General features: G+C 38.2%; 4 protein-coding genes, 3 long non-coding RNA genes and 4 pseudogenes across 20 annotated transcripts; 6 read left to right on the top strand and 5 right to left on the bottom strand.

The window, feature by feature from the left end:
- Window positions 1–27,892: 27,892 nt before the first annotated feature.
- Window positions 27,893–28,662, bottom strand: SF3B5 (splicing factor 3b subunit 5). The gene is made up of 2 exons (XM_082405590.1): window positions 28,242–28,662; window positions 27,893–28,130 (listed from the first exon to the last, which is right to left on the bottom strand). The coding sequence occupies exon 1, from the start codon at window positions 28,520–28,522 to the stop codon at window positions 28,262–28,264; it is 261 nt and encodes an 86-aa protein (XP_082261716.1). The 5' UTR covers window positions 28,523–28,662; the 3' UTR covers window positions 27,893–28,130; window positions 28,242–28,261.
- Window positions 28,663–28,843: 181 nt separating this feature from the next.
- LOC309635200 (uncharacterized protein) lies at window positions 28,844–73,520 on the bottom strand (the record flags this gene model as incomplete). The annotated part of the gene is made up of 4 exons (XM_082406069.1): window positions 28,844–31,649; window positions 38,878–39,046; window positions 71,577–72,227; window positions 73,454–73,520. The coding sequence occupies 4 exons, from the start codon at window positions 73,518–73,520 to the stop codon at window positions 31,637–31,639; spliced, it is 900 nt and encodes a 299-aa protein (XP_082262195.1). The 3' UTR covers window positions 28,844–31,636.
- LOC309634933 (large ribosomal subunit protein uL4 pseudogene) lies at window positions 36,788–38,857 on the top strand (annotated as a pseudogene). The gene has a single exon. The product of its transcript is annotated as a large ribosomal subunit protein uL4 pseudogene (transcript).
- Window positions 71,797–112,745, top strand: STX11 (syntaxin 11). Its single transcript, XM_082405568.1, has 2 exons — window positions 71,797–71,991; window positions 111,294–112,745. Exon 2 carries the CDS (start codon window positions 111,299–111,301, stop codon window positions 112,160–112,162), a length of 864 nt encoding a protein of 287 aa, XP_082261694.1. The 5' UTR covers window positions 71,797–71,991; window positions 111,294–111,298; the 3' UTR covers window positions 112,163–112,745.
- LOC309634972 lies at window positions 109,246–125,767 on the bottom strand. Its single transcript, XR_014248543.1, has 2 exons — window positions 125,634–125,767; window positions 109,246–109,705 (listed from the first exon to the last, which is right to left on the bottom strand). It is a non-coding gene; the product is annotated as an uncharacterized lncRNA (long non-coding RNA).
- Window positions 125,768–183,137: 57,370 nt separating this feature from the next.
- On the top strand, window positions 183,138–682,794 carry UTRN (utrophin). Of its 10 annotated transcripts, none has more exons than XM_082405405.1 (75): window positions 183,606–183,728; window positions 183,864–184,012; window positions 189,090–189,254; window positions 286,614–286,675; window positions 301,608–301,700; window positions 302,936–303,013; window positions 303,359–303,451; window positions 305,898–306,070; window positions 308,466–308,581; window positions 309,286–309,452; window positions 314,215–314,418; window positions 315,322–315,503; window positions 316,470–316,620; window positions 317,789–317,908; window positions 320,045–320,146; window positions 323,808–323,915; window positions 324,196–324,375; window positions 326,723–326,892; window positions 331,479–331,602; window positions 335,482–335,569; window positions 340,048–340,289; window positions 340,452–340,632; window positions 342,911–343,056; window positions 343,720–343,932; window positions 353,164–353,277; window positions 354,054–354,209; window positions 357,864–358,034; window positions 359,818–359,997; window positions 363,830–363,964; window positions 365,889–366,038; window positions 367,178–367,339; window positions 367,795–367,923; window positions 368,593–368,766; window positions 370,475–370,630; window positions 375,329–375,499; window positions 380,093–380,272; window positions 382,477–382,605; window positions 384,810–384,980; window positions 387,286–387,447; window positions 387,884–388,021; window positions 393,846–394,034; window positions 394,912–395,084; window positions 402,961–403,111; window positions 404,342–404,517; window positions 408,498–408,633; window positions 410,317–410,466; window positions 413,855–413,930; window positions 419,082–419,296; window positions 421,645–421,762; window positions 424,673–424,878; window positions 427,615–427,769; window positions 444,561–444,750; window positions 527,348–527,520; window positions 540,212–540,368; window positions 562,993–563,122; window positions 577,083–577,357; window positions 583,305–583,451; window positions 586,207–586,285; window positions 589,471–589,531; window positions 603,912–603,973; window positions 605,642–605,716; window positions 613,414–613,615; window positions 619,468–619,553; window positions 623,771–623,928; window positions 625,700–625,866; window positions 627,047–627,158; window positions 647,085–647,221; window positions 655,251–655,289; window positions 655,515–655,580; window positions 656,670–656,735; window positions 663,605–663,763; window positions 664,154–664,394; window positions 667,610–667,718; window positions 669,051–669,143; window positions 680,117–682,793. In XM_082405405.1, the coding sequence occupies exons 3-75, from the start codon at window positions 189,176–189,178 to the stop codon at window positions 680,191–680,193; spliced, it is 10,356 nt and encodes a 3,451-aa protein (XP_082261531.1). In that variant the 5' UTR covers window positions 183,606–183,728; window positions 183,864–184,012; window positions 189,090–189,175; the 3' UTR covers window positions 680,194–682,793. The 10 variants fall into 10 exon arrangements, with proteins under 10 accessions (XP_082261528.1, XP_082261526.1, XP_082261531.1 ...); XM_082405407.1 differs by having other exon boundaries at window positions 309,286–309,446; window positions 680,117–682,792; XM_082405409.1 differs by having other exon boundaries at window positions 183,607–183,728; window positions 309,286–309,446; window positions 577,089–577,357; window positions 680,117–682,792.
- On the bottom strand, window positions 465,705–466,249 carry LOC309634940 (large ribosomal subunit protein uL24 pseudogene; annotated as a pseudogene). The gene has a single exon. The product of its transcript is annotated as a large ribosomal subunit protein uL24 pseudogene (transcript).
- A 2,108-nt stretch (window positions 682,795–684,902) lies between the features above and the next one.
- On the bottom strand, window positions 684,903–686,094 carry LOC309635169 (ferritin heavy chain pseudogene; annotated as a pseudogene). The gene is made up of 2 exons: window positions 686,069–686,094; window positions 684,903–686,023 (listed from the first exon to the last, which is right to left on the bottom strand). The product of its transcript is annotated as a ferritin heavy chain pseudogene (transcript).
- Window positions 686,095–729,502: 43,408 nt separating this feature from the next.
- Window positions 729,503–735,213, top strand: LOC309634964. The gene is made up of 2 exons (XR_014248535.1): window positions 729,503–732,529; window positions 732,864–735,213. It is a non-coding gene; the product is annotated as an uncharacterized lncRNA (long non-coding RNA).
- Window positions 735,214–894,282: 159,069 nt separating this feature from the next.
- Window positions 894,283–916,626, top strand: LOC309634875 (large ribosomal subunit protein mL48 pseudogene; annotated as a pseudogene). The gene has a single exon. The product of its transcript is annotated as a large ribosomal subunit protein mL48 pseudogene (transcript).
- A 79,443-nt stretch (window positions 916,627–996,069) lies between these two features.
- On the top strand, window positions 996,070–1,075,580 carry LOC309634949. Its single transcript, XR_014248519.1, has 3 exons — window positions 996,070–999,070; window positions 1,067,637–1,067,741; window positions 1,073,087–1,075,580. It is a non-coding gene; the product is annotated as an uncharacterized lncRNA (long non-coding RNA).
- The last annotated feature ends 8,471 nt before the right edge of the window (window positions 1,075,581–1,084,051 follow it).

Below are 1,084,051 nucleotides of genomic sequence, written 5' to 3'. Positions count from 1 at the left end.
TGTCTCTTTTCACACAGATAGCCGGGATTTGAACCCAGTTTTGTTTGAATTCTAAACCTTGGCTCTTTTTCCTACACTTCAGTGAGAAGAGAAGAAACTAACAAAAATACACAAAGTCACATGTCTTGCAAAGTGGGAGAAAAGAAGATATGAATTCTAGTAGTTATTTTCTTAAGTTTCTATAGCAGAAGAACAAAACATAAAGCTTAGACCCACAACTTGTTTTTGTAGAACAAGAAAAAGTGCCTAGTGTAGTGCCAAGGCACATAACAGTGTATTTGTTGAATGAATGAATTCATAAAAGAATTAATGAAGTGGTACTTGGTGGTGCCTATTAAGTCAATGGGTGTGATTCTTGTAAAATGACACCACAGCAAAGAGGTTTTTCTTCCCCCTCTATTTTTTCTCGCTGTCCCCACTCTTGAGTCACTATTGGCCAACAAAATGTGCAAATCAAATTGTTAAAAGGGAGCAAAAGGAAAAAGTAAAGAATAAAGAATAAAAGGACCATAAGCAAGAGTGGGGGAAGAATGAGGAGGGACATCCTTTTTCTTGCCTGTTTCTCAGAGGGAAAAGGTTTTATATCTAAGAAATATGAAAAAAAAATTCAAAAGGACGTTAAATCCTGTAAATTGTGAGATCGAGGCCATAGTTTTGTTTTTATTGTATTTGTGTAAAAAAACACACAAAAGAATATTTGGTTGAGACAGAAAATAAAATACCTGCCTCTAAGCAATCTGTTGGTGCCTCCCCCCCACAACTAGTTAGTCACCTTGTGGCTTTGGATGGGTTGGGGGATGGGAGGTACAGGTTTAGATAAAAAAAGGCAAGTTCACTACCTCTCCCTCAGGCAGGGAAGCATTCATGCAGGAAGTGAACTTTCAAAGACTTTCAAAAACAAATTCAATAAAGGAAGTGAGAGAGGGGGCATGCATGCAACTTTCAAGGAATAGGTGATTTTTCAGAAATTCTGAGGAGGGGATGAAATGGTGGCTCTAATGAAGGGAATCACAGTTAACATTTTAATGTTTACCCAGGCAAGCTGACTCAGAGTCCATGCTCTTTAGCCCATGCAGTTAAGCACTTCCAAGTAGAGCACGTTAGACCATCTGATGTAGATACAGCAGGCTGGAGAGTAGAAAAGGAGGGGGAAAGGAACTCTAGGTGCTTTCTTAAATGACCTGCAGAAGATGTGAGGTTCTTGAGCCTAAATTTAAAGCAAAGTTTAAAGAAATGGGTGAAGGGGATCGAAAGGTCAAAAACAAAACCACAAAAAACATCTGTTAAATGAATGAATATGTTGGCCAAACTGCAATCTGAGTCACCTCTTATAAAAAACAAGAACACAGAATTGACTTTACTCATTCAGCTTTCATTCAATAAATATTTAGTATTTTTAGCCTTGTATTTTTTATCACAATGTATACATATAGCTCATGAATGAATAAAGTTAAGCATATTGAGACAAAATAACTTCCACTCTGCATTTTTTCATTGAGCACAAGATCAGCTTTGATGCTCAGCAATTGAAATATAATTTTTTCAATTATCCTTCTGTATTTTTAATAGATGAATAGCAAATCACTTATGGTATAATTCTCTAACAAGACCAAAAAACAAATGTATTACCAATAAAAAAAATAAATAAATACAATGATTAAAAAGGATACTTGTCCCTACTCACAGATTTCAAGAGTAAGGTTATAAGACAGTATATCCTGAAGTATTATAACTGTTTTGTTGCAGCAAAGCTATGGAACAACTCTATTAAAATTACCTCAAAATATAAAATGCAAAAAATGGTGGAAATGCAAGGAAAAGTTGACAAACCCACTGCTTGTTGTAGGAGGTCATCGAGAGGACGTGACCACTGGTAGACTCGAGAGCTGGACCTGGGCAATCAGAGGTCCTTAACCCCCCACCACACCCCCGTCCTTGAAATATTCGCTCTACCCACCCTTCCCACAGTGCAAGCCATGTTCAAGGACATAGCCTTGAGAGAGAAAGGTGTTGCTGAGACCATCTGGACTGTGTACGTGACTGAACCCAGTTAAGGCCTCTATATAAACTTTTAAGATTTGTAGGTGCAGAGTTCTACTCACCTTTTAGCTGCCCAAGACAAGCCTCATATGTAAGTTCCCTGGCTTATTAAACCTGCCACCTACCTATCGGGAGTGGTCTGCCTCTTAGGTCTGTCCTTGCCCTCTGTGTACAGGGGCCAGTTTAAGAACCAAAACTACTATAGCAGGAGATTTCAACAGAATCTCTCTACATTACTGTTGGGTTAAGCAGACAATAATAGTAAGGATATAGGAAGCTTGAAAAACATAAATAACAAGCTTGATCTACCAGATATATATAAAAATAAAATAAAGCAAATTCATTTCCCAATCCCAGATTGAGAATACAGTTCTCCTTAGTTACATATCTAGTTAGGACAACCCTCATATCCAAATTTCACTGGCACATCCAGCGGACCTCAACTTGCAAATGCAGCATCTTAGTTGTGAACAGACCGCACAGTTGTACACTCTACATGAATACCCACCCCCATAGCCCAGCTACCTTTCATACACCAAATTCCATCTGGGTCATCATCTGCTGAGAGATGACACGAGCTGCCGAGTAATGCGTACTGCTCTCAGCTGCTCACCAACAGGTCAGGCTCCTAGGGGAGCCTGAGTAGTGCTGGTGGCTTATGGCCCCAATACCCAGTGCTCCAGACTGAATGACAGTGTTCTTCAACCTCTGCTGCCCCACAGATGGCATCTGGAAGGAGGCTGGGGGGGGGGGGGTCACGTCCCAGAGTCTAGACCACCCAGTGGGTGGTGGGGTAGTTCATGATGGTTCTGGCAGACAGCCTCTACCCCTTAACGACAGCTTCAATTCCTGTCCCCTCCCCTGTTCCAACTAGACAGCCTGGCCTGACCCTGGAAGCCAGGTTTAATCTCTCTAGGTGCCTGGGTCAGGGGTGGCTTGATGCCAGCCACCGTCTATCTTCCTGCTTGGGGTTCAAGGGCGGGGGCAGGGAGACTATAACTCTTACTTGCTCCCCAGTCGGCTCAAGCCTGAAGGAGCCAGAGCTGGCAGAAACCGTAATGAGGAATTTTGCAATCATTTCTTTGTTGTAGTAATGAGAACCATTTATAACGTTTATGGGTTTTCTTTCCTTATACATTTGCCTTTTGAACACATTTCCGGGAACTCATTAGTTACCCATGTAAGGGACTGACTTAGTGAATACATTACTCCAAGGTTATAGACTTCTCATCTCACACCACAGCCTCTTGTTCTGCCCTGGTTTGTCTTGCTTCCTATTTTAAAAAAATGTCTCTATGACCTTTAATCCCTAGAACTCCTTCCTATTTTCTCAGTCCATTACCTCCATTCTGACTTCCCTTATCTCCCTACCCAGTATAGGTCAGTTTTTTTTTTTTTTTTCTAATGCACATATTTCCTTACCACCACGAAACTCTTCATTCCCTAGACCTCCCTCCATTCGGGGTCAGGAATCTCCCCCCATCCACTTTTATTGTTACTTTCCCAAATTGTTCCGTGTTGCTGGAACACCAGAGGAATACGTTAATTGGATCCACTGTGAATTCATATAATCTCAGAAGAGCATTTACCACTTTTTAGTATCCTTTTCATCCTCTCTCCATTGCATGTTCTACCTCCACAATTCTAAACCTTTTCCATCCAAGACCTCAGCTGATGCCTCTCCTCACTCTCAACGGATGGAGCTACCTTCTACTTCAAGTAGAAGTACTTCCTTCCCCCTGGAGTTTCCACAAATATTTTTTCATCTTCCCATTATCTATCTTTCTTCCTTCTCCTCTCTGAGAAACTGCTCCTCCCAGCAAAAGCTAATCTTTGTGCCTTAAACCTCAAACCCCCAACTGCTCCAGGATTAGACTCTATCAATTGTTACCTCTTATTTGTGTTTTCAAAGTCCTCCCGTTTGTTGGCTCTTGGGTTTCTACCTTCAAGCCAAGGCCTCTGTTATTCTTTAAATAAAAAATTATTAATATTAATATAAAATTGTCCAACAGCTCTGCCATTCCCTCCAACTATTTACCTATAGCTAATGTTCCTTTACCATCAAACTTTGTCAGTGAGTATCTATCACCATTGCCTCAAATTCTGGCCCTTACTCTCTGCAGAGCATCTTAGAATCCACCCCTTTGGAATCTGGGCTTCCCAACCATTCTAGTTTACCTCCTTCCTTCGCAATCAATAGTCATGTCCTAATTGATGATACACTGGGCTCAGTCTTCAGCATCGTTGACTTCTCTGAACCATTTACCAGGTTGACCTGCCCCTCCTTCGCACTCTCCTCCCAGGGCTTTTTCTTTTTTTAAAGGAAAATTAATGGATTTTTAAAAATTGGCTACATGACATCTACCTGATATTACCCTAATTAGAAGTTCCTTTGGTAATCCATCAGTTTGAACACTTCAAAACAAGCCAGATTCCTGGGCATCCCATGTCATACATCAATAATCCAAAATTATGTAGATTTCACATACCTACATTTTATATAGTCTTTCAATATTTTCTACCTGTACACTTGCTGGGGAGAGGGAGAAAGGGTTGGAAAGAGCCTCAAGGAAATATCTAACATCTCTAAGCAGAGGCAAAGCAATTATCAAGAAGCTAAAGGAAATCCTACATGAAATTATCTGTCCATTCAAAGCTATTATCTCTGAATTGAGGAAATAATGTCAGCTCTGGCAGCAAACAATTCCTCACTTAGCTTCTGTGATTCTGTATCTCCTGGTTCTTCCAACACTCAAACGCTTTTTATCTCCATACTTTCCTCTTCCCCTTCCCTAAATGTGGGTGTTTCTTCAGTGTTCCAGCTTCAAACCTTCTCCCTCTTCTGTCTTCTCTCATTCTCCTTTCCACTCATGTCCTTAATAAGCTTATTCTGAATCACTTGCAGGCACACAAATTGTGAATCTCTAGCCCTGAGAGATCGTGAGTCATTTTCCCCTGGGCTTCCTACCTGCCCTATTAACTCAATATTCCAGCCTGAACTCAGTATCTTGTCACTATAACTAGCTTCATATTTCAGTTTTCATAATTCCACCAGCTCCGCCATTCTCCTAGACACCCAACTTGAAAACTTAGTGCCTTTTTGGGTTTTTTTTTCTGTCCCTTTTCTCCCATATCCTACTTCCCAAATTTTATCATAAGTGTGCTGGGAATATGCTTGGCATGTATATTCTTATGATACCTGTCTTACCTTGTCTTGAATTACAATATGTGACAATGTTAAGAGAAAAAAATCTGTAAAGGAAATTTAAATAGTACTATTTAGATACTTAATATTATTATTATTCACTCTGTAAAAATGTTATTTATGGCAAGGACAAGATGTAAAACTCAACCTCTACCTTTAAATTTTAATAGGCTAAAATTACATGCAGTTATATTTTTACCTACTAGAAAAAACTAGTAATATTTTAAAACTATATATTTTGCAAGGCCTTAACCCTCAAAATGACTGTATTTGGAGATAGGGCCTTTAAAGAAGTAATTAAAGTAAAATGAAGTAATAAGGATGGCTGGTGTAACCCAATATGGGTTAACCCATATGGCCATAACCCAATATGGCTGGTGTCCTTATAAGAAGAGGAAGAGACACCAGAGATGCACATGCACAGAGAAAAGGCCATGTGATGACACAGGGAAGGGAAGAAGCAACCATCTGCAAGCCAGGAAGAGATCCTCACCAGAAAACCATCCTGTTGACACCTTGATCTTAGATTGCCAGCCTCCAGAACAGTGAGAAAATAAATTTCTGTTGTTTAAGCGACCCTGTCTGTGATTTTTTTGTTATGGCAGCCCTAGCAGACTAATACATTATGAAAAATCTAAATATACAAAGAAGAAAAAATAGTAAAATAAGTCCCCATATAACCACTGCTCAAATTTAATAATTACAATTGACCCTCCATATCTGCAGGTTCTGTATCCTTGGTTTGAAAAAATATATATATTTTAAATTCCAGAAAGTTCCAAAAAGCAAAACTTGAAATTTGCCAAGTATGGACAGCTATTTACATATTTACATTGTATTCACAACTATTTACATAGCATTTACATTGTATTAGGTATTATAAGTAATTTAGAGATGATTTAAAGGATATGGGAGGATGTACGTAGGTTATATGCAAATATTATGCCATTTTATATAAGGTTTTTGAGCATCCACGGATTTTGGTATCTGAGGGGTCCTAGAACCAACCCCCTATGGATACTGAGGGACAACTATATCAAGATTTTGCCACATGTATATCATATTTTTTTTCTTTCCTTTGCTGAAGTATTTAAAGCAAACCCCAGACATCAGCTTATTTCACCCCTCCTTACTTCACGCTGCACCTCTTATACGACATCAAAGCCATTATCACACTAACAAAATTAACAATAACTTGGAATTGTATAAAACCTAGTCCATATTCAAACTCTCAATTGTCTAAAAATGTGTTTTTACAACTGTTTTTTGTATTGTTTTGTTTCAATCAAGATCCACACTAGTTCCTCCCAGTGCATTTGATTGCTATGTCTCCTAAGTTCTTTTTAATGTTTTTTATTTTCCATGCCATTGATTTATGGAAGAAACCAGGTCCATAATGTCTTAATGTCCCACATTCTGCATTTGTCTGTTTACTTCATTCCTGTGGTACTTGTTCCTCTAGCCCCATATTTCCTGTAAACTTATGCTACTTGGTTTGTTTTTTTACATTTTGTTTTTTTCCCTTTACCTTATGGGCCACTCATAAAAACATGTCTTTCAGTGATGCCTCTTTTTTTTCTGAATTCATCTCAGTTGGTTCTTAATCTTTTAATAGGTACCAATTGTGATGAATTAGTCATATTCTAACGGTTTCCCTAAGAGTAGAATGATGACATAGTGTGGGATCTGAAGACACATAAACATGAGTCAAAATTATTTTAGAAGAAATTCAGGAAATGATTATCATTGTTTTATATGACTATGTTCTTTGATTCAGTATGCTCTACTGTAAGAATATTCTCTCTTTAAAAATTTACCCATTTAAAAAGAAATAAAATACTCCCACACACCAATTACCTTTCTTGATTATGAGGGCTGGATTTTGAAGTTTTTAGATGTATAGAGGCAATTATTTTTAAATAACTGGAGGGATTTAGCTTATGTGTGTGCAGACACACTATTCTTGGCAGTGTATGTGCAGAATCTTGTGTTTATAGGTTAAAAACTGGAACTCAATAAGATGAAGTGTCTTTCCCAAGTATATATAGATATTATAGTTATATATTTTATCATATATATATAACTTTCTCATAAGGATGTAGTTTCTAAATATTTTCTTCAGACGATAATTTCTCAATGTTATGGAGATTTCATAAAGGTTATGGCACAATTATAATTACTTACATTTATTAGGTACCTACAATGTTGCAGGTATTAGTTTACACTCTTTATATGTAATAAAGCATTTAAACTTCATAACATACCTAAAAATAGGTTCTAGAATTATTCCTATTTAATGGGTGAGGAATTAGAGTCACAAACCAATCATGTTCCACGTTTTTTCTTACAGCCGGTAAGTAGCAGAGACAAGATTTGAATCTAGGCAGCTTACCCCCCTGATCCTTAGAGGCCTGAGCCTGAGCCTTAGATCCTTAATTTCTATGCTGTGCAAAGCCTGTATTAGTGGTCTAAGCAGGGAGGCAGGCGGAAGTCGCTAATTAGTTCTCAGCCTGTGCAGGCCAGTGCCCACTTCCCCCGTGGCTCTGGGGGACTTCTCCAGTTTCAAAGGGGATTCAGGGAATCCCCATCCAAATAAGGCAGTGTGGGATGCATCTGAGAATAGTGCTGAAGAGCAGTGGAAAGCCCCAGCCATTGAGAGACCTCTAAGAATCTAGCTATTTCCTTTCCTGTCTCTTCTGACAGAACTAGTCAAAGTTAGTTTATAGAGACTGCAGCAGGTCAAGAAAGAAGTGGATGTAAGTGCCTTTGGAGGAGTGTGGATCTAGTCTGTGTAAGGCCACATTGCCTAGATCCACCATGCCTTCCAAGAACACTGAGGATAGACAGTGGAGTTTTCGTTTTGAAGATTAGTTCTGAGGGAACTGACTTGGTGACAAGTTGCTTGTCACACATGCCTTTTTATCCTTCATGCTGAATACTTCACTTTAGATCTTCAAAGACTACTGCAAAGAAAGCCTGTCTACAATAAAAAGACATTCTGTTAAGGTTGCAATTGGTCTGGTTGGGCTTTGCTTTGTTTTATTGTAAAAACCCCTCTATGTATCTGAAACTAATTGTACCACCTGGAAAACTGTTGTTAAAACTATATGTATTAGTTTCTTAGGGCTGCTGTAACAAAGTACCACAAACTGGGTAGCTTACACAACAAAAATTTTTCTATTCTTAATTTTTTGAAGAATTGCCATAATGTTTTCCATAGTGGATGTACAAATTTACATTCCCACCAACAATGCACAAGGGTTTTCTTTTCTCCACATCCTTACCAACACTTGTTATTTCTTGTCTTTTTGATAATAGCTGTTCTAACAGGTGTGAGATATCTTATTGTGATTGTGATTTGCAATTCCCTGATGATTAATGATGTTGACCATCTTTTCATGTACCTGCTTGCTATCTGTATGTCTTTGGAGAAATGTCTATTTAGACCCTCTGCCCATGTTTAAAACAGATTGCTTGGTTTTTTGCTATTGAGTTTTATGAGTTCTTTATATATTTTGAATATTAATCCTGTATCATATATATGATTTGCAAATCTTTTCTCCCATTCTGCAGGTTGCCTTTTCATTTTGTCGATGGTTTACTTTGTTGTGCAGAAGCTTTTTATTTGATATAGTCTCACTAGTTTATTTTTGCTTTTGTTGCCTTTGCCTTGGTGTCAAATTGAAAAAGTCCTTGAAAAGGCAAATGTCAAGGAGCTTACCACCTATGTTTTTTTCTAGGAGTTTGAATTTTATGGTTTCAGGTCTTATGTTCAAGTCTTTAATCCATGTGTAGGGTATAAGATGGTGGTCCAGTTTTATTCTTTTGCATGTGGCTGTTCAGTTTCCCCAACATCATTTTTTGAAGAGACTGTTCTTTTTCCATTGTATATTTTTGGCTCCTATATCATAAATTAGCTGACTATATCCATGTGGATTTATTCCTGGGCTCTCCATTCTGGTTTATTGACTTATGTGTCTGTTTTTATGTTAATACCATACTGTTTTGATTACTATAGTTTTGTAGTGTGGTTGGAAATCAGGAATTGTGATAGCACCACCTTTCTTCTTTCTCAAGATTACTTTGGCTGTTTGGGGTTTATTGTGGTTCATAAAAATTTTAGAATTGTTTGTTCTATTTCTGTGAAAAATGCCATTGGGATTTTGATAGGGATTGCATTGAATCTGTAGATTGCTTTGGATAATGTGGACATTTTAACAATATTAATTCTTCCAATCCATGAGCATGGAATAGCTTTCTATTTATTTGAGTCTTCAATTTCTCTCATCAATGTTGTACAGTTTTCAGTGTACAAGTCTTTCACTTCTTTGGTCAAATTTATTCCTAGGTATTTTATTCTTTTTGATGCAGTTGTAAATGGTATTATTTTCTTAATTTCTCATTCTGGTAGTTCGTTATTAGTGTATCAAAATGCAACAGATTTTTGTATATTGATTTTGTAACCAACAATTTACTGACTTCATATATTCTAACAGTTTCTGGTAGAGTCTTTAGGGTTATCTAGATATAAAATATCATGTCATCTGCAAATAGTGACAGTTTTACTTCTTCCTTTTTAATTTGTACACATTTTCTTTCTTTTCCTTGCCTAATTGCTGTGGGTAGGACTTCCAATACTATGTTTATAAAAGTGGCGATCATTGTTTTGTTTCTGATCTTAGAGGAAAAAACTTTCAACTTTTTACTGTTGAATGTGATGTTAGCTGTGGGATTGTCATATATGGCCTTTATTATGTTGAGGCATGTTCTCTGTATACCCACTTTTTTGAGTGTTTATCATAAACGAATATTGAATTTTGTCAAATGCTTTTTCTGCATCATTAAGTTGATCATATGACTTTTATCCTTCATTTTGTTGATGAATCACATTGACTAGCTTGCAGATGTTGAACCATCTTTGCATCCCTGGAATAAATCCCACTTGATCATGGTAAATGATCCTTCTAATTTATTTTTGAATTCCACCAGCTAATATTTCATTGAGGATATTGCCATCTATATTCATCAGGAATATTGGTCTGAAATTTTCTTTTCTTGTCATGTCCTTGTCTGGATTTGGTATGAGGGCAATGCTGGCATCATAAAATGATTTTGGAAGTGTTCCCTCCTCTTCTATTTTTTGGAAGAATTTGAGAAGGATTGGTATTAATTCTTCTTTAAATGTTTGGTAGAATTCACCAGTGAAGCCATCTGGTCCTAGACTTTTTTGTTGTTGTTGGGAATTTTTAAATTATGGATTCAATCTCCTTAGTAATAGTTGCTCTGTTCAGATTTTCTGTTTCTTCATGAGTCAGTCTTGGTAGGTTGTATGTTTCTAGGAATTTTCCATTTCTTCTAGGTTGTTCAATTTTTTTGGTGTATAATTGTTCATTGTAGTTTCTTATGCTCCTTTGCATTTCTGTGGTATCAGTTATAATGTCTCCTCTTTCATTTTTGATTTCACATATTCGATTTCATATACTCTCTTTTTTTTCTTGGTAAGTATAGCTAAAGGTTTTTCAATTTTTGTTTATTTAAAAAAAAAAAAAATCAGCTCCTGGGAATTCCCTGGTGGTTCGGTGGTTAGGAATCCATGCTTCCACTGCAGTGGGCACGGGTTCAATACCTGGTCAGTGAACTAAGATTCCACATGCTGTGACACAGCACCCCCCCCAAAAAAATCAGCTCTTAATTTCACTTATCTTTTCTATTGTCTTTTTAGTCTCTATGGCATTCATTTTCTCTCTGATTTTTGTTATTTTCTTCCTCCTAATAACTTTGCACTTCATTTGCTCTTTTTTTGTTTTTTCTGGTTCTTTGAGGTGTAGAGTAATGTTGTTTTTCGAGTCTTTCTTTTTTCTTACTGTAGGCATTTATTGCTATGGTATTCCCTCTTAGAACTGCTTTTGCTGTACTACGTACATTTGGGGATGTTGTGCTTCCATTTTCATTTATCTCAAGATATTTTTTTAAATCTCTCTTTTGATTTCTTTTTTGACCCACTGATTGTTCAGTAGCATTGTTTAATCTCCACATATTTGTGAATTTTACAGTTTTCTTCTTGTAACTGATTTCTAGTGTCATACCATTGTGGTTAGAAAAGATGCTTGATATGATTCAGTCTTCTTAAATTTATTAAAACTTGTTTTGTAGCTTAACATATGATCTATCCTGGAGAATGTTCCTTACGCACTTGAAAAAAATGAGTATCCTGTTGTTTTTGGTTGGAATGTTCTGCATATGCCTCTTGAGTCCATCTTGTCTAATATTTCGTTTAAGGCCAATGTTTCCTTATTTTTTTTTCAATGTTTCCTTATTGATTTTCTGTCTCAATGATCTGTCTGTTGATAGAACCTCTACCACTATTGTATTGCTTTCTATTTCTTTTAGATCTTTTAATATTTGCTTTATATATTTAGGTGTTCCTATTAACAAATATTATATACTCTTGTTGGATTGACACTATTAGTATTATATAATGACCTTATTTGTCTCTTATTACAGTCTTTGTTTTAAAGTCTATTTTGTCTGATATAACTATCCCAACTTTGTTTTAGCTTCCATTTGCTTGGAATATCTTTTTCCATCCCTTCACTTTCGGTCTGTGTGTGTCCTTAAAGCTGAAGTGAGTCTCTTGTAGGCAGCATATAGAGTGTCTTTTTATTTTTTTACCCATTCAGCCACTCTATGTCTTTTAATTGGAGAATTTAGTCAATTTCCATAAAGCTATTATTGACTGGTGTGTGCTTATTGCCAGGTTGTTAATTGTTTTCTGGCTGTTTGTAATTCCTTTGTTGATTTTTCTCTCTTGCTCTCTTCCTTTGTGATTTGATGATTTTCTGTAGTGGTCTGCTTAGATTCCTTTTGCTTTCCCTTTTGTATATCTACTATAGGCTTCTACTTTGTGGTCACCATGAAGCTTACATAAAACAACTTATATTTATAACAGTTTTTAAAAAGTTGATAACAACTTAAGTTTGAATATGTTCTAAAGCTTTATATTTTCATTCCCTCCCCCATGTTTTATGTTTTTGATGTCATGATTTATATATTTTTATCTTGTGTATCCCTTAACAAATTATTGTAGTTACAGGTTTTTTTTAAACTATTTTTGTCTTTTAACCTTCATACTAGCTTTATAAGTGATTAGCCCACCACCTTTATAAAATGAGATTATTCTGCATTTTACTGTATATTTACTTTTACCAGTGAGATTTATAATTCATCTTTTCCTCTTATTAATCAGTGTCCTTTCATTTCAGCATATAGAAGTCCCTTTTACATTTCTTGTGAGGCCAATCTAGTGGTGATGAACTCCTTTAGCTTTTATTTGTCTGGAAAACTCTCTATCTCTCCTTCAGTTTGAATGACAACTTTGCCAGATAGATTATTTTTGTTTGGCAGGGGGTTTTTTTTGTTTGTTTTTGTTTTTTGTTTTGTTTTGTTTTTCTTATCAACACTTTGAATGCATCATGCCACTTCCTTCTGGCCAGCAACATTTGTGGTGAAAAGTCTGCTGTTGGTCTTATGAAGGTTCCCCTGTACAAAACTAGTTGTTTTTCTCTTGCTGCTTTTGAGATTCTCTCCTTGTCTTTAACTTTTGACACGTTAATTATAATGTATCTTGTAGTGAGTCTCTTTGGGTTCATCTTATTTGGAACTCTCTGGATTTCCTAGATCTGGATGTCTGTTTCCTTCCCCAGGTTAGGGAAGTTCTCAGCCGTTATTTCTTTAAATAAATTTTCGGCTTGCCCCCCTCTTTCTTCTCTTTCTGGCACCCCTATAATGAGAATGTTGGTCTGCTTGATGTTATCCCATAAGTTGCTTAAGCTATCTTCACTGTCTTTCATTCTTTTTTCATTTTGCTGCTCTGATTGGGTGAGTTCCATGGTTCTATCTTTGAGTTTACTGATTGTTTCTTCCACTTGAAGAATGTTGATTCCCTCTATTGTATTTTTTTCAGTTCAGTTATTATATTCTTCAAATCTGTGACTTCTATTTGTATTTTCTTATATTTTCTATCTCTTTGTTGAAATTCTCACTTTGTTCATCCGCTCTTCTCCTTAGCTTGGTGAACGTCTTTATGACTGTTATTTGAACTCTCTATCAGGTCTTTTTCTGGAGTTTTATCTTGTTCTTTCATTTGGAACATGTTCCTCTGTTTCTTCATTTTCTTTGACTCTATTTGTTGGTTTCTATGCATTAGATAAAACAGCCACCTTTCACAGTCTTGAAGGAGTGGCTTCATGTAGGAGTTGAAACTTTTCATTTAACCTTGCCCTAGTTCTTGGTTGTCTTTCAAATCTTTGTGATTGTTGAAGCAGCCTACTTTATTTTTTAGTGGTTCCCAGTAGTTAAGGGCATGCCAAGAGCTGTCAGTGTCTCAAAAGTGAGGATCTCACTCAGTACGTAGATTCAGGATGACTGGAATCCGGACCCTCAGCCAGCAGCTTTTAAAGTATGCAAATATTCATCTTTCAGGGGAAGACTGGGAGAATAGTGTTTCTGCCTGCTCCCTCTGCACTGCACCCTGGGGTAACAGCCAGTTAAGAAATGTTTCTTTCTTTGCTACTGATCATAAGTCCCACTTGCACCAGAGCCAGGCTATCACAGGATGTGTCCTCTGGGTGGCAGACACAAAACTCAGGGTGCTGGATGTGTACAAGCTCTTTCTTTGGGACAACAATGACCTGGAGCAGCAGAGAGATAGCATGATGATGGCACCCACCAGCCTCCCTGTTCTCTGGATTAGATTGTAATCAGTACTAGGTGTGGGTTGAATTAGAAGCCTGCCCTTCAGGCCACAGCTATGAAGATAAGTTAATGGGCTTCTTTCACAGAAAGACTGGGTACCTACATCTGTTGCCTCTGCTGTGTCCTAGGGTTGGTAGCTAAGAACTCTTTCTCAGTTTTTTTACAGTCCTGGGGGACCTGTGAGCAGAAACCCTGCCCACCACTAGAGCCCAGCGATCTAGAGGTATCTTCTGGGAGACAGCTGCAAAAATCAGGGTACCAGATGAGTACATAAATTTGTTTTTAGTAGATACCGGTGAGTTGCAGTGAGGCAGAGAAAGATGGCACTCATTGGCCTCCATCTTTGAAGAATATTTCAGTGGGACCCTAGATGTGTGTTCGATTAGATGCCCCCCCCTCAGGCGGATGCTTTAAGATAAGCAAATAAGCCTCTCTCAGAGAAAGTTTGGCTGCTTTTCAGTCCACTGCTTCTGTGCCGAGCCCCGGCCTGGGTGAGTCTGTGAGAGCCCTTAAAGAACGGTTTCTCAGTTCACTATAGTCTTATGGATCTCATGAACGCAAGCCCCATTGGCTTTCAAAGCTAGATGTTTTGGGGGCTCACTCTCTGGGGCAGGTCTTAAAAGTTGGGGTACCAGATATGGGTCAAATCCTTCACTCCTCAAGGAGAAGCCATGGGGTCTGAGTTTCCTTCTTATTGTGGTTGGTGCACTGGGGTTGGGGTTAATGGTAAAATTGATTCTCAGCCTCTCTTACTTGCTTCAATGTGGCTTTTTTCTCATTCACCCAATCTGTAGGAGTTGCTCAGCTAGTTTCTGGGTTTTATCCAGAGGAAACTGTTCCATAGGTAGCTGTAGATTTGGTGTGTCTGTGGGAGGCCATGAGCTCGAAAACCTCCTGAATCGTGTATTAGAATGGATCTGCTCGCCTTCTATTATTTTCATTTCTATTTCTTTCTCAGATTATTTGCTCTGCCTTCATTCTTCAATGACAGATGACAGAAATTTCTTCTTCTTCATTCTGTACCCTGCCCCTTCTACCTCCTTCACTCCATCTCTAATACTTTCTTCATATTGATTCCAGGTTAATCGTCTAATAGCATAATTTTGAACAAGTAAATTTCTGCTTGGATATCCCCATTACCCCAAGACTCATAACATTGAGTCCAGACTCCTTCATTCTCCTTCATTGGGCATTTGGCGATCTTTCACAATCTGGCCTCCAACATAGATTTCCTTAAAAACCTTCCACTCTTGACTTTCCCTGAACCACTCATTCTGGCCAGGGGTATCTTTCTTCCTAAGGTACATATTTGTACCTCCATTTTTTTCTTACCATCTGTTCTATTCCTTCTAGAACACCTCTCTTGTCTTCATTTTTGTTTATCTGAGTCACATGCCTACTATTGATAAAATGCCAAGTTCAATACCCACTTCTTTCAGAAGAGACTCCCTGCTTACATGATGCAACCCAATTTCAGAGATATAAAAATGGGGGGGGGGGGAGAATATGCATTTTCAAATAAGTGAACTGAAGTATGTAGCATGTAGTTGACTGACTAAATATTTGACAAAGTGTAAGTATTTACAGGGGACAACAATGGTTTATTTTTTTCTAGTGTCCATTCAATCTTCTTCTGGTAACTGTTGCCCTATTTCTCTCAATGGGTCCACACCATTGCCTACTGTGGGGTCAGGCACCTCTGGAGGCAGTGACTCCACTTGGAATCCAGGGGTGGAACACATGCCCAAGGCTAAATTAGTCAATATATTAATACCCCTGACCAAAATGATTGATTCAGGAAAAATCTGGGGCTTGAACCTGGAAGTATATAGTCCCTGGAGCTATTGGCAACTTTCAGGAAATGGAGGCAGCACTGAGGAATCAGAAATAAGAAATTAAGACAGAGAAAAACAAAGTTCTGATCATGTATTATGTTTGAATCCTGGATCATGATGCACCAAGACAGAAGCACTTGGACTGGTTAGTAACATGAGCCCCTAAGTTCCCTTTTTACTTCAGGCAGTGTGGATCTCAATACCCTTTTTTGCAACTAAAATAATCCTTATTTAGAATAGAGAAGACAAATCCCTAGGCATAAAGACACATTCAACAAATATTTATTGCGTGCCTACTATATCCCAGCACTGTATATAGTTAATGAGTATATAAAAATGAGTAAAATTGTCTCTCTATTCAAGTTCCTTTTATGTAGAAAGGACAAATCCTTCACCAGATTTTCCCAGGTCAGTGTGGCATTCTACCTCAACTCCTTTGTACACCCTGAACGGGATAAATACAAATTTCATGTAAGTGGCTGCATCGGGAGGAATTTCTAGAAGTAGTACTATAACGGATACAGTTTGGACTTTTATTAACCACATATTTGTGGTAAACTCTATCCTTTTAGAAAACCATAATCTCTCATTACAAAAAATTAAGCCATGACACCAATTTAGAACGTAGATTTAACATTATCTCTTAAAAGCAGCAGTGCTCTTTCAAGGAAGCTGTTACTAAAGATACCACATAGAAATTAGAGGGTAGTTTGAATTAAATCCTTTTTAGGTTTATGTGCTGTGCAGTTCTGATATTTAAGGTTCAGTTACTTGGTGGAAATCTGGAACAGAAAATATTCAGCAGATTAGGCAGAAGAACAAAGGAAAGAGGTGCCATCCTGGGTACAGTACTTGGTGTACAAATCAATGCCATATTCACTTCAATGCTTAATATGACAGATAAGCCAACTGATGCTGACTATTAACACGCTGGGCATATAAAATTGCATTTTAGCATTCCCACAAATAGTCTGACAATGAAAGATTTCAGCAAATTAGACCTAGTCATAAAACTCATAAAAAGCTCATAAAAATCAGTATTATTACATGCATACTTGAAAAAATGAGCCAGTTATTATTAATACTAATTGGAATTTTAAAAATCAAAGGCTAAGCGGAAACACAGGGTTTCAGTAGAAATCTGTACATGTATGACATTATTATTTAAAACTTAAAAAAGGACATCACACACAGTGAGAGCCAAATTTTACCCTGTTAATTGCCCAGGACCTTGTGTCGGAGGCAAAAGTGGGCTTTCATATAAATTAGTAATGATACATTAGAATGGAAAGGGGCCTTAATGATCTGTAAAATTACCTAGATGTAGGGCAAACTCTTCATTTATAGAGGAAGAGTCAATTGAATACATACAAATATGATTTTCATAAAGGCATGAGGCAGCCCTAATCTGACAAAGAACAAGTATGAGTAATTTTACAGGCTTTGAATATCAAAGAAACTTTCTGTATGGTGATATCTAGTTCTATATATCTATATCTATTTCTTTCTATATATCTAGAAATATATATATATATATTCTAAAAATTAAAATAATCCTTCCATAAATACAAAATCAATAACCACTGTCCAAACTCTGACTCTTTGAAGAGCCCTGTTAGGAGGCAACACTGGCCTTTCACAGCACACATGACGCTCTGGGCAAGACGTGTCCTTTGGTTGGCTCTCAGGTATCAGCATCCAGGCAGTTTCCTCTACCTTCTCACTAGAAACCTTTCCAAGAGTCCTGGCCTAGGTAGGGTTGTAGTTTTTATCTCATCATAGAGTTTGTAGTGAGCAAAATTATTGGCTTAAATAGTGAATAAACCCACGTTTATGGTCTTATTCAAAACATACTTCTGTTAAATTCATTACCCTTAAATTTTTTAAAAAGAGATTTGATACAGAAGCATGAACAACCAGCTCAAATATGATTAGTACATTAAACATACTCAAGTGCTCCTAATACAAATGAATAACCCTGACAACCTCCTTCTACTGTACCCACTCTTAAAGATATATAAGTATTATTTAGCATTCAATCTCCCATTAATAATGCTCATTTATAAAAATAAATATGTGCTATCAAACTACAGAATCCTTCACACAAATATGTCTTATTTGCTACCTTAGAATTTCACGTGTCTATGACATGAACTTCAGAGTATGTGAAATTAGTTAGCACTACACGTCTTAATATGTGAATCCTAAAGAAGTTTTAGGGCTGAGAGAAAAGGTTAAAGATGTATTGGCACCATTACACTAATTATCTGTTAAGTTTCTTATGACAGAACAACAAGAATCAAGAGGAGATAAGTGAGGAGGGAGATAAAACAAAAACCAGAGGGAATACTAAAAACAGAGAAAAAATGAATGCCAAATCAGCTGACAACCTGACGAGTATAAATATATTTTCACAATTCAGACTCTAATAATTACAGGTCTATTTAAATTAACTGGAAAACAAGGTGCATATTTAGTCCTGTGCTGCCATATTATACTCATCATCCCCAAAGTGGGTCCTTACTGAGATGTATGTATCCCAGATTTTATTTTCCATAAATTGATACTTATTTTCTACCACCTATGGGAGATGTCTGTGTTCAGCAAAATATCCTTTCCCCAAGAAATTAAGAAAAAGAATTCTCATGTGATCCTATAAAAATGGATATTGTGAAATTGCTTATTAAATCAAAAATATATTTTGAGATTTACTTAGCTTAAGGTTTTCATTTATGTGCAATTGTCAAGTTGTTTGGGTATTTGATATTTTTCACTTTGCTTATTCATATGCCAAGTGATAGGCAATCTATGTTCAGCATTTTCTTTTCTTTTTTTTTTTTATTTCATTTATTTTTTGGCTGCGTGGGTCTTCGTTGCTGCACGTGGGCTTTCTCTAGTTGCGGTGAGCAGGGGCTACTCTTTGTTGCAGTGTGCAGGCTTCTCACTGCGGTGGCTTCTCTTGTTGCGGAGCATGGGCTCTAGGTGCGTGGGCTTCAGTAGTTGTGGCGCACGGGCTTAGTTGCTCCGTGGCACGTGGGATCTTCCCGGACCAGGGCTTGAACCTGTGCCCCCTGCATTGGCAGGTGGATTCTTAACTACCGCGCCACCAGGGAAGCCCCTATGTTCAGCATTTTCAATACCCATCTCAACTTTACCCGATCCCCATTGCTTCTTATGTATTTGTTTATTCATTTGTTCATTCACTTATTCACAATTCAACAAATGAAGTTAATGAGTGTCCACTATTCTAGAATCAGGAGATGCATTTGTGTACTGTTTTCCCCATTAACTATTTCCTTATTTTTATCATCTTTGTAGCTCTTCAGTGCCTAGGACTGTGCTTTACATGGTCTGATGATAGAATCTACTAGTGTTGTTGGTCAATAAATATTTTTAAAGCATCTGTGGTGTGTTGAATGCTAAGCTACATGATGAATAGTATCAGCTAAAATCATTGTCCTTGCTTAATAATTCTTTACCATCTAATGTTAGAGTTAACCTAGCAGAAAGACAAGAGATGTTCAAGCCCTAAATTTCATGGGAAAATGTCCATTGTGCCCTTTTAAACTCATTTTCTGAAAAATTTCTTCCAAGGCTTCTACTTGTTTTGCAAGTAAGTAAGGATAAAGGAAGGACTCTTGGAAAAGAGGTTGGGATGATTAAAATGCTGCCTAGGGGGTTAAATAACAAATGGAAACAGTGGGAGGGAAAGGGGGCAAGTGGAAGGAAGGGTGAGAAGCTGAGGTGGGTCCAGATGAAAACTACAGAGCAGAAGGAACTGCCTTGGAGAGACTGAAGTGTTCATGAGTTTGTCACCTCTGATTCTAATCAACTGATTACTCGTCTTCTTCCCCACAGACTGTAAGATCCACAAAGCCCGTGACCCTGTTTACCTTGGTGCAGGTTCAATAAACATTCATTAAATGAATGGCCAAGAGTAAAGGTTCTGAAAGTAAGAACCCTACATTTATACAATGCTTTACACCTTTCAAAACACATGATACACATCTGTATCCTGATAGAACACCTTGCCCACACCTAAGGAGACATGTATGAGGCTGTTCAGTACATCGCTATTTGAAATAGTGAAATGTTGGGAGCAATCTCTGTGCCCTTAATTAGGGAATGGATATATAAATTGTGGTATATTCTCACAGTGTAGCATTAAAAGAAATAAACTACATGTCCATATCTCTCAAACAGGATAGATCTTAAAAATATAATGCGTGTGATCATTTCGTAATGTATAAAAATATGGAATCACTATGTTGAACACCTGAAATTAATATAATATTGTATGTCAATTATAATTCAATAATATATATATGTGAAAAAAGCATAGAATTACATGTATAATATACTATATATAATATATATATAAACACAGCTTTATTGAGACAATTCACACACCATACAATTCATTCATTTAAAGTATACTATTCAATGGTTTTGATATATTACCTTATTAATTTTTAAAAGTTGTGGTAAAATACATGTAACAAAATTTACCATTTTAATAATTTTTAAGTGTAAAATTCAATGGCATTAATTTTTTTTAATTTATTATTTTATATTGGGGTATAGTTGATTTACAATGTTGTGTTAGTTTCAAGTGTAGAACAAAGTGATTCAGTTAAACACATACATATATCCATTCTTTTTCAGATTCATTTCCCATATAGGTTATTACAGAATTCAATGCCATTAATTATTTTCACAATGTGCACCCATCACCACTATCTTTTCCAAAACTTTTTTGCTCCCTGAACAAAAATTCTATAACTATTAATTAATAATTACCCCTGTGCCTCCCCACAACCCCTAATAATCACTAAGCAACTTCCAGTGTCTGTGAGTTTACCTATTCTATGTACCTCACATAAATGGAATCATATAATATCTGTCTTTTTGTGTCTTGCTTATTTCATGTAATATAATGTCTTCAAGATTCATCTATGAATCTTGCATCAGAACTTCAATACTTTTTATGGGAATGATATTCTATTATATGTATATACCATATTTTGTTTATTCATTCATCTGTTGATGGGCACTTGGATTGTTTCCACTTTTGGCTATAAGGCTGCACTGAACATTGGCATGCAAATAACTGTTCCAGTCCTTGCTTTCAATTTCTTCGGGTATGTACCTAGGAATGGAGTTGCTGAATTGTATGGTAATTATATGTTTAGCTTTTTTAAGGAGCTGACAAATAGTTTCATTTGTGTATTTTTTAAAACACAAAATACTTCTATACTAGATTGATAGATAGACAGACAGAGACATATGTTTGGTCTAATGGATATACTGAAAGTACACTCATAGAGATCATTTTGGTGGTAGGGATTGATATGAGGAGAGAGAAAAAACTAGGCTAGGAGTGGTCAAAGAAAACATTAGTTTTATCTGTAGTGCTTCCTTTCATTTCTTAGAAGGGCCACATTTACATACATTATTTGCAAAATTATTTTAAAAATAGGAAAGAGAGAAGTAAATTTGACAGAACATCAACAGTTGTCAATTTGAGGAAGAAGGTATATCCATGTTATACTGTTCTTTATACCTTTCCTATTAATTAGGAAAAGACAAATTTTTCTAAAAAGTACAGTATCACTTGATCCATATCAAAATTGGTGAAGGAGATAGGACCATGATATTATCCTCATTATAAAGGGTAGAATTCTGAAATAGACAGTGGTAGACCAGAACCAGGACTGGTGCTCTGGTCTGCTAGTAGAGGGTTGGATTGGAAAGGGAGGCTGAGAAGGTGAACACACTTCAATGCTGTGTGCCACAACCCCTAAAATTGCCTACTTCATTTGTTCCCTATTTTTAATGGTATGAAGACATTTCTGTTTTGAAGTCTACTGCTTTCATGAGGCAACATGGAGGAAGAAAGGATAAGGTTCACTAAAGCAGGAGGATAGAGTGATGAGAGGCAAGGCTGGGGGACAAGATAACAACTGAGAACAGTGGATAGGAAATGAGGGAAGTGGAGGAAAGGAAGGATCTGGAGGTAAATGGCCATTTGTAGCAGGCCATTTGCACCCAGTGAAAGATGAGATGGATTCTTCCATGTCTTGATTTCCTCCTAGCACCTCTTACCCCTTCCCACTATTAATCACTATTAATTAATCACTATTTCCGTGCTAAGTGATTGAGTGGGCAGGTATGTGTGATGTGTGTATTGCAGGTAAGGAAAATGAAGGACATGGGGAGCCTGGAAGGAATGTGGGATGTGAGATAAAAAGCCAGTTAAATTAAGAACAAATTGTCAGACTTCCCTGGTGGTGCAGTGGTTAAGAATCCACCTGCCAATGTAGGCGACACGGGTTCAAGTCCTGGTCCAGGAAGATCCCACATGCCACGGAGCAGCTAAGCCTGTGCGCCACAACTACTGAGCCTGCGCTCTAGAGCCTGCGAGCCACAACTACTGAGCCTGCGTGCCACAACTACTGAAGCCTGCGCATCTAGAGCCTGTGCTCCGCAACAAGAGAAGCCACTGCAATAAGAAGCCCGCGCACTGCAACAAAGAGTAGTCCCTGCTCGCCGCAACTAGAGAAAGCCAACACACAGCAAAGACCCAATGCAGCCAAAAATAAGTTTAAAAAATAATAAAATAAATAAATTAAAAAAAATAAGAACAAATTGTCATCTCTCTGAAGTAGACCAACTGTTGGCTGTCAGATCATTCACTGCCAACGCTTTGTTCAGTATACATCTTCCAGACACTAATAAAATGAGTAAACAAAAATGTCCAAATTCCTCAATAACATTGCTTTTTTCACATCCTTGCCATGGAAAAGAATGGACCCTAGATAACTTCATAACTAATTTGTGCAATATAATTAAGTCTCTTTTGTTTCTAATGTCTTTAAGTTACTAGTTTTGGAGACATGAAAAGTATCAGAGCTGAGAACAAAGAACTCTTCACTCACAAATGTACTTATTTTCAGCTGAAGGAATTAGAATAATCTAAGAAGGAAAGGAAAGTTATCTGTGGTTATGAGTTCCACCCACACACTGCCAGCAAATTCATTTTTCTCAAGCCCAGGGTTGAATACATCATTTCTCTATTCAAATTTCTTTCGTTGACAAAAGCAGTAACCCTCCCAAAAATTTCTCAAAATTATCTTGGTATTTCTTAAGATAAGGAACTCCAAGTTCAAATAAGTTTAGGAAATGATAAGCAAAATTTCTAACTGCAGAACTTTAAAATATTAATCTGAAGCATGAACCTCCATCGTGTGGAGCAATTCTGAAACTTATTTAACCAAAATACTCCGTTCCCCTTATCCACCCGCCCTCCCCCCAGAAAAAAACCATCTATAACTTTTCATGCAATTAGAATTCTGTGAGACATAGTTTGAAAACCTTGACCTACCCTATGAAAAACCTGGATGCTAAAATCAGGCCTGGGTGTAAGTCCCTGCTCAACTGCTTACTAGCTGAGTGAGATTATGCAAACAACTTAATTTTTCCTATTTCTGTTTGCTTATTGTAGAATGGGATAATAACCTTTCCAGCGTTGTTGTGAAGATTAATTGAGATAACATTGTTATCCTAGGATTTAGACCTTAACTTGCTTTTAACTTGATAAACATGTTTATCACTTTATAGTTCATGAAGTGGCTTTCTAATGACATCACTGAAAATAAATATAAAAAGAATTGATTTTCTCCCATTAGCAGAAATCTACAAGTTTAGAGCTCTTTCCAAAAGCAATTTCTACCAGAGTATCATCTGCTGCCCTCCTGTGTTTGATACAAATATTATTTTATACCAGTACAGAAAAAAAGAGTAACAGGTTCAAGTAAATTTATTTGAACTGCATTTTGTTTACTTTCAAATCTCTGAATGGATTTTTTCCACATAAATTATTATTCCCATTAAAATTATCTTTATGCAATATATTTCAAATTACATTTTTTTACTTAGAGTTATATAAGAACTTTCACACTGGTCTGATATTCCTTCATTATAACCTACTAAACTTTTAATATTTCCATTTTTCATCTGAGACAGTAACTTATTTCAAATTATTCTAATATGATTTTCATATACTAGACCTGCCTTGGCAACAGTATATTTAAGACTTTGTACTTTGCAACTAGAAAGACTTGGTTTAAATCCTGGCTTAGACACATAGTAATTGTGTGACCTTGGGCAAATAGCTTTTCTGAAGCTGTTTCATCTGTAAAACAAAGATAATACCTCCCAGAGATCACATAAGATAGAACACTTAGTACACCATAAAAGCTATCAATATGTTAGCTATTATTACTATCTAAGAAGCATGTTTTCAAATATCTCTCTTCTTTGGTCTGACCTACTTTGGTGAACTTGAAGACTGCCTAAAACATATATTAGAGTATTGTCTAGATTAAGCCCTATCTTTCCACATTCAACACTCAACATTTATTGAACACTTGTGATGTGCCGGCACAATTCTAGACACTTGAGCTATATCAGGTAATAAAACAGACCAAAATCCTTGTCCCTATGAATCCTAACAATATAAACCAAGCCAGTTCATGGTGGTCTTTAGGTTACTAACTTTCTTCTAAATTCTTGCAGTTCTTTATTTTCCACATTACTCATTTGATTCTTATTTATTTATTTATTTTTGGCTGTGTTGGGTCTTCATTGCTGCGTGCGGGCTTTCTCTAGTTGCGCCGAACGGGGGCTACTCCTCATTGTGGTGTGCGGGCTTCTCATTGCAGTGGCTTCCGTTGTCGCAGAGTGCGGGCTCTAGGCATGTGGGCTTCAGTAGTTGCAGCTCGTGGGCTCAGTAGTTGTGGCTCGTGGCCTCTGGAATGCAGGCTCAGTAGTTGCGGCCCATGGGCTTAGCTGCTCCACAGCATGTGGGATCTTCCCGGACCAGGGATTGAACCCGTGTCCCCTGCACTGGCAGGCGGATTCTTAACCACTGCACCACCAGGGGAGTCCTCATTTGATCCTTTATATAAGCTACCCCATACTAAATATCCAGTGCCTTCTTCTCTACTTCCAATTCAGGTTGTCATCTCTCTTGGTCTACTGCTACAGACTCCAATGAGGGACAAGGGCTCACTCTCATGCCAATTTTGTAAGGATGGGGATTTACAGCTGACTCTCTCCTACTCTTTATGGGGGGAAAAGCATTAGTATTGATACTTTTATTTAATTGCTGACAGTTACAATCTGTTCTCTATTACATTACCTATATCTATTCTCAACACAGCAGCCAGAAAGATCCTCTGAAACAGCAGTTCAGTTGTTTTCCTTGAAGTGATGGCCCATCTCATTCATTTATGGAGAAAATATCTGCTAAATACTCAAGTCTAAATAACTATAGTTTAATCTGTCAGTCTCTCAGTTTTATTTTCAAGTGAAAATGGTAGGAAAGGAACTTCAGAGATCTGTGAAGTCAACACTATTTTCTTAATAATACTAAGATTTTATTCACCATTTTCACTGTGTTAACATTTGTACAGATGGTACAAAAGCAACAGTGAGTAAAACTACTAGCACTTAGCATCAATCAAGATAGTGGCACTGAACTACTGGTAGTCATTGTATTCTCCACTGCCATGTCCTCTCAATAAAAACAAAATTAAAAAATCTACTCAGTTTCACTTCAGAATGTCCTTGATGAAGCAATAAAATGTACTGATTTTATGAACTCTTAGCCCATGAGGACACATCTTTTTAAATATTTCTCATGACAAAATTGGTAGTATGCATAAAGCATTTCTGCTGCCACCAAAGCACAACGGTTTTCTCAAGAAAAAGCACTTGATATTCAGTTACAAACTCAGCTGGCTTTTTTTCTTAAGGAACATCATTTTTACTTGAAAGTTGACAAACTGCAGTTATTCAGGGTATTTGACAGATATTTTCTTGAAAATGAACCAAATGGGCCTGTCACTTCAAGGAAAACAACAGACAGTATTTGCTATCAGTGACCAAATTTAAGCTATCAAGCAAAAACTCCAAATTGTGGAAAACTTATACCACTGTTGTTACTTTTTCAGCTTTCAAATACTATAAGACTTTCCTGATGAGATCAGTGGTGATACTAATAATACGTACGAAGTACATATTTTGATATGTTGACACAATGAAATGTGTCAACACTTAGAGGGCCTGTGTAACTCAGTGAGCCAACACTTTCCAAATGAGCAATGCAAGATATTTCAAAATCACATATGGGTAAAAGATCCACAAAGTTCAAGATTAATGAATTTTAATGTAATAGAGAATGAAAAGTTGATTGACCAGACCCCATGTTGTAGCTAATTTCTAAGAAATTACCACTTGTTGGGTTTTGCTAGAGTGTCAAAGAATATCCACAATTATTTGAAAAGGCTATTAAAATATTTCTCCCTGGGGCTTCCCTGGTGGCGCAGTGGTTAAGAATCCGCCTGCCAGTGCAGGGGACCTGGGCTTGAGCCCTGGTCCGGGAAGATCCCACATCCCTCGAAGCAACTAAGCCTGTGCGCCACAACTACTGAGCCTGCGCTCTAGAGCCCGCGAGCCACAACTACTGAGCCCATGTGCCACAACTACTGAAGCCCACACGCCAGAGCCCATGCTCCACGACAAGAGAAGCCACTGCAATGAGAAGCCTGCACGCCACAACGAAGAGTAGCCCCCACTCTCCGCAACTAGAGAAAAGCCCACACGCAGCAACGAAGACCCAACGCAGCCAAAAATAAATAACTAAAATAAATTAAAAAAAGATTTCTCCCTTACTATATATTTATGTGAAGTGACTTTTTAAATATTTCAACCAAAACTTCATATCCCAATACTTTGAATGCAGAAGCAGATACAAGAATCCAGCTGTCTTATCCTAAGCCAGACATTGAAGACATCTGCAAAATTGTTTAAAAAAAAAAAAAAAAAGCACCATTTTTCTCACGAAATTATTTGTTTTGGAAAATAGTTATTTTTCATAAAAAATGCTTTTGTTAACATGTAATGGTTTTATTATTGTTACTTTAAAATGAATTACAGGTATTTAAAATTTTTCTCAGTTTAAATTTCTAATTTGGTGACCAACAACAGCTATAACCTTCTAAAACAAAAGCTCTGTGGGGTCTTCAAGAATTTTTAAGAATATAATGGTGTTCCAAGGCCAAAATGTTTGAGACTCACTGATCTGAAATATGTCAGATCGTATCATTTAATAATCTTCCAATGGCTCCCCACCTTTTCAGGGTAAAAGCCACAAGTCTACACTGGACTACCGGGCTCTACTCTTATCTGTTCCCTCTCCATAATCTATCCCTGTACTCTTCCCCTGGCTCACTCCCTTCAGCCATACTTGTTTCTTTGCTGTTCCTCCCACAAGTCAGACACAATCCTGTGTTAGGAACGTTGCACTGGAAGTTCCCTCTGCCTGGAAAGTAATATCCCTAGTTTTTGCATGGCTATTTCCCTCACTTCCTTAAAATTTCTGCTCAAATGTCACCTTCTCAATAGTCTAACATGAGCGTCCTGTTTCAAACTGCAACCCTACTGCTACTCCTATTCTCCACAGCACCTTCTAACATTTGCTTACTTATGTCTACAGTTGGTGGGGCCTCCTGCTCCCCCAACTAGTGTAATACAAGCCCCTAAAGCGTGGGAAATGCCTGCCACATAGCGTTCAACAAATATTTGTTAAATGGTGAATTAATGAAAACGCGTTTTGACAGCTTGTCAATTCTCGAGACACATCCACAAAGTCCCAAAAGAAAGAGAGGATGCAATTTACAGAGAGAGGGCAATGCCAGCAAAGATATTTTTGAATGAAAGAAAAAGAAGGGATACAATGATCACAAACCTCAATACTGAAAGTGTTATGGGCCTGAAAAAAGCTCTTGGGAAAAGTCGGGGTTGGGGAACATTCTAAAGGTTGTGCAGGACGCATTTAAGTGTTCGGCTATGAACGTTGGTCCTGCACTACCGCCCAACCCCTCCGCACCCCCCCCCCTTATTTATCGCCCCCCATCCTCCCGCCTCCCCTGAAACCACAGTTCAGAGCCGTCCCTGGACCCCTCCACCAGAACACAAGTAGTCCACACCAAGAGACTGAAACATTTCCAAACTTTATGGAAAAAACAACAACGACAATCAACTAGCCGAAAACGAGCCTCTAAATCCCGTCTCACTCCAGTGCCGTCTTCTCTAACGTTTGCTGGCTTTAGGCTCTCTTCACGGTCCGGTAACAGTTCTCAGGGGTCCTGACGGTCTCCCAACGCTGTGTTCCACAAGAAAACAGGGTCCACAGGAAGGCAGGTCAGGCGGGACGCCCCCAGTAAGCACCTCTGCACAAGTAAAGCACGAGAAGCAGAGCCATGGAAAATCAGTCCCCTTGGGGGAGGAACACGCAGTAATGACGGCAAACCGGCGGAAGTCAGGGAGAGGTGCTCACGTACAGCGGTGACACGGCGGGGACTCAGTTCTCCTCTGGCTTGTCGGCTGGCGGGCCGCAAGGCTGCAGCATCTTCTCCATCAAATTGAAGCGGACTCGCGCTTTGCTCTCATTCTCGGCAATGGCGAAGTAGTTGAGAAGATCGAAGTGGCCCATGTAGGAGCAGTAGGAGTCGCGGTGCTGGTTCACCAGCCACTCCCACTTGGTGGTGTCGGCGTGGCCGGTGCCGATGTACTTGGACTGCAGATGCTCTAGCTGGCTGTGGATGGTGTAGCGGTCCGTCATCTCGCCGCTTTTCCCTTTGCTCCCAGGTCAGAGGCCGCAGACGACAAGGAACTGCTCTGGGGCTTCAAACCGGAGAGGGGCCACCCGGCGTAACCTCCAGAGCCGCGCGGTCGCAGACGGATGGCGTCACATCTACGAAATCGTGCAGACTCCCGGTCCCAGGGCTCAGAGGCGGAAGCGGAAGTGTATTCTGTCACCGAATTGGAGTTGCCCAGGCGACGCTACCACTGGGCCGCCCCTATAAAGAGCCCCGCCCCCTTCGCAGAGCGTTGCATCCTGGTCTAGTTAGTGGCCCTTTTCTAACAGGAGCTTTGCATGCTGGGACTTGTGGTCTCCGAGAGGTGGTGAGCGCAGGCTTCTTGGGACCCCTGAGCGATGTTTAAAAGACGGTGGGCGGCTTAATGGAGCGCGGTGTCTGGGAGGTGGGAAGCATCCTCCGGCGGTTTGGGGCTGAGTGGGAATGAGAAACTCTAATAGGACAGGGCTATAAGCACCTGGGCAAATGAACTCTTGGTGTAATTACGCTTTCGAAGCTAACGAGGCACAGTAGCCCCTTCACAACCAGGGGTGGACCATGCTGAAGTCAGGAGACGCGAGTTCTGGTGCCAACCAAGTATCTTACAAGTTGTGTGGAAAGTTATTTCAACGCTTGCAGGGCCGCCGTTTCCTGCCTGGTGACAAAAGTACAGCACCAGTTCCGACACGTTCCGGCGCCCACATCAAGCCCCTCCTTCCTCTTGAGCTTCTAATTTTGATATCCTCCCTCCAACTTCTCACCCCACCCTACACGCCCTCAGCCTATACTTCTTTCTCATCTTTCCGTGCGGCTCGCCTCTCCATTTCTCCGTAGGAACTGTTCCCACCGCTTGGAATGCTTTTGTTCCCCTGGCAAACATTTCTCCCTTTAAGTCAGCTCGAAAGTATCTCCTTGAAATTGCCTTTGGCTACTCCAGACAGATGTAAATTCTTCCTCTTTTTATCCTGTACGTCTCTTTGTTATTATCACTTTATGACAAATGTTTGGTTTAAGAACTTCCTCACGCGAATACAAACTACTTGAAAAAATTGTTTACTTTCTTCAATGATGTCTTGTATCATAAGCTTCTTTTATGATATCCTCATAGCCTGGCAGAGATTGTTTCTCAAAAAACGTTTGATGAATGGATAAACAACTGCATGACAGCCAAATAGAACTCTTTACTAGGTGGAAAGATAACTTTAAAATACTTTTATTCTGGTACAAAGTTATAGTTTTGTAGGACCAGTAAGTCTAGAGATCTAATGTACAGCATGATGACTATAGTTAATACTGTGTTGCATACTGAAAATTTCCGAAGAGGGTATATTTCAGGTGTTCTCAACACACACGTAACTATGGTAGGAGATGAATATGTTAATTAGCTTGACTGTAGTGCCATTTCACTGCGTATATGTGTATCAAATCATGTTGCACTCCTTAAATACATTCAACTTTATTTAAAAAATTTTTTTTAAATTACAGAAGTATTCCTTATGGGATCAAATAAATGCCTGTATCAAAAATGAAAAAAAAAATGTTGTCCCTTCAGTTTAAACTTTGTTATTACAAATGTATCATTACTAAAACGTAGAGACTATTATAAGGCATGCCTGTGGATTTACCATCCAGATATAACAAACCTTGCCATTTTGCCATTTTTGTTTCCAACTTTGTTATTTTGTTTTGGTTTTGTTTTTTAAAGAAATAAAACTGTACAAATGAACTTGAAAATTTCTCTGTATTCCCCTCCCTAATTTATTCACTTCAGGATCCTGTCTTGAATCTAGAGTTAATTATCCTGATCCTGTGTTTTTGATTGCTGAAAGTTTGTATATCCATAAACAATAGATGTTTTTGTTATGCATTTTTAAAAGCGTCATATAAATGACACTATGTATGTATGGTTATGAAAGTTGTTTTTTTCCTCGTCAGTATCCCTGTTGATATATGTAGCTTTAGCTATGTGTTTTATCTAGCTTTTTAAAAAATGTTTATTGGCCTATTATATTCCTGCTTCTGTGAATTGCATATTCATATCCTTTGCTCATTTTCTTATTGGGATGTTTGTCTTTGTCTTACTAATTTTTAAGGAGATCTTTAAATAATCAGGGTACTTCGCTTGCTAGTTATTTGCAATGAAAATATTTTTTTTCCAGTCCGGGGCTCATCTTTACCCTTTCTTTATGGAAAGAGAGGGTATCTCTTGTTACACTGAAGTTAAGTTTAAAGTAGTCAGATGTATCAGCCTTCCTTTATGATTTGTGCTTTTTGCATTTGGTTTAAAAAAATGAAAATAAAACTCTCTTCTACTCTGGGACCATAACAAATAGTTTCCTTCATTTTCTTTAAAAAGTTTTAGAATTTTGCTTTTTCATGTTTAGAAACTTAATCCACCTGGAAGTTTTTGTTTTGTTTTGCTTTAGGGATCTATATATGGCTAACTAGTTCCCAGTGATAACCAATCACTCATTAAATAGTACACCCTTTCCCTACTCATCTTTAATGCTTCTGTTGTACATGTGTAGGTCTGTTTCTGGGCATTCTATTCTATTAGGCTCTTTGTCTGTACCCATACCAGTAACGCAAGATCTTAATTATTGTAGCCTTACAGTAAGTCTTGATATCTGACAGGGTAAAAGCCTGTACCTTCTTTCATAAATGTCTTAACTATTCTTGATCCTTTACTCTTCCACATGAATTTAGAATTGTCAGTAAAATCCTCATGGAAACTGTGATTGAGTAATCAAATAAAGCCATGAAAATTAATATTATTTCTATATCATTAAGAATGATTCTAAGGATATGAGAGGAAAAAACCTCAAATTCAAAGACCTTTGGAGCTAGGTGGGAAATACATTTACATGTATTAATTAAGAGCCAAGGTATATTAGTTACCTAGGGCTGCCAAAACAAAGTACCAAAAACTGGGTGTCTTAAATAATAGAAAATTATTTCCTCACAGTTCTGGGGGCTAGAAGTCCAAGATCAAGGTGTTGGCAGGCTTGGTTTCATTCTGAGGACTCTCTCCTTGTCTTGCAGATGGCCATCTTCTCTCTGTGTCTTCACAGGGTTTTCCCTCTCTGTGTGTCTGTGTTCTAATCTCCTCTTCTTAGAAAGACACAAGTCATATTGGATTAGAGTCCACCCATATGACCTCATTTCACATTAAGGTCCTATCTCCAAATGCAGTCACATTCTGAGTTACTAGGGGTTAGCAGTTAAATGTTTGTTGGGGCCTCTAACCCCACCATTTGGTGGGGCTGGAGCACAATTCATCACTGTTTTACACAGTGATGTGGAATATATGAGAACTTTAAAAAACATATTTGTAAATTTAATTAATTAGATTTGTGAAAATAATTTAAGTACATGAAAAGGTTTGATTTGTTAAGTCAGACAATTGCAATACTTGAAAGGAAAATTGAAGTATTACATTAAAAGGTATGGTATAAAATGTTTAAGAGTAAAAATTTGGAGTGAAACTAAATTTTATCCAAAAGCCTCTTAAAAGTGATTGTGAAAATTTACTAAGCTAATAAATAGTTTAGGATTTTTTGCTGAGCTTAAATGCTTCAGGAAAGAGGCAGTTTTTCAATTTATAACTTTAATAAATTGAACATTAACTTTTAAAATCTAAATAAATCTCTGAATAGTATTTTGTACTCTTAGTCCCCCAAATGACTCTCAAAGTCATCAAAAAAACCTTCCATGTATCAAGATCAGCTTACAGATAACACAGAAACCCTGCTTCACATTTAATTGTAGTTACATTGAATTTATAGATTTATTTGGGGAGAATTGTCATCTTAACTATATTGAATTTTCTCATCTATGCACATAGTAAATATTTCCATTTATGTAAGTCTATTTTTTTGACTTTAAATAAAGCTTATATAATTTTCTCCATATGGATCTTTCACATCTTCTATTAGATTTATTCCTGGGTATCTGCTATATATATTTAAAGATGTTCCTTATGAGTCTTAAATTGTCACCTAGTAAAGAATATCACATTTTCTTACACTTCTTGTCAATAAAGACTTTTGGTTTGGAACCAGTGGCCTTGTTGGCAAGACATGCCAGGAGAGCCGTTACTATTTCCAGTCCCAAGATACCACCGCAAGTGGATCCTGCCCGTTAGGTTGCTTCAATGTAACTATCAAATGCCATAGTACAATTTGGCATTTGAGTAAGGAAAATAAGCAAGACAAGATGCCAGTGGAAAGGATATAGAATAAAAAAAATGTATAAGGAAAAGAAAAAATATATGTTTTTAGATAGAAAATTACATTTTGTCTAGTCTATTTTTTAAGTCTGCAAATGTGAGGTAACATTTTTCTCTTTTCATCTTTTCTTGGTCTATCTTTAAAGCTGTGGGCTTTAAAATTTTTTTAAAGTCACTTAATATTTTGAATGGTCAAGGCATCATTCAAAACCAAAAATGTATACAAAGGAATGCAGTTCCCAACATGTGCTCACTTCCCACGCCCATCCTCAGTAAGTAACCATTGCCATGCATATCTTATTTATCCTTCCAGAGATTTTTTAAATGAAAACACAAATATATATGATATATTTGTTTAAGTATATACAGATATATATGATATTTTACCCCTTTTAAAATTTAGATGGTAGCAAAATGCTTACCATAGTTCTCTACTTTGACTTTTTTGTTTGCTTTTTGTTTTATTTTCTTTGACATATCATGGTGATCATCTCATATGAGTATATAAAAATCTTCCTTATTCTTTTTGGGTTTTTTGTCTTGTTTTAAAGCTGCATACTATTCCACTGTATGGGTGTACTATACTCTAAATAACGACCCTCTTATTGATTGTCAAAGATCTTGTGTATCCAGAAATTATATTTAAATTTTATTACTATTGCAGAAAAATACAAAGTTCAAATTGAAATGAACTAAAATCACATCTCATTTGGTGAAAAATTATTTTAGATATCCTTTTTCTGTAAGCAAGTTTTAAAGTCATAAAAGGATTTTCTATACGTACAGGTGTTGATATCATGTTTCACACTAGGGGTCGCCAAAACAGTATTTAAGGCCAACAAACAGACCAGTGATAGAGAACATTTTATAATTAGGCACCTTGAGCTTCTCAGCCATGGTAAGCAGGAAAGTTACATTGTGACTGAAATGCTGAAGACAAAACTTTGGTTTGCTGTGTTCTCAAAGGCAACTATACTGATAATTTAGGAGAAAAGCAAGCGATCTTTCCCTTATCATCATACATATTTTACTTTGGGGTTTTATGTTTAGCTGGATTAAGTGATGATGTGGAATTTAGGTGATATGGAATCTAGGGAATTTTTAAAAAGAAGTTTGCTGGACATGATCCTATTTTGCTGTGGTCAAAAATGTCTTTAGCTTCAGCTTTTCTTTTCCCAGCTACCATGGGTTTCATATATCTGAGCAGACCTAGAACTCTCAATTTTTGGAGGGTTTTACCTCTAATTGGGCATATACTTCAAAAGGATAAAGTGTTCTGTACTTTTAAAATTCTCCTAGAGCAGATATGATTGCCATGGGCATGTATTCAATAACTTTTCGCTTGAGATTTTATAGGCTGGTCATTCTCTGTTTAGTGATAACATTCAGTCACAAGCTGGTGTAATTTCTGAACAAAAATTTCTCACAGGAGAAATTTCACAAAGGAACTTTGAAGTATTATGTACATGTTCCATTTGTTGCAGTAATATGAAATCTTGCAGCACTAAGATTAATGATTGACATATCATAGGTACTGAATCAATATTCAGTGAAAAAAATGAATGAATGATGAATGTTCACGACAGCATCTTAAATGACAACAAAAGATTGGAAACAATTTTGGTGACAACAGTAAAGAATAATTACATAAATCATGCTGTAAACTGGGTACATATGGCATATCTCATTTGAACATAAGTTCCTTTGAAATATGTAACTGTTTTCTCCATTATATTAGCATAGTGATTTACCCACTGTCGGCACTCAATAAATACTCATTGAATTAGATTAACACACTGGATTAAGCATGGATATGCCCCCAAATCTCAAAGCATCCCCCAGGAGTTGGGACTATCCACCTCAAAGTCATGACCATCCTTTACTCTAAGCCTAAAAGATGTGGATTTGGGGGGAACAATTTTTTCTATAGAGTTAATGTCAGTAAAAAAGACCCATGACAAGGCTTTACAAAATTATGAATATATTAAATTTTAACTGTTTTAGAGTTGCTTCAATCAGTTATCTATATAGATTGCAAGGAATAGTTTTTCATAGCTGAGTCAGTTCAGCTGAGGCCCTTGAACATCAGTAATCACAAATTAGCATACGGAATCTGAGAACAAGAAGTGAAATGGATTGGTGAGGAGGGATAGATTGGGAATTGGGGATTGACCTGTATACACTGCTATATTAATACAGATAACCAACAAGGACCTACTATTAAAAAAAAGTGAATTGGATAGGAATGACCTTCCATGCAACATTTCAGGTATCCAGTTAAACATGTGATTCATTATGGTCTAGGTAGAGTAAAAGTCACAGGTTAACCAGGAGAATAGGAGCTGAGTTTATACCTTTCTTCTGATTTGAATTGAGAAAGTATAAGATTTGTCTAGTTCCTAGGGGAGGTTTAATGCCTGGCAGTTTTGATTCAACACAGGGAAGTTGTTTCATCTTGAATTTTTAGAACAAGTATGTGCATAGAAGAGAAGCCTTTGGGCTTATCAAAGTATGGTTTCTTTCACTTTTCACAAGTTCCACTTATTATCATAAAACAGAAACATATTTCAAAATCTGTATGTGTATTTTTGTGATTTTATTCATTTGTATTATTTCTCCTTCATTTGTCACCTATGAGTGTTTAACTTAGCATTCCCCGAAGGATCTGTGTTAATATGCTGTGTACAGTGGCCCAAAAAGAAAATGACACAGAAGCAAGCCTAATATTTTTAATGCTGTTAATTTATTTATGGTAGCTTAAAGCCAAAAAGGAATTTGGGGGATGGAACAGACTGGCACACACAGTTATGGCAAAGTACCAATGGTGCCCTTTCCCCACCTGTTCCTTTCACATTTTCTTCAGCTTATGTAAACCACTCTGCAAATGCAGTTTCAAGTCTCCCCACTTCCAACTAGATATCTGCCTCTAACCCTCTCTTATAAAGGAATTCTTGCATTACAGCTACTGAGGACTGCTCTAATAATAAAGTTTTAGTGAATTAAGAGTTTCAGTTGTCTGAGGAACTGATTTGTTCTATAGAAATACAAAAATTTGTCCAGTCACCATCTTATTCTATGGGGCCCTCGAGAGAGCAAAATGCTGTTGGTATAGGCTTTCGTCTCTACTTTTGAGTCCCTTGATTTGTTAGGATAATCTTTATATTTGGCTTAACAGCTTTACTTAAAAAAGTCAGAAAAGCACCTGAAGTTTTGTCCTAGTTTAGGTGCAGTTCTGCCCCTAGATCAAGGCAAGAGTGGACCTGGTGTTGGGCCCCCCTCACTTTAGAAGGTCCTGCTATGGCTCCCCTCTAGCTGCACCCTCCCATGAGCTGAAAAGTCCATGGGTCAAGGGGATGTACCCATCCCTGCTGATACTCCCTTAACCCCTGGCTCAAACACACACAGACCAAGCTTTGAAACACAAATTCCAAGAATCACAGGGCTTGTGCAGTCTTCTTCCTTGGCCTGTCCTCCCAAAGGCTCACTTGCTGCTGGTGTGCACACCCCTGGGCCTGCAGAGGGCTCAAGGAATGGCTATCGGCTGGGTTATTTACTTTATGAACTCAAAGAGGCAGGTTGAGAAATTCCACTTGAGGGGTTTGGGCTTGGAAGCCACTCTTAGAGATGGTTTTTAGGACTCACGTGTCCACCTGTAGTTCAGAAAAGATTATCCTGAACCTAAATTTCCCCCAGGTCCTCTTCCCAGTCTCAAATTTCTTACTGGTAAGTAATCTTCTGGTTATAAATTGCATAATTAGTAACAATGACTTGCTCCAGGTGGTAACCTCAGTTCTCCTGAAATAGAACCTCTCTGATCATCTTCAATGTTAAAACTGCTGCTTCATTTAGTAGACGAATGACTTTTTAACCAGAGGAAGATTTATAATTAAATGCAAAGGTGATAAATTAAATCATACCATTAGTATTAATACTTTCATGTTAGGTTTAGGAATAATCTGTTTATATATGTTATTTAAAGTATTTGTAGCTTTTCCTGTGGTAGCCGCAGGGTTGAGGGGAGAATGGCCTTCTCCTCTCCCCGCCATGGCGTGTGCTCGTCCACTGATATCAGTGTACTCTGAAAAGGGGGAGTCATCTGGCAAAAATGTCACTTTGCCTGCTGTGTTCAAGGCTCCCATTTGACCAGATATTGTGAACTTTGTGCACACCAACTTGCGCAAAAACAACAGACAGCCCTATGCTGTCAGTGAATTAGCAGGTCATCAAACCAGTGCTGAGTCTTGGGGAACTGGTAGAGCTGTGGCTAGAATTCCCAGGGTTCGAGGTGGCGGCACTCACCGTTCTGGCCAGGATACTTTTGGAAATATGTGTCTTGGGGCCCGCATGTTTGCGCCAACCAAGACCTGTCGATGTTGGCACCGCAGAGTGAATACTACGCAGAAGCAGTATGCCATCTGCTCTGCGTTGGCTGCCTCGGCTTTACCAGCGCTGGTCATGTCTAAAGGTCATCATATAGAGGAAGTTCCTGAACTTCCTTTGGTGGTTGAAGATAAAGTTGAAGGCTACAGGAAGACCAAGGAGGCTGTTTTGCTTCTGAAGAAACTTAAGGCCTGGAATGATATCAAAAAGGTCTACGCCTCGCAGTGAATGAGAGCTGGCAAAGGCAAAATGAGAAACCGTCACCGTATCCAGCGCAGGGGACACTGCATCATCTATAATGAGGACAACGGTATCATCAAGGCCTTCAGAAACATTCCTGGAATTACTCTGCTTAATATAAGCAAACTGAACATTTTGAAACTTGCTCCTGGTGGGCATGTGGGGCGTTTCTGCATTTGGACTGAAAGTGCTTTCCTCAAGTTAGAGGAGCTGTATGGCACTTGGCGTAAAGCTGCTCCCCTCAAGAGTAACTACAACCTCTCCATGCACAAGATGCTCAATACAGACCTTAGCAGAATCTTGAAAAGCCCAGAGATCCAAAGGGCCCTCCGAGCACCATGCAAGAAGATTCATCGCAGAGTCCTGAAGAAGAATCCACTGAAAAACCTGAGACTCATGTTGAAGCTAAACCCATATGCAAAGACCATGCGCCAGAACACCGTTCTCTGCCAGGCCAAGAACCACAAAATCCGGATGGCTAGGGCAGCAGCAGCGCTAGAAGCCAAATCAGATGAGAAGGGGATTCCAGGCAAGAAGCCTGTGGTGGGAAAGAAAGGAAAGGAGGCTGTTTGCATTAAGAAGCTGAAGAAGCCAAAGAAGGCTTTGGTGGAAAAAAAGGCTGCAGTGACCAAGAAACCAGCAGCTGAAAAGAAGCCCACAGAAAAGAAACCCACCACAGAGGAAAAGAAGGATGCTGCATAAACCTAAATTTATTTATTCAGTAAAGGTCAAATCATTTTGGACAGCTAATTTTGAATAAAGACCTGATCAAAGAGGCAGTGAGAAACATGAAAAAATAATAATAATAAAAAAATAAAGTATTTGTAATACTTAGGAGACTTTTGCCTTTTAGACTATCTGATAGATAAATATGATTCTATTTATTTAAAACATGTAATTGATTTATAATTTCAAATTAAAAGAAGTAAGAACGTGAGCAAGTTTGTAAGTGGTATTCTAATATTTAAGAGAAATGGATTTACCAAATTTATAAGTTAAATTAGATTTTCAAGAGCCTTTGAAATGCTTTGGAAGGTTTTTCTTACAAGGAGCACGTGTTTGCTTGGTCAGGCATTCAAAATGCTTAGAAGTAATTTGAGCATATTAAATCTATTAATGTAGTTTAAAATATTTAAGGGAGGTTGCTGGATACAAAATCAATATAAAGAAGTAATAATATTTCTATATTCCAGCAGCAAAAAAAAAAAAAAATGAAATGGCCCCCATAAAAAAAGATACTTGATAAATGACATAGGTGTACTGCAGGGAAGTGAGAGAAAAGACAATCTTTCCAATAAGTGAAGCTCAAACTGTTGTGTACCGTGTGGGAAAAAAATGAAATTGGACTCAATTCACACCATACATAAAAGTCAACCCCAGGTGGATATGAGCTCTAATATGAGACAAATTATAAAGTTATTCAATGATTAATATATCGTCACAACCTTGAGGTAGAGAAGGGTTTCTTAAATGAGACACAAATACACTAACCGTAATGTAAAGATTAGGAGGGTTGCGGGAGGCTCTGAGCTGAAGGCAGCAGGTCCAGAGAGGGTGGCCAGCCAGCTCCAGGTCATGAAGCCTCTGGGAGGAGGATCAAGTAGTCCTTCTGCAAGTCCAGAGCAAGCCGTTCCTCCAAGCAGGCTCAATAGGATGGCACCTAAAATTTTGGATCAACGGAAGAACCTCAGAACACACTTAAAAGGACTACCCCCCGCCCAACAGGGGGAGAGGAAGTGGTTTCTTGGACGAATGGATGGCATCTGAACCCACCTGGTGGGAAGACCAGTGATGTTTTCGGGTCCCCAATTACTGCCACTTCACCCTGGCACATCTAAACAAACCCAAGGGTCACGTTTTCCTATGTGAAGGAGGAGACCCCAAATCAGACCTTAAACTGCAACGACCGTCTCCCGCAGAGAAGAGCCAAACCAGAAAGGTGGCAGGAGGGAGGCAGATCAGGCCAAGGAGCCTGAGCCCACACCCTAGACTCACAGCCAGGAGCCCTCACAACAAAGCCCTCACCCCACTGGGGGGCAAATCCAGCAACTCCTTCCATTAAGAGAAGCAAATTGCTTCCCCGTAGCCAAGCAAGAAACTCGAGGGATAGGGTATCAAATATTAATGTGTCTCTTAGCCCAAAGGAGTGGGGTGGGAAGAGGGCTTGTGTATTTGAAGTCTCCTGAGAGCTGCACAGAGGGCTTTGCCTTCCAGACTGCCCAACGTGACTCCCTAGGGATGCTCATTTGTAATTCCCTACGAGGGGAACTGTAAGAAGGGCTGGGGAGGGGGGTGTAGGGTGCAAGGCCACAGTGAGGCTTGATGAAGTGGGATCTTCCACATCCTTGTTGCATCAGCGATCTGTCAGCTAATTGGGTATCTAGAAATGACTAAAATAGTAGCAGAGTTTAAAGCCATTGAAAAAGAACAAGAAACAATCTGTCCATTGCTGTGGAATAGAGAAGGAAGGCATAAGCAGTAACACTAAAGGTTGTGAGGAGTCTCTGGATACGGCATTTAGGTCCGAATGCCATCTACACTTCAGGGATTCTGTCTCCACTCCTGAGACTACTGCTGCTAAACCCCAATGCATTCTTTTTATTTTATCCCCGGCTATTGTTCTGCGGTCTTTTCTTGGAACATCTTGATTGCTTTTCCTCGGTCTGTCAACAAAAACCAAAAAATTGCTCTTGGTCTTATGCTTTATGGAAAGACTTTGTACCCTGATCTTCTGAGGTGCCCTATTTCTGCCATGGAAAACCTTCACCAGCTCTTACATAGGAATGCCTGCCTTTCGTTCACAAGGGACTGATTTTGGTCTCTTTACAGGCGGTTTTGCTTGCGAATTGTTCCTTTGATTCTCTCACCAGCCTTAAGTTTTGGCCTTTATTCTTTCCCAATGACATGGACATTTCCCTTCCAAAGCTACCGTTCTTCCTCTCTCTGGGCCCACTGGCTTCTGCAAGATTTTAAATCTAACCAGATATATTCAGGCAATGGGGTTATTTAAAACCTTCATAGGTCTTTCTTCCTGTTAATGGTGGGAAGAAGATGCTCAAGAACCTTGGGCTCTGAGATTTGAATTCTTTAATAATATCTAAAAAGCAATTTATGCTTCACATAAATGACTACTGACTCTGGTCTGTTTCTAATACTTCTCCAGAAAAATGGCAGTTATTCAGGTACACCAAAGAGGAAGAAAATTTCACTTAGACCACTTTATAAAGGTTTGCAGAACCTCTGGACCATATTTAGAAACAATTTCCAGAAGAGACTTGGAGACCTTAGGCCAGGAAGTTAAGCAGTTTGGCAGCAAAGTTTCAGCCTGCCAAATCCATGATATTTGCCCAAAGGTAATGGCAAGAGTCATGTTGCTTTAATCTGTCAGGTGAAAAGTTTCTCCCAGTCAGTGCCTAAAGGGCTACAGTCTCAATTCCCACACTTCCCTCCTGTTGGACCAACTGTTAACAAAGGAGAGAGGGTGGTGGAGCTATTGGTATGAGTGCCTACAAAGCTGATGCCAGGTGCTAGAAATAGCTTCATCATTACAAAAATTTAGGAAAGCAGTAACTGTGTTTAGTCATATTCCCATCAGTCTAGCTGCTTAAGTGCCTGCAAGAGCTACCTGCCAAACTCCACTTCTTATACTTGGCACATTGCAGGGATTTGCACGCGGCTTTGTCTACCAGATAGTTTTCTCTCTTTCAATTGCCCCCCTGACTTTGGAGCCAAGAAACTCATTCCATGTGACTCTATTGAGTACTTCCTGTCTCCATCCTTTAAGTGGTTTGAGGTTCAAAAGTCATTATAAGAAAGTTGTTTGGAATTCAGAGCATTTTTTCTCCCATTAAAAAAATGTCATAAATGGTGATTAGCTTTTTAAGCCCAAACATACTAACTTGTTTGACTTAGAGTGTAATGTTCTAGTTGTAGAAATGAGCTACCATTTATAACTGTGGTTTTGTTTTTGTTTTTAATATAGAAGAAAATTGTTCGTGAATTCCAAATTGGCCTGCCAAGAAGAAACCTGACGTTGCAGCACTGGCCCTTGTGGTCCACCCATCTCAAGCCACTCACTGCTGTCGGCCAAATGAGAGGAAAATCTCTTAGCTCTACCCAAAGGCAGGGATTTCTGGAGTGGAGATGGGGGAAACAGGAGGTGGGAATACAGGCCTGGGGGAAAGAGTAAAATGTGAACTATAGCAAAAGCCTCTGGGCAGCAGTGACAGAACTCTCTGCCTTAATTTCTTCTCATCTTTCCCCCCTTCTTTTGCTCCATGAGGCCGTCAGCATGGGTTTACAATGCCTGGGTAGTCTGGTCACTGGGAGAAGCAGAAGAGGCGTTTCAATACATGTGAGCCTGATGGGGGTGGTCATTTGTATTTGCAAGAAATTCTATGCATTGGGGACTGCCTGTATTTGGAAGATTCAAGAATTCTTAGTATTCTTTTCTCAACTTCTAGGCTGCATTGAGAAATTATTAGTCTCTATTAAGCCTTAAAACTTTCTAAAAGTGCATTTGGTGCCAAACTTTAGTAGAGTTGTATCAAAAACAAAACATCAAACCTGTACTAACATTGCAATGTAATTTTATTTATTTATTTATTTTATTTATTTTTGGCTGCATTGGGTGTTCGTTGCTGCGCCTGGGCTTTCTCTAGTTGCGGTGAGCGGGGGCTACTCTTTGTTGTGGTGTGCGGGCTTCTCTTTGTGGTGGATTCTCTTGTTGCGGAGCACGGGTTCTAGGTGCGCGGGCTTCAGTAGTTGTGGCGCATGGGCACAGTAGCTGTGGCGCACGGGCTTAGTTGCTCCGTGGGATGTGGGATCTTCCCGGACTAGGGGTCAAACCCGTGTCCCCTGCATTGGCAGGTGAATTCTTAATCACTGCGCCACCAGGGAAGCCTGCAGTGTAATTTTGATAGGAACATTTTGTTATTTTCATAAGGCAGGATTGGGTAGAGCAGTTAAATTAAACTTAGCAATCATGTATTTTATTTTTTTTAAAGCAAAGATTAGTACATTAATTACATTAAAAGAAAGCACTTCTGCTTATCAAAAAATACCATTAAAAAATAAAAATACGGGCTTCCCTGGTGGCGCAGTGGTTGAGAATCTGCCTGCCAATGCAGGGGACACGGGTTCGAGCCCTGGTCTGGGAAGATCCCACATGCCGCGGAGCGACTAGGCCCATGAGCCACAATTGCTGAGCCTGCGCGTCTGGAGCCTGTGCTCCGCAACAAGAGAGGCTGCAATAGTGAGAGGCCCACGCACCACGATGAAGAGTGGCCCCCACTTGCCGCAACTAGAGAAAGCCCTCGCACAGGAACGAAGACCCAACACAGCCATAAATAAATAAATAAATAAAGTTATGATAACTGATTATTTTTTAAAAATTAAAATAAAAAAATAAAATAAAAAAATAAAAATAAAAATACAAGCCATAGACTGGGAGAAGATATTTGCAGCCTATGTAATCAATGAATAACAACAATAAAAAATTTGTTTCCAAATATATAAAGAACTTTTACAATTTGATTTTTTAAAAAGGTAGAAAATCCAATAGAAAAATAAATGACTTGATTATGCAATACACAATAGAGGAAATACAAATGGATAATAAACATTAAAAAGTGTTTTTAACATGATTAGTAAACAGAGATATGTTAATTAGAACAATGAGATACCACTATATGCCCACCATTATTAGCAAACTATCAAAAGTTTTATAATACCACATATTGGTGAGGAATTCTAATTTTTGGTGGGAATGTACTGTAAATTGTACAGCCACTTTGGAAAACAGTTTGGTACTATCTAAACTGAGGATATCCATACCCTATGTCCAAGCAGTTCCACTACTGGACGTACAGAAGTGGTTTTCAAAGTAGGGTCCCTGGATCAAGCAGCATCAGCATCACCTGGGAACGTGTTAGCAATGCAAATTCTTGGGCCCTACATCAGATCTACTGAATCAAAAACTTGGGAGATGGGGCCCAGAAATCTATTTTAACATGTCCTCTAGATGATTCTGATGAAAACTAAATTTGAGAACCACTGACTTAGAGATTATTCTGTACATGTATACAGAACAACACATAAACAGAAAGTTCATAGCGGATTCCCAAATGGAAACAACCCAAATGTCCATTACAGGTAGAATGGTAAATTCATTTTTAACTTGGGACTAACTGAAGCATCTTTATATACTGAGGGTTGAGAACAAGTCGAGGGAAAAGATGAAGTTAAAAGAGAAGAGAATAATTTGATGGAATAAGTTGAAGATCAGATAAAATCTAAATGGGAGGGTGTTATTTGAGGAGAAAAGAGGTGCTCCTTTGTTGAAGACTAGAGAAGGAATGCAGAAATTTCATTGAGGGGGTAAAGTAGGAGGATTTGAAGTTTATTTATACATGAGAGCCTTTATTTTCTTTATTATTAAAAATCAAGGTCATATGCAGAGAAAAAAGGCAATTCACCTGGTTTAGTTTGGCCAGAATGATGAATTAAATGGAGGATATAATGAGACCCATCACCCCTGCATCCTTTGAATTCTTGAGGGTGACACTAAACTCTGCCATTCCACTCCTGAGATGTAATATTGTTTTTGATTTACAGTCTTGGCTGAGAGGTGAGGGTGTAGTTTCAGGGACTTCTACTTGCCTTTCCTAGTAAAATAACTCTTATTCTACAAGTCAAGGAACTAATGTGATGGTTCTGTAAAATCCTAATGTCTGTTCCAGTTACACTTTCAAACACTGGGGAAATGATTTCTGTGTAGATCTGTGGATGAGTGGACACGTATACCTGGCTAGGTCTCTATTAATACCTTGACCCTCACATACTCCTACTCTAACAAGGGTGTCAGAAGGTGCTTTGGGTCTCTGGATATTAACATCAACTCAGACTCTGTATCTAATAGTCCTTAAAAGAGCCATGTATTCCCCTGTCTCTAGTGCATGGCTACCCTAGTGCACAGCCATAAGACCCTTTGGGGAAGAACTGGGAGAATGAGTACTATATACACTTGCCACGGTGTTGCAGGGTCCTTCTTCATGTGGATTTAGCCTCTTTTTCAGACAATGGAGATGTTCTGTGGTGGGTTTGAAAATTGGCTCAGGTTTGAAAAATGGGCAAGGGATCATGACTTTCCATTGAGGCAGCTGATCATAGGCTTCTGCTCATCTATTCTTGGTCTCTTTTGATGATATATATTAAGCAATATCCTTGGTGGATGCACATCTATCTCACTCCTTAGAAGACCTTCTTCTATTAAATATCTCCATAGATTCCTAGAGATCAGCCCCCTATCCACTCCATTCGAAACTTGCTGCCCATTAAGAGCATTATACCCATGTTGATTTTGGTGGTAAAGTGCTACCATATGGCTTCTGCTCTTCTAGGAATCCTATCATCTCCATGGCTATTAGGGATCCTAGTTCTGTAACAGAATCTTTCATCAATTCCAGCCTACAGAAGAGAGCCACCACCGAACTTCTTAATGACATTGATTCAGTGGGAACTCTGGAGCATTAATTGCACCTCAGAGTTGGTCCTTTCTTGAGACAAGGAGCTCAGTATTTAGTATCCCAGTGTTAGTCACTAGCTGTGGTCTGCACCAAGGGCAAGGCGGCTCCTATTCAATCGGGGGGCAATTCCCTGGAGAAGAAAGCACTTCTTCAAAAGTTGATAGCAGCCAATGCCTAGAGCAGCTGGGGGACGGATACAGGATGTGATAAAAGTCATCTGGGTGGGGCAGATCCTGAAACTTCTGCGCATTAGTTTCCTTTATCTATAAAATAGGGATATCAATACTTAGTTCACGGATTTATTTGGGAAATAAAATGAAATTAAATGATAGGCAGCTTGAATCTAAGTGGAATTTGGACAAGCCAGGATGTCTGGGGAAAAGGGTTGACTAAGTCTGCCAGTAGCCTGTTTGCATGTAGATTAAAGAGCATTGTGGGAGAAGATTCAAATTGTGATTGTTATTAAGATTCATTTGGTCATTTGCTCCCTGACAAACATTTAGGGCTCTTCATTCATGTGTCAGCACTCTGCTAGGCTGTGAATGTTCTGACTGGTTTAAATGTGTGTAAGGTGGGGAGGTGACCTATTGGAAGTCCTTTCCTCTCTGTCTTGGAGCTAAGAAGCACTGGGGCATGAATCAGGCATGATAAGCCTGACCAAGTCAGAGACCTGTGAAGACTGGGGGCAATAAGGAAAAACAAACGGGTATTTTACTAAAATCTCTAATATACTGGAAATAAGGAGCACAGCTTAGGAACTCATCTAACAAAGTCTTGCATGTGAATGGGGGTGGGGATCAGGGCAGCTACTTCCCACTTCACAGCAGAACATCAACAGCTTTGTCATCTTAAGGGCTTCACTGCCTCCAGTGTGATGGTAGATAACTGTGCTGGGAAGACTTGTCAATAGATAGCACTGTGACTCTGCAGGACTGTGGCAGCAGGTGACAGGTGTGGACATTTGTGAGTACATGTGTGAACCCTCTGGGAACTCTCAGAAATTCTCCAGGCCCCCTCCTCAGCTTCAGGTTGATGAAGCCTGGGGAAGCTTGGTTACAGCTCTAGCCTGTCGAGAACATTCAGCTGGGTGTGCAAAGCTTTACTCCCATTACTCCACCCATTATTCCATTCATCCTCCCCAATTCAGTGTCGTAAACTTGAGCCCTTATGTCACCAAGGGGGCACCCTAAATACACATTTTAATTACTGTCAGTTTAAGGAACACTCTAGCTCCCAGACACACCCTCCCAAATTCTTTCATTGAATGATAAACTCTCTGTTAAAATCTGTTTTTTTAAATTAAATTCCAGAATGGCAACTATTTATTCAAAGTGAGTAGAGGAACCAAAAACCTAGAGTATCTAGTGTTCAAAACTAACCTTTGCAAAAAGATACTGGTTTGTTGTTTTTGTTATGCTTTGTTTTGTACCTAGATGATTCCATGAGTCACTGGCTGAATGATTTGTCTTTCCTTTTGTTTTCCCCTGCCCTAGAAAGATAACTGACTTTCCTTGTATTGAAAAATGACTCAACATTGGATAGAATTAGAACTAAAAATATTAGCCTTATGGTTTATTTTCATTCCATCCATATACTTCCCTAAGCCTTCTTTTCTGGCTTAGGAGTCTGCTGGAGTGATGCATAATCCTGAGCTCTGACGGGTGTCCCAGTCCTCCCTTAAAACCAAGGTTAATACAAGTGCATGAAATAGTTTTAATCAGATCAGAAACAAGAACTATGGCCACAAAAAGAAGTCAGATGTGGGATAGACAGAGGGACAAATAACATGAAATTACAAAAGTGTTAATATGAAATCCCATTTCTTAGGAAGAGGTGTTCTTATAAAGCCAATGTGGGGTTTATTTTCAAACAATTTATTCATCTTAAATTTGGAGTTTGTTTATTTCAACAAATATAGCCAAATTTTTCCTGTCTTAACCTATTAAAGAGCCAACATGGCCAACATGGACAAATGATTAATATGAAATAGAATTTGTAGTCCTATTTTAACACACAGACAATTCAACGTTGAAACTATTTTCATTTCAACTCTCTGTCACAAAAAAATTAGTAGCAGTCAAAACTATAATTTTCTTTTCTTCCTATTTCTGAATAGGCCTGAGAGATTAAAATAGAAAGTTAAGTAACATAAGTGACCTACTAAATGACCTAGCAAGTGTTTGACTGAGATAAGTTATAACACTTATGCTAAAAATTGAAAAACTGTCACTTCCCTGTTAGAGCTGAAAATAGCTCTTACTAGTTGTTCTTCCTGATGCAAATCCATATTCAGCTTTGTATTATTAACACAAATCACTCAAAACAATTCCAAATGAGCACATATAGACTTAGAGAGAATTATGTAATAAGTAATACTAGATTGTTGATAAAGCCTTTAATCCAATTTGAATGAGTGCCTCATCCAAAGTGAGCTGGCTTGAGGTTTTTCTCCTTCTTTCTATAAATTTAGTGCTTATATACCAATCTCATTTAACAAATATGTATTATGCAGCTCTTAGGTAAAAATTCAGAGATTAGGTGCTCCCAGTACTACAAAGGTGAGTAACATGTAGTGGGTACTATGCAATTTACAATATAATTGTTGCTATGAATATGAACATTTTACAATTTATTATAAAGGAATGCAGCATAAAAACAGCAACTATTCAGAGAACTGGTAGGTTATTTTTAGTAGAAGTGGTGAAAAATGACTTTATAAAGAAATACCATTTGGGAGACATTTGGATGTCTGTGCAGCATTTCAAAAGTTGGTGCTGGGCTTTTAGGAGATCATTCTGGTGGAAGGTCTGTCATGGGAAAAACCATGGAGAATGGAAAGGTCATGGTATACTCAGAGAATGGCCAGTTGAAAGGGATAAAGTAGGGTAGGGAAGAAGAGGGAGAACAAGTTGAAATGGTATTATGAAGGATTTTAATATTGTGTTCAGTAAAAGCGTTTGGACCTAATATGTAAGTAATAGGGACCCATTGAAGATTATGGGACAAGAGAATAATTTAATTAAATCTTTGCTTTATTTTTTAATTTTTAATTTTTATTGGAGTATAGTTGATTTACAATGTTGTGTTAGTTTCTGCTGTACAGCAAAGTAAATCAGTTATACATATACATATATCCACTCTTTTTTAGATTCTTTTCCCATATAGGTCATTACAAAGTATTGAGTAGTGTTTCCTGTGCTATACAGTAGGTTCTTATTAGTTATCTATTTTATATATAGTAGTGTATATATGTCAATCCCAATCTCCCAATTTATCCCTCCCCCCACCCTTTTCCCTCTTGGTAACCATAAGTTTGTTTTCTCCACTGTGACTATTTGTGTTTTGTAAATAAGTTCATTTGTACCCCTTTTTTAGATTCCACATATAAGCAGTATCATATGATATTTGTCCTCCTCTGTCTGACTTACTTCACGCAGTATGACAAGCTCTATGTCCATCCATGTCACTGCAAATGGCATTATTTTGTTCTTTTTTATGGCTGAGTAATATTCCACTGTATATATGTACTACATCTTTTTTATCCATTCCTCTGTCAATGAACATTTAGGTTGTTTCCATGTCCTGGCTATTGTAAATAGTGCTGCAGTAAACATTGGGGTGCACGTATCTTTTCGAATTATAGTTTTCTCCGGATATACGCCCGGGAGTGGGAATTGCTGGATCATATGGTAAACCTGTGCTTTAAATTTATGACTAATGACAGCGACCTAAAAGAATCTGAAAGTGGAAGCAGATAGACTAGCGAGGTGGTGTGATTATAATCTAGGCGGGAGATGAGGTCAAATTTTGGAGACCCTTGAAATGTTAGGTGCCTGAGACAAGGACATCTTGTTTTCCCCAAGGTCCGTTTCCCTCTTCTTCCTGTACTTATAAATCCCCCCATTTTAGTCAGACACATGTCCATTTGGAATAGAGATTAATCCCTGCCTCCCTTGCAGTTAGACAGGCCACGTGTCTAAGGTCTGGCAAATGGATGTAAGTGGACAGCCTGTATAACTTCCGTGGAATGATATTAAAGGAAGAGGTTTCATATTCATCTTTTCTCCTTCCTGATGGTTAGAATATAGTGCTATGGACTGAATGTTTGTCCCTGCCCTCCCACCCCCAAATTCGTTTGTCAAATCTTAACTCCCAATGTGATAGTATTTGGAGGCGGGGCCTTTGCGAGGTGATTAGGTCATGAGGGTGGAGCCCCAGTGTATGGGATTAGTGAGCTTATAAAAGAGACACAAGAGAGATCTCTTGACCCTTCTGCTATGTAAAGACACAGAGAAAGGACAAACATCTATGAATTAGAAATTGGGCGTTCACCATACACGAAATCTGCCAGCACCTTAATCTTGGACTTCCCAGTCTCCAGAACCATGAGAAATAGATTTCTGTTGTTTATAAGCCACCCAGTCTATGGTACTTTTGTTATAGCAGCCTGAACAGAATAAGACATAGGAACATAATGACTAGAACTGGAGCAGTCATGCTCTTGGGCCACGAGGTAAGCTCAAACATGGAAGCCAAGCATGGTAGAGCAACAAGCTAGAAGGAACCGAGTCCCTGACATCCTGGCTCTACATATGAGAACTGGAATACTTATCTCTGGAACTTCATATGAGAGAAATAAACTTCTGTCTTGTTTTAGCCATTGTTATTGGGGCTTTCTGTCATTCATAGCTGGCCATAATCCTAAATACAGCACCCCATCCATGAACTGTGAAGAGCCATAAAAAGTTTTAAGCAGAGGAATGAAATTATGAATATAATCTATTGTAGAAGATTGCTCACCGTATCTTGAAAGAACTGGAGAGATGAAAAACTCCAGGCAGAGACACACCTTGGAAGGCTACGGCAGCAAATCTGGTTTGAGATGGACCTGGACAACAGTGGGTTAGCAGGAATGAAAGGTTATGTGATGTCATTCCCTGAATATACCCACAGCCCTCTCACAGCTCCCACATTTTTGCTTTTCCTATGCCTTTGGTTTAGAAAGACTTCACCTTCAAGACCTAGTCCCATGACATTGTCTTCAACATTCTCAAGTAGAGTTTTGTTTTTCCATAAAAGTTTGCCCGCTTATTTATTTGTTCATGCTAATAGTGCTCTTTCAAACTCTTTCTTGTTGAAACTCCTTAGCCTTGCGGACAAGGCTCTCTAGGAGCTAGCAATCATGGAGTGTTTACTATGTGCCAGGCAGTGTATTAAGCCCTTTATATGCATGATCTCAGTGAATCCTCAGTACATCTCTATGAGTAGAATATCCTGTCTCTGAGAACACTCCAAGACTCCCCGCAAAGCAACCTCTGTCTCCTGGTTATCCTACATACACAAGGGGATGTGTTGTTTCTGCCCTGGAGCTTTTCAGGAGGCCTCTGGCGAGATGGCTGTACCTACAGAAGGAAGCTCCCAGAAAAGAGAATGTCGGAGTGGTCAACACCTATTGTCTTCTGCTTTCTGTATTAGCTACAATTCCTCAACAACAACAAATAAACTCTACGCCCACTGATCCAGCGACTCAACAAACATTTATTGAGTACCTACTTTGGAATTTATATTCTATAGTTTATTTTGGTGAAGGAAATAAAAAACAACACAGTTTTATTTCATATTATTTTACCATAGACTAGTCAGTTATTCTAATACCACTTGCTGAGGTATATATTTCCCTCTCTGATCTGAAATAGCACATTAAAAAAATTCCTCGGGCTTCCCTGGTGGCGCAGTGGTTGGGAATCTGCCTGCCAATGCAGGGGACACGGGTTCGAGCCCTGGTCTGGGAAGATCCCACATGGCGTGGAGAAACTGGGCCCGTGAGCCACAACTGCTGAGCCTGTGCGTCTGGAGCCTGTGCTCCGCAACAAGAGAGGCCGCGACAGTGAGAGGCCCATGCACCGCGATGAAGAGTGGCCCCCGCTCGCCGCAACTAGAGAAAGCCCTCACACAGAAACGAAGACCCAACACAGCCAAAAAAAATAAATTAATTAATTAATAAAAAATTAAAAAAAAAATCCTCATAAAAGAATTTCATATATGTGTGTGTTTATCTGGACTTTGTACACTCAAATTTAGTATTTATTCCTGGGGATATGACCCTGTAATTGTGTTTTTCTTTTAACTTTTTGTTTTGAAATAATTATAGACTCACAGGAAGTTGCACAGATAGCACAGAGTCCCATGTACCCTCCCCCCTTTGGTGACATCTTACATAACTGCACAACATCAACACCAGGAAATTGATGTTGGTAACTTACTGTTAACTATACTTATTTGATTTTTCACCATTTAAAAAAATTTCAGGCACTGTTGGTATGTGTCTGTCTGTAGTTCTATGCAATTTTATTCCGTATATAGATTCATGTTACCACCACCACAATCAAGATACAGAGTGACTCCATGAACAAACTCTTGGTATTTGCACCCACCTCTCACCTTCCCCCACCCCACCATTCTCATCCCTGTCCCCTAGCAACCACTAATGTCTCCATCTCTATCATCTTATCATTTTGAGAATGCCTTATAAATGGAATCACACTGTATGTAACTTTTTAGCAGTACCATTTTTCACTGAGCATAATGCCCTTGAGGTCTATACAGGTGGCTGCCTGTATCAACAGTTCATTTCTTTTTATTACCGAGTAGTATTACATTGTATGGATGTAAGTTTGTTCAACCATTCATCCGTTGAAGAACATTTGGGTGGTTTGTAGTATTTTGTTATATTATGAATAAAGCTGCTATGAACATCCACATATAGATTTTTGTATGACTATAAGTTTTCATTTTTCTGGGCTAAAAGAGTGTGACTGCTCGATTACATGGTAAGTGCATATTTTGTTTTGTAAAAAATTGCCAAATGATTTTCCAGAGTACCTATACCATTTTACATTCCCACCAGCAATGTATGAGAAAGTCAGTTTCTCTGTATCCTTGCTAGCATTTAGTATTATCACTATTTTTTCCGTTTTTTAAAAATTGTGATACAATTCACATACCATAAAAATCACCCTTTTAAAGCATACAGTTCAGTGGGTTTTCACATATGCACCATCACCACTATCTAATGCCAGAACATTTTAATCATATGTGAAAGAAACCCTGCGCCCATTAGCAGTTATTTCCCACTCTCCCCCTCCCCCCAGCCCCTGGCAACCACCTGTCTACTTTGTGTCTCTATAGACTTGCCTATTCTAGACAGTTCACATAAATGGAATCAATATGTGGTCTTTTGTGGTAACACTGTTTTTAATTTTAGTAGTTCTAATAGGTGTGTAGTGTTATCTAATTGTAGTTTTAATTTGTATTTCCTTAATGGCTAATGATGTTGAACATCTTTTCACGTGCTTATTGGCCATCCTTATTTCTTTTTGGTGAAATATTTTTTTCATGCCTTTTGTTTGCTCTATAACTGGATCGTTTACTATTGAGTTTTGAGAGTTTTTTAGATATTCTAGGTATAAGGCCTTTGTTAGATACTGTATATGGCTTGCAAGTCCTCTCCAAGTTTGCAGTTTGTCTTTTCATCCTCTTTGCAAGGTCTTTCATAGCACAAAAGTTTTTCTTTTTTTAAAAATTTATTTATTTTATTTTTGGCTGTGTTGGGACTTCATTGCTGCACGCGGGCTTTCTCTAGTTGCGGCGAGCGGGGCTACTCTTCGTTGCGGTGTGCGGTTTCTTACTGTGGTGGCTTCTCTTGTAGCGGAGCACAGGCTCGAGGCACACGGGCTTCAGTAGTCGCAGCACGCAAGCTCAGTAGTTGTGGCTCGTGGGCTCTAGAGCACAGGCTAAGTAGTTGTTGCGCATGGGCTTAGTTGCTCCACGGCATGTGGGATCTTCCTGGACCAGGGATCGAACCCATGTACCCTGCATTGGCAGGCGGATTCTCAACCACTGTGCCACCAGGGAAGCCCCAGAAGTTTTAAATCCTGGAAATTTATTAATGTCCTCCTTAATGATCATACTTTTTGTGTCATGTCTAAGAACTTGCCTAGCTAGCCCTGCTCCAAAGAATACACAAAAACAAAAAGCACATAATAATCAACCTATCGAAAGTTAGTGATATAGAGGAAAACTTTAAAAGGAACTTAGAAAAAATGTACATTAAATATAGACTTTAAAGTGCTGAAAGAGAAGGTACAAAAGGAATTATTGATATTTTAATTTCATGAATATATATATATGAATATGTGTGTGTACATATACATACAGGGGGTCGACCTTACACAGTTGGATTGCTGGTTAAGCAGACTCTGCAAGGCTGATACTGGAGCCTGAAGTCCAGATAGGCAGACAGGAAAGGAATATGGGCATAAAGTGAGGGAAAGTAAGAGCAAGCACCCCAGAATATGCTCCAGAAGGGTTTTAAACACTTTGTTTAATGGAGAATATATCTGGCTAGGCCCCAGCAAAAACCAAGTTCCTTCCAGGCAGGATTTAGATGAGAATCTATTAAGTTTACATAAGTGAAGATAGGTGAAGAGAACCAGGAAGGAAACCTGAGGCATCCAGAACCGGCAAGAAGGCTTTCCTTCTCCAGAGGTGCAAGCAGGCCCCAGGCTCCACGGGAGCTGCAGTGATCAGGGACACTGTTACTGCCAGAACCTCGGTGTCACCTGGAAGGGAATGGAGAAGAAATATTCTGCCTAGTCTCATCCTGCCTTTGGAACTCCTGGGGATTAAAGAAGCAGATAGAATGGCTGAAAATGAACCTGGGAGGACACACAGAGAATAGCTAGCACAGTGAATGATATCTAAGTCAGCCAAACTTCCTAACATTTTACCAAAGAGCCTGAAATAGTTATAATGGTAAATAATACAGTATAGAGTTTACATTTTCTGTGAAACTTGTTCTTTTCCACTGGTGTTGAAACATATTCATCATCATCTTGACAAATGCCATTAATTTTCACTTTCCCTCAAATGGAACATTGCCCTATAAATAATTTTCATAGGAAAGACGGACTCAACTCTCAATAAAAGTGATTTATGGAAATCTGCCATGTTCTCACTCGGCTACTCATAAATTTTCTGCATGCAGTCAACTTTCTTAAGTGTTTTGAGCCACAGTAACTCATGGTCAGGCATTGAAATGCAATTCAACTATTACAAAGATGAAAGTGTATAATGGGTTAATACGTCATTCAAGTAATAACATAAGAAAGCAAGCAGCTCAATAAAGTCAAAGCACTCTATGCACTTAGTTTGAAGAGTGGTGGATTTAACTCATAAAGTCAATGCCGTAACAAAACACTTCTCAAGTACACTCTAACCTTAAGTATAAGTTTAAAAAGTCAAGCATAAATCTCTGGCTCTTTCTTTGGAATATAATTGGCACTCACCCTTTCTTCCTTCCTCCCTTCCTCCTTTCTTCCCTCCTTCCCTCTCTTCCCTTCTGTCTCTATTTTCAAGCACTTCTATGTACACTGTCTTATTTAATCCTGAATAGAGGTATTATCCCATAATGTAGATGATAAAACTGAAGCCCAGGAACTTTGAATAACTTGCCCACTGTATCTAGCTAGGAAAGGTACAACCCAAAATTGAAAGCAGATAATCTGCTTCCAAAAACTCCCTACTTTAATTCAAATACTTTGTAATATTTTAAAAGACCATTTACTTGCCTGCTGACTCTGTAACCTATACTTTCTGTGACATGTCATCTTAAAAATCAGTCTTCTAGCTTCACTCTTATGATCACCCTGCTTTGCTAGAGGGCTGTGTTAATATAGCCTTACAGAAAAGCTTTAAAAAAAAATTTTTTTAAACCTCTTTGTAAACTTATCAGCTCTACAGTGACTTTTTTAAAAAAATTCAAGTGTGAATAGTGACCTTTAAAAGCCACTCTAGGTCAAGAGATAATAACTTGGCTATAGGAACAGAAGTCATCAAATGCACCTGAAACATACATAACCAGCTCCTAAATCAACTCGAAAGAGGTGTCTTGCCAAAAGTCTGTTTGTCTATTTAATTTTCAACAAGTAGTGGAGAATGCAGGGTAGAGGGTAGGGTTTCTCAGACACATAGTTTCAGGAAAATCTACTCTCATTCACCACTTTCCCTCCATTCACAATATAATACTAATAGTATTTATTGAGTACTTACTACTTGCCAAGCATTCTTCTCAGATCTTTACATAGTAAACTCACTTAATCCTCATATGGATCCTGTGAGGTAGGTGCCTTTATAATCTTGATTTTACAAATAAAGAAGCAAGCAGAGGGATGTGAGTAACTTGGTCCAGCTAGTACTGGCAGAGCCCAGGTGGTCTGACTCTTATACTCTGCATCTTACTGCCCTCCAGCCCGGGCCTTCATCAGGTCCCACTTAGATGTACTCCCATCCATCTGTGACCTTCTTCCAGAACAGGAGCCATCTGTTCCAGTAGAGTGCTCAGTACTATAAACGCTCAGCAAAATTTATTGAGTGATTGATGAATGACAGGGAGGAAGGAAGGTAGGAAGGAAGGAAGGACAGAAGGAAGGAAGGAAAGAAGGGTGAAAGAATATACAAACAGGGGTTCAGAAAGGTCAGAAAAAGAAAAGATTCTTTTAGAGTAGGTGGGGTAAGAAGAACAGGTTACATCAAAGAGTCTTGAATTTCAATAAGCAAAGATAAAGAAAAGGGAATTTAGGTGGACAGTTATATAAATAATTATATAAAGAAATTGGAAATTACATAAAGAAATTGGAAAGCCTGAAGATGCATTCAGAGAACAGCAAGTTGCATAAACTGGCAGCAGCTTAGTCTTGGGCTGCATAAGGGGAATGCAGAAAGAGGTATGATCAGGTAAGTTGAGGCTAGTTTGTTGAATGTTTTAAATGGCAGGCTGGAGGGATTGCTGCATAAAGAATTGGAAGCCGCTGGAGGAGTCTGAAGGAAGAGGCGAGAGGATGACAGTCTCAGGACTGCACTAGGGAAGCTAAAATGGCATAAAATTTCAGAGAAGGTGTGACTTTGCTTCAGCCAGTCTGGTGGCATAACCAGACCAATTCCACTAAAAATTAAACTGTCTCCTTGAGGTTCTTTGTCCCACACAGGTAATGTGAATTCAGACTTCAAATTTCTATGACTATCAACTTTATGCAAATTCTCAGGAGGGATTTTTTTCCTCCCCACATCTTGTGTCACATTTAGACAGAGGTAAGACCCAGATTGAGACAAGATGGCGGGCTTTCAATGAGGAGCTGTCAGGGGATGAAAATTGGTGTGACTAGAAGCAGACTGTAAAAGCAGTCTCTATCAACATTTTTTCCACTCCATCTGATAAGCATCTTGATTCTTTATGGCAGCAGCAGCAATAAAATAGGTAATATCAAACAGAACTATCTTGAAACATTTATTTCTAATTCAAAATGGAGCTTTATACTGTGTTTGTTATAAATCTACATGTTCTTCTCTTCCAGATGACTATAAATGCAAAGAAGAGCTTGCTTTGACACTCTCAACAATGAATAGATTCACCCAGGCAGAAAATCAATAAGGAAAAATTGGATTTAGTCTGCATGTTAGACCAGATGGGCTTAACAGATATTTATAGAACATTCCATTCAACAGCAGAATAAACACTTTCTCCAGTACACATGGAACTTTCTCCAGGATAGATCATACATTAGGCCACAAAACATCCCTTAATAAATTTAAGAAGATTGAGATCATATCAAGCATATTTTTTTACTACAATGGTATGAAATTAGAAATTGACTACAAGAAGAAAACTGGAAAATTCACAAATATGTGGAGATTGAACAATGCCACTGAACAACAAATGGGTCAAAGAAGAAATCAAAAGAGAAAATTTAAAATATCTTGAGATAAATGAAAATGGAAGCACAACATCCCCAAACTTATATAATACAGCAAAGCAGTTCTAACAGGGAAGTCCACAGCAATAAATGACTATATTAAGAAGAAATAAAGACTCAAGTAAACAACCTTCCTCTACACATCAAGGAACTAGAAAAAGAAGAACAAAATAAGCCCAAAGTTACCAGAAGGAAATATGAAATATCAGAATGGAAATAAAAGAAATAGAGAATAATGACAGTAGAAAAAAATCAGTGAATCTAAGAGCTGTTTTTTTTTTCTTTTTTTTTTTAATATATTTTTTTCTAAATTTATTTATTTATTTATTTATTTATTTATTTATTTATTATTTTTGGCTGCATTGGATCCCTCCTGCTGTGCGCAGGCTTTCTTTAGTTGCAGCGAGCAGGGGCTACTCTTCATTGCAGTGCGCAGGCTTCTCATTGCGGTGGCCTCTCCTGTTGCAGAGCACGGGCTCTAGGCACACGGGCTTCAGCAGTTGTGGCACACAGACTCAGTAGTTGTGGCTCGCAGGCTCTAGAGCACAGGCTCAGTAGCTGTGGCGCACGGGCCCAGCTGCCTCGCGGCATGTGGGATCTTCCCGGACCAGGGCTTGAACCCTTATCCCCCTCACTGGCAGGCGGATTCCCAACCACTGCGCCACCAGGGAAGTCCCTTTTTCAATAAAGAGAAACAAAACTGACAAACTTGTAGCTAAACCCACCAAGAAAAAAAAAGAGAGAGAGGGCTCAAATAAATAAAATTAGAAATGAAAGAGGAGACATTACAACTGATACCATAGAAATACAAAGGATTATAAGAGGTCACTATGAACTATTATATATGAACAAATTGGACAACCTAGGAGAAATGGAAAATTCTTAGAAACATACAACCTACTAAGACTGAATCATGAAGAAATAGAAAATCTGCACTGTTCCATTACTAATAAAGAGATTGGATCAGTAATTTAAAAACCTCCCAACAAACAAAAGCCCAGGCCCAGATGGCTTCACCGGTGAGTTCTACCAAACATTTAAAGAAGAATTAATACCAATCCTCTCTAACTCTTCCAAAAACCAGAAGAGGAGGGAACATTTCCAAACTCATCTTATGAGGCCAGCATTACCCTAATACGAAATACAGGCAAGAACACTACAAGAAAAGAAAATTACAGGCCAATATTCCTGATAAACATAGATGCAAAAATCCTCAACAAATATTAGCAAACCAAATTCACTAATACAGTAAAAGGATCATACACAATCAAGGGGGATTTATTCCAGGGATGCAAGGATCATTCAACATCTGTAAATCAATCAATGCGATACATCACAATAACAAAATGAAGGATAAAAATCATATAATCATGTCAGTAGATGCAGAAAAAGCATTTGACAAAATTCAACATCCATTCATGATAAAATCTCTCAACAAACTGGGTACAGGGGAAATGTACCTCAACATAATAAAAGCCACATACAACAAGCCGACAGCTGATACCATGCTCAATGGTGAAAAGCTGAAAGCTCTTCCTCTAAGATCAGGAACAAGACAAAGATGCCCACTCTTGTCACTTTTATTTGATGTACTACTGGAAGTCCTAGCCAGAGAAACTGGGCAAGAAAAAGAAATAAAAGTCATCCAAATCAGAAAGGAAGAAGTAAAATTTTCTCTACTTGTGGATGATATGTTATAAATAGAAAACTATAAATACTCCATCAAAGAAACTGTTAGAGCTAACAAATGAATTCAGTAAAGGTAGAGGATACAAAATTAATATACAAAAATCAGTTGTGTTTCTATACGCTAAGAACAAACTATCAGAAAGAGAAATTAGGAAAATAATCCTATTTACAATTGCATCAAAAAGAATAATATACCTAGGAAAAAATTTAACCAAGGAGGTGAATATCCTTGTTCGCCAATCCTAACACTTTTGCCAGTTCTGATTGATTGATTTTCAATCAATTGAAAATGGAAAGAAATTGAAGAAGACATAAATAAATGAAAAGGTATTCTGTGCTCATGAACTAGAAGAATCAATGTTGTTAAAATATCCATACTACCCGAAGCAGTTTGATAGGTATTCAATGCAATCTCTATCAAAATTCCAATGGCATTTTCACAGAAACAGTATGGTATTGGACATAAATACAGACACACAGATCAATGGAATAGAATAGAGAGCCCAGAAATAAACTCATGCATATATGGTCAATTAATTTTCCACAAAGGAGCCAAGAATATACAATGAGAAAAGGACAGTCTCCTTAATAAATGGTGTTAGGAAAACTGGACAGCCAAATGCAAAAGAATGAAACTGGACCTCTATCCTACACCATACACAAAAATCAACTCAAAATGGATTAAATACTTGATCATAAGACCTGAAACCATACGAGTCCTAGAAGAAAACATAGGGGTAAGCTCCTTGACATTGGCAATGATTTTTTGGATTCGACACCAAAGCAAAGGCAACAAAGGCAGAAATAAACCAATGGGACTACATCAAATAAAAAGCTTCTGCACAGCAAAGGAACCCATCAACAAAATGAAAAGTTAATTTACCGAATGAGAGAATATATTTGCAAATCATATATCTTGATAAGGGGTTAATGTCCAAAATACGTAAAGGACTCATATAACTCAAAAGCAAAAAAACCAATCAGATTTTTAAATGAGCAGAGGAACTGAATAGACATTTCTCCAAAGAAGACATACAAATGGTCAACAGTAAATGAAAAAGTGCTCAACATCACTAATCATCAGGGAAATGCAAATCAAAACCAAAATGAGTTATCACCTCACCTGTTAGAATGGCTACCATCAAAAAGACAAGAGATAAAAACTGCTGGTGAGAATGTGGAGAAAAGAGTACTTTTGTGCACTGTTGGTGGGAATATAAATTGGTGCAGCCACTATGGAAGACAGTATGGAAGTTCCACCCAAAATTAAATAGAACTACTGTATGACCCAGCAATCCCAATTCTGGATATAAATCCAAAGGAAATGAAGACAAGATATCAAAGATATATCTTCACTCCCATGTTCACTGCAGTATTATTCACAATGATCAAGATATGGAAACAACCTAAGTGCCCATCAACAGATAAATGGATAAGGAATATATGTTATACATAAATACCTATCTATCTACCTACCTATCTATATTTATATAATAAATATAAACAATACATAAAGTACATATGTAATATGATTTAGCCATGAGAAAGAAAGAAATCCTGCCATTTGCAACAACATGGATGGACCTTGAGGGCATTATGCTAAGTGAAGTAAGCCAGACACAGAAAGGCAATTACTTCATCATATCACTTATACGTGGAATCTTTAAAAAAAGTCAAACATATGGGACTTCCCTGGTGGCACAGTGGTTAAGAATCCACCTGCCAATGCAAAGGACACGGGTTCTATCCTTGGTCTGGGAAGATCCCACATGCTGCGGAGCAACTGAGCCTGTGTGCCGCAACTACTGAAGCCTGCGTACCCTAGAGCCCACGCCACAACTACTGAGCCTGTGTGCTGCAACTACTGAAACCTGCGCGCCTAGAGCCTGTGCTCCGCAACAAGAGAAGCCACCACAATGAGAAGCCCGCGCACTGCAACGAAGAGTAGCCCCCACTCGCCGCAACTAGAGAAAGCCCGCACACAGCAACGAAGACCCAGCACAGCCAAAAAATTTTTTTAATAATTTAAAAAAAGAAAAGTCGAACATAGAAACAGAGATTAGAAAAGTGGTTGTCAGAACCTGCCGGTTGGGGGAAATAAGTAAAGTTTGGTAAAAGGTTACAGACTTTCAGCTATGAGATGAATAAGGTCTGAGGATTTAATGTAAAACATGGTGACTATAGTTGATAACACTGTACAGTTGACCCTTGTACAGCATGGGTTTGAACTGCATGGTTCCACTTATACACATATTTTTTTTTCAATTAAATGCATACTACACGGTCTGTGGTTGGTTGAATACCTGGATGTGAAACTGCGGTTACAGAAGCCTGACTATAAAGTTATACTCCGATTTTCTACTGTGTGGGAGGTTGACACCCCTAACCACCATATTTTTCAAGGGTCAACTGTGTTATATAATTGAAATTTGCTAAGAGAATAGAACTTAAATGTTCTCACCAAAAAAAAAAAAAAAAAGGATAAATATGTGAGGTGATGGATGGATGTGTTAATTAACTAGATGGTGGGAATCCTTTCACAATGTATACATATATCAAATCACCATGTATACTTTAAATTGCTTACAATTTTATTTGTCAATTATACCTCAGTAAAGCTGAAAAAAATCATCAAGCTGGCTTAATGATTCAAGATGAATGTATAGTTTAAAAGGAAAAATCAGGGACTTCCCTGGTGGTTCAGTGGTTAAGACTGCACTCCCAATGCAGGGGGCCTGGGTTCCATCCCTGGTCAGGAATTAGATCGCACATACCGCAACTAAAGGAGCCTGCATGCCGCAAGACCCGAACGCGGCAACGAAGATCCCGCGTGCTGCAACTAAGACCCAGCGCAGCCAAATAAATAAATATTTAAAAAATAAAATAAAAGGAAAAATAATAGCCATGATAAGGAGGATCATTCAAATGATCATTGTCTTCAAAATAAAGACAGCCACATAGATAAGTGAAATACAAAATCCCCAACGCACTTTTCTACTTTTGGAGCAAACATTTGTGGTTTTGCTTCATCAAAAAAAAAAATTAAGGGCTTCCCTGGTGGCACAGTGGTTAACAATCTGCCTGCCAATGCAGGGGACACAGGTTTGAGCCCTGGTCCAGGAAGATCCCTCATGCCACGGAGTGGCTGAGCCTGTACACCACAACAACTGAGCCTGTGCTCTAGAGCCTGCGAGCCACAACTACTGAGCACACGCGCCACAGCTACTGAAGCCCGTGCACCTAGAGCCCATGCTCCACAACAAGAGAAGCCACTGCAATGAGAAGCCCGTGCACCGCAATGAAGATCAGCCCCTGCTTGCAGCAACTAGAGAAAGCCCATGCGCAGCAACGAAGACCCAACGCAGCCAAATATTAAAAAAAAATACAAAAAAGTATATTAAATCAATGCTGTTTATTTTAATATTATTAACTTTATACTTGTAATGTGTGGGTTGGTTTGGATTTTATAGTTTTTTAAAGAGTCTGTAGTCATAAGGAATTTGTACCATGTTTATATGTTACATTGCATTTATATTATATTTGGGTAATTTGTCAACACTGGGTGCCATATATTCTTTTTCCTTGAAGAGGAGTGTACCCATTACTTAAGCTGGAGAAATGATGTACTATGACCATGAAAGAAATAAGGCATGAATAGATTATGTCCAGCACTCATATCTGCATTGTAATCAATTATGAATTTTGATTTGCACGGGGGCATGTGTTTTGTAAATGTTTCTTTGTGACTAGGGATGTTGAGTTGTGTCAAAAGTTCCTGTTTCATAATTGACCTTTGCCATCATCAACTTATAGAAAACAGGGTTTCAAGAGGTCAGATGGAGTGGCCTGCTTTCAACACCCAGAGCTAGTGATGCAGGACCATGTCAGCTCCTACCAAGGATTCCTGCTCATACTGGGACATGTAAGTAAGGTAAGGAGCTGTGGACCTGAGAGGAACATCTGTCAGCTTCTCCAAAGTCTTCTCAACAAGATCATCATCCCAAGAGCAGGTATCCTCAAGGAAAGACTGTCCATTGAATCTGTGAGTTCACTCTCAGACTTCAAGCTATTTTCATTGTATCACTTCTTACAAAGTTCATCTTAAAAATACTCATCTTTTGAAACACTTTTGTTTTTTGTGGTGCCAATATTGTACTTTTACATTTTCTTTACGGTCATGAAAGAATGCTGGTTGTGGTCCATGAACTCACAGAAATTATAAACCATCTTTGAGGAAGGAATCAGTCCATCTGAAGAGTGTGTTAAAGGGAAAAATAAGACAAATAAAGACTTGGAGCTGCAGCAAGGGGACAAAATGGATGAAGAGGAAAAAGAGAAGAAAACCACATCTTTTTGCTGTAGAAACATGTAGTTTCTAAATGGATAGCACAAATTCTTCTAAATGAACAAAATATGGATGTAAAAATATTTAGTCTGTGAAAGCTACACTTTTGAGAACTAATTTAATTACTCAAATTCAAAACCAGTATTTAAAGGCTTATGACTAAATATTATCTGTAAAAGGCATGGCTTATTTGTTACATTCTGCTTACGCTTTTTTGGTTTCACTTTTATCAGTTCCGCAGGACGGGACTATGGTGCAAAAAGCGTTTACCAGAAGTGAGTGTTGAGCAACATCTCAACTTAAAATACTTTTGCAAGTTGTTATGCAAAATCAGTTGCAGAAAAATTACTGAGCTATTAAACAGATCAATTATGCTATCTGTAGTCAGGATTTGTTTAGCCCGTTCTCTTTCACAGAGAATGTTCTATTTGTATGCATAGAGTAGCCAATACATGCTAAATGTCAGGCCTCTTACAACAAGTACGCCAATACAGCAGAGGAAAGTTTTCATTTAATTGCAATTTGCATTAAAATAAAAATACAATGGTGTCATTTCAGGAACTGTAAAATTTAACTAATACCAAAATAGTACAATTTCCACCCTCATTTTCTACCCCATCTTGTGTACCATGCACAGAAAAATAAGCTTACTAAACAAGAGATTTGCTTTTCTGAGAGCTATCTGTTGCATTTTTTTTCTTTTCTTTTTTTTTTTAATAATTTTTCTAAGCTTACTTAGATTTTGACATTGCTCTTTGAATGCAGGAAACAGGATGAAATAAATTATTTGCTTTGGAAAGTTCTTATTTTTTGGTTTTTCTGTGGCCTTTGAGTTGCTCTTGGACGCTTTACTGGTAGTTAAGAACACAGACTTTTGTGTTGGACACTAGGATTTGAATCTAGGGTCCTTTGCTTGCTGGTGCTGGAACAGTGGACAGGAGATTTCTTTTTTTTTTTATATATATATATATATATATATATATATATACACATATAAATTTATTTATTTATTTATTTACTTTTTGCTGCATTGGTTCTTCGTTGCTGTGCGGGCTTTCTCTAGTTGTGGCGAGCGGGGGCTACTCTTCGTTGCGGTGCACGGGCTTCTCATCGCGGTGGCTTCTCCTGTTGCGGAGCACAGTCTCTAGGCACGCGGGCTTCAGTACTTGTGGCTTGTGGGCTCTAGAGCGCAGGCTCAGTAGTTGTGGCGCACAGGCTTAGTTGCTTGGTGGCATGTGGGATCTTCCTGGACCAGGGCTCGAACCCGTGTCCCCTGCATTGGCAGGTGGATTCTTAACCACTGCGCCACCAGGGAAGCCCTGGACAGCAGATTTGAAGGCTCATTTCCTGCTCTGTCAAGTGGGGTTGAGTTGTGCGTACCTCATATATTTGTGATGCAGATGATAAGTGTTGGTTATCTTTGATATAGGTATTAGCATTATGGGGTTTATTATTATTAATGATCTGTTGTTTGCTAATAATTAATTGTACATTTAAATCTCGAGCTTCAAAGGTGTCAATCTGTTCGGGCTATATGCTATACAAAAATAGACTAGGTGGCTTATAAACAACAGAAATTTATTTCTCACAGTTTTGGAGGCTGGGAAGTCTAAGATCACGGTACCAACAAATTTGGTATTTGGTGAGAGCCCACTTCCTGGTGCATAGACGGCTATCTTCTTTCCATGTCCTCACACAGCAGAAGGGGCAAGAGAGCTCTCTGGGGCCTCTTTTGTGAGGGCACTAATCCCATTCTTGAGTGCCCCATCTTCATGACTTAATCACCTCCCAAGGTTCCACCTCCCAATACCATCACATTGGGATTAGGTTTTAACATATGAATTTCAGGGAAATATTCAGTGTATAGAAAGGGTTAGCAACTGTGTTCTCTGGTAAGCTGTGTATATTGAGTAACGATGGCTTGTTTGAACTACTGAGGTACGATTTCCTCACATATCTTTAAAGAGCTTACTAGATATTGGGATATCTGAAACCTTAAAAATTTACCTATTTACTTTATAAAATCTTATTTCTATATTTTCATAAATTACATTTTATGTAGAGAAGCTATATGCAAAAAGATTTGTCTGTGAATCTGAGAATATTTTTCTAGTCTGAGTGTACTAGAGAAAAATGTATATCATATGACATACAACATTGTTTCTTCAAAAAGCTAACCAGTGGATTTAAATAAGAAGATGAAAATATCATCAGGGAACATTTTCATAGACTGTAGGTATAAACATAACAAAGCAGGGATTTGGACACTACGTTCTAGCTACCATTTAAGAATGCTGTATCAGTTAGTGTCTCAATGTGAAAGAGACAGCACGTTCAAATTAGAATAATTCAAGGAAGGTTTATAAATAAAGGTACTATTACAAAGGTGTAGGCAGAGTGGGAACTGTAGGGACCTCTGGGCTGTCATAACCCAGGCCTGAGAATCATGAGTAGAGAGAGGTATCTGGAACGAAGGGAGAGCAAATCACGTAGAACAGATCACCTTAGAGGAACGGTGAGCTTATGCTGAGGGACACAGAGATCCCTTCCGTTTGGAATAAACTCCCTGACCTCACCCCCTGCTTCTGCTCTCCTGCAAGAGTTTCCTACTGGCCAAACCCAAGGGAAGCAAAGAGCACAGGAGTCTGTTAGAATAATCCTTTCAGATCAACCTCCCAGGGTTGAGAGCAGGATAGAGGGTAGTAGAAAGTGGATCTGAACGGGCAAACAGAAGATATCTGCACACATGCTGACATTATAAAATCTAGAATTCATTTTTTCTTGTTATATTCATTGGTGGCAAGTATTCATAAAATAGAGCTGAAGTTTTATAAACATGCAATAGACAAGAACCTTATAGGAATTTTAAAGCTACTTTTTCAACAGTGGGATAAAAGAACATAGCTTAAATTCCATGTTCTGTTTAAAAAAAAAAAAAAAAGTTTTTAAGCTATATCAATGCTAGAGACATATTCCTAAATCTTGTTATGCCTGCCTGCCACCCTCTAAAAATGCTCTCTCAGTACCCTGAGCTTCCCCAAGTTCTTCTCGGGGCTTACTGTGGTCATTCACTCACTCATCATTTAACAAATATTTATTGAGAGTTTCCAATGTCTGAGGTATTGTGCTAGGCTTTGAGTAAACAGTAGTAAGTAGAATAGACACCTCCAATGTGATTCTGAGAATGTTTTTCAAAACTTATGGTTTAGTAGGTAAGTGTTTCAAAGGATGTAAAGAAATATTTAAATAGTTTATAAGTCTGTATTCATAAAGGTAATTATCAAGTGCAACAGAAACACATGATCACTAAAAGTCCAAATTAATATTCAAACATAAAAATTTTGAGAATTCACAGAGCAGCCATTTATGTGCCAAAGAGCCATAGACATTTCAGGCAGCATATTTCCTCCCTTCTAAAAGAAGGATTTTTATCTTAAATTTTGGCTGTCCAGTTCTGGAAAAGCTTATCCAAATATGATTTGTGAGACAAAGAAGAAGTGGCTACCAGGATCTAGAAAGTGCTGTCCAAAAAGAAAATAAAAAAGGAAGTGTTGTCCAATATAGTAGCCAAAGAACTGTCTGCAATAATGGAAATGTTCTATTCTGCACTGTCCAATATATTGGATACTAATAAGCACTAGTTATTATGGTGAAATGTCACTAATGAGCTGATGAACCGAATTTAAAAATTTGCTTAATTTTAATTAATTTAAATTTAGGTAGCCACAAGTGGGTACAGTAAGACAACAAGATATGTGAGGTGGGGCTTCCTGAGTACAAGTTGATTCATTTAATCTCATCTCCCTTTTCTACAGGGTTAATAACAGTTCTTTATTTACTCACACAGCATCATGTGCCCAGCAGGGTATCAAATAGAGAGGGAATCAAAGAGAGCTTATATGAAAATAGCAAGTGTTAACAAAGAAGTGGAAAATTTGGAACCCCTGTGCATTGCTGTATGAATGTAAAGCAGTGCAGCTGCTGTGAAAAATAGTATTATGATCCCACAAAAAAATAGAATTACCATACGATCCAGCAATTCCATTTCTGGGTATATACCCCAGAAAAAGGAAAGCAGACACTGAAAGAGGACTATTATTCAGTCTTAAAAAGGAAGAAGATTCTGACACATGCTATAACATGAATAAACTTTGAAGCCATTATGCTGAGGGAAGTAAGCCAGTTATAAAAGGACAAATATTGTATGATTCTACTTATTTGAGCTATCTAGAGTAGTCAAATTCACAGAGACAGAAAGTAGAATGGTGGTTGCCAGGGGCTGGGGAGACAGGGAATGAGGAGTTAGTGTTTAATGGGTACAGAATTGTCAGTTGGGAAGATGAAAAAGTTCTGGAAATGGATGGTGATGGTTGCACAACGACGTGAATGTACTTAATGCAACTGAACTTCACATTTTAAAATGGCTACAATGGTAAATTTTATGTCACATGTATTTTAATCACAATTTTTAAAAGATAGGTAAAACCATGTCCTCAGGTAATCTGAAAACTAGCACAGAAAAGAGAAATGGCAGTTGGTGATGAAAACATGGTGTAGGGATATAAAATGACTATTTATAGATGACCTTCCAACCCCAAGATTCAATGCGTTTATGAGCCCTTCAGATGAGGGATGGCAGTAGTAAACAAGATGATGTCCACAGTATACAGGGGATGAGCCTTTATGTGGTAGCTATGCCCCTCTTCAAGCGCTGGCCCTGCTTTATCTGGGCTTTGCCCTAAAGTACTCACGGCTCAAAAAATCTAGACTGGAGGTGAGAGCCAACATCTCCAGAAAAATATCTAAAACACAGAAGACCTAGCTGGGGGCCTGGCTGGGGTGGTCAGGTCAATTGCAGAGAACCCCTAGAACGCGCCATTATCCATATCTGCACCCCTGGGTAGTCCACTGTCTCAAACCCAACTTGTATTTTTTCCAACCGAATCTCTCTAACCTGCTAACTGCAGCAATTTCTTGACACCCTGGAACTTCCAATCTGTTAACCTAATATCTTTTTATTTGGCCTCATCACTATCATTCATGTCCTCTCTTCTCTCGTTAGTCGGTTTAGATGCCATGGTCCTTCATTATAATCATTCCCTTGCATAGACACTCAACACTCTTGTCCCTGTCTCCTCTATCATATTCACCTGGCAGCTCCAAACTCTGGTTATATCTGGACCTCTGTCTAGTTTTATGCGCCCAAGCAGGCAAATGAGGCTCATGAAAACACACAACTATACCAACTGGCCTCCCTTTATATTCATGATCCCGGACTTCAAATGAACCCTTAGTACTATTCAACAATCTGACTATATTTTCAAAGTCCATTTACTCTCTCCCTGTCCCGAGATGCTACTTCCTACTTTCTCCTCTCTTCTCAAACTTCCTCTTACTCCTCACTCTCAGCCGATGGTCTTGCTTCTTCATTGATGATACATATTCCTGTCTCCACCTTTACCAGCTTCTGTGCCCATACATTCTGCCTCCCCCTCTGCCAGCAGGGAAGAACCCTATCTTCCCCAATAAACCCCAGTTTTCCATCTGTGCACTGGATCCCATCTCTGCTCATCTACTCAAGAGCATTGCTCTGGCAATTATCTCTTTTCTCTTCTGCATTGTCACTTTTTCCTTCCCTTCTGGCTCATACCCATGAGCATACAAGTAGGTATATCTTCTAATTAAAAAAAAAAAATTCTCCCTTGACTGTACATTTCCTTCCAGCTACTGCCTCATTCCTCTGTCTCCACTTACTCTCCTTTTATTCTCTCTGGGCTCCAAGGAGTCTTTGGTCACCACACACCACCAAACTCTTCTCATCAAGTTCACCATTGACCTCCATATTTAGTTTTTGATCCTAGTTTTACCCATTTTAGCACCATTTGATAGAATTGACCATTCTTGAAACATTTTTTCATTTGGCTTCTGGAACATTCTTTGTCAGTTTACCTCTTATCTCACTGATTATACCTTCCCATTCTCCTTTCTTGTTCTTCATCTTCCTGGCCTCTGAACTTTGGAGTGCCCCAGGACTCAGACTTCAGACATCTAAATTCTGTCTGCACATCATGTATGTGCTGAAGACTTCCAGATTGAACCCATCATCCCAAACTCACCGATCCAACTGCCTTCTTGACAACTTACCAACTCCAAACTTCAAGTGTCCAAAATGGAACTCTTTAGTCCCCACAAACCTCCCCTCCCCTCCCTCAACCTCCACAACTTGCTTCCCAGGCAGTCTTCCCCACCTCAGCATAAGGAACCTCTTTTCTTCTTGTTGCTCCAAGGAAAAACCTGCACTCATCCTTGACTCCTCTCTCTCTCTCTCACCCCACCCAATTAGTCAGCCAGTCCTGTCAGCCCCTCCTTGGGAACATATCCGGGACCTGCCCATTCTCACCAGCTCCACTGCCGTGGTGTTGTGTCAGTCAGGGTTTTCCAGAGAAAGAGAACAAATAGGAGATATATCTATATCTATATTGAGAGATTGAACTGTATTATAAGGAACTGGCTCATGTAATTATGGAGTCTGAGAAGTCCCAAGGTCTGCAGGTGGCAAGCTAGAGACCCAGAAAAGTTGGTGGTATAATTCTAGCCTGAGTCTGAGGGCCTGAGAAGCAGGAGAGTAAATGGCCTGAGTTCCAGTTTGAGGTCAAGTCTGAAGTCAGGAGAAAACTGATGTCCTAGCTCGAAGACAGTCAGGCCTAGGGAGAACAAATTCTCCCTTATCCTGCCTTTTGTTCTATTCAGGCCTTCAACAGATGAGATGAGGCCCACCCACACTGGGGAGGACAATCTGCTTTACTCAGTCTATGGATTCAAATGCTAATCTCATCTAGAAACACCCTCACAAACATACCCAGAATAATGTTTAACCAAATACCTGGGCAACCCAGGCCTAGTCAAGTTGACATGTAAAATTAACCATCACAGCTTCCTAACTGGCTGGCCTACTTCCATTCTTGTCCCTTAATCTATCCTCAACACAACAGTGGGCTGAAAAAAAAAAAGCCACATCAGATCATACCTCTGTTAAAATTTTTTCAATGTCTTCCCTTCTCAATAAAAGTAAAATTTAAAAACTATCATGACCACCAAGGCCTTACATGCTCTATTCCCCACCCCAGTTCCACCACCTATCACTCTTCCCTTATTCGTTCTGTTCCACCCACACTGATATTACTCCAAGAAGCCAAGCATGCTCCTGCCTCAGGGCCTTTACATCTGCAGATCCCTTGGCTTGAAATGGTCTTAACCCAAATATCCACATTGTTCCCCCTCAACGGTTTTATCTTAGAGGCCTTTGCAATCAACCTATTTTCTTCAGTTTATTATAGTACCCCTTCATCTCTCTTACTTTGATTTACTTTTAAAATAAACTTTTTTAGAATGGTTTTAGATTTACAGAAAAATTACAAAGATAATATAGGGAGTTTCCATAACCCTCATTCCCATTTTTCCCTATTATCACCATTGTACAATTAGTATGGTACATCATCACAACTCATGAACCAGTCTTGATACTTTGCTACTAACGAAAGTCCATACTTTATTCAGATTTCCTTAGTTTTTACTTAGAGGCCTGTTTCTGTCCCAGGATCCCATCCAGGACACCACATACATTTAGTTGTCAGGTTTCCTTAGGATCCCCTAGGCTGTGGCAGTTTTTCAGACTTTCCTTGTTTTGTTATGACATTCACAGCTTTGAGAAATATTGGTCAGGTATTTTGTAGGATGTCCCACTATTGGAATTTGCCTGATGTTTTTCTTAGGACAAGACTGGGGCTATGGGTTTTTGGGAGGAAGATCACAGAGGTAAAGTGCCATTTTCATCACATCATATCAGGAGCACACACTATCAATATGATTTATGACTGTTAACGTCCACCTTGATCACCTGGCTGAGGCAGTGTTTTTCAGATGTCCCCATTGTAAAGCTACTCTTTTTCCGCCTTTTCCATATCGTACTTCTGGGGAGAAAGTCACTATGAGCAGCTGGTACTTAAGGAGTGGGAAGTTAGGCTTCTACTCCTTGAGGGTGGAGTATCTGCACAAGTTATTAGGAATTCTTCTGAAGGAGAGCCTATCTCTTCACCACTTACGTATCCAACCATTTATTGCTATGGACTCATGGCGGGGGATGTTGTTTTGGGGTTTTTTGTTTTTACTTCAGGCTGTAATCTAATACTACTTCATTTTGTTGTTCAAGTTGCTCCTCCTTTGGCTTTGGGAGCTCTTTCTGTTGGCTCCTGCATTTCTCTGACATTCCCCATCAATGTAGGTCTTTTTTTCACCCCCCCTTTTCGAGCACTTTCTAACTTTTAAGCCTCAGCCTTATTTTTCAAGATACCACTAACCTCACATGATAAACACTTTATCTGTTCATCTTTCCTCACCGGAATGCCGGTTCCTTGAGGGCAATGTCTTGGCGGTGCTTTTGGCCACGCAGTTTCCTCAGCACTTGTGCGGACGCTAGGTTAGTATCGAGCGAACGAACGAATGAATGAATGAACCGGGATGGCGTTTAAAGCTCACTGGAAAGGGCCGAAGCCCGGTGGGTTCTGGGAAGGCGGTGCTCAGCCTCGGGGGGACCCGCAGCCTCCTCGCCGGCCCACGACAGGGTCGCGCGGCAGGTGCAGAGCCGGCCGGAGCCCCTCGCAGTCACCCCAACACTCAGAACCGTGCGGGAAACGCACCGGCACGGCCCGCAAACGTCACCAGCGCAGGGGGGATCCCGGCGGAAAGTCCCGCGCCTTTGGGCCACGCCCCCGGCGCTGGGGGGCGCCAAGGAGGAGGGGGCTAGGAAAAGGGGTGACTTGCCTCGAGCGGCGCCCTCCGCGGCTCTCCACTCCTCTGCCCAGAGCATCCGGGGGCGCACAGGAGGGGGAGGAAGCGGGAGCGGGTCCGCCGGGCTCCCAGTGGTCCGGAGCGCCCTGGCTGCTGGCAGGGCGGGGTGGGGCGGGGCGCGCGGGGAGCCGGCGCCGCCGTCCGGGGGCGGGGCCTGGTCCCCTACTGTGGGAGCTTCCGACGCCCGGGGTGCCGGGCCGGCGCCCAGATGCGGCGGCGGCGGCGGCGGCGGCGCGAAGCTAGGGCGGTCGCAGAGGAGCCGCTGGAGGCGCCGGGAGACCATCCGCCAGGAGTCGCGCCACAGGTTTCCATCCTCGCCCGGCGCCCAGCGCGGCACGGGCGCCCACTGGAGAGGGCTTCTCGGTTCGCACGCGCCGTCCCGTTCCTGGTTTGTGTTTCTCCCCTTGGGTCTCTTTTTCTCTCGTTCACCGCCCGTAGGAGCGAGGACGCGCCCCTCTAGGCTGTGCGCTGAGAGCTGCGGAGCGACTCGCTTGGTCGGGGACACGAGGGATGCCTTTGGGGGGATGTTGGGTCTCTTGCCGCCTCTCGGCACGTCGGGGAACACGGCATTTGGGTTCCTAATACCGAGCGGAGTGATTGCTTTTTCTCCCAGTGGACAAGGGACTGCGCATTTAGGGCTTCATAGAAATGATTTCAGAGATAACCTGTTGTAGGCTTCCCTTATACAGTATCCACCCAAGACTACTTTTGTTTTTGAGTCGAAAGGCTGATTTTTTTTTTTTTTTTAAATTAGTGGAGGCATTACTTCGGTTTGATCATCTGTTCACTTCCTATTAGGTTGCACTTTCTCAAAAATACCAGACTGGGGACTTCTTGACTTGAACTTGGCAGTATGACTCAGGAGCCAAGAAATACGGAGAAGTTGATACCGCCTTGAAATAGTTCCTTCCAAGCCCACATAAGACTGTTTTCTTTTTAGAAAAATGGGGGCAACAGGTAGTGGCAGCGCCTAGAAGCACCACACCGTCCCAAGAGAGAATTCTATCTAGACTCGGCTCATAGTAGCCGAGGTCTGTATTACTTCCTGTGGTTCTCACGCACTTGTTTAAGCCGTTTCTCAGCAAAGGGAGTTGTTATTTCCACACGGGTATCCAAAAATGAGTCACAGCGCTGCTCTCTTAATTGTGAGACTTTGTTAATGAACTTTTGAAAAGTGAGGTTTGCTCTGGCTGTATTTAAAATAAGATTAAGATGTGAAATGCAGGCGCTGCTAACTGGGGCTGGTGGTATAGGAAGTAACAGTTTAAAGTTTTGTTTCCAAGAGCCCCTGTTGGTACAGCATACCAGCTAGGGTCACTAGACTGATGTAAGATAACCATTAAAATCATGTGCTTTGCCACAGAGGCCCAAGAGAAAATTAATTTCATTATTCAATAACTGGTTTGTTATTACTTTCATTGGGATGGTGTTGTAGAAGTATGTCACATTACGTAGTGATTGTATGTCACTCTGAATCAAGATATTTTGGACAGTTTGTCTTTAGTAAATTAGTGCCACATGAAAAGTTGTGAAGATGGTGGATACCAGTTGGAGCTAAGAAATTAAAATGTTGAAGCTGATACGTCTGTTGCAGCTGGTTAGCAGCTCTTAGGAAGGGATATAATAGAGAAGTGGACAGCATCTCTGTTGGAGCTGAGTTGAGCTGAATTCAGCCCAGCAGACAGTCATTGGGCACCTTCTCTGTGCCAGTCTCTTTACCGAGCTCTGGTTATACAGTTGAGAATAAGACAGGATCTTGCTGACAAGGGCCCTAAAGACTGGTGTAGAAGGCTGGCAAATCCACTGGAAAATCTAATAGAAGGTGAGTGCAATGACAAATCTATGCCCACAGTAGAGCCTCTGTCCCAATATGACTGAAGTTCTTGCAGATCTGGGATTTTCAATGAAGTGCGTCATCATTGCTGGAAGAACGAGGAAGGTTTTGGGTTTAATCATCCACTTGTCTTTGTAGGCAGCCTGTTGAGCTTATTCGTCAGTGTTTCATTCAATAAGTGATTTTAAAATATATTAATTAGAAAGGCGTGATTTTTAGAGATTCTGAATTGACTATATTTCATATTATCTAATAACCATGTAAAAATAAGTCTAGCCTGTTATTACCCCTAGGCAATCACAGGCATTTTTAAGTGACTGATTAATGGCATATAACGTTGTAACTCCATATTGAAGCAACTTTCTGATCACTGTTTTTATAGTTCAAATCAACCTTTTCTAACGCGTTATAGCTGTATGACTCAAAATGAGTAAATCCACTGTTGGGACTGGAATCTGCTGAGGTGCTTTTGGACCTCATACCAGAATATATTCAATTTCTCCAATTCCATAAGATATCCAACTAGTGAGGGAAACAGTGGTAAATTGGAGACAACTTTACCTTAATTTCCATACTTTATTTCTCTCTCAAGAGCCTCAACATTACTTTTTCTATGAGAAAGGGTTGAGTGTGATCTTCATCATTGTACTCCCTGAACTTGGCACAGGCTTCAGTCATGATAAGTGTTAGGAAGTAAGTATTAATTAAATAATGAAGCTTAATGTAAGAGGAGGAGTCATCAGCGGATGGAGGGCTAGACCACCCAGCAGAAGGATCAGCCTGTTTGGGGGTGGACACCAGCTGGGGAGGGGCCTGGAGAGACAGGCTGGGCCAGGTCACGAAGGTCCGTATGTCATGTAGGAGCTCTCAGTTTATCCTGTAAAGGACTTTAATCAATCGAATGATATTGTCAGATACCTGTTTTAAAAAGACAACTTAGAATCAAGAGAGAGAATAGATTGGATGACAGTGGCACTGCCCTTAGGGAGACACAGAGGAGATTGTTGTAATATTTAAGATGAGGGGCTTCCCTGGTGGCACAGTGGTTGAGAGTCTGCCTGCCAGTGCAGGGGACACGGGTTCGAGCCCTGGTCTGGGAAGATCCCACATGCCGCGGAGCAACTGGGCCCGTGAGCCATAATTACTGAGCCTGCGCGTCTGGAGCCTGTGCTCCGCAACAGGAGAGGCCGCGACAGTGAGAGGCCCGCGCACCGCGATGAAGAGTGGCCCCCGCTTGCCGCAACTAGAGAAAGCCCTCGCACAGAAACGAAGACCCAACACAGCCATAAATAAATAAATAAATTAATTAAAAAATTTTAAAAAAAAGATGAGAAATTAAAGAAGACTTGAGTCAAGTAGCGACAGTGAAGAATGGAAAAGAGGGAAGGAGCTGACCTATGTTTAGTAGGTGGAACCTGGCCACAGAACCCAAAAGTGGGCAATGAGGGAGGGGGAGGAGGTTAGGATGACTCCCACGTTTCTAGTTAACGACTAAGGTAGGAACATAAATGGAAGAGTTGGTTTGGTTTCAAGGATAATGAGGAGCTCACACAGTGTTTGGCATATAGTCAGTACTCATGAAAAATTTTTGAATACTAATAATAGCTAAAATTTATTGAGTGCGTATTATGTTCTAGGCACTATTCTAGGCTCATTACATGAATCAAGTCTTTTACTCCTTATTGCAATTCTGTGAGATAGGTACTCTAGTTAACTACTTTTCACTGGTGAAGGAAGTGCAGTGTTAGTAATTGTCAGAGCCAGGAAATTGATCCCAAGCATCAGGCTCCAGACCTTGCTTTCTTTTAAAAATTTTTTTGATGTGATTTTTATTTTATATTAGAGTTGATTTACAATTTTGTGTTAGTTTCAGGTGTACAGCAGAGTGATTCAGTTATACATATACATAATATCGATTCTTTTTCAGATTCTTTTCCCATATAGGTTATTACATAATATTGAGTAGAGTTCCCTGTGCTATACAGTAGGTCCTTGTTGATTATCTATTTTATATATAGTAGTGTGTATATGTTAATCCCAAACTCCCCATTTATCCCTCCTCCTCACCTTTCCCCTTTGCAGACCTTGCATTCTTAACCACTCTGCTCTGATACGGTGTCTTTATGAATGAACGAGTGAATGAATGAATGAATAATGTTTTGGACACTGTGGTGAACTCAAAGTAGAGTCACTCTCCTGATCCTGACAATTCTCCCTCAACCAGGAATAACCCAATCAATACATGAGATGGGGCTCCCTCTGGTCCTATTGTGCTGTGGCACCCCTCCCCCCCCAACCTTCACCCCAAGAAATACCTGGTTGGTCTAGGAATAAACCTAGAATAATCAGAACATTTCTCCTGGGAATTTAAAACATTTTAATGGAGTGACTGAAGGTTCCCACAGCTTCCACACAACTGTCCTCAGAGTTGCCTCAGTTTAGCGCTTTGTGTTTCTTAGATGCACTCAATATTTTGTTGCTAAGATCTGTAGTATCGCTCCCTTGGGGAAGCAGAAAGGCTGGCCAGGGGGTATTACTCTACAGAGCAGAGTCTGGTGGTAGAAGATTTACTAACAGATGCAGGCGGGTCCATAACAACTCCAGATCTTATACTCCTGGTTTATAATCTGCCTTCTGGGGCCTATTTTGTTCTGGTTTTACCCCGAAGCAGGTACTTACCAGCCCCTCCTGCTTCTAACTTCCAGAATCTTGGTAAGTGAAGCTGGCCCTGCTGTGTCCCCTGTTTTCTTGATTTTTGCTGAGCAAAATGATTCAGGTTTCCTGGTTCGGGCCCTCATTTCTATTTTCAGGTCGATTCCTTTGTTCCCGACAAAGATATTTTTGACTAACAACCCGACCTGCCCCCCTAAAAAAAAAAAAAATCTGACCCCAACTCTTCACTATTCTCATCATTTCATGATTCAGCCTACCTTGGCATGGAATAATTCTCTGAGTTTTCTTCAGCAAGCACGGTCTAATTCTCTTTTTCCTCAGGGGCCTCTACTTTGGACCATGTAAGGATTATAGACGTTGAATTAATGTTGTACCTAAACGAATCAGCAAACTCACTGAAAGTTTGAAGTTTTAAAATGTTCAAATATCTAAAACTTGAAGTTTTGAAATGTTTTCTCCACATACAAACAAAGTGTTTCATTCAGCATTTCTTTAGCTTTACCAGGAAATCTAGACATTTATTATATGAGACTGACCTGAAGCCTTCCGGGATGATCCAGCCCACACGTTTACCCCTTGGTCTAAATTCCTCTATGCCTGCCTGTAATTCATTCAGTGCTCAGAGAACAATAAAGGGAAGGGTTTTGGTTAATATTTCATGTGGGTTTGTCTGGCCTCCTCATTTTGACTGTGGTTTCCCTGAGAGCGGAGAATTGCCAGAGTTAGGGGCTCTGGTAGGTCTCTAAGCCTCCTCCGAGTGCTAACCATTCTGTGACTTTTGCTGATAATGAAACCGTCTGTCAGGGTAAGTCATTTGCTGGTCACTCCTTCTGAGTCTGTGGATACCAGACACTATCTGTGTATCTCATTCAAGTTCTTTGTAAGGGTCAATAATTTGGTAATTTTTAGTAGGGAGAAGTTTTAGGATTGGTAATTTCCAGTTATCTTTCTTGAGCTAATTAAATGTTTTCAGTTAATGTACTTTTTTTTTCTTTTTAGTGGATACGGTATCAAGGTAATCCAGAAATAAGAAGTTGCTTAGAAAAGTGTTCCCCATTTTGTATACCCAATTGTTTTACTTGTTTCTCTGTTCAAAGATATAAAATGACATTTCATTGCTCATTGCATAACTTTTTGGGTAATCATGTGAATTCCGACTTTTCAGAGTAGTGGAAATAACTCTACTGCTATCTTCATATGGAAAAAGAGTGAACAAGGATTGTTCTCACTTCTGTTTCAGTTTCAGGGTTGCAGCAATGCATGTCTCACCTCCTGGGTTTTTTGTTTTTTTTAAATTTTCTATTATGTGCCTGGGTGTATTGACTAGTGACACAAATCTTTTAATTTCAGATAAAGTCAGGCACAGTGTGTAAGCTGAATTGTATAATATTAGTAGATATCCCACTTCTTCCTCCCCCCTTCCCTGATTATCACATGGTTAGCCAACATATAGTGATGTCAGCTGACAAGACTGTACAGTTCTTCATTACTTACAAAGTACTCTCATGGATATTTTCTCCTTTAATTCTCATAAAAGCCTGGCAAAACAGATATAATAAGTATTATTACTGTTGTTGTCTGTATTCAAATTCTATAGATGAGGAAGGAGACCCTGGGAGAGATGAGGGACCACCCAACGTTACCCAAGAAGTAAGGTGCAGAGGCCCAGTACGCTGTGCTCTCACTACTTGACTAAAAGAGGCAAGTCCAGTACCTTAGGTCAGGTTTCCTGGAAACAAACTCTGAGGTTTGCACACAAGAAATTTATTGGGAGGTGCCCTGGGAATAACACTTGGCAGGGAGGGAGGACAGCAGAATTATGCAGGGGAGGAATTAACTGCAGTGCATGTACAATGGTGGTCTCAACGGTGGGGAACTTTGGAGGTGGGATGGCCCTTCAGAATCGTTCTGCCACCAGGAAGCAAGGGAGCTGGTCACTGTATCCCCAACATCATGTGGCCTGCATTCAGGCAGAAAGTGTAATCTTGGACAGAGCAGCTCCCTTTAGTCAAGGGCAATTCCTGGAGCTGTGAACCTTCCGCAACCAATGTTCGTGGCAGCCGGGGGAACAAGGGCCTTGGTCGTGAAGGGATCTGAGTATCACATCATCCACTACATTTCTCTGGAAGACAGCGTTCTCCTCTACGAGGGCCTCGCTGTTTCTTTCTAACCCAGATCATTGCCCTGATGAGTGAAGCCCAGAAAGCTGGCATTTTGTCCAAGGCCCTTAAGGATTTCAAATAGCTAACCAGAGAGCAAGAAGACAGTAGCCTTAACCCTGGGAAGATTAGAAGCAGAAGAGCCAGGTGAGGGTGGGCTAGGATGAGTGGGGTGGGGTGCATAGTAGAGAACGCTAAGCCAACACCCAGGCTGTCCAGACCCCCGGCAGAAGTGCTGGTCTTCGCTGCGGTTCAAGGCTTTACCCTTGTTAAATGGTAAACAATTTTGTGATATTAAGCTACATTTTCTCTCTCTTCTCTCCATCCTCCCCTTTCCCTTTTTTATAAGCCTTTGACAGGCCCCAAACTGGTCCAGTGAATCTCAGTATGTAGCCTGTAGGTTATAAGATCAGAATTGCCTGGGATATTTTAAAACATCCTCTATGAACAAACAAACAACAACAAAAAGAAAACAGAAAGGGAAGTCCAGGCCAACATTCAAGATCTACTAGAACAGAATCTTTAAAAGTGGAGCCCATGAATTGACATTTTCAACACATTTTCCCCAGATGATTTTGATCCATGCTATAGTTTAAGAACCATTGCCCTGAACCATTATGCCCTTGAGGGTGACCAAGCCTATTGGAATTTTTCAGATTAGCAAGAAGCCATGGGAACTGTGGAACAGAGGAGCACCTGAGCCTTAATCCCAGCAGGCTTGATATAGTGATATTCACCCCTTGTCTTTCATAGCATATTCCCAGTGTGGCCAATGGAGAGCCTGGCCCAAATTCCTTCGCTGGCTTCCGACCAGGATTGCTGGAGAGAGAGAGATGTTTCTGGCTTGGCTTTTTAGTATCTTGATAACTGGGGGAGAGATGCCAAATTCCTGGAATAGTTGTAGATAAAAGTAGGTGGGGGGGAAAGCAGTGAATTTATAGGAATCAGTAAACTTTCTAGGAGAATAAGATTTTCCAGAAAAATCTTATGCCAGATGAAACTTGGAGGTGCTGTCTTAAAGCTTTAAATGACTATCTAATAGGATGAGACAGATAACTATGTCAGGAAAATATATTATCTGATTCATTGAAATAGGGAATAATTATTTTTCTTCAAAAGGAAAAGCACTGAATTTGAGTCAGGTCATTGTAGGAAATGTTAGTCACCTAAAGAATAATCTGGTAAAACTCCTAGCACATATTGATATGTTTGGTTCACTCCTGCAGCACCAAATTGCTCTAGTTCCTATACCTTCAATGCTTTATGACTTTGCTCAGGTTGTTTCTGCCTGGTCCCTTCCCCTTTTCCTTGCCCAGCTAACTCCTGTTAAACCGTTTAGAATCAGCTCAGACGTCACCTTCTCTAGGAAGCCTTCCCTTCCCCTTATCCAGTTGAGTTCACCATTTTCTACTGAGCTCAGAAAGTAAACCCATATATCCCCCTATTATTACATTTTTTATCATTATCCTCCCTACCAGCCTGTGAGCACCTTGAGGGCAATGACTGTCTTCTTCATCTTGGTGTACAAGACACCTACCCTCATCAAAAATGATTGAAAGAAAGAATCAGTCTAGCAAGCATAGTTATGCAACAGATATTTATTGAGGCTCTTCTATTAGCTGGACACTTTGGGGTGCATGGCAAACACAGTAAGTACAGCCCTTGATCCCATGGAGCTTATTGGCAAGCAAAGAAGACAAGCAATGAAACAATTAACAATAGAATATGATGAATATTAGGAAAGAGGAGGTATCAGAAAGTGTGAGATCATGGAGTCAGGAACGCAGCTTAATCTAAGGTCAGAGAAAGTGTCCCACTCTTACGAAACACAATTTATATAAAAATAGAAGCTATGAGCCTGGCTTTGGTTATAAGACAAGGGACCTCTTTTTAAACAAAGGAAGATCTTTTGGTCTGTCTAGTTCAAAATTGACCAATCCTTCACATGCATGTGTGTGGGTGTGGTGTGTGTGTATAGCATGTGAGTGCACACACTGGCAAAGAGAGAACAAGGAAATGACTCCTTCATTTATTGAATAAAATAGATGCTAAGGAACAGAGAAAGAAGTTTCTGTGTGTCTCTTTCAATGTGCCATTGCTAGAAGCTAATTTGTTAATATTTTAATATGTAATATACAGTAAAATGATGTAAACTTAAAGCTCTGAGAATCATGAGTTTATATTACAGCTTTTTAAGAGTTAATTTTAAGAATCTGATGATTATGGCCTAGGAGGGTGCTTGACAGATTTGCCTTTGGGTCTTATTATAGACCAAGGTTGGAGAACCTTTGCTTAGAGGTCAGTGTCTTCTCTGACTTCTCATCTTTCCGCTTCACTTTCTCGGCTCTGCTGAGAGAGGATGCAGCACTGGTGTTGCAGTTGGTAGCCTCTTCCTGGCTTAGCAGCTCAACTCATGCTAATTCCCCAATGGATGCTAATAACATCCATTGGGGAATTCCCTGGGAGTCCAGTGGTTAGGACTTGGCACTTTCACTGCCAAAGCCCAGGTTCAGTCCCTGGTTCAAAAAAAGAAAGAAAGAATACCATCCATTTGGCTGATTGCAGGGAAGGGAGGATTAAGTCATTATGGAGCAGCATTTGCTAGATGTAGATGGAGGTGTAGAATGCTCTGCTGTGTCTCATTTAAGTCAACGTAAACACATCTACACCATCCAGCATCTCAAAACAACGTTGATACTAAAAACTGGAATTAAAGACTATAGTGCAAGTGAAAGTATAACTCAGACTTGAAGTGTGAATTTTAAGTGAATGGACATGTGATGTCCTATGATGACCATTTGCAATGTTTTCTCACATCTTTACTTCCATGCTTTGGCATATTCCTTGGTATTACAAGTATAACTCAATTCATGTTCTAATTTTTTTCTTGCTTTTACTATAAATACTGTATATAGGGAGTATATGAATGGTGAGGAAATAATTCTAAACGTTTGTTCTTACACTTTCTATTTTGCATAGTTCGAGCTTGGTTTATTGCTGCAGTGTAGGTGGGTGACGAGTTTAACCACTGTGAATCCAATTGAATACTTTTGTAAATTAGTTCAACTTTTAGGTTTTCATTGAGAATGAGAATTTTTTAGTAAAAAGCTATGGTGGTGGACTGTAATATTTTTCTCCTTTTGGAAATGTAGAACTCTTTAGAGAATGAAGCTTATCCCTTAAAGAGTCAAAACTATAGTAGTGTCAACTCATCTGAAAAGATTAACAGTTCGTAGAAGAAAATTCCATGTAGTCAGCCTAATTTTGTTGTTGTTTAATTAGAAAATTTCTCAAGGTATTAATTGCCCTTTGCTGAAACTTAGAGTGCCACAAACATTTTCTCCTTTCTGTTGACATCTAGATACCTACACCTACCACTGACAGCAGCATAAACACAATAAGTATTTTCAATTTTATTCTTTCCATCTAGTAACTAAAGCATCGATAAACATTGTATTGTGATTTTTTCCCCCTCATTTTTGTCTAGGTTAATAAGTCTAAATTAGTATCTTATTTTTAATTTGTATTTATTTGCTGAAGAGCAGATACTATCATTTCATATTTTTATTGAGAATATTTTACCTCCTGTGATTGTCTTTCTGTATATTTTCCTCAATATATTTTGTCATGTTATTTTCTTATCAGTTGAGGTTGTCTATTCACACAATTTTGTGTACCTACCTCATGTCTATTATGTTTTGTGCAAATATTTTCTTCCAATCTCTTGCTTTAATTTTTAATATTTATTATTCTTTTTTGTTGCATAGAGATTTCAAATTTTATATAATCAGATTTGGTTGTCTTTTTCTTTGAGAGTTCTTCCACAACCTCAAATCCCATAGAAAGTTTTTATCCCAGAGTACTGGTAAATATTCCACTTTATTTTCTATTAATACTTCTGTTACTGATGTTTGCATTTTTAATTCTTTGATGTTCTTGAGGTATATTATGGGGTCTTTGGTAAGGATTAGAGAGAAATACATTCTTGCTAGTCAATTACATCACTCTAGTTGCTTAAATTTTTTCCTCCCCTATTATTTTTTGATGGCCGCTTCTTCATAAACTAACATTTTTATATATAATTGGTCTATTTCTCCATGTTTTATTTGTGTCCATTTATCTAATTTTCAGGTTGGCAAAAGTATCACGCTTTTCATTATTGTCTTATAATAGGTGTTAATATCTGCTAGGGCTTCCCCCGCTTCACGAGTGCTGTGTTCTTTTCAATTTCTAAAAAAGTTAGTTATTTATTATTTGAGCTTTATTTTAGGATCACTTTCTTTTTCAGATTTTTTTTTAACCCTGGCAGGAATTTTGGATTTAGTTCAGTCAAAATATTAACTTGAGGAGAGTTTCAGATTCCACTTATAAATGTGTATAAGTGTTAATTCTAAAGCAGAACCTGTAAAGAGACGTTTACATGAGAAAGAGAGAGAGAAAGAAGTGAGCAGACAAGACAGAGGATTCCTAAAGAGTTCCTGCTTAGCGCCAAGCCAAACTCATAAATCACACCATTGCCCTTTGGATTAGTGTTTTCGATATCTAGAAAGCCTTTTTTCTTCCTTCCTGCTTTCTTCCCTCCCACCCTCCTTTTCTCCATCTCTTCCTGCCCTCCTTCTTTCCTCTTTCTCTCTCTAGTTTTTAGTTTCATCAAACTTACTCATACATAATTAGAGTCAACTAGTTCCATAAAACATTTAATGAAAAATAAAAGTCTAATGACAAAAAGTCTGTTTAATTTCCCCCTTCCGAAAGGCAGCTACTTTCGACTATTTTTGCTGTTTTCTTTTAGTATTTATATTCATGTCTCTAAATAACATGCTTCTGTTACTATTTCTTGATTGTTTTTTGTTTTGTTTTAGGCATGACCTATTGCCTGCTCTGTATGGAAGATGGTGTTTTAGCTCATTTTCACACCTCTTTTCCCCAGACACGCACCCTTTCTGTCCCCTCCTCCCATCCTCCCAACACAATTCCATTATAATTTGTTAGATCAGTATTCCATGATTGTATTTTTATGATTATGAAAATGCTAATCACAGCTGAGCCATGTACTATATCATGATTACTTTCCTGTAACTACATAATGTTTTTTCTGGAAGTTAATTGGTTTTTATTGTTGTTGTTAGTTTCATTTACACTCACAACCTACTCAACCCCAAATTGTCTAAATCTCTGCTTAAGCAATTTTGACCCATCAGGAATTCTATCAGTTTCATTTTTCTGAAGAAATCTCTCCTGCCACCTGCTCACCTAATCTAGACAGATATCTTTTCAGCCAGGTTCATAGTTACCATCTTAGAGTTTCCCTTTGCCATCATCCTGGAATGCCTTTGCCTCTCTCCTCTGTTAGAACTCATGTTAGGATTCTTTATTTTGTATCTTTTCTGCTTCACTTCCTTATTTCCTGAGAAAGAGAACATAGATATAAAAAATTTTGAGACTTTGTAAATCTGAAAATGTCTTTATTCTACTCTCACATTTGATTGATGGTTTGACTGAGTTCTGGGTTGAAAATCCATCTTCCTCAAAAGTTTAAAAGGCATTTTTCCATTAGTTTTTTTTAAAATAAATTTTTATTTATTTTTATTTTTGGCTGTGTTGGGTCTTCATTGCTGAGCGCGGGCTTTCTCTAGTTGCGGCAAGCGGGGGCTACTCTTTGTCGTGGTGTGCAGACTTCTTATTGCAGTGGCTTCTCTTGTTGCCGAGCACGGGCTCTAGGTATGCAGGCTTCAGTAGTTGTGGCTCGCGGGCTCAGCAGCTGTGGCTTGTGGGCTCTAGAGCGCAGGCTCAGTAGTTCTGCCGCACGGGCCCAGCTGCTCCGCGGCATGTGGGATCCTCCCAGACCAGGGCTCGAACCTGTGTCCCCTGCATTGGCAGGTGGACTCTTAACCACCGTGCCACCAGGGAAGTCCCATGTTCCGTTAGTTTTAAGTGTTTTGACCTTTAATGTTTTGTAGGTGATCTGTTTCTCTCTCTCTCTCCTTGTATAATGTCCTCTCTCTGCAATTCCTATTATTTGGAATTTGACCTTAAAGGATTGGACCCCTAAATTCCTCATCTTTTCTGTTATTTTTTACTTCTTTTTCTTTCTTTCTACTTTATGGAAAACGGTCTTCCGTTCTCCTGCCTATAGGACATAGGTCAGGTGCTGGATGGTAGGTGAACAGAGGGCTTGGAGGTCCAACATTCCCTATAAGAACATTCACTTAATCCTCCTCTCTCCAGGTGGGTATCTCTAACCCAGTCTAGATTCAGAGTCTAGCCTTGCTCCTCTCCTGCCAGGGTAGGACAGGCGATGGTGGATACACTCACTTGTTAAAAAGGCTTCTAACCAAACATATTTGTTGTTACCCTGCCACCATCACCTCCTTTTCCGTAAGTACTCAGCCTTCAATTCTGGTTCCTGAGCCTTTGAGTACTTACTTATGGTGTAATCATTTCTTGGCCTTCCTCAGTCTTTGCTTAGGATTCAACTTTCTTGTATCTGCTGGGCTAGCTGTCACTTGCCCATTTGCTTTACGACTTCCAAAATTTTGTTGCTACTGTCTTCTGTGTTGTTCTTTACCTCATTGGTGTATGCCTTTTCAAAAGTTCCTTTAGTGGAATTTTGGAAGGGAACAAAAGTAATGTTTAATTTGCCATTTTACCCAGAATATAGGCCTTCTTTAAACATACAAGTGTGTTTTCTGGATTGAATAGTATATTAAGCCACTAGCACCTAAGAACAGATACATTCATCAAAATAGCTATTTACTGCCTTAAAAAAGTAGAGGATGGAACATAGGATTGGGATGTTTAAGTGGGCAAGCTTTTTCTTTAATTTTTTTTTTAATTAATTAATTTTTTGGCTGTGTTAGGTCTTCGTTGCTGCGCCCAGGCTTTCTCTAGTTGCGTCGAGCAGGGGCTACTCTTCATTGTGGTGCGTGGGCTTCTCATTACAGTGGCTTCTCTTGTTGTGGAGCACGGGCTCTAGAGTGCAGGCTCAGTAGTTGTGGCTTGAGGGCTTAGTTGCTCCGCAGCATGTGAGATCTTCCCGGACCAGGGCTCGAACCCTTGTGCCCTGCACTGGCAGGTGGATTCTTAACCACTGCGCCACCAGGGAAGTCCCAAGTTGTTTGTTTTTTTGTTTTTTTAAATATGTATTTATTTATGTGGCTGCACTGGGTCTTAGTTGCAGCATGCGGGATCTTTTAGTTGTGGCATGCAGGATCTAGTTCCCTGACCAGGGATTGAACCCGGGTCCCCTGCATTGGGAGCTCGGATTCTGAGCCACTGGACCACCAGGGAAGTCCCTAAGTGGGCAAGTTTTGAATTTGGATAGGGATTGGGAGGGGTGAGTTATCTCTGGTTGCAGGGCAGGATGACGTGGCCATAGTGGAGTTTCTTTGGGCCAGGACAGACTAAGGGCAGTAAAGTTAAAAGTGAGTAGCTCTCATTTACAAATTTTCCTGTTGATAGTTACGGAGAGTGTGTATGTTTACCAACATGAGTAAAACCATAAGTATCATGTGAGAAAATACTTGCCTTTGTTGAGAATTCAGTCACTGTGTCTCAGGCACCTTACTGAGCACCCCTGGAGATTGATAGTGTTTATCTTCATGTCATAGATGACACCAGTTATTGAAATTAAGAAAAATTTTGTAATTACACAGAAAACTGAAGGTGTATTTCCCTCAGTATCTTCATAGTTATGTCTTTAAATTGTTGAGAATGAGCAAGTTGCATAAGTTTAGTTTCAGCTATACCTGTATTTTAAATATTTCAAAAGTCTTATTTCACATTTTTGAAATTTTCATTTATTTCTTTTTTTTTTTTTGAAACATTTATATTAACATATTTCCATATATATTTCCATACAAGTACAAATATAAGATTTTTAGAAATTTCATGTAATGTCTGAAACATTTATATTAACATATTTCCATACAAATAACCCAATGAAAGTTTAGTATTAGTTGTTTTGTTTGTTTTTTTATACTGCAGGTTCTTATTAGGCATCAGTTTTATACACATCAGTGTATACATGTCAATCCCAATCACCCAATTCAGCACACCACCATCCCCACCCCACCGCAGTTTTCCCCCCTTGGTGTCCATATGTCCATTCTCTACATCTGTGTCTCAACTTCTGCCCTGCAAACTGGCTCATCTGTACCATTTTTCTAGGTTCCGCATACATGCATTAATATACGATATTTGTTTTTCTCTTTCTGACTTACTTCACTCTGTATGACAGTCTCTAGATCCATCCACGTCTCAACAAATGACTCAATTTCGTTCCTTTTTATGGCTGAGTAATATTCCATTGTATATATGTACCACATCTTCTTTATCCATTCGTCTGTTGATGGGCATTTAGGTTGCTTCCATGACCTGGCTATTGTAAATAGTGCTGCAATGAACATTCGGGTGCATGTGTCTTTTTGAATTACGGTTTTCTCTGGGTATATGCCCAGTAGTGGGATTGCTGGGTCATATGGTAATTCTATTTTTAGTTTTTTAAGGAACCTCCATATTGTTCTCCATAGTGGCTGTATCAATTTACATTCCCACCAACAGTGCAAGAGGGTTCCCTTTTCACCACACCCTCTCCAGCATTTGTTGTTTGTAGATTTTCTGATGATGCCCATTCTAACAGGAGTGAGGTGATACCTCATTGTAGTTTTGATTTGCATTTCTCTAATAATTAGTGATGTTGAGCATCTTTTCATGTGCTTCGTGGCCGTCTCTATGTCTTCTTTGGAGAAATGTCTATTTAGGTCTTCTGCCCATTTTTGGATTGGGGTGTTTGTTTCTTTGATATTGAGCTGAATGAGCTGTTTATATATTTTGGAGATTAATCCTTTGTCCGTTGATTCATTTGCAAATATTTTCTCCCATTCTGAGGGTTGTTTTTTCGTCTTGTTTATGGTTTCCTTTGCTGTGCAAAAGCTTTGAAGTTTCATTAGGTCCCACTTGTTTATTTTTGTTTTTATTTCCATTACTCTAGGAGGTGGATCAAAAAAGATCTTGCTGTGATTTATGTCAAAGAGTGTTCTTCCTATGTTTTCCTCTAAGAGTTTTATAGTGTCCAGTCTTATATTTAGGTCTCTAATCCATTTTGAGTTTATTTTTGTGTATGGTGTTAGGGAGTATTCTAATTTCATTCTTTTACATGTAGCTGTCCAGTTTTCCCAGCACCACTTATTGAAGAGACTGTCTTTTCTCCATTGTATATCTTTGCCTCCTTTGTCATAGATTAGTTGACCATAGGTGCGTGGGTTAATCTCTGGGCTTTCTATCTTGTTCCATTGATCTATGTTTCTGTTTTTGTGCCAGTACCATATTGTCTTGATTACTGTAGCTTTGTAGTATAGTCTGAAGTCAGGGAGTCTGATTCCTCCAGCTCTATTTTTTTGCCTCAAGACTGCTTTGCCTATTCGGGGTCTTTTGTGTCTCCATACAAATTTTAAGATGATTTGTTCTAGCTCCATAAAAAATGCCATTGGTAATTTGATAGGGATTGCATTGAATCTGTAGATTGCTTTGGGTAGTATACTCATTTTCACAATGTTGATTCTTCCAATCCAAGAACATGGTATATCTCTCCATCTGTTGGTATCATCTTTAATTTCTTTCATCAGTGTCTTATAGTTTTCTGCATACAGGTCTTTTGTCTCCCTAGGTAGGTTTATTCCTAGGTATTTTATTCTTTTTGTTGCAATGGTAAATGGGAGTGTTTCCATAATTTCTCTTTCAGATTTTTCATCATTAGTGTATAGGAATGCAAGAGATTTCTGTGCATTAATTTTGTATCCTGCAACTTTACCATATTCATTAATTAGCTCTAGCAGTTTTCTGGTGGCAGTTTTAGGATTCTCTATGTATAGTATCATGTCATCCGCAAACAGTGACAGTTTTACTTCTTCTTTTCCAATTTGTATTCCTTTTATTTCTTTTTCTTCTCTGATTGCCATGGCTAGGACTTCCAAAACTATGTTGAATAATAGTGGTGAGAGTGGACATCCTTGTCTCGTTCCTGATCTTAGAGGAAATGCTTTCAGTTTTTCACCATTGAGAATGATGTTTGCTGTGGGTTTGTCATATATGGCCTTTATTATGTTGAGGTAGGTTCCCTCTATGCCCACTTTCTGGAGAGTTTTTATCAGAAATGGGTGTTGAATTTTGTCAAAAGCTTTTTCTGCATCTATTGAGATGATCATATGGTTTTTATTGTTCAATTTGTTAATATGGTGTATCACATTGATTGATTTGCGTATATTGAAGAATCCTTGCATCCCTGGGATAAATCCCACTTGATCGTGGTGTATGATCCTTTTAATGTGTTGTTGGATTCTGTTTGCTAGTATTTTGTTGAGGATTTTTGCATCTATATTCATCAGTGATATTGGTCTGTAATTTTCTTTTTTTGTAGTGTCTTTGTCTGGTTTTGGTATCAGGGTGATGGTGGCCTCATAGAATGAGTTTGGGAGTGTTCCTTCCTCTGCAATTTTTTGGAAGAGTTTGAGAAGGATGGGTGTTAGCTCTTCTCTAAATGTTTGATAGAATTCACCTGTGAAGCCATCTGGTCCTGGACTTTTGTTTGTTGGAAGATTTTTAATCACAGTTTCAATTTCATTACTTGTGATTGGTCTGTTCATATTTTCTGTTTCTTCCTGGTTCAGTCTTGGAAGGTTATACCTTTCTAAGAATTTGTCCATTTCTTCCAGGTTGTCCATTTTATTGGCATAAAGTTGCTTGTAGTAGTCTCTTAGGATGCTTTGTATTTCTGCAGTGTCTGTTGTAACTTCTCCTTTTTCATTTCTGATTTTATTGATTTGAGTCCTCTCCCTCTTTTTCTTGATGAGTCTGGCTAATGGCTTATCAATTTTGTTTATCTTCTCAAAGAACCAACTTTTAGTTTTATTGATCTTTGCTATTGTTTTCTTTGTTTCTATTTCATTTATTTCTGCTCTGATCTTTATGATTTCTTTCCTTCTGCTAACTTTGGGTTTTGTTTGTTCTTCTTTCTCTAGTTTCTTTAGGTGGAAGGTTAGATTGTTTACTTGAGTTTTTTCTTGTTTCTTTAGGTAGGCTTGTATAGCTATAAACTTCCCTCTTAGAACTGCTTTTGCTGCATCCCATAGGTTTTGGGTCGTCGTGTTTTCATTGTCATTTGTCTCTAGGTATTTTTTGATTTCCTCTTTGATTTCTTCAGTGATCTCTTGGTTATTTAGTAACGTATTGTTTAGCCTCCATGTGTTTGTCCTTTTTACGTTTTTTTCCCTGTAATTCATTTCTAATCTCATAGCGTTGTGGTCAGAAAAGATGCTTGATATGATTTCAATTTTCTTAAATTTACTGAGGCTTGATTTGTGACCCAAGATGTGATCTATCTTGGAGAATGTTCCGTGCGCACTTGAGAAGAACGTGTAATCTGCTGTTTTTGGATGGAATGTCCGATATATATCAATTAAATCTATCTGGTCTATTGTGTCATTTAAAGCTTCTGTTTCCTTATTTATTTTCGTTTTGGATGATCTGTCCATTGGTGTAAGTGAGGTGTTAAAGTCCCCCACTATTATTGTGTTACTGTCAATTTCCTCTTTTATAGCTGTTAGCAGTTGCCTTATGTATTGAGGTGCTCCTATGTTGGGTGCATATATATTTATAATTGTTATATCTTCTTCTTGGATTGATCCCTGGATCATTATGTAGTGTCCTTCCTTGTCTCTTGTAACATTCTTTATTTTAAAGTCTATTTTATCTGATATGAGTATAGCTACTCCAGCTTTCTTTTGATTTCCATTTGCATGGAATATCTTTTTCCATCCCCTCACTTTCAGTCTGTATGTGTCCCTAGGTCTAAAGTGGGTCTCTTGTAGACAGCATATATATGGGTCTTGTTTTTGTATCCATTCAGCCAGTCTATGTCTTTTGGTTGGGGCATTTAATCCATTCACGTTTAAGGTAATAATCGATATGTATGTTCCTATGACCATTTTCTTAATTGTTTTGGGTTTGTTTTTGTAGGTCCTTTTCTTCTCTTGTGTTTCCCACCTAGAGAAGTTCCTTTAGCATTTGTTGTAGAGCTGGTTTGGTGGTGCTGAATTCTCTTAGCTTTTGCTTGTCTGTAAAGCTTTTGATTTCTCCATCAAATCTAAATGAGATCCTTGCCGGGTAGAGTAATCTTGGTTGTAGGTTCTTCCCTTTCATCACTTTAAGTATATCATGCCACTCCCTTCTGGCTTGCAGAGTTTCTGCTGAGAAATCAGCTGTTAACCTTATGGGAGTTCCCTTGTATGTTATTTGTCATTTTTCCCTTGCTGCTTTCAATAATTTTTCTTTGTCTTTAATTTTTGCCACTTTGATTACTATGTGTCTCGGCGTGTTTCTCCTTGGGTTTATCCTGTATGGGACTCTCTGTGCTTCCTGGACTTGGGTGGCTATTTCCTTTCCCATGTTAGGGAAGTTTTCGACTATAATCTCTTCAAATATTTTCTCTGGTCCTTTCTCTCTCTCTTCTCCTTCTGGGACCCCTATAATGCGAATGTTGTTGCGTTTAATGTTGTCCCAGAGGTCTCTTAGGCTGTCTTCATTTCTTTTCATTCTTTTTTCTTTAGTCTGTTCCGCAGCAGTGAATTCCATCATTCTGTCTTCCAGGTCACTTATCCGTTCTTCTGCCTCAGTTATTCTGCTATTGATTCCTTCTAGTGTAGTTTTCATTTCAGTTATTGTATTGGTCATCTCTGTTTGTTTGTTCTTTAATTCTTCTAGGTCTTTGTTAATCATTTCTTGCATCTTCTCAATCTTTGCCTCCATTCTTATTCCAAGGTCCTGGATCATCTTCACTATCATTATTCTGAATTCTTTTTCTGGAAGGTTGCCTATCTCCACTTCATTTAGTTGTTTTTCTGGGGTTTTTTCTTGTTCCTTCATCTGGTACATAGCCCTCTGCCTTTTCATCTTCTCTATCTTTCTGTAACTGTGATTTTTGTTCCACAGGCTGCAGGATTATAGTTTTTCTTGCTTCTGTTGTCTGCCCTCTGGTGGTTGAGGCTATCTAAGAGGCTTGATGGGAGGCTCTGGTGGTGGGTAGAGCTGACTGTTGCTGTGGCGGTCAGAGCTCAGTAAAACCTTAATCCACTTGACTGTTGATGGGTGGGGCTGGGTTCTTCATTTATTTCTTAAAAAATACTTTCTATAAGCATTGTTTGCTTATCTAAAAAATATATTTTTAAAGGACCGAGACCATGACTCTTTTGCTCACTGAGTTAACCTCATCCCCTCATATTTCCTGGCACATAGTACAATAGATACTCACAAAATACCTGTTGAATAAACACACGAAAGTGTCTGTCCCAGTAGCTTATGCAGGCATATGTGTCCTGAAGATGTGCACAAGAACATTAATTCACATAGTGTATTTCATGAATATTACTTAGAAGCTAGTTAACACAGTGCCCAACTTGATTTATCTAACAAGATGCCATGATTTCTACACTCTTGAGTATATTTTAGTTAATACAATTGAGATTTAAAAAAAAGAAATGTTAAAATCTGATTACAGTATAATGAATGCTCAACAGAAAAATGAAAGGTATGATATTTAAAATTGTATGTGTTTCATGGTTGCTGGTAATTATTCTACACAGATATTGATAGTTTGTTCATGAGAGAACAAATAAAGTTATTCTTTAGCTATAGAATTTTCTGCAGTTTTGGTCGGATAGGAGGTTATCCCCTGATTCCAATTATGAACGTTGCCAATTACTACTGCAAAGATGCAGCATCTCTTTAATACAAAATAGAAGCTCAGATATAAGGGAAATATAAAATTCTGTTAATATTAAAAGATCTGTAAGATTATATTTTTGGTATTGATGCTATATTAGTAATAAACAACACAACTGCTATGTGGAACAGTTTATATTGGGGTAAATGTATAAAAAATTTGGTCAGCTCCTTCGTTTTAGTTTGTTAGTTTTGTTTTCAAAAAGTTGTTATTTGTCTTCTTTGATAAGTGTAATGTGAGTGTAATGTGTAATGCCCTTTAAATTTCATTATGGTAAATGAGTTTGTTTCCTTGGGCATCTTGTATACAGTAAATGCAAGGCATTTAACTCATACTTTGCTGAGGTTCTGAGTGAATATAGGGCATTAATATTCTGTCACTTGAGTTAAGTAATAATATAGAAACTGATGTTAGAATAGTTGTTGGGTTTTACAGGATCATTTAAAATCACTTGGTCTGCACATTTTTCTTAAGGAGTAGTACTTGTAGTATTTTAAGTAAACTACCTGGTGAAATAAACTGATTATGAGTGGCAACTGTGCAAAATAATAACTCCTAATACCATGTTTGTAAACGACGTTTAAATTTACAGAGTGCCTTTATATACATTATCTACCTCATTTACTGATCAAAAAAGAAACCCTTATGAGATAGGCAGTGTCATTACCAATTTACAGATGGAGAAACTGACACTCAGAGATATGAAATGTCTCGCTCTACTTTATACAGCTAGAGAAGGAAACGGGGAGCAGTCCTCTGACACCCAGGGGAGCTCTCTTTCTCGCACGCACCACATTTGTTTTCAGGACTCAAGTCAGTTAGCTGATGAGCAAGACTTCTTCCCAGTATGTTCCTGGAAAGCAAAACAAACACCGCTCCCCCACTAGCAACAAAACCTCGTGGGGTGGGGAATGGGGCTTACCTTTGTGAGATGTTTATGAGGGAGATGTTCGAAGGATGTTTACTGAATTAAAATTGTTCATCTGTTCCCACAAGAAAGCCTAGCCACTGACTTTACAAACCCTGAGTCCTCAGACTGGTTTAGGCACCTCAAGACTCAGTCTCCCAAGTGTGTGGAATTGGAGTAACCGCTTTGGGATTCTTAAGTGTGAAAGTAAAACATAAGGATTCTCTCTCTTTTTTTAAGAATTTCCTTTCCCTTTCCGGGTTGCCCTCGGTGTTCCTTTTTACCTGATACCACCTGCACGAAAATGTTGGTGGTGGAAAGTATGGTGGTACCTGCCCTATAGCCCTGCATCCCTGAGGGGTCCCCTGGCAGGAAGAAACCCAGAGAACTCTTGCAGTTTACCAGAAAAATATTCCATAGTTCACAGTATCAGGGTCAGTTCTTCTGGATGCTGTCTCTTAAGAATTCACAACTTTCTAGATTAGAAAAGAGTCTGGAAGAATATGTATTAGCCTTTTATCATTGGTTATTTTATAGTTATTATATATAGTGGTATTAAATGATGAGAAATGTTTACTTTCCATGTAAAACAATTCTGTCGTTGGATTATTCTTCTTTTCAAAGAGCAAGGGTTGCATTCATACTCAGAAAAAAAGAAATTTTTACAAAAAAAGAGTTGGAAAAAAAAGTTATTGAAAACCTTAAACAATCTGGTGACTCACAGGGATTAGTGTTCATTTATGATTATGAGATGAGTAACAAACTGTTAGTAATAAACTGTTAGCAGTATTATCAACAAATGCACTATTTATACCAATAGTTACTGAATCTGCATTCGTTTTTTGAGTGAATTAAAATCACAGAATAGATGATAATCGGGCGCATATACAGAGTGCTTACTGTCTGCTGGGCACTCTTCTAAGAGCTTTACCTGGATTATCTCATTTAATTCTCTTCCTCATCTTACGCAGTTGGTATTTATACATATGGAAGATAAGGCAGAGAGAAGGTGACTACAAGGAAATGTGACATCAGCAGACATTTGAAAAGCACTTACCTATTAGGAATCGCCCTCTCTTACTGCTGGGAACCCTGAAACCAGTGAGAGAGCCCAGGCTAGTCCCAGTGGTGGCAGAGTTTGTCTCCTCAGGCTGAACACTTAGCCATTCTCTTCCACTGCCCTGAGTGGATGTGGAATTCTAACCAGATTCTACAACTGAGAAGCAGTATCCTGATTGCCTTAAACACTCTGAAAGACTAGTAGGGTCTTAATCCACTTCTAATGTTCCTTAGGAACCTGGTACACATTACACTAATTTTTATTCTTTTTAGTTTGCTAGCAAGAATTGTCTCTGGTTCAGTCTTGGATGACAAAGGGAGGTTTGGAATATGGCAGGAGAGTCATGTTTGGAAGTTGTATTTTGCCTAACTGGTGTTCTTTACTTTAGTGATCTGAACAACAGACTTGTGATACACTTAACTATCTACCTCCATTTCAAAACTGGCTTTTCAAGTTCTCAGAACCTCTTATCAGACTGAAACTCAGCCAAGGTTAGAACTGCCTAGTATCTCTGTGCTGTCCTGCCCCCACTGCTCAAGAACCCTGATTTAGCACACTGCATTATCAAACAGCTTCTGCAGAATCTTGCTTGTGGAGGCTGCTTGTGTATGAGATAATCTTTTTTTAGCATCATTTTTTTTTTCTCCTCACCATGCTTATGACCATATTCCTCAAAAGGAAAGGAAGACTGTCCTCAGACTTGTTAAGAAACACATGCTCCTCTTATGTGTATGCTTTACGTTAACGTTTGTATACAATATGAATAGAAAATTGTAAATGTATACTGAATCAAAATCCAGGTGTGTACTTAGGCCATGATCATCAAGTAGGTGTCATATATCAACAGGACAGTTATTATGTTTGTATTTTTAAATTGTAGCAATGAACTCTGTTTTAAATGCAACAGCATTTACTTTCCAAAAATTACGATTTATCCATGAGTCACATCATCCTCCTAGGTCCTGTTTAAGAAGAACACACATCTTGGGGTATAGAGAAACCTAAAGAGGGGTGTATCAGTTAGCTTTGTCAGGATAACAAACCATCCCCAAATCATGATTTGTTATCTCTTATGGTTATGAGGATTAAATGAGATAATCTATGTAAAACTTCTACAACAGTACCTAGCAGAAAGTAAATACTGAGTGCTTCTTCCAATGGCCTCACTTGGGCTCAGTCATACAGATGGAGCGGTGGGTCACTTGGGGGCTGGCGTCTCTTTTCATATGGTCGTCATCCTCCAGGGGGCTAGCCTGAGCTTCCACACATAGAGGTTTCAGTGCTCTTAGTAGTAAGAGGGGAAAAGCCCCAATATGCTAGTGCTATTCAAGCCTCTGCTTGCAGCATGTTTTCTGTTGTCCTCTCTGTCAAAGAAAGTCTCACGGCCAAACCCAGATTGGAAGAGTAGAGAAATTGATGCTACTTTTTTTTTTTTGAGAATTATACTTTTTGTTTTAATACAAATAATGTAAGCATGCATACATATAAGTATATGGATTGACAGTTAGCTTTTGATGCCCCCTCAACTAAAGAACTATTAAAAACACTTTGCCAGACAGAACCAGTTAATATGTTGACCACTGCTCAACACAGGCTGGTCTCCTTTTCTTACATGTGCTCCCCAGGTTCTGTTGCACCTTCTCTTCTAGGGGTACCCCACTTATTTCCAGGGCTGTGACTTTCCTAGCCCTTTGCCCTCCCTGTGAGTTGCCATACACTGACTGCTGAGAAGGCCGCAGATTACTGCCAATGAAGCTTCGCCTCACTCTCCCGAAATGCCCAAGGTTAAGAGCTTTTATTAACAGGGCGTGTCTTTTCCATCAACACCACTTGTTGATCAGGGGTACTGCTAAGAATTTGTGGCTGGTTTGGTTTTTTTTTTGGCAATCAAATATAGTCTGCCTTTGGTAAAAATGACTCACATTTCTCCTGCAAGAAAGATACGCTCACCCCCATCGTAGGATTTTCAGAAGCCTCATCCCATTAAGGCATCAGCCTCTAAGTCCAGAGGCTTAGAAGTGATCTGCATCACTTCTGGATACAGATGAGACCCCTCAGATACAGCCCTTCAGATGTGGATCCTCTTGATCCTGAGACAATGAACTTTTTATTTTTATTTTATTTTTTTTAACATCTTTATTGGAGTATAATTGCTTTACAATGGTGTGTTAGTTTCTGCTTTATAACAAAGTGAATCAGTTATACATATACATATGTCCCCATATCTCTTCCCTCTTGCATCTCCCTCCCTCCCACCCTCCCTATCCCACCCCTCTAGGTGGTCACAAAGCACCTAGCCGATCTCCCTGTGCTATGCGGCTGCTACCCACTAGCTACCTATTTTATGTTTGGTAGTGTATATATGTCCATGCCACTGCTGAGACAATGAACTTTTAAGTTATCTAGTTATCATAGATAACGAACTATCATATATCTATATAGCATATAAATATGATATATATACTATATATATAACGTAACTATCATATATTTTAGTTATCTAGTTATCATAGTTTTTAGTTATCATAAACAAGTTACTTCCCCATACACACCCAACGTATCATGGTGAAACAGGGAAAAGATAACCCCCCCAAATCTACAGAAACAGAATATAAATAGCATCAGCACTGCACAGCAGCTCTATCCAGGTCCGTGCTGCTAGGTGTCCCCCCCTCCTGAGCAAGGGGAGGTTCCTTGATTAGGACCCAGTTCTCTTCCTCGGGAATGGTTCACTGGTGTCTATTTCTCTACTGCTCTTGGCTCTACCCTCTGAAACATTCTTCCTTTTCCATAAGAAATGGCTTATTTTTGCTTCTAAATAATTTCCTTAGCCTAGTTCTTACTGTAAAAAATCGAGCATCCAGAGGCCTCTTTTTCTTTGAATGGTCTCTGTCTCTTTTAGGTCATACTTTTGTGCTTGTCAGTAAAACCCTCTTAAAAACTTTGTGCATTTCCTAAGAATCCCATAGGGTTCAGGCCCCTGAAACCCACAGCCAGAATTTTTTTTCAAGTCAGACATATCTTTCTCTCCTCTGGGCTGAGCATCAAGCTGCTATGAGACAGTGCCTCAGGGAGTCTTAGAGGCCCTTTTGTCCAGCTGAGAAGTGCTATGAGGCACCACGTTAAATTTTACAAAGGTCTTCACTCTGAGGCCATTTCTTGCTCTAAAAGTCTTGTCCTCCAGCTGAAGAGACTGGAGAGATAAAAGATTTTCTTTTCCAGTCACGTGAGTTCTGGTTCTTCTCTATTTTCTCTAAATAATGCTTATTAACTAGATAATTTATTTTTCAGCTCATCCCTCTTTTGCAGAACCTTATATGCAGCTAGAAACACTCAGTGAACTCTTCCAACATTCTTCTTGGAGATCTTTGCAGCTAACTTCAAAGTTCATTGTGTATCTTTTTTTTTTTTTTTAAATGTGCCTATTTTATTTATTTTTATTTTATTTTTTGGCTGCATTGGGTCTTCGTTGCTGCGGGTGCACTTTCTCTAGTTGTGGTGAGCGGGGTCTACTCCCCGTTGCAGCGCGCGGGCTTCTCATTGCAGTGGCCTCTCCTGTTGCAGAGCACGGGCTCTAGGCACATGGGCTTCAGCAGTTGCAGCACGCGGGCTCAGCAGTTGTGGCTCGCGGGCTCTAGAGCGCAGGCTCAGTTGCTGTGGCGCACGGGCCTTGTTGCTCCACGGCATGTGGGATCTTCCCGGACCAGGGCTCAAACCCATGTCCCCTGCATTGGCAGGCGGATTCTTAAACACTGCGCCACCAGGGAAGGCCCCCATTGTGTATCTTTCATGCTGCCACAGACATCACTTTTGCCAGTTGTTTTGCTGCAGCAGAATGTGGGTTGCCTTTTTCCCTGACTGCGGTACAGTTTCCTCATCACCTCTCCAGCCTCCACGAACAGTTTGCATGCTATTTTTCTGGTTTTTGCTAATAGTTATCTCACTACTTTTCACCTGCTGTCTGGTCCCAAAGCTGATACTGAATATTTTAGGTTTTTGTTATGGCAACATGCTACTTCTAGGTACCAATTTCTGTATGTTAGTTTTTGTGGCTTAAGAAACTGCTACAAATCTTAATGGCTTCAACAGCAGTGATTAATTATTTCTCACAATTCTTTCGATTGGCTGATCCATCTTCTGTTGGTGTCTCCTGGCTCATTCATGTAGCTACAGTCAGTCGGTGGGTTAGCTGGGGGCTGGGTTCAGCTGGGATTACTAAAACCCCAGGTCTCAGCCTCCTGCAGGCTAGCCCAGGCTTCTTCATATGGTTGTATCACGGGTCTGTTACAAGAGTAATAATCTGTTTTGCACAAGTGCTTTTCAAGCCTCTGCTTGCATTATATTTACTAACATCTCATTAGCCAAAGCAAGTTCCAGTCTAATGGCCACACTCCAAATTCAAGAAGTTGAGAAATAGTCTGTACCTCTTGATTGGAGGACATGGAAAGAATGTTGGTTGAAAAATTTTTTTCAACCGTTCACAAAGAGTACGTACATATTTGGGGGGGAAAGAATGGGCCACATAGGAAGTCAGGTCAAGAAAGTAGGTTATGAATTGATGGTCATCACATCATGGAAATAATCTAACAATTTGATGCTTTCATAGTTATTGTGAAGATTGTTGATGGGTTGGTTATATATCAGTTGTCCAGTACAAAGGCAGGCTCACATTGGACACTCAGTTTGCCACTGACTGAGTTAGTTTTTCTTTCCTTGCTTTACTGAGGTTCGACTCTAGAGTGTTGCTGACCCACTTATAGCTTACCATCGTTAAGTGCTTGGTTTTCATATAATTTCTTGGTCTGATACAACCTGTATGGGGAGAGAGAGGAATGTCAACAGCAGTGTATGGAGATGACTGAGGTAAGGTTTGACCTTGTAACCATGAGGAAAGAGAAACATTTCAAAACAAAAGTGCATCATCACACAGTTCAAAGATGTTAGTAATGATAATCTGAGTCACCAATAAATTGTGTCCAATGTTCTGTCTTTAAGGAAGCAATGAAATATGTCAGTGCACTTTAGAAGAGGATTTCCAACAAAAAGGAGTGAATACTTTTCACATTTGAAGGGAGAAACTTTGGTTAGGTAAAAGTCGCTTACATGAGAAAACCTCATGCACTGATGATGTTGGATGATTGAGATTTTTCTGCAGTCGTGTAAAAAATGTCAGCTGAAAATAATAATTTGTTTCCTTGGAGGATTAAAGAGGAGTAACCAGCCAACAGGATTAGGATCAGTGGCTTATAAGACTTTAAGAGGAAGAGGAACAGAAAAAGAAATGTAAAAATTCTGTGGGATTGTCCTTAGCTAGTATTATGAGTTGGAAAAGAAAAGTCATTAATGATTCTGAAAACTCTATTGACTTCTCTTTTTTAAAAAAATACTCCATAAAAAAATACTTTATATTTTTATGAAATATAAAGTTTAATTAAACTAGACTCAATGATTTATTCCCCATCATCTTTTCTTTCTACATAGATTTCCTCTGTATTTTCCAGACAAAAGTTTGCTTCATATTCCAAGGCCAAAGCCAAATCAGATGTAAGATACAGCAACAACAACTGTGTTTGTTTGTAAATGCTGATACAGATAACAGTGGAAAAACTCCTATGGATGATTTGACCCTTGAACCTGGAGCGCTCCTCTCTTTACTTTCTCCCTTAGCAAGGCCATCTGCTAGCATTCCCTCAATTGTCAATTCTATGCCCCCGACTGTAAAACTTCTACCTCCAAGTATCAGTGCTTTGGTATTTCAACAGTCTTGGGTCAGTCATAACCATAGTGAATCTTTGTTAGAAGAGAATTATCTGTGATTGCTAATAACTTTATGGGCTTTTGGACAGTTATGATGAGTGACTACCTGATTGAGTGCTCTAATAACTGAAACATTACAGTGTTGGGGAAACTGATATGAAGAAATTATTGTGGGAGAGAAGGTAATGGTTGTAATAGTGAAAAGATTTTCATGTGTTCATCCAGATCTAGGTTATTAGAAGCTAATAATTGCTCCAAATATAAAACCTCAATTAGGGAATGCTACGATCTGGATGCTTGTGTTCCCCCCAAAATTGATATGTTGAAATCCTAACCCCCAAGGTGATGGTATTGGGAGGTGAGGTCTTTGGGAAGTGACTAGGTCATGAGACCCCATAAAAGAGACCCCAGACAGCTTGCTTGCCACTTCGGCCATGTGAGGTTACAGTGAGAAGAAGGCCATTTATGAACGAGGAAGCAGGCCTTTACCAGACACAGAAACTGACCATGCTGGCACCCTGATTTCAGACTTCCAGCCTCCAGAACTGTGAGAAATAAATTTCTGTTGTTTACAAGCAAATTTCTGTTGCTTATAAGCCGTCCAGTATGTAGTATGTTGTTATAGCAACCCCGTGTCCTCAAGTCCATTCTCTACGTCTGCGTCTTTATTCCTGTCCTGCCCCTAGGTTCCTCAGAACCATTTTTTTTTAGATTCCATATATATGTGTTAGCATATGGTATTTATTTTTCTCTTTCTGACTTGCTTCACTGTGTATGAAAGTCTCTAGGGCCATCCACCTCACTACAAATAACTCAGTTTTGTTTCTTTTTATGACTGAGTAATATTCAATTGTATATATGTGCCACATCTTCTTTATCCATTCATCTGTCGATGAACACTTAGGTTGCTTCCATGTCCTGGCTATTGTAAATAGAGCTGCAATGAACATTGTGGTACATGACTTTTTTTGAATTATGGTGTTCTCAGGGTATATGCCCAGTAGTGGGATTGCTGGGTCGTATGGGAGTTCTATTTTTAGTTTTTTAAGGAACCTCCATACTGTTCTCCATAGTGGCTGTATCAATTTACAGTCCCACCAACAGTGCAAGAGGGTTCCCTTTTCTCCACACCCTCTCCAGCATTTATTGTTTGTAGATTTTTTTGATGCCATTTTGACTGGTGTGAGGTGATACCTCATTATAGTTTTGATTTGAATTTCTCTAATGATTAGTGATGTTGAGCATCCTTTCATGTGTTTGTTGGCAATCTGTGTATCTTCTTTGGAGAAATGTCTGTTTAGGTCTTCTGCCCATTTTTGGATTGGGTTGTTTGGTTTTTTTTGCTATTGAGCTGCATGAGCTGCTTGTAAATTTTGGAGATAAATCCTTTGTCAGTTGCTTCATTTGCAAATATTTTCTCCCATTCTGAGGGTTGTCTTTTCATCTTGTTTATGGTTTCCTTTGCTGTGCAAAAGCTTTTAAGTTTCATTAGGTCCCATTTGTTTATTTTTGTTTTTATTTCCATTCCTCTAGGAGGTGGGTCAAAAAAGATCTTGCTGTGATTTATGTCATAGAGTGTTCTGCCTATGTTTTCCTCTAAGAGTTTTATAGTGTCTGGCCTTACATTTAGGTCTTTAATCCATTTTGAGTTTATTTTTGTGTATGGTGTTAGGGAGTGTCCTAATTTCATTCTTTCACATGTAGCTGTCCAGTTTTCCCAGCACCACTTATTGAAGAGGCTGTCTTTTCTCCATTGTATATTCTTGCCTCCTTTATCAAAAATAAGGTGACCACAAGTGCGTGGGTTTATCTCTGGGTTTTCTGTCCTGTTCCATTGATCTATATTTCTGTTTTTGTGCCAGTACCATACCGTCTTGATTACTGTAGCTTTGTACTATAGTCTGAAGTCTGGGCGCCTGATTCCTCCAGCGCCGTTTTTCTTTCTCAAGATTGCTTTGGCTATTCGGGGTCTTTTGTGTTTCCATACAAATTGTGAAATTTTTTGTTCTAGTTCTGTGAAAAATGCCATTGGTAATTTGATAGGGATTGCATTGAATCTGTAGATTGCTTTGGGTAGTATAGTCATTTTCACAATGTTGATTCTTCCAATGCATGAACATGATATATCTCTCCATCTGTTTGTATCATCTTTAATTTCTTTCAGCAGTGTCTTATAGTTTTCTGCATACAAGTCTTTTATCTCCTTAGGTAGGTTTATTTCTAGGTATTTTATTCTTTCTTGTTGCAATGGTAAATGGGAGTGTTTCCTTAATTTCTCTTTCAGATTTTTCAGCATTAGTATATAGGAATGCAAGAGACTTCTGTGCATTAATTTTGTATCCTGCTACTTTACCCAATTCATTAATTACCTCTAGTAGTTTTCTGGTAGTATCTTTAGGATTCTCTATGTATAGTATCATGTCATCTGCAAACAGTGACAGCTTTACTTCTTCTTTTCCAATTTGGATTCCTTTTATTTCTTTTTCTTCTCTGATTGCTGTGGCTAAAACTTCCAAAACTATGTTGAATAATAGTGGTGAGAGTGGACAACCTTGTCTTGTTCCTGATCTTAGAGGAAATGTTTTCAGTGTTTCACCATTGAGAACAATGTTGGCTGTGGGTTTGTCATATATGGCCTTTATTATGTTGAGGTAAGTTCCCTCTGTGCCTACTTTCTGGAGGGTTTTTATCATAAATGGGTGTTGAGTTTTGTCAAAAGCTTTTTCTTCATCTATTGAGATGATCATATGATTTTTCTCCTTCAATTTGTTAATATGGTTTATCACATTGATTGATTTGCATATATTGAAGAATCCTTGCATTCCTGGAATAAACCCCACTTGATCATGGTGTATGATCCTTTTAATGTGCTGTTGGATTCTGTTTGCTGGTATTTTGTTGAGGATTTTTGCATCTATGTTCATCAGTGATATTGGCCTGTAGTTTTCTTTCTTTGTGACATCTTTGTCTGGTTTTGGTATCAGGGTGATGGTGGCCTCGTAGAATGAGTTTGGGAGTGTTCCTCCCTCTGCTATATTTTGGAAGAGTTTGAGAAGGATAGGTATTAGCTCTTCTCTAAATGTTTGGTAGAATTCACCTGTGAAGCCGTCTGGTTCTGGGCTTTTGTTTCTTGGAAGATTTTTCATTACAGTCTCAACTTCAGTGCTTGTGATTGGTCTGTTTATATTTTCTATTTCTTCCTGGTTTGGTCTTGGAAAGTTGTGCTTTTCTAAGAATTTGTCCATTTCTTTCAGGTTGTCCATTTTATTGGCATATAGTTGCTTGTAGTAATCTCTCATGATCCTCTGTATTTCTGCAGTGTCAGTTGTTACTTATCCTTTTTCATTTCTAATTTTATTGATTTGAGTCTTCCCCCTTTTTTTCTTGATGAATCTGGCTAATGGTTTGTCAGTTTTGTTTATCTTCTCAACGAACCAGCTTTTAGTTTTACTGATTTTTGCTATCATTTCCTTCATTTCTTTTTCATTTATTTCTGATCTGATCTTTATTTCTTTCCTTCTGCTAACTTTGGGGTTTTTTGTTCTTCTTTCTCTAATTGCTTTAGGTGTAAGGTTAGGTTGTTTATTTGAGATGTTTCTGGTTTCTTGAAATAGGACTGTATTGCTATAAACTTCCCTCTTAGAACTGCTTTTGCTGCATCCCATAGGTTTTGGGTCATCGTGTTTTCATTGTCATTTGTTTGTAGGTATTTTTTGATTTCCTCTTTGATTTCTTCAGTGAGCTTTTGGTTAGTTAGTAGTGTATTGTTTAGCCTCCATGTGTTTGTATTTTTTACTGTAATTGATAGCTAGTCTCATAGCGTTGTTGTTGGAAAAGATACTTGATACGATTTCAATTTTCTTAAACTTACCAAGGCTTGACTTGTAACCCAAGATATGATCTATCCTGGAGAATGTTCCATGAGAACTTGAGAAGAATGTGTATTCTGTTGTTTTTGGATGGAATGTCCTATAAATATCAATTAAGTCCATCTTGTTTAATGTATCATTTAAACCTTGTGTTTCCTTATGTATTTTCATTTTGGATGATCTGTCCATTGGTGAAAGTGGGGTGTGTTAAAGTCCCCTACTATGATTCTCTAACTGTCGATTTCCCCTTTTATGGCTGTTAGCATTTGCCTTATGTATTGAGGTGCTCCTGTGTTGGGTGCATAAATATTTATAATTGTTATAGCTTCTTCTTGGATTGATCCTTTGATCATTATGTAGCGTCCTTCTTTGTCTCTTGTAATAGTCTTTATTTTAAAGTCTATTTTGTCTGATATGAGAATTGCTACTCCAGCTTTCTTTTGATTTCCATTTGCATGGAATATCTTTTTCCATCCTCTCACTTTCAGTCTGTATGTGTCCCTAGGTCTGAAGTGGGTCTCTTGTAGACAGCATATATACAGGTCTTGTTTTTGTATCCATTCAGCCAATCTGTGTCTTTTGGTGGGAGCATTTAATCCATTTACATTTAAGGTAATTATCGATATATATGTTCCTATTACCATTCTCTTAATTGTTTTGGGTTTGTTATTGTAGGTCTTTTCCCTCTCTTGTGTTTCCTGCCTAGGGAAGTTCCTTTAGCATTTGTTGTAAAGCTGGTTTGGTGGTGCTGAATTCTCTTAGCTTTTGCTTGTCTGTAAAGGTTTTAATTTCTCTGTTGAATCTGAATGAGATCCTTGCTGGGTAGAGTAATCTTGGTTGTAGGTTTTCCCCTTTCATCATTTTAAATATGTCTTGCTACTCCCTTCTGGCTTGCAGAGTTTCTGCTGAAAGATCAGCTGTTAACCTTATGTGGATTCCCTTGTATGTTATTTGTTGTTTTTCCCTTGCTGCTTTTAATATTTTTTCTTTGTATTTAATTTTTGATAGTTTGATTAATATGTGTCTTGGCATGTTTCTCCTTGGATTTATCCTGTATGGGACTCTCTGTGCTTCCTGGACTTGATTGACTATTCCCTTTCCCATATTAGGGAAGTTTTCAACTATAATGTCTTCAAATATTTTCTCAGTCCCTTTCTTTTTCTCTTCTTCTTCTGGGACCCCTATAATTCGAATGTTGGTGCATTTAATATTGTCCCAGAGGTCTCTGAGATGTTCCTCAATTCTTTTCATTCTTTTTTCCTTATTCTGCTCTGAAGTAGTTATTTCCACTATTTTATGTTCCAGGTCACTTATCCGTTCTTCTGCCTCAGTTATTCTGCTATTGATTCCTTCTAGAGAACTTTTAATTTCATTTATTGTGTTGTTCATCATTGTTTGTTTGCTCTTTAGTTCTTCTAGGTCCTTGTGAAACGTTTCTTGTATTTTCTCCATTCTATTTCCAAGATTTTGGATCATCTTTACTATCATTATTCTGAATTCTTTTTCAGGTAGACTGCCTATTTCCTCTTCATTTGTTTGGTCTGGTGGGTTTTCACCTTCTTCATCTGCTGTGTGTTTCTCTGTCTTCTCATTTTGCTTAACTTACTGTGTTTGGGGTCTCCTTTTCGCAGGTTGCAGGTTTGTAGTTCCCGTTGTTTTTGGTGTCTGCTCCCAGTGGCTAAGGTTGGTTCAGTGGGTTGTGTAGGCTTCCTGGTGGAGGGGACTAGTGCCTGTGTTCTGGTGGATGAGGCTGGATCTTGTCTTTCTGGTGGGCAGGACCGCGTCCAGTGGTGTGTTTTGGGGTGTCTGTGACCTTATTATGATTTTAGGCAGCCTCTCTGCTAATGGGTGGGGTTGTGTTCCTGTCTTGCTAGTTGTTTGGCATAGGGTGTCCAGCACTGTAGCTTGCTGGTCGTTGAGTGGAGCTGGGTCTTAGCATTGAGATGGTGATCTCTGGGAGAGCTTTCGCCATTTGATATTATGTGGAGCCTGGATGTCTCTCGTGGGCCAGCGTCCTGAACTCGGCTCTCCCACCTCAGAGGCGCAGGCCTGACACCCAGCTGGAGCACCAAGACCCTGTCAGCCACATGGTCAGAAGAAAAGAGAGAAAAAAAGAAAGAAAAGAAGAAAATAAAAAGAAATAAAGTTATTAAAATAAAAAAAAATTTTAATTATTAAAAATAAAAAAAAATTAAAAAGTAATTTAAACAAAAAGAAAATAGAAAGGAAGAAGAGGGCAACCAAACCAAAAAACAAATCCATCAATGATAACAAGTGCTAAAAACTATATTAAAAAAAAACAAAAAAAAATAATGCACAGACATAACCCTAGGACAAATGGTAAAAGCAAAGCTATATAGACAAAATCACACAAAGAAGCATACACATACACACTCACAAAAAGAGAACAAGGAAATAAATATATATATCTATATATGAAAGAAAAAGGAAGACAGCAACTAAATCAATAAACAAATCTACCAATGATAACAAACTCTAAATACTAAACTAAGATAAACATAAAACCAGAAACCAGTCACTCGCATACAGCAAACCCCAAGTCTCCAGTTGCTCCCAAATTCCACCTCCTCAGTTTGAGATGATTCGTTGTCTATTCAGGTATTCCACAGATGCAGGGTACATCAAGTTGATTGCGGAGATTTAATCTGCTGCTCCTGAGGCTGCTGGGAGAGATTTCCCTTTCTCTTCTTTGTTCGCACAGCTCCCGGGGTTCAGCTTTGGATTTGGCCCCGCCTCTGTGTGTAGGTCGCCTGAGGGCGTCTGTTCTTCGCTCAGACAGGACGGGGTTAAAGGAGCAGCTGCTTCGGGGGCTCTGGCTCACTCAGGCTGGGGGAAGGGAGGGGTACGGATGCGGGGCGAGCCTGCAGCAGCAGAGGTTGGTGTGACGTTGCAACAGCCAGAGGCGCGCTGTGCGTTCTCCCGGGGAAGTTGTCCCTGGGTCACGTGACCCTGGCGGTGGCGGGCTGCACAGGCTCCCGGGAGGGGAGGTGTGGATAGTGACCTGTGCTCGCACACAGGCTTCTTGGTGGCGGCAGCAGCAGCCTTAGCGTCTCATGCCCATCTTTGGGGTCCGCGCTGATAGCCGCGGCTCGCGCCCGTCTCTGGAGCTCGTTTAGGCGGCGCTCTGAATCCCCTCTCCTCGCGCACCTGAAACAATGGTCTCTTGCCTCTTCAGCAGGTCCAGACTTTTTCCCGGACTCCCTCCCGGCTAGCTGTGGCGCACTAGCCCCCTTCAGGCTGTGTTCACGCCGCCAACCCCAGTCCTCTCCCTGGGATCCGACTGAAGCCGGAGCCTCAGCTCCCAGCCCCCGCCCACCCCAGCGTGGGAGCAGACAAGCCTCTCGGGCTGGTGAGTGCTGGTCGGCACCGCTCCTCTGTGCGGGAATCTCTCCGCTTTGCCCTCCGCACCCCTGTGGCTGCGCTCTCCTCCGTGGCTCCGAAGCTCCCCCCCTCTGCCTCCCGCAGTCTCCGCCCGCGAAGGGGCTTCCTAGTGTGTGGAGACCTTTCCTCCCTCACAGCTCCCTCCCAGTGGTGCGGGTCCCGTCCCTATTCTTTTGTCTCTGTTTTTTCTTTTTTCTTTTGCCCTACCCAGGTACGTGGGGAGTTTCTTGCCTTTTGGGAGGTCTGAGGTCTTCTGCCAGCGTTCAGTAGGTGTTCTGTAGGAGCTGTTCCACATGTAGGTGTATTTCTGATGTATTTGTGGGGAGGAAGGTGATCTCTGCATCTTACTCCTCCACCATCTTGAAGGTCTCCCCCATTTTAACCTTTTGGGGAACATTTTTAGAAGCCTCTTGGTTGACTTTCTGTTGTAATTTTCCTAATGTTTCCTCCTTGGCAACCAGGAAACCTTCTAGATCAGTGGGACCAACTCATTCGGGGCTGGGCTGGGCCAGGAAATGTAGGCCGGAAGGCAAGGTAAAGGCTACTTTCTTGTCTACACCTCCATAGAGAATCTTGAGTTCCCCACACCCTTCCTCTCTCCTTACCAGATTATGGACTTGAGCCTTCAAGTGAGCTTAGACCTTCACCTGATTTAGGACCCATGGCTTCATGTTGTTAGGTCTTGAGAAGGAATGACTGCCTCTGAATATATTCTTCCAAGGCCATTTTCTATATGATTGCAGTGCACTTTGCTCTTCATATTATGAATGAAATGATTCCCCCAAATAGCTTTTTCAGGGCTTTAGGAGAGTAATACAGAACCTGGGACTTGTCTAGGACTAGTGAGAGACCAACAAGCAGGCTCCTAATGTTCTGGTGTGTGATGCTGCCCCTTAACCACCCCTGACCTCCCATGATAGCGCCTCCTAAGCCTTCCTTGCATCTGTCACCATTTCTTGCCTTGTTCATCAAAATTGATCCATTCTCTGTCCTATCCACTTGTTTCAGAGTAGAATATATTGGATACTAACATAAGCAGATAAATACAGCTCAACTTGATGCTAGCCAACTAATGTACTTTCCCCATGTCATATAAGGTGGTAACCTGATTGCAACGCATGCACCTTAAAGAAGGACTTTAAAAAGTTAGTCCTTTACGTATATACACTACCAAATGTAAAATAGATAGCTAGTGGGAAGCAGCTGCATAGCACAGGGAGATCAGCTCGGTGCTTTGTGACCCCCTAGAGGGGTGGGATAGGGAGGGTGGGAGGGAGATGCAAGAGGGAGGGGATATGGGGATATATGTACACGTATAGCTGATTCACTTTGTTATACAGCAGAAACTAACATTTTAAAGCAATTATACTGCAATAAAGATGTTAAAAAAATAATGCAATAAATATAATATTTCACTTTCACATTTTTCAGTAAAAAAAGAAGTTAGTCCTTTAAACAAATACTTCTAGTTTTCTGGGGCTTCATTTAATTAATAAATCCACATGGACATTATAAAAATGTTGGAAAATACAGAAAAGCACAAGGAAGTAACTAAAACCATTTATAATTCCACAATTTGAAGAAAACTACATTTTGATGTGTATTATTCAAGTCTTTATTTCAGGATGTAGGCACGGTAGCACTGCTCATGCTCTTCCCTTTACATAGTTTTTCTACCCAAAATGGTATTTACACTTTTCATCCCATTATAGCCTTCTAAACTCTGTGATTATGTGGCAGTCAATACCTCATTTTTGCGCCTTTAAATCATTTTTGAATTTCTGTGAAAACTGTGGTGATGAAAATATTTACAGCAGTGAGCTTCACATACCCCTGCATATATCCTTAGAATAAATGTACTTAAGACAAAACAAATACACATTTTAAAAGCTTTTATACATATTATTAAACTGCCCTCAGAAAGGTTCTATCAATTTGCCCTCCTATAAGCATTTTTTTCAGCGTTCACAGAATTCTCTTTTAAATCATTATCTAAAAAAACTCCTGCCAGCTTAGGGGGAAAAAAGAAATCTCAGTGGTTTAATTTGCATTTCCTTGTTTTGATAGTGAAGTCCCTCATGCTCACCTTTATACACCTGCTGGAGATAGTTGACTGTAGTTGTTAAGTGGGGCTACCCTAGAGGCGGACTCTTCACTTACCAGGGACCTTGGGTACGTTCCTTAACCTCCTTAAACTCACTTACCAACTCTGATAATAGCAACACCTACTTCATGAAGTCCGTATGAAGATTAAAGAGGGTAGCACATGAAAAGGGCCTAGAACATGTTTACTGGCATTACAGTAAGTACCTGATACATATTAACTATCCCTGTGTTCGCTGGCATTTATAGTTCTTCTTATATGAGTTGCCTTTTCATCGTCTTTGTTTGGGCAAGTGGTTTTTTTGTTTTGGGGAGGCAGGAGTTTTTAATATTGATACATTAATTACGTTAACCCATTATCTGCCATATATTGAAATCCCCCCCCTCAACTTGTGGTTTGTCTTTAAATTTTGTTCAAAATGAGGAAATATTTGGATATCAGGCAGTTCAGGCCAGGGAAGGCACAGTTTTGGTCCACCTGGGTCTTTTTTCTGCCTCTCAGTTGTGCGTCTAGGAGTCACCTTCTCCATCACTGAGAAAGTCCGGTATTGATTTTTGTCACTAGAAAGCAGAAATGGCATTTTAAGCAGGATAACTTGTATTAAAAATCACCACTATGGAATTAAACCTTGCTTAATTTATGTAAATAATGACCATGGCAGACAAGAACCCGTGGTTAGTATTTCACCATTTTCCATTTATCACTAAATCCAACTTGTCAGCATTCCATTAGTGGGGCGGTAAAATTAATTACTTCAACTTGAGAGAAGCTTCTAATTTGAGAGCAAGATCCCTGATAGATTGAGTAGCCATTAAATGTTGCTATTGACATTTTCCCTCTCTTTTCTGCAAATTATATAGTAGAAAGAAATCTTTCTAGCCACAAAATCTTATATAAAAGGGCAAAATGTTTATTATTTTGGCATCTATACATGCTATTAAAAATGAAAGTTTTTTACTTCATTGGAAAAAATATGGACATAGAGAACACTGTTGTGCCTTGCTAAGCAGGGAACTGATTAGAATCACTCTTATAAAAACACGGAAATGCTGTTTGAGCTGCCAAATTGTTTCAAGAAGCCATTGAAAATGGGCAAATATTGCTGCTCTGTGATGGATAAATGGGAGTTATATTACTGCTACTAGGGTTGTGTACGATTGAAATTTTCCATATAAAACTTTTTTAAAAAAAGTTTTGTTAATGATACCCCACTAGGGACCTCGGGAAAAGCTGAACATCTTTCACTTCTGATTCTTCATCTGGCATGTGCTATGTGATTCCCACCTGGATAAATATCTTCTTTCTGCTCACCTCTCCTACTTACTAAAATCACATAAAACACTTAACTATTTCTCTATCTCTTTTACTCTTAATATCTTCCAGTAGAATATATTTTGGGGGTTTTCCCCCAAATATTTTTAAGCACTGAGTATCAAACACATTCAAACTGAAGTATGTACAGGTGATATTAGGCAGAAGAGCAAGGAGATTTCAACTTCCAAATTTTATACTTCCTTTTTAGATTTTTGTCTTTGTTCATTTGTTGTTGTTTTACTTTCAGCATGTTTTCTTATAACATTTTTAAGGTAAAAAATTAAACCATGATTTCTATCATTAAAAAAATATTCTTATGATGTACAGGAATGCTCACCAGTGCTGAAATAGACACAGGATAGACAACACTTAAGAGTTGGCCCCAAAGCCTTGTAAATTGACTGGCCTTAATTAACAATCATTATACTTGCAAGTCTTTTCTTCTTATTTTTCTTTTCTCTGGTATGCTTTGATTTGCGATTATTGGAGAACTGTAAAGCAAGAAAAAGAGATGGATTCCCAATGCAATCTAAAATTTGAAATTGCTGATTGAGTTCCGGGCACCTCCGCTATTGCACTGAGACACTACAAGCTATAAAATACAAGTGTGTTCATGACTCTCAGTCACGTTAGTCCTTTACTCATAAGCAAAATGTTCTGAAACATTTAGCTCCTTTAGTGCATTTCTTACCTACACCCAGGAGTAAAGCATTGGGAGTGCTGAGCAGTGAGCAGGAGGTTTCTTTATTTCAATCTTTAATTCCCTCAGTGCAAACATCTGACTCTCGATAAATTAAATTCTGAGGAATTTAACCTCAGTATCTCTATTTACAGGCATAATGAAGGACCGGCTAGTAGAATTTGTGGAGTTAACCAAGCGGTATGAACAGCAGTTCCCAGACAAGGACAATGAATTTGACTCGCCCCCCGAGGATATCGTGTTCGAGACGGACCACATCCTGGAATCCTTGTACCGAGACATCCAGGACCTTCAGGAGGAAAACCAGCAGCTGACTGCCGACGTGAAGCGGCTGGGAAAGCAGAACACCCGCTTCCTCACGTCCATGCGGCGCCTCAGCAGCATCAAGCGCGACACCAACTCGATCGCCAAGGACATCAAGGCCCGGGGCGAGAGCATCCACCGCAAGCTGAGCGCCATGAAGGCGCTGAGCGAGGACGCCGAGGCCCAGCACGGCGCGCACTCGGCCGTGGCGCGCATCGCGCGCGCACAGTACAGCGCTCTCACCCGCCCCTTCCAGGCCGCCATGCACGAGTACAACCAGGCCGAGATGAAGCAGCGCGAAAACTGCAAGATCCGCATCCAGCGCCAGCTGGAGATCATGGGCAAGGACGTGTCGGGCGACCAGATCGAGGACATGTTCGAACAAGGCAAGTGGGACGTGTTCTCCGAGAACCTGCTGGCTGACGTGAAGGGCGCGCGGGCGGCCCTCAACGAGATCGAGAGCCGCCACCGCGAGATGCTGCGGCTGGAGAGCCGCATCCGCGACCTGCACGACCTCTTCCTGCAGATGGCCATGCTGGTGGAGCAGCAGGCGGACACCCTGGACGTCATCGAGCTCAACGTGCAGAAGACCCTCGACTACACCGGCCAGGCCAAGGTGCAGGTGAGCAAGGCCGTGCGGTACAAGAAGAAGAACCCCTGCCGGACCGTCTGCTGCTTCTGCTGCCCCTGCCTCAACTAGCAGGCGGGCTCGGGCCGCCACACCCCATCCCCGACCGGAATGGGCCGGGAAGCACGCTGGGAAAGATTTTGAGGCTGTCTGCACTGGGGGTGAGTTGCCCTAATCCCTAGGGACCTCAGTCTTCAGAGAAGGAAAAAACTCGAGGTCCAAGAATTGCAGTCCAGCTCGTACTTGGAACGAGAGTTGATCCCACCCGCTGTTTCATCTGTAAGGACAGATGCCTACTGAAGTTTTGTGAGGTCATTATATGGCACATAGCACCCTTGCCTCTTAAAGGAAGACAAATAAGGAACTGACGTGGTAGCGTACTCTCCGGTAGATGTCCAAGGCCTGTTTGTACATGGACCTCCAGGAGGAAGTCAGTTCTGCATCGGCTCACAGTATGAACTCGTTATCAAGGCTTCATTTACCCTATCCTGAAAGTACCTCTGTTGTGTTCATTTTCGAGTGAACCGATCTTGGGAAAAACTGCACATCTTCCATTTCTGATTCTTCATCTGGTTTATGCTATGTGATTCCCACCTGGATGTATATCTTCTTTCTGCTCACCTCCTCTACTTATTAAAATCACATTTAACACTTACTATTATTTCCTTACCTCTTTACTTTTAATATCTTCCATCAGAGTGTATTTTGGGAGTTTTTTTTCCAAAGATTTTTAAGCACTGAGTATTGAACAAGCACTCAAATTGAAGTATGTTTGTCACATTATATATATTTTTCATAAATAAAAATAATTTAAAATTTATCTTTGTACTTGATTACAAACGCACATATATGTAAATGTAAACTACCAATATTTACTAATGCACGTACATAATGACCAGTTGGTTTAACTTTACTTTTGTAAATATGGTATATAAATATCGATGAAACATTTTTACTGGTTGTTGGTGTTGGTTTGCTTGTTATGAGTTCATCTCACTCCCATCTGCATCTCCATAGTCCAGTTTGGGTCAAAACTTTATTTTGAACAACTCTGTGTTGGTTACTATGGTAAAGAACAGGTGTCAAATTCTGAAAATGCATACAGAACTAGAAATATTAAAAAACGGTCTTAGAAATAATTACTTTTGTTTTACTGTGACCCATTCTTTTCATGCATGGAAATGTAGTAATTTAAAATAAAATAATTCTGGTTTTCATGTTAGTTTAATAAACATTACATTATAAACATCCTGTTTATGCATTTGTGTGTTGACCATTTAAATCTTAGTCTACGTTTTCAATTACTCTTTTAAAAAATTCTTCTACTACCTGCTTGAGGCTTCAACAACTGGATGGAACTCTGAATGGGGGGGGATGAAAAATAATTCATGTGGGGTATGTTGCCTTCTCTCCTGAGTTATTTATAATAGTTCAGCAAAATCATCATGTTTTGGAGATTTGGTTTCATTTGCAAGCTTTGCAATGCCCTTACCTGCACTTACCATGTTTCCTGTCTTTCTTTTAAGTCAACTCTTAACTCTTTCTACTTATTTATTAATAAAAGAGAGAGTTTATTCAGTGGTCATTATTCTCGGGTCCTTCAGACAGTGAACTTTTAAAAGGAGTAAAAAGAAGAGTATGTGAACTCTTTGGAACTCACTGACTAATCTGCTTATGACCATGACGTCTAGCCCTGATCCTAATTTTAATTTCATGGTTAAATATGAGAATCGTGGAAACCAAGTCCCACTGGGCTCTTCTCAGGTTTCTCCCAAGTCTTTCTCAGCTAACTCCAGGGATAGGTTTCACCTATGACCTAATTAACTTTCTCTAAAAAAAAAAAGTCTTCACACAGCTCCATTGCTATGTCTTTCATGGTAGGGAAGAGATATTGGAAATACAGGCCACCAGCTAGTTTCCATAAGAGAGAATAGTTCATGAATTCAACCCATAAAGCAGTTTCTTCGTTTGGAATCATTCATAAAAGTCAAGGAGTTTGCTGGCTCTATGTATTTTTTAATTCCCCACATTTCACATTGGAGAATTAGGTAAAAACTTCACTTTAGTATACTAAGAGATTAGTGTACTGTTGCTTATTGAGAAGGCAAGAATTTTTCTTCCTGGTTTTTAGTAACTGTCTGGGTGTGGCATAGTGGTTAAGAACACAGATTCAGGACCCTACTCTCTGAGTTCAAAACATGACTTTGCCATATACCAACTATATAATTTGGGCACATAACCTCCCTGTGCCTCAGTTTCCTCATCTGTAAAATGGATATAATAGGACCTACCTCATAGAGTTGTTGGAAGAAGTAAATGACTAAATATGTAAAAGCACTTAGGACAGTGCCTGGCACATGCTAAGTGCTATGTTCATTATTGCATAACTTTCTTGTAGACTGAGAGAGCTGCTATTAATTAATAGTTATTAACTTCTGAGGAAAGGTAAATATTCTTCTGTTAATAGTCTTTAACAAAATAGAATAAAAAAACCCAAGACCCTATCTTCTTTGAATATAGGGTTTTAAAATTTTTTTACAATGAAAGAATTGTTTTCACAGTGGCATTTCATTCCTTATATCCAAGCATGTTATGAAGATGAAATTGGATGTTCCACTCAAAAAATAGTTAATCAGGAAGCAGCTGTTCTGCTCAATTTGGCAAGTGTTTTCCCCTAATTCTTTCTAAGCTATGAGTCAAAAAGCCCCAGAAGAAGTTCAGCTGTGGAGGCCAGGTCACAATAGACTAAAGAAAAGGGATCAGTTGGCTTTTCCCATATCCTGCCCTGTTTCCCAGAAGCCCTTCCTAGCTCTGACTGTGGTGCCAAGAAGTGGGTGAAATGCTGGCTTTTTCCTTAGGAAAGGGTGCTCCAGTGCCACCAAGAGGTGCTGTAGAGGGGTTTACCTGATCCTGTGACGCTCATTTGGCAAACTCTGCAAGGTGACTCTGGGTAAGAAGAAGACTTTGTGGCAAATCTGCAAATTTCATACACTGATGTCACTTATGTACAAAATGAAAGAACCAATCACAAAACAATAGATCCTTCAGGGGCTGAAGGTGGAAATCTTTTAAAGCTATTTTAACATATGCAGTGACTCCTAACTGGCCAAATGCCAAACCCTGCAGTCACAGCCACAGACTATAGGTGGTGACATCTCCAGAAATATCAAAAATAGGAAAGATGCTCACCTAGGATGCATTGTTATCCAGGATAATAAGAGTTAGAATTTATAAAAAGCTGATCAGGGGACTTCCCTGGGCTCAGTGGTTAAGAATCCGCCTGCCAATGCAGGGAACCCGGGTTCGAGCCCTGGGCCAGGAAGATCCCACAGGCCGCGGAGCAACTACGCCCGTGTGCCACAACTACTGAGCCTGCTCTCTAGAGCCCATGAGCCACAACTACTGAGCCTGCGTGCCACAACTACTGAAGCCCACGCGCCTAGAGCCCGTGCTCCGCAACAAGAGAAGCCACCGCGATGAGAAGCCCGCACACCGCAACGAAGAGTAGCCCCTGCTCATTGCAACTAGAGAAAGCCCGTGCACAGCAACAAAGACCCAACTCAGCCATAAATAAATAAATAAATAAATAAAAAGCCGATCAATAGTATGAAAATGTTTGAACTGTGACATCACAAGAGTAAGTTTATGGCCTTTCAAGATAACAACTTGGAAAGAGAACAGGGTTCTTCTTGTACCAATGCTTTATAGTTAAATGTCATATGCAAATATTTGTCAGGCTCTACAGTGTAAACTTCCTATCTTGACAGGAAACTACTGAATATTATGCATAACTTAAAAATAATAAAATAGGGTAATGGTAGTCTTGGATTCTCTGTATAAATCCTGCCATTCTATTTTCTACCATCAGATGCCTCTCTTCAAAATATGCAAGGCATCTCGAACTGCAGCATGCAAGTCACTCATTTGTAATAGTTTGAAACATCCATTTGTAATCAGAGTAACAGTTGACTGGCTTTTGATAGCAGAATTGAAAATCACTGGAATTAATAAAATAGGACTATTAGAAATGGAAAATGAACTGGATCTAGAGTGTAATAACTTCACCATCATATAAATATTGAGCATCTTTATTACCTACATGTGTTATAAAGAATGGACAAGATGTCCTCATACACTAGAAACTTTGTTGTAAAGACTATATATATATACTGGTGAGAAAGAAGACTTTCTGAACGGATGATCTGAGTGGGACTGCATAGGATGCTTTAATACTAGTGATATCCTAAAAAATGAGGAGTGAGAGACAAGTCCCCAAAACTGTCATTTTTTAATTCTTGATGTTTATGTTTTAAGTATTTTATACCCCAATTTAATTGCAACATCCCTAGCCACTTCTTGGACCTTTTCTGTTTTTCCTAATCTATCGATAAATAGTACATTTTCATGGTCCTATAGCGAACTCTTTAGACATAGCCCTCTCTCAGTTTCCCAGCATCCCATAACATTCTATAGTGGGTAAAAAGAACACAGCATGCAAATTACACACATACATACATATATATAAATACATATGTATATATATTAATAATATATATCCTTATCTCTCTATTTTCAGATAGGCCCAGCTATTTGCATGTGCTCAGTCTCGCTATCCCAAACAAAGATGCACCTAAAGCCATTTAACAGGAACACGCATGTACTGAATGTGTTTCTATGTCAGGATCTTTATACTTCCCCATCGATGTGGTCTCCACTTATATGCCCCTTTTACCTGCCTAGGGTACCCACACTTGGAGATTTGTTCTAAGCCTCCATAAATCTATTATGGAACAAGGTAGGAAAAGAATGAAGAGGGAACGAATACATATCTACACGTACCAAAGCTCACTGGCTGACACTGAGCAGTGCCTCAGTTTTCTAAGTGTTCTTGGAGATAGATGATACCTCATATCTGTTCTACACTCATGCCCCCTCTGTTTCTTCGGTTTGTTTACTTGGTGGGCACCAATCTGGATCTGACCACACTTTGCTCAACAGTCCTCCCACAGCAAACATGTTCAACCAACATAACAATGCCTGTTGGTATAACACTTTTCTTTATTTTTTGGCCTCGCCACCAGCTGGTGGGATCTCAGGTCCCCGACCAGGGATCGAACCTGGCCCTGGCAGTGAAAGCCTGAAATCCTAACCACTAGCCCACCAGGGAACTCCCCTACAAGATGCTTTGATTTCGTATTTTTATGACAATTCTGTGAAGTAATATTACCATCTTATTTTTTCTAAGAAGTGGAAGCTAAGAATGCAGTCCTGTGCTGGGTGCTGGGCCCAGAGTAGGGGGCAGTGTCCTGGGAGCAGGGTGAAGTCTTGGTGAGAGGAAGAGAAATGGGATTGGAGAAAAAGCTACTTGGGGAGAAGCAGATCATCCAAGGGAATGGTCAGTCTGAAAAGGTTGCACAGAGAGAGGATGAAGATCTGAGTCATAGGGACTGAAGTGGGCAGAACTGGGGGCAAATCGAGACCAGGATTGGCTGCCACGAGGTAGGGCCAGGAAGACTCTGTACCTTATTAAAGGTACAGACCAAGGTGGGATGCAAAGAAAGTTGTAAAACTTTTTAAGAAGGGATTTTTTCCCTCTTTCTTCTTCCATTCAAATGAAACAGATTATTTTAAAAATTGTGGACAAAATGTGTTGGCTTGGGTTTCAGCTGTACATATTCCTCTCTCACGCGGCATCTAGTGCGGTAATTTATGCAAAATACTTAGCTCCCTGCTTCTAGTCATAAAAGGCTGTGTTTCAGGGTGGTGGCTTTGAGCAACAGTCCCAAACTGTCCTCAATCACTGAAGTCTCTTTTTATGAGGCTCCCCTGAGATGCCTCAGTCCATTTTCCTGAGTGTGTCAGGGGCATCCCCTCACCCCCCACACACATACAGGCTCTTTAGGGATCCATAATACTCACTCAATACAAAAATGTTCAACTGCAGGTATACTGTGCAGAGAAATAACTGGCAAGGCCATTCCTTCTGCTGCAGGAGTTGAAGATCAAGGAGAGATTGGAGGACCCCAAACTGCCCTTTCTTTGAGCTCTGAGCTCGGCTGGGCTGCAAGGCCTCACTCTCTCCCTGTTGAAGCCGTCCTGGCAGACCTACTGTTATGTGCCTCCCAGCTGCCAGCAGCTGGTGCTCCAACTCTTTCAAAAGACGGTTTTGGACCAAATCAAGAAGAGAATCTCCAGGGGGTAGAGAGGACATACAAGGAATGTCACCCTTAGATAAAAAGAAATTATTTAGCCTGCACGTGACAAAACAGGAATTTCTCTTGCGGCTAGGAATGTTTTAACTAGTTTATTCTTTTGCCCTGCCCTGTGGTTTCCCCTGGTCTAAAGCACCCTTAAAAGGGCATAGATGAGGTAACAGCCTCTCTTCATGATCTTCATCGCACTTGGTAACCTGGTTCATGGAAGAAACCTGTCAAACAAGAAATGTTACTGAGTGGCAAGATGTTAAAACATGCACAGACCCAGGAGAAAGTAAATCTGTCTGGGAGATGAAAGAAAGTGCCTGTTCTTTCAATGCTGGGACTCATCAGTAGGGGAGCTTCTTGTGTTTGGCATCCTGCCTTGGCGGTTATCAATATGTGAAATAACTTTGCAACAAGTGCTCATTTCCAAAAGGAAACCATAGCTTTATTAGCAGCCCTTCTCACTGATAAAGAGTTTCAGTGTCACATTAAAAATGACTGGCAGAACACACTGGGGAATATAAAAATGGTGAAGAGAAATCCTTTCCTTCTTGATAAGACACAAGAGGCTTAAAATAAATATTTTCGCAAGGCATCATCCAGTGGTGTGAATGAATTTGAGAGTTAAAATAAGAAGAAAGAAAGGAAGAAGGAAGGATGACCAGTTCCTAAGGTCAGACAGTAAGATAACTGTGGACACCCAAAAGAGCAGAGTGGGATCAGGGGACATGAAGCTGAAAATACTGAAAGTAAACTTTCCTGTGAACGAACCCAATTGATTTTCATCTGTGCACTAACAAATAGAAATTGTGAGCAAACGACTTACTCGGCTGACATGTCAACAGGGACAATGGTTTCAACTAGAAGTTGGTACGTTATCTTTTTTTTTTCCCTCTGTATATGCCCTGTGAGTATAATTTGGTTAAATTATGTACTATGATATTCTATAATATAATTTTGTTTGGGCTTAAATTCAATGTAGTAAGTGGGTTGAAAATTTTGGAAATTCCTACTAACACCTAAAGGCCTGTATAGATTTCTGATAACTCAGAGCCTTTATATTCACTTGCATATTAATTTATTTTCCTTTTACTTTTTTTTGTAAAAAAGAAAAAATGAAAAAATTGTGCCTCATAGTTTGATAAAATATAATTACCACTCCTCTCTTCATCCAACTATTGCATTATTCTTTAACAGTTAATAAAATTAGGAGAGACTGATGCTACTAATTCCATTTAGTCTATTGTTTCTTTGCTTGGTCTGCTTTTTTATTCAGAAGAAAATTTATATGTATATATATGATAAAATGTATAATATATAAATTTATATATTTATATATATATATATATGTATATATATATATATATATATATACATTTTCAAAATTTTCACAAAGACTTAAAAACAAAATAGATACTACAGTTTACACCTCAAACAAAAACTCCTGGAATTAAAGGTACACCATGTAGCAACTGAACAACTGAATTACCTCCTTAAAGTATATTGCCAAAACAAAACAAAACAAAAGGAAATATTCATGCATTCAGATTTATATTACCAACTCCTCTGATTTATTTGACAGGAGAAAGAGGCTGTGATTTGTCAATGTCCACATACCCTGTGTGGGCTTAGTTGACAGTATTTGCCTTCTCTATAGCTACACCTGCACACTACACAGCTATAATAAATCATCAGATGTGGTTAAGGCAACTAAGAAAAAAGGGGAGGGAAATGACTGCTCCCCAGCGCTTGGTAGCATAAAAACACAGAGGTACCTCATCTATTTTTCAGAGTATTGGGTCAGATGAGTTAGCCCACACACTGTCATGTGAAATGGCCAAGGAGTCTACCCTTGACTCTTTCTTCTCTGTACCTCCTTTGTGGTTGATCTCATCCATCCCATGGTTTTTCTACCCTATGGTGATAATTTCCAAGCCTTTGTGGAGAGAAGATTGGTCACTGATGACCCCAGCAGCTCTCTTTAGTTTGCCTGATAAGGAGGAAACATACAGTCTCAACTGTACCCAATGTACCCAGGTGCTGTCAGTGTAAGTGGGCAACCTCCCTGAGCAGGTGGCACCCAAGCTAGACTCTTCTTCTTCTGCTTGCAAGACTCCTCTTATTCTCACCTTTGAAAAATATTGTTTTTGAGTAGCAGGGGTGAGCTCATGATGAATGCAGCTGGGTACTGCCCAAGCATGTCCTGGGATCACTAGACATGACACAGCAACATCCTGGGGCTGCCCCTCCCCCACCTGTTGTTCCGCGTGCACCGTGGGACACTCAGATGTTTGCCTGAGCCACGCACGCAATAACCTACATCTTTAGCCTAGATTTGTCACCTGAACTGCATACTTTTATATCCTACTGTCTGCTTGACCTCTCTTCCTGAATGTCCCATAGGCTCCTCCAACTCAGCATTCTGTTCTTCCTCTGATGGACCTCCTTCAGTTAATGGAATCATTACCCTCCCAGATAGCTAGAGGCAAAACATGTGAATCACCTTCATTCAGTTCTTTCCTCCTCTCTGTCCACAACCAAATGAAATTAAACAATTGCTGTTTATACTTTAAAAAAAAAAAGATGAATATTTGTGGGCTATTGTGTGGTTAATAATGCAATCCAAAATGCACACCAGATACGTGGGCTGTAAAGGCAGTTACAAGTTTCTGTCTGGATTTTCCTAATTGACCCAACGAGAAAGCTTCACACATCAGGAATTATGTTTTGATTTACATTTAAGTTTATCTAATCTTCAGTGTGGTTGTTCATTCAATAAACGTCTATTGCGCTTCCCTGGTGGCGCAGTGGTTGAGAATCTGCCTGCCAATGCAGGGGACACAGGTTCGAGCCCTGGTCTGGGAAGACCCCACATGCCGCGGAGCAACTAGGCCCGTGAGCCACAACTACTGAGCCTGCGCATCTGGAGCCTGTGCTCTGCAACAAGAGAGGCCGCGATAGTGAGAGGCCCGCGCGCCGCGATGAAGAGTGGCCCCTGCTTGCCACAACTAGAGAAAGCCCTCGCACAGAAACGAAGACCCAACACAGCCATAAATTAATTAATTAATTAAAATTTTAAAAAATAAATAAATAAACGTCTATTAAGGGCAGAGCTGATATTACTTAACTCTTGTCCAAACTTGCATACATATTTCTTTTACATATGTAAGGTGCCTGGAACCAGCTTCTTGCAGACCTGTTGTCCCAGCATAACTTTTAATAGCTTCTCCTTTCACTTTCACAAGTGTCTTGAGTTTGGATGATAAACTGTACGGTCACCCAACATATATATGATATTTAATTTGGGTGTCCCCCTGTATGACATTTTCTAAGTTCACCCTGCCCTTTAATATCTAGCCAACTGAGTCTGAGTCTCATCCTGAGTGGCTGCAGGAAGACCCTACCTTTTGTTAGATTGTCCCTCTCCTTGTTGTGGAAACTGGGGACAGAGATGTGGCCTTTCCTCACTGCCACTTCCTGAGGCCATATTTCTTACTTGCCCAAAACCCGAAGTAAAATAAATATCCCTGAAAAAAAAATTAAGTATAATAACACAAGGAAGAAAGAAAATTAAGAAAAACTAAACGGTTAAAATTAAAATATAAGGGTTAAAATAGAAATGTCATGAAAAGTGATTACAAGATAAAATAACCAGATTTAATTATAAAATAAAAATTAAAAGCTACAATATGTAAAATAAAATCAAAACTAGTAGAGATTAAGAAAAAATCTAAACAAGGAATAAATATAACTTCAGTTGGATGTAAAGTAATAATACTTTGAAAGACAATGCAAATAAAGACAAAGTAAGGAAAACAAGATAGAGGCAGAACACTTAAAGAATAAAGAACTAAAACAGAAATGGGGAAAATTAGGTAAAATGAATAAAATGAGGTAACATGTAAAGTGCTTCTCACGGTAAAGTAATGCTAACTCACTGCTCTATAAAACAAAGTTTGTCTTTAGTGAAATTGGAAGACAAAAGATGAGGGGGAAGGGAGGAGAGAGTAAAGAACCCTTTTGAAAGCAGGCTAGGAGTCCTTTGCAAAATTCCCACTGGACTTCTCTGTAGTTGAGCCCTGAATTGCTGGAAGATGGAAGGCACCAGGCAATACAAACCTCCGTCGCCCGACCCTTGTCCCATGTCCCAGCAACCTTGCATCCCTTTGTGGTATCTCCGGCCCAGAGCTGTCTGAAAAAGCCTCACCACAATTTCAGCAGTCAGGGTTGGTTGACCTCACACTCGCTCAGCCATCAACTCTGTTCTTTGGAACCCAGAAGAATTGCACACTCAGGTGTCTGAAAGTGCCTGGAAAGTATTTCGTAATCCCCAATGTAAGCAACAGAATGCTTCTCGTTCTCACCTTCAGATGAGAAAATATGTCCTAGTGTTGATGCTGCTTAGTGATAAGACCTTGGACTCTTTAATCAATAGAAACTGGTAAGAGGCCAGACAAGAAATTCAGGCAAGGCTTTACTGGGACTTGGGCTGCAGCCCAAGGGAGCAAAAACAAGTAACACGTTCCCTCGCTCGCTCCCTGAGAGGGGTGAGGTGGTCCCTTAAACGGGTGAGGGCAGGGCCAGATGCATGCGTTGGGCCGCAAGGGTGACTTAGGTGGTCTGCCCACCCCCTTGGCGGTGCTGTGTGCAGGGGTCATGCGCAGTACCCTGCTTTTGCTCCTGACTCCTCAGAAGTAGCAGTTGGGTTTTTGGTCTTTTCGTATCTTGTTGTTCATAATCTGCCCCAGCTGCGCATGTACGCAGTTATTTTTTAGTTCCTTATAGTTTCTTTGTATCCTGTTCCTCAAGGAGATGTTGGTCCAGGTGTAAGCACTGCAGCAAAGGGTCCCAGGTCCCAGGTGCCAGCCTGTCTCAATAATACTCTGAAAATCTATGATACGGCCATATTTCTTCACTGTTGAGATATGGAGGGGGTTTAAAAGTAACCTGGAAGTTGAAGGGTTTAACTGATGTTGAAATAATAGGGTGTTAGGATGAAATTTGGAAGTGAGAGATTTCTGGTAAAGTGAAAGTGAAGAGTCTATCAAAGACAAGACACACCTGAGGAGAAGGCAGCGTCAGGGTTCCACGCAATCATTTGTATATTTATTTAAACACAGAAAGACAGCAAGTGCACCCTCAGGAGACAGGCTCACTTAGGGGAAAAAAGATAAATGATGAGAAATCACGCCAATAATGGGGAATCAGTCAAGGAAGCAACCTTTGCGGAATACTGTAGAACCCTTCATCCACGCTACGCTACACATACTGTCTGAGCCCTTAGGAAACGTTTCCTCAGAAACCTACGGTGAAAACAGGGCCATCAAAACCCGAGCATGCCTCACAATCACCCAATTCTGAGACACAGATTCAGGAAGTTGGGGTGGGGCCTGAGACTTTGCATTTCCAACAAGTTCCCAGGTGATCCGGATGCTTTGAGAACCACTGGCATATATTTCAAGACGTGTTAATTATCCCATACCTCAGGCAGATTGGAGGTAGATAGTTTCTGGCTAGCTTTGGCTCATAACGGTCTCGAAGGGCAGTTTCCTTCAAACCTATCCTTCTGACATCTTTGGGTGTTAGCTCCTTATCCATTGGCTTGTCCCCTTGTAGTCACAGGATGCTAACACAGCTCCAAGAACTTCATTTCACACCAGCTCATTGAAGGCAGGAAGAAAAAGGGAAGGAATAGCACAAGCTTTCACTTCCCAAGACTTTTTTTTTTTTTTTAATTCTTTCTCAGAAGCCCCAGCCAACTTTCCTTATCTCTCATTAGCCAGAACTGGATCACTGGCCCACTCTCTCCCTTATCCCTGCCCCAGGCCAATTACTTGCAAAAGGCCAAAAATAATTCACCCCCTGGGGCAGGGGGCGGAGTCTACCTTTCTCGAAATCAAACCGGGAATGGCTGTGGCAAAAGCAACAAACACCGACTATCACAGGAGCCCACCTCCAGCCAAGCACCCTGCTAGATACTTTACATATATTTTTTTCACTTAATTGTCACATTTCTCTGAGGTAGGTGTTATTATTCCCACTTTACAGATGAGGAAACTGAGACTTGAAGACGTTAAGTATATTGCCTCACAGCTTGGAAAAAATCAGAATTTGAACTAGATCTATTGACTCCACAGCCTAAATAACATCTTTACATTATGACATCCTGCTGCCTCTTGTTTCCTCTGTAGAAAAAATCATTGTTGTCATAACAACAACCCTTAATTATGGACAAAAAGACTAATTTATATGCTGCTTAATATATAGGAAATGTGTATTCTACATTTCATGAGATTTGAGACAAAAATTTAAATTCTATAACTTAGAAAATTATGTCACTAAAAATAATATGTTATCACATACCTTACTGTTATCCTAATGTTATCACATACCTTAATTATTACAATAAATAAGATCAGGCAGAGTTATAAGGATGCTTCTGCAGTCTAATTTGGAACTTCCTAAGTTTTGTACTCTCATATTTACAGGTAAGTATAACTTAATACTCATTTCAGTTTACAATTCTGTGTGTGGTGGGAAGGTAGGGTTTATGCTGGGCCTTGGAGGAGAGCTGGGCAGAAAGAATCAGGAGGAGAGAGACAGAAAATGGCTTAGCATCTCTAAGGGCCAAGGGGTCCCAATTCAGTAAAACTGGAATGACATGGGCTGTGGAAAGGGGTTATGCATTCTTCTACTTTATTCACTTCTGTATTGTTTGAACTTCATACAGCTTTCACAGTTTGAATGTCTTTTAGTAAAGATACTCTCATTGTGAAAAGATAAAGAGAGAGAAAACTAGAAGCCACACAGCAGAGGATTCTGGGGAAAAGTGAAAGTAAATGAGTGGACTTGGAAAGTTTGGGCAACTCCATTCAAGAGTTTGGAAACAAATGGAAGAAGGAAAGTTCAATGTTAGCAAAAGGGTCAGCAGGGTCTTTGTTTGTTTGTTTTGGGCTATCATGAATTGATTAAAGTGCAACAAATGTCTGTGTGTGTATGTGTGTGTGTGTGTGTGTGTAAGTTTTCATTTCTCTGGGATAAATGCTCATGAGTGCAATTGCTGGGTCCTATGGTAGTTGTATGTTTGTTTCTTTTAAGAAATGCCAAATTTTGTGCAGAGTGGTCATACCATTTTACACTCCTACCAATCATGTAAAAGTGATCTAGTTTGTCCCCCATTATCTTAGGCAATTGGTGTTGCCATCAGCAGGGTTTTTTAAGATAACATGTATGGAAACAAAATATATGCCTGTGAATACATTGTCAAAGCTAGAGATACTAACTCTGGCTAGTTTGTCTATTAGTTATCTATAGCTGCATAAAAATAACACAAAAATATTTACCTTATGTAGTTTCTGAGGGTCAGGAAATCAGGGTTTCGCTAGGTGGTTCTGATTCAGGGTCTCTCAAGAGGTTGTAGTCAAGATATTGGCCAGGGCTATAGTCATCCGAAGGCTTGACTGGGCTGAGACCTCAGTTCCTTGCTGACTGCTCTTCCCCACATGGGCCTCTCAAAAGGCTGCTCCGGACATGGCAGCTGGTTTCCTCCAGAGGGAATCATCCGACAGAGAGAAACCAAGTTGACAGCAGCAGTGCCTTTTGATGACCTACTCTCCGAGGTTGCATACTGTCTCTTCTGTTTTATTCTACTCCTTAGAAACAAGATCCAGCCCACATTGAAGGAGAAGGGAATTAGGCTCTATGTCTTGAAGGGAGGAGTATCAAAGCAGTTATAGACATATTTTTTAAACCACCATAGAATGCATAAAGAATGTCATGGCTTAAACAAACACACAGTGAAAAATAGTTTAAATAGAGGGAAACATTTCCCCATAAGAAGTATGTCAAATGCAATTTCCCGAACATGAAGCCATTCCAATGTTATAAAATCTATCTTAATATTGTCATTTGCTCTCTAATATCGTCAGTTATAACAAGTGTCATTGCACCGTGCCTTTCACACTTTGTCCTGACATTCAAGTGGATATTTGTCATGCCTTGCAGTCGCCAGCATCTTTTGAACACTCTTCTGACGTTTCGGGAACTTCCTCCATGTTGAGGCCTGCTTCCTAAGGCACAAGCCAGAACTTAGCCTCCGAGATGGAGATGGTGAGTTAGTGGGTGGTGATCCTGTGTCATCATCACACAAATGTCTCTAGACCCTGGCAAGAGTCCAAGTTCCCCTTCTTCTCTCAGCAGGGCAGGGCCAGGCGGGAGGAAATGCTCTATCCCTGTTCTTGACTGCACGCTCCTGGAGGGCCAGGCCTCACGTTCAGCGGGAGGGATAGTGTTGAGGCCGGAATGTAGACACAGGCCACTGATCCCTCACTATGTTAAGTGGCAAAGCGGGTAGGGGACAATTTCATCCACTACTATCCGGGGGAGCTCCCTCAGGGGCGGTCATGTTCTTGACTGGAACTCAGAGAACCAGGGCAGCAGGCTGGGCGAAGGCCTCCACAGGTCAGGGCAGTGTTCCCAGGGATCACAGGTGTCCAGGAGGTGGCAGGGCAATGGGTTTCTCACAGTGTGACCCAGTGGGTGAGGAGCCAGTTGGTGACGTGAATGCGTACAGTCTCCTGGATGACGTAAGGTCTCGGTCAAAGCTGCCTGCACTGTCTCAACAAGGGCGTGGCTGCCGGATGGTGGCTCAGTCCCCAGGCTCCCTGACGCTCCAGAACACAGAAGCCTTGGCTCTGTGGTGGCTTCCAGGTCCTGTGTGGTGGAGAATGGCGCGAAAGCCCTGGAAAAGGAAGTCAACTGAGAGGACGAACTGAAATCTCTTGTGCACAGGCAGGAAGGAGGGCACTGCAAAACAGTTAAGATACGAGAACATAAACATCTAGGTGCAAGGGAGGGTCTGGGAACAGAGAGGAGGTCCCCGACATTGCGTCTGAAGCCAGTCGGGAGGGCGAATGGCGCCGCGCTCCCTGCACGTGGCGCCGCAGTATAGACACAGGTCGCTACAACACTCCCTGCCCGTGTGACTTGTTGAGAAGAAAAGCGGCCCATAGGGACGGGCGTCCAAGAACTCTGCTGCTGCCCATGCAACTCATTCCTTGAAGTTTATTCTCCCTGGAATGAAAAAAAACCAAAAAACAAACTAAACGCCACTCTCTGGGCTCCGTCTCAGCACCGCCACCAGTCCCGGGCGCCTCCTAAAACGTGCTGCTAGGAATCCAGAGGTTTACGAGCGTGTTTGTTTCCCGCGCCCGCGCACCTCGAAACCGAAAGTAGAGTGGCTGGGCCCGAGTTCCGCCTAAGCGAGCGGAGGGTCGCCGCCGCCGCCGCCGCCGCCGAAAGCGCGCCGAGCTCGGCTGCAGTTGCCCTGGCGGCCGCGGCGGGCCAGGGGCAACAGTGAGCTGCGGCGGCGGAAAAAGGAGGCTCCGGCTGCCAGGCAGCTCCGTCTCGGGCTGGGAAAACTAAGGGAGCGGCGGCGAAGGGCCCTCGGCCTTCTCAAGGGCGGGCGCGAGGAGGACGGTGGAGTACGACTTGTAGGAAGAGCGAAGAGAACATCGTGCGCCTGCACCAGGATGGCCGAGTGGTTAAGGCGTTGGACTTAAGATCCAATGGACATATGTCCGCGTGGGTTCGAACCCCACTCCTGGTAGACAGTTTTCCTCTTCTCTCATTAAAAAATTAACTTATTTTTAAAATGTAAATATCACCGAGCACACGATGTCTTGGACTCAGGAATTCTGTCTCCTGGCTGAGAGAGGCGCAAGCCCGACAACACGCGGCCCCGCCTCCCACAGGCCAGAGGCGACTCAGCGAGCGGGCTGGGCGTGGGGCGCGGGCGCTGTCCCCCGGGCCGGGAGGGGTGGGGGTGGGGTGGGGTGGGGTGGGGTCGGCGTCGCTGCCGGTCAACGGCTTCGCGGGGCTCAGGTGGGGTTGGGACTCCGGCGGCAGCCCGCGCCGCGGGGATCAGTTCCCTCGCTTGCAGGGAGGCAGCCAGCTGGGCAGGAAGGGCGCTAGTGATACAGCATCGTAGTTAGAAAAGTGCCTGTGCAGAAAAGTCAAAAGTTCATCTCTACTTTTTCCTAGTTTTTCGCCAAAATTAACTGTATGCACACAATTCTTCCGTTAAATCCATGAGGGCCGAGACAGTATGCATCATAGCTACAAAATGGACTAATTGGTAATCGGCTAAGAATTTTAAAGTACGAATGGCGCGGTCTGCTTTTTGTTTTTGTTTTTTAAATACTTTTAAAAAGTGAAAGTAATCTAAAATCTAGAGGGGGGGGACGTTACAAGTACAGTGGAAAGAATTTTTTTGTTTTTCAAATCATTTGAGGGTAAGGTACCAAATAGATACTCCAGTACAACCGTTAAAATCAAGGAATTAATGTTGATAATTTACTACCATCTAATCCCCAGGCCCCATTTAATCACCAGTGGTCCTTTAAAGTAAAAGTCTCCTGTTCAGAATAATGCATTGCATTTACTTGTCACATTGCCTTAAGCTTCTGCAATCTAGCATGATTCCTGTCTCTCCTGACTTTCATGATCTTGAAACTTCTGAAGATGACAGGCTTGTCATTTTGTAGAACATCCGTTTGTCAGTTTGGGTTTGTCTAATGTTTCCTCTTGATTAGATTCAGGTTATGCTTATAAATAAAGCAGGGCTATCCTGGAAGTGACACTGTGTTTGCATTGTAGTCTCTCAGGTGGCATGGTTTTGGTCTGTCCTGTTACTGATCTTAAGTTGGTTCACTTGATAAGGCTTTTCTGCCAGTTTTCTCCACTATAGTTAACCCTTTGTGATTAATGCATATTTTGAGGGGAAGTGCTTTGAAGTTATGTAAATATCCCATTACTCATCAAACTTTCCATTTTATTCAATTATTATGGAATAAGTTCTGTAAGTATGCGCCCATGGTGTCCTATTTTAATTAATGGTTACAATCCATTTTATAATTATTACTTTTCATGCTGAAAGTGTCCCAGATTTGGTCAGTGGGAGTCTGTTCAAGGCTGACTTTTGACATGTCTTCATCATTTTTTAGCACTTCCTTACTTCCTAGTCCAAGATATTCCATGCTTACCTTGTACTCCTCCTGATCCGGACAATGTAGAATCAGACATTTTGAAAAGAACCCCAGTCTCCTTTAGTGGAGAATGCTAGTTAGAAAGCAAGATCTCAGTACTAGGTGTGCTCATTGGTTTTGATGTGTTACTGTTCCCAGGCCCTCTCAGTGGACAGAATCAGGGAATGTATGTGTCTGTGTGTGTGTCCACACCTATATTTATCTATATATATATCTATTTAGATTTGGGAGTTCCTACCAATACTCTAATTCTGATCCAACACTAAATTTTGTTCTAGTTTTTCTATCCATATTTGTAATTCCCAGAATTGCCCCCTGTCCCCTGCCCCAGTGTAACATCTACCTTGCTTGGGCCCATCTAATGGATTTAGAATTGAATTGTTCAAGAAGAAGGGAAGAGGAAAAGAGAGAGTGTCTAAACCGTTTAGAAATAAGCATCCTGCCAGCACTGAGAACTAGCTATAAGTCAATCGCTGTTAGACATTTGAGATGTGCAGATAAATAAGCCAGCCTCTCCTTCAAGGAGCTTAGATGGTGAGAGACAGAGATTTTAGTAAACCACATGTATAATGAGAAAATATAAATTATGCCCAAGGTGCTAAAGGAGAAGTTCCAAATGCCCTAACTCTTTCCCAGAGAGTCAGCTTTAGTTGAGAACTGAAGGAAGAGGAGTAAGGTTCAGGGAGAGGCAGGGAAGAGAGGGAGAAGGATACAGGTGGGGGAAAACATCTTGAAACCATGCTAAGTATGGTGCCTGGAGTCCACTGAAGGATCCAAAACAAGAAGCAACGTGATTAGTGTTACATTTGAAAGTATATCTATTGATGTAGAAACTCGGTCGGTCCGTATATGCTCAGGACAGGAGGGCATGTTGAATTGGCAGAAAATATTTTTTAGGGGAAAATTGTTTAATTCAGTCAACAGCCAGTTAGACTGAGCTCAGTCTATGTCTCTCTTCCTCCTTAAAAGCTGAGCAAGGGGAAGAACAATATTGACTTGAAGCTTTCCCAGTCTGAACGCAGGGGCTCTTGCTAATTTATTTGTATTAATATGTTCAAGTGCAAATACGGAACAATACTTCCAAGAATAGGCAGAGTAGTTAGATTTTTACTTTGTTCCTTTAAAACTATATTGTAAATCAAGCTTCTAGTCAGTAATAACCAGCTACTGTGCTATAACAGAGATGGTAAAAGACCAGCTAGTATTCTTCTTGTGCTTGTTAAAATTCTGACACACAGATCACTGAGATGCCACAAAGAGGGGTGAAATGATGTCTGAAAGCTGCTGATCTGGAAACAAGAAAATCTATCAGATGGATCCTAGGGCACCGAATCACAAGTTTTTGATTGATCAATATGTATGGCCTATTTAACTGCAATCCTCACGTGCCAATTTAGATGGAATCTTTTGCTTTACTGTATCTTTCTCTATAAAGTGTTCTATCATTGATTTCCTCTGACTAGCAGGATTCTGTAAGTGAATTTCAATTTAGTGCAGCAAATTTTAAGAATATGATTCAGTTTACGAAGTACATATCACAAGGTCACTCAGTAGGAAGAACCCAGGCTTTGGGGTCAGACAGACTTATCAACTTTCCCAGGTTATCAGCCTTCTTTCTTCATTTGCAAATAGGAAAATAAAATTTACCTCCACAAAGTGGTTGTGAGGCTGTAATACTCTTCTCACAAAAGTGGGTGTTTCGTAACTGAGTTCCCTTCCCTTTTCTGGAGCCATCATTTGTGGGAAGTACAGTAGAACTACACTGTGCAAGTAGGAAGAAATCTTACCTTGCATGTATAGACCACTTTGCAGTTTTCCAAAACACTTTTACATTCGTATCCTCCTTTGACAGATAATATCATACACCCAAACCCATTGTACCTAGGTGGTAGGTACAATTAGGCACAATTTTCCTTAATAAATTTAAAGAGTAATGTTTTCTTTCATCCAAAATTACATAGAGCTAGAGGATATCAGTAGTTCTTAAAAATGGAAACCCTGTCCTAAAATGTAGCAGAATTTTTCCTTTTCCTTGAGAAGTAGACCTGTTATACTAGACCCTTTTTTTTTCATTCTTAAAATATTTTGAATTTAAATTTGAATCATTTGTAGGTATACCACCACTAAGCTTAGAATGATTTTCCAATGATTATTTTAAAAATAATAAATTAAGTCCCTAAGTTGATCTATAAATAAGAGTGTGGATTTATAAGCATATTTTAAGTTGTTCAAAATGGATTTTTTTCTATTGGACTTCACGCAGAACTCTGTAGGAAAAGTATTGCCAATACATTTAAATAGTGACACCTACTGGTTAAATTGAGGCAAATTTGTTTGTTAAATTCTGTCTGCCTTATTCTGACTGTAAAATCCGGATAGTTATTCCACAGTCACTGTGTTTAGGAGCACATTAAGGCTATGTGTAATCCAGCCAGTAAATTGACCTTTGTTTTCTCTCTTTCAGTCATTAATGATAAATCTGCCATTGAAAAGAATCTCAAATCACTGACAGCACTTGCGTGAGCTGTTATTTTAATTGTATGAATAGGGCTTTTATCTCATCATAGCCATCATCTCTGTTTCTTTCAATATAATATATTTTACTCAAACTCCGAAACTCACTCTGAAGTTGAAGAGAAATAGAGATTTGGATTAGTCATCAGCTTTACAGAAGTCATGTCCAGTTTTAGAAATCCTGAACAAGAAGCTTTCTTTGTCCTTAGTAGCAAGTTGGAATTTGGAGATCTTAATTATTCCCTTTGTTTCACATTTTGCTTTTAAATACACTTGCAGCTATTTAATGAACAAATTAATTGCATGGCACACATTTGCTAATTGTTCAAATGATATAAATGATAATGCCCCAAGTTTTAATGAGTGTGTTCAGTTACAAAGATGCCATGTAAGAATCAGGAACATAATTCCAGGTCCCTTGCATCCACTCTGTTACTGGATGGAGACCATTGTGAACCACCGGGTTCATTTGTGAACCACCTGGTTTCACTTTTATCCACACAGGTTTTGATGTCTCTGAACAACTTGTCAGAGTGCTTGGCAGAGAAGCAATGATTGCACTGGGTCCTTACTGAAGTGAGATGGAAACTGCCTAGCAGAGTGTCGCTGTACATTGTATGCGCTATATAAATACTTGTTGAATAAATGAACAACGTTGAAGTCCACTGAGTATATTTCACAGTTCATTCTATTTATTGTACACACACATTAATCTTCACTTAGGATGTGTGTTTTAAAATGTACTCAGGATTTGTTTTAATCAGGTATGGTAAGACACTCAGATACAGAAATGACTGTCATGAAGGAAGAGTTTTTTTATACTCACAGATTCCCTGGAAACAAGAGCCACGGCACACCATGCAGGGCCACATAGGGAAGAATTAGGGTCGGTCAGGAGGCAGAGGGAGCAAGCAGAAAGCATGGGCAAGAACTTTTATTGTGGTTTTCACAGGAAGGAATGGGCAAAGCAGGGTAAACAGTCTTAGGATTGGCTACTTTGAATAATTTCAGCAGGCTCTGGAGTATAGGGGCTGCCCTGAGTATTCTGGTATTTCTAGGAATTATCTAACCCCGGGAGAAGCAGTCCCTCCCTGGTCAGCAAGGCCCCAGATGCCAGAGCATCAAGAATACAGAAAGTAAGAAAGTATAATTAGTATGGTATGGGTTCAGGCATGCTCACACATTTTTTTCCCTTCTCTTCCTCCTTCTTCAGCTAAGGTAGACCTTACTCATTAGGAGAATCAAGATTCAGAAGCCCAAAGAGACAAACACTTAAGTAGTTTTTGAATCATTTCTATCTGGATAAACTATATAATATACCTGAGGAATTCAAGTCTCAAATTTATCTTTGGGTTTAGGTTGTATTTTCCGTCATTTTATTCATTACTGTAGTGTAATGAGGCTAGCAGTTACTGAATAAGGTAACTTTTAAAATTGCATTGGAAAGATGGATTACTAAAAAGAGTGTTGCCTATTCATCTCAATTCCACAATCTCCTTTAAATATAAACATAGGAGTATGTGTATTTGTGAAATATGCAGTGTAGGTCCTAAGTGGCAACATAGAACTGTGATTAGCAGTCAGATGGCCCAAGTTTTTTTTTTTTAATATATAAGTTTCAGGTGTACACCATTATAATTATAACATAATTTGACATATGTATGCACTATGAAGTGATCCCCACCACGTGTGTAGTTACCATCCATCACCATACAGTTGACCCCCTTCATCCATTTTGCCCACCGCCCCCCATGCCCCTTCCTCTCCGGTAACCCTAATCTGACCTCTGTATCTATGAGTTTGTCTTTGTTTTATTTTGTTTGTTTGTTTTGTTTTTTGATTCCACATATATGTGAAATCATACAGTATTTGTCTTTCTTCTGACATTTCATTTAGCATAATGCCTCCAAGGTCCATCCATGTTGTTGCAAAGGGTAGAATTTTGTTCTTTTTTTAATGGCTGAATAATATTCCATTGTATATATTGTATATATAGATGATATAGATATAGATATAGATACCATAGCTTTTTTATTCATGCATCATTGGAAACTTAGGTTGTTTCCATATCTTGGCTATTGTAAAAATTGCTGCAATGAACATACGGTTGCATATATCTTTTTCTTGTTTTCTTTTTTGCATATATCTTTTTGAATTAGTGTTTTTGTGTTCTTTGGATAAATACCCAGATGTGGAATTGCTGGGTCATATGATAGTTCTATTTTTAATTTTTTGAGGAATCTCCATGCTGTTTTCCATAGTGCCTGCAGCAATTTATAGTTCCACCAACAGTGTACAAGGGTTCTCTTTTCTCCACATTCTCTCCAACATTTGCTATTTCTTATCTTTTCTATAATAGCCATTCTAACAGGTGTGAGGTGATTTCTCAATGTGGTTTTGATTTTCATTTCCCTAGCAATTAGTGATGTTGAGCATCTTTTCATGTGCCTGTTGGCCATCTGTATGTCTTCTTTGGGAAAAACGTCTATTCAGATCCTCTGCCCATTTTAAAATCAAGTTTGTTGTTGTTGTTGTTGAGCTATATGAGTTCTTTATATATTTTGGATATTAACCCTTTATTGGATCTATGATTTGCAAATATTTTCTCCCATTCAGTAGGTTGCCTTTTCATTTTGATAATGGTTTCCTTTGCTGTGCAGAAGCATTTTAGTTTGATGTAGTCCCATTTGTTTATTTTTGCTTTTGTTTCCCTTGCCTTTGGAATCAGATCCAGATGTTTTATTACTGTTTCATTCTCCTTACTAGTAATTGGTCAGTTCAGATTTTCTATTTCTTCATAATTCAGTCTTGGAAGATTCTATATTTCTTGGAATTTATCCATGTCTTCTAGGTTGTTCAATTCGCTGCTGTATAGTTGTTCATAGCAGTCTCTTATGATCCTTTGTATTTCTGTTGTATCAATTGTAACTTCTCTTTCTTTTCTGATTTTATTTATCTGAGTCCTCTCTCTCTTTCTTGGTAAGTCTAGCTAAAGGTTTGTCGATTTTGTTTATCTTTTCAAAGAACTACCTCTCAGTTTCATTGATCTTCCCTGTGGTTTTCTTAGTCTCTATTTATTTCTGCTCTGATCTTTATTATTTCCTTCCTTCTACTAATTTTGGGCTTTGTTTGTTCTTCTTTTCTAGTTTCTTTAGGTGTAAAGTTAGATTGTTTATTTGGGGTTTTTATTGTTTCTTGAGGTAAGCCTATATTGCTATGAACTTCCCTTTTAGAATTGCTTTTGCTGCATCCTGTAGATTTTGGTATGTCGTTTTTCTGTTTTCATTTGTCTTCAGGTATTTTTTAATTTCTCCTTTGATTTCTTCAATGACCCATTAGATGTTCAGTAGCATGTTGTTTAATATCCATGGTTTCTTGGTTTTTCCCATTTTTTTCTTGTGATTGACTTCTAGTTTTGTACCATAGTAGTTGGAGAAGATGCTTGATATGATTTCAATCTTCTTGAATTTACTGAGGTTTATTTTTTGGCCTAACATATGATATATCCTGGAGAATGTTCCATGTGCACTTGAGAAGAATGTATGTCTGCTGCTTTTGGATGGAATGTTCTGTACATATCTATTAAGTTCTTCTGATCTAATGTGTTATTTAAGTCTGAGCTTTCCTTATTGATTTTCTGTCTGGTTGAACTATCCATTGATGTAAGTGGAGTGTTAAAGTTCCATACCTTTGTTGTATTGCTTTCATTTTTTCCCTTTAAGTCCATTAATATTTGCTTTATATATGTTGGGCTCCTCTGTTGGGTGCATGTACATTTATAAATATTATATCTTCTTGCTGGATTGACCCATTTATTATTATGTAATGCCCTTATTCATCTTTTATTAGTCTTTGTTTTAAAGTTTATTTTGTCTGATATGACTATAGCTACTCCAGCTTTCTTTTCATTTTCATACACATGAATGTATTTTTCTATCCCTTCACTTTCAGTCTGTGTGTGTCCTTTCTTCTGAAGTGAGTCTCTTGTATGCAGCACATAGATGGGTCTTGTTTTTTTTTTTGATACATTCAGCCACTATGTCTTTTGATTGTCAAATTTAGTCCATTTTCATAAAGTTCTTATTGATATGTATGTTAATTTCATTAATAGTTTTCTGACTGTTTTTGTAGTTCCTCTCTGTACCTTTCTTCTCTTTCTCTCTTCCTTTATGTTTTGGTGGTTTTCTTTAGTGTTATGTTTCTATTCCTTTCTCATTTTCTTTTGGTTATTTACTATAGGTTTTTTCCTTGTGGTTACCGTGAGGTTCACATATAACATACTATGCAAATAGTAGCCTGTTTTAAGTTGGTAGCCACTATAATTTGAACACATTCCAAAGCTTTATCTTTTACCCCCTGTAATGTGAATGTTATTCTTCTTCATGTTGTCCCAAAGGTCCCTTAAAGTATTTTTACTTTTCTTAATTCTTTTAAAATTTTGCTGTTCTGTCTGGGTGAGTTCTATTGCTTTGTCTTCCAGCTCATTGATTTGTTCTTCTACCTCATCCATTCTGCTACTGAACCCCTCTAATGTATTTTTCAGCTCAATTATAACTTTTGTTTGGTACTTTCTTATTTTTTTTATCTCTTTGTTGAAGTTCTCACTGTGTTCATCCATTCTTCTCCTGAGTTCAGTGAGCATTTTTATGACCACTACTTTGAACCCTTTATCATGTAGTTTGCTTATCTCTGTTTCACTTAGTTCTTTTTCTGAGTTTTTTGTCTTGTTCTTTTGATTGGAACATATTCTTTTGTGTCCTTATTTTGCCTAATTTTCTGTGTTTGTTTCTTTATATTAGGTAAATCAGCTCTCCCAGTCTCAAAGGAGTAGCCTTATTTAGGAGATGTTCTGTGGGGCTCAGAGGCACAATCCCACCTGGCCACAAGAGCCAGGTGCTCAAGGGATGTCCCCTATATGGGCTGCATACACCCTCCTGTTGTGTTGGGGTGTGGCTACTGCTGTGGCATGCTGATGGGCTGGGCTGGACCCTGGACTGGCTGCAGGGCCTGGCCATGGCCATTCCAAGTATTAATCCCAGCTCCAAACCTTATTAGCTGTGTGACTTTGGACTGGTTATTTAGCATCTCCAAGTCTTTGTTTTCTCACCTGTAAAACGGGGTGATAACAAAAGTACCTATCAAACGATTTGTTGTGAGAATTAAGTGTGATGTTGATAAAGTGCTTAGGAAGTACATGGCATGTAGAATGATCAAGAGATTAATCCATTGTTATACTTTAGTGATTCTTACAAAATGTACTTAGATTGACTATGAGACCAGTTTTGTTAAAAAGGTAAAAGTTGTTTATGGAATTGATTCTGCTGTAGGAAATACATTGTATTTGACATAGAAATTACAGCAAAAGACGCAATTTTTAAAAGACATGAAATATGGGAGAAGAGCTTAGATTGCATTCTTCTGATTTGTTCATTAAACTTCATTTTTCCATTTAAAATCTTCAAATGCCTAATTTTCCGTCATCAGCATCTCTTTGCAAACAAAATTCCCATAATTCCTTTAATAATTTGTATGTTAAAAAATAGCACAGAGTTCTAAACTCTAAGTTTTCAGATTCATGCTAAGTGAATTTGTTGTTTTCCCTTGAGTGTCACGCCCACTGGATTAGTCACAAATAGGTATATTAAGGATGTTGTTCGCATTGTTTAAACACTAGCAATTCTGACCACCCAGTTCAGCTACAATTTTAAGAGCAACCTGACAAAAAAATTTTTTTATTCCACATAAGAAAAATAAGAAGCCCCTGTCACTTGGAACATATGCAAAATAATATATAATGTAATGCTTTTAAGTGTGGAAAAGTGCTTCCTACAGTATAGCCTGGCATTCAAGTCTATTACTATGCAGGAGAACTCTTTTACAGTGATTCAGTGTAATGCCTAATTTTATTGGTGCATTACAAAGAACAATATGTAAAAGCATACATAGAATGAAATTTTAAAGTGGCCTAATGAATTGAAATTACCTCAGTAATGTACTAATTGAATCAATTAGTCAATTTCTTTCACACTGATTTTAGTCTCCTGTGAGTAATTCTCAGACAAAAGTGAGATGGGGATGAACTTGGATAATTCTGGATGGAGAAGCCCTTTAGGTGAATCTGGGGTGAAGAGGATCCCTCCCATTGGATTTCTCTTTTCTGCTTCTGCATCTCAGTACCATAAGCCATCCCAGTGCCTGCTTATAGAATACACAGCTACTGCTGCCTTTTGCCCATGTTTTCAAAATGTCTAGGAAATTCTTGTGGAGAAATACCAGCACTGGAAGCAGGGCAACCTCTAGTTCCAACAGAACAATTCATTCATTCTATAAGTATTTTTTAAGTGACTAGAATGAGCAGTGCTATGCTGGCTGCTGGGATACAGCAATGAATAAGAAAGACAAGGTCCTGTCCTCATAGAGCTTACATTTTATTAGGAAGCACAGGCATTAAACAAGTAGTTACAATACTGATTTTTTTCACAGTCACAGTTTCCTTCTTGAACTGTGGGGCACAGTTCAGAGTAGGAGAGGAGAAGCAGAGACCTTTCAGAGAGCAGATTGAATGTGAATGGAGGATGGCCCATAGCCATCTGCCCATCACCAGGAGAGAGCCTGGATTCAGCCCACAGAAAGAAAGAGAAAAAGAAAGAGAGAGAAAAGAGGGAGAGAGGGAGGGAAAAGAATGGGAGGGGGAGGGGGAGAGAGAGAAAGGAAGGAAGGGAAAAGGGGAAGGGAAGAAAGGAGGAAGGATAAAGGTACCCAAGACCCCACTTGAATTCTTGCATCCAGTTGTTTCGGAATCAGCTCCACACTCGTGTTTCCAAGTTAAGACAATAAATTCCTCTTTTGCGTGTGGATGTACACAAGTTTTTGTTGGTTTCTTGTTATTTGAAGCTAAAAGAGTTCTGACTAACATAACTTTTAAGTATTGGTATAAATTGAGTATCTTTTTGAATATCAAAGAAGCAAAAATTTATAATATTTCAGAAGGTGAACAAGTAATGGCTTCATGAGATTTAATCGTGGACTTGTTGAATATTAGAGTTCGAAGGGATTTACTTAGACAAAGCTTTCAATGAGGCAGAAATAACCCACTGACCACTCCTGGCAGATGTAAACTTGTCTCTAAACCAGTGGTCCTTAACACTGATAACAGTGGTCCTGGGGGACATTCTGGAAGAAAGTAGGGCACTTGTGGGTTGTCATAATAATTTTGTGGGTTCTACTGCCATTAGGGAGGGACCGGGGGGTTGGGCATGCTGCAATGTATGGGTGTTCCACACAATAAAGAATTATCCTTCATCCTGCAAGATTTTGGAATGTCCAGCAGGCTATCCCTGTAGGTTAAAAGCTTGTTTACCTGAACCCACAACCTAAATCCATTTTTCATATTAAACATAAAATGTTTTTGCAAGCTTTCAATATACAGTACATTTTCCAAGTACACAATTACATGTAAATCAAGGGAACATTGTATTTTGTTTTATTCAGAATTTCTTCAAGAGTTAGTTTCCCTTTTGGAAAACTCACATCACTCACAGCAAAAGCATTGGTGGTATTTGAGTCACTGATTCAACACACCTGCATCAGCATGCGTTTGTAGCTGTTGTACTCCTCATGATTCAATGGGCTCTGTCTTCTATAGTCACGCTCTAGCCCTTACATATTGAGGTATAATTTAGAACCAGAAGTCTTCAACCTTCTCACTCATCAAGATAGGCCTTTCTGGTGATGTTCACTTTTACAACTTGGATAAGATGGTTTTGGACAGGTTCTTCACTGTAAAATTAATTACTAAGTATTGTATACTTTCGTCCACTAGTATTAGCCTCCATTGATGATTTTGTTTGAAAAAACTATTGCTATGATCTTTTCCTATGTCCATCAGTCCTTCTATATTTCTTAGTTGGCATTCTACTATAAGATAGACTTTCCTCCCTCACATATTAATTCATTTATTTATTTATTATCAGTATGGGCTCATGGATTCCTATTTTATTCAATTAGTTATAATCCATACAATCAATACTAAAATTTCACTGTTCAAATTTTTTAAGATTTGGCCAGTGGGAGCCCCATCCTGTTGGTCTCTTCTCCCTGACTCTCTCCATACCTGCCAGCCAAGCGGACCCGGTCTGCTTGCTCTGGTCATGTTGACCTGACACCCTTGCCAACCCTGGCCCATACCCATATCCCAGGCAGCTATGAATCTAAATGATGAACTTGACACAGCTCTTTTAATAACCTTTATTTCAGCTATTTTTTTTAGGTTATTGAGATCATATTGAATTTTGATTCTGTCATCCAGTGCATTCACTGTCCCTCCTACTTTTGAGCCACCCAAGCATTTAACACATTTTATATTCAATTTGTTGATAAAATCTTGAACATAACAGAGCGAGACTTTCCTGCTATTAGAGATATCCTTTCCAGGGGGAATTGATACATTAATATACATCTGTGTATGTCATTGTTCAACCAGCTCCAAACTTACTTTTTTTTTTTTTTTGTAATCTTTCCTTTGTAAATTTAGAGAGATATTTTAAGAAATGATCTCATTTTTTTAAATTAATTAATTTTTTGCTGCGTCGGGTCTTCGTTTCTGTGCGAGGGCTTTCTCTAGTTGCGGCGAGCAGGGGCCACTCTTCATCGCGGTGCGCGGGCCTCTCACTATCGCGGCCTCTCTTGTTGCGGAGCACAGGCTCCAGACGCGCAGGCTCAGTAGTTGTGGCTCACGGGCCTAGTTGCTCCGCGGCATGTGGGATCTTCCCAGACCAGGGCTCGAACCCGTGTCCCCTGCATTGGCAGGCAGATTCTCAACCACTGCACCACCAGGGAAGCCCTCCAAACTTACTTTTAATGATTATCCAGTTTACATTTATTCATTGTGACCACAAGAATATCTCGAGATATTTTTTTCTAATGGTGTGCCAAAAGTAAAATGCACTCTGTCTATGCATAGTAGTGACCTCATAAAAGATAAAAATTATGTTAGTTTGATGTAAGATGTTATTAATGAACCCATGCTGGCTTCTACTGCTCATTGCTTTCTTATCAGAGGGGTTAAGTAACTTGCTCAAAGTATTGCTACTAAATGAAGTCCTGGAATTTGATTCCAGGCTGGTGTATCTCTAAAGCCTTGCTCTTTTCACAACATCTCCATCAGTTTACATGGAGATAGGGAAAGGACTTCCTCTTTCTGCTTTTACATTATGCTACTTTAATGAGATTGCCAGGGTACAAGTCTTGGCCCACAGGCATGCCCAGTGGCAAGACAAGGGTTAATGTAGGACCCAGGAGTCACCACTGTCTCAGGTTCCTGGTAAGTATACAGGCAGCTATTATTTACAGTTTTTTGAATCCCTTCCCAAGATGTCCTACTGAACTTCACATTTGATGTATAGATTGAAACCTAACTTAGAAAAGCAGGTGTGTGTCTCTTTGATTAAAAGCCAAGCATTTCTAAAACACAATTGTGAAATTGAATTATTTGTACATGTGAAATATTTACTTGACATTATTTTATCTCTCAGAATATCAGTATTTCAAATATAGGTCTCTATGTAGCTTTTTAGTTCAAGAAAGTTAAGAATTTTTTGGTTGTTGTTTACTTCCTTTATAACACCTTTAATCTAAGGCTCACAGCTTAGAAAGGCTCACTACAGCTTAGAAATGCCACAAAAGCCACAGACATACCCATACCCATGTACTTGATGAGGGTGGCTTTGCCTGACAAAATAAAAAAAGAGTACCAAACAAAAATCTCCTTAAGTACTAGGAGTGGTCTATTGAGGCTTTTTGCTGGATATGGTAGAATGTTGTGTGCAAAGATCACATTCTTGAGGTTGTGATCGTGTTGAAGAGGTAAGAACAGAGGAAGAGGAAAGATTCTGAACAAAGGAAGATTTAAGTTGACTAGCGGGGAGAAAAATCCCCACAGTGGAGTCTGTAAATTCAAGAGAAATGGCGGGAGTCCTCACTGGAATACTCAGAGATGAACTGCACAAAATAACAGAGACCCTTCTGTGGGGAGCCATCCCAAGCTGGAAGCTTCTCAGACAAGTCTACCCACCAGGACCAGAGGCACTTATGGCTCTATGGCTCTCTCAGCTTCTGTGTAACGCGTCCCTGCCTACCGCCTCTCGGGAAAATGGCCTGTGGGCCCCTAAGTCCTTCTAGTGCAAGGGATTCTCCCCATGCTGTGTTGCAGCTGAAACTGAGCAAGCATGAGGACCCTTGAAAAGAATCCTATGAGCTCATTGATTTTATCCATACAAATATCTTTTTTTCTACACAAAATCTTTATACAAAGGAACATTTCCATTCCCTGTCATGATCAAATAAATCTAGGTATTTTCTCAAGGTTTTATTCATCGTTCAGAAAACAGTATTGCTGACACTGCTTGTTGTGCCCCTCCCCGCACATATTGTTCACATCATCCACAGTAATTGAAGCGCAATGTTTGATGGACACAGAACTGCCTGGAATAAAGACCACGTTGTCTAGCTTCTCTCTTAACTGCAAGCAGCAATGTGAATAATTGGCCAGTGACTTATAATTAGAAGTGTTACTGGAAAGCTTCCAGGAAAACATACTTAAAAGATTGTGTAAGCATGCCCTTTGCCTGCTCCTGGGAACATTAATTTGATGCTTCAACCATCATATTGGACCATGAAGATGGAGGTCACAGCCCAGGATTGGAAGAGAAGTCAGCTAGAGCTTTTTTCCTGAAGCTATTTTCCTTAGTAGAGTCTCCATCCCAACTCTGGACTACGAACCTTCAGACATCCATGAAGACTGAAATAAGCTGTTATTTGGAGAAGGTTTCTTTCATCTGTAGCCAATGCTAGTCCTACCTGGTATTAGTGCAAATTAGTATAAATATTAATATTAGTATAAGAAATATAAGAAAGACGTCACTGACCATCTCCCCATAATAACACTATAGCTTTTTCTTTTTATCACATCTCCTCTTAATCCTGTTCTGAAATAATGACATACAGTCTAAAGGAACTGTTAAATTTTCAACTTGTCTACCTGAGTATTGACTTAGAAGAGAAATACATGCTTAATTTTTTTTTTACTTCTAAGTAAAATTACGATATACTAATATTAAGGTGCCAGGCAAAGCAGACAGCATCCTTTGCATATTTTAAGTTTCTTTAGGACACTAAAGGAGTAAAAGAGTCTCTGAAAGTGAAAGCTCTGGTCCCATTAATGTGTCCCTCCTCTCTGGATCCTCCCATTCTCTGCTTCCCCAAGGACTCTCAGATATATGAGATCAAAACTCAGGAGAGAGGCAGGCTAGAGATATTAGATGAGAGTCATCAACATGTAGGTGACAATGAAAGCAAAGGGCTGAATCCAATTATTCAAGAATAAAGAGATAAGTGAAAAGAGGGTCTCTGATGAAGTTCTGCAGAAAGTTCACATTTAAGTAATGTGTAGAGAAAGGGAACGCTACAATGAAGACCATGAAGAAGTGGTCAGAGATTCTGAAGGAAAAACAAGCAAAACAGAAAGGACATTATCCATGTCTTTTGTTGATTAACCGGTGAACAGTGTCAGCTTCTTGTGATCTGGGAAATAAGATAAGAATGGATAGATGGTTACTTGGATGTAGCAACTAGGAGGTCATCAGTGAGGACTGATGGAAAGAGCAGTTTCAGGTGGCAGGAATGGGGGTGGAGAGAGATTCAGGCAGGAGGGGGATAAGATTCTGTGCATAGGCATATCCAAGGCTACATCCAACACACAAACTATTGTGCTCAATGGCAAAGTCACTTGAAAAGTCAGTTGTTTGATTTTTTTAAAAATATTTATTTATTTGGCTGTGCCAGGTCTTTGTTGCGGCACGTGGGATCTTCAGTTGCAGCATGCGGGATCTAGTTCCCTGACCAGGGATGGAACCTGGGTCCCCTGCATTGGGAGCATGGAGTCTTAACTGCTGGACCACCAGGGAAGTCCCAGTCAGTTGCTTGATTGATTGGACTTTTCAAGTACTTGGAAGCAAATTAAAATTTGTGTGCAGACTCAACCTTTGTTGGAGGAAAAAGAGAACTGGAAAGCAGCTTTTCTGGAGGGCAGATCCTTTTTATGGCAGGCACCATAGTGCTGCCAAAGTGCCTGGCTGGGGCTTCTGGAAAAGGCAGGGAAGCACTAATGGCCACCAATAGGTTGAATCTTCACATCAGCCTTGAAAGGCATTAGAGATCTGAGCAACTGCTCCGCTGTATCCAAAATCGGGCACTTACCACAGGGAGGGAGGCTGAAACCTGGAAGAGAAGAAGCCAGGCCAAGAGCCTGAGAAACTGACTGGCCTTTTGGGAGCTAGAATTAGGATGGAAATTTGGACCTTGGAAGAATTTCTGGGTTTTTTCCCACTGTTTGTATTTTTTATAATTATTTTCTTTTTGCAAAAGCTTGGTTTTTTGTAAAGTTCTCTAATCATGTAGAGACAGTTTCTTCTTTTTATCTCTCTTTCTCAGTGCCTTGCCTTATCGTGTGCTAAATATATTTCACCATTTTATTTACTTCGGGCTGAAGTGCTGACACCATCATGTGACTTCTCCACATCCAACTCCAAGCTGCACATTTCAAAGATAAATCACTGTAATTATTTATTCTCTTGAGAAGGAGCAGGAGGTGGAAAAGCCAAACTAATATGCACCTTTAGCCCACCCAAATGAAACTTTGGAACCCGATTGCTCTGAACCCTTAACTTTTGGCTCCCTAGTTCCAGATGCTCTAATAGTCTGAGATAATTGAGGTTTGTAGAACAAGTTGGGAAATTTTACTTAATTTTCAAAGACTACCAACCACAGCTACATATTTATTAGGATTTTTATTGAGTCCTACAGTGTCAGCTCTTAGGGCTGGTAAATTCATCAAAAACTCAGAAATAAACTGAAAACTAGAGATCTGGAATTCAGGATGAGCTTTCAAAGCTAGGGCTAGGGAAGTTTTCATTTGGTTGCTTTGGTTTATTTTTCAGAAGGCAATTTTTTTTCTCACTAGCAATTTTCTTAGGTAACTTAAAATGCAATCATAATCACAAACTCAAATCCCCTTCCCTTCCTGGTGGCAGAAAAAGAAGTTTATTAAAAATTATTTCCTATTCCAGTCTGAAGCAGAAAGAGAAGTTTTCTGGACAATTTTTTCTTTAGATGGATGGTCAGAAAAATGGCTCACGTAAGTACCTTGAACTGGCTTTGTAAGGATAACATGCATAAAGGTGATCACTGTTTTCTTCAGGAAATGTACCAGTGTCAGGGCCTAAATGTCAAATACAACCTCTTATCCCAACACAGTTGCCAAGTGCTGCTTAAAAAAATATTATTTTCTGCTGCAAAAATTTCTTGGTTCATTGTTGAAGAGTACTTCCCAGGCCTTTGGGAAAAACCATGGTGGGTCAGAAGTGGTTCATGTTTTCCTTTTCCCTACTCTTGCCTTTTTATTTTAAACACTTTAAAAATGTAATCTCTTAATCACATGCTGCCCAAAGAAATCTTGGTGGAAAATGGGTTTAACCCATTTTCATATAAGCAAATTTTTTAGATGATGAAAGCTAATCATAGCAGAAGCCAAGAAAATAATATGCAGATTCCAATTCATTGAAGGTCAGTTTTTTAAAAGCTAATTTGTAGACTAACATGTCAAATTTATATGAATTTACAAAATTCACTATTTTCTTTTACCGAATGTTCAACTTAGCAAAATGTCAGCATTTCATATGGGAATCTTTCAGCTCTTACTTTTTTCTTAATATACAAGTTTGTTTTAGATAAATTCTGATTTATTTTAGACAGTTTTACATTTGAAATTAAAAGTTAAAGCTGTTAGAAATGTGAACATATTCCTATTCAAGCTGATATATATGTAAAATCAATAAACCTGCTAAGTTGGTCATTTGGCAAATTTTGATGAAAACTTGATGTGTGGTGGCTAGATCAAGACACGGCCACCCTGTGTAGTGTGTACACTGCATAAATCCAGGGCACAATTCACATAGGCTATGAAATGAATGGGGCCACTTAGAGTTGTGTAACACAGAGACTCCAGACCTGAGCTAGATCTTAAGTGGTCTGGTCCCAGCCAAGTGGCATGTTGGGAGCTCCATTAAACAAACCAGCAATTCCAGTCTAATTTGGGGGAGTATACATGTCCTAGAAGTTCAAACTAAGAGGATAAAGCAGGGCCATTAGCACAACTTGTAGGATATGATAGAATTGTCTGGCAGAGATTTTTAAAATGCTTATATCCAGGTTGTACCCCAGACAAATTAAATGAGAATCTCTTGGTGGGATCCAGGAATGGACAATTTTTAAAAAGGTTATTAGGCAATTGCAATATGCAACTGTGTATAGTAAAGAATTTGACTGGCATCTGTCCCTAGTTCCTGGAGGGGACACTCTAAATTCTTGGAATTCCCCCAGTGACAGGGGTGTCTTTGTTATTCATGGTGGGCCTTTGGATCACACCTGTGGTTTTTTTTGTTGTTTGTTTTTTAAGAATCGGTTGGTTATTTTTTATTTTGTTTATTTATTTATTTTTTGGCTGCACCGAGTGGCATGCGGAATCTTAGTTCCCCAACCAGGGATCGAACCCATGCCCCCTGCAGTGGAAGTGGGGAGTCTTAACCACTGGACTGCCAGAGAAGACCCCACACCTCTGTTCATACTCAGGAGATGACTCAGAATGGGGGCTGCTCAGGCCCAAAAGACCAACCATGGGGTCAGAGAGTTGAGTCTTTGAGGCACAATGATATTAGTACACCCTTTCAACCTCCAGGAAAGGAGGAGGGCTGGAGATTGAGTTCAGTCATGTGGCCAGTGATTCAATCAATCATGCCTATATAATGAAACCTCAATTAAACTCTGGACACTGAGGCTTGGGGAGCTTCCTGGTTGGTGAACACATTGATGTGCTGGGAGGGGGACGTGTCCTGATTCCATGGCAAGAGGGCATGTAGACCCTCCCAGATCTCCCCCTATGTATTCTTCATTTGGCTGGTCCTTGGATACAAAGGATTTGTATCCTTTACAATAAAACTGTAATCATAAGTATAGCACTTTCCTGACTTCTGTAAGTCATCCTAGCAAATTATCAAACCTGAAGGGGTAGTAGAAACTCCCGAAATTTGCAACCAGTTGATCAGAAGGGCAGGTAGCCCGGAGACCCCCAAACTTGCAGCTGGTGCCTGAAGTAAAGGCAGTCTTGTTGGGGACTTCCCTTAAACCTACAGAGTCTCACGCTAACTGTAGGTGCTTAACATTCAGAATTGAATTGTAGTATGGCAGCAACCACACTGAGAACCACTATTCCAGGAAATGGTGGTTCAGAGCACTGAGTGCCAGAATCAAATCATCCATCCAGGTCAAGGCAGGGGCACTATCAGGGTCCAGCTAGGATGAGAGTGTGAGTATGGAAGGAGGTAGAGGGCAGGCAGGAATGAGATACAAGGGCTTGGCCTTAAAGTCCCTTATGAGGATGAGAGTAGATATTATGAACCAGGACAAAAAGTCAGTGTTGCAAAGTGCCCATATGTTGTAGCTTAGTGCTCAAATAAATGAGCTCCATCGTCCCCAGAGGCAGAGGGTACAAAGCCACAGGCTTTTTCCAACATCACCACCACCAGAAGTTATTGGAAGGAAGCTCTCCATTTAAACAGGACTCATTTTATGACTAGGGTGGAATTGAACTAGCATGTGCTGGAGTTATCATTGCTATGGTTGGATGGATCGAGAGTCAGTAAGTACACGATTTAAATAATTAAAATCCTTCCCATAAGTGGCTTCTTAAAAAAAGTATGCTGGGACTTCCCTGGTGGTCCAGTGGTTGAGACTTCGTGCTTCCACTGCAGGGGCCATGGGTTCAATCCCTGGTCGGGGATCAAAGATCCTGCATGTCGCGCCACGTGGCCAGAAAAAAAAAAGTATGCTGAGCATACAGTAATTTCAGTATGTCTTGGTGTCTTGGATTTCTTGATATTTGAAGTCTGAGTGAGAAGCTCTTGTCAAGGTTGGGTTGTCACTGAGAAAGGTGAACTGACTGGCTGGCTTCCAAGTGGTCTCACAGGGAGACATTTATCTTCATGCATTTATCACACTCCACAGTCTCTCTTAGCTGTCCAGATGCATAATTTCCATCTTGCCACCACCGTAGAGTTGATTCAACTTGGACAAGCCAACTCACACTGTGTAAACATCAGGAGTCTGAAGTATATAAACCAGAATATGTGTTAATTCCTAATACAACAATATGACTAGGATTTCTCTGTACATAAAGCTGCTTGGGAAAAAAAGGTTAGAAAAATGTTTTATGGTGAGCATGCAGTGTATTTAGAGTGCCTAATGGCCCAAAGCTCTATGAGATGTACGGCATTCATGGGGCTGTGCACACGGGCTCTGTGACCAGCCTTCAGGCTCTCTGCGTGGCACAGGTAAGGCCCTGCAATACTTGCCTCTACGACTGTCCCTTTTCTTTGCTTTCTTTATTGATCAGTGTTCTCTGCTGATTGATTCTTCTTTCTTTAAATGTGTTGTTAACTTTAGTCAGGTTACTGTCAAATCTTGCGGGCCTGAGAGCCATTCTGTCTCTTTATCAAGGTGACTTTACCTAACTCTCCTCTGGTCCATCACGTAGTGATTTTATTTTGACTCTCAGAGGATAATTTTTAAAAATTATCTTTATTGTTTTCTTCTGATTTAAAAATGCACTTTTCATTGGAAAATTCAGAAATATATAAAAATAACTCATAATTCCACCATCTGGTTGAAACATAATTTTTTTTTTACTTACAAAGTTTGTTTCTGCAGCTCTATTGATATAAAATTTACATATAAAATTCACTCATTTTAAGTGTACAGTTCAATGATTGTTAGTAAATATATGGAGCTGTGCAACCACCATCACGATCCAATTTTAGAACATTTCCATCTGCTCGAATTGATCCCATGCCCATTTGCTGGAGCCCCATTCATACCTCCAGCTCCAGGAACCACTAATCCACTTCCGGCTATAGATTTGCCTATCTGGACATTTCATAGAAATGGGTCATATAATATTTGATCTTTTGTTATGGGCCTCTTCCACTTAGCATAATATTTTTGAGGTCCATCCATGTTGTAGCATGTACTGTTCCTTTTTTTATTGCAGAATAGTCTTCCACTATGTTTACAGCACATCTTATTTAACCATTCACTACTTGATAGAAGTTTGGATGGTTTCCACTTTTTGGCTATTATGAATAATGATGCTGTGAACAATTTATATGTGAGTCTTGGTGTGGACTTAATGTTTTCCTTCCTCTTGGGTAGATACCTAGAAGTGAAATTGCTGCACTATATGGTAAATTTATGTTTAACATTTTAAGAACCTGTCAAACTCTTTTCTAAAGTGGTTGCACCGTTTTAAATTCTGGCCAGCCATGTATGAAGTTTCCAGTTTTTTCATATCATTGCCAACACTTGGCACTGCCTGATTTTTTGGTTGTAGTTATTCTAGTGGGTGTGAAGCAGTATCTCATTACGGTTTTAACTTGCATTTTCCTAATAACTAGTGATGTTGGACATGATTTCATGTGCTTATTAGCCACTTGTATATAGTCTTTGGTGAAATGTGCACCAAGCCTTTTGTCTATGTCTAAAATCCAGTTGTTTGTCTTCTTATTATTGATTTTAAAGAATTCTTTATATATTCTAGATACTAGTAATTTATCAGACATATAATTTGTAAATTTTTTTCTTTTTCTACAACTTATCTTTTCATTTTCTTGATGGTGTCCTTTGAAGCACAAAATGTTTTAGTTTTGATGAAGTCTAATTTAGCGTGATTTATACCTTGCTCTATGATCTATTTTGAATTTTTCTGGAGTATAATATGAGGTAAGGATCTAAATTCATCTTTGTGCATGTGGGTATTTAATTATCCTAATACCACTTGTTGAAAAGACAAGTCACATTGAATTGTCTTGGCCCCCTTTTCAAAAATCTAATGACCATAAATGCTTCTGAGCTACAAATTCTATTCTATTGATTTATATGTTTTTTTAAAAATATCAATACCATGCTGTCTTGATTGCTGTAGTTTTATATGGAGTTTTGAAACTGGTAACTTTGTTTTTCTTTTTGGCAGTTCTACTCTGCTTTTTGAACTGTAGTCACCACTTGGTATGTTTTTTCTATTTCCTTTCTTGCTATCAGTTCCCATACCTGGTTGCCATCAAGGTATCCAATACTAGGACTCCCTTTTTCTTTTCTTCTCCTTCTCCCTCTTATCCTCTTCCTCCTCCTCCTCCTCCTCTTCGTCCTTCTTTTTTTCACCAGCTCATCTTAATCATGTACTTAGGTCTGGAAACCAAAGAACACTGTCTTATGTTGATGTAATGCTTTCTATTTCTCACATCATGCATGAGTTACCAACATAGAGAGAGGACTGGAAAATAACAACCCCTGATATAGTTTCAGAATGGAGAACATGCTCTCAATCACTCCTATATTGATATATAAAGTTCATTATAAAGGAGGTGATAGTCCTGCTGTATTCTCTGGTCTTACCTCACCCAGGGGACTGAGTTCATATCTGGACATCACAAGCTCTTCTAGTAAACACAGCTTGCTTTCCCTCTGGAACACCAACTGTTTCCCCACCTAAGGCCATGCATTTCCAATAAAGATATCTTTATTCCTAACTCCTGACCAATCAGCATATTGCATTCTTTTGATGACAGGGGTTAGCTCAAGGGAAAGCATTCGACACATTCATAGCTACTAATATGCAATGAGACTTTTTCTGGAATTCCAGAAAGATTCCCACTCTTCTCTACTAGACTTGAGATTGTAAGAAGGTAAGACTGGAATTCTTTAACCGTCTTGCTATCCTGAGGGAAAAGCCTGATTGAATTTCTTTCTTAGAGAAATGGAGCTGGGAGATGAGAGAAGCAGCGAATCCTTATTCTGGGGATCTTCTATGAGCCTCTGTTTCAAACCATGTCTTTAATGAAACTTATTCTGGAGTTTTAAATTATGTGAGCCAGTAAAATCTCCTTTTTGCCTAAGCTAGGTTAAACTGGGTTTTCTGCCATATGCAACCAAAATAGTTTTTACTAATTCATTTTAAGAGAGACACTGATAAATTAGACTAAGCCCAGAGAAGAATTGCCAGGGGGGTGAGTGTGACCGGAACTACGTCAAAGGGGGAGAAATCGAAGAGAGTTTGGCTTGACGAAAGATGGCCTGGTGTGTATGTGTCCCAGGAAAAGAAGGATGTTAAAAGTATGGGAGAGGATACTAAAGAAAGAGAAATATCTTCAAATATTTAATTAGAATTCATGATAGGAAGAACCTGGGAAACAAATTTCAATGCAAAGTGTTAAAGTTTTAACAATTTAATGTGTCTGAAAATTAAATAAATTGTGTTGATAACATGCCTGCTAAGTCTAGAAGCATTTTAAATCACTTATCAGAGGTATTGTGGAGTAAATTCAATAGATGGTGTTTTCTGAACTTCAGTCATTTGAATATAGTCTTCACAATTTTGCCATATGGGAAGGTGCAATTTGTACCATTTTTTGCTCGATGTTTTCTTTGCATCAACTCCTTTTTTGTCTAAATACGTTTATTTTTAAATGAAACTTTAAATCACTACAAAAGAAAAGAGCTCTGTGCCTGTGATCTGGTCTCTGTTCGTTAAAAGGAAAATTAATTGGTTGGAGATATGGTAACACCCAATTGATCATTTCTCTTCCTCCTGTTAGAAGGATTGAAAGAAAATTGAATGGGAAATTTTTTTTCTCACTAAGCAATGTTTTTAATGTCATACCTGTGTTCCACTTAAAATCATCAATCTATTCACACGTTTGGAAAGCCTACAGCGTGGGTGTAATTCACACCAGTGTTTTCCAATCTTTTTACAACTTGTCACACACAGAGAATGCTACTGTGTGACACACTGGGGTAGACGAAGGCAGCTGCTTATCACCTGGCAGGGACAATGGGCCCAAGGGAGCAGACTCCAGCCCAGGCAGCACCCCACTCCCAGCCCACCTGGGGCAGAGGAGAGGGATATATCGACACACAACTACTTCTTCCAGTTAACATTCCATTAAGAGTTTTTGCTAGAAGCCTATAATTCTATACAACTCACTCTCTAAGTTTCTGGAATCCAAACCTTGAGCTTGAAGTAGTTACTTTTTGTATATATGTCTGTGAACTCATAGGCTGACTAAAGCCCATCTCTGCACCTTCTGGAATATTCTCTCTTGGAGTATTTGGCATCTCCCTTTGTACATATGACAGAGGAGCAGCACTGAAATCAAGTTGCTATGTTACAATGGGAAAACAAATCCTCCTTACTCCCTAACCACCAAATGAAACCACAGACAGCTTCTCTTCTTGGGCTATAAATAGGATTATAAATCCTTTTCTCCAACTGATACCTTGGAAAGTCTGACTCAGTAAAAATGTGGTGTGAGTGTGTAAAGAAACCTTTTTTACAATCCTTCTAATCTTACATGTATAAATGCACTATAGTTCTGAAAACAATTGGTTCATTCTAAACCAAGTAGATGAGCAGGTAAGAGGAAATCGCTGTCTTTAAGAGCATAGCTTTTGGCTGGGATTACCTTATTTGGAAGAATTTGAAATGTTGCTAAGGCTCCCTGTGGCTCTATGACTGGCGAACATCTGATACCAGTTTACAGATTCCATGATTTACTAAAGGATTTTGGTCTGTTTCTACTCCTTTAGTCCCCTGTCTTTATCCTAAATATTTCCCCACAAACAGACTTCAGCATTTTCCTAAATGAACAGATTATTTCTCTGAGTTTATTTGTATGGGGTTTTGTTTTGTTTTGTTTTTGCATTGTCTTTTTTTTTCTAATTGTGGTGGTTTACTGTCACTGGTATTTTTCTTTTGAGTTCCTTTCTTGGGTGGGAGATCATTTTTGGCTTCAGACTGGAATGTCCCGGAATAACTGCTGTTTAAAAGACTACTTGTGTATTTCAGTTTTAAGGAACTCTTATGATTGAGGCCGAGATCTATCTACAGGCACCAAATAGAGTGGGAATATTTATACCTCTGATTTCTGCACTAAGAGTCCCATTACTTCAAAGTACATTTAGCCCAATTCTCTTCTCAGGCCTGGAAGATGCAAAGCAATAAATGGACGCCTATAGACTGAATGTTTTATGTCCCCCCAAATTCATGTGTTGAAACCTAATCCCCAGTGTGATGGTATTTGGAGGTGGGGTCTTTGGGAGTTAATTAGGTCATGAGGGTGGAGCCATTATGAATGGGATTAGTGCCCTTATAACAAAGACCCCAGAGAACTCCCTTCCCCTTCTGCCCTGTGAAGACACAGCCAAAAGACAGCTGTTTATAAACCAGACATCAAATTTGCTGGCGCTGTGATCTTAGACTTTCCAGCCTCCAGAACTGTAAGAAATAAATGCTTGCTGTTTAAGCCACCCAGTTGATGGTATTTTTGTTGTAGCAGCCCAAGTGGATTAAGACTGGATGTTACAGCAAGAGACAGGATTTTGATTCTCAGTGCTTTTCAATCATCTGAGGACCTTGTTGAAATGCAGATTCTGAGTCAGTAGGTCTGAAGTAGGGACTGAGAAACTGTCTTTCTAACAAATTCCTAGATGACGCTGATGCTGCTGGTCTAGGCACCATAGTTTGAGAACCATTGGTATATAGTATTTCCCATATTGGCCTGAAGTTAAGGCTCATCAGAAGTGGCTGTTGTATAGACAAAATACTAAATCTTTCCCTGGGAACAGTGATTCAGAGGTCTGCTTTGGGACTTCAGTCCTCCGTTTCAAGAACTTCTTCATGCTCTGGTTCCAAACTACTTCTTGACCTGACCTACTGATACTCCTCTACTCTCCATCATTCATTTTCCTCCCACCCTTCCTTCCTTTCAATCTCTCTCTTTCTCTCCCTTCCTTCTTCCCAACAAATATTTGTTTAACATGTCTTTGGGATTTATATCTGAATAAGAGAGACAGACTCTACTCTTACAGACAATAGACAAGTAAACAGGTAAATAAACAGGAGAATTACAATTTGTGATACACGCTAAGAAGGAAATAAATAGGGTGATGAGATGCAGAGGTATGGGGCAGAGGTGGGAAACCATTTAAGCCAAAGTTGTCAGGGGTGTTCTCTAAGGAAGACGGTTAAGCTAATATTCTTATCGAACCCTCCAGCCTACACCTCACTGCTTGCTGAATGTACCTGTTTTTTGTAGACACATTGCCTTTGTTCATGCTGTTTTTTTCACCATGAGTGTCATCTCACTAATCCCATCTCCAATTAATTAAAGAGCAATTTAAATGCCACTGCCTTCATCCAGGTTCCCCCAGCCATATGTGATACCTCACCTCTATGAGCTCCTAAAGCACCAATTATACCTCTGATCTTGTCTTCATATTCTGCCTTAAATTGTAGTTGTTTTGAGATAATAATAGCTGTATTTTGTGAGGGTGCTCTATTGGATTGCATACATTATCTCAAATTACTCAGCAACACTGGCGGGTGATCTTGTTATTTCCATATTACAGGTAAAGAAACTGAAACTTGGAGAAGCTAAGTAATTTGCCCAAAGTCACACAACAAATAAGCGACAGAGGTGAGATTCAAAGTATGCCCTCGCAGTTGGTCTGTTTTATCTCCTGTAGCAGATCTTAAGTACCATGAAGGAAATGACTATTTTATCTCTGTATCTTTTTTTTTTTTTTTTTGCTGTGCCTCATGGCTTGTGGAATCTTAGTTCCCTGACCAGGGATTTAACTCGGGGCCCTCAGCAGTGAGAACGTGGAGTCCTAACCACTGGACAGCCAGGGAGTTCCCTGTATCTTTATTTATTTATTTATTTTTAAAGATTATTTATTTATTTATTTATTTATTTAATTTATTTATTTTTGGCTGCTTCAGGTCTTGTGGCATGCAGGATCTTTGTTGAGGCATGTGGGATCTTTCATTGCGGCACGTGGGCTCTTGGTTGTGGTGCGTGGGCTTCTCTCTAGTTGTGGTGTGCAGGCTCCAGGGTGCATGGGCTCTGTACTTTGTGGCACGTGGGCTCTAGCTGAGGCATGCGAGCTCAGTAGTTGTGGCACGCAGGCTTAGTTGCCCCGCGGCATGTGGGATCTTAGTTCCCTGACTAAGGGAACTAAGGGATTGAACCTGCGTCCCCTGCATTGTAAGGTGGATTCTTTACCACTGGACCACCAGGAAAGTCCCTCCCTGTGTCTTTAAATTAAAAAAAAAAATCAAGTTGCAGAAGAGCCCTAACATTAGTGTAACACTAAAGAGAAGAAAAATTAAAAGAGAACAGAATTCCCTTCCCATCTTATATTAGTTTGCTAGGGCGCTGTAACAAAGTACACATTTTGAGTGGCTTGAACAAGAGAAATTTTTTTTTTTTAACATCTTTATTGGAGTGTAATTGCTTTACAATGGTGTGTTAGTTTCTGCTTTATAACAAAGTGAATCAGCTATACATATACATATATCTCCATATCTCCTCCCTCTTGCGTTTCCCTCCCACCCTCCCTATCCCTCCCCTCTAGGTGGACACAAAGCACCAAGCTGATCTCCCTGTGCTATGCGGCTGCTTCCCACTAGCTATCTATTTTACACTTGGTAGTGTATATATGTCCATGCCACTCTCTCACTTCGTCCCAGCTTACCCTTCCCCCTCCCCGTGTCCTCAAGTCCATTCTCTGTGTCTGTGTCTTTATTCCTGTCCTGCTCCTAGGTTCTTTAGAACCTTTTTTTTTTTTTTAGAATCCATATATATGTGTTAGCATACGGTATTTGTTTTTCTCTTTCTGACTTACTTCACTCTGTATGACAGACTCTAGGTCCATCCACCTCACTACAAATAACTCAATTTCATTTCTTTTTATGGCTGAGTAATATTCCATTGTATATATGTGCCACATCTTCTTTATCCATTCACCTGTTGATGGACACTTAGGTTGCTTCCATGTCCTGGCTATTGTGAATAGAGCTGCAATGAACATTTTGGTACTTGACTCTTTTTGAATTATGGTTTTCTCAGGGTATATGCCCAGTAGTGGGATTGCTGGGTCGTATGGGAGTTCTACTTTTAGTTTCTTAAGGAACCTCCATACTGTTCTACATAGTGGCTGTATCAATTTACATTCCCACCAACAGGGAAAGAGGGTTCCCTTTTCTCCACACCTTCTCCAGCATTTATTGTTTGTAGATTTCTTGATGATGGCCATTCTGACCGGTGTGAGGTGATACCTCATTGTAGTTTTGATTTGCATTTCTCTAATGATTAGTGATGTTGAGCATCCTTTCATGTGTTTGTTGGCGATCTGTATATCTTCTTTGGAGAAATGTCTGTTTAGGTCTTCTGCCCATTTTTGGATTGGGTTGTTTGTTTTTTTGATATTGAGCTGCATGAGCTGCTTGTAAATTTTGGAGATTAATCCTTTGTCAGTTGCTTCATTTGCAAGTATTTTCTCCCATTCTGAGGGTGAACAAGAGAAATTCATTGTCTCACAGCCCTAGAGGCTAAAAGTCTGAGATCAATGTGTCAGCAGGACCATACTCCTTCTGAAGGTGCAGGGAAGTATTGTTCTGGGTCTCCCTCCTGGTTTCTGGTAGTTCCTTGGTTTAAGGCAGCATAACTTTACTCTTCCATGGTGTTCTCCCATGTGTGAATCTCTGTGCCCAAATTTCCCTTCCCCCCCCCCCTTTTTATGAGGACACCAGTCACATTGGATTAGGAGCGCATCCTACTGACCTCACCTTAACTTAACTAATTATGTACGTAAAAATCCCATTTCCAAATAAGGTCACATTCTGAGCTACTATGGGTTAAGACTTCACATATGAACTTTTAGGGGATACAGTTCAACTGTGGACGAAGTGTCACTGCCTGCCTTGTCATCAAGGCATCAGCCACTGCGGCCATCCCTCTGCAGTGCACACTGAGGGGATTAGGGATGAAGAAAACTGGACACTGGCCCTAGATAGATAAGGTGCATATCAAAGGAATGATTTCAATGAGCCCAGACTCTTGCATCTTCCTATACATAGAAAAGTGCTAAATTCATTAACTTGAGATGTCTGTTTTTTTCTTTAATTAACAGTAATCTTTTGATGTTCCAACTATGTGGGCTTTTTTTTTTCTTTTTGCAAAAACTCCTATATATCCTGATTCCTCCCTTACCTCTTCCGAACAGCCCCTTAGAGCTATCTGAGAGGGTGTCTGCCAGGCTTAAGTCATCCGTATGCCTGCTGAGTAAAACATAATTCTCAACTTTTAGGTTGTGAAGTTTTTTCAGTCAACACAACCCATAGCACATTTCTACTTCATAGCTTTTCTCATAATGCTGATCCCTAACCTAGAGAACCTGATGTAGTTCTATTTGTTCTTTCCCAAAGCCAACACTGCAGAGGGGTCAAATGATCAATTTAGACAAGTTTCACTGTGCCAAAATTGAACCTATTTCTAGCTTCGATCTCTAATAGATGTAGTTGTCCTACAGTCACTCCAGCTCCAATGTTAGTTTGTTTTCACATAAGCAAAAGAGGTCACCTACATAACACCAAAAAGTCGGTCTGCCTTAAGCTGTGATAACCTGTGATTCCTTCTGCCCCTCACTAAAGGGGTGTGTTGATTTCTGTGTATAACATTACAATATCTAGAAGTTATGTTTGACGATGCTTAAAATACTTAAACCTTTATTTCAAAATCGGTTTAACTTAGTAAGTTAAACTGGGCATAAACCTTTTCGTGTCCCTCATTTCTTGTTAGTAGGAAAAAAGCTTCATCCTCCCAGACCTTCCCTGAGTTCCAAAGAGCAGATTCAAACAGTTACTAAATAGGGAGGAGAAGTAATGCAGAAACAAAAGAAGAGCTGTCAAGAAACGATAGTGCAGCTATAAAGCAGGGTCCTGGTTCCTCCTCAAGGGATATACATAATATTATCTTCGAGTTCTTCTACACGAACTAAAGCCCCTGCCCAGGTAGAAGACAGTAACTGCAGGTTGAGCTCAAGATTCCCGGAACACGGCCCTGTTACCTCACCATCAACCAAACAAAAGAAAGTCACATACTCTTAGCCCTCACACCAAATTTTGCTTATTAAAAACTTCTCCCCCAAAGGGGACTTCCCTGGTGGTCCAGTGGTTAAGAATCCGCCTTCCAATGCAGGGGATGCAGGTTCGATCCCTGGTTGGGGAGCTAAGATCCCATGTGCCACAGGGCAACCAAGCCTGCACACCAAAACTAGAGAGAAGCCCACACACTGCAACTAGAGAGAAGCCTGCGTGCCACTAGAGAGAAGTCCGCGTGCCACAACGAAGAGCCTGCGTGCTACAATGAAGGATCCCAGGTGCTGCAGCTATGATCCGATGCAGCTAATAAATAAATAAATAATTAAGTAAATATTTAAAAAATAAAGAAATAAAACTTCTTCCCCCAAACCGCTGAGGAGTTCAGGGTTTTTGAGCACAAACCACCTGTTCTCCTTGCTTGGCCCTGCAATAAACCTTTCTCTGCTCCAAACTCTGACGTTTTAGTTTGTTTGGCCTCACTGTGTCAGGCACACAAACTTGCATTCAGTAACAATGTTAATATCAAGAAATATTGCTAATCAAGAAAGAAGTGCTGCTGGTAATTTAGGAAGCCCTAAATGGGAAATGGCCTATACACAGTATGTCCTAATGCAAAATAGGTTAGAATATTGCAAAGTCAAATTTTTAAAGTCCAATCAATCACAAAGCACAGGACGTGTAAATGTTAACAATACTGACTAGGTCAATAGGGCATTTTGCCTAATAGACTACAGAATTCCTGAGGAGAGAGATTCTGTCATCTGACTCAGCTTGGATCCCCAACAATGCCTAGCTCAGGGCATTGCACAGAACAGATTTTGATACATTAAATTGAATGAAGTTTTTAAAAATGTGGCTTATCTCCCTTAACAGAGATAGGAAGCATTCAAAGTTAAATTTAAGAAGTTAAAAAAAGTAAAACTCTACTTGCCAGGAACTGTTCTAAGTACATAGACGGAGGTAGACTCTATTATCTCCATCCTAAAGATAAAGGAACAGAGAGATTAAATAGCTCACACAACTAGGGAATAATAACAGTGGGAATTCACACCTAGGGAGTTTACATTTAAAACCATTACAGGGCTTCCCTGGTGGCTCAGTGGTTAAGAATCCACCTGCCAATGCAGGAGACACGGGTTCGAGCCCTGGTCTGGGAAGAGCCCACATGTGGCAGAGCAACTAAGCCCATGTGCCACAACTACTGAGCGTGAGTGCCTGGAGCCCGTGCTCCACAACAAGAGAAGCCACCGCAATGAGAAGCCTGCGCACCGCAATGAAGAGTAGCCTCTGCTTGTCGCAACTAGAGAAAGCCCGCGTGCAGCAATGAAGACCCAGCACAGCCAAAAATAAATAAATTTATTAAAAAAAACAAAAACAAAAAACAAAAACCATTACAGTCCACATTCTCAACATTGTGCTGTATGTCAGTTAAAAACACTGGTGAATAGCCAGAGAACCAGAGCTTCCTTTTCTCTAAGGAATTCTTCAACTGAGAGGTTTGCTGTCAGATTACCAGTGTATTGCTCCTGTTGAGTTCAAGAAATACACTGTAGGGATTATGCATTCCACCTTTGGCCTTACTCTAGACCTAGGTTCAAATTTTGGCTTTGGCATATTGTGCTACCAACTTTTCCAAACTCAGTTTCATCATCTGTAAAATAAGGCTAATTATTTCTACCTCATAGAGTTGTGATTTCATGTTTAAAGCATTTAACACAGTTCTTGGTACATAATAAAAACTCAATAAATGATATCTAAAAAGTATACTTATTTTGTGAGTAATATGTCATTGTATGAATATACACAACTTGTTTATTCACTGTTGATATATATTTGGGTTGTTACTAGCTTTTGACTATTACAAACAAAGCTACTAGGAACATTCTTATACAAGTCTTTGTATGGACTTATGCTTTAATTTCTCTTGGGTAAATTACTAGAGTGGAAGAGGAGATATAGTTTTAGTTTTTATGAAATTGACAAAGTGTTTTCCAACATGGTTGTACCATTTGATATTCTCACTAGCAGTGTATGAGAGTTCCAGTTCCTCTACATTCTTATCAACACTTGGTATGGTCAGTTTTATTTATTTATTTATAGAATTTGTGTGTGTGTGTGTGTGTGTAGTAAAAAATCATAAAATTGACCATCTTAACTATTTTTTAGCATACAGTTCATTAGTGTTAAGTATATTTACATTGTTGTGATACATCTTCAGAACCTTTTAATCTTGCGGAACTGAAAACCTATACCCATTAAACGACTCCCCGTTGCCCCTTCTCCCCAGCCCCTAGCAACAACTATTCTACTTTCTGTCTCTATGAATTTGACTACTTTAGATACCTCATATAAGTGAAATCATAACAGCATTTGTCCTTTTGTGACTGGATAATTTCACATAACCTAATGTCCTCAAGATTCATCCATGTTGTAGCATGTGACAAGATTTCCTTGCTTTTTAAGGTGGCATAGTATTCCATTGTATGTATATTCATTTTGTTTGTCCATTCATCTGTTGATGGACATTTTTGTTGCTTCTACCTTTTGGCTATTGTGAATAGTGCTGCTATGCACATGGATGTGCAAACATCTCCTAGACTATGCTTTCAATTTTTTTGGATATATATCCAGAAGTAAGATTTCTGGATTATATAGTAGTTCTATTTAAATTAAAATTGTATGAGTAATTAAATTAGTAATTAATTTAAGGTAATTAATTGAGTAATTAAAGTAGCAATCAAAAATAATATGAAGAACTGCCATACTGTTTTCCAAGGTGCTTGCACCATTTAAAAATCCCACCAACAATGCATCAACTTCTCCACATCGCTGTCAGCACTTTTTCATTTCTTTCCTTTTGTCTTCCTTTCTTTCTCTCTTTCTTTATTTCACAGTAGCCTTCTCAATGAATATGAGGTTATCTCATTGTGGTTTTGATTTGCATTTCTTTGATGACTAGTGATGTTGAGCATTTTTTCATACACTTGTTGGTCATTTGTCTTTGGAGAAATATCTATTCAAGTCCTTTGTCCGTTTTTTAAATTGGGTTAACTGATTTTTTGTTGTTGTTGAATTGTAGGAGTTCTTTATATATTCAGGATATTAATACCTTATTAGATACAAGATTTGCAAATATTTTCTTGCATCCCATAGGTTGCCTTTTCACTCTATTGATCATGTCTTTTGATTATAAAAGTCTTTAAGTTTGATGTAGTCCCATTTGTCTATTTTTTGCTTTTGTTGCCTGTGCTTTTGGTTTCATATACAAGAACTCATTACCAAATTTAATGCATGAAAAATTTCCCCCTATATTTTCTCCTAGGAGTTTTGCAGTTTTAAGTCTTATGTTTAGGTCTTTATTCCATTATGAGTCAATTAAGCGCCCAACTTCATTATTTGTATGTGAATATCCAGGTTTCCTGGCACTATTTGTTGAAGAAACTGCCCTTTTACCATTGAGTGGTCTTGTCACACTTGTCAAAGATCATTTGAGCACATACTCAAGGGTTTATTTCCGGGCTCCCTATTCTATTTCATTGGCCTATAAACACTGTTTTGATTACCATTTCATAATATGTTTTTAAGGCAGTAAGTGTGAGTCCTCCAACTTTGTTACTTTTCAAAATTATTTTGGCTATTCAGGGTCCTTTGTGATTCCATATGAATTTTAGGATGATTTTTTTCTATTTCTGCAAAAACTTCCATTGAGATTTTGATAGGGATTGCGTTGAATCTGTAGATCACTTTGGGTGGTATGGATATTTTAACGTTATTAAGTCTTCCAATCCACAAACGTGGAATGTGTTTCCATTTATTTGTTTCTTTTTAAATTTCTTTCAACAATGTTATATAGCTTTCAGTGTACTTGCATTTCATTTCCTTAAGTATATTCCTAAGAGTACTTTTTGGTGTTATTGCAAATGCAATTGTTTTCTTAATTTCCTTTTCCAATTGATAATTGTTAGTATATAGAAATGCAACTGATTTTAGTTAGTTGATTTTGTATCCTGCAACTTTGCTGAATTTATTAGTTCTAACAGGTTTGTGTGTGTGTGTGTGTGCGCATGTGTAATTTTTAGGGTTTTCTACGTAAAAGATCATGTCATCTGCAAAGAGATAATTTTACTTTTTCTTTTCCAACTTGATTCGATGGCTTTTATTCCTTCTTTTTCTTGCTTGATTGCACTGGGTAGTACTGACAATACTATGTTGAATAGAAGTGGTGAAAGTGGGCATCCTTATCTTATTCTTGATCTTAGAGGAAAAGTTTTCAGTCTTTCACCATTGAGTATGGTATTAGCTATAGGCTTTTTGTATATTGGCTTTATTATGTTGGCAGTTTATTATGAAGGTAATTTCCTTCAGTTCCTATTTGGTTGAGTGTTTTTACCATGAAAGTGTGTTAGGTCTTGTCAAATACTTTTTCTGCATCAGTTGAGATGATTATGTGCTTTTTGTCCTTCAGTCTGTGAATTTGGTCTATTATATTCATTGATTTTCATATGTTGAAACATACTTGCATTCCAGAAATAAATCTGGCTTGGTCATGGTGTGTAATCCTTTTAATGTGCTGTTGAATTTAGTTTGCTAGCATTTGTTGAGGATTTTTGCATTAATAGTCATCAGGGATATTAGTCTGTAGTTTTCTTATAGTGTCTTTATCTGGCTTTGGTATCAGGGTAATGCTATCCTCATAGAATGAATTTGGATGTGTTCCCTTCTGCTCAATTTTTTGCAAGAGTTTGAGAAGAATAAGAGTTTTAATTCTTTAAATGTTTGGTAGACTTCAGTAATATCAGCTGGTCTTGAGCTTTTCTTTGTTAGGAGAGATATATCCATCTATCTCTCTCTGTATATATCTCCTTGCCATTAGAAACTATAAAGAATATACATGATTTGGAAATCAGACTGTACCAAGCAATGGCCAAAGAAGAATTATCCATTTTATGCCTTCTTTTTTTTATTAAATATTTTTTAACATCTTTATTGGAGTATGATTGCTTTATAATGGTGTGTTAGTTTCTGCCTTATAACAAAGTGAATCAGTTATACATATACATATGTCCCCATATCTCTTCCCTCTTGCATCTCCCTCCCTCCCACCCTCCCTATCCCACCCCTCTAGGTGGTCACAAAGCACTGAGCTGATCTCCCTGTGCTATGCGGCTGCTTCCCACTAGCTATCTATTTTACGTTTGGTAGTGTATATATGTCCATGCCACTCTCTCACTTTGTCCCAGCTTCCCCTTCTCCCTCCCTGTATCCTCAAGTCCATTCTGTAGTGGCTCTGCGTATTTATTCCAGTCTTGCGCCTAGGTCCTTCATGACCTTTTTTTTTTTTTTTAGATTCCATATATATGTGTTAGCATACGGTATTTGTTTTTCTCTGACTTACTTCACTCTGTATGACACACTCTAGGTCCATCCACCTCACTACAAATAACTCAATTTCATTTCTTTTTATGGCTGAGTAATATGCCATTGTATATATGTGCCACATCTTCCTTTATCCATTCATCTGTTGATGGACAGTTAGGTTGCTTCCATGTCCTGGCTATTGTGAATAGAGCTGCAATGAACATTGTGGTACATGACTCTTTTTGAATTATGGTTTTCTCAGGGTATATGCCCAGTAGTGGGATTGCTGGGTCGTATGGGAGTTCTATTTTTAGTTTTCTAAGGAACCTCCATACTGTTCTCCATAGTGGCTGTATCAATTTACATTCCCACCAACAGTGCAAGAGGGTTCCCTTTTCTCCACACCCTCTCCAGCATTTATTGTTTGTAGATTTTTTGATATATTATTGGCTATAGTGTTTGTTGCTTGTCTCTTCGAATTATTTTTTACGTGTGCATTCACTTGCATCTACTTTCCCTTCCATATAAATTCGATACCCTATTTTCACATACTATTATGCCAAGTCTCTGTGACCTGGCCAGAATACAGATATTCTGTGCCATGTTGTCTTGACTGACATTGCCCATTTGGTATACCTTACTTTCCCCTGATCACCACATCTCATTTATTGCTAGAGAAAATACTATTGCTGGATTTTTCCTTTCCACCTGTCTCATGACAGAATCCTGACCCACTTGCCCTAGTAAGTGCACACAGTTCAGAGATCTTTTGAGAACCAAACTGCTAGCTATTTGAGACTCATCTTAAACTGATGAAATACCTGTAATACAGGTTTTTGAAACATGGCTTCTATTTTTTTCTTACAATCTTTAGTCTTTCCTGATGCTCTAGACCTGACATCTGAGAGCTGGGAGATCTGTTGGGAGGTTTTTGTTTACTGATTCAATCTCCTTACTGGTTATTGGTCTGTTCAGATTTTCCTTTTCTTCGTGATTTAGTTTTGGCAGGTTGTGTGTTTCTAGGAATTTTTCCATTTCTTCTAGGTTACCCAATTTGTTGGCATACAATTGTTCATACTATTCTTTCATAATCCTTTTTATTTCGGTAGCATTGGTTGAAATCATTTCTGACTTTAGTTATTTTTTTCTTTAACTAAGGGTTTCTCAATTTTACTGGTCTTTAAAAAAAAAAGCAACCCTTAGCTTTATTGACTTTTTCTATTTTTTTCTATTCTCAATTTCATTAATTTCTGCTCTAATCTTTGTTATATCCATAAGATAGTAATTTTATGTTATGTTTTTTATCATAATTTAAACAATTTAAAACATTTTTTAAAAAAGAGATGAATTTCCCTAGGGGAAGGAACAAGAGTGAGGAGAAGGGTCCTGAGGAAACTTTCGGAGATTGATGGATTTTCTTAATTGTGGTGATGGTTTCACAAATATAAAATAGGTCAAAACTCATCAAATTGTACATTTTACATATGTATAGTTTATTGTATGTAATTATACCTTAATAAAGCTATCAAGTTGCAGATTTCTAAAAACTAGTCAAATATTTAAATTTGCAGGCATACGTTATTCCAAGTGATTTTTTTCCTAAGTGTAGTCTATTCAAAATTCCTTCACTAAAAAGTCAGTATTTGATAGTATTTGTCTCTTGCACTTTGCGTGCTCCTGGTTCTCCAGTTTTGATCCTGATCTGCTGTTCAATTCTGAGCCCGTCACTCTCAGTTTCCTTCGGTAGAGGCAGCACTATCAAGGAACTGAAGTTCAACAGAGACATGCTCGCAACCATTTTTCAATTAGACTCTTTCATCATCATATTTTCAGGTAGATATTCAGCCCATCAAAGAAGCTTGTACCCATGAAATGATCTTGTTCTCTTAATTTTTAAAAGCAGATAGTGTTTATGACACTATTGCAGACACTTCATATGTTTAACTTTGGAGATTTATTTTTCAAGAGCTTTATGTATCAACAATAAAGCCAGCAATGATGTTACACTACCCCAGATGGCTTTAAGATGCTAACTGTGTTGCTGAAATTGTACAATTTGTCACAGATGTGACTACTTTTACACTAGTACTTTGAAAAATCTACAACCCCTCTTGGTTAAAGCAACTGAACCTAAAATACTAATATGTGCTCTATAATATATGAAAGATGTTTTACGACAGGCAGACCTATGGGCAATTTGGCATTTTTCTCTTTGATTCTTAATTATTACCAATGTAATTATACCAGGTTCAATGTAACCACAAGATTCTTCCCTGTTTTTGCCTTCAAAACTAGAAATTCCCACTTTTTCATCTAATCAATTCCATTATATACTCCACCACCTTGTACACCTACAGCAACTCTAAATTCACCTAGTGGTTTCATCTGCAATTTAAGTCTACTGGCTCCAATCATCCCCGTTGAAGGCTATGGCTTCAACGCAATTTATTCAGCATTTTATTCAAAAGATATTTATTGAACGTCAAACTACGTGCCAGGGCTCTATACCAGATACATGGTAGTGAATAAGGAAAAACATAATCACTCTCATGGAATTTATAGTCTAATTGGAAGACAGATATTGAACAAGCAATTATAAGATTGATGAGTGTAACTGTAAAGGAAGTACAGAATGTTTGCTATGGGAACATTTCTTTTTCCTCTGGGCTTCAGGGGGCAAAACCACTAGGTTAAAAATGACCATGTATTCCTTCCAACTCCCTGCTCCTGGCAACCCAAAGGAAAGATTCCACTTAGGGAATATCATGTCAAGAAGTAGAAACAAGCCCCTATGACTAATTTTATTTTTCCTTTTTAGGAAAGTAGAAGCATGCTTCCTAACAAGAGGCATTCTTCCGGCTTAGCTGCTGGCTGAGCAAGACTAGGTATTTATAAAAATTCTCCTAGTTTTCTCTTGGTGGCTACAGCTGTCCCCCATATTTTATAAGCTATCCCTGTCTGGGAGATACTTAGAAACACCCTCAACAAAAGATCGTGTTCCTATGTTTTTAAACAATAGTTCAGAGAGTTGTTAGACCATATCTACAAATTGGTTTCGTGAGAGCCTTAAGGAGAGTTTTCTGTTTTCTTTTGTCTTAGATTTCTTGACATACCTGGGAGCTCTCAGAGAAAAGACTTTATTGACTTTAAGGCTATGTTTACAAGTCAACAGCTCAGAAGCATTTTTGCTATGAAAACCATTTGGTGGTTCTACAAGCACAGGTAAGCTTGTCAGAGAGTAAGTAAATGAAAAACTTAGGCATCTTCTGAAAGATCAGTGGGTCCAAATTCAACCCCAATGTCAACAGCAGCCGAAACAACAGAAAAAGAGAGTCACACCTGGTTAAAAATACAAAAGAGAGATAAGATGCTTTTCAAAAAGGCTAACCTAGGATTATCTTTCAACCAGCGCTAAACCAAATAGAAGATAAATTACATGTTTGCATGCAGAACCCTATCGTATTCATGCAGACCCAGAGTCCAGGTCTGCTTAAGTGAGTTGCTTTCTCTCCATGTTTGTCATCCCACATCCCAGTTCACAGAGGAGGGGGGAGGAGTTGGGTACCTGCCACACAAGTCTTCCCCCAGCCCTCAGCTTCCTAACATCCCTGGTGTGCAGGGGTGGATCTGTGAGACTAGTTCAGCATTTTGATTGAGTCTATAATTCTTCTGGCTGACAAGGACAAAAAACTGTGCTGGCAATAGACCTAGAATAATCAGGCAGCACATCTGCGTGAATATTAGCACCTTATGGTGGAAAGAGCCCTGAACCTTGGGAAAATCACGTAACCTCTCTGGGTCTCATTTTTTCCTTGTTTTAAAATGGGCTAGATTAGAAGACTGCACATCTGACTCACTCGGGATACTTGTTAAATGTAGGTATTTCTGGCCCATCCTTGCAGATTCTGATAAGTGGTCTGGCATGAGGATGGGGGTGGGAGATAGGAGTCGGGCTAGGGATGGGAGTGTGGATTGAAATCTGTTTTCTAAAAACTCTGCTGGTAATTCTGCTGGGTGGCCAGTCAAATTCTGTTGTAAATTTTTCAGGGATGATTTCAGAAAACCACAAAGTTAATATCCCACAAGGAACACACTAGTATTGTACTATGTAAAGTATTACAGTCTGTGCTGAAAGACAATATTTGGTGCTCTTTCCTCCCATCTCACAAAGACTAATCTGAGTTGACCCCAAAGTTATAAGTAGTAGTAGTAGTAGTAACAATAACAGTAATAGTAATATTAAAACTTATTACATGCCAGACACTGTCCTAAATACTTCATAGGTCTTCATACTATTATCTCAACAACCCTGTGAGATAGAGTATTACTATTATCCCCATTTGACAAATGAAGAAACCAAGGCACAGAGAAGTCAAGTAACTTACATATGGTAACACAGATAGCAAAATGGACCAGTTGGATTCAGGCTGGCTCAGAGGAACTTTCTGTCTGGAGAAACCCAAGTAGCTTCCCTGTAACATTTGGGGGCAGCATGGTTTTATGGAAAAAGCCAAGGCTTTGGTGTCAAGCACTTATTCAAATTCTGGTGCAATTACTCATTGCTTGTGTGGTCTCGAGTGACCTTACTAAAATACCATAGGCACTAAAATACCATAGGCTGGGTGGCTTAAACAACAGACATTTATTTCTCACAGATCTAAAGACTGGGAAATCTGAGATCAAGGTGCCAGCCAATTTGAGAGGCCTCTTCCTGATTTGCAGAAGGCCATCTTATTCCTGTACCCTCACATGGCTCAGAGAGAGAGGTCTCTGGTCTTTCCCTCTTCTTATATGGGTACTAATCCCATCATGGGGGCTCCACCCTCATGACTTCATCCAAACCTAATTATCTCCCAAAAGTACCCCCTTCAAATACTATCACATTGGGGGTTAAAGCTTCAACATATGACTTTGAGAAGACACAACATTCAGTCCATAGCACGAAGTTTCAATTTTTTTAATCTGCAAAATATATATCACAGCTATTTGTAAGGTTTGAAAATAAAATGAAATAAAATTTTTATAAGGCCATAGCTCAGTCTCATAATAAAACCAAAGTAAAACTTTCAAAAATTTTATTGACTACGTATCAGGCTCTGTTGACTAAAATCTAGAGAGTCATTACCATTTCTTGTATACCATGTTTTCTAAACTGCATTTGTGCATTGTACTCATTGAATCCTTCATAACACCCTTATGAGGTATGTGTTATTATCACTCTTTTATAGATGAGGAAACTGAGAGGTAAAACATTTTCCTGAAGTCACAGCTCGTGAGCGGCAGAGCGGGGAATGTAACCACAGGGTGTGCTCTGAGTGCCTCTTCTGTTTAGACAGAAATATGTGAAATTCCTTATTTAAAATTTTCGTGAAGTAAATCTAAATGGATATCTTTAGGACCTAAGAGTTCTGACGTTACAAGAAATGTTTACTATGAGCCTCAGAAGGAGAGAATTCAGTTCTTTCTTCTTTATGATGACCTCATTTGCGGACTGAAAATCAGGATACATGGGGAGGGGGAATCAGGGAGATATTGGTCAAAGAATACACGTTTCAGTTTCACAAGATGAGTAAGTTCTAGAGATCTATTGCACAGCATAGTGCATATAGGTGATAATACTATACTGTGTACTTAAAACTTTGTTAAGACAGGAGATCTTGTGTTAAATGTTCTTAAAAAAAAAAAAAAGAGGGAGGAAGGAAGCTCAGAGGTGATGGTTATAGTTTTGGCATTGTTCACGGCGATAGTCTCATGTGTGTACACTTAATTTCAAACTCACAAAAATGTGTGCATTAAATATGTACAGCTTTTTTGTGTGTCAATCGTACCTCTCCCCGCCCCTCCCCAATCAAGAGACATGATCTTACAGCAGAGCAAAATGACTAAAAAAGAATCTAGGGGCCATAGTCTCTGCTTTACCCCTGTCCCACCCTCTACTCCTGACATCTATTACCCAAGGCCAACTTCAAAGGGAGAAAATATAGCTCTGAAATCATTAGCCTAAGGGCAACATTCTTTTCTAGCTCTAGAATTCTTTAGTGTATGAGCTGTCATCCAGCCCTTAGTTCTCTGTTTCTGATTCACCAATGGAGTGCAGAAACATTTAATACTCTCTCCTTTGGAATAATTCTTCTGTGACCTTTTCACCTCCAGCCCAGCCTGTAGGCTGAACATCTCGGTTAAAGATAGAAAAGCTTCGTTTTCAGGGAAGAAGATAAACAAACTGGGATTGAGTTTCCTTTTTAGGAAAAATTTTCTAGATTAAAAAAAGAAAGCAGTATTATTTTAATATTTTTAAAATGTGTTGGTTGTGAAATTTTTGGAAAAAAATATATAGTATTGAAATTTTCTGAAGAAACTGCATTGTAATCACAAAACCACACAACTGGTATTAGAAACAAAAGTACTGACTGAAAAGCCTCTTTTCCAACATAACCGGAAAAATGGATATAACCACTGAATCTCTATTTGACAGAATCCAAACACCCGGCTACTTAAGGTAACCACTGGAGAGGCTGGAGTTCAAGTCCAAGGAGGTGCCACAGAGAAACCACACTATTCATCCAGCCAGCGCGAGACAGTTAATCAATCACAAAGACAGAAAAATGAACAATGAGACTTCTAGAATTTAAAGAAGTTAACCCCAGGAATCCTGGCTCTGTTGATGGAATGACCCCTCAAGTTAATATTGGACAGACCATACCATTATCTGAAGGGAGATAAGCAAAATATGTAGGGCTCTGGCACAGCTGCACTGAGCCACTTAAGGGAATAGCTCTTGGAGAAGGGTCTATGAGTAATGGCCTGGTATTAACATTTTGTGATAATTAAACAAGCATTGTTATTCACAATAATGGTGGCACAACACCAAGAAGTAATCAAAAATTTATCCATGTGTTTTTGTGTCTTAACCTTGCTCCTGACCTTATCTTATCTTTCCAATCTATAATTTTAATTCGGTCCAGCTTTCCTTGGCCATTTAGTTTCAATTTTATTTAATCGTTATATAAATAACCTTAAATCCCATGGAGAATCAGCAGATCACTAAATAATTAAATACTTATTAAGACAATGACAGCAAGAAATTTCTCTCTCTCCTCTCTTTTTTAAACAAAAATTGTTTGAGAGTCCAGTGGTCTCAGACCTAAAGTATTTGGCTTTACCCTTTGTTCAGGACTCCTGGAAAGCTGGGGTGGGCTGTTGATCTACAATTAAGATGACAATTCCCCCTCCCTCCTCTTTTGCCCCATGCTTTGCATGTAGAAACTGAAACTTTGGGATTTTACAATGTGCTAGCACTCTAAAAAACTGTTAATATAATTGCCTTTTTGGTTGACAGATTTGTAGTTTCTGTAACTAATCTGAGCTAAAAGATGAAGTAGAGATTTGTGCAAATTCAAACAAAACCTAGTATTATTTTGAAAAAAAAAAAGCAAACAACTCAGTTTCCATAATTACGTTCAAAGGACAACCATCAGAACAATATTCTTTCCCCCAAAGTGGGAAATTTTAAAAAATATTTATTTTAAAGGATTTTGCAACCGCAAAACAGACAAAAGTCCCTCCACTTAAAATGTGAGGTGAGGGCTTCCCTGGTGGTGCAGTGGTTAAGAATCCGCCTGCCAATGCGGGGAACACGGGTTTGAGCCCTGGTCTGGGAAGATCCCCCATGCTCCGGAGCAACTAAGCCCGTACGCCACAACTACTGAGCCTGCGCTCTAGAGCCCGCAAGCCACAACTACTGAAGCCCGCACGCCTAGAGCCGGTGCTCCGCAACAAGAGAAGCCACTGCAGTGAGAAGCCTGCGCAATGCAACGAAGATTAGCCCCCGCTTGCCGCAATTAGAGAAAGCCCACGCGTAGCAAGAAAGACCCAACACAGCCATAAATAAATAAATAAATAAATAAATTTAAAATGTGAGGTTAATAAACTCCAGAAATCTTGCTAAACTAATGAATGAGACCTGCCTGTTTCCCGAGCGCTTCCTGTTGTAGTTGAGGGAAGAAAAAGTGCCTTTCCCCACCCCTCCCACACCCTGAAGGAAGAGCTGGAGCACGAGGCCTGGTAAGAGGGCACCAAAGGGAGGGGTTTATCCCTTCCCAGTGGGCCTGGGTACAATGAGTGCTACTGGGACAGCACGCCGGTTGAGTACAAGCCTGGCTGGAATTCCCAAAAAAGAGGCACAGCCAGGGTGGGGCAGAAGCACAGGTCTCCAAATTCATAGCTGCTGTCAGTTTCCCAAACAGTTTTTAGAATCCACAGGGCTGGGAGTGGAACACGTTATGCTCAGTACGGTTTGGTTTGCAAATCTGGGAAGGGAGCCAGACAAGAGTTTTCTCCCATGATGCTGGAGATGATGTGTGCTCTCCAGAGACGCGAAGTTTCAGACTCATACAACTGGGCCTTTGGAGATCATCCAGTGAATCCGTCCGCTCATTTTACAGAACGGGCAGTGGAGGCGCCAAATGTTAAGCAATTTGTCCAAGGTCATCATACAGTTGTTCTCTGATAGAGCAAGGACTCGAACCCAGTGTTTTCTTCCAACTCATTCGCATTTGATAAACCAAGTAGATAGTATCAGTACATCAAAATTGTCAGATATAATTTGAAGATATATAAAACATGGACTTTGGTATAGTATATATATAATAATTTTAATTGTCATAAAATATACATAACAAAATTTTTATCTTAACCATTTTTAAGTGTACAGTTCAATGGTATTAAGTACATTCACATTCATATACATATATTATAATGCCAGGTATCTACATGGAAATGGAAAAGCTCAGCCAAAAATATTTTTCCTTTATCAATCAATTATTGAATGGACACATACTATGTGACCAATACCATGTTAGGATCAGACACACTCTGGGTCCTCAGGAGCTTAAAGTTTATTTAGGCAACAAAATGCGTAAATAAGAGGCTATAACTAAACATAAAAGGCAGTGTGATGCTTTTTTTTTTTGGCTGCATATATTGTGGGATCTCAGTTCCCTGACCAGGAATCGAACCCAGGCCATGGCAGTGAGAGTGCTGAATCCTAACCACTAGACCACCAGGGAACTCCAAAAGGCATTATGATACATTTTAAATGAATAGTACTGACAATAAGAGTTTAGAATCCAAAGAACCCAAATCATTACGGGATGAGTAGTCAAGAAAAGCTTCAAAGAGAAGATGGACTTGAGCCACGTTAATAAAAAGGGAGAAGTCACAAGGAGACACTCCAGAAGAAAGAACAGAGGGACCAAAGGTATGGGGGTGCACTGTAAAAGATTTTTTGACGAAAAGTGAATTAAAAGGTCTGAGAATAGCAAAAGAGTAGTTTGCTACCAGACTCAAATGGCCAATTTTATCCAGGAGGCAATTGGGAGCCGTTGAAGACTCTTGAACAACATGATTATAACAGCACTATGTAATGAAAAGTGTAGGATAGACTGAAGGAGAAAGAGCTGGATGAGTGAGGCCAATTAGGAGGCCATTAAAAAAGTTCAAGTACAGAGAAGAGAAGGGGTGGTAAGGTTGGGATCTGGTACCATAGATATGTGAAATATTGCAAAGGAAGAATCAACAGAGCTTGTTAATCAGTTAGATATTGAGCATGGGGATGAGAGGCAAGAATCCTAGGTTCAAGCTAGAGTGACCAGAATTGTGCCACCAATTGAATGGATTGAGTAAGTCAAGAGAGGGAGATAACATTAAAGGGAAGTTCCGTTTTAGATATGCTGAAATGGAAACAACAGGAAGACATCCAAGTAGAAAAGAGAAAGTACTGAGACAAATGTATAGAGTTGCACACTTGCAAGGTATTATTCAAACAAATTTTAAAGAAATTCTTTAAATTTTCACCTGCATCTTTGGGCACAAAGTCTTGATCTCTTCAACTTAACCAACTGAAATGGGACTGATTAAGCTGATCACAATGTGTGATATAATCTTCATACAGACGTATAAAGACTGTAGCAACAGCAAATGTCAGGTTCACTTTATAATAATGGAGAAAGAACTGGAGACAGAAAAGGCTTTTAATATTGTATTCAGTTGAGAATAACCCTATGGAAAATTGAAAATACATCCAAAAACTTTACTATTGGTTTACATTAAGCAGCTAGGTTCAAGCATTTCAACATGATGTTACTGCTGTGAAATAAGTTTAGAAAAATCAAGAGAAAATACTGTGTAAAACAGTTTTGTACTAAGTGTTTGGATCAGAGCAAAAAAAGTTTTATTGTTTATAAAATTATTTAATTTGCCATCATTCTGACCTAGAAATTTTGATCCCTAGCAGAGAGAGCATTGTTAACTACAGAGTAAACAGAAATCTGTATTTTTCTCCTTTCTTTCTTCTGTAGGGTGGATTTAACCAGCAGGCACAGTGCTTAGGGCCCATGATATTTTTAAAAAGCTCATGAAATTGTATTAAATTTTGTCTAAGAAGAAAAAAAAGTCAAAGTTCATAAATTACATCAAAAATAATTTAAAATATTGATATTATAGTGGGAGGGGCCCACAAAGTCAAAAGTGCCTAGGGCCCACGAAAGTCATACTGTGGCCTGCCTCCTGTACTTAGATCTGGATCTCTGGTCTAACCATAAACCATCGCTTTTCATACTATTCTGCATGCTCTTATGAATTCTGTCAGCCTGTTATTTTCTTTTTATTAAAGTTAAATATGTCCATAATTTAAAGAATCAGTTAGTTCTACAAAGTTTGCAAAGACAAATGTCAAGTCTCCAACTGCTTTTCTCCATATTCCCTTTCTCAGAAGCATCTACTTTGAACTTTTAAAGCTACTCTTCTGATATTACCTCCAAATCTCTGTCACACGCTTGTAATATTCCTTCTTGTTTTTTTCAGGTTTAGATATTATCTATGGACTTCCTATCATGAAGATGAAGATTTAAATATCTTGTCTCCTCCCCTCTTCCCGAACCCAGTCATAAACACTTCTCTGCTGTTCACCTTCCTGATTGAGATTTACTGTAATTTTAATTCACTCAATGTTCAGGGTTAGCCTTATTATGACTCTGGAGGCTATTCAGTATTGAGTCATCTAGTAAACATCTATGATTACTTTTCCTTTACTGCACAACTTGTAGTTTTCCCTCAGTTAAGAACTGTCGTTTTCTCATTTACCTAGTTTTCTAGGTACATGCTTACCATTTCTCGGTATACATGTCTACCAGATGTTTAAATATCTTCTCAGTACATTTCTTCAGGTTGAGTATTATATCAATTTTATTTTCTTAAGTTTCTTCTGGAGCATTTGGGCTTGTATGAGTCCAGATGGGTTGCCCCCATGCTTGGTGCGTGATTCTGGGTAAATATGAGAATTCCTTTGCATTCATCCTGTGTTGGATCTCATTTATTCTGAAAAGCATGTCTTCTTTTTTCCTGATTTACTCCATTGTTTGGGTTGTACATATCCTTCAGGAACTCTCTGAGAAAAAGTATGTGTGTGTGGAGTGAAGGTAAAGTTTTTCAGTGAAAGATTTTTCTCCTCACAACTTAGTTGAAAAGCTGGCTAGACATTTAATATTAGCTAAAAATCATTTCCCTTTGGAATTTGGAATACATTGCTCCATTTTCTTCTAACTTCCTGTGTTGCTGTTGAGAAGTTCAGAGTCATTTTTGTTCCTGTTACTTTGTATGTGACCTTGCCCCCACTCCCTTCTCTCTGGAAACTTGTAGGATCTTCTCGCTGTCTTCTGTGCTCTGAAATATCTCTATGATGTATCTTGGGGGCCTATTTTCATTGCTGGACACTCAGTAAGCCCTTTCACACTAGAAATATATATCCAGCAATTTTCAGAAACCTTAAATTGTTTCATTGATGAAATAATTGTTTTCTCTAGTCTCTCTTCGAGGAACTTCTGGACTTGTCCTTTAATTTGCTTAATGTTTTCCCTCCTATTTTTCAAGTTTTTTTCTTTTTGTTTTCTTATTGCAAGATTTCTTCTACATTCTATTCCAATATACCTATTGAGTTTTCATTTTTAGAACCATGTTTAAATTTTTTTGTTGTTGTTCTCTGTAACTCTGTTTTTTTTGGAGCTTCTTATTCTTGTTTCATTAATTCAGAACCTTTTACTCTCTTCTGTAGATATTAATAGTAATAAAAAAATTTTTTTCCTTGCCAGCCTAGTCATTGTTTACTTCAAGTTGCCTTTTTCTATTTATACATTTTATTCTGATATTTATGTGAGAGGTTATCCTCAGATGTCTGTTAATTCTAAATTGTTTGTTGGTGCATAATTAAGGGTGTTCTAATAAAAAGCTCAGTGAAACTCCCAGTTCATGGATGACTTTCATTTTTTTCTGTATGTAGGTGATGTGGGTCATCTGTTTTGGAACTTCTATTGTCTGCTTTTAAGTGATTCTTCTTGGGTGTTCAGATTCCCCATAGAATGTACTTACATGATCTATATCCTCAGGTGGAGAATATAGACCCGCTGCCTGTATTCTGAGAGCTGCCCTGGGAGCAGAGGCTGGCAATATAAGCTTCGAATATGCATACTCAATCCTCCCTTCTTTGAGTATAGTTCCCTTACCTTTGGCTTGGTTTCCCTGATCCAGAAAATACATTCCTGATCTTCTGCTGGGGTTGGGGAGAGGCAGTTGCCCAGATGTTTAGGGAGGGCCGAGGAACTGAGGGATTTAACTTCTTCTTACAACCAATCCTTTTTATTTTCTCCCCATCACTCTCCTCTTTTAGGGTACCTGGTGCCATCACTTCCTGGGTGTGGGGCTGACACTTCAGTGGAAATTAGATTTATTCTCAGCCTCCCTCCACTGCTGACTTGTCAGTCTTTTTCAGGCCTGCAAAGTCAGTTTCCGCTTGACCATCTACTTTCTTGCTTCAAAATTCTTGTCGTCATGGTCATCTTTATCTTGTAGTCTTATGGCTTAAACTATGTCTCTTAGGTTTAGTTTCAGTGGAAATTAGATTTATTCTCAGCCTCCCTCCACTGCTGACTTAATCAGTCTTTTTCAGGCCTGCAAAGTCAGTTTCCACTTGACCATCTACTTTCTTGCTTCAAAATTCTTGTCGTCATGGTCATCTTTATCTTGTAGTCTTATGCCTTAAAATATGTCTCTTAGGTTTAGTTTCAGTGGAGTTTTGGAAGAAGCAAGATTAGATGATGTTTTTAATCTCCATCTCTATCTGGAAGCCACTGAAACTGAGTTTTTTACTATATAGAGATTGAAGTATTCAGCGTTATACAAACACAGTGACATATGATGTTTCTGATAATACTTTATAAAAATCTACGATTGTACTGAGCAGTCTTAACACAGTTATGTGTTAGCCCAATGTTTTTCAAACTTGAGTAATGTTCTAACCCTATTTAAGGAAAAATACATTCTATAGACTCTGGCACTGAGTTACATTATTTTAATTATAATATTACTTAAATGTGTATTTAAATGTAAATATAGACAATTTATGCTTACAGCTCTTGCGCATTTATTTAAGCAAAAAAAAACACAAAAAAACAAACAAAAAACACCACCCTTAACTTAATACAAGAAAGTCACATATTTAGTTCAAATTAATGACATAAATTTAATGTAAGGTCATTTTAGTGGAAATAAATTGCAACTCTAAATATAAATATGGTACTTATCTCTATGTCCACCATCCACATACTACCATGTATTGTGTGAGAAACAAATTTGCCCATTTCTCTTAATTTGAAATACAGGGAAACCTATTTTTCAGATAGTAAGGTTTGTTATCATATAGGCATCATTTAGCAAGAATGCAACATTGACCTATTGAGCCTGCATCTGTTCTTTTTATATTAGTCTCTAACAAATAAAATAGTACTTCATGATGCCAAGTGGATCACAAATGTGAACAAAAACTTGGCCCTTATTTTAATTTAGAAGTATTCTCTAAATAAGGCTCTGCCTGCACATGTGAGTTGACCAATGACCCCTTTAGGTCCTTAGATCTCTGGGACGCCTCCTTGGTGGAGGTGACTGCTGTGTCAAAGCAGGGCCACAGTGCGTACCTGAGTAGAATTGCTTTTCTTTGCAAAGAACAGACACATGAATAAAGATGCTTATTGGAGGACAGATACAGTTGATGTGGTGACATAATTTCATTCTAGTGCAGGCAGCCACTAGTTTGAGATCTGTGGTGACTGTAACTACACTAAAAAACAGTTTGTCCTAATTTTGTAAAATAGTTTATTAAAATAATCAATACTTAAAATTGTCTGCACATTACCAATAAACTGCCCAAATATTTTACCCTGTTACAGTGATTGGATCTTTGAGTCCTTCTTCAGGTCCACATGGCCGGAAATGCGCAATAATCACCAAGGAGGCACTGACCTGTGCATCTGCGGCCCCTGCTAGTTCTCCAGAGGGAGAAGTCCGCTGACTTCCCGGCACACACAACACAGGATGGGGAAACTGATGCAGTAATATGTCTTTTAAAAGCAGGGTGAGAACACAGAAGAATTTGGTAACCGCTTGAAAACTTTAAGAGAGTTTTCAAGATGCAAAAAAATGGTTAATAAAGGAGGGCCAGTTGGTTAACATCATAACTTGGTCAGGCTCGGGTTTAAGTCTTCCCACAATACAGAGAGGCCGTTGCCCAGAGGGAGGAGTCTTGGAAAGAAGGGCCGTGGAGACAGCTTGGGCTGTAAAGCAGGTCCCTTTTGAATCAGTCAGCTGCGCACTTTAACGTTTGCCCCCGAGAGGGGCATCAGGAACACGGACCTCACTGCATCAAGCCTTCCTGTTGCCTTGGAACTGGAGGCGCACAGCCCAGGCTGGATTCTCAATGCCAGAGGGGTGTATCTATTTGTCAGTGGACCCAAGGGTACATCCAGGAACCTGAACTCTGGCCCTGGGCAAGGAAGCAGGCAGAACTAGGCTGAGGGTTAGGGCTCTTGCCAGACAAGCTGATTTAGGACACATTCCAGCTGCAATATCCAACTGGAGTTTAAGGTGGGGGAACTAATGCACAATGTAGGCATATAAAATGTATGACCACAGCCTGGAAATCTAGATGATGATCCCCATCCTTACCAGGCTGAGGCAGTGGATGTATTTGGTTTGGCATGTCTAGCATTGTCCATAGACAACTGAGGGGGTTAAGGAGGACTTCAACAAAAGGAAGCGTTCCTCCTGCAACCGAGCGCCACACACACACACATCCTACGCTCTTTCTTACCCTCAGGCCTTCACTTAGGGCTCCTCTTTACCTGGTTAATTTTTATATTACACTGGGCTCGTTCAGTCATAAGTGATAGAATTCCAACATAGGTTAACATTCAGAAAAAAGGGAGCTATAAAAAGGGCACTGCCTTCCAGGGACTCTTACATCCTCAAGTCTCTTTTTCCGTATTTATTCAGCTCCTGGTGTGATGCTTTCATTTTCTCCTCTGTAGGTATAGAACCCTGGCCAGCAGTAGGAGCAGGAGATGGGCGTGGAGGGATTCCATCTTACGCTACTCCAGTTTACTAATTCCAAAGAGAAAAAAGAGAAGTTTCCCTTCCAGTGTCACTGTGAAAACTCCTCTGGAAGGACTCCGATGGACCTAGCCTGGATCTCCCATCCTCTCTTCCGGTTAATCACTATCACTGGGGTTGAGGCCTATGATTGGCTGTTTCCAAGTCATAAGCCCACCCCAAGGCAAGATGGAGAAGTGATTGACAGCCCCACAAAATTGGATTGGCGCAGGAGAAGAGCAATTACCTAAAGGAAGAGGTAACATTCCTTCCAAAAGAATAGAAAAGATGCTGGGCAGAGGCAAGACAATAGATGTCCTTTATGATCCCTGTGATCTCTTAAGGCTTAGCTCAGGTGTCACTTCTTGATACCCCTCTGTCCCTGTCTCCTCTTATTGGGTTACACGTTCCTCTCCAGGCTCATGTTACATCTCGGCGGTACTGGTGCACCCATATTAATTTATAGTTGTCCATCTATGTGTTGGTCTCTCTCACTAGACAGGAGCTTTTTGAAGAGAGCTACTGTGGCTTATTCCCATTGGTACACCCAGCCCTTCAGCAGATAATGGGAGCTCCAGGAATGTTTTCAAAAAAAATAATAAATGAAGATGATTACAAGATGGCACCAAATCCTCTTAAATTAAGAGAAAGAGGTAGGAACAAAATAAAAGTTTAAAAGTACGAAACACTGTGATAAACAGTTTTTATTAAGTAATTCATTTGATTTTCACAACAGCATTTGAGGGAGATATTCTTTCTATTTCACAGACAGGAAGTTAAAGGTTAAGGTCCACAAGGTCATATAGCTGAGAACTATCAATATAATAATTAGCACTTAGGTAACTTAAATCCAGCCTGTTATCTTTCAGCTACATTATCTTCTGCCCTCCTCCTTCTTCAGGTTAACAATGAACTTATATAACATAGCAATGCTCTTTTCCCTTCTTAGTAATTTGGACATTTTCTGCCAAGAGATTGTTTTTTACCTAAATGCACTCCTTAGTCAGTTTTGCATCTTTCATTTGTTTCTTTACCCACAAAATTAGAGGGTTGAAGGGTAGACTCTGTAAAATCCCTGCAAGTGCCAACATGATAAAATTATGCAAAGTAAATGAAACCAAGTAAAAGTAACAAGGATGCTAACGCCAGTTTTCTGGTTGTCAGTGGGCAGGCACACCGTGAAGGAGTTGTCTTGGGTTTACACCCTCTACTCTCTGCTCCTCTTTCTTCTGTTTCAGAGCCTCCTTTATTCTCTCCTTTTGTATCAGTTGCTCTTTTCTCCCCAACACCTTAGTCCTTTTACTTTGTCCTTAGCTTCTCTGGACCCTGCATTTCAGCTCCCATACCCTCCACAGTCCTCTCCTCCTTGCCCTCCTGCCACAGAGCAGGCTGAATTGCCCAGAAGCCTCCTGAGGTGTGAATGACCTCTGGTAATCTCAAGGGTGATCCACAACTGAATGAAACACTTGAATGCAAAGAGCTAAGGCTAATCGTGGGTATTTTGAAAGTATGATGGATCCAGTATGGATTTTTTTTTTTCTCGTAGGACAATTTCTAGACCCATCCAATCAACCAAAGTGGCCTATTTGAGGCCAGCCCCTTAGGGAACAGTGGCTCGAAGTGCAATTCCACAACCATCCTGATCTAACCTCATGGGTTGCTTGTTAAAACTGCAGCTTCCTGGGCCTCACCAGACCTAGTAAATCAGAATTTCTTGGAGCTGGCAGGCAATCTGAATTTAAAATACGCTCGGTGGTGATTCTTAAGTTCACTAAATTGTAAGAAACTGCCTTTGTGCTAATTATCCTCTAAAAATTTCATACATTATTATCTTTTTGCTTCTTTAATTATATCAATGAATTTTAATTATATGGTTCTTCAACTTGCACAAGTATTAGACATTTGACTGAAGAATTTAGCAACAATATTCAGCAAATATTATAGTTTTATTATATACAAGCCACAGAGCTATACTTTCTTGACCTGAAAAAGATAAGAGGTAAATTCTCCAGCTTATGTCCCTCTTTTAAACGCTTCCATGGGGGGTATTTATTCACAGTCAACACCAACGGTAAAGCTGAAGGAGCGCCTTGCTTTTTATACATTGTGCATTTCCCCATTTTTCTGTCGTTTAGAGAGAAACTGTGTTTTTATGATTTTGCATAAAAGTTTAGTCGCAAAGTTTTCTGTTTGGCTCTTATGTTAGGATGCAGTTTCCTGTATATGAACCATACCTACGTAGAATCACGTCTCTGTATATTATATATACCTACACATGCCTATATCTTTATATAGAAATCTATTCTCATATCATCATACTTTCTCCTATGTCAAGGGCTTTATCCCAGAGATTATCAGTTCAGTTTTCTTGAATTTTCACTGTTCTCTGGTGACTGTGAGGCAATTCAGAGTTTGGGTTAATGGCAGATCCAGGCCACATTCCTATCACTTTCTCTGAATGTTCTACATCCATCTTCGGGGCGGGCAGACAAAGCCTTATCACAGGCACTGGACTGCAGCTGGAATGTTGGTCGAGGGGCAGTAACTGCTACCCACGTCCTGATGGTCTGTCTCCACGTTCCCCTCAGCTCCCTTCTCAGGCTGTGAAGGAAGGTCACACTGTCTGTTCTATGGAAACTCCGAGTCCTCCGAGGTCAAAATCTCCTGTTAAATGTGGTTTCCTTACTTACAAAGCAAACAGGGAGCAGGACCAGAGTGGGACCGCTCGGTTATCCCATCAGTAGGAAGTTCTTTGGCTCCTTTTGCTCATGGCCTACAGAGAATATCAGTCTCTGGATGAGGGGAGAAGGGTTAGAAACAGGTAAGGCACAGGTTCCCAGGTAAGGCACCCATAAACCCCTGAAGCTGGGCATGGCTGGAGTCAGTATCATAGAGATGGAGGCTGTTGTCCCATGTGTCCCTTTCCCTAGGGTTTTCCAGGAAGCTTAGCTAAACGTCCCCTCAGAGCTTGAAAACTCAGAAATTCTATGTCCCCAAACGACTGTGATTTTCCAAAATTTGGGGTTAAATAAATATTTGTGTATCACTTTGCAATTTACAAAGTGCTTTTCAGTTAACATAATTTTGAGTAATGAAATCCTCAGACGCTCCAATGTGGTTTTATTTTAAAGGAAGCAATCTGAGTTTCCATCAACTCCACCGGGATACAGTGCATGATCAGCAGCTTTAAGGGTCTGTAGAATTATCAGTTAAAAGAAACCTCAGTCTCCCTTGATACAGCCAGACTCAGAAAGCACTTGATCTGTCCTTTTCTTACAGCACTTATCGCCGATCTTGCATTTCCTTCCTTACTTACTTGCCTTATCTCACTTACTAGATTTGAAGTTCTTTAAGGCAACATCTCAGATTTATCTTTGCATTATTCACAGCGCCAGTGGAACTGGCAGGCCACAAATTGGCGTTTGTAAAATGAATGAATGAATGAATGTGGATGAATAAATTATACCCACTTCCTATTAATCTTCTGGATTTTATCTGGCTTATGTGAAGAAAATCCCCCCAAAGGAAGGAGGCTAAGCTAGACTTTTTAAGGAATACCATCTTTCAGAACCTCCCCCCACCCCCCAACGGACTGGGGAAACTTGTACTTTATAACTAATAAAAGACTAGTGAGTTCTTTCTGAAAAATTTGTTTAAGGCCCCTAGTGGTTTATCTTTACTACCTCGTAAATTGTTAACTCTCAAATATTAAACCAGCAATAAACCAGAGCTCCCTTATCAATCATCCTTTCCTCATTGTTTATACGAACTAGGAATTTAGGTTGCTGTTTTTTTTTTTTCCCCTCCCAAGTGTGATGATCATGTAAAAGAATCACAGGAACACACTGTGAATGACATATGTAAGGAAGAAAAATTCACACACAGCACAAACTCATATTTTGCCGTCACCTCAGCCTTGCAACAGGCTCTGTAATAGATGTTTGTGTGTATGTATATTGGAAAAATAGAAAAACAAGGTCAGCTTAAACAGTATTTGTACGTATGAACGAACGTAAAACAAAATTTCCAGTTTTTCTTAACATTAAAAATGACACCAAGAAAATTATATAAAATAAATATACCCTTGGAACTAGGACCCCAAATTCAGCAACATCAGCACACTGAGATGGGAGAAAGAAAACCACCCTGACTAAAGACCAGGTTTGCCTGGGGTGGGTGTGACTCCCATTTTCGGGTAATCTGAATAAAGGGGATCGTGTCAGCACGAGGCATCCATGCTAGCTCTGGGCTCTCGGCACTCACAGTCCGCTCCGGGTGCGCCGCCCCAGGCCAGCCGAGCGCCAGCCCCGCTGCTGCAGCCGGGGAGGGCGCGCGGTCAGGTGACCCCGGGCGCCACGTTCCCGGAGCCCAGCCTGCGGTGACCGCCTGGGCCGGAGCCGAACCCGGAGCCGAGAGGAGCTGATCTCCCGGAACAAAGTTTCCGGCTCTGCGGCAGCGGCGGCAGCGGGGCGGGAGAGCCAAGGGGGAGGGGGAGCGGCTGGCCGGACCTGCTCGGCCCCCTCCTCCTCGGGAGAGCGAACCCCGAGTGCCCGGACAAGAGCCAGTTCCCAGGAGGGCGGCCACGCGCACCCCGGCGGTCCTGCGCCCTCCCCTGCCTCCAGGGCCTCCGGCGCTCCTCTCCCTCCGCCAACAAAGGGGCAGGCCCGCGGTGGGGGGGAGGTGGGGGCGGGGAGGGAGGAGGCGGAGCCGGAGGAGCGAGCCGCTCGCGCACAAAGTTGTGGAGTCGCCTTTCCTCGGAGGAGGGGAGTGGGCAGCCGCAGCCTGCAGCGGGCTTTCTCCCGCCGAGGGGCGAGGAGGAGCCTCCGGCTCCCGAAGCCGATTGGGGAATCTCGGGGAGCGGTGCCCCCCTTCTTGCGGGTCATTTCGGCAGACGGAAAACTCTCTAGTGTTTGGCAAACTTGGTGCCTGCGCGCCCGTTCCAGGTTTGCACTTGGACTGTTTTGTTTTTGTTTTTGGCGGAACTACGGGGCAGGAAGGTTGCACAAGTTAGGGGCGTTTTCAGTCGGGTGTCAAAAAAATTTTTTTTTTTCTCTCGGATCTTGTCTGGTTTTCCATAGTTCCTTTTTAAAAAATACCGCATCACAAAGCTCACGTTCGCACACACCCCCGCGATTACTACGCCTCAAACACAGCGGAGGAGCTCTCGGCCCGCTCGGGCCGCGGCGGCGGCGGGCAGGAGAGGCGGGCCCGCGGGTCACGGGAGCAGGTAAGCCCATGCATTATTGAGCCTCGGGCCGGGTAATGTGACCGCAGCCCCGGGGAAACGGGGCGTAGGCTGCGGGGAGGATGGACTTCTCTGCGGCTCCCGCGCCCAGGATCAGCGTCCCGAGCTCGTTCTCGAGGCTGAGCCTAAGATGTAACCAAGTTTTGCGTGCACTTTCCTGGGAACCTCAGTTCAGCTCCCCGCGGCGGGACAGAGAATGCTAGAAACGTGGAGAGAGCTCGGGCGAGGAGGTCCTCGGAATCCGTGTAGTAGCGAACGACCCAAACTCCTCCGACTTGTTCCGGGCTCCGTCTTGACTCCCCCAGTCTTCCTCCCGGCTAGGGTGAGAGGGTCGCGCCTCCGTGCGCGCCGGGCCAGTGATCTCCAAGAGGGGACGTGGCTTCCTAGAGGGACTGTCACACACACCCCAGCCCCGGGAAGGCGGGGCCCCGGAGGTGTCCGCAAGGACAGGGTGGGGAGAGGTTCCCAGTTATCCGCCTGGCAGGAAACGTGCTCGACCTCCGGGCCGTTGCTGCTCCCGAGGGTGGGGCTTTGGAGAGGTGACGAGGGGCGCTCGGTCGGTGCGTAGTCCCGCGCGGTCGCCTCTTCTGGTTTCCCGGACCCTTGGCATCTCTTGCTGCAAGTGGTAAGGTAACTCATGTCCCTTTGTGGCTCCGGGTCCGAGGCTCTGGTTGCCCAAGGCCCCTTTAAAAACCAGGACAGCACTAATTTTAGGCTGTGCAACTTTTAGAAGGCACACTGTTAAAAGTGAATTTTTTCGCCAAGCCCCAGATTACCAAAGGGACTCGTGCCAGGGTTGTTTCAAGGGGGGGAGAAAACGTGTCCGACTTCCAAGAGCCAGGGAACTCACACTTTGTTTTACGCTTAACTGGGGAGCCCGGGTCTAACCTGGGTTTAACAGCCCCTCTCACAGGGATGCCCCGGGGAGAGCCTCCTCTTTACCAACCTCCAGGTCACCTGGGTCACCAGGGCCTCGCGGGTCGGTTCTTCATAGAACTCCCCTTGGGACGGTCAGTTGCCGTAGCGGGCGTGAACCGAGTTCGGGGAAGCCCCGATTCCCGGGGTTCGGGCGGGAGCTCGCGGCCTCAGGGACCCCCGGCAGTAGCCTCGTCCATTCCTTTGTAACTTGCATGGGCCTCAGGAAGTCGGGTGGGCCCCTCCGGGCTGGTTGCTGGTGGGCCCGGGGCACGCAGCCTGCCGATAGCGCCGCGAGTCAGGCGAGAGCTGCTGGAATGCGAAGCTCCTGGGTGTCTTGGCTTCCAGAGGGCCAGGTGGCGAGGGCCAGGGTTTACGCGGGGTCATTCCCCGCCACCTGGACCCGCATTTATGGGACCGATGAGACAGCTCTTTAACTCTCCTTCAGGTGTTTACCTAAAATTGATTGCCCCTGTAAACAGCATTAACCACAACAGTATGAACCTTCCCTTGGAGCGCTTCCGAGAATGAATGGCAGTTCTTGGCACTGGGCGGTGTCTTTTACTAAGTTTCACGCGGAGCCGCAAACTCTGGCCCTCTGGGCTTCCTTTTCCACTCTCTCTAGCATTCTTAGGTTTTGGTTCCCGGTGTAAATGAATGAATAGTTTTTGCCTAAGGACCCACACCATATTTCCATCGTAACTGCACATCGTTAAACGTGTTTGTATTCTTACATTTTGTAATTTCCAAATTAAAAAAAAAATTAAAACATTAGATTTGCCCTTAAGGCCATCCCCCATACTTTCAACCCGGGTTTATTGCCACACACTCACGGCTTCTGGCCCATATGACAGCCAGAGACGTTCTGAAGAAAGTTGGTGAATATAGAGTGTACTGGTTTCAGTGAGAAAGAGCTGGCTAAACTGTGCAGAACATCATTATGAGGCAACAGAACCTAGAGCAGAGGTAACAATAAATTACAACTGTAGGGGGCTTAAAGCTTGTAAAGCAATATCCCATTCATTTATTCTGTTTCTCACCTAGCTTGGTGTGGAAAATGGCCTTGCTTCCATACTATTGATGTAGAAGTGGAGGGTCACACGGAGGCACATTGTTAGTGATGAAACTTTGATCTGTCTTCTGACAACCAATAATGAATTGCTGCCGTATGTTACTCAGCTTGGAGACCCCTGCCCATTAGTGGCACCAAGTGTCAGTCAGTGGGTATCTGTTACTGTTAAAATGGTCTTCTGTGCTTCTCCCACCTTCCCATTCTTTCCTTGTCCTCTGATCCCCCTCACTGCTGTATCTTTGTAGCATATAAAGAAGAGAAAATCTGAGAGTTTATCTTAAGTAGTGGCAAAATAAAATATTATGATGAAGGAATATTAATGTGCAAATGAAATAAAGTTCTGTGTGAACAGTTTACTTATCTTTTAGGGACTGGGAAAAGTCTTTGGAAAGTGTTGAAGAAGACCCTTGGCTAAGACCACTTATGAAGGAGAGCATTAGAAATATCTTTCAAAGGGAATAATTAGTTGCTTTCTAGTAAAGAGAATTTTTTGGGGGCAAAACTGATTTTCCATAATGAAATTTTATGTGCATTCTTCTGAACAAAGTTTTTGGTTCTTGAATAAAATAAAATACACTTAAGAAATCAGCAAATCTTTTGCAGTTATATACCCCCCAAAAAGAACTTAATTACATAATAATCCATAAAGTATAACAGTATTGGACGATATAAAAAATGAAAAATGTTTTTTATACCCTCACAAAATCTGGCAGGCTGATGATCTAATCCATGTATTCCTCCCTACTAGAGGGGAAATTGTTCCTAAAGCTTTAGCAATCCACCACAGTTTTCATGTGCGTCAAACACTTTAACACTTAAAACATTTTTCTAAGGTAATTTTGATCTCTTTATTATTAGAACACACCTTTTTCCTGACTGGTAAGGAAAAAAATAATATATTTTATATATTTATATATTATAAAATAATATGGTGTTTCCTTGAATGTTATATGTCATAAAACATTGTAATATGTAAAACTTCTAATTATTTCATAAATATGTGAAATGAAATATATTACAAAATAATAATGCCACATGGTGTATCCTTGAAATAAAGAACTGAGTTGTCTAATCCTAGTTAGCCGTAAACTCTGGTTGTGATATCTATTGTAATATGTGAATTAATGTCTATTATTTGTAGATTAATATTTGGATGTGTTGACTGTTATATTCCCAATTAAATGATTAATTTATTTAACTGGCATTTGGGGTGCTCATAAGGGGATGTTAGGATATAGCCAAGTTGCTGAACTTAAACTTGAATTCTGATTCTGTTTGGATTGTTTGGGCATTGTGTTCCAGGAAGTACTAGGGCTATTATTATTGACATTCTTAAAGAAAAGTGGTACTGCAGGATAGAATCCTCAATTCTTTACATTTTAAAGGTGCCTCTGACTAATTAATTGCTAAAGGTTAAAATTATTTTGAGTGATATGTATTCTCAGCAGAATCTTCATGATGTATTTTCCAGAATAAAATCTGTGTCAATGGATAACATGTAACCGTCCAGATTTATATATAATCCAGATCATTCCTGAGATCAGACCTTTTTGTTATCTCCACTTGTATATCTCAGAGGCATCTCAAACTCAGTAAATCCAAGTCACACTCATTATGTCTTCCTTTAGAGGCTCATCCTTCAGTGTTCCCCAGCTCAGTGAATGACTCAATTGCCCAAGCCAAAATTGGGCAGTCATTTTGCACCTCAGTATCCTGAACGTCTCATATCCAATCAGTGTCCAGATCCTACTGACCTTTACTTAATATATAAAATACCACAAGTCCACGCACTTCTTTCCATCTACCCTTATTTAGGCCACAATCTGTTGCTTCCCAGCTTAAAACCATCTACTGGATTCCCACTGCTCTTTTTTTTTTTGGCTGCGTTGGGTCTTCGTTGCTGCGCGCAGGCCTTCTCTAGTTGCCGAGAGCGGGGTCTACTCTTCTACTCTTCGTTGCGGTGCGCGGGCTTTTCATTGCGGTGGCTTCTCTTGTTGAGGAGCATGGGCTTTAGGGCGCGCAGGCTTCAGTAGTTATGGCGCACAGGCTTAGTTGTTCCACGGCATGTGGGGTCTTCCTGAACCAGGGATCGAACCCGTGTCCCCTGCAATGGCAGGTGGATTCTTAACCACTATGCCACCAGGGAGGTTCCCCCACTGCTCTTTAGGAAAGCCTTGACATGGTCTCTAAGGCCCTGTCCCTGGTCCTATCTACCTCACCTAGTTCAACAGGTCTCTCTCCTCTTGGCTGTTCTCTCCAAAAGCACTGGCTCAGATGTCACCTCTTCAAGAAAGCCTTCTTTAATTGCCCAGAGCAAATCAGATTCTTCTTCTGTATGCTCATACTACTCTATGCTTCTCCTTTATACATTTGTAACATATTAGTATTATAATGAAATAATTGATTATATAATTAATTGCTTGGTGTCTATGAATTTCAAGATAGTACAGGCTGTGTCTTTTTTTTTTTTTAACATTTTAAATTTATTTATTTATTTATTTATGGCTGTGTTGGGTCTCTGTTTCTGTGCGAGGGCTTTCTCTAGTTGTGGCAAGCGGGGGCCACTCTTCATCGCGGTGCACGGGCCTCTCACTATCGCGGCCTCTCTTGTTGCGGAGCACAGGCTCCAGACGCGCAGGCTCAGTAGTTGTGGCTCACGGGCCTAGTTGCTCCGCGGCATGTGGGATCTTCCCAGACCAGGGCTCGAACCCGTGTCTCCTGCATTGGCAGGCAGATTCTCAACCTCTGCGCCACCAGGGAAGCCCTGTTGTCTGTTTTTGATAGTCATATTTCCATTGTCCAGATCAGTGCCTTACACATAGTCTCTGAATGAATATTTGCCGAATGAATGGTTACTATATATAACTTTATATAACTGTATATGACTATAAATAATGTATATGCATAGTTTGATATTTATAGTCATATATATTATATAGTCATTATACATATTATAGTTGTATATTATAGCAATATATGTAATATGTTATATATGGTAATATATATGTCAACATATGTATTATAGTCATATATATATATTTTTCAAATTAATACTTTCCCTTTTCTCTTTAGGTATTGATGTTGATCATTATAGAAAACAGAAAGTCTTAAAAAGAGGACCTTGTAAAGTCTTTGGATTATATTGAAACTCAGCTAAGATGGCCAAGTATGGAGAACACGAGGCCAGGGCTGATGATGGGCAGAACGAGTTCAGTGACATCATTAAGTCCAGATCTGGTAAGTAATGGAAGCTTAAGAAAATGAATGATTCTTATGCATAAACTACTTAGAAGACACAGGTTTTTATTGGCTTGTTTTGTACTGTTCTTGTGAGACAAACTTCTTTTGAGAAACATAATTCTGACAAATGACTATTACATTGTAAATGGTAATATAATATCTCTGTGTATCCTATCTTAATTTCTCAACCCAACTTGGTCTCCTGGTATGTTGCTTGGCATTGCTTGGTGAAACTGCCACCTGTTAGTTGATTGCTGTTCATTTATAAGAAACCCCTTGAACACAAAATGCAGCTTAAAAAAACTGATGCTTGAAGTAGGAAGTACCGTGGTTTCTGCTGGGATGGGTCCTCTTGAGTTTTGCTTCCATACCGCCTTTCCTCCATCCCGTTTGGTGACCATTTATTTCTAGGCCAACAGGTGTCTTCCTACCTGTTCTTCCCTTTTTGAAACTTCTTATGAACCTTCTCGAGGCACAGTTTCCACTTAGGTAATGTAATAAACTAGACTAAGACAGATTAATGGTTTTCATATGAACATTTAAATTGGGGACTTAAGGATACCACTCCCTCCCCCAATTTTTTTATATAACCGAGTGCTTTTTGACTCTGGCTGTACAAATGAATCAACTGGGGAGTTTTTTTAAAAAAAAATGCAGATGCATTGTCTCCACTACAGAACTATTGAATAAAAATTTCTGTATTTTTAAAAAGCTTCAAATACAATTCTGAGATAGACTCCATGGGGAGATATTTTTGAGCAGGCAGGACCTTTCTGAGTTTTGAAAATTCCACAGAACTCTACCCTGGGTGTGAACACTATACTTAAGTAACTTTGAGAGTTACTTTGGGCTATAAACTTACATCCAGTGTCACTTTAAAACCATAAAAGGAACCTAAAGTCTGTTTTTGCTGTGTGCACCATCTTTATTTATGTTAGGAAGTTATTTCTTATTGTATGAATCTGGAGAAATATGCACTGAAAATAAGCTCCAAATTAATAGAGATATACATTTAAGATACATTTCCCTCCATGACACTATTGTTGGTTGATTGGTAAAGATTTTGGTTATTACAGTCTTGGCTCTAAATATGTAGCTGCTATTGTGTAGCTTGAAGGATATTTTGTGGGGGGTACAGCTTAATATCTTATTTTAAAGTATGCTCTGAGAATGTTTTATTGCCCCCAAGTTATTTTTGATTTAAATGCTTTAGTAGTATAGAGTACTATGTCGATATAAGGGATTACTAATATCTTCTTAAGAGTATAGAATGTATATCCAGAAATATATAAATGTAACAAGGAGGAAAATGAACGTGAGACAATTTAACGTATCCATGCTTGTCATGTTCTATAAATTGTGAGGAGTTATGTTATGTTCTTAAATAGTTTTCTGAGTCAACCTCCATTACAGTAAGACCTTTGATATTTATAACTATGTACTTTAGCCATGTTCATAAAAAAGTAATTATATAAGTTTAAAAATACTGGGTATATATGATGTGTACCCATAACTTTCAAACTATTCTTTAAATTAAAAATGATTATTTCAGAAGACTGGCTATTCTCATACACTATTGGGGGATAGTTGGGCAAAAACTATTACATGTTTTTAACATATGCATACCAGTTGGCCCAGTAACTCTATTTTTGGAGTTTTTTCCTAGGGAACACACAGAAATATACAAGCAAAAAGTTGATCACAGAAAAAAATTATAAACACCATAAAAATCCAATATTGAGGATTGGTGAAATCATAATTTCCCAAAGTATTTTGAAAGCAGCCTAAGTTCTAATGTGTAATTCAAATAAGGATGTCATAAGCAAAATAATTTTAGGAAACAATGGTTAACCTACGCTGTTCCTTTTAGTATAGGGCACTTGAATAAATCATATAGAAACTCAGTGGAGCTAATTAAATTAGCGTGTATTTATAAAGTAGAAGATTATACATTCATAAAAATGTTTGTGTATGTATATGACCATAGAAATATGTTCTTGATGTTACAAAAAATATGTGCAATATGAAGTCATTTATGTGAAAAATATTTTTTTTTCTAAAAAGTTTAGCAGGGTGTATACTAAAATGTTAACAGTGGTCATCTTGGCGTTTGGGGATTATAATTTTTCTCTTTTTGCTCGTATGTACTTTCTAAAGCTTTTCAATGAGCCTGTATTACTTCTTATATTTTTAAAGTATTTTTAAAGTATTCTTAATAATCTCAAATTGCTTCGAGTGTTTTAATGCCAAGGTGATGACTATTACTTTTTTTTTTTTTTTTGATGGCTCCTACTTCAAAAAACATTGAAAAGTTAGCAGTTGCATAGCTGAGATCTGAATCACATTCTTTTGGCTGGATTATGTTACAAAAAGCAGTAGATAAATTTGGATATGAATGGGCCTATTAGTTCCAATCTTGCTTTCTGGAAGGCACTTTTCTGATTCTTTTAAGGTAAATAATAACTCAGTGGTCAGTTCTCATGGTACTCTAAAATTTACATGTTGAACAGGGATCTTTAGCTCAGATTAAGTCAAAGGAATCATCTACATATAATGCATATATTTTTTTAACATCTTTATTGGAGTATAATTGCTTTACAGTGTTGTACTAGTTTCTGTTGTACAACAAAGTGAATCAGCTATATGCATACGTATATCCCCATATCCCCTCCCTCTTGTGTCTCCCTCCCGCCCTCCTTATCCCACCCCTCTAGGTGGTCTCAAAGCACCAAGCTAATCTCCCTGTGCCATGCAGCTGCTTCCCACTAGCTATCTATTTTACATTTGGTAGTGTATATGTGTCAGTGCTACTCTCTCACTTCGTCCCAGCTTACCCTTCCCCTTCCCCGTGTCCTCAGGTCCATTCTGTACGTCTGTGTCTTTATTCCTGTCCTGCGCCTAGGTTCATCATTTTGTTTTTTAGATTCCATATATATGTGTTAGCGTACAGTATTTGTTTTTCTCTTTCTGACTTACTTCACTCTGTATGACAGACTCTAGGTCCATCCTATAATTCAAAAAGAGTCATGTACCACAGTGTTCATTGCAGCACTATTTACAATAGCCAGGACATGGAAGCAACCTAAGTGTTTGTCGACAGATGAATGGATAAAGAAGATGTGGCACGTATATACAGTGGAATATTACTCAGCTATAATGCATATTTTTAAAGATCCTCCTTGGATGCGTTCCATGCTGAATTTTTACTTTTTCATTTTTTTAAGGGAATGTTGTCCTATAGGAGAATTTTGATTCAAATCTGTTCCTCTATGTATCTTGCTTTTGAGGGACTAGCTGTGGGGGAGGGGATAGAGATTAGGGTGGAAAAGAGAAGTGATGTTGAGATTATACTGGTAAATTTACCTCTTGGTTTATGAAGATTCCTCTTCCTCTCCAAATCCTTGAGTTTGGACAGTCTAAAAGCCTGGCATCATAAAAATATTGGTGCATTTTATGTTAAGGTATTAGGATTGTTTATATTGACCTTATTCAATATTAATTTGCTTTATGCAGTGTATGAGGTTTAATAATTTTTTAAAGTCATTTTCACCATCTAAGCAGAAATCTGAAATATCAAGAGTAGGTGAGGAAGTAGTTTCATGAATATAAAAGTCATACATTTCTTTATGGTTGTAATACATTTGCCTTGGATTTGAGTGACTTTTAAGAAAAGAACTTGAAAGAATATGACCTTTAATGATTCAGGGCCTGGGCTTGGGTAAAAGTAGATCTTTCCCTAACTTAAAACACGCAAGTCAAATTCATCCGTCATTGAGTGCATCTTTGATAACCTGAATTAGTGGGCTTCAGAAAGTTTAACAGTTTATTAAGTATTTTGAGAGTAGGCCAAGAGTAAGAATTTTTTTAAGTGAAATATGTTGTCAATGGAGTCTGTGATGCATAAACTTCTGCTTGGATCATTTTAAACATGAAATAATAAAATGGTTTGAGATATGTGTAAAATCAAAGAATATCCTGTCCGCTATTTTATTCTGTCAATAGCTGACACTAATGCCAGTAACATAGAATAAGTCAACCTTTTCTGTTCTTCTCAGTGCTGGTGTGGTAAGTTTTAGCTCAAAGCCCCCTAAAGAGGGTAGACTTCAGGGCTAAAGACTGTGCCAACTAGCTCCAAGTGGGGATTTTGACTGTTTAGGGATTAGAAGCAGAGATTCTCAGATGGGAACATTTGTTGAATGAATTAGTCGGTAAACTCCACATCGTTGTATGATTGAAAGCATTCTTTCAGAGCCTTTAGGCAGGAAGCCTGAGTGTAACAGTTTTATCATTTCTTTCTTCACCTTTTCTATTCTTGTGTAATCCTGGGATCTAATTGTTGAGGGAACCTTAGAGGCCCTATCACCTGGCCATGCCTGTGGGGTGGTTACCCAACCTCTGCTTGCACACCTCCAGTGATGGGAATCTCACTGATGATGATGATGATAATGATGATAATTCTAGCAACTTACATTTACTGAACACATACAATGTGCAGATGTGGTGCTCAGAGTTTAATCCTCACAACCACTGCTTTACAGATGACAGACATGAGCCACACAGAAGTATAATAATTTGCCACACTGGCCTTCTTTCTATTTCTCCAAAGGCCCAGTCATGCCTACCTCAGGGCCTTTGCACACGCCTCTTCCCCTGCCTTTGCCTGATGGGCTCTTTCTTGTCATTTAGAGCTAGGCTTCAGTGTCACCTCTGAGAGAACTTCCCTGCTGACTTTAGAAAGTACCTCTCCCAGTCATTCTTGACTGTATCACTATATTTAAGTTCCCCATATGCTCTATCACTATCTGGTACTTTTCTTGTTTTTTGTGATTGTTAATGTCCTTCCTACTAAAATTTAATTCTACAAGAGTAGGGACCCATGTATCCCTGGGACCAAGTGCAGTGTCTAGCTCACAGTAGGTGAGCAATGAATGTCTATTCAATGAAAAAGGCTACAGAACTAGAAAGTACTAGAGCTGGGGTGAGATCTCAGGTGATCTGACTCTAGAAACCCTGCATTTGACTTCTGTAGAGTGCCCAGTTTCCTAATTTACCAGGTAGTTTATTCTGTTGCTGCCGGAACGTTCTTTTTTATTTTGTACCTAAATCTATCCCTTAGAAAATTTGCAGAGTATCAATTGTATTTCTATATCCTCTTCCTTCGTAGTTACAAGACTGGGACCCTGGGCTGTGAGACAGAGCTGCTCCAGGCCTCCGGCTGGCATCACAGCGCTGCTAAAGGAGGGCCGATTGCAGGAGACAGCGTGCTGCTCCCGGCCCTGATTACTGTCTCTGCTCTCTGTCATTCTCTGTTAAGAGTTAGCAAAGGGGAAAATAAGAGTTAGCAGTCCTCTGGGTGGGTAGAAAAATTGATAATCTGTTTCTGACATGAATTCCCTTTTCTCTTTTCCCCTGTCTGCTGCTCAAGGCTTTTAACTGACTGGTGAAAAAAAAGGTAGTGGATTTCAGATGCACTGTGATATGGCACAGTTTTAAGTCCTGGTCTGATGCCCAGATGGGTATCTGGCGTTGAAAGAGCTGGTAGGGGTAGGGGGAGGGAGAGAGAAGAAAAGAGAGGCCAGTGAAATAAAAATAAAACAAATTATTTAATATGGAATATTATATATACCAGGTTACATTTATAGCAGGCCTAAAAAGATGCTATGTTTGCAATAAAGTAAACTTGCTTAACAAGATGGGGTTTTATGAAACTATGAGGAAAGTTACCGTATTTGTTTATCTTTTAGAGGCCTTTCTTTAGGAAAGACAGTGGTTACGTTGTATTTCCCATTGGTCTACCTCTTTCTCTTTCATTTAAAGAAATATCTGTGAGGGGATTTTCCTAAAGAGTTTAAGGGACTGTGAAAAATAGTTCTTCTTCTTGTTGTTGTTGTTCTTCTTCTTCGTTTTTTCCTTTTTTTCTGAAGCTTTACTTGGCTGGAATACCTGTGCTTTGAAGGGAGTCTTTGAGCAGATTTGGTTTTTTTCCATGAGCCCTGGGGATTTGTGGTGAGGGACAGTGACCCTGGTGGAAATTCAACTCCGGCAGAGGAGAGCAGCTATTCTTGACATGCGCATAAAAATATTCTCTGTGTTGGTACCTCATTATGCTGAAGTAGTGCCATCATAGAAAAGATTCTGTATTCATGTGATTCTCATGACCTGTTATAAGGGTTGTGAAAGCTGTGTCAGTGATGCGTTCTTGAGAGAAAAACATGAATTGTGGAGAATGTTCTAAACAGTGGAAGTACTTTATTATATAGACAGAATGGAAAGCTCAGTTTTATTGAGGCTTATTTGAGTCCAGATTTGAGCTAGATGCCAATAGGATGATTTTCTGGGAACAAGGGAACACGCAATATCGTTGATGGTTGTAAAAATTACTTAAAATTTTATTGTGAAAGATTACTCAGGGGCTTTCACATGTATTGGTTAGATTTTTTTTTCTCCTTAAGCTGTTTGTGTGGAGGCAGAGGTGTTTCCTGTATTACTCTTTCTATTTTTTTGGTATGCCATAAATGTTTAATAATGAATACAGTCAGTTTAGTATTTGAAAGGTGAGTCAGTGTGAGTTTTTAATATATATTTACCTTCGAAATGATGGCTGTGGACTGAAGAATCTAAGCCGGATCTAGTCCTTTCACTTTTCCTTCCTCTGCTCCTCGATTAACACCCGTCAAGCGTGGGAGGCAGGTGGGCCCGGCTCTCCCGTAGCTCTCCGGTCTTGGTGCTGATGCCTTTTCACAGCCAAACACCTGAGATTTCTTTATATTCCGTGGGCCTTCTCTGTCAGAAGCTTGGTCTCCTAGCCTAGCTAATAAGGGGAACTGTTTGTGTGTGGGCTCATCTGGCAGCTAAGATTAAGGTTTGGAGTGGTACAACCTCACATTGGTTTTGAAAACTCAATTTACTAAAAAAAAAAAAAAAAAAAAAAAAATCAGTTTTGTCACAGCCATTGAGCTCATGATATAGAGCAGGAGAATAACGTTTCATAGGTGAATATTTTCAAATGAACTTTTTTTGGGAGGTGGGTGGTTGGCTAATTATGATTTCTGTCCAGTTCAATAATCTTAGCATTGAATTATGTAACATTTTTTTTCCCCAAAGAGCAGAAGAAAAGCACATAATGGCATGTCTGATGTAGCAGAGAAATCCAATAAAAAATATGACTTTATGTCTCGAAAGTGGCACAACTTTGAAAAATGCCGTGGTTGAAAAAATATCTGCTTAGATCATCTTCTCTAATTCCATAGTTTTAATATTTGCACATTTCTTCCATGCCATGTTCTAATTAAGATTTTGGTGTAGGACATTTTCGTGAAGAAGACCTGGGGGTGGAGAACAGCATTTTGAGTTTAATACTGATTGATTGCTTCTCTTGCTACTCATCAGCTATGTGAGTCTTGTGATTTAATATTAGTTCAGTAATTACATAGATGTAAACATATGCTTTTATTTTGAAAGTCCGGTTTTGGGTTCAGCCTCTATCCGGTTCTTAACTCAGGCTGTATGTCAGATTGACCCCTGGGGATTCCGATTCAGTTAGTGGGGTGGGGTCCCAGCATCTGGAGTTTTAACAAGCTCCGAGGGTTATTCTGTTTAGTGCCATTGATTTATGGACAAAGGAGACAGGCTTAAGGCTCTTGGAACCAAAGTGAAAGTGGTCTGTGCATTTCAAAGGAGCAGGGAGAACTACAGTCAAATGTTGAAGATTATTTCTACTTACAAAATCTTTTTAAATAACTTTAAGAGGTAATGGATTTCTTGGTATTGGATGTTTTTTTCTTTTGCCTTGTATTCTGAAGGGTTTTGGTCATGTTGAGCAAAGGTAAAACTGTGTGAAGTGAGTCAGGAGAGTGATGAAACTTGGTGCATTTCTTATTGTGGTCTGTTGAACCAGGGGATCGTACCAAAATATTCAGCCCTGAAATATTTCTTCATGGAGCACCTTGGTCTTCAACTTGGTGCATTGAACCTCTTCCTGCTGCAAGCTTAATGTCGAATCCTGAATTCTTTTGTGGAGTCATCTGAACTCATCATAAAAATTTATTGTCTATCTTTTCTAAGAAAAATTTCCAAGGCAGATGTGGTTTTGACTCGTGGTGAGGAAAAATCCTCACATCCATCCTCTATGTTGGTTTTCTTTCGTTTTTTTTCTTTTTAGTTAAGTTATAATTTATTCATACAGTGGAATGATTTGCAATGAAAAATCACACATTCTTTCTGTATTGATATGGGATGATTTCTAAGATATGCTATAAAGTGTAAAAACATAATAACATTATGCTAGTTTTATCTTTAAGGTTAAGGTGTTACATATGTATTTGCCTCCTTGTTATTGTAATTTTAAATAGGTGAAATCTAGTACTTACATTTAATATAACTATACTTTCTTTTTGCTATAAAGTAATTTAAAAATGAGTGAATTTTAAAAGATGAATAATGATTTTTTTTGTCAATGATGAATTAGGAGTTAAGTGATGTATGGACCACCACAGCAAGTTCCCTAAGGATCTATAAATACACCCCAGAGGTCTTGGGATGTTCTTATATTCATTTAACCAAACCTAACCAAACACCAAACCCCCAATCTCTTATAGTCCTTGAGTTATTTGCCGTAAAGTCTTTGAGCTCTATTCTTTAACCTCTTTGAAGATACAGAAGGGAATATTCATTTCTTCATTGATTAAACAACCTCCAGGGTGGTTTGAGATACATAATTGCTTTTCTGTAAGTCATTGTGTGGTATTTGAGATCAGTCTCAGAATTTGATGAGATCTATTCCTGAGGCAGTTTTAAGATTGAGGCTTACAAAGAGACAACCTGGTGAGGCCTGAGTGGGATTGATGATTTCTATTTGAACAGAGACTTTTGTGCAGAGGTTGTGCAAGTGTGAATACATTTTTTTTCCTGAGGTTTTATTGAGATATAATTGACATACAGCACTGTGTAAGTTTAAAGCGTCCAGTATATACAGAAGGGATAATATTAGGTTTGACTTACGTACAGCATGAAATGATTATCATAGTAAGCTTAGTGAACCGCCATCGTCTCATATAAAATCAAAATTTAAAAAGGAGAAAAAAATTTTTTTTCTGTTATGAGAACTCAGGATTCACTCTCTTCACAACTTTCATATATAACATACAGCATTGTTAATTACATTTATCATGTTGTACATTACATCCCTAATACTTTATCTTGTAACTGGAAGTTTGTCCCTTTTGACCAAAGTGTGGGTAAATTTTTTTTTTTTTTGGATAATTTTTTTTTATGGCAAAATATACATAACATAAAATTTACCTTTTAAAACATTCTCAAGTGTACAGTTCAGTGGCATTAAGGTACATTCATATTGTTGTGCAGTCATCATCAACAGCCATTTCCAGAATTTTTTCATCTTCCCAAAGTGAAACTCTGTCCTCATTAAACACTAACTCCTCTTCCCCCTCCCTCAGCCCCCGTCATCCTTATGAGGAAGGCTTTTCAGATATATTTGAAACAAATAGACCACAAAATAAAACCAAAATCCATCCCAAAACAGATAGACTTAAAAACCAAATTTGGTTCTAGGTCGTAAATGATCCATGTCTCAAAGTGAATTGTTATATTGCCAGTTTAAAAATTATACTATCTTTTTTAAATTGAGGTATAATTGACAAATAATATTATATGAGCTTCACGTATACAACGTAATGATTCAATATTTGTGTATATTGTGAAACATGCTACAATGAGTCTAGTTAACATATGTTCTAGCAACATAGTCATAACATTTTATTTTCTTGTGATGAGAGCTTTTAAAATCTACTCTTAACAACTTTTAAATATGCAGTACAGTATTATTAACTATAGTCACCATGCTGTATTTTATAGCCCCAGGACTTACTTATTTTATAACTGGAGGTTTGTACCTTTTGACCCTCTCCTCACTCATGCCCATCCCCAACCCCTGCCTCTGGTAACCACCAATCTGTTCTCTGTGTCGTTGAGATTTTGTTTTTTAAGATTCCATATATAAGTGAGATCATGAGGTTATTTGTCCTTTTCTGTTGACTTATTTCACTTAGCATAATGCCCTCAAGGTTTATTCATGTTGTTGCAGGGGGCAAGAATTCTGTCTTTGTTATGGTTGAAAAATATTCCAATGTACATTTTCTTTATTCATCCGTTGACGGACACTTAGGTTACTTCCATATCTTGGCTATTGTAAATAATGGTGCAGTGAACCTGGGGGTGCATGTATCTTTTCGAGTTAGTGTTTTCATTTTTTTGTGTGTAAATACCCACAAGTAGAATTCCTGGATCATACGGTAGTTCTGTTTTTATTTTTCGGGGGAACTTCTATACAGTGGCTACACCAATTTATATTCCCACCAACAGTGCACAAGAATTACCTTTTTTCTACACCCTCACCAACACTTGTTATTTCTTGTCTTTTTGGTAACAGCTATTCTAACAGGTGTCTGGCGATGCCTCACTGTGGTTCTGATTTGCAATTCCATGATCATTAGTGATGTGGAGCAGCTTTTCATGTACCTGTTTGTTGGTCATCTGTATGTCTTCTTTTGGAAAATGTCTGTTCAGATCTTTTGCCCATTTTTAAATGATTGTTTGTTTGTTTTTGCCATTGAATTGTATTAGTTCTTTATATATTTTGGATATTAACCTGTTGGAGGAGGTCATCGAGGGGATGTGACTGCTGGTTGACCTGCAAGGAGGATCCAGGCAATCAGAGGCTCCTCAGCCCCTCCCCATCCTTGGAATATACGTTCCACTCACTCTTCCTACACTAGGAGCTACTTCAGGGGTGTAGCCTTGAGAGAGTAATGTGTTATTGAGACCATCTGGGTCATATATATTACTAAATCCCTTAAGGACTCTATATAAACTCTTAAGAATTTGGCCAGGCAGAGATCTACTCGTCTTGCTGTCACCAAAGACAAGCCTCATATGTAAGTTCCCTTGCTTATTAAACCTGTCACCTACCAGTGAGGAGTGGTCTGCCTCTTTCTTCCATCTCTCCTTGCCCTTTGTGTATGGGGGCCAGTTTCACATTTTACTTAGGGAGCTCTAAAGGTTGCAACCAACGTGACCCCTTATCAGGTATATGATTTGCATTATACTGTCTTTTAAAATTTAAAGTACAAGTATGACTCAGAGCTGGGAGAGTGAATCTGCATCTTATTTGGTGTTGAAGGCTCCTGGCCTTATCCAAAAGCCACCTTTTGGGGGGGTTCTGAGATAAAACTCCATGTATGCTCTAGTTTACTTTGTTACCGTATATAGTCCCTTCATAGGTGTTTGGAAAATGTTATACTGAAGGATGTAAAGATATTTATTTTTGTAGTTTTACATGTGGTATCAGTGGCCAGTTCTATAATATAACAGACCCTTCCTCATATGTTAAATCCCATTTTAATGCTTTGTCTGTAAAAAATTATCAGAGTCACTTGAATTATTTTAACTTATGTGTGCTTTTTCAAGAGATGTAGCCTGTTAGAAGAGTGTTGGTATTTGGAGAATGCACACACATGCTTGCCCTCTGTCTGGGGCTGGCCTTATTGAGAATTCGGTGTAGCACAGATCTTATTCTAGGGACCTGGCATCAAGGCAGATTGCTCAGAGAGGGGAACTCATTTGCATGTATGTTTCAGTGAAACATTTAGGGAAATCTGATGCTGACCTATCTTTCTAGCCGCCCCCCAACCCCCCACCCGCCTGCAAAATACCCTGTGAGGGAGGCCAGTCGTCCTTTTCTTGCCTTTGGGACATGGCTTGCTTTGTTTTCTGTGCTTGATTGTTCTTCCCTCCCCACCCCTTAGTTTTGAAACCCCCATCTTTCAAACATCAGCATAAATGCCACAAAGCATTCTACTCTTTGATCGATCACAGAGTCACAATCTGTCTCCTTCCCTCTTGTTCACTCTTTATTTCTATTTTTGGCTCTTCTTGTTTGTGTATGGGTACATGATTTCCTAATTTGACCTTCTGATTGCCAGCCTTTAGCTTAGTCGCCACACACAGTAAGTGCTCAATAAAAGCTTACCATGCATTTGAATGGTTTAATGAATCAGACTTGCTTATATACATACCTTATTCACTCAGCAAATGCTTGTTGTTCAGTCAGTGTTGCTAGATGATGAGCCCAGAGGTGAGCAAGACATGTGTCTCTTCTTCAGGTGCTCTCAGGCTGGCTGGGAAGAGAGGCGTAAAGAGACATCCCTGCACAAAACCCGGCACCATGTACACGAGGCTGTGGGAACAATGGGAGGGGGAAGGACAAAGTCTTTCCTTGTTGGGAAGGAGGGTGGGGCTGGAAAGAGAGAGCCTTAAGAGGAAAGTAGCTGAGGTGTGCCTTGAAGGATGCGTAGGAAGTAGCCGTGTGGATCATGGAGGAAGGGCATTCCAAGCTGATGGATAAGAACAGTGCATTTTGAATCTGCAGCTGGTAGGTGAGTGTGGCTGGGACACGTGTCTCAGACGATGGGAGAGGGTGGGACCAGATTTTGAAAGCTCTTTTTTTTAAATGTTTCTTTTTTTAAATTTTATTTATTTATTTATTTATTGATTTATGGTTGTGTTGGGTCTTCATTTCTGTGCGAGGACTTTCTCTAGTTGTGGCAAGTGGGGGCCTCTTCACTATCGCGGCCTCTCTTGTTGCGGAGCACAGGCTCCAGACGCGCAGGCTCAGTAGTTGTGGCTCACGGGCCCAGTTGCTCCGCGGCATGTGGGATCTTCCCAGACCAGGGCTCGAACCCGTGTCCCCTGCATTGGCAGGCAGATTCTCAACCACTGCGCCACCAGGGAAGCCCCTGAAAGCTCTTTTGAAGCATGCTAAGTGGTTTGATCTTTTCCCTGTAGGGAGCCACTACAGGATTTTAAGTGGGTTAATGTCGAAGGGGCTCAGTATTGTTTATCAAAAAGATAACTCAGTCGACAGCATGAAAGATAAACTTAGAAGGGAGCAGAGCTGAAGGGCGGAAGGGAGCAGGTAAGAGTTGTGAAAATAACTAAGGTTAGAGATCATGGGGGCTTGGACCAGCGTGGTACGGGTAGAGAAGGAGTAGGGGAGAGGATTTGAAAGATCCTTAGTAGTTAGTAACAACATGTATAAAACCACCACGTAAACTTCACTTCATGGGATTTGTTTTATATTTTTCAATCCGATGTATAGCTTTTCAAATTATAATTCATATATATATTTTTCAATCAGATGTACAGTTAAAAAATTTATAAGTCATGTTACAGCCCTTTCGGTATTAGCTCTTCCTCCAGAATTTTAATATTCTTTTCTTTTTTTTGCTGTGCTGTGCAGCGTGCAGGATCTTAGTTCCCCGACCAGGGATCGAACCCATGCTCCCCTGCATTGGGAGCGTGGAGTCTTAACCACTGGACCTCTAGGGAAGTCCCCAGAATTAATATTCTTAACTTGATTAATTTTTACATTTTAAAGGTAGTTTTTTACTCCTTAGTTACATTGACTACTGCTGTTTTTCTAAAGTATTGCCTCTTGGTCAGTTTATTTAGGTAACTGAATTGAATTGTTTCAATAGCATTTGTAATTTTTTCCATATGTATATTCTGAAAGAAAGGTCATGCTGCAGAAAAAAAGTAGGTTAATTAAAATGAGAATAAAGAAAAAGGTTATTCATATTTATTTAGTATAATATAAAAGTTCTTTGAAAAGGTAGCAAAGAAAGGTAATATTAATCTCATCTTAAAGGGAAAATAATAATCTTGGACAGCTAAAAGAAAATCTACGTGTGAAAAGAGCCTGGAAAACTATTTCAGAGGAACTTTAATTGAAGAATAGGATGTTTCATGTGAGGATAATGTCATCCTGTAATACTAATTTCAGCTTCAACAGATAGGATAGAGTAAATGCAAATTGAAAATAAATTAAGAACAGGTGTTGAGAAATGCCTTCCATTTAGGGAATAATTAAGTGGTGGAAAGGTGATTGGAGTTCAGTCAATAAAGCAGGGGCGCTCAGAAATCATAATTATTCAGGTAACAAATGCTTTTCTTAATGTGATGCTCTGCCGTGGAGGTTTGAGGAGTAGAAAAAAGAAGAGGTTATTATTGTCATGTTGTTTTTCTTTTGAGTTCTATCTTTCAAATCCTAATACAGTAAGTCCCCTACATACGAACCTTCAAGTTGTGAACTTTCAAAGATGCGAATGTGTGTTCACATGTCCAATCATGTAAGTTAGTTCAAGTGCCTGGTGTACATTGTCACATGTGTGCATCCTCTACAAGTGGTTGTGCTTTTGTGTACTTTACTGTACAGTACTGTATAGAGTACAGTAGTACAGTATCTTTATTTCAAGCCCAGGATATTCACTTGATGCCAGCCCCTGTATGCCAGCTGTTGTACTCTACTACAGTACTTGTCAAGGTACTGTACAGTAAGATTTAAAATGTTTTCTATATTTTTTGCTTTTTATGTATTATTTGTGTGAAAAGTATTATAAACCTATTACAGTACAGTACTATATAGCCAATTGTGTTAGTTGGGTACCTAGCCTAACTTTGTTGGACTTACAAACAAATTGGACTTACGAACGCACCCTTGGAATGAAACTTGTTCGTAGGTAAGGACTTACTGTATTCAGTGGGCTAACTTTAAATTCCAATATAGAAGCTGGTATTTCAGAATGGTGGTTCCCTTGACCTTTAAGGAGAAACAGAAGGGCTTATTTGAAAATTCTGCCTTGTTGGGTTGTGCATTGTGGTTCCTAAGGTTTTGATTTGGCCAATTTAATTGTTTCTCTAGGCTGTGAATATGGCTTTAAGCTTCAGCTTTATTTTATGTTATGGAGATTGTTAAGGAAGGACTTATTTGTCTGTATCTACCTATCTATCATCTGTCTGTCTATCTATCCATCCATCCAGCCAGCCAGCCAGCCATCCATCCATCCATCCATCCTATCTGTAAAAGACATTTTGAATAGCATGTTGTTGCCTTGCTCCTACTATATGGCAAGCACTTGGACTGGCACAGGGTGACTAAGACACAATTCCAGGGGTCAGTTATCTTTCACCTAGAGAGGGCAGTTGCACAAGCTTTTAAGTAAACAGGCTGAACAGGCAGTTAGAATTTTAAAAAGTGAAACAGCACAGGATGCTGTGTGAGCTCCTGGGAGGGTTAGCTGATGTCTATGGGCCTCAGGAAAGCCACCTAGGGAGAATGGATATCTAAACTAAGATCTGAAGAGTGAGTACAAGTGAGAGAAAAAGTTGGGAGGTGGAGGTGAGGAGGGCTGTTAAGATCGAGGGAATCATTGACATGTCAGAGGTTTGGAGGTAAGAACTGCAAATCAATCAGTGTGGCTGAAGTGGGATGTGAGAAGTAAAGATAAAGGCTGGAAAGTTAAGCTAAGACCAATTAATGAAGAGTCTTGTAAGCCACGATTAGGAGTTTGGATTGTATTCTAAAAGTAACCCTGAAAGAATTTTTTTAAATTTAAAATTTAACATTATTTAAAAAATATTGAAGCAGTCAATATAAGTAAATATTGACGTAGAGGAAATGATATACCAGATATGTGTGCCCTCATTTGAAATGTATCAGCTATTAATATTTTGACACATTTGCTTTAGAGCATATGTTAAAGACCTAATTATATCAACATTGATAAATCTTAAAAATAATTTTAAGTATAAACAAGCTGCAGAATGTATTGAATGGTACCATATATAAAGTCCAGATATCCTCAAATTACGATGTAGTGTTTATGTATTCATAAATACATTCAAAAATACAAAAATGTTCATGGAATTATAAACACTGAATTAAAGATTGTGGACTTCTCTAGAGATAATGGGAGAGGAGGGTCTTCAACTGTGTCTGTAATTCCTCAATGAAAATAAAAATAGTATCTGAAGCAAATATGCAATAATGCTGATTTGTAAAGCTGAGTGATGATTGCCTTCATTTCAGTTGCTTGGAAGTAGAATTTGAGACAGAGATTTGTGTGCCCTTGAGAACAGTTCCTAAAAGAAACAAGGGAAGAAGGTTTGGGTGGAGGGAAAAACTGAACTGCAGTTGAGTTACAACAGGGGCACCATCTGATTCCATAGGGAGCCCTGGAGCTGGGGTGGTTCTTCAGAGGTTTCCCCAAGTGAGACCATGGTGTTTAGTCTTGGGACTCATGTTTTGACCTGTATACTGACTTTAGGCTGCCCCTGGGAAGGAGATGAGGTGAAAGTTTGGCCAAGCCAGCTACCTTCAGCCAGCTGCCATTCCTGGAGTGATGCGCAGCTATGAGCCCTCAGCTGCCAGCGTTTTCAGCTGCTGGCGGAACGAATGTATGAATTGCCGTCTGTGTAGTGCACCGTAGAATCCCTTACAATGATGTACGTTGTGCCATCTTACTATTGTCTATTTGCAGGTTTGAAATATTTCATATTTTTTCAAACCTCAGCATTAAAAAAAAAATCCTCCAATTTCTAGGTACTTCTCAAACTACTCCTCCAGCACACACAAACACACACCCCATAACATAAACCCCAATTCAAATATCTGGTCACATACTTACTATTTGTTTTTCTCTGGCAATTGGAGATGCCCTCCTCTCTCTCACTCCTGGTTTTAGGAGGTTTTGCTGCCTCTGAGAGGTTTTAAACAGATGGCTGATCTGATCAGATTTACTCTTTAGGAGAATAGATGACTTGGGTTGGGGCAGTGGATGGGGCAAGGCTAGAGGCCTGGAGGACCACTGTGTGACCGTCACAGTTGAAGGGGGAGGGGTATTGCTGGCCTGAACTAAGGAGTGGTGGTTGGGATGGAGAAGAGGGGAGAGTTGGAAAGCTTTAGGTAGGAGATAGCCTTGATGGGATAGAGTGGTAGGGAAGAACTCTGCTTTGTGCCTTCAACACCTGGCAGGTGAAGCCTTTCTGTTAAGGTTTTTTTTTTTTTTTAAATTTTATAGCTACTTTATTTATTTATTTATTTATTTATTTTTGGCCGTGCTGGGTCTTCGGTTCGTGTGAGGGCTTTCTCTAGTTGCGGCAAGTGGGGGCCACTCTTCATCGCGGTGCGCGGGCCTTTCACTATCGCGGCCCCTCCCGTTGCGGGGCACAGGCTCCAGACGCGCAGGCTCAGTAGTTGTGGCTCACGGGCCCAGCTGCTCCGTGGCATGTGGGATCTTCCCAGACCAGGGCTCGAACCCGTGTCCCCTGCATTAGCAGGCAGATTCTCAACCACTGCGCCACCAGGGAAGCCCCTCTGTTAAGGTTTTGGGGGGACGGAGATGAGTAAGGGGATGTATTCTTTCTATCTATCTATCTATCTATCTATCTATCTATCTATCTATCTATCTATCTATCTATCTACCTACCTACCTACCTACCTACCTGTTATCTGTGTCTCCCAAGAGAGTGGCCTGGGCTGGGATCACATCCTTGAAAACTGGCAGCTGGAATCTTGACTATTTTCCTCAGTATCTGTAGAACGCTCTTAAATATATCCTTAAAATGTCTCAAAATTTCATAAAGAACTGTTTTATTTCTCTTCATATTGGGTTGGCCAAAAAGTTCGTTCGGGATTTTTATGGAAAAACCCTGTATTTTCTGAGATTTTTGACTGACCCTAGAATGAGCATCTGGAGAAAGGGTAATTCAAGAGATGGTAGATTATGGCAGTGGAAGTTGAGGAATAAGAAGTGGTTTTTGATTTTTAATATTTTTAGCAGATATTGGTAGTTTACCCCTTGGGAATTGACTGCATTTATCTCCCAGAGTCATAGGAAACCGACTGGCAGATGTTTTTCTAGCTGACTTGGTTAGCTCGGGGAGGGAGTGGAGAGGGTTATTAAGAAATGCTTGTAACATGTACAGAATTTTTACAAATGTGCCTCTGCACATTTTCAGGGAAAAATTACCACAGTTTTCATTTTTTTCTCAAAGGAGGCCTACGAGTCACCAAAAAGTTGCGTCTTATTAGAGTTGCCTCTTGTGGGTTTCAGTCTTTTCTGATGGGAATTAAATTGGTGATCTGACATTCTGGCATGCGTCTGGGGACCCACACTATTGCCACAGCTCAAATTCTGGGCCTTATGTTGCTTCTGTTGTCTCAGAGCCATTCAAACAAAAGACCTGACTGTCAGAATTAGGGTGAGTAGACACAAAGTTTGAAGGGCAAAATTTCTGATAATGTTTGACCCAGTTTTGCATATAATGAATTTTTATTTGTTGATGAATCTTTCCCTTTTGTTGCTAAAAGTGGCAAATAATCAGACATAAATGACTAATTACCTGTCTGGTTCAGAATTTTTTTTTTTTTTTAATAGAGGGAAAGTCTTTTTTTTTTTAAATTTATTTATTTATGGCTGTGTTGGGTCTTCGTTTCTGCGCCAGGGCTTTCTCTAGTTGTGGCAAGCGGGGGCCACTCTTCATCGTGGTGCGCGGGCCTCTCACTGTCGCGGCCTCTCTTGTTGCGGAGCACAGGCTCCAGACGCGCAGGCTCAGTAGTTGTGGCTCACGGGCCTAGTTGCTCCGCGGCATGTGGGATCTTCCCAGACCAGGGCTCGAACCCGTGTCCCCTGCATTAGCAGGCAGATTCTCAACCACTGCGCCACCAGGGAAGCCCCCAGAATTTTTTTTTTAATTAATGAAACTTGTGCTCAAGCTCAGGTGGAGTGGGATCACAGTGCTTTATTTTTTCTAACATCAAACATTTTTCAAAAATGTTGATACATTTGTCATTTGAAAACAAGCCAAACAGTCTCTCCCGTACTCATGGAGTAAGAGTAGTGGTCCTCACCAGAGGACCCCACTTCCTGATGATCTTTCTGGTACCTCCTTTCTCCCACCCTCTCTTATTCCTGGAGAGGTCAGGTCGTGTCCCCTTTGCTTCCATGTCACATCCTGACCAGACCTCCCAGCTTAAGTCTCATGTCATTGAATTGCATCACCCACTAAATCTCATTGTTGGGAGGGCACCCATCACTCCCTCTCATTTCTCGGTGATTTTAGCTCTTGATTCACTGTCACTCTCTCTAAAAGTTACTCTTTTAAAAAAAACTTTTGGTTACCAAAGGGGAAGGGTGGGGGAGGGATAAATTAGAAGGTTAGGATTAACATATATACACTACTATATATAAAATAGATGAGCAACAAGGACCTACTATATAGCACAGGGAACTATACTCAATATTTTGTAATAACCTGTAAGGGAAAAGAATCAGAAAAAGAATATATGTGTGTGTGTATATACACACACACACACAAACACACACACACACACACACACATATGTATAACTGAATCACTGTGCTGTATACCTGAAACTAACATGATATTATAAATCAACTATACTTCAGTTAAAAAAAAGTTACTCTTGTTTTAGTGATTTTAATGTAAACATAGATGATTCTTCCAACACTCTACTCTCTCAGTTTTTGAGCTTCTCTTTCTAGTGTTCTTGTCGTCCACTTCAGTGCCTATGTCCTGGCCAAACCATATCATCATTTAGGACTGCAACTCCTCCATAATCTGAATTTCAAGTGTCACACTTTCTGCCCAAAGCATCTTATATTTCTAGCTCACTCCCTCTTTTTTTTTTTTTTTTTTTTTGCTGTGCCACATGGCTTGTAGCATCTTAGTTCCCGGACCAGGGATTGAACCCAGGACCCCTGCAGTGGAAGCACAGAGTCCTAACCACTGGACCACTAGGGAATTCCCTAGCTCACTCTCTCTTTTATCATAAGTTTAGCAGTCTCTGCTCCAGCAGGGCCTGTAATCTATCCATCCCACTACCATTATGCTCTTGCCCATGCCTTCGTGTCCTCTGTTTGCCCTTTACTGAGATTACATGGTCAATCGAAATCACTCCTTTCTCATGCCTTCAATTCCCTTGCTGTCCTTGCTTCATCACATCTCTGTCAGACTCCACCCCTGGTTAAATCTAACTCTACACCTATTCTGTACCAGCCCCCATGCAGAGGAACATGACTGGAGAAAAACACATCCTTCCTTCCTTGCCTCAGTGTAATTTATGATCACACGTGAGACCTTAGTGCTACTTGGTGACCATCTCCCACTGTTCTACATGATTATTTCATACCATCTCCTCTTTCCTGAAACAATCACCCCTTCCTCCCTATTCTGACTCTTAGCTCATGACTTTGCCTACTCTTGTCCTAAGAAAATTGAAGTCAACCGAAGAGGAATCCACAAGGTCTGACACCACATCTACCTCTAACCGGCACCCACCCAAGGCCACCCCAACCATGTAATGGTATCCCATCCTCTCTTGCTCACTCGAGGACATCTTCCCTCTCCCTTCTGCATCCCTACTATTTTCCTCTCTAGTGGATTTTTTCCATCAGCATACCAACTATTATTTTTATTCTCCCACCTCTTTCCAAATGTCACCTCATTTCTCTGTTCCCCTTTATGAAGGACTTCCTCAGAAGAGTTTTATATACACAGTTGCAATTCCTCTCCTTTCATTCTCTCTTGAAACCACTTTAATGGCACTTAAGGGCATAGCCCCTACCATTCAACTAAAACTGCTCTTAGCAAAGTTACTAGAGACTTCCCTATTGCTAAATCCAGGGGTCAGTTCCCAGTCCTCATTTTGCTTGATCTCTCAGTAGTGTCAACACAGTTCATCATTCATACCTCCATGAAACACTTCCTTGACTTGGCTTCCGGGATATACTACACTCTCCCAGTTTCCCTCTCATTCTTCTTTGCTGATTCTTCTTCCCAACATTGGAGGATCCAGGGTATAGTCCTTGGACCTCTTCGTTATCACCACTCGCTCTCTTTGTCATCTCCCCAGTTTCATGGTCTTAAGTGCCATCTGAACACTGGACTCGCATTTCTATCTCTGGCCCAGACCTCTCCCCCTGAGCTGCATACTTGTATATCCAACTGCCCGCTTGGCATCTCCACTTGTATGTTCAAATCTGAACTCCTGATCTCCCCCCACAAGCCAAACCTGATCCCACAGTCTTGCCCATCTCTCCTAAAGGTAGTCTGATTCTTCCAATTGCTCAGGTTGAAGGTTGAAAATTTTGGAGTCATCCTTGCAGTCCTTTCTTTCTCTTATAACCCCATCCAGTCCCTCAGCAAATCCTGTTGGCTCTATTTTCCAAATACTGTTTATGCAGAATCCTGTCGTATTTTACCATCTCCACTGCCACTGCTGTGGTCTAGGCCACTGTACACTTGCCTGAATTTCTGCACTCACCTCCTCACTGGTCTCCCCACTTCCGCCTTGTCCCACTAAGGCTGGTCTGAACCAGCAGCAGAGTGAGCCTATTAAAAACAGAAGTAGATTTTGTCATTCTAGGTCCACAATTCTGCAGCCACTTCCCATTTTACTTATAATAAAAGCTAAAGACCTGACAGTGACCCACAGGCCCTGGGTGATCTGGAGTTATCTCCCCTTGCCCTCTTGCTCCTTGTACAGAGCCAGCCCTCCCAGTTCAGGGCCTCTGCCCTGGTGGCCCCTGCCTGGAGCACTCTTCCCTCGGGTAATCGTATGGGTGACCACCTGATTAAAAGTGTAAACCCTCCTTTCTTCAGCACTCTCCACCCACTTTACCCGGCTTAATTTTTTCCCATAACACTTCTCACCCACTAGCATACTCTACAATTTACTTGTTTGGTTGCTGATGTTTGCCTCTTTCCACTAGAATGTAAACTCCATGAGGGCAGGTCTTTTGTATGAATTGAATTGCTAGTATCTAGAACAGTACCTGACACATGGTATGTGTTCAATAAATATATGTTTTTTGTTGCTTTCAATAAACGTGTAATCCCTGAAACAAATACCAGTTTCATCTTTATTATATCTTTATTTTACTGATTGATTAGCTCCGTGTTAGCCTATGACCGTTTCCCAAATGCTGGTTGACAGACCACTTGATCTTTTCAACACTCAGACATGAAATGAGAAGACTAAGGCCAATATAATGTAGATACATGTCAGTGTAAGGTTGTCAACTGCCTTTTGTTTTCCAAGATTGTCCTTTATTCGGAGACTATGTTAACTTTTTATTTGGCACAAAAATGACAATTTAATGAAATGATGGTGATAATTTTTCTATGAGATGAATTCTGGCAGTAGGAAGCTATCTTTAGATTAAGCACTCTAAAAGGACCCAGGTATAGGGCTCTTGACGGTAAGGATGCTAATACTTTGCTTTGCTGTCTTTCCTCCCTCTCTCCCTTCCTTCCTCCTTCCCTTTCTTCCCTTCCTCCCTGCTTTTATTCCTCTTTCCCTCCCTCCCTTCTTCTCTTTTCTTTCTTCCTTCTTTCTTTTCTTTTGCCTTAGAAGTCTTTCTGAAAACAAGTCTTAGCTGGAGGCCCATTTTAGGAATGCGACAATGCATTGCTGTTCTCTTTAACACAGGCTGACAAACGGGGTAGTTTTTAAGGGATGGGAGTGGCCGGAAGCCCACCTCAGGCCCCTGAGGGTCCTTCATGGTTTTTGGAGCCTAAATTAAAATCACTGCTTTAGTTGATCAATTGTAGAAAACCTGGACACCCTATTAAAGAGAAAGAACTTACCTTAGTCTCAGAGAGTTAGGTTCTATTTTTGTTCTTCAAATAACCAGGTTTGTGACCTTGAAATAATTAGTCAGTTTCTCTGTACAGTTAATTGATTTGTTTGTAGGGTAAGGAGTGTGGGCTAGATGATCTAACACTGATGGCTTTAGAAGCTCCAGAGAACCAAATTGTTAGCATTTAATTGTCAAAGCTGTGTTAGGGAAGGGTTGTGTTTTGTTACCTTCTTCCTCATTGCTATAATTTCAGTTTTGTTTGCATTGATCTTGAGACTGTCCCAAATATTCTATACACATGGATTCATACAAGCAATATTGTTGTTAGGATTATAGAAAGGATTATATGATAGCATTTGGGATAAGCATTTTATCTCTCAATTGGGTTAGGGATCAAGTATAGCATGATATTATTTCATACAATATTTGAAAAGCAGAATAAGAAAATCCTACTGTATTTAAACATTTTATCAGCACTCTCTTGTAGTGACACTATAGGGAGTGGTTCAAAACCGTATCAGAAGACGTAGTCTTGAGTCTAAACATGGCCACCCATTGGCTGTGTAAACCTGGACAAATTGCTTAGCTGCTCTGTGCCTCAGTTTCCTTATCAAAAAAGTGGGCATAGTAATAGTACCTCCTTCCTCCTTTTGTTGTAAAAATTAAATTAATATATGTAAAAGTAGTTTGGTACATAGAAGCACTCAATAAATGTTAGCTATTACTACCATACGAGTACTTATTATAGTTGTGGTTGTATTCTTTCCAATCTTTTTAAATAACATGTAATAATAGCTTTAATCATATCACACGAGCAAAATTTGTGTCTTTATTTTTTAAGTATATCTAAAATTTTGCTTTTTTATATTCAATAAGAAAACATTCTAGGATAGACTGAGCATTTTCAGGTCATTCTATAGACTTTTTGATGTGCTATGATTAATTCTCATTTGGAGCTCTTTTATTTATTTTTTCTTGTGTGTTTAACTTTATATTTTATACATTTTTCTGGTAGGATTTTTGAAAAAAATAATTCTGCATGCATACAAAATCCCTCCTCCCTTTCTGCATTTTTTTTTTCTTGCTAAGGCTTGGTTCTATAGTCTTTTGTCTGAGATCACTGTAGTTGACTTATGTACAAGTCTCTAATTTATAACCAGTTTATTTAGATCATTTGCAGATATGTTACTTAGAAAGAGGCTAAACCAAAGAAACCCCAAATTCAGTGGCTGAAACAAGAGCAAAGCTTTTTTCCCCCTCACCTTACAGCTCAGAGTTGGTAGGTGCCTTGGTGTCTCTGCTCCATTTGGTCTCTCAGGGATCCTGGTTCCTTCTTTCTTGTTATTCTGTCGTCCTGCAGTGCTGTCTCATCTTCTTGCTTGCGGCTGCCCCTCAACACTCTGTCCAAGTTCTAGTCCAAGGAAAGGGGAAAGAGAAGGAGTAAAACATAAGCAATTTCCTTTTTGAAGGATGTGACCCAGAGATCGCATCCAAGATTCCTTTTGCCGTCCCATTGGCTGCAGCTTGGTCATGTGGTCTCTTCCAGTGGCAGGGGAGGTTGAAAACTGTGATTTGTGGTGGGTGGCCATGTGCTGAGCTAAAAATTGCAGGAGAACAGGGAGAGGGCTGGGTGTCTGATATCAAAAAGAAGAAGGGGAGAATTGGATAATGCCAAGTATACTTTCATAACAACTTGGTGGGCTAGTTTTGAATTTAGAGTTCTCTACCTCCTAAGAGTTCTATGCCAGAACATGGTGGCCGGGAAAGCTAGCCTTTCCCCTTGTTTTCCCATGTCTGTTCCATTCTGCACTGAGAAGGGCCTTGTGCACAACTTGGTGGTCACCCTGGCCAAACCTCCATGGTCTCTCTCCCACTTGCAAACTGTGGTGTGGCTCACCCTTGGGAAGTGAGCTGAGGGCTCATTTGGGCAGTAGAGGTTGCATGGGCTCTGGGTGCACATGTCTCCTTGGCCCTTTGTTCTCTCCATCCCATGGGGAGGAATGGGGCAGGAAGAGGCCAGAATAGAGCCCCCCAAAAGGGCAGTGTTGAAGGCAGGGCCCTTCTTGTCTAGGTCAGAGGGCGGTACTATAAAGGGAAACATTAACTTGATTTCGTTCTTAAAGTTCTCCACTTTCCCTGTCTACTGCTCATTTTTATGCTTCATTTTACTCATATTTATCATTTATAGTATGCATATTATATATTTAATCCACTAAGAGTGGAGTATCTTTGGAATGAATGGAGTGTCATTTTAATGGATGTTAAGTGTGGGGAAGGACCCAGTGAAGGAGGCTGGAGAATATTCACTTATTTAGCTTAATGTTTTCAACAGCTTAAAAAAAAACCCCTTTGAGTGGCCCTTGTGATTCCATGGCAGTTTGCCCAGACTCGAGGGAGCCAGTGTTGGGAATGAAAACTAGATTCACTTTGAAAATTTAGAAAAAAAAGTGACTAAACAAGTTATAAGAATGTGCTTGATGGCTTGTGTCCTCTGAGAGCAAGTGAGGTACTGCAGCAGGCTTGATTTCCAAATCCCCTCTCTGCTCACCCCTTCAGCTTTTCAGCCTCTGACCCTGTGCCTGGCCAGCTTAGACCCAGGACCTGAATCCTGCCCTGCCCCAGGGCTGAGCCCCTGCTGTGCTGACAGCCTGTGACAACTTGCTGATGGGAAACGTAGTTGAAATCCAGCATATGAAACTGCTCTTGGGTTGATTCAACAAACCACCATCTCCTTCAGTTTAGGGATGGGTTATGATACACCCTCAATCCCTTATCCAAAACCCTTGGAACCAGATGTGTTTCAGAATTAATGATTTTTTTTGGTTTCAGAGAGCTTCTGGGACATATACCATATATGATGTAACGTCTCTGGGGGAGTTTGGGACAGCACCCTGTAATTAAATAGGTTAATATTTCTGCATTAACATGTATGAATATTCACACAAATGGAACACAAACGAGGTTGTAAATAGCCTCAGGTCAGTTCAGGTTGTGTTTTGCTGCCAGATGGGTTATGAGAAAACCTTTGGTTTTCAGAGCTTTTTGGATGCGGGCCTCGTGGGTGAGGGATTGTGCACCTCTGATGGTCACTATTTTCTGTGTTTACTCTGTGCCAGACACTCCCATGTACTGTGTTTTGTAGTGCTCACAGCAGAGCTGGGAGAAAGGTATTTTATTATCCTTTCTTCTTTCTCTTTCTCCCTCTCTCTTTCTTTCCCCTGCCCGCTCCCTCCTTCCTCTGTCTCCGTCTCTCATTCTTTCTTTCTTTTTACAGATAAGGAAACTGAGGTTTAGTGAGGCTGAGTGACTTGCTTGAGATCAAGAGGAGGGGCTCGGATCCCTGGTCTGGGCACTTACTGTGCTGTGAAAAGTTTCTGATTTGCTTGTTTGAAAGTCTAAACTATAAGTTGGCCCGCAGAATCTTATGTCACATTTCATGGTAGCTGAAAGACAGGACAGCACTAACAGCGCCATTAGAGGTAATCATCCTTTATAACATTGTTTCTTGATAAAATGCCTCTTAGTTCACCCAGCAGGGCAGGGAGCAGGGTCGGGGCACTGGGCTTGTCTGTAGCTGATCGTTATGACTCCTTCTCCAAGCCTGGCAGGGGCAGTGGGTCAGGGCACTCTTCCAGGGCTGATGGGAGTGTGGGCGGGACGTGGGTAAAATGCAGGGCAGAGAGGGGAAGGTTTGGGTGTTTGGTGTGATAGAAGAGGTCGGGGAAGGGGAAATGGGCTGAGATTCCGACACTACTTGGTCAGGGCCCAGCTCCGGACTCTTGTTCCCATAGCAGTTGCCATGGGCGCTGCAGGAGGAGGTATCGGAGAGGCGGTGAGTTCTTTGGGTCTGTTAGGGTTGCTGCTTGGCGATGTTTTGTCTTTATGAATGTTAGGTCAAAGCAGTCCCTCTAGGTGGGCAGTCGGACAAAGGCCTCCCCTCTGGAGAGATGCACACGGTCTGCTGGACACACTTACTTAGTGGGCTGTGCCTTTGTGCAAAGAAAAAGGTGTTCCTTCTCCTCAGAGTCCCTGGGCTGGCTGGGTTTCAGCCTCTCTGCCCCCTGGCCCAGTGCCTTCATGCAGTGTACAGACTTCATACCTGAATGTGGCAGCTTGGCATTAGTAGAGATCTGCCTGAAAAGCACTTTGTCCATGTTAGAATCCTAGGAATTGTTTTATGATGATCCAGAGAATAGATGTGACTACCATTTGACAGATGCGAGTGCCGTGGCCCTGGGTGCTGCTTAAGAGTTTGTGACTCCTGGCTCCCTGGCTTCCTGGTCAGGGCTATTTTCTGCCCACTCCCTCCTCCCGAATGGAAGATGCAGCTTTGGGATTACAGCATCTGTTTTCCCCAGTGTTTCATCTTTCGCTACTCTTTCATTATTGTATTAAAAATGGTAGAGCGATATTGATTATTATTTGGAGGAAGTGTCAATTGTTGGCTTTGACCAACCTCATAGCTCTCACTCCTGTAGATTGGGTTACAGTGGGCTCATTGGTGTACCACTGAGTGGGGAAATGCAGTTATGTTAAAAGAAAACGTCAAAAATTAGAAGGTCTGCAAAAATATATTAATCTACCGATCCCTTTGTTACAGTGTCTTCATTTACAGGACCCTCATTTAAAATTCCATGTAATTTGTTAAACTTTTACTTCATGTAATGTAAGGGTCCAGGAGTCTTAGCCAAAGTCAATTTTTTTTACGGGAAGTATCTGGATATACATTAACCTTTTAGAATTGTAACTGGTTAGTTACACCGTAAAAGCTAGCAATGTGTGACCTAATTGATTGCTTGCTAAATCCAGAGAACATGAGGAAAATTAATTTTAGGTTGAGAAAGTATTTCCTAAAAGAGAAGGAGGCAGAGAGGTCAGCTTATGTGCTGGGACTTTTCACATACATTATTTCATTTACTCCCTAAATTGATTCTATGGGGAAGATATAATTGTTTGTTTTGTAGACTGGGATACATCTGAGTTGTTAGTTGGGTCTTACAGTAAGTTTTATGTAATATTTAAAAGACATACCCCATCTGATTCCAGATTCCTACAGAAAGTCACATATGAAGTAGAATTTGGAAAAAAAGAAATCAACAAAAGTGCAGAGAGAACAAATGAGTTGATTAGTAAGATAAAGCCAAGAGGAGTTAGTACACAGACATTCTGCTTGCATAAAATGCAAAAAATAATAAAATGCCCTGTCCCATTATTAAACTTTGGATGCACATTTGTTTGTCTATTAGGCAATGCCCTGTCCCATTATTAAACTTTGGATGCACATTTGTTTGAGTGTCTATTAGGCAATGCAAAGAGAGAAATGGTTAGTTGATATTACCCATAAATTTTCAAGAAGACATTTACTAATGTGAAACAGTTTTTTTCCATGGCCCTGAGCCCCCAAAAACGTTTTCCCTGGTACCTCATAATGGGACAGTGAATGATACTGAGAAAGCTATCTCCTCAGCTCTTTGTGGTTTCTAGACTAATAGACTCTGACTTGTGACATCCTTTATTGTAAACCAGGTACAGATTTATAAAGTCATTTAAAAAAATAGATATGGGAAGAAGTTCTCTGGTGATTTGCCTTAAATCAGCAACAAATGTAAAAGATCCTGTTATCTTGGTCAGTTATCAAATTGTAATATGAGGATAACACCTACTCTTACCTTTCTTTTCGTTAATTAATTTTTAAAAAAGTGGTCCTCAGACTTTCCTGTCAAGAAACCCTGTGATATTTGATCATATCTCATGGTTACTTTTCCCTCAGTTATGTGTACATTTCTGCTCTGAAAGTCAGTAATTCTTAACATAAGCTTTCTTTCTGGGTTTTGTTCTTTCTTCCTTTCCTGGAAATAGCTTCCAGATGGGAATTTTTTTTTTTTTTTTTCCAAACCTCAAGTCTTTATGTTTTACTATTTTTTTGACCTATTATCTTTTTTTCTAAGTTTCATTTTTGGCTTAGGTACTCTGCTTTTAGAATTTTATTACTCTGTGATATATACTGAAAATGCTTGGCAACTGTTGTGAGGCTGCACAATAATTTTGCTAATGATGCCGTGCCCTGGACTTCTTTGGCACTCCCAGTTCTTTGAGGAATAATCTTCCTTCATTATATTCCTTCTTTCTTACCCCTTTAGGTTTATTTAGAAGATAGCAAGAACTGCATGGTTGCTCAGTTTAATTCCTGTATCACCTCTACTGAAAAAATAGTGAAAAGACAAACTTGCTTGATATTTTTTTGAATGAAAGTGGATTTGTATAATATTCAATTAGGCTTTTTTTTTCTCATTATTCTTTTGTAGTTTTCTAAATTAAGCCACATGCCTTTCACCCATATAATGTCATGGCCCAAGGTAGTGTTTCTGTCCATAAGGTCTTTTCCTTGGGAGTGCTGGTTTTGGGTATGCCAGAGTTTCTGTACCTACGTGTTCTCTTCCTTGATACTTAAGGATTTGTTGATAAAATGCTTTCAATTGTTTGTTTTATGAGACATTCACTTGGTCCTTGAGATTAAGATGATTGTTCTCAAGAGTAACTTGGTTCCCTAGTATCCTTCTGCTTCTTGTTTTCTCGTCATCATTTCTGTAAATAAGGGAGTCTGGTAGGTTTTCCTGTAGAGTTTTATTTTCCATGAGATTTATTTGAGGCATTGTATTTGCCTTCAATTTTTGTCCCAAGTTATGTAAAATTTTACATTTAAAAAATGTGAAATCTGGGGACTAAGTAGAAGGGAAAGAATGATTCTACTAAATTTTAATAGATTTGTAGAGTTGCCGTGAGGATTAAATGAGCTAAGGGTGTTCAGTGAATACTGTTGGAGGCTCTTGCTTTTCCTGTTGTGATTATTATACTTGTTATTTTCTGCCTTCATTCCCATCCTCCTTTTCCCCTTTGCATCGTTGTTCTTGATGTGCTGCAGGCTGTTGAGTGAGACAGCAGCTACCTCTCTTGGTCCAAGTTACCAGGTCTGGCTGAATGGACTCCCACCCAAGGTTCCGGCTGCTATGTTGGTTGGCACATGCCTGATGCTCACACAATGTGACATTCTGGTTGGGTTTCACAATGTAGGGAGTAAGGGGAGAAGCAGGACAGCAAGGAAGTATATAAACTAAGGCGACAGGGGGCTTTCTGGAGCCAAGGACAGTTTCTCATAGGTAGGATTACTGAGACAAAAATATTAATCAAAACGAATTAGTGTAAAAACATTAATCAAAACAATTAGTGCCACTCACTCTATTTTTCAGCCCTTCCTTTTAGTCTGGGTGTGAAATATTAGCATTCAGGTTGATGATGGACTCGCGTAAGCCTCATTTACTACTGGGAACATTCACCCGAGTCAGCTTTTTAAAATCTGTTGAGTACTTTCTCAACTCCGAGATGCTCCTTGTGCTTTGTTTACCATATTCTCTTATGACCTTTTTCTGCTGATGGGGATGGAGCAGGGGAAGGTGCTGGTTGAAAGCACTCAAATAAGCTTACCGTGTATGGACGGCTGTATGGGCACAGATGTTTGGAGTCAGCTGATAATTTTAAATAATCTCTGTCTCATTGTATTAAATACATTTGCCCATGTTTAGTGTTTGCCTAACTTTAATCTGAAATACCATGTGAAAAGTTTGGTGTATAAGAAGCATTGCAGTAACAAGGAGAGTAGCTTAATGGTTTTTGCCTGCTTCCTATGCCAGCTGCTGTTTAACTGTTTTAATATTATTTATTTACGCAAACACCCATATGTGTGTATATGTGTTTGTACACACATATATGTGTATATACATATGGACACACACACATGAATTTATTTAATTCTCAAAACAGCATTATGAAAGTGGCACTTCTGTTATTATTCGCATTTTACAGTGAGGAAACCAAGGCACAGAGAGGATAAGTAATTTACCCAACATAGCACAGGTAGTGAGTGGCAGAGCTAGAATCTAAACCCAAGTAGCTGTGCCACAGTCTAAATCACTACTCTGTAGTACTTCTCAGTGCTTAGTCCTTAACACCAAACAAATGATAATCATAGTAAAGAAGTCCAAAATTATCTTACTACAAGAAAATCTAAGAACAATATACAGTTGACCTTTGGACAGTGCTGGTTTGAACTGTGTGGGGCTAGTTATACATGGATATTTCTAATAGAAAATACTGCAGTGCTACACGACTGGATGGTTGGTTGAATCCCCAGATGCAGAGGAACCATGGACATGGCAGGGCAGCTGTAAATTATACTTGGATTAACCCCTACCTTTTTCAGGGGTCAACTGTAATTTAAAAAATGGAACCTTGTTTGTGTTTCATAGCATATATGGGCCTTTGTTTGGGATTTGGCTGTTTCTGTTTGTTAAGTAGAGAGTTTAGTTGTCTGGATGTTTATGTGACAAACATCTTTGTGACTCCCTGCATTTCGTCCTGCATTAGTGAGCATGCAGCAAGTGTGTCCACTAGATTTACTGTTCCTCACCTGGGAACCTGTATCAGCTAATCCCCAAAAGTCTGTGAGTGGCCTTTCACAGTGGCCCTGCAGGTAACTTTGTGGTCCAGGAATTTATTTCAACCACCAAACTCACTGTTGTGACTCATCATGTAAGGCTTTTATCTTTCCTTATTAGGTATTGGAAATTAAAGAAACTAACTTGGAAATGTTTTCCACACAAGAACTCATTAAATGAGACTGATATCTTGGTGCTGGAGAAAAAGAAACAGGATTTCATGGACCATTTTACGTCACTGCCTTGAAGGATGCTTGACACATAGGGACTGAATACCTGTATAAAGGATTAACAAGTAGAATACCTTAGGTTTAGGATGTAGGAAGATGTGTAGGGAGTATTTGATTTTGACTTTTTTAGAAGGTAAATTCTGCTAAGATGTAGAGAGTGGCACTATTTGGGCTTGCCTAGGAACTCGAGGACTAATTCCCACATTTACGGAACAAAGATGGAAAGAAGGAACCTTAGTAATTTTTAAATTTGGTGATTGGATTGATTATACTTACTTCAGTAGGCCATTAAATTGTCATAACCACCAGGTAAATTGTGGATTAAATACTGTAAATATTATTTGTAAATATTTTAGTATCATTCATCTCCATTCCTCTTATCAAGAATAATTGATTATTATAATTGACACAATTATTATCGTTTGAATGAGAGCAGAAAGATCCTCCCACTCTAATGATGTGATAGAAAAGAGCAAGGAAATACATTTTTGAGATACACTGTTTTGAATGTTAGGGGATATTAAATATTCCTGGATCAGAATCCACGGAGCACAACATTAATACTTACTTTGCTTTAAAGTTTGAAGTCAGTAACAGTTACGTTAATTTTTAACTTCTGCTATCTCAGAAACATAAAGGTTTAAAGGAAATAAAGGAAAGAACATGTTATTACATTTCTTGCTTTCTTTCATCACTTAGTATCTTTTTGTGATACATTAGAGATATTTCACAACGTTGGTAAAATATTTTGTACGAGCTTCCATGACTTCCAGTGGCTTAATCAGACTGGCTGTACGTGAGCTTCTAAACCAAGTGTTTTAGGCAGAAGTTTGCAATTTTATGAATATGCTGGAAAACCTTACCTTTCTTAGCTTGAGAAGTTTCTATCCTCCTTAGGTAGCCACAGTCAGTTTCACTGGGTTTTGTAGGGAAATATCGACATCCGGCTGAGAAGTTCTTTCTAGTCCAAAGGAAAGTACTGAGTAATTATTTCTGTATTTCAGCATGTTACTATTATGGGAATTGCCTTCTGTGTTTTAAAGCATATTTGCAGTTCTGTGAGGCCCTGAGCATTTGGGTTATAGGAACATCTACATCGGGTGTTTTTTCTTTCATTATTAATGATATACTTAATACAGTTATAGATTTTTTTCTTTAATAAATATGAACTGAGTTTCTGTGTTTATTTTAGCATACATTTTCAGAGATAAAATTCATTTGAATTTTAAAAGAAGTTTTAAGGCAGTTTAGTATTTTCAATACACACAGTCAGTCGGCACTGAGGTCCCCAAATAGCAGCTGTAATTTGGCTGGATTGAATTACTAAGTGTAAAGTAAAATTTCACATTTGAAGATTAAGTAAAAAGTAATTTTATACTATAACTATAAAATTTCATTACATATGAAGTTACTGTATTGTATTGTAAATATTGAATTCCAATTCCAAATTGGGCCCAATCATGAAGAGAATAATTAACTGACAGTTACATCTGATGTTACAGATACTACTGTACAAAGTGTGGTTTGACTTTAACATATTCCGCAAGATTGTATTTTGGAATTAGAGATTGCAAGAGACAGGTCTTTCCTGCACCCTACTGCCATGTGCAACCAGTGCCCAGCTCATGGTAATAAGACCATTTTAGGAGTCTTCCTAAGGATAAATTGAAGAGAGCAGAACTTGTAGTTAGAAGTGAAAGAGTACATATGTATTTATCATTGCTACTGCAGTCATAGCACTAGAGTTGCCACGAAAGGCAAAAAATGAATAAACTTACGTGGCCAAGGGAAAGTGGAGACAAGGTCGCTGTGTGTGGCTGAGGCATCACGTGTTGGAGGATGATGGTAGAGTGGTGACTGCTGAGGGGACCAGAGCAGGGGGTGGCAGCCAGAGGCCTCCTGAAGCACCTCCCAGACTTGGAAAGCACCCTGACTTAAGAGTCACCAGCACAGTCTGAGGTTGGGTCAGGGCAAGTGGAACAAGTTTGGAGCTAAAAACTGTAAACTGTGTACTTTGACTCCCAGATCTTTCCCCTTCATCCCCTCCTGCACAGGAGAACAGAGATTTATACATTCTCTGGACAAATTGAACTCTGCCTTGGGATCCCTGTCCCAGGGGGGATGGTGAGGGTCTGGTCTGACAGCAGGAAAATGAAGGGACATCAGAATTCCTGAAGCTCACCCCAGCCCCAATCAGAGGATGCTTTTCTTGGGAGTATAGTATAGTCACAGCATGGAATTTGATGACCTACTTTGAGCTCAGCAGTTGGCAGGTGACACCCAAGCTCATAGAACTTGAGTATTTGACTGCCTCATTTTGAAATGTGAGGGGCAGCCAGGAGTCAGATGTTGGGGGAAAGCCTCTGTCATTAAGGCCACACCCAAACAACAGGAAAAAGGAACTTAGGGGAAACAGAGAAAAACGGTACATAATATTATATCTATCAGAGATGTGGGAAAATAATTGCATCTTTGAAACAAGAAAATGCTATAAAAAATCAGATTCAGAGAATAAGAGATCATCTTGGAAATGAAAAGTATGATATCAGAAACTGAGAGATTGAATATAAGAGAGTTAAGTTCTTATTCACTATAATAAACATTCTGTAAATAATGTCTGACAATCAGAAAAGAGCAGTGTAAACTTAGTATTTAGAAATGTATAAATGAATGTCAGAATAGATAACAGATAGATGAAAGGGGGCAGCCTCTTGAAAGCAAGACTGAAGCAGGACTACTGCATTTTGTTGTAGTCCTATCTGATTTAAAAAACGATGTGCTTTTATTACTTTGGTAAAAATTGATAAATACGTAATGAGAGATTTACTTTGGAAATCATTTTGTTGAAAAAATTTATTGACAAGATAGAAGATGCGACACAATATTACTCTTTGGCAATCCCGGAAGTAGTATGGTCCCCTAAATTTTTTTAGTCACTGTCTTTTCTCAGCACCTGATTTCTTGCTGCCGTTAGGTATGGTTATCCTAACATTTTCTATAGCTTCTGCCAGGCCTGACAAGCTTCGTGGCTTTCGAAATCATTTATCGTGCATGTGAATTGCAAATATCCAGATTATTTTGAGACAAGCTTCTCACATTGCAACCACATACTTCCCATGTTGCTAGTGTTTATGGGAAGATTTTCTGTTAGACATTGCACAGGTTGTGGTTGTAATGGAACACAAATGTAAGGAATGGGACTTTTTTTTTTAAAGTAATTCCTTTATTTTTAATTTATTTATTTATTCATTTTTGGCTGTGTTGGGTCCTCGTTTCTGTGCGAGGGCTTTCTCTAGTTGCGGCAAGCAGGGGCCACTCCTCATCGTGGTGCGCGGGCCTCTCACTATCGCGGCCTCTCTTGTTGCGGAGCACAGGCTCCAGACGCGCAGGCTCAGTAGTTGTGGCTCACGGGCCCAGTTGCTCCGCGGCACGTGGGATCTTCCCAGACCAGGGCTCGAACCCGTGTCCCCCGCACTGGCAGGCAGACTCTCAACCACTGCGCCACCAGGGAAGCCCCCGAACTTTTTAAATAAACACTAAGAGCATGCAGACCTTCAAGCTGAAATGGTCTCTTTGCAGCATTTTCTGACTTAGAAATCATTTTTAGAGGTAAGTGGCTTCCTTCGGCTCTTCCCTCTCCCTTGTAACCATGGATGGCTGTTGTGGTAACATGGACATTTACAGAATTTTAGAGCTGGAAGATGCCTTATGGGACCATCTAGTCCACTTCTGTTGCCTGATAATTGACAAAATTCATTCAAGGATGGCGGGGGAGATGACTTTCCCAGGATTACACCACGGCCCCAGACTCAGTGTTCTTTCTGCTTCTCTGGGCTACCTGGACTTCAGGGAAATGTTTTACTCACTTTCCTTCAAATCTCATTTCGTTGTTGTTGGTTGTCTGATGGATTTGTGTCTGAAAAGAGACAGATTTCCAGGAAATATTCTGGTGGGCGGGTGGGGTGTGTGGACTTCTTGAAGGATTTTAGGTTTATATTTACTGTGTTAGGGGGTTTTGTTAATTTCCTGAAAGAGATGTGACATGTGCTTGTGGATTAAAGCAGGCAGATCTTGGGCTTGAAGTCTTCAGTTTTAGCATAAACAGGGAGAGGGTGAGAGAGAGGGGAAACAGGAGAAGGAACAACAGAGCAGGGGCGCAAGGACCGTTCTTTCCCATTATTTTCCTTTTGGTGGGGGAGACTGAGAAGTAATTTGTGTGAAAGAAAAGCTGTGGTGTTTAGTCTTCCAGAGCAATCTTTACAGTGCAGCTGGGACCTTCTGGCTGCCATCAAGGTTCATGCAAAATTGGACTTTTGCACCTTCTCTGAACCTTTTTCCACTGACCCAGCCCTTAGATGTTGTTCACGGGCCTTCTGACTCCATCCAGGCCTGCCCTCTTCCAGAGCTCCCTTTTTTTATTGGAGTGCTGTGGGTATTAATGGTTGGCTGATTAAAGCAACTCATGGTAAGTGTGTTAATGATTACTCTGTTACTTCTTCTGGAGGGTATGTGCATATTCTCACAGAGCTGTTATAGAAATAAGATGAGGTGAACCTTCAATTGGTAGGTTGTAACTATGGAAACACCTGGTAGAAGTTGGAGTGTGATATGTTTTGTAATCCTACCTGCCTAGTGTCCTTACTTTGCAAACCCCAGGGGCTTAGTGGCTCAAAGATGAGTCTTTCTGGAAGAAAGTTGGAGAAGTTTCATCATTATCAAGAGTACATTGAAATGGTGCTCAACATCACTAATTATCAGGGAAATGCAGATCAAAACCACAGTAAGATATCTCAAACCTGTTAGAATGGCTGTTATCATAAAGACAAGAAATAATAACTGTTGGTGATGAGGTGGAGAAAAGAGAACCCTTGTGCACTGTTGGTGGGAATGTAAATTGATGCAGCCACTATGGAAAACAGTATGGAGGTTCCCCCCAAAATTAAAAACAGAACTGCCATATGATCTAGCAATTCCACTGGGAATATATCCAAAGGAAATGAAATCAGTATCTCCAAGAGATATCTGCACCCCCATGTTCTTTGTAGCATTTTTGACAATAGCCAAGACACAGAAACAACCTAAATGTCTACTGACACATAAATAAAGAAGATGGGATATATATATATATATATGAATATTATTCAGCCATAAAAACGAAGGAAATCCTGTCATTTGTGACAACATGGGTAAACCTTGAGGGCATTATGTGAAGTGAAATAAGTCAGACAGAGGGGGACAAATACTGTGTGATCTCACTTATATGTGGAATCTAAAAAAAAAAGAAAGAAAAAAACCCCCATCTGAACTCAAAGATACAGAGAACAGATTGGTGATTACAGGGGCAGGGTGTTGGGGGTGGGGTAGATGGATGAAGGTGGTCAAAAGCTACAAAAATAAATTCTGGAGATTTAACGCACAGTATGGTGACTCTAGTTAAAAATACTGTATTGTGTATTTGAAAGTTGATAAGAGAGTAGATCTTGAAATTCTTATCACAAGAAAAAAATTGTAAGGTGTGTGTGGTGATGGATGGTAACTAAACTTTTTATTGTGGTAATCATTTTGTAGTACATACATATATCAATTATTTGTGCTGTACACTTAAAACTAATGTAATGTTATATGTCGATTATATCTCAAAAGAAAGAATATGTCAAGGATATCTGTTAGCTGAACCGTACAGTAACTATTAAACTTGTGAACGTCCCTTGAGAATTTCTTCTTTAAAAGTTGTTTTATACTAAAACTACTGAAATACATATTTTTATTTATTATAAAAAATAACTTCTTAATTTAATAATTCTGTTTATTTTAAATCATCTTTCCTTTAGAAGCGTTTTATTCATTTTCCCAGTGAGTAAAAATAAGTTCAATGCATTAAAAACAGAATATAAGTGTTCCTCGATTCATCAAATGTTTATATCTTATGATGAGGGTATAGATTAGGGTTTTTATTCTTTATCATCACATCCCTTCCTTTTTTGCCCATGGACACCCTTTGGTAGTTTGGTGAATCTAGACAAATTTTTTTTTTTAAGTTTTAAATTTTTTTTAATTTTGGGAATTTTTTTTTATTGAAGTATAGTTTTTTTTCTTTTTAAAGCACATATGGGCTTCACGTTATATTTCTTTTTTTAAAAAATTAATTAATTAATTATTGGCTGCGTTGGGTCTTCATTGCTGTGCGCGGGCTTTTTCTAGGATTGCCGCGAGCGGGGGCTACTCTTTGTGGTGCGCGGGCTTCTCACTGCGGTGGCTTCTCTTGTTGGGGAGCACGGGCTCTAGGCCCGTGGGCTTCAGTAGTTGCCGCACGTGGGCTCAGTAGTTGTGGCTCGCGGGCTCTAGAGTGCAGGCTCAGTAGTTGTGGTGCACTGGGCTTGTTGCTCCCCGGCATGTGGGATCTTTCCGGACCAGGGCTCGAACCCGTGTCCCCTGCGTTGGCAGGTGGATTCTTAACCACTGCACCACCAGGGAAGTCCCTATTGGAATATAGTTGCTTTACAATGTTGTGTTAGTTTCAGGTGTACAGCAAAGTAAATCAGTTATACATATACATATATCCACTCTTTTTTAGATTCTTTTCCCATATAGGCCGTTACAGAGTCTTCAGAGGAGTTCCCTGTGCTATACAGTAGGTCCTTATTAGTTATCTATTTTATATATAATAGTGTGTATATATCAATCCCAATCTCCCAGTTTATTCCCTCCCTTATTTACCCCCTGGTAACCATAAGTTTGTTTTCTACATCTGTGACTCTGTTTCTGTTTTGTAAATAAGTTCATTTGTACAATTTTTTTAGATTCCACATATAAGCGATATGATATGATACTTGTGTTAAGAGTAATTTTACAGAGACGACAACTTGAAGTGGAAATAACTCTTTGTTGCGTGGCCCCTCCCCAGGCCAGGCACTGTACTGGGCATGGTCAACAAAACTGCTGAACACTCAGTGTTGGTGGCCGGCCTCTGCAGTGTGTAGACTAGTAGAAGAAACAGACACCAAACTGCAGAATATACAAAGAGTTGTTTCATAGCTTAGGGGATAAATGTCCTGCAGTGCTGTGATAGTGCATCATGAGGGGGCTTCACGGGGCCTGGACTGGGCTCTAGTGGTGAGGGAAGGCCTCCTTAAGGAAGCCAGATTTAAGTCGACACTCGGGTGTTGGCTGAGGGTGGAGCTTGGCCCACGGAAAACCTGGATGAGGGCAGTGATTGGGAATGAAGTGAGAAGAGGGCTGTGCGTTGAGGTTGGCAAAAAGATGCAGTTTGTATTTCACTCGGTAGTGTTTTTACTCCTGATTGAAGAGGCAGAGTTTACCTTTTAGCTTGACAGCATGTATTATTTAGTGTATTAATGGCTAGATCTCTAAAAGCCTTAGAGATTAGTTTAGAGTATATAGGTTGAAAAATTGTAAAATTTATGAGAACAAGCTCTCTTGCAAGAGCTGGACACTTAAGAACATTTTTTATCGTTTAATTCCTAAACATTATTCCTCACCCACGTTTTCATTTGGCACAAATGTAAGAACAAACTCAGGAGAACTGAGGAAGCGCTAGGCTCCTCTGTGTTTGTAGAAATGCATATGCCTTCCTTACCTGGCTATTCCTAAGTAGGTAAGTGTTGTCGCACGTCTGGATTTTAAGGCGACAGGCTCCACAGCCTGGCAGAGGCTCAGATGGAGTAGAAGGGGATTGGGCTGTGTCACGGGGCAGGAATGCAACCATTCTGGTCAGGCCAGTTGGGGAGGGACTCCTATCCCCACGATTCCCACACTGTTTGGCCCGGTTTTAAAATTTGACTCCAGCAAAGCACACTCTCCAGCCACATATCTTTGTGACTTCAGAAAGCATGCACGGTTGGTTTGTGAACCTGAACTACCTTTGGAGGACGTGCTGAGCCAGCAAGAAATGGAAGTGACAACCATGTCTACACATGGGGACGGCAAAGGGTCACAGGCAGGTAAAGAAGACTCACTTAGAATGTTATGGTTCCTTAAACTTTTGTGCATTGGTCGTAGAAAGGAAACCTCGGAATGACTCAGTGAGCCAAGAATTAGTGTGAAAATTACTGAGCAACAGATTCTAAATAATTTTGTCCTATGGGTGACCTTGGAATTTTTTAAAAAACATTTTCTTGTAAAAATATTATGAAAGAGGTTAGTTCCGTATAAAGAATCTTACAATGTGAGTCATTAGCGATATTTTGGAAATAGGATTTGCTCTGCTTGCTAGTTGTAGATCTTCCGGAACAGGACAGAGCCACTGTCAGCTTTCGAGCCTAATACCTGGCCTGGCACTTCATGCATGCTTGTGGATTGTGAATGGATTGGAGCCCATATCTAATGACACTCTGAACATTATTCCATCACTGCTCTGTGATGCCAGAAGATTTGTCCCAAAGTGTTTGTTGTATGGAAATCATATGGGGATAGAAATCATCTTGCCCTCCCCCCCCAGACTATAAATGGGTTAATCAGTTGTAACGGTGGTGCTGTTCCAAACCTCCTAGGCAGAGTAATGAGTTGGCATTGGTGGCCCTTCTGCGTTCATTTGTCCATTTCTGTCTCGGTTTGTTCCCTCACTCACTTGTTATTTATTGCATGTCTGCTGGTGTCGAATTCCGGGATAGACTATTGGGAAACAGAGACAAATAAAGCAAGACCTCTGCTTAGCAGCTTTTGAACAAGCGATTCAGTGCCGGGTGTTAGGGGGTGTAATAGTGGCAAGTACTAGGTGCCGTGGGATCACGGATTAGGAGGGATTCATTTCTGGAGTTTTATTCTTCCCTGGAGAGTCAAGGGATGTTTCCCAGAGGAGGAACCTGCGAGATGGCAGAGGAGAGTGTGGAAGGGAGGGATTCCAGGCCGAGGGGAAAGTGTGTGTCAGGGAAAAGTCATGCTGGGCGAATTGCTTGGTGAGATGCCGCTTCCGCTTCCGTATTTATAAATTAGCCTCCTCTATCGCTGCCCATCGCCTCAGCAGTGGCCAGCGTGCAGCTCCGCAACCCACCTCTTTACAGACTCTTTCCTCTGCCTGGAATACCTCCCCTAGCTCTTGGCTAGCCCCGTCTACTATAATTGGGCATCGGATTAAATTGCACCTCTTCTGAGTTGTCTGCCCTGACTACCAATGTGAAGTAGATTCGTCCTGTTATTCCTACCATCCGTCCTGTTGCTTGCTTCAGCACACTTGTTACCATGCTAATTGCTTTGTTTAATTTGTTGCTAAGAGGTCGCCAGACTGTGATCTCCGTCAGGGCAGGGACCAGGATTTTCACCTGTGTGCCCATAGTGCTTTGCACAACGCCTGACCTGTAGGGATGATAGATCCTTGCAGATGAATGAATGGATGAATGAATGAATGAAAAGGCCTCACTTGAAAACCAATGATATTTGTAATGGACTTCCTATTCCAGTTTATTCCTTGAAGTTGGAGGTAATTCTTAACTAGGCACTTAGGATCTCAGCGAAGAATTTCATTCAAGACCTTTGGGTGTTTGTTACCTTGAGGTAAAAGAAAGCGGGAGTTTACTCTGGATCTTGGAGTGACTTGAAAAATCTAAGGATTCTTTAAATTGAATATACAGGGATGAGAGACATTCTACTCAGAATACTTAAGCTGTAAACAAAAGAGAAATTCATGAATTTAAAGAAAATTGAATCAAATGTGTCATTAAATCAAGTCATACTTTATAGTCATTTTATAAAATTATTTAGTACACTACATTTTTATTTGTACTGCTTTGTTCTCTGATATGTCCTGATAATTTTGATGATTTATTCTTATCTGTGCTCTGAAACCCTATTTTTATAATTAATATCATTATCATTTTTTAAGCCCCTTATATAAATCAGTGATGTTCTCATACTGATAATTATTCTTTTTATTTAATACAGTATTCATATAACGTTCTCCATCTGTGGACTCAATTTAATTGCCATTTTCCTCCACTTTTTCTGTCAGTTTTTATTGCTCATAAAATGGCTTCATTTCTGGTTCATCTTACCCACATTCGTATTTTTCTTATACATGTCACATATAGCACAAGATATTTTCCATAACATATTGTCAGCAGATTATTTTCATCGTGTTGAAAGATTATACAATAAAATTTATTTTGTAAATTCTATAGTGATGGCAGGTGGAAACTGTTAGGTGAAATGGCATGTTGAATGAAAGGAAAATCCAAAAGCTGATTGCTCAAATGATTATGATTGTTTTTCCCATTTGGTCTTCTCCAAATGAGAATTCCCTGTGTAGATCTGTTAATCCCAAGGGATGGCAGACAGGGCTTCTCAGCTTTAGCCAGGGGATGGGGTGGTTGGCACTTCCTGATATGTTTCTTTCTTTTTTTTTTTTAATTTATTTTTTATACAGCAGGTTCTTATTAGTTATCTATTTTATACATATTAGTGCATACATGTCAATCCCAATCTCCCAGTTCATCCCACTACCCCCCCCCCCGCCCCCGCTTTCCCCCCTTGGTGTCCATATGTTTGTTCTCTACATCTGTGTCTCTATTTCTGCCCTGCAAACTGGTTCATCTTACCATTTTTCTAGATTCCACATATATGCGTTAATATACGATATTTGTTTTTCTCTTTCTGACTTACTTCACTCTGTATGACAGTCTCTCGGTCCATCCACGTCTCTACAAATGACCCAATTTCGTTCCTTTTTTTATACATGTACCACATCTTCTTTATCCATTCGTCTGTCAATGGGCATTTAGGTTGCTTCCATGACCTGGCTATTGTAAATAGTGCTGCAGTGAACATTGGGGTGCATGTGTCTTTTTGAATTATGGTTTTCTCTGGGTATATGCCCAATAGTGGGATTGCTGGGTCATATGGTAGTTCTATTTTTAGTTTTTTAAGGAACCTCCATACTGTTCTCCATAGTGGCTGTATCAATTTACATTCCCACCAACAGGGAAAGAGGGTTCCCTTTTCTCCACACCCTCTCCAGCATTTGTTGTTTGTAGATTTTCTGATGGTGCCCGTTCTGACAGGTGTGAGGTGACACCTCATTGTAGTTTTGATTTGCATTTCTCTAATAATTAGTGATGTTGATCAGCTTTTCATGTACCTCTTGGCCATCTGTATGTCTTCTTTGGAGAAATGTCTATCTAGGTCTTCTGCCCATTTTTGGATTGGGTTGCTTGTTTTTTTAATATTGAGCTGCATGAGCTGTTTATATATTTTGGAGATTAATCCTTTGTCCGTTGATTTGTTTGCAAATATTTTCTCCCATTCTGAGGGTTGTCTTTTTGTTTTGTTTATAGTTTCCTTTGCTCTGCAAAAGCTTCTAAGTTTCATTAGGTCCCATTTGCTTATTTTTGTTTTTATTTCCATTTCTCTAGGAGGTGGGTCAAAAAGAATCTTGCTGTGATTTATGTCATACAGAGTTCTACCTATGTTTTCCTCTAAGAGTTTTGTAGTGTCTGGCCTTACATTTAGGTGTTTAATCCATTTTGAGTTTATTTTTGTGTATGGTGTTAGGGAGTGTTCTAATTTCATTCTTTTACATGTAGCTGTCCAGTTTTCCCAGCACCACTTACTGAAGAGACTGTCTTTTCTCCATTGTATATCCTTGCCTCCTTTGTCATAGATTAGTTGACCATAGGTGCGTGAGTTTATCTCTGGGCTTTCTATCCTGTTCCATTGATCTATATTTCTGTTTTTGTGCCAGTACCATATTGTCTTGATTACTGTAGCTTTGTAGTATAATCTGAAGTCAGGGAGTCTGATTCCTCCAGCTCCGTTTTTTTCCCTCAAGACTGCTTTGGCTATTCGGGGTCTTTTGTGTCTCCATACAAATTTTAAGATTTTTTGTTCTAGTTCTGTAAAAAATGCCACTGGTAATTTGCTAGGGATTGCATTGAAACTGTAGATTGCTTTGGGTAGTATAGTCATTTTCACAATCCTGATATGTTTCTATTTGTGATATCTCTTGCTCTTGGCTTCTGATTCCAGCCTTTTGTTCCCTTCTTGGAGAAACGGGGAAAAATACACGTACCTACTCTTTTGAGGGTAAGATTTTGGTTATCTTTATTTGTGAAGGCAACTTTTAATTTACCTGCTTGTTTCATTCATTCATCCAATAAATGTTTATTGCCCACCTACTCCATACCAGGCCCTATGCTAGTCACTAGCACTAAAAAATATTTTATTATGACCAACATTTAAATTATTTTCGAGTAAAGTGTTTTAAGGAGAGGACAGTGTGAAAGAAGTCTCATGTCAGCAGAGAAATATTTTGTGTACTGTCTGGTAAATTTTTTGTTTTTTCAGAATTGCTGCTGGCTAGGAGATGATGATGGCTTCCACTTCTGACAGCACTGCTAATGTTGGCTTTCTGTGCTTGCGCCCTTTGTGCTGCGGAGGCGGGAGGCGTTTGGAGAGTCTTAATTTCACCGGAACGCTGCACCTGTTGCTGGCTAGTCTTGCATGTGAAATCCAGAACCTAGAGTCATTTGCTTTCATTTCCCTTTCCTGCCCCCTCTTTCCGGCGTGGAGGGGCTCAGTTTAGTAACTCATATGAAAAGTAACCACCTTGTTCCTTCGGGGCTATGGTTTTAATGCCCTTGGGAGTGGAAGTGTCAGGGCCTTTTGTCATTCTGTTGTGGAAAGACATATCAGGCCTCAAGATCCTGCCGCTTGTGTTTGTGCCAGAGGTTGGGACTGGGGTGGGGTGCAGCTGCTATGGCTACTTGATACCTGGAAGCTGATTGCTGTTGAGGAACATGTACTTCCTCTTGCTTTCATATGGTTTTTGGCTATGACTTTGAGGAAGAGAGGAAGTATTATATAGTATTGCTTACTCTCAGAAAAATAACTTTGAAACCTCTGGGCTTCACGTTGGTTCAGGCAGTGGTGTTGACAGACAGCAAGCTGCTTCTAGAAGGCCCACAATGGGATGGGAGGAAAGACTTTGGGGCAGGGAGTTGGTTCAGAGGTTCAGAACACCCACGGCATGAATATGGTGTTTTACTTGGTGTCATGAAACCTTAGTTACCTCATTTTTCAAACAGGACTTGAGGTATCAACACAGCTTAACTTGTAAGACTTTTGAAAATAAATGTGAAAGAACTTTAAAGTTCAGAGGTCCCTAAAATTGGTCAGTTTTTACTGACCAAATTACATACTGTTGTTCCAGTAGAAACACTGGTAGTTCCAGCCCTCTACTGGAACTTGGCAACCTCTGGGAAGTCATTTTTAGTGCAGTATTCCTAATTTAAAACCAAGTTTGTTCTATTGGCTCTGTTTATAAGTCTTTTATAGATAGAGAGATTTACTCATGGATGTTCTCTGGAGGAGAAAGATTTTATGGAAAGTGGAGCTTTGTGTGAAATGGTACATAAATGGTCCCAACCTGCAAACTGTGGAATAGCTTGCTTACCATCAGGGAAGGCCCTGGAATAAGGGCCTGGCTTTCTTCTCCTCTTCTTTCTGGATCACCGTCGTTTTCACTTTTGTACCTTCTGGTATTGTTTCCAAGTTCCACCCTCCCATCTTCCTCCCTGTTCTCTGTCATTTCTTAGAATATGTTAATAACAGGCTGTTTGTGCATTTCTTGCCTTTGTCGTGTTCAGTCCCCCCTTGTTTGGTAGCCGCTGCCCTCTCCTTCCCCCTTTTGCAGGCCCCGGCCTATCTCAGGGGCTGATCCCCGAGGCAGTGACAGCGAACACCACACACACCCTCTGCAGCACTGGGGTTGCCTCACTCTGCTGGCCTGGGAACGGGTTCTTGTCTGCACTGCATGGAACAGAGTAGGCGCTCAGTAAACCAGTTAGCTGACTGGCTCCTACAGACCCAGAGCCCAGGAATCTTGTTCCTAAGTTGCATGGCTCATAAATTCTTGACCGATAACCCTTACTCGCATTCTCTGTTCCTCACCTGGTTATTGCTTGGAAACTGTTTCATCCTAGAAACCCTGGAACTGAAATACTCGAGGTCAGCTCCTTGGCATTGGTTCTGCCTTGTTATTGCCTGGATCCTTCATTTTCTCCCCATTCCCAGTCCTCAGCTGTCACAAGTAGATGATTATGTCTCATTGCCATGGCCAGAGATATGACACACGGGAGTGGGGTGGGTGTGCCCGTTAGTAGGCAGGACTATCTTTGTGTGGTTTCAGCTGCAGGCTGAATATACAGATGACTCACGCCAGTTAATACCCATATCTAATGAGTGGCCAACATCTTCAGATTCGCATAAGGGCCTAAGAGCTCCACAGGAAACATTGAATTGAGATTGTCACTGCAGGCGACCAAGGAACAAAGTGTTATGGATGGCACATCTGGATTCATAGGCTGTTGTGCCCTATGGGACTCTTAGGTCACTTCTCCCACTAGATGTTTTTACTGCTAACAGCAAAGAATAGTCCCCATGTTTCTTTTCTTCACACCTTCCCATGAAGCTTGAGTGTTCTGGAACCTTCTAGGAACTAGAGAAGTTTCCCTCACAATGGCAGCAGGTGCACTTCAAGAAAACTCACTGGCTGATCTTTGCTCCACAGCCCTGCAGCTTGCCAATGAGATTGCCTCTACTTTTATAGCACTTCCATTTCCAAATTAATCCTTCTTTTACATTCCCAAAAGCACCCTTCTCACTTGGTCACAGCTCTCTAGTCCCTTTCTGCAATGCTGCGGTCTGCCTCAGAACTGCTATTTTTTAATCTAATTAATTAATTTATTTTTGGCTGCGCTGGGTTTTTGTTGCTGCGCGTGGGCCTTCTCTAGCTGCAGGGAGCAGGGGCTACTCTTCATTGTGGTGCGTGGGCTTCTCATTGCGGTGGCTTCTCTTTGTTGCGGAGCACGGGCTCTAGGTGCATGGGCTTCAGTAGTTGTGGCACGCGGGCTTAGTAGTTGTGGCTCATGAGCTCTAGAGCGCAGGCTCAGTAGTTGTGGCACGTGGGCTTAGTTGCTCCGCAGCATGTGGGATCTTCCCGGACCAGGGCCTGAACCCGTGTCCCCTGCACTGGCAGGCAGATTCTTAACCACTGTGCCACCAGGGAAGTCCCCAGAACTGCTATTTTTGATTTTGGTTGGATCATAGACCGTGACACCTCCTTTCTGCATCAGGCGGGCTTGTTGTGTAGGCTCTTTGGGTGTGAGAGACGCCCAGGGTTCCTCTCACTCTCCTGGTCTTCCACATCAGCTCGTGTCTCTTCTTTCAGTAAATGCTCATTAAGTCCTTACAATGTTCCAGGCTCCATGCTAAAGGATGACAATACAAAGGTAAATGAGAAATGACAACACTTATTTTTCACCTGATTGATAAAAACAGAACATTTAGAAAATTCAGGAAAATTACTCCCTTTCTCTTTCCTTTTTGTAATGTTTTTAAAGTTCTCTTTCTTTGTAAAGCATTTGAGTTTTATTCGTCACTTTTGATGTCTCCTTAAACAACGATTCCTGCTCCCTGAAGAACCATGGTGATAACCTTCCTTCCTTCTGCTAGAGTGAAGTGTTTGCTACCTGAGTGGCTGTCCCAGGGACCCCTGTCTTAAGCAGTAGGCACTGCAGGGTTCCAGGGCCCTGGCAGATTGGATCCTGGCTTTTACAGAGCAGTGGCATCACTCAGCATCCGTGCAGTGTTGGCCTGTTCTACCACGATTGCTGTCCGCCACCGGATACCTCACCTCTGTCCTTTCCAGGCAGTTGTCACTTCTTTTTTTTCTTTTAAAGAGCTTCACTTTTTAAAAAAAATTTATTTTTGTCTGTGTTGGGTCTTCGTTTCTGTGCGAGGGCTTTCTCTAGTTGCGGCGAGCGGGGGCCACTCTTCATCGCGGTGCGTGGGCCTCTCACTATCGCGGCCTCTCTTGTTGCGGAGCACAGGCTCCAGACGCGCAGGCTCAGTAGTTGTGGCTCACGGGCGCAGTTGCTCCGCGGCATGTGGGATCTTCCCAGACCAGGGCTCGAACCCGTGTCCCCTGCATTGGCAGGCAGATTCTCAACCACTGCGCCACCAGGAAAGCCCCAGTTGTCACTTCTGTTTGGAAGCAACACTGCCAGTGAGAAACCTGCCATGTGTGCACACGCATGCGCACACACACACACACACACTCACACACTCACACACTCTGTTGTGAGAGGAGGGCCACCCTGGGAGGGAACCCTCCTCCCCTCTCTTGGTGTAGGAAGAGCACGGGTATACCTACTACCTCTCTCTACCCACCTCATTATGGGATTTGGTGGTGGTGTTCTTTACCTCTTACTCTCACTGCTTTTGTGCACTTTTCCTGAGATAATTGTAAGAAAGGTTATAATTTTATCTTGAAATACAACGTCTAGGAACTTTTCTTTTAATTCATCATTCCAAGTAAGTGTCTTTGCACCTTAGAAAACAAAACTAAAATACTGAAAATATGATTTCTTTCCTCTTTCGTTGGCATGTTCCTTAATGTCTGCACTGGAGATCAGCCTTTGTGTGGTTGGGATAAATTCTAAACTCTTTGATGGTGGGGATTTTTGTGTAGCTCTCTCTAACATAATTTTGTTGGTTATAATGTCATTCAATTCCATTAGTATACTAATATGGAAACAAAGGCATGGTTTCAGATTTTATTTATATCTTTGTGCTTTGGAAAAACAATATCTCATGAGAAATCATTCAGCCCATTAAATACCATCTTTGATGTTACTTTTTTGGGTTTGCTTGTTTTTAGAAACGTTTTCCTGGCTTTCGCTCTTTGTAATTGCAACAGTAGCATAGCAAGTATTTTTAGACATGTGTTGTTAGAATCATGTGAAAAATCTTTTTCATGTCAACATGTTGGATTTTGTTAGTAATCTTTAACGTGATCAAGAACTAAGGTAGAATTTCTTAGCTAGAAAAGAATGAGTTAAAAAAAAAATCCCAATACGTTCTTTGATGATTGGAGAAGCTATATTCTATATTTTTACTTAGGTGAAAATATTCAAGAGACTGAACTAAATGGCAGCTTCTTGAGGATGGAGACTATGCCTTTTTCATTTTTGTATTCTTGGGTGTAGCACTGTTACAGTCAGAGGAGTTGGCTCAGTTGGTGGAGAGCCTTGTGAACTTCATGAAGAAGATTAGACTCCAACTTCCTTCTTTGCATGGGAAATCTTTAAGGATTTTGAAGCTAGAGAGTTGCAAGTACTTTAGAAAGACCAATCTGGAGGCTCCGTGGGAGGGTGAATTGGAGTAAAGAGAGCCTGGAGGCAGAGGCAACATTGGAGGTGAAAGAGGATGTGGTGTGAAGGTCGGTGGGAGATGCATGAGGCCACGGATTTCATAGGTACAGGTCTACACTCCCTCATTTGCAGTTGTAATAGCTAAAAAGAGCTCTAAAAACTGAAAGATGTTTTCTTTGTAATTCATTTGATAGTAAAACCCGAGCTTGACCTGAGCTCATTTGGTGGCAAAATTGGACCTGAAGTGTTGGCATGCTTTTACAATCTTTACTTATCCCACTCACCTCATAAAATACACATATTTACTGCAGAAGTATTAGTGTGTTTGATTAGGGGAAATTGCCCTGGATCCCGCTGTTTTTGTTTTAATGTAATGTATAGCCTATGTGCAGTGTAACTTTTCTCAAACCGGAAAAGTTCTGATTTGGCAACACATCTGGTCTAAGGGTTTTGGACAAGGGATTGTGAAACTATTTGACCTGTGTTTACAAGATAAGACTCACAGATTAGGTATGAAGAGCATTGTGGAGGAAATAAACATTTCTAGCCTGGAAGACTCAGTGGTTAATGATGAAACTACCTCATCAACATTAAAGAAAACAGGTCTTTTGGGGGGATCAGAAACATTCATTAGATAGTGAATGAAAGGATACATTTTTGAAGTGTTGCTTGTGTGCAGGATCTGGGATTGAATCATGAACCAGAAAAAGGGAACAATTGGAGAAATTTGAATAAAGATCTCTAGAGTAGTTCATTGTACTGCATCAGTGCTAATTTTTTGGTTTCAATAATGGTACTCTGGTTATGTAAGATGATAACATTTGGAGAAGCTGGGTGAAGGGAATATGAAAACTCTGTGTACTAGTTTTACAACTTTTTGGGTAAATCTAAAATTATTTCAAGTTTTTAAAAATGAGGAGAAAGTTGCTTGTCAAACCAAGAAATGGTATCTTCCATGCTCCCTTTAAGAAGAGAATATCTGTTAGCAGGAATATGGTTTTCTTAGAGATTTTGAACTCTAAAAATGCAAGTTGAGTAGACTTTCAAAGTCAGGTCTCTCCCCCCCTTCCCAATTTTTTTTAAGGCTGACTTTGTTTTTACAGAAGATTAATTGAAAACATTTTGATCCGAGAAAAAGTCTTGATCCTAGCTTATGTGCATACAGAAGAGTTACAAATGAAGCCAGTTGTGTCTGGACAGTTCATGGGAAGTGTTGTAACTTGTATTCCCTCATGTTTGGTTTCTCTGGTGTTGGAGGGTGTGGTTTATCTCTGGCTTTTGTCTGCTGCTCTGCAGGTTTAGGTGTAGGTTCAGTAGTTAGGACGGACAGTTGTAATAAGATGTTCAAAGCCCAGAGGGTTTGCAGATAATAGAGGGAATGAAGAAAATGTCTGCCTTTAATGGTTAAGGTTGGCTGACCTGGGCTTGGCTGTGCTGATGTGACCGGTGTATGTCTCCCCAGTGGAAGGAGGATTAGTCTTGAATACCTCTGCTTCACTCTCTCACTTCCACACCATCTCCTGTAGTTGCAGCTGATTTGTTCTGTAATTCTGCAGTCCACTCCTTTCTTTCCTTTTGGATGAGAGTAAACCTAGGCTGGCAGCCAGTTGCTGTTGAGCTATAATAGAGCTAGTGGTATGTACAAAATTTGATTACTGCTGTCAACACCAGATTGAATAAGAAAGTGCATACCCTAGACAGATACTTGCAACTTAAATGGTCTATTGATTTCACAAGAACTAGAAATGAGGCCACCTTGTAATCTAGCAGAAGAAGGGGTCAGTGGATAGACGTTAGAGTAGTTCTTAAAAGTGCGCTTCTTTTAGATCTTTTTGAAAGAACTTTCAGATAACTTTGATAAACTGATTGTTGCTTCTGATTTTCTTTAAGTCCAGTGTTTGCAGAAACTCCATTGTAGGCTTGGTACTTGTTTTTTGTTCAATGTTTTGCCTTTCCTGTGTAGAATCTAGTTTAGAAATTGTACTGGCTGACCATATTTGCTCCTGAACTATGATGACATTTCCACTTAGCTTAATATGAATGTTTTAGAAATTTCCCACAGTGGAAAGTTCTATTTGACATAGGAAGGTTCAGCGGTCAGTTTCATAGTCAGCTGATGCCAAGAAGTAACGAAAACAATGGATTATACAGTGCGGCCTTGGGACATGGAAAATTTCTTAGAAGATGAATGAATCATATTATTAATACATCTTGTAAGGCCTCAGGCCTTATATTGAAAAATAAGGGAAAAAGTTATTTTTCTTTTTTAATGTCTTTATTGGAGTATAATTGCTTTACACTGGTGTGTTAGTTTCTGCTGTATAACAAAGTGAATCAGCTATGCATATACATATGTTCCCATATCCCCACCGTCTTGCGTCTCCCTTCCACCCTCTCTATCCCACCCCTCTAGGTGGTCACAAAGCACAGAGCCGATCTCCCTGTGCTATGTAGCTGCTTCCCACTAGCTATCGATTTTACATTTGGTAGTGTATATATGTCCATGCCACTCTCTCACTTCGTCCCAGCTTACCCTTCCCCCTCCCTGTTTCCTCGAGTCCATTCTCTATGTCTGAATCTTTATTCCTGTCCTGCCCCTAGGTTCTTCAGAACCATTTTTTTTTTTTAGATTCCATACGTATATGTTAGCATACGGTATTTGTTTTTCTCTTTCTGACTTACTTCACTCTGTATGACAGACTCTAGGTCCATCCACCTCACTACAAATAACTCAGTTTCGTTTCTTTTTATGGCTGAGTCTTATTCCATTGTATATATGTGCCACATCTTCTTTATCCATTCATCTGTTGATGGACACTTAGGTTGCTTCCATGTCCTGGCTATTGTAAATAGAGCTACAATGAACATTGTGGTACATGACTCTTTTTGAATTATGGTTTTCTCAGGGTATATGCTCAGTACTGAGATTGCTGGGTTGTATGGTAGTTCTGTTTTTAGTTTTTTGAGGACCCTCCATACTGTTCTCCATAGTGGCTGTATCAATTTACATTCCCACCAACAGTGCATGCAAGAGGGTTCCTTTTTCTCCACACCCTCTCTAGCATTTATTGTTTGCCGATTGAAAAAGTTATTTTTTAAAGCGTGTAGCCTTTTTGTATTTTCTTTCCTATGCTTTATGTAGATTTTATTCTGTTTAATTTTTTTAAGGGATTAAAAAATTAAAATCCTAAAATAGAATGTTTTAGGAAAGAGATAATTAACATCATTGTACATGAATTTGTTCAAACACCAGGGGGTCTGAAAAAATGATAATCCCTCTAAATTAGATTAAGTTAGATTAGATAATCCCTTTGAATTAGAAAATATGTTAATATGAGTTAGATTGGATTAGATTTTTTGAATTTCAAGTTAGATAATCTCTTTGAATTTTATTGGATAATCCCTTTGAATTAGATAATCCCTTTCAATTAGAATAGTTACTATCCTTCTCCCAATATCACATTTTTTAGAGAAAAGGGGAAAATGTTGCTAGTGTCTAGATCCTGACTTGTCCCTCTTGGCTTCCTTAAAATTTTGTGATATCCTCAATCTTAAATTAAATCTGGTCTAAAATTTCTTCCTGTAAATAATTATGGTTATTCACTTATAAAGGGCTGCTTTAATTGAGACTGTTTCTATTTAGGAAGAAGACAAATACAGAAAGACAGGTGGAAACCACTGATTTATAAATGATTAAAGTGTCATATTTTCATTGAGAATTTAATTGTCTTGTAAGTTTTCATAAGCAGCCCTTGGGTAGGGGAAGAAAAGCCAACTGCTTTAGCAGCCTCTTGCTAGAGATATAATCTGAAGTCCAGCAGTATTTAGCGGGTATATTATACCAGATTAAAACGTTGAAATTCTTTCATACCTATTGGAAAATTGCCACTGGTAAAGCTAGACACCTTCAAGATCTTGCTTCAGCACTGTAGCCAGTATCCATTCTGATTAAGTGGTACCCATGTCTTACTGGTTGTTGTGTATTTTGAGTATTTAGCCCTGCCTATATAAACGGAGACATTTTGGGGATACTGATGCAAATTGGCTTTTGATAACCATCAGGGAAATGTGTATCAAACCACAGTGAGATGTCACTTCATACCTACTAGGGTGGCTATAATCAAAAAAACAGATAACAATATGAGTTGGTGAGGATGGAGAGAATTGGAACCTCCATGAATTGCTAGTGGAAATGTAAGATGGTGCAGCCACTTTGGCAGTTCTTCCAAAGGTTAACCACAGTTATTATATGATCCAGCAATGCTACTCCTGGGTATATATACTCCAGAGAAATAAAAACATAGGTCAATATAAAAACTTGTACATGAATGCTCACAGTGGCATTATTCATATTAGCCAAAAGGTAGAAACAACCCAAATATCCATCAACTGATAAGTGAATAAATAAAATGTAGCATATTCTTTCAATGGAAGATTATTCAGCCTAAAAAGAAATGACATACTGACATACTACAACATGAATGAAACTTTGAAAACATTATGCTAAGTGAAAGAAGTCAAGTCATAAAAGACCACATATTCTACGATTTCAGTTATGTGATGTGCTCAGGACAGGCAAATCTATAGAGACTGAAATTAAATTTTCATGGTTGACTAAGGCTGGTGGGTAGGGAGAGAAAATGAAGAGTGAGTGCTTTTTGGGGTGATGAAAATGTTCTAAAATTGATTGTGGTGATGGAAACACAACTCTGAAAATATACTAATAACCACTGAATTATACACCTTAAATGTGTTAATTGCATACTATGTGAATTATATCTCAACAAAGTTGTTACCAAAAAAAAAAAAAAAAGAATTGGGCTTTGACTATGTGATATAATCTGTATCACTGTGCTTTTCATTGTCTCTGTCTTCACAACAATCCCAGAGACAGGTGAGGTCCCTACTCCCATTTTACAGATTTGGAGATTGAGGCTTAGAGAGAGTATTTTACCAGTCATATGGCTTCTAGTCTAGAAAAATACTGAGATAAGGAGGAGGAGAGTGGGGGGGAGTACTGACTCTCCTTCTCTTTTCTGTATCTCAGCCAGTAGCAGGAAGAGAGATGCCTTCTGATTTAAATCTGTGTGTATCCTGACAAGGGTACATATGTTATGAAAATCTTTGCTTGTAAGTAGAAAGTTTCTATTTCAAAGCAGGAGAGAAAAAAGAGTTAAACAAGAATAAGAAAGCAGATGAGGCAATGTGGGTAATGATTTTCCTTGCTTGTTGTATGTGTGCGGATGACATCTGCATAAATGATAGCAAAAGAGCAAGGCAAATACACAAGATAGAATAGACTGGAAAATATGAATCAAAACTGTTACCTCTCATCTTATTATTCTGTGTTGTTGAGTTAATTTTTTCCATAATAGCAATCTCTAAGGAATGAAGAAGAAATCCTTTTGAGTTTCATTTTCCCCAAGGTGTATATGCATATTAAAGTGAAATAACAAGTCTGATTTATTCTTTGAAGTATAGTTAATATGTAGCGAAACTCTTCAGCCCAGTTGTATACTCAGGGCAAACGCCTCTGTTTATATTCATAGTGGGTAAGGAGGTGGGTGGAGGTGTCCTTTACCAGCTGACACTGTCAAAAACAGGAAGCAAAGTTATAATCTCTTTGTAGTAGATCAGAAACATTCAAAGGCTCTTAGCTGTGACAATTAAAAAAACAACAACAAAAAAATGACATAAGGAATTTTCACTAACTGCGAAGTGTGACTTCCTGTCTGCTATTTAGAGGAGATTCAGTTAGGTTTAGTCAGATCCTCTCATGGGAAAAATAAAAGCCACCCCAAAACAGGACATCCCAGTGTGCAGTTCGCTGGCTGCTTTTGTTAAAATCCACTTCCTCTGCATCTTTTTCCTCCTCACTTAAGCAAATGTAGGTGATGAGTGGCCCGGCGGCCACTGCATTTCGTTGGAAAAAGTGCAGATTTGATTTGCCACGGCAAGTAGCTCGCCAGGCCGGCAAACATTTACCAGGTAAGTTTGTCAACTTGCATGACTCCCTGCCCTCCCGCCCGTGAGGTTTTGAAAAGAGGACATCAGCGAAGACAGGGCTGTCTCAGTCACTTACTGAACCCTGTGTGTTAAGTAACGGCCAGCCGGTGATGGGAACAGCCCGGCCTGTTCTTCCTGATGCCGCATCTGTTGTAGGCTCTGAATAGTCGAGACCAGCTCTGTGGGCTTCATCCTTCGCTTCAGCATGCGATTGTTTTCCAGTTCTTGGCTTCTTAGGAAAAAGCACTCAAGGAGCCATACCTTTGTTGAGACAAATGTACTTCATGTATTTTCAAACTAGCTTATTATGTATTGACTGTTTACTGTCCTGTAGAGAAAGTTTCCTTCATGCTGTTGTATGATGATAGCTTATTGTGCTTGACTTACTGTGCTGACTAAAAATGTACTTTACTTTTAAAAATAGTTCAGAGCTGATTAAGGGGAGGATCAGACATTTGTACTTTTGAGGGGGCTGTAAATGGAGGAGTTTTGCTTTAAGGCAGTCTCGTCCACAAGAAATGCAGACACAGAACTTCACGTTGGATTGGTCATTGTCACTGGAGTTTACTTCCAGGGTGACCTAGTTTTTCTAATGGGTTCAGATGTCCATCTCTTGTTTAATCTATATATTTGTGTACTGGCCATGTAAGTTTTCTGAAGAAAAAAAAAAAAAAAAAACAACTCAAGTGCTGTGTAATATTTGACCTTACGTATCATGCTTGAGTATTGTTACTATGGGACAACTTTTAGGCTGGTTAGAATTTTTAAAAAATGGTTTTCTTTCCTTTGGAATTACTCTTTCCCTCTTAATGTTTTCCTTCCTCACTCCATATGAATGATGTGGTAAATGCTGGTAGGCGTCCTCTCTCTGGAGCACATTTCAACTAAAATGCTTGGAGCAGCCCATATTTTCTTAGCAAATTTGGTTTCTTGGCCAAGTGTAATGGGAAATCAGTGTGCTATGATTCTCTTTTTTGGCTATTACTTTTCTCTCTTATTTAAAGATCCATGTGGTCTCAACAGAGAATTAAAATACCTTCCAGGAACTGAATTAAAACCCCACGTACAGGAGCAGCATTGCAGCCTGTGGCCTTTCAGAGGTTATCTCTTGACTCTCACTTAATCCTCTTTCTTTCCCCGGCATGAATAGTCTTCATCGGCTGCTAGTCTGCGTGTTACTGTCTTGCTACAGAGGGTCTCAGGTAACTATAGTGGTTGAAATCAGAAGATAATTAGAAGAAAAAAATACAAACCTTTAAATATTAAGCAAACTTTTTAAATGAGTAGACTGCAGCTTTAAATATGAATTCTGGTTCATTCAGATAGCATTCTTTCCTGCCCTGTGATCAGTCCAAAGGCTTTAAGAAAATAGAAAGCATTTTTAAAAAAAATAAATATTTCAGGGCATTCTATTTTAATAAAAATAGAAAATCAGTATTACATGATTTCAGATTCTACAAGGGCCTAGACGCTCTTCTTATTGGCTGTTATTAATTTACTGTTTTCTTGTATCTGCAGGGTAGATCTCTTTAGTGATCTTGTTATAAAGATATAAAAAAGAGTACATGTTTATGGATGGCATATTCCATTACAACAGTGGCCTTTTTTGGTCTTCAAAGCAGTCTCCATAATAGATTAAACTTTGGGCTGAATCCTTTATTTACAGACCTCAAGTAAGCTGGAAAGAGTGAAACCATAAGTGTTTTGCATTAAACTCTTGACCATACAGGGGTTGATGTTTCAAATGGCTGTTGCAGAACCTAACAGGAATAATAAAACAAGTAATAAAATGGAATAAATTAAAATACATGTTTGTTGAAAATTAGCCTTTCAGTGTTATTTTTTGAAATTGACCATCCTTTTGCCCTTTGTTGTCTTCTAAAATGTGGAACTCTAATTTAGCACATTTGTCTCTCAGCTATCCCTTGAGATATAACAAGGGAAAACTGAGTAAGCTGAAATCTGAGTATCTGTATCTATCTATCTTTGATATAGAATCTTTATATTTTACAATATTTACTTTATATCTGTGTACAAATGACCAAATGTTACAAATAATCTAACTGAAGGAGAACAAAGTTGAAAAAAAAAAAGGCTTGCAAGTTTGAAATAAAAAATTATTTGGAGTTGCAGGCATCTACTAATGCACAGATGATTTAGGTCTAGAAATTGCCCTGCTCAGGAAGCCACATCTGGGAGGCCTTGCTTTTCTTGCCACCTTTCCTGCTTTCTTGTCGGGCTGACAGGACTCTGTGGCAGCCGTTTCCCTTTTAGATAAACGGGTTCAAATATTCTCCACCTTGGTTCCATGTTAGAATCACCAGTGTGCTGGAGCCCCACACTCAGAGAAGCCTGACATAAATAAACCGAGGCCTTGACCTTGTAGCTGTTAAAGAAATTATCCAAGTGGTTCTGACATGGATTCAAGATGGAGGTGCACAGGGGAGAGTTATTGGTTCCCTACCAGACTGAAAGCTCCAGAAGAGGGGCACGAAGGAAGCTTTTTCAGTGCTGTACCTCAGCACCGAAGCCATGCCTGTTGGCAGCAGAGTCTCAGCCTCTGCTTGCGGAGTGGTTGGATGGACAGGTTCCTCTGGGCAGCAGGAGGCTGGATGAGGGCTGGACCTCCTCGTTTCCGGTTTGTGCTGATGAAGGGGCGTGCGTTATAGGAGACAGTGGCCCGTCTGAAGATGAACTGTCATCAGGAAGAAGCTCTTGGAAGCGATCGCAGGGGAGTAGGCTGGCCCAGGGCACACTGAGCAGACCTCTCTGAAGAGACAGGGCTCCTGGTCGGTGGCGTCTTCATGAAGCAAGGCAGGTGGCGAACTTGGGAATAAGAATGTCATCAGGGGCTGAGGTGCCTGTGTGTGTGAATGTGGAGGTGGGGTCAGTTGGGGACACTACAGAGAGGTTGCTCCAAAGGTTCTTGGTGCCAAAGTTAGTTTGAAAGGAAGGGGTGTGATTATCTTTGCCAGATATTAGCGGCTGCCTCACCCGCCTGTTGACCGTATGAGAATAAAGGAACACGTCATTTAGAGTGACCAGAGTGCAGGGAGGTTTGTCTGGGAGAATTTCTCAGGGCTTGTGAATTTTTAGCTGATCTTAATGTTTATGAAGAAAATGAGTTGGTGCTTAGGCAGACCAGGTGGACTGTAATTTGCAGAGGCTTGAGAGAAAAAAAAAAATTGTTCAGTTGGGTGAAGGGTAGACAGAGTGACGTGTTTGAAACAGAATTTTGGGCAAGGGAAATGAGAAGTGTGATTAACATGGTACTGAAGAATTGTTTGGGGGGGGGGACCTGGGTCCCAGTTCCCCCTACTATCGACTGTGTAAGACACTGAACTTCTGAGACTGGTCTCCCAACCAGTCGTAGCCCTGAGGGGATTGTGGTCAGGATTAATGATGTAACATATTTTAAAGCACCTTGCAAGCAATAGTAAGAGTTCCAGGTAAATAAAAGGAATAATAAGTTCTGTAAAAATTATAAAAATATAGTCAGTTGAGAAAGAGCTTTGCCTGCTACCTGCAGTGTAGGAATGGGTAATCAAATATTATGTTTGTGTGGTACTTAAAATACATTTCAGCTGAAGCTGTGCACTCTGTCATCTTTTTAGTTGTGTTTTTCCTTGGCATTACTTGAAAGGTATGATTGTGACACGGATCCTGGTTTCATGTTTCCCTTGGGTTCTTTGACCCTAGTTAGCGGGCACCAGGTGCTTCCTATTCTAATCATTTGCAAAGTCAGGGTTTGGTTGGAGGGCCACCGAAAGGACTGGTGTGAGAATTAGATAGGATCTGGACTCAGTGACTCCCTTGCCCCTGCCCCAATATTTTGACCTTGATTTGAACAGTTCACTGAACTGGCAGCTCAAGTAGCTTTTTCCCGCTGAACTAGAACTTTAATTGTTTGGCAGAGGAAGATGAGTCATAGCCCAGTCCTACCACTGTGACAAAGTGAAATTTTAGTCCAGGGCTAAAGGAACCCAGGTCAAAAACTTTCTGTCTAAGCCGCAAAGTATTGAAACTTGGATTGTGAGCTGGTGGGAATTAGTGGGGCCCCTCTCTGTGGGTTGTTCTCAAGTTAATGAAGCATTTTATTGCATTACCTTTTGATGCTAAATCTCATTTTTAGTAATATATTTAAATAATCAGCCTCCTTCTTAAAAATTTTAATGCAACATTAAAATTATACAAAGTGGCAAATTGTCAGTTCCTCTCCCCCTCTGTGATCACTGTTACTAGTTTTGTTTGTCCTGCCACACTTTCTTCTATGAATATATAAATGTACAGCTTTACATCTAAAGTCCCACAAGCACAGTTTTTCTTTTTCAACTAAAGATGAAACCATCCTGTCATAGTGCATCCCATTTAAAAAATATTAAAAATAATGACCTGTGTACATATATTTTAGTTCATTTGGGTAACTTCTGGGGCCAATATGCTTTTACTGTTAAACTGCTACCCACAAAGGGCAGAGAGATGAAAAGTAGTAAATAATTGTCTGAACTTGCAATTTTGTATGTGTGTGTGTGTGTGTGAAATTGAACTTCTCTGCATATGTTTTTCGGCTTTTGGACAAATTCTTCAATGGATTGCCTTTTCATACATTGCCCTTTTTTCTTTTCCCCCCTGTTGTTTGGATCTCTGACTTTTAAACCCCTACTGATTCTGAAGGGAATTCATGCAAAATGGCAGATTTTGAATGACTGACTTGAATTTTGAGTTTTAAGTTGGTTAACTTCCAACTTAAAAGACAGGCCTGATTTGTGGATCTCTGGGACAGAAGGTTGAGTCTTTCGATTTGGACTGTATATATTCACTTTCTCTTTCGGCTGTGGAAGCTGTCATCATCCCAAACTGCTGAGTCTGGTAATTATTTAGGTGCCCTCAAGACAGGTAATTACTTAGGTGCCCTCACTATTTTATTACATTTTCATGTCCCGATAACTTATGTACATAGGGATGGTGATTCCCAGTATTAGTTTTTAAAATATTTATTTATTTATTTATTTATGGCTGCGTTGGGTCTTCGTTTCTGCACACGGGCTTTCTCTAGTTGCGGCGAGTGGGGGCTACTCTTCGTTGCGTTGCACGGGCTTCTCATTGCAGTGGCTTCTCTTGTTGAGGAGCACGGGCTCTAGGCGCGTGGGCTCACTAGTTGTGGCTTGCGGGGTCTAGAGCGCGGGCTCAGTAGATGTGGTGCACGGGCTTAGTTGCTCCCGTGGGATCTTCCCGGACCAGGGCTCGAACCTGTGTTGCCTGCGTTGGCAGGCGGATTCTTAACCAGTGCGCCACCAGGGAAGTCCCCCAGTATTATTTTTAGAATAACCCATTTTCTGTGTAATTTGTGGAACATGTTAGTGTTAGCAGAAAGGCTCTGGACTTAGACTTACACGGTGGAGTCCCAGCTCTTCTGCATCCTGAGTCTCAGTTTCCTCTCTTGTGAAATGGAGATAATGGGGCTGTTCTAAGTCTTTAAAGGTGTAAAATCCCTTTTGCGCACTGCTTGGCAAATTGCAGGAAGGATTATAATAAATGCTGGCTGTTTCTGTTAGTAGAGTTTTTTAAGTTAATAACAGAAAAAAAAATACAGTGTAGATATTAAATGAAGATAAAACATTGGCTTGAATGAGGCCCCACGTGCACCATCATAGCGAAAATTTACCAGTTTTTTCTCACCCTTTGATCGAGATCTGTTAGTGATTTTTGACATCAAAGCCTCAAAGCTGTAATTCTCTGCTGGGCTCATTTAACCACACATCCCGTAAGTGGCAAGAAATTTAGAGCTATGCAGGACAGCAAACAGGCTGCAGTTGCTTGGAGAATATCTTTGTGGCGGGGTGCCTGAAATGTTTTGCTGGTTTCAAAGTTCACTTTCATTTGTTCAGAAAGGTTTTTATTGTTTGCAAGCAAGCAAAGCAAGCAAAGGGAAAGGGCACACAGCCTCCCATATGATTCTGAGCTGTGTGACCTGTTTGCCTTTTGGTGCCTTATGTAAAAAGCTTTATTTAGTCTGCAGAGAGGACTATTTCTCCAAATAGAGGAAAACCGTCATAATGGTCTGGAAACACGATAGATTTCAGTTTAATGCCATTGATCCAGATACTGTTAGAGGCTGAGCTGCACAGCAGTTGTAAGATAGGCATCTTGCACAGATTCTTCTAGGTCACTTGCGTATCGTCAATGGGAATGCCTCATCTGATAGCCATGCGCTTGGCCTTCTGGGAAACAGTTCCTCCTGTCATACCAACACTGACCCTTTTCTTCTGGCCCAGCCAGCCCGCCCCCAGCTAGGAACCTGCTGCCAGACTGAATCTCCAGGCTTTTGACCTGGCCTGTTTTCTTGTTCGACTCCTGGATTCTGTGTGTTTAGCTTCTGCTTCGACTCTTAGGCAAGATCTCCCTTTATGGTGTTAGAAGCGCCTGGATTGTGTTTGACAGAAGAAATTTGACAGTTTTTCCCAGCAGATTCATTTTCTCCCTACATAACTCCGACTCACCCATGCAGTCTGGTATCTGACAGTACTCTGAGAACTGTTTAGTTAGTTGTTCACAAATATTTATTGTCCATCTCTGAATAACTAGTGTTACAGCAGGCAAAGGAAAAGTATAGTTTGTGAGTTTTTGCAGGGCCAGTGATTTATGGGACATTTGGAGGAGAAAAGAAATCATGAAATGAAATTCTTACTATGTTTTATCTCTGACCATGTGCAATCTTTAAAATAATGATTACATTCTATTTTTGCTCCTATGCATTTAAAAAATCATGGTGGATTTCATACGGATGGATTTTTAAACTGGGAAATTATGGATATTTTGCAAATGGGTTGAGGAAGCAGTTCTCATTTTCTCACTAGGTCCTTCTTATCCATCCACCTCCTTCCTACCCATTTCTTTTGCTGTTACAAGAAGAATCCTATGTTTTATGATGAGAATTTGTCTGTGGCTAAATGAACAGAGCACCATTTAAAAAAAGTGCTTGAGATTGCATTCTGTGTATTTGCTGAATTTGTTGCTAGGCCTTAGGCTGCAGAATTTCTCTAAGTAATAAAATTGAAATAAAAATGAATGGTGCTGAAGGTAAATCTCCCTCTTGATTACTGTAATAAAGAATTGACATTTACTTCCCATAATTTGGAAGTCATCCAGTAGGTAGTATTTGCCTGGTGTTTTATGACGAACCATTCTTATCATATTGGGTTTGTATTAGGAAGAAAGTAGGCATTGATTTCCCTGTAATTTTCTAAAATTTCTCATCTTTGTTTCTTACATGGAGTAGTGCTCAGTTTTCTGTCAACCTCAACGCAGCCACACATGGTTAAGAAAGAGAAGTAAGAAAAAAAAGAGCCCAAAATAAATGATTCAGAGAATACTTATGGAGGCCTGCTACTTTCTGGGTCCTGTTGTAGTTGCTGGGGTGTTTTAAATCAGGTTTTAAACTAAATGATTCTGGTCACCAGCAGCCCAGGACCACTGTGTGGTCTGCAGGCTGCACATAGATGACAAGGGACGTTTGCACATGTGTGCAGTGTGGGGACATCAGTGAAGTGCCTTAGGCCCTCATTTTAGTGACTGTTTCCTTAATTCAGATTTAGGTATTCAGTTTTGAGGTAAATTTGAAGGGTAGGGGGCCTGAGTGCTGCTAAAAATGGACACACTGACAATCATGAGATGCACCTCTTGGCAGGCTGAATGTAGAGGAGACAAAAACATAAAGAGCAAAGAAATCTCAAAGCCAAACAACCTGAGTCAATATGATATGATATTTTGCTACTGAAGTAGGCAAAAATGGAGAAACCCATTAGCACATGAAAAAGCTCTTCCAGGGAGATGACTATGCAAGTGAGCGGAGGCCGGATGGTTTCCTGCCGCATACAATCAGGCCTAGAATCCTCTTTGCATATATTGTTGGTAACTGAATTCCAATGAACAAAGCCCCCTTCTCTATCCTGGAGTGGCCTGAGTTAGACTCATCTGTGCTGCTGGTTTCCAGCTGCTGGGGTTGGTACTTGGTATCCAGCGTTCAGTTACTTTCGGAAGCTGTAAATGTTCTTGGTACTGAGCCTTCCCCACTCTAAGCAGGATGTGTCCTCAAGTTCATTCTACTATTAGATTAAAACCAACTCACTCCAGTGGTTGGTCAAGTAAACCTTTTCTAGGAATTCTTCGCTGCCTTCCAGGTAGGGGTTGGGTGCCCTCTCCTCTTCTCCTCGCACAGCTTCCCTGCCAGGATCAAAGTCAGTGGTCCCTAGAAGTGTTCATCTGTCCCAGCATTTATGACAGATGTTACAGATCAGTGTTTTTGAAAGTGTGGTCTATTGCTGCATTTTAACAGTCTCCCCAAAGTGGTCATTTTGCCTGTTTGAGAAACCCAGCTCTAGTCCGTGAGCTTGGAGACAGGACCCATTCTTGTCGTTGAATCCTCAGAGCTACCCTAGCTCCTGGCACATTTTAGTTGCTCAGTTGTCTTTTTTTTTGTTCTGTGAATGAGATGGAATTCCAGTCAGAAATGTATGGAAAGCAGGCGTGCATGTGGAATCCAGCAGCACAGTCAAAAGCCACCTGGATGATTCTTGACCATTTTTCTTTATTGTTTTGTTAAGTCAACAGTGTGTGAGACTGAAAATGTCATATGGATGAACCAGAATTAGCTTTTCTTATTTTCTTGTACAGAAAAATATACTGTAACTTTATTATGTGTATTTTTACCTTGTGTGAAGGAAATTTTATTTTAGGATAGTTATACATTTATAGAAATTAAATGCAAAAATGGTACCGGGAGTTCCCATATACCCCTCACTGCGTCCCCTTCCCTCTGTTGTTGATGTCTTACATGACTATGTGACACTTACTATGTCACAATTAATGAACCAACGCTGATAACATTATTATTCATCAAGTTATTATTAATAACATTAACCAAAGACCTCCTTAAGTGTTATTGCTAAAAGTTTGTAGATTTACAGATGAAATAATTATAACTTGTACCAAGTTTTTCTTTAAGTTAGGGTTTTGCATTTGATTTCTTACACGCAGTCACAGTTGCAAGTATATTCACAAAGCAAGTGCGCCAATTCCTGTGATAACTAGATTAAGAAAAAGATTTTTCAGGTGTCAGTGGCCTTCTGGGACCTGGAAAAGGGGAAAGTTATTTTCAAAGGCTGACATTCGGTTAATATATCTGAAGTACTCCATATTATTAAAAATATTTGTTGACATCTCAGGTGTTGTTAGGTATGATATTTGTTTTAACTATAGTATATTCAGGCAGAGGTATACTATTAAAAATATTTAACAACTGGTATGGCACGGGACCCCACCAATCAGATTGATGTCCAAATTATCAGAAGGGATGATGGTGGTGAATGTGTTTGTCAGTCCTACTAATGTCTAAAATCCCCTAAAAATATCTCCTGACATTGTCAAATGTCTCCTCAGGGGCACAATTGCTCTTGGTCGAAAACCCCTGATAGAGAGCATTTCGATCAGCCTATTATTGCTTTTGTAAGTGCTGTATAAATATTTGCTCTTGTTGTTCTTGCTGGTATCTTCCTTCATTTCAGTTATTGCTGGTGTTTAAAAACATACAGCTAAGAAAGACACACCAGGATTCTTTATACATTGAAATCACATATCAATAAGGCTGTATTTTTGATAAGATTTACTCACAATTTGTCAGACACATACATATATATGGTGGGAAGAAATCTAAGCTCCATGCACAAAGGAGGTTTTCCGCTTTCCTTACCTGCCATCTTCCTTTCTGACCTTGTAGCCCATGACTGAGACAGCTCACAGGTGTGGAGTTTGGAGGTTTTTGTAGGTGTGGAATGTGGAGACCAGTTGTTCCTCCTTCTCCCTCACACCAACCTATAGCCTGCTTTGAGCTGATAGTGGCTCAGCCTGGGTAGGAGCTTGTACTTTGGTTCATGCCAAATTCCCCTCCTTTCTGCATGATGATATGTTATTCATGTCCTGATCCCTGTTATTAGTTAAGTTAATTTTTGCTTCAGGGATCTCGGAAGATCACAGCATTTTGTTTTTAGTGACTTCATTTCGTAATATATACTCTGGGGAGGTGAGACTAGACTAGAGACATGTAAGCCCAATAATATGATATCTACAAAATAGTGTTTTATATTTAACCTTTCTATCCATTCCTCTTCAGCATTCTAGAAACAGATGCTTAAATTGTTTAAACAGACAGTCCCCTATTCCTTAGTCTTAGGTATCCTTTTTCCTATTGACAGGACATAGACTTATTTTTTTAATCCTCAGATCTATGAGAACAGGGTATCCAATAGGATATGAGGATCGGACGAAATCCCCTCATGTTACAATCATCGATTGTAGGACTTCCCGTGGAAACTCTGACAGCCTTATTTTTTTTTCTCCTTTGAATTCACTCAGCTGTTTTTGGCAAGTATTTATTTGTCAACATTGATTGATTATTAAAATAATTATTTGCAGTATTTAAATCTGAAATAATAAAAATTAATTTTAGTAATTTAAAATTATTTAAAATATGAGATCCTGTTGGTTAATTCATTGTTAGGTCTACTCAGAAAAATTAGGAAACGTATTTCAAAAGGCAGGTTTTACATCCTGCATATCAGATACTGTCAGTTCGTTGCTGTAGGGAGAGGAGCAAGGGCAGAGGCTGTCTTTCCCTCACCCCACCTTGTCCCCAGCACACTTATATTTTGATTGGGGCAGTTGGGCTTTGGAGTCAGGCTGCCTGAATTTCAACGCAGGTACCTCCATTTACTGTACACCCTTGGCAAATTCCTTAATTTTATTTATTTATTTATTTATTTATTTTAAATTTATTTTTGACTGCATTGGGTCTTCGTTGCTGTGCACGGGCTTTCTCTAGTTGCGGCGAGCGGGAGCTACTCTTCGTTGTGGTGCACGGGCTTCTCATTGCGGTGGCTTCTCTTGTTGCGGAGCACGGGCTCTAGGTGTGCGGGCTTCAGTAGTTGTGGCACGCGGGCTCAGTAGTTGTGGCTCACAGGCTGTAGAGCGCAGGCTCTGTAGTTGTGGCACACGGGCTTAGTTGCTCCGCGGCATGTGGGATCTTCCCGGACCAGGGCTCGAACCCGTGTCCCCTGCATTGGCAGGTGGATTCTTAACCGCTGCGCCACCAGGGAAGCCCCAAATTCCTTAATTTTAAATGTCTGTGAGCTTTGATGAAAAATAGGGTCCATAAAAGCATTTACCTCATATGGATGTTGTGGGGATTAGATTACACAGTAGCCACATAGGAAGCATTCAATACATGTTGCTAATAATAGCAACAATAATAATGTTACTAATACTAGTATTATTACTATCATTAATACATTTAAAATAACAGTTTAAATTACGTTATGTAATAGAGATGCTATTATGAATCAAACTTAGCTGAATTGAAATTTGATTCTTTTTGCCCATTATCTTTAGGTGGTAGTGAACCATGAAATAAGTAAACGATAGAGAAGTAGATATAAAATCTAGCTAGTTCATTCTTACCCTGAACAGGAATATTATGACTTCAGAATTTAAAACACTAACATTTGGTGCTACTCCATGGAAATCCTTCTTTCTAAATGTCTTGATATTAACTGTCTTCTTAGCTTGTTAACTCCTGTGTTGTTAAAATAAGATATTCCTTATTTCATAAGAACTTTCATTGTTTAAGGAAAATTCCAAATTTCTTATCTCCATTGTTGAGTGTTTTTTCTTTTAAAAAATCACAGTAATATGAAAGAATGTTAGAAAGGAAAAAATATCCATTACTATTTGTGTCATCTTAACAGAATAGTAACTTTCATTTTCCCATTTAGTCTTTATATTCATATCTTAAAATAATTGTAATTATGTAAAACTTCTAATTCTTTGTTCTGGTATTTTAGTTTTATTATATTTCAAATAAGTAATTTTCATGCTTCCATTGGGTAGCTTTACATAATTTATTAACTCCTTGTTTTTTGGTATTTAGTTTATTCCTAGTTTTCAAAATTACGTATAACAGTGCATGGAAAAATTATCTTTATTGATCTGTAAAATGGAGATAATAAAAATGCCATAGGATTGTCAAGGATTATTTAAGTGAATGGATGTAAAGCAGGGTTTCTCAACCATGACACTGTTGCCATTTTGGGCTAGAAAAATCTTTGCTGGGGGAGCTGTCCTATACATTGTAGATGTTTAACGGCATCCCTCGCTGCCCACCAGTTTTGATATACAAAAATGTCTCCAGACATCGCCAAGTGTCTCCTAGAAGTCAGACTCACTCTCAGTTGGGAACCCTGATATAAAACATTTAGAGCAGGAAGGCACTGCTCTAGTGTGTGCTATATAAATATTTGTTATTACTATTATTGATGTTTGCTGCCATTCTTCATTTCAGTTACTTATTTCTGATAAGTTCCTAGAAATAGAATTTCTGGGACAAGAGGTTTAGTTTTAGGGTTTCTGACATGTATGACTAAATGTTCTCCAGAAGGACTGTGTTAAGTTTAATGCCATCAGTTGTATATAAATATGTCAGTATCTCTGAGCTCCAGCCAGTATCCAGTTGTGAGTACCACATGTTGTTTTATTTTCACTCCCCATAATTACTAGTCAAGACAAGCATTTCCTATGTTTCTTTATTTGTATTGTCATATCTGAGGATTCTGGCTTATCCACCTCCCACACACTTTTGTTTTTGAGCTGCTTTGCCATCCACCACTTGAAGCTGAAAAGTCATACCCTTAATAACCAAGTCTGTATTAAATCTCTTTGCTTGACCTTTAATAGCATCCAAGTTGAACATGGTTGAGGTCCTTTCAGATTACTGGGTTTTACCCAAACAGTCCTTTGCTGTTTCAGATTAAAACACAGTAATTGACAGTGTCCCATAATATGAGACCTTTCAGGATTTAAATATAAGGTGGCATCCTCTTTTTTTGAAGGATATTTTTGTGGAAAAGCGCTCAACCTTGTATTCTGTGGTATGTGTCATCTAACGTGGTTGCCTCTGGTTTATCCTTTTGGAAATAATCCCGATCCTAGCTGTAGCAAAGGCTGTTGGTGCCCTAACCATAACCCCTGCTTTGAGCACTTCGGTGCACGGAGACTGCCAATTCAGGCGCCTGCATTCTTTTGCTTGGCTGGAAAAGCTCACACCCAGGCTTGGCAGGAAGTGCCAGCCCCCAGCAACCCACTGCCAGTGACTGCTATAGTATAAATCCCCAGCTGTCTTGCATCTCAGGTAAGATACCTTTGAGATGAGCATTTTACACTGGTTCTCCCAAGTTCCCTGTTGAATTAAGATTCAGTGATAACTTAACTGAAAATGACCCTTTTGCTGGCTACCTTTTCTCTCCTGTCTCAGTGCTTCACTCCCCACCAGTGTTTCCTGGGATCACCTCCAAAATAAACTACTTATAATATTATAAAATATTTCAATTTTGGGCTTAGCCTAGAAGGCTGTGTTTGAGTTAAAAGCATCCAGGAATTGAGGGGGAGACCAGATGGGTTTATTTCTGGATCCTAAAAGGGATGGCTGATAAGGAAAGAAGAAGTGCCTTTTAAATTAGAGACACACGTTGATTCCAGCGATTTTTTCATTATGCTGCCACTGCCTTACTAAAATTTAAAGAATGAAAACAAAGGCCACATTAATAATAGTTATAATAATAGTAATGGAAACAAAGAAAATGAGTAAAATATTTGCCTTGCTAATTAAAAAAATCAACTCATTGGAGCTGATTTTTAAAAAGTAAAATTTGGCTGGAATGTAACAGCTACATTTCTTTAAATGGATGGAGTCAAAATGCTGAGGTCCTGGTGTGGTCACCCTAGACAGGGTAGAAATTTCCCCCTGAGGCACTCACTGAAAGAGCCCACCCAAGGAAGGGAGGTGACCAGCACATACAGAGGCACCTGTATCCCTGCCCCTCCCGACACCCTCCCATCTCCCCATCACCCAGCTGCTGTCTGTCAGTATACCCTCTTCTGAGTACAAACCTCCAGGAGCACTTATCTAAAAGTCACAGAGCTGTGATGTTTCCTCGCCAGCACAATGTTAAATGTAGGTTCTAAAAAGCGGAGATCATTCTAAGGGCCTCAATGACCTTAGCTGTGAACGTGACCCAGAGTGACCCACAGTGAATGCTGGCCCACATAGGTTTTACATTTTTCATGTGAAAGTTCTTCCTTTGTTGTTTGTGATTAATAACTGAATAGGATATAGAGCCAAATGATTTCATTGTTGAACACAGACTTGAAGGTCATGAGAAACTGCCTGTTCAAAGTAAACTTTGCCAAGATATGGAGAAGAGGTCTGCATTAACACCTGGAGAGTTTTTGAAGCAAGGCAGAGAAAAAAGGAAAAAAACATTAAATGTCATTCTTTATATGATGTGAAAGTTGATTTCAATTGGGTGAAATGATCATTGGATCCTCAGGATAGATGATGACCTATGAGGCTGAGTTTGCACTGTGAGTAACACTTTGAAATAAAGGTGTATTTGAGGACCTTTGTCCAGAATAGAAATGTGGTGAAGAGTTAGTTATAGGTATGTCTACTTTGTTATTAGCTTGATTTTTAAGTTTGATATTGTATTGGTTTGCTCTTTGAAATATGCTTTTGAATTAAGTTTCTTAGTACTTAGCACTTTGAATTTCATGTTTTCAGAAGAATTTAAGAATAACACATAATGATTTAAGAGTAGCACATAATAATTTACTACTTAAATTTAAAAACAGAGAGACAAATAGAGAGACAAAATATTATGATATGAAACCCAATATCTTCCAGAACTATATTTTATGCTTATCTTCTTTTCTATGTGTTTTCTAGGCTTTTGAGTCAGAAGTTAGGAAAAGATTGACTTCTAGTCTGTCCATCTTTACTTGTCCCATTGGAGATGGAAGTGCCCCAGCTCTTAGTTATATATTTATGTACACATGTCCATTGGTATGGTGAATTGCCACAAGATCTAGTAGCTATAACTTATATTCTAAGGATAGATTCGTTTAGAAAGCAATGCACTGAGAGCCTGGCTTTCCCAGGACTGGTGTGATGTAAAATGGTTGAGAGGTGAGTGGACTTGGTTACATCTTGTTCCTCCTGTTGTTACTTGCTTGCTTTCCAGCTGGGTCTTAAATCTCCTCTTTCAGGACAGCTTCTAGGCCCTAAGTCAGCTGGTAGGAATTTGATTTTGTGTGGTAGGAATAACTGCAGGTGGGGAGAGACAGAAACTACTTACTCAACAGTTCCCGTAAGAATTTCCCCCTGCTTAAAGCAAGCAAACAAAACAAAACAAAACGAAACACCCCCCCACCCCAAACGTTATAATTTTGTTGGAGTTGAATTACCCCTGTCAAAGAAGTTTTCTTACATGGCTGACTCTTAATTTCTTTGTAATGATCAGGATTTTTCTCTTTTCCCTAAGGGTATGTTGGGTTATTTCTTTGGTAATTCAGGAAATATTTATTGTATACTTATGGTGTGTAAGGAACTATGTGAAAGAGGCCAAGGAATAAGACAGTTTCTTCCTTCAGGGAATTAAGATCTCATTAGGAGGGGAGATCAACATGGGCATGGATACACACTGATATAATATTATTAACTTTCAAAATCCCCCAAGTATTTTGTTATAAGTAAGGAACAAATACGATGTGAATTTAAGAGTTGGGGGTGGAGTGGGTATTTAGAGTTGGATCAGGGGAGTAAATCTATCTAAAGACTCCATGAAAGAGAGGGTACCATTTGATACGGAAACTGATGGGGGTATTGGGGCTGGAAGAGAATTCCAGGCAGAGGGCACAGATTAGTAGGGGATGACTATAGGAAAGTGTGCTGAATGCCACGCTAAGTAGGTTACTTCACACTGTATCATATAGATAGCTATACATGATTTTGAAGGCATTGGGGGATGTTTGGAGATTTTGTGAGTGCAGAACTTTGTGATCATAAGAAGTTAATCTTTCAAAGGTCTTTAGGATGCAAACAGGAGGGTGGATAGTATAGAAGGTTATTGTAGTACATCAAGGGAAGGATTGAGGACCTGGACATTGGGGTTGGTAGCTTCAGAATATCTTGGTTCTGTTGAAGAATTAAATTGAGTTATGGCAAAGCTCACTTCATGGTTTTCAATATTTAGGATTCTGCTGCCAAAAGCTGAGCTAACTCTTCTCCTGGGTGTAGCTGTGATTGAGAGAACTTGTGTGTGAATGATTCTTCCCTGTTGTTGCATTTGCAGTGTCAGATTCTAGTTTAGGAGCTCAGCTGATACCTGCAGAAATTGTTTCTGATTGTGACCTGCTTCTCCCTTGCTGTCTCTTTTGTGTTTTTTTTCTAGTTATTTTTCCCTTGAAAGATAAAAGGAGGCTCTTAGGCCAAATTTCATTCTTTTGGTTTAGCTCGTGTGGGATTACACCCTGTGTAGGCTTTGTTAGTAGGTGCTGATCTGTATAGAAGCTTGGATATCTACAGCTTTGCTCTCCCTGCTTTGTGTTACTACTTCTGATTTTATATTTCCGAGTTTGTGATTCACAGGCAAGGATGAATGACTGAGAAATATTGCAGATGAGTGGGTGTGTTTGTTTCCTATTGCTGCTGTAGCAAATTAGTATGAATTTGATGGCTTAAGCCAATACAAATTTATTATCTTACAGTTCTGGAGGTCAGAAGTTAGACACTGGTCTCACTGTACTAAAATCAGGTTGTTGGCAGGCCTGTATTCCTCCTGGAAGCCCTAGGGGAGAATCAGTTTCCTTGTCTTTTCCAGCTACAAGAGGCTGCCCATGTTCCTTGGCTCACAGCCCCCTTCCATCTTCAAAACCAGCAATGGTGGGTCAAGTCCTTCTCACGTTGTGGTGGATAACTCTTGATTTGCATTTTCTTTTCTTTTTTTTTTTTTTTTAAAGAAAAGAACCTCTGCACAAAGAATTTGGCATGGTGCTTAATTCCCCAATCATTCCTGCTTGTCCGAAATAAATTTTGTCTCTTTCTTTTGGCAGCTGACTTATAATTAATTTTTAAAAACACTGGAAGAAGTGTGTGTGTGTGTGTGTGTGTGTGTACGTGTGTATTATATTATGATCTGTATGTTTATCTGATGATGGGGAAAAGGGAAGGAATGACCCATGTGCTTTCAGCTGGAAAGACAGCATGGGATTGCAATTCTGGAATGGATCATAAAGAGTAGACTTAACTTCGCTGTGACAAAAACATGTAAACCACTCATGATTCTCCACTTTTTACACTTTATTCTGAAGCCATATACTTCAGTTAATGTGATTTAATGGTTTTCTTTCAAAGTGTCATGTGGCAGGATTAAGGAGAAACATGATGTTGAAGTGTATTTGGGAACAAAACAAGTGAGTAGCCAAATTAAATGACTCATTTTATGAAAAGTGAAGAAGGTCAGAGGTTAGTTAACAAGGTGCTTCTTTGTTCATCTGCGAATCCAGTGATAGTTTGGCCTTTGGAAGAAATTTATTTTATGTCAATCAGCATTATTAAGGCAGGTGCTAGAGATTTTATGTTCATTGTATTCTACTGTTGGCATAAGAACTTGGACATTATAATTATCATATGAATATAAAAGTTGATGTGCTATAGTAGTAAAGTTTATGTTAATTTAGTTTGAACTAAGGAGCATACCTATGGGAGATGTCACTTCCAAGAAATCTCTACTTATGTTCTTAAGGACTTACATATGAGTCAAGGATTTATTAAGAAAATACTTCCAAGACAATAATAGATGTCACTTAGACACATCACTTCTTCCTTGATAATTTTATACATATGATTTTTTTCTGACCTCCATCCCAGTCATCATTATATAGATAAGGCAATTGTCATTGAATAATATTTAGAACTTTTAGAATAATAGTATTTAGAATAATTTTTAGAAAGTATACATTTCAGAAATACTCAGTTTACTGTTAGAATGGAAGAAGGGTTTTGTCGTAGACAAGTAGATGTCAGTTTAATAACCTACTAGCTTAGACACTGCCTAAGTCTTTTGTTTTCCTATGATAAATTTGATTACCCTTTACTTTGAAGGAGAAACTTATCTTCAAGGAGATAATTATTTGTTGGATGAAGGCCAAGAGAAAAAGTCTAGGAATGTTAAGCCCCCGTGTAAGGGGAAGTTTGTGTTTCTTTTATTACTGATAATCCTTAGTGATCTAAGGATTGAAGTCCTGTAAGTTTATCACTACTCTTCCTTTTCATTTCCCATAAAGAGCCTTTGTACAGGCAGTTGAGAATGATCACATGGACATTTAAGATGGCCTGGTGCTGGATATTCATTCCTTCAGTTTTTGTATGTTGCATCAAGTAGAAGAAAGAAGGAAAAACCTTGGGCTATAACAAATAAGAATGACATTAACTAGAGAACAGTGGGTCTGACTTGCAGTAGATGCTCAATAAACAATATTTAAAGGAAGGAACCAAATAATTTGTTTGTATATGTGGTTAAAGTTAGTTTTCATAGGGTGGACTTTCTCTCTCTCTCTCCCTCCCTCTCTTTTTGCTTTGGGAAAGGTGTTTGTGTTGTATCCAAAGGAAAGAGACCCATTTTTTTAGCGTTTAGAAAGAACTGTAAATCATAAGCTTAAAAATACGATTGGCTTAGGGTCATCCTAAGAATTACAGAGGAGGACCTAAAAGAGATCTAGTGACTATTTTTCATGTTTTAGAAGATGTCTCTACTGTATTTGGCTCAAGGGATTTTGCTTTGTTATCTGATAAAACAAAGATTTGTTATCTGTCTTGACCTTTTATAAAATGAGACCTTACAATAATCTTTTGAGATAAAGTTCTTAAACTTTTTTCTGGGTCAGGGAGTCATTTAAAAATTGTTAGGAACTATGGAATTTCTGCCACCACTACAAATCACATGTGCAGGTAAACAATTTTTCTCACAACTTCAAGAAGTTTGTAAAGTCACTAAAACTTCTCCAGATATAGAACAAAATATAACCTTTTGTTCATTTGTTCATTTTACTCATATGTGTTCATTCATTTCCATGGCTTTTAAGGTTTGTAGGATTTTTGGAGAGAATGCTACCCTTTTTTTAAAAAACAAAATATTATGTATATATGTTTAAAAAGTCAACCATTTCATTACATAAAAATTATGCCCTACTCCCAGGGAGGGAAATCTCCATCATTAGATGATTTTTAATTTTTTTTGGTTTGTGTGCATATGCTAGCAGATGTATTATGATATATAGTCATAATGCCTATTTTTAATAAATATAAAATCATATTGTTTTACAGGTTTTTTTGTTTTGTTTTTTTGTTTCTGCTTTAGCTATACATATTGAATCCCTTTCCATGCCAGTATTGGTAGATCTAGCATATTCCTTTAAAACCACTACTTCACCCTATATTTAGCATGAACATAATTCTACAGACATACTAAAATTATTTGTAGATTGACTTTTATATTGAACATGGGTGGTGGCAGAAATAAGAGGAGAGTAAGGAGCGACTGGTCGGAATAACATCGTTGTTGCTCAAACTCTGCTTTGTTCATCTTCTCAGAGAGTGGTTGTGTAGAGCTGGAGAAGGCATATATTTTGAACAGAACAGTTGTTGGCAAAGAAATAGGCCTCCCCCTAACACAATACCCACTGTGATGATTTACAATGTTTAAATCTCAGCAAAAATACCACTTGTATTCTGAATTCCTTTGTTTCAACTACATAACTCAATAAGAAAGTTTCCTACAATTGAAAAGAATAGGCACTGTTTAGAGGCCAAGTTTTGCCTTGTAAGGCTGAATGTGCTTTATTTTAAGCTACTCTTTCTTCTCAAGAAGACTGGTATAAACAAGAGGAGGGCCCTCTGGTAATTTCTATGCAAAGCATCAGTAATACTGTTTCTTTTTAAGTTAATTATTTTTAATCCTGCTTATTTATTTAAGCCTAACGCTATAGCACCTAATGAGCTCAGTGTTTCTGACAGTACATCCTACTAATGAGTGGAGGCAGACGGCCTGGGTTGGAATCTCTTCTTCAACTCTTATTAGCTATGAAGCCTCGGACAAGTTTAGTAACTGTCTCCTCATCAATAAAAGGGGGCTACTCATAGGACAAACTCATGGTTGTTACGAGGATTAAATAAGATAACGCAAGTGAAAAGACAATCCAGGGAATGGGAGAAAATATTTGCAAATTGTATTTCTGATAAGGATCTAGGATCCAGAATATATAAAGAATTCTTATAACTCAACAATAAAAAGACAAATAGGCCAGTTGAAAAGTGGGCTAATTTTTGAATAGACATTTCTCCAAAGATATACAAGTGGCCAATAAGCTTGTGAAAAATATGTTCAACGTCATTAGTCTTTAGGGAAAGGCAAATCAAAATCACAATGAGATTCTACTAGGATGAGTATAAAAAAAAATATGGAAAAGAAGTGTTGATGAGGATGTGTACCCTCATGCACTGCTGGTGGAAATGTCGAATGGGTACCGTATCTTTGGAAAACAGTTTGCTGGTTCCTCAAAAAGTTAAGTGTTGCATTATCTAACTCAGCAATTCCACTCTAAGTTATATACCCAAGAGAACTGAAAACATATGTCCACTCAAAAACTTGTTCACAGATGTTCATAGCAGCATTCTTCGTAATAGGCAAAAGGTGGAAACAACCAGAACGCCCATCAGCTGATGAATGGATCAACAAAATGTGGTCTCTCCATACAAGGGAACATTACTTTGCCAGAAAAAGCAATGTAGTATTGATACAAACATGAACCTTGGAAACATAATGCTAAGTGAAGGAAGCCTGGCACAAAAGACCACATATCATATAATCTATTTATGTGAAATGTCTAGAATAGGAAAACCCGTTGAAAGTAGATGAGTGGTTGCCTAGGGCTGGGGGAGGGGAGGGAATGGGGAATGACTGATAATGGGTACAGGGTATGGGGGATAATGAAAATGTTCTGGAATTAGATAGCAATGATTATTGCATAACTTTGCAAATATACTAAAAACTGCTGAATTGTACACTTCAAATGCATGGATTTTGTGGCATGTGAACTATATCTCAATTGACAAAAAAATGAGATAATGCAGGGGGAGTGGTACCATGCCTTCACATGGTAAGAACTCTGCACTGCACTTCTGCTACTGCTATCATTATTTTCATTATTATTATAAAAGGATAATTTCTTATGATGTGCTTATATTATTTCTAGTTCTTTTCTTCAAATTACACAAATATTAGCAGTTTGGTGCTTGTAAAATGTTTTTCAAGATCTGCAGTTGTGAACAGGTTCTGTGATGGAAAGCCTTTGAATTATTGTGAGTGTGTTTTTTCCATTTGCTTGCACTGCATCTTCTTAGTATAAAATAAAGTACCTCTTGGCAGGTCATATGGCATTTATAGAATTTTTTTTCTTTTTACTCTCTTTCATTTGATTTATCTGATTGGCCACACTCAACTCTTATGATGAAGAGAAAGCAGAGAAACCAAGAATAGGATAATCTAGAGGAATTCCTCAATCTTGATGAAATCTCCTTTTAATATTTTTCTTCCCACAGTTAAACTAGGAATTTTTCTCCTTCTGGGCAATAGCTACATAGTATGGGACTTACAGTAGTACAACATGCTAACATAAACACACTTGGATGTTTTTAGACAACATTTTATGTAAAATATATGTCAAAATTGAGTCTTTACGTAGTCAGTTATCTGGAATAACATGTGGACTTTGCTAAATATGTCTATGGTATCCTCAACACTGATCCTTTTAGAACTATTAATAGATGAGACTTGGGAGCATTTCATGGTTTTCAGGATTAAATGGTATTTATGCAAGTATACAAACTTTAATACATTCTAGTTTATAACATGTTAGGATATTTGATTATGGCTAGGGAAATGCACATTATCTGCCTATTTTAGGATCTAAAATTGATCTGAGCTGTGTTTCTAGATTTACTCCCTCAAGCTTAAAGGGTGTTCTGATTTTGTTACTATCAATATCAACAGAAGATCATTTCAGTTTCCTTGTAGCTGGGTGTCATCGTGACTTTTTTTTTTTTTTGGCCAGGCTCTTTCTTTGAATGTGTGACCTTGTTTGACTTGTCTTTGATTATTATATATCTCTACTTAGTCTGATTTGCCTGACTATTGATTTACTACTCCACTTTGACCTTTGATAAAGCTGTTATACTGACTCTTTCCTAGTGGGGACCCACCTGGTTGCCCTGCCAGTTAGATGGTTTGGTCTTGCTTGCTGGTTGGAGTGTGTCCCTTGATGGCCTTAAAGCTGGTATTCTTTGTATGCTAACACATATATATGGAATCTTAAAAAAAAAAAAAAAAAAGAGGTTCTGAAGAACCTAGGGGCAGGACAGGAATAAAGATGCAGACATAGAGAATGGACTTGAGGACACAGGGAGGGGGAAGGGTAAGCTGGGACAAAGTGAGAGAGTGGCATGGACATATATACACTACCAAATGTATAATAGATAGCTAGTGGGAAGCAGCCACATGGCACAGGGAGATCAGCTCAGTGCTTTGTGACCACCTAGAAGGGTGGGATAGGGAGGGTGGGAGGGAGATGCAGGAGGGAGGGGATATGGGGATATATGTATATGTATAGCTGATTCACTTTGTTACACAGCAGAAACTAACACAACGTTGTAAAGCAATTATACTCCAATAAAGATGTTAAAAAAAAAAAAGGAGAGGAAAAAAAAAACTGGTATTCTTGTTTCCTAGTTCCTGCCTGAGTGCTGTGTGCGGCACCTCTTTTCCGTTCTAGAGCACAGGCTTGTCTCTGACAGTTGCCACCTTCTGCATGGCAGTTTTATGGCATGACGTTTTTTTCGTGCCACACAAGGGGTAGCAGCCTTTTTATAAATTGTATGTTTAACATGAGTATTAGTACTAAAATCTTATTTATGTATATATGAATACATTATATATGGTTACTGTTTTGATTTGAAAATTTCTATAATAATTGTGTCCTAAATGTTTATATTATTTATATTCTTATGTAGAAAAAAAATAAACTGAGTTCTGGTAATTCATACATTAAAGAATTATGTGTACAACTGCCATAGGTGTCTTTGGTTAAGTTCTTTTATTAAAATGGCACTTTTAGTGAAGTGAAAAACTTACCGTAATTTCTGTGTGCATGTGTGTAATATATTATAACATGTATTTATGTGTATAATTGAGATTGTAGTTTACTAGTATGTATTCACATAAATCTATTAAGTTAAAATATGTGCCGTTTATCAAAGTTTGGCACAATTATGTGTTTGTACATAAACCCATGCGATCTTGGAATTTAGTCTTGGTGCTGGGCTGACGGTCTGTGTGTATGAATGTAGGGGGAAAGACTCATGTGTGGTTTCTATTTCTTTCCACCGTGAGGGCCCTGCACAGTTTCTTTTCTGGTTAGCTGCTGCGGACGTTATCGTGGGGCTGCTCCCTGTGTGTGGCTTGGCCTCAGAACCCACACTGTCTGCTTCCAGACCTACTCCTTCTCCGGGTGCAAGTCAGCGTAGTATAATATTTACTGGAAGAGAGTAAGTGGGCATGGTTGCTTTACGCTGTGCTCCAGCTTGCCCTTATTAGTATTTCTTGGTTCTCCCATCAGCAGGTCTCTGATTTCTTCATCAAAAAATAATCTTGTGCAGTCATGATCCTTCTGCCTTTACAAATCAGCCAGGCTTTGGAAAGGGAAATGATTGTTCATCAAAACTCTATAAACACCAGGATAGAATGTTCTTATTTAGATGAATCAGGGGTCAATTTAATTTTCTAATGAGCTTTAGAATTGCTTTTCTTGTCTGCCTTTAGGGACTATTTTAATTCTAGCTCTTCTTCTTTTTAATGTTTCTAGAAGTCACATTTTCACTCTCTGCTCATAATAAAATGATCTTTAGACACGTGGAAAAGAGGAAATGAGAAAGAAAATCTGGGTTATCTCAGTGATCGTGGTTTTAAAATTTTGCAGATGGATGAAAAGGCCATAGATATAATAGAATCATGTTCTTTTATTGAAGTGGACAATTTATAAGTCTAGATTGAATTATAGCAATATACAGTTTGTTTGGACTTAATGAACATATTAAATACATTCATTCAATAATTTTTAAAATTGACAACCTGTATTGGGAGCTGCATATACTATGGCAATCAAAGTAGACTTTTCTTGCCCTCATGGACTTACACAAATCAATAGGTAATCAAATTGAGATAGGTATAGGGTGCAAAGGAAAAGAAAACAGGGTACTTTGAGAGACTGGGGAGGTCCAGAAGAAACGATGTTTAAAATTAGACCTGAAATAGCCATAGGAGTTAAGCAGGTTGACAATGGGCTATAAGCAGGCAGAGCAGCATGAGCAAATATCCTGGGGCAGGAAAGGGCTGGGTGCAACTGAGTAACACAAAGGCCAGTGTGGCTGGAGCTACTGAGAGGAGGGGAGAGCATTGCAAGATTAGACTCGGCATAGGTAGGGGTCAGATGTTTCAGAGCTTTGTAAACCATGTTAATTTAATTGTTGCAGAGTTCATTGTCAAGCTGGCCAGCATTTAGAAAGTGGATTGAAAGGGAACAAGAACAGACATTAGGAGATGGTGTCAGGTTATTGGCATTAGGTTAGTGGATTCCAAGCAGGAGATAGCAGTAGCTCAGACTGGGGGATGACTGGGAGATGAAGAGTTGTGGGCAGAGTTAAAGTATATTTAGGAATTTGGGACCAACAGAAACTGGTGATAGATTGTGGTATTAGATAGATTGTGGAATGCCAAGGATTGGTTTCAGGGTCCTGGCATGAACAAGAGGGTGGTTTAAGGTGTTGTGTACTGAGTTAAGAAAGACTGGAGACAATTGATTTGAGAGAAGACCAACAGTTCAGTTCCAGATGTGTTAAGTTTGAAATGAGTCTGTGAGATATCTCAGTGCAGGTGTCAGATTGATGGTTGGGTACATGCTGTGTTATTTATCTCTTGCTGCATAACAAATTACTCTGAAACTTAGCATCAGATCTGTATTAGTTATCCGTTGCTGTATAACAAATTACCCCAAGCTTTAGCAGCTTTAAACAACAAATATTTACTGTCTCATGAGGTTTTCTGGGTCAGGAATTTGGGAGTGGCTTTGCTAGGTGATTCTGGCCAAGGGACTCTCATGAGGTTGCAGTCAAGTTGTTGACCAGGGCTGCAGACTTGACTGAGGCTGGAGGATCTGATCCCAAAATGACTTACGCACATGGCTTTTGGCTCACCATCGGCCCCAGCTGGGCCATATGGTTATCCTTAGTTTCAAGAGGAGGTGAGTATTATAACTGGCTATCTTGCTTCAAGGGGAAAAAAAAATGAGGTTAGATTTGTAAGCAAGAAAGGGAAAAAGGATGATTGAGTGGGTAACCAGCAGTATCTACCACAGTGAGTTTGAACAAATGCTTTCCTCTGGAGTGAGATAACTAGAGGCATGGTCGTAGTGAAAACAATTCTGATTCTAGAATTCAGAATATCTGACTTTATATTCCAAAGGAATGTGTTAAAAATATGAGTTTTAAAAGATGAAATTGGGTGCTCGCTTTGGCAGCACATATACTAAAATTGGAATGATACAGAGAAGATTAGCATGGCCCCTGTGCAAGGATGACACGCAAATTCATAAAGCGTTCCATATTTTTTATATGTATGTCTGATTCACTTTGTTATAAAGCAGAAACTAGCACACCATTGTAGAGCAATTATAGTCCAATAAAGATGTTAAAAAAAAAAGATGAAATTGGAACCAAGTGAAATTTCCTCATTTGTCTTATTGGGGAATGTATGAGTTGAGACATACTAAATATTTCTTCTTTGAAAATCAGGTTGAAATGGAAACGAAAAATGTTTATTGCATGTGCTTTTTTTCCCTAATTTTTTTTTTTTTTGTGTTGCAATACATATAACATAAAATTTACCATCGTAACCATTTCTAAGTAAACAGTTCAGTGGTATTAAGTACATTTACATTGTTGTGTAACTGTGACCACCATCCACCTCCATAACTCTTTTTATCTTGCAGAATGGAAAGTCTGTACCTATTAAACAATGACTCCCAATTCCAGTCTCCCCCCAGTTTCTGGAAACCACCATTCTACTTTCTGTCTTTATAAATCTGACTACTGTAGGCACCTCATATAAATGGAATCATGCAGTATTTCTCTTTTTGTGACTGGCTTATTTCATTTGGCAAAATGTCCTCAAGGTTTATCCATGTTGTACGGTGTATCAGAATTTTCTTCCTTTTTAAAAGGCTAATATTATTCCATTGTCAGTATATGCCATATTTTGTTTGTCCATTCATCCATAGGTGGACACTGGGGTTGCTTCCACTTTTTAGCTATTGTGAATAATACCGCTATAAATATGGGTGTGCAGATGTTTCTTCAAGATCCTGCTTTCAATTCTTTGGGGCATATTATTGCGTGTGCTTTTAACTCAGGTTCAGTCAGGTTTGCTAGTTTACTCTTGTCCTGAGGGAAGTGCTAATGCTTTGAAGAAAGATTATCTGTCCAAATCTTTTTGTTTGATTCACTCTCTTGCTCACTTCAAGAAAACTTTGTCATCATGAATTATATTTTACATCTAGGATGATGGAAGAGAAGGAGCAACTGTAGTGTTCTCAGAAGACACTGGCCATTGGGTTGCTGCAATGTAAAAGAACTCTAGTTTTTAGGGTGTCATTAGAAAGGAAATATGAAAGAAAACAGAGAACATATCCTTTCTATGCAAAGCTGTGTTGACTGTGCACATGGATTACTCTCTGAGATTCTAGTCTCCTACTTAAGAAACGATTTTACAGTGAGAGAAGTCTAGTAAGGAAACCTAAGTCTTGGAGCAAATGCTTTTGGTGTTTTTATAAAACTGACTAAAATGATTAAGACTCTTCAGTCTAAAATGATGAAAGTGGAGAGAAGATGTAATCACTGGCTATAAAATCATTTGTTTCAGAAGAGCAAACAAGAATTGTTCTTCTAATCTTCAACTAAATTAATTAATCTTCAACTAAGTTTAATTAATCTAGACTTTTTGATGCTTTAATGAGGTACATTTAAGACGAAGGAAAGGAAGATCTATTATATATAGAAAAGAATTACCAAGTTTTGCTATTCCCAGAGATGGTATAGATTGAATTTACAAATTTTCAAAAAAAGGCAAGTAAATACCAGACCCGCAGTAGAGACTATTAAATAAAGATAGTGCTGATTTGAGGCAGGATCCTAATTTTCAACAGTGACATAGGGACTTTCCAGGCGGTCCAGTGGTTAAGTCTCCGCACTTCCAACGCAGGGGGCGCAAGTTTGATCCCTGGTCGGGGAACTAAGATCCCACATCCTGCACAGTGTGGCCAAAAATTAAAAAAAAAAAAGTGACTTAGAGGATAAATGATCATAGAGGATAACATTAGTGTGCTGGGGGACTGGTTTCTTGCATTTTTGTTCATACTGTGGATTTTATCTTTTATCTCCCTTATCCAACCCTACCTCAATAAGCTTTTCAATAAAAATTATTAATAACTCTTGTGAACTTTTTATATAGTTATGTAAGTTGAAAATGAGGGAATATGCGTTTTTCAATATAAGGCTATATTTAAATTATTTTATTCATAAACTTTCAGTTTGTACACTTTTAAGCAAAGAGTGCTGTGCTTCATGGGCTGATTTCTTCTTCTTTTTTTTTTTAAAGCTTCTTTATTTATTTATTTATTTATTTATGGCTGTGTTGGGTCTTTGTTTCTGTGCGAGGGCTTTCTCTAGTTGCGGCGAGCGGGGGCCACTCTTCATCGCAGTGCGCGAGCCTCTCACTGTCGTGGCCTCTCTTGTTGCAGAGCACAAGCTCCAGATGCGCAGGCTCAGTAGTTGTGGCTCACGGGCTTAGTTGCTCCGCGGCATGTGGGATCTTCCCAGACCAGGGCTTGAACCCGTGTCCCCTGCGTTAGCAGGCAGATTCTCAACCACTGCACCACAAGGGAAGCCCTCTTCTTTTTTTTTTTTAAATTAATTAATTAACTTATTTTTGGCTGTGTTGAGTCCTCGTTGCTATGTGCGGGCTTTCTCTAATTGCAGGGAGCGGGGGCTACTCTTTCTTGCAGTGCCCGGGCTTCTCATCGCAGTGGCCTCTCTTGTTGCGGAGCACGGGCTCTAGGCATGCGCGCTCAGTAGTTGTGGCTCGCGGGCTCTAGAGCGCAGGCCCAATAGTTGTGGTGCACGGGCTTAGTTGCTCCGCGGCATGTGGGATCTTCCCGAACTAGGGCTTGAACCCGTGTCCCCTAAATTGGCAGGCGGATTCTTAACTGCTGTGCCACCAGGGAAGTCCCCATGGACTGATTTCTTAACTGTGAGTTTCATGGGAAAAATCTTTACCCGAGTTGTTGTTGTTTTTTTTTAATACATTTATTTTTTATTTGTTTATTTTTTGCTTCATTGGGTCTTCGTTGCTGCGCGTGGGCTTCTCTAGTTGTGGCAAGTGGGGGCTAGTCTTTGTTGCAGTGTGTGAGCTTCTTACCGCGGTGGCTTCTCTTGTTGCAGAGCATGGGCTCTAGGTGTGCGGGCTTCAGTAGTTGTGGCATGCGGGCTCAGTAGTTGTGGCTCGCGGACTCTAGAGCGCAGGCTCAGTAGTTGTGGTGCATGGGCTCAGTTGCTCCGTGGCATGTGGGATCTTCCCAGACCAGGGCTCGAACCCGTGTCCGCTGCATTGACAGGCGGATTCCTAACGACTGAGCCACCAGGGAAGTCCTACCCCTGAGTTTTTAAGGGGAAACATAGTGTTCCTTTCTGGCATGTTCTTCCTGCTTATTATAAATATCTTGGGCAAAGGATTGCATTTTAATGGATTTGCAATTTTGAAAATTTATTAAAATGACTTCATTTTTTAAAAATTATCTTACGTCTTGGTTTTAACTTGTTGTGACTCAATGTTAAAACATTCTAAAATAGAGAAAAAAGTTTAAAAAACTACTTCTGAAATACTCTATTTTTCTTATTTAAAAATTGCATTTATATGGCATGGTATTTCATTAAAGTACATGAACAAAGGACAAATACATTTTTCTCCCAGATATGTGTTCTTTTTCTGAAAGTGAGTAAAATACGAGGTTTTGAGAAAGTCTAGGTAGCTTGTGCAATCTGTCAGTAACTTTACGTTTTGCATTAATCGTCTCTTTTGTCTTCTCACCTTAATAACTGATCAGTGTGCCGATCATTTTGCCTAGGAATACTTTATTGCAAAAGGTGTGTTTTAAGTGATGCAACTCCCTCTTCACCAGTGTTTCCATAGTGAATGGACTGGAAGACCGGGAGAGATGGGCCGACTCAGGCACAGTTATTTTACATGTAGCCAATTATCTCTTCAGGCTGAAGTGGAAAACTCACTGGAAAGACAGGTATAAGTAAAAGCAACTTAACCTGGAGAGTTTCATTTTTAGAAATACGTGCCCTTAACTGCATCTAATTTAGGAGTATGGATCCTGATACATTTCTCTCACTCATCCTCTGGGGTTTGGCTCCATAAGGGAGCCCTTCTTGGGTACTCCGTGTTGGCATCATCTAACCTCTCTCCCTCCCTCCTAGGTCCTTCCTGTCTGCATGTAATTACAGATACACGGAAGTCTCCTATTCTCACCATCCCCCTCTGAGGCAGACAAGACAGGCAGACAGACCTCCTCTCAGCTCAGTTTATTTTTATAGCTGCCAAATTCTCTAACCTTCCTACTTGTCCACATTAAAGTGGAGAAAAAGACAACTTTTGCAGGATGGGTGGGTGCTTTAAAGAAAAGAATGGTACAGAGTGTTATACACTCATTTCAGAAATTAGTAAATAGAGCTAATAAAAATAGAATATAAGAATCTCTCAGGACCTTCTGAGAAATAAACAGTGCTAATGTTTTGGCTCTTACCTTTCTGGTCATATATGTATACATTGTATAAATGAAGCACCGTGTGTACTCTTTGATGACCTGCATTTTTATTCCTTAATATATTATGAAAAATCCTTCCATATCTTTATTTTCTTCTCTAGTATCATTTTTGACGGTTGTATTTATGTATGAAAATATGCTTCTAAATAATCCCCACGGATGGACATTTAGATTAACAATTTTTTTCAATTACGAAGTGTGCTTTGAAGAACATCCTTTTAAAGATATCTAAATATTTGTGTATCTAATGATTTCCGTAAGATAAATTTCCAGAATTTCTGGGTCAATGGTTATATAAATAAAAAGTATGTTAATATCGGTGTAGTTATATTGTCCCAGGAAACTTGTAATAATTTACACGTCTGCCAGCCCAAGGCCAGCTTCCCTGTTCCCCCACAACATCGCATGCCATCTGGGTCTTAGGGGTTAAGTTCACTTATCTTTTTTTCAGGCCTCATTTTCCCCCAGATCCTCCGGTACCTTGCTTTAACACTGTGGAATATGTCTTTCTTCTGAAAACTTGAGCTTCTGGGGTGGTTTCCTCTACGTGAAGACTTTCTCCCATTTACTCTAGTCCTGCTTGGTATCTTCACCCAAATATCCTGCTTATCTCTAACTCATTAGGTGCAAAGGAGAACTTCCTTTCCTAATCCATTTCTTTTCCTGTGCTGTTATGTTTTTGTTTTTTTTTTTAAAGTAGAGAAGCACTATCATCCTTCAAGTTAACCTAAAAGCCTGGGAATTTTTTTGACTCTCTTTCTCCTTCATTACCCTTGAAATAATTTGGTAGTCAAGTCCTGGCAACCTTACCTCTAAAACTCTATACTTCTTGCATCCATCCCTTATTTTCTAATCTCATTGCTACTCCATTACTTCAGGCTTCAGATATCTAGTATGGGAGATTATAATATACCTCAAACTAGCTTCCTTTCTCGCAGCCTCCTTTCCTACTAAATCTAGTTTTCATGTTAAACTCAACTACGGGACACTTCTGATTGTGTCACTCCTTTGCTCAGTAAAAGTCAGTGACCAACATTGCTTGCTTGTTTAAACCCTCAGCTTGATATTCAAAATCCTCCACAGTCTGGCTGCAGTCTATTTCCAAAATTCAGTGGCATTGCAAATCTGGTCTAAAGCCATCCAGCCAGAGAAACGACTCACATTTTTGTCTGCCTGTCCTGTTCTTTTCATGCCTTTAGGACTTTGCTTCAGCTGTTCTCTTCCATAAATGCCTCTTTTAACCATTTTTATATGCCTTTAACATATCAATTCAAGGCCTAATTCAAATGCAATTTATTCCTTGAATTCTTCTCTGATCTCCTCTTCACTTCCATCAAGAAGAAACATTTTTCCTCTGAATTTATAAATGTATCTGTACCTAATATATTAGCTATAGTTGTCCATCTGTTATTTATGTACTTGTCTCACACCCTTCTCCAAAACTCTCCACACACCTCCCCTTGATAGCTTTTTGAAGGCAGCACTTGGATCTCTTTTGGGACCAATATAGTTGGTCTGATGCTCAGTAAATGTCACCATCTGTTTCTTTGCACAGTGTTTTCTACAAAATAGATGAACAACTAATTTTCATTAAAAGAGTAGGAAATATAAAACTTTAAATGATGACTATAAGAAAGGCTTAGAAATATTTCCTATTCTTATTGTCTATGTATTGGGCTGAAAGTCTTATAAAATGGACAAAACCAATTTGGTTATGCACAACCATTAATTTTTGCTATAGTTTTGCTCAGTAATATTAGCCCCCAGTGCTTAAAAGTGGGGTGTGAAGGGTATCCATTGTCCCACTATCAGGGTTATAATGAAGGCAACTTTCGGACCAAACCTGCTGTGCATATTGGCATTCATTAAACAATCATTATTAGCAAGCAGGCTCAAAAAAAATTTCATGCAGCCTGTTTCATGAGCTTGGAAAGCCAAGGCTCTCTGTCCTTTTGAAGGACATGAAGGTTTTAGTTGCAGGAAATGCAGCAATATTCTAGAGCTGTGCAATGCAGTGTGAAGGCTGCTGTGACTAGTCCAAGCTAAGATGTGCTATAAATGTGAAATACACACTGGATTTCAAAGACAGTAAGAAAAAAAGAATGTAAGATATCAGTAGTTTAAAATAAATTGAGTATATGTTGAAATGATAATATTTTGATGTATTGGGTTATATAACACATATTACTAAAATTATTTTTACCTCTTAATTTAATGTGGCAACTAGAAAATTTAAAATTATGTATATTTCTATGGGGCAATGCTGTTTTAGAGAAAAGATTTAGTTAGACTTATAGACAGCATCGGGTAACTAGAATCCTCCCAGCTAATGGCTGAACACAGGGCGTTAAGGGATCTAGCCTCCTAGACTTGCTAGATTTTATTGTTTAATCGATGCTGGGGCATGTCTATAAAATATTTTGGCCAATTCACATGCATTGAATAACACTAAATTCACCAGTGGGAGATTGTTTCTAATCTTCTAATTATGCCACTTCTGAAGCCACAGTAAAAGCACATTTCTCACATTCATTAAATTAATTAACAAAGGCTCTGGTGTTAATGGCGGCACAGATAATTGATGCCTTTGTAGTGGCCACCTCTGGAGTTTAGCCTTTCTAATTAAATTACAGCTCACCATCTCTGGAGTGTTTTCTTGGGTTGGGACAACTATGAGCCCCTAGGGTGGTTTGCACACTGGAATATGTGTGTCCCCTTGTGGCCAGCTTTTCCAGGTTGTTTAAGCAACTTGAGGAGGCATCTTAGGTACCTGCCTTCTGCTTTCCCATCTTTCCTTTCAGGATTCCCCTCCTGCAGTTTACAAGAAAAAGACATACCTCTCACCCTCCCCAAATCTTACTGTGCTGCATTACTTTGGGGCACCAAACAAGGGGGCAGTTTCAAAATGCAAAGCAAAGAACACTTCCTTAAGAATTATTAAAATAGTCAGTGCCTTACTACATCTGGGGCAAGGCTTTGTGTTCCCCTTCCGTCCGTCAGTCCGTCCATCCATCTATCCACCCACCTACCTTAGAATGAGAATTCTGAAGTGAGCTTTTGCCCTGAAGTACATATGAATGTGGTTTTAATTTTTAAAAATTTAATTAATTAATTTATTTGGCTGCACCTTGCTGCCTGCAGGACCTTAGTTCCCCGACTAGGGATTGAACCTGGGCCCTGGCAGTGAAAGCGCCGAGTCCTAACCTCCTAACCACTGGACCACCAGGGAATTCCCTGAACATGGTTTTTATTTTATTTTAATTTTTTAAATTGTTGGTTCTTTATTATGGAATATTTAAAATCTGAACTCGGTTTTTAAATAGAAAACTAAAGTCAGACTTCCCATGTCAGAAATTATGTCTAATTTAGATGATTAGTTTGACAGTGAGGACTAGTTTTGCCAATTAGGGAATAGAGGAGACATTTTCTATTAATCGAATGATCTAGATTTGCAGCTCCTTAACAATGTGCTGGGAGTTACATCTTTTTAAGTATTTAAATTTACTATAGGGCTTCCCTGGTGGCGCAATGGTTAAGAATCTGCCTGCCCATGCAGGGGACACAGGTTCGAGCCCTGGTCTGGGAAGATCGCACATGCTGCAGAGCAACTAAGCCCATGCACCACAACTACTGAGCCTGCGCTCTAGAGACCGCGAGCCACAACTACTGAGCCTACGTGCTACAACTACTGAAGCCCACATGCCTAGAGCCTGTGCTCCACAAGAGAAGCCACCGCAATGAGAAGCCCGCGCACCGCAACTAAGAGTAGCCCCCACTCGCCGCAACTAGAGAAAGCCCACACACAGCAATGAAGACCCAATGCAGCCAAATATAAATAAATAAATAAATAAATAAATTAATTAAAAAAATAAATTTACTATAAATATTAGTTGTCAACTTAAAAATGTGCCTGGAAATTCTTTTAGAGGTTCATGAGTAAAAAATATTTGAAGCCTCTGACTTTAACACAAATGTAACATCACACTTCCTATGTTGAAATCTTTAAAATTATATTACAGTCATTATACAGGAAGTTTTAAGAAGAGAAAGAAAAGATGCATCAAGGCACTTCAGAAGAGAAATGGTAAAAAGAGACAGACTCAAATGGTGTTTGGATTGCCTCAGGGCGACCAGAACCCATGCAGCCAGGTGGGCTTTATGGCTGAGAATTCCAAAATGGTAACCTAGGCTACGACAGGTCCAGGGAAGGGTGGTGGAAAAGAATATTCAGGGAGGCAGGAGGTAGCAAGGTTTGGATGTTCAAAATGCGAGGCAGGCAGAAGAAGGAGGTAAGTAGTAAACATGAAGAGGAGGGAGAGAGGGGAAGAGTCCCAGCCCCATGATTCTCCAGATGACGGGGTGTAGTCAACAAGCTGGCAGCTCTGTTTGCGGGAATGTTCACTCTGGCCCCTAAGGTTGTCTAGACTTTTTTTTTTTTTTTTTTTAATTTATTTATTTATTTTTGGCTGTGTTGGGTCTTCGTTTCTGTGCGAGGGCTTTCTCTAGTTGCGGCGAGCGGGGGCCACTCTTCATCGCGGTGCGCGGGCCTCTCGCTATCGCGGCCCCTCCCGTTGCGGGGCACAGGCTCCAGACGCGCAGGCTCAGCAGTTGTGGCTCACGGGCCCAGTTGCTCCGTGGCATGTGGGATCTTCCCAGACCAGGGCTTGAACCCGTGTCCCCCGCATTAGCAGGCAGATTCTCAACCACTGCGCCACCAGGGAAGCCTAGTGCAAAAGTCTAGACTTTTGCAAGTGTCCATTCTTGATGAGCAGGAGATTCTTTTTCTTTTATCCTTGAGTTCCTTGAGGTTGCATTGCTTTTTGGGGCTACCTGGGCACTTTTCTGCTTAGCCAAATCGAATGGCAGCACTCGTGTTTGCATGGATTGTTATTCTCTCGGTCTGCATCTGTCTCAAGGAGTTTGTATGGATCCTGACGCACAGAGAACTAAATTGAAGCAGTTCTAAGGAGGGTAGCCAAACCGTATTGCCTTTTAACTCACTGGAGTTGTTGGCTTCGGAATGTTATCATTGGCGTCTCCAGTGCTCATTCAGTGATTAGTCATTGCTCCCTGTTTTTCAGTGTACATATATTTTTATCTAGGTGATGACCCAGAGTCACGATTATAGTCGTGATTATAACTGTATGGTATACAGTTAAAAGTTTTCTACAAACCTTTATATAAAGCTTTATATAAAATAATAGCATTCCCACAAAGGAGTGCAGGGAGATATTTGGGTATTTGAAACTATTGTTTTCTTTTTCTTGGAATATTTGTCTTTAAGTTTTTGTTTGGGAAGTACATTTCTTGGATATTTTTATTGTTTTATCCTATGGATTTATGAGGAATCTTAAAAAATCTTTGAGATTCCTCATAATATGGGGAAAAAGGTAATTAAAAATAAAAAATATGAATATTTAACCATCTTGAAAGGACACGTTTTTGCTCCTATTTTGGAAAGTAGTACTTATGACAAAGAACTTGTCTGAGATCAGATCACTGGAATGTTTTTTATATTCAAAAACATTTTTCTCATGGAAACTCATTTGCATGGATTTTCTACATCTAGAGATATATGTTTATGAAACAGTCACTTTTTCTTGAGGTTTCTGTAGACAGTGTTTAGAACATAATAGATCTTTATTTAACTGGAATAAAGTGAAGAATCAAATTTCACAGAAAATTCTTTAATAAGTCTAACTTTTGTCAGTCACTAAGAAAAAATTAGTTTTCTGTTGGCTTTTCATGACAGTGACTCATCATCTTTATGACTCATTCAGCTCCTCCTAAATAACATCTCCTTATTCTATGATATTTCCAGTGCTTTTAATAAAACTCTCTTTCTCTCAGGGCAAAAGTCCAAAGTGAAGTGTTTGTATGTAAAGTTTACCATTTCTGTCCCCATAAACTAAATCCTTGTTCCTCTGCATTTGCAACACATATAATATGGTTATATCTAAGATACTGAGTTTTTCTAAAAGATATTCCCACAGAGAAGGTTTCAAACAATGTCAGATGCCTATAAGCCTTACAGATATTTTTCAGTTAAGTTTAGCAGCTCTAAAAAGTGAAAGTAGGAAAACATTCCCTCCTGTATTCCTGTGCGTTCATTTAAAAAGCATGAGGAGCTCATCAAGGAGAAAATTGGTACGAGGTAAATAAACTCTAAAATTAGAAGATGGGCAGGAATTAATGGTTATATCTAATTCTGAAAATAATTCTTTGAGGAATAAATTAATCATTCTGCAATATTGTGTGGATTAAATGCAAAAGAGCTGTCTCTGAATCCCAGCCACTTTGGAGTAGCATGCTTTTGAACTTGGGCTAGTTCAGAAAGTTTTCAGGATAAAAAGTTTGGGGATTTTACTGGGTAGTATTTTGCTTGGTAGTTTGCATTTCTAAAATGTAGTTTTATGGTCAGCATCATTAAGTCACTAGAGAAATACAAATACAAACCATGACATACCACTTCACACTTATTAGGATGGCTATCATAATAATAATTTTAAAAAGGAAAGTAAATGTTAGTGAGGATGTGGAGAATTTGAAACCCATATACATTGCTGGTAGGAGTGTAAAATAGTGCACCTGCTATGGAAAACAGTTTAGCAGTTCCTCAAAAATCTGAACATAGAAATACCCTATGACCCAGCAATTCCATTCCTAGGTGTATCCAAAGCAACTGAAAAGCAGGGACTGGAACAGACACTAGTGTACCAGTTTATTGTAGCATTATTCAGAATAGCCAAAAGATAGAGACAACCCAAGTGTCCATCAGCAGATGAATGGATAAATAAAATGTGGCATATACATACAATGGACTATTAGCTGCAAAAAAAGAATGAAATTCTGACACATGCTACAACGTGGATGAACCTTGAAAACATTATGCTAAGTGAAATAAGCCAGACACAAAAGGACAGATATTGTGTGATTTCACTTGTATGAAATATTAGGAAGGGACAAATACATAGAGATAGAAAATAGATTAGAGGTAACCAGGGCTTGGGGAAGTGAGGGAATGGGGGAGTTATTGCTTAACGGTTACAGAGTTTCTGTTTTGGTGGATGAAAAAGTTTTGGAAATAGATAGCGGCAACTGTTGCACAACATTGTAAATGAAATAAATGCTATTGAATTATACACTTTAATATGGTTAAAATAGCAAATTTTATGTTAAATATATTTTACCACAATTTAAAACATTAATAATTTAATATACCAAAACATTGAAGTGCATACTTTAAATGGCTGACTTGTTTGGCATGTGAATTATATCTGAATAAAGATGTTAAAAAAAAAGAAGGTAGTCTTTTTTTTTTTTTTTAAATTAATTAATTAATTTATTTTTGGGTGTGTTGGGTCTTCGTTTCTGTGCGAGGGCTTTCTCTGGTTGTGGCAAGCAGGGGCCACTCTTCATCGCGGTGCGCGGGCCTCTCACTGTCGCGGCCTCTCTTGATGCGAGGCACAGGCTCCAGACGCGCAGGCTCAGTAGTTGTGGCTCACGGGCCTAGTTGCTCCGCGGCATGTGGGATCTTCCCAGACCTGGGCTCGAACCCGTGTCCCCTGCATTGGCAGGCAGACTCTCAACCACTGCGCCACCAGGGAAGCCCAAGAAGGTAGTCTTGAGAGCACGAGAAATATTAGATTAGGAGACATGGATCCTGACTTCATTTATGGTACCAACTAACTGCTTCTGACGTTTCTGGTCTCAGGATGGGGTTTGCTCGATCAGGTACCCTTTTATACCATCCTGTTCTTTTACACTCTGATTCTGTGATAGTGAGGTGGGTAGTTTCCGTTGTTTAGGTTGGTTCTCAGCTGGAACAAACATTTTCCCCCAGTGCTGAAAATGATGGAAATACTGTACACAGTCCTGGTGGGACTGTGGACTTTCTGGAACCCAAGGGCTCCAGAATTGTGATGAGTTTGGGAGCAGAGTGGATGGGTTACATATTAGCAGAGCATGTGTTGGCTTAAAGAGGTTGATTTTCAAAGAATCTGTGTTTTCTTACGAGAACGCTTTTTGAGCATATATTTCTAACTCTACTTTGTAAACAGTTTTCAGGATTGAAAACTTTCCGAAGTTTGGTTTATTTTAGAACGTTACTTTGATATCATTATGTGTTACAGCCCTCTGTGTTTTCTCGTAGATACACAATTATGTTTTTATTAAATATGCTCTTTTTTGTCAGGTATTGGGTCTGAGGGCTGTGTAGTATTCTATCATGTCTCATTGTGTCTAGAATGCCCTTCTTCCCATCTTCTTATGAAGCAGATTTCATCTGTTCTTCAAAACATATTTTAAATGCCCCCTTTCCCCCATGAAATTCTCGTTGACCTCTTTGGTCACTTGGCAGTGCATTGAACACAGGCTCAGGAGTCGGTCACACTAGTTCTGTTTGTGACTCTGTCACTTCTTGGGTGAGTGATGCTGGATGATTCATTTAACTTTAGTCCCTGGATCTCAGCCTTCTCATTTGATAAGTGGAATTGTTTTCCTTTCCTTCTCACTCCATCCATCTCCATTTCTCCTGAAGAGACCATCAGCTTGTTTTTTGCTTTTAAAGAGTGAAGCAAAAGCCATTTATTTATTTATTTACTTATATTTTGAAGATGTCCTGAACATTTATTTTTGTTTACTTATATTTGTTTACTTAACTTCTAATAGAAATGACTCAAATTAAAAAAAAAATAGCTGAGTTTTTAAAGCTATATAGTCGTCCCTTGGTGAAAGTCTATTTTAAATGCAGTTTTTAGCTTTAATCACTTCAAAATATAAATGCGATAAACTTACAGAAAGATCATTTGAAATATTAATTATCTGAACTTCTCATACATTTAGGTAGGTTTGACAGTTTTGAAAAGCACGTTTTTAATTTTAAGGTTTTCCTCAGGTCTTCTGAGAACGTCAGACCAAAAATATTTTTAAAAAACTTAAAAATTAAAAAAAAATTTTTTTGAATTGAATTTTATTGTTTAAAAACAAAAGGAGTTTTTTGTTTCTGGTAGGAATAGTTTAACAAGTGACTGATTGATTGACTGGAATATAGTTGATGTACAATATTGTGTTAGAGGATGTCAGATTTCGAAACAGACTCAGGAGTTTAAGCACTTGGCTTGAGAGCAGTCTGTCTCATCTCTGTTTCTTTCTCTACCTGCTTATAATATTTTACAGATTATTACAAATATTTATATGTTTCCACATGACATTTTGATGTGTATTGTTTGAATAAATGAATTGGTGATGTTCAGAGAGCACAGATTGGGGGTGAGAAAGCAAGGGAGGAAAATGACATGACTACGCCCTAGTGGGAGATGTGTCTTGGGGTTGATTCACGTAGAGTACCCAGAAAAAGAAGTGGGAGTATGGTCTGTGATACTTTCATTGCTTCTGAAATAATCTCTTTTGTTAATGAGAAACTGGCTTTCTAGGGTGTGTTAAATTGTGTGAGAGAGGCTTCAAATAAGGTCAATCTAAGTTTGAAACCATCCAACAAGATATTTCTTTTTTGGCCTAAAGTCTAAGGATTTCTTTTCCCAATAGTTGCATTTTTTTGAACTCAGGTTATCACCAGCCAGTTAGACACTCTTCAGTTGCTTTAAAAGATGTGCTTCAAGGATCCTTCTTTCTCTCTAATTGTAGTAGAGTTTTAATGGTGGTATACATGTTCTTGAGACTTGTGTGTTTCCATAGGGGAAACAACTCCTAATTTCCCTGCCACATTTCCAGATTAAGATTTAAATTGACATTTGTTGCTAGGTTCTGCTAAAAGAATTTTTGATGTGCATTTGAGCTGGTGAAGTGAAAAAACAATTTAAACTAGTTTCCTTGAAGATTTATCAGGCGGTTTTGTTGATGTTTCTTGCTTCACTTCTCTTACCCATCACAGAAATAAAATTCCAAGCTGGGCAGTGGCCCTTGGATCTGTGTGAGCTTGTCAGAAGTGTTTTAAGAAGAGCAAAATATTTAGAGGAAGAATTTGGAAAATCAGCCTTAAGGGATTTAACACATTTTTCCTCTCCTAATTCAGTCCCGTGTTTGTGCCCCTAATGGAGAAAGGTCATTAATGGGTAAGATTTACTAAGCCAAGAAAGGCTTTTAGAAATGAAATGTTTTTTAAAAAATTCCAAATCTAAAGAAAACACTTGTTTGGAATCCTGAAAGAATATATTTAGCATGTAAATTATACTTACTTAATACATATATAAATAATCCAGTTATATATAAATTTGTGTTGTCTGCTTACACATTTTTATTTTGGAAACATCAAAATGACTAATTGATTTGATAATGGAGAGTTGAACAAATTTGAGACTTGAAATTTGGTATAAATTTCTAGGAGGGCAAAATGATTGATCAGAATAGTGGGATTTAGGATTTTAGTTGTCCTGCTATCGCTTTGCTAGCAAATTTTTGCCTCCCTGAAACAGAGACCTGGGCCAAGGTTGTTAGCATAATTTTTTGTGGTGTGGAGGGCAGTTCTATACCAGTAAGTGTTCAGATTTGTTACATTTAAAAAGTCTCATAACTAAAAAGCTGCAGGCTAATTCCTGTCTTTTACTGAATTCCTGTCTTGTAGAAAATAGGAGGGGTGTGTGTGTGTGTGTGTGTGTGTGTGTGTGTCTGAAAAAAAGGAAATGTGAACTAAAGGCTTATTGAGATATAAATCCCTTTCCCCCCCTTTAACTGTACCAGGAAAATGAATAAAGCAGAGTGTTTATATATTTTGGAGTACTTTTGAAAAGTTTGAATGCAAGACAATTTATCTTTTACAAGCCAACACTTTATTTCATATCATTTACTTAGACTCATTCAGACTTTGACCCTAAGATAAAGAGTATCATAGAAACATTACCTTTTAATTTTTATAAACATCTCTGTATGATGGGAACCTATTTTTAAAATTTGATCTCATTCTATGTGTGATAAAACTGAAGGTTCTTAGTTATCATTTGCTAAGGTGACAGGTACTCATTTCTTGGTTCACACTATCTCTAGAGAGGAACCCAGTATTAGATATTTTAATATGTTTTTGAAAATAAGAAGGTTAAATGCTTGGAAAAGAGGTTAAGAAAAAATAAAATGCAGAAATGTAGAAAAATAAATATAAAATGTAAAATAAAATTTATTTTTCAAAATTTCCCCCATTTTATGGTAAAAATTATTAAATTGTATGAATTTTACAGAATTAAGAGAATTTAATATTTATGACCTTTATATATATTTTTGTTCATAGCAAAATTATTGGATTTTCCAAGTGCTCTGAACACTGATATTTAATATTAAATTCATATTGGTGGGGCTACTATAGCACTCTGCAGGTTGATGTGTCTTCCTGCTTTATATACTGCATATAATCTCAGCTCTGTCTCTCTCGGGTGTGATGGTCAAGGCTGAGACATTCAGAGTGTCAACAAATCCTCTTGGTTAATAAATGGCTTATATGTGGCATTGATCAGATGGTAGAAAGCCTGAAATCGAGGCTGATGCTGGCTGCCTTGTCCTTTCTGGAAGGAAGGCCACCTCTTAGCACAATTAACAACATGAATTTTCTTAGAGAGCCGTTTTGTTTTTCATCCACTTGCCCCCTTTGTGTCTCAGAGTCAGTCTCCAGTTACCTTTATGGATCTGTAGAAGTGCACTCTTTTCTGACGCTGCTGCTATATTTATTCCAGGAGTGACCTTTTAATTACAAACTCTCCTTCCAGAACAGAGTAAAGCCCAAAGATACCACTAACTTAGTGAAGTAGTGGGTGAACGCCTAATTATGCTGTTAGGGATGAGTGAGGAGGTCTGGGTTGAAGGCAGCCCTTTGAAGCTGATGCGTTGAGGGCAGAGCACACTAGAGCCTTCTCTCTTATTATTTTGCTGTTATCACGTGGGAAGCAGCTTGGCAGTATGCACGGTAGTGGAACAAGCAGTGTGTATATATACAGACAGAACCACAGCTTTCTGCGCCATTCCAAATATTCCTTACGCAGCTTTCGGAACTACTCGGGGACTGTTAACGTGCTGCTTTGTAGGATTTAAGCCAACAATGACTCTGCTAGTTTTAACAGAGAATTGGGGAGCAGTTGAAGAGGATATGATTGGAAGTAACAGAAAGGGTAATATGGATATTTATCTGCCTTGTTCACATATATACTATAATAATAATTATAACTAGAACAACAACAAAGAGCTCAATGCCAGCTCTTTCCCAAGTGTTTTCCACTTATATCCGCAAATCCTCACAATGACCTTGTAAGTGTTACTTATTCCCATTTTACATGGCTTCCTTATACCTAACTAAGTCACTCTGCCCATCTCCAAGAAGTTCAGGATGCTTTAGTTTTTTAAGGTCAGTTTTTATTTGTGTGGCCTGGAAAATGAATTTGTAATCCAAACCGAAGTTGGTCACTTTTTAAAAACCTACTCTGATTTCTCTGCTTGTAAAATGTGTAGATTGCATTTATAGATCGTTAAAACTTTGTCCTGTCAGTCTTGCTACAGGAAAACGGGTTATGGAATTGGCTATAAACCTTATAGTAGTGTTTGTTTTGGAGGGTGTAGGGCTTGTATGAAAAGGAGGGAAATCATGAGCTTCTTAGTTTTTAAAGGATAGCTTTGATTTTTGTGTTGAATATTCTACAACATTTTTATCATGCTGAAACTGCACTTAAAATGCAACAGAAAGTATCGCGTATAATACTTTGAAAGTAAAGTCCTGATTCTTTCCTCACGAATGTGGGTTTAATGGCCGGTGGTAATATGCCGAGGTGTGGAGTGAGAAGTCCAGCTCCCTGGGAAGGTGCCCGGGTCTCCCTCTGCTACAGGCGTTCGTTAGCAGGCTCCGTACATGCTGAACTCGTCAGCCATCCCTTCTTCATTAGCTGTGGATCATTGTGCCTCATGAACTCTACTAATAGACGATTTAAAACTCTCCAGGATGGAGATAATCTTATTTAGCACCCTGAGTAAAGGTACAAACTCTCATATGTTTCCCTCTCTCTCCTTTTCCCTCCCACAGATGAACACAATGACGTGCAGAAGAAGACTTTTACCAAATGGATAAATGCTCGATTTTCAAAGGTAACAGAGTCTTTCAAAAACTTTGATGATTCAGATGTCTCATTCTGGTTGATGGAGTTTGGTTGGAGGTGCAGTGAATTTTCCCCATGAAATCTTCTGAGTATGCAGATACATTTATTTTTCCTTTATTCTCTATAATACGTTTAAATGGAAATTCTGGTGTAAACAGTTCATGGTGTAAACATTCATGGTGTAAACAGCTCTTTATTTTTACCTACCATTCTCTAGACACCAAGGTGACAGTGTGCTGCTTTGGACTCTGTGAATTCTTGGTACATTTAGGAAATAATATCTCATTGGGGAAATTTTGTGTTAACTTAGCTAAAAAGATGATGATTTCATTTTTGCCTGGTTAAAAGCAAGTTGGTATCATTCAGGCGGCCTTTCTACCTCATGTAGAAATGTTTAGGGATTGTCGTACTCATGGGTGTGGCTCATAATGCTTATCTGCCCTGTGTTTCTTTTTTTGTGAACTTCCTCACTTATTGCCCCCAAATCTGTTCTATCTCAGCATTTCTAACCCACCTGGAACATAATCAATGTTTTGATCAATATTTTTTTAGGGACAGAGAATCCTGAAGAGAGAAATTGATAGTGCTATTTTTAAACTTGTTCTAATATAATTATCCACTGGTTATTGGAGTTGGAATTTTGTCCTCTGAATCTGAGATGGGAGGAGAATTTTCAGGTTAATGGATTATAGGACTACACTATAGCAAGATAAAATAAAGAGAGACCCGTTATGGGGCTTTAAATTCAAAAATTTCATATTTTTCTATTTGAGAAGGTTGCAAAGGCCAGGAAAATAAACATTGGTATTTCTTTGAGGCAAAATGAGAATGTTTTAGGATTGCTTTGAGTAACAGTGCAGTTTAAAAATTGTTCCACATCCCACTATTTACAATTGGTTATCTGATTGCAATGTATTTTTAGGTTTTGCAAGTTTTTGTTGAGGGCTATTTTATCTTGCTTCTGAGAATGTAAGGAATGTGAAAACTGCCTGACTTTGACAGAGGGTCAAGAAGAAGAATTACTCTCTTAATTGGTGGTTTTATGTGTAGGATTATTCCAAAGCAGACATAGGTGTTTTTTAGTAAATTTTTATTTGCTTTGTTCAGGAGGCACAGGTAACATCTGGGTGCTTTAGAGTCAACATTATTCAAAACTTTTGAAGTATCTATCTTCGTGTGACCAGATTCTGGGCAACGTAATTTTAGGAATTGAAAGGGTCTGGATATGAGATATTTTATGCCAAGGGTTTCATGCGTGCTCAGTTGTGTAAGATTATCCATCCTGACTATTACTGAGGATAATATGGTCATTTTCTAGATAGAGCAAGTTAAGCAGACCTAGTTTTTAGAGCTAATTTGAGTCATTGGGGAAGAATTACCTTAGAACTGATTTTGAAGACCGATTTGAAAACTTCATAGTCTTGGTAGACCTACAATTAGGGAACATTTGAAACTAGGTGAATTACTTTTGTTCCTCTTCTATGAGACTAGAGAGAGGTAGACAGTATGATAGGACACAAAAAGGGGGAAAGTAGGAGAATAGAGATGACAATTGAGAAAGAATAATTGAAAATGTTTAACCTTATCATTATTGCCACGAATTTGGCTCAGACAAGACATTACCTTGACAGCACGTGATAGACGTTTGAATTGGGGCATCGCCCAGCAGATCCACGTCATTTCCAGGTCCACAGCCATTACTGATACATGCAAAGTTAGAACCTTGAACTCAGTGCTGCCCAAGTACTCCTTCACGCTGAGCTTTAAAAATATCCTCACTGCAGTTATTGACCTGTGACTTCTTTTCCACTGAACGGCTCTCAGTATCTGTTGACCATTTGGGTCATGTACCCAACCGAATTCTCTCAAGAAGTATCTCAATATTTGTCATGGGTCATTGATATCTTTAAAAAGACCTGAACACAAAGTCCAGTAGTACTAGAATAGTTTATTTAGTGAACTTGATATTTGAATTTATACATTTATAATGTATATGTTATTTTGTACTATTAAATGAGGTCTTTAAGTCCCATGTAAATTCTTTGCCCCAGGAAACTTGTAATTATTACCAAGACAATGAAAAGACCAGGTAATGTTATCATTTTTAGTAACAGGTCCAGTTATGTAAACTGACATGGAAGCTAAAAGCTTGTTGTTGTTGTTGTTTTTCAAGAACAATTTTTATTAAGGCCACTATTAGATTTTTTTTTCAACAACAATTTTTTATTAAGGCCACTATTAAAAGCTTGTTTTGTTTGGAGAAAAATGTCAAAGTAGAGCTGACCCTGGAAACATTTCCTTTCAGATTACTTCTAGTAAGAAATCAAAGTCTAGAAGGAAATTAGGATGGATCTAGAACACATTTATCAAAGGAATTATGACTATTTGGATATATAAAAAAAGGAGAGCTCATAGCAGTCACACTAAACTTCAACCACATTTTTTCCTTTCCTCTGGCTGTTTTAATTCCATAAGTCAGGCTGTTTCCATGCTGGTGATTGGGAAAGGGAATAACAGTTGTAAACTGGGAGATTTCCATAAACTCCCCACAGACTCTTGCTGAGTTGGGATAAGGTTGTATTTGGACATGGTGTCGCTAAGTAATCCAGGGGCTAGCAAGAGAAAAAAAAATCCGATTGAGGGGAACAGATTTTATTTCATTTCTTTTTTATCCATGTCCTTTGGTATATTGTGGTGGACTTTAAAATATAATTATTGACTGAGTCCGCTTCTTCTGTGCAGTATGAGTCCCTCTACAGAGCAATAGTGCCCCTGTGCTGAGAAATCCAAACAGCCCCTGATGGCATCTTCTGCCATTTAGGAATTTGTTTTAAATTCCTCCCCTGGACATCTCCTTCTTGAGGCACCCCCCACAACCCCCTGCCCCCAGCCAAAGTCTCAAATGCCAAATCTTGTTGATTCTAGAACCATATACATTCAACATTAACATTGTCCATTTTTCTCCATCTTTTCTGACACCCCCCTTTGCCAAGTCATTATTATCTGAGTTAGGAATAATTGCGAAAGACTTTACAATGAGCAGCAAAATTAGTGGGAGTCCTGTCAGCTCAGCCATCTGGGTTATCTGCTTTCCATCATCTTTGAGCTACTGTGCAACTCAGAGAGTTGTAGAAAACAGATAGTAATGCAAATGATTCTTATCCATAAAAATGCAAAGTAGCTGGAATGCAATTGATTATTTCCCCTTGGGTAGACTTGTTTTTGCATCTGTTGTAAATTTATTTCAACTTTCCTTTATTGCATACAAACATGTGGTTTTTTGAATTTTTCTTTGAACCGGTTGTAAACACCCTACTGGCTCCCTGATTACTTAATGAGTTAAAGTCTTTAACATACTTTAATATTACATTTATATGAGAATCATGACTTTATCGTTTTTGGAAAATTATTCCTGAACAAGGGGGCCACTGTCATAATCTAATACTGGTTCTTCCTTTCCATGGTTCACCTGAACCTTGGAACCTTCCTTCCATATCCATATCCTTCCTTTCGACAGAATAGCTGGAGTGTACCTTAAAGTGTAAGTCTAAATACCTCTTTTCTCTTCAGTAAAACCTTTCAGTGGCTGCCCCTTGTTCTTATTTGGCTTTTAAGACCCTATGTAGTTGCCCCCTCCAATCTACTCCTAATTTCACTTTACTTTAGCTCCTCATTATACTCTGGCCACCGCAATGGGCCTTCTCATGGCTTTTGCACATGCTCCTTCCTCCATCTTTTTGGGGCAACTCCTACTCCTCCTTCATGCCTAAGCTTAAATGTCATTTTCCCAAGGACACTTTTTCTGAGCTCCCAGACTAGGGTAGATATGCTCTATATTCTTAAAGTGTTAGCTTTTGAAGCATTTATCATAATTGTCCTTTAAATAATTGCATCTCAAAATATTTGTCTCTCCTTTCCTAGACAGTGGTATGCTCCATGGGTGCAGGGCTTCTGGCATTTAGTAAGCACCCAGTGCGTGTTTGTAGGCTTAATAAATAAATGAATGGCAGTGACAGAAACATACATTTAAATACCTAATACTGTATATATCCATAGACCGGTTGGAAGTGGTTGTATTGGAATTAGATGGGAGTAGAGTGTGGAGTTGAGTGCAAAATGGCATAAATTGTGTTATTTCATGGAAACGAATGCATCGGGGCTTTTGCTCCATTTATTCACAAAAACAAATCCAGCTATGCAAAGTTTCTACATTTACCTGGTGTCTTGGAGATGTGCTGGAGAGATTGTTAAATCATCATTTGGATTTAATACATATGATTCTCTTATTTATGGGATAGGATTCTTCGAATAGGATCCATCTACTAAATTCATGGTGATGAAAAATGAGATTTAAAACTTAAAATCAGCTCAATTCATTCCTCAATAAGGGATTTGGTAAACAGCTTGAGAATACTGAATAATATTTTGATAACTAAGATAGCATTCACTATAAATATATATTCTTTTTGCTGCAAGTCCTTGTTACTATGTCACAGAATACACACCGCTTTGGAGTCTGGGTATCCTGAGAAATCACACAGTGTAGAATAACTTATGATTGTTGGGTTTTGAGAAGTTATGAAGAGCTCGGGAGAAAATGATTATCTAAAGGAGATCAGAATTAGGAAATTAAATACTTATTCCTGGATATGCTGCTCATTTATTTGTGACCTTGGGCATATTACTAGCCAATTTTTTTCAGGTGACTTGATTTTTATTCCTTTAGCTATAAAACACACTTGAGCATAATAGCTTGCCTCATGTTGCTAAGAAATATTGAGACATTATTGTGAAACGTTATAGGAGATTATAATTACTTAGGAATGCTAAACTAAAGCTCTATCAGGGACCACCCCCTCCCAAACTTGTGGTATCCCTGATCTGTGCTATTCATATATTTTAAACCAGAAACAGAAAGAAGCATTGGCTCATTAAGCCCACTTTATTCTACTGTGTGGTGGGTAAAGGTTGAGGGTTTTGTTCACTCTGATTCTAAGAGCCTCATTTGTTAGTGAGCTGGTTTCCCAAGGGAGGCAGCGAAGGCCTCACTGTTTCAGTGTTGGGAAATTTGTTCTGACTTTGAGCCTGCATTTTCTCTGGCTGACTTGCAGAGCTGCTCATCTGTCAGAGCAGAGACGTACAAATTGCAGAAGCGCTTTTATCAGTTTGGTGAGGTGGTTCTCAAAGGAAGTTTAAAAATAAAGGTTAGGTAGAGAATAGGCCAACTTAAAAATGCTGAACTTCACTTTGGGCAGATTTCTGCTTTTTCTTTTTCGAAGACAAAGATGAGCCAAGTTTTCATTTAGTTACTATTCCACGCTTGAACTTTAAATTGATAGGACTTAAGAGAGGAAATCTGTGAAGCGTTTTTTACACGTTTCAATGTGAAGAGCGATTCCAGTGTGTTCCATTTGAGACAGTGGGACATTGCTTTCAGTGTCCGATTGTTTGCAACTTTGTTCACGTGGGAAGTGGTTGGTCACAAAAATAGACGTGGGAAAGGATGTGTAGGTGGGGGCAACAAAAGCAGTCTGTAGATGTTTAGTCCTCTTTTTAGTATCGTGAAGGAGACTGTACAGGCTTCCTTGTGTGATGATAAATAACATCTATAGTAGAGATTTGAGCTGGAGTTACACACTGGGTCTACTACTGATTTATTTTCATGAATATGTGTGTGGCGACTCAACTAATTGTTTTAGGGGGCCATAAATATTCAAGTGGTTCCTTAAGTTTCAATTTATGTCTGTTCACCAATACCTCTAAAGCAAACAATAAAATGCATTTCATATTCCTAAACAGCTTCCAGACATGTTTTAGCTATATTACATAAACATGTTTGGGTTTTTTGTTGTTGTTGTTTGTTTTCATTCAGTTTGATTGTTTTGGTTCCAAACATTATACTTGTAGAGTGACTTTCACCTAGTTACTGTGGTTAAATTAAAGAAAATATACATAAATATTATTTAACATGCTGTGTTTGTACATATTGAGAACTTAATAAATGATTTTGATTGAGCCTATTAGTATTTGTAATCGTTAAAACAAATTTGAAATTTGGTAGTATATGCTATGTCTTTGTAATTGATGATCAATTTTTGTATTGATCTGCTGAGAAGAAATTCCTTTTCACCCTTCACCTAGAGAGGGGAGAGCAGAGCCACCTACCTTGTGCTTTTGCATTCAGCCCATGTGACCCCGCCATCTCCACCTTCAGAGGTGGGCTCTGATTGGTGCGTGGATGAGTAGGTCTAGGTCACTGTGGGCCAGTGAGTTATAAAGAGAGGATTGTTGAAGAGGTGGTGGTTTTGGGGGAAAGAAGCTCTTTCTGTTAAAGAGGACTAGGAGACCCTGGGACCATTTTCAACTGTACCTGCCCTAGGAAGCTTTTAGCTCTTAGGGCTACTGGTAGGCACCCTCCAACCATGGCTAATCATGAGGGGAGTCAGACGGGGTGGGAAGTGGAGGTATCTGACACTGTTATTTTTATTTTTATAATCTGTTGGGAAAATAAAAAAATCCTCTCACAAAAGATCTTTATTCAACGTAGAATACAGAGAAAACACTTTGTTATTGAATACTCATATCAGATGAGGTGCCTGCAGGCAGTTGGTAGAAGACCAGAAAGTCTGGACAGAATTTCACACAAACATACAGTAAAGTAGAATAAAGAACAACGAGTGTGTACCTCCTGGAGAGACAAATGGTTGCTCCTCGTGCTGGTCTCCTGTCAACCTCCAGAGAGACTGTTGAGTTAATTTTGAGGTCTTTGTTATTTTGCATTGGAAAGTTGGAGATGGGTTTATCTACTTCCTGACCAAAAAATTGGGCCTATTATGTTTTTAAGGAGACACCCTAAGGAGAAGGAAGGGACAAGGCAGCCGCCTCTCCTTTATTAAACAAAGGAAATGTTCTCTTTTCCTTTACGTTATCATTATCAATGCCCTAACTAATGCCTCACCCTGGTCCCATGGAAGCCTATCTTTTGAGGAACTGCATTCTTCAAACATTTTCAGTGCTTTGCCAGTTGTACATATATGGAATGAGCTGTATTGTTTATTGAGTCGGCCTGCAGACCTTGCCTGATGGGCATATGGAGTTGGGGTTTATTCAGCCTGCAGACCTCGCCTGGTTATTTGCCCGTGGAGTGTGCAAGTGGCCCTGCCCCTGGCCGCCAGGCGTGGGAGCCCACACGTGGTTCCTTATCATCCCAGCTTTCTCAGCACTATCTCGGTTACTTTGTTTACCAAAATCAAGGTAAAAATTCTGTTACATGCTGTTTGACTTTTGATTCTCTGAAAGATATTTGATTTAGCTTGTGTTTTATAGTTTTCTGTAATTTCTAAGGTAAATGCACCTTCATTGCTTTGATTCCATTGTAAGCACTGCATAAATCACTGCTGTGTAGTTACTATGACACGAGTAGGATTACCTGAGCCATCTGTTTCTCCAGTCTCTCGCTCCCTTTTCTTCTTTACCCACCTCTTTCCAAACAAGCTTCTAAGCGGAATCTTGTTCGGTTCTTAAGAACTTGTGCTGACCGCCATGAATTCATAAAAGAGAATGGCCAAGAGCCACGCACTCACGAATTCTTTAAGCGACTGTGGCACATTTTGCTGGTTTTCGTTTGTCAAGGTGCTTAATGACCTCCTTGGGCATTTTATTGCACTCATTTTGCTTTTCAGTCGAAAGCGATGCTGCTTTCACTCTTTCACCATGGGGCTGAATCATAAAGTAGACATTGAAGATTATGCACTCTTCATTTCATCCATTAAGCTATATGCGTCATAACTGTGATGAACCTAATTTCATCAGATTGCTTAATTTTAACTAGAGATACCACTTTTTAAACAATCTATATTTATTTTATACAATAATACACATTACAAAAAATTAGATAATAGAAGAAATCCAAAGAGACTTTTTAAAACCACTTTTAATTCCATCATCAAGGGAAAAAGTACATTTCTGTTGTAAAATACTCTAAAGAAATCCATTTACACGTAAACATAACCAGAATGACATTGTACCTAGTGCTCACTGATACATTATTGGTTTTTAAGAAAATGAAGAATTACAAGAGCTACATTTTTATTAGTGCTGAGATTTGGGATTCATAAATTAAAGATTCTGGTTTTTAAAATATTAAAAGAAATATTAAATTAAATCATTCACTTCTTTTTAAGTTTTTAAAATAACCAACTCCTTGAATAAAAAATCACTCAAAAAAAAAGAGAGAGACTATAAAACTTAATATGTTATAAAACTCAATATGTTATCACATGCTGGAGCATCATTTTAAAATTGATTGGGGTGTCAGATTGACTTGAGAAGAATGCAAAAACATTATGATATAAACACTATATATGTGTATATATATGCCATATAAATCCATGTGTATGATACAGAATTAGACACACACACAGACACATACATACACACACATGCTGTAAACAGTGGGGATATTAACTGAATTGAATAGACTCCCTCAAATCCTGTTTTGAAAATAGGAAGAGTATAAATAAATGACAGAATAATCAAACAGTGTGAAAGGGCTCAAATTTATTATTGTTTGTAAGATACCATCATCAGATATGTTAGTGGTGAAAGCATTTAAAAACTGTTATCTTTTCACTCTTCTCCATATTATACACAGTTAATAACTTCATTATTTATAATGGGATTAGGTAAATCACAGGATAGACTCTGTACTATATTTCTTATTTGGTACAAATTTGGCAGAATCAAGCTAGGTCATAAATCCCTTTTGCTCTGCTCCCCATGCTTGTTGGTACAGACTTTGTTAACTCTGTTTAGATTCTGAGTGCCACGAAGGCCCAGACTGCGTTTGTCATCCCTCACTTGTCAGTGTCAGCAGGGCACACCACATAAAGGAGGCTGTCTTCTGAACCCCAAATCCAAGTCCCAGTTCTACTTCTGGTTTGTTTGTTGTATCTACAAAGCATTAGCATTTCACCCTTTTAAGAACTCCAAACTGCACTTCCTAAATTTTGCTTTCTTATTCAATCTTTTATAGATTTTTTTTTCCCATTACTACTACTACTGCTGCTGAAAAACTTGACCTATGATGGAAATAATTATGATTTGCGAGTATTGAAGAAAGGGGAGAATAATACAGTATTAGATTATTAGATTAGAGAGAGGGTGGAGAGCAGATCACATGGGATCTCTTAATTTGGAGTTTGAATTGTATTTCCCCGTGATGGGAGTCCATTAGGTTAAAGCAGAGACATGACATGATGTGATCTGCACCTTAAAATTAGAGTTATTCTGACTCTTTTGCAGAAGTAAAGAGGTTGGTTGGCCTGGTATTGGAGACGTGGATGAGAGTGGGGCCACTAAGCAGTAGTGGTCACCTTCGGAATGTGTTGTCGGAGGTAGTAATGACAGGGTTGTTATGGATTAGAGATGAGGAATGAGTGAAAGGAGAGGAATCTGGTGTGACTCCTTTGTTTTTTTGGTCTGTGCAAGTATAAGGACTCTGCTGGTATTTTGCAATCAATCATATTCCCTAGTCTGTGGATGGTGGTGTGTGTGTGTGTGTGTGTGTGTGTGTGTGTGTGTGTCCTTTCCACAGTTTCTCAGTTCCTCAGAGGACTCACTGTTGACTAATCTTGTGTTTCCCCTGTGTGTGGTTATGCCCTATGAGAGAGATTACCAGTCATCCTAGGATCCAGTATGCCTGTAGACAAGATTTGTTGATCCGGCACAATGTTTTAGGACATTACAAATATCAGGAGATTATACACATAAATTCAGATTTCCAGCTCTTTTGAGAAACCAGAAGTCCTACCAACAGTGGGCTGGGATTCTCAATTGGCTGCTGCTGGCTGAAACTGAGCACAGGCTCTTTCAGCCTTTAGGGCTGGCTGATTCACCAGGTGTGATGGGCCCATCAGGTTGGCCACATTCAATTGAACCATCACGTATCCATGACTGTATTTGCAGCCCTTGCCCTCCCTCAAACCCCGGCTTATCCCTCCTGCATTGTGATGACAGTTTGCTTCTGTCCTCTGACATTTTCGATTCAGGAGCTTCAGTGTCTCAGCTGTAGGTATTAACGCTGGTCCCTCTTGGAGTCAAAATGGTGTTAGAACTGGTGTTAAGAGAGTTCAAAGAAGTACAGGGGACCAGGGGATGAGAGGAGGCAGCCAAAGCGAGTCACCTGTGACATCTGTCGTTTGGATTCCTATCATGTGGCCTTTTAAATTTTTTTTTAAGGTAAATGCGACGCAAGGCTTATCTGTCTTCCAAGTTCAAGATTATTCACTTGTACTATTTTGTGTTTATTGGAAAACTGTGGAAACCCTTGCTTGTAAATGGGGAGGGTGACCTGAACTTGGCATTTCTGCAGGGCCAGGCACAAAGGAGGTATTCACCAAATATTTGTCCAATTGAATTATTAAACTGTATTCTGTCTGTCAGAGAAGTTTCTGCAAATAAGTCTTTGCAAAGAATTAAAAATCTAAATAAGAGTTTAACCGTCAGGCTGAATCAGCTTTTATTTTTATTAAACGATGACTTCTGACATTTCCCAACTGTTTCCCAGGGTGGATCCTATGTTTAGAGCCTGTGATTCAGAAGTACCAGAGATGCTTTAAAGCCATGAGCTTGGAGAAAAATTTCATTTTGAGTTCATTTAAATGTGGTATATATCTTGTTGCTCTCTTTGGGAAGTCATTAAATATACCTTCTCCGCCGCACCACTGATTAACTGTTTCCTTCCCTATATGTCATGACCCTGTGCCCTCATAATTTTAGTAGCAGTTTAGTGTGGACTTTGAGAACCTGGATTTGGAGTCAGATCTTGTGGTATCACATCCTAGTTCTGCCTCTCACTCGTCATGTCACCTCTATATCTCAGTTTCCTTACCTTAAAGTTCTATTATAAAGAAACAAAGAATGCATCTAAATCTCTGTAAATCTCTTAGAGCGTATCTGATACATAGTAAGTCATGCTATTATTATGTCTAGGGACATTTCATGTTTCCGTGGTCTGTTTTTGTATGGCCCACGAGCTAAGAATGGTTTTCACATTTTTAGGTGGTTACAAAAAGTCAAAAAAAGAAGAATATTTCATGACATGTGGACATTATATGAAATTCAGATTTCCACGTCCACAAATCATGTTTTGTTGGAACACAGTCACGATTCCCATGGGCTCAGCCGCTTATACATTGTCTGTGCTGCTTTCACATCTTGACAACAGGGTTGAGAAGTTTCGATAGAGACCACCTGGCCAGCAAAGCCTAAACTAAGTACTATCTGGACCTTTACGAAAGACATTTTCTGACCTCTGTTGTAAAGCACAAAGCACTGAATCACCATACTTATAGGTGTTACTCTCCTAGGTGGTAGGTGGAACGGGCTCTTTGGTATAGTTTGGTTCTTTCCATCTGCCTATGGGACGTTCCTAAACTGCATTTGTCAGGAATAGGTAGTATTTTGTAGTGATTGGCTATGTGTGTGGGGAGTGTAGGTGTGTGTTTTATATGTAAGTTTTGAACCACAGTTTTGGATTTGTGAGAGCCCTGGTACCTTCCTTCATTGTCCAGTGAAGAGATCCATGGGCTGTATATTCCCTCCTGCAGGTGTACGTGGCTCTTCTGAAGGTACCAGATGGGAGTACACACCACCCGTGCCATCACTGGGGGTGGGGTGGCGGAGTGTTAGGAGAATAGGCACACAGCACAAAACTTATTTCTTACTGATCGCCATCAATATTTATCTGAAATTTGGAAAAAGAATAAAGAAATTGCATTGCTGTTACTGTTGGGTTTTTTTTTTTTTTTAAAGAATATAAAGGCATTGGTTTCCCTAGTGTAAGTGATTGACTTCTAGAAGGACAGAACTGTGTCTCAGTTACCTTTGTTTCAAGAGAATGCTTCACGAGGAGTCTTTCTCAAGATTTGTTCCTCAGTAAACACATGAATGACCCGGACAAGAGAGAGGAAAAGAGTGTCTCATGTGGAAAAATTAATGCTGCCTCTTAATGAACGCCTCCCACTTTACCACTGAGCAGCAGTGAAGCCTAGGGAAGAATCCATTGGGTTTACTGCTGAGTTATGCTTGTCTCACAGTGCATACCTAAAGCACAGGTGTGCTCTTGTATCAGCAGGTTCATTAGTTTTGAATGGGATATATCCCTACAGGTCATCGTATTAGTGAATTCGGGACTTGGAAGATCTTTCTATATGAAGTGACACTTTCATGTACTCAGGTTCAGAATCTGCTTTTACATTCCTGCCTAAGATGAAGTGCTTATTTGTTTTATCCATTCTTTCATCTATTGTTGAAATTTTATGGCACTTTTATGACAGTAAGAAACATTACCACTGTAATGATTTGATAATGTACTGAATGATAATATCAACCATTTACTGAACATCTGTCATCTTAGTGTTTAACAGATGAGCTAATAGATGTAGAAAGGCCACTTTTCCAAAGTTACACGGCTGGTAGGAGGCTTGTCTACAATGAGGTCATCAGTGGGCGTTCATAACTATTTGTAATATGGACTAATATTTATATTTACTTTATTTTAGTCTATGCTGATTTGTGTTACTTTGTTTCTTTTTTGGAAAATCGATACTGTAGTGGATTTGAGAAGGGTTAAGTGCTGCTCAGACATTATTTAGCTGCCCTTGTCATCAGTAATTCCTAAGGTCCTTTCTGTGCCTAGATATCCCTATTTGTTTCTCCCATGAACTTTACCTATGTTGTTGTCTCTTTGCTCTAAGACCAGAGTTGTTCATGTCTTCCTGAAAGGGAATCTGGGTATTTGGTGGCTAGTTTGCTGAAGTGTACTTGGGTGGATTTTGAGAGGAGGAAGGTAAGAGGTAGCAGATGACCAGGGCTACTTCTGCCCTTTGCTTTTACTGAGAGCAGGTAGGAAGTCTGTAGTGTGCAAAAAACTTCCCCGCTCTGCCTCTTGAAGTATTGCCTCTGGATCTGGTCTCCTGCATCACTCAAATCTGTTTATCATTGTGATCGATGGAGATAATCCATGTATTTCTGACATCGTCACTGCTCACATAGTGGCAACTGGAAATAGAAAAGCAGCTTTGTTTCAGATATAAATAAGTCATAGTTTATTCTTTACTGATTCTAAGGTGAAGACTTTACCATACTTCCTCTCATTTAGAGTATATGAACTATGGAAAAGCCACATGATAGAAATCACTTGTTTACTATACATTACACATAATTAAAAATGTAAGAAATCAGGAAGAGAGGAAAAAAGGGAAAATGCCAAGTTCTAGGAAACTTTAGGATGGCTTCCTTCCTCCCCCTCACCCATTTCAAGCTCAGAGTAAAATTTTGTTTCATATGACTTTATATATATGTTTTAAAGTGAAGAATAAAGAAGATACAATAATTATTGGTTATAAAATATCTTTATTATTGACAGGAACTAAAACTATTAATCTCTGGGGATTTCATATTAGAAGGGAATAATTTGATTCAACATAATCATACAACATTTATTACACTGTGCTTTATAGCTATCTGGACATTTTCACATAATATTCTTTATTTGATCTTTACAATACCTGTGATTTAGAAAAAGGTAAATAGTAGTTAAGTAGCTGATTTAGGTTCACCAGTTAGTTAACGGTCAGACAGATTAAAACTGAGGCATCCTGATTTTCTGTGCAGTAATTGTCCTTTGCGAACAACCATGATATCACACACAGGCAGGCAAGGGTCTACGTGTGAATGGGGTAGGATTTTCTGGCATGGACGCTAGAATATGTTTATCAGGGGAAGTTGATGCTGTTTATTAGTCAGAAACAAGAGTTTAGAAATTCTATAAGTTTTGTCATTCAAAATACAGGATGGATACTGGATTTAGACACAGAGCCAAAAGTGTCCTAATCATTCAGAAATTGGGACCTAGAAATACAGAACTAGTTCCTGAGAGCTGAAATTGAAGTGGAGAGCTGAAGTTGATGACGACGTGACCTGCTTCCATAATGGAAGTACCGAAAACCATGCTTATACTGTGAATGTAAAGTGCAGAGCTGGAATAAGAATCTGCACACTTTTCTTTGGCCTCTGCACCCAGGTGCTGTATGCTCATGTACTTTTTTTTTTTTACTTAATTAGGTAATTTATTTATTTTTGGCTGCGTTGGGTCTTAGTTTCTGTGCGAGGGCTTTCTCTAGTTGCGGCAAGCGGGGGCCACTCTTCATAGCGGTGCGCGGGCCTCTCACTATCGCGACCTCTCTTGTTGCGGAGCACAGGCTCCAGACGCGCAGGCTCAGTAGTTGTGGCTCACGGGCCCAGTTGCTCCGCGGCATGTGGGATCCTCCCAGACCAGGGCTCGAACCCGTGTCCCCTGCATTGGCAGGCGGATTCTCAACCACTGCACCACCAGGGAAGCCCTCATGTATATTTTTAACACATCTTCTCTCTCAGGAATACAATGGACCCTTGAACAACACGGGGGATTAGGGGTGCTGACTCTGTAGAACTGAAAATCCGTGAATAATTTAGTCAGCTTCCTCCTATCCCAGTTCCACCTCAGAGGTTTCAACCAACCACGGATCATGTAATACTCATGTAATACTCTAGTATTTACTACTGAAAAAAAATTCCATCTATAAGTGGACCTGCACAGTTCAAACCCATGTTGTTCAAGGGTCATCTGTACATACAAGGCATATTGACATTAATCACAGTTTTATTTGCTCCCTTTCTAAGAGATAATGCAATTTATGTCTTTCAGCTCAAAACATTTGTTAGAGATTTCAAAGTTCTTTGTACTTCTTTCCATACAAGGCGACTTAGTCTAGTCTGCTGGTCATCCAGACTTTTAATTGGAAGAAATGAAACTATTCATTTATTTGCCACTTACGTATGAAATTTCTGCTGCTGAAATTGTACTTTTTCTTTTATAGAGTGGAAAACCACCCATCAGTGATATGTTCACAGACCTCAAAGATGGAAGGAAGCTACTGGATCTTCTAGAAGGCCTCACGGGAACCTCACTGGTGAGGGATGCCATGTTTCAAGAACCAGGCTAACGGCATATCTCTCATCATTACTGACACTTGAAGACCCTCTTGGGGGTCCTTACAATGTAAAGGCTGAAATAGGAATGTTAAAAAGGGGTTTTAATGAATTTTTTGATTGAATGATATTTAGGCTGTATTGAGGGCTCTATTTTTATCAAAAAAATACTTTATGTGTTTATTGCTCTCAGACAGTAGAGAATTACAAAGAAGAAAGGATATGTAAAGAGGGCATGTTTTGAATAGTGGAAAGTAGAGACAAATACATTTAAATGTTATTTAACAAATAGTAAAAACAAAGTTATGAAAACTGATGGCATTTATTTTTATTCAGATTTTCAGTATTATCTTCATGTTTGTTCCGTCATCAAATCCAACTCTATTGCTTTATGTGTAAGGTACCCAATACTCACACAGAAATAACTTTGCCAATGAAGAGGATGTATTTTATGGGTACAACCTTTAACGCTAGAGGTAGAATTACTATAAAAGGTATAGAGAGATGCACTTCTGAAGATGAATTTCTTTCTTGCCGAAGTGTGGGGTGTTACACTCTACCTTTTGCCTTCCAGATGGTGGGTAGGCACCTATTGGAGAGATTGATCCCTTTGTCAGATAAGATTCCCTGGCCAATGAGGCAGAAAGAAGCCTCCCAGATCACCTTTCCCTGGGTGGCAATTCCAGTCTTCCCAGTGGGCCCTTGTAATCCTACCTGGAACCTGGGATAGCACCTCTGAATCCTCTCTGCTCTGGCTACACTAGTGCAGGGTGGAGGGGACATAACTTCTAAATCTTTCTTCATCCTGCCCAACTAAGATAGAAGAAGCTTTGTCCCTGGTGGAGCATTGGTTCCCAAACTTGTTTGCACCTTAGAATCACCAGGGAAATCTTTTATAAATTCCAAACCCAGACTATACTCCAGACTCATTAAGTCACAGTCTTTGTTGGACACAGGCACTGGTATTCTTGGAAGCTCCCTAGGAGATTCCAGTGTTCAGGCAAGCTAAGGAACTACTATCTTAAGGTGCTGTTAGTGGGAGAATTTGCATTCTGTCAACACCAGCCTTCATGGTGGCTTGAGAACCCAGCCAGAGCTCCTGGTACAGAGGGGCTCTGTGTGCTGAGCTGCTGTTTCATGGGCATCTCAATGTCGGTGTTTGACAGCAACATGGAGGGACTCTCTGTCTCATTCGATTTTGTGTTCTGTTTTCCAGCCGAAGGAACGTGGCTCCACAAGGGTACATGCTTTAAATAATGTTAACAGAGTGCTGCAGGTTTTACATCAGAACAATGTAAGTTTGTAATATGAATTTGGGGGGGGTCCTTTGATGCCATTGGGATGATTTATTTTGAAACCAACCACCTGCTCTGGACATTGGCATCAACTGATTTTTGGAAATATTTTTCTTATGAGACGTACTGAACCTGTTCTATGAGTGAAGGAATAGTTGTGCTTTTTGTGATTACTTTATTGATCTATTGTATAAGTAATACATCTTTGAGATTTAGGTTCACCTGATTCTCTAAAGTGAAATTTTTCTTGTCATTTACTTATATTGCTGTCCAAACGAGCTAGAACAAAAACCTGGGTTTCCGTAGAAAAATTGTCTTATAAGTTATTTTTTTCATTTTACTAGGTGGATTTAGTGAATATAGGAGGAACGGACATTGTAGATGGAAATCACAAACTGACTTTAGGATTACTTTGGAGCATCATTTTGCACTGGCAGGTGGGAAGATTTTCAATCACTTCTTAATAGGAATTGGAAATGTATCATTTGTGTATTAGTTTCTTAGAGCTGCCACAGAGTACCACAGCTGGGTGGCTTCAGCAACAGAAATTTATTTTCTAACAATTTTGGAGGCTGGAAATCTGAGATCGAGGTGTCAGCAAGGTTGGTTTCTTCTCCTTTGTTTGTAGACAGCTGCCTTCTTCCTGTGTCCTCATGTGGTCTTCTGTGTGTGTGTGTGTGTGTGTGTGTGTGTGTGTGTTTGTGTCCTAATCTCCTTTGCTCATTCCAAGACACCAGTCATATTGGATTAGGGCCAACCCATATGATCTCATTTTACCTAAACTACTTCTTTAAGGACCCTATTTCTAAATATATTCATATTATGAGGTGCTGGGGGTTAGCACTTCCAACATATGAATTTGAGGAGGGGACACAATTCAACTTATAATAATTTGGAGTGAAAGAGCCTGACAAACTGCTCTATTTTCCTGGCGTAGAAAAAAAAGTATCTGTTTTTAAAATATTAGATTTAAAAAATATTATACTTATAAAAAAGTTGTAAAAATAGCCCAAAGAATTCCTGGATACCTTTCCCTCAGATTCTCCAAATGTTAACAGCTGTCTGTATTTCTGTGTTTTCTCTCTCTCTCTCCCCCTCTTTCTCTTTGACTAAATAGATCTGTGAGTATTTTGTAAAAACAAATCATTTTTCTAAAAATAAGGAGTTCTCTTACATAACTACAATATTATTATTATATTAATATAATATAATATAAAATGTCTAATACATAATATTAATATTTACAGTGCTAGTATTAATTATTATACATATGGTAATTATTATATCATGCACTAACAATTAGCATGTAATTATTAAAATCAGGAAAATAATATTGAAACAATATAGTTATGTAATCTATAGCTCTTGGAGATTTTGTCAATTGCCCCAATAATATCCTTTATAGAAAAAGAAAATACAAGATCATTTATTACATTCATTTGTCTTGTTTTTTTAGTCATCTTTTAATCTGGCATAATTTCTGAGTCTTTCTTTGTATTTCATGATATTGTCATTTTTGAAGAGTACTGAACAGTTATTTTGTAGAATGTTCTTCCATGTGGGTTTGGCTAATATTTTCTCATGATTGGATTCAGGTTATTCATTTTTGGGAGGAATGCCACAAAAATGATGTTGAGTTTTTCTTTTTTTAAAAAAATATTTATTTGGTTGTGCTGGGTCTTGGTTGCAGCAGGTGTGCTCCTTAGTTGCGGCTTGAGGGCTCCTTAGTTGTGGCATGCAAACTCTTAGTTGTGTCATGCAGGTGGGATTTAGTTCCCTGACCAGGGATGGAACCCGGGCCCCCTGCATTGGCAGTGCAGAGTCTTAACCACTGCACCACCAGGGAAGTCCCAATATTGAGTTTTTCTTAATACACCATATCAGGAAGCATATGCTGTCCATTAGTTTTTTTCTGGCAGTATTAACTCTCATCATTTGGGTGAGGTGGAATCTGCAGGTGTCTCCACTGTAATGTGACTGCCCTTTGTTTTTAAAAAGTATCTCGTGGAGATACACTTTGAGACTGTATAAATATTCAGCTACTTTTTACACTTTTGTCTGTTAATTTTGAGATCCATTCATAGTTCTTACCTGATCAGTTATTAATATAATGCTTGGCAAAGTGATTTTCTAATTTCATCATTTCTTCTACATTTGTTAATTGTGAGGAAGAGCTTTTCCTTGTCTCTTGTTTCTCTGTATCTATCTATCTATCTATCTATCTATCTATCTATCTATCCATTCATTTATATATCTGTGTGGATTTTTACTTATTTAGTGGATTTTTGCTTATTTAATAGGTTCTGATCTTTCAATATTGTTAATTATTTCTCAAGCCCCCTTAAGTTGGCTCTTGTGGGGTTTTTTTGATATGTCCACATCACTCTTTGAACACTTCCTTAAATTATATGTACTAATTTAGAATAATAATATAAAATATTAGTTCTAGATTATAATTGTTATTGCCATCAGGAAATGCGCTTCATTCTTGGATTTTAAAGTCAGCCAAAAGTTCTTACCTTCTTCCACATTTCTGTAGAAAATAAAAACCGAGTTTTCTTCCTATTAAAAGATGTTTGTATAGTTTTAAAATATTACTTTTTTGTGGCCATGAAAGAAATGTTCAGTGTAGCCAAGTGTAACATAAGTATTGCTAAGATATAGAAAATGCCATAATATGTAAAGGTGAGGTTAAAATCACCTCTAAATCGAAATCATTACTGTTAAGATGTATTTATCTTTCCAGTGTTTAAAGGAAAGTTTTGAAATACAATGAATACCAGTGGCCTGATCCAACGGTTCATGCATATAATATTCCTTATTCAAGGACTGGATTCCAATGACTACTTGAGGTTATTGGCAGCCATGGTTTCTTTTGAACAGGTGAAAGATGTCATGAAGGACATCATGTCAGACCTGCAGCAGACCAACAGTGAGAAGATCCTGCTGAGCTGGGTGCGCCAGTCGACCAGGCCGTACAGCCAGGTCAACGTCCTCAACTTCACCACCAGCTGGACAGATGGGCTTGCCTTTAATGCCGTGCTCCACCGACATAAGTGAGATGTGACTCTTCTTGGATGTGCAGATTTGTACAGATTTGTGCCTCCTCTCTGTCCCTCCCTTACTTACTACTCCCTAAAGGCCCTTCCCACTACCGCCTCTCTCCTCTGTACACGCTCTAAGAAAACATAAAGAATAGAAATATCATGGAAAAAAAACTACCCATCACGTCTTTGTTTCCATAGGACTTAAATGCCACAGTGCAGTGTCCATGGTTTCTTCTACATATTTGTAAGTTAAAAAATGTAAAATAATTCACATAGTTCAATGTGAACTAACTCATTCAGCACTAACCAGTAATATACACAAAGAAATGTGACAGTTTTCAGCCTCCTACTTTAGTTTTATAGGAAAACTCTATAAAACTCCCAATTAAAAATAAATGATTCTTTTTATGAAACTTGTGAACAGATTCTAATTATTTAATAAAAGACCAAAGGACCAAAAAGAGCCACTACTCTTCTGAAGAAGAAGAGACAGGCTGAAGCACTTCCTAAACAGAAACCAAAACTAATTATGAAGCTATATTAATTGAGACTATATAGTACTATAAATAAAACACTAATATAATAATAGGCTGAAGCATATGAAATTGCCAAATTTGACTGTTTTTGATATAAATGGCAGTTTCATATAGTTCAACCTAATGGAATAAAGAGCTCAGAAATAGCTCCATCCTGATCTACAACTGAGCCGATGTTGCAGATTAATAGATGGTATGGAACAAATGGAAATGAGTGAATTGGATCCCTGCCTCACCATACCCTGAATAAACTCCAGATGCATCAAAGATTTAAATGTGAAAGGAAAAATTTGTTATGTGTTTTATTCTTCTTGTAAATTATTTATTGTCTCAAGTTTTATTTCCTGTACGTTCTTTGCTGATATATGAAAATGCAGTTGACTTTTCTACATCTTATATCTGGAAACTTGTTAAATTCTTACCAAAATTTGTTACTGTAAGTTTTTTTTTTTTTTTTTGGGTAGATGACCATGAATTATAACAGTTTTATTCCTCCCCTCCCCTCCCCCCCTTTCCCTCCCCTCCCCTCCCCTCCCTTTCCCTCCTCTCCTCTCCCCTTTCCCCTTCACTTGTGCCTTGTCCTTCAATACAATATCAGTTTGCATTGGTGGTAGTGAGCAGAATGTTTTGTTCTTGGTAACAAAGGGAGTGGTTTTAATGTTTTACCGTAAGACTGCTATTTGCTTTAGCTTTTTTTCCATATACCTTTTATCTGGTTAAAAAAAAACCCCACACCCCATCTTCTTCTACTTCTTATCAGTTTAAGTGGGTTGCCCACTGTTTCTAGTCCGTTAAGAGACGCTATCATAAAACTTGAATTTTAGCTAAAACATTTTTCCATCTGGTACTTAATTGATTTAACAAGTATGTGTGGGGTGCCTTCTATGTGCCGGACACAGGATGTAGAGCAGAGAACAAAACAAGCAAAAATCCCAGTCCTCCTTCTTGGAATTAATGTTCAAATAGAGGGAGGCAGACAGTTTTTTAAAAATGAAAATGTTAGTTGTGGAGCATATAGAAATGGTAAATATTGCTGAAGAAAAATATGTCAGGCAAGAGGGGAGGAGGTACCTGGCATGTGGGAGGCCACTGGGTGCAGTGGTGTGAATAAGGGGAATAATAGGAGGTGGAGTCGGAGAGGGAACTGGGCGGGTGGGGACGAGGGAGGCAAATCCCAGAAGTGTAGGTGGGTCCAAGATGCAAGAGCAGATAGAGCGCAGAGAAAATGATCAACTTTTGAGTAAGTCAGAGCAACAATAATGTCCAGTTTGTGGGATTAAAAGAAAATCAAGATAGAAATGAAATACTAGACAGTAGCTCTTTGGAGAGGGGTGGACAGAAATTCTCTCAGGGTCTTTTCGTTAGGAGTATCCTGTGAAGAGATTAGAGCTGGATTTTCTATTCTGCTAAACTTGGTCTTTTAATCGGAGAATTTAGTCCATTAACATTATTGCGATAATTGATGTATTTAAGTTCATTCTTACCGCTTGTTTTGAGCTTTTCATTTTTCTTTTTTCTATATCTTCTTTTCTTTCTTGTTTTATACTGGTAGGTTCTTCTTCCCTTTTTTTTTCTTTCACTATTTGGGAAATATACCATTTCTAGTCTTTCAGTGGCTACTCCAGAATTTTAACAGGCATGTTTAACCAATACAGTAACCTTAGAATGTTTTACCTGTTGTTTTCATATTTATAGATTACTTTAAAATATTATATATTTGACAAGACTTTGGGATATAAAAGATAAACTTTTAAATTTATATTCACAAATAAAAAAATCTAAAACTGAAATGTATTCGATTATAACAATAACAACTTTGTTTCCACATATTTCATCTTCACTGAATTTTATTTGCATTCTGATTTCAGACCCGATCTCTTCAGCTGGGATAGAGTTGTCAAAATGTCCCCAACTGAGAGACTTGAACATGCCTTCAGCAAGGCTCAAACTTACTTAGGAATTGAAAAGCTGTTAGATCCTGAAGGTATTGTTCAGTGTTTAATTACAACCTTGATTTTGCTTTACAGTTTTGAATACTTGAAAAGCAGTGCTTTTTTGTTCCCCCTTTCTTGAAAGAATTGTGAGAATTGAGGAGGTGTTTTTCCTTTTGAAATGTGGTACAAGCCATCTTATTACAGACATGATACTTTTGTGCTTAACAATTTCTAGGATCCTTCAGGAGGAAATTTAATTTAAATGTAATTTAATTTAATTTAATTTAATAGTTAATACGAGTGTAAGATTTAAAGTTTTAGGGAAACAGAATTATTAGATAAACAATTTAGTATTTGATTTATTTCATTAAAATGTGTTTTTGTATGAGCTTCTTGTATATGTTATGAAAACTTTAGTTACAAATGTTGCAGGATTGAATTCTAGACTTATTTTCATACTATGAATGAAATCTGTGACATTATCTGAGATGATATCTTACCTTTGAGCCTTATGGGGGAAGCTTTTAGGGAAGATTTTTAAGAAATGGGATATTGAACAAAAAAAGTGCGTAATCATCTTTACCTTTGACTCATATATTATATGAAATAGAAATTTACTGAGCTGTGGTATTGCAAAGATAATATACTAGCATTGTTTATGGGTACTAAGACAGTTATTTTGTATCCAGTATTGAGCAATTCACATACTTTGGACATCTAATTTAAGCTGGTTCTTATTTTCTTCCACTTTTAGATGTTGCTGTTCAGCTTCCTGACAAGAAATCCATAATTATGTATTTAACATCTTTGTTTGAGGTGCTACCTCAGCAAGTCACTATAGATGCCATCCGTGAGGTAGAGACACTTCCAAGGAAATATAAGAAAGAATGTGAAGAAGGAGAAATTAACATTCAGGTACAGGTAAATTTTTATTAATGTGTTTGACTTGCCATATTTGTTTTCTCTTAGGTACTAGATAAAAACACTTTCAGAGCAGTTTTTTTCTTGACTGAGAACGTCTTGGTTTCTCAGCATCAGAAGTTCAGTTTATCAGTTGGCATGCTGTCACACATCACATGCATGTAATGGAGAACCATAACTTTACTGATTTTACTTTTTAAGAAGGAAAATATATTATTTCATACAGCAAGGCTAGAGTTAGAGTCTAGGATTGTGATCATGCTTCTGCATAACATGCTTAAGGACCTATGTTTTTCTATCATCTGGTCATCTTTTATCACTCTTGTCCTGTACTGAAGGTGGTTTTTCTCATGTCAGCTTAGTTCTAAGTACTAAATTTTTTTGCCATTAAAAAATGGATTTGTACCATTATATTCTCACAAGGGTCATCAAAATGTAAGCTTTTCCCTTTCTTTTAGGAGGAATAATTGATAATATGTTACTTGGTGAGTTTTTCACTTAAGGGCTGACAGTGGTTTTATTCATCAGTATATCAATGAGGATCTTTTTTTTTCAGGAGCTATAAAGTCATGAAATTTTCTTCCTGAATTATCCTGCCTTGAAGCAATCCATATTTTACCTTATTCTGTTTTAGTCTAACCAGTTCTCATAATTCATTAAATGAGAGAATCTTAACAGTGGGATGAGACCTTAAAAGTCATTTGGTCTAACATTTATCAACCAAACCATCAAAAGATACACATGGATTTCAAAGTGATAAGAAATACATTTTAGAGAGGCAGAAAGCATGGGCTTTGAAGCTTAAATTTCATCCCTGTTACTTCTTGTTTTGGGTTGGTTACTTACCCTCTCATCCTCAGTTTTATTGCAAAATCTGGGTTAAACCACCCACTTTATAAAGTTAATAAGTTTGAAGTATCTAAAATGATACTAAAATGATAATAAGCACTCTATAAACAGCAGATATTATTATAATTTTTCCTTCTCATTTTGTTTAGGTATTATCATTCATTTTTATTCAACAAGATTTTTTTTCAAATGTTAGTGATAATGATAATGGTCTTGAATTGGCATAGCATTTTTTTTTCCTCTCCAAGGTTCAAAGGACTTATTATTTCAGGTTTTCTTTGGGTAGTAGGTACCACTTCTTTTATTTTCTCCATTTCAAAAAACTATGATTTACAGAAAAAGAAAAAGCTTAGAGGAAAAGAAGGCAAGAGATAGGGCCAGATTGTGAACCAAGGGCTCTTTTTAGTAGTTTTGAGGATCAAGTGATATTGAGGAAAAGCCCTAATGTTTTATCATTGAATGTTTGCTGAGAAGCATTTGTCTCTAGTAGTGTAGTTATTATGCTGCATTAATGACGCATCCTTTTCAGTGGCTCAAATAATCTTCGGAGTTTGCCTTTTGGTTTTAGAATCATTTCTTCATTGGATCGGTGTTCCTTTTGTTAGAAAGATGGAATATTCTACTTCTTATAGTGAAGGCTATTCTCTTTTAAAAAGGAGGGAGATTTCATTTGCCTTTCATGGTGTGTAGATAAAATAATCACTTCTGTTTAGGGCTCGGGGTGACATGATAAGAATTGCAGAAGCCATTTGCTGTTTGATTAAGAGCAAGTGTATTGGGACTTCCCTGGTGGTGCAGTGGGTGGGAATCTGCCAGCCAATGCAGGGGATGCGGGTTCGAGCCCTGGTCCGGGAAGATCCCACATGCCGCAGAGCAGCTAAGCCCTGCGTGCCACCACTACTGAGCCTGCGCTTTGGAGCCCACGAGCCACAACTACTGAGCCCGCATGCCACAACTACTGAAGCCTGTGCGCCTGGGGCCTGTGCTCTGCACCAAGGGAGGCCACCGTAATGAGAAGCCTGCGCACCGCAACTAAAGAAGGCCCGCATGCAGCAACGAAGACCCAACACAGCCAAAAATAAATAAATAATAAATTTATTTAAAAAAAAAAGAGCAGGTGTATTAATATTAACCTTTTCATTAATGCTTTCATTAATGCCTTAGAGGTTGAATTAGGTTAATTGGAGAGATAAAACGTGGTCAAGTTGTAATCATCTACTGTTTTGACATATCTTGCCATCCTCTACTTTCATGAGAACACTAATAGCCAGACTTCCTCTGCTCTTTCTACAAACATGTGCTGTAGAGCATTAGGTGGTCAGCAAATAATTCCTGAATTTCTCTTTAGATTAATCTCTCAGTTGAAAGTCTCCTCTTGTATGTGAATGAATACCCTCTGAACACCTGCATTTAGATAATGCCTTCCACTTCCGACCTCATAGATCCTAGTGCCTGTCTGAATGACCTTTGGCTGGTCACTAACTTTCCTAGTTCTCAGATATCCTCATTAGAACATCGAGGTTTGATACTAAATGACCTCCAGGATTATTGTGGTTTTCCAGTTTTGGGGTTTTAGGTCCAGAACTTAACTCATTTTCCCTTCTCTGTCTTTGGCACCATCTCTCTCCTAATCATCCATCATTTCATCTGTGGGCTCCCTGATTCATTGTTTTTAACTGCTGCATGTTGTTTACCGGCTCCATTTGGATTCTTCCTCCAGAATATCTTTGGTGTGTGTTTTCTTTCTGTTCCAGCCCTCATACTAATTAAACACCCCATCTCCTCTTGTGGTTTACAAGGCCCAGCCCACCGCCCCAACTCATCTCAGGCCACGGCACGCCAATCGTGGTGGACTTCTTCCTCTCCTTCCCCAAGATTCTTGTACGTGTGGGTTGCTCTCTGTGAAACGCTTCTCCACCCACTGTTTGCATGGCAAGCTTCCCATCTTTCCTCAATTTCAATGGAACTTTTTCAGAGACGACTTCCCTGATTAACCTAATTGAAATCCAACCCTACACACACACACACACACACACACACACACACACAGTCACACACTCACTCTGTTTCTTGCTGTCACAGTATTTTTGTAAACTATGTTAAGAATTTTAAATTGTATCTTAATAGCATTGAGAAAGCAGTGAAAGATTTTAAGCCGGGAAGTCTTATGATGTGATTACATTTTCCAAACATCATTCTGGCTGCTCTTTGAGAAGTGGGTGATGGAGGTAGCAGTCTGGGTAGCAGCGGGGAAGCAAAGACACTGGTAGCAGGCTGTTGCAGTGCTGAGGACAAACAGTTGTTGTGAAGATGGAAAGGCCTGGATGGATCTGAGATGAATTTTGAAGGTAGGAATGGCTTATACGTACGTATTAAATGTGGGCGGTAAAAGCTGGAGACCAAGGCCGGCTCCCTGATTTTTAGCTGGAGGGGTTAAGTGCATGGAGGAGGCATTTACTGAAATGGGAAACGTGAAGAGGTTTGGGGGAAAAAAAGCAGGGGTTTAAATACTGACAAAGTTTGATATGCCTATGAGACATTGAAGTGGAGATGTTAAGGAAGTAGGACATAGGAGTTTGGAGTTTGGGGCCAGAAATATAAAGGTAAATGTTTGCAGGATGTAGATGGTTCTTTAAATCCAATGGGAATGGATGAAGCCATGCAGGCGGAGGACATAGAAGGAAAAAGGGCTCTGCACTTAATTTTGAGGAGCTTCATTACTTACGTGTTGGCAAATGCTGTTGAACTAGGAGGAAAACCAAGGTGGTGTTATTGAAGCAGGGAAAGGAGAGCTTCAAGAGGGCGGGGACTGGTCAGATGTAGGGAATGCCACCGAGAGCTTAAGGAACATAAGGTGACTGGACCTCCGGGTTTGCTTGGAACAGTTGTGGTTTATGTGTGTTGTTCTAGTACTGTTGATTATCAAAAATGTTCTTTTTTTTTGCTAATTACATGGTCATCCTAAAGCTGATGCTAGAAAAGTGGATTTGTCAATGAGAAGGTTATTGGTAACACTGGCAAAAGCTCTTCCAGGTGTGTGGTGGGGACCAGTGCCTAATCAGCATGAAAGGGAGTGTTAACAAATGTAGCTGTTAAATACATGAGCATTTCTTGTATTGTTCTCTATATGTTTGTGTGTGTTTGAGATAGTACATAAAAACTGTGGATGAGAGGTGATAAAATGGAGACAGGCTGTAGGCAAATTTTAAAGAATTTTTGCTCTGGAAGGGAACAAATGAATGAGAGAGGTGGTAGGTTTGGTTATATGATTCTAAAGTACATAAGAAAATACTCCACTGCCTAGAAGGAGCTTGGAATAACTTATTCCGCGGGCTCTTCAGAAAAAAAGACCAGCTAGTAAACTAGAGGGCAGCTGCCTCAAAAAAATATCATCAGTACGACAGCCTGTATGGGTGGCTGTCTTTCAGTGTCTAAAATGCAGTTCAGTAAAAGCAATTTAACTAGGGTCAAAGCAGGATTCTAATCTCTGTCTCTTTAAATGACATCCATCCTTCAAGGCCCAGCAGGTTCCAGATCCTCTATGAAACTTTCCTATTTTAGCCCTTGGCGAATGCAAATAGCATTCCTTGTTGGACCCATGGAATTTATAACTTTGTTAATAGCCTTTTTATTTCTGTTGAGAAGTGATTCATGTGGGTTATTTGTCTCTTCCCAGCTATATTAGGATGTCCCTGAGTGCAGAATCCATGAGTGATGCAGCTTTTGTACGCTTTGCCATCCTAGCATTAATAAATGCGTTCTATTTCATGGCATGGCTCACCTAGCTCCTGAGAATCGGGTGGATCCCTAAGACACAGTGGTGCCTACCTTAGTTCCTGCATCCAGTGTGTCTTTGTTGAACACCTTCTGGTCTTCACAACGCTTGTGAGTTTTCTTGGCTTTGTTTTTATAGAGCTCAGCGCCAGAGGAGGAGCAAGAGGGTCCCCGAGCTGAAACCCCCAGCACTGTCACCGAGGTTGACATGGATCTGGACAGCTATCAGATAGCACTGGAGGAAGTGCTGACCTGGTTGCTTTCTGCCGAGGACGCTTTCCAGGAGCAGGATGACATTTCCGATGATGTTGAAGAAGTCAAAGACCAGTTTGCAACCCACGAAGTAAATAATCTATAGCTGATGAGCAGGATATATGTGCCATGGTGCCTGTGTCTTAATCAGGGGCTGTACCCTGATGTTTGTTGTTTACTGAATTCTGCTCCACAGAAAGGTCATGGCATATTTTAAGACTTGTGATATTTAAATAGGGCTTTGTTACAGAATTGGTGTGGGTGATTTAACTGTGCACTGGAATTAGATTTCGGATTTTAATCTTACCGTAATTTGTAGATTCTGTGAAGCCACTGACAAAAATCAGTGCATAGTACTGCTCGTTTCTGAAGTGTACCATTATAGTTAAACACAAAATGGCTAATGAATACACCAAATCTTTAGATTTGACTGTTCCCCAGGAAGTGATTATTTTTATTTATTGTATGATTAAGAAAACTCATATCCACTATTCCTGTGTAATTTTATATATTGAAAATTTCCTACTATTTCAGGGATATAGTGCAGTGTAGTGATTGGATTATGTGAAGAATTCTTTTGATTAAGTAGTTTCTTGGTGTTGATATATTAATTGGCAGGTCTGATTTGCTGTTTTGGTTTGAAAATAATAGAAATGGTCATTTTCTTTAAGCACTTTCTCTTGGGTGAGCGTGGTGCTTTATTTATTATATCTTCTCATAATTCCATGTTCACGACCTAACAGCAGCATAATCAGCATTTACTTAAAAATAGCTGGTGTTATCACATGTAACGTCCTCTTTGATCTATTCTTTTTCCTTCAGGCAGCTGCTGATTCCCTATAATCAGAGCTTAAAAAATTGGATCAAAGTCTTATTTATTTGCACTCTACATGGTTACTTTTTCTCACAGCATTAATATTTAGACATTAACAATTTATTAAGATTTTTCTTCTTCACTGAGCAGCCCACAAATCATAATGATGTACCTTCTCAGGCTTTTATGATGGAGCTGACGGCGCACCAGAGCAGTGTTGGCAATGTCCTGCAGGCAGGAAACCAGCTGATAACACAAGGAACTCTGTCAGATGAAGAGGAGTTTGAGATTCAGGAACAAATGACCCTGCTGAATGCCAGATGGGAGGCACTAAGGGTGGCAAGTATGGACAGACAGTCCCGGTGAGTGGAAGCTCAGAAAGGAACACTATCCCGTAGACTGCGTTGCCCAGTTTAGCACCAGTAAAAGTCTGCATGTCTGTGAGAACAAGATAACCAGAGAACTTGCCTTGTAAAATTTTGACTCTTTTCTTTATGTAGTGTTGCTGGAATTTTGTATGATCTTTATGTCCCCTTTGATATGTTAACCAAATGCAAAGGTAAAAGTTGCAATACAGAAGTTAGCAAAGACATTTAATATGGACTTTGCAGTATTAAAATTGGCTAACCATTAATTCTCATGTGAAGACAGGACTATGTTATATTTATCCCCAATTCTATTTTGTAACTTTTTTTTTTAACATCTTTATTGGAGTATAATTGCTTTACAATGGTGTGTTAGTTTCTGCTTTATAACAAAGTGAATCAGCTATACGTGTACATATATCCCCATATCCTCTCCCTCTTGCATCTCCCTCTCACCCTCCCTATCCCACCCCTCTAGGTGGACACAAACCACCAAGCTGATCTCCCTGTGCTATGCGGCTGCTTCCCACTAGCTATCTATTTTACATTTGGTAGTGTATATAAGTCCATGCCACTCTCTCACTTCGTCCCATGTTACATTTTTTTAAGTATTTCTTTCCCCATGGTTCATTTTGTTTCGTGTATTGTGTGTTAAGGAGCAAACTGCATTCCATGGCAATTTCCACCTATTTAATAGGCAGGAATTCCTGATTGAAGAAACAATGATTCTGATACAAATAGAGGGTGCTGTTATTTGCATTCTTTGACTGCATTTAATTGACTCCATTTAGGAAATAATTTTTTTTTTTTTTTTGGCTGGTTTCTGTATTTAAAGACCAAATGCTACTTTAAATGGTTAGACAAGAATGTGTTCCCTGCCCCATTTCTTTGCTGCCTGGAGTGTGCATTTGCTGTTGCAAAGGGAAGAAGGAGTGGGAATAATGCTGTGTTCCCCTCGGACAGGCTGCACGATGTGCTCATGGAACTGCAGAGGAAGCAGCTACAGCAGCTCTCCGCCTGGCTAACACTCACAGAAGAACGCATTCAGAAGATGGAAACTTGCCCCCTAGATGATGACTTAAAATCCCTACAAAAGCTGCTAGAAGATCATAAAGTAAATCTGGCTCATATTTCTTTTACACCTTATCAAATGTGAAAAAGCAGCCCTCAGCATCCTCAGGAGCCGATGGCCTCTATCATTAGTGCAGAGATGGGACACTTGCTCAGTGTGCTCTTTTATTCAGCAGCCTGTAGGGTAGGGTGCACGGGAATGTGACTTTTCTGAGCCAGGGATGAAAGCACAGGCAAAATTTTATGTGGCTATGTGTAGTTTTCTTCCGAAAGTACATAGTGTTCATAAGATTCTCAGGGCTTTTTTTTTTTTTTGGACCTACGAGTGGTTAAGAACCCTAGGGTGTCGCATGAATGCAGTGTGTGGGGAAATAAGGAAACCCTCAGATTGATCTGTACCTAATCCTTTCAGGAAGGCTATTGCTTCTTCTCCTAGGTAAGGATTCAAAATTTGGTGGGAGATTTAATTTGGTCACAAATGTAAGAGATAACTTTTCATAGTCAAGGAAAGGTAGAGTAAAATAGCCTCTCTGCGAACTGAAGAATTTTATTTTTCAATGAAATATCTAGATAACTGAAATAAAGCTTTAGGGATAGATTAAACACAAAAACTCAAGGCATCTGATGACACTATTGGTAGTATTTGAATAAATTACCTATATACGTATGTGTTGTGACCTACAATGCTCTTCCCATGGAAGAAGTGGGAAGAGAAGTTGTCTGTATCCCCCTAATTGCTTTCCTGGGTAGCAAATCAGAACAGCTTCTGACTGTCAAATAGCATTTGACTTATCTGTCACTTTATACCATGTTGCACTAGATAAAATAATCTCTGACTATGTGTATTTAAGTTTGGGACTTTATTGACTTAATGATTCTATATTCTTAATTCCTACTATAGGCGCTCAACCTGTTTATGGGACACCTTTTTTCTTTTTCTTTTGGCCACAACTTGGAATAAAAATAATAAAAGTGATGACATCCCATTCGCAATCTGTTATGACATTGCATTTTCAAACTGCTTTGGTTCATAATGAAATGTAAAGATGTATAATGGGTTTGTTTCATTAGTAGAACACTTAGGCTAATGATTGGAGATTTGAACACCATGCCTCATTAAGTGTCCTTAATTACTATTGACAACCCAGTGGATTTTAAATAGATAAATGGGAAAGAGTAGACATAATGGTTTATCTTAATTTTTTCTCTAGAGTTTGCAAAATGATCTTGAGGCTGAACAGGTGAAGGTCAATTCCCTAACTCACATGGTGGTGATTGTTGATGAAAACAGTGGCGAGAGTGCTACAGCTATTCTGGAAGATCAGTTACAGGTAAGGACCCTGTAAAGTAGGATTGTCCCAAGGGACCTGTGGTCTGAGCCCCAGTTGCACATTGCCCCTCTTCTTCCTGTTTGGTCTCACTGTTTATTTAGAATCGTAGAACAATCTTCTTTAGGTTGTACTTCCCAGTTGGGATTCCACAGCATGGGGGTTTACAGGAGAACCTAGGTATCATTGCTTTACTTCAGCCCTTGGGGAATGGTTGGGGCCGCTTGTGGTCCACAGCTTCTTTGGGCATATGAAGAAGATGTGGAAGCGTAAGAACTGATCTCAACAAGTGGTCCACAGACTTCTTGCTCAGAATCACTTGACGAATTTGTTAAGATGCATATTTCTGGGCTCTACGCAGACCTAAGTCCCTGGGAGTGGGCCCAGTGAATACATAAAAAAAATGTAAAGTTTGAGAATTTCAGCCGTGTGGGATTTAATATCCCAGTTTCTTTGGTAGATCAATGTGTGCATGTCAACACCAGTTTTGGGAACCTTGCTTCTTTTTGCTCAGTGACTATAGTGTATCTTTATAAGTCTTTATAAAGAGAGTTTTTGGTTGACAGTTAACCCTTGAAAACTTGGGGTTAGGGGCACTGACCTCTCAAGTGGTTGAAAATCCAAGTATAACTTTTTACTTCCCCAAAACTTAACTACCAATAGCCTATTGTTGACTGGAGGCGTTACTGGTAACAAACAGTCCATTAGGACATATTGGGCTGGCCAAAAAGTTCGTTCAGTTTTAAGGAAAAATAAAAGACACACTTTTCATTTTCACCAAGAACTTTATTGAATAACATATTTATTAACCGAACGAACTTTTCGGCCAACCCAATATTTTGTGTTATATGCATATCTACAGATATTTTATGCATTTATGAATACCTAACTTTTTCTTAATTTTTTCAGTATCCCTAGGTTATGTGCTTCGTCTTTATTTCAAATTGTCACAAATCTCCAAAATTTTTTCCAATGTATTTATTGAAAAAAATCCAAGTATGAGTGGACCCGCAGCTCAAACCCCTGTTGTTCAAGGGTATTTTACTTAAACAATACTTGGATTATCTGATATAATGTTGCCAGTTGATGATTTTCAGTAACTTTCAGACTATAAATTATCATATGAAATTCTTTTTCTTTTGTATCATTTAAAATTAGCCAGTGATTTTGAGCCTTTGGTGCGGTAGTATTTAGTTATTACAGTAATCTGAGAGGTAGGCATTCATGTCTTGCCTATTTAATAGTGAGGAAATTCAGAGGTTTAAGTAGGCAATAAGTTTTCATGCTGAGACAACAGACCTGTCTTCTGGCTCTGCGTTCTCTACCCTTTGAGCTATGCAAAGCTTACTCTGGTATTAAATATTGAAATAAGATAATATTAATTAAATAATTATTGCTCCCAAGCAAGTAATGAAGAAATAAAAATTACAATTTGTTAATCATTATTTATAAAGCGGTAATAAAATAATTTTTGGGGAAGTCATCATGAAGAATGATTTTTTTAAATTAATCAAATTTATTTATTTAGTTTTGCTAATACTTGTAATATTCTGTTGCTAAGTTTTGTGGAATTTTTTATGGATCATGCAATGTAAACAGAACAAATCAATTAAGTATTTTTTTCACAGAAATTCATTCAAAACATAGTTTTTATAAATTAAAAATTTTGTTTCATAATTTTGGTACTACAGATGAAAATTGTCTTGGCATGTAAAAGGTGGTTAAGAAACAATTGACGCACTGAATTTTGTCTTAAAGATAGCCTGAAAAAAATGGAAGCACCGAAAATAAATGTTTGCTTTATTTCGAAGGTATATGTGAAACTGTCAAATTCTCATATAAAAACCACAATAAAACGGAAAAGAGCAGGAATTTGGGGTCAAAAGTTACAGGATGGAGTTCTAGTTGTGCCACTTTCTAGCTATGTAGTGTGAGATAATTAAATTCTATGGAAATTAGTTTTTCTCATCTATAAATTTGTAGGATTCATCTGTATTATTTACAGCAACTTTCATAAAAATATTTTTCATAAATCGCTACTCCGTAAAAGAGAACGATGGATGCCAAGAATTTCTTTAAGGATTGTGTTAATTATCTCGTAAGGCTTTGTTGACAAAGGATGGTTTCTTCCTTTTCTAGAAACTCGGTGAACGTTGGACAGCCGTCTGCCGATGGACTGAAGAACGTTGGAACAGGTTACAGGAAATCAACATTCTGTGGCAGGAATTACTGGAAGAACAGGTATGAAGCTGTTATCCATAATGGGCGAAATAAGTGGTGAAAAATAAACCCATCGTTAATTATGGCATTAGAATAAAGTCTAGTTTATTTTTCCTCAAAAGGAAAATTTACAAATAATTATTTATTATGTTAAAAGTCAGCTTTGTGTCCATTTTATCATGCAGTTTATTCATAGAGATTGCATTATATATTAGCTCCATTGTAATAATAATTTGACTTTGTTCATTACTGAGAATGTTAGTATTTAGATATGCTACTTTCAGGATTTGCATGACAATTTTTACTGCATTTGTGTTGGGTAATGTATTTGAACTTGTATCCATACAGCCTAGCATATGGTTTGTGCTCAGTACATAATGGTAAATGAATCCATTCAATACTTTGTGAACTTTAAACCACAAGAATTTTTTGTGATTTTTAATCAGGATAACTACTGAAATTAATAAGAAAATATTATTTAGTAACACCATTGATTGAACACTTAGTTAATTTTTTTTTCACTAAGGATTAACATAGAAAATGAACCTTTGATGTAAAGCTGCCACTTTAAGTTTTCAGTCTGAGTGGTGGCCCTTTGCCCATCTTCATCCTTCCAGAAAAGCAACCGTCAAAACAGAATACAAATAAGCAAGACTTTTCTTCAAAATGCCAAAGAGTTGTGGTGTAGAAAATAAGCAGATACTCTGTTCCCACATCTCAGTGTCCATTGAGAGTCTTTTAAATGCATTTCATTTCCATCCACAAAAAGCGACTATATTCTTTTCACGGAATAAAAACAGATGTATGATGTTTTGTGATTTACTAAATATGGTGGCAGAGAGAACATCTTAAAAAGCAGGTTGCAAAATTTGTCCCAGTGAAGTTGTAAGTTACTGCCACCTGCCCCCAAGACCAGAATTGTCCTATTAAGAATCTCATAATGGACCTGATTCTGATTTCTGAAATATTTACATTTCCCTTTACAAAGATTTAAATTTACTTAGTCCCTTTAATTCAGGCCAATGAGTCATGTAGAATAATTAAAATTTTACTTCATTAATGATTGTGGGAGACATTGATTGCTAGGTAACCATTGTGTTACTCCTCTAAGTAAAATAATTTAAAATTTGGAAAGAATCAAAATTTGGTAATTAAAAATATTTAAAAATAGAGAGTGGCTGGGATTTTGGCCATTTATTACCTTAGGGTTAAAAATGACCTTTGAATGGCCTTCTGTTAGTGATATGGAAGGAGAAATCGTGTTAAAATGTAGAACTGAAGCCAACATTGGTACTTAATTGATAATTTGCTGTTAAAGAGAATGAGACCAATCAACTGTGTCTGAATTAGAAAATCTTTCAAGGGATTATTGTTCACTCAGTTGCAGAGGCTTTAAGATAGAAATGGGCTCTGAGAATTAGTTCAAAATTTCTGCAGCATAAGCCAAGTGTGGCAAGCAAGGTATTCTGTGATTGACTTTAACCTACCTTTCCAAACTTAACTTTCCCTCCGTCCTTCCATGTACCCAGTGCTCAAATCCTGAATTCCCAGTTTGTAGCCCATTCCTAGACTGTCAAGGCCACGAGAGTAGTGCTGGTTCTTTTTCACTTCTCTTTTCCCAGTGCATGGTGCATCATAGGTTGCTTATGGATTTTGTTGTATTGTTTTCATGTTTTTGGAAGAGCGAACTGGTTTTCTAGCCTCTGTGTTTTCAAGTGTGGCATCTTCCTCGGAATGCCTTTTTACCCATCTCTTTATTTTTAAGTTCTCCCCACCTGTTACCAACCCTTTCGAGTCCGACTCCTACAAGGGCCCTCTTGCCCAGTGATGCTCGAGCCAATAGAATGAAACCTAGTTTGGTTCAGAAACAAAGGAAAGTTTTATTCTTTTTTTTTTTTTTTTTAATTTTATTTATTTTTGGCTGCGTTGGGTCTTCGTTGATGCATGCAGGCTTTCTCTAGTTGCGGCGAGCGGGGGCTACTCTTCGTTGCGTTGCACGGGCTTCTCACTGTTGCGGTGCACGGGCTTCTCATTGCAGTGGCTTCTCTTGTTGCGGAGCACGGGCTCTAGAACGCAGCCTCAGTAGTTGTGGCACACGGGCTTAGCTGCTCCGCGGCATGTGGGGTCTTCCCGGACCAGGGCTCGAACCCGTGTCCCCTGCATTGGCAGGCGGATTCTTAACCACTGTGCCACCAGGGAAGTCCGAAAGTTTTATTCTTTGAGGAAAGAATGGAGAGGAGTGAGCTTGCGCTCTGGAGTCCATGCTCTCCCCAACAATCATCGGCGGGGCTGCTTTAGAGGGTTCTTCTTGGCAGGGAGGGGGTGGAGTTCTCGCGGGTCTGGTGCAAGTGTGTTGCTCATGGCTCCAGATTATACAGTGCTGGGTGCAGCCTCTCTGCACATGGCCTGCTGCTGTCATCTTCGACTGAGGTGTCATGCACAGCACTTCTGCACACCGGCTGCCGAGCTGAGATGTTGGGCATGGTGGGTCTCCTCTGGGAACCAGTCCACCTTGTTAGGTGCAAAGACTCTGCACACGGCCCCCTATAGGCAAGTGAAACTAGACTTAGCACAAAAGAGGAGGTTAGAACTTATCACCTAGATTCCACCTTATTTTTCCCGGTATCCCAGTGGGCTTTGCCAGTGACATATCCATCTAGGACCATGAAGTCACCTATAAACTCCCTCCCCCTCCCCACTGTTTCAAAACTGTAAGCAATCTCTTTGTGGTGTCTGCACTTTCTAACTGGTGGCACAGTTATTTTTGTGCGTTATCTTATCACTCTTACTACATTGAGGACAGGATCCATATTTGTCTTGTATTTTCTAATCTTTGTCCTTTTTTGGTGGAATATAAAGGCAGAGAATGGTTGTTAAATAAACTGATAAATAAAACAACTAGAGAAAGAGTTGATTCCAAACACAGAACCAAGAATTTCCCCCCTCAACTCTATAGAAAAAGGTTTCTGTGGTAAATACTACATTTTGGGAAAAATTATCCCAATGCAGCCATTTTTGTTGTTTTTACTCCTCCTTCGTGTTTATCTCCCTACTTTACTAAATATCTTCTGCCTAAAAGACATGCATCACTGGCCAGTGAAGTTTAAAGATCTTTATATTGACTTTGGACTATCCTCAAACTTTGTCCTCTAGTCATAATTGCTGTCAAATCTGGAGCATTAGTGTGGTTGTCCTGCAAGATGCATGGAAAAACCATGGGCTTCGGGGTGTGGGTCTTTGATCCGGCTCTGCAGTTAACAAGCCAAGAGATCTTGGACATATAATTTGGCTTCTCTCTCTTTCTTCCCTAAAATGAGGGGCTGAGACAAGAAAATCTCTGACCTTCCCTCTGCATCTAGAGAGTTATAAAGTGATTCTTTTGGAGACCTGGATAGTTGGATTTAGCCTTTTAGACCCACCTACTTCCCTGAGAATTAGGTTTAGTTATCCAGGAGTGGGGCTAATTTCAGGTCGATCTGTTGCAAATCTGAGAAGGGTAATATCTTAAAGAAAGATGCCTTCCTGGGTCATTTATGCCTCAGGCTTAGGTGTTTGAAGTCCTTCTTATCCCAGATGTGGATAAGCCTCTAGTAACATAAAAATTGGAGATTCTGGAACTTGATTGAATTGAATTACCAAATGATTCCCTAAATATATTTCTAACTTTGATTATTATTTGTAGTGCTTGTTGAAAGCATGGTTAACTGAAAAAGAAGAGGCTTTAAATAAAGTCCAGACGAGCAACTTCAAAGACCAAAAGGAACTAAGTGTCAGTGTTCGACGACTGGCTGTAAGTGATGTCATTGTCAGCATCTGTCTTGTAAGCCTATGATATCTTACTGTTTTATATCAATGGTTAATACAGTTTAGTGAATAGACTCATTACCTAACTCTGAAATGCTGCCATGTAATGATCTAGAACCAGGAGTCTTATGTTTTAGCTTTAGGGAATTAATTGCAAGGCAGGTGAATTTTACAATAAAATATACATGTTTACATTTCCTGACTGGGGAACAGGAAGATAAAGTCCTGTTAAAAGAGAGTCATCTAATAAGTATCTGAAATACTAGATTTTGAAGGAAGACATGGAAATGAAGCGTCAAGCGTTGGATCAGCTGAGTGAGATTGGCCAGGATGTGGGTCAGTTACTTGATAATCCTAAGGCATCCAAGAAGATAAACAGTGACTCAGAGGAACTGACTCAGAGATGGGATTCCTTGGTTCAGAGACTAGAAGATTCCTCCAACCAGGTACCTTTTGCTTTGGGTAAAGTGTTGTGCTATTAAGTGGAAATTTTACGTTCAGGTTTGTTTTAGTTTTTATGAAATAAAAGTAGTAACTAAACTAAAAAGTTGGTTTCTTATACCTGGTTTACTATAAAATTGAAAAATTGACATGTGAATATCTTTAGTTTTCTAAAGTAAATTTTAGTAGACCTTCAAAAAACTTACTGATATCCAGTCATTCAACCCTTAGTAACTGATAACACTTGGACATGAATCCATTAAATGATCTTGAAATCTTAAATAATCTTATTAATTTAAAGAATATTTTAACAAATTGAACAAAATTAACACTTTGGTTTGTACATGAATGTTCACAGCAGCATTATTCATAATAGCCAAAAAGTGAAACAACTGATATATCCATCAATAGATGGATGGATAAACAAAATGTGGTATATCCATGCAATTATTAGGCAATAATAAAATGAGGTACTGATACATGATACAACATGGATGAACCCTGAAAACACTGTGCTGAGTAAAAGTAGCCAGTCACAAGATTAATGCACTATAATTCTATCTATATGAAGTATCCAGAATAGGCAAATCCAGAGAGACAGGAAGTAGATTAGTGGTTGCCAGGGGCCAAGAGGGAGAGAAGGATGGGGAGTGACTGTTTTGGGCACAAGGTTTTTTTTTTTTTTTTTTTGTTCTCTGAAGATAATATAATTTATTTATTTAGATATCAATAAAGGAAGGAGATTTAGGAAATTCAAAAATATATGGAAACTATACAACACACTTATAAAGAACCAAGAAGTAAAAGAAGAAATCAAAAGGACAATTAGAAAATTATTTGAGATTAATAAAAACAAAACCAAAACATACCAAAACTCATGAATGCAGTGAAAGTAGTGTTCAGAATGAAATTGATAGCTTTACATGCCTATGTTAAAAAAGAAGATCTTATGTCAACATCCTAAACTTCTCCATTAAGAACTAGAAAAAAGAGTAAATTAAACCAAGTAGAAGAAAGAGAATAACGAACAGAGTACAAATATCTAACGAAGAGAATAGAAAACAATTGAGAAATTAAATAAAACCAAAATTTGATTCATTGGAAAAATGAACAAAATTGACAAAACTTTAGCCACACTAACTAAGCACAAAAGAGAGGACTCAAATTTCTCAAATCAGAAACATGAGCTGATATCACTACCAACCTTATTGGAATAAAACCATTGTCATCATCACCATCATCTTTTACATATTCTTCCAGAAAGTAGAGGTGTGGAGGACATTTCCCAAATAATTATAGGAAATATGTATTCTCCTATGCCAAAACAAAGATATCACAAGAAAAGAAAATTATGTATAAATATCTCTTATGAACATAGATGTGAAAATTCCCAAGTAAATACTAAAAATCAAATCCAATAACATATAAAAAGAATAATATGTTGTGACCAAGTGGGAGTTATCCCTAGAAGGGAAGATTGAAATATCAGTCAATGCATTACACCATATCAATAGAATAAAAGACAAAAACATGTGATCATCTAAATAGATATAAAAAAGGCATTTGACAAAATTCAACACCCTTTTATGATAAAAACACACACCAAACTGGAAATAGATGGGAGCTTTCTCAACCTAATAAAGAGCTTCTACATAAAAACCAACGACCAACATTACACTCAGTGATGAAAGACTGAATACTTTCTCCCTCATGTAAGGAACAGGACAAAGATGTCCTTGTACTAGAGTTTCTAGACAGGATGATTAGGCATTAAAAAGAAATAAAACTCATGTGAATTGGAAAAAAATAAAACTATCTCTGTACTCACATGATATAACCTTTTATATAGAAAATCCTAAGGAATCCGTACACACACACACACACACACACACAAAACTATTAGACTGATAAACATGCAACGAGCTTGCAGGATACAAGATCAGTATATACATTTGAATATATTGCTGTACGTTATTGATAAGTAGTCGTTCCTGAGGTCTGGAACAGGGGTGTGCAAACTACAGGCCTTGTGGACTAAATCTAATCAGCTCCTTGTATTTGTGAATAAAGTTTTATTGGAACACAGTCATGCCCATTAATTTATCAGTACATATTGTCTATGGCTTTTTTCCTGCCACAATAACAGAGTTGAGTAATTGTGACAGAGACTTTAGGGCTTCCTTTTGAAATGATAAAACTATTCTGGAATTAGAAAGTGGACATGGTTGCACAACTCTGAATATACTAATAACCATTGGACCGTACATTTCCAAGGGGAGAATTTTATGGCATGTGAATTATATCCCAATAAAGCTGTTATAAAACATTAAAACTGGATGATTTTTATTTCAGGTGACTCAGGCTGTCGCAAAGCTGGGAATGTCCCAGATTCCTCAGAAGGATCTTTTGGAGACGGTTCGCCTAAGAGAACAAGTAACTACAAAAAGGTCTAAGCAAGAGCTGCCTCCTCCTCCTCCCCCAAAGAAGAGACAGATCCCTGTGGATTTGGAAACTAAGAAAAGGTGAGAATAGATAGAGACTATTTTCCAAACCCAATCCTGCACATAATGTATTTTGTACTCAGAACTTATTTTGTACTGATCACTAATCGTACGCAAATTTAGACATAATTATTGTAATGGAAATTCAACTACTGAACCACTCACTACTTCTGAGTCTTCTGAATATTCCACTTTACAGTGCTAAGCATCTAAATCATCTGGATGATTTTATTTATCTTGGGTTCAATTGGGAGAACTGTGTGACAGAACCCTTCTTCCTTTCCCATCAGTTACCTTGGGTGGATATGATTGTCCATGATCCCTCATTTATTCTGTCTTTCTCTATCACAGTTTCTACAATTTTGCTTTAGATCCATCTCCTTATTCTTTGTGACTGTCCTTCCTCTTCTCACCTTTAAAAAAAACTTACTTCAGGGAAGTAATTCATTTTCAGTCTCCTTTTCTTCCTTTTCCCCCTTCTTTCTTTTTTCATGTCTTCTTTCTTTGTTAATTCCTTTGTCATATTTATTAACAGATTCTTCATGTTTAGCTTTAAAATCCATCTTTGGTAAAATATCTTTTCATTGCTGACTCAAAAGAAACTCAGGATCCTTATAGGAGGAATAACCATGGCTGGCGTATAGTGAGCTTTTACTAGTGTCAGACCCTCTGCAGAGCTCTCCTGTGGGCGAGGTACTGTTCCTCACAGGCACTGGAGCAGGTAGTCTCAGAGCAGCCCTTGAGTAATGCTATCATTCTTGGCCTTTGACAGTAGAATCCCAGTGGTTGGGTAAATGGGCTGTTATTTTTGCCTGAATAAAAATGATATGATTTCCCCAGTTTAGCTTTTATTAGACAAAGCAGGATTGTAATTTTATCTGATGACTTTCATTTGGATAATAAGGCAGTCCTCCTAAGAGCATCTCCTTGCAGGACCAGTGGACCTCTGAGTTGCAAGCAGCGGCTGTGGAACTTTTACTTCTGGAGCCAAGGTAGCAGATGAGGGAGATGCTTCTGATGTTGATATCACCATAGACCTTTCATTTCCTGAGTGCTTATATTCTGTCAGTGTATCTAGCAGGGTGTCTCTCCAGTGCTGACTATGTGCATTTGGAAGCTGGGAAGGTTGTAAAAGACTAGGGTGCATAAATACGTTCTGGTACCAATTCTGACTTCACAGGTTTAGTCCTACAAGACTGCTTTCTCTTCCTCCTCCCCTGCCCCAGACCAGATGCCAGTTACAAGCCCAGGTTACCTGTGTTTCTTACCGACTGGCTACAGGTTGGAGGTTTCCACGACCTCCCTCCTGGGACTTCAGACGCTAGTCGCAAATCCAGGTTGTTACCTGTATTCTGACCAACTGGTTATAATTCAGAGGTTTCTAACACCACCTCCTCTGGTTCAGTTAATTTGACTAGAGCAGCTTACAAAACTCAGAGAAACATTTTACTTAATAGATTATCTGTTTATTATAAAAGGAATGCCACCCAGGAACAGCCAGATTGAAGAGATGCACAGGGCAAGTCATGGGGAAAGGGTGTGGACCTCCCATGCCCTCTCCCGGTGCCCCATTCTCTCTGAATATCCATGTGTTCACCAACTCGAAGCTCTCTGAACCCCATCCTTTTGGGTTTTTAGGGAGGCTTCATTACATAGTCATGATTGATTAAATCATTGACCTTTGGCGATTGATTCAACCTCCATCCCCTCTCCTCTCCCCTGAGGTCAGGGGGGTGAGACTGAAAGTTCCAACCCTCTAATCACAGGGTTGGGTCTCCTGACAACCAGCCCACCTTTTTAGCTGGGATCCAAAAGTCATCTCACTAACATAACAAATGACACCTTTGTGGCTCTCATCACTGGAAATTCCAAGGGTTTGGGGAACACTGTGCCAGAAATAGGGACAAAGACCAAAAATACATTTCTTACTATACATCACAATATCACAGTGCATAACTATAAAATCTTAAACACGACCATGTTATATAGGGTGAATTCTGCTGCAAGAAACAGAATACTGTACCCGAAGTGACTTAAACAATGAGGTCATTGATTATCTCACATTACAAGAAATCCGGAGGTGGGGCAGTTTTAATGGGATGGTGTGGGTCAGCATCCTGGCACCTTGTCTCTGCCCTCCTCAGCATGTTGGCTTTTCCCTTGTCTTCTCGTGGTCCCAAGGTGCTGCTGTAGCACTGGGCATGACATCCTTGTATAACCTGCTTTATAGGCAGGTAGAGCAGTTTTTCCTAATTTGTTTAGTTTAAAAATTTTTAATCAGGGAGAAAAACCTTTCCTGGAAGATATCAGCTAACTCCCTCACCCTGGTCTCACTGGCCAGGACTCAGTCACTTGCCCACACCCTGGGTTCCTGGGAGGTTGAAACTGTCCTGCCTTTTCAGTCTCTATAGTTGTGTTCTGGGGTACTCGGGCAGCAAGGAAGAAGTGTGGGGAGGGAGGTGTCTGTTGGGTGGGCACCTAGTTGTGAATTCCACAGTCTTTTATCCATGATTTGATTGATGCAGAAATGCCTTCAGTTCATTCCTGGACAAATGGAGGCTTGAGTACATCCAGTTCATTATAACAGACGGCAGTGAAGTTACCTTATTAGAAATTTTGCCCAAAGTTTGCCCCTCTAAGTCTATTCATGTGTGCTAGTTTTGCATCTTGGAGTGATATAGAGCTACATCATCTCTCTTCAATATGGTACCTCTTCAGAATTTAAGGATAGGTTTCATATTCTAATTTACATTGTCCTAAAGTCTAAGTATTCTTAAGCATCCTAATGTGACATGGTTTCCAGATCCTTTAATGTTTTTAGTCTGATTAGCTTGTCTTATTATTACACTATTAGCTTGTCTTACACTATTAGCTTGTCTTAAAATGGGCTGTCCGAGCAGATGTGAACCTTGAATAACTGCTTAGCACAGCTTATAATACATGCTTCAGAAATGATGGTTTATTTCCCCTTCTCTTCTCCTGGTGCTGCTAGTGGCTGTTTTTTGTTTTGTTTTGTTTTTTTGTTTTCAGTCACCATAGGGACAGTCATTTCCTATAATCTAGATACATTTCTGTTAACATGACCTGAGATCGCTGGGCCTCTAAGGCGTTCACATTGCTCTTGCTACATTGAGGGCAGAGATGGAGTGAGTCTCCAAGGTCATTTAAAACATACGATCTTTGGTTTGTGCTCCTCTTCTCTGAAAGATTAAATAGAAATCTGCTCTTAAGACAACAGGAGGCGTGTACCCTTGTTTGAGTGATACTGTGACCCCTGGTTATGTACCTAGAGTGTCACAAAATCCCATTCAAAGTACAAGAAAAATTTATCTTGATGCAAAGACAAATATTCATAATTCACTAGAAACACTTTGAGCCAAGTTTCCCAAAAGAATCAGCAAGGACAACCTGTGCTTACCTGAAAGTCTCTGAAAATACCCAGATGTTGCTTTGAGAAGCCCTGGGGCAAAGCCCTGGACAAGAGCACAGACTCTTCAGCTTGAATCCCAGCTCTACCTTTTGTTAGCTTTGCTGCCTGGAGTAGTTATTTAAAACCTCTTCGAGCTCAATTCCTGCATCATTAGAAAGGATAATAATAGTGCATACTCACAGGGTTGTGGTGAGGATTCCTTGACTTAATAATGCATATAAACCATTTAGAGACGGGCCTGGCATATGGCCAGCAACTAGTGACTTGTTTCTCCTCTTGTTCCTCCTCACTGTGGTTTTGACTGACTTTCTCAACACCTCTCAAGTCTGTCCCCCTTTCTCCTTCTCCACTGTCATTTGGTTCGGCTTCTGATACTACCACAGCCTGTTCTCTGGACTTGCCTCTCTTTATTCTTTCTCCTCAGTGAACACAGAAGGGTAAATATAATCTTGTCCGTCCCACGCTTTAAACCCCTCACTGGCTCTCAGCTGTCTTTTGGGTAAGGTCCAACTCCTTAATCTATCCCGCAGGGCTTTCCAGTTCCTGGTCCCTGTGGCTCTCTGCCACATTGTCAATTGTTCCTGCCTGAGCAGTGCTTGCTATTCCAGCCACACCTAACTACTTATAGTGTGCAAGGTGTGTTCCTCCCTGTCTTTGTTCTCCCTTTATGCGGAAAACTCCTGGGCATAATGCTCTTGTTCCCCAGGAAGCCATTCCCTCCCCGATTGGGTTAGGAGGCATCCTGTGAGTTCCTGGGATTGTGCTGGTTTACCTTCACATTAAGAGCCCAGGCCAGTGCCTGGCATATAGGAGACTCAGTCATTACATGTTGAATGAAAGAAGGCATTAACTTAGGAATGTCTGTACTTGTTCTTTTCTGCTGTGATCTAACCAAATCTGTTTTTCATGATCTACAAAGGGTTTACGGAAGTATAAGTGGTTTCTTACAATGTTTAAAATTTTTATTTAATTATTTTCTTTCTTTATTGACATTACGATTTTGTTCCTGTTTTTCATACTTTTAATTGTAAATGTATGATCTTATTTTGTATGTTACTGTATTTCTGGGTTGGCTTTATTTTTGAGGAGTGCTTAAAAACACACGCCTCTTTCTGGAGCCAAGTGAAACAACAGAAGAAAATGACTGACATTTGGTAACATCTGAATCTCAAATCAGGTTTGGTGCCGTAAGTGCTGAGCTGTTGAACTGGATCTTGAAATCAAAGACTGCCATTCAGGCCACAGAGATAAAAGAGTATAAGAAGATGCAAGAAACATCAGAAATGAAAAAGAAGTTGAAGGTAAAACATAAAACAAAAATATCACAGTGAATAAAATATTTCATCAGGATGGATTTGCTGTTGGCATAAAGATGTGATGGGATCCAAAATCTTCCAAAATGTAGCCGTAAGATACCTTTTAGAACGCTGTAGTACATTTTGAATCTATTCAAGCTGGCTGGCATTGGATTCCTGGGTGGAGGAGGAGTTTTTTTTCCTCCTTCCTTAACCGGTTAATTGAGATGTGCAGGAAGGGACACTTGCTAAGGTGATCTGGTTGTCCTTACTAATTTTTAGCTTCATTAGATCTATCTTAATCTGGTATCTAATAGTACATGTGTGTATGCTGAAAATGTTTTGCCTTCCGAATGCAAGAAACTATTTCAAATCTCAAGATTTCTTCTATATACATTCTTTTTAGAGGAGAGACATATTTAAAACAAATAAACACTATAAAATATATGGGATTGTAGCTCTGCTACTTTGTACCGCACGTGTGTTACTGTAAATTGCAACAGGAGATTGCAGTGATTTATGTCTTTGGGGTTCATTAAGTCTCTGTACATCCTTGCATGAATTATTTAGGCACCTAGAGCAAGTCTGTATCACCATCTGCATCAGCAATGGCGTTTATAAAGAGTTTGGTGAATGTTTAAAAAACAAGACGTATGTGTAGATGATGTGAGTTAGAAAGTGGTAGGTACCGATGGAATTGAGAGGAGGCCAGGCTTGCAGCTGTCTCTATACACTGGTGAAGTCCAGAAGGCAAAGTGACACTGAAGGAGGGGGCTTGGAGCTGGTCAGAAGGGCACACCAGGCAGGCAGTGCCCCTGAGCAGAGGCTCGGAGGGGGGCAAGCGTGTTGTGATGCTTGGAACAGATAATTCGTTTTGTTTTGGGCTAGGCGTATGTGTAAAAGTAGTAGAGAGTTAAGGCTGGAGAGGTGGTTTAGGATCAGACCCTGGCTGACTTTGAATGTTTGGATGAGAAGTTGAGACTGATTTTTACCTTATCATTCCACTGTAACTGTTCTTATTTAGAGGTCACCATCGACGATTGCTTTCAAAATCCAAAGGATAGATTTCTATTCTGATCAGACTTCCTTTCTTTGCAGCATTTGCCACTGTTTACCTTCCCTTTTTACATGTCATTTAAAAAGGATATTTTTTTAAACTTAAAATGCTAGCAACTAGAACTCAATAATATCGGAAAAGGCAATCTTTTACTTATAACCAAACAGTATGTTTTTTTATAGGAATCCACAAATAGTCTAAAATTAGAAAATCTATTAATATACAGCATTAGTAGATTTAAATTCAAATCAAATAAATTTTAAAAGATAATCATCTCAATAGTAGTACATCTTCTTAACATAGCTTTAAGATGTCCAGTTCAAACCATCAGCCAACATTTTACTTAACAGTGAACTATTAAAATAATTCTCATTAAAATACACATTTATGAAATTACTGTTATTATTTAATGTCATTGTTACTAATAATATCGTCTCACTCTTGATGAGTTCTAAGATATAAATTTGATTATACAGCTCCAGCGCTTGCAATTAATTAATGACTTGCCATTGCTGTGGGGATAAAATGTAAAGGCCACAGTGCCCTTACAAGGCACTTCCAGACAGCTCTCTTCCCTACCTCCAAGCAGAAACTCAGCACCTCTCACTCACTCGTCAGAGCTCCAGCCCTCCTGGCTCCTACGCTTTTCTCAATATCCTGCCTTCCCCATGTGTTGCTTTCCGGGCTCCGAATGGCCCTTTATTAAGCCTTTGCTGTGTGGCTGAAATGCCTCCTACTTCAGAAAGCCTCCTTTAGCCTCATTAGGCAGATTCCGTATTGCTTTGACCATACCTCTGTGAAAGCCCTTATTGCATTTATGTCATTATTTGTTTATATGCCTGCTGCCACTGCTTAGGAAGTGTGGATGATTTTCCCTTGAAACCTGTATTTTCAGCACTCTATGAAGTTCTTGGCTTATGGAAGGAGACCGTGATGACTGTGGAGAGGGGGAATGTGGAAGCACCGTCATCAGAGCCCTCTGCACAGGGGGTCAAGGGAGCCAGGCATGGGGGCTGTGCTCCATCATTCCATATGCTTCTGGAAGGCCAGCAGATGATATTAATGATCGTTCAACAACCCAATTCTCAAAGGCAGTAAAGTGGCAGAGAATTTGGAAGCTACAGTGATCTTTATGGAACAAGTCCCACAAAACACTGAGAAGTTAAATGCCATCCTGTGATCTAGGAACAATTTTACTTCCAGAAATTGTTACTCTGATATTTGAGGGGATAAAAGTAACAATTGTGTATGTTTATGTAAGGCATGATTGGCAGTTCCTGTGTTTTTCCTTTATTTATAAGTTCGTTTGTTGTTTCAGACAAGAAGTAGTAGATGCCAAAGATCTGAGAAAAATGTAAAATAAAGAAAATTTAACCATTGCTTTAATTGCTAATTTTTCTTGCAAATTTGGGAAATATCAACTTAATTTTATTTTAGTGAAAGAATAACTTGTTCCCACTGATGCAATACCTGGGTGGAGAATCCCTAGTCTAATCTACCACCACCATAAAAAAGTAGCAAAAAATCAGTTTGTATAAAGCAGGTAATAATTTTTCTCCAGTTTGACGGTGACTTTTTACATTGATAGTTTAACAAAAATAAGTGGTGTTTCGTAGAATCTCTTGTTCTTTCTTGTTCTTTGACTATAAAAATGGTTGTTTGACTTGGTCACATTAAGGTTTGTGTGGATCAAAATAGGAGAGTTAAGTTTATTTGATAGTGCTTACATTCATAGACCCTAGAAGTGGGATTCTTCTCTAGGTTGTCTGGTTGAAGTAATATGGGTTGCTTGGATGCTTTGATTGTGCTCTTTTGGACACTATTTGAGTGGTTAGGTAATTATCAAATGGAGAAATTTCAAGTACTGACTGTGTATACAACACGTGTGTGTGTATGTGTGTGTCCATGGTTTTGCTCAGCCCTTTCTAACTAATTCTGGAAGATTTTGTCTTCCCCTGTCTCTGAGATATAGGGACATTGAGAATATAAAATCATAGAGACATAAATATTAAAATTAAGAGCCACTCTTTGAATATAAAGGATAAAATACTTTGGTTTGGGTCCTAAAGCATATTGTTATTGTTAAAAAATTATGTATGAATTATGCTGGTAATTGAAGTTTGTGTTAGACCCTACACTTAGTGTAACACCAACAAATGATATTGGGCTCAAATTATTTCTGTCTTTCGTATTACTTAATTTATTTTTGTTCGGTGATCTCTGTCTTCATAGTGCATTCAGTTCATTTCAGTCAAACTGTTATTTTTATGGCGTGGAGTATACTGAGGCCATGTATGTGAATAAATATTCTGGATCTAAAATACTAATTTTAATTACCTCCTCTTGATAGGAACTCATGTAGGTAGTGTACAATTTTTTCTTCTTATAAAAGAAACCAGGGACTTCCCTGGTGGTCTAGTGGTTAGGACTTCGCCTTCCAATGCAGGGGGTGCGTGTTTGATCCCTGATCCGGGAGCTAAGATCCCACATGCCTCGCGGGCAGAAAACCGAAACATAAAGCAGGGGCAGTATTGTAACAAATTCAGCAAAGACTTTTAAAGATTTTTTTTTTGATGTAGACCATTTTTAAGGAAACCAAAGTTTTATATTGTTTGTTTGAATTTACCTTTTGAAATTTAATCATCTCTAGTGTTCTGGAGGGCAGCCTGAAATGGCATAGTTTTATCTTGGTATTTTCTTAGGTAAACTTTGACTGTAACACCTAAAGAGAATGTGGGAGGGACATTACATACAAAAACTTCAGTAAGCGTTAATACTGTATTGAGAAGAAAGTCTGCACTTTTCTTATATTGGGACTTTATTTTCAGGGATTAGAAAAGGAACAGATGGAAAGAAGTTCCAGACTAGATGAATTAAACCAAACCGGACAAATCCTTTTGGAGCAAATGGGAAAAGGTGAGAACCTTGATTTTTTTTTTTTTTTTTTTTAATCAGTACTTTGCCAGACATATGGGAGTCAATTCTTAAAGCTACATCATCCAAGTGCCCCATTACTCTGTTACAGTAGTTGACGATCTTTAGGAACAAAATAAGCTAAACCAAGAAAACCAGGTTTGGTATAGCAGTCGTGAAAGTCAAATGAAAACAGATAATTTCATTTTTTATGAACATTTCTGTGCTACAAGAGAAGTCACAAAACTTAATTCACATGCATTAGGTAGAAAGGTCCTACCAGACTTCACCGTGCTGGAATTTTTTGATGAAACTAGTTTGAGAAAACCAGTGATGTAATTATTCAAACATCTGTTTTACTGAAGAATTTGATGTGCTTTTCTAACTGAACTGAATCATATATCTGCATCCTTACATAAGCAGACTCTGGGCAAATGACACTCTGTAAAGAAATTTCTTCTACATTAATTATCCATGGCCTAGGATTTATTTCAAATGTATTGAAGAGGAGGAAAGGCTGGGAGAATCACCCAGTTGTGCTTTCATTCTGGTTCAACATTTGTGGTTTTAAAGCAGCAGTAGGATTAACAGCACTAACCACAGGTAGAGAAGTAAAATACAGTACTGTAAATTTAGAATAATGGATAAAGTGGAATGACAGTGGGAAATGTTAAAAACCACTTTTACTCTCACTAACAAAAGGCAGACACTCCCCAAAAATGAGAAAATTAAACCGAACATACGGACCCTATTCAGACGAGTGTCCCAATTTCTAAGCTTCCCACCCCATCCTAAAAATTTTTAATAACAGATTTTTAAAAATAAATGAATCTCTGCACTCTAATTCTGCCACACTCACTAAAAGCTGACACAGACATGAATTTAATTCAGTTCATAGACTCATGAAATTACCCCCCACACACCCAGATAAAGTCTGGTTTCCAAGGTACAGTGTCGATGTAGAAGTGAAGAATCTATGATTGTAACTAACATAAATTTAACACACAATTTATTGTAATTATTGAAGTGTCTCAAGGGAAATTATATTCTCGCTATGTCTCTAGGCCCCTTCAAGTAAATACTTGAAAAAGTAATCTCCAAGTGGGGTGTTCACACCCAGTAATAAGACACCTAGCTAGGGTGGAGTTTGAATGAAAATACTATTCTGTTTGGAAGGAAAGAAGGAGGAAGGGAAGAAAGGGTGGGAGGGAGAGAGGGAGGAAGGAAGGAAGTAATTAAGCTGTACAAATAATCTATGACAGTGGTACATTTCCATAATTTCTAAATAAATGAACATACACTGGGCACATACATACTTTTGTGTATGTATGTGTGTGTGACCCCAGTATATATACAAAATAAATCAACATATTTTTCAAAAGGCAGAGGGAAAAATAATCCAAGCTTTTTTTAAAATGTGGTTTTCTGGGGTGGAGGAGGGTGATTGATCCATTAGGGACACCAGGAAACTTTCTGGAGAGGTGGAGGTATTCTATGTACTGATAAGTGTGTGTAGGTTTCTCAAAACAGCACAGTTTCATGTATTTCAATGTAAGTAAATTTTACTTTAAGAAATGTGAAAATAATAATGATTAAATGGGTGAGGAATGAGTAGGGGTATATAGATAATTCAAGAATGGTAGAATGTCATTAATTACTGAAGCTGGGTAATTGATACAGGAGGTTCATTCTACTGTTCTATTTATTTGTATATATTTCCATCTTCTACAATAAAAAGTCAAAAAATGTAAAGATTAAAAGCTACATTTTAGAAGATTCTCGTCAAACTAATATTCCTAATTCTGCCATGGATGTCTGTGGCTTTTTCAAGGAGAGTTTCAGCAGACCTCCAAAGCAGTTATCATTGTTGGAGTAAGGAATAGGGTTTATAAGAAAAGCCTTTCAAAGCAAGGCGAGAAAAAGAATCATACGTAAAACTGCTTGGCAAAAATATTAATCTTTACATTCCCCTGAGCCACTGGGTCTGTGTGGGGAAAAAAGTTCTTTAATGCAGGTAAAAATTTCAAATATAAACAACACCTTATCAAATTTAACTATTAAAAAATACCCATCATAAATCAATATAATGCACCAAAAGTGATCAAAATTCAAATAATCTCAATGAATTTACCTTAATGTAACTACATTTCTCCAATGCTGCCAAAGTAAAATTTTCTTTTACCACCTCCCTCCAAAAAGAATTCCCAATATATCAACATATAAACCCATGGAATTTGATGATGATCCTATGTTTTGTAAACATTTCCCTTGATTTTAATAGTGATAGATTGAAAAGCTAAAGTCAAGTGAGAGTGACAGGAATATGTTATATGTTATCCCTTCCAGAAAATTAATAAAAGGATGGGATATTGATTTTGGCTTTTGATTAGTCATCTAAGAGTTGGATGTTCTGTAGAAATAGAAAAAGCTACAACTTTGGATCTCTGGGAGCAAAACAATTATTTTAAAAGACAATACACAGTTTTCCTTTTTTAAGATGTAAATTGTGCTTTATTTATTACTTGACACTGGTCCAAACTATATCAAGCTTAAAGGAGGGAGATTTAAATTTTGAGAATTGGTTTGAAAGGGTAAAGTGAATGGATAGTGAAATATTGTCAGTGAATTAAAAAAAACTATGGAAGAAGTTTCTTCAGCTTCCCTAGTACCTAAAATGAGTACCTCTTACCTATTTTCTGGATTAGTGGTGATAATTTTCCATCTCAAAATTTTATTTGCCAGCTTAATTTTCTTTCTTGTTTATCATAAATTGTCCTGACATGTAAATGAAGTGGCTGATATTATTCCTTTGCCCACTTAAAATAGAAATGACCTGGCAGACGCACAGCCTAGATCTCCATTGCTCAGATTGTCAGAAAAGTGGTAATTTAGGACTTCCCTGGTGGTGCAGTGGTTAAGAATCCACCTGCCAATGCAGGGGACACGGGTTCGAGCCCTGGTCCGGGAAGATCCCACATGCTGCAGAGCAACTAGGCCCGTGAGCCACAACTACTGAGCCTGCGCTCTAGAGCCCGTGCACCACAACTACTGAGCCTGCGTGCCACAACTACTGAAGCCCACGCGCCTAGAGCCCGTGCTGTGCAACAAGAGAAGCCACCGCAATGAGAAGCCTGTGCACTGCAACGAAGAGTAGCCCCCGCTCGCCACAACTAGAGGAAGCCTATGCGCAGCAACAAAGACCCAACACAGCCAAAAATAAATAAATTAATAAATTAAAAAAAATAGAAAAGTGGTAATTTAGTTAGTTTATGACCTCCATTAACAGGGATAATTGAACTTGGACTGTGGTGTGAATGTTTTGTCTAGGTGTAATATTCTATTCCTTGTGTGATGGTGGACAGTTTACTTCAGCAATTGACATGGGTGATATATCCAGATTATGTAATGTCACGTTTGCCTTTCTAATTTTCAGTGGATACGGTGTGTTACAGAAATTTTCAGAATTGCATCATCTGTGGATCCTAAGTGACCTTTTGTTTTACATCCCTGGTTTTTCCCTTTAGGGCTCTCATTACCCTGGATTTTGATTACAAAGTTTTATTGCTCCTGCTCAAATAATAAAGATGTTAAACCCATTCTTTCAACATGCATGCTTTCCTCAGGACATAAAGATTCCTTTGTAGATATCCCATACCTTTTCATAGTAATTTTCAGTGATTCAATGGTATTTTATATTAAGAGAAGGGCTATGATAAAACCTATTATTATATGTAACTTATTTCTATGAACATTCTCTGCCTCTCAAAAATATGAGACAAAATTATGAGATGTCAGTAATAAACATAATGGCATTTTTTTTCCTGATGTGTTTCTAAAGTAGATAATCTTAGCACTGCATTGATATTTTGGCATTTACTGGTCTGTGTGTAGCATTCCCAGTAGGCTTGCTGATGCTTCTTGGGCCTGGCTACTGGTGCAGTATTCCTGCGCTCACCAGATTGCTCCCAGCACTGGGAGTTCCAGCCCTTCGTTTTGCAATTCCTGTGACCTGTGGTTTGATCACAGGTCTCAAGCTGCCTCCTCCTTTTTCTAGCCAGCTGTTTTTCTTGATGACAGAGGGTCTACCTTCTGATGTCAGAGCCCCAGATAAGTCCAGACAGTTCATTTTATTTCTCGTGCTCAGACTAGAAACTAGTAGAACAGTAGGTTGCCAAGGATGGAGACACATGTTCTGTAGAAAAGGCAGTGGCTGACACTCCACTTATGTGCCTTTTGTGTTGGCCATCCCCCTCCTGAACTGCTATTTTAAGCTCCCCCTCTCCTGTTTTGATCAAGGAATTAAACTTAGTTATTTTTAAGTGCATCATTACAATGTTGTTGTGTTAAAAGGGACTTAAGGGAGTGATCATTATGTATGACATTGCCTCATTATTTTGAATAGGTTAGAATGTTTATAACAAATCCAAAACAAATTTTGTAATAATTTATAAAGTGTCTGCTTATTTTTCATGTCTGCGTAGAAGGTCTTCCTACTGAAGAAATAAAAAATGTTCTGGAGAAGGTATTGTCAGAATGGAAGAATATATCCCAGCATTTGGAAGATCTAGCAAGAAAGATTCAACTACAGGAAGATATAAATGCTTATTTTAAGCACCTTGATGAGCTTGAAAAGACCGTAAAGACAAAAGAGGAGTGGGTAAAACACACGCCCTTTTCAGAATCTGCCCAGCAGTCCTTGCCAAGCTTGAAGGATTCCTGTCAGGTAAAGACACAGCCATCCAGAACATGAAAGAATTCTGTGTCCAGTCCTGTATTTCAGAAGATGTTCCTTGTATCATGAACTTTAGGTTAATTCTGCTCTGATTAACTTTCTGTGAGGATGTTCATCTTCAGCGAATCATGTGGTCATATTTTCTCTTCATAGCAAGAATTAACAGACCTCCGTAGCCACCACCCCAGAATTGAAATGCTGCGTGCAAGCTGCTCAGCCCTGAAGTCTCAGCCTTCTGCCCCAGATTTTGTCCAGCGGGATTTTGAGAGCCTTGTGGGCCGTTACCAAGCTGTGCAACAGGATTTAGAGGAGCGTCACCAACAGCTCGAGAACGGTAAACCCATTCTCTTGCATTTTCTTATTAGACAAACCCACCATCTCCTTTCTCAGTTTGCCTTAACTTAAAAATTACTCCCAATATTTAGACCTTTAGTACACTTGCTTGTTTTGCACCAGCCTCACTCTGTTTTCCTCTGTGCCTGGTACTGTTCCAGTTCTTAAAGTATACTCAGGCTATTTCCTGGATTCACCCTTGTTTGTAAAAATGCAGACAACTTTCATGTGCTATTAAAATTGGGTTAATAGGACATGATGATTTTTAAAGAGTTTTTTTAGGCATGTTGTTTCTCCTTTTCACTGAAGGAGGCCAGCTGATAATCATTACTAGCAGGCCTAAAAAGAATGATCACTTGCTTCTGTTTGCTCAAAATGGTTGCAGTTTTAGCAATGCCATCTCCTCTTTTCAAAGAAATCGTCGTCCTCTTTCAAAGTCTGAAAAACTTTCAAGAGTTTTTACTTCTGAAATAAGCCTGGTTTGGGAAAGTTAACTGTTAAAGGTTTTGAAAGCTCATCCCTCATATATTATATTTTTTTCTCCTTGGCTTTTAAGTCAGGAATTGTGTTGCATTATGTAACGTTATGGGGAGTGCATGCTAAACAGCTACACACTTAACCATACCCTTCCTTGCAGCAATCGTAGATTATATAATGACTTGTAAGACTCTGTATGTGCATGGTAAGCAAATGTATCATGTTTCCTTTCTTCTGGAAAGGCATTTGACCACCATACTCTTTGTTTATTGAATTCAGTTATCTTAGACTGTGAAGCGTTTGAGAGTACCTCCTTTTCAATTTGCTGTTCCAAAATATGCTTCCATTTTTGACAAAGCAGTTTATTTTATTTTTTTTTAAAGTTTAATTTTTATTTATTTATTTATTTATTTATGGCTGTGTTGGGTCTTCGTTTCTGTGCGAGGGCTTTCTCTAGTTGCGGCGACCGGGGGCCACTCTTCATCACGGTGCGCGGGCCTCTCATTATCGCAGCCTCTCTTGTTGCGGAGCACAGGCTCCAGACGCGCAGGCTCAGTAATTGTGGCTCACGGGCCTAGTTGCTCCGCGGCATGTGGGATCTTCCCAGACCAGGGCTCGAACCCGTGTCCCCTGCATTGGCAGGCAGATTCTCAACCACTGCGCCACCAGGGAAGCCCCGACAAAGCAGTTTAAATGTTCAGTTTCTTAACTTTAAAACACTTGGTAAATTTATTTATTTTTGTTGTTTTTAATTGTGGTAAAATATACATAACATAAAATTTACCATTTTAACCATTTTAAAGTGTAGAGTTCAGTAGTGGAAAATATATTCATATTGTTGTGCAACCCATCCCCAGAACTTTTTCGTCTTGTAAAACCGAAACCCTGTACCCGTTAAACAGCAGCTCTTTATTCCTTCCTCCCTCCAGCCCCTGGCAACCACCATTCTACTTTCTGTTTCTATGAGTTTGACTAGTCTATATATGTCACCTAAGTGGGATCATACATTTTTTGTTTTTTTGTGACTGGCTTATTTCACTTATCCTCAAAGTTCTTTTGTGTGGGTTGCACGTGTTGGAATTTCCTTCCTTTTTAAGGCTGAGTAGTATTCCATTGTATGTATACACCATATTTTGTTTATCCATTCATTTGTAGATGGGCGTTTGGGTTGTTTCCACCCTTTGGCTGTTGTGACTTTTGCTGCTACTTGGTTTCACCTCTTTGTGCGTCAAATGAACTGGCTTCCTCTCTACACAAGTGTTGCTTGTCTGTAAATTTGACATCAGTGGCTGCAGTAGACATCACTCCAGCTGCCTTGTGCAGCCGTTATTTCTCAGGGTACCTGTGCGGCCTGGCTGTGGTGTTCAGTGTAACGTCCACCCCTCTGTGGATGGCAGTTTGTCTACACGCCTGAACTTAGAGGAAGACTGGTTGAGGGGATCTTTGTCTCCTTTTATTCTTTGTGTAGCTACTGGGGAAAAGGAGATTATATGAGACAAAAGGAACATTGTAGTACCATCTTCAGAGAGTCATTTCATCATGATGAAATGGAGAAAAATGATGGTGGGTTACTTAATATTTCAAACATCAACATCCGCAGGAATGAAGTCACTGTATGACTCTCAGAAATGCCAATGGAGTGATTTATTGTGTCTCTAACAGAGACCCTTTTTAATCTTAATTACAGAGTTTAACTTCTTATGTATTAGAATTCACTTATTAAATAGGAAGATTAACAGTACGTATAACAATATTAGTTTCCTGCCATTATTTTCTCAAAGTAAGTATTTTTCAATAAACAGAACTGAAGAGCCGACCTGGACGTGCATATTTGGAAATACTGAAAACGCTGACAGATCTGCTAAATGATTCCGAAAATAAGGCCCAGACGTCTTTGAATGTCTTGAATGATCTTGCAAAGGTGGAGAAGGCCCTGCAGGAAGAAAAGGTAATATATATTATAGGTCCTAAGACCTACAGACCTAAGAAGTTTAGGCTCATTTCTAATATCTCATATCACATATTTGGAAATATTTTTTCAGCTATTTAAAAAATATATTAGTTTTGGTCAAAATTAGTCAAACATTTCTTATATTTCTTGTAATTTGAAGGTTAATCACTATAATGTAGGACCTCAGCTAAAAGATAGTTATTAAATATTTTTAATAGAATAAAAGCATCTTTTCTCCTTCTATTGTGACTAGCTTAAAATTCTCGACCATATAAAGTATCTTTAATGAAATGAAGACAATTGATTGTGTTTTTTTTTACTGCATTGAATGAAAATGCTTCCCTGGTCATTTAAGATATGTGCCTCTGCACTATTTCATCAGATGCAACAGATCCACCATGGAGCCCATCACACTGGGCCCTCACTGGGCCTGTTGTTCCGCTGGTTTTTAGTGCAGAGGATACATTGTGTCTAAACGACACACAACTCATGTAGCTGTGACTTTTCTGATCACACTTATTCTTTTTTCATGAGTTTTTCACAATTCTTTTTTGATCAAATTCTTTTTAAAAAGTGACTTTGACTGTTTATAGCCAGTATTACTACATCTGCACAGATAAATTATTGTGTGTATTTTTAATCTTGAAAACTGTTTTCCAGGCCCTTGATGAAATCCTAGAGAATCAAAAACCTATACTGCATAAACTTGCAGAAGAAACAAAGGCTTTGGAGAAAAATGTTTCTCCAGATGTAGAAAAACTGTATAAGCAAGAATTTGATGATGTTCAAGGAAAGTGGAACAGACTAAAGGTCAAGGTTTCCAAAGATCTGCATTTGCTTGAAGAAATTACCCCCAAACTCAGAACTTTTGAGGTAAATCTAAACGCCATTAGGAGTTTAAGTTTATTACAGAGTAAAATAGTAGTTATCAGTAACTAACTATTATTTGAGTATTTTGCATTCTTTCTGGCCCCATGTTTATTATGTACTTAAGTTGGCATGTATAAATCCCAACCAAAGACATACTTTTAATGTGCTGGGGAACACATTTATCTCCTTTGGCCTTGCAAAAAGGTTTCTTGGTAGAGGTCAACTGGATGGAGAGTTCCAGAGGAAAGGATAAATGTGAGGACGTAGGAGAAAGTGGTCAAAGTCCATGTCAGACGGGACAGTCAGAATTTTAACATTTCACCTGTGAGGAAGCTGGAGAAGTGAAGTAGTGAAGTTTCCAAATCACCTGGTTTTCTAATAGAAAAGATCTGGATGAAGAATGAACCAATCGCACCCTCTTCCCTACCGCCCCCCCGAGTGCCTCTTTACCTTGGTCTTTTGTGGTTTTTTTCCTTCACTGATGTATCCCAGGGTATACTTCTCGTACAGTGCCTGGCACAGAGAAGGCACTCAATAATATTTTTCAGTGAATAAAATGAGATTAGTAATAGATTTAGATTTGGGGATATATATATGTGTGTGTGTGTGTGTGTGTGTATATATATATTATATATTTGGATTTGAAGATTTTACATATATATATATATATATATATATATATTTGTATTTAGATCCCAAGAGAATATATATGAGATTAAATTTATGAATATATATGAGACAAAATTTATGAAAATGATGTTTTAAAAATCAAAATCAGAGAACATGTGGTAGAAGCTGGTGGACTATACAGATCAGTGTGAAGAGATCCAGAAAGACCAGCAAGTGTGGTGATCACTGAACTTTGAGGGAAGCTCTTTGACACAGGAGTCAATGGACAGTTCCAATTCATGACCGGGAGAATAAAGATGGCAAGGGCTCTGTGTGTGTGTGTGTGGTGGTAGTGGAAGGAAGTGGTTTTCTCTAAGTTTAAGCTGCAGTTTTACAGTGAGATCTCATTAGAACAAACCATTAATTTTGAAGAGGAGGGTTTTTTTTGTGGTTCAGTATTTTTGGCTCATTTAATTTTGTGAGTGGATCCACTTCCCCTTGTCTGTCTTCGGTTGTAATTCTTTCCAACTTTAAAAACCCAAATTACCCTTATTCATAATTTAAAATTTTTGGTTATGATCCAAGCATTGGATTGTCAGTGGTTCTCAACCAAGGGTCATTTTCCTCCCAGAAGGACATTTATTAATGTTTGGAGACATTTTTGGTTGTCACACCTGTGGGGAAGGGAGGGTGCTATTGGCACCTTAGTGGGTAGAGGCCAAGGTTACAGCAAATGCACAGGACAACCGCCACAATGGAGGAATTTTCTGGCCCAAATGTCAGTAGTGCCAAGGTTGAGCAATGCTGGATTAAGTATTTCCCACACAGCTCTTGTAGCTGTGACTTTTTGGATTATACTTATTCTTTTTTCATGAGTTTTTCACAGTTCTTTTTTGATCAAATTCAAAAGATCATTGCTTTGTTTTCATATTTAAATCTGAGATGTAGTTCAGGAAATTTACAGGTGAAGATTAATCTAATGGTTAATCTCCTTTGAGTCTTAAAAGTGTATTTATTTTAAGGTTAGCTAAATGCATGCCAATATTTTAATATGGAATTTAAAGAGAATAAACATTCCTCCAAAACGCAAAATAGAGTTCTGTGGTGATAGTAATCCAGATGTGGGCTTTACTGGGTTGTTACTAATGTAGCAAATCCAGGCACTTAAAGTGGCCAGTTGGAGCATATGCCACATTTATTTCCATTAAAAATATCTCACTTTAAGCACCTGTGTCTGGATATTTAGGGTTTTTTTTTGTTTTTTGTTTTTTTTTGTTTTGGTTGCTTTTATTACAGTAACAGATTTGGAATGTAACTTACAAATTTTTAATTTATTTTTTGTTTCCTAACTACAAGATTGTTGATGATGTCAGTATGCCCTAATTCAACTTCTTTATTGAAATGTTTATTTCTAAAGAACATTTTTGCTCCTTTATTTGCTTTGAAGGAATTGCTTGTTACTTAATTACTCACAATTCACTTAGGAAAACTTTTACTTTTTCCCCTAGAGATAATTGCAGTAAATATTCATTTACAGGTTAAAATTGTTTTTCCTTTTTCAATGACCTGGTATCTATTTTTTTAGGCAATCACGTTCTACTTGTCTTTAAGGCATGAAGTACAGTAGGTTTTTGATTCAGTGCCAATTTATGATGATGTTTCTTAGGAACAAAGTGGTTGACTTGTTTATTTTTAAAATGCATTTTAAATTATATAAGAAATACATAAATACTGCTCAGTGAAGACATTGAATAATTGAGAAGTATTGAGAGTGAGCATTTAGAGTTCCCTTTCTTCCCCAATACCATTTCCTTTCCTGGAGGCAGCTAACGTTAACAGTGATCCTTGCTGAGGTTAACATGCTCAAAGTCAGGAAGAAAAGTTCCTGAATATTACTAATTCTAATCATTTTTTCCACACTGACAGAACCAGATGATACTGGAACTCCATGAGGGATATGTAAATAGACGGTACACAAATGCATGAGTATGGATTGGAGTATCAATCCCTCTACTCAAAATAATAATGCTTTTCATTGACACAGCACATTTAAACTTTGAAAGTATTTTCATAGCTATGCAGTTACTTTTTTCCTACCATCCTACAATACTTGTCAGGTTATCTTGTTATCTGTTTATGTGCAAGTTTTAGTTTTCTGTTATTTGTTGACAAATACTGTTTTCCTTATGTGCCTGCATTTCCTTTATCTACATGGCTGGTTTCTTTTGTACAGGTAGAGGTTGGGCCAGCATTGTTATTCACAGTGTCATGCTCAAATATGTTCTTAAATTCTTCTTTTTTTATCTATTACATGCCAAATTAATAACCTCACTTCCTGTACTTAAGAATTAAAATGTTAATTGGTACTTTTAAAAACTCTCATGGAAAGACCTACCACTGCTTCCAGGAAGCAAAATATTTAAAAATACACAAAAAAGGTAATATTTTCACTGTTGATTTTACTGACATGACTTTCTTATGAGTTATGGGGATTAAATATTATAAAATCCCAAGACGCCACTTATCACCAGCAATAACATTTTTGAATTCAGGGGCTGCAAGGGTATTTCATATTATTTCCTTTCCCGTATTCAAGATCCCCTGCAGGGTGGTATAACCATGAAATTGTGAAACTGTCCTCAAGGCCCGCACAAAACTCTCTCTTATATTGGTATTTACCAATGCTCCCTCCTCTTTGGACCACCTCTTTAGCCCCTTCTTCTGTTTGCAGACTTTCATGTAATCTGTGGCCCTGTTGCATTGTAATCCCATCACCCTTTAAATCTGACTCCTGCTTGCAACCTCTCCTCTCTTGAATTCACTGTCTACACTGATGCCAGTTGTATTTCTGGAAGGGATCTGGTTGTCTTTGCCGTAATAGTACAAAGTGCTCTCATGCACATCTCATAGCTCCTGCCCTTTCCTTGCCCTGCAGCACTGTCTGCATCTTCTCCTGTGCACTGCTTCGGGTGGGGAGACAGTGCGGTGGGTCACAAAGAACACATTGGACGATTGCCTTTCTCCGGAAATGTCATTTACTTGCTAGGAATTCACAGCCTCCTTGGTTCCTCCTTTAAGTGTAAGCTGCTTCTACAAGCAGTCTTTGGGCTTACTCACCATCACACCTGCAGCTAATTATTCCCTTTTCTTCTACACGTTGTTTACACCTTCACAAGAACGAACCCCCCCCCCCCCTCAGGCCAGCTTTTATTATGGCTGAGACCTGCCTGTCTGTCCTCCCCCAGGGCATGAGCTCTTTGAGCACAGGAACCTTGTCTGGGGTACTGCAGGTAAGCGGATGTGAAAGGCTCTGCCTTGAAGGTGCCTGCAGACATCATACACACTCGTCCCATCTAATGAGGTTGGATCTATAAAATCTAAATGCCCAGTTGTCCTTGGCAGGACACCCATGTAGTCAGACCTCTTCCTTCGGTTGCTGAGCAAAGACACACACTGAACACTCTGTGTTCTCACGCAGAGTGGGGAAGGGGACGTGCTGGAGCTCTGAGACATGCAGAACCAGGTGTAGAAATTACTTTGGAACACATTTCAGGGTAAAAACCCAATGGTAAATATTTTCTAACAAAAATATGCAGTATAGCTGATTTAATTCTTTCTAGGTAACATATAACTGATCGAATGATCTCATAAGAGTTTTTTTTTTCTCATTCTGAATGCGTTTTACTTCAATAAAGGGAATATTGGTGCTTTCTGAACCTTAAATTTAAGAACTCTGGTGGTTTCTGATAAATAAATGTAGTAACAAAGTCACTGTTGGCCTTCCCTACTAAGCGAGGGAACACTTCTTTTTAGAGTGTTTTGAGGTTAATGAACATTATAAAACAGATAAAAAAACCCTACTGCCTTAAAATACTGTTTTAATTCGGTTTTCACAATTCTTTTGCCTATATCCTGGGTTAGATATTGGCTGCTTAAAAAGCTGTGGACATTCCAACAGATGGGGGAGGAGCAAAATAAAATGCCAAGAATTTAGCTGTGAATAAAATCCTGGGAGGAAGTTGTGTACCTTGGAATCTTATTGTATTGAATTCAGAGTTACCAGGCTTCAGATTTCTTCTATCCCTGGCTCAGGGGCTGGGGGCTAGGAGATGGGGTGTGTAGGGTTAAAGGAATTGTTTTAATGACCTCACATTCCTTTTCTGTGGCCCAGCAGCAGGTGTTACTCATCCAAAGTGCTTACAAATCAGAGCTTTTGAGCAGTGATGGTCAATGTAGCGTTTTGACCCCTCCAAACGAGAGTATTCCATACTTTGGTTTTCAAAACTACCATATTAGTCATTTTATATTTCTCTGAGAATTTATGAGTATAAATAGGAATGAGAAATGCTTACCCTAGATTAGTACTTACAGTTTGTTGTTGCATGTGAAATAATAACAGACATTTATTTCAGAAATTTACTAGCATTTTAAAGTTTTTCGTATTGCTCTAAAAGAACTGAAGTCTCTCCAGAGAAGATAGAAAGTTAGAAATTACCCAATTTAAATATCTCCATATATCTCTATCTATTTCTATATTCATTCTGCAAGTCGATGTAGATGGTGAAAAAATTAAATACTCATTATTGTGCATTAGAAACTCATTAAGTGCATCAGCTGAGTGATTTTTAAATGGGCAGAGGAACACTCTTCATGTGAACTCCTTCACTTTCTTTGTAACCTCTTTGCTGTACAATTGACCTGAAGATGAGCAGATTCTGGTTTTTTTTTAAAAGCACAGGAAACATCTGCTGCAAGTGGATTGAGATAATATTTTCCTTCTAGGGAAAGAGGAGATGCTACAGGGCAGAGCAGAGCTGTCTATCTCCCGCATTTACCTGCACACAAATGGCTGCTAGTAGTGATCTTAGTGATCTAAAAACCTTTCCCGCACTGTGTAGCCACAGGGTAGGGATGCCTTGTGAAGCTTCTGTTATCAGGCATTTCTAGAGTTTGGGCCTTTCCTCATGTACTTGGCTTCCTTCTGCTGAGCTGAATTTAGCCGGGTCTAGTCAGAACTATCATAAGCAGTAGTTCTTTCAAACAGCCACTTTTGAACATGAGTTATGTGACGGAACAAGCATTAATGTTGGCAGCACTTAAACACATTAAACGGATGCTTATACAAATATGTACTCACCCTGGTTACTTATTCCTATGAAGTGTCTGTTAGGAATAGACACCAGAACTTGAAGTGGTAATTCTTTCATGGGGTTAATCTTGGTAATAAAGCACTTGATTTTGTAGATCTGAGTAATACTAGCTACCATTTACTGCATACCTGCTCTGTACCATCTCTGTTTTTCAAAACAATCAGGCGAGGCAGTTGTTATTATTCCTATTTCATAGGTGAGCTATGGAAGCTCCCAGAAGAGAAATTGAGAAATTAGTTTCTCAAGGCCTCAAGGCTGGTAAGGTGCTGAACTAGGTATTCAGACCTTGGTCTTTCTTTTCATGGGGCACACTGCCTGTCTTAGAACTCAGTGTGGTCAGGATTACCTGCAGGAGTTTTAGTCATGAAAACACTTTTCAGATTCCTCTCTGTTCCCTTTGTTCCTATTGGGATCATCGGTTGGTCTACGTGGCTTGTCTATGTCTGTTGCTTGCCTCTTTCTTTTTTCTCATGTTTCACTGTAAGAGGAGGAGCAGGTGTGTGTGAATTGTGTTTGCTCACAAGGGTCTGTATGTGTCCGAAGGAGGGAGGAAGGGGGTTGATGCCATAAAATTTCCTCTCCTGTGCCAATGATGGGGATCACTGAGGCTGCTTGCCTCAGTCAGGGCTGATTGTGGTTAAAACCTTCTTGGAATATAATGCTTCCATATAAAGTTCAAAAATTTTTGGCCCGGGAGACTATCAATTTTCCTTATTTCAAACTAGATTTAATGAATTGCCCAGTTACGCAGCAGTAATGCTGCCTTGAATTCTTAAAAAGTTTAGACTGGAGATTAACAGTGCAAGAAGTGGTAACAAGTTAAATGGACAGTTAAAAAGGCCCTTTATGAACTCTACAGATATATTCGTACTTTCTCTGTTTTTGCACTTTTATCTTTTACACACCCCACTCCACCCTGCCCTGATCATGTCTTCCTAAGCAGTCTTCTAGGATAAGATCTGAGAATGCTGGAGCAAACCCAGAAGAAGAGATATGTCACCAGTTGAAATCTGTAAGAGTAGTGTGGGTGTATGAGAATAGTGACAGACAGGCTAAAGAACAGAGGGAAAGGAAGCTTGGGGAAAGTGCACAGTGTGACTGAAAGGTCTTTCAAAGCTTGCTTGGGAGAAGGGGAACGAGGAAGTGCTTGCACGGAGTGGTATAACATGAATAGAGGAGATAGAAAGGCCCAGCTATATAAGCACTTTTTGCTTCCCATCTTCATCAGAGAATGACCCTGCAAACTAGAAAGTGGAGAATGGTCATTATTGAGGGTGCATTAGAGCCTGAATTATGAGTTAGATGGAAAAACGACACAGTCCTTCAGATGCCTAAATCTACATCCTGAGTAACGTGGGATTTTACCCATGATCTCAAGGTCGGATTATGAAACTTGTGAGGAAATTACCAGAAAAAAATGGAGATGGGTGAATGTCCTAAATAAGGGGGAACATTATTTTCTAGAAGCTAAAGACCTGAAGTAAGCGTGATGTCAGTTTCTGGCAAAGCTGTAGATGAATGATCAACCAGAGATCTTATATGTGATTATGAAGGAATGTGGTGGTCACCAGGAATCAGCATGGATACCACTCATAAGCCTTGTCCGGACTCATTTCCTAAGTACTGCTTGCTTTTATTTATTTTTTGGAGGAGGGATACTAGATTATTAGATAATACAGATTCATAGTCTCACATTTCATGTGTGCTCATTTAGTTCAAATAATGCTGACAAACTATCATTTTGGGTAAGTCTTGATATCAGCAAAGTATTTGAGAAAATCTCTTATAACCTTATCGGAAGGAAGTGGAAAGCTACTTAGATGCTAGTATTATGCTGATTCCCATGTTTTGAAAACGAAGCTGAAACGTTTGTTGGTTAATGAATGAGATGGTGTCCTCATGGGGGAATGCTCAGGTAGGCACTGTAATTGGCCTTATTTTTCATCAGGAAAAAACCCCAAAACCTAACCCAAAAAATCCCAACAGAAAAAGGATAGCTCACTGTCAGATTTGCAGATAAGAGAAAGCTGGGAGGCACAGCTGATAAGAAAGTGGAGAGACTAAAAATTCAAATCATTCTGTTGGCTTTTTATTGTTGTAGTGTTTAGTATCGTTAACATAACAAGGCAAAATTTAGTATTTATAAATATCAAGTTCTGAATTTATTACAGAAGTCAATTAAACAGTATGGGATAGGGAAAATGTACTTTTGAGGTAGTTGTGGGAATTTTGGAGTTTTAGCTAACCCTAATATTATGAATAATATATATCTAAACAAATTTAAAGAAATGAAGGAAACAAAACCCAACTCTACAATAAGAAAAATAAAACTGAAAAAAAAATTTAGATGGCATTTTCTGAATGTAATATCCATACGTGAAATACCAGTTAGGTTCCATCTTCGTCATTCATTGCAACATTTTAAGGATAAGAGTACTTGGTGCTCGGTGGCATATTTTAAGTACATTAAAAAGTTGATGTAATTTTCAGAGCGTGTTGATCACGGTGTTGAGTGCAGTATCTGGGTATCATGTACTAGAGACATCATGGAAAGAATTGGGAGTGATTAATCACTAAAAGACTAAGGGAAGACATAGTGGCTGCCTTCCAATCTGAAGGTTGTTTTTGAATAAGATAGTTAATTTATTTCCATTCCTAGGGAGGAATGAGAAGCAAATAATTGAGGAAAGTACAAGGAAACAAATTCAGCTCAATGCAAGGGAAAATAACAAATCAGACCAACCAATGATGGATGGGGGACCTTGGAAAGAAATGACCATCACTTTACTCTAGTTTTGGAGCTAAGTTGGACCTAATTATATGCATTCTTCAGGGTCCAGTTCCAATGTTACTACCTGTCTGAAGTCTCATTCTTTCTGCAAAATGTTCCCTTTCTCATTTCCCCCAGTACCACACACAGTAACTGGATAACAGTGGGTGCTTGGTGCTTAGTAAATGTTGGATGAAAGAATGGAGCTGGGTAGTGGACCATACTGGGTTCTTAGATAACAAGGCATCCAACTGCAGAACTAAGAAAAATCTATTGTATTCCCTCCACTGTGCTATTTATTTACTCCTGCTTTGAGTAGCCAACTTAAGGAGAGAATTGTTCTAAATTATATGAGAATGAAAGATTTTTAAGCTGATTATACCCAGAAAAGCATTTTTTACCTTTAATTTGAATTTTTAATCATAGATATTGCTCACGTTAAGCAAAATAACTTTGTTCACTGGAGAGCGTTTCGAAATTTTTAGAATGATCACCAAGATATCATCTCATGAGGATTTTAGGCAACAATGAAGAAAATAATTATTTTCAATGTTGGAAGTTTAAAAAAGAAAGAAATAAAATAAATGAAAATGATGCTATCAGAGTTTTGAAAAGTTGCCCTTTTCCCAGTAGCAATAGATCTTGAGATGTAGTAGGTTGAATGCCACTGAGTAATATCCCCCTTTGTTATTGTGTTTGATTTAGGCTGATTCGAAAGTCATTGAGAAGTGGATGGATGGTGTGAAAGACTTCTTAATGAAAGAGCAGGCTGTCCAAGGCGATGCCGAAGGGCTACAAAGACAGCTTGACCAGTGCTCTGTGAGTTCTGCTGATCTAGGGAACCTGCTGTACTAGATAACATTTTCTTCTTATTATTATTTGCTGGTCTTATTAAAATTGTAAGAATATGACATGACAATAAACCTAGATAAAATATCTTTCATCATAAACCTTTTTTTGACTTTATAGCTAGTCAACAAATGACTGATTTTTCATATTTCTATTTTTGGCCATGGTTATAGAATTTTAAAAAATTTTTATTTCATATTGGAGCATAGTTAATTAACAATGTTGTGTTAAGTTTCAGGTGTACAGCAAAGCGATTCAGTTATACATATACATGTATCTATTCTTTTTTGGATTAAATTTTGGGTGGGGAACATAAGAGCAATTTTAGTTCATTAGTAGCTGCTGTTTTATGTACGGTGACAATCTTAGTGTCATAATTACCAATTGTATATCACTCTTATTGTGCCACATGGTGAGACTTTAAGAAAAACATACTTTACAAATGAAGTTTGCCAGTAATACTTCTTGCATTTTATATTTGATGAAATCATTAAGCTTCTCTAAATTAATTAAAAGTACTATTCCCTGCTGAGAGTCAAGTATTTCCAATCTACTTTGGCAGATGGCTATATGAAACATCCAGGTGAAATGAATTTCTTAAAACAATATTTCTTAAGTAGTTAAAAATCCTGACTCCCAAGCAGTCTGTTCTTAAAATATTTGCAGGGATACAGGCAGACAAACTGTAATAATGGCATCTACTTATATAGGCATGAACGCAACAAGGGCTTATGTTATGTTTTCAGGCATTTGTTAATGAAATAGAAACAATTGAATCATCTCTGAAAGACATGAAAGAAATAGAAGCTAACCTTCGAAGCTCTCCAGTTGCTGGAATCAAAACCTGGATGCAAACAAAACTAGCTGACTACCAAACACAACTGGAGAAATGTAGCAAAGAGGTGAGTTTTTCAACTTCACTGCCTGTGGTTTTCAAGAGGTAGATAGTGGCTTCTTTTGACAGAGTAAACTGATGTTATAGCCCATCCAGTTTGAAAAATTGTGGTCTAGAATAACTGTAACATGGATGGCAGGTTGGGGCCAGAATTGGGTCATGTTTTTTTAATGAAGGGAGGGTGCTGTTGTACCTTTGGCCCCTGGGTGGGAATGAGCTTGACATATTCAGTAAAGAACAAGAAAGTTGTTGTAGCTGGAACAGAATGAAGGAAGGAGTTAGCAGGTTGGAGAATGGGAAGATTTGAGGTCAGAAGGTAGGTAGAGATGGACTGTATATGGCCTTTGAAGCATAGATTTTGACTTTTATTTCAAGTATGATTTTCAAGGAGAAGCTTTTGTGGGAGCAGGTGAAGTGATGCTTTCCATACTGGAAGGATTAAATTCAAGATTACGAGACATGCAAATGGGGTCTCTAGCACTTACCACTGGCCAAAGATGCTAAGGAGGGAAGGTCAGCCAGAGGGGAAATGCCAGGAGAGCGTGAGGCCCCAGTGGCCAAGTGGAGAAAGCTCTTCACAGTGCTCAATGCTGAGGACTGCTGAGACTAATCAGAACTGGAAAGCAAGCTTTAGACTTGACAAGATGATCGCTTTTATGGACTTTGAGAAAAGTGGTTCCAGTGGAGTGGTGGGAAAGAAAATCGCATTGGAGAACGTTGAGGAGAGGAAAGCAAATGAAGTACTGGGGCAAGTGTAACCAACTTTGAGAATTTCTCTATTCAAGGGAGCCGAGAAATGAGGTCGGTGCTGGAAGGGACGTGGGGATCCAAAGAGCTGTTTTTGTAATTTTTAAAAATAAGGGGTATTACTGGAAGTTTGCATGCCGAAAAGGACTTCATTTAGAAAGAGAAAATGATGCAGAAGAGATTGAGAGAAGTGAATTGCTGAAGCAAAGTCTGTGATTAGGCAAGAGGGAATGAGGTCCCCCCTCTAAGTGAAAGAATTGCTATTAGGTAGTCCCTCTGTGGTAATGAAGGGAAGGCAACTATGTGTACAGTAGGAATATGACGTAGTTCTCTTCTGATTGCTTCTGTTTTGTTAGCGGAGTAATAGGGAGGATGCATACAGCTGAAGTGAGTGAGAAAGGGGTAAAAAACAAGAGGAGAAAATGTGAAATGCAGGAATACCCCACAGACAGTTGTGTAGATAGTACATATCTCTTAATACAATGTTTTTTGTTTAATGTTTATACAGGAAAATTTTATATTTGCATCCCCGAGTATTTTATTTTGTTTCCCCCCAAATTCCTTATTTTGAACAAGTTCAAATTTAAAGAAAAGTTGAAATAATGGTCGAGAGAACGGCCATGAGCCATTCCTAAATTTGCCAGTTGTTAATGTTTTACCACATTTGCCTTTTCTCTCTCTCCTCCCTCTCTCTTTACATACGTACATACACACACAGGCACACACACGCATACCTTTTTTTTTTGTTGTTATATATGTAGTTTTGATAGGAAGTCGAAAATATTAGGACATTTCACTCCTAAATACTTCAGCATGCTTCTTCCATGAAGGAGGACAATCTTCTACGAAACTGCAGTATCATTGTCACACTTAAGAAAATACTTTCATAGTATCATCTTATATTCTAGCCAAATTCAAACTCCTTTAAATGTGCTATAATTTGATGACATGTGCTTGAAGGAGCTGGGGTTTTAAAATTAATTAATTAATTTATTTATTTATGGCTGTGTTGGGTCTTCGTTTCTGTGCAAGGGCTTTCTCTAGTTGCGGCAAGCGGGGGCCACTCTTCATCGCAGTGTGCGGGCCTCTCACCATCGTGGCCTCTCTTGTTGCGGAGCACAGGCTCCAGACGCGCAGGCTCAGTAGTGGTGGCTCACGGGCCTAGTTGCTCCGCGGCATGTGGGATCCCCCCAGACCAGGGCCTGAACCCGTGTCCTCTGCATTAGCAGGCAGACTCCCAACCACTGCGCCAACAGGGAAGCCCAGAGCTGGGGTTTTTTTAGGAAGTAAATAAGGAAACTGGTTTGGAAGTGACAGTGAGGAATAAGGAAGACAATAGCTAGATGGATAGCTAGATGGTTGCATAGGTACATATAGATATTTAGATCTGTGTATCTATTTATCTACATATATACATACATACACATATGACAACATAGAATTAATTGTGGATTATTATTGTTTCAAAGTATGGGAATAAATACATGGGAAATTTTTAAGTGTCTCCAGCAAGGAGGCAGCCACTTGCTATGTAATTATCTAAAGCCGTTCTAGACTGTGGTATATCACTGAGTAGTAAAAGGTTGAAGAAATTTTGGACAAACATCGTGTTGCCAAATTTTTACTTTTCTAAGAAAGGATAGACATATAAAATCAACAAATAAAAACAGTCTATTATATGCATGATATCGTGAAAGGAAAAACGTCTTAATGCCAAAATGTAGAAAGTATATCATCTCAGATAATTAATGATAATTTTAAGCTTTTCTTTTTTTGAAAAGTTTGCTAGAGTGTCTTTATTTTTCTCACTTCTCTGTGGATCCATGAATATTCTATAACTGACTAGTGTTTGGAAACTACCAGTAAAAAGAATTTGGGGGAAGTGGGGCCCTGAAATCTGTATTTTTAAAAAAAGTTCACTAGGTTAAAGTGTTGATCAACAAGACTTGGGAAGCAGGGCTGTGTATATTGCTGGCAGTAGACTCTCTGAGGACCATGTGGGGCAGTGAAATCCAAGCTCCTACTTAGTGCCTATTTTTATGACTGTGATCCTGTTTGGAGAGTGGAACAGGAGGGCCACTAAGTAGTCCCCCTTACTCTCGAGAGAGCCATCCTATTCCTGAACTGCCCTTTTGTCACTATCAGTTTCATGGCCAAGCAAGCCCTGGCAGGGTGACCGCTACTGCGAGATTTCATTTGAGCGGGAGGTTGAATAGTGAAGTGAGCCCTGGATGATCTGTGTGGTATGCTATCTTCTCCCACGGAAGTCAGTGTGTGGTTAGAGGGATCTTTCTGAAAGATATTTTTAGGCTTCTTAAGATAGTTAAAAAAGCTATTGAACCTGATTCAGACAAATACCTATTTTCTAATGTAACTTTTTTTGTATCTGTGTGGAATATACAAGTACCATAGATTATCAAAACCAAAATTTTGTAAAGCAGTGTTGTATCAACATCTTTGATAGCAATGTACTCTTCTCTGCTTTTAAAAAGTGCAGTCTTAATGGGGAGTCCTGTGAAAAAGGAAAAAATGGACATTTTGGTTGCTTCAGGGTTTTTTTTTCCCATAAATAAGGTTAGAGTAGATTTCCTTGAAATACATGCTTTTATGGATGTAGGTAAGAGTCCTTCAGTTGAGTATTACTCTGTCAACAGTTATGCATTTTCAGAATTATAATAGGTATTTCCAGATTAATGTCCAAAATGTGATACCGAATCCCAGTTATAATTATTGTTTTCATTATTGCTTATATTCCACAGCATCAGCACATTATGTATAAAGGGTTTCATCTGAATTTTAAACCTTAAGACTCTTTGTGGAAAGTTATTACTGTGTCTTTTGATATTAGAAACTAGAAGTTGACATTTAATGTATCAGGATTTGTTTATTCGAGTGAATGGCTTTTCCTTCCTAGATTACTATTCAAAAAAATAGGTTGTCTGAAAGTCAGGAAAAAGTGGTGAACCTGAAAAAAGACTTGGCAGAGATGCAGGAATGGATGACCCAAGCAGAAGAAGACTACCTGGAGAGGGATTTTGAATACAAGTCACCAGAAGAGCTTGAGAATGCTGTGGAGGAAATGAAGGTGAGGCTGGGACAGTCAGGGTCAAGAGGCTTTATATCTCCCCTCCTCCCTTTAAAATCAATCAGTCAATCATCTACCTAGCTGTAAGGCCTGAGAATGTACATATAATCTTTCACAGTAAGATTTCAAATTACAAAAAAAACAACAACAAAAAAAAGGAGGGTCAGCTGCTATGATTTTAGTAGGGATAGGAAGTTGAGAGTCCACGTGTTAACTTGGCCCATGAGTTGAGTCTTGAGGGCCCCTGAGAAAATGTCTTACATTAGAACCTTGGTGAGCCACAGTGAATGACTCAAAAATTTTGTGGCATCAATTATATTCACAATGTTGTACAACCATCACCACTATCTATTTCCAGAAATTTTCAGGAAGAGTTATTTTTTGTAAAGAATAAGAGAGACTTCCCAATTAGGTTGGGGTTTATCTTTATTTCACCAGCTGTATTCTTCCAGCTAATACATGGGGCACACATGAATACCAAAATTTTGTTGGAGCAGGTAAGAGGAGCATTAGGAATGTCAAGGGATTTAATATCAGTTGGGTCCACAGGATGTATTTCCTGTAAACTTATATTTCTGTGTCAGTAGTCTTGCACACTCTCTTTTTTTATATAATAAAAGAACTGGACATCATTCCCACTTTTCCAACACTGCTTCAAGTGCCCTTCAGTGTCGAAGCCAAAGGAGATAATGTCTTAAAAGCTACTTTTAAAAAAATAAGAGTTGCAACTTGCCTACAAGTATAACAAAAGCAAAAATCTGTGCAGATATTTTTTTAAAAGGATTGTTTTTCACCAATGCATTATTGTATATGAGTCAAAGTAAATAAAAAGGACTTTTATTTTAGTATTTTCACAGAAATACGTTTTTTAGTGTAGCTTTCCTTGAAACTTTAAAAATATTTAGTATATAAGGTATTTTAAAGGTAGCCTACCATGTTAAGAACCATCTTATTTGCACTATTGACATTGTAGTTCTGTGAGGTTTTTTTGTTGTTGTTTGTTTGTTCTTGTTTTTTTTTTTAAGGTCACTAAGAATGAGAATTAAAAAAAATGAGATTAAAACTCTTGATTGGGCAACATTTTATTTTTATTCTGCCAAACAACCAATAGGATTTAAAAAAAAACACTACACTTAATTATTTTATCCCAACCTAAAGAAATTTAAAACCATTAAGTAGTAAAGAAAGCTACAAGAGAAAGTGAAAGGCTGTTTCAGGTTGATTTTCCCGAGTATGAGACTTCATCAGGCACGGAAGGAGAGTCAGGCAGGAAGCTACTTTTAGATCAGATCTTCCCAGTACAACTTTATCATCTTTGAAATGCTGTTAATTATCAGAAGGATAGATATACTTATGTTACAGGAGAAAAAAATATGTTTATATTATTTTTAAAGAATACTTCTACCATGGTGCACTTCCATTTTTGCTCGACTTCCAGTGGTCAGTTAAAATTAATTCACTTAATTCTTATTATGGACCCAGACTTTGAAAATACTTCCTGTCAGTAAACATAATTTGGGATAACTTAGGTGTTAACAGTGCTGTTATTAAATGAAAATGTCTGCATGGGGACTGTGTACATTGGGGTATATAATGAGTGAAATTTTGTAGTTAGCATTCTTATTTCACAAGCACTCTCTGTAGGGATTACCTAATAATGTTCTGATTAGGTAGTTAGAATCATCTGGATGTTTTAATTTTGGCTTAGTTATTTTTTGAAAAAGAAAGAAATTGGTTCCTGAGACAGGGAGCCGGTTTTCAAGTTCATTCTGTCTTGGAACAGAGGGCGAAAGAGGATGTGCTACAGAAGGAGGTGAGAGTGAAGATTCTCAAGGACAACATCAAGTTATTAGCTGCAAAAGTGCCCTCTGGTGGCCAGGAATTGACATCTGCGCTGAACGTTGTGCTGGAGAATTACCAACTTCTCTGTAATAGAATTCGCGGAAAGTGCCACACGCTGGAGGTATGGTGTTTTTTCACTGATGCATTTCTGAGATTCACACTCTGTAATGTACTGGCTGCTTCCATATCTTGGGAAAAAAACTCCATTTTTCTTTTCAAATACTAGATCATAAAAGAAAAGTAGTTCTTTCATGATTGAGATAATAATAATAACAGTAGTAGTAATTATTAGATAATAATTTAGGTAATAGGTTGATAAAAATGAAACAGAGAAAAGAAAACTGGAGATCAAGATCTGCCTTCAGTTAGTGGAAGTTTCTTGGAAAAGTAGTTTCTTAGCTTTAGACATTTATTACACGTGAAATCAAGGTTTTCAAGGTTTTCATATTACAGATGATCTGTAGAGTCTGTTCCAGTCCTAAAATTCTAAGACATATACTGTGAGTACCTCCTTTTTTTTTTTTTTTTTGCCTGGTTAGTACACAGAGATGAATTGAGGTTTCTGTTTTAGAGTGGTGTCTAAAATTATAGGTTTTATTTAGAGTGAAAGACTAACTTGAATGTGCTGGTATTTTGCTGGACCATTTCCCCTACCCTGGCCATAGGATTTAAGATGTAGATGATTCTATGAGTTGTTTTTTTTTAATAAAATTAAGTTTTTGATTGTTTGTTCTTATATTAGTGTGACATTTGTTACATCTTATTGAAAAGACTTAAGAAGCCCTTCAGTTTATAGCAATTTAAATTCAGTTCAACCTAAAACAAATGATTGCATTGTGATGAATCCTAAAATGGTAATCACAACTGCAGTATTTAAACTAAATTCACTCCTTACTCACTTGTTCTGAATCTATAAAATAAGTGTAATGTGGATTAGTTAATAAGAAAACTACAACTCAACAAAGCCTCATTCTTTAATATTAAGATATTTCCTAACTTAAAACACCTGAGGTTACTCATTTGAGAATTTAACATTCTGTGAACATAATATGTAACATTATGTATGGCTAATCTTAAGTCCCAGTAGATGATCCTGGAATTGAATTCTACTACAGTCTTGTCCATGTTTTCTTCTCTGCCCTAATCACCCATGATTTTGCTTTTTTTTGGTTTGTTTATTTTCCTGTCTATTATTAGCCAAAGTAACTACTCAAAATATGTTTAAGTAATGGAGTCCCCAGGTTATCCCAAGCTAACAAGAGACCACCATGAATTCTGTGTCATTTCTTTGCACTGTCTTTATGACCCAGAGGTGACAATTTGAGAATGAGGAATGAAATATTTCAAGGTTTTAGTATTGCTTGCAGAATTACTTTTAGAATTATTTTGGAATTAGTTTGAGAGAAGAAAAGGAAAAGTGTAAGAAAACAAAGTAGATAAAAGAGAAAAGATGACACCTTGATGCCTTTGAAAGGGGAAGTGATAAGAAGAAAAAAGATTTCACAGTGGAAGCATTCTTAAAATTATGTGAGGGATTACCAAGAGATCTTGGGTAGAAACAGCCCAAATTTCTAAATTAGAGTAAGGATGCCTTTCTTCCAAAGAGTCCAACTTTATTACCTTGATTATTTCTAGATTCCTTTAAAATGTTTTAAATCATGAAACATTTGAAACTTATAGAAGAGTACAGATGATATTACTAACACCCATATACATATCCCTCAGCTATAACTAATGTTACATTTTGCCATATTTTTCCAGATCTTCTTTTTTCAAATAAAATTAATTGGCATTACAGAACCCGTTCCCTTTTTCCCCATCTCATACCATCTCTTGATCCCTCTCTTAAAGTAATCATTGTCTAGAAGGTGATGTATAATCTTCCCAAACATGTTTTTATATTTTTAATACATACACTTATGTTTCAGTTATTAATTGCTGTGTAACAAACCTTGCCAAAATGTAATGGCTTACAAAAACAACCATTTATTATTTTCCATGATTCTGTGGGTTGATTTGGCTCAGCTGCATGGCCCTTCTGCTCCATGAGGTTTATGGATATTCCACTCAGGTCCACTCTCATCCACCAGGTCCCCTTCCACGTGGCCTCTCAGGTTCATGGCTTCTCTGCAGCATGGCAGCTGGCTTTTAAGAGGGAGAAAGCAGAAGCTGCCAGTTCTCTTAAAGGCTGTGTCTGCACGTTCACACAGCATCATCTCTGTAGCCTTCTTTTGCTCTAAGCAAGTCACAAGGCCAGCCCACATTCAGCGGAGGAGAAGACAACTTCACCACTTCATGGGAGTAGCTGTAATAAATTTGTGGCCATTGTTAATCCAGCATAGTTCACTCTCTGGTCATAAGTTAGTTACGTTCCTTCCACATGCAGAATACTCTTACGCTCTCCCAGGGACTCCTAAGGTCTTATCCAGTGCAGCATCAAGCTCAGAATCCAGTATCATGCGATCTACATCAGGTGCAAACGCAAATGTGGCTCCTCGGAACAGTTTTCTTCAGGTGCAGGTGTGTGGGTGTGGCACCTTTTGATCTGGCGACCTGGGCACTAAAAAGATAAGTTATCTGAACCTCATATACCCAACACAGTGGTGAGATAGGTACAGGAAAACCTCAGTGGACACTCCCATTCAAAAAAGTTGGGGCAGTGGAAGGTAAAAAGAGCAGGCACTGGTATTAGTGACTCTGAAATCTAATGCTAGTAGTTCTGAAATCTAGCCAGGCACGTGTAGTCAGGGCTCCTACTCTGGGGCCAGGGACTGGTGCTTGATTAGGGGCCAGTGCTGCTTCTTGTGAGAGCTTCTCTGTAAGCCATCCCTTCCTTCCCATAAGAAGTAGGGCTCTGCTTGCAGCTGAGTAGATTTCTCAGCCTGCTTTCTGCCTATAGAAATTTGGGGGACCAGACACCTCTTTTCCCTTTTAGTCTTAGCCAGGGGTTGGCAAATTACAGCCTGTGGGTCAAATCTATTTTGTGGCCTGTTTCTCTATGGCCCAGGAGCTAAAAATTGTTTGTATATTTTTAATTTTTAAAGAGTTGTTAAAAACAAAGCAACACAAACACATAAAAAAAATAAAGAAGAATCTGTGACAGAGACCAGATGTGGCCTGTAAAACCTAAAATATTTACTATCTAGCCTTTTATAGAAAAAATTGCTGACCCCTGACCTGGTAAGTATTCCTCATATGAGGTTGAATGCTACTAGAATGTGTCCTCTCTGAGTCAGTGGATCTGAAAGAGGACCAACCCAGTAGGCTCCATGCTGAACTCTGTCTTCTAAATTTATCCGTCAAATAGGCTCCTCCCAAGGGGTTTGTTTCTCCCATAATTTTGCTCCTAGGAATTGGAGGATGAATCGTACCCCAGCCCCCAACTCCCCACAGGAATGAGGAATAAGTGACTGCAACTAATGCAGCAATTATAGTAAAATTCCAATTTGGGTAAAAAGTCGCTCTGTTCATATATAGACATGTTCATATGAATTTAGAAAAAAGTTGGAAAGAGTCTACATCAAATGGTTACACCCATTAGCTCTGAGTTGGAATAGGGTGGACCCAGGGAACCAACTTCCTGTATAGCTGTTAAAAAGTGTTGCAAGTCTGAGTATTTTTTTTAACCTTTCTATTTAAAAACAAACTAATAATGTTTCCCTCCTGGTTTCTTCTACTAATTATATAGTTTTATTTTCGGCATTTAAACAGAGCCTTGGAATTTATCTTAGTGAAGCAGCCTCCTACCTCCCTCCAGTTGGTCTAACACAGTTAATTGAAGAATTCGATTTTATTTCACTTATTTGAAATACCAGCTTCATCAGTTTCTAAACGCCCATTTATACTTGTATCTAAATGAAATTATTCTTGATTAGACAGAATGTGCAGCAGTAGAGATGCATTGTATCTCTAAATGACTTCTTATCTTGTCTAACTTTTCCCTGCCTATTTAGGAGGTATGGTCTTGTTGGATTGAACTGCTTCACTATTTGGATCTTGAGACCACCTGGCTCAGCACTTTGGAAGAACGGATGAAGAGCACAGAGGCCCTGCCTGAGAAGACAGACGCCGTCAGTGAAGCCCTGGAGGTGGGAGCCCGCGTTCTGGGTGGTTCTTTTTGTTGCAATGAGGCTGAATGAGTATTCAAACAAGGAACATAATGCCTTATGCCAGCAAATACTTTTGCTTCCTTGGTGGTTTTCAGCGTAACTTGTGTTTTCTTCCATTGCCTGAAGTATTTATAACATCATGTATATTTAGATTATTGGTGACCCACTAAACTCAGCCTTATGAGGTGGTTAGTTGTTTGCTAATTAGTACATTTTAGACTTCATAAAGCGCTCTAGTGATTTTCCAGATTGTTTTTACCAGTCCCTGGATAAAACTCTGCCTTATGTTATTAGGACAATGCTCTCTTGTTTCTTCATAAAGTTATTTTTGCTCATTAGACACGGCAAGGACTGTGTTTACAGTGGCTTCTACTCTGTTGTCTTCAGATGTGAAAATTGGAGGATAGGCTGGAGAAGGCAGTGTTGGAGGCCTGGGATCCTGTCCCCAAGCCTGAACTTGAGTTCCTTGAGGCCAAGAAATGTGCCTGAATTTTTTTGTTGTTCCCCAGTTAGTTCCTCAGCACAGCCTGTGGCACATGATAACTTAATAACTGTTTCTTAAGTGGATTAAAGTGTGAAAAGAATAGATTTTCTTAAAAAAAAAAAAAAAAAAGAAGAGGAAGATGGTAGCTGTGCTTTTAAAACTGTAAGAATAGGATGTAGTAATTAAGTAGGTGACTGGATTAAAGGCCAGAAATAAGTCAAATGTGGTACCTAAATTCCAGGAGCCAGATGCTCTTCTGGAGAAAAGATGTCATTACTCAAATAAAATAGCAGAGTGAGAGATTCAGAGTATTAAAAAATGTTTTGAAAGATTATTTTAAAAACACATACTTTCCTAACATGAGAGTTAATACATGTGCATTCTAGAAATATGGAAAATGGAGAAAAGTATAAAGTAAAGTGTAAGATAACACTTTAAAACATTTTAGTGTACTTCTTCTGAATTATTATTTTTATGTATATATGCTGGGAGGTAGTACTTTATAGTAACTGGATCAAAGGCTTTGGAATCACCAAGTCTTTGTAGCCAAGTTAGAATCTTAGCTCTTCTTTTTACTGTGTGTGTGTTGGCAAATTACTTAACTTCTCTGAGCTTCAGTTTTCCTATCTGTAATATGGGAATAATGTGTAGCCATATGATTAAATTTATGTATATATAAAGTGTGTATCTAAAACAGTGCCTTGAATTTTATATATGCTATAGAAACTTTTTAGTAATATAATCAATAACAGTTTGAAATTCTTTTATTTGTATAGTACTGTTTTTTGCTTTTAAACTTTGTATCATACCATGAACATTTTCCCATGTAATTAATAATCATTGAAATTATTTTTATGGAATTATCATATATCATCATTCATGCTGAGTTCTCAATTTTATGTGTTTATTAATACCATGAGGGACATTTTTGTGAAATAATCTTTTTAAAAATAAATTTATTATATTTTATTTATTTATTTATTTTTTTATTGGCTGCGTTGGGTCTTCGTTGCTGCGCGCAGGCTTTCTCTAGTTGCGGCGAGTGGAGCTACTCTTCGTTGCAGTGCGTGGGCTTCTCATTGTGGTGGCTTCTCTTGTTGTGGAGCATGGGCTCTAGGCACGCGGGCTTCAGTAGTTGTTGCACGAGGGCTCAGTAGTTGTGGCGCATGGGCTTAGTTGCTCTGCGGCATGTGGGATCTTCCTGAACCAGGGCTCGAACCCGTGTCCCCTGCGTTGGCAGGCGGATTCTTAACCACTGCACCAGCAGGGAAGTCCCTGAATTAATCATTTTTGATCTTGTTCCTTAAGTAGATTTCTAGAAATTGGAATTACTGGTTTTAAGTAAAGCGAACATTTTTAGAATCCTTGATTCACTTTGCCTTGGTAAATGCATTATTTTTTGCCCCTGTCCCTGTTCAGTCTCTAGAATCTGTTTTGCGACATCCAGCGGACAATCGCACCCAGATTCGGGAACTTGGCCAGACTCTGATCGATGGAGGGATCCTCGATGATATCATCAGTGAGAAACTGGAGGTGTTCAACAGTCGATATGAAGAGCTGAGTCACCTGGTAAGAACCGGGCCATGTGTGAGTGTCGATTAGATGTTTATGATATGGAGCTGACCTCAGGAACTTATACCAAGGGGAAAAGTTGGTAACCAATGGGGGTGTTGAGGGCGTTGAAATACTAGGTGGGGAGGAGCAGACCTTACACTTATAATGCAGGCAGAACTCGATGATTTAAAAATTTATCTTTGAGATTGTTTCTACTTATGAACTATTTAATTTCCTTTAAGGAACATATTATAGGTGTATATAAGAATAATGACTCATATTATCCTAGTAAATATTAGAGCCATCAGAATTTGATATAAGCTGCTATTATAAAATGCCGTAGTCTCTTAGATAGATAGTCAGAATGTATCACAACATGCATGTCCATATCAGTAAGTAGAGAAAGGAGACTGTTTTTATAGGAGAGTTGGGTGGATATTAGAAGCTTTCAAACACATATTAAAAAATAACTATTGATGTTTAGATCATGAAGAGCATCAAACTTAACCCAGAAGTTCAATAAATAGTGGCTCAACACTATGCACATCTGTAGAACTTCTTTAAACTTTGCAAAAAGAGAGATTTCCATGTTCACTGTACTCATAGACGTTTCTGTTATATTTTATATTCTTGTTTAAAGGTTTATTGCTGAGTCCTAAAAATACCCTAAATCTGTAATAAATGGCATATTTTTATTCTCCTTTATTTTAATATGGTATGTAGGAAATCTTTACATTTTTCCCTTTTTATTGAAGTATAATTGAAATATAACATTATATTATATGTTATATGTAACATAACATATTTTGTTTTTGTGATTTTTTTAGATTCCACATATAAGCGAGGTCATACAGCATTTGTCCTTCTCTCTTATTTCACTTAAAATAGTGCCCTTAAGGGCATTTTTGTATTTTGTCATTTTATATAGAAAGAAGTAAAAATTAGTAATTTCCCGCAAGATGCGTAAGATACTAGAAGGACCTTTTCACTGTTATCATTGCTAATTATTATTTATTTATAATGCAGGCCAGAGTCTTAAAGTAGTGCTTTTATAGTATGTTCCTTTTCTTGGTGGTTAGAACATAAGGGTTTTCTTATATTCAGCTGTTTATATTTGTGCTGAGCGACTAATGGGTAAATTTTTCCCCCTGTAGGCAGAGAGCAAGCAGATTTCTTTGGAAAAGCAACTCCAGGTCCTGCGTGAAACTGACCACATGCTTCAGGTCTTGCAGGAGAGCTTAGGGGAGTTAGACAAGCAGCTCACAGCGTACTTGACCGACAGGATAGATGCCTTCCAAGTTCCTCAGGAAGCCCAGGTATTGCCATGGATGTGAGGGTGTTCTAGTCGTAAAGAGAGCATATGTAATCATCTCCTCACCTGCGAGGGCACCAGCCCCTCCTGCCATCCCAACCGAGAGTCAGTGAGAAAGGCCGGCCTTACTCACAGGTCAGCATGTGGGTTTGGGGGTTCTCAGGGTTTTTATGTGAGATAATGGCAAATGATCACCATTTAAAAATTATAATTTTCTTAGCTATGAAACTGGGGAAATTCCCTCTTTATAAATGAGTGGCGAACATTTGAAGTGACAAATACAAAGGCCTTTGTGCACAGCACACAGCAGTCCTACGATACAGGTGGCCCATGTTATTATTCTACGCACACTTATTAAAACATGGATAGGGGTCAATATATTCTTATCTGTTGTATGACTCTATGAAACTCAAAAAAAACCAAACCAGACATTCTCTCCCTTTTCTAATCTCTTTGTAGAAAATCCAAGCGGAGATCTCAGCCCACGAGCTAACCCTAGAGGAGCTGAGAAGAAGCACACGTTCTCAGCCTCCGACCTCCCCAGAAGGCCGGACTGCCAGAGGAGGAAGTCAGATGGATGTGCTGCAGGTGAAGGGGAAGGGCAGCTTCCTTTTCCTTTTCAGCCTGTTGGGCATAAAAAGAAAGTGAGAAAGAGCTGACGACTTGGATGCCTTTGGTCTTCTCTGTGATGTAAAGAGTTGGATGGGAGTGATGTGTTGAAGGTGCACCGGAAACTATTGGATCTGTGTTTTCTAGTTGAGTTGAGAAGAGAGAGCAATCTAGATTTAGATGTTTGCTTTGTATAGGTTTTTCCCTTGACGCAGAGCCTCCATCTGTACTGGTATGGCTGGTACACTGGGCAGGCTGAGTGCATGGGATGCAGTACCACTTAGCCCCTCAATGGGGGATGCAGACTGACCTTCACCCTGACCTTGTGATGAAGGGCATTGTGAGTTCTAGGTTCTTGAATTGTGTTTTACAAACAGGTAAGAAAATTAATGCAGTTTTAATTCCAGCAAGGCTAGCTTAGCCTTTCATTATATCTCAGACTGAGACACTGAGTGTCAAGTAATTCATGACACTGGGTTGTGCAGTCCCCCAAGGTGATCGGGCAACCTCACTAAGTTCCTTTAAAGAATGTTTTTATTGTTGCTTTATTTTACAGCCTTCTAGCAGTATGTGTTATGCTAATATTGTCTGCTGAGAAAGATTATCATTCTGATGTGAATTGCTTATTATTTTCATTTCTGCAAACAGAGGAAACTTCGAGAGGTGTCCACAAAGTTCCAGCTTTTCCAGAAGCCTGCTAACTTTGAACAGCGCATGCTTGACTGCAAGCGTGTGTTGGATGGTGTGAAAGCAGAACTTCATGTTCTGGATGTGAAGGATGTGGACCCTGATGTCATACAGACCCACTTGGACAAGTGTATGGTGAGGCCATTGGGTGGTTAATGTGTCCAGTGGGTTTTCCCGTCGGTGATATGGCTTCATCCAGCGCTTATGTACATGGTTTGTTCAATAATTGTCAGTCTAAAGTGTGCTAAGAATAGGAATAAATGATGAAAAACAGGTTAAAAAATTAGAAGTGTGGTCCTTTCCTCCCAGGAATTTAGAGGAGATAGGAGAGAGATAGCCTGCAGAGAGTAAAATCAATTAGTACAGTGTAATGAGATAAGGAAACTAGAATAAACATGTATATAACATGATTACAAAAAAAAGAAGAAAATACATCTTAATCACAGGATGAAGTTAGGGAGGGCTTTGGCAGAATGTGACTAATAAGCTAAATTTTAAAGGATAGATTTGAGTTAGCTAGAAGAACCATACTTAGAATGAATGTCAGGAATATTGCAATGTACGACAAATGTGTTCGCAAGGAAAGTAAAATTTTAAATTTTAATTTATAAAGTTTAAACCTAAAGTGTGAAAGAAGAAATTATACTTAGAATGGATGTCAGGAATATTATAGCATAAAAAATCATTCTCTAGGAAAATAAAATTTTAAATCAAAGTTTAAACCTAAGATGTAAAAGAAGAAATTATTTAAAAGGCCTTATTACTGTTTTAGTCTTGAACTTTAAAATTCAATTGCATAGAAATTTAAAAATAATGTGGCCAAGCATGCACAATCGTAGAACTAGTGTTCTGCTTGGGAAGAATCATGAAAAAACTGAAGATGACACAAGTTAAGCTAAGAAAAGTCTGGGAAGAGTTCTTTGTGCTTTTCAAAATTGCAGTCTCCACATGTCTGTTGCATACTGAAGGTTGTTTGATTACTTGAAAGCTTGAATGGGCGGAAGAATGAAAAAATAGGATGAATTTTTATATATAATATGTGCGCATGTGCACGTATGAATGTAAATATTTATTTACTGAGATATAGAGATCAACAGAGCAAGCACTGTCCTTGACTTCGTGTAACTTAGTCCGGTGGTCTGTTATTATGTGACAGTGCCACATGAGGTGTTTCAGGTCAAGATTATGATGCATGGAGATAAGAGAACCTGCCCAGAATACAGCTTTTTAGTTTTAAAGTAACAAGGATGAGGGCAACTCTGAATTTGACCTACATAACTTCGACTTCCTATGGTCATATACATCTTGATGTATTTAGTTTTTATATGTCTTTTCATTGTATAATTAATATGTACTCATTGTGGTAGACTTGGTACTTCAGAAAATTGTAAGAAAAAAAATGAATCTTAATACTTCCAAATTCCAACAGCCAGAAATAGCCAGTGTTGGCTTTTTTCTTGTAATAGCATTTAGGATTTTAAAAAATGTAATTTAAAAAATGTTAGACATTCAGTTTTTAGTCCTAATATTTTCCCATTTTATGTAGGAAATATGTTCATATTATCAAGTACTTTCATAAACCTTTAAGATAACATGTTTGAGTTTTTTTCTTTTTTAATAAAACAAGTATAACCTCTATGAGTGTGTTTTCTTGTCTGATTTAAAAGAGTCATTACAGCCTTGATTTCATTTTACTCATCCTTTGAACCAGATCTGGGAAAGATAAAGTCCTTTGATCTCCATAGTTAGTTCTTAGCTGTCAATCTTTGTAAGCCATGTTCTGAAATGGTTCCAGCAGGCATGTTATCACTAATAGGTAAAATTTGTCATCTTTATTTTTAAGAAACTCTATAAAATTTTGAGTGAAGTCAAGCTTGAAGTGGAGACTGTTATCAAAACAGGAAGGCACATTGTCCAGAAGCAGCAAACTGACAACCCCAAGGGGATGGATGAGCAGCTGACTTCTCTGAAGGTTCTCTACAATGACCTGGGTGCCCAGGTGAGCAGAGCAAGTGCATTGCCCGCCTCTGTCTCTCTCATTTATGTATTTTAACATTTCACTTCTGGGAGAAAGCATATTTGAATTTGATGGCATTAATAATATATGTTTTCATTTATGCCAATACTTTTTATTATATTTCTTTAAATGTATGTGTTACTATTACAATGATGAATAGTTACACAGAAATGTATTTTTAATATGTAATCCAGGTTAATTTCTGTATTTTCAATGGCTACTGACTTTTCCTAAGTTATTCTAAGGAAACTCTACAAATAATAGTTTCTGTATAAACTCAAGTTATTGGTCCTTGGATTTCTAGATTGCATAATCTACTGAGAAATGTTAAAAACATTAGGACTCTAATAAATAGTGACAGGAAGTTCACATTAATCTGTCAGGATTTAAAATCCTTTCAAGAAACATCTATAATTCGGGCATTTTAGTGAATTCATGGGGAAGGTGTTAGGCCCTTTACTGTGAGTGACCAGCTGGATCCAATAGGTTTAATGTCTTCTCTTATTGAGACTCTCTGCCCTGAAACCAGAGAAGCAAAAACACAATAAAACAAAAAAAGAAACAAATAAAAAATGTGTTGAAGTGAAACCTTCTCATCAATATTGAAAAGCTGTGTTAGGTAATACATTAGACCCTTCTCTGGTTATTAAATAGTAACGAAGTTTCTACACAAGCCCAGCAAATACTAGCTGAAATTTTGTGATCACTTTCAGATTAGTAAGAAAGAACAGTCCTACATTTCCTGGGCAATTTGGACCGCACTTCTGCAAGATTAGATTACTGGTGTGATACATTGTGTATCATTTTGATACACTGCACATCTGGAACACATATGTTAGAATTTATTTGTATATTATACAACTGAAGTTATTTGTGAAATGTTGTATTTATTGGGCATTTTATAAATGGGAATGGTGTGGTTGGTTTTTACAACAGATCTCTAACTGTAATTATGGTTTTGGAGTTAAGTCATTTTCTCATTCAACACAATTGAGACTTTGCTGTGTGTGAGGAGTTATACAGGCAGTTAGAGATACAGTGGTAAGCAAAAACATAAATTATCTCTCTGCCTAATGGAACTGAGAGAAATAAAAGAAGAAAACATTAATCAAGTAGCCATGCAAAGTAATGTCAGATTATTAGCCCGAAGTGTAATGAAGGAGTGTATGTAGTGCTTTAGGAGTATATGTAAAGGGGGATTTGGTCCAGTCTGGGTTAGAGGAAGTGGTGCATAAGCTGAGATCTGAAGGATGAATAGGAGTAGCCTGGGTGAAACCAGTGGAGGAGCTTCTGAGGCTGATGGAACAGCATGTGTAAAGGCCCTGTGGCAGGAGGCAGCATGGTACATTTGTGTGGTTAAAACAGAGACAGCAAGTGTGGGAACATGGTGTTGGAGAGATGCGATGAGACCAGATCCGACCAGTGTCTTAGAATTTGTGGTAAAGGTTTTAATCTCTGTGTTAAGAGCAATGAGCCATTATGGCAGGGTTTTAGCAGGGAGATAACATGCTCAGATATATGTTTTTTAAAAGATCACCCACTGCAGTTTGGAGGGTGGATTGCAGAGAGGCAAGAATGGATGTGAGAAGACCAGTTAGGAAGTCATTGTTACGCTCTTTGTGAGAGATGATGGTGTTTGAACTAGTTTGGAGCAGTGGAGATGGTATGAGCTGATTTTTTAAAGACGTTATTTAGGAAGTGAAATGAGCAGGACTTGGTAAAGGATTTGATGTGGGGATGCAGGAGTGAGAGATGAAGGATGACTCCTGGGTTTCTGGCTTGATTATGTAGAAAATCATGGTGCCATCACTGGGACAGGGCACTGGAAGGAAAGGCAGAAGCGTGGAGAAATCATAAGCAAGTATTGGACATGTTGACATTTTAAGTGCCTTTGAGAGAGTTCATCGCATATATCAGATATTCACAAAGTTATTCAAGTCTGGAGAATATATCTGGGCTGAAGATATAAATTTTATGCGTCATCTGCATAGAGGTGGTTAAGTTTTCAGTGATGATGAAATTGTTCAGGGAGAGGATATAGTGAAAAAAGAAAAGGGCCTGAATTCAGTCTTGAGGGATTACCTCATTTAGGAGGGAATTTGAGGAAGATGAGCTTGTAAAAGAAACTAAAGTATATATGTATGTGTGTGTATATATATGTGTGTGTGTGTATACACACACATATATATTTATATACATATGTATACCACATTTTCTTTATCCATTCATTTATCAATGGCTATTGTAAATAATGCTGCAATGAATAGGGGAGTGCAGATATCTCTTTAAAATAATGATTTCATTTCCTTTGTTACATACCCAGAAATAGAGTTGCTGGATCATATGGTAGTTCTTCTTTAAATTTTTTGAGGGACCACCATGCTGTTTTCCGTAATTGTAAACTTGACATCTGCTAAGAAAGTAGATCTTAAGTGTTCTCACCACAAAAAAAAAAGATAACTCTGTGAGATGCTGGATGTGTTAATTAACTTGACTGTGGTGCTCATTTCACAATGTATGTGTATCAAATTATCATATTATGCACCTTAAAAATTCACATTGTGCAACCATATATTATATATATATATATATACAGAACCACAGTAAGTAGCAAGAAGTGGTAGCACACCAGGAAAGTGCTAGGTCTGGGAAGCCAAAGGAAGGAGGGCCTTAGGAGAATGAGTGTAGGCTCCTGTTCTGAATATTATTGAAAGTTAAATATGACATCCACTTAAAAATGTCCATTAGATCTGTTGCCATTGGGGTCATTATTGAACTTAGGAAAGACAATTTCTGTGGAGTGATGGGGATAGAAGCCAGAATGTCATGGCTTGAAGTACATATGGGAGGTGAGAGATGGTTTCGAGAATTTGTATGGGGAAGGTAGGAGAGAGGGAAGTCGTTAGGGGAGGTGGGACCAAAGTAGGAAATGTGTGTGTGTGTGTGTGTGTGTGTGTGTGTGTGTGTGTGAGAGAGAGAGAGAGAGAGAGAGAGAGAGAGAGAGAGAGAGAGAGAGAGAGAGAGAGAAACGGAGAGACAGACATTTGAGTATGTTTCATACCTGGTGGGAATGATCCTATTGAGAGGGAATGGTTGCATATCCAAGAGGGAGAAGGGATAAATGGTTAGGTAGAAGATTTACAACTTGAGGGGCTTCCATGGTGGGCCAGAGGTTAAGACTCTGCACTTCCACTGCAGGGACCGTGGGTTTGATCCCTGATTCCTGGTCAGGGAGCTAGGATCCCACATGCCCCGTGGGCAGAAAAAAAAAAAAAGATTTACAACTTGATATGGCCTAATTCAATATGCAGTACATCTTAAAATGTATTGATTAGGCTGAGAAGAGTGTAAATTGTTATAAGTTGAAACTTAAATTATCTTCTTCCTGGTTTACAGAAATCTTTGGTAGCATTAAGTTTTATGATAATTGTGTAGCTGCCTGGGCATGTCAAAGTCAGATAAGTATCATAATATCTTTTAAAAGAATTCAAGTATTTGTCTCCTAAAGTCTGCATTGAAGTACTATTAATTTAGAGTCATGAATTTTAATTAAACTCCATAGAAAAAAATTTCACTTTTAAGAAGGAATTTAATAATAATCAATCCTTGAGACATGAAAGAGTAAAACTGAACCTATGGGACCAGTAAAAAAGAAATGTAATCCCATTTTACTTATTAAGAAAATTTGGTTTTTATATCTAAGAAATTTTGTATCATCTAAAAAAATTTCTTCCCATACATGACTTATCACTGTACTACTTAGGTAATGTTATCATCTATACATCTGTGCACATGAAAGGAAGAACATGTTTTTGTGTATGTATTGTGTTGTGACATCCTTTGAAGTGTCAACTCAGTGTTAGGTTGTGAATGACTTTAGTTTGAGAGTACCATCATGTAATGCAAAGGGTCAGACCAGCCTCAATCTGATGGTCATGCCGCCCTGGTTATGGCCTTAACCTTTTTAAGCTTCACTGCCCTGTTCTGTTAAATGGAAAACATAGTGCCTTTCACAGGGTTTTATTGTATAACATGTGTAGATTTGTTAGCACAATAGGAGAGCTGTATCAAGAGCCTGGTAAATGTCAGTTCAGTTCATTTTGCTTTCCGTCAACAGCAGTAAGAGCAAAATAATAATAAAAGTTTATGTTGCATAGCCATTTACTGTATTTTACATTAAGTGGTTAATTGTAAAACCTATGATTGTAAAAAATCTTGCTATTTCCCCCTCACATTGCTAGAATATCTGTGTGTTTTTAAGTGTGTTTTTTAAACAGAATCCCTCATTGAGAGGATTTTAAGGCATCTTCTGTTCAAAATAATAAAAGGAACTATTCATTGATTTCTTAACTTCGCTGCAGGGACTGGGTCAAGCTCTTTGTGTATGTATTTTTTTTCACTGAAAACTCATAGCAACCTTTTGAGGGCTGAACCTCCACCAAGGTCTCTTAGGAAGTAAGTGGAGAGCTAAGGTGAAAACTCAGGGTTGCCTGACATGTAACTACTACAGTATATTGTCCCCCTGCAGAAAAGTAAGAATGGTGTGATTCTAGGTGCCAGAGATGAAGGTTAGGTCTATCTTGGGGGTTAAGTATGAATCTGTTTGGGTCTTTAGTTAATGCTCTGATTCATTCCCACTATGTTGATCTCTCTTGTGCTCTCTTTTTTTTTTTTTCTAAGGTGACAGAGGGAAAACAGGATCTAGAAAGAGCATCACAGTTGGCTCGGAAAATGAAGAAAGAGGCTGCTTCTCTCTCTGAATGGCTTTCTGTTACTGAAACTGAATTGGTACAGAAATCCACTTCAGAAAGTTTGCTTGGTGACTTGGATACAGAAATTTCCTGGGCTAAAGTAAGTTGTAGTTCAGGTGAACCACCAATATTATGCCAATGTAATTGGTGGCATTTTGATCAGGGAAATCTGGGTAGATGTAATTTCTCTCCATTTCATATAAAATATAGTCTTATCTTTTTTCCATGTCTCTGTCCTAAGAATGAATAAGAATATTTTAAAAACAACTATCTTCAGAAGATATTTTTATCTTGATTCTGAAAAGAGTTAAACTCACATGGCTCATCAACGAGGGCTTTGTAGTCATTATGCTTAGGTGGTACTTGAAAATATTATAATTATCACCTGCAAAAGCAGTGACATTTTTTGAGTATTCATTCTTCACAAAGTATTGTGCTGAATTTATTTATTAATTCTTCTATAGTAACTTTTGTACCAGTAACTAATCTTTCTATTGCAAACTAACCAGTGTAAAGAGCATAGGAACAGAATTTTCAAAAAAATCAATAAAAGATCCAAGAGTTTTCTCTAGCCCTATAGTTACTTAGAAGTCACAGAGATCAAGAGAGTTGATTTGCTAGTTCTGTCTTTTGACGTGGAAAAAGACTTGAATGAAACACAAAGTATTGATAGTTTTTCTTTCTTTTTTTTTTTTTTACTGAAGCATTCTTTTCCTGAATTTATTTTCTAAGAAAGAAGCACGTATACTAGAGATAAGTGCTGAAAATAAATGATTAATCCTGTGACAGAAGTTTATATAAAGCTGCAGGTATCAGTTTTAACATTCTCTACAGATGTCAGTTGATGGGGAGTGAAGAGGAGGTGCTATGAGGTCGTGGGATAATACAGCTCCTTAATTTGAATGCTTCTTTGGAGATAATTGTTGTAAGAAAGTCAAGATATTAATCACTAGGAAGAATGTTCTCAGTTTAGAAAATAGCTCATGAAAAGTGTAATTGCCATGGGCTGTGTGAAGTGAAAAGAAATATATAAAGGAAGTGAAAAACACTGGAATTCATTAGTTATGGTGGATGAATGTCAACCAAAGGCACCAAACTTTAGTTTTGTTAAATTTAAGTTTTTCAAGGAAATATTATCTTCTTTCTACAATACACTTTGAAAGCCATTATTTTCTTATAGCACCATAAGTCACATAAGCAAATTGAGTAACATTTGCATAGCGTAGTACAAAAAAAAAGACCGGAGCAAAAATCATCTCTAATCAAAGAATACCCTGTTATCATTTCAGTTTTTTATAGACACATATAGACATGCAGGCACAAGCATATACTTAAAACAGAATTGTATTGTATCTAGTGTTTCATGACCTTCTCGAAAAGCCTTATATCTTTAACATTTTCCTTTACTTACAAGTGTTTTTGTGTCACACATTGGAGATAGGAATAGTATTTCATTGTATACTTTATTTTTTATTGTCCCATTCCTCCATTCATGTCCATTTAAATTATTACCAATTTTCACTATTGTAAGAAGTGCTGTGATGAATAAAAATACTTGTGGCTGAATCATAGCATGCATTCGTAATTATTTCCTGAGGATAAATTCTTAGCTCTAAAAATATTGGGTCAAGGGATATATCCATTTTAACATCTTATACCTGTTATGAAATTGTCCTTCAGAAATGTACCCAGCAGCTATGAGTGAGAATTCCTACTTGCTTGTTTTAACTACACTTTTGACAGCAGTAGGCAAATAACATGTTTTGGTTATTTAATTAGAACATTTTCCATTAGTTTATAGGCCATTTGTAGCTTCTATCACAGCTTGGTCTTTTAATTTAGAGCTCTTTACCTGTTACAATTCTTAATGCTTAGTGTGTTGTGTATTGGTGCAAGGTTTTTTTTTTTTTATAGCTTCTATCACAGTTCGGTCTTTTAATTTAGAGCTCTTTACCTGTTACAATTCTTAATGCTTAGAGTGTTGTGTATTGGTACAAAATTATTTTGTTTTGTTTTTTGCCACTGTAGTTTCCTTTCTGTTTTGTGTTTTTTTAAAACTTATTATATATTTTTTAAAGAATAAAATGCTTTTTTTCTTAACTATTTCTGCCTTTAGTGCTTAGAAAGGCCAACTCCACTCGAAAGTTATGTAATTATTTACTTATATTTTCTTCTAGCTCTTTTATAGTTTCATCTTTTTACCTTTAATGCTTTAATCCTTCTGGAATTTAGTTTGGTGTATATAATGAGGTAAGGCTCTAACCTTTTATTCCAAATAGTTTACCAGTTATCTCAGCACTGTTTATTGTGTAATTATCCTTTCCCCACTGATGTGACATGCTCAGTTCATATATTCTTTTTACCTGTTACTTTGCTTTGTTTTCTGCTTCACTGATCTGACCCTCTGAAATGTTCTTCAACTGTTTAACTATGTGGCTTTATAATATATTTTAACATGTAGTTAAAGACAGGATTTCCTGACTTTATGCTTCTTCTTTTGTATATACTCATATGAATTTTAGAATTATCACTCTTAAATTCTTAGAAAAATTGTTAGAAATTTCAATTTGAATTGCCTTGAATTTATAAATTTGTTTTGAGGGGAATTGACATCTTTGTTATATTTGTCTTTTTAGTAACATGGAATGTCTCATTTCCCCCCCAAATTCCCTTACATCCCTACATAATGCCTTGGCTTTTTTCTTTGTAAACTTTATCATGTATGCAAAAAAGTTTATACATACATATTTATTTTATTTTATTGGTATGTATGAAGTATGCTTTTCTTTTTTTTTCTTTTTGTTTTTACTAATTTCTTATGGCTGGTACATAAGTGATACCAAGTTTTGCATATTTAATTTTTAATCATCAATCTTTGTGCACTCACATAAATTCAATTAGTTTTTCAGTTGATTCTCGTCATTTTTAAGGTAAAGACAGTAAATATGATAAGTTTGTTTCTTCTGGAACTATTCACTCTTAAATTCCCATTTAATCTTATTTCAGATTTGAAATAATGAAGATGGTATATACAAATCATGAATTCATAACACATTCTCTTCACTAGAGTAAACCAAATGAAACATCAGTATGTAACATAATCACCCAGTTTTTCAATGTTGTGTTGTCAGATTTAAGAAACATGCATATTTCAAAACATTTTAATGTATTTCCACTATAATAGTATATAAAATTATTTTCAACGAAAAATTTAAATAGCATCTGCATTCTGGAACTTAGTGTTTTTATTCCATAGCTTAAAAATCATTATTTTCAACGTAGCCATTTTCTTTACAATAAAATCTATTAACATAGTGTGTGTACTGTTTACATTTAATTGCTTGTAGTTAATTATTTCTTATAGTTTTAAAAGACTACTGTAGTCAATCAGTCCATAGCCACTGAAGGAATGCAGAAAGTTATTAACTGCAGAGGGCATGGCTGTGGGTATTCTGTTTTGTTTTTGTTTTTTCCCCTCCCTGCTGGAGAACACTTGAGAGAAATATTTCAGTGTCTTTATAAAAATACTAGTAATTGATGTGGCCAAATGAGTCCTTATACCTTGACTCACTTGTGAATTTGTAGTTTTTATGCCTTTCAAAATGTGATTTAATGATGTGAGATTAAATGTAGATTTGAGCTTCTTGAAATTATTTGTTTAAATATTTTTCTAAAAAGGTACAACAGCAGTAGGGTAGATATATGCATGTTACTTTTTTTTTTTTTTTTTACAGATTATTATTATTATTTTTAAAATTTATTTATTTATTTATTTTTGGCTGTGTTGGGTCTTCGTTTCTGTGCGAGGGCTTTCTCTAGTTGTGGCAAGCAGGGGCCACTCTTCATCGCGGTGCGCGGGCCTCTCACTATCGCGGCCTCTCTTGTTGCGGAGCACAGGCTCCAGAGGCGCAGGCTCAGTAATTGTGACTCACGGGCCCAGTTGCTCCGTGGCATGTGGGATCTTCCCAGACCAGGGCTTGAACCTGTGTCCCCTGCATTGGCAGGCAGATTCTCAACCACTGCGCCACCAGGGAAGCCCACATGTTACTTTTTGATTGAAAGAATTTTGTAGTTTTGATTTTGGAACCCGACATTCTCTTTATAATTCTCTGACTGCACACCTTGCCTGGTCAAACTTATGAATGTGAAAATCAAATAATCATAATACCATCTAGAGTATTAGCTTTACATATTAAGACAAGTGTAAAACCAAAGCTTAGATGTGCTAGTTCTCCTATGATGTATAGTACAAGAGGAAATGTTTTTTGTAATGCTTATAAACAGACAATATGTTAAGTCATCTTAGAATTTTGAGTTCTGGGATAGTCCTGCTTTGCCCACTTGTAGTTACTGAAAATGGAACTGATTCATTATTTCTAGAGTTTTGATGAAGATAATTGGTGTTGGTGTGTAATGAATGGAATTTATACTTAAAATAAATGAAATAATTACCTTTCCACATCTAAATTGGTTACATTCTTTGGTGTTTGCATAATTAAATATTTAATTTTTATTTGAAACTTAAAAACTCTCATCATGTTAGTAAGTTGTGGAATCTTGTGAACCTTTGACATGTGTAAGTTATCTAGGGAGTCATGTATACATGGAAGAAAAGTTTTTTAAAAATGAAGGTTGTATAAACTCTTATAATGTTTTGAAAGATCAAGTAGGTCTGGGAACTTTTATTTTCTAGAGTATTCTGAAAGATCTGGAAAAGAGAAAAGCTGATTTAAATACCATCACAGAGAGTAGTGCTGCCCTGCAGAACTTGATCGAGGGCAGTGAGCCTGTTTTAGAAGAGAAGCTCTGTGTCCTTAATGCCGGGTGGAGCCGGGTTCGCACCTGGACCGAGGATTGGTGCAACACCTTGATGGTATGTTTCAGGAAGAATTTCATGGTGAAATCTTCTCTCCTTTAATTATGTATAAACGAATACTGTTTTGATTTGGATTCCAAATCCTATTTTCTGTTTGTCACAATAATGTTTTGCTTGTGAATTAATTTCATTAGACTACATTTTATCTTTTCCTTTGAAAAGATAATAACTAGAAAGAGTTCAAATGTCTCTATTAAGTAATAAACCATTTGTGATATACATAGAAATGTGTACTTTAATATCTTAGTAAATACACCTTATTTGCTACATTTTAATGACTTAATATTGTATTTGATTTTCATACTATTATAAACTATATATATAATATTTGTAATGTTCTAATATTGGTGTACTAGTTAAGGGCACCAGTTCTAGCATCTGATGGCCTAAGTTAAAGTTTTGACTACAAACTGATTGACATTGGTCAAGTTATGGGTTGGCCAAAAAGTTAGTTTGGGTTTTTCCGTAACATCTTACGGAAAAACCCAAACAACCTTTTTTGGCCAACCCAATACTTAAATGCTCTCTAAGTCTCAGTTTTCTCATTTGTAAAATGGACATTATTATAATTTCTGCCTCATACAGTTTTTGAGATTATGATGTAAAACATGTAGGGCTCTTATAAAACTATATTTAAAATAACCAATTTTAGATATTGTTATGATGATTATGGTAATTGTTAAATGCTATATGTTTTTAGTCTTTGGTTATAACAATACTACTACGCTGTTAACCAGTATTTCATGGAAATAGTGACCATTTAATTTCATAGTGTTTTTCTGTCCCTCTTACAATAACAATGAATATATGGCAACCGTACCTTCTCTTCCCTTAAAAAAAAGTTCTCATCTATAAATTATTATTTGTTCTGGTATATCTGAGATAGGACTTTTTCCAAATTCATAGAATTACTGGGTAATGGATAAAAACAGAGAAAAATAAATTATTGTGTGTTTGGATATTTCTTGAAATCAACCAGAATGCGTAGGGCATTGAAGTTGGTGGGTTTACGTCTTGATCTGTCAGATTCATATCCAGAGTTCATCCGAGACTTACTATCTTCATAACCTTGGGTAAATTACTTAATGTCACTAAGCTTTAATTTCCCTATATATAAAATGGGATTAAAAGAACATATCTAACAGAGTTGTTAAATGTTGAATAACAAATGTGAAATTCTTGGCTCATAAAATATGTTCATTAAATATTTTATATATTCATTTTTATTGTAACTAGTTTTATTCCACATGCTCATGGCCCTTACTTCTGTCTTCTGCAGTCTGTACCTTCTAATTTCTCCTTTCAAATAATATCTTTCTACTCCCATTAGAACATTTGATTTATCTGCTTTATCAAGGTAAATAAGTCTGGTGTTTATAAATTCTTCTTACTTAGAATCCAGACCACTGTCAAAACTTTGCTCATATGATTTATTGGTTCTCATTTTATTTTTTCAATGATTTTTCCATATTACAGATTAATAATTTGTTTCCTTGTTTTTAAACACTTTTCTTCGAGGTTTCTTCTAGTTTCCTTCATTCTATAAAATATAGTTCCTAAAAGTTTTTGGTTTCATCATAAGGCTCCCCCACTCTTTTTCATCAAGTTCTAAATTCTTGCCTTAGCCTCAGCAGTTTTGCGTAGTTTTAACGGACTTAAACTGTTTTCAGATGTATTCTCTCAATCACATGTTATACCTTGCTTCAGGAAGTTTCACTGAGATCTGTTCCAGGTGTAATGTTAAGCGCTGTCGGTACTGAGGTGAAACCACAGGGGCCCTGCCTCTAAGTACTTACAGTCCATTGAGCAAGCAAAATTTGAATCATTTTTTAATATTATTACTTCCTTAAAAGAGTTTTTTAACAAATATGATCAAGGAGGGGCCAATGAGATTATTTGTAATATAAGAATGAGGGATAGGGATTAAAACAAAATGAAATTAAAAAAGAAACTTTCACCTTTTATTCTTCTTCAACTTTTCATTGTATTGAGATCTGAATTAAAATTAAAGCTTGCTCAGTCACAGTGTGCATGTTTAGGAATGAGATTTATCCACTGGGGAAGAGCTTTGTAGGAAGGTGGAAATTCTTCTTGAAATTCAGCACACAGTTAGCACTTTGAAGGTCTTTTAAATGTCTTTTAAGATTATTGTCTTAAATATTTCATATGATTGTATCAGCATTTTATTAATTCCTTTCTAGAACCACCAAAACCAGTTGGAAATATTTGATGGAAATGTTGCTCACATAAGCACCTGGCTTTATCAAGCTGAAGCGCTATTGGATGAGATAGAAAAAAAGCCAGCGAGTAAACGGGAAGAAATTGTGAAGGTAGCGAATGTAGAGGATCAGTAACGCTTCTGGGAATGGAAGGTTTTGCTGTTCTCTTTCTCTCGAGGAGTACTGCAAGTTACTTGTGCACACATGCTTCCCATGCAGTAGATTCATTAGCTTTTATGTTGGTGGGATAAACTGAGTCTTTTTTTGTTTGTTCTTTGTATTTTGTCTTAGCTTATTTTTTGTTCTGTTCCTTTCTTGTAAGAATTACCATCTAAAAATACCACATTATGTGATTGTTAATAAAATTTTTCCATTGTAATTTAATAAGCTATAAAAAAAAAACTTCTCCATTTTGTCATACAAGGTAGTTGAATGCTGGGTCATTAGTTCACGGCAAAAGGTCATTCTTAGTTATTTTTTTAATGACTTGCAAAATTTGGTGGCAGTATAGAAAGTCAAAGCAAAACTGACTTCACAATGAGTATTTGGCTTTCATTTCTTGCTGCATATTGCCCCCTGACCCAGCTTTGCAGAGGAATCAGCTGTATGAAAAAGATAGTATACTTTTTCAGAAGCACAAAGTCTGGCAGACTTCTCTCTTCACTTTGCTCAGCCTTTTGATACCCTTTCTCAGTGGTGTTAAGCAAAGAAGAAATTGTTGTCTCGGGGGCTCCAGAGTCTCAGAAAAGTGCCCAGGGTACCCCTTATTCATTCCTGTGTTTCTACATTTAGTTTCAAGGTTGAAGGTCAAAAGCAGCTTTTAAGAATTCCTCTTTGGGAATCTTTTCTTTTTACCACTCAGGCCCCACGAGTCCTTCCTTTGAACCCTTTGTCATGTCAGGCATGGATGAACAATTGAATTCTAGGTTACAAATGTACTTTCTCAACATTTTGCAGACATCCTTGAATGAATATTTTTTTCCCTTTACGTTGTTTATTGATGACAGAAACAGTGCATAATTAAAGATTTTATGAGGAACCTGCAAACAATAAAGCCATGTGTCTGTTGCCAGCAAAATACAATTATTCCAGGTCCTTTAGACGTTACAAATAGAGTTCTTTCACAGCAGATGGTTCATTCATAACAAAGCCATTTTAGAGTGTTTAATTGTGCTTCGATAAAACCTTCGAAGAATGAGGTAGTTTCCTTTACTCACCACATTTTCCACATTTCCACGATTACACTTTTAGTGAACTTATTAAATCCTTTTAACATAACCTTTAAACAATTTTTCATGAAAGCCAAGCCTTATTTACAAAGTGTTTATTTCTTTCCACTTGATTTTTCTTATAGAGAATTTCAAGAATCATTATACAACTAGCAAAAATTGAGACAAGCAACGGCTGTTTTTTTTTTTTTTATTATTACAATCAGATTTAGATGTGAGAGAACACATTCTAAAAATTCCATAGTTAAGCTGATGTTCTCCTGTTTCTATCTATATACACTGATTTAAAAACAGTTCCTCAAACTACTTATTTTCTCTCAGCCACCATAACAAGTAAGCACAAATTCTTCAGAACAGTGGGTTAAGCTCCATGTATTAGCTGATTGGGTGCATTGCTGGATCATTCATTCTCGTAAATCACCAGGAAAACATCTGCAGAATTTATAGATGCATACAGATTAGCTAGCTTATTTTTAAGACTTCATTCAAAATCTACTTACAGCCATACTCTTGAGAGAATTCCAACACTCTTCAAAAACTTACCAATGAAGTAGAAATTGAGGCAGGTTCCTTTCTTAGCCCTGAGAATGAATTTAATGACAACTGTGAAATTAGCTTGAGGAAACTGCATAATGTTGTTGCATATTTTAGTTAAAAACTAAATGATAATATTCAACCAATTTCCAAATCAGTTCACCTTCACCAAGGGAAGGGGGATGGTGGTAAATAGTATTTCTAGGGGGAAAAGAAGTCAGAGTCTACTCCTTGCCACTTACTCCTTTATTCAGCCTCAAGAAGCTTAGCAATTCTTAGAATAAAATGGTTGAAGAAATGACACAATAAATCTTATAGACTATTCAATCATAAAATAAAGTTTTATCCAATCTGGTAGTGATCGAAAATGCTTCCCATGTAACATGAATGAGTCGTAATGTATGAACAGCTCTTATTCAAATTGATGGTGCTGAAATCTCTTACTAGGAATCTCAGACATTTATTTAAACTACCTTTACATCCGAGTTAGCATTACACCCATGTTTGGTTTTGATTTTTCCCATGTGATAATTTTGTTTTACTTACAATTAGCGTTTACTCTCTGAGCTGGATGATGCTAATATCCAAGTAGAAAATGTCCGTGATCAAGCTGTTGTTTTGATGAATGCACGTGGAGGCTCAAGCAAGGAGCTTGTAGAACCAAAATTAGCTGAATTGAACAGAAACTTTGAAAAGGTTTCTCAACACATCAAAAGTGCCAAAGTAAGCAATTATGATTTTTTAAAAAACGGTTTTTCTTATAGATATGTAGCTATGTGATAGATAATTATATGGTATATATATCAAGAATTTTTTAATTAAAATGATTTTATCACTTTGGAGCATTTGTTCTTATTTATTTTGATTATGCATATGAAGGAGAGAATATAAGAAATTAGTATTAAAGAAAATAACCCATTAGAGAAAAGGTTTCAAAGTATTGAAATTATGAGAGGAAGGATCATCTTTTTTGCAGGAAGTAAATATTTTCTAACTTTGCTTTGTTTTGAAATACTTGATATAATAAGCCAAACAATCTTTCATAGCCTGTGGATATACTTAGATTATTTGCAACTTAAAGAAAACAACAGAAATCTTGCTTTAACTTTGTCTTCCTTAGCCTTGACCCTACTTCCTTACCTTCTGACCTAAGCTCACTTATTCTTTTCAATAGATCTATGGGAGATTTTTCCTACATATGTAAAAGAGTAATGCAGGAGACATAGGAGATGGAGTGAGAGAAAGTACAAAGAAAATTATTGTTGTCCCCATAAATAATTTCTGTTAACGTTTTGACATACATATACACTCTTATGTGTATGTGATATTAAAATATCAAATATTTTATATTGTTTTATATATTCTCCTCTGACAAGGTTTTTAACAGCTATTCAATTAAATGATCTGTTAAATATTCTAAGTCAATTTTCCACTTTTATAAATACTGTATTGTTAAAATTCTTTTATGCATGTCTTTTTGTTCATTTCTTAGTATGCCCTTAGGATCACTTCTTAGAATTCCTTGATATTGTTGTGAAAGTTGTACCTATAAATGCTGTTAAATAGATTTTTCCAAAGATTCCTACAGCAAGTTTGTGCCAATTTATACGTTCATAACCAGAGTGTGAGATTGCTAGCTTCCCCACGCTCAGCCAACACTGCATGTTATTTTCCTGCATTTAGTTTTATTAAATTTGTTACATTGATTTTAGGCACATAAATATTGATGTAAAGGCTTTCTATATAGATACTGTCTGAAAATACTGCATTGAGAAACATGTACTTTTTCGAAGTTTCGGTATCAAAATCCAAGGGGCGTTGTACTGGGGAAAGTTAACTGGGAGGCATTCTTTGGGATGTCCCTCTACTAGGTAGTGGCCTTTCTTCCTCTCTGTGGCCATGGCAGGGATGGCTTCTGGATCATGGCACTGTTTCCTGCTGTGCTCGCCTGTGGTCCCAGAACCCTGCTCCCACTCCAGGCAGCCACAGTCACTTGCACACCCGTTCACATCCCTGGCTGGAGTTCGGAGAACATGGGTAATCAGAGAAGTCCAAGTTGGTAAAATTATTGCTGTGGGAATGAATGAAATTAAAGTCAATTCAAATAAATGCGAGTTCTTTCTTGACACTGATTAGATGGTGAAAGGTCAAGTTAAGAATATCTTTTCTTTTCTTTTTTTTTTAACATTTTTATTAGAGTATCATTGCTTTACAATGGTGTGTTAGTTGCTGCTTTATAACAAAGTGAATCAGCTATACATATACATACATCCCCATGTCACCTCCCTCTTGCACCTCCCTCCCACCCTCCCTATCCCACCCCCCTAGGTGGTCACAAAGCACCGAGCTGATCTCCCTGTGCTATGTGGCTGCTTCCCACTAGCTATCTATTTTACTTTTGGTAGTGTATATATGTCCATGCCACTCTCTCACTTCGTCCCAGCTTACCCTTCCCCTTCCCCGTGTCCTCAAGTCCATTCTCTACATCTGCATCTTTATTCCTGTCCTGCCCCTAGGTTCTTCAGAACCATTTTTTTTTTTTTTTGGATTCCATATATATGTGTTAGCATACGGTATTTGTTTTTCTCTTTCTGACTTACTTCACTCTGTGTGACAGACTCTAGGTCCATCCACCTCAATACAAATAACTCAATTTCGTTTCTTTTTATGGCTGAGTAATATTCCATTGTATATATGTGCCACATCTTCTTTATCCATTCATCTGTTGATGGACACTTAGGTTGCTTCCATGTCCTGGCTATTGTAAACAGTGCTGCAATGAACATTGGGGTGCATGTGTCTTTTTGAATTATGGTTTTCTCCAGGTATATGCCCAGTAGTGGGATTGCTGGGTCATATGGTAGTTCTATTTTTAGTTTTTTAAGGAACCTCCATACTGTTCCTCATAGTGGCTGTATCAATTTACATTCCCACCAACAGTGCAAGAGGGTTCCCTTTTCTCCACACCCTCTCCAGCAAAAATCTACAAACAAGAATATCTTTTCAAAGAACGTTTTTCCTTCTACAGTTGCTGATTGGCCAGGAACCATTATCATACCAATATCTGGTCACCACTGAAGCATTTGAAGCTGGTGTGCCTTTCTCTGACTTGGAAAAATTAGAAAATGATATAGAAAATATGTTACAAGTTACAGAAAAGCGCTTGGAATCCAGTGATGAAGATGAAAAGGTTGGCTCAAGCAGATTTTCAAAACCGTGGTGTTCTCACTTTTCTTCTCTGTTAATTATATTTTTACATTAATGATGTTTACCAAATATCTGCCAAACATGATAGAACAGATTTAAATGTGACTTTCTGGTGAGTGTCAATGTAAGGTTTGTCACGTGATTTACATAATGCTTAAAAAATAGACATACTTTCTGACTATAAAGGTAGTGTTATCTTAGTGCTATTTAACTTCTGCTAAACTAGCATTCTTTATGAGTTATTTTAACTTCATATATGAAATATTTTAAGAAAAACATAAACTTTTGTTGTATATCATTCAGATAAACATATGTTGACTTATACTATACTTTGTAGGTTAGTTCTCCTGCTTGGGAACTGATAGTAAGTGACCCTGTGCATTTTTACTTTGAGTAATTTTTATCTTTTAAACATTCAGATGGATGAGGAGAGAGCCCAGATTGAGGAAGTTCTACAAAGAGGAGAACAAATGTTACATCAACCTATGGAGGATAATAAAAAAGAAAAGATCCGTTTGCAGTTACTACTTTTGCACACAAGATACAACAAAACTAAGGTATTGTCATGGGAGAGTCTCTGTTCCACTTAAATAACTTTTTCAACTCTTGCCATTGAGAAGTGTGATGTTGCATTCAATGACATCTCAAAACAAACCAGTTGGAATGGTATCTCCTCCTTTCTCGTGTGTATTGCTAGATATGTTTATATTTTTGGATGAGGCGAGACTCACAGAAAATAGAAACATAAAACCTTATTATTGGACATCTCTTTTGGAGTTCTGATAATGTTTTAAACCTTTGGGGAGTGACTTTCTCCTTCAGTTCTGTATTTTATGTGTGGAGGTCTTGACCACATTAAAAAAAATTTCTAGTTTACAAATAACTAAATTTGTTAAATTGATAAAATATGATTTATATTCTAGGAAAAGATTCACCACCAGCTCCCTTTTCAATAGCCATCTTTGCAGCTGCACTGTAAATGTGCTGGTGTTCCCCAGAGTTCTGTACTTAAGTAATCCTTCTAGAACCAGTTTTAGTTGATGATGTTGGAATCTACTAGAAGATTCAGGTTTCTCGGCTTGGTGCCTGTTGGCTGTATCTATCTGTTTGTACTGCAGCCTTGTAACAAACAGGTCCCAAGCTGAACTAGCCCTCTCTCCCCTCCTCCAACCTGTTTCCTGCTTTATTCCCTATCTTAGTTATTACTTATAAAAACTACCCAGTTCTCAAGGTAGAAACTTCACAATCTTATCAGTCATTTCCTGTTCCTCACACCACATTGAGGAAGGATTAGAACCATTAGGTCCGAGTAAAGTAGATACAGGTCTGAACCTGAAGTTAGATACGGCTCTACCAGTTACTTGTATATGACCCTGGGAGAGTAACTTAACTTCCTCAGTCTACTAACCTTTCCATAAATCAGACTCTTATGATTTTCACCCGTTAGTTATTCCCCAAGTTGGTTTTTAAGTCCAGTTTTTCTTAACTCCGGCCCATCTTCCGTGTTTTTCTCAGCATTATTCCCCCAAAAGTCATGGCTGATCTTATGATTCCTTTCCCTAAGAACCTGTTCAGGAAAAGATTGCAAAATGCAGAAAAAGCTTTAAGCGCAAGGTTTGTCACAATAATGGTATGTAGAGGCTTCGGTTTGACCTCTGGCTACCTCTTTGATTCACTGTCATTCACCATGCAGTATAGCTATACTGGTTTTCTCTACCTTATGCCAACATACTGGTGCCTTAGCACCTCTGGAATCTTGCTAATTTCATTGTTATTCCCTGGTGTGGGTTTTATCTTCTTATTTTACCTGAAAAATGTGTTGTCTTTTAAGACTCGGTTCCATTTTTATTTCTAACATCTTTCAGATTATATTACAGTTCTTTGTTTAATTGTTACTTTTAAAAGTATCTTTCTTCTCTGGAACTTCTTCATCTTTGGGTCCCAAATCAGAAATCATTAATGGTCCACAATAGAAATAATTTTTAGACTTTTAATACATAAATAAATTTGTTTTTCAAAAGTACTAACATATACTATTATAGGCTTGTTTCATTTGGGTTTCACTAGCATTAGTTATTGTAATTAAAATTATTTTAAAACATTAAAAATTATTTTGTCCTTATTTCGTTAACACATATACTTCTTCAAATCTGTAGTTTTTAAAACTGTTTTTTAACTGTGAACATTAGAATCCCTTGAAGAGCTTAAAAAGAAATCGAGCCTCAAACCAGTTAAATCAAAATCTCTCAGGTTGTGCCTAGGTGTGGGCGCTTGAAAAAAAAAATCTGTAGAAGATTCTAATGTGCAGTCAGCATTGAGGACCACCAGTTTACAGAACTCCTTCCCTCCCTTCCCCTCCCCTCCCTTCCCTTCCCTTCCCTTCCTTTTCCTTTCCTTTCTTTTCTTTTCTTCTCTTTTAGGTGAGCAATGAGCTACTGCATGCTGTGAGCAATATTTTATCCCTGTTGAATGATTTGAGAAAATTTATATGGACGGGAGGAGATGGGGAAGGGCATAGGAAGGATTGGATGGTGTGTGCACTGACAAAAAGCATGAGAAGGTTTTTAGCTGAAAAAATTCTTTCACAGGCCCCTCCCTCAGTTAACCTTGGATTAACCTCCTTATGAATTCAGGTTGGAAATGAGAAAAGGAGTGAGAGAGGAGAAATGGTGGAGATTGGTGAAGAGAGAGAAAATGGAAGGTGGTGACAGGCAGTGGGTAACCAAAGACTATTGAGAAGGGACATGAAATTTCTTGTTTGTTTTTGTTTTTGTTCTTTAAAAACAGACTTTATTTTTTAGAGCAGCTTTAGGTTCACAGCAAAGAGTTCCCACATACCCCTTGTCCCCTCACCCCCAATACACACATAGCCTCCTCCATGATATCAATGTCCTGCAGCAGAGAGATGTATTTGTCACAACTGATGAGCCTACGTTGACACATCATAATCAAAGTCCCTAGTTTATGTTAGGGCAGGGACATTAAATTTGTTTCAGTCAAAATCACATCCGTCCTCAGTGCCTCCTTCTCTTCAGTCCCATATTTATCATGTAAATCAGGGGTCCCCAACCTCCAGGCTGTAGACCTGTAGTGGTCCTTGGCGTGTTAGGAACCGGGCCGCACGGCAGGAGGTGAGTGGCCGGCGAGTGAGCGAAGCTTCATCTGCCGCTCCCCATCGCTTGCATTACTGCCTGAACCATCCCCGCCCCACCCCCGATTCCGTGTAAAAATTGTCTTCCACGAAACTGGTCCCTGGTGCCAAAAAGGTTGTGGACCGCTGATGTAAATAGTTCCTAAGGTCAAATACCTCCAGAGCCTCCCCGAGGGTACAGAGGGGCTCATGCATATCATTTTCCTTTTCATTGACTGCCTTTCACATGGTTTCTGCTACAAAGTGATATAGGTGGCTTTTTAAGAATTATGAATTTATTTAAACTAAAAAAAGGACTCATTTTCTTATTTGAAATATATATTGAATGACCCTTTCTCATGTGTTTACTAGGGTATTACTATTTTAAAATATGCACAAGCTCTTCATAAATAAAGATATTAACCTCTTGTCATATTTGCTATAAAAAGTATCATCTTATTGATTTTTATCTTCTAATTATTTTACCTTTAATATACAACCATTTAAAATTTTTGTTTAGCCGCACATGGCTAGGTTTTTCCTTTGTGATTTTCTTAAAAAGTCCTCATCCTCCAGAGAGCTGGCGATGTTCAACTCAGTTTTGTTCCAAGTTTTCCCTATGGTTTGATAAAAACAAAACTTAGAACATTTTTGTAAAGTGTCATTTAAAATCAATTTTTTAATCTGTCTGGAATTTAGGTTGCTGTATGACATGAGGTGCATCATGTAACATTTAATGCTACCTTGTAGTATATCTGTATCTTTGTGTCCTAGCTGAATTCTTTAAAAATAAAATTATCCAGAAGTAAAGTCTGGGTCAGATCTTGAAGACATTTTTTTTTTTTTCCTCCTAGGGCATTTTGATTGATCACTGTCTTGGGATAAAATCTATTTTGGGAATATAGAAAGCACATATTTGAATCTTGAATGGACTTGCTGCTTCAGCAAGAGTATGGAGGCTCAGGAAGCCTAGATTATGTGTATATTATTAATAGAAAAATACAGTATTAATGAACGTGATTTTTTAAAAAAAAACCATTGGGACTTTCTATTTACAATACCTACTGACCTCCCCAGTTCACCCTAAAGAGTCAGATACATGTGACCTTGCAGAATGACACTCTGTTGTGTAACTGAAGAAGCAGCACAAAATTCCTGGCCTTGTAGTGGTTGTTATGGTATAGAAGTGACTCTCACCAGTAAGCAGGCAGAGCAGATTAAAAAAAAAAAAACCTGGTGTATGATGTTTAGTGATACTAATGAGGAAAGTACTCTAAAGTTGAATGTCCTACAAGCACATATCAAACAGCTGGAGGCCTAGAGTCCTTTTTGGTCTTGGAAAAACAGAGGCTGTCTGAGCAAGACCCTGGTTGATAGATGAGAAAGCCAAGTAGGAGAACAGGTCCCAGTTTTTTTACTCCTTTGACATGAATTCTCAACCTGTAAATACTTTCTTTGTGTCCTTTTCTTTTTCCTTAAAGTTAAGGAGAGGAACAATTGAGCTTCCCTTTGTGATCTGCCAAAAAATTGGGCTATTTAAAATTAAAATCTGAAAAAATTAAAAAACATTTTTTTATTAAGAAATACTTCATATCTTTTTATTAAAACTGGTTCCTGGGTGAACACATTATTTATTTCAGCATTCTTTTATATTTGCTTAAAATATAGCATATAGTTTGCCTTCTTAGATGTATAGTTAAATACCTAGAAATGTTTTCTGACTAAAATTTGAATGTGTGGCATTAGGATAATAAAATTATTATTAGTGTCAAGTATAAACAAGCCGGTGGATAAAGTCAGGAAATCAATAGGCTTGCTTCTCACCTGGCTATCCAGGACTTCCCATCATTTGATGAAAGTCATAGTTTATCAAATTCTAGGAGACAAAGAAATGCAGACCTCGAGATTCAACTACATATTATTCACTCAGTGTTGTTAATCTTGGGTATTGGTTTCATTTAGGAATTGTAACCATTTTCAGGATCACTGACTCAGTGAACATGTACTTACGATCATTTTCACTGTCATCTGAGTTTACAAAGGAATATCATTTTTCAGAAGTTCAATATAGGAATATGGTGAAAGTGTCAAGGAAATCCACTTAATTCATGAGTGGATGTACTTTGGCCATTTGCAAGCAGTAGGCAGCAATTATTAAATGGTAGCCATCAAGGTGTAAAGGACGTGAACCCAGGGACGAGTGGCCCATCCCAGAGAGCACTTTATTGTTTAGAAAGCTCTGATTAGAGGATACAGGAAATACTATGCTAGGGTAAAAAAGTTATCCACTCAGTTTAGAATCTGCCTGAATTTAGCATGGTAGAATCTATTATCTTATGTAGGATATTCATGTTTTGTAATATTGTTCTCAAAGGTTAAGATTATATACTGAGGGCTTCCCTGGTGGCGCAGTGGTTGAGAATCTGACTGCCAATGCAGGGGACACGGGTTCGTGCCCTGGTCTGGGAGGATCCCACATGCCGCGGAGCAACTGGGCCCGTGAGCCGCAATTAGTCAGCCTGTGCGTCTGGAGCCTGTGCTCCGCAACAAGAGAGGCCACGATAGTGAGAGGCCCGCGCACCGCGATGAAGAGTGGCCCCCGCTTGCTGCAACTAGAGAAAGCCCTCGCACAGAAACGAAGACCCAACACAGCCATAAATAAATAAAAATAAATAAAATTTAAAAAAAAAGATTATATACTGAATTGCCTGGATATTATTTTAATTAAACCCCCTACTGTATTTGTTATGTTACGTTACAAATACATGTTTCACTTATTTACTTTTTCACCAGTGAGGCCCAGAAGTGTTTAATCTAATTGTGAGTTTTTTTTTAAAAAGGTGAAATAATAATGGTATTAAAATTTTTACTTCATACAGAATTTTATGATTTGCAGCATATTCTCATTTCTTCAGTAACTTAGGAAAGGAGTCCTTATGTTTTCCTGTTTGCTAAATGAGTTTAGGTGGCTTAAGTCTTAAAAAAAACCTTTCAAGCATTAACAGCTTATTTAAGCCTTTTAACAACAGGCTACAGATGAAAATTAAAATAGAGATTGTTAATGGTTTCTATAGCAGTGCAGGGCAAATTTTAAAAAATTAAAACAAGTTTTTAAATTTTTGCTCATGGTATTGAATTGCTCCACAAAATAGTGCTTTTTTCTTTGTTTGTTTTTTGTGTTTTCAATTTGCTACTATTCATTGTGGGAATAATTTAGAAGATGTGTGTTATTATTATTCATGTCTTTACAGGCAATCCCTATTCAACAGAGAACAGGTCAGCTTGCTTCTGGAATTAGCTCACCACCTCTCCCCACAGATTATCTGGTTGAAATTAACAAAGTTTTACTTTCCATGGATGATGTTGAATTATCACTTAATACTCCAGAATTAAGCTCTGTTGTCTATGAAGACTTCTCTTTTCAGGAAGATTCTCTGAAGGTAAATATCCGGACACTGCATTTGAATAGCTGCAGTTGATGTAGAAATAAAGCAAGGAATTTGTCATTGTGCCTGCTTAGATTATCCATAACCTTTTACATTTGTGCCAAGGAATTAATAATATGTATGAAAAATAAACTTTTCCTATATCCACCAATGAAATACTGTCAAAATTTTTAATTTATTAAAAGTAGGTATGGATTTTTAAGCGTGCACAGTTATTAATGCTTTGCAACATCAGAGACTTTTAAAAATCAAACACATGCACAAACTATATTCCTTTCTCGTAGACTTGATTGTCATTTGATGTAAAATGTTGACATTTATCTTGCCACCTATAACGATTTAAGATTGGCTAGTGGTTGGGTATGGAATGACATGTTGATTGTAAGTTAACTAGGGATCTGAAAGTTTTCAGTTAATTCACAAAACTAATATCAAGACTCTTTCATATAATTTGATTGCATTTATGTATCAAGTCACAATAAAATTGCTGATAGAGTTGATAGGTTTGATAGCTCATTTCTGTCATTTAAATTAGTATTATTAGGTATTTGAAAATATAAATAATTTCTAGCTTCAAACACTTCAGTACCTTTACAGAATGTTATTGAAGCTTTTTATATGTCCTGTACAAATGCCACTTTGGACATCTGTGAGGATTTTTTTCCCACCATTAGGATATTATGTAACATTCCTCATGCTTTGGCCAATACAGGGTATTATTTTTTTTTAAAAGTTTCCAGTTTTGATAAGCAACGATTATGATGTCTCATTATTTTTAAGTAACTTATTCAATATAAATTTTTGGCCTCCTGTGATTCCATTCTTTTATCTCTTTGCTGAATTTTGTTAACATATGACAATATATTCATAGACCATCAAAGACCAACTGGACAAACTCGGAGAGCAGATTGCAATCATTCATGAAAAACAACCAGATGTTATCCTCGAAGCTTCTGGACCTGAAGCCATTCAGATCCGGGACACACTTACTCAGTTGAATGCAAAATGGGACAGAATTAATAGAATGTACAATGATCGTAAAGGGTATGTTTAAATTAATATTTAATTTTTTAAAAAGGTCTATAAGTTCATATGTACATTAAGATTAGTGAGAATATATTTCAAATCCTTGTAATAGGCCCTGTTTAATAAATTGTGATGTAGTTCCTTAAAGAAGAATCAACTCACATATACATGATCATTTGCAACGTAATATATAATATTTTAATAATTAAGGAAGCACTTTTATTTATTTATTTTTATTGAAGTATAGTTGACTTACAATATTATATTAGTTTCAGGTGAACAGCATAGTGATTCAATATTTTTACATTTTATGCACCATATGAAGTTATTACAATATTATTGACTATATTCCCTGTGCTGTACATTACAACCCTGTGACATATTTATTTTATACTAGTAGTTTGTACCCCTTAATCCTTCTTCACATATGTCACCCATTCCCCCTACCGCCTCCCCTCTGGCAATCACTAGTTTGTTCTCTGTATCTGTGAGTATTTTTCTGTTTTGTTATATTTGTTTCTTTTGTTTTTTAGGCTTTGCATGTAAGTGAAAACATACAGTATTTGTCTTTCTCTGTCTGACCTATTTCACTTAGCATATACCGTCTTGGTCTATCCATGCTGTTGCAAATGGCAAGGTTTCATTCTTTTTATGCCTGAGTAATATTCTTATATATATCTTCTTTATCCATTCATGTGTTGATGGACATTTAAGTTGCTTCCATATCTTGGCTATTGTAAATAAAGCTGCTATGAAAATGAGGGTGCAGATATCTTTTCAAGTTAGTGTTTTTGTTTCCTTTGGATCTATTCCCAGAGGTGGAATTGCTGGATCAGAGGGTAGTTATATTTTTAATTTTTTGAGTATCTTTTATACTGTTTTCCATGGTGGTAATACCAATTTACATTCCCCCCAACAGTGTACAAGGGTTCCCTTTTCTCCACATCCACACCAGCACTTGTTATCTCTTGTCTTTTTGATGATGGTCATTGTAACAGGTACGAGGTAATGTTTCATTGTGGTTTTAATTTGCATTTCCCTAATGACTAGTGATGTTGAGCATCTTTTCATGTACCCATTGGCCTTTCGTATATGTTCTTTGGAGAAATGTCTTTTCAGGTCCTCTGCCCATTTTTCAATTGGATTATTTGATTTTTTGATATTGAGTTGTGTGAGTTCTTTATATATTTTTGATATTAACCCCTTGTCAGACATATTGTTTGCAAGTATCTCCTCCCATTTGGTAGGTTGCCTTTTTATTTTATTGATGGTTTCCTTTGCTGTGCAAAAGCTTTTTAGTTTGATGTAGTCCCATTTGTATATTTTTGCTTTTGTTGCCTTTGCCTGAGGAGATATATCCCCCCAAATATTGCTAAGACCTATGTCAAAAAGCATACTGCTTGTATTTTCTTCTAGGAGTTTTATGGCTTCAGGTCTTACACTTAAGTCTTTAATCCATTTTGAGTTTACTTTCATATATGGTGTGAGAAAATGGTCTAGCTTCATTTTTTTACATGTACCTGTCCAGTTTCCACAACACTGCTTATTGAAGAGATTGATACTATATATAGAAAATTCTAAAGACTCCACCAAAAACTACTAGAACTAATAAATGAATTTAATAAAGTTGCAGTATACAAAATTAATGTACAGAAATCAGTTGCATTTCTATACACTAATAACAAACTATCAGAAAGAGAACTTTAAGAAAAAAATCCCATTTGCAATCCTTTTGCATCTAAAAGAATGAAATACCTAAGAATAAATTTAACCAAGGAGGTGAAAGACCTGTACTCTGGAAACTATATGACATTGATAAAAGAAAGTGAAGACAACACAAATAAATGGAAAGGTATACTGTGTTCATGGATTGGAAGAATTAGTATTGTTAAATGTCCTTACTACCCATAGCAATCTACAGATTCGGTGCAATCCCTGTCAAAACACCCATGGTATTTTTCACAGAGCTAGAACACAGAATGCTAATATTTGTATGGAACCACAAAAGACCCCGAATAGCCAAAGCAGTCTTGTGAAAGAAGAACAAAGCTGGAGGTATCATGGTCTCTGACTTCAAACTATATTACAAAGCTATAGTGATCATTACAGTATGGTACTGGCAGAAAAAGACATTTAGATCAATGGTATGGAATAGAGAGCCCAGAAATAAACCCACGCACATACAATTAATCTACGCCAAAGAAAGCAAGCATATATAATGGAGAAAAGGAAGCACCTTTAATTTTTAGTATCTGAATAGTGTCCATTTTCTTTAAAAATCTTGAAAAGGATTTTCAGTAATGTTCAATTTCTCCACACACTTGATGATTAATGTGAGTGAAGAGCAGAGACAGCTACAGATAATTGGAATCCATATATAACCCCAAAGCCTTTTTTAAAAAAATAACCTTCTGTTTAATAGAATGTTTTTGAGCCTCCTTCTTTCTACTTTTTGACCAGGCCTATTAACAGGTAGAAACAAAAATTGGTAAGACTTTTGATGGTAGCTGTGTATGTATGGAAAGTCAAATATGATGTGAAATAGCTCAATATAAATTACAGTGTAAGAGTAACGTTAACACAGAAAAATATACCGGAAAACCTTAGAGACATACACACAAAAATAGGCATGGTGCTCTTCATCTTCTTTTTTTGTTTTAGCTTACATATTTCACGTGATTATACAATCCTTGGAAAGGTAACTTTTAATAATCTTTTGGCGTATTTCTTTGTATGGATTTTTAAAAACTTCTCTGTACATTTAGAGAATATCCTCTTACATACAGCTTTATGCATACTTCTGACTTTAATTAGACTTGATTATTAGATGAAGGCTAATTTGTTAAAAAATAATAACATTTTAAGGCTCTAGATTGCATCACAGTATTGGTCGTTATACCTCTGCCAACAGCATATGTGAAAGTGTCCTTCTTACTGAACCCTTGTTAACACTGACAGATTATTTTTAGACCTTTGCCAATTGTATAGTGATGGATTGCATCTCAATATGATTTTCATTTCTTTGATTATCAGCAAAATTTCAATATTTTTACATATGTTTATTGGCACCAGTGTTATTTCTTCTGTTAATGGGTAGGTCATGTTCTGTGCTTATTTTTCTATCATAGTATTATTATTTACTTCTTAATTTGCAAAAGCTTTTTTCTATATTAATATTAGCCATTCATATTTTTTGTTCATTCCTTAATTACTCACAGCTTTCCATGTACCCTTTATCTTTGTTAATGGTGTTTTTTGACATATAGAAATTTCAGTTTTCTATAATTATATGTTATGTCGTTTCCTTTGTAATTTCATTTTGTTTATATGCATATAAATTACCTTTTCATTGTGAGAGTAATTAAATATTTATATATATTTAAAACAATTTTGCTTGATTTAAAATTTACATGTAAAAACGAAACCATCTGAATTTTATTTTGATACATATTTTGTTTTAAGGCTCCAGTTTGGTGGTTCTATACACCAACTCTTTTTTAAAAATTCTTTTCCATTAGCAATATAGTTCCCTGTGCTATAAAGTAGTACCTTGTTGTTTATCCATTCTATATATAATTGTTTGCATCTGCTAATCCCAATCCCTCAATCCGTCCCTCCCCCCTTCCCCCTTGACAACCACAAGTCTGTTCTCTATGTCTGTAAATAGCAACTCTTTAGTAGCAAGAGTAGGGGCCATGCATCCCTACTTTTTAAACACTCCCCAGCTCACTTTTTTATGCAGCCTGAGTTAAGAAACACTAATCTGTTCTATTTTGCCATGTTTTTCTTAAATAAACAACCAATTTTCTCTATATTTTTTGCTGAATAATTTAACTCTCCGTTATTGTTGGTGATACTTCCTTTACCATAAACTTAAAGGCATTTCAACTTCATATTTATTTAATTTTGCTAATTCTGCCTTCTCACACCATTAGTTTTAGTCTAATACCATAACACTTTCATTTTTAAAGCATTATTAATTTTTTTGTCTACCACAGTAAATTTTCTCTAACTATTCTAACATTAGAATTCATATTCTTTTTCTATATTTATTCTTCCAGTAAAATTTTAGTCATCTCAATCAATTTTTGAAAAAATGATGAATTTGAAATGTAGTATTTCACTCATTTGGGTCCTTTTCTGTGTCCTCAGTAAGGTTTTGAAAATTTGTCTGCATCTTTCTCCCCAGGACTATTACTTGGTAGTTTTGTGCTTTTCTTATTGTTGGTTAGTGTAGAGTTGATATATGGTAGCTTATTTCTGCATTTTCTGCACTGCGTGTGTTTGTGCGTGTGTGTGTGTGTGCGCGCGCACGTGTGTGAGTGTATGCCTGTGAGTATGGGTATAAATTTGATTTTCTTGGCCTTTCTTAGTATACTGACACATCATTTGTATCTAATGATAACTTTCTTCTTTTTTTCAATTATCCTATTTGCATATATGCATCTGGCTAATGTGGCAGAATTTCAAGAACGTTATGATTAGTAACGTTGATTGCAGATATTCATGCCATTTACTTGATTATAAAAATTTTAACTTTTTAGAAAATATTCCATAGTTTTTTTTTAATTGAGCACAGAACAGTATTCTCTTATGCTAGAAAAGTCTTCTCTATCACATTTTTATTTTATTATTTTGTTTTCTGTGTTTACTAGATTTCACTTGCTAGGAAGTTGTCTCTCTTATTTTCTTTAGCCCAGCACTTGGATGCATTAGTTGATTATGTTCTTATTCTTATTCCTAATTTTTGTTTAGTTTTTCTCTTCCAACCTTGGTAACCTATCCTAAAATGTTTATTTTTCCCCATTCCTATGTGCCCACTTTTACAAGCAGTAAGTGAGCACTCCTTTCTATTCTTTTCTTTTCATAGAACATCGAGGCAATGGCAAATATCCTGTGCTTTCATGGTTTCATAACCGTTATCAGTCATAATCACACCTGGGTGACCACCAAGTCATTTGTCTATGCCAGGTCTCTGTGCTGTTTTGCTTATAAAATTTTTTAAGTATTGTTGGCCTGTGGTAAAAGATAAATACCATGAAAATAAACAGGTATCTTTCTTTGAGAAGTCCCTTATGCCTCTTTTGTAATGGTTCATGGCATTAGCTTTCATATTTTTCCTTAATAAGTAATTTTAGAACCATCTTAGACAAACAGTGGAACAGTGGAGAAATAAGCCAGTTATATTTCTTCCTTCTCATCTTAGATCCTTGGATCTTTGTGTATCTTCTCTCCTAAGAATGTCTTCCCAGATATTTATCCTCTGTATCTTCTTCGTGCCCCTCACTGCTGTGTGGACAAAGTTCAGACTTCTTATCTTGACCTTAGAAGCTTTTTAACAGTGTTCTCCAGTTGGCCTAATTTCTAGTACCTTATACGTACTGCTCAAAAACAAGTTTTCTTCACTCATTTCACATAAACTTGATTAAAATTTCCTTTACCTTCTTTACCTTCCCAGCTTTCTGATTCTTATTCAGAATTCCATCTTTTACCAGGAATAGTTTTCCTTCTTAATTTAATCAGTCATTCTTTTTCCATCATTTAAAAAGTGTTTGAAACTCAGTTTCATCATAGAAGACTTCACCCATCCACCTACCTATGTATACCTATACCTATCTATCCGTGCACCATTCATTTAATGAATATTTATTGAGTGCCGACTAATGAAGATTGTCTTAATATATTCTCTTAGTGTTTTGTTTGAAGTGCTCTTATTTTCATTATGCCCAATAGAACATTGCTTCCCTGTGGGCACTCAACAAATATTAATGGAATTTTTATTCAGTGATTTTCATGGAAGAAGGAAACAAAGATTATTTAGGAGTTAGCGATGTCAGGGACCATTTTATTATTTTTTAAAATAATATTACCTTTTTATTATATAAACATTTTAGTAGAATCATTAAAATTTCAGAGATCTCTTCTAAACTTCTCCTGGTACAACTACTCTAAACAAAGAGGCAGAGGGAAATTCTTTAGGATCCCAATCCAACAGAGCTTTTCTGTTTTACACTTATTTGTTCCAAATATGACAAGCACTGGAGTTTGACTTTATCTCATTTCTAAAGGAGTTATGTTTGAATAGAAGTCTTGATAGTCTTTGTTTCATTGCCTAACCTGAGCTTTGCAGGCACTCCCATCCTGTGCTGTGTTCAGGTCAATGGGACACACTGGATTAGTCCCTGCACAGAGTATGTTAGTCTGCTAGGGCAGCCATAATAAGATACCACAGACAAGGTGGCTTAAACAACAGACATTTATTTTCTGTCAGTTCTGGAGGCTGATACCGGAAGAGTTAGCTTCCGGTGAGGCTTCTCTTACTGGCTTGCAGATGGCCACCTTCTCACTGTATCCTTACCTTACATGGCCTTTCCTCTGTGCTCTTGCAAAGAGAGAGAGAGACAGAGAGGCAGAAAGAGGCAGACATAGAGAGAGATATCTCTGGTGTCTCTCCCTCTTATTAGGACAGCAGTCCTATGGGATTAATGACCCACATGACCTCATTTAACCTTAATTACCTCCCTAAACACCCTGTCTCCAATATAGTCATGTTGGGGGTTTGGGCTTCAACATACGAATTTTGGGGGATGCAATTTAGTCCATAACACAGAGATAATAGACTGCAAGGAAATTTTTTTTTAACATCTTTATTGTAGTATAATTGCTTTACAATGGTGTGTTAGTTTCTGCCTTATAACAAAGTGAATCAGCTATACATATACATATATCCCCATATCTCCTCCCTCTTGCGTCTCCCTCCCACCCTCCCTATCCCACCCCTCTAGGTGGTCACAGAGCACCGAGCTGATCTCCCTGTGCTATGCAGCTGCTTCCCACTAGCTATTTATTTTACATTTGGTAGTATATATAAGTCCATGCCACTCTCTTACTTCGTCCCAGCTTACCCTTCCCCCTCCCTGTTTCCTCAAGTCCATTCTCTACGTCTGTGTCTTTATTCCTGTCCTGCCCCTAGGTTCTTCAGAACCTTTTTTTTTTTTTAGATTCCATGTGTATGTGCTAGCATATGGTATTTGTTTTTCTCTTTCTGACTTACTTCACTCTGTGTGACAGACTCTAGGTCCATCCACCTCACTACAAATAACTCAATTTCGTTTCTTTTTATGGCTGAGTAATATTCCATTGTATATATGTGCCACATCTTTATGCATTCATCTGTCGACGGACACTTAGGTTGCTTCCATGTCCTGGCTATTGTAAACAGAGCTGCAATGAACATGGTGGTACATGACTCTTTTTGAATTATGGTTTTTTCCAGGTATATGCCCAGTAGTGGGATTGCTGGGTCATGTGGTAGTTCTATTTTTAGTTTTTTAAAGACCCTCCATACTGTTCTCCATAGTGGCTGTATCAATTTACATTCCCACCAACAGTATACTGCAAGGAAATTTTAAAGTGTTTTGGCCTTTTGGGTTTTGTTCTAGCTGGGAACTAAGTGTTTTGGAAGTAAAATGCTATTTTTTTCCTAAGGGAATAGAGTAATTAATCATGTTTTACACTTCATGGTGTTTGAAATGTTAAGTGTTTAAAGTTGGGTGGGTTAACATGCCTGCAGCTAATCTATCTTGATTTGCCAAGCCAGAGAAGGCTGTCTTTTCAGTTAAAACGCTGCCTAGTGTGTGTGTATGTGTGCATGAATATGGGGGGCGGGGTGGTGTATGCAGATTGCTTTGCTCTTGGTATGATGCATGTTTCTCTAAGAGGAATCATTAACTGTAATCCACTACGGAAACTGGTCTTACAGAGCAGTGAGCTGTGAATTCACTCATTTGAGGCTTTCAGTTTAAATGAGATTTGAATTTTCATTTTAGAAAATTGCTTCTAGACGGTCCTGGAAAGTTTGGAAACCTATTTTATTTTGTTTGTTGTCCTCTAGTTATTTCGATAGGGCTGTGGAAGAATGGAGACAGTTCCATTGTGACCTTAATGACCTCACACAGTGGATAACGGAAGCTGAAGAGTTGCTGGCTGATACTTTTGCTCCAGATGGTGGCCTGGACTTAGAGAAAGCCAGGATACATCAGCAGGTGAGTGCTTTCTGTCAGAGGATGAGGATCTGCTAAAAAAGGTGGCATATTTATTTAGTATGCGCCATTTAAGACAGATTTCGAAAGTAAGGGCTCACTATATTAATTTTTCAGGAGTATACAGAGAATCGGTAATTTTTGTTCCAGTTCTAGTTTCCAGTTTTAAAGGTTTAAGAGAAAATGGTTATTTCAATTTTTAATTAGGATTTTAAAGAAATTTAAATAAAAAAATACTCTTTAGTGGAATATGTGAAAAACAATTTTATTTTTAAAATTTTATGTTTAGAACAATACTTGTAAAATTTTGTACTCAAGACTACGTCAAGGCCAGAACGATATCTGCATACCTCGCCTCTATTTTCTATACTTAAACACTTAGGCGTCTTAATTTTCTTTGTATCATTGATCATTATCATAAAAGTAAATTATTCTTGAGCTATATCAGGACAGCTGCTCATGTAAGTCTAATTCAGTCTTGGGAAAATATAACACAATAGCTAAATCAGTTCTGCTGATAATAATGGGTCGTTAAAAATAATGGTTGAAAGCAAGCAAAATTTCAATTTACCATTGTTGAAAATATTTTCTCTTTTATTAAATTTTTAAAATATATTTTATGTAGAAGGCTTCTGAGGAGTTAGAAAATGCTTTTATTTTTCTCATAAATATGTTAATGCATTTTTTCTTATTTTTAGAGTTACAGAGAAGTGCTTAAATTTGACTTTAAAATATCCTTTCTTAATCCGTTGCTTAAAAATTTACAGACCAGTGAAGCAATGTCTCAGTAAAATGCACATTGAGGGTTACTTATATATGGTAGGACGTAGTGGTATATAGGGGTAGAGGGTTTAAAATTTTTTTAAGGGACACTTTCAAGCACGTGTATAGAAGATAGGCAATTCACTTCAATCAAACATGATTGATGCTTATGCATCAATGTAAACAGCAGTGATTTATTTTATGTTATTAGGCTGTCCTCTTCCACTCTATTTTGCCTGATGACATTCATGAGAGTGGGTTAGATTTCAAAATAGATTTCATTTAATGTGTTCAATGAAATGTAATTGAAATGTTAAAAATGCCTTTTTTCATATACGTAAAATATCCTTCCAGGGCTTTGTTTCTCTAACACTTAAATTGACACCACACCAATGGTACCTGGGTGGGTTCATTACCTCAGAACAGTTTAGTGTAGAAGTGGAGTTAATCTTGAGTTGTTCTCTGTCACAGGAGCTCGAGGAGGGCATTGGCAACCACCAGCCCAGTTTTGCAGCACTAAACAGAACTGGGGATGGGATTGTACAGAAACTCTCCCCGACAGATGGAAGCTTCTTGAAGGACAAGCTGGCAGGTTTAAACCAACGCTGGGGTGCGATCGCTGCAGAAGTGAAGGATCGGCGGCCAAGGTGATTTAGCCGTGATAATTCGAGGGCACGGGGTGAAGGTATTTGGGCAGAGCCTTTTGAGATACGACCCAATGAGTTCCAGGTCCTTTTATTGTCTGATGTTAATACAGTAGGAGTTTTATTGACATTTAAGACCTCCAATGTCCATGTTCTGTATTTTTAGGACATTGTCTCTTTCTGTGTCTTTAGGCTGTCTGTAGTCTGACTTTTCTACTCAGATATCATACATGTCAAAAAAAACCTTTATTTCTCTTTTTCCTGTTTATTATGATATGGCGACTATGTGGCAGAAACTTGAAGTAGGCGGAGGAACACCCTGGACTCCCAGTCTGAAGATCTGGATTCAGGGTCAGGCCTCTGCCTCACTCGTTTCCTGACTGGGCCTCGGGGTCTTCATGACTAATCCCTCTCACTCGGTAGTTCTTGGTGTCTAAGGGTGTCCTATATCCTTATATGTCAGTGCTGAGTACATAGTACAGTTCCTCATTTATGTGACATAATAAATATAATGTATTATTGTGCGTTTTTATGTCAGATTATGTTACAGTGCCTCAGATTTTATTAGGGTGTCTTCTGATTACAAACACGTTTGATTACCAGTGAATATAATACTCAACATTACACATATTATTTTATATATTACTATACAGTTATTTGAAGTTATGTTTTGAGACAATCAAGTCTTAATGGATGATTCCTACTTAATACATTTCATCTCATTAATGGCCTTTTTTTGGGAGGGGTGGGTTGATGATAGTTTTGGGTTAAAAAGCCCCAGGTAATTTTTTTCCTGCTAATTTTAACTGTGTAGATGATGTATTATTTTAGTGATAAGCTATTGTTATGTTAATGGCTAATCTAATACTTTATCAAGTATATAGTATGACATAAAATATTGAACTTTGAATATTTGGCTTATGGCTGCTTTTTATAAAATAACATCATCTGTTATTTTGTGTGTTTTGGTAGGAGTCAAATCATAGTTTGTGTGTCTTGGTTGAGAGGTTGCCATGTGGAAGAGACAGGGTTTGGCCTCATTTAATCGTCACAACTACTCTCTGAGGGGACTATTTAGACCCATTGTACAGCTTTGGAAACTGAGGCTCAGAGAGGAGAGGTTAAGTAACTTGTCTAGGGTCTCACAGAAAATTAGTGACAGTGCTAACTTATGCTCTCAAATACTACGCCTGTAAAACTTCGGAAGACCTCAGAGTTCGCTGGCCAGGTTTCCTCCCCTGTGAATGAAAACTAGGATATCTTCTTAGAGGAGTGTCATGAAGACTAAAGGAGACGGTGTTTGTAAAAAGTATTACTCCCTGACTATTCGTAGTAAAAATGAACGACTAAGGAACTCAGAGAGACTAAGATGAAGAAAATGTTTAAAGGAAAAAATGATCTGATGTGGTTAAATGACACATTTATTAAGAAGATAGAGTGTTGTCACAGACACAGGGGTGATGGATTGTGGAATTGAGGCATCGCAGGGGAGGGATCCTGAAGCTGGTTTTGAAGCATTTACAGCAATTTTCCATAAATTCCCCTTACAGATGGTCTTGTAGGGAAAAGGCACAGAACAGACAAGGTGGGAGGCATTAAATAGTATGGCCAGGCAAGAAATCTGTGAAGGTTGGATGGTGAAGAGGCTTCAGGGGACCAGGGGCAGGATTGGAAGCTGAGGTCCCATAGGATTTATGTGCCATGCTAGTGAGTCAGCAGGGAGAGTCCTTCTAGCTTGAAAATGATCTATCTCTCAGGTCTTCTTAAGGAAAAAGATGTACCTGCTGGCGTAGTATTAACAATAACTGCAGGAATTCCCCTAATCAATTTCAAATGGATCTCTGTGGAATGTGGTGATTATTGCTCCTGGGACTAACAAGGTGAACCTAATACATGTTTTACTCATTTTTTTGGAAGAGAAAAGAATAATGAATCTCTTCTCCAGCATCTTGTATTTTAACTAAAACAATATTTGTTTTCATAAAGTCATGTTTAACTTTACTTCAGGTTGTAATTTATCTCAAATTGGGACCACCTTGCAATGTTATGGGCTTATTATGTGTACTGTTATCAGTCATTGAGAAACAACACACAGCTCAATTTATTTTTGTATTGAGTGCCAGTCATTAAATATTTACACAGTTCAGCAACTTATGGTGTTACTCCTTAATGAGCAATTGTTAGCTACTGTTTGAACATGAATTTATAACTTGTTTTTACTTAGTGATAACATTTAAAATGTAGATTATATTTAGCTAGTTTGTAGATGAAAATTTTGTGTGACTCAAACATGTCTTATTGAAATTACTTGATAATGTTAGTTTTCTTCATAGATATATTTTCAAAATACTAAATTAGTCATGATTATGAAACATTGGAAATTTAAATTACAACTTTTTTTTTTTGAAACACAAGGTCTGTAGTAGTATTTGAGTTGTTTCCAAAGTTGTTACTTAAAGACTCTTCCATACAGAGGGTAAATTACCTGTTTTGGTACTGGTAGTCTAAACAATTCGTACTATTGCTTTATTTATTTATTTATTTAAATCTTGAAACAGTGTTCTCTCCTGATGGATACTTAACAATGAAAACTTGTGATTTTGTAGTGATTGTCATTAATTTTTTTTTAAATTGAAGTATAGTTTATTTACAATGTTGTGTTGTGTGAGTCTCAGGTGTGCCACAAAGTGATTCAGTTTATATATATATATTCTTTTTTATCGATAGATTCTTTTCCCTTATAGGTTATTACAAAATATTGAGTATAGTTCCCTGTGCTATACAATAGGTCCTTGTTGGTTATCTATTTTATATATAGTATTGTGTATATGTTAATACCAAACTCCTAATTTATTCCCCCCCCTTTCCCTTATCAGTTTTTTAAACATTAAAATACTCTCCTTCAAATATTGCTCTCTATTAAATATATAAGATTTATTTAGCATTTTATTCTCTCTCTATATATATAGTATCATTATGTTAGGTTTATTTGTGATTAAAAAGAAAAAGTCATAGCCATAAAAAATGTAAATTCTTATTAGGGACGACATAGTGTAATTCATTTAAAAAATTGCTTTCTATTTTTAAACCAGCAGCTAATAGCAGCAGCTATAAAAATGATACCACCACCAAGCTCTAAATAGCTTTCAAACTCTTTCTTAAAAATACATAATCTTGTTTGTCATATGAGTTCTAGTCATATTCTCATCTTTTGACAGATGGTTTATATAATTATAAATGTTATTCTTATAACATTAAAAAGTTGTAATTGAGGCAGGTTTTTTTTTATATTCATATGACTATTTGTTTCCTTACAGCCTTTAAAGCTTTGGCTTTGTTTTTTCTAGATCTTTTTTTATAACTTGGTGCTATATTCAAATATAATACTTATTTTAATGAGCTAATCAAATTTCTATTTTTTCTTGTCTTTCTGAATATTTGTAAAAATTTCCCATTCTCAGTATCTTGCCTTGTTCTTGTTCTTTCTTTCCTATGAATAAAGTAGAGTAATAGTTGCAACCTAATGTGAATAATATGTCATATAATGATACTTTTCTATCTCCATGGAGTACTCATAAAGAATTATGTATTTTTCCTTAATTATTTTAGATAAAGACATTTTTCATGTTTTCTTTTTAAAACCTCCATTATGTTGTACAGTGGTATCTAGCTTAAAATAAGTCCTTTGTATTAAATTTCTATATAGTTTTTCACGATGAGAGAAGACAACATTATTTAGTTTTAATGTTTTTTAATTTAATGAAGGAAGAGATCTTATTCTTATGTTTGCAAATAATCTTTGGTATTGCAGAACGTATGTATTACTATTAACACTCATTTACGAATACATATTAAAATAATACATATTAAAATAATTGTTTTGTGTGTGTGACATATTTAGTCAGAATATCTAATGCAAATATATAATGTTCTAGTTAATTGGATAATTCTTCTCAGTATTTTTCAATAATATAATCTTTTAGGTTAAAAGGAGAAAGTGAGCAGGTGATGGATTATAGAAAAAGACTAGATGAGATTATCTGTTGGTTAACAAAGGCCGAGAATGCTGTGCAAAAAAGATCAACCACTGAGCTGGAAGAAAACCTGCAAGAATTAACAGTAAGTGGTTTATTTGTCTCTATATTTGCCAGTGCTTTTTGATGCATGAATATTTTCACTGCAGATAAGATACTGCATGACTGAAGAAGAAAAGGGGAAGAAACTTTGTACTTTGTGGTAAATGTGGTGAACTTTAAAGAGGAATATCTTTTTTTTTTTTTTTAATTTTAAAGAGCAGCTGTCATTTTATTCTTGCAGCGGTAAGGCTTCACACACATAAAAGTAATAAGTCATGTGGTCTCAGTATTGGACCAAAGGTTTTTTGGAATATTTTAAACAGACGTCATCATTTTAGAATATAATAATGCTGTGAAGTATAGTTTTTTGCTTTTGGACTTAGAAGATAATTACTGATTCCTATCCATAAAACCGAGTCCTACAAGAAGACTCAAAGTGAGTTGAGAGTAACTCACTGCAGCTTACTATGGACTTAGCATCACGGTTGTATTAATCAAATTTTCTTTGTTGATCTGCAACCAACAAGAATTCTTTATAGTTGTATAGATATACAACATATAAAAATACATAAAGATATATAGATATGTTAATATACCCAAATATCCATACATTTTTATATCCACAAATTTTATATTTTTGTGTTAAGAATTAAAGTACTTGTAGTAGAACATTAAGCATAATGTGCTCACATTTTTACTAAACAAAAAGAAATTGTGTGTGAGTGTGGATAAACACATCTGCGTGCAACAAAGTATACCTAAAAGGATACCCACTAATCTGATAAGAGATTTTTTCTAAAGGAGTATGATTGAGGTATTGTGGGAAAGAAACTTTTAATATTGATGAAAAATACATGGCAAACAATTATTAAGTTTCCTTTTCAAAATGTGACAAATATCTAACAAACTTGCTCCTGTCTTATCTAAAAATTTCAATAGTTTTCTTGGACTATGCCTTTGGTAAACAATTTGGGGGCAGTCACAGGGGATGGGACAGTATATTAGGGTAGGTAGAGATAAGGTAGAGATGCATGCATAAAATGCTCCTGTTGTTTCTGGGGTTTTTTTGACCTTTCATTAGAATAGACATCATTTTATTAGCAAAGAACAGAATGTTAAGTTGTCAATGTAAATATGATATAATATGTTAAGAGACAGGGGGTCAGGGGTAGCAGTTCATGTACACACAATGCACACTGAAGGTGGGAGGTCATTCCCAAATTAGTTACAGTTTGTTAAGATAAGTTCAGGCTTCTTAGAAGTTTATTTTCCATTTAAGAAATGAAAGGTCCACATTTATAGGAGTACAGTAAGTTGCTGACATACGAAGGAGTTCTGTTCCGAGAGTGCGTTTGTTAAGTCCAATTTGTTTGTAAGTCCAACAAAGTTAGCCTAGGTACCCGACTAGCACAATTGGCTATATAATACTGTACTGTAATAGGTTTATAATACTTTTCACACAGATAATATGTACATAAAAAACAAACACAAAAAATAAAGAAAACATTATTAATCTTTACGGTACAGTACCTTGAAAGGTACAGTAGTACAGTGCAACAGCTGGCATACAGGGGCTGGCACGCATGTTCGCATCTTTGCAAGTTCGCAACTTGAAGGTTCATATGTAGGGGACTTACTGTATTTCCCAAAGAGATTCCTAATACAGTTCTTGATCTTTTCCTGGTATTACCACCTTTTAACCATACCTCTCTTCTGACTCCTTTAGGACTTAATCCAGGAGATGGATGATCAAGCTGAAAAACTCAAATGGCTGAATAGAACTGAATTAGAAATGCTTTCAGATAAAAGTCTGAGTTTACATGAAAGAGAAAAAATTTCAGAAAGCTTAAGAACTGTAAATTCGACATGGAATAAGGTGTGTGTTAAGAATTACTGTGACACCTTTCTCATGTTTACTGATTTTGTTGTTAAAGAAGTGGAATCAGGCAACTGTTTTACTTTTAAGTATACCCCAATATGAGCACATTTTATTAATGCTTACTAATATTGATAATTATATTTTTTTCATCTGTCATGGATGGAAGCATATGTTCTCAAAGAATACTTATTTTACATGGAATTTTTTTGGCCTAGGAGATTTGTACATTATATACTATATTAAATAATGAGTATATATTAGAATTAGGCAATAAAATGCTAATAATTATACTCTGAAAATGAAAGCATTAAAATAACTTTGTGATGTTGCACGTGACTTTTCACATACGTAGATTTATTTATTTATTTATTTATATTTATTTATTTATGGCTGTGTTGGGTCTTCGTTTCTGTGTGAGGGCTTTCTCTAGTTGTGGCAAGAGGGGGCCACTCTTCATCGCGGTGCGCGAGCCTCTCACTATCGCGGCCTCTCTTGTTGCGGAGCACAGGCTCCAGACGCGCAGGCTCAGTAATTGTGGCTCACGGGCCTAGTCGCTCCGCGGCATGTAGGATCTTCCCAGACCAGGGTTCGAACCTGTGTCCCCTGCATTGGCAGGCAGATTCTCAACCACTGCCCCACCAGGGAAGCCCCCGTAGATTTATTTTTAATGATTTTATTCATTCAACATGTATTTACTAGGTTCCACGTGGGATGTAATGGTATGTGGCTACAAATATGACTAAGATAAAGTCCTTTCTCTCATACTGTTACTTTTTTTGCAGTTGAAACAGAGGTAGATAAAGTAATAGATTTCTATATATTTTGGCTTGGGTACATACCATAATAGAGTGTGAGGTCTGTCTGGGACATTGAATGGATATGTTTCTGCCCTGGTTTGGATAGGTCCCATATCAGTCATTTTCCTCCCTCTCTATCCTTTTAAAATGATAGCACTCATTCTATATCTAATGATTTAGGTGCTTTATTGATCTAGCCTCTCTGCTTGAGAATTACCGTCTTGATGAGTTACTGTGATTGATGACTCACACATCTGTATCTCTGGCCTGGACTCTCTCATTACTCTAGACTTCATCACAGCTGCCTGCTCGGCATCTCCACTTCAGTGTCTAATAGGTATCTCAGACTGACATACAAAGTCAGACTCCTGATCTCCACCTCCCTCCTGTGCCTTATTTAGTACACCTCTCCCACCTCAGTTACTGGTAATTACATCCTTATTGTGTTTTATGCCAAAAACCCTGGACTCAGTCTTATGACATGTGAATTATATCTCAATTAAAAACAAACAAACACGTAAACCTTGGAGTCACTATCATCAGCTTCTCCTTCAAAATGCCTGTCTCTTTGATGGACGGTTTGAATGGATGGCTAGATGACTAGATACATGATAAGGCAAATACAGCAAAATTTTAACAATTGTACATATTGAGTGGCACATGGGTGTTCCCTGGGCAATTCTTTCGGCTTTTCTTAGGTTTGCGAAATTTCATAAATTTGACTATTTCTCACTACCCCATGGCCACTAAGTTGTTTCAAGCCGCCGTCATCTCTTGTTGTATGATTCCTACAGTGGCCACTTCACTAGTCTTCCTGTTTCCTCCTTTTCCCTTTGTCAGTCTCTTCTCAGGAAAGCAGCCAAAGTATTTGTTAAAACATAACTCAGTTTAAGTAACTCCCCTGAACAAAGCCCACTAATGGTATTCCATCACATTCAGAGTAAAGGCCAAAGTCCTTACTGTGACTTATTAGGTTCATCATGTTCTGGCTTCCTGTTATCTCTCTGACTTCATCTGCTACTCTGTCTCCCTGTGCTGCTTTCCAGGCTTGTTGGCCCCGTGTCAAACATGCCAGACTCAGCTTGTGCATAATCAATCAGAGCACATGCATTTATTTAACACAGAGGATGTCAGTGGGTATTGTGTAGAATAGGGTATGGTAGTCACTTTGGGAGCACGATGTTAGATGGAGCCAAACCTTCCTTTATCACAGGACTTCACACAGATTTTACACTAATTATGTGAATTACGAATGTCTGAGACCAAGCAATGCTTACTCTGTAGAGAATTTCAACAAACACATTTTAAGAAATACTAATCTGAGATATTTCATTCATTCATGCTTTTATTCATTCACTTAATAGGTTTTTACTGGACTCTCATTTTATGCCAGGCACCATTTTAAGAGCTAGGAATACAGTAAAGAGCATGAAAATGCTTCTAACCCAAAGAGCTTATTGTGGGTGAGACAAGTAGATAAGCAATTATAACAAAGAGGTATCCATGGGGACATAAAGGTGGGGCACCTACCTGGCTTTGGGCGATAACCATGGAAGATTTTGTGGAGATCATATCCAAGCTAAGATGATAAAAGATGAATGAGTATTGGTCAGATGGAGAATGGAGGAAAAGGCATTGCAGGAAAAAGAAGCAGTAAGTGAAAGGGTCTAGAGGGGACAGAGAGTGAATCTGGGTCCTGGAAGTAGCTCAATATGAATTGGAAGGACAAGAGATGCTTGCAGAGACCTAGGGGCCTCACCATGCATCACAAGGAATTCGAGTTCCGTCTTGAGGCTATTTCACCACCTTGAAAGCAGTGGGAAACTGTTGATGGGTTTTAAACAAGTTACATTTTGAAAGATCACTATAGCTGCACCACAGAGATGGATGGAGCGAACCCAAGGATGGATATGCTTAGGACATCAGGACATCAAGTCCTCTGAGCAAAGCCCACCATCCAGATCAGGGTAACTGATCTGGGAAAATAGTTAGAGTCATTAGACAACTTTGTGAAGAGAGTGTCAAGGAGGCAGATGATGAATCCATATTTGGGCACGTCTGAATGTACAGTTGACAGGGAGAGCTGGACTGAAGATACGTTTTGGGGAGTCTTCAGCCTCTTAAAACTCCACGTGATAAGTGAAACCATTAGAAACCAGGACCCAGGGAGAGAGGCCAGTATCGAGGGTTAGAAGACCAAAAAAACCTACCCTGTAGAATGTTGGTATTTGGTGGATGGGCAGAGGAAAATGAGCTGGGGAAGGACACTTAGAAGATCAGTCAGAGAGGTGGGAGTAAAATCAAGATTGTAGAATATTAACAAAATGCAAGGGAGAGGGAGTGGTAGCATTAAATGTTGCAAAGGGGCAAGGCAGTTAAGGACTGGATGACATTCTTGATGCTAGTGGAGCTGGGGGTCAAGCAAGACTGCAGCGGATAGTAGTTAGTGAAAGTGGACACAGAAGCTTAGACATTGAGGGGGAGGAAAGCGGCGGCATTATCATTTAGAAGAACGCTTCCTCTTCAGAAAATATAATCGTCTTTATTTATATACTGTCCTTCTCTTTCTGTTTGGCCTGATGCTCTAGGTATGCAGAGAAGTGCCTAGTGCGCTGAAGGAACGCATCCAGGAACCCTGTTCTGTTGCTCAGACAAGAATTGCTGGTAAGATACAGTTTAGTTCTTTACAAAATTTTTCATACATAACAAAATTTTATGATTACGAGCATTGTATGTGAATTAGAAAAACTTATTTAAAAACACAATGCAGTTGTGATTTCTTATTCTGCTTTCAATCATTTGAAAAGAACATCTTCTCTAAACACAAGACATATTTCACTGCCCAGTGTGTGCAAGGCATTCCTCTGATGGGAGGTGAGACTTTTAGCCTTTCCTGGGACCAGAGTAGAACCAGATGCTGCTGGAGGCAAGGGAAGAGGCAAGGAGAGGACACTGGAAAATAGTTTTCTGGGGACATTTTAAAGTGACAATTCTCCTAACTTGCTGTCCTGATTCTCTTCTTATCTTACCACTCCTCGATAATCTATTCTTCTGATAGCAGCTAAGTGATGCTTTAGAAACAGGTTAAGTGAGTTCTACAGTCTTACCATGGTCCAGAAGACCATGTGTGGTCTGTCTGCTACCTGTCTCTGTAATCCCATTTCTTATCACTTTTTCCTTTGTTCATTCTGCCTCAAACACACTGGTCTTCTTGCTGTTTCTAACATGCCAAGAACATTTCCATTTATGGCCTTTGTGCTTGCTGTTTCTTCTTTCTTTCTTACCCAAATGTCCTTCCCTCAGATATTGCATGTTTCACACACTCACTTCGTTCAGTTCTCTTCTCAGATATTCCCTTCTTAGATGGGCCTTTCCTGACCTGACCACCATATGTCAGATATATCCTGTCTTTCTCCAAGATACATCCTGTTTCTCTCCAACTTCTTGCATCGGTTTTACTTCGTGACGTATATCCATTCACCCTCACCAGAATGCAAGCTCTGCGAGGTCAAGGCCTTTGTCTTACACATTCCCATACCTGTAGCATCTAGTCAAGTGCCTTGCACATTGTAGGTTCTTAATAGATATTTGATGAAACAATGAATGAATATTTAGGTTGTTTTCAATTTTTTAAAAGTACAGAAAGTGACAGTGAGGATTGGGCAGAATGATGTATGAGGTATTCTCTAGGGTATATGGTGGTGAATCACTGGGGTGATCGTGGTGAATATGGGCAACTTTACTTTGCTAGCTGCTGCCTAGACTAGTTGTTCCAGGTTACCCTTCCACCAGCTGATTGTGAGGCTTCTCATTGTTCTACATTGTTTCCAGCGCTCCAACATTTTATTCCCAGGACCGCTGTATGCTTTTTAAAATTATTGATTACCCCCAAAGACCTTTTGTTTGTGTGAGTTATGTCTATCAATATTTACCTAGTTAGAAAGTAAAACTGAGAAATTTCAAAAGTTATTTGTTTATTAACTTGTTAAAATAACAATAATAAAAAACATTCTGTTAATAATATATTTTATAAGATATTAACATAAGAAAGCATATTTTCCAAAACAAAAAAAACTTAGAAAAGTGATATGGCATTACATTTTTGAAAATCTTTAAATTTCTGCCATAAGAGAAGACACCTGGATTCTTGTATCTGCTTCTTCATTCGCTCTATCGTGATACCATATGTCATGTAGCCTTGAGTAAAACGCCACTCTACATTTCAGAAGGAATGAGCAGGAAGAGGCAAATAACTTATTATGATGATGATCGTAGTTTTGGCATCCACACCCCGTGGAAGGGTCTCTAGGGACCCAGAGCTCCCCAGACATCACATTTGGAACCTATGACCTGTGGAGATAGGGCACTTCATTTTAATTTGCGTTTCCTCAATTACCTGTGTGCTTGAGCCTTTTAAAAATATGTTTATTGTCTTTCTTATTTCCTCTTCTGTGGATTGCTGGTTGATGTTTTTTGAGTTTGAAAAAACTACTTTTGTTACTAATTCCTTGTCTGGAATGTGCATTGCAAATACCTTCTCCCTTAATCTGTGGCTTTTAAATTTTTTATTTGTGGTACTATTTTCAGAATTCTTAAACATTAATGATCTACTAATAGCTTTCCTTCTTGTGATTTATTTTAGAAATCCTTTATTACTCTGAAGTCATAAAGATATTCTTCTATATTTTACAATTTTAGTTTTCATATTCAGGTCCTTAATTCCACTGAAAATTAATTTTCCTAAGGTGCATGTGAGGTCAAAATCTGTCCCATCATCTTCCTGCTGCAGCCATGGGTCACCGCTTTTCCCAGCATCATTTATTGACCAGTAAATTCCTCCTCATTGATCTATAATGTAGTCTCTGCCAAGGTCAGGCTTCTTTGCCACCTACGCACTGTGGCTGTTCTCTTCTAGTGGTCTGTTTGAATGTCTGGATCTGTAATACACGAGGTTAATCATTCATTATTAGCTGAGTAATACAACTAAATATCTGGTAGGGCATGACTCTATCAAAAATAAAATGTTTTGACTGTTCTTGGCCCTTTTCTTTCCTATATTAATTTTAAAATCAAAATTTGAATGTATAATTTGGTCAAGTTACACACAAACCTGTTGGGATTTTTTTTTTAATTGTGCTGAATTTACAGATTGATTTCATTTTTTAGAAAATTATTTAAGCCTCATTTAATATACTGTATGCTAAAATGGGTCTAGATAGATCTAATAATTAATTCAACCACCTCTTGTATAAAAACTAAAGAAAAACAATTACCAGTCTCCCACTGTTCAAAATAAGACAAAAACATACAAACAAAAAATATAGAGAAAATATATATCAGATCTTCGGAGAAGACAAGAGTAAGTTCTGAGAAAACAGTCCCCCAAGACAGATTTATGGATTTGCTCAACCGAACTTTGTTAACATCTATATGTTAAAAAGAAAAAAAATTAAATCCTAAAATAGAAACACTGTTTTCAGCAATGTGATGGGGTTTATCCTTCTTGCATAAAGAGTTCATCCAAATTGATAAGGAAGCAGATAAAGAACACATACAGTTGTAAATTATACCATATTTGATTACCAAACATGAAGAATATTTATCCTCACTGGTAGCCAAGAAGACATGAAATGAAGCAATGGTGAAAGATGTGTGTTTATCCGTAGAGATAGAATTTTGTTTGTGTGGATGCAGGATGTTCATCAATTCCACACACTGCTGGAAGTCTAAATTTCCAACTTTTAAGGAAAACAATTTGGCAATCAGTAGTAGATACATTAAATTTTTTCACATTTTTTAACCTAGTAATTCTGTTTTGGGAAATTTCTACTAAGGTGGCAATCAGAACTGTAAAGAATACACAAAAAGATACTTCTTGCAAGTTCTTTTTTTTTCTGGTTTTTGTTGTTTTTCTTTTGCAAATTTTTTTTTAATTCAACAAATATTTATTGAGCACCTACTATGTGCCAGGTATAGTTCTAGGTGTCAGGGATTCATCAGTAAATACACATAATAAATAAGTGAAATACATGGTATATTGGAAGAAAAATAGAGAAGTGTAAGAGAGACTGTGCCACTGAGGTTGGCCGTGGAGCACAGGAGGAAATCAGGTGTGCTGAGAGGATATTGAAATTTTAAAAAGAATATCAAGAGACCTCATTTAGAAGATGATAAGTAGGCAAAGTCTAAGAGCAAAAGCACTTTTTTTGAATTTCCTTAATATTATTCTTTTTGTTCTCTGACGCAGTGTTGTGAAAGGAATTTAAATATCCTTGACAGATGGCTATAGCTGCACCTGTGTTAAGTTCTATGCTTCTTTACACCCAGTTTTTTTCCAGTTTTATTGAGAAATAATTGACATACATCACTGTATAAGTTTAAGGCATACAGCATGATGGTTTGATTTACATGTATTGTGAAGTGATTACCATAAATGGATCATCTTCTCATATAGATACAATTAAAAAAAGAAAAAAGGAAAAAAAATTTCTCCTTATGATGAGAACTCATAAGATTTACTCTCAAAAACTGTCCTATGTATCATACAGCAGTGTTAACTATAGTCTTCATGTTGTACATTACATCCTTGGTACTTGTTTATCTTGTAACTGGAAGTTTGTACCTTTTGACCACCTTTCTTCAATTTCCTCTCCCCACACCCTTCACCTCTGGTAACCACAGGTCTGATTGATCTCTTTTCCTATGAATTTTTTTCTTTTTAGATACCATATATGAGATCATACGTATTTGTCTTTCTCTGTCTGACTTACTTAGCATAATGCCTTCAAGGTCCATCCATGGTGTCTAAAATGATAGGATTTTCTCCTTTCTTATGTCTGAATTATATGTATACATTTCAATACTAACCCCTTATCAGATATACAGTTTGCACATATTTTTTTTCCCATTCTGTGTAGGTTGTCTTTTCACTCTGTTGTGTTGATGGCTTCTTTTGCTGTGTAGCAGCTTTTTAGTTTGATGTAGTCCCACTTGTTCAGTTTTGATTTTGTTGCATACTCAAAGAGTCAACACCATGACCCAGGTCAAGGAGCTTTATTCCTCTGTTTTCCTCTAGGAGTTTCATGGTTTCGGGTCTTACATTTAAGTCTTTAATCCATTTTGAGTTAGTTTTTTGCGAGTGGTGTAAGACATGGGTCCAAATTTACTGTTTTATGTGTGAATGTTCAATTATCTTAGCACCATTTATTGAAAAGGCTATCTTTTCTCCATTGTATATTCTTGGCTCCCTTGTCAAATATTAGTTGACCGTATATGCAAGCTCTTTTTTAAAGTAAAAGTTCAGGAGTAGTCTAAGTATCCAGCTGTAGGAAAAGAGGTAACCAAAAGTTAGAGACTATATACATAGATTATTACATAGGTGTTCACAGTGATGTTTATTAAAAATGACTAATGCTCATGTTGTAAAGGGAAGTGAAAAAGAACAGAAAATTACAAATAAAATGGCTTTACAATTAAAGCAAAAACATCTTGACAAAATAAAATAACACTCCTAATTTTCTCATGGTTGATGTACTTTTTATTTTATTTTCTCTTGATATCAGCGTTAGTTACTTTTGAGTTATTGCTGCCCTAGAATGTGGTGAGACTGTGTGTTTAATTGCCATTATGGCAACCAAAGACATATAGATACTTCAGGAAATACCATTGCCATTTCAGTATTAAAAAATAAAAACCTCTTTCAATTGTTTTACTTAAACTAAGTTTTACATAAATACACATACATGTCACCATTACATCACCACAGTCAGATTATCCTGCTGTGTTATTGATACTTCGCTACGTTTTTTATTTCAGCTCATCCCAGTGTCCAAAAGGTGGTGCTAGCATCATCTGCATCAGATATTCCTGTTCCGTCTCCTCGTCCTTCAGAAATTTCAGTTCCTGCTGATCTGGATAAAACGATAACAGAACTGGCCGACTGGCTGGCGTTGATCGACCAGATGCTGAAGTCCAACATTGTCACCGTCGGGGATGTAGAAGAGATCAATAAGACAATCTCCCGAATGAAAGTAGGTACCTAGTGTAAAGGCTTGTCATGGAAACACCAAGATCTGTTTGGATCACTTTTGTTTATCTTATACTCTGGGAGAATGAGCTTTAAAAAATTCTTGACCTGTCAAACAGCCATCCTGGGCTAGCTCTGATGAGTAAAGCTTTTCTTGCATTTGTGCTGTTTTCGTAAGAACAGGTTTAACAACGCGAGCTGTAGAGTCACTGTATTTTTATGATCTAAAACTGATATCGTAAATCCAGCCACATCAGTATAAATGTAAATTGGTGTTACATTTAATGCCTAGTGTCATGTAGAATAATTTGTTGAAGCGCCTTTTCAATTTATATTTCATAATGAGCTTATTTGTTTAATTGCTGACATCATAAGTGAGAATATCCTGACTACAGTTTTATTTCTATACATATGCCATCTAATATCAATTTGTAAAGTTCTTTTTCCCCATTTAGTGTGTCTTTGGTACTGGGCTGTGTGCTGTCTAGGGATATTGAAAAGAATATACCAGATAGAAACTGGGAATGAACCATGAAATAATAACAGCTCTTGCTAACTCTTATTAAGTGCTTAATGTATGCTAGGTATTTTTCTGAGTATTTTACATGTATTATTTCATTCACTTTAATAATCTTGTGAGGTAAGTATCAGTTTTATTCCCATATTAAAAACATGTGTGGCCAGGCACAGTCTAATAAAAGCTGCGGGACAGGTACACACCACCTGTAAGGGGGAGCCAGAATGAGGAAAGGGATTACCTCCACAGTGAAGGAAGGCAGACTACATGGAACTTTGACATTTAGAGACAAAATAAATGGCACTCCTGGTATAGGGACCAGGGTGAATAAAGACATGAGGTGGGGAGCATGAAGGATATTGGGTCAAGAATTGTGCAGGAAAGAGGTGTAGTGGGAAGTAAGAGAGCAAAGGCAGCTCAAGTTCACATTGTGAAGGAGCTTGTAGACCACGCAAAGCTCTTTGGACGTTTAGTCTGTAAGCAGTTGCCAAACATCTTGTTTTTCCCTTTTTCTTTTTAAAATTGTGGCTGGAGACTGATGATAACAATGCTGTGCTTGAGTAAGAAGACTGGGAATTGTGCACGAGATGCTTCAAACAAGGAGAAGAGCCCTTGCCGAGGGGCTGCGATGATGCCATTGCAATTAGCAGAAATCAGGCACAGAAGAAATGGAATGTGGATGAGGGTTTGATTGACTTAGTTTCAAATATGCTGTGTTGAGAGGCCCTTATGCCATTTGGAAGGAAATGATCAGCATTCATTGAACTGTTTCTTTGCGATTCAGGATTAGAAGTTGTGAATAAGCCATTTAGAAATAATATTTGACACTGTAGGAATAATTGAAATCTGAAAAATTAGTGAACTCACAGAGGAAGAGCTGGGAGAGAATCTTTGGAAATTGTTTTCTAATCTTTATGGCTATTAGTTCTATACTTAAAACACACCATTTTCCTGATGTTGCTAACTTTTCTCCCATATTTGTTAGTACTAAGAGACACAAACTTTCTAGAGCAGCAGTTTTTCATGTCTAAGATTATTTAATTTTCAGTTATTCCAATTAGGATTTTTCTAATACTTTACCTCCATCCCTGTAGATGCCATTAGTTTATGTTCATATCTGATGTAGGACAGATATGCAAAGCATCAGCTGCAGAAATCACTGCTGATGTTTTGAAAGCACTTTTTAGTTTTCAAAGAGATTTTCTTCGTTTAATTTCCTCAGAGTTGATATAGCTGAACTGCAAGCATTTTATTATTTCTTTTTGTGAAAATAAAAACACAGAGAGGGCTTCCCTGGTGGCGCAGTGGTTGAGAATCTGCCTGCTAATGCAGGGGACACGGGTTCGAGCCCTGGTCTGGGAAGATCCCACATGCCGCGGAGCAACTGGGCCCGTGAGCCACAACTGCTGAGCCTGCGCGTCTGGAGCCTGTGCTCCGCAACAAGAGAGGCCACGATAATGAGAGGCCCGCGCACCGCGATGAAGAGTGGCCCCCGCTCGCCGCAACTAGAGAAAGCCCTAGCACAGAAACGAAGACCCAACATAGCAATCAATCAATCAATCAATCAATAAATCTTTAAAAAAAAAAAAAAAACAACAAAACCACAGAGAGGTAAAGTGCCTTGCCTGGTGATCCAGGTGATAAGTGGGAGAGCTGAGACTTGAACCTAGGACCTCTGACTTCAATTCCTGCACTTTCTCCGCTACGTCACTGATGCATCACTATCTCTTATAGGAGGAAAACAACAACTTTGATGTCAGCACACCAATTTTGCTTTGTTACTATTTTATCATATGGCTTATTAACCTATTTTAACAATCATTTTGTCTTAACAGATCACAAAGGCTGACTTAGAACAGCGCCATCCTCAGCTTGATTATGTTTTTACATTGGCACAGAATTTGAAAAATAAAGCTTCCAGTTCAGATGTGAGAACAGCAATCACAGAAAAATGTAGGTTTTTAAAAAAATTATATATCATCATTCACTTTCCCTGAAAATGGTAACACACACACACACACACACACATACATTTGTGAAGATTATTCAACCAGAAATTAATATTATTTGATGATTTGATATTTGATACTCTATTAATAACATAGCTTTCCCTTGTTTTTTATTTTTTGTGAACATTGTCACAATTCCCTTATGAATTCCTGAAAGTATTAATATCATTACTTTTAAGTAATTACTGATACATTGAAGTTTTTTCTTTTAAGTTAGAATTTCTTTTAAAGGAACCAAAAAAAACAAAAGTTAGAGAAACCCATAGGAATGCAAATCCATTCTTCTGTTATATTCACGGAAACCAAATCTTACCGTGTCTCTTAACTCATCTTCTCAAAAGTCATTCCAAAAATATTTATTGAGCAGTTACTATACACCTGTGTGCCTGGCACTAAGTTGGGAATACTTTAGTTAAATACAAAATAAAACAAAACAAAAATTAAATACAAAACAGCAACAACAAAGTTCCCTGTTTCAAATTTGCTTTCTGGCTTAAAAGCATCCGTTAAATCTGTATGACGTACAAAACAAAGTCAAAATTCTCAAGAATGTCACATAGGGGCAATCACTGTCTGCTTCCATCACTCCCTTTCTCTCTTTAGCCCTCAGCACTGTCTGTAACTATTCTGTACTGTATATATTCTTTAAAACGCCCTGACATTTCTTAGTCTCCTTACCTTTATTCACGTTATTTTTTTCTCCTTGGCCTCTCCCCAGGTGAAATTCTACTCAGCAGCTAAAATGTCACCTTCTTTGTGAAGTCTCTCCCACCCTCTTTTAGTCTCTGGTGAACTATATTTTCTATCTTTAGTTCCTGCTGTGACCTTTTCCCCCATAATTTCATTGTAGATCTCACAGTTAATTCTCTCTCCCCTCCATAGATTGTAAATACTCCCCTTTTTGGCCCTGTGGGCTCCCCCAGGGCCCAGTACCAATTAGTTACTTAATAAATATTTATTTGTGGCAGAATATAAACTGGAAGATATTTTATTACCTAGTCTAATATTTCTGAAGGAAAGTCAACTATTCCCCCTATAAAAACTGTTTTGATTTCAAAATAAATGTTGCAGCAGCAAGGTTATTGTAAAAGATGAGTTAGCAGAGAACTTTTAGTGTGTCACAATATTGGTTTATTTTTACTAAGTAAGCCATTTTCTTTCTTTCCCACCTTTTTTTTTTAATTAACTGGTGGATTGCTTCTGCCTATCGAACTCTGGAGTGACCCTGTTTCCCATCACGTGGCAAAGGAGCTTCTCAGCTTTGGTGACACCAAACTATTTACAAAGGCTTCTCCACTTTGCGTTTTCTACCATCTTTTGTTTTTTCCTCCACCCCTCCTTTCTGTCCAAAGTTTGCTTTAAGGTTTTCTTCTCCCGAATACCTTCCTTTTTCAATTTAACTCCCTCTTTTTGTTTTCTCTCAGTTTTTTCTGGTATAGAGGCTGCATAGTCCGTATCACTATTCATTATATGAAAAACCACCCTCAGCCAGAGGGTGCTACCAATAGTAACTTGCTTTTTGCACTTATTTCCAATGAATAAGATAATTTGCTTATCTTTTATGATAAACCTCTGGTACTTGCTGTCACTTGATATCTTTAGTTTTATTTGTTCAGTATTAAAGGATTCTATTAGTTATAGTACTTTATGTAACTTTGTAACTGACAAGTAAACCATTACAATAAATTTTCCCTCTCCCTAAGTTAAAACGTAAGCAATTTATTTAAACTGTTAGATAAGACAGCATAAAATAATCTCACTGAACAATTTTTTAGAATTATCATACATAAGTATAATTTACACTTTTCTGAACAGTCTTAAACTGATAGCTCTTAATGGTTTACTATAACCCAGTATTGTTTGAAGAATTTTACCAAAAGGTCTCATTATGACTTAGGTGCAATGTTATTTTTTAGTTAAGTTCTTCTTGGCCTGGTGCTTAACTATAGCCCTTCAGTCTTTCTGGCATACAAGGCATCTTCTAGAAGTTTGTTTCTAGCTTTCTACCTACTTACTACGAATGGGTTGTTGAAGATATTTAAAGTTATTGCTTACTAGTACTTCAGTTCAAATCATGAATTGCCCCTGAAGTAATTAATCAAAAGTTCAAGTTTCCTTAGATCTCTTTTTCCTTGACACATGTTAAAAATACAAGAGGAAAGAAAGTAAGGGAGAGAAAAGGAAAAGAGAAAGAGACAGAAAGAGAGAATGAAAGAAAGAGAAATAGAAACAATAAAAAAGAGAGAGGAAAAGAGCCAATATGGATTTTTTTTAATAATAAAAAACTGCTGAGTACCTAGAACTTGAATCTAATTTACTTTTAGCGCTTCTCTTGAATATATAAAAACACTTCCTTTTAGAGAGGTTTTATGCTACAGTAAAACAAATGTGAAAAGTATTCTTAAGTATTTTATTTTCTTTTAAAATCAATACTACCTTAGAGCATTTCCTTAGAGGATGACAAGTGACTATATCTTTGGTCATAAAGTTCTCTCATAATGTACTGTTAAAATCTACCTTCTTCAAGTTCTGTAAATATAAATTAGGTAGGAATTTATTTTCTTTATAATTTTTGGCTTGTCAGTTTATAATAGTATTTTTATTGTGAGATATTTTAATGCATTTAAAATAGAGTTTAATTCAAGATTTTTTCTTCAAGGATGGTTTCAGAAATATATCAGTCATACAGTGTGGCAAACATAATAAAATTCCTTTAAAATGTATGTACCATTTTGCCTCCTTTCTCTTTTCTATATATAACCTTATTTGTGATGAATTTGGTATCAGGTATTTTTTCCCTTTCCTGATAGTTACTTTCTGGGATTTTAAAAAATATATATAATGCCTCCTCCAGTGGAAAAGGTCAAGAACCAGTGGGATAGCACCCAGCATGGTGTGGAGTTACGACAGCAGCGGCTGGAGGACATGATTATTGACAGTCTTCAGTGGGATGACCACAGGGAAGAGATGGAGGAGCTCATGAGAAAATACGAGGCTCGCCTCTATATTCTTCAACAAGCTCGAAGGGATCCGCTTATCAAACAAATTTCTGATAATCAAGTAAGACTCATTAGATACTTTCTGGCATTATCAATTTGTGGGATGTGCTTGTTTTGTTCTGTTGCTAACTGTAATTTTTAGGACCCTTGTCATAATGTTTTCCCAAGTGCTTAGAATGTACACTGAAATTTATAGAAAGAATTTGACGAGGAAGGTTTTTGAAAAATTTCTGGAGGCATAACAAATAGAAATGTACATATATCCTAGATTTATAGCTCACTGACTCTTTGCAAATGGAACTTACCCATGAACCAGCATCTAGAAAGAAAACATTTTCAGGATCCCAGGAACCCTCCTTTTGTTCCCTTCCATATCTACCCTGAAGGTATTTTTTTTATTTATGAAATCTCCTGAGACTTTCATTTGAGGGCTACTGTAGTGAACAAATCAAGTATTAAGTAAGTTTAGTTTCTTTTAATACCTTTATAACCAAACCATTTTATCAATATCATCATAGCAGGTACCTTTTTTGTGATTAGTTTGATTATAGAGTTGATGATATTGAACACTTATGGTATTTTTAAAGTGCTATTTTAAATCTCTACAATCATAGAAAATATTCTTGAGTTGGTGGTTATGGTTGTTAGGTTATACTTTGGTGTAACATTTATTTACCCTTCAGATAGCCTAAATGAAAGTGTACGCTTGTGAAGAATATAATAAAGGATATATGGGAAAAGTCTCAGAGAGTGTTTTTATTCTTCAGACATGTAGACTTTCCATGGTTACAACTTAAAAAGCAAGTGGCCAGGTATCCTGGCCAGGTATCCTGGTTTCCTGGATCATTCTCTGTGTTTATGCTATCTGCTGATTTGTCTTCACCAAATGACTCAAAAGTAATAATCAGCAAAGCCCCTGGACACTTAACCAGAGGAATACAGTTAAAAGTGATATCAATGTTTCAATCATCATATTCAGAATATTCTTTTCTTTTTTTTTAATACATCCTTATTGGAGTATAATTGCTTCGCAATACTGGGTTAGTTTCTGTTGTACAACAAAGTGAATCAGCCATATGCATACATATATCCCCATATCCCCTCCCTCTTGAGCCTCCCTCACACACTCCCTATCCCACCCCTCTAGGTCGTTGCAAAGCACCGAGCTGATCTCCCTGTGCTATGCTGATGCTTCCCACTAGCTATCTATTTTACATTTGGTAGTGTATGTATGTTGATGCTACTCTCACTTCGCCCCAGCTTCCCCCTCCCGCTCCATGTCCTCAAGTCCATTCTCTATGTCTACGTCTTTATTCCTGCCCTGCCACTAGGTTCATCAGTGCCATTTTTAAAAAATTAATTAATTAATTAACTTTGGGCTGCGTTGGGTCTTCGTTGCTGCGCGCGGGCTTTCTCTAGTTGCGGCGAGCGGGGGCTACTCTTCGTTGCGGTGTGCGGGCTTCTCATTGCGGTGGCTTCTCTTGTTGCAGAGCACGGGCTCTAGGCGTGCGGGCTTCAGTAGTTGTGGCTCATGGACTCTAGAGCGCAGGCTCAGTAGTTGTGGCACACGGGCTTAGTTGCTTGGTGGCCTGTGGGATCTTCCCGGACCAGGGCTCGATCCCATGTCCCCTGCATTGGCAGGTGGAATCTTAACCACTGCACCACCAGGGAAGCCCTGTACCATTTTTTTTTTTTTAGATTTCATATGTATGCATTAGCATACGGTATTTGTTTTTCTCTTTCTGACTTACTTCACTCTGTATGACAGACTCTAGGTCCATCCACCTTACTACAAATAACTCAATTTTATTTCTTTCTATGGCTGAGTAATATTCCATTGTATATATGTGCCACATTTTCTTTATCCATTCATCTGAGGTATCACCTCACACGGGTCAGAATGGCCATTATCAAAAAATCTAGAAACAATAAATGCTGGAAAGGGTGTGGTGAAAATGGAACCCTCCTGCACTGTTGGTGGGAATGTAAATTGATACAACCACTATGGAGAACAGTACGGAGGTTCCTTAAAAAACTAAAAATAGAGCTACCATATGACCCAGCAATCCCACTACTGGGCATATACCTGGAGAAAACCATAATTCAAAAAGAATATTCTTTTCTAATCAGCAGCGTAGTTCTATTCTGGAACTTTAGGGTGGATTTTTCTGCTAGTCGCTACAAAAATCATTTTAAGAGCATTCATTTGTCATTTAGATTTCATGGGGAGTATCTTGATACAAGCGCTCTCAGAGGTGGAAAAAAATTTATCAAGGAACCAATGCCTATGGACATACAGCATCAATTTAGTTTATTCAAGCAACTCTCAGTAAACCTTGCTTAGCTACTGGATCCACCCAAGCAGTTAACTTTGTAAACAGTGATACACAGTGATCCAGGGACAAGAAGACTTCCATGTTGTTGCCCTTTCCATATCTTCAAGCACATATAGTGCACATATAACTCTATAGTAAGTTCATTCCTATAAGATACATGTTCCCGTAAGGATCAGATATAGCAATAGGAATGAAAGACGACAGCTGGTTTGAGGAAGTAAAACATATCAAAGAAGAAAAGACAGTAGTCTTTTAATGTTATCTGCTATGTACCTGATCACTTTTCACTTCCAGAATTATTTTTGTTTGAGCTTACGTGCAAGAGTTTGTTTTATAATTTGTTTCCTTCTTTTGATATCTGTGTCTATAACGTATTAAAACCTACCGGAAGGACCGGTGTTTTGGTCATACTTGTTATTGAGTGATCCAGTCTAACAATTACATCTGAAATTACACCTTAGATGTTGCTTCAAGAACTGGCTCCTGGTGCTGGTATCGTAATGGCATTCGACAACGTCCTGCAGAAACTGCTGGAGGAATATGGCAGTGATGACACGAGGAATGTGAAGGAAACCACGGAGTACTTGAAAACATCATGGATCAATCTAAAACAAAGGTAATGCTAAGGCCCTGGCAGGTATATGTATGTATGTATGTTGTCAAGTTGAGAATTTGATTGCTTTGGCTTTCTCATGGAAGCGTGTGGAACAGGTCACATATTTTATTATTATTTTTAAATGTTTATGCTGTACTGAGTTAGTATTATCACACTTAGTACAGAGTGTATATTTATACATTAGGTACTTGAATTTCTGCAATGGAATTTTTCCTTGAATGAGTCTAAACCTTGCCCGTGATCATTTTATGTGTTCTGATTTTCTTATGCCTCTTGGCATTGCCTAGAGTACATTTTGTAGTACTCTGATGGTAAGGAACACTTAGGTATTACAGAGGCATCAGGGTAATATTATCCCTAACGGTAATTAAAACAGTATGCTATTTGGTCAGGTCGTCCTCGGTTTTGGCTGAGAACACACGGATCCACACTAGACTCCTGAAGTATACTAAGTGTATGTTGGGCTTCAACTAACTTATTATCTTTTCTTTTCGTTACCCTGTCTCATCAGTATATTTGGAACAGTCTAAAATAGCATACGGGTTTATAAGAGAAAATTTTCTGTCACTTGAGCATCTAGAATTTGAGGCACTGTAAACAATGGTTAGCATCTCTTTAAGATTGCATATTTACATTCATCATCAGTAAAAAAGTGTTTGCTTCCTGCATAGTACTGTGAATACCTGTGTCTAAATGAAATTATGGTTTCACACATCTTGAACATTCAGATGCAACTGCCTGAAAGCTAACTTGATATCAAAACCACATTTATTTTGCAGTGAATAAAATGGATAATATCAGAACACTTTATGATATATATTACTCGTAATAAAGTATGGACAAGCATTTAGTAACGGTTTGATATGGAGGTATTTTGTACATTTTTAGAATGTCATTTTTAGTTAGAATCTCTAATGTAAATTTTGGGAAACTCAAAGAAAAGAATTATGAGTCAGTATATGAACATGAATGTGTCGCTGCATATCCCTAGGATTCTGGAGAAAATAAAGACAAGGATAGCAATACAAAACTTCAAAGTGTTTAAAGCAGAATATAGTTATAATATTGGTCTTGCTAGCATTTTAGTACAACTGCTTTTCTCTTGTTGTAACAGGTAATTTGGATAAAGTAAGAATCCCAAAACTAAGGCAGGGAAGAGGAGGAATTAAAAACAGCTTTAAAGTACAAATTTCTAGTTACAAGATAAGTTCTGGGGATGTAAGATACAGCATGGTGATTATAGTTAACAATACTGTATTGTGTATTTGAAAGTCACTAAATCTTAAAAGTTATCACAAGAAAAATGTGTAACCATGTGTAGTGATGGATATTAACTAAATGTACTGTGCTAATCATTTTGCAATATATACATATATCAAATCATTGTTGTACACCTAAAGCTAATACAGTGTTGTATGTCAATTATATCTCAGTTAAAAAACCCAGCCTTAACATTAAGAGAGATAGTCCTTAAGCATACTTTATCTATGTGTTTCCACAGATTCTATCTGTAAGAATTATGACTTTGTTTTTATTGTAAACAATACCAGAAACATTGATCACTTAGGAATGTGTGGCCAGCTTTATTTAGCAACTCCAGTTCTTTTTTTGCTTTTACTTTGTAAATATTTTAAGACAGCCTACTGCAGTGGTTAGATTAGATGGAAGAGGCAATTAAAGATGAATTATATTCCAGGGTGATCTTTCATTTATCATAGCTAAGACAACCACAGTGTTCCAGTTTTATGGTAGTTACAAATCGTTGTCTTTATTCTATTTTCTTTCTGTGTTTTAGGGGAAATAAGTAAACATGTTAATATTTAGACATGATTTAGGTATATTATTATCTATAAAGCAGAGAAAATAACAACAAAATTGTGGCTCACGGGATCCCATCATAGTGATAGCTGGGTTTTCTATGTATTGCCAGGATTTTCTCTTTTAAACACAATGATATTTACAATTTTTAACTGTTTAATTGAAGATCTTTCTGAAATATACAAATCTTTCCTTGCCTTCTTTAGCAAAGTACATGAACCTATATTAAACATTTTTTGAATTCTTGGCATTATTGTTATGAAGAGAGAATTAAGAAACTATAAGGGCTGTACCTGACCTTACAGTTCATTTAAACAGGTGTTTCTCAACCTTTTTTACATTATCCACCCCGCCTAAGGATCCTTTTCAGATACTTGCCCACAGGACATTTTAATACTGCGGGTATCCTGTGTATCTGTTTCTGTACTTTATAGTTACGCTTTATACGTAAAAAGAGTAGATTTTTCCCACTCCCCTCCGCCACCTCGCACCACCAAGAACCATGTATCTCTTCCATCGAGAATGCTTGGCTTACTCTAATGCTCCCTCAGACAAGTTAAATGACACGTTCAAAGGCACATGGCAGAGCCAAGATGATATTTTTCTTTACTAAATTATGACAATGCTCTCCACGCTGTGAAGAATTGGTGGTGAATTTTTTCAGGCTGCTATGTTTTGTGAGATTTTGTGCTTCGTTTTTAGCGTATAAATTTTATTGGGCATCTCCTAGTTGTCAGGCTCTGTGCTAAGCTCTTCACTTGCATTATTTTATTTAATTCTCTCAGCACCCATAGGAGATAGGAAGAATTTTCATCAACATTATATCGATGAACAAACTGAAGTAGAGAGAAGTTAAGGAACACCCAAGATCATACAGCTCATATGGGCAGAGCTGAGATTGGAATCTAAGCCTTTTTTGACTGTGCAGCTGGGCTTTTATCTTTCTTTAAAAATCGCTTTATTTTTCTTCTTTGCTGTCAGAACTTCAGCTATTGCTGATGACGGTTCTGTGTACCCACCTCTCAGATCTTTGTGATTCTGTTTACTGGTTCTTACCTGTGTTGAGTTTAGAAACCAGATCTGATTAAAGATATGGGGGCCTCTGCTACGAATAAATGTAACTCTCTCCAGTACATGGCCATTGTGCCTGCTGTAGTGGCCCTGGAGCACCTTTACACCATCGCTTTTCTCTCATCTCCCAGCCGTATTCTGAATGTACATTGTAGTCAGCCAAATTCTGGAGGGGTGAAGGGTTATTATATTGCACATGGAACACTATTATTATGGTATAATATATGAAATTTAATATCAGCATTCAAAGGAAATGTTTTGTCTGAATTGCAATTGGACTAAGTCATTTGGCCATTCACGATCCCTTATCTACCACGCCAAAATCCAATACTCACTGATAACAGAAAGCTTTGAATTGACATGAGGCTATTTATTATGGTCTTTATTTATCCCGCTTAGTGTGAATAGCCTTGTTCCTAGCTGCAGAAATATTAATGTGTTTGCTGCCTCAGGGCGTAGTTGGGGTTAACATGTCATTTAGATACATTCATAATAATAGTTTTCTAATGTACAAAAAATTATTAATTCTTAAACATAACTGGCTCCCAGTATTTTGGATTCTGTAAACAACAGGTCTGTCTCTAACATTTTAAACTAATTGACATATCTTGACTACTATTCTTTTTGCTGGTGAAAATTTTTTCTTACATCTCTTAATGCCAGTTAACAAATTTTGCAGTGCAAATTGAGATAATGATCATTGAAATGGGCTTATAGTAACTTTCAGAGTGTAGATGCCTCATGTGGGTCTGAAATGTTATTTTAACCCTGGAGTGCATATGTTCATGTATATGTGTATGTATATACACATACGCACATACTTGCACACATACATACACACACATATAGTTATTTATGCTGAAATATTATGAAGGAAATGAGACAATATAACTTTATGTTATAAAGAATATCCTATAGATCATTAATTATTATGTATTTTTCTCTTTGCCCTCCATCCCTCGGAAGCCATCTTTTGCTGCCTACTTTTAGGCATTTCTCGGTTTGTACAGGCAGGATGAAAAGCACAGTGGCTGTGGTATCTGGCAATCCTTGATTAACATCCCAACTTATTCACTTAACATCTGTGTGAACTTTGACCAAGTTATTTCAACTCACTGAATCTCAATTTCTTGGTTGTAAAGCAGAGAACATATCTAATGGGTAAGATTATTGTTAGGATCAAGAATTAGGTATAAAAGTTCCTCATACACGGTATGTGCTCAACAAAAGTTTACCCCAAATTATCATCATCTGCTCTGTCATATTATGTCTTCCTTATAAATCTGTTGCCCTTTGGTCTGTTGTACAGTACTGTGTATGGTTAAATTAGTGGAAGGTTTAGTCATCGTCAATTGTTTGTCTGTAGTCATTTTGAATAGTCTCTATTTACATTAATGAGAAAATAATTGGTTATCTGATTTACTGAGTGCAATATAGATATTCTAAATGTTTATTACCAGATGAAACTTTTAGAAAATGCAATTTTCTTGTTTAGTGTCTTAGTCTGTTCAGTCTTCTGTAACAAACTCCACAGACTGGGTGGCTTAGAAACTACAGAAATGTACTTCTCAAATTTCTGGAGGCTGGAAGTCCGAGATCAGGGTGCCAGCATGGTCGGGTGAAGACCCTTTTCCGGGTAGCAGACTTCTCGTTTCCCTATGTGGCAGAAGGGGTAAGAGAGCTTTCTCAGGCCTCTTTTATAAGGTCATTAACCTCATTCATGGTGGCTTTGCCCTCAAGACCTAATCATCTCCCAAAGGCCGACCGACCTCCTAATACCATCGCATTGGGCATTGAGATTTCAACATAGGAATTTGAGGAGGACAGATACATTCAGACCATAGCAGTTAGTAAAATCATCACAGTTGCTGAATTTACGTTGCATTTAAGTCTTTTCTGCCTAAGCAGAAGTCTAACCATCCTGGAAAGAAAGGGTGTAGTATTTTTTAAAGTTTATTTCATGTGAGAGCCACAAATACAGATTTATCTAGTGAAGGAACTTTCTTCTTTAGAAATGACACTGTCTTTCTAATTAATGTTCATTAACTTGTTAATAACGTCCTGCTGGACATGTGGAATGCACATAGTTTACAAGGGGTTATATAAATATTGTGTATACTAAAGACTGAATTTGTGAAGCCCTTGATTATTTTGAAAACATTACATTCCAAAAATTTGAATTTGCCTTTGATTGCTTTCCCAGTTATTTTTATTGTATATTTTGAAACTTTCATTATTTCTGTTATTACTTTTTCAGCAGTGATTGTTTATTGTCCCAACTGACTAATAAAAATGAAATGTTCTTCTTCAGCATTTATCCATTGTTTGATTTGGCCAATTTCTTTGAACTGTGGTCAGTGGAGATACTCATATGGGGATTGTGTCCTATGGCCTGACATCAACCTGGCCCATCCTTTGCACTCTTAAAATGAATGTTGTAGCAGCTGTCACTCCCAAATTAATGAGCTTAGGTGAAAAGTACTGGTAGCCATATCCTTTGAGCCTGTACGCTGGTATGAGGTTCAGAGATTTGGGTCAGTCGATTTGATTTATCCTCTCCGAAGCTTACTTCTTTCCCTAAATGTTACCTTTATTTTCCAACCTGTTTCTTTTATTTTCATTGCTAGCATTTTGTTTTTAGTTTTCCCTTCTGAGCTGGGAAGGAAACTGGTAAAGAAGAAAAGTGTAAAAATTATACTCTTCTTTATTTTCCTTTTTTGTTATATTGTTTTAATATTTCAAGTACTGTTTTATTGCCTTTGAAAAAAATTTACCAATAATGTCTTTGTGGTACATACCTAACAATACTAATGTTTTCATTTTGTACATATCAAGCTCAAGCAAGCAGTTATTTTCTTAATGCATTTAACTCCATAATAAACAACCTAAAGGACCAGTGCCTGTAGCCTTTGTCTTTGCTTTCATTTGTTCTTTTTTCCCATGAGTTAGTTAATTAAATGTTTATTTATTTAGCCTTATCTTTGTCAAGCTCTGTGATCAGCCCTGAAGCTTCAGCCATAAACAATGCCCTGTGCCTACCCCCCAGGAAGCTTACCTTTCATAGGAAGAGCCAGGTAGTAAAAAGAAAATAATACATAACTATAGATGATGATTTTGGAGGCAAAAGAAACTAAAGAAGTGCTACCTAAGAGAGGGAATTATTTAGCTCGGCTAAATTTAGAAAGCATAATGCAGAAGGCAGCATTTGAGCTGATTCAGGTTAAGAAGAACCATCTGAAAAAAATTCTAGGGTCAACAGCAAAGGTAAAAGTCATGAGGCAGGAAACAGCATAGAATGCGGTTGAAATATAATTAATAAGGGGGCTTAAGAAGTGGTAGAAGAGGGAGGCAGAGGCAACATTATACTGAACTTTATAAGACATGGGAAAGGGTTTGGATATTGTTAAGTACAATGGAAAGCTATTGGAATCAGTAAGCAAGGGATGACACTATCTAGTTTATAATTGAACTAATTGAATTCAATTGAATCTCGCTTAGTCTTATGAGGAGAATATATTTTAGGGGTGTAAGAGAATAATTGGGACAGCCAGTAAAGAAGTGATTGTTGTGGTCCAGGTGAGAGATGGTGGGTATCCTGGGATATTGTGTGCCAGCAATGGTGGAAAGAAAGTCATGGCTTTGAGATGTACTTCGGAAGTAGAAAAGATGTTTGATGGATTAGATATGTAATTTGGGGGAGTGGAAACAATCTAAGATGGCACTTTGTGAAAGGATGAGTGGTAGTACCATTCACTGGAAAAGGCTGTGGGAGTTTCTGGGAGAAAAAAATCAAGAACTGGATTTTGACATGCTCATTTGAGATGCCTATTAGATATCCAAGTGTATAGGTCAAATAGATAATTGGATATGTGAATCTGGAACTCAAACATTCCAGAGCTCAGATAGGAACTGGGGAGTTCTAAGCATCTACAGTGGAGGTTAAATCTGTGGGATTGGATGAGATCACTGGGAAAAGAATAAAGATGGAGAAGAGGGAGATTGATTGAGTCCATAGAGTCTAGGGTTTGGTGATGGAGCAAAAAAAGGAAAAGAGAACAGAAAAGGCTCAGAAAAATCTTCGAATGAAGTAGAAACAAAATCCAGGTGTTCAGAAGTATAGGGAAGAGAATATTTTTAAGAGGGAATGGAGAGAGGATAATATTTCTAAGAGGGAATGATCCATTGTGTTTAATTAGGCTGAGAAATTCGAAAAGATGACACAACACCATTCCTGGAATTCCACATTTTGGAGATTCTGGTGATTTTGAAAAGAGCAATTTCAAGGGAGTAATGGGGTAGAAAGTAGAGAAGGAGATCAAGTTGGGGAAATAGAAATGATTTGTGGAAAGATCACCAGAGAAGTTTGTTGTAAAGAGGGGCAGAGGGATTAGGTAGTACCTGGAAAGCAATGAAGGTTAAAGAGAGGTGAATGACTTTTCTTTAAAATGGGACATGAGAAATAAAGCATGCGTGTATGCTCATGGGAATGATCTAGTAGAGTGATGTCAGACTGAGGTGACAAAGGAAGAGGAAAGAAGTCCTTCCGTTGATAAGGTGAGATCTGTAGAATTGAGTTTGGTAAGAGCTGGGATGCTTTTTCCATTATGACAGGAAGGATGGTGAGATGATGAGTATAGATGCATGTGGATTGGAGCCTTCGTAGTGGGAAGATGACATATTCTCAGTGCAATGACTTCTGCTCTCTTTATGATCCATGAGGCGTGCTCTCAGTGAGGCTGGAGGTGCGACTGAGAGAAGTTTGAAGAAAGAGGATCGGTTGTAGAATCTAGGTGGGTGGGACAGAGAGCTCCCTAGGGGAACTTTAGTGCTGGGCAGTGATGGGCGCCTATTTGTGATTTATAATAATAATGTAAAGGGAAGATAGCCCTGTTGTGGTGTTCTTTAGCAATGTGTATCTACTCTGAGGCAAGTAGGAAGAATGCAGATGAAAGTCAGTTGGAGAGGGAACAGGGGAGAGGAAGATATTTGTAAGGGAGTGGAGACCGGATGCCACTAGTCCGTAATGGTGTCTATCATGTCCCTTTCCCTGGGAGGTGCAGTCCCTCACTGGAGCCTATGGCTTGGCAAGCAGATCTTGAGTTGGATTTCAGACTCCACTTACCTGCTGAGGCAGTGAGCAGCCTATGTGCAGTTACCATGGACCTGGAGGTCAGTATATGAGCATAATGGAAAATGTCTTCTGCTTTGAAGGAGTAGGATTTTGCCTGGAAGATGGAAGAACAGCGGCTTGGAAGTAGCAATTCGAAGGAGGCGGACCCTCATTCCAACAGTTGTTCATCATGAGGCATATAGGGTCTGAGAGAAAAAAGAAAAAAACTTCGTTAAAAGTCTGCAGACAAATTGATGGCACTAGGGAAACCAATTTCACTTAAGACAGGGTAAAAGGATTGATCTGAGGAATCTCCCAATCGTAGAATAGGTTTCCAGGCTTCATGGAAGAAGGGTTTTGGGGGTAGATTGGGGAAGGTATGGAGCAGTATTGGGGTTATGGTCCGGTATTGGTTGGCTAAGACCAAATATCTGGTAGTGACTTAGTTAAAAGGGAAATAGGATGTGGTGTGATAAATCCTCACACAGGAATAGTTCTGTCTTGAATAGCGGGGTTGTGGTTACCTCTCTTAAGCTTCCCAAGTGGTGTGGTATTAGCAGCTTAGAAGAGTCTGCTTGAGTTCCATGGAGTGAATTTTTAAGTGCTTGATGATGACCCAATCTCTATGCAACAGAGACTGGTCACAAAGTACCATAGATGGTTGGGGATATCTCCAGTGACTAATTCTTCATTAAATCCACTGCATTAAAGTGTGCTTTAATATATTTCCTAGCTAAATGATACTTTATACACCAAAGGACAAATTACCTTGTGAAGGTACTCAATGGGAAGCTTAAAGAATTGTTTCATTGTAAGTTTTTTTTGTTTGTTTTTTAAAAAAATTTATTTATTTTATTTATTTTATTTTTGGCTGTGTTGGGTCTTTGCTGCACATGGGCTTTCTCTAATTGCGGCAAGCGGGGGCTAATCTTCGTTGCATTGTGCAGGCTTCTCATTGTGGTGGCTTCTCTTGTTGCGGAGCACAGGCTCTAGACGCATGGGCTTCAGTAGTTGTGGCACGCCGGCTTCATTAGTTGTGGCTCGCAGGCTCTAGAGCGCAGGCTCAGTAGTTGTGGCGCACGGGCTTAATTGCTCTGCGGCATGTGGGATCTTCCCGGACCAGGGCTCGAACCCGTGTCCCCTGCATTGGCAGGCAGATTCTTAACCACTGCGCCACCAGGGAAGCCCTCACTGTACGTTTTTTACATGCCACTCAAACTACTGATGCTACTGTTTTCCACTCTAGAAGAGAGAAATATATTTAAATCTCATGTAACTGTAAATGTCACCTTTAAAGTATACCAAAATTTAGCAACACATATCTGTGCGTTTGCTAAGACACTCTTTTCCATTGACGTCTTAAAAAAAAAAGACATATCTATTTGTGTTCAGACACTCTTTTGACCAATTATAAGCACATGCACATTTGATTAAACAATATTATATCTCGTAGCTTAAAAATGAAGCATTATTTAACATTTAAAATAACATTTTAAAAAAGTCAGTTATATGGGTGGCCATGTTTTGTAATGCTACAAAATGACTATAAGCTATTTTGTAGCCTATCATAGTTGCTTTTATAACAGAAATCTCTTTAAAAGATAAGAGTTTACATTTAAAAAATCCCAGTTCCCTTTAATATAAACTATTATAAATCTGCCACACATGCATTCTTTAAATCTTTCATGAGAAGTTATTTATACTTTCAGTCTGCACCATTTCTTGCATTAAAGAATTCTATAGTCTGCCTCTTCTGTTTGAAGTAAAAAATTTTTTTTGCTAAAATTATCCTTCTAAACTTCAAAAATTCTGTCTTTTAGGTTTTCAGCCTATCTTTATTCTTTATGATTTGTGGGTTTTACAAGATTTTTTAAAAAAAACTTCTCTGCCTTTGTCTAGTAGCCATAATTTCCTGAACTTAAAATCATTTCTTTTTCTTTGCTAGTGTTCCTCCGTTATACTCTCTCGTTTGCATTTCTCAGAGCTTCCTCCAGCTCTGTTCTGATCTTGAGATGTAGCAACCAGAACTGCCAGAGAGAAACTCTGCACTGAGAATCGTAGACTAGTGTAAGGTCAGTGCTGGATGTGATCTTAGGAATGAATCTTCCACATTAGTGCTTCCCAACCTCTTTGTTGTCTGCATACCACGTATCTATTCCCATCAGTAAAGTTTCATTTACATGCAGTGATCCTTTTTTTTTTTTTTTAATTAGAGGAAGGATTTCTTTTTTAATATTTATTTATTTGTTAATTTAGGCTGCCCTGGGTCTTAGTTGCGGCATGCGGGATCTTTAGTGTAGCATATGTACTTCTTAGTTGCGGCATGCATGCGGGATCTAGTTCCCCAACCAGGGATTGAACTTGGACCCCCTGCATTGGGAGCGCGGAGTCTTACCCACTGGACCACCAGGGAAGTCCCTACATGCAGTGATTCTTAATGAAGCTGAATTTGAAGCTAGGGTTGGAGTGAGAATGGAGGAACTCTTCCAGTAGGTTTTATAATCTCTACGATGGAATATGTAGTTTTAAAAGGACCCCTAGAGATTCTGACATGGGCCCTTTACTCAGCTAGTCCAAGCTCTTTATTTTAAGGATGGAAAAAGAAAATTGAAGATTTGAAGTGGTTTACCCAAGGCATATAGCTAGTAAATGGCAGAGGTGGTAAAATTAGGTGGTTTCCTTCTGAGAGCAGCGTATAAATGGCATTAAAAGTAATTTATTAGCCTGTGTCATAAAGTGTGTGTACATACCTCTGAGCATCTAATTTTAGTGATCTTTTTGCCTTATGGTATTATGATAAATCATGTGAAATTCCTTGAAAATAAATAAAAGATTCTTGTAGTGTCTTGTTGTGTCCAGTGTACCATACTCTAGCCTTCTCAAAAAAGAGTAAAATGAATGATGTGGAGAGCTGATAGCTTTTAGCTATATTCTGTTACAGATTTCATATGAAATTATATTAATTTCAAAAATCAGATTATAAATTAGTATAAATACTATGGTTATACATTTTTTTAAAAAAATTATTTATTTTTATTTATTTTTGGCTGTGTTGGGTCTTCGTTTCTGTGCGAGGGCTTTCTCTAGTTGTGGCGAGCGGGGGCCACTCTTCATCACGGTGCGTGGGCCTCTCATTATCGCAGCCTCTCTTGTTGCGGAGCACGGGCTCCAGACGCGCAGGCTCAGCAAATGTGGCTCATGGGCTTAGTTGCTCCGCGGCATGTGGGATCTTCCCAGACCAGGGCTCGAACCCGTGTCCCCTGCATTGGCAGGCAGATTCTCAACCACTGCACCACCAGGGAAGCCCTATGGTTATACATTTTTAAAATGTATATTTATTATAATAACATGACAATTCGGACTGCTGTAAACAGAGTTTAGTTTTCAGTATGTTCATTATTTTTAGTTGTTGATTATGATCATGATAAAAAAACTATGACACCAGATATTTGTGAATTTTAAAAAATTCCCTAGGACATTTATTATCAAATTGCACATTTGCATCCTATAAATAAAATTACTTTCCCAGTATTTCACCAAATTCATATACAAGGTTAAGGATAAATGTTATAAGCCACTATGTTTGTGGTGATTTGTTGTTCCAGCAGTAATGGCCTGCTAATAGGCACCATAAGAGAAATTATGGGATGCTATGGAATGAGATACTATAGGTTTGGAAAGTATCTGCACCAAGTTCTGTAGGGTAAGTAGAAATTAACCAGGTGGAAAGGGAAAAGTTTAGTGGGGGGATGGAGGGGTGAGGAAGGATATTTAAAGTAAAAGAAAGAAAAAGTAAAGGTCTGGATGTGAAACAGTGACCACTTTGAGGGTTAGTAATTGGTTCATTTTTGTAGGTAGCATGAGGCCTGGAGTAATGAGATGATACTTGGAAAGGTAAGCAAGACTCAGACCATGGAGAACCTTGTGTGGCAAGTGGAGTTTCGGGGTGATGAAAATGATGTGTGAGGAGGTGGGCAACTGCCCCAGGTTTCACAGCTGGTCAGTGGTGGAGCCATGTCTGCCTTGATCCAAAGCCTGTATTCTTTTGCTTTATTAACCAATAAAGTAGACATCTCTTAACCATTGTCTAAAAGTTATTTTTTAGCAGTTTCCTACAAAGTGAATACTTTTAAAGGAGAATCTCTTTTCCCACTGATGACTAGTAGATAATTTGACAGTTTTACAATAAATGCCCTAGCTTCTGGATTCAGAATGTTCCATCGGTCACCAAAATATGCTGCTGGTATTACCCAACCCAGTGGAACCACCACTGTCTAAGGTCAGGTGCTCATGATTCTCTTAGCTCCCTTTTCCTCTGAAGCATCACTTTAGGCTTTCCACCTCCCCTGCTAGCCTGGTCCTTCCTTCACGCTTGCTAAGTTTATAAGTGTCTCTCAAGTAGAGGGAATCTCTGCCTTCACCCGTGAGGTTCTTAGACATTTGCATCCTTTTCCCTAGTCTGGGCATTCTTAGGGTTTAATAGAGCTAATTCATAATGATGTGTTTCTACATTAGCTGTTTGCCACATAACCTGTTATGTACGTGTGAATATTCTTAAGAATAAAGGATATTGATTATGTAAGCTGAACGTGTTTGACTTTGCTAAATTTTATAATTACTAAATTTTATATGTGTTCTTAAAATAAGAATAGCCCACTTTACTAAATTTTATAATTACTAAATTTTATATGAGTGTTCTTCAAATTAGAATCATCTGTTCATGGTTGATTAATTGTGCCTGTATACTCCTTTAATTCTAGTACTTTTTTGGCACAATCTTTTTTTTTAAATTTATTTATTTTATTTTTGGCTGTGTTGGGTCTTCGTTGCTGTGTGCAGGCTTTCTCTAGTTGTGGTGAGCGGGGCCTACTCTTGATTGTGGTGCACGGGCTTCTCATCGCGGTGGCTTCTCTTATTACGGAGCACGGGCTCTAGGCACGTGGGCTTCAGTAGTTGTGGCTCGCAGGCTCTATAGAGTGCAGGCTCAGTAGTTATGGCGCACGGGCTTAGTTGCTCCGCGGCATGTGGGATCTTCCCGGACCAGGGATCGAACCCATGTCCCCTGCATTGGCAGGCGGATTCTCAACCACTGCGCCACCAGGGAAGCCCTGGCACAATCTTTATTTGGCTATTCTTAATATTTTCTTCAGTTGATATTGTAATAATTGAAAATATGGGCAGGGTTAGGTGGAAGATTAAACACCATCACCACCAACCACCCAAATTCTGGTGGATAACTTCTAAATATAAAAAATTAAATATATGAATATGATTACAAAAATATTTAAAATACTGAAAGATTTATAATAGAGTGGTACTCTCACTACTCACTGCAGTCCCTCTCCCTAGCGGTAGCTTTTTTCTTCTCCTTGTTGATCATGTTAATTCTATTTTTACGGTTTTGAGGAACTGCCATATTGTTTTCCATAGTGGCTGTACCATCTTATCATTGAATTTTTAGAGAAGCAGATATTCAATGTTGACATTATTATGCCTGTCTAAACATCATTAACAGCCAAGCACTAAAGTTTACTATAATTTTGCTTCTTCTCTGTTTATTTTACCTGAAATTAATAATTGCCTTGTTTTTATATGCTTAGTTTTCTTTGCACCTATTGCTAATTCTTCCCACATTTTCCAGTGGCCTGGTGATTGACAAGGTCAATCATATTAAGCAGTCTATCACTTCTAATATTTTTTCTTGTAGACATTTCTTCTGGAGACAGCTTTCCAGGCCTGCTGCACAGGCATTATCCTGGGGATTTTCTGTGCTTTCCTCCTTGGATCTCATGGAGTTTATTTGTTTTTGTCCTCTTTTGAGTTATTGTTTTGTCAGAGTGTCTCCTTTGTTAATTTTGTCAAATTAAAACAAGAAACATAACAGTTGGAATGGTGAAGACAGCCCTCATCTGACCCAGTTTGGTGCATTGCCCTCTTTTCTGAGATCTCCTTTCACCATTAGCATGAGAGCCTGTTGGATTTCTTGTTTTTAAGCTTCTTATATTGTCTTCTTTCTGGATTTACAAACTATGTATTGTAGAGGACTTCTGTCAGTAGCTTCTTGAAAAGTGGAGTTGGGGAGGTAATTTTAAAGGCATATTATAAAAAGATTTTCATTATTCTATAAAACTATCATAACGCTATAATAAAGTCTCTGAGGAATATGGAGATACAAAAGACTGCTTCTGCCCATAGTGAGTTTATGGAACAGGGAGACAGACAAGAAATCTCTGTGATATAGATAAAGTAAAATTTAAGGGTGAAATAAGATCACAATCTAAGGGCTTTTCCAGGATACATATGATGAATTTCTGAATGAAGAGGGTTTTTGAACCTTTTATGAACTCAGGACAAGTAAACCTAATTGGGCTGAGATGTTCTGAAAGAGGTAGCTTTAACCCTTAAAGGATTGGAAGGACTTTGATAGGTGAAGATTGTCAGAAGGACATTTTTTATGTGGGTATAAAATTATGTGGACATAGTATTAAGAATATTCTAGGAACATACCACTTTGATCTGAACTATTGGAAATAACTAGGGGGGTAAAGCTGGAAAAGTAAGTTAGTGATAGATTATGGAGGACATTGAGTTCCAGCAGAAGCAATTTGAATTTGTTCTGTAGGCAGCCAAACACTGTTGGCGGTTTTTCAGTAAGTAAATGCTGAGTTGAAGTTGATGACATTCCAGAATGTCATATAAATGGGATCGTAGTATGTAGCTTTTATGTTTGGCTTCTTTCACTTAGCAAAATGCATTTGAGGTTCCATCCATGTTGATGTATCCATCATTAGTTTTTAGATTTTTATTGCTCAGTAGTATTCCATTATATGCATGTACCCCAGTTTATCTATTTACTAGTTGATGACATTTGGGTTATTATGAGTTTTGGACCATTATGAATAAAGGTGCTATGAGCATTTGCGTACAGGTTTTGTATAGACATATGTTTTCATTTCTCTTGGGTAAATACTTAAGAATAGCGTTGCTGGCTTGTATCTTAAGTGCATGGTTAACTTTATAAAAAACTGCCAAACTGTTTTTCAAAATGGCCGTACCATTTTACACTCCTACCTGCAGTGTATGAGAGTTGCAATTACTTCACATTCTTATCAGCACTTGGTTTGGTCATTTTCTTAAAGCCATTCTAATATGTAGTGATATCTCACTGTGGATTGAATTTACATTTTTCTGATAATTACTGATGTTGAGTAGCTTTTCATGTGCTTTTTGCTATCCATGTATCTTCTATGCTGATATGTCTGTTTAAATCTTTTACCCATTTTTAAAAAGGAATGTGTTTATTGATATGTAAAAAGGATACTTGTTTATTATAAATTCAAAGAATGCAGAAAAGTACAAATAGGAAAGTAAACCACATCAAATCCCAGCACCTGGAACTATTTTAATATTAGGTTAGTGTTCCAGACATTTCTCCCTCTATCTATATATACAGATAGGAAGACGGATGGATGATGATAAATGGATGGATGAGTGGATGGACAGATAGAAAAAATATGTAAATAAGATCATATGACATGTGTTGATTTTTAAATTGTGATAACAGTTCATATACCATGAAATTCACTCTTTGAAAGTGTACAACTTAGTGGTTTTTAGTATATTTTCTCTGTTGTGCAGCCATCACCACACTCTTAATTTCAGAACAGTTTATCACCCTGAAAAGAAACCCACCACCCATTAGCAGTCTGTCCCCATTTCCCTCTCCCTTCCAGTCCTAGTCAGCAACTAATCTACTTTCTCCTTCTATGGATTTACTTCTTTTAAGTATTTCATATAAATGGAATCACACAATATGTGGCCTTTTGTGTCTAGTTTCTTTCACTTGCATAATGTTTTCAAGGTCCATCCATGCTGAGCATGTATCAGTACTTCATTCCTTTTTATGGCTGAGTAATATTTCGTGGGTGAATATACTACATTTTGTTTAGTAATTCCCCTCCCAGTTGATGGATATTTGGGTTGATTCTGCTGTTTGGCTCTTCTAAATAATGCTGCTATAAACATTTTTGGTTAAGTTTTTGTGTGGACATATGTTTTTAGTTCTCTTGGGTTTAAATACCTAGGAGTGAAATTGTTGGTGCCCATTCGCAAATTAAGTTGTTTGTTGTCTTTATATGGAGCTTTGAGATATATGAAGTTTTAAAGGTTGGATTTACAGGTGTGTGTGTCTGTTAAATCATGCAACTCCAGGATAGTTATATACTTTAATTTTGATGTAGATTTAATGAAAGCTTTATAAAAACTTGATTGTCCAGTATCTTCCGAGTATAATATTATTATATCAGCTTGAAGAACCAATTTGCATTGATCTGAAGTGTTTAAAATATATAAAGTAAGTCCTTTAAATTATTTGATTGTATCTTAAACACTTCTTCAGATTTTACTTCTTCCTAGAATTCATTTAGTCACTTGTATGAATATTTATTGATATTGCCTTTTGAGTGTCAGGAATGATACTAAGGTACTGAAATAAAATGTACGGGGAATAACAACATACAATTACGAACTGTAAAATGTTATAATTATTTTAGGATATGGATGTGATTTTGTTAATATTTATATCTCTCTCCCTCTCCTTCTCAAAATTCACATTACCCCTCCATTAAGGATTATTCAAGACACACATATAAACAAATCTCCCAGTTACATTAGGTACTTAAATAAATAAAGGTTGCTTGGGGGCCGTCTGTTAACTTTTCTTTAGGGTGTGCATGATGTGGACTGTCACGCTGTAAGTAACGGAGACGTGCCTGTCGTGTTGTTCCTTGCAGCATTGCTGACAGACAGAGTGCCTTGGAGGGTGAGCTGAGGACAGTGCAGGCCTCTCGCAGGGACCTGGAGAACTTCCTGAAGTGGATCCAAGAAGCAGAAACCACAGTTAATGTGCTTGCAGATGCCTCTCAGCGGGAGAATGCTCTTCAGGACGCTGTCCTGACCAGGGAACTCACGCAGCAGATGCAGGCAAGTGCACGGGGAGCTGCGCCTTGTATTTCCATTTTTGCAGTGCTCTTTTGATCCATCTACATGCAAAGTTTATTACCGTTCAAAGGTGAGGTTGTCACCTTATTTTGGTATGAAATCCATGCTCCCCTATGAATAATTGGTTTCTGGAAATAAGATCTATAAAGTACTTTCACTTAATAATTGAGGAAACAACACCTTGTTTTATGGGAGTAATAGTTTTTTATTTAGACTTACAGGCTCATAACTATTCTATTTTTCTGTCATTTTAAGCCCTATTACAGTTAGCCTTATTGACGCCTGAATGATAAGGGCATGTCCTCTTAACAGGAAGTTGTTTCTTTCTCCATTTATTATAAATACTTAATATAAAAGCTGCCAAGGCTCTGTGGCTTAGTATACAACCAAGAATATTAGGCTTGAGGGTATTACTTTTATGTCTTTAGCTTGATAACTATGATTGTGAATGCAGTCTGAGGTTCAAATTTTCTTCTACATGAAATGTGATAACACAAAATCTCTCCTTGAAAAAAATATTTGAGGAATCTAATGAAGCATGTCTGAATCTTTTTTCTGCCCCCAAGTACAACTGCTTCAGTGTCCTTGAATTTCCCATTTTCTTTGTGCAGAATGACCTACTCTTGCCCATCACTGGCCTTCTCACTTAGAACTTGGTTTTAAACCTATTTCAGTGGAGAAGACTCCTTGTTTACCACAGTTTTACATCTGATTACTTCTTTATGCCGTGCCATTCTCACAGCATTTTGACAGTTATTATTTCTGATATGCTTGTGAACTCATGATCCATTGTCATCTGATGCCTTTCTCCTCTTCTAGTTGATCACATGGTTCTTCAAGGGCAGAGATTGCATTATTCCATATTGTTGCCTACGCAGAGCTGTGTGTGGAAATTCTAAACAAATACTGACCACTGTCCTTGGACCCTAAAACTTCACCGTTATGAAATTCATTATGATGACCTTTTCTGAATCCTTTCTTAGGAAATCTTTTCCCTTGAAACATCAGAATGTTAACAAATATGTGTGTGGGTCTGGTTGAAGGGTACAGAAGCTTTCTTGGAATTATTCTTACAAATTTTCTCTTAAGTTTAAAATTATTATCATTAAAAAGTTATGAATTTTAAACAAAGACCCTTTTGGAATAGACTTATTAATAACTTATTCCCATGTTTAAAGACTATTAGAGTGTTTTATGGTTGAATTCTCAAGATTAATTTAACAAAAATCTATGTTTACTTATACATTACTTCTTATTTCTTATTCATTGATTCATTGTATAATACACTTGTGACTTGATAATGAGAGTGAGCAGGTAAGTATCAAAGATAAATCTGTTCTTTTTTGTCTTTTTTCTCTTACCCTCTGGAGTCTTATGAGGTCGCCATAAATGTTAATTGATAAAATATTTAGCTATCATCTCAGTTTTAGAGGGTTATAGAGGGTTCTAAATGTGGGTATGTGCTAGAATATATTATTTTTTATGACTTAAACAACGATAAGCCTGACCTATTAATGCTCACAGATACTCAATTTATGTAATGATGTTAAACTCAAAACATACCCAGGCTATGCACTCGAGAAGGTAACAGTTTTAGACAAAGAGCAAAGGAGGCTTGAAATGAACCTTGTTTTAGCAGGTCTAAAGCAAACCTGTTTTAGAGTTTAATAATGTCTTCCAATACATTTTATTCTGGGATATATTCTTACATAGCCAAAAAACTCTTCCCAATATTTAATGAATATTCAAATTGTGGAAGAAATACATGTAAATAGAGATGTTTAAAATCTTTCTGAATAAAAATAACTAAGCACAGGATTACTTGTCTTATGGCAACCAGCATCAAGAAAGAAAGGTTGCTGACTAAAATACATTATAACACGAATGGTAAATGCTTCTCAAAACTAATTTAATGTTGCTAAAATAATCCATTTTGTCTCATAAGAAATATTAAAGAGGGCATTTATTAAGAGCCTATTAAAATCTATCTAAAGATAAACACATGCATTTGTTTATGTTTTGGATGTTTCACATTATGGTAGTTTGTATGATTTTTCACTCCCTTGCTTCTTTGTTACATGCTGTTAATTTTAAAACGTTCTCTTCACTTTGTTAAAAAAAAATCCATGGCTTTGTTTTGGGCACCATATAGGTAGATGATTTTTAGAGACTTAGTACCATTTGCTGAGTATTTCTGAGGCAAAAGAATTTTAATTTTCCTTTGGGTTTTTGTATTAATGACTCTCCTTTTGTGTGAGTGGACAGTTAAAATGAAAACTTATTTGGAAATAGAAAGATATTTGTTGAAGAAAATGAATGTGGAAAAGCACCTGAAATTATAAAATAAATGTTCTGGTGGCATGGTGGTGGTGGTAGACACGTGTGCGTAAGAACGATGGAATAAGGACCCTGGCAAGTATGTGCTCTGTGTGCAAGGGGTGTATGTAGAACTGCTTACACGACACATTCTGTGGTTGTACTTGCTTTGTGTCTCAACACAGCTGGATGCAGGGCCATGGTAATATTTCATGAAGGTGAAGAAGTTTATTCTGTATTTGGTTTAAGGTGAATTTGGGTACATTTTGATAAAGCATAGTTTGGAAGCACAATGGAAGATGAAGATTAATTTCTGAGAGTATGCTATGATACATGCCATTTCTGGTGAGAATGGATGATCACTTGGATTTACGGATTTATGTTTCACTGCCCTGCTGCAAGGCAGTTAGGTTTTTCTCCTCAGCAGAGGACTATTGGCAAGAGAAAACCTGATCTTTTGGAGACAAAAGCTCCTGGAGAGCTGAGCGGTCCAGATCATAGAGGGTCTTGTGTGACTTGCTAAGTATTCATATTTTAACATGGTGGCAATGGGGAAAAGTCCTTAAAGCATATTAAGCAAGGGAGTGTTGCAGTGGGATTTGTATTTTATAGGAATCTAGCCAATGGCTTTATGGAGAGTGGGTTTGAACTGGGCAAGACTGACAGCCGAGCAGTCCGTTAGGATACTCTATCCATCTGGTCAGAGGTGATAATGACTAGAAATAAGGCAGTGACAGGGGGAATAAACCTAATGACTTGATAGTATGGGTAGACTAAGGGCGGGGGAAGGGGTACTAACAAAGAAGATTGCCAGGTGGTGTTAGAATCTGAGATTGGGAATATAGGAGAAGAAGTCAGGGCAGCAGTGCAAGTTAGTGCGGAGTGTGATGTGATGGTAAATTCCATTTTGACTACGATGAAATGAGGCATCTGAGTAACATCCAGGAGGAGATGCCTGCTATGCAGTTGTCACTGTGGATCTGCGTCAGATGAGAGAATTTGGCCAAAGATGCAGAAACATTTTTTTTTTTTTTTGCTTTTGAATAAAAGTCTATTATTGACTTCCCAGTCAGTTTATCTATTCATTCAAATGCATTTATTCTGAATTTTCATGCCCATATTCTAAGATATTATTATCATTTTAATTATATTTCAAAATACAAGCTTTACATTTTATCAGTGCCAGTTAATTAACATGCTTCGATTCTTTCCTGGGTAAAATTCTGTTGCCCTGTTGTCTTTCTGGGGTTGCTGTTTTTGCTCTCTGCTTTGGGATTATTATGTTTTCATCTCCTGTGTTCGCTTTCAGCCTAATTTTTATCCTCTTTTCCATAGGTGCAGACTTTAATTATTTAGATTGTTTCAGATTTTCCCCCGTACTCAGCTCCATACCCAGCATAGTGTTTGGGGGGTATTACCTGTACTGTGGAAACTTCACCTGCTGGTTTAGGGACAGGAATTACAACTTTCTTTTTTATTTTTTTGATAACAACATTATTGGAATTTCGCATACCATACAATCCATCCATTTAAGTTGTACAATTGAGTTGCTTTTACTATATTCTCAAGGTAGTGCAACCATCACCATAATCAAATTAGAACATTTTTGTCACCTCAAAGAGAAACCCTGTACCTCTTGGCTATCAATCCCCTATTGCCAATTCTCCAACCCCTAAATAATCACTGATCTACGTCCTGTTTCTATACATTTGCCAAATAAATTGCTGTTTTTAATCACATCATTCATTGATGACCTCTTCCGATTTGGGCTTTATGTAGATATTTTGACATCATTAGCCTATCCAGAGGGAGGCAGTATAGGTTCTCAGTATAGAGCTGCAGGGAAAAAGTAGACAAGCAGAAACCCACAAAAACACTGTTTGATAAACACAACTCTATAAGACCCAATTTAGGGCTTTAAGTCATGCTAAAATTGAAGGACTGAGAAGGCAGGAAAAGTAAAGAAGAGAAACAAATATTTTTAAATGCTGCATTCCTTTTAAAGAATCATGACAATAGTAGAGAAAGGTGAAAATGCAGACTTACCCAGGTTATTAATTTGAGCAGGACACTGATAATGGGAAACCTCTGGGTTCTATTTCTGGTTGTGCCCTTTGGCCCAGTCATTTAATCATTCTGGGTTATTTTGCTTATTTCCTAACAGTACTTTACCCCAATTGATATTTATAATGGTATTCAAGCTGAAGTAGAAAATTTATCTGAAATGTATACATATAAACATAAAACCCCAAAATTCTGTACTGCGTTTTTCTATCTATATGATATATATCTATATATCTATATCTATATATATCTCTCTCTATATATATACTGTCTTATATTTCTTACTCATAAAAGTAAAACAGCATTATGGCAAATAAAATGAGATGAAGATTCTGTCTAAGGGGAAATGTGATAATTTGGAATGTTAATAGTCAATTACAGACTTTGTTGTTTTTTTCTAACCTTACTGTTTAATTAGAGGAGTCTTAACCTAACATTGGAAATTCGATTTCTGATGGCTTTCCTCCTAAGCAGGCATCTGAGAGCCTGTAGATGACTCTGCTTTTAGGGTATCTTAGGTAAAGCCACATACCCGCTGCAGGTATTTTTTGTTTTGTTTTAGATGATCTTGTTCTGAGACCTGTGTGGAGGTGATTTATTAGCACTCAGCATCTGGGCTGATATCATTAGAGTCCAGTACCCTTCTGTTCTGCTCAAGGTTTGTAATGGGCTCTATTCACTCATCCCACAGAACACAGCCAGAGCTGCATTTAGTCGGGGAGCGAACCCATCCCTCTTTAGAATGAGAGAGTGAAAGCCACTCGATCGTTTAATATAAGCCCGCTACAAGGCATGCATCTTGGTGATGTGTTGAATCTCTGCTCCCAGGGGATGTCTGCTTTGTATCTGCAGCTTTAATGTTTCACTTAATATCCTTTTTGGCTACTCCTCGCCCGCAGCAGGCAGCGTTTTGGCTGCCCAGCAACTTGCTTCATTGTCTGGCCGTGCCGGGCTGAGCAAGTACTGGCTGTGAGCATCTGCTGGGGGCTTTCTGGGTGGCGTTTGTGTATGTTTTTTAAATTGAGAAGAAGTTGAAGGAATACCAGCCTTCATTTGCCTGGCACCTAAGTCCCCTGTATTTTTCAAATGCTTTCCTGGAAACGAGCATGCTCAGAGAACTGGCAAATCATTGTCCAGTGACCGGGAGGAAATGATCATTGCTCTTCATTTATAATGCAAATTCTGAGGTGTCTGCAGAAGTGTGGTAAACTTAAAATGATGGCTGTGGTGAGAACGTCTCTGCAGAAAGTTGTGGTTTTGTTACATCGTTTACAAAGGATGGCAGTTTCTTCTCCTCGATATCAGAAGCTCTGTAAGGTAACTGAGTGATTGAAAATGAGGATCTCTGGTGTCAGACAATTCTACTGCTTCTCAGGATCTAAAATCTAATCTTTCAGGGTTCTTATCAAGGAAAGATTCCTTTTCTTAGTGACTGACTGTGAAAGCCATTAAAGTGAATTGCTAATTAAATTTTGTTTAAGAATCAGGAAAAGTACTCTTTTAGTGCATATTTTATTTTGCAATTGACAAAATCTTGTTTTTTTGAGAAGGGCTAGTGAACTGTTGAGAGAAAATACAGCAAAACTACATTCATTAAGACCTGTTACCTCTGACATACTTGTGGTCTTAATAGTAAATGGCAAATTAATCTTAAGTAAATGTCAGTAAATTTTTAAAAAGTTTAAAATAATCTTTGAGTAGGTTACTTAAAAACTGTTCCTCTCTCTATAGTTAATTGTTTATCAATTTAAAAAAATTAAAACACAGTTTAGAAACTACTGGACTTCATCTTATGGTAAAATATTCCCCATATTCTTGAATCTTCATATACTATAGTTAAACGTGAAGAACTGAATTTTATTTGGGCAGGTGGATTAAGTACACTTTCAGAAGGCAACTTGTTTGACAGTTGCAAATTTCAAATACTACGTCATCCTAAACATAAACCATTGAATGAGCTCCTATATTTTTTTTAAAAGTTAGCTATTATATTTTTGATCATGGTTTTGTTTTATTTAAACTAGGTGCATACTATCTCATTACTTTTGTCAGAAATTGGAGTGATTTAAGAAGGGAAGGGAGGAATTATAACCGGAATGCTAAAGCAATTTATCCAGCACTGCAGTACAATATTCTTCCTTGATTTCATGTTCTTAGTACCATTCGCAAGAATGTATCTTGTTGCCCTATTAGCTGCCCAAACTCATTTGTAATTGGAACAACTGTCTCTAGGACAATGTTATTTTTCTGATGTTATAAAATAGTACATGTCTGAGCACCTAGATCCTGCTTATTATATGGCAGTGGATTAGAGGGGAAAAGCAGAATTTTATTAACTCTATCATATATTCTTATTTCTTACAGTTTGGTCAATTAAATGTATTTCTGTCTGGAATCTTTTTTTTTTTTCTGGAAAGTTTTAGGAGACAGATTAAGGTAGTGGGCATTCTTTGCAGAGATACTTAGAAGTGGTTTCATTTGCATAAGAAGTTAATTAAAACTTAATACAACTTAATTTATTCATTTGTAAGAATTCATAAATTATTTATTTTAATATGTTGTGTTTTGGTGCACTTCAGAGAATAAATTTATTCTGGTAAAATGTTTATGTAGTTCATGAACAAGCCGTTTTGATAATAGAGAAGAAAAGCTCATTCACTAATGCATGTTATTTTATCCTTTTAATCTACAGGTATGAATATATAGAACATCCTGTTTTATTAGCTGGATCATTTTTCTGATCCATTTGTATGCATACTTTCACAAAATTAGGTATTTTCCTCAAGTCATGTGACCAAGGTATTAAGATAGTCTAAGGTGAAAAGCGGAAGTTCAAATACTGGAGAAGTTTGCTTAATTAGTTTCATAATCATAACCCAGATTAACACAAGTTAAGTTAATGAAGTCATTGGATAAGTTAATTCCCAACAGAAATACTCTTTGGGCAGACTTCTTGAGATTATAATTTCCTACAGAAACCATTAAATTTAAATGTTTGGCATTAAATGTTACTTTTTTCTCTTAGAAAATTAAAATTTGTATTATTCTCAGTTAAGATGTTATCTTTCACATTTCTTTTCTCAAAAGCAAGATTTACAACTGTCCAGATAACGAAATGAGAGATCTACAATTCCAGTACTTTCCAGCAGGTGTCAATATAAGGCAGTGATACATGAAATTTGGCTGAAGAACCAGAAATTTAAAATAGGAAGTGGCAAAATTACTATGAAATAAATATATTTTATTTGCTTGGTTATATTTTGAAAACTGATCTTAATTACTGAACTATATTAGGTGATATAACATGAATAAAAGTTTTAGTTGCCGAATTGCATATTAATTAACAGTTGCCATCTCAAATACTGACATGGGTAAAGTATCTATACCAACTGAAAGTATTTAACTGTATTTTAATTATCAGTAGTCTATGTGTAATACTTAAAAGTTTAAATAAGTTTGCTATTCATTTACTTTAAGACACTATAAGTTCTTTTCCCCTTAAATTTTAAATGCTATCATGACTTTATCTCTCCCTATACCTTCTACATTCTCTAAATTTAGTTTCTTAGAAAGAAAATGCTGAAGGTTCAGTGTTTCTTCATAAAAAGATAGAGGCAGTCTATTGTAAATACATTTACAGACTGAAATGAATGGGAAAAAGTGTTAGGAGACATGACTATTTTAAATTCATATTTGCCTTTTGAAATCCAGTGTCTGTTAATACTTTATCCTCTTTTTTATTCCTCTTATAGGATCTCTGCTTTTACATATTATATGGAAATTCAGTCTTTCATCAGACTTTTTCCTCTGTGATACCCTTTCTTTGCTCATGTTCATACATCTTTCGTCTATAGGAAAATAGCTTATGAATGACACAATTGGAAATTTGTGTTGAATATTCTCATTTTGTGTTTTTTTCCTGTACGTTTTGAAGAGTAGGGAGGAATGAAAAGAGGCACTTGGAATTTATAGCTCTTGGAGTTAAAATATCCTTTTCCCCTTCTCTTAACCTATTTACACTTTCACTTGTATTTTTTGCATTTAAAAATATTTCCTCCTGGTCATACATCCCATAAAATTTGACAGGGTACTGAAACATAAGTGCTGCTTACTTGAAGATATAATTAGCAGCATTGAAATTGCCCTGATGACCTAAAATCACCTTATGTTGGATGCTAATTTTTCCAGATATGGTGTTGATTGCTTAGTTCCTTTAAAATATTAATGCTATGAAAATAATTTTTTTCTAATAGAGCACAGTAAAAGCAAAGGTGAATGTAAATAATTAAAAAATAAAGTTGACTTTTAATTTGTTTTCACTGTTATCTGATTATTTTGGGATATTTCATCACTAAATCTTTGCAGAAAAGCTGAATAAATTTATGTTTTATAAGTGCCGTTCTTTTCCTTAGTGCCAATTTTCATAAAATATTTATTAATTGAGGGCATGGTAAAAGCAACTTTTTGTAAAGTAGATTGAGATATGAGCCATTATAGAAAAATGAGAAAAATATAAAATTAGTGTTATAAATTGAATTCCTCATGATTTAAGCATTTAAAAAATTTTGATTTAAGTAATATAACTTCTATTTGCCTGCATATATATATACGTAACTCACTTTAGCTTACATGGTTTTGATCACCTCCAAACCTTTTGATCAAGTAGTCCTATCAGTAAAAATACTTTAAATATATGTGTGTGTACATATATATATATTCATATAAAAATTATACATATATGCCATGGTAAGATTCCATGTTAAATATTAGTAGAGTGTAATTTTGTTCTTACTTTCTACTGTTCTCTTCTTGCATGCACCCCAATTGGTAGTCTTTTTCTCTCTATGTGGTATATACACACATTTTGGTGCTACTGATTCATCCGTACAGTGAAACTCTGACTATTCTTAACCTAGTCTTCTGGAGCGCTCAGGCTTTCAGAACAGTGCTGATCTCAAAGTCATCCCTGAAAAACCATGTCTCCTGTGGTATCAGAGCAGCTGCCTCTGAGCACTCTGTGAACAGAGACCAGAAGATTCTACCCAGCAATCTGATTGATGGGTGATGTCTACAAAAGTCTTGCTCTGTGTGTGTGTGTGTGTGTGTGTGTGTGTGTGTGTGTTCACATGTAGACAACAAAGAGCTATGTGGAGGCTTATGGTGCCGAAAAGCAAAGGTATATGATGACAAAGGCACATCATCTCTGAGCAGATTTTCAGATTCACTGAATAAGTATGTTTACATACCACTTTTCATCTACGTGTGTGGGTCCCCTTTATTTAGAGGTAGTTAAGGTTGATTATGTGTTTTTAAAGAAGACACAGAGTGGAATGGTGTTCTTCAAATGATTTACACCCCATATAGTTAAATTTTATGCTTCCTCTCCCCCTTTCCCTCCCTTTTTTTTTCTTGGAAAATTCTGCGTTCCTTGAATAATTAAATCCTCGAGTGTTCTAGGGCAATGGAACTTTACTTTGTCATGTTCTGAGTATTGAGATGTATACATTTGAAGGTCAACTCTCAGATTCCCTCAGTTTCCTTCCGTAATCAAATCACACACATATTGTTTGAACCATAGGAAAGGTCAGAGGTCTCTTGCCTGGAGGTAGAGCTCCAGTTGATCACATGAGCACTGTCTCTTCTCGGCTGTGTGAGAAACATGGTTCGGTTAGTTTAAAACATTTGTGAAGCCTGAGGTATTTAATGGAAAAAAGTGCCAAATGTGGAAGGATTTGCCTACATCTCACCCGTCTCCATCGATGTCCTGGGTATGTTGCCTCAGGGCTGTATGGACACCTGGGCAGATTACTTCCCTTACTTTCTCTCTGTTTCTGTGCTTTTTCAACGGGTTGAGATTACAGCTGAAAGTGAGGCAGGTCAAGAGAGACAGTACCTACATCCCTACTTGCCATCAGATGTTATCCTGTGGCTTCCAAAAGCAGCAGCACTCTTTACATGACTCCCTGATCTCTGTTTTGCCACAACTCCCCAAGTCAACGTATATCTTAAAATTATTTTTTGAAAGTTACCAAATTAACATTTTGTTAATCAGAAAACTCATGCTATCAATGACTTTTAGCTAAAAGCAGTATAATCAGATATGATGTAATGGTTTTCCAATTAACTAAAAAAAATTGAAACCATTCTACAGGATTGCATTTTAAATAGCTTTTTAACAACCAAGATATCATTATTTGTGTAAGTCTAGATATGTAATCTACAGATCAGGGACAGTCATTCTGACAGTGTTGGAATAGCATTATGGATATGGATAAAAGGTCTCCTTTACTTTTAGAGTATCTAAATTTGATAATTTGTGACTAAAATATTGATGATTTGTGTTTATGTAAGGTTAATGTTTATTAAATTTCAAGAGGAAATTTCCAAGCGGGATGCACTGCTAGATTTTAAATGTACAGACATTATCCACTCCCTTTACTAGTGACTGTGAACACTTCCAGCTTCTCTTAGTATATTTGGTAGTTTATTTTTAGCCCTTTAGAATAAGCAATTAATAGAACTCCTATCATAGAGATAGGAAGATATAGAAAATTTCATGCTATGGTAGCTTTCTCAGTTTCACAAAGTTTATTCATTTCTGGGCAACGTAAAATGAGTCCAAATAATTGAAATCGGAAAGCATATGAAGTGCATCAGAGGGTTTCTTTTCATTTTTCTTCTTCTAGTTTGTTCAGTTCTGTGGAATTCTAGATTAATTTATAAAAAAACTCACTTATAAAAGCAGACAGAACCTTTTAATGCTTAATAAATAATAGGCTGATATGAAAGTAGATCTAGATAAAGCTTGAGCAAGAATTTTGGAAAAACATCAAATGGAAGAACACACTGAACTGTTTCCACAATAGACTATTTTACTTTTGCTTTAAGAAAATTGAAAGAGAAGTGGTTAAACACAGCAATAAAATAACTGCAAGCTTCCGTGACTGAAAAAAGTCTTGTTACTACTGATGTAATTTCTTTTTATTTTTAGAGTGTTTTAGAGTTTCCAGAGTATTTTCTCATGTATTTTATCATCAATACATATGGTATTAGTTAATAATTACATGATTATCCTTAAGAGCTAGGTAGGTAAGAAATTTGTCAATATTCCCATTTAACAAGTGGAGAAGCAGATTTTGTAATTTGGCAGGTTAAGAAATAGGTCAGTAATTGCTCAGCTAGTATGTGGCACAACTTGAACTAAACATAGGTTTCTGGATTCCAGATTCAATGTCTCTTTACACTTAATTTCAGATAGCTTTAGGAATTATACTGGACTAAAATGAGCTATGCATCTATCGAAGGTATAGAAAGAGAAATCACATTAACTAAGTAGTAGGTGTTTAATTCTAAATTATCTTTATGTACATTTCATTTTCAATTATCTTTATGTAAATTTGTAACAGCATCCTTTAGAGTCATGAGCTATAGAATCCTGGAGCAAGGGATGTTGGAAACCATTTGATTCATCCATTTCATTTTACAGATGAGGAAATAGATCATCTATAATGTATATTTTATTGCTGCTAGTTTTGTGAGGTGGGGATATACTTGTTTTCTCCTAGAAGTTTAAGCAAAATGAAATATGTTCTTTTCAAAACTATTTTGATATATGAGTTCTGGCTATATAATTTTAAGAGAACAAAGACTTTGTTCTAGTTTAAATTTGTACATTGGATGCTTTTTTAATGGGCTCATTCTGTAGATTTGAGAAGATGGATTCGTTCATTTTAATGCAAATTTTAGCATAGTTTTAGTTTTTGATTCATAATTTAGAGCTTCTGTACCAAAAGTATTGAATTATGTATTCACTGAGCCTACTTTTCTATACTCAAATATAGTTTTTTTTTAATTATTATATTTAAAAGGGCATAATAGCTCCTTAAAAATTAAATTAAAAAGCCAACTAATTTTCTAGACTGGATTTTTCTAATAAAAATTTTGTCTTTTTTTTTTGCAATTCAACTCAAAGATCATGAATTGAATGGCTGTCATGTGCCACAGGTACATGGTAAGCAGCATAAACATAAACACCATGTTGGATTTTCCATGAAAAACAAGGAATTCAAATAACTTGTTCTGAAGCATTTTAATGGTTAAGAGAGTTGATGCTAGTCTAGAATTAGACTGTGTGAATTCACATAATCCTGGCTTTGCTACTTACCAATGAGGTGACATTGGGCAAGTCATTTAGCATCTCTGTGTCTCAGCTTCCTTTTCAGAAAATGGAGTTGGAATTAGTCTCTCTCTTTCGAAGGGTGGTTGTGAGAATTTTAAAAGTTAAAAGTTTTATCATTTATAAAATGTTAAAAGAGAGCCTGGCACATAATAAATACCATGTGTGTTGGTTACTCAGAGTTGGTTATTATCACTATTACCATGATTGTTCTCACCCATTGATGGTGTGTGGATCAAACGAGATGATCCACGTGATGTGCCCAGCATAGTGCCTTGAACATGGAGATTTCCTAATGTCTCTGGGCGTTGGGGTGTTATCATCGTCCTTATTATCCTTATTGTTGAAGGAACCTTTAGATCTTAACAAAGGGGTTCACATTGCAGTTGTCCAGAGAACTTTTCCAAAAGCTTCATGCTCCAGAGATTTTGACTTGCTGGGTCTGAGGTGCAACTTGGGCCATCCCTGCTTTTAACAATGGGGTAGGAAAAAAATCTTTGACATTTTTCTGTGGTTATTTTCTCTGTTTGAGATTCACCTTGAAGAAGTGCAAGAAGAAGCTTCCCTTGACCAATAAGCTAGTGACAGAAACTCTTACAAGATGAGTATTCCCCAGTTTATCAGGGCTCTTCTAGATTATTGATTAGACTCCTAGACGGCAGCTCAAAATCTAGTTAGCACACAGTGAAACTGATGTAATCCTGATTTCCATAAAACATTATATTAACAAGAAGTCCTGTTCCATTCCTGGAAACTGAACAAAGCAAAGGAAAGGTTATCTTTACTGTGACTGATACAGAAGGAAACAAACATGCTTGCTTAGAAGAGAATGGAAAGAAATACAGAGACTCTTAAATGTATTCTCAACACTTTTAAGAATTATTTTGATGCCATCAATTTTGAGTCTAAGTTTACCCCCAAAACATCTGAATTTACTGTTCTTGGTATAGGTATACTATTATTTGTAACCTTTTATGTAAAGCTCTTGATACTTGGATAAAAAACAATGGAGGATAAGTTGTTTTACTTTTCTCAGGGCACTCTTTGCAAGAGTTTAAAGAGATAGAGGAAAAGGGAACTTTTTTTGGTGGAAAAGACATTATCTAAGATCATATTTACTCAGGGTTCAGAATTTTAAAAGACCAAGATGTGTGTGCACCTACTGACATCCCTCATGCCAGTATGATTGTGATATGGAAGCACGGGAAGTATTGTTTGCCATTAGGTTTCCTTTGGAATTCTATAGCCTTCCTTTCAAACTTTACACACCATTAATGTTTTTCCATGCCATTAAACATTTTGTTATATTGTGATTTTTTTAAATAATGTAAATAAAAATTCTATTGAATGGCTGCAGGATAATTTATTTAAGGGATTCATTATGGTTAGATAATTAGGTTATTACCAATGTTCTCATGATAAATAATTCTGTGATGAACATTGTCATAAATCATTGAGACCATCCTGATTATCTCCTGGATATGTTTTTAGAATAGAATAACTGGATCAATTGGACATTTAATGATGTTTGCTATATATTGCCAGATTTCCCTCTTGCAAGGTAATAGGTATTTACATGCCCGCTAGCAGCTTGAATGCTAATTTCCTGTATCTTCCCAGAAAATATGTGATATCAATTTAAAATATTTTATGAAATTGTTAGATGAAAAATCAAACCATGTTGTAGAATATAAACTAAAATATAGTGATGTTAACTGATTTGCTGAATTGTGGGAACAAGTAGTCTGTTCCAAACTCTCTGAATTCCAGATACTGGGCTGGGAACCCAAACACTGTAATGTCTAAAATGGGATGTGAGAAATATCATATAATAAAGTTAAAAGCTGTTTGAACACAGAAGAAAGAGAGTATATTTTAACTTGAAAATGTAAGAGAAGAGTTTAGAGAAAAGGTAATACCTAATAGGGATCTTGAGAATAGGGAGAGTTGAATAGTGTAGAGAATTCTGGGAATAGACAACTCAGTGAGCAAAGACATAGGGCACAGAAGTGTGCTCTTTGTATTCAGAGAACACTGGGTACTTGTTTACCAGAAGTGGCTATGAAAATCACTCATTAACATTTTCATCTCAATAAAAAAAATTACTTTTTGATTGCCAGCTATGTATGTCAGATCGTTGACTTTTGACTGTTTCCAAAATTTAGACCAGTTTTAATGAAAAAATGTTTGTGAATATTGGAGATATTCAAACATGGAGAGCGTTTTCAAGAAAGAATTCTAAAATGAAAAATTATATAATACTCATATCTTTGAAATAAGAACATAGTTCTTTTGAATGTCTTCTTTAAATGGAACAACCTTCCTTTGGATGTAAGTCATTTTGGTATGATAGTGACAAAAAAAGTTATGCTTTTACTTGTAACTCAATTGATGAGAGAATGACAAAATTTTTCAAGCAAAAATGAAAATAATTCACAGTAGCAGTCTATCTAGTATTAATCTAAATTATAGATTTAAAAAACTTTAGAGTACATAGAAATCGTAGAAATTATTTAACCAGTTTTCTCATTTTATGTATGAGGAAACAATGCCTTAATATTTATGTAGAGCTTTATTCTTAATGTGCTTTAATATTTTATGCTGCGCAAGGTCACACAGCCAAGTGATACTTGGCTACATATTTAAGTTTCCAGGAGATTACTCTAGTGTCCATTACATTTTATGTGTTCTTATTTTTATAGAATTTATATTTAACTTTGCCTAGTATTAAAATTCACTGTGTATTTCTCTGTTTCACCTTCTGAATTATTGTCAATTTCTTGAATTTGGGGCCATATCTTATTTTAAAAGAGTGTTTTGAACAGAGCAAGTATTTATAAATATTGAATAAATAACCCAAATTTCAATTTTTCCTTAGATTTACAATGTTATGATGATAAGTAAAAATGCTATACTTTGACTCCTTTTTTTTTAAAATAGCTTTATTGAGATGTACAGTAATTCACATATAATTCACTCGAAGTGTACAATTCAGTGTTTTTTAGCATATTCACAGGGTTGTGCAACTATTACTGTAATGAAATTTTAGAACATTTTTGTCCTCCCCCCAAAAAAGAAACCCCCTACCCATGAGAATTCTTTATTTCCTCCCCTCCATTCTCCCAGCCGTAGGCAACCACTAGTCTACTTTCTGTCTTTACTGCTTTTTAACATTAGATTGGGAGTAAGAGTTTGAAACCATAAATGTTAGGTAAAAAGGGTGGAAAAATATTTCAAATTCATTATAAATTTACTACTTTATCTTATAGAATTTGATAGTTTTGGGGGGTGTTAATTATTAATAATAATTAGGACAGCTTTTGTTAAATAATTTGTAAACTTTATAGCACTTTTTGCTAAATAATTTGTAAACTTTAATTTGTGAACTATAAAATGTGTAATTTGTTTTTCATGTTAGTTCTTTAGAGTACAGTAAAAGTGAAGTATCATGACAAAAATGCTGAATTTGGAATCAGAAGACCTCAGTTTGATTGTTTTATTTGCTGTTTGATCTATTGTGATGCTCGAGTGCTGTATCAGTCCTCAGTTTCTAGACAGTGGGAGTAATATGCATTCCATTTACTTTAGAAAGGTAGTATAGGATCGATAAGTTAATGTTTATGAATTTGCTGTACAGGGCTAGAGTAGTACTAAATGGAAATATTAAAATTTCTGTAATTTCTTATTCTGTGAGCAAACAAAAACAATGACAGTATTTATTCACATGCTTCACTACTGTTGACTGCTGGAATCATTTTTGAAATAGTGAAAGAACATGCTAGATAAAAGCTTCTGTTTGTCTCAACTCAGGCGGCAGAATGTTGAATACCAACCACCCCATATCTTTCTGCAATGCAGGGTCATTTCATTTTTCTTCTTTTCTAGGGCACCAAGCCAGCTTCCATATTAAGATACATTCTCTGCCAGCAAAATCATACTATTTCCAAACAACTTAGATTCACATTGGAGCTACATGAAAGGGACCATGTCTTCTGAGCAGGACTAATGGCCCCTGAGGCATCAGTTATCTAGTCAAAAGAAATATTCTGAAATTTCAATTTAATCCAGAATTAGGGCAGCCATAATTTTTATAATCTATACATTATTTATCTCAGATGCTGGTGGGCACAGGTAAGATTTGGGGAGGCTTGAGGAAGATCTTTCTTGAATTTCAATAACTAAACTTTCTGATGATTCTCAGATGATTTTTGCCTAATCTCTATTTAGAGAGTGAGGTTTTGATAGGTACTGAATAACTTGAATTAATGACTGTAATGACTGAGTGCTATTTTGCATTAATATTTGAAGCAAATCCTAGGTTGCTTCATTACATAGCCTGTCATTGTGGGAGATACGTGGTATGGTGGTAAACAGAGGGCAACATTTGCTCTTTTTGAAGTAATTGCTTCTAATGGAAGCCTAATGACCTATTATGCTTATTTATAAAAGCTGAGCAGCAAATCTTGATAGGAAGCTATTGAAAGATTGGAGAAATTATAATGTAAACCAAAATCTCAGGAAGTCTCATGTGGTTGAGAATCTACATTTTATGACAATTAAATAGTTCAATAATTTACTTGTGCCAAATGTCACCCTCGCTTTAAATCTGGAGTGATTTCTAGAAGTGCATCCATAGGACTGAGCGTTGGGGTAGAGGGCTGCTTCTGACCAGTTGTCTTGCACCTTTTAGGGGTTTTAAGGTTTCTCTGAATTTCATATGCAGATTGAATAAGCCAGTGAGAGAAGTTTTCCTGTGGGTATTGAAATGATAAAGCCTTGTAACCAATGGTGACATTGGATATTTTCAAGTTTAGTACCCTCATTTTTTAAAGGTGAGAAGACAGGCTTAGAGAGGTTAAGTGATTTGTCTTAGGACCTATTAATAGTGGCGATGGTTGAATTGTTTTGATAAGGGTATATTCTATTTTTGGATTTTATGGGCCTATATTATAAAAGTATATTTTATAGGTTCTTGAGATGGATTGGCAGCAAATGAATCAAGTAGTTGGTATGAATGATTTACCTGAAGATGATTCCCAATAAATAAATTTTAAAAAATATATCTCTTTAGGTAAAACACGTATGGTAACATCTTACCAGTTGTTAAATCTGGTTGTCAGTGTATGAGTGTTTATTTTGCTATTCTTTCAGCTATCCTCTATGCTTTAATATTTTCATGATAAAATGTTTCAAAAGCAGCGGCAACTCTACTATGATAATGGTTGAAAAGATTGCTTGAAGCTCTGCAGACTTAACTGTTGAGGATCTTTTAAAAAAATCAATTGCTCTCTGTGCATTTTTCACATTTTGTTAACTTAAGACTGTGACAAATACAAAATAGCTTAAAAGTGTCTTGATTCACCTGATGATAAATATTTGCTCTGTAGCTTTTCATTCTTTTAGCTCATTTCAATTTGAATGAAAGGCATTTTAAAACTCTCATTTTTCCTTTTACAAAAGCTGCATATGCCTACTGCAAAAGTTTGTGACTTCACAAGGCAGGAAATATGTAGTCTTGATACCCTCATTTATTACAGTTTACTAATTCCTGTAGAGATTAGAAAGAAAATTGTCCTCTATGAAAGCATTCATTCTTTAAAATTCAGTCTAATAGGAGAGTTTGGTTTGCACCCCTATTTAACAAGATTTTCCAAATCCTATTTGGAACTGGTAACTTTTGTTGAAGTGAATGGGGCCTTTTCATTTTGGGTGTTGACATAATGTCTTTGACTTTCACATTTGTCGAGGTTGGTAGAAGTGTATCAAGACGAAATTCTTAATTTCTTAATCCTGCTTGGGAAAGACGCATAAACTTTTATCACAAAAGTGATTTACTCCTAATAGGTTATTACAAAGACCATTCATATTTGCATCTTTTTGTTTTAATTTTCGCATTTCTTCTGAGTTGCTGTTTAAAGCTGCTGCTTTATAATTGACTTAATCACATGTGGTGTGGTTCTTTCAGGACACATGCTATTATCTTTAAGCTTTTTGTCTTTGATACCTCAATATACATAACACTTTTCACATTGCCAGATAAACTGAAGTTTCTCATCTGGTGAAAGAATGATAGAAATTGTAATATTTGAAACCTAGAGTTGCTCCTTATTTACTGAAAATTGTGTGGAACACATTTTATACTGTGTTCTAAGTCTGAATTGGAATGGCATATTCTGAGACTATAAATAACTGGAAGAGTTGGGAGATTTCAAAATGTATTTATTTATTTATAACATGTTTGTGCCCTTGATTAATTGCTCTTGATTAACCTCCCTGCTCTTTAAATTAAATCAAAATTAACAAATATTTATTGCTGTCTTGGAGAAACCTCATTAGAGGCTCAAAGCACTGTGTAAAACAGTAGAATGTTTCCTTTAATAAAAGCCAGAAATTGAAGACTGGGAATCCACCACCCCATTTCCTGATATATACCTATTTAGGACAAGCGTGTATCAGGAAATGGGGTGGTAGGTTAGGGCTGGAAGGAATTGAGGAAGGGTACTCATTTAAATATTTCTCCATGTTATATTATCTTTTGGGAGATTAAATAAAGAATTAAGATATAGTTGACCCTCATTACCCACAGGTTCTGTATCCGTGTAGCCAAAGCTCAAAAATCTTTGAAAAGAGAAATTCCAGAAATTTCCAGAAAGCAAAACTTGAATTTGTGGTGCACCCGGCAACTACTGACATAGTATTTAGAGTGTATTTACAAGTATTTACATAGCATTTACATGGTATTAGATATTATAAGTAATCTAGAGATGATTTGAAGTATGCGGGACGATGGGAGAATGTGCATAGGTTATACGCAAATACTATGCTATTTTATATAAGGGACTTGAGCATCCATGGATTTTGCTATCTCTGATGGTCCTGGAACCAATCACCTGCCAGGTACTGAGCAACGACTTTACTTCTGAAACAGTGAGGGATAGTGGAGGGAACCCTGGAGGGGGAGTGAGGGAGTTATCTTTCTGTACATAAAAGCTGTATTGAATGAAATGAGTATGTCACTTACCTTGCTGAACCTTGGTTTTTCATCTTGAAGTTGATATAAAAATTGTTTTTTAGAAAAAGCTGTGAATTATACTGTTGTCAAACACAGTAATGACAGTCAGCTTTTAAACATGCATGTGCATGTATAGCAAACCACCTTTAATTTTGTTTGGCAAATTGAGGAAGATTTCATTAGTTTTAAAGATAGCATTTACATTTTTACTCCTGGATATATTAAAAAGAACATGCTCTTCTTGTAAGATGCAGAAAGAAAGGAGGAAGAAAATAAAACTTACCAGTTAATTCAGCTGCTCAGGGGGGAATGTTATTAACATCTTCCTCTATTTCATTTTACTTTTCTTTTCTTTGTATAAATGTATTTGTATAAAACATATTTATACAAATTTGGAATCATATTTATACCATGCCTTTTGCCTTTTTGAATATTGATTTTTCCCTTCATAATAGTATTTTATAAGCATTTTCATATTTATATTAAAAAATCATGATTTTTTTTTAATGGTAGTGTTAGATATTCCATTGTACTATGTGAACTGAACAAATGACTTTTTTCTAATTTTGACCTTACAATGCTGCAATGGATTCTTTCTGTATAAACCTTTGACTGTAATGGATTGTGATTTTTTTTTGTTAGGATGAGTTCATATAAGTGGCTCTGCTGGATCAAAAGCTGTACACTGTCAGGTGGCTGTCCCCAAATATACTGCTATAGTGTATGAGAATATTGGTTTCATCATACTGTTGTTAGCCAAGACTTTTATAATTTTAAAATATTTGCCAATTTGATAAATAGTTTTACATTGCAATCACTGATTACTTGTAACAATTTTTCCTTATATTTATTGGCCCTTTGTCTATGACAAAATTTCAATTTCCTTTGAACTGTTTTACAACTGTTTGATATTTCCACACTTGGTCAACATCTATTTGATGTTACAGGATTCAAATTTCTTAGGAAGCAGTTCCATCATTGAAGTTATGAAGTAAATAGTTTCCTAAGTATTTGAGAGCAAAATAGCAAATATCAGTTCCTACAGTAAAAGGTTCTGACATCTTATGAAAAAAATCAGATACTCCAATGATTTCTAAAAGATGTTGATTCACAGATATATCTGTTAGTCCTCAAAATAAAAGCAGAAGTTACAAGCATAGTGGTAGCATTATTTAAACAATTAATATTTTCTTGGGAATTCACATATATTTTTAATTAATTCTTAAAGGGTCTAGTCCACTCCTGACACAGGAGTAGTGTATCAATATTCATATTCTTCTAAGATTTAAATAAATAAAATGTTTGAATTAAATGATTTTAGATATAGTTGAAATGTAAGACCTTCCAGAATATGAATTATGTCTACCCTTGCATCTTTTTTTTTTTTCATTTTAACAGTTTTTAATGAAAGTTGTATACGAGATTACTTCATTCCTGCATCTTCTCAATTGTTTCTTCCTTATATTAGCCCTTTTCCTTTCCTACTTGGTGAGATTTGGCTTTACGTTCGAGGATCTTTTTGCGGTCTTTGTCCAGTTTTAGTCTGGTGATAACCACCTTGCTGGGCTGAATGCCCACATGGACAGTTGTGCCATTAGCCTTCTCCCGCTGCACTCGTTCAATGTAGATGACATACTTCTTCTTGTAAACCTGGACTACTTTGCCAATTTGCTGCCCTTTGTAGTGCCCTCGTACAACCTGAACTTCATCGTCCTTCCAGATGGGCATGGATTGGACATTGTACTTCTGTCTCAGCTCTTTAGAAAGAGGAGAAGACATAATCTTCCTGCGAATGTGGGAAGGCGCATTGAAATGCCTTTTCCGGTTCTTGCTTCGGTCAGAAGTCACAAAGGGATTGAACTTCATTCCGGCCGCTAGCGTTTCAGCGATGGCCACAAAAGGGCTACCCCTGCATCTTTATCTCTAGTTCTGTTTCCATATAATTCCAGAGCCTTTGATTTTTGATCACACTATTTTGTCACTTTCAAGCTGTATGAACTCTGTTTCCACATCTATGTGGTAGTCGTGGTAATTCATATCTCTGAGAGTTGTCCGTGAGACAGACTCTGCATGGCAAGGACCTACATAACACACAGATGTAGCAGGTCTCCCCAAAATGTTGTAGCTGTACCTCCCCTAATGGTCTTCAGAAAGGCCAAACGGGATTATGAGAGAAAAAGAAGACTGGGAAGTAGGCATAACTTCTACGTGATTATGAATGATCTAGTCTTAAGAAATCAATGACCTGATTTTAAGAGTTTAAATAATTAAAAATTGAATGTTATTTTAACACTTCATAAAATTATAGGCTGATGTGCAGGTATGATTGACATATAACATTAATAAGGTATTGTTAACTTTAGTCACCGTGCTGTACCGTAGATCCTGGAATTTATTCCTCTTGTAACTGAAAGCTTATACCCTCTGACCAACATCTCCCCATACCCCTACTCCTCAGCCCCTGGCAACCACCACTGTACTTTCTGTTTCTAAGAGCTCAGTATTTTCAGATTCCACAAATAAGTGAGATCATACTGTATTACAAGTGACTTATTATTATTCCACTAAAGATAGGTTCTTTATAAGGACCCATCCTTCTTCCATCATCTGTCTCCTTAGTATAATGGATAGGACATTTTGTAATTGCTGCTTGATTCTAAATATTGCAGTTTGGTAGCATGTTTGAAGGCTTTACAAAATGAAAACTGGGGAATTCCCTGGAGGTCCAGTGGTTAGGACTCCGTGCTTTCACTGCTGAGGGCCCAGGTTCAGTCCCTGGTCAGGAAACTAAGATCCCACAAGCTGCGCAGTGCGGCAAAAAAAAAAGTCTGCCAATATTTGATCTGAGCCTAGTCTCTTGTAGTGTTTATGGAAGGATACACTCATCATTGTCTATCCTTGGCTCCCCTACAGCTCTGCTGCTATTGAGTAAAATTCTACTGCCCTGAAAAAGGTTTTCCAGGTTCCCAGTGAACACAAGATCTCTCTTTGGCACTAGCTTGATATTACCTCTTGGGTCTTAAACTTGATTGTATTGCCTTTGTACCACCTCACAGGACCTACTCAATTCATCACTTATTTCTGACAGTTATATTCAAAACAACAAGGTACAAAATTTGTAACAAAAATAGAGTTTTCTATGCGTCAAAATTCTATAGCACATCTGTCAAAGGTTTGCTATATACTGAAAATCACAGCCTTGATATCCAGCATTGGCACATAACAGATGTTCAAAAGCATTTGATGAAATGAATTAAGATAGAATATCAGTTGCTAGGCAGGGCATTGATAATAGAACTTCCCCTGCAATTTCATTGTTAAACTTCAATTCCAGATCTGTTCCCACTCTTCTTTCATTATGACTGAATAACTTTTCCCTTAGCATAACTTCGGCAAGAGGTGACCTGTCAATTACTTGTACAAAGTTACTTAGAAATGAATATTCTATTTATTGTGTCACCTCTACTTTAAAAGACTACAGGCCCGTGTTTCTTGCAACTAATCTCAGAATTCTTTAACTTTAGTGTGTGCACCATTTTTTTTTAACCTTCATCTTTTATATATAACAACTGAACTTAATACTAGGTATGAAGTAATAAATTTTCATTTTCAGATTTCATTAGTATAAACGCAGGTGAAGTAAGTTTTCTGATATCTAGGATACTTAGAAATTAATCAGAAGAAATGATTTTGAGGATTTCAGACAGCTTTCTATTCTCCTTTTGGATCTCCCTTTTCTTTCTAAATGTTTACCTTTGTGAGTTGCTAAAAAGAATAATTTTCAAGTTGTATACCTGTTTTAATGGTATTTAAGTTCACACTGCAGTGACTCTTTCTTGGAAAGTTAACATGGAATATAGTTTGTGACTTTTTTCCATGTCTTAACATTTTATTTTGAGGGTATTTGTTTATTAGAACCTAATGGAAATAAATTCTGATTGTACCCCATCAACCTGAAATGTGACGATGGTCAGAGATCATAGATGAACTTCATTTTATTCAGTACTATTTATAAAACAGTGTTTAACACTGGGGAATAAAATAAGTGATCTCTTTGTTATTTTGGTATGGTGACATCATCCTACACAAAACACAATTTCAAATCGTATGCACTTTATACATGCACAGATGTAGTTGCTAATACAAACCAAAAGAGAGAGAGAGAGAGAGAGAGCGTGAGCTAGATGGTGGCTAGGGCATATAATAATTAGCATTTGCAGTAACAACATCTGTTGCTGGCAATATTGGCAGCATTGGAGGAGAAAGCAATCATTTAAAATTAGCTAATGCTCAGTTTAAGTACCATGCAATGTAGTGACATTTTCAATATTTTTACTAGTTTTCTATTTTCTCATTTCAGTAAATATGTGTTTTTGAGTTTGTATGAATACCTTGTATTATATTTAAAGTAGTCTTCAGGCCTTCTCTCCAAATTGATCTGGTGCTAAAGCTTGTATATCCAGTGGGTCAAACTAGCGTCGATCCAAATTGTCATAAACATACGTTATCCAGCATCCTTGAATTGGATCTTTGTGTGTGTGATGCTACTCGATTTAGATCCCCTCCCAGTTAGAAATCCCCCCCGCAAACCTGCAACACACAATTTCCCCCAAATCTTATTCTCTTACCTTGATACTTCATCCTTCAGTTCCTATTTGAGGTTTAAGTGTCAACATAAACTTTAAAAATTTAGTGGAGCTTATTAAGTCAATCAGATTAATTTGACAGGTATCCCATTGACTCCCGACCTGTGAATTTTGACTGGTAGAGGGATGTGTTGCCCACCAAGCCTCAGGTGAGCCCCTTAAGGAGGCAGAAAGTGAGGGGCTTCTGCTGCACCACGTGGTGTCCTTGATCTCCTTGTACAGTCTTTGCTGAATACTTGTTTGCTGGTTTGGGAGTATGGCAAAGTGAAAAAAGAAAAGTAATCTATGCTCTCTTTAAAGGTGAAACTCATCAGTGAATCAACATTTGAATCATATACTAAGATACAAAACAAATTTGGAGTCTTCGTAATTGCTTATGAGCATCAATGAAGAACCAGAAGTTATGTTTCTGGAAATATTTTGATGAACTGAAGTGTTTCCCATGCACTGATATATCCTGTTAGGCCTGTGTTTAACAAACTGGCTATCTGTTAAACCCTGTTCTGGAAGATATTAAAATGTCTACTGTGAACATGATTTCTGTGGTCCAATTAGTTTGGAAAATTCTGCAAATTATGTCTTCCTTTGGTGCCATGCAATGCACATTATATATTCAAGGCAATGAAAAGTCCTGTAGTAAAGAAACATATTTTATTTTGTTCATCTCAGGGTTTTTCAAACATTTTTCCCCCCTTGAGCCAGTTCTTATCATGGAAACCAGTTTAGGAAATACTGTTTCAGTCATTCCAAAGTTTCACTGCCATTCATGTTTGTTGAAGGTTGCAGGAAGGGCTTCTAGGTAAAGGCTGGTTGTCTGACTTATAACAGGCTTTTTGGCTGTTTGTGATTCTGATAACATTTTCATGGCTGGATTGGCTCCTAGATTTTATCCGTACACTTAGAAATGGATACTCAATATCAAAATTCACAAGAAGCAGCTGTATAAACCACAATGAATTTATTCATTTGTATTGGAGGATGTCTTTTCCAAGGACTGGTGCTCCCATGAACCTATATAAATGTAACGTAGAAGGTCAGAGCCAAACTGGAAGAATTATTGGTAAGATTTAGATGAGGATAAAGGCTGATGAAATATCTTTCCTTGTAGGATGACTTTGTCTGGTCTTGCTTTGGACTTTCCCAGATTTAGCACTGAAGTCCGTTTGCCCAATATACCTGTCAGTCCCTGACAAACCAGGATGATTTGTAGCACAAAACACGTTTGCAGTGGCTTCTTGTTTTCCCCACAGTTCATTTTCCTCTTCTCTCACAAGTTGTGATGGTTAATTTTATGTGTCAACTTGGCTAGGCCATAGTACCCGGATATTTGGTCAAACATTATTCTAGATGTTTCTATGAAGTATTCTTTTTAAAATGAGATTACCATTTAACAGTAGACTTTTAGTAAAGCAGATTACCTTCCATAATGTGGGTGGGCCTCATTTAATCAGTTGAAGGCCAGCAGACTGCCTTCAGACTTGAACAGCAACACTTCCCTGGGCTCCAGCCTGATGGCTTACCCTGTGGATTTTTGACTTGCTAAGCCTCTCAATCATCTCTCTCTCTCGATGTGTGTATGTATATATATTTCTGTTTTTTCTGGAGAACCTTGTTGAGGATTTGTTACATTACCAGATTTTGTTCTTCTGCCCTGTGCTTTTCTATGTTGGCCACCATTTTTTTCCTGAGACATTTGTTTTCTTAGACATATTAGTAAACTTGATTAAGCTACCCTCACTTCCACCAGACCCAAGGACAGGAACTCACTTTCTTCTTATTACGGTACCAATTTAATTAATTTTACTTTGAGGGCAGTTTTCCTGGGAACAATCTCTTTTGTCACAAATGTGTACACTTTTTTAATACTGAAAGTCCACAACAGTGAAAGTAACCAGAATTTGCCTACAGAGAAGGATTTGTGATGTTTAATTGTTATCCATCATGTTGCTCAATAATGTTGTTATAGACTCTAGCTTTAGGAGACATCCCACAAGGTCAGGGTCTCACTAAGAAGGAAGACAGTAACTTTTAAAGTTTTATTTTGTTTTTTTAAAACAATGTTCAGGGAGAATGATTCTGCAGCTCTGTTTGACATCCTGTCCTGGTGTTTAATCAGTTTTACTCTCAAATATTTTCTTTGTCAGAATCCAAGCCATCTTGTAATTGAACTCATTATTTTTTTTGCTTAAAGATCTCTTTTTCTTTTGTAACTAATAAGCCCAAATATCCAAGCTACTTCAGTTCCGAAGGACATGAAGCTGAAAAGGGCAATTACATTGCATGCGGAAGACAACAAAGATAGCAGTGGTCTGCTGGAATTCCAAACCTTATTCAATCCCAATGAGATTCAGGTCAGCAAAGATTTAAGTAAATTCCTGCACTCTTTAAAAAAAAAAATGAAGTGCAGAATTATGGGATAGTAGAAACTCATTCATTGTTGGTCATTTCAGTTGAAGAGAGTCCATAGAACATAGTGTAATACAGAAGTTTTGAGAAAATATTTAACTTTTTCTATTTTGGCTTTATTGAGGGAAAATGAAGACGGTGCTGCCTTTTCAGTGGAGCCTCATCCTTTTCTCTTCCCTCCCCACATCCAAGGAGAGGAATATTACTGTGTTTCTAAAGCTCAAAATTTGGGTTTCCTCACCCTCTAGGAAAGACAGGTCGGTAGACAGAGACATATACACATTTTTTGAGGGAGAGAAGAAATTGAGAATGATGTTGTTACTAGGGTGGCCCTTGACATGACTCTCTTTTGTGTTTCATAACAACACTGCAGGGCAATTAGGCTGGATTATTTGTAGGAAAAGAAAATAAAAATGGTTTTGAAAAGTTAATATTAGTAAACAGCCCTAATCTATTAAGGTGTCTCTGGGTTGATCCGCATGAGGGTGGCAGATGCATTTTTTCTTTCACTTGTTTATTCATCCATTCCCAGACTCATTCGCAAACCATCGATCAGGTACCTGCTATGGGCAGGCAACGTTTTGTGGCTGGGGATATGGCAATGGACAAATTCAACCTGCCCTCCTGGTCCTCACATTCTAGTGGGGGAGTTAGGGCTGTGATGGGCAGGGGAGCTCCATTCATGAGTCCTGGGAGGACAGCTCTTTCATACTTGCATAGTTCACCATTAGTTCATTCTGGTTAACCTCAGCTATGTTTGCAAAAAGAGCAACAACTGCTTTGGGAACTATCTTTGCCCTCCATATGGGCTAGAGCCACATCAGTTTCCCATATATTATGAATATTGAAGAAAGGATGTAGGTTTGAAGAGAATTTTCACCAAAGTATCATTGGAACTTTACAAAAAAAATTCATAAGATGAGAGCTCCTTTAAAGTTGTGAGGGCAGTCTTGAATGTTTAGAAATGGCATTTTCGTAGTCAAAATAGTACCAAGATTGACTTCCTTCTGCTTTATATACTATCCTTTTCCCTAGTGGACAGTAAATGGATTGAAAGGTCTCTATGGAAAGCATAGAGAGTAAATTTAAGCTAAAAAAAAAATAACAGAGTAACACCACCATTAGTGACACTTTTGAAAGGTTTAAAGAATAAATGAGGATAACATATATTTTCCACAGTTAAGTCCATAGCTATGTTTTTTCACCTAAATGTTGTATATGTTGATATGATAGTGAGTTTGAGTTTGTGGATTACTTATGAGCTTTGGGGTCCTTGATGGAGCATAAGAGGCAGAAAACTGAGAAAGGAACTGTAAAAAATTGTGCTAAGATTTAATTATATTTTGTAAAATATAAAATATATATACATACATACATATTAAAATGTATGCATATACATACATATATATATTTTTAAAATACTGTTTTCTTTATTCTGACCACTGCTATTAAAAGCATCTGTCAGACTGTTACTAGCTTCTCCTGCCTTTCCCTCACCTCGTTACTGTAGGAAGGAATGGATTCTCTTATTAGGAACCATAGCCTTTTTCTTTTTTTCCGAATTTTCAATAACTTTTTAGCACTGGAAGTGCTCTCGGCAATCTGGTTTGTCCATCATTAATTTTTTAATGGAATAGAATATATATAATAGATTATGCAGTACAATGCTGGTGTTTAATACTTTCTGCCTGCTTCCAAAACGTGCTGTTTTCAAATGTGTCGAGTGAGATTCTTGGTGGTAAACAAGAACATAAATTCAAATGTTACCTTAAAACAAAATCAGTAAAGCACAGAGGAAAGATTCAGCAGATTCTAGGAAGAGCAGCTGAAGGAGAAAACTGAGTGAAAAAATACAAATTGCGTAAGAAACATTATATTATTTTCTCAGATATATGATATGAATTCTGTGTCTGTTGCATATTCTGCAAAAGCAAAACAAACAAATGACTGAATAAAAGGAGCTGGTTGTCAGCTTCCTTTGACCTGTGGTGCTTCCATTACCAGCAGCAGGTTAGTTAGTTAGTTACATTTGACTTGTCAAAGAAGTAGTTGAATGTTGTGCACAGTGGTGTGAAATGTGAGGAAGGATAAATTCCTTTCATACTTTGAGCTATGGATTCTGTATAAGGTTAGAAATATAACCTTTTCCTAAATTGTTTCCTTCCCAGTGAAGAATTTGCATGATAATTACAAGAGTTTAGAAGCAATTCTGATATTAAACAAAAATAACTTCTATCTTTCAATGTATGGGTCTTTAAGAAACCCTAAGTATTCCAAAGGCGTTCCAAATTAGAGCACTTCATTTCCTTTATCAAAAGCTTCACCTTGGGTAGTATACATAGGAGGTGCCTCTTTCCTGGTGTTCATTTACAAGGTGTTAAAATATTGATAGAGAATTTAAGATCAGAAAAAAAAGTACTAAGTTGTTTAAAATATTGTTACAAATCGATCGTAGTGTTTTAGTGTATGAAAAACTTATGATTGTTCAGAAATACATTTATTGACACAATGTCCCAAACTGGTATATCTATAGTTTCAGGGCGGAATCAGTATGTAGATCATATAAAATTGCACACTTCTCAACGGCTCACTTCCACAAGTCGTTTCCTTTATTATTTGTCTGTTATTCAGTTTCTGAAATGTATGGACCTAATCTTTTAATTCTGAGCCTTCATAAGTATTATTCTTTCTGACTATGTAGAGTATTCTCTTTAGGAGTCTCCTATCAAATTCCTTCCGGTGTTGAATCAGATATTACTTCTGGAAAGCCCATCCGACTGCTTCCCCCTTCAGACACCTGGCCTAGGAGTTTCTCTGTACTCATGTGGTACCCTTTCCCACCTTGTTATCTTCATCCTGATTAGTTTCTGAATTTTTTAGCTCAAAATAAAACCCTGTAAATAATGCTCAATTGCTCATTTTTCACCTATCTCATGCTCCATCCCTATTTGGTCCACATCAGGGAGCACATTTGTCTGTCTCCAAAGCATATTCTCAATCAGACCATTTCTCTCCGTCTTCGCAGTTAATCAATCAAAGCCACGCCATTTTAACTGGACAAAGGTAGTGGCCATCTAAGTGTTCTTTTTGCTTCTGTCATACTCTCCTGCAGTAAAATAAGCAGCCCCAGTGATCTTTTAGCAACATAAATCAAGTCATGTCAGGTCTCTGCTTAAAACACTAAAGGCTTCCCATCACACTTAAGAGTAAAATTCACACCCTTTAACCTGCCCTACGAGGTCCTGCATGATCAGGCTTCCATTTGTCTTTCTGGCCTTATTATTTAAAAAAAAAAAAATCACTCCTGTCCCCCTGGCCAACCCAATACACTTGAGCCACACTGACCTCTTTTCTTGCACACCAAACTCATTCCTACCACAAGACCTTTGCACCACTGTTCCCTTATCCTGAAACAGTTTTCATGGATTCCCCATGTGGTAATTCCTCATTAGTAGCAGCATTTGGCCCTAAGGATATAAACCATTTAATCCTGTGTTTCATTCAGTTATTCTGAACTAGATAAATAGTGGACCCTACAGCATATCAAGGTGAAATCTTGAACCATTTAAGAAATTACTGACTCTGAACTATCACTTAAATAATTCTCACAGTTAACTAGAATTAGCCTTGTTACTTAAGAACTACTTAATAAAGCGAGGCTTGTGGTTGGAATTTGAAGAGAATTTATTAGTTATCTTCAAATAATAAAAATGACTCACACAGATGAGAGGAAGTAGCTGTCAGCAAATCTCTTTGGATTAAGCCACAAGCCATAATCATTTGCAGCAGCAAGCCTTGTGATACTGATCACAATTGTGAATCAGTTATATTTGTTTTTATTCAGTCATGGATCAGTGGTTGCTTTGGAACTTTGCATTTTCTCTAACAGATTTTTCTTTGATAGACTTTTTATTTTTGGATATGAAAAATTGAGGTGAATTTCACATAACATAAAATTGACCAAAGTGAACATCTTTGATAGACTTTATTTTTTATTTTTTTTAATAAATTTATTTATTTTATTTATTTATTTTTGGCTGCGTTGGGTCTCTGTTGCTGTATGCGGGGTTTCTCTAGTTGCGGTGAGCGGGGGCTACTCTTCGTTGCGGTGCGCGGGCTTCTCATTGCGGTGGCTTCTCTTGTTGCGGAGTGTGGGCTCTAGGCGCGTGGGCTTCAGTAGTTGTGGCTTTCAGGCTCTAGAGCGCAGGCTCAGTAGTTGTGGCTCCCTGGCTTAGTTGCTCCACGGCATGTGGGATCTTCCCGGACCAGGGCTCGAACCCATGTCCCCTGCATTGGCAGGCGGATTCTTAACCACTGCGCCACCAGGGAAGCCCTCTTTGATAGACTTTAAACACTGCTTTTCATCTATATTACTACAGTTACTTAGTATTTTCTAAAAAGACCCAGAATGTTTTTCCAGTGTTTGAAAAGAATTCTTTCGTCTCCCCAAATCATATACCCGCTGGCTCATTGGATGGTCTCTCTGAAATCTATGCCAGTTCTGCTCTTGTGAATTGCGAGCCTGCATTTCTTGTGCCAGGTTCTGCTCCAGGCGCAGGTGGGCTGCAACACAGCCAACCTGCCATGGCAGTCTACCACCTGGTGAAGAAATCTGTCAGGAGTATGAGAGGACTGTTTGTGACTTTTATTGACTATTCCTTTGCCTTTGAATCTGTGAGCAGAAATCCACTATTGAATAAAGCACCATGAATTCAGTTCAGACCCTGCATCATTGATTTTCAAGCAGAACTAGTGTCATAATATTGTTATGCTGTTGGTTACATTCAGGGTCAATAGAAATGATCTCTTGAGAAATCAGAGGCCAGTTTTCATTGCTATTAGACCAGAGTGTGTTCTTGTCTTCCATCTGTCCACACATTTTAAGTTCTTAATGATTTAATACCAGTTTTGGATGAGTTAGATTCACTACAACCTTACTCTGGTGAATAGAAAGAGAAGCATTCTCTAGAATGCAGATAACGTGTTTAGTAACAGGAGCTAAGAATATTTTAAATCACCCATTGATTCAGCTATCTAATCCTTGCCATCAGCTCATTATTCTAAAACCATCATTGTGTTCTCATTTGATATTCCCTGAATTTAAAATACAATGATTGGAAGTCTGAAAAAGCAAGTTGCATCAATTTGGTACCCAGGCTTGTATTTGGCAACTAATTCCTTCTAACAGCATCAGGAGAGCACATGTTTTAAAGCTAGACCTGCTGAAGTTATGTTTATGAAGCCTAAGGCTGTGAGTGTTGAGTTAAATTTGCTTTGAACATACTCCAGTTTAAAGTCATTGTGACCATTCTCTGTGGATGAACTGTAGGAATTTGATTGCCCTTGGGTTTGCATTAGAGTGATCTTAGCCCCCTGCATTTCTTCGGGTCATCTTAGGAGAGTTGAGTTGGACTTCTCTTTAGAAATGTGTTCTTTTTATTTGGCTCCTTATAAATGTCCATCAGCCCTGCTCTACATGGCCAGATTGTTGAAGCATAATCACTTTGTATTTAATAAGCTACATAGATAGAGTTACTATTCTACAGGGAAGTATACGTGCAGGGAGCATAATCTCAAATTTATTGCCACCCACTCAGTATCATTCAGCACTTGCCTGAGAATTGAGGAAGGATTACCTGAAATATGCAGTCCAGTCATTTCTCCAGATCATCAGAATCTATCCCCAGATTTAGCAGGCCTTTGGGAAGTCCCTTACGTTGTATTGTGTTGGTTCTCTAAAAGCTTGCTTTGATTAAATTGCACCTTGGTGTTTTAAAAAGAGAATACATGTGAGTGTTAATGCACTTACATTGTAATTCAGAAGATGGATTTTTTTGCAAACTAAATTAAAAGGTATAGCGACCATTCAGAGAAGTCATCTGTCACTATTTGAAAGTTATAATTAGGATAATAATTTTAATGTCACTGTCATATGTTGGAAAAGAAAAGTGTTGGGGCATAAATTTGAGCTTCTCCCCCCTCCTCTGTAATGTCACACTACTTCAAAATTTGAAAATATATTTGGCTGAATATTTTTTCAATTTTTAAATTATACTTATTTTTTAATTCTTGACACTGCTGGGCACAATGTCTTCTTGAATATGATATTCCTTAATACATATTTCTTCAATTTATATGAATACTCTGCCACAGCCAATCTTCTATTTGAAATTTGAATTTATACCTCAGTATAAATTAGGTAAGTACAAAATAGGAAGTTGGTAACTTCATTTTAGTTACAGACTAAAAAACGTTAAGAGTTGATTTTCAAAATCTATTTGCTTCAAATAATTTTAGTACTCAGTAGTTAACCATGAAATTTAAAAAAATGAAGTCCATTTCAATTTTATTTATCTGTCCAGCTATTCATTCGTTTGTTTGACAAATATTTATTTGTGCTTACTGTGTACCTGGCACTATGAAAACCTTTGCTCGCTTCTTTTTCTTTGTCATAATTAATTTTTGGAGAGTAAAATACTTTATGGTTACATGCTTTATTAGTTAGAGCGATGCATGATGCTGTCACCAAACACAATAATAGCAGCCAAAAAAAGTCAGGATGCACCAAATATGTTTTATTTATACTCAGAGATTTAATATGACATATTTAGATGTAATGTTTAATAAGTTTCATGTTCCATCAGAATTTGTATTTTTTCAAGAAGAACTATTTGTAAGAGGAGGATTAAATAGACCACGTGCAATTCTTGATGAAATCAAACTATTTAGTCTTTTAAAACGGAAGCATTTCATTGCGACACTTGGCAAATAGCCCATTATATTAGATATAATTGCTTTGTGATCATAGTAAGTTTAAAATCATAAATGACCCCTCAGAGTTTTAGTAGCATATTATGAATTTGCGATCTATGTGACTAAATGAGCACAGCAAATTCATATCAAATTGGTCAGTACGTGTTTTATTATTGTGCCAGGAGACTAGTTGGCTTTTAAGTTATTATTAATTTTTTCAATCAGTAAGTACAAGTATGACCACAATTTCATATTCATTAGTCAAGCACAACTGATTTTTAAGCCATTAGGAATATTTGGCACTTAAGCAGTGCTTTCTAATTTAAATGATGCTGTTATCATTTGAGAACTCTACCTATCAATTTGGCCAGTCTAGAAATGCAACCCATTATGGGATGAAGTAGAATAATTAGCTAATGAAGCAGAATACAGCTCTACAACCTCTTAAACCTGAATATGAAAGAAGTCCAGTTTACTCTTAAAACCTTTCGGTGTCTGCATGGAAAAAGGTGTTAATGTGCCTCGTGAAATTTTTCAAGAAGTACACGATGGGGAATACATTTGTTGTTCTACATGATTTATTTCTGGAGAGTTCCTTTAATCTGTGTGAAGTTGCCCTGGAATTTGGTTGAGTTTGTCAGTGTACCAAAAACGTAAAGTATCCTACCTCTGTGACTTGTAGCACATAATCAGGAGAAGACAAAGTTAGACTGACTCCATAGGAAAGAAGAGAATTTACGTGACCTCTTAATATCTCACCCAATTCTGAGCGTGTGATTTTTGTGAATTAATGCTTATATTACAATTGAGTTAGTAATAAGGAAGCATTTTAAAACCGTGTGGGTGGTTAAAGCCTAGACGACCCAGAAAGGGCACTTGGTGTCTTAAAAAGAAAAAAAAAACCGTCTTTAACTCTGGAATAGCTCACCACATGTATTGTTTAAGTGTGGACTTCTCTTGAGCCTGTGCCCCAAGCCAGATATCCTGTATGTACATAAGAATGCATCTTGTCTGTCTGTTTCCCTTTCTTTCTCCTTTTTGCTGAGAAGGCAAAAGGAATGTAATATATTGTATTCCTTTTGTATCATTAGTTTACTTTGCTTACCGTCTGCTTCTATTGAGCCTGGCTTATTTGGGGTTAGCTTGTGAATTTAATGAGATCATAACACATTGTGATGGCCATGACTGCAGAATGGAAAATGTCACTACTATGTGCCAGTTCATTTAAATCATTTTTAGGTACCCACCTGTGCTGCTAAACTCTCCATTTGAATTTTATCGGCTAATATGTTTTTGGCCCAGTTTTGGTTCCTTTAACTCTTATACATAGGTAAATTAATCTGGGTGTCTGTGCTGTTGCCCTTTTAACTTCTGTTCTGGTTCTAATAAAGGTACCATCTGCTTAATTGGTAGACATATATAGCCTTTTCTTATTTTAAAAATCGACTTGAAAACGCATAGTTTGTAAAGGGCAAGAAGAACCATGATACTTTGAAATGTAATATTTGGGAGATATTCAATTTCTGCTGTTGATCTGCTGAATTGTCATGAATGAGAAATAGCATCCAAAACAATACTTTCCTATTTTTTTTTTTACTACTTTTTTTCATCCATTGTGCATCCTTGTTTCTGTATTTCATGAAAATCTGCCTTCTCGAGTAGAGGCTTGGTGAGCTGGGGACAGACAGCTCTGGGGATTTCCCTGTCTGTCTCACACAGACGCTGTACTCTTCTTTTAATCCTACTGCCCTGTTGGTGACATTACCATGAGAATGAAGAGGGAATAAGGGATTCACAGAGGGTGAAATGGAAGTTTTGCAGTCTGAAACAATGAGAGGAAAGAAGGGAGAGGAGAGGAGTGGAAAAGGATTCTAACTAGAGGCAGGAGGTGAGTCTGAGGTCTGGGATCGCCCTTCTTTTTGTACAGAGTATATTAAATGAGGCAGGCCTGACGAGATGCTTGTATAGTGAGGGCTGCCCTGGTGCAGTATAATTAGGGTTGATATTTCAGTGCATGGGTTAGAGCATGGCTCTAAGGCCATCCTGAAGTCATACTGTGTGGCTTTGAGCAAATTAGTTAACCTCTCTGGGCCTCAGTATCTTCATCTGTAAAATGGGGATAGTAATAGTAGTGCTTACCTCTTAGGGTTGTTGTGAGGATTAAATGAGATATTATAGACAAAGTGCATAGAAAATGCTTAGTTAATTGTAATAGTCTTATTTAATAATTATTATTAGTAGGAGTGGGAATAGCAATCTGAGTTCCATTTTAGACAGAAATCGTTTTTTTATTGCTAATGTGGATAGACCATACTGTACATCAAATTTTTCATGGGTCTTCAAAGGAATCATGCATTTTTCTGATTTTGTGCCTCTCCTTTTGTCTGCAATGCCTTCTTTCTAGAAACATTTACTGATCCTTCAGGGCTCATCTTAGATGCCATCTTCTCAGGGAATTCTCTCTGAATGCCTTCAGGGAGAATTAGTTTATCTCCTCCCAGGGACTCCCATGGTGCCTATAAGTTTAATATCTTTAATATGGCACTTATTATAATGAGGCTATCTTCTTACATTTGTGTATTCCCTTCTTACTGGCAAATGCAGAGTCTTATAATTTTAATAATCAACATGTACAGTCTGTGTATATGAAACAGGTGGATGCCACTGATACTTGATTAGGAAAGGTATAAGATTCTTCTAGTGTTCACAGGTAACACTTCATACCTGTGTGAAGGTCTCCTCATACCTGAGACACTGCCATGCCTTTTACCCTGCATATGAGATCCCATTTTGAGAGTGTAATAAGCATCTGCATCATTTCCCAGGAAGTGCTCAAGGGAACTGGTAAGCTGATCAGGATGGTTATGGAAAAGAAATGTTCATTTTGTTTCTTCCTCCTCCTTTTCTCCTTTTCCATCTTCTTTTCTTTTTCCTCCTTTTTCCTCTTCCTTCTTTACCCCTACTTCTTTTTATGGGTACAGTTAATTTATTTAAAGCTCCTGTTTATTTTTGCTCATCCATTTAGAGATTTACTTAGTCTTGGTATAAATAGATTTTCATCATATTTATGAAGTATTTTATCACATTTTCATGAAATTTTATTTAATAACCAGTTGAATATTTTCTGTGTATAAACTATTTATATAAACACAGTATCCACCCCCAATCTGTTAATTGTTTTATCTTACAACAGGTGGTGTTCTATAATTAAGAAAAAAAATAGTACAATTATGACACCAAATTTAAGAACAATAGCCATATACAAATTTGTGGGATCAGCTGATAAGAGATATATACTGGTTTATTATTCTTAAATGGATTAATAATATGTGTTTTGTTCTGATATCTTTACAGGTATTTTAGAAATCATCTGTATTATAATGCTGTATCATCTAATCCAAGGGGAAATAAAGCATGAACATTTATAGGATTTTATTTATAAATGCATCTTTTAGATTTGTTTCCTCACAAAGAGGAAATTTCACTCTAGAAGACAGGAAAGGATTGTAGAAACTCCCATCTGCTTTGGAAAGTGACTTTTCTTCTCATATTGGGCGAATGATTGTTGCAAATGATATCTATTTCATTCTGAATCACTTCTGTTTAAAAATTAGAGAAGACTAATTACTATAAGGGTGAGATTATTAGCAACTTCATAAATACTAGTATAAAGACAGTACTGGTGAGTTATGTTTGGAACACAAAGTAAGAGTTGTCCCTTGGTATCCATGGGGGCTTGGTTTCAAATCTGCCCTCCCCCACACCCCCTCCCAGGATACCAAAACCTGAAGATGCTCAAGTCCCATATAAAATGGCTTAGTATTTGCATATAGTAACCGATGCACATCCTCCGGTATACTTTAAATCATCTCTAGATTAATTATAATACCTAATATAATGTAAATACCATGTAAATCATTGTAAATACAATGTAAATGCTATGTAAATAATTGTTGGGTGTGTGGCAAATTCAAGTTTTGCTTTTTGGAACTTTCTGGAATTTTCTTTTTCTTGAATGTTTTTGATCTGAGGCTGGTTGAATCGGTGGATATGGAACCTGTGGCTGCAGAGAGCTGACTGTATGAGAGGCATTATAAAGAAATGCCATGACAGTGCTCCCAATCAACCAGGTTTTATTTTCCAGAAAATTATAGAAGAATCTCTCATATAAACTTACTTTCTTACTGGTCGTATTTTATCACTCAAAGGAGTAGCTCTGTTGACTTGAGGTCTGAACGCAGTGTGGGTCCTGACTTTGCAACTTTATTAGCGGCATGAGTTGAGTCATTTAAGTTCTCTGACCTTCAGTTTCTTTGTAAGATGAGAAAGGTTGAAATAATTGACTTAGCACTACATTTTATCCATCTTAATAGAAACACTAGTGACATCAGTAAAGCTTGAGCCTATGAAGTCATTTCAATCATTTAAGGAACTTAGATATAAAATACACCTTTGAAATTCCTTACAGAGTGTTGTATTTTTATTTCATTCATAAATGGAAATGGCTCTCGTTTAGGACGCTGGGGAAGTTTTCTTTTAATTTCATTATGGCACACAGAATTTAGTGAAGAAAAAGGATAGCCCCCTTTGGGGTAGATTACTAAGTCAGCTGTTTGAAATTCTTGGTGTAAAAGGTCCTAGGGCCCTGCAAGCTATAGAAACGGGAAATACATTTGCTTCGATATTCCCAATTCATTCTTTGCTGTGTCAGTGTTTTACAGATGTCAAGGCTTTTTTCTTTTTTAATGAATATTTATGAAATTTGTTCCCTTCATTCAACAACAGGTTATAGTGCACAGCTTAGGGAAATTAACCTGCATTGGTAGGGGAAGGCAAGATATAAAGATGAAAGACAGTGATGCCTTTAAAAAAAAACTCTGGAATTTTGGAGGGCAGATTAAGCTATATCACTGTAACAATAAAAGAAAACAAGTAGAAATAAGTTATTATTGAAAGAGAGGCACAAAGTGTTAACAGTAATTCAGACTTGGGAGACATTACTTCTAGTTGGGAAAACTGGCAAACTGGTCAATGTTTCTCAAGGTGAGAGTGGTGGAAAAGGGGACAAGGGCCCTGGGGACAGAAGGGGCAGTTTGAGTAGCAGTTTGGGAATGGGATTAAGCGAGTATTGCCAAGTAGTACTTACTAAAAGGAGAAAGGTAGAATTAGGTCATATTACAGAGAATTTGGATTTCTTATAAAAATTTTGAACTTGATGCTTTCTAGATTCAAGGAAGTTATTAAAGGTTTTTGAGCAAGGGAGTGCATCAGTGTGTGTTAGAAAGATTAATCTGGCTACAGTGTATAACATAGAGAGGTAATAGATGGAAGGAAGGGGGAGAACCAGGTACGTTGATGTTATTAATACTTTAGGCAAAACAATAACAACTGAAGAATAGAAATGTCAGTGAAAATCAACAAGCAATAGTTGATATGGGCAGTTAGAATTAGTAGAAAGTAGTCACCAATATCTGGTTATCAGGGATATATGAGAGAGGGAGAGGGAAGTGTTGGAGATGTTTCCCAAGATTTCAGCTGAGAGGACCAGAAGGCATGGTTGGGAGGACCATTACCAGGAAGAGTGAAACGAGGCTAAGGTTGGTTGAGGCTGGGCAGAGGGGACAATGGGAAGGGATGAAGAGTTAGGTTCTGAATTCATTGAGATCTTGACATACATGTCAGCTCTCCCGCTAGAGATGTCCAGCTGGCTTCTGGCCATACAGTACTAAGTTACTGTAGGAAGTCAGACCTTTAGGAAAGCATTTGAGTAAGTAGCTCTAGGAACTTAGAAGTATATGCTTCATGAGGCAATGAGTATAGTTATTTTTTTGGCAGTGGAAATAAACCAAATGCCATCAGTTAGGTTGAGGGAGTAATGGGGCTGAGAGATTTGTACCCAGTTAGATGATATACATGGAAGAATTGGTGAGATGCTACTGGAAAGAAACCAGTGGATATAACTCAGCTTGAGCACACAAGCAGACTGAGTTTCAAATACAGAGCAGACACAGTGAACTTCCATAATACTAGGTCAACAATGAATTAATTAATACTGGATAGATTTCTTACCAAAATTTCTCTTTTACCTTCATCAAATATTTCAGATACCCATACAGGCTACCTGTATAGTATGAAAAACTATGTTCTTACACATTTTGAGTTGTGTTTTTATGGTGTTTGCTCTCCATGGAGAAATTTGATAGGATCATTTGTTGGTAAGGTGTTTATTTGTATATTTAATTCCTGTGTATATTTGATACCTGTGACTTATCACCTTTGTTAGTTTTCAGAATTAAAAACTTGAATTTTGTTACGAAAGCATTTTGTCTATTTTTGGCTTGTAACTAATACCTGACATAAAATCACTATCGTTAGAATTCACTTAGATTTTTCAAAGGAGGTGGTTGAAAAGCTTGAGGATTCAAGAGAAAAAATTGGTGTACTTTGTTCAGTGAAAAGCTACCAAATTTATGAGGAAATGTAATAATAAAAATGCTTATGAATTGATCTGCTCTGAATATTTTCCCTAGCACCCTTTCGTCTTCTGTTACTTACTAGAATCAATTCTATGCAACATGGAACAAAACATAAATTATTTCTTTGGATCAGTTGAATATATTTCACCTCCCTTTTATGCATGCATATATGACAAAAATGATTGGGAAACATTGAATGATGCTTAATTATTTTGAAAATAGAAACAAAATTGGAGATTTATAAATCTTAGTTCTGAAACTGAAACGGGGAAAAAAATCAATTTCCAGCTGAAAATCTTTCTGTTGACCCTGGGTCGAGTAAATAGTTTTCTTCTGAGACAATATTTCAGTAACTGCTTCACAGATATTAAAGCCTGACAGTGGCCAGCAAATAATTCATTTTCACTACCTCAAACTTTTAAAGAAAGCAAATGCGGATTTGGAAAGTTCTTGATTAAAATATATGTAGATAAGCAACGAGAATTTACTGTATAGCACAGGGAATTAGATCCAGTATCTTGTAATAGCCGATTGTGGAATATAATCTGCAAAACACCAAAAACAAATTACTATGCTGTACACCTGAAACTAATACAATGTTGTAAATCAGCTATAGCTCAATGAAAAAAAATATGTTAAGTGATGCGTGTTTATTTAGAGAATTAGTGAGACCCCTGATTTACATTTTTAAACCAGTCTTCCTATTATCTCTCGCCTTTTCCATTTGTTTTCCATGATACTACAAAAATTATTTCAATAAATCTGAAAAACTCTTGCTTATGCATCAGTAATAAACAGTCCATAATTCTTAGCATGGCTTTCAGAAACATCTGCAGATTTTCTGTTCACAAAGTACCTCTTTTCCTTTCCTTTTTGTTTTAATTTAAAAAAACTTTTTATTTTGAGATGATTTTAGACTTACAGAGAAGTTGCAAAAATTGCACAGTGAGTTTAAAGTACCTTTTTTCTAACGCTAGATCTTCTACTAGGTTAAGGACCAGGTTTTATAAATACTTGATATGGTTTCCCACCTCAAACATGTTATCGGCTCTCATTTTACAATTCTACTCCACCTTCAAGACACAATCCCAGAGCTATAATTTATGAGAAGCTTCATTTCCATTAGTTCAAAATAATTTCCCTTGGAGAATTGGTCGTTGTGATAGCAGTGGACTTTGTACAAGACAGCAACTGTCTGGAAGTGAGCAGATGTTCCCCTGCTCTGTTTCTACCCAGTAGCCCTACCAGCCACTGTGTTTTCTCCAACGTTGAGGTTGTCACCTGTCTGGCATCAAGTTTGTGCCATTATTTTCCTTACACACAGTTCACTTTGTGCATTTATGGTACCTATATTTCAGTTTGCAGCTCTGGTGAATAGCTTATGTCTGAGGAGATCAGGCCTCTTTGGTAACCATTTTAACTATTTTTAAGTGTACAGCTCACTAGCATTAAGTACATTCACCATGTCGTGCAACCATCACCATTATCCATCTCCAGAACCCTTGCACTGTCTCAAGCTGAATCTCTGTACCATGAATCAATAACTCCCCATTCCCTGCACCCTGATAGTTCTACTTTTGTCTCTGTGAATTTGACTCTCTAGGCACCTCCTATAAATGGAATTATACAATGCTTGTCTCTCTGTGTCTGACTTATTTCACTTAGCATAATGTTTTCAAGGTTCATCAATGTTTTATCATGCATCAAAATTTCATTCCTTTTTTTTTACGTAAACACAGTATATGTTAATATTTATTTTGCACATAGCCACCAGAGAAAATAAGCCTATTTTGAACCATTATAGATTTTATATGTATATAAATGTATGAAATTATATATGGATGTAATTTTAGTAACAGGTATGCTATAAAATAATTGTCTTGGCAACATATTGGCTGATTTTTTTTCTTTTTTAAAAGTTGTGGTATAATACATGTAATACCATCTTAACGGTTTTTAAGTATACAGTTCAATGTTAAGTACATTCCCGTTGTTGTGCAACCGTAATCGCCATCCATCTCCAGAACTCTTTTCCTTTTTGCAAAACTGAAACTCTACCTATTAGACAATAACTTTCAGTCCCTCTTTCCCTCAGACCCTGGCAACCACTGTTCTACTCTGTGTCTCTGATTTTGAATATTCTGGGTACCTCATAAAAGTAGAATCATACTGTATGTTTATTTTGATGACTGGCTTATTTTGCTTAGCATAATGTCCTCAAGGTTCATCCATGCTGTAGCATGTGTCAGAGTCTCCCTCCTCTTTAAGGGTGAATCCTATTCCATTGTATGTTGGATAACACATTTTGCTTATCCATTTTTCTGGTGGTAGACACTTGGGTTGCTTCCAGCCTTTGGTTTTATGAATAATGCTGCTGTGAACATGGGTGTACAGTACTTGAGTCCCTATTTTCAATTCTTTTGGGTATATATAAACATGACTTTTTAATCAGGCATTTTATTCATCTCTCATAGTTCTTGTCCCAATGTATATTTCTGTTGATACAGAAATAGTAAATGCATATACTATTCTTTCATTATTGTATTCCTGGGAGGAGTGTGGTAGCCCCTTTCTTTGAAATGCGTACAGAACTCCAGTGCTTGAAACTTCCATCTGAAACCATTGGTTCCTATCCCACAAGAACTGCACTGAAGCTCTGCTCTTTAGAAGCTCTGCTGAAACCATGCTTCTTTAGAACTTCTAATATTTGTCGCTTTTCTTTGACTTTTTCTCTAGTAGATCTAGTAGATGTTCCTTAGGTAAAGCTCATTCATTTATTGATTGCTGTCTGAACTGGATTTTCTAGCTTACTCATTATCTAAATTGAGTCATCTAATTAGAGGACATGGAAACATTCAGTTGATTTTATTTTTGTTGGTGTGTTGAGACAGAGGGTTTCTAATTCTATGAATCTAATTTCCCACTTTGAGCACTCTGAGGCCAAGGGTTATAGATTGGATAATTCACAACCCTGATCTTCTTGGGATACATCAGCTGTCATTGTAGAGAAGAGCAACCTACCCTGGGAGACAAGAGGATCTGGGATAGGACTGGTTTAACTAATCAGGCCACTTAACCTGTACCTGTAATATATCATGAATTTTGGGGCTGTAGAAATAAGGCTCTACAGCTGTTAAATTTGATGAGTGATTACCATGTGCATGGAAAATTGGTTACTACATGTGCAGCTCTTTTTTTTTTTTTTGAAATTTTCTTTTATGCCGAGTGTGGGCACTAGGAACACTTACTCCTATATTTGAGATCTTTCCCTTTAACTATGAAGGCAAATCTTCATTACCTACTCTCAATTTTATTGTGATGTATAGGTGAAGTTTTAACATATTTACTTATCTGTTGGCTTTTACTAATTTTTCAAAAAGTGCTACATATATTTAGTTTTTTTAAAAAGTGGAAAGGATGTGTAGTGAACATTTTCCTCCCGTTCCTTGTGTGTTCTTATGTGTCCTAGGGATACTTGATGTAGTCCTTTTGTTGTACAACGCAGCATATATACAGAATGGTATATAAAACATATATGTACAGTATAAAGAATTAGAATAAAAGCCCTTAGGAGAAAGTTGTTGCTAGTCCTTCGAAGCTGTCTGTGTGTGCCTCCCTGGTTGGACCCTCCTCTCTTCTCTCAAGAAGTAACCATAATTCTGACTTTCATGATAACCATTCTCTGTGTCCAGCAAGGAAGCAGGGACACTGAATCATAAATGCCCTCGTTACATACATCATTTAAATGTGGAGACCGAGTCTTTAAAGCACTGATGAATTCTTCATCATATTTTTAAACTAAATTGCAGATGTTTCCATGTAATCACAGTGCTCCTCATCTGAGCTGAAACTCTGCTACTCCTTTAGCCATGACATGATTTAGATATTTGAAAAAATAATTCCACCTCTAAGAGCACTTCAAAATTTAATATATTCACGTTATTTTAGGCATATTGCACACCTGCTAATGCAGAATGGAGATTTGGAAAATGGAAGATAATTTTTAGAATTTTAGAGCATTCAAAAATGGCATCTGGGAATTAGTACATTTTTATTGTGGGAAGGATTAACATTCAAAAAGAGAGCTTAGTCTTGTTCATGTTGATGACCTTCAGGGTGCTTATACATAACAGGTTATTAATAATGTTTATTGAATAGTACTGACCTGAACTGTTCATTTGTCATATGTATTCCTAAGTCTTTCTGCATACCACTAATACTTTTTCCTCTGTTTGATGGCTTGAGGTCAGTATTTATCTACCTGACTCTGTCCTGTGCTGCAGTTGTCACCCTTCCTTGTCCCTCACTCAGCTCCCCATCTTTTACAATAAGCATCCTAAGGAGAATGTTCAGGTTTCTTTTGATCTGAGTGAGAAAAGAAAGAAGAAAAGAAGATACTTTTATTATTTCAACTGTGGTTCTCTCTTCCCTTTGTCCCTGTAGTTGTGTTAGCAGTGATGTCCCCTGACACTGGTTGCGATGGAGCAGAGGCTGTCAGATCAGCTACACCGAAAAGGCTCTTCTCAATCCTGGTCTGTTGCTGAGCCTGATAACTAACACCCTCTCCCAGGATGAGAATGTAGGGCACGTTTTTAAGATTGCTTTACTAGAAGTAAAAACCAAAGTGTATTTGTGCATTTATAACTATTCATTTTAAGATGTCCAGGGACTATTCCTGAGTAACTTCCTGTCTAGAATTAACTCATTTCACGTGGCAACCTCCAGCTATGCTGATCCTTGGATATTTTACCACACAGCTCGTATTCCAAATGTTGGAGCAAAGAGAGGAAGCTTGTAAAAAAATTTCCTTTCACAGAACTTGTAGAATATTCATGGTTCATGATTCGTCATTCTTTAAGTTTCAAAAACGACAGGGTAATTTGTGGAAACAAGTAATTAAGGAAAAAAAAGGTTTTGTGATGGAAAGGAGGAGCAGGCAGAACAGAGAGCTTGGCATAGGTATTGGAAACTCACGGTAATTTAGCAGGTAATCAAAGATGTTTAGAACAGTGCTTGTAATGATTTCAAGGAAATATAGAATATTTTCTTTCATTTTGTCGACTGTGGGTCAGTTCTCCAGTTTGCTTCTTCCATTTCTTGTTTGTGAGAGCTTTGACCTCTATCTTTTGTCCTTTTATAAAAAAGTCATTTATTTTGTTTAAAATTATATTCCAGTTGGCGTTGGAAAGGCAATAATGTCTTGTACTTCACTATGGCATACTAATACTTTGAAAAGAAAGAAAAGGAAGGAAAAGAATTTAGAAGGGACAAAAGCTAAATTTTCCATGGTGAAGTAATTCTGAACTTTTCTGAGTAATCCTGGAGGACTGACATTCAGATGTTAAAGGAAAAGTCTTTCAGATGCCTTGGCTTCTGAGGGACCTGTGGAGGCTACAGGGTACATCAAAACGAAAAGTAATTTATTAGAACCCGCATCTTTGTAAGCTTTCTGAGTTCCCTGAGGATCAATCATCCAGCCTTCAGAGTATCTTGAGAGAGAAAGTTGTAGTGAGAAAACTCAATTTCCTCTTAACTCAGTCCTGTCAGAAAACTTAAGTCTCAGCCTCTCTAAAGGATATGAAAATGAAACATCTTTTTTTCTTTTTAATTTGGTGTTTTTGTTTTTCATGCTGTCTGTATTCTGCATGACAGCTGTATCCATCAGTTAAAGAAATCTTTTCTAAATATACTGAAACAGAAAAGGAAATCAAGTTGAGAAACATTTATGGATACAGTTACAGAGTCTCAGTAAGAGATGGGCAACTCCCCAAAAATAAGATACAGGAAGTACAGTTGTCCCTAGGTGTCTGCAGAGGATTGTCTCCAGGACTTCCTGTAAATACCAAAACCCAAGGATGCTTATATATAAAATAGCTTAGTATTCGCATATGACCTATGCACATCCTCCTGTATACATTAAGTCAACTCTAGATTACTTATAATACCTAATACCATGTAAATGCTATGTAATTAGTTGCTAGCACACAGCAAATTCAACTTTTGCTTTGTGGGACTTTGTGGAATTTTTTTTTTTTTTTTTGGTATTTTTGATTTGAGGTTGGTTGAATCTGAGGATGCAGAACCCACGGGTACAGAGGGCTGACTGTAGGAGAAACTTAATAGACAGATTAAGGTATGGTTTTTATCTTAACTACTTTTTCCCTGGGAAATTCCAGAAATATGAGGACTGAAATAATAGAAAACATGGCTTCCATGTCCTCAGACCTTTAAATGGTCTTTCTTAACAGCAGGGATATGCAGTTTTATAAAATATTGTTTTCAATATTGAGCCACGGAAACGCACTCTCTAATGGCAGCTAATACTTAGATTTACGTGTTTATTTTCACCCTATGATAATAATGAGAACATACCAATGATTAGCTTTCACGGATGTTTGAGATGCTGTGTAAGAATATACGTCATTTTATATTCTAAACTTTTACCGTTTTACAGTGTGCTTTTAAACAAGATATGGCATAATTTAGTATTTTGTCAATACCTCATTGCATATTTGCAAAGAGGCATTTGAGATAGCCAAACATGGATCCCAATGATGCTGACAATGGGCTTCCACACACTCAGAGTTCTGGATTGTCGGGTGACCAGGAGGTTCAAAGACGAATTCCTTTAAAGCTCCTTTCTAAGCAGCTATGCCATAAAGGCAAAGGAGCCATTGCCTTTACTGTAGAACACGCATCTGTCGCTTCTCTGGGAACTGCTGGAGGTGCCTTCTTATCGCTTCTCCTGCTTCTCCTCTCACCATCAGCCTCACTCATCCACCTGCTGCCAAGGAAGCCCTCTAACAGAGCCGTGTGGCTGACAGGGTCTTGGTGCTCCAGCTGCGTGTCACGCCTGCGCCTCTGAGGTGGGAGAGCTGAGTTCAGGACATTGGTCCACCAGAGACCTTCCGGCCCCTCGTAATATCAATCGATGAGAGCATTCCCAGAGATCTCCATCTCAACACTAAGACCCAGCTCCATTCAACGACCAGCAAGCTCCAGTGCTGGACACCCCATGCCAAACAACTAGCAAGATAGGAACACAACTCCACCCATTAGCAGAGAGGCTGCCTAAAATCATAAGTTCACGGACACTCCAAAATATACCACCAGACACAGTCCTGCCCACCAGAAAGACAAGATCCAGCTTCATCCACCAAAACACAGGTACCAGTCGCCTCCACCAGGAAGGCTACACAACCCACTGAACTGACCTTACCCACTGGGGGTAGACACCAAAAACAACAGGAACCATGAACCTGCAGCCTGTGAAAAGGAGACCCCAAACCCAGTAAGTTAAGCAAAATGAGAAGACAGAGAAATACACAGCAGATGAAGGAGCAAGGTAAAAACCCACCAGACCAAACAAATGAAGAGGAAATAGGCAGTCTACCTGAAAAAGAATTCAGAGTAATGGTGGTAAAGATGATCTTGGAAATAGATTGGAGAAAATACAAGAAACATTTAACAAGGACCTAGAAGAATTAAAGAGCAAACAAACAATAACAAACAACACAATAAATGAAATTAAAAATTCTCTAGAAGGAATCAATAGCAGAATAACTGAGGCAGAAGAATGGATAAGTGACCTGGGAGATAAAATAGTGGAAATAACTACTGCAAAGCAGAATAAAGAAAAAAGAATGAAAAGAATTGAGGACAGTCTCAGAGACCTCTGGGACAACATTAAACACACCAACATTCAAATTATAGGGGTCCCAGAAGAAGAAGAAGAGAAAAAGAAAGGGGCTGAGAAAATATTTGAAGAGATTATAGTTGAAAACTTCCCTAATATGGAAAAGGTAATAGTCAATCGAGTCCAGGAAGCACAGAGAGCCCCATACAGTATAAATCCAAGGAGAAACACGCCAAGACACATATCAATCAAACTATCAAGAATTAAATGCAAAGAAAAAATATTAAAAGCAGCAAAGGAAAAGCAACAAATAACATACAAGGGAATCCCCATAAGGTTAATAACTGATCTTTCAGCAGAAACTCTGCAAGGCAGAAGGGTGTGGCAGGACATATTTAAAGTGATGAAAGGGAAAAACCTACAACCACAATTACTCTACCCAACAAGGATCTCATTCAGATTTGACGGAGAAATTAAAACCTTTACAGACAAGCAAAAGCTAAGAGAATTCAGCACCACCAAACCCGCTTTACAACAAATGCTAAAGGAACTTCTCTAGGCAGGAAACACAAGAGAAGGAAAAGACCTACAATAACAAACCCAAAACAATTAATAAAATGGTAATAGGAACATACATATCGATAACTACCTTAAATGTAAATGGATTAAATGCTCCAACCAAAAGACACAGGCTCGCTGAATGGATACAAAAACAAGACCCATATATATGCTGTCTACAGGAGACCCACTTCAGACCTAGAGACACATACAGACTGAAAGTGAGGGCATGGAAAAAGATACTCCATGCAAATGGAAATCAAAAGAAAGCTGGAGTAGCAATTCTTATATCAGACAAAACAGACTTTAAAATAAGACTATTACAAGAGGTAAAGAAGGACACTACCTAATGATCAAGGGATCAATCCAAGAAGAAGATATAACAATTGTAAATATTTATGCACCCAACATAGGAGCACCTCAATACATAAGGCAAATGCTAACAGCCATAAAAGGGAAAATTGACGGTAACACAATCGTAGTAGGGGATTTTAACACCCCACTTTCACCAATGGACAGATCATCCAAAATGAAAATAAATAAGGAAACACAAGCTTTAAATGAAACATTAAACAAGATGGACTTAATTGATATTTATAGGACATTCCATCCAAAAACAACAGAATACACTTTCTTCTCAAGTGCTCATGGAACATTCTCCAGGATAGATCATATCTTGGGTCACAAATCAAGCCTTGGTAAATTTAAGAAAACTGAAATCATATCAAGTATCTTTTCTGACCACAATGCTATGAGACTAGATATCAGTTACAGGAAAAAAACTGTAAAAAGTACAAACACAGGTAGGCTAAACAATACACTACTAAATAACCAAGAGATCACTAAAGACATCAAAAAATACCTAGAAACAAATGACAATGAAAATCCGACAACCCAAAACCTATGGGATGCAGCAAAAACAGTTCTAAGAGGGAAGTTTATAGCAATACAATCCTACATCAAGAAACAAGAAAAATCTCAAACAACCTAACCTTACACCTGAAGCAATTAGAGAAAGAAGAACAAAAAAAACCCAAAGTTAACAGAAGGAAAGAATCATAAAAATCAGATCAGAAATAAATGAAAAAGAAATGAAGGACACAATAGCAAAGATCAATAAAACTAAAAGCTGGTTCTTTGAGAAGATAAACAAAATTGATAAACCATTAGCTAGACTCATCAAGAAAAAAGGGGAAAAGACTCAAATCAATAGAATTAGAAATGCAAAAGGAAAAGTAACAGCTGACACTGCAGAAATACAAAGGATCATGAGAGATTACTACAAGCAACTCTATGCCAATAAAATGGACAACCTGGAAGAAATGGACAAATTCTTAGAAAAGCACAACCTTCCGAGACTGAACCAGGAAGAAATTGAAAATATAAACAGACCAATCACAAGCACTGAAATTGAGACTGTGATTAAAAATCTTCCAACAAATAGAAGCCCAGGACCAGAGGGCTTCACAGGTGAATTCTATCAAACATTTAGAGAAGAGCTAACACCTATCCTTCTCAAATTCTTCCAAAATATAGCAGAGGGAGGAACACTCCCAAGCTCATTCTACGAGGCCACCATCACCCTGATACCAAAACCAGACAAAGATGTCACAAAAAAAGAAAACTACAGGCCAATATCACTGATGAACATAGATGCAAAAATCCTCAACAAAATACTAGCAGGCAGACTCCAACAGCACATTAAAAGGATCATACACCATGATCAAGTGGGGTTTATCCCAGGAATGCAAGGATTCTTCAATATACGCAAATCAATCAATGTGATAAACTGTATTAACAAATTGAAGGAGAAAGACCAAATGATCATCTCAATACATTCAGAAAAAGCTTTTGACAGAATTCAACACCCATTTATGATAAAAACCCTCCAGAAAGTAGGCATAGAGGGAACTTACCTCAACATAATAAAGGCCATATATGACAAATCCACAGCCAACATCATTCTCAATAGTGAAATACTGAAACCATTTCCACTACGATCAGGAAAAAGACAAGGTTTCCCCCTCTCACCACTATTATTCAACATAGTTTTGGAAGTTTTAGCCACAGCAATAAAAGAAGAAAAAGAAATAAAAGGAATCCAACTTGGAAAAGAAGAAGTAAAATTGTCACTGTTTGCAGATGACATGATACTATACATAGAGAATCCTAAAGATGCTACCAGAAAACTACTAGAGCTAATCAGTGAATTTGGTAAAGTAGCAGGGTACAAAATTAATGCAAAGAAATCTCTTGCATTTCTATTCACTAATGATGAAAAATCTGAAAGAGAAATTAAGGAAACACTCGTACTTACCATTGCAACAAAAAGAATAAAATACCTGGGAATAAACCTACCTAAGGAGACAAAAGATCTGTATGCAGAAAACTATAAGACACTGATGAAAGAAATTAAAGATGATACAAACAGATGGAGAGATATACCATATTCTTGGATTGGAAGAATCAACATTGTGAAAATTACTATACTACCCAAAGCAATCTACAGATTCAGTGCAATCCCTATCAAACTACCAATGGCATTTTTCACAGAACTGGAACAAAAAATTTCACAATTTGTATGGAAACCCAATAGACCCCATATAGCCAAAGCAATCTTGAGAACGAAAAACGGAGCTGGAGGAATCAGGCTCCCTGACTTCAGACTATACTACAAAGCTACAGTAATCAAGACAATATGGTACTGGCACAAAAACAGAAATACAGATCAATGGAACAGGATAGAAAGCCCAGAGATAAACCCATGCACCTATGGTCAACTAATCTCTTACAAAGGAGGCAAGGATATACAATGGAGAAAAGACAGTCTCTTCAATAAGTGGTTCTGGGAAAACTGGACAGCTACATGTGAAAGAATGAAATTAGAACACTCCCTAACACCATACACAAAAATAAACTCAAAATGGATTAAAGATCTAAATGTAAGGCCAGACACTAAAACTCTTAGAGGAAAACATAGGCAGAACACTCTATAACATAAATCACAGCAAGATCCTTTTTGACGCACCTCCTAGAGAAATGGAAATAAAAACAAAAATAAACAAATGGGACCTAATGAAACTTAAAAGCTTTTGCACAGCAAAGGAAACCATAAACAAGATGAAAAGACAACCCTCAGAATGGGAGAAGATATTTGCAAACAAAGCAACTCACAAAGGATTAATCTGCAAAATATACAAGCAGCTCATGCAGCTCAGTATCAAAAAAACAAACAACCCAATCCAAACATGGGCAGAAGACCTAAATTGACGTTTCTCCAAAGAATATATACAGATTGCCAACAAACACATGAAAGGAAGCTCAACATCACTAATCATTAGAGAAATGCAAATCAAAACTACAATGAGCTATCGCCTCGCACCATTCAGAATGGTCATCATTAAAAAGTCTACATACAATAAATGCTGGAGAGGGTGTGGAGAAAAGGGAACCCTCTTGCACTGTTGGTGGGAATGTAAATTGATACAGCCACTATGGAGAACAGTATGGAGGTTCCTTAAAAAACTAAAAATAGAACTACCATATGACCTAGCAATCCCACTGTTGGGCATATACCTGGAGAAAACCATAATTCAAGACGAGTCATGTACCACAATGTTCATTGAAGCACTATTTACAATAGCCAGGACATGGAAGCAACCTAAGTGTCCATCGACAGATGAATGGATAAAGAAGATGTGGCACATATATACAAATGCAATATTACTCAGCCATAAAAAGAAACGAAATTGAGTTATTTGTATTGAGGTGGGTGGACCTAGAGTCTGTCATACAGAGTGAAGTAAGTCAGAAAGAGAAAAACAAGTACCGTATGCTAACACATATATATGGAATGTTAAAAAGAATAATGGTACTGAAGAACCTAGGGGCAGGACAGGAATAAAGACGCAGACATAGAGAATGGACTTGAGCACATGGGGAGGGGGAAGGGTAAGCTGGGGCGAAGTGAGAGAGTGGCATGGACATATATACACTACCAAATGTAAAATAGATAGCTAGTGGGAAGCAGCCGCATAGCACAGGGAGATCAGGTCAGGGAGGTCAGCTCGGTGCTTTGTGACCACCTAGAGGGGTGGGATAGGGAGGGTGGGAGGGAGACGCAAGAGGGAGGAGATATGGGGATATATGTATACGTATAGCTGATTCACTTTGTTATACAGCAGAAACTAACACAACCTTGTAAAGCAATTTTACTCCAATAAGATGTAAAAAAAAAAAGAGGCGTTTGACAGAATGAATTGGGAGTGTATATTTATAATTCTTTCACCTATTCAGTCAGATAAGGTATTTCTTAAGGAGTAAAGAAACTTGAAATACAATCTCCTGGTTCTCCGTTTTGAAAACAAAAATATTTTTTCCTCACAAGTGTGGTATTGAATTATCCATTGTTTTGTGGCGAGGACATTATCTCAGTGAACACACAATTTCTTTCAGATAGTCACCAGAATAATTATCAAAAGGAAAAGCCATACCATTTAATGTGCTGTACTACACGAATATTCTGTTGAGTTCCGTTTGAGGAATTGATGATATTTTTAGTGATCTCTTAGGATAATTTTCACTCTTTTTCTTCCCTTCAGTATGATAAATTCTTTCCAAGTGGTTGTATTCAACCCCAGGAAACTGAAAATAGATGAAAAAAATCTTATTTTGCACTTTCTCAGAAAACGTTTCATCAATCTTTGACTTTCTTGTAATCTCACATGTTGTCTGTATAGTATCTGCTTAGGAGGTGTAAGGTTCTGGGGTTTGATGAGCAGTGATAGGTCTTCTGTTAGCCGTAGATGTCCAGCTGTACAACCTGGCAGTCAAATCAGGCTGCACAAGGGAATTCTCACTGTCAACCACATCCAGATAGGATCATGCCCCAGTAGCCCAGTGTGCAGGCTGGTGGGTGAAGCACAAGGAGGACAGATCCAGGCATGGGATTTGTGGATGTGCGGTCTTTCCAGTGGTCAAGAACTCTGGAATTTAGAGCTCTTAAGTAGGGTAAATAGGCCGTGAGAACTAGGGTTTACAAAAATCCTGACAGCTAGGGCACCAGGAAGTTCGAGGAATTCGGTCATAGAAGTCCTGTTATACGTTGGGAGCCTGGTAACAGGTGCTTTCAATTTCTGAGTGTCCGCTGAAGGAGTCTGCTGGTCATCCGTGGTTAGAGCTACCACGTGGGTGACAACTAGAAGACTTTACAGTAATTCTGCACGGGTGCATGGCAGGGATGGTTTAGATTCTTTCTGCCTCTGGCAGGGTTGTCTCAGAAATAGGGTTTATATGGTTGAGATCAATGAATACAATGGAGGAGGGTCAATGAATTTATTGAGATCAATGAATACAATGGGGGAGGGTTTTTTAAAAAATTTTTTAACAGCTTTATTGAGATGTAATTCTCATACAATGTAACTTAACCCTTTTAAATTATGCAATTCAGTGGTATTTAGTATATTCATGAAGTTGCACACCCATCACCACAGTCTATTTTAAACCATTTTTATCACTCCAAAAGGAAATCCCATACCCCCTTGCCAGTATTTTCTAATCTCCACATTTCACCAGCCCCTGGCAATCTCAAATCTACTTTCCATTTCTATAGATTTGCCATTCTGCATATTTCATACAAATGGAATCATACAATTTTTGGAACTTTACTACTGGCTTTTTTCACTAAGCATCATGTTTTCAAGAACTGTCCATGGTGTAGCTATTATCGGTATTTTCCTTTTTATTGCTAAATAATATTCCATTGTATGCATATACCACATTTTATTCATTCATAAATCAGTTGATGGATATTTGCATTATTTCCTCTTTTTGGCTATTATGGACAATGCTGCTGTGAACATTCCTGCACAATTTTTTTTGTGTAAACATATGTTTTAATTTATTTTGAGTATTCCATGTATGAGTAGAATTGCTAGGCTGGTTAATACGGTTTTAATTTTTTATATGTATTTGGAGCCATTATAAGCTAGTGTGAAATGTTTTATCAACAACATAAAACCTCCAGTTATTCGTGGTTGCCATTAAAAAGCTTTTTATATTTTCCTTTTAGTACAATCATGTTTTCTGAATTGACAGTAGACAGCCCTTCTTTTCTATCCACATTTTTAAAATATATAAGCCTATTCTCAATTTCTTTGGCTTGTGATCTCTTAGACAATTATTTTGTTACTTTGTTATAAGAATGTGATGACTTTTGGCACCATATAGGGGTTCTTGCTTATAATTTACATGTATGAATTTTAAGTACCTTAAAAATTATAATATATGTATGATGGTATTTTTAAAATAGAAAATTCTAAGATATAATACATTGCAAGTTGTTAATAAATAGTTCCCTTGCATTGAAATGGAAATTTTCATGATTTGATTTGTGACTTCCTTATGCTTGTAATGAGATTAATCATTTTTAACTGGATTCTCCAGCAAAGTTTTCTTTTAATGATGAGGATAATAAAGATAGACTAGAGCAACAGAAATATTCTTTTCTCCATTTTTCCAGACATTTTCATAGTCATCTTTATAGTTTACTCCAGGACCATAACTTGGGATTATAGTTGTTTACAGTATAGAATTTTATGTGTCTGAATTTTTATTTTTTTCTTGTGAGTCATTCTGAGAATAACTCTTCCTTGCTGTTTTTTCCTACTTATTCATCCTCTCTCTCTCTTCCTCTCTCTTACTCCCTTTCACTCCATCTCTCACTGGTCTTGTGAAATAACATGATTGGATTTCTGCTTTGAGCTATCTTTAAATTTGATTCCACACTGTAATAGAATAACATTGAGTTTTTTTAATGGTAATTGTTTTGTAATCATGTGGTTGAAATCATGCTTCTTTATTTTTATCATATTATCATGTTTAGAATCTAAAGCAGTCATTTGGTCCTTAGGTTATACTGATAGCCACTATCTTCTTTATTATTTTGCACTTATTTATATTAGATTTTGAAATTATAAAATAATGCATTTCTTTTAAGAAAAACATGAATATAGTAGCACATAAATTATAAATATCTCCCACACTGTGATTTTTTATCTCCCAAGTACTATAACCCAGAACAACCAGTTTTGTACGTGGCCTTCTAGAAAATGTTAATGTACATACACACGCTTATATTTACATACATGTTCTTCTGAAAAAGAAATGGTGTTATTCTATACATTACATATGTTTCAACATCTTGCCTCCCCCCCCCCCCCGTCTATAATTCATATTGGGGAGTGATATAACTGATCTCTGCTCTTGTGTTTGCCTTGGCAGTCAGGGAGCTCTGGACTCATTTACAATTGCCAGGAGCCCTCTGTTCAATTACAGTTGCCTACTATAACCCCAATTTTCTGGTTTAATTTGTCTTCTCTCTTTTTAAAATCTTTTTCTGAGGGGGGAGAGTTATTATGTCTTCTTTACATGAGCCATTTAAACAATTTTAGTAAATTAGGAGATTTGGAAAATTATTATTAGTAGAAGAGATCTATTTGCCCTTATGCACCAGTTATTGTTAGATGCCACTCTGTATAATTTTAGGACTTTGGAAGCTCTAAGCATCAAGATAACATTCAGGAAACTGCTTTTTCAAAATAGATGTTGGTGCTGAAGTACTCCAAATGGTTAATGTAGTTCACAAACTCAGGAAAGCTTTTTATCAAATGAGAGCACTATTTTAAAAACACTAATGATTTTCTAGTTGAAACATTTTAAACAAATTTGAAATGCAGGGTAATTTTTTTTTTAAAGGTAGTGACCATTTCATCCTTAAGATGAAAGCTTAAGATAAGCTCTTGTCCATCTGTTATCATCCTTGTTGATATAGTTACACTGTTTTTATTCTTCGGCAACATATTTAAATTGAAAATATATTTCATGGATTTTTGCTGTTCTCTGAGTCTGCAGTGTTATATTTTGAATGTGGTAAATATTGATTTTATACCCTTTCGGACTGCTTATCTCTGGACCCTAGATGCTGCCCTTGAGCATGGATTCACAGGTGGTAAATCACTAGAGTTTTTGTTTGGCAATGAGAGAAGTCATTTCACATAGGTCTATCCTTGTTTGCCTTTGTATGTAGAATTCTTAGTAACACAGTATCCATTTTCTTAGCAAGGAAATTAGGCCTAGGATATATGTTTGGAAAATTAGATTATAATTGATTTTCAATTAATCAGAGTTACTAATTCATGCTTTGGATTAACAATAGTATTAAAAATTATTTTTGGAAGTTGTGTGTGTGTTGTTATCTCCAGCATTTGTCTTTCTTTAGCTCTAAATTCTTATGTCTAACTGCTTACTAGATATTTCAATTGGTGATTTCACAGACCCTTTAAAAACCCAAATGCATGTCTCTTACTGTAGTCCTTTGTTTGCTTAATCTTGCCCGGTTACCCAAGACAGAAATTTAGGCATCCTTCTTGAAGACTTTCTCTGTATCATTTGCCACATGCAGGCAATCCAATACCAAGTCCTATTGCTTCTTACTTTTTTTTCTTGTCTTATTGCTTTTACTGCCAGTATTTCTTTAATCACAAAACCATATGAACAGGCAAGGTACGGTGGCAGGTGTTGTATTAGGGCTGTCTGCAGGAAGCCGCTATGGGAGTTGCTAGGTAGAGGGAAGGGGCGCTTAACCAAGTCTTGAGATGTCAAAGCATACTTTCTAGAAGTTACCATCTGTAGAAAGGAAAATGTGTTGGCATTAACCTGGCCAAAGGGGCATGAAGCATTATCAGGGGAATGTGAAAGAGGGGCTATTTCCAGGAAAGACTCCAGCATGTGCCAGAAATTATGCGGGCAACATTAAGATAAAGCTATAAAATCTAACACTAAAAAGGAGTTTAAGAAAAGCGGTTTAGCAAAGAAACTATTTTAGGTTAAAAAAAAGAAGAGAAAACTAAAAGAGTCATGATCATTACATTTGAATAGAGGAAGGATCATCTTTTGAAAATGTGAGTTTGTTCTGTGATATCAGCAGAAGGGGAAGATAAGACATATCACGAGGCACCTTTTTCTCCCCTCTTTAATGTAAGGAAGAAATTTTGGAATCCGACGCATTGACAGGCAGTTCTTCATTGTGTCAGAGGTTCATATAGAAATTGGGAAATACTTATCAAGTTTATTTTAGGTGGAATCATCATACTGATTATTATAATGATCATACTACTAATAATATAATTATGGTAAATCATTGTATTAACTGAATCATTATATAAATGTAGATGAGAGAGCCCTCTAAAATCCACTGCAAACATCCTTTGCTATATTACTAAAGAACCTCAGAAACTTTATGGTTTACTGTTAAGCTTGAAAGTATTTGCAAGAATAGACTACTTAATAGACAAAGTCTAAACTTTCTTTTGCACCTATTTTCTGAACAGGTATCATAAATGAAATTTATATATTTATTCTCAACTAAGATTATTAGCTTATGATTTCCTGAGAAATTGCCAGAAAAAGAATGACTTACTTTATTTTTATATTCCTTAAAGAGCATCTTGCAACATCCAGATTTGAGTCAGGGAGACATATAATCATGAGCACAGTTTATATTTATTTGTTCAAAGCTCTGGTCTCATGAAAATTGCTATATGAATACTTGTTTTAACAACTGTTATTATTAGGGGTTTGTATGAAAGTCTGCCAACATGGTCCCAATATTTATATTATAGATCAAAATGTTTTTAAAAGAGCTGCTTCTCAACTGTGATCTTTGTTGTTTTTGCAATCCAAAATGTACTGGAGTTATTTTCATTTAATGCAGTTGAAGTAGTTTGTATTGCCAGTTTTTTTCCCCCCCTTTTTTATTTAAAGACCAAAAGTTCTTGGACAAAGACTTTCTATTTCAGACTAATAAGTAAGTAAAGTAAAATAAGAGAATTTTTTTTTCTGGAATAGAGGAGGATGAATTAATAAAAATTACGTCCTTAAATGTTAGTATCTTAGTGATCCTAACACATTCTCACCAATGATAATAACGGATTATTGAAATTATTCTTTGGTCCTAAGGTAGTCATAGATTCTGGATATTATACTAAGTGATATAACAAAATACTAATTTTAGAGTTTGAGTTTGTCTTGCTTTCAGTAAATTCCGTTAAGCAGAACTCAGTTCATAAGGAAAAAATACTCAAGATCTGAATAATATTTCCATGAATAAGGTAATTAATTTGTGATTGGTCCATTTTATGCTTTTAGGTTCACAGAAATCTTATTGCTCAGGAATCTTGACACAGGCAGTGCAGGTGTTTACATGAATACAAAATTAGCAACTGTATTTAGCTGTAATTAAAATCTAGTACGGTATGTAAAACCTGTTTGCCTTTGACTGGAACTTATTCCAAGTTAATGAGATCTCAAACAAGGCATAGAGTGTATGTCCCTTTTTGAAAAGATGATATTTTCTTAATGAGTGTCTGTGTGTGGGTTAGCCAATTTTGACTTAGTTAAAAACCTGCAAAAGCATGGTTTGAACTTATTTTTTAATCATAGCTAATTTTCCTTTAAATTTATACTACTTGTACAAATACCCTGTATTAGGAGCCAGGAAATTTCACAGGTGTGGATTTAATTTGTAGTGTGGGTCCACAGAGGTTTAAATATTGTATAAAGCTTCAGTTTTTTTTCTTAGTTGGCCTAGTCATGTTTAGATCTTCTTTCTAGTCATTTCTCTTTAACTTCCTGCTAATCTGATATCATTTTCGCCATAATCAATTTCTTTTTTTCATGCGATCTTTTGTTTTTTTAACCCTAATCCCAGGAGGTAAAATATATTTTGAGGTATTTGGGAGGAATGTTTTTAAATTTCTGTGTTCTGTGTTTGCTTTCCTCCCTCTCAGACAAGTTGCAGTGCTTATGGCTCAATCCCAACTGTTTTATGAAGTAGTGACAGAAGGTCAGTTTAGAGATAAAATGTCACAAATCTACCCACTTCCTCCACCCTCTCAAGGAACTCCAGAACTTTCCATTTTCTTATCTTTTAACTGGAAATTATTTCTTTGTTTTTAGAAAATTTTAAAGACACTGATACAATATCCCCAACCCATAAAGAAGGAGATCTTTTTCTAATAGGGCAGTTGTTTATTCTGAGTATAAAGGGTAGTCACCTTTAGAATTAGGGGAATAAATATTGGTATGATTTTATTATATTGACTTCCCTGCATAAATTACATTTACAACTGTGTGATGTATTATGGGATGTGCTTCTTAAATAGATGTTCTGTAATGAAGAAAATTTTGACTCTGAGCCTAATTTAATAATTTTTGCTCCTCAATTTACATAGACTAACTTTTGATTTCCCCATGGAGTCTATCAGAACCCAAAGCACTCTTTTTCAGTAGCTCTTCCATCCAACATAATCATACAGCTTTAGTGAAGATCATAGCACATTGTCCTGGAGAATTTGTTGATGCATGGAGGTAAAGTATAAGGCAAAAGTTAAAGGTACTGTGTCATCAAAGACTCTTGTTTCTCTCAGAGAATGATGAGGTCTAGAAAGTAAAATGAGTGGTCACCATTTTAGAATTAGAGAGTTTCATGGAAGAAATGGGGAGGGGACTTCAAAAGTGGAAGTTTAAGTTTTGATTTATCAGAAAGAACTGGAAAATAATATGTTTTAAGGGAACTACCCAAGGTCTAGGTTCAAGTTAAAAGTATTGGCTGCAGGAAAAACAGGAAGAAAATGAGTTTAACTTTGTCCAGTGACGAGTAGGTTGAATTGGATAGTTTTGTTGGAAATATGCAAGTTTCCATTTATTTTATAAATAACTGGGTTTTATTAAAGATTTATGTCCTGAGACTGGATCAGAAATTGTACTGCTGTATACTTATACATACATGCATGTGTACACTTTTCAAAATTACGTTTTGCATGTACCGTTGAGTTTCTAGTATCTATGGCTTGCCGTGTTTGTGGTTTAGTTAATTATTTTCATCATCTTCCTGAAAAGAGAAAAATCAGTAGGAAACTTTTCTCTTTAATATGGTGTCACATATGACTATAATTTATTTTTACTTTTGCATAAGAGGGATACATGTGAATAAAGCATGGCCCCATAATTGCTGAAGAAAATCAGTGCCATTTAGGAAAAGCAAAACCCTATAGAACCAGGTACAAAACTCAGTGTTTATTAAGAAAAAATTCCTAATCTTCATCCTTGTCAAATGACAAAAATAATACCATTTAGTAAGTTTGATGTCCTTTATTCAAGGGAAGCAGTCCATGGATTAGGAGAGTACAGTGCCTCACAAGCAATGGGGCGCTCTTCCTGAGGGATCTGTGGCAGAAGTGAGTTGTATTGCATTTAGAAGAGGCAGTGGGGAAACAAGGACATGGTTAGCTAGGAGGTCGGGATTTTCTTATAAGGCTAAAAGGTCCCGTTTTCTAGAGGAAGGTAAGCTAGCTGTGGCTGATTGTGATTGGTGTATGCTGTTTCCTTGATATGAGGTGTTTCCCATAAGTGCAAGCTGACTTAGGTTCAGATTTGTGACCTGGGTTGGGCCACTGGGGTGGCCTCCATTTTGTGGGTCCCAATATACGTATTATCTTTATCATCCTCTTACGCTGTTTTAAATGAACTCTAAAATTAGTTTTGAAAAAGTCTCTCTGACTAGTTCCAATGGCTGATGTTTATGTCATTTTCGATCCAGAGATCCAAAATACAGAGTTTCATACATAGGTACAATAATAATTTTCTAAACTGAATTAGGCTTTTGGTATAAAATACCAGAGTATTCAGGGTATAATGACCTCTCATCTGAGTGATTAAGAATTAAAAGAAGAAAATTCATAACACATGTGATATGATTTAGTTTTATAAACTGTTAATATCCTAATAATAATTCTAAGAGCTTTAAAATAAAGAGAAAATTATGATAGCTAGGTATATGTTTAATTATATATTTGATCATACATTTATTTTTAGAGGCCTAATTTATTTTTTTCCCTAGCAGTTTTCTAGTTATATTTTTCCATAGTGTTTTTTAAAAAAATAACTAGCATTTCATAACTCTTAGTTTATCAGACAAACCAGCTTTATCTCATTTCTAGTAAATAGTGATAATGAATTCAAATCTAGTTGGCATAGATTCTCTGAAGTCTTGGAAATATATCCATACCAGTAATTAAACTGAATTCTTATTCTCATGTAATTTTTTTTCTTGAGGACACTATAAAGAATCATTTTGTTTGTCCTAATTATTATGCATAATTTTGTTCATCTAGTGCAATAGAATTGTAGTTTAACTTAAATAAGCAGTTATAGAACTTAGATACTGTTTAATTATAAAGCATTTGGTCTGAAGATGTGTTTAAATTTAATGGCTCCAAAGACAACTTCTGTATTCCAACTTGGACCTTGCACCTAGTTCAATTTGAAAATAGAGAAAACACGAGGATTTAGGTAAATGACACAAATATGATCCACGTGGTAGATGGTGCTTTGCAGTATTAACAAGGTAGTTAATACAAGTCAACAAGGTAGGTTGGCCCTCGCTCTTTGATTAATAACAGGAGACAAAATATTAAGGGTTAGAGCAAATAAGTATGAATCTGAAGAAAATAAAATAAAATGAACCAGAGAAAGCAGCCTTAAAGTTGGTAATTAACAAATTCGTGCTGAATAGAGGGGATGTTGGGGATTAAGGGAAAAAAATGCGGGGGGAGGGAGACATGTAGAAAGCTGTGTTGGTCAGTGTTCTCAGTTGCTCGGAGCATGGTCCTGACTGGCAGCAAGTGGGAGATGCCCATAGGTTGACTGCTAGAGAGAGGAGGAGGGAGAAAGCACCTCTTTAAAAAAATGTACGTCAAAATGGTGTTCATTGGTCCATCACATTGAATCAACACACCTTTATTGAAAACATTATTTAGCACACGCTAGGGGAGCACATTTCTCTTATTCTTTGAACTTGAAAACTTTTTCTTGTTGATCTTTAATATGGCTCATTGAACAGATTCTGTTTTACCTGATTAAATAAATGGTAACAAGACTTAGGTCGACTTCTATTTTACCGTACATAATTAACAGTTCACTTTGTCAAATTTCTACCCCCTGTACAAGATTAAGAAAATTAGTGAAATATAATTTATTCAGCTTGAAAAGTTACTGAGGCATATATTTTCCCACCTTCTTAACCATCATTTATTTGTTAGAAGCATTCCCTGAAGTGTATGATGAGTCAACGTTTTTTTTTTTTTGCCTAAGTCCAGTAAAATCAAAGCATTATTTAATTTAAAATGTTATAAATCATGTGCATGTTAATGTTCTCTTCTTAACATTTAATTGGAGATCTTTTTTCTCAGCTCACCAAAATGTTTCTAGGTTCCTCTGTGGCCGTCTGGTATTTGAACAGAGAGGCAACTAATTAGAATAATAGAACAGCATGATTGTCATTCCTGCATTTTTATAGGTTTTTTTTAAGGGGTTTTTTAAAGGAATCTGTGCCAAAAATGTATTACATTACTAAATATAAGATCCATACTCTTCCTTAAGGCACTTTTTCACCTCGCTATCTAGACACTCCTTCATTCTCTATCATAATACGAGTCAAGAAGTCAGTTGTTTTACCAAGTTAAAAAAAAAAACTCTCATGCATAACAATTCAAACTGCTAAAACAAATATATCAGGGGGTGGCTTTTAATTTGACAGAAGATTTTCTACATTACAAAAGAATTTCCTGAAGATTACATTAAATAGACAACTCCCTTAGAGTGCTGAGAATCAAATCAAAGAATGTTCCAAGTTTTAAACATGTTCTTTTATGGGCACACCAGTTCCTAATATTCATGTGTAAATGGAAGCTATTCACATGTGTGTCCCAGTGTGAGGGGTAAGTGAAAACTGGTGAATTGCTAATGTTGGAAAAATAGTCAAGATGGTTTAGTCTACTCTTGCTATATACTATTTTACTCTTTGTCCAGCTAACCTCTCATCCTTTCATCTCACTCCCAGAGGAGTGGGTGGGATGGGAAGTGAAATCTCACTCTAAGAAGCATACTCTGTGGAAAGAGAGGAGACTATTAAATAACACTAAATTTGGTTTTGGTTTTTTTTTTTCCTTTCTATTCTAGTTATTAGTACCCTTAGATTGAAATAATCTATATTTGTCACTCAAGGAAGTTTTTAGTAAATTGATCTATTTAATTGATCTATTTATTGGATCCTTAAAGCCCATAAGATTTATAGCAGTCATTTCTGCGAATTGTGAATCTGCCCACATTTGTTTTTCGTGAAATCGTGGAAGGCTTTTCCTTGTATTTTCATGGATAGCTCTGAATGTGAGCTCCTTCAAAGTAATACTTTCATGGCTTTTTTTTTAAGTGGTAACTATTATCTGTACCTGGTACCTTGTACCTAGTACCACATAATAGTTGCCTGAATAAAGGACAAACTATATTGCAATTGTTAGACTTTATTTTACCTCTGCTGTTTCACTTAATCTCAACACAAATCTATGCAGTTGGGTTATTATTAGAATACTCACCTTATATGGAAATAAGTGGACTTGAAGACAACTGTCGCCCAGTGTCATACAGTGAGTTGACTTTAGACTTGCCATGTTGTCATTGACTCATGTACCATTCACTGGCTCTTCCTCCCATTCTCCCCTCAGTAATACAAATTAAAAAACTACAATCTTTTATTCTAATTATTGTGAAACTATACCAGTCATTCATTCATTCATTATTTTGCGGTTATAGTACAGTGTAAGTAGTTCACTATGACGACCCATTCCTCATTTGTTCGGAAAATTCACCAAGACCAGGAGGGAGAGACTTCAGAGGGGGAAATACATACAGTTTGGAGATAAGCTCTATTTTGTTTTAATGTTAAAATTTAACTTTTTATCCCGTTGCAGTATTTACTCAACTGTCAGTAAAATGATAAATCTTCTACCTCATTTCACAAGAGGGCAGCACTTTCTTTTAAAATTTAAAGTATGACTCAAGAAATAAAGTCAAATTAACTTTTTCTATCTTGAAGTTAAACTTGAGTGGTTTACAGAAGGACTAGCACCTCTCTTTCTTTGGGGAAATTTATGAGTCAGATAAGTACAAAATTTTAGAGTAACTTGGGATCCTTTCTGAAAATGGAAAGATGGATTAAAGCAACCCCTAGAATTTTTTACTTGAAAGTTGAATTAGATGAACTCCTTTAGTAACTTTGTAATTGTATAAGAGTCTACCAAGATCATGACTTTCTCTTCAATTATAAAATCACATTAAGGGTGTATCATTTTAGTAAATTCTAATTGTTTTACTCTTGTTAATTAAAAACTATTTATTGAACAATGGCCATATGTTAAGCAGTCTACAGGTCATTTGAGGCACAAATTAACTTTTTCTCCTTCTCTCAAAGAGCTTACTCCCTAATGAGGTGAAAGGAAAGGTAAAACAAATTCACAAAATAACCTCTAGACAAAACAAGCTATGTGTAAGTAAAGTACAGGATAATAGTGCAGCATAATGGAGATAGCCAATGTGGAAAGGAAGTTATTGAGTTAAAGCTATAGTTCAGGGCTTTGAGTAGAGGGTGGAAATTGAATTGGAACTTGATGGCTGGATAAAATTTGGACAAATAGAAAAAAAGGAGGCTATTATTTAAGAGAAAAGAATCCTATCAACAGAGAAAAAGGCAAGTATGTATTAGAGAAAGTTAGAAAAGCACATCCTTGAGAATATTGTGAGGAAATAACACCTGGAATGTATAGCAAGGCCACTAGCCACATGTGACTATTTACAGTTAAATTAAAATTAACTAAAATTAAACAAAATCAAAATGTAGTTCCTCAGTCACACTAGCCACATTTCAAGTATTCGATAACCAAACTACTCTTTTGGACATCAAAGATAGAGAATATTTCCACCATTGCAGAAAGTTCTATTGAACAGTGCTACATTACAGTTTAGATATTTTGGGGTTGGGATTTGGAGAGCCATTAAATAAAAATAGAAGGGCTGATATGATAGTATCAAGAACTTTTGGTAAAAGTGGCAATATGTTCGAAAAAAATGAGATCAGTTTTATTATTTGGCTTTCTTGTTAATTATAAAGGCATCTCGGAAGCAATATTCCAAAAAGGTTTTGTGCAGTAGCAACACCACTTGGGTATTTGTTTAGCCTCCCAAGGTTATAATTTTGATGCCAGGACTCCTTTTATAAGCATAAATACTAGATTCGGTGTTGTGCTTTCAAAGGCTGTATTACTACAATCGTCTCGTAGTTTTATTTTAAAGTTAAAACACCTGCCAGATCAAATTTTGGGTTTAAATTGTGCTCTAAACCCTTGGCTTGACAATATTTAATATGGAGCTAGAGATTATAAACCTCCTTCAACTATTTGATATAGCCTTAAACAAGAAGTTGCCAGATCTTGGTATCCCAATGTTGCTTAACCTGTACTGGTACATTTCCTGCAGTATTTTGTTAGAGCATCAAGGATACCTTCTCCACACACAACAAGCAGGGCAGGGTCCACGGTCTTTTCTCTCTCACTACTGTAACTTAGATCCATGAAAGAAATTGCTGTTTGTATTTGCAGCACCTCTTAAACCATTAGTGAGCCCTGATACTCAAATCTCTCTGCCAACCTACTAGGTAGGATCACTTAGCCCAGTTTGAAAGATGAAGCCATACTTCAATTGCCTTGAACAAATCAGGCTAGACCTTTTTTGGGTGTATATCAATGGATTTTATAAGCCTTCCCCAATTTTTTGTACCATTAGAATATCACAGTATTAGATGACAATAGGAGTACTGGTTTCCTTAGGAAGAGAATAGCTTGAATTGTATAATGCTTATTTAGACACAAAGTTATTACTTAAATAAGCTGGAGTTACTAGTTATAGAGTAACTTATGAGAACAAAAAGGCTTTGTCTCTGTCTCTTTTAGAAAAGTTTACCATTGACCAGCCCACTGCTGCTGAAGGCTTGTTTCTGTTGAGGGCTGATTTGCTAGAATGTCAGACCATCTGGCACCTCAAAGCTTCTGAAGCTTTCAGAGACAAAAATGATTGTCTCCGGTGGCATTTACTTTCAGATCTAATGAGGCCACCATTTTTTAATAGCTATCTACCTAGAAAGATAAATGTGTTTTCCTTGGGAATTTTCCATCTATTTCTTGACTTAATTTTGTGTGGAAAACGTACCACGTGCCCATGGTAAAATGTTCACACACTAGAAAAGACAAAAGAAAGGGTCCCATTCTAGGCACTGGTATTTCCAATCCTTCTCTCAGAGGTAACCGTCATGGCTATTTTCTTATCTCAGTCCAGAAATATTGTCTGTATGTCATATATTGTACCTTAACATAACTACATCAATCTCAATATATATATATGTATACACACAGACACACACATATATATTAGAGATTACTTCTTATCAGCACATAACTACCATCACCCTCTTTCCCATAGCTGTACAGCATTCCTTTGTGGGACTCCACCATAATTTATTTACATGGTTACCTACTGATGGACATTTAGATTGTTTTCAGCTTTTTGCTACGTCAGATATGACTTACTGAGCATCCTTGTACATATGTGTGTACGCATGCTTGCAAATTAAATTCCTAGAGATAGAATTTCTGACTCAAAGTTTATATGCATTTTACTGTTTGATGAATATTGCTAAATGATCCCCAGCCCCAAGTTAGGCAGATTTTTAAAAGTCAACTCTCTGCTTTTAATAATCTCCAGGAAATGTAATGGCTTAACTTAATGCTATCAAACATAGGAATTCCTCATTCTCTAGTCAGCCTACAGATTTTATTATGAGCTGCATAATGCATTGTCTGGGTTCACTGTCTATAGAGTACTTTTTTGAAACTTTTTGGGACAGAAACAAAGACATAATGGAGAACTCGTTGCTTAGTGTAAATATATGAGGGAATGGAGATAAAGGTACAGAAAGTAAATAAAATTAAAGATTCTCAGGGGGAAAAAAAGGATGATTGTACTCTATGACTTTGAGGGGAGCCATATTTGTAAGCATAAATGGTTCATGTGATAAGTGTATTGACTGGTTATTGTTGAGACTAGTGAGGGTGGATCATGCTTAAGGAGTCGAAGTAGGTTTGGGGTGTGATTTTGCAGAGAATTCCAAATGGGACGCTAAGCAGGAAGATGGCAGGAACATGGATCAGAGTTGAAGCAGTAACTCAGCTCTGAATGGATGGGCCTGCAAGCATCACAAAAGCCCTGCTTCTTTTATACACGTAAGCATAGCTGATCTCACTGAGTAAGTCTGAACTTCTTCGGGGTTCACTGAATGTCCAGTTTTTTAAATACATATTCAGATTGTAGAAACACTGCCCTCCTGGGAAGAGTACCAATGTGTTACTTAGGAGTGAAAACAGCACCTTCAGTTTTGATTTATCTTGACACATTCGTTGTTATTAGTAAAATTTGTATTTCGATTTTGGCTTTAATTTTCTCAATCTGGGGAGCTGAGGAAAGTTGGAAAACCCTTAGAAAATCTTTAAGGACCTTCTCCAAAGCCCTGTGCAATTTGGTTGCGTATCCCACAGGCTTGTGCTGTCAGTACACATCTGGAATTGTGAGGCTCGGCCGTATGAGATGGTTTCACTCTTGTCTGATGCTGCGTATTTTTAGGAAGGATATGGTTTTGAAACATTAACGTATCTTGGCATTATTTTTAGTCACCTAATAAAGTGCTGTCTGAATCATTAAATATCTAGAAGGTTGCTCAAGGCTGACCCCTGCACCTGCTTGGCTAATTCAGAAGCAGATCAGCTGGCATTTTTCTTCCTCCATCCCCACCGCACCCATCCACTCCCCTTAAGAAAAAAAAGCTCTTTGTGCCTTTAAAAATGTCTAGTAGAGTCTTCTGGGCGTAGGTTATGGAAATACTTATAGAATCTTTTTCTTATGAATTATAATTTTTATTTCCCAATTGCTACCTGCATAATTATCAGAATAGATGACATTATTGAAGAGATGAACATTAAAAATAACTCCTTGTGTACAAAGCATATTGCCTGAACTTCCTGGGATAAAAGGAGAGTTCCGCTTTTCATCAGGGGGCCCAGGCCTCCATTTTAGACTGAACCTTCTGCCCTTTAGGGCTGTATATTACTTTAAATAGCTACCAGCTGACAGACTTGGTTGCTGGCTGATGTTAACTAGAAAGCTATAATGTAGTCTCCCCTTAATAGAACCACAGCGGCAGTAGACAATGGATTGAAATCTCAGATCATGATTGGGGTGTAGAGTCTATGTTGGTTTTAAAATAAACCCCAAGTTAGAAAAGTTATGAAAAAAGATAATTGTGTATATTCCTTTCAAAGCCATTATAATCTGGATCTTTCCTTAAGTCTGAATGGGTTTATAATAAGTAAATTTTTCTACCCATGCCTGAAGCTCTTCAATTTGAATAAAGCCATGATGTACTGATTTATTTGTAGTCACCTATTGACCTCCATATGCTTTGCTTTAGAGGCTCCCAAGAAGCCTTTCTTTTCTTTTCTTTTTGTTCTTTATCTTGACCAATATAAAGAGAAACCTGTTAGGTTTTGCATAGAAAACATACTTTGTCTTTACAGTGTTTATAAATGTGAAGTTTATGTTTAGTGAGAAGGGTACTTTAGGATCCACTATATGGGTAAGGCATAAATTGTTTTCCAGCAAAGCATTTAGACTTCTCTTTTTGCTTATATTTGACTGAACCCTAAAGAATGTCTTCTTGCCTTGATGAAATTGCTAAATAAGTAAGTCATCTTTTAACAAATTAAATGAAATATAGTTTTTAAGTGTAAAAAGGTTTTAAATTAACCTAGCCTTTGAAAGTTTTTGCCAAAGCCGTATATACATTTAGGTCTCTTCATTTTGGCAGTGGAATGTGGTTTTTATTAAGTAATTTAGGTTTAGATTTTACTGATTCCTTTATTGAGTTTTCCTGTGCTTCTCTCTGGTTCTGTAACCTCTTTCTCATGGAACTATGTTGTCTATGTTTGAGGCATGGTTTATTTAACTGGAGAATCTTAGGATAGTCAGTGTTTGTTGATCTGTTACAAACAGATTGATAGTATTATATTATGTTTATTCCACTTCTCGAAGGTTTAGTGCACAATTTATTTGCACACTAGTTTAGACTGGCAAAATGTCAACTACTTCAAATTTCATCATCCAATTTACTAAGTCTCTCTAGTGATGCAGTGCTTTCACTGGGGGCCTGTATTTTTTGTTTTAATGATTACAGAATTACAGGAGATAATTTATCGAAGAGGTACTTGGTTTAAAAAAAAGAAAGGGCTATGGAGATGTAAGGAATATTACCAAGAGGTTATTTTGTATACAGAGTTTAAACTGAGAAAGTATTCCTATTTATAGATATCAAACACAAATACATAATAAAATGTGCTCACAGTTATAAAAACAATTCACATTTACATTTTACAAGTCTTTCTTCTAATGTGTCACTCAGTTATCAAAGAGCACAGTACTTTTTGAATAATATATTAAGTGTTTAGCTATTTGAATTTTATGGAATATCTTTGGACTTTTACATAAATAAGTTGTCTATTGTTAATGTCAGTTATACCTCAATTTAAAAAAATAACATTTTTAGTTGCTTTCCAGTGTTTTAGTGAGGATATATTTACCCTCTTATTAAAATTAGGTGAGCATTTAAACATTTTTTTCTTTTGAATGGTTCCATGTGGATCCACTGAGTATTTTCCTCCATTTTTCTCCTGAAAAGGGTGTCATCATAGCTAGGTTCATCTGTATCTTCCTAGTTTTTGATATTTTATAACTGTGAGTAGGGAGCTTTATTTAAGTATTCCCTTTTCTCCCCAAGCAGAGGATGTCAGTCCTGAGAATGGGTATCGAGCATTTGCAGGGAGCATCAGGGAGGCGAGTGGCTGGCAGAGGCTCTGACTTCTGGACACTCCACTCTAGAATTCCATGTGAGAACATACTTTTCCTCTCTTTCCTTATGCTGTCTTTATCTCTTCTAGGACTGAAGTGCCAATCATGCTGATAAAGTTTCCCCTGCTCTTGTCTTTTGGGAAGATTCCCTAATACACTGCTTCTTTTCCCTGATAAAGAAGGGAATCTTGTATCTAAGGATACAAGATATTCGGAGCTCTAATGATACCATTCTTGTCTTGGTATAAGAACCCTCTAAACATAAGACTGTTTTTAAGAGAAAGACTGTGGTACTCTCTGTTGTTACAGAGAGTTGTTATTTCATTCGCTCTTCTGATATGTGCATGGGGGGTTGCATGTTTGCACATGTCTCCCATCACAGTCATCCAGCACCCTGGGTGGTAGTTGGAAGTTTGCCCAGCTGAGAAAGATTGTTCTTTTTCTCTCTCTCCTTTATTTATTTTTTTGTGATGGTGGTGCTGGAGGTGGTATTGGTGCTGGTGGTTCCTTTTGTCTTGTATTTATGTAAAAAGTTTATTTGTTGCTGCTGAAAGATCTCAGCATGTGGCCCCAGAGCCCTCCCAGATCTGGGTTGGCCTGGTCAATTTCTGTATAAGTTTCTTCTCTCTGTTTCTGATGATTGGTCTTCATGCTGATGTCAGTGCTTTCTTTCTGGATACAAACTGCACAGATTAATTTTATTTATAAATTTCTGGACAATCAGTTTACCAAACTTGTTTTTGAAATTAGTAGCGTCTATCTATAAATCTGAATTGGGCACTTTGAGGTGAAACACATTCTGCTAGAAATCTCACAAAGCCAGCTTGCCTCTGGAGACATGTTGGTTTTTATGAATAAATGATGAAAATATTTATGAAAGCTTGTTAAATTTTGTACAGATCCGCATATGTAAAACACATGCTATTTAAATACTGATATGAATAAGTTGAGAATGACGTGGAAAGAAAAATGGTTTGCAAATCCAAAAAATAATAACTACACTGTATACTGTTCCCTGATAGCATTTTGGTTTTTTTCTGTTGTTAATAGAATCTCTTTCTCCATATGAGTGCTAACAATTTTGATATTTAAGTAATTCAAATAGCCTTTTAGGAGATACACATTCTAATATCAGGGTTATTTTTTCCTTTCCTCTATGCCCTGATGCAAAAAAAAAAACTTAGTTATATTAAGATTAACATCATTCCATTTGTGAGAGTGTCACTTTTATGAGCATTACATATTTATGATGAAATTCTGCACACAACTAGAGAAATATGTTTCATATGAATATATCTGTCATACTTTTATTGTTATACTAAATAACTATATAATGCAAAAACAAAATCACATTTTTGCCTCGGAATGATGTCCATAGTAGCAGTGCAAATGTCCATAATAGCAGTGGATTCAACTTTTTCTTTGAAAGCATTTAAACTCTTAACACTTTGTAGAAGATAGTGTTTCTCTCGGTGCCAGTAATAATTTAATATCAAAATGGAGGGCACATTTAAAAATAACTGGTTATTACTCATATTTTGAGTAGTTTCTCTTATTAAGTTTTATTTTGGAAACAAGTATATTCCCCACATGAAAACAGTCAATGAGATTAAAAAAAAAAAGCAACTTTCCTTTAAAAGGATTTTCCCCATCCACTTTACTGTCAAAACCTTTTTAGAAAGAATACAATTGACCACACATGTTTTGTTTGATGATTTGTATTGTTCTGTGCACCCAGCCCCTTTTATTTTCTTGGGTGGGCTCCAAAGTGGAATATGGATCTTGTGATCATTCAGGATTGAGATAATTTGAGAGATACTGTACTGCAGTTTGGGGCGGGGAGGTCTCCAGGAAGTGGGAGTGAGCTTCACTTTAAACTGTGTGTGAGGGGTGGTGGAAGGGAGGATGCTGATTAAAATAATAAACAACTGCTGGAAAGAGAAGTGGATTACCACACTCCTGTCAGATCGGCGAGCCAAAGCTGATGAGGCTGCCCTCCCTGCCGCAAACTCTGCAAAGGGGACCATGAGACCTGCTGTTTAAACTTTTCTCCCGGTGGCTAGAACAGCTTTTTCAATAAGTTAGCTCTGTTGCACTGACACAGCATCCCTAAGGCATAGCTTGATTTAGGGAAATGGATTGAAACTAGCTTGGTGGTTACCATAGCAACGCAGGCTGCCAGTGTCTGGGAGAGTGCAAGCCGGTGGTCTCTTGTCCCATGTTTGGGTGTTTCTTCAGACAAGAGTGCCCTCCTTGCTGTTCGAACTCTACATAAGTCATGCTTTTTGAAAACTGGCTCCTTACCCAGGATTTTTTTTTTTTCTTTTTCTTCTTGAAACTAGTCTGAATGGAGGAAGTTGGTAATACTTGGCTCTTTTTTTTTCTTCTTTTTTTTTTTTTTTTTTTTGCCTTCTCTCATGCAAGTTTCCAGGATATAGCTTCTTTTTTGCTTTGTGTAATTGAGAACAAACTCTAAGCTTGGGGCCCAGGAGAGAACAGTTGTGGGCTGCAGGTCATTAGTGAGGTGAACAGAAGGGAATCCTGGGCTTTCCAGAGGAAAAGGAGACCATGCCAGCCTCGTGGAACGCAGCTACCAGAGAACATCCAAGCAGGTCTATTCCTTGCGAACTCTGAAGTCCATGAAATCCTGGACCCACGGTGGGGTGGCTAAAATGTCCCAGCGCAAGCTGCTGCTGTTCATGGACCATAGCTCAAGGGCAAGGCTTGTAAAGGATTTTACAAAGGGTTTTAAAGTATAGCCAGAAAAGATACGGTTTTTAGAAGTTAAACGCTGTTGTCTGAAGGAAGTTTGCCGGAAAGATGTAGGCTTCAAGGGCTACTGGACGATGATTGGTCTGAACTTCAGCTTACGGGAATTGCTGACAAAATTTGAAAAGGTATGCAGAAAGCAGACTTCATCAATGTACTTTTTTCTTTCTTCCTTTTCTTGTCTTTTTTTTTTTTTTTACTATGCATTTAGATGGCGGATAGTCTATTGATTCTGATTATTTAATATAACTTCTAAGGCATTTGATTTGATATCCTCTTAAAAAATTTTTTTTTCAACTAAAGATCAAGTTAGCAATCTTTCCTTTGGTCAGGAGGGCTTCTCATGATGCCTGTCAGTTTTAGAATTTCACATCAGAAGAGATCCTTTGTACTCAAGTCGGCTGGTAATTTAATTGAAAGTTATTTTGGAAAAAAAAAAAAACCAACCAGCAACAACACTGGGTTTTCATGCCAAAGTCTGACTTCATCAGGCCTGGGTTCTGTTTTCCATACCCCTCAGGTTTACCTCCCTGCAGTGGCCGACCACTGACTTTTCCAGCCTCTTTTCTGAAGATTCAGTTCTGAGAGTCAGGAGAGGATGCCTCATAGTGACGATGGCACATCTGACCTCAGACTTCTCCTTTTTCTTTCTGGTTCTGTCTGTCTTAAATGTGGAGTGCTTGTGTGCACTGTGGAGCTTTAATGCTTGGATCATTATTTTTGCATTTAGTTCTTTTTTCCATGGGGAAGTTCTTGGCACACTCTAGGACTGAGTCTAGCCTGCCAAAGGCTACCTTACATTTACATTTAAAACAGAAAACCTCCACGTGCTGCTCATGGGCTTCTGCCTTCCTTAGCCTTTGGATGCCAAACACCTATGTTCTTTCAACTTCCCATCTTTAAAGAAAGGAAAGGGATGAAGTACTCTCTGTGCATAAATCAATTACTTATCATTTGTTAAAGATGTACTCTGTGGCTCTCACCACGAATACCCTATGGTTCATTGCAAGTACAAATATAAGCAAGACTGTATTGAGTCATTTACAGAATAATGGGCTTTTTCTTACAAAACCAAAATTGCCCGGGGAAAAAGGCGTAAAACCGTGTCACTTGAAAAGTTTGAAAGCTTTTCCAAAACAATTGCAGTCATTGCTTGCCTCCTGATGGTAGAAACAGTGCAGTGGGAAGAGGGTGGAGAAAGAAGAATTCGCTTCTCCTGGCTGAATGCTCCCTCCTTCCCGGTTCTCTCCCCGCACCCCAACTGTCATAGTAAGGACTGTAACACAGGGTTCACTTTGACCTCTCCCTTTAATATGTTATTAAGCACCTACATTCCTGAGGGTAAAGGACGGTTCCTGGTCAACTTGCTCACCGTTTAGAAGGGGTGGAGGAGGTTAGAGAAACTTTCTTTATGGCAGCTGGTAACAGCAGGTGACAAACTTTATGACCATAAAGAGGTCTGTTAGCTTGGTTTGTATAGATTTGTCTGTTTCTTCCTAAAAAGGTATATAGGTCTTACGTTACATGAATAATTCATTACTTAGACCCCCTGAGAGGCAGTAATTGTGGTCAATAGCTGGCGTTTTGTATTGTAATTGCTGCTATTAGTCTTGAAAGCCTAGGTCAGATACCAGAAGTTAGTAACCTGCCTCAGCTTTTTGGCTATTTTATTGACAAAGTTACCAGTTCTGGTCATATTAGTTTCCTCCTTTAATTCCTAAACCTTAGTATCTGCATATTTCTTATTTTTTTCTTTTAGTAGTTAAATTGACAGTAAAAGAAGCCTACAGGCTTAGTCCTGTCAAAAGCTTGATTTGGGATTTTTTTTTTTTTGAGACAAAGAGCAAATTCAGAGAAACAATCTTGCTGCCATTCACAGTCTGAAGTTTTCCATATATGTTTATTTTTGTGTTAGATGCCTTTATAAAAATCTATGTGAAAGTTAATCTCTTTGCCATATTTCATCTGTAGGAAGTTGTCATACATGAATGTATTTTTCTCCAACTCAATTTTAAAAAAAAATCCTTTGTGTATTTTCACAAAAGCTGTCTCATATATTTAGCCTATGCTACATTGATTCATTGCCAGGAAAACTGTATTATGGAAAGGTACCACTACCTCACACCTCTCAAATACAACTACCTTCCCCCAACTCTGAAAGCAAAAATGCCAGTTCTAGGGAATGACCAAGGCTTACTGCTCCAATGCAAAAGCCACATGATACCTTTGGAAGCTAATGGTCTTCCCATAGTCCCTTTATTTTCAGTTTCCTTAGTCTTATCTTTTCCTCAATATTAGTGATCTGCTTCTAGAGCAGATCACACGGTGATTTAACACTTGGTGATTTAACACTTTTCTTATCAGTAATTATAATAGTTCGGGCTGATGTTTAAGTTCCCAGAGCAAAAGGTGTTTTGCTGGATTCCTGAAACCATTTCAGGCTTTAAGAAAACTAGAGTACAAGGTTGGGATAGTCGTGGGTCTTCCAATAATGTTAATCTGAAAAGTTGAAGACTGGTCAGATAACTGAAATTTCCAGATGACAGCAGACCTTCAGCGTAACTTCAAGACAGCAGTTTGTTTGTGAGATAAATTGAAAGGGGATATCTAGTTGATATTTTTTGAATTTTAAAGAAATCTAGTGGTTTGTGACTTACATTTGGGTATCTGTTCACACATGGATGTTTGGCATATCGTTGGGATCTGTAATCTGGTTATCTAGTCCCAAAATGTGTGATGCTAGAATTGTGGCTTTCCAGCATTAGCAGGATGTGCAAATTGCACTTGGGACTCAGAGTTCCTGGGGATCCAGGGGACCGGAAACATTCTCTACTGTTTCTGCAAGGTGACAGCTCACCAAGGATCAGGAAGCCCTGATTGAAGGGAACCACATGTTCCCCAGAGTGGTCTTAAAGAGGAGATTGAAACAGGAACTTCTCTCCAAGAGAGGATGACCTTACGGCAAAAAGTGCCAGCCAGCAAGCAGATCCTAATTACCCAACCAGGTGATGAGGGGAGAGCAGTTGTGACCAGGGTGACTCTACAGAGACTTCAGACTCACAGTTGACACAGAAAGCTGATCCACCAAAACACCTTTCGGAAATCCAGCCTATGAGTTGGTTTTATTGCCACCTTGATTTTAATGAATTGATTTTCTCCTTGAAAATACTTCATAATGGAAGTATCTGATGGACTCAGTGGCTGTTAATATATTGGTATACTTGGCCATCTGCACTGTGTACTGTCTGTTCCATTTATTTAGTAGTCACAGAGGATAGAATAATGGACAATTTTAGCTTAGTGACATCTTGAGTGACTGTTGCCTTTTATTAATTTAGGCAGTTCTGCTACTAGATGATTAATGGTAATGGTAGTTCTCTAAGGGTGTGTGTGTGTGTGTGAGAGAGAGAGAGGAAGTCTGAGTAGTACCACTCTCGTGGTGAATCCTTTGGGAAAGATGCTTCCCATAGTGACAACACAGAGAGAAACCGCTCAATGCTAAATTTCCTTTATGATATTGACATCCTTTAGGATGACCAATATTTAAAATTATAATTTGAAGCTATATTTTGCTGCTCAATTTGCAATATCTAATTTTTAAAAATTTTATCCTGGAAAGACACAGTCAACTTCCAATTTCAAGGTCTACTCTTTCTTTAATATTTAGTAAATATTTATGAAGTACACAGTATGTACCAGACAGTGGGCTGAATTCAAGGATGGCGTGGATAACAGGGTAGACCTCCACTCTTTGAGTTTACAGCCTAGTAGGAGGATACAGACCTTAAACAAGTCTGTATTCTGTAAGCCTGTGACTGAGCAAAAGGAGGTAGCTGTAAGAGCGACAGGTAGACATAATCTAACCTGAGTGCAATGAAGTTTCTCCTGGAGAAATGATATTTAAACTGGGACTTAAGATGACTTTAAAATTAAGGAAGGAACTGAGATTGTGGGCTTATATGTGGGAGATGTGTGTTGGGGAAGAAAATTAGAGCTTTCTGGGCAATAGGAACTGCTTTTTCACAGGTCAGGAGTTGAAGAGTTGGGTGCCCCAGGACTGTAGTTTAAAACATTTAAAATACAAAAACCTTTGACTGGGTTTTCAAACTTGTTCAGTTTCATTTATACAATCTGATTTTAGGAATTAGGGTGGGGCAATAGTTTGATAAATTGAAAACATTTGTTAATAACTGTTCTTAAACTCGTGTTCATGTGCAGATCAAACCTGCTTATATAATGTGCACCTCAGAAGGAAAGCCACTGTATTTTAACTCACTAGGATGTTAGTATGTTTTAGTAACAATTGGTATAGAGTCAAGGATTTTGAACATATTATTTTGTTGTGAAAAATATTTTTCTTGATAGCAGTGTTTGCTATGTTGGAATTTAAAATGTACTTTGTTTCTTAATTTTCTATCATTTCAAGGTGGCTTGTTCAAATTATCTTGAAAGTGCAGTTAATTGTAAATTTGTTCCACTTAGTAATTTAACTTTTTTCCTACTCTATTGTCTAACATATATTTATAATCACAGATAATGGGAAAAGAACATTACTGGCATTGATTTCTTACTTTTTTTTTTTTTTTTGGCTGCGTTGGGTCTTCGTTGCTGCACATGGGCTTTCTCTAGTTTTGGGGAGCGGGGGCTACTCTTCATTGCGGTGCGTGGGCTTCTCACTGCAGTGGCTTCTCCGGAGCACGGGCTCTAGGCACATGGGCTTCAGTAGTTGCAGCATGCGGGCTCAGTAGTTTGGCTCGTGGGCTCTAGAGCGCAGGCTCAGTAGTTGTGGCGCAAGGGCTTAGTTGCTCTGGGGCATGTGGGATCTTCCCGGACCAGGGTTCGAACCCGTGTCCCCTGCATTGGCAGGAGGAGTCTTAACCACTGCGCCACCAGGGAAGTCCGATTTCTTACTTTTTAAATACTGCTGTAGACCAGGTGATACCACTCTTTTATCTGTCAAAATGTGATTCCATAATTATTAATAGAGTGGTTAAAATTTATGAGATTAGTTGTTGAAAGAAAATATAATTTATAAATAATTAATTGAATAATTTGTTGACATCAGCAAGTTAATTGTAATAATTAATTGATTAGTTAATTGCAATAACTCACTATCCCAGAAGTCTCACAAACTGTCTCAAAGCATATTTACATAGCACGTAATGACCTTTGAGGATATTATTAGGTTGTATTTTTTTTAGGTGATACATGACTGTTTTTTAAAAGGTATGATCCCTCATTTTCAAAACCTGAAACTCAGGCAGTGATCCAACTGAGCTCTTGACAATCAATCCTAAACTATCTCTGAATTTCGGTCTCACTTTTGAAAGGAACAGTGGATTTCTTTTCCCCTAATGGTTAACTTTGTTGATTTAGCCTGAGCCTTGGGATATAGTTGGGAAGTTGTTGCTAACCTCACTTCTTCACCTTCAGAAAAGGGGTCAGGATTCCTTCAGAGAAAACACTTCTGTGGCCATGTAAGGTTAGGTAAATATGCCATGCAAAAATAAACCAAAATTATGTCAGCAAGGCCCAAAGAGGATGAATCTATTCTAATACCAACTTAGTTGTTGAAGACTTCTTAGTGGTACTATTCTAAATCTCTGTTTCTTAGAAGAGGGTTCAAACAGTTCTGTTTATAATAATCTAAGGAAATATTTTTGCTTACACAGTTGCAGCCACTACTTGATTATAGAACATTATAAAGAAATAAAATGTATGTGATTTACATTATAAAGTGTTTGCATATAATACCTCTATGCGTTATATCATTAAAGAAATGTCCAGTTAGGGCAAAACTGGTATTAAAATATCAATTATTAAGTAAGTAAATGAATAAATGTTTTGCTTTATTTGTGCAGTTTATTTTGACCTGGGTAGTGGGTATTGTATAAAAAAAGACTAATTGTTGATCAGTGAACCTCTGTGAGCTTTTGTAGCTGTCTTCTGCAAGGTTCTTCTGAAAGTGTGCATTTTAGGCTTTTGATGGTATTTTACTTAGAGAAAAATATGTGGTCTCTTTATTCTAACCCCTAGCTTTTCTTAACCTTCTACATTATGCTTACATTGTTTGAAAGTACACTGCAAGCCTTTCGAGTGAATTCTTAAAATATTTCTTCTGTTCTGTTTTCAAATGTTAGTTTAACTGCTTGAATACTTTGCTGGGGTCCCTCTTTGCACATGACTGACTTACGTTAAATGGTTGGAAGAGCATTGTTTTGTGCTTCTAGATGGATTACATTCCCATAACTAACTATCAATAACCATTTTGTGCTTTAATGTTTATTTAATGGTCAGAAAGGCTTCCAGGTGACAGAGGTAAGCATTAGTAGGGCAAGTCTCCCAGCTGCGCAGTGGGAGTTAACCCTCTTTCATAGAACTTTAATTTATTTTAGCATTTGATGTTACATCAGGGTCATGATCTGACAGACTCCTATGCTGGCATTTTGATTTTAAAACCAATGCATCATTACACAGGGATCTATGAAGGAGCATGATTCATTAACTGCGGGTAATTCTAAATTTCCAGCGAAGAGCTTAGGCAAGGCTTTGCAGTGCAGGCTTCTAAATAATAATTTCTCCCTGTTAAATTTTTTGAACGAAGAGATTAAACAAAATGATTACTACATTTCCTTCTAATTATTTGTCTGATTTCTCTTGGCATTACAGTGGCTAATATGCCAGTCTATCAAGATGAACTTATTCATACATTCATTTATGCAATTTTGCATCCATCCGTCTATGTATCTATCTACGTATCTGTCTATCCATATACATCTATTTTTCATTAGACTTCCTCTGTGTAACAGAGACTCTGAAGAATACATAAGAAATATTAAGATGATTTTCTGTCTTTAGGAGCTCCTGATATATTTGGCCAAATAAATATGCCACCAAATGTTAAATTAAAAAAACAATGTATGCTGATTTCCTTTTCTTTGATCATTTTCTGGTTGTTGATTTTCTTCCTAATTTTTGATGAGGCTCATGTGTGGAAGGGTTTTCCACATATTGAAACTTATGTTGCAACATGAATATATGATCACTGGTGGTGCTCTTAACCAAAACATTATGGAAATACTTACGATCGTTGACTGGGCCAGTGATGCAGTTTTGTTTTACTCCATCTGTCATTGTGGCCAGATTGGAAAAGGCATCACCTGATCTGAAGTGAAGAGGCAAATGTGCTTCGTGCTTTTGGTATCCAAATTTCCTCATGTTGTGGAATGCTCCTGTGAAACTGAGGAAACTATTTATGAATCTTGATGTGCTTCTGTCTTTCTATGTCTCTTGAATATGAAAAGAAGCAAATAGGCCAGGCTGCTACAGGAAGTTGTGGTTTGAAGTTGCCTTGTGATTTTAGGTGTGGGACACTGATAATGATGTTTAGGAACCTGCACAGGAAATTAGAGGCCAAATTCTCCTTGACAATACAGAGCAAAGGGAGGCCTTGCTTATTTACTCTGTCACTGAGCTTTTTGAGAAAGATGGCTATCATGCATATTTACAGCCGAAGTTTAAAACTTGGCTTTTGATATATCTCTTTGGATGTCTTAAAATGCATTTCAGGACACAAAAAATAACACAGTTCTATTCTAAAGGATAGGACTATGTTGTTCAGGAGATGTCATCAAAGAATCTTTCAGCAGAAGTTTCCTTTTCTTTTTCTTTTTTACTGAGAATCTCTATTTGAAACCTCCCAAGTTAAATTTACAACCAGATTGCCATTTACATGCATACTGTTGCCCAGCCTGAGAACCGTGAATCAGTATCTGGCTGTGTTTCCCTGCTTCCCCGTCAGTGTCTGCTGTGTACTCTCTGGGATGGAGGTGCTAGTAAAATGCAGAAGAGTCAACAATGTTAGAGTTTTTGTTCAGTGGTTAACCCTAATTCTGGGTGTACTCAGATTACACTTTGCAGGAAGACCTGATTTGGCTTTGTTGTTAGATAACCCAGAGACCAATGGGCTTGCAAATTTAGAGCATAAATTTTGCAGAAGCCGTCCATCAAACTTTGTGTTCACCTCTCCCATCTCTCAAATATGATCCTATTAATGTCATCTTAGATGTCACAGATCTTCCCAGAAATTATAATACAGCAGTTCTGCCCCTTAACCTCGTGTGACACCTTTTTACCATGCTGATTGGAGTAGTGAGTTGTACAAGGCTCTTCCATGTGTCCTGGTTTGTGTAGGTCTGTAGATGCTTGAAGAGCAGTCACTTCAACGCTGGCCACTAAGCCTTGGTTCTTAATGGAATACATGGATTGCTTATCAGGAGTAAGTTCTAAATTAATAATAGCATTCTGAGAATTCGAAGAATTTCTGTTTAAGTTTTTACCGTGCTCACTTAGAGTTGGAGAAACTAAAGAAGAATGATGATTATAAAGGAAAACTGAAGATGAGAAGTGTAACAAAATTATAGTGTTTGAGTTTGCTCTTCTTTTACTAATTCTGATTCATTACCAGAAATATAATTTTTATTTCTGCAATATGTTGCCTTAATATTCCTTACCAATTAATGCCATGGAGACTCACCCCACACCTTCATGGCCCCTTCTGGTGTCTGCTTTTCTGTTTGTAAGTTCATACTCAGTTGTTGGATGGTAGTGGCTGTCACACTAGAGTTAGCTACACATCCCATTTATTCATGAAGAAAAGGTGATTGCCAAATTAATATAGAAAATTGAGTTGACAACCTTGTTAACAGGAGAGTACTAAACAATTGATAAGACCCTCTGTATTTTAAAGTTTAAATTTGTTGTATTTGTTTAATTACAAAAAGAAACCCTGTTTTTTATAGAAACTTGGAAACTCAGAGAAGTGTAAAGAAGAAAACTAAAATCATCTTTAATCCTCTTATACGGAGATTGCACTATTTTGATTTATTTCTTGTAGTCTTCTAATGTATGTGTGTGCAGTGATTTACAAACACATAGGCTAATTTAAACACCTACTTTAAAAATTAAATTAACATCATAATATATAGTTTTTTCTCCTCCATTTTAAAACCTAATAATAAACTAGCATTAATGTATATTATGAAAGTTTTACTTTTTTATTTTAAAAACAATCAATGTGATAAATGTGTTTATACATAAATCTTCTTAGGATAGGTAATTTCAACAGTTTTAAGGCTTTTGATACAAATTGCCAAAGTACTTCCTCAAAGTCTGAACCAATTTTTATTATTAATTTATATTAATTATTATTTTACTTAAACTACAGTCAAATTTACTTTATAAAAGTGAACAAAATATTCTCCTTTTTAACAGGAGAAATATTATTTTGTCATTATTTTTTATTTCTTAATGAGGATAAACATTTTTATGAGAATGCTTTTTTAAATTTTAGAAATAGATTTTATTAGATTAAAAGGCTGAACTATTAATAAGTTTGTCTAAATGTAAAAAAAAAAAAAGTTTAATTATGTAATATCTTAGTGACCTCTGTAAAACTTAATGTTTTGAGGGAAGTTTGGCCTGTGTGGAAAGGGGAGGAAGAATTTATTTGGGTATTAAGCAAAGTTGAGTGATTTGGCAGCCACTATTGTATAAAATTTCAAAAATTTCTCATTGAATTTGAACATCTAACTAGCTGATACATGAAATTTAGATTATAATATTGATACATTCTGTTTTTAAGAATGGGGGAAATCAGTGTCTTAAAGATTTAAAAACTATTATTTTCAATGTAGAAATTGTGAAAACACTTAAATTTGTTATCATTTAAGCTAAAATTAACTATTTTGCTTTTAAAAAACTCGTTTGTGGAATATGAAAAAAGTAAAGTTTGTATAGCAATCCCAAGTAATGTTGACACTAATACCTAATATTTGCATTATTATCTCTTTGCCTTTTTCTGTTCAGGACATCCAGGCAGAAATTGATGCCCACAGTGACATATTTAAAAGCCTCGATGGAAACAGGCAGAAGATGGTAAAAGCTTTGGGAAATTCTGAAGAGGCTACTATGCTTCAGCATCGACTGGATGATATGAACCAAAGATGGAACGACTTAAAAGCAAAATCTGCCAGTATCAGGTCAGCATTGTCAGTATCAAAATAAAAATAATGGGGGAGGAGGATTTTCATGATTTTTGTATATCAGGAAGAGAACAGGAAGCCTTACCAGCATGCTACTTCTTCAGAAATAGTTTAAGATTTAGATGCAGAGACTATCTTTTTTAAAGTTACAGTTTTAGCTCCATTTATGTCCAGTGCCCTCTGTCGACTGTTTCTGACTAGTCACAAATTTGCATATCATATTTTAAACCTAATAATACTAATGATGTTACCAATACCTGCTAGTTGTTGAGTGTTTACCTTAACCAAGTATTGTGTTAGGATCTTTACAAACATTTCTTTATTTAGTATTCAAAAAATCCTAGTGAGGTGACTAGTAAAATCCTTTCTTACATGAGGTGACAGAGGCTTAATGAACAGAAAGAACTTGACAAGATATTGAGCTAAGAAGTGCCACACGAGGATTTGAATCTAGGTCTTTCTGACTCTTGGCAATGAACGTGTTTTGCTTCATCATGCGATTTGTATATCCAATTTGAAGATGTACTTTTAGAAATTAGATATCACTTATGGACACTAAAATGGATAACTGATGATTCATGTCTCCATTTGGAGAAAGTAAAAAGTAAATAAGGATGAATTTGAGGATCAGAATTTGACTAAGAAAGGAGAGTGAAAAAAGACCTACTGTGACAGCTATTAATATTATTACTGGGAGTTAAGAACATTTTAGAATTATGTTTACCAGATGGTGGATAATACGTAACTGGATATGAGTTTAGTGGAAACTGACTAAGAACATGAATGTTGGTAGAGAGACTTGGATCTTGCACCTAGGTCAGTTTCTTAAATCTTAAAGTTCAGAAACGGTATGATGTATTGAAAAATGTACAACCTTAAACCAAATGGTCTTGAATTTGACTCTGATTTTACTATTTACTTACTGATCTTGGGCAAGTCACTTAGTCTCTCTGAGCCTTGGTTTTCTCATTTACAAAATCAAAATATAAATATTTAACCCACATGATTGCTGTGAAGATTGAATGGGGTAATCTGATAGTTCCTTAATCTATGTAATTTCTGTCTAATGTAGCATCTAGTTTATTTTTTCTTACATAAAGGGGTTCAGTGGATCTGCTTCAACTGGTTTCTGCATTTTATAGACTACTTCATGGAGAGCAGAAATCTTTCACGGATTATTTATTTATTGTGAATGAATTTTTTTAAAAATTTTCTTTCTGAAGAGAAATCCTGAAAGGTTTTTATTCTTCTGGGGCTCATAAAGGGATATTTGCACTTCTTTTTACACTTAAAGAAGGGGGTAATGTAGCATGACTATGGAAACCTCTGTGTAAAGATCCTGTTGGACATTATCAACCAACTACACATTTTTAGTTAGAGAGGAAAATTAGGGAGTATTGTATAGTGAGAGAATATACTTGTGATTGCTTAAAATTGAATTTTCAACTGGCCAGATCCCATTGGGTTTCACCTTTCTGTTCTCCATAAATATAAATAAATAAAAAGATTTAAAGTGTTAACATAGTAGAAAACATTCACTGAGGTTCTAACAAAGCCAACTAGTCTAACAGGCTAAAAGCCACAGGCCTGGCCCTGATGAAGACTGTGTACATGGTCCTGGAATTTTGAGAGTTTGGAGGATGAGTTCTTCAGGAAGGAGAATTTAATAAAGACAAAAAAAATCTTTGACCTTTCATGGCCTTTATTGCCTAAGCCTGCCAAGTCACATTTTTTTTTTCTAACCTAGAAAGAAAGAACGCATAAACTATAGTTGGAATACTATCTAATAAATAATGTTATTTTTAGAAGATGGGGAAATAAGCTTTTGCCAATGGGATTCTGGATCAAGACAAATCATACATTCCAGTAAAATGTGTTAGTAATGTGATAATAAATTAAAATAATTTTTAGCCATATTACTCATTTCTGGAGATTCAAGCATTTAATAACAACTTACTTCTAGGTTTAAGGCATTGTGAATCATAAATAAGATATGGCCCATACCCCTAGGGGGTTCACAGTTCTCTTCAGGCTAAGATGGGTCCAAAGGAGGAAGTGGTTACTTTCACTTCAGATGATCATCAAAGGCTTCATGAAAGAGATGATTATACTAAGCTGAGCCTTGAAAGATGTATAGTTTTCCCCAGATGGACTGGATGAGGACTGGAGAAAGAAACCTAAGCAGGAGGCCAGAAATAACACTGTGTTTTCATGGAGCAGCTAAGAAGTTCGGTCTGACTGAGAATAGAATTTGCTGGTGATGTAGAGGGGAAAGACTGTGACTAGAGAAAAAGGTGAAGAGGGAGGTAAGACACAAATCATGGAACACCTGTGTGCACCATGCTCCATTCCACTGGTAATGGAATTTGAAGATTTTTAGGTGGCATGATTAGATTTAAGCTTTGGAAATATCCCTCCCACACAACTATGGAGAGTGCATTATTAGATGAGCAAAGTTCTAAAGACAAGGAGAGCTGTTAAGAGACCCTTTCAGAGAAATACCCAAGAGTGGGATTGCTGGATCATGTGATAGTTTTATTTTTAATTTTTTGAAGTACCGTTAAACTGTTTTCCATAGTTGCTGCACCTATTTACATTCCCACCAACAGTATACAAGGGTTCCCTTTTCTCCATGTCCTCACCAACACTTGTTATTTCTTGTCTTTTTGACCACAGCTATTCTGAAACTTGTGAGGTGATATCTCATTGTGGATTTGATTTGCATTTTCCTGACGATTTTCCTCTATGTTGAGCATATTTTCATGTGCCTGTTGGACATCTGTATGTCTTCTTTGGAAAAATGCCTATCAGGTTCTCTGCCCATTTTTTAATCGGATTGTTTGTTTTTGTATTGAGTTATATGAGTTCTGTATATATTTGGGGTATTAACCCCTTAAGGGACATATCATAGGCAAATATCTTCTCCCATTCAGTAGATTACCTTTTCATTTTGTTGATGGTTTCCTTCTCTGTGCAAAAATTTTTTAGTTTGATTAGATCCCATTCCTTTATTTTTGCTTTTGTTGCCTTTGCCTAAGGAGACAAATCCCCCCCGCAAAAAATATTGCTAAGACCAACAAAGAGTGTACTGCATAGATGTTTTCTTCTAGGAGTTTTATGTTTTCAGGTCTTACATTTAAGTCTTTAATCCATTTTGAGTTTATTTTTGTATACGGTGTGAGAAAATGGTCTAGTTTCATTTTTTCACTTGTAGCTGTCCAGTTTTCCCAACACTACTTATTGAAGAGACTGTCTTTTCCCCACTGTGTAGTCTTCCCTCTTTTGTTGTAGATTTAATTGACCATATTTACATGGGCTTATTTCTGGGCTGTCTATTCTGTTCCATTGATCTATGCTTCTGTTTCTGTGCCAGTACCATACTATTTTGATGACAGTCACTTTGGGTATTGAGACAAAGAAAATGAAAACACTGCTTTGAAAAGATATATGCACCCCAGTGTTCATAGCACCATTATTTACAATAGCCAGGACATGGAAACAACCTGCAACTGTTCATCAACAGTTGAATGCATAAAGAAGATTTTATATATATATATATATATATATATATATATATATATATATATATATACACACACACACACACACACACATACAATGCAATATTTATATATATGCATATATATGTGTGTTTGTATATATATGTGTGTGTGTGTGTGTGTGTGTATATATATATATATATATATATATATATAAAATGGAATATTACTCAGCCATAAAAAAAGAATGACATTTTACCATTTGTGACAGCATGGATGGACCTGGAGGGTATTATACTTACTGAAATAAGTAAGACAAAGACAAATCCTGTATGTTTTCACTTACATGTGGAATCTAGAAAATTAAACAATTGAACAAATATAGCAAAACAGAAACAGACTCACAGATACAGAGAACAAACTAGCAGTTACCAGAGGGGAGTGGGGGAGGGGCAACATAGGTGAAGGGAATTAAGGTATAAAACAAATAAGTTTCAAGGATGCAATGTACAGAACAGGGAATATAGTCAATATTTTATAATAACTGTATGGAGTGTAATCAATAAAAATATTGATTCACTATGTTGTACACCTGACACTAATGTTATATGTCAATTATATTGCAATTAAAAAAAAGATAAAATGGTTTATTATTCTTAGTAATGGGCCCTCGTATAGTAAGCACACCTCAGAGAGAAGTGGTACAGGATGCATTTAATACGCTGGAGCTAGACTTCCTAGTAAGTTTCAACACTAGTTTTGTTCCTTGGCAGCTGTGACACTGCGGGGAGGTTACTTGGCCAATATGTATTTCCTCCTGTGCAAAATAGGGATAATAGGAGTAACTTCCTCATAGAGTCATCATGAATAGTTGATTTAATTAGACTTTATAAAGTACCTAAAACAGTGGCACATGGTAAGCACTAAGTAATTGTTAACTATTATTATTACTCTCATTGATTACCATTATGTTTGGAACTAATTAGTTCAAAAGACATGGAAATTCTCCCTACCCCGTCTTGTTTCTTAGTCACTAATATTGGGAATTTCTGAGAAGGTCCCCAGCAAGTAGCATCCCTGTTTCCTGGCTGGATTCCGAAGAAATAGGAAACAAAAGTAAGGACAAGTGAGAACAACAGTGTCATGTTCATTACTGACAGAGGCTAGGCTGGAGGAGGTGGCTTAGAGTGAGAGCTAAATGGGGCTGTTAACCGGACTCCAGAAGCAGGCAGAATTCCCAGCAGTCACTGGGCAATGTGGCCTCCCATGTGGGAAACCCTGCATGGAAGAGTAGAAAAGAACTCAGCCTCTGCAGGCTTGTTCTCAAAAGGGAAGAGTGGGCTGAGCTAAGTAGATCCAGTTATTTCCCAGATCTACAAATCAGATTCCTCACTCCACCTCTACAGGGACAGAGAGAGTGAAAGGGTGGAGAAGAGGCCAGGAACGTACTTAGTGAGAAAACCCCTTCCCAAGGAGCTGGGGGTGTGGAGGTGTTCTCATTAACAAAAACGTACAGTAACTTCCCCCACAGCCAGCTGCCTCCTTCAGTCCTTACTGAAAATGTTGCTTGCTGAGTGCACTATGAATTCCTGTTCCTCTGTTCTTTCCTCTCATTCCTTTAAAGTATAGTCTCCACTTGCACTGGCTTCTATTGTGAACAGATTCTCCTATGTCTTTAATATTTGTTTAAACTCTCCCACCACTCTTCTCTATAATTGAAAGTTGACTGTCCCCTTAATTGCCTGCTTTACTTGAAACACTCTTTAATAGAGTTCAGTTTTCCCATTTTCCTCACCTGGCAGTCAACAGGAACATTCTGAATATTTAACAACTACTATGGACATCTATTAGAATGCTAGCCATAGACTCCCAGTATGGCGCCAGCAGATACTGGCTGAACAGGAGCCCTGTGCTCAGGGATAAGAGGGAAAGTTGGCAGCCTCATTGCTGTTTCTTAAGCATTGCTTCTCCATCTCTCAACAACTTGTCATTAGAAGTGGATACATCTATTATTTTACCCTCTCATCGTCTTATTCCTGCTTCCTCCTGATCTGTAGGACACTCTTCTACTTTACTCATTGATTTCAGCATCTGACTTCCTTTTTATTCTGCATCTTTTCCTCACTTATCATCCTTGGTGTCGATGTCTCTATTGATAACTCTGTATATGTTGACTTCTCAGTTTCTTCTTACTTTATCTCTAAATGCTTTTATCTCTATTTTGTTTCTAAGCCCCATAGATCTGCCCGGGCCTAGGACTTAGTTAACATCCCATGTTATCTTGGCATCCCTGGGATGATCAGTCTCAGGAGACCAGGGGCAAATTGCTTTCAGAGCACACATTTTATTTTTTTACATCCCACCTGGCCATGCACGTCTGAGTGCCATTGATTTTGCCATATTATTTGGAGAAGAGCCCTCTGTTGTAGCAAATCAGGATTGTTTAGAATATCATCAGTAAAACAACTCTCCTTCACATTAAAGTTATGGATTTTATGAAGAGGACCTTTCTTCATTAGCTTCATATATACCCGGACCATCTATATACTATCCTCTAACTTTGTAGTTTTATTCTGTATATATAATTTATCTACAATATTCTAACTAGATTGTTTAAAAATGCACATCCTCTAATATTTTCAACTGAGGAATTCCTAGCTTTCTTTTTATTTTTCCTTCATCTTCCCAAACCTACACATCTTTCTCCTTATCTTTAGTTGCTTAAACCCTTCCACTTTTCAGACTTCATCAACCCCATCTACCCAGCTTGGATTTCATTATAAACCATTTCAGTAATGTCAGGACCTTGAAATTCCTGTCTGCTTTTCCAATCACTGATGCTCTGATAACCATACCCTCCCTATCCCCTGATCTAAATTCTGGGCTTCCTAGTGTTGCACTGGAAAGTGAAAAATGATAACATTTCTTCAACTGTAACTTGACAGTTTCTACTTAGAATTGCTATTGCAATTCTGAATGATTTTCTATCATAATCACCACTATCCCTAACTTTTAAAGATTTCGATTCCTCATTGGCTCCCAAAACCTCTCAAAATCTCCCTCTCTGCATGCAGCCTTGCTTCATTCTTTTCTGAGAATAAGGCCATCAGATAGATGTCCCTTCTGTGCATTCTGTATTTCAAATTGTGCTTTCATTGTGCTAAAATCAGTATTGTCATGGCCAGGAATATTTGCTGCAATTTATCATCATTTTTAGAAAAGAGACTATCTGTCAAAGATCATAATAACAGCTGATATTTATTGAACATTCACTATGTCTACATGAAATGCTTGACGTTACCTCCTTTGGCCACGGCGTGGTCATTGGAACTACGGAATTACATGTGACTCAACGCCTTGGGTTAATATCTTAAGTACTATTTTCCAGTCTTTTCGGATAACTTTTTAATTTTTTTTAATTTATATTTTTGGCTGCGTCGGGTCAGTTGCAGCATGCAGGATTTTCGTTGAGGCTTGTGGGATCTTTCGCTGCGGCGCGTGGGCTTCTCTCTAGTTGTGGCGTGCAGATTTTCTCTCTCTAGTCGTGACGTGCAGGCTCTGTAGTTGTGGCGCAAGGGTTCCAGAGCACACGGGCTCTCTCGTTAAGGTGCGCGAGATCAGTAGCTGTGGCGCACGGGCTTAGTTGCCCCGCGGCATGTGGGATCCCAGTTCCCTGACCAGGGATCGAACCCGTGTCCCCTGCATTGGAAGGCGGATTCTTTACTGCTGGACCACCAGGGAAGTCCCTTTTCGGATAACTTTGATCACACTTTTAAAATACGGAAATCTTATTTACCAACTATTCTTTTGCAATCAAAAAACAATACATACAAGTCTGTATTCCACTTAGATCGATATAAGCAAAGATAGCTAGTGATTTGAAACCTGAGCTAGAAGATAGGCTCTTAGGAACTTTTAACAATGTTTTTTACTCCCTGGAAAAATGTGAATTGGAAATTACTAATAAATTCAGTAATGTGAAGGCCATGGCTTAAACTTTTATGTTAAATTTGTATAATTTAGGATTATGTTAATTAAATATCCACTTATCAGCTTAATGTTTAATATGTTAATGTTTAATGTTTAATATGGATCATTATTAACTTACGGTTTCAAAGGCCAGTGAAATTCTCAAATCTAATGAAAACAGTGTTCAAAGATAAAATTCTATCTTCCCTTTCTTTTATGAGCCTCTTAAAGATTCAGAGCACCTTTTTAGAGGCCCTTAGAGGAGATTAACCTTTAACATCATCATTACATCTAACGTTATCACACTTTTACAATGTCATTGACACCACTTTTAACTTTAGGTAGTCGATTATGCTAACCATATTGTAAAACTTCTAAAAATTTTTTTTCTCAAATCTCATAGAGGAAGATTCTGCAGCTTTCCTTCTTGTTTTCCTCTGGCTCAGTGCTTTTCGGTAGAACTTTCTACAATGATGGAAATGTTCTGTATCTGCACTGTTCGGTACAGTAACCACTAGCCATATGTGGCATGTTGAGCAGTTGGAATGTGGCTAGTGCAACTAGTGAACTGAATTTCCGATTTTACTTATTTTAGTTAACTGAAGCTTTAAATTGAAATCGGCACATGTTGCTGGTGGCTACAATATTGGAAGCACAGCTTTGGTGTTCTTTTCAGAACAGACTGAATTCTGAGGACCCTACTTCTTTCTCCTAGTCAGTCTTAATTCCTTTTCTGGGAGCAAAAATAATCCCCTTTTAATGTTACTGGTTATTCTTGCACTAATGAAGGTATTTTGTTTCACTATAACTCAATTTATAATCTATGGGCTTTACCATAGAATAAAAGTTTCTTTGTAGTAAGAATGCCAACATGGGTATTTAATTCTGTGCATTTCTTCCTTACACAATAGGGGATAGTATATCTTTACTCCTCTTAATTTGAGTCATCAAATTCTTTGGCAGACCTACTACTTTTCAAATGTACCTTTACTTGTCTACAAATATACCTTGGCAGTTTCTATCTGCCCTCTTAAGTGCTGTCCATGATGAAAGCAACATAGTGGAAAGAGGTTAGAATTTAGTGTGGGTTCCAAATTCTCACCATGGCTTCCTGAGCAAGTTTCTTCCTTCTCTGAGCTGTAGTTGCCTCAGAGAGTTGTTATGAGGTTTCCTATCTCAGAGTATATTTGGTTTACTTGTCTTCCTCCTAACTTGGCCCTAGAACCTTCTATTTCTGAACCAGTGTAGTGCCTCATATCAGAGTGGGTGCTCCATAGATGTTTGACTTTATTGAAAAAATGAAAAACTGAATTTTATTTTAATAAATGCTCCTCTTACTCATTCACACTGTTTGCTCTCTATTTTTGTATCTGTACTTTGGGAGAAGGGATAAAAACTTCTTTGAAGAAACATGAAAGGTAGAGGCTTTTGGTGATTTAAAATAGATATTAATATTAATACATAGTTTTCTTCATAGTTCCTTTTCTACAATATTTAAATGATGAGGTGCCATTTTTATGGATGTTTATGTTCAAAAAAGTTTTCATATTATAGTTTTAAAAATAACTGGTCATTTAAAAATGTTTAGAGAGCTGTAAAATAGATGACTCAATCTAAATAGAATTAACTTGTGTGAAGCATTTTCTGAAGTAGACATCACCCTGAGCTGCTAATACATGCAATGAAAGTATCTATTGCTTTGCACATGTCAGGTACCCAAAGAATGAACTGAAGCAGATGAGAGGATAATAAATTCTATTATCCAAAATGTGAGTGCCCACAGATATGTGTTAGATAAAGAAACATTTTAAGTGAAGATTCTGAAAGCATGATTGATGACTGGTTAACTGTAATCTTGGGGAAATATAAGCCTCAGAATGTTTCAAGTAAAATTGAAAAAGTACAACTATACCAAACACAAATGTAAGGTTTCTTTTTGCAAAGCATTCAACCCAGTGCCCAAGAAAAGGCTTTCATCTTGAAAGATGAAAGAATTAAATTGAAACTAGGACACTGAAGGCTACTACAGAAGCATGCTTTTATTTGGGCATATGGTAGTAATCCACCAAACACATATTTATAATCTATCGGAGAATAACCAGAACAGATTTTCCAGGCAGAGATTCTGTCAGATCAGTTTGCTTTTTACTTTGGAAAAAGAAAGATACAGAGAAGCACATAGACCAATGTTATCTTTTTTATTTCAAAGTCACTTTAGTATCTCGCTTAAAAGAGTATTGCCTTCATCTTTATAAATAGTTCTTCAGGTGCTGAATGCCATAGATTTCAATGATCAATTTCATTATTTCTGTGCAGTCAAAAAGTTAGCTGCATTGGAAAAGACATTATCATATTATTCAATACAATGAGTGTGTAACTAGATGTCATAGGAATGTAATGTCTGGTTTGGTTATTGATTAAAGAGTTAAACTATAGACATTGAAGATGCAGGATCAAATAATCTAAAATAAGAGGTCAGGGTGTGTGCATAAGTGTTTTGTGCACAAAGACACTCAAGCACTTCTTGATTGACTAAGGACTTCTGATTTCTAGCTGTTATTTATTTATTTATCAGTATTTATTATTTTTAATATTTTATTGATTGATTGATTGATTGATTGATTGGCTGTGTTGGGTCTTTGTTGCTGCGCGTGTACTTTTCTCTAGTTGCGGCGAGCGGGGGCTACTCTTCATTGCGGTGTGCAGGCTTCTCATTGTGGTGGCTTCTCTTGTTGCAGAGCATGGGCTCTAGGGGCGCAGGCTTCAGTAGTTGTGGCGCACGGACTCAGTAGCTGTGCTCGCGGGCTCTAGACCACAGGCTCAGTAGTTGTGGTGCACAGGCTTAGTTGCTCCACGGCATGTGGGATCTTCCCGGACCAGGGATCGAACCCATGTCCCCTGCATTGGCAGGCGGATTCTTAACCACTGCGCCACCAGGGAAGTCCAATATTTATTTTTTGGATTTAAAAATACTGGAAAGAAATTGCACCAACTCGGTCAGATATACTGAGGACAAAATGCTTTGTAACTGGCAGAGAGAATTTTCAGGAATATACTTGAAATTATTTAGTTCTGTTCTTTGCCAAGTAAAAGTATTGTTTATCAGGGATAGGTTTATCAGGGACATATTTGGCCTAAAATTAATCAATATGAACACAGAAAAGCTGGCCCTCAAACAGAATCAGGATCTCATTAAAGCGTAAGTTTGTAATGTGAGGTCAATCATAGCACCTGTAGAATGAACAGAAAAGACTGTAAATACAGGAGAATAAAATAGAATTTCAAATTATAATTATGATACCTCAAACTTTTTTCTGTACTCCTAACTTTAAAAAAATTATTTCGTACCTAGCTTTTTTGAATAAGACATAGAATTTTATAGTTTGAATAGTTTGTTTTATATTAACCAGCTGACAGTGGAACTATAAATGGATTGCAGGAAAGTTGGTCTTTTGTGTGTGACAGAATGCAGGTTCATGGTATTTTAGAGATATGCAGAACTCCCATTTTTTTCTTTTAGCCAAGAATATTGGCTGATAGACTATGGTCATTGTTTTAGGAATTAGAGATGAACTAGAGATCAGAGATACATAGTTGTTTTTCTGAAAAACATTATGAACTTTTAAACAAGACTTATGATATTGTTGAATATCCACCGCTGGGAATACCACGTAATGTGATCAATGGGGAAATATTTGTTTGAATGAACTATAGCAGAGCTATTAGCTTTGAGACAAAGATTCAAGTAGGTCAGATGTCCAAAAAGGAAATTACTGATAGGTCTGAGGGACAGTAGTTGCTGTGCTTGGTTGATTTATTTCATATCACTCAGTAAAGGAGCAATTTTGTGGAAGTGGGGATCATAAGCCAATGTTAAGGTGAACGTTGTGGTATGAGAGGATGTAAAACATGGTCAACAGAGATTTCTTGTACCTGGGGTTGCCCCAAATGAGTCATCTTTTGCTATCATAAATCTTTAGTCTTTGGAAGCTGTTGTGTAACAAGGCTTATGTCTGTCTCCATCAGCCTTGCCCCTTTCATTCTGAAAGGTCATGGACAGTCAAGATAATTCCATTTCATGCAGTTTAGCATGTAAGTTGACATTCATGGTCTGTCCACTGGGGTGGTGCAAGATTGAGGAAACACTGATTCCTTGAGTCTCTCGACTTGTTTTTGACTGACTTATCTTTTTAAATCCAACTCATGTGGTGCGGGCTTGAGGCAGGGCTTTCTCCAAGGCTTTGGGCTTTCTCCAAGGCTCTAGCAGGAGCAACTAGCAAGTTTGTCTTTTATTTACTTTTCTATTTTCAAAGGCTTTATTCTTATTGAAGCCCTCATCACATAAAAAATGTTTTTCCTAAACATAGTTCCCTAATTATGAAGTTCATAATTTAAGAACCTGAAGATACTTTTCTGTGCTGAAAACAGAAATTATTATTGACACAAAGATCTCATCTTTGAATCAGAGTATAAAGTACTGCAGTGATTTCTGCCCAGTTGTTTTCCATTCATAACATTTGTCACTGGACATCAGTCAGCCATAAGCCAAATAGTGTTCTGTCCAAGTAATGCTTTATTGTTTTTCAACTTTTTGAGATAAATGTTGGTGATGTTCTGCTTTCAGTAATTTATTTGAATACAAGAGAAATCAAGACATTAGTAATTTTCCCCCCTCAAATTAGCTTGTTTGGAAAGAAAAATCATACGAGCCTGTTGCATATACTCAATTAGTACAAAAATATATAAAAATTAAGCGTTTATCATGTTCTCAGTAGTAACTACATCTGATATGTATCTTTCTAAAAATTTTATATGCATATGATTTCTTCTCTCTATCCCTCTCTTTGTATATATAGATGAAATGAGAAAAAAGTTACATTTGAATGTGCATATATACTATACATAAACTACTGAAACTTGCTTAAATAATTTTACATTATATCATGGACATTCTTCTTGAGAGCCTCATATTGATGCCTTTGTGGTGTGGAGGTGTATGTTTTAACTTTTGACAGGTATTACCAACATATCCTTAATATTCTAGCTTATTCGAAATAACTGTTTCTTACAAGAAATATATATTCTTTTTACAAAGTTTCAGCCTCCTTCTTAGACATGAGCATTAGTTGGTTGTACATGATTATTAGGCTAAAGGAAGGTACATAATTTTTTGGATGCGTTTCAAATGTCTAAATGTGGTCAACGTTATCTCTTCACAGGGCTCATTTGGAGGCCAGTGCTGAGAAGTGGAACAGGTTGCTGACGTCTTTAGAAGAACTGATCAAATGGCTGAATATGAAAGATGAAGAGCTTAGAAAACAAATGCCTATTGGAGGGGATGTCCCAGCCTTACAACTCCAGTATGATCATTGTAAAGTAAGTTGATCACATACGGTGGGTTCCTTTTAGTCATTCATTTTGATTTTGGTGAAATAAGTACTCAAAATAAAATAAATATGTAAGTGGAACCAATTATGACAGGTTTTTTTCCCCCCTCTGTTCCTAATTATCAGTATTTAGGCATTTAATTCAAACTGCATGCATTGCTCCCTTTAGTTTCAAATTAAGTTTTCTCTTCATATTTAACTGAAGGTTTTTTCAAACATTGCAGGTATCTAAAGCACTATATTGCTTTTAGCTGATCATGAAATTTATCTATTTCTAATAGATTTAAAGATATTAATATATTATATTGGGGGAAATTTTACTATAAGTTAATCTTAAATTCAGAAGTTACAGAGTCATAAAGAATTACATACTATCTTGTTTTATTAAATGAAAGTAGAAAAAATAAGGACTTGTAGTAGTAAGAAAATAGAATAGATATAAATCTGAAAGCAAATGAAGACCATTGTATTTAAGATCATTCTATGGGTTTTGGGTTTCTTTTGTCTGAACTTAGACCCTTTTTTGTCACATTTTTATTCTGCTCAAATATCTATTTCTATGCAAATTTGTACTTTTACTCTGAAAAGCAGATATACTGAATGTTATCAACTGACGTGTTAATTCTTATAACCTTGTATTATTTAAATTCTTTGCCTCATTAACTTTTCATTCATTTATATATCTTCATACCCATTTTCTCATATATCACATATCACCTTGTTTTTTGTTTTTTGTTTTAATGTAAATTTTTATCCATTATCATAATTTATATTTTTCTTCGTGGAGAGAAAAAACAAAGTCAACTGTGAAATTTCTGAACAGCAAATACACACACAGCTAAGCTAGCATATAATCTAGTAGATAAACTTGCAGAATCATAACATATTCCACTATAAACTTATTTTTAAAAACAAACAAAATTTACCTTTTTAGGACCATCAGAACCAAACTAAGGAGCACAAATGGCAAAAGTTTAAGACAAGAAGGTCCCACAGAATTGTGCAACAGCTGTTGATGTGTTCTGGGTGTGCAGTAGCCTTTTTTTTTTTTTTTCACAGTAGCCTTTTATAAAGGTTTTCACTTCCATAATTTTACACACAATAGGTAAAGCCAAAACTGTGTTCATCCTCAAGTATCTTTTTCCCTAATCAATCACATTCATGGTGAAAATTCACATATCTTATTGGACAGTTCTTTGCAATTTATTTATATTATCACCAAGCAGGTGGCAAACTAATATGCCTTGCATATATAAGTAAAATACCAACAAAACAATAATGTGACCACGCTATTACCGAAAGCTTTAAAACCAGTTTAAACCAAATCTCTCAACCAGTTAGATGTTAAAGTATGACTTTTCAATGCATTAGGATGCAATGATTAATTATTTCATTCTATATGGAACCCTTTTACCTCCTAGCTGCCTATTTCTATAAAATGAACTTCCCAGATATACAATTCTGTACATTACAAAATTATTTTCTATTACAAGAGACTTACTTTCTGAGTTAATTCTAATAATGACCTTAAGAGAACCACAAATATTTTCTATTTGCTTTTTGACTGTAATTTTTTTGATTTTATTGTTTTACTGTTCCTAGTGAACCTTTTCCTTTTTCTCGTTGCAATTTCTGTTGAATTCACTTCGAAGTCTGCATGCTTAGAATTTAAATGTCACTAAGAGAATTATAATAGTACCTAACATTTATGAATAGTTTTCTCCACACTAGAACTGTGTTAATGACAAAAATATATTATTTCAACTAAACAAATGCTATCACCTTGTTCTGTTATATTTTTTCCTCTTCACATGCAACGCAAGTTCTTATTCTAAATCTGTACATTTTAATGTGATGTTAGAACTCTGTTCTCATTTAAAAACTGACAAACACATGCTTCTTCTAAAGGAAGACATCCTCTATATTATAAGTTGCTTCAATACAGAATGATAAGACCTAGAAATTTATCTTATTTTGAACGCTTGTGACCAGGTTATTCGAGTTACCATTTGGGTAAATTTTCTCTTCGTACTTGAAAAGAGAATATGATAGAGAAATAGCTCTAAGATTAAAATAAAAAAGAAGACACTGTTGGTATATAATATGCAAAAAATAATAATGATGATAGAAGATTTAAAATTACTGATGTAAGAAAATCAATTTCTCCTTACTTTTTTCAGTTTTCCCTTCTATTAATTATTATATACCCTTTTTGAGGATTCAGGTATTAGTGATGAAGTAGAATAATATAAAGCTCTTCTAATGGAAGTGCTTTGTTAAGGAACAAAATGCACTTGTGACCGTATGCTACCATTTTGATTAAAACTGAAATCTTGAGGTAGGAAATGATTGTCCACTTCTAGCTTTAACAAGTAAAGTGCACATCGACATTTCCAGTGTGTGCTGGCTATGTTCTAACCCCTGCTCCCACCAAGGTTACCCTGTTTTAGATTGTGTTTTGTTCTGTCTTAGGGTGCAGTTGCTCTGCTTCAACCCTTTGGACCCAGGCATTTAGATAATAAAGGTAATATTGATAATGATGCTGATGGTAATGTCAATTCATTCATTCAGCAAGTATCTGAGTGCCTAATATGCATCAGGCACTATTCTAGGCACTGGTGAATCAACAAACGAACATAAGTTCTTGCCTGGTTCTGAGCGATACAGACATCAGACCAATAAGCAATAAATATATAATATGTCCCATGGTAGTAAGTGCCATGGAAGAAGTAAAGCAAGGTCAAGGAGAGAGAGAGGGAGGGGATAGTATAGGCAGCAGAAGTGTTATTTTATGTGGAGAAGCTTAGGAAAGTGCCGTAAGTGGGGTGATTTTCAAATAGAGACCTGAAGTTCAGGAGTTCAGGAATGTAATTCAGTAATCCAAGTGGGGGATGGTAATGACTTGGACAAGGATATCCCAGTGGAGATAGTAAGAAGTAACTGGTTTCTGAATATATTTGGAAATAACAACAGGATTTGCTTATGGATTAGATGCATGGGCTGGGAGAAAAAGAGAAGAGATGTAGTGTCAGGAGTCAAAGATTTTTGGACAAAGCAAATGGAAGAATGGAAGTATCATTCAGAGAGATGTGGGAAACTGCTGGATGAGCAGTCTGGGGAGGAAATTTAAGAGTTCGTTTTTTGACATATTAAGCTTAAGATGCTTATTAGGCAGTTAGATATACAAGTCTGATGTTGAGGGAAAGGTCAACAAATCAAAATTATCAGCATATATATTAGCCGTGGAATTGGATGAGATGATCCAGGGAGTCAAGAATTCCAAGACATGAGCCCTGAGGCACCCTACCTTTAAAGGTTGGGAAGATGAGGAGACTGAGAAGGCAGAGCCAGAGGGTAGAAGAGCCAAGAGAGAACAGAGTCTAGGATACCAAAGGCAGAAAGTATTTCATAAAGGAGGGTGTAATCACGGGCATCAAATATTGCTGAGAGGCAGAATAAGATGAGAACAGAAAAGTGACCATCTGTAGACAGTCTTGTTGACCTTGACAAGAGTCATTTCAGTGGTGTGGTGAAGTTGGAAACCTGATTGGTGTAGATTCAAGAAAGAATATGAGCAGAAGAAGTATAGAGAACCCTTTCAAGGATTTTTACAACAAAGGAAACAAAGAAATGAAACAGTAGCTGGAGGGAGAACGTGAGGTCAAGTAATGGTTTTGTAAAGATGGAGAATAATTCAACATGTTTCTACGATGATGGGAATGATCCTGTAAAGCAGGAAAAGTCAGTGACGCAGGAGGGAGGGTACCATGTAGGAACAGTGATAGGGTGGGATCTAGTGCACAAGTGGAACCGTTTGTATTAGGTAGAAGAGCTCATCCAGTTTAACAGGAAGAAATGTGGACTATATGGGTACAGATGAAGGTAGATTGGTACATGTGGGTGTGGGAACATATAGATGTTCTCTTTCTGTTGTCTCTGTTTTCTCAGTGAAATAAGATGAAAGGTCAACAACTGAATATAAGAAGAGGGAAGAAGATGTGGACATCTGAGGAGAGAGGAGGTAGAAAATGTAGTGTAAAAGTGGATGCATCAATAAACTAGGAAATATACCAAGACTGCGGGGCAGCATAACAGGCCGACCTGGAGTCAGTGCTCATGAACTTAACGTGAGAACAGCCAGTGTGAATGTTTTTCTTCATCCATGTTTAGTTGCTCCAGGGAAGGTGAGGAATTAATTGGAGAGCTGAACTGGAACAAGCAAATGTGATGGAGTAAGACAGGGGCCAGGGAGTTACAGAAATACAAGGGAGTTGTATAATGAGTGCTCATCGGATTGAAGCTGGCTAAGGGGAGATGTGAGGATATGGGAGATATGAGGGGAAGTAAAACGGTGTTCAAAGTCAGCGCTTCGGGGGGCTGAAGAATTGTTCAAATTGGGAAACTGGGAGCACGTTCTATAAAGAAAACAGGTGGTGGTCAGAGAAGGGATGCTGAAGTCGAATTTATGGAGGGGTGCATTTATGGTTTATGACAACATCCAGTGTCTTTTTGCTAAAATGAGCTGTGTGAGTTGGGTGGAGAATAAGGTCATAGAGGAGAGCAAGGTGAGGAGCTGAGAGGCTGGGTAGTGGAAGGATTGTCTATGTGGATAATAAAATCACCATGACCATGAGAGAGAGCCAGATGTCAAAATGATGATGAAAGAAGGAAGGGTAATGGTGATATAGTTTAGAATTCTAATATAAAGATGATGTTTTCATATTCCATTAATCCTTTGAGTCTTAAAACTACTCAAAATCCCCTTGCTTGGGGATGGAGGAGGGGAATAGTGAAAGTTGGATATAGATTGTCCCTGCTTTCTAGATTTCTTGGTGCCTGGTTCTAGACTTTCTCAGGTTACTTCTTTATCACAATAACTATCATTTAGCACATTGTGCATGATCCAGACTACTGTTGAGGGATTTTTCTTATCAGTAAGTCAAGAGTTTCCATTTAACAGTCTGTACTTCTTTAACTTTCTGAGTTATGCATTAGATGGTTTATATGAATAGCCCAGATTTTCTGAGTATGTGTTCTCACTCACTGTTATATCCTCACTGGAAATAGTCCTTTGTAGAGGTTTGTGTTGATTCTAGATTCTAGAACATATTTTATCATAGTCTGCCTTCCAATTTATCAATGATCCAAAATTATAAGTGTTCTTAATATTATATATTATTAATGTTTGCCAAAAGCTTCATATTTAACTCTGAGAACTAGGCAGGCTAAGATGCTAGGAGATATAAATTATGGAATAGTGTTCAGAGTAAGTTTGTGGAGATGTGTATTAGTTTCCTAAGGCCACCATAATAAAGCTCATAAACAGGTGGTTCAAACAACAGAAATTTATTTTCTCATAATTCTGGAGTCTAGAAGTTTGAAATCAAGATGTAAGCAGAGTTGGTTTCTTGTAAGGGCCCTCTCCTTGGCTTGTAGATGGCCGTCTTCTCCCTGTGTCTTCACATGGTGTACCCTGTGTGGGTATCTGTGTCTTAAAACTGCTCAAAATACCCTCTTTTTATTAAGACCCTAGTCGTATCGGATTAGGGCCCACCCTAATGAATGTCCTCATTTTAACTTGATTACCTCTTTAAAAACCCTATCTCCAAATACAGTCACATTCTGTCAAAAGTAACCTTCTTTCCAAACTGCCAAGAGTAATGTTTCTAATTGCTATAAATTATTACAAGGAGGGCGAATCACTATAGTTCGTACAATTAGGGTAATATTTAAAGATGTGACACCTACCTGTAGTAGTTTACCTTTCTTACTGAACTTCGCCAGCTGTAGGCATTGTATAGTCTAACCGTAGTGGAACCTCAGCCTTGCCTATGTTCTAACCTAAGTCTCTAATTTATCCTCGGTCTTTTCTTAAAATCAAAATCCATTTGGGTGTACATGTGGTTGCTCTATGTTTCAGGCAAGATTTTTCTTTCCCATGTCCTTGGAGATATCTTTTCCCCTGGTCTTCAGACTTTTTTTATCAGGGAAAATCTTGTGTGTGTCTGTGTGTGTGCGAGTGAGTGTGTACAACTTAGAATTGTCAGTTATTAGGATTGAAAGGAACCCAAGAAGTAATTCAGTCCAATCCCCTTATTTATAGTGGAAGCAAATGAGAGGCATATGATTTAATGAGATATGAGTTTTCCTTCCTCCTTCCTTCACTTCCAGCAAATACTTATCATTTACTTAGTGTGTCTGGCAGTTTCTAAGACAACAGAAGGACAGAGGTACAGAAAACAGACACAGTCCCTGTCCGCATGGAGCTTCCACTCAGGGAGAGCCTATGTTTGTAGCTCTCAGACTTACAGTTCCTATGTCTTCTCTGTGCTATGAGAAGTCATTGCCAACAAGGTTCGTGGCTGAGCTGTGAACTGCACGTTGCTGTCCCAAATCTCTGGTTGTCTGTCTAACCACCCATCTCTCTAACCCCCTACTTTGGTCCCTTGGTTATAATTCAGGCATGTTTTCAGTTCGTGTGCACATTTATTACTGATCTTTTTTCCTTAAGGGATTGTAGAATTCAATTATAACATTATGATGTAGCTTTAAACAGAACATAAAGTAATTTTTAAACTAATTTTTTCACAGATATGTTTAGCATTAAATGTAGCATTTAGTCTTTTTCTTTCCATTTTTTCTATTATTACAAACTTTGTCATTTTTTTCTAACTTCTTGGTATTTAAGTCTCTGTCATAATAAATTTTAAAAAATCTTTTTAACTTCAAAGAACTCTTGCCTTATGACTTAAAAGTATATACCTAGTGAGAACAATCAAAATCAACCCTTAAGTGGTTTGATAATAATATTAGGCAAGATATTTTGTTCTCTAAAATTTTCCCATAGAAAGAGGGGACCTTGTATTTGATTTCAAACTCATTCTCTCATTTTACAGGTGGCTGTCTGAATTACTTTATTTTGAACCACACACTACTACTTAGGGAAGTTGAATTAATTTGACATAATCTCTCCAAGCTCAAGTAGAATATCTTGAGATTACTAGATGGATTTCTTTTTAAATACGAGGCAAAGAAGTTTAACTCTGATTTGTTAATTATTCCAGGAGATATGATCACATAAATGCAAGTCTTGAATATCGTTGTACGCAAATCTTTTAAAGATCAATTTAGAAAGAGATACCATACGTTCTTCTGCTATGGACAAGACAAATACACATCTACCAGATACATCTGAAAACCACCTGTGCTGATGTTACACTTAATTAACACTTAAGTTTTACATTAAAATTTTCAGTGACGATATATACAAACTAAAAAACAAGTCTATGTCTCAGAACCTTAGGTGGATGTGGGGTTACTACATGCTGCAAAACTGTTAGGCGACTCAAAAGTTGCTTCCAGTGATGTCAAAATCTGATGTCAAGGAGTCATATGAAGAATTTGAAGAAAATAATTATAGGTAGGCATCTGACTATTTAACGCATATCCTCAGCAGTGTATGTATTCAAGTTCACTGAAAACTTTTCTTTGGCTCTTCTCACTTGGATAGTGGTGTATTATTCTCTATTCTAGGCACCTTATGTTGGCCCTTTCTGTACAGTGATTGAACCTAGCACGTGGGCTTAGGTAGATCGGATTTCAATTCCCACACTAACCCTATAAACTAGGCTTTGGGGCATATTCTCCAATCTCTGCTATCCTGTTCTGACCATCACTATGTATAAACCACTTAGCAGAGTACAAATAGTAAGTGTTCAATAAGCAATAGCTGTTTGGGGTTATTCTTTAAACTAGGACTTATTTTATAGTATATTTTAAATTTTAGTTGCTCTGTGTCTGCATTTTGTAGTTTTCCTTAGATTCACTATGTTTGGGCACTATAGGTTTTGACATCATAACATACACTTGTTGTGTTAGCCTATTGGTGCCTTAGAAAAACTTAGACTCCTCAAATAATTGGATGAAGCCATTGAAGCAACAATATTTTTGAGAATTTATATGGGATAAGATATGAGCCTAGAGACTGGAAGGTGATTTATTTCTTGTTCCTTAATAAAAGAAAACAGCTTGTCATGGAAAGGCCAAGCCCATAAGACACTTCTGCATGCACTGCCTTTAGTTAACTTATTAAAGGCTAATAGGCAAATTATATATGTTTAACCATGAATCTAATTACCTTGAAAGGCAATATTTGAGTGTTTATAAGTAAAAGAACAGAAATGGTATACATTATCTTACATTTGCATCTCTTTACCCTGGATCCAGTCTGCTTGCACCATCTACAGAGGGTTAAGAGACTCTGGTATCTCAGATACAGGTGTTCAGTCACCTCAGATACAAAAGGGTTGGTTTATGGGAACTCATATATTCTCAAAGTTTTCTGAGTCCCACATATATTTCTATACTCTAGTCCTTTATATGTACATCAGTGATTTAATGACACTTTTTCATAACCTTTCTTTGATAATGGCAGTGCAAGTCACTTCATCATCCATCCATCCATCCATCCACCCCCACTGTTCACGGAATGACTTATATGTTGAATTGATGCTGAATATACAGAGGGCAATAAGGCACAGCCTCTACTCCAGTGACATATTTTAGTCATTCCTATACCTAAACGCTCTATGCTTGTGACTGTATCCAGAAGGAATATTATACATTTAAATGTTTAGGTGATGGCTCTGGGACTTCAAGGTCAGAGGTACTGTAAGGTCATACTTCAAAGCACCTCATCCGCTCAAACACCTAATAATTATAGATAAAATGTAGAAAACAGAAAATCAAGCATGGCAAAATTGGGTTCCAAAATACAGCAAACATTCCATAGACCAGAAACAAATCAGAAAAGCAAAGTAGTTAGTAGGGTTGATGCTTCTTGAAAAATGTAGCAGTCCTAGGCAATGAGCAAGCAGAAAGCCCCACAGCAAAGGCTCAGCTCAAAAATCTATCTTATACAGTGAAGTGGGTGACTCACGGATTGGCATCTTTCCCTTCTGTTATGTAAATGTTCCAGGAACTGATATTATGAAACATCAATATATTTTGGACCCTTAATTAAATACCTCTACTTTCTTGGATGTTTAAACCAGTGACTCAGAACATTAATAGATTTTCAGCAACAACCATAATAAATACTTTGTTCAATGTTTTAACAACCCATCACATAGGCAGACTTGTTAAATCATAATCATAATCATAAGTCAAAGTGCCTTGATGGTTAAGTGTTTGGCGTGAGACCTGGTCCACAGTAAATACTCAGTAAATGGAGGCTAATCTCATCTCACATAATTGCTGAGAATTTGTCTTGACAGTTTTGGTCATTTTTGTTTTGTTTAAAACTGTCTAGGCTATATGGGTTGTTTTAATTAAACAAAACCATATTAATATCTGCTATTTACTGTCCAGCAGAACTAGCCCCCCATTACAATCTAGGGTCAACCTGTTAAATTAAACTGGAATCATCTTCCAAACTTTTTAGGTATCTGTTTGGTAAACAACACAATCATATTATTTTTTTCTCACGTAGGTACAAATTTCATCCCGTCAAATGTCAAAATAAATTACTACTTTAAAATATATAATATTTCTAATGACTTCTAGAATAAATTGATAAAGTTGAATTTTCCCACTTATTGACTTAAATTTGTAGTATCATTTAAAAAGTGTTTTGGAAAGTGAGGTCACTTATATGTAGCTTCACTTTCAAAAGTGTGAGATTATCATTCAATCAACAATTACTTAGAAAGCACCTATGATGTATGCGGCGTTCATTTGTAATGTTATGAATTTACTTGTCAGATACTTGTAGATTGGATAAAATTGCAGATTCAGTTTTTGCTATTCAATTTGCACTTCATTTTCATAACAATGTACCTGCACTTCATTTTCATAACAATGTACCTATTAACTTAGGTAGGAGCAGTTATCAGAGCTCTAACACCCTTTCTGCTGTATAATTCATGTTTGACTTTAGAAAAGGAAATCACCAAGAATAATTGAAAGTGTATGATTCAGGTACAATATCTTAGGGGCTTTTCCATTCCTTCAGGGCTATTCTGTCCTTTGCTTAACCCAATTGAATTCCTATATTCAAACCTCATTATATAAGAATCAGGACATTTGGGCCTTAAACTGAATTGCCAAGATACATTTGCAAGCTTACTCATTAAAATAACATTGTCTTTAAAACAGCAACACTCCACCATTAAATTTAGTCTGTTTGTGTGTGTGTGTGTGTGTGTGTGTGTGTGTGTGTGTGTGTGTATGGTTATTCTCCCTACTAAAGTAATCTGACACTCCGTCTGCAAACCTGAAATTTCAGTGTCTTGCTGTGTTATGAAGTTACCTAATGAAAAATTGACCTTCTTCTAAAATTGATTAAATTATTTCCCAAGTTCCCCTTCAGCCTCTGCCACCTATGTTGACTGCCTTCTTATTAAAAGCACAGCCCCCTAAGGTCTGTTAGCAAAGTCTGTGTGAAGACCTGAAGCAACAGTTCTCTATGTGAGCCTGCACCTACCTGCCACACCTCATTCGGTTAACTGCATTTGTCTCCCAAGCCTGATGTGGGTAATTGGAACCTCACCCCAAAGGGTCATAGAATGTCCGAGTTTAGAGGGAGAGGCAAGGCATCCTAATAACTGTCGGTCCCTAGTGGTGAAATTAAAGAGTAGACAACAGATGTAGGCAAGTAGAGGTCTGTAAAACCAACCAATACAGCTCCTTGCTAATGAACTGCCTCTGGACATATTTAGCCCAGAGACAGTTTCATTTATCTAACAGTTTATTTATTCATTCAGGAAACTTTTGAGTTGCACCTGAGGTTTGCTACATAATTTGCTAGGGGCTGAGCATACATCAGTTCCTAAGATTGTTTTTGTTGTCACAGATTTCACCATCTAATGGCAGAGACAGGCTCGAAAACAAGCGACTAAAGTAGGTATCAAAAGCACTGTAATGTGAGTATGAACACACAGCCAGGGAGACACAGATAAATCATGATTGTTTGTACTTGGGAAGGTTGGAAAAGCTCCATAGTGCAAGTATGTAGCTTTCTAGCTGGGAAGAGACCTTGGAATAAGAATTCACTAAAGAGTGTTATCAAAACTCCTGGAGGGAAAATCCTCCGAATTAGCCATGGCTCCAAATGAGCCATGGTGTGACTTGGAGTATGCAGTACAGCAAGAGATGTTGCTTCCCTCCCTCTTTGGTTATATGTAGAACAAGGCTGAAAGAGAGAGAAAATAGAAGTTCAGGACCTCATACAGCGCCTGATGATAGGAAACACTGAATATATTTGCTAGATGAAGGAATGCATTTATGTGTACACATATTTTTTAAAGTGTAGGGAAGAATACCGTTTTATTACTGTGAGAAGCTAGAGGATTCCCGTCTTAGTTTTAGCATTCATACTTAGTATTCTGATTCAGGCATCATTTTTTATGTCAATGGGGTGGAACCAAAATGAATTTATATATTAAATGTTCATTCAGGGACATTAACCAAAACTTTTAAAACACTATGGAGATTTTAAAAATTTTGTCTGCATACCAATGAAAAGTAAGCCTGTTTTCTTTCCCTTTTTTCATGTAGCTTTATTAGTGCTATCAAATTTAACGACTCTGCTGCCCTTTTTTGCTGTCATACTATAATGACTTCAGATCTGTATATGCTGATTTAGCCTTGCAAGCAAGTTGGGAAAAAAAGTAAATTACATTCTAACATATTCTCCTTATGTTAGTATCATTTTTTTTTCTGCTTGCATTCTCCAATAATGAGTTAAGTGCCCTTTTTAAACCAGAAGCTAAGAAATCCTGCCATACCAGCAATACCTATTTGTTACAGTTCAGATGCCTTGCATAATGGATGTTCGTCCCATGCGGTCACGATCACACAAGGTTCTGTTCTTTGAAGGGCCCTGCACTTGATTTAATGCTCTACTGCCGCCATCATGAAATTCTTAGTAATATTTGGACAAGGGGCCCTGCAATTTCACCTTACACAGCGTTCTGCAAATTATATAGCCAGAGCTGCTCGCATCAAAAAGAAAAACATTAATGTATGTTTTGACATACATAAAGCAACACTTTTACAATAGCAAAAGCCTCTTAAAACTTACTGCAAGCATCTCTTTTCTCCTCAAGTAAGTAAGCTGTCCTGAGTCCCCACTCTGAGTTATATGTCCCTCATTGTAACTTGTCATGTCTCTGTTTGTTGATGTTGGCTGAGTTGTGACCATTATTTGTCCTCCCTTTCCTGTTGACTCACTAAGTGTACTTCTGTTCTGTCTCTTTACCTGACTTCTGGGATACTACTCTATCCTGATTTTCTTCTCACCTCACTGGTAGCTCCTTCTCAGTTTCCTTTGTTAATTCCTCCTTCTTTCCTCAGCCTCCTAAAATTGGGATGCCTCAGGGGTCAGGCCATGCCAGATTCTTTATATTGTACTTATTCCTTCCTGAACTCATCTGACCTCCTGATGAGTTTTACATGTCATCTGTCAATCACTCCCAAATTTATATGTTTACATACCATCTCCACCTGGGAATCTCCAGCTTAGTATATGTCTGAACTAAATTCCTGAACCTGCCGTTCAAAACTTGTTCTACCCAGTCTCCCTCATTTCAACTGATAGAATCCTATTCTGATTGCTAGGTAAAAAATAATCACCTTCAATCTTGTCTTTCTTGCGTATTCAGTCTGTTAGGAAATCTTGTTGGTTCTACATTCAGAACACAGAATTTGAGTCTGTCTACCTCTTACCAGATGTTCAGAGCTACAATTACATCTCTGTTATTCTCAGCACAACAGCCAGAGTGTTCCTATTCAGATAAATCAGAAGTCTGTAGTGACTTCCTATGTAATTCAGAATAAAGGCTACAGTTCTCACAACGGTCTGCAAAACCTACATCATCTGACCTACCTCGCACTGACACCTTGCTCATCTTATTCCTACTATTTTCTCTCCTATATGCTGGTTTCAGCTACACTGTGCCTTCGGTCACAGTACCGTGCTGTCTTCTATGCCTGGAATGCTCTTTCCCTGGTATCCACATGGATAACTATCCATTGCTTTCAAATGTTTGCTCTATGGCACCTTCCTAGTGAAGCCTACCTAGACTTCTCTACTTGAATTGTAATTCCCATACCAGTACTCCTAAGCTCTCTTATTTTCTTCTGCTTTTCTCTTTTTTCCATAGCATTTATCATCATCTAAGATAATTATTTTCTATCGTATCTTTGTCTACTTCTGGCATTCTAGATGCTCAGTTAATATTTGTTGAACGTTGAGTGAATGAAATATACCCAGAGATAACAGGTCCTTTCGTATGAATGTTCCTTTTTCCTCTTTGTCTCTCTATAATCCTTTTTTATTTGTATGAAAAAATATTACATTTTGAAAATATTTCTACTTTTAAATAGCTGAATCTTTAATAAAGATAATAGCTGGCAGAAATGTAAGCAACAGTCTTTCTCCAAGAGCTGGAAATAACGTACTTGAAGTTGTAAGAAAATTTATCAACACCATTATACTTTATGCCTTAATATTGTAGTCAGGTAAGAGGTTACCCAAGAGGGTTACCTTTTTCCTGTCTTAATACTGCCTAAATTATTCAAAACTAGAGTTGGAAGGATTTTTTTATGGGAGAAAAGAATAGGCATATTTTTGATTGTTGAAGTAGGTTTTAAAATATAGCTTATTCTCCCAGTGTTTGAGATTCCCTCTTGTGTCTAAATTTGACACCTTAAAAGCTAGATGAGTTAAGATCCCTAACAAACATAGGGAGTGACTTGAACATATGGAGTCTCTCATTTAGTAACTACGTTGTCATGTATTGCATTTATAAATAAATCTAACTTCAGAGAGGTCATTGAAGAAAAACATAATGCAAAAGTTTTATGATTGTTATAAAAAGTATGCTTCTAAAACACATTTGTAATTCTTCATAATGCTGTTCTTTAAAAGTAGTAATTTGTTCAGTTATAAATGAACTTGATTCCATTTGGCATTCTTTTCTTAAAAGCATAATTTTTAATTGTGAAAATAATTTATTACAGATTTTATAAAATAAAGAGCAAAATACTAGCCATAACTTTACCACTCTAAAACATTCATTTTGGGTTATTTTCTTTTCGCATATTCACCTTTCACACAGTTTTAATAGGGTACATAGTTTTTTTCCTGTCTTTTCCACTTAGATACATGTCATATCTATTTCTTCATGTTGCTATGCAGTCATTTTCACAATAATTTTTCAAGGTTATTTAATGATCCCTAGTGTAACTGTATTGTAGTGAACCTAAATATTTTCCAGGTGTTAGATGTTTAAGTTGCTTTCATTTTTTTAATCAAAAATAATGTTATAATGAAAACTTTTGTGTTTGTAGCTCTTTTTGTATCATTTTTTTAGGATATAATCCCAAAGGCGAAATTCTTGTTTCACACAATATGAACATAGTAATGACTCTTGGTATATTGCCAACTTACTTTCCCAAATGATTGAACCAGTTTTCTGCTTCCAGCAACGCATGAAAGTAAAGTTTCACTGCAACCTTGCTTACGATTTCTCATTTTTGTCCCTTTTTCCTGTGGACCTTGTATTGTTCGCATGAAAACGCCAGTATTCCATGTCAGCATGGCAGTTTAGAAAACAGTTTTAGGATGCCCAGTTTAAGTTCTCTCCCAAAAAGAAGAAAGAGGGAAAACGGGTGGCTGTGTTTGATTTAGCCGTGCCTAGAAGGATAGGAAAAAAGTCCACTGTTTGTTGGACTGATCAGTTGAAGAAATATGATATTTATACCAAATTAGTGTGAGTGATGTAATCTGGCTAACCATTTTTACCACCACAGAGGTTTACATTGACGTTTTATTCTGGAACAAAGTGGTTCACAAAAAGACACTACATTTATTTGTTTGCCTTCTGAGAATCTGAAGTGACTTAATAGTCTTACAACACAGTTTGATGCTTACCAAACATTTTGACTTCATCTTGGAGGACCACATAATTCTGCTTTGCTCATAATTAAATAATTTACCCCTTACAAAAGTTAAATTCAATTGTTCCTGCTAATGGAGGTTTGGGTACTGGTTTTGTTTATTGTAGATTAAACAGCTAGAACTTTCCCCCACAGTAACAGTGAATAAAGTCCGAGGAAAGAAACTCGGTCTCGGAGAAGAGCTGAGACTGATGGTAAGACTTTCAATTAGCATCATTTTTGTAGTAACTAGTTATTCTACAGCACTGAATAGTTTCAAGGTATGTTCGCATTCAGTATCTCACCTGTGAAGTTAGTAGAGTGATTTTGTTATTAACCTGCAGAGAAGTTACGGGACAAATTCAAGGGCTCGTGGTGGGTAAAGGTGTGCCTAAATGGTGTGCACTGGACTGTTGACACAAGGCTGTTGGCTGCAAATCTCTATCTGGTTTTACTACACCACAAAACACTTTTTAAAAATGCCTCCTGATTCTTTCATACACAAATTCATTGAGTTTCTACTCTGTCCTCTGGGACATAGATGTGAACCTTCAGAACATTCTGGTGTAGGAGTCAGGTCTGCAAAGAAGCCAGGACAGAAATGCCTGGTGAACGCTCCAGCAAAGTGGATGCCAAGTGCTGTAGTGGCAAAGAGGAGAGTGGGCTGGCTCTGCCGGGCAGGGGATGTTTATACTGATGGTGAGTTTGGTATTAGAGCTGGGTCCCTAAAGGGTCAGGAAGGGTAGCCCTTGTGGATCTCTTTGACTTTGACCAGTGAGGATCAGTGAGATTGCTAAGAAAGCCCACAGATATTATGTCTTGAGAAATAACTTTTTCTGTGAAGAGCTCTAAGGAGATGACTACTTTCCTCCCCTGCTGCTATGCTTTTTTCTTCTGCAGACCAACTTTGTATGAGCTACTCCCATTTCCCAGGAGTTTTCCTTCCTTGAATCCCACATTTTCTTTCATGTCAGTTTACTCATTTCTTTATTCATTCACCCAACAGACATACCGAATGCGGAGATTAAATAATGAGAAGGAGCCAGTCTTCGGAGATGTGAAGCAAAAGCTTTCTGGATTGCAAAGGCCACGAGGCGGGAAAAGCTTGACATATTCTAGAAACAGAAATAAAGCCTTTGAGACTGGAAATTAGGGTGTATCAGTAGTTGAGGTTCAGAGAGTAGGGAAGCTCTGGATCTTGGTAGGAAGTTGAGAATTTTTTCTAAGTGCAGCAGGAAGCCATTGGAGGGTTTTTAGCAGAAGAACAAAAAGATCTAATTTAACAAAAAGATCATATAATTTTAATATGATCTAGAAAGTTTAAAGAAAAGTGCATCCCAGTGACCTTTGCCACTTGATATACAGACAATGCGGATAATGGCTTTAGATTAAAGAGAGGCGAGGGGACAGTTGTGATTTAAAGAAGAGGGGATGACACCGGGATTTAGTGCACACCCACGTGTTTGTCATTCTTCTCCCCCTGTCTCAGTCCAGTGTGACAAGTTGCCAGCTGAGGACAGAGGGGATGGCAGGGATTCCCCTGCTCCCTCCAGGTTCTCTCAGACCCTGTGTTCATACTAAGGGGCTTGCAGGATCCTGTGCATCTCCATGTCAGTGCTTCCAGGAGTAACCGATAGTACTGCTGTCTCCTTGGCAGCAATTCAGCCATCACGGTGAGCGATGTCACGTTCATGATGCAAATGAAGAGGAAATGATTGACTGATAAGACTTTCTTACTTAAGCCATGCCGGTCACTTCTTTATACCGCCTTATCCCTTAATCCCCTGCCTTCCCATGAACTAATAGCGGGTGGGGAGAAATGTTCCCCGACCATTCAGGAGGATCACTGAGAATCTCCCGTTAGGCATTTGAAGTTGACTAAGAAGCAATTTACTCTGCTGCCTGACACTCATGGAAACAGCAGGAGCCACTGAAGAGAAGTGGGAGGGAAGACGGGCTCTGCTGAAGGGCCTGTTGGGTTCGTAGAAATGATTGAGAATGAAAACTCTGTGATTTTACTAGTTAAGTTCTGATATGCGCATCAGGTCTTCATCAGTCTGACATTCCGGGGCTCCATTTCATTTAAGTGAGCATGCAGAAGCTACCTAATAGGGAAAACGATGAGGGACTAAATGACCTTACCTGTTATTCTGTTTTCTTGAATTGCTTTTCCCCTAATTACCTTTAATCTGATTCCAAGTTCTTTTTCAAAACACACTTCACACATTTTTGAGACCGTTGCTCACTATCCCCTCCACCTCCCTCCCTCCTCTGTGTGTTTCCTCAGTGCCCTATTTATACGGCTCTCAAAGACGGGTGGCACTTACCACGTTCTCACTAGCACTATTCTCTCTCTTTATAAGTTCCTTAAGAGTTCGAATCATAGGCTTATTAATTGCTGTCTTCTCTTGTGCCTGGCGTATTTCTTTGTAGACTGTATAAATTTAATATGAGTTCTGAAATTCTAATTTTGGTGGAAACGTTTGTTGGAAAATTCTATCATACACTTTCATGCCACCTTGGGATGGCAGGGAAGTCAGATATTACGGCCATGGGACAATCATTGTGCCCTCCATTTATTATCCTTGACTCTTGAGGTAGCTGAGTCTCTATCCCTTTATATTAAACACCTTAGAGCACGCAACTTTTAAAATACAATTTTCAGTTTTATTTTTTGAAATTATTCTGTATCTTTTTCTTGTTACAGCTGATCGTGGGTCTTTTAGGCCCAAGCTTCATTTATGTGTGTTTGTCTGGGAGGGGGATTAGGATCTTTCCACCTAGGTACTAGAATAGAAAATGCATAAGCTTTGTGACAGGTTGCCACACGGAGAACTTTTAGGTTGATGGCCAAGCTTGAGTCAGCAAGGTAGCCAGATATCTGCTGTATGAAGAAATATGTGGTTACCAGGTACCTCTCCTAACAACCATAAAGCATTTTTTCCCCTCTAACTTTCATGATATAAAATATTTTTACAGAAGTAGTTACCCTTAACATCCACTCATTCAGCTCTGACAGTGCCAGCCTGCTAAGCCTGGCAAACACTTCCCTCAGGACCTTTGCAATTATAGCTCCCTCTGCCTGGATTGCTCTTTTGCCACCCTCCCTCTTATGGCTGGCTCCCTCACTTCCTTCAGATCTTTCTTCAAAGATCACTGTTGATGCCTTCATGATAATTTATATAAAATATTACCAAGTCCATGGGGCAATATTACCCACCCAACCCTCCCTTTCCCCCTTATCCTGTGTGGCTGATTGCTAAAATAATGAAACTTGCTCTCTATGTCCAAAACTCCATGCAAAGGGACATTGTGGTTCCCTTCATCAAGAGATGAACTATATTTTTCCATTCTCTTGAATCTGTGCTGGCCTTATGACTTGCTTCAAATGATAGAATGTGGTGGAAGTGATGTGCAGATTCTTAGAGCTGTGCGGTTTAATACGCGAACCCTTGCCACGTGTGACCATTTCTATTTAATTTAAATCAATTACAAATAGATAAAATTTAAAATTCAGTTCCTTAGTTGTACCAGTCATTTTTCAGGTACATACCAAATAGCAACACACAACTAGTGTTGCCATATTGACCTGCATAGCTGTAGAACATTTCCATCATCATAGAAAGTTTTTTTTGGACAGAGCTATTGTAGAGCTAATGCCTCAAAAGATCTTGCAGTTTTCACTCTGCCCTTTGGGAACACCAATCATCATGTTGAAGAAACCCAGTCCAGCCTATTGGACAATTCGAGACCATATAGAGGGAAACCGAGGTGCTCTAGCTAATAGTCAGCAGTAATTTCCAGACATGTGAGTGAGACCATCTTGGACTTCTATTCCCATTCAAGTCACAGATGATTACAGCCTTAGGAGTAATCCCCCATGGCAGTAGCAGAAGAGCTGGTCAAATTGCTAGTCCACAGAATCATGAAAAATAAGTTGTCATTGTTTTAAGCCAATATGTTTTAGATGGATTTGACACAATAGTAATAACAGTTACTACCTTCAATCTAATGACTGCATTCATTTTGAAACAATGCCCTATGCAGTTACCTCATGAATTAGGATATGGAAAAACGAGGGAAGATGAAGTATCACCCCTTTCAGTGAGATCAGTTCCTTGTTTAGGGAGAGAAAAGGATATTTGCTATTAATAAAATAATGACCCACAGCAAACTGAAATACTTCGTACTTACTAGCTGAGTTAGATTATAGGGGAAAATTAACTTTGCATCAAAAATTATTTACCAATAATTTTCAAACTAGTTCAAATAATCCAGAGCTAACTGGAATCCAATAATTATTCCATTTTAGGATAATCAGATTTGGGAGACTTTGGTATATTTTGCTTGGTCATAATTTAAAATCATACATAGTATTTAATTCTCAAAGCATGTCTTCTTTTATTCATTGTTCCTCAAGCGTTTTTTGAGTACTTTCTGTATATGTCTAGACAGGCACTGAGAATTTTGAATGAGTAAGAGGTGAGCCTACCTGGAAGAACTGACAGTGTAATGGAGGGGACAGAGGCATGGTCACAATATATCAGGATGAACTGTGTTAAAGAAATAGGATGTGCTCTGGGAACACTGAGGTGGGAACATACTACATATACAAGATGAGCTTTTACCTTGCAGATGAGGGGGGAGAGAGGTTAGTAAATAAACAGAGTGCCTAGAGGACATTTTTGGGAAAAAGAGCAGAATTATTTTATTTTAATAACTTTATTGAGATACTATTCACATAACATGAAATTCACTCTATTAAAGTGATCAGTTCAGTGGCTTTTAGTGTATTCAGAGTTGTACCACCATCATCACTATCTATGATAGTTTTGGAACATTTTCATTACCCCCCAAAGAAGCCTGACCCATGAGCAGGTACACATTCTTTCCTCAACCTCCCATCCCTAAGCAGTCACCAATCTACTTTCTGTCTCTAGACACTTACCTATTTGGACATTTCATAGTAATGGGTTTTTGTGTGTGGCTTCTTTCACTTAGCATAATGTTTTCAAGATTCAACCATGTTGTAACATGTATCACTATTTCATTCATTTTTGTTGCTGAGTAAGATTCCATTGTGTAGATATACAACATTTTGTTTATCCATTCACCAGTTGATGGTGACTTTTGGTTTTTTTTTTTTTGGCCGCACCGTGTGGCATGCGGGATCTTAGTTCCCTGACCAGGGATGGAACCCATGCCCCCTGCAACGGAAGCGTGGAGTCTTAACCACTGGACCACCAGGGAAGTCCCCATTCACCAGTTGATGGATGTGTTTGGGTTGTGTCCACATTTTGGCTCTTATGAATAATATTGCTATGAACATTCATATACAAGTTTTTATGTGAACATATGCTTTTAGTTCTCTTAGGTATGTACGTAAGAGTGGTATTGCTGGGTCATATGATAACTATGTTTAACATTTTTAGGCATTTCCAAATTGTTTTTCAAAGTGGATGCACCATTTTAAGCATTCCAACAACGGTGTAGGATGGTTCCAACTTCTTCACATCCTTGCCAATACTTGTTATTGCCTGAGAACAGAATTGTTTTGAATGAAAATAAAAAGTCATTAAAATAGAAAAAATTCCAATTAGATTATGTTATACTCATTTAAGACCGCCCAAATATGTCGTGATATTAGAACCTAAATCTGAATGACACTTTGTAGCTCTGTGTACAAAACAACTCTGTTGGAGCCTAATTATCTTATCATTAATGTTCACCAGGTGGTTAGGAAATGCTGGTTTTCTTTTTTGTCTAATTGAGAGGTAAAGGGCAGTGAAATGATTACATGTGTGGTGCTGTTAAAAGTTAAACCCATTTCTGACATGCAATTAAATATAATTGAAATAGAACAAATTGAATAACAAAATTAAATTTGCAAAGTAGAGTATGAACAGATATTAAATGTATGCTGTCCTCTAGGATATTTAGGTGGTGAGTTGGCATTAGAGCTCGAGCCCCATATTTTTACTTTCTCTGCGTAGTTCCCACCTGCCCACGCTTGCCTCCTCTACTTCCCTACCTCGGCGTCTCCAAGGAGTTGAGGAGACATTCCCCCGCCAACACTCTGTGCAGAGAGGATTGTTTTATGAAGCGCTGGGGTTTAGTGGTCAGGAAGGAAAATAGGTTCTCCAGACCTGTGGGGCTTTCTCTCAGACTCAGACTTTATTTGTGGCCATGCCGCGTGGCACGCAGGATCTTAGTTGCCTGATCAGGGTTCAAACCCGTGACCCCTGCAGTGGAAGCTCTGAGTTCCAATCACTGGACGGCTGGGGAAGTCCCCAGACTTGTTTTTTTTTAATGACTATCAGAGATCTGACAATGATACTATAAAAAAACAAAAATATATATCTGACAGCCCCCCACCATCACCACTGTCTTGTCCAGCTCTTCAATGACTTTCCAGCACGCAGTATTTGTTAAGTCTCAGGTGCGCAGGACACAGTCACTGTCACGCCATTTCTCTCTACTCCTTGCCTGCCCTTCTCATCCCTCCTCACCTGTGATGGTCTCTTTCAACTTCATTACCAGTGTTTTTCTGTTGTTCAGTTTCAGTTTTTTTATGTAAGATTATTCTGATATTTCTAGAAATTAAAAATTTTTGCTTTTTATTTACTGTGGAAGATGAGGATATGGCCTCCAAATACCCCGTCATCCCAACATATATCAAATGCTGTTAAAAAAATACTTATGTTCAGAAGGACTTTGTTGATTCTAAAATACTATTAGAGTGTAATATTTTAGAAAATGAAAAGTTGAGTTTTCATAATGCTTTGCCGAGGAACTGTATTAAAAGCAAAATATTAGAGCCAGTAGGTGTTTATGTACATAATTTAAGAGGTAACAATATTAAGAGTAATTTTGATTTAGCTACAGTATTAAAATAGCACATGAGAAAGTCTTCATTTACTCTTATCTTGCAGTAGTCACTGGACGAGTTTTGTTGTTTTTAAACCCTAGTCAATTAAGTTTTAATCACCAAACATTTTATAGGAGCAGAGGTGAAAGTTTGACCCTACTTAAAACCACAGAAGTGCTAAAGACAAACTATTCTGAGACATATACTTGCATGAAAAACCTCACAAGGGAAAAATTGTAATTGCCTCAGCATGAGAGATGGAATATATTTTAAGATAATTGGAGAATGTCTTTTATGTGTTCTCTTTGGTTTAGTTTTGATTTCATGTACTTTAATTTGTTTCTATCTCTTAATTTTTTTCTTAATATATTCCAAAGAATGTAAAACACTTCTGAGGATCTCATTACTACTTGTGAAATCGCCTCTATCTCTACCACTGGATGTAATTTTTTGGTCAGTCAGTCTTATAAGAAAAAAGTATCTTAGATTTAGATGGTAGTGATAACCCTAAAAGTACATTTTGTGTAAGATCAGATATACTGTAGCAATTTCCCTTAGGTGAATATTGTAAATTTTGGAGGTTCTGATTTTTTTTTCATATAAGTTCTACAGGAATCATCTTTTTGCTTTTATTCATGTTTCATCATTCATATGTGTAAAATTTACATTTTTACTTCTGATCTCGCTAACATGCTGGTGATTAGACATTCCCTTGACAAGTGTGATCAGAAGTGGTCTAATTGAAGATGTTCCATGACTTGAACACATAACGTTACAAATTCAACTTTTGCTTCTCTTTGCAAAGGCACTGAGACGTGAGTTAAAGGAGAAAGAGTATTCTGTCCTGAATGCTATAGACCAAGCTCGAGTTTTCCTGGCTGATCAACCAATTGAGGCCCCTGAAGAACCAAGAAGAAACCTACAATCAAAAACAGGTGAGACTGATTTCTTTAGTACATCATAAAAACACAGGTGAGAACAAAACACCAGAATCAACAAGAGAATTTTCTTACAGCATATCAGGACCTGATATTTTAAAATTTCTTACAGAATTTCAGGATCTAGTATTAAAATTTCTCTTTTAAGTATTACTTTAGTCAAATATGTCATTTTTAACAAATATTTAGATTCTTAAATTAAAAAATAAAATGGCTGTATACTTCAGTATCATTATTTTAAAGGGGAATTAACTGCAGAAAAATACTTTGTTAAAAAGCGTAGTGTAACTAAAAATAATTTCTTTAAGAAATAAAAATTTATATTTCTTATATTTAAACTACATGATAAATAATTGTAAGTAGAATAATATTTAAAATACAAGAGTAAACATAAATTATTTAAATATCTAGGAAGTAAGATTATTTAACTTCTCTTTTTCAAGATTACTTTTTTAAATAAGACACGAAAGCCCCTTTCTTTTACAAGCAGACAACAGAATTTCTTTAATTTAAACATAACAACCTATATTATTTATGTACTTTGGCTTAAAACTGAAACAGTATCTACCTTACTAGCAGATAGTAATAAATCACATAGTAGATTTAAGAGATGAATTTGGGGGCCAACACATATCTTTATTTTGATTTTTCACTTTTGGCATAAAAGCATTCTGATGCATTTTAAAAAATAAACATGCCATTCAAAATATTTTCTCGTCATTCACTTTCCATAGTAAAAGCAGACCTGAAAGACTGCCTCATGCTATGTCCAGCATGTGTAATTCATGAGCATTTATTACTTGTAAGGGAAGTACAGTTGGAAAATGCTTTGACTGTAGCTGGAACTGGATCAGACATTTGGGAAGTAGCCATCTTCCTCCTCAGCCTTTCTCAGGGAAGCTCTACTTCAATCGGAATAAATTTCCCATCAGGATCATGATTTTCTTGACCTGTTGTGTGTGTGTGTGTACAGAGACACACACAGCATACTTATCATCTCTTCCAGCGTTGGTTTTTATTTTCTGCTGGCGGTATCACTGTTTTTCTAGTCAGCCTACCGGGGACCTAAGTCATTGTTGAGTCTCCGCCTCTCTCAGTCTGCACATCACTCATGATTGTTACTTCTGTCTTTGGAGAATTATGCCTTCCGAATTATATATGTATTATATACACACACGGACATACGTATGCCCACAACACGCACACAGCTACATAGCAGGTGGTTGAATGACTTCTATACTGAGCACACTCGGGTGTGGGTAGGAAGCGATTAGCTGGGGCAGGATCGTTGGAAGCAGCAGCCCAGAGTGGGGAGCAGAGCGGCTGTGTGTCAGGGGAAGTCAGCAGAGCTGGGGCGGGGGAGGTGGCGTCAGGGGCTGTGCCTGGACAGCACGTAGGAGTGAGGAGCTTGTACGTGCTGTCTGGTGCAGATTACAAGGCCCTGGAAAAGTTGGACAGAGCATTTCGACTTAAATACAGCAAGAAGAAGGCGCTATTTCCCTGGGTTTTTGTTTTCTAAGCTTGGAAGAAAAATAAGAAGTTCACCTGTCTCACCTTATCCAATTTAAAGTCTACCTTAAATCTGCTTGTCTCATCTCCTGGCTTCCCCAGTACTTTTCAGAGAATGGAGGAAACGTTTTTATAATAAGCTATTTCATAGCAGTAAAAAAGTGTTATATCACTAGAGTTTCACTTTGCTATAAATTTTCTTCCTCAGTGGTTAGTCAGTTTAAAGGGTAAAAACATATTACTTTTGAGTCCTTATTTTGCTGTTACATCAGGACATTTTTAAGACCTATTTTCATACACTATATTTGGGAGGCAAGAAAAAAAGTCATGTCAGTTTAACTTTATGATTTTTTTTGTTTTGGAGTGGTTTTTTTTGCTTGTTTTTTTACAATTAGCAATTTTCACGCTTTCTCCTTTCCTGATATTATTTTGTGTAATGTTGGCTGACTTTACCTCTTGTTAAAAGTAAATAAAAGAAAATTATCTGTAATAGCTTTTATACTTTGTTGTTTACCATGACTTACGAACAACTGCTATCAGTAATAGTGTTTGAACATTAGTTATCTTGTGTGATGCTACTCAAAGTACTCAATGTTGGAGGGACTAGAGCAGGGAGAAATTGTATAATGATTTTTTGGTTCTATTTAATAAGCATTTATGGAGTATGCTATGTGTAATGTGCCAAAGGACACACCAAGGTGAATCCATCTCTTTGTTTTTAAGTAACTATTCCAGAAAATACTTCTTGCCATGATTTTTCTCTCCCAAAGCCTTTTCTCCTGGCTCCTTTTTTTTCTGTTATCAATTATCTTATAGTGTCATATGTGTATATATGCAGTTTATGATAGCTTATGGAGTTTTATTTTATTACTGCATAGCACAGGATGAGTTGCTCTCAGGCATCTTTTAATTGATAAATGCTGTTGAAAACAAGCAAACTAATTATTTCAACCAAGTTATCAGTTGCTGACAAAGAATTTTATCAGGTATGCTCTGCTAGATATTTTCTTTTTTCCCCCAGTTTTATTGAGATATAATTGACATAACATTGTACAAGTTTAAGGTGTACAACATAATAATTTGATACTTGTATATATTGTGAAATGATCACCACAGTAAGTCTAGTTAACATCTATCACCTCACATAATTACAATTTTTTTTCCCTTGTGATGAGAACTTTTAAGGTCTACTCTCCTAGCAACTTTCAAGTATGTATATTTTAAACATTTAAAAATCATTACTAATATTAACTGCCCTATTTCAGCCCCTAACCATCTTTTGCTAGGACTTTTCAGTGCTTTCTTTTTTTTTTTTTTTTTTTTGGCCACGCTGTGTGCCTTATGGGATCTTAGTTCCCTGACTAGTGATTGAACTCACGCCCTTGGCAGTGAAATTGTGGAGTCCTAAACACTGGACCGTCAGAGAGTTCCCGCAGTACTTTTTGTGTGTGTACATCTTTTTTTTTTTTAATTTTAAATTTTATTTCTTTTTTTATACAGCAGGTTCTTATTAGTTATCCATTTTATACATATTAGTGTATATATGTCAATCCCAATCTCCCAATTCATCACACCACCACCACCATCCCCCTCCACTTTCGCCCTTTGGTGTCCATACGTTTGTTCTGTACATCTGTGTCTCTATTTCTGCCCTGCAAACCGGTTCATCCGTACCATTTTTTTAGGTTCCACATATATGCACGTTAATATATGATATCTGTTTTTCTCTATCTGACTTACTTCACTCTGTATGACAGTCTCTAGATCCATCCACGTCTCTACAAATGACCCAATTTCGTTCCTTGTTATGGCTGAGTAATATTCCATTGTATATATGTGCCACATCTTCTTTATCCATTCATCTGTCGATGGGCATTTAGGTTGCTTCACAATACTTTCTTAATTGGTATCCCTGCATCAACATAAATAGATGCTACAGTGATACATCTAAAACACAAAACTGGCATTTAAAAACCACTGGTAGTCACTGACATGGGATCTGAGCTCCTTTACCTGCCATACAAGGCTGCACAGTGATTTGGCCTCAGTTTTCCAGTGTGGCAGCATCTCATGCCTCTCTCTGCTCCAAACTAATGTCCATTTGACACCCACCAGCTTCTCATGATGTCCTGCAGGTAATGGTCTTCTTAACTTTATTCTGTTGTCCATTCTGGTTTTTTTCTGCCCATAGGTCCCTCCTACCTGATCTCCAACTCCTTCCTCCTTTGCCTGCCCAGCCCCTGCTCATTCTGTCCCACTCACTGCAGGCTTTGTTTCTTACTGGACCCATTCCTCTCCCAGCTCTCCTCCTTGCCTCCCTGGTACCCTGTCATCTCTCTGACTATATTATTAATATCTGTATCTGAAGCTCAGCCCTGCCCTTGCTTAGTGACCTTTCTCAGTTACTGAGAATCTGAAAGAATGTGAACAATTATCTGAGCAGCCAAGATAGATATTATGTAGAAAATATAGTGAAGATCTTATTAGCTCATAGAAAAACTACCCTCTCAGAGGTATTAACTCTTACTTTAGACACTGTTGTAACTAGTTTAACTTGTTTTCCAGTGAATTATGGGTATGTAGCAAGGTGGAAATGACAGGACAGGGGAAAAGGGTGACAGTGAGAAATGACTTCAAGAAGTCTGACAACAATGAGGAGAAAGAAAATTATAAAAAGGATACATGGGGATTCTAAAATAAAACAGAGGAGTCTTTGGGGCCTTTTACAACAAAAGAAAAGCTGAAGCTATGAACTGTGGTTTGTTTATTTTTGAAGACAGAATATAAATCAGTTAAGAGAAGACGTAGGAGTTTATACTATATTTTAGTAAATTTCCTTCCAAAATGGCAACCGTAAAAAAAAAAAATCAGGTTAAATGAATGAAATGTAGCTCTCTGGATCACTCAGCTACCCAGAATTACTCATTCCGCTTATAAATGGTTATTAAGTCAACATAATTTTTAATCAGACTAAAATTACCTGAATAATTACAGAAATTTTACACAGTTCACAACTTTGTCAATAGTTCCCTTATCTTGAGTGATATGGAACTACTTAATTGGATTTCAATTGTGTCATGTCAGTGTATAACATTTCCTCTTAGTGAAGTTGAATTGTTTCTCATTTGATTTTAACCACCTGGTTTATATCTGTTAAAAAGTAGAACAGTGGAACAACAAATGTCTCATCATTATTCACATTGTTCTTTGTATTTGTACTTCTCATACCACTTTTGTATTCTCCTAACTATCTCAATGAGTTGAGCAGATCATACAGTATGCCTTTTTTAAAAAAATTTAAATAAAAATACAAAGGCTAAGAAAATATTGTGGTGCTGACCAAGGTCATCAGCTAATGTAGGGTAGATCGAGGGACAGAGCACTAAGCTTCTATGTTGGTGACTCTCCTTAACCCCTGGATTTTTGTCTGGCTTTCAACTCATCCTTTCATTTTTATCTCCTCTCTCTTTCTCTCTGCTCACTGGCCACTGACCTCCTAGCTCCTTCTTGACTTTCAGTGTCTAGAGCCTCTTAACCCTGCATGAATGTTTCTTGGCTTCTTCCTTGTTCACCCAACCTCCCTGCTGTTCTCAGTCCCAGATTTCAATTCCTTTGAAAACCACACAGCTGCATAGTGAAAGTAGATGTCCAAGACAGCCCGAACACCTCTTGAGGTAGTCAGGGAATACACGTGCCTTCTCACATGTTCGTTACCTGCAGCTTAGGTTAAAAGTCAAAATTGCACAGGGGAGTTAGAGCCTTATGTCTACGTCCCCCTCTCTACCACACACACAGATGCAGGCAGGTGTGTATGCAGATGTGCACACACACACACATTTTATGAGTTGAGGCTATGGTATCGATTACTAAATTAACTCTTTAATAGGATATTTCACCTCTAACAGTGTTTAGAAAATTATACAAATGATTATATATGTGGGTGTAGAAAAACTATTTTCCTCTGCTCAGGTTTTAATTTTAAGACAAAAAAAGATTGCATTTTTTTGTTCATAAATTTCCCTTTGAGTCTTCTTTAAAATTTATTCCAGTCAAGGCGTTACTATTACTACAACTATTATTTTACTGCAGGCTGTCTGAACATTATTTCTTTTTCAGCCTGGTGAAGTTACTTAATTTATTTTGTTTCATTTAAATGATAGAGGAAAAAAAAAGCAGCTATTGCTTTAGTGTGTTCATAGTTGTATGTAGTGTCTATAGTTGTGTATGTGTGTTGTTTATTCATACACAGCTTTTTATAGTTGTATACGATTGTACCTGTGATTAATGGGTAATAGTAAACCTTTCAGATAAAAAAGTATGTATGGATTAGTGTTCTTCCTCTTTGGTCTTTGACAGCTGTGTGTGTATTTAGTAGTAGTTAATATTTTAACTCAGAATATACTGTTTTCTTTTAATTATTAAATGCTTCATAATATTTTAGAAAGCCAATTAGGAGTATTTTTCACCTATGTGAAATCTCATATATTTTATGATACAACAAAGAAGTAATAAATGACATTTTTCGGTCTACTATGTCAGTCCATTTTGTGCCAGTATTAGCAAACTTGTGCAAATAAAATTTCATGATCATTAAATGAGTGAAAAGGTGAAATTATCATAGAGTTTAGAAATTACTTTTATATTGATTCTCAGTATAGCATAAGGTTACATAAAAAAGATGGCAATAATTATTTCCTTGCATCTCATAAAATGAGGCCAAATTACACATAACCTAACCTAAGTAATTAGGTAGTAAAACTCATGGGTGTTTTTCCCCAGGGCATTTTTTGTTTCCCTAATAACCGCTTTATTAATTAGAACCCCATTCATTGTAAATGACAGCCAGCTTCCATAAGTGTAGGCACATGGGCGAATGTATTAGCCCCCATAACCAAATTACAGTGAAGGCAAGGACACAGCTGGCCACAGGAATCGAAATGGCAGTCAGAGCCTTTCTCCATGTCTTCCTTTCTGCCTCTCTCCACAAGTTTTCATTTTCTTTGCTTTCCTATGACCTTATACCTCACAACCACATACCAGGGAGGGAAAACCCTTCTTTAGATCCAGCACATTCCAAGAGAGAGCAACAACTCACTCAGCTTGAGTAACATGGCGCTCAGGGTCTTCTGGGATTGGCAGACCCCCTTTATAAGCATCATGTTAGATGGAGGAGGAATCAATGCCCAAAAAAGGAAGGGAGAAGAGAGAAATGTTAGTCAACATAGATGTTCACAACAAATCAACATTTATCAGCATCCTACAGTGTTCCAGGCACCGTTTCCTTTAATTCTCATAACAGCTCTTTGAGGTATACGTACTGTTACCACCCATTTGACAGATGAGGAAACTGAGACTTTGAGATGTTTGGATGCCTCCTGTCACCCATGTGACAGAGCTGAAACACCAACTCAGGCTTGTCACAACCCTTGATGCCCTGAACCATCATAGCATACTATCTTAACTACCCCAATAATCAAAGCACTTCTAGATAATCAGTAAAAATAAGATTTTGCTTTCTATATTCCTCTACTTATAAAAATTTCATGCAATAATTAATATGCTTTTCCCTTCATTCTTACTTTTCCTTTTCTGAAATATTAGGCTGCTTAATAGAATGATATACCAGTTCACTGATTTCCTAGCACCAAGGGAGAAGGTGTTTAGGCAATATTAGACTTTGTCTTTTTAATTTTCATAAAAAAACTTGAAGGAATAATAATTGCTTTCAGACCTATAGACCAAGGCAATAATTTAATTAGCTTCGTTAAGTCCAAATTAGATTAGTAAAGTTATAATGCATGAAAAAACACAGAAAAATATAATGTTACTTTCATTTCCAATGTTAACTACAGAGATCCAGTGTGATCCTTCCCATTTTAAGGTTCCATAATGTATGAATGGATGTAATGAATCCAGTCTTCAACTTTCCTAAAATATAATGAGCCGGCTGAGTAAGCATATTGATTGGATAAAAATTTCACAAACTTGTTTGCATGCTAATGAATACCATCATAGTGAAATTCAATTTAAATAAATCAACATTCTTGATGAAGAATTATATGATAACAAAGGTTAGTTTGATGGACACAGCATTTTAAATTAATTGTTTACTATCTGTTATGGTCTCTAATCACCATTACAGCCATCCATAAATCACATGTGCCTCGTAAAAAAAGATGGCAATAATTTACATGTATGTATTTTATTGAAATCAACATCTGGAGTGTCACTCTGATTTAAACATAAAGCATAGGAGGAGACTAAACACTTTCAGTGTGGTGTGTTCCTCTTTTCCTGTTGTTGCTGTTCCTCTTGAGAGCTGGAGTCTTCACGAGTGAATTGGAGGGTTTGCTATCTTTGAAAAGTATAATCCTAGCCAAGGCATAAATTCTCCACTTTAAACTTCTCACTTATTTTGGCAGTACATAAACCTAAGACATGCCTAACTTCTTTCGTAAGAATGGCTAAGCTTGAATAGAAAGCCCAGGTCTTCTTTTGTACGTTGATGGATCATTAGCGGCTACGTTCCTCAGGGAAGCAGCCTGGGGAGAGATGGGCAGTGGTGTGGCCAGAAATGCGAGACTTTTAATTGAAGAGCACTGTCCTTTGATCTTAAAGGTAAATTTTTTTTTTATCAAAACAAAGATATTGAACATAGATCTATTTATTCATTTGATCAGTACTTATTGAATGCCTACCATGTGCCAGGTAGTATTCTAGATATGGGGAGACAGCAGTGAACAAAACATATCCTTGCCCACCTGGCACTTACATTCCCAATTTCTATTCTCCCTTCTCAGGACCATCAGTGACCTGTCTGCTGCTGTCCAGCACTCAAAACTGACTTGAATAAATTATAAAACTGCCATTAGTGTGAGGAAATTCAGGGAATGTTCCATTACAGAAAATGGATCTCATGTGGCTTAGCTAGTTCTGTTCCATGGCCTTTCTGCTGTTCTACCTTTTTCCTTGGAGGTTAACCTTCTTAATGGTCTCTTCATGCTTCATCCTTAGCTCAGTGCTGGGTTTACTTACTTTGGCCCACTTTATAGGAAGAGTGAAACATTAAAGTATTCAGACTCTAGCTCAACCTTGATTGACTTCTGGTCAGAAGTGCTGGTTATCTCTCTCCATGGTGTGGTCTATATTCCTATTATCTCCATCCATCCCAGCTCCACCCATAACCGCCATTAATACCTTATATTTTGGTATCTGTGGAATATGTTCCCTAAATCTCTTTACTTTGGAGTTCTTGCTTTTTCCTAAATGTATCTGTCCACGATCTTTTTTTTTCCCTTAAGGGTTTGACAAGTTCGTTGGCAGCATGGATGGATCCTTATCATCTTTATCATATTCCTACTGAAAGATTTAGGCTACACATTATCAGGTTAATCTACTTTGGGTAGCCTCTTACTATTGTCATCTTTATAATTTATTAGATGAAAATAATTAGAAATATTGTAGTAATCAGCTGATGGCACTTGATGGTGTACTTTTAATCTGGTTCCTAATGAATTGTCACCAGTTATCATACAGTATAGGAAGTGGGCAGGGTCCTCTTCAACACTGATCATTTCAGACAGATTAAGTTGATCTTAATCATGTAATCAGAAAATTTGAGGAGCATATGTTTTGCATTATCTGAATCAGGAGCATCTTTTGGTCACGAAGAAGAGAGAGAAAAATGGAGTGGGGATGAAGACGGAGAGTGAGAGTAAGTCAGGTCTAGTCTCTAGATCTACAGGAATGCATTGTTTTTTCCTGTGAATTCTTGTTGGCTAATCAACTTGGTTTGCTTATGTGAAAATCTCTAGAGATATCTAAACCTCCCAGACTTAGTAACAAAATCATTTTAAAAATGAAAGAAATTAACCTCTGTTGAAGCTTTTCTGTGTGCCAGGCATGTATCGGTAGCTTTATAGATATTAACTGAAGTTCAAGGAGATAAGGAATATATCTATGATTACATAGCTAGTTAGTATTGGAATTGGCCTATGAACAAATCTTTCCTTGCACCGTATTGTCCATGGGGTGAAAATGCTACTCTGGAGAATTTTTTCCTATACTTGTTTGTCTTAATATCTCCTCTTCCTCTCTTGATGAAATACAATAAGATTATAGATACATGTAAAAAATAAGCAAACAGTACAAATAAGATGGAATTACCATACTTGAAATGACTTTGTAAGGTTTATCCTTTTCTTTCACAGTAAAAAAAAAAAGTGTTTTTTTGTTGTTGTTGTTGTTTTTAATATAAATGCTGTCATGGGTTTGGAAAGGAGGAAGAAAAAACAAGTGGGAAGATTTCCATTTAAAATTATGAAGTTGAATATTCTCAATAAAGAGTAAAGCTGGAAATTCCATTCAGAAAATGGAAAATTTCAATTCAGTAATTATATATATTGAGGACATACTAGTCTCTAGACTGAGTACTGCAAAACCAAGATGAAAAGAACAAACATGCATGACATAAGGCTTTAGACTCTAAAAAGTCACTATGGAGATTATGTGTCTATTCTGTAATAGAGAAAGGAAATACGATAAATATGGAAAATCTTTATTTAAAATAACTGGGCTGATTCTAATCTATTTGTACATTATTTCATAGGAGGAACATATACTTTAATGTTTTTAAATGTAAAAAAAAATTATAGGCACACAAAAGGAGGGTTTTTTTTCTCCTCTATTATAAGATTTCTTGGAGACATACAGAGGCTTTGCCTTTCTTATATAATTGAATTTCAGAGGTAAAAGAGGCCCTTAGTGTAAAATGTTTCCCCAGATGAGAAAATAGGGTTCCCACTTGATAAAGCTGGGATGAGCAGGTCATCTAGGAGCCAAGGGCAGGATGGGAGCAGTGCTGATTGCAAGTCTTAGTCTCTGCTTCTGGTCCAGGTTCGTGTTCCACCTGTATTCCACTGAAGCATGTGAGTCTTTCTCCCCAGGGTAGAAAGGAGAGAGTGGTGTAAATGCCATGCAATTAATTTGCATATTTGAAGACTAAAAACCGCCGGACGAGAAAGAAAACTTCAGGATTGGTCATTCCTTGTTCCTCTCTCTTCTTCCTTCTTCCTAAAGATAATTATCTACTCTTCCTTAAATGTTTTGTAACACAATAAAAAAATTGCTATTTTAATTATATAAATATAAAGTAAATATGTTAATATTTATAATACATCATATCACATTATACTATATATACTATGTAATATAAATATAAATATAAAAATTAAATACAATTCCATCCTCAGAGTTTGGCCAGATAAGTGAGAAGGTGTGATGGGAGAAGAATGGGAGAATGAAGAGTGAAACAAAGTACTCTCTCTCAGAAACATACACACACACACACACACACACACACACACACACACTCCCAGGGAGTAGGAAAGTGACCTAGGAAAAGTGCTTCTGGTCTGTGAACTGTCACTGAATTTACTTGGTTTTATCCTGCTGTTTCCTCTGTCTCTTGATTAGCCTCTATTACTGCCTTTTCAAATGCAAATTAGATCACCCTCTTATCACTGATCTTCATTTGCTCTCCCACCTTCAGTAGTTAGTGCCCTGCTCTACGTGGGAATGACAGAGCAGCTCACTGGATTGGAAACACTCTGTCCAGCTTCAACAGCAGTGACCAGAGAAATCAATTTATAAGCCAGTAGGCTGGTGGTATTCCGTTCTGGCAACACATTACAGTCACCTGGGGAGCTTTTTAAAATTTATCCATGCCGCCCTTCACCTTTGACCAACTAAACCAGGATCTTTTAATACTTCGTCCTTGGGGATCAGCATTTAAAAACAAACAAGCAAGCAAACAGTCAAACTGTCAGGGTGGTTTCTAATATGTCACCAGAATTCAGAACCACTGGTCCAGAAGATTCTCCACTCTTGCATGAGGGTCTTAAAATTTATTGCAAAGTATCCATTCAGAAAATTTGAAGCAAACTTTGTCCTTGATTTTCAAGTAACAGGAGGATTTTTTTTTTTTAATGTTGGGATATCCCTTTATTATTTTCATCTTTTATGCTCTCTTGCTGTTTTAATTCCTTTTTTTTATTTTCTTACCCCAAACTCATAACTTGGGATTTCACATGTTGCTTCTTATTACCTGTTTCACAAACATCCTGGAAAGTTTGTGTTTGGCTTTTTACTTCGCTCTGTTCTTGGTTTAAAGTATGCATTAAACTGAGATTGCTGCTGCAACAGGAAGCACTTTTATTCTGACTCTGTGATTAGTTAATATGCTTCCTTTCTGGCAAACAGATGGTGAATTGAACGTAGAACTTTTCTTCTGAGTAGCTGCTTGAGTGGTGATTATATTATAAATAGTACAAAAGGACTGGGCTCAATCAAAAGATTTTACATTAAGTGAAGACAAAAAGTCACAGCCAGTGTTGGGTATTTTGTCACAGGACAAAGAAGCCGTATGTCTCCCTGCCAGGTTATTCAGTGACTGACTTAGAAACAGTTTTTACTTTATCCAGAGGAAAATCATCATAATTAAGTTGTCTCTTCTGAAATTGGCACTGTATTTCTTTTTTACAAAAGTCAGTAAAACATGAGTGCTTAAAATATATCTTTGAAAAAGCTGAAGTGACTAATTAACAAACTCAGGTGTTACCATCATAAAAATTATCAACTCCCTTTCTTATCAGGCTAAGGATGATTTTTTTCACCTTACACAGAGCATGGTATATGTATATAAAATATGGATCGTATTAATATTACATATTTTTCATTTTATAAAAAAATCTTGAAGGCTTAAGGATTTAAATAAAGTTGCCCTTTTAATGATGTACCTTTCCTTACAAAGTTTTTTCTAAGTTTCCTAAACTTGAAATCCTGACATATTATAAGTTTTCGGGCTTTTTTCCAGGATTCTCGACTCCCTCCCATCACTGTTGTACTGGACTGTATCTGAGCCTAAACATTCCTTGAAGCTGGGTCTCTAACTCACTTCTTTTCCTTATTTATCTTTTACTGGTATGCTCCGCCTGTCTACTTATCATAACATTGTCTCTTCTTGTAATCAATTCAGCTGACGGGATTGGTCATGTTTCTGTGTAGCCTCACAGCCTTTCAGCAGCACACTCGGAGTTCTGTGGTTGCTAAACTCTTCATCATGCATGTAGTTCCCAGAGATTTATTATAGCCGCTTTCATCTAAATATTGAGGTCTCAAAATTTCTGGAAACTTAGATAAAAATAAATGTTCTGTCCCTTTGACTTTTAAATAATATTTAAATAAAGACAGGCAGACAAATTTATGTTGTGTAGGAAAGTTACAGTTTAGGAGAGCTTGCTTCAGTTCATCTTACCATGAATTTCATCTTACCAGAAGTTTGATGAACTTCAGTGCATTTTATGAATGGTTTGGAATGTTTTGAGGGGAAGTGGATGTTGCTAATGTGATACTAAAAGATGGGATGTTATCACAAAGAAGAATATGCACTTCTATCTTAAATTAATGTACAGTTTACCTTGACTGTATGTTTCTGACTTGCCTCTCTATTGTCCAGGGGACACTTAGGACAACCATCAAACCAGCTAGAGAGGAAAGGAGGCATCCTGCGGTGTTGAGGGTAGTGAGGCCCAGGAGTGTTTAGCTGGGGATCTATTTAACCTGTTTTGAGAGTGTCTGCTCTATGACCATCAAGTTCCCCTGCCCTTGTCTTGCCAGCTTCTCATCACTATATTTCTGACCCTTGGCTTTCAACTTGACTTTGACTTCTGTCCGTTCCCTTTGCTTGTCTTCTAGACTCTTACTCTTTCTTCCTGCCCCTGTCCTGTGGCAGCATCTTGCATTATGCCTGCCCTTTCCTGTCTGAAAAGTCTACCTTATTTCAGACATTCTGGAAGCCCTCTTGCTCTATTAAATATTTAGGGTGGTCCTTGAAGCCTTGCTGTCTTCTTGTCGAAATATTTGTGGACGTGCTACACTTCTGGGCTACAAAGAATGCCTTGTATTAAAGATTCAGCGATGATGAAGTACCTAAGATATGTTATTTGTCTTCAGTTGTATTTTTTTGTAACACGATAAATTAATCTTATTTTTTCAGAGTTTTTCCTCATGTCTTAAAGCTATTTCTCTCCCAATTATCATTCCCATTTCTCTGAGGACAAAGAAAAACTAATGAAAAGCTGTCTCTGGATTTTATGTAATTAATTTATGTTAAAGAAAAACTGTTTTATTTCTTGAGTTATCTTGTTACATTTCAAGGTTTGCAAATACATTAAAATTCAGAAGTCACCAAAACCACTGGGCCACTTTTACTCTGAGTAGCTCTTTTCTTCTTTGGAGAAGTAGCAGGGATCAGTGGAGGAAGTATGGAAACAGTTTTTCTTACCCTGGCTAGCGTACGCTGGTAGCAACCCTTCAAAAGGTGATTCACACTTGGCTCTAAGAATGTAGAGTTGAGCAAGCGTCCAAATATTCTTTCTTTTTTTTTTAGTCACAGAATTGACTCCTGAGGAGAGAGCCCAAAAGATTGCCAAAGCCATGCGTAAGCAGTCGTCTGAAGTCAAAGAGAAGTGGGAAAGTCTAAATGCTGTTACTAGCAATTGGCAAAAGCAAGTGGACAAGGCGTTGGAGAAGCTCAGAGACCTGCAGGGAGCGATGGATGAGCTCGATGCTGACCTGAAGGAGGCGGAGGCCGTGCGGAATGGCTGGAAGCCTGTGGGAGACTTGCTCATCGACTCGCTGCAGGACCACATTGAGAAAACCATGGTCAGCATCCCTGCCTCAGATAAAGGATTTAAGAAATCCTTTATTGTTAAATATAACACAAATAAGGAGAGCCACATATATAAACTGTTAGGAGGGATTGTTATAATGCCGACACTGTTACGACCTCCACCAAAATCAGAATATAGAGCTTTTCCAGACATAATAGATGTTTTCCATATGCCCCTCACCATCAGAACCCCCATCCCCGCCAAAATAATGACTAAGGTGACTTCTACAATAATTTACTTTTACTTTTCTTTATACGTTTTCACCCAGCTGTGCATCCCTAAACAATATAAGTTAGTTTTGCCTGTTTTTGTTGAGTTTTTTTTTTTATTTTTTAATAATACAGCAGAGGACCTTTAATTATATTACTGAGGTTGGGTCTTTTTTTTTTTTTTTTTTTTTTGGCTGCGTTGGGTCTTTGTTGCTGCGCGCGGGCTTCCTCTAGTTGTGGCGAGGGGGGGCTGCTCTTCCTTGCGGTGCACGTGCTTCTCGTTGCAATGGCTTCTCTTGTTGCGGAGCACGGGCTCTGGGCGCGTGGGCTTCAGTAGTTGTGGCGCATGGGCTCAGTAGTTGTGGCTCGTGGGCTCTAGAATGCAGGCCCAGTAGTTGTTGCACAGGGGCTTAGTTGCTCCACGGCATGTGGGATCTTCTGGACCAGGGCTCGAACCCGTGTCCCCTGCATTAGCAGGCAGATTCTTAACCACTGCGCCACCAGGGAAGTCTCTGTAAGAATATTTTAAAGTCCCTTTTAATCTCCAGATTTCCCATTTATCTTTTGTTTGTTTTCTTTGCAATGTATTTGTTGAAGAAACTGAATTGTTTCTTTGACAGTGTTTCTCACAGCCTGGATCTTACAGAATGGCATCCACATGGTGTAGTCTGGCAGGTTCCTTTTTAAATCGGCAGTTGGATTTAGAAGTTTAATCAAAAGTATACTGTTTTCCTGGGAGTTCTTATCTGCTAATTATATCTTATTGTCTGAATATGTAATGAAGAATTAGTTTAGCTATAAATTCTGTTTGTAATCAGGTATTGCCCAAAGTTAAGGATGTTAGACCTCTGGTCTAGATTCCCTTTGGCTCCCGTATTGTAGAACATATCCAGAAAAGCAGTTAATGGAATTTAGGCAATAAAAGACACAAATAACAGATTTAGAGTGTATTAGGTTTTTAGTAGCATAGTAAACTATATACTAGGTAGTCATGAATCAAATCAAAGGATAAACGGATGAAAAATCAGGCTGACAATATCAATATCATGAATGGAATTTTTATTGCAAAAGATATACATCTTTTGTGCACAGATATTGGATAATACTATCCCTTTGTTTCGCCTGTGGCTGAATAGGAAAAGAGAAGAAAGGTCTAGGAAATTAACTGAATTCTACTCAGGCAAATTACATCAGTAAATAAATATATGTGTAGACATAAGAATAATAATAATAGATAGCATTTACTGATGCTTACTGGTGCCAAGAACTGTTCTTAGCCAGTTTACATTGGTATCTCTTTTAATCCTCCCAGCAACCCATCAAGATAAGTATTATTATTATGTCCATTTTACAAATGATGACATTGCAGATACTGCTCAAGCCCACACAGCTAGGAAGTGGTGGAGTTTTCATGATTTCTTTCTTGCTCTTCTCTTTTATTGTAGAGACCTCATTCATAATAATATAATTAAGCTTAACTTTGATCAGCTACTTGAATTTGAATCTTTAAAAGCTACGTATTAAATTTTCAACCAAAAATTTTTATTACTGAAAGAGTATTGGGGTGCCATCTTTCATTGTAAATATACATGTTTCCAGTGGCCCTGTGAATTAAGTAGGCTTCTTCCTGTGACTGTAGTATCCAAAAAACTTTTCCATAATTGAATCTGAGTTAAAATAACAAACTGAAAATAAAACCTTTTAGGATAGGTTCTTTGGAAGTTGCACACTTCTTGTATTTTAAAAGATGATTTTTAAACACTGAAAATCTTTAAGCCAATGGTTTACGAAAAGTATGTTCTATTGGTTTGCAAAAATGCCTCTTGGTTGGAGCAAGAATTTACCCATTTGAATTTGAAAGCATCAGTTTTTAATACAGGATGACTAGTGTTGAGGGAAAAATGAAATTATATCTGGACTAAAAATTTGGGAGTTGTTAATCCCATTTGATTGAAGAAATTACACATCTCTGCATCCAAATCCTTCTGTTTAAATTTCTGCTTATGTGGGAAAGCTAGGAAAAATACAGCTAATATTTAAGACAAAGTAATAAACTGTGGATTAAGATATTTTAACATCTTATTAGGAAAAAAGAAAATAAAACCCAAGTCTCTTTAAACCAAGTAAAATTGACGCAAAGTCCGGGGTGTTTTACATGTGCTCTAAAGTATACCCCAATCCCAGTGAAGCTATAGGCAGGTGAAAATAAGTTCTGATTATTGCCAAATATTATTAAATATGCCAAAGCAACTAGAAAAGAAAATCTTTTAGGGTAATCAAATAATTTTAACTTCCTAAAATTATCCTTAATCATTCTTATTTGCAGAATACACACCTCTGACAGGAGAAGGGCTGGGATTCACATCTGCCAACGGGCTGCCGGTCAGCACCTTTAACACTAACAGATGTTTCTGCTTTCATAGCAAAGAAAACCACATAGATTTTTATTCTCCTATAGGAAAGTGCAGCCAAAACGTGATAAATTGGTTCTTTATACCAGAACATACAACGGATCTGAAACCATTTTAAAATTTGCTTTATTTTAGAAAGCCCCTTAATTTGGAGCTCTTAAAAACCAAAAGATAAACTTTCTTAATAGAAAGATTCCTCATTACCATAAAACACTGGACCACAAAAACAAAGTTAAACCTAAAATGCATTGTTTGTCTAAGGACTTTTATTTTATTATTTATTTATTTAATTAATTTTATTTTTGCCTGCGTTGGGTCTTTGTTGCTGCGCACAGGCTTTTCTCTGGTTGCAATGAGCGAGGGCTACTCTTCGTTGCTGTGTGCGGGCTTCTCATTGCAGTGGCTTCTCTTGTTGCGGAGCACGGGCTCTGGGCGTGCGGGCTTCAGTAGTTGTGGCGCACGGGCTATAGAGCGCAGGCTCAGTAGTTGTGGGGCACGGGTTTAGTTGCTCCGCGGCATGTGGGATCTTCCCGGACCAGGGCTCTATCCCGTGTCCCCTGCATTGGCAGGCAGATTCTTAACCACCGAACCACCAGGGAAGCCCTGTGTAAGGACTTTTAATGGTTTTACCTGTGGCTTGTAAGAGAAAAAGCATTTTTATAGAGGGGAAAAAAAATTTCTTCTATAAGATTAAAAAAAATCTGTCTTGAAGTTATAATTTTTAAAAAACTGTCCCCATCTTTTGAAATAAAACTGGTTATTATTTAAAATTATATAAATCTGAGAATATTTTCTAGCATTTCATTTTTAATCGTTAATACCTTCAAAATACAAAGATATTGATTTTAAAAGCTGATTATTAGTGTATGATGTAAAGTCATAACTGAAGAAACCTTGAAAGATCTGAGTTCTGTGATTGGTCTCAAACTGAATCTGAGGGCACTCAGGTCTTTTCAAAGTCCAGACTGAAAAATTCTCTTTTCCCACCCCTCTCTCTGTCCCATGCTTCTATATTAATTATGAATTCTTTAGACCTATAATGTCTCTGTTATCATATATCTGCTTTTCTCGTTGAACTGTATTTGTGAATCCGTTTATTTGTACACATTCTGTCATCCATGAAAGGCCAACATCTGCAGTCATGGAGAAAAACTATCACAACTCTGAATTCCTTCCATGCTGCAGCAATTTTCACATCTTCATGGGCTTCCCTTCTTCTACCTGATTCTTAATTTTTTTTTTTTTTTGCTTTATGCTATATTACAGAGTAATTTACCTAACCCCACAACCTCAGGCATCATTTATTTACAGCTGAATCCCAAATGTCCATCTTCAGGCCTGACTTTGAAATGCTGGTGTCTTCAGGGTTCTAGTGATATTTCTTTCTGTACATTGACTTCCATGCTCACTGTTTCGGGTGTCATTTACACAGTTACCCCCAAAGTCCATATCTTTCACTCTGTCTCTGGGCTCCAGATCTGTTCTTCTGACTCTCCAGCTTGACCTTCCTCATGGTTTTTGGACATATTCAAGAATTTTGAAATGCTGAAACATATTCTCAGATTTACCTAAAATTAATCTTCTTTTTAAAAATAAGGTCATATTCTTAATATTATTTTGATGTTTACCAACCATAATGATTATTTCTAGCCTTTACATGTTATAAAAGGGGGAACTGGGAAGTGGTTAGAGAGGTTTTCTTTTTATAAGCATAAGGAGGAAGTCAAATTAATATTGTAGTGTTTTAATAAAACTTTATAGCCTTCAAAGCACTTTGATACCTATTATTCATTAGCTAAACTTGGAGCGATGAAAGAGAACAAAGGGAGCTCATAGACATAGGCCTAGTCTCAAGGGGTGGAGATTATAGAAATGCTGAAACTTGAGAGCTGATGCTAACAGTATGTTGATAACACCTAATACCTGTAAGTTTGGTACATGATTAATTTTTGACACACCAAAGAGTTAAAACTATGCTGTTCTCTTTTAATATCCCAGTTCTGTTCCCAATTCCATATTGGCTTAATCTTGCCTCAAGTACCATTTTTTGAGCCTTCATCATTAGAAATGGACTCTGCCCTTCTTGTATTGCAAACTTTGTGCTGAGTACTGGAGATTGTCCATTCTCAAGAAGCTTCCATTCTATGGGGGGTGGGGGGGCATTAAAATATGAATGCTTACAATACCAAAAACTGAGAGCTCTGATAAGAAATGATGTTTAAAATCTATAACAAGCGGTTCATATGGCACCAAACAATCAAGAATGTCTCCCACCGTAAAACCTGATTTGTGTGTCCAGAGATGTGCAGCCTGGAAATCCTGGCTAGGTTGGAGGTGGCAGGTAGAATGCTGAGGAGGACATGGGCGGGGCCTGCAGCTAGGGCTGGGGAGGGAAAGACCTCTGGGAAATCTTCCCAATGGGTCAGGCGCTCCAGTGAGTTTTTTAAGGGATGGGTCGGATCTAAGCAAAGACTTTGTGGGGAAAAGGATACATGAAAATAGAGGGGGTTGGAATTATGTGGAGAAAGGAGAAAACTTAGTGTTTTCATTATTTTGTTGTTCATTCTCACAGGACATATCACTGTCATTGACCTGAAATATTTTTTGTTTTTTTTCCCCCTCTTCACATACACCCCTTCAATCCCCACTTATAACAGCTCTCTTACTGTGCTCGGAACTGTAATTTGTCAGTTCTAAGCTTCATCTACCTCTTTTCTGATAGACCCTGCTCTTCCTGGCCTACCTTAACTGCAAAGAGAGGTCATAAATGACTTTGAAAGAGATATATAAATATGTAAATCTATGAGTATATAATATGCATAGATTTTGTGGTTTGGAAAGCTTTTTTTTTACCGGCCACTTTCTAACGTAATTTTAAATGGAAAGAGTTCAAATCAAGTTGTTGCATCAGGTGAAAAAATATTAAGGTATCCATATTAAAAAAGGAAAATATGAAAGAAAATTAAAGATAAAATCAAGACTAGAAATTAGTAAAATGGATAAAAGTGGGAAACATTTTCCAGATTAAATTGCATATCATGAAAAATTTGAAAGAAATACATAATCATTTAAATGAGTTTGCATTATAATTTTTCTCTTCGTGCATCTATTTAGATTCTCTGGCTTATAAAGGGTGATTCTTTGGCTGGTGGTCCTGGTTGCTCAAGACCTGAATTGAGTCAGCTATTATTGAGTGGGCAGCTATAGTTATGGCCTCTTAGCTGGTCTTGGTGTTTTGGGTTTTTTTTTAAGGAAATATGGAATACTAGCTTTTGTTATATTCTTTTCTGATGACATTATTCTTGTCCTTTTCTTCCAGGCATTTAGAGAAGAAATTGCACCAATCAACTTAAAAGTTAAAACAGTGAATGATTTATCCAGTCAGTTGTCTCCACTTGACCTGCACCCATCTCTAAAGATGTCTCGCCAGTTGGATGACCTTAATATGCGATGGAAACTTTTGCAGGTGTCAGCTGACTCCTCTTCATAATGCAGGCTTACACTTTGGTCTTTAAGCCCTCCCTCTCTGTTCTACCACCTGTGATCCTTTTCTCTTTCTTTATGGGTTGTATTCGATAATGGATTTCTAGCCTGTGATGACATCAGTTGTCTTTCAGTATCTTGAACCCAAAGGCCTCATTTATTTATGAATATAGATTTTTTTTTTTAATTAATTAATTAATTATTTTTATTTTTGGCTGTGTTGAGTCTTCGTTTCTGTGCGAGGGCTTTAGTTGCGGCAAGCGGGGGCCACTCTTCATCGCTGTGTGCGGGCCTCTCACTATCGTGGCCTCTCTTGTTGCGGAGCACAGGCTCCAGACGCGCAGGCTCGGTAATTGTGGCTCACGGGCCCAGTTGCTCCGCGGCATGTGGGATCTTCCCAGACCAGGGCTCGATCCCGTGTCCCCTGCATTAGCAGGCAGATTCTCAACCACTGCGCCACCAGGGAAGCCCAATGAATATAGATTTTAATGTAATTTTATGATGTTCTCTTCATATGATATTTTTAGAAAATTACAAAAGGTCACATAAATCACAGTAATTGAAACCTATTGTAGGTCACAGAAACATTTTTTCCATAATGGCTCATAAAGGAGTCATTTTTCTTACTTTAATCCTGTATTTTTTTTTTTTTCTTTTGAAAAGTTAAGAAAGTCCGCATCCTTCTTCTTCCTCTGCCTGCTATTTAGGTATCTTGCTCATTTTTTCCAGCTAGCATACTTTACTGCAGTGGTGTTTACCTTTAGCCCTTAGATCTTAGTTGCTCTAATGCAATTGTTCTAATGACTAGGCCTAACTTGTGCATCTCAGATTTAAAAGAGCCAAACCAAGAAGAGTCCTCCTGAGTGTTACTAAGTATCAGCATTTGCAAGTCACCACATGTGCCAGTCAGTAGTTTTTGTCTCAGTCTTTGTGGAGCTGTGTCACATTTAGTGGCCAGTTTCTAGGAGTCATAATAATCATTTTTTCCCCCTGAAAAGTAGTGGGATAGTTTAAGTGGAAGACTGAAAAAATAATTCTTACTAATCTTTCTCTATATTTTGTACCTAAAATGATGTGATATATAACAAGATAAATATGTAATTTTGAGGTAGCACATAAAATCATTTTAGTTTAAAGGTATAATATTTTATAGCATGATAGGTGCTGAATTAATTCAAATGTTGAACCACCCAATGGTTTATATATTTTCTTCATGAAATTGAAGAGGTAATAAATGAGTGTATAGTATTAGACAGTCTTTTCTGTCTTTGAAAAGAATATTAATAATCTAGGATTAGTAAAGCAGGATCTGTTAAACTCATACATGCTTTTCTAGTGAGTAGAACACAAAAGCATTTGATTTGTACTCCTTATTTCTTCTGCTCCCTTTCTCTAATTCATTATCTTCACGTAGGTATTCCTGTGGTCCATCTTGATTCCCTTCCCACTCTGCTTCTGTTATTACTATCTGCAAAGATTGGAAGTCAGGGAATACGTTATGCATGAAAAAGGATGTGTATTCTTTCATCCTGATCTCTGAGCCTGGTAACCACTCGAGCTCAGATGTTAGCTGCTGATTGAACAAGAGGAGCACAATTTACGCTGGAAGACAACAGTGTTAAATTTCAAGAGCAGCATCTTGTGTTCTCCTCTGGAATGTAAAAGTGTGGGGTTTGAATGCTTTTTGGCCATAACAAACAAAGTACCTGCTAATGTAATTTAAATAGCTAACCAGGAGAAACTAGAGGTGCCCAGTGAGCCAGAGACACACGTTCCATTTAAAGGCAGCTGAAAATAAGATTGGCAATCTAAGCGAAACACCTGACTAGCATTACTAGACAAAGACCAGGAAAAGGAAACGGAAATGTCAGTAAGGCTGTGTGCAATTGTTATTGATTTGCAATTAGTTTCTCAGGGTACCAACTCTGCATTTTCAAAATATAGAGAGCTAAGAATGTGGTTAAAAAATATATAGAGTATATCATTCAGCTGGTATCTACTTGAATACTTCCAAATCAAGATGATGGACATGAATTTGGAGGAATTCATATGTCCATATTCATATGTCCTTTCACTCTCCATCTCTATCTATCTATCTGTCTATCTATCAATCTTCATCATCATCATTATCATCTATCTATTCATCTGTCTGTTTTTTCCCTTGGAATATTTTAGACTTCTTTTTCATTTGCTCCCCATAACCCTTTTTACCACCTTCCTTACAAAAGAGAGATGAGTAGCCACTGACCCCCATGACCACATCCTGACTTTAGATACTTTAGAATGTTACGCTTTTGAGTTAAGTGTAGAATAACTTAACTTGCCTTGACTAATAACAATCTATGCCTTGACTAAGGCATAGATTCTGGCATCAGATGGGCTGGGTATGAATACTAGCATTGCCACATACTAACTTTATGTCCTTGGACACCTCTTTCTATCTCAATATCTTCATGTATAAAACAATGATAATAATGAGTAATACCCAGTATGATTTTTGTGAGGGTTAAAAGAATTAATTCATTTAAACTACTTGGAAGAGTACCTGGCACTATTTACTGTTACTTGAGGTCAGAAGGGGTCTATTTTCATACCAATATTTTGATTCCAGATACAAAGGAGTCTGTACCAGCAATCATATCTTGGGCAGTAGCATCATTTATTATAATACTTAAATCAAGGATATTATTAAGGTTATTGTTTTGAAATCCAGTTATTTCTTGTGTGTGTATGTGCAGGTTTCTGTGGACGATCGCCTTAAACAGCTTCAGGAAGCCCATAGAGATTTTGGACCATCCTCACAGCATTTTCTCTCTAGTAAGTACCAATAAACTTGACTGATCTCATTAATTGAATGAATCAGCATATTATTTCACTCTCACTCAAGAAGCTATATTCTTTGCTATAAATATATTTATCAGATGAATATATAAAAGAAGATGTCAACATCAATGACAATATTGCTTATTGGTTATTGTTTCTATAATCTGGTCGTAGTTAAGTCTTTGAAGTGAAGCAAAAATTAATTCATCTTAGCTAGGGTTTTTCACTGGACCATCTGTTATAATAACTAATATAGTATCATAGCATTGCTATGCCATATGCAAAGATTATGAACTTTTTCACAATAAAGAAATCATTTTTATATTTTAAAATTTTTAATTAATTTTCCTCCTTAAAAAGTGCATATTTGTTTAAAATGCACCTGGAACTTTAAAAAGTAAAAAAAAAAAAAAATTACTTACCACAAATCTTTGAGAAGATTTTGGTTTATTAGGCTCACTGCAATCATACTTGGCTTTTCTTCTGGTTAAGTATTGCAGATTTAGCCAAACCCACATATATAGATTTTTATGCAGTAGTCTCCAACTGAAATTTTTCATTTTATGGACTGTTCATGAGATCTTAAATAAGTAATTTGAACTCCTACTTTGTTTATCACTCACTGCTAAGGAAACTAAAGAATGTAGAATTCAGAGTCACCCAGATTGAGATTAAAATATTAATTCTGCCTTTTACCAGGCCTATGAATCCCTGAAAGTTAATTTCTTTATCTTAAAATTACTATAATAATACTTATTTCCTCTGATTGCCTTGAGGTTTAAATAAGAAAACAGATCAAGTTACACAAAGCACTTAACACAGTTCTTCGCACAAATGCTTTCACTAAATGTTAATTCCTTTCCTTTCCTTTTCTCTGGCAAACATATGTAAGCAAGCACTTTGTTTAATTCAATTTAAGTGAAGGTTGAAACTTAATGCAAAGCTTATTTTCCCAATTATGGTACCTTTGTATCTATAGCCATAGAGAAAACTGAAGTAATAATATCGTGTCTTCTAACTAAATTGCTTACATTTATATTTTCTCTTAATCTTTGTCATGGTTGGTAATCTGCTTTACCTCAATTCAAGGTCAGGCTTTTCTTACTCTCACAACTTCAAGAATCCTCATCAGTCATTTCCTGACTTTTCTGTCCTATGCCTCTCTAGTGCTCAAGCTAGCTCTCGCTAGTGTTCCTTTCTCTCTCTGTCTCTGTCTCTCTGTCTGTCTGTCTGTCTGTCTGTCTCTCCCTCTCTCCCCTCCACCCTCCCTTACTCCACCACCCCCCCCCCGCGCTCACACACACACACACACACACACACACACACACACACACACCTATTTCACACTCCTGAGCTCTTAGGTAGCCTATCTTTGAGTGATGTTTAGTCCTTCCTGGAATGTACTCTCTACCTGGGTGCCAGGATGCATTTCCATTTGGATACTATCAGTGTGGATGAAATAAATGGGCTTGCAGAATACTCATTAGGTATGAATTAACTCCAGATTGCTTACACTTAATTTTATAGAATGTAAAGCTATATGCTAAGACCAAATTAAAGAGAAATTTAAGAAATAATTGAGATTCTATAGTTCTAAGGCATATGTATTTATTAGTATTGATGAAACTGAACACTTTCACCTCACAACCATTCTTTCATAATAAAAATCAAACTCTTGTTCATTAGGAAATGAAACTTGTAAAAATTGTGAAACTCAAGCACATTGTCTTTCATTGCCTAGCACTGGCAGTCCAAGGAGGTCAAAGTTATTCAAATCAAAACAATTATTAAAATGAATGGAGAAGTGTAAACAAAATCCCAATTAATAAATTTAATAATTGTTACCCATTGCTGCTCAGACTCTTTGGCTTTATTGTATATCTTGGATTTTAGCCATAGTTATAAAAGGAGGCTGTTTAGTTAGGCACAAAATAAAAACTGACCTATTAGCCTGGTGCCAGTGCTGAAACGAGGTTGGCTCTAATGAGAAATTTAATATACCTAGTTCCACATTTTCATCTGCCTTTTATACTTTCATGGACATAGTTGCAGAAGGGAATGCTCATAATGCTCATATCTTTATAAAGATAGGAAGAATTGTTGAATAGAAATATTGCTGAACTAGTGGTCAGAAATCCTGAAATCACGTCTTGGCTCAGCCATTTATTTATTGGGCAAGTAATTTCACCTCTAATATTTAGTTCCTCATAGTTGACTTCCTTATCAATAGATGTATTTGAAAATGCTTTGCAAAGTTTAGAATGCTACACATTAGTAAGATAGTATTATGATACCATATTCAGGAAAGAAAAATTGGTGACAACTGGTTGTATGAGAATCTAGTGATATTTGCAAAGTTTTATTTGAATTTGCTTATTAGTTCATTTACCAAAATTCCTTAATAGTTCTAGTTACATATGTACAATTCTTCTTAATAAGTCTTAAAATAATTGGTTTAATGTAGGAAAAGAATATTTTTATAAAAAAGGAGTAAATGGATTTGTAAAAAATTAGTACCTCAGTAAAACAAAACATAAAATCTCAATCATAGTGATGTCTAGTGTAAAAGTAGGGAACTATATTTTCTGTGCATTTCAGGTAAAAATAAGTATTTGGAATTCTTCTATCTAGATAATTGCCTTGGTTCTTTATAACCCTTTGGCTATGTTTATTTTAATTTTCCCTTTTTAAAATTCATATAATTGAGTTTCTTTAAATGCCATTTGTCCTAAATAGTTATTCCTGTGACTATGAAGCAAAGTGAAGAGTGTTATTAATGATCTGGAAAATTCAGTCTTAAGAAATCTAGTTTACAATCTGGGTATACCAGGTAAAATTAACTTTGGTTTTAGCTTAATCAAAATACATACAGAGTACAATTTCCAGATAGCACTAAATTTTAATTTTTGATTGTTGTAAACAGTAAAACTTGATATTTAAAAATATTTGTATCAACAGGTTCAGTTAGAGTTGGCATTAGAAATTGAGACTATATTGTTTCTTTCCTTGCTTCAAATGAATCTTTAAAGCCACTCTTTGTTTGGCCTAGCAGATTTCATAATTATAGGAATCCAACAGTTCTCATTGAATTTGCTGTAAAACGTGTTCAGTTGTTTTGCATTAAGGCATAAGGCTTTTGGGTAAGCAGTGTTTCCAATAACCTCCCTTTGTTTCTTCAGCTTCAGTGCAGCTGCCATGGCAAAGATCCATTTCACATAATAAAGTGCCCTATTACATCAAGTAAGTTGATTTTAATTCTCCTTTATGATACCAAGAAAATAAAGTTATGTTGATAACTTAAGAGGCTTTAAGTTATCAACCGTTGTTAAGTATCAAAGTTATGAATTAACTTTAAAAAACGGATTTCAGTCCTATTATATGAAGGAAATTATATATCTATGTTTATAAAGATATAAAGAATATATATTTACTATTTGAAAGAAATTAGTTTAAAACTCAAGAGTGATATTTGTAATTCATTAGATGAGGCTACAGGTATATTTAGCTGATATTTTTATAAAGCAGGTATTAAAATATTTGGGGAAAATGACAAAATTCCTAAATATTCTTGACATAATGATGTTTCTCAAACTGTATTGATTCTAAGCCATTTTTGTGTCTCCCAGAAAATGCATTTAAAAAGTACTTGTACTCTTCTCATTTTAATCCACCAAAAAGAAAGTATTTTATCATTAAAAAGTTCAATATTTTCAAGTTCTTTTAGACTTATGGAAATTATCTACAACATTAGGTTTATTATCCAGCATTTTTGTTGTCAACTTGACAGTTTCTCCTTTTGTACATAGTAAGTTTCTCCTTATTATGTAGCATTTTATAAATTTTGTATAATTTACACAAGGTCTGCATAGGATTTGATCCTTGGCTTAGTCTGTGTGTTGTCATTGGACAGAATGATAAAATTCATCTTGTGAAATCCCTTGAGATGTAAATTATTGATTTACAATGTGATAAAGGTGATAAGAGTTGTAGTTGGATCTATTTTATGTATAAGTTGAACGGTGGCCTAGTTATGAGAAGAACGTTCCTGTTATCAGGAGTCAGCGCTGTTTCAGATTAGTCCTGTGACCTCACACGGGTCACGTGAAGATCTCTGGGCCAAGTGTCCTTTATATCCTTCCTAAAATGGCATGTGGTATCTCCAAAATCCATGCCAACACTAATAATCTGCTCTTCCAGTATCCCTCTTTGTGTGTGAAATCAAAATGTTTAGAAATAGTATTTTCCTATGAAGCTTTTATTGTGGTCTGAAATGTATCCTCAGATTAAAAAAAATAAATAATTTTGCCATAATACATAATAAATATAATAAGCAATATATGTTACATTGTCTTAAGAGAATTTAATACTTTTATCAGTGTATAATCTACCATGTACTGAGTTGTGATAAATTTAGGTATAAGGTAGCAAAGCAGTTGATTAGTATCAAATTCACGCAGGCATGAAGGGAAAGAAGTCAGAGGCTCGGCAAATTGACGTCTTTATTAAGAAAAGATGCGATCATCTGATCCAAATTTAAAACATTTTAATTTATATTCTACATAATAATAATAGTTATAGTATTAGAGAGTTTCAATTTGCTGGGTGAATATTGACTTGAATTGAATATTACAGGTTTTGGTATAAATCTGATGTGCTGCAATAGGCAGAATCTGGCCATACAAAGATGCCCACATCCTGACCCTTGGATGTGAATAGGTTAGGTTATATGAAGTTGCAGACGGGGGTATGAGCCAGGGAATGCAGGTAGCCTCTAGAAGCTGGAAAAGGCAAGGAAAAGGGATGTGCTCTTGGAACCTCCAGAAAGAAACACAGCCCTGCAAACCTTGTTTTTAGCTCAGGGAGACATTTATTTTGTGGTAATTTGTTACAGCAGCAATAGAAAACTAATACATGTATTATACAAAATCTAGAAGTCCATGCAAATTAATCAAATTAATTAATTTACTGAATTGACCTAGACTTCTGTATCATCTGATTTTTAAAAAATGTAAATTGGATCCAGGAGGCATATTTTTGTTCTTACTAGGTAAAGAAAATACTAAATTCGGGAATTCCCTGGTGGTCCAGTGCTTAGGACTCCTTGTCATCACTGTGGAGGGCGTGGGTTTGATCCCTGGTTGGGGAACTAAAATCCCACAAGCTGTGTGGTACGGCCAAAAAAAAAGAAAAACAAATTTTAAATCTGTTGCTTGATTATGTTTATGCAATGGTTATCTATTTGATTTGGCACTTTAAAAAATCCATCTGTCATTTCAGCATTACTATTAAAAGGAATTTCTATATGTCCAGGTCAGTTATACGTGACTGAGAATTACATTGTCTAAGTGAGAATTTCACTAATTCAGTGTTTTTATAATTTTGAGAGGATCTAACAGAATTGTATCCTTGCTCAGTCTACAAAGTTCTTATGGGGCAGACAGGTAGAGTGAAAGCTGGTTTATCTGGCATCTTATTGGCTAGAGCACTATAATCAGCATTTCAAAATATATATAATACATTGATGACCAATATTTTTAATGTGACCTATAGGATTGTAGCATCCTGAAATATTTTCAACATCATTAAAGACTGGATTTTCTTAAACATTTTAAAATTTTAGTGTTAAATGCCGTAGGATTGTCAAATATTTAGAAATCTGCCCATGTATATAGAGTGAATTCTCTTATTTTTAGAAAACTTGTTTATCCAGATTCTTTCATTATTTGCTTTGTTGTGTAACCTAACAGTTTATTTCCTCATGAAGAAGGAACATCAGTCACTAGAGATAAGATTATACAGGCCAGTATTTCCAGATGAAAAATCATTATGAAAACAAAATTTAATTCCCAAATAAATTAATAAGCAAGTAAATGATGAATGAAAAGGCTTTTAATGTACACTTGCCTTTGCATGGCTGCACAAGTAAGTTGAAGAAAAATGTTAGAAACAAATTTCGCATGATTGTCATGCAACTAGAGTTTCCTGGAGCATATTAGGATGTATTAATATGGCCAACAAAAAAATAATCTTCAGGTAGAAGTATTAGATATTTTCAATATTTAAGTATATAGTTTTATATACTCTAATGCCAGAATATAGCAAGAAAGATGGCAGAGAATGGGAAGGACAAATTGTTTTTATTTTGTATTTTAATTTTATAGGATAGTTAAAACATACTTGGATGGCTCCCCAATGTATTTCTTTCTCTCTAGGTAATTCATCATTAATATTTTGAGGTGTACTGCCATGGCTCCATGACCCATTTGTTTCTAGAAAATGACATAATATAGATCTGAACCGTAAGAGTCTATGTAGTGTAAATCCCTCTATGTTAATATCTTAAGTTGAAACTCATATCTTTAAATGATATTTGCTGCATCTAAGGTAGACTTTCCAAAGCTGATCTAATTATTTTTCTTTTCTAGTATAGTCCAATGACAGCTCATTGTTCCATCAATTTAAGAAAATTTGAAATGGCTCTTGCTGCCTTCACAATGTACAAAAATCTACCGTAAAAGCACGATCTCTTTCTCTGTAAATTTTTGGTCATATGTTGTGCTTTCTACAGGTTGTTCGTTTCCTCAACTAAAACTTAACATCCAGGGAGTTTCAGGTGTAAAGGGAATGATGAATAAAAGTCTTGGGTTGAATTTTCTCTCTTTTTTTTTTTTTTAATTTCATTTATTTTTTGGCTGCGTGGGTCTTCATTGCTGCACGCGGGCTTTCTCTAGTTGCGGAGAGCGGGGGCTACTCTGTTGGCGGTGCGTGGGTTTCTCATTGTGGTGGCTTCTCTTGTTGCGGAGCACGGGCTCTAGGCACGCGGGCTTCAATAGTTGTGGCACACGGGCTCTAGAGCACAGGCTCAGTAGTTGTGGCATGCAGGCTGTAGAGCGCAGGCTCAGTAGTTGTGGCACGCGGGCTCTAGAGTGCAGGCTCAGTAGTTGTGGCGCACAGGCTTAGTTGCTCCACGGCATGTGGGATCTTCCTGGACCAGGGCTCGAACCCATGTCCCCTGCATTGGCAGGCAGATTCTTAACCACTGTGCCACCAGGGAAGTCAGGTTGAATTTTCTTAATATGTCATATTAGTCATATAAAACTCATTGCTTCTCTTTTTGATCCAGAAATAATAATAATAATAATAATAAATAGTCATAGTGGGTGATAATAATGGTCATTGTAATAAATTATATGTTTTGAATATTCATTTGCCAGCCACTGTGCTAATCCTGTGCAGGGGTTATCTCTTTTAATTCTCACAGTAGCCCAGTGAAGTATAGGTGGTATCATTACCCCCATTTATAGGCAAGGCTTAGGTAAGAAGAACACACACAGCTTGCTTGAGATCACACAGCCAGGAGATCTAAGAGCTGGCATTCAAACCCAGGGAATGACTCCAGTGCCTGAACCCTTGACCACTATGCACCTACTGCCTCCTGTTCTCTGTGTTAGAGGAGGTAGAGGACAGAAATTTTTAGTCCCATGGAAAATTTGGTTAGGATAAAGGATTATATTTAGGAAAGTGCAGTCAGGTGGAGAAAGTATGAGCAGACATCCTTTCTTTCATACTATAGACTGGTTACCATCTACTGTGCACCTGCTGTGTGCCAACACTTAAGTGCAGAGCTGTCTAAGAGCAAGACCATGCTTTCTCCAGCGCTGCACACTGCCTTTTCTGTAGGGTTCATGATAAGCTAATTCCTGTAGGCCGAATATGTGATTAAGGAAGGTTCACACTGTGGTCTGATAATGGACAAAGGTGCTTTTCTATCGATAGCAAATGTCATTCTCCACAGTCCTGCCAGTGGGATCATGACAGGAGTTTTGAGGTGGTGGAGCAAACTGTCTGGTCCTCCTCTACCTTTGCTCATTCACAAGGTCTGGAGTTTTCTGGCACTGGGGAGATTTCCATCTGAGAGGAGCCTGGCCAACAAAGCTGGTTTATAGGTCCCCTTATAGGGGCTTTTAGCATAGGTGACGCTCTACTTATTCAGCCTGTTAGTAAGCCATCCTGCTTCATAGAATTTAGTAAAGGATAATTAGGAAATATGGTTTTCCTCTCTCCCTCTACAGTGTCTTCTCTAAACCCCAAGTGCGTGACTTTGTGTTGGTACAAATGACGATTCTGCTCACGCTCACAGCTCACCAGTTCTATAGCTTTGTTCTTCCCACTAGAATCTGAAGTACAAAGCTTAATTCTTTATAATGCAGTCACACACACCCAGCTTTAACATGAACACTTGAGTCAGCTCTGATTATATAGATAATACCTATCACATTCTCTACAACTGACATTCCTCAATATTACAATGTATTAACCAGAATAAACTAATCTGTATCTACAAATACCACTACCTTGCAGTCTCTACCTTGTTCTAACTCCCCCTTATGAATAGGTCTAAATCAAGATTTTCCTCAATTTATTACATCTCTTTTACATTTCCTTTTCTGTCCTTGTGTTCAATATGGGTAATCCTGCAGTACTGTTTTAGACCCCTGTCTTGCCTTCCAAAGGTACCCTCTATTGCCCTAATCCATCAATTGCTAGAAAAAAAAAAATGAAGTTTATAGTTAAAAATGAAATCTTGGAGAGCAAGTAGTTGTTCTTTATAGCAGTCATGCAATTTATTTGCATAAACTGCATATACTTGTCTCATGTATGTACAGTCTAAAGGAGAGAATTAATGCTTATTTCTTTAGAGGAATTGCGAACCCTGCTTAGATGATGTAGGTGAAATATTTCTTCCCTAAATAAGAGCAGAGAGGAGTGGCAGCAATGGGAAATTCAAATATCCAGCCTCACTGGAAAATCAAAGCTAACAAATGTATAGGTATAACAACACCAAAAGAGAAATTAACATAAAGCATTTTATCTTTAAATGTTAAGGAAACTCATCCCAAAACAGAATAAATCCATAACAAAGATATTTCTAATAATGGAAGATAGTTCTCTCTGAAAGGTTTCCTATAGCAGCCTTCATCACTCTCCTCTTCCTTAAGATGGGAGAGGGCATCTTTTCGGTTCTAGAAGTTTAAGTGGAGAAGTCTTGGGACACACTTTGAGTCTCTTTCCAGAAATGGGGCTTGTGTTTTTGGTTTTAATGATAAATAAATAAATGAAATAGAAATATAAGAGAGTGTACTGGAGAGTGTTTTTCCAAGAAATGGTCTGTGACTTTATTTTTATTGAAAATAAATGTTTAAAACTCACTGGGCCAACTCTCCTGATGAGGAGGTAAGAGAGAAATTGCTTTTTGAAAGAATGTAAGCACCTTGGGATCACTTAACCTTCTGGAGCCGGAGGCAGCTTCAGACAAACGAGGAGCATACCTTGGCTAACTAGAAAACTAAGCAGGAGACCGCCTGCTGTGCAGCAAATGGGCAACTACTAGAGTATTTACCAGCGTTCTAGTTTGTTGAGATAATTTAGGTGGAGTTGACACTGTCTTAGAAATACATTGACTAGTTCAGGACTTAAGAAGATACCATCTTTCCTGCCATTCATCCATATGTTGCTGGTGCCAGAGTTATTATAACTATGAAGTGGAATTTTGGCTTGGAATCTTGTAGATTACTCAGTTACACTGAATTATAACAGCACCATCAGCCTTACTACACAGTGTGATTTTTAGAGTCAGGGATGCCATTAATAAAGGTCTACCAGACGGTGCAGGAAAGATCACTGAGGGGTCATTAAGGGAAGGAAAAATAAAAGATATCTGTACTTGAATTAGTACTGATTAAATTTTTAAATAGTCATTACAATTAGCAACAGTACAGAAGTAATAATGTGAAAATTGTGAAATAAATAGAATATCTTTCTCTGTACTGATTACTAGCTGAAGTGATACAGTAGAAGATTCAATACAACTCTATAGAAAAAATTAGAATTAATTTCTCATTTAAAAATATATGTGAAAGAGATAAAGTAGTTAAATTAAAAAAAAAAACTAAATGATATAAATTCAGCTTTGAAAAACAAACTTTAAGGATACCATGATAAACTGAACTCGGGTGGGAACATAATCCTGGGGTTAACACCCCCAGGCAGGAGTGTACAGGGCTCCCCATTGCAACAACAGACGACCTGCAGGAGTGTTGGTTGATGGTCTGATTCTCCCTAGTTTGAGTGTTTAAAGAGACAGGAGGGTAGAGTTGGGTGGGATTGGGTCTCCCTCTGAGTTCTGGGTCCAAGTAGAGATATTACCAGAGGAGAGGCTCCCAGGCATTTATTAAGTGTTTATTCTTCCAGACAGTCTTCCAGTGCCTTCAAAACAAGTGTCACCTGAATCTCCTCTCACACCCAGGCATATCCGTTTTGGTCGTTAATCCTACTACTTTACTTAAAAACAAACTCAAACAAACCTTGCCTTATTGTTCTATCATTCATGCCTGGGGTATTGACACTTGCATTTTGGGGTGTGTTTCTTTATAGCCCTTTACATGATTGTATCTTTGAAATAGATACGATTTCTATTTTGTATCCTACATGTGAAATAATTTTAAGTGCATTGTTAAAAAGCAAAATTCAACTGACTAAATTTAAAGATCTCATTGGCTTTATTCAACGATCTATGAATTGGACAGAAGCCCATCTAGTAAAGAGAAAGGAGCTTCAAGGAATTGTACAAAATGGAAGGCTTTTGTAGAAACTGTGGGGCTGAGGCTGATAACAAGAAGGTTATTAGCAAAATAAAAGAAAGGACTGGTTCAGGCCAGGTCATCTTCTTTTGTGGGAAAGGGAATGCAAGAGTCTTCTTATATAGATTCCCTCACTAGTGCTGACCAGGACATTCCTGACTGATTGGTTTATTCCACTCCTGGGAGAGGCTGAAACTGCAGTGAGGTTAGGTATTAAGTCTTGGTGGGGTGTAGCACAAGTGACTCCATTTTGGGCTTATTGTTTCTTTTTAACAGCAGTTTTATAATTGAATCCAACAGATTTGGAATTATCCATTGTTTACAATTTAGTCTTCCTGATTTGTGTCTTCATTATGATGACAAACTAATGGCATTTTCTTAAGGAAGATGTTGTGCTTTTATGATATCCATTGTCAAGTGGGATCATCTATCTTATTTGGATCTTGAACAGAAGGGTTTTTTTTTTTTTCTTGAAATGTTGACATTCAAACTTTAAGTTTTCTCTTAGATTTATTCTTATGTTTCCAAAAGTATAACCTTGGATTTTCTGCCTTTAAAAGACTAGAGAATGGTAGAAAGTGTTTGTGAAGGTTCAAGAAGTTACATATAACCTGAGGAACATATACGTTTACCCTCACACAGCATCCTCATGTGCTGCCCCTGCCCCCTCCCCAGAGGCCCCTCAACCCTAGTCACACACAGAAGCACACACAAACACACAAGCACACACACAGAGAAAGAATCAATATTACTGATAGGAGTATTCCATATTCTTCATATATTCATGCACGATGAAACCAAGATTGAGGGGATTAAAAATTCCAAAATGTTACCTCTTAGGTCTTTAAAAAGATATTACTCAGATAAATGACATCACATCAGGTTGCCAGAATGTGTTTTCAGTCTTTATGCTTTAGTCACCTGAATGCAAATTTGATTACTTGGGAGCCCTGCTTGATTCCTATATATAACTTGTATAAGTATATGTAAAGAGGGTGTTTGAAGAGCCTACATTTCGCCTGTGTCAACTTCATTCTGGAGATTCTGTTTTTTACACAGCACCTCTCAGCTTCTACTATACTGTGTAACTTACTTGTGAAGTTTATTGTCTCTTCCTTATTTCCCCCCACTTGTGAGGAGAGGTCTAGCGAGCTGAAGACAGAAAAGCAGGCATTCCACTTGACAACATGGAGTTTACTGATAATTTTGACAGGACCAGTTTGGGTGGAGGAGTGAGGTTAGAAATCAAATAGAAGTGGGTTGAGTCCTGAATGGGACATGAGGATGTGGACTGTTCATTTGAGAATTTTGTCTGTAAAGAAGAGAAAAGGGGTGCTAGCTAGCAGGAAATATAGATGCAAGATAGGGGGTGTGTTGTTGTCGGGGGGTGGGGAGAGAGAGAGATATTAAGGATGGCAGACCCTTCAACATTTACATTCTGAGACTAGTCTTATTGAGAGGGGTGGATTAACTACACAAGAGTTGTTTAGAAATCTTTGGGAAGAACCTTTGATAGGAGAGGGGATCACTCCTCATTTTAAAAAGAGGGAAAAAGGCAATCTGGCAGATGGAGGGAAGTTTATTGATTCAGTGGTGGGAAGATGAAGGAATTCTAGTCTGATGGTTTTTAGTTTTTACAATGAAGTGTGAGATCCAGTTAAATGATACTTAGGCAGGCCAGGAAACATACTTAGGTTTGGGGAAAGAAATGGCTGTAGTAAATTGTTGTTTTGGTCTCTGGAGGCACATTTATTAGGGAATGTAGTTCATTTGCCAGCACTTGGACATTTGAGGTTTGAAGTCAAATGCTTAAAGTAAAATCAGTCTGTCTGTTGAGTGATTTTCTCCAGCTGTATTCATGCACAGCTGCTCCCGTCCAGAGAAGGCAAGTAATTGAGCTGATCCATGCTTGGGTTTTGCCAGGAGTGAGAGAAGCAAGAGAGACGAGGTTGTTTGTAATGATTATAATGATGGACCTCAGACTCAAATTTAGACAGATTCATCAGAAATATTTTAAAACCCCAATCGTGCAAGTACACTTCCATATTAAGAACTCAGGCTTTAAATCAGACCATCTGTGTTCAAATTCCATTTCCACTCTTTACTAACTGTGACCTTGAGCAGGTTATCTAAGTTTGCCCTAGTTTCCTTCATTTGTAAAGTGGGGATAATATTGGCACCAAACTCAGAATTATTGTTTGGATTTGAGGTTACACATAGAAAGAGTTTAGAAGAGTACCTGGTACAAATTGAGCACTCAAATAATAGACTATTACTGTAATTAATATTATACATCCTCACCTAGCGTGTTATCTTTCACTATGTACAGCAAAGAAGAAATATTTCTCTTTCTGTGATTGTCTTATCCAGAGCATTATACCTATTCTTTTTCTCACACTTGTATTTTTAATTAACTCACTCACCTACAATTTTTTTCTCTTATACGCCTTTAAAATTGGAATGGAATGATAAATGGCAAAACCCACAAAATCCAGTTTCAAACATAAAATTGGATAAATAAGTAACAAGTAAGTGTGTTTGGCAAAGTGTCAGTTTTTGGATAACCAGGATCCCATCTCAACATCTTTTAATGGAAAAAATGAGACCACTCTAATGAGAACAAATGCGTTTAAAAAGTACCTTCCCCAGAGCAGCCTTTGCCCAGACATTAGTATCTTATCAACGTTACATGTAAATTGCTGTTGGTTCATTGTCTTATATACTGGGCAGTGTTGTGACACAACATTCTTTGTGTTCTATTCATTGGTGTACAATCTTATTTGTGTTTAACTTTCTGTGGTTTGTGAGAATACATTATGAATAAGAATAGGTAGAAGCATATGCTACTTATTAACCTTACTGATTTAATATTTCCTCAAAGTCCATAAACTCTAGGGTCATGTGTTATCCCAACTGGGACACTTAAGAGTACGGGGGCACTTTAATAATTATATGTGACAGCAGGTATAAACCAGAACTGTCCCAGGTGTTGAAGGATAATTTTAAAAATTAGGTAATGGAGATCTAATACACAGCACAGTGATTTATAGACACCAGTGCTGTATGATAAACTTCAAAGTTGCTAAGAGACTAGACCTTAAATATTCTTACCACAAAAAAGGAAATGATGATTATGTGATGTGATAGAGGTGTTAGCTAACGCTGCAGTGGTGATCGTATTGCAATATACAAATATATCAAACCAACATGTTGTACGCCTTAAACTTACACAATGTTATATGCCAATTGTATCTCAATTAAAAATAATTTTTTTAATTTTAATAAAATTTAAACTAGGTAAAATCTTGACTTGTACAAATATTAAAAGAGCATGTGTCAAAGATTTCATTCAACTCACTAATTAATAAGGGAATGGGTAAGAAGTTATAACAGGTTCCAAGGAGAATACTAAGTACTAGTCTTCATAGTCAAGTTAGGGATGCTAAAATGAATTAACGATGGATGCAAAGCTGACAAATTGGTCAGTATCCATCAGGACAATAATCAACTGCATTTGAGTGGACACAATTTGCATTTCTGTGGACAAAATACCATTTGCATCACTATCAGTTTTCTTCATTTTGCAGAGTTTAAAATAGCCCAAAGATAAACTCAGCTACACAGGTGTATCACTCACTAATTTCTGGCCCACATCAAAGGCTTCACCATTTTTCCCCATGCAAGCAAAACTGGTCTGGCTGGGCACCCTAGTTAGTTATATGTTACATATTCTCTCTGTTGTTTGCCTCATGTGATTTGGACTTAACTCCTAATTGATGCTTGGTTAGATTTTTAATTTTTCGTTTTATTCTTGGACAGATTCCTGTGTCTGTTCCCTCTTACAAAGAGGATCTTTAGTAACAAAATTGCAACTTTATTTTATAGTTTATCAAGCTGTACAATGTTAAGTTCTACTCCTCTTTCATATTTGAGATTGGCCAGAACCTAAACTGTTGTTATTTTGGGGGGAAAATGCTTCTTTTATTCTGTTTTGGTTGCCTCCTCTGGGAGGGCTGGAAGCATTTTGGCAGAATGAGCTGACCAATCTGCAGCTGTTCAAATACTTGGAGCCTTTGGATTGAGTGTGGATTTTGCTTTAAAACCCTCCCCCAACTTAAAAAAAAAGAAAGAATGAAAGAAAGAAAATCCAACAGCCAACTGCATCTACTACTTTTTTTTTTTAACTGCTGTTTGGTAAGCTGCAGTTGTACTTTTGTAACGAGAGGCTGTGTTTATTTTCAGCGTTGGCAGTTCTGCCTAATGAATCAACTGGTATTGAGTTCACAAAGGGAGGTGCCGCTTCCCTCCTTCCATCTGTTTGCCAAATGTGTGTGTTCCCTCAGCTCCTAGTGGTGGTTTCACTAAAAAGAGCCATTAGCAAGCGGGTGTTCTCATGGAATTCTCAGTCCTCTGTCTGACTGCTTGGTGGTGTTTGTCCCTTGTGGTACCATAGAGGTTGTTTGCCAAAGCACAACACTTGTGATTCTAGAGAAAGTGTACTTATATTTGTTGTTTCAGTATAAAGTTTGGCTCTGCATTACTCATAGTTTTAGTTTGGTCCTTGAGCCTGGTTTGGTCCTTCACGATGGGATGCCTATCTCTGAGCAGCAGTGTTGCCATGGGGATTGAAATTACTCCAGAGAAGAGACAAGAGATCAAGTGAATACTGGTAGGCTCTCTTAAAACTGGGAGCCTGTGATGAATTTCTTTCCATTATACTGTATTTTCAGCAAATCCTTCTTTAATTCTTTTTTTTCTTTAATTCTTACTAATAGTAGGGAGGAGGTTGTTTTATTAGCAAAATTTGGAGATTTCTATTTTTATTTTGTACTTTCATTCATGTATTAGGAGCCTTTTAGGTCAGCACTTCTCAAACTTGAATGTGCATATGAATCACTTGAGATTTTGATGAGATGAAGATTCTGGTTCAGTACAGTTAGGGGTCTGAGATTCTGCATTTCTGTCAAGCTTTGGGCCACACTATGAACAGTAAAAATATCAGGGCACACAGCTTTGGTGCTTTCTCTGTGGTCTTTGGAGCAATTTAGATAGTCAAAGGGTAGAATGATGATTTGGTTGGTGTTTGGTAGCAAAATATTTGGAAATATTTGCCTTCGCATTGGTGTCAGGAACCCGGTAGAGGAATCAGACAACTTTCCAACTCTTCCAGAGACAGACCTTCACATTGAACATATGTTATTTTGTTTGAGATTTTGGAATTTCCAGGACATTTTACATACCTAATTTCAAATCTAAACTTGAAGTATTTTTCAAAGCAAATTATGAGTTGTTTGGGGGTTCTGTTACCTGTGTACAATAACATCGATTATGTTCTTTTCGCAGTTACATGCCCCACTTCTTGATATATTACATAGGTTTTAAACAATAATTTCCCTGAAATTTGATTGTATGAATATTTTAATATCACTGTCTCTTGTGTACTGTGCAATTTCACTTAGCTTACTAAACAGTTTTATAAAAACTGAGTGTCATCCAAGAAGTCTTTGGAGTACTATTAAATGTTATTACTCTATTCTGACCTAGATAATGGACAGTAAACTATTTTTTAAAAAGGCCACTGACCCACCGAAGAGGTGTTCACACATACACACACACACATACAAAGAAGGAACCTAATGTAAGAACTACATTGATCTGTATTATTACCCTTACCTTATTCCCAAAAACTTCTAATTAGTTTTGGAATTTACAAAAAAAGAGAAAGTATAAAAACTTGCTTCTAAATTGAAGAATAAGATCATGAGGAAAACTGTTCCAATACCTGTAAAAAATACTGGTTAACCAGGGGAGTCTGAGAGCTGAGAGAGGAGTGTGAAGTTAAAATGACAAAAGAGAAACACATATGTAAGGGGAGTGGAGAATCCAGATACTAATGAAGAGCATATCAGGGAGGAGAAACCATTTTTTTTCTCTACCCTCTTAGGTTCAATTTCTGGTGGCCTCTGAATTAAACTGACAAAAGGCAAATTAGCAGAGAAAAGAGTTTATTTATGGATGCAATCTGCATACAGTGATGAGTAACTCAAAAAGGAGGTTGGAATTTGGGGCTTATATATTCAATTTAGCAGGGGAAAGGAACTGGGGAGAAAAGGCTCCTATGAGAAGAACCAGTAGGTTTCTTTAGGAAAGATATGTGTTTCTTCAGGAGAACAAACATGAGATAAGAAAGTTTGTGATAATGTTTGTTTGTGCAGGTGCTAGTGGTTTTTCTGTCTTCTTCATAGCCCTGAAACTCTCCTAAGAGGATTTATGGTAGCCTCATTTCCAAGAAGATGCTACTTTTAAGTCAGATAAAGGGAGCTCTGACAAGGCTTCTTTCTGCATTTGTTGACTCTCAGATGTCTTCAGCTTAAGATAAGCTTTGTACCAACTCTAGGTTTCTGAGTGAGTCCCCACGGGGAAAAAGGGCAAATTTACACTGAAGAAAGAAAGACTCAAGGTTAAAGAGGGGGAAGACTCAGTAGATTGTGAGGTGGAGATGTTATTCACAGTTAAACTATTTCTCTGTTCTTTGGAAATCTGATTAGGACTTCTAAAGTTTAGCACCTCTTCAGAGCACTTCTGCTCTCAGAGGATTTATTCTGAATGAGCATCTATATCTACCGAACATGAGTAGAATTATTCTGGAGCCTACACTGATCTGGGTACATCAAGGCTGAGGCTCCAGGGTCCATGACAGTCACATTTTATATCTAGGTTTTAATCTTTAGCTGTAATGCTTTTTGAAATAGATAAAGCAAATTATTTCATCTATAGTTTCATGATATAATTGCTCAAATAAAAATCTATTGTTTCAAATATTAAGTAATAACTGGGCATCAGGTTTCTGAGTGATCCATCGGGGGATAATTTTGCATGTATCTTAAAAATTTGAATAAAAATCCTATTTACATATTTTCTGTGTGACAGTTATTATTTTATACATTCCTTTATTTAAATATATTACTATTTTTTTCCAGTCATCAAACACAGACAACCTGTTGGGATCATCCTAAAATGACTGAACTCTTTCAATCTCTTGGTGAGTGTTATTTTAGTTAATCGTAATGAATTAACCTAAACAACTGAGAGTTGTATATTCTTAAATGGACACTAGTCACCATCTTTCCTTACATGGCATGTTATGTTTAAAGGATCATGTCATGGGCATGTGAAAGCAGTTGAATTTCTACGGTCAATGCAATAAACAGATTTTACCTTTCTTCTTAAGAGAATGCAGGGTTTGAAATGGTGTGAGCCAAAGAAGGTTGATTTTAAAAGTAGTGTAATTTGTTTTACCTCTCTCATATTGAGTCGTCTTAAACTTCAGCTTTGAGTGAAAACAAAAACAATTAGAGTACAGCAGCCTCTAATCTACTGCTTTAAATGTGCTTTTCACTCACTTTATATTTAGTAAATATTATTAAGTTAGCTTGCCTAGTTTCATTTTGTCTAAGTTGTCATTAAAAGCTAAATTCATTTTAATATAAAAATACATGAAAACACGTGAGATGAGAATTAGGACCTTGTAGATTTCTAGTAGAATGTGACTTTGAACTGATTATTTAGCTGCTTCCCTTAGGTCATTCCAGTGGCTTTGAAAGAGTTTTCTTTTGGAGGGGGGCTAAGTTGCTGCTGGAGAGGGAGAGTGGCACCCCAAAGCTCTCATGCCCACTCCCATTTCAGCAAGGAGGGGGCACTCCTTTTCAGCTCTTTAAATATCAGGCTTCTGTGTGAGCTTCTGTTTGGGTAGGTGAGGACAGCTGCAAAGGTTATCAAGCAAGAGAAAAGCCACTGGATTGTTTAGTTGGTAAAACGAAGGGGCCAATGTTGATGATTTCTGAGTTTTCTTCTAACTCTTCTGGTCTCTCATACGGATACTCTGTCTTTAAGGAGACAGAGAAAGAAATTCCAGTGTCTTTTCTTTCTCAACTTGATGCCAAATCTTTAAGATTTTTTAAAAATTAGGATAAAATTGACATATGACATTATATTAGTTTCAGGTGTACAGCGTAATTGTTCGATATTTGTGTATATGTGAAATGATCACCACAGTTAAGTCTAATTAACATCCATCATCAAACATAGTTACATATTTTTTTTCTTGTGATGCGAACTTTTAAGATCTACTCTTTTAGCAACTTTTAAATATACAATACAGTATTATTAACTGGAGTTAATCTATTGTTTCTAAAGATTTGAGTATTGATTATAGTATAATTTTAACCAGATTGATAAAAGGGCAGAAGAAGCAAATAGATCAGGACAGAAGGAGCATAGAAATAAGACCAGCTTTGTGAGTAGTGAGATGGACAGCCTAGTTGACAGAAGACTGATTGTCCTTGGGGAAAATGCCCTGGAGGAGGATCCCTCTTAGCTGTAGAGAAGGCAGGGCCCTCAGCCTACAGTGGGATGTATTTATTAGGCCATGGAAAGTCAACAGGCTGTGTTTCCTTTTCCTCATTTCCCTCCGTTTCCTATTTGAAAATGCTTTCTTGAAATCTGTGTAGCACTGCTTTGGAAAGTATCTCACCATGGTGCTAATGAACATTTAATTATTTTCTTAAATGTTGTAGATTTTAGGAATAGACCTTTTCATGTGAACAGACATAATACTTTTCCATCACTGAAGTAAACAAATATATTCTTGCCATGCGATGTAAGTTCAATCGTAAGCATGCTTTTGAACGTGTTCCATTTTCCATTTCAGCTGACCTGAATAATGTACGTTTCTCTGCCTATCGCACAGCCATCAAAATCCGAAGACTACAAAAAGCACTATGTTGTGAGTTTATTCTGCCAAAGTTAATCACTCTGTTATTTGGATTGCCTTTCTTGTTTTTTTTTTTTTTAAGACAAAGATAAATGAAGAGGGTGATGTGTTTGTGGAGTTAATCTGATTTTCAGTGTACTTCACGCAAGGAGTTGGCTGTGTTTCTCTGAATGCCTTATTATTTGCCCCATCAGCATGCGTGCAGTAGTAAAATCAATGAACATATGCCATTCTCAGTTGGAGAACGAAATTAACCAAAATACAGGAGTCACATGAAAAGCTTTTTCAAAAATTATGCTGCCACCCAATTTAAAAGGATTAAATCAAGGAATCAAAGTAGTAGATCATTGCCTTTTTAGTACTTTGGATTCATTTGGAAGTGTAGGATTCCAAACAGTTTGAATCAATGCAATCATATGATAAAGAAATCCAAATTTGAACTGGTACCTAGAATATTAGATAAAGGGCTCTGTGTTCATTTAAACATGTCTTGAGACATTTAGTGTTATCAACATGAACTTTAACCTGTAGAGAGTATGTGCAGAGTGATAGTCTGTGATAGTTTTACTAAAGGATTATGCCTTTCCCCATAACCTAAATTTAAGTATATATATGAATGCTTGTAATAGAGTATAGATTTAAGCTGTCTGCATTCTACTTGTGGTTGCAGTTTTAATGATTGAGTCTACTCAAAGAACATTTAGGCTTTGTCAGGTAGTTAATATGGAAAGTAACATTTGCCTATACGTTTACAACAGCATAATTTGAATAATTCCAAATTATTATGGAATTATGCTGCCTTTTGTTAACAGTTGTTGTACGTCTAGGCTGTTCAGTGAAGCTTTGCAGAATACCCTTAGAAAAATGATATATTAAGGTTAAAGACCTGCTCTGTTAAGTCAGTAGAAATTAGAAGTACATTTTAAGCTGGTCACATGAGGAGAGCTGAGGAAAGAGAAGTGTAGAATCATTCCGAGAAAATATAGTAATGCAAAGCTTTAGAATAAGAAAAACAAGCTACGTGTGGAAGAGCTGTCTGAAGGGCTGAAGAACACCTCCAGATTAGGCGATGGACGAGAGGCTGAGATGGCCTGGAAGCCCGTAATCCTCGGAGCCCCAGAGATCATTGGCAGGTTGTAGTGGTCACAGCAAGTATGGCAGAATGACCAGTCCCAAAATATAAAGCCAGCACACTCTGGCTAGTGATCTGTATGTTGAGCCATAAGGGAATAAGAAGTGAATTAGGAGCACTCAGAAGGGATTTCAGTGAGCTCAGTCGGGCCAGGGTGACAGCAGTTTTGAAAGAGGCTCAGCTGCATGTCCAGAATCCAGCTGACAGAACTGGAAGGGCTTCTCAGGCCTGATGAGCTATAAAATGAGGACAAATGACTCAGCCACAAAATCTCCATTGATAGGAGACTGCTTTTATCACTGTGAACATGGGCCCAGTTTTTAGTAATATTTCTGGGCAGATAAACATATTAATGCATTTGCTGTTTTCTTCTGTGGGTTTTTTCGAGTCCTAAAGAAAAAACTCCATCCTTCAGCTCATCCCTCCAAACCAGAGGGGAGCAGAAGAGAGATGCCTCCCACCTCTAAACTAAACGACATTTAGTAACGCACACTTAGAAATATGCTGGGTTGTGTTCGATTGTAAACGTTCGCGGTGATGTCCTTAGGGCCACCTGGCTACCACTTTCCCCGCTGCCTCCTGACCCCACTGCCCTGCTATCGGGGCCTTGGCACCACTGATCCAGCTACCTGTTTATGATTAATCTGCTTCCTCCTCTCCCATCCTTTCTGTTTACTCGAAGTGCCCTGACCCTTCTTCCTCTGCAATCGTCTGTAACCCTTTAGTCCTCCCCAATTCTGTTAAAAATTTACTTCTTTTGGAAACATTTACAAGCTAATCCCACCTGCCTCCAGTTTTTCCAGAACTTTATGATGGCCTGTAACGACTTTTTCTCCCATCAGCACCTCTTGCGTGGCTTTGTGTGACAGGTAATGTGAGGAGGATTGCCCCATCTGTGTTGACACCTGCCTTAGGTCAACGGTTGCCTCTCATTTCATGTAAATCTCCCCCCAGCACAGTGTCCTAACAAAGAGGGCACACTGTTTTTACTGTCATTGTTCATTTATGTATTGGACTCCAAGACTGTGCAAGAGATAAAACAATATAAAAAGACTTGGTTCCCACACTCAAGGAACGTAAATTCGGAGATAGCACGTTACACGTGGACACAACCCCCCTGCTTACAACAGATCCTGCTGCCCTCGGCACAGAACGGCCTTTGCCTTGGCCGGTCTCTGCATTCACCTCGTTCACCACAGCCCACGGTGGGCTCTCACAGTTCTAGTGGACATTGAAATGGCGACCTCTGTATTTTGTTCCTCTTGCCTGAAGAGCCCCTGTCTTAGCTCTTTGTGGCTGGCGCGTTCTTTTCCTTTTTAGGTCCTAGTTTAACTCACCCATCTCTAATGAGTCTTTCTTGGCTACTCTACTCCAAACTAGGTCACTCCTGATTTTCCATGTCATAGATTCCGTTCTTTCCTTATGTGGCACTTGTCATAATATTTCATATTCTGTGTATTTACTTACTTACCATCTGTCTCTCCAAATGAGCTAAGCTTTCATGTGAGGGCTGAGTCTGCTTTCTTCTCCACTTCAGGCCTCATACAATCTCTGGCACAGAGCAGTCTCCTAGGACACAAGTGAATGATTTTTTTTTTTTTATAAATTTATTTATTCATTTATTTATTTTTGGCTGCGTTGGGTCTTCGTTGCTATGCACGGGCTTTCTCTAGTTGCAGCAAGCGGGGGCTACTCTTTGTTGCAGTGCACGGGCTTCTCATTGCGGTGGCTTCTCTTTGTTGTGGAGCACGGGCTCTAGGTGCATGGGCTTCAGTAGTTGTGGCACGCAGGCTCAGTAGTTATGGCTTGCGGGCTTTAGAGCACAGGCTCAGTAGTTGTGGCACACGGGCTTAGTTGCCCTGCGGCACGTGGGATCCTTCTGGACCAAGGATCGAACCCATGTCCCCTGCATTGGCAGGTGGATTCTTAACCACTGTGCCACCAGGGAAGTCCCCATGAGTGAATGCTTTGAGTTTGAAAATTATCGGAGTACTCCAGGAAATATGTATAGGATTTATAGTAGCACTTAATAATAGTAACATTTGTTTCATTTTGGCATATTCATAAATATGATATACAGCAGCAAAAATAAATAAACTAGTAATCAGCATCAACATGGTTGAATCTTAGAATTATAAAGTTGCGTGAAAAAAATCAAGTAGCAGAAGAAATTTGTACAATTTGATTCCATTTATTTATATAGTTCAAAACCAGGCAGAACTAAGTGCTCTGTTATTTAGGGACACATATATACTTTCAGAAATTAAAAGTGAAATACAAAGATTAGTGGTTCTCCCTGTGATTGTGAGGGGATGTAATTAAGGAGATTTTTCCAACGAGCTTCCAACATACAGTGATAGCCTCTTTCTATAGCTGTGTAATGAATTAATGGGAGCTTGTTCTATTATTTTTCTTTAGACCACACATATGTATTATACATATTCTTTTGTGTTTTGATTTAAAAACTTTATGTGCCAGGCAGCAACAGAGAAGTCAAAGGGAAATACTGGCAGAGATTCCCTTCATTGTGAAGAGTAAGGCAAAGCTTCCTTGAGTAGGAAGCATATCAGCCAGGATCTAAAAGCCACACAGGATTTAGGCACATGGCTGTAATCAAGGGTAAGAAGGAAGGGAGTTATATTCATAAGAATCAAAGGCTTGGATGGAGTTCAGGGAACATCATGTAATAATGGAGTCTAAATGGAGTAGCTTATGAGCTAGTTTGTCCAGTATTCTGAAATGTCCTTAAAATTGGTTTAGGTCCAGTTTCAAGGTCTTTTTTTTTTTTTTTTTGAGCTGGTTATTTTATTTATTTATTTATTTTAAGTGGGGATCACTTTTTTTTTTTAATTATTTATTTATTTATTTATTTAATTTTGGCTGTGTTGGGTCTTCGTTTCTGTGCGAGGGCTTTTCTTTCTAGTTGCGGCAAGCGGGGGCCACTCTTCATCGCGGTGCGCGGGCCTCTCACTATCGCGGCCTCTCTCGTTGCGGAGCACAGGCTCCAGACGCGCAGGCTCAGTAGTTGTGGCTCACGGGCCCAGTTGCTCCGCAGCACGTGGGATCTTCCCAGACCAGGGCTCGAACCTGTGTCCCGCGCATTGGCAGGCAGATTCTCAACCACCGTGCCACCAAGGAAGCCCCAAGGTCATTTTTAATGAAATCTTCTCTGATTCCCTCAGTTTTTTGTTCCTCAAGCTCTCACAATGTTGTGTTTAATGTTTGGATATTTTCTTTATAGATTGGGGTGCTATAGAACAGTTTTCTGTTTTGTGTAAGTTAGGACATAGGGCCAATCGTGGATGTATGCATTAGGCAATATCTAAGATCAAAGGACCAAGGGAAGAGAGGACAAGTAAAGAGTTCAGGTGAAAGGTGATGGAGGCTGAGCATAGGAGGGGAGATGAGGGCATGGATTTGTAAGGAGGAAGGAGAGCTAATAATTGGGGGGATTTGGTACTTGATAGATTGCAGAGTGTGCAAGAAGGAGAGTGGTAGGATATCTTGGGATTTGCAGACTCATGGTCTGTGTAGTAACAGCATTACTGGATTTCTGCATAACAAAAAGGCAAGACCTTTATTTGGACATATTAAGGTGGAGATTCCTGGAAGACGCTAATATAGCTCTGGTTGGGGACAAAGCAGCAAGAATGTGGATCAGGTATTCAAGCAGGAGATCAGGATGAGAAAACAGAACCTGGAGTCATCCAGAGAGAAGTAATAACTGTAGTAATGAAAGTGAATGAGAGCATCAGGTTTATAGAGGGAAAGGGCAGACATGAGACCTTGAGTGCCACTGACTTTTCTGAGCTGTCCGGGGAAGAGGAGATAGGAAATGTGCTAAGAAGGGACAGTCAGACAGAGAGGAGGAGAGTCATAGAAGCCCAAGGTCGGATGCTAAACAGTGTGTGTTTTTGCAGAACAGGAGAATGATGATCCAATTCCATTCAACCCCCTTTGCCTCATTGTGGGCTTAAAGAAAAGCCTGAAAGTTGGTAGAAAGTGATTCTGCTATTTGTTTCATTTGCTGCACGACTGAGCTGTCATTTGTCTCCCTTTGAAAAGAGAAAATCATAATTTTCTGTGACTTAAATGTAGTCAGTCTTTAAAGGTACCTAAATGTGACACACTTCAGGGAGATGTATTCCTGGCTTAAGCACGAAGGCAAAGTGTCAGAGTAAATCACTAAAAATTGAAGACATGATAGTCTGTGGGATGTGGCAAATTACTGTCACAGCTACAAAGTGTATCACAAAGGAGGCTTTTCCAGAAGAAATACAAGAACAGCCTGATTCAGGAAATGGTCTTTTTGGAATTTGGTCTTTTGTCACCCTTAGGCCATGTAGGGATGTAATAGTGCTGTGTTGCTGGGATAATTACTGTTGAAATTCAGAAAACTTAGAGCATTTTGGCAATATTTGAATATGTTTCTTTATATCTATGAGGAATTATAGTTCTGTGGCCATTGTCATTTATTAAGCACTTCTCTTTGTCAAGTACTGTGAAGAACGAATTTGAATTTTACTCCTGCCCTCTGGAAGTTTATAATTGAAAATAGTGTACAGCGCCAAGAAATGAGGTACAAATGACAATGAAAATTCCAGATGGTTCTTTTTTTTTTTTCTGACACCATCTCGAACTCATGTGAAGCTTATACAGGTTACTTTTGTAATTAGCTGAAATTTTACCAGTGATGCATTTGACATCTAAAGAAAATGGACTCATCTTTTGTCCACACTTGTGTGTTCTATATTTGTGTCTTTCTCTCTTTTAAAAAAAATGACTTCTCTGTTGAGTTGTTTTAAAAATAATTTTAATCTGCATAATTTTAAAGCAGTTCTTTTCCATTGTAGATAACTTGGGGAAAAAAATCATTCTATGGTATTTAAGCAGCTAGACACATTTCGTAAATGTCTTTAAAAAATTCAAAATTAGTGGTTATTCAATGGTTAAAAATAGAAGAATACAAAGGAAGCTATTTGTTCATTTTACTTAATTGTCAAAATATGTCATACTTTTGAGGGAACAGTTGTGTATCATGCAAAGAGAAAGTAGTTGTTTATATATTAAAAAAAGTTTTCCCAAGTTTATTTTTTTAACGTTAAAAAGTTAAGTATGGAGATGGGGAAGAATTTTATAAAGCAGTCATTTCCATGAGCAGACCTTAAGTTCATGTGGTTCTGTAATTTTCCAAACCTATATGTTTAGATTTAGAAGAGTCATCTCCACACTCAGTAAATGTATAGATACATGGCAGTTTGATAATCTAATATGTTTTCCTGTTTTCAGTTAGCTAATGAAGGACTCAAAGTTGATTGAAAGGAAAGATTATGTAATGTTCTTCTCTTTGTCTAAACTCTTCCTCCTGGCCTTGGAGGGCGCCCCCTAGGCCAACATGGCCTGCCCCCTGAGCTCTGTGCGTTTACTCACGGTAACGATGTGCCACCCATGTGTGACCACACTGCCATCATCGGTTCTCAGAGCTGCCTAGACTTCCTTGAATTCTTGTCTTTTTTCAAGCAGTTCTCTCTTCCTGGAATTCTTTCCTTGCTTTATATGGATCTCTTGTATCTTAGCTATTTTTTAAGGTCCATTTCAAATCCCACCTTCCCAGGGAGCTTTTTCTAGGCTCCTTCCACTCCCCTAGCAGTAATAGTTCTCGTAGAAATTTATGTCTTCTTCTTTTAGGGCATTTCCACTCCCTTTAGTGAAGTTATCAGTATGCTTATCCTACTTCTCAGACTGGCCACCTTCAAGAGCAGGGCTCCACTTTATCCTTATGTGCCCACCCTGCATAGTCTAGCACCAGCCATGCCCACTGTAGAGGTTCTGTCCATGAAGGGTAAGGAATGGGAGCAAATACATGAAGAGCCGTGGATGGGTGGACCTGTACTGTGAACCTCCTATAATCCTACCTAGCTACAAGTTGCCTATGTGCCAAAGGGTCATGGGAAGCAACCCAGGTTAGAGCCAGATTTTGAGGGACTTACAGACCAGGCTTGATTCAGTAGGCGGTGGAGAACTATTATTTTTCTCCAAACCTGTTTTATTAACGGAATATCTTCAGTGAACTTTGTATCTCATGATGTACATGTGGAGAAACTGTTTAAGAATGATCAGTTACACAGTGGTATAAAGGATGAATGAGAGAGTGGTGAGCTGGTTGCTCTCAAAAGTTAGGAGAAAGAGCAATGTCGTATTTTAGATGTTCTACCGTTAGGATTAGACTTAGAGATTTATGCTTTCCTACATTTAAAAGTACAAAGAAGCTGAAGAGAGGAAAGCCAGAAAAGTAAAGTAGGAAAAATTTATATTCCAAAGAGTGAAAAGTGAGGTCATATTGAAAAGTGGCAGAGTTTAGATTCAAAAGCATAAACATAAGAGATGTGGATAAAAGAAGAGTTTAGAGATGTAAGAATGGAAATGCTATTTATTTCTTTAAAAATTGAAATTAGCTAAAAAGGATAGATTCTTAAATTGAAGAATCAAGCTAAAAACTCAAGACTGGCAGTGGTTTTGTTTCAGTGTTGTTCTATAATGTAATGACTGTGCATATTCCTTTTTCTCACCTGATTAGTGGATCTCTTAGAGTTGAATACAACAAATGAAGTTTTCAAACAGCACAAGCTGAACCAAAACGATCAGCTTCTTAGTGTTCCAGATGTCGTCAACTGTCTGACAACAATTTATGATGGCCTTGAACAAATGCATAAAAATCTGGTCAACGTTCCTCTCTGTGTCGATATGTGTCTCAACTGGCTACTCAATGTATATGATACGTAAGTGCATTTTTTCCCATTAAAATACAGTCATTGGGTGAAATATGTTGATAGTGCAAAATGTCTAAATTTTTAAAGTGAATTTTTAAGAAAATACTTTCTTTCAAAGTCCTTTTCCCAGTGGAAATATTTATGTTAATTGTTGAAAAGGAACGACTTTCCAAAAATTGAGCTCTTAACCAACAATAGAACAAAAAAGAATGTCCATCTATGATTTTAAGATTTTGCTTCAATTTATAAAGCCTGTCAAATTTGTAGTGTTTTTAGTCACCATGCTAGGGGAAACCTAATGGAAAGAAGTCCGATTTCCTCCTCCATAATGTTTTATAGTATTTCTTTTTTCAAAAGACAAAATTTTGTAGTTATTGTTATTAACTTTAAAATTTGTTGGCTCGTAATAATCCACTCTGCATTTCTTGTATGACAACTTAAGAGCAATTTGGCAATTAAAAGGATTTAATTTCTCTTTTGGTATTAGCTTTATTTATTACAGTGGTGGTTATGTGTATATATGGTGTTTTAAATAATTTATACTGTAGGACACTCCAATATCTGTAATTTAATTAGATGCTCACTGTTACATAAAGAGCACTCCCAGCTTTCAGCAAAACTCATTTGCCATTAATCTGGCTTTTTTAAATGTGACAATGCGTTTGTAAAATAATCAATTCTAGAAGGACCTGCTGTGGGCTGACATTTCTGAAACATTAAGAATTATTCATTCTTCTGGTAGGGGGTTAAAGTATGCAAAGATGAAATAAGAAAATTAGAACTATTGTTTTTCTGTCAGACTCTAAATTTTATTTTCTGTTAATTAGCTGTATGAAAATTTGTGCTTATCAGTTTTTTATTGATTTAGAAAGAAGATGGATGATAGTTCATAAATGCACGCATGGTTTAGCAGCTGACTGATTCTGTATAAGAAGTAAATGATAGATACAAGAGCTTTCAAGAGCTTTCAGTTAATTAAAATTTCATTTATTCTTTTGATTAGAAAAGTCTTTTATCTTTCAATACTGACAAATATCATAACAATGTCTTTTTTTAAAATAATCAAATAGCCATTGTGTGCTTGAGGCTCTTAATAAACTTACTGAAGAACAGATAGCATGGATCTCTGTTACCATGATGAATGTGGGCTTTACTATCTCCGTGTGATATCTTTCAGTACATTTCATTTTAACGCAAATTTTTATACTCCTAGGGTAAAATACGACTGTTAACATTAATTCACTGTTAACTTGATCTTCAATTTTTTAACCCTCTAAGAGACATTTTCTATAGTAAATTCACTAAAATAACCGGTCAATTAGGTGTTTTAACTACAAAGCCTATAACTTAATTTTATGTCCCAGGAAGAATGCTAAAGTCATGGGATACTTAGTTAAGGACTTCATTAAGCTCTATGGAGTATGGTAGAGCCAGAGGTGTGTATTTTGAGCCATGTTTTAAGGAAGAACTGGAGAAGATGTTAAATCACCCTGCTTCGGCATTATCTGTGGCTCTAGCACTCTACTTGGGCTGCCTTAACAAAGTGTCACAGACTAGTTGGCTTAAACAACAGAAATTTATTTCTCATAGTCCTGGAGACCGGAAGTCCAAAGTCAAGATGTCAGCAGGGTTGGTTTCTTCTGAGGCCTCTCTCCTTGGCTTATAGATGGCTGTCTTCTCCCTGTGTTCCCACATGGTCTTTCTTCTGTGTGTGTCTGTGTCCTAATGTTCTATAAGAACACCAGTCATATTGGATTAGTCCCCACCCTAATGACTTCATTTCAACTTAATTACCTATTTAAAGACTTTCTCCATATATAGTTGCATCCTGAGGTACTGGGAGTTAGGACTTCAACACATGAATTTTAGGTGGATGTAACTCAACCCATAACACATCCATATGCTGTTTTCACTGGACAGCCCAAAGGGAATAGTGCCACTTAGTTGGGAAGGAAGCAGTATGTGAAACATCGTAATTCATATTATAGGGAGTTAAATGTTGGCATATTTTCGCTTTCTACCGTCAAATGTGAACACATGAGAAATGCAACACAGAGATACTGTTTCTTATTTAGAAAGACAGTATCTTGAAATTTTCCTTTTTAAAAGACAAAAAGCTTTTAGGATTTATCTCCCTTCCATGCCAAAGAAATATAGCAAAGACCATGCTAGGTTAGAACAGTGTCCGTTCAGTCGAGTTTTCCACCTTGGAGAGGAATATCATGAATTAACCTAAGGAAAAAGTACAGTTACTCATATGATGGTAGTCTCAGAGGGCCAGAGTTGATTACCTAAATTTCTCTAGCAACTATGACTTATTCCTTTATCCAAACAAGTTATTAACTGTTTTCAAGTCATTAGTTTCCTTTGAGAATCTGATGGAATTATGATCTACTCCATCCAATGCACCAGGACGTTATGGACCCCTAAGAAGTCTCTGAACCTTGGAAATGGTACCATGATCTAACCCGTCCATTCATTCAGTTAATCTGACATTCATCTATTAACCATATATTTTTTACTGCATTGCTTTGTGCAGTATTTTTTACTGCACTGCTTTGGTTGCAGCCAGACCTGGTATTTTCAGCCCTTGAAATATATTCAACCAGCTCTTGAAATAATGAGTGATGCACACACAGGAGATCCTAGAATTCTAGAAGCAGCAGGACTTTGAGGATCTTCCATTCTGCCCTCTTCATTTTACTGATTGAGAAACCAACCCAGTGAGATAAGACAACTTATCCATAGCCACCTACTGCATATTAGTAGTAGATATGGAACTATATTCAGCTTTTTTGATAATCACTTGATTATTCCTACCATACTGCCATATCTAAGAAAGATAGTACTTTATAAATTATATTGTTTACTGTTTCTTTCAGCTTTTAACATGTACCCAACTCCTAATATTCTGAATTGTCTGAAAAGAGAGTCTATTTTCTTCTGTTGTAGAGGACAAGAATCCAAATTTTTGGTTCTGGTTGCTTTAAAACTTGGCAGCAGCTTAACTTTTGGCATCTCAATTTCTCATCTGAAAAATTGAGATAAAAATATCTGCTCTGCTTCACATATATAAGTGATTGTGAAGGGCAAATGAACTAATAAATATATAGAAAGGACTTTATAAAGATAAAATTGATTCCATTTATAAGTTCACAACCTCTCTCAGTCTTCATCTTCCTGGGCTAAAAAGTCTTAATTCCACAATCTTCCTTCTAAATTTAGTGGAAATTAAATTTGTTTAAATCAAGATTTAAAGCAGTAGTCTGGATTTCTTGGTTTAAATTATTTTGTCCCTGCAGAGAATATTAACCTCATTTGATACAGTGTTAAGTCATTTTTCCCACTATTCCAAGGTGGATATAATTTTATTTATAAGGTACATATCTTTCTGGTTGAATTAATTTCAGGAGTTATTTATGAGAACTATCAGGGAATCAAATACTTAAATATTGTGTTATGTCACTCACAATAAATTTCATTGACTCCCTGTTACCTTTCAAATTCTGATATCTTATTTAACATCAAAGCCCTCTATCATCTGGCTCCCTATAACCTGGACAACTTGAGCAACCATTTACTCTTGATGCAAGTTCTCACTGTACCTGATGAATCCTGCCTCTGGTGCTCACATCCCCTTCCTCTGTCCCCTTGTCTGAGCATTTCCTATGATAATCTACTTTCTCTTAGTCAGGATAGTCCAGGTGTGTCGTGCCTTCAGTGTCTGATTTTAGACTTATCTTCTCTATCAAATGTTGTGAGACTAATAACTACTCAGACTAACCACCAGTCATTCATGACTAGTCAGCCACAATTACCTCATTTATGTCCATGCGTAAGATTGGTCTAATATTTTCTTATGATTCTCTAGTTGTTTCCTTGTCTCACCTCTCCAGCTAGTCATGGGTAGGAAACATGTCTTACACTTTTCTCTTGGTCCCTATGGAACATAGACCAATGCTGGGATCACAGTAAGCCTTCATAATCGTTGATGGTGCCATGAATGGATGGTTGCCATTTTCAGTAGTCTTCCTGATGATGTTCCTTTCTGGTGTTGTCACCAAAGACTGGAGATCAGCCTCCAATACGTACCAGTTTGATCTTTTTTTCCCTTAAAGGATTACTTAGTCCTTAGCCACAGTCATGTACTAGTCTATTTGCACAGTCTTTTGTTATTTTCTTCAAGTCTATTGTCTGATTGTGTACAGAGAATAAAATTTCCTGATTTTTGGAGGGAAGAAAACATGGTCTATTTTTGTGTGATAATTAGGAAACACCTGAAAAATATGAAGTAGAAACACACTTCACAGCATGGCTCAGTTTAAGGTTAATTTGGAACTAGTATTTCTATAATTGTGGGAAACTGGAATGAGTATATAAACTTTAGGTTTCTGCTTATAATGGCTATATTTATTTTAAAATTTAAGTATTAGTTATTTTATAGGTCAATTCTGAATGTTGTACACGTACATAGCAAGGGTTCAATATGTTTGTTGGGTATGATTTAGTATAGATTATAAACTCTAGGCTATTGAGGGACTATTTTGAAAATACATTTTACCAATCCCTAAGCATGTTTTCCTTTTTTATTTATTTCATACTTTATATGTCATTGTATGTTTACAGAAACTTAATTGGGTATTTATAATTTGAGAATGAAAGATATCAATTAGTCGTAATAGTAAAAATATCAACGAGCCAGACTTAAATACAGTTTGACAATAAGGATACTTAAAATTAAAGTTACATGGTACAAATATTTATATGTTTTTAAATAGCATGAATTACTAAATTTTAAGTATTCATGTAATTATGTAAACATTTAGTTATAGGTTTTGAATGTGTTGTACTTGTGTATTGAAAACATACCATAAGAAAATTAACAGTAAAAGCTGAAACTGAAAACTGATCCTGTTTATATGAAATAATAAAGATAGAAATCTTTATATCTTGATTTTTTTCTGGACTGTGTGTTATTTCATAGCAAGGATCATGGATTAATTTTTGTAGCTTCTGCATTACCCTTTCCCCAGCCCCAGGATCTAGTACAGTGTGACATTTGGTAAACAACTCATTTATTCTTTGATAAAAGACAGAATAAATATAACTCTATGCTTTTAAAGATAAAATTATTCTTCCAGTCAAATTATAAGTGAAATTGAAATGGTCTCTCATTGGCATAATATGAAGCTATTTTCTAGTGTTAATTAATTAATATGTTTTGTATTTAATTATAATTTGATACTTCCCCAAATAAAGATTGCACACCTGTATGTTTAAGATCATTGACTATTATAATTGCAGTAGTAATTTATAGAAACTGCATTGACAGAGATCAAAATCAATGAAGATGAGAAGTTTTTAAGTATTCAACAAGTTATAAGCCCTCAACCTATAGTTAATTTTCCAGTCAGTTTTCTTACATCTGTTTTTAGATATATCATTATACCTTTCTTGCTGTATTGTCACATGCATATTATATATATCTCTAGCTATTATTTTGAATCTTGCATTTATAATTATTAACAGATTTTAATTCATAGTGTTTATAAAAATGAAATATTTTTAGCTTTATAATTAGCATTTTCATTTTACTTTCTTTTGTTCTTCCTAGTTCATATGTTGTACGTAAAGTGACTTCAGGCTGTATATTCTTCCAGACTAAGTCAAATATACTATTAAAATATGTCATGAACTTATGGTATGGGTTTAACATTAATTAATAAAAGTGAATAGAAAGTTGCATTTTTAAGATGCAAATTTTCTTCCGTTTAGCCTCAAGGAAATAGATATTCAGAAATAATTAGCATACTGTATACAGTTTTAAATGCATCTAACACACTGAGATTCTTTAATTTCAGGGGTCGGACTGGAAAAATAAGAGTGCAGAGTCTGAAGATTGGATTGATCTCTCTCTCCAAAGGTCTCTTAGAAGAAAAATACAGATGTATGTAAGACCTTTCTTATACCAATAATGTTTTTAGTAATAATAATGATAATAACAACTTATTAGAGACTTACTTTATATGATTTGCTAGTAATAATAGCTCCCTTTTTTTTTAACTCTGATCATACATGTACGAGGCTAGACAAAGGGTGTCAGTGCAAAGTGATGTGAATTTGTGTGAAATGGAAAGCTGATTATAGGATCAAGATGTGAGGTGCATTGATGGAGTAAGAACTGACTGCAGATTATATCTCATTTAATTCATAATTGCCCCATAATGTAGGCATTGTGATTTCCATTTTCCAGCTGAAAAAAATAATTCTTGGAATAGGTTAGAAATCTAGTCAAGGCTGTAGAGACAGTGAATCGTGGGGCTAGAATTAGATCGTAGATATTTCTGACTCTAAAGCCCAAACCTTTTCTATTTCCGTATGTTTCCAATGCTTAGGAAAATCAGCATGTACTAGAACTGTTACAGTCACAGTGAGACAAATAATTATATTTTATAGTATAAGAAAATAAAGTGATATATTTTTTAATTTCATTATATTTGTTCTTATTCACCAGATAAATCAGTGGTGACCTTTTAGCTGTCAGTTAATGAAGGGCATCTTGACATTTGGGAAGGGACAGGTTCGGGAACCAGGGAGACCTGCCTTCGAATCTCAGCTCTACCACTTAGTGGCTGCTGGATGACTCTGGGCAGGTTACATGATTCCACTGAATACCGACAGCTAAGAGGTAGTCATAAGATTCCCATTTCACATTCCAGGGAGCTGCAATTTAGTGAATTTTCTTCAACAAAGAATGAAGCTAGTAATTCTTGCTTTGAAAGCAACTAGAGATCATATGTGAAAAGTACCTAGAAATAGCAGTTGTTGAATAAATGGTAGCAATTGCTGCTATGTCTCCAAACTCTTAATTACTCTAAATTTTTTAGATTTAATTTTATCCATAAAATGTGGGTAAATGGATCCTGCCATGCATAGCCTCATATGATTCTGTACAGATATATCCATACCTTCGAGGGAGAGGGAGAGGGATATTTCATGAATAGAGAGATACCAAAAACAGGAAGATATTTGATCCCAGGTCCGATAAATTTTAGGTTCTTCATCTTCTGTGAACATACATTTTAAAATACTTTTATTTTCTGGGATGGCTGTGAGGCAATTGTTCTTGAATTCCAGGGCTAGATCATGGTGGCTTGTTTTTTTTTAGATAGTTTGACAAGAATGTCAGCGAAAATGAAACGAAAAGCTGACTGTAGGATCAGGAGGCGAGGTGCCTTGATGGAGTCAGAACCTAGTAAGCCATGCAGAAAAAGGCTTGGCACAGGCTTCTGTTTGGTGGCACTTTATCTAGAATTTAAATTGTCTTCAGCATTATAATTGTCAGAAGATATAATTTTCAAAGCTAAAAAAGTTATTTCTATAATGAGTGGGAAAGAAAAATGTTAATGAAAACATCAGTGTATCAAATTAGAAAAGGACTTTAAAAAAAATCAGCTGTGATTTGGGGTTTTCATGTGTTCCTAAAAGACTTTAGGGTTCTCTGAAAGTAACAATTACGTTACGGTGCTCAGCTTACTCTGAAAAGAGTGCGAATCCAACCTCAAAGTTTATCATGAATCTTATTAAAATGCAAGGGTGATCTGTTTTTCTAGATCAACGATTCCTCTTCCCTGTATTTTTCAAGCTGATTATTGGAGTAATCTGAGGCCAAAAGAAAGAGTTACAACATGATGGCTATAGTTTTAGAGCAAAAACCAAATTCTATGCAATATACAGAAAATGTCTTTTATCTACACACATACCTTCACACGTATTTCTGAAGCATATAATTTTTCAAATGAAGAGGTATTTCAGCATACATGAACTCATACACTCATACTACAGTGGACACACTTTCTACAAATGTCGGGAAACAATACTCTGTATAATTCCACATTGAACTTTCAGATTATAGCAGGGGAAGCAGAAGCCCTGCAATGAAAATTTCTGATATTTAATTTAATCCATGAAGTATGCCATTTAGAACTTAATTAAATAAGAAATCTTTGGGTTGAAATCTTTAACTCTTTCCTCAGAGTACTGAGACTCTGGAAATATTCTGGGATTTTGTTTTGTTTTTTACCTTGAGGTCCTTAGCAACTCTGATTCCAGTTTTGAATTCCCCAGTGGTATCAGAACACTTCCTCATTATTATTTTCTTTGTTGGAATTAATATTCAAGACACTTTGCTCTCCAAACTCAATGGCAGAGGTGCTATTCTGGGTCAATTGGTATCCATCTGAACGCGGATTTTGCAATGGCTTACGTCAGTGTCTTTACCCCGGTGGCACCTTCTTTTCTCTTTGTGCCTTTTTGAGAATGTCCCTTGATTAGGTTCTAACAACACTCTGGCCTTCCTGCTTGTAACTCAGTGGCTTCCGTGCCCCATCAACAACACATTTACAAAGATCCTTTTGAATGGCCTTTTGCATCTCTTCTGTGATTACTTATTGGGACTTGGGTTTTAGATTGGAACATTCCTCTGATCCATCCCCACATCCTGATACTCCTTTTCGTATCTGACTGTAACATCAACCTGTGAACTTTCATAAGAATTCAGAAATACGTCAGAATGTTAAGGAGTCTTTTCTCTTATGTTTTGTGTGTAGTTTTACCTAAATAGTGGCATAGTAGTATAGCTATCTTCCTCAAAAGAGGAAAGCTGGGCATGATTGATGTTGCTGAACATGTGCACTTCTCTCTACAGATTATTATTATTCATATGCATCAGCTTTGTATTGACTTAGGAGGCCTCTTCTCAGGAACGGGTTTACAATGAGAATCATAATAAGAATCCTGGATAAATACTTTCTGGCTATGCTAGTCTTATTTTTGACAAATGAAAAGAAGCAAGTAGAACTCTAACCAAATCTAAGAGAACAAATGATAATAAAAATTAAATGTATTTTTATTGAATTTGCTTTCCCTATGTGTGCTTATAATTAAAGTCATACTTCATTATAATTACTGTGTCAGTATCACTGAGCTTGGTTTAGTTGTTTGAAAATTTACTGTTGACAGTGTTAGATCTAGCCTTATTTCCTTAAAAAAAAAGGAATGATACCTTTTGATCTGATATTCATTTATCAGGTATTGTTTGAAATTGGTTTTTAGGATCCAATAAATATTTACTCGCCGTTCTTTTTTTCTTGGAAAACTTCACATGAAAACCGTTTAGAATTTGTGTGATTTTGAATTTTTAGAACTTGGAAATTTCTTTCCAAAAAGTATTAGTTTCTATAATGAAGTGGATTGTTTTTACATGAAATTTCTCCCTACTCCAAAAGTAACTTATTTGAATATATTAGCTTTGTTGCTGGAAATATGGTAATAATTTTCATCTTCAAAATACTGCAAGTGATGAAAAGAAGATAAGCCAATTCTAGAAGGAAGAAAAGAGTTTTTATTTTACTGAATCAAAAAAATTTTTAAACATCTTTTTTTTAATGAGTAGAAAAGCCTAAGAACTGTATGAAAGTATGCATGAGTTTTCATTAAGTCCTTTACATTTGAATTAATGTATTTTATTACATGAAATGATGTAAAACAAAAATAATTTTTATCACTAATAAGGAACGAGAGACTGATTGGGCCTAAAAAAATAACCCCTAACAATAAAAGACACCTCCTTATACTGTTTAATGTTTCTTATGCAAAATAGATTTGAGTATAGAAATCTTTAAAAGAAATTAAAATATATATGTTTAATGAATATTGAATTTAGGAGTGAATACAAAAAGTTGATAAACAAATCTTTTAAAATTTGCTACTTAAGATACATTCATTCCTTTAACAAGTCATAAAGAAAGCTTCTTTTTAGCTGTCTGTCTTCTTCAATAAGAAGGGAAACCTTACTGAGACCACTGAACGAACCCACATGCATACACTGGACCACTTAAAAAGAAAATTTGTATTTGTTGGTCTGTTCATATGTATTTACATACTGCAGTAGATCGTTTTAGGAAACATGTAGTTAACCAGTTCCTGATTACAAATATGCAGAATGTTAAGGTGGTCAGAATTCAGGCGACAACTAATGTAATTCGTGTCCCCATAAGTTTTTTTTTAATCTACGTCGTTCATTCCACATAACCAAAGGTATATTTTACTTAAAATTCCAGAATAGGCAGATGGAGGTTAACCTCTTCCCTCTCCTCCTTGTAGATCTCTTTAAGGAAGTGGCTGGGCCCACGGAAATGTGTGACCAGAGACAGCTTGGCCTGTTACTTCACGATGCCATCCAGATCCCTCGGCAACTGGGGGAAGTAGCAGCTTTTGGGGGCAGTAATATTGAACCCAGTGTTCGCAGCTGCTTCCAACAGGTAAACGTTCCTGAAGGATCACTGGTGTATAGAATGTGTGGGGGATGGTATTGAGGATATTCTGAGAAATGGAACAGGGGACTTGGGCTGGAACCAGGTGGCAGAAGACGCTGGTACCATCCCAGTAAATTGATTTTATTTCTTAAGGCACATCTGATTCAAGCAACAGCAACCCCCTCAAGGAGACTTACCTTTCCTCAAGGGTTAAAACCTCAAATCTTTAACAAGTGCCATTAGATTGCTATGATTTGGCCCTGCTTTTGCCCCAGCCTCATCTTGTACCACTGGTCCCCTTGAGCTTTCCAGCCGTGCTGTTTTAGTTCCTTCATTCCGGCCCTAGTGCCTTTGGACATGTGCCCTCTGTTTAGAATGTTCTTCCTTACTCTCCACCCACAAACTCCCTTGATATTGCTAATCCTTATTCATTCTTTAGATCTTCCCTTAAATCTCACATCCTCTGAAAATCCTTCTCTGACTCCTTCAGATGAGGTTATGTGTCCCTACTATATTCACCTGAATCTCCTCTGCCTTCTTATCATGCTCATTAAAATTGATAATAAAAACATACTGAATTATATAATTACTTGTTTAGTGGTTTTTTCTTTTATATAAACCTAAGCTCCACGAACAAGGGCTGTTTCTATCTTTTTATTATTGTATCCCTATGTACAGTGCCTTGAACATCATAGCTACTTAATAGATGTTTGCTAAAGAAATGAATAAAAATGCCCTGACCTCCTTGTAGGCAAGATTTTTTAAAAATGTAAATTAAAGACGTTATTGAAATTGCACTCTTTTCTTTGAGAACATATGTACAAAAGGAGAATGATGTACACAAGTTTTATACTGATCTAAGTTACTGACATTAAACACGTTAGTTCCTTTTTTGATGCTTACTGTGTAGAAAAGCATTTTAGAAATGCTTCTACCGATGTTATAAGTATGCATAAAGTACAAGCCTACAGATATTTTGCCAAGGCATGTCTAGTGATTTATCATTGCTGAGGAAAAAAAATGCTCACACCATCTCTTTAAGAAGAACTGATGTTATGGTTTGTTACATTTTATAATGGCCCTTTTTCTTGTTTTAGAGATACAAAAAATACCAAGTGAAAATTCTAAATATGATTCTCATATGTTCTGGTTCATAGAATGACCTTGACAACAGCAGGAGAAGGACATTGGTACGAATTTAACTTTGCACAAGTGAAAATTACTTAGTATTAAGATTTAAAGAGAGACCAAGACATTTTATACAATTTATCATTGATACATTTGGAAATCCTGCAAAATATATTCATCGTAATGTGCTCCTGGTATGATGTAACAGGACTGGAGCAGGACAAAGAGATAACAGTTTTTATTGGCATTTATAATGGCCTTCAAGTTTAGGAAGTTATCAGTGAGTCTTTACTTTCTCAAATGTTTACTGTTTTAGATAAATGAGTTTTATAGTTTTAAAATATCTATGTGAAGAGTACCTAGAATTGTGTGGGTTTTGATTTTGTTTTTTAAATCTAAGTCTATTAAGGTATTGCGATTTTTTTCTTCTTTGTATATGACAATTTCTTCTTTTTCTCTTTTTAAATTTTAGAATTTTTTTTTCCTTGAAGAACCTTAAATATTTAGTGATTTAACTGACCTAGAAAGAGTTATATAAACTCTCTTTTTACTTTTATACAGATTTTCAGAAGATTTTGAAGCAGCAACACCTGCTGCAATTTAAATGAAGGCATTTTCTTCTCTTTTAACATTTTTGTTTCTTCACCAGAATAACAACAAGCCAGAGATAAGTGTGAAAGAGTTTGTAGACTGGATGCGTCTGGAACCACAGTCCATGGTTTGGCTGCCGGTTCTACATCGAGTGGCAGCAGCTGAGACTGCGAAGCATCAGGCCAAATGCAACATCTGTAAAGAATGTCCAATTGTTGGCTTCAGGTAGGCTGATTTACTACCAGTGGTGGTAGGAGGCTATTTTCTGTTCTGTTTGTATAGTTCCAGTGTATGTCCATCAAATTCCTTCCCACTTATTCTCATTTGGGGGTTTGCCTCCTGAAGAAATAGGATGCTTTTAGCACATTCAGTCCATCTGAAAATGGCATTCCCTCAAATAGCCAATATGTGAAGCTTATTTTATTATTGTTATTTATACTGTTTTGCTCCAGAACCAGAGATCTTTCTGAGTTTCTATTTACATAGGTTACAGAAGTGTTCATGCATAGTAATTGCATGACTCATTATACATATATGACCCTGATGGAAATTGGTGATTTTCTAAGACTTTGGGGTCAAACTTGGTAAGCAGGAGTTTAGCATTTAAATACTAACTGAGAAGTAATCAAATGACTTCATGTTACTTCAGCCAAGTTTGGCATGAAGTACATTAACCCGACTTTCACACAAGAAGCCTCTGTCAGGGAATTTTGAAACTCGTTTTTTTTTAAATTAATTAATTAATTAATTTATTTATGGCTGTGTTGGGTCTTCGTTTCTGTGCGAGGACTTTCTCTAGTTGCGGCAAGTGGGGGCCACTCTTCATCGCGATGCGCGGGCCTCTCACTATCGCGGCCTCTCTTGTTGCAAAGCACAGGCTCCAGACGCGCAGGCTCAGTAGTTGTGGTTCACGGACCCATTTGCTCCGCGGCATGTGGGATCTTCCCGGACCAGGGCTCAAACCCGTGTTTCCTGCATTGGCAGGCAGATTCTCAACCACTGCGCCACCAGGGAAGCCCTGAAACTCATTTTTTATTTATAAGTGATAATTTAAATTTTGATGTGTCAAGCTAATAAACATCTCTTTTTTCTTCTTTCGTTTTGCGTGGATATTTGTCTTCTCATTATGTTGAAACAGATGAAAACATGTTTTAGAGACTTCAACTACAAAAATTAGCTTTTTTTCTCACTTGGGTGATGGTTTCCTTAATTTCCTTTGTGAAATTTAAGATTCTCTTTGTTCTAATTTGTAGCTAAAATACTAAATAAGCAAATTCCACATTTGTAGCCAATATAACTTTTATTTTCATGGTGATTTGGACGAATGAAATTCCTTACCACAAGTGAGTGTTTTGGACTATATAATAGGCTTTCAAGCCAATGAATTTTCCTTTCTTCTCTCTAGGTATAGAAGCCTAAAGCATTTTAACTATGATGTCTGCCAGAGTTGCTTTTTTTCGGGTCGAACAGCAAAAGGTCACAAATTACATTACCCAATGGTGGAATACTGTATACCTGTGAGTACTGAGCCAGTGTTTGTTTATTTGGTTTTGCTTTAACATACTGCTTTTGAATTAGCTAGTGTCTAAAAGTATTCAGTTTATTTAGACTTAACTTTATTTGGAAAAAAATCCCTTTCAAGATCACTTAACCATATATTTTTTGTTGTTTTGTTTTCTTTTAAGCAAATATATTATGTTGAATTTATTAGCACAGAACAATTATACTTTTTTCAGAAAAATTAATTTATTAAATTTTATTTACATCTGTGTTTTAATATTAAACTTCGCATTCTTGGTAGCAAACTCTTTTTTTTTTTTTTTTGCAAACTCTTTTAAGAGCTCACACTGACCTACATTGAAAATAATACTATGTGATGAGAAATTGTTTCTTTAGACATACTTAAAATATGTTTATTGTATTTACATTAACAAAAATGTAGAAAATTGGAGAAAGTAAAAAATTCATAAATCTAGCTCCTCAATAAACTACCTAGCAATATTCTTCCATATCAGTGATTTTAAGATTTTATTTTCATATTTCTATAATTTTAATACTGCTTTTTTCACTGAACATGTTGTATAGTAAGTATTCCCCCATGTTGTCCTGCAATATAATCTTTCTGTGTTATAGAATGTTTAATTGAGTGAATTACTATAATTTATCTAACCATTCTGTTAAATTTGGACATTTAGTTTATTTTCAATTTTCTGATTTTATAAGCAACACTCATAAATATTATTGTGAAAATAGCTCTTTCCATATATTACATAAATTACATTTCCATAGATGGAAATTATCTGGGTCAAAGCACTTAGAAGTAGATGATCTGGGTCAATGGCCAAAATACCTCATGTCAAGTTGTTTTCCAAAAGAGGTTTATACCACTTTACATTATTATCACACTTTGTTAATGCCTCACTAGTATTGGATATTGATTCCTGTTGTTCCGTCGATCTAAAATATTTTTTTCTGAAGTTATCTTCATTTTCTGTTGATCGCTATTTTTTAGCTTCTTTCCTAATAGTGAACCAAAATTTATTCATAGAGCTGTACCTTTTCTTTGGTTTAGGGAATTGAGTTGCTTTTTGGGTCATAAATTGGCGGAAAGGCAGCAATACTTACAAAATATACACATATAAATCTCACTCACATTCTTAGGTATCTTATCTCAAATAAATAGGTACCGTATATGTGGAGAAAAAAATCTCTAGAATGTTGCTGAATTATAATAGATGAAATACTCATAGCGCATAATAACTTTAACTAGGAAAAAATATCCCAAGAAAATTTGTGAAGCACCATTTATTACTATGATTAACATATTCATTCACTCAACAAAAATATTGAGGACTTACCATGTGTCGGATGCTGTTTTGGGCTCTGATAATTCATCAGTGTACTACTAAGATAGACAAGATTACTGACTCTCCTGCTACTCTGTTTAAGAGGAGGAGATGTATGACAGAGAACAAGGAAACAAATAAACGAGATCATTACAGATTGTAGTAAGTGCCTCTAAAGAAATAAATGGATAGTGAGGTAGAATATTAGAGGAGGCACTTTAGATAAAGAAATCAGGAAAGGTCTTTCAGAGAAATTAACATTTTAGTTGAGCTTGAAGGATGAGAAAGAATCAGCTGTGTAAAGAACTGGTATAGAAGGGTATTTCGGAAAAAGGATCCAGCACGGTGGTCTGGAGGTGAGGAAGAGGTTGGCATGATTAGGGCACAGAAGAAAGTGGAGCTTATTATTCCCCAAGGGGGGTGTGGTAGGTAGCACTGGCTATTTGAAAAGCCAGAGCAAAATGAACTTGTGGGCCCCCTTGCTAAAAATTTATTGTGACTTTCAAGATGGCAACAACAGAGCATTAAGCCAAGCTCAGGAAGCCTCTGAGTGTGGGACCCTGTGCAGCTGCACAGGTCACACAACCACAGAGCTGGGGGTGGGGAAGAGGTGAGAATGGCTAGGGAACAGAAAGAAACTAGAGTGGATTTCACAAAGAGTGGATTTCTCCCTTCCCAAAAGGGAGAATGAGATTGGTAAGAGATGGAATGAAAGAGAATTGCAGATATCAAGCTGTGCAGACCCTGCTGGTCACTGTAAGGTGTTTGAATTGGGGAGAAATATAGTATTGAAATTTGCATGATCAGAGCTAGAAATTTAGGAAACTGATGATAAAGAACTAATGTCAAAATGGGAAAAATCATAAGGTAAGTATACATTAAAGATGTATAAAAAAATGACTACATATTTAAAGATGTATAACGTCAGTAAAGGTGTATAAAATTACTATTTTCCTTGGTCTTAAATACAATAATTGAAAATGATCTTGCAAAGTACCCACACAATTTGAAATCTACATCTCTTCAACATCAATCTATGGTCAGTGGGCATGAGCTTGAGAATCACTGATATGCTGATGAATTTCACTCCCCAGCTATCATTTTAAAATAAAATCTGTAAGTTACCCAAAGCTCTTCTTGTTACCTAGTCTTTGCAAAGTCACCATTATCATATCTAAGATTACAGCTTACCCTGCATTGTACAGGATGGCTTCCTTTTTGCAGATGTGCTTTGGGAGGTTTTTTGCCCCTTTCTGAGGTTTGTGTAGTGATCTTTTTTTTTTTTCTTTAATTATTTAATTTATTTTTATTTTATTTTTGGCTGCGTTGGGTCTTCATTGCTGCACACGGGCTTTCTCTAGTTGCGGTGAGCGGGGGCTACTCTTCGTTGCAGTGCGCGGGCTTCTCATCGCGGTGGCTTCTCTTGTTGCGGAGCACAGGCTCTAGGCGCGCGGGCTTCAGTAGTTGTGGCTCTTGGGCTCTAGAGTGCAGGCTCAGTAGTTGTGGCGCACAGGTTTAGTTGCTCTGCGGCATGTGGGATCTTCCCGGACCAGGGCTCGAACCTGAGTCCCCTGCATTAGCAGGCGGATTCTTAACCGCTGCGCCACCAGGACAGCCCTGTGTAGTGATCTTAATCAGCAGCCTACTCATAAATCATCTCTTAGGACAGGTTATTTTCTGCATTTGATCCCAGAACTTTTGATAAAATGACTAGAAATATGTATAAATTGAATCTTTGAAAGGCATACTGTTAAATTCAAATTGTAATGAATTACTTGATTTTACTGCTTTCCAAAATTACTTTCTTAAGTGAGCTTTATTTACGGTGCCTTCATCTTTTACTCAACGTTCCCTAAACTCATCTGGTGTCTGCCTTAAAAAATGAACTCAAATATGAATTTTTCAAGGCAGTCATAGTAAGCACTGCTTAAGTGTTAAATGGATTAGACCTTTCTGTATAAATCCTGATGTTGGCATTTCTCATAGTGCATCTCCGTTTGTGGTTAGGAAAATGCTCTAGTCATATTACTGACTTGATTTCTTTCCTGTTCAATTTTGTTTTCCAGCTGATTCTGAATGTTTCTATCATTAAAAACTTTCTGAAGTTTAGAAGTCTTATTTTAAACCCTCAAAGCTCAAGAAATATTTCTTGAAACATATCAGCTTATTATCTATGATGGTGTTTGTCTTTAGATGGAGAAAGACTAATGGTGTATGAATTAGCTATCATAATTTATGAAAGTATTTTATGAAATTGATAATAAAACATTTATCTACAAACATGAAGTAGAATTTTTCTTTTGCTAGGAAATGATTTTTTAAAAACTCTTATTTTCCCCTTACCACTCTATAATCCAAATTTGTACATTTAAAATTCTTTCATTAGGCCCAAAAAGAGTTCATCTAAAACAGACAACATGACATAGACTATATTTAATGCTTGTTACCATTGTCTCTCCATTCATTCAAATCCCACTTTTTCACAAAAACAGCTTGACTCTTACTTTGTGTGTGAAATCTTCCCAAATTCTTCCAGCTTCCCCTCACCAAAACACGTCATTCTGTGGCCTCTAACAGTAGCCCCTACTTTACCAGTTAGTATTTGATTCTGTGTTATCTTGTATTGTTTTCTGTGTTGGTGTTTTTGCCTCCTCAACTATCTTTTTAATTCCTTGGGACAAGGATGACTCATACTTTTCTTACTATGCTTAGTTAATTCTGGTACATAAAAGCTAAATGTGCTCATATATGACATTATAAATACTATTTATAGAATATTAAAGCTGGAAAGAGTCTAAGAAATTAACTCATCCTTATTTTTTAAAAAAAGACTAAGTCTTAGAGAAGGTAAGTGATTTATTCAAAGTTAGTGGCATGGATTTAGTGGTTTAACTCCATTTGGGGAATTTTCTGTATGCTTGCTGGAATATTATATTTGTTGAGTACCTGTTATATACCAGGCATTTTGCTGGGGACTAGAGATACAGAAAAAATATAATGAAGGAGAAAAAGAGGTCTTTATGTGGACAGATTCAACAGGACTATATATATTTTTTGAAGAATAAGTAAGCTTATGGATCAAGATAATATTCAAATTTTTTTCTTGTTACCCATGCACTGTATGTTTGAATTCTGGGATTAACATTTATTCTAAAAATAGTTACATTTTATATCAAATTTTAAGTTTCTTTTTTATTGGAATAAGAGTTTATGATCATTTAATTTCACAGTGAAAATTACCGTAATTGGATCTTTTTTAAAAAAGTCTATATTCTCTGTTGTAAATAACCAAATTTAATTCAAATTAGAAGCGTTTTTATATGTTAGGGCATAAAGTAGATAGTTCTTTAAATTAGAGAGCGAGGGTGATGAATTTCACATATGACTTATAAGAGTTCATGCAGTTGCTGACAGTGAAAGAGAGCTGGATAGGGTTAAATATGAATGAAAAGGGAAACCACTTGGAAATGCTACTGGGGGCAAGCATGAGTCACCAAGAAGTGAGTAAATTGACAGCTCCATTGCCACAAGAGTGCAGCTGAAGTTGGTTGGCAAGGATTTGCAGTCCGTGACTCCATCATTGCTCAATGGCTTTGGAATTAAAAGATGGTAGGTAGAATTGAAGGCCACGAGCTACACGATTCAAAGGTGTTAATGGTACTGGGATTGATTTGGGCTATCCTCATGTTGAAGAAACCAAAGGGCGTTGAGGGGCTAGAGATCAAGATGATGGGGGCAAGAATTAGGAGTAGGAGTCAGAAGGTTTGAGTTAGTGAAAGTTTTTTCCAAGTTAAAGATTTGGGATTGAAAGATGTTTTGAGTTATGATGAAGCCTGATGTGTGGCCAGACCCCAGTACGTGATAGAAGTGGGACATAGGAGGTTTTGGAGGTGAGATGGTGTTTAGAAGATCATCAGTTTGTCTTTAGAAGTGACAGATGATAGCGGCATCTGGCCAAGTGCTGTCGAAGGGGAACAGATAGGCATATCGGTTTTAGTAGATGTTAAAGCTGAGGCTAAGGGGGAAATAGTGTAAACCTCCTTTATTCTTGGCCTTTGATTTTACAGCCCATGATGGAGAGGATTGTAGGGGAGATGGTGTTATCATGGGAGCAACAGTACTCATCTCGTTCATAACTGCAATATGAAATTGCAGTTATGAACAACATGTAAGGGAATGTGTTCATAAGTAGAATACAGAGTCATGCTAACAGCTAACAGGAAAGAAAAGTAATTAGAGGCTGTATGCATCTGCTGAGGGGCAGTGGCCCAATCCATGTAGGAAAAGTGGGGAAGTGGGGAAAGTCAATAGAGAGAATACTTACCCATTGGTAAATATAGCTATCAGGAACTGAAGCATTAGCCCAGATAGGAAGATGGTTTGAGAGTCATGTTAGCTCAGGTAGAAGGGATGAGATATTTGTAAAATTTTGTTGCTAGAAAGGTCAGCAATATCAGCTACTCCCAGCATTCAAATTGTTGGGGATGGAATCATTGCAGAATTCTCTGCTTATGAACTGAGTTTGGACAGGACTAGTTTGTTCTGATAGTTTTGTTGAGATTTTGGTGAGAAGAGAGGAGGACCGGAAACAGCTTATTAAAAGTTAACAACAGGGCTTCCCTGGTGGTGCAGTGGTTGAGAGTCTGCCTGCCAATGCAGGGGACATGGATTCGAGCCCTGGCCCGGAAAGATCCCACATGCCACGGAGCAACTAGGCCCATGAGCCACAACTACTGAGCCTGCGCGTCTGGAGCCTGTGCTTTGCAACAAGAGAGGCCACGACAGTGAGAGGACCGCGCACCGCGATGAAGAGTGGCCCCCACTTGCCACAACTAGAGAAAGCCCTCGCACAGAAATGAAGACCCAACACAGCCAAAGATAAAAAAAAAATTAAAAAAAAAAAAAAGTTAACAACACTTAAAACAGATTTGTATTGCATTTTTGCAGTTTTTAAACAAGTGCATGTTACTTTTAAAGTATCAGGTTCAAGTATGTTCTTGTCAATACTGGTTAATATATAGGGATATAAAACAAAATTTCAACTTCTGGAACATTAAATACATCAACATTCGCATTATAGGGGTCCCAGAAGGAGAAGAGAGAGAGAAAGGACCCAAGAAAATATTTGAAGAGATTATAGTCGAAAAATTCCCTAACATGGGAAAGGAAATAGCCACCCAAGTCCAATAAACGCAGAGAGTCCCATACAGGATAAACCCAAGGAGAAACACGTCAAGACACATAGTAATCAAATTGACAAAAATTAAAGACAAAGAAAAATAATTAAAAACAACAAGGGAAAAACAACAAATATCTTACAATGGAACTCCCATAAGGTTAACAGCTGATTTCTCAGCAGAAGCTCTACAAGCCAGAAGGGAGTGGCATGATATACTTAAAGTGATGAAAGGGAAGAACCTACAACAAGAATTACTCTACCTGGCAAGGATCTCATTCAGATTCGACGGAGAAACCAAAAGCTTTACAGACAAGCAAAAGATAAGAAAATTCAGCACCACCAAACCAGCTCTACAACAAATGCTAAAGGAACTTCTCTAAGTGGGAAACACAAGAGAAGAAAAGGACCTATGAAAACAAACCCAAAACAATTAAGAAAATGGTCATAGGAACATACATATCGATAATTACCTTAAACGTGAATGGATTAAATGCTCCAACCAAAAGACACAGGCTTGCTGAATGGATACAAAAACAAGACCCATATATATGCTGTCTACAAGAGACCCACTTCAGACCTAGGGACACATACAGACTGAAAGTGAGGGGATAGAAAAAGATATTCCATGCAAATGGAAATCAAAAGAAAGCTGGAGTAGCAATACTCATATCAGATAAAATAGACTTTAAAATAAAGAATGTTACAAGAGACAAGGAAGGACACTACATAATGATCAAGGGGTCAATCCAAGAAGGAGATAGATATAACAATTATAAACATATATGCACCCAACATAGGAGCACCTCAATACATAATGCAACTGCTAACAGCTATAAAAGAGAAAATCGACAGTAACACAATAATAGTGGGAGACTTTAACACCTCACTTACACCAATGGACAGATCATCCAGACAGAAAATTAATAAGGAAACACAAGCTTTAAATGGCACAATAGACGAGATAGACTTAATTAATATTTATAGGGCATTCCATCCAAAAACAGGAGATTACACTTTCTTCTCAAGTGCACATGGATCACTCTCCAGGATAGATCACATCTTGGGTCACAAATCAAGCCTCAGTAAACTTAAGAAAATTGAAATCATATCAAGCATCTTTTCTGACCACAACACTATGAGATTAGAAATCAATTACAAGGAAAAAAAAGTAAAAAACATAAACACATGGAGGCTAAACAATACGTTACTAAATAACCAAGAAATCACTGAAGAAATCAAAAAGGAATCAGAAAATACCTGCAGACAAATGACAACAGAAACACAATAATCCAAAACCTATGGGATGCAGCAAAAGCAGTTTTAGGAGGGAGGTTTATAGCAATACAATCCTCCCTCAAGAAACAAAAAAAAATCTCAAATAAACAATCTAACCTTACACCTAAAGGAACTAGAGAAAGAAGAATAAACAAAACCCATAGTAGAAGGAAAGAAATCATAAAGATCAGAGCAGAAATAAATGAAACAGAAACAAAGAAAACAATAGCAAAGAGCAATAAAACTAAAATTAGAAATGAAAAAGGAGAAGTTACAATGGATACCACAGAAATACAAAGCATCATAAGAGACTACTACAAGCAACTGTATGCCCAAAAAATGGACAACCTGGAAGAAATGGACGAATTCTTAGAAAGGTATAACCTTCGAAGACTGAACCAGGAAGAAACAGAAAATATGAACAGACCAATCACAAGTAATGAAATTGAAACTGATTAAATATCTTCCAACAAACAAAAGTCCAGGACCAGATGGCTTCACAGTTGAATTCTATCAAACATTTAGAGAAGAGCTAACACCCCTCCTTCTCAAACTCTTCCAAAAAATTATAGAGGAAGGAACACTCCCAAACACATTCTGCGAGGCCACAATCACCCTGATACAAAACCAAAGATACTACAAAAAAGGAAAATTACGGACCAATATCACTGATGAATATAGATGCAAAAATCCTCAATAAAATACTAGCAAACAGAATCCAACAACACATTAAAAGGATCATACACCATGATCAAGTGGGATTTATCCCAGGGATGCAAGGATTCTTCAATATATACACGTCATCAATGTGATACACCATATTAATAAATTAAAGAGTAAAAACCATATGATCATCTCAATAGATGCAGAAAAAGCTTTTGACAGAATTCAACACCGACTTATGATAAAAACTCTCCAGAAAGTGGGCATAGAGGGAACCTACCTCAACATAATAAAGGCCATATACGACAAACCACAGCAAACAACATTCTCAGTGGTGAAAAACTGAAAGCATTTCCTCTAAGATCAGGAACAAAACAAGGGTGTCCACTCTCACCACTATTATTCAACATAGTTTTGGAAGTCCTAGCCACAGCAATAAGAGAAGAAAAAGAGATAAAAGGAATACAGATTGGAAAAGAAGAAGTAAAACTCACTGTTTGTGGATGACATGATACTATACATATATAATCCTAAAGATGCCACCAGAAAACTACTAGAGCTAATCAGTGAATTTGGTAAAGTTGCAGGATACAGAATTAATGCACGGAAATCTCTTGCATTCCTATACACTAACAACGAAAGATCAGAAGGAGAAATTAAGGAAACAATCCCATTCACCATTGCAACAGAAAGAATAAAATACCTAGGAATAAACCTACCTAAGGAGGTAAAAGACCAGAAAACTATAAGACACGGATGAAAGAAATCAAAGACGACACAAACAGATGGGGAGATATACCATGCTCTTGGATTGGAACAATCAATATTGTGAAAATGGCTATACTACCCAAAGCAATCTACAGATTCAATGCAATCCCTATCAAATTACCAAAGGCATTTTTACAGAACTAGAACAAAAAATCTTAAAATTTGTACAGAGAAACAAAAGACCCCGAATAGCCAAAGCAATCTTGAAGGAAAAAAACGGAGCTGGAGGAATCAAACTCCCTGACTTCAGACTATACTACAAAGCTACAGTAATCAAGACAATATGGTACTGGCACAAAAACAGAAATATAGATCAATGGAACAGGATAGAAAGCCCAGAGATAAACCCACGCACCTGTGGTCAACTAATCTATGACAAAGGAGGCAAGGATATACAATGGAGAAAAGACAGTCTCTTCAATAAGTTGTGCTGGGAAAACTGGGGAGCTACATGTAAAAGAATGAAATTAGAACACTCCCTAACACCATACACAAAAGTAAACTCAAAATGCATTAAAGACCTAAATGTAAGGCCAGACACTATAAAACTCTTAGAGGAAAACATAGGCAGAACACTCTATGACATAAATCACAGCAAGATCTTTTCTGAGCCACCTCCTAGAGTAATGGAAATAAAAACAAAAATAAACAAATGGGACCTAATGAAACTTAAAAGCTTTTGCACCGCAGAGGAAACTATAAACAAGATGAAAAGACAACCCTCAGAATGGGAGAAAATATTTGCAAACGAATCAACGGACAAAGGATTTATCTCCAAAAAATATAGACAACTCATGCAGCTCAATATTTGAAAAACAAACAACCCAATCAAAAAATGGGCAGAAAACCTAAACAGACATTTCTGCAAAGAAGACTTACAGATGGCCAAGAGGCACCTGAAAAGCTGCTCAACACCACTAATTGTTAGAGGAATGCAAATCAAAACTACAATGAGGTATCACCTCACACAGGTTAGAATGGGCATCATCAGAAAATCTACAAACAAATCCTGGAGAGGGTGTGGAGAAAAGGGAACCCTCTTGCACTGTTGGTGGGAATGTATATTGATACAGCCACTATGGAGAACAGTATGGAGGTTCCTTAAAAACTAAAAATAGAATTACTGCATGACCCAGCAATCCCACTATTGGGCATATACCCTGAGAAAACCATAATTCAAAGACACATACACCCCAGTGTTCATTGAAGCACTATTTACAATAGCCAGGTCATGGAAGCAACCTAAATGCCCATTGAGAGACGAATGTATAAAGAAGATGTGGGGTGTGTGTATATATATATATATGTGTGTGTGTATATATATATGTATATATATGTATATATATACATATACACAATGGAATATTACTCAGCCATAAAAAGGAACGAAATTGGGTCATTTGCAGAGGCGTGGATGGACCTAGAGACTGTCATACAGAGTGAAGTAAGCCAGAAAGAGAAAAACAAATGTCGTACATTAACGCATGTATGTGGAATTTAGAAAAATGGTACAGATGAACCGGTTTGCAAGGCAGAAATAGAGACACAGTTGTAAAGAACAAACGTATGGACACAAACAGGGGAAAGCCGGGGGCGGGGGGTGGTAGGATGAATTGGGAGATTGGGATTGGTATATATACACTAATATGTATAAAATAGATAACTAATAAGAACCTGCTGTATAAAAAAAGAAATAAAATAGAAAAACCCCAAGATTTCATATTTTCAGTATTTTTAGAAAATGTAGAAAAATCAGTTTTCTACTGAAAAAATAGAAAAAGTTTTCTTTTTAAAGTTAAAAGTGAAATAACATCTTTTCTTTACAACTGTATATGGTTGGCAAGAAACAAACAAAAACAAAAAGAACAAAGGAAAAAACTAGAAATAGTTGTTTTGTCCACCCCTCTCCACCCCTGCCAGCATCAATGTGTTAATAAGACTATAAACATCAAATATAGAAAATGCTGATTCATTCTTTGGAAAGCTCTCCATTGAGTTAGTGTAGTTTGTTTCTGGCAGTCTTACTTCTTCAGATGAGACTTGGAATGTTTGCCAGTATGCTGAAAGCACAGCCTCATTGCTCTTTCTCTGATCTCAGCAACCTAAGGTGGGTTTTCGGTTCTTGCCCACTTTACATTATTTTCCCAGTAAGTTGAGTGCATTTAGATTGTTGTTAGCTTTTTTTTAAATTATTTTATTTTATTTTATTTTATTATTTTTGGCTGCATTGGGTCTTCGATGCTGCTTGGGGTCTTTTTTCTCTGGTTGCGGCGAGTGGGGGCTACTCTTCATTGCGGTGAGCAGGCTTCTCATTGCGATGGCTTCTCTTGTTGTGGAGCACGGGCTCTAGGCACGCGGGCTTCAGTAGTTGTGGCACATGGGCTCAGTAGTTGTGGCTCACGGGCTCTAGAATGCAGGCTCAGTAGTGTGGCACACGGGCTTATTGCTCCGTGGCATGTGGGATCTTCCTGGACCAGGGCTCGAACCCGTGTCCCCAGCATTGGCAGGCGGATTCTTAACCACTGTGCCACCAGGGAAGCCCTGTTGTTAGCTTTTAAGGTGACATTTGAGCAAAATCCATTTTACTTTGGATGACTCATTACTTATTCTTGACCCTTTGATGATTCTGTTAATGCTAATACTTTAGTTTCATATTTTTCCATTAGAACTGGAAACACTCTGAGCTTATCTTACTAATTTCATCCTACCTATAGAATTCAGTGTGTCTGAATTTCAACTTGTTGAAATCTAGGAAACTTAAAGCAAAACTGAGAGATTGTTTTGCAATTTTTAAAAAACTATTGGAACATCTTTAAGATAAGCCCTATGATAATGAAATGTTCTCTTTAGAAGTATGCATCTATCGTTTGGGACTATTGACTTCTATATGTAAGACGTAATTCCTGCTAATGAGGGTGTTGTTCAACAATGATTTTTGTATTTGTGTATGATCCAAATAATAATAATTATTCTACTAATGTGCCAAAGACTGTGTTGTTTCTTGTGTAATATTGGTTTTCCTCCTTGTTCTTCCTTGTTTTCCTCTGTCTATAACTTATGCATATTTGTAGTTAAGTTAAAAGTCTAATGTTGAGAGTATTTGTTAAGGAATTAGGTAATAGTGCCATCCCAAGTCATGAATTGACCAAAGAAATTTTGAGGAGATTTAAAATGAATATGGTTTTGTTTTTTTATTTGTAGTTCTCTAACTCTAAATTTTGCTCTATATGAAATCTATATTTGTTCCCAATCAAGGAGTAAAACAGAGGAAAATTTAAAATACCCCCAACTTTGGTTGGCAAAATAGAACTCAAGAGTGAAAAATCATCTCATACCAGCTTACACAGGAGTTTTTGGGATTTGGGTAGAGAGTTACATGGACAGACTTACCCCAGGCTACATTTTATAATTCAGCAACACTTTTTAAATAATTGATTTGTACTAGTTGGTGGGGAGCAAGTCAAGAACTAACTACTTAGCATTATCCAAATAAGTTTTCGTTATTATCTCACTGCTTCTTAATAGCAGCATAACAGAGGAAAGTATATTTTAAAGTATTCACATACCCACTTGTCTGTGTAGGTTCAGTTTTTAAATGTTTTTCACAGTGAGTCACCTTCATTTGATTTCCAAAAATGACAATTTGAAGGACAGGCCTCATTTGGATGTGAGAGTTCTTATGTGCTTGTTAAAAATGAGTCCAGAAGGATTTGGGGGAGATGGTGGTAGCAGTGGCTTCAGAGTTTTCAATCTCTTCTGCCTTTGCCATTTTCTTCCCATTTGTAAAGTAGTTACATAAAAAGAGACAGAGATCTAGACAGCAAAACCGAACCTCTGGATAATATTTACAACAAAACTAGGTAATGGGATATCCCCCAAATAAATCTAGGTGGTAACAAACCACCACCAGTCACAAAACTTGCAACATATTGTTGGGGAGGAAAAAATTTACCTCTACCCGTCTAGGTTCTTCTGACTGGTCTAATAATTAAATTGACATGAAACAGACTAACAAGAGAAAATCAAAGTTTAATTTTGTGCATACGAGAGACTCAAAGAAATGACCGAAGCAGGCAGTTTTGTACCTTTTAGGCAAAAAAACCCAATAACTTTGTGAAGAAGTGACAAGACAAAGAAACTTAGGCTTTGCTACCAATTACTGAAGAATCTAAGCAGATGGTTCACGCAGCTTTCTCAGCCTTGAATTCCCTATTTCTAGCGATAAGGATGTTTCTCTGTGTCCTGGTGTAGGAAGGGTACCTTTTACATGGGAGATTATTTCCTGCTTTCAGGGGGACAAAGAGTAGGGGTCAGACTGTTCTTGCCCTGGCTGTTTCTCAATTAACTTTAATTTAAACTAATCAGTATGCCCCTTTGGCATATTTTGGGGTGACAGAACATAGGAAAGAGTTAGAAATAAAAGAAAAATAATTTCAGAAATTAAGACTAATTAATTTTAGTCTTAATAAACAGAACAGATAAACACCATAAAAGAAGTAGAAGGTGAATAAGAGGCAAATCTTAAAACTTAAAAAGAAGTGAAGAAAGGGCTTCCCTGGTGGCGCAGTGGTTGAGAATCTGCCTGCCGATGCAGGGGACACGGGTTCGAGCCCTGGTCTGGGAAGATCCCACATGCCGCGGAGCAACTGGGCCTGTGAGCCACAACTACTGAGCCTGCACGTCTGAAGCCTGTGCTCCGCAACGAGAGGCCGTGATAGTGAGAGGCCCGTGCACCGCGATGAAGAGTGGCCCCCGCTTGCTGCAACTGGAAAAAACCCTCGCACAGAAACGAAGACCCAGCACAGCCAAAAATATAAATTAATTAATTAATTAATTAATTTAAAAAAAAAAGAAGTGAGAGCAATATAAGGGATTCAAGAGAAAATGACAAATACTGAAGATAGGCAAAAAAAAAAAGGACTGAAAGTATGGATAATATGAGTCCCTGAAGAAGAAACCCAAGATAAGGTAGAACAAACCCTAAAAATAAAAATTAAAGGGACTTCCCTGGCGTCCCAGTGGCTAAGACTCGGCGCTTCCCCCGCAGGGGGCGTGGGTTTGGTCTCTGGTTGGGGAACTAAGATCCTGCATGCCTCATGGGGGGGCCAAAAATAAAAAATAAAACAATAAAATAAAATAAAATAAAATTTAAAAAGAAGGAAAACTAATCAATTCTACTTCCAAAAAAAATTTTTTGAAGAAAATCTTTCCTCCCTCAAAAAAAAAAAAAAAAACCCGGAAGAACAAGAAAAAGTGAATCTGTATACTGAAAGAGTATATTATGCCTGAGAACACTAACTCAGAATGATCAACACTATGGCATATTCTGGTAAAATTAATGGACTTTAAAATAAAAAAAAAATCCTTTGGTCATTTAAACAAAAGGAAAAAATGACTTAAAAAGGAAAGAAAATTAAATAACCATCAGACTTTTCAACTGCAATACTTTATACCAAAAGAAAATGGAGGAACATACTTAAGCAGCTCAAGGGAAAAATATATGAGCCAAGAATTTCATATCCAGAAAAACCAACTTTCTAGTAACTAGCAAAGGACACAGGAAATGCATCATCAACATGGAAGAGCTCAGGTAATATTGGTCCTATGAGCACTTCTTGGGGAATTTATTAGAGACCAGGCTTAGGCAACCAAAGTAACTAGAGACATAACATCCTACGGACTGATGGAGAGCATTAACTATATTGTTACCAGTAGAACTTAAACTAAATGGGACAACAAGGAAGAGGCTCCTACTGGTCAAAGATGGAACAGTTTGAGCTTCAATAATGATAATATAGTTGACCCTTGAACAACTCGGGGGTTAGGAGCACCAACCCCCTGGAGAGTGGAAAATCCACGTATAACTTTACAGTGGGCCCTCCACATCCACGGTTTGTGTAGTGCTATAGTACATATTTAGTGAAAAAAATCTGTGTATGAGTGGACCCGCGTCATTCAAACCCATGTTGTTCAAGGGTCAACAGTAATTGCAATAGATCAAAACTCATCAAATATGTTAATCTATGAATTCATAATGATATCTTAAAATAATTTAAAAATCGGTCTTCTTTGGAAGATGGTAGGAAACCAGTTCATTACAGGGAAAATTGGTCAATAAAAGAGAAAAATCAAACACGTAATCCTGCCTTTCCTGAATGAACTGTACTATTGAGTGATTAAATGGATGAAGGGGATGTCCTTAAGATTTGTTTTCAACTAAAAATGAACGGTAGAATTAGAATATCACCATTTTAAAGCCCTCATTGGATGGATATAGGCATTTAGCATGAAAGCTACTAGGATTATGTAAAAGAGATGACCACACATCATGTGTTTGCTATAATCCTACCAAACACCACCAATAATCTTGCCGAAAGAGCAAACCTGAGTCTCATTGAGTCTCATGCATTCTCTGTATCCAGCTGCCAATTTGCAGGATATCCAAAGGAACATGCTAAACTGCACCAAAAATATGCAACCAGCAAAATCCTACTCTTGAAAACTTTACAGGATGAATTGCCTGAGTTTCCAACAGATAAATTGTAATGAAATGGCAAGTATGAAGAAGAAATCTGTTAGATTAAAAGTGACTTAAAATATATCTGATTTTTAAAAATGAGCTAGACTAAACTCTAGTATCTAAGGACAGACATTGGAGTGATGAAACTATTTTGAAAACACGAGGAAGTTATTATTATAAAAGTGAGGATGCTGGTTTTAGGGAGGTGGGAAGGGGTTAGGACTGGAATGAGGCTTCTGAAATGTCCAACAAAGTTCAATTTCCTGACTGGATCGTATTCACCACATAATTTATTTTATTAAACCAGGTGCCTGTTGTATATAGTTTTATATACCTGTGTTTTATTTTGCAATAAAAAGGATTAAAAAATAAAACAGTCCAGTTACAACCATTTTAAGAGTGGTTATCTCTGGGTGACAGAAGAGCTGGCAATTTTAATTTTTCTCTTTTTTCTCTTCCATGTGTATTTTTTTTCTAATTGTACTTGCACTGAGCATTTCTTATATATGCAATTTAAAAGTTATAAAATGACATTTCAATATAAATTTTGTAAAAATCAGCCACAGGATATCTTTGTAGTACTTTATTTAAAATAAAGGCAAAATTCAGACTGTAATAATAGTTTAGTCAATGGCTATGGCTTCTTTTTCTTACAAAACTTAAGACTGTTCCGTTTTTCTTGGAGAGGTGATATAGCTCTGGTGTGGTGAAAAGACCCGGGTTTGCAAGAGCAGCTCTTGCCTTACTGACCTTGTCAATCTGAATCCCTGAAAGCCTTAGTGTCAGTTTTCTTTTGGGTCAAAATAGTGATGATACTCTCACTGCCCTTGACAGTAAAAAAAAAAGATTGAAGGAAAGCTATTTATAAGGTGAGACTTGTGTGCTAATATATTACCCTCGTACATCTAATGAGATCTACAAAGTCTTTTGTTCTTTTTATTTCTTTTCTTACAGCAATAAGTGAAAACCTAGTCTTTCGAGAAATGTGTGGATAACTTAACATGCTGGATGATTTCTGTAGTAATGAATGATCCTTTCGATTTCATCTTCATATCATAATATCAATAGTTGTTTGCTTTAAAAAGAACAAGAATAACTCTGTCTCCATACTAGCATGGAGACAGAGTTGAGTTTGATGATATTCATTATGCTAGGTGGGTAGTCCTCTGTTTAGCTTTTTACCAAACCGTTGCTCTAGCACCTTCAAACAGAGAAATATTAGGTACTGTTATTAGATAGGAAATTAGACCAAATATGTACAAATATATTTAAGCCTTTTTTTTTTTTTTTTTTGGCCACGCCACGCGGCATGCAGTATCTTAGTTCCCTGACCAGGGATCGAACCTGCATCTCCAACATTGGAAGTGCAGTGTCCTCACCACTGGACTGCCAGGGAATACCCTATTTTAACCTTTTTTGGTGAGAAAATAGGCATAATTCACTTCCTTGGCTCTATCCCAGCTAAAGAATCACATTCCTGTGGGATGAATTACTTTTCACTTTTCCTTTTAATATTGCATAAAGTTTATGGCGTTAGTGAATTTAGTGCCCTTAGATTACAACTGCTGGTGGTAGTTTCTTTTCCTCATTAGCACTGTATATGAGAATGCACTCATTTTTTCTAAATATCAAATTTGAGCATTATCTGAAACCCCTGCTATAAGTTTTTGGGAGGCAGGTAGGTGTTTTTTGTTTGTTTTTTGTGGGAGAGAGAAGGGTTTTTTGTTGGTCGGTTGGTTTTGCTTTGTTCTTCCATGTCCTGAATGTATTTAGCTAAAGAATGTGTGATGCGGAATTGGACTTGTACTTTTAATGATGTGTCATTTTTTTCCCAAGCAAGAGTTCACATTGAAACCAAAATAGAGATAAGCTAGAAGAACATTATACTAAGTAAAAGAAGCCAGTCACAAAAGACCACATGTTATTTGATTCCATTTATAAGAAATGTCCAGAGTAGACAAATCCACAGAAACAGAAAGTAGATTAGTGGTTGCCAGAGGCTGAGGGGAGGAGATGGGGGTTGGGAGAGGGGTGGGAATGATTGCTGATCGGTACAGGCTTTCTTTCTTTTTGAGGTGATGATGGTGTTCTAGAATTAGATCGTGGTGATGGTTGCACAACGGCATGAATATACTAAAGGGCACTGTATTGTACGCTGTCCTGGCTGAGGCAGACTGGGGAAGTGGCCCGGTGCCTTGCCCACCTGGCCTTTTCTCCCACCCGCCCCACTCAGGGCTGCCTGAGTTAAAGACCTGGATATGACTTGAAAATCACTGGCCCGAGCAATAAAAACCTTCTTATTGCCAGATGGAAATGGACCAAGCAAAAGCTGGAGGCCGTTACTTCTTTATCTCCTTGTATATTAACAGTGTGTTAAGAGCAGACATAGAAATAAATTGGGTCATAAATGCTTATTATTGCATGGGGCCTTCTTTTTGTATTTCTATCATGGAAAACTTCTTCCTTTTTTTTCTCTTTACCAAAACATTCAGGATAAACATATGTATAAACTTAATGATATGTGGTTGTGATACCCATTGCTAAAAGTCCAAATGTCCTTTATAGTAGTGATATATCCTTTTGGCTTTATTCTCTGTACCAGGCATTGTGTCTCTAAATATTGCCTTCTTTACTCCCAACTGTGTTCTGCTTCTCTCTCCTGTTCTGCCTGGTTAGATTTTAATACCCCCAAACCATCATCTTACAGCAACCCTTTTTCCTCTACAGAGTGCCTTGGATTTTTTTTTTTTTTTCCCATTAATAGCTCATTTTCTACACTTTATATTTGGGAAGGTCTGTATCTATATAACTGCAGGTATTATATAGTTTTTTCTTTATTATTCAGGAAAAGATTTGACATTGTGGGTCTGATAGCAAGGCCTACTGATAATGTGGGCTTTGCTTGCTATACATATCCTTTTAAATAAGGTGAAAATTGATGTATAAATAGCTTGGGCCGATTTATGTTTTCTCTCTGCTCTGCAAGCTTAGAGAATCAGAAGTTTCCTTAACTGTTTACTAGAAGAAGACATATTTAGGTGGAATGGGAGCAAATGGAAAGTAACAAAACCACATAAGGGTTGACTCAATTCAGTCGTTTTAAAAAATAATTACATTTTGTTAAACTTCTGTTTGCAAAACAAGTTTGTATGAGTCTTGGGCACACTTGTCATGAGGGAAAAGACAGACTGGGGAGGGTGCAAGGCCTGGAGGGGAGCAGGTGGCAGGTAAGTCAATATATTTAGCACTCAGTTTGTTATTATAGAAAAGTCCTCTGGTTTCGCTTTGTAAAGAGGTTGGCGTGAGGTCTGTCTAGTTGTAGAAGGGATAGCCAACTAGGAGTCAGATGACCAAGGTTTCAGTTCAGTTCTGCACACATCAATATTTTAAATACACTTTCAGAAGGACTAAAGTTGATGTCTGTTTAACATTTTCCAAAAAAAACTAGAATTGATGATACAGAGTAGAAAACTGGGGCTCAGAGAACAGTTCATTGAGTGGATGAGGGCTTGGGGGTTGGGGTAGATTTCAGCCCACCTCACCCTAAATGATTAGTAACTAATCATCTTGAACTGCTTCTTAAAAAAGTCACGTTTTATATCGCCATTAGTAATTTAGTCCGTGTCGAATAATTATATGTTTGTATGGTTGGAAAAGAACAAAGAATCTGACAGTATTTCTTGCAATATAGAGAACCAGTGTGGCCCTGCTCTTTCTCGCTTGTGTATTTCTCTTTTTCCAGATTACAATTTATGTTGACTTGTACAGGCTGTATATATAGCTCACCCTGATTTATTCACCTTAGTTAAAACCATATAATATCCAGAATACTTCGTCATCACCAAATGTTTAATAACATTTTGCCGCTTTTTTAGTGAAAGGAATCAACCAATAACATTGCCAAAACTAATTTTACTTTTAGGCCCGATTTTTAACATATTGGGGAAATTATCAACTTATGAAAATTTAAAATTTAAACAGAAAATTTAAAATTGTAAACTAATGGCTGGATATATTTAATGATGAGTCCTGATTGCCATGTGTTATGACCTTGTATACTATTCCAAAAATACATAAAGCTATTGAAACTGTGGTCATGTAATTGCATCAGTTTACATCCACTCTAATTTGATTGTAGATAGTTGTCTCCTTTCATTTTAATGAGAAAAGTGTAATTTTTTCAACCTCATAGACAACATCTGGGGAAGATGTACGGGACTTCACAAAGGTGCTGAAGAATAAGTTCAGATCGAAGAAATACTTTGCCAAACATCCTCGGCTTGGCTACCTGCCTGTCCAGACAGTTCTTGAAGGTGACAACTTAGAGACGTAAGTTTAATTTTACTATTAAAACTTGTATTTGTACATGCTCTTATACCTGCTACTTTTATGTTAGTGACAAAAGAGAAATCTGATACCAAAAAAGAATTTGTGTTTTGGTAAAATGTTTCATTTTAAAAGAGGTAAAATAAACTTGGAACCAGTCTTCACAACATGAATTTTGACTGTTTGCTTTTGACGGCACAGCAAAACTTCCAGGTTTAATTTTGCCTGTGTTCCTAAACTTTTAAAATATGTAATAATGTGTCAGCCTTTGCATTAGTCATCTCTTTTATTCTTAAAAATACTTAAAGTAAATTGTGGTATTATATGCTCTTTCATTATTTTATTTATTTTCCATTTTTCTCTCTTTGTGGGATGTTTTTACTATTTCTTGCAGTGTGTTTTGCACTCATTTTACATATTTTTTTTTCTAAATTTATTTATTTTATTTATTTATTTTTGGCTATGTTGGGTCTTCGTTGCTGTGCGCGGGCTTCCTCTAGTTGTGGCGAGCGGGGTCTACTCTTGGTTTCAGTGAGCGTGCTTCTCATTGCAGTGGCTTCTCTTGTTGCGGAGCACAGGCTCTAGGCACGAGGTCTTCAGTAGTTGTGGCGCACGGACTTAGTTGCTCCGTGGCATGTGGGATCCTCCCGGACCAGGGCTCGAACCTGTGTGCCCTGCATTGGCAGGTGGATTCTTAACCACTGAGCCATCAGGGAAGTCCCCCTTTACATTTTTTTTTTTTTAAACATCTTTATTGGAGTATAATTGCTTTACAATGGTGTTAGTTTCTGCTTTATAACAAAGTGAATCAGTTATACATATACATATGTTCCCAGATCTCTTCCCTCTTGCATCTCCCTCCCTCCCACCCTCCCTATCCCACCCCTCTAGGTGGTCACAAAGCACCGAGCTGATCTCCCTGTGCTATGCGGCTGCTTCCCACTAGCTATCTATTTTACATTTGGTAGTGTATATATGTCCATGACACTCTCTCACCCTGTCACATCTCACCCCTCCCCCTCCCCACATCCTCAAGTCCATTCTCTAGTAGGTCTGTGTCTTTATTCCCGTCTTGCCACTAGGTTCTTCATGACCTTTTTTTTTTTTTCCTTAGATTCCATATTTATGTGTTAGCATACTGTATTTGTTTTTCTCTTTCTGACTTACTTCACTCTGTATGACAGACTCTAACTCCATCCACCTCATTACAAATACCTCCATTTCATTTCTTTTTATGGCTGAGTAATATTCCATTGTATATATGTGCCACATCTTCTTTATCCATTCATCTGATGATGGACACTTAGGTTGCTTCCATGTCCTGGCTATTGTAAATAGAGCTGCAATGAACATTTTGGTACATGACTCTTTTTGAATTATGGTTTTCTCAGGGTATATGCCCAGTAGTGGGATTGCTGGGTCATATGGTAGTTCTATTTTTAGTTTTTTAAGGAACCTCCATACTGTTCTCCATAGTGACTGTATCAATTTACATTCCCACCAACAGTGCAAGAGTGTTCCCTTTTCTTCACACCCTCTCCAGCATTTATTGTTTCTACATTTTTTGATGATGGCCATTCTGACCGGTGTGAGATGATACCTCATTGTAGTTTTGATTTGCATTTCTCTAATGATTAATGATGTTGAGCATTCTTTCATGTGTCTGTTGGCCATCTGTATATCTTCTTTGGAGAAATGTCTATTTAGGTCTTCTGCCCATTTTTGGATTGGGTTGTTTGTTTTTTTGTTATTGAGCTGCATGAGCTGCTTGTAAATCTTGGAGATTATTCCTTTGTCAGTTGCTTCATTTGCAAATATTTTCTCCCATTCTGAGGGTTGTCTTTTGGTCTTATTTATGGTTTCCTTTGCTTTGCAAAAGCTTTTAAGTTTCATTAGGTCCCATTTATTTGTGTTTTTATTTCCATTTCTCTAGGGGCTGGGTCAAAAAGGATCTTGCTGTGATTTATGTCATAGAGTGTTCTGTCTATGTTTTCCTCTAAGAGTTTGATAGTGTCTGGCCTTACACTTAGGTCTTTAATCCATTTTGAGTTTATTTTTGTGTATGGTGTCAAGGCGTGTTCTAATTTCATACTTTTACATGTACCTGTCCAATTTTCCCAGCACCACTTATTGAAGAGGCTGTCTTTTCTCCACTGTATATGCTTGCCTCCTTTATCAAAGATAAGGTGACCATACGTGCGTGGGTTTATCTCTGGGCTTTCTATCCTGTTCCATTGATCTATATTTCTGTTTTTGTGCCAGTACCAAACTGTCTTGATTACTGTAGCTTTGTAATATAGTCTGAAATCAGGGAGCCTGATTCCTCCAGCTCCATTTTTCGTTCTCAAGATTGCTTTGGCTATTCGGGGTCTTTTGTGTCTCCATACAGGTTGTGAAATTTTTTGTTCTAGTTCTGTGAAAAATGCCAGTGGTAGTTTGATAGGGATTGCATTGAATGTGTAGATTGCTTTGGGTAGTAGAGTCATTTTCACGATGTTGATTCTTCCAATCCAAGAACATGGTATATCTCTCCATATTTTTTTTCCCATATTTTTAATATAAGTTTATTAATAATACTTAATCTCTTGCTTCAGATATATACCTATACTAAATCTCATCAAAATCTCACATTACATTTCTAATTTCTTTTTTTCTTGAACATGAAGACAGCGAAATGAGACAGCTTTATATTGTACATGAAATAGACAAAATTTCTTAAAAGTATATAATTTGAGTTTACAAACATAAATGAAACAAAGCTTCAAGTAACAAAACTACTTTGGGATTATAAAGCAGAGAAGAGCAATTTATAGCCTGAAATGAAAAGAAAAAGAAATTTTAAAGTGAGCCTGAAGAAATGCAAGAGCAAATTTTAAATTACTAAACAATTATACCTCAAGATCAAAATAAATAAAATTTTAAATCTTTGAATCACTTTTTTAAAATATCAGCATAAATATGCCGGCCAAGGCAATTTTCTTGTGCTTGAATCTTGGGGGAAATTAACTTTTATTGCTAATCATCACCAGAGTGCCTAGTTGTAAAGAATAGTGAAGTTCTAGTTACAGAAATATGCCCTCTCAAATAACTACAGAAGAGAAGCTCCGAAGTGTGAAGTCTGGAGTTTCCTACATTATACAGTAGAGAAAATTGTAATAAGAAGTATAAAAATGTGTTGACATTTAACCTTCAAAACTCATAATTCATTTTATTGTGTACATGAGAGAGAATCAGAGAATAGTAATCGTCCAGTATATTATGACAGTCCGTTTCTCAAAGATGTCAAAATAGAGGGATAGACTATTTAGTCCATTTTTTTTTTCCAGATAAAACCCTATAGACCAGGGACTTTGCTACATTTACGTGCAGTCTTTTTTTTTTAATTTGTTGAACTGCTAAGAAGTAGAAGAAAGACCACAGCCAAAGCATAGTAGGTATTTTTATCCCTCTATAGGTAACATTATGGGTGAGCAGGCAGAAAGAAATATAAAGCAGCTGTATATGTAGATAAAAATACCACATACTCATTTAAAGCATACCAAGAAATTCAAACTTTTTGATAACCTTGATTGATTTCAAATTCTGTACAATTTAAGATATATGCCTCCCAGTCATTTTTTCCACAGTACATTTTAGAAGAAATGTTTTTGAAACGATTTCAATTTAAAGGACACTACTCAAATACTTAAAATCTATAAGGAAAGTTATATCTTTGGTCCTCTGTTTTGTGGGTAGATTTTTTTTTTCTTTTTTTTCAAAAGTGTATGATAATACATTATTTGTTTTAGTATCTAATATATAGCTTAACTATGCTGAACACCTTCTAATAAAGACAAAATTTTACTTATCTTGGTATCAGATCTAAATAACCTTTGGAGTAACTGCCTGAAGCATAGAATTATCACACAGTGCTTTTATTTATAGGATAATTTGATAGGTTTGAAGTAGTGATGTGCCTTTCACTCTTTGGATAAACCATTTGGGACCATTTATGTCCCAGATATATGCATCTTCATATGAGTCATACAGATAGATAGATCTTTTAAACTCCTTTTAAGCAATTTTGATAATTTGCCTTTCACTGTCAAAATAATCACTGACATCAATCATTCTATTCTGGGTGACTCAGTGAAAGTAAAAAAGAACAGAAAAGTATGCCAAATAATTTTGTGCTACGATTTTTGGCTGTAACTCTGAAGATGCTTCATTTTAGCTAACATGAATTTACCAGCATTGTCAGTGAGAGGAAAACAAGAGAAAGAAAAGAAGGAGTGTAAGATTAAGTCAGATGTCACAAGATCGTTTTTGAAAAAGATTTATGAGCTACTGGATACATTGGGCAGGTTTTCTTCTTTCTTCACTCCTAGGATGCGTTCTTGGAGTTGGTATAGTTCATTTTTCTACTGAGCCCTTTCCAGTACAAGGCCACTTAATCTTCTGGTGTAACAATTTACATGAGTGGGTAGTAAAAAATTTGATTTCATTTATTCTCCTATTTGCGGGAAGAGAACATTGGAGAAAAACCAGCAAAGTGGTAAATGTGTTGAAGTTATATATGAAGCTGATTAGAATTTTCTTTTGCTTCTTTCTCTTTCATCTCTGCAAAATGTAAGGTCTTATCCCCTATCCAGTAATTATACATGCATGCGTGGAGCGGATTTATGAGAAAATTAGATATTAGTAAAAGAAGGTAAACAAATCCATGATTAGGCTTATTCGATTAATTTTATAACTATGCAAGATTTTTTTTGCAAAAAATAAATCAAAATAAATGAGTAGAGCTTGATGAAAGAGTTACTGTTGAAAATAAACCTGAGAAACAGGCTCAAAGAGTGACAAAGTAATTTGAGAATTGAGTGAGATTTACTGGCCAAAAAGGTTTCCCTGAAGATTAAAAGGAGTAGAATAGACACCTCTCCCTGGTATTGGTTAAGGTGGAGCAGATGAGTTTCATGTTTTTTTAAGTTCTTACTGTAGCAAGAACCAACTCATAGTTAGTAGAATTATGGTTGTGGGAGCATTGCACTGGCAGGAAGTGACAGCTAACCTGAGAACTGAAAGAGTAATAGGGCCAAACGCTCAGTGTTTGGTGCCTGGGGAGGAGAAGGAGAGTTTCAAGCCACGGCAAACATTTTCAAAAGCCTGAAGACAAGATTGTTTCAGAAACTGGGATGGGAAGCTGGAAATCGTGACAAGAAATGAAAATGGAGAGAAAAGCAAGAACCAGATAATGAAGGACCTTGTAAGCCATGCCACGGTGTTTGTAGGTTACCTGAGAGCCGTGGGGAGCTATTGAAGATTTGTATGTTAGAGCACACTGGGACTGCACTTACTCCGCTTGGGGAGAAATGGACTTCAGAAAGCAAAAAGATTGGAAGCATGAGGAGCAGTCTGCTGAGAATTTAAGGCACCAAAGGAGTCACGAAGTTCTTCAAAGAAAGTCTGGGTTAACATTAAGTATATTTAGTAGAGTCTGATTCCTTCCATATTAGTGTGTGATTAACCAAACTCTGTTCAAACACCACTTTGGAAAGCAGGGATAGGCTGCATTATGAAGTCTGGGCTAACACATAGATTGGTCTTATTTTTAACCCCCTTTAATCATAGATTCTAACAATGCAGGGAGAATATTGCCCAGTTTTCCTCTTCTAGAATTAAATGAAAAAGCTTATCATGTAACATTTTTTTTCTGCACATCAAGGTACTTTGAAGTCAGTAAAGCCTAAACTTCTGGGGTTTTTTTTAATCTTTATTTCTTTTCTTAGAAATTTTCACAATATATAAAAACTTTCTCTTGAGAAACTTCAATTCATCTTTTTACCTCTGCCATTCTTATCTTAGTTCAGTGAATCACTTATTGTGCTAACTGAATTAACCTTACAGGAACCAGTCAAGCAGTTTCACAAAGCTTTCCTGAGTTCAATTAAGATAAAAAAATACATGTTTCTTACATTTAAAGCTCACAGTGAATGTGGTGGCACACTTGAATTTTAGAAATGGTCTCTCAAGCAGTTCCTATTTTTTAGAAAGTGTATAGCAAATCATTTACCTGACACCATCCATATTTCAGAGTTAATGAAAAGTGATGTAAAAAGACTATTGAATAATACTGTTTTGTTTCATTGTTGTTGTATCTATTTTATTACATGGGTAATTAAGTCTATATACAGTATAGATGTTCTGACAAACACAGACTGGATAAATACCTGTTTTTGAAAGTAGTTCCAAAGAGTCTCAGTTTTCCATCCCAATAAGATGACCTTCCATCTTCTTTTAATCTTTGCTATTCAGACATCAACTTTTGCTTCCCAGTAGGAGATAATGAGATCATTAACTTGTTCTTGAGTATGTATCTGTAATAGAAATAGGAGAATCAAGTAGATCTAGAATAATTTAAACTTTCCTTCCTCTTTGTTTCAATCAGCATTAGCTTTTGCAGGAGACTTTACTTAATTAGAAAACTAATTTTCTTTAGAATTTTAAATTTCCACATTCATCAGTATTCCCTCCTCTTCCTTCCCCTCCAGTAAAAAAGGTTAGGGTTTGAACTAGGTTTTTTTTTTTTTTTGACTGTGTCGGGTCTTCGTTTCTGTGCGAGGGCTTTCTCTAGTTGCGGCAAGCGGGGGCCATTCTTCATCGCGGTGCGCGGGCCTCTCACTATCTCGGCTTCTCTTGTTGCGGAGCACAGGCTCCAGACGCGCAGGCTCAGTAGTTGTGGCTCACGGGCCCAGTTGCTTCGCGGCACGTGGGATTTTCCCAGACCAGGGCTCGAACCCGTGTCCCCTGCATTGGCAGGCAGACTCTCAACCACTGCGCCACCTGGGAAGCCCCCTAAACTAGCTTTTAATTAGGATCATTTGTTTTCAAATGATAATGGAGACCTCGGGATTTCTAGGCACTGCTGGGAGGTTGGAGTGTACCCCCAGGGCTGGGAGGGATACTGAATAATCAAGTTCCACTCAAGCCCTGATTCAAGCAATGTTCTTTTTGTCAGTTTCTTAGATAGAACTTCTGGATAAAATTTTGTTTGAAGAGAGTGAGTGTATCATGATCTAGAAAAGTTGCTTTCAGTTTTATGGATAATTGAGAATTTTGGCCGGGTGTAGAGGAAAGCGTGGCATCTAGGTTGTATCTTTTTTCAGTGAATCTGTGAGGTTGAGATACTTTGTGTACACCTGGATTTGGATTTTTACGTTTAAAATTGAGCAAAGATTCAGAACATTCTCCTCTTACCGCCAACTCTGCCGTCAATATACAATGTAGTCTTTGGTATTTAACTTTACCATTCTGATCAAGTTTCTTCTCCAGGAAAAACAAAAATATGATTGCATCTCCCTTCGGTATGTTATGGAACATTATTGTTTAAATTATTCCATAATTTTGAGCTATTTTAGAGCGTTCTGTTTCTTTTTTCAATCAGATTATTTAGAGATGTGTTTGCTATCTATAACAAATATCCTGTAATATCTGTGAAAAGGCCCCTGCAGGCACTTGAATACACAGTATCTCTTCTAGAATAAACAGTCATTTCTGTTAGTTTTGATTTTGTCACGGTGGACCTCAGGGCAACCAAACATGGGAGTGGAAGACAATTGAGAATGTCCCCCACCCCTACGCCCCACTGCTTTTTTTTTTTTATATAAATTTATTTATTTTATTTATTTTATTTTTGACTGTGTTGGGTCTTCGTTGCTGCACGCGGGCCTTCTCTAGTTGTGGCGAGCGGGGGCCACTCTTCATTGCGGTGCACAAGCCTCTCACCGCAGTGACCTCTCCTGCTGTGAAGCACGGGCTCCAGGCGCGCGGGCCCCAGTAGTTGAGGCTCGCAGGCTCAGCAGTTGTGACACAAGGGCTTAGTTGCTCCGTGGCATGTGGGATCCCCCAGGACCAGGGCTCGAACCCATGTCCCCTGCATTGGCAGGCGGATTCCAAACCACTGCGCCACCAGGGAAACCCCGCCCCACTGCTTTTGTATTAAATTGCTCTAAAGTGTTTGTTCTATGACTTTTGTCTCCCTCTGCCCTCTTTGCAGTCCTATCACACTCATCAGTATGTGGCCAGAGCACTATGAGTGAGTATTCACAGCTTCATATGCACAAGACTGATGTTCTGATCAGCTTTATTAGCATGGGGTGATTACTAAACTCTTGTTCTAAAATAATAGTTCTGCCTCCTGGGTAACAATCCTAGTGGTTTGTTTGCATGTCAAATTCATTATTTAACTAAGCTAACATTCCTAAAGTAACATCTATCAACATTTGTGTGTAAAACTGTTTATTTGCTTTCTCTCTTATAGCCCTTCACAGTCTCCTCAGCTGTTTCATGATGATACCCATTCAAGAATAGAACAGTACGCTACACGGTAAGAAACTTTGGTAGGAGCCCTCCACTGCACTGCCACCCAGAATGTATCTCTTTCTGTATTAATCTTATATCATTAACATGCCTTGATTTAAGGGAGGTAGTTTTGCAGAAGTCGTGATTCCATCATATTTGAAATCTGGGCTTTCATCTCTCCATGTTGTAATTTGCACTTTACCAAACACCTGCTATACATTCTATGGACTAAATCTCCATGGAATGTGATTACTGAGCTCATGAGAATCCAAACACTGTACAAGCAGGGTTTAGATAATGTAACCCAGTTTCAGTGAATGAAAGTAGGAATTGAAAGTGTTCTCAGGAGAGGGTGCACATATGAATTAAAATATGTAATTAAATGTATGCTAAAGCTTTATTATAGGGGTTTATTTTAGAGTCCCCAAACAATATAGAGCATAGGCTGGTCTTGATGGTACGTACAAACTTTCAGGAAAAAAATATACACTAAGCATTGGCAGTGCTAGTTACTACCTATGCCTTAAAAGGTTAGTTCAAGCACCATAAAATAGTAACATTTGAACTGAGTCTAGGCCAAGTAGAAATTTTGGGAGAAAGTCAGGCTTGGACCATTGGAAAAACATACTCAAAAGCATTGAGCTAGGAAAGAACATGGTTTATTTAAAGGATTGCAGGTGGAGAAAGGGGAAAGGATGAGAAGGAATGAAGGGGCAGAAGCTGAAGTCCAGTAATGGGGGGTCCACTTGCTAAGGAGTAGGATTCTGTCCTTTGGTAAAGGGGAGTCATGGAGAGTCTTTAAACACGAGAGGAACATAATCAGATTTGTGTGAGAATGAAGACTGACTTAAGGGTCCGGGAGCTCAATTCCGAGACTAGGTCTATTAGGAGACTAAGTAACATGATATAAAATAAAGGTCTCCAGGCCTTAAGGCAGTGGTGATAGAAATATAGCTCAACATTAGATGTTGTTTTAATTTCAAAGTCTTGCTAGGGGATTTGGGCCGTTCTGTATTTTGTGAGAATTAGGACAGTTTAAGGAACACTGAGGATGTACCAATCGACTATGCCCTATATGGCCACATTCTCTAACCTCCTTACTTTCATTTTTCAGACTGGCCCAGATGGAAAGGACTAATGGGTCTTTCCTCACTGATAGCAGCTCTACCACAGGAAGTGTGTAAGTAAATCATGAAATTAGTGCTGCCTGGGAAAGCTACTTCTTGTATTATGGCTGTCGGATATAATCTTCATTGATTGCAGCCCTGAATTTTGATCCCAATCAAAATTGCTAAGTGTGGTTATAAAAATGTCTACATAGATTTTATGCTTTCAAGGCATGATAGTATAAATTGGATATGTTTATTTATTTAGTTTCATTTAAGTTACTGAAAAAAATCCTACATTTGGCCACTCATCTGCCTCAGGAAAATCAGATTGTTTTATTTATAAATACAGGTATAGATATTCATTCCATTTGTCTGATATTTCTTGTTAATTTAACAAATGTAATTCTACAGAATATGTGCCATTCTGTAAAACTCTCTTCCTTCTGTGTGCTCACATTTTCTCCATAATCTCTGCCATTTAATAATTATAACCCACACAGGCTTGGACTTCTCTTCCCCACCCTTCATTGAAAAGTGTTAACTCCTCTGCCAATATCTGATTTTATTAGCAACTAGGAAAAGCCTCCTTAACTTAAGAATACTTTTTAAAAACCTTTCTAGACAGGTATTTTATCTCTGATTATCCCACTGTTGTGTGCCAGAACTTTTCCCACCCTCCACCACCTTGGAATTAACATCTTAAATTCCGAATGATGTCTATAAGATTTCAATAGTGTCAAGTTCACTTGACTCACACAGATTCATTGTGGTCTGGATCTGGTGGGAAGCTGTAAGGTAGCCAGGAAAGTTGTAGAACATGGTTCTTAGGTGTTTTATACTAAAAAAGATCATGGAGAGAGCCAAGTTGAAATACCTTAGGGCACTCTAACATGGAATGTCTTCTGGTCAATATTTTTTAAAAATTGTTTTACTATCATTAAGCTTATAAATAAAAGCTCTCAGGAGATTGTTCAATTTTAAATTTCAAAGATTAGCAAGTTAATACTATATAATAATACAGTAGTGATTTACCTTATTATTAATGTACTGTGAGTTTGGAACAATTCCCAAAGCAAGATAATAGCATATTCATAATGCTTGTTTCATATTTAACCTCCTAGTATGTATTTCTTTTCTTTTTTTAATGTAGATTTTTTTTTCTTTTTTTTAATTTTATTTAATTTATTTATTTATGGTTGTGTTGGGTCTTCGTTTCTGTGCGAGGGCTTTCTCCAGTTGCGGCAAGCGGGGGCCACTCTTCATCGCGGTGCGCAGGCCTCTCACTATCGCGGCCTCTCTTGTTGCGGAGCACAGGCTCCAGATGCGCAGGCTCAGTAATTGTGGCTCACGGGCCTCGTTGCTCCGCGGCATGTGGGATCTTCCCGGACCGGGGCACGAACCCGTGTCCCCTGCATTGGCAGGCAGATTCTCAACCACTGCGCCAGCAGGGAAGGCCCTAGTATGTATTTCTTATAAAGCAGTTAAGTATCTTGAATATCCTGAATCCACACGACTTCCACCACGTTTGACAAATAGCTAAAGAATTAAACAAAATTAAAAAATAATCATTAAAACCAAAATAATTAAAACCAAACTTAATTCTTTAAAATGTGTTTTTTGCATCTTGTGAACGGAGTAAAGGCAATGCTCAAAGTTAGTTTCTCCTATTTTCAAATTAGAATAAGCACTATTTATTTTTAAATTTAGCACCAATGCCTGAGAAAAGACAATAATCAGATGACTAACAGCTGAATACATTTTAATATACTATCAGCAGATATCTTAACTCATTCTTCCATCCAGCAAATATTTATTGTAACCCTACCTTGCAGTAGTGTGCTGGAGGCAACTGTGAAAGCTGGTTGTTAAATTTTCAAGAAGTTTGTAAGCTTCTTGTTAAACAGAGCGGTTATTCAAGTTCGTTTGTATGCACTTGCAGTTCAATAGATTAGGTTAAAATAAAAACAAAAGTAATACTCAAAACTCATCACATCCTAATTATTTTACTTCACTTTACTATTATCTGTGCTCTTGGGGTGTCAGGTGGTGTGCAACTGTGTATCTTTTCGCAGCTCTACCGTTCTGTGAAGTCATTAGCTTAAATTGGCAGTGAGGAAGGTATTTAAACCATAGAATTAAAAATGCTACAAATCAGGGCCTTTTTATTTACTTATCTTGTAGAGAACCTGCTGGTAAACACTTAGCAGAACACCACTGCCATGCGCCCAATACTGTGTAGATAAAGGTCCATCTGTCTTCAGGAATCTTACAGGCTAAAGGGGAGATGGATAAGTGTTCCCACAGGGGAGGAACATGGTGAGGGCATTTGAAGTCGACAAAATAATGGGCCCCAAAAGAAGTCGACATCCTAATCCCTGAAACCTATGAATGTGTCACTTTACATGGCAAAAGGGACTTTGCACAAGTGATTAAATTAAGGATCTTGAGATGGGAAGATCATCCTGGATTACCTAGGTGGGTCCAGTGTAGTTGCAAGGGTCTTTGAAAGAGGGAGGAGAGTCAGTTAGGGAAGGGGAGGTAACCATAGAAGCAGAGGTGAGATACAGAGATTTTACAGGTGCTACGCTGCTGGCTTTGAAAATGGAGGAATGTGGTGGCCTCGAGGTGCTGGAAAAGGCAAGGAACCAAATTCTCCCTTCTATGGGAGATTAAATTAATAGTGTAAGAATGTATAAATCACTAAAGAGAAATTGTTTTCCAGTTACTGGTACATTAATATTTTCTTAATGAATATGTTAATAAATCTTACTTTGATAAAGCCAATCTGGAATTTCTTTGCTCTTTCACAGTTTGAACTACTGAGTATTCTGGGGTTCTTTTCCTGTGAACATGCAGGGGTTCCATCAAGTGAGAACGCTAACAAGGACTCAACCATCAAAACCCTACTCTGGACCTAAAATCCAGTGGTTTGACATGAAATGGTCATTTTTTCTCCCTTAAATGTATAATATTTACCTTTAAAATATTTTCATTTTAATCGGTACTATTGACTTGACAAGATGAATAAGTATTACAATAATAAATTTGTAATTCAACATCTGCTGGGCCCAATCTCCCAAATTTGGTTTTGGGTGATCTCAGCCATAGGCAATCAAAGAAAGCCCTATGCCTTGAGATATGAATTTTGAGACTTGAACCTGTAATTCTCTCTAAGTTGCCCAAGGCCCTTTAGTCATTTGTATCTGCAGTTTGAGCCTTTCTTTGTCCTTCAGACTGGTCTATGAAACCAGCTCCTTGGCTCCTCACAGTGTTCATCTTCTGTGAAGCTGGTTAATTAGTCATTGTACCTCCATGCATCATGGGCTGCTACCTCCCCAGCCTAGACCTGAATCAATCTCGTGGCTTTTTACCCCCACATAAACCCAATTCCCAATATTCCCTTTTCTCCTGAAAGTCTGACTGTGGACAATTTAAAGGCATTAATTTTAAGGATACTGATTTTCTTTCAAGGAGGAATTGAGCAACCATGTCTCAAAAAGAGACAGGACTCAGGATGGTCCTGGGGAATCTGAGTAGCTGGAACTCAAGGACATCTCCTTAGGCCATTGCCATCAGGATGTCTCACTCCATCTGCCCATGAGCGACACTTTGTTGTTTGTGGAAGGATCAAATTAGGGGGGCTGGCCTGATTGGCACTGGCATTGCTGTTTGCAACTCTGAAGCCTGGAACAGAAAAAATCTTTAAAGGAAGGAAATTGCGGACAAAGCGCTTTGCTGTACATTTACTTGACTTGGTTGGTCATATGAATGGCTAGGTTAGGACTCTAGACCTTGTCCATTGACTTTGGACATTGAATATTATGGAGAGTTGGAAGCTAAACATTTTTCTTTCTTTACAAGTGATTTCCTGTTTTGTTTTGATTTCTGGCTGATTTCTTGAGATGCTTTATCCTGAATAGATAACATTTTCACTGGGATATATATGAACATTTTTCTTTTGTTATTATTTCTTTTTTGCATACTCAGTCTTTTTAGTTTCTATACTCCTCTTTTTCGCCTGAGAAATATTTACAAATGTTCTCCTCTACTCTTACTTTATTACTTTATTATTTCATTTTATCATTTAGTTTATATGCACTGTATTTTTATGCTTTGTCCATTTGTCCTGTCCATTTATTAGATCTGTACTTTTTAATCCTCTCATTATGGCCTCTCTCTTCACTTAAATTGAGTGAAGTGCCTCCAAGCATCACTGACTTAAGAGTCTTGTCATCCTTAGCAGCTAATTGGTATCCCTGTGGTGCTGATACATTAGCCTCACAGCCTTCTCTGCTCCTTCATAATACAGTTATGTTTAGGGTATAATAATAAATTACCCATTTACTCCCTCTCAGGAAAATACCCTCCCCCACCTCCAAACACACACGCACATACCTCCTTGCCAGGTTTTTGTTTGATTTTGCTACATGGGCATCCTAGGAGCTTTGGGTTCTGCTTTCTTTCTTTCTTTCTTTTTTAATTTATTTTTCTGACTGCACTGCACAGCTTGTGAGATCTTAGTTCCCCGACCAGGGATCAAACCCATGCCCCCTGCAGTGGAAGTGCGGAGTCTTAACCACTGTACCGCCAGTGAAGTCCCTGGATTTCTGCTTTCAAACACTGCTGCTCTGCATTGGTGCAGGACCCATTCCTTCCTCTTATCCTCACCCTTCTAAATTTAGAAGAAAGGCTGAGATTCTTCTAAGAGTCTCCCTTATTTATTTCACAGCGATATGGTGTTTTCCCAGGACAGGTAGCAAAGGATGATGCCATAGCTTATTTCAGTCCTTCCCATCTATGTTTCTTATTTCCAGTTTCTAACTGTGTTGAAAGAGTCCCACTCCTTTTTTATTCATTTGATAGTAGAAAGAAGGTGAGATTAGGGAGGTTTACTGATAAAGGAAGCAAAGTAAATCAGCAAGTGGCTCATCTGAACCTGTGCTTTGGCTGTTTTGCAGGCCTAACAGTCATTATTTTCAGTTCCTTCTTTATATTGCTCTGATCTCAGTGCTCAGGAGATACCTTTTCTAAGAACTCACTACCTCTCAGATGCAATTTCATGTCCCCTCTTTATCAGAGTAAAGTGTGATAACACAGGGTTGGATTTTCAAATGTGACTCACAGAATCAAAGATCTCACCTAGTATCAAGCATTACTCATAAGCAAAAGGTCCAGGACTGCCCGTGCCACTCACCAGGTTACTTCTGCGTTAGGAGGTGCTCTGACCGCAGGGTAACAGATGAGGTCTTTAAGGGATATTTGCAGTCACATCACTTACACAGTAGGGAGCTGGTTCAGTCATGGAATAGCTCCATTTTATACTCTGATAGCTACATAACTTAGAAGATGTTTTCCTGAAGCCCTATCCTATAAATCCATAGATTCCAGGATTTGTTTACCAAAAGCCATCAAAACAGATCAGGGTACAATCTGCCAAAGGTATTCTATAGCAGGACTGTCCTGCTAGTATTAGCCAGGAAGTCTGTCATTTGCACATTTACAAGGAGATCTGACTGGATCTCTGGTAAAAGAAGGGAAGGGATTCAAGTCTTGCTGATAAGCATTTCCTTCACATGAACATATCAACTTTGTCTACTTTGTTATACTTCTGTTTCTGTCAGTCATTAGATCTGACCACATTATTAATATGTCTAGTTCATTAGACAAGTAGTTAGAAAAGTGGGAGAACCCAAGTCAATTAAATGGAGTTCCTTGTTTAATGCAGAATGATTGATCCTAGAAGTGACATGCTGATAATATCAAGTAAGATATCTGTAGCTATTTTATAAATATCTACAATTATAATTTATGCTAAGTTATTTAAATGAAAGAATATAAGGATTTGCTTCTCCCACGCTTTGGGTTACAAAGCGTTATAAAATTGCTTTTAACCACATGCTAAAGACAGTGAAATCAACTAGTTGATTGGGACTGCTATAGCAAAACACTACAAACTGGGTGGCTTATAAATGACTAACATTTTTTTCTCATAGTTCTGGAGACGGGGATGTCCAAGATCAAGGAGCCAGCGGATTTAGTACCTGATGAGGACCCCCTTCCTGGTTCATAGCTGTCATTTTGTAGTTCCCTCACATGGCAGAAGCAGGAAGGGAGCTCTCTGGGGTCTCTTTCATAAGGATACTAATCCTAATCTTGGAGGCTCCACCCTCATGACCTAATCACCTCCCAAACACCCTACCTCCACACACCTTTACACTGGGGATTCGGTTTCAACATAATTTCGGGGAGGGGAAACAGTCTATAGCAGTTTATTTATTTATTTTTTTATAAATTAATTTATTTATTTTTTGCTGTGCTGGGTCCTCGTTTCTGTGCGAGGGCTCTCTCTAGCCTTGGCGAGCGGGGGCCACTCTTCATCGCGGTGCGCGGGCCTCTCACTATCGTGGCCTTTCTTGTTGCGGAGCACAGGCTCCAGACGCGCAGGCTCAGTAATTGTGGCTCACGGGCCCAGTTGCTCCGCAGCATGTGGGATCTTCCCAGACCAGGGCTCGAACCCGTGTCCCCTGCATTGGCAGGCGGACTCTCAACCACCAGGGAAGCCCAGTTTATTTTTAATTAACAGTCTTTTAACCTACTCTTTTGGCATTCAGTTATTGATTTTGCCTATAAAGTCTTTTAACTATTTAAGTGTTGTACTTTATTTTATATCCTCTGCCGAGTAAAATATCTCTTCTAAGGTTTGTGAGATCTGCATGTTAGACCAAGGCAAAGCATGAAATGTTGGTATGTGTGTATAGTATACATACACTATTAGGTAAAATATCTTCCCAGAGTTTTAAAGTGAGGTCATTGGGACATTGAGCTTTAAGGCAGTCATGGCTCAGTAGCCATCCTGACCGTCATTGTTTCTACTTCCTTTACCTCCGGAGACATCCATGTCCAGATGTGAGCCTTTTTGTGGTCTCCTTTGCCTCCATAGGGAAGACGAGCATGCCCTCATCCAACAGTACTGCCAGACGCTCGGCGGGGAGTCCCCTGTGAGCCAGCCCCAGAGTCCCGCTCAGATCCTGAAGTCGGTAGAGAGGGAAGAACGCGGAGAACTGGAGCGGATCATTGCTGACCTTGAGGAAGAACAAAGGTGTGCTAGACCTGGGAGGAGAAGATGTGTCACCCTGGGAAAACTTCTGATGGGGAATTCTTTCATATTCACTTCAACATGACCCTTAACCCATTCTTTTTTCAGGACTATTGTCCAGGAAGTACAGTGGAGGCAAAGTTTTAGAGGACATTAACACGCTGGGCAGCTGGCTGCAGATTACAGCTGCATTTCAGGGTTCAGGGATGGTGTCTGTTAGAGCACTTGTTTATTTAAAAGCACGGTTTTATTCGTGCTTGCTTATAGCATTGTTGTACGTGTTTTTGCCTATGAGGAAGTAAGTAGCGTGGGCTACATGTGGAGCTCGTGGACAATTCTGGTGAGAAGGTGAGGTATGCAATACTAATTCCAGTTTTCCCTTCTCTACACTAGAAGTCTGCAAGTGGAATACGAGCAGCTGAAAGAGCAACACTTGAGAAGGGGCCTCCCTGTTGGCTCCCCTCCAGACTCTGTTGTGTCTCCTCATCACACGTCGGAGGATTCAGAACTTATAGCAGAAGCAAAACTCCTCAGGCAGCATAAAGGTCGGCTGGAGGCTAGGATGCAGATTTTGGAAGATCACAACAAGCAGCTAGAGTCTCAGCTCCACCGGCTTCGGCAGCTGCTAGAGCAGGTAGAGTGCGCAGAACTTGATGTCACCTGTCCCCACACCATCTGCCCCAGTCCCGTGTCCCATGGGACTCAGTCCCAGAGTTGGTAGAGAGGTTCACTTCCGGTTTCTCCTCTCCATAGTGGAGTTAGACTGGCTTAGAAATCCCTCTTCAAACATAAGCATTGAATGCTCACTGGTGCCAAAAAGTGCGTTTTCCCAGCTTAAGATGGAATTGCCCATTCTTCTTTAACACTGAAATCTATCTCAGCTCTGAATAGTTTAAGGCAAAAGATCCTATAACATATATCTGCATAAATTACATTTGGGAAACATCTGTGGACATGAAGGGAAAGGAAGTGACCTGAGCTCTTCATGGTAAAACCTTCCAATGAGCTATTTTCAAGAAATTAAGTAACAGATGTTTATTAATTTGCAGTTATTATTTCCTAACATAGCTATTATTTCCTGCCATAACATGTTTTATGGCAGTTGTTTGCAGACTTTCTTGACAATAAAAAATACAATTTGCATTATGATGAATGCATACATGTATGATGAATACAAAATGCTAATTGCTGTTATCAAAAAATGCTGTCTCTTACTTTCTATTTTTTTCCTTCCTTCTTTCCTTCTTCCCTTCCTTCCTTCCTTCCTTCCTCCCTCCCTCCCTCTTATTTTTCTTCTGTCTTCCTTTCTTAGTGCTGGTTTTATAACTCATCAACGGGCAATAGCCTGCAATTTTGAAAAACACTGTCCTTTGGGATATAAAAGAAGCATCAGATACAGCTTCTGCCTTTTTACCTGCAATCTTGTTAGGGACCATAACAAAATAGTATGATATATAATGTAGTATCATCTATAAAGACACAACACACTATAGAGAATTAAGTACCTGATTACATCTAGCAGTTAAAGAATAGGCGTCATGTCACAGAACTGGTAGTGAAGATGTCTTTGCAGCAGGTGTCTATTGTATAGAATCCCAGCAAATGGGCCTGGAACTTTTCTCTCTTGAAGAATCCCTGACATGAGAATTCATGTCATCTTTTGCCTTTTTCTCTGGCCTATGCAGTATGGGGCCCCTACACAGTGAATAGGAACGACTTTCCCCAGAAATGATTTGTTGAGTCAAAGGCAGAAACAACTCTCTCTCCAGTGATTTTCTCAAATTTTAGAAAACCATCTTTTCACAGTTGCTATCAGTATCTTTTAACATGTCAGAATCATTCAAAACAGTGTAATTTTTGCATTACCTGCACAGCGGGCCACAGAATACCCCTTATACTTTCTGAATGTCTGTCACTGTTTCAGACTTTTTGTGAGACTGCTTGGGGGAAGGTTTACTTTGGAATTGTGCATCATTAGACCTTCCCCAAGGCCTGGCTGGTTTTCCCTAAGTACTTTGAATGTTTGAAGCTTATCTTGGCGCCACTGCTGTACATTGGAAAAGCTACATTGTTAGTAATGTGAATTTGATGTTTCTGAATGGTGCCTGGGTAAGGGATGACTTTTCTCTGGAACTCTCTTATTTAGAATATGAAGTGTGAGTATTAAGGACGTACTGCATAGGTAGAATTGTTGTAGAAGGAAGCTATGCTTGAAAGCTGTGTTTGCTGTAGTCTGTTGATGCTCTTCAGAGAGCCGAAGGCTCTTCTGCTCACCCTCACCTCCCCCTGCTCGCCTCCTCCTGTTAGACAGAGCTGCCTAATGGCTCGTGAGCCTTCAGAATTGCACAGTAATGCTTCTCGAGATATCGGATATCTAAATGGCTCTGTATATTCCAGACTGTGGAGCTCTTATCCCTTCTTAATGACTTAGCATGAATGCCATGCTAAGTTGATGGAAAATTCAACTCTGATAGTAAAAACTAGCAAAACTACTAATAAATAAATAATAAATAAAACAGCTAATATAGATGTAATGGAAAAATCAGCATCAAAAACCTTGTAAATCAGACTTCCCTGGTGGCTCAGTGGTTGAGAATCTGCCTGCCAATGCAGGGGACACGGGTTCGAGCCCTTGTCCGGGAAGATCCCACATGCCACGGAGCCACTAAGCCTGTGTGCCACAACTACTGAGCCTGTGCTCTAGAGCCCACAAGCCACAACTACTGAGCCCGTGTGCTACAAGTACTGAAGCCCATGCACCTAGAGCCCGAGCTCCGAAACAAGAGAAGCCACTGCAATGAGAAGCCCACGCACTGTAACGCAGAGTAGCCCCCGCTCGCCACAACTAGAGAGAGCCTGCACGCAGCAATGAAGACCCAACGATGAAGACCCGATGCAGCCAAAAATAAATAAATAAATTTATTAAAAATATATTTAAAAACAACAACAACAAAAAAAAACATTGTAACTTCTGCATTCCCTTTACAGTGGATCACACTTTTCTAATTTGACCATGTACTTGTCAATTTCAAACTTTCTGCCTTTGTGAGGTATTTATTAGGTGTCAGATTCTGTTCTAATCGCTTTAGAAATACTAATTGATCACCTCCTTCACAAAACCCTCTGACACAGGCACTCTTACCACTAGTTTATAAATAAAAAATCCAATTTTTATAAATAAAAAGCAGACGATTATAAAATTTCCTCAGAGGGACTTCCTGGTGGTCCAGTGGTTAAGACTCCATGCTTCCATGCTTGGGGTGTGGGTTCGATCCCTAGTCGGGGAACGAAGATCCCACATGCCACAGTGCAGTGCAGCCACAAAACAAAAAAGAAAAAAAATTTCCTCGGAATGACTCAGCTCTGAGTGACTGAGTTTGTATCCAAGCAGCTAAATCCAAAATCGTGCTCTTCACCACTCTCCAATATTGCTGTTAAATATTGATTTGAATAAAAAATGAGCTAATTTTGAAATTAGATAAATTTACTGTATGAGAAACAGTGTTAATTTTTTTAAAGATGAATGCAACATGTTTCCAAATCCACTTGGTTGACATAAAAATAATGGAACAATTGAGGAATGACACTGACATTGATAGGTAAATCTTGCCATATAACCAAGTGAGTTCTTCAAGGTGCCCAAATCAAAAGGGAAGGACCACTTGGTCCTCACGTGAATACTTGTGAGCCCACCAACTGATGCTAAAATGTATTTGAAAATGACTGAGGGTGAAGAATGTTATGTGATTTAATTATCTGTAGTTGGGGAGGGGAAGTTAGAAACGGAAATGTTTTCTTTGATCATTATTTGAATCTTTCCTCTCTTCTAACCTCTGAATGTGATTCCAGCCTGAATCTGATTCCCAAATCAATGGCGTCTCCCCCTGGGCTTCACCTCAGCAATCCGCACTGAACTACTCCCTGGATCCGGACCCCGGCCCACAGTTCCATCAAGCAGGTCCGTGTCCCCAAGACTTGGCTACTCCCCACCCTGGTCTACTCTGGGCTTTGCCATTTGTTTGCTTTTCATTTTAAATAACATTCTTACACATGGGTGCCTTTGGGCATAAAGGAATTTGTATTCTCTGTGGTCTCAGCTGAGTACAAAGCCATTTCAACTATACCAAAAAAGCAAACATTTTAGAATAATAAACTATAATGCGCTTGTTTATATAAGGTGTAGTAGTGGACTGAATTTTGATGAAAGATGAAAAAGAGCTCTTTCCTTTTGGGATGAGCACAATTTATTTTTTTCTTTGCCTTAGGAACAATTCTTTTTTTCAGTAAATTTCCTGTCTCTAAAATTTCATACTTGTACACATTCAGAATAAAATACTAAAGAATATTACATCAAACATAGTTTTCTTTGCCCAGGGCTGGAGACTCAGTATTCTGCTTTCTCCATCCTAGCTCCTACAGACATTGCTGCCTCTCCCACCCCCATCTGAGGCTGAAGGCCCACCCAGCCTGTCATTGGTCACAATGTGGACCTGTCACTGCTGCTAGGAAGGGCCCTGTCAACCAGGCATTCTGGAATGACATTTTGTTATTGATGAAATTAAGTTCTAAAATTCTACTGAGGACCACATACTTTAAGCAAATTAATTTATCTTTTGCTGCATTAATCTGAAGAAAATCTAAAATATTAATATTATTTTAATTTTTAAATAAGAGAACTATTTTGCTATCGATTATAGACTAAGAAACATTAGAGTAAAAAGTATCTTATAAAATACCTCTAGTGGGAATTCCCTGGCAGTCCAGTGGTTAGGACTCTGCGCTTCCACTGCAGGGGGCACGGGTTCGATCCCTGGTCGGGGAACTAAGATCCCACATGCCCCACAGCAAGGCCAAAAAAAAAAAAAACTACCTCTAGTTTTGTGGCAGTATAAGCTAGCCTATACTGAAGTCTCCAAAAAGAAGGAAGGAAAAAGAAATTAATGGACTATCTTTCTCAGATGAAAAAATACTTGTAATGCACAATAGTGGAATTCTGACTAATAAATTGCAATAATATGACTATAATTTGTCACTCGTGAATTTTCCCCTGACATGTGGGTTCTTCCTTTAGAAACATCTAATAAATTTTAATTATGTAAAATTCTGTTACCACAAAAAAATACAAAAATGGTTTTGGAATTTTCCCCTAAAATTATCCTTTATAAGGAGGACTATTTTCACCTTGATATTTAGAGGCCAGTACTAGTATTTTCTCCATGAAGTTGCGTTTTAGTGGAAGACCAGACATTAATTTCAGAGTGTCTCTTGTTCTTTCTATCTGCTGTCACAGCGGCAGAGGACCTGCTGGCCCCCCCTCATGACACCAGCACAGACCTCACAGAGGTTATGGAGCAGATCAACAGTACATTTCCATCTTGCTGCCGTGAGTATGAAAGATCATAACGCGACTGCTACGCTTTTTCCTTCCATTTCTTTTTTCCTGAGTGGGGCCCTTTGTCTTCTTTGGTAAGATAACAAAAACCAATATTAGAAACAAGACTGTAAATTATTTGAAGATAAATCAAACATTCTGTATGTCGGCAAAGCAAATGAAGCCCAGCCTAGATACCATCACATCACTGTGTGCAGGGCCAGTGAGAACCTGCTCTCTGGGATTCTTTGGTCTGCCTTCTGAGTGATAACATGAGGCAAATAAAACAAGCCTGTCTTTAAGGAGAAATTATCCTCTTCAATGCAGGCTATAGTAAGAAACATGTATTACTTCAAAAGAGAGCTTTTAGTGACATACCAAACAAGGTCTGAAAATAGCTTTTTCTAATGTAATTCCCTCTCTTCTCTTCAGACCTTGTCTTCTGATGTCATCAAATTCAGGTGTAGAAAGGGATTATTTTCAAATTTTCCTTTTTTTTTCCCTCCTTTTTTTTTTTGTTTTGGCTTGGGTTTTTTTTGGTTTTGGAGTTCTTTTCTCATGGAATAAAATAGTCACTGTATAAAGGCCAAACTATTTAAGGCATCACAGATTATGACCCTGTGAATTTTCCATATGGAAACTAAGAGCCAGAAAATAACCAAATAAAAACAGTTCAAATCCCAGAGGAAATTATATAATGATTGCTATTTATTGATTTTTTTCCCAAACATTTTGATTTCAGTACCTTGCCGCCTTGCAGTTTCTGCGGAGCTCTCACAGAAAACATTTCTGCTGTTTCAAACAAACAGTTTACTGTATATACATAGTATATAGTGCTACAATTATATTTTAAATAATCTTTTAAATAAATATGATTATTTATAAATACATTTATAATTTTCAGGGTGATTAAATCTAGTCAGCTATTAGACTAAGATTTTAGTATATACATATACTGTTATATATCATGTATCCTGTATATGTAGTGTATATGTATATATAAAAAACAGCTTCTCATCGCACCCTTTTCCATCCTCTCCTCGGAAAATATCATTTTAAATGAGGGAAAAGACATTATCAGGAGTGTAGGTAAACATGATATATTGACTTCGTTTAAAAAGTATGCTTCAATTTATACCACTCTACAGTTTACAAAATGCCAACCTTAGTGGGAAGTGGAAACAGCTATTTGAAATATAATCTTCTCTGAATTTTCAGAAGTAATTGCCTAAAGAACATATGGCAGTTTCCACAAGTCCGTAAATATATTTATATTTGGGAGCATATAATTTCCCAGATTATTATTTGTAATTTCATTTCTCAAAGTTTGCAGAATCATATGTACCATGTATCAATCTCCGTGCTCACCCCCGCAAAAAGCATGTGCATACACACACACACACACACACACACACACACACACACACACACACACACACACACACACACACACAGAGGTTTTTGGTCCTGTAGAGTATCACAGAAGCTTCAGAGGGTCAGGTGAAGCCCATATGCTATCAGATTGTTACTTATTTACTAGGCTCTATAACAGCCATAATAGATGAACAGATTAAATCTTTGTATTAATTATAATTCAAGGTCAAATTTAATAGAGATTTTGGTTCTGCATTATATTTTACTTAATGTCTACATGAAACCTCATCATAGTCTTTATAAGCCAGAGTTTCAAAATTAAGTTACTTTTTAGTTCAGCTTAAATCCAAATACATTAATAATTAGTTAAGAACAAATTCTGTAAGTCTTGTTTAGAAGTTTTTATTCAACTATCGTAATGGATATTTTCAAGTTAAAAGTCAATTGGCAATGAGAGCTAGGATGGGAAATATGTTTAAATATATGCTTTCTAGTGGATACAAAATGTATAATTTCCATATTAAAATTTTTATACAAGAATTTATGATATGTTTTAAAAGTTTAATTTTTTTAAAGCAGTTACTCTTAAATCTTTTTCACAGTATATTCTTATATGGAGATATTGTATAAGGCTAATCTATGTCATATTTTACAAGAGAATATAATTAAAAATAAATAATAACAACTATAGGGCAAAAATAAATCTTAAGAGAGGGATGCATTCATTTCATTTTTTGGCTTCCCTTAAAGGCAAGTGTAAAATTCCCATTGGTTGGTATCTTATTAGTCATTAATAGCTATTATTGGTTCCTGAGAACAGTATATATCTTCAGTGGGATCTACATGACAGGTTAAACTCCCACTTTGCACTGGTGCCTTCTCACCTGTGCAATTCTCTGTTGTGAGGGTGAGTGGCAGAAACCCAAGATTCCTTAACAGGATGTGGCCCTGTGTTCTCACAGTTAAAGTTTGCACATTCACAAATATTTGTAATATTTATAGTTTTCTGTGGATGAGTATTACTAGTCATATGTTATTTTGAAGAGCTCAAGTACATCCCATATAGGAAATGACGATAGTATTATTTTAGAAATCCTTTTAAATTTAGATCTTATTATATTTTGTTTCCAAGGTTCTGCTATTAATTTGGGTTTAGATTGCTCTTCTTGGTATTTATATATTATACTTTGCTTTGATAATATAAAAATCTCCAAGATAGGGACAGCTTTCCAGAAAAATAAAGGTGTAACTGATTTATTTGTAAAATTGATATATATTTTTAAAGTTCTGCCTAAAGTTATTAAACTCTTTAAGGAAATGGATACAGAATAGAAATAAGCACCTGCCATAGATTTGGTGCTCAATACATTTCTGAATTGAATGAATGAATGATTACATATTCCCACTGGGAAGGAAGGTTTAGTTGTTGAAGTTTCCCCCAGATGGTACTTAGAAGATTCTGTAGGATTCCTTAGCTTTGTTGCCCCTTTCAAGTTGCTCAAGCTAGCAAATATGTTAATAAGCCTTCGCATTCCCAAAGCTTACTGACCACCTTTGGAGGATTTTTTGAAAGCAGATCAGATTGGCATCTTCCTAGTGGCAAACCAATCCCTTGAGCCCCTGTAACTAACAAGAACTTTAAAACTGCTTGTCACCAGCATACAATGAATTGAGATCGGCATGTTAATCTTGACTTTTGATCCTTTGTGAATTAAAAATTAGCATGGTCACAAGTGAATTTCCACTCCTGGAAGTCTAGGAATTAAAATGAAATTGTATTCTTAAATCCTAATTGCATGAATTGCCTACTTAAACATGACTTTTTTTTTCTTACTGTGTCTGTATATTGTTGCACGTAACACTTTAGAATTCATCTATCTTGGATTAATATCCCAGTTGGTCCTGATAGCATCCTTGAATTATGGCCTTTTAAATTTTTCTTTTAATTATTTACATTGAATTTCAGAGCAGAGAGGCAAGCATTTCCATCCCTTCCTGGCAAGGAGTTAATGAAGGGAATTTAATTGTGTTGCCTATAAACCAACATACTAAAATTTCCACTGACTGCTGTAACTAATTTTTTTAGTGTAAAATCTTTTGTTGGTTTTTTCATTTGCATCATCCAAATATATATGATACTAGTAGTAACCTGAATATTATTTTTTACTAATAGACCAACAAATGCTTTTTCAATTTTTTTATCTACAAAGCATATTTTCACTGTGAATTGCCATATTTATTTATTTATAACATCTTTATTGGAGTATAATTGCTTTACCATGTTGTGTTAGTTTCTGCTGTATAACAAAGTGAACCAGCTATACGTATACATATATCACCATGTCCCCTCCCTCTTGCTTCTCCCTCCCACCCTCCCTATCCCACCCCTCTAGGTGGTCACAAAGCACCGAGCTGATCTCCCTGTGCTATGTGGCTGCTTCCCACTAGCTATCTGTTTTACATTTGGTAGTGTATATATGTCCATGCCACTCTCCCACTTCGTCCCAGCTTACCCTTCTCCCTCCCTGTGTCCTCAAGTCCATTCTCTATGTCTGCATCTTTATTCCTGTCCTGCGCCTAGGTTCTTCAGAACCATTTAATTTTTTTTTTAGATTCCATATATATGTGTTAGCATATGGTATTTGTTTTTCTCTTTCTGACTTACTTCACTCTGTATGACAGACTCTAGGTCCATCCACCTCACCACAAATAACTCAATTTTGTTTCTTTTTATGGCTGAGTAATATTCCATTATATATATGTGCCACGTCTTCTTTATCCATTCAACTGTCGACGGACACTTAGGTTGCTTCCATGTCCTGGCTATTGTAAATAGTGCTGCAGTGAACGTTGTGGTACATGACTCTTTTTGAATTATGGTTTTCTCAGAGTATATACCCAGTAGTGGGATTGCTGAGTCATGTGGTAGCTCTAGTTTTAGTTTTTTAAGGAACCTCCATACTGTTCTCCATAGTGGCTGTATCAATTTACATTCCCACCAACAGTGCAAGAGTGTTCCCTTTTCTCCACACCCTCTCCAGCATTTATTGTTTCTAGATTTTTTTGATGATGGCCATCCTGACTGGTGTGAGATGATACCTCATTGTAGTTTTGATTTGCATTTCTCTAACAATTGGTGATGTTGAACAACTTTTCATGTGCCTCTTGGCCATCTGTATGTCTTCTTTGGAGAAATGTCTATTTAGGTCTTCTGCCCATTTTTGGATTGGGTTGTTTGTTTTTTTGATATTGAGCTGCATGAGCTGTTTGTATGTTTTGGAGATTAATGCTTTGTCAGTTTCTTCGTTTGCAAATATTTTCTCCCATTCTGAGGGTCGTCTTTTCGTCTTGTTTATGGTTTCCTATGCTGTGCAAAAGCTTTTAAATTTCATTAGGTCCCATTTGTTTATTTTTGTTTTTATTTCCATTCCTCTGAGAGGTGGGTCAAAAAGGATCTTGCTGTGATTTATGTCATAGAGTGTTCTGCCTATGTTTTCCTCTAAGAGTTTTGTAGTGTCTGGCCTTACATTTAGGTCTGTAATGCATTTTGAGTTTATTTTTGTGTATGGTGTTAAGAAATGTTCTAATTTCATTCTTTTACATGTAGCTGTCCAGTTTCCCAGCACAACTTATTGAAGAGGCTGTCTTTTCTCCATTGTATATTCTTGCCTCCATTGTCAAAGATAAGGTGACCATATGTGCATGGGTTTATCTCTGGGCTTTCTATCCTGTTCCATTGATCTGTATTTCTGTTTTTGTGCCAGTACCATATTGTCTTGATTACTGTAGCTTTGTAGTATAGTCTGAAGTCCGGGAGCCTGATTCCTCCACCTCCGTTTTTCTTTCTCAAGATTGCTTTGGCTATTCAGGGTCTTTTGTGTTTCCATACAAATTGTAAAATTTTTCATTCTAGTTCTGTAAAAAATGCCTTTGGTAATTTGATAGGGATTGCATTGAATCTGTAGATTGCTTTGGGTAGTATAGTCATTTTCACAATGTTGATTCTTCCAATCCAAGGACGTGGTGTATCTCTCCATCTGTTTGTGTCATCTTTAATTTCTTTCATCAGCGTCTTATAATTTTCTGCATACAGGTCTTTTGTCTCCTTAGGAAGCTTTACTCCTAGGTATTTTATTCTTTTTGTTGCTATGGTAAGTGGGATTGCTTCCTTAATTTCTCTTTCCGTTTCATTTATTTCTGATCTGATCTTTGTGGTTCTTTCCTTCTGCTAACCTTGGGGATTTCTTTGTTCTTCTTTCTCTAATTGCTTTAGGTGTAAGGTTAGGTTGTTTATTTGAGATGTTTCTTGTTTCTTGAGGTAGGATTGTGTGGCAGTAAACTTCCCTCTTAGAACTGTTTTTGCTGCATCACATAGGTTTTAGGTCATCGTGTTTTCACTGTCATTTGTTTCTAGGTATTTTTTGATTTCCTCTTTGATATCTTCAGTGATCTCTTGGCCATTTAGTACCATATTGTTTAGCCTCCATGTGTTTGTATTTTTTACATTTTTTTTCCTGTAATTGATACCTAGTCTCATAGCGTTGTGGTTGGAAAAGATGCTTGATATGATTTCAATTTTCTTAAACTTACTGAGACTTGATTTGTGACCCAAGATATGATCTATCCTGGAGAATGTTCCATGAGCACTTGAGAAGAAAGTGTATTCTGTTATTTTTGGATGGAATGTTCTATAAATATCAATTAAGTCTATCTGGTCTAATGTGTCTTTTAAAGCTTGTGTTTCCTTATTTATTTTCTTTTTGGGTGATCTGTGCATTGGTGAAAGTGGGGTGTTAAAGTCCCCTACTATGATTGTGTTACTGTTGATTTCCCCTTTTATGGCTGTTAGCATTTGTCTTATATATTGAGGTGCTCCTATGTTGGGTGCATAAATATTTACAATTGTTATATCTTCTTCTTGGATTGATCCCTTGATCATTATGTAGTGTCCTTCTTTGTCTCTTGTAATAGTCTTTATTTTAAAGTCTATTTTTTCTGATAGGAGTATTGCTACTCCAGCTTTCTTTTGATTTCCATTTGCATGGAATATCTTTTTCCATCCCCTCACTTTCAGTCTGTATGTGTCCCTAGGTCTGATTTGGGTCTCTTGTAGACAGCATATATATGGGTCTTGTTTTTGTATCCCTTCAGCCAGTCTATGTCTTTTGGTTGGAGCATTTAATCCATTTACATTTAAGGTAATTATCAATATGTATGTTCCCATTACCATTTTCTTAATTGTTTTGGGTTTGTTATTGTAGGTGTTTCCTGCCTAGAGAAGTTCCTTTAGCATTTGTTGTAAAGCTGGTCTGGTGGTGCTGAATTCTCTTACCTTTTGCTTGTCTGTAAAGGTTTTAATTTCTCCGTCAAATCTAGATGAGGTCCTTGCTGGGTAGAGTAATCTTGGTTGTAGGTTTTTCCCTTTCATCACTTTAAATATGTCCTGCCACTCCCTTCTGGCTTGCAGAGTTTCTGCTGAAAGATCAGCTGTTAACCTTATGGGGATTCCTTTGTATGTTATTTGTTGTTTTTCCCTTGCTTCTTTTAATAGTTTTTCTTTGTATTTAATTTTTGATAGTTTGATTAATATGTGTCTTGGAGTGTTTCTACTTGAATTTATCCTGTATGGGACTCTCTGTGCTTCCTGGACTTGATTAACTATTTCCTTTCCCATGTTAGGGAAGTTTTCAACTATAATCTCTTCAAATATTTTCTCAGACCCTTCTTTTTCTCTTCGTCTTCTGGGACGCCTATAATTCGAATGTTGGTGCATTTAATGCTGTCCCAGAGGTCTCTGAGACTGTCCTCAATTCTTTTCATTCTTTTTTCTTTATTCTGCTCTGTGGTAGTCATTTCCACTATTTTATATTCCAGGTCACTTATCTGTTCTTCTGCCTCAGTTATTCTGCTATTGATTCCTTCTAGAGTATTTTTAATTTCATTTATTATGTTGTTTATCATTGTTTGTTTGCTCTTTAGTTCTTCTAAGTCCTTGTTAAACATTTCTTGTATTTTCTTCATTCTATTTCCGAGACTTTGAAACATCTTTACTGTTATTACTCTGAATTCTTTTTCAGGTGGACTGCCTATTTCCTCTTCATTTATTTGGGTTTTTACCTTGCTCCTTCATCTGCTGCATATTTCTCTGTCTTCTCATTTTGTTTAACTTACTGTGTTTGGGGTCTCCTTTTTGCAGGCTGCAGGTTCATAGTTCCTGTTATTTTTGGTGTGTGCCCCCAGTGGGTGCAGTTGGTTCAGTGGCTTGTGTAGGCCTCCTGGTGGCAGGGACTGGTGCCTGTATTCTGGTAGATGGGGCTGTATCTTGTCCTTCTGGTGGGCAGGGCCGTGTCTGGTGGTGTGTTTCAGAGTGTTTGTGAACTTAGTATGACTTTAGGCAGCCTCTCTGCTAATGGGTGGGGTTGTGTTCCTGTCTTGCTAGTTGTTTGGCATGGGGCGTGCTGCACTGGAGCATGCTGGCCATTGGTTGGAGCTGCGTCTTAGTGTTGAGACGAAGATCTCTGGGAGAGCTCTCGCCAATTGATATTACGTGGGGCTGGGAGGTTTCTGGTAGTCCAATGTCCTGGCCTTGGCCCTCCCATCTCGGAGGCTCAGGCCTGACACCTGCCCGGAGCACCAAGACCCTGCCAGCCACACGGCTCAGAAGAAAAGGAAGAGAGAAAAGCAAAAACAAAAACAAAAACAAAGACGAACAGACAGAATCTCAGGACAAATGGTAAAAGCAAACCTATACAGAGAAAATCACACAAAGAAGCATAGACATACACACTCACAAAAAGAGGAAAAGGAAAAAAAAAAGAAATATATATATATATATAAAAGGAAGAGAGCAACCAAACCAATAATCAAATCCACCAATGATAATAAGCAGTAAATACTAAACTAAGATAAACATAAAATCAGAAACAAATTAGACACAGAAAACCAACCCCAAGTCTACAGTTGCTCCCAAAGTCTACCGCCTCAATTTTGGGAACATTTGTTTTCTCTTCAGGTATTCTTCAGATGCAGGGTACCTCAACTTGACTGTGAGGATTTAATCTGCTGCTCCTGAGGCTGCACAGAGAAATTTTCCTTTCTTTTCTTGTTCCCACAGCTCCTAGGGTTCAGCTTTGGTTTTGGCCCTGCCTCTGTGTGTAGACCGCCCTCAGGAGTCTGTTACCTGCCCAGACAGGAGGGGATTAAAGCAGCAGCTGATTAGGACACTCTTCCATGCTCAGGCCGGGGGGCAGGAGGGGTATGATAGTCATAATTGGAATGCGGGGCGATCCTGCAGCGGCAGAGGCCGGTGTGACGTTGCACCAGCCTGAGGTGTGCCGTGTGTTCTCCTGGGGAAGTTGTCCCTGGATCACGGGACCCTGGCAGTGGCAGCCTGCACAGCCTCCTGGGAGGGGAGGTGTGGATAGTGACCTGTGCTTGCACACAGGATTCTTGGTGGCAGCGGCACCAGCATTAGCCGTTCATGCCCTTCTCTGGGTTCTGAGCTGATAGCTGCAGCTCGCGCCCATCTCTGGAGCTCACTTAGGCAGTGCTCTGCCTTTGGTGGGCACACTGGGAAGGAATCCCCTCTCCTCGCATACCCCGAAACAAAGGTCTCTTGCCTCTCTGGCAGGTCCAGACTTTTTCCCAGACTCCCTCCCGGCTAGCTGTGGCGCACTAGCCCCCTTCAGGCTGTGTTCACGCCGCCAACCCCAGTCCCCTCCCTGGGATCCGACCGAAGCCCGAGCCTCAGCTCCCAGCCCCCGCCCGCCCCGGCGGGTGATAGACAAGCCTCTCGGGCTGGTGAGTGCTGGTCGGCACCGGTCCTCCATGCAGGAATCTCTCGCTTTGCCCTCTGCACCCCTGTGGCTGCGCTCTCCCCTGTGGCTCCGAAGCTCCCGCCTCTGCCACCCGCAGTCTCCGCCCGCGAAGGGGCTTCCTAGTGTGTGGAAACCTTTCCTCCTTCACAGCTCCCTCCCACTGGTGCAGGTCCCATCCCTATTCTTTTGTGTCTGTTATTTCTTTTTTCTTTTGCCCTACCCAAGTACGTGGGAAGTTTCTTGCCTTTTGGGAAGTCTGAGGTCTTCTGCCAGTGTTCACTAGGTGTTCTCTAGGAGTTGTTCCACATGTAGATGTATTTTTGATGTATTTGTGTGGAGGAAGGTGATCTCTGCGTCTTACTCCTCCGCCATCTTGAAGGTCTCCTTCTGCCTATATTTATTCAGCTTTACTGATGTTCATCAAAATCTCAAGACCTACTACAATGCAATGTTTTCCTGATTTCTTTAAAAAATATACTTGTATGATTTGTTCAGTATGATTTACAAGACTATAGGGTTAAAATGTTGATTTGGAGCAAAATGGATTTGATTTCTGTTTGGATTTGGGTATTTGTTACTTAGAAGAGAAGCATAACTCTGCCTATGGCGTACTTCATGCTAATGCAACTAAGCTTTCCCTCAGGATGGTGTCGTTCCCATACAGGTGTAGCTCCCATATGTGTAAGGAGATCCACTCTTTTTCTCCTGATATAATTTACATGCCTGGTAGGACTAGGCTTTTTTAACCTGATCATTCCCCCCAGTACTGCTGGGGCTCACACTTTCCCTCCAGGCATCATAAGGAAGTTGCCCTTCTTGCTCCCTTTCTTTCTCACAAAGCACCCACTATGTGGTCACAGATGTCTTTTTTTTCCCTCAGCAAAGAAAAATGAGAGATGAAAGGAGTGACATGCTGTTTGATTAGGGACAATTCTTATTTGACCCAGAAAAGATGTTACCATCACTGGGGGGTGGAGCTCCCTCTGTCCCCCAGGGTTGAGTACCAGTCCAATAATTTTGAGATGGCACAGTAAAAGGGAGAGATGAAAAAGCAGAGGCCTTAAAGAAGAGACTTGCTAGTGCCTGCCCTCCCAGGTCCCACCAGATCAGCTACACTGTCCCATGGCCTCTGTAACCAAGAAGGAATTGAGCTGCTCAGATGCAAAGGCAAATTAGACACCATATTCTAAGTTCTCTGATGCTCTTAACTGAGCCCATGGAAGGCACAATTAGCCCAAGTTCCTAGAAGACTTCTGAGTGCTGAGGACTAGGCCAGACCTTTCCTTGACGCAAACACATCGCCACCATCTTCCTAGACTTTGGGGTAAGGGGGGCAGAAACTAAAGATTCGGGCTCCTTCATTTCCCCAATGACCTCTTGTTCAGAATCTGTACTATTCAGTAGAATGTACAGAATTTGCTCTGTTCTAATACATAAACTAAATATATGGCTTGATTTCAACAGGAAATTTTGAGATTTTTTTGCAAAACTAATTAGTCACTGAATGCTTTAGTGTGTACTTATTTGAGAGAGCTGGCATATCTTTTGCATATTTTGGTGGAATTTTTGTATCTTACAGCACATGAGATATGAGAAGCTAACTAGGGAAACTAGCCCTGTTAAAGCATCTAGGCAAAAAAAAAAAAAAAAAAAAAAAAAAATCCCCAAACCTGTTCTTCTTTTCTTATTAACATCCACTTAACAGCTGGGAATGGTACAGTCCACACTTTTGCATGCCTGAAAGGGGGAACCACAGTACCACCTTCAATTGATTACTTTTGTTTTCTCTTTCAGCAAATCTCCCCAGCAGGCCACAGGTAAGAGTTAATGGGTTGATTGGTTTGGATGTTATAGATTATAACCTAGAGTAAGTGATTAGCTACCATCGATTTTAGTGCTACTTTATTCCCCATGTAAATAAGTAAACTTGCTTGACATGTTAGTTGATTAAATCAACAGTTTGTCAGTCCAGGGAGGGGGACCCCTCCCAAGCCAGTCCTTCCAAATGCCCGAAATGCCAAGTGCTTGACCTTTTGTGTTCAAACAGCTTTTTAAAGGCCTCATATGTACTATATAAAGTTACCCTGGATAGATTTGACTGACATTGTTCTCCCAGGTATCTACTTAAGGTAGCTATCACAGAACATGGACTTAAAAGCAATGACTGGAGCAGTACCCAAAGGTGGTTTTGTTACTCTGAGGGGAAAAGGTTTTGATTTTTCATTTAAAATTCTGCTGAGAACTGTTGGCAGCTATAGCCGTGTGCCTTTCAGTATTTTCTTTATCAGGTGCTCTTAGAAACAATGTGTCCCAAGACCACAGTAAATCTTTGGAGAACACTTTCTCTCATGAACTTGTTTATGAATCTTTTTGAAACAGTGAACCCTCTGATTGGGTTACTGCCTTAATGGCAAGAGGGGCTGAGATCTTAAGGAGAAGCACAGATGGTTCATCTTCAGTAACTGGAGGGACAACAAAGGAATATGAAGTAGATTACTGGATGTGGTGTGAGAGCTCGTGAGAAAGAAGAACCTCATCCCAGAGAGTAAAAGCCTTCTGACTGCTTCTGATGTCGTAGTGAGTCAGAAGCAGGGGCTTCAGCAGAGAGTGAGGATGGGGAGGAGGCATCGGAGGTGTGAGGAGAGACTGGAGGATGGGTAGTAGCTGCTTGGAGCTCAGGAGAGCACATGGATAGAGAAGTAGAGTGACTACCAGGCGGCATTAAAGGCCACCACTTTCTTGCTCATGAATTTAACCTGAGGCCTGTCTGCAGGGCTATGTGTGGCCCTTCAGCAACATTCACGTTCATGAGCACAGTACCAGATTAGGCCAAGTATTGCATTTAACCAAAGTTGAAGTTGTGGTTTGGCCAAGAGAGTACAGCAGTTCAAGGGAAGAGGCAAAGGGTTGATGATAGTGATTGAACAAGCACCTGAGTTTGGTAGGAAGAGAAGTGAGGGTGTGTTAGGTATGGGAGACCAAGTATCAGTGGGTTGTAGCACCAAAGGATGGGTGAAGTTGGGGTCCTAGTGGAAGTCAGCTGGGAAGGTACAGGTGGGTTGTCAGAAAGTGGGATGATTGAAACTGAAATGTTGGAGGGGATGCAGGTATTGGTGATGGTCCAGATTTGCAACTTCGAATGAGTGGCTGAGAAGGGTGAGGACGGATTCCCAGAGGAGAGGAGCTCAAGGAACTAAGAGGCCAGAATTTTGGAAGAATCATCTATGTGAGCACTGAAATCATGAACATTTAAAAATAGTGAGTGAGGGCTTCCCTGGTGGCGCAGCGGTTGAGAATCTGCCTGCCAATGCAGGGGACACGGGTTCGAGCCCTGGTCTGGGAAGATTCCACATGCCGCGGAGCAACTAGGCCCATGTGCCACAACTACTGAGCCTGCGCTTCTGGAGCCTGTGCTCCGCAACAAGAGAGGCCGCGACAGTGAGAGGCCCGCGCACCACGATGAAGAGTGGCCCCCGCTTGCCACAACTAGAGAAAACCCTCGCACGGAAACGAAGACCCAACACAGCCAAAAATAAAAAAATATAAATAAAATAAAATAAAATAAAATAAAATAAAATAAATAGTGAGTGACAGTGAGCCATTTTTTCTTCAAGAGGTAAGGGGACGTGAACCAAGGAGCCAGAAGATGACTGCATAGTGGGTGGTATAGTCTGATGACAAGAGAGTCAAAGCTGAGTATTTTTAGGGAGGAGAGGGAGAAAGTGCTGTGAAAAACACAGTATGGACCTATCCAGTATCTGAGGAGTGTGAGGGATGAAAAACAGTCCTGTGTTGAAGCTGTGTCTTCAGGGGAGATCCAGATATCCATTAGAGCATGCAAGTGAAAGATGCATTCAGAGAAGAATTTGAGGACATGGGTTTTAATGATGATGGACCAAACTGTTTGACCTTCTCTTCGAAAGGTTGATACCACTACCCTTAGTGTGGCCTGGATTTCTATCCTCCCTTGCCTATGTACATTGGCCCTGAGCCTTTAACTGGAACCACTGCACACCCTTGGACTGTAATTCCTGTCTTGAGTTCTTGGTGTCTGGACCCCAGCTGGGGACTGAGACCAGTTGGAATTGTCAAGGGTACCACCCTGCGGGAGACCTCCCACAGACCGTCAGAGAGAGACAGGGTGCTTACACCAGCCTAAATCACTGAACATTGGTACCTTCCTGCAAAAAAAAAGACAAGTCTTCTCAATTTTAACTTGGTTTCCAGCCTGGGCAAAATAAAAGTCTTCCAGACTTCCCCTATATCAGCTGAGTGGATAAAAAGCAGACTAAGTAACTTCAGGATGAGAGCAAAGGACCTCATCCCAGGAGCAAAAGTCACATGGGAGTAAAGAGTCCCCATTGAACAAAGCAAAATAGGGCTTGTCTAGTTCTGAAAAAAAACACTTTAATTTTTTTTTAAGAGTTGACAGATCTCTGCTACCTGTAATGTTTTCTGTAAATGCTGTTCTGACAGTGCTATTTTCCCTTCCCACAGGCAATGTGAAGTATTCATCTAGCCAACCAACATTTCTTAACTTACAGTATTGCCCTTTTCAGCAAATGCCAATTTCAACTTCCATTTCATCAGAAGCTCCATGGCTCTTTGAATCATGCTGTTGAGCGCTGACTGTGTGTTCTACTGAAGGAGTAAAATACTGACTATCCAAAGAAAAAAGGATATTTTGTTTTTATAATAATCATATATTATTGTTTTCTTCTTCCCTTTCTATGCAACTGTAAATTAATGAACAGAGTGGTATTTGGAAGTAATACACTTGTCACTGATTTGTATACTGTATACAGTATTGGGAAAGTGGGTGGGAGCTTTCTAATATGATACCTTCTTTTTAATAACCATAAAAATTGTGTAAGAATTAGAAGACAATTTTACATTTTTACATTCCTTCATATTAACCTTGTACAATAACTTCATTTGTTTCTTTGACTCTTTTACCATTATGTTTTGGTTATTTATAATTCATCAGTCACATGACCAAATAGATTTTCTTTATTTGTTTCCATGGTATGGCCAAATTAATAAGTTCATATATTTCAATCAAATATTATATGTTTATGGATTAGACTACAGCTCTGTGTATACCGTTTAACTTTATTTGACATCGTACACTTATTTCTTTAGCGATCACTTGGATAACCACAATAAAAATCCTGTGGGCCTAACTGGCATTTCTACTGGGATTTTTTTTCCTGCATTTTATTTCCCTGCTCTGTATCAGTAGGTCTTGATTTCTTTATTTATTTCATGTTCCAATCTATATGACAGGATTATAATAATCTCAAAGATCATTTTACCAAAGGTTGCCCATTTAAGCATATTTTCATTTTGACACAGAAACAAAACTTGGTCCAACTTTTCCTAGTTCCCAGGTCTTGATTTTCATCATTCAATACACAGCAGACATTTACCTAATTGTGATACCAAAACACATGGCTGTCTTTGGTTCCCTTTGAAGAAAGTTTTACAGTTGTTTATGTATACTCAAGCCCTCTATGACTCTTGAAGCCCCCAGTTATTTTCCTTCTGAAAGCAGACACAAATTTAATGAATGTCTCATTTTACCTTTTGAGTGAATGAACAGCCCTTTTATTACCCTTCATTTGATCAATACATTTGGGAACAATGTTCATCAAAAGCCCACATCACTGCTTCTATAGAAGAATGAAATTAATGCTTAGATGCTGGCACCCTGCCTTATACCTTTGAGTGCATTCAGTTGGGTATTTGGTTCAGCTTCTGAGTTAACATGTATTTGATTCAGTTTAAACATGTTATGTGATTTACCAAATGTAGAGAAACCAAAAAAAGTGAAAATAATGTGTTTTGATTCAAGCATATATGCTTTTAAAACATCAGGACATTTTAACTTTGAGTTCTCTTTAACTGGGATCTGGCCAGAAGGAGGCTTAAAGTTAGAAATTCCTACTCTTTTAGAATAGGTTGGGTGGGTTGGGGGACAAGGGTGTCTATTTGCAGCAGAGATATTTTGAGAAGAAGAAAATTGTTTTATATAAGAGGAAAGCCATGACCACCTTTCTACCTCAGATCCGTCTTCATCCATCGTGTTGGAAATAGCTTTATGCTACTGCAGTCTGAAAAATCTAAAGCTTTTATCAGATCACATCATACCCAGTAAAAGTACCTATTTAAAGAAAAAAAAATTCCCTGAACTCTGAACTACAAGTTGTAGATTTGGTGTCTTCCTTGTCCTTACTTTGAAAAGTTATGTATTTTTTTCTGCCTGTAATTGTGTGCAACATGTTCTCCATCTGCTATTAAGGAAAAGCTACATAAAACACTACATTGTAACCTTCTAAGGAATAATAAATATAAAGAAATATATTGCAGTAACAACAAGGGGAAATAAGTATGTAGTTCTTTTGAAATATGTGGTATAAAGAACTAATCATAGATTATCATCTAATCTGGTTACATCTGTATTTTTCATCCTGAATAAAAGTAATTTTAACACAAGATGACTTTGATATTCTTCAGCGGTGTTCACTCGTAGACTCTGAACTTTGTACATTTATGAAAATAAAATATAAAGAGAGCCTATATCCTGAAAAATCTACATGTTTTCCTGCAGTTTCTCTCATACACACTAATACATTCTCTCTCTTACTCTCACTGTCTCACTCTTTCTCTGTGTTCCTCTCTTCTCTCTAATATATATAATTCTCAATTTCCTTTACAGATAGAAGGCTTATTGATAGGGAAAAAATAATGTTGGATGTTAAACACATGTACATGAAACCTTTTGAGCTTTTGTTTTTTTTGTTTTTCTTTTCTTGGGGGGGGTACCAAATTACATTATTTGAAGGAATGGTACTAAGGAAAGAACTTGTAGATGTTTTGGTACAACTTATAGAAAAGGTAAAGGTAACCCAAACATGCATGCACTGCCTTGGTGACCAGGGAAGTCATCCCCGTGGCTACGGGAAGCCAGCCTAAGGCTTAGCTCTCATTATCACTGTTTCCCAGGGTGTGCTCATCAAAGAGATACTCTGCCATGCCAGATTCGGGGGGCCCCCATCTTGCGCAAGTTGGTTACCCAATTCTTTAATGGATTTCACCTGCTCATTCAGGTAATGAGTCTCAATGAAGTTACACAAATAGGGGTCATTTTTGTCTGTGGCCAGTTTGTGCAGTTGCAGTAGTGACGGATTCACACTTTTTTCCAAGTGTAGCACACATTCCATTGCATTCAGCCCATTCTCCCAGTCATCATGGTCTGGCTTCTTGGTCTCCTGCAGGAAGCTTCGGCCACCCCGCTGGTTCTGCAGCTTCATCAGTTTCTCAGCATGTTCCCTCTCCTCACGAGACTGGTGAAGAAAATATTTGGCAAAGTTCTTCAAAGCCACATCATCGCGGTCCAAATAGTATGACACGGACAGGTGGACGCAGGAGGCGTAGAGCCCCAGGTCGATCTGGAGGCTGATGGCGGCCTCCGAGCCCTGGTGGTAGTGCTGGCGCACCTGCGAGGGGGACGCGGTCGTCTTGGTGGGCGGCGGAGGAGAGGCGGCGGCGGGGACCTTGGGGCGGTCAGGGGGCGCTGTGAGGTGGTGGCGGGCGCGGGCTGGCTCGGAGCGGCCGGCCGGAGCGGCGGGTGAGCGCTGCTTCCGTCCCAGCACTGTTGAAGCAGGAAACCGCCGCGACTCTCCGCGAGGACCCTCTGAGCTTTTGTTTTAATAACTTAGGTGCTATTGGTATTTAGTTGGTTACCCTTCCAAATCCACTTTTAGGCTCATGCTCTTAAATAATGCCCTTTTTGTATATGCACTGGATTTTACCACTCTAGTAGGAGATTTAATACATTTTGGAAGCTACCCCAGGGGAAATAGCGTTGAGAATCATGTTACTTGATTCTAAAAGTAAAAGCTATCTGTGAAACAGAAAAACCCCAAACATATAATTTGTTAGAGAAAATCGATCAGGCTTCCCTGGTGGCGCAGTGGTTAAGAATCCGCCTGCCAATGCAGGGGACTTGGGTTCGAGCCCTGGTCCGGGAAGATCCCACATGCCGCGGAGCAACTAAACCTGTGCGCCTCAACTATCGAACCTGTGCTCTAGAGCCGGCGAGCCACAACTACTGAGGTTGTGCGCCACGACTACTGAAGCCCGCAGGCCTAGAGCCCGTGCTGCACACCAAAAGAAGCCACCACCATGAGAAGCCCACGCACCGCAACAAAGAGTAGCTCCCGCTGGCCTCAACTTGAGAAGGCCCCCCATGCAGCAACGAAGACCCAATGCAGCCAAAAATAAATAAATAAAATTTAAAAAAAAAGAAAGAAAATCGATCCATTTCAATAAACATACATTTAAAACATCCTGTCTACCTCAAAGTAATATCCACATTAAGCATTCCTAAAGAATCAATTGTTGGTTTCCAGCAACCTGTTCAGTAGGCAGTTGAAAATGGAGCTGAGAACAAATGAAAAAGTTTTGTTTTTATACTAAGCCTAAGCCTTCAGCTTATTACTTCTATCATTGAGAATGTATATATATATATATATATATATATATATATATATATATTTAAAGAGTGTAGTTTGCTTTTGGATATTCCCCCACCCCTCTGGACCGCCACCATTCAACTATTTCAGTAGACCAACTTTTTCAGGGGCCTTTAAATCACTCGAGAATTTGTTGAAACCGCTAATACCACACCACCTAACACTGTAAGTAGGCTCCCCACAGTTCACTGACATATGATGTCAGCTTGTGTTTTTGTGAGGTTAATTAACAAGAGTGAGACTTAGATGGAGGCCAGGAGCCAATCACAATCCCATTACATTCACTACCTGTGGTATTAGTTATTTATTGCCACTATAATGTGACACAGCAGCCATAAAACCTCATAATCATTTATTTAGCTCATGGGATGTGAGGTTCAGCTGATCTGGGCAGGACTCTTCTGATCCCAGCTGGACTTGCTCACATGTCTGGAGTTGACAGGTTGTTGAGTGATGTGGGATGGCTAGACTCGGATGACTGTGGCAACTAGGCGGGGTTCTTTCATCCACTAGCAACCTAACTAACTGGGTATGTTTTTGTGCAATGATAGACATGTGGGACTGCAGATGGGCTTTGCTGAGAACTGGTGCATCGTCACTTCTACTGAATTCTGTTGGTCAAAGCAAGTTATAAGGCTAGGTATGGGGAGTAGATTCCACCTCTTTTGTGAGACAAACTGCAGAGTCACAGGACGAAGGGTGTAGCTAAGGGGAGGAGCCATCAGGTTTCACCTTATAAACTTAAAGGGAGGCAAAGCAGAGGACATGGGCCAGAATACTATAATGTCCATTTCCTTGGGCATGATGTACACTGCCTCAATGGAGTGGGAAGGAAGTAGCCTTTTTAGGAGGCCTTCTTTTAAAACAAAGATCAAGATCAGCCCCTCCTCCCCAGGCTATCAATCCAATTTCAGAAGGAAACACAAGTAGGAAAACTTAGCATGTCTTTGCCCCAAATCCTAGGAGAAGCAGAAGACCTCGTGATAGAAAAGGACTGGCACTAAAATTAGAAAAAATACAAACAAAGAAGAAAGAAAGAAAAAAGCATAGGTGAGAAATGGAATAAAAGGGATATTATTATAAACTGCTCAGAAGTTTTGTTTAAATTGTTAGCTGGAAGAATACACAATACACAGGAGGTTCTTCACATTGACCATATGAGTAGATACATGTGATATCAAACCCTGGCAAGCATTTGTCTAGAAACACGCAATTTATTTGCACTTTGTGTAAACTTACCAACTTGGCACTAATCTTGCATTTTGCAGGCGTTCCAATTGGTGACATAGTTTTCATAATTTGGGAATATTTGCAGTGTATGCTTGGGTTCAGCTATTCTTTTACAGATAGCTTATTTTTTTGGTACTGTTTTGAATTTTGTACATGAGTAATTAGGAAAAGTTAATTGACAATTTGCCCACATTTTGCTCTTGTCAGTCCAGAAACCACAAATGTTCAATTTGTAATTAAATGAGAAGAGGTCCCAGGCTGCCATGGGATGTAATTACAATTAGTTCCTGATAATACTTTAAGAAACATTTTACAAAAGTATTAAAATACTGATTTTTAACTTTTTACTTCGAATCAATTTTTTTCTTTTAATTTAGATAAAGTAAAATAAAATGACATTATAAAACTGTTGGAAAGAACTGAGCAGTTCTAGCATAAATCTGACCCGAGTGAGCCTATCAAAATCTAGAACAGTCTTGTTCATTACACTCCATGGATCTCATGAGCCATGTTTACCTCTTAGCAAACTGAGGACAACTATTTATGCTGCTTGGGATGTCTGCGAGGGCAGTTTCAAAAGCTCAACCCTTCCCCAAATAATCCTCACGTATCCTGTTCTCTCCCCACTCCCACCCCGACCATGCAGGTTAATATTGGTAATGATGGCCAGTATAAGAGGTTGCTTAGTACAAAACAAAACGCATGCTGGATGCTATATCTCCAAAATGTCATTAATGAAATAATAAAATTTAAAAAGTAAAGAGGAATCTTGTGATTAACTGGAGGATGTTAAACACAGATCAAAATTCTTCCTTGACTTGAAACTTAGTGGCTATAACTGAATTGGAAACAAAATATCCAAGTGGCAGGCAAGGTATTGTTCAAGTTGCAGAAAACAGAGTTAGTTAGGGAACAGATCCCTACCTGCCTAATCTAATGGTTCAGCCCAATGATAAGCAAGAGGGTATGAGAATAATAATGGGAGCTGGAAGGAAGATTAGCAGGTCCTTATGAGAGCTTGTAGGGCTTCCCTGGTAGCGCAGTGGTTAAGAATCCGCCTGCCAATGCAGGAGACACAGGTTCGAGCCCTGGTCCGTGAAGATCCCACATGCTGCAGAGCAACTAAGCCCGTGCACCACAAGTACTGAGCCTGCGCTCTAGAGCCCGCAAGCCACAACTACTGAGCCCACGTGCCTCAAGTACTGAAGCCCGTCCGCCTAGAGCCCATGCTCTGCAACAAGAGAAGCCACCGCAATAAGCCCGCACACCGGAACGAGGAGTAGCTCCCGCTCACCGCAACTAGAGAAAAGCCCAAGCGCAGTAACGAAGACCCAATGCAGCCAAAAATAAATAAATAAACAAATAAATAAATTTATATATATATAAAAAGAACTTGTAGTGCGCTCTAGATCCTCACAGGATGTGTATCCAAATATAGGGATACAGCTCAAGAAAAAAATGTGAGAATTAACCACCACCTATAGAACCATATCCCAATAATTTCACTGTGATGTTTCAATGTGCTTGTTTGTGATGTTAGAATCCAAAGAAGACATCATGATGATCACTAAAAATGCAATGGATGTAGCAGGATTTCGCCACCAAAAGGATTCCCTGACTAAATAATTTTGAGAAACAGTGCATGCTCCAAGGCCCTTTGGAGATTCGAAATGCACATGAACATAATAAAAGCTTTGAGAAATCCTGAAGTAAAGAAACCTATCTAACTGTGTATCACTCTGCATTTCTAAAGCATTTAGCAACAGAACCCTTTTGTCACTTACCTGTAAACATTCTGTAATGTACACTTGAGGTGCTGAATTAGTCATAGGTTTTAATCTTGCAAATATATATAGGTGGTGAGCCCATAAAGTCTAGAAAAGTGACAAGTGAAAAGTAAAACAATTATCAGTATTAATTCAGGATTTTAAAACAGAAAGTAATCTTGTGTGACAACCAATATATTTCTATCATTAAAGAGATATGCTAAAGCATGGGTAAGAATCAAGACAGTTTGCCCTCTGTTCTCCGTTCAGGGAACATTTATATTTCTAGAGGAAAATAATTTCTATTTCTAAAATCCATGTCTTCCTAAACAAGCCATGCATAGCAGGCATTACTAAACCAGGCATGTATTACAAAAACCACAGGATCTAGGAATGGCTGGGGTATCCAAATATTGTTCCTGAGATCCCATTTTTTGTTTATTTCTTTGCTTAATTAATAATGGGAATTCCTGGTGTCTTCTAAAACTGACCCAAACATTATCCAATCATAATATGTTTTCTGGGACTTCCCTGGTGGTCCAGTGGTTAAGACTCCGTGCTTCCATTGCAGGGAGCACGGGTTCAATCCCTGGTTGGGGAACTAAGATCCCACATGTCATGTGGCCAAAAACAAAATAAGCAAACAAACAAAACAATATGATTGCCATGTTAAATGGAGCTATAAATACCGTATATTTTCTCTCTTCCAAAAGGCCCTTTCTTTTGCAATCTGGCTCTTTTGCACACAGGTAAAAACTCCGTCATATTTTCCTCCGGATCTATTCATATTTTTTTAAATAGCAAAACAATGTTCTAGATTGTCACAATCTGTTTGAATTATTTTCTAATCTATTTCTTCAGTGTTTTGAGACAACATGTACTGATTACTAAATTCATTTCCCACATACTATTGATAACAAACAAAGGAGTTGTAGATAGCAATTTTTGGAAATGAGCACTGTGAATGTGAATGGGAGTTGTCGGATATGATCTGTTGAAGAAAGAACTGAACAGCTTGATGTGCATATACATGGGTTTTTCAGGAAGTTTCTGGAACAATGAACTTATAAAAGTAATGATGATGAAGACAGAGGAATACCAAAGCTATGTTAGTGAGGACAATAGAATTCTAAATTCATGACACTGTAGACAAAGTTGAGTGAGTGTATATGCTCTCTGCTCTCAGCTTCTTCAGCCTGAGCTGAAGGATAGACCATTAATATCTGGAAGCATGATCAAGCCACAACTTCACGTCAGTTTATTACAATCAAGTATCATGTTTCTGGGGTGGTTTTTCAACTGCCATAAGTGTCAGGTTTTCCTGTTCTTTTTTTGTTGGAGACATTTGTTGGATCATTAAATGTGACAGCAGCTACACACAGTATGCAAAACTCTGGGGATCACAGATCTGAAAACCACAACGCAGACAAATCAGAGTTTGCATTCCACTTCTCAGGAGCCACAAATACCCGAACTAAACCAAGAGAATAAATACAATCACCCATCTGAAGAGCCTGCAGAATTAGCTATGGGGTTATTAGCAAAAGTCTTCAAATTCATAATTTCTTTGTTTGCATACTGGATCTCAGTAATATTTTAGGTACCAGAGAGGTCTAGAGAGATGTAATTGCAACACCCTTTTTCTAAAATAGCCCCTGTTCCTTTTAGAGGACCACATTACATGGCAGCTCTATTTTGAACCACCTGATATTTTCCTGTTTCAGTGTTAAGATATGTCGTATCAACAATCAAAACTAAGTCTTGATTTTCTAAACTAGTTTCTAGCCTATCTATTGAAGGGCCTAGATAGTTTGCAAAGGTTAGACAGTCATAAGTGCCTCCTTCTTAAAGGTGATGTAAGAAGAGTAGCAGGATTCAAAGCATTACAATGATGCATAGAAATATGTGAGAGAGAGAAATATAGGATTTCCTAGAAGGTAAGTCTACTTTCAGAGAGGTACTTTTTATTTTCAATAAGTAACAAAGAATGTGCAACATGAGGGACTGACAAGTTTAAATGAGACCCTAAAAAACAAGTTAACCCAGAGAAAACCATAATTCAAAAAGACATATGCACCCCAATGTGCATTGCAGCACTATTTACAATAGCCGAGACATGGAAGCAACCTAAGTGTCCATCAACAGAGGAATGGTTAAAGAAGATGTGGTACATATATATAATAGAATATTACTCTGCCATAAAAAGGAATATTACTCTGCCATAAAAAGGAACGAAATTGAGTCATTTGTAGAGACGTGGATGGACCTAGAGTCTGTCATACAGAGTGAAGTAAGTCAGAAAGAGAAAAACAAATATTGTATATTAACACATATATGTGGAATCTAGAAAAATGGTACAGATGAACCTATCTGCAGGGCAGGAATAGAGATGCAGATGTAGAGAAGAGACGTGTGGACACCGTGGGCGGAGGGGAGGTGGGATGAATTGGGAGATTGAGATTGACGTATATACACTACCACGTGTAAAAGAGATACCTAGTGGGAACCTGCAGTAGAGCACAGGGAGCTCAGCTCAGTGCTCTGTGGTAACCTAGATGGATGGGACTGGGGGCGGGGGGAGAGGGAGATCTAAGAGGGAAGGGATATATGTATACATATAGCTGATTCACTTTGTCATACAGCAGAAGCTAACACAGCATTGTAAATCAACAATACCCCAATAAAAAATAAAATAAAAGTTAACAGAGCCTTCACTAGTTTGGCTGCTGTGGCTCATGCCCTTAACAAGATGAGTAGACTTTTGCCACAAGGTCAAGTAAGAAACCGTAGTAAGATATTGATCTCTAATGATTCACAGAAGTTGAGTCAGAACATGCAGGGCTTGTTCAAATCTCTCATATTATATACAATTAGACTTATGATAATTAGATAGGCCCAGATTGGGAGGTTTTTGGAGTTAATTTTAATTCATGAAAGGAGTGTTTGTGCTTAGATTTTCCAAGAGGTTGATTACAGAAGATTTGATTGAGTCATACAGTGACATGGAGACTGCGAAAAAGTAGGAACTGCAGTGCTAGTCAGATCCAGGAATTCTCTTGTCTCTCAACTAATGGCCTGATAAAGTTTTGAAAAGCCAAATCTGATAAGGGAAAGAAATTTACCTCCTTGGGATAAGTCATGTTCTAGGTTTGTTATCTACATGAAACCTAGTTTGTTACTTTGACAAAATTGTAACTTCTTGAAGACCTCGTGCCCTCTCTGAGCTAAAACAGTAAGCAGATAGATGGAATCAATCTTAGAGCTCACCCCATCTTTTTTTTTTTTTTTAATTGATCTTTATTGGTATATAATTGCATCACAATACTCTGTTAGTTTCTTTTGTATGACAAAGTGAATCAGCCATATGCATACATATAGCCCCATATCCCCTCCCTCTTGAGCCTCCCTCCCACCCTCCCTAACCCACCCCTCTAGGTCTTTGCAAAGCACCGAGCTGATCTCCCTGTGCTATGCTGCTGCTTCCCACTAGCTATCTATTTTACATTTGGTAGTGTATATATGTCGATGCTACTCTCACTTCGCCCCAGCTTCCCTCTCCCCCTCCATGTCCTCAAGTCCATTCTCTATGTCTATGTCTTTATTCCTGCCCTGCCACTAGGTTCATCAGTACCATTTTCTTTTTTTAGATTCCATATATATGCGTTATCATATCGTATTTGTTTTTCTCTTTCTGACTTACTTCACTCTGTATGGCAGACTCTAGGTCCATCCACCTCACTACAAATAACTCAATTTTGTTTCTTTTTATGGCTGAGTAATATTGCATTGTATATATGTGCCACACCTTCTTTATGCATTCATCTGTCGATGGACATTTAGGTTGCTTCCCTGTCCTGGCTATTGTACATAGTGCTGCAATGAACATTATGGTACATGTCCCTTTTGGAATTATGGTTTTCTCAGGGTATATGCCCCATCTTAAGAACACAACAAAAGGTCATCCACATACTAGATAAGAATAGAATCACAAGGAAGTTTAGATCCTTGAGGTTGTGGTTGAAAACTTATGAAGAATAGGAGGGTACTTCAATAACACTTTTGGCCGTAGTAGTCCAGGTATACTGTTGATTTTTCCAGGAGAACGTAAACAAATATTGATTATTTTGACCTAAAGGACCACTAAAAGAAGCAGAACATGGATTTACTACCGTAGAATTTTAGCTTCAGGAGCCACCAAAAAGAAAATAATATTTGGCCTTGGTAACTACAGGGAAGCAGGGAATAGCTATCCTGGTGTCCTGGACAAGTACGTACAGTTGTCACTGGGTAATCCTGCAGGACCCCGTGGATACCAAAATCCAGGGATGCTCAAGTGTCTTACACAAAATGGTATAATGCTTGCAAATACTATATTCCTGTATACTTTGAATCATCTTTAGATTATGACAATACTTAACGCAATGTAAATGCTGTATAAATAGTTGCCAGCACGTGATAAATTCAAGTTTCAGATTTTGGAGCTTTATGGACTTTTTTTTTTTTTCCGAATATATATATATATATTTTTAATGGGAATTATTTATTTATTTATTTATTTATTTTTGGCTGTGTTGGGTCTTCGTTTCTGTGCGAGGACCCTCTCCAGTTGCGGCAAGCGGGGGCCACTCTTCATTGCGGTGCGCGGGCCTCTCACTGTCGCGGCCTCTCTTGTTGCGGAGCACAGGCTCCAGACGCGCAGCCTCAGTAATTGTGGCTCACAGGCCTAGTTGCTCCGCGGCATGTGGGATCTTCCCAGACCAGGGCTCGAACCCGTGTTCCCTGAATTGGCAGGCAGATTCTCAACCACTGCGCCACCAGGGAAGCCCCCCAGGAAGCCCCCCGAATATTTTTGACCAGGGCTAGGCGGAACCTTGGCTAGGCGGAACCCGCGCTTGGCGGAGCCGAGCCAGGCGGAACTGGCCTAGGCGGGACCCGTATCGTTTCCGGTGGATTATCAACAGGATTGATACGAGTGTTATCCGGGGTGCTGCAAGGTATGAGGAGTCCTTTCTCTATTTTGGCTGTTGTTTGTAGTCCGTCTTTAACTCTAAGAGGCTGTTGTGAAAATTTGAGTTGACGGTTAGGTGGGGCAGTCTTAACCTTGATGGGCCCAGCCCCGGTAAGCTTACTAGAATATGTTGCCCACGAGAAGTCTGGTGCCTCTGAGATTTGCAATGTGAGCTTGGTTTAGGTATACTGACATGGGTAAGTCAGTGTCCAAATTAGCTGTGCCATTATGATGAATACAAGGCCCTCAGGGACTTCAAGAAAGGAACTATTAGCATATTTAGTTTGGGAATTCAATTTGCACAGTAAGCCACTGCATATGAGTTACCAGGTGTGTGATCATTAAGGAGGAAAACATGTTGCTCGGTTAAAGATCCGAGGGTGATGGTTATGGCTGGGACACAAGGCGTGCCAGGATTGTTAGAGACACCCGCCACTGAGTATTCTAATAGTTCTGTGCTCCGTTTTAATATATTCTAAAAGTTCCCTCCAGAAGTGAGGTTGTATAACAGTGGTAGGATTTCAGATGGATATTGCATTACCTGTATCAATAAAAATTTTGCAAGTTTTCCCTTTAATATTTAGAGAAATTTCTACTTGTAAGTTTAAAAGTAAAACAGGAAATTGGGTGCTCACTTCCCCCCTGGGGCACCTTTACTGACTTTTCACTTCATTTTGTTCCTGTAGTTTCTTGACCAACACAGGATAATTGTTTTTCCAATGCATTTTTGTTTACAATAACTACTCATGACTTCATCGGAAGATGGCCTTTTCCCATATAGAATGACTGAGGCAGAAGTATCTAGCTGTTTTTTGTTTGTTTGTTTTCTGTAAAGGAATAAATGTATCCTGAGTCTTACTCTGTTTCTGTTTCAAGTCTTTTTCAAAATATTCAGCAAGGTATTTGAGGCCTGGTAAAAGGCTAGTTCCCATTCTAGTTTTTGCTTTCGTATTAAATTCCCTCTTTGTAGCTTAAGACTATTGATAAAAAGTGAGAAGAAAGCTGGGGTCACATCTGCCTCAAGATCTACTCCTAAATTCTGCTTAAATAGTAGAGAGCCTGTCCTTGAAATAGCAAATGAACTTATCCGTGCTTTGCTACAAGACTATATCATAGAACAGTCTATTTTCACAGGAAAGTCTGTGGGGATAGCCACCAAAAGACTGTGCTCAATATTTCAAGCTTTTCCAAACCTCTCTAGATCCCTTTTTAATTAGAACTCTATTCAGTTACCCTTGTGATCTTCCCATTCTGCATTATTCTCTTAATTTTCTGCACCTGAGTTTCCATAATGTATTAATTAATTGTTGTATATCTGGAAGCCCTGGATTATTGGTTTCTAAAGTTATCCTACATTTCTCTGCAAATTTCTTTCTATCTTATATAGACTTTGGAAACTATTTGACAGTGGCTTTCAACTGATAGTGAGACCTTAGCTTAAAACCAACCACAAGAGGTTTTTCCTGTTCTGAGGGCAGTTTAAAGAGTTAATTGAGCTTTGGGGGTTTCTGTCCAGCTAGGCAGGGAGGGGAGAGTGCCAGAGAGCGAGCAAGAGTAGAGAGAAGTGAAGGTGTATAGTATGGTAGAAAAGAATCATAGGATAAAGGCCAGTAGGTTCATTTTGTAATTTGAGGGAATCAAAAAGGGAGATAGTTTTATGTTTTTCACATTTTCTTTTGCTTTGGTGGAGAATTTTTTTAAGGAAACAACTTTGGATCTGAATTTCTTTTAACCACTTCCTTATGCTAATCAACATTTGCAAAAATTGGATATTTGAAATTTTGTTCCCTTTTTGGTTCAAAGGTGACTCTCAAATGAACACTTTCGATTATATCAAAAAGTTTCCCCGGAGTGATTACTGTAATTCTAAATGATCCTTGGTGAATTATGTCATTTAGAAAGCTAAGCTCATGATTTGCAGTTGTAGTGGTAAAAATATGAGAACTAGATAACTGGCCCAGAGGGAATGCAGTTATATATATGGATGGAGATAAACCCATAGGAGTCTGGGAACGGTTAGTCAGAGAGGGTGGTTTGTGAACCTCATGACTCTAGCCCCACAGCCTAATGGCCAGGCCATCTCTGATTAATCACAGAGGATGGAAGAGCTTGGAGAAATCTTTCCCAAACTGGACTCCCATGGGCAAAACAAATGAAGACTGAGGAATGTTCTCCTAGATTTGGTAAGGGACCAAGACAGTTTGTTCAAAGGATGAGATCTGGTAAGAAACCACTGAACTTCTCAGTTTCTTAGGGCCAGTTTGATGAAGGGAGTTATTGGGACCTCTGTTCCTCCTTTTTTCTATGAACTTTCCTCTTATAGATGTACAACCAAAATGACAAGGACAGATAGAAACAAGTAGTTGTTATAAGGCAGTTTGCACCAAGAATATATGTATATTTTTCAAATATGAGCAGACAATAAAGAATTCCTAAAATGGGTTCCTGTTTCCTAGAAGTTAATCTCAGCATTTTGGAAGCTCACCACCAGAGTTTTTTGACTGAGTAGTTTTGGGGGTGGGGCAGGGTTAGGAATGTGCATTTCTAACAAGTTTCCCTGGCAGGAGGTCAAGGGAACTCAGAGTAGCAGTGCCCTAGTCAAGGGTCTTGGGCTACTACAGTAAGGAGATCTAGAATGGATGTTGGTAGGAACTCCAAGACTGTCAAACACAGGCTCCCTGGAAAAAACAAACAAACACTAAAATAACCTATTAATAAGACAAAGCTGAGTTTATTTTTACTATGGTGAAAGAGAGCACTGCTTAATAGAGTCTTGGATGGGGATATATATGAGCGTTTGGAGTCAGGTTTAAGGTAGATCTTTTAATACAGGTGTTTGATTAGGGTTGGATAAGTATCAATATCATGATATAATAGTTTAGGATTTGTAGACCCAACAAGGAAAGGATTTTAAGGCAAGGGTTTTAAAGAGATATGAGGAGTAAACAGATGTTTGATGCTATTTATTGAAGACTTGAACAGTTTGATATTCATTTAAATGGTGTTTGGGAAGTTCCTGGAATAAACAATGAAGTTATTTGCAACTTTTATCTTCCTGGGCAAGAGATTCCTGGAATAGCAAAACCATGTTGATAAAGACAGTGAAATGCTAAAGTTATGTTAGTGAAGACGGCCTAATAGTAAAATCACATTAACAGAAACAGTTAAGATGTGCAGGCATAGATTATGTAGATATATTTTCATACTTCTTAGAACATTGCATATACACAAAATGTCACTACCCCAATTGCATATGCAATTGTCATATTATTGATAAAAATGGACTGCAAACTTAGCAATATCAATATTAAAATCAACCAGTGAGCATACAGTTAATCGGGTTTAAGTAAACATCTTCATTCTATCTTTATCTTACACATCATACAAACATTTATTGAAAATTACGCTGTGATTTTTATATTTTGAGTCCAAGAAAGCCTCATGTTAAGGGAAAGAAACAGAATAGGTAATTTATTTTGCCAGGGGTGAGAGGTGGGGTGAGGGGTAGGAAGGGTAGTCTTATTTTATCAAATCAAACTAAAAACACAATGCACAAATATGTTTGACTTACTTTTGGATATAAAAAATTTTAGTGAAGGAGGTGGGATATTTAAGAGAAGTCCCAGTAAACTTTAATTAAATGAGAGAATGGTTGTCAAATTTATGGGAAAGAAAAGAGCTATTATTGATTAAGTGGAATCTTTAGACCAATATTAGATGATCTTTCCAAGCAATGTAATCAATAAATTCAGGCTTACTTTCAGATAGTGGTTCTCAGAGTGTTGTCCCCGGGCCATCAGCATCACTGTCCCTGGGAACCTGTTAGAACACAAATTCTTGGAACCCACTTCAGACCTAGTGACTCAGAGCTCTGGGATTGGGCCTGGAACTCTTGTTTCAACAAGCCTCTCGGGCTGGTGAGTGCTGGTGGGCAGCGATCCTCTGTGCGGGAGCCTCTCCGCTTTGCCCTCTGCAGCCCAGTTGCTGCGCTCTCCTCCGTGACTCCAAAGAGTCTGCAGCAAGAGAGATTACAGATGATAAGACGCCATGATAGTACATGAAAATCACTTAGAACCATGCCTTCTATATTGGAAGAACTTAGTATTATCAGTATTGCTCAAAATTGTCAGTATCTCAGTAATTGCTGGATTTTCAGACTTTAAATTTTTATTTATTTTTAAATAAATATTAGCTATATTGTCAGTGCCCTTTCCAATTAGACTTTTTCTTTTATTTATTTATTTATTTATGGCTGTGTTGGGTCTTCGTTTCTGTGCGAGGGCTTTCTCTAGTTGCGGCAAGCGGGGGCCACTCTTCATCGCGGTGCGCGGGGCTCTCACTATCGCGGCCTCTCTTATTGGGAGCACAGGCTCCAGACGCGCAGGCTCAGTAGTTGTGGCTCACGGGCCTAGTTGCTCCGCGGCATGTGGGATCTTCCCAGACCAGGGCTCGAACCCGTGTCCCCTGCATTGGCAGGCAGATTCTCAACCACTGCGCCACCAGGGAAGCCTCAGACAATTCCCTTTTTAGGTTTAAGATAGTCTGAGTTTCTCTCACCACAACTGAAGAGGAGATTGACTGGCAAAATGCTGAATCCAAATTTGTGTCACTCCAGAACTGAAGCTCGAAGACACGGTGCTACACCACCTCGCTGGATGTCTTAGTGTGCAAGAATCAGTCCGGTGGAAATGTTGCTTTGGAAGGTAATACACAATTAAATGAAGGTATACAAGGGATGACAATAGTGTTTTCTATAGTATAGGAAGATATAGACATCAAATAATTCAAAAATATAATTCAGAAATCTGCCTGAAGAATGAAGACTAGCTTTCAGGGGCTAATCCCCCACTCCACCCCGCCTCCCCAGGGGAAAAGTTCATCTTTTTCTTCCATTTCTTCTTTTGTTACTTGTACTTTGAGAACTCTCTTTGATCTATTTAAACTTTGTTCCTTTCTCCTGATCATTTCACTCAATTTAGGGGGTTGACTTACTGCTGCCCTTGCCTCTATGGAGAGACTGTGAAATTGGACCCTCTTTGTTTAATTTGCTCCACCTCTTTAGTTTGTCTCTGAGGGACAAAGGGTGTGGTGACTCAACAAAGAAACAGCACAGGATCTGGAGTTTCAGGTGTGGCTCTGGGATGCAGACAGTGGTGGCAAAGTTATTCACCCTAAGTTGAGACTTCAAGGAAAATGTAACTTTCATTCTCCCTGTGTTACTGATCATTTTGAGATAGCAGGAGAGATAAGCTGTGTGTATGTGTGAGGGGAGAGAATTGATTAGTCCAGTCCAGTAATTTTAGGATGATAAACACAGCGCATTTTTCTGATTAGATAAATAATTCAAGCCCATTGTAGAAAATCCAAACAGAATATGAAAGTAAAGAAGGAAGGGAAAATCTTGAAATTCTGCCAACCCTAAACATGTTGGTGACCATCCTTTTGCTGATTCAGTAATTTAAGCAGTCCCTTTGGGTTGAATGCTTGGTCTTTCAGATCTCCTCCCTTCCCTCTTCTTTCCCAGGATGGCATCTGGGTAAGAGGCTCCCTGTAACTTCCCACCAGCAGAGTGAAAGGCTCTTTATTTCTGGCTCCTCTGGTCTCTATAGCACTATTTTTTGCCCACAGTCTCTGCTGCCATTTGTAGTTTGATGTTGGAGGCTGATGTAATTCATGGCTACATCTTCCATGGTTTGGTCAGGGCCCTTGCTTTAATTGGTTTCACCTCAGCTCCTGCTGGGACTGTGGACCCCTCTGAGCCTCTGTCATATCCTCTGTTTGGCTCCCTTGCTCCTACTAAACAGGCCTGTGGCAGGCCCATCGATACCCAGCTGAGCTATTTTCATAGGTCACTTGAGGACAGCAATAAGTTCTGGGGATCTAATACAGCATGGTGACTATATTTAATAATATTGTATACTTCAAATTTTCTAAGAGAGTAGATCTTAAGCATTCTCACTCCCCAATAGAGATAACTATGTGAGGTAATAGATGTGTTAATTAACTAGCTTGTAGCAATCATTTCATAAAACATATATATGTCAAATCACCATGTATTACACTTTAAATGTATACAATTTTATTTGTCAATTATACTTCAGTAAAGTTGGGGGGGCAATATCTGCTACCTGTCCATGAAGTGAGGGCAGCCCCAAAATGATCTGTTCCAGAATCCAAATGTGAATCAATGCAAAAGCCTGTGGCTCACATCATTCCCCTCAGTTTATCTGTACCAACTTCTACTCTCTTGGACAGAGCCTGGAGCAGGGACATTCTTCTGTTTCACCACTGTCCCCGTGCTGTCCTGTAGGGCTAGAAATGATGAGCTTCCCCCTATATCAGCCTGATCCCCCGCCCTTGGGCTCCTCCTTGCCCGGGGACTGTTCTGGTGGATGAGGTGAGAAGAAAGATGCGTTGGTTTACCAATAAGGGAAATACAGTGCCTGTTACAAGGTACAACAAATGACAGGACGTTTTTGAATCTGAGGATTGCCCCACTGAAAAGAGAATGAAACGAAATGTATTACTCCTCCCAGATGATGTGACTTTTGTGGTATTCTTAAAGATTATACAGTTTCTCCCTTTCTAGAATGTCTCATCCATTAAACCTGCCCCACTCTCCTCCTAGACAAGGGAAGATGCTCTTACTGTATCTCTAAGACCCTGTGGTCATCAAGTATGTTGGCTTGTTTCTTAGCCACCTCAGGGGGGGAGAGTAGGGGGAGTAACTGGAATTATTCAGGGTTGACTCCTTTGCACCTAGCCCAGCGCTTGGCACGGTTGCCTCTCCACAAACATTTATTGAAGGGAAGAATGAAAAAATATAGATAAATGCTATTCTACATAGCTAGACTGAAGTTTATTTTGTTTGAAGACTGAGGAACAAAGAAGAGACCCCTCCAAGGTCGTGGGTGAGTCTGTGAGTCAGTGCACGCACTCCCATGGCCGGACAGCAAGACATTAAAACCCGCCAGCGTCTCCTGCTGTCCACTGAGCCGGCTGCTCTGCTTGGCACCGACATCTGTAAACAGGTCATTTGTATTCTTCTGTCACCTGCGTTACTCTGAAGGAACATCCCTCAGGTTCACAGAAATGAGTTATCCCGCAGGCTGGACGGATGATGGATAGGTGGCTTTTTCACTGGCCCCACTCGGTTTGGAAAATGCCAGATGCCTTGGCTGTTCCGCCTGTGCTACTGATGCGCATGATAAGAGAGCCGGGGCACAGTCAGGGCAGGAGCGCAGGAAGCAGACACTTCTCCCCCAAGAGAGCTGTCTCAAGCGACCCAGCACTGCCATTGCACTGGGACAATCTGTGACGTCCTCTCCACTCCCCGCCCTCCCTGCAGAGAAACCTGATGGAGTTGCAACCTTGGAGCAAGGAGGCTGCCAGCTGGTTATCTTCACTTTTCTCAGCGGGGTCTTTCTCTGCCTAATTGTCCCATTTTCTTTTCCTGTTCCCTTTTAAAAGCCTGGCATTCAAAGCAGAAAGAATTCTGTTTACGTTGCTGCCAACATGAAATCTACCCACTTTTGAATTCCAGAATTCACCTTTTCTAAATAAAAGCAGGACATTTGTTGGTTTGTGTTCTTCTGATACCACCTTCTTTTTTCTTGATTTGTCAGGCAGAACAACCTGTATTCATTGTTCCATTGATTAAGCTGAAAAGGACATTCAGATTACCCCCTAAAGCCATCTAGCATGTATCTTTGGGCTACTAGACAAACCTGCTCAGAGCAGTGGGGGCACAGTGGGGGGACATAGGGGTTTGGCTCGGGACGTGCTCGCACCCTGACTCCTAGAGAGTTCTAGAACATCATGAGTTTTTCATGAAGAAATATTTGGATTTCATCCTCCATTCTTCTGTGCCTTAGACTAACCCCTAGAAGGCAAACTTTAAAGTATTATTTTAAACACTCTAAAGAATGATATTTTATGTGTCATTTAGCATATTATTGATAGGAACATCAGCACACATTCCTTTTTTTTGGTTGTTGTTACAGAATCCACAATGCCAACGAGAAGGTGGCTTTTTTGGTGCCTCACGTTTCTTACAAATACATACTCCCCATTACTTGAACATGTAGCTCATCTTTTTTGACTCAATTCACATTGAATACTGCATTAGTTTGCTAGAGCTCTCATAACAAAATACCACAAACTGTATGGCTTAAACAAAGAAATTAAATTTCTCATAGTTCTAGAGGCTGCGAAGTCCAAGATCAAGGTTTCAGCAGGTTTGGTTCTTCTGAAGCCTCTCTCCTTGGCTTGTGTACAGCTGCCTTCTCCTGGTGTCCTTATGTGGCGTTTCCTTTGTGTATGCAAATCCTTGGTGTTTCTGTGTGTCCAAATTCTCTTTTCTTATCAGGACACGTTCAGATTAGATTAGGACCAACCCTAATGGTCTCATTTTAACTTAAATACCCCTTTAAAGGTCTAATCGCCAAAAGCAGTCATATTCTGAGGTACGAGGGTTAGGGCTTCAACATATGAATTCTGGGAGTGAGGGTGGAAGGACACAGTTCAACCCATAACAAACACCTAAGGTTTTTTTCTGAGTGCTCTTTTGTGCCAGCCACTGTGGTAGGTAGGCACTTATGCTTTTGTTTAATCCTCACCATGATCTTGAATAGTTGTATTGATTGTCTACCTGGTCAGATCCTTTAAGCCACCCATCTATAGATTACTCACAGGATTGTCTATGGAAATTTCCTGGCAATGGACCTTGTTTCTGAGCTACACCCCTTACTTCACCCCTCTGGTACTGCAGCCCTAACGTTCATCCATGACCTCAGGTTCCACACACCCAACCCTCCCTTATGCTGTGCATTCTGAGGCTTGCAGGTTCTAGTTCCTTTTCTACAGATCCTGGTCCAATAAGACTTGCTTTGCAAATGAGAAAAATGGAATACAAGAGGTCAAGTGACTCCCTCAAGGTCGTGCTCCAGCATGCAACAGAGCCATCATTCTGGCCTCTGACTCAAGTCCTGTCCTGCTCTATTTACCGCATGCAGACCCCAGTCAGTGAGTGGAACCAATTGAAATGACTAGCATCTCTGTTTAGAATCCTCAAGACTTTCATCAGACCTTAAAAAACATACTCTAAATAAGTACGCGTTACTCTAAGTCTATTAAATCAACTAATTTGTCAATTGGTGACTGAATAATTTCTAATTTTTCTAGTGACAAAAATTCCTCACCTCCTTTAAGAAGAAGTGTAAAGGAGGAATTCTTTTTTTATCCTGATATAGTTATGATTCTGTTGACCCAATGGTGTCCTTTAAGCCCCTTGGGGTTCAGTCATTGAGGTTTCTGAGGCTTGGTGAAAGTCAAAGCTTGTTATAAGTCTCTTATTTCCACAGGTGATTCAGAGCATTTCTTTCAGAAATGCCACAGCCCTCACCTTTGATTTGTAATGTTCAAAAAAGATACTCTGAGTATGTCTGATTATTAAAAGCTGTAGGGCCCTGTGCACCTTGTTTTGTTCACAGCCAAATCGGTTTTGAGGTTTTCTTTCATGATGATTAGAAGTTTCTCTTGGATTTGATTTTGATCTCTGCTCTTGGGGGTTTCCTGAAAGTTCCGCCTAATTGATGAGGTAATTGGGAATCAGGTGATGTAAGGTTTTATGACAAGGAATGCCTCCTTCCCTCTTGCTCCTGATTGTCTGTCAGAAAGAAATGTGCCCTGGATTTTCTGAAATGGCAAAATCTGGATGGAAAAAAAAAATCCCCTACAGTTTTGTTAAGTACTCACTCATTCTTGGGGGCCCTAACTCCATAAATAGTGTTAAATATGTATGCCCTTTGTTTTTCTTATTTTCTAAAAACAACTTTGTGGAAGCATACTTTACATAAGGTAAAATACATAATTTTAAGGGAAGAGTTTAATGAGTTTCAACAAATGTGTAGACCTGTGTAACCTTCATGAAAGTAAAATTAGGGAGTCCTTCCATTATCTCCCAGATTTCTTCTTGCCCTTTGTAATTAATCTCCATACCCAGCACTAGCCTCAAGAAACTAATCTGCTCTCTGTAATTATAGTTTTGCCTGTTTTAAAACTTCACGTAAGTAGAATTAAACAGTATGTACTCTTGTGCCTGGATTCTTTCACTCAGCATTTTTTTTTTAAATTTGTGATTCATCCATGATATTATACGTAACAAAAGTTTATTGCTTTTTATTATGGAGTAATAGTACATTGTATGTGTGTATATTACCACCATCTTCTTACCCATTTACATGTTAATAAATATTTGGGTTGTTTCCAGTTTGGGGCAATTTTGAATAAAGATTTTTTTTCAGTATTTTATTTATTTAAATTTTTATTTGTATATTATATATTTTATGCACACACTCAGACTTATTATAATTGGTACTACAGAAAGTGCAGAAGGCAATCTCTTTTTTTTTTATGGACTATCAAGGAGGAAGGAGAGCTTATTTATTTATTTTATTTATGGCTGTGTTGGGTCTTCGTTTCTCTGCGAGGGCTTTCTCTAGTTGTGGCAAGCGGGGGCCACTCTTCATCACGGTGCGCGGGCCTCTCACTATCGCGGCCTCTCTTGTTGCGGAGCACAGGCTCCAGACGCGCAGGCTCAGTAGTTGTGGCTCACGGACGCAGTTGCTCCGCGGCATGTGGGATCTTCCCAGACCAGGGCTCGAACCCGTGTCCCCTGCATTGGCAGGCAGATTCTCAACCACTGCGCCACCAGGGAAGCCCAAGCAATCTCTTTTTAATGAATGGAATAAAGATGTTATATAAAAGTCTCTGTTTTCTTTTTTCTTGGGTTAATACTTAGGAGTGGAATTACTAGGTTGTATGTTAAGAGTAAGTTAACTTTAAAAGAAACTGCAAACTATTTTCCAAAGTGATTGCACCATATTACATCCCCATCAGCAGTGAATGAGAGTTCCAGTTGTTCCATATCCTTACCAACACTTGATATTGTCAGTCTTTTTAATTTTAGTGGTTGTGAGTTTCCAGTGCTATCTCTAGTTTTAAATCTTATTTTCCTGATGACTAATGATGTTGAGCATCTTTTCATGTGCTTATTAGTTATTTTTAAGTCATTTGAGCACATTTTCATATTATTAGTCATTTATGTGCTTATTAGTCATGTGTTTAATAACATCATTAGTCTGCTAAAATATTTTGCCCATTTTTATTAGGTTGGCTTACAATGACATTGTAAAATTTCTTTATAAATTCTGGATATAAGTCCTTTGTCAGATGTATGTATTGCAAATCTTTTCTCCTAGCGTGTACCTTACCTTTTCTTTTTCTTAATGTTATCTTTCAAACGGCGGAAGTTTTAAATTTTGAGGAAGTCCAGTTTACCAATTTTTCTTTTATGCTTGTGTTTTTTGTGTTTATCTTAAGAAATTTTTGCCTAACCCAAGAGTAGGAACCCGAGGTTCCTGTATTTTTTTCCTAAAAGTTTTAACCTTTCTTTGAGCAGTATTATAATTTAGCTTTTATGTTTAGGTTAACACTTCAACCTAATTTTGTATGTGGTGTAAGATAAGGGGTGCAGTTCTTTTTTTACTTTTTAAAATATGGTTGTCCACTTGTACAAACACCATTTGTTGTAAAGACTTTTCTTTCTCAGTTGGCATTTTAAAAAAATTGATTGACTGTGTATGTGTGCCTATTTCTGGACTTTATTCTGTTACTTTGATTTATATTTCTATCCTTACACCAATATTGTCTTGCTGACTTTTGTATTACAATGTCTTAAAAACCAAGTAGGGTAAATTCTATAACTTTGTTCTTATATTTTAGAATTATTTTGCTTAATCCTTTTGCATTTCTATAAAACTTTAGAATACATTTTTCAATTTCTACAAAAAGAGGTTGCTGGGGTTTTGAATGAGGTTGTGATATACTGAAGATTAATTTGGGGAGAATGGATATCTTAATATTGAGTCTTCCAATTCATAAGCATGGTATATCTCTCTGTGTTTTTCATTATTTTTTTCTCAGCAGTGTTCTGATATTTTATTGTACAGGACTTGCACATAGTTGGTTAAATTTATTCACAACTATTTCATATTATTGATACTTTTCTGAAATAAACTTTGATATTTAAAAAGTTTCATTTCCCAGTTGTTTTTTGTTAGTATTTAGAAATATAATTAATTTTTTGTATTTTGTTAGTATTTATAAATATAATTGATTTATCCTATATCCTAGGACCTTCCTCAATTCACTTACTAGTTTTTGTAACTTGTGGTTTCTTTAGAATTTTCTACATACATGATTACATATCTGCAAATAAAGACAGTTTCTTTCTTTTTCCAATCCATATGTTTTTTATTTCTTTTATATACTTATTGTCTTTATCTTATTCCACTTAGTAGGCCCTTCAGAACTATGTTGAATTAAAAGTGGGGAGAGTAGAAGCCTTACTTCATTCCTGATTTTAAGTGGAAAGAGTTTAAGCTTTTTCTCTTAAGTATGAAACTAGTTGTAGGGTTTTCTGACACACACATACACGCACACAAACACACACTCTTCATCAGGTTGAGCAGGTTTTCCATTCCTAGTTACTGAGAGTTTTTATAATGATGTAAATTCTCTCAGCTTTTGTTTGATAAAATTCTCACCTTTTTTGCAATTGGAGAAAATCAGTTTTATTTATTTGTCTTTATTGAGGTAAAACTCACATAACATAAAATTAACCATTTAAAAGTATACAGTTCAGTTCAGTAGCATTTAGTATAGTCACAGTGTTATCCAACCATCTCCTCTATCTGGTTCCAAAACATTTTCATCTCCCCCAGAGGAGACTCTGTACCTGTTAAGCAGTAACTCCTCATTCCCTATTGCCCTAGCCCCTAGCAACCACTAGTCTGTGTCCACAGACTTACCTGTTCTGGATATTTCATATAAATGGAATCATATAATATGTGACCTTCTGTATTTGACTTCTTCCACTTAGCATGACATTTTTGAGGCTAATCATGTTGTGGCAAACACCAGTACGTCATTCTTTTTTATAGCTGAATACTATTCTATTGTATGGATATATCAGAATTTATTTATTCATGCATCCATTGATGGAAACTTGGGTTGTTTCCACTTTTTGCCTACTGTAAATAGTGCTGCTATGAACATTCATGTCCAAGTATTTGACTGAGTCCCTATTTTCAATTCTTTTGAATATATACCTATGAGTGAATTGCTGGATCATATGCTAATACTATGTTTAATCTTTTGAGGAACCACCAAACTGTTTTCCATAGTGGTTGCACCATTTTATATTCCCACTAGGAATGCAGGAGGGTTCTAATTTTTCCACAGCCTTGCTACCTGTTTCCTTTTTAAAAAAAAAATTATAGCCATTCTAGTGGGTATGAAGTGGTATCTCATTGTATTTTTGATTTGCACTTAAAATGGCTAAAAAAAGCCACTGGCATTTTGATAGGGATTGCATTGATTAAATCTATAGATCGCTTTGGGGAGTATTGTCATCTTAACAGTATTAAGTATTTCAATCCAGACATCTTTCCATTTACTTAGGTATTCCTTAATTTCTTTCAAAAATGTTTTGTAGTTTTATAAAACTTCTAGTAAAATGTTGAACATAAGTGGTGAAAGTGGGCATGCTTGTCTTATTCCTGATCTTAGGAAGAAAGCTTTCAGTTTTTCATCATTGGGTGTGATGTCACCTATGGGTTTTTCCCAGATGTCTTTTATCAAGTTGAGGAAGTTCCCTTTTAATCTCAGTTTGTTTAGTGTTTTTATCATGTGTCAGTGCTTTTTGTGCATCACTTGAGATGATCATGTGGTTTTATCCCCCTTCGTTTTATTAATGTGTAACGTATTACATTGATTGATTTTGTATACTGAACCACTCTTGCATTTCTGAGAAAAATCCCATATAATTCACTTTCACTTTTGAAGGATATTTTTGTTGAATATAGTATTCTAGATGGGCAGTGCTTTCTTTCAGAAACTGAGAAGCTTATACATTATTTTCTAGCTTCCTTTTTCTGACATGAGGTCTTTACTATTTCCTATTTCCCTATGTTTTAAATTTTTCTTTATCACTGGCTTTTAACAGTTTTATTATGATGTGCCTTGATGTAGTTTTTCTTTCTTCTGCTTGAGGTTTGTTAATTTTCTTGAATTTGTGAATTTATAATTTCCATTACAAATGGAAAGTTTTTGTCCATCATTTATTCATATGTTTTTCTGTAGCCATTTCCTCCCTCTGGGACCTCAGTTACAATATATCAGACTAAGACATTGTCTCAGAAGTCAATAAGAAGCTGTTCTTTTAAAATTATTTTGTCTTTTTTCTCTCTCTCCTTTAGTTTGCACAGTCTCTATTGCTGTTTTCAAGTCACTGATATTTTCAACAGCATTTAATCTTCTCAAACAGCAAGTTACTGCGTTATTCTCTCTTTTCTCTGCCTATGCTTCAGAAAGTGCTTTCCAAGCAGAAATCCTGAGCACCTTGTTAAATGCTCACCTTGTTTGATTCCTTTTCTCAGGGATCACAGTCTGATACGGCCTACCGTCTAGTGCTTGGAGGTAATTATTTCATATATTTTGTCCAGTTTTTAAGTTGTTTAACATGGTCAGAACTTTGGGTATTTGTTACTGCATCATGTCCAGAAGCAGAAGTCCCTTGTTTCTTTTCTTCATTTAGTGCCTGAGTGATAGTTAGGCTTCAACTTTTAACTGATTACCTTAATATAGATGTCTCCAAATGGTTACTTGACTCTGAAATTGATTGATAAATCAGAAGATCTGTCTTCATGACTCTGGAGTTTTCAAACAGGAAGTAGAAGGTGTTTGGACTAAACAACCACATTGAATAAATGCAAAGATCCAATTACCAGTCTGAGGGTCTGAGTCTTGAAAATGTAGGATAGGATGAACTTCTCTTACTTGTAGGTTAGTTCTCTTGACAACACATTGACCTCCTTACCACCTGCCTGCAGGGAGCAGGTGTTGGCCCCAAGTATTCTAAGAGACACCACCATTGCCAACAGGAAACTCTCAATAGCCATCATCGTATTTCTCCTACTCAGATTTCATGTATCTGTTTGTCTAAGGAGCACCATATGTAATTTGATTTAGCACATAGAGCGCAAAGTGAAAGAGGAGTTTACAATTTCAAAGGGACTGGAAAGACAATATCAACAAAAATTAGTTATCACAACTACCATATATTGTATGACTAGTATGTGATAGTACTTTATATGTAATATTTCTAATCCCTGTAACCATTCTAAAAGGGAGAGAGTCTAATCATCATTTTACTAAGGCAGGAGCTGTGCACAGTGAGATAAAGTACTTTCAAGGTCCCAGGCTGTGTGACAGACAGAGCTAGAATTTAAATTTCTATCAGATAAACTAGGAAACCTTGTTCGTTCCTCTACATTGTATTGATACCAGCAAATTCTGGAAAAGGAGCAAAACCATGGTCTCTTGTTTATTTCCTATTTTGCATTTTGTGGAGGCATGGCCTTCACTCTTCTCTCAGCAACAGTTTCTTACCTGACAGATAACCTCTACTTGATTCTATTACTAAAGGCTCTGATAGGATTCTCACACCAAGGCTTAGAGTAGTTTCCTGTATGCCTTCTGAGGCTCATCTTGTTCAGCTCCCAAATACTCCCCAGGGAATTCCCTGGCAGTCCAGTGGTTAGGACTCCATACTTCCATACTAAGATCCCGCATGCCGTGCCGTGTGGCCAAAAAATAATGATCCCAAATACTCCTCTGAGGCCTCCATGCTAATGTTATCTCTCCTTAGCAATGACAGTATGACTTATGACAATATGAAATATGACAATATGACTTACAGGAATAGCACAGAGATTTGTCATTGTAGAACAGTGGAGATTGCAGCTTCAGCGTGGATGGTATATGTATTATTCACATGGCTACACTCAAACTTTAAAATACTTGGATCAATAATCACATTCACTAAAATTATATTTAACATCCAAAATACATGTCTTCTGTTAATATAAAAATTAAATAAACCTCTCTATAAGCCTACATTTGTGTAGCTATCCTAAGGGTAATAAAATCTTATTATTTCCCTTTGCCTATTACTTGAAATATGATGTGAGAATAGTAAGGTGTAGTTGGAAAATATTTTCAATAGCCTAGGATTGAAAGAAAGCTTTCCAGGTATAGAAAACAAATTGGGTCTGTCTGCAAATCACTTGCAGTATGAGATTTGGAGCCCCTATTCAAAAAATGCATTTTTCTTCTTAATTTTCCAATTGACAGTAATATAAGCTCCTGGCATTTGTCAATGGTTCGTTTCCAGTTATCTTACAAAAATGCCTGAAAATAAAAAGATACACTGTTTTCCTTCCTATAAAAAAAGGCACACTGAGTTATTACTAGCAGTCTCTCAATGGCAACAGTGCTTCATTTTCATAATTCATCACCGATTTTCTGGGACTAACAAGTTATATTTTGACCAGAGACAATGAACCAAATTTTAAAATTATATACATTAATACTTCTAACAATAAACACACAAGTAATAATGATTTCTTTGTCATTTCTTTTGCTTATCTAATTTTGCCATTATCAGGCATTTAAAAATACAATTGTAAAATGATTGTTATCTGTGTGCTACTTTCATCTTCCTACCATATTTAAGCTCCTTTAGGCAAGGCCATGGTATTAGTTACCTCTGCTTCTCGTGTAGAGTCTGGCAGTATGTCTGGCAAATAGTAGGCATATGTAATATATATTTAAGTAAGTGAATGAATGTTCAAAATACATCATTTCCTAGAATTTTCACAAAGATACATTATCACCTTCACAGTGGGAGCTTCTGATGAGTGTATTGAGGATTCTCCATCCTTGCTTTACATATATATATAATTAAATGAATCTGAGAAATTAAAAAAATTTAGAATGGTAAAAGGAATATAGCAAATACTTATATTCCTACCATCCTGAATTAACAGTGGTTAGCATTTAATTATGTTTGTTTCCTTTTTAAAAAAAAAAAAGGCAAAAAAGCATTACAGATACAGCTAAGGTCTTTTTTAATGGCCCCTGCTCCATTGTCCCCTTTCCCCTCATATACTACAGAACCAATTGCTGCTATTATATATATCCAAATATAATATACTTGTGAACATTTATTTTAATGTGGATAAATGCCATAATATGGTATGTGTTGACCCATATATTGATTTTATTACTCAACATAGTATTCTGAGATTTATCTGTGAGAATATGTCACATGTCTATTGCATTCTAATTAGCGTCTCTATAGTTCTCCATTGTATGGAGTTCTGACACCATTCTCATTTGTGTTGTTTTCAAATTTTGGCTTGTACAAGCCATTCTATACTATACACCCTTGCAGCTATCCTTGTGCACATTCATAAAAGTTCCAGCCAACACTTGTCTCTCAAGTATTGGCCTTTGAATGGTGAGCAGCCAAACCTGAGTTCAGTAACATAACTTTTATCACACTCAAGAAATTTTATAATATTCCATATGCCATTCTTAATAAAGGACATTAAATTCATTCCCTAATTTCTATTTCATTTTTCAAATGTAAATATTGATGAAGCATTGTTGCTATGGCAAGCCCCAACTGGCCACAGAAAAGAATAATATGCAAAACAGAAATTTATGTTTTGATGGATGACACTTCAGTGGGAACAAAGTGCAGACCTTGCCTTGGCTTTGGCAAGAGGTAAGTCATTGCTGACTTTAAGAAGGGTTGCTTGAGGAGAGTGATGAAGATAGAAGCCTTTGCTGGAGTAGATGGAAGAGTGAAAAGGAGGAGTTGGAAACAGTGAGGTCAGAAACCCTTTAGAGAATTTTGCCATGAAGAGGAGCAGAGAGATAAATAGTAGCTGGAGGGGGACTTGAAGTCATGGAGGTTTATTTTTTTTTTAAATTGGGTGATATTAAAGTGTGTTTATATGTCAATTGGAATAATACAGTGGAGAAGAATATACTGAATATTAATAATAAAGGAAAAAAGTAAATTGACAAGTGACATCCTTGAGAAGGTGTGAGTGTATATGCTAAGTGGAGGGATAGTGTTAGCTAGAGGAGGGGTAATTCTCTCAAAATAGAGGCTGGAAGGCCAGCAATCTGGGGAGAAGTCAGACTTGTGTCCAAAAAACCAACAGCAAAGATTCTGCTTGACCATGAAATGCTTCAAAGGGAGAATCATTTGGAGAGAGGGGCAGAGTCTTCATTATCTTCCACTCTGTGCAGACTTTCTTCTGACTGGTTGTTGGTGAGGTAACAGGGTAGTGTTCCAGGAATCTTGTGCTCAGTCTGAAGTTACCATCCTCCACCTGGATGGGGCCTTAATTTCTACGGAACTCAAAAGTATGGTTCTGTATATTCCTTGAGGAGGAAGGACCCTGCCCCACTGCTGCACTATTGTTTCTTGACTGCTCCTCCTTAGTTTCTGCATTCCCTCCCTTCCCTGATAAGCAGCTGTTTGAATCTGTCCTTAGGACCTCAGGAAAGGTCAAGGAGGCTAAATGAAGCCAGTTTCCTCTGAACAAGAAATGGGGGGCATGGAAAGGATTTGTACCTGGGAAGGCCCCACAGGGTCTTTCTAATTATTTTAAAGTGGGGGAGATAAAGTTTACTAAGGATATATAGTAGCACTATTTTTCCAAATTAATTGTCCACTTATAACTTGTGGTAAAATAAACAAAATTTAATTAATTAAATTAAACTTAAATTATTTTAAATTTAAATTAAATTAACTCACCTAATTAAGGTGAGTCCATTCAGCACAGCTGTGTGGTTTTCACCAGGCTCATTCAGCTGATTTGGTGCAGGTGAGGAGGAAGGGGAACTACCAGAGTTGGGTGTTGTTGAGGGAATTCAGAGGAGGGAGGGAGGGGAAAGGACATTAAAAAGTGTTTGCTCTACATTGAATCCTAAATAGCTACAAGGAGAAGTGAGGACATTAATGTCATATTATTTACTGAAAACGTAGTATTATTGGAGGTCTCAGCAAGGGTCAGAATATTACTGGAATGGAGTTTTTAGAGTACACTGGAACACAAAACCTGAGAATCAGAAAGAGGGAAGTTAAAAAATGATAGTGAAACCATGCACCTCAGATTTGGACTTGAATCCACGCAGCTGGGACTCGAACCCGGCCAAAACCCACAGTCTTCCAACTGAGATCACACACCTGGTTTCGGGACTTAATGAAACTCTTGATGTCTCGTCGCAGAAAGAATTCAGTGAGAGACAAAGTAATAGGTAAGAAGTGGGTTTATTTAGAGAGAAACATACTCCACAGACAGATTGTGGGCCATCTCAGAAGGTGAGAAATGCACCAGGGCATGGGGTTGTCAGTTTTTATAGGGGTGGGTAATTTCATAGGCTAATGAGTGGGAGGAGTATTCTAGCTATTTTGGGAAGGGGTGGGGGTTTCCAGGAATTGGGCCACCACCCACTTTTTGATCCTTATGGTCTGTCTTGGAACTGTCATGGCACCTGTGGGTGTGTCATTTAGCTTGCTGATGTGTTACAGTGAGCGTATACTGAAGCTCAAGGTCTAGTGGAAGTTGACTTGTCTGCCATCTTGGACCCATTTTATGGGTCCCATTTTCTACTCAGTTTATGTCATGTCCTCAGGCTATGTCATTCTTTCAAAAGTTGTGTCCTGCCCCCTTCCCTCCTGTTTCAATAGTTCAGTGCAGTCTTTCATCTTGACAGGTATGGCCATCAATTGCATGGCTCAGGTGGGGTTGAGAGCTTAAGAATAATTGGAGCTAAAAACATCAGGAACCTGAGAAGTGTCAAAAGTGGATGTTGAAATCACAATAAATTATGTCAGGGCATATGGTGGACAGTTAGACAGCAAAGCATTTGCTGAAGCCATTGGTGAGTAAGGGAGAATGATTAAGGGACCATATTTGAAGCAAATGGGAGTAATCAAGGGTTTTGAAATCAGTTGACATGCAGTTCAAGGAAGCAGGTGGAGTTTTGTGTTTTGTTTTTTGTTTCCAAGAAGAAAAAAGAAATTGTTGCCTGAAAACACCTAGACAACAACCATTTATTGTTTGTTCTTGGTCAGATGCTTCCATGAACCAAACATTCTAAATGAAATGCATCTCAGGGAACTCCACTTCGCTGTACAGTAGAAACTAACACAACATTGTAAAACAACTATACCCCAATTAAAAAATAAATAAATAAATGAAATGCATCTCTCTGGGTCCATTTAGAACTTTTACACTGTCTCCTTGTTGATTACATTTTCTTTAGGGTCACAATTCTTTTAACTGTGTCATACAAAGGAGTGCTCTTCTTGTGACCCCAAATAGCTCCTGAAAAGTAGTCAAGAGCTCCCTGTTCTTCATAAAATTCAAACTAAAATTCAAAATAAGGCATATATGGCATAGTCTAGCTGCGTATCTTTCTGTTATTTGTAAAGTGTGTGACTTTGACCTGCTTCGTAAGAATGAATAAGCCATTGCAAATGCAAAACGTTGAAATAGGGAGAAATAATTTTTTCTTTGGGCTGAAGCTGCATTACTTCTTTAACTAGTTGGGACACTAACAATCTCCTTAAAGAAGCTCTGTTTTTTAGTCACAAGTCACGGGACAACAGTTGGGTTATGCAACATTCACTGATAGTCTTGGAAGGAACCAGTGTGTCATACCACCCGTGGGGGGCAGTAAACACAGACTGATTAATATTGGGCCTAGGCAAGGAGAAAACTGGACAGGTTAGTTGTCAAAGTTTAATATCTGCTAAGAGCTTGAGAGCAAAACATTAAGAAAGCATCAGATTTACTATGGTCAAGAGAAAGAATGTTGTTTATGAAAAAAATTGAAAACAGATGAAATGACTGGACATCTTTTAAGGAAAATGATAAATTAACACACGACTTAAAAGAAAGAAAAAACCTGCATAAACTAATAACCATTAGAGAAATAAAATTCTAATAAAAATTCTTTTCTTACCTATTCAACCAAAAAATACACGAGGCCAAGTTTATAGGCAAATTTTTGCAAATTTTCTAAGAGTAGTTAAGCAATATCTTATAAAAAATATATCTGAAAATATACAAAGAGCTAAAGCTATCTGACTCATTTTTATTACCTTGATATAAAAACTGGAAAAAGACAGTACAAGAAAATAAAATCGTAGGCCAGGAAATTGAATCTAACAGCATATTACAAATAACCATAATAGCCAAGTTGGTCAATTGCAGGATGAAATGATAGTTCAACATTAGAATATTTACCAATATAAATCTCCACATTAGTTGGAGATTAATAAAGAACCATATGCAGAAAAAAATCATTTGATAAAATTCAACATCAACTAATAAATCTGTTAGCAATAAAAACTCTTAGCAAACTAAGAGCAGAAGGGAATTTTCTTAACTTAGTAAAGGATATAAAACATCAGAAGTAAACACGATGTTTAATGATCAGCTGTTAGAATGTATTCCTGTTAAATTCATGAATAAAACAGGATGCCTGCTCTTCCTACTATTGATTACCATCGAAGTGTAGGTCCTGGTCCTTCTAATAAGAAAAAGAAAAGAAATGAAAGGTATAAAGATCAGAAAGAAAACGGTAGAACTGTCATTGCTTGAGAATATTATCATCTCTTAAGAAACAGATTGAGAGGCTAAATGGGCAAACTCTTTAGGCTAAAAGAGAGCTCAACGTTATACAAAATTCAATAACGGTTCACTACACCATTAATAAATGAAAAATGTATTAGGAAAAGTAACACTGGTTTTAAAACTATAAAAAATATGTAAGTCCTTTTCAAGAGCTGGTCTGAAGTATTGGCTAGGCTGAGCATTTAAAAAGATGAACTTCACCATAAGAGGAAAGTGGAACCAGAAGAGACTGGAGTCAAACACTGTAATGTTTTCAATTACTTATTTAGCTATTAGTCTATGTTCTAGACTCTTGCTTTTGAAGCAGTTTAGTCCTGTTAATTCTAATAATTCTCACCAGAAGGTCCTTCTGATTGGAATGCCCTTCCTAGTCATCTGCCGGGTTACTCTGCTCAACACTGAGCTCCCTTCAGGTCTGACTGTGTCTCATTCACCTCTGTATCTTTGGTGCCTAATGCAGTGTTTGCCATGAAGGAGAGGGCACAGCACATCTTTCTGTGTTGAATGGCTGCCACTTGGAAGAGAAAGACTTGCCATGTATATGTTTTTATATAATTTTTTAATGTCCTTGGTCACCTGACACTAAAGATTGAAAGTGGTGTGTGTGTGTGTGTGTGTGGTGGAAACATATATGGAAAGTTGATATTATAATATTTAAAGCACATAATAACATTGTATCTTAGAATAAGATAATTTATAGCACTCAAAAGAGACTACAGAAGCTTTAAGCCAAGGACACTGTGTTTATGTTTGTGATGAAATGCGCTTTTCTCAGGAAAAGGCTGAGTAGGGTGGTACTTCAAAATAACATCAGGCCCCCAAGCTACTGAAAATACATCCATTCAGGATTCTGTAGGCCCTTAACACTTTGGTCGTGAATTGCGTACTTATTCATTTGGAGCCTTCTACTCTCAAGCTTTTGTTCTCAAGTAATCAAGCCAGCATTGAGTTTCCTACTCCTGCTTTCTTCCTTAAATTTTCATTTTCGGAAGATTGCCTTTGACAGACTGACTTAATCTCAGGGAGGGATACTGCAGGAGAGCTGGTTTTGCTGCACCACTTGCCCTATCCCTGCGGCACCTGTGGATTTGCTGGTGTCCTAATTGCATTGCCCATTTTCTTTATGATTCCTTTTCAATCCTGATAAAGATAATAACAATAATACCTTATATTTATGCATTGTTTTATATTTAATAATTTTCCAGGGTGTCTTTCAAATTTAAAAAAATTTTTTTCCCTTCTGTCTTCAAATAAAATCTTACTTAGAAGCTTAAAATAAATAACCAGATTAAACAGCTGAGACGCTCTGGTTAACGCGTGTGTGGTGGAGGGCGTGGGAGGGAAGGTGTGTCTCAGAGTGGGAAGATTTCCGCCTCCTAGGGCTGCAAGGGTCAAATTTCAGAACCACTGGCACATATTATTACCTCAACCCTTCAAACCAGATTTTGCGCAGGCGTTTTTAATTCAAATTTTCTGGGTAAATGAATTTAAGCAATTTGCCGAAGATCTTGCACCTAGCAATTAACAGAGCCAAGACTGGGGATGATATCTATTCAAAGGAACGCAGTAGTCTTTTCACAAACGTGATGGGCAATTAAAACCTGGCAAAAAAATGAAACTTACATATGAAATGAGTTACACTGCATACATTCTAGTTAAAATGATCATACTCATAAATATTTTTCTTCAACTAAAAATTTATCCAATTGGTTAAGTAAATGATGGTACATCCTTTCAATGGACAGTTTTACAGTTGTTAAAAAGAATAAGGCACTCTATATGTACTGATATAAAATAATTGTTAAATAAAAAAAGCAAGACAGAACACCATCTGGTATATAGTTTTCAGTGTAAAAATGTATGTAAATATATTTGCATACATTTATATATATGTATATGTTTAGAGTAGAATGGAAGAATGCACCAGAAACTGTTGACACTAGTTCTTTCCAGAGAGAAACAGGGTGATTGGGGATTAGGAGTGGGAGAGAGAATTATTCTTCATCTTATATCCCCAGTACATTTGATTTGTGCCACCTGAATTTAACCACCACTAAAAAATAATTGTTTTATATAAAAACTTGGTCCATGACAATATTTTTTACTAAGGGCCGTTTTCTGACCCTCAACCGTATCAGGTTCCCCATGATATGTTCTCATGTCACTGTATATCTTCAATTTATTCATCAATTTGCAGTTATTCAACTGTTTTGTCATTAGTTGATTAATGTCAGTCTTTCACAAGACTAAGCTTCAGAAAGTCAGGACCATTTCTGTTTTTGCTCTTTTAAACTATCGGGAAAATTGTCTAAGACTTGAACATGGGCAAAGAGGTTGCTGGATGTCCTTTTGTTGTCTAGATGGACCCTCCAAAGATTATCTGACTCTCTAAGGGTCTACATCTTCATCTTTCTATTGACTAAGTTATTTTAGAACTCTGTACGTAGAAGTTACAGATGACTGATAGTTATGCAAATGATTCTCATCTATAGGAATGCAAAGAATATGTCTGATAGCTTATGTCTTATTGAAATGATAATACCTCAGACATTACGTTTTGTTGCCATATAGGATATTAACCAGTTTTACATCTATTAGTCAATTAATTTCAGCATTTTTGATTCTTATTGTACACATATAATGAATAATAATATACCTAATGAATATATATTTATATTCATTCTTCAAATTCTTCTTTGAACCATTTTTAACATTTTACTACTTCCTATTAAGTCAGAAACTGTGAAGTATCTGAGATATTCCTTTGCTTGCAGAAATACCAGACTCTGAATAGGATGTTACACATTTATTATTCACAGCAATAACAGTGTAGCACTGGTTCCTCAAGCCCAACACCTTACTAGGTGATGTGATGAGAGCCAGATGGTTACACCTGTGCATGTAGGAGGTTGTACCGCAGGAGAGAAACCCCCAAATTATGAATCTCAGAACTGACATAGGAGCTGGGACACCCGCCCCTCCCCCTTCTAGGGAAAGAGAGATTATTTTTTACTCAGAATGTAAACAGATCCTCTCTGGAAGGAGGGGAAGATCTCTACCCTGGAAAGTACACATTTGGTTCCGGGCGAGATAGGAGTGATATTATTAATCACTGAACGGGAGCAGATGCCCCTGCCATGAAGGAGGCAAGCAGCTTCGTGTGGAACACCCTTAAATGTGAGGAGCAGGTGGTTCTGCGGGGGAAGGAGACATTCCCTCTCATCCTAGCGAGTCAGCTTCAGGGCTCCGGAGGCACACCCTGTGTAGGAATACAGAGTGATAGAGGAAGGATTGCCTTCCAACAGTTCCTTCATTAATGAGTTGAGTGAAAACTTTGACATGCATTCATTTTATAATTATACAAAGGAAGAACTTTAGCTTTTTGAAAATTATACTTTAGGAATCCCAGTGTCATTCATAGTACCCAGTACATAAAAGATATTCAATAAATATTTATTGAATAAATAAATAATAAATTAATAAAAGCTAAGAATTTAATTTCTTTCTATTTTTCAAAAAATGATTATGGAATTTTAATGATTTAAATAAAATTATAGAAAATGCCCATCTCTTCCTTCCCTTTTCCATTTTTTTACTGGCAGGACTTGTAAAGTAAGCATTATTAATTGAGCTACTTTATTCTAAAAATAAACCTATCCTACTTTGCACTTTAGGTCCTGTGTTCCTTTATTTCTTCTCAAGAGATTAGCCACACACATCCTGTACCAGCTTGCAATAAAGGAAGGCTTGATGATCATGTGTGATGCTTTGAGAAGGAAAAAGGGTCTAAACAGGCAAGTTCCAAATTCCCTTGATTACAGTTTATATTGATTAGGACTCTTTGCTTGCAAATAACAGGAAATCAATCCAGACTACTCTAAGCAAAAAAGAAAATTTGTTGGAGGGATAATGGACTATGTCATTGAATTTGAGGGCAATGAAGCAGCCGAACCCTAGGAACAATAGATAGCCGTGCTGCAGGGAACCCAGAAAGCCCTCTCTGCATCTCTCATTTCTGCCTCTCTCTCTGTGTACATCTGTTTCATTACTCTCTCTCACTGTTTCCTTATTAGCTGCATGGCCTGGTAGAAAATGGCTGGTACCTCCTGCTCCCAAGTAACAGTTACTTATTGCAGACTGGTAACCCAGTAGAAAACAGATCTCTTGCTCGCTCTGGCTAAGGAATTGCTTTCCAGTTCCCAGGGAAGAGACTGATTGCCCAGCTGTGTCAGGTACCCAATCAATGAGACCAGAGGATGTGGGTGTGGGGTGACATGCTGTAGGAACGTGTCAGCTTCTGGAATAAACTTGTGGCTAGTGAAGAAGGAGGTAATTTCTAGAAAAGTAGAGTTAGTGAGGTAATTCAGTGAGTACTCACTAGAGTAACTTTTCAAAACGATTTGTGAATAAAGGAAAGCATCAACCCAGCAAACTGGGAAAGCATAAAAGAGGGCAGAGGCACAGTCTGGTAATTAAGAAACAGAATGGAGAATGTGAAGTTGCGGAAAACCAGAATAAATGAGACTCAGGGGGAGAAGAGAGAAGGTGGAAATTTTCCAGTAGGATGATAATGGTGCTTGCATTTTCCTAGAGGGGTTTGGAAGTCTAACAAACAAAGTTATAAAAGTGTTTTGTCATCTATTCTGTTAAACTTTCTGCAGTGACAGAAACGTTCTATGTCTGCACAGTCCAATTTGGTAGTCCATCAGCCACATATGGCTATGGAAAGCTTGGAATGTAGCTAGTGTGACTGAGCAACTGAATTTTAAATTTTATGTTTTAATTAATTTAAATTTAAATAGCCACATGTGGCTAGTGGCTACCATATTGGATAGTGCAGCCTCATACTGAGAGACTGAATATACAAACAGACAATGGCCATACCACACAAAAAAAATAGAACTCTTAACCCACAACCTGCAGTAAGCTGCCCAGGAAACCAACCCAGGAGGCCAGGCTACTATACCTCAGATTTGTAGGAAGCCAGACTACTACGTCTGGTAACAACTAGGAAGCCAAACAATCACCCCTAACATTCAGCCTCAAATGGCCAGGACTTGATTAATAACTGACAGCTTCACTAATCTTTGTCCCTGTTTCCAACTTAGGACCAACCGGAGAAAGCCAAATATATATTCCTAGCCAATCACGTAGGATGCCCGGCTTCTGGTTAGCCTCCTACAGCTTCTGTGTGCTGACAGCCTACAATCAGGGCACACCCGAAGCCTTCCCTTTTTTCCACTGTGAAGCTTTCCCACTCCACTGCTTGCATTTGAGTCTCTGCCAAAATGTAAGTGATGGTGGCTGACTCCTGTGCTATAGAGACTCTGAATGTAGGCTTTCCTTGTTCTCATTTACGTTGTCTTTATTTCTCCGTAGCATTTATTTATGTCTTAACGTATTCCTGTATGAACATCAAGAAAAGCTAAAGGGTTAGAGATGACCATGCCTTAATTGGCTTGGCATGTGTTCCTTAGTGCTATACATTCATGGTATTTTAATGGGAAATCACTGTTTCATAGGGATTTATATTTTACAAAATAATTGACAAAAGCCCCGATCATCCTTAGCATATGGGGACATGCATTCAACAGTCTGCTTATATTTATTACCTGTGCCCATTTATAAGTGAATAGATTAGGGTTGCCAGAGTTAGCAAACAAAAACATAGGACAGCCAGTTAAATTTGAATTTCGGATAAACAACAAATTAATTTTTTAAAAAAATAAATTTATTTATTTATTTATTTTTGGCTGCATTGGGTCTTTGTTGCTGCACGTGGGCTTTCTCTAGTTGCAGCGAGCGGGGTCTACTCTTCGTTGTGGTGCGCAGGCTTCTCATTGTGGTGGCTTCTCTTGTTGCAGAGCATGGGCTCTAGGCGTGCGGGCTCAGTAGTTGTGGCATGCGGGCTCAGTAGATGTGGCTTGTGGGCTCTAGAGCACAGGCTCAGTGGTTGTGACGAACGGGCTTAGTTGCTCCACGGCATGTGGGATCTTCCCGGACCAGGGCTTGAACCCGTGTGCCCTACATTGGCAGGCGGATTCTTAACCACTGTGCCACCAGGGAGGTCCAACAAATTAATTTTTTGTGTAAGTATATCCCATGCAATATTGGTTCTGATATGCTAAAATGTGATTCATTGTTTACCTGAAATTCAAAATTAAGTTGGCATCCTGAATTTTATCCAGCAGTCCTCGTATATATGCTTCTCCCAATATGTCAGTATGTTTCGTACACAGCCTCACTCTGGCCAGGTTTTATATAGGGCTCAAACTTCAGGAGAGAGGGCACCAGAAATATTTCTAGATATTCTATTTTGTCATGTCCGTTTTTCCTTGGATGGAAGGAAAGAGTTAGAATAAAGATAATAGAGGAAAGCAGAGCAGACCAATGGTGATGATTGTATTTTCTCAGGTGGGGCAGGGGTACTAGAATGGACAGAATCCCCAGGAGACCAGCCTTGTGGAACCCATGGCATCTGTGCCCTGGTGATTCAGTGCTGTGCAGGATCAAAGGGAGAGTCTATAGCCTCTATAATCTTTCCAGGGGCCCAGAAATGCAGTTCATCTCACTGAATATGAAGAGGCTCCTATATCTGCCTTGTCTTCTTAATCCTGACTCAGCCAACCTACAGAACTCACTCATTTATTAACAGTTTTAATGAGAACCTACTATGTGCCAGGCAGTGTCTTAGTTTCCAGGAATTTTGCCAAGGATAAGGCAAAAAATATCCCTGCCATTATGGATCTTATGTTCTATTCCAGGAAAAAGGTAATAAATCAGCAACAAATAAATGATTGTATATGTACCTGTTAGTAATAAATGATATGAATACAAATTAAACAGGATAAGTAGAAGGAAGGTGGGCAGAGTCAAGTGCCAGCTCCTCTCCCAAGTCATCAAAATAACCTGCTGATAAAGCAAAGATGAGTCAATTACTACTGTGATTTCAGTGCTGAAAGGAAGAGCACTGCCATGACAGTCTGAGATGTGCCTTGGATACGGAGGGAAAAGGTGGGACATTGATGAGTTTTGGAAGGTCTAGTTTAAGGCAGGCTTTTCAGTGTCAGTCCAGATTGCGATTGCTGAACACACCAGAGGCTTGGGTTTGGAATTTAAGAGGAAACCGTTTGATGAGCCCAGCTAATTTACTTGAATGAAGTCTATTGTTGTTTGGATAAATGAATACTGAGAAGTTCCTGAAATAAGCAATAATATTATCTGCAAATCAATTTTCCTGGGCAAGAGTTTCCTAGGATGGTGAAGTCCTGTTACTGCAAACAGTGAGCTATATGGTTTTGGCAGTTTGAGGGCTGGGGGCTATTTCAGTTAGTTTGGTCAGGGAAGGCCTCCCTCGTTGATGACAGTTGAGTAAGACCTGACTGATATGAAGGGTGAGTCACGGGCAGTTCTGGAAAAGAGCATTCCAGGTAGGAGGAAGAGAAAGGGCCAAGCCCCTGGGATGGGAATAATTTTGAGTGTTCAAGGGCCAGCAAGAGAACCAGGCTGGCTGGGGAGCCTAGTGAACAAGGGGGAAGTTACTTTGGAGATACAGTCAGGAGCCAGGTTGTTGAGGACCTTCCTAACACTAAGGAACGGGTTGGATTGAATTCTAAGTGATATGGGAAGCATTACTGGTTTTGAAAAGAGGAATAATCTGATTTATAGGGTTAAAGGACAACTTTGCAGGGAGACCAGTTAGGAAGCTATTGCAGTGGTCCAGGTGAGAGATCGAGTGGCTTGGTCTTCAGCTGTAGCTGTGGAGGTGATGAGATGTCACTGATGTAGAGGTATGTTTTAAAGGTAGATTGACGCAAGAGGGAGGGGATATGGGGATATATGTATACGTATAGCTGATTCACTTTGTTATACGTAGAAACTAACACAACAGTGTAAAGCAATTATACTCCAATAAAGGTGTTAAAAAAAAATAAAGGTACATTGATTGAATGTGGGATGTGAGAGAAAAAGAGGGATCAAGAACAACTCCTAGTATTTTTGACTTGAACAGTAGATGAAATGTTGTATGCTGTTGCTATAGTCTGAATTGTGTTCCCCCAAAATTCATATGTTGAAGTCCTTACTCCCAATGTGACTGTATTTGGAGACAGTGCCTTTGGGGTGGTCATTAAAGTTAAATGAGGCCATAAAAGCAGGGACCTAATCTGATAGGACTGGTGTTCACCTGAGATCTCTTTCTGCACCCACAGGGGAAAGGCCATGTGAAGACACAGCAAGGAGGCCACTGTTTGCAAGCTGAGAAGAGAACTCTCACCAAAACCAACCCTGCTGGCACCTTGATCATGACTCTGGCCTCCGGAACTGTAAGCATATAAATCTCTGTTGTTTAAGCCTCTCAGTCTGGTATTCTGTTATGGCAGCCCTAGCAGGCTAATGCACCATGTAATGGTATATAGAAAACTGTGGAAGGAGTAGATTTGGTGGGGTGGAAGGGTGGGCTGAAAATCAAGAGTTCTCTTCATGGAGATGTGGAGGTGGTGGTTGGTATATAGTAAAGGATGTTGAGATACAAATGTGGGAGTCAGTAATGTGTGTCTCAGAGATTTTGATTTACCTTTTCTTCCCTAAACATCTGACCACCATCACCACCAGCCTCCCTTCCTGCCTTCTCCAGTACCTACTGCTTTTATGCCATTTCTCATTTTCCTACTGAAAACTTCTTTCTGAAAAGGATTAGCTGTGGTATAAAAATCTCTGGACATGGTGTTAAATACACTGCATTCATGTGCCATCTCTAACACTTACCATCTCCACCCAGGGAGGCTTGGCAACCAATTCACTTAACCTCACTTGGCATCAAGCTCCTCCCCTGAAATAAGAATAAGGATATTTGTCTTACAGGATTACTGTGAAGTAACAATGATGCAGGATAAAAATAAATGTGAAAACATTTTATAAAGTTAAAATTTCAGTTAAAATGTATGGGTCCATTGGTATTATTCAATTATGTTTTAGTGTGGCAAGTTAATTTCCTGTGGGTGATTACATATAACCTGTAGAAAAGAAAAATCTGACCCATGAAAAACATGTCTGGAATTAATGATGCAAGAGAACTTCTGTCCACTCTTCTTCCCCAAATCTCATCAGATAAATGAGTAACTGATCTACCTACAAATGAAACCAGTTTCATCCTCAGTTCTCTGTGGAGTGGATCTATTTCTGTTTACAAACCAGACTGCCTTGTTCTAGAAGGTATAATACAGACTATACCATAGAGTTATAAAATCATAGGATGTTAAAGTAAAAGAGTCCTTAGATATATTTCCAAGGATGGCAAAATTGCAACTTAAATCACTACTCTTCTATCCTTTGACCATGGAAAACATTTCTTATCCATCATAGTGTACTTTTCCCCTAGGCCTTTGTAGAGCTCAAAAATCCTTTTCTCTATGGTAATCATATAACAACTACCACTCAGTTTTAGTGGGCAAATTTTATTTCCTATCTGTGATTTTAGTTAAATCCTCTCATTATACAGATGGAGAAACTGAGACCTGAAAATTAATTTGTCTAACAGTGTGCTTAATGTTTTTAGTAGATGCCAAAACTATCTAAGCAGACAGCTGTATTCCTATATGTGTAAAATAAATGTGCTTATTATGAACGTCAGTGCCATATCCTCAACATCCGCCCCCTCCCCCCATATAGATGATTGTTCATTTGAAGTCTTCTTTTCTGATTGAAGATATCCCTAGGGAAGCTGGAAATTTCATTCATTCAACAAATCTTTCTGGACCAACATTAGCAGTACTGAAGCACTGCTTTCTAAGAGATATGACTCTTGCCTTTTGCCTACTTAATTAAGTAAAATAAAAGTAAGACAGGAATTATTAGATTCTTGTAATCCATTGTTAACTTACTGCATTACAACTGAGCTCTTCCATTCTTAAATCTCTTTTAACTTCTGAAAAAGGCAGGCAGAGAGGTTTCTTCTCCTTTGATCTTCTTAAGGGCAGTGATACATTAAGGGATGCTATCATGTCTCCGCCTGCCAAAATTTAACACTAATAACACTGTGTGCTCTCTGAACATAATATCCTTCCTACAGTATCTTCCCTTGACAGGCATAATTACTTGAACCATCCACAGGGACCTCTTGATGAGACTTTCTGTGTTTGTGGACCGTTTTGTTTCATTTAATTAGTTGTCTGCATGAGCAGTACATGAAGAGAGTTGCCTCCTTCCACAAAAAAGGGAATGTCATCCATTTCTAAAGATGGACTAAACTGAAGGTTCCTAAATTAGAAAAATAATCACTTTTGGGGTTTTGAGTAAGCCCTCAATACGCAAGCCCCCATGTTACAGTATTTTTTGTGCCATCTAACCTCACCTATGAATTTGCAAATCTTTCATCAGATTACTCTTGACACAGGATGTTAAAATGGGACTCTTCCTATCTCAACTTTAGTTGAGGCCATAAACAGTAGAGGCTTCCTTCTAAAGTGAATTCTAAGTCAAGTCACCATGGTTTAATTCACACATAAACCACATTAAAGGTCTAAAAAGTGTTCAGTTATTGGGCCTAAAGAGAATTAGGAGAGGATTTCTTTGGAGAAAGCTACCCTATTGAGTCCACCCCATCACAAGAGAGAGGTGTGTATTTACAGGAGGAAAGTGCTTCCTAATTCCAAGTCTAATAAGAGGAACTCCAATGAGACCACATTAAGAGCTTGCTATGGAATCTCTACAGATATAGGACACAGATTAGTGAGGCTTGATTCATGCTTGAGAAAGCTAAAGCATCTTGGGGCATGGAAGTGGGCTGCATCTGGAAAAGTACTGCCTCCCTTCCAGCTGCAGATCACAGGGCATAAACTGTAGGGAACAAATGTCATACCCAAACAGGTAATGTCAGCTTGACGTAATTTTAAGAGACCAGCCTAGGGGGACTTCCATTAGGGTAGTATGAAGAAGTTGGTGAATCTTCTGACAAACTGGCAAAATTTTAAAAAGAAAAAATATTTCAGGACTCTGGACCACAGAGTCCATATTGTGTAGACCACAATTTGAGAAGCATATATTCTTTAAAAAACTGGAGTGCTGGGCTTCCCTGGTGGCGCAGTGGTTGAGAATCCGCCTGCCGATGCAGGGCACACGGGTTCGAGCCCTGGTCTGGGAAGATCCCACATGCTGCGGAGCGACTGGGCCCGTGAGCCACAGCTGCTGAGCCTGCGCGTCTGGAGCCTGTGCTCCGCAACAAGAGAGGCCGCGATAGTGAGAGGCCCGCGCACCGCGATGAAGAGTGGCCCCCGCTCGCCACAACTGGAGAAAGCCCTCGCACAGAGACGAAGACCCAACACAGCCATAAATAAATAAATTAATTAAAAAAAACAAAAAAAACAAAAAACTGGAGTGCTTTGGGTAAGAACAGCAGGGGTCTAACGCCTTTTGTCTTGGACTGCTCTCAGCCTGTCTCCCACCCCAGCACAACTGGAAAGAAGTATAGTTTTACCAGCTTAGAGCTGGCTGTAAAATTCAGTAGCATTATTGTCAGAGTGGGCAGAATCAATTTGGGGAAGGAGGCAAAAATCTATAACCCTGTCAACTAAAAGTGAAGAACTTGGTAGGAAACAAATGGGGAAAACTTGTAGTTTTGCTTGCCCAAGTTTGTGGTCCTGGTTAGGGTGAGCAGTGGACTAACAAGACATTTAATGAGGTGGTCCTGGAAAAGAGAGAGCTCTAAAAAGGCTGAGTAGATAAGCTCTCCATAACCCTTGGCCTACTGGGAAGCTACATTTATCCCAGTTTTTTGCAGCATAAATTATAAGTCAGGGGAGACTTGAGAATTTGCTGCAACTTGGAATGTACTTCCTGGTCCTTATACAGATCAATAGGCAGAAGATCTCAACACAAATTATTGGCTGACCACAAAGCTATGTAGCCACAAGGATGACCCCTAAAAAGACAGACTATAATATAATAATAAGAGTAAGAAAACTGAACAGAGACATCTGTTCTGTTCAGTGCACATTGTGGGCAGATAAGCATTGCAGTTTATGTCCAGGCACATGAAAGCAACTCTCAGAAAAATAAAACAGAATTCATAGTTGCTATAATAAGTTATCTAAAATGTCAGTTTTTCAACTAAAAATTATGAGACATGCAAAATAGGAAAGTATGACAATATACTCAAGGGAGAAACCAATTAATAGAAACTGACTCTGAGTAGGTTCAAGTGTAGGCTTTAGTAGATAGAGAAGTCTTAAGAACATAGAGAAAAAAGATAGAAAAAAATAAGCAGAGTCTCAGAGTCCTGTGGGATAACATCAGTGTAGCGATATACATGTAATGGAACTCCCAGAAGGAGAGGAAAGAGGAAAAAGGGCAGAAAAAATGCTTAAGAAAATAATGGCTGAAAACTTCCCACATTTGATGAAAACATTAATTTACAAACCCAAGAAGCTCAATAGACACCAATTAAGATAAAAACAAAAGACTCCCTTCTAGGTCATCATAGTGAAACTGACAAAATCCAAAAACAAAGAGAAAATATTGAAGGCAGCAAGAAAAAAGTGACTCATTTACAATAGGGGAATGTCAATACAATGAATGGTTGACTTCTCACCCAAAACAATGGAGTCCAGAAGGCAGTGGAATGATATACTCAAAATGTTGAAAGAAAGAAATAACTCTCCATCATCTTAAAAAAAAATGGTACAAGTGAACCTATTTACAAAACAGAAACAGAGTCACAGGTGTAGAAAGCAAAAACTTATGGTTACCAAGGGAGAAAGGGGGCGGGGGTAGGAGGGATATATTGGAGATTGGGATTGACATATACACACTACTATATATAAAATAGATAACTAATAAGAACCTACTGTATAGCACAGAGAACTCTACTCAGTACTCTGTAATGACCTATATGGGAATAGAATCTAAATAAGAATGGATATACATATATGTATAACTGATTCACTTTGCTGTATACCTGAAACTAACACAAGATTGTAAATCACCTATACTCCAATAAAAATTAATTTAAAAAAAGCCTCAAATGCGCTTTGTCCTGGCTCGGTGTCCACTCAGGGAGGAAGATGAGAAGAAACAGGTCTCTTATTTCTCATCTTTTTTTTTTAACTTTTCCAGTCTATCTACATCATCAAGAACCCTCCTGGGTTTCTTCTGTGTCCATCACATCACACCACAAATCTGGTGGTGCTTCAGCAGTAACAAGTCTCTTAGGGTTTCTAGTTTTTAAAGACCCCACAATCCTGGTCTAAGGGGAAAATAATACCCACAGGATTCCAAGAAGAATTGAGAAAATGTGAAATTGGAAAAGCTGAACTCTCAACCTGGAGTTTGGCAAGAAAAGTTTGGGTTCAGGAGAACCCCATGTATTGAGGAATCCAATCTAGAACAAGTGTGAGTGTCCATGTATATGTCTGTGAACTTGTGTTATTTTAATTACTGACGATTATAATTAATTGTACATAGTTTGTGAAAATTTACCATTCCAACTGATTTTGTGTATTAAAAAACTAATAAATTAAGAAAAAAATTACATTTGTAGAAAGCACACAAAAAAAGAAATAACTGTTCATCAAGAGTCTTATATACAATGAACTTCTCTTTCAAAAGTGAAGATGAAATAAAGATATTCCCAGATAAACAAAAACTGGGGGAATTTGTTGCTGGCAGACCTGTCCTGCTAGAAATACTAAAGGAACTCCTTCAGGTTGAAATGAAATAACATCAGACAGTAATTTAAATTCACAGGAAGAAATGAGATAAATATGTGAGTATATATAAGATTGTGTGTGTGTGTGTGTGTGTGTGTGTGTGTGTGTGTGTGTATTTATTTATTTATTATTTTTTTTCTCCCTCTCTTCTTCTATAAAGATATTGCCTTGCCAGGCGAGGCGTCAAGCAATAAAAAGCCAGGACAGAAATTCAGAGGGAATCAGAAGTAGTTGGCTGAAGGAGAGGATTATGTCCATGATGATAATTGCTGTCAGGGGGGCCCAGGAGGCACATCTGTGAAGAAGGCACAAACATGACTTGGGAGAAGAATAAGCTTTAAATACTTGCTGGATTCAGAGAGCATGAAGCTTTCTTTAAACAGGCATAGTCAAATAAGGTCTTTCCAGTCTCTCTCCCTTACTCTCCCTCAGCCTGGCTCTGCTTCCATTCTGGCAAGAGTTGAAATAGCTTAGTCAGTGGGGAGAAAGAGAGGAGAAGCCAACCACAAACTTACCTTCCCAAGTGGTGGACAGCTCACCTATAACTAGCCCTAATTCAAGGCGAGGAGGGGGATAAGCCTCATCTTTCAATGAGAATTGAATTGTGGATTGATATTGAAATGGACATTTTTGATTACTGGAATGTTTGTGAATTAAAGGATCTGTAGAACTTTTCACTACCTAAGAGAGGCCAAAAGAGTTGAGAGCCTGCTTTTCTAGGAGCAGAGGACATTCTACCCCATGCCCCTACCTGACAGGTTTAAAGGAGAAGTGGAGGCCAAAAGTAACATTCCTTTATGAATTCATCCCATCCTTCCTGCATGTTAAATATCTAGCACGCTTGCTTGTTCTTTTTTTGTTCATATAAATTTATTTATTTATTTATTTTTGTCCGCTTTGGGTCTTCGTTTCTGTGCGCAGGCTTTCTCTAGTTGTGGCGAGCAGGGGCTACTCTTCGTTGCGGTGCGCGGACTTATCATTGCAGTGGCTTCTCTTGTTGCAGAGCACAGGCTCTAGATGCACGGGCTTCAATAGTTGTGGCACGTGGGCTCAGTAGTTGTGGTGCACGGGCTTAGTTGCTCTGTGGCATGTGGGATCTTCCTGGACCAGGGCTCGAACCCGTGTCCCCTGCATTGGCAGGCAGATTCTTAACCACTGCACCACCAGGGAAGTCCCCACTTGCTTGTTCTTTACCAGCACTGAGATTTCTAGTCCCTCAGCCCTTTCAGTTTTTTCCTCCCTGTTCATTCTTATGATTTAGCATTCTTATCAGTTCCGAACAGACCCCACAATTTGTTGCTTTGACCAAATTCTTCCCCGTGTGTTTAATGATTACCTCTGTTTTTCCATCATACAAATCTTGTAATCATTCTAACCTTTAGAGAAAATCACACATCTGAGTTCTTGTTACCAGGATCATTTAATGGTCTCCAGCCTCAGATGGACCATTTACACTACTCATCAAGATTTTTGTCTGCCTCTGGTCAGTTTCCTCTCCCAGTCACCACATGTTTATCAAAGATTTTAACTACTCTGTTCAAGCCCCTTTTTCTGCACTTACCCTTTTCCCTTCTAGCTGGTAAAGCTGCTGTCTGCATCCCAAAGATAATTGAAGTTGAAGTGGGATAAACTTCATGCTCACTCACATCTTTACTTCTTCCCCTCCAGCCTTAGGGAAAGAAGCTTCTATTTACAGCAGATCTTAAGCTCATTCATCCTCTCTCATCTCTTCTATATTTACCCCTCTTCTGTATTTTTAAACTTATCCTCTTCACTGGCTTCTCAACACCTTGGAAACATGCTAAAGTTATTCTCACTTAGAAATTAACCCCCTTGTCAGCCCCTTGTATTCCTTCTCTTAGAGCCCTATATCAGGGCACCCTTTACAACCAGGCATACTGAAAAGTAGTCTCTATTTTCTATCTTCACTTTTTCAGAACCCATTCACTCTGCTCCTAGAAATGGGTATTTATATCTTCTGTCTGACAAATATAATGCTATTTTCTCATCTGCCCTGTGAGATTTGATACTGTTGATGACCCCCTCCTCCTGCAGACCCCTCTCTTTCCTTGACTTCTAGGACATCACTCTCCCATGGTTATCTTCCTCCCTGATGCTTCATTCCTTCTGCCCTTTCCTTCTCTATTTCTGAGAGTTCTGTCCTCGGATTCTTGTTCTTTTACTTTATATTTTTGTCCCTAAATGATGACATCTGATCTCAAAGTTTTAACTGTGTACCCATGATCATCTGGATCCCTGGTTCGAATCTCTGTCTATTCAAGACCTTGGACAACTTCGCTCAGATTTCCATTCCCCAGATACCATAAACTTAACGTATGGAACACTCATTTTTTTTTTTTTTTTTTTTTAATTTTTTATTTATTTATTTATTTATTATTTATTTATGGCTGTGTTGGGTCTTCGTTTCTGTGCGAGGGCTTTCTCTAGTTGTGGCAAGTGGGGACCACTCTTCATCGCGGTGCGCAGGCCTCTCACTATCACGGCCTCTCTTGTTGCGGAGCACGGGCTCCAGACGCGCAGGCTCAGTAATTGTGGCTCACGGGCCTAGTTGCTCTGCGGCATGTGGGATCTTCCCAGACCAGGGCTCGAACCCGTGTTCGAACCTGCATTGGCAGGCAGATTCTCAACCACTGCGCCACCAGGGAAGCCCTGGAACACTCATTTTATTAACCTTATCCCAGCACACATGTCTTGCCTACCATGGTGAATGGCATCACCTATCATTTTGCTATCCAAACCAGACATCTGAGTTACATTCTCACCTATTTAATTTACTTCTATCTACACACACACACACACACACACACACATATATAGATATATATTTTTTTTGGCCACGCCGCATGGGATTTAATTCCCCAACCAGGGATCAAACCTGCGTCCCCTGCATCCCTGCATTGGAAGCGCAGAGTCTTAACCACTGGACCACCAGGGAAGTCCCTATCTACACACATTGAATTGATTTTCAAATCATGTAGATTTTGCCACCGTGATATCTAGCCTATACTTTTCAACCTCTTCTATTAAAGTCTCAGTCTAGGCCCTCAAAACTCTCATGGATTATTCCTATACTCTCTTTGTTTCTACAGCTCCACCAGACTAAGTGTTTTAAAATGCACTTTCCTGCTTAACTCTCTTTAATCCCCATAGCTTTCAAGTTAAAACCTAAATTTCTTATCAGGTTTATAGGGCTCTTATGATATAACCTCTGCCTCCTTCCCAGACACTACCATGTTCCCTTCCTCTCCAGCACTACCCAGCTCTTTTTATCTTCCCTAAATTATTTGTTCTTATTCACATCTACTGTGTGTTTCATGCCACTGTCCTTTTGTGCATGCTCTCCCCACTGCTTCTATGCCTTTTTCCTACTTGCTACTCATCTTTCAAGTCTCAGAACTCTCTCTTTTTCTCTAGTAGCCTTGATTCCTCCCTTATTTCTGCCCTCACTCTATTCTGTAAAAACACCATTGTGTCAGCTTGGGATTCAGTTAGGTTTTCTGAAAGGTTCTTGAGGACAGAACCTCATCTTGTTCATTATTGTATACACAACACAGAGCAGAGTGCCTGGAACATAGTTTGCAATCAATCAATGTTTCTTCAGTATAATTGACTTAACGATAATAAATTGCCCAGTGTCTAGAGAGCACACTTCTTCCTTTTACCAGCCTTAATCTCTCAGATTTTGTGTGGGGGTCAGGATTGTCAGCTCACACTTAAATAAGCCCTAATGTCATCTCTTGAGGAAACTGAGGGAGAAGCAGGCTGTAGGTGGGCTCTTAGATCTTTCTCTGGATCTTTGTGCTGAGACCCTTCAGTGAACCCCAAGGCAGTCAGGTCAAGTGGGAGGGGTTACACCCATGGTTGTTTTTCCTATTTATTTGTCTGTTTTTAAAATAAATAATCAAGAATTTTGGAATACATGCCCTAAAATTCTAGTTGCTATTCTCATGTTTGGTACAGTGTAATCATCTAAGGTTCTAAACTAATTGGGAAACATAAACTAATGTTTAGTGTTGTATCTTCATTTTTTCAGAGAAACAAAAGCATGTGAGGTTCAATGACTTACTAAAGGAGATTTCTAAGTTTTTCATGAATTAGAAAGAAATGCTCCTCTTATATCCAGTCCTGGACCCCTTCCTATGTCCTTTTAAGGAAACTAGAAAATGAAATTGGGTGTTATGGAAATATTCTTCTCAAATTGCTAGCGTTTTAGATTTAAATTCTTTTTTTTTAAATTTAATTTTAATTTTTTTGGCTGCATTGTGACTTTGTTGCTGCGCGTGGGCTTTCTCTAGTTGCGGCGAGCGGGGGCTACTTCGTTGCTGTGCGCGGACTTCTCATTGCGGTGGCTTCTCTTGTTGCGGAGGACAGGCTCTAGGCACGTGGGCTTCAGTAGTTGTGGCTTGTGGGCTCTAGAGCGCAGGCTCAGTAGTTGTGGCACATGGGCTTAGTTGCTCCGTGGCATATGGGATCTTGGCAGACCAGGGATCAAACCCGTGTTCCCTGCATTGGCAGGAGGATTCTTATCCACTGCGCCACCAGGGAGGTCCCCCCCAATTCTTTTTTTTTTTTTTTAACTTTATTTACTCTCTAACCATGCAGTCCATCAAAGGATAATGGCTGATCACCTTTCACATGAGACATGGTGCTGCATTTGCGACTTGGAACCATCTAGAACTGGTCTTACATCTCACCCTTCTGCCTAGCAGCTGTGTGATCTTGGACCAATTACTAAACCCCCTTAAGTTTCTCAGCAGTAGAATGCATTTGGAGGGAGTATAAAGAGACATGATTGATTCTTGCCCTAAAGATTCGTTCTTTAACTGGACACATGTGCACTGTAATCCATAGACCAGTGGTGCCACAGCATAAAGAAATAGTTTCCAGACTTCAGTTCCACATGAAGTAGAGTGCAGGAGAAGGGGATTGGTCAGAATGGTGAGCAAGGCCAAAAGATGTGTAACTTGTGGACAGGATCCATTGATTTTTTTTTTTTTTTAAATAAACTTGAAGTGTCTTCTTGGCTCAGTGATGGAAGAAGAAATTGCCTTCCTTAATTACATTCTTCCCATCCTCACTTGTTTGCCTCCATTGCCTCTTTCTCTAGTGGCTGTCCTCCTGTAACCCATGCCTTTTATCTGGTGCCTATTTTTCACAAACTATTAGTAGGCTTGTTTTCTACCTGCTCCTTCTTTAGAACCTGGAAAGCTCATTGGTATCGTTGATAAAGCCATAGCCCAAAGCTCTAGAATTCTAAAGATCTAATTCTGGGACAGAAAATCCCTGGCTGACGCAGGGAAAAAGCCATTTATTATTATTCTGTTCTATCTTACTGACTTTGTAGATTTGTCATACGTATAACCTAAAGTAGGGATGTCAGATACTCTGTTTAGGAACAGACAATTCAAGATAGTTTCTGTATTTAATACACATTAATAAAACAGCCTTCTAAAGGTAAAGTCCTTTCCATGTGTTCATTCCTTTCTTGCTTGTCCCACCATGCTTTTGAAACTGTCAAGACACACATTCTATAACCACAACACACATGATGCTGATAAGGTACGGCTGCTTAGCAAAGTATTTGAGCTTCCCTTGCATGGACTGTTCTGTACTGGGCCTTGGCATCTACCCCAAACATCAAGAGGCAAACCAGAAAGACTTAATTCTTGAAGCACATATTTCCCTTTATTTGAGGTACAGTTGGGGTACCAAAGCCCTGTGCTATTTCTTTGCAGCAGCGGGGAAAACCAGGTCAGTGAAAAAGGCACTGATCCCTCTGTCAGCCCAAGCAGGGGTGAGTCAAGAGTAAGTATCACAAAAGGAGCTGATGGCACTCTTCTTCACATTGTAGAGCTGCCTATTGGGAGGCATGCTAAGCAAGCAATGTAAGCTTCTTTCTAACAGCTACTGTCTTCCAGCATTTAAAATGAGCGGGCTGGAATCTTGAGACAATCCTTAGGAGAAAGTGCCGTAATAAAATGTTAACCTTGACACCAAATGATGCCAAATGTTTTGCCTTCTGAATTATGGCTATGAAAAATTTGTGGGACCCCAGTTGGTAATGGTTTTCAGGAACATCTCTTCAGTTGCTTAATAACTTCTCATGGGCTTGGTTCATTGCCATTAGAGTTGGTGATGGGAATTTAAAAATATTTTTGGAGATCATTTTGTAAAAGGCATTAATGATGGTGAATTATGACATGGTTATCTCAGGTAAATGGTTTAGAATGATGTGCCATAGGATTCAGGAACATAAAAATAATAGAACAGAAATCATGGGATTTAGGGAAAAACTGGTGAAGAGAGGATTAACTTAGAAGTAAATTGTGAGAAATGGGAGCAAAAATCTTCCAGAATTCAAGGATAAGGTGACCTGATAGGGCCAAGGACAAGCAAAAAAAGCAAATATTGATTGAAGTAGTTCCTGGGAGCTGTGGGACATTTTTCAAGTACATTCACTTCTGTGAATGCCATCGCAAATACAAAGGACACTGAGATATGTCTGTGAATCATTCATGAAATGACTTTAAAATGTTCTCTTTAATTAGTGATGACAACCAATTGGCCAGTTTAGGGGCCTCGGTGGACTGGATTAGATTAAGTCCACCAGGGAGGGTGTTCGGTGACCCAGCACATGGGAGAAAGTCCTCCCATCTTGTCAGAGCTGCAGTGTGTGAACTCTGTGTCTGAGCTAGATGAGAAAAATACCCTTTTGGCTTTTAGAAGAGACTTTTTGAAACTGGGAATGATTAAAGCATTATGTTTTCCAGGAAAATGAAGCATACAGAAAATTGACTCCACAGAGAGCAGAGGCCTTTGTCATACTAAGGAGAAAGGACTGAAAAACAATGTGCCTGGCTCTTCTAGGGAGTAGAATAAGGTGCTGGGTTTTCCCAATCTTACATTTTCTCCCAGGATTCCAGACCCCATGTGGAGGATGTCTAGGTCCAAATTAATGGTACCTACATTGTGTCTCTATCCTTTGCCCTGTCTCTGACTTACATGTAGAGCAATAACATCACTGTGGACCAAGAGAGCTCTGGTGACCCCAGAAGACAATCAAATTGTGGGAAGCAAATGGCCATATACATACTTGCACTGAAGTCTCACAACTTCCACAGTCTTTGTGTCTGCCTGTCTGTTTGTATATCCGTCTCTCTCTTTCTCTGTTGCCCTTTGAGGTCAAACCCAATCTCCCCAAACTCTTACTTCCCTAACTGAGAGGGTCAAAGGATCTGTCAGGTGATCATGCCATTGAGTTTGGAATCTTAGATACCCTCTGAAGTGTGCCTTTGACTATGTTATCCAGAATTTGTACATCATCATGGCCTAGGGCTATCAGAAAATTTTTTGTCATTCTATTTTATCTTATTTTGTTTTCTTTTATTTTATAATTTTATTTTATTATTTGTTAACATGAGGTAATAGCTACACTGGATTGACAGACACAGAATTACTGAAAAGTAATCAGCCATTTCTCATTACCTTCACAACCATTTCTCTGAGCTATGTCACCATCCATTCTCGCCAGGATTATTTCAATTATTTCTAATTGGTTTTTACCTCTTTCCTTTGCCCCTTTCAGTCTGTTCTCCACAAGTGGCAGATTTTAACATAATCCTGATCATGTCACTCCTTTGCTCAAGTGCCTGCAATGACTCCTTTGTTTATTTTCAGTAATAGCTGAAGTCCTTACAATGGCCTCCAAGGTCTGGATAATCTGACTTCTCACTAAATTTCTCTTCAAATCCTACTATTCTCTCTGTTCACTCCTCTTCACATGCATTGGCCTTCTCACCGTTCAAACATGTGAAACTCTGATGAAGATCAGTTTGGAAGCTCTGATGTCTCAAAAACCAACCACTCAAAGTTCTCTCTTATCTGATAACATAAAAATGTATTAAGTGGGAGGCTAGCTGAATCCTGGAGCAAGAAAAGACTTTAGACTTGGTCTCCCGATGGGCCTTGATAATACAGAGGCAGACTCCTTGAACTCAGAGCTGAGCCAACCTCTGTCTCATCACCCTGATCTCAGGATCCAAGAGAACACGTAGAACTCATGCTTGGTGAACGACTCTTTTAGGACATTTATGCTTCTGAAGACACAGCACAGCCCTTTGTTCTCAGGTGTTTTGGAAGATGTGCTGGTTGGTTGTAGATGGAATCCAAGATGCTCAAATGTGGCCAATGTAGATTGAGAGCCACACATTTGAGACTGGTGATTGTGACTGAGCATGGGGATAGTTACCAAACCTGGAATAGCCTGAGACCGTTTCCTAAACTACTGACTCCAGAAGAAAGGGTGAGAGAGGATGCTGGGGGTCAAAGAAAGGAAAAGAATATCATCTCCTTCCTTAGACAGTGTATTAAATAGCCCAACATGATCTTCCCAAATACACTTCGTAATTAATGCTAGAACCAAACACCAACCTCTGAAGTTGGAAGAAATCAGCAACCCTAGATTGGGATATAAACCAAAGATCAACTGATTTCCAGGCACAAATATTGAGACAGAGGAATACAGTCTCTTTGATGATATATTGGTATCTGATTTTTGACAGAAAGTTATCTGCAAGTTGGGCTATGACCTGAGTTATAGAACAGGCCACTAAAACCTCCAAGGAGAATATTATTATACCATAGTGCTGGTCAATGTCAATGAAGGGCAAGTAATATTTCTGTTCTTGTGAGAAACTGAGATGTGGCAGGCTATGAGTCTGTGTGAGGTCATAGAAGAACATGTTTGGAAGTTGTTCCTAACAGTGAGGATGGGTTGCCCTGCGATAAGCACATTTGCCCAATCTATCCTTGTAGGCTGGCATTTGTCCTGCATTTTCTGCCCAGAGAAGAGACTTGTGTATTCTTTCTACACACTGAGGACAAACCTCAGACTGAACACAGAGCACTCTTTTTTTTTTTTTTTATAAATTAGATTTATTTAGAGGCTGAATTTATATAAGACTAAATTGTGATTTTTTTAAAAATTAATTTATTATTTTTGGCTATGTTGGGTCTTTGTTTCTGTGCGAGGGCTTTCTCTAGTTGCGGCGACCGGGGGCCACTCTTCATCACGGTGCGCGGGCCTCTCATTATCGCGGCCTCTCTTGTTGCGGAGCACAAGCTCCGACGCGCAGGCTCAGTAATTGTGGCTCACGGGCCTAGTTGCTCCGCGGCATGTGGGATCTTCCCAGACCAGGGCTCGAACCCGTGTCCCCTGCATTGGCAGGCAGATTCTCAAACACTGCGCCACCAGGGAAGCCCCAGAGCACTCTTTTAAAATATTAAAATCTGGTCATTTAATTCTCCTGCTTAAAACCTTCAAAGCTTCCCAGTGCCCCTAAAGTAATGATCAACATTTTAAGAGCCTCCAAGGTCATAAAGAGTCTGACTTATGTTCACTGGTCATTTTCTGCCAGCACACTTTGCTCATAGTGCTCCAGGCACAGTGACCTTCTCAATGGTCTTTGAATTGCACAAGCTCGTCATCCCTCCTTCTGGAGTTTCTCTCCCTGAAACAACCCTCCCTGCATACTCATATGACCAATTTCCACTCCTTCTTCAGATTTCAGCTTAAATGTCACTTTGGGAGTAAACATCTTGCCTGATATCTCCAAAGATAGGGTGCCTGAGATTTTGTTATTACTGTACCTTATACATTTTTTATAACCATCATTTTAGTTGTAATTATTCAGCTATCTCCCTGTTTATTAGACTGCAGACTCCATGATGTTAGGAGCTGTTTCCACCCCAGACACTGCTGTATTCAATTCTTTGTGCAGGGTCTGGCACAAAGTAAGTGGTCAAGAAATACTTTCTGAAGATTGAATAGTTTATAACCATGACCTTAATCATTTTAACCTCACGCTGGGATTCTTGTATAATGAACCTGCATTGCTGGAAGATTCTTTTAAGACAAATATTTTAAGCTTAACAAAGGGAACTTTTTTTTTTTATTGATGTAAAAAGGCAACAGCAGAATTCTAGCAGAAATAATATTGTAAGGAATTCAGTCCTCATGCTTCAGAGAGTAAACCAATCACCATTTCAGGGTGAGTTGAAAGATGTTTCCCTCTTGCCTTATCCATCAGAGTATTGCAGTTGGCAGACTTCTTTATGATTTCACTTTTCTTCTGCTGAATGATCTTGGATGTGGTCTGGTACATTGCTCAGTGACACTACAAAGGGCAGAGCATCAGAATATTCCCAAAGCAGGGCTGTTCTGTGTCCACAATACAGTATGAAAGACAAATGTCTAAGAGGAACCACTTTCTCGAAGAAGGTTTGGGCCTAGTACTCCTGATAGTTGAAGGACGCTTGTGGCAAGGTTAATTCGTTTAGGTTCATACCTAATGCTATGGTTGCCTAGCCTTTTAGAATTCTGAGTAGAAGAGCTTCTGTTACTAAATTCAATAAAGACAGAACTGTTCCAACTCCAGAAAGAGAAGGTCTCAGAGATGTTCTGCTATCTCACTGCTCAGAGATTCAAGGTTCCTTTTAATCAAGAGGGAGAGAACTCTCTTACCATCTTAGAATTCAGGACCTCTACAGTATTTAAGAATAGGTCTTCTTAGACTTGAGTTTGAATGAAGAGACATGATACAGATTATGATATATTATATGCTTATAAATATATACATATTAGTGTTTGTTAATGTATTAACATTAGGTGAGCTCTTTCTAATATGAACATGTACATTCTACATATTTAGTAAATTCAATACTGTGTAAACACTAATCCTGTTTCCCTTAAACATTGGGGGATTTTCCCATGCCTTTATGCCATGAATATTAGTTTTTATTTTCTAGAATTATAGTCACAAATATAAAAACTGTGAAAGACTGGAATAAATTTTTACAAACCCAAGGACATTATCTGAAAATTTCATTTTTTGGACCCTTAATTACTAGTATGAGTTAATTTTCTCTTGTATCTTCCCTCTAAAGTTAAATGCCGAAAAAATTCCAACTGAGTAAGTTATCCAGTTTGGGGAGTTCTATTTGTTGGAATACTTGTCATAAATTTAAGAGATGTAATAATTTCTAAATCTTTAACCATGTCTCCTACAGTATTCCACAGAGATGAAGTTTGTTTAGTCTAAACTTAGATAGGAGACAAAAACCCCCAAACTAAAGTCACCTGATTTTTTGATGTCTAGGAATCAAGAGTTTTTACAGAATTTGAGAGGCAAGTTGTAATAGATGTGTGTGTGTGTGTGTGTGTGTGTGTGTGTGTGTGTGTGTGTTATTCTCTCATCCCAAACAGCTCCCTATGGAAGAATAAGTTTTATTTTAGTAATACTTTACTTTTATTGGCTACCTATCCTGATGTAGGAATTGTACTTCTAGGAAGATAAAACTGTTCTATTGTAGATTGTAACTAGAGCATTGTCAGCAGATGGGAAATTGCATGAATAAACACTGAAAAAGAGAAGAGAGACTGAGATTGTTTTTCCTATTTCCCAACTGGCAAAGGAATATTTGTTTGCAGGTGACATTTGCAAAAATAATGACATGTGTGAATCATGAGCATTCCCTAAATAAGGAAGCTAACATTGTGGGTCTACTCTATGCCTGATATTACACACACACGTACTTCATTCAGTCTTTAAAGTAGACTTGTGAGATAAATGTTATTATCCACATTCATAGATGTTAGGTTACTAGTCACAGCATACCTAATTAATAGGTAATTCACATCAGATCTCTCACACTCCAAATTTATGATCTTCCTATGGTAATCATCACACATCACATAAAAATAATTAGATTTTGAGTATATTCAGGCATAAAACAGCAAGGGAAAATGCCTGCCTAAATCTTGATTCAGGGTGAAGAAAAAAATACAAACCCCTCCTGAGAATTCATAATCACAAGTCTGCCCACAGATGTGTTTGAAAACCTCAAACCAAAAATTTTATTTAAAGTAGTCTTAGATTTGACCCTTAGGCAAAAATAAATAAGTAAATAAACTTTTAAAAAATCACAAAATATACAAAGAAGCAATTCACCATCAGTGAGAACAAGGACAACCAACAGTCAGTAGAACAAACATGAAAATTTCAGGTATTGCAATTATCAGACTGAAAATATAAAATAAATATATTTAACATTATTTAAGATTTAAAATATACTCTTAAAATATCAGCAAATATCAGAAACTATAAAAATGACTAAAAAGTTTTGTCAAACAACAAATTTCTACAAATTAAAAACATTATAACTGAACTTAGAGTTGATGAGTTAATTAGAAGTTTAGAAATAGCTAAAGATAGAATCAAGAAGATAGAATGTGGTTTTGTTTTGTTTTGTTTTTTTAATTAATTAATTAATTAATTAATTAATTTTTGGCTGTGTTGGGTCTTCATTTCTGTGCGAGGGCTTTCTCTAGTTGCGGCAAGCGGGGGCCACTCTTCATCGCGGTGCGCGGGCCTCTCACTATCGTGGCCTCTCTTGTTGCGGAGCACAGGCTCCAGATGCGCAGGCTCAGTAGTTGTGGCTCACGGGCCCAGTTGCTCCGCGGCATGTGGGATCTTCCCAGACCAGGGCTCGAACCCGCGTCCCCTGCACTGGCAGGCAGATTCTCAACCACTGCGCCACCAGGGAAGCCCAGAATGTGGTTTTGAAGAAATTTTCCATATGTCAACCCAGAGAAAAAACAAAAGCAGTTAATGAATTTGGAACATACAGTGAGAATTTCTATTATGTACCTAATCCCAGAAGGAGATAATAGAGAGAAGTGAAGAAGAAGAAATATTTGAAGAGATGATGACTGAGAATTTTAAGAACTGTTAAAAGACCTCAAACCTCAAATCCATAATTACCAGCGGGGCAAATAAAAAGACACATCATAGTGGAGCGTATCAATGATACTCTAGTTGTTAAATACATGGAGAGAGAAAAGATCAATCACCTCATATGAAAACAGTTCAACAGAAGGTTAATATCTCAATAGCAACAAAAAAGTTAAAATACAGAGGAATATCATCTTCAATATGCTGAGAATAAAGAAACCAAACCCTGTAAACTTAGAATTCTACACTCAAAGAAACTACCTTTCAATAACAAGGGAGTAATACAGATGTTTTCAGTGAAGTTGAAAATTGAAAGTGTTAATTACAGTAGACTTTCACTGAGGGAATTTCTAAAGGATGTACTTTAGGTAGAAACCAAATAATCCCAGATGGGAGGTCTGACTCTATACATGAAAGTAGTAAATATAGGGTGAATCTAACAAACTCTGACTTCAAAAAACAATGTTAATAACTTCTAATTGGGGTTATAAAACAAGATGAAACTAAAATGTTGGACAGAAACAACATATAAATTGGGAAGAGATGACTAGAGTTCAAGTGTTCAAAGAACCTGGTATTCTCCAGGAAACTGGAAAACCTTGACCTTAAAAGGAGTGAGTAGGCATGTTAAAAGACCTAGCGTATAGAGAATATAATTTGCAAGCTAGTAGAGAGAATAAAAAGGAGTGAGAAAATGAAAAAAAAAAAGATTTGAAAGAAGAGATTTAAGGAGGAAAAAAGAGAGAAAGAAACAGAAAGAGTGAGACAAGTTGGACTGAATTGTGTCTTCCACCTCTTCAAATTCTTATGTTGCAGCCCTAACGCGCAGTACCTCAGAACAGCGGTCCCCAACATTTTTGGCACCAGGGACTGGTTTCATGGAAGACAATTTTTCCATGGACTGGTGGGGGGGATGGTTTTGGGATGATTCAAGCGCATTACATTTATTGTGCACTTTATTTCTATTATTATTACATTGTAATATATAATGAAATAATTATACAACTCACCATAATGCAGAATCAGGGGGAGCCCTGAGCTTGTTTTCCTGAGACTACATGGTCCCATCTGGGGGTGACGGGAGACAGTGGCACCCGAAGTGTGTTGCTTATGTCCAGTCTACTCCGTAATCTCGTTTTGGTTGCTGTCACTGCAGAAAACCCTGCTTCACAAACACAGGATGTTGGAAATGGAAGCAGGTTTTTCAGTGCTTTTGTGGCAGTCTCAGAATATTCTGCCTTGTCTTTAATCCAGAATGTATGGAGATTTGAAGTTGTCTCAAACATACTTTTAAGGCCACTGTCATTTGTGATCTCAAGCAGTTGATCTCTTCTGGCATGGACAAAGTCGATTCACCTGGCTTATTCACAAATGGGTCGCGGATCCTTTCCTTCCCAGTTTGGGGGTCTTTTATGGTTGGGAAGTAATGCTCAAACTCTTTTGAAAGCTGAGATAGGTGATCATGTACCAGCTGGGAGAAAGAAGGCCCTGGCTCAGTCTCTTTCAAAATCTCTGCTAATGTTTGAAACAGGTCAAAAATCCCAGTGTTCACTCGTCACCCCCCCAATTCCAGTTTGGCTTTGAATGCAGCCACTTTATCTGCCAACTTGAACACAGTTGTCATTCTCCCCTGAAGTGACAGATTGAGTTCATTGAGCAGGTTGAATATGTCACACAAGTAAGCAAGTTTTTCGACCCATTCTGTGTCACTGAAACGTGCTGCCAGTGGTGACTGTTCTTCTAAAAGAAATCTCTGGGGCGGCTCTCGTAACTCAAAAACTGGCCATTGATCTACCTTTAGAAAGCCATCTCACTTCTGTGTATAAGAGAAGACGTGTGTGCTCTGCGTCCATCTCCTCACAGAGCTGCAGGAACAGACGTGCAGTTAAGGGCATGTACTTTAATGTGGTTGATAATTTTAATCACATCCTGCAAAACGTTGTTAAGTTCAGGTGACATTTTTCGGCTAGCCAACATTTCTCTATGGATGACACAGTGCGTAGACTCACATTCAGAAGCGACCTCTTTGACCCGAGTAGTGAAACCAGAAAGCCGTCCAGTCATGGCAGCCACTCCGTCCGTGCATATACCGACACAAAATGACCAATTCAGTTTTCCTGATATGTAATCATTCAAAGACTTGAATAGTTCTGCAGCTGTGGTGTTGGTTGGCAACAAAAGTGCACATAACACATCCTCATGCACATTCTCCTGAAAAATATATTGCACAAAAACAAACACTGTTGCCTTGTTGTCAACATCGGTGGACTCGTCAACCTGGATTGCATACCACGGTGACTCATTAATCCACTCTAACGGTTGTGCCTCAGTATCCTCTGCTATTTTGTCAATTTGTCTAGTTATGGTGCTAGCCAAGAGAGGAACATGTGCCACCTTTTGAACTGTAGCTCCTCCTAAAAGTTCATGACAGATGTCCTTAGGAGCAGGCAGGATCAACTCTTCACCAATAGTAAAGGGCTTCTTAGCTTTAGCAATGCAGTTAGCCACTAAGAATGATGCTCTCAGTACAGACCCATTTGACGAAGTGGTGGCCTTCAGTAATTGCTTCTGTTCTTCATGTTCACGTTTTTTTCTTTTGAGAAACTCCAAAGGCTTGTCTTTTAATGCAGGGTGCTTTGTCTCCATGTGGCAAAGCAGTTTTGAAGGTTTCATGGCTTCATTGGATAGCCAGTCGCCACATATTATACAAAGCGGGCTTGGAGAATGTGAATCACCTGTTGCAATGAACCCGGAATTTAAGTAGCACTCTTGGTATTTTTAAAAATAGATCTTTATGGGAGTATAATTGCTTCACAATACTGTGTTAGTTTCTGTTGTACAACAAAGTGAATCAGCTATATGCATACATATATCCCCATATCCCCTCCCTCTTGCGTCTCCCTCCCACCCTCCCTATCCCACCCCTCTAGGTCATCGCAAAGCACCGAGCTGATCTCCCTGTGCTATGCTGCTGCTTCCCACTAGCTAATTATTTTACATTTGGTAGTGTATACGTGTCGATGCTACTCTCACTTCGCCCCAGCTTCCCCCTCCACCACCCCCCGTGTCCTCAAGTCCATTCTCTACGTCTACGTCTTTATTCCTGCCCTGCCACTAGGTTCATCAGTACCATTTTTTTTTCTTTTTTTCTTTTTTTTAGATTCCATATATGTGTGTTAGCATATGGTATTTGTTTTTCTCTTTCTGACTTACTTCATTCTGTTTGACAGACTCTAGGTCCATCCACCTCACTACAAATAACTCAGTTTCGTTTCTTTTTATGGCTGAGTAATATTCCATTGTATATATGTGCTACATCTTCTTTATCCATTCATCTGTTGATGGACATTTAGGTTGGTTCCATGTCTTGTCTATTGTAAATAGTGCTGCAATGAACATTGGGGTGCATTTGTCTTTTTTGAATTATGGTTTTCTCAGGGTATATGCCCAGTAGTGGGATTGCTGGGTCGTATGATAATTCTATTTTTAGTTTTTTAAGGAACCTCCATACTGTTCTCCATAATGGTTGTATCATTTACATTTACAGTTGTTTTTTTTTTGTTGGCAGTCTTAGAGTCTTCTGCTGTCTCATCATTGGGTCTTTCCCCCTTTTCAAAGAAGCTCTCCAGCGACATTTGTTTTTTACTCATTTTGGCTAGGGTTAGCTTGTGGGCTTACCAAAACTGACTGAGACAAGTGCGCAGTGCAGGAAAGAGGCGCGGACAGAAGTGGTAAATAAAATAATGGGTGGGCAATGTGCAGACTAAAATAAGTGTCAGATTCTAACTTAAAGTCTGCCACCAGATGCAGCCGTACAACTGAAGTATATCAACTCACTTGCCACTATAAAGTCCGCCACCGGGTGCAGCTTAATTGTCACTTGCCACTCACTGATAGGGTTTTGATATGAGTCTGCAAGCAGTTGATTTATTAAGGTCTCTGTGCAGTCAAACCTCTCTGCTAATGATAATCTGTATTCGCAGCCGCTCCCCAGCGCTAGCGTCACCTCCTCAGCTCCACCTCAGATCATCAGGCATTAGATTCTCATAAGGAGCGTGCAACCTAAATCCCTCACACGTGCAGTTCACAGTAGGGTTTGCGCTCCTTTGAGAATCTAATGCCACCCCTGATCTGACGGGAGGATAATGCGAGCGATGGGGAGCAGCTGTAAATACAGATGAAGCTTTGCTCACCCACCCACCCACCTGTCACCTCCTGCTGTGCAGCCCAGTTCCTAACAGGCCACGGACCAGTACCACGGACCAGTACCAGTCCGTGGCCTGAGAGTTGGGCACCCCTGCCTCAGAATGTGACTGTATTTGGAGACAGGGCCTTTAAAGAGCTGATTAAGTTAAATAGTTAAAATGCATTAGGGTGCCCCCATCCAATCGGACTGGTGTCCTTATAAAAAGAGACTAGGATACAGAGGGATACCAGGGGCATGAGGGCACAGAGGGACAACCATGTAAAGAAGCAGCATGAGGGCAGCCATTTGTCAACCAAAGAGAGAGGCTTCAGAAGAAACCAAGCCTGCTGACATCTTGATCTTGGACTTATAGCCTCTAGAACTGTAATAAAATAAGTTTCTGTTGTTTAAGCCACCAGCGTGTGGTATTTTATTATGGCCATCCTAGCAAACTAATACACACCGTCACCCGAGGACATTTGCGCTTGTTGATCTCTCTGCCCATAATACCCTTTCCACAAATACACACAGGTCTCATTTTCTTACTAATTTCACATAGGTCTTTACACAAGTATGATCTTCTCAGTGAGGTCTTCCCTGGTACCCTGCACAGAAGTGTAACCTGCCACTTCCAACACTTGCTTCCCCCTTCCCTGCTTTATTCTCTTCATAGCACTTCTCACCATCTACCACTTATCTATCTTATTTTATTATTCTCTGTGTCCCATCACTAGAATGTAAACTCCCTGAGGGTAAGGTTTTTGTCTGTTTCGTTCATTGCTTTATTCTCAGAGCCAGAATAGTGCTGATCACAAGGTAGACACACAATACATACTTATCAAATACATTTTAACAAACGTCTCTCATAAAGCCACGAATTAAGGGTTTGAATTACTGTCGTCAAAGGAGAGGACAAGCATTTCCTACAGAGGGAACCAAGCTCACTGGCAAGGGGACCTTGCAGAAGGCTTGCTGAGGTGAGTGGGCTTACAGCCAGGCAAGGACAGAGCTCATCTGTAACCTCACCCAGAAAGCAAAGCAAGCTTGCCATTTCAGGATGTCTCTAGAATTTCAAAATTACAGTCATTCTGGCAATTAGGAAAAAAATTTGTTTTTCTTTATTCAGGGGTGGTATTAGTGAATGCAAAATTTTCTCTTTTAATGGGCAGTTTCTTTTTCTTCCATATTTTTTTTAGAAAGTAGAAATTCCATTATTTAGTGCAGAGAATAGAAATTCAATAACAGCCTGCACCATGAGGGATAAAAGTACTCTGCCTCTGTGTGTGTGTGTGTGTGTGTGTGTGTGTGTGTATGGGTGTATGTATGTTTGGTTGGACTCAGCTGGATTTTAAGGTTGTGCTGAGAGAGAGCAGGCTTTGTTTACTCTCTTGGCTCTACTAATTTTCATTTCGCTCTATAAAAAATGGATTTATTGTCCTTGGGCAGTCTCCACTGATTTGAATTTAAAGACATACTTCTTTTCATTCATTGCATTCATGCATGACAGAGGAATTCAGTTGTGCATAAAACATATTACTTTGCAAAATCAAAATGTTTTCAGATGATGTGACTTATGCCAGTAAGGTGAAATGTGGCCAGGGGTCGTTTGAACATATTTCATCTCATAAGAATTGAGAATAGTTATGGATCTGGACTTTGGAGTTGGTCAGAGTTGGCTTGAATCCTGTGTGACCACTTCCAAACTACTGTGGTCAAACCATGTCACCTCTTTTTGTCTCATTGTTCTGAATTTCTGAAATTTGTAATTCAGAAATTTACAAAATCAGGATTCCTCATGAAATCTAGAAGGTCACACTTTAGGGGAATTGAATTGGGAAGCGTCCTTATCACTGTAGAGACAAAGGAAGTTTCTTTCTGGCAGCCTTGAACACAGTAGAATGCAATCAAAAGTTTACCAAATAAACCCATTATTCCCTAAAATGTTTCTATTTATCCCTTTATTAGGTTAGTTGCATAGAATTTCAAGGTCAGAAAAATGAATTAGGGACAAAACAGTTACCTGGTAGCTTATTTGCCTTAATTTGGTAAGTGTGGGCCAGGGAGTCATGGGCAGTGTAGTACCCCTCTGAGACATAGGTAAGAGTGGTCCTTGCTTGGGGAGCCATCCTTTAGAGGGTCCTGCTCTGGCCCTACTCTGGTTAAGCCCCTCCCCATCAGATGAGGAGTTTGGGAGGCCAAGAGGTTGTGCCTGCCTAGAGCCCCCGCCCTCCTTTCTATGCTACACGTGAAATCCCTAGGCTTCCCAGATTCTCTGCTCAAGTGGCCTAGAGCCAAGCCCCCATGTCTGTCCATTTTAACCAGACCACTGACAGCGTGTATACCCCTAGGCCCCAGGCATGGCCAAGGAGCAGTGGTTTGGGGGATGGGGGATGGGGTGAGGGAGCTGCATATATGGATTAGTGGGGTCTACGTTTGTGCACCGGACCCCTCATCATGCAGGATAGAGCCTGGGATGAGAAGCAAAGAGGAAACAGGCTGTAAGCTGGGGGCCTGGGCAGGGAGGGGCTGGCTCTCCCAGTGCTGCCACATTCTGGGACTCTAAGGAGTCCAGGAATTCCAAATTCAAATTTAGCCTCCCAGGTCTTTTAAAGGTATGTTATCAAACATATTTCATGTAGCTGCTTTTTTCCCTTTATCTATAGAACTTTCGTGCTATGATATTACGCTGCATTGTGTATGTGGAATTCCATTTGTACTCTCGCTCTGGACCCCACAGATGTTAGATGCAGGCTGCAGCGCAGGACATGTTACAGAGAGTCACCGACTATAGAATGTCGGAGCGGCATTGTCAAGGTCAACATTGTGCGATCATCTCATTTTACAGGGAAGGGAAATTACACCCTTTAGGGACTAAAATTTAGCCAAAAATTTAACAGCGTTTTGGATTCTTGGATAAAAGAGGACACAGGTTCGATAATACAGGAGATATGATGGCTAAGAATGACTTCAACCGTGTTAATTATTGTGTTTGAAATTCAGAAGATACTGGTGTTTTATTTTGTGTTTTGTGCACTTAAAAAAGTGTTTGGTTACCTTTTCCTGACAGACGGTGGTTAGAGGTACTGGTGAACTAGAGTTTAGCCTCACATTCCTTAAGGGAGCCAGTGCCCACTTCTGGGAGCTTCTGGCGTAAGCCCTCCAGTGGGAAGCAGACCTAAGTGTATCCTTACACTCGGGTGAACATACTCTGCTCTACCCAGTGCCCTCATCCTGGCCACTGCTGAATGCACCAGGAGCATATGCCCAACTTAAGCGAGCCCATTTGACTTGCCAGACACCTATTAAGTGGCTGATAGGACTGTCTTGCCTGACAGGGATATTAGTGACTAATTTGACCCTCTCTTAGGAAATCTGAACGTAAAATACAGAGAGAACTGGGAGTGGGTATTGGGGGCAGAGTGTCACACAGAGAGAAAGCAGCATGGGGACGTCATAAACAAGCAGAAGCTGGTAAGGCAGGAGCAATAAAGTCAAGGAAAGAAGCAATAGATGCAGGTTCAGGGAGGAAAGTTGAGTCATATTAGTGGCGAAGACGGGTGAAAACAAATAGATCCATAGCTGAGGTGGGGTTAGGTGGGGGGGAAAACAAAATAACTTGGTCTTTAGCACTACTCAGATTCTCCGTGACTTACCAGTTCATAATATTCCAAACTTCATGAGGCCTGCCTGACTGAGATTGATTTTCCTTCCCAAGAATTCTTACCATTTAGCTTTCCCTGGAGCACAGAAACATAACACTGATGCATGATAACATTTACTGAGCTCCCACTTTTTGCCCAAACTGTTTTAAAAGTTTTTCAAGGATTTTCTCTTTAATCCACAAAACAATTCTTTGAAGTAGGTACTTTCGTTAACCCCATTTTAAAAATGAGAAAAGCGAGGCAAGAAAGGTTAAATAGCTTGCCCAACGTCACACAGTGAGTAGGAACAGAACTTGGAATTCAAATGTCGGTGGCCTGATTGAAAGCCCAAACTCTAATCGACCATACAGCACCACTCTGCATGGTTGAGATTTGTTTTCTTTATTCTCATGTTTATTAATATTTTGCTGCTCACTCCCCACACACCATATTCTAGACAAGGTTTCTGTTTCTTGAACCCAGAGTTCCTAATTATGTAATCTAGTTCTTGGCAACAGCAGACCTGCCAGTCTCAATCACTAGGCAACCAATTTTAATTCCCTTTTCATAGGCATGGGTGTTATGCTGACCCTGCTGTCCACATAAGCAGGCCAGCTCCTTGGAATACAGTGCTTCTCTCTGACCTGTTCCTAAGAAAAGTGATCCTCTGTCCTAACACATCCTGTCCTAAGCTCAGCTGAATTGTTGTGTCTCCTCCCCCAGACTGAGGTCTCCTGAGAGTACAAATTGTTCATTTATTTTTTTGTCTCTGGTACTTCTCATGCTGTCTGGGACAAAGTAGATGCTCCAAAACAGCTCAGTAAATGAACATAGTTCCTTCTTATTTATGCTCTGGGTTTCAGAAGTCTGTCCTAGTCTATCTTGGGAACAAGCCAACTGGTTAATAAAGAATATATACCTAAAAAAAAAAAGAAAGAAAAGAAAAAGAATATATACCTAATCCAGGTGGCTTTCAACTCAGAATCATAATATGTAGGCATTAAAAAAATTACTTTGGAATTAGAGACAGAAGGCCAAACCAATAACTTTGTAGCAAGATGTATGTGATTGAGTGACTAGAACATAGTTGAAAATAATATCTTTGTGTAGCACTTTGTGGAGTGAAAAGCATTTTCACTTAAGTGGTCTCATTTGATACTCACAGTGTACCTTCAAAGATTTATTCTGGTCTTGAAGACTGCTCCTTACTAAACTGTGGCAGGCAGCCACGTGGGCCAGTCGTACCTTCTCTGCTGCTGCAGTTCCGTGGGACTCTCCGCTCTGTAGGTCACTGGTGGCCCTGCTTAGAAAACGCCAGGATGTGGGTGGGATGGGGTGGGGATGGAGGAGTTCCTCCTCAGTTCCATCTGTGATCAAGCCTTTGCAAATGAGGGGGCAGGTGGTCGTTTCCCCCTGGGCATCACCCGCCTTCTTGCCACCATCCTGCCAGTCTTCTCCAACCCATCACACACCCAGCTCTCATGGAGGTTGAGGATTTCTAATGGCTCAGATTTCAGAGGAGAATGTATCTCTGTCTAAGGACTTGGCCTTCAAAAGAAGGGTGAACCATGCAAAACTCTCTCTTTCCTGATCTCTTTCATCTCTGTTGCCTCCCCCGTCAGTCTTTTCTCCAGTCTCCTACACCTTTCCTTGAGAATCTCCATTACTCTCCACCACCCTTTCTACCTTCCTAAACCTTAGCCCGATTATTAATTCAAGGGGCTCTTGTCTGCACAGTCATGAATTATTCAGAGGCTAGACTGTGGGCCGTGGTCCTGCCAGGGCTGATGGAGATAGGACCTTCAGATCACTTCAGTCTCCTCACCAGAGATGAACCAAGTAAATTTCCTCACCTGGGAGTTTACCTGGGATGCCGGCACATGTTATCACAGTCCAAATTACTTTCTCTGTGATAATACAGTCAAATATCTGAGGCAGAGAAAATAGTCACCCTGCCTCTTGAGAACAATAAACTCTGGCACTATTGTGAGGGCCTTTGACTCCTTCCTGGACTTGGATCAAGTTACCAGAGCTTCTGAGCTTCTGCCAGGTACAAACCTGTTTCGTTTTGCCATCCAAGAAAGATGACCTGCCTCTGATTAATTTTCTAAAGCTTCAAATTTTTTCTTCTTCCACACCAAACCCAGTTCCTCTTGCCCAAGGGACTGGGGTCAGTTGATTGTACCACAGTGCTAAGAAAAATGGAACCTTAGAGAAATTAAGTGAATTACCAAGCAATGGCAGATGTAGGCCCTACAGTATCTCACTCATAAATATTATGTACTCTGTAAGAGGTTTACTGGCGGCTCTGAGGAAACTTCTGGTGGTAAATTACTGAATCTATTTGTTGATCTCATTTTTTACATTTCCTTCTTTTCCTTTCCAGTGCCCTCTTAAAAAAAAAAAAGTTAAATATATTCAAAACTCTTGATTTAGAATGATCAAGAGGTAAAGTTTTGTCTCTTAGATTGGCAAAGTGGAAATTTTTGAAGATACTAAGGTAAAGGGTAAGTTTTCTTTATGTAATTACTTCTTTATAGCTCCCCCAGAGTGAATGCTCATAGCATATATATTCTATATGATTATCTCTTATACCAACACTATGCCTTGCACATAGTAGGAATTCAACAACATCTCTGTTAAAATTCTAAGTATTATATTATTGAGAATGTTGAAATAACATCATCCCAGAAGCTGGACCCTTGCCAGTAATATTCATGCTGGGTGACTTCTCTACCAACCAATTCTGCTCTGCCATTGAGATTATTTTTTTTTAAATAAAATTATGTGAAAGTTAATGTGTTTACCAAAATGGAAAGGTCTAGAAAACATTTTTCTCTTTATTTATTTATTTTTTTGGCTGCACTGCACGGCATGTGGGATCTTAGTTCCCCAACCAGGGATGCAACCCGCGCCCCCTGAAGTGGAAGTGTGGAGTCTTAACTGCTGGACCACCAGGGAAACCCCTATTTTCCTCTTTACTTTTGAGGAGTTCCAATTGTGGCAGAAAAAAATTCTGGCTCACTGTTTTCTAAGCAGTGCCTCATCTGAGGAGACGTGCATCTCCCTTCCTCACTCAGCTTTTCTGGTCAATCCAAAAGACCACTGAGTTTCAAAAACAAACAACCCTGAAAACCAAACCGAACCAAAACAAACTCTTCCTCACTTTACCTCCCTCCCTCTCATTTCACCATTACACAATCTGCCACACCGCAGTCCCCGGACAAACTGTGCTCTCTCTCGATACCTCTCTCCTGTATTTAATATACACCTGCAGAAAGTGGACTTTCCTGTGGTAAATGCTGATTATATTTGTGTTAACAACCATTTTATGTGCTGGGAATTTGTTTTCTCACCTCTGCTAGCAGCCTAAGCATCCCTGGGACATATTTCCAGATTTTCAAGGAAAGAAGCCCTGTTTTCACACTAAGGGTAATGGGCTCCTTTTTAAAGATTGTTGGGTGTGCCGCAGGCTGGGTATGACCTGTGGTCTCTCCGGTAGCCACGAGAGACTGGCATTCAGAGGTATTAGTTTCAGTCCAAGTAATTGTAGAGCAAGGTGAGCAGCATTGCAAGAATGCAGACCCTGAGTAGATACCTGGATGAGATGGACAAGGGAAGGCAGATAAGCCCACAAAGACCTTTATAGACTGGGTCCTGAATAGAGCATATGTGTGTAACAGGATGTTAGGTAAGATTATTGCTGTTTCACTCATAGCTGAGGCCTCAGAGCTAAGAACAGTCGGTGGCAAGTTCCCCACATTCTGAAAAGGGTGCTCTATCATGCCCAGAAGATGAGGGTTCCCTTGAGGTAAATAAATGGATGACTGTGCAGGGGCCTTCTCTTTCTGCTGGGGAGAGGAGAGGATTACTTCCCAGTATATCAAGGAGAACCTGAGGGCCTCAAGAAATCCTCTGGAAGTTGGCAGGGATGTCTGTCAGGAAGGAGACTGCCATTTCAATCCCATTCTCATGACATGTACAGTAAGGAAATTTGTGGTCCTGTGTCATTGAGGGACAACCCTGGATGGGAGCAAAGATGGACAGAAAGTTCTTGGAGAACTTGACCTGTGCCTCCTAGGCTTTGGAGTTTCAGAGACTGCGTCTGGTCCTCACCTGGAAGGTCCAAAGGCAAGAAGCTGGCAACACAAAGAGGAAGGGCCACCTACACTTCCAGGTTTGGCAGGGAAAGGTGCTGAGTGTTTTGCTGAGAGCCAGAACAAGCAGGAAGCAAGGGCCAGGCTTTTCATCTTGAAAAGGGTCCCGCTCTGAAGGGCTGCCTGTTACCAGAAAGAACCCAGCAGAGACAGCAGCACTGCGAGCGGGACTGAGGGGTGCTTCTCAGCGTCCAGCCAGAGACTTCATAGGCCAGGAAAGGGACTCTTTGGGGGAGTAATCTTTGTGGGGAAGGGAGAGAAAGGTTCTTCAGAGCTGCCCCGTGAAAGAACGAAGCAACATTAGAAGAGAGGACTGAGGTGACAGATTGCCACTCTAAGAGTCAGGAGCCTTTTTACCCTTTCCCCTTCTGAAGCCCCTGTGCCACTGCACTTCCCCAAATCAAGTGCAGAACAGTGAGGGGGAGGAAGAGTGAACGAGGAGGATGAAGAAATAGGGACCAGGCAGAGCCTACTCCTGCCCTTCTTTGGGTTTTGAGCCTGAGTTAGGGTCAGGTCAGAGGAGTCAGAAAAACTTTAAATCAGTTGAGAGAGTGAAACTTGATATTAGACAGGACTAGACTTTTTTATACCTAAAGATGGTACCGTTTATTATTATCTGAAAGACACTGGAGAAGCTATGAGGTCTAAGAAATTGCCCAGAGAAGAAAAGAAAAGGTATACATGAGAAAGAATAAAGATTTCTTTCTTTATCTTCATACTCTACTGTGCCCGACTTGTTCAATAGATCAGTTATATGTTCTATCAATAAATGTTTGGCAAAACTCTACATCAATTTATTTCCCTTCTGATGAGAAGCCCCTGTGGCCAGACTCCCTTTAGCACATTAAGCTAAAATGAACAAAAGGGATTCTAAATGACTTGGGTGGGAAGTGATTCTTGTATAATAAAGATTTGAAAACCCACTACAAGCTTTTCTAGCATTTGCTCAAGATGTTCATGAGCTCCTTTTGGTTAGGCAGTATTTCAAATACAGATGCTCTCCGAGACTGGAAGTATAGCTTGGAGCAATTTAGATATTGGCTCATGGCCTTGGTCCTTGCTAGAATCGTATTTTATGTACTATTACACCTTCTTGGGAACTATGAAGAAGTTCATTATCTTCCTTTGAATAGGAATTCAGGAATTCAGGAGAACTATTTATTTCAAGTGTTACCTTAGATCATGTGCAGTGGTCTCTTAATCTAGCTAAACTTTGGCCTGGCCACGTGCCCGAGTGTAGGTAATACACATGGGCATAGAGAAAATTTTACTGTAATGAGTTGAATGATTTCCTGGGGATGGATATTCAGTTTCTTACAGTTATAAAAGAATTTTGGTATTTGCTGTCTGGGGGCTGGTTCTGAGATGGTCCATAGCTCTAACCTATAGAGACATAATATATTTACGCATGTGCTAAATTAAGCCCCCAAGCAACGAAACCTTAGGACCTCTGTAAAACCAATGGAAATGTCATGAAGTGCACACTCTGAGAATATTAGGCTTATCCCATGCAATCGCCAAGAATTAGATGATTTTCCTCTCCAGAAGAGATTAGATTGGTGATCTCCAAATATAGGAAGAAAAGTCTAAGTGAAAGGTAATTTGTGTCTTCTTTCTTTTCATATCTCATATGGGTAAAGCCAAAAGATTAAGTATAAAATATATGTAGCACCTAAAATTTAGATTGGACCAAATAAAACATTTAAATAAGGATTGCTGAGAGTGTGGAGTCTCTTGGACTAGTTATATAGCAAAGGCAGGACCCCGATTTTGATGTTGGGATATATGTCACAGAGGGAAAATGCCTGGGCTCTAGAAATCCATTCAACACTCTTAACTGTATTCCCCGTATTCCGATATTTCACCAAACATTTCAATTTGGGGTGCACAGATGTCTGTAAAGTGCTGGCCTCCTCTTACTTTGCCTTCCACTTGTGGATTTCCAGAGCATCAGACAAATCTTTCACTTTAATTTAAATTAGAACCTAGGTTTAAATGTTTTCAAACTGAACTGCTTTTCCTAAAGAATTTTATGATAACTTTGACATTCAAAATTAAAATCAAGAGGCTTGTTTATAACCAACTATTTAAAAACCATCAAACATTTTGCTCATTTCCATTTGGGAACAACGGACCTATTTGCAAAAAAAAAGCTTAGAGAGAGGCTACCCTTTTCAGATTCCCCTGGAGTGTCATTAAATAGGGTGTTCCTATTAAGTTGTGTGGTTAGTAGGTAAAAATCTAACACTCTGTAACTCAAACAACTATAGTGAAATTTAATCTGTACTCCCAGTTAAGTGACTTAGTGAAATCATACATGATGAGCTTCTTATCATGAGAAATACAAAGCAGAGAAATGCAAGTTTCTATTACTGTTATGCAAGAAAACTTCTTAGGAAAAATATGATCACAGATGCAATAAATCTATGAAAGAAAGTTAAAGTTTCAATATTAGCCTACATATTTATATAATCTATTGGCATAAAATTATAATAAACATACTCATGTGAAAGCATCATTCATTTTGAAAGTTCCTCATGCTGTGAATAAGGCAAAGATGCCATCATGAATATTTGAAGAAATAAAGATCAATACTGTGAGAATCCTGGAACCCCCTACATGTGGCATATGAAAACAGATTCAAATTCTCTGAGCTCTGTCTGACCCTCTATAAGGAATTAATAGAAACAGTCACAGCACCAGTATTGTGCTAGTAAATGTTTAACAACAGTCTTTTGGAAAAAAAAAATTTGTACATATATATGTATATAAGTACATTATAAATTTTACTGATATAAAGGATGTGTAGCACACAATTGACAAATAATAATAAAATATAAAATACTCTTTATTGTTAATGCCATATAGCCAATTCGGAATGCTGTAGTTGATTTTTACTGAACTCTATTTGTATATAGCCAACCTAAGGTTGTAATTGATGAATGAGTACAGTTCTGATATGAATGTTGGTTGATATTTTTATTTATATTAATAAGTAAGACTGAAATGAAAGTGAAACGAAGTTGTTTATCAGAACTTCATCAGTGTGTCAGTGATTGAGCAACTTCTTTGCTCCAAATACTGGGACGATAGTCCTCAATTTTTTGTGCTACTCACATTGTAATGGTTACAGACACTTACGAGTTTAGTCTGCATTATTAGCATTTTCTCCATTACTTCTCATGTCAAGACAATCAACAACACCAAAAAAAATCAAGCTCTGATTGGTAGCCGCCATGATCAATTTAAAGCTGCAAATGATATGCACTAGCACATCATCATAAATTCTTCCTAACATACAGATAGAATAGGCGTAAATAACCTCAAAGGCATAGATAACAGAAAAATGCAGTTTAATAATTAGGATGTGATGCATTTTGAGTATTTGTTGTCTTTATTTTTAATATGACTCCTTTAATATGTAAGTTTACATAAAGTAATTTTAAATAATGCCTATGTATGACAACTGCTCACAAAATTCCTGAAAAGTTATTAATCAGCGCTTGTGAGCCAGCATAAGTGGGCTCCAAAACACTCCTGGCCACAGCTCAGAAGTATTAAAACATTATAATGATGGGAAATTAGAGCTGGAATGCAGCCCGTCCATTGTCCCTGGTAAGTGTGGACTCAGACATGTTGTGGTTTGTGTAGGAAACTACCAGCAGAGTAAGTTCTGATCTGGTTCCCACATTCCTGGCAGTTTGAATCACTGAGAAAGCATCTCTAGCATAAGCTGGCCCTTTTCAAGGGGAAGCTTGGCAGGGGGATGGCAGCTCCTGACGAGGGCCAGGCCAACTTCTGTGTCTCTTTGCCATACTCCGTGTTATGTACATGTATGTGTGGGGAAGGTGGGGCAGAGAAAAAGGGAGATGTTAGGAATTTGCATCTCCCACCCAGGACTCTAAACCCTAGGGCAGTCTGGGGCTTTGGGAATGTCTGGGTCCCCTCAGGAGGAAGATTTCCTCTGTACATTCAGAAGTAATTAGCTGAGGGTAAGCATGGAAATGATAAAGTTTTGGAGAGAAATGAAGTTTCAAAGTTGTGATCATGCAGTCTGGAGGAGGAAACAGAATCATCAGCTCCAGGTGGGACTAGAGACATAGTAGCTAAGAACAGTTACACTGCCTGGGTTACTGCACATTTATGATATGCTAAGCGCTTTACATGCATAACTTCACCACAACCATATAAAGTACATATTACTTTTCTCATCATTTTTTCAGACAGGGAAACTGGTTGAGATAGTTGCATAAGGTAATACAGATAGTAAAGGGCAGAGCTGGAACTCACAGAAAACACAAACCTTTGAATCATGAACATACACAGTCCTTTGAATTTCTCCATCAGTTTCCCATGGATTGGGACCAAGAAGAACAGGGTTGTGTTTTACTTGTTAGATGGGATAGAAAAGCAAGGGAGAGGAGAGGAAGAGTGCTGTTCTCTGTTCTCTGGAATACTTTTCTATGACCAGAAGGAAAAAGGGGACCAACCCAATTATTTTGGTCACCATTAAAACCCCAGTCAAATACCACCATCACCACCACCAGTAATAACAAAGTACTATGAATAACCAAAGGATTATCAAATTCCAGCATCCTAGATACCAAGAATGAAGACTGTAATAATAGTTCCCTCATTTTAAGCTCCTGTTACCACTTAACTATTTGTCATCATAGAACGTTATTTTTACCCCAAAACTAGTCTAAGAACAGAGGCAAATGAGTGCTGAGACTGTCAGACTGAAGACAGGGGTAGGGGTTAATTAAGAAGCAGTGGTGGTATCCATCTTTGGTTATGGAGTAATGTCTCAGTGGGCTGGGCTGCGACTGAATTTCTGCTCTTAGTGGGGTAGACAGGAGAAAGTGGGCAAAACATTCGTCTAACAATGGCCCATGACAGGTCTTGCGTGGGTCTGCCCCGTCATTGTCCTGAGTTGGTGATTTGGATTCAGTATTTTCTCGACTCTGTGTATACTCAGCTCTACTTACCATCTTCCAAGTGGCAAAACTACTGGCAACAATATTTTTTCTACTACACGAGTCATCTCGTAGCTTGCTTAATATTTAAAAATAAAGCTTAATTTGTAGCTGTTACTGCGGTGGTTTTACTGGCTAGCACCAAATGCAAGTCTCATAATAATGAAGGAAAAAGGGACACACTTGCTGTATCATACATCGCAGTTTTAAAACATGGTCTCTAAATTCTGAGGTGGAGTCTGGGTCCTTTCCATGTAAACTTGGGTGCATTTACCACAACAGTTACAGGTTAGGTGGTGATATCTGAGGCTGGTGCAGTTTCTACCTGGGCTTAGAACTCTCTCTTTCTAGGAAATTCCACTCAGAACCCAGTCTCCATGCTACCAGAAGCTCAAACCATATGGAGAACGACTTGTAGATGCTCTGTTCAACAGTTCTAGTTGAACCAGTCTTTAAGTCAGCTCAGCCCAGGCACCAAACATGTGAGTGAAGAATCCACCTTGGAAGCATCCTCTTGCCCCAGCGATGCCTCCCTCCAGCCATGCAGGTCTTTCAGATTGAGTCCCCAGACATGTTGGGCAGAGAAAAACGGTCCCAACTGTGCCCTTTCCTAATTCTTGAACTACAGAATCTGTAAGCATAATAAAATGGTCATTGTTTTATGTTACTAAATTAATGATGGTCTGTTTCACTGCAAAGATAACTGGAACACATACCAAAGAAGCATCTCCACAAACATAAACATAAACTTTAGCGTGCATCTGGCACATGCAAAAATCACTATCACATCGTTGCTGTGTGCATTCAGAGGGAAGAGTTCCCTAGGTCGTTGGCTCCTGGAGAAGTGGAGGTTCCATGAGTGCAAGTCCTTTCATTAGCTTCTAAGAAACCAGCAGTGGCCTAACATTTAAAGTTAAAGTTGATAGAAGAAACATCAGCACAACCGAGGAATAAGGATGGTCCCTATGATTATTGTAATCCCTATAATAATGATATTAGACATCTGTTTTCACTGCAGTGCATATCCTATTCTATTTGCATTAGAATCTTTGAGTGTTTTGGGTACATAGTGTTTGGGGGCTGTTTCTATATCTTATTCTATTTACACTTGAGTCCATGAGTGTTTTGGGTGCATAATGGTTGCAAGAATTGAAAGTAGCATCTGTGTGCCCAGTGGCAGCATGAAGCACAGGTGATGATCATACCCTGGCCCAAACCAAATACAGGGTCAAATGGCTCACATCTCTGGTTTCTCCCCAGAGGCTGCTAGGAGTGTGATTGGTGAGACCCCACCCCAGAGGCCACTAGGAGTGCGATTGGTAAGACCCAAAGGACCCTTGCTCTGGTTCCTGGCATGATCAGACCCAGGGAAGCTGTGACTGAAAATTGTCCTGGGGATAGGGGGTTTCTATTTCCAGACTTCCAAGGGAGCTGCACATTGAAAAAAAATGTGTAAAGAGTGCCCAGTTTCTGCAGTTGTATCAATATCAAAATTAATTGTCTTTTTTACATAAAATTTCCTGTTGATATTTTATTGAATGGCTTCTGGGTAAAATATTACTTTTTTAAGAACTAAAAGACAAAGAAAGTAGGTACTGATCTGGGCATTGTTATATGCAAGTAAGTTGTTTGGATTAATCTGTGGGTTAAATAGGCCTACTTGTTCAATCCAACAATTGGTCATTTCCCTCAATATTTGGTAGCTTATTTCCTGAGAATCATTCAGGCACTGTTATTGGATGAAATAGTTATTTTTATGTAACATTGTTACAATTTAGTGCAGACATATTATTAGTAGTACAAGTAAACAAACATTAAACAATAAATAAATTAAACATTTGCATTATCTGCAATCAAAAGCATTTTCAGGAATTGTGATTGCCTTACCATCTAGAGTTCTTCCTATAATTACAGAAATCAGAGAGGTTTCTGGTCAGTATGTTAATTAAGGAAAAGGAAATATTGTGTTTTCTGGGGAAACCCTCATTAACTACATTTTTTTTTTCTAAAAAGAAAGGTGGGCCAGTGAAGTAGCAATGACTTTTAGTGTCTCCCCTGCAACCCCGTTTAGAGCCTGTCCAGGCTGGATGAGGGAGAAAATCCCTGAGAGGAGAAAGCCCCCTCCTCTTTTAAGGGATGACCATGTATCCCAGTTTGCCCTGGCCAGCCCAAATTTATGTCTGTTCCCCTGACATAATTATTATTAGAACCACATTTCACTCTCAAAAGTGTTGTGATTTGGATGATAAATTATATGATCACTCTACTCACAAGTCCAGGGGAAAATCTCTCTACCACACACACATACACTTAGTGGCAGATTCCCTTTGTTCACATGAATCACTGGCCACAGCATGGAACCTTGTGTCCAATTTCTTTCATTATGCATAAAACAGAATCCATTAAATCTATATTCCCCTTGGTTTTTACTGTAAAACCAATTAAAGCCCAGTTTGTTTCATTTGTATGGATTAAACACCTGTGACTTTTACTGCACCTTTCGGGCTTGGTTTAAATTTTGCAAACATATTATTTGCAATCTTTAAAGGCTCAATTTTAACATAGTTCCCTAGAATGGACTAAGTACTGTTTTCCATAAGAATTCCTTAGATTCAATTAGACTGAAAGACCAGATAGAGTGTAGAGGAACGAACATCAGACTCAGGGTCTGGAGCTCTATGCTTAAGTCCTTACTCTGCCCCTGGTAAGTAGAGAACAGTACATCCCAGTTTGCCCAGGATTGTCCCAATTTATATCTGCTCTCCGGTGCAGTTAAGAGTGCTCCCTTTCCTTCTCAAAAGTGTCCTGGTTTAAAAGATAAATGATATGTTCACTCTACTTGTACCATGTAGAATCAGGCAAATAAGTAACCCTTTTGTGTCTTCATCCCTCATTTGCCTAAAAATACCAATCCGAAAAATTTATTTTGAGGAGTGAGAGTGAAAACATGAAAGAGCTTTTAAAAACCAAATATACTAAGCAAGTGAAACATATTTGATGAACTTCTTATTTTTCATACTTCTGCCCTGGGGTTAGCAAGATCCAGGATCTGTAGATTCCCATGGCTGAGTCTGATTTTTGCTCTTGGGCTCAGTTGCTGTACTTTCTATCAGGGCCCAGGCGACTCAGTGAGAAGGCAGGTTAGCGTGTCCATGTGATTGGGTTCTGCTCAATGGAATACTGGCAGATGTGACACAGGCTGCTTCCTGGCCCACACATGATCTCCCACATGTGATCTTCCATACTCTTTCCCTTCTGCCCGGCCAGATGGTAAAGACCCGCAGGGAAACACTGAGAGTCCTGGACTGGAGAGCATTCCCTGTGAATCTGGTTTCTAAATTAGTGCTTGGAGGAGAGCTATCCAAAATGGAATGCTAGCATTGGACTGAGAGAGAAATAATCTTTTACTATCTTTAGTCAGTGAAATTTGAGGTTTGCCTACTATTATTATTAGTTATTGTTTGTGTACTGGTGCTTTCTTGATCTTATCAGAATAATCAAGGGATCTTTTTATTCCCTCACAAACTATGTCACTATAATGGCAGTGACTATGAGAATCTGCTCACTATAGGACGCACTTTGGTTTCAGAGATGTTAACAGGTGAAAAAATGTGCATCTTAGAATTGATGAAATAGGACAATTCATTGTTTCAGTGTGGATTTTTTCATACCATTGTCTCAGTCCCATAATGCCTTGAAGAGTGGAGAAACTTCTATTTCTGATGCTCAAAATGTAGGCTGCTAGAGGACTTAAAATTCATCTGCTTTGTTCACTCTTACAGCTTCAACATCTACGGCATCACCTGGTACATTGTAGGAACTCAGTAAAATTTGTTGAATGCGGGAGTGATGTCCACATTTAAGAAATAAAATGGTAATTTATTAATTTGGGATGAGAAATTTCATTTGATGGTGCTGCCCACCTCATTCAGGTCTGTGTGAGGAGTAAATTCTCCATCTGTAGCTAAGCCTCCTGGGAAAGTGAGCGACAGTGAGGAGCATGGACCCAGAATCTGGAGTTTTAATGAGCGGGATGTTTAAAGGCATCCTGGCATGATGCACGTTAGCGGGGCTTCTGAAGCGTGTGGGAGAGGAGTACGTGGACACAGGGACCTTACCTTATAATGCAGACTCCTGAAGAAATGTCTCAAGACCTCAGAAGCAGAACTTATTTATTTACTTGAATTATGGGCTTCAGTGTTAAAAAATCCATAGAGCTGTTTGCTCTATTTGGCTCTAACTAATTTCAGGTGGATGCTTTGTTTCTGATGACTGCTGTTGCGGTCTCCCTGCAATTTCTCTATGACTCGGAGAAGAACGCACACAACGTCAAGAGCTTGTCCTGCTCAGACAAGCCCTGCGTTGGCTCTTTGTGGCAGGACAGAGAGCAAGGGCTGTGTCTTTCTCGCCCATTGCTGCATCCCCAGTGCCCAGGATAGCACTTGGCACAGAAGTGGTGCTCACTTCCTTTTAATTTGAATGGAAAATCAACACATTTTTACCCTGTGGCAGAATAGAACTGGGACTTATGTTTCAAAATAAACATCTCTGACATCCTGTTCTATGCCCAGTTTATTTTGATTCTGACACTTGCAGTGTGTTTTCCCTCCAGCAAGTTGGAGTGGCAGTATATATGTCGCCCCCTTTTTCCTTCTCTGAGTTCTCACCCGATCTTACACATTCACAGCATCATACCGTCACAGATTGAAAGGATTTTGCATGTCACACACTGGAATAACTCAACATACTTCACATTTCAGATTGGCCAGCAAACACATAATCTCATTTTATTCAGTGCTAGGAACTCAACTAAATGAGGTCATTTTCAGGGAACTGATTATTTGTCAGGCATCAGTTTCTGTAACAGTAGTTCACAGTATTCTTTGCAGAAGCCATGAATGCAGTGCTCACTGTTTTCTGAATGTTGGTCGGAAACCAGGGGAGCTTTGTATACATGGCGATTCTATCCAGAAATTTTCATGGAGGTGCAAGACCACATTAGGGTCTCTGATTACCGTGCAGCAGGGGGTTGTGGAAAAACCCAAGTGCAAGGCAGAACACTGTTTGTTTTCAGTGAAATATTTTTACCTTAGTTTTTGTCCTAAACAATTAAGAAAATATATAACTACGGAATTGAAAGGCAGTCACTTTTTACACTGCTTCTGAAAATGAGAATATGAGTAAGTATCTTTAGGGTGTCATGGACCGTCCTTTGAAATTATTGTCAATGAAAATAATGCCTTAATACTTTCCTCAGCTAGTGTCATACCTCTATCTATAATGATATACGTTTGTTTTAACCTCTCTGATTACTGAGATGGTAGAAATAATAAGTATCTCACATGAAATAATGAGATAATAATGGGCATGGATTTGCAACCATAATCTCAACTTGGGCATGCTAGATGTGTTATATTTCTTTATTGTCAAATAAAGTATATTCTGATCCCCTGTCCTGTGAGGCTGATGAGAAGCTGGTCATTACTGGGGACTAGGGAGTTTTCAGTTTATTAGAAAACAGCAACAGTGGCAATAGAAATGACAAGAATAACAACAGCAAAAAATGTAACTTCAAAGTGTCCCCTCTAGTTTTTTGTAAGAATGCAGCTCTTCAAGCTTTTGAGGTCCTTAGAAGTCAGTGACTGTGTGGCTTCCATGTCTCATTTTGGCAAGGGAATGTTTTGATGCCAAGAATGCAGCCTCGTCAGGAACACTTCTTAGTCCTTCTCCTTGGAGGTGCTCACTGGGCAGGGCATGCTCCCTTTGCTTTCTGACCCTGATGTTCTATTCCTGTGACAGGAGGTGGATTTACTATAAAGCTAATTAAAACTTGCTTCGAGGAGCCTCACTTTCAAGGGGCCCTTCTGAGGTTATCAGAAGGACCCTGGCAGTGTATTCATATGATCATGTATTTTAACCATGATCAGTGAGGACTACTGTCTCCACTCTGATTCCATCTCATGTTAGGTGGCTTTGGTGTTTACTGGCATTTTGGAAATCACAGTATATGGAAGTTGAGTGGAGGAAATGTTTAATTTGTTTAGATCATGTTTAGGGCCTTCTGTGTGTGATTATGTTATTGCTGGCGGTAGGTGTAGTATAGGACTGGCTTCCAGGAATCCTCCCAGAACTCATTCAGCTTCGTGAAACAATGGTGCAGGACCACAGGTTGGTTGGGATATAAATATATCCTAAGGCACTGGAAATATGTGGGCAGTGGAGAAAAAACGAGGTTTGAAAAGTTTGGAGCCAGCAGGTATTTTATGGGAAATTCTTCCTGTCATCAGATGCTAGTGTTGAAGCAATTCTTACTAATGCCTAGTTAGAATTCTCCATAAGGAAATATACTTGTTGATATATTATATACCATTATAAATGTGACATTCATTTTCTTTTTAAAATGAAAATCATAAAAAACATTATTTGTCAAAATTTCTGTATTTGTAGAACATAAATCTATAGCAGTACTTTAAATATTAAGTACTTCTATGTGTGAAATCACGTTTTTTTCATCCCAACACATTAGCTCACATCTTAGTGTATTTGAGGCATGTTGCCCTGAAGTCATCTGGGGGTTGCAGATGAATTGGCATGCAAAATTACCACCAACATAGCCAAACATACTCAGGAAACAAGTGGTCCAGTGACAGAGCTCCTACACATATTCATTGTTATGTTAATGTATTTTATATTAGAGAAATATTATTATACAACTACATAGGTCCCTACAGTGTGGCAGCAGACTAAAGATAAATTTGAATTTTTTATATGCCTTAATTTCAGATAAATTAAATACATTGTTACCCAGAATTATTAATTACACACAAATTCAGGTACTATGGGCAGAGAGTATTCTAGTGGAAGCCAAAAAATGTAACGGACTGTTTTGGCAAAAGACAATTTGACACAAAAAGACAAAGTTTGGCACGCCAAAAACTCTCTTATTGCAACTGAAACTAAAAATTTGTATGATCACCAGAGCATGCAGGGTTTTCAATAACATCTTTATTGGGAAGATTCATTGACTTTGATATGTATCATGTTTGTCCTGATAGCACTGTTTAATAAAAGAAAGCTCTTGCTGTTGTTGTTGTTGTTGTTTTTCCAAAATCATGATGCCGGTAATATTTACAGAGAATTACACAGAACATACAACAGACATTAGAAATATTTTTCAAGACATACAACAGACATTAGAAATATTTTTCAAGTAGATATTATGAACGACAACAACAAAAAGAACAATATTCCAACTGTTATAAGATTCCAGCTAGTGAGTCCAAGGTAAGACATTGAATATATTGTATAATTTATGAAGTGTTTCCAATAAGTTAGACTTAACGTCCTGAAAGTCAGGAGGACTCCACAGACAAGAAGGTACTTGAATTACACGTCAGTCAAATACAAGTGCAGTAGATGAACACCTTGAAGAACCAAGAAGAGAGAACCGTTTTATTGACAATGTTTAGTATTATTTTTAAGCATTTAAAAGAGTACTTATGCCTATTAAATTTTTAAGTGAATGGGATTTGCCCTTCAGAGGGTACAATGAAAAGTGGTGTTCTTTAAATAATGATAATTACTGAAATCATGAGAGTTATTGAACAAATCACTACATTTGGTTATTTTGTATGAACACATTGAAAAAAGTCAAAATGAAAAAGTAAATGTGATTCAATTATCCCAAATCATTTTCTCAGAATTAAATAATGGGGAAAAGGGTAAAAATGAAGCATTAGGTAGGTAAAACAGATGCCAAATATTACTTCTTTATTGTCATGTCTTCACCAAATGTTATTGGTTGGCCATTATGTGTGCTACTCTTCACACTGAAACCGTATGAATAACTTTTAATTCTTTTGCCAGCCAAAAATTTTCTCTGTGTGAGAGGAAGTGATACACAGAGATAATGAATATGCCTTTGGATTGCTTAATAATCCAGTTAATGAAGAGGAGTGACTCATATGAACACACTTGAAAACAATCTAAATTTCTTGCTGTTTGACATAAATTAGTGACTTCATTGATCATATTATAAATGCATAATGCAGCACTACAATGAAGACAACAACATGACAAACTGGTCACTGGGTGTCATCAATCAAAAGAGTAAGATTTGTCACAGCAAAAGAAAACTTGAAATGACCTGAAGTTTTCCAGCTCACGCATAAAAGAGACTTGATAGGGGTTTCCTGAGTTTGACAACAATTCTAAAAATTTACATGATATTACCAAAAAGAGTAAACAGAAAGAAAAATTTCTAAATTTTAAATAAATAACCAAAGATAATAATATACCAAAATGCAACTGACCATGCTAGAAGAAATGCTAAATTATCTACCTTTTCTGTAGAAAATACACAATTGTTATATGAAGAAATCATTGAAGAGTATGCAGCTGGAAAGTGTAAGCAAAAGCAGTATCAAATGGGTGTGTAGGGCAGTTCATCAAAAAAAATATTATATTTATGGATTTGTGATGTTTTCTGTTTTTGAATGCCTTTAAAATTTGTAATTTGTGTGATTTCTCCTTCTTAATTTAAAATCTAAGTTTGTATTCATAACTTCATTTTTTTAGAAGATCTCTCACATTGTTTAAGCTTCAGACCCATGAAACCTTTGGTCTATACTCATCTTAGGCTTCCTTCCAGTTTGGGAAGGTCTCTTCTTTCTGCCTCTTCAGACCTCTCTTCTTCCTGGAACCAGCTGTGGTTTACACTTTAGCTGAGGAAGTCAGAAGGCAACTTCTGCTGTAGGAGCAATCACATATTTCTCCCTTGCAACCCTAGAGCCCCACAGAGAGGGGTAATGTCAGGGAGGGTGGGGAAAATATTGTGAGGCTGAAACAAGACTCTACCACCTTCTTGCATCCTGCCACACTTGGATTGCTAATTGACATGCCTGCCTTTTGCTGTGCCAGCCGCTCATCTCCTGTTCATTCCCCACTGCAGTCAGAGTAATCTCAAAAGCAAAAATTAGAGTGACAAGTGAAAGCCTCATTTGATCATGTGACTCTAGCTGATTTATTTATTGAGCACCTGCCCTGCCCAAACAGCTCTGCACTGTCCACAGCAGGAGTGTTCAGAGGTCTGGGGTCTTCAAGGAAGGACCTTAGGCTGTGTGTGGAGGTTGGAGGTGAGGGGTCAGGTGGCCGCTCAGCAGCCCAGGACAGCTATGTTCTTTTCTACTTTATAGGCTGGACTTTGGTATAAGATTTTCTCAAAAATCTTGAGAAGGATTTTGTGTGTTTAGAAGGATTTTGAATATCATTAGTCTTGAGGGAATTTTAAGCTCATGACTTGCAAGACTCCTCGAGATCTAGCCTGTCTTGTCTAAGCTCATTGCTTCCTCACAATATGCATTCTCTATTCCAGCCACAGAGAACCGCTGCTCTTTTCTCAAACATGCCGAAGGCTCTCTCCATGCCTTGCACGCACTCTTCTCTCCCTCATCCAGGAGCACCTTTCCTTCTCTGTTGGAGAGACAAACTCCTTTCACTCAGTGTTAGCTTAAAAGCCACCTCTGCCCAGTGGCAGCTCTCTTGACCCGGTTCACATTTTCCCTTTCCTTCTGGCAAGGGAAATCTTGTACCTTTGAGACCTAACTCAGGATTTGATAATATAGCAGGTGCTTGGGAAAAAAAATTATTAAATGAATGAAGAAGAGTTAAAAAATAAGCTAAAGCTCAATATCAAAAAAACAAACAACCCAATCCAAAAATTGGCAGAAGATCTAAATAGACGTTTCTCCAAAGAAGATATACAGATCGCCAACAAACACATGAAAGGATGCTCAACATCACTAATCATTAGAGAAATGCAAATCAAAACTACAATGAGGTATCACCTCACACGGGTCAGAATGGCCATCATCAAAAAATCTACAAACAATAAATGCTGGAGAGAGTGTGGAGAGAAGGGAACCCTCTTGCACTGTTGGTGGGAATGTAAATTGATGCAGCCACTATGGAGAACAGTATGGAGGTTCCTTAAAAAACTAAAAATAGAACTCCCATACGACCCAGCAATCCCACTACTGGGCATATACCCTGAGAAAACCATAATTCAAAAAGAGTCATGTACCACAACGTTCATTGCAGCTCTATTTACAATAGTCAGGACATGGAAGTGTTCATCGACAGATGAATGGATAAAGATGTGGCACATATATACAATGGAATATTACTCATCCATAAAAAGAAATGAAATTGAGTTATTTGTATTGAGGTGGATGGACCTAGAGTCTGTCATACAGAGTGAAGTAAGTCAGAAAAACAAATACCGTATGCTAACACATATATATGGAATCTTAAAAAAAAAAAAAAAGTTTCTGATGAACCTAGGGGCAGGACAGGAATAAAGACGCAGACATAGAGAATGGACGTGAGGACACGGGGAGGGGGAAGGGTAAGCTGGGACGAAGTGAGAGAGTAGCATTGACATATATACACTACCAAATGTAAAATAGATAGCTAGTGGGAAGCAGCCGAATAGCACAGGGAGATCAGCTTGGTGCTTTGTGACCACCTAGAGGGGTGGGATAGGGAGGGTGGGAGGGAGACTCAGAGGGAGGAGATATGGGGATATAGGTATACATAGAGCTGATTCACTTTGTTATACAGCAGAAACTAACACAACAATGTAAAGCAATTATACTCCAGTAAAGATGTTAAAAAAAAAAAAAGATAAGCTAAGCTAAATTATATTTGCCAAGTCAAAAGAGTACTTCCCTGAAAAGCCATTTCCTGAGCTACAAACCTTTAATTTGTGTTTGTACTAAACATGAATTGCCAGATGTGTCTTGCCTTCATTCTACCCTGTAAACCCTCTCCCTGATTCAGACAGCCTTAGGCTATCTGCATGATACTTCCTTCTGGTCCCTTCTAGAAACTGTATAATGCAATGATTTCTTCCCTACCAATTGCTTCCTCCCTCTGAAATGAGAGCATTCAGAGGATGTATTAGCTGATTTCTTTTGACTGTTTTCTCCAATGCTTATTCCACTGTAAAAAAATCTAATTTTCCTTCTTTTCAGCCCTCTAAGGAAGATTCCTTTTCTCTTCCTCTGTTGCATTTCTAAGACAAAATCCTCAAACTATATCATGGTGTAAGAATCATGTGACTATTACATTTTTATCAAGAAAAGGGAGGATTGCTTTAAAAATACATGAACACAACAAATAATATTTATTGAGCATGGCCTCTGCTATGTAATGTGGGCATAGAGGTGACAAGGACAGGCAGTGTCCCTGATATCATGGAGCTTGTCTCTAGCTGGGGAGACAGGGTTAAAGAAATACTCAGAACAAGTAACTGTACTAATTCCTAATAATTATGATAGAGATTAAATGCATGTATTCTCAGCCCAGGGTGCTATGCTGTGTTCTTAGAAGGGCCAGATCTCATCTGGATGGCCCCCTAGTCTGAGATCTGAGGATGAGTACGGGGTAGCCAGGTGATGTGGGGAAGGTGGGTGGAGGAGAGGAGCTTCAAAGCCAGAAGCAGCAGCATGTCAGAGATCCTGGGCTCAGAGGAGCCTGGAAAGATGGAGGAAGAGAGGAGTCTGTGAGACAGGAGCAGAGAGGGCTGGAAGTGAAGTTCATTAACAGAGTGAAGTAACAAAGCAGTGTGTTCAGCCCTGAAGCCCTTGACACTGTCCACGGGTTCTTTTTCAGACTGAGTTTCTTTCCTCAGTCTTATTACCTTTCCTGTTGTTTAATTATGAATATAGACATGATATTTTCTCCCCCCTCCCAATATTGTGCATTTTAACCAAATCATGAGTAATTTAGGTGTTTGTGGACACGTGTAGAACTCCAGCCCACATGTATGTGTTTGCCTCTTGGGGACGAAGCCTCCTGGAGTTCAAACAGCCCACTTCCCGTGTTCTTCTGGAGCACCTCGTTTCTAAGTTGGGGAGCGTCTGCACTGCTACACAGATGCCTTGTCTGTGATGACTGCTGAGGGGTAAACATTAAACTCATTGTGAATAGCAAATGATAAGGCTTTGTTCATCTGTCAGGGAAATTGTGGTTTTCATAGTTTTATTGTTGAAGGAATAGTTCTCATGACAATAATTTATGTAACATTGAGCAGCCATTGGTTAATAAGTACTGTTAATGGTGTACTTTCAATGTACCAAGTACCGCATAATGAAGCTTTTGCTCGAAGCTTTGTCGGGGTTGATGTATTTTCCTGGTTTTCCTGAAATAATTAATCAAGTTTTCAGAACCTCAGGTGATTTCTATACATGTTTGTTTTAATCCCTCAAGATGTTCCATTATGTCAGGAATTGTCCCTCTGCTTCTTTGTGCTTTAATCTTATTCCTTCAGTTGTGTGGGTTTGCAGAATGCACCTGTGAGATTCGAATCTTAGCAACTCCAAAATAATTTAATCAAATCCAAAAAGTATTTTTGAGTGCCTACTATGAACATGACATGATGCTAGGCCCTGTGAAGGATAGAATGGATTCTGAGGGATGTATCTAAAAAAACACAGCAGAAAATTTGGAAATAAGTGTTGCTTGATGTTATGACTAATAACATTTGGAAATAAATAAAAATGCTGCTTGATGTTATGATTAATATAGAGTAGCATTGCCATGAGTTAGAATTTGCACCTCATGCCACATGAGAGTGAGCTTGATGAGGACTGGATGGAGGTTGCTGGTGAATTTTCTGTACTCTTTTCTGTTTTATTTTCTTATTGTTCTCCTTGTTAAAGGGAGGCAGCATAGCATAGTCATTAAGAGTGGAATCTGGGGCTCCTCCACTTAAACATGTTTCTTATCTTCTTGAATTCAATTTCTTCTCTGTGAAATGGGGTTATAAAACTATTTTCTTTAGATTCATTTTGGAGTCTAAATGAGTTAGCATACACAAAGTACTTAGAGCAGTACAGCATATGCTAAGCAGTTAATAGTAATGATGATAACTATTATTATTATTATTAATGGATGGTGGTCCATTTAGACACATCTGGCACATCTTGGTTCCCTGGTTTAGTCCAACTTTGGGTCTTTTTAATCAGTAATTTGCCTGGCTCAAAGAGATGGATACGTCCATCCACCCATCCAGTAATCATGTATTCAATAAACATAAATTGGAAGTCACAGGTTTAGATGCTGAAAATATAGCAATAAATAGACATAGTCTGGGGATGATGGGAAGGAGCAGGATCGGTTGTTGTAGCTGTTTTGGATTTCATGGAGCAGTAATATTGCAAATACACATTTGGAGAGTGGCACTGGGTTGTTAGCATTTTATTTTGCCAAGTAAGGATGTTAAAAAGAGGCAATTTCATTTTGTATCACCATATTTCAATCCCTAAACAGGAGGAAGAACATAATATCAGGATAGATAGTCTATAAATTTAAATAAATTTAGTGTTGGGGAAAAGAGCTATGTTTACCTGGCACAAAATAGGTATTCGATAATTATTTGCGTAATGAATGTGCAGACCAGTGAAACTCTGCAGACTAGTTTTAAGGAATGTGGAAGAAAACAGCCTTCTGGTTGTACACTTAGATTAGAATCTGCAGAGAAAATTAGATGCAAAGATGTATCTGATTAGCAGAAGGTAGGGAACGATATGCAAATAAAAAGGGTTATCAAGAACAACGCTTGGAGTGCTCTTCTGTAAATTATGGGAATGAATTTTATTTCATAAATCAAAATTTTTTATGAGCCTTGTGATATTTATATGCTTTGTGGTTGAAGGTTATATTACTGAGAGTTTAAGCAGAAACTTCATGGTTAACAGTTAAATATCTTAGAAGCACTCTTCTGGCTCTCAGTAGAGATAACAAGACAGGACCTGTAAGGGTATAAATTGAGAGACCTTTTATTCACCAGGATCATCTTTTATCAGTGCCCTTTGTTCACTATGATCCTATTTTCAAAGAATGTTACTATTTTTTTTACCTTTTGTACTTTATCTTTCCAACACACAACTATAATAGACTTATGTCAGCAGGATGCTTTCTCCTAAGGCTTATTAGATACGATTGGGTGCTACATTTTCTCTTAATTTTAACCAAGGCTGAACAATTTTTTTTCTTAATGGTTTTATTTCTACAGGAACCACTGATCAAAAAGTGGCTAAAATCCAACTGATTTCTTAAGATTGAAAGTAACAACATTTCTTTTTATAGAATATGATACACTTATCTAAAATGAGGATGATTTTGTAGTTTTGAAAAGTGCCAGCATTTGAAGGACAGCAAATCAGTATGGGAACAGCAGATTGAAAGGGTGTACCTTTCTACTTTATGATTGTTTTTATAAACTTGGCCTCTCTGGGGTTGGGAGACTGATGAGTGGGGTAGAATTTTTTTGAAGACATCAAATTATAGACGGCAGGAATGAAGAGTCACATTTCCTGGGAATCAAAGTCTTCTTAAGGCCTATCTCGGGTGAGCAGTAACAGACAGACTTTGGATGATGATACCACCCCGGAAGTCCAGCTCAGCTTCTTTGGGATATAGAAATGAAATTGTCTCCAGGAAGTGGCATTATGACCATTTAAACTTTCTATTTTGATGTTTTCAATTTTCTATGATAAAAAATAAACTTTTTTATAATCTCTGAGTGTTAGTATGTTTTTCCAAATAAAAAGTCAAGTAATGTATGTCAAAGACCTAAACTTCTTGAGGAGTAATTCAAATTTTCATTCAAAACCCATTTACCCTTATTCTGGGCACAATTCTAATATGTTTGGTTACTTGTTTTATTAACTTGTTTCAGTGGAAAAGAAGTAAATAACAAAGGGTAAAGAACTTGCAGTTGCAAAAGCAAAGGCACTAATTATAATTTAAGAAAAAAAATAGAGCCTGACAGCAAGGATGGCAAATATTCTAAATCTAAACATGAAAAAGTTTTTTTAAACATAAAAAATTCCAATCCATTCCACTGAGTATAGGGGCATAGTCTTTGTGTTCTTTGATTCTGTCCCCCCTCGAAGTAACATTATATTTAATGCCTTTTAATTAAGACGACAGGAGTATGTGTAATGTGTTTAAATATATTTTTTCTTTTAAGCATGTTTAAGAAGAAATTTAAGGGGAAGCTGTCATTATAGGGGTAGTTCGTTCCTTCAGCCAGGGAATTCTGTTAAATGCAACATGTTTGTAAGAGAGGCAGAATTATAAGTGAATTTATCCCAACCCTCTCCAATAAAATCTTTTCCTGCCCCCTTAAAATCATGCCTCTATTTAGTAGTCAAGGAGAATCAGCCAGAGGAAAAGGTTACCAGACTGAAGCCGTAAGCCTTTTATATTTTCTGCAGAAGAAAACCTAGAACACTCATGCTCCTTTCCATGGTGATATCTATTAGAATCTAAAGGAAAGGTAAGATTTCTGTGCTATGGGTGGTGATCAACTGGACTCTAGTATTCATTTTCTAAATTGCACTCTGCATGAGCTGCCCCATGGTAATTTCCGAGACATTATATGGGTTTACAGTGTTTCTACACCTGGGTATCTTTGTGCTGCTTTTGCTGTTTCTCAAATCAGGTCAGGTCATTTTAGCCACAGCATATGGTCAGGGACCAACTCAAAGCCTCCTTTTCCATGGCCTCATCATCTCAGCACTTACTGATTCCTGTGTGTTCTGACCTTCTGGAGTATTTGTCATTTATTACACAGAACTTAATCCTTTGTTAACTGCTAACTTCCATTGCTGCTTTTCCATTTTACTCTCTGAGATTGGGTCAGATTAGAAACTACACAAGGCTATCTCATATCACTTCTGTGTCACTACAAAGACTAGCTCAGTCCGTGCATGTAAGCTGTCACTCAGTAAATATATGATGACCAGTTAATGTATTAAAATCTAAGTTTAAGAGGAAATATATTGAGAATTAGGGACATACATAATGTTCAGATTATTATATTTGAATATATATATTTATACCACACCTTGAATCAAAGTAATTTAATATATCTACTTAATGTTTTATCTAGACTGTTTACTTGAAATTTCCTTAACTGATTATTGATAGAGAAGTCGGGGAATACATTGGGGCTTATACTAATATGGATAAACATTGTGAAGTCCAAAAAAGTTCTGTAAGTCCTCTGTAGATCTGTCTACTTTTAAACACTATGCAAAGATGATTAATCTCATATGTGCTTTATTACACATCTATATTCTGTAACAGTTACACCAGCTATAATCACCTTGTATCCCCACCCTGATAAGAGGTTTTCAACATATGATTCAAAGAGCAGCAACAACTACAAAAGTACATTTAGACTTAATATTGAGCCCAAGGTTTAGAAAACTTATCTATGGGAAAGGACCTAGTTATTTTTTAAAATTATTACTTTGTTGTGGACCTAATACTTTTGTAAAATACAATACAAATGGACTTGGATGTTGTAGCAGTATCTACATGCTTAGACTCAATTTTTTTTTTTTTTTTTTTTTTTTAAGTTTTTTTTCTTTTTTTAATTATTATTTATTTATTTATTTTTGGCTGTGTTGGGTCTTCGTTTCTGTGCGAGGGCTTCCTCTAGCTGCGGCAAGTGGGGGCCACTCTTCATCGCGGTGCGCAGGCCTCACTATCGTGGCCTTTCGTTGCGGAGCACAGGCTCCAGACGCGCAGGCTCAGTAGTTGTGGCTCACGGGCCTAGTTGCACTGCGGCATGTGGGATCTTCCCAGACCAGGGCTCGAACCCGTGTTCCCTGCATTGGCAGGCAGATTCTCAACCACTGCGCCACCGGGGAAGCCCTAGACTCAATTTTTGTACTTATCTCATTGCACATTGGTAGCAAACAGTTTGAAAACTGGCATAGGTCCATAAACAACCCTGAGGAGCACTGGTTTAGAAGACATTAAGCCTAAAGGCATTATCTGCAATGGCTCCATTAAATTACTGAATGTGTACAGAATTATGTGGGCTGTGGGAATTTCCAGGTCACGGAGGACAGCCTTGGTAGTCAGACAGAATTGGTACTAATTCTATCTCTTCCACTTAGTAGTTGTGTGACCATAGGTGTCTTATTTACCTTATTTGAGCCTCAGTTCTTCATCTCTAAAATGGGGTATATTAGTCAGTGTTATCCCGAGATACAAAAGCAACAGATATATTTATTTTTATTATGATATTTATTATATATATATATAGCTCTATTTAAGATATATAGAGGTTTATATCTGTATCTAGATATAATGAAATTTATTATGAGGAATTGGCTCACATGATTATGCAGGCTGATAAGCCCCATGGTCTGCCATCTACAAGCTGGAGTCCCAGGAATCCGATGGTGTAGTTTGAAGCCCTGAGAACCAGACAACAAATGATGTAGATTCCAGCTTGAGTCTGAAAGTCTGAGACAGGAGTGCCAAGGGTAGATATAGAGTGAATTCAAACTTCCTCTGCCTTTTTGATTTGTTCAAGCCCTCAACAGATTGGGTGGTGCCTACCGACACTGGGGAGCAGCATCTGCTTTAATCAGTTTAACAATGTAAAAGCTCATCTCTTTCGGAAACACCCTCATGGACACACTCAGAAATAGTGTTTAACCAGATATCTGGGAATCTTACGGGTCAGTCAAGTTGACACATAATATTAACCATCATATTAATTAATATATGATATTAACTATATCAGCCAGTCAGTGTCCAACTAGGAGACAAAAACTACACAGAGATTATTAAAAGAGATGTTTAGTATAAAGATTGTCAACTATAACAGAAGATGGATATAATGAGAGATTGATTAATAGGAAGGAAGTAAACCTTAGAGTACAAGAATAGTAAAGGTAAGGATCAGCCACTATCCTGAGGGCTGGCAGAGCCCCAGGAAAAGGACCCTTCCAGAACTGAGATCCAGACCTCATTGGAGAGGGCATGCCTGTGGCTCACTGGATGGCATAGAAGTCACTGTGGTGCCATGCTTGTGGCTTTTGCTGGAAATCCACTGTCTGCGGTTCAAGGGGAATTTGTTGTGAAGCTGCCTTGGGTGGTACGTGGGGGTGGGGTGCGGGTGTCAGGAGAAGTTTCTAGATAAGCATCCAGAACACAGGATTCTCTCTAAACCTGTGCTCCAGTTAATATTCTGTCTTCTGCTGGGTATGCCTGACTCCATCTGCTCTCTGCTATGGAACAGGTCAAGTCTCTAGGAAGAGTGATAAATTTTCAAGTCTCCTGAAATTTGTTTTTAAGATTCAAGGGAAGTGAGGAGAGAGTAAGGAAGGTAATATATATACTGAAAATGTTGAGGCCCTTCTCCAGGAGGATTTAGAACTCATTTTCAGCAATATGCTGAAAATATAATGAACTTCGTGGTTTCTAAGCCACACCCCGAAGGAAATATTAATTTGATTCCTTTAAGTTGCAAGAAACAGAAACCAATCCTTTCTAGCTTGAAGAAAAAAAGGAATTCATTGGAGAGATATTAGGGAAGCTCATGAAATTAAAGAAAAAGTTGAACATCCTGGAGTTTGGAAGAGAAGATCTTAGTGCAATTCTGGAGTCTCAGAAGCAGAAATTAATGTCCTTTCTATCTTCAACTCTTGCCGTCACCTCAACTCAGCTCCAGTAAATGTCAGTCCCCAGACCTCACCATTAGGCATAGAGGACAGCCTAATGACTGATTCAGTCTGGGCAAGATTGAGCCCTTGCCTGGATCTTCCAGTGATGGCCCAGGGCACAGGTCACGGAATATGGTCATGACCACAAGACATCTGAACTGGGTATCAGGGTCAGAACCAGAAATACTGGCATTCTGTTGAGCCAGGAAGCCAATGGAGAGAAAGCTGCACGAAGGAGAAATTTTACCTGTAGCTGTTCTTGCTAATAAAATGTGCAAGGAACCATCTGGGAGCAGCCAGTCCTGTTCTCTCAATTGAGAGCTGGTCCTCGTTTGGGAATCTTCAATTTGTGACTGGCCAGATTTCCATTACCATCAGATAAAGCCTGGCAATAATGAACATCTTCCTGATAACTCTTGTCATTCTTTTCCAAGGAGCCGAAATGGCAATTAATGCAAAAGCTGTGCTTATTGGTTCGTGAAATTGAGTGTGTGCAGTCCTTTGATACTGCATCTTCTTGATAGTGAAAGTTTGGGAGGGGGCGGGAAACATACTGCACATTAAAGACTCAATTTATTTGACAAGATATTGCAACAAAGACAGCCTCATGTATATGAAAACCTTGGGCTTTTGTTTGTTTTACCAGCAACAACAGAGCATGAAGCAGGTGTTCTCCTCATTCCTCCTTCTCTCAGAGCCCCAACCCACTCCTTCACTTTGTTTACCTCCTTAATAAGGCAACTGCAGGGTTGAGATGACATTGACTGTTTCACTCAAGGACACGGCTCAGAGTTCTGCCCATAAAACTCCTCTCACCTGAGTTCTTAGTAGGAGGCCAGGCTGAGCAATTTTATCTGATAAATTCCCAAGCCCTCAAGGAGACATCGAGGCATGGAGGGGTAGAAAGATCTCGTCTGCAGCATAAGAAAATAGGAAACTGTGCTTAATTAATAAGGATTCTGGAATTGAGAGCCTCATAGCTGGAAGCCCTGAATATGCTCCTCCTTTTATTAAGTTGTGAGTTTCAGTTGTGACCAAATCTGGATTGGGTAGGGTTTTGTTGTCTAATATTTGTCATGATGAAAGTGAAAGAAATGCTGAGGGGAGGCTACAAGGACTCTTACACACACACACACACACACACACACACACACACACACACACACACACACACACAAAAGAGGAGGAGGCAATGTGACTAGAGAGACTGAGACTGGAGTGCAGTGGCCACAAGCCAAGGAATGCCACAGCCATCAAAAGCTAGAAGATGAGCATAGGCAAGAGTTGGAGACTTTGAGCAGAAATAATAGGGAAGTTTCTCAAAATTTGGGACTTTCAGGATTGGAAAATCTAATGGTTTTGGACTCGAAACACTAAGTAATAAGAATGAATAGAAGTTTGAACAAAGACATATTACGATTTTTGTAGTTAAACAGAAACCTTCCTCTTGCAACAAAGAAATTAAGGATGTTTCTTTCTCACCCAAGTCTATTTTTTAGGTGGCCTCAAAGAAACTACCATTAAGATGAAAGACTTGGGAGCATGAAAGCCATAAAATTAAGCAATGTTGAGTAATAATGTCACAGGCTCTTGGCACATGGAGCTGAATAGAAACAATTGTATCAGAAGCCTAAGAGAATTGAAATGTCAAAGTCATCACAAGCCTGGACTAAAAAAGTCCTGTGCTTATAAATCAGCCTGAAGGTACCATCAGGACATGCGCTGAAGAAGCCGTAGCCTCCAAGGAGGGAACACTTCCCAATGCCCAGTTCAAAGGTGACCATGGAGGACAATAGACAAAAAGAGACTCCCAGGGAACAGAACCAGGGGCTATGGAGAGCTATGGACAAGGGAGTTTCTCAGAAAAAGCAGAAGCAGAGTCAAAGCATGTAACTTCTTCCATTGTGAAGGCAGAGGGTCTTTATTGTTTCTTCCTGGAAAGATTCCTTATTGCTGTGGACCATGGCTGCTAAGTATCACCATTCTCCCCTTTACACAAAGGAAACCTTAATTGGACTGTGGGTCACGACCCACAAGGAGACACACCTGTCCCTGATGGAGAACACCATACACCATAAAGGGATTTGGACGTTGTCCCAGATACAGTGACTGGATGGGACTTTGGGTTGACTTCTTTGGGGAGGCAGTGAGTGTGTTTTTTGTGTGGGAAGAAGGGTGTAGTAGAGGGACTGGCTCTGCAGAGGTGGCTCACTGTTCATAAATATTTATACTTCACCTTCCATATTGTTGGTGGGAAATGGTGCCTTGCTAAGAGCCACCGTTACCAGCCTCACTTCCTTCAAGGGGAGGCCGTATGATCAGTACTTCACCAAGGAAGTGATGTGTATCATTCCTCATTTAAGAAATGCCTTCTCTACCCTCTCTTCCCCTTTCTTCCTGGATGCAGTGAACTCTGAGAACTTAGGGTATGGTAGAGTCACAGGATGTTAGGACTGAGGGTCTCTGGACCACCTACTCCCCAAGGGAAAAACATTCACCAGCCAGGAACACCTGCATTGGGTTGTTACATGAGAGAGAAGAAATGACTTTTACGTTAAACTACTACATTATAGGATTTATTTATTATAGCATTTTGTATCATACTAATGCATATATCACATATACACACATGCACAGACACATACTACTCACAGCCACATACACACTTTCTTTTTTTCTTTTATTGAAGTATAGTTGCTGTACAATTTTATATAAGTTACAGGTGTATAATATAGTGATTCACAATTTCATAGCTATTATAAATGTTATATTCCATTTATAGTTATTAAAAATATTGGCTATATTCCCCATGTTGTACAATATATCCTTGTAGCTTATCTTATACCTAATAGTTTGTACCTCCTAATCCCCTACCCCTATATTGCCCCTCTACCCTTCTCTCTCCCCACTGGTAACTACTAGTTTGTTCTCTGTATCTATGAGCCTTCTTTTTTGCTATATTCACTAGTTTGTTGTATTTTTTAGATTCCACATATAAGTGATATCATACAGTATTTGTCTTTCTCTGTCTGACTTATTTCACTTAGCATAATGCCCTCCAAGTCTATCCATGCTGCTGCAAATGGCAAAATTTCATTCTTTTTTATGGCTGAGTATTATTCCATTGTATATATATACCACATCTTCTTTATTCATTCATCTGTTTATGGACACTTAGGTTGCTTCCACATCTTGGCATCTGTAAATAATTCTGCTAAGAACATTGGGGTGCATGTATCTTTTTGAATTAATGTCTTTGGTTTTTTTCAGATATATACCCGGGAGTGGAATTAATGGGTCATATGGTAGTTCTGTTTTTAGTTTTTTGAGAAACCTCCATACTGTTTTCCACAATGGCTGCACCAGTTTACATTTACACTAACAGTGTTCGAGGGTTCCCTTTTCTCCACATTTGTTATTTGTGTTCTTTTTGATGATAGCCATTCTGACAGGATCATACACACTTTCTTACACTTTATTGGGAAACTCTTTGACTTCTGTGCTATGCCAGCACATGTGCCAGAAAGTCGCTGGGTCCATGACCTCTTTGGACCATTGAGGGCATATTTACAGTTAGGAGAAGAAGTTCTTGATTAGCAAAGACCGGTGTTGCAGTTTGGAATTTATCCAGAAATGCTTTGCTCTCTTGAGTCATATTTTTAAAAGGTCAGGAGCCCTTTTGCTATACATGGAGATGGGAAGGTGAGGTGGTAGAGTAGAAGTAAGTAGTTAAAACTGGAACGGTCTTGTGGATGGAGAAGTGAGTCAGTTTTCAGGAGACGATGACTAACTGGTGGTAGAACTAGGTTGGGGGTGAGATCTGCTAAGTCTCTGTTCAATGATCTTTCTACCTGACTGGTCTTCTTCCCACTCTGAGAAACCACTTAAATCACACATCAGGGACAAATCAGTAGCTCTAACAAAAAGCTTATTCCTAGAGGAAATTAAAACTATTGACAACAGTGAAGTTCAAGATTACTTGTACGCTCCAATCATCCTGTGATACATAGCTTCATGAATGATTAAACAGAAGGTGGTTATGACAAAGAATCAGCACTCACTCTTCACTCATTATGGGGTTTACTATTTTCTAAAAAAGTATTTTCCAATTTGCATCTTTAATGTTTTATTTTTAACCTGATTATTTTTCTAAGTTCAAATAAATTTTTTTTTTTATCATGGAAAAGTTTCCTACAGTTTTAAGAAGTATCATGTCATTCCAATATACAGTAGGTACAGACAAATACTGTTTGATTCTACTTACACCAGGTACCTAGAATAGTCAAATTCATAGAGTCAGAAAATACATTGGTAGATGCCAGGGGCAGGAGGGTGGACGGGTGGGGAGGGGAAATGGGGAGTTAGTGTTTAATGGGGACAGAGTTTCAGTTTAGGAAGGTAAAGAATTCAGGAGATGATGAGGAGTTGCACAGCAATGTGAATGTACTTAGTGCTGCTGAACTGTACAGTTAAATATGGTTAAAATAGTAGGTTTTTTTTTTTTTAATGAGAGGAGGGATTTATTTTCACTTCCTTTAATTGTTTTTCTTATAAGTTTACAGTTTTGATTTATCAAATAAATATTTTAAGTGAACGCTCTGCTCGTTCCTCCTGGATTTCTGAGCAGCTGGCCTTGCCACATTAACAAGGATTCTGGAGACCATCGGCATGAACTGTTTTAAACCCTGACTCCTCCCCTCAAACCTGCCTGTACCCTTTCTTACTTAACTTCAGGAGAATAGAAATTCCTCCTCCTGCCTAACTCTAAATCCTTCATCTGTGCTCATGGTACCATTTCTGTCTAGTTCTTCCTGAAGTTTGCATCATCAACTATTCTCTCATTCTCTCTCCTATATGTTTAAATTCTCATCTTAGCCTATAAACATGCCTGCATCTCTTTATAAACAATCCCCAAATTAAACCTTCCAACCTTTTCCAGCTGATACCTTATCTCCTCTGTTCCCTTAGATATCACCAAAATTCTTGAGTTTTCTGTATTCACCCTCTCCACCGCCTCGTATCTCCTTTACTCCTTACCTCAGTGTTCCTTTGAAAGTTACCAGTAAGTTCCTAATTGCAAAGCATTGGAATCACTTTATTTCTACCTCCTTTGACTTATCTGTGATATTTCACATTAGTTATCCCTCCCTTTTCTTTTGACTCTCTTGGTTCTTCTTCTACTGCTCTAAGAGCATCTACTTCATCTCCTTTACCACTTCCTGTTCTCCTTAGGATTTACAGTCTAAAGCTGGGATATAATGGTATGTTGCCCTTGGATTTATTATAGGAATGAAATGGTATAATTTATGTAAAAGGTATGGCAAGCACTTGGGACAGAGTAAGTGCTTGGAAATAAAATATAGTCATTATTAATGAGTTCAGTTTTAGAATGGTCAATTTGAAATGCTTGTGACATCCTACAGGCAGCTAGAAATAAGGGTCTGGATTTCAAGACTGAAAGCTAAAGTTGTGGAACTGATTTCATCAGTGCACAGTGACAGCTGAAGATATGGGAGTTTATGAAATCACCCAGGGAGTATGTGTCTGTCAGGATAGGCTAGGTTATGCTGAGGTATCCCCAGACTTAGTGGCTTTAAGCAACAAATTTTAGTTCTCATTCATGATATGTGTCTATTGTGGGTTAGCAGCTCATCGTTATTATTCAAGTACTCAGGCTGCCTGAATAGCTGCCAACTCAAACGTGGACGGTTGTAGTGAGGGAAGGAAAGGAGCTCTGGAGAGTCTCACATAAGCAAGAAAGTGCTCTGGTTCCTTTTGCTCACAACTGATTGGGTAAATCTTAGCACGAGGTGCACTCATCCATAAGTACAGGAAAGAAGCGCATTTCTACCATATGCCATGGAGGTGGAGAGCCAGAAATATTTGATGAGTAGCACCCATTACTACCAGACTATGTCTGGGGTGAAAAGCAAATAGAATACACTTAGGAGAACAGACTGGATTGCCTTTCATTGTCATCTGCCTTTCCTCTCCCCAGCCCAATGCCTGCATTGTTTTTCAGATCTTACTTTTCCAGATACTCAAGCCTGATATCTCTAAATATCTGTGGCTCTTTCATTTCCTTCACTCTTTACCTCTAATTTAAATATAAAATTCTATCAATTCAATAAGCATGATATTTACTGAATCCATTCCCTTCTCTCTGTCGTCTCTGGGGCTATTATTAGAGCCTCCAAACTGCTCTCAGTTAGACTGACCTTCTAAAGCACAAGTTTTGTCATCCCACATGGCTTTAAAAATAGATTTTTTTCTAATAAAATAATTTGCAGGATAGGATAAAGATGGAGTGCTGGTGGTTATATATGAGAGTTTTTATATATTAAAATATAAGCTGGAGGTAGAAAAAAATGTAGAAAACAGAAAAGTAAAAAAGGAATAAATACTTATCTCCTTGTGGAATTTGACATGTTCACTTACTCCTTCTTGAGACTACTCATGTGGTTCTAACACCCTCTCTAGTTTTCTGTCTAACTGCTTATCTGCCCTTTATCAGTTCTTTCTTCCTCTGCAGGAATCTTGGGCTCCTGTTTTGGTTCAAGTCTCCTCTTCTCTTACTCTATAGATGCTCTCTGCTGGTCTTAGTGGTCTCATCCATACCTTATCACACACATATCCAGCACCAACCCCTTTCTTAATGTTAAGCGTACTATGTGCAAAATTTAAGTCATTTGTCATATATGTACTACCAAATGTAAAATGGATGGCTAGTGGGGAGCTGCTGCATAGCACAGGGAGATCAGCTCGATGCTTTGTGATGACCTAGAGGGGTGGGATGGGAAGGGTGGGAGGGAGGCTCAAGAGGGAGGGGATATGGGGATATATGTATACTTATAGCTGATTTACTTTGTTGTACAACAGAAACTATCAACATTGTAAAGCAATTATACTCCAATAAAGATATAAGAAAATAAAATAAAAATTTAAGTCATTTCTCTCCCTCCCACCCCAATTATTCCTCTGCCCAATTCCTTACATGTTGCACAAGCCAGGCATCTAATTATCCTTAAGTTTTCCCTCTTCTATACCCTTTTTACACAATTAGAAACAAGCACAATTGTTTCTAAATTCGCTCTAGCCTTCTTACTTTCTTCTCCATACCCATTGTCACTGCCTTAATTCAGGCACTTACCATTTCTCACCTGGGGAGCGGCAAGAAAGACTCTTTGTGGGTCTCCCTCTATCTCCCTTACCTTTCCCACAACCCTCAATCCACCAATACAGCCTGTCACTGCAGACATAGACTGATTCTTCTAAAAAATAAAGCTGATCATGTTATTCCTCTTTTAATTCTTCAGTGCCTCCCTGTTGTCTTCAAGATAAAATCTATGGTCCTTAAGCACGGCACAGAAGGTTTTCATGACCTGATTCTTCCTTGCTTCTCAGTCTTGCTTGCGGTCTTATCTCTTGTAGATTCTTCAGGAGCCCCTTGAAATTCAGAGATGCCAATTTTTGGTCCTTTAAGGCAGCACATTGTTTACTTCTCTATAAAGATCTTTTCTGCATGGCATGGTCTGTTCTTATCCTTCCTATTTCCACACACCCTTTTTCTTATGAGATCAAGTACATTCTACTCCTACTCATCATTTAAGATTCCACTCTGCAGTGAACTCTTTTCCAGAGTTTTTGTGACATTCCCGAAATCTCCCCCTCTGTTCTAGTTCCATCCTCTGGTTTCCACGACATTCTGTATTCAGCTTTAACTTGGCAATTGATTATTACACTGTAGGGTAATTTTGTATTAACCATGATTTGCTTGAGGGAAAATAACTTTGTATTCCCGGCATCTAGAATAGTACCTGGCACAAACATGGCATTCAGAAATACTGGTGAAACGAATGACTGTGCTCAGTGCTCCCATGGCACTTTAGACAGCACTTTTATCACCGTGTTGCCATTATTTCATTTATGTGTCTTTCTCTACCAGACTGTGAAACATCCCCAACATTTACACAATTCTAGCCACAAAACAAGTACTGTAGAAACGTTACCTGATGTTGCCTAATTTGGAAGTTGTTATATATTTCAAAATACTGTTCAAGGTAAGGATTTATTTCAGAGCTTAATATAAAGCAGGATATATGACCTGTTATTATTTTCATGATGACCATAAGATGTAGAGATGGGGAGAACCTGATACTAATTTTATATGAACTTTCTTCTTCTTCCACAGTTAATTTAATTCTCTTAGCTTTTCAAGATTGTTCCTAACAAATATAAGAAGTTGTCCTAATGTCTTCCTAAGGGGAATGAAAGGAGTGAGAGGGAAGTAAGAACAGACGAGAGAAGACACTTCCCTGGTGGTCCTGTGGTTAAGTCTCCGCGCTTCCAGTGCAGGGGGTGTGGGTTTGATCCCAGGTCGGGGAACTAAGATCCCATATGCCTTGTGGTGTGGCAAAAAAAAAAAAAAAAAAAAAAAGGGAAAGAATGAAGGAAGGGGAAGGAAGAGAAAGGAAAAGATAAGTATAGAAAGGAAAGTTTACTTACCAATACCCTGATATTTATTTAAAAAAAAAAGAAATTGAAAAAAAGTGTTAATTATTCAAGTGTTTCATTTCAGGAAACAGACTGAAAGGTGTCTTTACATATTTAAAGCCACATATTAATGTTTATACATTTGAAAGAATTGATTAAAAGTGTACTACATCTAACACCATATTTAAGTTGTAAATTCAACATATATGAGACGAAATGAAACTGTTTTATTCCCCGCCTTGTGTTAGTATCACACTTTGTTATATACCGCAGTGAAGGGACACTGTTGTAATGCTGGAACGAAAGAAACATCAGCATTTCCAGCACATCTTGAATGCATATTGTCAATAGATGAGAATCACAAAAAATTTCTGATGCGTTTTTCTTAACTGTTCCATTTTCATGTTTTCACACACTCCTTAAATTTGCTGGTTAAATCTATTCCATCAGTTTTGAATTATTTTCTTGGGGGAAATGATTAAGGAAGAAAATCTCTGTTAGGGGAAAAGTTCTCAGTAATATGAGTTAATCAAAAAACAAATAAAAGAGGATTAAATTCAGTGAGGCAGCTACATTTCTAAATATGTTTTCCATCTCTTCAATCAAGACAAGAGTCTTGTTCTTAAGAGACTTATAATCTAATTGGGGAAACAGAGCATATACATAAAAAGATGAATAGCACTATGGGGAATCCAAATGAATAGGCCAGACAGTAAATGTTTCCAATTTCAGAGTCTGGAGTAGTGCCTGAAAGCTGGGGTGACTGGATTTTAAACTGATCTTCAAAGAAATGGGGAGATCTTCAACAAGGGGTGGGAGTGATTGTTAATGAATATAGGGTTTCTTTTGGGGGGAGGGTGCAAATGTTCTAAAATTGATTGTGCTGACAGTTGCATGTTATCTGTGACAATATTAAAAGCCATTTAATTATACATTTCCAATGGGTGAATTGTATAGTATGTGAATTATATCTCAATAAAACTGCTATTTAAAAAAATCAGCTATGGTCTTGACACCAGTTACTGAAATGGAGACTGCAGGAGCTATGGATATTCTCTCTCCCCTTTCCCTTTTCCTTTCTGTACTCTTTTTGTAAAGGGAATTTGGTGGTGCTAAACTTTACAATTTAGTTCACAAGTCACTAGACCAATAAGAAGCCACATCCAAAATAGATGTGAATGACTGCATATCACCTGAAGTTCATGAATTATTGAGATAAAAATAATGACTGATGGATCTTTGTGTCTCCTTTCTTTGAGGAGAGTATGAGAACAACTTTCCGTAAAGAAGAGTTGCACCATATTAGGTGGAAGCTTGCTGGTGGTGTATGAGAATAAAATATGGTAGAAAGGCAAGAATAGAGTCAACGTGATCCATCTTTGGCTTGTTTTGCTCTCAGATCCATTCTTCACTCTTCTTTGACTCTGCTCTGTGTAACCTCCCCTGGAGTTGTGAGGAGAGGGGTAACTTCTGTGGATTGCATTTTCCAGGTTATAATGACCACTGGCTTCTGGATTGGTTTGTCCAGAAAGAGGCACTAGCGGACACTGGAGGACAAGAAGAAGTGAGAATCCAGGGTATTTCTCACTCTCTTCCTGCTTGAGCAGCGTCTCTGGCAACAGCTGCATCTTTTTTGTTGTTGTTGCTGTAGCTTCTGCCATGGTTGCAGCTTCTTCTGGGTGATCTTAAATCTTGAACCTTCTACCAAAACCTCCTCTCCTCATCATTCTAGTCAAGATTAGCTTTTGCTGATCTATGTGTTACTTCATCATCCCCTGTTTGGCTTCCATCACTTGTGTAACAAATCTTCTGTATTAAGTTCTCTCTGTGTAGAACATTTTGAGTGGTTTCTGGTTTTCCATTTGGATCTTCAAATGACAGAGTATGAGCTTAGTAAATATTTGTTGAATAAGTACACTTAGTAAATGAGGAACTGGAAACATCCTGGGTCCACTACAAACATGGAGACATTTGGTGAAGATAGTAAATTTGGGTTTAGGCATGTAGAATTTGGGAAAATGTGGTGGTAACGAATCATTGGCTGTAGTGTGGGAAGAGGGTACACAAAACTTGGGATCTGTTTCCATAGAAATGAGTCCTGAAGTAGAAGCAATAGGAAAAAAAAAAATTAACAAGCAAGAATGTGGAGAAGATGAAGGAAAATAAAAGGTCATGGAGAAAAGCTTAAGTAGCTATGGAGACAGACTTTAGGGAACCAATAAAGGATTAGAAAGATTAGTCAAAGTTAGGGAAAGATCTGCTTAGCAGTGAGGGTGATGTCATGGAAACCAGGTAAAAGAGATAAAGAAGGAAAAAATAGTTAAATGGTACATAATACAGGGTAGTCAGGGAAAAGGGAGACTGAAAAAGTTTATTGAATTTGGTGATTAGGAGGTTATTAATGATTTTGAAGGTGTGGTTTCATTAGTAATGTAATGGCTGATCACGTATTGACAAATGGTTATTTAGGTGAAGAAAAAATTGAGGTTAAAGTATACAGAGATAATTTGATTGTAGAACTTTTTTCAGAAATTAAAGACAGAGCTAGAACAGTAGCTAGAAGGAGTATAATAGGTTTTTTTTTTTTTTTTTTAGGAAATTTAAAATCTAGACAAATTTGTAAATGAAGGAAAAAATACCAATGGATATTGAATGAATGAAAATGAAGGAACTACAGAGGATAAATGATAGAATTAAATGCTGGGAAAAGTGAGGAAAAACAGGGTTCAGGACACAGGGAAGTGGATACACTAGTGAAAATGTAAAATACGTATTTTTCTCTTAGGTAGAGAAACAGATTTGGAGATGGAGAATAGAGAAACTTAAGGAACTTGTGATAGACAGCCTGGACATCTTTTGAGAGTGAGGGAGGTGGGATATTGATAAATATTTGTGAGAGACTGCTGAAGGTTAGGGAGCAAGAAATCCATGACCAGGTGTCAGCAGAGAAAGTGATTGGTGGGCAAGGTTAAGGGAATGCTGGTGGATAGGGTAGGTTTGAGAAGTAGTAGGATGCGGTGGGAAAGTCAGTAGCACTTGATTACCCATCTGAATGAGGCAACATAGAAAGTGTTAAGTGAAGGCTGACACCAAGTTTACTACCACTGATAGAAAATGTTTCTTTGGATGGGAGTAGGTGAAAAATGATGTGCTTGGTGTATACATGACATCTTAAGTTTGAGTTGAAAATGTCCAGTATGCTTTTGGAGATGTTGGACTAAATCTCTGAGAAGCAGATGTAAATTTGAAGTCAAAAGGAAAGAGTTGAGAGTGAGGCTAAGAAAGTGAATTGTGAATTGAGAACTCTGAGATACACAGTGTAGAACCAGAAAATTAGAATGCCAAGAACTAAATGCATAACCACATCTGGGAATAAGAGAGGAAATGGAGTCAGAATATGAAGAAATGAAAATTAAAAACCTTTTCTCAAGTGGAAAGTAGCAGTGCTTTCTAAGTTAAATTCCCGTAATCCAAATGTTTCACAAGTGGAGCTACTCATTTTGTCCATATCCTGCACATTTGCATCCCTACTAGACAGCTTGCAGATCTCTTTGAATGGCTCTTAATCTTTTTCCACGTTTAAGAAGATGAGCCCATTCACAGAGAAGCACTCTAACTGAAAGAGAAATTTCTGCTAATGGTTCGTAATAGGCACATTCATGGGTTACAAAGCACTCTGAAAATTCCTAGAGATGTATGTATAGGAGCTGAATCGATGCTTGTGGTTGGTTGTGTTAAGGGAAAAAAACCACAGGCTCAAAATGACGTCACTTGTGCTAAAGCTCATGATACCAAAGCTAGATGTAAAAACTGACCTGACTGCAGTTTCGACCTTCACCAGAAATGTAATGTTAATCAACTAGTCTGGAATTTTCTGGTAAGCACCAATAAAGTAATGTCATGTGGATCCTCTCCATTCCCTGCTCCTCCAGAGGAAGAAGAGGTAATCTGCTTGATATAACCCTTGCCATCCCCGCCCCCCAAAAGATGTCTGGTCCTAAAAATAATCCTTTTTTTCTTTTGCTAATTGCTCCCTTGCTCCACTCTTCTTCCTAAAAAACTTCCCATTTGTATCAATACATCCCCTGGGAGCACCCTTCTAGTTGCTAAATGGGATGCTGCCTGATTCATGAATCACTGAAGGAAGCCAATCCTATCTTCAGATTTACTTGGCTGAATTTTGTGTTTTAGTAGTTGAGAGCGAGGACATGGAGCTGTCACAGTCAGGTCTTTAAGTTTGTTCTAAGTCCTTTGAAATAGATGACTACAGTCCCAAGTTTTCTCGGGAATTCATTGTGGCCTAAGACTACACCATGGTGGCTTAGTCTTGCCTAAGACATCTGAAACATAAATTAAACAGGATATTAGTCTATTCATTTAAAATAAACTCTTTACAATATTAAAAAAACGCCAGTTCCTCAGAGTTGACATGTTCGTGAAGCTGCAGGTAGCATTCTGGTAATAGTCATCTCTGACCCCCAATGGATTCAAGCCAAATTGCTTATCAGAGGCCAATAAGCAATAAGCCAATAAGTGGAAGTAGGGGTGGAGTTATATCAATACCACATGAGAAACCCTTTGAAATACACATGCTCTGAAATCTCTCTTCTTTCCCCACTGCATCCCTCCCAAAATACCACCAACTTAAATTTACTTTAGGATAATTCTTGTCACTGTTAAAAGAAATTTATGCATTAATAGTGAATCATGCTTTCTGCTTTGAGGAAATATTCCTGATCCAAAGACCTAGAGCATCTAAATATTTCTGTGACAGCCATCTAGCAATTCCTATCAGTTTACAGGTATTTCCTGGTTTCAAAGTGAAATCTTAGCCACATAGGATGATTCTGACTTCTTGATAGGGCTCAGATTTGCCCTCTCCTCTCCATTCTCACAGCCATGTGTGGCTCACACAACTATCATCTCTAGTCTGATCATGAAACTTATTTCTTAACCCTGTCCTTACCTTTAATCTTATTCATGCAAATTTTTTTGTATTGCTAGCAGAATAAACTTTTAAAGTCACAAACTGTTAATGTTATCCGTTCGTTTGTTAAAAAAGATTTGTTGAGCATCGATTATTTGTCAGACCCTATATTAGATGCCAGAAATACAATACTGAGCGAAAAGTTCAATGGGAAAGACATATAATGAAGTAACCACACTAAAGAACATATGACCTACACAGGGATGTCAGGAAAGTGAGCGACATCCTGAGATGGGGGAGAGACATGAGAAGCAGAGAGGAGGGAAGGGAGGTTAATCTAGAACAAGGAAACCGCTTGCAGCAGGAGTCAGCGGAGGCGGAACATGCTGTGTTTGCAGAACTGAGGGAAGCCGGAATGGCTGGAGGTCAGAGAGAGTGAGTTGAGATGAGTTGGGAAAGGTAGCGAGAGCTTAACCATGCAGGTTTTTATAGGCCCTTTTCATCATAAGAGCATTGTGAAGGTTTTAAACGTGGTCAAGATGGGGTTAGATTTGCATTTTGAACAGATCTGGCTTTGATGTATCAGATTGCAGGAGAATCAACTGGGGAGACTGGATAGTTCTTTACCACCATAGTCCAGATGGGAGATAGTGGTAACTTTGATTAGGGTGGCAACAGTGGATGAGGAGATAAATTGATGGATTAGAGAGACATTTTAGTAGTGGTTTGGTGACAGGATGAAAATGGGGATGAAGAGGTTTAGTATGACGGATGCTGCATATTTCTCTGGCTTATGAAACGGCACAGATGATGGTGACTTTCACTGGAAAGTGGAATACCAGATGAGAGCTAGTCTTGGAGGGAAACTAGATGTATTGAGTTTGGGTGCCTTGAATTTAAAGTGACATAGAGATTTCTAAGTTTAAAAGTGTTTAATGGCCTTCCATTAGCAAAGAGTTCAATCAAATTTCTTCAAAATGGATTTATAAAATCTCTGTGATCTAATTGCAGGCTCATCTTCCATCATATTCACATATGCTCCTTGTTTCAACCATTCTAAATTTGTGGAAATTTCCTGAATGCCCCAAAGTATTTCATAGATTGATAGCTTTGCAAATACTGTTATTTTTGCTGCACAGATCTTTCCCTCTACTCCCTTCTAGAATGCCAAGTTAACTCTTAGAGTTCTTTAATACTCAGCTTAAACATCATCTCCTCTAGAAAGAGTTCCTTTTAGCTTGTCCCTAACTATATATATATGTGTGTGTGTATGTGTGTGTGTGTGTGTGTGTGTGTATATATATGTATAGTGTGTGTGTGCACATACATACATACATACATATACATCTATATATGTATATAGGTGTCTTGTATAGGAAACCATGGGTAATTAGTCAAATCCATTTCACCTGCCTTACTAACCAAGGTTGTCTTACGACTTGCATGTCCTCCAAGTGGCATGCAGTCTAAACAATAAGATGTTTGCCTGAGTCGTTTTCCAGAAACCTGGAGTCAGCTGCATCTAGTTACAGCTGAGCTGGTTAAGACTGGATGGGGCCACCTACCCTTTAACTGGGCCTGTGCAAGGGTCCACTCTGTGACTTTTCGAATGTGCAGGGACCTGTAGTTTAGTTATGCCTGCACACCATTTTCCAATCATTTTTCCCCAGGCTCCCCACACTTCCCACACCTCAGACTGCCCTGCTTCTTTATTCATCACATAAATACCCTGAGCCCCTTGCCTTCAGGAAGGTGGATTTGAGACTGGTTCTCCTGTCCTCTTGCTTGGCTACATTGCGAAGAAAACTGCTCTTTGCTGCAAACCTCGATGTCTCAGCTTTTTGGCTTGCTGTGTGTTGGGAAACATGAACCTGCTTCAGTAGCATATGTATATGTATATAATTGTTTATGATTGTCAATTTATTAGCCTCTCCCACTAGATTGTGAATTCCTTGAGGTCGGAGGCTATATTTTGTTCATTTCTATAAACCCAATGTGTAGCAGTCAATAAATGAATTCAATAATGGAATAAATGAAATAATGAATTTTGAATACTTTTCCTTCTTTCCAAGAAATTTTTTTTTAAATAGACTATTTTTGGTTAATGTAACCAGAGACTGCTGACAATACTGAAAAATCAGAACTCCTGCACCTATGAAAGATGTATATTAACAATATGGAATTAGGGACTTCCCTGGTGGTCCAGTGGTTAAGACTTTGCCTTCCCATGCAGAGGGTGCGGGTTTGATCCCTGGGCGGGGAGCTAAGATCCCACATGTCCTTGCTGCCAAAAAACCAAAACATAAAAAAACAGAAGCAATATTGTAACAAATTCAGTAAAGACTTTGAAAAACAAAAACAAAATGGAACTAAAGAATTCATGTCTTTGTTTCCCTGCCCCATCAAAAATAAAAACTGCAATTAAAAAGCCATAATGCCTTTCATAAGATACATAGAATATCATTCTAACATGACCATAAACTAAAAGTCAAAGCTAATATGAAAAAGCATAATTAAAAATATTTTTTCCTGATTATAGAAATGATGTAGTTCCACTGGGAAAAATACAGAAGAGCACAAAAAATATAAAATGTGAATATAATTCTTGGTGGTGAGAGTGGTTCTCTCACCACCAAGAGAGAACCACTTTTAATATTTTATTCGTAAATCTTTTCTGTTCTTTTTCTGTGTAAGCACATGCATTTTACCATCTTTCCTAATGGAGAAAAGCATTAGGCATGCCAAAGGCTAGCATTCTAAACCACCTTTTAACTAGCAATCAGAGTGATTTTGTGTTAAAAAATACGTGAAGGTTTTCTGGTTCTCTCCAGGGCCTGTACCTCCTACTTCCTCTCTTCAAGAGGTTAGAGGACTATTCAGGGCCAGGTTCACCTTGGGTAGGCTGGCTGTTCTCTCTCTTTCTAGAAATAAATGAACTTGGTATCTTTAAGAGTCACATTTGGAGAGAGTGAAAGATCACACTTGGTCCTCAAGCCTGAGCTTTATGCTCAACACAGTTTTTTAAACAGGCAGCCTTGCTGTGGGGATATTATTCAACTACTGGGACTGGGAGTTTTAAACTTAACTGCTGGAATGGATGAGCCATACTGTGAGTCAGATTCATTTTCTTATATATACCCCTCTAAAGAGGTATGTAGGGAGGACACATCACTGTTAAGCAAGTACTCAGGCATTTCTGTGTTCCCAGGACATAAATGCATTTGAAATTCCACCTCTGAATTCTAACTAACACTGTGCATCTCATAAGATTGAGGGATAAAGTGGTGGCAAAAGTGTATACAGATCATATGTTCATTTGGCCACATGGAATACCACAATAGCAACTGAGAGGTTGTAAAAAGTATATATATACACACACATACACATAAAACACACATATATATAGTTTGTATATATGTATGTACCCACACACGCACATATGTACATTCATATACATACATACATTCACATGCAGGCACACACACACATCATCAAAAAAGTAAGCTCTAGACCTAGGATATCCGTCAGAATTATTTCTGTTTATTTTATGGCAATTTTGAAAATCCCAAATATATTTGCTTTACTTTTGTTTGGTTTTACAAAATGACAGTATTTTTAATCAGTTGATACAGTTTAATTCTAATATGGTAGATTGGCTTGTTAATTATTAGAAATCTTTCCCCCTAAGTGTTCATTCATTCTCTTATTATTCACTTGGTTACTTGGCTGAGAAATAATGTCACCATAATTGGCTGTGAATTTCTTAGCTTAGTTTTTAAGGCAACATGAACACTGTCAACGTTTCTCTCGCCCTTGACCATGTCTCTGTCGCATCCTGCCATCATGCTTAGTTGTAGCTGTTTGCATATACTTTATTCATGGCCCCAAATCCCTGTTTTCTTTTCTGCCTTGTGAGTTACAGTGAATTTTGTGGAAAGCTGAAAAGAAGACAACAATGACAAAAACACCAAATGCACCAAACCTCCTCAGCCTCTCCTGTTAAGAGTCCAGTTGGAACCATCCTTAAATGCATTGCTTGTTGGCCTTGTTTTCCCAAAGCTGTCTCACCCAGGAGGCTGTTGAAGATTTGGAGGTGACAGTTGTGTTACAGAACACCATTCTGGGGAGATGGCACTCTGTTTAAGGGAATCAAAAAGACTTTCTCAGGTTTCTTTTATCCAGAGGATCTGAGAGGACTACTCTCTATGAACTGTAGGTCAAGCAAATGTGTCTTTAAAAATGTTTTGTTCAACAATGGTACTGCATAGTTTGACCGTGGCTCAGAAGCACTTATTCTATCAGGGATCCATTGAACAAAGAGTCCAGTTGGAGCTTTCCTAGCTTAAAGTTATCTATCATTATTAAATTTCCTCCTCTGTTGTTCTTTTTTGTCTTTGTCTTAGTTTCCCTTGAAATAGTAATTTTTAAATCAGCCAGACTTATGATATTTTTATGTCATCCATCCTTTCACTCTGAAATGGAAGTGATGTTTATTCAGTCATTGGTCATTCTTTGAAAAATTATATATTTTTATAGAAAACACAGCTCATAACACATATGCCACTATAATCCTACACTTAAGATCGTTGAGGCACATTAATCACTTTAAATATTTTTCTAATTGAAGAAAGGAATATACCCATGGGCTTTATTACTTCAGTTTTAAAGAATATTGTTAGATATTGAATAATTTAAAAATTGTGTTTGTATCTATTTAACCTATGTGTCCCAAATCAATGACATATAAATGGTTCATAGTTAAAAACAATGTAAAACAAATACTCTGGATATGAAGATTACATCAACCAAAAAGACGATATTTGTAGTAGATGCTGTAGTGTTTTGCCCGGACTCCTGAGGACCAAGATACTTATTCATAAAAATAAATTGTTTTAACCACCTAACAAATGCTTTTTGAACATCTATGATATAGCAAGTGATAAGACAGACATGATCTTTACTCTCTTTAACATAGAATCCATCAAGGTAGGTGGATATGGAACAAGAAATAAATTTGATGACTAATTTGAAAAGAAACACAAGATAATGTAAGAAACTTAAAGGTAATATCCCAACTTTTACTTCCAGAATTATAGAATAACAAGAAGACAATTTCTAGAATTTGGAAGTTTCTTTCATTGATGGAAGTTCTTTGCAATATACCGAAATATAATTTTATTATTTCAGTATGGAAAATAAAAATAGCATCTCACTCAGGCTCATCTGGTTTTAGTTGTTTTGCTATATACCTTTGCTCCTAGCTTTCTCATGGTTGGCTCCATCTCATTCTTTAAGGATTTGGCCTATTCCAGTCCTTCTCTGACCATATTTCTTTATATGCTGATTATTTTTCATCATAGCACTAGATACTATTAGTAATCATTTGATATTTTTTATTGTCTGTTTTTTATTCCCAAATGACAGGACCCATGTCTGTTTTATTTCCCTATGTATTAGGCAGCAACTGTTATTATGTGGACATAGAGTTTGCTCTGAATAAATTTTCAATGAAAAATGGATAAGCAAAACTCATGAGACAATGAGGTAAGGTTGAATTTCCAGTTGTCCTAGAGAATATAAATGATACTCTTACCCACTTGACCACTGTCTATTAAATATGATCAATGAAGTCCCAAGAGATTTTATTTGTTATTTTTTAAAGAGTCCTATGATTGAATAAGCTTGGCAATCATTGACTTAAATAAACTTAATCTGAGTCCCTTGGATTTCTCAGTATATCTATATCTGTATATCAATAACTATATCTGTATCTCCATGGAGTATAGTTTGAGTAATGCTTGCTTACTCTGTTAGGAGTTGGGATCTATTAGGTGACAGATCACAGAACTTTGCAATCTAGTTTAGCAGTGAACATGTCTGGGTCTGATTCAAAGATGGCCTCAGGAAGACACGGGGACATGAATTGACTAGATAGGTTGCACCTCCATCCTTTTGGGACTGGTAGACTTTTATGTAAAGCTACTTCCTAGTCACAGCAAAGACTTCTGCACCCTGGGAGGGAATAGAGAAATGATCAGTCAACTTCCTACCCTGATCCTTGTTGAGCTGTTGCCCATGCTGTACCCCTAAGGCTGTTGTCTGTGTTCTTTACAATTCAGCCTGTTCAGAATTTTATCTCCTCAAAAATCCTTACACCACACTTGCTATTTTTTTTTTTTTTCTTGAAAGTAACTTACTGGTCTTATCCCTGCCCTCCAGGAATCCTGTATTAATACACTGCATAGCAAGAGATATTTTAACATCAAGAGGAAAAGATGTTCTCCCATCATCTAGACAATTCATGCTCAGAGTTCATGTCCCTGTCCAGTGGATGATCTCACTTTCTAGGTCTAAACATAAGACCCTCTGCAATGATAGAGATACAGACCTCTGGTGAGGGTCATCTGACCCTCTCCTTCTGCACGTGGTCCAATAGGCAACTTATAAAGAAGAGGAAAAAGAGCTCCTTCCTGCCCTTGCCTCAGTGTGGCCACCATCTGGCAATTTCCCCTCTCCTGGTGACATAGGTCTCCTGGGTTAACCTTGTGGGACCCATATCTTCCCAGAGCTGTGTTCATCTGGAACAGAAGAGCTGGTGAATGGAAGGGAGCCTTCCCGGCTCCAGCCACTTCCATTCAGCCTGTGCAATGCCACTCTTATCTCCCAAGGACTGATGATAACATCCTCACCCAGCTTTCTCGAGTGGCCTGTATTCATGTGTTACTTGTAACTAAAATTTAATTTGACAGTAGCAACACTCTTCCAAATCTTTTTTGCTTCCATTCTGATCTAACCTATCCAGATGTGTTCCAGCCCTATACTGTGGCAATGAATTCATCTGGCATGGTGGGATGCTACCATGTCATCTGTCGTGAGAGGATTACAGTACGGGTCTCTGCTTCCCCTTTCCTGAAGGTGCCCCTTAGCTGCTAAGAATTGCTAGGGATGCAGTCTGTCTTGTAGATGTTCAGCATTCTCTTGAGGGCAGCTGTTTTTGCTCAGAGTGACCAGTACTTGAGCTTTAAACAGAGACCATTGCATCACTCTGAGTGGGAGTTGACTCTATTTTTTACCTTTAAATTGAACCCCAAAGTATTGGAGACATGAATAATAGTATTTTCAAAGTATTTTTAGCCCTATGAAGTATTGGGATATTTTCTTCTTATGATAGGGTTATTGTGAGAATGTAATAAAATATATAATGTGCATTGCACATTACTTGGCACATATTGGGTACATATTGGGTACTCAGTAAGTTTTAATTCTTTTCTCTCTCATAAATCTAGTACAAAGAAGATGAAAATGTATTTGTATTCTTGCTTCGAGTATCCAGTTTTTCTGTACCAGAACCTTAATGCTCCTGGGTCAGAATTCTAGCAGTTGTAAAGTGGAAATTAAATTCTTCTCTAGGTCACTGAAGATAGGGAGGAAGTTGGGGGTTTCTCTTTTGAACCATATTTTTATGCCACTGAACAAAACTGTAAGAACCAAACTGCACAGACTTCCCTGTATCTCACTGACATGCAGCTGAGGCAATACCTGCAGCATTCCTAGCCCATCTGTTTCAGTGGCTCATAATCTTTTCTTTCTGTGAGGGAGGCAGATAGTATTCTTGATCCTGATTACCTGCATTAATATTGAAAAACCTCTTCAGGCTGGTGTCCTAGAGAAATTGAAGAAGTTCCCTTTCCATTTGAAATGACTTAAACCGTGAGGCTGGAACAAAGGATTCATCTCTTTGGTAATCATCTCACCTTCTCGTCACTTGGTGTCCAATTAAATAAATGACTACCTGATTTTTTGTCAATTGTCAGCAGATCTGGCTTTCACTTTTAATCAGCCTGCACATCATGTGGGCTTTTAAATTCTTTTTTCACCCTTTCCTTTGTCCATATATGTGAGAGTAGGAGTTGAAAAGAGTATGTTTAAGAAGAAGATAAATATGCAGATTCCTGTAAGCATTCTTCATATTCTTTCTGAGTCACCTTACCTCTGCAAAAATAATTAGGCCACTTATTTAGCTTGTCAGGATCACTGAATGACTTCCTCAATGCCTTCCACAGAGGAAGATGTTTTTAAGGACTGTTTTTTCTACTTTTCACTGCTATTCTTATCTTTAAAGCACATAGCTTCCTTTTAAACAACAAAAACATGCTCTTTAACTGAAAATTGGTTGGAGGAAAAATAGGTGCTTGAAAACAGGAACATATTATCTCTCTTTGAATGACTTAGGAGTCTGTCCTCCTAGTCTGTGGGTATGGATGGTCCTGTAATGAGTGTTTCTGTGCTACTCAGATTGGATGAGATCTGATTCTTTTTCTCAAGAAAAAAGTCCTCAATTCAAAGAGGATTGCAAGTCAAGGGGATACCAGAATGGAAGACAGAAATGTTAACAAGAGAAGAAATAAAGATTCAGTAACATTCACATGGACTGATCAGCAGTGTTAATCTATACGTGCGCAGAGTCTTCTCTTCCTTCATACCCTGCAATACAGGCAGTGCCATTAGGAGGGGAGTCTGAAAGTTGACATCTTTTCTGGAAGGAGTATGGATGTCCCAGCACCTGGGAAGAGTTTACCTATCATCTTTTCTTTACCTTTGAGCAGATGAAAATGGTCGCTTTCCATTAATGTGTGTCGGGACCAAAAGTAAAATAACAAAGGAGAGTTAAAAATAGCTTGTAAAACTTTTCTTTCTAGCAGTATGACCCACCAGGTATTTCACTACCCCCAAAATGTTGCTAGGCAAAATTTAACAAGACATTTTGATTGCATGGCTGAGTGTTAAAGATAGAAAGGGAAAACCACCATGAGAGGAAGGTGAAAATCAAGGAGATGCGCTGTCTTAGGGGCACTTGCTGGATTTAGTGACCAGGTTTTCATTGCCCCTTGGAGTGGGAGACAGACTCATGCTCTGTAAGATGGGAAATCAATTAACTTTAACTATATAAAACCAGTATCCTAACAGTTGGTGAAAGAATGGGTTAAGAAAAAAAATATATGTATCAGCAGAGGTAGACTTTGAGAAAAAGTGTCTGTGTTGGCCTTGGTGGTGGATAGAAGGAAAAAAAAAAAAATGTCACCACTGAGAATTCGTAACCTAGGTCTGGCCACATTTCATTCAGTTTTGAAAAGATAACGTTTACCTCTTGAACACTTGCAGTGCTAATGCATATTAGCATAGTCCCCAGGACACACTAAACTAATGTATGAATCCTTTCTGTAGGGCCATGCTCTCTGCACAGGCTAAGAGCAAGTGTCATTGGAAGTAACACAAAGCAAATTTAGGGCCCCCAAGAACTTAAAATAATGGGAAATTAAGATGCATATTATTTTCTTTAAAGGTGTACTACAAATTGTTATAAAAAGAGATGAAATAAAAATGTGATAAATTAATAGGCTGTTAGAATAAAGCAGGCAGGTTTAGAAAAGAACCAAAATACAATTTCTGATAATGAAAAATACAACTGTTGTAATGAATCATTTAATAGGCTGAAGAGTAGATTAGACACAGTGAAGAAAGAATTTGTGAACTAAAAGCTAGACATAGTGAAATTCATCAGGAAACAGCAAAAAGAGATAAAAAGATAAACTGAGAGGGAGATTAAAAGACGGAGAAGAGAATGAGAAGCTCTCACATACATTTAACTTGCATCCAGATAGACAAAATTGAAAAAATGAGAAGCAATATTCAGTGAGATAATGAGTGAGAATTTTCCAGAATTGAGGAGGGATATGAATCTACAAAATAAAGATAGTCCTAAGCAGGACACATTTTTTAAAAAAAGAAATCCCCACGTAAACACATTGTAATGAAACTGTAGAACACCAAAAACCTTAAACGCTGCCAGAAAGAAAAGACAGATTACTTACAATGAAGCTACTCTTGTACTGACAACAGATTTCTCAACAACAGTAAAAGTGGGAAAAATGCTTGGAACCTAAAAACAGAATAGAGAGCTCAAATTAACTGGTTGAAATAAATCCAAATAAACCAGTATTTACAATAAAATTTAGTAGACTAAAGCTATCACAATAATTTTCTTCACTGAGTAATTTCATGTGATTTTTTTTTCTTTTCCAGTTAAATAGTAAGAATTGGTCTTTTGCTATCAATGAGGCCACATTCAGTCATTAAATATAAATAAATTCACTTCTTTATTTCCAGCACATAGTAGACACTCAGTTTTATGTGCTGGAAACAGACAAGTAAAGGAAAGTGGCAAAGTCTCTGTTGTCATAGATCTTATATTCATTCAAAAAGCCATTCACTCACTAACTGACTATAATGTGCAAGATAGTTCTTAAAAGACATCTCCACGTTAAAAAAAATGTTTTTGAGCCAAAGATAGTTTCTTAATTTTCCTGTAAGAAAATTAAAAATTTCTCCTTTTTATTTGTTAAGATACAATAAAAAATCACAAAGCTCTGTAACTAAGATGAAGAACTCTACTTTCAGAACATGATCATAGTTCATAGCATTTTTGCTACTGAATTAATGATACCTGAAAAATTTCTGCCAAAACACCCTACTGAGAGTTGAGGAAATATCAGATATTCAATAATTAAATCTGTTGGGTAATCATATCTTACTGGATAAAGAAATGATCAGAAAATTAAGGAATTGAATATCTAGCGTTTATTTCTAGTTGGCTATAAAAGTATCTGAAAGCTCCTCAGGAGTAGGGACTGTCTGTTCTGTTTAGTGTTCTATCCCCAGCATGTAGCACAGTCCCTGGCATGAAGTAAGTGCTCAATAAATATTGATCGAATCTCTGTTGTGAATGAATGACCTTCGCAAGTCAACTAAACTAAATTACACCACACAAGGCCAGTGAGAAAAACGCAAATCAAAATCAATTACATTTTCCTTTCTACAATTCTAGGAGATTGGAAAAAATAAATAAACTAGAACATAGGAATATACTTTTGACCCTTTAAATGAAACTCCATATGAATTGAACTGTGATTATCATAGTTTTAAATTTTATGATCTGAGTCATTTCTTTACCCAATTGTATTAAATACCAGTATAGAGTATAGAAAACCCAGTCTTGCCATACTTGTCAATTAGAGTCACACATGGGCAAATTTTCTGTGTGTTTGGGATTAAATGGGAAATGCAGTGTGTATATGTGAAAGAAGATTAAGTACAATGGCTGTCTAACTCTGGTAAAAAAGTATCCTTAATGTTTGCTGATCTCTTCATTTTTTTGATCAGAGAATGAGCTCTGGATCAGCATGAAACAGAGTAAATTTAAGGAATATTTGTGCCAGAAAATTCAGTCTGCATTTTTCAGTCAGGAATAGTCATATCATAATCCTACTTGAGATCTAATTCGTCTGTAAAAGAAAGCCCTGAAGGGCCAAAGAGCACTTCTTTTGACTTTTTGTGTACAGCACCTGGCATGGTAGGCAACATGTGTAGGTCGATCCATTTTCTTTGTTACAGTGATAATGGTGAATAAAAGCCCATTCAGAAGATATGAAGAAGCCACATCACAACATGGACTTTGAAGTGGCAAATATTGCTGTAGGGCAAAAGCGCATCATTTAAAAATCTTAGGGGGAAGAAGGTCCTCAATAAATACTGAGGATCATTTCCAATTGGCTTCAGCATAAAATATATTGGAAACAAACATCTTAAACTGATTTGGGTTTAAAAAATTGATGCTGGTGATAATTTGAATGCATGGAACCATGCCCACATGCCTAAGTTGCAGGAAAAGAAAGAAATGAGTGACTACGTAATCTCAACACAAGATGCTAAAACAATTAGATTGCCCAAATCAAAACAAACATTAAAACTGGTCTTTAGGCCAGTTACCCAAGAATATAACAAGTATGGGAAAGCAAACATATATTAAGCTCTCAATTATTAATTTTTAAAAAAGTGAGTCTATTATAAAGATATGCGGGAGACAGGAACTTGGAACAAGGGCCAGGGAGTTACTTGTTTGGGGAAGGGTATCTGAACTGGCCTGCGATCCTCTGGGGACCATTTCTGTATTGGGGTATCATCATTGGCAAGCACTGAGAGATGATATCTTAACTTTTCCCAAAGACCCAGAATAATCATATGCATTATTTCTTAATTCATCATTATGAAGATAGGGATTTTTTCCCTTTCCCCAAATAAATAGAGCAAACAGAATTCAAACACTTTTTACAGCCTCTCATCACTGTCCTATTATAATGACTGAAGACATTAAGTCTTTAATTATTAGCAATCTGGCTAGCACTTCATAACAAAGTCTACTTGTTAATTGAGATGAAATGTGTTTTGTCATCAACAAATTGAAACAATATTGCTATGCATGCTACAATATTTGTTTCTCTCTTTTCATATTGTAATATGAAAAGATCATTAGTCTAGCACCATTTGGTCATCATACCCTCTCTGAGTTTCAGAGCAATTCCAAAGGAATCAGATATTCCAATACAATGCACTCAATCTGTTGAGTTCTACTCATTAATTTTGGAAATTAAATGGTTATGCTTATTAATGTGAACTTTCACCATTCTCCAAGCCTTCAGAACAGAACTGAAAAAATGGCATTACATGAATCCATATTGGGAAAATGTGAATAATGCCAGTGTTCTCTTTTGGTGGGGGAGGGATTCTTCAAGGGCAAACCAAATTGTTTCTGTTCTATATGCATAGGTTGGGGAGAAGCAGCTTATCAAAAAGGCAGGAAATAAAAGAGCAGGGTAACTATTATAGAACTTCAATTTAGAATTTTTGATTTCTTTGTGCTCAGCTCATGGTGGTGCATCTGAAAGTCACAAAAATCAGTGAGAGGGTTTTTGAAGACACACAGCATGAAGGCCCAATCTGCTGCCTTAATGCCTAATTCCTTGAGGCTGAGAAGGAGGTTAATCAATATATATATATTTTGGATTTAGATGTATTTCAGGTTGGGATAACCTTCTTTGAAGGATGTGTATATGACTAGATAATCGGCCTCAGTGTCTCTTCTTGACCACAGTAAATCTGTTTTCTCTTTCCATCCATGAGTCTAGAGAAAACATCAGAGGAATACCCTAGGTTTTATCTCAGCATTCACGTGTGCTGACACAGCATGAAAGAGGAACATGCCAAGAAAGATGAGAAAAAACCAGTGGTGAAAAAGTTTCCGATGACTTGTGAACTCTTTCTTTCTCTCCTTATGTAATCGTTCGTGGTGTAATCCATAGCATTAAAAGTCAGGCTTTTTAGTTTCTGGCACTTCCTGCAGAAAGAGTTCATTGGCCTTACCTGGGAAGGAATTTACACCGACAGGCAGTAGCCAGCAGTGACCTGAACGATTTCATCTTCCACGCTATCTGTCATTTCATATCCCAACCATTTGTCTCAGAGTCGTCCTATTCCTTAAAGAAATAAGACTGCCATCTTCTGGTGGCCTTCAGTGTAGTTATGTGACGATCATTAACATAGTCATTTTCTTTGCTATAGAGATTACTCTGTTACTGTTTATATCATTTAAATATGCTTGTCTTAGGCTTCAGGAATAAAAATTCAGATTTGGCCAACAAAATGGAGAACTGACTACATGCTGACAGTTTTACCATTTTTTTCTTTTGATGTGTTCATATCAACCCATCTGTGTTGTAGGTATTGCAGTGGAATAAAAAATTACTTGATGATTCATTTCTAGAATCAGCACATCAGGCAAATACTGTATATAGTCAAAACTATATGAGAAAAATTGTTTGAATTGCTCCTAAAGTGTAATAAACATGATTTTGTGTATACAATGATACATAGTAAAGAGAATATCACCAGTATATAGTGTCTGCAGTGTGGTTATATATAATGAAGTATGCAGATGTAACATATAATTTTATAGTGTTTTTAATTATGTAAAAGACGGCCATTTGGTTGAATATCCTAAGTTAAATGTAATATAATATCTCTACAAACAAGATAATTAAAACTCAGATAATATATGCCCCAAGTCATATATTATAAGAAACAAAATTAAATTGTGTACTCATATATTTATTCTGAGTGTAAACCTGGTGTTAAAGTTATGAGACTTTAAGGCTTGCAGAAAAGACCAAATTCATTGGAGTAAAATACTTTTCAAAAAGATAAATCTCACTTCTGTACTGATATTTGTTGTTTGATATTTGATATATTATCTCACTTCTGTATGATATTTATTGACTCATTTAATGATTGCAAAATATTTCTTCCCTGTACCTGCTCCCTATCCTGACCTTGTCTATTTGAACAGATCCCATGTCTCAGCTCATTTCTTCTCTCTTTTACCAGGGAGAATTTAAATAACATACAATTTGTGTTAGAAAAAATTTCTTTAGTTCTCACACTGGTTATCTATCCATATTAATACACTGACATGTCTACTGCTCAAGAAAAATCTGTGAGACATTAACAATAAGTGTGACATTTAATAAAACGTGGTCTATCACTACTGAGCAAAAACATTAGAAATACAACCTGTATCAAAGTTAAATTCATTAATATTATTATTGATACATACCAAGGTAACTACAGAGTGTTTTGAAAAAGAGGGAGTCAGGGAAATGTACTTGCAGGCTGGAGTTGATCATATGGCTGGGCTTCTCAGGAACTGGTCAGAATTTGTAAACTGGGGAGTTTTCCAGTTAGAGATTTTATGAATCCAGGCAAAGTTAAGTAGTTTTGTCTTGGAACATATGGGTCTGAATGAAGTGAGAAATTTGATCTTCAATAATTTGCTTGCATGTCACAGTTTGTTATAGTTTACCTGTTTTGTGAGTTAGAAGACAGTTTTGCAAGTTGTTGTTCTGTTTCACTTTCTCAATAATTTAATAATTTCATATTTGGCAGCCTTGATTCTGCAGAGATAAAATTTGTGATTCCTTCCTCTTTGCCTCTAACAGCTGAGTTTTCTTCAAATATTTATAAATGATCAGATATGTGTCAGACACTTTACTGTTGTTACATGGAGCTTATAATCTAGTTAGACAGTAATTTAATTATATGATTAAAGCAACTATTGTTTGGCTTTTCCACTCTATGTCTGTGTTAAAAAAAAAGATTCTAATCTTTAATTGAATTCCTCTCTGCAATGAACTGAATGTCAGTGTCTGCGCCACCCCCCCGCACACACCCAAATTCATTTGTTGAAATCCTAACTCCCAATGCGATGCCATTAGGAGGTGGGGCCTTTGGGAAGTAATTAGGTCATAAGGGTGGAGCCCTCGTGAATGGGATTAGTGCCCTTATAAAAGGGACCCCAGAGAACTCTTTCAGTTTCTTTCCATTACGGAAGAATACAACACGAAGAAGGCAGTCTGCAACCTGAAAGGGTACTCTTACCAGAGCCAGACCATGATGGCACCCTGACCTTGGACTTCGGCCTCCAAAACTGTGAGAAATAAATTTTTGTTACCACCCAGTCTATGGTACTTTGTTATAACAGCCCAAACTAAGACTCTCTCTAATTCATGTGGAAAGATACTTGGTTTTTACCTGCGGTGGCAAAGAATATTATCTGACTTAGCTATAGAGGTCTTGATTTATAGATGAGCATGTGGCTGTCTGAAATTACAGCTTGCTATAATTAGGTGTGACCACTTGATGAAATTATGGCAACAGAATATAAGTGAAAATGGTGTTTACACTCAAGGAAGCATGTTCAACACAAAAGGAAGGTGTATGCCTTCTTCAAAACTTTTCCCCTTCTAATGGCTGTAATGCAAATGTGATGGCTGGAGTTGATCAGCATCTTGGGCAATTAGGTGGAATCTGTATGATGAGAATGACAGAGGAACAAAATAGAAGAAACCAGAGTCCCTAAGAATAATTAAGTCCCATTTACCTTCAGAGTTCATTTACTTCAGCAAGAAATAATTGTTTATCTTGTTTAGACCATTTCTACTTTGGGACTTCTGTCACTACTTAAACCTACTTTGCTCAAGGGTAAAATAAGCAAGAATTGAAAGTATTGCATATAACAAGCCCACCACAGATGGATAATCTTTGGAATATTGAATATTTTAAACTTTAGTAATTTTCAATCATGAGACTGTAAGGTTTCTTATATGACACTTCTTACATTTCATAAAATTTTACAGATGTGAACTTACTTGATCCTTATGACAATGTGTAAAGGAAACAGGAAAAGTATTAATGACTTCATTTCAAGGATGAGGTAACTGTGACTCAGAAGAATTATCACATTCTCAAGCTTACCGAGCAGGGTGGTAATATATTCAGGGCTAAAATCCAGGCCATCCTAGTCCAGAGATTTTCCTACCACAGTTCTTGAGTGGCAACTCATGCTTTCCCTGGCATTCAGTAATTATGAGAGGTTAATCAGGACTCCATGTTTTTGTCTTAGACACTTATGTTTGAATATATCACAGCTGATAAAGGACGTTTATTCTTTTCAGAGGCACCTGACTGAAAGAGTCAAGTCTGGGAGTCCTGGGTGCTAACTCTGACTCTGTTCTAACTTAACTTCTTGTCTGTTAAAAGAAAGCAGTAGAGAAAATTTACCTCTAAGGAATACATTCTCTCTAGGGGGGCCATCCAGCACTGATACATTCTGATTGGTTATGAGTCTAACCAACATATAAACACCTCTTTGCTCCCTACTTTTGGAGAAATTATAAAGAATTGAGAGAATATTTATTAGTTTAAAAAAAGAAAATGCTTCCATTAGAAATTTGTGGCTACTCTATTGCAAGAATCCGTATCTGAGAATAAATATCACCAAAGCTTTGTATGAATTGGGAATGATTTCAATTTCTATTGGTTTCCATGGCAGTAGGATTGCAATATTTAAAAAATAAAAATGCAGGATGCCCAAATAAGTCTGAATTTCAGGTAAGCAATGAATACTTTTTTAGTATCAGTCTGTCCCGTGCAATATTTGGGAAATTCTGATAATTATTTGTTGTTTATCTGAAATTCTAATTTGACTGGGTGTCTTGTGTTTTATCTGGCAATTCTTTGTGGCAGATACTAGAAACTGGCTTGTTTACCACCTAGTCAGCCTCCTTTTAGTGCCTCACTGTACCGTGGAAGCTGTAAAGCATTTTACATGTGATTTAAGTATTGTCGATCTGTTGCCCTTGTCCAAAACTTAAATTCAGAACTGGGTTACACAGTAAGAGAAGAAAGCGTGAAGCTCAATCTCCTTGGTGCAGATCATACAGAGGAAATGTTCTCTGGGAGCTAACAGATGTAAACAGAGCTTTCTAGTTTTGCAAGCTACGTCCTGGTCATGGCAGGAGAAGCAACTCTTTGGGGTGCCCAGTTAGAGCCTTGAGAATTATTTCTGGAAACTCAACCTAGAGTCTGTTTCCTCAGCCATTGCCTTGATCTGGGAATAAACACCATCCGGCTTAATCTAGTTGGAATGGTTTCTTTTCTTCGTAACTGGACCATGACTGGTATAGTTCTTAAATATTAAAGAGAAGGGGGAAAAGTGAGATGTTCTTCTCTGTTTTTAAGCTTATAAACAGCATCATAAAAATTAACATTTATTAAAGAAATACAGCCTCCATACCACCACCCTAAGTAATCCTATACTTCAATTCATCAAAAAATCGTTTTTGTGTTCCTTCCGGTCCTAGTTCTTATGCAGACATCATTTTTCATATTGTAATCATAATGCAGATACAATTTTACATTCTACTTTTCTCCCTTAACATTATTCCATAAATACTTTGTGTATTGTTACATGATTTCCATAATTATTCTAATGGCTGTGTAACTAACAGTTCTTCTAGTTGATGTATCTTAATTCAATTATTCTCTTATTTTTGGATGTAAAGGTTTTTTTTGTGTGTGCCATTATAAATAATTGTTTAGTTAAAGATAAATTCCCAGCAGTGGGATAACTAGGTCAAAGGCTGTGAACACTCTGTGTGTCTTAAAATGTTTTTCCAAATTGCTTTCCACCAGGGATGTGACAGTTTTAAATGGGTGGTAGATTTCATCGGTGACTGAATTAAGGAAAGTCAATGAAACTAAACATCATCCAGAATGTATGTGACCCAGCTGTACACAACCCACACACAAAAAAGGAGAAATGCATGGAACATGTGGCCAAATAAAAATTGTATCAGAAAACTTCATTTTTAATAGAATGTGACTGTCTCTTGTTCTTTAATTGAAGTATATCTTACTTATTTTAAAGTTTAAAAACATGTCTTTGCATAAGGAGCCAGAAGTAGCTCCTCTGGCCTTCCATCGCATGTTCTCATTTTCCAAAACTTTGTCTCTTATTCAGCAAAGGGAGCAACCCATCAAGAATGTGCTTCTTTTATTAATGCAAATTAATACCCAGTGCTTGTTATTTGTTTTCAGATTTGGCTCAGAAATATTGGTGTTGATGCCCCTGTGATGTACAGTTGGCTTCTTGTGAGGAGAAAAGAGACAGGAACTTTACTAATTTTTAACTAAACTGTTCTTTAAATTTTCTTCCAAAGATTTTCAAATTTGGAGGTCTTTTTTCCCAGTCACTAAATGTAATCTAGACTTATGACTGTCACATCCTCTTATTTTCCCACCAAAATTACCCCCAATGTGGCTTTTTAGGTATTCAACTCTAATTAACTGGAGGTAGTTTCTGGGAGAGGATGCTTCATATAGAAGAACCTGGGTAATTCCCATTGGAAGATGGTAATTTTGGTCCCATTTTGAACCATCAAAATAGAAAATGTTTTCAAGTGTCAGATCTCCTTATGACATGTTGCGATCTTGGAAAATTTTGGACAAAAGTGGCTACTTAATTATCAGGATGGTAGCCAACTAACTTTTCTCAGAGTTGACCAGCTTTTCTTATAGCGTTCTGACTTCATAAGGCAGGGAAACGGTAAATCTTTCTGTTAGGGGCCAGATGGTAAATATTTTCAGCTTTGCAGGCCATACAATCTCTGTCCCAGTTATTTAACTCTGCCCGTGTAGTGTGAAAGCAGCAATAGAGAATATGTAAATGAATGGGTGTGACCATGTTCCGCCGATAAAAGTGTATTTACAAAATCAGGCTTCGGGCCCATTTAGCCAGCTGGTTGTAGTTTAGTTTAGCGACCCCTGACTTCAGGAATCTGGCTTTAGATGGCCTCCAGGAGTAATCCAACTTTGTTTCATAAATCTCTTAGCACAAAGATTTTCAACTTTACAATGAGAGAAAAAAAATTAATAAGAAAAAGAAATCTTGGCTTAAAATGAACTCTGATGACTTCTTAAAAAAATAAAGGTTGTGTATGAGATAATCCAGAAGTAATAAGAAAGGACATTGATACTTAGAAATAAACTCGGAAGAGCTATCCAGAATTTGAAAGAGCTTTGGAAAATGGATTCCCTCAAAAGAGTCCAACCAAAACTTAGGACAAGGATTGAAGTAGCTAACCAGTCTCAGGAGTAATACCTGTGCCCTAGCCCTGACATGGTATTGCCTCTCTCAGAGTCTGAGTCAATCTAAGGACAGAGTTATTGACTTTAGGACAGTGCTTTTTACTGGCTAGAGTGGACCAACATCCTTAGAGTTCTTGAGGCAGACAGCTAACTCTGCCCATTCCAATGCGGAAACCTAGGGGACTGTGTTTAAAGGTCGAGTCTCTGGAATGAGGAGGAATGGGGGTGGGGTGGGCATCCTTCGTAGTCCTCTGTAGCTGCCAATCAGTGGGAGAGTCAGAACAACAGCTAGAAGTGCTTGTTAGGCCCTCGGTATGTTGCTGATGTAGTGAACAATAATTTTTAATTTTTTACTTCAAGTTTAGTCAATAGGCTCTCTTTAGTAGTATATGCTTATTATTTATTCTGAGTTGGGACATGCTCAGCTATTCCTACTTACAGTAAATATAGTCCACATAATATCAGCTAACATTATTGGATATACCTGGAGGTACATGTAGTATTGAACATACATTTTTCAATTCTCACAGCAACTCTACTGAGTGGGGAATATTATTAGTCACATTTTATTAGCAAGGAAACAGAGGCACCACGAGTTTACAGAGCCGTCCTGAGTTACCCGCTGAATGTGGGCCATTACACACCCGGTTTTCTTGACTGTAAGGCTCTTAAACATGACACACTGTCTCTTTTGGTTAGGTAGGAAACAAGACCTTTTTCTTCTTCTTCTTTTTTTTTTTTTCCTATTACTTCAAGTAAGCAAGTGGACAGAAGTGAAAAATAGAACACCTCCTGTTATGTCAGAGATGTCTGGTCATCTTTAAAAATGGTCACTTAAAAATAGTAACCTTTGAAAATGAGAAACCTTCCTGCACATACAGGAACGCTGATCTGCCCGTACTTCTGCTGCCTGTTCACTAAGGAAGATGCACCCTCTTTGGTGAAAGCAAGCATCCCTCCAGTGGGTAAAACCCTGGAGAGGTAAAAAAACAAGATGGATTCCACAGAGGATAAAGATTCTGTTTGTCCTCTCTGCAGAAGCAATAGTGTACACATTTCTTCTCAGTCTGAGCAATATCCTTTGTTTTCTCCTCCTGCCATTAGACCCTCCAGTGGCTGATTTTCTTCTACTCCTTAGAATCATCTTGATTCTCATCCTCTCTAGCTGTGCCTTGGTGTCTGTCCTTGTTCTCTAATACAATTAGAGATGTTAACTTTTCTTTTAATCAGAGTGACTGTTCTCTAAATTTCAGAGGTTGAAGTGAACATGGAGGTGAGGAAATCACTGAATGAACATGCCAAGCTGCCTATTTCCTCTACGTTTCATGGGAACTTACCTTTTGGCAGTCCTGATTTCTGGGTTCTGGAATTTCATGAGTGACCAAAATATCAAAAACATTCAGGTGTCATTTATAGCTTGGCCAAATTTTAAATTTTGTCTGGTAAGGACATTGAAAAACAAAAACAAAACAAAGGACATTGAAAAACAAAAACAAAAACAAATAATTACCATCATAACCACTATCATTTCATAAGAGAAAGAACATATTAAACACCAGAAGTGGGCTGTAATCTGAGAAAAAGAACAGTGCTTTAAATTGAATTCATTTTGTTTTAAAAAAACTCACTACATTGTCCTTGTATTTTTCATTTTGCTCTGACAGCTTATAACTTAATTTTGAGCTGGTCCAGGTCCAAGAGCTGGTGTTTGGGAACTGCTGGTATAATGGAAAGAATCTTATCTTGGAGTCAGACAAATCTGGCTTCAAATCCTGACTTCTCCATTTGACTCTGAGCAAGTCAGCCAATGGGTCTGAAGCTCTCCTAATGGGAGGAATTGGGAGACCCTCAGGACGTAGCTGTGTGTGCTTCTGGTGAGACCCTGTTCCTGATTCATGTCTACTCTTTGTCTTCCTTTTCTCCTTTATGTGTCACAACCATTGAACAATAAGAAACAAAGCAAACTTACCATGAAAGCAATTTTTAATAGTTTTGTTTTTATTGATATAAGCATATGAGTTATTTAAATTGTAGCCATTCTATAAATTCACAAATACCAATTAGTAAAAATTACTTGGGTGATTTCTAAATTATTTGAATAGTTGGCCAATAAACCAAAAGAAAATAAAACAAAGACAATCAAACATGTGGGTAGATCTGGTCCGTTTCTTGGACCTTGGGCTAACACACCTCTGTTAGTGCTAAGGCTACTTGGGTGTATCATCTGACAAGGTCTCTCGCTCTTTGACTGAACATTAGTCAGGTTGCTCTGAGCCCTCTTCTCTATTAGGTCTTACCCTTGGCCTGCCAGTCTAGTTCAGCAAGAATCCTGCCAAGCCAGTTTAGCTGGAGTCCCTCTATCCTTGATACCAAACCAAGTTCCTCTTAATAACTTTCTGTCTACTCCCTCACCCTGCCCATTGGCTACAAATACCCAGCTGCCATTGGTGGTATTCAGAGTTATGTTCAGTCTCCGTCCCCTATTGCGGTAGTCTTGACCTCTACTGAGATGGTCTTGAATAAAGTCCCCCTTACCTGTTTAACTCCATGCAGTGCAATTTTTCTTTGATGTATCCCAAACCCACGTGATGTTGCAAAGAGATCTACATAAGAAGACGTGGAGGGTCACATGAGGAATTAACCCCAGGAATAGTCAGTTCCAGACTTTATAAATTAATTTTTTTTTTAATTTCAGGGATTAAAACTAGATACAATTGTTCTAATTTGATCATTTGGGGGGAAAGAGAAGTCAATTTCCATCCCTATGAACTAATAATTTGGGAAGGAATTGGGCAAAAGAAGAATCACTCCTTTTTCACTCATGAAGTGTTTGTTAAATGCCTTACATTACCATAATTATTTTTCTAGCGTTCAGAAGACTAGCAAGGCACGTTTCTTAAGTGCCTTCACTGACGACAGGTTTGTTATAGGTAAAAATGCCACAGGTTTTTTTCCAGCAAGTGTCAGCACTGATGTTGCTATTAGTAGTTACCTCCCCACCAACACTTTGCTTCCTGCTGCTTCATGTTGGCTTCTTAATTATGGAAAAGAAAGGAATCCTGGGGGAAGGGGGAGAAAAAGTAGTTCAGAAAGTTTACTTTTCTCTACAGAGCTGCTTAAGAAACCAGTTGATTTGCATTGTACCTTTTTGTCCTGAAGTTATAATTTTTTTTCTCTGTAGTGGTTTGCAAGCCATTTCACAATATGGCCCACCTGCTGAGTACTCACAACTTTGATTCTCTTATATCAGTCTTCCACTATGTGGCTAACCTGACAGCGTCACTGAAAGGAAAAGAAAACCTTTTTTTTTTTTTCTGTGAAAGTCAGTGGCAGTTTCAATTCTAAGCTCCTCCAATGCAGGATCTGTTCATAAGTATCTTTGTATTCTCTACAGCCCCAATTTGGGGCACAGTTAATGCACAATAAATATGTATTGAATTTATGTAACATCCATTTTTGAACTCTTCATCCAATTTTTTCCTCTGGCCTATGTTAGTTTTCTAGGGCTGCTGTAACAAGTTACTACAGACCAGGTGACTTAAAACAACAGAAAATTATTTTCTCATAGTTCTGGAGGCTAGATGTCCAAAATCAAGTTGTTGGTGGGGGCCATCCTGTCTCAGAGAGTTCCTAGCTTCTGATGCTTGCTGGCAATCCTTGTTATTCCTTGGCTTGCATCACTAGAGTCTCTCTGCCTCTGTCCTACTCCCCTATGTCTGTGTCAGATTCCTTCTTCTTAGTAGGATACCAGTCATTGGATTAAGGCCCACCCTCATTCAGTATGACTTCATCCTAACTTGATTATATCTGCAAAGAACCTATTTTCAAATACGGTCACATTCAAAGGTCCTGTGTAGACATGAATTTGGGGGGTCACTATTTAACCCAGTATAAGGCATAAAGAATCCTTCACCCCAGAAGGGTAGTAGAATATGCCACCTCAAATATGCCACTTTAGCATAAGAATTGTTTTGAGCTGAGTCAACTGAGAAGAAGCAGATACAAGGAAAGCTCCCTGCCCTCCCCCTATTTGCCTAAATAAATTTTGTAGCATGTAAATGTGTCCCTCTTCTCCTCTGTACCAGGAAGGACAAAAGTTAATCCCCAGAAACAACTTTAGACCTTATCAGCTTGTAGAAGGCGCCAGAGGAATCTACATAACAAACTTTACTAACTAGCCTTTATCTACTCCTAGTTTTCTCCCATAGATCTACCTTCCCACAGTTTGCCACCCTTGGAAGTCAAAAACTGCTTTCTTTTCTCTTATCATTTCTCCATGAATTTGTTGTTCTTTGTTGAAGATGCTGTGTATCAGCTGGAGTTTTAAGCCTTCACTTTGAGTTACTCAGTTTTCCTTGGGTATCTCCCATGCATACATTAGATATACATATGAATGAACTTGCTTGTTTTTCTCTTGCTAATCTCTATTATTACATGGGTCTCAGCCAAGAACTTAGAAGAGTAGAGGGAAAATTATTTTTCCTCTTCTCCTCCCCATATCATTTTAGACTTTTATAGTTATCTCTATAGCTCCAACACCTTAAGATAGCTCTTGGCTATTCAAGCTATTAAAATTTCCTTGTTTTTCTTTTAGCTCTGAGTTAAAACCTAGTATCTCTTGATGCCCTTGACCATCACTTGTTTTGAAGGGCTACCCAGCTTTTCAGTTTTTTTCCCGGGGAGCTGGCTTTTTGCTCCACACAGCTCAGCTAAAAACAGAGGACAGATTACAATAATCCCAAGAGCCTGCCTCCCTAGTGTAAATCCCTCAAGACTGAATCCCTTTTTCAATTAGGATGAATAATTTTCCTCCTCTGAATACTTCCTCTTCCTCAGATCCTTGCCCTTTGAAGCCTGGAACCAGTGTAAATGCTAATTTGAAATTAACATACAATTTATTTTTTGCTAACCTCCCCTGGTGTACTTCCAGCTTCTTGACTTAGCCTCTCACAAACACCTTAGGCACTGATTTACTTCCTTTTTAAAGAGCCCATGACTGTTTTTCTCCAGGTAATGTTGGAATCTATTTAAATTCCCTCTGTCTCTTGTGTGTATGAGGGGGTGGGGGGCTGGGCAGTGTACACGTGTGCAGGTGTATGTGCAAAGCAGAGGCATTGGACTAATGTCCTGTAATGTCCTGTCTAGCTCAGGTACCTATGAGAGCCATATAAAGTTTCATCTGGAAGTAAACAGCCACTTCTTATTTATTACTAAATTTCAGAAGTTTCTGACAGTGCTCACTCCTCAGAAGCAAGTGATTGAAAAGACACTTGAATGGGTAGTCCCATAAGACACTACCTCAAAGACCATCCCTTTTGCCTGGGAGGGTAATATCTTTTGCCAGTCATTGTGACTCTTTTCATTTTCGCATGGTGTCCTATAGCTTCTCTCTGATTAAGTGACATCTTTTTGGACTGTGGCATACATGTTGAAAGGTTATGTACTGCTGTTCCTGTGGGTCACAGCTAAGCAATGCCACCTGAAGGCATGCCTCCTATGACCTCTCGAATGGCTTCATCGCATGGACACTTCCTTTAGCTTATCATACTTAATTAGGGTTCACTGCTGTTTGGGCCTTTTATTTCTCTCCCTCATTCTCTTTCTTCTTCTCAAATATTTATTGAGCTTCTATTCTTTACCAGGGTTGGGGCTAGAACCCATTGAGAAAAATTTAAACAAGTCATAGGGTTTTCCTTGCGGCACTAAATATGCAAATGGGCAATGGATTGACTATATGTAACAGTGGAACTCTGACCCATAATCTCTGCAGCAACCAGCCTGGAAAGTCAAACCAACACTTCTGCAGCAATCAGGCAGGAACGGTCAGGACTTGGTCTATGAGTGCCAGCTTCTCTATTTTTTTGTCCCTGCTTCCAATTCAGGAACAATGAGAGAAAGCCAAATATGCTCCCTACACCAATCACATAAGATATCTTGCCTCCAATTAGCTCCTGCTTCCCCGTGTCAACAAACCTCCAGTCACAGCAGACTTGGAGTCTTCCTTTTTTGCACTGTAAAACTTTCCACTCCCTTGCCTGCCTTTGAGTTTCTGTCAAGCGCAAGTGATGGTGACTGACTCCCTTGCTATAGAAAGCTCTGAATAAGTAGGCCTGTTTGTTCTCATTTGGATGGTCTTTGTTTATTTCCACAGTTTTCCTGGAGGTTTCACTGAGATCCGCTCTGCACGGCCTGTCACTTAGATGTGTGGTACTCAATGGAGGCCCCTGCGTTTTGCTGCTTGAGGCTTGTTGAATCCACACCCCTACGGTAAGTCAGCACTAGGCCTAAACTGGGCTCTTTTTGTATAACTTGGCTATTTATTCTCAGTTTGATACCAGGGTTTTGTTATTGGTGCCCATTTGTTTGGCATCCTTGGTGGAATCAAGCCATTCCTTTTCATCCTCTTTTGCTCTCTTTTGTGCTTCCATTTTTTGTTGTGTGTCTAAAAGTACTGTAATCAGAAGGAGACTCGCCAAACATATCATAGTCATAGACCTTTACAGGGTATAATAAGCCTGTTGTTCAAAAGCCAGCTTCACTGACCACTGAGTTTATGGTTTCTCATCAAGCTAGTATCCATTTGGAAAAATGTTGTTGTGTGTCATCAATAAAACTAGATAAGGTTCTCCTTCCATCTTTAATTTCTGATTTGAGAGCTTGGCTTTGAAAGTTCTGAGAGTTTTCTGCCTGTTGGGGGTGCAGACTGTCTGGTCTGTGGTTGGAGGCAGATAAGTATTAGTTGAGGCCCAAGGCATGAGGTGCACAATCATCACTTTTTAGCGACCATTGCTATGGGGTTGTCTAAGACTAAATCATCTCTTTTTGTTGGAAAAATTTCTGCTTCTTTTAGGTGCTCTCTTAAGTCTTGTACCTATTTTTCTAATGGCATAACTTCACTGAAGATGATTTGGCTTTCAGTGGCCACTCTGGGGAACATTTGACTTGAACACAATTGTTCATTTGATATTTATGCCAACTTTTATGACCCAGAGAGAGCCACAGCCACACACCCGTACCTCCTCCCTCCCCAGAAGACCCTCCAAGACCAGCAGGTAAGTCTGGCCCAAGATTCTATGAAGCCACTGCTTTTGCCCTGGGTCCTGGTGCACATGAGACCTTGTATGTACCCTCCAAGAGTGGAGTCTCTGTTTCCCCCAGTCCTGTGGAACTCCTGCAATCAAGCTCCACTGGCCTTCAAAGCCAAATAAATGCTCTGGGGGCTCCTCCTCCAGACCCTCAGGCTGGGGAACCTGACATGGGGCTCAGAACTCTCACTCCTGTGGGAGAACTTCTGCGATATAATTATTCTTCAGTTTGTGGGTCGCCCACCAGGGCGTCTGGGATTTTATTATATCACAAGTGTGCCCCTCCTGCTTTCTCGCTGGGTTTCTTCTTTATGTCTTTGGATGTGGAATATCTTTTTTGTTAGGTTCCAGTCTTTTTTATCGATGGTTGTTTGGCAGTTAGTTGTGATTTTGGTGTTCTCATGAGAGGAGGTGAGCTCAAGGTCCTTCTACTCCGCCATCTTGTCTCCAATCTCCAATTGTTCATTTGAGAGACACCTTAGAAAGAAGAGAATAATATTTTTCAGGCCCAATGGGCAGCATTTTTATCAGTAGCAGAGGCCTCCAAATAAAATTCTCATCAACGATTTCTTTACTAGAAGATTTTTTTTGCCAGTGCTAATGAGCAATTTGACAAACTCATATAACAAAACATAAGACTCATTTCCCAGGTAAATCCTCCCCGTCCTCGTCCTCCAGTTGCCTCCCACTAACCAAATATTCCTCTTCTTTTTTCCCTTCTGATCTCTCCTTTTATACCTCTTTTGACTCCTCCCTTTCTTTCTCTTGTCCAGATCACCTAATTCTTTTAAGAATCCAAACTCCAATTTCCTCTAAAATCCATCCCTCCCATGAGTCAAGTGTGTAAGCAACTGTAGAATTTAAACTTTGGAACCAAATTAAATCAAGAGCTATAACTAGGATTTCCCTAAACCCAGAAAGACCAGCAAATATTCATAGAAGAATTTAAAATTCCTCGGGGTGCATTAGACCCATGGTTACCTGATCTATATTAGGTTGTACACATGTTGGTTGAAACCTCAGATGCTAAATTCTGAATTGCAAAAGGTGATTGGACTGACCCAGAAAGGCAACTATAAGGATCCTTCCTTCCACAATAAACTTGAGAGTCAAAAAATGTACACCCCTGCAATAGAGCAGTCTCCTAAAAGTCATACCCAAAATATTTCCAGTAAAAATCAGTTGAAGATCTGTTGCATAATAATGTGAATGTAGTTAACACTACTAAACTGAACACTTAAAAATGATAAGGAGATTAAATTTTATGTTATGTGTTTCTTAACCACAATTTAAAATTAAAAAAAATTTTTAAACATTTTAAAATTTGGTTGAACCATAGTTTAATCATGCAAACAGAAAAGTAATAAAATAATAAGAGATTTTTAGGAAGATTAGAAAATTCTTCCAAAAATATTTGGGAGTTAAAGAAGGGGCAGTCCTTTCCTCTCATTTTGACAATGGAGTTAAACATGAAATTGGAGATCTAATTCAAAGATGAAATTGGAATGGTAAATAGTTCCTTTACCTGAATTACACCTGACAGAACATTTTGAAAGGGCTTTAGAACCAAAACCAAGATGAAACCCCAAATAACCTTAAGGTCCTATAGATCAAATAGTTAGGTGGCACACTTCCCAACTAACCACCTATTGACAAGGACACTTGTAGATATTTATAAATTGAAATGACACTGGAAAAAAAGGCAGTCCCATCTAACCAAAGAAAAACCAAGGCAAAAAAAAATTCTTTAGTTCAGATGAATGAGGGATGCTTCAGGGAAGGAAAAAGAGCTCAATATTTTCCTTAAGTTTAAACATTCAGGGTGAATTAAATATAAATATAGATGGTCAACCTCATCAATTACCGGTAGACAGAGACAATCCTCTTTCTACATTAGGCTTTGCCATATTTGCTCAACCTCTTCCTGAGAGTAAACACACCACTCAGATGGTAGGTATTTCAAATAATCACAGATGTTGCCTGTCTCGCAGCCCTTAACTGTAACCCTTGGGACCTTAACTAAAAACATTCCTTCCTGTTCTGTGATACCACCCCTGCAAACTTAATAGGGAAGGATTTACTTTGTAAATGAGACTGTAATATTAAATACACACCAGAAGGACTGTTTCCTGAGGATACTCTTATTTGTAATCAAGTTGTGTCTTCTTTGGATAGTCCTTTGTCTTCTCCATTATATTTGATACGTGGCGCAGATAAAGGTCTTTACATCATACCTGACACTATGAGCTAAAATTTCAGCTGACATAGGAAAAATAATAGAAGCAGAACCTAGCAAAATTCAGGTGGATCCTACCAAACTATTATCCAAACTTCCCCAATATCTCTTGAAGCCAGAAGCAAAAAGAAGGGATCAAACCTCTAGTTAAAAGCTTTATATACAAAGGTCTTATACAACGCAATAGCCTTTGTAACACTTCTGTCCTGCCAGTAAAGAAACTAGACAGATGAAGATATCAGTTTGTTCAGACCTTAGGGCCATCAGCAAAATTGTTATCCTTTGGTTCCGGGTAGTACCTAATGTAAATACCATCCTGTCATTAACTCTGCCTGAAGCCACTTGCTTCACTGTATTGGATTGTTGCTCTGTCTTTTTCAGTGTGGCTTTAGAACAGAATAGGCAATATCTTTTTGCCGTTACCTGAATAAGACAACAATACACCGGGACAATCACACCGCAGGGTTTTTTCCTCACATCAATACTTAAAGATTAAATTTCCCTTTTGATTCAATTGTGAAAAATATGTGGATGATCTCCTACTTTGTTCAGAGAACAAGGAAGCCCATAAAAAAGTATTCAGTTTACATTCTCTCAGCCTTAGCAGAAAAGGGACATACAGTTTCAAAAGACAACTTTTGCTAAAATATGGTTCATTGTTTAGGGTATGACCTATATAAACGAGGGAAAAGCACTCTCTCTGGATAGACTAAAAACAATCTAAACTTATCCTAGCCCCTTCAAAAAATAACTATTAAGAGAATCTCTAAGTTTAACTGGATATTATAGTCAATGGGTGCCAAATTTTACCGAAATTGCAATGCCTTTTTGGGAGTTGACTGAGTCTATGGTATGAAACTCTCTGAAGAGAGCCCAAACATTAACAGGCCTTCCATAACCTGAAGAGGGCTCTTCAGCAACCTTACTTCAACACCACTAACTACAAAAAACCCTTCTGTCTATTTGTGCAGTCTAGACAAGATTTTGCCGTTGTAACTCAATTTCATGGGAACCACCAAAAACTAATTGCTTACTATAACCTTACTCCTGATATGACAGCTGTTGCCGTAAAGCTTGTTGGTGCTTCTGTTGAACTAGATCTGGGTTCCCTGCTTGACCTCATGGCTTCTCATGCAGTACAGATATTACTGCTGGTGGAGAACACACAACACTTTTCAGCCAGCCAGTTAACTTTTTATGAAATTCTTTCACTCTCCCTCTCACATTATTATTCTCCATTGCAATACCCTGAATCTTACCACTCTCCCATTCTTGCTGGAAGGGGAGCCTCATGATTGTCATACCTCTGTTAGGAAATTCTCTGTACTCTGCCCAGGTTTACTGGAGACTCCCATTGAGAACTCTGACCTGATTATTTATTGATGGATCATACCTCAAAACAGAAGCTGAAGATTATCAAACAGGATATGATATCACTAACTTAAGCTCCCCTTTAGAATATAGTCCTCTTCCATAGGTAGATATAGTCCTCTACCGTATGTAAAATAAGCCTAAATGGAGAACTTACTGCACTTACTAGACCTTGTCAATTAACCAAAGACCAGAGAGTAAACATATATACATATAGCAGGTATACATATATACATATAGCAGATATGCTTTTGGCATAGTAATGGCTTTGGTGTGCTTTGGAAACAAAAGGAGACTCTCACTTCTGCTAGAACCCCCATTAGAAATGAAAAGCAAGTTAAGGAACTTTTAGACACACTCCTGCTTTCCTAGAGAGGTGGCTACTATAAAAGTTGAGGCTTATGCAAAAAGACATAGTATGGAAACTAAAGGAAATGCTCTAGCAGATCAGTATGTCAAACAAGCAGGTTATTATCCTGTCTAATCCCTGAAAGGATAAGTCCTGGAGGGATTCAAAGAGGCCATTATAAATTACCAACATTTAGCCCCTGGTTTGTAAAGGGAAGAATGGGAAAAATCTGGTTGCACGCTTCCCTCAGATGCTGAAACTATTCATTGGCCTGAAACTATTCGTCATTGTACAGACAAATTGGTTACTATCTTAAATCAACATTGGTGGGGAAATTTAAAAAACACAGCTGAGGTTATTTTGGGGTCATATGCCACATGTTAACAACATAATGCTGGAAAAATTATAAAGGTAGGATGTGGCCAGAAACCAAAGCCTCAAGGGCTTTTTGAACACCCTCAAATGCACTTTATCCTGCCTCCACCTCCATGGGATTTGACTATGTTTTAGTTATTGCACATCTATTTTCAGAACAGGTTGGAGCATTTCCTTGCTGAAAAACTATAGCGCCTACAGTTGCTAAAAATCTGCTTGAATTTATGTTTCCAACCTGTAGGATATCAACTTTTATGTCAGTGACCAAGGCACACACTATATGGGGAAAAAAAAAAAAAAGAACTCTGTAAAGTGTTACCCTTTTCTCAAAACCTTTACTGTCCTTACCACATATAATTTTCTGGAAAGGTTAAAAGAACAAAAGGCTTCCTTAAATTAAAATTAGGAGAACCTTCAGAAACCCTTGAGTTCCCTTGGCCAAAGTATTCTCACTAGTTCTTATGGTCATACGGTCCACTCCCTGAGGGACACATTGGTAACTGGAAGTCTCATGCATTTAGTGATTTCATCTTCAATACTAAACTCTTCCCTACTGCATGCAGATAGGACAAAATATTGCAAGGGGCTCATGTACTATACCCATTCCCTATCACCAACAGATGAAAGCCACCTTCCTACAACATCTTCCCAAAGAACCTCTGTATGATATTCAACCAGGAGGTTTCATATATTGGAAGAGACATCAAAGAAAAACTGCCCTTGAACCTCACTGGAAGTAACCTGATCTGGTAGTGTTAACAACAAACACAGCAGTGAAACTCCAGGGAGTCAATCTTTGCATTCACATTTCACAACTAAAGAGGCAATTCAAAATTCCACATAATTGGAAGACTACTCGAATAGGAGACCTCAAACTGAGGATTCTCAGAAATCCTGTAGAACAGCTCTATTTTCAGAAGTAGGCACTAGCTCAAGAACTTTAAAACAAACAGATGACCTCAGATAATGTATAGATTCCCCCAAGACATTGGACCAAAACACCTGCCTAATTCTTGTTTTGTTTTTGATTTGCTTGTGTATATTCACTCTTTTTCTCAGTTTCTAAAGATCACTGGTTTTTGACTAACTGCAGCTCTTTTTCTTTTTTTATTCCTTCATAATAATAGTTGTTAGTCAGTGTATACTCTAATGCCATTCTTAGATTATCCTAAATGCTATCCACTCCCCTCAATCTCACTGATTGCTAGAAATGCCAGCTATTACCAGATCCCTATCATAAAAACCTCTGGGCAACTCTGGTCTCATCAAATGAGACCATAGGGAATTATAGCTGGTGATATTTCCACTTGCATCTGCATGAACAGGTGACCTTAAAAAAAATCAACCTGTGACTTTGCTAGTGTCCTTCTTTTTCCAGGAAAAGGACCAATTATTATAATCTCTTGATCAGATCCTAGATAATTCTAAATTTTAATTCAACAACCTTTGAAGGGCAATGACCAAACACTTATCATTTGGAAAAGAATAATAGAGATCCAAATATGTAACCAGATAGTGTAATGGCTTAGTTCCAACTTTATGTCATAAATGACTTCTTTTTCACTGGATCTCTATGTGCCCCTATAGGATACTACTTCCTTTGTGGCCGACACACTGGTCCTGTTTGCTTCACACTAACATCTCATTTACCTCAGGAAAGGTATTCTGAGAGTTTTCTGTAGGTAGAGAACTTAATTCTCTAAGTCACCAAGGCTGGAGAGAAGATATATTATTATTACAAATCTATAAATAATAAAATCTTATATTATTTACAATTCCATAAATCAGATGTGAGTTCTAAATGAGGGACTCATAATTATTCAAATACTCTACCTGGAAGAATTACTGACTCATTGTTTATGCAAACAGAGCAGTATTCACAGTAGTAGAAACCAGACAAATAGACAAATAGTCAGATGTTATTAACAATACCACCTCTGCCTTAAATGGAAAACAGATCAGTTGGCGTGAGTAGTGATGCACGCTTCTATTGCTGTTTCTTGTTGGCTAGTTCTGGTGGCATCTGTGACATTGCTAATATTTCTTGCTATACTTGGATCAATGAAATGGGCACAAGGAAGGTAGAAGAGGCTTAAGGAAAAAGCCTTAAGGAAAAAATCTTGGCTCTCTAAGGCTGATCTTCATAGCGTGTAGGATTTATTCTCCTGACCTTGGTTAGGCAACTAGGGTTCCTAATTCTGAATCATCTTACAGGGACTATTCATTATTCTTTTTTTGTCATAGTGGTTATGATGCTGGTTTGTTGTAATTTATCCAGAGTCTTAAATGCTTCTGTACAACCTACTCATATGATTGTCATGATGATATAACAAAAAAAAGGTCAAAAAGATTTTGTAATACTATTGACCATGGAGACAACTGAAGAATCCTCAGGCAGTGAAGGTAAAGATCTTGATATCTACCTTTCCTGAATTGGTCAACTTTCTGCAAGAAAGTCAGTGATAAAATGGGGAGACTGAGAGACTGATATACAAATGGACAATTATCAGACTACATATGATGAAAGAATTCTGACCCACAGTCTGTAACAATCAGCCAAGAATGGTCAGGACTTGGCCTATGAGTGCCAGCTTCCCTATTTTTTGCCTCTGTTTCCAAATCAGGACCAACCAGAAAGCCAAACATGTTCTCCAAGCTCATCACATAAGATGCACCACTTCTGTTTTGCTCACCTCTGCTTCCTCATGCCAACAAGTTCCAATCAGAGCCTACCTGAACCTTTCCATTTTTGGCATTATAAAGCTTTCTCTCTTCCCTTGCCTGCATTTGAGTTTCTACCAAATACAAGTGATGGTTGCTGACTCCCTTGCTATAGCGAGCTCTGAATGGATATAACCTCTGCTTTTTTTCATTTGGATGGAATTGTTTATTTCCACAGCTCCTCAAGGAACTCACAGCCTTGTGGGGAGAGACAGTATTAAACATATAATTATCATACACTAATATATGCAAAGCCATCTAATGCAGAAAAAAGGGAGTAATAGATATTTCCTTTTTTTCCATGACTGGCTTATTTTATTGTATCACTTTGCTTCACTTTTGGTGAAGAAAGTTGGAGTAGCCTGAGGATTCCTTGGGAGACTTGTGTTCAGTTGTAGCTGAGGAAACCAAGGAATGTAGATGGCGTTCAATCATCATTAGATGGAGCTGCTGCTTCTGGAGCACAGCCCCTGATACTCTTTAGCCTACATCTACAAAGCAGTAAAGAACATTATAGCCACCAGGATGTCTATCAGCACATGACACTGAAGTAGCTTGTAGAGAGTACTCCTTGCCAGAACCTGGCTGATTACAGAGCATGATCTGTGACTGGAGGCTGAGCTCGAGGAGGAGCTGTGCCGTTAGGATGTTGTATGGTTATGATTCTACTTAGGAGCATCATTGGCAGGGCTGCAATGAAAGGAGAACCTTCTGAGGGAGAGGCTTTTCTGCGAACTTACTCTTCCTAAGTCCAGTCCCATGGCGAGCACATGATCTTCCTACTATAGGGTTTTTGTGATGGTTGGGCACTGCTGAAGAAATCCTGGCTGCCTCAGAAGAGAACACATACAGATTTTGGCTTGTCATTCCTCCTGGAAATTGAAGCTTTCTGGAATAAGCACATCCATCAGTCTGTGCAAAGCCAATGGCCTTCTCCTGCCATATGGGTCTTATGATAGTTACTGTTCCTCCTCTCTAGGTGCCAAGAACAAACTGAGTGAAAAATTAGGAGAGTAAACATTTCAGTGGCTGGGGAGTTTCCACCAAATGTTCTGGCTGCCATGCAAGAAAGGCATGAAGGCTTGATGACCTTTTTTTTTTTTTTTGGGTGGTGGGGAAGGTGGGCACAAGGAGCCCTGACAGTAGAATTATCGGAGTGGAATTTTACTAGCACTTGGTTTTTAACACCATCATTGCCAACATCAGCATAGGGTTTATTTTCATAAAGATGTTTAGTGAGTTCAAGGGAAGATGGCCTTATACATCCATCTTCATCTTTTGAATCTGCCTCCCACTGGGCCTGGGCCATCAGTTCTTGGGCTGGACACACTCTAATAGGGACAGGGCTGACTTGATAATGCCAGTATTGCCACTGGAGCTACTCGTTCTCTCCCTCCATGGATAACTAAGCCCCTTTAATATGGCTTACTATAGTTCTTTAGATTTAACTGTATTTTCATTCTGATTATAGTTGAAATTTGTGGGTCTAGGTATGTCTTTCTTTCAAAGATGAATTTGCTTAATTCTTTTCTAATCCTTTAAGCATTGACTTTTTTTTAACTCTCAGAGAAGATATTTATTTTATTTCAGAGTCTAAAGAGATGCCTCCCTCCAGCCCACGAGAACTGTCAAGTACTCTTACTTTAAAAAATAATCCTTCTTTTAATTCACTGATTGACCTGTTTCTTGAGTGTCAGTCCTTATAATTATTTCTTAGTGTAAAAGAGCAGAGCTGTAATGAAAAGTTTTTAAAAATTCACTCACATATTCTAGAGGGGAAGCTTGATGTTATACTCTTATTATTGAATCTTTGGTCTAATTTATCATACAGAAATCCTCAGTGGGAGAGTGGAAAGCCTCTTAATCTGAAGTCAGGTTGTGTGGGGTGTTTTTAATCATTTGATAATTATACTAATATCAAATGTTTGATATTTGTGGAAACATCAAACATCAAGTGAGTGATAGTTTTTCTAACATAAGGAATTAGTTTAAATTCTCTGAGCCTCAGAGTTTTAAAAATGTGTAAATTAAAGGTAATAATACCCAACCTGATAACCTCACAGAGTTGTTGTAAAGAAAAATGTAATTTTTCAAAATACTTCATGAATAGTAAAGTATCCTATAGTCACATTATTTTATTAAAAATTAGTTTTAATAATACTAGTTCTTAGAATATTGATTTTTGTGTAGTACACATGCTTGTGGTCCTGCCCAGAATCCTTCTCTAGGACTAGAGTACTTATTCCCAGATGATGGAAGGGCTAACAGAAAATGACCCTTAGCCATCAGTCTTCCTTAGGAATTCTTCCTTAGCATTCTTTTCTGTCTCTTTTCAAAAAGAGAAATAAAGTTTGTATTCACTTTGGACAGTAGTATTTACCATTTTTTCCAGTGTTATGTGTCAACTCTCTCTTCAGCTGTCATAATATGGACCAGATGAACATCCTATAGAACATAACACTGGTCTGCTATATTGATAATATCATGTAAAACAGCATGGATGAGCAAGGAATGGCTAGTATGTTGGAGAACGTGGTAAGGGCACATGTGCTATAGAGAATGGGGACTAAACATTCAGGGACTCTTCACATCCTCCACATCAGTGCGCCTCCTCCAAAGTAAAGGACAGATTATTTATTTTGCAACTTCTACCGTAAAGAAGAAAATCCAATGTTTGGTAGCCTTTTTAAGTTTTAGACGCAGCGTATTCCACACTTGGGAATAATACTCTGACCTATGTATTGGGTGACATGAGAGGCTGCCAGCTTTGAGTTAGGCCCAGGGCAAGAAAGTCTTTCAGCAAGTCCCGGCTGCAGTGCGAGTGCCCTGCCACTCGAGGTATGTGATCTATCAGGCCATATAGTGCTGTAATAGATATTTGTGGTGGAAAAACGCATCATGTGGAATTTATGGTAAGTCCTTACTGGGAAAAATCACAACACAGGTCCACAGGGTATTGGAGAAGGACTATGCCATTTGAAGCAGAGAATTATACATCTTTTAAAAGATAGCTCCTGGCATATTACTGGCCTTAGGAGAGATAGAACACTTGACCATGGGACACCAAGTGCTCATTTGGGCAGAACTGTCCATTATGAGCTGGATTTTATCAGACCCACTGTATGGTAAGGTCAGGTACATCAACTAACCATTCATAGGATGGAAGATATTCATCTGGGATCATAAACAGAACTAGGGGCACAAACAATCTGAACTAGCATGTAGGGCAGATACCCACTTTCTCTACCACTATTGTCCTAGTGGCTCTCTTTCAGTCTGCATCTGTGGTAACATGGGTCATCCTTTATAACAGCTGATGGAAGAGGAAAGAGTCTAAGCATTGTTAATAAGAGGAGTAGCTGAAAATGAACAGTGGTTGCACTATAGTACCATTCAGGCATATTCTTGAAAAAAAAGTGGTGATAAAAAGCCCTCCCAATGGGTAGAGCTTCAGGCAGTGCATCTGGTCTTTTACTTTGTGGCTCAAGGATGAAACAAAACACATGGGCAGTAGTGAATGTCTTGGTTGGCTGGTCTAGAGGAAGAAAGATTAAAAGATTGGGGACATGGAGATCTGGGGGAGAGGCACATGGGTGGGCATATGGTATGAAGACAAAGTGTGAAGATCTTTCTATTGCATATTAATACCCAGCATTGAAGAGGCACTGAACAACAAAATAGATTGTTAAAATCAGCCAAATTCTCTCTTCATTTACTCCAGTGCTGACATACATGCATGAAATAAGTAGCCATGATTGCAGAGATGGAGTTCTACATAAGCTCAACAGCACTTAAGAAGGCTAATTGAGCTGACAATTCATTTCCACAATACCAGTGACAGAGACAAAGAATGAGCCACAAATACAGCACCATCCCTTGGGAAGACCAGCGTCTACTTGGAGGCAAGTTGACTACATTTGAGCCCTTCTATCCTGGAAGAATAGAATTCAATTTTGCAGGAAGGACACATATCCCAGGTATGGGTGGTTTGCTTTTCTTGCCTGGAGGGCTTCAGCCAATACCACTCTCATGGGGCTTACAGAGTGTTCAGTCCCTAAGCAAGGATCCCTGTACATCAGGCCAACAGACACACAGACATCTGAACAGGAGGTACAGGTGGGCGTCAATGACCATAGAATTCACTGTGTAATGCATACTGCATCATCCAGTAGTTGCCAGCTTGATAGAATAAAGGAGCAGACTGTTGAAGACCCAGCTGAATAGCTAACTCAAAAATAATACTTTGCCAGGATGAGACTCCATCCTCTAGGATGCAAAATACCTTAAATCAAAGACCTTTCAATGGTGCTATGTCTCCAATAGGTGGAACATATAGTTCAGGAACCAGGTGTGGGGGAAACAGGAGTGTTCCCACTAGCCATAACTCCCATCGACCCACTTAGGAAATTTGCGCTTCCCATTCCTGTGAGTTTAGAGATTGTTTTTCTCAAAGAGGAATCACTTTCATCAGGGGACACAGCAAAACTCCCCTTGAACCGCAAGCTAAAACTGCTGTCTAGGTACTTTGGGCTCCTTGTGCCAAAGAACAGCAGGCAAGAAGATGGATTTCCTTTCTGGCAGAGCTCACTGATCCTGATCAGGAGGAGGGTGTAGGGCTGCTGGAACACGTGGGAACATGGAGGAATACATCTTGCACCGGCGTGATTCACTTGGATACGTCTTGGTGCTCCTTTGCCCTACATTGACTGTAAATAGACAAGTACAGCAACCCCAATCAGAGAAGGCCATAGTGATGAGATTCCAGGGAGGCTCTGAGTTACACCATCAGGTAAATAATGGTGACCGGAGGATGTGTTGGCTGCGGGTGAGAGGAACCTATACTGGGCGGTAGAGGAGGGAGACAGTGAACATCAGTTGTGGCACTAAGACCAGCTCCAGCAGAGGAGGCTCTGGTTCTTCTCACTGGCCTTCCTCTAAGCTTCCGCCAGGAAGAGAAGTCTACCAGAATCCTGGAGGAGTTGCTCCCAGAACCTATAGAAAGGAGTGGATTCATATGGTGCAAGGGCAGGCTGCAGTGTATGGTGTGATGTGCTGCCCAGATGTCTTTCAGGAATGAAGGACAGTCTCCAGCCGCTGGGAGCGCTGCTGGAAGACAGTCCTCGGCTGTCAGCCCTCTTTGACAGTTGCTTCAGCTGAAGGAAAGTGACTCACCCAAGGTCACGCCTCTTTGCAGGGGTAGCCCCTATCCAGTGACTGTCAATGAAGGGGCATATTGGCCCTGGATCTTGCCCCAGCTCGGATCAACTCTGATGGTTGCCATGAGCTGACCGAGGCTGTTGGTAGCCTTGTGTCAGGTTTTACTTCTCTCTCTACACGATCCTGCTTCCTTTCTCCTCCTTCACTGGTCTTGCTCCCACTTTTCCTGTGAAGGAGTAGGCCTAGCTAACAGGCTTGTTATGGGGGACCAGCCCCCACTGCTGAGGAAGAAAAATCCAGACTGGGGGCGGGGGGAGCTGGAGTTACTGGGGCCATTCTTTTCTCCTGTAAAGTTATGGGTTGGACCTTGAGAAACTGGAACAGTTAAGCTGTGGGGAGCCAAGACGAAAGGCCGTGTAGAGTGTGTGTTTGGCTGGAATGGGGTGGGACGGGGGAGGGGATAAAGTTAGTGGAGTTAGAGAAATTGAGGGAAAATGCATCATTTATGAGAGAAGTCATGGTGGGGGCGGGGAGAAAGAGGGTGGAGAGAGTCCCTGGCCGCTCTATGTACCATTTCCCAGCTGTAGTTAATTAGGGCCCGACTGTGCTTCCTTGACATTCCCCTGAATCAGAGACCTACTTCTCCTGAAACTCCAGATGTATGCAAATGGCTCTGTCTGAGTTAGCTTGAGTTGGTTGCTCTCCTTGCAACCAAGAGTCTTGACCAGAACAATTACATAATATCATTAACTTTCAAAACTGTTTTTACATATGTTCTTGAATTAATATAAAAATTAGGAATCTGGGCTAATGTTTTAGATGCACAGAATGGAAACGAATGGAAATTTGTTTTAGTCACACAGTGCCCTATAGAGAATATTCCAATATTGTGGTGTGTGAATTCTTGGCCAAGCACATGAGATAGAACTAGGACAGAATTACCATTCACGTTGTTCTTCTTTATTCAGATGTCTTTGGAGCAAGGGGAAGTCCATGAGAATGGAAAAGCTGCTTCATTATTCCCACTGAGACATTTTACAAAGAGGCAGAATCAGGAGTGAGGGGCAGAGAGAAAACAAGAGTGAAATAACATCATTAATACGAATAAATTTATAATTATAATTCTGTTGAGTTTGTCACCTCTAATTTCAAAAGTTAATCTTCATAGAAAAAAATTAGTGATGTTTGAGGAATGTCAAATTTGATACTGTAATATTATCAAAATAAATATGGGAAGTCATTTTAGGTGCTGTGCCACCATGTGCCACCAAGAACCTGTCCCTGCAGACATGAAGCCCTGGCATTCTGCATAATTTCAGCCTGCCTGGAAACGGCCGTGTGGGCAGGGATGACGGGAAGAAGGGAGTTTACTGATGGGCCGGTGGTTGTCAGAGTGAGGTCTCCTAAGCAGCAGCAGCAGTAACATCACCTGGGAACTTGCTGGAAACGCCCAGCACCCCACCCCTACTCTGGGCGAATGCCCTAAATCCTAACCTGCTGAAAATAGTATCCTATGAATCCCGCTGACTTTGGATATCAGACGCCAAGGTGATTTGGTTTTCTTTTCCCAGATTGATGTAGCTTTGTGAGAAGAGCTACTATTTGCCTCAGATTTTAGGAATAGAGATTACAAATTCGGTGCCTGTGGATTCCAGGACACCGGAGCCTCAATGCCTCAGCAGCAGGTAGTTTGTAGTTTCTGGTGTCAACTGAGGTTTACACTGCCGGGTTACTGCCCGAGGGCCAGATGGTAGGAGACGAGAAGGAGGAAAGGAGATACAGCATTGGAAACCTGAGTTAGACTCTTTAAACTTTACACTATTGCTCCTAGTTTATCCGTGCATCCCCTTGAAACCTGGTAAATTTTACTTGATGATAGTAAAAGACCTTTCTAGGACAAATATTTTAATTATATAACTACATATTCTTTTAACCAAATTTATTTTCTAAACACTTTCCTATTAGAAATTAACTAGAATATACACCCAGTACAAGGAGTCTACATATATCTTCCTGACTTACTGAGATGACTGAATCCATTTTCTTCTACTCATTAGACCAGCTCCATTCAATCTGGGTCAAAAACAAAAATCACCAAACTGAACTTAAATTCAAAAGGGAGTAGCAGGGCACAGAAGATGTGTATATTTGTTCATCATCTTCTTCAAGTATTCACGAGCATTTTTGGTTTTTCTCAAATTCCTCTATCCAGAGTCATTTCTAGTTATTACACATCTATTAGATGATCCAACACTGTGTGAGAAGGATTGGCATTAAAATGCTAGCATCTGTTATCATAAAAGAAGTTGTGAAACCATTTTTCATTGAGTCTCAAAATACTAGTACACTAATAGTAAGATAGCATGTTAATAAATCACCAAATTTACTAAGCTTTTAAAAAAAACCAAAGTCACTATAATCTTCTCTTCCCAGAACCACTTTTAGCTTCACCTGAGAAGGGAAAAATGGCTAATGGAATACAATTAAATATACACCATTTACTGCTTCATGTTTTTCCCACTTTATTTTTTTTCTTCTTTCATGTTGTGTTTATTATACCAAGTGAGTGAACAAGTGTAAGATTGATTTTAATCTAAATTTGATTTCTCCATTCCTGGAATTTTATTAGAATTTGGTTCTCTGGGTAGATATGTAGAACTTGCCACCAAGAGTACAAGCTGGTTTGACTAGGGAAATAAGTAAGAAACGAGGCTCGAGGTCTCTGAAGTCGTAATCAGTATATTTCACGCAGCTCCGTCTTGTTCAGGCATCCATGCGGAGAGCAGCCAGGTCCTTGAACCTGGTCCGTGAAACTTCATGATTAGCCCAACCCTGCACCATCCCCTGCTTTCTCTGCACACTTGTACGTACCACTTATTTGACACTGATCATCTAGTGCCTGAAATGTCATATCTATTTATTCTGTCTGAAGGCTAGATTGCAAGTCCTCTGAGCACAGGAACAATCTTTTCTAACCTACATGCGATAGAGCCATAGATTCTTGTAGAAAATATTCTTGTATAAAAAATCTAGTCCAGCTTCCTACTCGCTTGGGCTAATAAATATTTCTTGTTTTTAACGTACTATGCTAATAACTTTCCTCAAAGATTTTTCCCGTAGCACAAACAATGAAAGGTTTCCCTAAGAATCTCAGAAGTCATGCAATTCAGCAGTATTCTAGAGAGTGTTGTTCTCTAAGGCATGCTCGAGAAGAAAGCTGTGAAGGAAGAAAAGAGAATATTACAAAATTAAGCAGAAGCAAATAGTGCCACATCTGAAAAGACTGCATACATGAATAAAGAAAGCCAGATGGTCTTCTTCATTAGAAAGATATGAAATCTGATACCAACATGCAGGAAGAATTTTGTTTGTCAGCTTTTCTTCAATTCTAAACGTCACCTTAAATTACAAGTTAAATTGATTCTCCAAGAAAATTCTAAGTGCTTTATGATGATTTTGAGGTTTGTTTTAGGGGATTAAGCTGGTGTTGTCCTTGTATGTATGTCATACCTTCCTAGCTTTGGAATAAGTCCATGCTTCCTTTAAAATGTTTCTATCTTTTATATTATGTAAATCTATATATTAAATCTTCCTTCATGTCTTCTTTTCTGTATTTTTCTAGGATTAGAGTTTATGTCTAAAGGATTAGAGTCTCATATTTCTCTGCCTCCAGTGTTTTTCCCTTTCTGGGCCCACTGTCCTTTCTCTTCCTGCTGATTGTGTGTATTTTTGCTCTTTGGGGTGTTAAGGTATTGTTACTGACTTCGCTGCTTCATGTCAACATAATATAAAATTTTAGTTAAAACTCTGCCATTGGGGTTGAGCTGCATGCTTTTATTATAAAGTGAGATTTAGTACTAAAATAAAGAAGTTCTAGCAAGATCTTATCTACATGGGCTATACAATAAGACAGATTTGCAGTGTATAAAATATGACAAATATTTGTAATTCTTGAGTATTCCAATGATGTCAAGTGTATGGAAACTCTCAGTCCAAATGTAGGCAATAGACTTTATCTAAATGTATTCCCAAGTATCTGTGACATGTGTCCTGTCCTTTTGCAGTCCTATTGCTCAAGTTCTTGTGATATTATGTGTAATGCTTAAAGTCTGGTTACTGGCATTTAGGGCAATTTCCCTCCATTCTCTGGGAGAATGTCATCTCCTCATCTTAAAGATACATTTGAATGAAAGTAAGTGACTGAGCCTTTTAAAATGAGTTAGAGCTGCTGATTTTTCAGAGTACAGCTGCAGAAAACTTAATGTTGGAAGTATTTCCAGAAGCAATGTGGTTGCATAGGATTTAGTAACTAAATGTCCATGGGCCCCTAGGGAATCAGTTCATGGGCTTCGGGGAACCCAGAAACCCTCTGAAATGTTGTGTATTTGTGCATCTGTTTTTTTTTTTCTATACAGAGAGATTGATCATTTAATCAAATTCATAACAAGGTTAAGAATCATGACCCTAAAGGGAGGCAGCACAGGAAAACTGCATGGAGACTTTAGTACGAAAGCATGCACTTAATTCATTGATGTAAGAGTGTTAGACAGTAGTGATTCACAGGAAGCTGAGTAGCAGTGCTACTTACCTTAAGAAGGACATTATTTCCAAGTGCATGGGACGGGGGTGCAATGGTGTAGACAGTTCCAGATCTTATCATTCCCATTTAGTGGAAGCCTATCAGCACCCAGATGTGGCAGTTCTTTTAAAAATGACTCATCAATGTCCGGGACCTCAGTCAAGGGTGGCAGAGAGGAGAAAAAAGAACCACTACAGTCCCCTCCCAGCCACCAAAGCCAGTTCAGAGAGGACAAGCTGGATTTAGGAAAGGTTTCTGGAAAGAAACTGCTGGCAGTTTTGCTATCCCTGGAATCAAGAAGTTCGTTGGAAAATCTCTCTATGTGTGTTCAAGATGGTTTGGACAATTAGAAAATTCAATCTTCAGGCAGGGGGAAGCAGTGAAAGTTATTTCTGGATATTAATTGGTTCTACATTTGTTAGGATATAAATGTTCAGCGGAACCCTTTTGGCTGTCTCGTGGTGCTCTGAGTTTTCAAGCCCAGTGCAGTAAGTAAGAGTCGAAGTACCATCTTGCCTAGAGAAGGAAAGCAACCTAATTTTTATAGACTTTGGAACATTGGGATTTTTAAGGCTAAATAAAGTGCTCTGGTGTGGTTGCGCCGTGTTTTCCTCTGCCTTCTCCTCCTCGTCATTCTGTCCCTCCTCCTCCTCCCACTTCTTCTCTGTGCCTATAGAAAATCAAATCTTGAGGACCCTGATTTTACCCAGGGAGTTATGGAATAGCTACCAGTAAAGTTATAGAATAGTTATGCAAACAAAGATGTTATCCAGTTCAAACTCCTACCATGTGTGAATTTATTCTAAAACATCGTAAGACATGATTTGCTTAAGCACCACCAGATAGACTGAAATTTATGTTCCTGCAGAGGGCTTTTGAGATTTGGAGAATGGTTCTTAGGGATCCTCTGTGCAGGGGAATGGTGAAGAGTCTGGGAAATCATAGGTAAAATCCCCCAGGCTGGGTAGATGAATACAGGTTTGCACACTTCTTGGAGTTGGCCAGTGCCCTCCAGATGCTACCTCCTTGCCTATTTTCCTCAAATGAATACACACTGGTTTCCAAAGGAGGTTTGAGTTGCCCATTCATTGATTCCTTTGTAAGTGTCCTGAACCAGAGCAGAGTGTGAGTATTTGGAATTACGTCCTGGTATAACATAGGGGCTCCTTTGGTAAGTCTTCCGTCAGAGAGTGACTCATATAGATGCTCCTTACTTCCATAATGCTAAGCCTTCTCCTTGACAATCCTTTTTATGTTCTAACCCCTCCCATGCAACTCTCTTTAACCCTTTGCTACTCAGCGTCTCCACATTCTGTCTCGGGACACACCAAAGTGTTGGGAGAACTTGTTCAGTACCATGTGCCTTTCCAGTTGTGTCCTCAGTTATCTTGGCTGGATGTCAGTGGAGCTTTGTCTGCTCTAAAAGTCTCCTCATGGCTGAAGGGGGCGCCCTGGTCCTAGGGAGTTGGGGTTGAGAGAATGGAAGGTGCTTCAACTCTTGTTCTATCTTTGCCCAATAGCAGAGCTGTGATTTGATTTTCTCGTCAAGTTTTTGACATAAACAATATGGTGACCATGAGAATTAATTTGTTTTCTTTCAAAAATCACCCAAGTCTAGTTTTCATGAGACATGTGTATTCCTCCTTTTAACAAATCTTAGTCTTACTTTTTTATGAAATAAAGAACCTGGCCTTTTTAATGTACAAAAGCACATGGTTCCCTTGTTTTTCAGGTGTCCCTCCACCTTACATCTCAGTGGAGCTACACATTAATTGACAATGCTACTCTTCAGATAAATGGCACCTTGTTCCCAAATTTCTTTCTATCCTTAAGCTTGTCCCTTTGTCCAGGGAAAGGGGTTTTGGTGCTTCCTGTCAAATTAGAAATTATGAGACAAAGATTCCTTAGATGTGATGGCAAAGGATGATATAAAGGACTTGCTGTATTGAGGTTTTAAATGTCTTTGTCACAAATAGGACCATAGCCGTTGCTCCCTTTGAAATCTTGGTCTTCCGTTTCCACTTAGCTTTTCGAAGGTGGATTTATGGTTTGGAGGTTAAAAATCAGGAGCAAGTCTTGATTTAAATTCAGAGCTTGAAGGGAAACTCATGATATTTAGTGTGATCCAGCCATTAGCCAGACCTGTCCTCATGGTGCATATTCCCTCAAGGTAGAATTTGATCACTGGAGCTACGCAGTGCCTGATAATATGTTTACATGAACAGCTGAGTGCTCTCAGACCCCTTTTAAACGGATAAAAACCTACCTTATTTTACAATATCCAGAGGTGTTTGTCTTGATGGTGATTTATGAAGTTAGAAGAAAAGACAGACTGACAGGAAGTAATTAGTCATAAGTTCACATGGTACATGAGGAAGGTTGACAGAGGGTCTGGCCATGAAGGCAGTTAGTTAAAAAAATATAGTATTGAGTATGTATGTTATAAAATAGACTATCTTTGTAACTGTATAAAGGCTACAAAACCTTTGCATAATTTGGTTTCCTTTTTTTGGTGAAGGTTTAAAATGCATTTTTACAGAAAAAAATAATGCAGGTACTTTACTTTTTTTTTTTTCAGTTTTCCCAACTTGTTAAGTACAATGAATGTGTATGATTACTGTGTTGGGAACAAGTCACTGTGTTTAACTGAAAGCATCTCTGATATTAAAATTTCATTCTCATTTCCTAAGATATGTTAAAGTAATAGTAAGATACCCTTATACAAGGTAACCTATGAAATGATGGAGTGCATTATTCACATGCCACAATGTAATAATCAGAACACCATTACACTTCATAGAATACTATGCCCAGTGACAATACCTGTAATAATGAGCTAATAGCAGCCCTGAGCACTCAGGGAGGAAGGTGTATGAATCATTGAACAGACCCAACCATTATTTTTTTATTTTTTATTTTTTTTACTTTAAAAATTATTTTATTGAGGTTACACTGATTTATAACATTATATAAGTTTTATGGGTACAACATTATATTTCTACTTCTGTATACCCTACAACATGCTGCCACCAAAGATTTAGTTTCTGTTTGTTACCATACAGTTGATCCCTTTTACCCGTTTCTTCCTCCTCCACCCCAACTCCTCCCCATCTGGTAAACACTTCTCTGTTCTCTGTATCTATGTGTTTGTTTTGTTTGGTTTGTTCATTTATTTATTGTTTATCAGTTTTTTATATTCCACATATGAGTGACTTTGAGTCCTAATTGCCTTCCCTTTATGATAGATAAGGATTTAATGGACACCCGCCACCGGATTCCTCTTTCCCATCCTTTCAAATAGTTATGTCATGATCTTAGATAAATCAGTAATCAGTGTTTATATCATTATGATTGTTTAAATACCAGTCACTTTAGAGCTAGAGATACTATAATAAAGTTTACTTTGTGGTACAGCTTTTGGTTTTTCCTTGAGTTAATTATCACCTTATATTTTTTCACCTTATATTTTTCTATGTGCCTAATTCTCCTTTTTTTTTAAACATCTTTACTGGAGTATAATTGCTTTACAATGGTGTGTTAGTTTATGCTTTATAACAAAGTGAATCAGCTATACGTACACATATATCCCCCTATCCCCTCCCTCTTGCATCTCCCTCCCACCCTCCCTATCCCATCCCTCTAGGTGGTCACAAAGCACCGAGCTGATCTCCCTGTGCTATGCGGCTGCTTCCCACTAGCTATCTATTTTACATTTGGTAGTATATATTAGTCCATGCCACTCTCTCACTTCGTCCCAGCTTACCCTTCCCCCGCCCTGTGTCCTCAAGTCCATCCTCTACGTCTTTATTCCTGTCCTGCCCCTAGGTTCTTCATAACCATTTCTTTTTTAGATTCCATATATATGTGTTAGCATACGGTATTTGTTTTCCTCTTTCTGACTTACTTCACTCTGTATGACAGACTCTAGGTCCATCCACCTCAACACAAATAACTCAATTTCGTTTCTTTTTATGGCTGAGTAATATTCCATTGTATATATGTGCCACATCTTTATCCATTCATCTGTCGATGAACACTTCCATGTCCTGACTATTGTAAATAGAGCTGCAATGAACGTTGTGGTACATGACTCTTTTTGAATTATGGTTTTCTCAGGGTATATGCCCAGTAGTGGGATTGCTGGGTCGTATGGGAGTTCTATTTTTAGTTTTTTAAGGAACCTCCATACTGTTCTCCATAGTGGCTGCATCAATTTACATTCCCACCAACAATGCAAGAGGGTTCTCTTCTCTCCACACTCTCTCCAACATTTATTGTTTGTAGATTTTGTAATGATGGCCATTCTGACCAGTGTGAGGTGATACCTCATTGTAGTTTTGATTTGCATTTCTCTCATGATTAGTGATGTTGAGCATTCTTTCATGTGGTTGTTGACAATCTCTATATCTTCTTTGGAGAAATGTCTCTTTAGGTCTTCTGCCCATTTTTGGATTGGGTTGTTTGTTTTTTTGATATTGAGCTGCATGAGCTGCTTGTAAATTTTGGAGATTAATCCTTTGTCAGTTGCTTCATTTGCAAATATTTTCTCCCATTCTGAGGGTTGTCTTTTCATCTTGTTTATGGTTTCCTTTGCTGTGTAAAAGCTTTTAAGTTTCATTAGGTCCCATTTGTATATTTTTGTTTTTATTTCCATTTCTCTAGGAGGTGGGTCAAAAAGGATCTTGCTGTGATTTATGTCATGGAATGTGCTGCCTATGTTTTTGTCTAAGAGTTTTATAGTGTCTGGCCTTACATTTAGGTCCAGACCCAACCATTATTAATAATAAACACTAAGAATAAGGTATCAAGGTTTTCATCATTACTGCTATTGCTCAGACTGTAGATTTATTTTCAAAGTTTGAATTGATGACCACATAAAACTAAGAACAGTACTCACAGAAATATCAAAATGTAAGTTAACATACTATAGAAGCCTTGAAAACCAACTGTTACCAATTGCTCTAATGCATGGCCTAGATATTTGCATTTAGTGGCTAACTGCTGAATGATAAAGTAGTATTTTCCAAACAGTGATCTGGAGCTCTAATGATTCCTGTACACCCCCTTTGGGGTTGCCTTTAGTCAGAGGTGGGAGGTAGGCAGAGAAGTTTGGTGGCTTCTTCCTCTTAATTTTCTCCTCAAATTCAAACTTCTTTTGTGGCATATTTTAAGTCCTTCCCCCCCCCCCCCCCCCACAGATGTTTCCCTTAGCTCCAAGACCTTCTTGCTCTCTCAGTTCCCAAGTTGCTTATTATTTGGACCTTGCCTTTTGGCACTTGGGCACAGATCCTGACACTGATGGACCTCTCCAAAAAGATGATGTTTCTGAAGTCAGAGGTTGTGCATTATGTTTATTTAATACTTTCCAGTGCATATGGCATTGTATACAGGGCAGGCACTCAATAATTTGAATTGTATGCACATTATATAATTGTAGCATTTTTGACTTTATGAGACATTCAGACATCATTTAATTCATGTCCCAGTTTTACATATGAGAAAAATGAAGCCAACAGAGTTAAGTTCTTGCTCAAGGTCATATGACTAATGTATAATTTTAAAATAATCCAAGCACTTATTTGCTTAAGAAGTAGATGTTTCATTCATATTCTTGCTTACCCTATTTGTTTTCTTAATAGACTTTCCTTTTCACCAACAATGCAAAATTGTACCTCATCCCTACTACTGAGGGGATAAGTGAGAATTTGACATATGTGCCATTCTCTTTAGAGCCCTAATGCTGTGATTAACATGTACAAACACATTTGTTAATGCTTGTAAACTCTCTTTTTTAACTTGATAGTTTTAAGCTTCATTGTCAAGTCTCTATCCTTTGTTCCAGTTGGAATTAATGCATCTCTCTGCTCACACAGAGCTTTGTTTCTGCTTCAATTTTGTTGCTTCCCACAATTAGACCTGTATTGTAGTTTGATGAATAGATGTTTATCTCCCCTGCTATTCTGGGGCTGTTTGAGGGTGGGGGAATCACGTAATGATAGCCTTGATTTCTCTGTATCACCCAGCCCAGTGCTTTGAGTATAGTAGGAACTTCAAAAATGCTGAAAAATTATTTTGTCCAGTCTAATATAACGAAATGGTAATTATAAGAACCTGTTCCTGAAAATCAGGCATTTTGCATGAAAACGCTAACCAAATCCTATTTCTCATCATTTAAAAGGAGAAAAATTATAATCCATTACATGTCAACACAAAACAACCAGCCAATTTCCTAAATGTAACTAAAACCCAGTAAAAGGTCTAGGCAGAAGTAACTACCATGTTAGGAAGTAAAAAATTAACCATCCCTTTCTGATCATCAAACGCTTAGTAAGACTATTAATAATGCTTTTTATGCAGTAACATGTACAGTTTTTACTCCATGTCCTAAATATTATGTTTAGGATAGGGCATAGAAATGGATACACAGCAAAAATATAGTTGTTAGGGAAAAAGCTAATAAAAATTTACAAGAAAATGTTCATTTCTTGTAATGAATTCTTTGTTATCTGCAGGTTGAAAGAAGTTGAGAATGGAATTGGGGAGAAGGGTTGAAGCCATTGTTTGTCAAGGGTTATGAAAGGAGGTGCTGTAAGGAGTTGGCGTTGACTGGGTGAAAAAAGGGAGGCTCAGGCAGACTATCAGAATGAGAGGAACTGCAAAGAGGCGCCACATTTCTGAGGCTTCTCTAAAGGCTCCTAAGCAGAAGACTGTGATTAGTCTTCAAGGAGCTGGTTGAGGCTTTAGGATGCAGAAACACTCAAAACAACCAACTTTGCTTATTTTATTCTTAAAAAGGTTTTCACCAGATTCTTGTCATATCACCAATGTGTTCCAGCATAATCTTTGTCATCGCATCTTCATGACCCCTTGTGCTATGATCCTCTCTTAGGGTCCACTCTCTTACACCAGCAACAGCTGGGATATTCCCACACTATTTATACTCTGTGTGATGTTGTATTTTGAATGTAACTTAAGACTTTTACCTGCACGACGTGTTCGTAATAATGTTGCACTGAGGTTTGGTGACATAAATTTTTTCCTTTATCATTATTGACAGGAAAACATTGTATTTAAAGGTACATGTGTTTTATGAAGTTTGCATATTAAAATCTAAGAGGAAGTTTGCTGAGAAATGACTAATATGGGTTGTATTCCATGGAAATGTGTACAGTCTCAGCTTGCTTTGTTCCACTTCAAGGGATATTTAGTTCTTCCAAGGGAATAAAATTCTCAAGTCATTAAAGATATTTATTGAGTGGATAGAATGTTTATAGCATTGTCAAAAGTATTATAGAGAAGACAGACGAATCAGGCAAGCATCCTGAGATAAGGCCTGTCCAGAATCAGCTACACAACTTGGTGGGAAATGATCAGATCTGAAAACAAGGTGCAGAGTCCAGAGGAGTGGAGTCCTGTGTCACAGGGGAAATAGCTGCATCTGGAATGAATTGGTGGCATCTTCCAGGGCAAAGGTAGAAATTCAGTATGAGTATGAGCAAGACCGCACTCTTATTTAAAAGCAAATTTATTCTTTACAATGAAAGGTATTCCATGGGGAGCAGGGAAGAGGGTGATTATTTGTTTGTGAGTTGGGTTTTCAGTGGCAGGTGGTGACTTTTCATTGAGTTATTGGTGCTCTCCCCCCTGGGTTCTTTGGGAACTGTGGCAAGCCAGGGATAGTTCTTCAGTCTGAGGCTTTAGTGGGGAGCTAATCCAAAGACCCTCTGGTTATAAAGCCTTCTGTCTTCACTTCCTCAGAAGAGGGGAGACAGGAATTGGGAAGTCATACACACATCCTGATACTGTGGTTCTGTTCAGGGTAAAATCATAGGAACTATGAATTAATGCTGGTTGGGCACTGATTGGGACCTTTAATTTTTGCGAGGGACGCTGCCTTAAGACAGCATGCACTAGGTAAGTATAGATTTGTAGGGTATAGGAACTAAAAGAACCTGTAGCTAGCACCTACCATCTGTGGTGAATATCTCTTGTCTGCTGCCCAGCATTCGTCCTTGCTCTTATTTCTCCTTTGGCCACCCCTCCCCATTCTTAGCCATCAGGGGTTGGTTTTGACCTCAGTGCTGTCTCCAGAGATGGGTCTTGACTGTCTTGAATCTACCAGTGTGTCTCTTTCCCTCAGTAGAGTGACTGGATCAGGGTTATTCATGTCATACCCGTGGACAGAATTAGATGTGAGATGTTTGTTGAGGCAGCCACGAGGGAGAAGTTTCTATAAGAAAGAAACTCCTTCTCTTTCTCTCTCCTTTGGATAATGTAAGAAAGTAAGTTCCAGAACTGATACTGTGTCTTTTATTATTGGTATTTTGTTTTGTTTTTAAATTTTAATTTGTATCGTTTTGCTTTCGGCTTTGGCTTCCACAGGAAGAAAACTTGGAGCTCTTGGAAGATGGAGTGGGTGTCTCGGTGCAGGGGGTAACCAGACACTATGCAGAGCAGGGAGACAGAGAAACTAGGGCCTTGGTGAAAGTGTCAGGGCTATTGGATCAAGCTTTACCTAAAGCTGGGCTCTATGGGGATAAAGAATATTCCTAATGATGTCATGTTATAAATCTCTTCAGTATTGTTTGGGCAAGATTGGGTGTGCGTGTGTGTGTGTGTGTGTGTGTGTGTGTACACGCACATGTGCATTCAGTGTGAGTAGGCACAAGGGCCAACCAAGTTTGAAATGAGACTGTTGTAAAAATGAGCATGGAAAGGCTCAGAACACGGTGAGGCAAAGTCATCTTATAGCAGTAGAATGGCCTGCCTTCAGCATCAATACATCGAAAATTGTCTTGGAAAATCCAAGTGAATCAACGGAAAGATTTTAAATTCATGGGAGTTCAGAAAGCGTCTGACTCAGGAGAAATGCACAAAAGTCAATACTTCTCTATACCAGCAACAACTGGTAAGCAAACATAATGAAAAAAAATTCCATTTACTATAGCACCCCAAACCCATTAACTAATCATGAACCAATAAAAAAAGAAATGTGTAGGTCTTATATGAAGAAAATTACAAAAGCTGAAGAAAGATATGAAAGAACATTGGGTTTTTAGCTAGATGGAAGGACTCACTATTTTAAAGGTATAAATCCTTCTTGAATTAATGTTATAATACTACTACAATTTAAATTCGTATAGCTTTTTTTTTGAACTTGACAAATGAAAGTAACGTTTTATGAAAAATTTATATGTGAGAATAACTGTTTGGGGAATTTTTATTTTTGTTTAAATAGCAAAGAGTGTCTCTTTTCCTTGCCAAGCCCCTAATTAATAGAGTCTTTTTACAGGGAAGTAGATGAAAGTGTAAGAGCAGTGAGACAGACATCAGTTTGAAGGGTTATTCAATAAAGTTATTTGATTTTCTCCCCAAGATGATATTAAGTTAAAATAAACTATCACCTGAATCGATTTCGGAGCCCTCTGCTGATGGCAACTTTTCCCTGGAATTCTATTAAATGTCTAAGGAAATCTGGGGATTTATTCCTCCATCTCATGTGAAACTGTGGTCTCAGCGTCTCCTCCAAAGGAACCTGCTTCCCTCTTTAAGGACCAAAAAAGACAACGATGTCATCAAATACAACTTTCCTTTTTTTTTGTTTGTTTGTTTGTTTGGTTGGTTGGGTTTTTTTGGCACTAGAGTTAGGTTTCCTCAGTCCTCCAACAGTGATATGAAATTGTACATACTTGAAAATTTTTATGACACAATGAAGCCTAAAGAACAGATTATACCATTCTTCTCTTTCTCTTATTAAGATTTATATAAACCATCTCACGAGAATAGAATGAGTGACCTAAGTGTGGCTGTGCTCTGCTCTCTGGGTGGCATGTATTGACAGTAAAGAAAGCACTTTCACAGTCATGTTCATATTTCATATTCATTCACAGATGTTTACAGCACTGGTTATCAAAGAAGTGCAGATTAAAACAAAGAGAGAACTTTTTTGGTCAATCAATTTTATAAAGATAGGATAGATGGTAACTCATAAAGCTGCTGAGGGGGATGAAAAAAATCACACCCAGGTACTGATGGTGGGCATATATATTGGTACAACTTTTCTGGTAATTCAGCAATATGCACTAAGAGATTTAAAAATGTTCATTATGTCTCACCAGTAATTTCACTTCTAATAATGTCTCCCATGGAATAAGCCTTGCACCCAAAGATATACCAGAGCTTACTTTCCTCATATAATATTAGAAAAATATGGGCAAATAAACATTAAATGCTTAAGGAATAAATTAATAAAGGGTCATGGCGAAATGACATCCAGTCCTTAAATATTAAAGTGTATTTTTCCTTGCTTATCATTTATAATTTGAAATTGAGCTATAACATATATAAAGTGCACCAATCTTAATCCAAAAATTCAACAAATTTTATGTTTATACAGCCACATCCATAACCCCCTCCCTGACTGCAATAGTAGGTGCACTTCTGGCATATCAGAGGAAAGAGTCACAGGATTAAACAAACTTTGGCAGTGTCCTCTACAGGGCACTTGTCATGGTTTTTTATTTTATTTATTTTTTGGCCTCCCTGTGTGGCATGCAGAATCTTAGTTCCCCCACCAGGGATTGAACCCGTGCCCCCTGCACTGGAAGCATGGAGTCTTAACCACTGGACCACCAGGGAAGTCCCTACTTGTCATGTTTTATGGCTACTCAACTTCTTTTGAACACCTGCTTATCTTTGGGAGCGTCCCACATTATGATTCCCATCTACATGAGATATAAGCCATGTTTCACTTTCCTCGCCTTCCTTGCAGCAGTCATGTGACCTTGGCTTCACCAATTAAATGCATCTGCGTGAAAGCTTGCATCGGAAGAATGTAACATGACGAAGCAGGTGCTAAAAGCAGGTTCCATTTTCCGGTGTGAGAAGCAGTGGAGTTGTTTTGTTTTCTCGGGAATCAGTGGGTGAGATTCTCACACCCAGCATCTGCAGCGTGAGCAGTGGTGTCTGTGCTCAGCGAGGCCAGAAGCCATGACATCATCAGAGCTCTTGCATGGTGATTGGTGTTGCCCCTGGCTCATAGTCTCCAAGCCTCTGGCCCTTTCAAGATTCCATAAACTAACTAATGCTCTTTAATAAATAGCTTTTCTGCTTACGCTAGCTAGAGTAGATATTTTTATTTGCACAACTAGAGTAGGGGATGCCCTGGACAAAGTATCCTTCACTCTTCTCCCCGTGGAAATGTATGCATTGAATTACCAGGGTCTGATGCCATTGAAACGTTTAACTATAACCCCCTTGCTCATGAGACAGCTTCATGATTATCATTTGTGTCCACTGGGAGAAAATGCACTGAAAATGCTGATGTGTTCTAAGCACTAAAACAGTTATGCTTCTCATTTTTAATTCATAAACTATAATTCTGGTTTTTGCACAAGTCTTTTGTGAGCTTGCTTTAGTATGAATTAGTCCTAAGAGATGAATTTACTCTCTCTGTGCTGACAAAATCAAATTGCTAAGCTTAAAAGCTAGGATCACAAACTGGGTATTGCATAATTTTTGAGTTAGTTGACCTCTTGTAAAGACATAACCAAGCACATTTCTTGGTGAAAGTTTGATATTGCCATGAGATTTTCCTTTTAATATTTACAGTTATTCATACAGGTTCAAGAATAACCTGTGTGACCCTTTTTGGACATGTCAAATATATTAATAAAATATACTTTTAAAGGATAGAGCAGCTCACCCATAACAGAGTTTTTTCTAAATAATGTTTTAAATTTACTTTGATCCAGTTAGCTGCCCCCTCTTCATGAGCTCATACAACCTAAATAAAAAAGTAAAGAATCAGACTCTTTATTGGAATTAAATTCAGGTTTACAGTTTTACATGTAAAGTGGAAAAGAGGAACAATGGAAAGAAGTCAATTTGCACATGGAATAGATAATCTCCCCCAGATAATAGGACAGATCTTCACTCTGCTGAATTCTTTTTTACAGGAATAATTCCCCTTTAACATTAAAAAAAGCCTATTGAGTGTTATGAGGCTCTTTGTACTTGAACTACATTCTCTCATTTGGTCAATAGATCACAATTTCTTCCATATTCTTTCAAGTAATCGAAATCAACTTAAAAAATTGGCTTGTGGCCAAGAAACAAGAAGCTGCTTGTTGAGCAATAGTGATTTAGATTTAATGATTGTGATTCAGTCTCAAAAGGTTCTTCTATGAAAAGCACAAAGTGAAAGTGTTCAAGGACGCTTCAGGGAATTAACAGTAACATTGAAAATGGGAGGAGGTAGAAAGTGCCAGACCTAGAAAAACCCCAGAAGTCATGTAGGAAGTATTGTAAACAACTCTAGTTATCAGAGTGTGGATGGTAGGTACTATTATGGCAAACTTGTCCTACAATAATCATTAAAATCAGGACATTTCAGTCAACTGGTCTTAATTTAAATTTGATGGAACAAAATCAATTGATAGAATAATTTTGGAACATATGAATAAATAAATATTTTTTAAAGGTATTAGAGAAGATGTGGAGTACCTGAAACTCTCTTACATTGCTGATGAGAGTAAAGAACACAGCAGTTGCATTTGGAATATGATTTGGCAGTACCTACCAAAATTAACATATGCCTAACCTATGACTCAGCAATGCTACTCTTATAGATATGCTCAAGAGAATGAATGCATGTACCCATAAAAACACATGTGCAACAATGTTCATAGCAGCTTTTTTCATAATAACCTAACTGGAAACAACAACCGAAATTTCCATCAATGGGAATGGAAATAAATTGTGGAATATTCATTTAATGGAACACTAAATAGAAAAAAAATAAGAAGAAGAAACTCCAGATACACATAATAACATAGATAAATTTCATAGATATAATGTAAGAGTGAAAGAAGCCAGAAACAAAAGAGTAAAAACTGTGATTATATTTTTATGAAGTCCAAGAATAAGCAAAGCTAAGCTATAGATTGAGAAGTCAGCATAGTGATTACCTCTAAGTGAAGATGTGACTAGGAAGGGGCACATGGCAAATTGCTGGGCTCTGGGAATATTCTCTCTCTTGACAAGATAGTGGTTGCACAGGTATACACACATGAAAAGTTTGTTGAGTTGAACACTTAGTGTAATCTAAGTCTAATCTAATTAGTGCAATAAAACAAATTTAAAGGGAATTCCTTGGTCCAGTGGTTAGGGCTTTCACTGCTGAGGGCTCCGGTTCGATCCTTGGTCAGGGAGCTAAGTTCCCACAAGCCCTGGGGCGCGGCCAAAACAAAACAAAACATTAAAAAAAAATTCATCGTAAAGTCAGTATTCAGAGGAGAAAATAATATTTGATTGTACCTCTCTTTTTTTCTCCCACTTCTCAAATAGATACTTTCAGCTTAGTGAGGAAATAATTGCATTATCAAATAGACATTATTAAATAGAGCCAAAGGCCAACTGGCTCTTTAGCCACAGTTCAGATGCTGGATTGTTGTCTTTGTTGGGAAAATCCCTTGTGACTACTATATTTCTCATTTCTTAAAACTAGTGCCATCAGAAGCCTTTCATATTATATCATCCACCTCCTCCTCTGTGGCATTTATCATAGTGAAAAACAATGAGTACCCTTTTCCAAAAAAAATGTTTTTCTTATTAGTTTGATTTGATATCATCGTAGATTCATGAGAGCGTCACTCAGGTGCAAGATCAGTGGATTTGTCCATTCAACCATATTCTTGTCTCTACAACTGCTGTGCATTGAGCTGGCATAACTTTAAACTTTTTCCAGTTGCGTTAAAAAACAAGCTATGTATTTGACCTAAAAAAATAAAGCAAAACCAAAAACCAAACAAATAAAAACAAAGGAGAAAAAAGACTTCAAACTAAACAAAACGGTAGCATGTAGCTCCTGGAAAACTGAGAATCAGGAGTAAAGTGCTTAAAAAACAAGGGATTAAATAAAACTCTACAATAGAGATGTTAATTCCTCTATCTCATCTTCTTCTTTCTACCCTGTTGCCAAAGTGCTGACTACCAGACTTATGACCTTCAGCTTTTCTTTACTAGCTAAGGAGAAAAGACCAATAGATATGGTCACTTCAGTAGCACCCCTGGAAAAGCACCTCATTCCTTCTCAATGAGAAAAGCAGTTGTTAAATCTGTAGTACCCCATTCTTAAATATGAATGAAAAACCAAGTGTACCAGACTCTTGAGGAAAGCTCCCAACATGAAAGAAACTAAAATAAACAAAAAGAAATTTCAGAAGAATAAATAGGAAACTACTGTCACCTAAAAACCTGTATTTGATAATCTTCACAGAAGATATTGCTTCCATTAACTGAAAAGAGAATACTGTAAACAAAAAAAAAACAAAAAAAAATGGAAACAAGAAAACGCTTTTAGAAAATAAAAACATGATGGTAGAAATTTCAAAGAGATCCATAGAAGAATGGAATGCAAAAGTTGATGAGATCTTCCAGAAAGTAGAGCTAAAATATAGAGAAGGAAATTAGGGAAAGAAAAAATTTACAGGAGCTGTCAAGAAGGCAGAATATCTGATTAGCAGAAATTTCAAAAATAAATCATAAATAAAATGATAGTGGTGGTTGGGGGTGATTGTCGAAGAAATAATACAGAATATGATTTCACATTGGAAGGACCCGCTGTGTGCCCAGCACAATGAATAACAAAGAACTTCCATCATCATACAATATCTGAATACAGCTAAAGAGAAGGAGGAAACTAGGTATCACGAAAAAGACTGAGCATCAGATTGACACTGGACTTTTCAACAACACATTGAAGCTAGATGGTAATGGAACAATGACTTTATAGACACCAAGTGAAAATTCTGACCTAGCATTTTATATCCAGAAAAACTAGTGTAAATGTCACATAAATTCATTTTCATACAGGCAATTTCTCAAAAATTTTACCTCTCATACAGCCCTTCTTGTCAAGCTAATAGAACAATTACTCGATACATCAACAAAGAAGAAGACACATTATCCATGAAACAGATGATTCAACACAGGAGAAAGGGAAGGGGTTAGTGATTAGTGGAAGTCCCCATGTAGCCTACTGCATATCAGGGAGAGAGAGAGTGACTAGCTCACACAGCACATCTTGGATCAGAAGGGCCAAGGCTCTAGGAAGAATCTCTAAAAGGAAAAAAAACTGGACGTGTTAGATTCCTTGAGGTGTATGACTGCACTGAGTGGTGAATTTTAGTTCTGTTGAAGATTTGGAAAAGAATGAGTCATAGGAACACAGAAATTAAGGAAAAATTTAAAAAAGGAAAAATTACAAATCGTTAACTTCCAGAAAAATAAAATCATGTAAAAGAAAAGTGACATAATCAATATATACTCTGTGGCTCAGCTGTGGAAAATACTTACGTGGATTAAATAATAATGTAAACACTGAATGTTGAGAAGATGGAGGAGGGAAGGAGGGATGTGCAGCTTGGAATGAGAGTGCTGTGGCCGATTGCATTTTCCAAAGAAGCCCCTGTCAATGCTTCCCATCCATGTGCTCTGCTACTATGTGGTCTTGCCAATCTCCCATGTAGAGATGGAGTCTTATTCCCCTCTGGCCTCATGACCCATTTGTTACCATCAAAATGCAGTGGAAGTGAAGCTGAGTGACTTCCAAAACCAGGTCAGAAAAGATCATGACTTTGATCTTGTTCTCTTGGAATTCCTGCTTTTAGAACCTTCATCTGCCATCTAAGAAGTCTGCTTACCCTGAGACCACAATGCTGAAGAGACCATGCAGAGGCCCACAAGCCTCAGCTGGAGCAGTGCTCAGCCATGCTAGCCACTGCAGCAACAATTAGATACGTGAGTGCAGAAGACGACTCCCTCAAGATGCATCCAGCCTCAGCCACCATCTGACCGCAGCCACATGAAGGACCCTGAGACACCTAGACAAGCCCACCTGAGTCTAGTGGAAACACACAACTGTGAGAAGAGATTATAATAGATGACTGCATTAAGGTTTTATGTTTTGAGGATAGATTTTAATAAAGCAATAGGTGAGCCAAACAAGGGCTAAATCCTCAATTTTCTAGTTGGAAGTCAAATAACAGAGTATAAACTAGCCAAGAGATAGAAGTGTAAGTATAGAGTTTAGACACATGGTTGTAATATGACAAGAAACAACCCAAAGAGATAAAAGTATTTGCTGCTAGAGAACAAGATATGAAGGATAGGGATAGGTGAGGCAGGGACCGCTGTTAATAGTTGAAAGTTTTATAGTGCTATTTCACTTTTAAAGCTAAATAAGTTTTTTTTTCTGATAAAAATAAAATAAAATTAAAAATCAACCAAAAAATGGGGCTATCTATCCTGCCTAGGAATCACATTGTGAGTGTATGCTGGAGTGTATGAGAATGGAAGCACTTTGAAAACTCTAAAATACTATCCATATGCTTCATTTTACTTACTATTATTTTCCAATTTCCCACTCTGCCTTCAAACTTATTATTCAACAAAAGTTTGAAAAGAATTAATTTATGATGAAAATGTGGTTTGTAGTGCCAGTTTTGTACTAAATGTACAAGCCCTTAATCAATTTGGGCCTTGGTTTCCTTACTTATTAATAAAGGAATGAGTAGAAGTAAATATGACATTGAAGATGTCACTTCCAAATGTTAAAGTATTTAACACCTCTTGAACTTTACCCTAAAGCTCTTCATTACTAGGTTCTATGATGGTAGATTTTAAATAATCTAGGACAGGAATTCTCACTTTTTGGTCTCAGGAGCCATTTATACTTTTTCAATCATTGAGGACCCCAAAAAGTTTTTGTTTATGTTAGTTATCTTTTAATATTTACCTTATTAAAAATTAAAAATGGGGCTTCCCTGGTGGCGCAGTGGTTGAGAATCTGCCTGCCAATGCAGGGGACACGGGTTCGAGCCCTGGTCTGGGATGATCCCACATGCCGCGGAGCAACTAGGCCCGTGAGCCACAACTACTGAGCCTGCGCGTCTGGAGCCTGTGCTCCGCAACAAGAGAGGCCGCGACAGTGAGAGGCCCGCGCGCCGCGATGAAGAGTGGCCCCCGCTTGCCGCAACTAGAGGAAGCCCTCGCACAGAAACGAAGACCCAACACAGCCAAAAATAAATAAATAAATATTTTTAAAAAAATTAAAAATGAAAAATTTTAAATAAACTTATTTGAAAAGTAATAAATCCATCACGTTACCATATTTTTTTTAATGAAAAATCATTGTTTTCCTAAGTAAGACAATTTAGTGAGAAGAGTGGAATTGTTTTACATTTTTGCCAATTACTTTAATGTCTGGCTTAATAGATGAGAGTTACATTATCATATCTGCTTCTGCATGCCACTTACTGCAATGTCACACATTAGGTAACCTCTGGAACACTCCACTGTACACTTGTCTACAGAATGAGAGTGAAAAGGCAAATAATGTTTGGTATTATTATAAAAATAATTTAACCTCACAGATCCCATGAAAGGGCTTTGAGACCCCTGGTCTAAGACATTAAAATGCACTGACTTTGAAGAACTTTCAAGAGTGAACCTCCATAAGAATCCGCCTGCTAGTGCAGGGGACACAGGTTCCAGCCCTGGTCTGGGGAAATCCCACATGCTGCGGAGCAACTGAGCCCACGAGCCACAACTACTGAGCCCGCGTGCCACAACTACTGAAGCCCGCGTGCCTAGAGTCCACGCTCCACAACTGGAAGTCACCGCAATGAGAAGCCCACGCACTGCAACGAAGAGTAGCCTCCGCTCGCTGCAACTAGAGAAAGACCGCGCACAGCAACGAAGACCCAATGTGGTCAAAGCTAAAATAAATAAATTTAAAAAAAAAAAGAGTGAACCTGTAAAAAGTCAGTCAGCCTTTAGAACGTTAGTAGATAATAAATGAGAGATGAACCATTTTCTTCGTTTAAAAATTATGAATATGAGCTCAGAGAAGCAGCATAACCTCATGGTTTCTGGAATAACTCTGTTTCTGGAATCCAACCACAGGGGTTCAAGTCCTGGCTCTGCTATGGCAGCTTGGACAAGTTACTGAATCTCTCTGGGCCTCGGGGTTATTATCAGGGTTAAATGTGTCAATATCCCTAAACACTTAGAATATTGACTGGCACATAATCAACACTAACATATGTTTGTGGAATAATAGAAGCTTCTTCCGGGGGGCGGGGGGCATCAAATTCAGCTTATCACAAGAATGCTGACCATGAGGCAGAAGGTGTGTGTTCTATCCGGGCTTTATCATTTATGGGTCACATGACGTTGGGTAATTATTCAAACACCTGGCTCCTAGTTTCTTTGAGCATGCAACCTCTACAAAACAGCAGTGTGTCTCAACTGAGATGGTATTTGTGAAAACATTTTGGGAAAAGCTAAGAACTATGCTGCTCTGGAAATGTAAAGAGTTATTCTTATTTATATTCTCACCTGTGTGATGATCTGCCTTAAATAACATCATGGCTTTTGATAACTTTAAGTATCACTTGTCCTGTATTTCCTTTGCCTGTGGGTATCAGGAATGCAACTATTGAAACATTTCTTCCTCTGCCTTTTGGCATTTTGATTTCTATTTTATGAGTAGTGTTCCTTTCCAAAGTAACCTCATTAGGCAGCTTTTGGATAAATGATTTGGTTTTCACATCACGTAAATTTGCTGAGTTTATCAGTCCCCTGGGGCCTCCATAGGACAGAAGCGGGGAGGGAGACAAAAAACTCTTAGAAATACCATTATTATTGTAATTATTCACTATAGGCAGAAGCAGATTTTATTTTAGATTCAAAATGTTGCCAGGAGGAGGGAGAGAGAGGAGAGCTGAGACAGGGAAACTGTGATGGCCAGTAAGCACTTTGGCTGGGATGTTCTAGCATATTGGAGGGACAAGAGGCCTTGGGGAGGCTGTTCCATTCCATCCGCTCAGATCTGAGGGAGATGAAGCAGACACAGCAACAGAACGCCCAGTCTCCTGGAGCCTATGTCGCACCTTCAAGCAGGACTAGTGATGGAATCATTCCTCTCGAGCTGCAGCCAGGAATTAAGATTGTTTAATGACTCTGTGGCCTGTAAAATATAGTCAAAACCTGTTTACAGCACAAGATCCTGCCACTCTCCCTACACCCCACCCCCATCATGGAACTATGGTCGTTTCCAGAATTGTATGTGTTCTTTTACTTCTGCCTTTGTGCATGCTAGGGCTTCTGCCTGATACTTCTGCTTTTAGGTCTGGTAAACTCTTTTTTTTTTTTTTTTTTTAATAAACAACACATCCACTTTCATTTATTTATTTATTTATGGCTGTGTTGAGTCTTCGTTTCTGTGCGAGGGCTTTCTCTAGTTGCGGCAAGCGGGGGCCGCTCTTCATCGCGGTGTGCGGGCCTCTCACTGTTGCGGCCTCTCTTGTTGCGGAGCACAGGCTCCAGACGCGCAGGCTCAGCAATTGTGGCTCACGGGCCTAGTCGCTCCGCGGCACGTGGGATCTTCCCAGACCAGGGCTCGAACCCGAGGTCTGGTAAACTCTTGTTTTTCCTTCAAGACAGGCCAATTGCTAACTTCTCTGGGACTCCCATAAGACAACTTCAGTACTTCTTCTTGGTCTACTTCCATTTAGGTCTAATTTATAGAATCTAGACTTGATTTAGACCCCCCAGGGCATTTATTTATTCATAAATGTTTGGTTAGCATGTCTATTTCTATAGTGGACATTGAGTTTTCTTGTGGGCAGGAGCTCTCACTCCACTACACACATTTCTGTAGCCTTAAGACCTTTCATAGTTTATATTGAGATAACCATTAAATGTTTATGGAATGAATGCATGAGGAATGCCAGGATTGATACATGTCTGGAATCTAGTGTAGGGCAAAATTGCTGAATGACTGTTGGAAACTTCCTTCCTTGGATCCTGGATTTCGTGGTCTTGAGGCTGAGAGCCAGAACATAGGCAGGGTGAGTGGTGGCAATGAGGGGGCCATGTAGGTGAGGGTAAAATTCAACTCCTTGTAAGACTCCCATATGGGAGGGGAGAGGAGGGGAGGGGTGGGGTGAGAACACTGCAATTCAAAGGCTCCATCAACCAGCACTTTTTAGATGATTATAAACACATGGATTTCAGTTGGAATTCAAGAAGTTAAGATGGTGCAGTGGATGGAACTTGGGCTTTGGGCATCATATAGAACTGGGTTCAGATCCTGTTCCCACCACTCAGTGGAAGCCTGATTCTCGATGAGTCAGATAACTAAATCCAATCTCAGTTTTCTTGTTTAGCTCTGTTTTAAAACAGGACTAAATATTCTTAAGACAGTGAGGAGTTTTTAAACTTAAAGGTGATTGATTTTGTAGTGTTCTGTGTTCAAATTTTAGTTTGGGGATAAATGGGCATAAAAATAGCACCTGAAAGATTGTAAGCATTAAATGAAAGAACATACATAAATTGCATCCCAATAATCCCTGACATAGAGTTTAATAAATGTAAGCTGTTATTTTTATTAGAGAATATGTGAAACAGCCAGCACACAGCAAGCACTCAGCACGTGTTAGGTTCCTTCCCCTTCAGTAGGGTGGAGAGGTATCAAGTTGGCTTGGTCCTATCATAGTGGTCCATTATTTTCATAAAGATCAGATAAATGAACTGTATGAAAATGTGAGCTCCTTCTTTCCTGTTTTCATTCCTTCCTCCTTCTTTCCCTCCTTCCCTTCCTTTCTTTTTTCCTTCCTTTCTCCCATCTTCTTTTCTTCCTTCCTTTCTTCCTAGCTGATTAGAGCATTTGAAACTAAACAGGTGTGGTTCTTGGCCTTTTGGAGCATGTGTTGGGTTTCACACAAGGCAGGCATCACATTCCTGTGGAGGTAGATTTCTGCACAGCCTGAGGTTAAAGATGCAAAGGCCAGTGGCCATTTCCTTTATATTAAATGATCATGCATTTCTTCCTCCAGATACCTTAATGCACTGCGCTAAAGAAGATCAGCTCCTGAAACTCTTTTTTCCTGTTATCCTGTGTAGGACTCGGATGATAAATCACAAGCTCACCTCCACACTGGTGTCTGGGAGGAAACACCTGGGAGCTGATAAAATACAGTTTAACTAAAAATGGAATTACAAGTGTTTAATCTATATTGAAAAAGTATGTGGCAGGAATGGCAAGGCCCTGGAGGAGGGAGAGGAGGAGAGGAGCCAATATTACCCGCTCAGCTGGAGCTGTGGCCCCTTTTCTCAGGGGCACTGAGATGCAGGCGCCTGAGCCCTCAGCTGGGGAGAGCCTCCTGCGGCTTTGGGGCTCAGGCGGATTCTCAGCCTTATCTAAATCTAAATGAACTCTTTTCCTCTTGAGCCTGCAGGAAGCCAGAAAAAGATCTCTCTTTTACTGTGAGGGAGGGCTGCCTGGTTCAGGGATTAGCAAGTGTAGTACAGCAGCTTCAGCTTCAGTGGTTTTGATCCAGCCAAGACAGTTAAGAGTATCTCAGTGAGGCCTGTCAGCTGTTCAGAGGTTATGAGAATTGAGTGTGGGTAGCTGCTGTGTTCTTTTGGACTAATATTCTATAGGCCTCCAAAAAAGTCTACCTTGGGATCTTGACTATATGTGATATAGTTTCACATATGTCTACTCCACATTCCTGAAAACATTTACAAGAGAGAATTGCCCAGATGTGAACTATTACAACTATATTAAGGTCCATATTCAGAAACAATTTCTATTTTAGATCAGTGTCTTAGTTCATTCAAGATACTATGACAAAAATACCATAGACTAGGTGGTTTAATAAGAAACATTGATTTCTCACAGTTCTGGTGGTTGGGAAATCCAAGATCAAGGCACCAACAGATTTGGTGTCTGATGAGGTCCTGCTTCCTGGTTCTCGCCTGTGTCCTCACGTGTCAGAAGGGGAGAACTCTGGTCTCTTCAGTGCCTTGTAAGGCACTAATTCCATTCATGAGGGCTCCACCCTTATGACCCTAATGACCTCCCAAAGGCCCCACTTCCTAATACCATCACATTTGGAGTTAGGATTTCAACATATGAATTTTGGGGTAGGGACACAAACATTCAGCCCATAACAGATAAGCTGACCCAATTTATCAGAAATTATAAATTTCTGATAAATTATAATTTATCAGAAGGGAGCCATGGCCTCTGATACTGATAAACAAGATTAGAAATAAGCAAAGATGGAAACCAGTTGTGCAATTTTATTAATTCACCAAACCTTGACCACCACCCAAGGCATGGATGTCATTATCTGTTAATTGTACTTTATCACGGTGGGAGGAGGTCTCTGCGTTTGGGCAGTTATAGGTCTTTGTGCAAATATATATTTAGGCTAAGACGGTGTGCTGCCAATACTTTGGGATGAAATACTTGTAACTAGAGCAAACTGAGAATAAAACACAATGTTGGCTCATCCGATGAGCAGTTCATCAGTGAGATCGCCTTTTATCTGCAGAATGACTTTATATCAGCTCTTCTACAGTCTGTTAAGGACAAATCTTGTCATCTAAGATATTTTTGAAATCATAGATTTTAAGACATAAAATTTTCCTTAACAATTTAAAGTTTAACATGGTTTTTAGAATCAGTCCTAACACTAACTGTGTAATGCTGTGTGGTCTTTTCAGCTCTCTGCATTTAATTTCTTCAGTGTGAAAATTGTGTTGGATCATGGTTGAACTGGACAATTAATCAATTTCCTTCTTGCTCTAAAACTTTTTGGACAAAATTCTTTGTTTGTAAACAGGCTGACACTGAAGAGAACTTACCTGTAAAAAATTCATAAACACCATGAAATAGTAATCCACTCATTGGAGGCCAGTATACTATGTATTACAAAACTATTTTTTATTAAAGTATGAGAAGAGAGGAGATTTTGTTGAATGTTTGTGACTCAGAGTCACAGTCTCAATAGGAAATAGCTGGCACACTCAAATGGACACATTTAGGAGAATTTAGGTGAAATAACTATTTACATAGATATAAGTGGGATTGAAGGACACCAACAAGGTATGGTGAATACCCCAAGTAAACAGCGATAGGAAACTGTAGCTTCCCCTAGGCCTGAAGAAGTGAGAGGACAGAGTGGTTTTCATAACCCAGAGAAAGAGAAACCTAGAACATTAAGATAGGAAAGGACCACTGGACAGGTGCCACAGCCATCAGTCGGATGGACATAGTCATTGCTAACACATGGACCCACAGGAAGGGAGCCAGGGAATACCTCACTCTTCCCCCTTCCCTCCGATCTTCTGTCTGTGCCTCCTATTGACAAAATAAAATCCAAATCCAAAGCCAGAGAACGGGGAGCCTATGGATATATTAGTCAGGGTTTTCTAGAGAAACAGGACCATATATATACATATATATATATATATATATATATATATACACACACATATATATATGTGTATGTGTATATATATATATATATATATATATATAAAGAGAGAGAGAGGGAGAGAAAGAGATAGACAGAGAGATTTATTTTAAGGAGTTGGTTCACATTATTGACTGTAGAGCCTGGAAAGTCTGAAATTTGCAGAGCAGCCTGGCTGGCTGGAGAACAAGAGAAGAGTTGCTACTGCAATCCTGAGTCAGAACACAGTCCAAAGGTGGAATTCCTTCCTTCTCAGGGGACCTCAGTCTTTGCTCTTAGGTCTTCAGCTTATTGCATGAGGCCCACCCACATTATGGAGAATAATCTGCTTTACTCAAAGTCTATTAATTTTAGTGCTCATCACATCTTAAAAATACCTTCACAGGAACATCTAGAGTGATATTTGACCAACCAGCTGGCCACCATGTCTTACCCCAGTTGATCCATAAAATTAACCATCACAGCATCTGTGTAGGTTAGGCTTCAGGGGTACAGAGGACTGGGAAAAGCAGAGATAGGATCTGAGGTGGGGGATACAAACAGAGAATATGTGGCAGCCCAGGTAGATAGCAATTTCACCGATTTCCCATTCTTTCCTGCCAGGCTTCCTGAGGGTAGGAAGTAGGAGCATTTTGTACATTGCTGGGTTCCTAGTACCTAGCCCAAAACCTCGCACACAGTATAGTAGATTCTCCAAGAATACTGATTATATTGGCTTGAATGTTATAGAAGCAAGTTCTGAAAAACAAGTATTTAGTGAGGTGGCCCTGGGGAGTAGCAATATCTCAAGAGCAATTTGCAAGAAAAAGGTAAATAACACAACAATTTTCTATTATCTTTTGAGTGTAGGGCAAAGCACCACATCAGATTAATCAGATGTGATCATATCTTACAAGGTTTAACACCAGATGACATTTCCAAGCTTCACTCTGTGCCTTATTACTAGAATAAATTTACTCATTGAACTGGATGATCACCTATGCTGGCAAAGACTCTAAACTGCTCCCTTTGTAACCATGCAATTATATAAAGGATTGGCTATATTGCTGGAGTATGATGGAAATCATTTATCAGGTAAATAATCTCGAAGGCAATCTAGCCTTAATGGTCCACACCTGCGAGGAAAGTGACACTGGATTTACTCCCAGCAAAGAAATGGGCTGGGAATCAGAATGCAACTTATGTGTCTCAGGACAATGAAGACAGAATACAAATGGATAAAGTTGAAAAGACCTAGGGTGTAAAGTACACCCTAGCATTTATGACATTATTTTCAAAGTCCCTGAAATGGTTGTTCAAAAGCTACTGAAATATTACCTGTTGAGAAATCTGTCTTTTGGCCAGGTCATTTTCATCATCCTAAAGCCAGGAACAGGGCAGGTATAAAGATGGAAAGGAATGATGAAGGTCAGGGGGATGCAGAACGGCACCTCCAAGGCTGTTGTGTTACCAAGCTGCTCAGCAGCTGTGGATCAAAACGCCAGTTTGGCTTTGTGTGTCAGTTGGTTCTGATAAGAATCTTTCTCTTGTTTCTGTTGCTTTCCTGGTTTGCCATCAGAGTGGTCAGGTTTTTTAAGTGGGAAATTAGTAATCAGGCATCAGAGCACAAAACTGAGGAAACTATGTAAATACCTCATGCAGGCACGTGAGGCATGGGTGGTGCTGCTTCTTGTGACACGTTATAAAAAGAAATTATCTTACAGAGACAGCCTGAGGCAAAAGCGTGAAGTGGCTGAAAGTTGTCTCTGGAACATTTACTTTCTGTACCTGCTTCTGCCTCTTGTCTAAAGACCTTGACATTTCTCCAACATGCCCTCAATACACGCGCGTGCATGCACACACACACACACACACACACACACACACACACACACACACACACACACACACACACACTCCCCTCCTGCAGCTATCCTGGGTCTTATTCCTTCAGAGCCTGATCTAGCTATTTCTCAACGAAGCTGGGGCCATTGACTTTAACTTGTGTCCAGGGGCTTAGCAAAGCCCCTGGACTACTGAAGGTGCCCAGTAAATTTTTCATGAGTGAATGAAGCTTCAATAAGCTGTTAGATGAAAGTATCTCAGCCACTTCTGGGGTTGGGAGGGTTTACAGTTTAATAAGAAATTCTTCAGCTTAGAATTTCTAATGACAGAATTTCTGGCAATGTGACACAGTCAAGGGCCACAAACGTGAGCAGCTAGCTTTACAGAGCGGTGATAAAGTCACGCCCAAATCTGCTTGTTGTTTGTAAGCACAAGGCAACTCCTGACATTTCTTAGAGTTCTGGGTTCTGTCTCAGGCAGGAGCTTCTAGTCACAGACGGCTGCCAAGAAGAGGCTTCCATCTTTCCTCAGCTCCTGAATAAACTGTCAGACAGGGGGTGTCCCTTTTTCCAGTCCTCTGAGGAAAGCATGGTCTAAAACTCAAGCTCTGTGATGTCAGGCATATGTCTTTGTCTCCCGTCGGAACCTAACAGAATAGTTTTCCGATAAAAGTTATTAAAATACATACTTTTTTTTTGCGTGATTGATTTCAACTTGCTGGTTAGAACTATAAATCCTTGAACCTCTGATTTCCCTAAGGAAGTTACTTTTGAATTTTTCATTGCATTTTTTTCTCCTGGCTAAACATTACATATGTACATTCTTGCTTAAAATATTCTCCAGTGACTTCTCATTACAAAGAGTGTTTTTTCCCCCCCCAACTCATGTGCTAATGAAACTGAAAAGGACCCTGTGGGGCTCCTGGGCGCGAAAGCCTTTTTGTCCCCCATTTCGTGTAGGCAAGACTCCAGCCTCCGCGACCTTCCCTGAGTTCCAAAGGGCAGATTCGAACAGTTGCTTATCAAGGGAGGAGCAGCCAGGAAACCCCCTGGAGCAAGATTAAAGGGACCCGAGGAGCACATCAGGATTAGAAGAGACCACCTGAGACGAGATTAAGGAAGTACAGGCCCTGCACACCCTAGTCTTGCCAGCAACCCCACCCTTGAACTATTGCTGTAAAGCTCCTCATCAAATCCTCCCGGGTTGGGATGCACAATTTTGAGAGGCATGAGCCCACTGTGTCCTCCTTTGCCAGGCAAAGCAATAAAGCCATGCTTTTCTACTTCACCCAAAACTCTGTCTCTGAGATTGGATTTGGCACCAGTGTACAGAGGCTGAGCTTTCAGCATCACTAGTAATAGGTCCTAGCCTGATGAAATACTAACACTCATGCCAGCTTAAGATTGTTCACATAGGGCTCTGCATAGCTCAAGGCCCCAGTCTGGTCGCCTCTGGCCATGAGCAGCATCTCTGTTTAACCCAGCTTACTGCTCAAATGTTACCATTTTCCTTGCATACCACGATGTGGGGTGGGGGAAAAAGTTGGAAGGCATTGCTCTATTGCAGAGGTCAGCAGACTTTTTCTGTAAAGGGTCAGGTAGTGAATAATTAGGTTTTGGGGGCCATATGGTCTCTGTCTCAACTAAACTCTGCCATTGTAGCATGAAAGCAGCTACAGATAATGCTGAATAGACTGGGTGTGGCTGTATTACAACCAAACTATTTACAAAAATAGGTGGTGGGATGGGGATTTGGCCCAAGGGCCATGTTTGCCAACCTCTAGCCCACAGGATGAAGTTTACTCTCCTGGGTACAGTTGATCTCCTCATGATCTTGCTCCTGTCTACCTCTTCAGCTCCACTCTTCTACTGGCTCAAATGTCCCACACCCTGGAAACAGTCCATCTTGTTTCCAAACAGAGTTACGTGACCACCTGTGTCCATGCTCCCAAAGAAACATGTTCAGACATCTTCCCACTTCCATGTAATAATATTGGGTTGGCCAAAAAGTTCATTCGGGTTTTTCAGTAAGATGTTACAGAAAAACCCATACGAACTTTTTGGCCAACTCAATATGTTGGAAGGTCTGTCTTTTCCATCAGACTGTAAAATCTTTTATGGTGAAGATTATGTCACAGTTACATATGTATCCGTTAGGTAGTATCTGTCATATTGTTGGTTCTCCATGTTCACTGAATGTAGAAGAAGGAAGGATCGATGGAAAGAAGGGGAAAAGGAAGGAAGGGAGGAAGGAACAAAGGAAGAAAGGATTCTCTCTCTGGTTGAACATTTTAAGTAAAGTTTCATTGTCTCCAAAGAGTTTGGGTGTCAAGGGATAAGTGTTGATAAAAGAAGGTCAGTGAGGGTGGTAAGGAAAATGAGTAGATGGTAGATTTAGGGAAAAATTGGGGCCAAAGGCAGTAGGAAGTTGTCTGAATTCTACAAAGTTTGTTGGCTGCATTTGAGCCTGCACTATGTCTGAATTACTTGGTGTTATCCCAGATAAACCCACATCATAAAAATGTATGTCTCAGGTGGTGAGATAAAAGGTTACTGTGGCAAAAAGCAATTCAGCATTGCATTTGCAGTGACTCTACTGTGCTTTATAGTAGGTCCTATATAGTATATAGGGGCTCTACAATTTATGACAAGCAAATGAACCAGAAGTAAATGAATCAGAAACCGTAACAAGGAACAACTGCAAACTACAATTTAGTTAATAATATATCTCAATTAAGTACATTTAGAAACTTCACGAATTCATTTCTTTTTTTTTCTTTCTCTTTCTTTCTTATGAATTGTTTCCAGGTTTCCCATCTGGTGTAAGTAATCACATGGCATTTTCAGTGTAATTTCATTTCATCACATCCAAGACCTGGAGTGAAAACTTCTTTATCTTAAAAAGAAAAAGTACAAAGTTTCATGAGCTAATCTTAAGTGTATCTCTCTGAGTTATGTTTCTCTAACTATTGGGGCTTAACCCCTAAGTATTTTTAGTGGTGGGTAATAAATCTAAGAAGTAGAATCCAGAAAAATGCCCAAAATTAGAATACTATTTTTATTTTCATGTCATAATTTGTAAGTTATAAATAACTTATTTCCATATTATTTTAATTTGTCCTTTAAATCTGAAAACTGTAGGAACCTAGACTGTAAATACTGAAGCTTTCAATCTTTCATTCTTTTGATATTGCCTTATATGGCATGCATAGAGTCACTGAAGAGACAGGCAAAGCAGAAATTTGATATCTCCCCCCCAGGTCCTATCAACGTGCAATACTGTCATGTGCCTGGGAAAATAAGGTGATTTTTTCTATTGACCTTTTTAGTTTATATTAAATGTTCTATGTATAATGCTATGACTTAATGGTGTTAATTTATGATGTAAAAAGTTTTATTTGATAGTAAGTTGATTTTGAAATTCATTTCCCAGGTTGGTATCACCTAACTTTTTCAGTTCTTCCAAAGTGATACAGACTTTACCCTCTAGAAGGTAAAATCTACTAGTTAGAAGAGGCCAATTATTCAAATCAAGGGGGTGCTGTAAGGATGAAATAAAATATGTATGCTTGTTCTTCTTCAGGAGCCATTATGTACTGAGATATGGTTGTTCAGTTGAGGTCCATAGGCGACTTCTTTTTGTAGAGAGTTTATGGCCTCTCTTAAGGGAATCGTTGTTCTGATGTCAATTACAAGGGCAAGAGGAGGTTCTTAAGTAAGAAATAAAGACTGTGAAGGTAGGTCTTAGGTAGAGGGGAGAGAACACAGTCTTTGTCCGGCTCAGTCTTTTCTCTTTTTTCTAAACAGAAGAGTGTATATATCTAGTTCCATGTTCCTAGCAGACTTGGAGGATATGCTGGTACCCACTTGGGGAGATGAACCCAGAAAGAGGATGAGTTAGATACTGTGAGCCCCAGAAAGCAAGTGAGATCTGTTAAGTAGAAGTATCTGCAGTCTCTTCACTCTAGGAATGTATTTTTTTCCTTTTGTTATGGCTGAGAGTTTGAGAAAGGCTTACCCAAATGTTTCAGCCTTGCATCAGCTATACCATCAGGTGCACAAGGTCAGGTTGGAGCTATGCTTCTGCTACTTATTTGAAAGAGTGCAGGGCTCTCTGAGATCAGTGTGGAGACAGCAGTGGGAAATGATGAGAGCTTTCTAAGGTAAGTGGGGCTTAGGATATACGTGGGCCTCGATAGTCCAGTGACTACCATCCATGTAGAGGTCCTTCTTCAGGTTCTAATCTTTCATTATAAAAAGAGCCATGGCTGCTTAGGCCAGATGGGGACCTTCCAAAATCTTATAGTTCATTCAACAGGCTCCAGATAGGCCCCAAGCAAATGCAATATCAAACCCACACAGAGGTGAAACAGCATATTGGCCTATAGTACTGCTTCTAGTCATTTTCAGTTTATGGTAATAGTGCTCTGATGGCATTAAGCATGTAATTTGAAAACACACAACAGTTTAAATTATACTTTTAATGAGATTAGTTTTTCTTCTCAGCTTGACTTGATCCTTCTACTATTTATTGCGACTCAAAAACATACCAGTGGGCAATTTTTAAAATTTTTAATTCCTAAATGTGTACTACGATGATGGAAGTAAAGCTGAACTAGTACAATTCCAGAAACTTTTCCCTAGGTGTCCTAAATCAGTTAACCTAGGACATTTCCATTATTGCCAAAAGGGAAAATATTCTTGGCTTTCACTCCTGTTTATACCTTGTCATATGCACAATAAAGCTTTTCCTCTCATGATTCTCAAAAATTGGGAGACTAGTTAAATTATTCGTCACCAGGTGGAGTACACATTAAGCTCAGCTTTTGCTAAGATATTTTTTTTTTTTCTGCTGTTATTTATACCTCTAGGATAGATTGGATTTATGCAGAAGCAACTTTCGGGGGCATTTGGGAAATTCATCTTCCCCGAGTTCTCTGAGGAAGCACTATTTCACTGGCCAAATAAAATGCTTCTTTTATTTAACCAGGAATATAATGGAAGCAAATGTTTTCAACATCAGCATTTCCCTTGGCCTAATATATGTTTTAATGTTCTATAAATTTAAGTGATTTTAATGGCCTTATGTTCAGTAAACAAACACATAAATGAGTTGCAGAGAAAATTTTCCTTCAGTGTTTCTCTTTTTAATGCCTATCTGGGGAGAAAAATATATGCAATTTCTATATTTTGAAGAAAATATCCAAGTCCCTCAAGTTATCCCTGGAATGTGTCAAGGGATATGTATGAAAAAAGGGTCTAAAAGCTAACATTTTGGGGTCTAAAATCTAACATTTTGTTTACTATGTGACAAGATTTATTAGATATGTTCTGAATGTTTAAAAATATTTTTAACCCTTATGTGATCTATATGCTTTTATTGTTATCATGCTTATTTTACAGATGAAGAAATGGAGGCACAAAGAAATTAAATAACTTGCTCAAGGCTCCACCACCGTTAGGCAGTAGAGGGAGTGTTCAAACTCGGACTTGCTCCAGAACCTGTGCTCTTAGCACCAGGCTATCTTGTGCCCTGTCATCTAGTTGAGTACATGTGCCAGGTGCCTCACCTGTGATATTGCTGATACCTGCCACAGTGGTGAAGGAGATATTATCGCCTTCCATTTTCTAGATGAGAAATGAGAGGCTTACCAAGACCAAAGAACTGGTCAGAGCTCACATGGCTCATAAGGAGTAGATCTGGGATATGAACTCTGATCTTTTGAGTTTTGTTCTTTCCAAGACCACACACTTTTACTCAGTTCAGTGTCACTAAGATGGTTAAAGTTTTCACTGTGTACTCTAAAATCTATTTTGGAAGGAGGGATAATTTAAGAGCTAATTCTAGAGCTTCCAAAAAAACTTTCTAAGGGACTTTGCATATTCACAGAGGAGATTAAAAATTAAATTTAGGACTAGGTTCTTGGGGTGATTGTAATTGGGGATTGTAACTCAGAGGCAAGCTGTGAGTTGCGGGTCAGCCTGAACTGATTTTCTAAGAGGAGCCCCTGGGAATTTAAAAGTGGGTGGTGAAATATCAGGGAAAAAAAGGAGCAGAAACAACACAAAAGATATTTCTATATAGTACCTGAATCAGGATTTGAGGTCTTTGAAGACCCTGTGCCATGTTTAGGAAATCAGCTGAAAATGGGTCAAAAGCCATGAATACAACTAGCCATAAATACAACTAGATAAAACTTTTCCAAGTAAATTCATCCATAGCTGATTTTTTGGATTAAGCTTTAGGATGGTGAGTTATAAAGCCTATTAACGTATCCCAATATTTTCACTAACATCTGCCATTCAAATAAAGTATATTGTGCTTTCCAGAACATCTAGAAAAGAACTTTAAAACTACCTCGGGGAACACAGTGACTGTACAAGTGAAAACCAGGGCTTGTTTTCTAAAGACTGATAATCATTCTATTCAGAGGTCGATCGTTTATTTAGCTATTTTGAAAGTGTTTATCTATAAACTGTTTTAAGGCACAAATATGAAAGATAAAAAGGCAATTAATTAAAATATTTAAAAGATCTAATAGTAATGCTAAGAACAACAGAATAAAACCTCAATTAGATAACTGAAGTTAGACAAAATAGCTGACCGTCCTATCCTCTCCCAGCAGGTACCTCAGTGTATAACGAATGACACTGCCTTCTGAATGGCAGAAGGGGAGCTGAGCTAACATTCCTCAGACCTGGAGGAATATTAATAAGCCTCAGTTGAAACAACTTTTTAACTTACACAACAGTGGTTCACCTCTCGATCTGTAGAAATTCTCCAACAAGCAGGATGGGGCTAGCCTTAGGCAACATTGTGTAGTAGGAGAAGTTAATATCTCCTTCTTGCTCTTTTTGTCTTATTTTCTCCCCCTCTCTCTAGGTGGGTCCTCCTAGATGTGTCCTTTTCCTTATAGAGTGAGCTGTCCAATAACGTCCCTTCACTGAGCCAGTGGGGATTTAAGTGTAATTCACCCCTGGAACCTGTTTAAAAGCAGAATTAGAGATGGAGGTGCGTGTGATGGAGAGTAGAGAGGACCTCAAACAGGGCCCTTTGCTTTATTTTTTGTCTCTCTGGTCATAATCCATTAGCAGGCAAGCATTGTTTTGTGAAGCTTTTACTTTATTTATACGTTGTGTGTGTGTGTGTGTGTGTGTGTGTGTGTGTGTGTGTGTGTGTACTAAGAGACAATGAGGACTATATTTCAAACTGTAGGTCATGGTAAAGACCATCTGCAGTCCAGCGGTAGTGTGGCTAATCTGGATTTGTGCACCAGCATGCAATGGTTCAAACCCCAGCTATGCAATTAAGCAGTTTTGTGACTTTGGGCAAATTTTTCAGACCACTTGTGACATAATTTCCTAATCTTAAATAAGTGTAATAACAGGACCTTTCTCACAGGGTTGTTGTGGTCACTAAAAGAAATTAACAAAAGCAAAGCACTTAAAATAGTGCCTGGCATTAAGTAGGTGATCTTGGATTATGAGTACTGTTATTACTGTCATTACTGTCACCTGGGTAGGCTGGATGACTCACTGCCAACTGTGCTCCTGGGAGAGACTGAGAGGAATGGGTCCTGAGACCAGCATCACTCATGTTATCCACAAGTGACATGTGTCCCAGGGCTCCTCCCAGGGATGAATGTGCAGTAACTGATGGAGTTCTGATTGCACCTGCTTGCTTTCACAGGCCAGTTACCTGTAGTTTGATTTCTTTCTGGAATGAACACAGGATTTCCTCAGCCATGCATGCATCATTATGCAGCTCATATTTGCAGAGTCCTCCTGGATGCCAGGTGTTGATGCTGGTCTCACTCTTTTTCTCAGTCTCTCCCATTGATTTCTCTCTGTCGTCATCTTCTTTCTCTCAGAATAATTTCCCCATGGTTGTGGGCATTTATGAGGTAAGATTCTTAACCACTTGTACCTGGAAAGGAAGGAAATTTCTTCATCCTGCCTAGGTCAAGAGCATCCTTGAAGGAAAGTTACTACAGAGGTATCACCTAAACATCCAGGCCAGTTTCTGCTTACCACCCTCAATCAAGGGCTACCAGAAATGCCCCAATTTAAATCACCTCTCTCCCTAGTCCCATTCATCCTCCCAAGTAAGAATCTAGACCAGTTCAGAAGCTACAGACCTTCTGCCTGACATTGTGTGGATTTGGAGGAATTTCAGCTTTTTGTATAGGCCAAGAATCAAAAGGATGAGTAGCAGTAGGCACCAGAATTAGGGAGAATATGACAGGCAGCAAGTAAGGTCTGACAACTTAAAACAACCCCAATGAGCTGGTAAGGCCCTTTTCTGTTTCAAAATCCTTTCACAGTTTATTTGATCTTCACAGTAGTCCCTGAAATTGAGTAAGACAGGAAACAAGCTGCCACTCATTCTTCACCCTTCTCCTTTCCCCTTCCCTCCCCCAATCATTTAGAGTGAAGGAAAAGGAGATCAGAGAGGTTAAGGCATCAATCCATGCTGAAAAGCTATTAGGTGGCAGCTTCAGGTATGGATTCCTCAATCTTCTCAGTGCTACTCCTAATTGTATAGAAAACCATATTCGATCACTCATATGTTCCCTAAAGTAGATGGCCAGTGCTTCTGTGGCTTTTCTTAAGAGGCTTACCAGATTGTGCAGTTTCTTTCTTTGATAGTAAAACAGAAGAAACCCAAACACCAAGCACAGAAAAAGAAATCAGACAGTTCTCAAGATAAGAAATGCAAATTGCTACACAGAAGTATCATGGGAGACTGTTATAAAATATTTTGGACAAAAACATTAGTACCATATCTGATGAGAAGACAGGCTACCCAAAGAGCTAAAGGCTCTGTAAAAGAAACAAACAAACAGCCCCAAAACAAAACCCTGAAATGAACAGGAATGTTTGGGAAGGGTGGCTGGTTATTCTCTCATCTGGGTAGCACCCGTTCCCCAACCCCCTCGCCCCATACAGACCTTGGTGCCCATAGCATCTCCTTCAGAAGTCAAGGGCAATGATCTGACAGGGTGAGACAAGTTAGTCATGCAAACCAAATCTTTCATGATGAGAGTTTGTGAAAATTCTCATTCAGTTTTACTCTCAGCACTTTCTGAACTGACAGCAATGATAGACACAGCTTTCTAAGTTTGTTTTTCTGAAGTCTAGACACAATATATGTATTTTTTAGTATACCATGAGCAATTAATCTCCCTGCTATAAAAGGCTGTACAGTCCACAGATTCTTATAATGAAGTTCTGATATTTGTTAATGTGAATAATTTTTCTTGTACTTCATATCAATTCAACGTTTATTTCTCTATTTACTCACACATTCACTCACTCACTCACATATTCACTCTCTCCCTCTTACCTTCCTTAATTTCACTAAATATTTCATGAGTGCCTACTGTGTACAGGGCTCCAAGGTAGATAGGACAGGGTCTTGTGAATGGGGTGTGAATATTGTGGATGGGGTGAATTCTGTGGTCAGTGCTATTGATGTGGTATATCATCAAAATCAAACCTTTGTCATGAACTCCAGTTTTAAACAAAATATAGACTATTTTGTTAAGTAAGTCAGCCAGTCAGCCCAACCCTGGAGTCTTACCTTCTTTTTTTAGTAGTTCTCATTTCCTCTCCAATTATGAGAACAATTAGCTTGGGGTAGAGATTTATCCCCTGCAAGCAATTCTGAAGAGACTTTGGTCTGTATATTCTTTCATTGGATGCTGACAAAGTCTTCCTTCAGGTGTGGATGGCTTCTGATGCAGGTTTTACTGTTTCATATTTATTTCTTTGAACGAGGTGGTAATTGCTCCCAAGGATTCATTTTAGATAAACAAATAATGACTTCACTTATATCTTGCCTCTTTTGCTTTCCCAAGGCTTTCAGACTAATTTCCTAATCTCATTTCTTGTCCTTATAAGTCATAAACAGTATCTACTGAAGCTCTTAAAAAGGGGGTAGGCAGTGGGGAACATAGAGATTGTTTTGATCTTAGATGTTATGGCTGAAGTAGAGAAGAAAACTTAAATGATGTAATCTATGATTCTCTCCTAATTAGTGCCCATGACCTTACTTACTGAGTCTTCTCTTTTATTTTAAAAGAGCAATATTCTACTATTCTGACATACATGTTGACTTCGTAGAAGCCACATAACTTTTCGGCTTATTTGAATTAGCTCTGGGCCCCCAAAATACAACATTGTGTTTTATTCTTCCCACAGTGTAACTGGTAAATAAGTAGGAGTTTAGATGGCATCTTTTATCATTATCCTATCTACCTCCGTCAATACAACAAGCACTTAGATCTTACCTAGATAATTTTGGGAGGTAAAAAAAATGCACAAACTTCCTATTTAAGATAAAGGATTATTTCCTTTGTCTTAGAAAAGAAGTAAATTGCCTTGAGATGCTCTCAGTATTTTAACCCAGAGAGGATACACATTGCTGACCCCCTCATCAAAATGGATCACTAGGTTTGTTGCTCATTGCACATTCGGAACATGAACAGGGATTGTGAAGTAACACAGCATTCTTGATGTTAGGTATTGTTGTGATAGTTTAATATTACAACTCTGTGGCCCCATTTGCCCATGTTGCAATCATACCATGGGACAGGGCAGAATTTGTCATTTGGATATGTTGGCTGACTTGACATATTTAAGCACCTATCAATCTTAGCCTCATTAGATACATGTAGAGCTTTTACTGTACACTCAGTTCCACTTAAAGCTTCTTCTGCCCTTGTTCCTCTCCTTCCTCACTTAACAGTTTATCTTGACCACCTGTATAATGCTGTGGTGTACCTCTGCTCCAACTGTTAACTCTAAAGAATAGTGGTGTCTACTGAAAAGCCCTGGAATTTTTTTAAAAAGTGAAAGAACTAGACTATAGGAAGAGCCAGTCTCCAAGTCACTTAAGTAAATTGTCTTCTGCACAGAAGGACTGAATTCAAATTAAGAACCTAGACAGAGGAACCTAATTTTTTACATCAGATGTAGGTTTGGGAACCAGAGACCTGGACTGTTTTCTCTTTAACAACTCGAGTGAGGTCTGAGCTACCTGGGCAGTGGCCCCCTTCTTTATCAAGATGATTGGCATCCAAGAGGCTGCTGCTCACACTTCTCTTTGCAGGTAGACACATTAACATTTAGGGATTGCCATGAAGGACACTGGGAAAAATACTCCTCTATTTCTCAGAGATGTAGACTCTCAACTCAAATACAATTCAAAATTCATATTGAAGCCACAGTAGCTAAGCGCCGTGTGGAATATCTGTCAGCAGTTGGCAACAACATAAGATTATGATGCCAGACATAGTTGTATTCCCCCTGGTGATCCTCTACTGTCATCTGTGAATGTGTCAATCTTGCGAGGTTACATGCTACCGTATTTCTGAGAAGCGACGAGGGACATGTGTTGGAGATCCCTTTGGATCTGGTTTGTTTATCTTCTGTTTGTGCCATAATGTGACAAATTCCTTAAAGATTTTAAAACAGAGGTTTAACTATGGGGAATGTTTATTTGAGGGATATGGTTATAACGTGTACTGTAGGTATACTCATGTGTAATATGTATAATGTGTTCCTGGAGAAAATATTTAACACAATTTTTCTTGTGTGTAGGAAATCAAATGAAGAGTTTAGGGGTGCAGTGAGGCCTGAGATAAAACTTGGTAAAAAGAGAAGGAAATATAATCTTATGTGACTATCTAAATAAATTTGGTAATGACAAATTTAACTTCTCAGTAAAAAAAAAATGGGGTTTTATCTTTCTCATTCTTTCCCGAAGTATTGGAGGAAAAAAACTTCCAATATCTATTTTTAAAAGATTTTCCTCTGACAGTCTATTTTGAAAACTGTCAAACCTACAGAAAATTTGCAAGAATAGTACAATCAACACCCATATATCATTTCTCAGATTCACCAATTGTTAACATTTTGCCACATTTGCTTTTTCCTTTTCAATCTCTCTCTGATTATTTGATGTTTCATTTTAATCTCAGTTGCAGATAATCATGAACCTTCAGTCCTCTAAGAACAAGGACTTTCTCCTATAAAACTACAATTATCAACTTAGTAAATTTAACATTGATTTTATGTTATTATCTAATTTATAGCACATATTAACATTTCCACATTAATCACAATAATATCCTTTATGTTTTATTTTTAATCCAAGATCCACTTGGGGCTCATACATTAGTCTTAGTTGTCGTATTTACTACATCATTTAAGGCATTAGAAGAAAACCATACTCTTTGGAAATAATTCTATCTAATAGTACTTTTTTTAATCTACAAAGGAATCAGCATCCTTCCAAATCAAGAATGGCTGCTGGGTTTGCTTACTCTCCACATGAGCAGTGCCCCTTGCTGTGCTGTTTGCTCTGTCTAGATCTTTCTGATAGCTCTCTATCTCAACTTAATTGACTCTGGCATTTAAAAAAGTACATATTTTGAGTTTTCTTCCCATAGGAGCATGCTTTCTCCTGAGATAAGGAAGGTAATACAAAAATCTAGGCCAGTGGCTGGCAAATCTGTTCTGCATAGGACCAGATGGTAAATATATTCGGCTTTGTGGGCCTAAAGTGGTCTCTGCTGCAACGACTCAACTCTGTCACTGTGGCTTGAAAGTAGCCCCAGACGATATGTAAATGAATGGGCGTGGTTGTTTTTCCAATGAAACTATTTGCAACCACAGGCATTGGCCAGGATTTGGTCTATGTACGATAGTTTGCTGACCCTTTATCTAGGCTAACGTGATAATAGGTAGTAATAGGTAAAAAATTAGCCTTCTTGGGTAGCTTAATTTTACATTAGCTGCAGCATTCTGGAAACAGTCCTTTCCTGGGTAAAAAGATTTCTTCTGGACCTTGGAGAGTAAGTAGCCTGACTTCAAGAGATCCACATACATCACTTTAAGAAATTATTAAATCTTAGTCTCTGAAAATATTTTTCAATTGTGGATTCTCACTGCAAAAGAGAAATCAATCTTTATAATGACAGAGTGTTCAAAGATTTTCATGTAAATAAAAGAACAAACAAAATTAGAAGATTCTATTGGGAACCTCAGACCCACTTTTTATAAGTGCTATCTCGACCTGCTGGTATGAACTTTAGGGACTGTAGCTGCTTACTGGGAAGTAAGTTTTGTCAGGGTGGGACCTGGGGGTTAGTGAAACTCTAATAACCCCCCAATATGACCTCATAGTCTGTCTACACTGGAGACTGGTCTGGCTGGCCTGCTGGGCTGATCTCTTTCCACTTGCTTAAATACACATTGGTGTAAACCGTGCGAAGAGTGTATTGCCAGGTAATGAGGTCCAGAGCCTTCTGGTACTTTCAGAAGTTGAATGTCAATTTACTTCCCTTGTCCTTCTGTCCCGAACTTCTGAGTTTGATTGCGTGTACTAAATAGAAAAACAGTATGAAATCATTTTTTAAATATAATTTTTAATTGAAATTTAACAGTTATATAAAAATGCAAAAATCATAAGTTTACTACCTCGGTGAATTTTTTGAAGTAAATACACCCATGTAACCGCTACTCAGATCAATAAATGAAGCATCACAGATACCCAGAAACCTCCCTCATCATCCCTGGATCCCCAGTAATCCTGTCCCCACCAAAGAAACCACAACTCTGACTTTCATTCCATAAATTATATAATTGGAATTATATAGTATGTATTTTTTGGTGTCCGACTTCATTTACTTAATGCTGTATTGGTAAGATTCATCGTTTGTATGGCAGTAATTTATTCATTATCATTGCCATAGAACATTCCATTATATGAATATTTCACATTTTATTTATTTATTCTGCTGTTGAAGGAAATGGAGTAGTTTCTAGATGTTGGCTGATACAACTAATGCTGCTATGAACCTGCTTGTCTCTTTGGTCTTTTGGAGCACATAGTATGAGAAAGTTGATTGCCAAGTCATAGCAAGTCATGTCTATATATCTATCTATAGATATATATATATATATATACACACACACACATATACACATATATGTATATTTATTTATTCAGCTTTAATAGATATTGCCAGTTTTCCAAAGTAATTACCCCAGTTTCTACCTCCATTAACTGTATGAGAGTTCCAGTAGCCCTTTTGAAATTAGGTTGTCTACCTATAGGAGTTCTTACATATTTTCAGACACAAAGCCTTTTTAGGGTGTACGTGTTGCAAATACCTACTCCCTTTCTATGACTTACCATTTCACCCTACTGATTGTATCTTCTGATGAACAGAAGACCTTGATTTCAATAACAATCAACTTTCAATCTTTTCCTTCATAGTTAGTACTTTTTTGTGCTCTGTTTAAGAAAAATTTGCTTATCTCAAAATAAAAAGATATTCTTCTATGTCTATTTTCTAGAAATTTTATTGCTTTACCTTTCACATTTCATTCTTCAAGCCACTCGGAAACGACATTTTGTGTGATATGAGGTGGAGTTCAAAATTCCAATTTTACACTATGGACATCCACTTAACCTGTACTATTTATTGTAAAGGCCATTCAGTCCCCATTGCACTTTACTGTCAACTTTGTCACAAATGAATTTCCATATACGGTACTCAGTTCTGCTAAATTGTTTTATTTGTCTATGTGATAAATAAATTACTACTTATACCATCTGAACCTGGAATTTTCTTTGTTGGAATGTTTTAAATTAAGGGCTTTATGTGTATATGTTATAAGTATATACACTTCTTGTGTCAGTTTTGGTGTTTATGTTTTTCAAGGAATTTTATCTACATTTTCAAATGTATTGTCATAATAGTAATAGTATGTTCTCGTATTTTTAATGTATATAAGATTTGTAATTATATTATTTATATATTATGTAATTATTATGTCATATAATTATGTTACATACTTACATAAATAATAATTATGTAATTATTACTAGTATTTATGATTCGTTGCTACTTTTTCATTTGTTTTTTAATCTTTCTTACTAGGGTTTACTCATTTTATTATTCTTTTAAAGGACCAACTCTAGGTTTGGTTAATTTTTTTTTTTTTAATTATATTATACAGTTGTTTCTATTTCAGTTAACTCTGTTCTTATCCTTACTATTTTCTCCTACTTTCTTCAGAGTTAATTTGCCATTCCCTTCCTAACTGCTTGAGATGGATATTTATATAATTTTCAGATTTTCTTCTTTTCTAATATAGGCATTTAAGGATATACATTTTCCTCTAAGTATAGCTTTAGCTGCATCACATGAACTATGTTATGTCATATTTTTCATTATCATCCAGTTAACATATTGTCTAATATCCACTCTTGCCCCCTGTAGCTCAAAAATAAGTAAATACCTTGAGGAAAAACGTGGTGCAGAATGTTAAGCTCACTTCTTTGAGGTTATCTTTTCTTGAGGATCTTGATCTCTCAAGTCCTGAATGTTTACCTCTGAACTTCTGGCTGCCAAAAACTTCAACAACCAGTTTCTGCTCAGCCTGAGTGTTGTACTACTTATGGATCAGCAAATACTTAGGAAGGAAAGTGGTGAATATTCACAATACAATGTGCCTTCCTTCTTTCCAGGATCTTTTGCCCTCAGGTCCTGGCTGCCTTTGTTGTTCTCCCATTTTTTTCAAACAGCTGTTTTTAAAAATGTGTTATTCAGTTTTTATAGATCTTCTCAGTGGGAAAGCTGATCTGAATCAGATATTTTACCATAGCAGAGGCACAATTCTCCTCAACAAATAACTTTGGAGCTGGGAAAAACTTTAGAGATCAAGGTTTTGTAACTGGTCAAATGCTACAGATTACAAAGTGGCAGAGCCAGCACTAGAATCTGTAATTCTTGATTCCTTTAAAAGTACAAACGGCATGAGAATATGGCTCTGGGGCGCAGATATACACACAAGGCAGCTGGGACTACTCATTCCTTTCCACAGTTTCAGACTTAGGGACAACCATTTCCTAATCCCATAAGATCTCCCAAATGCCCCAACTATGTGAACCATAATTTTGAATACAAGGAAAAAATAGAGCCTCCAACTGTACCCAAACTGCCAAACTTCTGTTGACAGTTGATATTTTATAAAGCATTGTTCCTGCATGTACCACATACTAGGAATTTTTCTAGAGCTAGAAATACAAAGATGAAAAACACAAGTTTTTCCTCAAGCAGCTCGAAGCCAAATATGGGAAAGAGGGAGACAAACAGTAAGAAAATTACATTCATGGGGAATACACAAGTACAATGGGAGCCCTGCTGAAGAAGCAAAGACATGCTTGGGGAGTCATGAAAGGCTTCACTAAAGACTGTTGAAAGAACTGTCTAGGCTCGAGAGATGGACCCGCTCCTGCCAGCAGGGGTGGGGGTGGGCACATCAGCAAACAGAAATTTAGATAACTTTCGTGTACCTGTAGATGCTCCGCTTGACTAGAAATGCAGTATATCCAGTAGCAATCGTGAAATGCCATTGGGCTCTATACTTACTTCCTTGTTCCTTATTCATTTTCTATCTTTCTTTTCTTTGTTCCTTGTTCTGCATCCTATAAACGCGTCCTGCCTTTGGCACCGTTTTGCAGTTCTCTAAATCCTTGGGAATGAAGACTCCCCACTTCATGAAGTGTTAAGTTTGTTTGTATCACCTAAATTGTCTTCTTTGATCATTTTCAACATGTCCTAACACATACACTCATTATGCATATGTATGTATATACTCACATATACATAGATACTTGTGTATATGTTAAGTCTGCTGACTTGCACCCCCACCTGCACACACACAGATACACAGACCACACATTTTTAATAAGCTATGCATCCAACTTTATGTACCTTCATGTTCTTTGTTCCAAATTATTCTCTTCTGTACAACCCAGGCTGACAACCTTTTGACTTCTTGATTTGTCCCCTGCCTCAGTTCTGCATTCAGCCCTCAGATCTGCTAGATATAAACTATCCATTCCAGCTCCATGAGTTGCAATTTATCTTCATATAACAGCCCTCTCAGATCTGCAGAAGTAGAAGGTACCACACACCCAGTGAGTGGTGTCCAAATGGCTCTGGATTTGCCCTGCAAGGCTCAGAAATTTAAATCTCATTCTGCCCCTACTGGAGAGTCTCAGTCCTGAAATTTTGATAACCACCTGAAGCCCTTGCACTCTCTCCATTTTCATCTTTTCCTTTGAACCCTACAATATTTTTTGCATTCCCAGGGAAAACAGTGGGTAGCAAATGAATAAATGATTCTACCCCATCTGTTATAAAGAAATAGTCAAGGCATAGAGGTTTCTTCCTTCCTCTACTCTGCCCCTGTATCCACCACTTTCCCCTACCACTGGCAGAGCCAAGAGATTTTTCCTTCCCTGCTGCACAACTACAAGAGCAAAATGCCATGTAAAGTGAACACTGGGAAAACCCTAAGTGTGATACCTTTCATGGGTTGCATCATTGGGTTTCCATTTCTTTCTTGTATGTAGTTCTTGGAAATATAATGGAAGCTAGAACAAAAATATCATTAAAAAGTGTACATAAATATTTTTTCTCTTAGCATTTATTAAATCACACTTATACCAGGAAACTACTAAAAACTAGAGATTCAAATATAAATAAGAAAAATCACCTGCATTTAAAGAAGCCAGATAAATACACAGATAATTCAAATAAATATGATAAGAATTATGGGATTATGGAGGGCAGAATAATTAATTTGGATATTTTGGAGAAAGAGTATCAAGAACTGTTCAGTATTTGACTGTGCCTTAGAGTTATGATAGAAATTGCATGCAATTTCATACATGTAACTAATTTGTAAAATGAGGGCTACCTGTCAGTTCCTTAAACTCAATAAGTTTACATAATTTTTAAAAAACAGCAAAAACGGACTGAAGTACTCCTGAGAATGGATTGAAAAGGAGATTTTAAGGATGGAAGTAAATTCAAGTAAACAGCCAAGGTGCCAGGACTCACATTTGTTATATTAAAGAGATTTGTTTACTGCCCTTCATGGCAAGATAAGAAATATTGACTATAGGAAGCTATTGTATAAGATGCTGGCCAAGGAGTTAGGTGGCATTCTATTCTCAGAGCTACAACAAATGTGCTTCCTGACCTTGGGTAAATATCTTAACTTCCTTTTGTTTTCAGAATCTCTCTGTTCCATCAACATTTGGATTATTTTCTTTATGGTAGCCATTACCATGGGCCTTTCTTCAAGTGCTCTCATTTCCTAACGAAAATGAAAAATACACGAATGCTTTTGCTCAGATGTATATACCAAGTTCAAGAGGCTCTAAGTCCAAATCTATAAAATGAAAATAGTTCCACTAATTAGGATGACTAGTGCAATCAGTATCGATTCCAAAACTCCATGATGAAACCTGTGGAAATATCCACTTTTTTAAATGATGAATTTAGATGTTCCTTGTTTTAACAGAGACAGTCTTCAAAGTGAACAAAACTTTAAAGAAAAGAGGAAAAGAATGGATAGTTATTGAATAGAGCATCACAGATGGGTATACACGAAAACCAAATGGAATATATAGGGGTTAGTTCTAGTTTACATAAAAGTCAGATGGAGTAGAGGAAAATATGAAACTGTGATGAAGCCTCAGTCACAGCCTTACCTCATCACACAGGGTGTCTGGAGCTGAAATGACCCATTAGAGTTGTCCTATATTGGGCCAAAATGTTCTTGAGAGATAAATATCCTTAGAGTACAGAGGTAAATTACCAGGCTATCTTGGCTTGGTGCAAAAATTTTTGTGGCAAGTATTCTTTGGGTGGTTTCCTCATGATGCACCTTTTATATGATCACTCATTTGCCCTCTGCATGTGGCCAATCTATCCTCATTCCTAAGTTTATCTACAATTAGAGCAGTATGTTAACATTCTGAGCAATAAAACCAGTTTCTTGTGAGTCTAGAGAAGTACTTGGGCTGCAAAAATTAAGTTTCTGTGCCTACATGTGGAGGACTACCCCAGTACCATGTTGAAGAGGCCCTTACGGCCCTTGCTTGATCTGCACAGAAGCCTTCTTCACCCTGATCTAGCCCATGAGTGGTGAGGCAGGATGTAGTCTAGAACTCTTTCTTTAGCCATAACTATATTTAGGATCTATATGCACATCTATACAGCTAATAGACCTAGGTCTATAGCTATTAATCTGTCTATCTATCTATCTATCTATCTATCTATCTATCTATCTATCTACCTACCTACCTATTTTCTTTTCTGAAACACTTGCATTAAAATTGATGGCGAAACTTAGCTGCCGATCAAGATGGCAAGGTATCTTGGAGCATGCCTTCTTTCTTTAGAAGGGGCCCAATCACCCTAGTCATATAATTACCAAGAGAATAGTCACTTACCAGTGTTGGAGAAGTTGGGATATGGGTGAAGTTATTCAAATGTAAATGCCTCAGACTGTATCATTAAGTGTTCCTTAAGTCTCACGAACTTCTCTCAGAGAGAAGGGGGAACAGTGAAGGACAGAGTGGAGAGTGAGGTGGCCCTCTCTCTCCCACTGGAAACCTTCAGGAGTCAGGCAAGGACCAAGAGCACATCAAGGGTATCTAGAGAGTAACCAAAGTTGAGGGAGGTGTGGTTTTTAAGCTGATGTAAATCTGCACGAGGTAAGAGCACAGCCTGAGTGATGACTGCTTGAGAGGTCAAGAGCCTGAGCACTGGGGCATGGAACAGACAGCTGGCAGAGGGGAGGCATGGCGCAGCAGCAGACTTAGGAATCCCCAGAACACTGAGGTCTTCTGTCCTGTAGGTGGACACATTCAAAGGACCGGACATGTGGATTTGCTCATTTTACTTGACACTCCTTTTACTGTGCTGTGATTTGCTCTGATGGGTTGGAGAGATGGACATGAAAACAAAACAAGAATATTTTTCTTGCATATTGGTTATATATTGCTTGATTTGCTATATTTTAAGGAATGGCAAATGTGTTGAATAGAGTTATTGCCTCCATTTTTAAAAACAATGTAATCATTATTGTGTGGGTAAGGGATTCTGTGTGCTGTCAAGGTGCTAAGGGCTTTGTAGAGCACAACTTAAATGCTGAAGGGTAAGCATTAGTGTAAGAAAGCACAGCACCCTGCAGAGAATAAATGATAACTACTGATCCTCACATTTTATAGGTGAGGAGATAAGCTTATAGGGGTTAAATAGCTTGCCCTAGGTCTCACTTCTGATAAGAGACAAATTCTGTTCTGCTTGATGCCAAACCTCAGGCTTTGAACCACTGTGCTCAAAAATTGTTCAATAAATGTAGCACAGAGGAAACACGTTCCCCAAAGTTGCTGTTAAAGACATTCAGAGGTTCTCTAAGTCAGGAATAGCCTCACAATCTCACAAGCTTGTCTTCAGCCTTCTTCCTCATCCATATTTTCATGGGGCCAGCAGGTAAGGACAGCACAAAGGAACAGAATCTATTTGAAAGCTCTCAATAAATCTGCCGTCTATCTTCTATTATTATTTATAGTTAATGCTGTTAAGGGGATCACTAATTAAAAATAATAACCTTGGGCTTCCCTGGTGGCGCAGTGGTTGAGAATCTGCCTGCTAATGCAGGGGACACGGGTTCGAGCCCTTGTGTGGGAAGATCCCACATGCCACGGAGCGGCTAGGCCCGTGAGCCACAACTACTGAGCCTGCGCGTCTGGAGCCTGTGCTCCGCAACAACAGAGGCCGCGATAGTGAGAGGCCCGCGCACCGCGATGAAGAGTGGCCCCCGCTTGCCGCAACTAGAGAAAGCCCTCGCACAGAAACGAAGACCCAACATAGCAATCAATCAATCAATCAATAAAATAAATAAATCTTTAAAAAAAATAATAATAACCTTATATTTATGTGGTTGTTTGTAATTTACAAAATGTTTTCAGGGACATTATCTCTTCTTTCATTTGATTATGTTTCAATCCTATGGGATTTATTACTTCAACTCTATCTGCATAAGTCCAAATGTTGAGTGAAATGTTTGCAGAGGGATAAAATGTGAAAATTGGTCATTCAGCCATGGCAGGATGCTTTGCGTCTTGAGATACAACATTCATACAATTGATTGAATTTTTCCATTCTATCGGGATGTTTTGTTATAAGCCTCAATCTAAACTTTAAAAAAAGCAAAAAAACTTAAAAATACATTCAATATTTTTCATCTGTCAGGCTTCCCAGATATTTCAAGTATATTTTATTTACTAGCATCAGGAGTTAAACCAGGCTGTTGTGCAGTGCTATTTCATTCAGTCACTTCTCTTTCTTTATCTATTCCTACCTGCCTTTTGAAAAATTCATTTATCCATCTTTCAAGATTCATACCAATATAAATAAACACACACACACACACACACACACAGACACACCTAGCATCACAATATATAAAGTTTGGGTTAATGACATTCCATATGATTTACTGACAAATAGTCACATAGAAATTATGAGCTCTGAATTATTAAAATTAAGGTCTCTGACATACTAGTTGATTAATCAGAATACTATTCATTTTATCATTGTGCCATTAAGCATATATTGATTATATTTGTTTATCAGAATTGCAAAGTTAAGTGGCTGGAAATTAGATAAAGAATATATAGTCTGTCCCCCAATTTTCAACAAAGTGTCTCTTAATCCATCTGTTCCCATCAACTGAAGTTTCTCAAAAATTAGTTATTTCTCTAATATCTTAGAAGGCCATTCATGAAAATCAAAGCATTTTATTTGAGTTGCCATGCAGTAAAGTATACCTGGATATACGTGTTAGAAAAACATGCATGTTTGATAAACTGTTAGCTTCCTTTATTATTGTCCTTACTTTGTGGTTAACGTAAAGGTTATGACACCCTGTATGGATCTTTTTTCTCCTAATTCCCAGGAGAATTAGAGCTAAGTGTTGCCTTTATTCCCAACAAATGCTATCCTTGATACTGACCTTGGACTTGGTTCTTTGATTAAGTATCCCTTCTTTGCTTAGTGTGTATTCTTCATGTTATAAAAGCATGTGGTTAGAAATTTTTTACAAAGTTCTAGTATCTCAAGAGATACTGTCCCAATTAATTCCTGATACACATACAGGCCCTAAATTTCCACAGCGATTGCGAAGTCCTTGATGAATCCTCTTTCCCCTTTTGAATGGAAGATCTATTCATCCCGGGTGCTTCCCCGACAGGTGTGGTCATGGCTGCCATGATGGTCTCCACTAGAGTCACTGGGGGTTGATCACACTATGCAGTCCTCTGTAGCTATTCTCACAGACTCTTCTTAGAGAACAAAGCACCTGCCTGAACACAAGAGTGGCACCTGATATTCCTGAAATAAGATACTGGTTGAAGAAATGCTCACTCAAAAAGATGGTCCAAATATTCACTATTCAACCATTTTTGTGTACCCTGAAGTTTATCTCATGGTGTGCCAACTGTTTGTCCATATTGTGTCACATCACATCACATCACATCACATCTTCACATCACATCACATCACATCACATCACCTTTGGAGCTGCAGTGCTCTTCTGCGTTGTAGGTGAGTTCAGCCATTCACTGTATCTGAATTGCAACTGTAGAGCTAGGGTTCTTTCCGCCAGGTGCGATGAAGTTGGTTATTTCTTCTTCAAAGATCTCTGCCTTCATTACTTGGAGGTTGATGTGAGGTCTTGCTTGTGCCCCATTCTCCCAATATCAGGCACCAAAAAGCCATTGATATTATTACCTAAGACTTTTGCGAGCAGTAACAGCACAAAGCCTATCCCGATTTTAGCTGAATATTGAACAATCTCGTAAGGATACACACCTGGCAAACAGGGTACTCAGTATTCCTAAAAGTGAACACTGGGAAGAGGAGACTTCTTGAAATCAGTTCAGCCAAGAGAGAATAGAGAGGTCAGATTTAGGCTGGAAGGACCTGTCCTAGAAGTCTTTTTGATAGTTCATATTATCTGAAGGCATGGATATTTGAAAATAATGTCTGGCCATTAATTCAAGCAAACAAGTAAAAGGGTTTTCTTGAGGTATGGAAATTCCCAGTCTGGGAAACAAGAAGCCGAATTTCTATTCCTGTTTTGTTTTGTTTTTTTTTCTAACACTGTATCATCACAGTTAGTCTAACTATAACTTCAAGTTATTACAGTATTGAAGATCAAGACTTTTGATTGTCTATAAGGAAATTACATTTTGAATGGAAAAACGGGAAAACATACAACAGAAAGCAAAATTTGTATACCATGCTGGGATCTTAGAAATAACCCACAGAGAAAATAATTGGCCTATAGAGATGCTTTGAAGGATGTCAAAGTTTTTTTTTTTTTTAATTGAAAGTTAAGAACTCTCTCCTAACAAAGATTGCAAAGCAAACATTATTCCTGGGCCAACAATTCTGAAAAATTCAGAAGTTTGAATTGACATAGTATCATTGCCAAGAGTTCCTAATTTTAAAGAATTTCACTGCACGCCTGAGTTTGCTAATTATTTCACTAGCCAATTAAAGAAAACTAGTAATTAGGAAGATATTATGAATAAAATCAATATAAGCAATTGTAAAATAAGAAAAGGAAGGGAAAAATTGAATGATTTTTAAATTTACATGACAACTCATAAAGGATACATTTGCTACTATCAGTAGCACATGAAACATATTTTTCTTTTGCTGATTGCAGAAGTTCAGCTTTACAAAACCTGCCACTTTATTTTCTTTTTTATACATTTTCACTTGCTAGTATTAAATGAAATCTGTCTCTTTAATTGTTTATAGCCTTTGTTGTTTCAGTCTCATTAATTCTATGTTATAGGATTAACAGTTTTTACAATACCAAATATAGACCCAGAAATGAGCAGGCAAAAGCAAGCCAGGCAGAAATGAGCAACTTGGAATTTATTGTCTATCTCCTCTGTGATGCAGGTGAATATGTTTTTGTTCTGTTTTTTTCCAAGGGCATCCTTAAATATTTTCCCTATTTAATCTTGGCTTTTGCAGATTCTTTTGCACTCACTATCTAATACTAAAGTGGGGTGGTGGTGGAATATAGCTAGTGGAATCCCAACAGATCCGGGTTTATACTCCAGCTCTGCCACTAAGAGTCAGTCTAGATAAATCCTTTCATGCTCAGAGGCCCAGCATCCTCATCTGTTCGATTGGATAGTAATGCCTGGTTGGTACCAGTGATGTGGAGTTGAGTTGACGTTCTCAGCGCACCTGGCTTTAGCGCCTCGCGCAGAGTTGATGCCCATTAGTAGTAGCCTGTGTCAGGACAAGTGGAAACAGATTATTTCCCCAGACACATTTACCTGGTTTCTTCTTTCTAACCAGTCTCTTCTTGCCCTGGTCTCTCTTTCCTTTTAAATGAACGCTTCTGTGTAGTGGGGTATGTGTACTTGGTTAGTAAACAAATGGATAAATGAAAATGTTCCGGCTATTACATTAGCTGGAGTTCTCAGTGAACCCCCTTCTCAGATTCTTTGTCTCTAGCTTTCTGTTTCCTTCTAGCCACCTTCTCCATTTGGAAAAAGATTAAACATATATTCTTATACGGGTCACTCATTCCTAAATGATTTATGCATATTTCATATGAGTGCTTAAAAATGCCTTTTTTAAAGCCTTAACTGTTTTAAAAATAGCTACTAATCCTCAATGATTCTTTGATTATGTCAGTGTCTTTTAGCAGTGAGATAATAAATGTAAAGTGCCCAGGAGAACATGATACAACAGGATAGAAACTCAGGTGAAATTGAGTTAAGGTCCTTTCTCAATGTTGTCACTTTCACTTTACATAGTAGTTATTATTCTGTAATATATTTTTGGCTTAATTTCCTCTAATAGATTGAGTTCTTCTAGGGCAGAGTCTTTGCATTTAAAGAAACCAACTCACAGTTCAACTCATAATAGACTTCCAGTACAAATTTGTTGAATGAATAGAATAGTTTGCCAATGTTGTTTTTTTAAAAAATTTATTTACTTTATTTATTTATGGCTACGTTGGGTCTTCGTCGCTGTGTGCGGGCTTTCTCTAGTTGCGGCAAGCAGGGGATACTCTTCGTTGAGGTGTGCGGGCTTCTCATTGCGGTGGCTTCTCTTGTTGCAGAGCACAGGCTGTAGGCGTGCAGGCTTCAGTAGCTGTGGCTCACGGGCTCTAGAGCGCAGGCTCAGTAGTTGTGGCGCACGGACTTAGTTGCTCTGCAGCATGTGGGATCTTCCCAGACCAGGGCTTGAACCCATGTCGCCTGCATTGGCAGGCGGATTCTTAACCACTGCGCCACAAGGGAAGCCCCTGCCAATGTTTTAATTAAAGTTTCTTTACTAATTTTACTAAGAAAATTTTTACAATAAATGAAATTTAATTTTATAATAAATAAAATCACCCTGACTCTTATCATATTTTAACCTAAGATCTGGAACAGTTGGCAGTTCAAATTTAACTGATGAATCCCACTCATATAAAAAGGTGAAATAAGGCATTCATTCTAAGCCTAAAATGCTTCACATAAACAAAGTAAGAGAGTGGTCATTCACCATGCCCAGCCTGAAAGAAATCTCATTTATTATTGCTTTAGTCTGGTGCAAAGCCCTAGGACCAAAGATTGCCAGCATTCCTTCTACAGAGGTCACTGCCTGTGAAGGAAGCATGTCCACTGAGCTACTCTGGTGATACCAGGGAGTGAAGTCAGGAAAGTCAGCAATTCCCAAGCGAACTAGTTAAGAGAACTTAGGTAGAAAATTAGGTTAGAGAATCCCTAGTGACCTGAAGTAAACCAGACAGAGTTAGGAGACCCCACCTGCTTGGCAAGGAAGCAGAGCCTCTGCCTTCTTACTCAGATCCGTGGTCCTCAACAAGTAGAATCCCTGTGTAGGAAATCAAATTTTGAGCGAATGCATCAAGTTTCATAACACTGGAACCAATTATTAACTGGCAACAGTGCCCCCTGCCAATTAAATGAACAGACAGGTTGTTCTCAGGGGTCCCTTCCCTACTTATAATGCCATGTCACATATTAAAGTGTATTTAAGTGAAACTTATTTTAGAATGAATTTAAGGACTCTTCAAAGGGGCTATTTCTGTGATAACAGGTAGATGAACGATTGTAACAATGCTTTGCAGATTTGTTTCCTTGCCTACAGTAAGTTTTGTTTAATGACAGTTCCTGATGAACCCATGTAAAAACCACTTCCTGGCTGTGTGGGAATCACTCTCTGTAATGAAGACAATGTTTTCTTTCCTTCTGATTTTATTTATTGCAAACACAATATTGTCACAACAGAAAAAAGATGCTCTCCAATTTACCTTTGTGGTACATCTATATTTGGGTTTTCTAAAGGTTGTAATGTGAGTTTTGTGGGTGACCTAAAGCACCAATTGTTGGAAGTGATTAATCATTTCCATGGAAGAAGGAGTGAGCTGAGAAATGTTTCAGAGGAGAGCCGTGAAGAAATAGCTTCCCTCTTTCACTTTGTGAAGGTGCATTAACATCTTTGTTTCCTGATGGGCAAGAAAGTTTATCAAGTATAAAACTAAACTTTTAAAATGTTTATGTCGGGAGGCAGTAACCTGATATTTGTGAATGTCCATGCCAAGAAAGACAGTGTATTCTTCCCACAAACATTTATTAAGCATCTGCTGTGTTCTAAGCATTTTAGTCTCCGTGAACACATACCCTTGTGCTTATGCAAACAAATATAGACAGTGACCTACAGTGCTGGCAATAAAAGAGGTACATGCAAGATGCAATGATATCACAGAGAAATTAGCACCGAAGTTTGCCCAAAGTAATCAGAAAAGATGTCACTGGACTTTTTGACTTGGTGCTTTTTTCCTATGACATCTTAAAAGCTTAGATGGACCTGAACTCATATGTGTTCTGTCACCACCAAAGCCATCTCCCCACATCTACCCCACTCCACCCTTCCTACGTCCAACACCTGGACCAGTTCTGTATGAGGCATTGGGGTGAATTTCTCCTCTTGCCCTTTCTTTTCTCGGCCTCAGCAGCCCTCATCGTCAGAGTGACAAGATACTAACACTCCGATTAGTTTTTGGGTCTAAAATGAAGGGCCAAAGAGGTGACTAAGTCTGCTTTTAGTGAAGGCCATAGGCCAGAGACAGTCAATAAGTCTTTCTAGTTCCTCTGTGGGCTAGCCCAGACCCTAGCCATCTGAAACCAAACTATTTTATTCATTCATTCAAGAGAGATTTATTGAGCTTTACCAGCACTAGGCTGTATTCTAGGAGCTGAGGATAAAGTAGTAAAAACTAACAGAGAAAGTTTTCACCTTTATAGGAAATTGAGGTGGAGAGAGGTGAATTCATTTGCTGAAGGCCAAATTGAAAGTCACTGGCAAAATCTAGCTTAGCCCTCAGGTCTCTTAACTCCCAGAAATCATGGAGGTATTTTGCTACTGTTACAGTTGCGCTATTTATATGTTGACCTCAGACGCTCAGGATTCTGAATGTGTGTGTGTGAGAGAGAGAGAGAGAGAAGAGAGAAGAGAGAAGAGAGACAACACAACGTGCCAGACCCTGCCAGCACCTCCAGCTGAGCTCACCACGACCACATAGATGACACGGTCCACGTCCTCAGTAATGTTATTCTCTTTAGGTAGATTTTAGATAGTGCCCTAAGCATGGTAAGTCTTCAATAATTATTTATAGAATGAATGAATGAACACATGAAATGTGAAGTGCCTGGTGAACAATTTACTATATTAATTGTGCAGAAACACAGTAAAATAAACAATTCACAAATGGAAAAGAATCCCAGAATGAAAATGATCTGAGAAAAGTCAACCCTCTAATTTGAAAATGTTCTGCTTCCAAAACAGGCTCCCTTCTAGTTTCTCCACCTAGGGTCAATTATTGAATTGGTTTGGCATAAATTGCTATTGTTCTCAAACCCATTTTCAAATTTAGCTAGGGTTTCTGAAAGGCTGCCAGGGGTCACTTTGCACAGCAAACGCACTCCTACCCTCAAGTGCCCGAACTGTTACACAGCGGGTGACATAATCACTTCAGCTGTTCAGTAATCAGTGTGACTTACTCTCTGCCATCAGGGCTGATTGGGAAAGTGGTCGAAATGGCCAGAGCACACACATATGTTCAGCCCAAGTTTGCGTATATTTTCCCTCCCCACCTGCCTCTCAAAGCTTCTTTGTTATTAATAACTGGCCTTTATTATAACCTGAGAGATTTCATGTGAATTAAAAAAAAAGTAAACGATTTCATGCCATTTGGTAAAATGAGCATGCTTTTTTGAATTTCTAACATACTCTCTATGACATTTTTTTCTCCCTTTGCCACAGTTGTGGGACTAAATCATTTCTGTGGTTGACTTTTATTTCTCTGGGGCCTGCTTTACTGGTAAAGAGGCAAGCTTCAGCTCTGACGTCCATGCTGTATACTCAAGCCACAGTAAAAATTGTATCTAATTTATTCTCTGAAATGTTGAAAACAATATTGCGGAAGAAGCTAGAAATCAAAAGGTAATAAGGTTTGAGGAATAATACTGCCATGGCTGTTGGAATGCTGATAAAAGACAGTTTCTCTTCATTTTAATCAGCCATTTCAACATTAGGAGAAAGAAAAAGACAAGGGACTTGTCCTGTACTTTGCTTCCCAGTGACTGGAAAGAAACTCAAGAAAGAGACAGATTGAGGCTCCAGTGCTAAGGGTGAAGGTTCTTGGGTCATTTGCGATAAATCTCATCTTACATCTGAAGGACTGATGTCTTCTTGAAGATCTGAGCCTGGGCCGCCACCATCGCACACCCTCCCAGGGGCAGTAGATCGACCTCATGCCCACCTGCCCCCCTGGAAGGATGCTGTTGAAATAATTTCCTGTGATGACAGTGTCTGGAGTAACGTGTTTTGCACTTTGGTTCTTTTGATAAGACAACATTGCACTAAAGACTGTTTATGAATCCAAAGAAGGTCTGTTTGTGCAAGAGTAAGTAGTAACTTTTAATTTCATATCGTTTTATTTATTTTACAAGCATACCTCGTTTTATTGCACTTCACTTTATTGTGCTTTGCAGATGCTGCATTTTTTACAAATTAAAGCTTTGTGGCAACTCTGAGTAGACTGAGTCTATTGGTGCCAATTTTCCAACAACATTTGCTCACTTTGTGTCTCTGTCACATTTTAGTAATTCTCACAATATTTCAAACTTTTTCATTATTGTATTTGTTCTGGTGATCTGTGATTTTTGATAAAGTGATCATTGTTGTTACTATTGTAATTGTTTTGGCATTTTTTAGCAGTATTTTTTAATTGAGGTATGTACTTTTTTAGACATAATGCTATTGTACACTCAATAGAACTACAGTGTAGTGTAAACATAACTTTTATATGCACCGGGAAACCAAAAAATTCACGTGACTCCCTTTATTGTGATATTTGCTTTGTTGAGGTGGTCTGGAACTGAGCCTGAAATATCTCTGAGGTGTGCCTATATATGTTTATATGTTTTTATTTATATGTTCACATTATTTATTTTATATATTTTATATTTATAATTATTGTTTCATAAATCTATATATTTATTAATTATTTTATATTAAAACATAAAACTTTGTGGAAGGTGGGTTATTTTGCCTTGGATTCTCTAGAGGCAGAGCCAGAGACAAGGATTTGGATACAAATATTTTTTTTGCAGGGGGATCCTAGGAAATACTGACAAAGAAGTGGAGAAAAAAGAACTGACTTAAAAAGGAAGCCAATGCAGATGTGCAATGAGCAGGGACTGCTCTGGGCACCTAGGGCTCAGTGCCTCAGTGGCCTCTAAGCCACTTAGTAAAGCATGGCTCAGAGTTCTCCCAGCCAAAAGGGAAGGAAGCTGAAGTATTTATCCACCAACATCTACTTCATCATTGGTTGAGGGCCGCTGCCAGGGGCATTAGCACCAAGAAATTTGAGCCTGGGTTTCGTATAGACAGAGCACACTCTTGTAGCCAGAGAAAGCCCTTGAACAAAAAGAAGTTGTCAGTAAGAAGCTGTGGGTGTTCCTGGGAGTGGGGAGTGCTGGGGAGAGATGGACAACACAGCAGTACCATCTGCTGCAGTGCACGTGATCCACTTCCTGTGGGGGGGAACCACTAACTAAACAGTACAGGAGATGGAGGATGAGAATTTGGTCAGAGCATTCTGGGGCCTGGGAACTTGCTCCTCCTCTTGTCTTCCGTCTTCCTTAGTGATTTTTAAAAGTGTTTTCCAAAAAGAAATGAAAAAACCTTGAAGAATTGCATATAAGTAAGAGGAATACAAAAGCAGTCTCCCCATATTTTCTGTAGACAGCTTCCAGTTCAGCTGCTTTCCTGACAGTCTGGCTGTAGCTCATAACGATAATAATTTGTTGGTTTCTGTCCTGTTCGTTTTCAAAGTGTTCTCACTCTTATTAACTTGTTTGACCTTGCAGAGACAGGCCATTCTCATCTACATTTTCACAAGACGAGGCTAAAAGCACATAGTTATTAAATGAATTGCTCAATAGAGCCAGGGGTAAAACCTAGGTCTCAATAAATATGTATTGGACATCTATATTCCAGATACTACACTCAGTTTAGGGGATATAGAGATTAATTAGACATGGCCCTTGTCCTTCAGGAAGTCACTGGCTACCGAGAGAAACAGATGTATAAGAATTCAATAGGAATACGATGTGGTATTCACTAAAACAGATTTCAATGAAACATGTGGGCGTACAGAAGAATTAGCAGGTGAATCTTCCTGGAGGAGGTAGGTGGGTGTTATTGGTCAAGATGGAGAGGTTGTAGCTGGGAACAAACAACTCTTAGGGCCTTAATGCAACAGGGAGTTATTTCTCACTTTTTTGTTAGTTTTTATTATGTATTTTTTTATTATTAAAATTCTATAGTGCTTCGCAATTTTCAAACGTTTTACATGATTTCATATAATTCCATAATAACTCATTTTCCCCCCTACCCCTCTATTGACTCTCCCCCCTTCCCTCTCCCCACTGGTAACCACTGGTTTGTTCTCTATATCTGTGAGCTGGCTTCTTTTTTGTTTTATTCACTAGTTTGTTGTATTTTTTAGATTCCACATATAAGTGATATCATATAATATTTGTCTTTCTTTGTCTGACTTATTTCACTTAGCATAAAGCCCTCCAAGTCCATCCATGTTGCTGCAAATGGCAAAATTTCATTATTTTTTATGGCTGAGTAATATTCCATTGCATATATATACCACATCTTCTTTATCCATTCATCTGTTGATGGATACTTAGGTTGCTTCCATATCTTGGCAATTGTAAATAATGCTGCTATGACCATTAGGGTGCATGTATCTTTTCGAATTAGTGTTTTTGTTTTTTGAGATGTTTCTCACATTTTCAAAATTCTGCTGTGATCAGGTCACTCACCTGGGCAACTGTTCTTTATGTGGTGACATGGTCCAGGATTGTGGTAATATTCACCATCCAGTAGCTCTATAATCTTGAACAGTGGGTCTCCTCAGTTGGTTTGTCAAAGGAAGAGAGAATATAGAATGTTGTGCATAAGCTCTTAATTGTTTTCACATAGAAGGGACAAATGAACTTCTCACACTGTGTTGGCCAAAGCAGGTCATATGGCCACACCTAAGTTCAAGCATGTGGGGGAAATGCAGTCTTGTATGTGTCTGGAAAGAGAAAAGAATCAGAAATACTGCTGAGTATAGATTTCCAGAAGGAAGGGATATTTAAAGTGAGCCTAGAACCATGATTAGGGGAAAGGCATTCTTGGCAGGCAAAAGAATTTGTGTAAAGGCACAGAGATGTGATATGGCCTCACATGTTCAGAGATTCAAAGTTCAGGAACTTTGAGGAACCCAGAGTGTGAGTAGGGAAGTGGTAGGAGATAGTATTAGTGAGGTTAACAAGAGCCGAATAATTAAGTTTATTATTAAATGATTTTGGAATTTATCGTCATGGAAACAACAGAAGTTTATAAGCATGAGGGATACATGATCAGCTATGGGTTTTTAAAAAGATATCCTATGTTAATAGAGAATCAGTACATTGTGACACCTCTCAGCCAACGCAAATTTCTGTATCTATCTGAAAGTGGCTGAACAATCTAGCAGAGTAAATATTTACAGCAGCAAGTGTCAGATAGATTCAGAGAGTTAGGCTCTGTCATATCCCCTCTGGCCTGGCCTCATTCCCCAGTGATGTTTCGGGTTAATGGGCACCAAAGCACATAAGTACCAGTACATTCAAGCGAGACCCATCCTTCATGTGTGTCCTTGGAAGGACAGAAATGGAATGGTCTCTCTACCATGTGCCCTTGTTTATGACTTTGTGCCCTGTAAGTCTGTAGTCATTTTTTTCCATTTTATGTGTAAAAGACTGAGGTGGTAGATATTTTTACTGTTGTCAGGCTTAAATAGAATAGAGCAAACTTTTCATATAAAAGATGGGTAGCAATAATGAAGGGCAGGCCTAGAAATCAAAGGCTAATTTTAGGTGTGAGCCAAAATTCAGAACTTTTGTCATCATAAGGCTGATGAGAAAATGACATGGTATCAATTCAGTTCTCTAATTCTGTACCTTGTTCAAACACCCTTCAGGAAGATATACATTCTCATGTGCTTAAACTCATGAGTCAGTGGTTTATTGGGTGCCAACATGGTAATGAGAGTAGTAGACGTGTAGTAGGTCCTCTATAAAGAGAAGTGACTTGAACTAAATTAATTACTTATGTTTCCTTCCTCACTACACTATAAATTCCTCAAAGACAATGTCTATTTCTTATGGATCTTTATATCCTAGTGTACAGTGCCTGGTACATTAGTACCTGATGTTCAATAAATGTTGATTGAATGGAACTTAATTGACCAAATAACCACTCTCAAGTGCTAATTGGTGCTACACCTGCCTAAAAGAATTAACACATCTTGCCAACATGTGACTAGATTGCTCTACAGTATCTAGTCAAGCCAAGTCAAAGCAAGCCATTTGTTTGGGATGTGTACCTTAAATGGTAAGGAAGACAGACAGCTCACAACTTGACCTACAGACACAGTCTTAGAGAATAAGTACACACAATCAAGGAGGGGAAAAAGCTATGTGCCCTCATGTTCTTGGGTCTGCTAGATGTATTACTCTAATTTAGCTGCAAACAACACCCAGCTCAGTTTTACAAATAGCATATGAGAAGATTCTCTTGCTATTTCCAGCTAGCAATTCTACACAGGACAAAGAGCCTAGAGCATAGTTTTCAAGAGATGACCTGACTTTCTTCAGGATTTCTAATCAAGTCTGGCCAAGACCCTGCAGTTGTACCTTTGTGTGATTGCCTTCCAGCCAGATACTCAGTCAAGCTACTGCACTTGGTTTTATATCATCTTTTGACATATAAATGGACAGAAATAGGAATCTGCAAATTTAGTATGTCCTTGGTGTCTCATTTTGCTGTTTCTTGTTCTTCAGAATTTCAAGGGACCAATGGAACGAGTATTCCTAATATTCTTGACTTCTATGCTCGTTATATTCCACAACCCTTATGACTTTTCTTTCACTAATCTATCAAGCCCTGTTAATGTCACTAAAAATTTATTTATTTAATTTGTCTTTTTTTTTTACCTCCACCATCACCACCACATCCCTTCAATTCATTCATCTTCTTTCAGCTAGAATGTTTTAAAATTAAAATCTAGTTATGTTATTCCTTGGCTTAAAAGCTTTCCATGGTTTTCCAAAGTCATGGAAACATGCCACGAGACCCTTCACAGTCTTACTCCTACCTGACTCTTCACTCATTTATTATCACCCATCCCTTCGGCCTGAGCACTCCCACCACAGTTCATCTTTCATTCACCTTCTCCCGCCTACACCGAAAATGCTTCCCCTCCCCCAAAGCAAACACTCCCCCTTTAGTCTAATTAACTCCTATTCATCCTTCTGATTTCATGACAAACACTACTTCCCTGGTGATGTCTTTCCTACCCAGCCCCCATCGCTCAGACTAACTCACATCCCCCTATTGAGAGATCTCACCCTGTACCTTTTCCTCACAGCCCTTAGAATTATATTTTTGTGAATCTGTTTAAGTAATCAGAGGACATGGACTGGGTCCATTTTTCTTGCTGTTGTATCCCCAGCACCAGGTGTAGGGCCTGGCCTTTTGTGGACCTTCAGTGTACACTCACATAATGTTGAATGAATGAAGAGTGCCTCCTTGTTCCTGAGTGAATGTGTGGAGTCTGTAAGAGAGTGAGTGATCTGGGCTTCTTCAGGGAACCTGCCTTATAAGCAAAACTTTTCTAGCAAGCTACTTTTGATGTTTTAGGGATCCAAACTGGGCCTACTTCAATTTTTACTCAATGTTAAGTTTTGAGGTTCTGGGGTAGAAAATGACTTTATGGCATTTCTGATATTTGAATTAATTTTACATTTGTATTCTTAGTCATATTTTTATTCCTTTTACAGCCAAGTAAAAAAGAACTATATTGTATTTCTCCGTATTCTCTTCTCCCACCCATGCTTCAACTCACCGCAATCTGACGTCGAGTGAAAAAAAATGTACAACGTGAGAGTTGTGAGTTAAGTTTTATTTGGGGCAAAATGAGATCAATAGCCCAGGAGACAGCCTCTCAGAGAGCTCTGAGGAACTGCTCTGAAGAGGTTGGGGGGAGAGATCAGTACATATGTGATTCTGGCGAAGGGGGATACATGCAATCAAGCACGCATTCTGGCAGAAGGTTACTGCTGGTCACGAGAAGGGTGCTGCTTGTCACCAGGAGCAGATGTCTCCCTTGTGATTTTAGTGCTTTTCTAGATATGAGAAGATGCAAGAATTTGGGCTCATAAAATCTTCTCCTGAAAATATCTAATTATCTGAAGGTCTGTTCTTCCAGTTTTTCCCAGAGCACAGAGTGCCTCATTCCTGATCTCCACCCTGAACTCCTTCCAGGGTGTGATGAAGGTCAGTGACTTCAGTGGCTAGTGACTTAATCCTCGTAGAGGCAGATGGCAAGTGACAATTTTTAGTTGGCACTGGCTTTAGACTTTATTTTTGCGATGAAATGAACTGTTTTGTGTTGGTTTCAGCCTATCCTTAGTGATGCTATTGATTAGGACTACCTGGGGGTACTCATTGGGGCCCATACTACTTGTGGTGGGCCCCACAGACATGGAGGGAGTCAGTGGTGTCTGGGCCAGCTTTTGTGGTTCTTATTATGATTACAGGATGCACCTCAGCAACAACCATCAGGGAACTTTGAGAAAACAAGATTTATTACTCACAAGTCCTGGAGAGTACACGGCACACCCAGGGCTATATCGTGTGGTTGCAGGTAGAGAGAGAGAGAAAGAAAGAGAGATTGAGAAAGAAAGAGAGAGACAACGCTAGCACAGACCTGGGCTTCTGCCCTTACTGGGGTCCAGGGTGGGGTACCTACGATTTCATGGGTTCACACTTTACTGGTGATTAAAAAAATTTTTTTTTGGTATATGACAGAGGTTTTATTGAAGAGAGGTGGGAAAAAATGATTTTTTCCAATAAATTGTATGGGAACAATTGATGTCAATATGGAAAAAAATTAAACTGAGATCTTACTTCTTAAATAGCACAAAATTCAATTCCAGTTGGAGTATAGATTTAAATGTGAAAGGCAACATTTTCAACCTTTGGAAGAGCATATTTGAGAATGTCTTTATGAACCAGGGTTGGGAAGAATTTCTAAACAAAACACAAAACTAATGGAAAACACTGATAAATGTGCCTACATTAAAATTAAGCAGTTCTTTTTCATTAATGAAAAATAGTGAAAGATGAGTAATAAACGAGAAGACTTTACAACATATATAACTGACAAAGGACTAGTAATTAGTATATATAATGAACTCCTTCCTGTCAATAAGGGAGAGAAATAATCTAATTGAAAAAAAAGTCAGGTAAACAAGTTCTTTCTAGAAGAGGAAATCCAAATAGCCAATTAGTATATGCAGATCTGTCAACCTCATTTGTAATCAACAATATGTCAGTGAAAACCGTAATGGTTTATAATTTCCAACATGCTAGATTAGGAACTTTTTGTAAGTTTCACAATAGCAAGTATTGGCAAGGATGTAGAATAATAAGAATTCTCTTCCTGTCCTGATGGTAAAAACGCTGTGGAAAAGAGTTTGACATTTACTTTTACTGGTGATTTTAAGAGCAGGAATTAAAGCACAGGAAGGGAAAAGGGGGGTCATACAAGGGATCAGTTATCTAGGTTATCCAGCGCTTTATAAGGGGGAACTTCATGGGTGAGGTGACTATCTAAGCTGTGTAGCTGGAAATATGCTTATTCGAGATGCATGTCTTTGAAACAGATGCCTTGGCAATCAAAAGCCTAATGGCAGGCACTTACAATAAAAAAAGCTAATTGTCAGGCACTTACACTACATTAACCCTTCCCCATTTCCCTTGCTGAGGATATCAACAACCTCCAAATTGCTAAATCCACGGGACTCTTTTTAGTCATTATGTCATTTGATCCCACAAGAGAATTTGACACAGTCAACCAACCTCTCCTACTGTGATTCTATTAGATCCTTTTTCTAACTCACCTCTTATTGACTAACCCATCTTCTCATGACGTTGCCTCTTTTCCTATCTTGTACTTTAGGCTCAGCAAAAGGGGAAAGAAAAAAAAAAAAGCCATATAAATTTTCCAAAACATTGTACTCTTTCACGCTTTTGTCCTTTGCACACGCCGTTTCCTCTTCCTGGAAATCCCCTCTCCTGTCTGTCTATTTTGAAACCTCATTTCAAATTTACCTACTGTTTAAAGAAATTTCTAGGCCCAAGATGGAGCCACAGTGCCACATCAGCAAACTGAAAGTGAGATAACTTTCCAGTCCCTGTAAGTTCTCCATTTGGCCAGAAATGCAGTACATCCTGTAGCCAATCCCCAAATGCCACATCAGCTCTGGGCTCTATACTTATTTCCTTGTTCTTTCTTTATTTTCTGGTTTTCTCTTCCTTGTTTCTTATTCTTTACCCTGTGAAAGCTCTCTGCCTTCTACCCCATTTTGGAGTTTTCTGGACCCTTGGGAATAGAGACTGCCTGCTTCATGAAGTGTTAAATAATGTTTGTTTGTATCCCCTAAATTATTTTCTTTAATCATTTTTAACAGATGTTAACTACTGTAGGACTAGAAATTTGCACTCTGAAAAGCATGGTGTTTTATATTTTTGTTCTTTTTTTGTACATTTAATTTATTTATGGGTTCTTTAGTTTTTAAAAGAAAGCTACAACAGGAAAAATTCTTGTCTCAATTATGCTAAGGGAAACAAAGAGATAGAATTTTGAGTTGTTGATTTTTCAACTAGTGTTATCTGTTGATTGAATGATTGATGATTTGATAAGTTGCTGGGCCTCACAACTTTAAAAAGGGACATAACAAAGTCTGGTTGAAAGTAAAATAAGTCAATATTGAGCTACGGGGGTGTGGGATTCCAGAAAACTGCCTGTGTCCCCAGAGGGAGATTTTATTCCAGGTTGGCCAGCCTTCAGACCCCCCACCTTCCACTGAATACACAGGCCAGTCCCCTTGTAGGGATGATATGTCACTTTCATCAGTCCACTCCTGCTCTGAATCCATAAAAGGTTTTGGAAAAATTTCTGGGGTCATGGATCCCTGCACATCTCCAGAGTGCTTGAACCCATCAGCCTACTCCTCTCTAGCCTACTGGCCCTGACAACTGGCTGCATGAGTCTAGTTACGTTGTGTTGAATCTCTGGTGTAGCACAGAGTGCCGTGTTCTGGCCTCCTCTTTCCTCCCATTCTCACTTGCGGGGCCCTTTTTTAGTATGCCGGTGGGTGCAGGGTTTATCCTTCAGGGGACATCAGTCTCAGTTGATGAGATACCCTTTCCTCCCTGAGCCTCCTTTATACTTCTTCAATCTTCTAATTTGAAAACAGAGAAGGGCACTTAGAAGCAGAGTTTTAAAGGGAGATAGTGTGCTCTCTTGGGACCTGATTTGATGGTGGAAGGGGAAATATCAGTAGGAGGCTCCTAAAGAGATTTGGTGGGACCTCGCCTCCCATCCAGAGACTTTCTTCCTGTAGCTCTTCTTCACTCCAAATTTAAAAGGCTTTTGTTTGTTTGACACTTTATTTTTTTGTATTGTATTGTATTGAAGTATAGTTGATTTACAATGTTGTGTTAATTTCTGCTATATAGCAAAGTGATTCAGTTATGCATATACATATATATATATTATTTTTCATATTCTTTTCCATTATGGTTTATCACTGGATATTGAATATAGTTCCCTGTGCTCTACAGTAGGACCTTTTTGTTTATCCATCCTATATATAATAGTTTGCATCTACTAACCCCAAACTCCCACTCCATCGCTCCCCCACCCCTCCTCCCCCTTGGCAACCACAAGTCTGTTTGTTATGTGTTTGACTACTTTGAAATGGGATGCTTTTCCTTCACAGAAATCTATTTTATTGTAATTAAGAAGTATTTTAGGTAAAAACAATTCCCTTGATCTTTATGCATTCATTAAAATTCCCAAATAGCCACGTCTGGTTTGAAAATGATTGTAGAAGTCATCATTTTCCCTTCTTTTCTTGGAAATCACACAAACCTCACAAGGAGAACTTGGAACGGGAATGTAAATTCCAGATGAAACCCGAACTACAAAATAAGTCAAGGGACTGCCAAAACAAGTGGAAATTGAACACGAATGTGCAGGGGTGGGGCTGGGGGACAGAGAGAGGTCTCCAACCTCAGAAGGCCCTGGCTCCTTACACCTCTGTGGCAGGAAGAACCAGACCAAACCATAGGCCTGCAGCAGTAGGAACATGTGGGTGCCTGGCCACAGTAGGAGTTTCTCTGCTGATAAAAGGTATTTGCTAGAAGCTGAAGCCCTATGACAGTGGGGGAGGGGAGAGACATGACATTTACAGCCCAAATTTCAGTCTTGAGGAGTCCATTGAAGGCTGCCATTTGGTCCAGGCCTGCTTCTGTGTGCGTCTCCTGCCCCTCATGACCCCTACCCCCAAAATTTGTCACATATTGCATTTTTATTTCTTACTTCTGTTTTTCTCTGCAACCTCTCATCTAGTTAATTAACACATCTAGTGCCACATAGATTTAATTTTTTTTTTTTTTTTTTTTTTGGTGAGAACATTTAACTTCTACTCTCTTAGCAAATTTTAATTATAGAACCCAGTGTTATCAACTGTAGTCACCATGTTTTTCATTAGATCCTTAGACCTTATTCATCTTAAAGCTAAAAGTTTGTTCCCCCTATTTCCCCATTCCCTAGCCCCTGGAAACCACTTTTCTGCTCCCTGTTTCTCTGAGTTTGACTTTTTTTTCAAAAAGATTCCACATATAAGTGATATCATGCAGTACGTATTTGCCTTTTTCAGTTTGGCTTATTTCACTTAACATAATGCCCTGTAGATGTATCCATGTTGTCACAAACAGCAGGATTTCCTTCTTTCTCATGGCTAAATAATATTCCTTTTTGCATATATATATATATATATATATATATATATATATATACATATACATTTTCACATCTTATTTATCCATTCATCCATTGATGGACACAAGTTGTTTCCATTGTAAATAATGCTACAGTGAACAAGGGGGTGCAGGTATTTCTTTGATATCCTGTTTTCATTTCCTTTCGATATATACCCAGAAGTGAGATTGCTGGATCATAGGGTAGTTCTATTTTTAATATTTTTAAGGAAACACCATACTGTGTTCCAATATATATTTGAGTATATTAAATACATTATTTTTATGAATACTTCCCAAATTTCAGCATTTCACTTTGAACTTTTCAGTTTTAACCTTTTCTCTTTTGCAGATCCTTTTGAAGTCACTTTCCGTCCTATAAATGTTTTGGCAGTTTTAGGATTTAGGTTTTGCTGTGTGAATAATGACAAAACTTACCAAGTTATCAAAAAATAATTCTTTTTTGAAAAAAAAATAATTCTTCTTCTGTGTAGAAAGTTTATAACAATTAGTATGGCATGGAATATTTGTAACTATTTTCATGGATTTCAGTATTTTTACTCTGTGTTGAAGTATAACATGGAAATAGCAAAATGCATAAGTGGTAAGGATATATAGCTCAATGAATTTTAACATATGTATATGTCTGTATAACTAGGTCCAGATATAGAACATTTCCAGTACCAGAAAGCCCTCTCCCTGCATCCCCTTTCCAGTTCATAACCCTCCAGGCCTCTATCTGACTTCTATTATGACCTCTAATACCAGAGGATGGTTCTGTCTTTTCATAACAGCTTTTAAAAAGAATGTTTAATTTTCATGTGTCCCTACTCCCTGCTGCCTCAGCTGCTGGCAGGCGAAGGGTGGGAACTTACTGCTAGTGGAAGAAAGACAGAGGCTGCCAGCCCTAGGCAAGCGGGGGACTGAGGCAGAGGAGAAGAGACTGAGGGAGGGAGTGTGAAGATCCAGAACCCTGGCACCTCGGCTTCCCACGACTCTTGTAGACCCTGCCAATCCAGCCAATATTAAGTATTAAAGGCGTTATGAACAATTTAAGTAATTTATTTTTGATAAATACATAAACGTGGAAAATTAATCATTTGATGACTTGATCTTTTAATGTGTGGCCTCTCAGTGAACTATTCATTGGCTGCAGACTCAGGATGAGACACTCGGAGTCCACTGTAGCCTCTCTTTCTTATAACAGCCAAGGTACGATGCTGTTTACAGGCCGGCTTTGGGACCGGGAAGGGAGGGATGGGTGAAACTCACAGGCTTGCTGAACTATGGGTCAGTACAATCCTCAGCTGTACTTCTTCATCCATCCAGAGATGATGAGGCAGAAACAGACTCGGGGCTTCATGGAAAAAGGAGCTCATGACCCTTCAGAGAGCTGGCCTGCCCTGATAGACCTGGTACTAAACAGCTGTCCCAAAGCAGTGAAGTGAGGAGGGCCTTGAGTAATTTCAGGTAAAAAGTCACAGTTTGACATCAGAACGCAGTTGTTGCAATGATTCTGATCATCTCTGACCCTGTGTAGCATTGACAAGACCTGATCTTCCATTCCTTCTGTGTGAGTGAAGGGAGCCAAGGAGAGGGCAAAACAAGGCCAACCTAGAGTTTTCAGGCTTGCTCAACAGGGTTCAATGTAGTATCATTTGCTAATTGGGAAAAATAAAGATATGTGGAGAAAATAAAGACCTCAGTTTTCATGAGGTTACATTTGATTTTCTTACTAGATGGCCAAATGGATAAGCAGTTGGATTTACAAGTCTGGAAGTGAGAAGAGAGAGATAAATTTAGGAATTTTTAGCATATAGATGTTATTTAAAGTCACGGGAAAGCAGAGTTTTTAGAACTGTGAGTCACGATCCATTAGTGTTATCACATCAATTTAGCGGGTTAAGACCAATATTTTTAAAAAATTAGATAGAATAAGATATCATATAGTGGAGTAGAAAGTATGAGAGAGAATCATATAGTCTCATAAACTATTTATTTTGTGAAACTGATAATTCCAGTAAACTATGTGTTTATGTATATGTGTGTGTATATATAGAGAGATACACACACCCACACATATGTGTACATATATATTTGACATACATGTCATTAAGGTGAGAGTAAAGAAGAGAAGAGGACCCGGGGTTAAGTCCTGAGGGACAGCAACACTCAGAGGTCTTACAAATGAGGAACGGTGAAATAGCTGGTGTTGGAGTAAGAAAAACTGGAAATAGAAGGGTCACAGAATTCCAGAGAGAAGGTTTCAAGTATTAGTGAATGAGCAACTGTGTTTAGTAATGCTGGGAGGTAAGACAGATGAGGGAAGAACTCCATCTATTGGATTTAGTTCGCTGGAGATTCCTGGTGACCTTGGCAAGAGTCCTTTGAGTGGATAGCGGGAAAGAAGCCATATTAGTGTGGGTAGATGAGAGAATGGCAGATGAGAAAGTGGAGACAGGATGCATATAGAATCTTTTGGAATGTTTGACTGTGGAGGAGCTGAAACTGAAGGGGGCAGAATGGTACTAGGTAGTTTCATTTTAAATAAATTAATAAGTTAAATAAAATAATTTTTATGGACAAGGAGAATGTAGAATATATTTGCATCTCCACTCCATTAATTCTAGCTCTGATGTTGGTTTCTTGGTTTAGACCGAAGATGGCAGCATGGACGGATGGGGAATAGCTGCCTGGAGCAGTGCTGAGAAGGACTGTGGGGCTGTGTTTGACAGCACGTTGCTGCCCTTGACTTAGATTGAGATGTTGGAAGACAGGTATGAAAAAATGATGTTAAAGAGGGATGACAGTGTTTAGTGGTTAGATTTTGCTTAGTTGCCTTAAAAAAAAGAACAATCTCATTCATTGAACAAAAATATATTTAATAACTATGTGTCTAAGAAAGTGCTTGTTTTTTTGTAGAAAACAAAACAAGACTATATTGTACTATCAAGGATCTTAAAATAAAGGCAGGGAGGCAAGGCATACACACAAAGCTAAAGAGTAGTATATAATTTCATGCCTAAGTGACTGGTAGAGAAAGTAAGTTCTACAAAATAAGATGATTAAAATGTGCTGTAGGAATTGAGGGAAGGCTCATAGAGCAGTGTTTTTTGAATTGTGAATCTCAGCCCATTAAAGCATTGTATTAATTTGCCAGTGCTGCCACCCTAGCAAACTTAAACAACAGATGACTTAAACAACAGAATTTATTTTCTCATAGTTCTGGAAGCTAGAAGTCCAATGTCAAGGTGTCAGCAGTTTGCTTTCTCCTGAAGCCTTTCTTCTTGGCTTATAGATGACCATCTACCCTTGGTGTCTTCACATGGTCTTCCCTTTATGTGGGTCTGTGTACTAATCTTCTCTTCTTATAAGGACAACAGTCACATTGGATTAGAGCCCTCCATATGATCTGATCATACCTTAGTTACCTCATTAAAAACGCTATTTCCAAATACAGTCACATTCTGAGGTAATGAGGGTTAGAACTTCAACATATAAATTTTAGGGAACAGAATTCAGCCCATGACCTAGTATCATCATGAAGTCAATTTAGTGGTTTAAGATAAGCATAAAAAAGAAATAGAATAGAATGAAGTACAACAGAATAGAAAATATCAGTGTGTATGCTATAGAATCATGTTAAATAATTTCTTTTTATAGGTTATAGTAAAAACAATAGTTTAAAAGCCACTGTCACAGAGGATCCTGGAATACAGCAATATGTGAATAGATAGGACAGTGGGAAGGTTATATAGGAACAGAATGAACAGGTGATAAGAGGATACCAGACATGACATCTTTTGAGAGATAAATGAGTCACCTGTTTGGAAGTGAACTCTGAAGCCAAGATGTATTTAGAGACCTTAAGGTTGGATCATACTATAGTCTTGAAGACCAGGCTAAGGACGTGAATTTTCATACTATTGGCAAAGGAGGATTTTAAGCAATAATGAATTTGGTAATTTATCAAGATACTCTGGCAACTCAATTGGAGAGGGGAGAGCCTAGAAGCAGGAAGATTGGAAGCTGTTGGGTTTCACTGGCATGGATTGAGGAAGTCCTTAAACAAGGTAGAAAAAGAAAAAGAAAGATGGCTACCAGCTATATATCAGAAAAGAAATACCAGTAGGACTTGTTGACAATAAACACAGGAGACAGAAAAAGACAACTAGTGAAGGTTGGAGGGGTTCTGGTTTTAAGGAAGTATATAAAATCTCATCCAATTTATTTTAAAATTAAAATTAAGTAAAAAATTCAGTTCCTCAGTCACACTAGCCATATTCCAAGTGCTCAATAGTCATGATGTGACTAGTGGCTGTAGTATTGGATAGTACGGATGTAGAATATCCATCACCACAGAGAGTTCTACTGACAGCGCTAGAGTGCTTCCTCGTGGAGAACTTCCTTTTGAGATGCTAGCTCAGCACCCATGCCTTTCATACTCAGAGGCATTTTCAGTTATAACTTTGGTAAAATTACTGTGTGGTCACTAGAAAAGTCCACCTGTTCTCAAATCATTCACTCATCAGCCTATTAAATTCCTACCATTAGTTTCCATTGCTTGGGATTAAGCCCTATACAGATCTAATTAAATTCCCAATACTCTAATAAAAGAGACATGAAAAACCATCATAAAGATGCTTTAAAAATTAATTTTTAAATATGTAAAAAGCTAAGAAAGAATATGCCCCTTTTAAAAGTTAGAACCAACTTTTAAGCAAATGTCAGAAGCAAGCAGAGTTAATAAAATATGAAATGCAGTTAAGAAAACTATTTCCAAGTTAATTAGCTAATCAATAGAAATAAAATGGAACACAAATATGTCAACATCTTGGGGGGAAAACAAGGACTCTCCAGGCCTGATGTTCAAGAGCCAGTTTAAAATAGAGGAAAACGTTTACATAGATTCACTAATCTCATCCTGTGAGATGGTTATTATCTTTCCCATTTTATAGCAGGAGGAAAGGATGTAGGAGAAGTTCACTGACTTGCTCAAGTTCATTTAGCTGCTATGTGACAGAGCCAGGACATGCACTCAGGCCTTTGAGTAACCGAGTGTTCCATACGCTTTAGCCACCTCTCCATGGGAGCACAAACATCTCAGGTTGCTTGTTGGTTGAGTGAAGGGCTGGATCAATTAACTGGATTTTAATCGAGGAATTCATATGATCTGAGGGTATCCTTTTTTTACCTGGCTGGTGGTACCCAAAGATTTGGTGTATGATCAACACTTAGGAGGACTGGTGACATTCAAACATTTCACTCTATTATACCAACTTGTTCTGTCTAATATCTACCCTGCAACAGCCGTCTGATTGAGTTCATTATTATCACCTACTGAGACACATTTTATTGGTAGGATTTTCTTCACCTTTGCTGGCTGACCAAATATCCCTAAACTTAATCCACCAAACACATCCCAAAATATAGAAAAGAATCACATTTAAGGGGCACTCGTGCTCCCTCGTAGCATATCAAAACATCACCATATTGTGTCACAGGGGATGTGAGTAAACCTGGGAACTGATGAAGCTCACCTGTATATGCCAACTTTTCAGAATTTTGTTTCAGGTTTTCAGGGTACATGATTTAGAATTCTTAATGAGCTAGATTGCTGCCAGAGAAATATTTGGTTTTATTTTATAGGAGTATACACTTCAGCTTGTATGCAGATGATGTCATCCCATATGAGATTTCTCCAGTTGTTAATACATATGTTCTCCCCATTTGTAGGCGCTAATGGTGTGGCAGTAAAAATCCTGCCAAAATTTCACTGAGGCCATGAGTAACTTGCTTTCCCAGATGTATTATACATGACGATATGCTGGGAATTAATTTTTCTTATAGGTTTCAGCAATAAGAAGCCTGAATTTTATACCTGGTAGGTTGGACAAAGGACATTGTAAAACTGGAATGTGGTGGGAGAAATGCTGCCTGCCTCTGAAAGAACCTAGATGAGTCAAGGAGAAAATATTTTTAAAAATTCCTTCCACAGTTCCATATCTCTAGTACCTATACCCAGAGGTACCCAAAGCCAAAATCCTTCAAGAATTGGAAGAAAAACATTGAATTCAATGTTTTTGAAGACTGTTTTTAAGACTCAGAATTAGGGTGCATAGTGGGTATTGATTGTAGACCTCATAGTAGAGAATAATGTGAAATGGTGTTTTCTCAGTGCAGGATATTATCATCTCATCAAGATATCTTAGAACCATCAACCCTTTCTCTTCTGGCAGATTTTGTAGACTCTGTGTCTGCTCATCAGAGAGAAACACTCTGTTAAGGGGATTCTATGCCAATGATACAGGCTTTCTTGTCATGTCAAATGCAACTAGTTTCATTTTCTCAATACCCAGGCATCTGTGCCTGAGAAGCTGCCTATTTCTTGGTTGCAAATAGAGGAAAAATGAATTTTTTTTGCTGAGTTAGAACAGTTCCTCCCAGGGACCCAGCCTCAGGAGATGCTGAGATTTGCCCCATTCTAATATTGATATCCATCCTTTCTTTTGTCCCTTTGCAAGTTAGGCATCGTTTTGTTATCTTTTCAGTCATAGGATCATCATCAGCCCTGTGTACTGATGGAGTCTAAAATGTAGCTTCTTCCTGGTTCAGTCTCTCTCTCATATTACATATGATATATATAAACATATATATCATTTTTTCCCACTGTATCTTTGAGATAGACTCCCAGAAGTGGGATTGCTAGATCAATGGATAATAAATATACATGTAATTTGGCTGTGTTTTGTCAGATTTTCTCCATGTGGGTTATATAATTTTGCAGTCCCACCAACAATGCATTACAGTACTTGTTTCCCCACAGTCTTATCAAAAGAGACTATGGATTTTGCCTACTTGATGGGTGCGAAGTGGTTTCTTAGTGAGTTAAAATTTGTATCTCTCTTAATGTGAGTGAGACTAATTATTGTTTCCCATGTTTAAAGTCCAGTTGAATTAATTTTTCTGTGAACTGCTCATTCATTTTTTTGCTACTTTTTCCTGTGTTGCTGTATGTGGTTTTCAAATTCTCAGTTTTTAGGAGTCCTTCATGCATTAAGAATATTAGCCTTTTATTTATCAGTTGCCAAAATGTTATATCCAATTTGTCACTTGTTTTCAGACTTTGCTGATGTTTCTTGTCATTCAAAAGTTTTCATGGTTATGTTGTCATATTTATTAATATTTTAGGTTGCTCCTGGATTTTGAATTACCTGTGCTATTTACAATCCTTGTTTCATTTTTTACATTTATATCTGTGATTCCTTTCACTTTTGCATTTTTAATTCAAAATCAATATGTAAAAAAATTGATTTCTCCTCTTCCACCTCTCACTAGACTCACTTCTCTTGACTTCCTTATTTCTATTAATGGCTCCCAAAAATCTCTTTGTCATTTGAGCTCCAAATCTCCAAGTCATTCTTGATTTCTTGCCTGCCCTTTTCACTTCTGAATAGATTTCTTAACTCTGTTTGTGATTTTCTTACCTGGTAGGGGAGAATTCCACAGAATATAAAGATTATAGAAAAAGTCACAAAATCCAGGCTCATTTAGGATTAGATTTCGAATGTGTTTTGGTTTAAAACTACAATAAATCAAACGTAGTATTTACTGGTCAATAATACAAACTGGAAGAATATTTTGATTTTTCTTAAGTATGATAAATCAGTTCAATCAATAATTAATAAAACTCAAATTCTCTGAATGGGTTTTAGAAAAAAAATAAATCAGTGAGAAATAAACTTTTCAACAGCTTAGGTAAGATACACAACCCGGGACCATGCCTGTTTCTGATGAATAGTTAACTCAGGTATGGGGCAACTGAGTGGCATACCTTGTTTGCTCTAAGAGCAAAAATCCCTGAGTAAAATGGTCCAACAGTTACCAAAGCATGATTCAGTAGGAGCCATCAGCATCAAGTCTGCTAAAGGTTACATGTAATTTGTAGAAGAAACCTTGAGAACAAAATGTCTTGGACCAAGAGTATGTGAATAAGAGTTTGGTGATTGGTGTCACTTCCACATTTTTCTTTTTTTGCCTATAACACCCAATAAATAGGCTTATTTTCTTTTTTAAATTATTTGATGTTTTGAAGTTCAGTGAGGGAAACCTGTGGTCAGTTTATATAAGCTATTGCTTAATTTCTAAAAGAAATCCAGATGTCCAGTGTCATTTGGTAACTGATTTTCTTAAGGCAAAATAAAGCTTGTGGAGAGCAAATATTAGAATGTTGATAGTGGCTTGTGTAGATGATAAAATCGGTGGTCAACAAGACTAGAGTTTTATTTTCATGACTATTCAAAATAGTTCATATGTTTCTAGGATTACTGATGCATCCAAAAATTATGAGCAGACATACAAGTAACACTCTCTCTATCAAGAGAGTTAATTTTTTTTCATGTCAAAAGAGCAACAGCTTTCTTGATTTTAGTTTATCATCTACATTTGGAAGAAAGCTTTTAACAATTGTCAGCAACTGAGCAAAGTGAGGTTAGCTTTAAAGAATGAATTAAAAAAGAACAGTTCTGACAAAAAATAGCAAACTACTTAACCAATAATATTTAGGAATAGAATGAGAAAAATTTTAGACTTAAAAATTTGAAGTTCAAACTGATCATTGATTAAGAAAACCTATGAAACTGAATGATTATTTATTTGTGTGATTTCACAAATAATGATACAAAATAAATGCCCAAAGATATAAGGACATAATGTAAACCAAAGTAAATAGGCTCACTATTTATTGATAGTTGATTTTCTACTCAACATTGTTTGACTTTCTGTTGCTGTGCATTACTCTACCCCAGATTATTTTGTGCCAGTCAGTGCTATAGCAATTTGTACAGGATTTGTGGTTGACAAACAAGTGACATGCATAGAATCTATTTTAGCCCTGGTCGTACACTGTGATTGATGGAGAATCAGTGACACAGTTTTCCCCAGTTGTCTAAAAGGTAGACACTGGGATCCTAGACAAGTTAGCTATATTTAACTTTGTATGCGATTATTTATCAAGCATCAGTTTATAAACATTACCCAACATAAATGAAACCAGAGTAGGACATTCATGAATTATATTATTCCAAATTGAATAACAGAAGTTAAGAAATTAAACAAAACAAAAACAGAATCAAAAATAAGTCTAAAACTTTTTATTCCCAGGGATGTCTATTTCTATCAACGTAGTAAGTTAGATACTGTAAATGACTCTTGTGATTGAAACGATTAAAATTCGGGATAAAATATACTTTGAAAACCTTTTAAAACACACTGATAAAAAGGAAGGAATATGCAGAGGCAAAACCAAAGTTAAATGGGAATGCTGGGGGCAAGCAAGTGTTGATGCTGCCTTTTACTCTGGAGTTATCTGCACTGAGACCTTGAGCTTTCCTGCTGAGGCTGTACAAGCAAAGGCGATGGATACAAGTCCTCAGAACTGGATAAAGTAGAGAACCTAACAAGAGACTTATGAATAAAGCTGGAACCCTGGAGAAGTATATCCTTTACATTCTTAGTATAAGTAAGAAAGAAACCTCATTGTGAAGAAGGGGAAAGCAAAGAAACTTAACTATGCTTACCATGATGTGGGGTAGAGGAAAAAACTAATCTCATCTGAGACTGTGTAACTAAATGCAGCCCTTGTGAATATGTGTGGGCTGGATTTATTCTATCTATGTGGTCTGAAAAACCTTAAGCAGCAAATTTAAAGTGTTCCTTGTTTGGAAGTGATCCCAAGCTAGTGACGCAAGCAAATATAATTTACCTTTGGAGAAACTTAACTTCAACCCAGCCCTTGAAGTGTTTTTACAGAAAAAAATTCCAAGGAAAGTGAGCTGCCCATAGTCAAAAATCACAAAGCATGTGAAGTCAGTCCCATGAGAACAGGTGGGACAAGAGACACTAGAACAGACCCACAGGGACTTTGGGATTATCAGAAATTGAATATGAAATGGAATATGTCTAAATCAATTCAAAATAAGCTTGAAAATTCGAGCAGACAAGACTATTAAAAAAAACTCCTTAACAAATAGGAAAAAAAATCAAATAGAACTTTTAGAAATTTAAAATGTACAAAAAAATTTAAAAATCCTATGGATGGGTTAAATGTCATGTTAGATAGAGCTGAAGAGAAAGAAACTCTGTGAACTGGAAGATAAAACCGAAAAAATAGAGTGTTTTCGGACGCCCAGCGGTCGCGGCTTCTTGGGCCGATCTTCAGCTGGCACAGTTACAGGCCGCGCAGCAGCAAAGGATGAATGGAGCTCTGGGAAAGGCGCTGTGTCTGAGGAATGACACCATTTTTAAGCAAGGCTTTTCCCTCTTGAGGTTCAGAACCTCAGGAGAGAATCCTCTCTGTTCTGCAGGTGGCATTCTGCTGAGCGTCGGTTGGCACTGCAGGCCACAGCCCACGCATGGCATTGGAAGATACAAGCACCTAGTTAAAGCACAAGAATTTCTTTCTCTTTTGTTTCCTGTTCAGCCCAGGAAGAAGAGGGGAAAAGTGGAAGTGAGACCCATTAATTTGGGGACAGATTATGAATATAGGGTTTTAAACATTCACCTGACTGCATATGATATGGCCCTGGCAGAGAGTTATGCTGCCCAATATGTTCACAGCCTCTGCAACCGTCTCTCCATTAAAGTCGAGGAAAGTTAGGCGATGCCCACCAAAACCGTGGAGGCGTTGCAGTTGCAGGACCAAGGCAGCAAAATGTTCCTGGACTCAGTTCTTACCACCCATGAGCGAGTGGTTCAGATCAGCGGTTTGAGCGCTACATTTGCAGAGATTTTCTTGGAAATAATCCAAAGCAATCTTCCTGAAGGAGTCAAACTGTCAGTGAGGGAGCACACTGAAGAAGACTTCAAAGGAAGGTTCAGAGCTCGGCCAGAACTGGAAGAACTGCTAGCCACGCTGAACTAGCTCACTGCAGACCCTTTCGTGCCAGCGCTGCTGATACTGAGTGGCAAGGGGAAGAGCTTCCTGGGTGGCCAAAGTCAAGCAGGAGACCCTGACCCTCAATATCGTAAGTACCCATCTCCACAGCCAGGAGTGCCTCCTCTCCTCTGTGGAGGAGTGCTTGCCGATTGTCACCACTTTCCTTTGAGCCAACCCTAGGTATCTTCCATCTAATGAAAATCTGCTGATGATGGATGTATGTGTATGTGAGAAGTCAATCCATCCTGTCGAGTATATTTAACTAAGGGATTCAATTTCTCTTTGCCTGGTGCTTTAGCATATAAGCATGTCCCCCTTCAGTATTTCTCCAATTAGAGTGAACTCATCCTTTAAATCAACCTGGCATGGAGTCCCTTTAGTGAAGCAGACAGTCATAAGTAAACTCTCTGTGGATAGAAGGCATATGGAGGGAGATTTTGTGTATGAAAAAACCCTCCAGATAGGATCAGGGTCTGTCCATAAGTGAAAAAAAATTACCTTGTGGGGTAGTGAGTGACCTGTCGTAAGTATGCAGGTAGATGTTACATAACTGCAAATTAGTGTTGCCTGGAATGAATTTAAGCAGAGAATTAAAGGTTGATCTTGGTCACGTGTCAGAAAACTACTACTTGTGAACCAAATCCCAACAACTGTCTATTTGCTTTTTAAAAAGAATTTACTGAGGTGAAATTCACATGTCACAAAACGAACCATTTTAAAGTGAATAATTCAGTGGTATTTAATGCATTTGCAGTGTTGTGCAACTTCTATCCAGTTCCAAAACCCCATTGCCTGTTTTTGTAAATAAAGGTTTATTGGAACAGAGCCCTGCTCATTCATTTACAAAAAAAAAACTGAAACAATAGGAATATAGATCCAAAAAGACAAAATGAAGCAAATTGTGAAAAGCAGAATAACTACTATGCTTATGGAGGATAAGAGTGATATATATACATATATAATGTGTGCTCATGGATTAAAGGAGTGGTAAGATATATATATATATATATATATATATATATATATATATACACACACACATATACATATATAATGTATACCTTGTATATAATTTCAGGGATAAGTAATAGAAACAAAATGGAAGAGGCAATAGCTAAGGGATAGTGAATGAAAATTTATCAGAATTGTTGAAAGACACCAATCCTTACACGTAGGAAGCCCAGTGAATTGCAAACAGATTAAGGGACTCCACTGTATACTAACTAGTCCATCTGCAAAATACAGGTATTGGGTTTCTCATAAAGTCACAAGCTGCAGCTAAAAGTATGCAATGACCTCCATTATGTTTCCAATATTCCCTTAGTGCTTATGAGCCTTTAGGGGAGTTTCTAGGAGTAAAGTTTTCTGTGACCAGGGGCAATGCTGACTTGTGAAAGGTGACTGAGAAAAGCAGAAGCGACAGGATCCTATTGTAGAGGGGCAGCCTTTGGGTATGTTTCGTCCCTAGCATGATCATCTTAAGACATTCATGACGGCTACAGAGAAAAGGGAAATTTGGTTGTCAGGAAGACCTAAGGAATGAATGTGCTCTGCCTTACATTGTCCCTTAGTGCAGTCAGTTAATACTATGCTAATATACCAGTTTGGGGACATTTGGGGGTCAGAGAAACCTGTGCTCCATAAATTATAGGCAGTATGTTTAAGTTTGACCAAAGTTCTAAAAAATGCACAATGATTTATGAGTTGCGGGAAGAGCATAGAAAGGAATTGAATATTTGCATGTGTCTGTGAAATAACCCAAATGCTGTGTTAGGGACTTTATATGCAGAGGTGTTTAACCACTGACTGTCCTACTGACTGTCCTACGGAGAGCTACGAGGCCATCAGTGCTCAGAGAGATGCCAAGCACTTCTGTTGTTTACTGACCAGCAGCATCTTTTCTCTTCCTTTCTTGTAATACTACCTGAATTTCTTTACCTATCCCCTGTGTAGTTTGAGTGACAACGGCCCCACTCCAGTTCTTGAGGTGGGCTCTGATTGCTTTCAGTTAACTTGAGTGTCCTCATTTTCTGGGGGCAGTACTTGCCCTGGGATGGTCCAGTCAGTGTGCCCTGGACCATTGCAGAGAAGGCTGGGGCTGGGGCTCCTTCTCTTCCATGACTGGGTGTCCCTTGAGGACAGGGAGTTTGGAACTGGGACAAAGACTCTTTTCTTGACCAGACTCTAGACAGACGCCTCTGAGCCCAGCTAGACCCTGTCTTGAACATCTCCTCAAGACCCAGTTTTAGCAAGAATCCTGCTAATTCAGGTTATCAGGAGAGACTCCCTCACCCTCACTATTTGATCACCCTCAATATCTAATCCAGTTTCTCATCTGTCACCATCCCACAGGTGATATGTGATCACCCTGGTCTGCCTTAAGCAAGAACCCTCTCAGGTAGGTTTAGGCAGAATCCCCTTTTCCGCTGATGTTTCCTCTTAGTAATTTTCCATCCACTGACCCCCTCACCTTGCTTCTTGGCTATCAGTCCTTAGTTTTCCTTGTTGTATTCAGAGTTGAGCTCAGTCTCTCTCCCGTACTGCAGAACCTCATTGTTACAGTGCCTATTATAACAGTAGCCTATTGCAATAGTCCTGTGTCTGCCTTACTGTTGTAACAAGTGTCAGGATAATTTTTTTCTTTAACAACTGCTGTAGCTACCTGGGGGAGCCAACTGGAGAAAATTGCAGAAAAATAATGCAAAAGTTCAGATGACATGGTGAACCTCCAGACAACCTGGCTTGGGACCAAAATTTTTTTCTGACCAAATCTTTTTTTACTTTCTTTCTTCTTTCTTTCTTACTTAAAGCACTTTGGATCAATTCTGTTCCTTTGACCTGAAATATTCTGAACTAGTATTAAATAGGAAATGGGATATTTAAAATATGGTTACCTTTGAAACCTGTACCTCTTGCTCACTGTACAGCTTTCCAAGTGATAAGGACAATTAGAAAAAAGTAAATCTCCATCCACTTGACAAAATAACCTCAAAACAAAGATCCTAATCCATGTTTTGCTCTGACAGTCCTGGTCAGTAAATGAAGAAAGAAAATACTGAGTTAAAATTCAATATATAGTTTAGTAGCAATTTTTATTCTAGTTGTTTATCTCTTCTCTTGACAGAGATAGGCAGAACAGGAACTAAAGGCTAATCAAGACTCAAAGGAGGAAAGGACTGAATAAAAGCAGAATAAAACTAAATCAAAATATTTTGATATTGGATTTTCTACTTCTACCATTTTGGAAAGCCAGGGTGTTTCAGCTATCAAGAAGGTAGCACTCGTGGATTGATTTTGCTGGTTAAGAAGAAACCCAAATTCTTTTGTTCTAGAGAAGCAATTTACACTAAACACCAGAGCCCCTGGTCACTACAAATAGCTGTTATACACTCCAAGTCAGAATAAAATCCACACATTCATAGTAATTAGTCCATGTGGACATTTGAAAGACACTTTTTTTTTTAACATCTTTATTGGAGTATAATTGCTTTACCATGGTGTGTTAGTTTATGCTTTATAACAAAGTGAATCAACTATACATATACATATATCCCCCTATCCCCTCCCTCTTGCATCTCCCTCCCACCCTCCCTATCCCATCCCTCTAGGTGGTCACAAAGCACCGAGCTGATCTCCCTGTGCTATGCGGCTGCTTCCCACTAGCTATCTATTTTACATTTGGTAGTATATATTAGTCCATGCCACTCTCTCACTTGGTCCCAGCTTACCCTTCCCCCTCCCCATGTCCTCAAGTCCATTCTCTATGTATGCGTCTTTGAAAGGCACTTTTATGGGCCCTTTACCTGAGGCCCATATGCCTCAGGTGCCTTCACTAAACTGCTGAATATCTATTACTGACATTAATTTTAGCAAACAGTTTCTAAGATATGACAGAAATTTGTTTTAAGTACTCATCATTCTGATAGGGAAAGAATGCTCCTCATATTTTGTGGACAGAAATCAGAGGTGCGGAGAGAGTTGAAGTGTCCATTAATATCAGAAGCTGGCAAGGAGAGCTGCCATGATCAGCTGTCTCTGTAGAAGTTCAAGTCTTTTCTTGGTGTTTCCTCTGCTTGCCCTGGAACCACCGAATTCACTCAAGTATTAGAAGGTACCAAGCCATAGAGGGGAGACCCCTTGAGAAGCCCATGAAGTGGACAGAACTATCCCCAGGCAGGTGTTCCCTAAGGAAATGAATTGGATGCTAAGATCCAGCCAACCTTGCCAACTAGTAGGAACCATCTTTGAATATAACAATAGGTAAGGGACTACTGCCAGGAAATTACTTTCTTTTGGTAAAGCCTGGTGCTTTGTCTCCTCAAGTTCAATGGTGTGTGTGTGTGTGTGTGTGTGTGTGTATAAGATTAACCTCAAGTCAGAATTAGCCTTTGAATACAGAGAAATTTAAGGTCTGCATCTATACTCATTTCCACAGCAACAGGATTTTTTCCCCCGAGCATTGGCCCCAAATGTCAATTTGCTATTTTACTCTAAATTTTAAAATCATATCTTAGGTAATGCTAATTCCATTTGTAACTTTTCAGAATTCTAACAGGCATAAATAACCCTAGACCACGCTGTAGTGAAAAACATAATCAATTAGCTCATATCAATTTTGGAAGATATAGCTGAAGATAAAAGTAAAGAGCTGAAAGACATTTCCTTGTTTGTTTTTTTTTGCTTTTTCCTTTTGAATATGCTTTATTTTTCCTCAGGCATATAACAGGACATTTGAATAAAAAGTTACGGTAGGGTAGAAATGTGCCTGAAACAGTACAATGGCAGAGACATTTCTTATGTGTTAGTACCTTGCCAGATGTTGATGACACTGGATTCAGTCACATGCTTTCCAGGGTTGGGTAATTTTTAGTGAAATCTCAATTCTAATTTTGTTCTGTTTCAAGGATCCCTGAAAAATATGCGTTCAAATAGTTCCCCTTATTGAAAAGCATATATAAGTTTTAAAATATCGAATTCAATCCCAAACTGTACATAATTGCTTTTCAAAGCTATCAGAGATTTTTGCTGTCATTTGATATTCAAAACTTTGAGAAGATTTTCTTCTGAACTTCATGACAGGATGATTGTAGTAAGGAGACAGTATTCATTATGTCTCTTCTCTTGAGTCTCGGAGAAAAGCAATAATAATCTTGAAAAATGATACAGAAAGGGCATGCCATCCTTAATTGTACAAATAGAAAACTATCCAGGATGGAGCTTTGTACAGTCTGTAACTCTCCATAGGAATTTCTGAAAACAATTGAAAGTGTTAGAATATTGAGGCCTGGAGCCCTGAAAACAGCGTGTAGCTAATGGCTCCATTCAAAGGAATTGTCACTTCTCTCTTGTCCTTTTCATTAGTCACTGCTTCTCTTCTGTTTTGCCAGTTTCATTTTTCCTCCAGGCAAACATGCTGTAAGGCATAAGAGAAGAGGGTGGGAAACTAATTAGTGTGTCAAGGGGAACTAGAAGGTATGGTGAGAAATTCAGAATCTCATTTTCTTTTCACCCCCTTAGAATTGATTTTGCTGTCACCATTTAAAAAATAACAGATGGATGTAATTCTATTGTTTGATGGACATAAAGTACTTTCTTCCTCTCTCTATATAATTTGCTGCAAATTCTATTAATCAAATATATATTTCAGAACCAAAATTATTAAAAAATTTTGAATGTCTTAAATAGTTTAATTATGGCTATGAAATGAATTGATTTGCATTTGTTCATATATGTAATTACAAGTCCAGATAGAAGTAAGTTAAAAGATATGTAATCAGATTAGCGTGCTTGCCAGAAAAGTAATGATGTTTTAAAAACTATGATTTAGGGGAAAACTTTGCAATCTGCTATTAAAAGCATCCCATTTATTAGATTATTTAGTTGCAGATTGAATCAGAGGTAAAGCTTTGTTGTTTGTTTTTAATACACCTCTAGACTCCCATCCTGGTAGAAAGTCTTGTCTATAGTGTGGCTTGTGACTGTTGATAGAAAGTTTTCACAGATGAACTCTTATTAATGCCTTCTTGTCTTCTTACTGAGGAAGGTGGTAGGCAGGCACCAGCTCTTTCTGTGAGCTACCTTTATTTAATACTGAGAAGCAGGTGATTGATTCCTTTCCCTTGTTACCGTGTTTTGATTGATATTCACATCCTCCCCCATTGGGTGTTGGTGATATGAAAAAGTTAGACTCTCTTGCCAGGGCCTCGTTAATCTGAGGTGTTAGGTATTGATTAGGTGAACGTTAACCCTACACTTCAGTTTCATACTTTGTTGATTTACTGGTTTCTGCTCTTTTCTCTTGTCCTAAGTGATCAATTCTGTTGTAGGCGTGTTTGCTTCCAACGAGACTGTTTTCCTACAGTTTGGTTTGAAGAGATTTATTTATTTCTTGTCTTCTTCCTCTGGAATGGTAGCTTGATCTCATTTTACTTTATATTTATTTATTTGCTTCTTTAATTTGGTGTCAAAGAATTCATGGTCTTCCTTTTGTTTCCCTTTGCTTTCTTGTAGAAAGTTATTTTAATAATGATACCTTGTGGTTGGTTAACAGCAAACTTTCACAATATACAAATGAAAGCATTCTATTCTTCTTTCTACTTGGAAGGTAGACTTTCTTTCCTTCTTTCTTTTTTCCTCTTCCCTTCCTCCCTGTCTCCCTCCCTTCTTTCTCTCTCTCTCTTTCTCTCCCTCCTTCCCTCCCTCCCTCCTTTCTTTGCCTGGCTTCTTTTCCTGGCCTATAATATGCCAGCTCTGCTTTGGGAAACATATTTCAGTTCCTAATAATACTTGGGGAAAGTACCTGAAGGCACTGAATTATGAATCAGGGTCCAATCCTCATACCCATAAACCTCAAAAAGGTCAGACAGGCCAAAGGAGAACTAGGCAGGAGTTCTCTAAGGAATCAGTAAAATTTTCTCCAAGTCCTTTTGAAGTCTGGTTTTCATGATCATCTGTGGAAGGCTGGACCAACATCAAGTCTTGTTCTTTTCACAGGGCTTTTAAAAACTGGGTTGAAAACCAATGGAGTTTTATCAATTAAAAATAATTGTCTGCCTTCTCCAAAGGGAACAGAGAAGGGAAATTGTTATAAGTTAGAATAGAAGAACTGGGGAAGTACTAAGTGAAGAATGAGGGTGGAGTAAGGAGGGGAATCCAGGAGGCTGAGGGCTGGTGGAGAAGCACAGGAGCTGACCCTTGGATCAGCCTCATGGGGGCCTTGCCCTGGCTGTGTTACTTTGGGCACATCCCCTAACCTTTCTGACTTCCAGTTTCTTCCTTCATGAATGGGAAAATAATAAGTGCTTCCCAGGGTTTTGTGAGGATTAAAGGAGATAACATTTAGCCTTGACTGTGCCTCCTTTGAGGGCAGAGAACTTGTCTTTTGTACCTTTCTGTGCCCCAGAATGTAATACTGTGTTTGGCACATAGTAGGTGCTCAGGAAACAGTCAAAAGGGAGGGAAGGACAGGGAGCCCAAGAGTAGGATATAAAATAAGTGGATCAGGAAGATAAGCAGGAAAACAAAAGAGGACAAATGGGAAAAACAAAAAAGGGTCGGTGAAGCATGGAGGGCTGGTCAGGACTCCAGGTTAAAATTGTGAAGTATCCCCAGAGCCACCATCCCCTCTTCTCATGTCTCCTGGGGAGGGGATCTTCTGCGGTCCTTTTCTAAAGCCCATCAAAATCGAAACTGCAGAAACAGGATAGAAGTACATAGTGCTAGTACTGGAGGTAAGGCGTGAGTTTGTAAGCCAGACCCCACTACCCTACCCTGTCAAACGCTGATGGTGGTTTGTTTATATTCCCATCTCAGCCTACACATTCATGAGAACTACAGTTTCAGTGCCACTTACCCGCACTGATCCACAACCAACAAAATTGTCCTGTGTCATTGTCTTATTTATTTAGGCTAGCAAATACTGCAAAGTGGTAGTCAGTTTTGTTTCTTGTTTTCTCAGTGATTTTTATTAATCTTCGTTTGACACCTTGAGGAATGCTTATGGGCTGTAGATGGCCAGTCAGAGAGGTCATCTAATGTCAGCTCGGCCCGCGGTGCCCGCGGTGCACTGCAGATGAATTTTGGCTGCAGTGCAGTGGCATCTTGGTGCTTTATTTATCAAGATTTGAATAGTTTTCTCATACTTTACAAAATCTATGATGTTTTGATGGATTTGGGGGGATCACTCCCTTCTGTTTACATCAAGATCAAGATCTTGATGTTTATCATGGAATTTTCTATGAAGATCTAGTTATGATGTTAATTATCAGTGTCTCAAAACTCAAAATAATAAAATCTGCATATGCCAATAAAAAAGAAGGCAATAGTATAAACAGGAATGGACATTTCATAAATCATCAATATAAGAGAAGCCACCTAATTAAAATACAACTAACCAAGACAACAAAACCTCAAAATAAAATCAAGGTATATGTTTAAAAAACCCAACATCTTAAACTAAATGAAAGACATGGGCATTTCTTGGGAAAAGGACAGTTAAGTGAGAAATGTAAGTGATATACATATAAGTGATATCATCTGATATTTGTCTTTCTCTGTCTGACTTATATCACATATTAGTATGATAATCTTTAGGTCCATCCATGTTGCTGCAAATGGCATATTTCATTCTTTTTTATGGCTGAGTAATATTCTGTTGTATGAATATATGGTATATATATATATATATATATATGCCACATTTTCTTAAACCAATGGTCTGTTGGTGGGCACTTGGGTTGTTTCCGTGTCTTGGCTATTGTAAATAGTGCTGCTGTAAATATCGGTGTTGCCTCCTCTATTTGGGGCTGTCAGCACAGTAGATCCTCAGTCATCACTGACTACCGCATGGTCAGGGACTGTGACCTCTGGGCTCTAAGAAGGGATGACAGCTGCATTGTTTCCTGGTCATTCAGAATGACCAGGGGAGGAGTTCTTCATGTGAGGTTGATGCATAGGAGTGATGGCATGATCCAGTTTGCAGCTCTCCTTTCCATAACACAGATAAGGTCTATGTTCAAGTCTGTCGGTTTCATGTCCTTTGGACATATTAAATTCTCAGAAGATTTTCAGTACGTGAAAATTTCTTTGAATGAGCAATGAAATTTGATCTTTCAGAATGGACATTCAACACAAGAAGAGTGTTGATGAGGGCGGTGTGACACATTAGATTCAGTATCGACGAGTTTTAATCAAACACCTACTATGTCCCAGCACTGTGCTGGGCGTTTCCAAACAGGACAGGAAACATGATAGCTACAGAGGGCCGATACATAGTTCTGTATCTTGGTTATTGTCAAGGTGATGGTGAGAGTGTAAGTCCTCCAGTAAATTCTGTTGACATAACACCTCAGACGATAGGCTCCTTCTTCCTTGTTTTTCTGCTTTGTGCATTTTGTAGCCTCCTGGAAATGTCAATGTAAAGTTCCATTTTGGGGAATAATTCACTTCCTCTATTAGACTGATAAGTGGTAGGCCTTTGCTAAAGCAGAGAGAACACACAGTGCCACTGAAAATAAAATGGCCTTGGATTCTATCATTACTTATATACTTGTGACACTGTCTTTTCTCTGCCTTATAAAATGGGCTTTCCTCATGCTTTGTAAGGGCTGAAAAGTCATATAGCCTTTGGTTTATCATTCAGAACTCTCAGGGAAGGGTTCAGTATCTTTTAACAGCATTTTCCCCTCACTACATTTGAAGCATGTCAGATTGGAAAAATCAGGCTAGGATGGACTAAAGTGCTTCCTTTACCTGTGTTAAGCAGCACATTTTTCAATACTAAAAATACTGAAAAACTTAGTTGGAACATTTACTCTGAAGGACACTGTGTTCTCCTATATCCTCCTATTTGTCTTCACAGCAGCCCTGAGAGATAAAAGAGTGAAGCAAATATTACTCTCCCCTTCATACAGATGTGGCAACTGAGGCTCAGAAAGATTAGCTTAGTCTCGCCCAAGGTCAGTCCTAGTTTTATTTGTCAGCTCAATAAATATTTGTTAGTCATAGAGTAACTGGCAGAGCTGAAAATACAATTTGATCTTCCAGCTCTGTTTCCCCCCTAAGTTAGGTTTCCACTACCTGCTAAATGACTAGGTTTGAAATGTTAATTTGTAAAAGTCTGATTATATAGGATCCCAAACACAAAGCTGTCTAAAATGGAAGAGAATTGTCCCTGATTCGGAACATATCTCCCCAGACATTGTCAGCCTAAGCCAAGCAGGAGGTGGACCCTTCCTTTGGAAAGCCATTTCAATGCATTTTTGAAATGGTATCCATCATCTTTCACATATGGAAATTGACAATGAAGTGGTAATATATAAATAGTCCTGGCTTATTTACAAACAACTTCAGAAAACATTTGCTTTGTTTTTCCCATTATGCCAGGCTTCTGTCTCATGAATCTTAGAGAGGTATTTCGCCCCACTTTGTAGATGTCAGCTCACTACTTGTGAAAGTTAGTTGGGGGGCTGGCCAATCTCAACCTTGGTTGAACAGCAGAGCAGAACTTTTCCATGGAGGATGGTCATCCTTGGAAAGAAGGATCTGGGTCAGTGAGTACAGGTAGGGTGTACTATGTTCAGTTAACAGGATGGCAGCGTACCAAACTGAGAAGTCTCCTCTCATCTCTAGTAGAAGCACCTGCATCAAATCTGTTCATTTCCCCTTAATTTGGGAGGTTAACACGAGGGACCAGTAACAAAAGATCAACAGTACATGGTTTTGAAGAACACTTCTGTGAGTGATAGTGTTTTAAAATGTTGCTTGCCTAAGGTTTCTATCATCGAGCTCCAGCGTGAGCATTATTTTAGTGACTATGCTCTGCTGAGCTCCCTGATAGATGCTGTTACCCTGTTTGGGCTGAGGGAGAGCCAGCAAAGCAAACTGGGCAGGAAGAAGGAGGTAAAGAGGAACTCAAACACATGAGGCTTCAAGCTCTCAGTAAGTATATCTGTCATCTTTTCTGATAAGTGGAAGCTAATATTTGTTTGCTTTTCCATTTACAAAAGAGCATCTCATTTAAGAATAATTTCTTAAACAGAAAAAGATTCATAGATGTTCTTAAAAGTTTTCATCACGTCATAGTTACAAACAAAATTTGTAACTGTGTTGGATGTTGACTATACTTATTGTGGTGATCATTTTGCAATACACACAAATACTGAATCATGTTGTACGCCTGAAACTAATATGATGTTATACATCACTTATACCTCAATAAACTTTTTTAATTAAAAAAAATAATATTATTATCCTTATAGTATTCCATTTCTACTGCTTGTTCTAATTCACCCGGCAGGTAAATTGTAGGAGAGAGCCTCCAGGTACACATAGTTCTTTTTTCACAGCCACTCTTTTGTCCCTTTAATTATGGGAGGAGCTCCCTCAATGCACGGGCTGTGTCTTCAATAGTATGACCTCCAGTCCCAGCATATTAAGTCTCTGCACACAGCGGCAAGTCAGTAAGTGCTGTCATGCATCTGATGGGTAATAGAATTTTGTGCATTAGTGCAATGGTGCTTTTCCTTCTCAGTGCAGCATGGCTGAGCAATCACATCTGCTCCCTGCACGGCTTGCTGTAATCACGGCAGTAGCCTCTGGCTAGAGGGCCAGTTTTTGTTCAGAAAGCCATCGTTCAGTCTCCCAGATACATGTATGTGGCTTTCAACAGAATTGCTGATTTTCAAGCATTTTAGAGGAAGATGAAATTTCATATCCACAAAAACAAGACAGCAACTGCTCTGGCAAGCAGACATGATAATCCAGCTAAGTTTAGTCTTTATGATGAATCATCTAGAGACTGTTACTTGCTCTAGGTCGTTAGCCGTTTTATTTTTAGCAAATCTGAATTTCAGTTAAATCCATTTGGCGGTACATAATCGGAGTGGATTCAGTCCAAACTAGGTAATTATAGGTCAGCTGGGGGTGATTATCTCCATCCATGAGCTTGCCTGGGGGTAAGAGGCTCTTTGCAAGGCTTTTAAAGCAGCATCGTCTTCCTCAGGACCAATTTAGTATAAATGAAACTCTTTAAGGGCTTTTCTTGCATCATCTTAACTTAGTTTGTTGTCTTTCTGCCTCCTCCTGGGCAAATTAATCTTCTGGCCAAAATTCTTCTTGGAACAGTGAGAAAAAAGAGTGCGGTTGTGCTGAGCTGATACCAATAGACATGTCTGCTGTAGCCAGGCCACCTTCATTTTGGGGTGTACTTTTTGGGAATATTTTACAAGACTTTCCTGGACAGCTTCAAACCACATTCCATCATTAGAAAAGAAATTTCACAGGGATACTCTCTCTCTTTAAATTTTGTAGCCCTTAAAGAAAGTTCTAAGGAAGATTGGCAAGGCACTTTTCTTCGTAGCCATTAGCAGGAGAAAGCAAATGCTTTCGTATTAAATGGCTTAAGGCTTCGGGGCTGGTTTGTGCCTCTCGTGGTGGGAGGGACGATCCTTGGTGCCGCAATGGGAATTTCTGCTCTCCCGGCATGAGCTTCTCCCTGAGCACCAGTTTTTTTCTGTTGTTGAGCAGGCAACATCTCCCTCATCCGGTCGACTCCTCATTGAGCCTCTGCTTCCTTGGCATCTTGTCTGACTGCCATGACGAGATCTAAGAGGTCCTAATAAATGTGTCATTAACGTCACATGCTTTAGATCTTCTAATTCTCACTATCTGCTTAGGGATTCTAGCAGGAAAAAGAAGAAATGTCTATCATTTAGACTCTCCTGGAAATAAGCCCAAATTTCCCCAGTAGTGGTCGTGTATTATTTCAGAAAATATTTTTTTGGAAACCCCTTTGATGACCATGTCAGCCTATAGGCTTCCTTCATTGATCACTGGCTGCAGACAAAATTTCTGGCCTCATTTAATCTGGAAATAGAACTTTCATAACTCTTCTATCTCTCACTCTTGAATCTAAATTGCAACAAGTGCAATATGTTTGTGCCACTTAAAACATGATATGGTGAAAGGAAATTAATTTGTTAAGTTTGAATAACATGGGTCAACTAATGGAACAGTCATCCATTGATTAATCTTGCCATGCTTATGTAATCTGAGTCTCAGTTTCTTAGCTTAGGTAATGGTAAAATATGTATGCCACAGGATTATGGAAATCATCAGAAATGGTTTACAAACCAATAAATATTCCAAAGCTAATAGTTGTTAGCTTACTACTAATTTATACATCCATATGGTCTAATTTAGTCACACATATAGGAGGCAGAATTTGGTATTTTATATTGGTATGTGTCTAGGGTCTGTGAGTACTGTGTATGTGACCATTTCTAATACTAGCAGTGTGACAGGTATAGACAGAAACAATATAAGCCAGGTGAGCATGGAGTGGACTAACTAATAACTGAGAAAAAGAAACTGAAATTTTAAAAAAAATCGATGGAGTTTTAGAATCATAAATCTGTAAATCACCCGAAAGATGATGTAATGTGTTTGGATTTATGGGAAAGTAAGTTCCATAGATATTATGGGATCTGTTCAAAATCTCCTTAGCTAGTTACTCACAGACCTGGGCTGGCCCTAAGTCTCCTGACCTGACCCCTCAGCCATCCCATCCCATTCCCCATCGTGTGCACACTGCCATTGTAATATGGTCTCCTTAAACTCTAGATGCAGGCACACTGGGTAAATATGAAGTGTTACCAATTAGAAGTGAGGGATAACCTAGAACCCAAGGTATATTTGCCACATGAACAAAATATTACAATCGACTTGTACAGTGCCCATCATTTTTGTTCGGCTCCTACCTTCCCCTGAGCCCTAACAACAAGGGTTGGTTTAGCTCTTTTTGCTTCTCTGACCTCTGCCTCTGTCTTTCTGTGATCACCTCAGATACATTTATGATTCTGTGGATGGCAGGGAATACTGGAATCTTTTCTTTTTTTCTTCTTCCGTCTGGTGGGAAATATCCTGTGACATTCAGAGTCAGATTTCTGATATTCATTCTGAAGATCTTGAACCCAGTTTATTACAATACACTCATATTTGACTTGATAAACTAGGGTAGACAGGCAGTAAAATGAGGGCCAAATAAAATTCTAGATTGAAGTCAAGTAGTTGACATGTTTAGTAGTAAGAATGGAGTCTATCCTGTTGTAACCAAATCAATTCTCTTTAAAAGATACAGAACATTTCCCAAGATTCAAACCAATCCTCAGAACTTATTTTAGAGGGAAAACTGCTGTTGGAAAATAACTTGACTAAATAACAATCTTAACAGGCCTCAATTTCCTCTGTAAAACAGGGATAATAACCTATTAGCAGAGCTGAAAGGAGGCTCCAAAGAGGTAGTAAATTTAGTGCACTTAGCACAGTGCCTGGCATATAGTAAGTACTGAAAAAGGAAAACTAATTTTTTTTAAAACAAAATTTGAGAAAGGAAAAAATCTCATTTTGCACCAAAGAGGGAGTGATATTTGTAGGTTATATTGGACAGGGTACAGATGTGAGTTTGTGTTGTGTTAACTACTTAGATCAGGGGACACAGAGAATGAGTCAGGCTCCAGTTCAGCTCACTGGTCCATCTCTAACTCTGTAGGGTGTTAGCTTGAGATATCTAAGCTATTCCATTTAGAAAGCAAGCTAACCACACAGATCATGTTTTATAGGTGAATATTAAAAATGGTTGTGATCCAGTAAATGTTCAGTTTGATTAGTTGAAGTACTTCCTAAACTGTATTTAAATCTATTATAGGTAACACTGCCTGATTCCAAATGCTTCTAACCCCAGTTCCTGGAGTAGTTAAAGTTCTCATTGCTGAATTATCACTAACTGAATTCTTGAATGGTCTGGCTCAGTGTAGCACTGGCATCAGATAATGGCACAAAGAAAAAGTATACTTTCCTATAAAAAGACTCCGCTTCTCTTATTATATGGCCTAGGGATAAGATACAGTATCAATACTATATAAAAGCATAGCTAATTAGAATAGATAATTAGGAAAAAAAACAAGCTAGACATGCTGCAAATTTTCATTATCTATCAAATTTTAATAAATTGCCTTTTCTAATTTTGTTATTTTATTCATATCTGTTTTATGTGACTCATTAAAAAATGGTAGGCATAATTATTTTAGAACAAAATAATCAGACTTTATTAAAGAAACAGAATTCAGTTTTCTGAAAATAATTTGGAAATGGAAATATATTTTAATTAAGTCAATTTTAATGTAATAAGAGTCATAGACTTGTAGTACTTCAGAAGATGACTAAGCTCTTTCAAGCTTATTCTAATTTGGGAGGAAAAAAGGAGTGATAACTTTGAACTAACTCTTTAAGTAGCCTGAAAAAATAAGGATACTGATTTCTCTCTTTCTTCTCTTCCCGTACGATGGACCCTCTTTCTCTTTTAAGATCTCCCGGTGTTGAAAAATGCTATTTCAGGTTTTATACTATTTCCCTTCAGTTTCTGTTCTATTAATAAACCCTTGAATTACACTGTTGACTAATCATATTGTCCAAAATTTTATTCATATATTTAAAATTAAATTTTAAAGCATAATAAATCATCCATCTAACAATATTTATTCAATGCATTTATCTAGTGCTTGCTGTTTCCCTAGGTTATGAAGATATTAACTTGAGTAAGACCTACCTCACAGAGCTCATTTACGCTTGTCATCTGTCCTTGTCCAAGTCATTCCAGAGACACTTACCCAGCACATTTAGAATGTCCCAGATAGTCACAGATTCAAGCTATGACAGTTGATTTTCTTTGGTTTTCATCACTATGACACTTGACTCTTGCTGGTGACATTTTGGTGCCTTCTTGCTACTTACTCAACTGAAGATTAACTAGAATTTTAAAAAAGAGTTTAGACACCACTTACCAAGGATCTGATAGGCAGTGCTTCGCCAGAAATAAGGCTCTGGAGTCTTAAATTTTTTTCCCCCTCATTCTGTTACCAATTCTTTGTGTAACCTCATCAGTTTCTTCCACTGCAAAATTATGTTAATAAGTCTGCTGAGAGCTCTTTGAAGATTTGCCAAAACTAAGATCAGCCATAAAAATTTTCAGCTTTTGACAAAGTAGCACAACTGGGTTTATTATGGTTTTTATCTTCTTTTACATTGTCTGATACAGAAACTTCATTTTGCAAAAATCTAATCAAGCACTAATTCATTTGCAAATAATGGGCAAAAAGATCTCAACATCAGATATCCTCATTTTTACATCAGGGGATCTCTCTGATTTGTATGTAATGAGATATATTTCCTATAGCAAATCACCTATTCCCATTGTCATACACAGGAATATGTTCCCAGAAGGAAAGAAAACAGGACAATGCCACTCCCACCACACAATATATAATCTGTTAACAATCATTTTATACTCCCACCACACAATATATAATCTGTTAACGGTCATTTTATTTTACTTGCTTTTAAAACAATTTGAATATTTTACACTTTTCCATGTATAAACATGTGCATGTTATTCTCCTATAATGCCTTTTCACTAAGTTAGTCAAATGGCTAAACTATCAAAACTTGCAAACTCATTTTAGTATGGGGCATATATTAAAGTGGAGCACACAATTATTCCATCCTCAGGGGTCCTCTCTGAGTCTGGCTTTGAAAATTTAAACAGTCGTACTGGTTATGTCATTGCTTCAGTTGTTTGCCAGGCCCTGCTAATTACAATAAAACCACTGGAGGCATGATTTAATCAGTTCACCCATAGCAAATGTTCTATAAAGGATGTGTACTCTCTTTAAAAAAAGACTAGACTTCTAGAATTAGATTATCTAGCCCAGCCTTCTACAGGCATCCTTTTTAAGATAACTTTGGAAGGTGGTATCCAACCACCACTTGAATATGTCAAGGGTGACTCACTAATGAATGATGGGGCATTCCACTTCAGTGTTGATAGTGCGAAGTCCTTTCCCAAAAGTGCTAGTTATGGCCGCCGAAAAAACAAAGGCCAAGTCTTCCTCCGTCTCAGGACTGTTTCTTAAATACATGAAGATAATATCGGGGTAGAATCAACCTCCTGGCCTGTTACTCTGTCCAGTTGGACTTCTCCAGTATTTGCACCAGCTATTGAGAAATGCTGGCTCAGAAAGTTTAAACACCTCAGAGGTTTCCAGTCCACTTTACAATGAGCTAAGGGCAAAGTGGAAGGCAGGAGTGTGGTGTGCTGTGCAGACCTGCTTGGTAATTGTGAAGTCAGATAGCCAGGCAAGGGCAGAAGGGTACGAGACTAAAAGAAGAGACGGTCTGGGAAGCGAAGGGTTTACGTGACAGAGAGCTGGGACGTCCTGACAGTAGTTGCTGGCACAGCTCCCTGAATGTTTGTGCTTGAACCTTAAGTACTGCTGTGGGATTCAGAGGTGCTACAAGAGAAAACTTAGTGGTAAACTATGTTGGGGAAATCCTGGATTAAATAGAATTAAACAGGTTTCTTTATTGCAGGACTTGTCAGTCTTTAACATACTGCAGTAGATTGTCCTTCTCCCACAGGAAGGTGTAAAATGCAGTGTTTTAAAAGATCTTTAAACCTGGAATCCTTTCTTTTTGCAGGCAACTTGGGTCTGTTAACTCATCCTCCTTTTGGATGGCCAGCTTCTCTGAGCTTAAGGGTTCATAATAATTTCTCACGTAATTAAAATAATCTCGGGTTGAAAGGAGACGGGATTATTATATGCCAACTCATTATGGGAAATATGAATTCATGTCCCCTATGATAGTTGTTATGAAAAGTAGATGTCCTTCAGAATCACCAAGGGAACCGATCAATAAAATAAGGCATCTGGACCCTAGCTCAGTATCAGAATCTCCCGTATGGAGACATGGAGTCTGCATGTGGAAGTTTCCAGGTGTCTTCTCTTCGGCCATTCTGTCACGTCCACAAGACCCCGAATAGATCATTTGACCTCTCCCTAAATAATACACAGTGAGCAATAGAGCCTAGTTAGGAGCTGAGGCTTCGCAAAGACCTAAGTCCCATGGTGACTGTTACATGGTTTGTGGCCTTGGATAAACTTTCCAACCTTCCTAAATATCGATTTCTTCATCTACTTCATAATACCTTCCTCATAATGTTTTTCTGAGGATAAACTGGAAAAAAAGCAAAGTGCCTACTTTGTTTCATGGCACATACTGAGTTCTGACACAATATCTGGTAGCTCTTGTTATTATTGTTTTCATAAGTATGTTTAAATTAATTAAATATAGCTGAAGAGGAAACATTGTTTGACATAACTTCAAAATGTTTTTAGTTAAAAGCAGGCGAGTCTCCTGAAAGCCGTGTATCTCCTCCCTCAATATCTGTGGCTCAGAATAGGAAACAGTCAGATGTTCCAGAAAGCTGACTCAAGGCTTTGTTTCCTTTTCTTAGAAGCTAGGCTTTGACTCTGGCAATGGTATAGGTTCAGTATAATTTGGAATACTTCTGTATATTATCGGATGTGTCATTTAACAAAAGCTAAAACTTGTATTTATGAGTGTGTTTCAAGGATCTCACCTAAAGAGCCCCTTTGCCAGATGCTGGGCAGAGCTTCAGGACTCTGCCATAGTCAGCATTTGCTTGATTATTTCCATGGTATGAATGGCTCGGAGCTCACCAGCCCCTGAGGCAGTAAATCCGATTTCTGGGAAATGTCAGTTAGGAGAAAAGTCTCTCTTACAGTGGGAAACCTGGGAAACCTGGGATCTGGAAGAGTTTCCTTCCACCATAGTACAGACAAACTTCTCTCTGAATTGGCAGGCAGAGTTTTCTGCAGCCACCTTTATATCGAGGGTACACCCTTTCAGGTTTCTCCTTTTTGCAGGGGTTTCTGTTCCAGCTGCCTGCCTTTTTGGAACCCAAGATCTTAAATTCCATCATTGTCTCAGTGTTAGATCCATTGTCCGTTAGGGTGAATTTCTGGGTCTAACAACAGTCCTCTTTCTCATCCCATCTTTTTTTTTTTTAATTTATTTATTTATTTTTGTCTGTGTTGGGTCTTCGTTTCTGTGCGAGGGCTTTCTCTAGTTGCGGCGAGCGGGGGCCACTCTTCATCGCGGTGAGCGGGCCTCTCACTATCGCGGCCTCTCTTGTTGCGGAGCACAGGCTCCAGATTCGCAGGCTCAGTAGTTGTGGCTCATGGGCCCAGTTGCTCCGCGGCATGTGGGATCTTTCCAGACCAGGGCTCGAACCCGTGTCCCCTGCATTGGCAGGCAGATTCTCAACCACTGCGCCACCAGGGAAGCCCTCTCATCCCATCTTAATCCCATATTTTCTTCTTCCTTCTGTCCTATGGAGATTTTCCTTTCTTGTAAGATTTCTCACTGCAATTTCCAGCTGTCTGCTGACGTCACCCAAAAGGTCTTGTTTCTTTTCCACATAACAGTCCTTTACATATTTGCAGATATGGCATTCTATTTCCTTCCATAGGTTTAACATTCCCTGTTACTCAGTTTACTCAGATTTTGGTCCATGTTCTTTAGATACTCTTTACTTTTTCAATTTACCTTGAAGACACAGTCCCAAAGCCCAATGCCTCAGGTTATGTTTTAACCAATGTAAGTAGACTAGACTACCCCTCCTTTGTTCTGATTGCTATTCTTCTGTTCATTCAATCTATGATTGTATGTACTGGTTCATTTTGCCAGTCCTGCAATCTGTTGACCCAGATTAAGTTTAGTCAAAGAAAGCTCTTCTATGTGCTGCTGTAATACTGGATAGAATTAAAGTTTAATTCTCTTGACTGGTTTCAGTAAATTTAAAGAGATTGAAGATAAATGTTAATTCCATTGATTTTTGGAGAACTCAGTGATTTCTGTTATCTATTTGAAGTATTTTAGTTGGATTATGGTCAAACAAAAATATTTACAAGTGGGCTTCCCTGGTGGCGCAGTGGTTGAGAATCTGCCTGCCAATGCAGGGGACACGGGTTCGAGCCCTGGTCTGGGAAGATCCCACATGCCGCGGAGCAACTAGGCCCGTGAGCCACAATTACTGAGCCTGCGCGCCTGGAGCCTGTGCTCCGCAACAAGAGAGGCCGCGACAGTGAGAGGCCCGCGCATCGCGATGAAGAGTGGCCCCCGCTTGCCGCAACTGGAGAAAGCCCTCGCACAGAAACGAAGACCCAACACAGCCATAAATAAATAAATTAATTAATTAAAAAAAAAATTTACAAGTGAAATCTATGAAATTAATTCAAAGACACCATAATTTACCAAGTATAAAAAACCAAAACTTCACTGAAATGTATTCAATATGTGGCCAATTTGGCCTTTTCACTTTTACTGGCTCAATTTATACATTTTTTACAAAGGTCAGTGTTTTTCGTTTTGGTTCTTCTTTTTAATTTTTAATTGTCACTGGCCTTGTGACAATACCTCTAATTTAACATACAAAATATTCAACCTACTTTTTTCTGCAAATTTTTCCTCCCGCCAATGAAAATTTAACTCTACCAAATACTTGAAGATAAATTTGGTTTAATTCACAGGTTGTTTCCATTTTTAAAAGAATAGGTGGTACAGTTACTGCCATCTGGTGGAGCACTTTAGGGGCAAGAAATACAGCAACTAGATTAGTTAAAACATTAAAAATACTGAACAAGGTAAAATTTCTTCATTGAATCAGTATACTCATTTAACTGAAGCCATGTAAAATTAATCCAAGCCCACATGAAACTTAAATTAATCTGAACCAAAGAAAAAGAAGTGGTATTTAATTATACTCTTCTTCAAGTTATTAATTTACTGTCCAAACTGGGGGCATTTCTTAAAATTATAATTCACACTTGGTTGCTTAGACATGGAGGTAAAACTCAGGAAAGCCTAAACTCAAAAATTTCTATCTTAGATTTTCTTAGTTTTTGACACTTTGTATTAACGTTTGTATTCCTTTGTGGATTAGCCTCATTTAGGTTTTCGGGTTTTTTGGGTTTTGTTTTTTTACGCTCATCTGAGTTTTGTAGGTTGCTCTATTTAACATTCCAACAAATCAAAATCATGTAAATTTTATATTGGTGTTTCCACACCCTGTAGTCCCTTTCTTCCCAAGTATTCTTCGTTATTCCTCTTCTTTGTTCATGAATAAATAGTGAAGGATCTAATCCCAATTTTATCATCTTCCTGCTAAACATCTCAGATAAGCAATTGTACCTTTCATTCTCAGTTTACACATCTGCATAATGACAGGAGTTTACTCATTTATATTATATGATCTCTTACAATTCTGAAACTCCATGAAGTCATGAACAAATTAATTAAATTGATTAGATCAGTTAAATTTAATAGAAGTGTTAGCATTTACTTGAGGCACCAGAAGCTGGTAGAGTTGCCTAGACTTCAATCCTAGACTGAACAAGTAGCCTTCCCTTATATCATACCACATGGGCAACTGCTTGGTTTATTATTTAAAATTTATAACACATTTATTGTTTCTTTTATTTATCAACATAATAAGTCTATGTTAGGTTTTGGGGACACAGTCATAAATAAACAAAGACCATTAGGAAGATAGACAAAGTAACAAATGATTACAGTATAACTCAGTGGTTCATCAAATTTAATATCCATAAAGATTGACTTTAATGTCAAATTGATATAATTGAAGATACCTGGGCTTTACTCCTGGAGATTCTAATTCAGTAGGTTTGGGATAAAACCATAAACCTATATTTTTCAAAAGCATGTCAGGTGGTCCTAATGCAAACTTGACATGGGGGACACATTAGAAGAAAACTTGATATGGGGGATGAATGTTATAAAAAAGGTAAGAACACACAGAAGGAGTGTTAATTTGGTTAGAACGATTCAGGGAGGCTGAATAGGAGTAAAGCAAGAGAAGAATGAATCCAGGAAGAGTTCTAAAATCCCAAGCAAAGAAATGAGAGTTCCAGGTGGGAGAACTTGGCACTTTGAGGGGATACCAAGTAGTTCAGTATTTCTGAACGGTACAACTTGGGGATGAAATTGAGCACATATTCAGATGTAAAGCAAGTGTCAATATATTTCAAAGAATTAGTCTAATTTGGACAGAGTTTTCTGATAGCAATGCATTTCATTTAGAAATCAGTACATTTTATAACTGCATATGCCTGGAAATTTAAAACCCAGATGTTTAAATAGTTCATAGGTCAAAGAAGAAATCATAAAAAAAATTAAAAATGACAAAATTGAAATCTAATGAAAATGCTACACATTTGAACTAGTGGGAAATAACTAAAATAGCATTTACAAGAAAAAATTAGAGCCTTAAGATATGCATTTAAATAAGCAGAAAGTTTGAAAATTGAAGTGGAAGGAAAGAAATGATTAAAATATAAGCTACTGAAAGTAGAATCCAAATACAACAGAATAAGAACGGGATTATTGTATCAATTTACAATGTCTTCGGTAATTGAAAAAAGCATGCACACACACGTGTGCATATATTTTTGGCCTAAGAATTATTTAAGCGTGTGAGTTATTAATTTTTTGACCTTTGAATTGGACTTATGAGTTGTTCAAACATGTAGGTTTTAAATTTCCAGACATATGAATTTTAAAAAACAAGGTTTGTAGTTGTTGTTATTGATTTCCAGATCTAGGCCAAAGTTGGTACACCTCCGTAATCCACCATAATGTGATTCCAGCTGTATCCAAGAATATGTACATTCTTTTTTGAAATGCATTTTCATGGGATCAGTTACTGGACAAATGAGCACATTGTTAAGCTGTAGATCTCAGCATGAGGCATGACACGACTCCTTACAGTTTTCCCACCTAGTGATCAGAGAGAGGATGTATTGCTGTCAGGGTTATGGACAGAGATCCAATCCTTTATGTATGTATCTTATAAGTATCTTTCTTCATTGTATGTCAATAAGGTAAAGAAAAAAACCCTTATTTCCAAAGTAGTTAATACCTGCAAGTAAATAAATGTGTTATTTTTGACAAAATCTTCAACCTTGGGGGATCGGCACAATACCATTTTTATTTCTAACAACAATTACAAAAACATGTTCTGATAATACAACTGAGATAGAAAGAGCCTGTACAGCTGAGTATTCTTCTTAAATATCAAGTTAATCCTACTTCAGTAGGCCTTATCTTTCTTAAATTCTTGCCCCTAACCCAGTGATACTGAAGAAAAATATCTGCAGCAATTTAGGGTCCATAAACATGTTGTATTAGGCTGGGATTATAATGAAAAACAGTGCTGATAATCCTGGACACTTCGCCTGCCTCTCCCTTTTCACTGCATTCTATTAAGACTCTTGCTGGCACTGCAGGTGTTGGGAGTTTTGAAGAATCTTTGAGCAAGGCAGGAAGCCTTAAAAAGCTAGCTTAAGACCTTGGAGAAGGTGACTATGCAGAAAAGAATGAACATAGTAGACCTGATATTCCTAGAAAGGCCTGTTTGCAAGTTGAGCCTTGATTAGTGTTTGTTAACTTGACTGGTAAACAGTTCTCAACACTGATACAAAACTTCCCCTAAATAAAAGAGTGGCTCACTGTGCTTAAACTATTTGTAAAAACAATATGGTTTATACTGAACACCTGCTTTCCTTAGGAGAACTTGGAATTTTGATACATGGTAGGCTGAGGGTGCCTATGTTACTAGACTCCAGTAAAAACCTTGGGCACTGAGTCTCTAGTGAGCTTCCTTGGTGGACAACATGTTGTCACAATTCAAAGCTGGGGGAGTTAAGTATGTCCTATGAGACTTTAGTCGTGGAAGCTTGTGCCTGGTTTCATCTGGACTTGGCCCATCTGCCTTTTCCCTTTGCTGATTTTTCTTTGTATCCTTTCCCTGTAATAAGTTACAGCCATGAGTATAACTATGCTGAGTCCTGTTAGTTCTTTTAGAAATCATGAAACCTGAGGGTGGTCTTGGAGAGCCACAACACAGTAACACACAGGAATAGATATCCAGGAAAGATAAACCTGTCATGTAATGTTCCCTATTCATTTTGCTTGAAAGTGGAATAATACAAAGGAAAAAGAGGCATACATTTGACCAATCTGAGGTTTATCTGGACTAATAAACATCCTTTAAAACTGTAAAAATGTCTTCTAAAAGTTCCAAGGGGTTCATCAGTTACATACTGCATGAGCAAATAATACTAATACTCAATACTTTGTAACACTTACACTAGGCGTTGTCCCAAATTCATTACATGGATTGTGTCATTCAATCCTTACATTGCCTTATAACAGAACCTGTAATTATTTCTACTTTACAAATAGAGACTGAGGCTTAGAGTGATTAAGTGACTTGCTCCGGTAACATAGCTAGTGAGTAGCAGAGTCAGGGTATGGACATAGGGTGTCTGATTCCAGAGCCCACCCTCTTAACCAACACTCTTCCGTGTTATTTCAGGATTTTCTAATCCTCCACAGAAGGAAGAGGAATTTTGATTGGAAGAAGGAGGGATAGGTAATTTTGGAATATAGAACACTTGATTCCTAGTAGGTGTAGATTGCAACTCCCTATATTCCATCATACTGTGATTCCATCTGTATCAAAAAAATAATCATACATTGTACTGAAGACATAAGGGAAGGGTCCTGGAGCTTTTTTTGTCCCAGAGGCCTGAAAAAAGGGACTAGAAATGTAAAAGAGGTGAGAAAATGAATTAGGAAAGTAGCAAAGGTAAACTTAACCTATTTTTTTAAATGTGCCTAGAACCCAGTGATCTTAACTAAAGGAAGAAGAGAGGGCTCAGAGTTTGGAAATTCAAGGAAGGCAGAGGCAGAGGACTAGCAATAAAGACTGTATAGCTATATATTCAATTCATCATATATATAAAATGTGCATGTCTCCAGAGGTCTGCAAAGGAGTCTTCTTCTCAAATCTTTATTGGAATACTGATCTAGGTTTGCATATCAGGAAACTATCTGAGTCAGGGGAAAGAATCACAGAAAGGAGCAGGCAGAACAATCCCCAGAGCTCACATAGGGTCAGGAACAATTGATGTTCCCAAAAACCAGAGTGGGAAAATATCTTCATACACAGGACATTGGATACAGTTTTCAGGAAGTTATTATCTCAGTAGTTGACAAATTAGCCCCAAATTACCCCAAGCAGAAGAAACATGAAGAAACCACCACAAAGCATATCGTAATAAAACGGCTGAAATCAGTGCTAAAGAGAAAATGTTAAAATCAGCCTGGAAAAACAAAGACATGTTAAGTATAGAGGAGTGACAGCCAACTTGTCATCAAAAAACACTTAACCCAGAAGAGAATGGTCAAACATCTTTAGAGAACTGAAAGGAAAAAGAAAAATCAACCTAAAATTCTTATATCCAGGAAACATTATGTTTTAAAAATAAAATAAAAATAAGGACTTTTTCCAGACATAAAAAGGCTAAGGAGAATTTATGACTATCAGAACTTTACTACAAAAAATGTTAAGATAAATCTTTCAGGAGGAAAGAAAATGTTACCAGAAGTTTGGATCTACACAAAGGAATGAAGAACATTGGAAACAGTAATTATATGGGAACATTTAAAAGCTTTCAAAAGTATTTTAAAGACTTTAAAAGATAATAGGCTTTTAAAAGCAAAAATAACAGTGTATTTTGGGGTCTATAACATATGTAAAATAAAATATGACACAAAGGCCAGAAAGAAGTAAGGAAATGGAAATACATTGTTGTAAGTTCTTATACTATACATGAAGTTGTATAATATTACTTGAATGTAGAAGTTAAAGATGTATGTAAATATGTATATTGCAAATATTAGAAGTACCGTTAAAACTCCCAAAAGGGGTTTAACTAATGATCCAACAATGTAGGTAAAGTGGAATAATCAAAAACATTCAGTTAATACCAAAACAGCAAGAAAAGAGGAAAACACCCCAACAACAAACACTAGGTAGGACAGATAGAAAACAAATAGCCAAAAGGTAAGTTTAAGCCTCACTTTATCAATAATTTCATTAAAAATTAATAGTATAATTAAAAGGCAGAGATTGTAAAATTGATATAAAAGGAAGACTCAATCATATGCTATCTAGAAAAATTCAGTTTAATTATAAAGGACCAGGTAGTTTAATGTAAAAGGATCGAAAATGAGAGTTCATAAAATACTAATCAAAACAAAGCTATAGTGGTTATGTTAATATTAAACAAAGTAAATTTTTGAAACAAGGAATATTACCATGGGTAAAGAAGGTCATTTTCTAGTGATAAAGGTGTCAAATGATCAAGATATAACAATCTTAATTTTGTTTACCCTTAATAATGAGCTTTAAAGTACATGAAGTAAAAACCAATGAAACAAAAAAAAAGACAAATCCACAATTATATTTGGATATATTAACATCCTATTCTCAATAATTAATAGAAGAGGAAGACAGAAAAATCAGTAACAACACACTAGTCTTGAATGACACTATCAACCTATTTAATCTCATTGACATTTACAGAACACTTCACCCAGAACAACAGAATGTATATTCTTTTCAAGTGCTCATGGAACATTTATGAAGACAGACCATATTGTGGGACATAAAACAAATTTCAATAAATGTAAAAAGGACTGAAATTTAAAAAGTATGTTCTCTGACCACAATAAAATTAAATTTAAAAAAAATCAACATCAGAAACATATCTGGAAAATACCCAGATATTTGTGAATTAAATAACACATTTCTAAGTAAAGCATGAGTCAAAGAAAAAGTTTACATGGGAAAAATAGAAAATATTTTGAACTAAATGAAAGTGCAACTACCATGCAATGAAACTTGTGAGTTGCAGCCAAAGTAGTGGTTAGAGGAAAATTTATAGCAATAAATGCTTATATTTGTAAGACCTCAATCAGTAATATAAATTTCTACCTTAAAAAACTGTAAAAAGAAGAGAGAAAGTTAAACCAAAGTAAGCAAAAAGAAAGAAATAATAAATATGAGTATTCAATGAAATAGAAAATACAAAAACAATATAGAATATCAATAAAACAAAAAACTATTTGAAAGATCAATAAAATTGAAAAAGGTATAGTCAGACTGATGAGAAAAGAGAAGACATAGGTTACCAATAACAGGACTGAGGGAAAAGGCATCACTACAGATCATGCAAATATTACAAGATTAATAAGGGAATAAAATAAACAACTTTATGGCCATAAATTTCCAACTTGTATGAAATGAACACGTTTCTTGTGAGGTAAAATCACAAAAGTTACTAGTAAATTCTAAGAAACACTGAAAGGAGAAATATTATCAATTCTACATAATTTTTAAGGTTAAGTTTTGAAATCAAGTGGTGTTAAGTTCTCCAACTCTGTGTTTCTTAAAAAAAAATTGTGTTTCTTTGTGTCTATTTGCAGTTGTTTGTATTTCTATGTAAAGTTTAGAATCTGCTTCCTGAAAATAGAAGAAGACTCTTCCCAAATCACTCTATGAGGCCAGCATTACACTGATACGAAAGCCAAAGATGATACAATAAAAAGGAAACTGTTTATCACATTTCTCATAAACATAGATGCAAAAAATTCTTTACAAAAGTTTAGCAAATCAAATTCAGCAATATATAAAAGGGAGAAAAAAATCATAACCAAGTGGGATTTAGTTCAGCAGTACAAGATTCGTTTGACATTTGAAAATCAAAATTGTAGATCGCTTCTCAGTCTTCTGGCTAAGATCAACTGTAGTTTCTGTTCTTATCAGTTTAATATCTGATATATCCTTCAGCCAGGACAAAAAAAAAAAAGAAAAAAGAAAAGAAAAGAAAATCATTGTAATTCACCATGTTAACAAACTAAAAATTAAAAATCATATGATCACCTCAATTGGTGCAGAAAAATCATTTGACAAAATTCAACACCCATTTAGACAAAGGATTCTTAGCAAATCTAGGAAAATAATGAAATTCTTCAACCTGACAAAGGGCACCTACAAAAACCCTAAAGCTAACATCATACTTCATGGAAACTTTATATGGAAATGCAAACAATTGCAAATAGTCAAAACAATTAAAACACACACACGCAAAGTTGAAGGACTTGTACTACCTGGTTTCAGGGCTTAACCCTAAAGCTATAGTAATCAAGACAGTATTTGGGTAAATAAAGACATACATTGATGGAACATAGTGGGGTATGTGTATAAATCTAATTGATATCCAACAAAACTGCCAATTGATTTTCAACAGAGGTGCCAAGGTAATTCAAAGAAGGAAAAGATCTTTTCAACAAATGATGTGGAAACAATCAGACAACTATATATAAAAATAAGGAATAAAGGGAAAGAAATTAAACCTCAGTTCTTAGCTCTTACCTCACATCTACAAAAATTAACACAAAATTGATTTCAGACTGATTTTCGAAGTTTGACTCTTCAAAAGACACTGTTACATCAATGAAAAGAAAAACCAGAGACTGGGAGAAAATATTTATAAAGCGCATATTCCATGAAAGCTTTGCATTCAGAATATGTAAAGAATTCTTACTACTCAATAAGAAAGCAAATAACCAAGTAAAAAATAAGGGTTGAAACAAACACTTCACCAAAGATACACAAATGAAAAGATTTTCAACATCATTAGTTATTAAACAACTTTCAACCATAATGAGATAGCACTAATATAGCTAAAATTAAAAAGACTGACAATAAATGGGTGATGAAAATTGATGAAAGTCATTGAATTGAAAATTTGAGATGTACATTTTATTGAAAATTATATCTTAATTTAAAAGTGGCTTCTTAAAAAGTTTCATAATTAATAAAATGTTAAGTTGGAAAAAGCTGCTTTAGTCATTCATATCTGAAAAGAGAACTACTCTTCCCATTTCAGTGTTTCTATGCATTATTAATATTAATAGTAGTAGAATAGAAGTAGTGGTAGTAACAGTACAAATAGTAAGGAGACAGTGCTTTGGGTCCATATAAAATATGTCCTCCTATCTTCTTTGATGATTTAATCAGTTCTGTATAATTGGGGTTGTGGACATTTCCAGGGTGAGCATGATCAATATAGAAATCCTTATGCTGCTGATAAAATGTCCATTCTACCACAAAATGACTCCACAAGGAAGAAAAAATGTTAATTTAAAATTTTCCTTTTCAAAGGATAAATAAGCCTGATATTTAAGAGAAAAAGAAATACTTGATGCACATAACAGAAAACTCACTATATTATGAATTATCCAGTTAGAGCTCTTTAAATTGTTTTTGTTTTTTTTGTCCCCTAGAATAAGGAATGCATGAAGTTGGAATTCCCAGACTGATAAAATGGTTCCATGATGCCACTTGAGGCCCTGGCTTTTTCTCTTTCCACTCAGCCTGTGTTCAGATTCTTCATGCATGTCTCCTAAGGGTTGACCCATGGCTGCAATGCCTCTAGCATCACATCGATGTTCCATGCGGGAAGAATGGAAAGGGCAGAGTCAAAGGTCTTCGTCAACGTGCTTTTAAAGAGCTTTTTGAAAGGCCACACATAATGACTTCTGCTTACATTTCATTAGCCAGGAGAATGTCACTGGCCATACGTACCTGCAAGGGAGGCTGGGAAATTTTTTTTTTTTTTTTAAAGAAGAAACATTGATATCACAGAAACAACTGGGATTCTGATGGTGTAGAATAAAGGGAAATGGATAGTTAATAGGCAACAAAGTGTCTGTTACAGGTTCTCTTCCTTGCAATTAATGGACTGCTCTTATTGACTGCCTGTCTCATACTGAAGACATTATACCTGTATACAAAATTTTAACCTAATTACGTTTTGGATCTTTATAGATATGGAGAATAATCCAACTATTTATATAGCGACTTCTGCTTTCCTTTGGTGTAAATTTTGAAGAAAAAGTGAGAGAATGTTTTCCTGAGTGGTGGAATGGCTGCGGCCCCTCTGTGTCTAGTATAAAGATTGAATTCCTTCAGATACTCTTTTTTTTTTTTTTTAAAACAGATTATATTCTGAGCATGTTTTACCAGGTGTCCATTAGTTGTGATGGGAGTTATTTTTTTTTAAATTATTTTTATTATATATTTATTTATTTATTTTTGGCTGTGTTGGGTCTTCGTTTCTGTGCGAGGGCTTTCTCTAGTTGTGGCAAGCGGGGGCCACTCTTCATTGCGGTGCGCAGGCCTCTCATTATCGTGGCCTCTCTTGTTGCGGAGCACAGGCTCCAGACGCGCAGGCTCAGCAGCTGTGGCCCACGGGTCCAGGTGCTCCGCGGCATGTGGGATCTTCCCAGACCAGGGCTCGAACCCATGTCCCCTGCATTAGCAGGCAGACTCTCAACCACTGCGCCACCAGGGAAGCCCATCCTTCAGATACTCTTTATCTTTTTTTTTTTTTTTTTAAAGAAATTCACGTTCTTTTATTTATTTATTTATTTATTTATGACTGTGTTGAGTCTTCGTTTCTGTGCGAGGGCTTTCTCTAGTTGTGGCAAGCGGGGGCCACTCTTCATCGCGGTGCGCGTGCCTCTCACTATTGCGGCCTCTCTTGTTGCAGAGCACAGGCTCCAGACGCGCAGGCTCAGTAATTGTGGCTCACGGGCCCAGTTGCTCCGTGGCATGTGGGATCTTCCCAGACCAGGGCTCGAACCCGTGTCCCCTGCATTGGCAGGCAGATTCTCAACCACTGCGCCACCAGGGAAGCCCGATACTCTTTATCTTGACCTATAAAACATTAAAGAAAAAGGTTTTCTTTTTCCCAAGAAACACATAGATCAGGTTACCCCTCCTGAAGGCTTTTAAATATATGTCTGAGTTATGCCTACTCAAAATGCTAATTCATAAAAAATTGCATAAACACCAATTTATCAAATATTACCTTTTTTTTTAACAAACATATGAATACTTGGTAAATGGCATCCTGGAATGTTCATCAATGAGGAATTTTAATCTAACATGATTGCTTACTTTGTCTCCAAAAAGAATTAATTTGTCAGTCAGTGGGTTGTGAAGTAATTCATTTACTTTAAGCATGATAAACATTTTCAAAAGCAAATGTGATTTTGAGAAAAAATATAGATATATTTAGAAACAATGAGGAATACAGAAGCATTGCTGCCAAAAGTATAAAGTGATGATAAAAGAGAGGCCTAGAAAATTTCGATTTTATTGTTTATTCCTCTACTCTGATTTTCTAAGACTTGCAGAAATTTGCTTTGACTCTATATAATGTCAAAAACATCCAGATGCAAAATGAAAAAGATTTTGATATCTTTTAGATATAACTTTCATCTATCTGCACTTCAATTTTCTTCATACTGAGAAAAGAAATGCTTGTTTCTTACCCACTGTGAAGAGATGAAGAGATTTTCCTTTAAAGTTTGAATTCTTTAGCCAAATTGATTCCATTGTATGAACAATATACAACTTCACCATGGGAAAAAGGATTGTACTGCCATCATTTTAGACTCCTCTTTCTCTTCCTGTTCAAAAACAAAAGCAACTTCCCAACTGAAACAAGCTTGGAGCAGTTGTAATTAATAGAGGTTTAACTTGCAATAGGTGAAAAGAAGAACAAAGGAAAATAAAATGAATACTTATTGAGTATGCTAGTGATATGCTAGGCCCTTTCATGTACCTCATATAGGGAATGCTGATTTAGGAGTCAGAAAACCTAGTTTCAGACCTAGTTCTATTATTAGATAAGTTTGAAATGTTGGACAAGCACACATCTATGCCTGGGCCTCATATTTCTTAGTTACACATGGAGATGTAATACTGATACCTACACTAAAAGATGTAGGATCAGTGTGTTTTCCAGCGTCTGCTTTCTCAAAGGGAAACATGGATGTAACACTGAGTCAGAATAACTTCCTTTGTGGTTTAATATACTCATGAAAATGATTCATATTCTTCAGGAGGAATCTGACTCGACCTCTCAAAGCAAGGTATCACTTGGGTTTGCACTGAGCCATAGCTGAACTGAACTCTTTGACTGACACAGCTCACCTATACCCTAGAAAAACTCAGTGAACTCCTATGAGGCTTCGGTATGATCCAGGCTTGACTAATTGACCACTAGAGCCAATAGTTTTGCCAGTTGACTAAATAATAATTATATTTGCTGTTTACTTAGCAGATCCTTTTTGGCTGGGCTCTGGGTTTTCATATATTACCTCAAATCTGCAGAACAAAACCTCAGAAGTGGGTATTAGTAGTCCTATTAGAGGAAAACAATTCCCATAAAGGTAAAGTAATTGCCCGTGGCCAAGTAATTGTTAAATCCCAGAGATGAGACTCAAACCCAGGTCTGCTAGACTTCAAAGTCTTTTTCACATGTTCAAGCCTCAGTCAATTCCTATGTTTGGAGGGGTGTTGGGTTCCTAATAGGCCATTTCCCATGTAGCACTACCTTTGTCTAAAATAGGACTCCTTAGCATTTCCAAAGCAGTATGAAACTTTTGGAGAATTCCAGAAGTGTGTAATAAACTGTACAAGAGTAGGGAGTTGTTTAGAAAAATCACAGAGCTTCCTCAGATGGGAATACTAGGCAGAGAATAATAGATGGGTTAACATTTGAGCTGAGCTTGAAGGAAAAGGAAGGTTGACCGATAGGATGAGGCATGGAGGCAGTTGGGAATGTTAGTTATGTTCAGGAGACATTGAGCGGTCCCTACCCACAGAAGTGCAGAGGGAGTTGTAGCTGAGTTGGGCAATAATATTCAAGGAAAGGAAGACAAAGCAAGACTTAATGCGTGCTAATTATGTCCCAAGCCCTCTGCTAGATTCTTCATAGTTAACATTTCAAGGCCCTTTGAATAGGCGTGAGGGGTGTCAAGACAAAGAGATTGTAGTGTGTTTGAATTATTTGATGATGAGGATCCACTGAATTCTTCTGAACAGAATGTAACCAGATTAGTGATGGGTTTTAGAGAGATTACTCTGTCAGTCCTCTGCTAAATACATTAATCATACAGGAGAAAAGTTGAAAGAAGACCTGTTAAAGCTAAATGGAAGCCTAATCCACGGACACATATAAATACCTTGGATACACAAATGCTTTCCTCTACCCCACCTCCAAGCGATAACTTGCATTTTTTAAGGATATTCATTTATTTTTAATTTATGACAATACTTTAATGAATAACAATAGCTAATATTTTCTGAGCACATAGTTAGGTACTGTAGTCTATTCTAAGTGCCTTATATACATTTTTCAATGTATATAAAGGTAGATAGTCTTATTTGACAGAAACAGAAACTGAGGTTTAGACAGATTAAGGCACATGCCCGAGACCACATAACTGGGTCTGTTGCTGGCATTTGTACTCAGCTGTGAACACAGAAATTTTGTTCCTAACCAATGTGGTGCTAAAGAACAGACCAAGTAAAGAAATGCCCTGCCATTCTGAGAAAAACTTCGTTTCTTTTTAGAGGTTGAAAAATTGGCTTTTGAGGCTTGGATAGTAAATGAGTTAACATAATGTTAAAAGCATTTGTAATATTAGTCTGACTGTTGGCGATAACTCTTTAGGTAGATAGCCAATGAGATGGGCCCACTAAGAAGGAAGAAAACTTCAAAGTTCTATTTAAAGGAGATCAGTAAGAATCACTTTGAAAAGAAGTGGGTCCAAATGTGTTAGTGAAGCACATCAAATACCCACCATGCTTCCAAAATTAAGATCCAGCTGAAAGAGCTGAGAATTATGGAGGGATCTCTGTGCCAGCAGCTGGGTGGTGCTGCAATGTGGCAAGATAAGGCGAGAATGTATGGGAAGCACTGACTCATTCTAGTCCCCAGTGCAGCTATTCTGAGCTTACAGATACGGTTTAATCGTTGAACTCAATTTGCTGTTAAGGCGACTTATTGAGAGGTGAGGATAATTGCAAATGATCTCTAGTCTCAGTGTATAATAGTCTCTTAAGTGGCATTATCCAGAGTGTATATGGTTACATGGAGACTCATGGAAGCCAAACTATTCCTGTTGTAGTTCTAATACTTGCAAAAGATCAGAGCATTTGTTTCAGGTCGTCTTATGGGGTGTCTTCACTTTGGTGAACTCACCATCGGTCCAGTTTCTGGATCTACAATACTGAGGACCAGTTTATCATTAGGTTAGATTTCACTGGAATTTATTCATGCTACCCAAATGCACAGGAGGCTGATTTATAAACCAGAATTCAGTTATTAATTTTAAAGCTGTAAATCATTTTTGGAGTGATTCAGAATATAAATAATGGGAGGCTGGGTGGTAACGTGGAGAGAACAGATGGTCTAGATTTAGACAAAACTGTTTCTGAGAATCTAGTTTAGTTATATGACCTTGAGCAACATCTTAACAACTCTGAGTTGCAGTTTCCTCCCAGAAATATAATAGAAAAGATGTTACATCATATGGTTAGTTTGGCTCTGGAATACTCAGCTCAAAGGCAGAGGGCACTGGTGGGGAGAAACACAGCAGGCTGCTAAGGCTGACCCCAGCAATCACAGCTGGATGATCCAACACACAGGGTCCCCCCGCAAAGAAAGCTGTCCAGGTGTGGGTTAGGTTGGTGCATTACCAAGAGTCTTAATCTGGAGGTTGGACCAAAACAGTTTTGAAGGACCTCTCCATTGTAGAAAACCCTGGAGTATGGAATTGTCAAGATACTAAATAATGGCTCTGATCAAATGGCATTGGTTTCAGGGTCTGACCCCACTAAAGAAGAAGAGTGGCAACATGATACAGGATAGCCAGGGCACTTTCAGGTGGAATTCTGTGCACTGAGCCATCCCTTATTAGGGGAGGAGAGTCCCTGGTGCATCCCATCCAAGTCCTAACATTGCATCCCAATTCCTGCTGTGTAATGGAAACATGGTTGTTATCCTTCCTGCTATTGGTATGACTAACTTTGCACAGTTGCCAAAGATCAACTCAGGGAGGCAGGGCAGGGTCTATCAGAATAAAAAGATTGAATAGTAATAAGGCCCTAGAGGAGTTTTAGAAAGTACCTCAACCTCACAAAGAACATCTCTTCCTAGTGCCAGTAAGGAATCAGCTGGAGCCACCTGTATGTTGAGATCTAAATAACATTATTCCAGAACCCTCCCCAATTTCTCGGCCTATGGAAGTTGCATGCCAAGATTTTCCTGAATTCCTTTCTCTACTTTCAAGGGAATACTTCCTCCTTCTTTCCTCTCTTCCTTCCTTCCTTCCTCCCTCCCTCCCTCCATGTCTCCTCCCTCCCTCCTCTCCCTCCCCTCCCTCCTCTCCCTCCCCTCCCTCCCTCCCTCTCTCTCTCTCCCTCTTCCTTCCTTCCTTCCTTCCTTCCTTCCTTCCTTCCTTCCTTCTTCTCTTTCTTTCTTTCTTTCTTTCTTTCTTTCTTTCTTTCTTTCTTTTTACTTTCTTCCCTCCTTCCCTTCCTCACTCCCTCCTTCTCCCTCTCTCTGTTCCTCTGTCTCTTTCCTTTGCATCAGTAACCTTGGTTATGCATCGTGACAGCCAAGATATGAAATTGATTCTCTTCAAGTTGTGCACGGGTGCACGTGCACACACACGTACTCTCAAACACAGTGAGCGTGATCATGACCCTGGTAGATTTTACTAGTGGTTTTTGGAAATGAATGAGAGAAGAGGTTCACATAATAGCATTGGGGAAAATAAGGATAATGTATGCTTACCCCATCTCTGGAGATTTCATTACTCCTCTCTTCCTGTTTCCTTCTCATTCCTCTTTATTTGTCTTTCCCATTTCCTTTTGGGCACAAACCCCACAAATTACTCTTTTCTCAGGCAAAATAGCTCTCTGCCACATCAATTATAATGTCCTTTGCTGAGATTTATGCCCTCTGCTAAGTTCTCATCTTTCTTAACGGAATATAAGGTAGTGTTTTGAGGATCATTTCCTCCCTAAGAGGAATTCTTTTTTTTGTTTTTTTTGTTTTTTTTGTTTTTTGTTTTTGCCTTGTCACGTGGCTTGTGGGCTCTTTGTTCCCCAATCAGGGATCAAACCCTGACCCTTGGCAGTGAAAGTGCAGAGTCTTAACCACTAGACCACCAGGGCAGTCCTAGAAACTGAGCCTAAGAGGAATTCTTATGTGACCAGTAAAGATAGTAAAACAAATTTGACCTTACGTACTGGGCACCATGTTACTGGTACTTAAATGATTCATAGTCTTTATTGAATGATGCTAAGCAAATATTTACTAATTTTGTAAAAAGCCATTTCCCTTCTTTTCATCGTTCTAGCAAAAGACTTTTCTAGTCTAATGTTACCTAATGACAGTCAACTTTCAAATACTAGTCAAGTTTAGTTTTCCTTATATCCATTGCATTTTAGATGAAAGTCCTAGCATGTAGATTTTAGATGACATCCTGCTCTCATAAGCAATACTTTTAATAAAATACCTATTAAAATAAGACTTTTTTAAGAAGAAATTTATAGCATATCTTTCGTCTTGTTCTTTGTTGGATTCAGTTTCTGAGAATAACCTTTTAACCTTCTCCCGTGATTCTGAAGATGGTCCTTACATAAAATTGGTGATTCCCTATTCCCTGGCCATTGCTTCCAGGAAGTGTTTTGACGATAACTTTTGAACAAATTAATTGTTGTTGTCAGTCTAAATGGAAGCACAGTTGATAGGAATTCAGAAGTGTTACTTATGATTTTTTTGTGCAGAAAACAGTGGTTAAGTTTAACCAGAATTTCTGGTGTGACTGCCATAAATAGTCTGTCTCTGTGCAACAGATAAGTTCAATTTTGATATGCCCTATTGTGATGGTGGCCACGTGTATTTGTTAGAATAAAAGTTACCTATTTGACCACATTAACAACAGAAATATTTTATAACTTAATTAGTATCTGGGTGTTGGAAACTAGGGAAAAAAAGATAAGGAGTAAGTAAACTGGCTAGTAGGTTAAAACAGAAGTAAAGTGTATTGTACTTCAAAGTTTAAGCATAAGACTGAATTTTTGTAGAAGTTCTCTTCTGGTACATACCCAGAGATCTTTTTGGTAATTTCAAATGTCTCAAATAATTTGCATCTAGTTTTATACTAGTACTCCCTGAAGTTGGGAGACTTGTATAGAGAAAATTAATACAACATCCCAAAAGAAAAAATAAATATAAAACTAAAAACTGCTCAAGCATGTCCCAATAATTTGCTGCTGCCAATGAACCAGGGCACAAGCAATCCTTTTTTGTCATCACTGTAGTTTGAATGGTACATTCACCAGCCAAAAAATTGTGGCTCTATTTTTTTTTTTAGAGATTCCAGCACATTAAATAGAAGAAGCTATTAATTACTTGGTGGTACATTATTCTATTGGAAGATTACAATGCTTAATCATGCATGCCTTTCCCACTTCAGTTCCTAAAACAATAAAGAAATACCTGTAGTAATAAAATAGCCTCAAAATGCATAGCTTAATATAAACAATAGTTTCCATGTATAAAATAGATCCCCTGCTATTTATGCTAATGATGGGGCCCCAGCTGTGCTGCATTATGAACTATTCTCTAGGGGAGTACTGAGCACAACAGGACCAAATCGTGGGTTGGGGCAGGATAGGAGAAACCCGACTAATAGAGAGCAAGGCTACTTGCTTCCTCCGTTCCCAAGAGGGAAGACCGGGAGCCTAAGTCAATGAGTGTGTGACAATCTGGAATCCCTGCCCAGGCATCATGACCATAGGTGTTGCACAGTCCCCAATCCTTTGGGGAAGAGGTCTTCTCAGGGTCACATGGAGCCTGCCGGGTTCTTAATAAGTAAGGATGGTACAAGCTGATACTGAGAGCTGTGAGAAGAGTTCTGATAGAGATGGGCAGGAGGGAGAAAGACCTAAAGGCCTCAGCTCCTCAAGCCAGCGAGATGAACCCTCAGGGCTGGTCTCTAATCTTGCAGAGAGCTAGATAGTCAGAGAAAACAAAGTATCTCAGTAGAAGGACCATTGAGTTTGGTTCTGTATATGCAGTGGGTAGATGGGGAGGTGTAGACTGATGCCCATAGAATAAAATTCCTTTCTGAATCCCCAGGAGTATTTCCAGACTCACGGTGCTCATTTATACCAAGGGCCTGCATTCCAGTGACCCAGAGCCTGAGTAGCAGAACTAGAGCAGGCATCAAGGTCCAGATTGTAGCTACCAGAGAACTAGAGTTTTGATATAGCTTGTGAAATGATTTGAATAAATTAAAAATTAAATAATATGCATCTCCATAAAAATGTGACGTTGAAAAAGTGATATATGAGAGTTAGGCTAGGTTACAACAGCATCTTTATATGAATTTTTTGTTCTTACTCCTTTTGGTCCTAAAGGAAAGTAAAGAGTACATTCTCTTCCTGCTGTCCTTGGGATGGATTTCTTAAGACCCAAATGTGCAGCATGTCAGGTAGGAAGGAATTTTTTTATTGCAATCAATATATCTGCATTATTGGCCTGAGATATCAAATAGGTCATATTCTTTTTCATATTCAAACTAGATGATGCTAAACCCTTATTCCACCTGTTGCAAGAGTATCTTTTTTCTCTGTCTGGAATCTCTCTCTTATGATAACTGCAAAAATCTCAGGAATGCTTTTTAGTCTATTTAGTCCAAGAGTCAGGCCAGTTACTGTCTTTTTTTTTTTTTTTACTATATTGCTGCCATATAGGGTCACTAAAACTCAGCTGGACCTGCCATCCTAATATATACCTTGTTTACTGAAGGGCAATGTGCCTTGAACAGAGCAGGTATCTCAACATTGACCTGGTAACTCAGTAGAATGCTGCAATCCCTGGTCTCTCTTCAGGTGCATTCTCTGCTGAGGTACATCCGAAAATAGGAATGAGGTATAGCATGTGCTTGGGTGTGTTAGTATCTTAGGGCTGCTGCAACAAATGACCACAAACCGTAGCTTAGAATAACATAAATTTACCATCTCACAGTTCTAGAGACTAGAAATGTGAAATCAAGGTACAGTAAGTCCCCTGCATACGAATGAGTTCCGTTCTGAGAGCGCATTTGTCAAGTCCAATTTTGCTCGTAAGTTCAACAAAGTTAGCCTAGGTGCCCAACTAACATAATTGGCTATATAGTACTGTACTATAATAGGTTTATAAGACTTTTCACACAAATAATACATAAAAAGCAAACAAATACAAAAAATAAAACGTTTTGAATCTTCCAGTACAGTACCTTGAAAAGTACAGTAGTGCAGTGCAACAGCTGGCATGTGGGGCTGGCATCGGGTGAACAGGCAAGAAGAGTTACTGACTGGAGGAGGGAGGGGAGTGGGAGCTGCTAGGGCTGAAGAATCGTCAGCAGTAGGAGACGGAGCACAAGCTGCAATTTCACTCATACCTGACGTTGATGGCACAGGTTCTGGTTCCTTGCTGGATTCAATTCTATTTACCCTCTTGAAAAAAGGATCCAGTGATGTCTGGGTAGTAGCTCTTTTTTTCTCATCATAGATGACATGGTAGCACTGAATTGCATTCTGAACGGCTGCTGCAACCTTCGTTTACGTTCTACGTTCGGGTCCTGTGCCTCAAAAACTAACAGTGCCTCCTCAAATAAAGAAAATCCCCTTGCCATTTCCTGCATTGTGAATCTCTTTCATTTTTCAGTTACTTCATCTTCATCTCGTCTCTCTTCGTCCTTTCTCTGGGCCTCCAATTCCATCAGGTCTTCATTAGTAAGCTCCTTGTGTTGTACAACAAGGAGTTCAATGAAGTTGTCTCTTTGCAGATCTAGCTCCAGCTTCTCACTGAGGGTCACTAAGGTGCTGAAGACCTCTTTAGACTCCTCATCACCTTCTCAAATCCACAAAAATCATGAACAAACTGTGGGCAAAGGTTCTTCCAAACCCCATTCATTGTGACAGCTGTAACCTCACGCCAAGCAAAGTCAATGATTTTTATGGCCTTTTAGATGTTATAGTCCTTCCAAAATTGTCACAGAGTTGTTCCTGATTCATCAGTCGCCTTTACTGCCTGATGAAAAGTGTGATATAAATAATATTTCTTGAAAGTTGCTACAACTCCCTGGTCTATAGGTTGGATGAGCGATGTAGTATTTGGTGGCAGATGCACTATTTTGACGTTGGGATGAAAGTCATTCATGAATTGGGGGTGGCCTGGAGCTTTGTTGAGCAGCAAAAGAATGTTGAATGGGACATCCTTCTCCAAGCAGTATTTCTCTACCTCCGGAATAAAGTGGTGGAAAAACCAGTCCTGGAAAATGTCCTGTGTAACCCAGGCTTTGGGGTTACTCTTCCATACAACAGGAAGAGAGCCCTTGGCTATGTTTTTAAGGGCTCTTGGGTTCTCTGAATGATAAACTAAGAGAGGCTTCAGCTTCATATCACTGGAAGCATTGCCACCAAACAACAGAGTTAGCCTATCCTTTGCTACTTTACAGCCTGGCATCAATTTTTCCTCCCACTGATGTAACTTTGGTCTGGCATCCTCTTCCAGTACAGTCCTGTCTCATCCACATTAAAAATCTGCTCTGGTAAATACGTGCCTTTATCAATAATTTCTCGAAGCGTTTCAGGGAATTCCCAGGCAGCTACCGTGTTTTCACTTGCTGTTTCACCACTTACTTTTACGTTGTGAAGGTTGGCTCTAACCTTGAACCGATGAAACCAGCCATGGCTGGCGTTAAAAGATGCGCCCTCTGTTCTTCGCTGTGTTTCTTCTTCAACTCTTCATAAAGGCTTTTAGCTTTCTCTTGAATCAGCATTAAGCTGAGCGGGACTCGACGCTGATTCTGCATCCGCACGCTGAGAAGTTTCTCCATCTCCTCCATCACTTTTCCACGCTTCTTCGATATTATTGTCGACATCATCGGCACAGCAGACTTCACATGTTCCACGATCTTGTCCTTGTTCTTTAGAATTGTGCTATGGTTGAACGATTCATGTTATAAGAACAAGTGATGTCTACCATCTTTTCGCCTCACTCCACTCTCAATTATTTTCACTATTGTTTCCATCGTTATCACTTGGAGCTTCTTAGCAGTACCAACTACATCACTGCTGCTTTTACGCTTGCTTCTGGACATCCTGGGCTTGAAATAAAGATACTGTACTACTGTACTCTATACAGTACTGTACAGTAAAAGTACACAAAAGCACAACCACTTGTAGAGGATGCACACACGTGACAATGTATGCCAGACACGTGAACTAACTTACATGATTGGACATGTGAACGCACGTTCGCATCTTTGTAAGTTCGCACCTTGAAGGTTCGTATGTCGGGGACTTACTGTACTGGCAGAACCATGCTCTCTGAAGCCTCTAGGGAAGGACCATTCTTTGTCTTTTCTTAGCTTCTGGTGTTGCTGACAGCCCTTGGCATTTTTTGGCTTGTAGACGCATCACTCCAATCTCTGCCTCAGTCATCACATGGTGTTCTCCTGTGGGTGTATCTGTGTTCAGATTTCCCTTATCTTATAGGAACATTGGTATTTGAATTAGGGCCCACCATAATCCAGTATGAATTCGCATTAACTTGATTATATCTGCAAAGACCCTATTTCCAAATTAGATCAAATTTACAGGTACCAGGTATTAGAACACAACACATCTTTTGGGGAGACACAATTCAATCCATAACAGTCCAACCTCTGGTCCCCCCAAATTCATGTCCTTCCCACAAGCAAAATACGTTCATCCCATCCCAACATCTCCAAAATCTTAACCCTTCTAGCACTGGATAATTTGGGGTTTTTTTCTTCTCCATGTGGAGTACTACACTCATCAGTGGTGTGGGTTCAGGCTCACTCTTCAGTTACCTGGGTCTTTGAATCTATACACACACACACACACACACACACACACACACACACACACACACACGTACACACACACTTTTTGTTCCCCCTGATGCTTTGCTCAGGTACAAATTGAAACACTGAATATCACAACTAGTGATTAGAAGCAGAGTCTGTGAGGAGAGAGTGGGAAGAAGCTAAAGGAGAGATAAAGTGAAAGAGAGCCCTTCTCTTCATGAAGAGTGGGATATATATGTATATATATATATATATATATATATATATATATATATATATATATATATATACACACACTAAGTGTAGGCTATTCCCAGGTTTGCATGAGCACAACCCTTTGAACCAAGAAGTGGCACACCTGGCAATCCTAGTGGCTATTTCAAAGGGAGGTGAGCCCTCTGATATGGTCTGGACGCCACAACCTGCCACTCTATTTAAACAGGACCTACCTCCCTCTGACATCGAGCTTTGACTCCCACTTGGGAACCCCTTGCCCTTCTGTGCTCCTTTGCCAGCAACTGCATTTGGGCTTTAGCTTTCCTTCTCATCTGCATCCTGCTCTAATGCTCTGCCCTCTGATTTGCTCCATGACTTCAGCTCCACAAAAAAGAATTTCATTGACCTCCTGAAGTCCTGCATCCTCCAGACAGACAGCCCAGTTCAAATGGCTCTTGTTGGCATGGCACCCTCTTTCTGTACCTGCTCATGCGGCCTGATAAATTCTTCTATGGATCCTGAATTAACCTATCAAGTTGGATACTAGCCTAACTATAGGCTTGTGAGAGGCATGTCTATATTCTGAAGGAGTTGAGAAGTGAAAAAACATGCTGAAAAAATCTTAACCCAGTTGAATTAAAGAATTAATTAATTTCCTTAATCGTTTAGTTCAGCACTGTCCAATATAACTTTCTGTGAAGATGGGACTTCTATTTCTGTACTGGCCAATTCAATAGCTACTAGCCACATATGATTATGGAGTACTTGAAATGTAGGTATGGGCTGAAGAGCCAAGTATCTAATTGTATTTAATTTTAATTAATGTGCATTTAAATTTAAATAGCAATATGTGGTTAGTGATTACTGGATTGGACAGCACAGATCAACTCTATTCCTTTATATTCTGTGGCAGAGCCACAGTTAAACATTCAGGAACAAATGATCAAATTGAATTCATTTGTTATGGTAAAAACTTTATAGGCTCTTAAGAAGAAAAGCAAAAAAAAAAAAAAAAAAATGGTGATGAACTTGGATATCAGAGTCTAACCAAATAGCTCCAGGGCAATATGGCTGAGGTTCATTATCATTTATGTAGTGTACGAGATTGATATGCCCATCTTTCTAGCTCCAAGCATACTTTAAGAGCTATGGAAAATCTGACAAAGGGTGAAAAATTTTGAAGCATACTCAGCTAAGTTTTCCAGAAGCCTGATGAGATCCTGGAGAAGCTGAGTATCTCAGCCTTTCCTGTTGAGTATCTCAGCCACTTGATCAAATTGCTTGACTCTCATTTTAAGCTATTGCAGCTTAAGAGATAGATTAAGGAATTATCTTGGCATTTTGAAATTGTCTCTTTTAATTTCTGAGTCTAATTTAGTGTTTTCTTCAGATAAATTACCTTATTAGCATTCGCATGCAAAATGTTATTCAGACATTAAAACTAGAGATGTTAAAGTTGAGGTAATGTATCTGATTGGGAGGTTATCTTGCTCCTGAACTGGAAATCCAAAGAAAGCAAAGAAAAAGAGAGTGGCTAAGCAGAGAGACATGTTATTGACTCTAGGAAGTGCTTCCATCATAAGGCCTGGGGGACAGTATTTTCTTATGCTGCACAAAGATGAACAACTTTATGGAGAATTTAATCAATTTGGTTCAACTTTAAGATGTTAGGGCTTCTGAGTTCCATGTTTCTGTGGTCATCAGGAAATCCTTGCACAGAAAAATTTTAATTAAAGATAGCTCAATCTGGAATTAGTGTAATTTACCTTCCTATCTCATGGGATGGCTCTAGAGCTGTAGACGTACAGAGCCGACAGGAAAAAGGAAATGTATGAGCTGAGAAATAATTTAATAACATTAATACTCCAGTACCTTAATGCAATTGAAAACACACTTATATAAGCACAAAACCCTCAGTCTTTTTTCTTTCTGAATTCTCCCTCAGAGAACCAGTAATCTCCAGCGTGTATGAAGTTGCATGTCTATATATTTACATAACGGCTTTTCTGTTATTTCCCCAATTTCTTTAGGATACTTGTAAATAAAATCTTCATTTTCATTAGATATGAATTAGCTCCTCTAAAATGTTAATTTGGGGCAACTTGCTTTATTAAAACAAAACACCGAGTCTGTGTGTCTATGTAGCAAAGGAGACAAGTCCACTTTCTCCTTCCTCCCTCCCTCCCTTCCTTTCTTCCTTCTTTCCTTCCTTCTCTTCTTCCTTCTTATCATATTGCTTTCTGGATGTAGGTGGAAATTATAGGAGGATTGACTGTGAAAATACACTATTTTAATATATTGGTTTTCAAAATATTTGTGAAATCTTTAAGCCCGGCTTGAATAGGATTGTTGCCTGATTTCCATGGTGAGGTGGGAATCACCCGGTTATGAAACCCTCCCCCTTCTCTGTTACCCATCTCTCATTTTTATCTCTTTAAGACAAGAATGCTTTTCTTTGCATTCCCAGATTCTCCTTTTATTTATCTTAAGTCCTCTATTTTGCATAGAGATGAGAAGATGTTTTACTGTTTATATCACTGTCACTTTCCAGAGAACTGATTTATTGTATGTGACACTAGAAAAAATAAAACACTAATTTATATTCATGAAGTTCTCATTTGTGCTTTCTAAACAGATATAATACAATCCGTCTAACCTCTCCAGGACTTTCTATAGCTCTGTCGTTTTGTGACATTTTCAGTCCCATATAAGCAGGAGAAAAAATAGTATATGAAGGGTAAAAATATTACAAATAAAATTGAATCAAATATTTTTCAAATAATGAAAATTAGAAGAAATTACTAACCGAGGTTTTAGTTCCTAATTTAACTTTATATACACGAGAAGATGGGAAGATGGAACAAAATTTTGACCTGAAATTTGAGGATTATCACAATATGTCTTTCATGTGCAAGGGAATATCTATATTGACAAACAACAAACAAAAACCAAAAGACACCCATCAGTAATAACTGGGTACATTCAACTAGGGAAACCTGTGTCAAGAACTCCCCCGTGACCTTACAGTGTGCCAAATCTTTTCTTTTTTCTTAGATATCCTGTAAAATTTTACCATAAAATATATCTTAATCAAGCAAAAAATAATATTCATCTTTTTAAGATTTGTTCTTATAATTAGTATCATAATGTTCAAGATCTCCCAGTGAAGGCAGATCAGATCACATAGTTTTAAGTCTCAGTTTAAAGATCACTTTCTTAGGACAAGTTCCCAGATTTGTCTAGGTTCCCCTGACATGTACTTTTGCAGCCCTCTTTAGTTCCCTCATAGAACTCTGTACAATTGCAATGTAGGTAATTATTTTGCAAATATTTGTTCCATGACTGCTCAAAATTAGACTAATCTCCATGATGGAGACACTGCATTGGTTCTCTTCCCCGCTGTACACCCAGGGCTGAACATATACTCTGCTATGTATACTGTACTTGTTGAAAAAACACTTTGAATTAATGAGTTATGATTTTTACAATCATCTTTAATGTATTTAAAGCACTTAACATTTGCATAAGGATAAAGGGATTGCTCCTTCTGAAGGGAACTGGCTTTGGGGTAAATGTACTAAGCTGGCTTAGCACATCACAGCATTGGATTCTGTCAAGGGCCCAGGGATGTGTTCCTTTGCATTTGCAATTATATTCTGGAAATAAAAACAGTGAGTAATGTGTAGATAAAGTATTTGTGTGATGAGGCCACAATTAGGCTTACTCCATGACTAAGCTAATTCTTTTTTCCAGCAGAAGTTCAAAGCCGAGGAAAATAAACTGCTGTCTCACATGCAGATGAGAGCAGGAGATGGAGCTCACCAGGAGCTGAGCAGGCACAGGCAGCTCCAGAGCTGGAATCCAATACTGATCAATTTCCTGTCTCAGCTAGGCAGAACCTAATAAATTAAAATAGAGTCAGAAACTTTTGTAAAGGGTGTTTGGAAAACAGATTGTTGGTAAACATACCAACTGAGTGGTTGTTGAGTCTGGTCTTTTGGAGTGTTGAATGCTGGCTCTCTTAAAATGCCGCTGAAAAGCCTGGAGGATCAGGCAAATCTAAGTTTACTGTTCACGAAGTCAAGGAGAAGGGAGGGCAAAACTCAGGATATTTTTGAGGCTTTGGCATCTGGTATAAGGGTTCAGATTGGGTAAGAACCATGACATGATGATGAATAATGCTGTAATGAACATGAAAGTACAGATATCCAAGGTATGGAAACAATCTAATTGTCTGTCAATGGATGAATGGATCAAGAAAATGTGGTGTGTGTGTGTGTGTGCGTGTGTGTGTGGGTGTATAAAATGGATTATTATATATGTGTGTGTGTGTGTGTGTGTATATATATATATATATATATATATATATATATATATATATATATATAATGGATTATTATTCAGCCCTTAAAAAGAAGAAAATCTTGCCATTTGTGACAATAGGGATGAAACTTGAGGGCATTATACTAAGTGAAACAAGCCAGACAGAGAAAGACAAATACTGCATGGAATCAGATGTATGGAATTTTTTTGAAAAGCTGAACTGATAGAAACAGAGCAGAAAATTAATTGCCGGGGTGGAACTAGGGAGAGGGAAAGATAGGAACGGTTGATACAAGGATACAAACTTTCAGTTATAGGATGAATAAGGTCTGAGGATCTAACTTACAACATGGTGACTGTAGTTGATAACACTGTATTCTATAGCTGAAATTTACTAAGAGACTAGAACTTAAATATTCTCACCAAAAAAAGTGGCGGGTCAGTATGTGAGGTGATGGATGTGTTAACCAACTCGATGCAGGAATCATTTCAAAACGTATATGCGTATCAGGTCATCACATTGTACACTAAGTAGCTTACTATTTTATTTGTCAGTTGTACCTAAGTAAAGTTAAAAATTAAAATAAAATAAAATTGGTGGGTACAGCAAGGCAAGGGTTTTATGGAGAGGTTTCCAAGAGCCTTGGAGAGTAAACAGTCATTTGATGCTACCTCTTGAAAAGCCGGACAGTCTGACATTAGGTGAAATGGGATTTTGGAGAAGTTTCCAAAGTAAACAATGAAGTTATCTGCAACTTTTTTGTTCCTGGGCAGGGGTTTCCTGGAATGGTAGAGTTCTGGTGATGAAGACAGTGGAATAGTTAGGTCCTGTTAAAAGTGGATGGTGACCTGCCTGGATGGGGATGGTTTCACGTCTCTGTACTCTTCTTGCTTTACAACCTTCTTCTGTTTTAGCAAAAGGAGATCCATCATAGGAGCACTGGGGAAATAATTGTTGCCTTAGCACAGAATTGTGAAAGTCAGCAGTGGGAAAGGGCTATGATATCTTTCAACTGACCTACTCTACCATGAGCAAGACTTATTCCTTAACTTCTACTTCAGAGTGGCTATTAGAGCTCATAAATTTAAATCCTCTCACTCCAGGATTTCTAATGAAATAAATGTAAAGCAATACATAGACACCAGGGCAGGAAAAGAGGGGGAAATGGCAGATGCTACGTTTACTTATTTAATTCATGTGCTTAGGGACTTCCAGAAATATTTGGTGGGGGAAATTATTTGCAGTGGGAATAGATAACGTAAATTTATAAGGTTAGTTATTAATGCATTATGCACAATACAATAATAGTGTAAGCAGTATAATATTTCTGATAGGTATGTGGGGAAATGCTATTAAGTGGACCAGCTATCATTTGTATTGTCTTATTATATGCTTGGTTAAAAATGGCCATTCTCATAATCAAATGAATACCAGATGAAGTGAATGTTGTGATTCAATTTTAACACATGAAAAATGTTTCCAATAAAAGACTTATTTAATTTTTTTGGAAAAAAATATTACAACTTGACAAAACACATTAAAATGCTAAGTAGAATTCTAGAAAGAAAGTCAATATGTCAAGGACCCTTCATGGAATGGAAGTCTAGCAAATCCTCCTGCCCTGGCTGAGCAGACAAGAAAACACATTCAAACTCGAATGGTTACAAAGAGCTACATGAACACACACCTGACCAACAGGGGTCAGATGATAGCAACAGCACCTTCATCGTTTTAAGGGACGTAAAGAGAATTGGACTGATTGGCATATTGGTGTGTTCCTTCTCTTGGCCCTAATAGGATCCCTCTGCTTCCCCAAAGGCTTCCCTCTGAGGTGATGGTGGTGAATCCATGTAAAGCAGAAGTTACAAACTCACATGCCCACAGGGAACAGGAATTCAGTGTAAGACAGTGAAGTGGGTCAGAGTAAGATGATGGGGAGCGCTAGGCAGTGGTAACTGCTGACCTGGAAGGCGCAGCTTCTCCTCAGGTCTAGTCAGTTGCTACCACGCAGGAATACATGTCCAGTGTATCAGCGTTTCAGTGTTTCAAGACATGCTGGCAATACAGATTTTTATATAGTAGTTTTCTATGTATAAAGCACATTTTAATGGCTAAAAATATCCCACACATCTGCAGGTTGAACTTTGCCTGTGAGCCACATCTTTTTTTTTAATAGCTGAATTCGAAAGACATAACAGCCAATATATAATCCAATGTGTCCCTTGCCCCTCTCGTTGTGTCAGATAGGAATACAATGATGCCTTTTAATTTGAGGGGAAAATTCCCACCCTACCCAGAGCATCCTTTACTGCCTATAACAGGATCTGAATTTCCATTGTTAGTGGCGCATTATTCTTTTAGGACAGAGGGACCTTTAGTTCCCTGTTAAATACTAAAATATCTCTGGTTATCACCTTACTGAGGTAATATAATAAATCTAATTGACTAGAAAATTTTGCTGAAACTGATTAACTAATAGATGAAGGGAAGAAAGCAAAGCTTTGGGGAAGTGGTTCTACTGTGTAAAAAAATCGTTTGTTCAAAATGCAGATCCCCCAGGCTGCAGCACTAGAGATTCAAATTCTTAGGATCTGGGGGAGAGACCAAACCACCTGTCCCGCAAACACTCCTGGGTGAGCCTCATGTGGGTTTTTTTTTTAAGAAATACAACTAAAAACCTAAGCAGTAGTTCTCAAACTTCAGTATGCAACAGAATCACGTGGAGGACTTGTGATAACACCGCACCCCCAGAGCTTCTGGTTTAGTAGGTCTGGGTGGGGCCCGAGAATGTGCATTTCTAGCATATTCCCAGGTGATACTGATGCTGCTGGTCCCAGGACCACACTGCACGCAGACAGGTTGTCTGGAGTGAGCCAGGGAGGCCCTAGAAAGAGTGCACAGGAGCAGAAAGTGAGGATGCGAGAGGCTGGAACAGCTTCGTCTGCCTCATAACGTCGTGGCCTTGGATCTGGTACTGGAGCCGGAGCTTACCTGAGTTGCAGACTGTGCAGCTGGTTCATTCACTCATCAAATATTTATTGATATTTGCCATGTGCCAGATACCATGCCAGCCATAGGACCATAAACTCATTAGATTATTAAATCCGTAATTAATTAATTCAGCACATCTTTTGGGGGGCCTCTACCATTATCCAGGCCGTGGGCTAGCTGCTAATAAGAGGTAGGTCTCAGCTTCCAGTGAATCAGGACCCCAGAACGCTCGGCTTCTCTGCTGTCCTTTATGCTCTGAAGACGGCTGAGAAAATGCTGGTTCTTTCTGGGTGAGCAAAACAGAGCACGGCAGAGCTGGTTTGTGTGTGATCCCGCGGGAACGATGTTCTACTCAGATGCCTGAAGCTCGGAGTGGGAGGCTTTTCCGTCTGAGCGGTGCTGACGGCTGTGGTCCCGCCAGCCCAGAGGGCACAGTGAGCACTTCCCCGTCACGAGCAATGAGGCTTCCCACGGCCACCCCTGTGCTTGGCAGCAGGACCCCTGACACACTTTTTCTAGAAATGCTGCGTGGCCAGTGGAGATAAAATGCACGCGAGACAGGCTGTCAAGAGCTGCCCCCAGGCCACCTTCCTTCCTGCACTGTTTCCTCGAAAACATGCCGGCCGCCCCACAGGAGGCCTGGCCTTCTCTATGTCTGCAGACAGTGGGTAATAGAGGGCATGGGGGTCAGAAGCACAAATATCTCTAAAGTCCTAGAGGCTGCCCCATATTACGCCTGAAGACAAATAGTTCATTGTTTAAGTGTAGAAGCCAGGGCAGGAGACCTGGGAGTCTCGTGGTAACACTCTGTTGGCGCTCCTGGGAGTCAGACCTCTTTGTACAAACGTGGTAAATGATACTGACGGCAGAAGGGCACTCTTGATCTAGCACGTTTCATTTTCTCCTTAGTTTTTTTGAGTCTAGTCATTTTTACAAAGCCTAGAAAGTCAAATTATTATCCAGGGAACAAATATCAAAAACGTTGAATGTGTTTAACTGGATTGGTCAATTTGGCTCCAAAATATAGATCATTTCCTTGAGATATCATTGTGGATTTTAATATTATATTAATCTTTCAGATCACAAGTGTTTAGTTTGCCATACTTGAAAACTCCTTGAGGGCAGGAAGTGGCTAGTCCAGCTCTCTCCCTCTCTCTCCAGGACTCGCACAAGGTGGACCCCGGATGCATGTTTGTTGAATATACGCATGATAGAATGAAAACAGGAATGAATATTGCAGAGTATCAGGGAAGCAGGCTCAGGGGAGTGTGGTGATGTCTTTGAGGTTTTCTTGCTACACAAGCATGTGAGAACCTGGCTTGCCTCGCAGGGCGGTCTTCACCACGCTCCCCCGTGTCAGAACCCTGCTGACCTTTACTGATAAGTATAGACAGACGCTTGCTCTGTGTTACTGAAGTTGAGATTATTTGAGTTCAAAGAAAAGTGAGCCCTATTTTTTTTTTTTTATATTTATTTTTGGCTGTGTTGAGTCTTCGTTTCTGTGCGAGGGCTTTCTCTAGTTGCGGCAAGCGGGGGCCACTCTTCATCGCGGTGCGCGGGCCTCTTCACTATCGCGGCCTCTCTTGTTGCGGAGCACAAGCTCCAGACGCGCAGGCTCAGTAGTTGTGGCTCACGGGCCTAGTTGCTCCGCAGCATGTGGGATCCCCCCAGACCAGGGCTCGAACCCGTGTCCCCTGCACTGGCAGGCAGATTCTCAACCACTGTGCCACCAGGGAAGCCCGTGAGCCCTATTCAGAATAGTAAATGTTTTAATATAAGTTGAAGTTAAAAATAATTTATTTGGAAGGTCATTTTTCCCCCCTCTGAGGGGCAAATGTAAGGGGAAAAGTTGATAGAAAAGTTAATTTATAATCCTACACTCAGGTAAAGATTCTCATAAAAACTCCAAACCCCATTAAAGATGTTTCAGGGAAACACATGGACACCTTTTACTACAGATAGTTTAATTAACTTGATACATTGAATTCACCCGTAGGTGGTAAAATCTCTGTTAGAGTGGAAGGAGGAATAATTTCCATATTTGCTCAGGAAACTATTTAAACTTAGAATGTTTATCCTTATGGCTGGATAATAAGGATTGTTTGACACTAGTTAATATAAAAATGGGTGTAGTTCTAATAATTCTCTGTGTTTATCTCCTACGTGCTGTCTCTCTATTTACAGACCACTCAGGCCTCAAGCTCTCAGGGCATCATCTAGTTCTACCGGTTACACCTCTGAAATGTCTCCCAACTCTGTTCCTCTTTTCCATTTCCTTTGGCGAAATTTACATGCTCACCATCTCCCTTCTTCTCTTTCACGCTACTGTTAGCTCTCATTTTGCAACACAGACAGGTTATGTCCTTTCCCCAAACCCTAAAATAGCTCTCGACTGGACAGAGTGACGTCCTAACCTGAGAGCAAAGTGTTCGGGGTCCTCTACAGCCTTGCTCTGCACTATTCCATCCAGACTCATCTCTCACCACCCACCTCCACGCAAACCCTGTTCCAGCCCTGTTCCAGCTGCCGCCGTGCTCAGCTACCCAAGGTCCCTCTTCAGATGATAAACAAGAAAGATAGTAACATGCAGCTATTAAGAACAGGAGCTCTAATAAATGGAACATACCTTTAAAAATTGTGAATCACTATGTTGTACACCTAAAACTTATATAATATTGTACATCAACTACACCTCAATAAAAATAAATTAATTAATTTAAAGAATAAATATTACTATAACGACAACAACCAGGAACACTCCAGTAGCTCTGGAGGTACACGGCCTGGGTTCAAAAGCCAGCTCTGCCATGAACTTGGTGACCTTGAGTAAATGACATCTTACTTCTCTGGGTCTCAGTTTCCTCATCTGTGAAACAAGTAATGATAGAACCTGCCTTGCACAGTTATCGAGAGTTTAACATGGGAGGACACGTGTAATGTGCTTAGAGCAGAGCATGTTGGTCCCCATTGTCAACTTTCATGTTGCTGCTGGTGATCTCCTCTCGGTTCCCACTGGGATCACACTCACCTTGCTGCCAACTGTTTCCTTACTTACCACTTTGGAAACCAACAACAAGAACCGTTGAGTTTTCTGGATTCCTGCAGCACTTTGGTTGTCCTTACTTTCTTGTGCCTTGAGTTGCAGTGAGGTGTTTTGCTATCTTCGTATCCCCACCAGATGACGAAATCCTTGAGAGCAGGAACCTTCTATGAACATCTTTCCATCCGCTGTGCCAGCAGAGTGCTTAGCGCCTGGAAAATGCTCATTAAACAGCTGGCAAAACAGAAGACACTTCTCCGTGAGACATTCAAAGCACTTTATGTCTGAGTGCACACAGCCAGGAAAATAATCTGATTTGAGACTACTACTTATTTACCGTATGTAAAAACTAATATCATCCATTTGACAAATATTTATTGAGTATTTACTATTACCAGTCACCGTTCTAGGCACTGGGGAGACAGCAATTTAGAAAATAGTTTAAAAAACAATTTAAAAAATTCCTGTCCTCAAGGGGCTTCTATTCTAGTGGATGGAAACAGTTAAGAAACAAGATTAAGAAGATGGTAAGTGCTATGGGTAAAAAGAAAGCAGGGAAGAAAGATAGATGAAAGATTGTTATTTTACATGTGGGTGGTCCAGGTAGACTTTATTGAGAGGGTGACATCTGAGCAAAGGCCTGAGGGAAACTTGCAGCACCAGGGGAAGAGATTCCCAGGCAGAGGGAAGGGGCAGTGCCAGGGCTATGAGGTAAAGCTTGCCTGGGGAGTTTATGGACCCAGAATGAGACCCATATGGCTGGAAAAGTGTGACCCCAGGAAGGAGTGGTAGGGGTCAGGTCAGAGGTGACTGGAGCTGGAGCTTATAGAACCTGCGGGGTTCATGCTGTTTGAGTGTATGACTCTCTCCCCCATCCTCACCCCATCACAGGCTACCCTCAACATCAGTCTTCCTCTCCATCAAGAATAAAAAAAACCTTTGGGGCCCAGTTCATAGTCTGCATCTCCTCCCCACCTTTTGAACATTAGTTCTAGATGTTTTCAACACCCAGGTAGACAAAACATCCAATGATGCAGCAACACAATTCCCGGTCCACTTGCCCCAGGTGATCTTTACCTCTTCTCCAATCAGCTACTCTCAACCTGGACCATATCGTCACTGGGAAACTGCCTCATTAGACATTCTTCCTGTCCAATATACCACCTTTCTAGCCTCCTCTCCACCGGAGCTGTCTTCGGTATCTTACAGACCTCCAAGCTGCTGGTGCTGCCACTTTCTCTCATTCCACCTGTTCCTCTGGAATGTGTTTAAGGTCTGTTCAGGCCAGACCCAAACGCAATCATCTCAGTTCTTTTCGTACTTCCATTCTCAATTTATTGGCACTGAATCCTTCTGCTGTCTCTGTCCTTCAAAATTCCAATCCTATGTTAAATGCTGTAAATCCACCTTCCTCATTCTTTATAGCAGAATTCCTCAGTTTTTCTGGAAAACAAAACAGCACACCTAACCATGCCAAGGAATACCCCTCCAAATTTGTGGTCCCTCAACTTGAGTGGATCATTAAACCTGCCCATTGATCTTTTATTTCTCCTTCTTCAGTTCTTATTTCTCTGCAGTACTTCTACTGAGAGGAATTGTGGTGAACAAAGTTCCTTTCCTACATGTATATATGGAAATCTCTGTGACTTTGATATGTATCTCATCTACTAATGTTTGACATAAGGGATGGACGTAAGTGCTTTGATGTTGAATTAAATGTCACATGATGCTTTCCTTTCTCTTACCTGAATTTGTTTGGAATGGTCATTTATAGGCATTCATGCCCAAATTCTGATGGTGCTACACACTCATGATATCAATATAAGATTCTGTATGGCATATCAACCCTCAGATTCTGTTAAACTTTCTTTGAAAATCCACATTCTTTAGAAAAGAAGTCCTGGCACTAGCAACTCGTTTTTTTTTGTTTGTTTGTTTGTTTTTATTTTACTTTTATCAGAGTTCCCACTGGGCTGTTATTCCCTGATATGTTTATGAGCCATTTAGTAGATGACCTTTCTTTCTACCTTCCTGAGAAAATTGAAGTCATTGGGCATAACGTATATTATTCAACTTACTGATTTTATTAGCAAATCTATCTACACCCATTCATTCTTCCCTCATTTCCAACAGTCTTAGTGGATTAGATGCTCCTCTTCCTTTTCAAGGTCAACCCATTCCTCTGCATCCTTAACTCCACCCACGACCGTCTCCTTCTGATGCTTCACTACTCCAGTTATTCCTCCTCATTTCCTTTCAACTTGATTCTATGCATTAAACCATAAACCTGCTCAGATCCAGGTAATCTTTTCCCAACCAAAACCACAATCTCCTTCCAAAACTCTTGACTTTGAACCCCATCTAGCAATTTGCCAATCTTTTTGTCCATTTCTTATCAAATTTTTAGAAAGTAACTCCATCTGATGATTTCACTTCTTTCCCTTCCGTTCACTCAGCTAACAATTGCAACTTGCCTTCTGTCCCCACCAATCTACTAATTTCACCGAGTTGCCAATGATGACACAATTTCCAAATGAGATGGAGTGTTTTTTATAGTTTTATCTAATTGGGCCATTCATCTGCCTCTGTTGTTGCTGATCCCTACCTAGTTAAATCTCTTTCATCGTGGCTTCCATATGACCCCCCTCTTTTAGTTTTCTGTGAACTTCCAGTATCAATCCTGACCTGTATGGGTTTGGTGTGCTCCTCTGCCTTGACCCATCCCTAAAATGGCCCTTTCCCCAGGCTCTGTCATTGCCCACTGCCCTTGTAATCCTGCTACTTCTACCCTTCAAAAGTCCAACCCTATATTTTATGTGCAAGATTCTCTCTTTCCTACTGTCCCAGAGATATCTCCCCAAACGTTTGGTTTTCACCTACTACTAATATGCTGAAGACCCTCAAATCTCTGTCCAGCTCAAATCTCTCTACAAGCTCCAAAATCTTAAGGATAGCAACACATTGAATATTTCATGCCAGGGTCCCACCGTCACTTCCATTTGGCCTGTCTGAAACTGCATTCAGTTCTTCCCAGATCTGCTTCTACTCTTGCTTTTTCTGTCTCCACGGGGAACAAGGATCCATTCCCCTAATATTTCATGCTAATATTCTGACAGTTATTTTTAAATTTTTTCTGTACCTCTTCTTCATTGCAAATCAATGTTGCAAGTTTTATTTCCTAAACATTTCACAAATCATAAATGTTTCCTTTTCCCAGCATCTCTGCCACCACCACCCCCAGTTAAGTAAGGACCTTTTTCTCACTTGCCTATTATATTTCAGCAGTTTCCCAACAAGATTTCTAGCCTTTCCAGTCTTTCTTTTTCAAATTATTCAGTATATGCTGAAGTCATGTTTCTACAATATAAGCATGACATTTTATTTATCTTTTAATCCTCGCTGTCTCTCCATCTCATGTCTTATCACCCCTTTCCTCACAGCACCTCCTCTTCTATGCCGTGATGTCTCTTGTCTCAGGCGTTTTGTTCAGACTCGCTGATATTGAATGCTTTCTCACCCATCATTTCCCAATTAGCGAGCCACCCAGGAAAAGTCAAGTGCTTCCTGTTTTTTAAAATTCAGATCAGGTGCCACCGTCTCCAAGACACTCTCTCTGATATATCCTTTCTACCCATGTCTAGTTTAGGCACTCCATTCCTGTATCCTCCTGGAACCCTGAACTTACCTCTTAGCACACTTTATTACGGTTGTCTGTTTACACAGCCATCTCTCCCACTAGATTTGAGTACTTGAGGGCAGAAACTTCTTTACATACCTGTGTATTTCTAATGACTAGGACAGGCCTTGGCACATAGTTTACACTTAATCATGTACTTGAACAAATATGAAAGAATGGTTTAAAATAAAACATGAAATGGATATCTCAGAGTTGAACTGAACACTGGGCCAGTATAATCTTTTCACTTCTCTTCCTTATTCTCCTTAATGTAGAATGGGGCTAATAATAGTGAGTATCTTATATGATTTTTGTGAGGATTAAATGAGATAATATTTCATAAAGCACTTGGCATAGTGCCTGACATAGTAATTGCTCACTAAATGTTTTAATATAATACTGACAATCAGCTCTATTATTTCTACTATTACTGTTGTTTAAATATCATCAGGAGAGCACTGTGTGAAGTCTGTTCTTTTCACCACCACTATTATTAGCTTTCACAGTGAGGAAATTGGCCTTATGGTGGCTCATTTTCTCAATAAATGAGCTCAAGGGTCATGCTGGCTTTATTACTATTTTTTAATTACAAAGTTATTTTACTTTATTTTCCAATTGGAAAACAAAATGCAAGGAACATCTAAAAATTGCTTGTTAGCCCCACTATCCAACTACAGCCGCTGTGGATGTATGTAGCAGTCTCCTGAGAGCCCCTTTCCTAGGCACACACGGTTGGGGGTTGTTGTTAGCGATGGAGGTGTCCCTGACGCTAGGTCTGCAAGGAGCATAGGTGCTAAAGAAGTGCAGATGTAAAAGATCTGCAAGGTTTAACCTGAGTCTGGGGCTGAACAAAAGCCCCAAATGAAGACAAAAGTAAGACCCTCTATTAGTGTCAAATCCTGCAGGGGACACAGAAACATTTTTTTGTCTATTGAAAAACTCCAAGACTTAGGGTTGGTGATGCCTGTAAATGCAGATGATAACTTTGTTGACTCCCCTGATCCGAGGGGGTATGTTCCAAGACCCCCAGTGGATGCCTGAAACCATGGATAGTACCAAACCCTATAGTACTATGTTTTTCCTATACATACATATCATGTTTTTCCTATATATACATACCTATGATAAAGTTTAATTTATAAATTAGGCACAGTAGGAGATTAACAACAATAACTAATAATAAAATATCATGTAATAAAAGTTACGTGAATGTGGTCCTCTGTCTCAAAATATCTTATTGTAAAAATGTAATGCCTTTTCCATTTTAACTAAGCAATTATCATGAACCGTGACCATAACTTTTGCAGTGTGAGGTGCGACAGCAAAACTAGTACAGATTTCTTTTCCTTCTTCACAATTTCATGGATAGAAGATCTGTTCTTACCATAAATCTTAGCAACCTCAGCATATGATTTTTTTCTTTCCTTATTTTTTTCCCTCACTAATTTTATTTTATTTATGTTTTACATCTTTATTGGAGTATAACTGCTTTACAATGTTGTGTAAGTTGCTGCTGTATAACAAAGTGAATCTGCTATATGTATACATATATCCCCATATCCCCTCCCTCTTATGTCTCCCTCCCACCCTCCCTATCCCACCCCTTTAGGTGGTCACAAAGCACCGAGCTGATCTCCCTGTGCTATGCGGCTGCTTCCCACTAGCTATCTGTTTTACATTTGATAGTGTATATATGTCCATGCCACTCTCTCACTTCAGAGAACTTTCACCTTTTCCCTTAAATGAAGCACTTTAGGGCTTCCCTGGTGGCGCAGTGGTTGAGAGTCTGCCTGCCAATGCAGGGGACACGGGTTCGAACCCTGGTCTGGGAGGATCCCACATGCCGTGGAGCAACTAGGCCCGTGAGCCACAATTACTGAGCCTGCGTGTCTGGAGCCTGTGCTCCGCAACAAGAGAGGCCACGATAATGAGAGGCCCGCGCACCGCAATGAAGAGTGGCCCCCACTTGCCGCAACTAGAGAAAGCCCTCGCACAGAAACGAAGACCCAACACAGCCATAAATAAATAAATAAGTAAAAAAAAAAAAAAAAAAAAGAAGAAGCACTTTATTGCCAGCATCATCGCTTTTGCATTTTGGGGCCATTATTAAGTATAAGGGTTACTTGAACACAGGCACTGAGATACCACCTCAGTGGATCGTATAACTGGGCTGCTGCTAAGTGACTAACTGGAGGGATAAGCTGGACAAAGGGATGGTTCACCTCCCAGGCTGGATGGCGCAGGATGGCGCCAGATTTTATCACGCTACTCAGAATGGTGCTCAATTTAAAATTTATGAATTGTTTATTTCTGAAACTTTCCATTTAACATTTTCAGACCACAGTTGACTGCAGGTAACTGAAACATTGGAAAATGAAACCATGGTTAAGTCGGGACTACTGTACTTGCTCAGCTAATAAGGATTTCAGCAACATCTAACTTTCAAAATACTTTGTTTCCTTATGTTATGATTTCTCACCACATTATAGTTATTGTTTTATCAACAGCCATTTGTTGTTGCCCTCTGGCAGTGAACACATGTCACCTTAAATAGACTTGTCAAAAGTCACCATTTATTTAACAGCAGATATTAAACAATAGTGGTAGATGTTATTTTATTGATCCATGCTAAGACTAAAATTGAAAAAAAAAGTCATTCATTTAGTCAGTCTTTAATTAATTCAGCAGTTATCAATTGCCTGACTTTTATATTCCAGGCATAGCCCTTGGCTGTAGTTAAACTGAGATGAACGCAACTGACATGGTTAATGTCTTTAAGGTGCTCCGGCACAGGCAAAGTAGTGATAGTAAACAAGGAAACAATCAAATAAATATAAAACTTAGGATTATGATAAGCACATTGAAAGGAAGAGTACCCATCACTGAAACTGAATATTAGGGTTGGAGAGAATGGGGTGAGGGGTTACTTTCTAGTAGTGAGGGAAGAACCTCCCTGAGGAGGCAGTATTTTAGTTGAGACCAAATGGGATATAAGGGCCAACCAGGCAGCAAATGGGGACAAGAGCCTTCTGGCCTGGTGGCGAGGAAGAGCTTGCTTCCTGGGGTGGCTAGGAAGAGCTTGCTTCCTTGCTTCCTGGGGCACTGAAAGAAGACCAGTGTGGCTGGAGTGGGAGGTGAGCAAAGAAGTGAGAAGCCCAGATGAGGACAGACAGGCCAGGCCTGGTCACACAGGGCCTCGTAGGATGTGTTGAAGAGTTTGAGTGTAACCGGATCCTAACCTGCTGGGGTATGAACAGAGTCTAACTGACCTGGGGAAAGGAAACCCTCCAGCCAGTTTTCACCATCCTGTCCCACTTACGGGGAGAGGAAAAAAAACAGAAGCACTTTTGAAGTTCACAGTTCAGAGGCACAGGCTCACTAGAAGACTAAGACCTAATCATAGGACTATAGAATGCTTCCTCTCCCTCCACACTCACTACTATATTACTAAAGGTCTATTTATAGCAGTTGCTTTTACTCAGTACATCATGTCTGGCTATCAAGAAAAATTTACAAAAAAGGCAAAAAACAAACAAAAAAACCACAACCAACTTCCGCCATGAACCCTATTTGAAGAAAGAGCAAGCATCAGAACCAGATATGGCAGGGATGTTGGAATTAGCAGACCAAGAATTTAAAACAGCTATGATTAATATATTGATACTAAGGACTCTAATGGATAAAGTAGACAACATGCAAGAACAGATGGGTGATGTAAGAATTGAAAAAAAAAGACATTCATTCATTAATTCTTTAATTACTTCAACAGTTATCTAATGGAAATCCTAAGGAAAACAAAAACAAAAAGAAATGCTAGAGATAGGAGTCTGAGTGTCTCCAGACCTACTTCCAAGCTTGTGCCTTCCCCACTAGATGCTCTGCTCTAGATGATGGCTGCCATCATTATCTGTCCAACACACTTGTGCATAATGTTACCTTGGTGCCTTAGTGCAAACTCATGTTCCTCCTGCCAGGAATGGAAATAGTATCAACTTGAATTAGAATGTCTGCTCAGAGACCTACAAGCAATATAATCCTGGGCAAGGTTTGAAACCCTGCTGCACTTCATATCTTATAAAATTATGAAAAGGTACATTTCAACATTTCAATGTGAGAAATAAATGAAATACTATATGTAAAATCCCCTCGCATGGGGCCTGATGAAAACCAGCTACTCAAGTTAGTTTTCCTGTATCTTTCCAACTATTGAGTTTCTACCATTCTATTCCAGTGCTCTTTTTTTTTTTTTTAATTAATTTATTTATTTTTGGCTGTGTTGGATCTTCGTTTCTGTGCGAGGGCTTTCTCTAGGTGCGGCAAGCGGGGACCACTCTTCATCGCGGTGCGTGGGCCTCTCACTATCGTGGCCTCTCTTGTTGCGGAGCACAGGCTCCAGATGTGCAGGCTCAGTAGTTGTGGCTCACGGGCCTAGTTGCTCCGCGGCATGTGGGATCTTCCCAGACCAGGGCTCGAACCCGTGTCCCCTGCATTAGCAGGCAGATTCTCAACCACTGCGCCATCAGGGAAGCCCTCCATTGCTCTTTTTAAGCCACCAAAGAATTTTGTTTCTGTACCACCTATGTTTCCTAATCTAATAATTCACTGTAGGTTTGTTCTTTATGTGTGTTATGTCTTACCTCTCCCAATAGATTAGGGTATAGACCATGCTCAAACCTCATAGTGACAAGTAGCAATGGATACAAAGGTGACGTCCAGCAAGTCTGTTGTGTTTGTAAAATTATCTTGACTGGCAAAACCATGGAGGTTGCAGGTAACAAAAAGGACAATGAAGATGGATTCCATGATTACAAGGAAGTTAAGGAAACCTGCAGAAGGAACTTGGAGTGAAGAGGAGAAAATGCCATTATAAGATGGAGAAAGAGTACTTTAAATAATGATGGATAATTTAGAGATACCTGTGGTTATGCTTATAAGCCCAAACTATGTTGTGAACGCAGTGGTGAATTAAAACTGATTATTTGGACTCCCCATTAACTAATGCATTCAACAAACATTTATTTACTGTTTACTGTTGCTCATATTATGTCTTAGGCTGGTACTAGATATTGGTAAAATATCTGGACTGAGTATCTTAATTCTGGACAGAGTGAATATTGATGTTTGGTCCAGCTATATCTGTGGGTGATTTTAACGTAGTGAGTTGAGGCAAAGATCTTAAATTGTATTTTTCTGTATTAAATATTTAACACATTAAATATTTAATTAACATAAGCTATCTAATATATTTGGTTTTTGTACACATTAAATTGTACATATTAAATTAAATCTTGTATCATTAAATTAAGCAATAAAATTTTCAATTACCAAACATGACAATATATATGCTTTTAAAACTAAAAGAAAAATGGTATTTTCAAAACGTTTTCTTTGAACATTACCTTCCGGGATACTTTTGCTGACAGTCTTGAGGAATTTTGATACGGCAATGCAAACATATAATTCCTAAAATACAAATAATGTGTTCCCAAGTCCCTATGTAGAAAAGAGATCAGCAGAGTTGTTATTTCAAAATCCTATTTTTAAGATAATTTTTAAAGTATGTTTATCTCTTTCCTTATCAGTTTTTTTCTACCTTCATGTTTAACTTTTCTTTCAATGTTTTAAAAGGTAAACATTTTAAAGGCAGAGTTATTTATAAAATAGAATAAACCCTTGAACATTCTTATGTTCCACTTTTTGGTTTGTCTATGCCCTTAGTCTCCCAGAAAAATATTTCTTTATTCCTTACCATAAGCAAAGTTCCCAGATGTATAATCATTTGATTTAGAGATTCTGCATTAATAGGTTTGTTCATCTAAATGGAAGAAAGTCCTTTAGTATATTAGCCAGGGTATTTCTCCAAGGTACTTAAATTTATCTGCAACTCTGTGGTCCAAGTTCCAAGAGATGTCCGTAATTAGATGTAATTACGTGTCATATTGATCAAACTGTGTGGCATATCAGGTTACAGTTCTGCTACCATCCTCCCTGTACCTCGTCCACGTTCTCTTCCCGCCTCCCACTTAGAGCCTCCCTTATCATCCCCACCAAGAAAATGTCTCTAAATTACATTTCTAAAACTGTCCGGGAAGCAGCTCCCTTGAGAACCTGTAATCAAGCGTGATAACAGGGACACAACATTGTTATAATGTCCATTTTCCCCGGAGGAACATGTCTTTAATTTCCAGCCTTAAGTCTTCATTTAAAACCCCCTCACGGGCTTCCCTGGTGGAGCAGTGGTTAAGAATCCGCCTGTCAATGCAGGGAACACGGGTTCGATTCCTGGCCTGGGGAGATCCCGCATGCCGCGGAGCAACTAAGCCCGTGCGCCACAACTACTGAGCCTGCGCTCTAGAGCCCGCGAGCCACAACTCCTGAAGCCCGCGCGCCTAGAGCCCGTGCTCCGCAACAAGAGAAGCCACCGCAATGAGAAGCCCACGAACCGCAACGAAGAGTAGCCCCCGCTCGCCACAACTAGAGAAAGCCCACGCGCAGCAATGAAGACCCAAAACAGCCAAAAATAAATAAAATAAATAAATTTTTAAATAAATAAATAAATAAAAATAAAACCCCCTCAGAAAAGGTAGCTGCCGTCGACTGGAGAGTCTTGTTCTGAAGGAGCTTCCTCTGTTTTTGTATTTGCGTTATAACTCAGTGTCTGATACAATTTTTCTGATTTGTTTTTTTCTTGCAGTTCCTTGGATTGTAACAACCAGAATAATCGTATGGTTTCTCATGAATGTCAAAGGCACACTTGCTGGCCTCCTTTTCCAGAATATGCTTAAAAATAAAAGGTTTACTCTCTGGCCCAGGCAGACTCTGGGTGGAGTGAGGTCCAGGCAGATGTCCTGGGCTGACTGTCTATGAAAATTTGTTTCCATTCTGCACTCAACGTCCTGGAATTCTTCAGAGGCCTCCTCCTAAGGGATTAGGTGTGGGCAAGTGTACTAGAAAGTCTAGTTGTCATTTTCCTCTTCTTTTTTTTTTATTTTAACAAATTTGCTTTTTATTTCCGTTTTCTAACATTGCAGTTGGAAATTTCCTTGCAGATTATTTTGAGCTGCTTAAATGAACCACTTGATGAATAATATCAATAGCAATTTGTTTGTTTGTTAACCCAGTTAGTATCAAATTTACAACCCCCCTTCCCCCTGCTCTAATTCAGTGAGCTTTCCTTAGTTTTACTGAACAGACCCAATTTGGTGGCTTTCCAGTATCACACTGAAGGATGGGCAGATATGCTGTTGCCATGGAAAAAAGGTAATTGCTCAGAGGTTTCCTCTTGCATGGGTGATACTGGACTAACTGCAGTACAGTTTCTCATTTATTACAAAACATTTACAAGGAAAATGTGATGTGTTTCATGATGTTAAAGTGTTTGCCTTTTTTTCAAGAAGCTAGGTAAAAATTTCTTATTGGAATAAATGCTAAATGAGGTGAAAACTCTTCAATTGAAAGTAAACTTAAAATATGCAAATGTAACTGATGACACAAAAAAATCAATTGGTGGGTGGAAGGCCTTGACTGGGTAGAGGATGTGAACACGAACACTTCTCTTCTTTGGGTCTCAGCTGTTTATGTCTGTTGAGTTTTGCAGTGTTTGTCCCCAAGCCCATCTTGCACAAAAACACATGGCTGGAGCACACATTCTCTGTGGTGCAGTTTAGACATCGTTTCACATTCCCTCTTCTTTGACTCCCTCCTTTGCACAAAATGACCCGATCAACTTTTCTGTCCTAACTTCCTTTCCCTCTGTCTAATTTCTCATATTATCACCCACACTAACCTCCTTTAAAAAGGAAGGCTCTTTCTTTTTTCTTTCCCTGACCTTGGACAGAATAGATTTTACCACATATTTTAATTTCAATCTTAAAACACCACTTTGTGCATAGTAGGATCTTAATAAATTTTCACTGACAATGCCTTCTGACAAGGCCTTAATTCTCCTCCAAACCAATCAACTAGATCAGTGTCTCTCAGCTTCTTAGCTCACAAGTGGCTTCAAAGATAGCATGCCTTCTGATCAGGAGTACTTTGCTTTTCTAGTTCTAGTGCAATTCCACCCCTGTTCTCTAGCCTCAGAAAGCCCATTATATACTTTCTAAAAGTACACATGCCTCCTCATACAGTTCCTGCCCACTCCTAGTTTGACACTGAGACTCATGGTACTAGAACTAGAAGACCTCCAAATTCACTTTCCTTGCTGATTCTCAGCAGTTCAGTGACACTGCTGTCTAGTCACCATGCTTAGGAAACCTGGTCTGACCAGGCTGGCTTAGCATATGTTTTAGGAACTGCCGGATAGCCTATGCACACTTTTGTTGTTGCCCCCACCACATTTTACTGCTGTTAGCTCTTTAGCCATCTGGCATCCTCCAGTAGACTTGAATTTCTTGAGGATGAGTCTCTTTCTTATTTAGAGTTGTTTGCACGGAGCCTAGCACAGAGGTTAACAAAGGACCTTAAACACATATTTGGTGAATCCAACAGTTGGTTAATTACTAATGCTGATGTACTTATGTTGTCCAAATTACAGCTTTATCAATGCATTAAAAGCAGATCCCAAGTAGGAAGGTTTTTTTTAGCTTTTTTTTTTTTTTTTTTTTTAAACTTTGGGTTTATTTATTTATTTATGGCTATGTTGGGTGTTCGTTTCTGTGCGAGGGCTTTCTCTAGTTGCGGCAAGCAGGGGCCACTCTTCATCGCAGTGCGCAGGCCTCTCACTATCGCAGCCTCTCTTGTTGCGGAGCACAGGCTCCAGATGCGCAGGCTCAGTAGTTGTGGCTCACGGGCCCAGATGCTCCGCGGCATGTGGGATCCTCCCAGACCAGGGCTTGAACCCGTGTCCCCTGCATTGGCAGGCAGACTCTCAACCACTGTGCCACCAGGGAAGCCCAGTAGGAAGGTTTTTAAACCCTTTGCTCATATGGCTGTCACATCTCCTAAAATGTATTCAAGTTTTACTAGGACCAAGAAGGGTTAAGATGCTGAAGGGGGGGTTCATTGAAAGTGACTAAGCTTGAGGAACACATTTGGAAATTTGTTTGTGTTCTTATTTGTATAACATGCTCCCCATGCCAAGTTAGCTTGGCTTGCTTAAGTGGTGTAGTATTAACATCCACGCTTTACAAATGCTTGACCAATCGTTTCTCCAGTGTTGTTGATTGGCTGACTACTTTGTCGCTTGCGTTTAAAGGCCACAGGATGGAGCCAAATCGTGATCCCTCCGTTTCCTCCTGAGGATTTACAGAACTGAATTTCAGTTTCATAAAAATAAATAAAAATAAAATACATGCCCTTATATGAAATATCAACTAAAATTAATAGTAATCTATTTCTCTTGGAGTGGGAGCTGGACCCACACAATCAATTAACAGTAAGCTTGTCAAAATGCACAGGACACACAGGTTCCTAGGTGCTTTATCATAATTTTATTTGCCCAAAGCGTTTGAATAAATGAGGTGAAAGGTTGCCTCAAGTCTCTGAATCTTTGATAGATCATTTCTGGACCTCCTGCTGAAATACTGTTGACTAATTTTCTGCAGTAAATTTTCTCAGTGATTATCACAGCCTGTAGTAATAGATGACTTTTCCTCCCATATGTTACTATGCCTGGGTGCAGAGAGATGACATGCAGGCTGTGTGTATGTCTGTGAGAATGCAGCTGTGTATGCATCTTTTGATGAAGAAAAATAACTTTCTCCAGAGATTTTGTTGAAAATCCCATTCCTCCTCCCAAATAGCAGGCGCTCAATAAATATTCATTGAGTCACATTCTTATTTTGTGTTATATGTTGGTATTGCCCACATCTGCAGGATTGGGAAGCAGAGTGGAAGGGGTGATGAAAACAGGAAGGAAAGCCTCATATGACATTGTAGCGACATAGTCATAGCTGGAGGTCCAAATTGGCCATGAGACTCCCAAGGTGTAAATAAGCTTTGGGGCCACGTTTTCTTAGCTTTATAGAAGGTTACAGGGCAGGTGCTTCAGCATTACCTCATGGGGACCCAGCAGCTACTCAAGTACACAGCTCCTCTTGCCTCCTTCCCCTTCAGGGCCAATGCAGCTGCCGCAGACAGGAGCCAAATTTCCCACAACTCTTTTGTACCCTTCTAGCCACATAGGTCCAAGGCCTGCTTTCAGCTCCACAGCCCAAGTGTAGTTCTACAGATCAGGTGTAAACACGACGAAGCCAATACAACATTCTACATTTATCTTAACACTACAGTTTCCAAGAAAGCAGTGCTGTAGGAAGACACTCTGTCCTGCATCCACTCAAGCCTGATGAAAACCCTCGACACCGGTATTAATTTCCATATCACTTGAATTGCAAAATAGACACAAGAAGCAATTTTTTAAAAGAGAAGTCTGTTTTCCACAAACTTTTCATTGTCCCATTGGAGAGATGCCCATGACAGAAAATCACTCTGAGTGAAATGAACACTTCAACCACTAAGGGCTTAAGATGCTGATCAACTCCATAGAAAAGTGACTGTGCACCCACCTGAACAGACCTGTTGCATGTTTGAATTAAAACCCAAGGAGTTCCTTTTTTATAGAGCATTTCAATTCTTTCCTTTGGTTCTGGACATCTCAACTATCTCTATCTCTCTCAATCAGAGAAATTTGTCCCCTGCCTGGGAACCCACTTACTCTAAGTTTCTGTCATTCATAATTTTGCACTTATTCTTGCTTAACAGAGAATCTAGAAGACATGTCTGAAGGCACCAACTACAATTGGGTTGAAAATCCTTCAAGTAAAAGGTTTTATTCAAAAGCTCTAGTCTGCCCTATTGATTATATAAGTTCAAAATTCCTAGTTTAATTTACCCCAAATGGGTGTGATCTGAAGTCTTTTATTTTTTTGAAAGGATAGATATTGTATAAATGCAATAACAACAAGTGTGAGTCCTACAAAAAAAAAAAAGCATAATCAAGTTCACAATTTTTTCAGAACTAATTCTCTGCCATCTTATCTTTATAATAATCAGAATGAATATTAATTCCAAAGATAAGTCTGAATCCCTCAACAAAGGACAAAATGGTATGTTATACATTTATATGTAGATATCTCCCTTGAGAGTGAAGCAGAAGTTCATTCCCACTTGCCTTCTTACTTCCCTTGTTGCTCATTGCTCCAATGGAAAATAACTTCAGTACAGCTATGTTTATGAAGAACTCACTTTGGAAAATGTACATGTCAAGCATAGTTCCTGAGAAATGTGAAAACAAATGTAATGCCCATCAAAGTTTTAAGCACAAAGAAGAATGGATAAAAATGATTGAAACTGTTTTAAAACATGTCATTTCAGCATTATGCTTCAATTTATGTTGCTCACATTTTAATATACTTTATATATAGAAATCCCCAGAGAACTTTTATAATTGGTATGATACTTCTCAGTGGAAAGCTTAATTTAAGTAGATTACTGATATAGGTCAAATTATTTGAAATTGGGTACTTGGGGAAGAATCACTAAAATATATGCAGAGTGCCATTTGTGGATTCTCTTTATCTAATGCTTTAATCCCCTATAATTCCATTTTTCAGTTTAATAATGATACTCCTATAATTTCTTGAATTTTCTCCATCTATAGAGTTTATGTAATTCATAGGTAACTTATAACAACTCAGGTATTCTGGCTTCTCCATTTAAATAAAATTTTTCTTTCAATCAAATGATTTAGTAAATTTAGATTAACATCTTGTGTTTGTTTGTATTTTAATAAAATGTATTATTTCATTTGACACATGTAACCAAATCAAAAAATCTTAAATTCACCAGCCTTGCTGAGGGGGAAAATTACAGTGCATTTTTTTTTTTTTAAAGGAATTCCTTTATTTTTATTTTTTATTTATTTATTTATGGCTGTGTTGGATCTTAGTTTCTGTGCGAGGGCTTTCTCTAGTTGCGGCAAGTGGGGACCACTCTTCATCGCGGTACGTGGGCCTCTCACCACCGCGGCCTCTCTTGTTGCAGAGCACAGGCTCCAGACGTGCAGGCTCAGTAGTTGTGGCTCACGGGCCTAGTTGCTCCGCGGCATGTGGGATCCTCCCAGACCAGGGCTTGAACCCGTGTCCCCTGCATTGGCAGGCAGATTCTCAACTACTGCGCCACCAGGGAAGCCCACTGTGCCACCAGGGAAGCCCTAAATCATGTTTCTCTAATGATGAATAGTGTATGCTTCCAAAATATAACGTGGGAAATGTAGAAAATGAATGTAATTCTTGCACTGACATTGTTTTATAATAGTATTTATATGTCTATGGATAATTTGCTATGTAATTTCACATTTGACCAAGGTCTAATGAAGGTAAACTTATTGATTTAGAACGCCTTTTGTTGTCAATGAAAACAGAAAACTGGAGATCCATCATTGACTTTATGTCCCTTAAGCCAGTAGAGACTAGGGCTTATATCAGTTTATGACATCCATTATACAATAAGGAAAAAGCCAAATTACAGTTTCATAGTATGCAGACACAGTACCAAAGGCTAAGAAGAGCTAGTCTTAAAAATACATCTCTAACAAAAACCATAGCAGAAACAAAAATGATGATTTAAAGGGAAAAAAAAAATCACATTTTTTCCTCAGAACCAATAAATGAGTTTCAATTAATCATTAAGTGAGTAGTGGGTATTCATCTCTAAGACTATTTTGCATAAAAATTTAATGAACATTTTTTTCTTTAACTCCATATATATTTAAAATTGCATGAAGAAAATGTCTGCTGTTGCTACTATTTTGTTGTCCTTGGGAAAGGCAATACTACCTTTAATTTTCTGGTTCTCTTCAGACCACAGTACTGGAAATGGCAGGTCCCTACAGTACAGAAAAGATCCATTTTCAACACATATACATAATTATTATATGGGTTTCTCTCTGTCTTGATCTGATTACCAAGACCTGATCATCCTGCAAATCCAATAACAAATAGCTTTTATTTTCAATCTAATTGTGCTGATAAATTTGGAAAGATCATCACCAGATACAGAAGAAAAGTCATAGCCAACCCAAAATCTTTTGATGGCACTGGACCTGACTTTGCTGAGAGAGGAAGTTGAGCTGTGGAGCAGGCTGAGAGCCGAATATCTCTCCTACCCCTGGGCAGGCCTGACCATCCTCCTAGACTGCTCATGGTAGGGAATTTCAGTGCAACTTCTCATCTGTTTATCCAGTGAATTCTCCCATGTCTGCTGGCTGAATTTTAACATTTCACTGAATTTCCATGAGAAATGTGTTTAGAACAGTGTTTCATAACTGAAATACTTTTACATTTAGATTCATTGAATTTTAGATCTGAGAGCTAAGGGAACATTTACTCCTACCCATCATTTAACACATGCAGACACTGAAATTCAAAAGGTTAAGTGGCTTTTCTGTAGCCATCTAGCTTTTTTGTGACAGAGCCCAGATATTCTCAATGTTGGTTCAGAGCTTTTTCATTTTCACTTTAAGATAATTCTTCCTTAAATAGCTTATAGTGTAAAAATCTATGTAAAAAGGCTGTGTCCTTCTATCTAGGCTTTTTAAAAAAGTTTTACCCATGGAGAGTTGCTTATTTATGTAAATTACCCAGTGAAAGTTATGATACAGCGTTGAGAAGGGATTCAAAGAGATGAATACCTTTGATATTTCCAAGCTGGAGTGTTAGTGATCGATTATGTACAACAAAAGAAAACACCTGTTAATATTTCTGAGAGGTTGTAACCTCAAAGAAAGCAGGAACCATATCTAATGAATCTCATGTTCCTGGTGCCTAGCAACTTATCCAGCACATAATAGACACTCGATATGTTTGTTGAATAACTAAAGAAAACAGTTTGGTGGTGAATCAAAAGCATGCTCTTAATGTATGTTTAAAATAGTTCTGCTACATAAAATTGCAATGACAAGATCCCAAGAAATTCACACAGGGACAAGTCATCTAAGAGGGGCTCAGGAAGGTGACAGAGCTGGCAGCTGGATCAAGGAAAGTTTTTATCTTTTAGGAAAATCGGGGATCTTTAGGTGTAACTGCTCCACAAATGTTCTGTGAACAGAAACAAACACAGAGGACTTGGGAAAAGAAGTAGAGGTTCCAAAGTGGGAAAAGTTTGGGTTAAAAGCAAAGAAAGGCTACAGAGGACTAGAAACTTTCTAAATGGAGATATGATGCTGGTGACAGTTGGCTAGACCTTAATGAGGTCTGGAAAAGATACTTTGTGGTTTTGTTTTGCATCCAGAGCTGACAACTCTAAGAAGCAGAAATAACGAGCTCTTGGGAGAGAGTCAGGACCAGCAGGGGTAATAAACCCTCCCACCTGAGAGCCTTTGTTGTGCACAGTTTTTATTTTAACTTCATTTCTTTTTAAGCAAGTCAGCAAAAAGAGTTCTTCTTTCATTAACTTTCATAGAAATATATATTCTTCTGGAAAACAGAACTACTGTTACAGCAAAAGTAATGAGGTCAAAAGTGAGAGAAAAAAACCTTCTTTGAAGAGACCTCACATTAAGAATGAGATGAAGTATCCCTTTGAAATGGAAGCAAGGTTAAAAAATAATTTAGAAATTAAACCTCTATTGTGCACATAAATTATAGTCAGGAAGGGGAGGTATAACAATAAATGTAAATAGCTTGGTGTTCCTAAAGCAGGAAGAGTGAGACAGGAAGTGATGGGAGCTATTAGGTCCTCACTGGATGAGTCTCACTGCCTTGAGGATAAAGAGATTCCCAATCCCCTCACTCGTTGTGAGACTTAGTGTTCATAGGAAAGAAATGAATAACGGCGAGCAAAAGGAGTTGTATCAGAAACCCAAGTGAGCATGACATAGATTCTGGAGGTTTTGGGGGGCTATAACTTGGGAGGCTCACCTCTGAGACTCTGACCTCATGTCAGCTGCTCCAACGAAGTGAAGTCTTTTTCACCTTCTCAGTGGTTTAGGGGAGATTAAAGGTTTTCTTACTTAGTGCGTGCTGCTGAAATGGCTTCCAGGGGTTAGATAAAACCTACATTTTGCCTCAAGTTATTTTTCTTGCCCAGATTAGTGCTGATATACCAACTTCCCTGAAGAAACAAAGTCCAAGGCTATCTGAGGTCTCTGAAACAAAAGAGTTCATTGTGTTTAAGTGACGATTGTAAAAAATAAGGTAACAGGTCGAGATCTTTTCGAAATGTAACCTCAGGAAGCTGCGAAATGCTCCAGAAGTTTTTGAGACTGACCATGAGACGAAATGCTAAAGATACGCTGGAACTAAATTAAAAGGAAGGTCAGGACACAGCCATGCCTGAATGGGAGATATAAAGCACAGTGAATACAAATTGATAACGCTGAGGTGAGAGATCGTTTATTGCTCTTCCACTTTTCTTTCAGGGAACAAGCAATAGAATTGAAACGAATGATCCAATTTTAGACCTAATTTTCATACAGCATCATTTCTCCTGAAGGTTCACCAAAGATAGAAATCAAAGAGAAAAATAAAGAGAAAACCAACTGACTTCATCCTCTACTCATCTCATTGATGGGGGGGCTCAAAATCTTGTCTGAGATATATTTTTTAAAATACAAATTCTGAACTGCAAAATCTGAAAACATATTTTATTCTTATGTGCATGTGTTCTTAACTTGCATATTAATGCCAAGTATCCATATACACACATGAAAACACAGATACACATGTACACTCACACCCCCAAATATGCACTTTATTCTCCGTCTCTGTGTCCCTGTCTTTGTCTGTCTCTGTCATCTATCATCTATCTATCTATTATCTATCTATCTATCTATGTATCTATCCATCATCTACCTCTGTACCTATCTATCTATGTATCTATCTGTCATCTATCTCTATACCTATCTCTCTATATATCTATCCATCTATCTATATCTATCTATTATCTTTATTTATAAGTCACTTAAAATATTGTTTTCATCCTGTGCTTGATAGTGGGGTTTTTTTTTTTTGTCTCCTCATACTTGTACCTGTCTTTTTCTCATTGACATCTATGTCACTTTAATTGTCTCCTAGAAGATAAAAAGTTGTTGTTTTGAGAGGTATTATAAAAAGCATCATATGTGATTCTCTCTCTGGAATTTGCCAAGAACTGTGAAAGGTCCAAAGTATTACCCTTCTTGCAATAAAAAAAGGTAGCCTGACACAGTTTCATGGACAATGCTAGCAGAAGACACAAGATGCTTGTGTCTGAGACAGAGGACTTTTACTTTTGGCACAGCAGGCCTTATAGGTGTCATGTTCACATTTATTTCCCTTGCCCCCTAGTCCCAAGTGGGACATTACAGGGCAGCCCAGGTAGATGTTACACACGCAGGGGTCTTGTGTGCCAGGTAATGAATCAAAACTGAGGAAACATTCTTTTAAAGGGACTGTCAGCAAATAATGTTCAACATTTGTCCCAGAGAGAGAGATTATCTTTATTGTCATAGACAAAAAAAAAAAAAACTTAAAAAATCTGCCCCTGCCCCAGAGGGAGACATTCCTTCTATCTTCCAGAGTTGTTTGCTTAGCAAAGACCCTTGAAAAGATAGTCCAGAAGAAAAGGCTGTCAGTGCCTTCAGCAGAAACATGAGAGGCCTATTGAGAATTGTCTCCCAGTAGAGACTTGCTTCAATAGTTCTGAGCACACATGCTCCTAATGTTCAGATTATTATTGGCCCAAGAGATTGTTTGCCTGTCAGTTTCCACAAAGTTCTCTTGTCAGACAATAAGCTCTATTTTTCTTTCTCTTTCTTCCTTTCTTTCCCTCCCTCCCTCCCTCCCTTCCTTCCTTCCTTCCTTATCAATCCTGGCAAAGAGGCCTCAATCTTGTGCTTCTATGTTTTGTCCTTAACATCATGAACAGGTTTTCCAACATGTGCCACATCTGGACAATCTTTCTATCTTTTTTTCTTTCTATCTTTTTGTTCTTTCTATCTTTTTTTCTTTCTTAGTCCTATACTACTTGGCTGAACATTCTAGCTCCAGTTTTTATTTGTTGCCAATGTCCTTTGCAACTGATGAGTCAAGTTCTCATGCTTCTGAGAAGATCTCAGGAAGTGGGGATTCTAGCAGTATCTGAGTGCTTTATGCTTGGACTTTTTACACATTATGCAGTACTCCCTCCTACTCCTTCAAGATTCCTCTGAGTATATATATCCCTTTATCTTACAACAGTTTCACACCAACAGAAAATCATACTGCCAAAAAGCAAGGCTCTAAGAACCTCTGTGAATCATACAGGTTCATGTCAAATGCTCTGCCTGGATTCCTAAATCTAGGAAATAGGAGGGGTTTAAATTTTTTAATTTTTATGCTATAAGTGGAAATGCTACTCTGAAGGTAATGAAAATGATGACAAACATACCCTAAGTTTTGCATTCAGAGGAGTTTGAGCCCCAACAAAAATTAACTCCTTGGAAGTCATATATTTACCCTTGTTTTTCTGCTTTTGCTCAAAATGTCCTTGGAATTCTTTTCAGAATCCAACATACATTTTTTTGGACAGTCTTTGGCAGTAGCCAATCTTTATCCTTTAATACTGAATTTCATTTTGGAGATAACTAAAAGTTATTTAGAGCCCAACAAAAAAAAAGCAGATAAACAAGCTGGGTTAAAAAAATGTGAATATGTGCAATGAAACAGTTATCCTTATGTGGTTGATAAGCTGGCCCTGAACACAGTTCCAGCAGGGGAGTTCCAAATGCTCAGGGTTTTCAATGCTCTGGGGGAAATTAAAAGTGGCTCTTCTTCCCCAAAGGATTGAGAGCTCCTTCACTAAAAGTATAAATGATAAAGAATTGTTAAAAATGTACTATTTTCTGTGTTATTTCTTTAACAGGAATCATTTTTAAGCTAAAGAGATTATATCAGAATGGAGGGATTTTGTCAGTGGCTGTGATCTGGACATTGCCAGAGCCAAGGAAAGCACTTGCAGAGTTGCCTACTTACCAATAAAGTGATTCTGTTAATTTCCCCTTCTTTTGTGAATTTCCCACCCTTCTTTGTTTTGTCTTGTTTTTGAAAGATAGTGTGTTTGATTAGGAAAAAATGGATATTTGTGAGTAAATTCTCTAATTTCCCTGGCTCTGAGTTAAATTTAGGCAGTTACTTAACCATTTAGCTTATTTACTCAAATTTTTTAAAAATGGGAAGAATAATACCTGATTTACAGGATAGTTTTTCGATTAATGAGATACCATATTGGAAGGTGAATGGCAAAATTGAAAGTAAATCTATGCTCAATAATTTTCTTCCCACCCTCATTTTATTTTCCTGCTTGCCCTGGGTTAGAATAGTATCAATTTAATATTTCCCCTAGAACAGAGGAAATGGATTGAAACTTCTAAGTTCATGAAGGCTGAGCTTCCTGCTTAAAATTTATTCTCAAAATTCATGCCTACATCAAGACAAAGAGGCAAGATAAAGAAAGGACCTATTCCTGCCAGCACCTTCTCTGTGGCAATATAGATGGATGATTGTCACGTGATGGGAATATAAACTGCCCCACCCCAAACTACTTGGCTGGGCTTTAATCCTATGATGTTAGGCATAGGGACTGTTGGAAAACAATTTTCCCCAATACATGACTCCTTCAATGGGGGAATGATCAGGGAAAACATAAGAATACTCTTCAGCTGGGTGAGAGGAGGTCATGAGAGCAGTGGAGAAGAATATAGGAGTTGCCTTCTCTTTCCACCTATGCTTCTTCTTGCTCAGTGGGGTTGCTGCACCTGAGGGGAAAGGGGCTCCTTAGCTTAGTAAGCATTGGGGGTCTGGTGCCTGTGGTACATGGGAGGGAGTGAAGCACTGGAGAAAAGAGAGTTTTGAGGATTCTGCTTTTCTACTTTATTTAAGTTACTAAAAACACTGGAAGATTTTTGTGGAGTAGCATGAGCATAGCTTAAATGTGTCCCTTTGACTGGCGATTTGTCTGAGTCCAGTCTTGCAGGAATCTAAGAGAGATTGCTGGAAGGATCTGGGTGCAGCAGAGGCAAGGAAAGTTGTATCCTCACAATATAAAGTCCCTGATGTGGTCCTTTCTTAGTGATTCACAGCTTCTGCTTTTGAACTTCCATAGTTATTTTCAGCAGTTAGGGTGATGGTAGGGAGTTTAAGTGCTGGTTTAAATATATGTTCTCCATTGAATCTTAAAGCTGTGGGGAAGGAAAAGATAAATTGGTGCTGTTTGGGTTTGTCCTTGCCATCGTTCTGTTTAGACTTTAGTATTTTGAGATTGGTCAGCACACAGTTCTGGTCCTATGGGACCAACTATGAAGGCCAAGAGGAAGGGAAAAAAGTGCCTGCAAAATTAAAATGGGGGAAAAAAGAGGAAAGTTGGGGATCAAGGAGGGGCCACGGTAACCTACAGCTAGTCCCCACTATAAACATTATCTTTTTTTTCAACAAGCCTTGTATCCTTGGACATTCCATTTTTTCAAGAAGTCAAAAATGAAAATCTCTGCTCATTAAAATCATAAACAACATTTTTCACTGGCAGAAGCAAGTACACTTCTAAGAAAAGGATCCTAGCACTCTTCTACTGAGAAGGTTTCCAGTAGCTGCTGAAGAGTCAAAACAAGAACACATAACTGAAGCTCAATTAAAAAAAGTATTCAGGTGGATGCTAAAGGGACTTTACCTTTTAAAAAGATTTAAGGCAATAAGGAAAAAGGAGAAATTAGCAGGAGACCCTGGAGTGAAGTTGAAAATTAGACTCTAATTATCATTATCATACTTATTTACAGTTGTAAACATAGGTAGACCTTTCAAGAAAAAATTTGTGTTGGTCCCTTTGCCTGTGATCATTAGACTGTAATGAACTAACTGCCCAACTTGATGGTGCATGTGAATTTCTGTCTTCCGTTGTAGAAGAACTGAGATTCCCAGCTAGGAGTGCATGGGTAGATGCAGTTCTTGAGCCCCATCATTTTCTGTTAGGAACCTCCAGGTGCTCTCTTAGTCTGGCCTCCTGACCAGACCTGTGGTGGTGTGCACGCTGGTGGCACAGATGCTGCCGGTTTATACCCTCTCTGTTTGTAATGAAGGATCACCCCAGTGGGAGAGCTGGGAGGAATTCTTAATGTTTTATTCCTGCAGCCACCACTGGCTGGAAGTCATCATTACAGGTCTTGGCTTTCTCTGTCTGTGGCTCCGCCTGGCTGATGGTGTGAGGGGAGGGGGAGCTCAAGAAGGAAGGACGCTGTTTTGCATGAGATTTTTGAAACTCAGTACATCTTGAGAGCTTGCTTCCACCTTGATGATTTACAAAGTAGCATTTTAAGGTGGCTAGGATGCTAGTGAATAGCTCTCCTTGTGCATTACTAAGTAATGTGGACAATCAATATCCCGTTTCAGGGAGTATTTTATTTTACTAGGCTTTCTTGATGGCTGCTCATAGTTCCAGTATAGATTTTTTTATTCTCCGTAAAGCCCAGATAAACCAATAATACTTTGTCGCCTTTTAAATTTTTATCAATGACATTCCAATGGCTGTCTGAACTTTTCTGAACCATTGTTTAAGAGTTTAAGCAACAAAAATGTTCGAGAGTTTTTTGGATTAGCGGTTCATTTTTTTCTACCCGACACAACCACCATTCATAGACATCCACCAAGGTGCACAGGCAGGAAGTATATTATTATTTAATAATATATTATTATAATATTTTAAATATATAATAAATATATTATTGTAATAACATTTTCTCTATATGTGGAAAGAGATTATATAATATATAAAATATATGTATATATGGAAAGAGATGGAATATATATTTATATATATGGAGTCATAGAGAATATATTATATATATATAGAAAGAAACAGAGATTAAGATTTATTTTAAGGAATTGGCTTACATGACTATGGAGCCTGGCAAGTCCAAAATCCATAGGCTAAATCAGCAGGCTGAAAACTCAGGCAGAATTTCTACTTCAAAGTCTCAAAGCAGAATTCCTTCTTCTCTGGGAAACTCAGATATTTGCTCTTCAGACCTTCAGCTGCATGAGGCTCACCCACACTTTGGAGGTTTACCTGCTTTACTTAAAGTCAACTGACTATAGATGTTAATCTCATCCACAGATATCAATACCTTCACAGCAACAACTAGACAAGTATTGGACCAAACAACTGGCCACCACAGCCAAGTCATTTGACACATAAAATTAACCATCACAATATGCGAAGTATCTCAAGTCTCTCTACTCCTCTTTATCTTTATTGCTCCTATTCTTTTTAAGTCACAAGCTTCCCTTCCCTGGACAAATGCAGCAGTCTTGTGACTTCTCTATATCAGTCAGCTTACTCCACCTAATGCTGTGGTAACAAGCAAGCCTCAAATCTCAGTGGCCTACACTGGTGTTTGTCTTTGGCTCACATTATGTATTGATTGTGCCTCTGCTTCATGGGTCTTCTTTACTCAAGGATCTAGGCTGAAGGAGAAGCCCTTATTTGGGACATGCTGCCCTCCTGGCTGAGGGAAAAAGAATAATGACAAAATTTCACAGTGGCTCTTAGAACTTTTGCTCTGATGTGGCATAAGTTGTTCTCATACTTTATTGGCCAAAACAAGTAACAGGGCCAAGGCTGATTCCAAAGGGGCAGGTGGTATATCCTTTCACAGGGAGGGCCAAAGAATATTTAGAAGCAGTAATATACTGACTGCAACCTCCCTTGAATCCACTATTCTCCATGCTTTAATCAAAGATGTTCTTGAAATAAAATTGGATTATATCAATCACTTGCTTTAAAAAAAACCTTTAGTGCTGTACTGGTCACGGTTCTCCAGGAACACTGAGATGTTTCTCCAGGAAAACAGAACCAACTATGTGTGTGTCTGTGTGTGTGTGTGTGTGTGTAAAAGAGATTTACTATAAGGCATTGTCTCACATGATTATGGAAGCTGGCAAGTCCCAAGATCTGCAGGATGAGTCAGCAAGCTGGAGACCCAGGAGAGCAGATGATGAAGCTCCCATCAGAGGCCAGTGGGCTTGAGCCCTAGGAAGAGCTGATGTTTCAGGGGAAAAAAGCTGATGTCCCAGTTCAAAGGCAATCAGGCAGGAAGAATCCTCTCTTATTTTGGGAAGTGTCAGCCTTTTAGTTCTTTTCAGGCCTTCAACTGATCGGATGAGGCCCACCCACAATGAGGAGAGCAATCTACTTTACTCAGTGTACTGATTTAAATATTAACATCATCCAAAGACACTAACACAGAAATGCTCAGAATAATGTTTAACCAAATATCTGGGCACTCCATGTCCCAGTTACGCTGACACATAAAATTAGCCATCACAAATACATCTTCAGATTCCCAACAGGCTTAAAATGAAACCCCAGCTCCTCTCCATGACCTACAAGGTTCCACAGGTGCTGGAACTTTCCACTTTCCCAGCCTCATCTCGGGCCAAATTCCCACTTGTTTGTTCTATTCTAAACATAGCACTGACTGTTGCTGAAACACACCAGTCTTTTTGCTGCTGTATTATTTTTACACTTGTTGAGCTTCAGGCTGGGATCACTCTTCCTCCACCCCCTACATTTCACATGTCATGACTGGGTATTCCCATTTTTCTGGTCTCAGTTTAAATGCCTCTTCCTTGGAGATGCCTCCCTTGTTAATCATATCTAGTGTAGCAACACTTCCAATACATTCTCTCTGTTAAAGAACCTTGTTTATTTAATAGTGATTTTTCATTATCTAAAATTATTTTATTTATTATCTCCCTCCTCTACTAGATTTAAGTGCCAAGAGGGTTATAGCCATGTCTGTTTTCTTCACTATTGCGTATCCAGCCCTAATACCATTCATGGCACATTGTAGGCACTCCATAAATATATACTAAATAAATGAATAATTGAATGGGTCATGGGATCACAGGAATGACTAAGGCTAATTCATTCATCCTAAATACAACCGTAGCTCAGTCAAAATGAAAGACCATTTTAAGATGGAAAATAATTAAATACCATCAAAGTCTTCCATAAAGACACTTTAAAAAATATTGAGGTTAGTTTCAGGAGCTCTTGAGCTTTGTTTGACTATTTCTTCTTCAGTAATAATTCAGAGAGGTTGGATGACTATCCTGTGATAACCCGAAGTTTTCTTTAATTCTGCCTAATAATTTTTTGTGACTAATAGAAAGAGCTGATTTCACTTTGATGGAGGGACCTAAATTCTGGATTCCATATTTAATGCTTTATTTGACATTATACTGGAGTAAGTTAGGAATATCATAAAACCCTTGGGCTCCTTTGAGTTATGTTCATCCAATAAGCCATTGTGATATACAAACACTGGTCTCCAAGCCTCAGTTTCCTTCTATCCAATGATAATATCTCCCTTCAAAAGTGCTTAGCATAGGTCTTGGCTGACAGAAAATCTTAATGAGCTATAGCTGTCCTTAGTGTCTAGGTGGTAAGATGGGAAATCTTAAGTCGGTCAGCCCAGAGTGAAGGAAAGCTTGGCTTGGAAGCCTGGGAGCCTCCAGTTGTAGGACAGACAAAAATCAAGGCAATCTGGTCACACATTTTCAGGGCTAAGACTTTAGAACCCAGGAGAACTGGACAGAGCAAGATAGTAGAGACATTTGAAAGGAACCAGGTGAGAGTTCAAAACATGAGAACCAGGTGAGAGTTCAAAACATGAGAACAAGGACTAAGGAAAGGGAAGAAAAGGCCAGAGCTCAGTTAGAGAGCTGAGGTTCTGGGGACAGTGTGCAGAACCTAAAATAAGTCTAATTCTATAGTGGATCACTGGTCCAAGTCTCCTTAAGCCTTGTCTGATAAGAATCGACCAAGCTAAGTAGCTCCAGTGATGAAAAAGAGGGCTTCAGGGCAAGGAGACAGGAAGGTTATACAGTCATGGAGAAGAGCCTAGGCTTTATTAGCCTCTCTGTGAATTGAAATAAGAGGTTATTATTTAGGTGGCAATGCCTTGACTTATGGTACTTATATAATGTTCTATTGTCTAATCAATACTTTCACCTACATAGGTTGTACTTCTTACAGTCATTTAATAGATGTGAAAACTGAGGGTAAAGATGGTCTACTCATTGAATTCACCCAGAAAGCTGGAGTGGAAGGATTACATAGGTCTTTTGATGTCCAGCACAGAATTTTACCATCTCTAGTAGGGTCCTACAATCAGTAAGTATCAAAAGTATACATGTTCTTACCAGCTTTACTTCTCCAGAAGAATCTTTGTCTATTTTGATTGGGTGCCTGCTGTACCCTCAGGAGGTTTGGTCAGGGAAAGCCAGCCATGATTCTGGACTGGACGCCATCAACAAAACATATGAAATCATCTATCTTTTCCCCTTTTCTTGTGAATCTGAGCTGACTTGGCTGTTCACATTTCATTTTTATTCCCACCTGTGAATTGATTCTGTTTTTTCCTTTTATGATCAATGTTGTAATTATCTTCATGTGGCGTAATGTTACTTCTTATGCCCAGGTTGGGCAGATAGCTGCCAACCAAGTACAATTTGAGAAACTAGGTGATATGATTCTCCTACTGCCCCACCCCTGTCGCCTCCATTGACCAGCCAGAATGCCAAGGTGAGGTGCTACTGTGACCTTTGTGCAGCTACAGTTGTCATCTGGAAAGGAAATGTAATGAATCATCATTAGTCATTAACACAATCTCAAATCAGTTCATCAGGTGAGGAAATCACAGTGTGATGGCTTTCTGTATATATATATATATACACACTTTTTTTTACTAAAAATAAGCATTTCCTTCTTTAGGAATAGCTATGAAAGAATAGCTATGAAAGAAGAAGTTTCTATAAGAAAAAAAGTCTATTTTGAAAACTTTAGATTGTGGCTCTGAACTTTGGCTGCACGTTAGAATAATCTGGGAAGATTTTAAAATCCTTGTGTTCAATCTGTATCCCAGCAATATGTCTGAATCCCTGGAGGTAGGATCCCAGGTCCAGTGATTTTTACAAAGCTCCCTGAGTGATTCCATTGTGCAGCCATAATCAAAAGCCACTGCTCTAGATGTTTTCCAGAATGAATAAAATAATGATCTTAAGCATTTGTTCTTAAAGAAAAAGCCTTTTCCTCATAATGGAATTTAAAGATTGAGTTAATTATTTAAAACATAGAATTAAAATAAATTAATCTTTGATCTAGGATATATGGAGGCTAGGGAAGGAGACAATACCTTTATGATGTGTAGCTGTAAGGGTTTTCTTTAGTGAACTTGTTAACCATGAGAAGAGAAGAGAGACCCAGAGGAGAAGAAAAACTAAGCATAGTGGTGTTGGCAAAAAGAAGGGAGTTTGAGCAATAAGCTCTTTCATTGAATATTATTTTTCTCATATGACTAAAAGGCAAAATCAACAATGGAACATCAGGATTTATGTTGTATTTCTTCTCACTTTTAAAAATTAAGATAGAATATACCTACTGAAAACTCACAATTTTTAGTGTACAGTTCTACAGGTTTTGACAGGTATATACAGTTGTGTAACCACTTTATAGAACAATTTTATTACCCCCCCCAAATTACCCTCTGCCTATGTGTAGTCAACCCCTCCTTCTTCCCCCAGACTCTGGAAACCACTGATCTGTTTTCTATTCCTCTCATTTTTCCTTTTCTGAATGTTATATAAATGGTGCCTTACAGTTTCATTGTATTTTTTATAGTTATATTTCGATAAAAAATAATTACTATGTAGATTTTGTGCAATAAGCTCTGAAATGATCAGTCATCTTTGACTGAAGGAGGAAGCGAGCTGTCTCCCTAACCGTGAAGCACTTTTAGGGAGCTTCAGGCACTGTCAATCAACACAGGGACCAGGAGAAGCTGAGCCACTCGGGAGGGCAGAATTGACCAATTTAAAACAAACTTAGTGATAGAAATATTGAAATCAATTTAAAGAAACAGCAGTCAGAGTGAAGTAAGTCAGACAGAGAAAGACAAATATATGATATCACTTATATGTGGAATCTAAAGAAAGGGTACGAATAAACTTATCTACAAAATAGAAATAGAGTTATAGATGTAGAAAACAAACTTACGGTTACCAGGGAGTGAGTGGGGGGGAGGGATAAATTGGAAGACTGGGATTGACATTTACACACTACTATATATAAAATAGATAACTAATAAGAACCTACTGTATAGCACAGGGAACTCTACTCAATAGTCTGTAATAGCCTATATGGGAAAAGAATCTAAAAAAGAGTGGATATATGTATATGCATAACAGATTCACTTTGTTGTACACCTGAAACTGACACAACATTGTAAATCAACTATACTCCAATACAATTTAAAAAATAAACACCAGTCACACAATTAAACTCAAGGAAATAAAACACAAGACAGAGAAGAGACATACTTTAATTAATAAAAAAAAGTGATTATTTTTCCTTTTACAAAAGCAATAGTAGTAAAAAAAAATTTAGAAACAAAGGTAAGCAAATAGAAGGAAAATCCCCCAACAAACTAAAGAAAAATCATAGTATTTATCCAGACTTTAAAAATATTTCACACAGTCATACACACACAAAAACACATGTAAAGAATACTTTTTAACTTATAAAACTGGGATGTTTTACTTGCTGTTTCATAAAAGATATTTCCCTCAAACCTTTTTACTGAATTATGAGTGATTTCTTTTTGCCAGTAGTACATGGTAGTGGTTGAAAGCACAGTAGTTAAGAACATGAACTTATTAATCAGACAGACCTATTTATTATCCTAGCTCTTCCATTTACTACATGTGTGACCTTGGGCAAAATACTGAATTTCTCTAAGCTTCATTTTCCTCATAATAGAGATAATTATATCTAATTTGTATATTTGATGTGAGAATTAAAATGAAATGAGATAATACATGAAAAGCACTTAGCACACTGCCTGAAAAATAATAATGGCTTAGTTATTCTACCAAATTAATGAACAAGATAAACTCAGGATATAATTAAAGTGAACTTTTTCTTTTTGTCTCCCATTGCCACCTCATAAAATGTATTTGTCATTGGTCCCTGCCTAAAATTTCTCAAAGACTCCTTGGCTTTTCTGTTCTTTTTTAGGTAACTGAGTCCTGGGTCACTTTAAGTTGCAAATGAGTGTATTCTCATTCAGAAACTAGATGGCTTGTCTCAGATTGTAATCACAATTCTTAACTTGACATGATGTCACGTTCTCCCCAGCCCTTGCTTTAGGCTGAAAGCTTCAGTGGAAAATGTAGTTCTAATGATACCTTTTCTATTTTTTTATTTTGCTCTTGTCCTCCTTCCCCTGGCCTGCCACCCAGTTTCTGTTGCTTCTCTGTTAGGAACTGAGGAGAAAGAAGTGGTAAGTACATAGAAAAGGTCTTGCTTGAACTTGGTTTAGACAGACCTGGGGCTCTTGGGGTCAGTGGACAGCTGATTCTCTTGGGAGTACTTTCCTGGGCTTTTAGAGAATCTGCTGGGTACTCTGACCTACAGCTCTTTTGACCTAGGTGACTCTGTTTTGGCAAATACTTACTACTCCTCAGCTCCAGAAATTTGTCCTTTGCCTCCAGGCTCTGGCTACTTTTATTCCTCTGCCCCTTATGCCGTCATTTTGACTACATATGCTGAATCTGTATCTACAGCCAAGTATGGACATGACTACCAGGACCCCTGCGCAAAATAAGAAGGACCTATTAAATTAAGCAGCAAATGACTTTTCTCAAATATTTGAGAGAACCATTTACTGTTCAGCCAAACTATGACTGCAGTGATTTCTTTTGAACATTAACTCAGGTTACCTGTGATAATTTTTTCCTATTCTTTTTCTCTCTCAAATACTGAGCATTCATTAACTATTACAGAGTAAATACTCTCACTAAATGAAACACCAGTATTACATCCCAGCCACCTGATTCCTGATAATAATAATAATAATAATTCCTGTACCACCTAACTTGAGAATTGTTCAGTTAAATAAAATACAGGCTGTACTAATGTCACAGAGCTGGCTCTGATTTAATTTTTTACTACCCGGTCAATGGACCATCTTGGTCACTGCTCATTTGATTGACAGCACTTTCATTCTATGACTATCTCTACTCCTGACTTGGCATTTGACCAAAATAATTCGACAGTGGTGGAATGGTTTTGAGGTTTTATTCTTTTCCTTTTCCTCACTAAAGCACTCTCACTGGGAAAGGCATCTGAAGAAAATATTTGGAGGTGGGCAGGGCCTTTCATTATTCTTCAAGTTCCACTACTCTGCCCACATGAACACCTGGCTCATATCCAATGTCCCAGAGCCTCTGGCTCTTGAGAGGCCCACATCCTGGCTGGAAAGATGCCCAAGTCAGGTAACATTTTGACTCAGGACCTTGAAATAGAGGTCAAAAGAAATATGGTACATTTAGCATTCTTTTGACATGCTGGAGGCTTTATTTCATGACCCTACATAATAAACATGAAGAAAACTACATGCCCTTGAGGAAGCAGAGCTGTAAATGACTCATTTTATTGATGAGTCTTGCCTAGCAAAATTCAACTATCCTTTCTCATCTTTCCCGTCAAAGGGTTAACCTTCAGATTGAGGTAGCTGGTGAAAATATTTGACAAATGTTTCAGCAAAAATTTAAAAAGTGCTTTCTAAATGTATTTCATTAAATATAATAAATATATATATAATATGTATAACTTTTCTAAAGGTAATGGTGTCTCTCTGTAAACTAGTTAGAATTCTTTTGGTTGCAAGTAATAGAAACGTAATTAGAACCAGCTAAAGCCAAAAGAGAAAGGATACCAGAAAGATATCCCAAAGTTTATATGGAAACCCAAGAATGTGATGGAACTGGAAGGCATGAAGTCCACGAGGCTTTAGAAATGGGCCACAGGATTGGAGCTCTTGTGGGAAACTTGGGAGACCTTCATTTTGTGTCTTTTGTCTTGGCTTTTCCCCATGAATGTACTTTTTTCTTACCTTGTACTGCTCCCAAGTCCACATAGGGGAGTGTTCCTTTCAAAAAGTGTTCATGTTTTATGTGTCGTAACTGAGGCACCCAGGGACCCTCCCCAGATTCCCAAGGCAGGGGTCATTTGGCTCAGTCTAAGTCATGTACCCATCCCATGGATAAACTGTGGCTGGGATGACTGAGTCGTGCTACAAAGTTTCAGATCTACAGATTGAGATGGTTGAGGCAGCTCCCAAAAACTCTGAGGCATTTTCCTTGAAAAGTTTTATAAGGCAGAGGAGTCTGAGGCAAACCCAAAATATTGGCATCTTGTACTTTCAACTTTCAGATAGCGAATGCCTAGTTGTTGACGTTTTCAACAGAGTTATGTAGATAATTGAGTGAATAATGGGAGAATGAAATATGCATAGCATTACCACTAGATTAAAATGTTACTTGGATTTATTTGGGAAACAGCTAACATAACAGAAAAGTGAAATGTTGACTCTAGACATTTTTTGCCTAATTTGAAATCTGACTCCATTATTTACTAGCAATGAAATCGCTCCTCTGCTCATGTTTACTATTCGTATAATGGAACAATAGCATTACCCAGTTAATGATGAGATTAATATATACAGGTAAGTTGCTTTAATATACAGGTAAGTTGCTTTTAACCATGCCTGGCACATAGGAACACTCAAAAATGTTAATTACTCTTGCTTTTTTTTCCGGATGTTCAGCATGAGAAATCAGTTCCACTTTTATCTCACCCCACCGAGTAACGAATAATACAAGACCCAATTTTTGCGGCATAAACTTGGACTCGGCTCTTTATGTGGCTAATGCTGGCTTTGACTGCCTTTAGTGGGAACTTAACGGACCACTCAAAGTCATTAAACTCTTTAATAAAGCAAACAGCAAAGAATTGACTGTATCTAATAGTCAGACTAGGTCTTGAATTCAATTTTAACTTTATGACTCTAGATGAATCGATATGATATTGGGGCCCTTCTTTTTCACACATCATATAAGAAGACAGATGCAGGTGAAAAATGTTTCATCTCAAAATTATAGTCATTTTATGCACACATAAAATCAAGAGCCCTGTAGGTTAGGAAATAATAATATACCATTTTTTTCAGCTTCATAAATATGCATAGCTGCACATAAGTCTTCAAGTTTTCATAAGGTCATGAATAAATCCTGGGACATGAATTTGGCATGTATTTCTTATTTAGTGTTTATGTGTTTGTCCATCTGTTGTCCAATCATTGGATCATAGCGGAACATCCATACAGCTAAAAGAAAGACTTATTTCTACTTCCAGATCTGTCTTCACAGAACAATGGATCCATTTTTAAATGTTATGTTTGCTGATGGAAGGGCACTGTGGGATAAACTACATACAAGAAGCAAATCCCAACCCTTGTTCACCATCACTTTCTCTTTCATCCATATACTTACACACACAAAGTCCATGCTACCTAGTTACTACTTAAAATTGAAGCAAGCAGGCCCATAGCAAGCCGAAGTGGTTATTAAGTTTAGCTCTGTCTACAAAACTTACATAGTTATACAATAGTCTTGAATCCATTTTGACAATTCCAGAAGTCATATTTTTAAAAAGAATATTAATAAGACAGACTTTGATCACAGAGGAACAACCTCTAACCTTTAACCCTGCTGTTAAAGGGTCTGAAAATTATGTATTTGAAAAATAATGGAAAGAACCATGAATACACTAAGCCTTTGTCCCTCAAGGTATCTCAATGGTAAAACCTCCTCATGGCTTTAAAAATTGCACTGGTCACTGGACATAACTTTCATGTGCAATATGCTTTAAAAATTAGTTTTATTAAAATAGTATATAATTGTTTAAACTTTCTATTTATTTATTTATTTTTTATTTTTGACTGTGTTGGGTCTTCGTTTCTGTGTGAGGGCTTTCTCTAGTTGGCGGCGAGCGGGGGCCACTCTTCATCGCGGTGCGCGGGCCTCTCACTATCGCGGCCTCTCTTGTTGCGGAGCACAGGCTCCAGATTCGCAGGCTCAGTAGTTGTGGCTCATGGGCCCAGTTGCTCCGCGGCATGTGGGATCTTCCCCGACCAGGGCTCGAACCCGTGTCCCCTGCGTTGGCAGGCAGATTCTCAACCACTGCGCCACTAGGGAAGCCCCCTAAACTTTCTAAAATACAGAAAAAAACAATTAAACAGACATTTGTTCTATTATTTAACAAGGTATTGTGCTAGGTGCTGGGTGTTTTGGCTTAGCTTTGAATGCGAAGCATTTGAGGGGTTGTCAGGATAGTCATAATAATAGCAGGCAATTAGATATTCTGACCTGAATTGGAATAGAAGGATTGGGGCTGAATGTGAATAAATGTGGATGTCATTTAGGTAGAAGTTATGATTAATGTAATCGTCACAATGGGATGGAAAAGGGCCCAGGAACAGAATTAGGGTATTGAGGTTGCCTCAATATAGAATCTATATTCTAAGGGGAGCTAAATCTCCAAGTCCTGCTTACCCCACTCTACTCCCCTAACTTAGCCTGACACTGGTGACTAGTCATTTTTGGTTGAGGATGAGAGTGGATGTGGCATCATTCTTCCCCGACAGCCTTTGTGCACATGTGTATATGAATGTGTGTGTGTGTGTGTGTGTGTGTGTGTGTGTGCATATTAGTAGATGGGAAAGCGGTAAGTTTCCCTGAGAAGAAAACTGTTAAAATGTGTCAGGAAAGTAGAAGTTATACAGTAAGAACCAGAAAAGTAGAGTGTCGTTATTGACACCAAGGGTGAAGAAAATTTCAAAAGCAGAGAGTGATCGGTCATGTCAGATGGTATAGAGAGAAAAATAAGAATGTAAAAAAGCAATTGACTTGGGTAATTAGCTTATTGGAGTCATTCTGAAAAACAAGATGTAGTAGAGTGTTAGGGGAAGATCCTATTTTCAAAGCGCTGGAAAATAAACTGAAGTGGGCGGTGTTATAAGTGAAGTCTCTGAGCATAGCCTCTTATTTTTAGAAGTTCCCTCTTAAAGGGAAGAGATTAGATAGTAGTTTAATGCAGAAGCAGGATCAAGGGAGGGATTTATTTTAGGGTAGGAGATATAGAAACATGTTTGTAATCAGAAGGGAAGAAACAAGAGGAAAGTGAAGGATTGAAGATGAAGGAACAGGGATGATTGATGGAGTGAAGTCCCAGAGGACGGAAGGATGAAAGGCATCAAGATAACAAGTGGAACAATTATTTTACAAAAAGACAAAATAATTCCTCCTCTGAGACAGGACTAAAGGAGGAAAGTATAGGTACTGACCCAGAGAAAATCAGAGGCAAAGAGGAAGATAATTAAAGTGGCCGTTCCCCTGAATCTCATGGAAATGCACTCAGGGTTTGGTTGTCTCCAGTCTAGGCAGAAGGAGATATTATTGGCTTGTAGAACTGTGGGTTTGTTGTGAATTATAATTAAGTCATGTCAGCATGAGGCTGTAATTTCTATTACTACATAAGGCAATAGTTTTGCTACTGAGACCTAATGACCAGGTCCAGGCTGGGAAGTACTGCTGGGATAGCACTGGGGAAGTCCTCCCTGACCTGCACTTGCATTGCCGGGCTCAGCAGTCTCCATTTATGCCTGTTCTCCTTTGACTTTCCGTGAGTAGTTCTGACCGTGGTCTTCTAAGGCAACTATTGCTTTTCTTTAAAGGCAGCAGTATTTGAACACTTTTTAGAGGCTGCTGGGATAGGTAAGTATTTAGCTTGAGAACATACCTAGAAATGTAAAGAAAAAATAAAATACAACTGGAACAAGCTGAGTCGAAATTAATTTGTGCTTTAATGATAAAGCTGAGGAAGGTAGAGCTATTATGTTCTATTTGGTAAATATTGGGTATTGGTGAATAAATTAGAAGCTTGTGTTTGTATCAGAAGTCAGAAAAGATTGTCAAACCAAATAATAGGCCCATGCTAATAAACCAACCAATTCTTAGGTTCGCTTCTTGATTTTTACCTTTTCATATTATGCAACAGTTAATCATCGAAATATTTTAAATTTCACTCTTGGATTAATTCAGATCCCCTGCAATCTATATCTTATTCCAAAATCAGTTTTACTGGAATATGATTTGGTATTTTGCAATGAGACACCAGGGAGAGATTGTATAAAATGTTCTCTTTTTATCTCTAGTAGGAATGTTGCTGAAGGTATTATTTACGACAGCAAGCAGTGTCTCCTTTATGCAGACCTAGGGGAGTAATTTTTCTTTGGCTTCAGGGCCTAAGTTCAATTTTTTCTGAGCAACTGGAACATTTTGCTTCTATGGGCATCGGAGATATTATAATTGGTTGTGATTCCTTTTTTGCTTTGGCTGTGTATCAACTTAGAATGTTTTTAGCCACAATTACTTACAATAGCTTAAGTAGGTTTTTCTTTTTCTTTTTACATAGCAAGAAGCCTGAAAATAAGTAACTGCTGGGATTGGCTCAGCATCTCATCCGGGAACCAGTGTCTCTGAATTTCCTTCAGACACTGGATGAACTACATCTCTAGCTGTAGTTCTCAAACGTTGTTGTGCACTGGAATCATCTAAAGGGCTGATAAAGCAGACAGAGGCCCAGGCTCTTTGAAGAATAGAGCCTAGGCCTTTTATGTGGTCACTAAGTTCCTCAGGTGATTCTAATATTGACCAAAGCTTGAGAACCACTGCTCTAGCGGAAGGGAGAAACAGGCAAAATTCACTCCTTTCAACAGGCTCTGTCTTCTTAGCTAGAAAAAAAAAAAATTTCAGAGTCAATCCAGCTTACCTCCTCTAAGGAAAGCTGGGGAAGGACCTAACTTTTCAGAGATCAGAGAACTCTGTCTGCTACCAAACCCAAAATTTGGTGTTAAGGAAGAAGCAAGTTGTTGGATGGGCAAAGGACAGTAGTTTGGGGCCAGAATTGCTAGTTATTATACAGGAACTTATTTTATATGTCTTTATTTGGTAACTTTATTCTGAATTAGTTTTGCTTTCCTATGCCTCTCTGATATTTCTATTAAAAATTAGTTGTATGAACTTATGTGATCTATCAAATTGTTTTTGAAATATGAGAGTATGGCGATTATGATAAAATTCTTGTACCCTATGTTCAAGGATCACTACTTTCCTCGTTATCAACAAAAGGATCCAGGGGCGGTGATTTTCTTCTGCTTAGTTGCCTCGGGGCTATAATGAGGAGAATGCTTGCATACTCCATTTTCTATTTTCATGCTCTTTGTCCTGAAGCAGGCTGATTGGGTGATTCATAGAATCAAAGTTAAGCTGAGACTCCACCTTGATTAGGTACAACTTGGGATTTGCCTCTCCTGGCAATTTTCTTTTAGCCTAAGTGTGAACCCTGGTTATTTTTTGACATGTCATGGCTCCAGCTCATCAGATCATAATACTCACTATGCGGCAGGATCACCTGAAAAATACTGATGCCATGTCCTATCTGGATCGGAGGTGGGGCCCAGACATCCATGTTTTTACTTAAAAGTTCTCCAAGTGACCCTAATGTGCAGTTAGGGTTGCAGAACTACTGCTCTGGCTGATAGGCTCTCTGACCTAACCCTGTCTTCTGTGCTCTCTCTCTGTTTTCTTTCATCTGATTCTATTCCTGATTTCAATTTCTGTCTCTAAGGATCTCTGTCCTTCTGTTCCCAGGTGGTAACCTGGCTTCAGTTGAGACTGCTCTCTGAGTTCCATTTTGGTTTCCTTGAGCCTAGACTGCATATTTTAATTAACCTGCTGTAGCATTTCAGCAGCAAAGGTTGAGTTCCTTTCTCTGATTCTCAGTAGAATGCCAACTCATCCCGCTGACAACCAAAAAGTATGGGGAAATCTTGGGACTAACAAAGTAGACACAGGGAGGCAACTTGACTCTGCATAGGATAAGTAGAGTTCCATGTTCAGGAAGCTTTCAGTTCTTAGTTCCATCTAATTTCAACTCCAAGTCGGTTAGATTCTCCAGCAGCACCTCGTGAACCTTCTCTCCCAAGTAGGCTCTTGAGACTCTGAGCTGGCGGCTCTCTCCTGTGACTTTTTCCACTCAGAAGTCCTAACAACAACTCTGCTCTCCCTCTACGGATCTCCAGTAGATTACTTTTTCATTCTGATCCTTTTGCTGATTTAATCTTTACCCCCCAGATTAATTTCTTTTTTGAATTTCAAACCTTCTTCCTCATCATTTCCCTTCGTATTCTCAGCCCTCTGGTTATACCCTGTATACCAAGTTACCAGAAAACATGAAATATGCCCCAAATGTAGGTAATAAAATGTGGCTAAATACCCAGCTTTTGAGTTGGGCAGCTCAGACGTAAATCCTCAATCTGTACCTTCCAAGTTTGTTTCTTCACCTGCAAATGGAGTAATAATATCTAACTTGTAGGACTGTTGGCAGAAGAAAACAAGATAATGCATATAAATCTTAGAGGATTTCCTGGCACGTAAGTGCTCAAAAACTGTTGGGTGTTTGCCACATAAGCTGAGATGGAATTTGGCTCAAATGCATTTACTGGGGTTCAAGACCTATGAAAGTAAGCAGGGAACAGGGTTTGGCAGAGGAAGTAGTTCAACTGAGATGTTGGCCTTGATGAGTTTTCAAGTGAATAATTGTGTGACAGACTTGTTTTGTGTGACCCTCACCTGTCAATCACCAGCCGTGGGCTGCCTCAGAAAGCTCGTGGCGTTGGGTGCCGTGGCTCTGTACACAGTAGGAGGCAACTGTGAAGAAGCCGACGTCTGGCAGCTGTTTACTGACCATACTCCTAAGCGGTTCTGTGTGGCAAGTTCTGTCATGATGGGGCATCTGGGCAGTCCTCTCTGTACCTACCACAGTTTTTGTTTCTGTATCACTCCTCTGGTTTGCAGGTGTAAAGTGCACAGGTCTGACATGTACCTAGCCGAGGTGAGGTAGTTATTCCTCACATTGCCTATATTTAGAAATAATGTACTCTCTAAGATTCCTTATCAACAAATCTGTGTACAAACAAGGCATTCTAGAAGGCTGATGCATGCATAATTTCAGGTTCTTAGATTCCTAGGCTAAAGTCTAGGTTTTATTATCACAAACGAGAAGAGAGAAATAAAGGAAGTACAAATAAAGTGGGAAAGGAGTAATTTTAAATGTGTGTCAATCGTCAGGACTTTGTCTGAGGCAGTACCTGGAGATTCTGCTAACAACCTGCCGGCCAACAACAGCATTTGTGCACAGAGCTCCTGGGAATCCACTTTCCAAAATCGCTCAGGCGACCACTTCATAATTTATAAAAGGACTAGTTTCAATAGCCTGCAACACATTTTAGAAGAGAAAGCTGATCATCGATTTGCTGTTTATTTTATAAAGTGACTAAAATTCAAATTCGATTTACTTAAAATGGTTGTCCCAGTCCTAATAAATGTTTAAATTTCTCAGGTGCTGGGCTCCTTGTCTTCATTCTTTAGTCTGAGCTCAGTAGGGACTTCATTAATCCCTGAGGAAAGATACACTAAAAAGGATTTTCAGTAAATTTGGGTAAATGTTTTCCAGATCCCTTTGGCCAGGAGGGTGGTAAATATAGAGCGTGACCAGACCACTACAGAGCCTCATGAGTGGGGGATGGGAGACCGTTAGACTCCGGACCATCTACAGGAGGACCACGGCCCTGGGGTTCTCTGTGATAGCTCCTTAGTGCATTCTGAAATCATTCTAGTCAAGCAGGAAATGCAGCATTGTGGACGAATTCTGTCTACAATCATCTGAAACATGGAATTAGATCCTTATTTTCTACTCAAAGGTAGTGGAGTTTAGCAGCAAAGAGTACAATTCTTGTTGTAACAGAAAAATAGGTTTAAATCTTGCTACTGAAAGAGTGGCTGTGGAACTTTAGGCAAATTGCTTTGCTTCTCTAAAATCTAATTTTCTTATCTTAAAAATGAGGATAATAATCCCTAACAATAGGGTATCAGCGTCTATTGTAGTGTTTAGTACACTAAATATCCAACAAATGGCAAGTGACGTCAACATCATCCTCACTGTCATCTCTTGCCTTTCACTCCAGCAATGTTCAAGAGAAGACTCATTTTTCTCTTAAATGCATTTTATGTTTTGACACTTATTGGCTTTGACTCTTTTTCCTTTGTGAAAGTCACACCTTTGTCATTCCCAGCATAGTTTCTTTCTCTTTTTTTTTAACATCTTTATTGGAGTATAATTGCTTTACAATGGTGTGTTAGTTTCTGCTGTATAACAAAGTGAATCAGCTATATGTATGCATATATCCCCATATCCCCTCCCTCTTGCGTCTCCCTCCCTCCCACCCTCCCTATCCCACCCCTCTAGGTGGTCACAAAGCACCGAGCTGATCTCCCTGCACTATGCAGCTCCTTCCCACTAGCTATCTGTTTTACATTTGGTAGTGTGCATATGTCATGTGGAGGGGGAAAGGTAAGCTGGGACAGCGTAGTCTCTTATACTCCTGTTTTTTATTGATGGGGAGTTCTGTGGTGTGAGTAGCTCTCAGAGTGGGGGCAAAGTGTTTGGGCTATGCTGGTTCTCAGTGACTTCCAAATGATGACACCACTGTCAAGGGTTACTGTTGGACCAAATTATGTTTCTTGGCAATAGCTTTGGTTTCTGCACAATTGGCAAGGTGTTCTTTAAGTTCCCAAAGGCCATGATGTGAAGCCCTAGACATGAAGGAACCTCCACCTGCCTTGGGAGATGTTAGCTCCACCTTGGATGGAGCCACTACTCTGTGGGTTTTATACTAAAGAAAGTCCAATTATTTCTTATACTGTAGAACCATTTTCTAGCCTAAATTTGGGTTGGGACCAACATTAATTCTTTTTACCGCCTCTCCTAGCTTTTTATCTGTATTTTTGCAATTCTCCAAATTTCCCATCCTTGGCAACTGTTCTTGCTTTGTGTACCTTTGAGTTAAAGTAAGGTAGACATATTAATGACTGTGGAGTAAATACTTGTGATACTTGTGGTGGCTGGAAATGTGTTAGACAAATGTGTCAGCTGTAGACACCAGCTTCAAGGACTGTTAACGTGGTCCTAGTGGTTCAGCCATCACACTCTGAGGCCCTCATCACCAGATGGACTAGTACTTCTGTATTCACTGCCTCTCTTCTCTTCTTTGCCCCCCTGTTAATATTATCTCAGTTCAGAATAGCTTTAAGATAACATGTTCTAGAATCAGACTGTCTACATTCAAATTCTGGTTTTGCTGCTTATTAGGTTTTAACCTCTTATGGCTCAGTTTACTCATCTCTAAAATAGGGCGATTATAATACCTGACTCAGGGGGTTATAAGGATCAGGTGAGAGAATAAGTGTAACCTACTTAGGATAATGCCTGGAAAAATAAATGTTGGCTGCTAATATTTATTATTATTATTATTATTATTACTCACACGATAGGTATCCTAACCAGGTTCCACAGAGATCTGGCCTCTTATGGGTCACCAGCTTATGGAGCAGTCGTCCTCTGGTTCAGGGGGACTTCCCTGGCGGTCCAGTGGTTGGGACTTCGCCTTCCAGCATGGGGGGTGCAGGTTTGATTCCTGGTTGGAGAGCTAGGATCCCACGTGCCTCGTGGCCAAAAAACCAAAACATAAAGCAGAAGCGATGTTGTGACAAATTCAATACAGACTTTAAAAATGGTCCACATCAAAAATAAATCTTAAAAAAAAAAAAAGCTGAGCTTTAAAAAAAAAAAATTGTCCTCTGGTTCAGGCAAGGAGAACTTTAACCAAAATAAAGAGATGACAAAGCTTAAGGTTATCTGTGTAGCATTATGAAGCATGTCCAAATGAAATCTCTTCCATAAGGTTAAGGAGGGTGGAAAAATACATTGGGGGTAGTGTTTCAACATATGAATTTGGGAGGACACATTCAATCCATCACACCATCTTACCAAGTCCCATGATTTTGTAATCTGATGCAGACCTCCCATTCCTTCCCTCATCTTCTCTATCAGTAGATGTCAATAAAATAAGAGCTCAAGGGATTGAGCCCTTAGTAGAGGGCATAATAAAGTATTAAAGAGAATTGGCAGAATGCACAAAAGGTTACTTTTCAGTGACTTCATTTGGAACAAATTTCCGAGGTCATTACTGACTTGCTACACTGGCAAATGAACAATACAGGTGTTCTCAAAGAGTACTCCTAAGGTGATTTTATTTGGCATAAAGGTTTCTAGGAGTTAAAGAGACTTTGGGGGGAATAAATATATGAATATAAATCAATAGAAAGGAAAAGCACCGATACTACATTAACTAGACACTCTGACCAATTAGCCAGTTCTTCACACATTAGTCTATATTAAAACAAAAAGGTTGTGAGAGGAAAGTGACTCAAAATGTAAAAAAAAAATATGCTTTACCACAATTCCCAAGATATTTAGGAGTAAAAGAGTTGTAATATGGGTTAAGTACCAGTGTATGACATTTGATGGTGTCTAAAGATTGAGGTCTGTTGGGCATTTCATTCTAGAATAAGGTCAGTGCTGTCATCTTTACCTGTCATGGCAGTACCAGAAACTGTATCATTGTCTCTATTATTGATTAGATTCCCCTCTATTCCCTCTTTTTCAAACTCAACATGATTAAAATGTCCCCATCTACTCCTTAAATGAAAACATTCTTAATCTATCTCTTGGATGTCTACGCAGAGACACATGAAAATACAAGATAAAATATAATCTCCCCAATGCACAGAACACAAAGTGACTATTAATGTTGAAGGCATGCATAATTGAAACTTTACCATACAGTATGCAATATTCATGTACATTAAGTAAACCAGTCCTTTAGGAATGCCTGCATGTTTTCTGGACAAAAGAAAGAGGATTCACTTTAATGAGGTCTGAAAAAGTCTATGGAATAATAGTGATATACCATGAAACTTATAACAATAACTGGCTTCTCCCAATAAAGTATGATAAGTCTGCAGTGATTTCATACTCTGATATTTTGATTCTGGCATTTGAGAGAAAGGGATCTGAATGTCACTGTTAGTGAATAAACAAAGAGTCTCAAAATGCATTATTCCGTGAGTTATAGGAATAAAAACCTAAAGCATCTTTAGTGGAATAAGCTTGAACAATAAAATGTGAAATACTCTATAAACATAAACCAAAGCTTGAAGGCATGAATATTTTCTCCCTTGTTTACTTTTGCTTTTCTAGATAACAATTCATCTCTGATTTTATATCACTCCAGCTAATAATTAACTTATTTCTGGGTAATGTAACCTGAGAAGTGACGGCATGGAGCTGCTAACAATACCTCAGGAAGACATGGTAATGATTTCTCCCAGGTGTTTGAGGAAAAAAGAATATAGTAAGGAGGAAGTGGATCTCATAGGCATTGAATGGCAGTGTTGCTTTTAGGCAGAAATAGCATGAATAATTTACTGACTGCATCAGCAGATATATTTAGCTGTGTGCTGTGAAGGTGAGCGCCCAGCCACGTGTTCCTCTTGCATCACTGGAGCTCACAGCCACCAGCGTTGAATCACTAGCCTTTCCAAGAGCTATTTTAAAACAGATGTGGTAATTTTTTACCTAACATAGTAACTAAAAAATAATCAAAAGTTTGTGTTGCCTGAATTCATGGGCTTTATCTCAAGGGGGGAAATGCTTCAATAAAGGGATATGCCATAAAGAAGGTACATTATATTCCTAAAGACTATTTGCTCCGGATAGATTTGAACCTTGCATTGAAATAACCTCCTCTGTGCTTGGCAGTTCTCCAGTGCCCTCTTTCAGTAACCTGTCCCCGGCCTCGCTACAGGTCCATTGGTTCAAGAAACGACAATTATAGTAAGGATTGAAAAGTATGCTCTAGAGGCAACAAGGCCATTGCTACTTTTTCATTCTAAATATATGCTCTTTGATACCATTGCTATCTGTTAGAGGTTGTGTTCCCTAAAAAGATACATTGAAATCCTAACCCCAGGGATCTGTGAATGTGACCTTATTTGGAAATAGTCTTTGCAGATGTAATCAAGTTAAGATAAGGTCATTAGGGTGGACCCTAATCCAGTATGACTAGCGTCCTTATGAAAAAAGGAAAAGAGACCCAGACTCAGGCACAGGGAGGGCGCCGTGTGATGATGGAGGCAGGATTGAAGTGATGTTCTACCACCCAAGGAATATCCGAAATTGCCAGCAACACCAGAAGCTAAGAGAAAAGCATGGAACAAATTCTCCCATAGACCCTTCAGAGACAGAATGTTTCTGCTAATACCTTGATTTCAGATTTCTTGCCTCCAGAACTGTGAAGGAATAAATTTCTGTATTCTAAACCACTCAGTTTGCAGTACTTTGTTACAGTAGTTCTAGGAAGCTAATATGCTATCTAAATTTAGATACTCAGGGTGAGGGGCAACGAGCTAGCCAGTGTACCAAGATAAATTAATTATGCACGATATGGATATTCACCAAGGGTACAAATGTTTCTACACATCCATTAATAAAAAAGCATGTTGCAATGTAGGTTGATCAGGTTTGTCTCAGTTTGTCCAGGAAACCCTGTTTCCATTTACTTTCTAGGCATAATAAATAATAGGCCTCCTTTCATTTTCAAAATACCCCAGTTTGGATGATAAATTATATCACTCTACCTATGTGTACACTATTAAGCACTTAGCAAAAAAATAAAATTTCACCACTTATGTTCAGTGTTTTTGATTTTAAAAAAGTGATTTCTAGTGTCATAGTCAAAATCTCTCCAAAACTGCAGCAAATTGAAGTTTCAGATTCCAAGAGTCTGGATCACTTTAGCCTTAGTTTACTTTGGGACCCGCAAATTTACAGCACTCTGACCTGGGTCACTTTCCTCAGGAAGTAATATTTCAGATTGTTTAAACCAGTCGGAATAAATACAACTCGTCATACCCCCAGGTTGTCGAGGAGAGAGGAAGAGAGGAAGAGAATAGCAAGTAAATTCAAGTGTGGCAGGAGGAATATTTGAACCTACAATTCATTTCAGTTATTGCAGGGTGATTGAGGCCAGCGGTGTGGACACCGAAAAACGGTCAGAGATACAGCCTCTGTTCCTCACTTTGTCATAAATCCTTCCTAACCTTGAATAAATCTGTCTTTGACCTCAGTTTTCCCACTTGGGAACTGAGGGCCATTATAATTGATTTTTAATTTTGTTAATGTTTGTTGGCTAATTAGGGAATGCTGGTAAAATGCCTTCAACAATCTGAAAAGCACTTTGTATGTTCCAATGCCTTGATGATGGACCTACATAGAACTTATTCCTCAGTGTTGGAAGGAAAAAGGAATCCCCATTTCTTGTCAGTTCTATGCTTGTTATATTACTAAGTCATACTACTGCTGAAGTGAATATATATGAAAAATGACTCTACACGAAGTCTATAGATCTTTGTTCACTCTTGTTAGCCTCTCCTATATACTGCTTTCAATTTAAAGTAAAGCAGTTGATGTCATTTTCTTCTAGTAATTACTTTTAGCCTCATCTCTGGTTTCTAAAGTTAAGATGAGGTTCACTGTTTCTTTCTACGCTTATGGCTCTCAATCTAACACCTTTGGAAGACAGTAGAGGATGTTGCTGACTGCAAAAAAGCAGATTGGAAGTCGCTGGTATTGGGGCAGTGTGATGTTTCCCAGGATATTTGTAAATGTAGGTGTGAACAAGGTGGTCTAATATGCTCGTTACTGTCAATACGCTACACAGCTTCTCTGTGTTTGTACAATGCCCCATGAATAGTGATATCATTGCAATGATGGCATCATAATTTGTTTATAGTTTTGTTTCTTCCACTGGATGATGAGTTGCTAAAGTTTGGGAATACATCTTACTCGTATCTTTATCTTCAGTACTTCCCAAATACTGGGAAATATATGGCATTCACTGCACATTTGTTGAATAAGTGAGTGGTAATCCTTTAAGGAACAACAGTTGGCTGGAAATTTAATCAGCGGACTGGATGGGGGCTCTGTAATGTGTCAACTTCGCTAGGCTCAACTGTGTTCACAAGAGATTCTTTTTCTAAATGTTTTCTTTTAGAATGATCCATAAGAGACATTTTTTTACATGAGATTTGGAGAGTGGAAGTGAAGCAGCAACCATCTTGTCTTTTAATGTCCAAAGGTTGAAGCGACGTTGTCAGATATTTTTGAAGCTCATTGTTGCTTACCTGCTGGCTCACCTCCTTGGCATTGGAAAGCTCACCTCCTTGGCATTGGAAATCCAGGCTTGAAAGCTCACCTGTCCTCAGATCCTCCTTGAGTTTCTCCCACTTGTATGGCACATTGTGTTTAGCTCCCTGATGAAGGATGATGGTGTGACCCATAGAATACTCACATATTCAAGTCTGGAAGCATTGAGAAATTAAGAACTGACGTTGATTCCAGTCTGTCCCTGTGGGTTCCAAATTATCCCTGCCTTCCCTCACTCTACAGCATCTTGCCTTCAGACAAGGCAAGTCTTCCTGTCTGTGGACTTCAGGCTCCTGGATCAGATGCAGAGACAATAGCTTCACTGAGACTGCTTAACTCCCGCAACTGTGTAAAGTCGAATCCCTGTAACAATACCTTTACACACACACACACCCCACACCTATGTGTGTGTGTATATGTATACACCTCCTATAGAAGTGTGTGCTTCTCCAGTTGAATGCTGATTGAGACAGCTAGTCTATGAGACTATGGAAGTAAATTGCCTAAGAATGCTTATCTGTCTGTGCATGTGTATATGTGTGTTTGTGTGTGTGTGTGTGTAGGTGTCCATAAAGGCACTATTGGTTAGGATAATGCTAACTATTGGAACTAACATATCCATAAGACAAAACTCTCATCAATGTAACACAATAGATATCTTCTTCTTGCTCTATGAAAGTCTCGTGTGTGTATTCCTGCTTGGTAGAGAATGAACATATTCTTTTTTTGTACCTATTTAGAAACCCAGACTGAGGAGATTTTACGACCTTCAAGAAGTGCCTTCTGAGGTCTTTTTGGGTAACAAAATTCAGCCAACAGATGGGAGAAAAGAGTAGAACATGCATATCCACTTCCTAGCCACCTCAGGTTAGAAGCGACACTCACCACTTGCTTATATTCTATTGGTGAGAACTAGTGCCATGGCACCACTTAGAAGGAAGTGGTAGTGCTGGGAAATGGGATCACTGATGGGGCAGCCTCTTCCCAGGTAGAACTGTGCTGTAGAAGAAGAACACAAATGTTGGGGGCCAGCTATCACTGCCACATAGAATCTTATGTAAAATACGTTGACTAAATCAGAAAATTCAATCATCTTTGTTATCGAATTCCAGCCTGGTTCTTGGCCTGCTTAAGAGCAAAAAAAAAAAGAGAGTCAGTCTGTAGGGAGCCCGAGAGTAGGATTTGGCCAACTCCAGGATGGCTTGTTCAATTGTATCCTGAGGTGAATGGAAAGCAGCACAGCTTGCAGCCACTTTAGAGGGAGATCTGGCCCCTGGAGATCAAGCTAAAACTGAAATATCCATTTGAAAATTCTACACTAACTTCCAACACCAATAACATTCAAGTTCCATCTGAATGTGTCTTGAAGTTAGCTCGCCAATTCCTGATGCAACAGCTCCACAGCAGTTTGATCCCTTTGTTCCTTGCAGTTAGCTCCTGCAGGTACACACACCCCTGGTCTGGAGAAAGCAGTTATGTACCAGCATTTGGTCCACCTTTTGGAATAAATTGGCTGGCTGATCTAATACAAATCACAAAACTATCAGAAAGGCAAGATTTAGTAAGTATTGTGTGTAATTCAACAAGCTGTACATCTGCTGAAAATCTCTTTTTGCTAAAAGCAGCACATCTGATAAATTCTTGACTTAATTTATTGATAGTTTACTCCCTCCTCAAGAAGAGGAAACAACCAGAACTACTATTTTGTACTTAATTCTTTTTTTGGTGGGGGGGGGGCTCACTGCATGGCTTGTGGGGTCTTAGTTCCCTGAACAGGGATCGAACCCGGGTCCACAGCAGTGAGAGCCCGAGTCTTAACCACTGGACCACCAGGGAATTCCCTCTTTTGTACTTAGTTCTAACCAACAAGGATGTCTGTTTGGTGCTTTCAAGGAAAGTCAAGACCCAGAAGGAAGTACTCTTACCATCTTAGAGTTTTAGTATCTGAGAAAGGGAATGCTTAGCCTAGACAGACATGTGAACTAAAGCTTAGATAAACATATTTATACAAGTTCAGGAAAAAAATAATCCAATGACCAGTTGAGGTGTTTTAACAAAAGTCTAAGAAGCTAAGAATCTGTGGAAGGTAAGGGCTGGGATCCTGAGCTAAGCTTTAAATGGTCTCACTTAAGACTCTAAAGCAAAACTATGACCAGAGTCAAGACTTGAGAGAAGATCTTGGAAAAAGGAACAACATATGAGGTGAGCCCAATCATGTACTGCTTTTCCCTTTGAGGTAGTTACCAATTCATAAACAGTGCAGAACTAAATGCTACAGATCAGAGCAGAAAGATTTGCCTAAGAGGTTGGGAGACTGAGCTCAGTTTCCAACAGTCTCACAAAGGTGGGAACACTAAACTTGGAATCAAAGTCTATAAAGGGAAGGGGCCTCTAGACTTCCAGTTAGGTGCCCATAGGATCTGTACTCTAGGATTAAGATTAAAGAAGAAAATAACCAGTATACAGAAAAGATTGACACACCTTCAAAATAACTGTATCCCAGCCTGGATTTAGATGACGTACCCTATTCTGAATGTTTGCAAGAAAGCAAAAGTTAATTCTATCTGGAAAAAGATAGCATTGGCTAGAGCCTCAAATTATCTGTATAAGTTTTCAGACACAATTATTACTTTACCAGGCAGACTAGAAGACGTTAATAAATGACTGAACACCCAGAGAAAAAGATAATAAAATAGAACAATAAGACATTCAGATATTGATGTTAATAGCTATAGACTTTAACACAAATATGATTAATATGTCAAAGGAAAAAGATGAGAGGATGGGTAAATTTACCAGAGAATTGGAATCTATACAAACATCAAATGGAAAAATGTATAAGTAAAAAATATAATAGTTGAAATTAAGAATACAATGGATGGTTTAACTGCAGATTAGACACACAGAAGAGATCAGTGAATTAGAAAGCAAGTCAGTAAAACATATTAAAACAGAAATACAGAGAGAATAAAAAGCAAAATTATTTGAAGGAATGGAAGAACTGCATGGGACTCCAATAAAGAAAAAAGTAATTGATTCTAGAACAAGAGATGGAAAGATTGGCTATGAATTTGTTGCCTGTTTTTGTAAAAACAATTTATTGGAAGACAGCCATGGCTATTTATTTACATGTTTTGGGCCACACTAGCAGTTAACTACTTGTACCAGAGACCACATGAACTGCAAGGCTAAAATATTTAAGAAAAAGTTTGTCAGATCATCCCTTGAGAGTCCAACTAATCTTCAGGCAGTGTAGTTTTGAATATCCATATTTTTATATAATGGGCTTTAGTTATTTCCCCAAAAGAAGTGGGACAAGTAGAATACAAAGAGCAAGATAGTAGGCTTAAGTTTAAAAATATTAGCAATTATACTGAATGTAATTGTCAGACTGGATAAAAAAGACAAAACCTAAGTATATGCTTTTTACAAAAGATGTTCTTAAATATAAAGATACAGAAAGATACAATGTCACCGAATAGACAAGATATATACCCTGCAAACCTAAGCAACACACACACACATGAAAATAATGTTTCACTGCTATCATCAATCAAAGATTTTAGGACAAGAAATATTATTAGTGATAAGAAGTTTCTTTATAGAAAAAGGGTCAATCTATCTGGAAGATGTTATCAATTCTAAATTTGATGCAAGTAATAATATAGCCTCAAAATATACAAAGCAAAAATGGATACAACTAGAAAGAAAAATACACAAATTTACAGTTGCGGTAGGTCATTTTAATGCATTTCTTTAAGTAACTGATAGAACATGCAGAAAAAAAGCAAATATTTAAAATATTTGAAAACTAAAATTAACAAACTTAGTAGACATAATAAACACTGACCACAACTTCAAAATAAATATTCCTTACAGCTACATATGGAAAATTTATTCATATTGACTCTTCATACAGCCAGTTTCAACAAATTTCAGAAGATTAGAATCATTCGTCATATGTTCTCTGACAACAGTGCAATTAAGTGAAACAGATGCACATAAAAGGGAGAAAATCCCCAAATGTTTGAACCCATGTGTGTTGAAAGCCCCCAGGGCCATTCTCTGCTTCAGTATTTACTATGAGGACTCACAGGACTCGGCGTATAGTCATACTAAAAGCTATGATTTATTACAATGAAAGCATACAGAACCAAATCAGCAAAGGAAAAGGTACATGGGGCAAAATCTGGGGGAAATCAATCAGGTGCAAGCTGCCAGAATCCTCTCTCAGTGGATAACACAGGATGAACTTAATTTCCCCAACAAGTTGTGACAAAATATGTGAACTACTGCCAACCAGGGACTCTCATAGAGACTCAGTGCCCAGGGATTGTACTGGGGTCTGGTCAGACCAGCCTCTGCCTGGTATGTACCAAAAGGCCAGACTCCCAGGAGGACAGCAGGTGATCAACATCAACCATATTGTTTGTGTAGTTTAGGCTTAGTGAGTGACTCTTAACAGTTCTGGGAATGGTGGAAACTCCCCAGATCTAAGTTCCCAGATGCCAGCCAAGGGCCAACTTTGTTTACAAACCTTTCAAAGGATGGCAGTCAGGCTTGCTTTGTTAACTCTTTTCTGCACACCATGGATCAAAGAAGAAATTACAGGGGGGATTAGAACATATATTTCATTAAATGATAGTATCATTCACCTGTGATGCCACTAAAACCATGCTTAGAGAGAAATTTCTGTCTCCAAATGCATGTGTTAGAAACAAGAAAGGCTGAAAATCAATGACCTGAGTATCCATATAAATATGTTAGAAAAATAATAACAAAGTAAACTCAAGGAATAAAATAGAAAAAAACATGCAATCGAGAAAATCAACATAGCCCAAAATTACTTCTTTGGAAAGTTTAATAAAAATGAAAAACTCCTAGGAAGATTGATCAAGAGAAAAAGAGAGATGGTTGTGAATTACAAACACCATGGATGAAAAAGGAAACATTATAGATATTTTATCCATTAAAATAATTAAATTATATAATAACAAATTTTATACTAATCAATTTGAAAACTTAAGTGAAATGGAAAAATTCCTTGCAAAAATACAGCAAAAAAACACTGATACAAGGAAATATAAAATCTTAATATTCAAATATATAATAAAAATAAATATATAATTTAAAAGCATTCAATAAAAAAAGCTCCAGGCTTAGATGGCTTTAGTAATGAATTCTACAAAATTTTCTGTAAGAAATAACACTAAATATGCATGAAGTCTTCTAGAGAAGTAAAAAAGGAAGAAATATTTCCCAATTCTACTTATGAGTACAGCATAACCTTGATAGCAAAACTTACAAAGACATTGCAAAAAAGGAAAATTACAAATGCAAAAATCCTAAACAGAATATTAGCAAATCAAATTTAGGAATATGTAAAAATGGTAACATATCATAAAAAGTTGGGTTTATTCCCAGAATGCAAGTTTGGCTTAACATTCAAAAATCAGTTGACTTAATTCAGTATGGTTATGAAAGAAAGGAGAGGACCATATGATTTGTTACATGTGAAAAAGTGTTTGATAAAATTTCAACACCGTTTTATTATGCACTATTACATAAGCAATGTAAGCTCAGGAGGTTATGAAATTTGGCTAAATGGAGAGGTGCTATTGAAAGGCGGGAATATTGTAGCAAGTGTTCTCTCTTGAAATTATCTACAGCAAAATCATCTAGTGACATGTCTATTTTCTGTCATAGGAACAGACAATTGATAGGCCAGAGATTCAGGGCTTCTCTTCTTCTCCCACCACCCAAGGAACCTCATGTTCGCCCTCTTAGCAGCGCTCTTTGTGGGAAGAAATTTCCTCCAGAAAACTAGTCCTGAATTTGTGTTAGTTGAGATGGGAATGAAGCAACGGGTTCATGAACACATGGGTACATGTTAGTTTATCTGAGTAGCTAAGTCCTTGGAAGTAAGAAATAAGGATTGAGAGAAGGGGCCACAGGACAGGAACACATGAAAGCAGAGCAGGAAGAGATTTGGGAAAGTCCCGATTCCAGAGACTGGGCCTCTGCTTGGGGTGTCAGACTCATTTGGGGCACCAGGATGCCTTCCTGGGCAGAATTGGAAGAAGGTATTTTAACATAAAGACAGGGAGAAACAATGAAGACAAACCTGAAAAGAAACCCAAAACTTGGAATCTACACTGGGGAGAGGCCTTCGGGAACATGTCCGAATGAGGGGAAACCAAAGACCTTAGGGTTGAACTGACTTCCCGAAGGTCTCAGGGTCAGTCAGTGGCAGGAGGAAAATGCCCTGAGGCATTGACTGCTCTTCCCATCACATTAAAACAAAAATAGGACAGCTTTCTATATTCATGTTTTTTATATTACTTTGACAGCTGAATCTTTAGCCTATAGAAGTAGATAAGAATATAATTCCTACTTTAAATAGAAAATGAAGCACTTGAAATAATGTTTAAGTGTTTTTGTTACTTTTGTTAACAAAGGCAAAAACCCAGCAGTTGTGGAGATGAAAGAAATGAAAGTTTAGTGAACATTCTGCACCATGTCTTTATCTTTGCTCTTAGACCCCATACACCCTGAGGAAAAATGTTTAAGACTGATTTATCTTTATTTCTACTTCATTGTATTACACAGGGTTGTATGCCTATAGTAATTCAGTAATAAATGCTTATTAGGTGAATAAAGGAAAATGTTTGCTTTATAAAATCACAATAACCTCTGTTATCATCACTGTCAGATGTCTGTTTCTATACCCATTTAATAATAGAAGAGTTAAAAATCCAGGCCAAAGATTCATTTTGACATCATGTCCGTAGCAGAGACTGTTAAGTCACCAAATACGCATTTGTCCTCTGCATTTCTGGGCTTCATTTGTAGTTGCCTGTGCTTTGTGACTGGGTTCTGGCCAATGGAGAATGTGCAAAGTGATTCCAGTTCTTACAAATATTTCCTGGTTCCTCTAGCCCTGTCTGCTGTGCCCCGGTGACCTTGAGGTCCTGTGTTCTGGATAGCATAGCCTCATAATGAAATGGGTCATCAGGCCTACAACTGGTTTTAATTTGGAAAAAAATTCTTACTGTACTAAGCCTCTGCAATTTCAGAATCTGCCTATGACATGAGCTAATTTTAATTATCTTATATGTGCTCCTTCCCCCACCAAGTACTACAATACAATGTTTTTCGAAAACTTCAACTCTTTTGTGCTGACTGCCCTTAAAACTATTGATATATTCAGTAAGTGGTTTGTCCAAACCACATTCTCTTGGAGTTTTCTTATAGAAGGGAGCTGTGGCCAGCGTGGTATAGTAAGAGGCTGCTTACTCACTTTCAACAGCTTTACCTGATGCTATTGGAATTATCTCTTCTTTAAAAGCACTTGTGGTACAATCTCATTTCTGCGATTTTATTACTAATTTAATTAGTAGATAATTAGAGGTTTTTTTTTTTTAATCTTAAGTTCTGAAGTGACATAGAATTTCTTCTGCATGTTGTATCAAATTTTGGATAGTTACAACAGACATCCAAAATCTGAACATCTATTATATATACAAAGAACTGTATTGGGAAGTGTCAAGAGAATTGAAGAGAATTTAAGGTCCTGCCCTTGCTTTCAGGGAATCAACCAGCTTGCCAGACCAATGACACATGCCCGTATGAAGCATTTGAGCTACAACACTTTTCACATTTAAGTGGGGAACACACCTTTTGCAGAGCATCAAGTTGCCTTTGCTGTGTTTTGATCAATCATAATGTGTTTAACTCTATAGTTTGCCACTCAGTTATACTCTCAGCAGTGAGATGGGAAGATAAATTTGAAGTTAAAGAAGTCAGGAAAGGAGTTGGAAAGGGAATTGGTTGTGTCTGCCGACACATATGATATAAAATAATAACACCCGTCTAAGCAATTAAAGTATAACTGGTTTTCTTTATGTGAAGAAACCTCCCCCTCCTCCAGGTAATTCAGAACTTAAAGAATTCTTAGATTCTTTAAGTTTTGATTTAGAGTGAGTGGGAAAGAAACCATGAGAAATTTTACCTCTATAATTTATAAAAGATTGCTACTTTCTCAAAAACCATACACTTAAGTGTTTTAATCAGAGGCTATTATAGCACATAAACTGCAAGTAGTATGTTGCAGAAAAAGATTGCAGTTGAGAGAAAAAACTTATTGAAGTTGGGAGAATTTCACCAGAGAGTTGAAGTCTATAAAAAAATCAAATAAATTATATAACTGAAAAATATAATAACTGATAAAATATTAAAAGGAATTTAAAAAAGGACACTTTAAGTTCAGAGGATCAACAATTAGGTCTTATCACTGACAATTGAGCAGATAATACGGAAAGCAGCAGGAAATGGAATGACATCATAGATACTGAAGGAAAAAACTTCTGAGAATTCTATGACAAATGAAAATCACCTTTAAAAATGAAGGTAAAAGAAATACTTTTCAGCAGACAAAATCTGAGATAGTTTATTACCAGAAGATCTGCACTACAAGAAACACTAAAGGAATTTTTTCAGGCTAAAGGAATTTTTTCAGGCTAAAGGAAAAGGGATCTCAGATAGACACACAAGACTATAGGAGGCATGAAGAACAGCAGAATGGGTAAAAATGTGGGTAATTTAAAAATACTAACTTTAAAACAACATGATAACAATGCCTTGTGGAGTTTACAATCTATGGAGAAGCAAAATATACAACAGCAATAATACAAAGTGGGGAGTGAAGTAAATAGAGTTAAACTGCTGTAAGGTTCTTAGCATCGTTTCAAGGGTCATAAAGTATTAACATAAGGGAGACTGTAGTGAGTTAATTATGCAAGTTTTTATCTCTAGAGTAACCACTAATAAAAAAAGACAAGAATTGTATACCTAAAGGATAAAAGAAAGTATAAAATAGAATAATAAAAAATACCAAACCAAGTCAGGAAAAGAGGAACAAAGCAATATAAAAATAGGTGAGACACGTAGAAAACAAATAGTAATAGTTTCGTTGCTCTAAACCCCAAATATCAGTAATTAAATTATATGTAAATGAATTCATATCTCAAGGTTGGGGCAACGCAAGTGCTTGGAGTGGGGAGACTCGGAGGTCTCTCGAAACAGCTCTTGACAACCAGTAAGGACGTATCACTCCAGCTTTACCAGTTTGTACCAGCTGAATATCTGCCTGCCTAGTATTCACCATGTAGATGAAGAAAGTAAAGATTGTTGCCGTTACCTTCCAGATTCTCTCTGTACCCTTCTAAAATCATATTCCATTCTTTCCTTTCTAATTGGTAATGATTATTCTGATTTTTTTGTTTGCTTTACCTTATAGACTTACCAAATATGTGTCTGTGCCTAAATAATATAGTGTTTAGTTGTTCCTGTTTTTAAACTTTATATGAATGGAATCGCACGATGTATATTCATCTTCAACTTTGCTTTATTTTGTTCAATATTGTTCTTGATATTTATCTATATTTTAACAGGCTGCTGAAATGCATTCAATTCCCCTGATAGATAGTAATCTATCATATGATTATTCTGTATTTTTTTCCATTCTACTGTGGATAGACATTTGTATATTTCAAAGTGTTTCTCTAGGGTAATTCCTAGGTATTCCACCAGTAGAATAGCTGAGTTGCATTCACTGAATGAAATCAACTTTATCAGATAATGATAAATTGTTTTTTGAAGTGATTATACACTACCAGCTGTGCATAAGTGTACTGGTTATTCCATATCCTTGATGACACTTAATTTTTGCAAATCTGGTAGGAAGAGAATGTACTGTGGTTAATTTCCCTGCATTTCCCTGCCTACTAATGAGATTGAGCATCTTTTCATATATTTGTCTCTATACTACAGAGCCTTCCTCAATGAAATGTCTCTTTAAGTCTTTTGTCAATCTTTTCATGTCATCGTAATGATTTTGAGGAGTTCTTTTCTTAAATTTTCTTACATTTTAAGATAATTTATTTTTTAAATGTTATTTAAATTCTATCTTTTTAACTGAATTATATATTCTACCTGGTTTTGCTCATATAATGAAATGCAATGATCTTTTAAAAATGTATTTTTACACTCAGGAAACTTGCTAGATTCTTATTATTTCTAATATTTTATGTGTATAATTTTTTAAAAAATAAATTTATTTATTTATTTTTGGCCACATTGGGTCTTTGTTGCTGTGTGCAGGCTTCTCATTGCAGTGGCTTCTCTTGTTGCAGAGCACGGGCTCTAGGTGTGTGGGCTTCGGTAGTTGTGGCTCACTGGCTTCAGTAGTTGTGGCTCATGGGCTCTAGAGCACAGGCTCAGTGGTTGTGGTGCACGGGCTTAGTTGCTCTGTGGCATGTGGGATCTTCCTGGACCAGGGATCGAACACGTGTCCCCTGCATTGACAGGCAGATTCTTAACCACTGTGCCACCAGGGAAGCCCTTTATGTGTATAATTTTTGATTTTCCATGCTTTTATCATATCACCTGTGAATAAAACTTTTTTCCTTTGTTATCCTTACAACTTTTGTTTTTCACATCTTATTGTGCTTACTGGTACCTTCAGCATAATGAATAGTAGTGAGAGACAGCAACCTTGTCTTGTTGTAGAGAAGGATTTTCCATTTTTTTCTAGCCCCTTAACATATTAAGAAACTTTCCTTTTGCTCTTAGTTTGCTAGAAGTTTTTATTGGGACTCAACAGTAAATTTTATTGAAAAACTTCTGTATCTCTTTAGATGATTGCATGCTTTTTCCCCTTTAATCTCTTACTGTTGCTAATCAATCATTTTATGAATATTATGCCACCCTTGACATTTTAGGGTAAAACCAGCATTTTCAGAGTAAAAGGCTTGATTCATTCTGCCGTGAATTTGTGCTTCCATCTCTACAATTATTTGATGTGTGTGGTCAGAATTTGGAGGGAAGGAACACTCAGCAGCCCTATTCATAACAGTCCCAAACTTAAAACAACCCCAATACCCATCATGAGCAGGTGGATAAATAGTGATCTTTTCATAAAATTGAATACTATACAGCCATGAGAATGAACAACTCTGACTATATGGATAAATGTCATAAACATAACGCTCAGTAAAAGAAGATGGGTGCAAAATATGCATATCATATAATCCCATTTATGTAAAGTGTAAAATTAGAGGAAATCAATCTACGATCTTAGAACTTGGGATAGTGGATGCCCATTGCATGGGTGGTGTAGTGACTAGAAGAGAATGGAACCTCTGGGCTACTTGGAATATGATGATGCTTGGTCTGGTTGGTGCTTATATGATTTTGTTCAATTTACAGAAATTCACTGAGTTGAACAGCTTTCTCTATGTGCATTATACCTCAGCAACAATTTTTTTTTTTTTTAATGAGAGAAGCAGCATGGGCTAGGAAGCAAAAAATATCAATTTTAGTCCAAATTTTGTCCCTTAGGAGTTGTATGATCTTGTTCAATTAATTTGATCTTTCTAGGTATTGTTTTATTTATTTAATATTAAAATAGGGGAAATAACAGTAACTACTATATGCGGTGACAACGAGTAATTAAGGCCAGTTTGCTCCTTGAGAATTCCCTCTTGAGAGTTAAATTATAAATCAGCATGCAATGGATCAGGAAGATATGTGCAAGACCATCTTGAGGAGCTAGGATGACTCCTGAGCCATTAAGAATCAACAGAAATATGACTGGAGTTATATGTGTACCTAGAAAAGAATGTGTCCAGGAGAACAGAAGTTTGGTCTGCTCTGAAAGCACAGAAACGAAGAGTCACAGGGCTAAATGCGGTTGTGACAAAGTCACCTTGAAGATGGGCACATCAGGCACCACGTACCTTGTGACTAAAAAAGTGAAGTTGCTATAGCTTGACAGCTATATTTCCAGATGTGAAACTATGAAATTGACAATGTAGTTTTAGATTTCAGAATCTTATGGCATTTGTTCGAAAGATTAAACATCTCCAAAAACGGAATACATGCATTCATTCATTATTTATCAAACCTGTACTGACATCCTACTTATAGAGGAGATATAGATAAATAGGACCAATCTTTTCTTCAAGAAGTCAGTAATCTGATAAGACAGACATCAATACTAACAATATAGAGAGTTAAGAGCTTGGACAGAGGTAAGTGCAGAGTCCTGTGGGACCATTTAGAAAGACTCCATGTTTTTTAATTCATGGAAAACTTCCTTGAGGGGAGATATTAAGATCCTGACAAAGTCTTTGTAACTGAATTTCTGAACCTTCAGGACTCAGGGCTAAGCCTTTGTCCATGGCAAATTTACTGTAGTAAAAGTCACTTTGTGAGATTTTTTGACTGCCAGCCATAGAGCTTGTCTTGGTTGTGACACAGCATTTGCCTGGTGACAGCATGGCATGAGAGGAATGAGAAATGAAGCCGGACTCAGGGAGAGGAGGTAAGGCAGAAACTAATAATCTCTCCTGTTTGTCTGATGCTGCCTTCTGTTATGCCATGGTTTATGTTCACAGAGTTATTTGTGAGGATTAAATGAAATTTGTGTCAGGTTCCTTATGAATCCTAAGGACTGGTTCATTTCCTAGTGAACTACTGCATTTTCTCAGGAAAGTTGTTTTTGTTCATTAGGACTTAAATATTCAAAATATGCGTATTCTGATTGACTGAAACATTCAATTCAGCAAGCATTTCTTGAGTACTTCAGAATGTCTGATCCTGTGAGTCAGAGGGATGCAGAAATGAAAAAGCTTCTGCCCCAAAAGGGCTCGAATACAGGCATGGATGGAAGATGTAAACAAACACTGTGTATCTCGTGGCTGCCAAGACTGGCTAAGAGGGCTTCAGTGCCTCTACCACATAATCTCCATCAGCATCCCTAAATCCCCCAAATGAAAATCCAACCTAAGTTCTAAGTAAGTCAGTGTGTTTGCTAAGCAACCACAACTTAAAGGCAATTACCCCAGTCCCAAATACCCACTTCCAGCAGATGACTCCCCCAGTTTCCCATCCTGCCAGGATGATAGGTGCAAGAAAACATTCACAGGAGGGAAAGGAGTCTGAGGAGGAATCCCGGGGAGATTATCTCTGAACTTGATTTTGAAGGACCAAGAAGGAAGTGCATACCAGGCAGAAAGGACCACCTGTGCTTTAGAGTACAACACAGAGATGGAGAGAGAATTTTCAGGGTGTGGGTCTTCCGGGTGGGTAGGAGAGGGTCATCGTCTGGAGAGATAAAGACATCGGAACACAGAGGGCACTGCACACAATGCCAAAAGCTTGGACTTGATCTGTAAGTAGGAGGGCAACATCTAGCAGTTTTAATTAACTAATATCTAAGAAAGAATGTTTTGGGGGCAGTGTGGAGACTGGCCTGAAGGAAAGACATTAGAGGAAGGGGGACAGATCAAGGTCAGTAAGAGACATGCCCAATTTGTTGGTATTAAGTTCCTCAGTTCTCTAATTCACACTCACCTTAAACGCTTCGAAGCATTTTTAACATATGGCTCAGACCATTCTGCCTTGCCAGATTCTCCTCATCATACTGTTTATTTTAGTGCTGTTCCTACCTCACAATAATAGTTGTTGGTGGGATTTCATCTTAAAGCTATTTTACAGCAATCTTAAGAGTTTTCACAGTCATTGCCAATTTGACAAAAGCAAGCTTTGAGACCGTCTTGCTGGATTTGTTTTTTAATCAATGTGGTTATTTCATGACAGGAAGTGGATCTTGTGCTTTTTTTTTTTTTTATAAGGCATTTAAAAAGCAACCAGTCATTTAATGAGATAATGCAGCAGTAGCCCTGCCTGCTTTAATGGTTAATGAATGTGGCAGGATTCTTTTCAAATCAGCAACGCTGAGAAGGAGACAAACAGTGGTGTTTAAATAATGACAGACTTTGAATAAAGAATTAATGGGGCAAAGAATTGCTACTTTTAAGCTGAAAGGAGCTCATAACCTCCCCAACAATCAAACAATTTCTATTCAAAATGATTTTTCTGATTGAAGGAATTGAGACATTCTTGCATATATGTAGCCTCTGCCTCTCTCTCTCTCTCTCTCTCTCTCTCTCTCACACACACACACACACACACACACACACACACACACACACACACACACACACACACACACAGGAACCTTACAGAAGCTAATCTCCAGAGAATGAAAGTACAGTGTGATTTCTGGATTTATCGACCACAGTTAAACTCAACCCAGGCAATTTCTTGTGTTTAACCTTCATGTCTCAAGCCTTGGCCCCAGACATAAAGCACTGTTTCCTCCTGATGCAGTTTATTTCTTTCAGAACCTTAAAGAATGATGTAAACAACTCCCCCAGCGCTGTGGTTTTTACTGAGCCTGAACATTAAACACTTCATCACTGATTGCTTTTAGTAAATGTGTGTATACTGGAGTCTTTTGTCCCCTAATTGTCTGTGATTATAGTTCTTTCATACTTTCTAAGAATTCAAAAGACAAAGTGAATAGACAGCAGTAGTTTGAACCTATACTGTATACAAATCAAATACATTAGAAGGTCATGTTATCATTTGCAACCGAAGCACACAGTCATGCAGGTTGTACACTGTGCAAATCCAGACGCCATTTACCTAGACTGCAGAGGGATCAGTACCTTGAAATTCTTAATAAGGTAGAAGAGTGGAAGAGTGGTCCTTTGCTCTCTGCGTGCCACCTTGCTGAAACTCGCTCTGTGTATGAGAGTTGTCAGTCATGGAAGTGTACTGCACCCGAGAACAGGAGGGAAACGGAAACGAAGGTGGAGAACTGATGATGTTGAGTAGCCAAGTTTGAGCCTATAATCCTCAAATAATAGTATATTTATCTCAATTTCAGGTTGTTCTTAAGGATATCTTGGAAACATTTTTTTTTCTTCCTTCTAACCATCTTCTATGACTCAGTTTGGAAAACCTTATTTTGTGAACCCAGTGTGCAATGTAATAGCCAGCAGTTTGGCTAAATTAAAATGATTCTTATCAATTATTAAGTGAATACATAAAGGATTCCCTTGAGAATGCAGTATTTTGTATTGAAGTTTCAAATAGAAGGTTTATTGTTCATGGTGAGGCAGAGGCGTAGAATATGGGGAAGGCTTGTTGAAACTCAGCTAGTAATTTACCTTGGAGACATTTATCATGTCAGGTGCTGATCCTCAACTTTTGAGGCCCAGAATCTTAATTTTTATGAGTTCTTCTATCTCTGAGGGATAAATTTACATTAGCAAATATTGTAGAAATATATATATATGATATACATATGTATCTTATATGATCTATTATAGAAATATATAATATATATTATTGAAATCTACCTGTATTTTTTTATCTAGAAATATATATTACATATTTCATTCATGTATAATAGAATACATATGATATGATAGAATACATATGATATGTATTATGTATTACTATATATGTTATATAAATCTATCCATATCTATATACATTGTCTAGAAACATACACAGATATACAGTTTTTTCTCCGCTCACAGTGGGGTTATGTCCTGACATTGTAAGTCGAAAATACAGTGAGTCAAAAATGCATTTCATACACCTAATATACTGAACATCACAGCTTAGCCTAGCCTATCTTAAACATGCTCAGAACACTTACATTAGCCCACAGTTGGGCAAATCATCTAACACAAAGCCTATTTTATAATAAAGTGTTGAATATCTCATGTAATTTTGAATACAGTACTGAAAGTGAAAAACAGAATGATTGTACAGGTACAGAATGGTTGTAAGTGTATCAGTTGTTTACCCTCATGATCTCATGGCTGATGGAAGCTGTTTTGTTTGTATATTTATTTTGTTTGTATATATACATATAGTCATGTTGACAGAGCCATACATACTTGCCCTGTAGTCAAATTGCATAAAGTTGACTTTATGTGAAGGCTATTTGGCATGTGTGAGCTCAGAAGAAGGAGGGTTAATATCTGGCTTCCAGGGAAGTAACACATCTCTGCAATAAATGCAGTTTTCAGATGGACTGACCCTTCAGCTTGTTCTCTGTTGGGCAGTGACTGGACTACTATTGCTTTTTGGAATTTCATTGTTTACCATCTAGAAATGCCTCTATTCATACAGCACAATACAATAAACTAGGGTTCCAATTCCTAAGTCACAGTCCTGCCCTGATTTCCTGTTGTACCAGATCAGTCACGAAAGGAGGTCCTCTAGTATCCTCAGAATGCCTGCCACACCCTTCTGAGGTGTTCCTTACACATAGTAGTCATATTTTTTAGTAGGTCATCTTTGTACTGCACGTTCCTGCTCCCTTGGCCACAGCTGATTAGGACAAGGCTGAATGGGCCTGTGACCCTAGGGCAGAGGTTTCTGTGCTTGCCAGAGGCCTGAAAAGGGCTTGATATGAAACTCCTGTTCAAGAGGATGCTGTGCACTGGTGACTTGGCCAACCTATTTAGATCCTCTCCTATGGCACATGTGAAGGAGACTCGCAGAGAAGGAGTCTGGCAGTTAGGTCAGTAGAAGCAAAACATACTTTAAAAGAAAGCAAAAGGAATCACGAGGGGCAGAAAGCCGTGGGGCAGTAAAGCCTTAAATAAGAAGAAACCACCCCAATAAGGAGCATGCACTGAGCCAGTAGTGGTAGGGTCAGAAGCAGCAGAAATGAGGAATTGTAGGTTCATCGCAATGGCAAAACATGGAGATGGAACAATGGTTGCCAAGTTCTTTTTTTTTTTTTTTTTTTTAACATCTTTACTGGAGTATAATTGCTTTACAATGTTGTGTTAGTTTCTGCTGTATAACAAAGTGAATCAGCTATACATATACATATATCCCCATATCTCCTCCCTCTTGCGTCTCCCTCCCACCCTCCCTATCCCACCCCTCTAGGTGGTCACAAAGCACCGAGCTGATCTCCCTGTGCTATGCAGCTGCTTCCCACTAGCTATCTATTTTACATTTGGTAGTGTATATATGTCAATGCTACTCTCTCACTTCGTCCCAGCTTACCCTTCCCCACCCCTGTGTCCTCAAGTCCTTTCTCTACGTCTGCATCTTTATTCCTGTCCTACCCCTAGGTTCATCAGAACCACTTTTTTTTTTTTTAGATTCCATATATATGTGTTAGCATACGGTATTTGTTTTTCTGACTTACTTCACTCTGTATGACAGACTCTAGGTCCATCCATGTCACTACAAATAACTCAATTTCGTTTCTTCTTATGGCTGAGTAATATTCCTTTGTATAAATAGACATTTCTCCAAAGAAGATATACAGATTGCCAACAAGCACATCAAAGGATGCTCAGCATCGCTAATCATTAGAGAAATGCAAATCAAAACCACAACGAGGTATCACCTCACACTGGTCAGAATGGCCATCATCAAAAAATCTACAAACAATAAATGCTGGAGAGGGCGTGGAGAAAAGGGAACTCTGTTGTACTGTTGGTGGGAATGCAAATTAGTAAAGCCACTATGGAGAACAGTATGGAGGTTCCTTAAAAAACTAAAAAAGGAACTACCATATAACCCAGCAATCCCACTACTGGGCATATACCCTGAGAAAACCATAATTCAAAAAGAGACACGTACTACAATGTTCACTGCAGCACTATTTATGATGCCCAGTTCTGATGAGAGAGATTTTCTTGGCTCCTGTTGGCTCCAGAGCAGCCTTTCAGGGGCTACAATCCCTGGTTATGAGGCTCCTGAGAATGTTTCTTGTCTCTTTTCTTTCCTTGTTATTCTTTACAATAATTGTCCATTATTTGCGGTAACCTGAGTATGTCTTTGCTTCTTGCCATCTTGAAAGAGTCTGATTAATAATCTGAAATTGCTACCTGATCACATTTATTGAGGTTTTGCAATCACCTGCTGGTAATCTCTTAGAATTTACTCCCACAGGTAGTCAACACCATATGTGGATTTTACTTGTTAAATTATCAGGGACAAATTTATTTCCAGATTCTCAGGTGGCACATAATGGTGCCCTAATATACTCACTCAAGTAGAGGGAGACCAGCTCAAGACACTGTGTGGATTCCCTTTATGTATGGATGCCTCATTTTGCTGAGTTGACAAATCACAGAGTATTTCTACCTTAATAAGTAGGACTGTAATCTTGTTCTTTAAAGTACTGTGCCAAGGCAGTTTTCTATTACTCGAGGCCTTAACTTTAAGAAGTGACCTGCACTTGGAGTAATACAACCTTCTTCTAATCATTAGTCATTTGCAGCCCAATTGAACAAAGACTGATTATGGCTGCAGTCTTGTAACCAAGACATAGCAAATTATTTATCCTTTAAATTTAGAATATCGTTGCCTGATTATTCACGCATGCCATTTTATAGCAACAACATAGCACTTGAGCATCATGAAACTCTTAACCATATGCTTGAGTGTCAAGAGAAGGTGCCTGTGGCCTTTCCACCCAATGTAATGGCCAAATCCCAAGAGCAAAACAAAATTCATAATGACGGGAAATATGAGAGAACCACTGAACATTCTATAATCAGATGGATAAATTGAGAAGATAAGTCATGATTTTAGTTGGTCTTATTTCTCATCACAATAGAAAATAGAACAAAAGAGATTATGACTATCACTTCTTTATAATATCTACCACTAGCACTTACTCCCTCCCCTTTTCTATGTCATACTTGCAATCAAACTACTTGTTGCCTAGCCCTGTAAATGCTAGGCTTAGCAGGGTTTCACATTGAAGTCATATCTGAAAAGTGAGTGTTGTGATAATCAATCAAGATGCCTTTAAAATCTCAGTAGAAAGGCAGGAGTCATCCCCAGAAAGAAAGAACAAATTCAGAGCTGCAGAATTCCTTGCCCAAATTGCCTTTCTGGCCACAAGACTAGAACGTTATTCTTGTTTTTCTGGGGTTTAGTTCCTCCATGGGCAGTGACTCTGGTTGCAGGGATCTCTCCAAAAAAAGGCTACCTACTCTCCATTGCATCAGAGGGGGTACCACTGATGTGCATCATCCAATGTGTAGCCTGATGTTGGGGGCTTGCCTTGAAAAAAGGGGAGAGGTGTTCGTCATTCACTCTGATTCACCAAAGTTTAGGGAAATAGGGGATTGTTCGCTGGTGATGTTTTACTAAATGAAACACAGTTCTGTGTAAGCGAACGAATAGACTTTGTTAATCCACAAGTGATTCAAGGAATTAATGATTCCACTGAGAAGAAATACTCGTGGATTTAGAAATGCAGGAAAACTGCTACAAGGTTTTGAAAGTCCATACATAATATAAATTCAATGTTACCTTCCTATAGGAAGCAGCATTCCCAGATGAAAACAATATCTGGCTAGGATGGTTTGACTTTCATGATGGGGGTGGAGGGGCAGATGCAGCTGAAAATAAAATCAGAGCTTTGAAAGGCATCCAGAACATCTCATTTTTTAGCTGTCTTTGCTCTTCCTGCTTTCATAGATAATTATAAAAAGTCTAAGAAAGGAACTCTTTTGCTATGTATTTCAGAAGAGTTTCCATTCTGGAGGGAATTCTGCTTCTGCCTAGGTGTCTGAATGACAGTCGACATTTATCATTGTGGAAATTTTTTTTCCTGGAGTTTTAAATCAAATTTATAAGCTGCTTTCTCCCCATACCCCAAACCTCTCTGACGAGAGAACAAGTTCTTACTAGTGATTATTTCACATCACTCCCATCGTCATAGAAACAAATGATAATTCCAGAACTCAAGGACTCTAACAAACTCCCCAGCAGATCTCAGCAGAGAGGGGCAATGTTACTAAATCTTGCTTAAGCCTAAGGTTCCCTGAGTGTGTGTATTTCCAAGTAATGAGCTATGTGAGCAACAAACTGTGAAAACTGAAAATATGTGAACAGAATTTCATGTTGGGACGAAAAAAAATTTATAATGAAGACAATCTGATACTTCTTTAATGATCTGCATAAAATGGTGGTTTTGTATTTTACATATAAATGGAAGTCAGTCTTATCAGTGAAAATATGTCTTATATGAATAGCCAAACCAAGCATTTTGGAGATCAGCTGGAGGAAGAAACAATAGTCGGGGGTGGGAGACATGAGAATTGTAGGGTCAGTAGATTTGGGAAAGCAGTCTGGGGTGAGCTCTTCCCTCCACCAGAGGGGCTCTGCCTTTGCCTCGGTCTCCTCCAGCAGGACTTTATGGCACAGAGGTGCTGGTTAGGTTAGTTCTGCGTCCAGCGTGACTGCCCCCAGTGCTTGTATCTGATACCCAGCAGTGAACAAAACTGTTCACTGGGAGCTCCCAGGACACACAGGCTATCAGTACCCCTATTATATTTTTAGGAAGAAAAGAAAACAGAAAACAGAAATCTGGTTTGATGATTCATTAGTGGCTTAGATGATACACCATGCTTCTCTGTAATAAATGAATCAGTAGAAGTCTATCAATGGGAAGGTTTTAATCCTTGTAATTTGTTTTATGTGTCTATTGAATGCTGATATTGGGGGCCATCCAAAGCAGCAAGACACACTCATGATGGTTTTCAGCTACAAGTCATGATACTTGTGAAGTCCATTGAAACTGTGACCCACACACTCCTGTCTCAGAACCATGAAATTTATGCAAGTTCTCAGAAATACTTCCTAAAAGTTCTTACTTCTCTCATACTTACACCTACTTTCCATGTACATCTGAGTTAATCTTATGCCAATCTCTGTCAAACCACCTGAACTTCCCCTCCAGCCTCCTTCCTGTTGAACTTGTTACCATCTGCATCCCTGTCTCCTGATTTTGCATCATCAAAGCCCCAGTCACCCCGTGGAAAGAGCCCTTCATGGAGGAGGAGGGCCAAGATCAGAGAGAGGCCTTCTTAGGTGTCAGGGGAGAGGAAATCCCCAAAACTGTCATATGTTAATCTTGTCCCCTCTCATGTTACACAGTTATATTGTTTTATGAACACCAGCGCTAGTGGAATAGACTTTGGGGAGCAAGAAAGAGAGGGAAGAGAAGGAGATAATTTTAGAAATATGTACTGCAGAGGAAATGAACTCACGTGCTTGAACATCCCCATGTGTTCAAAATCCAGAAGGTACAAAGGTGGACACTGAAAAATCTCCCATCTCTGATCCCAGCCACAGCCTTCCCCTTTGTAGAGGCAACCAATGCCGTCAGTTTTGAGTGTTATCCTTTTAGAGATATGTTAGGCAGATACAAATGAACATATGTTCTTTCCTCCACCTCTTTTTACCCAAATGGTAGTGTTCTACACAGGCTGTTCCGCACCTTGCTCTTTTCTGCCATCAATTTAACTTGGAGATCGTCTGCTCTCTGTACCAGCTAAGATTTCTCATTTCTGTGAGTGGATAGGATTCCAATGTGTGTGCTGGATAGGAGAGGCACAGTATATGACACCTGTGCTTTTCCCACCTGAGTTTTGAATTCACTGAGAGAGAACACAGTGCAAAGCAAATAAAGATTAAAAGACCTATATATTACTGGTAAAGCTGATACTGGAGAACGCAGCTCAGATGTACAATGACAATGATTTCCTAACACTGAACCCTCAAATCAGACAGACTTACCAACTTAGTGAAAGGTAGCTCAGAGAGCCACGGGCCTCCCTACATGGATGGCTTCCCTGAAAGGCTCATGACCTGATGAAATAGATGTAAATATGGAGCAGGCAGATCCCAAAAGGAAAGATGGACAAATGGATCAGGTACCCTGGCAGTTTCTCACTCAAACTCACTAATTAGGCAACTTACTTCAGGAAACAGTGGGGCAAGAAATTAAGAATGTTTAGGAAAAACTCTTTCTGTTGAAAACCAAAAGAATATGGCAGTAACATCCCTCCACAACCCCAGAGTTGTGACTGAGCTGTGATTTAGTTAACTAGTCTCTTATTGATAGACACCAAAGATGCTTCCAATCTTTTACTACTACAAAATGTAATGAATACTAATTTTCGATCTTTTGCTATTACAAAAAATGTCATGGATATGAATATTCAAAAATGAATAACATTGTACATATAAAATTTCCCACATATGGGATTATATCAGAATGATGAATTCCTGGAGGTGAAATTGCTGGGTGAAAAGAATATGTGCATTTACAATTTTGTGAGATATTGTCAAGTTGCCCTATATGGAGGGTATAGCAGTGCCCTCAGAAATGTGTGAAAGGGCCTGTTTTTCCACATCTTTTCAATAAGATATATTAATAAGACCTTTTAATCTTTGCCAGTATTATACACAAAATGTGTTATCTTTATAATGTTATAATTTATTTTCTCTTATTATGAGTTAAGATTAAATATCTTTTCTTACATTTAATAGCTATTTTCATTTTTGCATGTGAACTGTCTTTTGACATCCTATCCTTTTTTCTATTGTATGGTCATGGATTTTTTTTTTTAATAGACTTTGTTTTTTTAGGACAGTTTTAGCTTCACAGTAAAACTGAGTAGAAGGCACAGAGATTTCCATAAACTCTCTGTTCCCATACTTAACATGGTTTCTCCCATTATCAACATCCTACTGTGAGGTGTTTTATATTAATATTAATGACTCTGACCATGGATAACAATGCCACCATCCTCTTGTGCTTATGAAACCCCAAAGGAACCACCAAAATGCTTCAGAAACCTTTTCCACAGAAATGCTGAGGCGGAGATAGGTCTGTCCAGGTTACCTTGGGGCATATTTACATGATTCACAGGGCTGAGCTTAGATGCAGCTTTGTAGAAACTATTTTCACACTCTTACTTAGGACACAAGCTCAGGAATAGAGTCCCAACTTTTGTAGAAGTAAATAGAAAGGCTTTCTTGGTTGCTTGTTGAATATACCAAGATCTTTTGGAATAGGGAGTAGTGATATTGGAAGACCTAAAACAGAACAGGTGAGGGATGGGTGTCCTCCCTACTATTTCTTGAAAGGGACTGGGAGGAAATGTAATTCTCTGTGTCATTTTCATGAAGCCCTTCAATTCAGCCACCCCAAATATATCAGCCATATTCTCAATTGTATCCAGAACAATAGGTTGACTAATATTTCTTGGTATCAAATTCTAGAAAGTAACAATGATCAGAACTTCTTTGGGTAATCACAGACTTTCTTCTTCTTGCTTTAGTCTTTTCTTTGTCCTTTGTGGAAATGAAAAATAGCTGATTGGCATCTGTGACTTCATATTCCAAAAAGTAATTATTAACTGTATCTCAGCCAGATATTATAAAAATACCACTTTCTTTGATGTTTCCCTGAATGTTCCTGGAAGATTATTCGGCTAGGGAACAATGAGGGCACTAGAACCATTACGATAATAAAACAAGAGGTACGTTAATCACAGCAAAACAAAAATGAATAACCATTAGTGGTTGATGAATGAGCTCTGTAAAGAATTCAATATTCCAAATTTTTAATTGTTTTAGATACTGACTCTTGACAAAATACAGCATTTGGAGATAATACCAGTAGATATTGCATGGTAATTATGAAATATAATTTGGTACACTGCAGATTTGAGAGTTTGGAAATGTGTATTCTTGATGAAAGGCAAAATGTGTGTTTTGCTATTTTGATGCTTATTTCTGTTTTCTGTTAGAAGAAATTCAGTGTTACGGAAGAGTGACTCAGATAGATTCAGAAAATCATAGAATTTCAATAGTGAAATAGACATAATAAATCATCCTTTTCCAGCTGCCTGGCTTTACAGATGAGGAAACTAAAACTCAGAGATGAAGAGGAATTTGCCCAGGTTATCCAGAGTCTTGATGGCTAAGAAGGGGGTTGTACTCAGCACTGACTCTTAATCTAGCACTTATTTCATATCATTTCTTTTTTAAAGCAAAGACTTATTTCAGTGACAGTGGTATTACATGCATTTTACACTAATTTTCTTTCTTCACTCCTTTACTTATGACAACAGGTTTTAATAGCATTTTCTGGCATATAGTGCGTATATGCAAAGATAATATCATCCAGATTTTTCGAGACAGTTTCATTTTCAAGTGCTCTGTTTTTACTCGAAGTACAAGTGAAGCTTGGATACAAATTCAACCTTTTTACTACCCTACATATAGTAGATAACCCGTAAAGTTCTCTTGATGGATATCACAGCATTGTTGACTGGGTCAAGCAACCAACTTTCCCCATAATAAACCAACCACAGAAGTGACAGCAGCATGTGTTCAGTTTAGCATTCCTATTTAAAAAAAACCAAACAAACTAGAAGCTCCATTTGAAAAATGTGCTGCGTAAATAACAAGTCTTATTTTAAATGTGTACTGGGAATCTTGATTCCCAAAACAAATCTTTAAACTATATCCTTCAAGTCAAGTGGAGATTGACTTTTGACAATGATTCCAGGCTACTGTTCCAGAAAGGAGCAGTGAATGGATGATTTGTGAGAGGCGATTTTGCATGTTGAAGTCGTGAAGACAGACGGGACTGCTGCTGCTTCCAGAGTTTCAGCACGGCTTCATTCTTCTGCTTGTCTGAAGACTTCCGTGTTTTCAGGCCTGATACAGGAGGTGAAGATGCCAGAGATTTTATATATAAATATGTATACTTATATATATTTACGTATATATAAAATCAGGTAGGAGTTATCAGGTGGATTTGAGTGGCAGGTATTGATCCCGACTAACGACCTGTTCAGAACAGTCCCCTTGTACGTACTCCCGTCCCTCCTCTGGCAGACACCAAGCCCTTCTTTAAAGTCATCACAGAGTCCTCACTGGAATGAACAGAGAAGGGGTTAGTAGTGCTGTCTCGCCTTTACTGTCTGGCCAGTCTGGAGGAGGCTGCACGTGGTCCCCAGTGAGTTCGGTGATTTGGTTGTAAACGGGTCCGCTGTCTGCGGTGCTGCAGACTGAGAATGGCCCCTCAGGAATGCCTTCTTCTCTATCACCTGCCTCAGACGGGGGGTGGGAAAGAGGAATGCGAGGGTCTGGAAGGAGGTGTCTTTCTCATCCCTACCCTCATTCAAATGAGATTTTATTTGAGAAACTTGCTTACTGTTGAGTCACTATGAGCCAAACGTGTTATAAGGCAGAGGCCACTGTTATGTCACAGCATAGAATAAAGAAAGGTATGATTTATATTCCGCAGTAGGGATTTGATTTGAGCCCATGGTTATGAGGAACCTGGCTCTGGGCCCTGCCTGCCTTTGCCTTGGTGGTCCTGTTACTGGAGCAGGAACCCTGGCAGTCCCGTTCTCGAATTCCATGGTTAGCCTGTAATTGCTAAAGGCACAGAAAGTATATTTCTGTTTCCAGAATGCACACAGGAAACTGAACCCTTCACCCTCATTCTTATTCCCTTGCACTTCCACACACTCACACACACACATACATACGTGCACATACACACACAGATAAGGAAGCCAGTGTAAAATTTTACCTCTCAGGCACAATACATCAAACAACAGATACAATTTTTATTATTTTAAATATAGTTAATTTACATAACACTGAATACATTCAAATTAAATTTTGTAAATACTGTGCATACATCTTCTCTAGAAAATTATAACATATGAAGTAGAATAACGATTTATGAAGATGCATGGTCTGGTATTTTTGAGAATCCAGGCAGCCTCTTACGTGTAAGAAGCAATCTCATACACCTTTATATCCTTCCTTTTAGCCACCTTAATGGGGAAGAACTCAGGGTGTTCAGGTAAGATTGTTTTGTGGTTGACTCTTAGAAATTTTGTGTAATGTATAGAAAAAACATTCTCACTTTTCTTCTTCTGACCTATTAACCTCCCCTAAATGTATAAATTCAAGGGAAGAGAGAAAATAAAAAAGGATTGTCTTCTGACAAGAGGAATTGGGCTCAAACTTCAGCTTTGAGAATTAAAGTTATATTGGGGAAAATAGTTTAATTTACAAATTCGAAAGTCCAGGCCAGCACGGGCATAGTGGATAGAGGAAAATTTCGTTCATTAAGCTGCAGGAAGATCCATCTACCTTTCACTAGTCTGAGTGACTTAGGTGGCTGATTAAAAGCTAGTGTCAGAAACTGCCCCAAATGGATAAAATGTATCCTTCGGGTACAAATATCTCTTACTACAGAGTAGGTCCAAAAGACCAGAAATATAAAAAGACGTTTTAGCAAGACGATTTGTGTAACAAATAGAAAGGAGTTACCAGAGGTTTAGCAGAGTAAGAATGATAGCAAGTCCAGCTTCGGATAAATCTGCCTGACTGTGGGATGGACCCATGCACAGTCCAGCGGGTAGGGTGACTTTGCTTCTTCTCATGCTGCTGTAACACCAGTGTTCAAAACTCAGTGGGCCTTCGCAGGTGTACCATGTGGAAAGCGCTATCAGTAAATATTCTTTGGCCAATGTCCGCACTCTTGCAAATACTGCATGATTACACACAAACACACACACCCATGCACCATCTGTAGCATAAATATATCTGGATGCATCACCCAAAGACCATTAGTTTGTGTTCTAGAACCTAAATGATCATGCTTCTTCCTATGTCTCTTTTCTCAATTGAGATGAGGAAGCACAAATGGCAGAGGTCTCTCCTCCAAGGTGACTTCTCACGGAAGGAGGTTAGACATGGGGAGAGAAGCCAGAGGACCTTCTTTCCTCCCTGACGCTAAGCACCCACCTCCCAAAGGCCCCCTCTCCTCCTCCATCTTCCATACTGACTCTGGGGAGGCTGATAGAAGCAGGTCACATCCAGCTTTCAGTTCCATTGTCTTTATTGGCATGACATGGTATACAAGTGTTGCCAAAATTAATACACCTGGTAGTGCTTGGTGTCTTCTTCCCATAACTTCGCATTTCTGTGACAGGGTCAATGCTGACTACTTGTAAGCCTGTCCTGGTTCTTTATTCTTTCAGCCAAGAAGTGTGCAAGTATATACTTCTCTCTTGCTAATCAAGGTCAATTTATTAGTTTAGAGGAGGAAAATGTAATCTCTAACTTCTCTGTGAGCAGGGCTGATGAAGAGCCCCAGTTCTACAACTCAGCAGTGCCATGGTCAAAAGCACGTGTCAGCCTGCCTTCAAATCCAGGCTCTGCCACTTTTTAGGAGGCACTTTGCTTAACTTCACTCAGTCTCTGGTTTTTGTTTGTGTAACTGTTGTACTTTTTGAATTTTGTAACATGAGCATACCTTACTTATTCAGAAAGAAATAAAAATATTTTTTAAAAAACAATTAAGCCAAGCAGATGTGACACACAGGACATACCAAAAGAGGAAAACCTGGAGGAGTTGTTTGGATCGTATCACAGTAATGAGGTTTGAGATGATGAGATCCTGCACTTGAGAGTGAGAGGAGAGCGGATGGACTGATCAGAAAACACAGCCCAGACTCTGAGGACTGAGTTTGGGTTTCGCTGTGGCAGCTGGTTGACATCTGGTTCAGGAAGCAGGTCTTCCCATCGGGCTTCTCCCTCCCAGATCCGCCTTCCCTCACTATGTGCCCTTTATTCCCCCACCCTTTCCACTTTCCACCCACCTTCATAACTTCTTTGATAAATTCCAGAGCAGAACTTCTGAACTTCAGAACCTTCCTGATCTTTACATTCTCCATTTCACTAGAGACTTTCCAATGTATGTTCTATGATTCCAATATATTTGAAGGGTTTTCTGGGCCATAATTCTTTACATTCTCCATCTCACTAGAGACTTTCCAATGTACGTTGTATGATTACAATACATTTGAAAGCGTCATAATAATTTTTTGGTCATAATTCCTCTTTTCTGTTATAGTGGAGCCCAGCCCTTTGCCCCTACTAGCTTCAGGAATGCGGTAGGTTGTTTGCACAGAAGGTGGTACTACCTCCTCTCATTCCTGAATCCACACCCCATGACTTTCCAGCTCTTCCCATGAGGAACTGGAGTCTACTTCCTGACGCTTAGAGTCTGGGCTGGCCTCATGACTTGCTTTGGCCAATGGAATGTGGCAGAAGTGACCTTGTGAGACCTCTGAAGCTTCTGCTCAACCCCTCTTGGAATGTTGCTCTGAATGCACCATGTCAAGAAGCCTGGCCCACCATGTGGAAGAGAACCCAGCTGCCCCACCTGCCAGACACGTGGTAGGGGCCATCTCAGACCAGGGATGAGCTGCTGGGTGACCAAAACGGCATGAATGACCCTGGCCAGCCCAGCCCACATTGCTGAAACCCAGAAGCATGAACAAATCAACAGCGTTTATTTTAAGCAACTAAGCTTTGGGTGGTACGTTGTGCAGAATAGAAAACTGAGGCAAGGATTCTGATTAAATGTAGTGTTAGAACATTCCCTCTTGTTTATCATCACTTGTAGCTGTGAATTCACACACTGGCAGAAGCAGTCACAATTAAGGGAGGAAATAGCAGGTGAGCAGGTAGGAACCCTGGGCCTGTACCTGCTGGAGCTCTTTCTTCCCAGAAATAGCAGGATAATTGCCAGTAGCAGTTTTCCTGTACATTTAAATTTTCACTTACTGAGCAAATATATATATAGCAGAGATCACAAAATTTCATTCCTATGTTTTATTGGTGGTAAATATCAAGACTAGTGTGCATGATTCTCCTCAATTCTAGGTCTTTTCTGTGAATATTCAGGAATATAGGCACCATAGACAAGGTTTTCTTGTCTGCAAAGTCTGGACATGCCATCATGAATTAGAAGAGAAGGGAGATGAATTGCTGTTATAACTGGTAGAAGCAAAAGGCACCTGGAAGAGGGAGGCGGCAAAGCAGGAGTGGACCTGCACTGAGCTGGTGTCCCACCCAATGACCCCTAAGTCTAGAATCAAACACAGCTCCCCAGAATTTGATTTGGGGTTATTGTAGAGCAGGGCACAGACACTTAAAACATCCATAGAGGGAACTATTTACATGAAAAGGTACAATCCATTGGGTGAACAGTGAGAAGTGGTGAAGCCTGGTGAGTAGAAAGCATATGCAGTGTTTAAAGGGGACAATTGCACTCTGCTCTGTTAATTTTTTGGAATCAAAGTACAGTGTTGCTAGGATCTCCAATTTTTCAAGAGGAGCTAAAAATTTGGATTATTACATGAAGTCACTAAAGTTTTAAATGCTAATTGGCAATTTTAGAAGAAAGTAAAATCCTGGGAAGGCCGCACAAATCATGTCTATAAGACCCTAGTTTGTATGTAACCTCTGACAAATACAGTCAGAAATGATATTCACTATATTCAACAGCTGGTAGATTCACCATGTTTAACAGCTGGTGTGTCCACTACGGCCACAGTGCTAAGCCCATGTTTAACTGGATGTTAACCTTTAGTTGATGGATTATGGAGAGTTGGGGAGGATATAGGGACAGGGGCTGAGTAGCTGGGGCCATCGGGTGGTTATCGGGGGGGGGGGGGGGGGTTCCAGGGGCAATGGCTATTTTGTAACCAGTGCAGAATTATTTCAGTATCTTAACAAAGGGTAGTGTCTACTGGTGTGTATCAGATGATTATCAGCTCTGTAACAAAGAGAGTGAGTTCACAGTATCCGACATTTTTTTTTCAGTATTTTATTTTCAGTTTTATTATTAAAAGCAAAAAGATTAATGTAGAATCTTGCTGTTGAATATTATAGCAGTTCTTGTTTTTATTCTCGAATGCTCCTCTAGTGCCCAGCAATTGTCTCCACAGCAACTACTTCTGTTTTATAAATCTTAGATGTGAAGAGGTGGGAAGGAAGCAAGAGTAATGGCAAAATCTTTACAAGCCAAGGTTTTCTTTTAAACATGAAAAAGTTTGTAATAAAAGCTGAGATCCTTTGCTTTCCAATTTATAGCCATACCTTCAGTGCCAGAGTGCTGGTTATAACCTAGACAAATGAAGTTTATAGCTTCAATCAATCAAATATTTATTGAACATCCACTGTGCATCCAGCACTTTTCTAGGTACTGTCAGGGATTCAAAAGAAAAACCAAGCTCTAAAAGACCATCACAAGTTCGTGGGGAAACAAAAGAGATACCGCAATAGTTGATACGCAATAGTTGAATCAGAGTACAAAGAGGAGAGTGCGTTGATCTGAGTGGAGCTGCGTGTTGAGGGGTGATGATGGGGAGATGAGGAAAGCAGAGAAATTTGAATTCTAAGCTGACAAAGCTTCTCTTCTGCTTCTACATACCAGGGTGTTTAACTTAAACCAGTTGCCTCCCCTTCTATAGACACGACCAGGGCTATTGCCATCATGCTTCACAGTGATTGTTAGAAGCCCAAATTTCTCAGATCGTTCTCCACCATCCCAGTCTAAATACTGCCGAGTATATGACCGAACCACTTGATTTCCATCCCACCCCAACTTCCCACACCTTGCCACACACTTGGGTTGTTGCGCCTTCTGTGAACAGAGTAAGTCAACAGCAACTGCCGCTAACAAGCCTCAGCCTCTTTTCTGGACATTGCCTTCCTGATCTAACTAGAACTGAAATCAGCTGCTCCCCTGAGGACATTGTTTTCCGTGGAGTGTCGTCAAGTAAAGTTCCCCCACACGCCCTCACGCCATGTGCCTGGACCAGCAGGTGTTTATGCCCTCCTCGCTCTTCATTTACTTTTTAAAGTTTTTTTTAATCTTCTTTGCTTATTAAGACAAAACAAAAACAATTAAACCAAAACCACAGGTCTTTTGAAAATCAGACCCTACCATATTGCCTCTCCGTTTTGCTGTCAGCACAGATTTACAGACTATACCTACGAATGCATTAAAACTGGACCACTGTCCTCTTCTCCTTTGTGACTTCTGTTATCATTCTGGTCAATTTCAAATTCCAGGGAGAGGATTCCCCTACACAATGACCTTGTAGCTTTGCGACCTCCTCAACGGCAATGATCTTTTTCTCCACATCACAATCATCTACTCTGTGGATCTATTACAGATTTTGTTACCACCCTAAATCTTGCATTTCTGAACTCAGTGTTAGGCATCTGACTTCTAACTTCCATCTCTTATACTTCTAGCTCCCTTTTTGTAGTATTTCCACTCCAGCAAACTTTCAAACTTATTAGGACATACAGTCTGTTGACTATCGAATTTATTCTCCTTAGTCTTCCTTACCTTTCCTCGCTCATAAAAAATGTGTACGCTAATGTTAAAAGAAAATTCAGAGAGCTTTACTTGATATGAATATTTTATTGAGCGAGAAATAAACTGTTCATGAACAGGGATATTTCAAACCTGAAACTGGTAGGAAGCTCAGAGGCATGACGCTACAGGATGGCTTATAAAGTGAAAATGAGGAAGCTGTTTAACATTTAAAATGATTGGTTATTACAGTGGGAATATCCAGATGGCAGGGGATTGGTTTAAATTGATTATCTCATGTTATTTAAAAGGGTGACAAGTTTCATTTATGATTATCAGAGTGTGTACAAGAAATAATTTTTGCTTATGTTCATGAAATAAACTCAGTTTTGCTTACTGGTTTTGTCTGCCTGGGGAATCTTCAAATCTGGTCTCTATTTTATATTATTTTAATACTTATCCTCTATCCTATTTAAAATATGAAACTCTTCTTTGATCTCATTCCTACCTCTATCACCCCTGAAGTAACCATAATGCTGTTTTTTAATATTTAAATTAAAAAAATCATTTCATGAATATATTTTCATTTTTAATACATATGTATGCATCCCTAAAGATATGTAGAATTGTCTAGCATGTTTTTAGATTTTATAAGAATTGTATTATACTGTGTATATTTTATCAATTGCCTTTGTTGCTCAAAATTATGTTTGCTAAATTCACTTGTGTTGGTACACGGAATCCAATTCTGCCATTTTCATTTGTTGTTCCATATTATCTTACGGAATAAATATGCCACAGTTTATTCATTTGTTCTTCTATTAATGGACGTTATGTTGTCTGTTGTTATTATGAAGGTCGTTCTTTTGTATTACAAACAATGCTGATCATATAGGTTCTCTTTTTTCCATATTGTGGTACACTATTTAATCTTCTGTTTAACTATTGTGAACTCTCAGAATAAACCCAATTTGGCTACTGTCCTTAGTTCATTTGGGCTGCTATCACAGAATACCATAGACTGGGTGGCTGGTAAACAATAGACATTTATTTCTTACAGTTCTAGAAGTTGGAAATCCAAGATCAAGGTGCTGGCAGATTCAGTGTCTGGTGAGGACTCTGGTTCTTAGATGGCCATCTTCTCACTCTGTCCTTATATGGTGGAAGGGGCAAGGGAGCTCTCTGCAGTCGCTTTTACAGACACTAATCTCATTCACAAGGGCTTTGCCCTTATAACCTAATCACCTCCCAAAGCCCCATCTCCAAATGCCATCACATTGGGGACTAGGTTTCAATATATGAATTTTGCAGAGGACACAAACATCTACTGGATAACAGATATATTGAATTCTTTTTTAAAAAGTATATCTTATTTGCTAAAATGTTTTTATCCATGTTCATAAATAAGATCACCTATGGATTTTCCTTTTCCTTACATATGTCCTTTTATCATATATGTATGAGAAATTAGACTTACCATCCTGATAGAGTGAGTTAAGAGTGTTTCTTTTTCATTCCCTGGAAGAGTTTGTACAGATTGGAATTCCTTATAACTTGAATGTTTGCTAGATATTGCCAATAAAAAGTCTTAGTATGGTATGTTTTTATAGGTAGATTTTTAATTGCTTATTCAAAATAATTAATATTGTAGGCCTTTTTAGATTTTCAATTTTTATTTGGAGTTAGCTTTTACAAGTTATGTTTTCCTAGAAAATAACGTACCTCCTCGTAGTTTTCAAAATTACTATCCTGAGGTTGTTTTAGCATTCTTTATTATCTTATCAGTCTCTGATTTATCTGTAGTTATATAGCTCTTTTTATTCCAAATAGGTGTGTATTTATGGCTTCTCTTTTTTTTTTTTTCTCACCTTAACCATTCTCAAAGGTTTAGTAGTTTTTCAACTTTTCCAAAGAACATGCTTTTGGTTTTGTTGATCTTCTCTATGACTGTTTCCAATTTCATTTACTTTCATTCACCTTTATGGCTTTATCTGTTCTATTTCTTAGTGATTATTTACCTTTTCTCTGTTGTAATACCTCATTCATTTTGAAACATTCTTCTAAGTACTATCATAGCTGTTACTCAAAAGTTTTGCTAGGTTGTATTTTTGTCATTGATGAGTTCTAAGCATTTCGCTTATGATTCTTTGAGCCATGAATTATTTAGAAGTGTGTTTTTAATTTCCAGATCTACTTATTGTTTCAGTAGTTTTGTAACAGATGTCTGCCTCAATTGTATTGTGTACGAATGCTATGATATTAATTATACAAAATTTGTTAAAACTTATTTTATGGTATACTCTATAGTCATTTTTTTTCTAAATGTTCCACATGTGGTTGCAAAGAATGCATATCCTCTAATGGGGGTGCAGTGTTTTATATATCCATAGCACAAACTTATTAAATCTTAGCATTACTGAGTCTAAGTCTGTTTGATTTGTTCATTACTGAGAAGAATATAAAAATTTCCCAAATTATGGAATATTTGTTAATTTTTCCTTGTAATTATATAAATATTAATATAATATACATTTTGAAGTTGTGTTAATTGATGCTTATACATTTCAAATCATGTTTCCTTTTTCCAGCTTTATTGAGATATTATTGGCATATAACATACGTAAGTTTAAGGTGTGCAGTGTGATGATTTGATGCACATATATATTGGGAAATGATTGCCACGATAAAGTTATTAACACCAGTATTCCCTCACATAATTATCTTTTTTGTGTGTGTAGTGATAAGAATTAAGATCTATTACTCTCTTCACAACTTTCCAGTATATAATACGGTATTGTTAATTAGAACCACCATACTGTACATTAGATCTCCACAACTTATTCACCTTATAGCTGAAAGTTTATGCCCTTTAACAAGCATCTCCCCGTTTCCCACATTCCCCAGCCCCTGGCAACCACTATTCCTACTCTCTATAAGTTTGACTTTTTAGATTTCACAGTGGCTGCACCAGTTTACATCCCCACCAACAGCACACAAGGATTCTTTTTTTCCTCCACATCCTCACCAAAACTTGCTATCTCTTGTCTTTTTGATGATAGCCATTCTAACAGGAGTGAGGTGATATCTCATTGTGGTTTTGATTTGCATTTCCCTCATGATTAGTGATGTTGACTGTCTTTTCAGGTACCCGTTGGTCATGTCCTTGTATGACCCTATTCAAGTCCTTTGCACTATTCAGCCTATCCAGATTCTAGAGTCCTTGGGCAGACAGACCTGTTTCCTGGGTCAGCAGATGGGCAGGGCTGGTGCTTGGGTACGTGGGGATCAGCCTGGTGCCTGGGGCACCAGGGTTCACGGGGGCCAGCCAGGTGCTAAGGACCACTGGGGTGTGCCCGGCATCTGGGTCTAAGGGAGCCGGAACAGTACTGTGACCTACTGGGAGCCTGGTTTCCCTGGAGGCTTGGGTCACAGGCGCCAGCTGGCCTGATGCCAGGGTTAGACTGGCACTTGAGCCATGGGAGTTGGCCTATAAACTGGGGCCTTGGGGACTGGTCTGGAGGTTGGGTCTGTAAGGGGGCCAATCTGGTACTAGGGCAGGCCAGGAGCCTGGGTTTATGGGAGCCCATGGGGAGCCTGGCCCTGCAGGAGCCACCTGGGGCTGTGGGAATCAGCCGAGTGCTGGGTGGGCCAGCACTGGGGTCTGTGGTGAAGTCAGGCCCCCCCCCTTCACTCTCCTCCCACGGGGAGGGCTGCATGGGGGAGGGATGAAGGAGGTAACTGAGTCTATCTTTTCTATCCTCCTCAATGTCTCTTTTCTTATTTTTGTGCCTCACCCAGGTGCTGCGATTCCTCACCTGGAATCCTCAGGTCTTGTGAAGGTATTTTCATACATGGATAGATGTTCAAATTTATGTTTCTGGGAGGGGACAGGCACCAGAAATTCCTATATCATCATTTTTCTGACATCATTCCCTATACCTGCATTTTCATCTCTAGCTATATAATGTTTATCCAAAATAAAAAGCTGAAAGGCTGGGAAGGTTATGAAGAGACTTCCATGTACGTGATGCTGTGGCGCTTCAGATCTGTTCCTGTTAGTGATGGAAAGCTTTCAAGTGGATGAGAGCTACGTGGGGCAGGGTTCGTGGACAGGGGCAGAGCTTCCAGGCCCTCCCTGTGCCCACCCTCCTGGCACCTCCACACGTCCACCAACTCGGAAGCTCCCACAATGTGTCCTTTGTAAACTGTGTCACTTATCACTATGACAGCTCCCTCTCTGTATATAAGGATAAAGGCCTTTAAACAACAAGCCTATCCAATCTGATATTAATATTGCTGTATTGTCTTTATTTTTGTTAATATTTTCTGGTTTATAGTTTTTATACCTTCATTTTTAGTTATTCTGCATCCTTATATTTTAGGAGTGCCTATGCTAAATAACGCAAGTAGAGCCTGCCTGCCTTCTTTCCCTCCTTTTTTCCTCCCTCCCTTTCTTCTTCTCCCTTCATCACTGTACTTAAATGGGAGTTTACTCCTTTCATAGTTCTTTAAATTACTGACATAGACACATTTTGTATCTCTTCTATGATTCTTTTTTTCTTCTCCCACTTTCTTTTGAATTGATCTTTTCCTTTTTAATTTGAAATGTTATCTGTACTCAGATTCTATTTCTATTTTACTAGTGGTTATTTCTAAACTTTTAATCCTCATAGCTAATAAATCCTAAAATATATCAACATCTGACCAACATAAGAACATCCATATTCTTTAATATATCATGTCTCAACTTACTGTTATTATTTCCCAGTATTTTAGATTCACTATTTGTACCCTCCACATTAGACATTGTTATTATTAATGTAATATTATTATATTATATTAATATTATTATAGTATATTGATATCATTATTATTGTTTTATACATCTGATGTTAGTTTAGATGCACCTCTGTTTCTCAGTTTCTTTTCTTGTCATTTACTTCTGCATCTCAGACTTCTTTGGAGTTACTTCCTTTTCACTAAAATACATTATTTAAATTTTCATTTAGTGGTGTTCACTGGTTTGCAAACAAGTTTTCAGTTTTTCTGAAAATGTCTCTATTTTAGTTTTATTCTAAAATATGGTTTACTGGCTATATAGAATTCTATGTTGACAGTTACTTTTACTCAGCTTTTGAATATATTGTTTTGCTTTCTGACATCCATCATTAGAGTTGAGAGGTTTGTTATTAGCCTAATTGTCATTCTTTTGGGAATAATCTGTCTTTTTTCTCTGGCTGCTTTTAAGTTATTCACTTTGGTTCTCTGAGATATTATACTGTAGGTTAAGGTGGAGCCCACTTTGGATTAATTGAATATTCCAAGTCTGAAAATATATATGCAGAAATATATACGTGCATATATCTATAAATCAATTCTGGAAAAGTCTTAGCCACTAACTCTTTGGATATTGCCTCTTCTCATTTTTCTTAAGCACTGATGCTTTCCTTTCTTTCTGGAGCTCCAGTTACACAAATGTTAGGCTTTCTCATTTGTCACAGATGTTACTCTGGTGCTTCTTGGTATCCCAGGATGGTCCCTCCCACATTGGCTCTGGGCTTGGCTGTGCGACTTCCTTTGCTTAGTGAGATATTAGCAAATGTGACATGAGAAGGCTTGATAACACACTTGCACTTTAGAGCTGGCTCTCCTAAAACACTGCCACTACCATGTGAGGAAGCTGATCTAGCCTCCCTGAGGGTGAAGATCTTATGAAGAGAGATATCCAGCTATCCCAGCTGTCCCAGCCAAGCCTAATCAACACGAGTTAAATGCAGGTACGTGAGTATAAGTCCAGGTGGAACCAGACACAGAAAGTAACATATAACTGATATATCATTTAATCTTCCATGTCTCCTAACTTCATTCATAGTTTCCATCCTATTGTCCCTCTGTTTCTTTAGGAGTGACTTTCTTCAGTTCTATTTTCTAATTTACTTAGTTTTTTCCTTCTACTGGGTTTAACTTCTCTTTACCTCATCAACAGAGTTTTAAATTTCTATTATTATATACTTAATTTCTAAGTGTCTTTTTTCAAATCTGACTGGGTTTTTGGTTAGCACTGGGTTTCTTTCTCATGGTTTTGATTCTTCATTTTATTTTTTAAACCTTTTAATATAATTTCTTTAAAATAAAACATCAAAAGAAATAAAATATGAAATCGGCTTTCATTATCTGCAAGTCCTAGGAGTCCAGCTCTGTTCTTTGATTTTCCTTCTGTAGCTCTGCTGTGGTGTCTTGTTTCCTCTTGTGTTTATTATCTTGTATTTTTAGGGTCTTGTTTGCTTAGAAATTCTATGCTGTCTGGGATGATGGCACATGGGTATTGTCCAGAGGAGACTTTCTTTGTCCTGTTCCAGCATCCTGAGTTGTTGTGGCCCAGGACCACTTTTATTAAATTCTTGGCTTAATATTTACTACCCTGGACAAATATTGTAAATTCAAATCCCAACCCTTGTGAACAGAACTATGATTAAAATTGTCCAGGAGATTATTTTTTTTAATCCAGATTCCAGATTAAGTTTGATAAATTTTATTGTAATCTTTCTGGAAAACTACTATTTTTGTAAGTCACAATTTGAGGCAGGTTTAGGTGTGTATCTAATACCCAAACCTTGTGTCCATTAAAACCTGCATATCAGATGGAGAAATAAGTCTAGATCAGCAGAACTTCTGCAGCTGCTTCACCCTATTTTTTCAGTTTCCATTTTGCTTTGGAGCTCTGAAGATTTCTGTTAATTTTTGGTGAGTTCTGTGCCATATAGTTGAGAGGATGTTTGCTATGTTTCATCAAACATTTCCAAGTTCTTTTTTTAAACTGAGGATTTCAGAGTATAGAGAACACCAGACTAGAAATAGAACTAGAAATAGAACTCCCATTTCCTCTTCGCTACTTCCACTTACTAACTCCTCTTTAACAAAAACAATGGTTAATTCTCTACGCCATCTTAATTGACCTCTTATCTGCCTTTGATGCATTTGGTGATGTAGCCCTTAAAATATTTTTCTACCTCGGACTCTGAGGCTCCACATCTCCCTGTTTTTCTCCCTATCTCACTGATATCCTTCTTCTGTCTTTCTGCAGGAACCACCTCCTGGGTCAGGCTTCCAAGTTTGGGAATGTCCCAGGGGCTGGTCCTCAGCCCTCCTTTTCCATCCTAAGTGATTGTACCTCTCCTACGGCTTCACATGCCCTTTGCGCAATGACTTACTCCTGAGTGTGTATATTTAGTTCCCGCTACCTTTTCAGGTTAAGATGCACTCATTCAGCTCAATATCTTGCCTCAGGTATGATAGGCTGAAAAATCCACCCACCCCGCCAAATATCTATATCCTAATTCCTGGAACCTATGAATGTGACCTTATTTAGAAAAAGAGCCTTTGCAGATGTGATTAAGTTAAGGATCTTGAGGTGGGGAAATGATTCTGGATTATCCAGGTAGAACCTAAATGTAATAATACATATTCTTATAAGAGTGAGAAAAAAAAATGACACATAGAAGAGAAAACACATAGGAGAGGAGAAGGCACGGTGACCGTGGAGCCAAGTGATGCCAGCAGCAACTAAAGGCAGGAAGTGGCAAGGAAGTTGTACCTGAGCCTCCAAAAAAAGTGTGGGCCTGCTGACACGAGGGATTTGGCCCAGTAAAACTGAATTTGGATTTCTGGCCTCCAGAACTGTGAGAGAATAAGTTTCTGTTGTTTTAAACCACCAAGTTGGGTAATTTGGGGAACTAATGTACGTATCTACTAGGCAACTTCTGACCTAAAGCCGAACTCCTGATTTTCTCCCCCAACTCTGCTCTGACTTCTCTTCATGGCAATCATTTCCATTTTCAAAAAATAAACTTAAAATGATCCATTATATTTCTTTTTTCTCCCTTTACTCATCCAGTTCGACAACATACTCAGTCGACAATACCTTCAAAATATAATCTAGATGTTTTCTCATCTTTTCCACCTCCACTGCAAGCCATCACTACCTCTCACCGACAGCAGTCTCCTTCCTTTACGAACTCCAAACTCCCATTTTACTAATAGATGCCAAACTTCATAGATACCAAACTGATCTCTAAAAAATGTACATCGGATCTATATCTCCCTTACTTAAAATGCCCTCATGACTTCCTTTGCCATTAGCTTAAAATCCAAATTCCTTATAAGAACTAGTGTGACCCACTCCCCGACTATCTCCCCAACGGGTCCCCTCCCTCACTATGTCCTTCCAGCACAGTCTCAGCCTTTGCATTGTTCTTCCCTCTCCCTGGAACACTCTGCTTTGAGATGTTTCATGTTAGTGTCTTCTCATTATCCAGATTAAACATCACCCCCTCAGAGAGGCCACCACTCGCTATATCTATGTCTGTATCTTTATCTGTATCTATTTCTATCTTTTTCTCTATCTCTATCATTTCCATCTCCCTATCTACCTATTTTCTTTCTCTCTTTCTTTTTCTTTTTTGCTTTCTAGCTTGCTTTATTTTCTTTCTTTCCTTCTTCCTTCCTTCCTTCTTTCTTTCTTTTCTTTTTCTTTTCTTTCTTTCTTTTCTTTCTTTCTTTCTTTCTTTCTTCCTTTCTTTCTTTCTTTCTTTCTTTCTTCCTTTCTTTCTTTCTTTCTTTCTTCTTTCTTTCTCTCTCTCCCTTTCTTCCTTCCTTCCTTTCTTTCTCCTTCCCTCCTTCCCTCCCACCTTTCCTTCCTTCCCTCCTTCCTTCCTTCTTTCTATCTGTCCACACTCATCACTCTATCTAGAGCTAAGCTTATCAAATTGAACCTCCTGTGATAATGGAAGTGTTGTTCTGTGCTATTTGATATAACAGCACTAGCTCTATGTGGCTATAGCACTTGAAGTATATAGTATGACTGAGGAACTGATATTTTTAAAATTTAATTTTAATCATTTTAAATTCAAATAGCTACATATGGCTGTGGCTCTCTTATTAGTCAGCACAAATCTAGAGCAAACCTCACTCGCATCCTTACTCCACACAGTAACTATATATCTCACTGCCTTTTAAAATTGTATTTCTTAGCACTCTTCACTATCTGAAGTTATATTATTTATTCATTGTTCACATGTATTTTCTATCTCCCTCTTACTTGCTATGAAGTAAGAGCCATGAGAGCAGGGACCTCATCTGTTTTATTCACCAGTTTTCCCTGTGCTGAATTTAGGACTCACAATTACTGCTGAAGTCATGTTGGGAGGCTCCAGCAACACTGAAGTGGATATTTCACTTTGCCACCAGCTAACATGTGACCACAGATATTACTACTAGCTAACATTTAATGACTACTTTCTGTATGTCAGATTTTGAGCTAAGCAATGAACTTAAATTGTTACCTAAGTATGTAATAAATCTATGAAGTGTTATCTCTACTTTACAGATGAAGAAATTAAAATTTAAAGAGGTTCAGTAATTTGAAACCCAAACCAAGGTCTACTTGAAACTTAAGTTTTTATTTATTACCACTTTGCAATGTTGCTTCTGTCTCTGACTTCCCTGGTGGCGCAGTGGTTAAGAATCCGTCTGCCAATTCAGGGGACATGGGTTTGAGCCCTGCTCTGGGAAGATCCCACATGCTGCGGAGCAACTAAGCCCGTGTGCCACAACTACTGAACCCATGTGCAACAACTACAGAAGCCCATGAGCCAAGATCCCGTGCTCTGCAACAAGAGAGGCCACTGCAATGAGAAGCCTGAGCACCACGTCAAAGAGTAGCCCCTGCTTGCCGCAACTAGAGAAAGCCCACGCACAGCAACGAAGACCCAACACAGCCAAAAATAAATACATAAATTTATAAAAAAATAAATAAATAAACACTGTAATTAAAAGGCAGAGTTTGTCAAACTGTGGGAACTAATATGGTGCCTACAAGAAAAATATTTAAAAAGAAATATTGCTTCTGTCTCTTCAGGGAACATATGCAAATTGAGGGAGTTTTGCTTAGACAATCGTCTACTTTCCTTTAGCTTGAATATTCTGTAACTTTTTACTTGGAACATAATATTTTGTACAGGGGTCAACAAACTACAACCTGCAGGCTAAATCCATCCTGCTTCCTGTTTTTGTAAATAAAGTTTTCTGGGACACAGTTATGCTCATTTTTTCCCATATTGTCTATGGCTACTTTCATACTACAATGGCTGAGTTGAGTAGCTGTGATAGAAATTGTTGGTCTACAGAGCCTAAAATATTTATTATCTGGCCCTTTTCAGAAAAAGTTTCCTTACTCCTTTTATAGAAGTTTATAATTGTCAACTCTATATGTCCTTGATTCATAATTGAACTCAAATGATAGTATAGTAGTTTAAAGAAAACACATTTTTAAGACTATCTACTTGGTGACAAGTTTCAGGATATTGATTAATTTTATTTATTTATTTTCCAGCTTCATTAAGATATAATTGACACCATTGTGTAAGTTTAGGTGGACAATGCGTTGATTTGATGCTTACATATTCCAAAATGATTACCACCATAGCATTAGCTAACACCCGTGTCACTCACATTATTACCATTTATTTTTGTGGTGAGAACATTTAAGATCAACTCTCTTAGTAATTAACTTTCCTGTATATTTTCCATAATTTTTAAAGCAATACATATTAATTTATATATAATTTTAAAAGCAACACACTTACTCTAGAAAATTTTTAAACAACATAACTATAAAAGCATCATTATCTCTCTACAATTTAGAGGTAACTTCTATTTCGTATTCTTATATTTCCTTTTAGACCTTTTATTTTTACAGTTAAGATCATACTCTTCTGTGTGTTTACAAAGACAATTTTGAGAGGACAGTCTCTGAATGAAAGTGGTGACTTATATAAGAAATTTAATATCTATTTTCAAGAGGTTTTAGCAAACTGTGGCGGACTTCACCTGATCCACAGGCGGTCACTATCGTCTCATCATTGTTTTATCTCCTCCTAGAGATTTCCATTGAAAAATATATGAGAGAGCAATAGACGTTAACATCTGGAGTGCCCGGGAGGTCAAGTGAAAACGGACCCTTTCGTGTTGCTCTATTTCATTTGATCCTGAAATCACAATGACCACACTATTGTATTTGCTTTGCTGGAGTAAGAAGTATGCAAAATAAAATGTTGTATTTTATATTTGGCAGTAAATTTTGTGAGAGGAAGCTCTTCACTAAGGAATTTTATCACTTACAAATTTTCTACCAGAGACATTAGAGCCTAGTGTTCAAAATAAAGGTGTGGGACAGGTTCAAATTCTGCCTCTGCTAGTTTCTAGCTGTTTGATCTCAGGCAATTTATTACCCAATATATGCTTCAATTTCTTCATCTGCAAAATGCGCGTAATTATGGGACTAAATTCCTAGGGCTACTGTGAAGATTCAGTGAGTTAAAATATATAAACTTACTTAGACGATTACTGACATGTAGTAAATATGCTTATCATAGCTATTTATTACTGAAATGAGAACATCACATTCTGGGAGAGAAAGAATAAATTAATTTTACCTTTGTTACTGGCTTAATTTGAAGTCGCTTTCTCAATATGAAAATACTCATCTAATCTACGGCAGTGCTAGCTCAATATGGTACGTGTACTGAATCCATTTTGGATTGTTTTCAAATCGAAACAGTATGCAATTAGGGAAAGCCTTGGATACTCTTTATACTATTTTCCTAAGGACTTTAGTTAAATTGGCCCTCCTTTTTCATCCTTGCAGAATCTTCAGGAAAACATCCCTTTTTAGCAAACTAAAAGGAGGCACCATTCTTTCCTTCTTCCTTTGTGACTAATTTGCATTTTAATTGTGTCCAATAGGACAGAGCCAGACAGACAGCATGACCCAGAGCCACATTTTTGTTTTAACGATAGTGTGAGCTTGAACCAGCTCCTTGATCTTTCTGAGCATCAGTTTTCTCAACTCTGAATTGAGTAGACTGATAATTGTTCTCTCTAAATTACAGAGGTATTGTGAGGGCCACATGAGATAATGTGAAAGCTAAAAATACAGTATTATACCAATATATATTTATAGCAACATTGCTACAATTCCCATCCTTCTTCTACCCACATGCATTTGTAATTCTAGAAGGACCATCGGTTTATCAACATAGTCTCACAGGGCTACAGTGACTAATGAACAGACTGGTTTATTGCTCTTGTCAACCATGGCACAGTTGCCCATGATCACCTCTTCCAGTCTACTGATGCCAAAGTGACACTCAGTGAGCAGTGCTACTCAGCAGAGCAGCAAGAATGCAACTCTTCAGTGTGAACCACAGGAAAGCATATATGGAGAAAATGGGTGTTTTTCTAGGAATGTAAGGGAACAACATCCAGAAAGATGATGACAAATGTGCTTTTCCCACTTAGCTTAAATTTTTATCGTGATAAACCAAAACTGGATTCTCTTAAATATTTAAATATCTCTTTGGTGACTATCTCACTCTCTTGGAGTGGCAGAGAGGATACAGAACAAATAACCTTCCAGAAAATTGGCCTCTTTATGGCTACCTCCTATGCCTGTGCCCAGGCAACAGACTGTGCAGGGTTGATTCAGTCAGGAATGCTATTAGACGGCATGAGCTTAGGAGACTCTGAAATTTGGTTTCTCTTGCCCAAGATATAATTTCTGCCTGTAAAATTAGAGCTTATGTGAATTTTGCAATCTCTTATTAGAATTTTAGATCTCTCTGAAATAGTCAAATGTTCTGCCCACTCTCATTCATTCATTGACTATATACATATAGCAAGTATACTGGATGCAGGCATTGGGGCAGGTACTGAAAATGTACAACAACCCTGCTCTCTGTGAGTTTATACTATGGAGTATAGTACTTGTATCCTGCCTATTCCCAAAAGAATTTTGAGTAGTGCATACAATTAAAACTAAAGTCAAGAAAAGAAACAGAATTACAAATAAAAATGAAAGAGAGCCAGTATAAGAAAAACGCAGCAGTAAACTTTACCTGTCCCCGACAATGAGCTAATCACTATTCTTTAGAAATGGATTGGCTTGAAGTATGTCAGCTCCTAAAGAAAAAGAGATTCACTTCATGCTACTTAGTCAAATACTCCAATGAACTACTCTGCCCCACCACTGCCATACACGTTTTTCTGGAAAGGCAAGTGTTTCTCTGATTAAACTTAGGCCATTGTAATCCTTGTTTTATTACAGAAACATTGTTCAAATAGGCAAATGTGGTACTGAACTTTTTACAAGGAAAAGGGTATATATGAATCTAACCCAGTCAAGGTGTTTTTGTTTGTTTTTTGTAGAGGCCTGAAATAATTATAGCTCAGTTACTTCTTAGGGATAAACTAAGGATAAATCTGGACAAACTAATGCATAAATGCTGCACTCTTTGGATAGATTCTCTTAACAAATGAGATTCATTCCCTCATTCATTTATCAAATATACAATTGACCCTTGAACAACATCGGAGTTAAGGGTGTCAACCCTCTGCACAGTTGAAAATTTGAGTATAATTTATAGCCAGCCCTCCGTGGTTCCTCAGCGTCTGTGGGTTCAACCAACCACAGATCATGTAGTACTCTAGTATCTACTACTGAAAAAAATCTGGGTATAAGAGAACCCAGGCACTTCAAACCCATTTTATTCAAGGGCCAATTTTATATAGTATAGTATTTCCTTTTGTAACTTAATCAGAGCCTTTGCTGGTTCCAGCATGCTGTGTATTTAAGATCCCTACACAGGCGTTTTGGGAATCAAAGACTGAGTATGTGCTGACGAATCCTGCAAATAACATCAAATATGAAACACAAAAATCTAACAGGCAGATTAGAACTTGAAGGCAACAAAACTCTTCCATTTAAAAGATAGTTCAAATAAAATTTATGTCTACTCCCAGGATGTCATAGATGTAGAGTTAATCAAGTAACTAGTTCGACAAGTGCTGGAACCACTCACTGGGATAGAAGCTAAATTATTCAGGTGGCAAGAAATCTTTTCATGGGAACTTGTACAATGCTAAGAAATTGCTCACATAAAGTGACTACACAAACTGTACTTACTGAGTCTCAAATGATGAAATCTCTAGAATTCATAATCCATAGACTGTATAATTAATAATGGTAGGTAACATTTACTGTGGATTTACTAAGTGACAGAAATACTGCTAAGTGATTTATACAAGCAATCTACTCTCTGTTGTTGTAGAAACTGTTAGCTCTAAATCTCCCATTACGGGAACTTCTGCTCCAGAATGTGATTTTTCACCACTTACAAGAACAAGTCAAATTTAGTCCTTGTTCCACAAATATTTATTGAGTACTTACTATACATGAAGCATTGTGCTAGATGTTAAGGATGAAAGAGTCTATGCTCTTAGCAAGTGTAAACTTAAATTGTTTCATCTAAAATATTTGGCATGTCCAGCTCTAGTTATCAGCAGGGCCTGAGCGGAGTACCAAGGGAAACCCACCTGCAGTTGTTTAAATATTTAGCTGTTGTAAGTAAAGCTCATAATCTCTTAAATAAAATATGGTCTATTCTCCTACTTTGACAAATATACTTTCCTAATGCTCTGGAAGGATAGGATCTTAATTAGAATGCTTGGGCTCCTTGGAATTCGGTGCTGGAACATAGAGTTGAGGAAGAGGCATGTCCCAGTGCTTAGCGCCTAGCTGGGGTACCTCTCTTCCCATCTTTGGTTCATCCCACATCAAGAGGTGCCTCACATGCACACATGCGTGTTCACACATCTGCACACAGCCTCCCCTTGACTGTCCCTTAGGCATAAAGGTGATCACATGTGTAGTGTGGTCCATCCTCAGCGGAACAGACTCTGAGTTTCATAGAGTCCTGGAAGCAGACTTGGGGCTACTGGGCAGGGAATTCTGAGATCTTTGGTACCCAAGCATGACCTATAAGGAGAGAGGCTTGGGCTCCCAGTGTCTGTGTTGTGTTAGTACCATGAACCCGAGGCACAACCAGAAGAGGGCCAAGAGGGTGTCCTCTATACTGTGGGAGTGGGAAGAAGGCAAGAGTAGGGGGGCCTGTTATCTAGGTCTAAAGGTAGTAACTGCTGCAAGTGAAGAGAGGTTAACCATCCCAGCAACACTGCTCACAAGCTGTGTGGTCCTTCTACCTGTAGCTCACTCCCTGGCTCCACCCATAATGACCTGCAAAATTATGAGAGAATAACTAAAATTTTCTAGAGTATGCAAAAGACCCACTCAACTCATATTCTTCACTTAAGACCCTCATTTACCTACTCTGCAAGTGCCAGGTATGCACATGCACTCCAACCCCCAAAACAAGGAAAAGACTAATGTTCAAAGGCCAAGTTATAGCTTTGTTTACCTTGTAACTAACATTTCTACTCCTGTGTCACTCAGTCTCCTTCTTTTATTTATAAATGCTCCCAACTCCTAAAGGATATGTGTTTTTATATTTTCCAAGATAACTTCCTGATTTTCTAAAAGAATATCTCTTTGATATTGTTTAGGAAATGGATGGTTGGAAGACCTTTTCCAATTGATTCTTAATACTTAAATTTTTTTTGAAGAATAGTCTCCCAAATGCAAATGTGACTGTTCTCCCATTTTCCATACACTCTTTAATTTTCTTTTGGCACCATAATAAGTTTTGTAAACTAAGTTGGAATAAAACATTCCCTGAGCATGGTTTGATAATCATTAATAATAATTTTTTATTTTGCAACTTTTTGTGAGACTATAAAATATATATGTAAACAGAAACTAACATAATATGTGTTAAATAATTGGCACAATTAAAGGATTGCTATTACTATTTTTCAATATTATTTTAACTCTTCAGTAAGGAATATCAGGAAACTCTAGTCAGATTTTTAAAATTCATGTCAATAAACCACAGACTTTCCAGCTTAAGCAGTAAATAATCTTTTTAACTCATTTTATAATTGATGTTAATTTAAAAATAATTTTACGCTTACATTATGCTTATACTTAATTCTATTCTGCATCTAGCTTTTGTCCTTGTAATGCTCCATCAGTCAGTCCGTTTGGATCATGAATTAGCAAGTCTCCAAAATAAAGTGACAGGTTAATTAAATTATGCAAGGAAAATGGTTTTCAATTCCATACCCCAACAGAGAGAAGAGGGACATTGAAAATTTATGATTACATCAAGTCTTCTCTGCATTTTCCATCATTCTCTAATAATAACTCGAGGCCAATGACAGAGCAATCACTCTGAACTTTTAAGGATATAAATATCATCAAATTTGACCTGGTTAAGTCATATAAGCTCCATCAATGAAAGTGTGACTAGCAAAAACTTCCCTATGAAAACTCTAAGGTCAGGAAATATTTTCACAAGAGTTTATCTCATTAGAGATGCCACTTTCTTAATTTGCACCACACAACACATCTAATGGAACAATCTTGGCAAGTGTGTAGCTGTATATTCATACCCACTTGAGACACATGCCTTGGGAACAAACTATATCTGTAAGTAGTGATTTTTTGTACTATTTTCCTCTTCTATTATTTTGATCATTGTCAAGGATACTATGTTCTCTGTGAGAAGAACTAGGGTAATCAAATTGTAGCACCAGATGTAGTAATCATGTTACCCTAGTATATTTTAGTATGCATTTCAGATTCCTGAGAGTATTATTTGAAAATAAAAGCAAAATTCAGGGAGGAAGAATGTAATTGTTGAAATATAGTAGTCGTGAAAATAACCACTCGTCCAGCAGCCCCAGGTTCTAAAAAAGCCATTTAATGCCTAAGGACAATCCATGTGCCTAGGGTAGATTTAACGTACTTGGCTCTTTTCTCCTCTTTTTCTTGGTTTTTCATCAGCAGGGGGTCTATACTCATGAAATAATTATGTGATGTCAGTCATAAGCAACATTGTGAAATTAAGCAACCTTTTCTCAGATATCTCAAAAATGTTTCCTTTCCATGACTTTTCCCCCTTAAAGATGTATCTCTCTTTATTCCTCCCTGACAATTCCTTTTGTTCTAGTTACTCTTCCAAGCATATTGCAGACTCTGAAAGGACCACAGGGAGAAAATATTTTCCATAAAGGAAATAATGCATGTAGAATTTCAGACCTTATTGATAAGGAGTTAGGAGAACATTTCTGGGGAAATGATGGCTTTTCAGGAGCTGACTTAGGAAGTTGAGAGGCAGGCAATGTCCAGGGCTCAGTGATGACATATTAGACCCAGGTCTATGTCTGTCTTTCACCATGATATACCCGTCCACTTGCACAACACGTGCACCCTCAATCAAAGCTTGTGTGAACGAACGTAAGGTGGACACATTCAGCCAGGTGGTAGGTCTTTTTTTTTTTTTTTTTTTTGGTAGGTCTATTTTTAAAGGATTCCACCTCTGGCTGTGCTCTCCTCAGTCATGGATATAAAAGTGCCCCTAAGTAGGCGTTCCAAAAGTCCACCATGGAGAAGCAACATATGACCCAGGGCACAGATAGAAATGATTGGGAGTTGAGGTCCATTCCCACTATTGTTTCATCCACTAACTTCTGAGGCAGGTTTGAGTCATTCCAATGACTCTTTGGCCATCTGAAAATTATCTTCACTTTTCTTTCTTCTCATCTTCTTTCTTTGTCCTTCCCTCAGAAGGAGGCTCTTAGGTGTTTCCAATATTATGTTTGCTAAGTCCTGAGAATGAAAAACACCTCATTCCCCAAGTTGGGTATAAATGCTCTACTTTGTAAAATATTGCTCACTTCTTCCCTTTCTTATTGAAGAAGTTATTCATATTGATAAGCGGATTGAAATAGGTCATTATTTAGGTATCTATTTTATCTCTTAAAAGATATTCCATTACAATTACTTTGCAATTTCACTTCAATATAGACTCCAATAAGCATCCAATCTGAGATGCTTTCGCAAGTAATAATGTCATTTTTTGTGTGTTTACTTCTATATATAGTGATATTCCTTCTTGATTGATATAGGTTAAAATTTTTAATGTTTTATGGTTGCAGAAGTTTACAGGTGCATTGCTAATGAGAGTCTTCTTAACATGTGAACTACTTGCAGGCTTCTCCTCAGGGTAATTAAGTTAATTATACCAAAATTTTAGAACAAATTTCTCACCTGTATATGGATATAGTATTCTATAGTAGCTTTCTACAAGCTTTAAAGAGCCCTGGAATTGTTTTTCTCAGACAATTTCCTGTATAAGCATAGTTGATTTTGAGGAAAAGGAGTAATTAAGTTATGGGATTATTTCAAATGAATGGCAAGAATGTCTTGGAGTACTGTGGATTGTGTCTCATTCATTTTTGCATTTTAGGAAAGACTAGCCAAATTCCAGCACATACTAGATGCTCAATGTAGAACTGAATGGAACATTTTAAAGTTTCCGTATCCACACCCACTAAAATGGTTGAAATTCCAAAAATCTATTAATATTAAGTGTTGGCAACTGGAATTTATATACACTATTGGTAGACATGTAAAATGATATAATCAATTTGGAAAATGTTTGACAGAGTTTTACTAAAGCTAAGCATACCTCTGCAATGGATCAGCAATTCCACTCTTAGGTATATATACAATAGACGTGCGTACATACGTGCAACAAAAGTCACGTACAAAAGTGCTGATAGCAACACTAGTCATCATCACTGCAAAATGGGAGCAACCCAGATGTCTATCAACAGTAGAACGAATAAATAAATTATGGTATGTATCACAAAATGGATACAATTCAGCGATGAAAATAGACAAAATGCTTCTTTACGCAACAACATGATTGGATCTCTCTCTCACACACACACACACAAGCGTACACACATGCTGTTGAACAAAAGAAATGACACAAACCGACCCCATTACTATAAAGTTCAAAAACAAGTGTAATTAGCCAATACTGTTAGAAATCAGTTGAGTGGATGGTTACCTTTGGGGAAGCAGAGGAGGATTTCTGAAATGTCTTAAAGTTCTATTGTTCTGGGCTTCCCTGGTGGCACAGTGGTTGAGAATCTGCCTGCTAATGCAGGGGACACGGGTTCGAGCCCTGGGCTGGGAAGATCCCACATGCCGCAGAGCAACTGGGCCCGTGAGCCACAACTGCTGAGCCTGCGCGTCTGGAGCCTGTGCCCCGCAACGGGAGGGGCCGCGATAGTGAGAGGCCCGCGCACTGCGATGAAGAGTGGCCCCTGCTTGCCGCAACTAGAGAAAGCCCTCGCACGAAACGAAGACCCAACACAGCTAAAAATAAATAAATAAATAAATAAATAAAGTAGCTATTAATTTAAAAAAAAAGTTCTATTGTTCTATTTCTTGATCTGAGTAATGGTTACATAGGTGTGCTCTGCTTGTGATATTTCATCAACATGTCCATAGGAAAAATGTACTGTGTTTTCCTTTACTCTCACAGTATTACCGTATTCACAACTTTTTTTTTTTTTAATTTATTTATTATTTATTTATTATTTATTTTTGGCTGTGTTGGGTCTTCCTTTCTGCGCGATGGCTTTCTCTAGTTGCGGCAAGCGGGGGCCACTCTTCATCGCGGTGCGCGGGCCTTTCACTGTCGCGGCCTCTCTTGTTGCGGAGCACAAGCTCCAGACGCGCAGGCTCAGTAGTTGTGGCTCACGGGCTTAGTTGCTCCGCGGCATGTGGGATCTTCCCAGACCAGGGCTCGAACCCGTGTCCTCTGCATTAGCAGGCAGACTCTCAACCACTGCGCCACCAGGGAAGCCCTTCACAACGTTTTTGACAAAAGGTTTTGGATTTTTCACACCAAGCAATTCTGAAACTAACTGCCTGGAGTTAGCGGCAGACTCCATAGGTTAAGGGCTCAGTCTCCCAAGACTCTCCCGCTTCAGACATCACTCACAAGTGACGGGTCCCCCAAGTTACCCACAACTTCTATCCTATTTGATTACAACTCAGAGGTTCCCATGACTCCCTTTTTTGGATTCAATTATTTGCTAGAACAACTCACAGAACTAAGGAAACACATTTACCAGTTTATTATATAATAAAGGATATGCTAAAGGATGCAGATGAACAACCAGATACGTAAGGTGGGGTCTGTCCGGGTCTTGAGTGCAAGAGGTTCTAGTCCCTTGGAGTTGAGGGGCACCACCCTCCCAGCATGAAGATGTGTTCATAAACTCTGAAGCTCTTCAAACCTCCTATTTTGGGGATTCTTTAAAGCCTTCATCACATAGGCATGATTGATTATTAACTCAATCTTTTATCCCCTCTTCCTTTTCTGGAGGATGGTGGTGGAGCTGAAAATTCCAAGCTTCTAATCATGGGTTGGTCTTTCTGGTGACCAGTTCCCTTCTAGGAGCCCACCAAGAGTTGTCTTTTAGAACAGAAGACACTCCTATCACCCAGGAAATTCCAAGGGACTTAGGAGTTCTTGTGTCAGGAACTAGAGTCAAGGAACAAATGTTAGAACAAAAGATGTTCCTAGTGCTCTTATCACTTAAGAAATTACATGGGTCTTAGGAGCTCCATGCCAGGAACCAGGGACAGATGTATATAAAATTATTTCACAATGTATAATTTCCATATGGTGTACTTTTCTGTGAAATGCCTACTTATTTTTGCTAAATCTAGATATTAGATTTTTATCTTGTACCCAGAAGCAGTTGGCCCTAGGAGAATTAGAGGAATGATGATTGAATATTTAGATATGGTGCCAGCTTGGAAATAATGTCTGTGAGCTTATGGTGTTGAAGTACAGAATACAATCCAAACTTGTTGGGATGACATACAATACCATTTGTGACTTGATTCTCACTTATTTCTAACCCTATTTCTTGTCTTTCTCATATATATACCATTTTTCAGCCACACTAAATCTCCTGTAGTTTTATAATACATGATGCTTTTTCTTACCTCCGTACACTATAAATAATACAGTGTTTCAACTGATTAATATGGTGTTCTCCATAGGGAGAAATCTTACCTTCATAACAAAGCTTAATTATCAGGTACTCTGGGAAGACTTCCCTCATTTACTTTTTTTTTTTTTTTGGCTGTGTTGGGTCTTCGTTTCTTGTGCAAGGGCTTTCTCTAGTTGCGGCGAGCGGGGGCCACTCTTCATCGCGGTGAGCAGGCCTCTCACTACCGCGGCCTCTCTTGTTGCAGAGCACAGGCTCCAGACGCGCAGGCTCAGTAGTTGTGGCTCACGGGCCCAGTTGCTCTGCGGCATGTGGGATCTTCCCAGACCAGGGCTCGAACCCGTGTCCCCTGCATTGGCAGGCAGATTCTCAACCACTGCGCCACCAGGGAAGCCCCCCCTCGTTTACTTTTATGATTGTATATGTATAAATATATAAAATTCACATATATATGAAAACATTTTAAGAATACTTTTAGTTCATATTTAAGCCAAGTCAACAAGCCAAACCAATTACATTCTGTCTATATTGGCAATTATTTTACCCAACTATTGCTAACTTTCAAAATTTTCAAAATGAAATTTTCACAACTCTTCAAATAGTTCAAATGATTCTATTAAGCTGCCAGATGTAAGCTGACATTTGCATTCTTATGCACATTTTAAAAATTCAGTTGACAAAGTAATTTTGAATGACCCTGAACATCTTACACTGAATAAAGTCCAGATGGTCACTCATATCCTATGGAATGTAACATGTACAGAAAATTCATTTGTCAGACTGAATAGCGAGAAGATTCAGTTCAGTTACAAAAGTCAGACTTATCTCATATTTCAAACGAAATTATTTTCTTTTACCTTAGGGCATGTAAATCAATTCAAATTGTACTCATCAGAGATTTAATGCCCAAGGCTCCATTAAAAAAAATATATGAGGGCTTCCCTGGTGGCGCAGTGGTTGAGAATCTGTCTGCCAATGCAGGGGACACGGGTTCGAGCCCTCGTCTGGGAGGATCCCACATGCCGCGGAGCAACTGGGCCCGTGAGCCACAACTGCTGAGCCTGCGCGTCTGGAGCCTGTGCTCCACAACAAGAGAGACCGCGATAGTGAGAGGCCCGCTCACCGCGATGAAGAGTGGCCCCCGCTCGCCGCAACTGGAGAAAGCCCTCGCACAGAAACGAAGACCCAACACAGCCAAATATATATATATATATATATATATATATATATATATATATATATGAATAATTAACTGGAATATCAAATATTTATTTGTATATTAATGGACATGTCTAATTATTGACAGTATTTATGATGTTTAAAGTACGAATATTTGCCTTCAATTTTGTGAAAAACCAGATATCCCATCCTACATAATTCCTTGCCATCCAGTTTAAAGTCACCATAGCAATATGGCAACAATTTAGTTGTGTGTATTCAAACCACCTTCCTATTTGAGGGGAATCCTTCTTGATGTGAATCTTGGTGGAAAGAAATGTCCTGCTTCCCAACATGATGCCAAAGAGAGTCAGTGGTTTTATCCTGTGCCCAGAAGCAGCTGGCCTTCGAAAAATGAGAGAAAGGATGACTGACAATTTAGTTATGGTGCCTGCCAGGTTGGTGGCAATGCCAGGAGAGATTGTGGGGCAGAACTGTAGGATATGATAGGTGATCTGAACCAGCAAACAATTATGGCTAGTTACTTTCATGTCAGAACACATGCATTCAGACAAAAAAAGATCTACTCACAAAATGTTTGCTTCCCATTCCTGTAAGCCTCAATTTGCAAGTCTGGGGTTTGGGGGTTTTAAATGCCCGAGGAAGGATAGCTTCTCACAGTGGATACAATTGTTCCTCAGAATTGAAATGAGACAGTTTTGCAGGGGCTTTCCTCAGGAAGTGGACTCTGAGATGTAGATTAGCATACAGATTTATCAGAGTGCTCTAGTGTTCTGCACCTGTGGAAGGAAAGAGGTGTGGAAACAGGACTTGGTAGAGGGTGAAGTCAAGCTGTGCTGTGATCTCAAGGAATTTCAGCCGGCCCTATGGGTAGCTAACGTGGGTTGATCCTTTAGAACTCTTCTGAATTGGGTAAGAGACCCAAGCCTTTATACTCCTGAGTCTATCAGTCACTGGAAATGGGTTACCCCAAAAGAGGGTGTGAACTTCAGTGAAATGGCTCTCTTCAGCTGAGGCAACCCCAAAGGGGGGTGACAGCTGAGGGCTGTCTGCCAGCAGCCCTCTTAGCATTTAGAGGATTAGGTCCTTCATTCCAGAAGGGGAATAGAGAGATCAGTGTGGTGCATCAAAGAGTCCACCACAGGCAGTTTGCTTCCCACTTGTTCATGCTACTGGGAAAATAGTGAAAGATAAAGTTATAATGTTGGATAGGCTAAGAATTAACCTATTAAGGTGGTCAAAGATAGCTATTTCACCAAGAGGGGGGAGGAAGGAGGATTAATGGAACTGAGGAAGCTCCTGAGGCACTTCCTTCTACTATTATGTCCAGTCGTAAAAGCTAATGGGAGACTACTAGTTACACAAAACTGCCAGGACCAACAAGGACCAAGATCCCTCCAGAATAAAACTTTGGGTCATCAAACCACTTAAAGGGCTTTGAGGAATAGAGGTAATGACTGAAAACAAAGGCAATATATTGGGCTGGCCAAAAAGTTCGTTCGGGTTTTAGGCAAAACCCGAACGAACTTTTTGGCCAGCCCAATAAAATGTGTGGGAGTTATAAATATTGATACAAGCTACACTTTTATAACCAATCCCCGTGCTTGTAACAAGTAACAGGTTAGTTACTAGGCTAAAGTGCCTCTTAAATTCGACTAAACCTCCTATCAATATTTTTCTCCTTTTCATGTCATGTATAATATATATATTTTAACTCCTTACATCATGTCTCTCCTTTTCTCCTCCTACTGCATGTCAGCAGTAGCTAATAGTATAACCCTGCACTGTACAATATGATAATCACTAGCTATCTGTGGCTATTTAAGTTTAAATTAAATTTAATATAATTTAAAATTCGGCTCCTCAGCTGTACTAGCATTTGCTCAATAGCCACATACAAGTATTGGCTACTGTATTGGATGGTGAAGATTTAGAATAATTCCATCATCGCAGAAAGTTCTATGAACAAATGGCTCTTAGAATCACCTGGAGAGCTTGTTAAAATTCAGGTTGCTGAGCACTACGTCCAAAGGTTCTTATTTAATAGGTATGGGCTGTGACCAAATAATTTGCATTTCTAACAAGTTCCTAGGTGATGATGCTTTGGGTACAGGGAGAGTAGTGTTTAGGCACTACATTAGTCACTATGGAAGTGGGATTGTGACAGATCTGAAGATGGAAGAATTTAATTTAAATGGAAGAGATGAAAGAGATTCTGGTCTTGGAGTAGAGTGAGTGCAGTTTTTGACAAAACAGTTATTAGTTACATTAGGCAAGAGCTTTTTATTTTAGAATATTAGTATGAGGATAAATGTGTACATGGATGTTAGGCAGACAAACATGGTGAAGAATATTGGATATTTGTCATTTTTCCTGCTCAGAATCTAATCCTTGTTTCTTTTCCAGGGAAATCCCTATTGTGTGAATCTTAGTAAAATGCAAAGCTTTATCTCTCATTGTGGAAGCCAAAGTGGGATCTGTCACAATCCCACTTCCACAGTGTCTAATGTAGAGCCTAAACACTATTCAGCCAGATCTGCTCTTTCTCTGCTCCCTGAGCCTGGAAAGGGAATAGTATATTGGCTCAGAAGATTGAATATATTTGCCTGGGATTTCGAACCTTGTGGGAATGATTCAAGAGCACAGAACAATCAGAATTCATTTAATGTGGTGCAGTCTATGAGTGGTTCTGCCAGGCTTGGGTTCCGTCATGGAAGCAATGGTCCCAGCAGCAAGTGGGGCTTAGAGAAACGATGACACGGTGGCATCGTGGTCAGATTTTTGCTGCTGTATAGTTTTAGGCACCATCTTCTTTCCTGTTTTCCAAGACTGTTCTTCCATTTTTCCACCACTTCTATGATCCTCTCTATGCTCACTCTTTAATTACCCATTTTTATTAAATCAGCCTGAGTTAGATTCTGAAGTTTGCAACCAAGAGATTTGACTGTCCTCTTCCTTGTCCAGGAAGACTTCTTTGATGTGGAGCTAGCCGGTCATTCTCTTGTTTCACAGAGAGATTAATTCCAGCTGATGTAAGTCAAGAAGGTGTTTCTGAATGAATGTATAGAACTTTATTAAATGCCTTGTACTTTTGTTGAATCCTCAGATAGTAAGCTCCTTGTAGATCAAAACTGCTATTTTCATCTTGTATTCCCTACAATCAACTAGCAAAACATTTGAATATGAATTATTTCAGAAGAAAAAGGGGCATCCTTTTGCTCTGCACTCTCAACATAAATGTCACCTCATTTTTAAGCCCTTTCCTCATCATCTGTAGCCAGGCCAACCCCAGTCAACTGTTTTTTATTATCCTGGTTTATTTTCTTTATAACACGTATCTCTCTATTAAATTATATATTTTTACATATGTGTTAATTTGTCTCTAGCCCCTCTTGTATATAAGCTCAGTAAGAGCAGCAAGCTTCACTACAGATCAGCCTGGACAAAAAAAATTAAACTCTCATTGGTTTCAACCAAATTCTTTCCACACAGAGAATTTTGAGTTTGGCTAAAATTACCAAACAGCTGAAAGTCAGAGGAAAGAGTCACTTCTAGTGACCATCTACATGTCACTGGCTAAAATCTCCCCCTTTTTTCCCCTTTCCTCTCTTTTCCATTTCCAAGCAGTATAAAGTCCTCTGTTTTTTTAATGCACAACGTTTATAAATCATCATCTGAAGCCTGAGCAGACTTCAGAATCCCATTCTTTACCTTCATTTTTCTATCAAAGTGTTTCTTCCAAACAGCTCTCCATAGAAGTAATTAAATGTAAATTTGTTACATTACTGCCTAAAATCTTCTTCATCTAGATTACTCCTGTCACAAATTAAAAATTAGTGGAATAAAAGTGTGTGTGTGTAGACACGTACCTGTGGGTAAACTCTGAGGGGAAGAGAGATCTCATTGCTTAGCCTCTCTGCCTGTAGACATTTCACTGAGTACTTGAGTCTAATCCTGGCTGCATCACTGACAGAGTAAACAAATCACCAGGAATCCTTGACTTGCATTTTCTTTTTCATGAAACTAATGGAGTATATCAATTGATCATGCATATGAATTGGCAAATACATAGATGGAAGGCAATAGATGGCTTTTGTCTTTATTGAATAAAAGGGGACTCACAGTTTAAAACTTCATTAGGTTTAGCCCTTTGCAAACAAAAGAACTCACTGTGAGATGCAGGCTTAGTTATTTGTCTTCAGATATGCCTACCTCAGGTGACACACTGATTGTAGTCAACAAATCTGACAGAGATGATCACAGGAGGATTAGCACGGAGCTGGAGAGAAACAGCACAAATCCTAAAAGACTGCATTTCAGCTGGGCTGATAAACTGTCATCTTACAGAGCACACAAGTGCCGCCTTCCTTTAGGCAAAGATAATCTGTGCCTGTGAGCTTGGCATTAATTTAGCAACCAGAGAGGGGAAAAATAGAAAAGGACCTGCAGCTGAGGGGGGTTTTAAAGCCTTGCCACGGTAGAACAATACCTGGTCCTGCATAAATAGAGAGAAAAAGGAATTTAAAAGGGGCTCTTGTGGAAGGGCTGACATCCAACATCACCCTGCCTGGGCTGGGCTTCCAAACTCAGCGTGGTGTCTGAGGGACAAATCGCCTTTCCCTCTTTCACTAGCAGTTTCAGTTAAACAAAACTCTTCGCTTTGGACTTTGTTTGCTTTTGCCATATTCAATAAATGTCACCCTCTCACCCCTCTGGTCTCCTTTCTGTAACAAATCCACTCCCCCACTTCCACTACCACATCCACACACACCCCAGAAAGCACAAATAGAAAAAACACAGCCTGTTTTATGGACAGTTGACTGAGCGATGCATATTTGAGCAGAAACAAGAAAGTTGTGGAATATACCCCCAGGTTTCAGTTGTCACTGTCACCTGTTCTGTGGTGCTCATCCATGCCAAGCCCCACGGTGAGATTCTGACATTCTCCCTTGTTCGTTGGGAAGTGACCTTTTCCTAATCAACTTGATCACAACCTTCTCCTGATTTATTTTAGTTTGCCTATTTTAAAACACTTGTGTGTTGTGTATGGCTAGCCTAACTATGCTAATATTCTACTGCCTGGTCATTTACTTACAGAGATGAACCTCTAGGGAGAGGGAGAAGTGTGTGCTTGTCTGACCAGGAATCCAGCATCACACCCCAGGGATGGTGATGTGCCTCTGTGTGACAGAAAGAACACATGTAAATCCAATCAAAATAACTACTCTTTTATGAACAGGAAAAGTTTGAGACAGAAATAGACACATTTAAGGGCTTAGGACTTTAAGGAGGAAAGAGCAGAGTTGCAACAAATCTAAACCAGCTTCAGAATGTAACTTCTCAAGAGATGTGGCCATTTTTGGTTCGTTTACATTTTCAAGGATGCTAACATGTCTGGTCCTAAAGAAGCTAACAGATTGGGAAACACCTGGACGTGACCATATAATGTGGCGAGGAGCACATCCAGGCCCAAAGGTAAGCATGACGGGTAAGCAACCTTGTAGAGAACCATTTAGAGGAAACAACAGAACAGGAGCTGCTGCTCAATCTGGCTGGAAGACGAATGCAGATGTGAGGAGGGTGAGAAAAGACTGTGGGAACCAGACAGCTAATGTACCTTCACCAACTGATACAACTGGATACATACATACATACATAGATTGTGATAGGAGTTTGAAGTTTATATTTAATGACCCAGGTCCTAGATGGTGAGTAGTAATAATCACATCTCCAATGTTCCACACAGGCTACATGCTGCTGTTTTAGGGAATCCCCTTCCCCTACTTCTACGTCCCTAAAGATTATTGTTGATGTCTACTTTATCTGCATTTCACCTGAACAAAAATGTGAGCAGCGATAAGCAGGGTCTTTGACTCTATTTTCTCAAAGCGTTTTTCCCCTATTCTATTTTGTTTAATTCCACTAAACAAACACATCCCTCTTCCAAAATAGAAGCCAACAAAACGTGAGCTTTCAGATGAACAAGGTAGAGTACAAAATTCTGCCAGAAGGCTATACCAAGAAATGTGAAGCGTCTGAGATTTTACTGTACTTATAAGCTGACAAGTTAGTTTGCTAGCTTCATGGATGCAGGCAGAAGCATAGACAGGACGTTATTGCTCATGGCACAGCAAGCAGCAGGAAGATTGGCATATTTGCTTAGTTCCCCTTGTTCTCAAGTCCTAGCGGGTGGGGGACAATGTGGATGGGCCCATTTGACACCTGCCTACTTGGTGGATGCGTTACCGCAGAGGAACCCTGAACTTAAGGAACCCCGATGTTTTATAATGGGAAGTCTTCAGAGGGAAACCTTATCTTTATTATACAGGACTGTAAGCATGCTTGCCTGTCGTTCTGGAGGGAGATGTCTCTGTCTTTCAAGGCTGTTTACTGTATAGACATCCTGGAAAAGAGGTCTAGAATAAAGATACCCAGTGCCTCTACTTGCAAGAGACGCATGAAACTCCATGGAGAAGCATCTCCCTACAGATTTCTCAGCTCTGTTTCTCACTACCATCCTCATGCGCCCTGCCCCCTCTTCACTGTCTGCCACATTATGCTCCCACTGTGCCCTGTACCCACTCCCTCACCCCACTGATCACTCTGCATTGTACCCGCTTGCTCAGTTATGTGCGTCTCCCATTTGACTATAAACTTCTAATAGGATGAGACCATTATTCATCTTGGCATCACTGGTCCAGCACAGTGCTTGACCCTCAAGGGAACTCAACAAATGTTGAAATAATGAATGACAACATTTAGATACTTCCTTGAAGTCAGGGTCTCTATCCTATACATCTTTGTATCACAAACTGTATCTCCTAAAAGAATTTTTTTCCTATAACAGACATAATTATCATAATAAAATTAAGTAATTAGTAATAAATTTCCCAAGCAGGCTAACAAAGTCCAGCCTTCCAGACCAGTGATCTCAAATTGAAAAACAAACTAGCTCTCTTAAATCATAGCTGCATTTCATAGCAAGATCATTTTGTAAAGCAAAATATTTTAAATATTGCCCTTTTTTCATTTTTTTAATCATGCATGTTTCCCATATGTTTTTATAGTTTTTAAGATTATTGTTCATGGTATCTCAGGTTTTTTTCTTTTATCACAAACATTCTTTATATAAAACTCATAGTTCTAGTCTTCACTTGAGCAACAAAATATGTTCACATAATTTTCTCCCGAAACAGACTCTTTCATTTCCCCACTTAGGATAGAGAGAACACAGTATGATTGGTTTTACTTGCCTTTTAACTCTGCTATAAGAAAAACAGTGCCGTGGGACAGCTGCAGGCGGTGCCTCTTGGCCTCAGCAATTGGGATTTCACAGGGAGAGGGTAGAGGCAGAGGAAGCTCACGTCCTCCCTCAGGGATGATTGTTTCTCAGTCCAGCCCAGTGCTGTCAGGTCTCCTGACATTGTAAGACGTGTTTGAAATCTGGATTTTTTGGTGAAAGCTCCTAATTTTATTTATTGACCATTTACTCAAGAAAAAACCAAATACGATGTACAGATTTCTCAGACCCTGGGCCCTAAATTTGTTATGTCTGAAACTGCCTGGAGTAGAAAAGAGACAGGTACCTAAGGGGGGGTTAAAGGTCAACATGGGAACAGTAAACAAATGGCTGAAACATCTACACTGCAGGCACATGGCAGAGAAAAGCTTTTTATGGTGCATAGAATACATGGCGAACGTGCAACGATTAGACTTGCATCCTGTCCTAAAGAAGCTTCCAGTCTATGGGTAATGTCATGTGAAAGCCAGGGGCACTTTCAGTGTTTGATTTACTGAGTACTTGAAAGTCCTAGATAGACTCTTTTTACATTTTTTTATTTACTTAATTTTTAATATTTCTTATTTTTTTATTGAAGTAGAATTGCTGTACAATATTATATAAGTTACAGGTGTACAAGATAGTGATTCACAATTTTTAAAGTGTATACTCAATTTACAGTTATTATAAAATATTGGCTATATTCCCCATGTTGTCCAGATAGAGCCTTTTAAGTACCTTTTGTGGATGTACCTTCTGCAAAGACTATCAAGTCTTTCAGAGAAACGTTCATGAAAAAGACTTGGTCTAGTTTCATCCTATAAAGAGCAGGCAAAATAACAGTCAGGGAGGTACATATACAACTGCACCCCACACACATGCATATATTCACCAGGGTCAAACCATCCTTGGGAAGAGAAAACACTGGCACTCTAGGGGAACATAGCCTAGAAGACGTACTAGTTTAACAGAGTCAGAGGAAAGCCAGCCCTGCCTCAGGATGAGAGGAGCTGGGCAGCGAAGCACCACAGGGGACATTGGTGGTGCTTCTCAGGACAGTGTTCCAATGCCATGCACGGAGGACAGGCGAGGAGTCTCAACATTTATGTGTATGGCCTTGCAGTTAAGAAATGAGCCTTTGAAATCAAACAAATCTGGTTCAAATTCTGGCTCTGTTATTTACAAGCTGAGTGGCTTTGACCAAGTAACTTCATATCCCTAAGCTTCAGTTTCCTCATCTATACAATGGAAATAATAAAAATAACAATGTGTACCACATGAAATTTTGTAAGCATATGACTAAAACCTCTGGAGTAGGATCCTTTTGTAAGGATACGACTAAAACCTCTGGAGTAGAGAAGGAATGGAGAAGTGTGGCAGAGTGTGGACCGCAGTGAAGCAGCCATCCGCAGGCTGGAGAAGTGGGGCAGAGACAGGGCCAGAGGGGCAGCTGAAGGCAAGCAGTCCAGTGTGGCAGTGATATGAAGCCCAAGTAATAGCAGGGCCTGGGCCAGCGGAGAATGGAGATGGGAGCGAAAGCACACAAGAAGGACTTGGTGGAATGACAGCTCCCTGTATGAGTTTGCAGCCATTCCTAGATCCTTGTGGTAAAGAAGAAGTTGTGTATATTTTTATTTTCACTGGTCAATTCCCTTGGTATGAAACTGGCAAAAATCTCCTTCAAAGGTCTAGAAAAATTACAGCGTGAAATTATGACAATGAGTTTATAAAACATAGATAGTGATATGGATCCTTAATTTCTTGGAGGCAGGAAATATAACATAGTCTTTAAACTACTTTGACTTCTCAGGCTTTGTTTTATTTTAAGGGACTTTAGAAAACAAACCCTTGGTTGAAAATAGAGTCTTAGGTTTTTACTCTGGCTTTGCAGCTAACTTCCTTGAATAGAACAGTTGATCACTCTGTGCTCCATGTTTGCCATCTGGAAAATGGGAATTAATAATTTCTGCATCTGCTTTCTCCATGAAGATGATGTGTGGGTAAAGGTGATACATGAAACATCTAGCACCTGAGACAGAATGTGTAGTAAGAATTCTAGATTGTGTATCATTTATTGATAATACATTTTACAAAATTTTATAAAAAATGAGTCCCCCCCTATTTTTTTTAGAAACAAGAGAGATTGTTGTCTCTATTACTCTCAAAAAGAAAACCACAATACACTGTCTTTTTCATAATGTTTGAGAAAATTGGCAAAGAGGATTGAAGAGTGAGTCTTTTCTAAAACTTCTATTACTGTAGATATTGGCCACTTCAGAAATAAAGATCTCATTACATTACTGTTAATGGTGGGAAACGAACCATTTCACTTAGATTTTCAAAAGATATTAATAAACTGTTCTTTTAAAGACTCTCAAAACCATGTTTCATTGTATACCTATAGGAACATCATTTCTTGATTCAAAAGATTAAAAGAGCAACATCAAGGTTACCCATGACTGATGGTAAATAATTCACTCTCAATATATATATATATATATTGCCTTCAGAAAAAGAGCATGAAATCTAGAATATATAAATATTAAGCAAAAGTAAATCCTTCAGAATGTTTCCAGCATGAGGAAGCTGGGCAGAAAGACTCAGAATGAGACTCCAGGATAGCGACTAAAGGAAGAAAACACTTTTAATATCTATAAACTCTAATTTTTTGACATAGCTAGAGAGCTTCTATTTTTAAAATACCAAGTGTTTTTATAATCTTTAAAATTATTTTACACCATCTCATTATTTTAACAATGTGGATATTTCAGACATGGAATTTATGGTAGATAATCTGGACTGAATATTTTCAATGGGAAGCACCTTGAAGGCCTCTCCCACTAAAACATAACTAGATACTGAATATAATAAACTTTTAATTGCATTTTGGATTCTCAGAAAATTTAAAAAAATTCTGAAGATTTCCTCTCTCTCTGAAAAAAAGAAAAAAATGAGCTGAATCCAGAGCTTGAAACTGTGAACACAGAAGAAATTGGAAAGATTGAGCTGTTCCATGTCAATATTTTACAGCATCACCGCGGTCCACAAACTCCAACGTATCCGAAGCAGGATGAACCCAAAAAGTCTGCCAAGAAACATTATATTAATAGCTGTAGAACACTAAAGATTAAGTACTCAAAAGGAAATCAAAGTGAAAACTAAAATAACCAACAAAAGATATGACAGCAGATTTCTTGATGCAAATAAAGGGAGCTGGAAGACAGTGGAACGTATTTTCATTTTCTTTCCTCACCTTGCTATCCCACAGGACAACTAGCTGGCCCAATGCATTGATGACATCATGCTGACTGAACCTTACTAGATGTCCTACTAAGACACATGCAGCAGCTTTGGGGAGACAAATCAGATCATCAGGAGTACTTTCTGGGTCTTCCTGAGAAAAATCTCCTGGAAAATGGAAATACCTACATTAATACGTATTAAAATGCCTCAATAATGAAACAATGTGTTCTTGCTGTTTGTAATAGAGATAAACCCATGGTATAGAATATAAAGTCCAGAAACAGACCTAAATACATATGGGAATAGTATGTGATAAAGATGGCATTTCAAAATAGTGTGGAAATTATGGACAGTTAATAAATGAATAAATGAAACAAATTTATAGCCTTCTAAAAATAATATACTGAAGTTGGAACTATACCTCATCATCAAAAAATTCAAATAGATCAAAAGATTTACATATAAAAACTAAAATCATAAAAGTACTTGAAAAAAGCTAGAGATGATTTTTTATTATTATTTTTTAATTTTTATTTTGTGGCTGTGTTGGGTCTTCGTTTCTGTGCGAGGGCCTTCTCTAGTTGCAGCAAGCGGGGGCCACTCCTCATCGCAGTGCGCGGACCTCTCACTATCGCGGCCTCTCCTGTTGCGGAGCACAGGCTCCAGATGCGCAGGCTCAGTAATTGTGGCTCACGGGCCCAGTTGCTCCGCGGCACGTGGGATCCTCCCAGACCAGGGCTCGAACCCGTGTCCCCTGCACTGGCAGGCAGATTCTCAACCACTGCGCCACCAGGGAAGCCCCGAGATGATTCTTTTATAAACTCAGAATGGGTTATTAATTGTAATAGAAAAGTTTGTTATATTTAACCACATAAAACAAAAAATTTCTACATGGTGAAAACGGAAAAAAATATGAAAATAAACTCAAAATAAATGACAAGCTGAGAAAAATCGTTTGCAATTCATAGACCAAGGGCTGATCTAATACATAAAATGCTTGTTATGGGTAAAAAAAGACCATCATTGCAATAGAAAAATAGGCAAAAAATATGAACAGACAGTTAACAGAAAAGCAACTACAGATGTCCCTAAAACTCATTAAAATATTCCTAATGTTAATGATAGTAAGGGAAAGGTGATTTAAAACTACATTTGCCATCAGATTGTTAAATATCTAAAGGTGTGATAATGCCCTCTCTTTGAGTCCATGAACATTCTCATACATTGCTCTTGGGAGTTTAAATTTGTCCAATCTTTTATAGGGTAATTTGGCAATATGTTTCAAAAATTACAAATACATAGACACTTTGAGCCAAGAATTGCACTTCTGTAAATCTGTCCGATAGATGTATTTTCACATGTGTGAAATGAAATTCAAGGTGAGTCCTTATAAGAAATATATTGGTAATAACCTAAGTGTAGATCAGTAGGACACTGGTTCAATAGGGATACGATGCAACAAGGAGGTGCTCTCTGTACAGCAACAGAAAGCTCTCTAAGGTACAGAGGTAAATGGGAAAAGCAAGACAAGAAAATTAAAATTATAAAAATATAGTCAAAAATTAAGAAGTTATATCTAAACTAGAAGTTATATCTAGTTATATGTAAAATGTTACCTAAAATAGTTCTGGTAGGCTATATGAAAAACAGCAATAGTTATGTACCTGGACGTACATGCCTTTTATAAGAAACACATTTAAGAATATAAAGAAATACATATATTGATATATAGATATTAGGCAAATACTAACCAAAGAGAGCTTCGATAGCAGACAAAATTGACTTTAAGACAGAATAAAATATCGTTAGGATGCCATTAGAGATGGAGAGAGTCACTGCATAAAGATAAAAGGTTCAACTCATCAGAATATGTGTTCCAAATTTGTACACAAATGAATTATCCTCACAATATCTAAAGAAAGATTTAGACAAAATTCAATAACACAGTGGGAGATTTAGACACAATCTCCTATTACTAATAGGTAAAATTAGTAAAAATATAAATGATTTGGACAACACTATTAATAAGCCTGATTGAATCTAGAAATATAGGTCAGCATCCACCTGATACTGTCTTCTTAAGCAAAGATAAAACAAATGAATTAAAGTTCTACTAACTCTACCAAACAGGTCTCAATTATTCCAAAGAAATTTCTTATAAAGTACTCACTGTTTACAATGCAATTAAATTAGAAGTCAAAAACAATAAGAAATAAAGTCTCCGTATGTATGCAAATTAGAAACACAATTCTAAATAACTCATATAACCTAGGAAAACTCAAAATGGGAAATACTTCTAATTGAATGGACTTTTCTTTCAATTTTGAAAGCAATGGCAAATTATTTTAAGTAAATAGGAACACCAGAATTTCTACTTTGTACTATGTAAAATATAAGCTGCATTATGATCTTAAGTATTATAACAAAAATGATTGAACAATGATCCATGCAGGTTAGGAATCAGGAGCAACTAAATAACTTGATTTTAGTGACATTTATAATTTTAGAAGGTAGATAAATAGTGAAAGTCAAAGTTGTAGAATCTTAGTACTGCTCGGGGATTTTAAATAATAAATTTAATTCTGTTTTACCCGATAAGGAAAATTAAGGTTGAGAGAAGTGTCATAAAATCTTCTACAATTAGTTGATGTCAAACTAGGATTCTAACCAAGGTCTCCTGACAGCAGAATGTCACAGATTCAGACAGACATGGGGGGGCTCGAGTCTTTTCTCCACAATTTACCTAGCAGAGCTTCAGTTTTCATATCTGCAACAACAAAAAAAGAATTAATTGGTTAATGGTTCTTATTTCCAAGTTTGTAGAATTTGTAAAATTTTATGAACTATTACATCTGAGTAAAGAATGCTCATTGTTTACCAGATAATAGCCTTTCTATTAACAACTGGTTCTGAGAAACTTGCTGCCATATTTTAAACATAAAATGATACTGTGCTCATCTATTTCTTAAAGGGATTCATGCCTTAAGTTATATTTTTACATAAATGCTAATTTGAGATACGCTAGAGAGTTTGAAATAGCCATTTGTGAATGTGAATAGACTGCTACACAAATATTCTAGGACAGTAGTGTATTGAATTTTAGTCATAATTATCTCTGATTACCCCCTTGACACCAAGCAACTTTATTTTTTTCTCGTCTCCGTTTCTGAAATGAGCATTATGATTAATCTGGCCTCTAACATTTCAGTTGTGCTTGGATGTCGATTTTGCTTGATGCCACACCATCTATGTGAGGTTGACTGAAGAGCACTATGCCCATGTGGCAGGTAATGGTTCTAAGGGGGTTCAGCTAGACCAGCAGCCTCGTTTCTCAGCTTATTTTCCAAAACCCAAGAGATTTAGTTAGGGAAGCTATTCCACAGAAGAGAGGACCGACCCTGTAATGCTCCTGCAGGGTTGAAGCTGGAAGATAATTTCTGTCTCATTCTGAGGAATAGAAGCCACAAACTGGCAGGCAAGATCTCACAGAATTCTCAGGTCAACCTCTGTGAAAGCATCTCTGCCCGAGGACTTGTAGTCTGTACCCAATCTCTCTCTCGTGGAACTTCAAAATGTGGAGGCCTTGGGTCTTCAATGACCAACTGATTCCATATTTCAGGGGAAAACCCCAAGCCTCTGTATTTTAAGAGTTTGATTTAGATTCTGATAGATACCAAGTTTAGGAACTAAGCGCTAAGTTTCCTTCTTTCTAAATCACAGCTCTGATGATATCATTTCCTTGCTCAAAAATCTTTAACAGCTTCCTATTGCCCCAGGAATTAGGTACTGACTGTTTAGGTTGCCATTTGCCTTCCGCAATATCATCTAGAAAGCTCTGTTTCCCTGTCTCATATCCCATAGCCTTGTGACAGAAACCCAAGGGCACAAACTGAACATACTCTAATCTTTCCAAAAGCCTGTCTCCAAATCAATGGCATGAGATCACCTGGAGCGCTTGTTAAAATGGCAGTTTCCCGTTGCTGCTGCCACCCTTCCTCAACTCAGTGGGTGTAGGGATCCGCCTTTCTAACAAGCAACGGAGGTGAGCCTGGAGAAGGTCTTGTTACTTACTCCTCATGCTGTTTTCAACCCAGGTATGCCCTGCTCCACCAGTCAGACTCTTAAGGCTCAGCTCAGATTCACCATCAACTGTTTGACCACCCCTCTAAGTAAATTTCTTTGACACAAGACCCTAATATATAGCATCTTTGGTCTTTTATTTAATGTCTCTTGTGCTCTCCCTGCTCATAGATCCCTGAGGACAGAATCTGTCTTCCCATTTTTATAGTCTCCATAATGCTTATTATAGTACGTGCTTCAAGATGCGTGATCAATCAGTTTCTCTGGAATTGAATAGAATACCAAAATGGGATGGAGCCTGGCCTGGTAGAGAGTGTGGCAGAGCTAAAACGGGTGCCGGGGAAGGCGTACAGAAGGAGTCGGATTCTCAGGCGGTGGACGGGGTCAAGGCATTTGGCAGAGCTAGAACTTCTCCAAAAAAGTTGACATTGTCTATTGTCCAGGTAAGTGGGAAACATACACATACATAATGGTGGTGAAAATAACTTCAATTACGTATTCAGTCTGCATAAAAGGAGAGAAATATGCCCAGCCTCAACAGTGGTTTTCTCTAGAACTATGGGGGCTTTTGTTTTTCTAGCTCTGATTTTATATTTTTTCACAAGTTTTCTTCAATAAGAAACATTTTATTTTTACAATCATATGAAAAGTGTTTCTTTTTGTTTTTTTGTTTTGTTTAGTTTATCATCAGATAATTTTCCATTTTGTCCCAAAGTTACTCTTTTAACTGGGGGAGGATTACCTACAGCTTACAGCAGTTTAACATTCATTCAGTCAGCAAACATTTACTAAACAACATCAGTTGCCAGGAACTTCGCTAGACCCTGAGAACGCCACGATGGCTAACACAAGGTCCCTGTTCTCACAGAGCTAACAGGCTGGTTGGGCACAATCACAAGGGTAGAGCAGTTCAATATTATGTGTTAAACACAGCAACAGAGAAAGGCACAGGGTTCTAGGAATCACCTAGCTGTGCCACCTAATCCTGGCCCCCCTGGTGGAGGCTTCATGGATGCGGAGGACTTGAGGGGTTCCAAGGACAAATAGGAGTTAGTCAGCTCTAGAAGTAAAGAATAGGAATTCCAGGTAAAGGAAAGCGTGAAATGGGTAGAGGCAAGAAGCAGCATTCCAGCTCTGGGGATGCTTCTATTCAATTGGGTTTTGGGGAGGAAACAGTGAGCGATGAGGTAGAAAAGCAAATGGGTGTCGGCCACCAGAGAATGCTGGCAGTCATAAGAAGGAGGTTGCATATTAGTTATCTATTTTATATATAGTAGTGTGTATATGTCAATCCCAATCTCCCAGTTAATCCCTCCCCCTGCCATTACCCCCCGGTAACCATAAATTTGTTTTCTACATCTGTAACTCTGTTTCTGCTTTGTAGATAAGTTCATTTGTACCCTTTTTTTAGATTCCACATATGAGTGATATCATATGATATTTGTCTTTTCTGTCTGACTTACTTCACTCAGTATGGCAATCTCAAGGTCCATCCATGTTGCTGCAAATGGTATTATTTTTTCTTTTTTATGGCTGAGTAATATTCCATTGTATACATGTACCACATCTTCTTTATCCATTCCTCTGTATAGCACAGGGAACTCTACTCAATACTCTGTAATGGCCTATGTGGGAAAAGAATCTAAAACAGAGTGCACATATATATATATATATATATAACTGATTCACTTTGCTGTATACCTGAAGCTAACACAAAATTGTAAATCAACTATACTCCAGTAAAAATTAAAAAATAAAAAGAAGGAGGTTGCAAACACATTTCTCTATTTTTGTTTCAAAATCTCATTAAATCTCATTTTGCTTTTTGTAGTGTTCTGGTATTTAAAACATCACAGAATAACTACACCACAAAGCTCCTGTATAAAGTCTTCTTTATGTAGCGGATAATTGAGAGAGAAACTCTAAGTTGTTTCTGAACTTGATTGATAATCAGAATCACTGTGAGTTCTTGAAAAAACACAGATTCCCTGCCCACCCAAGACAAGATATTTAAATTCTCAGTTAATTCTAATAATAAATCCTGTTTGGGAACTATTCTTCTAGATGCTCTGTTGTTTTCAACCCTTTCTGCCATTAGAATCACCTGGAGAACTTCTTAAACCTATAGATGTCCAGGCAGGTCCATCACCAAAGGTTCTGGTTCATTGATCCCAGGCGAGGCCAGCCATCTGCATTTAACAAAAAATTCCCAGGTGACACCAGTGTGCAGTCCGGCTAAGAACTACTGCTGAGTCTCAACTCTACTGTTGCACCAGATAAGATGTACTGGCAGAAAGGCGGGGGAGAGGAGATGGACATATAGAAACAGGCAGGTGGTGGGCAGGATGGCATCCTAGTTAAGAGCACTAGCTTTGGAATCAGGTACACAGGGCTTGGGCTTCACCAGTTATGAGACAATCATCAGGCTACTTAATCTCTCTGAGCCTCAGCTTCCTCACCTGTAAATGAAGTTGATTATGTGGCTGTAAAGTTCTTAGCATCATGTATGTTAAATGTGAGCTATTAGTATTAAGAAAGTATTTTAGGCAGAAGGAAGTATTAAGTGTTGCTGGAGGATGCGATGAGATTAGTCCTAAAGATTTTCAATGAAATTAGCAACATGAAAGTCATGGTAATCTCATCGAGAGCAATTTGGGTACAGTGATAGGGAGGAAATCCAAAATTTATTCTGAGCTCTATTTCTATAATCATTTAGATCTCCAGAAAACTACAGACTTGGACTCTGTAACTTTACTGTCTGGTAGAAAGCCCTTCACATACTTTAATATTGTCTCATTTTTATTAAGAACTCATAAATGAAATGACTGTATTAAAACATTTAACATTGTGCCCTCCATTTTCAAAATGAACCTTTATTTTTAAATGGTTACATGTGTAAGACTTGTGCTTTTTTTGTACATCTGCTATCAAGTACATCATTATAACGTTGTATAATCACCCCTCAATTTTTTTTCTCCTTAGAGCTCAGAGCCAGGATGGTTCCCCCGTAGAAGAGCAGACCAAGTCCTGAGAAGCAGTGCAGGCAAGGCAGGTATTAGCACTGGATCTCAACTCTATCCAGACCCCCCAGTACATTTCCAGTCTTGCCTCTTCCCTGTAGCAGGTCCTTCCTTTACGTTGCATTTTGTTTCCTCAAACCTGGCATTTGCACTTTCCTCTGCCTTCCAAGGCATGGATACAGGCTTCCCTTTGCTCCCTGAGCCAATCAGGGCAGCTGAGGTCCCCCCCACACAGATTGCAATAGTGATCAAGCCAAGATGTGTCTAGAAAGTACCATTTCCCAAGATGTAAAATTGACAACAGCCCAGATGACTAATGTTAAGGGAATAACTAAAAACAAAGTAAAACAGAAACAAAAAGCAAAAACCTTAGTCTTAACACACTAAAAATACATTTAAAATGGCAAGTATTCTGATACCTACAAAATATGTATGTCACAGTATTGCAATACATGGCAAAGGGTTCAGTTTAACATATGTACACTGATTATTAATATGTAGACTGAAGTCCATATACATTAACAAAGTAGGAAGGTAATTTAAAACGAGGTAAAAAGTTAGAGTTTAATATGTGTCAGACTTCCTTACTCTGCAAAAATGGCCAGCCTATGTGAAGAGAAATCAAGCTGGAAACTGCTTGACCTGTTTATGTTAAATCAGCCTTCCTAAGACTCTTACTAATGAAAGCAATTTGTCCATCAAATCCTTCACCAAGAGCTCAATTACTTTTTAGGATATGCAATGAATAAACATTGGTTTCATCTCTTAAATCAGTTTCACTCTTCTAAATAAGAGACATTTTTGACTTCTGCCATTTGCTAATCAGAACCATAAAAATTAAACCTCAGCAGGTCAAGCAGATTTGTAGATGGGAATTCAAAGACAGGTTCTCTATCTCAATGAAACATAGAATCGGCTGCCTTATAAAATTAAACATTTGACATGAAAAATAAAGTTTAAAGGAATTATAAACCACTCTGTATTTGCCATGTATGCTTGTACTAAATAAGAAGGTAAATAAATGGACCCTAATTATCATTTTCCATTTAACTAAAAATAAACGCACTGACTTGCCTTGAAAATTCAACCACTTATTCAACTGGACACTCTCTAGAAAGCAAATGGTTTTTGCTACATATTTGTATGTCTCCAAACCTTAAGGATCAAACTTAATACTTCCATTTCACTTGTTGGCCTGACCATGGGCATGACTGCCCATGCCCTGTAGAAGGGGCCTGACTCTGCGTATAAACTCCTTGGAGGTCTTACTCCAGGCTTGGTACCCCATATCCATTCCAGAATATGTTTACTCTCTTCTGAGCTTAAAGCCTGACAGTCTTTTACCCAGAGACCCAGTTTTTGCCCTCTGCCTGTGCCCTTTGAATTGGATGAGTCTTTTGGACTACTTGCTTCATTCCATACTCCTGCTCTGCCTCTGGATGGTGTGCTTAGTTTTCTCTTTGCTCTTTCTTGGCAATCAAAGGCTAGACTCACTGCACTTCTGTACCTCCATCAGCTCCTGGCATCAAAACGTAAGGACCCCTGCTCAATTTGGTTTAAGTTGAGTATATATCGAACTCCTCAACTGGGTGAGCAAGTGGGCCTTATAATTTTTTACATTCTTACACACACACACACACACACACACACCCCAAAGGATGAGAAAAAAATATAATACCCTAGCATAACAAGTTCTTGAAATCCAACTTCCTTTCCAATACTTATCCCCACCCTCTCCCCTTAAACTTGATTTCTCCCTCTCTTCTCCTTTAGGATTTTACACCATCAATTAATTGTTCTTTTTTTTATCTTCAATAATTTCTTCTTTACTATCTCCCTAATTTGTTATCATTACATTATTACTGTCAATAGTACCAGTTGCATGACCCAAATCTTAATGTCATCTTTACCTTCTCTACCATTCTTCTCCTCCCCTATGTGTAGACCAAGCCTCTCTTTGTTCCTAACTGCACAGCTGAAATAACGCACTGACTTTCAGTGAGGCTTTAGTGAGAGGTCAGAATTATGGAAGTGGAGTCTTTTCACCTACTAGACACTGTGGGGACGACACCTGTCAACCAAAAAGCAATATAGGAGGCTGCAAATAAGAAAAGTGTTTGTTTGAAGTCTTAGGAATTGCAATTTGGGAGACACAGATTTGGCTAAAGCCTAAAGTGTTCTGGGGAAGAGAGAGTCAGAGGTTTATAAAGACAAAAAGCCAGGAGGTTGTTAAAAGTTGCCTGGTGAGAACTGTGATTGACTCTGACTCCAGCCAGGAAATATTTGTCCTTAAGGAATCATGAGTTATTTTAGGATAGGTGGTCCAATAGGTATCTTGAGCTTCTGGCAGATATTCTGGATGACTTCATTAGGACAATAAGTAGTCAAAAGTTCATATTCCATCCAGGCTGAGATGTGCATAAGTCACACTTCCTTAATGGCCTACCAGCTCCATTTTAGAGAGCTCTCAGTATTTCTTAAAGTGTGAAGTATTAGATAAACAACAAAACAACTCTATTAACTGGGTGGACTCCCTCTCCCCTTCAAAAATTTTTTGAGTACTAAGTCATACAACTCTCATTTACTTAGGCAGAGAAGTGGGGGTTCTGTTTGCATGTTTGCAGAGCAGTATTCTAGAAGACAGAGTGCTACACTAACCCTTGATGAAAGCAGCTCTTTTGCCCCTTTCCTGTTTGCCCATTTTTGTCCCCCTCTAGCCTTGAAAGAACCTAATTATAGGAATGAGATCACTAGGCAGTTTAAACTAACTCCTGACTTGTGCTCTCCTGAAGGTACACGATGTCTTGCCTAACCTGTTGATTCTTTTCCTATGTTAAAAGAAGTAGAATGAAGAATTAAGTAGTTAAAGAATAACTAGCTCTACCCACAAAAGCCCCCTTAGCCATCCTGTAGGCAGATCGCACAGGAAAGAGATCATGTGAAGAGAGAGTCAGCCAGCCTGCATGCAATGGAGCAGGATGCACAATCCAACCTCCTGCTTCCATGATTCACTGAGATTCTTCACACTTTTTTCCCTTTAAAAACAGTCAAAGCTTTTAAAAGCTTTTGCACAGCAAAGGAAACTATAAACAAGACAAAAAGACAACCCTCAGAATGGGAGAAAATATTTGCAAATGAAGCAACTGACATAGGATTAATCTCCAAAATATACAAGCAGCTCATGCAGCTCAATATCAAAAAAACAAACAACCCAATCCAAAAATGGGCAGAAGACCTAAATAGACATTTCTCCAAAGAAGATATACAGATTGCCAACAAACATATGAAAGGATGCTCAACATCACTAATCATAAAATCAAATCAAAACTACAATGAGATATCATCTCACACCGGTCAGAATGGCCATCATCAAAAAATCTAAAAACAATAAATGCTGGCGAGGGTGTGAATAAAAGGTTACCCTCTTGCACTGTTGGTGGGAACGTAAATTGGTACAGCCACTATGGAGAACAGTATGGAAGTTCCTTAAAAAACTAAAAATAGAACTACCATATGACCCAGCAATCCCACTACTGGGCATATACCCTGAGAAAACCATAATTCAAAAAGACACATGTACCACAATGTTCATTGCAGCACAATTTACAATAGCCAGGACATGGAAGCAACCTAAGTGTCCATCGACAGACAAATGGATAAAGAAGATGTGGCATATATATATACAATGGAATATTACTCAGCCATAAAAAGAAACGAAATTGAGTTATTTGCAGTTAGGTGGATGGACCTAGAGTCTGTCATACAGAGTGAAGTAAGTCAGAAAGAGAAAAACAAATACTGTATGCTAACACATATACATGGAATCTAAAAAAAAAAAAAAAAAAGGTTCTGAAGAACCTAGGGGCAGGAGAGGAATCAAGATGCAGATG

Source organism: Balaenoptera borealis, assembly GCF_965194805.1.
Source record: "Balaenoptera borealis genome assembly, chromosome: 9".
NCBI classification, from domain to species: Eukaryota; Metazoa; Chordata; class Mammalia; order Artiodactyla; family Balaenopteridae; genus Balaenoptera; species Balaenoptera borealis.
This window is presented reverse-complemented; position numbering and strand designations above follow the sequence as displayed.

Coding starts and splice junctions, on each gene's coding strand:
- UTRN (XM_082405403.1), top strand. CDS start 243,556: ATGAGTGGCCCGGCGGCCACTGCATTTCGTTGGAAAAAGTGCAGATTT. Junction 619,554..623,770: donor CTTAGAAGAAAAATACAGAT/GTATGTAAGACC, acceptor TCCTCCTTGTAG/ATCTCTTTAAGGAAGTGGCT. Junction 623,929..625,699: donor TTCGCAGCTGCTTCCAACAG/GTAAACGTTCCT, acceptor TTTCTTCACCAG/AATAACAACAAGCCAGAGAT.
- SF3B5 (XM_082405590.1), bottom strand. CDS start 28,522: ATGACGGACCGCTACACCATCCACAGCCAGCTAGAGCATCTGCAGTCC.
- STX11 (XM_082405568.1), top strand. CDS start 111,299: ATGAAGGACCGGCTAGTAGAATTTGTGGAGTTAACCAAGCGGTATGAA.